Raw genomic sequence first — 1,153,433 nt, 5'->3', positions numbered from 1 at the left:
ATTTCTGGCCAGAGGGATTCTGCCACCTCATGACCACATTTTTAGTCAACAACTTTTAGAATAAAATCCTCATACCTATGTGTCATGAGAATACAGGATAAGCTAGTTGTCTGTTTTTTTTCTCAGAAGGTAATAAAGCTGTTCTGTAAACTCAATTGGTCAAAAATAACAGGGGTCAAGCCATTAATGTAGTTATCTGGTGACCTGCAGGGCTTGCCAGGTGAAAAATAAATGGTTCTTTGGCTTTGGCACAGATATCTTACCCACATGTCACAAAGACAGGTATGGAGATAGAGACGGTATGCTCAGGTGAATCAGTATTGTGTCTTTGCTAAATTATCTTTTCACATTATTGTTAGAAGGATTTATTTTTGTTAAATGTTGAATGGTCACAAGTACCTCCTTTCAGTACAATTCTGAACCTGAACCATTGGATAGACATAATCTAGAAGACTATGCTATAAAAAATGGAGACAGAAAATACTTTTGTTAAATATACTAAACTTGCTATCTTTCACCCCTCCCCCATATTCAAGATGTTGCCAAGGCTTGTCAATTTCACCTTTGCAACATATGAATAAGCCCTCTTCTCTCCTCTGCCCCACTGCCCCACTGCCCACCTTGATTGCAGGACCTCCTCCATCACCTTGTGCCTGAACTATTACATTAGCCCGCTGGTGGGTGTGTCTGCCTCAAGTCTATCCCTATTCCAAACCCTTCTCCATTCAGCTAAATGTTTTCCTAAAATACAAGTCAGATTATATCATTGCCCCTACCCCCCACACTCCCCCCCACCCCGCACATAGACTCAATAAACTCCAGTGGCTTTCTTTTGAAAACGCAAAATATTCTATTTGATATTCCAAGTCCTTCTAACCTAGCCCCCTCCTACCTTTCTAGTCTTCTTACACCTCACTCCTGGCCATGTACTCTTTTTTTTTTTTTTTTTTTAGTGAGGCAATTGGGGTTAAGTGACTTGCCCAGGGTCATACAGCTAGTAAGTGTTAAGTGTCTGAGGCCGGATTTGAACCCAGGTACTCCTGACTTCAGGGCTGGTGCTCTATCCACTGTGCCACCTAGCTGCCCCCATGGCCATGTACTCTTCAGTCCAGTCACACTGGCCTCCTGATTGTTCTATGAATAAGACACTCCATCTCTCTGTTCCAGTAATTCTCTCTAGCTGACTTTCATGCCTGGAATGCTCTCTCTTCTCCACTCTGACTACTGACCTCCCTGATTTCCTTTAAATCACAATTAAAATTCCACCTCCCAATAAGTTTTCCCTAACCCAACTTTATTCCAGTGCCTTCCCTCAGTTAATTCTTTCCTATTTGTCCTATATGTAGCTTTCTTTGAGTGTGTGCGTGTGTATTTGTTTGTTTTTTGCATGTTGACTTCCCCATTAGAATGTAAACTCCTTGAGGACAGGGAAATAGATAAGTGGCTGAAGAAGCAATTGTATTTCTCCTTCTTGGACCAATGGCATCATGGAAGAAGCAGAGCTGTGCAAAGTCATCAGCTTCACTCTCTAGAGTCACTGGAGTCCAGTGGCAAAAAAAAGGTCAATATAACTATTGATGGTCCCAGACTCGCATGTTATAACATATAACACATGCAAAAATTCAAAATGTATATGTGACTAAAATATAAAAGGTCACACACAAATAAAAGACACTAAGATCATGTATCTTTCACAGTTACAGTGAGGGGAGATTTCTTAGTCAAAAAATGGAGGATAGATATCATAAACTGTAAAATAAGCAATTTAATGACAAATTTAAAATGTTTGCTTGAATAAAATAAATGGAAACAGAAATACAAAAGAAATGGTAGAGTAGGAAAATCCTTGTGTCAAATATCACTGATAAAAGTTGTTAAAATATTTTTTTATAACCATGCTGGTTCTTTCTGGAGGCATTATAAATAATTACTGGAGTGTCATAACTTACAAGGTAGTAGAGGAATCTCATCACTTTAAACTATTATCAGTTCATCAACACCTCATTCGGAAACAGGTAAAAAACTGTACTCCCTGTAAAAAGAAGTTAAGAGGAAATGGGACATTAAATGAGTATTTTTTTCATAGGACAAAAAGAGAGAAATCAAAAACATGGACTGCTACTCAAAGGGAAGGCTGGGGTAGACCAACATGGACGTGAGGAGGTGATGGCTATAAGTAATCATGAGCTTGTGTGAAGGCGATAATTACCTTGAGTAATTGTCAAAATAAGAGGAAGTAGGAAGGCAAGAAGACACATTTTGTTTACTACATGATTTTCTCTAAGGCTGGCCCTACTCCTAACAAATCCATAATGATGAATTTAATCATTCTCTTTGCTGAAATGAAGAATATATATTATCTAGGCACAAGAAAGAAGGTAAAATTTTATCTTTTTCAAGACTTCCTCTTGCCACAGGGTGGGGTGGGTGGGTGTTATAATTTTTTATTGAAAGGTAGCATAGCATAGTAGAGTAAGGAAGTCCCATACAAGTCTTACCTCTAACACATACAAGGTATATCACTCTAACCTCTCTGCATAAAATAGCTCTCTAAGACTATAAATTGCAGGGAAGCAGTGTTAGATAAAATCACTGCCCCCCACCCCTGCCCCTGAAGAAATTATAGGTACAATAAAAATGAAATATAAAAATTCTACTATGAAAGTATTACTGCTTCAGATGAAGTCCCTAAGCAGTCATGGAAGAGCCAGCTGAAAGATAGATTTGTGTGAAAACAAAGGAGGGTAGAGTATTGAAGGCAAATGTCACCTCAAAAAATATATGGAGGACCAGCTTTGACTTAATCACTACACCTTTGGAGTGAGTCTTTGCACCAAAAAAGAATGTTTTAATCACTTCTCTCCTTCCCACAAACATGCTCAGGGCTTTCCATCCATTAAATTTTTTTTTCACTTGACCCCCTGTTTCTTCAAGCTATTGTATCATGAATATCCCCAAAAGTCACCAAATCTCTTACTTTTTTTTGCAGGGCAATGAGGGTTAAGTGACTTTCCCAGGCTCACACAGCTAGTGAGTGTCAGGTGTCTGTGGCTGGATTTGAACTCAGGTCCTCCTGAATCCAGGGCTGGTGCTTTATCCGCTGAGCCACGTAGCTGCCCCCTCAAATCTCTTACTTTTCAATCCTTGGCAACCTAGCTTCAGACCCTAAGACTCAGTGAAAATGTCTTTTCCCAAAGTTATTAATGCTCTTAAGGGCTAAATTTGATGGTCTTTTCTCATTCTTCTTCTTTTCTTCACTACAGTTTTTGATATTGTTGACATCTGCTCTCAGATATTCTCTCCTGACTATGGAGGCGAATCTTTGCTTTCTCTTGGCTCTCTTCCTACGTGTCTGACAGCTTCTATTTGAGATCTTTGGCTGATCATCTCCCGTTTCCTGCCCTCTCACTATGCATATCCCCCACAACTCTTTTCTCTTATTTTCATTCTCTCTCTAAGAGATTTCATCAGCTCCCAGAAGTTTGATGATCATTTCTATATATGCAGACTTTATCTTTCCTCGGAGAGAGATGACATGTTAGAGCGGAGAATTGTTCTGGATGCAAGAAAGACCTGCTTTTGAGTCCTGACAATGGCTGTATCACCCTGAGCAACTCTCTAAAACAAAAGTTGCAGAGAAGGTGTTGACACGCATTAGTAGAGGAGATTTGTCACCTAGGAACTCCCTCAACCAATAAAATCACTGGTCTAGTTCCATATCTGTCGCTATGTGGCTCAGTGGATAGAGTGCTGGACCTGGCCCAGGAAAGACTCATCTTCCTGAGTTCAAATCTGGTCTTAGATGCTTACAAGCTATGTGACCCTCGTCAAGTCACTTAACCCTATTTGCCTCAGTTGCCTCATCTGTAAAATGAGCTGGAGATGGAAAAAGAAAACCACTCCAGTATCTTTGCCAAGAAAACCCCCAATGGGGTCTCATGACTGAAGGGACTGAAGAACAAAAAGTCCCTTATCACCTATCTCTCCTCTGAGCTCCAGCCCACATCTTCAGTTGCTCTTTGGACTGGGTATCCTATACAAATTCAAAATTCAACATGTACAAAATAGAACTTATTATCTTCTTTCTTATGCCTACCCCTTAGCCAAATGTTTCTATTTTGTTGGGGGCACAGTTGATCTTTTCAATAGGTCATCATTGACCCTTTACTCTTCTCCATCTAGATAAAGTTTATTAAGTACTTACCATGTGTGAGACACTGTACTGAGTATTGGGGCTACAAAAACATTCAGAGGAGAAAACCACTGAGGTGAAAGCATTGCCAGTATGAAAAGTCAGATGCAGTGGAAGACAAGAATTAATCAGGGGATTGATGGGCTGAGCTGGATGTGGACTGTTCAGGTCTGTTTTGGAAAATACGGTTGCTATAGATGGATATATATATAGGTGGATCAGGGGCCATGAGTCGGTCTAGGGTTGCTGTCTCAGCTTTGCTATGAACCGGTAAGGTATATTTGGGCAAGTTCTTAGCCTCTCTGAGGGCATTCTGTTTTCTCACATGTCCAATGAGGTGGTTGGACTAAATGATTTCTAAGGTCCCTTCAAGTGCTAACATTCTGTGCCTAATATAGCCTAGGTCTTCTCTTGCTCTCACACTCTCTTGCTCTCTCTCCCTCCCCATCTCTTTCTCCTCCTTCTATTTCTGTGTATTATTATTATTATTATTAATTTTTTCAGGGCAATGAGGGTTAAGTGCCTTACCCAGAGTCACACAGCTAGTACGTGTCAAGTGTTTGAGGCTGGATTTGAACTCAGGTCCTCCTGAATTCAAGGCTGATGTTTTATCCACTGTGCCACCTAGCGGCCCTATTTCTGTGTATTTTAAGGTACATGAATTAATTAGCTTTTTTTTGGTGGGGTGGGGCAATGAGGGTTAAGTGACTTGCCAAAGGTCACACAGCTAATAAGTGTCAAGTATCTGAGGTCCTCCTGATTTCAGAGCCAGTGCTTTATCCACTATGCCACCTAGCTGCCCCCGAATTAATTAGCTTTTAACACTGCAAATTCTGTACTACAGAAAAATTTATGATATACTGTGGATTCATTAATATTTCAGATATAAGTTCTATTGATTCCCTCTCCTACCATGGAATCCAACCAACTCTTTCTTCTTAAATGCAATACAGAAAATCCCCAACCCTATGTTAATAAACTATGTGGGTTGAAAACTGAAACAATGTTAGAGTTACAGAAACACTAAAAGAAAAGCTCTTATGATGAAGATAATTTATCCAAATTTTTTTGTACAAGGCACAATACCGTAGATTACTAGTTAAGAATCAAAATGTCAAATTTATTATTCTGCTCAGCAAGAGTTAGTAACAATGCTGAAAGAACCAGAACCTATGTTCCTTGCCTGCTATCTTTTAGATTTAGTAAATTTCAAATTGAATGGCTGTCTTTTTTTTTAGTAAAATGAGTAACTTGTTCTAGATGAATTGTAAAAATTTTAATAACTGCTCTCTTCCTTGATCCATGAGGTAATTTGTCAAATAAATGGTAAATATCTTGAGCTCACTGTTGTTTATGTTATATAATAATAATAATTGTGTTGATTCACAGGTTGGGAGAGGAGAGGATGTGATCAGCCTATGAAGAGAAGTGCTTTGTGGGCTTATATCAAGGTGTGAAGGATTAGTAAAAGGAAAAAAAGTTAAGGGGTTGTTGAAAACACACGCAAACACACACACACACACACACAGAGACACAGACACAGAATGAGAGACAGAGAGAAAAAGGGACAAAGAGACAGAGATAGACAGTCATAGATAATAGAAAAGAAAAACAGAAACTGGGGAACTGGAAGAGTTATCCTGAATGATGACAAGAGTCATATCAATTTCTGGATGACCCCAGTTGTTCAACAGGAAAGTATAAACCTCATCCTGACTTCTTTCTCTCAAACTTCATGCCCTTAGCCTCTAATTTCCTGATGGCAATGGGTGTGTGGAGGTGTTCAGGGAATGCAAATAATTTTCATATGTTTCTAAACAAAACATAATTAGGAAAGTTAATCTGTTGCTACAAGAGCTTAAGTTAGAATATTACTTTATTCATATACCAAAATCAAGTATGTATTGTAATTTTGTCTCTTCTTTTGTATCATCTCATCTCTGCCAACACTTCTATCTACTTCTGAGATTATTTAATAATAATAGAAGGTCAACTGATGAAGTATGTCTGAATAAGGTGTGTTGTACAAGTGTGATAGAATATTATTGTGCTGTAAGAAATAAGGAAATCGATTATTTCATTTTTTCCTGTAACATGAGTTTTTATTGAAAGTGTAACCATGGGTACCAGCAGCACAGCACACACTCAATCCTGGGGACCAGTCCAGGGATGGGCCACAATCCCCCTCCAACATGGCATCTCAGCCCCATCATGCCCACCCCACTCTATCGCATGGGGGCTGGCTCCCCAAGGTGTTCAGCTCACACACCATAAAGAAACCAAAGTCTGTTACCTAATGGTTAGGACAGAATTCCACAAAGAGCCTTGTTTTTATTAATATCTACTGAAAAAATACAAATTCTGTTCCCGCCTCATCACCCCTGCCTCCTGTGTCTCTATTGTCAGGGGACAGTGTCCAGCCAGGTGGATGGAGGGCCTTGCCCTCTGAGGTATGCTCAAGGGCTCTGGCCACACACCTATCCCTAGGGTCTTGCCACTGCCCCTCCCTTCCTGCCACTGAGGGCAAGCAGAAGGGCAGCTGGCCATCTTCTCCAGTCTCAGCTCTCTACTTTAGGGGTAGGAACCTCAAAAAGAGCAGTGGCATCCACAAGGGCTTGGTGGATATGATTCCTAAAGCACTGGGCATTTGCTTCTGAACTTGAGAATTTGCTGGAAATGTGGAAGAAGATGATCTTTTTACCAACGATCATGTAAGAAACCCCGTACCCATCATCAGCTACTAGGCCAAAGCCCCTTCCGGCTGCTGGGTGGTTGGGAGACTTCTCTGGGTCAAACATGCAGATGTGGAATTGGGCTATCTGGTTGGTGGAGACTCTCCAGGGCTCTGAGAGGGGAGTGGAGGCCCAAATACTTGGAGACTACATACAGGCAGAAGAGGTACCGGTCAGTGCCAGCCCCTGTCATGGCCAGGGTGTACATGTTTTAGTGCTTTTCGGGCGGCTTTGCGGAAGAGATCCTGCAATCTGGCTTCATACAGCTGCTGTCCATCGTGGCCCAGACAAAGGCTGTGGCCTCCATGGTGCAGGGTCAGACGGTTTCCGTCCTGCCATCCTGAAACATTCGTGTCATCAAGACCTTGTAGGTCAGGCAGAATTTTGTCCAGGAAATGGGCCAGCTGCAGGACAATCTGCAAGAAGGTATCTGGGCTGGTGCGGCACTTCTTAATGAGGGCCTTGCCAAAGGGCGTGAACTGGAAGCTTGCCATCTCCAAGTCGGCCAGGGCCTTGGCCACCTGGTAGGAGCTCTTCATGATCTTGTGGAACTCCTCAGGGATTTCCCACTACAGCCTCTGAGGTGGGGCCAGGGCATGGTTAGGCTTGCCCTGACCATGGCCAGAATCAGTATAATCCAGGTGGAAGGCATCTGTGGCCAACACAAACTCCCAGAGGTGCCCAACAATAGGAGCATCTGCCCGGGAATGCTTGGTAGTGAGGCCCAGCTTGCCATTCTTGAAAGCAATGAGGGTAAAGGATTTATTGAACCACCTGTTATAGCAATTGCCATGCAGCAGAGCCTTCCCATTGAGGTTGAGGCTGGCCTCGTTCTCAGGGTCATAACCATGGGTCTCTTCATCCAAGGTCACAAAAAATGCAGCCTTCTTCATGGCCTCCAGTGAGGCCTTATTCTTCCCTGTGCTGAAGTAGGTCTGGCAAGCCTCAGCCCATTGCACCCTGCTCCCAGCTGTGAGGGCCACTATTTTCTCCTCTCCAGGCTGGGGGGGTGGGGACCAAGAGTCATCCAGGATCCTCTGGAACTGCATCTCCAGGTCCCGAGGCTTGAGCATCTGGGAACCCTGGTAGAGCCAGACCTTGTAGAAGCAGCCCTTGTGGTAGACAGCCATGGGCCTGCTGTCAGCCAGGTGCTGTAACCCATCTGAATCTTTGCCTGGGATTTGGGTGGTGTTGATTTCAAAAAGACATGGAAAGACTGAACTGATTCAAAATGAAGAATGCAGAGCCAGAGGAAGAATGTATACTTATAACAAGAATATCATAGAATTGAATAATTTTAGGGCCTTTATAAACTAATGAAGTATAAAATGACTATAACGGTAACAGGTCATACAATAGCAACAGCACTGTGTAGACAAATAACCTTGAAAGCTGTAAGAACTAAGATCAATACAATGAAAATTCATGATTCCAGAGGACTGATGATGAAACATGCTAACTATGACAGAAACACGATGGATTTAGGCTACAGAATGAAAGATAATATTTCCATACAGTCATTAACAGAACCTGTTTTGCTTGACTATGTAGAATAGTTATAAGAAATTTGTTGTTATTGTTGTTTTTGCTTCCAATGTTGGCGGGGAATGGAAAGGAGAAAAAATAAATTTCTGTTAATTAGAAAATAGATATGTATGGGAAAGGCTACAGATGCATGTGCTTTTGCATAATGTTTCTCCATTTTTAGTTTTACTTAAGTGATTTACTTTGTTATGAGACCTCTCAGGAAGTAGTGGGAGTAATCTACAAATATAATGCAAAAATAAAAATGTCAATAAAACTTTAAAAAATAATAAGAGAAGCTCATATTTCCATAATAGCTTTACAAAGTACTTTCCTCATGATAAACCTGTGAGGCAGGTTTTTGCAAATGTTATTTCTCACCCCCCCTGCCCCTTAGAGATTAAGAAACTGAGACCCAGCAAAGCTGAATCACTTGCTTACAGTCACACAACTGTCAAATGTTGGAGCTGGGATTCAAACCTCATTCAGTGGCTCCCAATGGAGCTAACTGATAATGGGTGGCAATGAAGATAATCATGCCTGCATAGCAAGCACACTCATACCCTCAGGGTCATGCACTTGGATTTTAGTCAGCTCTGGTCCTCCAGCTCACAAACCTGACAGAATTACTCATAAATCTTCAGATTCCCTCAGACAATATTTTACATACTCTGATTCACAAGGTTGAAAGGACAGTGGCAGGCCCAGTGAATAGATTAAGATGACATACATGCAAAATATAATATAGCCCCTATCTAAGGAAAAGTACAGAATGTTCCAAAAATCTTAGCACAATTTTAAGTTATTAAAGCTTAATTTTAAAATTTTATAGTTTTAAGCTATTAAAATTTAAAGCTGCACAAAGAGTTTTGGGATACCCTGTATAACTTTTTCAAACTAAGTTTGAGGTTAAGTGGATCAGCCTAAATCAGAAAAGTAGTTTATTATTATTCCAGTAATTAAAATAGTACAAAACTCTATTTTAAAGCCCAACATATCTTCAAGAATGCTCTTCAAAATCCTTCTATGACCACGAGCAGAGTCCATGGCAACTACAGATGGAACAAGCCCTAGAAGAATGCCTTCCTCTCCCTCATCTCCCTCATTAATCATAAGATAATATCCACTTTAAACAGATTTTGCTCTATGGTCTACTGTATACATTAAAATGATAGAAAATGAAAGTGACTCAGACAGCCCAATGACTAACTCATTATCAGTGAACATCTTGAAGTCTTCATTCCCATACTCTAAATTGTCCTTAAGATAAATGGTCCAAGGGCAGCTAGTTGGCGCAGTGGATTAAGCACTGGCCCTGGATTCAGGAGGACCTGAGTTCAAATCAGACCTCAGACAGTTGACACTTACTAGCTGTGTGACCCTGGGCAAGTCACTTAACCCCCATTGTCCCACAAAAACAAACAAAAAAACAAAATAAAGATAAATGGTCCAATATAAATTCTATGGATCTATCAATAAACCAAGAAGCATTTATTAGTCACCTATTACATGCCAGTCTCTGTGGTAGGCACTGGGTTTACAAACACAAAAACAAAACATTTCTTGCTCTGAAGGACTCTTTATTCTATCAGGTCAGTTATGCCTATAAATATAGAATACATACATGTAACACTTCCATCCAATCAGTGGATAATGCCTTAAAAGTGCTATGCTTCCCACTTTGTAAGGAGAGGTAACCTCTGACTGGCTGAGAGAATGCTGTTTCTTGATGCTGCATGAGTGTTAAAGGAACCTACTTTAGTCAAATGGAGACACACTTTGAGAGAGAACCTCTAGGGGCAGCTAGGTGGCACAGTGGATAAAGGACCAGTCCTGGATTCAGGAGGACCTGAGTTGAAATCCAGCCTCAGACACTTGACACTTAGTAGCTGTGTGACCTTGGGCAAGTCACTTAACCCTCATTGTCCCACAAAAGAGAGAGAGAGAGAGAGAACCTCTAGAAAGATGGTCAAGAAAGGTGAGGCGTGGACTTTGAATGGTAAACTGAAGGCTAAGAGTCACACATACATGTAAGGGCCCCCCATCAGATCCCTTGACTTTCTGTACCTATATACCCAGAGACTACAATTATTATCTTCCTTTGGTGAAATTGTTCTCTTTAGCAAGTTCAAGTAAAAATACCTCACTCCAAAATAAAGAGCTCATTTACTTTTGCATATTTTGAATATATTCTAATCTGCCTAAATTTCATTTGTAGCTTTCTTTGATAGATTAACTAGCTATTCATGATTTCCTTTTGTGTAACCAGAATTTGCTGGGAAGGGGCTAAGCTATCAAGTATAAATAAAGAGCTACTTTCCTCCTTGAGAGCAATTAGGGAAGTGATTCTCAGAGATTCATTGTAAACCCAGACTCATATCCCTAGACTGGACATATTTGAGGGGTGGCAGATAGATATAATTTTACCCCAGTACTAACCATAGAAGGGACCAGTCTTACATGTGATCAGAATAGGTAGTAAGAATTTGAGGAACTATTGGAAAAGCCAGTCTTAAAATATCTCCCATCTCCCACTTCCCTTCTCAAAAACCTCCAATGGGTTCTCATTGCCTACTGAATAATGTCCAAATGGCTTTTTTGTTTGAGCCTGGAAATTCTGGCATGGTCCTTGACTCCAAGTCTTATTCCCCACTACATTTCTACACAAGACGTTAACTCCCAATCAAAACTCTACCTAGAATGTTAGAATGACAATCTTTGACTTGAAAGGGACTTCAGAGATAATTTATTCCAACCCATATTCAGTAGAAGTACCCACCCCAAATTCTCAACAATTAGCCACTCAGGCTCCCTTCTTCCCTAGGCTTCCCATTCCTATTTGGAATACCTTTAATTGTTAGGAAGGTTTTCCTTATATCAAGCTGGAACTATCATTTCTGTAGCTTCCATTGAGTTCTAGTTCTTCTTTCTAAGATCAACCAAAATGTGTCTAATTCTCTTCCACACGATATCCACACGATAGGTCATCAAGTATTCAAAGACATATATCATCTCTAAGACTTCTTCTCCCATCTTTGTATGGTATGGAAGAACTCTGGTTTTTCCATGTGCTTCCTACAATGTGGCATCCAAAGCTGAATGTACCATTTTAGATATTGTCTGGCCAAGGCAGATGGCAGAATGCCTATAATCTTCATTCTAGATGCTATGATTGTTTTGATTCAGCATAAAATTGAAATAGTTCTTTTTAAGCTTTATCTCATGCTGTTTTCTCATAATAATCTTATATATCCCACTAATCTTATTCAGGGCAACTATTGATAGTATTTTACCAGTTATTTAATTAGCTTCCATTTCAATTCCCCATTAAACATTTACTTTATAAACTGTACAGTCTAAAGTAGTTGATTCATTCTGACTTCTCTGTTTTCCATTATCTTGAGTACTTTTGTGTTTTTCTATCTTGCATGATCATTTTTTCTATCCAGATTGAAAAGTGGTCATATCTCTTCTTTAATTTTCTTGTCCTCTGCATAGTTTAAGGTGTGCTTTTTTGTTAATCTTTCTTGGCATCTTTCATTGCCCCCCAACTTCCCTCTGGGCTTGGCTGTATTCTGGTCATAGAATTTCCTTATTGCCTCTGCTCTCCTAAGATTCTGGAGCTTCAAGCTATTTTTATTTAGACCATGGGCTTTCCTTTCTCTGAATTCAAACAGGCTATTGTGTGTGTGTGTGTGTGTGTGTGTGTGTATGTGTGTGTGTGTGGCAACAGGCTATTATTAAAAGTCTATTGTTGGAGCAGCTAGGTGGCGCAGTGGATAGAGCACCAGCCCTGGAGTCAGGAGGACCTGAGTTCAAATCCAGCCTCAGACACTTAACACTTAATGGCTGTGTGACCCTGGGCAAGTCACTTAACCCCAATTGCCTCACTTAAAAAAAAAAGCCTATTGTCTTATGAATTACTGTTCTGTTTGAATTTGTGAAACTTCCTTTCAGTCCCCAAAATGCAGTTAGCAAGATTCCCATGCTTTCAAGGTTCTCATTACAACTTTGGCATTCAGTTAGTTCTTATTATTGTGGCAAGTCCAAAATTGATTTCATTTCTTCCTCATCTTATAAGGAATGAAATGATCATTAAGCAAGTCAAAATTTTCTCAGTCATTTTCTTTGGATAAGTTTTATTGATATCTTATGTACATGCATCATCCCTATTTTATTTTAAAAGGAGAGAAGACCCTTTTTAGCAAAACTAACCTATATATTGGAAAGTCTGACATCACATGAAATGCTCAACACCCATAGTCTTGTACAATTACCAAAAAGAGAAGCAGATGCTTTCACCTATTTCTTCTTTGGAGCTAAACTTGGTCATTATAATTTCACAGCATATGGTTTTGATAGGTTTGTTGGTTGTTGTTCTCCCATTTACATTTAAACAGATTGAAATCCTCACTAAGGACACCGACTTATATTATCTTTTTCCTACAACAGGAACAGATAGAATGTTGCATGACATGCATTTGACTTGATGATGTTGTTAGCTCTGGAAGTTGGAAGAGCTTGGAAAGAGAGATGGAGTAACTGTGGCAGCCACAGCAAGTGGAGGAAGCTTTGCCTGAGAACTTAGCATAGCACTGACATGGTAGGAGTCTTAATTTCTTTCACTAGCTGCTCTGCTTGTGGGCAAATCTAGCAGGAGTAACTAAACAACAAGAAATTGCTGGCATATTGGTCAATTTGCTCCTCTCTGTCTTCTATCTGTTCTACTGACATCCAAAAATATTCGGAATGTTTGCTGCTAAGTGCTTTGCTGATCTTTTAAACTTCCCTCATGACTGTACTTTAACAATAGTTTTTCTCTAGCTAAGGATGTAAAATTTTAATTGTGCTCTGAGTGTGTCTTTGCTATAAAAGTGTGGAAAGAGGGAAGCCAGTAGTGACTCTTTCAGTATATAGAAATTGTTTTTAAATTGTTCATAAATTTAATTTTATAAATTAATTATTGTTTGATTGTTGTCTGAGTCTTCATGACCCCATTTGGAGTTTTCTTTTTTTACTTTTTTTTTAAATCATAAGATATTTTATTATTTTCCAGTTACATGTAATTATAGTTTTCAACACTTGTTTTCATAGGATTTTTAGTTCCAAATTTTTCTCCTTCCTTTTCCTCCCCCATCCCCAAGACAGAAAGCAATCTGCTATAGGTTATATATGTACAATCACATTAAACATATTTCTGCATTAGTCATGTTGTGAAAGAAGAATCAGAATACAAGGGAAAAACCCCAAAAAAGGAAAAAAAAAAAAGCAACCGAAAAGGAGAAACAATATGGTTCAATCTGCATTCAGAATCCACAGTTCTTTATTCTGGATGTGGAAAACATTTTCCATCATGAGTTCTTCAGAATTGTCTTGGATTAGTATATTGCTGAGAAGAGCTAAGTCTATCACAGTTGATCATCACACAATGTTGCCGTTACTGTGTACAATGTTCTCCTGATTCTGCTCACTTTACTCAGGATCAGTCCAGTTAAGTCTTTCCAGGTTTTTCTGAAATCTGCCTGCTCATCATTTCTTACAGCACAATAGTATTCCGTTACATTCATATACCACAACTTGTTCAGCCATTCCCCAACTGATGGGCATTCCCTCGATTTCCAATTCTTTGCCACTATTTGGTGTTTCCTTGACAAAGATGCTGCAGTGATTTCCCTTCTTCTTCTCCAGCTCATTTTACAGATAAGGAACTGAGGCAAAGAGGGTTAAATGACTTGCCCAGGGTCACACAGCCAATAAGTATCTGAGGCCACCTAGCTACTGCTAATTAAATTAATAGACAACCTTAACTTAATGAATCTATTTTTCTCCCTACTAGCATCATCTGAATTGAGAAAAAACAAGGTGAAACAAAACTCTTGTAATAAATATGCATAGTTAATCAAAATTGATGTCAACATGGACCATTTCCAAAAAATTGTGTCTCAATTTAGACCCTGAATCTCATTTCTTTGTTAGGAGGTAGGGAGTATTTTTCATTTCAATCCTCGAAATCATGGTTGGTCATTATTTGGATCAGTATTTTTAAGTCTTTCAAAGTTGCCTTTACAATATTGTGGTTGCTATATAAATTGTTCTCCTTGGTTCTGATTACTTCACTCTGAATCAATTCATACATGTCTTTCCAGATATCTCTGAAATCATCCCTCTCATCATTTATTATGGTAAAATACCATCGTGTTGCATTCATACACCATAATTTTTTCAGCCATAGCACTTTCCCTTAGTTTCCAGTTCGTTACCATCATACACAAAAAACTGCTATAAATATCTTTGTTCATATGGGCCCTTTTCCTCTTTGGTTTCTTTGGGGTAGAGGTCTAGTAGTATCAAAGAGTAAACACAGTTTATTAATTTTTATAGTACCAAATTGTTTCCCAGATGGTTGGATCAATTGACAACTATACTAACAGTACATTAAAGTATCTGTCTGGGGCAGCTAGGTGGCGCAGTGGTTAGAGCACCAGCCCTGGAGTCAGGAGGACCTGAGTTCAAATCCGGCCTCAGACACTTAACACTTACTAGCTGTGTGACCCTGGGCAAGTCACTTAACCCCAATTGCCTCACTAAAAAAAAAAAAGCATCTGTCTTCTCATAGCCTCTTCAAAATTTGTCATTTGGGGGTCAACTTTATCAATATGATGGGGACGAAGTAGGACCTTACAGTTACTTCAAATTTTTTTTTCTCTTTTAGTGATTTGGATAATTTTTTCATATGGTTATTGGTAAATTAGATTTCTTCCTTTGAAAATGTCCTGCTCATATCTTTTGACCATTAAAGAAAAGACAATTACTCTTATACATTTTAATCAATTCCTTATATAACTTGGAAATGAGTCCCTTACTAAAGAAACATGCTGCAAAAATTTTTTAAAACCTGCTTTTCTGATTTTAGCTGCATTTATTTTTTGTGCCAAATTGTTTTAATGTTATATAATAAAAAATCATATATTTATATATATATACATACATATATATATATATATATATAAAATGTTATCTAATCAAGATTGTCCATTTTATCATCTATAATCTTCTCTTTCCCCTGCTTGTTAGCTGCAATTTTAGGATTCATAGAAAACTAGACTACTCTGCTTGTGACTACATAGAATTTAACCAGTTATGAAGCCTCAATTTTCATAATGGCTTCTAGGGGTTACCTAAGAGCTAATAGCTATTTAGGATATTTTATTAATATGTCAGCCATTTGTATACACTTCTCAGAAGGCAGAGTTTAAAGAGGATCCTTGCTTAATTTTTGCCTCTGGACTAAGCAAGCCATGGTCTGTAGGAGACTGGGTTGCATATTATATATTGTGACTGCCTGAAGGACCGAAGGAAATAAATAAGTGCCTACTATGGAGTATTAGATACTGTGATTAATGCTTTACAAATATTATCTCATTTGTTCCTCAAAATAACCCTGGGAGGTATATCCTGTCATTATCCACATTTTACAGTTGAGAAAACTGAGGCAAATAGGCTAGGTGACTTGCCCAGGATCAATTCAACTCAATAAATTCAATAAACATTTCTTAAGCTCCTACTATGTGTCAGGCACTGTGCTAAGTGCCAGTGATACAAAAAGGCAAAAGATAGTCCCTACCATCATGGGGCTTACGATGTAATGGGGGAGACAAAATTCAAACAAATATATATGAAGCAAGCTAGGAAAATAGGAAATAATTAACAGAGAGAAGATACTAGAAATAAGAGAGATTGAGAAAGGCATCCTGTAGGTGGTGGGATTTTAGTTGTTACTTAAAGGAAGTCAGTAATCAAAGTGGAGGAGGGAGAGCATTCCAGGCATGAGAGATGGCCAAAGAGTGCCCAGAGCTGAGAGACAGAGTGTCTTATTCATGGCACATCCACAAGGCCAATGTCACTGCATCAAAGAGTACAAGTTCAAGAGGGAGGTATGAGAAGACTGGAAGGGTAGGAGGGGGCTAGGTTATGAAGGGGTTTGAATGCCGGAATATTTTGTATTTGCTCTTAGAAACAATGGGAAGTCTTTGGAGTTTATTGAGTGTGTGTGTGTGTGTGTGTGTGTGTGTGTGTGTGTGTGTGTGTGACATGATTGGACCTGCATTTTAGGAAAATCACTTTAGAGGTTGAATGAAGAGCAGATTGGAGTGGAGAGAGACTTGAAGAAGGTGGCCACACCAGCTGGCTGAAACAGTCATTGATGTGTGAGGTGATGAGTGCTTGCACTAGAGGGGCAGCAGTGTCACAAGGGAGAAGGGGCATTGGAAATATATTGCAAAGATAAAATTGGCAATCTTTGGGAAGGGAAAAGTCCTCTTGAGCCATACTTTGCCATCAGCAGTGATATCTTCTGACTACTTATTGTTGTATTCATTGTGTATATTTTTTCCTGGTTCTTTTTCATCTTGTATTTATGCACGTCTTCCCAGCCTTCTTTATATTTATCATATTCATTGTAAACTATAAAGTTATGGTACATAAAGGTGTATCAATTTTGTTTCCAGGGTTTTTTTCCCCCCACATCTATAAAATGTGCCATTATAATGATTTTGGTATAAATAGGGCCTTACTTTTAATTATTGATCTTCTTGGATTATACAGCCAAAAGGGGAATAAAGGACATGGGCATTTTAGTTACTTTTTTTTTAAGCATAAATCCAAATTGGATTCCAGAATGGTTGGACAAATTCACAGGACCATCAAGGGTGTGTTATCATACTCATCTATCCACAACCACTCCAAAATTTATTATACAAAGCTTTTGTCATCTGTTTCAGTTTGCCTGGTGTAAGGTGAAAGGTCAGACTTGTTTTGATTTGCATTTCTGCTATTATTATTGATTTGTAACATTGTTTCACAGTTATTAATAATTTAAAAGTCACAATTTTTCTTTTGAGAACTACTTCTTCATACCCTTATCTATTGGGAAATGGATTTTGGCCTTATGTATTTCTATTAGCTGGCTATATACTTGGATATCTGGCCCCTTATCAGATATCTTGATATTAAAATTTTTTCCATTTCTTTTTGATCCATTAATCTCATTCATAAATTTAAAAAATTATTTAATACAAATTACCTTTTGTCTTTTAAGAATCACTTTTATCCCTTTGGTTAAGATTTCATATCCTAGCCATAACTTTGAAAGGTACCTGAACTGATTCTCTTCAGTTAAAAAAATTCCATGTCCTTTATTGTTTAGGTTATAAATCCATTTTCAAGTTTATTTAACTATGTGGTGCAATGGATAAAGTACTGCCTTAGAGAGTCAGGAAGACTTGAATTCAAATCTTACCTCAGAAACTTACTATCTCTGCGACCTCGGCATGTTACATAACCTCTGTCAGGTTTGGTTTTCTCAGAGGCAATAAAAGCATTGACCTTACAGAGTTGTTATGAAGATCAAAGCAAATGAGATAATATCTTCAAGTCTTAAAGTATTATAGAAATGCTAGATAGTATATTTATTATTATCAGAATTATTAATAGTATGTGGTGCAGGGTTTTGGTCTAAATCTATTTTTTGTGGTATTGCTTTCTAGTATTGTCATCAATTCTTATAAAATACAAAGTCCTTCCCCACAGAATCTGTGTTTTCAAGTTTATAGTATGGGTTATTGAGTTCCTTGTAAAAGTGATAACTAATAGGTTGTTTTTTTAGAGTTTCTACTTTAAATATAACATTAGGTCCAGAAGAACTATTACCTCTTCCCTTTTTCTTCTTTTTATTGTTTCTCTTAGTATTTTTCTCTTTTTTCAAAGGAAACTCATTTTGTCTAACTCTGTAAACTATCCCTTTGATATTTTAATTGGAGTGTTTAAATTTAGTTAATATTTTCATTTTTATTCTATTGGCATTCTATTGGCCGGAAACACTGAATGTTTTTAAGTCATTTTTTTTTTCATTTCCTAAAGGTGCATTTTGTAACTGCACCTATACAGGTTTTAAATGTCCCTTAGTACATTGACTACCAGGGCACTTTATGCATTTTGCAGTTATTTTGAATGGGAGGGCTCTTTCTATGATTCCCTTTTGGATTTTCTTATAGCTATCTAGAAATGCTATTGATTATTGTGACTTTATTCAGCATTACTATTTTATTTTATTTTTTTTGGTGAGGCAATTGGGGTTAAGTGACTTGCCCAGGGTCACACAGCTAGTAAGTGTTAAGTGTCTGAGGCCGGATTTGAACTCAGGTCCTCTTGACTCCAGGGCTTTTGCTCAATCCACTGTGCCACCTAGCTGCCCCTCAGCATTACTATTTAACAGAGATAATTAATCATTTCAATTAGGTTTTTTTTTTTTTCCTGACCTACTACAATTTTCTAAGTATGCTCTCATTCCAACAGTAAATAGGGATGGTTAAATTGCCTATTTGTCTATTTGGCCCTTTAATTTCCTTCTCTTATACTATTATTATTGCTAGAAGTATTTTAATCAATTGCATTACTCTTGTCAAAGAACCATCTTTTAGTTTTGTTTATCAATTCTATGGATTTTTTTGTTTTCCAACTTATCTATTTCTCTTCTAATTTTTAAGAGTTCCTTTGTTGTTCTAAGGTTTTCAGATTTTTTTATTACATATTTAATTTAGTAATCCTTAATTTTTCTTTTTTGTAAATACATGATATTAAGGAAATATTTTTTCCCTTTTCTTTAACAATGCCCGAGGAATTGCAGTAGTTTTCATAATCATTATTATTGTCTTTCACATGGTTATTGATTGTTTATCTTACTTTTTTCTTTTATTTGCTTCTTGTTCAGGATGTCATTAAGTTTCCCTTGGTCTTATCTTTTGCTTGTGCTCTTGGTATTAAATGCTATGGTCTAAAAATAACGCATTTAGTTTTTCTGCTTTTCACATTTATTTATAGTTTCTCTAGGTTCTAGTACATAGTCTTTTTTGCAAAGATGATCCTGAGACATATGCATATTCTTTAATGTTACCATTTGTAAGATCCCATAAGTATTTCAGCTCTAAATTCTCTGACAGGTTATTTAGTTCTATTTTTCCCCTTTTATTTATCTTTCTGTTAGATTTGTCCAGCTCTGAGGAAAAAAAAATTTCTATTATTATGTTACTATCTATACTTTGACAAGAAAGGAAGGGTAGTGGTCTAAAGGTGAAGGAGAGAGGTATTAAAAAGAAATATTATGTCTGAGATTGGTGGTTGTCCTTTATGCTTGAAGAGGACCAAAATGACATCACTATGTCAAAGTAAATGTGTTGAACTGTGGCTGATCAGACCAATATAAACACAGAAGGCTCTACCACAGATCGAGTACAAATATTCCACATGAACATTTGGGGTTGAGATGTCTAAATTTGTGCATCTCATGTTTCTTTTGAGCTACTGTAATTCTGCTTTGCTCATAGAGCACAGATCCTTCTTTTATGTAAGCGCACTGTGCCAGGTGGTCCTGTGTCCATGTCTCCCATTTCTCATGACTGATTCCAAAATTCTGCAGAGAGCTTGAGAATGTCCTTGTATCACTTCTGACTTCCATGTGAGTGCTTGTCTTGTGTGAGTTCTCTGTAAAACAGGCAAATATACATTTAGTATTCGAGCAATGTGGTCAGTGCATAGGAGGTGCTGAAAGGTGGAAAGATGTCCTAGTGGGAGAAACAAGGTTCCACTAAAGAAAATTGTCATATGAGGGAAGAACTATGTACTCACAGTAGGTGATGAACCTATCTTTATGGTATTTTGCTGGGAGAATACAGCATAGTTTTTTACCACGCACTGCTGCTTCTATCCAATATTGCTTTCTCATGAATTTATGTTTCCAAGAGTGAGGTACAGCAGAAAGAACATTTTTAAAAAATAGGATCATGGAACAAGGTTTATAGAGGCACTAACAGAAATTAGTTAGAAGAGGAAACTCAAACATCATAACTCCAAAAGCTTTGACTTCATGAAAAACAATGAAAAATTAAAGAAAGAATAAAGATATGATAATTGAATCAAGGGGAGTTTGTTATATCACTAAGCAAAATCATGTAGAAGTTATTTCTTTAAGATCATCTTACTTCTTTATCCTTTTTTGTCTTTTTCACACCTTGATAATCTTTAAAAATTTTTTTTTTCTAAACCAATCTTTCAATATGGAGTAACATTAAATCATACTTTTTGGTGAGTAGTATTTATTTACATTTCTTGTGTTGCTGTTTTTGGAGACTTTGAAAACAAAAATGTATTCTTAAAGTTTTTGTAGGAATGTCTCAAATATCTTTCTTTTGCTGAACTTTTACCTTTTTATTGTTTTTTTGTGGTTGATGCTTGTCTTTTTTTGAGAAGTTTTATTATATAGTTTCTTTTATTTTCTTTAGCTCCTTTTTGTCATGCTATTCTGGGACACTTACAATTCATAATTTGTCTTGGTATATTATGTCTTCTAAGTCTATATAAGCTTCGATATATAGAAATCACATGTTCATTTAACACTATTGCCTTTTGCATTTCTCCTGCCAGTTTTTCTTCTATTTCAGTTTGTGCATGTATATACACGTTTATTAATCTCTCACTAATTAAGAATGATTTTCCATTATTGATTTTTTTTTCTAATCTACTAATTGAATTTTATATCTTTGTATTAACAGGTCTAAATTCTCACCTAGGTTATTCTCAAATTTTGCTTTTATGGTTGGAGAGTTGAAGAATCCTGGAAAAAGTGACTAATCATCATCTTCTCAGCCTTTCTACTCTTTTTAAAAGAGAACTCTAGCAGATGTCTAGAGAGTTGAAATCTCTCATGATTCAATTCCAGCTTTGTCATCTGTTTCTGGAATTCACTTTCTACTTGCTACTTCTGGCTGGGTGGTCCACATAATATTTCTATCATAATATTAATTCTGTTTATCTGTCAACCATGGACATACCTTGAACTTTCTTCTCTCCTAATCTTTTGTTACTTCTACCTAGAATTGCTTTCTGTTGCCTTCGCACCACCAAGCTCCATCTGTCCAAACCTTACTCATTTTTTAAGATACAGCTTAAAAGCCGCCTTGTCCTTAAAGCCTTCTCTGTTTATCCAGAGAGAAATAATCCTTTCTGCCTACCATTTATATGGTAGCTATACCTATTACCTTCCATTATAATTATTTTTGTACACTTCTTGTCTCTCTTACTACATTTTAACTTACTACAAGGGAGAAATATCTTTCTATCTCCTAGTACTTGGCACAGGACATTATACATAATAAAAACTCTATAAATATTTGTTGAATTCCTGATATTCCAACCTTAGGCACTGATTCTCTTGCATTAGTCATTATTTTCTTTCTGTAAGCCTGTGTTTGGGTATATATACAAACATATACATACATGCATATGTACCTATAAAATATACACACATATATTTAGATTATTATATACATATATGTTTATATAAATATATGTGTATGTGTTGTCATTCAATTTTGTTTGACTCTTCATGACCCCATGCATGACCCCATGGACCATACTACCTATGGAATTTTCTTGGCAAAAACACTGGAGTGGTTTGCTATTTCCTTCTCCAGTGGATTAATGCAAACAGAGGTTAAGTGACTTGTCCAAAATCATATAGCTAGTAAGTGTCTGAGGCCAGATTTGAACTATCCACTGTGTTTCTAGCTGCCTCAAAAGGCATATATACCCATATATAAATAGAAGTAAATATGCATGTGTATCTACATAGGGGTATAATCTATGCACAAATATACTCTTATTTATTTATACAAACACTACTGATAGGTGTTACAAAGGAAACACCAACACCTTAGTGTGAATTAATTGTTTAAAGGCATATTATCTCCAGTGACAGAAGACAAAGCAGTATTAAAATGCTAGATACTTGTTAATTGAAGAAAGGCAGTCAAAAGGTATTGTGGGGATCAATTTATAAAAACCTCAAATAACAATTAATTCTTTACAGTATAGCCAAGGACTAAAATTAGATCTCATATACTTTACATTTTTTCATATCTAGACACATTCCCTTGCTAAGTATAGTATTTTTTTTTAATGTATGAGGTATTTTATTTTTTCCATTACATGCAAAGATAGTTCTCAACTTTTGTTTATACATGCTTTACAATTTCAGATTTTTCTCCCTCCCTCCCCTCCCTCCCCCCTCCCCCAGACAGCAGGCAATCCGATATAGGTTATATCTATATATCTCTATACATATACATATAGATATATATATATACACACACACATATATATATACACATAATAACATTAATCCTATTTCTGCATTAATCCTGTTACAAGAGAAAGAATCAGAGCAGTGATGCAAAACCTCAAAATAGAAAAAAAAAAAAACAGCACCCAAAACAAAAGAAATAATATGGTTCAATCAGCATCTATACTACACAGTTCTTTCTTTCTTTTTTTTTCTCTTGTTGTTGGAGATCCTCTTCTATCATGAGTTCCCTGGAACTCTTCTGTACCATTGCATTGGTGAGAAGAATATAGTCCATCACAGTAGGTCAACACTCAATGTTGATGATACTGTGTACAATGTTCTTCTGGTTCTGCTCATCTCACTCATCATCAGCTCACGTAAGACCCTCCAGGTTTCTCTGAACTCTTCCTGCTCATCATTTCTTACAGCACAATAGTATTCCATTGTATTCATATACCACAACTTGTCCAGCCATTCCCCAATTGATGGGCACCCCCTCAACTTCCAATTCCTTGCTACCACGTAAAGAGCAACTATAAATATTTTTGTACATGTGGGTCCCTTTCCCCCTTCCATGATTTCTTTGGGCAACAGACCTAAAAGTGGGATTGCTGGGTCAAAGGGTATGCACAGCTTTATCGCCCTTTGGGCATAATTCCAAATGGCTCTCCAGAATGGTTGGATCAGCTCACAGCTCCACCAACAATGCATTAGTGTTCCAATTTTCCCACAGCCTCTCCAACATTTATTATCTTCCTTTTTTGTCATTTTAGCCAATCTGATAGGTGTCAGGTGGTACCTCAGAGTTGTTTTAATTTGCATCTCTCTAATCATTAGAGATTTAGAGCATTTTTTCATATGGGAATAGATAGCTTTGGTTTCTTCATCAGAAAACTGCCTGTTCATATCCTTTGACCATTTCTCAATTGGGGAATGACTTGGATTCTTATAAATTTGATTTAATTCCCTATATATTTTAGAGATGAGGCCTTTATCAGAAGCACTGGCCTCAAAAATTGTTTCCCAGCTTTCTGCCTCCCTTCCAATTTTGGATGCATTGCTTCTGTTTGTACAAAAATTTTTTAATTTAATATAATCAAAATCATCCATTTTTATAGTATTTTTTTTGTTAAAAATCTTAAATGTAAAAAAAAAAATCTTATATGGCGTCATTTTAAGCAACCAAGCATGCTCCTTTGAATTTAAACTTCTGTTTTTAACTTTGTAAAATGAATAACAATTTGAAATCATTTAAAAAAGAAACAAGTAGGGGAAAGAGGAAGCCAGGGAAAAATAATTTCTCACAATGGAGTTTAGCATTTTATGAATTTTACCTTCTCTGGATTTTAGCACAATGGGGAATAGAACACTGTAATATTCATTGGATTCAAATACCTGGAAGGCTAAATTTGTTTTCTTGCTCTGTGGTTTCAGCAAGGGGAACTTATGACATTTATTGATCTACTTGTTCTACTTTATCTGACTTTGAGGCAATAAAAAGAAAGAGGAAATGAATTGATTATCTCCCATAGAAAGGATTCAAATAAATGTAAGAGAAAGGAGGCTTTCCTAGCTATGTGCTCACTTTTCCTAGTCTTCTGTAGTTTTCATTTGCAAACTCCATGAATGGTTTAGCATTCAGGAATTACCTCCTAATGAATTTCAATGAACTCATCCCTTGTTCTTTAGTGATAATAATACATAATGTTTGGGCTATACATATATTAGATTAAAAATATACATTCTGTTGTGATAGAGAATAGATATAGTTCCAGAGGGGAAAGATAATCATGTTATTTCTGGCTTGTTGGTTCATTTGCTTGTTCTCCTTATTCAGTCAATAATAACAACAACAATAACAACAATAATAGTAATAATAATGGCTGCTATTCATATGGTGCTGTAAGCTTTGAAATGCACTTTATCTACATTATTTTACTTGGTTTTCAAAACAGCCATTTAAGGTATATTTAGCCTAGAGTAGAGATTACTCAAAGGGGACATGATGGTTTTCCTCTATTATAGAATATGGAATAAGGATTGGGCTTGTTGTCTTTGATTCAAGAGGTTACAACAAAGAGCAGTGATTGAAAGTTGGAGAAAAGCATCTTTAGGTCTGATATGAGAGAAAATTATGGATTTCTTTGGGAGTGGATAGGTTTTTCATTGGTGTTTTTTTAAAAGCAAGGCTGGATAAGCACTCAGACATATCAGTCATTCAGCAAATAAACATTTTTTAACTGCCTACTATGTTCCAGGCACTGTTGTGGAGGGAACATTTTTTTAGCTAGTGGTTGTGCTAAATGGCCATTGAAGTCCCTTCTAACTTTGAAATTCTATAGTTCCTTAAGAGAGTTTCTATTATTATTCCCACCCTAGTGATTAGCAAATAGAGTGTCAGAAGGTGAAATGACTTCCCCCAGGGTCACAGAGTATACTTCTGTGGCAGGATTTTAATCTGATCTCTTTTTTTTGTTTGTTTAATTATTGTTTTGTTTTGTTTTGTTTTGGTTTTTTTGGTGAGGCAGTGAGGGTAAGTGACTTGCCCAGGGTCACACAGCTAGTAAGTGTCAAGTGTCTGAGGTCATATTTGAACTCAGGTCTTCCTGAATCTAGATCCAGTGTTTTATCCACTGCACCACCAGCTGCCCCCGAATCTGATCTTCTTGACCTCAGGTCCAATGTTCTATCTGCTACTCCATGCTGTCTCTGTTTCTAACCATATCCCTGATTGAGTCCATTTTGAAATAGTCATTACCTCCCAGAATTTGAATTAAGAACATTCCAGGGGGCAGCTAGGTGGCGCAGTGGATAGAGCACTGGCTCTGGATTCAGGAGTACCTGAGTTCAAATCCGACCTCAGACACTTAACACTTACTAGCTGTGTGACCCTGGGCAAGTCACTTAACCCCAATTGCCTCACTTAAAAAAAAAAAAAAGAACATTCCACATTCATAACTGATGAGAAAGAGTTGACAGATAGGACTTTAATTAATTTGCATGTGTCAAGGGGTGCATAGCACCCCAGAAGTTCTCTGGGGCACATCAAGGAAACTTCTCCTTGAGAAACTAAACCAGAGGACAGATAATGCCTAGAGAGATAAACTGAACCAAATCAGACTGAGCTAGCTTCGGATTCCCACCCTTCATTCTGGTCTCCCTTACCCTGGGGAGATAAATTTGGGTGTGGCTGTGGCCTTTGTGTCCTGAAGAGGGATCCTGTAGCAACCCCTCATCGAATTCCTCTAGTCACTACCAGTGGGGGATGGTCCTCCACTCCTCACCCAATTCCCCCAGCTACCACCAGTGGGGGATGGTCCACCCCCATCAGTCCTCTATAAAAGTACCTTCCATTCTCCTGTTTGAGGAGATTTGGTACCTCTGAGCCATGTGCTTTATGCCTATCTCCCCATGAGAAGTCCAAGGATTTCTTTCATGGTTTCCCTCCCCCCACCCTTCCCTTCCCTTGCTCCTAAATAAACTACCATCTCATTCTAACTACTTTTGTGTGCAAGAGGGTGTAATTCTTTAAAGAGGAATTCCTAAGAACCCCAACCCCCAATCAAACCCATACCCCAATTCCCCCCATTACATATGGAAAGAAGAAAGTTGTTGAATTTCTCAAATCATTCTGTTTCAAATAGTTGGGCCCCAGGCTTTTTCACCCCTATATCTCTTTTCCTGATGTTTCAGTTTAGCAACAAGACTTGTAAAAAGCAAAACCATAGGAACAGACTACTTGGAAGTAGAATAAATGTCCATTTCATAATTTGATATCAAAGTTCCCTATTGTGAGAAAATGGGTAGTTGTCTGAGGATATAACAGTCAATCATACACCTCCTGACCTGTTTGTAGGACAAAGGTCTCAAATCCCCTCCTCCCCCTCTGGCTAACAAAATCACATGGTTCAAGGAGCCCTGTTCTCAATAAGGTCTGCTCTGGAGTTGTATCCATATAAGGAAGAATAAGGTCCACTCCTGAGTTATGCTTATATAAGGAAGAGGGATGGGAATACTGCATTCTGATTAGCTAGTTTTTGCATGTAAATTCTAACCCTTGAATAATCAGACCAATGATGAAAAAGGGGAGGGTCCATTTGCATTAGGGACCAGGGTATAAAACAGGGCCTGTGAGCCCTCTTTCTTTGCACCCACTTGCTGCATACTAGGGTGCCTCCTCATGAGAAGGAAATAAAAGAGCCTTTGTCACATGGCTGCTGAGTTCCCAAGAATTATTGAGAAGAGGATTGATTTTCCCTCATTGCTATTTAATACATAAATATCAGCGAAGGTAGGAGGGTGAAGTTTAGAAGGGAGAACCTGTTAAAGCATTACCCTTCATTAATACTTTAGCTTCATTTCAGTTATAAGACTCCAAATAAATAAGAAAGAGATATTGGTGAACTTGTGCAAAGGATAGAAAGTATGAGTATGGAGCTGGTTATTATACTGGGGAACTAGGCTTAGGTGGAGAGAGAGATAGAAAAAGAGAAAGAAATAGACAGATACAGACAGAAAATGATGCAGACTTGGAGATAGAAAAGGAAAGAAAGGAAAAGAAGAAATAAGAGGGGGTAAAAAGAGAGAATTTGATTCTGCATTATCATCCCTCTGAGGTAAGGTAGTAGTCTCTACAGGTATAGAGATGATGTAAAGTATAGAATTATAGGCATATTTCCTAAGGGAGGATTTATATTATAAACATTTAAAGTGTCTAGTATGTACAAGGCACTAATGATACTAAGATGAAAAACAATCTAGTGCCTGCCCTCAAGGAGCTTACCATCTTATGGGGGTGGGGATAAGGTTGTTGTTTGTCCTTCATTCTCACAGAGGACCATGACATCAAGGTGGTGTCACGTCTTACCATGAATTAGATTTAAGTGAGGGAGGGCTGTGCAAGGTCAGCAGCTTCACTCTCTCCACCAGAGCCATCTGGGTCCAGTGGCTAGATACGTATCAGGATACGTATCCAGAGATAGCCTGGATGTTTTAGGCAATTGGGATTAAATGACTTGCCCAGGGTCACACAGCTAATAAGCGTCTGAGGTGAGAGTTCAACTCAGGTCCTCCCAACTTCTGGGCTAGTGTTCTATCCTAGCTGCCCCCAAGGATAAGCTATGTATACAGATAACCATGTTAGATGATAGTAGAGACATTGTGAAAAAGATAGAAGAGAGACCTAGACCAGGGCTTCTTAAACTTTTTACACTCACGACCCCTTTTCACCTGAGAAATTTTTACATGACCCTGGGTATATAGATATGTAAAGTAGGAATACAAATCAAACATTTACTGCCAAATTTTTGGTGAGCCCCACATTCAGTTACTTGACCCCATTATGGGATCCTGACCCACAGTTTAAGAAACTTTGATCTAGACAACTTAAATTATCTAAAAAAATTGAGGAAGAAGAGATTACTTTCTGCCGAAGGAATCAGGGTAAGTTTCTGGAGAAACTGGCACCCGTGAAAAGAAAAATGAAGAAGAAGGCTTTCTACTGTCATGGGTGCAGAGTACCCCAGAAGTTCTCTGGGGCACATCAAGGAATCTTCTCCTTGAGAAACTAAACCAGAGGACAGATAAGCCTAGAGAGATAAGCGGAACCAAATCCGGACTGAGCTAGCTTGATCTCCACCCTTCATTCTGATCTCCCTTACCCCTGGGGAGATAACTTTGGGTGTGGCTGCGGCCTTTGTGTCCTGTAGAGAGAGATGGCTTGAGAGATCCATAGCTACCCCTCACCCAATTCCTCTAGCCACCACCAGTGGGGGATGGTCCTCCCTCACTAAAGGAACTTTCCACAGGCAGATGGTCCACCCCCATCAGCCCCCTATAAAAGTACCTGCCAGTCTCCTGCTAGAGGAGATTGGTACCTCAGAGCCACGTGCTTTGTGCCTATCTCCCCATGAGAAGTCCAAGGACTTCTTTCATGGTTTCCCTTCCCTCCCTTCCCTTCTCTTGCCCCTAAATAAACTACCATCTTATTTTAACTGCTTTTGTGTGCAAGAGGGTGTAATTCTTTAAAGAAGAATTCCTAAGAACCCCTACCCCTAACCCAAACCCATACCCCATTTCCCCCCTGTCACTACTTTTCAAGCACATCTTCCTAAGAAAGTTGCCCTGTGATCTAATAAGCCCTTCTCTTCTACTTGTTATGAAAGTAGGAGTTGCTGTTGGAAATAGTTCAGCCCTGAAGCACTATCCCTGTGGACAAGGTCTACATTCCTTTCATGCACAGAAGGATAAGATTTTGTTACCTTAATTAAAACAAACAAAAAGCAGCACATTTCTCCCTCCTCTCTTCTATCAATATATGTGGCCAGTGCAAATGTCCTTATTCTATCTTAACTTGTAATGACCATGAGAAGGTTGCTGTCAAAGAAGGTATGCAAAGAAGATATTCACACATAAGAAAGACAGAGAAGGGACAAGATGTTGGAACTATTGTGATTTTCTCAAGGATAACAATAAATGATTCCCATAGCATATAAATAGAAAAACAAAGGTTTCCTTTAGTATAAACTAGGAAGAAAACAACAAAATATGGAAAATGATGCATGGAGGAAAGTCCACTCTTTTCGATATGAAGGAATTAGTTTTAGATTACCTTCAGAGATTCTATTCATTTCCTATACCACCAGCAATGCAAAGGCAATGCAATATGTTCACACTTCCTCTATTTCAACTGGCACCTCTAGGGGAGGGTTGGCAGAAGGATTTGAAATATCTGCCTGCCCACCTTCTATCTTCACACAAGGACATATGGAAGGCAGAGGATGCACCACCCACTGCCCAGGATACTCTTCCCCCAGCAGAGCAGTAGAACCAGAGGAAAGGGGGTTGTACTTTGAACAAAAGCACTGTGAAGTTTGATGTTTTCAGCTGATAACAGTTACATTCTACCCTTCCTTCTCAGCCCCTGGCAGAAAACAGCTAATTATCTGTTAGCATGAGGATACTGAGTGAATCCTCCATCACAAACCCACCTTTGGCATTTATAAATGATGAGAGTTCTGCTCTGTAGAAAGATCTTATTTGGCACTGGAGGCAGATATTAGGTATTACAAATGTCTGAGCCTCACCTCCAGCATATAACATCATACCCTGTTTTCTTTTGTTAGGTTTTTTGTTTAGATGTAACTTGGAGAAGATGTGTTTTTTTTTTCCCAAACCATCAATGAGATGCATGTTCCAGGAAGCTCAGACTTTCTTGTCATAGTATTAAGAATGCAAGGTTCATCAAATATTTTTGGTTTTATTTTATTTATTTGGTTTTTGCCAAAAACATCTATGAGCAAGGGAAATGAGGCTGGGAATGGAACCAATCTGCACCCTTCCCAGAGTATGATGGATGTAAAATGTAAACCTACCCACTTTCTACAATCACGCAATGTGGAAAACTCACTCTTCCCTCAAGGATTCTCTTGTCTCATGTCCATCATCTGAGACATTTGATTCAAGTGTTGTATTGTCAACTAATTCAACAGGTCATAGGGCCTTGGGCTGCTGGGCCCTTCCATTAGAGTTTTATCATTCTTTGTTCCTCACACATGACTTTCCTGCATCTCATCTCATTAACTCGAGAACGGCTGTTTCCCATACCTAGAATACACTCCCTCCTTACTTCTGCCTCTTAGAATCTCTACTTTTTTTTTTAAGTTCAGCTACAACACCACCTTCTACATAAAGCCCTTTCTAATCTCTATCCCCAACAAGATGTCAGTTACTTCCCCTGCCAAATTACCTTGTATTTATTTTGTATGTGTTTTGATACATGTGTGTATACATGCATATATGTGTATATGTATCCAATATTCTGATATCTTCCTTGATATAACATAAACTCTGGGAGGGCAAGGACCATTTTTTGTTGTTGTTGTTTCTTTGTATCCCTAGCTCCTTCCACAGGACCTAGAATATAGTAAGGAACTTAGTAAAATTTTATATATTCATTGATTAATTGATTAATCCCTCTACCATATAATGAATATTTCACTATGAAGGTAAAGTTCTTGAAGAATTATCATGGTAAGGAAGGGGTAGGAGTGGTAAAGATTGGAACTTTAAAGATTCAGTTTCTGGGGCAGCTAGGTGGTGTAGTGGATAAAGCACTGGCCTTGGATTCAGGAGGATCTGAGTTCAAATCTGGCCTCAGACACTTGACACTTACTAGCTGTGTGACCCTGGGCAAATCACTTAACTCCCATTGCCCTGCAAAAAAGAAAAAAAAAAGAAAAAAAGATTCAGTTTCTGAGGTTTGAGGAGAAACTCATAGATTGTAAATTGTGTGAGGAGAGGGTTTTGTTTTGTTTTGTTTTTTGTCTGAATTCCCAAAACCTACTGCAGTGCTTGGATCAAGGTAGTGAGCCATTAAATCGTTGGGGGGCTAGCTGTTTCTAGCTAAATTATTGGGGGCCGGAGTGGCTTTTTCTAAAATATTGCTAGAGGTAAATCCTTACACACTGAGCAAAGCCAATTGGTCAGCATCATTCAGTTCCATTGGTTGAAGTGATCCATATTAAAATGAGCTGTATGGTGATGACTTCAGGGTCTAGTGGAAGACAGACCCCCTGAGGACAAAGGCAAACTCAAATAGGTGTGGTTTTATTCACTTCATTTCACTGACCTAGACAGAAAGAATCTTATCTCTATTGTACCTTTTGGCTGACTCTGAAAGAGATTAGTTAAAGTTCCTGAACTAAACTAGCAGGTGGGGAAAGGGGGGAGAAAAAGCCCAATATGACACAGGGACCAAAACTGGGTCGTCCCCCCTACCAAGAAATCCATTATTAATAATTATTTTCTCACAGTAGGTACTTAAGAAATGCTTGTTGAGTGACTGATTGAGTGATTTCCTCATAAGGCAAAGGTATCTGTTCCTCTGGTCTGTATCCCCCATAATGCGTTATACATAGTAAGTTTTTCATTATTGATTAACTGATCGCAGTTCTAAATCTTAGGTATGATCTTAAGCTTCTAGGTCTCAAACTTATTGGTCTCCCATTCTGGCTCTCTTATTTAAGCTAAAGCTTAAAGCTTTTCTCTACCATTTGGATTAAAATGAGCTTTACCTAACAGGAATGGATGCAGTGATCATGACACTTGGAAAAGATTGGCAATGTATTTGGGATCCTGTGGTGGTGATGTTTGTGTGTAGGTAGAACTTGAGTGGGTGGCACATATAAATAGTTTAGAGGAGGACGTTCTGTGATTTTATGCTGGTCAAGAAAGGTTTCATGACCAAAGTGGATCTTGAGCTATGTCTTGGAAAATGGGCAGGATTTGGACAGGTAGACACAGGGCCTGGGGGAGAGAGGGATTCCAGGGAGAAGGCACAAAAGTATAGAAGCAAAAAAGACTCAAGGCATATTCAAGGATACCAAGAAACAAAATTAACATTTTGATACAAGAATTAAATATACTACCCAGGCAGAAGGAGGAAATAGATAATGAATTCCAGAAACAGAAAATAAATCTGGCATGGGAACAAATACAGCTTGAGGAGGCACGGTTATTTTTAAGTAAAACACTTTGACTGATTCTCTGGACCTTGACCACACACCTGCACCTCTGGTAACCATCACAATAACACCTGAGCATTTGAATGTTTTACAAAGACTTATATGATTCAGGTTTCTATCCTACATTGTGATTGTTGCCAGTTCATGATTCATTCATTAAACAAATATTTATTGATTGCCTGTATATTCAGCACTCTGTCATTTACTGTGGGAGATACAGAAGTATAAGTCAAGTTAAGCCAACAAACATTTATTAAGGACTTACCATAGGCACTACATTAAGTATAGGTTATTGGTCATGGCCCCACTTAGCTTACAAATGAGTTGAGAGAGGAGGACAAATACATATATACTTGAAAAGTTATCAATAACAAAATAAGATCTAAATAACAATGACAGGGAACAATACAAGAGATGTTTGTCTTTTTTATCCTCACCATTAAGCACAGGTGTTTGGCATGTATTAGGTTAATAAATGTTTCCTGGATAGAATTGAGTTAAATGTTCCAAAGCAGCATTTGGTGATAAGCACCAAATTAGTAATGCAGAAATGAAATAGTGTAGTAGCTGAGAAGAGTAGAGTCCTAGAACTGGATGGAAAGCCCTGGACACGAGAAGACTTTATCAACCTATATTGGGCCAGTCTCTTTTTAGCAAAATCATTAGGTGGAGTAACAATGGAGAAAATAGGATTCAGCTCCTTTACATAGAAATCTCAACCCCTTATTGACTTGGTAAAGAGTTTTGAAGGGCAGCTAGGTGGCACAGTGGATAAAGCACCGGCCCTGGATTCAGGAGGACCTGAGTTCAAATCCGGTCTCACACACTTGACACTAGCTATGTGACCCTGGACAAGTCACTTAACCCTCTATACCCTCTATGCCCCCACCCCCAAAAGAATGCCAGGCCTGGAGGCAGAAGAATCTAAGTTCAAATCTGAGCTAAGATACTTATTATTCCTGTGATCTTGGGCAAGTAAGTCATTATCTGCAAAATGGAGGAAATAATAATACCTACCTCCCAGGGTTGTTTTGGGGATCAAATGAGATAATAATGTAAAGGACTTAGCAGAGTACCTGGCACAAAGTTAAGTACTATATAAATGTGAATTAGTTTTATTATTATACATATAGGTATGCATTATGTATATTTCACACACATATACATATAATATACACCCACATATAGATGATATCCCAAATCTTTGTGGAATTTGTGTACACATATGCAAATATAGAGATAAATGTAAAATTGCTCTCTGCAATTAGATTGAAAGTTAAGTTATTCCTTTTCAAGTCAAAAACCATTTATTAAGCATTAACTGTGTATCAGGCACTGTGCTAAACACTGAGATTAAACAAGAAAAAGGGGGGGGGACTTTGAGGGAAAAATCCATCCTCTTCTCAATAATTCTCAGGAACTCAGCAGCGAAGTGACAAAGGTTTTATTTTCTTCTCATGAGAAGGAGGCACCCTAGTGTGCAGCTAGTGGGTGCCCTGAAAGGGGGCTCGAAGGCCTGTTTTATACCCTAGTCCCTAACTCGAATGGGCCCTCCCCTTTTTCATCACTGGGGGGGTTACAATCTATGTGCAAAACCTAGCTAATCGGAAGGCAATATTCCCACCCCTCTTAACTCAGGAGTGGACCTTATACTTCCTTATATGGACACAACTCTGGAGCAGACCTTATTGAGACCAGGGTTCCTTGAACCATGTGACCTTGCTAACCTAAGGGGGAAGGAGGGGATCTGAGACCTTTGTCCTACAAACAGGTCAGGGGGAGTATGACTGACTGTTATATCCACATTGAGAGGAGACAACTACCCATTTCTCACAGGGACAGTCTTCCTAGACATGTGCTGGTAAATGTTTAATAATTAATTCACAAAAATATATTGTGGGGGGCAGCTAGGTGGCACAGTGGATTGAGCAAAAGCCCTGGAGTCAGGAGTACCTGAGTTCAAATCTGGCCTCAGATGCTTAACACTTACTAGCTGTGTGACCCTGGGCAAGTCACTTAACCTCAATTGCCTCACTAAAAAAAAAATATATATATATATATATATATATATATATATATATATAGTATACTTTTAAGTTTAATGTTCATTATTAACATTTTCTCTATAACAATCATAATTCTAGACAGTCAAGAAAATGTTGTGGGCCCGGAGTACCCCAGAAGTTCTCTCTGGGGTACATCAAGGAATCTTCTCCTTGAGAAACTAAACCAGAGGAGATAAGTGGAACCAGATCAGACTGAGCTAGCTTCCAGACCTCCACCCTTCATTCTGGTCTCCCTTACCCCTGGGGAGATAAGATTAGGTGTGGCTGCTTCTTTTGTGTTTTGAGGAGATGGCTTGAGAGATCCATAGCCACCCCTCACCAACTCCTCTAGCCACCACCAGTGGTGGATGGTCCTCCCTCACTAAAGGAACTTTCCACAGGCAGATGGTCACTCCCATCAGTCCCCTATAAAAGTACCTACCAGCCTCCTGCTGGAGGAGATTGGTACCTCAGAGCTTTATTCCATACCTATCTCCCCATGAGAAGTCCAAGGATTCCTTTCATGGTTTCCCTCCCCACCCCCCTTCCCTTCCCTTGCCCCTAAATAAACTACCATCTTATTCTAACTGCTTTTGTGTGCAAGAGGGTGTAATTCTTTAAAGAGGAATTCCTAAGAACCCCAACCCCTAACACCAACCCCATGCCCCATTTTCCCCCATAACAAAAAAAAATTGATCAAACTCTGATTTAAAGCATTTGCCATTTTCTAAGGTATAAATGTTCACCCAAAACTTAACAAACAGCTCTCTTGAGCTGCTAAAAAGTGGCTCCTGTACACCTCTGTCAAAGAGCTCACAGTCTAATGGTGGAAGCAAAATGCAAACAACTATGTGTCATGGGAAGATTATGGGGGCCCCGGTCACCCCAACAATTCTCTGGGGGGTTCAAGGAACTTTTTCCTTGAAACCTCAAGGGTTTTCCCTTGAAATCAAGTAGGCCTCTCCTTGAACACAATCAAGGACACACACACTCACCTAATGGAGATAAGCGGCACAGATCAAACTGAGCATGCTCCAGGACCATCACCCTACATTCCAGTCATCCTAAGCATCTGGATGAGGTAATCCAGGAGAAGACCACCTGGAACCTCCCATCAGCAGACTGCTTAGACCCATCAGGACAAAGTTGACACCCACCACCAGATCTCTCACGAGGGATTCTTCCTACCCCAGTGCAACTCGGGAAGACCACCAGCCCCTCACGCAATAAGAGACTCTTACCCACCCCCATCTAAACCCTATAAAATAGCACCCCACAAGTTAGCTGAGAAGGAAAGCATTTTGTTCTGGCAAAACCTTCCTCCCGGCCGGTTTCTCTTGTACCCCAATAAACCTGTTCTCTTATTCCTAATTAGGTCTTGTGCGAGAGTGTAATTCTTTGCAGAGGAATCCTAAGGACCCACGTGCATTCTCCTATTGGTTTCCCCCATATCATATGTGTAATATACAAGACAGATAGGAACTCTTCTAAGAGGGAAGGCACCAGCATTAAAAGGAAAGACTTTTTAGCTGAGACTTGAAGGAGGCCAGGAAACCCAAGAATCAGAAATGAGAAGGGAGAGAATTTCAGGAATGGGGGTTGGGGGGTATTGGTGAAGTGGAGGATCTTTCATGAAGAACAGCAAGATGGCCCGTGTCACTGGATTACATAGCATGGAGGAGAGGAATGTTTAACAAAACTAGAAAGGTAAGAAGGAGCCAATTTTACGGGTTTTAAAAGTCAAAATATAAGAGCCAAAATGCTCATATTTTTCTGTCTATCTATGGCTTTGGTTCTGTTAACCTGGAAATTAAGGAAACAATCAATATAGGAGAAATAAGGTCTTTAATTGGGGCAGAGGAACTGTAGCTTGTGGTATCACAAAGCTCAGAAGCTAGGAATACACAAGGACAGGGTTTTTATGGGGTAACAGAACAAAAAGGGAACCAAAAGATTGCTCCACAGTGACATATAGCTACTTAATGTAAATGAACTTTTGACAAAAGAAATAATAGAACTGCTCCTAAGTTAAGTATAGTGGTTACTGACTCAGAATAGAAATAACTTAATGTAGGTGGACCCTTTTACATAATAACAAAGTCCAGGGAGTAAGGTGGGGAACACTGGGAGGGGATAAGTTACTTGGGGGAAGGTCCATAAATCCATCAAGAGTCTGGAAATGACAAAGACAGTCAGTTCCAGGCAATTCATTTATCTAGGAAAGAGGGGACTGGGTGGGGAATCAGTTCTCAGTAAATTTTGTAGTTCTCAGTTCCTATTACCTGGTTCATCTGTTTTCCCTCATCTCCTCCTTTTAGACTGTGAACAGATATCTCAAATTAATAATGAAAAGTATAGTAGTAAAATCAAGGAAGGGAAAGGATAAGTATGATCACATTACAATTCCTTCTTTCATTCATTCCCTGTAGATTTCTTCTTCTTGCTACTGTTTTTTTTTCTTTCTTATCCTTGCTTATGACTCCAACACAAACATTCTGTTAAAAAAAAAAATATGGTATTCTGTGGGCCTGGCACGAACTTAAAATACTGATGGGATTTCTGTTGAGTCAGATTGCCACAAGCTATAATTAGCATGAAGCCCTTTGTGTAACTTATGGCTGTGGGTAGAAGAATAAATCAATACCCATAGCGTTGTTTTTAACATTCATCTCCTGGCCTAATATTGGTAAATCGAAATCAAGTGTAGTGTGGTTGCTATAGCAAAACAAAGAAAAATCTATCCAGGTAGATAAGTGGTGTCTTTATTAATCATGCTGGAACTTATATGAGATGATTTTATATTTATATATGGAATATTAGCAAAGGCTTCTCATTCTATTTCTTTTTTGGGGGGGGGGCAGGGCAATGAGGGTTAAGTGACTTGCCCAGGGTCACACAGCTAGTAAATGTCAAGTGTCTCAGGCTGGATTTTGAACTCAGGTCCTCCTGAATCCAGGGTCGGTGCTTTATCCACTGCATCATCTAGCTGCCCCTTCTCATTCTATTTCACTTCAGCCATGGGCTAATTCTCTTCCCTTTTAAGTGTGCCACATAAAAGATATAAAATATTCAGGAAAGATGATAAGGAAAGCTGGTAAATGAGAAGGAATACCAAAAAGTGACAAGAAAGATTGTCTTAGAATTGCATCAGGATCCTTAATGGCCAAGGATATAACAAAACAACAATTTCCAAAAGAAGAAATACTGTAAAAAAAAATGTTTTAAAAGATGTCTAAAATCAAGAATAAATAGGAAAAAGACAAATTAAAACAATCTTGAAATATCACCTCTTATCTATCAAATTAGCAAATATGATAAAAAATAAAATTCTACATTGAAGGATCTATGAAAAGATGGGGAATTTGACTTATCACTAGTGGAGTTATAAATTGGCTCATTTTGGAAAATAATTTATTATTATTTAAGAAACACAGGGCAGCTAGGTGGTGCAATGGATTGAGCACCGGCCCTGGATTCAGGAGTATCTGAGTTCAAATCCTGCCTCAGACACAACACTTACTAGCTGTGTGACCCTGGGCAAGTCACTTAACCCCAATTACCTCACCAACCCCCTCCCCAAAAAAAGAAACACTACTAAATTGTTCATACTCTTTGATTGATAAGTTCTACTACTGAGACTATACTCCAAGGAAGCTAATGATACTGAGAAATAACCTTTATATAATATGTAATGATATGTTTATATACACACCTAATATATTGTATGGGAAAACTGGGATATATGTATATGTATATATATGTATACATAGTATATATACACATACACATACACACTCACACACATACACATAATATATACATATTATCTAAGCACACATATATAAATATATTCATATATATAAACATATGTACATATATTCATACCAATATTATTTTGTGATTAAAATGCTGTAGATATGTTCCAAGAGATCTGAACATGGCTGAACGTGTTTATATAAATTTAGTAGAATGTTATTATACTTAAATAAGGAATATGAAGAATTTAGAGAAATATAGGAAGACATGAAAAATAATGCAAAGTAAAGAAACAATATACACAATGAATTGAATAATATAAATGAAAACTACACTAAGGGCCCATAAAACATGGATTAAATACACTGGATGATGCTGGTACCATACTATGAGAATTAAACTACATATTGGTCATTTCTATTAAGAAAAAATAAACTACAAATGTTTAAACTGACATGTACTTTCAATTGTAAACATGATATTAGGAAGTTTTTATGATTTTCAGAGAATATATTTTATAATGAGACATCATTTCAGTATTTTTTAGAAAGTGTCTCTTGTAGGGGCAGCTAGATGGCACAGTGGTTAAGCACTGGCTCTGGATTCAGGAGTACCTGAGTTCAAATCCGGCCTCAGACACTTGACACTTACTAGCTGTGTGACCCTGGGCAAGTCACTTAACCCCCGTTGCCTGCAAAAAAAAAAAAAAAGAAAGAAAGAAAAGAGAAAGTGTCTGTTGTATAAAAATGTATCAATAAATATTTTTGTTTACTTTTAGAAAGAATAGTATTAAGAAAGCTAAAGGCCAATAAGGGAAAAGGCTTTTAATAAATGTTTAAAAAAATCTTTTAAAAATCTTAAAACTACCTAAGGAGCAAGAGGAAGATAAAGGAGGTATAAAAAGCTTTTCCTGTCCCCACACACCTACTTGTAATAAATTAGAGCAAAACAAAAGCAGAAGCTGTTGTTGTTCAATCATTTTAGTTGTGTCCAACTCTTCATGACCCCATTTGAGTTTTTCTGGGCAAAGATACTGTCATGGTTTTGCATTTCCTTCTCCAACTCATTTTACAGATGAGGAACTGAGTTAAACAGTTAAATGACTTGCCCATGATCACATAGCTAGTAAGTATTCGAGGCTGGATTTGAATTCATGTCTTCCTGACTCCAGGTCCAGAGTTCTATGCATTCTAACACCTGCCTGCCTTCAAAGCTAAACTACTCTCCTCCAATTTTGCTTGCATCTCATCTACCAAGGATAATGCTGTTTAGGGAAGGATCACCCCCCCAAATGGATAAACAAGGACTAGAAACCCAAGATAAGTAATGGGAACATTCAGCGACTATGTTGTGCCTGCAATGAGTTCATATCATCTAGCCTAGACAATTTGCAACTTGTACTGAAAAAAAAATCAACAACAAAGTTGTAGATATGATCACTGAGATATTGTTAGTGATATCTGAAGAACTATGAAATCAGGATATATGGTAGCAAATGTCCTGATTTCCAAAGAGAGAGAGAGAGAGAGAGAGAGAGAGAGAGAGAGAGAGAGAGTGTGTGTGTGTGTGTGTGTGTGAGAATATTCAAAATTATTGATCAGTGGTTTTAATGTAACTTTATGGTATAATTGTTGAAAAATTAGGAAAGATATAGCTTTTAAACACAGAAAAGAAAGGATTGATCATGGAAAACTGACATGGATTCATTAACAACTCATGCTACAGTAACCAGGTGGTTTGTTGTTGCTGTTGCTGTTGTTGTTGCTGTTGCTGTTGTTGTTGTTGTTGTTGTTGTAGTTGTTGCTGAGAGATTAACTAGATGAGAAGACTGATTACCATAGTGTAACTGGATAGATGATAGTTTAGATAGGTTGGCTCAGAATTAGTTGACAAATTTGGACCTAAAGATTGTTGATTTAATGGGTGAACCATAATTTAAAGGAGGTCTCTGGTGGAATGTTATTAGCATCTGTTTTGACTATATGCTCTTTAACAATTGTCATTAACAATGAAATAAATGACATGCTCATGAAATTGGTGGCAAGAACCTGGAACAGCTACCTAATACACAGGATAACAAAACTGGGATTTGAAAAGATCTTGATAGTCTACATTGGTGGACTAAATCTAAGATTTTTTTTAATAATAAACATTTTAATTTAAAGTTTTGAGTTACAAATTCTACCCCTCTTTCCCTTTCTCCCCTCCCCCTCCCTTAGGTAGTAAGCAATCAGAAATAGGTTATACATGTGCAATTATGTAAACATTACCATATTAGTCATTTTGTACAAGAAAACTTAAATAAAAGAAAAAAAATGAAAGAAAGTGAAAAAATAGCGTGCTTCAGTCCAGATTCAATCAATATCAGTTCTTTCTCTGAGGTGGATAGTATACTTCATCATTAGTACTTTGGGATTGTCTTGGATTGCTGACAATAGTTGTCATTCACCATTCTTCATTAAACAATATTGTTGTCACTGTATACAACGTTCTCCTGGTTCTGCTCACTTTACTATACATCAGTTGATATAAGTCTTTCCAGGGCTTTCTGAAATCATCTTGTTTGTCATTTCTTATAGCACAATAATACTATATCACCATCATATACCACAGCTTGTTTAGCCATTTCCCAAATGATGGATATTCCTTTGATTTCCAATTATTAGCTACTACAAAAAGAGCTGTTATAAATATTTTTGTACAAATAGGTCTTTTTCTCTTTTGGAGGATGTCTTTATTTAGGACATAAACCTAGCAGTGGTATTTCCAGATCAGAGGGTATGCACAATTCTATAGCCCTTCGGGTATAGTTCCAAATTGCTCTCCAGAATACTTGGATCAGTTCACAACTCTAACAACAGTGGATTAGGCTCCCAGTTTTCCCATATCCCTTCCAACATTCAACATTTTCCTTTTTTGTTATATTTACCACTCTGATAGATGTGAGGTGGTACCTCAGAGTTGTTTTAATTTGCATTTTTCTGATCAATAATGATTTAGAGCATTTTTATCTGACTATAGATTGCTTTAATTTCTTTGTCTGAAAACTGCTTATTCATATCTTTGACCATTTATCAACTGAGAAATGACTTGTATTTTTATAAATTTGACTCAGTTCTCTATATATTTGAGGAATGAGGCCTTTATCATTAATACCTGTTGTGAAAATTCTTTCCCAGTTTTCTACTTTCCTTATAACTTAGGTTGCATTGGTTTTAACAAGATGAAATTTAATAGGAATAAATAGGAAGTTCTGACATTGGGTTCAAAATATCAATTACTCAGGTGAGATAGTTATTTGTTACTGATATTCTTTGACAAGTAGCTGGATAATTAATCATTTACTTTTCCAGGTTGATTAATGATTTGGGTATAGATTTACTTTAGAGTTCTATTCTAACTTTGTTTCTCAGATTCTTTGTGATTTAAAAAAAATGATCCCTAAATCAAAGATGTATTTTTAAATACCTATATTTCTACTAGTATAGTTGTACATAGATGATATTGTGCCATTTGCATTAAGCCCAGAACAATACAGAGCTTCATAAATGAGACTTAGGTCTATTCAAGGGTTCTGACTAATAATCCACACAGTACAAATGAAATGGATGAAGAATATAAATTAACTTATACTGCAGTCTCTGAAGAACTGAAAATTAATATCATTCAGAGAGCAATGGAGGAATTGATGGTAAGTGAAAGCAGGCTACACTGATTACAAATAAATCACCAAGGAGGATATGAATAAAAGTTGTCATCAAAGATGCATGAAATATAAGATGGACTAGTCATGTGGAAAGACCACCACATAACAAGTAGATAGCTCATTTATTCCATCTTCTTTTGACATCATGAGTAAAGATACACCCCCAGCCTGTCTGATGAATCTCCTTTGAGAAATTTATGGTTGCACCCAGATAAGAGTTCCACAGAATGAACAAAGATGGGCTGTTATTTTCACCTTTGGAGAGAATACTTACATCCATGAGAACACAGATTTACTCAAGAATTCGAATAACAGTTGCAGAAAGTCAAATGGACTAGAAAAAAACAACATTGAATATTGCTTCAACAGTAAAGGTGATATTCTCTAAATTAAAACTAAACCTCTCCAAAATGACTTTGGTTTCTCTTGACTCTCCACATAACAAACTTCTTTCCAGACACAAGTGACCTGTACACAAGGTCTTCTCTTATATAGGAGGATACTAAATCCATTTTTACAATGTGTTGCTTCTCATTGGTTAGAAGTTAGGAAAATGTTAGGGCTGTGAAATTCTTTATGAAACCAACTATTATATTCCAAACTATGGTTGGACAGCAGTTTTCTGATGCAGACCCTGCCTTTATTCTAATACAGCTTTCTCCACACATGCAACTCCTCCACCCCCACCCCAATACAACTTCTTTCAGTCCAATCATCCTTAGTGGCATCTGTAGTTAAACTTTCTGCCCTCATAAAACACGATTGATTGGCCTCAATTTCTCTGACAGTTTCCTGGCCTAGGCCTATAAAAAGCCAATTCATATAGGCATAGAGCTTCAAAGATTTAATGGGTTCCCCTTTCCATAAGATATACTATATACTCTGAGGACCAGAGACATTTTCAGATGAAGAATAGGGGGAGGTGCATAAGGAGAAACTAAGTGCTGCTTCATCTTTATTGCAAATCCTTGTTGCATATCTTTGCTGTGTGTGGGCAAATTAAACCGCCTCCTTTGTTAAATATTCAGTGTGTTGGGAGTGACTCATTTAGTCCCAACATGGAACCAGAACTAAAAGAGTTCTGGCTTTAGAGCCACGCCTACAACAAACACAAGCTCTTTTATGTAATCAGTGGAACATCTCTCAACTCCATTTTTACAAAAATTCATTGGTTTGGAAGGGCTTCTGTACATTTGTACTTGTTACTTTTTATGAATAAGAAAAGCAGTGTTCACTTGAGGTCTACCTGGGAACCCGATATCCTGACTTGTCAAGAATATGGATTCCTTTTCTGCCTAATGGGACACAGTATGGTGAAATAAAAAGAAACAGATTTGGGTTCAGGGAGTCTAGGGTCAAATGGCATCCTTGTTATTAGCTACCTCTGACAATGAGCAAGTCATCTAACCCCTCCAGACTACATCTGTAAAGTGAAGAGTGGGAGCATACCAACTCTGAGTTCTCTTCTAACTTGTAGTCTCTCTCCCATGCATGAAATGCACTTCCTCTTTACCTCCCATTTCCTGCAAAACTGCTCAAATATCTTTTACCTGAAGCTTCCTTAATTTTGCCCCAGGCTCCAACCCTACCTTACAAATTACCTTGCATTTATTTTGTATGTATTTATTTTTGTCTATGTTGTCTCTCCTGATATAAGCTCCTGGAAGGCAGGGATTGATCATTTTTTGTCTGTATCCCAAGAATTTCGAACAAGGCAGGAAGTAGGTACTTAATAAGTCCTTGTTGATTGCATATCCTATCATCCCATCATTCAGAGAATCATTACTTTAGCTTCCAATGTTACTAGTGTTGTCATTGGTTTTGTTCAGTCATGCTGTTTAGATTTTTGTTTAGTTTAGTTTAATTTTTTAAATTTATTTTGAACTTAAATACAAAAAGACAAAAAGAAAAAGAACATTTCCAAGTACAAAGTACAGCATAGAGGATTCAATATAAATCCATGAACTTCTGTTTCAGACGGTTTCCTTTTTTTTTTTTTTTAAATCTATGTAATAAATACTACACATTGTTTTCAAAGCTACTCTGCTTGTCTGTACTTCCTTCCACCTAAGTTTTCTTTTGTTTTCTCTGCTGTGCACTTTTTTTTCCTCCCTCCTTCCCCTCCCCACCTTGGAGAAGGCTACAACACATACATATCTTATATATGTATGTGTATGTGTATTTGTATGTATATATGTATATGTATATAAAACCACACTATACATGTTTCCATTCATCACTTCTTTCTCTGGAGGTGAATAGCATCTTCCTTCCTCAGTCCTTTGTACTTAGTTTGAGTATTTATGACACTCAAGATAAATTAGTCATTAAAGTTGTTCTTAGGACAGTATTTCTGTTACTATTGACATTTCACTTTTCATTATTTCAAGCAAGTCTTTCTGTGTTTTTCTAAAATTAACTAGTTTATCATTTCTTATAGCACAGTAGTATTCTTTCACAATTATGTGCATAACACTACTGCCTTTTCCCCAGCACAAAGCCAGAGAGTGTGGGTAATAGAGGTATTATTATCTCCATTTTATAGATAAAGAAGTAGACAAAAAAATTAAGTGACTTACCCAGTATCCCTAAAACTAGCCAGTAACAAACACATTGGGCAGCTAGGTAGTGTGGTGGATAGAGTGATGAGCCTGGAGTCAGGTTGACCTGGGTTCAAATATGGCTTCAGATACTAACTCTGTGATCCTGAGCAAGTCACTTAACCCTGTTTACCTCAGTTTCCTCATCTGTACAATAAACTGGAGAAGGAAATGGCAAACCACTCCAGTATCTTTTGCCAAGAAAACCCCCAAATCAGTTCCTGAAGAGTCTGACATGACTGAAAAACAACTAAACAACAAAAATAGACACATCCCATATCTTAAAAGTCCAGGTCTCCTGCCTCTTCACCCAGTGATCTTTCCACTAGACTTGTATTCATTCCTTGTATAAAGACATCAGTCCACATAATGTTGAAACAAGAATTGTTTGCTTACCCACATACAGGATCAAACTTAGAAGGACAGAGCTAGGGCTCTATTACATTATAACCTAAAATCCTTTCCAGTTAGACTGGGAAAACATTAGATCTTTGTTTCAGATTCCATGTGGGGAACCAGCTGAAAGGTTGACTTCAGAGTCAAAGTGCTTTCAGAAGACTACTGCAAGAGACTAATCCACTATCTTCAAGTAGAGTACAAAGTCTTAAGACTACTTACTATTCAAGGGCCTTTGCAATCTGGCCCTACGCTTCCTGTCCACCCTTATTTCCTAAATAAATCCTCTACTCAAACCAGGCTGCTTTAACTATCTTCCAAATGCACCATGCTATTTCTGTCATACTTTTACTCATGCTGTTTTCTTTGTCTGGAATGTCCTCATCCCTCCCTTCCTCCTACCTATTCACAACCCACCAGCCCTTAAGGGCTCAGATCCATATCCCATCTTCAACCTGGCCTGACAACTCCAGCCCACACTAATCTCTCCCTTTTCTAAAATACTATAGTTGGTACCTTTCATTTTTAGCCCATACTAATCTGCTGTTTTGTATCATAGAATAATGAAAACATAAAGAACATTTGAAATCATCTAGCTTGGTTCTCCCTCACCTCCCAACTTTATAGAAAAGAACATTGAGCCCCAATGGGTGAGTTCCCTCCCACATTGTATTGCCAGGTACCAGACCTCTATAACACTTGAAAATTTAACAGTTGGCTTATTCTGATCCTATTTGAGCTGATTCTAACACACCCTTGCCTTTGTTCTATCTATCTATCTATCTATCTATCTATCTATCTATCTATCTATCTATCTATCTATCTATCTATCTTAGAGAAGTCAAGTTTCCTGAGGCCACTCAGCTAGTAGAGAGAGAGAGCTAGAACAAGATCATATTGCTATTGTTATTCATCCTTCATTCTGAAAAAGGAACAATGACAACACAAGGATAATATCTTGACTTGTCTGTGAACTGGATCTGAATGAGGCACTTAGCTCTCTGAGTTTAACTAAACTAAAATTAGCTGAGGATTAGTTGAAAGAACTAAAGATTTTCAGCCTTGAAAAGTGTGTGATTTAGGGACTCTAAGTATTGGAAAGGTTGTCAAGTAGTAGAAGAGGGATTTGGCTTTTTCTGCTTTGACCCTGAGGCCAATGAATGTGAGTTGGGATGGCAGATTTCGGTGCACATAAGAAAAAGTCAAGGAGTCCAATAGTAGAAAGGGCCACTTCAGAAGGTAGTGGGCTTTCCCTTAATAGAAGTCTTTAATCAGAAGCTAACTGATCTCTCCTCTGCTATGTTGAAGAGGGCATTATTCTTCAGATGTAAATTAGAGTAGATGGCCCTTTTGAATGAGATTCTATGGACCAATAATCATGTGTCCAGTGGTAGGACAGATGTTTTAGGAAATGAATATAAAACATGTTCCCTGTCCTTGAAGAAATCATAATCTAACTGTAGAGACTATACTAAGGTGTCAAGCAATTAGTAAACAATGTGACAAAATTTAAGCAAATGTGGTGGGGTGGGGGTGGGGGTGGGAGCAGCTAGTTGGCACAGTGGATAAAGCAGCCGCCCTGGATTCAGGAAGACCTGAGTTCAAATCTGGCCTCAGACACTTGACACTTACTAGCTGTGTGACCCTGGGCAAGTCACTTAACCCCTGTTGCCCCACACAAAACAACACACACGCACACACACACACAAATTTAAGCAAATGTTAAGTAGGGATAATATGAGACAATGTATAAGTAAGTGTTACATTGTAAGGGGCTAAAATCCTAGCTATATTATCTAAAATATAAAGAGTGGTTGCTAATAAATTATAAGCTTTAGCAAGAGTATTTAAGTGTTTAAGTATTTATTAAAGAGCATTAGGATCAGAGAGAAAGGTAAAAATCTAACTATTTCTAAGAGACCCCATCATCTGACCCCCCATGGTGAGGTCAGGAACCAAAAGAGGAAGAAGCCCTCCACCAGCATCTGCTTCCTACTTCATGTCCTCCTCCCAGAAATGGGAGGCTCCTCAAGTTGATTGGCTGGTAGCTTTGATAGACAGTACCCACAAGCAAACGTCACTTCCTGACGCCAAGGACCTTGACCACGTGGCTTGCCCTCAGACGCCTTCTCCTCAAGATGGAGCTTTCTCACAGTAGTTCTCCAGCAGGTGGCATCATTTCAATCATTACAACATGATGTGGCGAATAAATTATATGGGATCACCTATTACTGTCCCAAGTTTAGGGAAACTTAGCTGGGGTTCTAATATATTTGTTACGTAGAAATTAGAGGTTACTACACCAGTTTGGGGCATTAAGCATTTATTAAAACATATTAAATATTAATAAAGAGAGCACATGGCTCAGAGAGTTAAGGAGAGATGAGGAACTATAGTGGGCTACATCTGCTTCCTCTAAGTTCCTGGCCCAAGGGAGAAATCAGGGAGCATAGGGAAGGACAAGAGGTGGCCCTTACACAATGCTTAAAGCTAATTGGCTAGCATCATTCAAATCTATTGGTTCACTGGATCTGAGGGTGGTTGGGCACAATGTGTGCTGATGTCAGAGCCCAGAGAACAGATCCTCTGGTGGGAACAAGGCTTTCAGGTGGTTGTGGGTTTAAGTGAGGTAACTTCTTGACTCTGGGATGGCCTTAAGAAGGGTCAGGCCAGGCTCTCTGGGTTAGGCCCTCCAGCGGGGGTCTCTGGGAGTCCTAAAACCCCATTATATTCTCACAATGAGAAGGTACCCATGATGAATTCCATAGGTGCACAACAAGAGAGGGTAGTGTATGTTGAAATCGGTGTAGACATAGGCATTAAGCTGGAGGAGAATAGAGACTTAAATGAGAACTTGGGGAAAATGTTCATTTATACTGACAGCTTCTCAGAAATCAGAGTTCTTCAATAAACAGGATCCCTTAAAAAATACTTATTTGGATGCTGTGCATGATATGACCACAGTCTCTTCCGTTTTATATCACAACTGGTCTCATTGAATGTTAAAAGCTGGCTTGAAAGAATTTTCTTTTCTACTAGAAGCATTTTGACCATTCTTAGCAGCTCTCACTAAGTTGGCCACGGAGCTAACTTTGACAGTGAAATGGAGCCACAAGGTGGGAGAATAGTCCAGTGGAAAAAAGGAAGGCAGGAAACTGCTGTAGACTGGACCCCCTCCTCCTCAGCCCCTGAATTTCTCAAACCTATACCCTTTTTTTTTTTAAGTGAGGCAATTGGGGTTAAGTGACTTGCTCAGGGTCACACAGCTAGTAAGTGTTAAGTGTCTGAGGCCGGATTTGAACTCAGGTACTCCTGACTCCAGGGCCGGTGCTCTATCCTCTGTGCCACCTAGCCGCCCCAAACCTATACCCTTGACCGAAAATTCTGTCAAGAACAAAAACCTTGATTTCTAGCCATCATTCACTGTAGCAAAATGTGTCTTAAAACCCTCTTGCCACTATTAATAACCTTTCAGATGTTATTTATTAAGAACACCTCCCTTTCCCCATGAAGAACAGAAAAATAAAAACATTTTTAAAATAGTATTGGGTTATCTAGTTGCTCCCCATTTGCCCCAACTAACTTCTTCTTAAGAGGCTCTTTTCCCATGCCAGTCTAAAGGAATAATAATAATAATAACTAACATTTATATTTGGCCATTCAATAAATAGTTGTTAAGCATTACCTGTGCAAGGCCCTATGTTAGGTGCTAATGATAGAAAATTAAAAATAAGGCAGTCCCTACCTTTAAGGTATCATCTTTCTGGAGAAGCATTATGACAGAGTGGATTGAGTGCTGAAATAGGAGCCAAGAAGACCTGAGTGCAGGCCCTTCCTCAGATACTTACTGGCTGTGTGACTTTGGGAAAAATCCTTTAATATCTGTAAAATAGGATTAATATTAGTTCCCATATCTCAAGGTTGTTGTGCCACTGAAATGAGGTAATCAATGTTGGTAAGCTCTTTGTAAAACTTTAAGTGTTATATAAATGCTGACTACTGCATATGATATTTTATGGAACTGAGGTGACCCTTAACAGAGGAGGGAACCTAGCTGGAGGGGGCTAAGCCAATGGCTTAATGGAATTATAGAAAAGATACCATATCCACATCTGTATTCTTTGACTTGGTAATACTGACCTCCTTGCTGTTTCTCACACAAGACACTCCATCTCCTAATGCTGTTATTGTTGTTGTTGTTTGTCTTTTGTTCTGGAAGAGGATTGAGACATCATGACATCGGAGTGGTGTTATGACTTGCACTGAATTGGATTTAAGTGAGGGAGGACTGGTCTCCTGATGTTATGCATTTTCATTGGCTATAAACCTCATGCCTATGATTGTTTTTCCCCACCTTATCTCCATTTCTTGATGTCCTTGGTTTCCATGAAGTCTCAACTAAAAGTCTCCCTTCTACAAGAAGTCTTTCCTGATCTTCTTAATACTAGTGCTTTCCCTCTCTAATTATCTCCAATTTAGACTGCATATAATTTGTTTTTATATAGATTGGGAGCATGTTCTCCTTTCCCTTAGAGAGTCTTCTCAAGAGCAGGTACTATTTTTCATTTGGCTGTGGTTTTTTGCCTACTTTTGTGTTCTGTTTTTTTATAATTAAACTACAACTGCATTTTATAAATTAATTGCTATTGCATCAGTTTGGGCAATAAGCATTTATTATTAATTAATATTATATAGACCAGTAAAGAGTTGACTTCATGGCAGGTAACACAAGCAGGAGAAAAGCCCCAGAAGACCCATGTTGTCTCTCAGAGAGACAGCACACGGTCTCAAGGAGAATTCTGTAGGGACCAATTTTTAACTGGGGAGTGTTAGCTATGCATCTCACCGCAATATTGAGACTGACAGCCTCCCTCAAAAACAGAACAGGATTTATTAACAAGAACGAACTTAAAAACACAAGCAAGATCAGTAGAATTAAGGGAAAGGAAATAAAATGGGGGAAGGGAAATTATACAACCTGATTAACACCACCGCCCAGGAATCAGCTGAGAGCACATGGCTGTGTCCTGTCACCTTCCAGTTTCAAGCTAGAATAGTGAATTTCCTCCCTCTTCTTCCCAGCAGACCCTAGGTTGACCACACACAGCCCCAAGCCAATTGGCTGGCAGCCCTGACTGACAGTCACATGACTACCCTCACTGGGCTTCCAGTCATTATAATTTTGCCAGGCACATGTAGGCATCAGTGAGTGGTGATGACATGAGGTGCCAGCACCATGGCAATGGCTACAACCAGTGGGTGGAGCACCTTGCCATTTGCAGAGGCATTGTGCCTGAGCTCCAGGCCAGTGTGCACACCTGGGTTTTTTTAATTCTAGCCAAAAGATAGGGTCATAAAAAGCTCAAATAACAGTTAATTCTTTACAGTTCAGAAGACCTACAAAACCTACACTGTCCTAAGAGGGAGGAGGAAACAAGAGCAGAGAGCAGTCCAGAGAGAGTCAAGCACCAGCCAAGAGAGAGAGTGAGCTCATGGCCTCTTCTGGTTTTTATCATCTTTTGATAGAGGTGGGTCATTGTACATTGATGAAAGCTAATTGATTAGCATCATTCAATTCCATTGGTTGATGTGACTTGTGGGTGGTCTAAATTAAAATGAACTCTACAGATGACATTGGGAGAAGACCCTCACTCAAGTTGCCTAAGGCAAAATCCATTATCTAGGTGTGGTCCTCCACTGAACTAGACAAAAGAGTTTATCTCCATCTCTTTTGTCTCCTTTGGTTTGTCCCTGGCAAGATCTAAACTTTGGGGGGAGGGGGGGGAGAGAAAGAACTGAGGAATTGATCCCTAAGTCCCCCCAAAAAATCCATTATTAATTATTTTCTCACAATTCCCAGCTCATAAACAGTGCCTAGCATATAGTAAGTGATTAATAAATGTATTCTGATTAACTATAATAACTATTTTGTAATGATTGGAGTGACACTACCTGCTGGAGAGTTACTGTAGGAAAGCTCTGCCATGAGGAGAAGGCACCTGAGTACAAGCCACGCGGCTTTTCCTTGGTGTCAGGAAGTGATGTTTGCTCGTGGGTACTGTCTATAAAAGCTACCAGCCAATTAGCTTGGAGCTGTGTGTGCTTGTGGATGGGATGTTCCCAGTTTCACAGGAGGCTTGTGGGACAAAGAAGAGGTGAGGCTTGCTCTCTCACTCTTTCTGGAGGACCTCAGGGGGGAGAGGAGCTGGAAACATTGGCTTCCTGAGAAGCCTGGAAACATTGGCTTCCTAGGCCTCTTTCTCTCTCATTACCAAATTCTTATTCTCCTTAGTAAATGCTTAAAAGTCTAACTCTTGCTAAAGCTTATAATTTATTGGCAATAGCTAGAATAGCTAGAATTTTAGCCCCTTAACTGGATTTTTCTGATAAGTAATGATGAATTTAGTAAAATATTTGCTAATATTTTATAATGAAATGTTACTGAGAAGCTAAGGGGAATTGTAGACTCAAATATGCCTATAGTGTTTTTTTAGGATTTGGGTAGTATACTATGAAATAGAATTTTTTTTAGGCAAAATGAACCTGAAAGCATCACAAATTACCACAGAGAATTCAAGAAATGCTTAGCACTAGATATGATGCTGCTTTGTCTTACTCTTTATTTATTTTTTTGTCTTAACCTTGTTTTACAACTTGATTGAAGTTCCCTTGAGGGCCAATTGTTTTATATTCCTTTTGTAGAAAGACTACATAATATAGTGAAAAAGGCATGGGATTTCTATATTTGGAGCTTGAAGGGAGGTAAGAGAACATCTAGTCTAAGCCCTTTATTGTACTGACAAGAAAGCTGAGGCCACACCTATGTTGACAAAGGTAGTAAGTGGCACAGGCACAAATATGATCCTGAAAAGCATCATACAATCCAAAGGTATGATTATAGGACAGTACCTTGAACATTGTAGGTACTTGGTAAATTCTAAGTGACTTTAAGCAACACTGTAAAAGGTATGTATTCATTCATTTGTTGCATAGAGTATAAACTCTTAGAAGGCAGACAGCAGGTTTTAATTTCCTTTGTAACCATGACAGTTAGTGCTTACTGTATACATAGCAAGGTTCTTAATAAATGGTTTAAATAGGGTTAATTGACTGGGGTGATTTTGTTCTCTCAAGGTAGTTTACTATAAATTTCATATAAATAGTCTATATTTATATAGTATACATTTATCTATATTTATATAATATATAATCAGTGTATTTGTGGTATATATTTACTATATATGATAGAGTATATAAACTATACTATACTAAAATGTACTACATATATAGCATATATTTACTACAAATCACATGTTTATGTATGAGGCTAAGTTAGCACTCCTAAATTTTCTCCAAATATACTCTAGTGAATTTCTTTTTTAAAAATACATTTTATTTATTTCATTAAATATTTCCCAATTACATGCAAAAAAATTGGCATTTGAAAACTTTTTGAGTCTTAAAATTCTCTCCCTGCCTCCTTCCCCTTAACCCTCATTGAGAAGGCAAGCACTCTGATATCAATTATACATGTGAAGTAATATAAAAGATATTTCTGTATTAGCGTGTTGCAAAAGAAACAGATAACAAAAGAAAAATAAAGTGAACAAAGCTTGCTTCAATCTGTATTCAGAGTTCATCAGTGCTCTCTCTGGAGGTAGATAGCATTTTTCATCATAGGTCCTTTGGATTTGTCTTGGATCATTGTGTTGATGAAAGCAACCGAGTCTTTCAAAATTGATCATCCTTACAATATTGTTCTTACTATGTACAATATTCTCCTGGTTCTGCTCATTTCATTTTCTATGAGTTCACTTAAGTTTTTGCAGTGTATTCTATAGCCATTCTTCTCATTTCTTATAGCACAATAGTATTCCATCACAAATATATAACACAACTGATAGGCATACCTTCAATTTCTAATCCTTTACCACCACAAAGAGCTGTTATTAATATCTGGTACAAAAAGGTCCTTTTCCTTTTTCTTTGATCTCTTTGGGATACAAACCTAGCAGTGGTATTGCTGGGTCAAAGGAATGGCACAGTTTTATAGTACTTTGGGCATAGTTCCAAATTGTTTTCAGAATGGTTGGGCTAGTTCACAACTCCCCCAACAGTGCATTAGTGTACCCATTTTTTTTCATATCCCCTCCAACATTTGTCATTTTCCTTTTGGGAATGAGGTAGCTCCTCAGGGTTGTTCTAACTTGCATTTCTCTAATTAATAGTGATTTAGAGCTTTTCTTTTTTAATAAAAATTAAATTTTTTTTCATCACTAGAATTTCTTCATTATCTTTCCCACTCTTAGTCATGCCATATGACTATATATTCTTTAAAGAAAGAGGAAAAAATTAGCAAAATCAATCAACACATAGAAAAAGTCTGAAAATATATGCAGTATACTGCAACTGTGGTATGGGGTAGCTTCATATAGCTCTTCTTTGTAGCTGAGCTTGTCCCTTTATAAATATGCGAATTCACTTCTGATTGTCTTGTGGCAGTTCTTTCCATTTACATTGTACTCATTGTTTCTGTTGTTTTCTTGGATCCACATACTTACTCTGTACCAGATTGTATCACTCCTAAGGCAAGTCTATATAATGCACTCCAACCTCTTAAGGAGTTTTGGTTCATAGCTATCACTCATGCCAGTCACTGGAATATTGCTATTCATCACTTCTTCTGTATTATTTAAACCCAGCCTCATCAGTTTTCAATTTTTGTTTAAAGTACAAAATGTGAGATTTAGAGGCATTTTTATCATGATGTTCACTACAATTCTTCTTTGCAGTCTGGCAGCTGTTTCCATTAGTGACTGTGTTTGTCATTGCCCAGACTTATATGTTATCTGAGTTGATGCTCATGCTAACATTATCACATCCGTTACTACTTCTTCTGGGAGTCTTCATGGACAGCCAGTTTCCTTCTTTTCCAGAGGACTACAGAACAAGGTCAGTGGGTTGAAATGGTTACCAGAGTATTGAATGTTGACTCAACTAGGTAAACATGGCACTCATAATGGAGACTTTGGGAGGTAGTTGTAGATGGCTTGAATATAATGTGTTAGAGATGCTGCCCATCCTAAGTAGGTGGGGAAAGAATATTGCTCCCACAATCAACAGAAGCCTTTCTTTCTGTTACTTACTAGAGAACAATTTTCCTTAGAGCATTTTTTTCATATGACTATAGATAGCTTTGACTTATTCTTCTGAAAACTGAATGTTCATTTCCTTTGATCATATATCAATTGGGTAATGATTTGTCTTTTTACAAATTTGACTCAGTTTGCTATATATTTGAAATATGAGGCTTTTATCAGAGAAACTTGCTATAAAAATGTTTCCCCATTTCCTTGCTTTTCTACTAATCTTGGCTGCATTGGTTTTGTTTGCACAAAACCTCTTGATTTAATGGAACCAGAATTATCTGTTTTATTTCCTGTGATCCTCTCTCTCTCTCTTATTTAGTTATGAATTCTTTCCATTTTATAGATCTGACAGGTAAAATTTTCCATGCTCCCCTAATTTTCATATGATATCAATGATTCTGTTTAAATCATGTACCCATTTTGACCTTAACTTGGTATACAATGTGAAGTGTCAGTCTATGCCTGGTTTCTACCAAACTGTTTTCTAGTTTTCCAAGAAATTTTTGTCAAGTAGTAAGTTCTTGTCCCAAAATCTCAGGCCTTGGAGTTTATCAAACACTAGATTACTCTTGTGACATACTGCTGTATGTTGTATACCTAATCTATTCCGCTGATCCAGAACTGTTTCTTATCCAGTGTCAGATTGTTTTCATGATTGTTTTTTTTAATCTAATTTGAAATCTAGTATTGCTAGACCACCTTCCTTCACATTTCCCCCCTGATTTCCTTGATATTCTTGACCTTTTGTACTTCCAGATGAATTTTGCTATTATTTTTTCTAACTCTACAAAACACTTTTTGGTAGTTTGTTGTGGCACCAAATAAGTAAATTAATTTAGGCATTATTGTCATTTTTATCATATTGGATCAGACTACCCATGAGCAATTGATCTTTTTCTAGTGTGACTTTGTTTAAAAAATATTCTTTACAAAGGGCCATGGGACTGTTCATACCCTTTGACCCAGTGCTACCACTGCTAGGTCTATATCCCAAAGAGATCATAGAAGAGGGAAAAGGACCCACATGTACAAAAATATTTATAGCAGCTCTCTTTGTGGTGGCAAAGAATTGGAAATCGAGGGAAAGGCCATCAATAAGGGAGTGGCTAAACAAGTTGTGGTATATTAATGTAATGGAATACTATTATGCTGTAAGAAACAATGAGCAGCAGGAGTTCAGAGAAACCTGGAAGGACTTATATGAACTCATGCTGACTGAGAGGAGCAGAGAACCAAGAGAACATTGTACACAGTAACAGCAACATTGTGTGATGAACAATGGGGATAGACTTGGCTCTTTTCAGTGGTGCAACAAATTCAAAACAGTTTCAAAGAACTTGTGATAGAAAATGTTCTCAATATCCAGAAAAAAGAACAGTGAATTATGAATGCAGATGAATCATACTGTTTCTACTTTTACTTTTGGACTGTTTTTTTTTCCTCCTTGTTTGAGGTTTTTGCTATGTGTTGATAAAACTGAAATTCTAGCTAGTCTGTCTAAAATATCTAATGAGAGGTCATCAATAAATTATAAGCTTTAGCAAGAGTTAGACTTTTAAGCATTTATTAAGGAGAATAAGAATTTGGTAAAGAGAGAAGAAAAGGCCTACATTCATCTATCTATTAAAGGGAGAGCACATTTCTAACTCCCTTCTCCACCAGTGTCTTCAGGAAAAAGCCCAAGTCAGAGCACCCAGCTCCCCCTTCTTCCTCCCACCAGAAAACGTCACTTCCTGACGCCAAAGAAAAAACCCATGGTCTTGGCCTCAGAGACGTTCGCCTCATGGCGCAGCTTTTCTATAGTAAGTCTCCAGCAGGTGGCGTCATTCCAATTATTATAGTGTTCTGATTCTTCTTTCACAAGATGACTAATGTAGAAAAATGTTTGATGTGATTGTACATATACAACCTATATCAGACTGCTTTCCATCTTGGGGAGGAGTGAGGGAAGAGGAGAGGAGAAAAGAAAAATTTGGAACTAAAAATCCAGTGAAAACAAATGTTGAAAACTATCCTTATATGTAATATGTAACTGGAAAATATTAAAATTAAATTAAAAAATAAAAATAAATAAATAAATATTCTTTAGTTGTGTTCATATAGTTCCTGGGTTTGTCTTGCTATATTATTATATTGCCTGCATTTTTTTTAAATGAAATTTCTTTTTCTATCTGTTGCTCCTGGACTTTGTAATAGATAGAAATGCTGATGTTTGGATTTATTTTTTATCCTGAAAATGTTATAATGTTCTTAATTATTTCAGTTTTTTCATTGATTCTCTAAGATTCTCTAAATATACCATCATATCACCTGAAAAGTGATAGTTTTGTGTAATCATTGCCTATTCTAATTCCTTCAATTTCTTTTTCTTTTCTTATTGCTATGGCTAGTATTTCTAGTACAATATGGAATAATAGTAGGGATAATGGATATCTTTGCTTCAACCCTGGTTTTATTAAGAAAGCTTCTATCTTCTCACCATTACCAATAATGCTTCCTTATGGTTTTAGATAGATACTATTTATTATGTTAAAGAAAATTCCACTTATTCCTATGTTTCTAAGTTCTTTATAGGACCAAGAGTAGTATTTCATCAAAAGCTTTTTTTTACATCTGTTGAGATAATTATGATTTTTGTTATTTTTTGTTATTGATCTGCTCAAATATGCTGACATAATAAATTTTCAGTTTCATGTGCAATCATTTTTTTTAATTATACTATGTTATGGAAATGCTTGTTTTATTCCATAACTTAAAAATTAAATAAATAAAAATTTTTAAAAAGAAGGAAGCATAGGGGAAGCTAGATGGCGCAGTGGATAGAGCACCGGCCCTGGAGTCAGGAGTACCTGAGTTCAAATCCGGCCTCAGACACTTAACACTTACTAGCTGTGTGACCCTGGGCAAGTCACTTAACCCCAATTGCCTCACTAAAAAACAAAAAACAAAAAAAAAGAAGGAAGCATAGAAAAACAGGGTAGCTTTGAAAATGATGTGCAGTATTTATCACATAGTTGTTTTATTTTTTTAAATAAACAGCCTGAAATAGGAAAAAAAAACACATGGAAATTACTAAATCTTATGTATTCCTAATTGTGGCTCCAGGGCATTTGAATTGTTTATTTCTAGCTGCTTACACTATTTTATTATTCACCTGAGAGCTCTGGAAGTTTTCATTTTCAGATCTCTTTCAGGAAGTAATTGGTGGATTCTTTCGATTTCTATTTTACCCTTTTGCTCCAACTTATTAGGGTAGTTTTATTTTATTTTATTTTTTGTGGGACAATGAGGGTCAAGTGACTCACCTAGGGACACATAGCTAGCAAGTGTCAAGTGTCTGAGGCAAATTTGAACTCAGATCCTCCTGAATCCAGGGCCGGTGCTTTATCCACTATGCCACCTAGGCAGTTTTCTTTAATAATTTCTTGAAATATGATGTCTAGGCTCTTTTTTGTTATTGTTATCATGGCTGTCAGGCAGGAAAATAATTCTTAACTTATCTCTCAATTTTCTAAGTCAGCTGCTTTTCCAATGAGATATTTCACATTTCCCTTTATTTTTTTCATTCTTTTGACTTTGTTTTGTTGTTTCTTGATGTTTCATGGAGTCATTAGCTTCCAGTTGACCAATTCTAATTTTTAAATAATCATTTTCTTTAGTGAGCTTAGGTATCTCTTTTTCTAGTTGGTCAATTCTGCTTTTAAAGAAGTTTGCTTATTCAGTATTTCTTATGCCTCTTTTACCAAATTGTTCACTATCTTTTCATAATTTTCTTGTATCATTCTCACTTCTTTTCCCATTTTTCCTCTATCTTTTTAATTTGATTTATAAAATCTTTTTTGATCACTTCCAAGAATTTTTGCTGGGCTTGTATCCACTTTATTTTTTTCTTTGAAGCTTTTCTTGTAGTTGTCTTAGCAATGATGTCTTCTTCTGAGTTTTTGCCTATCTTTCCTGTCACCACAGTAACTTTCTATGGTGAGATTCTTTTAGTTTTCTCATATTTGCCAATTTATGTACTGACTTTTTTTTTTTTTTTTGCAGGGCCATGTGGGTTAAGTGACTTGCCCAGGGTCACACAGCTAGTAAGTGTCAAGTGTCTGAGGCTGGATTTGAACTCAGGTACTCCTGAATCCAGGACCAGTGCTTTATCTACTGTGCCACCTAGCTGCCCCCTATGTACTGACTTTTAACTTCATTTTAAAGTTGGGCTCTACTGCCAAGGTGGAGAGGGTACTGCCCTAAGCCTTAGCTTTTATTTTGCTGTTTTCTGAACTAGTTCTGGGGGATCTCAAAGTTTTGGGTTCTTTCAATGTGCTATTGTCTATGTGGTTACAGCTTTTCTGGCCTGTGCATTCATCTTTACCTGGGAAAGGACTTGGCTCCCCTGGAGTTGCAAGTATTAGTATTCTTCTTGGTCCCAGAACTATGACTAGATTCCCCAATTGAGAAATGATCAAAGGATATGAACAAGCAGTTTTCTGATGAAGAAATAAAAGGTATTTATTGTCATATTAAAAAAATGCTCTATATCACTATTGATTAAAGAAATGCAAATTAAAACAACTCTGATGTACCACCTCACACCTATCAGATTAGCTAATATGACAAAAAAGGAAAATAATAAATGTTGGAGAAGCTGTGGAAAAATTGGAACAATAATGCATTGTTTGGGGTTTTTTTTTTGGTGAGGCAATTGGGGTTAAGTGACTTGCCCAGGGTCACAGAGCTAGTAAGTGTTAAGTGTCTGAGGCTAGATTTGAACTCAGGTCATCCTGACTCCAGGGCCGGTACTCTATCTACTGTGCCACCTAGCTGCCCCTACTAATGTATTGTTAATGGAGCTGTGAACTGATCTAACCATTCTGGAGAACAATTTGGAACTATGCTCAAAGGGCTATGGGACTGTTCATACCATTTGACCTAGTGGTACCACTGATAGGTCTGTATCCCAAGGAGATCATAGAAGAGGGAAAAGAACCCACATGTACAAAAATATTTTTAGCAGCTCTCTTTGTGGTGGCAAAGAATTGGAAATCGAGGGAATGCCCATCAATTGGGGAATTGCTAAACAAGTTGTGGTATATGAATGTAATGGAATACTATTGTGCTATAAGAAATAATGAGCTGGAGGAATTCAGAGAAACCTCGAACTGATGCTGACTAAGAGGAGCAGAACCAGGAGAACATTGTATACAGTAACAGCAACATTGTGTTATGAACAATGTTAATAGACTTAGCTCTTCTCAGCAGTGCAATGATCCAAAACATTTTCAAAGAATTCATGATAGAAAATGTTCACAACACCCAGAAAAAAGAACTGTGGATTATGCATGCAGATTGAACCATACTGCTTCTACTTTGGGGCTCTTTTATTTTTCCTTCTTCTTCTTCTTCTTCTTCTTCTTCTTCTTCTTCTTCTTCTTCTTCTTCTTCTTCTTCTTCTTCTTCTTCAGGGCAATGAGGGTTAAGTGACTTGCCCAAGGGTCTCACAGATTTTTCCTTCTTTTTTGAGGTTTTTTCCTTGTGCTCTGATTCTTTTTTCACAATATAACTAACGCAGAAATATGTTTAATGTGATTGTACATATATACCTTATATCAGATTACTTTCCATCTTGGGGAGGAGGGAGGGAAGGGAGGGTGGGAGAAAATTTTGGAACTAAAAATCCCATGAAAACAAACAAAAAACCAAAAGAACAACAACAAAAAAAACCCCAGCAAAACAAAACAAAATAAGTAAGAACTATGACCAGGTTTCCTGCTTTCTTGAAGCCATAAGTGCTAGTACTCCTTTTTGCCTTGGAACTGTGACCAAGTTCCCTGCTTCTTTGTGACAAACCACAAACACTCTTTTCTACTCTTTAACTGTGTGATCTGGAACTACATATAGACAATGAAACAAAGTCCTGTACCCAGTGCCAGCAAAGGGACCCCTGCAATCACTTTGTGATCAGTTGTCCAACCCGCTTACCATCTCCAGGCTGAGTTCCCAAAGCTGTTGCTAGAACAATCACATCTAAGGCCTGCTGCTAGTGGCTCTGCCACTGAAGATATTGATTTGAGTTATTATTTTAAAGTTGTTTAGGGGCGTTATGTTGGGAAAGTTCAGTTGAGTTGTTACCTGTACTCTTGGCTCTGTACCCTTGTGGAATTTCTGAGGAGAAATGACTTGGAATGCTTCTCATGACTTCTCATCAATTTACAACTTTTTTTTTTTCTGGTTGCAATGGAATGACCTCTGTGTACCACCTTTGAGAAATCAAATAAGTCAGGTGTACACTAATAAAATGTCACCATTCAAACTCCTGTGCCATTTAAACTTTGAAAAGAATAGTTTAAATTGTGATGGCAGTTAAGGAGGGATCTTTAAATATCATCCTGTATGACATTTTTCCTTCCCCAAACTCATTTTTATTTATAATTAAAAGTACACAGAAACACAACAAACCCAGAAAATAATATAAATTTTGCTGTTGACATAAGAAAAAAGGTCTGGGGCAGCTAGGTGGTGCAGTGGATAAGGCACCAGCCTTGGATTCAGGAGGACCTGAGTTCAAACCCAGCCTCAGACACTTACTAGCTGTGTGACCCTGGGAAAGTCACTAAACTGCCATTGCCCTGCAAAAAAAAAAAAGTTCTTCTATAGCACCACCAAGGATCACTTTGTTTTTATAACTCCCCAGGTAAAAACAGGTTATGCTCAGAGTGTGTGGTATAGGTACTTTGTTCATAAAAAGAAGATAATGACATAAGTGTTTATTAGCCTGAATTCTCCCAGAGTTGTAGCCAATAGGGAATGGAGACAGGATGACATGTTTTAATATGAGCATATCCTGACTTGTAAACATCAGTAGGCAAGGCAATTTCCTCTTCAGTTAACTGTGGCCAATTTTAAAATAGATTCCTTATTTTTCCACAGTTAAGAACAAGGTAATTTCAAAGCAGAATGAGAAGGTGAAAAATTAATTTTCTGCTTAGAACATCAGACTAAATTCATATGCTTTTACTATTGTGTGTTGCTATTTCCCTGGTGTAGCTTATTTATTCAGAGGAAATACTCTATAACAGAAGAAATTTATGAGAAAATGAGAATAATAAATGGAAAGGACTAAAGACTTGAAATATAACCTGTCACAGTGCTTCATATAAAGAAGGGGTTTCAGACAGATAAATAGATAGATATTTAGATGATAGTTGGTTGATTTACTATAAATAGAAAACCAAAAGAGAAGTGTCATGGGGCCCAAAGTACCCCAGAAGTTCTCTGGGGCACATCAAGGAATCTTCTCCTTGAGAAACTAAACCAGAGGACAGATATGCCTAGAGAGATAAACAGAACCAGATCAGATTGAGCTAGCTTCTGAATCTCCACCCTTCATTCTAGTCTCCCTTACCCCTGAGGAGATAACTTTGGGTGTGCCTGCTTCCTTTGTGTCTAGGGGAGATGGCTCGAGAGATCTATAGCCACTCCTCACCCAACTCCTGCAGCCACAGTCCTCCCTCACTAAAGGAACTTTCCACAGTCAAATGGTAACACCCCCCCCTCATCAGTCCTCTATAAAAGTACCTGCCAGGCTCCTGTTCAAGGAGATTGGTACCTCAGAGCCACGTGCTTTGTGCCATACCTCTCTCCCCATGAGAAGTCCAAGGATTTCTTTCATGGTTTCCCTTCCCTCCCCTCTCCCTTCCCTTGCCCCTAAATAAACTACCATCTTATTCTAACTGCTTTTGTGTGCAAGAGGGTGTAATTCTTTAAAGAGGAATTCCTAAGAACCCTGTACCCCATTTTCCCTCATAACAGAAGCATATGATAGAAAACTCTCTCCTGTCATGGATTCCTAGGTAAATGTAGCTGTATCTTACCTGTTTTAGAATCCTCAGAACAGAATGTTTTTAGGTTCCAAAGTTCCGCAAGACAAAATTTTAGAGGTATAAGTTGTCGAATATTAAATATAGTTTTTGTACCCATCCTCCTACAAGATAATAAACATGTCAGAGACATCAATAATATCTCCTACAATTTATTAACCTAGATCAGAGCCTCTCTTACCAGAAGTAGTTACCTCACATGTGAAAAATAGAACTCTAAAAACTTCTGGAACTCAGCGTTGGTGATATGTCAAAAGCTCATTTTATTGGGGCAGCTAGCTAGCGCAGTGGATAGAGCACCAGCCCTGGAGTCAGGAGTACCTGAGTTCAAATCCGGCCTCAGACACTTAACTCTTACTAGCTGTGTGACCCTGGGCAAGTCACTTAACCCCAATTGCCTCACTAAAAAAACAAACAAACAAAAAAACCAAAAACTGATTTTATTGTCATTTTCATGAGAATGGGCTGCCCCCTGGTAGAGTGAACCCCAAACTGGAGGCTCGAAGGCCTTTTATTTCTTCCCATCCTTAAAGGCAATTGGCTCCTCCCCCTAGGATTACAATCTGGTTTTTCTCTTGGGAACCTCCCCTGAGAAGTCCTTCTCTATTTGAATTAACCCCCATTTGTTAGCATTTGAGTACCTGCTTCTATTCTAATCAATTTTCCCAGCTGAACCTCAGTCCATTCCCCAGACAATAAATCTCTCTGTCTGAATACACAATCTCCTGTGGGTGTGTTCTCAGGCTGGCCATAGTCTGTGGAAAGTGAGAGAAGACAACCCCTCCCCCCAGTTTCTCACATCCCAGAAACCAGATCAGAGAATGGATAAGAAAAACATAATATCAATTTAATATTTTGTCCCTAGAAGAAAGACATAGCACATGATGTGTGTGGAGTCTTCCTTCTTAAGAGAGAGAAACTGGGGGGGACTCACCATGGCTCACAGGTTACAGAATAATTTCATTGGCAAGATACAGATCAACCCATTACAAATGTAAATCAGTTAAATAATACAAATCAGTTTAACAACTCAATTAAAGCAGATTCTAATGAATAGATAAATAGTGAATGGGAATTTCAAAGGGGCATTTGAGTTTGTTTATTGTCTTGGGGAAAGTAAATAGGGACTGTCTGGTTCACTTTGAAGTCTTTGAACAAAGGGCATTTTGCTCCTATTAATGGAGAGTCCCATAAAAAATACTTTCAGATAACAAGTTACCTCCATCAAGTCCAGATGATCCATATATTCATATTAACAAAGTTTACCTTTGCAAAGAAACCAGTCTTTCTCCTATAAAATGATCTGATATCTCAACACAGGGCAACACGGGACATTATTAAATGATAGGAGGAAATGTTGGAGAAAGAGTAGACTAAATAAATGTGGCATTATAGAGTAAAGAAATGAGAGCCTACAAAGTAGCCCATTGGACGGGAACCTTCCTTTCTAGGATTTTCTGAGTTAAAAAAAGAAAAAGACAATTTGTTGTGTTGATGAGATGACAAGAATTTTAGTCCAAAATGTAGTTTAGTCCATAATGTAGTCAGAATTATTCTGCATAGGATGTGGGGTAAAAAAAGTACTGAACTAAAGCTATACAAAAAATCCAATTGATTATTTAAATTGTCTTTCCAGATTTCAACAACATGCCTCCCCTGCTTCTCTGAAACATTTTTCAACCATATCAGCCCCATTCTCCCATTGATAGGTTTCTCCCTGGGTCTTGTGGTAAAATATGAAAGTTTTTAACAGTCGGTTAGGATAAGTGAAAGACGCCAGTTTTTCAAGGACCACCCTTTTGGGGAGGAGATGAACAGTCTGCCTGCTGCGCATGTCAGACTGCCTGCCGGGTACAGTCCGCCTGCTGCGCATGTCAGACTGCCTGCCAGGTACAGTGCGCCTGCTGCGCATGTCAGACTGCCTGCCGGGTTTTTTTTGACTTCCGGGGTGGAGAGAACGGTAGTAGCCTTTTTTTGCCGGCTTGGCGGGACTCCGGGCGGCGCGGCACAGACGGTCTAACTCACTCCAAAGGTGGCCTAAATCGGTTTGGTGAGTTTTTATAAGGAATATAGACAGCCTAGATTTAAGACGATTTGTACTGTATTTCTGTTTTCCTATCCTTCTAATCAACAACACCTTATATACAATAAAGGCTCTATCTAGAAAACCAGAAGCTTCTTCCATTTACTAGTCTGGGAGATGAATTAAGGGAAGGGTTAAGTAGGGGAGATTTATGATCTAATATCCAATTTTAAATCTCACAGTTTGGCGACCCCGAAGGGACCTTAAGGACCCTCCCACCCTCCCTAGTTTGGCCATAAGCCGGCTAATTCGGTGGATTTTCCAAATACCCCCCCCCCCCCCCCCCCCCCCCGCGGACTTTCCCTTTGTCTAATCTCCCTTAAAGACTTTAAGCCTCTAAAAGTCTTGCTTTAAACAGAAAAGCCAGCCCAGTTTAAAGGGCAAGATGCTCGAATATTCTACCATCCCTTTGATTTTTCTCATCGGAATGTATTGGGACAGCATAACATCCCGACTTAGAGGAATAGTTTATTCAATGGTCCTTCATAACATTATTGGTTTTTTCCTCATTCAGGCAGCAAAAAGTTTTTTGTATAATAGTATACGTGAGAATCTTTGGGAAAATACGTTTAATATAAGTAGAAATTTTATGCCTGCAATTGAAATACCTTTTAATACCACATCCATAGTTCATACGACTAAGGATTTTATTTTTTTTTGTTGTTTTTTTTTTGTTTTTGTTATTATCATTGTTTTTGTTATTATCATTGTTATGATGTGGGGGAAACTCTCACATATGGAGAGAGACCTCAAAATGGCTGTTTCTACTAGAGATGATCCAAGTTCAGAATCAGATCAGCAGAAACTACTCCCTCTGCAGGAAGCTATAGAACATAGTAAGAAGGGAGTGCCAATTCAAGTCAGAAAATATAGCCCCTTTAGACCAAGTGACTTGAGCGCATGGAAATCAATCATCCCTAGTTTTGAGAAAAATCCAAACACTGTAATTTCACAGTTAAGGACTATATTTAATGCATATCAACCCAGTTGGGCTGATGTTACTTGCCTTTTGGAAACTTTACTGTCCCCAACTGAGATTACAGATATTATCTCAGCAGGAAATGCCCTTGTTGCGAAAGGTAAGGCCGATGTGGAATGGCCTCTAAAGGATCCAGAGTGGAATTATAATGATGATAGGGATTTCCAAAGATTAAAAGATGCTAGAGAAACACTTCTGAAGGGAATGGAATCTTGCTCTAGAAAACCGGAAAACTGGCAGAAATTTTTAAGCCTACCTCAGGAGGCTAATGAAAGACCAAACAGATTTTATGATAGACTTTGTGAGGCCGCTAGACAGTACACCAGATTGGATCCAGTAGATTTAAGAGATTCCTGTATCATTCTCAACACATTTGTTTATAATTCACTGCCAGAAATACGCAGATACTTTCTGAAACAATGTCCAGACTGGAGAAATCTCTCAGTAGATAGAATTAAGGAACTTGCAAATTATGTCTTTGACTCACGTGAGGAAGATCCAGATCACCCTAAACAGAGCATTCTGGCACCAGCGATTCCTAGTCAGCCATGTGGACACCGGAACAAGGACACTAAGGTGTGTTGTTACTGTCGTAAGGAGGGGCATGAATTGAGAGAATGTAGGACTTGGAGAAGAAATTCTAATTCTAATTACAGGCGAAATCAAAATAGAAATAGATCTTTTTGGAGGAATACAGAAAGGCAGTACCAGAATAATGGTAACCAAGACCCCCCTCAGAAGAGGACACAGGAATGATGGTGTCTTGGGGAGGAATGGAACATAGATAATGAAAGCCATATATTCCCAGATCCAGATTTTTTGAATGCACTTGTGCCAGTCCATTCACCTCCCCAGAGTAATGAACCACATGTCACCTTAAAAGTGGGGGAGACTTATTATGATTGTCTGCTAGACACAGGAGCCTCTAAATCAGTATTAGTAAGCAAACCAGATGCTGGGTGTAGACCTGTAGGATTTTTGAATGTAGTGGGAGTCTCAGGAAAGAGCCAGAGAGTGGCAAAATTGAATCCTCGCATGGTATCTATGGGGCCCTTAACAGTGGAACATTCATTTTTACTCATGCCTGATGCCCCTGTAAATTTATTAGGTCGTGATCTCCTTTGCAAGCTTAGAGCAACCATATCTTGTGCTCCAGATGGGGCTGTCTCCTTACAATTGCCAGAGGATACTGTTCATTTATTACCAATTTTACTTACAGAAGCTCAAGGAACAGCAGGGGAGGTATCCAAAATCCCCTCTGACATTCCTGAGTCTTTATGGGCCTCATCCCCTAATGAGGTGGGGCTCCTTAAGTCTGCCATGCCTGTTACCTTTAAAGTTAAGGGGGGACCACCCCCCTCCATTCCACAGTATCCATTGTCTAGGGAAGCAATAGAAGGGATCACCCCTATAATTGAGGCTTTGAAAAGCCAGGGTATTATTATTCCATGTCATCACTCTCCATGCAATACTCCCATTTTGCCAGTTAAAAAACCCAAGCCTGGGCCAGATGGTAAACCTGTTTATCGCTTTGTGCAAGATCTTAGAGCGATTAATAATTATGTTATTCCTAGACATTCTATAGTCGCAAATCCGGCTATGATAATTTCCTCAATTCCCTATGAATCTACATGTTTCACAGTGGTAGACCTTTGCTCTGCCTTTTTCTCCATACCAGTACATGAGGACTTCCAATATTTATTTGCTTTTACCTGGAAAAATAGACAGTGGACCTGGACTAGACTCCCACAGGGATTTGTAGACAGTCCCACATTATTTTCCCAAATTTTACAGCAGGATCTGGCCTCTATTACCTTTAAGGGCTCCACACTAGTACAATATGTAGATGACTTACTTTTGGCCTCTCCTAATGCTGAAATTTGTCAGGAAGATAGCCGTCACTTACTGCTGGAGCTGCACAAGAGAGGACACAAGGTTTCCAAGACAAAGGTACAATGGTGTTTGCCCCAGGTAGAATATTTAGGATTTATTTTGGCTGCTGGAACTCGCTCTGTCTCTTCTAAGAGAGTCCAGGCCATTCAACAACTCTCTGCCCCCACTACTAAGAGGCAGTTGAGAGCCATTCTGGGAGCAGCTGGGTACTGTAGACAATGGATACCCTCTTTTGGTGAAATTACTAAACCCCTCATAGCTCTTACAAAAAGTTCTGTTCCAGACAGTTTACAGTTGGATCCCCAGCATCTCTCAGCCATAAAAGAATTAAAACGGGCCTTGTTATCAGCACCTGCCCTAGGACTGCCAGATTATAGTAAGCCTTTCACTCTCTTTGTGCATGAACAAAGGGGGGTGGCTTCTGGAGTCCTGACTCAGTCACTGGGGCCTAACCAACGTCCTATAGCCTACTATTCAATTCAGCTGGACCCTGTAGCGGCTGGAGCGCCACCTTGCCTTAGAGCAGTGGCGGCCACAGCGCTTTTGGTAGAAAAAGCCTCTGATTTGGTCCTAGGTAACCCTCTAACTGTGCAATGCCCTCACGAAGTGGAGGCTCTCTTACTACGTCACAGGACACAAGCCTTTTCAGATCAAAGGCTGGCTAAGTATGAAATAACCCTGTTAGGTAATGAGAATATCACTTTAAAACGCTGCACAGTTCTTAATCCAGCAACACTACTCCCTAACTTACCATTCTCGGGGGAACCGTTGCATGACTGTGCTTCTTTAGTTGATATGGCTGAAAAACCCCGTGATGATCTTTTTGATACACCTTTAGAAAATCCTGATCTTGTCCTCTATACAGATGGTTCCTCATTTATGAGAGAGGGAACCCGTTTTACTGGAGCTGCTGTAGTTTCTGATTATGACACCCTCTGGGCAGCTTCTCTGCCTTCCCATTTTAGTGCACAGGCTGCTGAACTTGTGGCTCTTACACAGGCCTGTAATATAGCTAAAGATAAGAGTGCCACCATTTTTACTGACTCGAAATATGGCTTTGGCATATGCCACTTTATTGGTATGATTTGGCGTCAACGAGGCTTTCTAACATCCTCGGGCAAGGCTATTGCCAATGGGGACCTTATCAAGGACCTCTTAGATGCCCTAAAACTGCCTTCTTCCCTAGCCGTTGTACATTGCCCTGCCCACACAGGGAATAGTGATCCTGTTTCAAAGGGAAATGCACGAGCCGATTCTGCAGCCAAGCTTGCTGCATTAGAAGCTCCTGAACATGTATTTAACCTTTCACCTTCTGAGGATATTCCTTCCAACCTAACCTATGACGATTCTGAAGTAGAAAAGTGGAAAAAGAAATTTAAGGCGAAACAGATCAATGGCATCTGGGTGTCTCCGGAAGGTAAGCCATTTCTTCCCCGGAAATTCTACCACCAGGTATGCCTCTCTGTTCACAGAAAAGGCCATTTTGGTACACAAGGCATTGTAGACTCTATTAAGAGAACCTGGATAGCACCAGGTGTGACTAATACAGCATCTCGAATCTGCTCGGGCTGCTCCACATGTCAGTCTTATAATCAGTATGCTTTTAAGGTCAAAGCTTATGGAGGGCGTCCTCTAGCATATACACCTTTTGAGCACTTACAAATTGATTATATTACTATGCCAAAAGCAGGACATTATAAATTTTGCCTTGTTATAGTTGATCAGCTCACTCGGTGGGTGGAGGCCTTTCCCAGCCCCCGAGCCACAGCTGCCTTTGTTGCCAAAATTCTTCTTAAAGAGATAGTACCTCGTTTTGGCCCACCAGCCCGCATCGATTCTGACAAAGGCACACATTTCACTGATTCGATTTTATCCCAAATCTACTCTTTCTTGGGAGTGACTCCAAAATTCCACACGCCCTACCATCCACAAAGTTCAGGCCAAGTCGAACGTATGAATAAAGAGCTTAAGAGTATGATTGGCAAATTATGTACTGAAACCCATTTGAAATGGCCTGATGTTCTACCATTGGCATTATTCTATCTACGAAGTAGACCAAGAGGAGAACTTCATATATCTCCTTATGAAATGCTTTTTGGTCACCCTCCTATCCAAGCTAAAACTTTTTCCCCAGTTTATACATCACTGGTGGGAGGTGATACTTCTGTTGCTTCCTATATACAGGAATTACAGACCAGGCTACGTGAACTCCATGAGGCAGGAGCTGTGGTCCAGGCAGGACCATTAGACTTTTCATTGCATAACTTCAACCCAGGAGATAAAATATATGTAAAGAATTTTCAGAGAACCAGTGGAACTCAACCTGCCTGGGAAGGACCTTTTCAGGTATTATTGACAACTCCTACCGCCATTAAAATTGGTGAAAAAGACTCATGGATTCATTGCTCTCATATAAAGCCTGCACCATTCATAGGTGAAGAGATTTCAGATAGACCTGAGGTAGACGCTAAAGAGGTAAAAACCCTAACGATAGCAACTGTTAAAGAGCAAAGAAAGTTCAGAGGAAACAGGAAGTTCCCATTTAAGAATCCCACTGATCAGTTAAATGCTTTGGGACTCAGTCTTCGTAAAGTATCAGGAGACGGAAATTGCCTTTTTAGGGCTTTAGCAGACCAGCTAGAAGGTCACTGTAGAAATCATCTCAGACACAGACAAGAAGCTGCTTCTTATATGATTAACCATAGACAAGAGTTTGAGTCTTTTATAGTAAATGACTCCCCTTTTGAAGAATATGTTGATGAATTAAAGAAATTTGGAAAGTGGGGAGGAAATGATACAATTGTAGCATTTGCTAAGCAGCATCAGCTGAATGTTGTGGTTCATCAATTAAATCAGCCTTTATTGAAAATCAGTGGCACAGACAAAACTGATGCTACAGAACTCCACATTTTCTACCATAAAGAACATTATGACAGCATTAGAAAGATCAATGACAATTCAGAAACCCCTGCCACTTTGGCATGCAGAGAATTGGGGAACCAGTTAAAACAATGTGGCATACCCCAAACTCTAGCAGCTTAAATACCTTATAATTTAACAAGCATTTCCTTCTACAGGCAAAAGCACTGAAGTACATGGCCTAGTTTTCTGGCCTACCTCAACTATTTTTTTTTTATTTTATTAATTTTTGGGTTTTTTTGTTTTTGTTTTGACTTTTGAAAGGCACTGAAAAGACCTGGAATTGACTGCACCTTTAAGTTCTTTAAGAGCACAAAAGGGTGCTTAGCGAATCTTTTGCTTTTTATTTTTTATTTTTGGTTTTGCTTTGGTTTTTTTTTTTACTTTTGTTTCTTTTGCTTTTCTTTAAAACTAAATTTTGTAAACTAAGTGATTATTCAAAGACATTTTAAGTATATGCTGTGGGTGAGGCTATCGGGCCTCAGAAGCTACCAGAATTCTTCTTTTTTTTTATTTACTCTTTCTTTTTGAGAGAACCATGAGTTCTAATGAGTTTTGTTTTATTTATTTATTTTTCTCCTTTCTCTTGTATGTTGTTCTGTTTAACTAAAAAGTACCAGAAATTGCTTGATACCTCACTGAAAACATTGAATATTGAATCTTGCTAATTGAAGTCTTATTTCTTTTTGATGAATTAATCACCACTTTAAGTATCTGCTACTGTTATACCAGAGAATTCATGTATAAGATGATGTGGTCTACTTGCTAAAAGAAGATTATGTAATAATGTCTAAAAGAAGATTATGTAACAATGTCTAATATAATCAGCTATTTACATTCGTTTATTATTTATATGTCATTATACTCTGGGTATGGTTTGGAATTATTGTATATATCACTAATATATTCTCAGTTATGCAGCATAGCACACATTTTTACCATCATATTGTCTTTGGTGAAATTAATGAGATTTCAGAAATATGGAAACTTATCATTTCAGAGACTAACTTGCTGTGAACTCTGACGCAGGCCCTGGAGAGAATATATGTGCAACAAAAGGAGAGACAGGTATACGTAAGTCCATGGTTTGCTTATGATGGTGACTATGTAGAGCACAATTACTAGGCACAGTCCAGTATTCATCCTCTCTCCCTCCTAATTTAACCTAATTTAACTGAACTTATTTATCTTTTTATCTCACTCAGTTGAATTCACCTGTGGCCTAGCACAATCACTGGCTGTCTCAGAACCATGAGATATGGTATGATAACCTTTCCATAACATTTTCAGGTGTCATGAACACATACTAAATTTGGCTTTGATCCAGACACATGGTGGTAAAAAGTGTTACACATTGCATAACTACCTCAACCCTCTATTACAAGTCTAACCATATAAAGGAGGGAATGTAATGGAATTTATTAATTTGATCATTGACAATGCTATGCTAAGGTTTTAAAAATACAGCAATTCAAACAGTTAAAGAAGATAATCCAGCTTTCCAGACCAGAGTCCAGAATCCAGTTTTCCAGACCAGAATCCAGTTTCCTCCTGATGACATCTTACCACTTCAAGAAGACAAGAGAACTCAGAGACTTTATATGAACTGTTTTGCTTTATTAGCTTTTACTATCTCCTTTCTGTTATATACTATCTGTAACATGTACTCTCTGCAGAGGCTCTCCCTTTGCAAGACTAATGTCAAAGCGTCGGTTCATGAGGAAAAAAAAAAAATCGCCCCTCTGGACAAAACTTTCCTCTCTTCCTTTTCTGTATTGTTGTTCGCATATTATTAGTCAGCAAAAGTTATTATATTCTTTTTACTGTTCCATCAAGGAAACATTCCGTTTCTTGAGGAAGCAAAGGGGGGAAATGTGGTAAAATATGAAAGTTTTTAACAGTCGGTTAGGATAAGTGAAAGACGCCAGTTTTTCAAGGACCACCCTTTTGGGGAGGAGATGAACAGTCTGCCTGCTGCGCATGTCAGACTGCCTGCCGGGTACAGTCCGCCTGCTGCGCATGTCAGACTGCCTGCCAGGTACAGTGCGCCTGCTGCGCATGTCAGACTGCCTGCCGGGTTTTTTTGACTTCCGGGGTGGAGAGAACGGTAGTAGCCTTTTTTTGCCGGCTTGGCGGGACTCCGGGCGGCGCGGCACAGACGGTCTAACTCACTCCAAAGGTGGCCTAAATCGGTTTGGTGAGTTTTTATAAGGAATATAGACAGCCTAGATTTAAGACGATTTGTACTGTATTTCTGTTTTCCTATCCTTCTAATCAACAACACCTTATATACAATAAAGGCTCTATCTAGAAAACCAGAAGCTTCTTCCATTTACTAGTCTGGGAGATGAATTAAGGGAAGGGTTAAGTAGGGGAGATTTATGATCTAATATCCAATTTTAAATCTCACAGTCTCCATTTTGGGGAGGGGCCCAGGCAACCAACCTTCATTCTTTCTCTGCTTTTACTTCAGACTTTCCATACTTCCACAGGATTTCCTTACTCTTGTTATGGGCCTAGAGCACCCCAGAAATTCTCTGGGGCACATCAAAGAATCTTCTCCTTGAGAAACTAAACCAGAGGACAGACATGTCTGGAGAGATAAGTGGAACCAGATCAGACTGAGCTAGTTCTGGGACCCCACCCTTCATTCTAGTCTCCTTCAACCCTGGGGAGATAAGATTAGGTATGGCTACTTTCGTATCCTGAGGAGAGAGATGGCTTGAGAGATCTGCAGCCACCCCTTACCCAACTCCTCCAGCCACCACCAGTGGGGGATGGTCCTCCCTCACTAAAGGAACTTTCCACAGTTAGATCGTCACCCCCATCAGTCCTCTATAAAAGTATCTGCCTGTCTCCTGCTCGAGGAGATTGGTATCTCAGAGCCACCTCTGTGTCATGCCTTTCTTCCCATGAGAAGTCCAAGGATTTCTTTCATGGTTTTCCTTCCTTTCCCTTCCTCAGCCCCAAAATAAACTACTATCTTATTCTAATTGCTTTTGTGTGCAAGAGGGTGTAATTCTTTAAAGAGGAATTCCTAAGGACCCCAAACCCCTATCCCAAACCCCCTACCCCATTTTCCCCATAACATGATACCTTCTTCCCCATATTCACACATCCCTTTCTGCTCCCTTTTGTGTGTTGTCTTCTACCACCGGAATGTAAGCTCTTTGAGGGCAGGGACTGGCTTTGTTTTTGCTTTTATTTGTATTCCCAGCACTTAGCTCTGTTCCTGGAACATAATAAGCATTTAATTATTTTTCTTTATTAAGCATCTAAAGTATCATATAAATATGAGTTATTATATCACCAGAATTTTCAAAGCAGTTTCCTTGCAACAGTTCTGTGAGGTAAGTGGTATATCTAGTATTATTCCTACTTTAAAGGCAGAAGAGCTAAGTCCCCCAAAGTTTACTTTATTCATGGTCACATAATTAGCAAATATCAGAGTTGAAACTTGACCTTAATCTCCTGTTCTAAGTTTATTCCTTTTCCACAATGCCAGTCAAAGATAAACTATTTTAAATAAGACAGGATCGGGGGCAGCTAGGTGGCACAGTGGATAGAGCACCGGCCCTGGAATCAGGAGTACCTGAGTTCAAATCCATCCTCAGACACTTAACACTTACTAGCTGTGTGACCCTGGGCAAGTCACTTAACCCCAATTGCCTCACTAAAAAATAAACAAATAAATAAATAAATAAAAAGACAGGATCTTTTGGAACTTACTGTATCCCCACCCCTGCCCCCGGGGACGGGGGACGGGGGGGGGGGAACAGTTAAGGACACACATTAGATTTTTAACCATCACAAAAGGGTATAATACCTAATACATAAATACTGTGGCATAAAGAAGAATGGGATAAAGGAGGATAAAAAAATTATAGATTTAGAGCTGGAAGGGACTTTAACCTCCATGTAGCACATCCCCCTCATCTTAACAATGTAAGGGCCAAATTTATTATGGGGTTAGTTAATTGGGCGGCTCGCCATAATATTGGGGTTCAGAAAATAATGAGAGACCTCTAGGTCCAAAATTTCCTCCCTTCCAAACTGCCTTTTTAAATTATTTCTCCCAGACTAATAAGAAAGGAGATTAACAGCCTCTTTTCCACAAACAAACCAGGTTTTATTAAAGGGAACAAAATTACAACACAGGTAAAGTTAATAAAGCCAGGGACAACGAGAAAGGGAATAGGGGAAGAGAAAACGAATGAACTCCCTGGCTCTAGCAAAGACTGACTCAAAACCCAAACTTGCTTCCAGCTCAGCTAGCTCAAAGAGCTGGCCTTGCTTCCATAAACTCACCACCACCTGGGGACCATAGTTTCATTGAGAGTCAGCTGTGCACTCTCTACCTGGTTAGGGCTGAAAACTCCACACACAGCTTCTCTCTCACCGCTTTTTGCCTCTCCCACAGAAGGGGAGGTTCTTAGCCCTGCTGAGTCCCAATTGGTTCAACATATCCCCTGGGCTGTCCCTATTATAATTTGGCCAGGCCCATGTGGGTGTAGGGGAACTACTAGAGGAGGCTTAGATACTTAGTTGTTCTTTTCTATAATTTCTTCAAGTACATACCCATCTTCTCTTAGGCTTTCTCAAGATCTTTTCAGTCTGATTATGATGAAGCAAAGATGTGGTCATGGAAATCCCAAATTACAATTAACTCCTCACAACAATAAAGAACTGAGGCCAGAGAACCTAAGTAACTTAACCAAGAGGCAGATCCAGAGCTTAGGAGAGAGATAGGGATGTGCTGCTTAGGCTAACTCTGAGTTGTGAGAGCTGAATGTTAAATTTTCAGTGACTGTTAAGAACCCCAAACCCCAATCCCTACCCCCAACCCCCACCCTATTTCCCCACAACAGTGACCATTTTTATCTCCTATATCATCAATTGCTACAAATTAAAGCTTGATTGTTTTGTTGATTATCTAGACTTAAGAAAATGTTAAAAATGCTAATCAAACTTAAAAGAGGATGTCTATATTTTCTTCCTATTTCCCTGTTGTTAAATTTTTAAGGGGGAGGAGGAGGGGGAGGAGAGGTGGAAGGAGAGGGGGAGAACAGCAACCACAACTGGTATTTACATAATGCTTTAAGGCTTGCAAAGGACTTTATATCAAAAGACTTTACATCCATTACCTCTTTTGATCCTCACCTAGAGACTTGTCAGAATTTAGCTCTTCTAGGAAAATCTTAGAGAACCTGAAGATTTCAATGCAAACAATATTTTAAACAATAATATAATAGAAAAAGCTCTAGATTAAGAAGTGAGAGATTTATATCTCTAAGCCTAACCATTTACTAGTTAGTTGAGGGATATGGAACAACTTAAAAAAAAATCTTTGTCCTTTTTCTCCCCATTTTTAAGAGATTGAAAATATTAGATCTATTGACCTCCTCAGTATTTTATTAGATTCGAATGAGAGGAGAGCTGTGAAATGTCTTGAACACTACAAACACTCATCTGTACAAATGGGTCTCATTTTTGTTTTACAGTAAAACACTTCTTCTTCTTTTTTTTTTTTTTACAAAAACCTAAGCAGAATCTTCTAATAGAATTCTAATCCTGATAGAACCCTAATAGAATATTTTAAATTGATATTTTTCAGTGTCCACTGTTAATGGGACAAAATAGCATAACTCAAAGCAACAAGCATTTATTAAACACTTACTATGTGCCAGGATTTGTGCTAAGTACTGTGGACGCAAATTCAAGCAAAAAGGACAGTGTCTACCCTCAAACAGTTTACCTTCTAATAACACACAGATGAAAACTGAAAATTATGAGTGTGGGGAGAAGGTATTCACAATGAGGCATGATGTCAAAGTCCAGAAAGGCAGAAGCAGAATTGGAAGGCCCCTTGGACCTTATCCCCAAAGTCAAGGAAGGGAGGGAATTAGCATACATGTAGCACCTACTATGTGCCAGGTACTGTGCTAGCTAAGTGCTTTATAAATATGATCTCATTTGATCCTTACAACAACCCTGAAAATAGTTGTTCATTTTACATTTGGGGAACTTGAGGCAAAAAGAGGTTGACTCACCCAGAGTCACACAGATAGTAAATGTCTGAGGTTGAATGCAAACCCAAGCCTTCCTGACTCAAGGCTCAGTATTCTATTTTTGTGCCACCAGCTTATCAGACCCTGGGAAGAATTCACCTAAGGGGAAAAGGAGTTGACATAGTGGGTAGATGGATGTCTCAGGGTGATTAGGTTGCAAAGAACAAGTTCTAGAGTGAGAAAACTACTTGCTGATGGAAATTTTAGGGTAAGACTGGCAGCTGAGACATGGTGGCATAGTTAAGAAAGTCAGAAGCAGACTCAAAAGCAAAAAGGAATTGGCATGATGTTAATTAAGAAAAACAACCAAAACTTCATCCTTCCAGAATTTTTTTTTTATTCTGATCTAAAAGGAATGTATATAATTTGCTTAGCGAGTGTGAGGAAATGGGGATTGGTCTCCTCTCGGTCTGGACCTGTTAGAGGAAAAAGGTCTGCTTCTCCTCCCCTACCCCCTTGGGCAAACAAAATCATGTGATTCAGGGAAACACTAGGCTGGTTGCAATTAGATCTGTTCCTGAGCTGTGTCCATATAAGGGAGGAATTGAAGAATTGCCCCTGTATCACCTCCCCCATTGGCTAAGAAATACTGTATTCTGATTAGCTAGTTTTTGCATGTAGATTGTAACCCTTGATTGATCAGAATAATGGTGAAAAAGGGGAAGGGCCATTCGCATTAGGGACTAGGAGATAAAAGGCCTGTGAGCCTCCATTTTGGTGGTCACTCCACCAAATGGATGAAGGGTGGCACATTCTCACAATAATGACAATAAATGAACCTTTGACACATCACCAACCCTGAATTCCAGAAGTTATTGAAGTGATTTTTATCACAGTGAAAAAGCTGTATTTGTCTTTATATCAATTTCAAATCTGCATTTCTACCCATTGTTCCCAATTCTATCCTCTGGGACCAAACAGAACAGGTCTAATCTCTCACTCACATGATGATCCTTCGAATATTTTCAGAAAGCTATCATTCGTCCTATCTAACTCTTCTCTACTCCTGATGGAGGAGGCTAAAAGGGTTAACAGATAACTTAAGACTTGAGTTGTCAGCAGTAGCTAAAAGGGTTAACAGAGAAACTAAGATCTAAGTTCTATCAGCCAGAGTCCTTATCAACAAACACAATCAAAAGAAACTTAAGGAAACAGTAACCTCGGGCCATTAACCATTAATGGCCATTAATAATCCTAGATGAAGGGGCAGCTAGGTGGCGAAGTGGATAGAGCACTGGCCCTGGAGTCAGGAGTACCTGAGTTCAAATTCGGCCTCAGTCACTTAACACTGACTAGCTGTGTGACCCTGGGCAAGTCACTTAACCCCAGTTCCCTCACTAAAAAAAAAAAAAAAATCCTAGATGAAAGGAAACTGAAATTGTACCTAGAAACTGGTTCTTAAAGAGATATCCTAAACAGAGAGATCCTTGGGGTCTGATAAATCTAAACATGTTTTAGAAACATGTGCAGAAAGACCAAATATGTCCTTAAGTTCACCTTATGATATTTAAATATCCAAAACCCACCCCTTGTGAGAAAGGTACCTGTCTTGGGGGCATTTTAGGGCCCCAGAAATTCCAAAATAGGATGTGAACCTCCCACAAGAAGGAGATTAGGATAATGTGGAAATAACCTACATTTCTCATTATAAATATAACCATTTTCCCTATTCAAAACATCTTTCTCCTTTTTGGTGTTCTCCTTGTGGTCATCACAGTCTTTTAATAAAATTGGAAACCGAGTCACTGAGTCTCATAATTTTTTGGGACACCTCACAATCAATTTAATCAATTAAATCCATCCCTTCATCACTCCCAGGCTATTATCTGATCCTTGTATAGAACTTTCTCCATTCATACCCTTGTGTGAATATATTTCATTTGGTCTATTTCTTTCCTAAAATATACAGTTCAGAACTGAACCCAGTCGGGTGATCTGACCAAGCAAGAGTATTGCAGGAACTATTGTCTCTATTCAGGACACTATGCTCCTTTGAATGTAGCCTAGAATAGCATTAGAATCTTTTGACTGATATGTTATACTATTGACTCGTTTCTATGTGCACTGCATTCCAACCCCAAACCTTGTCACCTTACCATATCTCTCTGAGCACTTCCTACATATTTCTGACTTTTGCAAGCCCCCAGTTCCCTTTTATGAACAATTCAAGAGCCACATCCTTAAGAGTCTTTTCCTGATCGTACATCCTCCAAAAAGTTGTTTTGCTTTACTTTTATCTATGACTTCCCTTTATTTGTTTTTATAATTTTGGGGGAGGGGGTAAGGCAATTGGGGTTAAGTGACTTGCCCAAGGTCACACAGCTAGTAAGTGTCAAGTGTCTGAGGCCAGATTTGAACTCACATTCTCCTGACTCCAGGGCTGGTGCTCTATCCACAGCGCCACCTAGCTGACTCCTTTATTTGCTTTTGAAGAAGTTATCTCCCTCTAGTAGAATGTAAACTCCTCAAGGGGTCGGAATAGCTTCACTTTCCTATTTGTATCCCCAGCACCCATGACAATACCTGGCAGATAGTAGACACTTAAGAAATATTTGTTGATTGCTTGCAAAGTTGATTTGTTTAACTCAGGCACAGAATTATCTCTCCATTTGTCCCTTTTAAATTTCATCTTATTTGATTTAGTATGTCAACCTAAAACAAAGAGGACTACCAGAGTAGCAACAACAAGCTTCTTTAATCAAGACAAGGGAATTGCAATTCAGGACACTGTAGCACTGACGTACTTAAGTGCCCAGGAGGGCAGAAAAGTCAGGGTTTAAATACACTTCAACAGGGAAAGCGTCTCATGGAAGGCACATCCTTGTAAAGCTATTACATAAATTGTTTTACACAACACCTGAAAGTCCATAGCAGAAGCTCTATCTAGTTAGAACAGTGGTTTCCAGGTACAACAATGAGGAATTTTCAGAGATATCATAAGACCTTCTCTAACTGGTTTGAACCTGCTCCATGGTCATTTTCTTTTCTTTTCTTTTTCTTTTTTTCTTTTTTTCTTCCTTTTCTTCCTTTCTTTTTCTTTTCTTTCTTTTTTTTTGTGAGGAAATGGGGGTTAAATGACTTGCCCAGGGTAACACAGCTAGTAAGTGTCAAGTGTCTGAGGGCAGATTTGAACTCAGGTACTCCTGAATCCAGGGCTGGTACTTTATCCACTGCCACCTAGCTGCCCCCAGGGTAATTTTCTAATGACTGAATTCTACAGGTTCATTGTTCTAAACCATTGTGATCTTTTTGAGAACCTAGGTATCATTGTTGACCCCTTACTCTCTCTTATCCTCCATGTATCCAATCTGTTGCCAAGTCCTAAGGATTTTACACTTATTAACATTTCTCATATACACCCCTTTCCTCTGACACTGCCATCACCCTGGTGCAACATCTCATTTCCCTGTGCAACACCCCATCTCCCTGTGCCTGGACTATTGCAATAGTCTGCTGGTTGGTGTGCATTCCCCAAGTCTTTCCCCACTCCAGTCCATCTTTGATTCACTAGTCAAATTGATCTTTCTAAAGTACAAGTTGACCATGTTACTTACCTATTCAATCAGCAACCCTGGCTCCCTATCACCTCCAGGATCAAACACATGAAATCCTCTGGATAGTATGGCTCCCTCCTTCCTTTCTAAGCTCCTCATATCATTTCCTCACTTTCCTTATCCCCATGTTCTTTGCGACCCTTGCACAAGACACTTCATTTCCAGAATCTGGATATTTTCATTGGGTGACCCCCATATCTGGAATTTTCTCCTTGCTCATCTCCATTTCCCAGCCTTCCTGGTTTCCTTCAAGCTCCAGCTAAAATCCCACCTTTTATAATAAGCCTTTCCCGATTCTCCTTAATGCTAGTCTCTTCCTTCTATTGATTATTTATCCTATATGTAGCATGTTTGTATATAGTTGTTTACATGTCATCTCCTCTATAATACTGTGAACTCCTTGAAAATAGGACCTGTCTTTGGCCTTTCTTTGCATTCCTAGGCCTTAGCACAATGCCTGGCACATAGTAGGTATGAAATAAGTACTTATTTATATTAATATTCACATTGATAATTGTCATCCAGTATATTTTTTGTCTCTCTCAACTTTACATCATCTGAAAATTTGGCAGTCATGTCATCCATGATTTTTTTCAGGTCACTGATTAAAGAATGTTGAAGAGCCCATGACAAAAAACTTATCTTGGAGACATTCAACTGTGGGGTCCAAAATTGTCCCAATCTGCAATAAAAGACACTGAGGAAGAGCTCTGAGGCAATAACCATTTACTAAAGGAATCTGGATTCTTTGAATGAATGGGACCTCAGATCTTCCTCACAATCTGAGATGTTCCCCCCTTCTCCAGGGCCTTAACTTTAGAGTACTTGATACTCAGATGATGCAGAAAAAGCAAGATAAATACAGAGTGTAATGGTTGAAAGACCTTGCCCGTGACCCTCCAGAAGACCTTACTGAGCCAATGAGGAGACCCATGGTCTGGGCTGATAATCAAATGCCAAAATATCAACATGGGTCAACAAGCTGGCAAACCACTTTACTGGCCAAGGGCTCATGGACATCTCCCCTTGTTGACCAATAGAGAGATGACAAAGGATAGAGGGGCAACAAAAAATAGCTGAGGGACTTTCCATATCATTGAGTCATCTCTGCTATGCTGGGTTTGGTTATGATGACATGGCAAAAACAAGGGTGGAGGTCCTCTGGTTAGCTTCCTGTGGTTAAACAAGTAAACTTCAAAAGAAGCCAGTGAACTTATAGCTTATAGTTTAAAGCTCTGGTCCAGTTATAAGAAAGAATCTATCTAACCTTATCTAATTATTCCTAGAACATAGGTAATTCCTATACAAATAATATTAGTTGAGTAACTAAACGTATATTGATAGACAAGCATAATACTAATAATTCCTAGCAATCATTACCCCTATAGAATGACATTAAAACAATACTGATTTGAGTAAAATAGGGGTCTAATTAATCATCTACCATACTACCTAGAGATTTTTATCAAAGTTGATACTGATCCATTGTTTTGTGGGTGATGAGAAACTAACATCCCAAACCTGGCTTAGTCTTTGCAAAAGTGGGAAAGGTATCTGTGCTTCCCGCATCCAAAGACTATACCATACTAGAGAAATAATATCACACAGATACTTTTTTAAATGTCTTTGAATTTACTTTTGTTTGTTTGGTTTTTTGTCTTTTTTTTTTGGCGGGGCAATGGGGGTTAAGTGACTTGCCCAGGGTCACACAGCTAGTAAGTGTCAAGTGTCTGAGGCCAGATTTGAACTCAGGTACGTCTGAATCCAGGGCCAGTGCTTTAACCACTGTGCCATCTAGCTGCCCTGAATTTACTTTTATATATAAATACTCACAATGATACCCATTTCACAGCTGACTTGTCTTGAGTGGGGAAGATGAGGTTGATTAATCCCTCAAGTTATGCTCATCTAGATTCCTTCAGTAGACACATCTTTAGGCTTGCACAGTCCTAGGTTGACAAAAGACACAAAGTATCCTCAGTCACAAGAACACATCCATTCCAATTTCTGTGCCTTCTCACTATAGGGGCCCCTACTTTTGAGATCTTTCATCTCTTCTTTCAAGATATATGCTTTAAAGATCACATGCATCACAACAGGTTGAGGGATGTGATAAGATCAGTATCTATCAGGATTTCCTCCCACAACCACCACATTGTCTAGTTCTTTACCTAAAAGGCAAGGATGCCATCCCCAAGGCTTGACTGGCTCAGGGACTAAGGCCCAAGGCATATCACCATTGATGTAGCTTCCTGGGATCCTGAAGGCATGTGATATTCCTTCCTTCATTTGAGGCCATAAAAAAGTCCACTCATTTAGAGAACCCTTCATTCTTTCTGGATCTCCCCAAACTGAGTAAGTCATCACAACTTAGCCTGCTGTTCAGAAGCATTTCTGTATTGAAATGAAAGAGGTCTTGTTTACATGACCTAAATACAGTATTCTTTCTTTGTCATGTCTTTACAAATTTCCTTTTGTTAACCATTTAATGACCTATGAATGTCTCATTTTGTTCTGATATCGACCCTATGCTTCCAACTAGCTTGGTCAATCCTTGCTTCTTATAAGGTAATCCGCAAGGGGCTAGCCTAGCCTATGGTTATCACATGGTCATTTATTCATTTGAAAACCATTTATTAAGGGTCTACTATTATACTAGGCTCTGAAGTTACAAAACAATCATACACAAAAGTTTCTGCTTTTGGGGGGCCTAGATCTACTGGGATAATATAATATGTACACATATAAGTAAGTAAATACTAAGCATATGTAAACATAGAAAACAATTTCAAGCACATCAATAATGTGGGGATCTTGAAAGCCTAATGTAGAAGATAGTATCTAAGTTATATTTTGAAATACTATGGCGGGGCAGCTAGGTGGTGCAGTAGATAAAGCACCAGCCTTGGATTCAGGAGGATCTGAGTTTAAATACTAGCTGTGTGACCCTGAGCAAGTCACTTAACCCCAATTGCCTCATCAAAAGAAAAAAAAATTGATAAAGCTTTTTAGCATCCCTTACTTTAGATTTCCTATAACTCTTTAAGGTAGAGTTTTATAAAATGAGGCCTTTTATACAATTCAGGAATATAATAAGCAAGTACAAGTATTATAACATACATATGTACATACATCTACAAATGGAGATGTATAAAGATACACATATATATATATAAATAAAGATATATAAGAGACATATACATATTTATGTTTATATAAAGATGAGCTATATAATATAAGTATCTCTTTGTGAGGTGAGTGGCCTGGTTAATTTTCATTCTTTTGGAATCACGATTTATCATTGCATTGAGTCCTGACATCTTTTGAAGTTTTTTTCCCCTCTATAATGTAATTATCATTGTATAAAGTGTTCTGCTTTTGCTCACTTCACTCTGTGTCAATGCATAAAGATCTTTCCAGTTTCTCCTAAAATTATCAATTTCATCACTTCTTATGGCACAATAACATTTAATCATTAGCCATTCCTCAGTAGGTCAGATGCTTAGTTTTTAATTTCTTTGCTACCATGAAAAGAACTGTTATAGATATAGATAGCTATCCAAATCATATAGATAGGTAATTATCTAGATAAATGATAGAGATGTAGATGTGGATATAAATGTGTCCTTTTTCTCTTTCATTTCTTCAAGGTTTATCTGTGTCAAAGCATAACATAGAAGTGTCATTTATTATTCAGCAAATTACTGTGTGGATTCAGTTAGTAATCCTGGTCCATAAAAAGCTAACTATAGGTCAAGGATTCTTAACTTTTATTGTGCTATGGATTCCTTTGGCAGGACGGTGAAACATCTCAGAATAATGTTATATGGATAAATAAAATGCATGGGATTATAAAGGAAACCAGTTTTATTACAAGTTATCAAATTTTTAAAAAAGTTTTTGGATCTGAAGTGATAAGCCCTGCTATGGGTTGACATTGAAAAGGAAGTAAGTCAGGACAGGAATAATGGCGTGAGAAGGTACTCAGTGTTAATAAATTTCCTTTGTAGCAACAATGATTTTGCTAAGAAATTTCCTTTTCTCCCCCATTAGAAGCATTTTTGCTTGTGTCATTAGAATTTGCTTATTAAAAGATTCTGATTCCTCTTAGGGCCTACTGACTTAAATTATTAAACTAGTGTTTTCTAGATATCTTTTCTCCAAACTTGAAATTTTCTCACTCCAAATCTAGGATACATGCAACACTGCACTGAATTCCCACCCTGCCCCCCCCCCCCCCCATCTCTATTATGTACTCTATGATGGAGTGGTCACCTGCTCCTAAATTTCCTATTGTTTCACTTTCAGCTATAGGTTCCATTTTGTGGACCAGAAGCAGGTTAAGGATAGCAATTCCTCTTACTACTTCTTCCAACAATCTTTCTACCACTTTTTTTGAAGAATAAAATTATAATTACAGAAAGTCACACATTTTTCAGATGCTTTGCTTTTGGCAGGGAGAGAATTCCAGCAGATGTCTGGATCGTCAGAGTCCTCCACCACTATAATATTCTTCCCTTGTGTCTGGCTAGTCATCTTTTCCCCAAAGTTACCTCATTATTTCAATGGATTAGTGATCCAAAAGGTTGTTTCCTTCAAAAGTGCTGATGACAACCTGTCATTCTTTTTGATTTGTCCAGGTCCTGTCACAAATGCCAGAAAGGGTCTAACAAATATTCTGAAGGCCTTCCTTTATTTCTTTTGACTCATATTAAAAGATAAGCTTTCATTACAGGAAGTAGCTTGGGCTCATTGAAAGCAAAATGTCCATTCTTAGATAAAATATAGCTTGCTCTCTTCTTCCTACTCAATTCTGGGTTCAGTACATGGTCCATCTGTAAAGTCTGTCCAAGATGGATGTACTGGTGAACCTAAGCAGTAGTATTACCCTCTAATTGTATTTAGACAGGTTGGGCAATAGTCATTCTTTATCTGCTTGGCTTTTTTTTTTGTTTGTTCTTACTGTGAAAAATTGTTAAGCTTAACCCTTGATTAGTTGCATTTTGTAGACTCATATTTTCTGGTGCCTGATAAGATGTCATCAATAAACAAGACCACCCAGAGGACTCCAGTAATGATAGGCAATCCTTATTTCATTTTGCTCTCTGTACCAAAAATTTTGCATAAGAGTGCTAAATACTTATGGTGAATATGCTCATTCCTATTTTATGTTTGGATACTGATGAGAGGACAAGCAACCTATCAGTCAAAGTGCATTGATAAAGTACTTAAAGTCAAACATAGTATTAAGTATTGGGCTATGAAAAAAAAAGGGACTCAAAGTTATCTCAGTCGCTATATCTACCAAGGAATCTTTTATCATCTTGCCATAAACATTGAAGGAAAAGCCATATGTTCAAAAAATTGCCACTCACCTGCCAGAGAGGTAATGAATTTAAAATCCATAGAGACATACATTTTCAGGTATGGCCAATATGGGTATATGCATGTTTATGATGAGGTTTTATTTTTCATTTTCCTTGCTCTGTTTGGTATGGGAGTGGGAGTAACATATTTTTAAATGCAAGTAAATATATATATATATTACCAATATATATATAGTGTGTGTGTGATCCTGGACAAGTCACATGTACATATGTGTATATTTATATATTTATATGTACATACACACACATTGGAGCCACTTGTTTGATAGAAAGTCTTTAAGGCTTTATTGTACTAAATCAACAACAATAAGAAAGATAACTAATATTTATATAGTGCCCACTATATGGCAGACAATGTGCTAGATGCTTTACAAAATTATCTTATTTGATTCTCACAACAAACCTGGTAGGTAGGTGTTATCATTATCCTCATTTTACAAATGAGGAAACTGAGGCAAACAGAAATTGAGTATCTTGTCCAGGATCATATAACTAGTAGATGTTTGAGGCCATATTTGAACTTAGGTTTTGCAAACAAATATTAAACACAGTGGTATTGTTTCTTTATACATTTCAGTCATTCGTATGATTCTTTTTTTAAAAAAGGGTTTCATTAGAATGTCATTTGGAAAAGGTCAACTGTCCTTTCCTAATATTTTCATGAAGTATATTTCTAATAAATATGCTGCTAATTATTACAAAGATTTTGTTGATATGAGAATATAAACATTTGAGGTGGGATTTATTGCTGTCTTCTCTTTCACTTTTCTCTTATAGTAATACTGCCTTTTAAAAAAGTTATTTTCTTTTTGACTTATGAAAACTGATCCCTCAATTTCCTTAAAATTGTGTTGCTTTTAGCATGATTTTTCTTTGTACATTTGCTCTGGTTTAGTGACATTTCTACCTCCCAATAAAGTATATTTTGAGGACTTAGATGTTAGAGTCCAGATGAAACAATTCTACTGTCATTAGTAAACACTTGTAAATATGCAGACAGATCTGTTTTTCTTTTGTATGTTTGTTGTCCTGATTCCAGTTTAATTTTTAAAATTATCTAGGGTTGATCTGGCATTCCAATTCCCCCATCTATGTTTTTTGACTGTTTTTGTGTCCTCAGCACAGTGCTTTAGCTCATCTGCTGAGATGGTTTTACCAAGATATGGTCACTTCATGTGCTACCGCTTCTTGGAGCCAAGGACTTGTGTTTTGCTACTGGATTTTAATGACCTTGGAAGAGAGTGAGGCTGACAATTTTACACAACTCTGCTTCACTTAAATCCAATTTCTTCTCAAGTCAAAAACATCATCCTGTGATACTATTGGTTCTCTTAGGGGAAAAAAAAGATGACAACAACAGTCTCTTATTTTTTCTCAGACCAAACTATAAAAATAATTTTATCTGTGACTACTTCTTTCTACTTTACATGATGCTACTGCTTATGATTTGTACCATCATCCTCTGTAAGACACTGCAAATGAGTTTATGTTCTAAAGAATAAATATATTTTATTCAGAGAAACATTAAAAAATCCACAAAACAAAGAGGCTAAAGAAAAAGAACACTGAATTTGGAGTCAGAAAACCTACATTTAATTCTTGGCTCTCATACTCACTCACCTGTCAACCTGAAAAATCACACCTCTTTAAGCCTCAGTTTTCTCACCTACAAAATGAATGGGTTAGATTAGTTCCTTTCTAGCTCTGTCTTATAATATTAACAGAAATAGATATTTGTTATTTTAGAGACATTCCAGAGAGAGGCTAACAATCATCTACATGTTATATATTATTCTCCTTATATTATTATATCATAGTAATTTTATATTTTGTCTTATTATATTATATTACATGTTGATGATATTATATTTATTATACCATACCATACCATATTTCCCACATGTGAGTAATTTAGGGGGATGACTACCCCAAGCATTTGAAGACTTCCTCTGGAAGAATGCACAGATGAAAACAATTTGTTCCAATGACCATGAAGGAAGCTGAAGCAGGTACTATGGAGTGCTTTGCGCTTGGTCAGATGTTGAAGATGCCAAGGTCATTCACTGCATCCCAGGTCATCACCAGTCATCTTGACTTTTGTCCTGCCACTGGACTTCAATGACTTTGGAAGAAAGAGCAAGACTTATGATTCTGTGCAATTCTGTCTCACTTAAAGCCAATTCACTCAGAAGTCAAGACATCACCCCATGATGTCATTGGTCCTCTTCCAAAAGGACAAACAACAATACCACATATTATTCAGTTAGTTATTTTGTGTATTCAGTGAATGATTCTTTATCACTAAAAATCTAAGTCATCATATCACCATGTCTCTCTCTGTACCAGCTAAATTGAAACAAATGACAAAGAAACTAGATTTCCACTGTACATTTGTACAACCTTTGCTCTTAACAGAGAGCCAGGTTTTTGCATATTGCTCAATACTCATTGACTTGGATATTCCTTCCAATGATACAGGCTACAACCCATCCATGCCTGCCTACCTCGAGCAACTCTTATTCATGTGCTCCTATGAGATCACCAAATCAACATGCTAAAAGTCATTCTCAATTTCTTCTAATGACGTTCTAATTTCTCCTCAATTTCTCCATGGTGAGAATATCAGTGGAACACTCTGTCCATCTACCTGTCACTGCTTATATTCACCATGTTACCAGATCATCTTCTTTTCCTATCATACATTTCCATTTTGACATATTTTACTCCTTTTCTTTTTCAAAGTTCTTCATTGTTATATGTTGTACCTTGTTCATGCTCATCATACACCTCTCCATTTTCCTCTGGAATATTCATTTTTCAATTCTTTGGAAACAACTATATCTGATGTCTTGTAGTCACACACCAATGTTAGTGGAATATTGATGATAAAAGATGGACTTTTATTTATAGGAGAAATATGGAATCATCAGAGGAAGTTGTCCATTGAGCAAAATGCCATAAAGGGTCAATAGACCTTCTTCATACTCTTTATCTGAGAGAAAAAATACTTTTGAGTAGTCATGGGATTTATTCCAGGAGGCATTGCAGTGTTTTAAGGCTTAATGAACTAACGCAATGTCACTTGCAAATCAAAACATCTTGGGGATTTAATCAAGTCTAAAGAATTATTCTTCAATTTACACACTTTTGAATATCCCCATCACAGTGGTGAACAAATTTGGCAAGCACATGTCTTCCTTTTTCATGCTTCACATGATATTTTTGATCAGAGGGTTATTGAACAAGGTTATTTCCATTATTAATAGCTTCAAGTAATCCTTAATGATTTGATTTTGACATATCATGGGAGATGCCTTTTGGAAACAGTGCCTGAAAGACACTGAAAGTATTTTGTTTCAATGAATCACATGTTTTTCCTAATTAACAAAGAATAAACATAGTGGGCTCATTTATTTTCCCCATCTCTCCATCAGTTGCATGATAGTAAAGATGTGATCCATTCTAGAATATTGATTTCAAAAGTCTGACTGTTCCCTATCAAGACCTTCAATAAGGATCCCCTTAATTTGTATAATTTCCATTAAAATTTTGTATAGGTGGGAAAGTCAACATATAGATCAATATAAATCAACTGGTCACTTTTTTCAATTTTAACAAGGACCTAAGATTTTTTTCAACATCTTTAGTGTATTTTTCTTCTTTACATTCCTTGTGAATTGATTCCTCCATGCCTTCATATTTATTTCACCTATAGCATTGATCTCCGCCATGTACCATTGCTACACTGAGGCTAATAGTCCTGTTTTTAATTCTATACCATTTATATCTCTTCTATGAGTTCATCTGGAACAGTGATCTTAGAATGAAAGTATGGTAGCTCTACTTTGCTTCATGATGAAAATGGAGATTTTTAAAAATAAAAAGTCTTTGCAGATCTTTTCCCTTTTTTTTTACTTTTATTGCATCCTTTTTTTCATCCTTAAATGCCCTTGGGATGACTTGGCTTAGATGGATTTATTGGCAAGCTATCTTTAAACTGCTGCCTCTCTCTGTTTTCTGGAGTGATATTGCTTGTCTGTCATTCTTCCTCATAAAATTTTTTAAATGAGTTTTACCTCCTCTCTCTCTGCTTCTCAAGTAAGTCAAGTGTTTGCTGATATAGGTTCTTTTTAAGCTCTTTAGCTGGGTTCCCTCTGTTTCACTGTTTGATCCCAAAGTGATCATTTTTCCTTATTCCTATCAGCTGCTTTTACATTTTTACATTTGAAGATGTGCCTTCTTGCTTTTAGAAGCCAGTTGTCTATGGGATTTTGCTTGACTTTGTTTTTGCAGGAGTATTTGTGGTTTAGGAAAGTTTGTTTCATTTTGTTAAGGGGAGGGGTATATACATGTTTTTAAATAGCACAATTCCCATGCCTATCTCCTTGAGCCTAATTCTCTGTGTAAACATTCTAATAAACAGCTTCTAACATAAAAATTTTTGAAAAATCAATCAATAAAAATTTTAAATTGCTCTGCTTTGGCAACTTATTTAAATCAGATAAGTGTTTATTTAAAAATATTTCAGTATTATTACCATTTCTACTGCCTATTACCCATTCTAAGTGATCTAGTACTTATTTAAATATTTCAGGACTAAGTTGTTTAAATTGTACACTGCATCTTTTATTCATTATCTTACTTTTAGCTTTTTGCCAATTATGATTATTACTCTAACAAATTAGTGATCTGCTGTCACATAGAACAGCTAACATGGAGTACATTTTTATTCTTCATATTATAGTTTGAGAAATGCTGAACTAGCAACATGCATTTATTAGTATTAGGATACTAATCTGGAGACTATAAATATTTTGCAATTTGGCCTAGATCTTAGTTATCAAGATAGCCAAAATAGCCCCCCAGATTGTTTTGCCATCAAGGTAACAAAGTAGTTTAATTTAGAGAGTCAAAGTGATGTGGTGGGAGAAGCACTGAGCCTAGACTCAGAAGACCTGGGTTTAAGTCTTTGCTTTGTCTCTAAATGTTCCTATGAATTTAGGCAAATAACTTCTCTTGTTTCCTAATCTATTAATCAACATATTAATCTGTAAATCAACACACTAATCTATAAATCAACATACTCATAACTGACTACCTTGCTCAAAATAGATAAAGAAGAGGAACAATGTAAGTTGTTAATTGTTATGAATTGATAAAGTTATTAATATTCTTATTATTTCTTGGATAAATACTTAGACAGTTTATTTTTCTCTGACAGTTTTGTAAAGATGGGTCTCTTTAAAGACTGCCTGGGATACATAGACATTTGTCATTTTTAAAACATGAAGGTATTTTTATCTCAGGTACAGTTCTTTACACCAAACTTAACTTCAGATACTCAGCACATTTAAATAATTGCCAAGAGGGAGATAGATTATATCTAGCCTAGGTGATCCCTTTATATTTTAGAATAAACATTGTCATCCTAGAAGATATCCTTCAATAAGCTAAATCTCCCCAGTTCTTTAAAATAATTCTTATAGGGCATGATCTTGAGGTCCTTCATATGCTGGTTGATAACCTCTCTATACCCTCCAGTATATCAATATCCTTAAAATGTCCATAAAGGGAAACTGAGGCGTATGTGTAAAGTAGGGGAAAGGATGGTCCCATTTCTTTGCTTTGGTGGTGGTGAAGGTCGAAATCTAGGGAGTTACTCTATTCAGTTCATTTAAATAAATATTTCCTGAGTGCCTACTCTGTAGTGGCTGCTGTTGATTTACAAAGAAGAATTAGATTTATACCTTCCCTTGCTTAGCTTACTGCTTAGAATGGGTTTATTATATGCTCACAAGCACCAGTTGACAATTTCCCCTTACTCCTTCTTACTAAATTGCCAGTGAACTGCCTTGAGGAAACAGGACCTACAACAGTCATTCCCAGTCAACATGCTCTAGGGCTGTTGAGTCTGATGAAGTCTACAGACAATTTTTCAGAATAATATTCTTTTTTTTTTCTTTTTTTTCCTTTTTTTTTTTGTGAGGCAGTTGGGGTTAAGTGACTTGCCCAGTGTCAAACAGTTACTAAGTGTCAAGTATCTGAGGCCAGATTTGAACTCGGGTCCTCCTGAATTCAGGGCTGTTGCTTTATCCACTGTGCCACCTAGCTGCCCCCTAGAATAATATTGTTAAATAATTTTTATTTTCATTTGAGAGAAGGTGAATAAGTGTTTACCTACTATGTGCTAGTCACTGTGCTAAGAACTTTACAAATATGTCATTTGATCCTCACAAGAATTCTCAAAGCAAGTGCTATTATTATCCCTATTTAATAGCTGAGGAAACTGAGGCAAACATTGATGACTTGCCCAGAATCATGCAGATAGGAAGTTTCTAAGATAAGATTTGAACTTAGGTTTTCTTCACTCCAGGCTCAGCACTATATCTACTGTGCCACCTGCCTCCCTCAAATGAAAGAGTTGAATTATACAACTTTTGGGATCTCTTAGCTCTGGGTCTATGATCTTATGATAATCATTATTGGCAAAGGAGGAACAGAAAGGGAAGAAGGATTTTTTAAGCACCAACTATATACCAGGCAAGATACTAAGTAAGTACTTTTATAAATACTAATTCATTTGATCCTCACAACAACCCTGTGAGTTGCTGCTATTATTATCCTTATTTTGCAGTTGAAGAAACTGAAGCAGGCAGACATTAAATTATTTGCTCAAGATACTATAGCCAATAAAAGTCAAAGAACAGATTTGAACTAAGGTTTTCCTGACTCCAGGCCCAGTGCTCTATCAGTTCTACCACTTAGATGACAAATGAATAACATAAAATGCATAGAATCACAAAGGATACAAATTATATTGAAATATTGTTGTGTCATTTTTTTCAGTCATGTCCAGTTTTCATGACCCCGTTTGGCGTTCTCTTGGCAAAGATACTAGAGAGAGTTTCATTTCCTTCTCCAGGAAATAAAGTTATTAAAATATGTTTTAAAAAACCAAGGTACACAGATTCCTGGTTAAGAACCACTGCCCTAGGGCCAGCTCTAAAAGAACATAACAGTGCCTTATACAAAAGCTCCCCAAACAGTCATGCATTATTAGGATCAGGTCTCTTTCTTCATAAAGTAGGATCATAAGATTTAAGATCTAGACCTGGGGGGCAGCTAGGTGGCACAGTGGATAAAGCACCGACCCTGGATTCAGGAGGACCTGAGTTCAAATCCAGCCTCAGACACTTGACACTTACTAGCTGTGTGACCCTGGGCAAGTCACTTAACCCTCATTGCCAGGCCAAAAAAACACAAACCAAACCAAAACAAAACATATCAATAGCAAGTAGCAGTGTCAGAATTCAAGCCCAGATTCATCATTCTTTCCATTGTACTACTCTCCCTTGTTGTTCAGATAGGAGGTACTGGTGATATAGGAGGCAAAAAAAGGGTTAACAGAAAAACCAAAGATCCAGGCTAATTCAGATATGATCTCTAAAAGGGATTACAATCCCAGTTAATAGATACTTTACAAGTCAGGATGCTAGGTTCTCTTACCCATGTAAATCAGTACCCATAATGGGAACATAGGGAGGTAGGCCATGAAGACCTTAGACTATAACAATGATACATTGACAGGCTATAGAAACTCAAACTAGGAATAAATGATATATGAAGATGTTTTGAAACTAGCCATGGGAATCAGAAAGAGATGTGCAGAAAAGCACAAATTTGTCCCCAGATCCACCTAATGATGTGTAAACCCCAAAAACACACCTCCACAGAAAAAGGTACCCACCTCAGGGGTTGGCTTAGGACCCCAGGAACTCCAAATTAGGATAAGCCCTCCCCTGTACCTCCCAAAGGTGAAGATTATTATAATGAGAAGGACAGGCCCTCTTCTATACCTCCTTAAGGTGGAGATTATTTTAATGAGACTGATAATCAATTTATCCATACTATAAATATAACTGTCTTTTCTTTTACCATATGAGAAATACCTTTCCTCTTTTCTTTTTCTTTCCCTATATTGCAATAAAACTTGGGAAACTGAGTCACTGAGTCTTGTAATTCTTTTGGGATGATTCACAATTAATTTAACCACCCCAAATTCCATCCCACATCACTGGGTCAATAATATTTTATAAACAACAAAACATTTTCATGTTATTCATGTGTACTTATATCCTGTACTTGAGATATAACCTTCTCAGATCAATAATACTTTACCTTGATATAACATCTTCTTTGAGAAGTACAAGCCACTTTAAAACATTATCTTATCAAACATCTTATTCTGGAGAGGTTTCCCTGGTTTTAAGTCTCTCCTCTCTCCTTGAGGATACTTTTAGCTCCCAATCCTGGAACTTGGAATGGGGAATTACATCAAGTGTATTTTGGTTGTAGAATATTTCTGACCCACACTTCTGAATTGAGGGATGAGTTAGGTACTACTCTGAAGGTCCAGATAAGGAAGTGGGTTTTTGTTCTGGGCCTGGGACATCTGAAGAATCCCAAAGGTTTTGTTCTGAACTCAGGAAGATACATCTTCTTGAGTTCAAATCTGACCGCAGATACTTACTAGCTGTTTGACTCTGGGCAAGTCACTTCACCCTGTTTACTTCAGTTCCTGATCAGTAAAAAATTTGCCAGAGAAGGAAATGGTAAACCACTCCAGTATCTTTGCCAAGAAAACCCCAAATGGGCTCACAAAGAATTGGACACAACTGAAATATCTGAAGAACAATAGAGGCAGCATGGCCTAATAAAAATAACACTGAATTTGGAATCAGAAGACCAGAGGTCTGACTGGTTCTCTCACTTAATAGCTGAATGAATTTGAGCAGGTTATTGAACTTCTTTCAAGTCCAGTTTTTCATCTATAAAATGGGTTTGCCATGAAGATCAATGGTGTAGCATGGCATAGGGCATGAACTACTATGCTCAAAAGTCAAGAGTACCTTAACTTATATGTTCCTCAGGAAACTGCTTAGGATTTACCTACCCAATCAAAGTCGGCTTGTGATCTGTGGTTTCAAAAGGATTTGAATAGGTAGTTTTAACATTGGTAGTTCCCTACTGCAAGGAAAGCATAAAAGCAGTTAGTTCTATCTTTGGGAGGATTAAAGGAGATAACTTATTTAAAAGTGCTAATGGCGTAGTTGGTCAATCCTGACAGTCATCCAGTGTGTCAGCTCTCCCTTTCAGATTTATATCATCAGCAATTTTGATAGGCATGCTATTTATGCCTTTATTATTAGCTATTATTCTTTGTCTCCAATATCATTGATGTTATTATGTTATTGTTCATTTTTGTTAGTCATTATTATTTGACAATATTTAGGTAACATCTACCCTAGAATAGATGCTATATATTGTATAGCATTCTCTTCATTTATTCATCTTTTAAATCTGTTCATAAAAGAAATGAAGGTAGTCTGGCATGTCCTTTTCTTACTATTACCATGCTGGCTCATTGTGAACACCATTTCATTTTCTTGACGTTCCCTAAAGATCCTTTTAATAGTAGATTCAAAAACATTTCTAAGAATCAAACTCAAGCTCACTGGTTTATAGTTTAGAGACTTCATTATCTTTCCTTTTTTTGAAAAATGAGGACACCAAGCCATGTGTGACTGAAAAAGCAGTATCCACTGGGGTGCCCTACATTTCTGTGTTGGGCCCTGTACTGTTTGATATTCTTATCAAAGACTTTGAGAAAGGGATAGATGACAAGTTTATAAAATCTGCGGGTAACTTCTGACACAAAGCTGGAAAGCCTATCTCATATGTTGGATGACAAAATCCAGATACAAGAAAATCTCAACAGGGTAGAACATTGAACCAGGTCAAGTTATGTTATGAAGACAAGGTAAAGCAATTCAAATCTTATTTATGTATTATGTGTCAAGGTGAAAGATCCTTGGAAAGGAAGAGACATAGCAAAAATAGCTAGCAAAGAGTTTATAACCCAAATAATCAGGGAAATACTAGGTGATAACCTATCTGTCCTTAGAGAAGCCAAGTCATCAGACCCAAATGAATTATATCTCAAGGTACTGAATATACAAACTGACAAACCAATGTAAGTCATCATTGAACAATCATGGAAAGAAAAAAAATGGGCTTCAATCCGTACTCTGAGTCTACTAGTTCTCTATCTGGAAGTGGATAACATATTTCATCATGCATCTTTTGGATTTCTGGTGGATCATTGTTTTGATCAGAATCAACAAGTCATTCACTGTTCATCATCATACAACATTGTTATTACTGAGTAAATTTTTCTCCTGGTTCTGAACTGATTCACTTTATGTAGCATCAGTTCATGTATGTCTTCCCAGGTCTTTCTGAAACATCTCCTTCACTATTTCTTATAGCAGAATAGTATTCCATAATATTCATATATCCTAAGTTGTTCAGCCATTTGCTAATTGATGGGTATCCCCTCTGTTGCAATTCTTTGCCACCAAAAAAATAGCTACTTTAATTATTCTGATATGTATTATAAAATTGTTCTCCTAGTTCTGCTCACTTTACCTTGCATCAGTTCATATGTCTTTTGCAAATCTTTCTGAAACCACCCTCTTCATCATTTCAAATAACACAATAGTATTCAATCACATTCATATCCAATGGGAGAGGTACTGTCAGGTTGGAAAAAGGGAAATGTTTCTTGAATTTTAAATAAAGGGAAGAGAATGAAGTCTATAACTTTAAACCTTTCTTCCTGGAACTATTTTATGATATTAACCAAGGAGTGGTTAGTGAATATACAGAAAACGGTGATCACAAGGAACCAGCATGGCTTTGTTAAGAAGGGGTCATGTAAGGGGCAGCTAGGTGGTGTAGTGGATAAAGCACTGGCCCTGGATTCAGGAGGACCTGAGTTCAAATCCAGCCTCAGACATTTGACACTTACTAGCTGTGTGACCCTGGGCAAGTCACTTAACCCTCATTGCCCTGCAAAAAAAAAGAAAGAAAGAAAGAAAGAAGGGGTCATGTCAGTCCACCCTTATTTTCTGTGTGTGTGTGTTTGTGTGTGTGTGTTTGTGTATGTGAGTGGAGGGGCAGCTTACCTGACCATACTATAGGGAAGTAATATATATATACTTAGATTTAAGCAAATAATTTGAAAACTATTTCATGGTATTACTATAAATAAAATAAAGAGATGTGGGCTACTTGACAGTACAGGTAAGAAGGATTTGGAACTAGTTGTATGGCTAGATCCAAAAAGTAGTTATCAGTAATTCAACAGTAACCTGGAAGGAAGGCTCTGGTGGAATGCTCCACGTTGTTTTATTTTATTTTTTTTAATTTTTTTAGTGAGGCAATGGGGGTTAAGTGACTTGCCCAGGGTCACACAGCTAGTAAGTGTTAAGTGTCTGAGGCCGGACTTGAACTCAGGTACTCCTGACTCCAGGGCCAGTGCTCTATCCACTGCACCATCTAGCTGCCCCTATGTTGTTTTATTTTTAAATCAATTATTTGGTTCAAACCCTAGTCATTGTGTTTATAAATTGATAAATGACACAAACTATGAGGAATGGCTCACATATTATATGACAGTGTGGGCAGCAAAGAAAGCTAAAGCATGGCATGGTAATAGTTCTTTATACTCACCCTCTGGATGAACACGGCTGCAGCTAAATCACAAAATTTGCTCAAACAAGTCCCAGGTGGATGCTGAGCTGGAGCAAGGACCTGCAGGAACCATGTTGGGGTCCTGAAGCCCTACTAAGAATAGAATTTTTACCAAGAGGCAAACTTGCCTCATTGTTACTGTTACACTTCACTGCCTGATTCTTTGTCTAGTTACAGCTATATGTCTCAAGGCTTAGCCTCACCACATTGGGTCAGCATGCAAGTCTAGATTCCCTCCTCCAATGGAATAATGCAGGCTTTTTGTCTATGACCTCTTTGCTTTTATCTTATTTTATTTTTCAGAGTTAACAGTTGGTGTACAACCTCTGTGAGTTCTTTGGTATTTTCAGAGTTAATAGTTGTTGCATAACCTTTGTGGTTCTTTCATTTATTTTCAGAGTTTAACAAAGGAAATGGGGATGTCCAGAGTAAAGAAAAAATGGTTTCTTTAGAAAGGGTGATATGATAATTCTGTTTATATATTAAAGGATTGTCAGATGGAAGGAAAATAAATCTTTTTAGAACATGTGTACATATATATCAGTTCATATAAGTCTTTTCATGCTTCTCTTTATCATATTTATCATTACTTACAGAAGAGTAATATTCAGTTACATGCATGTACCAGTTTATTTATCCATCCCCCAATTTATGGATACTTACTTCATTTCCAGTTCTTTGATAATACACACAAAAAAGTGTTTGATATTCTAGTATATATAGTGGCTTTCTTCATATGAATAATCTCCTTCCTTGATATCAATGGCCTAGAAGTAGACTCTCTGGGTCAAAGGGCATGTGCACTTCAATCACTTTATTTATATAATTACAAATTGCCTTTCAAAATGGCTATTCTGATTCACAGCTCTACCAGCAATGCATTAGTGTGACTATCTTTCTACATCCCTTCCAACATTAATTATTTTCATCTTTTGTATTTGCCAATTTTCTAGGGATGATGTATTACCTTATAATTATTTTAATTTCCATTTATCTTATTTTTAATGATGTGGAAGATTATTTTATTTATTTATTAATAATTTGCAACTCCTCTTTTGAAAGCTCTGTTCATATCCTTTGACCATTAGCTCTTCGAACATTAGAACAGCAAACAACATTTTTACCATTATAAATTTTACCAGAGCTGGAGCTTAGTGTTCTCTACTTTTAAGGGACAGGTCAGTTTTTAATAAAGGGGATCCCTCAATTCAATCACTTTTCCATCATGCCTGATTCCCCGTGACCTAGTTTGGTGTTTTCTTGGGAAAGATTTTGGAGTGGTTTGCCATTTCTTGTTCTAGCTCATTTTAGAGATGAGGAAACTGAGGCAAACAGGGTGAAGTGATTTGCCCAGGGTCTCACAGCTAGTAAGTGTCTGAGGCTAGATTTGAATTTAGGAAAATGAGTATTCCTGACTCTAAGCTTAGCACTCCATCCACTGTGCCACCTAGCTGCTGCCTAAGGGAATCCCACCTTGTCATTAAAGAAAAATTCACCTCTCCATTACAGTTATCATCAGATCATAGGTCTAGAGCTAAAAGGAACCTTTCACAGTATCTAGTCTGGCCCCCATATTTTACAAATGAGGAATTGAAGCCCAGAGACATTGTCTCTAGTCCAAGGTCTTAATGTAGGTAGTAATATTCAAGATTTGAGCTCAAATTTTGTGACTTCAAATTCAACATTATTTTTACTGCCTCAAGTCAAGTTGGCACAATGGGGTATCAAGTGGGAAAAGGACAAATAATTTTGCTCCCCATTCCAAACAAGTAGAAGACAACTAGGTGGCAAGTGATAACTTACTATATTTCCAAGGTTGACTGAGCAGCTACAGCCACTCTTGCTGATTCTGCAAAAAAAATTTTTTTTAGTTGGGAGTGGGGGGGGGGATTCTTATTACATACCCATTCCTTTATTCTCTAGTTTGAGAATAGTTGAGCAAAAGCTGAAAGAAAGCCCTCTGACCCTTGTTCCAGACCTCCTGACTCCCACCAGTATGCAAATCATTTTAGCAAATGAACATGAGGAAATAAAGGTACTATTCATTAACAGTCTGTTAAGGAAAACACTCTCACTCCTGTCACTGATAATAAGAATATTCGGATTCAACAGAAACTCTGCTTTATTTGAAAAATGGTAGCATTTTAAAATATTTTTTGTATCACTGCAGTGAATGATAGATAATTAGAATTAGTATTTTTTCTTTATACCTCTTCATATTCCAATTCCATAGTGAGTTGGGGAATCAAACCTGGTTGTGATTAAAGGTCCAAAGATATACTTTCCTTCTAAACTTCTATAGCACATACTGTACCTTACCTAAGAACAATTTTCTCTATGATCTATAAGTTCCACTCAATGACTGCACTGTTAAGAACAATAGGATGGGGCAGCTGGGTGGCACAGTAGATAAAGCACCAGCCCTGGATTCAGGAGGACCTGAGTTCAAATCCAGCTTCAGACACTTGACACTTCATAACTGTGTGACCCTGGGCAAGTCACTTAACCCTCATTGCCCCACAAAAACGAAAACAAATAAACAAAAACAATAGTATAGGATTCTAGTTATTTGAAGCTTATTATCTCATACCTCCACTAGGTTCTACCTTGATGCTTCCTAAAGATATAGAAGTGACTACAGGTTCAAGAAATCTGTACCAGTGGAGCAGAAGCTCTGGCTGATCCTAGCCCCCTGAAAATAGACTTAGTTCCTTCAACAGCACCAAATATCAAGTTCAGTTCTGTCTCCTGTGACTCCATGGGACTCAGTTCTCATTCCCAACTTTCACCTTTCAATAGCCACTTTAGTGTCTGCAATGCATGAAGCCTATTAAATGTTAAAAGTTAATTCTACCTTCCCTAAAAACCTATAAGCAGCCTAATAGCTCTCAAGTTTAACTCCTAGGAAAATATTAGAGACTGTGCCAATTAAAATTATGATAGATATAGCTTCTGGATATTTTAGTCATTTTATTAATAATGCCATCATGTGATTAATAAAGGATGGCCATTGGCCATCTCAGGACCAAACACAATCACAGCAGCAGGACTCATAGCTTATATACCCTTGAAACAGTAGGTGATCCATCAAATAGCAATTAAATCCAATTGGTTAATTTAATTTGGAGGTAGGCTATACTAAAATGAAGGGCTATAGTAGGCCAGACCCAGATTTGGATTATCAATTCAAAGAATGCATGCCCTTTTCACTGGGCAGGCTGAGTGAATCCTCCCTGGAGGGAGCGGCCTTTCTATCTAGACAGAAAGATCTGTCTACCCAAGCTTGAGTAGAACACAATGAGCTTCCCCATTCTGCATTAAATTCCTTGCAACGTTGGGTGAACCTAATCAAGATCTAGGAGAGTCAGTTCAATCACATGAAAAGGACTTGGAATTGGGGTTGGGGGTGGGGGGCTCAGGACTATGAAAGAAGGGGGGAGTACTGAATCTCCCCAAGATACTGGTTACAAATAATAATTTCTCACAAGACCATATTGATGTCTGGGAATTCAAGGAAATCAAGGTATCAGTAGAGGTCAGGGTAAAAAACAACTTCAGTAACTACCTCCATATGATTGATTTTATTTTACTTTTTGAAATAAAATTTTATTTTGGGGCAGCTAGGTGGCACAGTGGATAAGCACTCGCCCTGGATTCAGGATGACCTGAGTTCAAATTTGGCCTCAGATACTTGACACTTACTAGCTGTGTGACCCTGGGCAAGTCACTTAACCCTCATTGCCCCACCAAAACAAAATACAAAAAAGAAACCCAAATTATTTATATATTTTATTATATAAGCTAGATTCTCCCTTGTAAGAAAATAATTATTAATAATTGATTTCTTGGGGAACCCAGGCATCAGTCCTTTCTCTCCCTCCCTGCACCCCACTTCTGAAAGTCCAGTCTCCTTGAGAAACTTCATTGAATCTAATCTGGAACAAACCCAATGAAACAAAAGGAATGGAGACAGAGTCTTTTGTCTAGATGGGTGAAGGATTAAACCACACATAGAAAATGGACTTTGCCTTGAGCAACTTGAGTGAAGGGTCTTTTGCATTTTTTTCCCTGATGTCATATTGTCTACATTTTAATGTAGATCACCTTCAAGTCCTGTCAACCAATGGAATTGAATGATGCTAACCAATTTAGATTAAATTAATGTATAATGACCCATCTCCATCAAAAGGGATAAAAAACCTGGGCAGATAGCCATGTTAGCTTCTCTTGGCTCTTAGGGACCACATGGTCTCTGTCTCTCTTGGGTTTCCTTGAGACCATATGTTGTTTCTATGAAAGATAGCAGCAGTATTTTGGGGCTTTCCTCCTGCTTGTACTAACTGGCATGCTGAAGCTCTCTGCTTGCTTTCTCTACCACTCAGGCTGACACTATGAGAAGGTGGGGAGACATATAATGAATCTTTTACTTATATAATATTGATAAAATAATAATAATATGCTTACTCAAAACTGGTATCTGTAAATAGACCCTTATATCCCTTCTTTCCCTCTTTCTAAAATGCCATCTCTTATAACAAATATTTTTTAAAAATAAAAAGATTAAAAGATTAAAAATTAAAAGATTAAAAAAATATTTTGCAAAACTGATCAATAAATCAGAAACAAATTGACATTATATAAATCTTTCACATCTGTGGACATACACACACACAAACACGTGCACACACGTGCGCCGCGCGCACACACACACACACACACACCACACCTGCACCTCTGCAAAAGAGTACAGAGAAGTATCTTTTTCACATATCTTTTTTTGGAACAAGTTTATTTTTCATAATTTCACAGTATTCAGTTTTGACTGGGATTTTTTGGGTTTTGTTGTTCTTTTCATTTACTGCACTAAGTGCTTTACAAATATCTTATTGATCCTCATGACAGCCCTGTGGATGTAGGTAGGAATAATAATACCAGAACTGTTTACCTTGCAAGATTATTGTTCTTTTTTAAAAAGGGGGTTCTGTAAAACATGCTACATAAAAGAAGTTACTGGTATTATTTGAGATTTAATTATAATTGCTCCTTTAGTTTGTACTATCTATAGCCTAAGAAAGATAGCTCTGCAACCATAGTTATTTCCAATTTAACCTGAAGCTGCCAGGAGAAAAAAAATACTTTTGATTTTTCCAGTATCCATAACAATAAAAATGGTTCATCAATAAGCAGCACAGTTTAAAATAATCACACAGCATTCTCAAAAGACTACATTGCCAAGTAATTGACATAGGTGGAGAACTTAAGAACATTTCCATGTATTGTTAATGGAAAGAAAATGAAAAATTAAAGGTTCAATAAAATCAGAGGACTGAGCAGACAGTTCTATCAGGACGTCTTGACATCTCATTTCTTCTGAACTGAGTAAGGTGTTTTGGCACTGACGCCTAAAAGGAAAGGATACTTACTGAAGCTAACTGTGTTAGGAATATGTAATCTTGAAGCTGGCCAACCAGTTTCTGCCAATTTTTAGCTCTTAAAATCTTATACTATGCTCAATAATAACACAGCTACTAAAAGAAAGGTACCATTACAATTCACCCTTTAGGATTATTCAGTTTCATGAATTTCAATTTAATGTGCAGCATTCCAGATTCCCTAATTGAAGTGAATCTTTTAACAATTATTTCTGCTTCATTGAATCATTATGTTACATACATCACAGGTAGAAGTACTTTGCCCATATTTATCCAGATGTGTGTGGAGATAATGAATAGGCTTCCCATATTTGGACCTCATTTTGACCTAAGATAGTGTAAGGAGCTAAAATTCTAGCTAGGATGTCCTAAAATCTAATGAGTGGTTGCCTTAAATTAGAAGCTTTAACAAGAGTTTAGACTTTTAAGTATTTATTAAAATGCATTAGAAGTTAGTGAATAGAGAGAAAGAGGTAAAAGGCAAAATTCCTCTAAATATCTAATAGACCCCCCGCATCAGTCCCCCAAGCAGAGGTCAGGAACCCAAAAGCCCGCTCACTCCTGAGAACTGGAAACAGGCTGTCCACACAAACAGCTCCAAGCAATTGCTCGTAGCTCTGATTGACAGGTCCCACAGGTGGTTCATAGATGTAACTTCCGGATGCTAAAGTCACATGGTTTCTAAATCACATGCTTTCTCCTCATGGCAGAGCTTCCCTGCAATATCTTTCCCAGCAAGGGGTGTCATTACAATTCTCACAATAGTCTGAAATAGTCATATGGTACAATGTGATACAATGAACTCTTAAAATAATCTGTTTGGTTTCTGAAGTACCTTGAGGATGAACTATGGAATTTAAAATAGGCAACAATAAGCAATGCAATACAGAGTTTAAGTAGAAGTAGAATGCCTTGTGGACAAATTCCTTCATATCCTTTTGTTTGTATACAAGATTGTGCTAATTCTAACAAGTCCTGGGATGTTATAGAATCTTTAAATAAATTGGAAATACTCATCTTATCTAACAAATTACACAGTAAAAACTAAGTGGATGAAAATTTCTTTTGTTGAGACTGCAATATATATGAGGTGTATAACTTTTGGATTTTTCCACAATCACATATTGTCTACCATCACACACACACACACACACACACACCCTATGCATATATACATATATGTATGCATATGTATATATGATATATAATGGTGATATATGCATGTACACACATATACATATGCAAACATATATACTTATATATACATATACACACATATATCATGATGGACAAATTCCAAAAGTTTATATATCACTCTTAAGAAAAGAAAAAAATTAATCCACTTTGTTTTTACTACATAATTTGCCTTCTTTGATACATACATGTATCAATAAAAGCAAATAAAAGGGTCCAAGACTTCATAAGAGGAAAAGAACTGGCTGGATTGATTGCCTTTGGGAGATTGATCAGTGTGTTCAGTGATTCCAAGCTTTTTCCTTAAGGTTTATAGGAAAGAGAAATGTAAAGAAAAATGAATTGAGAAAAAAATATATATTTTTTGTAGGGCAATGAGGATTAAGTGACTTGCCCAGGGTCACACAGCTAGTAGGTGTCAAGCACCTGAGGCGAGATTTGAACTCAGGTCCTCCTGAATCCAGGGCCCGTGCTTTATCCATTGCACCACCTAGATGTCCCTAATATATTTTTTAAAATTAAAGAAACAGAATAAAAATTGAGATGTGGTAAAAATGCATGCTTTAAGTGAAACTAATTTTGGCTTTCTATGAGTTATACAATTATTTATGCATGAGAATTAAAATCTCATTAAGTTACACTAATTGTTAGTGAAATCCATTTTGATTATAGAAAAGTCAATTGCAATATTTCTTCCATACATTAAATTTATTTCATGCACACAGAGTAAAAAAGAGTCTTCAAAGTGCTGCAGAAAGTTAGACAAGTTTTGTTGGGAAAGTTTTATTTGTAATTAGCATATGGCATGTATGCAATAGGTATTGCTAAGGACTTGAACAATTTGTTCTTTTATGTAGATTAAATATTCTTCAAACTTATTTGCTAGGCGAATCTCTTCCTACAGCTATTAAAATGTTAAACTTCAGCCCAACCTAATGAATCATAATTCAGAAATAGCCTTCTATTGACTAATCCAGCAAATCATTACAAATATAGGTCTGACTTTTCTCTCTAAAACAAACTTTTACAAAATCTGAGGGTGACCCAAAATCAGTATTATTTTTTCAGGGCCTATTTTTTTTTCCCTTCAAAGAAATCTTGTTCTAATTGAATATCCCACATTTGGGTAAACCTGTCTTTAGATCGATCAATTTCATAGAACTCATGGGATTTAGGACTAGGAAGGGGGGTACCTTTAGAAATTATCTAATAATAGCTAGTATTTATGTAGCATTCTAAAGTTTGCTGTATATGTTATATCATTTGATCCTCACAACCCTGTGAAGTAGGTGCTATTATTATCCCCATTTTACAGATGAGGAAATTGAGTCTGAGAGAGGTTAAGTGACTTACCCAGGACCACACAGTTAAATTTTAATTCAGGTCAGAGGTTAAATTTTAATTAGGGTCTTCCAGTCTCCAAGTCCAGCAATATTATGCACCATTTCAATTAACTGTTTGCCCTCATCTTTGCCAAGAAAACCCCAAATCGAGGTAAAAAAAGAGTCAGAAACAACTAAAAAACAAGGCCATTTTATGGATAAAGACATTAAGACCCAGAAAAATCAGAAGCCTTGTTCAAGATCATTTAGGAAATAATTAACAGAATTTTAGGGTCCTTTGATTCTAATCCAAGTTTCCAGGCCCCCTAGTCCTCCTGCATCCCACACTAATCATTAAATAGAGGTTTCTGCTTCAATATGAACATAAACACCTGAAGAGATAGCTATATTTAGCTTTCTGGTATATAACTGGAGATTGGATTTCAAGAGTGTGTTTGAATTCACAAGTTATCATTTACCAATGGCTACATGGTAACAAAGTCTTTGTGTTGTAACAAGAACACAGCTGTGCCAAAAATCAGATAAAACAAACCAAAAAAAATATTAATTTTTCTTGCTGTACTCTGGACCATTAAGCCAGCACTCAGTTTTTAGTTATGATAATCACATAGAAAGGAAAACAGCAGTTGGCAAGGAGAAAGATGGTTCAGTCTTGCCTCTAAAACATACTTGCTGATGTTTGGGCAAGTCATTTAACTGTTTAGTCTCAAGTCATCTCTACTTTGTATGAACTATTTGTATTTATCTATATTTACATCATTTCTATTCTATTTGCATATGCATTTATTATCTTCCCATCAAAATGTGAGGTCTTTATCTGTAGGAATTCCTTCATTCTTTGGATGTGTATCCTTTGCACAGTTCTTAGCACATGATTTGATGCCTAATAAATGTTTGTTAATTGAATAATATTACATACAAGTTCCTATCTCCATGTGTTCATGCAAGAGGTCCACCATGCTTAGTATGCACTACTCCTTAGGCTATATCTCTTAGAACCCTCAGTTTTGTTCACAACTCAGCCCTAAAACTTCTTCCTGTATGATGTCTTTCATGATCCTCCCCAGTTGCACAATTTAGAGACAGCTCCACTCCAAATGTTCATATAGAATATTTGACCTGTAGGAGAACTTTCTGAACTTGTATTGGTCTGACCTTGACTCAACATAGTGTTGTCATATTGGTCCTATTTGAGAACAAAGGACAACAACCAACCAACCAACCAGTGACTTCATTACATTTATTATAAATATTATATATAACATATATATATATGTATATATATGTATATGTTCATGTCATCTCTCCCAATAGGATTCAAGCTCCCTTGAGGGTAAAGATGGTTTTCAGCTTTTTCTGTGTATTCCTAGTACCCAACACAGTGCCTCATAGTGGCACTTATTATGTTCTTATTGACTGATTGGTTAATACTTGACTTATACTGGCAGAGGGAATTTCTACCCCAGAAGTTCCCTACGCTGATGAAAGCTCTGGTCCATCCATCCCCCTCCTGTCACTGACAAAAATATATATACATTACAATGTGTCGAAAACCAAGATAATCTCTGAGTAAGAGGAAAACGATGGAGAAAAGAACCAGACATCTCTTATTAACATCATCTTTAAAACAGTAGGGATAAGGGAAACCAGAAAGGCAGAGTCCAATTAAGAGAGTATCTTTTTATATATCATTTTAGATACACAATTGAATGACTGCCCCATAAATTTTGGCCAGGGTATCAAAAATGCCATTTTAATCCGTCAGTCAAGAGGCTTAAGAGCCTCTTAAGGTAAGCACTTACTATGTGTCAGGGTACTGTGCTAAGGGCTGAGGACACAAAGAAAGGAAGAAACAAGCAAATAAAACACCAGTCCTTATTTTAAGAAAGATACAAAGTAATGGGGAGACAGCAACATGCTTTTGCACCTACATATTCTATATAATATATAATATAACTTTGCAAATTGTGTGCATGTGTTTATTGTCTCTCCCAATAGAATTGAAGCTCATTCAGGTAGGCACTCTAATTTTTGTCTTTATATCACTTCTACCTAGGACATTTACTCAAGTAACTAGGTAATTCAACACACATAGAATAGATAGAGGCAATTTGGAATGAGGAAGGCATTGACAGCTAGGAAAACTGGAAAGACCTCTGTAAAGATGAGCCTTGAAGCAAGTGAGGGAACTAAAGGTGAGGTGAGAGGTCTAGCATTCCAGGCAGGGAAGGGACGGGGCAGTCAGTGCGAAAAATCGTGCAGGATGGGAGATGGAGCTTAATGCTCAAGGAACCAGCAAGTAAGCAGTAGGGTCAGATTGCAGGTGGTAAAGGGACGTAAAGCTGAGAAGATTACATTGGTTTAAAGTTTTATAAAATGTTTTTTCTCGATTTTTTAATGTAACACTCCCCCCCCCCCCGTGCTTCCAGAAAGATCTTACTAAGGTGGCAATGTAGCATTGATCAGTATTGTGAGAAGAAAATGGACTTCAACTCAGGTATAATAGATGAGTCAGATAATCAGATGTAGAAGAAAAGTAGGTCATGAATTCCTTTTGTGCAATTACCTTTCTAATATTTGTACAAGCCTGGTTTATTTTTATATAAAATAAGGCTAGATGTCCTTTAACATCCCTTCCAGTTATAGACACCAGAGGTCTCAGCATTGCCTGGCTAACCCATTCATTGACTTCCCCATTTTTATGACTTTGTCATTGATGTCCCATTTACCTTCTTGCCCGAAGTTTACAGGAAACTACAGGAACTAACAAGGGATAAATCATAATGGGGGGAGGGAAGAAGACTTTTATGCAGAATCAGGGTTTAGGGGCCCTGGTCATTCAGGAAAGGAGGAAGTTACATGAGGGTCAGGAACATGGAAGGAAGAGAAAAGAGGGAATGGACAAAATGCATAGAAAGGATGCTAAAAGGGAATGGAGGATTAGGGAAAACTGAAGCTAGGGAGGCTGAAAGAATTGGGGGCAAAGAGGCCTCAGTTAAGTCCCCAAGGAAAACTAAAAAAAACTCTAAATACACTGTTCAGGTCCCCCTTTACATTCATTTCCTATTTACCCTAGGGATTGTGTGGGACAAGCTGTCATTTTGGTTCACATCTTCATGCTGGGAGGATAGAGACACAGGCTCTGTACCATAGAATCTGGGTCCCTGGGAATGGGTGTGTATATACTCAGATGCATGTGCATATAGTGACATGGTGTTTCATGTGCCAGCAGAACAAGGAATGCCAAGAGACCAAGAAAAACAGTAGCCAGGCCCAAAACAAAAAGGCCATAGATGATGTTGTGATACATATACAAGAAAACATGGTTGGAATAAGTTGTTATAGAGAGAAAGGGAACAAAAATACATGGAATTCAGAAGACAATGCTAAAATCTATATCTATGGAGTCAGGTATAACCAGAGCAAGCAGGCCAAAGATAGGATCCAAACAAACAAAAAAGCCATGTGAGTATCTAGAGAGCTAGACTATGGGAGAGTAGAAGGAGATTATGAACAAATAATGAAGGATCAAACCAGGTCTGAGGGAATAGCCCAAGAACAAAACCTATACAAGAGACCCAGACTAACACATCATGATCTGAAGAAGAGAACAAAACTATGGCATGAGTTCAAGCCAAAGTCTAAAACTCTCTGTCCTCCAATGCAATTTCAAGCAATCTTTTTGAATGGGTTGATGGGGACCAGTTAAATGTGTGTTGCCCTGCCTGCATGAGGCAGGACTCAACAGGTATCTGTGGATGGTGATTGTGACCCAGACAAAAGACTAGGTGACCTGGGCAAGCTCATAGTTCTAAACAAGTAGGGCTTCTCCATGTACCCCAATGTTGCCATGGAGATTCACTAAACAGCCCATCAGTCAGTAGCATGTTGGAATTAGAACTGCTGGCAAGAGTTCCCACAGAAATTTTTGGTATATTTCAGGAAGAGGAGAACAAAGAAATAAGTTCAGAGATATCATTCTCTGTATTAGCATCATCTGGATGATCCTGAAGTGTAAGTGTTTTGTTTCCCCAGCTATTCCTTTTAAAAAGGCTAAGATGAGATAAATTAGAGGCCCTTCCCAATAAGATCAGGGGTGAAACAGGATGTCCGTTATCACCCCTTTTATTTAATATTGTACTAGAAATGTTAGCTTTAGCAATCAGAGAAGAGAAAGGAATTAAAGGAATTAGAATAGGCAAGGAGGAAACAAAACTATCACTCTTTGCAGATGATATGATAGTATACTTAAAGAATCCTAGAGAATCAACTCAAAAATTACTTGAAACAATTAACAACTTTAGCAAAGTAGCAGGATATAAAATAAATCCACATAAATCATCAGCATTTCTATACATGACCAACAAAGTCCAGCGTCAAGAGATAGAAAGAGAAATTCCATTTAAAGTAACAGTAGATAATATAAAATACTTGGGAGTCTACTTGCCAAGACAAACCCAGGAACTCTATGAACACAACTACCAAACATTCTTCACACAAATCAAATCAGATCTAAATAATTGGAAAGATATCAATTGCTCATGGATAGGCAGAGCTAATATAGTAAAAATGACAATACTGCCTAAATTAATTTACTTATTCAGTGCCATACCAATCAGACTACCTAAAAATTATTTTATAGAGCTAGAAAAAATAACAAAATTCATCTGGAAAAACAAAAAATCAAGAATATCCAAGGAAATAATGAAAAAAAAATCACAGGAAGGTGGCTTAGCAGTACCAAACCTGGAGCTTTACTATAAAGCAGCAGTCATCAAAACTATCTGGTACTGGCTAAAAATAGAGTGGTAGATCAATGGAATAGGCTAGGCTCAGGAAATGCAGTAGTAAATGACACTAGTAATGTAGTGTTTGATAAACCCAAAGACTCCAGCTTCTGTGATAGGAACTCAGTATTTGACAAAAACTGCTGGGAAAACTGGAAGATGATATGGCAGAAATTAGGCATAGACCAACATCTGACACCTTATACTAAAATAAGGTCAAAATGGATACATGATTTAGACATAAGAGGTGATACCATAGGTAAATTAGGAGAGAAAGGAATAGTCTACCTATCAGATCTTTGGAAAGGAAAACAGTATATGACCAAACAAGAGATAGAGTATATTATAAAATGCAAAATGGATGATTTTGATTACATTAAATTAAAAAAAAAATTTTGTACAAACAGAAGCAATGCATCCAAAATTAGAAGGGAGGCAGAAAGCTGGGAAACAATTTTTGGGGCCAGTACTTCTGATAAAGGCCTCATCTCTAAAATATATAGGGAACTAAATCAAATTTACAAGAACCCAAGTCATTCCCCAATTGAGAAATGGTCAAAGGTATGAACAGGCAGTTTTCTGATGAAGAAACCAAAGCTATCTATTCCCATATGAAAAAATGCTCTAAATCTCTAATGATTAGAGAGATGCAAATTAAAAACAACTCTGAGGTACCACCTGACACCTATCAGATTGGCTAAAATGACAAAAAAGGAAAATACTAAATGTTGGAGAAGCTGTGGGAAAATTGGGAACACTAATTCATTGTTGGTGGAGCTGTGAACTGATCAACCATTCTGGATAGCAAATTGGAATTATGCCCAAAGGGCGATAAAGCTGTGCATACCCTATGACCCAGCAATACCACTCTTTGAGTCTTTTTCCCAAAGAAATCATGGAAAGGGAACGGGACCCACATGTATAAAAATATTTATAGCTGCTCTTTACGTAGTGGCAAGGAATTGGAAGTTGAGGGGGGTGCCCATCAATTGGGAAATGGCTGGACAAGTTGTGGTATAATGAATACAATGGAATACTCTTGTGCTGTAAGAAATGATGAGCAGGAGGAGTCAGAGAAACCTGGGGGGTCTTGCGGGGCTGATGATGAGTGAGATGAGCAGAACCAGGAAGAACATTGTACACAGTATCAATCAACATTGAGTGTTGATCTACTGTGATGGGCTATATTCTTCTCACCAATGCAATGGTACAGAAGAGTTTCCAGGGAACTCATGATAGAAGAGGATCTCCAAATCCAAGAAAAAAAAAAAAGAAACTGCGGAGTATAGAATGACTGAATGAACCATACTATTGCTTTTGGTTTTGGTGCTGTTTGTTTTTTTCTATTTTGAGGTTTTTCATCTTGCTCTGATTTTTTCTCTTAAACATGACTAATGCAGAAAACAGGATTAATGTTATTATGTGTATATATGTATATATATGTGTGTGTTTTATACATATACATACACACACACACACACCACACACACACACACAACACATATATATATATATATATATATAAACTATATCAGATACCTGCTGTCTAGGGGAGGGGGGAGGGAGGGAGAAAAATCTGAAATTGTAAGCTTGTATAAACAAAAGTTGAGAACTATCTTACATGTAATGGTAAAAAATAAAATACTTTATTATTTTTTTTAAAAAGACTACGATGAATTGCTGAATTTCAGCCATTGATTCTAATGAGGATGTTTGCTATGCTGATATTTCTATTCTTTACTAATATGAAGGGCACTATCAGAAAAGATCTAGAAAATTTAATGACTTCTACTTTACAGAAACATGGATTAAATATAGAAAACACAAAAATGACAATGGACCAAAATGGAAGGCAAGCATGAGGATATCTAGTGTCTATTTTTAAGCCTGATCAATTACTTTGTATTTTTTCCCTTAGGGCTCATAATTTTAGACTCATATTATTCAAATCTGTCAATGCAATTTCACAATGGAAAAAACCTAATTATCATTAATGGGTTATATTTAACATCTAATGAGTCTACTAAAAGGGAAAATATTTTATTACATCAAGCATTTCTGGTAAGCACTGGTTGCAAGCCTGCAAATTTCTTTTTAAAATTTCCCTATTTTACTATCATGATTTTGATAAGCATCAACAAAATGTGAACCAAAACATCTTCAAATGTCTGACGGATGTCATGTGAAAGAGGGATTGGATTTATTCTATTTGTCCTCAAAAGGAAGAGACAAGAACAATTATTTTTGTTTGTCCTTCATTCTTGAAGAGGATCTGACATTGGGGTGATGCCATGACTTTCAATGAATTGGATTTAAGTGATGCAGGGCTATGCAAAGTCACCAACCAGCCTCAATCTCTCCTCCAGAGCCATCTGGATCCCAGTGGCAAGATATATATCAGGACAACTGGAAATGGCCTGGTAGTTAGTGACTTGCTAGGGTCACACAGCTAGCAACTTATCTGAAGTAAGATTTAAACTCAGGTCCCTCCCAATTTCAAGGCCAGTACTCTATCTGCTGTACCACTTAGATGCCCCTGCCAAGAACAAAAGAGAGAAGTTGAAAAGAGGCAAATTTTGGCTTGATGTCAGGAGGAAACTCTTAATAATTAGAACTATTCAAAAGAACCAATTGTCAGTCTCAGGAGGTGATAGTGAGTTTCCCTTTTTTGAAGTTCTTCAGACAGAGGGTAGATGACTACTTATAAGATATAGGGGTTATTTTAGTGTACAGGTTGGATTAGAAAACTGTTATGGTCCCTTCCACCCTTAGCTTCAGGAATTTTTTAAATGTGTGTTTAATTCTGGTCTTGCAGCAGGCCATTAAACCAGTGTTCCCCCACTTCAGAAACCTTAACTATAAGTTGTAAGGGGGCAGAGCCAAGATGACTGAGGAAAGCAGCAACTCATCTGAGCTCTTCCCCAAATCCCTTCAAATCCCTTTAAATAATATCATAAGAAAATTCTGATGTAGCGAACCCCAAAAGGACAGGGTGAAATAATTTTTCAACCAAAGAAACTTAGAAGGTCAGAAGAAAAGGTCTGTCTCACTAGGGTGATAGTGGAGTGTAGGCCCCACCAGCACAAATCAGGTCCCAGCCACCCAAGAGTAGGCCCTTGGGAGCCACTTAAGCAGCTTGCTTCAGAGCTCTCAGTCCAAGACAATACAAGGGGTTGAAGAACTTGTCAGAAGTAGATTACAGAGGCCTCTTTGCTACGATGAGGCGGGATTCTTTCTTTGCCCTTACTCAGTTAATTCAGGTTATAATCCTGGGGGGTTGGGGGGGGGGTTGAGGGGCAGTCTCAGGGCAAGGAGGAGCACTAGCACACCAGTGCTTGCTGCCTCAGTGGAATAAGAACCCTCATCACAGTTCCAGGGAAAGAAAGAATGCTTCTGATCTTTCACAAATCAGGAGAGTAGTGAAACATCTATCCTTAGGTCATACATATCCTTAGGTCAGTTGGAAGAATGAACTTATCGGTCCCCTAGAAGGATTCTGAAAACATCTACACAAAACCTCTGAAACTTTGGACAGTGCTCCCTCCACCATGAAAACAGAACCCTATTTTAACAATGAATTAAAAGTTAAGAAATAGGCTGGGAAAATGAGCAAAACATCAGAAAAACATTCTGGACTATAGTAAGTTACAAAGGTGAAAGGAAGATCAAAAACACACACTCAGCAGAAGTTAACAAAGCCAAGGCTCTTACATCCAAAAACTCCAAGAAAAAATCATGAAATTGGTATCAGGTCATGGAAGAACTCAAAAGGATTTTGAAAATCATGTAAGAGAGGTTGACGAAAAAATTTCGAACAGAAATTAGAGGGATGCAAAAAAATCATGAAAAAAAGAATCAACAGCTTGGTAAAGTAGAAACAAAAATTCAGTGAGGAAAAAACTGCTTAAAAAGGTAGAATCAGACAAATGAAAAAGAGGTACAAAAGCTAACTGAAGAAAATAATTCCTTAAAAATTAGAATTGAGCAAATGGAAACTGGTGACTTTATGAAAAATAAAACAACAAAACAATAAAACAAAACCAAAAGAATGAAAAAAAAAAGACAGTGAAACATCTCATTAGAACAATAGCAGACCTGGAAAATAGATCCAGGAGAGATACTTTAAAAATTATTGGACTACCTGAAAGCCATAATTAAAAAAAAAAAAAAGAGCCAGACATTATCTTTCAAGAAATTATCAAAGAAAACTACACTGGTATTCTCAAAGCAGAGGGTAAAATAAAAATTGAAAGAATCCAACAATCACCTCCCAAAAGAGACCCCAAAATGAAAACTCCCAGGAATATTATAGCCAAATTCTAGAGTTCTCAGGTCAAGGAGAAAAGATTGCAAGCAGCCAGAAAGAAATAATTCAAATATCATGGAGGCACAGTCAGGATAACACAAAATTTAGCAGCTTCTACATTACAGAATGGGAGGGCTTGGAATATGATATTCCAGAGGGCAAAGGATTACAACAAGAATCAGCAAAAACTGAGTATAATCCTTCAGGAGGAAAATAGGTATTCAATGAAAGAGGACTTTCAGGCATTCTTGATGAAAAGACTAGAGCTGAAAACAAAATTTGACTTTCAAATACAAGACTCAAGAGAAGCATAAAAAAGTAAAAAAGGAAAGGGAGATCAAAAGGGACTTAATAAGGTTAAAGTGTTTCCATTCCTTCATGGGAGGATGTAATTCATAAGAACTTTCTCAGTATTAGGGCAGTTGGAAGGAGTATGTATAGACAGAGGGCACAAGTGTGAATTGAATGAATCCGAAGGAATGATATCTAAAAAAGTATAATTAAGGGGTGAAATGAATGAAATGGGAGAAAGGGAAAGGGAGAGGTAGAATAGAGTAAATTATCTCACATAAAAGAGGCAAGAAAAAGCTTTTACAGGGAGATGGGGGAGGTAAGGGGAAGTGAGTGAACCTTAGTCTCATGAGAATTAGCTCAAAGAGGGAATAATATACACACCCAGTGGGGTATAGAGATTTTCCTTACACTGCAAGAAAGTAGGAGGGGAAGAGAATAAGAGAAGGGTAGGTGATAGAAGGGAGGCAGATTGGGGGAGGGGGTAATCAGAAAGCAAACACTTTTGAAGAGGGAAAGGAGAGAGAAAATAGAATAAACTGGAAGTTGGGGGAATAAAGGAAAATACAGTTAGCAATAGTAACTATGAAAAAAAATTTGAAGCAAGTTTCTCTGAATACAAGTCATTCTCAATTGATAAGTGATCAAAAGATATGAACAGTTTTCAGATGAAATAATCAAAGTTATCTATAGCCATATGGGGGGAAATGCTCTAATTCACTATTTCTTGGAGAGATGCAAATCAAAGCAATTATGGGGGACTACCTCATACCTATTAGATCAGCCAATAGGACAGAAGAGGAAAATGACAAATATTGGAGGAGATGTGGGGGAAATGAGACTTTAATGAATTGTTGGTAGAGTTGTAAACTGATTCAACCATTATGTAGAGCAATTTGGATCTATGCCCAAAGGACAAAAGAACCATGCATACTCTTTGATCTAATAATACCACTAATAAGTCTGAATCCAAAAAGATATTTTTTTAAAAAAAGAGGAAAAAGACCTATACGTACAAGAAATATTTAGAAGAGCTCTTTTTCTGGTGGCAATGAATTGGAAATTGAGGGGATGCCTATCAATTGAGAAATGTCTGAACAAATTGTTGCATGTGATTATGATGGAATACTATTGTGCTATTAAAAATGGTGAGCAGGATGCTCTCAGAAAAACCAGAAGGGACTTACATGAGCTGATACAAAGTGAAATGTACTATGTACAAAGTAACAGCAATATTGTAAAATGATCAGCTGTGAATGACTTAGATATTCTCAGCAATACAATGATCCAAGAGAACTCTGAAGGACTTATGATGAAAAATGCTATCCATCCTCAGAGAAAGAACTGATGCTTTCTGAATACAGATTGAAGCATATTTTTGTTTTACTTAATTTTTCTTGAGTTTTCTGGTCTTTGTTCTTTTACAACATGGCTAATGTGGAAATGTTTTGCCTGAATTCACATGTATAACCTATATCAAATTGCTTGCCTTCTCGATGTGGGTAGAGGGAGAAAGGAAGATAATTTGGAACTGTGTTAAGATAATGGAATTTGGTAGATGCCCAGGGGTCTGACTTGATTGACTTAGTAGTGTTTGAATTGGGTGTGAATGAGGAACCACTGGGTGTCCACTTAGAGGTGATTGGATCTTGAATTTGAATTTGGCCAGCCCTGAGAAGGAGTGTTCTCAGAGGCTGTGGACTGCTGCATCAGCAGGAGACGGCTCTCAGCCCATCAACTTGAAGAGTCTCCCATTTCTGGGAGGAGGACATGAAGTAGGAAGCAGATGCTGGTGGAGGGCTTCTTCTTTTTGGTTTGAGACATTGACTTGGTGGCAAGACTTCATGTGAGTGGTTAAAGAGGCTAGGATTTCCATGCTATAAGGAATCTGTTGTCAATCTTTCTCTCTCTTTACTATCTTATATCTTTTAATAAACCCTTAAAAGCCTAAACTCTTTGTGAATTTATCAGTGATTTTAGCCAGTTTCCCCCCAAAAGGGGGGGGAGACAGATTAGAACCCACATTTAGATTTTTAAACAACACAAGAACTCAAAGATTTTTAAAATGAATGTTAAAATTTGTTTTTCCATGTAATTGGGGAAAAAATAAAATACTAAATAAAAATAAGAAAAAGAAAAAAAAAAGCTATGAAGTGGGTATGCAGGTCAAAAAACCATCTGGGATGAAATCATAGGTTTTGCATATCTGCTCATTTTCCAGTCAAGCATTGACTCTTGACTGATTTCCGATCCATTCCTTCTGACTAAGTGGTAAGAGCTCCTTTGCCTCTTCAGCTAAGAAGCACTAATAGGATAGAGAGAGAGAGAGAGAGAGAGAGAGAGAGAGAGAGAGAGAGAGAGAGAGAGAGAGAGAGAGAGAGAGAGCATGAAGTGATTATTACTTCTCATTCTCATTCATCACTCAGAGCCAGAGTAGAGTTTCTTTTCTTTTTTTTTTTCCTTTTTTAGTGAGGCAATTGGGGTTAAGTGACTGCCCAGGGTCACACAGCTAGTAAGTGTTAAGTGTCTGAGGCCGGATTTGAACTCAGGTACTCCTGACTCCAAGGCCAGTGCTCTATCCACTGCGCCATCTAGCTGCCCCTCTTTTATTTTTTATAGTGAGGCAATTGGGGTTAAGTGACTTGCTCAGGGTCACACAGCTAGTAAGTGTTAAGTGTCTTAGGCCAGATTTGAACTCAGGTACTGCTGACTCCAGGGTCGGTGCTCTATCCACTGTGCCACCAGCTACCCCCAGAGTAGAGTTTCTAAAAAACAAAGTCAAGTTAAGGTCATTTGGTACTAAGGTTTCCAATTTCATCAAGTTCATCTTTGACTAGTGACATGTGGCTAAATTAGGATATTAGGATAACTCAGAAGTTTCTCCTTTGAGAAGTAAAACCAAACGTGACCAAATAACAGGATGGGAACTATTGAGGTTTAGCTTGGCCAATTAGATATTAGGACAGACATATCTAAGAAGTAAGGGGAGATAAAATTCCATAGCAGGAAAGTCAGTTAGGCATAGTTACTACCTGAGCTAGAAGACAGAGATAACTCTAGAGGACAGGACCATCATTCCTAAACAATAACCCCCCTTGACTCTCAGGAATGACAAGCATCCAAGCTTTCCCCATCTCACCCCCAAAAGGAACTTTCCATTTTCAGTTAGTCACCCCATTTATCCTCTATAAAAACCTCTGCCTTTCTCCTGTTCTGGGAGGAGAATGTTTCTAAGCAATCTCCTCCCCTTGAGGCTAAGTCTTCAACTTCCCTCTCAGTCATTTTCCTCTAGTGCCCAATAATGGACCATTTTAATTCTAACTGGACTGTGTGTGAGAGTGTGATTCTTTACAGAGGAATACCTAAGGACCCTAATTTCCCCTGTAACAACTAATAACAGATATGTAATATTATCAGAAGTCTGACCAGTGAAAAGCATGAGCAATACAACTGAGAGTGTTATATTATTACCTTCTTATTCTATGCATTCCATTATATATAAACTCTCTGTCTCTGTCTCTCTCTCTGTCTCTCTGTCTCTCTCTTTCTCTCTCAGAAACAGTATCAGAAATACGATTATCAAATTTCACAGACTTCTCTCCAGAAGCACTAGTAAACAGTACAGTTAGGAAGAGTTTTGCTACTGGAGTTGTGCCATAAGATTCACTGGTAAGCACCTTACAAATCCCTATGATGCCCTAGTGTCAGTTTTTAAATACACAAATAAGTTTTCTTTCTTTCTTTCTTAGACTAAGCATAGTTGGGAGAACATCTGCTCCAGCATCCAAATCCACATGTATAAAAACAAAGTCAGCTCTCTATACTCTGTCAAATAACTCCCTTTCCTAATTTCCTTGTTTCTGTCAATGGCACCATCATTCCCTCAATCTACTCTAAGGCTAAGAAACCTCATTCATTTTTAAATTCCTTCTTCTTCTTATACCTATATCAAGTGTAGCAGGGAGCATCAAAAGTTGTCACCTTCCTCAACACAGTCCTTTACCATAGTCAGCTCTGTCCTTCCCTCCTACCTATTTTAGATTCATTTACATGCAGCTCTGGAATAATTTAAATAATCTTTTCCAGCTGCCATGGAATAATGACAGGGACCAGAACGAGAAGGGACGTCGGAAAAGAGTGGTGGTGACCCTCAAATCCATGACTTAAAGAGAGGTGCTGATATGTGAAGGAGACCTACTAGGACACTGGGAGAAGAAAGAGCAAGTAGGACTGATTAATCATAAATCAGCACAACTGAAAACATATTCTTTTGAGCAGTAGCAAAAAAAGGGAAAACATCTTATAGTTCCACTGAGAGATATTTTACGTGTACAGAAAGAGTTCCTAAAAAACAGATATAATGGTCCAAAGGTATATTTTGAAACCCTGGTCCAAAGGTATGTTTTGAACTGTTTGTAGTTCAAAAGTGTGTTTATACTTGGAAAATGTAGAAGGTCTAGAGTGATTTCTCCATCTAAACCAGCTGCTAGGGAAAGGGATAGCACAGTTGAAATCAGCAAATGATCTGAACTTTATAGGCAGAGCTACTATGTACAAGAATTGAAGCTGAAAAGGCATAACCATTGCCTGCTCCACACTGAAGTGAGAGTTAATAGGATATAGAATTTGACAGAAGGTAGCAATGTTGACACCTGGTAAGAGTTTCCAGAAAGGAACTAATGCAGTACAAATGGGACATCAAGGGAAGCACTAGTAATATAAGAGTAACAACAATTTCTTCTCATATACCTATAACAATATTGTAAGTTATAGACATAATACAAGTTTCTGGGGAAAGTTGTCTACTACAAAATAAGCTCTGTGTGTGTGTGTGTGTGTCTGTGTCTGTGTTTGTGTGCACACACATAGGGATGTCTTGACTTTAGGGGCTCTAATATGAGTCATTTCTGTTTACTAATTTGCAAGTAAAACTGTTTTATAGCATGAGCGTTGTGAGACTGAGTGCTTGAAAGAGGAATTGGTGTCTATCCTTGGGCAAGTTACCCATCCTAGGACATATGGGTGGGAACAGTGAAAAATTAGAAGAAAGACATCCAGAAAAAGGGCACCTGAGCCCTTGATGTGGAAAGGAAGCCTCTAGCAAAAGGGCAAAACAATTGGTCACTAAGTCCTGTTGAGTCTTTTCTTAATATCTCATATCAATGCAATTCAGCAAATATATTTATAAGGTTCTTTTTATGACCTTATCACTTCATACTTAGACTAGTGCAATTGTTTTCTAATTCAAGGATCTGAAATCCAGCCTATAGATCACATGGAAGTTATTTGTAGCTCCAAGGTCTATTATGCAGTCAATCAAACATAATGAATAAAAGGAAAAAAACCCCAACATGATTTAGATAGTATTATTAATGCATTTTCCTAAGTGCTGGGATATAAATACAAACAAGCAAGACTCTCCCTGCCCCCAAGGAGCTTACATTCTAATGGAGAAAATCAACACTAAAGAAAATACATAAATTGGAGCAGGCATCTGGAAGGAGATGGGCAGCCTCAGAGGCATGAGGAAATAGCAGGGAGGACTGATTCCACGAAAGATAAGGAGAAAGTTTACTTATCTGAACCTGACACATTCAAATGCTTCCTATCTTTCAGAAACCAGTCAGTTATCCCATGTAGCCCTCACCATAACCACTTAATAAATGTTTATTGAATTAAACTCACCAGTCACTATACCTTTCTAGTTTTCTCCCTCTTCTTAACACCCTCCAATGCTGAGGATCCCAATACCTCCTGTTATAACCATTGCCTCCTTGCATCTTCCATTTATGGTTCCTGGTTCTGTCCTAAATAGGAGTTTAATCCTTTTTCCACTGACAGCCTTTTAAGGTCACCTCTCAGTATTATTCTCTCCAAGCTAAAGATCCCATTTCCTTCAAGTAATCCTCATATGCCCTGGGCTTGAGGCAGACCCTTGACCATCCTTGTTACCTCTTCTAGGTACTCTCCAGCTCAGAGTTCCTCTTCCACTGAGATGCCCAGAACTGACCACAGTGCTCTAGATATGGTCTGACCACGTCAGAGTGATATGGGATTATCAACTCCCTATTTCTGGAACCTGTGACTCTCTTAGAGCAGCCTGAGATTTTGTCCCTTCATCACCTACTGCCTTATGTAGTTATTTAGCCATTTAAATTATATGTATTTTATATCCAGAATAAGATTGTGATTCCCTCAAAGTCTAGCATAATGCATTCATTTCATAGTGTCTACTTTATTAACTAGGCATATATTAGGTAATTAAATATTTGTAGAATTCATTTAGAATATATGATATTTTGGGCTCCCAAGAAGTTTTTGTTTAAATGACTGCCTTAGCTCTTGTCTTTTTTAATCTTTAACCTTTTAAATTGTGAACTTTATTACAATCAAACTTTTTCACATTTTAATTTAACTGAACAATTCTTTCACATTTTGTGACTTTGCATTTCTGACCATAAAACTATTATAATTATTTTATAAATCTTAAAAATTAGTGGTCCTAAATGAAAAAAGTGAGCTTTATTTTACAATTCAAGAAGTATTAACTAGATATGAATTGGCACAGTCAGAACAATTCATACTAGGTCCCCACTCTCTCAACAAATATTTTTAGGCAAGCAATGAAACCAGTTTCAAATAAAGAAAAAGTAGCAAAATATGCAGCCGGAGGCTGAGATAGAAAGTGGGGAGAAAGATACATGTGGAAAGTGGGTGTGTAATACTATTCAATGACTTATGGGAAATGTATGGGCTGTTGGTATGCATGAGTCAAGCCATTTTTAGTACCAACTTGCAGAGTTTCCTCCTCCCCAAAAGATTGCTCTGTCACCTTGTCACAGAAGAACAAGGACCCTGAAGCCCAGAGAGAACTCATGACCATTGCCCAGTAAGAAACCGTAGAAATAACTCTTCCCTTAACCCTTTGTCAAATGCAAACCATGCAAATTCTGATTATACATGAATAATGTCTATGCCTGTGGAGATAGAATGAGGAAAATTAGGGATCAGTCATGTAGCAAGAACATATCATAAGTAGTGGATAGCCTCCCATTGCCTCAATTTCCTATTTTGTAAAATGAAGGGGTTGGTTTAGATGAACTTTAAGGTAATGTGAAAAGCGAATAGTAGAAAGGTTAAGAAAAAAGAAAAAAACCTACCAATATGAATTCATTCTTATGACTTCATAGTACAAACATTGATGTAGGAATCAGTGAAATATTTAATCAAACTGGAATGGAGAACTCAGAGGAACACAGATGAAATATGTGTAGCCAATTTGACTACATTCCAGATTCATCTAATTGTTCTCCAGCTCAGGCTTTTAATATCCAACAGTCACTGACATCTCTTTTAAAATTTTTAATGAATTTTTAAATTATGAATTTAAACACAAAATACAATGAGAATTTGTATACACAAAGAGCACAAAAGAGGCTTATACATGAAATTATTAATTTATATTATGTACAACTTGATTTTCCTTTTAATCATATAAGAACCACAATCAGATTTTCAAAACTATCCTTCTTATCAATGTTTCCTTGTGACCTTCTTTCTGTTTCTTCTGTGCTGTGGTAGCTAAGTAGCACAGTGAATAGAATGCAAGACCTGGAGTCAGGAAGACCCAAGTTTAAATCTGTCCTTGGACACAACTAGTTATGTAACCCTTGGCACGTCATTTAGCCTTCCTTTGCCTCAGTTTTCTCAACTGCAAAAATAGGAATAATGATACGCACATCTTACTGTGTTATGAAGATCAAAATGAGATAATATTTGTACAGTACCTAACCCATAGTAGTCATGTGATAAATTTTATTCCTTTCCCCTTAAAATATGGTTCTGGTACCTTGGGTGACTTTTCTAGAAGCTGACTCAATACAGAGACAGAACTATAATTAACAACAACAAAAAATCCATTTCTGAACCTGACACATCATAAACAATAGGATTTAGACTATTGAAAACTCTCTCTCTCTCTCTCTCTCTCTCTCTCTCTCTCCATGTGTATATGTGTGTGTATTAAAGCATTTTTAAAAAATAATCATTATTTATATTTATTTTTAAACTTTAATTAAAAAATTGAGTTTTAAATTCTCACCCTCCCTCCAGCTTCTTCTTTATTCACTGAGAACACAGGTATTATTATACTCATTATACATGTGAAATCATCCAAAACCTATTTCCATATTAGCCATGTTATTTAAAAAGGCAAGAAAAATAAAGGTGAAAAAATTACACTTCAATTTGCACTCTGAGTTCATCAGTTTTCTCTGAAAGTGGATAGCAATTTTCATCAAGTCCTTAGAAATTGTTTTGGATGATTGTATTGATCAGAGAAGCTAAGTCTCTCATAGTTGATCATGGTTACAATATTGCTGTTACTGTGTACAATAATCTTCTTGTTTTACTCATTTCACTCTTCATCAGTTCAAATGAGTCTTCCTAGGTTTTTCTGAAAGCATACCCCCTGACATTTCTTATAGTACAATAGTGTTCCATCACAATCACGTGCCACAACTTGTTCAGTCTTTGCCCAATTAATGGGAATTCTCTCAATTTCCAATTCTTTGCTACCACAAAAAAAATCTGCTATCAATATTTCTTTTTTGTAATAGAGGTTCTTGTCCTTTTATTTTTATCAATTGGGGATTAGCTCTTATTTTTCTAAATTTGACTTAGTTTCCTACATATTTGAGAAATGAGGCCCATATCAGAGAAACTTATTTTTTCTGATATTACTTCATTGTTTATGCTACCTTTAGCAAAATATAGTACCCCTTATCTCTTATAATTAGATTTATTTTTGCTTTTGCTATCATTGAAGTCTTCAGGGTTGAACTATGTCTATCTATCTTCAGTCAACACATGGACGCATGAGAATAATGACTTATGCTACCTACCACAAAGAGTTTTCATGATGCGAATGATTTGTAGCCTATGAGATATCTCCAAAGTCATCATACATCTCCCATGTTCATGTACTTGCTCAAGTTGTAACTCATGTCAGAAATATTTCATCTCTGTCTTGTACCTCAAAGGTCAATTCTGGTACTACCTCCTTCATGAATCTTATCCTAGTCTCACCAATTGATAATGTTCTTTCCCTCCCCAAATTATTTGCACTTATTTATTTGTTTACATGCTCTCTCCCTCTCAATAGAATGTAAATTCAGGGACAAAAGGGGTTTGATTTTTGTTTGAGTATCTCCAATCTAGCAAGGTCCTTGTACATTTTTGTTGTTCAGTTGTGTCTGACTTGTCATGACCCCATGTGGAATTTTCTTGGTGGAGATACTGGAGTGCTTTGCCATTTCCTTCTCCAGCTCATTTTGTGGATAAGGAAATTGAGGCAAGCAGAGTTAAGTGAATTGTTCTGGGTCACACAGCTAGTAAGTGTCTGAGGCTGGATTTGAACTCAGGAAGCTGAGTATTCCTGATTCTAAGTCCAGTGCACTATCCACTGAACCTTCTAGATATCCCTTAAAGATATTGAAGTAGTTTGCCATTTCCTTTTCTAGCTCATTTTACAGATGAGGAAACTGAGTCAGACAGAAGTTAAGTAATTGGTCCAGGGTCACATAGCTAGTGTCATATTTGAACTTGTCTTCCTATCTTTAGGCCCAGTGCTCAATCCACTACACCACTTAGCTATCTTATTTAAGAGCTAGCAACCTAATTGAAAAACAAAACTTATACATGACAAAGTGATGTTATTGGGTCATTTCAATCATGCCTGACTGAATTTTAGATTTCAAAGATACTGGAGTGGTCTGCCATTTTCTTCTCCAGCTCATTTTATAGATGCGGGAACAGAGTTAAGTTAACAGAGTTAAGTTAACAGGGTTAAGTGACTTGCCCAGGGTCACAGTGTCTGAGGCCAGATTTGAACTCAGAAAGATGTCTTCCTTTCTCCAGGCCTGGCGCTCTATCCATGTAGCCACCTAGCTGCCCATCCTTGCACATAGTAGGTTCTAAATAAATATGATGAACTGAATAAACTGCAAAAGTTATATAAATGTTAAATATTACTAGAAAAATAAAACAAAGGCATGTGCCATACTGATGATGATCAATTAATAGTTTAATTTCCTTAAATGAAAGATAACGTATTTTCACTAAACATTTTTTGCTCCCTGGGGCAAAATAAATATGGTTGCTGTTGCTTTTCTTATTAGCAAATAAAAATGGTAGGATCTCAAACCAGGTTTGAGATGAAAATCTAATCATCTATCTTAGTAAAGTTAAGACAAAACATTGTGTTGGGTGCATTGCTTGACCTCTACCCTCATGATCATTATCTTATAAATGTAGTCAAGCAATTCAATTAATAATGCAAATTCTACTATGACATAAATCACTAATTTACAGGAAAAAAACTTTGGCCTTACTGAAACTAAATGAGAAAGCTAAAAATCCAGGCAAAAGCTTAATACAAAGTTGTCATCCCCCTCCCCTATACACCTCCAGCATCAAACACAAACTTACCTGTTGGATATTGAATACTCTTCATAACCTGTCCCTCTTCCTACATTTCCAGTCTTAAAATTTACTTTGGGATTTGGAGCTATATTTACTTGATTGAATTATTGATAAAGGCCCTAAGTAATGGACTTGAAACTTTAAAACACTGTTAAGGTAGCCTCATAAGAGTCATTCACAGAACATCCTTCTGTGTTATAAATCCCTATGAATCCCTGTACTCCACAATTCTGTGGCATTGGCCTACTTGATCTTCCAACATAATAGTTCCTCTTCAATCTCTGTACCTTTCCACCAGTTGTCCCCCATGCCTAAAATCCTCTGATTCTTTCTGATTCTTTGTTTTCCTGGCTCCTTCCAAGTTTCAGCTCAAATCCCACCTTTTGGAGAAGGCCTTCCATGTGCTGATGCAATCTTCTCTGGTATTACCTTCCAATTTACTTTGTATAGGTGGGAGGTTTTTTGATTGCTTGGTTTTTAAAAGAGATTTTATTTTAATTTATGAAACAAATCAAGGAATTCGATGTGTCTTACATGTACCTTGTTATTTACATGTTGTTTCCTTATTAGGATATAAAAAGAATAAGGATTGTGTTTGCCTTTCTTTGTCTCCCCAGGGCTTGTCAGAGGGCCTGGCACATAGTAGGAACTTAATAAATATCAGCTGACTGACTACCGTACAAAAAATTATATACAATAAAACAGTATATATATGTATGCATATATATGTACACACATACATACACACACACACACACACACATATATATAAATTAAAAACAATAAAACAAAATAAGCAATGTGAAATAGTGGTTATAGCACTGATATTAAAGCCAGGAAGATATGGGTTCAATTCCTATCTCTAATACATATTGGTTCTGTGACTTCAAACAAATATTGAGAGTAGAAGTTTATTAACAGTGGAAGTTTCCTTATCTAGGAGTTTCCTATAATGTAATGTAATATGACAAGTCTAGTCCCTATTCTCTCTAAAATGTATATAACAATAGAAATGTTAAAAGACTAGAACAGATGAAATATTTTACATAATATTTCATTTTCCCCCAAATTACATGTAAAAACATTTTTAAAAAATTTTTATTTTTTTATTTTGTGAGGCAGTGAGGGTTAAGTGACTTGCCCAGGGTCACACAGCTAGCCAGTGTCAAATGTCTGAGGCCGGATTTGAACTCAGGTCCTCCTGAATCCAGGGCCAGTGCTTTATCCACTGTGCCACCTAGCTGACCCTAAAAACATTTTTTTTTTAAAAATTCATTGTTTTGTTTGTTTGTTTGTTTTGAGTTCCAAATTCTATCCCCACCTCCCTGAGATGGTAAGCAATCTGATATACACTATACATGTGCTATCATGTAAAACATTTCCATATTAGTCATTTTATGTAAGCAACTAGGTGTATTACATATATATGCTTATGTGTGTGTATGTGGAGAGAAAGAGAGAGAGAGACAGAGAATGAGAGAAAGAGAGAGAGAGAGAGAGAGAAAGAGAGAGAGAAGGAGGGAAGAAGGAAGGAAAGAAAGAAGAAAGAAAGAAAAAAGAAAAAAGAAAGAAAAGGAAAGAAAGAAAGAAAGAAAGAAAGAAGAAAGAAAGAAAGAAAGAAAGAAAGAAAGAAAGAAAGAAAGAAAGAAAGAAAGAAAGAAAGAAAGAAAGAAAGAAAGAAAGAAAGAAAGAAAGAAAGAAAAAAAAGTAATAGTATTCTTCAGTCTGTATTCAGACACCAGTACTTTTTCTGGAGGCAGATAGCATTTTTCATTATGAGTCCTTTGAGATTGTGTTGGATTATTGTATTACTGAGAATAGCCAAGTCATGCATAGTTCTTCATTGTATAATATTGCTGTAACTGTGTACAATGTTCTCCTGGTTCTACTCACTTCATTTTGTATCAGTTCATGTATGTCTTTCCATGTATGTATCATCCTCCTTGTCATTTCTTATAGCACAATAATATTCCATTACAATCATATATCACATCTTGTTCAACCATTCCTGGATCAAAGGGCATCCTTTCAGTTTACAATTCTTAGCCACCACAAAAAAGCTGTTATAAATATTTTTGTATAAATGTGTTCTTTCCCCTTTTTAAAAAAGATGAAATATTTTAAAAATAACATGTTATTTCTTATTGATACAGAAAAGGGTTTGATCTCAGCAAAATGTGAATAATGACATTTTTAGTGACAGCAAGTGATTGAATATACTTCTTTAATTTTGAGAGTATTGATTTAATAATTTGTGTTTTGGCCATTTGAATTTTAGATTCTAAGTTTAATTTATCTTGGGGCAGCTAGATGGCGCAATGGATAGAGCACTGGCCCTGGAGTCAGGAGTACCTGAGTTCAAATCTGGCCTCAGACACTTAACACTTACTAGCTGTGTGACCCTGGGCAAGTCACTTAACCCCAATTGCCTTACTAAAAAAAAAAAGTTTAATTTATCTTGATATTTGGCCTTAATGATTGCCACAATGACATATACATATCTCACAAAAATATATAAATCCAAATGGAAGACATGCATCATTGTACTTCCTAAATTGTGACACTTATTTTTCAACTCCCTCCAACAATTATACAAAGGTATTTGTTGAAATTTAGCTAATAAATGACCATCTTCCTTGATGTTAATCATTTCTTCCCAACTAATGGGAAAATGTTGATTTGGAGCTGCAAGGAACCTTAGAAATCATGTAACCTAAGGAAGAGAAGAGTCGGTATGACATAATAAATAGAAAGCTGTCCTTGGAGTTTGGAAATCCTGATTTCAGGTCCCAAACCCAGCTATTATTACCCTGGGCAAGTTACTTAAACTCCCAGTGCCCCAAACAATTCTCTAATATAAGTTGCAGAAAAGGAACTAATCAATTTTGGTGATTAGAGGTTCAGTGACTTAAGTGACTTATTTGATTCCATTAAAGGGGACTTGATGACTGTTAAGTTCTCTTATTGCTCTGTCTATATGCCTATGATTTGATATGAACATTATGATGACAGGATTAAATATGTACAAAGGTACAGATTAAACACACTAAGCCAAGAATACAAGTAAAAGCAGAAGCCTGAATCAGTATTTATTGATAAAGGATGTTTTTTTTTATTCCAAAGAATTGGTAAGAATTGTGAAACATACTATGATTGCACAATTGGACAATATTACTTTGACATGTGTGAGAGTACATTTATCTTGGCCAGTATCCTTCAATGATTCAGGTAATATTTTCAGTGGATTCCTGGAATTGACATTGCTGTTCTTAACCCATATTTTTTTATTTAATAGTTCTTACTAGGACTCCTAGCCCTTGATCAAAGTGTGACAACCTTTGTAAAGAGAAAAAAACAGTAGATTTAGAGTCATGATACTGGGTTCAATTATGTTTTGTTTTTTGTTTTTGTGGGGCAATTGGGGTTAAGTGACTTGCCCAGGGTCACACAGCTAGTAAGTGTCAAGTGTCTGAGGCCAGATTGGAACTCAGGTCCTCCTGAATCTAGGGTTGGTGCTTTATCCACTGTGCCACCTAGCTGCCCCCAGACTGGGTTCAATTATGAACCAAGGTCCTCTGACACCTCATCCCCATCTACCTGGAATTAGTATGTAGTTTTAGGATTTGTAGACCATGCAATATGTTATTTTTTTAATTAATCAGTTTTTAAGAGTATATGTATATGTATATGTTTGTATCCTCTCTGATAAATTGTGTATGTCTTTATTTTGCTGTAATCTCTTCTTATTGTTCATGAATTATCACTGACCTTAATGTCACACACCAGAAATGTTCAACAGTGAGGGAAAAGATAAGCACAACCAGGGAAACGACAAGGAAATGTTAAAACGGAATAGTCTGCCCACAAGTGTTCTAAGCTCTGTCTCGCCCATCCCTCTTGTCAGAGTCTGTCAAACACAGGAGAAGGTAAAACAAATTCAAACAGAGCAATGTACTAGGAGTCAGAAGTTAAGTCCAAACTTGGACCCTGACTAGCCATTTCACTTTAGGAAAAAAAAAAAACAAAAAACTTTTTGAGCATCAGTTTCCTTATATATGGAGCAACTAAGTGGTGCAATAGATAGTGCTGAACATGGAGTCAGGAAGACCTCAGACAATTAGTAGCTGTGTGACTTTGGGTAAGTCACTTAACTTCAATTTCCTCCTTTGTAAAATGGAGGTAATAATACCATCTACCTCCCAGAGTTGTTGTGAGGATAAAATGATGTAATATTAATAAAGCACTTAGCACAGTGCCTGACATATAGTCGGTACTATAGGAATGTTATTATCTATAAATTTACTTTGACATTGTGAAGGATTTTGGATTTCATAGGTATAGGCAATTCTCCTGTTTTCACTTTCTTGTCCACGGCATTTTGTCCATGTTCTCACCTAAATCATTTCATTTTTCCAGTTGAGGGATATTATCACATGACCAATATGTATTTGGATGTACAAACAAAAAAGAAAACAAAATATAAAAATGATTGTAAATTATTACAAACAACTTTTTAAAATTAAATGTGTATATTAATTTTACTAAGATTGCAACCAAATTGCCTTGTTTGAATCAGACAGTTAGTAAGATACTGGAATAGTTGTTTTCAGCATAGTTATTTAAGCTAACAACCTCCAAAGGAGATAGGTATTAAATATGGAATAATTAAAGCTGAAACAACAGGATATGAAGGGAGAAAGCACACAAAGAAGGTAAATGTCATCTGAAATAACATCACAAAACTCTAATACTTGAAACTCACATGCACCCTCCTCATTCTCAGTTCCTTCCCGTGCCTCCCTAAGAATGGCCAATACCAACCTCCTCATAGGCTTATGTGTTAATAATAAGACTGAAGTGGTCCCTGTCCTGTCCCACAGAACAGTGACTCATTCCATCTCTTCCCCACCCTCCACTGCACTCTTTGTACACGTTTACATGAAAGAAAGGGATATAAGCTGAAATGGAGGGTAGTAAGAAAACTCAGCATTAACTTGAGAGGAAGGTTTTTCCAGGACTTTAAAAATGGGTCCTAAAAACCTAGCTGTGGTTAGTCATCTCCCTCATGAAATTTACTATAGGAGAGGATCCAACTGGGTCCCTGTACTTTCCAATATAAGCAGGCTAAATTTACCCAGCATCAATGGTCTGTGCTGGAGAAAAGGTGCATGCCACAGCACTGGAAGGTGGAAAGCCAAACAACATGGAGGGAAGCCAGAGACATGCTACTGGAAATTTTTAAAAAGGTCTGAAAAACAAAGAAACAAACAAAAAATATTCAAGAGAGAAAGCCTGTATATAGGCCTATCTATCAAAATGATAATCCAGCTGTGAGATTCATAGTCAAGAAAAAGAAAATGAGCAAAAATGTTTTAAAAGGACCATATAACACCCTGAGTATCATATTATAAAGAAAAATGAATTTTTTAGGATCTGATACAAAAAAATAATTTTCAGATTTCTCAGAGACCATGAAACAATAGCTGACCAGAAATTTCAGAATGGTTCAGAAAAGAAATAAAATTTGAAAAGCAGATATGAATAGTGTAATTAGGTTAGAATTAAGAGCTCTGAAGGAAAAAGTGAAGGTCAATAACAGAACAGATAATTTTGCCTTCCTAATATTGAAAAAAAAAATTCCAACTCAAAAACATCTCCTTAGTCCCTTGAAGTGCTTCCTTATCTGAATGCACATTGGATTCTGCTAGTTCAGAAGTTCTTAACTTTTTTTTTTTAATCTTAAAGTCCACATAGTAGTTGGGTGAAACCTATAAACTCCCTACTCAAAATAACGTGTGTGTGTGTGTGTGTGTGTGTGTATTTGTTTGTGTGTGTGTGTTTTGCAGGGCAGTGAGGGTTAAGTGACTTGCCCAGGGTCACACAGCTAGTAAGTGTCAAGTGTCTGAGGTTGGATTTGAACTCAGGACCTCCTGAATCCAGGGCCGGTGTTTTATCCACTGTGCCACATAGCTGCCCCCCAAAATAATGTTTTTTAAATGCATAAAAGATAGTAAGTATTACTTTATAAATACATAGAAAGGAGACCAACTATATTGAACTGTAACTGTCAAAATATATATTAAAACATAAAACAAACCAAACATAAAAATAAGATCATGGACTCCAGGTTAAGTACCCTAGCTAAATTAACATTTTTTCCTCTCTAGCTTCCCTCCTTTTCTGAAAAATTATTTAAAATTTAAATAGTTAAATTATTTAAAATTTGTACTTATTTTTATATATTTCACATTTACCTCTTATATGTATATGTATATACAAACCTGTCCTGTCATCTATCTATCTATCTATCTATCTATCTATCTATCTATCTATCTATCTATCTATCTATGCACATATATATTTATGTAGGGGAAACAAGTGACTGTGAACCAAAGAATGATCTGTTTCCACCCTTTTCATAAAAGATAGTCCTGTGAGAGCTTATGCCAACATAACCAAATAAGCAAAAATATGAATTAGTCTGACATCTACTCCATAAGGTTTACACTTCCTGAATTTTATATTTTTCAGTCCATCATTGTTAATGACTGTTCTAGTACCATTCTCTACCTCCTCTACTGACACCTTCAGTATATTTTTACAGTCACTGAAAAACCACCAGACCTGACTTTCTAAGCAGTCTCTTTAGAGGACCATGTCTTTAGGGACCAAGCACAGGCCAAGGAAAACAAGGTCTCACAATCTGATTCACATACAGAACTTCTACTTCTTCCCTGACCAAATGAATCATAACTTTGCTATGGCATGTTAGTTTTGTGTCACTACTTCCAGATGAAAGAACTTATTGCCTCTCTCCTGGTGACTCTCTCCACATGCCCCAGACGTGAGGAGGTTGCAGGCAGGGCTGGCCAAGCCCAGTCTCTGCACAGTCCAATCCTGAACCGTGCATCACTGCAGACCAATTTCTCATTCTGGGGTGTAGCACTGCAGAGGTAAAAGTGGGAATGGGAAGAAGAAAGATAAGGATTCTGAATATAGGACCCAAGGTAGGGGGCTGATGAGGGATGGATAAGGATAGTCTTCACTACTGTTTATTAAGGATCTGGGAAAGCAGAAGTGAATTAAGTGAACTATCCCAAGTGGCTGACTTCTCAGGTGCATAGAACTTTCAGGAAGTGCAGCAGGCTTCCTATTTACAGATCAAACCTGTCCTGTCTTCAAGTATGCTCAGTCCTTAAGGGAGTTATCATAGCATTAGCCTGTATTCTATTTTTCTGAGTTGACATAGCTACTGGGGTGGTAGGGAGAGCTAATGTGACATTCAACGGAGTGAGGGAACATAAAATAAATATATATATTTTTTACATATAAAGTATTTTATTTTTTCCGTTACATGTAAAGATATAAAATAAATATTAAGAGAAGTTATCGTATTTTCTTACCATTCCTCCCTCCCCCCGTGGAGTTATCTTGCATTCTCTCTACATAAGAGGTATCAAACTCAGAGTCCTTGGATCCATGAGGCCCACAACGCTACCAAATGCAGCCCAAAACAAGATTAAAATATTATTGGGAAATATTTAATAAAATAAATAAAAATACAACAAAATTGGTCTTCTAAGTTAATATGTGGCCTACAGGGATCCTTATGTATAGTTTATTGGTCCCCATTTCTATTTGATTTTTTTTTTAATTTAAAAATTTTTTTTTTTTAGTGGGGCAATTGGAATTAAGTGACTTGCTGAAGGTCACACAGCTAGTAAGTGTTAAGTGTCTGAGGCTGGATTTGAACTCAGGTACTCCTGACTCCAGGGCAGGTGCTCTATCCATTACACCACCTAGCTGCCCCTCCATTTCTATTTGATTGTGAACTGCCTAATCTAGAAAATTTGTGCATCAGTTTCTCTTCTGGAGGAACATTGATACAAATACAAATGTCAAATTGAGTCTGAAGTAAACAGGAAAAAAAGCAAAATGATGAATTTATCTGAAAGCACTTTCAAAAAAAAAAGACTTTAAGAACTTTACTTATTTTTAAAAATATTTTTGGGGCAGGATTCATTTAACCATTTACAAAGATGTCCATGAGCTACTCTTAGCCTTATTTTCCACTTCTATAAAATGAGGGGCTTGGGCTGGAATATGATTCTGAATATGGTCCTATGATAGGCATGTCTACCTTCAAATAAGCAGATATCTTTATGATTTATACAATTTTTATTTTTCTACTTATTCATAGATTTCTTTTAAAAAATTTTTTTTGTGGGGCAATGAGGGTTAAGTGACTTGCCTAGGGTCACACAGCTAGTAAGTGTCAAGTGTCTGAAGTCAGATTTGAACTCAGGTGAATCCTCCTGAATCCAAGGCTGGTGCTTTATCCACTGCACCATCTAGCTGCCCCCATAGATTTCTTTATAATTGATTTAAAACTCTTTATGGGAGCATATTTTGTCACCTACCCCAACCCATCTCAAGGATAGTTCAAGGTTCCTGTCTTCTCTTAGTAGAGTATTTGGTATAAAGTAGATTGTCAATAAATATATTATTTTTAGTAGTCTCCCCAGGCTTTGATGTCTGTATCACTGAATCTGGGATTTTGTGATCTCTACTCAGAAACTCACTTTCTTAATAAGTCTTTGAACCTGAATGATGCATCAGATAGCATGTTATGGAGCACACCTCAGGGACATGTTCAAGGACTAAGAACTTTTGGCCTTTTCACAAGGCCAGGAGAATGAAGTTCTTTTCAGAATGAATTGCACTTATTGAAACACCTTCTCCCTTTTCCATGAAGTTTATAGTTTATTAAAACTCTTTGGAGACAATTATTTTTTTAGCTATTCCTATAATAGCATTTTACTAACCACCTGTGAAACTACTTCATATGTATTTTGCATACTTTTTCCTTGACTTATTTTCGTACATTTTATTTATCTTCCCCTCAAAAAACAAACAAAACCAAAATAAATCATCCACATAGAATGTTACTTCTGTGAGGGCATATTTTCTTTTCTTCTTCAGGGCTTGGTACAATCCCTAGCAAATACAAGACACTAAATGACTTTTAAAATTTAATTGAATTGAACTTCTAACACTGCACATCGACACATATTCATAATTTGTTGAGCCAAACCTTTTTGCAAGTAATTTGCTGGTGACATGTTCTTATCTTTAGCTTGTTTATTTATTCATTCAAAAAATAAAAATAAAGCCCTACTTACAGCAGGACTCTGTACTAAACTGCCAGAGAGATAGATAGGGATTGGAGATGAGAACTGGGCATGTTATTTCATTGATACAGAAAACTCCTGGGTGAGCAGGTCTGCCAATGAAGGTCAGTATATTCTCAATGAAGTATAATTTTAAAGTATTGCTTAAAGAAGTGGCATCAATATATGAATATAAAATGGTAGGGAAGCCCAAATGAATCCCCCCCTTTAAAAAAATGAAAACCTTTTTTTTTCCTTTACCCTTTTCAGGGAAGATAAACATTTGTAGAATGAAGAATTTGTCCCATTTTCCAAGGAATAGTTTTTCAGCCTCTACTCTGTTTTGCCTCACCAGAGGGTCATGCCAATTTTGGGGAAATCAACATACAAAAAGTTTTACTTATTGGTGAATGTGAGCTAATTATTTAAAAAAAAAAGCTCATACAACTGCATAGGAATCAGCCAAATTAGAAGGAAAGGGCCTTTATTTAGGTCCCATTGCTAAACTGAGGCTTCAAGAAATCAAGAATTAATTTTTCCTTGTCCCTCTAGCTCCTCTAGTTGTGTCTCTCTACCCTCTTTAATGTTTTTTGACAGTTTGGCAGAGGGAGGTGCCAAAGAAATGAGTTAGTTGACTGTTTGGGGTGGGTTTCAGGGGAGGGGGAAAGAGGAGGGGAGGATATGGAAGAGTCTTGACATGCAGTAGACTCACCGACCTACTTTGCTATGCTTATAAGGATTTATTCTAACCATTCTTTAAAAACACATGGCTGAGAAATGAAAGATTTTAGTGGATTGATGTGGAATGATCATTTTTTCCCCTTCTGTTTTTTCCCCTTAGCTCCCCCTATATTCCAGAAGCTTCGTCAGTTTACTCCAGAGTAGTTGATAAAGTACCTTCCTGTGAGATATGGCATTAGGGACAGTTATGTTCAGTGTTATGTTTGATAATGTTACTTTTGCCTATCATTAAAAAGCAAATTCATCCCCCCCCAAAAAAAAAGAAGTGGTATCAAACTCAAATACAAATAGGAGCTATATAAGGATTCCTGCAGTACATATGTTGACTTAGAAAACAATGTATTAATACACCCATGTTTTATTGTATTATCTTTTATTTTGTTAAATATTTCCAAATTCTATTTTAATCTGGTTATAGACATAACTGGGTGGGTGGCACAATAGATAAAGTTCCAGGCCTGGATTCAGGAAGACATCTTCCTGAGTTCATATCTGGCTTCAGACATGTACTAACTGTGTGACCCAGGGCAACTCACCTCAGTCTGTTGGCCTTGGTTTTCTCATCTGTCAAATGAGCTGGAGAAGGAAATGGCAAACCACTCCAGTATCTCTGCCAGGAAAATCCCAAAATATGTTGATGGGGATGTGGGAAAACTGGGATGTTAATCCCCTGATGGTGTAGTTCTGAATGGATCCAACCATTCTGGAGAGCAATTTGAAACTAAGCCCAAATGGCCCAAATCGTGCATACCCTTTGATGTAGAAATACCACTGCTAGGTTTATATCCCAAAGAAATTGGCAAAAAGAGAAAAAGACCTATTTGCACAAAAATATTTATAGCAGCTCTTTTTGTAGTAGCTAAGAATTGGAAATAAAGGAAATGTCCATCATTTTGGGAATGGCTAAGCAAACTGTGGTATGATTGTGATAGAATGTTATTTTGCTCTAAGAAGCAACAAACAGGACGATTTCAGAACCTGGAAAGACTTGTTTGAACTAATGTATAGTGAAGTGAGCAGAACCAGGAGAACATTGTGCACAGAGACAGCAATATTGTTTGTTTAAGATCTGTGAATGACTTAACTATTCTCTGCAATACAATGATCCAAGACAATCCCAAAGAATTAACGATGAAGGATAGTATCCACCTCCATACAAAAAACTGATCCTGAGTGAACACAGACTAATGCATGCTATTTTCTACTTCATTCATTTTTTTCCTTTTATTCAAGTTTTCCTGTACAAAATGACTAATATGGTAATGTTTTACATAATTGCACATGTATAACCTATATCTGATTGCTTACTGCTTCAGGGAAGGGGCTGGGGGAGGGATAAAATTTGAAACTTTAAACTTTGAATAAAAATGTTTACTCTTTAAAAAAAAAAAAGAAAAGGAAAAAAAAGAAAGGGAAAAAACCCAAATAGGATCACAGAGAGTTGGACATGACTGAATAAGACATAATCAGGATTGTTCAGGGCCGTGTGCTTGACCCCTCACCTCTGGTCCAAAACATTGAGAAATTTAGTGATTTGCCCAGGGTCATGTAGTCAATATGTTTTAGAGCTCATGTCTTTCTGGCTTTGAGGACAGCTTGCTATTCACTACACCATGCCACCTTTCTGGGAGAGAAAAATAGATGAATAAAATATGGATCCTGTATTCATATAGTTTGTAATCTAACAGGAAGTATAAAACATGTACAAACACAATTACATTATAAAATAAGTTAATGGCAGGGCACCAGAGGGAGGTATAATGGATAAAGACTTGGCCTTGGAATCAGGTAGACCCAAGTTGAAGTCTCACCTCTGACACACATTGGTTTTTGCATAGCTGCCAAATTGCTATTCCTAAAGCACAGATCTGATTGGGTTATTTCCTTCCTCAAGAATCTTGAATAGTTCCCTGTTGCTTCTAAGATAAAATACTAATGACTATTTTTAGCATTTTAAACCCCTTCATAATTTGGTTTCATCCTATCATTCAAGGCTGTTGATATATTATTCCATCTCATGTAGTCTACATTCCAGCCCAATTAGAATGTTTGTCATTCCCACCTCCATGCTTTAGCCCACCCTATTGCCTAGAATGTATTCCTTCCACATCTCTACACACACACACACACACACACACACACACACACACACACACACACACACACACACGCAGCTCAATACCAGCCATTGAAACCATGTTGAATGTGGGAAAGACAGAAAGCTTCTGCATTCTATCAAATAATCCTCAATTGTCTTTTCTCATCTACCAGTCTAATGACCTTTTTATGCTTCTCTTGAGTCTTGTGTTTGAATGTCATATTTTCTATTTAGCTCTGGTCTTTTCATCAGGAATATGTGAAACTTCTCTATTTCATTAAATATTATTTTCCCCTGAAGGATTATATTCAGTTTTACTAGCATAGGTTATTCTTGGTTATAAGCCTAGCTCCTTTTTTTTTATGCAATATCATACTCCAAGCCCTCTGATGCTAAATCTTGTGTGATCCAGACTGTGGCTCCACAGTATTCGAATTTTTGCTTTCTGGCTACTTACAATATTTTCTCCTTCAGAGAATGGAGCCAAGATGGCAGAGAAAAGACAACTCAGATGAATTCTCCCCCAAACTCCTCCAAATACCTTTAAATAATGCCATAAGACAATTCCTAGAGGAACAGAATGCATAGATGTACAGGGTGAAATAATTTTCCAGCCAAAGACAACTTAGAATTCCTCAGCAAAGGTCTGTCATACCAGGGTGAGAGTTGAGTATAGTCCAGAGCTGGCCAAGCCAATACAGACCAGCCCCAGCAAACCAAGAGCAGGCCTTATGGACCAGTGAATCAACAGCAGCAACAGCAACTGCTTCTAAAGCTTAGCTCACAGCCCACACATGGTAAGGGGGCGAACAGCTGTTCAGAAGAACATTATAGGGGTTTCTTTGCTAGCAGTGAGACGGGACACTGTTGTGCTGCACATACTTGGAACCAGGTTGCAGTCCTGGGGGGAGTCCCTGGATAAGCAGGAGCACTAGCAGCCACAGTGGTATAGGGACTCTCATCACAGTTGCAGGGTAGATGGGGCAGCTAGGTGGCACAGTGGATAAAGCACTGGCCCTGGAGTCAAGAGGACTTGAGTTCAAATGTTACTTCAGATACTTACTAGCTGTGTGACCCTGGGAAAGTCACTTAACACTATTTGCCTTAAACATCTCAGGCCATCTCCAGTCATCCTGAGGTTTATCTTGCCAATGGATCCAGATGGCTCTGGAGGAGGGAGTGGGACTAGTGACCTTGCCCAGCTCTCCCTCACTTAAATCCAATTCAGTGCAAGTCATGACATCACCCCAATGTCATGGTCCTCTTTGAAAACAAAGGACAAACAACTATGAGATTTAAAATTGGATATACGAGCATTAACTCCCCCTTTAACTTTTCCCTTATATATCTCCCAGACCACTAAGAAAAAGAAGCCTCTGAGTTTTAATCAGTGAGGGATTAGTTTTTATTGTTTGGGAATTAATTAGACAACAAAAAGGTGATATCAATTAGGGAAATAGGAAAGTAGAAATACAAATGAATAATCTTAGATCTAAGCTTAGTCTATATTTCTTTATAAAACTCACTGAATCCCAAAACTGCCTGCCAGGCCAAGAACCAGCACACACGTGTGCCACCACGGCTAAGTCTAAAAAAACCAGAGAGAGCCCCACTTCTGGTACTTCTCAGTTTTTAAACTGCTGTCCTGGAAGTTGGTGCCCTTGGACATGGTGTGCTTGGGCAGCTCTCTGGGCAGCAGGCGCATGGCCATTTGTTGTGGTCTCCTCCCCAAAAGGGCGGTCCTTCAAAAGCCACTTCAGTAGCATGTGCTCAACTCTCAAATTATTCAGCTAAAACTTCCATTTTTTACCACACAACAAAACAAACAGGGCAGCAAAGAGTACTTGTGGTCTCTAACAGACCAGAGCACAGGACAGGAGAGTAGTAAACACATCTCTCCTTAGATCATACTACCTTGGAAGAACTGAAAACTTGAAAGTCCCTAGACGTATCTTTGAAAACAACTGCACAAAACCCTTGAAGTGTGGGACACTGCAACCCCCACCCTGGAAGCAAACCCCTACTTTAACAAAGAGTTAAAAGTAAATAAATAGGCTTGGAAAATGATAAAACAGAAAAAAATTCTGACCCTGGAAAGTTACTATGGTGGCAGGGAAGATGAAAACACACCCTCAGAAGATAACAAAATCAAAACTCCTATATCCAAAGCCTCTAAGAAAAATGTGAACTTGTCTCAGGTCCTGAAAAGGTTCAAAAAGGACTTGGAAAATCAGATAAGAGAGATAGAAGGGAAAAAATGGTAAGATAAATAAGAGTGATGCAAGAAAATCATAAAAAAAGAGCCAACAGGTTAGTAAAGGAGACAGAAAAAGTCTGAAGAAAATAAAACTTAAAAAAACAAAACCAAACCAAACAACTAGGAAAAATGGTAAAGAGGTCTAAAAAAAAACCCAAGAAGAATGCTTTGAAAAGCAGACTTGGCCAAATGGAAAAATAGACGCAAAAATTCACTGAAGAAAAAAAAAAACTCCTTAAAGAGTAGAATTGTCCTAATGATAAAGGAGGTACAAAAGCTCACTGAAGAAAATAATTCCTTAAAAATTAGAATTGAGCAAATAGAAACTAATAAATCAAGAAACAATACAATGAAACTAAAAGAATGAAAAAAAAAAAAGTATGTGAAATATCTCATTGGAAAAACAACTGACCTGGAAAATTGATCCAGAAGAGATAATTTTAAAATTATTGGACTTCCTGAAAGCCACGATCAATAAAAGAGCCTAAACATCATCTTTTCAAGAAATTATTAAGGAAAATTGCCCCAATATTTTAGAACCAGAGGGTGAAATAGAAATTGAAAAAAAAAAACCACCAATTACATCCTGAAAGAGATCCTAAAATGAAAATCCCCAGGAATATTATTGTGGCAAACCCAGAGGGCTCTCTGTCACCCCTCTGATTGAGTTCCCCCTCCCCAGGCTTGGGCCATGGTCACTGAGGCAGCAAGTCTCCTAGGAAACTTTGTGGTCAAGGCCTGAATTCCTGAGACAATGCTTGGCTGGCCTCCCAGGGGTCCAAAGACTCAGCTGTACAAACTTCACTCTGCCTAAGCCTGGAACAAGTTCTGCCAGGTCAAGGCTGAAAGGTTGAAAAATTACTCTTATTCTCTTAGAATTATTCTAGCAGAGACTATTTGATTTCTTTATGGCTTTCTGCTATAAATACTGAGCTATCCTGGATAATAAAGAGCACATAGTTTATCACACATAATGTGGTGCTGATGTGTCAATGATTAATCGTCTTCGATCCTCAACCTCCATCAAGGGAATTAAGCCCACAACCCCAACATATTATAGACAAATTCCAGAGTTGCCGGGTCAAGGAGAAATGATTACAAGCAGCCAGAAAGAAACAATTCAAATATTGTGGAGCCTCAGTCAGGATAACACAAGATTCTACATGAAAGGTTCAGAAGACTTAGAATATGATATTCTGGAGGGCAAAAGAACTGGGATTACAACCAAGAATCACCTACCCAGCAAAACTGAGTATAATCTTTCAGGGGGAATATGGGCAACCAATGAAAAAGAGAATTATCAGTTATTCTTGATGAAAAGACCAGAGCTGAATAGAAAATTTGGCTTTCAAATACAATACTCAAGAGAAGTATAAAAAGGTAACTAGGAAAAGGAAATCATAAGGGATTTTTTTGTTTTTTGTTTTTGTTTTTGTGGGGCAATGGGGGTTAAGTGACTTGCCCAGGGTCACACAGCTAGTAAATGTCAAGTGTCTGAGGCCAGATTTGAACTCAGGTACTCCTGAATCCAGGGCCGGTGCTTTATCCACTGTGCCACCTAGCTGCCCCAATCATAAGGGATTTTTAAAAGGTTAAAGTGTTTAATTTCCTATATAGGAAGATGATACTTGTAACTCATAAGAACTGTGAGAAAATAATTATTAATAATTAATTTCTTGGGGGACCTAGACATTACTTTCTCAGTCCTTTCTTACCCCCACTCCAGAAAGCCCAGTTCTCCTTGAGAAACTTCATAAACTCTAAGGGAACAAAAGGAATGGAGATAGATTCTTTTGTCTAGATAGGTGAAGGATTGATGAGATTAAACCACACCTAGATAATGGACTTTGCCTTGAGCAACTTCAGAGAAGAATTTTTACCTGATGTCATCCTTAGAGTATATATATATATATATATATATATATATATATATATATATATATATATATATACACATATATATACACACACACATACATATACATATATATATATATATATATATATATATATATATATATATATATATATATATATATATATATATATACTCTAATATAAACCACCTTCAAGTCATGTCAACCAATGGAATTGAATAATGCTAACTGATTAGATCTGTTTAATGTATAATGATCCTCCTTTATCAAAAGGAATTTTTTTAAAGCCTGGACGAGTAGCCTTGCTTACTTCTCTTGCTTCTCTGAAACCACATGGTGTCTCTCTCACTCTCTCTTGGGTTTCCTTGAGACTACATGGGTCTCTTGGGGGCTTTTCTCCTGCTGGTGCTGACATACTGAAGCATTCTTCCTCCTTTCTCTACCATGTGGCCTGAGACCTTAAGAAATTAGGGAGACACATGTTCAGTCCTTTACTGGTATAATACGGATAAATTAATATATGCTTACCTAAAACTGGTGTCTATAGTAAGTAATTTTTAAACAACACAGAACTTTCTTATTATTAGGGCAGTTGGAAGGAGTATATATTGATGAAGGGCAGAGGCATGAGTTGAATATGAAGGGATATGTCTAAAATATAAAATTAATGGGTGAGACACAAATGTACTATAAGAAAGGGAAAAGGAGAGGTATAATGGGGTAAATTATCTCATATAAAAGAAGCAAGAAAAAGCTTATTCAGTGGAAGGGAAAATGGGGAAAGAAAGGGGGACTGAGTGAACTTTACTATCATCAGAATTGGCTCAAAGAGTGAATGACATACATACTCAATTGGATATAGAAATCTATCTTACCCTGAAGGAAAGTAAGAGGGGAAGAGGACGGGGGTGTGATAGAAGGGAGGACAGATTGGGGGAGAGGGTAGTCAGAAGCAAAACACTTTTGAGCAGGGAGAGGGTAAAAGGAGTAGAGAATAGAGTAAATGCGGGGATAGGATGGAGGGAAATACAGTTAGCAATAGTAATTGTGGAAAAATTTTGAAGAAAGTTTCTCTGATAAAGGCTTCATTTCTGAAACACATATATAGAGAACTGAATCAAACTTATAAAAATAAAAGCCATTCCCCAAATTATAAATGATAAAAAGATATGAACAGTTTTCAGATAAAATAATCAAAGCTATCTATAGCTATGTGAAAAAAATGCTCTAACTCAGTAATAATTGGAGAGATGCAGATCAAAACAATTCTGGGGTACTAACTCATACTTATTGGATCAGCCAATAGGACGGAAGAAGAAAATGACAAATATTGTAGGGGATGTGGGGAAATGAGACATTAATGCATGGCTGGTGGAGTTGTGAACTGATTTAACCATTCTGTAGAGCAATTTGGAACTATGCCCAAAATGCTATAAAACCATGCATATTCTTTGACCTAGCCATACCACTATTAAGTCAGCTTGCAAAAAGATATTTTGATGTGTGCTGGAATTTAGGGTCAAATTGATAGTGAGTCGTCCCAAAAGAATTACAAGACTCAGTGACTCAGTTTCCCAAGTTTTATTGCAATACTGTGGGTGACCACAGGGAGAAAACCAGAATATTGGAAAGGTATCTCTCAAATAAGGAAAGGAAAGACAGTTATATTTATAGTATGGATAAATTGATTATCAGTCTCATTATCATAATCTCCACCTTGGGAAGGTACAAGGGAGGGCCTGTTCTACTCATTATACTATTCTCCACCTAGGGGGTGTTATAAGGGAGGGCTTATCCTAATTTGGAGTTCCTGGGGGTCCTAAGCCAACCCCCAAGGCAGGTACCTTTTTCAATAGCGGTGTGTTTTGGGGATTTACACGTCATAAGGTGAACCTGGGGACAAATTTGGCCTTTTCTGCACATGTCTCTTTCTGATTCCCATGGCTAGTTTCAAAATATAATCATTTTTATTAGAATTTCTATAGGTTGTCTTTTTCCTTTATTGTTATTTTGACCTGACCTGTTCTGGTCCGTTATGGATGTTGATCACTATGGGTATGAGAACCTAACATAAGTTATCCATTAACTGGAATCTGACTCCCTTTTAGAGCTAATATTTGTATTAGAGCTTGGTCTTAGGTTTTTGTATTAACCCTTTTTCCCTCCTACATCAATTTAAATAAAAAAAAAAACGAGAAGGGAAAGCACATATATGTACAAAAATATGTATAACAGCTCTTTTTTGGTGGGAAAGAATTGGAAATTGAGGGGATGCCCATCAACTGGAGAATAGCTAAACAAATTGTGTTATGTGCATATGGTAGAATACTATTGTGCTATAGGAAATGATCAGAACACTCTCAGAAAAATCTGAAAAGACTTACATGAGCTGATAAAAAGTGAAATGTCCTATGTACAAAGTAACAGCAATATTGTAAGATGAACAACTGTGAATGACTTAGCTATTCTTAGCAATACAAATGATCCAAGACAATTCTGAATGACTTATGATGAAAAATACTATCCATCTTTAGAGGAAGAACTGATGGTGCCTGAATACAGATTGAAGCATATATATATATATTTTTTTTTACTTTAGTTTTCTTTATATTTTTTGTCTGATTTCTTTCACAACATAACTAATATGGAAATATTTTGTAATACTATGCATGTGTAAGCTATATCAAATTGCTTGCCTTCTCAAAGGGGGGAGAAGGGAGGAAGGGAGAGAATTTGGAATTCAAAGTTTTAAAAGTGAATATTGGGGCAGCTAGGTGGTGTAGTGGATAAAGCACCGGCCCTGGATTCAGGAGGTCCAGAGTTCAAATTGAGCCTCAGACACTTGACGCTTACTAACTGTGTGACACTGGGCAAATCACTTAACCCTCATTGCCCCACCAAAAAAAAAAGTGAATGTTAAAATTTGTTTTTATGTGTAAACAGGAAAAACAAAACACTAAAAAACAAAACAACAAAAACCCCTCAAAACAAAACAAACAAACAAAAAAACCCACAACATTTTTTCCTCTGCCTTCAGAAGTTGATTGGGGGATTCTTTTGATTTCTATTTTACCCTCTGAATCTAATGTATTGAGGGATTTTCTTTGATAATCCCTTGAAATATGACGTCTAGGCTCTTTTTTTGATCATGGCTTTCAGGTAGTTCAGTAATTCCAGGTCATTTGTGTTTCTGATATTTCACATTTTCTTCCATTTTTTATTCTTTTGACTTGTTTTATTGCTTCTTGATATCTCATGGAGTCATTGGCTTCTACTTTCCCAATTCTAATTTTTAAGGAACTATTTCTTCAGTGAGATTTTTTTTTCATTTGGCCTATTCTGCTTTTTAAGGAGTTCTTCAATGAATTTTTGCTTCTCTTTTACCATTAGGCCAATTCTGTTTTTTAAGGTGTTATTTTGTTCAGTATTTTTTGTCTCTTTTACTAAACTATTAATTCTCTTTTTAATAATTTTCTTGCATTACTCTCATTTCATTCCCCAATTTTTCCTCTACCACTCTTACCGCTTTAACTCTTCCAGGAATTCATTTTGGACTTGTGTCCAGTTAGCATTTTTCTTTGAAGCTTTAGTTGCAGTTGTTTTCATATTGCTGTTTTCTTCTGAGTTTGTGTCCCAATTTTCCCTGCCTCTATAGCAGCTTTTTATGATCAAGATCTTCTTTATTGTTTGCTTATTTTCCAGCCTGTTTGACTTTGAACTTTATGTTCAAGTTGCATTCTGCTAACTTGGGAATTGGGAAGCATTGTTCCAAACTTCAGGCTTTTTTGTGCTGCTGTTTTAGAGCTAGTTTTGGGGAGGGGGGGTCTGCAAGTTTTTTGTGCTTCCAATGTAGTGTGATCTGGGGAGAGATGTAGTCACTGCTCTTCTCCTAGTCTATGGTCTGGTGTTTATCTAGGAAGGGCCCCTTCCACAAGCATTAATACTCCTCTTGGTCATGGAACTGTGACCAGGGCCCTTGATCCCTTGTAACTGACTACAAGCACTCCTATTCACCCTAAAACTGTGAAACAGAACTATATTTTGGCAACAAAGCTGCCAATCACTTCCAGATGTACCCAGTGCCAGTAAAAGGTCCCCTGAAATCTCTTTCTGGGCAGTTGTCTTACCTGCTTATTTCTACTGTTGCTGCTGTTGCAGATGTCTCCATGGCCCACCACTGTTTCTGCTATCATTTCTGGTCCAGTCAGTCTTCTACCCAAGTGTCACACACCTCTGCAACCAACCTCCTAAGTTGTCTTAGGCTAAAAAAGATCTCACCCTTACCTTTTCTTGGCTCTGCCACTCCAAAATTTGATTTGAGGCATTACATTAAAGTTGTCTGGCAGGGAATGTTGGAAGAATTTGGCTGGGCTGCCACTTGTAATCTGCCATCTTGGCTCTGCCCTTGGCTGTTTTTTTAATAAACCAAACAATGAACAAGTAATTATCTTCCCTCTTAAGATACTAAGTTAAGAGTCATGGGAGATATAGAGATGGTTAAAACTTGTTACTTGTGTGGAAATTTATTTTGATTTGGGGATCCTACCTTTAGGCTGAGATTAGAAAGCCTTAGGCCCTCAGGGTCTCTCCCCCTCCTCCTCAGCTTCAGCTGAGTGAAAAAGCCCCGTGGGCTATACAAGACACCAGGTCAGACAGGGGGGGGGGGAAGCCCTCAGCTCAGACCTGAGCGGAGCTATCTGAAGGATCCCGGAGAGCACCGCCCCCCCCCCCCCCCAGCTGCAGCTCTGGCTGGCGGATTAGCTTGGTCTGTGGGGGCGAAGGAAGCCCCGAGATTTGAGTGGAGAGAAGAAAAGGTATATATAGACCTGGGAGTTAGATAGAAAGAGGAGGAAGGAGATGGGGAAGGAGACGGACTAGGAGACGGACTAGGAGACGGACTAGGAGACGGACTAGGAGACGGACTAGGAGACGGGACTAGGAGACGGGACTAGGAGACGGGACTAGGAGACGGGACTAGGAGACGGGACTAGGAGACGGGACTAGGAGACAGGCTGACTAGAGGGAAGCCTGGACAAGGACAGAGGAGAGTTCGGTAAGGACAGAGGACAGTTCAGTTTGGAAAAGGAGAGATGGGGCTGACAAGGTTACAGGCCTTAATACAAACCAGGGAAAGTGTAGCTTGACCTGAGGCTGGAGGCTAAGGCCCTTATTGTATTCAAGAAGTTCAAAGCGCAGCAGGTGGGAAAGAGACGCAGTGGAAAGAGACTGCAGGAAAGCAGTCAGGTTGTACACTTTATTTCCCTGTATTCCTAATTTGAAATAGTATCTCATAAATAAACTCTGCTTGAATTATTTAGTTAAGAGGCTTCTTAATCTTTAGTCTATCAGTTTGGGAACAGTGTGGTGGAACTTTATAAACGGCCCACATTAAATTAATGAAGTCAGATAGCCTAATAGTCAAAAGTCCCCAGTTTAGTCCTCCATAGTTTAGCCCCCCAAATTAGGCCCAGTCAATTCAAAAATATTTCACACTTGCCTTCCAAGAGCTTGTAATCTAGTTTAGGAAATAATATATATACACATGAGAAAATAACTAACAATATAAAGCAGTAATAATAGATTCCAAAGGAAGTATGAGAAATATACAATGGAGTTCCAGAAGATGTATCCTTTCCATTTGGGGGTAATTAGAGGAAAAAAATTATTGTAGGATGTACACTGTGAGTTGGGCCTTAAAGGAGGGAAGATTTTCTGTAGGTGGAAGTGATTATATGCAAATTGGGGGCAGAATAAAATTGTCATTCCATCTGGGGAGAATAATATGAGCAACCAGTGATACCAAATGACATTTGATAGCTTAACATTGAAGTCTTGGGGGCAGCTAGGTGGTGCAGTAGATAAAGTACTGGCCCTGGATTCAGGAGGACCTGAGTTCAAATCTAGATCCAGACACTTGACACTTACTAGCTGTGTGAACTTGGGCAAGTCACTTAACCCTCACTGCCCCACCCCCCAAAAATTTGAAGTCAAGTCAACTGAAGCGGTTATAAATCTCAGTGCTCCTACATCAGTGGACTAGAAATCACTACCCTTGCACAATTAACCAGATTTACGGAGGGGCAAAAAAAGCACTGGCTTCCTGCTTAGAGCAGGAATTGTAGTCCCAACTGAATTCAGTCTACTGCAGCAGAGATCACAAGCATGACACTGCATCCTATTGTCTTTTCTGCTGATATGTGTAATATACATACCTAATAGTTTAAAAAATATTGTTGTGTTTTGTATACAAATAGTGGGTCACTAAAACGGTGGTTTTCTGTAAGGATGGGTAAAGCTGAGAAAGTCAGTGTACCAGTGCCTGCTCTTCCCTCAGATTTGAAGGGGCAGGGCTGATGCAGTTCAGGTCAGTGTCCCCCATTTATTTTTCTATTGTTGTACCTCCTCACTCTCTTCATCTCTTGGATTCCTACTCCCTCTTTGTAGCTTATCTCAAATTCTATGTCTTCCCCAAGGCCTTCCTTGATTTTCCAGGTCATTATTGGTCTTCCTCTTCAGAGGTCACATGGTACTTAGTTTTGTTCTTCTTTAATACACCTACAACACATTATTACTTATTGTAGTTCACCATATTTGTTTCTTACATCTCCTTAATTCTTTTCCCTCTCATTTCCCCATCACTTCCTCAATGCACTATACTATAAGATATGCAGCATGTAGTAGAGCACTAAACTTGGAGCCAAGAAGAAAGAGGTTCAAATCTTATCTCAAACACTAGCTGTATAACCCTATATAAGTCCCTTCACTTTTGTGTGCCTCAGTTTCTTCATTGATAAAATGAGATTGAACTTGATGGCCTCACTTAGTCAATAAACATTTAATAAGTGCCTACCATGTGTCAGGCACTGTCCTAAGTACAGGGGATACAAAGAAATGCACAGAAAAAAATAATAATTTTTGCTCTCAAGAAGCTGAGTCTAATGAATTTATGTGATATGTGTGGGTGTCTCTTATTTAGCAGTGCTCTGCATACAGTAGGCACTCATTGTAGGTGTGGATTCATTCAGGTTGATTTGGTAATTCACATTTGAGATTAGAATGAAATGAGACATTCATGGACCATTTAACAAAAGGTTTAGTCATAGTTTGGAAAGGACGCAGCTAGGATACAACACTGGTTGAGTTAGACCCAGCCCCTTTTATCTCCGTAATAGAAAAATATCTGGTTGGTAGGAGTTGGTGATTCACAAGGCTGTGAGACATCCACCAAATCTGAGAGGCTCATAATGGGTTGGCCTCTTTTATAACTTTAGATAGCTGGGAATTTGCCTCAAAAGCTTTATGCCTCTGGAGGGCATAAGTGTCAAGTGTCAAGATTTGCTCATTTGTATTTTAGGGGGAAAAAAGGAAAGAAACAAAAACAAAAAAATTAGCATAATCTACATGGTAGATATTATTCCTACTATATAACTTAATAAATGTTTGTTGAATAGAATTAAATGAATTGCTCGACTTCATGGTAATTATCCTGGCTTGTTTCCTAGAGATTCTCAGCAATTCTTTCCAACCCACTAACATGAACAACTTGTTATTCAAAAGGAATAAGAAGCAGCTGAAGTAAAGATGAGCCCCAGCTAACCAGTTCCTTCTGTTTCAACTTCTCATCACAACCCAGTTCTTATGTGTTACCCAGCAGTTATGTGCCTAAAGTAGAGCTACAAGGCAAACTTTTGGGAATCTAGAAATGAAGAGAGAGAAGAGCACAGTTTTCACTAAATTTAACTGCACACCCAAAGATCTCTCTGGGCATACCTTTTCTTTATCAAGCACAGTCCTGTATTGGTATTTTCCAGCACTGATCTTTGCCCAACTCTTGCTTCTCTGTGTTCCTATCTGATATCTCTTTCTCAACTTCTTTACTTATTTCCTGGTTTTCCCTTTCTGGTGACTCATGGCTACTGTGTGTTCATCCTGCCTGCTGGTAGGTGCCTCAGTCTTTCTACTTTACTATTCCCTCTGTGAGATTTAAAATTGGATATAAGAGCATTAAACTTCTCCTTTAACTTTTCCCTTATATATCTCCCAGACTACTAAGAAAAAGAAGCCCCTGAGCTTTAATCAGTGAGGGATTAGCTTTTATTGTTTGGGAATTAATTAGACAACAAAAAAGTGATACCGATTAGGGAAACACGAAAGTAGAAATACAAATGAATAATCTTAGATCTGAGCTTAGTCTATATTCCATTATAAAACTCATCGAATCCCAAAACTGCCTCCCAGGCCGAGAACCAGAGCCGACCACCAGATGCATGCGCTGCCACAGCTAAGCTGAGAAGCCAGAGTGAGCGAGAACTTCCGTTCCACTCTCAGTTTTAAGTTGGCATCCTGGAAGTACGGCATACTTGGCCAGCTCTCCGGGCAGCAGCAGGCACACTGCCGTTCGTAGTGGTCTCCTCCCCAAAAGGGCAGTCCTTCAAAAGCGGCTTTAGTAGCATGCGCTCAACTCTCAAATTATTAAACTAAAACTTCCGTTTTTTATCACACCTCCTATGTCTGACCTCATTAGCTATGTCTCATGCTCCAATATGATCTTTCAATCCCATCTTTCCTCCCTAACATTACATTTTTTCTTCCTTTACCCTTTTAGCTAGGTGTTAGGAAAACAAGTTTACTAAACTAATTTTTACCAAGATGAGAATGACTCCCAGCTACCCCTTAACCTTCCTAGTAACATTTACTTATTGACCCCACTTTTTTTTTAATTTAATTTAATTTTATTTTTCAGAGTTGACAGTTGATATAAAGCTTTTGCTATAACCTCTGTGGCTCTTTGGTTCAATTCATTTTTCAGAGTTAACAGTTGGTGTATAACCTCTGTGAGCTCTTTGGTAACTTATTTTCAAGGTTTGAGAGATCTAAGAAGGTTCTGAATACACTCCCTCATTTTATCAAGGAAATAACTAAGGTCTGGAGAGGTAAAGCCACCCACGTAGGAAGTAGCACAGGTTGGTCTCCATTTGAGTTCCTCTGAATCCAGAACCAGTGTTGTTCCCATGGGGCCATGTTTCAAGGACACAGAGAAGTAATTACAAAGTTATGTCAAGAGGTGGAGAAAGGAAACCAGTATGAATGTATGGTAGTATGGCAGAAGAGGACTGTGATAAAATAATGGAATTTGGCAGACACCCAGGGGTCCCACCTGATTGATTTAGTATTGTTTGAATTGGGTGAGAATGAGAAACTATGTACCTACTTAATGGTGATTGGATGTAGACCACACCTGGCTTGCCCTAAGTGACATTATTCTCAGAGGTGGAGTACTACTGATATCAGCAAGAGACCACTCTCAACCAATCTGCTTGAAGGACCTCCCCTTTCAGGGAGGGAGAGAGGAACTAAGAAGTAGAGTTTAGCGGGCTGCCTGAGCCTCTTTTTGGTGAAGAAGAGGCAAGTGGCAGGGGAGGGAGAACAGGAGTCCCCCTTGTTGTTCGGTACATCAGGTTGGTGGTGGGAGACTTCACATGGGCTGCTAGGAAAGGAAATTGTTTTTGTTTTTCTCTCTGGCTATACTGAATTATAAGATTTCCATGCTACAAGGAATCTGTTCTCAATCTCTCTCTCTCTCTCTCTCTCTCTCTCTCTCTCTCTCTCTCTCTCTCTTTCTTCACTAACTTATAATATATATTTTAATAAATCTTTAAAAGCCTAAACTCTTGCTGAATTTATCCGTGATTTTAGCCAGCTTCCCCCCCAGAACTGGGGGGGCATAGATTAGTACCCACATTTAGATTTTAAACAACACAGTTTGGTAACCACAAAAGGATAAGCTGAACCACGATCTTCTGATCTTCCAGTTGGGTAAGATTTCCCTCCCCTATCCCTTTAAATTCAAAAGTACTGCTAAGTATCAGCTGTTTTCCCTTTACATTTTCAAATGGATTTTTAAAACTTCGTAAGTACCCCTTTTCTAACTTTAGCTTTAGCAATCAGAGAAGAAAAAGGAATTAAAGGAATTAGAATAGGCAAAGAGGAAACAAAACTATCACTCTTTGCAGATGATATGATGGTATACTTAGAGAATCCTAGAGAATCAACTCGAAAATTACTTGAAACAATTAACAACTTTAGCAAAGTTGCGGGATATAAAATAAATCCACATAAATCATCAGCATTTCTATACATACCAACAAAGTCCAGCAGCAAGAGATAGAAAGAAATTTCATTGAAAATAATAGTAGACAATATAAAATTTTGGGGAGTCTACTTGCCAAGACAAACCCAGGAACTCTATGAACACAATTACAAAACACTTTTCACACAAATCAAATCAGATATAAATAATTGGAAAAATATAAAATGCTCATGGATAGGCCGAGCTAATATAATAAAAATGACAATTCTACCTAAATTAATTTACCTATTCAGTGCCATACCAATCAGACTACTGTGAGAATAAAATTGGATATTAGATCATAAATCTCCCCTACTTAACTTTTCCCTAATTTATCTCCCAGACTAGTAAATGGAAGAAGCTTCTGGTTTTCTAGATAGAGCCTTTATTGTATGGTAGTCACAAGGTGATGTTGGTTAGAAGGATAGGAAAATAGAAATACAATACAAATCATCTTAAGTCTAGGCTTAGTCTATATTCCTTATAAAAACTCACCAAACCGAAAAGGCCACCTTTGGAGAGAGAGAGAGACCGTCTGTGCCGTGCCGTCAGGAGTCCCGCCAAGCAGGCAACAAGGCCTACCCTCTTCTCTCCACCCCGGAAGTCAAAAACCCGGCAGGCAGTCTGACATGCGCAGCAGGCGGACTGTTCATCTCCTCCCCAAAAGGGTGGTCCTTGAAAAACTGGCGTCTTTCAGTTATCCTAACCGACTGTTAAAAACTTTCATATTTTACCACACTACCTAAAAATTATTTTATAGAGCTAGAAAAAATAATAACAAAATTCATCTGGAAAAACCAAAGGTCAAGAATATCAAGGGAACTAATGAAAAAAAAATGCACAGGAAGGTGGCTTAGCTGTACCAAAGCTAAAGCTCTACTATAAAGTGGCAGTCATCAAAACTATTTGGAGAACAGGTGTCCCCCTTGCTGTTTGGGACATTGGCTTGGTGGTGGGAGATTTCACATGGGTTGCTAGGAAAGGAAATTGGTTTCTTTCTCTCTGGCTATACCGAATTAGATCTAAGCTAGGATTTCCATGCTCTAAGGAATCTGTTTTCATTCTCTCTCTTTCTTCACTAACTTATTATATATATATATTTAATAAATCTTTAAAAGCCTAAACTCTTGATGAATTTATTGGTGATTTTGGCCAGCTTCCCCTGCAAAAAAAAAAAAAACGGGGAGAGAGGGCTGATAAGGACCCACATTTAGATTTTAAACAACACAGTCCTTGGGGAAGAGATGTGGTGTCTGAGCTGTCCTTGAAAAGAAGCCAGGGAAGTAAAAATAGGAAATAGAGATGGAAGGTGATCATATCTCACACCTGTGCAAAAACCTGAGGGAGGGCAAGAAGACAGGAAGTAATTGGGTATTTTTTTTTCAAATTGGTGAATCTTTGAGGAGGGGGAAACAAAATCTACTAGCCTTCATCTCCTAGCCCTGGAAAGGGGTTGAGGGACAAGAAAGAGGGATTTATGGATCTTAACTCCTTTCCCTGATGAAGGGAGATGATTGTCAACCTTTCTACTTTCCCCTTTCCTACCAGCTTTCTATTTGGAAGCTGTCCTGACATATCTTTTCAATTTTGTTTTGTTTTGAAATAATGAAGTGGCTCAACTTCAACAACAAGATAAAGCAGAACTCCCCTACCTTCAAGTGAAGGTACAAATATCTATGCTTCAGGGAGTAGACTTGTCACCTGAAAGGATACCTGGAGGTGGTATGTTATAACAGAAAGAAGGCTTGACTGGAATTGTGAAAACCTCTGACAATTACTAGCTATACAAGTGTGAGCAAGACATTTAACATCTCTGACTCAGTTTCTTTATCACATACTTTAGCTCATTTTATCCCCATCTCAGTGCTTTGGGAATAACTGACTTAAACCTTATATTTTGGCTCATGTCTAGGTTCTCTCTCCTAATAGCAAGGTACTCAATGTATAATATGACTCAGGTATGGGACAGGTATTTATTTCCTACATGCACAAAAAGAGTGCCAAATACAAAATACTTTCTAAGTATACAATGACAGAAAGAAAACAGGATTCAGTAACATAGTTATTGTTATACTTTTTGAGGATATCAATACTTAAACTTCATTAGAACATAATTGTGGCACTATTGAATAAGCATTTCACTTCAACTTGATACTGTCTACATTAAAGTGCTTGTCTTCTGGCCAGCTGGACCAGGGCCAGTGGTCCTAGGGAAAGCTTTATCATGCCCAAAATGCCCTTCAGCACTGACTCACCATGGCCAGGCAGATGCAGCTAAGGAATTTATCATTCCTAAAGTGCCTAAGACCTAAGCAAGCACACATAGCCAGATAGAATCAGAAGGGCAAGTTTTGTCCGTGGCCTGTTCAACTCCTAGTGTAAAGAGTAAGTTGGAGGAGGCAGCTAGGTGGCATGGTGGATAAAGCACCAGTCCTGGATTCAGGAGGACCTGGGTTCAAATCTGGTCTAGCTGTGTGACCCTAGGCAAGTCACTTAACCCTCATTGCCCTGCAAAACCAAAAATAGAGTAAGTTGGGAATTGGAAGTTAATTATTCTTTCTTCTTCTACATTTCTACATAAGGGGTCAATTCATATATATATATATTTTTTTTTCTCTCTCTCTAAAGCTTTCTACCTGTGTGTCTTCTCTAACCTAGTCACCTCTTCCCTCAATTGCTGATTATGTATCTTATCTTTTCTATTCTAAACTTTCCTGTTTTTCTTCTCTTCTTTTTATTAGTACTATAGGATTAATAGGGAAAAGGAGAACCAGATTCAGCCTTGCCAGAATATACTTTGAGGGATATCACCCTTTATATTCATTAATATAGGCCTTGGAGGGTCATGATTGGGTTGAGATATTGGAGGAAAGTAAACAAGAGAAGTGGGGTACAGGTTTCATCTTGGGAATAAAAGTCTATAGTTATGTTGATTTCCAGATCTCTGAAATTAGATGAACCTCTGGAGAACTGATAAAACTAAGAGAAGCAGAGACAGCTTGATTCTAGTCTACTGGTTCAGGCAAAATCTGGGAGCCAGTGGTAAATTCTGTCTCTGTGTTAAGAAGTCTTAGAAAGATCTACTTAGCCTTTGACAATTGGGAAATAGGCAGACCTCTAGCTTCATGGATGATATTTATATCTGTACAGAGAATCATCACTGGAAACATTTCAAGATTGGCTTCAATCTCTGTAGTGGAACATTGGAAGGAAAGGCAGCATTGGACAGAAATACATTCTTGTCTAGATTTTAAACACATAGCTACAGCTCTAGTAGTAAAAAGGACACAGTGTGGCAAGTGTTTGATTGTGAATGTAGACAAACTGGCTTTTCTATCTAACTGGCTTCTCTCCTAATTAAGGTCGCAGAACTTCCTCTTGCCTCATGCTTCTTTACTGGTATAATATGGATATTGTTACTGCTCTAGGTGCTGAGCAGAAGAAAGACTTGTCTCTCTCATAAGGATAATTGCATAAGCTGGAAGAAAAAGTAAAACAGAGAGACAATAGACAATTTAACCTGGGTAAAGATATGATAAGTATCGTGAAATTTCAATGCAGTCCAGATCTTTCAGTGTTTTTTTCTTTTCCTTTCTGATTTATGCTGAATCTTTTTTTTTAATTCTCTTATAAGCCATTCCTGTGCATAACAGCTGGCAATCTCCAGAATCTTGACAGAATAAGATGACAGATAATTGGAAACTATATTACACCCTTTTTATGAGAGGGCTCAGCATAAACAGAAAAAAAAATACCCTAACTTCCTCATCATCAGCAAGGTCTGCACATGCTCCCTAAAGTGCCAAAAAGTTATTTTATAAATTGTTGAGATAAATGAATGCTTACACGTTGCCTTCAAGTTTAAAACCTAAGTGCCCTTCAAACATTGCAATTTTTGTTCAGTGTTAATATTATGTGTTTTTGTCAGTCACTCAGGCAATAATCATGAATTTTAAAAATATAATTTAATTGATGTCTAGTTTTTACATGACCTAAATCCCTCTTCCCCCTCCCTAAGAGCCATCTCATACAACCAATATATTTAAAAGAGGAAGAAAGGGAAAGAAATCAATCAAAAAATTAAAAATCTGAAAATATATGTAATGTTGCACAACTGTGGGCTTCCCAGTTCTGCAAACAAGTTAGGGGTGGTGTCTTCTCATATCTCTTCTTTGAGGCCAGATTTTCAACATGTATCCAGCACTGCCTATGTGTACCGTGATGCCAGAAAGAAAGGGGGAAAAAAGTCCCTGCTTCCAAGGAGCTTATAATTTAATGTAAAAGGCTTTTAAATAAATCAGAAAGGTGAACTTTCAAAAACTTTCTTTTTAACACTCAATTTTTTCGTCTGTAAAAGTGTGGGGACTCCATGATCTCTATTGTCCCTTCTAGCTCTAACCTACTAGGTTAAAATGACACAGATACCTCTCCCACAAGCAGCAGAAACAATTTCTGCGTTTAGGCCAATCGATATTTTAATGGAAATTAATTTGGAAAGGAGTAGAGTACAGACAACAGGGCGATGTATCAAAGTTATTTTCCCCAACTTTAATAAACCCGCACTATTCTTCGTTGAGAAGTCCCCTGCGGTTGATCAGATACAGAGTTCTTTTATTATCCCACAGGCGGCGTGGAGAACCAGAAAAGATAGGCTAGCCATATACACCTTTGTGCCAGGTATGTAGGGTGTGGGCAACTAACAGGATAGAGGGAAGGAGAAGTGTCCGGGTTTGTCTCTTTCCCTTTCCTAGAAATAGCTACAGCTTCAGCTTTGGCGAAGTTCAATTCCAGACCTACAGACTCATTCGCCTTGCTGGTTACCTGAGCCGGGAACCACGTCAGCGCCACATCATCTGGGGCTTTTTATACTGAAAGGAAACAGGAAAAGGAGAGCAAGCGAGCGAGTGAAAGGGAAAAAAAAGAAACCCGAGCCAGCCAATCACAAGGAGAACCCAAGTGCACAAAGGGAGCCGGAGCCGGGAGTGGAAGGGGGAGGGCGAAGAAAGACGGGGTAAGAAGAGAGGGAACCTTTAAGCCTCTCAAACTTTGGGCGCTGCCTTTGCAAACGGGCGGTGGGGCCAGGGGGAGGCCGGCTGTGTGGGTGGCAGCTGGAGAGGGGCGGTCTGAGGGGAGACCACAAACGTCCGGGGCGGGCTCCTGGGCTGCCCCGGAGTTCATTGAGGGACTCGCCCCCTCCCACTGCAGATCTTCTCGGCTCTCGTGAATTTCTCTGGCTGTGCACGCGTGAGGGAGTGAGTGTATTTGTGTGTGGGAGTGAGTGCGCGCGGGCGGGTGTGTGTGTGAGTGTGTGAGTGCGTGTGTGTGTGTGTGTGTGTCGGGTTGTGCGCGGGGCTCCGGGCCGGCCGGCTCGCGCTCTCCTGGGGTCTGCCGCGGCGGCGGCAGCGGCGGCGGCGCGCTGGGGAAGATGCTGCAGTCCCTGGCCGGCAGCTCCTGCGTGCGGCTGGTAGAGAGACACCGCTCCGCCTGGTGCTTCGCCTTCCTGGTGCTTGGCTATCTGCTCTACCTGGTCTTCGGCGCCGTGGTCTTCTCCTCGGTGGAGTTGCCCTACGAGGACCTGCTGCGCCAGGAGCTGCGCAAGCTGAAGCAGCGCTTCCTGGAGGAGCACAAGTGTCTCTCGGAGCAGCAGCTGGAGCAGTTCCTGGTGCGGGTGCTGGAGGCCAGCAACTACGGCGTTTCGGTGCTCAGCAACGCCTCGGGGAATTGGAACTGGGACTTCACCTCCGCCCTCTTCTTCGCCAGCACAGTGCTCTCCACCACAGGTAGGGAGGCCTGGGCCACCTACCGCCTTCCCAGCGGGTGAGCCTCAAGCGCTGGTCCCTTTGCCAAGAGGCCCTGGGGCCTCTTCACACACCCCCACCCCCGTCCATCCTCTCTTCCATCTGTTCTGATCATCTCCCACTGTGTGGGCATCCCACCTTATCTCCTCTCTCCCTTCCTCTGGCCCTAGCCCTCCACTATTTCCCGCACTCATCCTTCCTCCCCCCTCCCTCCTTACCCCTCCTGCTCTTGGCAGGGCACCAATCTCAGCTTTGGTGAGTCTTGGGGATGAGAGAGGGGCCGCGAAAGACCTCGGGAAAGCTTGGCATCTGTCGATTCTGTCCAAGAGCCTTATTAGCAGGAGTTTGGTGTTGCTGCTTAACGACTGTGGGGAAAACTGTAGACAAATGTTTTGGCTGGGTGGTTGCTGAGCCTTCTTCCTGCTGCATTCTTTTAGGGTTGCATAGGCCAGACAGTTGGGTGAAAAAACTAGTTTCCTGAACCCAGGAAAGGCAGAGAATCAGAGTCATAGACTCACTGAATTTTAAAAGTGGGAGTTATCTCACCATCTTTTTTATCCCAACTCAGAAAGCCGAAAGGCCTACTACGGATTGCCGTCTTTAATGATCCTTAATGGTGCTATAAAACCGGTGTTTTGATTTTTCATAAAGTCTAGAATTTTTTTATTTTTATTTTTTGTGGGTTACAGCATTCTTGGCTGACACAGGCTTTTTTTCTCTGGAGACCTTCTTTACTGTTGACCTCTGTGAGGAGAGGAAAGATGGGGTTGCTTTTCAAAGTTTGGGGCAGGGGAGGGAGCATCTAATTGCTCGTGATCTGTCAAAATGAGGGCACATAACTGATTCAGCATTTTTGAATGTTGGATATTCTAGGTTATCCTTAAATTCTGAACCATCCCCTGCACTGCACAACTAGGCCAGTGGCTCATAAGTGGAGATGCTTCCTTAGGTGAAAGATGTGGACCAGACATGACCCTAGAGCTGTTGGATTGTGTTGTTGTTGAATGAATGAAAAAAAAAATGCTGCATTTTCCCCGGGGGCCAGAGTTTACTAAGGAAATAGCATCAGTGCTTATACAAGTGTAGAATGTCAGAGTGCCAGAGCTTCAAGGCATTTTAGAGGACATCTCCTCTAATCTCTTCCCTTTGAAGTTGAGGTTACCAAAGGACAAGGGGACTGTGACTTGCCCAAGGTCACAAAGCTAGTTAATGGCATAGTCAGCATCAGAACCTGGGCCTACTGAATCCCAGCCTAGTGTTGAATCTCTAAGTCCAGTACTTGACAACTTAACTAATATTTATCTCTCCCTTAACACCCAGTGCCCACCTTCCCAAAATCTCTTTCCTCAGAAGCTTTGAACTTAAAAGAGAATCAGAGTCTCTGAGCTAGAAGGAGGGTCAGAGGTCACAGTCCAACCCAAATCTGGACATTTTGGAGAGATTTGAGTATGTCTTCCTTAAGTGTAATCCATGAACCACACCTTGTATAATGTTTTATGTGCCAATGAAAGAAGTGATACAAGGACATTAGTGTCTTAGCAGACTAGTATATGGTGTCATCCTGAGGCAAGTAGAAACAAAATGTTTTCCCAAATGATACTCCTAAAAAAAACCCATTAAATCTAATCCAAAGCAAGACTGACTTCATATCTGAGAAAGTGAATAATTGCTTTTCCCAAGATCACTTTCTCCTCCCACCCCTTTCATTTAGGTAACTCAGTGTTGTCATTGTCCTTATCTGACCCTACTCCCTTGTCCTCTTGAGAAATACTGTCCTTTTCCATTTGGATACATTCATTCTGAGTTATCAATGAACAATTCCCTTTGGAAAATGTTTGTTTCTGTGGCCCTTGGGGAGCCTTACAAATGAATCAGAATGTTTCAGCACAGCTAGTTTATAAAGAAACAATAATGGTAATTATTGCTTTCTACACTTTCATGGTACCATTAGCATTTCAAACTTGGCTAATACAAAAGCCATTTTTCAGGTTCATAGTATGTGGAAGGAGATGGTTTTGTCTGTTTGCAAGTTTCCTTTCTTAGACATGGGATTTCATATGACTGCTATCCTACTTCCATGGATTTGGCACAATTTTCTACACCTAATCAGATAGCAAAAAAGTTATACTCTGAAGATTTTAATAGAGTTGTATTTTCCAGAACTTGGAGATACTTTTTCTAAAGTTGGAAATATTGAGTAAAAATAGCTAATTTTGTCTCCAATTCTGTGTTGGGTTTTTGGTTTTTTTTGGCGGGGCAATGGGGGTTAAGTGACTTGCCCAGGGTCACACAGCTAGTAAGTGTCAAGTGTCTAAGGCCAGATTTGAACTCAGGTACTCCTGAATCCAGGGCCACTGCGCCACCTAGCTGCTCCCTCTGTTTTTGTTTTTGTTTTTGTTTTTTAAGGAAATTCCCTTTTGTAAGAATACAGATTGGATTAAGTGAGTTTTCAATGCAAAAAAAGTTCATTGCTGAAAGTTATAAGGAGCACTTAAGGATAAATTAACTAGAAGAACAGTTTCTTGGCTTGCAACATCACCAGTGCAAGGTTAAACTGGGGGTAAACTTAAAAAAAAGTTGTTGTATAGTCATTTAGAGGGTTGGGTTTTTAAAAAAATGTCAAATTGCAACTGCACCATTTTTTTTTAAAGATCTGTCTCCCATGCATAGTTGTTCTGATATTTTTGATCATTGGAAGAACACTGTGCTGATGTGCAAACTTGAAAATGAAAATAAAAAAAACTTTCTAGTGAAAAGAAAGGAGGAAGAATCATAGAAATTAGCCCAAGGACTATGGCTGGCAGAAATTATTTGGTTAATAAAAAGGACTGCACAATTAAATAATGTTGACTCCCTTTTATCCAGAGAAGATAGTATCTTAGAACTGGAGCTCTTAACGTGTGTGTGTGTGTGTGTGTGTGTGTGTGTGTGTGTGAGATGAACTGCTTTGAAAATCTGGTGAAGCCTATAGGGCCTTCTCCGAGTAATGTTTTAAATGCATAAAATGAATAAAACACATAGGGTTACAAAGGAAACCAATTATATTGAACAGTTTTTAATCTCTATATACATATAAATAAAATGTATATATGTATGTGTATATACAGATATACAAACATACATACATACTTATGTATATTATGGATCACAGGTTAAGAACCCCTGTTGTAGAGTATCTTTTTTGTCCAAAGCCAAGCAGATGGTGTCAAAGTATATCATGAATAATGGAATGTTGAAGTATGCCTAGGAGATACAGATTACTGTCTCTCTCCTCGAATTGCATCTCACTTAAATGACCTTTTATTGCAATTAAAAGCAGCCATTCTGCCCTTGACATTGCCCTTAGATTTTAATTTGGGATAACATTTTTCATGGAGTTTCAAGAATGATTTAGGTAAATTAGTATGTGATAGATCAATAGCATGATTAAAGGAGATCTAGGGGTAGTTGGACTATATCCTTAACTTCTTTAGGCCAGCAGCACAGAGGGCAATGTCCATGTTTTGATCACAATTCTCCCATGGGGTCTCTACTGGGCCCAGAATACTGGCTACCAGAGCCTTTCCCACTACAGGCATCCTAATGTTCCGAAATTTCCAATCTAGAAAAATAGGACATTTTGTTTATGACTAAATGATTGGGAGTTATAATTCCATATTTATTACAAATTTCTTTGTCTTTTGTTCCCCTAAATTTTAGGAGTCAGAATGGCTGATCTTAATTGCAATATAAGACTTTGTCTAAGGGAGCATTTCTAGGTGGCACATAGTAACTCAAGCACTACTTGACTGTTTGTGTGTGTGTATGTGTGTGTATGTGTGTGTGTGTGTGTGTGTGTTTTTACAGGACAGTGAGGGTTAAGTGACTTGCCCAGGGTCACATAGCTAGTAAGTGTCAAGTGACAGAGGCCTCATTTGAACTCAGGTTCTCCTGAATCCAAGGCCAGTGCTTTATCCACGGCACCACATAGCTGCCCCACTGCTTGACTCTTAGCCACACTTTTACTTCATGTTTCATTAAGAGGGAAACTTTGTTGATGAAATTGTTGTCATTGTTTATTTGTAATCCTTAAATCAGGGGCTTTTAACCTTGTTTTCTTCTTTTTAGCAGTGTGGTGATGCCTATGCATCCCTTTTCAGAATAATATCTTAAAATAATTTTCCCATCCTGATTTAAGACCCCATCCCCACCCCCTGAAATCTGTCCAGGGAATCTGGGAGCAGGGAGGATCCATGGACCCAAGTTTAAGAACATCTACTTTTGATAGTTGTTGTAACTTTTGTTAAGTTTAAATTTAACATTGCCCTCACCAGTATAACAGCAATAAACAGTTTATTTCCACCAATCCTTTAGTAAATTAACTCTTCTATGAATGTAACTATATAGGATTATAAAATACTTATCTATAAAAAAGGACTTTAAGGGATCCAATTCATCAAACATTGTTAAGTACCAGTTGGGAAAAGAAGACTCTGCTGGTTTCTGGGGTGAGGCAGGGAAGAGTTTCTGTTCTTAATAGAGTTTCCTTATGGTCTAAGCAAGGGGACACCCCCCCCCCAACATACTTGCTGTCCTGAAGCTATATATTAGTCCCTCTTCTTAAAATGTAAGCTCCTTGAAAGGAGGGACTATTTTGTTTTTTCTATTGTATTTCTATTCCCAGCTCTAATAAATAATTTTTCATTCATTTATTCATTCATACACATACAGATAACTATGATACAAAGTAATAAAAAATGAATGAATTAGAATGTTTTTTTAAGTGAAAATGAAATCTGGGGTTGAGAGAAATTGTTCATGGAAAATTTAATATTTGAACTAGGTATAGATAAAGATGGCTTTAAGTAAAAATACTGAGTATAGATAAAAAATACTGGAGGTTTAGTGATTTGCCTAAGGATGTATAGCTACCAGATGAAGAGCATGGTGGCCTCCAGAATGCTAGTCCAACTTGCTTTACCCTATACCATGGTACCTACAAGAATACTATATTCTACTTATATTATAGTAACATCATTGATTATGCTTTCTAAACAAGGGTTTTGTGACAAAGGAATCAGTTCATTCTTAGAAGAAATTCTGTGTTGGTTGGCATTACATTCCTGAAGAATATGAGAAAAAAACCCAAAATTGATTTGGAATATTGTTTTAGAATTCCTTTTCAGGGTGATATAGGATGTTTCCAACCGCCTTTCATTACCTTTTTTCTTAAGAAGAATCAGCTCTCAAGATTTTTCAGAATTTATCACATTAGTACAGTCAATCTTGAATGATTTAGGTAGACTCATTGTTACAGTTAGTTCCTGGGTCATTTCAAATAGTGACTATATAGTGATTAGAAAAGACAGTATTGTTGGTATTTATCATTTTCAAGACGAAAACCAAAACCCTTTTGTTTCTACCATTAAAAAGAACAAGGCTGCATTTAGGAAGGAACTTGAAAGACTGTGTGGTTTACTTAGAACAGACACTTCATTGAAGGGTCAGGGAAGCAATTCTCATTTTTTTAGAAGCAGCTGTTCTAAAGGAAAAGAACATTGGATTTGGAATCAGAAGAGCTGGAATAATATTTGATGCACCTCCCCCCCCCCAAGTTCCTTAGTAGGAACTATGCAGGAGAATATGGTCTTGGCTTGAAAGAGATGTTATAAATGATAGGCGATTTTACAAATCATAGTATTTCTCATAGATTTCTCAAAAATTAAGGAGATCATGCTGAGGTAACATATGAGCAGAAAATTACTGCACCCTCCTTCTCTAATTTATACTTTAAGTGCATTGTACATCTTTAAGTAGTCTGTTTCTTTCTTAGCCCCAAACAGAGAATGAAATAATTGTATCATAAATTTGATGCTTTCATTTTCCTTCCAAAGCAAAGCCAATTTTCAGGAAATGAATGAATCATTACCATTAAATGTATGCCCAAAGTCCAAATACAGGCAATCCCTTTTGCTGTTGTTCCTTTCATTTCCTACTGCTCAATTATGTGGTATAGGGGAAAGAGCATTCCAATAAGTGGTGACAGGAACTGGATTCAAATCCCAACTCTTGTTACTTATTGTGTGTGACCAGAATTAGCTGTTTCATCCTCTCTTTGTCTCTGTAAAATAAGGAGACTAGGTTATCTCTAAAGTCCCTTCCAGCTCAAAATCTATGAGCCTACGCACTCCCAGCCAATTCAGTTCAACAAATATGAAGTACCTAGGAGACAATGCACTATAACAACTTCATTTTAACCCCCTTAACTATTCTTGTTTCCTACCAGAAGACAGTCATGGATGTAATCAAAATATTGTTTATCCATGTCTTAGCAATTCTGTGAGTTATTTTGAATCCCTTTTTATCAAATTCCAAGTTAATGACCTGCTAAATATTTTTCTGCTTTTCTGGTGAAAGGCACTGATAGCTGTCAACAAGATATTAAGTAAAATTACTCAACACCACTAGTTTCCTGATAGTCTATATTTGGCCTGATATTCAGTAAGTCTACCCCCAACTTTAAATTAGTCACCCATAAGTATTTATTAATTGCTTACTAAGTGCCATACACTGTGCTATACAGTAGAAATATTAAAAAAAAAAAACCCAAAACCCAAAATGTTCTCTGTCCTCAAGGAGTTCACATTCTAATTGGGGAGATGACATGGAAATAACTCTATGGGTAAAAGAAACATACAGTGTAAATGGAAGGTGATCTCAAAGAGGGGGGTAGTTTTATAGTATTAGTTTCAAGAATAGGTTATGTTTGGTTAAATTATATATTTGCATGCATATATAATATTCATATATGCACATATATTTATGTATGCAATTTATTTATATATGTAAATTATATATATATTCGTGTGTGTGCATAATATCAATATGTACTTCAATAAGGCAGAAACCTTTCTCCATAGCCACAGAGGCCTTTTACTCACAGAAGATCCTGCAGATCCTCATCAGAGACTAGGTGCTTTTATATAAAATGTAATTATCACAAGTCTTATTATCTGGTTTCCTAGTTCATCAATTTAAAAAATATCAAATAAACATGTGGTTGCTACAGATGGGTGCATTATCTTTATAATCTTGGGCAAATCACTACTCAGCTTCAGTTTCCTTATTTGAAGAATAAAGGGACTAGACTAGATCATCTCTAATGGTACTTCCTCCTTTTAATAGTCTGTGATCTTGTAATTTTATGTAACTCATCAAGCCCTAAGGGCACCATAGTATTAGTGTATAGTATATTAACTGATGTTCCTAATAATGACCTTGAATCATTATATTTTGGATATTCAGCTTAAAAGTCCAGAAAAATCTGCAATGCATTGGAAAAAAAAAGGTATCACATTAACAAATGTTTAAATGTTTAAAAAATGTTGCTTAAAGAGCAAATATTCTATGGTCTGGAAAAAAAATAATTACTAACCAAAATGTCTTATCCCCTAAAGGTTTTAGATAGTCATAATTTTATTGGGCATTTTTTCCTTATTTTATAGGACTTTGTGTATACTTTTACTATTTAAAATTTTAAGCACTTGTAGTTGTTTTATCCTTGCTTTTATAACTTAGTAATAGTTAACATTTCTATCAAGCTTTAAAATTTGCAAAGCACTTTGCAAATATTATCTCATTTTATGCTCAGAGCAATACTGGGAAATGTTTTACAGATGAGCAAATTGAGACAAAAAGAAGTCGAGTGACTTGCCCCAGCTCACACAGTTAGAAATTGTCCAAGATAAGATTTGGAATCTTCCTGACTCCAAGTCTAGCCCTCTATCCACTGCCTGATAAATGAACCTATTGGAGCTGATAAGATCACTTAAAAAAAAAAGTGTAGAGAAAGAAAAGAAAAAAAAATCCACAACAAAATCCTAACATTCACCTAGGTTATGAGCCTATCATGAATGCACACTTCAAAGTTGATATTGATCATATGAGAAAATGCAATCTGCTCTACTGTCAGAAGCAGTCTGTAGTAATGCAATGTAAGGCTGGTCCCAGATAACATGGATAGCAATCACATTACGTGATTTCCCTGTTTCTGGTGAGAGATGTACTGACATCAGGTATTTAGGAAACATAGTTTGACCCAAGAAGTCATTGAATCTCTGGGTACTGTATCAGGCAAAGATTTTCCCAATACTCTTTTCCCTTGTGTAAAGCCCATGCAAAATGATTATATAATTAACTCTTCCTTATACACCTTGAAAATTACTTTCATGAGGAATAGTGTCTATCCATTAAAAAGTTGATAAAGTGGGGCAGCTAGATGGTGCAGTGGATAGAGCATCGGCCCTGGATTCAGGAGTACCTGAGTTCAAATCCGGCCTCAGACACTTAACACTTACTAGCTGTGTGACCCTGGGCAAGTCACTTAACCCCAATTGCCTTACTAAAAAAAAAATGAATAAAAGTTGATAAAGTGACCCTTTGGGGGACTGCATGAGACATAGGCTGCTCACCCAATAAAAAGTTGATGGGGATAGTCCATTAGGTGGTTTTTTTTTTTCTGATTTCCTAATGCCTACTTCTTTCATTCCTGTCCTGAATTTACAGCTTTGCCTTTCCTTGTTCATGCATGGTAACTTATGTCATATGCCAGGGGTTCTTAAATGTCATAGATAGATAGATAGATAGATAGATAGATAGATAGATAGATAGATAGATAGATAGATAGATAGATAGATATGACTTCATTGACATTCCAGTGAAGTCCACAGACTCTTTTGCAGAATGATTTAAAATGCATAAAATAAAGTATATAAGGTTACAAAGGAAACAACAATAGTGCAATTCAGTTGTTGTTTTTAAGTCCATGGATACTCTATCAAAAGCCCTTGTCGTGGGATCTCAGGTGTAGATCTGGAAGGGACTTCATCCAGTCCAGCCCCTTTACTTTATAAGGAAACTTAGGTCCTGGAAGATTAAATAGTAAGGTCATACAGGTATTAAGAATAGAGGTACAATTTCGAACTTAGGTCTTCTGACTTTGAAGTTTTTTTGTGTGTGTTTTCTTCCCCCCACTATGAATATGCTCTTTATTCTCAGAGCTGTCACCACAGTTCACTCTATTTGATTATAAGCTCACAGCCTACAGGAAATATGTCAATAAGCAAATAAACAAGCATTTATTAAGCACCTTACTATGTGCCAGGGTAGTTAGATGGTGAAGTGGATAGAATGCCGGGACTGGAGTCAGGAAGACTAATCTTCCTGAGTTGAAATCTGGCCTCCAAACACTTACTTACTAGCTATGTAACCCTAGGTAAGTCACTTCATCCTATTTGTTTTCTCATCTGTAAAACAAACTGGAGCAGAAAAAGGCATACCACTCCAGTATCTTTGCCAAAAAAAACCCCAAAATGGGGTCACCAAGAGTTCAGCATGACTGAAACAACTGGAAAACAGCAACCACAAAAACAAAATCTCTATGTGCTAGGCATTACTTAATATAGTTTCTTGAATATGTGGTACCCTTTCCCCGCCTCTGACTGTTCCCCATATCTGCAATGGTCTCCCTCCTGGTTTCTGCTTGCTAACTTCAAGTCCCTATTAAAATCTCATCTTCTGTAGCACTGGTGTCCTACTCGAATAGAAATACTAAATTGTACATAAGGATCCATGCAGTCCACACATCAACAGTTTTAAAATGTAATATTATTTATGTTTTATCATATTTTGTTAATTATTTAATTGCATTTTAATCTGGTTCAGTTCATGCATGTGTTTGACACCTCTGTCAAGAGGAGTTCTTTTTTGATCGCTTTTAATTCTAATGAGGCAGCTAGGTGGCTCAGTGGTTATAGCACTGCACCCACACTCAGGAAGAATATTTCAAATCTGGCTTCACATACTTTCTAGTTGTGTGATCCTTTGCAAGTCACTTAATTTCTGTTTGCCTCAGTTTCCTCAACTGCAAAATGGGTATAATAATTACCTCCCAAGATTGTTTTGAGGATCAAATGAGACAATATTTGTAAAGCTCTTAGCACAGTACATGGTATATAATAGGTGCTATGTAAATGCTAGCTATTTAGAATTGTTCTTAATATTTTCTGTCTGTTGATTGTTTCCAATTCATCCTGTATATAGCTTTTTTGGTACATATTTACTTGCTTGTTATCTTCTCCATTAGAATGTTATCACCTCAATGGCAGGGACTGTCTTTTATTCCTTTTTGTATCCCCATCACTTAGCACAGTGCCTGTCACATTGTAGGTGTTTAATAGATATTTATTGACTGACTTGTTTGTTGAACTGGATTTTTGAATGTGGCAGAAGGCTACTTAGAGACATGGTATTTAACCTGACTGTTCACAGGAAGGAAGAGTAGAGCTGGGAAGACCAAGAGAGGGAACACACATAACAGAAGAAAAAATTGTTCTCATTCCTGAGTGAATGAATGGTGGGATGAATGAAGAAAGGAATGGAATGAATTGATGAAAAAGCATTTATTAAGCACTTACTATATACCACGTACTGTGTCACATTCCTATATGGATAACTGATCCATTAGTGATTGATGATTTTTATTATCTGTGTTTATGCTTTCCTTCCTTAATTTTTTAGAAAGTAAGTTGATTTTATAATAAAGAGATTAATTAGGATTATTGTCAGGCATAAGCTTTATTTTCAAATTTGCTAATGTCTGCTTGATCATAGAACAACTTCTAACTCCATTATGTGCTGACTACTCTGACTTGTATTGACTTCTTTGAAGAAAGTGTTTTAGTTTAATAAGAGTTACATTTTCCATTATAAAGGAACTAACTTTCTATCTTTCAATTTCTTTTTCATTCGCTTAAGATATTTTTATGGAGGTGATTTATAAGTGACAATATTTCCCTTTTTTCCAATTTTCTCATGGACAATTTCCACTTCCCACAAAACGAAACAAAACAAAAAACCCAACCTAGTTCCATTTCAAAGTTAGGAATGACTTACTTCTATCGGTAATCTTCAGTTTAAAAAAAGGAAAAGTATGATTTATGCAAGAAAAAAGGTTGAGGCAGTGTATAATTGTCCACCTTTGGAATGTTCTGTCATAGGGACAAAACTCATTGGGCTATAAACCACTATGGAAACATTAGACCCCCTTAAGAGGTTTCAATGTCATCTATCCAATTGCAGCTAATGGTCTGAATGACAAAGGTCTCATTTGTCAGTAACGGGAATAATTTTCACCATGTAGATTACACAAGTTGACCTATTTGTCTTCAAGTGAACTTTTATAGCAAAAAAGGAAGATCTAGAGGATGCAGAATTATATGATCATTACTGGGGGGAGGTAGAATCATAGGAGAAAAAGCAATGAAAAGCATAAAAAATAAGGAGGTTTTTGAACTGCAAATTTGAAAATAAGAGCATTTCACTTGGAATCAGATAACCTTGAGTTTATGCTATCCCTTCTATTTATTAGCAGTACAACCTTGGACAATCACTTAACCTTTCTGGACTTTAGTTCCCTCATCTGCAAAATGAGGAGGTAGGACTAGAAAGGTTACAGGGCTTCTTCCAGTCCTAAAATCTATGGTCATGAGGCAGCTAGGTGGTGCAGTGGATAAAGCACTGGCCCTGGATTCAGGAGGACCTGAGTTCAAATCCAGATTCAGACACTTGACACTTACTAGCTGTGTGACCCTGGGCAAGTCACTTAGCCCTCATTGCCCTGAAAAATAAAATAAAATAAAATCTATGGTCCTAAATAAAATTATTTTTGTTTTTCATTTTGCTAAACAGTTAGTTAAACAAAAATATTGCATGTTAGAAACAGGAGCTTGTAAGACCTGAGGGTTACAATTTTCATATAGATTCTTAGGTTTACTCAAAAACTTATTTAAGCCATTTAACCAAGATGGTGGCTGAATCCCTTTAGTCTTAAATAGGCTCCCTTGAGGTTGGCTGGCAAATAGAGGGATGTCTAGTATATTCCACTGTGTAGGAGGAACAGTGGTCCAGATCGAATCCTTGGAGATGATGGGGAAGGGATTTTAGGACTATATAAAGCAACAAAGGCCAAAAGAATCTTGCATAAGATGTAACTGATAAAACTAAGTGACAAAGTTTGGATTTGAAGTCACATCCTCTGACTCCAAATCCAGAGCTCTTTCCACTGTCACTGTATTGTTGAAAAAACCCTCCTGTACCAATAGTACCAAGGTAGTATGGTGGAGAGTGAACTGTATAGTTCACTCTTTCAACAATACTTAGGAGGAAATGAAACTATTAATACTCCACCCTTGTCAGTATGGAGAGGCTATCGCAGCAATTTCCTGGTTTCCCATAGCTTGTAGGATCTGGGATATTTGTGTAGTTATATCCAAATATGTTGCTACCACAACCACTAAGTGATCTGGACTATATAGAGTGATATGGGGACATAATTATGTTTCTTTTCCTTTTTTTCAGTCATTTAGTTTATATTAAGTGCCTACTATGTTACAAGCACCATGTTCAATGATGGGAGTGCAAAGAAAGGCAAAAGATTGTATGATCTCTCTGATTACCGTGCAGGGCACTGCCATTCCCACCCCTCCCCAATCCTGGTCGAATGGGTTCACTATTTAGGTGTCACCTTTGATTCCTCATTCTCTCAATCTACTCCTGTACAATCAGTGGTCATTTCCTTTCATTTCTATCTTGCACATTATTTCATGTGTGACCCTTTCTCTTCTCTGGCACAGCCAATACCCTGGTGCAGGGCGAATCACCTCAAACCTATACTATTATAAAAGACTACTTGTTGGTCTCTGTGCTTCACATCTCTCTCCACTCCAGTCCACCCTTTATTCATCCATCAAACTGATCTTCTGAAATTCAGCTTTGACTTTATCACCTCCTTCCCTATTCAATCAATCCCAGTAGCTTTCTATCACCCCCAGAACCCAATATAAAATCTTGTTTCATTTTCAAAGTCCTTCCTAACCTGGCTATTTCCTACCTTTCCAACTTTCTTATGGTTTACTCTCCTCCTTGCTGTTCCTTGAAAGGGATAGTTCCTCTCCCATCTCTGAGCATTTTCACTGGCTGTCTGCCATGTCTTAGAACACTCTCTTTCCACATTACAGTCTCCTGGCTTCCTTTGCTTCCTTGAAATCTCAGCTAAAGTCCCACATTCTACAGGAAGCCTTTCTCAATCCTTCATTTAATATCCTGCATGTATCTTGTTTGTAAATGATTATTTACATGTGGTCTCCCCTATTAGTCTATGAACTTCATGAGAGCAGGGACTGTTTTTTTTGTTTTTTGTTTTGCCTTTCTTGGCATCCCCAGAGCTTATCTCAGTACCTAGTCCATAGTAGGTATTTAATAAATGCTAGTTGACTGACTTCTTCCACTGGTGATTTGTTCTGAGAGTCTTCATTTGAGGGAAGGACCCAGACCAGCATTCTTCATTCTTCAGAATATAAGCTCCTTGAGGGTAGGGACCATATATATATTTGCTGGGCAGTGAGGGTTAAGTGACTTGCCCAGGGTCACACAGCTAGTAAGTGTCAAGTGTCTGAGGTCACATTTGAACTCAGGTCCTCCTGAATCTAGGGCCGGTGCTTTATCCACTATGCCACCTAGCTGCCCCAGGACCATATTTCCTTTTAGCTTACATTTGTATCCCCAATATTTAAAAATACACTAATTGGCATAGAGTCAGTGCTTAATAAATACTTCCTGACTTGACTTGAATTTAATGTGACTATTTTCCTTTCATCAAATAAGATCCATTTGAATAAAAAGATCAACAGAAATTTTTAAAATTAAAAATGGCAATACCTAAAAATATGCTAAAGATGCCATCATAATACTGAATATTTCCCATGTTACCAAGGAATAGATATAGAAGTTTTCCATATTTAGAGAGCAAAGTAAGACTGACACAGATTTCTTGCCCTGGAGGCCTGAACATTTGAGCAATATGCTATGTTTCCTTAAATTTTTAAATATTGATGTGACTTTCAGAGGGGGAAAAAAGCAATTTGAGTTAATCCAAATTTACTAAACTACTGATCTAATGCTTAAAGTAAAAAGAATCTATACTAGAAAGAATAAGAATGGTTTCTGGATAGATTTCCTTTCATCTTGTTAAATTCTGTTAAAGTCTAGTATAATAATAATGATGATGATTTCACTGTGGAAGAAGGAAAAATGGAAGGTCAAACATTTATTTTCTCAACTGATCTTCACAATAACCCTGGGAGGGAAATAAGTGCTTATTACCATCTTTAATTTACAGAGAAGGAAACTGAAGCAGACAGCTTAATTGATTTTCTCAGAGTTACAAGGCTGCTCAGCTGAAGCTGGATTTGAATTCAGGTTTTCTTAACTCCAGGACCACAGACCCAATATATTCATTATCTATTCAGCCACCTTATTACCTCAGCTAGCCCACCAGTACTATATCTTTTCTCATTCCATCTCCTGAAAAGGGATAGAACTTAACCCTTCACTAGCCTCCTTTCAAACCTTCCATGGTCCCCCCTCACCACAGCCTCTCTGCTGAGAGTCTCCCCTCTTCTTCACCTGTTATCAATCAGCTCCCTTCTGCCACTTTCTCCTCCTTCAACCCTGTTTCACATGATGAAGTGGCCTTACTCCTCTCCTTGTTCAAGTGATCCCATTCCATCCTATTTCTTCCAAAAAATTGCCCCATTTGTTTTCCCCATTCTCTCACTTATTTTCAATCTCTCGCCCTTTATGGGCTCATTTCCAAGTGCCTACAAGCATGCCCCTGTCCCACCTATATTGAAAAAAACCCTCACTTGACCTTTTCATCTCTGCTATCATCCTCTTCTACCCATTGCAGCTAAACTCCTTGAAAAGGCAATACAATAGGTACCTCCACTTTCTCTCCCCCTCTCTCCTTTTTTGTTTTTTTTTTGTTTTTTTTTTTGTTTTTTGTTTTTGCTCTTGTTTTTGTTTTTTCGGGGCAACAGGGGTTAAGTGACTTGCCCAGGGTCACACAGCTAGTAAGTGTCAAGTGTCTGAGGTCAGATTTGAACTCAGGTCTTCCTGAATCCAGGGCCAGTGCTTTATCCACTGTGCCACCTAGCTGCCCCCTCCCCTCTCTCTTCTTAACCCTTTACAATTTGACTTCTTACCTTCTCTCTCCACCAAAACTATTCTCTCCAAAGTTACTAATGATCTCTTAGCTGCCAATCCCAAAGGCCTTTTCTCAGTCCTCATTCTCCTTGATCTCTTTGCAGCCTTTGACACTGTTGTTCACTCTACTCCTTGATATTCTCTTCTCTCAAGGCATTCATTTTTCCATTTAGCCACTGAAGTAATTTTCCTAAAGCATGTGACCATGTCCCCTCCTCCCCTATCCCCCACCCCAACAATAAACTCCATTGGCTTTTATTGCTTCTAGGAGGAAATACAAAATGTTGTTTGACATTCAACGCCCTTCATAATCAGCCCCCTCCTACCTCTCCAGTCTTCTTACACCTTACTCCTCAACACATACTCATTGATCCAGCAACACAGGCATCCTGGCTATTCTGTGAACAAGACACCTTGACACTTTATGGGCAGGTGTTAGATGAAGATCCAGCAAAGGAAACTGAGGAGTGGACGGATGAGTAGGAAAAAATATAAAGGAGAAAAATGTGATCTGACAGTGCCTAAGGCTTGTTTGAAGTCAAGAAGGATGAAGATTGAGAAAAGATCATTAGATTTGGGGATTAAAAGATCCTTGGTAACTTTGGAGAGAGCAGTTATATTTGGATGATGGGCATAGAAGAGAAGTCATTTTTATAAACCTCTTATTTTACAGATAAGGAAACTGAGACCCAGAAAAGTTAGGTGACTTGTCCAAGGTCACGCAGGTAGTATGAGATGTGATTTAAGTCTGTGCTTTCTCATTATACCTCTATCTATAGATAAATATCTATATAAATAAATATCTATAGATATCTATCAGCTAAAAATAATAAAGGTTAAAACATTTTAACAACTAAAATTCTACTGTTTAGTTGTCAAGGCACTCAATTATTTAAGAACCATGTTTAAGTGGATTAAGTTAATTAAAGAACTTTGAGAAATTGTTCTACAGCTGCCTACATGTCAAACTGAGTCATTTTCATTTGGGGGGGATGATAACATTTCCATTGTTTTGTTAAAATGCTAGGCAAGAAAATGAAGCCCACATCATTTCCCACCCACCGCCCTATGTTCTGACAGTAGCCACTTCAGAAAAATAGCAACTCACCCACAGACAAAATTAAACAGATGCACCTCTCACTTCATGGAAAGATACTACTTCTATTACTTTCTCCCTGTCCTTTTAGTGTTGAAATTGTTGTATTTTTGGGTAGCCATGCATTATTATTCCTTGGTCCATCACCCACCTGGCCTCAACACCTGCTATTTAAAAACAAAACAGAACTGAACAGATGGACAGAGACAATAATCAAAGAACTGATGGGAGCCTCTTAAGGGGTTGTTATTATCCCCAGGGGTTGACATTATGGGATATTATCCTCAAGATATGTTACTTTTGTGCCTTTTTTTTCTTGCAGGAAGTCAATTTTTTTTTTTGCTAATATATATATATATATATATTTTTTTTTTTTCCTATTCTAGTTTTTAATCCATTTGTCACTGAAGCAACCAAGCTATACTTTGCTGTGGTTTCACTTCAGCGCTTCTTCTTCTCACCCTTCTTGAGGCCTCCTCTCACCTCATTTCAACATGTAATAATGGCACAGACATCTCCCTTTTACCTACCCGATATAAATATGCAACTATCCAAGCAGAACTACCTTTCCTGAAAATGCTTACGTTACAGTAATTTTCATAGCAATCATCTTAATACTCATAAATAGTCACCTTCCTAACCTCCCTGTCCCTTGGCTTCTTCACTGTAACATGAAGGGGTTGAACTCTTGTACCTTCCTGTGCATTTTTTTCATTAGTTCCCTTGATATTCTTGACCTTTTGTCCTTCCAGATGAATTTTGTTATTTTTCTAGTTCTATAAAATAATTTTTGGATAGTCTGATTGGTATGGCACTAAGGTCCTTTCTAGCTCAAAACCAATGATCCCAAAACAACTACAAAAAAAGTAGGAGTAATGAGAAGATTGCCAGAATTGGCATCAGGGACATGGATTCAAATTCTGGCTCTAATTTAATATCGGTATGACTTTGAATGAGTCATTTAACCTCTCTGAATCTCAGTTTTCTTATCTATAAAATTAAGGGATATATAATAGATGACCCCCCCCCTTTTTTTTTGTGAGGCAATTGGGTTTAAGTGACTTGCCTAGGGTCACACGGCTAGTAAGTGTTAAGTGTCTGAGGCTGGATTTGAACTCGGGTCCTCCTGACTCCAGGGCCAGTGCTCTATCCACTGCGCCACCTAGCTGCCCCTAATAGATGGCCTCTTAACTCTCTTCTCTATTTTTGTGTCTTCTATCTCTCTATTTCTATTTTCTGTCTCTCTATCTTCTATATATAGAGGCTAAAAAGCATTAAGTCTTTACTATGTGCCAGGTACTGTGCTGGGTATACAAATAAAGGAAGACAAGCCCTGCCCACAAGAGGCTTACATTCTAATGGGGGAAGATAATACATAAAAAAGAGCTGAAAAGGGGGAGAAGGTACCCCCATAATGGAGGGAGAAATGGAGAGGGGACATGACAGAGATAGTCCTGTGATGATGAGTTAAGTAGTACAGCCTGGAGAGGAATGAAGGCATCTTTGGCCTAAGTCTCCTTAGATTAAAAGTTCATGGATGAACCAGCCAACCAGATGATGCCTCAGGGGAAAAGGGTCCTTCCAATATAAGTAATCCAAGGGTAGAATGAGCTTCCAGGGTATAAAGGTTTCTGTGTTATTGGAGAGAAAGTCATATAGAGGAGTCAACAGTGCAACTTACCGGGAGGTGGATGCGGAGGGGTGAAGTGTTTGGACTAGAATATGGTACACTTGTTTGCATACTAAATCTGTGATCCTAAAAACAAAATAGCACCATATCTGTCTTTCCTTCCTCTTCAGGGTGTGTGTGTGTGTGTGTGTGTGTGTGTGTGTGTGTGTGTGTGTGTGTGTGTGTGTGTGTGTGTGAGAGAGAGAGAGAGAGAGAGAGAGAGAGAGAGAGAGAGAGAGAGAGAGAGATTCTTGTCTGTGTCATTGCTGAAATCCTCCATAGTGTGTTCAACTAACAGATGGCTTTTTTTTTAAAGATCTCTTGACAGCACACAAGTATGACTTCAGCACATGACCTATTTGTTATCCCTCACTTCCTATACATGATTTACCCTGCTCCTTTTCTGGTTGTATGCCATCTTTTATGCTGCTTCTCCTATACAATTTTTCATTGGTTATATATTACAGTCTATTTGTTCCCACCATATATTTCTTGAGTCACTGTTTTGTTTTTGTTTTTTTTTTGCGAGGCAATGAGGCTCAAGTGACTTGGCCAGGATCACACAGCTAGTAAGTGTCAAGTGTCTGAGGCCGGATTTGAACTCAGATCCTTGTGAATCCAGGGCCGGTGCTTTATCCACTGTGCCACCTAGCAGCCCCCACCATGTATTTCTATCCTCTTTTGGTTGACCTACAGCTTTAATTCTTTGGTGATTATTGTATTCCATGAATCAGCCAATTAGTGCATGTGTATTGGCAAGATTATACCATGAAGTAGACAGCCCATTGCTTTAATCTGTACATTTATCTTTTTTTAAAAATACTCAGATTTTCTAATTAAAAATGTGCCCTCTCTCCCTCCCACACTACCCCCATTGAGAATGAAAGAAAAACAAAAACCTTTTTCAATAAAATGTAGAGTTAAAAAAAATAAATATCTGAATTGGCCATGCCTGATTATGTATGTATGTATCTTATTCTGCACTGTCTTTTAGTCCTCTAACAGAAGGTGGAGAGCATCTTTCATCATTAATCCTCATGATCATGGTTGGTTATTGCACTAATCAGAATTCCTACATTTTCATAGTTGTTTATCTTTACAATATTGTTGTCATTGAATAAATTGTCCTCCTGGTTCTGTTCACCTTACTCTGTATCAGTTCATAGAGGTTTCCCCTTGCATCATTTCTTACAACACAATAACATTCCATCACATTTAGACAGAATAACTTGTTTGGCCATTTTCTGTTTGTTGCTCCCCCTACCTCAGATCTCCGTCTTTTTTACCTGAAAAAGAGCCATAAATAATTTTGCACGTTGCTAGTTGGAAGGGCTTTTTTGCTTAGAACTTATTCCTCCCTTAATCTCCCCCCACCTCTCCTCCTTCCCCCCTTTCTCTCCTATTTCCTTTTTGAGTGAAATGTGTTTCTGTACTCAACTTAGTATGTGAATGTTGTCCCCTTTTGAACACTTCAGAAGAGACCAAAGCTCAAGTCTCAGCTACTCCTCTCTTTTCTTTTTCCTGGTTTGAATAGATGTCTACTTGGGCACACTGGTGATATGAGATAATTTTCCCTACCCTTCCTTTACCTCCCCTCTCCCCTAGCATGTTCCTCTTCCCCTTCCATTCCATTCTTTTAAGATCTTAAGATATTTCAGATCCACTCCCAGGTGTTAGACTCTCCTTCCATGACCCCTAATGATGATAGGCTTCAGAGGGGACACATTTATCATTTCTCCAAAGAATATGAGTTTATAGTAGTTTATATATTATAAGGAGTTTATAGTTATTTAATCTCTTATAATTGTTTATTTTTTGTCTACCTTTTAATGTTTTACTTAATTCCTGTGTTTGAACTTCAGATAGTCTACATGACTTTGTTCACTTTATCAGGTACGTTTGGAAGTCCTCTCTCTTATTAAAGGTCCATTTTCTGCCTATAGAATTATATTCAGTTTTGCTGGATAGATTATTTTTGAAAGCCTACCTCTTTTGTCTTCTAGAATATTGTCTTCTACATTTTCTACTCCATTATAGTGGTGACTGCTAAATCATGTGTGATCATCACTGTGGCTCCTCAGTACTTTAATTCTTTCCTTCTGGCTGATTGCTGTATATTTTTTTCCTTTGACCTAGAAGCTCAGAATTTGGTTATAATGTTCCAGGGTGTTTTCATTCTCTCTCCACCCCCAAGAGATGACTGGTAAATTCTATTTCTACTAAATAGGTACATTGGAATGAAGGAGAGTTGAAGCACCAAGAATGATATTGAAGTGGAGAATCTGGTTGCCTAAATTATGGTGGTACCCACTTGAGAAAGTGAAGTTTAGAAGTAGTAGGTTCGGGGGCGGCTTGGTGGCGCAGTGGATAGAGCACCGGCCCTGAATTCAGGAGGAGCTGAGTTCAAATCCGGCCTCAGACACTTGACACTTACTAGCTGTGTGACCCTGGGCAAGTCACTTAACCCCCATTGCCCTGCAAAAAAAAAAAAAAAAAAGAAGTAGTAGGTTCTAAGACTCTCTGGTGCTTATCTGAATTGGAAGAGGGCATTCCTTATGTCTATAAGCGATCCAAAAAGAAAAAAAAACCTCCCATTTTGTAGGAGACATTTTTGATAAATGTGCATGTTTGTGCTTAGCTAGGATTTCTCCTGATAGTCCATATGGCTTCTCTCTTTCTTGACTGAAAGTATATGTTCATTTAGTGAGGTTCAACTAACCAGGAAATCTGTATATGAAATTGCAAGGGTACTGGTTCTTAACATTTTAGGGGAACAACAGGTTCTGTAATAGGCCATTTCAAGAGCTGTCCCTCTCAGGCTTTGCATGATTTTGCTACCATAAATCCCCCAAGTTGTGAGTAGGCATGTTTTTGCTAGTTTCCCCCCTCCCCTGCTGCCACTCCCAAAGAAGTAAACAACAACAACAACAACAACAACTTGCTCTGTGTTGTGTTTTCTGGTCAAATTTTGCCCAGGTCTTCTTGTACTTTGTCTTTCCTTTTCCCTTTATTTTCTTTCAGCCAGATGAGTTGGCAAATAGGGTTGAATAGTAGGTTATCTGAGGCAAAACTCAGGATCTGATTTTTCTGTCTTTTGCTAGAGGTGTTAGTATCACCTTTTTACAGATGGGGAAGCTTGGGAACAAAGAGGTTGAGCGTAGCGACTCTGTCAGGCTCACATTTCTCTGGGAGAGATAGTGCGAATTAATGGCCTGGAAACATGGCAAATGTGATTCTGCATTACTGTTTCAACCACACATTATCTAGGCTTAACTTATTAAAAGCCCAAGTTTCTTCTTTTGGAAAAAATTGGGTTATGAAAAAGCCTGGTACACCTGGTGGCTATTAATGAAGCTGACCTCAACCCTCCTGCTGTTGTTGATAGATGGGAATCCCTGGCCTTCAAACTTCCTTAAAGGAATTAACAGTGGAAAGCTGAAGGTTGAGTTTAGGGGAACTCCTGGGAATTAGGCCTGATCATGTTTTTTAGTATGTCAGAGCATCTGGCCTGCACTACTGAGGCCTATTTATAAATAGGTAGGACTGGGAAGAGGTTGTCATTTTGTCCAAATGAATCAGTTCATCAAAGAAATGACAGGTTTCTTTAAAGTTAAAATGATCTATTGTAACATTGACTGTGCTCTAGGCTTCTGCTGTCAGGCCCAGTTCCACAGAGAAAGAGAAGCTGGTAAATGAATATATGTAGAACACTGGTGCTGTTTATTCCTTCTGTCGGCAATTCCTTTAGACCGGGACTTCTTAAACGTTTTCCACTCGTGACCCCTTTTCACCTGAGAAATTTTTACGTGACCCCAGGTACATAGGTATATAAAATAGGTATACATAACCTTTTACCATTGCCAAATTTTTCATGACTCTCACATTTAGTTATGCGACCCCATATGCGGTCACAACTCACAGTTTCAGAAGCTAGGGTTTAGGGCATGGCTTCTTTATCTGAGGGGGGGAGTCTATGAATGTGTGTGTGCATGTATATGTGTGTGTCTGTGATATTACATATATAAGTATGTGTATGTTATATATAGTAATTCCTATAAATATATATATGTTCTAATACATATTCTACATATACACACATGTACATATACACATATAATTGCATTCTGTTGTAACTGGTTTTCTTTGTAATCTTGTGTATTTTATTTTAGGCTTTTAAAAACATTTCGAGATGAGGTCTAGGGACTATTTCTGGAGAAGACAATGGCCTTCACTAAATTGACAAAAGGGTCCATCACACGCAAAAAAATAAATTCCTGTTATAGAAGAAGTGACTCCAGGCCTGGTGCTTGTGTGCCAGGCCCATACTCAGGAAGACCTGAATTCAAATCTGTCCTCAGACATTTAGTTAAGGCATTGGCTGTGTGACCCTGGGCAAGTCACTGAACTCTGTTTGCCTCAGTTTCCTCATGTGCAAAAAGACCTGGAGAAGGAAATGGCAAACCACTCCAGTAACTCTGCCAAGAAAATCCCAAATGAAGTCACCAAAAGGCAAACATAACTCAAAAATGACTGAACAGAAGAAATATTTCTTTTGCTTCATCAACAAGCAGTCTTTTCATTGGCCACATCACCATTCTATCACTAGAGATTTTTAATCTGTGAGAGTAAAAGTGTTGTTTTCTTTAAGTTTTTTTCTTTTCTTCTGAATGTGTTGTTTCCCTAGCTAGATTAAGAGCTCTTTCACAGACAAAGCATTTAATAGGCACTTATGTTAGGCACCTTGCTCAGCCAGCAAAGCTGTCCCCATTCTAAAGGAGTTTATATTGTAATGGGAGAAGACAACATATATAGCAGATCTGGAAATGACAGGGGAAGGGCACAAAGTGTGTGGAGGCAGGTAGGGTGGAGGTAGTAAGATGGCTGGTGAGGAGGATCGGGGGAGGAAGCTTGAGTGAATTGAAGCCTGGCTTGGGGAAGAAGTTTCTACAGAGTGGGAATACATTGGGATTGGGACTGTTGTGTACTACAGATGTCTTCCCTCCCCACCCCCTTTTTTATCTCTCTTTTTTTTTTTTTTGCAAGTCAATGAGGGTTAAGTGACTTGCCCAAGGTCACACAGCTAGTTAAGTGTCAAGTGTCTGAGGCTGGATTTGAAATCAGGTCCCTCTGAATCCAAGGCCAGTGCTTTATCCACTGTGCCACCTCTCTCCCACCCCCTTAACACGGTACTAAAGCAATAAACACAATAAACTCTAAAGCTGTGAGACAGGATGTTGTTTGTGGCATATACAAAAGAAGCTCTCTCATGACTTTTTTGATGTGCCTTACATTTGAGGAAAAAATAAAAGATTGGGGCCTGGGAATAGTTAACCATCTTAGTCATTTATCTGTATAGATAGATATAGAAATAGAGATTTGTTATGTACCTATCTGACAAACCATAACTTGTATATAACAACAAGAAAAGTAGGTATTAGCTGGTCAGTTGATCAATTTTGTCAAACGGGTTTGTGGGTAAACAGAGCTCATGAGTCAAGTTGCTATAAAATGTGAATGTTGAGGGGAGCTCAGACTGTTGGTTTGATATGTAAAATGAGAGGAGTATGTTAAGATAGAAAGAATGCTTTTTAAAAATTCTCGAAAGTCATCTTATATGGGTTTACACATTTTCCTCCCCTCCACCAACTTCTTCCTCATTCCTTTCAAGCAAGTCTTTCTGGTTTCTTCAGATAGAATCTGAGAGAATCTGAGCAATTCACTTTTTCTTGGAGATAGCATTATTCACCTCTTTACAGAGATTTGATGCACCTCCCCTTGGATTATTTAAAGTTAAAAGACCAATGATTAGTGCCTGACACATAATAGGTGTTTAATAGATGTTGATTGATTGATCAATCAGTGATTAGATTGTTCTGAGTAGTATAATTTTTTTTGTTTGTTTTTGTTTTTGTAGGGAATGAGGGTTAAGTGACTTGCCCAGGGTCACACAGCTAGTAAGTGTCAAGTGTCTGAGGCCGGATTTGAACTCAGGTCCTCCTGAATCCAGGGTTGGTGCTTTATCCACTGCACCATCTAGCTGCCCCCTGAGTAGTATAATTTTAATTAAGGTTCAAATGGGGAGGAAACCATCGGGTCATATTTAGACCTGGTAGACAGACATCTTAGAGACTTATTAGATCAGCCCCCCTCATTTTACAGGTAAAGTGACATTCCAAAATCACACAGATAGTAAGTGACAAGGGTTGGCTTTGAACTTTGATTCTCTTCCTGCAAAGCCAAGCTATCTTCTACTGTACCATGGAGTTCCCATGGGAGAAGCTGCACCAGAAATCCCATTTACTTAATTTGAGTGGACTGTGCCACCATAGCAGTGTAAGGGGACTCATAGCAAATGGACCTTTTACATAGATAGAATGTCTGGAACCACTAGGATTTACTTTGGAATTGAAAGTCTTAATTTCTTTTTTTTTTTAATCAATCTATTTTATAGGAAAGATATAGGATTCTGAGGCCATAGAAACCAATTTTCAAAGGCTTTTAGGCATTCAGTTTGTTCATGTAAATGCCTTCAATGGTAAACAAAGCGAGCGTAGTGGAAAGACCAGTGGGTTCAGTTTCTCTCGACACTTGGATTCTGGTCCCAGCTATGGCTACTGACTAGCTATGTGATGTTGGGCAATTTAAGGAAAAAGTGTAGGATATAGTGGAAAGAGCTATGGATTTGGAGGCAAGGTACCTGATTTTGAATATTGCCACCGGTATGACATTCTCAGCCTCAGTTTCCTAATCGATAAAATGAATGCCAGAGGTATGCTGCTTAAAAACCACCTCCCTCAAACACACAATATATTTTTTAACATTTTAATATATTTTAATCTGCACTATTAACATTGCTTCATCACTTTTGTAATCCGGACAACCAACACAACAACAAATCAAGTCTAGATTTTTAATGTTTGTCAGTTTACTGAAAATTTAACAATCAGCTCAGGTCCAATTTAGCTCCACCATGTTCCTGTTTAAGGTTCCTTCCAGATTTAAATCTCTGATCATATTAAATCTCCCTGAGCCTCACTTTCTTCATCTGAATATGAGAGATAGAGGCTATGTGATCTTTAAAATCCCTCATGGCTCTGATGTTCTATGATTGATGTGCCTAGATCGAGACCCAGAAGGAAAAAGAAAGTTCCACACCTCCTCTCTCTTCTTGCTACCAGCACAGGTGGCCTCATTCTATGACCTCACTTATATGTCTTTGTGGCATCACACTGAATCGTGTTTGAGGTTTTTAGAGCAAGGAAGATGTCATTACTATCGGCATCTACTTTGCAGCCTGATAAGTTCTCCAGTTGCTTAGAAGTTAAAACAAAAGCAAAATAAAACAAACAAACAAAAGAAGAAGTTCTTAGCAAAATGGAGGAAAACATCCCCTTCTAAGCAGGAGTGAGATGAAGCACTGCAGTGAACACTGCCTCAGGCTCCTGCACTGCGGCTGCTTAGAGAGCAAGAATACATTGAGGAGATACAAACAGTATGGCTGCAGACCTCCAGCTCTCTCTTGCTGGCTGCCTGCTCTTGAGGAAGAGCACCTGACCTGCTCCTTTTCAGGCTGACTTACCATATTGCACAGGTGCAAGGCTTCGGGGTTGACAGCTGGTGACTTCAGTAGGGTGGGAGAAATGTGCTATAGCTCTTTCATGGGAGTAGATGACTAAATCGAGATGTACTCTGGAAAGGGTTCCAAAACAGAAAGTATTTTTAGAAGGGGAAGGTTCACATGATCCAGCTATACAGCTTGGTCTCTCTACAACTTTTGGCTCTCAGAATGGATAAATGTAGGCACCTGGGGAGTGATACCAGGAGTAAATGGATAATACTCAAGACCAGAAGAAACAGAATCAGGCTTTTGACCTTGAATTTCTACCAAAATCAATTGAAATATTATTTTTAAAGGAATAATTCATCATCTATTTTTTTTTTGCTTTTCCAATAAAAAGTGATAATAAAGTACTAACAAATTGATCAGGTTGTCCTTTCAAATATTTTCATGAAAATAATAGCAATTGTGGTATATGATGGTAGTGGAATATTATTGTAATAAAGAAATGACAAGCAAATGATTTCAGAAAGGCCTGGAAAGACTTGTATGAACTGATGTATAATGAAATGAGCAGAACCAGAGAACATTGTGCACAGGGATAGCAATATTGTTTGAAGAACTGTGAAGACTTAACTATTCTCAACAATACAGTGATCCAAGACAATCCCAAAGACTATTGATGAAACATACTATCCGCCTCCAAAGAAAGAACTGATATTGATGGAACACAGACTGAAGCATGCTATTTTTCACTTTCATTTTTTCTTTTATTCAAGTTTTCTTATACAACATGACTACTATGGTAGTGTTTTACATAATTGTATATGCATAACCTCTATCTGATTGCTTAGGGCCTCAGGGAAGGGAGAGGGGAAGTGGGGAATGAGGGATAAAAATTGGAACCCCAAACTATAAATAAAATGTTTATTACTTAAAAAGAAAGAAAATATAGTAATTTATTATATTTTGTCTTGAAGAGCAATATGGCATAATAGAAAGAGTGATGGTCAAAAATCAGAAGATATACATTCAAATCCTGTCAGACTTATAATCTATATAGTTTACTATCTACTGTAGTATAGTAGTGTCTGTATAATAAGTGTATATATTAGATATATATATATACATATATACACACACATGCATATTCTTTATATGTGTGTATATACATATAGCACTATACTATATATGCACACTACATAGATATTATATAGATCTCTAGACTATATAGATATAGATTTATGCACTATTTAGATACTATTTATGTGTGTTGTATATTTATACTATATAGATACCATATAGATCTACATATACTATATAAAGATACTACTATATAGGTGTATGTATTGTATAAATGTAGTTGTATATATAGTATATATCCATTTTGTATGTATGTTTATTCATGTATACATATTGTGTGCATGTACACATGTATATACTATACACATATATGATGAAGGTAAGTCAGTTTCTGAGTGAGCTTCATCAGTAAAAATAGGGATATTAATCTCTATAGTAACTACCTCACTGGGTTATTGTGAGACTCAAACAAGAAAATATATGTAAAGTGCTTCATAAACTTTGAAGTCCCATAAAGTATTATTATTATTTTCTTATATGTAAAAAGAGAAATAGGATTAGGTGCAAAAGCTTTTTGATTTCCTCTTTTCCGCTCCTGACTGCTACCACTTCTACTTCAGGTCCTTATAATCTCTCACCTGGGCTGCCACCCTAGCATCATTACCAAACTCCCTTTCCTTTTGTCATCTCTCCCTCTATGACTCCATCCTTTGCATTTGATTACTTGAGAATTCTTCCTGATCTATTTTTCTGCCAGTGTCACTTCCCTGCTGAAAAACAAGGCAAAAACCCATACTGACAAAAATTTTCAGATGCTTCCCATTTACTTACTGACCAAAGCATCCATTCTTGGGCCCTGGCATTCAAAATTGTTCAATGCCTGGTGCCTCTCTACTTCTTCAGCCTTTGCATGTATGACTCCACTTCACATACTCCACATTCCACACCTGCTCACTATTTCATTGCCATTCTTATGTTTCCCGTTCCATCTTTTCCATTACTTGACTGTTTTACTCTCCCCCATGACTAGTCAATGTTCTCTGAGTTCATCCTGTTCATTCTTGCCTCTAATTTTGTGAATACTGGTCCACTGTGGTTGAGATGGTTGCCCCTCACATTTACAACCTTTTGAAATCCTTTCCTTTCTCTTATCTCAGTTCAGGTGTTAACCTCTCTTATGAAGCTTTCTCTCTGGTTGTCTCTCAGGGATTTTTAACCTGGAGTCCATGAACTCAAATTTTTTATAAAAGAATGTTTAAATTTGTCTTTACATATAATTGGAAAAGTTAAAATGGTATTAAAATAAAAATATTCTAATAGCTGTTTCAATACATTTGATTCCCTTTGTAATCTTATTCATTTTATTTTGTTCATTTGAGCACATGAGCATAGGCCTCACCAGATTGACAAAGGAGTCTATGACGCACACACCACAAAAAACCAACAGTTAATATGAAGGTTTCCCTACTGTAAGTGATCTATTCCTCCTTTTTTTTTTGTGGTGGCAATGAGGGTTAAGTGACCTTGCCCAGGGTCACATAGCTAGTAAGTTTCAAGTGTCTGAGGCAGGACTTTGAACGCAGGTCCTCCTGAATTCCAGGGCCGGTGCTTTATCCACTATGCCATCTAGCTGCCCCGGATCTATTCCTTCTTGAAAGTAGGTTACTTTGAACTATCTTTATGCACTTAAATGAATAGCATGATAGTTATACTGTGTTTATTGTGCAGTTTCTTATGTACTGGGAACTCCTAGTGTGGAAAACTCCACTGATGCTGGGTGGCAGCTTCCTTGCAATTTTTCATCTTAATGAGTTACCTTGTAGCAAGGAAGGGGGCCAGAGTTAGTACATAGCATATAAATAATAGAATTCCCTTTTTTGCCCCTGAGGAAACAGAGATCAAAGATATCAGAGACTAACCTAATGTAAGAGAGGACTAAACAGGTTTGTAAAGTAAGTTTAAATGCTATCATTCTGACTCCCTGAAGCATGGTGACAAGATCTCTGCCCCTGAATGATTCTGACTAAAGAGGTATGGGGGGGGATTTACATCTGGGCTAGGAAGAGTAGAGAACTAGTGGTATAGAAGGAAAAAAAGGCAGATGCTATAATTTAGGAAGAAAAATATTCTTCAGTGATATTTGAGTCAAGTAGAAAAAATGACGCACTGAAAAAATTGACTTCCATTTCCCCCTGCCCTTGCCCTCTCTTCTGTCCCATTTGTAATCCTTAGAGTGCTTTAGTTAGTACTTTGGGGAAATAGCAGTGAGCCATATTTCAATAGTAAATGTTTAACCCCGATGAAGATTGATTCCATTTGTTGCCTAGCAGGCAGGTGAATGAATAAAGAAACATTTGAAGTTCTCATTGCTGGATTCTCAGAGCAACTCTTAAGAAGCTTGACCTTGCTTTTGACCTGGTGCTTAGCTTGAATTCAGCTGACTCACTCTGGCTCTTGATTTCCATTGAAAGATGAAGTTGAGGGTGGGAAAAAATAACTTCAGAAAAATATAGGAGGTGTCAGAAAGTGACATATTTTTGTCCAGGGAAATAATGGCAGATACCCTCTGGTGAAGAAATATGGTACAGGTATTTACACACTTTCCCTCTGAAGTTTTTACATGGGCACATCTGAGAGAAAAATGTTTGAGGTAAAAAAAAAACCTGTAAACATCAGAAAAGTGCTGTTTACTTAGTTGGCTGATGGTAATTTGCTAATCTAAACAGCTATTCTCATATATAGTGATTCCTCACTGAACCTGGAAGTCATAAGTTTGGCCAACTGTCTGGAATAACAGCTAGGGAACCAGAAAGCAATCAGAAATTAGACCAGTCCTCATAGTCAGAGGTTGGAGAATTGAGCTGAAAAATTCCTCAAAGCTAGTTATAATAGATAGCTCTTTATATAGCAGGTATTTAGTTCAAGTCACATTCATAGATGTACAGAATGTGGGTCAGGTATGGCTGTGCCGCTGGCCCATTCTCTATATAAACCTATGGTGTTCTATTGTCCTTTGATTTGGTTGAGTAAGAGTCATAGAATTCCAAAGCTGAGTGTTTTGTATTACAGATCACGTAGTTGCCATCCTTTTTATAGCAAATGAACAGAGGCCCTGAGAGATTCCTATGAACCACTCTTCCTTTATATGTTCATAATGATTCCTAATTAATGATATTTGAATTTAGATCTTATTTGGAAAACATGTAAATATTTGTAATGGAAAATTTTCTAATTGATTATACCCTGTCAGCTTATATCTGAGAGAGAGAGAGAGAGAGAGAGAGAAACAGAGAGAGAAAGAGACAGAGCGAACAATCATTTAAAAATATTTTTTATATTGCTGTCTCTTCCCAATAATATTTCCCTCTTTTGTAACAAAGACATGCAATTTAGCCAAGCAAATCAACAGACATTTGACAATACATGCCTCATGCTACACATCTTGAAGCAGAATAGCAGGAAGCAGGTTTCACCATCATTTGTGTGAAGTCAAGATTGATCATGACAATGATCAGGATTTAGAAATCTTTCAGTGTTTCTTTCCTTTGAAATATTGTGGTTTTATGCAAATTGTTTGTCAGGCTCCATTTACATCAATTAATCAACAAACATTTATTAAGTGCCTACTGTGTTCTAGGCACTATTCTCAGTGCTAGGAATACAAGGATAAAAAATGAAATAATCCTTGCACTCATTGCATCATTTCAATTTTTTTTTTTTTTGGCTAGGCAATTGGGATTAAGTGACTTGCCTAGGGTCACACAGCTAGAAGTGTTAAGCATCTGAAGTCATATTTGAACTCAGGTCCTCCTGACTCAGGACCCGTGCTCTATCCACTGCGCCACCTAGTTGCCCTCATTGCATCATTTCATATGAGTTTTCACAAGTTCTCATGACTTCTTCATATTCATGATTTCTTAGAGTACAATGATATTCCCATTACATTTATAGAACATAATTTGTCTAGCCATTCTTTGATCTGTGATCATCCATTTTCCTTCCATAGTTTTGTTATTGTCAAAATCAATAGTATAAATATTGTTATACTATTATAATATTTTTACACTATGTCTCTGACCAGAAAGCAATCATTTTTCCACAAGATAATTGTCTTTCTGTCTCTTTCCCTATATCTCTGTCTGTCTCAAAGTGAATATAGTGATAGTTGGATGTTGAGGTGGACATAGTTTTGGTTATTTATTTTTCTAGAATGGAAAGATTTGCCCATTAATTCAGTCACCACATTTTACCAAAGAAAGCTTAGACCATAAGTAGTAGTAGACATTCTTTTAATGTGAGACCTAGTGTTTTTTAAAGCCTGTTTGTTATCTATACCTGTCTATATCCTCTGGTCCAAGAAAGAGGAGGCACAAGAGATGACTAGAAATAAAAAGCAACCAGATGTCTTTACCTTTGGTTTCAAAAGTCTTTGTTCTTAATTTAACTGCTGACATACACAGTTTATATATTAATAACTGCACTTCGACAAACCTAAAGTATTCCTTAACACCACCTTCTAACTGAATATCAGTATTTCCTCAAAACTATCATTGGTATCTTGAAAAAATAAATATTTTCATTGGCAAAAACCAATAAATATTTGTGAGCTATGTTATTTTTGTTGTGATCATGTATTCACAAAATTTGGATCTAGAAGGAATCTTAGATCATCTGGAAAAGAGGCCCCCAAGAAGGTAATTGAACTACTTCATGTTCCTCAGCTGGCAAGTTGCAGAGCCAGGATTTGAACCCAAGTCTTCTGACCCCAATTCTTTACTCTCTTTATTACCTTATACAAAGCCAAGAACCTAAAACCAAAGAGCATTTTCTTTAATATTTACCTTCTTCCTTTTGCTAAAGAAATTTAATTTTACCAGAAAAGTCTCATGAATATTATGGATGATAATACAATTTTCTTCTATGTAGTTCTGTTTTTTTTGTTTGTTTTTGTGGGGCAATGAGAGTTAAGTGACTTGTCCAGGGTCACACAGCTAGTAAGTGTCAAGTGTCTGAGGCTGGATTTGAACTCGGGTCCTCCTGAATCCAGGGCTGGTGCTTCATCCATCCACTGTGCCACCCAGCTGCCCCTCTCTATGTAGTTTTTAACAACTTCTTACCAATGTTTTTAAAGGCAAAGCTTGATGTGAATCATACTGCCTTCCTACCTGTGATTTCATAATTTTATCCCTTCTAGGCTCACCTTTCTAAGCTTTAATGAGGTCCTGAGCTCCATAATAATCGTTACTATTGCCTTACAGTCCCTCAGGGTTGCCCTAGGGGAAACGACAATGAGCCACTTTAAACTTTCTGAGAATCTAGAGGGTAGGGCTAGCAGTAGGGCTATTCAGAACTATAGGTTCTGAAAGTGCAAAAGGTAATTCCTAATGAGGGGAAAACATCCTTGTCATTTTTTAAAAAATGATAATGTTGAAGTCTCTTCTCTGCTTGTGATTTCTGTATTTGCCTTTTAGAAACTCCATAATGTTTGGCTTTTTTTTTTTTTTAACCCCAGTATAGTGTTATTGAGGAAGGAGGCAAAACAAAACAAACAAATCCAGGAAATGAATTAGTATCATTCCTGTACAGCTGGAAAGGACCTCAGAAGTCAACTGGTGTGGTCCTTCTCATTTTATAGATGAAGAATTGAAGGATCAGAATGGTCAACTGATTTTTCACAAGTCACCCAGATAGTTAAGTTTCAGATATGTAATTTGAGCCCTGGTCCTCTGACTCCACAGCCGAGAGACTTACTACTGAACAACACTGCCTCATTAATGACTTTCTTTAACTGATTCTTAGCCAGTGAAAATTTCCCCCTTTGTCAATCAGCATTTAAATGCCCCCTATGTAACAGTTACTGGGGATAGAAAAGCTATCACTCTACTGAAGTTCCAGGCAAATAATGAACACTTAACATTTATTGTTGATGATTGGAGATTCTTGTTCTTTCTTGTTCAATTGTTTCAATCATATCTGACTTTTTGTGACATCTTTTGGGGTTTTGTTGGCAGAGATACTGGAGTGATTTGCCATTTCTTCTCCAGTTCATTTTACAGATGAGGAAATGGAGGCAAATAGGGTTAAGTGACTTGACTAGGATCATATAGCTTGTAAGAGTTTGAGGCAGAATTTGAACTCTTGTCTTCCTTACTCCAGGCTTGTTGCTCTACCCATTGGACCATAGGACCACCTAGGTGTGTCTATTTTACAATTAGACAATTACCTGGATAATATGGAGTGGCTAACTTTAGGCTGGACTTTTATTTATTTATTTATTTATTTTTGTTGTTGTTGTTGTTTTTTGTGGGGCCATGGGGGTTAAGTGACTTGCCCAGGGTCACACAGCTAGTAAGTGTTAAGTGTCTGAGGCTGGATTTGAACTCTAGGGTACTCCTAAATCCAGGGCCGGTGCTTAAATCCACTGCTACTCACCTAGCCCGCCCCCTGGACTTTTATTTTTTAAGACATTTTTTGGGGAAATTGTACGAGACATAAATCATATATCCTTGTCTGTTGTCCAATTTTGAGTTTGTTTATATAGTAAAGGAAAATGTAAGGGCTAGCTGGTTGTCTAGGCTCCCCTTGGAAGGCTTATGCCCCAATTCCACTGGGTTCCATGATCTAGTCTTTCCGTTGAGTTGATTCACAAATTTGACTTTATTGGTTTTCCCTTTCATTATTAGGCTATGGAAAAGTGATTCATGTTAACAAAATTTACAAAAGGCTGGTTTATACTCAAAATGTCAATTTATTAATTTTAAGTGATGTTAATAATACTTTCCCAAGACTACAATACTCATCTCTGCTATTCAGCATTTTATCTTCCCAGTATTGAAGTACCCAGGAAATAATAAATAGAAGGTTGCTTGACAAAAATAGATCAGAGTCACAGATCGTGGAGTGTTTCATCTCCCCTGTGTTGCAGAATAAAGAGCCACCTTACTCCACTATAAAGAAAGCCTTTCTTTTGGTCAGTCAGTCAGAGATATAGTATCTTCCTCCTTTGATATTTAGTGTCAGTTAAACTGGTGCATTCTTTGTCTGTAGCGTTACTTTTCCTGACGGCATGAAGACTAACATCCTTTTGTTTGCATATGATACAATGTCACCTTTGTCACATCAACCCTTTTTCCTACCAAGTCAGTTCCAAAACTACAGATGACTTTTCACTGATTACATTTTAGGTTAGCTTCTTCCAGGTGACATGTTGGAAAATTACCTTGATCTCACCACAAAATACCTTCTTTTAAATTATATTTCTTGTAAACCCTTCCATGCTATATGTATTCTATAATATCATGATTGCCACTTCCTAATTTGACTTATCCTTTCCAGGTCTTTACCTGAACAATCTCAGGATCTCAGGATCTTGAATCATTAACTAGAATGCTAAGGAGGCAGCTGGGTGATGCAGTGGATAGAGCACTGGCCACAAAGTTGGGAGGATCTGAGTTCAAATGTGATTTAAGTCACTTAACCCTAATTGCCTTAAAACATTCAGAGCCATCTCCAGATGTCATGCTATATAGAGATAGAGAGACAGAGAGAGATACGGATGGAGATAGAGAGAGAGAGAGAGAGAGAGAGAGAGAGAGAGAGAGAGAGAGAGAGAGAGAGAGAGAGATCTTGCCACTGGACCCAGATGGCTCTGGAGGAGAAAGTGAGGTTGATGACTTTGCACATCTCTCCCTACTTAAATTCAATTAATTGCAAGTCATGACATTACCTGATGTCATGGTCTTTGAGAATAAAGGACAAAAAACAACACCAGAATTCTAAATGCAATTTTAGAAATTATTTCCCTCCTAAAACACAGTTTTATTAAAACATGGCTTTTGTTGCTATGTCTTAAAAAAGCACTATTTATATATCATACTTTATTTAGCAAACATTTAATAAATAAGTGCTTATTAACTTTTCCAAAGTGTTTTATTTTGAGCTTCTCTTTAATCCAAAGAGGTTAATTAACTTGCCAAATGTCATACAATGTCTGAGGTAGGATTTGGACCTGTCTAGGGCTTCTTGAATTCTGTACTGGAACTACTTGTGATTGTCCTCTACTTTTCCCCAGTAGCATATTGGACACCTCCTAAACTGAGGAGTTCATCTTCCAATGTCATCTCTTTTATCATTTTTGTGCTGTGCAGGGGGCTTTATTGGTAAAGATAGTGGAGTTGTTTGCCATTTCCTTCTCCAGTGGATCACCTTTTTGTCAGAACTCTGCAGTATGACCTGTCCATCTTGGGTAACCCTGCATGGCATAGCTCATGGTTTCACTGAGCTACACAAGCCTCTCTGTCAGGACTAGGCAGAGAGAGATCCAAGGTGGGGACATGAGAATAGAATGAAGGAAATGAGGGTGTTTAGCCCAGAGAAGAAATGACTCAGAGGGAACTTGATAACTGTTTTCAGATACTTGAAAGACTGTCATGTGCAAGAGAGAGGACTCATTCTGTTTGATTCCAGGGGGACAGGGCCAGGAGCACTAGTTGGAAGTTACAGAGTCCAATTAAAGTTCGATGTCAGGAAAAACTTCCTAACAATTGGAACTGTACAACAGTGGCATGGGCTGCCTCAAGAGGTAGCAAGGTCCCCTTTTGTGGAAGTCCTCCAATAGAGGCTGGTTGACTCCTTTTTTGAGGATCCCTTTCATGTATGGTCTGGACAGCTAAGATCTTTTCCATCCCTCAAATCCCGTGATGCTGTGATTTAGCTCATGTTTCTTTAGTAGAATCTTGGTCAAGCAGACAAGTTCAAGCAGCCCCTGGGACATCAATAGGATTTTATATTATTGATTTATGATCCACCTGAAGGTGGACTGGGGGGATAGTTTAAATTAGAACCTTCAGATCTATTTACCTGGGGGTTCTAGGACTGTTCTGACCCCATTTGTCCAGGCTAAGGGGGAATTGGATTGACCTCTAGGAGGGAGATTTCTTGCAAAGTGAGTATCTGCTCCTTGTCATCATCCTTGCACACTAAAGCAGTCTTTTCCACTGGGCACTGTTCCAGGCTATCCCTGGGGAATGACAATTTAAGTACTCTGTTGTCTGCACAGCATTGAAGCCTGGGGTAAAATGCCGACAGCATGAATTTAAACCCCATTTAAAAAGGACATTAGGAAGCCTTTAAAATAAAACAACTTTAAACCCTCTGTGACAGTGTCTGCAAGATGATGATGTCAAACCTGAAGCAGTCCCTCAGGGAAGTCAAAGGTAGAGGCAGTGCTATGTAGACATTGTGACCTGAAGACAAGATATGCTGTTCTACTCCAGTGGTTCTTCCTGACACCCTGGCCTGGCTTCCCTCAGGTACATTGTACATTGAAATGTGTAAGACATGGGTTGGCACTAATGTCCAGAAGTCCAATGGATAATTCAGCTTCAGGTGGTGGTTACTTCTTTAAGATGCTGTGGGCTTGTTGTGCCCTGCTAGGGAGAACCTAGCTTTTTCTAGGTCAGCAGTTTTTTGAAAAGTGGTATGCTTGTTCCTTCTGGTGTGCTAGAAGATGGGAATGTGAACAGTATACTCACTTTAATAAAGAGGAAAAAGTCAGCAATGTGACTGTTGGTTCTTGTAGAATGGCCAGTGACAATTTTGCTTATGGTAAATGGCCTCTTCTGAATGAACATCTTTCTTGACCTCTACTGAATTTGACAGTCTCCTGTCAAAGGACTGGAGGTGGATAGTATGCTTTATCATTAGTCTTTTAAGAATATTTTGGATTACTGTATGGCTTAGAATAGCTAAGTCATTCACAGTTCTTCACTGAACAACACTGCTGTTCCTGTTTACATCAGTTCATGTAAATTTTTCCAGGCTTTCTGAAATTGCCCTGCTTGTAATTTCTTACAGCATAATAGTATTCCATTTCAGTCATATACCACAGCTTATTTAGTCATTCACCAATTAATGGGTATCCCTTTGATTTCCAATTCTTAACCACCACAAAAAGAGCTGCTAGAAATATTTTTGTGCAAATAGGTCCTTTCCCCTTTTTTGGATGTCTTTGAGATATAAACCCAGCAGTAGTTTTGCTGGATCAAAAAATATATGCAGTTTTATAACCCTTTGGGTATAGTTCCAAATTGCTCTCCAGAATAGTTGGATTAGTTCACAACTCCACTAACAGTGGATCAATGTTCTAGTTTTCCCACATCCTCTCCAACATTTTCCTTTTTTAAAAAAAAATCATATTAGCCATTCTTATAGGTGTGAGGTGGTACCTAAAACTTATTTTAATTTGCATTTCTCTGATCAATAGTGATTTAGAACATTTTTTTCACATGACTATAGATAGCTTTGATTTCTTTATCTAAAAACTGCCTATTCATGTCCTTTGACCATTTGTCAATTGGGGAATGATTTTTCACCTTTATTTTTAAATTATTTTTTAAATATAAGCATGTCAAATGAATATGATTTTCTCCAACTCCAGTTTTTGACTTTATGTAGTTTTTCAAGTTCTATTCTAGACACCCTCCCTTTAAAATCCTCATTTTGATTTCTATTCAGTTATTACATTCTCAGCCCTTCTTGTTCGCTATGGGAGAATTTAATCTATTTACTACATATCCCTTCCTCATTTTCAACCCTCAAAACCAAACCAAACCAAACAAACAAAAAAAACAAATAGCTGAACTTTTCAAGTACATTCCTTTTTCATTATATACAGCAATGCATTTTCTCCTGCTGCCCCAAAGGGAGGTCTTTTAAAGCTTCTAGGTAGTTTAATTAGTAAATGTAATGCATTTTTATTAGATTGGAAAAGTAAATATTTAACAGTGTGCTCTTCTCACTCCCTCTATGTACTAAGCATAATGGACCAAGCTGTTTTGTACTTTACTGGAGGTAAATTTGAATCCTTTCAACTTTTGGCTTTTTATAGACTATATGGAAATGTACTTTTTTTTTAAACCACAGTAAATCTGTGCAAGTTGGATGTTCATTTTAAGTTACCCTAGTTGAGTGTATTATTTAAAGATATCTTCTGTAACTTATTTTGTAATATGAATATTCCCCAAATTATATATTTTTATAATCAGCTTTCATGATTTTTATAAAGGAAAGAAATGTCTGCATTTTAAATATTTCTCTAAAGCAAAGTTGATATTTATGCCTGTTGACATGTTTGGGGTACCTTGCTAATCTTTGACCTTGTTGTGTCACCTCTTCCCCCTCTCCCCAATAATATCTGGCTTATTTCTGTCTCTCTTATTTCTCAGTAAACATTTATATTAGGGGCAGCTAGGTGGTGCAGTGGATAGAGCACCGGCCCTGGATTCAGGAGTACCTGAGTTCAAATCTGGCCTCAGACACTTAACACTTACTAGCTGTGTGACCCTGGGCAAGTTACTTAACCCCAACTGCCCTGCAAAAAAAAGCAAAAAAAAAATTTATATTATCTGTCAGGTCTAATGAGTCTTTTAATTCATAGCATTCTAGTGAGTTAAAACCCTTAGGGAAGCTTTCAAAGTTATAGTTTTGTAGCCAACAACAAAGAATGAAGTTTCAGATGACTGATTAGTAGCACTGTCCCAAGGTTCCTAAATTGATAATAAAGCAAGACAAGTAGCATTGGGAAATGTAACTTTTTTATTTCCTTCCTTTCTCTGTACTCTTTATTCTTTTTTTTTCTTAGCTGAAAAAAATCAAACACAATCTACTGCCTTTTTTCTGCCTTTAAATAACTTGGCACAGAACTCAGGCAAAACATTACATCTAAAAAACTGGAACTCTAGCTGAGAATATGATGGGTAGTAAGAGGCCATCATTTGTGTGCATTTAGATTGATGAGGCTGAAGAGGCAGGTTTGTAACCAGTTTCAGCTCTGATGAAAAGAAATTAAGTCAACATCTCTCACATAAGCTATTTGGATATTTCTCTCCTTACTGTATCCCAGGCAATAGCAACATATAAGGGGATTGTGACATTATAACCAGATTTCAAAAGGGATACTAATATTTTTCTAATTATATGAGAACTTAGAATTCCAAGAAAATAACAATAAAAATGCTTAGAATTTGTGTGTGTGTGTGTGTGTGTGTGTGTGTGTGTGTCTCTGTCTCTCTGTCTCTCTCTGTCTCTGTCTCTGTCTCTTTCTGTCTCTCTCTCCCCCCACCAAAGGTCTTGGGCTTCTAATCCCTTTTAACAACTTTCATTAGTAAAAGGGGTGATGTTCATTATATTTCACACCTGGATAAAACCTTTTTCTTTCTTTTTATTTTGTCCATGACAAAAGTTCTATCAACCTGATTTTCCTGGTAGAGAATGGATAGAAAATTTGACTTTGGAAAAGATGTCCACCACAAGCTGCCTCATGCTATGTTCAGATTTAATGAAGTTGTAGGCTAATGTTGTTTCCCTATAAATTGTCCCCTCATTTTTTTGTGGCCTAGAGCACTTGGCATCAACAGTTCTTGATGGCTGGCCAGCCTGGCCTTCAATGGACTGGGAAGAAGAGAGAAAATGAAAGAGGCAGGTAGCATCTGTCTTTTATGTGCCCCTGAGGCAGGCGGCAACAGAAGGTAAAGTACTTGGGAAATTAAATGTCAGACTTTCTTATGATATACTGTATTTAGGAAATGTGAGCTGTAGAAACCCTTGATGTGTGGGAAATATATAGGGTGGTAGAGAGGGTAAGCACTGGGTTTGATTTGAAGACTAGGAGTTAAGGTTCTAATCCCATTTCTATTACTTACTGTCTGTAGAATTTTGGGCAGGTCCATAAAGGTCTAATTGGCCTGTTTTCTCATCTGTAAAATGAAGGAATTGCAGTAAGTTATCTGCATGGTTTAAATATTATCCTATGAAAATATTCATAACCTAGAAGTCAACCAAGATACAAAATATTATATTCCATTTAAATAAACATGCACATTTATGCTTGTGCGCATGCATATGTATTATGCATGCTTGCATATGCACAAATGCAGAGACATATACTATGTATATTGATACACATCTGTATGTACTAGACAGCCATATGTGTATATATGTTCATAGATACATGGGTAGTAGATTATACATATGAACAGCACCGTGTATGTGTACATATGCATATATACATGTTTATATATGCATATGTGGATATGTATACAATATATATTTATTTACATACATATATACTGCTCATATATTTTCAACCCACTAATATCTGTATGTGTGTATGTAAATATATGTGTATAGAATAGTAAGGAAAGTGGCAGGAAAAGGACATGGCTCAGTGGAAAAAAAATTTTTTTGACATATGAGCTATATAATCTGGATTTTAGTCCTGGCTCTTCAGATTATTCTCAGCATTGTCTTTGACAAATAACTTCACTTTGGGTTTGAAATGCTTCAATTGTGAATTGGAAGGATTAGACTAGATGATATTATTCCAGGTTCAAGTTGCTTTCCTTGTCCTTTTTTGTTATTTTGATATGTGATCTCATCCATATGGATATGCCCTTCCATGGTAGATGCATCATATTCCGACTACCTTCCATCCTATATAATTTTTGTCCATGTTTTCCATTAAATACATCAAAGAACACCTAGCTAGTGCTAGGTTCTAGGTTCATTGTCTATCTAGGGTATCTGTACTGATGGTCTAGGTGAAGGGGCTTTTCTTCTAATCACATATCATACCGTAGGATCAGTAGCTAATATACTTCATCCAATCGATTTTTCTAATTTGATAGCTGACCAAAGTCTTGAGTGATTGTGGATCTTATTCTAGGACTTGAAATGATCAGTTTACATTGTTATCCATAAACAGGAGAATTTGGATTATGTTCAATCAGTTCTTCATCAGACATCTTCATTGGGGGTAACAAATACCTTTTAAGCATATGATGCCCTATCTTATAGTGTGTTGGATATCAATAAAGAGCATCATCAGTTATCTATCTTTAAATCTTGAAAGAATTCTTGAATAATTTTAATATATGCATGGGAAACTACTTTTAGGGGAGCCTTAAATTGATGGGGGGATTTTTTTTTTGCTTTGTTTTGTTTTGGTTTTTGTAGGGCAATGAGAGTTAAGTGACTTGTCCAGGGTCACACAGACAGAATTCAAACTCAGGTCTTCTTGACTCCAAGTCCAACAATATATCCACTGTATTATTATTCAGATCATTCATATTTTCTTCCCACTCTACTATGCTTCTTCCCCAATCAGAACTACAGGCAAGTAGGTTTTGCTTTGGTCCCAAATAAGCCCAACAGAGGAAATTGTAAGACTTAGTCTTTTAATAAAACAACAAAAGACCATTCAGATTTTATAAATAACGTTCTGTAAAATGGGGGAAAGGTGCATACTAAAAAAAAAAAATGGAGGAAACATGGAGAAATGCCAGTGATTAAGTAAAAATAAAAGTCAGCTGTAAAGTTTAATATCAATTACAAGTAAAATTCAGAACCTATTGGAGAGGTACTGTGTATGTAAAGACTTAGGGGAGGGCCCTTGCTGACCAGCCAAATTGATTGTTTCAACATTTATAGAAGTTGTTGTTTGGTTTAATCGTTTCTATAATAAGCAAAATTTTTATCCACTGCAGTCCCCTGATGTTGCACTATGACTGTGGAGATGACCCTGGGTTCTTGATGGAAATGCCAAGTAGAGTATTAGCCTCCACCCTAGTAATATGGAAAGAATTCTAGTATGGGCCTAGTGACAAATGGTTTACTACTGAGAATCAGCCCAGCAAAGTTCTTTATAAGTAATTACTAGGTTGGCTGCAGGAGTTTTTGTTTTTGTTTTTTCATTTGGCAACAACAATTCTCAAAGGCCATTTTCTAAATAATGGAGGGTTTATTGTCTACGTTGCTAGTGGGAGTAACCATGAAGATGGGCCCCATGTCTATGTGAGCTCTGTTGTGGTATATGCAGTTTGCTGAATGAAGTCATGGGGACTGAAGTGTTAAGAGGCCAACAATCTGGATTTGGTGGAGGTATTGGCCCATTCAGATTTTTATCAAGCATTGACTTTTGCATGTATCCACAAGCAGCTGCAGGGGAACCTGATAAAGTTTGCATAGACTTTGGAGTTTCATTTTCATTTTTTTTATAACAATGAAATCACTAACCCCATTACATTTTTTGGGAATGAAAGAGATCTTTATTGTTCATCTAATTCATTCTTCTATGGCACAGTGGATAGAGTACTGGACTTGTGTTCAAATCTGGATGCAGTCACTTAATGCTTTTTGCCTTTGTTTCCTCATCTGTAATATGAGCTGGAGAATGAAATGGCAAACTACCCCAGTATCTCTGCTAAGAAAACCCCAAATGGGTTCATGAAGAGTTGGACACAACTGAAAAAGTGGCTGAACAGCAAATGATCTTAACTACCTCCTGATTATCAGTGACTTAAGGAAATATAGTGTCAGTATTGATCTTTGTTTTTTTTAACTTATTTGACTACTTTGAAAACCCTGGGAAACCTTAATGTCAAAATGAGGCATTAGAGCAGAACTTTAGTGAAGGCTACCAATATGTATATGTGGAAAGGGAGAGGGAAAGAGACTGGCAAAATGACTAATATTCTCCTATTGGAGTCATTAGCACTTCAGATGTCCTACAAAATCCTATTCCTTGCTGAGCCCTATAACATTTTACTTATACCAATAATTTCCCTAGAAACCTCACTTCCCAAAATCATTTGCATATTCATTACAAAAACTATTTTTATCCTATTTACATTTTCTATTGAGATGGCGGTTTGCTGCTAGTAATTTTTCAATACCTTCTCTATTCTTATTTATCTTGTCACCTGGTCTTTGTACAATCCTTCTCACTGATGCAACAGTTGCTACAAAAATCCTATATGAAACAATAGCCCGTTCCACCTTAGTCCTAATTCCTTTCTTGGGTTCAGTAACATTTTTATGCAGATGACACATAGCCTTCTTTCCTGGGAAAACATTCATTCCCATTCAGTCCAGCCCTATGTCATCTAAAATGGAAATACCATTCTTAGCATACTTTAAGCATGACAAAGAGAACTGATCATTTCTCAATGACCCTCTTCTCCTGCCTACTCTTTCAAAATGAGCAGTACCAATGCGGTCTCCAGTATTTCCCAAATGGGAAACATTGGAGACCTGTGGCTTATTTTAATCCATCTCATTGTCCTTTGCATTGGTATTCAAGGAGGACTGGTATGAGAGCTTACTGAGTCCTTTTCAGGGCTCATCTACCTTTGGTGTCTACCTGTCATTCAAATCTCACTCTGTGGCTTCAAAAAACTGTAGCATGCACAGCAGCCACACCCCAGTAAAACTGGCTCAGAAGATGGGCTAACCCAGGCAGAGGGTAATTGACAGACATCAGACTCAGTTGAGTTAGGGGAGTTTCTACCCTAAGCATGTGAAGACTTCCCCTGGCAGAATGGGTAGATGACAACAATTTGTTTTAATGGCCATGGAGGTGCCTGAAGCAGGTGCTATGGAGTGCTTAGAGATTGGTCAGGCATTGAAGACACCAAGGTCATCCACAGTGTCCTGGGCCATGGCCAGTTGTCTTGACTTTTGTCTTGCCACTGGATTTTGATGACTCAAGAAGAAAATGAAGCCGAGGACTTACTTAAATCTAATTCACTTGAAAGTCAAAATATCCCTATGTCATTGGTCCTCTTCAAGGACGAGCAACATCATCCATTGCCACATCCTGCCACTTTTATCTTTACAGCATCTGCAGAAGCCATCCCGTATTCCTAACCCCTTACACCAGTTTTCTTAGCCCATGTCTGTCTTTTTTCCTTTTTGTGTTGTAATTTCTTTCTCCTCAGATGTCCTTGAGGATCATCCCTCTGTACAATTAATGCTCAGTGACAGTAAGTGTGACTCTTGTGTTCATGTTTCTGAAACCAACTGCCCATAAATTGGGGTTAATAATTTTTATCTTCTCCAAAGTGGCTTACCAGATCACTTTGTACTGGAAGCTTTTTCCTGTTTTAAGAAGCAGGATTCTTAGAGATTATGAGTCAATATAAGATAAAATACTGTCTGCCTTTTGGATATCAGCAAAAACCATTAAAGAAATGAGTAAAGGGGGTGAGAAATGGCTCTATGAGACATGATTAAATGAATAAGCCAGTGAAATGCAAGGAAAAACTTGATAACTCTAAGGAATTCATTTTTTGGCCCCCCCCCTTTATTTTTTTGGCCATACTTGCTCCTTTTTAGTAAACTTGCTCACTCCTGCCCTCCTCAAATCATTCTGTTCCTATCTTGAACCTTTCCCAGGCATAAACACATCTCCTTTGCCTGGCAGAAGCTGCTAAATATGCTTTTTCTCAGTGAAACAGGAATGTCAGGAGCGAGAAACTGACTTTAAAGCTATGTTATAGGTGCAGCAATTTATATACTCAAATAAACCTTAGGATTGTGGAGCCCCATTGTATGGGACAGAGAATATGTTTTAACTGTCAGTTTGTGCTTAAAATGGAGTCATTCACTGATTACTAGAAAGGATTCCTTTTGCCTGTAAGACAAAGTGATCTCAAGTATGAAGCTTATGCCAGTTTGACTTCATACAGACTCTTTGCTGTGCTATTAGCTAATCACTGTTACCCCTGATTTTGAGGTAAAGAGGGGGATTAGGAAATTTAATTAAACTTTGAATTACAATTTTCCAGTGTGGATTATAGATGAGGAAACTAAGAGAACAGTCATTTTTTCCAAGTTAATAAAACAGCTGGGATGAGATTCTGTATTTAATACAGAACAAGAAAAGAAAAAAAAAAGATTTATAAGAAACCCAGTGTTGTTCTACATATAATGAAACTCCCTTTCCCCAGTCATATGGGGAAATGGATAGCCATAATGATGTGAGAGCTCTTTACACCTTACAGAAAGTCTCCCTGACCCTCCTACAGAATTACCATAAAATTTAACAATCATGGCACTCTGCCAAGGGAGTTATGTAGAGTCCAACACAATTGAAAAAACTGAACAACAAAAGCACCTGCTAATTGCAAGTCACTGTGCTAGGTGCTAGAGATATAAAGGCAAAACCAAAATAAAATCTAACACTAGGAAACTTACACATACTTGCATAATCAAATATGAGATAATTTGAGGAGGCACTTTGTTGTTTGTATTCTGTACAGTCCTTCTGTGGGCCAAAATTTTATTTCACCCATAAAGTTCCTGTTGCCCAGCTCCTAGGCTGCCTATCTACTTCACAAGAGGAACGAGTCACATACCCCTTTCTTTTTTTTTTTTTTTTAAGCAGGCATAGTTCAGTTTATTCAATGTTTATAAAAAAAAAATCTTATGTGGTTGTCACAGCAGCTGCCTGGGTCCTCTGGACAGACACCTGAGTGTGAGTCTTCACAAGATGATTGGTGAATTCCTGATAGGTCTGGGGTTAGGTAGCTGTATGTTTTGGAGATGGCATCGAAGGTAGCTATAGCAAAGTTGCCCAGAATGGCAGTACAGCCCCTTGCAGAAGTATAGCAGTCATCAATTACAGCCATCATCAGGAGCTTCTTAGGCACAGGAGCTGAGACAATGCCAGTATCTCGAGGGGCAGGGATCAGGCGCACCAAAACAGATCCACAGCACCCAGTGACCTTGCAGGGCACTGAGTGAAGCTTGCCAATCTTATTCCCCCACTAGCCACGTCTCACAGGAACGATGGACAGCTTGGCCAGAATGATAGCACCACGAATAGCTGTGGCTACTTCCTTGGAGCACATGACACCCAAGCCAACATGGCCATTGTAGTCACCAATGGCCACAAAAGCCTTGAACTTGGCACGTTGTCCAGCTCTAGTTTGTTTCTGAACAGGCATGATCTTCAGAACCTCATCCTTCAATGAAGACCCCAGGAAGAAATCTATGATCTCAGATTCCTTAATAGGAAGGGAGAAAAGATAGATCTCCTCCAAAGACTTGATCTTCATGTCCTTGACGAGGTGGCCCAGCTTGGTGACAGGAACCCACTCCTTATCCTTGGCCTTTCCTCCTCGGGCCCCTCGGTCTCAGCCCCCACTGCCGAAGCTGCCATGGAAGCCCCCTTGGCCTCTGACTTTGGGGCCTCCAGAGCCTCCAGCTCCTCCTGCAGCACCGCCGTCTTCCGCCATTTGGTGTTTGTTAGAAGGTGGATAGTGTGTTTCATCAATAGTCCTTTGGGATTGTCTTGGATCATTGTATTGTTGAGAATACTTAAGTCATTCTGTCCAAAGTAGAATAATCACCAGTCTTGCTAGAAGAACAGCCTTCTCACATAGTGTATATAGATAGTCCTATGATGTGGGCTCCAGAAAGAATATAGAAAGGCTCTGATGTGATTGTGATTAGTTTAGTGGAATAGGAAGCCATATGTCTTTCAAGACCTTTCTAGAGACTGACTATGCTATTTCTTAGTTCTGATTAAATGAAATTTTATTGCATGAGATGAGTCCTCTCACTTCTGTCCAAGGAACCCCCACAGCTAGTGCCTTCCCCCTGGGATTACCTTCCATTTATATCATCTATATCTTGTAGGTGCATGTCATCCCCATTAGAATGCGAGTTCTTTGTGAGAGACCACGTTTTTCTCTTTCTCTTTAGCCTCAGAACTTAATACAGTGCCTGGTACAAAGTAAGTACTTAATGAAATTTTTGTTAGTTGATTGAACAGTACTCAACAGATTTTGTTAATTAGCCCTACTGAAAAACTTACCTGACAGTGAAAAGACGTCATTTATAAAAACTTGTGAAATTTGTGAAAAGAAGTCATTCTGTGTATACCTTTATGCTACTCTGTATTCTAGATGTAGAACATTAAAACAAGTCAGATCATGTCTGAAGTTTTGTTTCTAGTTTAGCCTTCCCACATATTGGAAGGGGAGGTGATAAGTTGGAGTGTGTCCCTTGGATGCTGAGAGGACTGATATATATATATGCACCACATCACATGGGAAATGATTGAAGGGATGTTTAACTTGGAGAAATAGTAGTGGGTTTTTGTGTTTGTTTGTTTTGTTTTATTAGGTTTAGTAGTAGGGGAAAAAGTAAGGGGAATAAAGGAGGAACTTAGAACATATCTGTCTTCAGAATAATTTCGAGAGTTAGACACCAATGGCTTCCTAGACCTGAAAGAAATTTTTCCTATCACATATTCAGCAAGTACTCACTCATCTGGTCTCTTTTTGAAGACCTTCAGTGAGGAGGAAACTGCTACGTCTTAGGGCAGCCTATTACATTCTTGAATAGCTCTAATTATTAGAACTTTTTCTTGAGATCAAACCTAAATTTGCTTCTTGGAAATTCCGATCTACTGTTCCTGATTCTGTCCTCTGGGCACAAATAGAGGAAGTCTTATCACCTTTACCTGGCTTGACGACTGCTTTCAAGTTCCACACAGCCCACTTCAGCCACTTTCCCTGAAGTCTTTTCTTCTCCTGGCTCCCTAGATGGGAGAGGATTAGATTTGTTTGGCTTGGGCCCCCAGCTGGGCAAAATTAGGATCAGGCAGTCAACAATCATTACTAAGTGGCTGTAAGTGCACTGGGATACAAGGAAGGGCCAAACAGTAGCCCCTATTCTTAAGAAGTCTATATTCTAATTTAGAAGACAATATGAAAATAGTTATGAACATATAAGTTATATAAAGTATAAATGGAAGGGACTGAGGGAGGAGAAAAGGACCAGGGACCTCCCACCAAAAACGAGCAAAAGGCCCAAGTTGTAGAGATGAAGATTCTGACTAGATGTAAAGAAAAAGTTCTCATCTCTAAAGGTTTTCACACAAAGGCTAAGTGACTAATTATTTCACGTTTTTACAGAGGGGATGAATTTCTGTTCATGTATGAGTTAGATTACGTTAAGAATTCTTAACCTGGTTTCCATAGATTTCAGGAAGTTTAAGGAGGTCTATGAACTTAGATGACATTTTAAAAATGCACCTTTACTGGGGCAGCTAGGTGGCGTAGTGGATAGAGCACCGGCCCTGGAGTCAGGAGTACCTGAGTTCAAATCCGGCCTCAGACACTGAACACTTACTAGCTGTGTGACCCTGGGCAAGTTACTTAACCCCCATTGCCTCACTAAAAAAAAAATGCACCTTTATTTTCTGATCTCTAAAATTTTAATTTTAGCATTTCTCTCAATTATGGATATCATAAACAAAACATTATTCTGAAAATGATCCATAGACTTCACTAGACTACCAAAGAGGGGTTGTGATACTTTTTTTTTTAAAAGAACTCCTAGATTAAAAGACCTTTGAGCCCCTTTCCACTGAGGATCTAGTGTAGTAATGGGCAGGGTTATATGGATATTTTAAAAAATCATTTTCCAGGACTTTTTTTTCAGGACCAACTTGTTAGACCAAAAATTATGTGAACACTGGGATCAAAAGTTAAAGGTCACCAAATAAAATTTTATTGTGTTATTTAAAAGTCTTCATGCTTGGTAATCACTTCCAACAAGATTATAAATTTTAAGGGAGAAAGAGAGAGAGAGAGAGAGAGAGAGAGAGAGAGAGAGAGAGAGAGAGAGAGAGAGAGAGAAGAACTCTGCAGCATGATTTATCTAGGGGTTCATTGATTGAACTTGGATAAATTATTCATTACTTCATTAAAATTCAAGCAAGCCTGAAGATTTCCATCTGATGCATTAAGTTGTCTAATATGAAGAAATTGCTGTAGATTCATCGCATAGGATGATTCTTCCAATATGCTTGCACTTTAAATTTGCAGCAAATTCAGATGAGATGTAAATTTTGCATTTTGTTTTCCATTAACTAAAATTGTTTATATAGACCCCAAGAGAAGGAAAAGGTTCTCACTAAGATCTGCAGACTGCTGCTTTTTAATCTGTTGCTGGAAAACACTCTTAGTATATATGATGAAGTTAGGTTTTTGTTGTTGTAATTGTTGCTTTGTCATTTTTCAGTCATGTCTTACTCTTTGTCTCCCCATTTGGGGTTTTCTTGGCAAAGATACTGGAGTAGTTTGTCATTTCCTTCTCTAGCTCATTTTACAGATGAGAAAACTGAGGTAAACTTGGTAAACTTATCCAGAATCACACTAGTAAGTATATGAGGCCAGATTTGAACTCAGGAAGATGAATCTTCCTGACTCTGGGCCCAACACTTGGTCTACTGTGCCACACCTACCTACATAGTAAAAGCTTAAATGATTTCATTCATCCATTTTTGTTTTTTGCTTTTTTGGGGGGGCGGGGCAATGAGGTTCAGGGTCACACAGCTAGTGGCTATCAAGTGTCTGAGACCAGATTTGAACTTAGGTCCTCCTGAATCCAGGGTTGGTGCTTTATCCACTGCACCCCCTAGCTGCCCCATGTCATTCATTTTTAAAAGTTAATTAAATGCATTATAGCTAAGAAAAAAAAACCCAAAAAACTATAGTTCCACAATCTTGTAAAAATAGATGTATGCTCTATAGACTTATTATTTCTTGAAATTTGATTTCATTTTATTTGAATATTAAATTTGAATGAAATAAGATTTAGTAAAAAATAATGATCCTAATTTGCTGGCATTTGAGAGCACAAAACAAGCCCAGAGAACAGAAGCAGCATGAAGTAGTAGAAAGTACACTGGGTTAGGAATCAGAAGGTCAGGGTTCAAATCCTAGCACAACCTTGGTCATGCCATTTAATTTCCCTGAGCCTCAGTTTACTTCAGTGCAAATGGGAAATGATTTTTCTTGTGCTGTCTACCTCATAGTAGAAGGCAAGAAAATAAATGGTCGGCATCAGTCAATAAGTAAGCATTTATTAAATACTTACTAGGTTCTAGGCAATGTGATAAGTGTCAGGAATATAAGGAGGGCAAAAAAAGTCTCTGCCCTCACTCGGTTTATATTCTGTTTGGGGAGACAGCATGTAAATAACTCAGTAACATCAGATGTGTACAAATAAGATGGTAGGTAATTTGAAAGGGCAGGAATATGAAACATGCCTGGGGCTGCCTAGATGAAGTGATCTATGGGACTTACTCTCCAATTAGAATGGCCTGGTCCATTCTAGGGTAGGAATTCTAGAACTGAGAGGCTTAAATTTCCCAGGAGAGTATAGTTGTAGAGGGTACAGGATCTCATCGGAGCCTCACAACAACCCTGGGAGGTTGGTGCTATTAATTATCTCCCTTTTAGAGATGAGAAAACTGAGCCAGACAGAGGTTAAGGGCTTTTCCCCAGGGTCACATAGCTAGTAACTGTCTGAGGCAGGATCTGAATTCAAAATGATCATACTTTCATTCCTCCACTAAAGTCCTTCCCCTGTGCCTCATAATGTTATGGATGTGTCTCTGGGTTCTTGAAGATATTAACAGTGGAATGTCAATCAAGTTTGGCCTAACAAGGTTAGTGTGATGGGTGGAATTGACGTGGAAGTTTAGAAGGCCTTATCAGTGGAAAGAATGTTGGTTTATCATATAATTTTTTTTTTGGCTGGAGGAGGGAGAAGGAGAGGGCACAGTAATCTGAATCAGTAGCGAATACCACCCTAAGTAATGAAGCCATGGACCTTTTGAAGTATGAGGGTTGTACTTATATTAACAACCTCAAAGAATTTTCATTGAGAAAAGTGTATGTAAAATTAAGTGTATGTAAAGGCGCTTTCAGTGTTTTGTGACTTTCAAACGGGTAAGTCAATAACTTGCTAAGTATTACCTACTTTCATTTGGTATTTAATTCAGTTGGAATATTGAATAAATGGTTTGACTTTGGGAAACTGTGGATATCACCTGAAATTAGGCAACATGACACAGTGGAAAAACTGTTAGCTTTGATATTAGGAGAAAACTAGGTTGGAAACTTGCCTCCAATATTTACTGGCTTTCTAACTTTTGGAGAATCATTTAATCACTTTGTGCCTTAGTTTCTTGGTGTACAAAATGAGAATAATATTTATACCAACCTCACAGGATTTTATAAGACTTAGACGAGGTAAGGAATACAAAGTGCCTGAGGCACTACATAAAAGCTATTTTAGAAGTGAGGTGGATATGCAAGTCAACCCTAGTGCAGAAAACTTCCTGTGCTGGTCTTACAGATTGCTATGACCATCCCTATTGGGAGCAAATCTCTCTCTACCAGAACACACAGCCCAGGTAGTTTGTCCCAGGGTTGATTTTCTTGTCCAGTTAGAAGACCTGACAGCAGTAAATGTTGATGAATGAACATATTTACTGGAACAGTTAACAGAACCTTTATCTCAAATTTCCTTTGGTTTCAAAACCAAATTATCTCTAAAGAGGTTTAAGTGATTAGTAGGTCTACATAGGGTGCAGTGAACTTACCAGGGCCTGGGACACCCTCTCCTGAATTTTATCTTTGCAGATTCACGTTCCCAGTAATATGATTTCTGCTCCCCCCCTTCAGAATGATCTCATCTATATCATCAATACATTTTATGTTCTTTCTTCTTCTGATCTTAGTTTCCTTTGTATTCCTCCAGGTTATGGGCACACAGTGCCTTTATCAGATGGAGGTAAGGCCTTCTGCATCATCTATTCGGTCATTGGCATCCCCTTCACCCTCCTGTTCCTGACAGCAGTGGTCCAGCGTATCACTGTTCACGTCACTCGGAGGCCTGTGCTCTACTTCCACATCCGCTGGGGATTCTCCAAACAGGTGGTCGCCATCATTCACGCTGTCCTTCTTGGGTTCGTGACTGTATCCTGCTTCTTCTTCATCCCGGCAGCAGTGTTTTCCATCTTGGAAGATGACTGGAACTTTTTGGAATCCTTTTATTTTTGCTTCATTTCCTTGAGCACCATTGGCCTGGGAGATTATGTTCCTGGAGAAGGCTACAATCAGAAATTCAGGGAGCTATATAAGATAGGTATCACATGTAAGTATCTTGGATATGGTTGACTGCTATTCAAAGGTTTGATCATTTTTAGAGTTGTCCAGGACCTACCTCTCTCTTCCTTCCCAGTGCTATTCCAGTTTCCCACCATCTCTGGTGAATTCATTAGGCCAAAACAAACTGTCATCCTTATTCAAAGTTAAGGATCCGTTTACAATTCTTACCATCCTAATAATGTTTATATTTTGTATTAATTATTCATTAGTGGAACACTGAGAGATCATTAAGTCCAAGGTCAGTATATGTCAGAGGCAGGATCTGAAAGTAGACAGTCCAAATGGGAAACTGAATCTCAGAGAAAACAGATAACTTGTTCAAGGTCACTCAGGCAGTAAGTCAGAATTTGAATCTACGTCTTCCTGAATTAAGGGCATACACCCATGCTGATGAATGTTTTCTGGGTGATAAAAATAGACATATTTATACCAGTACCAAATATGGTACCTTTCCATCATATCTAAACAGTAGAGCAAAAACCGAACTGCTTACTGAAATACCATCATTTTCTAAAGTAATCTTAACTTCATAAAACTTACACTGGAGTCTATAAATGCTAGTCATGTATTTTAATATACCCAGGACACCCTCACTCACATGTATATCTGATTTATCCAAATAGCAGCTCTTTCTGAAGAAGAGAATGGGTAAGTATCATTATGCTTGCTTTGCTGATATAGAAACTCCTAAAGACAAAAAGTCTCTGACAAAGTATTGCCTCTAGGGACCTGAAATTTCAATGATCAGAAATTTATAATTTAAAATACATTCAGTCACAGTCATAGGTATCAGATCTTTTTTTTTTTTAAGTTGGGAAGCTTTTCTCCTTTAACTCATTCCATCCAAATATCCTCATTTTTCTATTAAATATTGTAATGGAAAATGAGGCAGCTAGGTGGCACAGTAGATAGAGCTCCAGGCTTGGAGTAAGGAAAATCCAAGTTCAAATCTGGCTTCAGACACATTAGATGTGTGACTCTGGATGAGTCACTTAATCTGCTTTCCTCAACTGTAGAATTGAGGTCATTGAAGATCAAGTGAGATATTTGTAAAGTGGTTAGCATGGTATCTGGCACATAGTAGGTGCTCTATAAATGTTAGCTAGATATTATTATTATTGTGTTTAGATCTGAGGTTCCATTTCAACACTTGATGGAAATATTTTGCTTTGAGCTCATTGCCAAGAAGTTAAGTGTGTTCTGGGAGGTTTGAGAACAGGTTAGAGACTTGAACATATTATATTGTACTCAGGGCTGGTGTTTGTTTACATGTGAAGGGTGAATTAGGAAGGGAAAAACAAAGGGTAGATAGGCATGTGTTGGCACTCAACCGGACTGTGGCTGGGCGTAGATGTGTCTTAAGTAATATTGCCTTTGGACACAGCCTAGCATATGTTATTTGCTCTGTTATTGTATGCTCACATCACTGCTATTTCTGAAAGGAGCCCCCACGCAGCCCCTGCACATTGTGAACAGAATTTGGAGTGAAGATTTTGGTTGAGACAGCCAAACTGTGTCACCAGAAGAGGAAGCCATGAAATTCTCTGCTTCCATTGAAGTCTTTAGGGGAAATATTATTTGATAAAGGCAAATGCAACATTCCCATTCTATTCGTGTTCAATGCTTATTTATTCCCAGGTTACCACAAAGGCTAGCTCATCTACCTCAGGGCCTGTCTGAAAATAGTTTTCAAGTCTTAGAATTTTAAAAGGGAATAATCAGAGGAAAAAATTGGGGGGGGGGTTTGGGATTATTATTTCCTTCTGATTCTTCTAACTTTAGTGATGAATTTGACTATTGAAAATGAATTTTATTTTAGTCTTTGAAGATTATGCCCTTGCCTCATCCCTCCAACTCCACCCCTCCCTTTTTTTGAGGGGGGAGGTGTGGAGCATTGCTGTGCTCATTTAGATGTTTTCTTTCCCCTATAGTTTAAGTATAATGAGCTGGGTTAATTAATTGTTCAGTTGCCAAATTGAACAGTGATGTGCCAAAAGTATTATCATGAACTTATGGAAAAATGTAGGCCTGTTGGTAGATTATGTGGAAATATCAATAGTTACAGAGAGACCTATTTCATTTCTAGCATAAGTCTTGAAGAAATTTTCCATTGGTTTAAACCATATTTTTTAGTATGAAACCTCTGTTCCATAGGGAAAATATGGATCAAAGATTCAGTACCTTACAAGAGCATCCAATTGTCTAAAAACAGCTAGGTAAAGGATTTACAGGGCTTTCATGTGCTGCTTTAAATTTCCTTTAAAATGTTTCTGTTTTTAAATCAGGAATAAAGAGCCCTATCATGGTCTCATGTGAATAATTCTTATTATCAACAAGGCATTTATGAAGTAGTTACTATATACCAGGCATTTTACTAAGTTCTGGGGTTACAAAGAAAAAGGAAAAATAGCTCTTTCCCTCAAGGGCCTTACATTCTATTAGATGACATATAATCAAATAAATATTGGTAGATATGCTTCTTTGGAAAGACTAATTAGATAAGCTGAGAAGCTATGGCTGAACATTCAATAGGCTAAGCGGATTTTTTTTTAATCTCTTCAAAATAGTACTCCTTTGAACTTTGGATCTTGAAATTTTAAAGGAAATTTTAATTTTTATTGATCTTTTGTTTTCATATTCACTTCACTTCTGAAAATATCCACCTTCCTCTCCCCTACCCAGAGAATCATCCCTTATAATAGAAAATTTTTAAAAGAAAGTATTTCAGTAAAACTAACCACCACATCTGCTCATCCTGACCATGTATGCAGTGGCAGCCCTTTGAAGAGGACAGGGAAGCATATTCTTTCATCACTCCTTTAGGAACCAGTTTAGTCATGACTTCATAGCATTAGGTTTTGTAAACACTTTGTAATGAAGCTTCTTTTATAATAATGAAAATATTGCCAATATGTTCCCCTCCTCAAGCCATGGATTTTGGCCTTCAATATGGTTTGGGTTTTTTGAGCAAGGAGGCAGGGGTAAGGTTATTATTTTTTTGGGGGAGTGGGGCAATGAGGGTTAAATGACTTGCCCAGGGTCACACAGCTAGTGTCAAGTGTCTGAGGCCAGATTTGAACCCAGGTCCTCCTGAATCCAGGGCCAGTGCTTTATCCACTGCGCCACCTAGCTGCTGGTCCTGGATTCAGGAGGACCTGGGTTCAAATCTGGCCTCAGACACTTGACACGTACTAGCTGTGTGACCCTGGGCAAGTCACTTAACCCTCAATGCCCCACAAACAAAACAAAACAAAACAAAACAAAACCCACAGCAGCTACCCTTAGAGCCCCTCTGTTTCTCTCCCAGGTTACCTGTTGTTGGGCCTCATTGCCATGCTGGTCGTTCTGGAAACCTTCTGTGAACTCCACGAGCTCAAAAAGTTTAGAAAAATGTTCTACGTGAAGAAGGATAAGGATGAAGATCAAGTCCACATCATGGAACACGACCAGCTCTCATTCTCTTCCATCACAGACCAAGCCGCAGGCCTGAAGGAGGATCAGAAACAGAATGAGCCTTTTGTGACAGCTCAGGCATCCACTTACTCTGATGGCTCAGCAAACAATTAAAAGTAGGGTCCCTCACCCCATTTGTCCTAGCACACTACCATCCCTGCAAGTCAGAAATAGAAAAAACCTTTGTTCATTTTTATGAAAATGTAAAAGCCAAGATGACGATGCCACTTAAACAGATATCCATTATTTGAGGTATTAAAAACAAAACAAAAAAGCAACCATGGGCTCACTTGGGAAATATAATATCTGAGGAGAGGGAATCTCCACCTGTAATACATTCTGTAACAAACAAGACTGGGCTTTGTAGTTAGGTGAGAACAACAATGCTGGAAACAGTGACGCTGGGGAGAGGTTAACAATGCTTGGCCAGAAGCAGGTTTTATACTTTTAATTGGGAAATTTGAGGTTTGTTTTTGAATCATTTAGCAGCTTCATAGCAAAACTTTCTATTTAAGAGAGAGGCTTAGCAATGTGTTTTATAATTAAGTTCCTGTGTACTGTTTGCATGTGCCCATCCAAAGTGATTATTTTTGTAGAATCTAAGTTAAGACCTACTATTTATACTGAATGTTTAACTAATACATGTGTACATAGAAAGTATAAATATGTTTATATCCTGTGTATATAGAAATATATAATGTATATATAGGCTAGGTCCCTAGAATTCAGTGAACTTCTTAGAGCAGAATTATAGATAAATTTTGTTTTCTCTCTTTATATAAGAAGTAACTCAGAATTGCTGCATTTGATAAGTGAATGAAATAGAATTACATTTAGGACCGACTAGAGAAAATTTGGAGCTGCAAGAAACACTTTGCTCTTGCAGTGGTATTTTGTGAAATGTTTGAAACATTTATAAAAAATTTCCCTTTTTTGTGACCAAGAAATGAAGAATGTCATTTGTATAGAAGTGAAGATAGCTAAAGATAGTTTTGTAAGGTTTTTTTGTGATTTGCAGCCATTTAAATTTTTTTAAAAGCACAGAACTTTCAACCAAGAAAAATATAAAACAAAGGTCTGGTTAAACTAATTCAGTTAAGTGTTTAAAATTCATAAGATGGAATAAACAAAAAGGTATGGCCTGTGGCTACACTTTAATGTCTTTTATGTCAGGGAAAACTTTAACTGTATCTCTATGGGCTCTCTTCACTTCTGTGTAGAAACCATAAAACTAGCAGTTTTCAATGATGCCTAGAGGAAAATACTAAAAATTTCAAGTAGGAAAAATAAACAGCACTGTGTGGGCTAACTAATGCTCAGTGACAGGGTAAGTAGTTCTTATCTTTTTTTGTATGATATGTCATTGAGGGATGCTGATATTGGAATGATCACAGACTTGACTGTTAGAAAAAATTAGCACTTTAGGTGACTCACTTCAAGCCAATTTGTTACAATTTGGCCTCTTTATGAAAGGGCTAACTTATATTTAAAACACACACACACACACACACACACACACATACTGTTACATTATGTGCAACAATAAGCCAACCCACTTGTCATCTGATCACTTTCATGGCAGTCTCTGAAAATGGGGTCTTCTGGTTTCCATAGCACTTTTATTAGTCATAGGAATATTTGTCAAATAGAAATAGACTCCAAGGTGTTCTGTTGAATCTGTGGTAGAATTTCAGTGGCCAATTCCTATCCTGGTGAACTAGTTTCATCAGCATTTTTTGTTCAAGGCTTAAGCCCAAAGACTTTTGTCAGATTTCCTTGAAACCTAATCCCATTGCCCCCATAGGCTTATTATATTTCCTGGTGTTCCATTATCTATTCACCTTGCCCTTGCAGAGGAGATACGACCCCATGCAAGGGAAGTTATTGGCTAAGTGACAACTTGAGAGAGTGGAGAAACACATTTTGTATATGAAGGGGATGGAATATTTGACAGTCCATCGTTGATTGGCATAAAATGAAGGCTGGTGCTGATGGAGAGTATAAATCAAAGTAGTGATAAGTGACACTTGGGTGTGTACTGACATTTTATTAGATGCAGCAAATGGCTTTTGTTAGCCACAGCTGTCTGGCTTTAGTACAAGAGAGAAGGGAGTTTATAAATATGATGAAAGAAGAGGAGGAGTAGAAGGAGGAAAAGAGCTTGCAAAGGTGACTGTGTATCAAAATGGCATTAATAAAGTACTTTATGTTCCATATGTTCTCAACACATTCATTAATTCTCTCAAAATTATGGTGTGATTTCTTTCTTTACATATGTAGAAAGTGAGGGAAAAACAAAATTACTTTTTTTTTCAGGTGGAAATTTAAGGGGTTTCTTTTCCAATGAATCATTTACTTCATTGGTCATCATTAAAATTCTAACTGTCTTTATATAAATAGAGAAATGGGGTGGGGTGCTGGAAAATGGAGTCAGGAATGGAACTGGTTTATAGGCTTTAATAGGATTCTGAAGGATGAAACCATGGAATTGTGCCCACCGATTGCCATTTGTTGCCCTCTCATATGGGAAACAAAAGTGTAAAATTTTTCATGGCCTTGGGATGGTGTAGATTCTGAAGAAGGGCATAGTAAAGTCAGACCAAAAGATAGATATTTTGCTTAAAGATTTTTTTTTTAGTCACAGGGCATTTTTCCTTAGGAAAAGATGGGAGAATTGTGGAAAAAAATGGTTTTGGGAATTGACTGGTATGGTATAACTAATGGACCTCTGATGAGGAAAGAGGACAGAACCTTATGGGGAAATGGTCTGGGAATGAAAGAAAATGCCCTTTTGGGTGTACGTGGGGAAATCTCTGAATAAGAAGTATGCCTTAGAATGTTTTAAGACAAATTCTCTGAGGAGAGGATAATTGGAGAAAGGATTGAGTAGTTGTCCTGAGAATGATATGATTTAGTAGGCTCCTTAGAGGATTGTTTTGGATGGACAACTAAGGTAAGGAGTAGTACTCTGCTCTAAAACAGAGATGGTCATCTTTCCACATACCACCCTCATGTGCCTTTTGTGAAAATGAGTAAGACCACACCAAGTATATTTTGGACCTTCAGATCTTGACGTGAAGGGAAAACCAGCAAATGTAAATCACCCTTTTTTACCCCTTATGATCACCCAGATTACCAAAAACAATTACATTAATAGGAATTGATACCAAGGAGCCAGTAGTAATTCATTGTTCATAATTCACAATTCTGTGAACATTATTTCGTGATCGTGTAGTATATTCAATTTGTGTTGTGATTCACTTTTCTGTAGAATGTTCATGCTAAGAAGAGATTTGTAAATGTTGATGTCCACCTTTAAGTGAAATAATCACTTTGGACTTCACGTTAGAAAATGTGTTTATCTGCTAAACATATCCCTCCGTAAATTTATTAAATTTTTTTTGTTACATTTAAAAAAAAACTGAGATAATAAAAGCATTGTCATTAACCTTAGCTGCCTACTGTATATTTAGTGAAACTAAACTACTATGTAATACATTTTGGTTTCTCTTGCAGAGATTTGTTCATATTTCCCAAGGACTTTTTTTTGGGTCAAAATTGGACACACACACCCCTCTGTCATTTGAGGAGGAAAGCATGAGATTGTAAACTTGAGAGCAAAAATGTTGTTTTGGTGTTCATTACTTATTTCTTCAATGGTTTGTACAATACTATTTTTCTTCTTATCTGGCAACATCAGCTTTCAGAAACTCAGCCAAAAACTCAGAAGGAAGCAAACAAAACAAAACTCTAAATAACAAAAATAAATGTCACAAAGTCCATGTGTGAACTTTTATGTTCTTTACTCATATGAAAGTCCCTTGGTCACTCAGTGATAGACTATTTGCTCTTATCCTAGTCATTCTTCTAACAACTTCCACCTGGAGCAGATTAAAAGAAAGGAGAGAGTACAAAAGGTAGGAAGTGACTACTGAGAACAAGAGAAGACACAGAAAAACTATTTTTAAAATAACAGACGTAAGAATGTAGAAATCCATAGTATAGGTCTAGGGTCATTTAATGTGTGGCTAAACAGCTCTTCACCCTTCAACTGTTGAAGGCATCCATCACTCTTTTAGAGTGTAATACACATTAATGTTCATAGTGATGGCCCTTAGTTATCAAGGGATGTTTAAATTCTGTTTAATAAAGCAAATAAGTAATACATTTTTTTTTTTTTTGCGGGGCAATGGGGGTTAAGTGACTTGCCCGGGGTCACACAGCTAGTAAGTGTAAAGTGTCTGAGGCCGGATTTGAACTCAGGTACTCCTGAATCCAGGGCCGGTGCTTTATCCACTGCGCCACCTAGCCGCCCCAGTAATACATTTTAAAGAATGTTTTAATGCAAAATTCTTAAGATTGAGGGGGAGTTGGCTGCTTAAAAGGGACAAGTTATCTGGTGAATCCAATTATCTGGAACAGTTGGTTCCCAAATGATAGCAGATAAGTAAGTTGTTGCAGTCTTAACGTGCTGTCCTTCATCCTTGAAGATGATGCTATGCTTAATAACTTTTTAATAAGTAAACTGGAATGAATTATATGCAGTTGAATGAATTAGTTGATCTCTCAAGATCACTTCTATCTTACTGATTCTGTAAAACATACATGACAGTGTTTTCACCATGGTATCAATGTAATTAAAAAAAAACTGTTAAGCACTAAAAATATAGTAAATCCCATGGACACCAGAAATTTAGACTTTAACCATGAAGTCTCCATGGTCCAAGACATTAGCACATTTTGCCCAGAAGTTTTACACTGTTTCACCACTCACCTTTTTCTTAAATAGGTAATGTCAAAAAAAGTTTGGTTTAAGTACTTAAATTTGTTTGGGATACCCCTCATTGATGTGCCTACCTGCATTATATGATCTAAAATTCCCCTTTGCTCTTGTTACTAACCAGGTACATTGTGTGATGCATTACAATTTAGAACAGGTACATTGTGTAATGCATCACAATTTAGAACACTGTGACCTTAAAACTGGAACCATGCCTATTATCATTATAAATTCAGCAGTGACCATGGTCGACTTTAAAGGTCACTGCAGTTGCCTCTGAGTGCATTGCGTAAATCCTTGGTCCTCTTGGTCATTCTAAACCAGGATAAACTCTATTGGGAAGGAAAATAACAGCCCATAGTGGGCTTTTAGAATGGTATCTTTAATTAATTCTGCCATACAATATATTTATGCAGCTCTTCCCTCCAGAATTTGGGAAGCTGAGAAAATTTCTCAGGCTGTTTAAAATATCCATCTACCATGTTTCTGTGACTAAACAAAGAAAACTGAGGTAATTGCCAAGTCATAAGGACAAAAAATACCCAACATAGTGTGGTGTCCCCTTCAGGATGATATTGTAACAAGTAAAAGAGAGGTGTCCAGCTTAGTCTTGCTTTATTGATACATAGAGAATGCATTTATGAGGGCGTTATGCATATATACTTAAGATGATAAATTATTGAAGAATGATTCCCCCGCCCTACAAAATATCAAATAATCCAGGACAATAAGCATAAAATAAGGAAGAGTCAAGGAACTCTTGGTTTGAATGCCTGCCCCATCAATTCATCATCTGTAGAACTTACATCAAGCCTAAATCTCTTAATCTCATCACCTGCATCCAAGGAAGGCAATAGGTGTGAGAACTACTTTATAAGGACATTGTGTGAAACAATTATTGAACTGATTGTAAAGTGCTTTATTATATAAGGTGCAATATAATACAACTGTTCTTACATCCCTCATATTTGCCTTGGTGCTTGAGCATCACACTGTAGAGGTATGTGCCTCAAATCTCAATGACAGCAAGTCAATTCTATTGACAAAAGTTAAATGTGAAAATTACATTTGTGGAAATGATGTCCTACAATGTTGGAGTTGGGAGATACAAAAGAAGGGGATACGGGGTATAGATCAGTGAACTGGCTGGGTAAGTTATACACCTAATATATTTTTGTAGAACAGGTTTAAAAAATCCAATTTGAGCTATCCCATTTACCTGAAACCTTGAGCTTGCCTGGAAACAGAAATTTTCAGGAGATTTATAAGAAGCAATGACTCAAAATAAGTGTTCCGACATGACTATAAATAAATATAACTGTGAATCATTACCTTTCTGAGTAAATAGATGGCATTGTTGGGTGTGTAAAATCAGTTATCCACAGCAAGGATACTTCTACTTAAAGCTACAGTAACAAATTTTCCTTCTTACAGTTCACATCCATCCACATCCCTCCCAAATGATTCTGTACCACTTCAAACATAGCTATGTCCTGTTAAATATTGCCCCAACCAACATCAATTTGCAAAGTTATTATAACCAGACTCCATCAGAGCTTGCACTCCTGCCAACATAAAGTACTTTCCTTACACCAACCTTGTCTTGGCCCATTGTGCCATGCTGATTGAAGTGGGAGGCAGGATCACATTCTTTTTTCTCTCCAACTCATTCCACACAGCACTCCCCTGTTCTTGTACCATAGCAACCCAATGCATCAGTTTCTCAGGCAAAATGAGGCTTCGTCTCTAGAGTTCTCTTATTTTTCAATGCCAACTCCCCTATGTAAGCTGGAGGTAAAAACCTCTATCGCTCCTTGCCTCCTCCTTTGCTAACCTCTCCTTTCCAGTTCTTACTTTTTTCTTCTTTGGTCTCTGTCTTTTAGCAGCCCCATCCAACATCAACCTTCAGAAAGGAATAATTAATTTTTTCCCTTCCAGTCACACCAGTCCACCCAGAAGTGGGAAAAGAGAAAAAAAAAAACAACCCAGCACCCTCTATAAAAATAATTTATAGATGGTGAATATAATTATTGGCATTCACTCTCCAGATATAGATATACGTGCATTCACGCTGAAGGATTATATTGGATTGTCTCTCAGTAAAATCCCAGTGCCAGATGTCAGGTCTAGAAATTGAGTCATGAGAGTGTCAGAGGGAGAGAAGAGTGGAGATGGGTGTCACTGAACTCAGTGCCCAAGAGGATCATAGGCCTGAATACAGCCACCAAAAAATAGTAGCTTTTCTAAGTATCTCCAATTAAAACAAAAGATAGCCAGGTATCTAGGAGAAAGAGGAAGTGACTGCCTGAGGTTGCCCTGTATTCTTCTCATTGTGTCCTTATCTAATCAAGTTATATTATTAAAGAAAACAACAAAAGCACTGTTCCTAGTTCCTAGCTTCTTAAACTGTGGGGCACAACCCCATAGGGGGTTTACAACTGGATGTAGGGGTCACGAAAAAGTGGCAACAGTAAAGGTTAGGTTACTTATTTTATATACCTATATCCTGGGGTCACATAAAGATTTCTAGGGCAATAAAGGAGTCTAGAGTGGAAGAAAATTTAAGAAGTCCTGCCCTAGCTTGACTATTCTTTAGCCTTTGGTATACTCCACCCAGCTTTCCCATAGGTGAGAAGGAAACAAGGCAATGCATGCTGGAAAAAAAAAAATGCACCATGACATCACTGTGAAGTTTTACATGTAAGTGTTAATTATTTCTCTACCTTATTAAATCTAGATAATCAACAAAATGATAACTTGAACCTTGATTTATGCCATTTGCCAATTTCTAAGGTGTAATTGCTCACACTGAAAATTTAGCAAGCTCCTTCCTGGATTGGTATTGTCTCCAGCATATCCCTGGAATGAACGTAACAATTTATATATTGTAAGGTAAGCCAAGCCAAGCACCTTCATCTTGTGGGTGCTGACTGTAGCAATGATTTTATTTGAAAAGACAGTCCAGTTTTGGATGAAGAGGGTCCTACCCTCTTAAAACCACAGATACCCTCCCACTTTAGTGCAGTCACATGGTCCATCACTTTCCCTTTCTTAGATATCTATGTCTCTGATTCTGGTAACAACTGACTCTACTGTTTCAGTAATTAGCAGGGCTGCTGGGAGGTATGGTATGTTATATTGAAATCAAGGGCATGCTGCTGTACCCTTTAGTCCAAATTACCTTTGTTCCTCCCTTTCTACTCAGAGGAAGGAAGCATCTAGGACCACATGTAAGGAAACACTTTAAACACTCTAGGCACACCTATGTTTGAAAAAACAAACGGAAAAAAACCACAGGCTTCTATTTAATGCACTAAAGAAGAGCCAAAAGCCTGCAAGAATCCTTGTGTTTGGTCCCAGTTTCCATTTTAAGTTGATGCTACTCTTCTATTCAACCTCAGCAACATACAAATGACCTTCACCTTTGACTTTCCCATCACCAATAAGTGTTCCACTTTTATGTTCTAAGACTCTAAAATGCCTTCATCTTATCAATAGTCTCCTCTTTCCATTTCTTCCTGTGCCTTACTATTCCGAAACATTTTCTCACTCTTCTCTGTGACCTCCAATCCATCCACTCCACAGTACCTTCCAAGGCCATCACACCTGCTCTGGTGACACTCTCTTCCCTTCCTTCAATCTCAAATGAATCATGAAGCTCTTAGCAACAGACACACAGCAGTTGCTTAAAAATGCTTATCAAATAATTTGATCTGTCTAATCCAGTTCATTTTCTGCTTCCTATAAACATGTTGATGTTTTCCCCATCCATAAAAATCCCTCAACAGATCCTATCCTTAATAACTAGTGTCATCTCTCCTCTCCTCAGCCAAACTCAAAAGAGCTATCTCTGCTCCGTGCCTCTATTTCCTCTCTTCCCATTATCCTCTAAACCCCTTAAAATCTAGCTCCTGACCATAATTCAACCAAAACTACTGTCTCTAAGGTTACAAATGATCTCATAATTGCCAAATCTAAAGGCTTTTTTTCAATCCTGACCTCAATATTCAATCTTGACCTTTCTGCATCATTTGGCACTGTTGACCACCTTCTTTTCTTGATGCTTTTCATAACACTGGACTCTGGGGGCAGTTAGATGATCCTTGGGGTTTTGAGACTCTTGTTTGTTGTGTTTTTTGTTTATTACTTATTCATTCATCTATTTATCAGTTTATCCATTCATTTCATTCATTCAGTTATTCATTCATTCATTCACTTATTTAATTTGTCTATCTAGATCTATCTATTTATCTGACCATTCATTCATTCATCCATTTATTTGCTTATCTATTCATTCATTTGTTTCTTCCCTTCCTATATTTATTTCCTTCCTTCCTATATATATATTTTTGTGTGAGGCAATTGGGTTAAGTGACTTGCCCAGGGTCACACAGCTAGTAAGTGTTAAGTGTCTGAGGAAGGATTGTGAACTCAAGTCCTCCCGATTCCAGGGGCTGGTGCTCTATCCTCTGCGCACCTAGCTGCCCCCTTCCTTCCTATATTTTACACTTTTAAGTATTAATTTGTATTATAGCTATTCACATATGTCTCATAGAGTCAGAGTTAAGAGAGACTTCAGAGGATAGTCCAGTGGAACTATATCCAGTCCCCCAACAGATCATAAATTCTCTATGGACAAAAAGGGTCTTTGGAAAAGTTTATTTGTCTTTATGTAGAACTCCTATTTTTATAGCACTTTAAATTTATATAGTTAATTCTTTGAAACAACTCAGTGAAACTATTAATGCCAATAGTAAGGTCCCCACTTGATAGTTGGAGAAACTGAGGCTTAGAGACGTTAAATGATTTGCCTGGGACCACATAATGATGGAGCCACTTTTTAGACCCAAATCCTCCCCATATTCTGCTCCCTTTCACTATAGATTCTTTAGCCTTTTTGTAGCTCCCCATCGCTCAATTCTCTGTACATTTTTTAGGAAGATGGTGAAGGTTTGAGGCCTGAAATTTCATGGCAAGTAATTGTCAGTTGTAGAATTTCATCTTTAGTTCGGGTTCCTAACTCATCGGCAATATATAGCCTTAGAGATTCCTGGGGGCATTGGGAGATCAAGAGACTTGCTAATAGTTACTAAACTGGTATATCAGAGGTAGGACTTGAACCCAGGTCTTCTTGACTCCAAGTCCAGCACTTTATTCACTGCTCCATATTGCCTCTCTGTACATAGTAAGCACTTACTAGATGTTTCTTGAATGAGTGAATGAATGATCCATGTCCATGAGTATGTCCATAATATTTAATTCAACATATTTTTATTGATTTCTAAGTGGTCAGTAGAGGTATGGGGCAAAGAGCATGGAATGTTGGGAATTCTGGGTTCCAGTTGACCTCCTACTAGCTAGCTCTGGGAATGTGGGCAAGTCATTTAGCTTCCCTTGGATTCCATTTCCTAGATGATAAAAAGGGAAGGGGCTGGGCCAGATGATCTCTGAGGTCTCTTTCAGATCTACAATGCTGTGAATCTATGGATCTATATATGCAAGTCAGGCAGCATGCCAAGTTCTGGGGGCAACATCAAAAAAGATGAGTAAGGCACAATTCTTCTCCTTAAGGAGTTTCTGTTCTAAAAGAGGGATAAGACTAGAAGACAGATGATGACAGCATATTGAAAAACTTTGTGTCATGAGGAAGGTATAAACTAAGTGCTAAACATGGGCTTCAGGAAATATGGAAACAGAAAGAATTAAGTGCAGAACAGAAAATAAAAAGACAGTCTTGTATAATTATTCTAGTTTCTGAAAGGTTGCATTCTATTAGTGGGCTTCCACTGTCCCCACTTTGTGTTAGCTATTGAGTACATACTATTTTCTGGGAATTCATTCTTTTACAAGTGAATGGTACCCTTCTTCAAAGTCTTTTCATGTGACCTTTCTCTTTCTTGGGTTTAGAATTGAAAAAAATGCATTTTAATGCTATATCATTTAATTATTAATATTAATTTGTAATATTCCTTTCTCTGTCAAAAGGCCATCTCTTATACTAGCTAAAAGAGAAGCCCCTCCCTGACAGTTCAAGCTGAGGAATGTCATTGCATTAAGTGTCTTCTCTAGGCATCTGCTTTTTAACTAAGTTGAACTGTGCTCCACCCAATGGAGAACCTTAGTTCTGTTTATTCTATAAATAGGACCCATGCTTGAGTAAGATCTCTGGTATGTGGGGTTGGTGGGTAATGGTGGAGGGTTGAGCTTCTGTCCTTACTCCATTAGAGCTTGGGGAGGCCTCATCAAAGGAGAAATATAAACCAGAGAGAACCAGTTTAGGGTGCCCAGATTGCTAAGAGGCTCAAAACTCATGATGAACCTCTTTGTCAGCTGCCCTCCCCCACACCTTGATGAAGAAGTAATAGGGAGGGGTTGACTGCTCTTAGCTCACCTTCTTGTTAAATGTCCACCAATCATGGGTTACTTTCTTCCTGTTAGGGGACTTCTCAGGTTGCTGTCCCAGTTGCTGTGCCAGTTCCCATTTGTTCTAAGGAAGACAAATCTGGATTTATATTGGTGAAGGACTCTCCCTTTGGCCACCAAGAGAAGCCACCAACCATCAATTTATTGATTATTGGTTAGCCTAGTTAATACATTGATTATTAATACCTGGAAGCTTTTTCTCTTGGAATTTTATTCATGACAGGATGACTTTTGCCACATATTGAGAAGGCACAGTAACAACAATACCTTAATTTAGAATGGGAAATGAAACACATAGAGTAGTCTTCCCATGGACCAGAGTCCCAAGAGAAACTTAATTCTCTTCATGTCTTCGCAAGTACTGAGTGTTGCCTTGGACATTATTGTGAGCTTCAGGTTTCTCACTTCAAAAATGATTTGATTGGAACTAGATGACTGCTAAGGTTACTTGCAGCTATAACAATCTATGGTTCTTTGACAATATTCTGAGTTTCATTTCCTCCAATGTTAAAGTGCCTGCAGCCTGTCTTTTAACTGACTTCAAAAGTACATTTAGAATCATAGAATCTTAGAATCCTAAATTGAATGGGACCTGAGAGGCCATATAATCACACCCCTACCTTGAATGCAGGAAGCCTTGTCTATAATAGTCTAATGAACAGTCATCCAACTTGTCCTTGAAGACCAGTGATAAAGAAAGAAACCCATTCCACTTTTGGACACTCATATTAGAAGTTTTTCCTTATATTTGTTGCCCTAATCTCCTTCCCTCTAAGTTTCACCCATCCCTCAAAATTCTGCCTTCTGAGGCCAAGAGATACAAGTTTAAATCTCTTTCCACATAAGAATCAACTAAGTCTCCCTCTGGCAATCCTGGCACCTAGTGCTTCATTTCCCTGTGGCCACTTACCTATTTCCTGGGACTCTAGTCAGTCACCTTGCCACACTTATGTTCAGATAGTACTTTAAGATAATAGACAACATTAGACTCATGTGCTAATAGTATCTTAGTTCCATTTGTTCTTTTCCTCCATCGCTGCCCCTCCCCTCCCCAACACCCAACTGGTCTCCTGGCTTCAGATTAGAACTTTAGATTTATTCCCGCTGTGTGCCCATCTTTTAAACAACCATCCCCTAATTTTGTTCTAATCTGCCAGTTGAAATTTGACTAAACTTGTAAGTGTATCTGAACTTATATGCATCCTGATTTTCTCCATTTTAGTCTACCCTGGTCTATCCTTCTCATCAATTGCTCCCATTCTCATCATTTTTCTTGCTTACTTTCAAAACATCATGTCAGCATCATCATTGATAACATGTATGTAGTGCTTTATGACTTACAAAGTATATTAGTTACATATTGTATATAGAAGGAAAAGGAAGAACAGAAGTTGGTAGAAGAAGGGAAGAGAAGGAAGAAGATGATGAGGGAAAAGAGTAGGAAGAAGAAGAGAAGTGGAAGAAGAGGAGACAATTTAGGCTCAGAGTGGTCAAATTACTTACCTAAGGTCATGTAAGCAGCACGTAGCATAGTTAGGATTCATACCCAGCTCCTCCGATTTAAAATCCAGAGCTCTTTCCACTGTAGAGACCCTATACAATTCAGCCAGTGCAGAAAAAGAATGGACTCTGAAATGCAAATAAACAGTGCAATTAATTTTTTGGTCTGACACAGATGGTTGCCCTGATGTCTTTGGAGACTATTATTATATTTCTGTGAGGAGGTTGAAATTGGCTCACTTATTTCAAATCATCCACTGGGCTAGCTTTGAGTTTGGAAAGCAAATGAGCTTGTTCTGCTTAGGCTAGATTAGCTGGGAATGTAGGGTATTTTATAGGACTGTCTGGGGAGAATAGCAAACTAGCTCAAATCTAAGAAATAGCTTTGTTTTTTAAAATTGTCCCAACTAGCCTTTAGAGATCTTGGGATACCAGCTGAAATGACACAGATGTGATGAATGCTCCTGTAAAATCCTAATAAAATGGTCACTGTTTTGTTTGCAAGACCTGGTGATTTGAGAGCTCAGATTGCTAGTAAGCAGCAGATGAACCAGAAACCTTCTTGTCTGAACTTTCCCATGAAGCAGAAAGGACTCCTCAAGTAAAATCTGCAAAACATTCAAGTGTTTTGACTATGACTCCATTGTTCCCTTTTTGGAACCCTAAAATAATTCCCAATTGCTTCTGTCAAATGATGATAAGTGATCAAATGATATACACTACTTATAAAGCATGTGGCATAGTACTTGACACATAATAGGCACCATTTAAATGTGTTTTTTCTCCCCTGCCATCTCTTCCCATCTCCAATAAGATTAAAACTAACAAGCTACAGGATACCCCATCATTGTTCTCCTGCTTCCCTGGGATTATCTTCTCCTGTACTACCTCTAGAAGCCCTGAAACTGAGCTTCTCCTTATGAAAGAAACAATTACCTTCTCCTTTGTCCAACTCTGGCTTTCATCTCTTCAACCAAATCTCCTTCATAAAGTGTATTTATGATTATTTACTTGGCCACTCAATTTGATTCAATAAATATCTGTCTCCCATTATGTATTAAAACAAAACAAAAAAAATTAATATCTCATATTGTAGGGAATATAAGTTCCTTGAAGACATTTTGGTCTTTCCCTAGTGCCCAGAACAATGATTGACACACAGGAAATGCTTAGTGATTGATTACAGAGACATTTTGTTCCTAGTCATTTCTGATGCATGTATTTATGTGCATTTCTTATTTTGTTCAGTTTTATAGGGTGTTTTTTTTTTTTAGTGAGGCAATTGGGGTTAAGTGACTCGCCCAGGGTCACACAGCTAGTAAGTGTCAAGTGTCTGAGGCTGGATTTAAACTCAGGTCCTCCCGACTCGAGGGCTGGTGCTCTATCCACTGTACCACCTAGCTGCCTTTTGTTCAGTTTTTCTCTATATGTCCCAAGTTCCTCAAGGGGTGACTCATCTACCTTGTAAATGTCCACCCAGATTTCATCCAGTGGGCATTCAAAAAATGCTGATAGCTGCCTGACTTCTAGAGAAAAGCTTATATTCATAGAAAGAAATGTTATTATGTGTAGAAAGAAACAGAAACCTCAGCAATGGACATTGACTCTCTTGCTCTACATTTTCTACATCTTGAAATTGAGCCAGAATGGTGGGAATCAAGACCCTTAATTCATATTAAAGTTAGTACCATTTTAAAGATGCCTATAAACTTTAAGAGTCTTATATTCCATGACTTGCATAAACTCATTGATCGTAAAGGCAGTGGAGTATTGTGGACAGAATCCTGGACTCCCAAGTCAAGACACTTAACTAGCTGTGTAGCTATGGGAAAATCACTTAAGCCCCTTTGGACCTGATCTATATATTTACAGATTAGATTTGTTGATTTCTCAGATTCCTATAACTCTAAACTTCCATGATTAGGACCTACCTAGTATATAATTTCTGAAAATGGAGTTCCTCATCCAAAGCACTGACTGAAATAGTGCCTGGCATATCATAGGTATTTTAAAAGTGCTTATTAACTGACTGGCTCATACTATTACTAGGGGAGGGAGGTGTTATCACAGGATCACAGGTCAAAGACATGGAGCTGGCATAGACCTTAGAGAACATCCAATCCAAACTCTTTATTTTACAAATATGGAAACTGAGGCCTGGGGAGGTGAGATGATTTTTTTCAAGGTCACACAGGTAGTAAGTACTAGAGTTGAGAGCTGAACCAGACCTACTGCTCTTTCTCCTATTCCATATTACCTTTATTCTGAGGTGTTATAACCATAGGGTACTATAATATAGCATTTGGGGGTCACCTGAGATGTTTTTCAGACATTGGACATTCCCATCCCTCAGTTAAGCTGTCTGATTTCTAGAGAAAGACATATTATTAACAGAAAGCAGAAAGAAACAGAAACCTCAACAATGGAGACTGACAGAAGACCTATCTTTAAGAAATATAGTTCCCCATCTTTTGTCTCTAGTAGAATGTAAACTTCTCGTGGGAAGAGTCTGTTTCATTTTTCTCTCCAGGGCCCCAATACCTAGCTCAGCATCCTTTTTACAGAATAGATATCTAATAAATGTCCATTGAGTTGAATTTTCCCTACACAATAGCCCAAACATTTTATATCCTTTGCCCTTTGCCCTTTACTTTCTGTATGGCTTGGCTGAATGTTAGGACACTTTTCCCTCCATTATATGTCTAGTTTTGGACTTCATTTTCACCTATCAGATTTCCATTCCTACTACTGCTGAAGGTGCCAAGGTGATGCTAGTTGCTTCCTGTTTTGTTTCTCAGATTTGCTGCCTACATTGGCACTCAGTTCAGTGGTTTTTTGGCCTGTGTGTGATCAGCTGGCATTCTAATAGCCTGATCCAATTCTAGTGCCAGTTTTCATTTTAGTGTCTTCTCGGGTGCCAGTGAAAGCTCTGTCCCCACTGTTTCTAATTTTCTTTCTCTTCTCTCTCCCCACCTCCCTGCCATCTGCTGTGTCCTAGCACAACATTCATATCTGGATATTTCTCCCTTTGTTCCAATGCTGCTCCCTTGATGAATGCTTTTCAATCCACATATATTCTTGTACCCTCTCCCCCCACAGAATTTCACCACATCATAGACTCTTTCTTCTGACCCTGAATTTATTTTACTACTTTGCTATGCAAACTGATATTGTCAGTTCATTGAATAAGAACCTTCTCTACTAAGTCAGTTGACAAATATTTATGAAGTTTACTGTGTGCTAGGTAATATTGTAAGCCCTGGAAACACAGCGAAAGGTAAAAGGAACAAGTGAGTCCTTGTTCTCAAGGAAAATGCTTTCTAATGGGGGTGGGGGAGAGAGGAGAAATAAACATCTAGGCACATATAAAAGATATATAGAACATAAAATGGTAATTTGTGGGGAAAACCTTAGTAATTGGGGCAGCTAGGTGGCACAATGGATAAAGCACTGGCCTTGGATTCAAGAGGACCTGAGTTCAAATGCAGCCTCAGACACTTGACACTTACTAGCTGTGTGACCCTGGGCAAGTCACTTCATTCTCATTCCCCCCTATTCCCCCCCCAAAAGAAAAAGAAAACCTTAGTAATTTCTCCTATAGTAGGACTTGCCGTAAAAGGTGGAAATTCAGCTAAGTCTTGAAGAAAGATAGTGAAACCAAGAGTCAGAAGCTGAGGGTACAAAACATTCCAAGCATGGGAGACAGCCAATATAAAGACACAGAGATGAGAGATGGGATGTCAGGATCCAGGGCCTGCCAATAGGTTAGTGTAGCTGGATTGTAGATTGCTTGGACGGTAATAAGGCCCAAGAAGTCTATCTTTGTTCTCATATCTAGCAGAGAACCACAGAATTTCAGAGTTGGAAGGGACCTTAGTGACCATTTTGTCCATCCCAGGCCTTAAAACCTAAAAACTCAATAGAAATTCACACAGTGGAATAAATCCCGACTTTATGCAAGGGAGATATGGGAGCTTTTGTTGTTGTTCACGCATTTCAATTGTGGATGACTTCGTGATCCCCATTTGGAATTTTTTGGCAAAGATACTAGAGTGATTTGCCATTTCCTTCTCCATCTCATTTTACAGATGAGGAAATTGAGTCAAACAATGTTAAGTGACTTGCCCAGGGTCACACAGCTAGCAAGTGTCTGAGGTCAGATTTGAACTTGCAAAGATGAGAATTCCTAACTCCAGGCCCAAGCACATTATCTAATGTACTACCTAGCTGTCCCAAGATACAGAAGCTATTCATCATTTATTTAATTTCTGTACTTAGACTCCAATGGAGAAAATCATAAAACTGAGCTAGCTGTATCCACTAAAAATTCATGGTACAGAACCTCATCTGGGCCCTTGCTGCTGTTTGATAACTCCACCCTTATCTCATTCCATGTAATTTCTGCTCCAGTCCTTTTATTCTCCCTTTTCCTGTCTACTGACATTCCTATTGCCCTCAAACACATATAATAGATGACTCAGACTCCTACTTCACCAAAAGATTGAAGTCATTGCACATGGGCTCCATCAAGCCCTTTCCTTCAATCCTCCTCATCATTACTCATTCTCTCCAACTTCTTTCAGGTTGCAGAGGAAATGAATGTTCTTTTTCTTGTTTAGACTAATCCTTTCATCTGCACCCATGATTCCATCCCTTTCTGACTCTTCCAGGACAATTGTTATAGCGTTTGGGGGTGGCAATTGGGGTTAAGTGACTTGCCCAGTGTCACACAGCTAGTAAAGTATCTGAGGCTGCATTTGAACTCAGGTCCTCCTGAGTCTAGGGCTGGTGCCCTACTCACTGAACCATCTACCTGTCCCTTGAAGCATGATGAATTTTCCCTTAATGACCTTCCTGGGGATATGTAGAGAAATCCAAGAAATCCCAGAGAAGTGCATTTAGGTGAAAAATTGCTCTTTCTTTAATTTCACTGGTTCCTCATCTTTTCTGGTCCTATCCCAGGTTCTCTTTTCTCTCTATTCTCTTTCCCTTAGAGATAGCTAGATGGCACAATGGATAGCTTAGCACAGCGCTTGGCACATTCTGTTGTTGTTGTTGTTGTTGTTGTTGTTGTTGTTGAGTTGTGTCCAACTCTGTGATCCCATTTAGGGTTTTCTTGGCAGTTTGCCATTTCCTTCTCCAGCTCATTTTACAGATGAGGAAACTGAGGCAAACAGGGTTAAATGACTTGCTAAGGGTCACATGGCTAATAAATATTTGAGTCTGAATTTGAACTCATAGATTTGAGCCTTCCTGATTCCAAGTCCCATGCTCTATTCACAGTGACACCAAGCTGCCCTGTTGAGCACATAGTAGGCTCTTAATAAATATTTATTGATTTGTTCATTCATTCATTAGAGTCAGGAAATCTGAGTTCAAATTTGGCCTCAGACACTTACTATCTGTGTAACCTTGGGCAAGTCACAACCTCTGACTGCTTGAGTTTCTTCATCTATTAATTGGGAATAATAAGAGCACCCATTTCCCAAGGCTGTTGTGAAGCTTAAATGAGGTTATATTTGTAAATTGCTTAGCACAGTGCCTGAAACATAGTAGATAATTAATAAATGCTTGTTTCCTTCCTTCCTTGGCTATTTCAGTCATTCCCATGACTTTAACTGCAACCTCTACCATAGGATTCATAAATAAGTACCAAGTGTCTTGACTTCTCTTTGGAGTTCTAGAGCAGATCTACATATTTAACTGACTTCAAGACTCCTCTCTCTATTTCACACTGCTGTCTCCAAATTCAACACATACCAAAAACCACTGATTCTCTTACTCCCTAAGCTTGCTTCTCCTTTTCACTTTTCTACTTCTGTCAATAGCACCACCATTCACCCTGTTTCCCTTTCTAAAAAACATCTTGGGCATTAACTTTACTTTTTCCCTTGCTCTCACCTTTCATATCCAATTATTAGCAAGTCTTATTGATTCAATCCATATAATATTCCTCAATAGAGTCCCTCCTTTTTATACTCACTGCTACCACTCTACTTTTGTGTTTTATTTAATTTTTTATTAATTTTTAAATTTATTTTCATTTGTCCTCCCTCATCTTCTAACCAGAGGGATGTTCCTTTTACCATAGAATGTAATAGAAGGAGTTCAACAAAGCTAACACATTTACTAACTCTGACATTATCTGCAATATTTCACACCCATAGCCACCAACCTCTAGAAAGGAAGGATATAGGAGGCATTTCTTATGTCTTTTCAGAGCCATCTAGGTTATTGTCATTGCTCAAGAGGATTCAAGTTCTTTATTGTTATTGTTTTAATTCCATTGTTGTAGTCATGTATATTTATTTGCTGGTTTTGATTTCTTCACTCTATATTAGTTCATATATCGTCCCAATACTTCTCCAATCTTTTATGGTTATTATTTCTTTCTTTTATTTTTTTAGTGAGGCAATTGGGGTTAAGTGACTTGCCCAGGGTCACACAGCTAGTAAGTGTCAAGTGTCTGAGGCCGGATTTGAACTCAGGTCCTCCTGAATCCAGGGCCGGTGCTTTATCCACTGCACCACCTAGCTGCCCCGGTTATTATTTCTTACAAAGCAGTGATATTTCATTGCCATCACATATGACAATTTCCCAATAAATAGGCCTTTGTCCTTTGTTTCCATTTATCTGCTACTACAAAAAGTACTACTAGAAATAGTCCTTGATCTTTGTTTTGGTTGTTCTTAAATCTTGTCATTAATCTCTTGAGTTTGTATGCCTAGCAATGGATCAAAGGGCATTGGTATTTTAATCACTTTCTTTGTAGAATTCCAAATTGCCTCCCCAGATGGTTAGACCAGTTCATGGTGCCACCAACGGTATATTAATGTACCTGTCTTTCCACAGTTCCTGTGACATTGTTTTTTCCCATCTTTTCTCACATTTGCTAAGTTTCTGTCCCACCATAATATTACAATCTTATGTGCCTCCATTACCTACTCACCCTCCCTGTCCTTTGCAAAATGGACATAATAATAGTACTTATTTCCCAGGCTCATTGTGAGGATCATATTAAGATAACAATTGTAAAGTGCTTCATACAGTACCTGGCAGTTATCATTATCTTTGTTATCATCATCATAATCAATTACAACAACTAATAAATATAATAATAATCATAATAATCATCTTTTATTTAGGTCTGGCTACATTACTTTGCTCAAACATATTCAATGTAGTTTTGGTTTGTTTTTGTTTTTCCTCATGGGGAAAATGTAAGCTACTTTGCTCAGTATTCAGTTTCCCAATATGTAATACAATCCCACCTTTAATATTTTATTTCACATTACTATCCTCAATTTATTTTGTGCTTTGGCTAAGCTGCAATATTCTGTTTCCTGAACATGCTTTGACCTCCATTTCCTTCCATGTCTTTCTCCATACTACCAACTAAATCTGGAATTCCCTGATTCTCCCTCCTTATTTGGTGAATTCCTATGTATCTTTTAAAGCTTACCTCAAATATTATACCCTCTGTGAGTCTTTATTCAATAATGACTTTCTCCTGGACCTCATTTGCATTTTGGTCTGAAAATTTTCAATACACTTATATAATATTGTATATTGAGGCAGCTGTTTTTTTTTTGAAAAAAATAAAGTAAAAGAAAATCAAATTAACAACATCAAAAATAAAAATGGTGAATTCACCACCACTGCAGATGAAATTAAAGCAATTTAAGAACTATTTTGCCCAATTAAATACCAGCAAAGCTGTAGATCTATGTGAAATGGATGGATATTTATAAAGATATAAATTGTCCATGTTAACAGAAGAGGAATTAGAATACCTAAATTTTTTAGAAAAAGAAATTGAACAAACCATAAATTACCCCCTAAGAAAAAATCTCCAGGACCAGATGAAGTAACAAGTGATCTTTTTTTTTTTGGTGGGGCAATAAGGGTTAAGTGATTTGCCCAGTGTCACATAGCTAGTAAGTGTCAAATGTTTGAGGTCAGATTTGAACTAGGTCCTCATGAATCCAGGGATGGTGCTTTATCTACTGCGGCACCTAGCTGCCTCTGCAACAAATGAATTTTGACAAAAGTTTAGGAAACAATTAATTTTAATACTACATAAGTTATTGGAAAAATAGGTAAAGGAGTAACAACAAATTTATTTTATGACATAAGTATGTTTTTGATTCATAAACCAGAGAGAGTGGAGAGTAGGGAAAAAAAGAAAGGGAGGGGAGGGGAGAGGGAGGTGGGGCTCTAGGCCAATTTCCCTAATGGGCATTGTTGCAAAAAAATTTAAATACAATAATAGCAAGTAGATTATCCAATATACCACAAAGATCATATACTATGACCAGGTGGGATTTATACTAGGAATGTGTGCTGGTTCAAAATTAGAAAAACTATAAGCATATTTGACAATATCAATTACAAAAATCTTACGATCATATCAATAGATGCAGAAAAAGATTTCGACAAAATACTACACCCACTCCTATTAACAACACTAGAAAACAGGAATAAATGGAGCCTTTTTAAAAATGAAAACCAAAAACAAGCATTGTCTTCAGTGGAGATAAACTAGAAGCCTTCCCAATAAGATTAGGGGAGAAGCAAGGATGACTATTATATAATAACTATATGTTATTCAATATTTTGGTAGAAATGGTAGCTATAGCAAAAAAAGAAATAGAAGAAATTATATTAGGCAATGGGGAAATATAACTATCACTCTTTGCAGATGATATGGGGGTAATCCTAGAGACTTAATTAAAAATTAGTTGAAACAACTTTAGCAAAGTAGAAAAACCCACATATAGTATTAGCATTTCTATATATTACCAACAAAATCCAGTAAAAAGAGAAAGGGCAGCTAGGTGGTTCAGTGGATAGAGCACCGGCCCTGGATTCAAGAGGACCTGAGTTCAAACCCTGGACAAGTCACTTAACCTCAATTTCCTTGCCAAAAAAAAAAAGAGATAGAAAAGGAAATTAAATTAAAAATAATTATAGATAATATAAAATACTTGGGAGTCTACTTGCAAACACAGGAACTGTATGAAGACAATTAAAACATACTTTTCACACAAATAAAGACGTTTCAACAATTAGAGAAATATTAATTGTTCATTGGTAGTCCAAGTTAATGTAATAAAAATGAAAATTCTGCCTAAATTAATTTACCTATTCAGTATCATACTGTTAGACTACCAAAGAATTCTTTTATAAACCTAGAAAGGATAATAATTATCAAAGTAATCTGGTATTGGTTAAGAAATAAAGTGGTGGATCAATGGAATAGAGTAGCTATAAAATATACAGTGATAAGTGACTATAGTAACATATTATTTGATAAACCCAAAGATCCAAGCTTTTGAGACAAGAATTCACCATATGACAAAAATTGCTGGGAAAACTGGAAAGCAGTTTGGCAGAAACTAGGTAGATAAAAAAGAACAATTCCTCAATTGATAAATGGTCAAAGGATATGAACAGGCAGTTTTTAGAATAAATCAAAGCTATCAATAGTCACATGAAAAAATGCTCTAAATCACTATTGATCAGAGAAATGCAAATTAAAACAACTATAAGGTATCACCTCATACTTTCAGATGCACCAACATGATGGAAAAGGAAAACTATAAATATTGGAGGAGATGTGAAAAAATAGGAATACTAATGTATGAGCTGTGAACTAGTCCAACCATTCTGAAGAACACTTAGGAAGTATACCCCAAAAGTTATAAAACTGTGCATATCCATTGATCCAGTGATACTGTTATCAGGTCTGTGTCCCCAAAAGATAAAAGATTAATGCAAATAGGTCTATAAGTACAAAAGTATTTATAGCAGATGTTTTTGTGGTGCCTAGGAATTGGAAGTTGAGAGGATGCCCATCAATTGGGAAATGACTGAATAAGTTTTGGTTTATGATTATGATGGAATACTATTGTGCTATAAGAAATGACAAGCAGGATGATTTAAGAAAAACCTGTAGGGGCAGCTAGGTGGCTCAGTGGATAAAGCATCAGCTCTGGATTCAAGAGGGCCTGAGTTCAAAGGCGGCCTCAGACACTTGATACTTACTAGCTGTGTGACTCTAGGCAAGTCACTTAACCCTCATTGCCCCCCCCCCCCAAATAAATTTAAAATAAAAAAAGGAGAAGAAAAACCTGGGAAGACTTCCATGAAATTATGTAAAATAAAGGGAGCAAAACTAGTAGAATATTGTACATATTAACAACAATATTGTAATAATCACCAACTTTTAAAAACTGAGCTACTCTTATCAATACAATGATCCAAGATAATTCCAAAGGACCCATGATGAAAAATGCTAGCAACTTCCAGAGAGAGAACTGATGAACTGTGACTGCAGATTGAAGCATACTTTTTTTACTTCATTTTTTCTTGCTTTTAAAAAATCTGCAAAATGACTAATATAGAAATGTTTTGCATGACTTCACATGCATATTTGAGATATTATTGATGTTTTATAATTAATATATTATTCTCAATAGGGAGAGGAGAGGCAGAAGGGAGGGAGAAAATATGAAACTCAAAATGTTAAAAAATATATTTAAAATAATAAATGCATTTTTGGAAAGAGAGAATATTCTGGAAATTTAAAATATGTTCTATAGTAACTATAAATTAGGAAGTCCATTTTAATCAGGGATGTGCTGAATCCAGCTTGAACATGCTCCTGAGAGTAAATTGTTAAATTTTTGTTGTGATCACCTGAGAAATGAGTAAACACAAACCAGGGCTTGATTTATTGTTTGGTGATTTTCTCTACTTAAGAAAATTTGGGAGGCGGAGAAGTTAGTGATGCAGATCAAAATTAAAAGTGTGTTGTGGTGGGGGGTGGGGTGGGGTGGAGTGTATCCAAGATGGTGGAGAGAAGCCAGGAAATTGCCTGAGCTCTCCCAAGTTTCCCTCAAAACCAACATTAAATCAAGCCACTAAATGTATTCTGGAGCTACAGAACCTACAAAAAGATAGAGAGATACCATCTTCCAACTTGAGATAATTTAGAAGCCTTCAGGAAAGGTCAGTCTCATTTGGGCAAAAGGGGAGCTCAGCACAGTGCAGTGCAGAGGGGGTCTTGGCAAGTCAGTAGAAGGCTTCTGGTTACAACACAGATCAGCAGTTGAGGCCTGGCTCAGAAGGCTGGTGGCACAGCAGGCCAGTTGTGAGACCTGCCAGCCCCGGCTGAGAAGGCAAACTGCCAGCTACAGAACTACCCACAGGACAGGTGTGACTATGCCAAGTCATCCCAGCATAGGGATCAAACCTAAGTCAGTGAGCAATCTACAAGTCACAGAGGCCTCAGAGCAGAAAACTAGCCACCAGTCCCCTGTCCCCCACCACAAGAAAGATGCAAGAGTGGCCCCTATGTCCCAGGAGCAGACCTCAACTTTATAAGTCAAAAAATAGGCTACAACCTGAGAAACAGAAAAGGGCCCTTCTGTGGCAACAGGGAAGAACAAAACACAAACTCAGATGAGGACAATACTGGCAAAATGCCTATATGTGAAGCCTCAAGGGGGAAGACGAATTGGTCTAAAGACCAAAAAGCCTTCTTGGAAGAGCTCAAAGAGGACTTAAAAAATCAAATGAGGGGGCAGCTAGGTGGCACAGTGGATAAAGCACCAGCCTTGGATTCAGGAGGACCTGATTTCAAATCCGACCTCAGACACTTGACACTTAACTAGCTGTGTGACCTTGGGCAAGTCACTTAACCCTCATTGTCCCATCCAAAAAAAAAGTCAAATGAGAGAGGTAGAAGTAAAAAATGGGAAAAGAAATGAGAGAAATGAAAGTTACACGAGAAAATTATGAAAAAAAAAAGAATCAACAGCTTGGAAAAGGAAGCACAAATTGCCTGAAGAAAGCAATTCCTTAAAAAAATAAAATTGGCAAAATGGGGGTGGGGATTGGCCAAATGGAAAAGAAGGTAGAAAAGCTCACTGATGAAAATAATGCCTTAAAAATTAGAATTGGGCAGATGGAAGCTAATTACTCTGAGATACCAAGAATCAGTCAAACAGAATCAAAAGAATGAAAAATAAAATAGAAGAAAATGTGAAATACCTCATTGGAAAGACAACTGACCTGGGAAATAGGTCCAGGACAGATAATTTAAGAATGATTGGACTACCTGAAAGCCATGATCAAAAAAAAGAGTCTAGATAACCATATTCCAGGAAATTATCAAGGAGAACTTGATAATTTTTTTGCCCTGATGTTGTTGAATCAGAGGATAAAATAAATATTAAAATAATTCACTGATCACCTCCTGAAAGAGACCCCAAAAGGAAAACTCCAAGGAATATTGTAGCCAAATTCCAGAATTATTAGGTGAAGGAGAAAATACTGCAAGCAGCCAGAAAGAAACAATTTAAAAATCATGGAGTCACAGTAAGGATTGCACAGGACCTTGTAGCTTCAACATTAAGGGATAGGAAAGCTTGGAATAAGATATTCTGGAAGGCAAAGGAGCTTGGATTGCAACCAAGAATCAACTACCCACCAAAATTGAGCATTATCTTTTAGGGGAAAAGGTGGATATTCAATGAAGTAGGGGACTTTCAAGGTTTCCTGATGAAAAGAGCAGAACTGAATAGAAAATTTGATCTTAACATAGAAGACTCAAGAGAAGTTTAGAAAGGAAAACAGGGGGGAAAAGTTTTTCAATAAAATTAAACTGTTTACATCCCCACAGGAGAAGATAATACCTACAACTCTTGAGAACTGTATTACTATTTGGGCAGATAGAAGGAGTATACATAGAGGGTATAGGTATAAATTGACTTTGATGTGATGATATAAAGAAAATTAAGGAGTGAAAAAAAGGAGTATATGGGGAGAAGAGGAAAAAGGAGATGGAATAGGTTTAATTACATCACATGAAGAGGCACAAAAAACCTGTTACAATAGAGGGAAAGAAGGGAGGGGTGAGTATTGTTTCAAACTTACTCTCATCAGATTTGGTTCAAAGAGGGAATAACATATATGCTCATTTGGATAAAAGAATTTAGCTTACCCTTTAGGGAAGCAAAAGGATAGGGGGAAAAGGGAGGGCATTGATAGAAGGAAGGGCAGAAGCAGGGGAGAAAAGGGTAAAGAAAATAAAGGGAAGGGGGATGATAAAAGGGAGGGCAGATTGAGGGAGGCAGTGGTCAGAAGCAAAATGCTGGTAAGGAAGAATAGGGTGAAAAAAGAAAAAAAGTACAAACAAAGGGGGAAATAGGATGGAGAGAAGTAGACAGTTAGTAATCATAACTGTGAATATGAATGGGATAAACTCTCCAGTAAAATGGAAACAAATAAGGGTCAGCTAGGTGGCACAGTGGATAAAGGCACCGGCCCTGGATTCAGGAGTTCCTGAGTTCAAATCCAGCCTTAGACACTTAACACTTACTAACTGTGTGACCCTGGGCAAGTCACTTAACCCTCATTGCCCTGAAAAAAAAAAGACAAACAAGAAGAAGAAGAAGAAGAAGAAGAAGAAGAAGAAGAAGAAGAAGAAGAAGAAGAAGAAGAAGAAGAAGAAGAAGAAAAGGGAAGCAAATAGTAGAGTGGATTAAAATCCATAATCCTACAATATGGTGTTTATAAGAAACACATTTGAAGTGGAGAAATACAAACAGAGTAAAGGTAAAGGGTTGGAAAAGAATATGTTATTCTTCAGCTGAAGAAAAAAAAGCAGGGGCAGCAATCATTATCTCAGTCAAAGAAAAAACAAAAATAGAACTAATTAAAAGAGACAAAGAAGGAAATACATCTAACTAAAAGGTACCATAGAAAATGAAGTAATATCAATAATTAATAAACATATATGCACCAAGTGGTATAGTATCCAAATTCTTAGAGAAGAAATTAAATGAGTTACAAGAGGAAATAGACAGCAAAACTATAATAGTGGAGGATCTTAACCTTCCCCTTTCAGAACTAGGTAAATCTAACCACAAGATAAATAAGAAAGGAATTAAAGAAGTGAAAGGAATTTTAGAAAAGTTAAATATGATAGTCCTCTGAAGAAAATTGAATGGAAAGAAAAAGAAAAAGGAATATGCCTTTTTTTCTCAGTGGTACATGGCACATACACAAAACTTAACCATGTATTAGACACAAAACCTCACAGTTAAATGTAGAAAGGCAGAAATAGTAAATGCATCCTTTTCAGATCATGATGCAATAAAAATTATATGTAATAAAGAGCCATGGAAAGGTAGACTGAAAATCAATTGGAAACTAAATAATCTCATCCTAAAGAATGAGTGGGTCTGGGGCAGCTAGGTGGTGCAGTGGATAGAGCACCAGCCCTGGATTCAGGAGGACTTGAGTTCAAATCTGGCCTCAGACCCTTGACACTTACTAGCTGTGTGACCCTGGGCAAGTCACTTGACCCCAATTGCCTCACCAAAAAAAAAAAAAAAAGAATGAGCGGGTCAAACAACAAATCACAGAAACAATCAATAACTTCATCCAAGAGAATGACAAGAATGAGGCAACATACCAAAACTTATATGATGCAGCCAAAGCAGTTCTTAAGGGAAATTTTATATCTCTAAATGCTTACATGAATAAAATAGAGAAAGAGTGGGTCAATGAATTGGGCATGCAACTAAAAAAGCTAGAAAAAGAACAAATTAAAAATCCCCAATTAAATACCAAATTAGAAATTCTGAAAATCAAAGGAGAGATTAATAAAATTGAAAGTAAGAAAAATGTAGAATTAATAAATAAAACTAAGAGCAGTTTTTATGAAAAAAATCAATAAAATAGATAAATCTTTGGTTAATTTGATTTAAAAAAGAAAGAAAAAACCACCAGTATCAAAAATGAAAGGGGGGAATTCACCACCAATGAAGTGGAAATTAAAGCAATAATTAGGAGCTATTTTGCTCAACTGTATGCCAATAAATTTGACAATCTAAATTAAATGGAAGAATATTTACAAAAATATAAACTGCCAGATTAACAGAAGAGGAAATAAAATCCTTAAAGAAGCCCAATTTAGAAAAAGAAATTGAACAAGCCATCAATGAACTCCCTAAGAAAAAGTCTCCAGGGCCAGATGGGTTTACAAGTGAATTCTACCAAATTTCCCTAATTAATATTGATGCAAAAATCTTAAATAAAATATTAGCAAGGAGATTATAGCAATTCATAACCAGGGTAATACACTATGACCATGTGGGATTTATACCAGGAATGCAGGGCTGGTTCAGCATTAGGAAAACTATCAACATAATCAATCACACCAATAAGAAAACCATCCAAGATCATATGATTATCTCAATAGATGCAGAGAAAGCTTTTGACAAAATACAGCACTCATTCGTTCCTATTAAAAACACTAGAGAGCATAGGAATAAGTGGAGCTTTCCTTAAAATGATAAGCAGTATCTACTTAAAACCACCAACAAACGTGTAATAGGGATGTTAGAGGCATTCCCAATAAGATCAGGGGTGAAACAGGGATGTCCATTATCACCTTTATTATTTAATATTGTACTAGAAATGTTAGCTTTAGTAATCAGAGAAGATTCCTGAGGTGTTTTTTTGTTTGTTTTTTGTTTTTTGGCAGGGCAATGGGAGTTAAGTGACTTGCCCAGGGTCACACAGATAGTAAGTGTCCAGTGTCTGAGGCTGAATTTGAACTCTGGTCCTCCTGAATCCAGGGCCAGCACTTTATCCACTGCACCACCTAGCTGCCTCTAGCAATAAGAGAAGAAAAAGGAATTAAAAGAATTAGAATAGGCAAGGAGGAAACAAAAGTGTGTTATGTACACATCCCCCTGTCCCAATCCACTCCACCCCCTGAGAGCCAGTAAAACATTTACTAGCATATCTAAGGTTCTAGTCTGGTCTCTCTGCCATTGATCTTGAATAATAAGTCATCAAGTTATGACTGATGATTTTCTGATATGTACAAATGCAATAGTAATATCTTCCCTTTTCTACCTCTTGGGAATGTTGTGGCAACAAAATGTGATATAGGATAGTATTTTTTTTTAAATAAACATGCTCTATAAATGTGATTACATTTCTCCACCAAAAGCATTCATGGAACGTTTGAAGACTTTTGGGCTATGAAATGAATGTAGATCATGCCAAAACTTGGCTCTCTGGTTGAAGTGTCAATGCCATCTGCTTCCTATTGGGCAGAAAATATTGCTGAAGCATCTGCTGGCAGTTCATCAACTTCCTGAATCTGGCTCCAAGGTGTGCAAGGACATAGAAATGTTTTTCTTTTTAATAAGTGACAAGTCATTTTAGCTCCCTTTAATCAAATTTTCTTGGTTGTCTCTATTCTAAGTTCTCTCGGTTTCCTGCCAGAGTTTGAGCAAAGAGATGTTTAGAAGCTTAAGTTCAAAACCATCTTCCAAAATACTTTTTTTCTCTACTTCCTCTAATTAGATCAGTGGCTTTAACCTTGGGTTCATGGATCTTCCAAAAGCTTCATTTGTAGATTTCAAGGAGTCTGCAAACTTGAATCCAGAAAAAAATCTTTATTTGCATTAAAGTTTCGTCAATCAACAAACATTTAGTGAATGCTTACTATGTGCCAGGCACTTTGCTAAGTGCTGGAAATGCAAATAAAAGTAAAGGACAGTCTGTGCTCTCAAGGAACTTACAATCTAATGAATGGTGCAGACAATGTGCAAATAACTAGGTGCAGCAGGGCAGCTAGGTGGCACAGTGGATAAAGCACTGGCCTTGGATTCAGGAAGACCTGAGTTCAAATCCAGCCTCAGACACTTGACACTAGCTGTGTGACCTTGGGCAAGTCACTTAACCCTCATTGCCCCACAAAAAAACAAAACAAAACAAACAAACAATAACTACGTGCAGCAATATATATACAATATAAATTGAAAATAATCAACAGAAAAAAGACACTAAAATTAAGAAGGATCAGGAAAGGATCTCAGTAGAAGGTGAGATGTTAAAAGGGACCTGGAGGAAGCTAGGGAATCCAGGAGGCAGAGAGGAAGAAGAAGAACATTCCAAGAATGATGGATAGCCAGCAAAAATGCCTGTAGTCAATAGATGAGGGGTCTTGTTTGAGAAATAGCAAAGGAGCCAGTGTCATTGGAGCACAATGGTAGGGTGAGTGGTATAAGAAGCATGAAAAGGTGATGGGAGGTGGGTTGTAAATGGCTTTGGTTCCCTTTGCAATCCTAATTTTATTTGATGCATATTAAATATTCTTATGAGAAGGATCCATAGGCTTCACCAGATTGTCAAATTGGGTCCATGGCACAAAAAGCTTAAGAATCCCTGAGTCAGATAGTTAAAGATTTGTTTGACAGTCATTGTGGCCTGAAAGCATTAAGGAAATCTCCAATAACAAACCAGGGGCAGTTTACCTTGAAGTCTATTCCCACTGGCACAGTATTGGAAGAGAGCCATTTCCTCCCCTTTCCCAATGTTCTGGCAGAGGGACCTCTTTCCCTTCTCTTGTCCTCTAGGGTTCTGATACAAATAAGTGGGTCCCCATTAACTGCCAAACAGGAGTGTCAGGATTATAATGAACAAAAAAGTGAGCTCTAGAGAGTGTCAGATTTCCATGGGGATTTTCTCTGTACTTCTTCTGTGGAGGGGCAGAGGGAGTCACAGTTTTGACGTTGGAAGATCTAATTTATTAGAATCTCTCTTTGTGACTTTGGCGTGTGGTGATTTGCAAGTCCCTAGGATGGCTTATTTGAAGGAGGGGAGCACCAATTTTTTCAAAGTAGCTTTTGTTTTGAGGGGTGTTGATTGATGCAGGCAAAGCATTTAGAAGCATCTACGATAGGGAGTTGGGATTCAGCCTTTAGAGAGGTGCCTTGTGACATCTTTAGATGAGAAGACCTATAGGTCTGAGAGAGTTTTGTGCCTCTGGTCTTTTGGGAGGACTATTGTAGCAGTTATTTAATGAAGAGTTTCCTCAAGGGAAACAATGAGGAAGGGTAGAGTAGAGGAGTCTGTATAAATAGACAAATTCCCCAGGGGAATACTAGGACTAGAATTGGTTCTGGAGGAATTATAAAAGAAGGCAATACCAGAAGCAACACATAAGCTCAGATCCAGGGCAGAATGGGTCTCAGTATTAGTAATAAAATTCTTTATTAATCAACCAATTTGTTTCCTATGTGGCCAGATGAGCCAGGGATGAGAATGGGGTGATACCATGGGTATTCTTGCTATCAAGGATGTGTAGTCAAGTTTCTTCCCTTATCAAAAGTAAAATCAGTAAGGGGTTCTCCTTGAGTTTGGGCAACATTTAGGGCCCAGATTCCTATCATTCTTTTCCTTTGTTTCAAACCCTATGTTCCACCTACTACAGCTTGGTGGCACCCCAGATCTTTAAGAATTGGTCATCTCCTTCCAACTCAGATGCTGAATGCCTTGAGAAGTGGGTGGACTCATGTATTTCTCTTTCATCAGAAACATATTTTCCTCTGACTCAGCCTTGGATTCTGTGAAATGTGAACACATCCCTTGTTTAAAAGAAAAATGCGATGGGTACTCTTGGATGTGTGAGACAAGCAATCAACTCCCCACTCTAGACAGAGCAAGGGCTCAAGGAGAAGGCTGCACATCCTCTGCTCCTGATTCTGTTAAAGAGCCAGGTTGGCACTGAGAGTTTGGACCATTCATTCTTTGGAATGAATGACTTTAGGAGCTCTCTGCTTGAAGAAATTTTCCTAATAAAACCACATGCCAAAAAAGAATGCCAACATTGTTCTGTCTAGGTAGAGGAGAAAATAGACTCAAGTTTGTGAACTCTAAGAAAAGGGTGGGAATGATTTTTAGTGGGTGAGGTAATTATTTTACATCCTGAATATTCAGAATCGCACTTCTACCCTGTTTAGTGTGTCCCCTCTCGACTATGCCTTCTGTTCTCTGACATTTAGGCCTCCTGCCCAGCAAAAATTAGTCTCAGAGTAGAAATTATTGATGATTTTAGTATTAATTAACTTTTATATTGTCATTCTGTCTAAAAAAATTCAACATGGTTAGGGCCACTGTAGCTTACTGAATATAGGTGTGACATGGTCAGATTTGTGATTAAGGAAAATCATTCTGATGGCTGTGTAGAGGATGGACTGGAATAGGGAAAGACTTGAGGCAGGGATACACCTGAACTAAGGTGGTAGCTATGTGAATAGTGAGAAGGGGAAGATGTGAGAGCCATTGAAATATAGAAATGGTAAGATTTGGCAACTGGCATGATATGTGGTATATCATTTTTATGAATATCCACATATTTGGAGATGAAGAAGAGAGAGGAGTAAAGATATTGGCAAAGCTACAAACTTGAGAAACTGGAAGAATAGTGGTATCTTTGACAGAAATAGAGGAGTTTGAAAAAGGGATAAGTTAAATGGAAAAGGTATTGAGTTCTATTTTAGCCATGGTGAGTTTGAGATACCTACAAAGAATCCAGTTACCATTTTCCATAAATTCCAGAAACTTCTTGATTTGTTCTTCATAATCTTAACTATAGATCCATCCTTGTCGGATAAGTGTAAAATTAGGGCAGCATTCTTTTCAGAAAGATTTCTGGCTTTGTCTTTGAAATGTTTAATAGGTCATTAGCCATGAAGGACTGAAGCTCAGGGTGGAGACTACAGCTGGATATACAGATCTGTAAACATTTGTGTAGAGATTATAATTAAACCCATGGCGGGCAGCTAGGTGGCACAGTGGATAAAGCACCGATACTGGATTCAGGAGGACCTGAGCTCAAATGCAGCCTCAGACACTTGACACTTTACTGGCTTCACGACCCTGGGCAAGTCACTTAACTTTCATTGCCCCACAAACAAAGGAAAAAAAAAATAATAATCAAAGCCATGGGACCTGATGAGTTGACCAAGTGAGAAAATATTGGGGGGAAAATGAGGTCCTGAATATAGCCTTGGGGCACACAGACTGAGACTGAACAGTCATACAAGTAGAATAAACAGGAGGGGGCAGCTAGGTGGTGCAGTGGATAGAGCACTGGCCCTGGAGTCAGGAGTACCTGACTTCAAATCCGGCCTCAGACACTTAACACTTACTAGCTGTGTGACCCTGGGCAAGTCACTTAACCCCAATTGCCTCACTAAAACAAACAAACAAAAAAAAGAATAAACAGGAGGACGGTGTCATCAAAACCCATAAACCTCTCTGGCCCTTAGATTCTTCATCTATAAAATAAGGAGTTTGGACTTTATGATTTTTAAAGCTCCTTAGAGTCCTAAATCTATGAGCATATTAAAATAAAATACCAAATCCTTGTGGTTGTACTACAAAGATTTTCATCAAAACTTCTTTTGATCCCATCTGGTAACTAGTTCTATCTTTAGTGCTGGCCCTAATAATTTAATGGAAAATAATAATAAAAATGAATATACCATCTTTTAAAAATACTTTTAATTTATGGAAAAAACAAACATCTCCATAACAGTATAATAAAGAGATGATTTACATGAAACTGCAAATCTATCTGTACAACTTGTTATTCTTTTCAAATATACAACAAAATTATCATGTCAGTTTGCTTTTTTTCTTCTTTCCCCCCTTTGCCCTAGAGATGGCTACCCTTAGACACAAATAAGTATAAATACACACATATATGTATGTATATATGTAAAATTATTCTATACCTACTTCTATTTCTCAGTTTGCTCTCTGGATGCTGGTTGTGTCTTTCTTCATATGTCCTTTGTAGTTAATTTGGATATTTATAGTAGAGAAAATAGCATTCACTCAAAGTTCTTATAAAAGTATTGGTATTACTGTATACTGTGTTCTCAGTTCTGCTTATTTCACTCTTCATTATTTTCAAAGATGAGTAAGGGGAAAAAGAAAAGAACCTATATGTTCTAGAATATTTATAGCAGCTCTCTTTGTGGTGGCAAAGAATTGGAATGCCAAGACTGTTCATCAATTGGAGAATGGCTGAACAAATTATCTTATGTGGTTGTGTACTTCTGTGCTATAAGAAATAATGAGCTCAATGATTTTAGAAAAAATATGGAAAAATTGTACTATAATTTTTATGTATAAAATACAGCATTTAAAAATTCTGGTTGATTTTAAACTGGAGGCAGTGATGGTGGGGCTAGGGGAAGGACTGGAACTCCCTAGGAAGGTTGTTCAGGTATGAAAACTATGCAGGAGAAGGGGAGACCTATTAAATGATCCAGAGACAATGGATACAGCTCCACTTTAATCACTGCTGCTTCTGTTCAAGACACCTTATGTTCTCTCTAGCTTTCTATTATAATAAGAATCAAAAGTATAGGTAGTACACAAGGGTACAGACAGAGTCCAATCTTAGGAACCTCAAACCCATTCTTTCTTTTGTTCCTTATGCCCCCATCTAGAGTTCCCTTCTGAGAAATCTCAGGATACACTGAAGTTTGTGTCTAGAGGTAGGTTTCCAAATATCATGCAAAAAACACAAGGTGGAAATGCAGGAATCAGGTACATGACAGTCTTTATTTCACCCATACAGACATTTCATAATATGGCACTACTCTTTGAGGATTCACATGCTTAAGGGGAATACTTGATGCTACTAGAAAGGCAACTACTTTCCCTAAGAGTTTCACTATCTGAATAACTCATAGTCAAAATGGAGTGAAAAATCCAGGTCCCTTACTCCCTGTGTCATGACTTTAGTGTTTTATTGTTTTTCTGGCTTTGGGAATCAGTCTTTAAATCATTTTATCTCTCCAAGAGGCTAAGTCTGGTGGGAAATTCACATTTACTTGATAGAAGGATAGATTTCTAAACTCATAAGCTTGGGGTTGAGAGAGAAGCAACTCCTGAAAAGAAACTAAACACACCTTCAGAATCCTAGGATCATGGATTTAGAGAGGGGATCTCAAGAACTTTCATCTCTACCATTGTCACTGGGTTGAAGATTGGGTAGGGGAGAAAGGAAGGGAACAAGCACTTTTTAAAGTGCCTACTATGTGCCAAGCACTGTGCTAAGTGCTTTATAAACTATTATCTTATTTGATCCTTTCAACAACTCTGGGTAGTAGATACAATACTATGATCATGTCATACTCATTTTACATTTAAGGCAACTGAAGCAGATGGAGATTAAGTGACTTGCCCATGGTCATACAACCAGTGTCTGAGGATGGATCTGAATTTAGGAGTTTCTTACTCCAGGCCCAGCACTACATCTATATACTGTGCTACCTAGCTGCCTCAAAGTATGACTCCCTTTTGTCTTGCTCAAGGCAGCCATTAATCTCTGCTAGGGTTGGAGGAAAACTTTCCTACATCTGTCTTTTGATGCTAGCTCAACTAAAAGATAAAAGGGCAAAAGGATCTACCAATTACCTTGGATAGTCTAAAGCAAAGGATGTATAGGGTCCTCCCATGATATTTACTCCAAAGGAGTATAAGCCAACTAGTTGCCAAACACCAAGCTCTCTCCTTCAAGTGGTACCAAGGATATGTTTGCAACCTATATGGAAAGACATAAAATCAAAGTCTTAAATAAAGAGCCACTTCCTTATAAGCCTATTAAGTTATTCAGGAACTCAAACTTTCACGAAATCATAGGGTCTTAGAATCGGCAGGTATCTCAAAGGTTGTCTACATCTAAAATATCATTGTCAACTGGTTATCCAGCCTCATTCCAAAACATCCAATGGCAGGGAATGTACTAACTATTACAGCAAGCCAGTCCACTTTGAAACAACTATAATTATTAGGAAGTTCTTTATATTGTGGCAGAATTTGACATCCTATAACTTATACTCACTGATTCTAATTCTTCCCTTTGGGATAGAATAGAATAATCTGAATTTTCTTCCTAGGTTCATAGGATTTAAATCTGGAAAGAACATTAGAGATCAGTCCATGGCTTTACTGATGAGAAAGCTAAGGTTTTCAATTGCTAATTCTTCCTTCTTTTAGATTCTTTCATATGCTCCCTCTTTCTTTTATATAGATATGTGTGTATATGTATGTATGTGTGTGCATTTTTAATATTTTCTCCCTCATTAGAGTGTAAGTTTCTTGAGAATAGGAATTGCTTTTTTGCCCTTCTAGCTTAGCACAGTGCCTGACACATAGTAGGGACTTAGTAAATATTTGTTGGCCCATTGAGCATCCACAAATACTGAAGACGATGGGGGGTGGAGGCAGGTGGAAATTCTTTGTCTTCATGATTCTTTTTTTTTTTTTTTGTGGGCAATGAGGGTTAAATGACTTGCCCAGGGTCACACAGCTAGTAAGTATCAAGTGTATGAGTCTGGATTTGAACTCAGGTCCTGCTGAATCCAGGGCCAGTTCTTTATCCACTGCACCATCTAGCTGCCCTGTCTTCATAATTCTAATCACTGTCTATCCACTGACACTGGTCTCCTAGACATTTCACAAAAAGGATACAGTCCATGACTCAGCTCTGGGACTCCTCTCTTCCTGCATCCCAAGCTTAGAATGCTTTCCCTTTACTCCAACTACTGATATCCCTGGCTTCCTTTAAGTCCCAATTAAAATCATACCTTCTACAAGAAGCCTTCCCCAACCTCTCTAAATTCCTGTGCCTCCATTCTCCTAATTATTTCCTATTTATCCTGTATATAGCTTGCTTTGTATATATTTGTTTATATGTAGTCTCCCCCATTAGACTGTAAACTCCTTGAGGTTAGGAATTTTTTGCTTCTCAATTTCCAGTGTTTAGTACAGTACCTGGCACATAATAGGTGCTTAATAAATGTTTGTTGATTGATTAAACATCAGAAATAGATAAGGTTTCATCAGTGGAAATTACATTCAAGAAAACACATTACTATTTGTTTTGCCTATGCACTCTAATGACTTTGGGACCTTTCCATCTTACTTTCATCTGAAACCTCCTATATGCATCAGATACTGAGCTCCTTGGCAGTAGGGACTGTGTTGCTTTTCCATTTGTATCCTCAGTGATTACCCTGGTGCTTTGCACATGAGTGTTTAATAAATGCTTTTTAATATTAAAAGTTTGTTTTAAAGATGTAAAGATTTGTTACTGTGTCAAAAAATAATCATTTTAGGGGCAGCTAGGTGGCACAGTGGATAAAGCACTGGCCTTGGATTCAGGAGGACCTGGGTTCAAATCTGGCCTCAGACACTTGACACTTACTAGCTGTGTGACCCTGGGCAAATCACTTAACCCCAATTGCCCCACAAAAAAAGAAAAGAAAAATTAATCATTTTACTTTATCCCAAGTAATTCATGTATGACTGTGTAAACAGATAAGTAGCTAGCTAGCTAGATAAAACCTTTATTAAGTGCTTACTATATGTGAGGCATTATGCTAAGCTTCATGGATGCAGGTATAAACAAGAGAGACAGTACCTATTCTCAAGAAGCTTCTGTTTATAAAGCAGGATTTGAAGGAGGGAAGATGAAGGAGGAAGGGAGTGTAACCAGAAAGAAGTCAGGAGAAAGAGTCCAGGCATGAGTTAGTTGAAGCATGGCCAAGGTCCTTCTTAAAATGGTGGTTTAGGGGAAAGAGTTCAATGAGGGCCTCAAGAAAGGAGATTATCCTTGATGGCAACATGGCCAGCAAAGGGAAAGGGAAGAGTCTGGAGAGATAGTCAAGGCCCACTTCCACTTCCAGCTCACTCTTGTCTGCCACACCTTCCCACAGACCATCTTGTTGGCCAAAAGATAAGCCCACCCCGAGGCCAGCTCAATGATTGGTGAGTTACTGCCAGGGAATTCAGTATCTTGAAGAGATTCTACATATTCCACACTTCACTTTCAATTCATTCTCTAGTCAGCCCCATCTACTCACCCCAACTATCCAAAGACCTTGCCTTCTCAGACACATCTCTTTCCTTTTCCCTCTCCACCTTTCTAATCCCCCTTTGTATTTTGTCTTCCCCTATTAGAATGTACTGTATGCTCCTTCATAGTAGAAACTGTCTTTTCCCCTCATTTTTGTATCCCCAGAACTTAGTTTAGTGCCAGATATTCTTAATCGGCATTTAATAATGCTCTCTTTATTGAATTAAGATACTGATTAATATGAGTTAGACCCCAAATTAGATAGAGGGTGGAGAGTGAGCCTTTGGGAAATTGCAGAGCTCCTTATTTGACCTAATTTTTTTCCCCTAAAGCAATGGCCCATCTTTTTAGTACTATTATTCTACTGGTAGTGTTGTATGTCTATGAGTAAAAGAATCCTCCAGTGGATAAAGAATTAAAATCAATGTAATTCAGAAGGTAATGGAGAGGTGTATGGTAGGTATGCACAGGCTGCAACATATGACTTTTACAGAACCACAAAGAAGGACAGGAGTAAAGGATACAATAAAACCAACATATGATAGAAAAAGAAAATGGGTTGCTCAAGTAGTAAGAACTAAGGATAGTGTTGAAAGGCCCACGTGCTCCATTGAAATCCATGAGATGTCAAGAATAAGAGAAAATGAAGAAGGGTCCCAATACATTTGGTAGAGCACCCCCCTCCCCAGCCCAGCAGTGGTGAACTTATGGATATGAACAAGATAAATACATCACTAGAAGGAACATCTCCATATATGAGATTGCTGATCCATTCATGTTCATATGATCACAGGACACCAGAGCTCAAAGTGACCTTAGAGATCACTAATTTTATAGATGAAGAAAGTAAGGCCCACACAGACTAGAATTTCCCAAGGTCTGACAGGTAGTTAGTAGCAAAATGAGACTCCAAATCCATTAGTTTTCTATTACACCAAACTGCTTCTTATCTGTGTCCTACTAGGAAGCCTCCCTTGGCAATCGAATCAATCAATCAACTAATCAATCCATCAACAACCATTTACTAAACACATGCCATGTATATCAAAACTCTAAACTAAGTCTCCTTACTCAAGTATGCACTAGCAGTTTAGGTTTCCAGAGAAAGGTGAGTTTTTACTCCCTTCCTCAGGATTCTAGAAGCTGTCTTCAGGGGCTGTCTCCAATGCTATTAACTTGAGGTCTCATTCCAGGGTATTCTCTCCAATATCAATTACCAGTGGTTTTTGCCCTAATGTTATTAGTAATTATGAATTATTATCTACCCAATATCATTTAATCTATTGATAATATCCACTGGCTTTTATAAAAATATATTTAATTAAAAGACATAGTTAGAACTAAAGTATGACCATCTGCTCCTGGGGCCAGGACACAATCTCCCCTCTACTACCTTATTCCCTTAGGAGAATGGGATCAAAACAGTCGCTGCCAAAATCTTCACCACCTATTTTACTTCTACACATGGCACAATCAATGGATGAGTTGCTCCCTTGATTACAGGACACGCTGTCTCAGCTGCCAATTACATCAATTGCTAGGTTGGGTTAAGCAGGTCAATCCTCAGGGCTGGAGGGGTAACTCTTCTGATTTTTCATTGCCTAATCTGTTCTGATTGCAACATGATTGTGATGAATTTGTGCATATAAGCTCAGTAGAAGCTAACAAATCAATCAATACCTTCTGAATTAATTGCTGCTTTTTGAAGGATGCAGAAAGAGTCTAGTATATTGCAGTAACACACAGAGTGAGGCTTCTTCCCTTTCTCCTCTCCTAAATCTAGATGGGTTCAGTTGATATTAGACTGGGTTGAATATGGTAGCTGTAGGAAGTACAGGGGATGATAATATCTGTGGCATGACAGGAGTTCTCAGGGCATATGACAGTGGCAGTGCCACCATTGCCCCCACCTCCATAGCTTTGTTGCCATCACCTCTTATTCAACCTGCCAGCACCTCTTATTCAAGTTTCAAAGGAAGAAGTAACAAACATGTCCTTCCCAGACATGAAAGTTGGTATTTAAGAACCTAGGGTAGATTTTTACAGATAAATTTAGAGGAATGTACTATAGTGGACTATTCCCTTGATAATTCCCCTCCTAGGTATTAACAATTTAAGGCACCAAAAAAAGTAATTTAAGGCTAAGTTACTATTGTCTGCAAGATACTCCATATATGTGACATAGACTCCATCATAACTGGAAAACAGTAGAGGCATTCTCTAGGGGTATTTTTTTGTGAATTTTCCCTGGAGTTATCTTGGATGGAAAGGATAAGAAATTTAAAAGATTGTTGAGTGAGGAACTGAAGGACAGATTGACAGGATAGCCCTCTCTAGAGTCTTTTCTCTTGCTATAGAGTCATTACTCATGCTTTCATCTTGTAAATTCCATACACAGGAGTGAGTTTCTCCTGACTCATTATTAACACAAACATGAAGGGCACAAGGATGCATAAATGACAGCTGTGAACAGCTGTGTTCCCTGAAGCTTCTGCAAGCATCTGGTCCCCCTTTGCAGTCGTTCTCCAACATAATGCAGGCACAGCTAGCCCCATAGGGAGTGGCCTCTGATGAAGAAATCTATGTACTCAGACTCAGTGGAAGCTTTGTACCTGATTACTGCCTTTTGGGGTCACTACATTTCTTGGATGGATGGTAGTAGAGCCTTTAACTGGCATACTATAAATGTGTTCAGATTAAAGCAGAATGTTGTCGGGCTGTAACATCCTTCATTCTGGATGCCAACCTTCTATTGATGCTGCCTGAGATCATATTGACATTGTTGGTTACCATATCACTTTGTGGATCCATTCTGAACTTGTGGTCCTGTAGTTCACCTACAGTGTTTTTGTCATTTGCTCTGTCCCTGTCCAGATTTGTTTAATTTACTTTTTCCAATATAAGTACAAAACTTAAATATCCATATTATTCATCTTCTTCACTCAAGCCCATTTATTATAATTTATGGAGATCTTTTGGGATCCCAATTCCTTCATTTCACAGATTAGCCATCCCTCCCAGTTTTGTGTTATTCACCATTTGAGAAACTTGCAGTCACTGTCTTTATCTGGGTCACTGCCAAAAATATTGAATAGAAGATGGCCAAGCACAGAGCCTGACAGCATAACAGTTCACCACCTGGATTCTTTGGGTGTTGCCATTCCACCACATTCCCAGTGCAAAGCTGTCCTTTAAATTTTGTTTGTTTTTATATTACCTTTATTTAAAAATATATCCCCCTTTACCCAGTGAACTATTCCTTGTAGCAAAGAATATAACAGAATGGGGGTGGGAGAAGACACTTCAGCAAGCTAACCAATATAAACTGAATCTGACAGTACATGCAGGGTTCTCCTGTGATGGTCCACTACCTTTGCAAAGACTGGAAGGAAATGTGTTTTTTCATCTTACTCAGTGCTACTATTGGTCATGATAATTACAATATTTAGGGTGTTTTTGCTTCTTTTTCTATTTATTTTGCTGGTTCTTACTCCATTCTGCATCAGTTCATATGTCTTTCCATATGTCCCTGAATCCTTTATATTCATTGTTTCTTACAGACTAGTAATTTTTCATTGCAATCATGTACTACAATTTGCTTAGTCATTTCCCATTCAGTGGTCACATACTTTGTTTCCAGTTCTTTTCCTCCTCCTCAAACAGTACAACTCTAAATATTTTGGCAAATATCAAATCAACAAGTATTTTTAAGTGCCTACTCTGTGCTAGGTAGGCACTGTGCTAAGCACTGGCAAAACAAACAAGCCAAAAAAAAAACCCAGTCCTTATTATCTTTAACCTCCTTGGATTATTTCCCTAGCAGTGGGGTCCCTGGGCCAAAGAGTATGGAAATTTTCATCACTTCTTTACATGATTCTATTTTGGCTTCTAGAGTGGTTGGAGTACTAGCTATGTATTAATGTGTCTATCTTTCCAACACCAACTATTACCACCTTTTGTCATCACTGACAATTGTATGGATATGAGATGAAATATCAGAAGGTTTTTTATTTAAATTGTATTTCTATGTTTATTAGTCATTGAGTACAAACTTTCATATGATTGTTAATAGACTGACTTTTTGAGAACTCTTTGTTCATATCCTTTGATCACTTATCCATTAGAGAATGACTCAGTGTTATACATTTGTGCTAGTTCTAAATATATAAACATACACATATGCATGGAGTCAGAAGAACTGACTTAGTCTGTGGCCTACCACTGACTAGTAACTTAAGCATATGACTTAAACTCTGTAAAATTCCAATGTCCTTTATCTATAAAATGGATAATAATATAATAATAGTTGCACTTGCCTCTCAGGGTTTTGAGGATTAAATGAAATAATGCAACATAAAAATGTTGAGTGTCCCAAAATTCTAAGTTCTTTTATTAAGGTTTCATAGCTTATACTTACACATATTTTTATTTATATATGCTATACCATAGCCTCAATAAAAAATAAGTAAACAAAAAAATAAACGAATGAATAAATAGGTGGATAAATAAATAGGTAGATAGATATAAACTGATGTCTATAAAGCACCATATATACCCATATATATATATACAATATATACAAATGAAATAATTCATATAATGTATTTTGTAAATATAAGCTAACTATTATTATAATTAATGTGATATATGCAATGGAGAGGTCCAGGAAAAAAATGTGCTATTGACTCTCTGAAGGAGAGGTCAACTGACAGTGGGGAAGAGAGTATTGGGGAAGGTTTCAAGTAGGAGATAGTACCTGAATTTATTCTCAACTGACATTTAATTTAATTTTTTTTGGCGGGGCAATGAGGGTTAAGTGAATTGCCTAGGGTCACACAACTAGTAAGTGTCAAATGTCTGAGGTCTGTTTTGAATTCAGGTCCTCCTGAAACTAGCGCCAGTGCTTTATCCACTGCACCACCTAGTTGCCCCTCTGAATTGATCCTTAAAAGAAGAGAGTTGAGGAAGGGGTTTCTATCTATCTATCTATCTATCTATCTATCTATCTATCTATCTATCTATCTATCTATCTATCTATCTATCTATCTATCTATCTATCTAACTGTGATGTAAAAACAGAAAACATTAGGATACTTTTTTAAGTAAAGAAAAGAAATACCTAATATGGGAGAAACTTTAATGGATAGAGACAGGTGGAGTGCATAGGGAGCACATTGACTCTCCTTGGGGAACTTGGGAGGACCAAAGAAGAGTCCAGAAAAAAAAGTCATAGAACCAGCAATGACAACATCAAAAAGATTCCAATGTCCTTATCTCAACTGAAGTTACTCATAACTGAAACATTATACTCCCTAAAAGCTAAATACTGGCCTGTCTGAAAGCACAATTCTAATTGATCAGAGGCATCCCCTAGATAATAATTCCCTCTCTCTTGGTGTGGTGGTCAAATGAGGCAGAACACAAAGCTCCTGATATCCTGGAGATGCATCCAGACTTCTCTGTATAGATTGTTTTGTCCTAATCTAACTCCCACATCCTTATTTTGCAGTGGAAGCCTCCATCAACAGACAAACAAGATAGAATGAATGTACCACTCAAGACTCTAGCCTTTGCTCTGTTTACACAAAGGTAATGTGTCCCCTCCACATTGATGAGCATCATGAATAGAATACGTGGAAAGAAATTAAGGGTTCCTAGACCTCCTGGCATCTTTCTATCCATATAGATCTCACCTACCATATCAATCTATCTTCAATGGCTTCTCTTCAATGGCTTCTAACTATGTGTACCCTTCAAGATTATGTAACTGAAAGACAGGTCTTCTCCCCCCCCCCCCCCGCCCCACATTTCCTTTAATGGTTTCCACCTCAATATCCCTTTCTGAATTGGTTGCTATTATTCAGTGATTTCAGTTGTGTCTGACTCTTCATGAACCTATTTGGGATTATCTTGGAAAAGATACTGGAGTTTTTCTCTAGATGAGGATATATAATTTTAATTGTGTTCTGAGTATGTCTTTACTATAAAGGTATGGAAAGGGGAAAGCTGGTGATTCTTTGAATACATAGAAATTATATTTCAATTCTTTATAAATTAAGTTAATTTTAAGTTAAGTTTATAAATTAATTATTGTTCAGTTGTGTCTAACCCTTCATGACCCCATTTGGGGTTTTCCTGGAGAAGATAATGGAGTGAGTGGTTTGCTATTTTCTTCTCTGTCTCATTTTACAGATGAGGAAAGTGAGGCAAAGAGTGTTAAGTGACTTCCCCAGGGCTACACAGCTAGGAAGTGTCCGAGACCACATCTGAACTCAGGAAGATGAGTCTCCCTAACTCCAGGCCTGGCTCTCTACCCACTGAGCCTCCTAGCTGAATTTATAATACTATAGCAGGGAGGAAAACAATGACTGTCCTCATGTGCCACCATCCTTTATGTTCAGACAGACTCAGATCACTAAACCTCCTTAGGGAATCTCCCACTGTTCACAAAACTAACCTTAGAATATAGAGGCTTTTTTCAAAGAGCCTTAGATTCACCTGGACAAAGCTCTCCTGTGCTGCTTCTCATTCTTCCATCTAGTGTGTAGTGATGGTTCAGTGAGCACCATCATTTTCTTCACTGCCTTTATCCAGGCAGCTAATGTTTAAGATGTTAGAGATGACTGGGCTTCTGAGGCAGGAAGAAATTTCCCTTGTATCTGGCTCTCCATTTGCAGGGAGTAGAGACATAGAAGTATGATATTATGGAAAAGGCACTAGATTGGGAGACCTAGGCTCTAGTCTATTTTGAGAGAGAAAGACAGAGACAGAGAAAGATAGAGATAGACACAGACACAGACACAGGCAGAAATTGAGACAGAGACAGGGAGAAGAGAGATCAGCACACTTTTCTACTCATCCTTTTAAAAAAACCCAATAATGCATACTCAGTATTAAAGGAATACCCACAGAGAATATGGTTTGGAGAAATAAACATGTAGATACAATCTGGTACCTTTCTTATTAATAATTAATTGTTGTTAGACTGAGGTGTCTGCAGTCAGGTACTTTTTATCGGGAGCTGTGGGAGTGATTTCACCTTGTGCATTCAGATAGATACACAACTCATGGGATGAATTAGAAACATGGTTTATTCTTGCTCAAATTCGTTTTCTGGTATGTGTCATCCAATCTGCTCTAAGAGATAGCTCTTCAAATTTTCTCAGAGAGAGTGTGATGTAGTGTAGGTGTCAAATTCAAACAGAAACAGTGGCCATTAAACCATGCATAAGGATTCCTGTGGATTCCTTAGAAAACCACACGTGTTTATACACACATATACCGAAATTATAAATATACAAATATATACAATACATATTATAAGTTAGAAGTGTATGACTATACATATATACACATATTTTGTATTAACACAACACATTAAAATTAAATCAGAACTACATTTTAATCTGGTTAGGGCTTCACTTGAAAGTGTTATGGGTTGTATGTGGGCAGGACGCATAGCTGGTATTTCTGCTGTAATTGATTAAGTTCTAGACTTAATATAAGGAAGACCTGGGTTAGAATTCTACCTCTACCTTAAATATTTTCTACCTAGGTGACCACATAACCTCTCTAACCAAATGTCACTTACCGCATCTATAAGCTTCAGAGATGTAGAATGTATGTAAAACATTTTGCAAACCTTAAAGTGCTATGTAAATTGTTATGTTAGTAGAGCCCCTGGATTGTATTCCTCATTGAGCTATGGGATTGCATTGTTGTTGTTGTTGTTTGTTCTTCATTTCTGAAGAGGAGAATGACATTGGGATGATGTCATGACTTGTAGGGAATTGGATTTAAATGAGGCAGGACTGTGCAAAGTCACCAGCCTCACTCTCTCCTCCAGCATTATTGGGATCCAGTGGCAATATCTATATATCTATCTACCTAGATCTAGATCTAGATCTTGGTGAGTTTTGAACTCAGGTCATCCCAACTTCACGGCCAGCAGTCTATACACTGTAAGACTTAGTTTCCCCATATGGGATGGCATTACTGGGGGTGAGACGAAAACAGGTTAATTTAATTCAGCTGGTCCATGTTGGCTCCTTTGGGTAATCTGGTTTGCTCTAAGTGAAATTGATGTAGGTGAACTTGTGGTTTAGAAGCTTTCCTAATGTGGGTGTGCTTCTTTTGTGTTTTCTCCCTTACTATGCTGAGTATCAAGGAGGCATACAAATATCAAAGAAACGAGAAGATAAACCCCAGGACACCCCCAACTCCCATGGTCACTATGTTACAAGTCTTACAGTGTTACCAATCTTACTTAGCCCTTGTTCTCAAATTTTCTCACACTGCCTTTTGTGTACCAATTTGAAAGATACATGGGCATTGCTGCAGTGGGACCCATGCTTAAGGATTCTCTCAGTTTATAGCTTAGGTGTGGGCAAAAGACAGTGGGGTTCATCGCTAGTGCTCAGGTCCTGGATGAGTTGCTCGAACTTGTGCGCTCATTGCATTTCACTAACAATTGTTATCCACCATAGCTTTAACTTAATCTCAGCTTTATCCCCAAGCCTTCTTTCTAACTCACCCCAATCCTTATTTTGAAGTCAGACTCTTTCCAGAGCAATTCTGAGATGATTTTGGCCCAGTTTGGTGTCCAAAGTCAATGTCCTTTCTGGTAACTTGTTTTCAAACTATATACCTTACTTATCCATGGTTATCCCTCACCTATTATAATGAACCTCTCCTTGGTCTCCCTGCCTCATCTCTCCCTTCTGTCATACGTTCTCCACACAGCTTCCAAGTTAATATTCCTAAAGCACAGGGCTAACTGTATCACTCCCTCACCCGAGAAGATCCAGTGACTCCTGGTTGCCTCTAGAAGAGAAAAGAAACTCCTATTCGACATATGAAACTTTTTGCATTCTGTCTCCAGCCTCCATTTCCAACTTTGTTATACATTCTCCATTTCTACACTCTCCTTATTATGATCTGCATTCTAGCCATAAAGACCTATTCTCTAATACTTTTACAGGGTATTCCATATTCCCTTCCTCACTATCCCCTCTTACTATCCCTAGGTTCTTCAAGATTGAGCTCCAGTGCCTTGTCCTACAGGAGACCTATCTTCATCCCTCCTGTTGCTAGTGCCATTATCCACTTTGCATCTGCAACTTCGTTGAAATTCCACAGAACAATATGCCCCTCTTGGGCACCTTCTGGATGGTCGATCCTCTTTTCTCCCTTCTCTAACCACACCCCTGCTGCACACAAAGTTTTCAGCTTCCTTTTGTAGGTTGTCTTCCTCCATTGCACTCCTTGAGGGCAAATACCATCTTTCTTTTTTCTTATTTATATCTTTATATCCCCAGTGCTTAGCACGGTACCTGCCACATAGTAGGTGCATTAATAAAATGCTTGTTGAATTGAATTGACTATTGACCTATTCTCTTAGAAATTATTTTGTATTTACTTCTCTATGTTCTTATTGACTCCCCACCCTCAGATCCATATCTCCCAAAAGAATGTAACATGGCTGAGAGCCATGTCTATTTCTGGAGCATAGCTCAGTACTTGACACAAAGGAGGGTCTTCATATTTTTATCTTGAGTAAATGAGAAAATGAATGAACTACTAGGAAAGGTCTTAGTTATCCTGACATAGTCAGTCAGTGGATTATGTGAACCCTAAGAATGACTGTATCTTTTCTTCCAGATGGCCAAAAAAGAAAAGGATGTGGCAGACATGAAGGGTATTTCAGGTTGAAATGCAGCTCCCTGTGACAAGCTCTCTCTCAATCCAAAAGACTTACTCAATACTTGACAGTCTCTCTGTCTTAATCAGAGTTGTTTTGTTTTTTGAGAACTCACTTGTGCCTCCCCCATTTCTTCCTACCAGTACTTCTCCCCATATCCAAAGACTTCTCTTAGCAACAGTTCTCACTCATCTTAAAGACACATTGATTTTTGTTCCAGGAATTATATCCCTTTTCAAAAGCATAAATAAATAACGACAATTTAAAAATTGTTTAACAAGGTTGGGGTCAGATTAAATATATAGAGTGTTTTCACTGGAAAAAAATAATCATCTTTCTATTCCTGTATTTCTCCTTTTTAAAAAAAGCCAAGAAAAATATTTTTCTTGCAAAATCTTTCCTTCCTTCCTTTTTTTCTTCTGCCTTTCCTTTTTCTCTTCCTTTTTTCTTTTCCTCTTTCTCCATCCTTTCCTTCCTTGCTTTTTTCCTCCCTTTTTCCATTCCTCTTTCTTCCTTCCTTTCCCCATCCTCCCCACCTCCCCACTCCTTCCTCTCTTTCCTTTGTTCTTCTCTCCTTTTCTCTCTTTCTCTCTCTCTCTTTCTTTCTTCCTTCCTTCCTTCCTTCCTTTCTTTCTTCCTTCCTTCCTTTCTTTGTTTCTTTGTTTGTTTGTTTGCTTCTTCCTTCCTTTCTTTGTTTCTTTGTTTGTTTGTTTGCTTCTTTCTTTCTTTCTTTCTTTCTTTCTTTCTTTCTTTCTTTCTTTCTTTCTTTCTTTCTTTCTTTCTTTCTTTCTTTCTTTCTTTCTTTCTTTCTTTCTTTCTTTCTTTCTTTCTTTCTTTCTTTCTTTCTTTCTTTCTTCCTTACTTCCTTCCAAAAGGTTTTTAATCTAGACCTGTTACTTTATATGTAGAAAGATAAACATAAAGATATCCTATAAGTTTACTTATATAGTGAGAGGCAACATGCCCATAGCAGATAAAGTGCTGACCTTGGAGTCATGAAGAACTGAATTCAAGTCTTACCTCATATACATTGGTTGTATGATGCTGGCTGAGTAAGTCATTTAAGCTATGGGAGTTCATTCCTATTCTCCCTGCCTCCCCACCCTAACCCTCCTCCCCTAATAAACAAGTTATTCTGAGTTTAAAAAAAAACAACAACAGAATATGACTAATGTATGAGAGGATACTGGCTAGTTAGTTGATTGGTTTAACTGAAGTGCCTAGGAATTGTCCACAGATGATTTTCATCTTTGATCAATTCTGTAATTCAATCAAAGAGACATTCTCACCTATTAAAGGTATCACTTCAAGAATGACTTGCTAGTTAGATTAATTAGAGCTGAAGGTGTGGGATACCACTCTTAGTCTTACATTTAAGGATTCATAGGACATCTGGCTCCAATATACCTTTCTGGAATTATTTCATCTTCCTTCAGAAACCCTATGTTCCAACCAAATGAGGCTATAAACTACCCTCCAACTCAAAATCCTATTTCCCTTTCCCCAGTATCCATACAAGTTCACCATTACTCCTAGAATATATTCTCTTTACACTTTTACCTCTCATAACCTTCCATTTCAGTTAATCTACTACTATTCCTCCATCTTAGAATAAATAATTGAAAGTTAACAATATAGACCTATGTTTTCCCTGAGAATCATTATGCTTTTTTTAAACAAGTAATTCAGTGTATAAGAGTTGGTAGTATTTTGGGGTAGAAGAAGCACTGGATTTGAAGTAAAATTTACTGAGTTCAAGTTCAGATAACCTATGTGTTCTTGGGCAATATATTTATCCTCTCCAATCTATAGTTTGTTCATCTGAAAACCAAGATTAATAATATTTGTACTAAATATTTAACAGGATTTCAGTTTTTGTTTATTTATTGAGATCCTTTATTTCATCCCAGGTATTGGCATGGTCTCACAACCAGTATATGCTATGAACATTGCTTGACCTCAGGTCTTTCTGACTCTAAAATTCTCTATTTGTTGTACCCTTTCTACCTGTCTTTCCAAAGTGTTCTTATAAGGGAGAATTAAATGAGATTGAATGCTAAAGTGCTTCATTATTGTTAAGTGCTATAAAATATAAATTATTTTCAATAATATATGTTTTATGTTTCTACCTATCATTGACAGAGCACCCCTCATTTTCCTATCATAATATACAGTAGACTTTAGTCTCATGTTGAACTTAATTCTTATGTTTCATATGTGATCCAACAAGTGCTTATTAATTGTCTTCTATTTTTGAGGAATTATGCTAGGTTCTGGAAATACAATGATGAAAAATGATAAAGATTCTGCCCATGAGGAGAATATAGTCTAGTAGTGAGTGGCCAATGAAACCCATATACCAATGATTGTAATTTAAGAGTATAATCATGTTGAGGTCCCTTTTTTGACTTCTTTTATGCACTCAATCATTTTGTAACTTAAATTACAATCATTGGTATATGGGTTTCATTGGCCACTCACTACTAGACTATATTCTCCTCATGGGCAGAATCTTTAAATTACAAAATGATTGAGTGCATAAAAGAAGTCAAACAAAGGGACCTCAACATGATTATACTCAAGCTATGGGAATATTGGCAAAGACTTCCTGGAAGAAATGGTAAATGAGCTTGATATTGAAGAAAGGGAAGGATACTTACTGGTAGTCAGATTAATGGAAAGGGGAGTCCATCCCTGGCATGAAATATAATTAACACAAAGACACAGGAGGTAAGACAGAGCAGGATGAGATAGGAAAAGAAGAAATAGTCCAATTTGTCGTAAATATAGGATACATTAAAGTGAAAAAGGTGAATTAGAGCTACAAAGGAAGGTTGACATTATAATGTAGAAGACCTATAAGGGCAAGTTAAAAGGACTGTGATTTATTTGCTAGGCAATAGGGAGCCACTGAAGATTTGACACATAGATCTATTCTTAAATTGTGAATGGAAGAATTTTCTGAGAATCCTGTAAGCTGAATGGAGCAAGTACCATTATGAAATCTATTATCAGCCCAACACTTCAACACAGAGATATTTTAGGAAGGAATACATTAACAGTTCTTTGTCTGAGTAAGTAGTCATTGACTGGGCAACCGACACACAGAACTGCACTCAAACTAAGGAAATAAGATATTCAAGAATATTTTACTAAATTTCCCTTTCTGGTGGGAGTTTGATTTACATTCACTTATAAGAAGCATATTTGTATATACTAAGGAAGATATATCATCCAAAGGGAATTTTCTCAAAGAGAACACCTTATTTGCTTTTTATCACTCAAAATATTTTATTTCTTCCTTCCCAACTTCTTTCTTATATTTCAGCACCACTTTATTTACAATCACCATTAGAAAAAAATAATAGCATTTGGGTATGAGAGTAGAGAAAGGAATGGAAAAAGTCTATACAAAATGTGAGGGGAAATTTTTAAAAATATATTTTTATTAATATATTTCTCATATCACCCGCATTTAAACTAGTCAGTGAGCAAAGAATTATTAAGGGCTTATTTAGTGTCAAACACTGTATTAAGTGCTGGGATACAAATGAAGGCAAAAATATAGTCCCTGCTCTCAGGGAGCTCACCTTTTAATTAAACCATGTGTTTCTTTTTATTTTATTTTCCCCCAATTATATGTAAAAATAATTTTTCTCTCCCCTTTTTAGTAAATAGTATTTTTTCACTAACATGTAAAGATAGTTTTCAACATTCATTTTTATAAGATTTTGAGTTCCAAGTTTTTCTCCCTTCCATCTCTCCTCCTCAAGACAGTAAGCAATCTGATATAGGTTATGCATGTGCAATCATGTTAAACATATTTTCATATTATTCACATTGTGAAAAAAAAGCAAAAGGGAAAACCATTAAAAAAAGGGTAAAAATAGTATGCTTCAATCTACATTCAGAGTTCATAGATATTTCTCTGGATATGGATAGTATTTTCTTTATAAGTCTTTTGGAATTGTCTTGGATCATTGTATTTATGAGAAGCACTAAGTCAATCACATTTGAACATCACACAATGTTGCTGTTACTGTGTACAATGTAAGGAGCTCTTATATTGTAAGGTAGGTGAAAATATGCAAATGACTGTACATATAAGGGACATGAACAATAAATAGAAGGTAATTTCTGAAGAAGGGTACTAGTGATTAGGGAGGAGGGTGGAAGAGACTGGGATGGGAGAGCTCCCTTGGAGAAAGATGGCTTCCACCTGACTGTTGAAGGAGTACAGGGAAACCAGGTGACAGAGGTAAGGAGAGAGAACATTTCAAGCTCAAGGGCTGGTCAATAAAAAGGAAAAAATCCTAGAGATAATAGGGAGTCCTGAAAATAACTAAATTGGGGGAGAGGTATTATGATCAGACCTCTGCTTTAATAAAAATCACTTTGATAGCAGAGTGGAGGATGGATTGAAGTAAAGTGAGACTTGGGGCAGGGAGACCAACCAGCAGGCTATTACAATAGTCTAGGCAGAAGACAGTATTGTAAGCCTACACCAAGGTGGTTGCAGTGTCTTCCCCTTCCCTCTCAGAGATTAAAAAGGGAGAGAAAAACCTAATGTAACAAAACTAAGCCACACATCAAATATATTTAATAATCTATAAAGGGTTATATACCCTTGGTCCCTCATCTCTGGAAAGGGAAGGAGATGCCTTCTTGAATGTCTTCTTTGACCCTAGATGTGGTCACTATAATATCACAATATTTAGTTTCAATTGTTTTGTTTTTGTTGTTCTTACTACTTATATTATGGTAGTGATTGTGTATGTTCTTTCTGTTAATGACTCTGCAAGGGATCATGTCTTCCTATGCTTCTCTATATTCATTTTCTATATATCACTATATTTTATTATGTTGATGTAAATTGTTTAGCAATTCCCAATGAATGGGCATCCACTTTATTACAAAAATGGTTCCTATAAGTATTTGGGTGTATGTGGAGTCTTTCTTTTTATCAGTGACCTTGAGGTATATGCTTAGCAGTGGGTACACAGTGCCTGGCACATAATAGATGCTTAGTACATGCTTCATGATTGTTGATTGGTCTTTGGGCCAAAGGACATGGAGATTTTGTCTCTTTTCAATAATTCAAATTATTGTATTTTTGGTTGGATCAGTGTGGATGTTACTTTAATACTAATTTCCTTCAGCAAAATCAAGTTCTGTTATGATTTCCTTGCTTCTGATTGTACCATGGTACTTTCCATGATCACAGAAATGAGCACAATTTATTTCTATAGTGATTAATGACAACAGAATTACAGTGCGCACTGAAATAGCCCTCTTACTACAAAGGAAATCAAAATATTGTCAATTATTGACTCTCAGGAAATCTCAAGAGCAGGCAGTTTGAATAGAATCCCATCAGATCATCAAAAACAAATTTTTAATTTGCCCAATGCTTTACATTTGATTACTGAAAGAACCCACAAATTTCATTGTGGAACAAATATCAATGATCTTTGCAGAACATGGAAAAGTGAAGAGGACTACAGAAAGTCAAGTATTGGTTTTGTCTTTAAAAAAAGGAAGAAAATAGAGTCTATGAACTCAGTGTTTTAGTTTGATGCCAGGTATTCTGCTAAGCACTGAAGATACAAGTACCAAAAACTTAGAGGTCCTGTGACGAATGAGTTTGTATTCTAAAAGGGGAAGACAACAGGAATAGGGATGGTGGCTAGGAAATGATTATAGTCAAGAATGTCAAAGGGATTTGGGGGGCAGCTAAGTAGTGCAGTGGATAGAGCACTGGCCCTGAAGTTGGAAAGACCTGAGTTCAAATGTGACCTCAGACACTAACTGCACAACTCTGGGCAAGTCACTTAACCCCAAATGCCTTAAACATCCAGAGCCATCTCCAGTCATCCTGATATATATCTTGTCACAGGACCCCAACCATGTTGGAGAAGAAAGTGAGGCTGGTGACTTTGCACAGTCCTACCTCACTTAAATCCAATTCAGTGAAAGTCATTATATCATCCCGATGTTCTCATTCTCAAAGAGAATGAAGGATAAATAACAAAGAGATGGTGAGTGACCTCACAGGGCAATTAATTAACATGTATTTTCAGGATTGGTAGTATGGAGTTAAAGACAATTATTAGACACAGAAATGGAAATCAGGGCAGAGGAAAAGATACATGGGATAGTATAGCATAGCCTGGAATCAGGAGAGAATAGCAGTATTGTGGGTCTGGGCCAGCCTATAGATGGTGAAATCTTCCAACCAGAATCCCGGGGCTTACAAGTGTAAAATAGGAGTGGCCTAATTAGACAATAGTTCATTTATTGAAGACACAGGCATTTTAATGGTCTACAAGCTCAATATGAGTCAAAAGTCTATTGTAATAGTCAAACAAATGAGTGGAATTTTATGCTTCATTAAGAAATAGTGGGGCAGCTAGATGGCACAGTGGATAGAGCACTGGCCTTGGAGTCAGGAGTACCTGAGTTCAAATCCGGCCTCAGACACTTAACACTTGCTAGCTGTGTGACCCTGGGCAAGTCACTTAACCCCAATTGCCTCACTAAAAAAAACAAAAAACAAACAAACAAAAAAAAAGAAATAGTGTCCGGCTCTGGGGATGTAATAGTCTTACCGTACATTACTCTATCCTGATTATATCTGGAGTATTGTCTTTAGTTCTGGATTCCACATTTTATGAAGGACATTGATAAGTTCAAGAATGTTGTCAAGAAGGCCCTTCAGGTCTTACTATATGAGCATTGGTTTAAAAAAACAAAGAATGTTAGCCTGGAGAAAAAGAACATTTGGTGGCAAAAGACAGAATACTGATCTTCAAGAAGACTTGTCGGGGCAGCTAGATGGCGCAGTGGATAGAGCACCGGCCCTGGAGTCAGGAGTACCTGAGTTCAAATCCGGCCTCAGACACTTAACACTTACTAGCTGTGTGACCCTGGGCAAGTCACTTAACCCCAACTGCCTCACTAAAAAACAAAAACAAAAACAAAAAACAAGAAGACTTGTCACAGGAAATAATACTTGTGCTATTTAATCTCCACAGGGTAGAGCTAGGAGCGATGGAGTTAGTCCTCCACTCAATAAATTCCAGAGGCTCAGGATCATAGATAAAGGCCTCTGGTTAGCTTTTAAAGACATTCACAATCCAGTTTCTTTCTATCCTTCCAGTCATATTTTACCCTTCTTGATATACTCCATGATCCTGCTATATGGGCCCTCTTGGTATTCCTTGAACACAACACTCTGTCTCCTGATTTTGTGCCTTTTTCCCTTGCCGTCCACCATGCCTGCAGTGTTCTCCCTCCTTGTCCCCACTTCCTGACTTCCTGACTTCCTTCAGGCCTCCGCTCAACCCCTGTATCTTCTACAAAAGGCCTTTCCCAGACCTCTTCCATATATGCAAGTGCCTTCTATCTGAGACTATCTCCCATTTGCATTGCATATCTCTATGTACACAGATATTGTCATGCTATTTGCCACATTTCGAATGTGATTTTTTTCTAAGGGTAGGGGTCATGTATTTGCCTAGCGTAAGTTCTGACACATAGTAAGCTGTAAACTTATATCACTGAACTGATGTCAAAACAAGATGTTCAAAGGATAATTTTCCTTTTATTATCTAGTCTCTCAAAATAATTACTAATGAATACATATCTATATACAGAAACGTAGGAATGAAAGGCACCTTAAAAGTACATCTTAAGTAGTTATCCAGCTGCTTTCCAAAGATTAATTCCCAACTACTTTCATTCCAGGATACCTGGATCACTTCTAAATCTAGGTGTGCTAGTGAAGTAGAAGGCAGTTTTTTCAAAACAATATATTTCAACTCTTTCCCCTCTTTGCAGAGACTGGGGACTACGAGTGTGTTTTATTGTGTACATTGTCAGACTTGGTAGATGTGATTCTTTTGTACCTTTCTTGGTCAGGAGGATGATGAGAAGTGTAGTTTTTCTTAGCTTGAAGAAGGGAAAGAAGACTCTTTGTAAGGTAACCAATACTGGACAAGGGAAGCCTGTAAAGAAAGGGCCAGGGTAGTGGGGACAAAGATCAGTTTCAATGGCAAGCTAATTCCAAGGGAACAATGTGGAGCCTTGTTTGGCTTACTTGTCCATTTGAGAAGTCGGCCTGGAAAGATTTGGCTGCATAGAGTCTGAGTGTATCCCCACTCCCATTCTTCCTCTTTTTTTCACTGCTTTCTGAATAAATTATATTGCTTACTTTTCAATTTTGTTGATTTATCACTTAGGGTTTCTGTGAGGATGAAATAAGATAATATTTGTAAACAGCACTTTGCATATTGCTTGGCACATAATGTTATATAAATGCTTATTTCCTTTATTTCTTTCTCTTTCTTTATAATGGGTTTTATCTCCAGAAAAAAAGATAAATTGGTTTTTATTACATTTTTTGTTTGTTTGTTTGTTTTTTGCAGGGCAATGAGGGTTAAGTGACTTGTCCAGGGTCACACAGCTAGTAAGTGTCAAGTGTCCCAAGGCCAAATTTTAACTCAGGTCCTCCTGAATCCAGGGCAGGTGCTCTATCCACTGCACCAGCTAACTGGCCCCTTTATTACATCTTGAATGTTTGCTATAAGTAAATGGAGCACATTGTGCTGGGAAGGGACAAAAGGGAACTTCTGGACTAGTAGCCCTACACAACTTCAAGCTTACATTCAATTCAATTCAATAAACATTTATTAAGTACTTACAATGTACCAGGCACTCTGCTAAATGCTGGGGATACAAATAAGAAAAAGAAAGACATTCCCTGCCCTCAAGGAGCTTATAGTCTAGATGGGGAAGACAACACACAAATAGAAACTGGAAAGCAGGGATGGGGGTGGGGCACCAGGGGTGCAGAGAGGCATCTTATTCTGTAGAGTTTCAACCACGCAGAGCAAAAGATGCAAAGTAGAAGAGGCTGAAATTCCAAATTTGCCCTCCATAAAGAAAGGCATTGAGAAGAGATTGGTACTTTTCTGGCCCTCCAATCAGAGAGTAAAGTTTTCTGAGGAACTTGGTATCCAGGCTTGAGTTAGCAGCATGTTGTTGTTTAGTCATGTTTGATTCTTTGTGATACCTTTTGGCGTTTTCTTGGCAAAGATGCTGGAGTGGTTTTTCATTTCCTTTTACAGCTCATTTCATAGATGAGGAAACTGAGGCAAACAGGGTTAAGTGACTTGCCCAGGGTCATACAACTAGTAAGTGTTCAAGGCCAGATTTGAATTTAGTAAGATGAATTTTCCCAACTCCATGATCTGCACTCTAGCACTTAGCTGCCCCTTGAGTTAGCAGCATGGTTGTAAGGTATCAGTGATGAGCTTTTCCTAGGAGGAGCATCTTATTCCAAAGAATTGAAACTATAACAGAGTAGTGGGTGTGAAGTGGTGTGAAGCAATCTCTCTTTGGAGACAAAAAAGAGGGGCTTCAATTAGTTTTTCTGAGTTGCCTTTTTCTCTTTTTAATCTTGTGTATGAGGAATATTTCACTGAGTAGGGAAGGAAGGAGGTTGTATTTGCAAATGAGAATGATATAAAAACCAAACATTAATAAAATGAGATTAAAAAAAGAAAATGTTTGCAATGATGAAAAGAGATGAAGGAATAGAGGCTTCACCAGGTATGTTTACCTACAATGACAGAGTAAAGAGCTCATGGATAATATTGTCTCCATTCCACAGCAAAAGCAAACCCCAAATGCAATTTGTCTTATGGAGAGTCAAGGTAGGAGAATGTGGGAATTGGAAACAATACAGAATATGGGCAGGAAGGGACCTTTTGGCAGAAATCACAAATGAAGAGCAGGACTTGAGCAGTCGTACTCAATAAATTACTGAGAGATGTCTCTATTTAGAAAAGACTAAGCTAATCTACTCTCTAATCTTTCAGAAGGACTAAGCTTCAGAATATCAGAAAGCTATCTCTTTTACCATTTTTTTTCTTCCTGATAGGACATATCATTTCATCAGTGGGGGCAGCTAGGTGGCGCAGTGGATAAAGCACTGGCCCTGGATTCAGGAGGACCTGAGATCAAATCCGGCCTCAGACACTTGATACTTACTAGCTGTGTGACCCTGGGCAAGTCACTTAACCCCCATTGCCCCACAAAAAAAAAAAATCATTTCATCAGTGTAGGGGGAACTCCTGGTGATGAATTCCCTTTACCAGTGTGGATCAGCAACTTTTCTGTACTTTATAGCCTTAACAGAACTTCCTAGAGCATCAAAAGGTTCAGTGACTTGCCCAGTGCTATACGGTCAATATGTGCAAGAGCCAAGACTACAGTCTTCTGACATAGAAAGTACCTTTCTGTCCACTATGAATGCTACCTTCTAGAGATTGAAAAAAGAAGGCATGATAATAGGAGACAAAATCAAGTAGCTAATTAGCACTAGTAGCTTTAAATATTCTCCCTAAATTCAGGGGTTGAAGGAAAATGGGCACATTGGCTAATTTTCTTGTGGAACTATGATTACATAATAAATATTTTTTATTCTTTCCTTGCATCATTCATTTATTCATGACGAAAAGGTATTGTAATCTTGAAATATGACAATGATGAATCTAGGAGAATTGAATTTGGGGTCTTCCCCTATTTGTATCTTGTGAATTCTATCCGTTTGCAATTTGCCCCTTATTTTCAATATTTCAGTTTTCCCAGATGATTTCCTTAAATATAGAAGTTATTTTCTTTCTTCATAATTTTTTTTTTTTGGTGAGGCAATTGGGGTTAAGTGACTTGCCCAGGGTCACACAGCTAGTAAGTGTTAAGTGTCTGAGGCCAGATTTGAACTCAGGTCCTCCTGAATCCAGGGCTGGTGCTCTATTCACTGTGCCACCTAGCTGACCCTTTTCTTCATAATTTTTAAGGAAATATTACAATTAATAGATTTCTTTTTTTTGTCCAAAGTTTTTGTCCAAACTTTCAATTAACTGATTTTCAGTATTTGTTTTTCCTCTTCCACATATACTTCAGCCATTCAATCCTAGGAAAATAATTGTACTTTTAATTGATTCCATGCTGTGCTTATATTTTCCACAGGTTTCTTTTTTTCTTTTTTCCTTTTTTTTTGTTTCTTGCTCATGTTGTAGCCTATTTTTAAATTTATAAAGTTGAAGTTTGCTCCCAGGGCACAGGGTTCACTGTAGCACTCTTCTTACTGCTCTCACCTGCTCCATTCTCAGCTGTGTCGAGTTGCAGCAGTGTCAAGCTGCCCACTGAGCCGACTTGTGCTGAGTCGAGCTGCCCACTGAGTCAAACTTTGCTGAGCTGAGCTACCAGTTGAGTTAAGGAGTGCTGAGTCACCCTCCCCTTTCACCCAGGTAAACCAGACCTTTCCTGAAGTCTTCTAGATGATCACAAGTAGCAGGATTGCGTCTTTCTTTTTGTAGGTTCTGTAGTTCCAGAATATGTTTAGAGGCTTGATTTAATGTTTTTGAGGGAAATGCGGGAAAGATCAGGCAAATTCCTAGCTTCTCTCTGCCATCTTCCACAGGTTTCTAAACTGCTAAGTTTGATGACGATTTTGTTCTAAGACTCTTCAGTCACACTCAGTTGCTTTCTTCATTTCTTTGCATGACTCTTTTTGTTTGTTTCTAGTAATTTTTTTTCTAATTCTCTTCTGAGACTTTGAGTTTCAGAGAAGGTGATCATTTGTATTAGTATAGGAAAATCCTTTACTTGGGAATTTCCTATACCAAAGAAATGACAGATCTAGTTTCTATCCCCATACTCTTCTGTGCCAATTGTATTTCTTCATGTAACTCCTTCATTGTGTATATTGTCTATTTTGTTGTATCTTGAGAAATTTTTACTTTTGATTCTGTTACTGTTTATGTTTTGGTACATTTTCTTCTATTTACCTGCATTTAAAAAAATAAAAAAAAACATTTTTATTTATACTTTTGAGTTCCAAATTTTATCCCTCCTTTTCTCCCTCCCCTGCTCCCTCCCTGAGGCAGTAAGCAACCAGATATGGGTTATACATGTGCAATTATGTAAAACATTACCATATTAGTCATTTTGTACAAGAAAACTTGAATAAGAAAAAAAACTGAAAGTGAAAAATAGCATGCTTCAGTTTGTGTTCAATCAAAATCACTTTTTTTCTTTGGAGATGGATATTATATTTTCTTAATAGTCCATTGGGCTTGTCTTAAACCATTGTATTGTTGAGAATAGTTGTAATTCCCAGTTCTTCATCAAACAATATTGCTGTTTCTGTGCGCAGTGTTCTCTTGGTTCTGCTCACTTCATTATATATCAGTTCATAAAAATCTTTCCAGGCCTTTCTGAACTCATCTTGCTTGTCATTTCTTATAGCACAATAATATTCCATCACCATCATATACCACAGCTTGTTTAGCCATTCCCCAATTGATGGGCATCCTTTGATTTCCAATTCTTAACCAACACAAAAAGAGCTACTATAGATATTTTTTGTACAAAGAGGTCTTTTTTTATCTTTTGGGTGATGTCTTTGGGATATAAACCTGGCATTGGCATTAATGGATCAAAGAGTACGTACAGTTCTATAGGCATTTGGGCATAGTTTCTATTTGTTCTCCAGAATAGTTGGATCTTTTCCCAACTCCACCAACAGTGGATTATCATCCCAACTTTCCCATATCCCTTCCAACATCTAATATTTTACTTTTTTGTATATTTGTGATTCTGCTAGGTGTGAGGTGATACCTCAGAGTTGTTTTAATTTGCCAGATTTGAACTCAGGTATTCCTAAATCCTGGGCTGGTGCTTTATCCACTGTGCCACCTAGCTGTCCCTGTATTTTTTATTAATTCCCTTGATATACTTGAGCTTTTGTTTTTCCAGATGAGTTTTGTTATTATTTTTTCTAGACTTATAAAATAATTTTGATAGTTTGGTATAGCACTAAATAAATAAATTAACTGAGGTAGGATTGTCATTTTTATAATATTGGCTCGGCCTACCCATAAGCAATTAATATTTTTCCAATTGTTTAGATCTGGTTCTATTTGTATGAAAAGTGTTTTATAGTTCTGGTCATATAATTCCTGGGTTTGTCTTGGCAGGTAGACTCCCAAGTATTTTATATTGGCCACAGTTATTTTAAATTTCTCTTTCTTTCTGTTGTTGCTAGACTTTGTTAGTAATATATAGAAATGCTGATGATTTATGTAGGTTTATTTTGTATCTTGCAACTTTGCTAATGTTATTAATAATTTCAAGCAGTTTTTTAGTTGATTCTCTAGCATTTTCTAAGTATAACATCATATCATCTGCAAAGAGTGATAGTTTTGTTTCCTCATTACCTATTCTAATTCATTTAATTTCTTTTTCTTCTCTTGTTGCTACAGCTAACATTTCTAGTACAATATTAAATAATAAATGTGATAATTGGCATCCTTGTTTTACCCCTGATTGTACCGGGAAGCCTTCTAGCTTATTCCAATTGCTTCTTGATAGTTTTAGATAAATATTATTTATCATTTTAAGGTAAGCTCCTTTTATTCCTATTCTCTCTAATGTTTTTTTAATAGGAATGGGTGCTATATTTTGTCAAAGACCATTTCTGCATCTATTGAGATAATCATATGATTTCTGTTGGATTTGTTATTAATATGGTCAATTATGCTGATAGTTTTTCTAATATTGAACCAGCATTGCATTCTTTGTATAAATCCCACCTGGTCATAGTGTATGATCTTTGTGATGTATTGTTGTAATCTTTTTGTTAGTTTTTTATTTAAATTTTTGCATAAATATTCATTAGGGAGATTGGTTTGGGTATCAACACCACATTTGTCTCATAAAAGGAATTTGGTAGGACTCCATTTATTTTATCAAATAATTTATATAGTATTGGGATTAATTGTTCTTTAAATGTTTGATAGAATTCATTTGTGTATCCATCTGGTTCTAGGGATTTTTTCTTAGGAAGTTCATTGATAGCTTGTTCAATTTCTTTTTCTTGTACATACTTTTAAAATACATTTATTAATATTTTTTCCTTAGGTCTGAGGTTTTTTTTTTTGGTGTGGGGAAATGAGGGTTAAGTAACTTGCCCAGTGTCATACAGCTAGTAAATAACAAGTGTCTGAGGCTGAATTTGAAGTCAGGTCCTCCTGAATCCAGGGTCAGTGCTTTATCCACTGTGCCACGAACTGCCCCTAAACTTTTCTTTCATATACTAAGTGATTTAAAATTATTTTCTTTTGAGGATTTCTAATCATTTTTCTTCTTTTGGATGTTTCTTTTTTCTGTTTTTGATTGAGTTTTGGAGAATGTAGGCTCTCTTGTAACATATAGCTACACTAGTTCCCTAAAAGTTTCCCAATAAATATTTATTAAACATTGTTTAACCCCAACACCAAACTTTACTTGCTTCACTATTTTGCTCACATTTTTCCCTATTCTAGGCACAATCTTATGGTCTGTAACAAGGCACTTACATTTCCTGATTTAGCTCTTTTCTGGTATAAGAGGGTTAAAAATGTTTCTTAATGCAAACCGTTTTTAAAAGTACAAGGCATCTTATGCATGCTTTGTGTTCAGGCCTCCTGCCTTGACCCCTGACTGATTAGTATGTGGAGAATGGGATTGATCCTCTTGTATAACCTATATTTGTCTAAATCCTATTCTTCATTAGTTGGACTTTGAACACTATTGTAATTATCTAGGGTCAGGAAGACTTTAGTATTTTGTTTTCAGTTAATTTGACTCTAAAGTTTCCTTTGTAATGTCTGAAAGAAACTGGAACAGTGCCTAATGAACACTTTAAGTCTGGAAAAGCCAATAAAAGTTATGAAAGGTGCCAGATCACTTGTGACTTAGTTGATTACATGGGGGCCTTTAAAAAATTTTTTTAACAAAGTAGGCCTGGATCAATTGCAATTAGATACTTCTTCACTAAGTTGAGCTGCCTTCATAATTCTGAAACATAGTGTTACTTAATAAGTCACTCTTCAACAAGGCTGCTCTGGGGGACAGAGACAGAAGGCCCCTACTGATAAACATGAACCTGAATTCCCAGGGTCTTATTGACCAACTAGCAAGATTTAAAGGCTCATTTAGATTCAGCACAGCTATTTTTTGCTTCTTTCTTCAAAGTTCAATCCAATTTTACTTTAATTAGACATACTTATGGAAACCGAATCCTATCTCTCTTGATGGTGGCATAAAACTATCTCATCCCACAGGATATGACACAGAGGTCTTCTTAACTCCCACAAATAACAAGTCTGTTCTAGTCAAAAATGCATAAAACTACATTGATCTGCATCTGTATGTTCTTCAAAATAATAAGTGAGAACTGTGCTGCAGATTGCTTTGTTAATGCTGATTTGTGGCTTTTCTGCTTCATTTGCAATTCATCTTTGGATTCTTGCTTTACATAGAACCCAAGTCTTTGGCTTAAAATTAGTCAGTCAATAAGCATTCATGGAGCACTGCCCTACCTCTCCATGTAGGTGGACTTGATGGTCCCTTAAAAGTCAGTCCCTCTGAATCTTCCAACATTTAGGGAGATGTAAGATGTGACTCTTGATTAGGGAGACAGACAGACAGACAAACAGAGACAGAGAGACAGAGACTGAGACAGAGGAAGGAAGAAAGGAAAAAAAGAAGAAAGACTTCAGTGAATGACAATCAGAACCTACCTGAGCCATAGACATGTGGGTAGTAGTTGACATGCAACCCAGTACCTGAATCCCTAGAAACTGTATGAGTAAACTCCCTGGATGACAACATTCTCTTCCCAGTTGAGCTGAGATTTTATTTCGCTCCCAGATGACAGAATACCTAAGGCTTGAGTGTTCTATTACCTAAATTAATCCATATGGTTTTCCCAATTACTGTTTTAGTTACTTAGAACGATATGCCTGCTTGCTATCTATATCTGTCTTATTTCACAAATGTAAAGTTGGAGAATAAACAAAACCAGTTAAGATGAAACCAAAATTGATCCTCCAGGACTGGAATAGAACTCATTCTTTCCCTTCCCAGCCTACTGTCACAGCTATATCACCAGCCCAACTAAACTCCCAGTTTCACATTTGACAGAGGTTGGCATGAGGGAAAATTAGGTAAAACAACCAGGAAAGTTGGTCACTATTCTGAACTCCAAAAGAATAAAAATCTTTGAATTAAAATGTATGATGTTTAGTAGATAAATATAATCCTAGCTTAATATTTCTCTTGGAGATAGAAGAGTAAGAGAATTAATTAGAAAATGAAAACAAAATTCAAAAATCATCATCCTAGTCATTCTATCAATGTGTATTTATTAATCAACTAATATGTATTCAGGTATTGTCTTAATTTCTGTGGTTACGAAGAAAGAAAGAAAAAAAGAAGACCCTTTTCTCAGGGAGTTCAGTCTAATGGGGAAGGGAAGGTCACTTTGCTTTGGACACTCTCTGTCTCACGAATATCCTTCCTAAAATATGACATCTAAAACTAAACAGGTATTGTTACCGATATGTTCTGTTCAGTATATCTTTCAATGCATCATAGGATAGCATGGAGAAGCCCAATATATTTTCTGCATCACCTTCAAATGCAATGCCTCTTTATAGTTAGATAGGCTGATTTGAGCAAAGTTATTGGCATGTCAGTCATAGAAGCATACTATCTTCCATTTGAAAGGGACCTCAGAAATCATGTTTTATAGCTTCTAATAAGAATTCAAATCCTTTCTATATCTCTGAGAAGAAATCATCTAGTGTCCACTTGAAGTTTTATAGGGTTTCAGAATGCCCTGCAACCTCATTCCACTTTTTTGGACAGGTTTAATTGTTTGGAAGTTTTCCTTAAATTCAGGTAAAATCAGCCTCCCTGTAGTTTCTTCTATTGGCACTGGTTCTGCTTTTAAGGAGACAAAAACAAATCAGTGGTTTCTTGCACATGAATGCTATGCTAAAGTATGGCTAATTCTCCTATGAAATAAAGACTCCCCTCCTTGGGTCAGCATAGTGCTCCTATCGACTACTGAAAGATTTTTTATAAAAGACTGATCAAAGGATGAAATGTCATTGTGTATTATTATAGTCTCTTTTCAGAAAACCCACTCTGCCTGTTTAAGCAGCAGGGGGATTTTGGTTAGAGGTAGGAAGGAGGCAGAGAAGCCTGTGAAATTTTTCAAAGAAATACTGCTCATACCATTCAATGACATTTTTACATTCTGGGCCTCTAAGCAAAAATTTCAGAAAAGTCCCTTCCCTTTTCATTAAAACTCTTGCATCCCACCTCATCGTCACTTAGAGACACATAGTCTTAGATTTTGTTTAACTGGAAGGAATATAAGTGATTATATAATTTCTTGTTAATTTTTTAAAAAGTTAACACAAGATTTACAAGATAACAGGAGAAGGATATTCAATAAGGATAAACATTGAGAACCCCTTGAGTTGATTCAGTTAAGCAAAGTTCCCATCAGGATTCAGCAGCCAAGTATTTGAGAAGTCCTTCAGCTTCTCATAGCTACTTAGTACTCAGGAGTAGTGATATCAGCTGAGACCTCAGTCCCTTGAGCCAATTAGGTGCAGAGAAATGACAATATATACACACACACACACACACACACACACACACACACACATACATACATACATATATATACACATACATATATATACACATACATACATATATATATAAATATATATACATATATATGTGGGTCAATGAGGGTTAAGTGACTTGCTCAAGGTCACACAGCTAGTAAGCTTCAAGTGTCTGAGGATGGATTTGAACTCAGGCAGGTTCTCCTGAATCCAGGGCCAGTTCTTTATCCACTGTACCACCTAGCTTCCCCATGCAATATATTTTTTTAAAAGAAGCTTTTATTAATTTTATAACACCAGTTTTTTCCCCATATCCCTCCCTCCACCCTCATAGAGAGCCATCTCATATAATAGTATTTTTAAAGACAAAAAGAGGGAAAATGAGCATAACTGATCAATACTTTTTTAACAGTTTGAAAATATATGCAATTTGCAATTTGGACTAAAATCTCTGCACAAGGGCAGTAGTTTGGAAATGTCTTCTCTTGTTTTCTATTTCCAGCCATACTTGTTTATAATTTTGTAAAGTTTTGATTTCTTTTGCATATATAGTTTTCCTTTTCGTTTTTATTGTCAATCATTGTATATTTTGTTTTCTTGGCTCTGCTTAATTCATTTTGCCTCAGTTCATACAAATATTTCCATGATTCTCAGTATTCATCACATTTATTTTTTATTTTTTTTGGTGAGGCAATTGGGGTTAAGTGACTTGCCCAGGGTCACACAGCTAGTAAGTGTCAAGTGTCTGAGGGCGGATTTGAACCCAGGTCCTCTTGACTCCAGGGCCAGTGCTCTATCCACTGCGCCACCTAGCTTTCTCTATCTTTTATTTTTTATAGCATAGTAATAGCCCATTACATTTATGTACCACAATTTGCTTAGTGACTCTCTGATTGATGAGCATCTACTTCATCTCATTTTAATTTTATCCTTCCATTTAAATCCTCCATGATCCTAACCAGAATCAAATCCAGGCCGCTTCTCACCCAATAAAATCTAAGCTCTGTGATTGTTTTATTTTTGTATTCCTAATGTCTCCCACACTACTTTGCAGTAGGTACTTAATAATTACTTTTTTTAAATGAATGAGTTAATGAAAGGATTGAAAACTTGGAAACATGTATTGAGGCAAAATAAAGGGAAAGATAAGAAAAAATAAGGATGCACAAAATAGTTGCGAATCTTGTATCATCAGTCTCAGATTAGAATAATATTTCCCCAGATGGATTTTTCCCTTATCAAACTATCTTGCATATTAGCACCAGATTAATTTTGAAAAATAATTTTTTGATGGTTTCTTGTTTATTATCACAATGACTCCCTCAATGACTCTCCCTTTCAACAAAAGAGTATGAGTAAGCAAAAAATTCAACATATTTGCCATGTCTGAAAATACATTTCATTCCTAGTTTGTCAGTCCTCTGAAGTCATGATTGGAAAGACTTTTAAAATCTTTTCATGGGATTATCCTTTATATTCTAGCACCCTGAGGTGTGAGGACTTGCTGAGCCCTTTTCAAGGCTACTCATCCACTTTTGGTGTCACTCTTGATTATAGGTTACAGGTTTTTCCTTTCGAAATATCATATTTCAAATTTTCCTTTCTTCTGCATGTAAGCTATATAATGTTATGTTATCCTAGCCATGATTCTTTGGCATATTATCTCTTTCTTCCTGATTTATCATGGAAGTTCTCACATTTACCGATAACATTTTTGAATTTTATTTTGAGCTGTCATTTTCATGCTTAAGTTTTCTTTTGTGAACTACTGAAGCATGTCATCTAGGGTTTTTATTTGTTTGTTTGCTACATTGTAATTTTCAAAACAAGCCAATCATTCTTTATTTATCTCTCCTCATCTTCTTCTGTAGACCATTTATTTCTGATAATAAATGCTTCAAGTATTAATCTATTTGTTCATAGTTTTACATAGTTCCAGGAAAGTAGAGGCCCTAAAAGAGATAATAACAGATGTGAAACAAAAAATACCTAAGTGGAAGAAAATTTGAAAGAAGAGAAGCAACAAGCAACAAGATTAAAAGAACAAATGAATCTATACGAGAAAAAGTAATTGAAGATAGAATACACAGAGATATCTTAAGTACCATAGATTCCCCCCCAAAAAAAATGTGTGAGAAGAATAATGCATTCCCCCCCAAAAAAAAGTGCATGAGAATTTTTTATAATTGAACAACACACTGAAAGAAATAATGATGAGATTTTTGGGGGATACAAATAACAAAGTATCAATTAATCAACACAGATTATAAGCAGAGAAAAATTCCACCCTTAAGATTTCAAGGAATGTAGTGGTTAAATTTCATAATTTCATTTCACAATTTCATAGTGTAAAGTTGCCATCTGAATGGTTGGTTTCTGTAATGTGGCTAAAATTCTAGCTATACTGTCTAAAAATCTAATGAGTGGTCACCAATAAATTAGAAGCTTTAGCAAGAGTTTATACTTTTAAGCATTTATTAAAGAGCATTAGGATCTAATGATCAGAGAGAAAGGTAAAAATTGAACTATTTTTAAGAGACCCCATCATCCGACCTGCCACAGCCGGGCAATTTGAATCAGGCTTGATTTTGAACTCAGGTCTGGGATCCCCTTCTAGAGGCCAGGTCATTGCCAAACTGGAAGGTCAGAAGATCGAGGTTCAGCTTTCCTCTTAGTGGTCAGCCATGTGTAAAGTAACCATCTGAATAGTTGGTTTCTGTAATGTGGCTAAAATTCTAGCTATACTGTCTAAAAATCTTGCTTTATCAAGAGTTTAGAACTTTTAAGTATTTATTAAAGAGCATTAGGATCTAATGATCAGAGAGAAAGGTAAAAATCGAACTATTTCTAAGAGACCCCATCATCCGACCTGCCATAGCGAGGTCAGGAACAAAAAGGACCCAATGCTTTCTTCTTCCTCCAAGAAGCCTCCTGTCTGAACCAGAAACATCAAATATTACTACCTGATGCCAAGGAATTGAAGTTCCAAGCCACATCACTTGCCCTCAGAAGCTTTCCTACAGTATCTCTCAAGCAAGGGGCATCATTCCACTTGTCACAACAGTAACACACAAATTTTGCAAGTGGACATGAAAATATCCATTGGATTTAGGGAAACATCAATTCAAATAACCCAGTGTTGCTGTATAGGTGTAAGAAATGGACAAAGCAGATAACCTTAAGTTATAATAAAAAATAACATATCCTGAAATTCTGAGCAAAAGAATCAATGAAAAAAGTTGAACTTTCAACAAAAGAAAAGTATTTGGTTGACTCCTGAAAAAAGATGGATATGAGCAGAGTATTTGAGTTGTAAACACTCCATAAAACAAAAACATAAGAAAAAATATAAATGGGTACTGTACCTTGAACCAATCTATTTTTTTTCATAAAAATAGTTTATTATTTTCCAGTTACATGTAGAGACAGTTTTCAACATTTGTTTTTATAAGATTTCTAGTTTCACATTTTTCTCCCTCCCTCCCCCATCCACAAGACAGAGGGAAATCTGATATAGGTTTTATATGTACAATCACATTAAATATATTTCTGCATTAGTAATGCTGTGAAAGAAGAATCAGAGCAAAAAGGAAAAACCTCAAAAAGGAAAAACAATGGGGCAGCTAGGAGGTGCAGTAGATAAAGCACCAGCCCTGGATTCAGTAGTACCTGAGTTCAAATCCAGTCTCAGACACTTAACACTTATTAGCTGTGTGACCCTGGCCAAGTCACTTAACCCCAATTGCCTTACCACCCCCCCCCAAAAAAAAAGAAAAAAAAGAAAAACAGCAACAAAAACAATAGAAATAGTATGGTTCAATCTGTATCTAGATTCCATAGTTCTTTTTTTTTCTGGATTTGGAGAGCATTTTCCAACATGAGTCCTTTGTAACTATTTTGGACTATTGTATTGCTGAGAAGAGTCAAGTCTATCACTGTTGATCAACACATAATGTTGTTGATACTGTGCACAATATTCTCCTTGTTCTGCTCATCTCATTCAGCATCAGTTCATGTAAGTCCTTCCAGGTTTCTCTGAAATCTGCCTGTTCATCGATTATTACAGCACAATAGAATTCCATTACATTCATATACCACAACTTGTTCAGCCACTCCCCAATTGGTGGACATCCCCTCAATTTCCAATTCCTTGCCACCAAAAAAAGAGCAGCTATAAATATTTTTGTACATGTGGGTCCTTTTCCCTTGTTTATGATCTCTTTGGGGAGAAGACCTAATAGTGGTATTGCTGAGTCAAAGGGTATGCACAGCTTTATAGCCCATTTGGCATAGTTCCAAACTGCTCTCCAGAATAGTTGAATGAGTTGACAGCTCCACCAACAATACATTAGTGTTCCAACTTTTCCACAGCTTCTCCAGCATTGATTATTTTCTTTTTTTGTCCTATTATCCAATCTGATAGGTGTCAGGTGGTACCTCAGAGTTGTTTTAATTTGCATTTCTCTAATCAATAGTGATTTAGAGCTTTTTTCATATGGCAATAGATGGCTTTGATTTCTTCATCAGAAAACTGCCTGTTCATATCCTTTGACCATTTCTCAACTGGGGAATGACTTGGATTTTTATAAATTTGATTTAGTTCCCCATGTATTTTAGAAATGAGGCATTTATCAGAAATATTGACTATAAAAATTGTTTCCCAGCTTTCTGCCTCTTTTCTAATTTTGGATGCATTGCTTCTGTTTGTACAAAACCTTTTTAATTTAATGTAATCAAAATCATCCATTTTGCATTTCATAATATTCTCTATCTCTTGTTTGGTCATAAACTGTTCTCCTTTCCATAAATCTGAAAGGTAAACTATTCCTTCCTTTCCTAATTTACCTATGGTATCACCTTTTATGTCTAACTCATATACCCATTTTGACCTTATTTTAGTATAAGGTGTAAGGTGGTGGTCTATGCCTAGTTTCTGCCATACCATCTTCATTTTCCCAGCAGTTTTTGTCAAATACTGAGTTCCTATCCCAGAAGCTAGAGTCTTTGGGTTTATCAAGCAGTACATTATGAAAGTTATTTACTACTGTATCTCCTATGCCTAAACTATTCCATTGATCCTCCACTCTATTTCTTAGCCAGTACCAAATAGTTTTGATGACTGCCACTTTATAGTAAAGCTTCAGATTTGGTACAGCTAGCCCACCTTCCTGTGCATTTTTTTCATTAGTTCCATTGATGTTCTTGAACTTTTGTTTTTCCAGATGAATTTTGTTATTATTTTTTCTAGCTCTATAAAATAATTTTCAGGTAGTCTGATTGGTATGGCAATAAATAAGTAAATTAATTTAGGTAGAATCGTCATTTTTATTATATTACCTCAGCCTATCCATGAGCATTTTATATCTTTCCAATTATTTAGATCTGATTTGATTTATGTGAAAAGTGTTTTGTAATTGTGTTCATAGAGTTCCTGGATTTGTCTTGGCAAGTAGAATCCCAAGTATTTTATATTGTGTACTGTTACTTTAAATGGAATTTCTCTTTCCATCTCTTGCTGCTTGTTGGTCATGTATAGAAATGCTTATGATTTATGTGGATTTATTTTATATCCTGCAACTTTGCTAAAGTTGTTAATTGTTTCAAGTAATTTTTGAGTTGATTCTCTGGGATTCATCTGCAAAGAGTGATACTTTTGTTTCCTCCTCACCTATTCTAATTCCTTTAATTCCTTTTTCTTCTCTGATTGGTAAAGCTAACATTTCTAGTACAATAATAAATGATAGAAATGATAATGGACATCCCTGTTTCACCCTTGATCTTATTGGGAAGGCCTCTAAGTTATCTCCATTACATATACCGTCTGCTTATGGTTTTAGGTAGATACTGCTTATTATTTTAAGGAAAGTTCCACCTATTCCTATGCTCTGTAGGGTTTTTATTAGAAATGGGTGCTGTATTTTGTCAAAAGTTTTCTCTGCATCTATTGAGATAATCATATGATTTTATTTAGTTTTCTTATTGATGTGGTTGATTATGTTGATAGTTTTCCTAATGTTGAACCAGCCCTGCATTCCTGGTATAAATCCCACATGGTCGTAGTGTATTATCCTGGTGATCACTTGCTGTAATTTCCTTGGTAATATATTATTTAAAATTTTTGCATCAATATTCATTAGGGAAATTGGTCTATAATTTTCTTTCTCTGTTTTGGCTCTACCTGGTTTTATTATCAACACCATATTTGCATCAGAAAAGGAATTTGGCAGAACTCTTTCTTCACCTATTTTTCCAAATAATTTGTATAATTTTGGAATTAATTGTTCTCTAAATGTTTGGTAGAATTTACTTGTAAACTCATCTGGCCCTGGAGATTTTTTCTTAGGGAGTTCATTAATGGCTTGTTCAATTTTTTTTTCTAATATGGGCTTATTTAAGGATTTTGTTTCCTCTTCAGTTAACCCGGGCAATTTGTATTTTTGTAAATATTTATCCATTTAATTTAGATTGTCAAATTTATTGGCATACAGTTGGACAAAATAGTTCCTAATTATTGTTTTAATTTCCATTTCATTGGTGGTCAAATCATCCCTTTAATTTTGATACTGGTAATTTGTTTTTTTTTCTTTTTTTTTAAATCAAATTAACCAAAGGTTGATCTATTTTATTATTTTTTTCATAAAACAAGCTCTTAACTTTATTGATTAATTCTATAGTTTTCTTGCTTTCAATTTTATTAATTTCTCCTTTGATTTTCAGAATTTGTAATTTAGTATTTAATTGGGACTTTTATTTTTTTCTTTTTCTAGCTTTTTTAGTTGCATGCCCAATTCACTGATCTCCTCTTTCTCTTTTTTATTGATGTAAGCCTTTAGAGATATAAAATTTCCCATAAGCACTGCTTTGGCTGCATCCCATAGGTTTTGGTATATTGTCTTATTACTGTCATTCTCTTGGATGGAGTTATTGATTATTTCTATGATTTGTTGCTTGAACCACTCACTCTTTAGAATGAAATTATTTAGTTTCTTTATTACATATAATGTTTATTCCATCATGATCTGACAAGGATGCATTTACTATTTCTGCCTTTCTACATTTGACTATGAAGTTTTTTTTGCCCTAATACATAGTCAATTTTTAAATATGTGCCATGTACCACTGAGAAAAAGGTATATTCCTTTCTATCCCGATTCAATTTTCTCCAGACATCTATCATATCTAACATCTCTAATATTCTACTCATCTCTTTGAACCAATCTATTTTTTAGCAAAAAAAAAAAAACAAACTGCAAAGAAGGATTTCCTTCAATGATAGCAGAAAGAGATAGGTCAATTAATAACATTCTTACACATCTGTTATCTACACATCTATTAGTTTCTATTATCATATGCTAACATATCAGGGGACAATTTAGGCTGAGGTTTATTCCTAAGAATAGCATATGTAAATACATATTTCAAATAATCTTGACAACTTGGAGATGTTTCATCAGCTTGTTGTCAAATCTTATAAGACTATCATTGTTTTAAACCTTGTAATTTGTTTGAAGAAGGAATGGAAATATCAGCTAGGAATAGAAGTATTGATACTGTCATTTTCTTCTTTCCTCGTTCTTATGTTATTATAATTATCTTTAATCAAGCAGTCCTTTTAAGCCTCTTGACAATTTTGTAAGGTTTAGTTAGTTAAAACTAGATGAATATATCAATCCATTTGACTGGGAAAACAAATTATAATAAATCACAACACTGAAAATGAATGAATTAGTGAGAGTTGCACCCTTAATCCCTCCATGTTGTAAAACTACCAAAATTACTTCAAGTTGCCTCTTGTATAATACAAAAAATATGACTGCTTGACAGATCAAATGAAAATACCAATGAAGATTTGTATATTAAAAATTAGTAAATGTTATTCTTTTTAGATTAAAAATAAATTTAAGTAGAAGTCCTAGTTTCTTTTTCCCACACCCTATGATCATCTTGCATATAACCCACTTTGGGGTTATATACTATATAATATATACTATATAATACTGTAGCTATAAGTTAAGGAGTATGACCCTGGTTTTCTCCTCAACTTCTCAATCTGTTAAATGTAGAAGTAGTACTAGATGGTCTCTGAGGTCCCTTCACATTACATTTGCATTTGGTGAAGTATGGGGAATGGAAAAAAGAAAAAAATTATATATTCTTAACTATATTAACATATTCTTAAATATTATATCAAATATATGCTAAACATATAAAATTAATTAATAAGATTAAACAATGAAAAATAAGATATTAAATATTAGTATGCTCTTAAATATATAAATGTATTCTTATAACTATATATATTTATATATAAATTTATTCTTATAATTAATAAGTAACTGATTTCTACCTCTGTTCCCATCTAAGGAAGTGTATTTGTTATATATCTATATCTATATTTATATCTAATTTTTATTTTATTTTTTTGCAGGGCAATGAGGGTTAAATGACTTGCCCAGCATCACATAGCTAGTAAGTGTCAAGTGTTTGAGGTCAGATTTTAACTCAGGTCCTCCCGAATCCAGGGCTGGTGCTTTATCCACTGCATTAACTAGCTGCCCCTGCATTTGTTATATCTTGAGGAAAAAAAGATAAACTATGTACTTAAGTTAGCAAAAAGACAGATGCACTGAATAAGTAACTGATTTCTACCTCTATTCCCATCTTTACATACGTTGTTGAAAGGGTGATAATTATAACTGAGGACACATTTGCTATTCTGTTCTTTCACCAGGAATAAGAAATCTTTTCCCCTTAACAATGAGCTTTGATGTACTAACTCTGATTTTCAGGCTTCTAGTTTGCATTGTTGTAATATACTCCTTGGGTGATGTACTATCACCTAAATAAATGAATAGGTTTAAATCTATCCATTTCCAGAGACTCTTCACTCTTACTTTGCTATGGAACATAAAAAATCAAGTGTCATGGCAGTAAATATCACACTAGCAATGGACAGTGAAAGATCTGTGATTTAAGAGAAGAAACCCGTCTTCAGTCTGTGAACAGTCTGTTTCCAAATGACAAAGTAAAAAACAAAACAAAAGTCAAACTAAAAGTTAACTGACACTTCCCTGGCACTGACTTTCCTTCAAGAAAAATCTAAGTATTGATTAAATTCAGTGCTTCTGGCCAAAAAATGTCTTGAAAAATCAAGGTTAACAGTTGCTTACTCCAGGGACTTTGGCAGAGTGTGCCAGGCAAGTGAAAGAAATTGGGTTCAATTCAATTTGACAAGTATTTATTAAATACCTACTGTATGCCAGGTACTAGGCTGGGTGCTGAGGATAGCAAAGAGAGAAATGAAACAATCCTTGATTTCAAATAAATTACAAACTATTCAGTGATAAAAACAACATAATGCAAAATGCATACAAAGTACTATTTGGGAAGGGAAAGAATTAGGAACTGGAGGGCTTAGGATATGCTACCTATAGGAAATGGGCCTTAAGCTGATATTTGAAGGAAAGTATGAATTCTAAAAGGCATGGGTGTAGAGAAGATGCATACCAAGCATGGGGAAGAGCCTGTGCAAAAGTATGAAGATGGAAAACCTAATATTGTGTACAGGGATCAGCGAGCAGTATGTCTGGAATGTAGGTGTCATGAAAGGGATTTATGTGCAATAATTCTAAAAGGGTAGGTTGGAGCCATATAATGAAAAAGCTCTAAATGCTAGGGACTTCATATTTTGTCCTAGAGTCAAGAAGTAGTCATTGTGGCTTCTTGAACTGAAGGGTGCCATAGGTAGGTCTATAGTTTAGAAATATACATTTGGCAGCAATAGAAAGCATGGACTAGATAGGAGATAAATTATCTTTAATTTAATAGGAAGGGAGTCCACTTATAAGGCTATTGAATTAATCCAGGTGATGAGAGTCTGAATAACAGTGGTGGCTATATAAATAGAAAGAAGGAGAGAAAAGTAAGGGATGTGTGTTTAGATAGAATCAATAGGATCACCAACAGAGTGAATATGGAGGGGGAAATGAGGAAAAGTAAAGAGTCAAGGATAACTCCAAGGATGCAAAACTAGAAGGATGGCAGTGCCCTTGTCAGAAAGAGATCGGATTATGGGGAGAGAGATGGGTGTTTTGGGAAAGGTAATGGGTCCTGTTTTTGATATACTGAATTTGAGATAATTACAGGATATCCAGTTGGAAATGTCCATACCGTACCATACCAAGCCTGGAAATCAGAGTTAATATACCAAGGCTCAGTGTTAAGGGGAAAAGATTGCTTATTTCAGATGAAAAAACAGAATAGCAGAGGTATACTCAGATGCAGTCATCACCCTTTCACTAATGTATGTAAAGATGGGAACAGAGGAAGAAATGGTATGGGACTAGAGCTAAAGAGAAAGACTAAGGCTATAGAAATAGATCTGAGAGTCATCTGCATAAAGATAATTGAAAACATGGCAATTTATGAGACCATCACAAGAAAGGGGATAGAGAAAAAAAAGAGGATGGCATAATACTGACACCCAAGTTGGGGGTTGGACATAAATAATGAGCCAGTCAAGAAGACTTAGAAGGACCAGACAGGAAGGAAGGAAACAAGCATTATTATGTGTCAGGTATTATGCTAAGTGCTCTACAAATATTATCTTATTTGATATTCACAATAACACTGGATATTAGGTGCCATTGTTAGACCCCATATTTGAAACAGAATGAGGTTCACTGACTCAGTCAGGATCACTCAGAAGCATATTTGAATTAAGGTCTTCCTGACTCCTGGCTAAGGGATTTACATAAGAACCAGGGGACAGCTGACCCAGAGACCCAGAGAGGAGACAGTAGCCAGGAAAAAAGAATGGGCAATAGTGTCGAATGCTGCAAAAAACATCAATAAGGATAAGGATGGATAAAAGTCCATCAGATTTAGCAGTCATTGGTAACTTAGGAGGGAGCAGTTTCCATTGAATGATAATATCAGAAAACAATTGCAAAGATGTAAAGAAATAAATAAGAAGAGAAAAAACAGAGACAATGAGGGTACATAACATTTTTCTAGGAGTTTAGCACTGAAAGGTTGTGAAAAAAATATAGGACAATCATTTGAGGAAATGGCAGATTCAGGTAAAGGCCTTTGATTTGTTTTTGTAAAAACCTAGACATACGTGTAGGAAGAAGGGAATGTTTTCCTTTTTGTTTTTGCTATCGCCAGAGCCTAGAACATAGCATTAGCTCCAATTTGAAGAAGTAGGAATAAACAAATCCCTGTCCAAATGAGAACCACCTCAACTATCTTTCATACTCTTGTAAAATCATCAAAAGAAATTTCTTAAAGCCTTCATGTCTCATAATCTGCTTATAATGTGACATCTTATTTATGCAGTCTATAAGTTTTACAGAGCACTTTGCCTATATTATTTTGTTTGACCCTCACAATAATAATAATAACGATAATGATAATATATTATTAATGATGGCTAACATTTGTTTAGCAATGTAAACTTTGCAAAGCCCCATATATTATTTCATTGGGTTTTCACAACTACCTAGTGAGATAGTTGCTATTATTTTAGAGGTAAGAAAACTGAAGTTGAGAGAAGATATGTGACATGCCCTGGATTACACAGGTAATAAGTGAATGAGGAAAGATTCAAACTCAAATCCCCACGACTCCAAGGCCTATACTGGAAACTCTATGCCACCTACACCTAGCTGCCAAATAATAATCCAAATAAACATATCTAGTAAGTATAAAAGGTGGATTTTGAAATCAGGTCTCCTGACTCCAGGGAGCATGTTTCTTCTATTATTCCATACAAACTGCTAAAATACTCAACAGTCAGTCAAGTGTTTATTAAGCTCTTACTGGGTACCAGACATGGGCAACTAGGTGGTACAGTGGATACAGCTATGGGCCTGGAGTCAGGAAGACCTGAGCTGAAATCTGGCCTCAGACACTTACTAGCTGTGTGACCCTGGACAAGTCACTTAACCCTGTTTTCCTCAGTTTCTTCAACTGTAAAATGAGCTGGAGAGGGAAGTGGCAAACCATTCCAGTATCGCTGTCAAGAAAACCCCAAATGAAGTTATGAAGAGTCGGAAATAACTGAACAAAAAATGTGCTAGCCACTATGCAAAAGAGTGGAAATACAAAGAAAGGAAACAAATAGTCCCTGCTCTCAAGAAGCTCACACTCTAATGAGGGAGACATGCAAACTACTATATACAAACAACATATATACTAACCAAATTGAAGGTAGTATTACAAGGAGGAAACTATCATTAAGGAGGCCTCTTGCAGAGGGTGAGATTTTAGCTGATCCTTGAAGGAAACCAGAAGTCAGAAGCCATCTGGCATTTGCATTCCTGATGGTCCTTTATCAAAATTGATTTCAATTACCTCTGAGTAATTCTTGAACTTGGGTAGAGGCCATCTGGTGTTTAGAGATGGGTACTGCATTCTGCAAATTGGCAGGTATATAAATATCAGCCACGACACCCATGCCACTTCCTAATTTTGTGATGGTGATAAACTGGTCTGTCATTTTGTTTTTACTATTTGTTAACTCCCCCAGAACCTAGCATAATGTCTTGCATTTAGCAGACCTTCAAATTTTTTGTTGTTGTTGAATGGAATGAAATCGAATTGCTGGATTGAGATGTTCATATGTCATCTTACCTTTCTTTACATTTTTCAGTTTATACTCAGTATACCCCAAATGCATAAACACTATGTGCCTGAACACTCATTGCATGTTTTTTTAATATGAGAAGGAAAGAGCTTTGAGGCTATACACTTGCTTGGACTTTCTGCTCTCAGTAATTAGAGCCCATCTAAACAAAATCAGTTTTCTCTCTAAGTAGGTAAGGATAGGTTAGTAACCTCTTGGCAACACAAGTCCAGGTAAGATGCTCTGCTTCAGGTATTTCTTTTCTTTTCTTTTTCTTTTTGGGAGGGCAATGAGGGTTAAGTGACTTTCCCAGGGTCACACAGCTAGTAATTGTCAAGTGTCTGAGGCCAGATTTGAACTCAGGTCTTCCTGAATCCAGGGCCAGTGCTTTATCCACTGTGCCACCTAGCTGCCCTCAGGTATTTCAACATTTATGGCAAGTCTGTTTCCTAAGGTGACACAGGGTGTTCTAAAATGACTGAGGAAATGAAAATCAAATGTCTATTGGATTCATAGGATTATGATCCATGATTATGACCACAGCTTTAGAGTTGGAAGAGACCCTAGAAGCCATCTATTCCAACACCTTCATTTTCCAGACCTGTCCACAGTCACACAGCTAGTCAATCTCAGAGGCAGTATTTCAACTAACATCTTCCTGACTCCAAGACCAACACTCTTATTTTTTTTTTTGTAGGGCAATGGGGGTTAAGTGACTTGCCCAGGGTCACACAGCTAGTAAGTGTCTGAGGCCGGATTTGAACTCAGGTACTCCTGAATCCAGGGCCGGTGCTTATCCATTGTGCCACCTAGCTGCCCCAAGACCAAAACTCTTTTCACAATACCACATGGCCTCCCAACCAGAGTCAAATCTTGGCTTTTATATTGAATAACCTTATGATCTTTGATTGTCTATTCTATGCGCTCACTCCCCTCTATGTATTATGATTCACAGGGAAATAGTTTTAGCCTGCCTATGTGCCTCACAGCAAAGAAAGAAATGTGGATAAAATCTTGATGGCATAGAAATTACTTTGAAAAATAAAAATGTAGCATGGAAATGAAAGTTAGTGCTATTATTGCTTTGTTTTTATCATTATCATTCTTCATCATATGAATCTGTTGTTGATATATTAAAATCATGTGTCTTAGTACATTGTGATATTCTGCGGTCAGGATGCACATCTGTTGGCGATTCCAGCACTTACTTTCTTTTTTCGTTTTTATAGTTGATAGAGTAGAAGAGTGGATAGAAAGTGGACAGAGCCCTGGGCCTGGAATCAGGAAGACCTGAGTTCAGATTCAGCCTCAGTCATTTACTAGCTGTGTAAGCCAGTGCTTGGCACAGTGCTTGGCACGTGGTAGTTGATTAACAAATGCCAGTTGTTGTTCTTGTTGTTGTTGAATGAGACAATATTTGTAAAGTGTTCAGCACAGTGCATGGCACATAAGAGGGTCTATATAAATGCTAATGGTCGTCATCCTCCTCCTCCTCCTCCTCCTCCTCCTCCTCCTCCTCCTCCCTAGGTCTGTTAGATGTCCAACTGCTATATAGGAAGTTACCCCAAGGTACTAAAATAACCCATTTTATTTGATCTTTGCAGGGTAGTTGCTTTCGAGATGCAGGGGCCCTCAGAAGTCATCTAGTTCAATCCCTTCATGGTACAGATAAAGAAACTGAGGCGTAGCAGTGTAAGCAACTTGCCTAAGGTCACACATTTAATAAATATCAGAGACAGGATCGGAACTCTGGATTCCTGAACCTGCCTACTTACCATTGTACCACATCACCTTCATCATTTTAGACACTAGTTATTTAGCTACTCTTTCAGCATTATAGATGTATTTTTTTATGAACAATAATAATTTTAAAGCTTGATCTTGACCCATTATTTATATAATGGAGGGACTTCTAGTGTGGTGACTCCCTTCCCTGACACAGATCTTCAACACATCTGTTATCTGTTGTATTAGAGACCTGCCTAGGTCACCAAGAGGTTAAATGATTGGTCAAATGTCACATAAGTCAGAGGTAGGACTTGAGGCCAGCCTTCTTGACCCATAGTCCTGGCCTCTATCCACTATTATACCCTACTTCTCAATAGCAACAGTAGCACAACATTGGTGTTTTGTCCAGGATAATTCAGAATGTGGCTTTAATGAACTCTTTTTTTTTTTTTTTTGCGAGGTAATGGGGGTTAAGTGACTTGCCCAGGGTCACACAGCTAGTAAGTGTCAAGTCTGAGGCCGGATTTGAACTCAGGTACTCCTGAATTGAGGGCCAGTACTTTATCCACTGTGCCACCTAGCTGCCCCTTAATGAACTCTTATTAAGATTATCTTAGTGGAATTATGCATTTCAGTCAAACATCAAATACCTTTTACCTAAAAGTATTAGAATTGTGTTGAAGGCTGCTTCTTGAGAATTTGTGTATTTAACTCTAGTGTTCATTAAGGCCCTGCGGTCTCCAAGTTCCTTTGCAGCCTGCTTCCCTGAGGTTTCTCTCTCTCTCTCCTCTCTGTCATTTGCAATGGTCTTGAGTCAATAGAAATTCTATCTTCTTTCTACTTTAAATAAGTAATTCGTATTCTAAATGGGTACAATAAAACCTGAATATCCTAACATCATTACCATAGAGATTACCCTTGATTTATGGAGGATACAATTGAAGCTGATATAATTTGGTATAAATATTTTTTGGCCTATATATCAATGCCCTCTTAACTTTAATTGAGCAATTTGGGGAGAACATTATATTTTCTTGGTAAGTCTGAGCAGTGAGCTGGGGATATAGGAGTGACTATCTCCCTGATAGGTCCATGAAAGTCAAGTTTGAAATACTTAATTCAATTTGATAAACATTTCTTAAGTGCCTACTCTGTGCCAGGCATTGTGCTAAGCACTGGGAATACAAAAAGGGGGAAAAGACAGCCCCTGCCCTCAAAGAGCTTCCAATCTAATGTTGGAGACAAAATACAAGTAAATACAGGTAAAGCAAGCTGTTATGTAGGATAAATAGGAAATAAGTATTAGAGGGAAGACACTGGAATTAAAAGGGATTGGAAATGGCTTCCAGTAATGCAAATGATTTCAGATGGCCTTTTCCTCCCTAGCCTAATCCAGTACATATAGATATACAAGATTAGATGTAGTGGAGGGAAGGTCAGGGGGATGAGAGTTTCGAAAAGGAAAGGAAGGGAATGCTAGTAGGAAATGCAGGTATTGGGAAGAGATGTCATGCATAAGTACATACTTATGCTTGCTGTCTACCATAATAGCCTCTGGCTTCCAATTCACTGTTGGATTTGCCATAATGTAGATTTTGATAGATAGTACCCCTTTCCTACTCCCCAACCTCTTCTTCCCCATCTCCTAATTTAACAGTGGTTGGCAAGTGCCCCCTCATTACCCAGCTCAGAAACAAGCTCAACTCTTATGACTGAGAAGGAGGTGTGCTAATTTACATTTGGTCATAGCTTCAACCATCACTAGCTTCTTTGACATGTTCCCTGGGGGTAAGGTGGTAAGGGTGGATTCAGAAGTAGCCTAAGCTGTGCCCTGGACTTAACACAGACACCCATAAACTCCAGGCACCACAATGACAGCATGAGAAAAGAAGACAAGATCAATATAAAATCTCTCAACCTTTGATGAGCGCTACCATGTAAATACTTGGTTTGTCTTGTCATCATGACAACATATTCTTCCTAGATTAGGCAGGGGCCTTGTCTATTATCATATATTATCATATCTATCCTGGCACCTAGGACTGTACTCTACACATGAGAGGTTCTCCATAAATATTATGAACTAGGGGTTCTTAACCTACACTGGGGATGGATTTCTGGGGGTTCACAAACTTGGATGGAAGAAATTCGATAGTATTGATTTCCTTTGTAATTTACTTTATGTATTTAAAACATTAATCTGGGGCTTCATCGGACTGTCACAGGGGTCTATGCCCCCCCCCAAAGGTTAAGAATCCTTGCTATAGATTGATTAGGACATTGATATTATTCCTTTGTTTTTTAGACTTGGACAAAGTTCTGGGGGAAAGGGATGATTTATTTACTTATTTATTGTATATGATTCAGGTCTTCTTTGCATTCACCACTACCTTGCAGTCAGTCTCAACTGATCCTGGTCTTTAACTCTCCTGTAATTCTTTTTACAGGGCTATGCTTTAAAAAGTTGGTGCTTTTTTTAGCCATGTTGGTAGAAAGAAGAGGATCAACAAAGAAATTAAGACTAATTGCTCAGAATGAATGGAGAGAAGGCAGAACTACTCAAATCTTGTTTTCTTTCTGCTTTCTCTGTCAAGAAGAATGCCAAAACAAAAGTACAAATTAAAAACCCATATGCCTTTTACACTGACAATAATAAGATTAAAATGGTAAACAGGGATTTGATATTCAAAGAAAATAAGGAGATAGTAAGCCTGTCTTTCATTGCCCTGGATGAGGTCGTCACCTGACCCAGTTGAATTACCTCCCAGGGTATAGAAATAATTGGTGGATGAAATTAGGTCCAATTTTTCCTTTCTCTGAACTCTTTAAAACCAGTTACCCAAGAATCTAAGCAGCAAATTATACTGTACCCAAGTTTTTCTCTTCTATCATGAATTCACTGATAGAGTGATCACTTACTCCTAAGGATTCTGTCATTTCTATTTTATACTTCCTCTTTGTTGCTGGGAATTAGGTCCAGAAGAGTAATTTCCCTTGTTTACTTGTGCTACCTCTCAAGGAATGAAAATATTATATCAAGATGAAAATGTCTCCTTTGTTTTGCTTTTTGCAGACAGAGGGAAGAGAGTCAGACAGAAAGAGAGACAGAGAGAGAAACAGAGAGACAGACAGAAACAGAGAGACAAAGAGACAGAGAGAGACAGAGACAAAGACAGACACAGAGACAGAGACAAAGAGACAAAGATAGAGAGATCCTACAGACATCTAGATAACTGAAGTCCATCACCATAGCACCATGCCTCTGTGTCAGATTTGTGATCTGTTTCTTGAACTTCTCATCTAGCTATGCTAATAATTATAACCTTAGAAAGTTGCCTGCCAGCTCGAGATAAGATAAGAAAATTACTAGCATCTTAGATTGTATTAAGAGAGGCTTAGGGTTCAGGATGAGAAAGGTTATAGTATATGACCCTCTTCTATAGTCAATCAGACCACAGCTAGAGTGTCTAATTCTAGACCCCACATATTAGGAAATATACCAGGATACTAAGGGATGCTGAGGTTATTATATACAAGGATCAGTTGATGAAGCTAGGAACATTTAATCTGAAGAAGAAGAAAAGGCTTGTAGGTAATTACAAGTATTTAAAAATTTGTCCTGTGTAAGAAGGGTTAAACTTTCCCCCACTGAGCCCAGGAGGAATTTTAAAGGGATTAAGCTTTTTTGTACTTGGTTCCTGGGGAAGTTTTAAAGAGGTAAATTTAGCTTCGACAGACTATAAAACTTCCTGGCAATTTGAGCTTTCTGAAAGGAGAAAGGGATGCTTTGGAAGATAGAAAGATTCTACTCCTCAGAGGTCTTCGGGAGAAGTCTGGATGGCTGCTTGTTGGTTATGCTTTAGAGAACGTTCCATTGAAGTTATGGATTGGACTAAAGGACATCTGGCATCCCTTCTAACCATGAGACTCTGAGAGGTTTAGATTCAGTGGGATGAAGGAGGTTGGAAAAGGTCACAGGATCATAGCTTTAAAGCTGGAAAGGTCAGTAAAGGTCATCTAGTCCAACTCCTTCATTTTACAATGAGGACAAGGAAGGTTGAGTGACTTTTCTGAGGTCACAAGGTACTAAGTGATAGAGGCAGGATTTAAATCCAGGTCCTCTGACTCCAAAGTCACTACTCCCTTCAACTGTATCATACTGCCTCATAAACACATTATGGGGCCTGGTATTTACTATAAAAGGAGGACTTCCTAGAGTGTTCACAGGCACTTGACATCCAACTTATGCCTCCATAGGCATAAATCACTGAGCAAAATTTAACAAAATAAATGTTGTTTATTTTTGACAGGGAGAAGTTTAGGAACAATATTATATTTTGAGAGATTTTTAAAAGCCAAATACCAGGTCATATTTAAATTATTGGCTTGTTATTGTTTATTTTTAAAGGGCATAGAATGACAATTGCAGGCTTTGTTCTAGTTCAGTGCACATTCATTACCCTATGCCACATAGTTGGCCTTAGTAAAAAAAAAAGTGAAATAAGTAAATTTTATTTTTGACATCCCTAGTCTCTGCCCTTTCTCCCCCTCAGTGGGAATTTTCTGATTTCTGACATTCTTACTGTTTTTCATCAAAATAAAACCTATTTACAGGGGAAATAATTGACAACTTCTTTGAATAGTTACTCCTCCCCTTTCAGAAGCAATGAAGGAATAAAAGGATTTGAAGAAGGGATGAGGTGGGAGCACATACTAGTCTCTTTCAATGTATGAAGCCAGAAGATGAAATATCAAGTTCAGAGAAAAGTTAATAGACCAATGTGGCTTGAATATAGAATGGGTTATATAAAATAAGGTAGGAAAGGCAGGTTCTTGAATATAGAGTGGGTTATGTGAAATAAGATGCGAAAGGCTGGTTGGAGGCAGATTATGTATGGATTTTAATGACAAAACAAAGAGTTTGTATTTTGTCTTGTAGATATTGGAAAGTCATTGAAAATGTCTGAGAAGTAGAATGAAGTGGTTGTCCACCTGTAGAATGCCTGAAGAAGGACTAGAAGCAGGGAGATGAATTAGGAGATGATTATAAAAGTCTACATAAGAAGTGATGAGCACCTGAACTAGCATGCCCACAATGTGAATGCAAAGAAGAACTTGACTACAAGAATGTTGTAGAGATAGAACTGACAAAACGTGGAAGTTGATTGGTTATAGCAGCTGAGAAATAGGGAAGATTTGAGTGACTCTGAATTTATTAACCTGGATGACTGGGAGAATAATGCTGGTGACATATAGAAATGGAGAAATTTGGATGAGGGGTGAATTTAAAGAGAGGGAAATGATATATTCTATTTAGTACATATTGATTTTGAGATGTTAATGGGATGTCCAGGAAATGTCCAGTTTGGCAGGTGGTGATGCAGGACTAGAGTTCAAGAAAGAGGTTGCTGCTGGATATAATAGATTTGGAAGTCATCCACAGAGAGATGTCAACTGAAGCTATGAGTACTGATGAAGCCACCAATGTGGTAGAGGGAAAACATAGAATGAGAACAGGAGAAGATCCAAGAAAGGCCAATCTTACGAAGCAGAATAGAGATAGTTGATGATCCAATAACAATAATCATAAATAAGGAGCAGTCAGACAGATAAGAGAACTAAGAGAAAGGAAGATCATGGAAGCCAAGGGAGAATAGAGTATGAGGGAGAAAGGGAAGGTCAATAGTTTCAAGAACTTCAAAATTGCCAAAGATAATGGCTTTAAAAAGGCCACTTAAGGGGCAGCTAGGTGGTGCAGTGGATAAAGCACTGGCCCTGGATTCAGGAGGACCTGAGTTCAAATCCAGAATCAGATACTTGACACTTACTAGCTGTGTGACCTGGGCAAGTCACTTAACCCTAATTGCCTCATTAAAAAAAAGGCCACTTAATCCAGCATTTAAGAGATCATTGATAACCTTAGAGCAATTTCAGTAGAGTAGATATACTAGAAGCCACATTGCAAAATGTGGGGAGTTGGGGAGTAGGAAGTGAAGTGGAAGCAACAAGTGTACTGTAGGCCAGTGCTGTCAAATTCATATAGAAATGGGTCCCTGTGGGGCTTCATGTTGACTTAGAAAACCACAAATTAACATTATCTTTGTTGTATTACATTTTTATTTATTTTGTCAAACATTTCCCAATTACATCTTTTAAAAATTTTATTTATTTTCTTTTTAAATCATGAATTAAAATAATCATTTCCATAACATAGAATTTTTAAAAAGATGATTGCACATGAAATTGCAAATGTGTTATATACAATTTGCTATTCTTTTAAAATATATAATAAAGTTATCATGTAATTTAATTTTTTTCTTCCCTCCCCTTTCCCCACCCTAGAGATGGCTACCATTAGACATAAATATGTGTCTTTACAAACATAAGTACATATATGCACACATACATGCATATATGTATATATACACATACACATACAAATCATTCTATACATGCTTCTATTTATCATTTCTTCCTCTGGATGAAGATAGCATCTTCCTTCATATGTCCTTTGTAGTTAATTTGGGTATTTATAATATTCAAAGTTCTGGGACACAGTTTTTCTGGCTGCATAGCAATAACACCTCTGCTGTAGACTATTTTTTCTGTGAACTTGGCAATGAAAGTGAAGCCTTCCACAGGAAGGAAATTTAGTGGAAGTCCCTTTAAGGATGAGACCTGTGTGTGTCTGTAGGCATCCAGGCAGGAGCTAGGAAATAGGAATACATTTTACAGATGAGAAAAAGAAGGCCCAAATGGAGCACTCTCAGGGAAAGGTAGCTGAGAAATGTATTTAGGATGCACAGTAGCATGAGTTCAAATGATGAGCAATCAAATGATGTGTCTGACACATAGTAGAGCTTAATAAATGATGATTGATTGATGAAACATAGGTGTTGATGGAAAAGAGCAACAGATGATAGCTAACTTGGAACACAGAAGAAAGAGAAAATATGACTTTTTGAGTGGAGGTACTTAGAAAACCCTGAATTTAAGAAGGAGTCTAAATCTGTGTCAGGCACTGATGAGAACAGCTATAAATTTAAAATTCATGACTGTTGGGAATACAGTAAAATTTTTCAGACAGCTAGCTGTTGCAGTGGATAAAGCCCTGGACGTGAAGTCAGGAGGACCTCAATTCAAAGTTGACCTCTGACAACCTCAGTGTGACCCTGGGTAAGTCACCTAATCTCTGCCTCAATTTCCTCACCTGTAAAATGGGGATAATAATAGCACCTACCTCCCAGGGTTATAGTAAGGATCAAATAAGACAGTATTTGTTAAGCACTTGGGATAATGCCTGACACATAATAAGTGTTAAATAAATACTAGATGTCATTATCATCATTATTATTGCTACTCAAATGAAATTAGCTTAAATCTCTGTTAAAAAATCTTTCTTGGGGGCAGCTAGGTGGCATAGTGGATAAAGCACCAGCCCTGGATTCAGGAAGACCTGAGTTCAAATCCGGCCTCAGACACTTGACATTTACTAGCTGTGTGACCCTGAGCAAGTCACTTAACCCTCATTGCCCCGCACACAAAAAAATCTTTCTTGAAATCATGTTCCAAATGTGACATTCTGTGCAAAGGCTCTGAGGCTTTTGATCCAAGTGATTCATAATTAAAGTGACTGGAACGTCTCTCCTTCTTTACTTTATTTTTTTCTTGTAATAAATATTTTTATTTATAGTTTTGAGTTCCAATTTTTATCCCTCCTTCCCTTCTTCCTCTCCCCACTCCATGAGGTGGTAAGTAATCAGATATGGGTTATACATGTACAATTATGTAAAACATTACCATATTTATCATTTTGCACAAGAAAATTTGAATAAAAGAAAAAAATGAAAGAAAGTGAAAAACAGCATGCTTCAGGCTGTGTTCAGTCAATATCAGTTCTTTCTTTGGCAGTGGATAGAATGTTTCATTGAGAGTCCCTTGGGATTGTCTTGGATCATTGTTTAATAGATATGTGTTCTCATAAAGTAGCATTCTCTCCTATCTATCCATAACTTCTCATCCAGGGTGAGTCTTCTCCATTTCCTCCCAGAGATCTTCCACATAGCCTACCTCCTAGTTCTTTTTGTGTTCTATAGGTCCCAGTGCAGCACACTATTTGTTATGCCCCTTTCTTCCCATATGACTGACCACCTGTTCAGATAATACAGTTCTTTAATAATTTCTCTTATAACACTTATTTGAAGGTCCTTATTAGACATATGTCAGTCTCCTAGCACCACATATCTTGGTATTACACTTTAGGTCATCTACTAGCTCCATCTACCTTAGTAGCTAGGGAATGGAGTGGATAGAGCACTGGCCTGGAGTAAAAAAGCCCTGAGTTCAAATCCAGCCTCAGACACTTACTAGTTGTATGATTCTGGGCAAGTCATTGTAACCTTAAGTGAAAAATTGGGATGGTAATAGCACCTACTTCCCAGCATTGTTGTGAGCATCAAATGAGATAATATTTGTAAAGTGCTTGGCACAGAGTAGGCACTTAATAAAAGCTTCTTTCCTTCCTACAACCTTGAATTTTCAGATAATATGGTAGTATTCTAAGGTCTAACAGCTAATAAATGGCAGAGCTAAGATTAGGATATTTCAAGTCCAAATCTCATTGTATTTGGCTCACCTTGAGACATTCTGACACTGAAAAGGTCTTTTGATTGTAATGTAAGATTTACGATGAGTAAATTAGAGATAGCATTAAATTAAAAGAGCTGTTTGGCTGATAGCTGCCTACGATGGTGACCCTGAAGCTAGTCACTATATCGCCAAAGAAAATTCCATACTCCTTCAAATGTAACACGTTGTCTTGTATTTGGTTAATACTGAGTGAATGTGGGTTAATTGAATGACTAAACTGATCTTAGAATCACTGATGGGTAAATGAATGAATGAATGAATATCCTTAGTACACTGTGCTTCTTAGTGCTCAAGGAAGGATGCTTTCTGCCAAGAAAAATCATTAGGGTTCTTATTTAATGTACCTTTACTTCCACAAAGCAGTTGAACAGAAGACAAATTCTACCTCTTCAAACCTACTGGAGGTAAATAGATTGTATCAGACACATATTGTTTCAGTATCATGGGCTCTGAAGAATACATTGGAAAATAAAGATTAATCATGTCCCTCCTTCAACAGCCTGATGGTTACTAGACCACTTTAAAACGTACTGCACTATGATCATCCTAAGAGGCATGAGTAGGGAAGGGGTTAAAGAGCTCTGGAATTTGGCTCAGGAGTTTATAAATGTCCCTTTACCAAAATTGCCTTTACATTTGGTCCACAGCCAGACACCTGGCAGGCACCTATCCAGATCCTATCACAGTGACAATTTAGTCACTAATAATCTCGTAATTGGAATCAGAAAAGGGGGAAGTTGGAATTCTCCCAGTTTGTCTCTTGGATGGACTTTCAAGTGCCATAGGTAAAAAGAAATTGGATCGATGGCAGGTAATGAGTTAGTAAATGAGATAACAGGCTCTATACGATATAAGATGAACGTGTTTCACCAAGCAGACACTGCATTTGTATCTGGATGGGCTAGAGAGAGGAGAGGACCTCTCTGGATAGCTGAGAATGTCCCTGGTGTACTGGTCAGTGGCTGGAGTCTCTCCCTACCCACCCATGTGGGTGTGTGCCTGTGTGGGAACATGCCTATCTGCCAGTCTGTCTGTGTCTCTCTCTGTGTCTGTACCTATCTTTGTCATCATCTTTTTCTGTCTCTGACACATTCACACACAGATGCTTGCACATCCATCAGCAATGCTTCTTCACCACTGATCTATAGGAACTTTATGCTAAGCCATATTAATATGAGAGCTGTCAGTTTTAGAATGAAAGATCATGTTTCCATGAATTCTTTGGCACCACAGTGCCACATGCAGACAGGTATTTAATGAATGTTTTTTGAGGATAAGTAATTTTTGCTTCTCTTGATGAGGGGGGAAAATGATTGGATAATGGGCTCCTGTATGGCTGTGCTCAATAATTGGCTGTGGATCTCCTCTCTGAATGCAGCTGCCTGACCTTCTGAGACCTCGGAGAGAGCTTGCCACCTTGATTCTGACCCAGCAAACAATTTATGCTGACTGCTGTGTTCGAAATGGCCTGGCAGGATGGGCTTTAAACACTGCAGATTGCTAAAAGAGAACTCCAGTACCAGTTTCGAGTTTTTGCTTTTACTTTTAAAATAAAACTGCTGACTGAAGCTTGATGGTTGGGAGAGCTGCTCAAATGAGACAGAATTCTCCTTTTGGGACTTTCATTGGAACTGATCTAAAGACAGCCTTTGGGAGTAAGATTTCAGAATCCTCTGGGGCCCATTATAATTCAAGGTTCAGATTACATGCAAGTTTGTCCACCAGATCTTTATTCTTCTTCCTAGTCTCCAGCGAGCACCAATATCTGTCTCATAAATTTTGTCATGTTTTATTTGGATCTCCTTCACACATTTCTTATTTCTTAATTTATATGGCAGCTATTTTTGCCTGTGATAAACTCTAGTATTAATTTATTACATTGTTCAGGGATTAAAGTAACCCCATAACTGGACTTGCCTTATTTCATGTTTGGTTTCTAAAACACTTGGCACAAAGAACACATAGCAGGTACTTAATAAGCATATGTTGCTGAGCAGATGAATTTTGTTGTCCCATCTGTCTCTGTTCACCCAAACTCTGTTCTTCAGGGTCAGGGAGTTTGCTGTGATGATGTGGTTGAGTTGTTTTGGTCACGTCTGACTCTTTGTGACCCCATTTGGGATTTTCTTTGCAAAGATTCTGGAGTGGTTTGCCATTTTCTTCTCCAGGTCATTTTGTAGATGAGGAAACCTGGTGTAAAGGCAAACAGGTTCAAACGACTTGCCCAGGGTCACCCAGATAGTAAATGTCTGAGGCTAGATTTGAACTCAGGAAGAAGATGAGTCTTCCTCGCTTCAGAGCCAGCACGCTATCCACTGTATTACCTAGTTGTCCTTTTTGGTCGGATGAAGGAACAAGAAAGATAATGGGAAATTATGAGTCTTGTGGCTACAGGATAGAGGTATCATGCCCAAGTCAGGGAGTGATGGCAAGACAGCATGAAAGTTGCAGGCTTTTTCTTTTTGAGACTAGCCATTAAATGCAATATACTCCGTTCCATGAATGATTAGGTGAGAAGCAGTTAGAGGTCCTTACCTGTGACAGTGTAGCCAGCACAAGATAAGTCCTGACTGGGGAAGTGTCTGTTTTCTCTCAAGTCTATGTCTCTCTGCCAGAGGAAGAACATAAGTCCAGGTTCCAGAATTCCTATGTCTTTGTGACAATCCCTGCTGGAAATTAGAGTTGAACATTTAATTTTAAACCATGCTGTATTCTCTCCACTCTTTTGCCTAATCAAAGTGTATCTCCTAGAATTCCTTGATTCTGAAGCAGCTTCTGTACTGTCTGTGGACTTCTGTAGAATAGTGATAAGCATGTACAGATGCTTGATGTATGTTTTATTATTAAGCTGGTGGCACAGTAGATAAAGTACTGGGCATGCTGTCAGGAAGACCTAGGTTCAAATGCAACCTTAGACACATGCTAGCTGTGTGACCCTGGGCAAGTCACTTAATCCTGTTTGCCTTAGTTTTTTCAGTTATTATGAAGATAATAATAGTATCTACCTCATAGGATTATTGTGAAGACCAAATGAGATATTTGTAAAATGTAGTTAGCATAGCATCTACACACAGTAGGTACTATGTAAATGTTTATTCCCTTCCCCATTCATTTTTTGGGGGTGGGGCAATGAGGGTTAAGTGACTTGCCCAGGGTCACACAGCTAGTGTCAAGTGTCTGAGGCTGGATTTGAACTTAGGTCCTCCTGAATTCAGGACTTGTGCTTTATCCACTGCGCCACCTAGCTGCCCCCAATTAATTTTTTTTATAATGCATTACTCTTGCTTTTAGAGTAAGTGCTGTCTTCATAAAATTCTAGATCTGGCCACATCATCCCACATTCTTCATTCCTCCTCCAGTTCAATAAACTTTCACAGCTTCCTTATTACCTCCAGGATCAAATATAAAATCTTGTGTTTGGCTTTTAAAGTCTTTTGTGAGTCAGTCCCTTCCTACCTTCCCATGATTCTCCCACCTTGTCCCCCTCCAAATACCTTATGACTCAATGATACTGGGCCTCCTTTAGTGTTTCATGAGCATAGCACTCCATTTCTAGACTTCTGATGTTTTCACTGGCTATTCCTCATGCCTGAAACACTCTCCCTGTACATCTTTGCCTCCTGACTTCTTGGGCTTCCCTCAAGTCTCAACTAGAGTCCCACCTTCTGCAAGAAACCTTTCCCATGCCCACAAACTGTGGCATATGATTGGAATGGAATATTATCATACTATAAGAAAATAATAAGCAGGATGATATCAGAAAAACTTGGAAAGACTAGCATGAACTGATGTATTGTGAAGTGAGCACAACTAGGAGAATGCTGTGCACAGCAAAAGCAATATTCTTCCTTGAAGAACTGTGAATGACAGCTATTCTCAGCAATACAGTGGTCCAAGACAATCCTAAAGGACTAATGATGAATCCACCTCCAGAGGAAGAACTGATATTGATTGAATATTGACTGAAGCATGCTATTTTTCACTTTCATTTTTTCTTTTATTCAAATATTCTTATATAAAATGACTAATATGGAAATGTTTTGCATTATTGCACATGTATAACCTATATCTGATTGCTTACCACCTCGGAAAGAGGAAAGAGAAGGGAGGGAGAGATAGAATTTGGAATTCAAAACTTTCAAAAATGTTTTTTTTAATAAAATAAAAGTTCACATTAAAAAAAGAAACCTTTCTTGTGGAGGCGGGAGGAAAGGGAAGGAGGGAGAAAAATTTGGAACTCTAAATCTTATAAAAATGAAAGTTGAAAACTACCTTTACATGTAACTGGAAAAAAATTTAAAAAAGAAATTAAGAGGAAAAAACAAACAAACATAGAAACCTTTCCCACTCCTCCTTAACATTAGTGACTTTCCTCTGAGATTCTCTCCAATTTATTCTTTTGGGGGAAAGTCCCTAGGATTAGATCTGAACTGTGTGAGCTCAGTTTTAGATGAGTCATGGGGTTCTGATCACAGAATTATTCATTTGTTTCCATCTTACCCATCTGCTCAGACCTTTTTGACTGTTAAAGGAATCTCTGGAGGTCTTATGATTAAGCACGACCATCAACTCTACTGATAGGTTTCCCTAGTTTTCTTATTAATTGTTGCTTTTTAGAAAGCTGGGAAACATTTTTTACAGCCAATGTTTCTGATAAAGGCATCATTTCTCAAATATATAGAGAACTGAGTCAAATATATAAGAATACAAGTCATTCCCCAATTGCTAAATGGTGAAAGGATATGAACAGTTTTCAGATGAAGAAAACAGAGTTATCTATAGTCATATGAAAAAAACCACGTTCTAAATCACTATTAATTAGAGAAATGTTAATTGAAGTATCTCTGAGGTACCACCTCACACCTATCAGATTGTCTAATATGACAGAAAATGAAAATGATAAATGTTGGAGAAGATTTGGGAAAATTTAGAAATTAAATTATCATTGGTGGAGTTGCAAACTGATCTAACCATTTTGGAGAACAATTTGGAACTATGCCCAAAGGGCTATAAAACTGTGCATACCCTTTGATCCATCAATACCACTACTAGATCTGTGTCCCAAAGAGATCATTCAAAAGGGGGAAGGATCTATATGTACAAAAACCTTTATAGCTGCTCTTTTTGTGATGACAAAAAATTGGAAATTGAGGGGATGCCCATCAATTGGGGAATGACTGAACAAGTCATGGTGTGTAAATATAATGGAATACTAAAATAAATAAAATAAAACAAAATACTAAAATGATGAGCAGTCAGATTTCAGAAAAAAAACTGGAAAGATTTATATGAACTGATGCTGAGTGAAGTGAGCAGAACCAGAACATTGTACACAGTAACAGCAACATTGTGCTATGATCAGCTATGATAGACTTAGCTTTTCTCAGCAATACAATAATCAAATACAATTCCAAAAGACTCATGATATAAAATGTTATCCACATCCTGAGAAAGATCTATAGTCTGAATAAAGACCAAGGCATATTATTTTCACTTTGTTATTGTTGTTACTTCCTTTCTCTTGGTTTTTACTTTTTGTTCTTATTCTTCTTTCATAACATGACTAATTTGGAAATACATTTAATGTGATTATACATATATAAGCTGTATAGATTGCTTGCAGTCTTGGGGAAGGGGGAGGGGAGGGTGAGAGGAAGAAAAATTTGAAACTCAAAATCTTATAAAAATGAATGTTGAAGATGATATTTATATGTAATTGGGAAAAATAAAACATTAAAATTAATTGTGCCTTTAAATGGGAGCATAAGAAGGAATGAGGCTAATTTGGTAAAGAGTAGCTCATTCTGTTCACAGGAAATAGAAAACCAGGACAGGGATGACTAGGATGATGATACTGATAAACATGGTGATGGTATGCGAGAAGGGTGTGTGTGTGTGTGTGTGTGTGTGTGTGAGTGAGTGAGTGAGATGGGGATTTATCATCCCTCTTACACTTCTATTTTCAATGATCCACAGCTGACACTTCCTGGGAAAAGACTGCTGAGTGTTGACATTACAGTACCACAGTCACTAAAAAACAACACTCATCCAACTTTCTGTCAGGAGAGGAGTTGCTTAATAACTTTAAAGATGAAGAAACTGAGGTCCAGAGATCTAAAGTGACTTCCTCAATCATACAACTACTTAGTGGCAAAAATGGAGCTCTAAGAGACATGACCTCCTCTGTTTGGTGGCGGGTGGGAGATGGCAGGATCAGAATTGCAATCTCTAGATCACTAGTAGGGCAGCTAGGTGGCACAGTGGATAAAGCACCAGCCCTGGATTCAGGAGGACCTGAGTTCAAGTCCAGCCTCAGACACTTGACACTTACTAGACGTGTGACCCTGGGCAAGAAACTTAACCGTCATTGTCCCACCAAAAAAATAAAATAAAATAGATCACTAGTGAATATTACCAGGCAGCTCAGTGCCTCAAGGAAAAGATTTTGGATTTAAAATCAAGAAGATCCGAGTTCAAATCAAGCCTCTGACACTAATTGTATGAACCTGAGCAAGTTACTGAAATGCTATTTGCCTCAGTTTTCTCATTTGTAAACCTTCCAAGGTTGTGAAGATTGCTTGATATATATTTGTAAAGTCCACTGCAATCCTTTAAAACACTATATTAATGCTTTTTGTTATTGTTATTCCCCAATTAGAATGTAAGCTCCTTGAGGGCAGGGACTTTCTATTAGCTTATATTTGTATTTCTAACACTTAATCACTTAGCACAGTACCTAGAACATAGTAAAATTTAATAAATGCTTTCCTTTTCTCTTCCTTCCTTCCTTCCTTCCTTCCTTCCTTCCTTCCTTCCTTCCTTCCTTCCTTCCTTCCTTCCTTCCTTCCTTCCTTCCTTCCATAGTCATGAATCCTATTTTCTGACATTACGACAGAAAGGACCTCTCTCTGTGTGTCCCTAATTTCTTTCTGTTGCATTTGACCATGGGAAATTCTACTTTGATTCTCAGTTCATAAATTCTTTCTTTCTTTCTTTGGTGAGGCAATTGTGGTTAAGTGACTTGCCCAGGGTCACACAGCTCATAAGTGTCAATTGTCTGAATCCGGATTTGAACTCAGACCCTCCTGACTCCAGGGCCAGTGCTCTATCCACTGTGCCACCTAGCTACACCCAGTTCATAAATTCTTACTGGTGTTCTTACATGTGTGTTTAAATAATTAAGCTCCTGCTTCAGCTGTTCTTCGAGTATCATCATCCTTTGTTCTGTCACACTAATCCTCATTTTGTGTCATACTGTGTTTATCTTCTTTTCATGAAGTAAAACCATCTTCCTTTAAGGTCTGGATTATCTTGTATCTGCAGACATGGAATCTGACATTGAAGCAAGGAGAGGCTTTAGGGTTCTCAAATGGTTTCAGCTAGGCTAGAAATCAATCGTGTTATTACCAGGGGTCAAGTTCCCTCCAAATAATTCTCTCTCTCTCTCTCTCTCTCTCTCTCTCTCTCTCTCTCTCTCTCTCTCTCTCTCTCTCTCTCTCTCTCTCTCTCTCTCTCTCTCCCTCCCTCCCTCCCTCCCTCCCTCTCTCTCTCTCTCTCTCTCTCTCTCTCTCTCTCTCTCTCTCTCCCTCTCTGTCTGTCTGTCTCTCCCTCTCTCCCTCTCTCTCTCCCCTTCTGTCTCTGTCTCTCTCTTCCAACTGCTACCCCAGAGTTAACACAGAAGAAATCTCTAGAAGCATAAGAATAGTTCATTTTAAGATCTTCCCTAAAATGTAACAGGCTCCTCCCTAGAAAAGTACCCAATTGATAATATGGATATTAGGAATAGGACAGAATTGCCCCCCACCCCAAACAGAAAATGTAACTTGAAAGAACACAAATACAATTCTGTGAAACTGCTGATGAGATTTCACATTCACCTTGAACCTGAATTTTCTGAGCACCTCCAGAGGTCTGGATTAGGAATGCGACTTTCTTTAGTCTTACAGGATTCCACTGGAAGAGGTGCTCTTGTCCTGTGAGAAAACATACTGTTATAGAAATTATAGAACTTTAGATTGAGAGTGGGAAGGTACATTAGAGGCCATCTAGTTCTCATTTTACACATAAGGAAACTGAGAGCCAGAAAGGTTAGGCGACTTGTCAAAGAATACTAAAGGGTAACTAAAAGAACTGAGATTCAAACCCAGGTTTTTTGATCCAGAACACTTTTTACTGTACCTCCTTTTGGACATTTGAAATTGTTTTTTGAAAGTAAGTGTGTGTGGGTGGGTGGGTGGGGGTGGTATTGCAGCTAGGTGGTGCAGTGTATAAAGTACCGGCTCTGGATTTAGGAGGACCTGTGTTCAAATCCAGCCTCAGTCATTTGACACTTATTAGCTGTGTGACCCTGGGCAAGTCACTTAACCCTCATTGCCCTGGAGGGGGGAAAAGAAAGTAAGTGGGGGTTGGGGGCAGGGAGTAAGCTGCTGTTTCTGTCCCAGGCTCTTTTCCTAAGGGGAAAAGGTATTTTTCATCCTTCCTATACAACTTGTAGCCTTGCAGAGAAATCAATATAACTGAGATTACTATGTTATTACTAGTCTTGTCCATGACCTAATTTCCGTCTCTTGAACCAGCTCTTGTGCTCTATACAGTTCCTTCATTTTCTCATCCTTCTTTTCATTTACTCTCTCACTTTGCTATTACCACCTCTTCTCTCTGATTTCTCATGATCTTGGTAGACTAAGGGAGATACTAGAACCCCCAAAGCCACTAAGATCAGAAAGGCTACATAACATTAATGCAGATGCTTAAGCTTTGAATTCTCTGCATTTTAAAAATAATTAATGTCCTGAAACTTAATGTTATACACTGTCATTGCCATAAATCATATACAGATTACTTAATGGATTATTGTCTAAACAAGCTTTGTTTGCATCTTAAAGAAACAAGCTTACCCTTAGTTGAATTGTCTCAGAAAACAATAAAACACATAAAAGGGCTTCTTTACAATGATATAATGCAACATTATAAAAGGTCAGATATAGAGCTAGAAGAGATTTTAGGAAGCATAGACGCTAACCAGGTGAGATGTGCTTTTCCAAGTTCCCATGATTCTATTATTGCATTTCCATAAAATTAGCACAAATCCCTGAGTTAGGGTGAACCCCAGGTGCTACCCCATACCCACTGCTATTGATACTTCTCGTCACCCATGTCACCACCTTTGGACTTCCCTCACTATCATCATGGCTTGTGTACCCAACTGAAGGTGTACAATGCATCAGTGTAGTTTGTGTGTGTGTGTGTTTTTTCCGTACCAACACTGAATAATGACATCTCTTCTACTGTGGAATGAAACAGTAACTGGAAACCAAAAGTTATGAAAATCTACTGCTAACCCTAACCTTATATCTCCTCAACTTGACACCAATTTATCTTTCAATAAAATCACAGAATTTAGAATTGGATGGCCCTTTGACATTATTTAATCCAACCCACTCATTTAATTGAAGAAGAAAAGATGAGTGACTTTTCCAATATTATATAGGTAGCAAGTCGCAAAACCAGGATTAAAACCCAGGTCTTCTGACTCCAAATCCAGTGTTCTTTCTATGATGCCATGCTAATTTTTATTGCCTTATCACATATTGTTCCCCATGTACTATAACAACAACAATAATATCTTTAAGTAGCACTTTAAATTTTACAAATCATTTTACCTATATTATCTCACTTGATCTTCATGACAGCCATGTGAGGTAGGTTTTATTATTGCCATCATATATTTGAAGAAACTGAGACTCAGAGAAGTTGTAACTTGCCTATGGTCAGAAGATGGATATATGAATGAGAAAGCATCCAGTGCAAAGATCAAAGTATCTTGAGTTGCTGTTGGCTCCCTAGAGAAACTTTGCTTATAACCTCTTAAAATCCAGATCTGATAACATAGTGGGATCAGAGGAGGCAGCAGCTACAAAAAGTTCCTCAGAACCCCTCCATAGGTAACTTGTAACTTGTGCCAGAGCTAGCAGATTATTAGCATCCAAGGACTCTGACTGTCTTAAATGTCTACCATGTCTTTAAAATTTTTGGTTCTTTGAGTTAGAAAAATTCAATTGGTCTAAAGCTTTGCATGTGTAAATGGGAGATAATGCCATAATACTCTATGAGTATTTTGAGGAATAGTTTACTTCTCTTTCAAAAGTTTCTTTGAAGATGTCTTCTATAAAGCTCATATAGGAATCCAAATCACTCTGGCTCTCACTGATTAGTCAATAATATGCCCCAACCCAAGCCTCATTTGGTCATCGTTTGGGTTTTATTGAGTCAGAGTGAATGTAAATAGCAAGTGTTTCTGTTCTGGCCAGAAATCCTGAAGGTCTTTACCTCCCATATTAATTTTTGAGTAGGTAAAAGGCCATTTTTTGTTTCATTTCTTAACTACCCTTAATAATTGAATGGGTATACGAGAAGATTCTCTTCATTTCTTGCCCTTGTCAACAAAGTGGACAAATTCTGGAAGAAGTAATTGAATGGGTGTTGCCTCAGACAAACTGAGACTTGGGAAAAACCTTAGCCTATAAAAGCCAAGGTCTCCCCCTGTATCCAGGGCCCATCGTCAGTCTTCCTGATCTGTATCTTGACACTGGATCCAGGTGGCTCTGGATAGAGTGAGGCTGGTGACTTTGCACAGCCCTGCCTCACTTAAATCCAATTCCCTTTCAAGTCAAGACATCATCTTCCTACTGTCATTGGTCCTCTTTGAGAATGTAGGACAAACAACAATAGAAATCGCTATTGGTAACTTACCTCCAACATTGACTCTAAGTCAGCTTTGATTTTCGTCTCTAGTGATTGTGGTGCTTCATGATTTTCACCATCATATCATAATCAGGTGAAGACTGGTGTTTTATAGATGGGCCTTTGTAGTAGTTAACAGCTTGGGAGAATTAAAAGCAATAATACACACTTTTCCAAATGTGATTCGGCCCATTCTCTTTTGCATATTCAAATCTGATCTCAGATCCTTAATCTGGTCTTCTCTAGGACCTATCCAAGATATGCATTGGTTAACTTAATGGGTTATTCATACAATCATATTCCATAATATAGGGTATTTATAACATTTATAAAATTTGTTATCTTCTTTGCTTTTCCAATTCAGATGCCTAGGTTGATTTTGAGTGACCATGGATCTCATTGAGAAGACCTTTTAGTGAATGTTCCAGCTCTAAACAATCAGTCTAATGTCATTTGCCCACAGAAACAGCCAAAGTACATAATCACTGACAGAGTTCCTCTTCTATTTGGAATCCTCCCTAACAGTGGTGAGCAAATACCCACTTGTTTTTTTGCTTTGTTGATGCTTATACTCTATCTCTCTTTTAATATTCAACAAATTGTTGGACAAAAGTAGTGTCAATCCATTATTTCTCATGCTCCCTACATATCTAGCCCACCTCCTTTTCCAGTCATACATATATTTATTGATTTTCTGTGATTTTTTTGCATGCAAACCATTGGCACTATTCATACCTGGCATGCTCATTCCCATTTTCCTTGGAAGCCTTATAATTCTTTTAAGATGATGGATTAAGTTGTTTTTGTAAATTTTAATATAATATTTCTTTTTCCTCTAATTACATGTTAAAACAATTTTTAACATTTGTTTAAAGTTTTGAGTTCCAAATTCTACCCTTCCCTCCCTATCCTCCCTGAAAGAGTAAGAAATCCAATATAGTTTATACATGTGCAATCATGTAAAATATTCTGATATTAGTCATTTTATGCAAGGAGATTTGAATAAAAGAAAGAACAAAAGTAAGAAAGAGAAAGTGAAAAATAGGATGTTTCAGTCTATATTAAGACAGTATTAATTCTTTCTGTGGAGGTAGATAGTATGCTTCATCATTAGTACTATGGGATTCTCTTGGATCATTGTATTGCTGAGAATAGCTAAGTCATGCACACTTCTTCATTGTACAGTATTTTTCTTACTGTGCCCTGTGTTCTCCTGGTTCTGCTCATTTCACTTTGCATCATTTCACGTAAGTCTTTCCAGGTTTTTCTGAAATCATCCTGCTTGTCGTTTCTTAGAACACTATTATATTCCATTATAATCATATACCAAAGCTTGTTTAGCTATTCTTCAATTAATAGGCATTTTCTTGATTTCTAATTCTTAGCCATCACAAAAAGATCTGCTATAAATATTTTTTGTACAAATAAATTCCTTTCCTCACTATTTATGTCTTTGGGATATAGACCTAGTAGTGGTATTGCTGTTCAAAGGGTATGCATGGTTTTATAGCCCTTTAGGCAAAGGATCCCTTGTAACTTTGATTCTTCTGAAATCATGGTATTCTATGGTTTGTAGCCATTTATAGCACTGGGAGATCATTAGTGTTAAAAAGCTCTTTTTTTTGGAGGGAGGGGAGAGTATGAAGCTTGGTATCATTGAAATCACTACATAGTTTTCCAAATATGACTCAATTTGATTGCCTACTCCTACTCAATTCTGGAAATGATCTTGCCAGTGGCAAAGAACATTGTAAGAAAGATGAACATTGAACTGAGTCTGGCACCAAATACTCAAAGAAATAAAAAGGACTTTTTAATGTTGGGAGTAAGAGGACTATTAAGGAAGATATAAGACAAAAATTTCAAGGGATGGGAAGATGATAATGGATCCACGTATTTATGCTTCCCACTGCATGCAATGTTTTCTCCTGGTTTAGTTGTTCTTGAACTGCTGAAATTCACCCAGGGTTTCACTATTTAAAGCACTCAGAGGTATAGGTAAGTTGTTTGCTCAGGTAATCAATCTGTTCTCTTCTTGATTCAAACAGAAAGGACGTTACACCTCAAAAGGAAATCAAAGAATATGGTATTTCATCGATACATTAAAACTGCATATTCTGCGACTATATCAATTGATTTGGGGTTGGTATTTGACATGGAAATCACATCCTCCTCCCTTATACTTGGATGAAAGCACAGATATCATGATTGTCGTATTTGCAAATGACATAAAGGCAGGACGGATACTGAATACAAGTGATAATAGAATCAGAACCCCAAAAGGTGGCTATGGTTGTTAGTTAAAGCCAGCAAAATGAAATTCACTATGTACAAATATAAAATTCTGCATTGAAATTGAAATAATCTATATAAATACAGAATAGAGCATATATGGAAGAAAGTGATTAATGTGAAAAAGAAAAAAAGCCTAAAGGTTCTAGTGTATATGAACTAAAATTATGCCTGTCATATTGAAGCTTAAAAATATGCAATTTTAGAAATCCTCAGGAGAAATATAAATTCCAGAATTCTGGTGGTCAGGCCACCACTAGAGTATTATGTTCTGCTCTAGGCATTGCAGATCAGGAAAGTTATTTTAAAACAATGGCTCTTGGAGTCAGGAATACCTGGGTTCAGGGTCTACCTCTGGTATACATAAACGCAAACATATATGTATATGCATACATGCATGAATATATACATGAATATATATATACATATATCATATGCCTATATACACTGTGAATATTAATATCTGTATATGCCTATGTGTAAATACCTACACATAGGCTTGTACACACATACATATGTGAATATATGAACACATGTATATACATTGTATGAATATATGTATGTCTATGTGTATTGTATATATATGTACATATGCACATACACACGTATTCTTACTATGACACTAGGCAAGCTATTTAACTTCTTCTCTGAGAAGCTCTTAAAGGTTATATGTTGCAGACAAGTTACTGATCTACATTGCCAGTGTCAATAAACTTTTTTTTTTTTTTGTAGAGCAACGAGGGTTAAGTAACTTGCCCAGGGTCACACAGCTAGTAAGTGTCAAGTGCCTGAGGCCAGATTTGAAGTCAGGTCCTCCTGAATCCAGGGCTGGTGCTCTATCCACTGCACCACCTAGCCTCCCGCGTCAATAAACATTTCTTAAACATCTACTATGTACCAGGCATTCCTCTTATTAGTAAAACAACAGCTACAATTCCTGCCCCTATTAAAAACCTGAAGCATATCCGGAGTAGGATGTCCAGATTGGTGACATGATTCAATATTATGTAGGTAAAGTCTAACTCTAAAGAAACTGGGAGGCTGGTGTCTCATCCAGAGAACACGTAGGGTGTTGGGAAGGGGGCATGAAAGCTGTCTTCATATAGTTATCAAATGCCAGAAGGATTACACTTGTTCACTTAGCCCCAGAGGGCAGAACTAGGAAGAAGGGAGATAGAAGTTCCAGAGAGTTAAACTTTGGCCCAAGATGAAGGATAACCTTCCTAACAATTAGAGTGTCTCAAAAATGTAATGAATTACTTTAAGAGCTGGTGATCATAGAAGAGGTGTAAGTAGTTATAAGGTAGTGAGTTCCCTATTATTGGAAGTATTTAAGCAGAAATAAGATGACCACATAGGCCTGTCAAGGAGATTTCTGACTGGAGAGCCTCAAATGTCCCTTTCGACCTTCCTGTTCTATAAATCGAGTGTCATCTTGCTTTGTTTTATGTACCTGTTGAGCTTTATGTATTTAAGGATCAAAAAGAGCCCTCCATCTCCCTTAGGGGGTACTAATGGAGATATTATATCCAGAGCAAGGGGCTTTAAAATTCCTCTGGATTCTCTCCTGGTCAGAACACATCTGGATGATTGTTTCTATTTCTGAGCACCACGTTTTAGAAAGAACATTGACAAGCTGGGGCTCATCCAAAGGAGGAGTTCACACACTCAGCTTATTTGTAGACTAAAACCTTTCATCTGTTCCTATCAGCTCAAACATCTATGGTCATGCCAAAAGAGTGCTTGTTAATGATGCAGAAACATTTTTTTTTAACCAAAGTCTTTTTTTTTCTCCCCAAAGAAAGATGAAAGCTTACTTCTCAATGGCAGGCAAGCAATGCTGAGTTGAATTTGTATCTACAATGATTTGTTTGAATCCTTTAAGGAACTGCTTTAATAAAAAAAATCTGTTTGCATACAGGGCACCAGAGATCAAGGAGTGAGTAGTTTTTACTGTTGGTTTCATCTCTTGAACAGAAGTACAATTCTTTTCATTTTCTTTAGGGGATGAGTAGATTTTTTTTTCATTTTACCTGACATTGGCTGTTTTTTCCTCTATTTAGTCTTAACTAAAAGAAGCAATAAATCTGTGCATTAATAACACATAGCACCAGAACTAAAATAGTTACCAGTCAGATTAAAAGAAAAACTAATGGAAGGCACAAAATGTGCTAGTGCTACAGAACATAAGCAGTTAGAAATACATTTATGAACATCTAGTTTGTGTTTGGTTGGATTAAAAGTAAAGATTAGTGAAATCAATTTTCTGGCAAATTCTCTTTCAGCATATAATTTTCCAGACCATTATAGGGTATTCCTCATAGTGTGTTGTAATAGCTATTGAAGTTTAGAATTGTTTTGGGATACCCTGTATGTATTTCCCACTGCTTTCTATAAATTTCTACAAGGATGTCTCAATAACCCCTCAAACGCAGTATGTCCAAACTAAACTTATCATCTCCTTCCAACATGTTTATCCATCTGTCTTCCATATTCATGTCAATGGCATAACTGTCTTCCTGGTCTTTCTTCCCTATCTTTTCCCTTGCCCTCTTCCCCCAAAGACAATTAGTCACTAAGTCCTATTATTTTTCTATATAGTAACATTTTTCTCATCTCCACCATCATCACTCTATTTCAAAACCTCATTATCTCTTGACTAGACTGTTATAGTATCCACTTACTGGTCTCACTGTCTCTTTCCTCCAAACCATCCCCTGAATACACAATGTTTCTGAATGAAACTCCCTGAAGTATAGCTCTTATCATGGTTTTTCTCTTTTATAAAAATGCTCAGTAGTTACCCATTAGTCAATAACCTTCTAGCTCCCTTGCCTGGAATTCAAGGCCCTCTATGATTTGACTCTAATATTTTTCCCAGCTTTACCTCACATAATTTTATTTTATCACTTTAAGTTCTATGTAAGCTTAAGTACTTTTTGTTCCCTAAAAGTGCCTTTTAGTTTTCTATTTCTCAAACTTTGCTCATCCTTTTCTATCCATCCAGAATATCCTTACTCCCAGTTTCTCTTTCCTAATCCCTGACATTTCCTTTCAGGAAGTAGCATGGTATTATGGGAAGGGTACCATATCTGGAATCAGAGGATTCTGTTTTGAGGCTCTGTTCTCTTATTTATTAACTCCACATCTTTGGGCGAGACATAGACTCACTAGATATTTCCTTCTTTGTAAAATGGTGGAGGGGGGTAGAGGTTGGAATAGTTACCTCTAAGTTCTCTTTGTAGTCTGAAACTATGGTCTTGTGATAGAGAAATTGTATAAATGGTTCTGATTCTGTTCACTTTGCATCAGTTAATACTATACAGTTTTCTATGAAATAATTTCTTATGGCACAATAATATTTCAGTCACTTAGACACCTACTATGTACCAGGTACTGTGCTATGGAATACAAAGATCACAACAAGACAGAGCCTGCTCTCAAGTAAATCACAGTTTAATAGGGGAGACAACATGCAAGCAACTTTGTACAAACAAGCTACAAGCAGTATAAATTGAAAATGATCAACAGAGAGAAAGTACTAGAATTAAGAGGGTTGGAAGAGGTTTCCTGTTGAAGATTGGATTTTAGCTGAAACTTGAAGACATAAGGTCATATTATGACTAGATGACAACTTTGAAGCCAAGAGTACTTGGCTCTTTGCTCTTTCTCACCACTGACTGCTCCTACAGTTTTAAGTTCATACTTTCCCCAATTTCCCAAGAAGTGATTTGACCAGGCACACACAACAAGACAACAGAAGTTTTAAGATGACCAGACTTCCAAGTTCTATGATTTATATATAATTCTCTGGAAAGAAAATAAAACTAGATGACCTTCATGGGAAAGTTAAATAGTAGGGAAATAATTTAATTCAAAGTCATTGCTCTCCACACTCCTGACCCATACACTTTCTTTTAACATAGGGGTTCTGAACCTTAGGTGGGTGGCACTGACCCCTTTGGAAGTCTGGTAAAGTCTAGGAACCCCTTCTCAGAATAGTTTTTTTACATATAAGTATTTTATTATTTTCCAGTTACATTTAGAGATAGTTTTCAACATTTGTTTTTATAAGATTTCTAGTTTCAAATTTTTCTCCCTCCCTCCACTCCCTCCCCTTCCCCAAGACAACAAGTAATTTGATAAAGGTTATATATGTACAATCACATTAAACATATTTCTGCATTAGTCATGTTATGAGAGAAGAATCAGAGCAAAAAAGAAAAACCTCAAAAAAGAAAAACAACAACAACAAAAACCAATAGAAATAATATGGTTTGATCTGCATCTAGATTCCACAGTTCTTTTTTTTTCTGGATTTGGAGAACATTTTTCATCATGAATCTTTTGGAACTATCCTGGACCATTGTATTGATGAGAAGAATCAAGTCTATCACAGTTTATCAACACCTAATATTGTTGATACTGTGTACAATGTTCTTCTGGTTCTGCTCATCTCATTCATCATCAGTTCATGCAAAATAGTTTTTAAATGCATCAAACGAAATACACAGGATTACAAAAGAACCCAATTTTATTGTTATAGATATCAAAATATTTGTTTAGACCCCAGACTAGAAACCTCTACAATTTATAATTTCTATCTAACAGTATCAAAACCCTTTTGGCCCGTGCAATAATGCATTGTCTCTGTTTTATTCAAAATGATGACTTTTAAACACCTTTTCATGAAGCTTTCATCAAAACACAGAATCCACTTGGTCTTAGTCAGGAACAGGCCACTCAAGAGTAATGTTATTTCCTACTTAGGGATTGAAGCAAAGTAGATGAGATGCTGCAGAGGCAAGGGTTGGTGGGGGGTGGGGGTTGGCCAGAGATAAATAAAAAGACACTGAATTCCAGGGAGGCAGTGGAGAAGATGCACTGGGAAATGAAAAAGGTAAAGCCTGTTTCTCATCCCTTAGGCTGGTGCATTTCTCTGAACAGAATACCAAAACAATGGAGCTGAGAGGGTTGAGCAAGCAAAGAGGAAGGACACCATAATTGTGCTTAAGCAGGATTGCACTGCACATTAAAAATGGCAGTCATATGAGGGGAGATTTTATTTCTTTCAAGCCCATGAATGGATACAGTTTATCAGGACAATGTTTATGACATTCTGCTTTCATATATTACTGCAAGTAACCCTTACAACTAATATTGGGGCCACTTGCATCACTTACTATCTTTGTAGGAATTCTCCATTATGATTTCATATCATAAGAAATGGCATCCTTTGAATCATTCTCCTTGCTTTGCATTCTCTCTTATTTGGGAGTTCCAAATATCATAGACCTCAACCCTTTTTCTCCAAGACAGGAAGAATCTGGCTTAACAAAACCTCTAGATCTTGGCCAATACTGTGAATATCTATTTTATTTTACTTTGTTGTGAGAGTACCAGGAATGCTAAGGAAACAAGGGTCTTAAGTACTTGGAAAGCAGTAGGGGGTTTGATATGACCATACTTAACTGAATTATTTAAAAATGGAATCCAGTAGAAAGGTACCAGAGTGTGGTATGAGAGATGGCATTCACAGCTGTTCACAAAAGGAAAAAAATGGAAAATGCTAAACAGATAAATAGGATTTCCCTGAGCTCTGCATGCCATTTGCAGCACCCTTTTTATCATGGTTTCGTCTCATCCTTTACCCATTTACAAGAAATCTATCTCCACTGGGGTGGCAGGCCTAAGCCAAGATTTCTTGTGTATACCCTCACATCTGCATACTGGCAAGGTTCTCAGAGAAGAATGAAGGATCACTCTGGTCAGTTTTGCATGAAGTGAATTTTAAATTGCTTCCTTTTGGCAACTGTTTCAGTTGGCTCCTGGCTGAAAAAATAAAATGTAAATCATGCGCTTAAAGGTTCAGGAATTAGAAAGAAATAGAAGCAAGCTATCCAGATCCAGCTCTTTCTCCTTAGGCAGAACAAATCCTCATTGAGCAGAAAAAAATGTGATCTCTTTGACTCTGAAAAGGATATATCAACAATAACCTACACCAAATTTTAATACCAGGGTTCAAGCGTGCTTTTGTTGGTTCAAGGAATCAGTGTTGCCCATTAAAGGTTATTCAAATATAGTTTAAGATTTTTGAAAAGCCAAATTAATATGAAATTGAGCCATTATGTTAAATTGACATCTTCTCAAGATGAATGTATCACAGCTAACAGTCTATAGATTATCAGTCCTGGAGTCAGGAAAACTCATCTTCCTGAGTTCAAATGTGCTCAGACACTTAATAGGGGTGTAACCCTGGGCAAGTCACTTAAACCATTGGCCTCAGTTTCCACATATATAAACTGAAATGGAGAAGGAAATGGCAAACCACTCCAGTATTTCTGCCAAGAAAACCCCAAATAGGGTCACAAAGAGTCAGACACAACTAAAATGACAACAACATCAAGACTAACTAACATCTGTTTATTTAGAATCAGTAAATAAGAATTATATAAATATACTTCTATTCTCAGTCTAATGATTTCTATTGTTCTTGGGGCTGTTACAACTTCAATGTTTAATCCATTTCTCTCCTATGAAGTTTTCTGACAACTTCAACAAATGTTTATTAAGCTCTTTGCCAAACATCTTGCCTCAAATTATAATCATAATAGCTCATCTATATTTTGTAGTTTCCAAAGCACTTTACATACATTATCTCATTTGATTGTGACCACAGCATTTCAGTGAAGTTTGGAAGCACACAGAGTAGTGTATGGTATGAGTATCCCTAGTTTATAAATGGGGTAACAGACACAAAATGATGAAGGGGCTTGAGGAATGTCACAAGTCCTGGACTCCAAATCCAATTATCTTACCACTTCTACATTTCAGTCCCCTTCAGTGGAAGATATCTTTCAGACTACTAGTCAAAGATATTGGCGAGGAGTCCAAAAAAGTTACTTAAGTTGTTCAAAGTCCTATAGCTCATGCATGGCAGAAATAAGCATAGAACACCAGGTTCTTTACTTTGAATCCAGTTGGCTTTCCACCATCCTGTGCTAACTCTCTTGTTAACTGACTTTGCTCAAATAGTAAGCTAGGCAGAAGCAGGGGAAAGAAAAAACTGCATTCATGTCTTTGGGGCTCTGACATAAATAGACACTATCATTTGACCATGCCATTAAAGGTTGGACTAGATACCTTCTGAGGTTTCTTCTAAATCTGGATTTTTCTAATTCAATCATAGAATCCAATAGGTCAATATGTTTTTTTTTAATGCCTGTAGTTGGATAAGTTGCTATAATAGATGTTGTGTAGGTTCTCCCTCAAATATAAGACATTGTTCTGGCCCTACAGAAGCTTGAAAAATGGTTGTTTTGGGGTGGCAAGGCATCCATGCATAAAAACCTAAATAGTACTAAACAAACAATTCAAGAAATAAAACCACTCTTATTTGATTCAAATATCTATGTAAGGTTGGTAACTACCCAAAAATCTGTTGGTTTCCTACTCTCGGTTTCCTACTCTCTGATCCTTTTACTCCCAACTCCTTTTCTTCTTGGACAGCTAATTTAACAGCCTTAAGTAAGGATGAATGAACTGAACTGTTCTAATTTTTGTTAGTATTGTGACTGTCTATCCTATAACCTTCCAAGGGTAACATTTGGAAGGCAGCAGCTGAATACCAATGGTGTTTCTGATATCTTTTCAGCTTGAGAGTCTCAAAGCAAATATCACTGGTCAGATTCCTGCTGCTTCTACCAGCAAACCACAGCATGGCTACCACGAGGTCTGTCTGAGTTTCTGCCTGGGTTCTAAATGTGCTTTATGCCACTGGGCTGAAAGGGCTGAGGCTGGCAGGATTCCATTTCTGAGAATTCTGACAAACAGCATCAGTCCAGTCCACACACTATAATAACCAATTAAAACTGTTGCTGACTGGGCTGCTTCTGTTGGACAGTAAAAACGGGGAATAAATGGATTTGCTTCCCAATATCCTCATTTTTACATGTCTTGTAATGGTTTCTGCAGCATCAATAGTATTAAATTCTTGCTTATAGCCCTGGAGGTAGTCAACAATTAATCAACAAGCATTTATTATGTACTTACTATGTGCCAGGCATTGTGTCAAATTGTTGAGGATAAAAAGATAAAATGAATCAGTTCCTAGCCTCATAGATTTAGAGCTGGCCAGGAAAGACAACACACAAATGCACAAAGTATATATATATATATATATATATATATATATATATATATATATATATATATATATATATATATATATATATATATATATATATATATATATATATATATATGTGTGTGTGTGTGTGTGTGTGTGTGTGTGTGTGTATGTATATATATATATATAATATACGAGAGAGAGAGAGAGAGAGAGAGAGAGAGAGAGAGAGAGAGAGAGAGAGAGAGAGAGAGAGAAAGGTAATTTTTTGAGTGGAGAAAGGAATTAGCAGCTGGGAACACTAGAAAAGGTCTCACATAGCAGATTCCTGGATACAAAGGGAATAGAGCCAAATAAATCACAGACAAATAAAAGCAATGAATGCCTTAGAGACTAGAAAATGAATCATCCCTCCTTTACTGAAAAGAATCAGACTACTACTAGAATAGGCTACTGTATACAATATCAGATGTATTGAATCTTTTTCTTCAATTGTTTTTCTTTGTCAGAGAGAGGGGGAGGGGGAATGACTGTGAAGTAAAGATTAAAGACAAAAATAAAATATTTTTGCAAATTAAAAACAAAAAAATAAATCACAGACAATTAAGACACAAGGAAAGTAACATATAAAGGTCTTTGTGACTGAGAATGGCTGACTTTGCTTCTAGTAAAGTTAAAAAAAAAGGCTCTGAACTATCTGCATTTTCCAGCTGGTACATTTGTTAATGAAACAGTTGTCAGAAGAAGCAGATGCGGCTGATAGGTACTAAGGAAGGGGCAAGGAAACAATCAGAAAGCTTCAGGGCATGAGGAATCCTTCTGGGTCTGGGCAGGTTGGTAAGTTGGAAGGAAGCACAAATAGCTGAGTGTTAGTGAAAGATGATCTTAGATTCTAACAGTTTTTTGTGCTGTCTGAACAGACTCAGCCTCATGGGGACGAGAACCACTGCATCCAGCTGTCAGTGAAGTATAAAGCAAGAGATCCTAAACCTGACAAATCATGTATTTATTTGTGTCAACTGTGTGACAATGCTGAACTCTGATACTCTGATTGTAGCCATGCTACTTCACTCTGACATGGTCTAAAAGGTAGATAGAACAGTTCTGTGAGTTCAAGAGTGAAAGGATTCTTATCCTCATTCCACAGATGAGTAAAGTTAAGGGACTTACCCACAGTCACTCAGCCAGTAATCCTCAGGCTGGAAGACAGGCTCAGGACTTCTGTCTGGAAATCCATAAATTCTTTCCAGTCCACCATGATGACTTGTAATCTTTGTTCTGATCAACACCCCCCCCCAGGAGACTTAAAACTCATAAAGATGAAAAGAAAATAAGACTGTTGAACCAGGAACATTGTCTCTTCCACTTGCATCTTCATAAAACCATCATGCATTGGTTGTTCTTTTACAAATGTCATAGAGATGTTAGGATCCTAGGCACGGAGGAGTCTAATTTGATTCTGAAAAAGGTACTTTGATCCTTGAAAGGAATAAACCAACTGAATTAATAAATTAATTTTTTAAAGTATCTATATGATGCAGTGGATAGTGTTGGATTTAAAGTAAGGAACACCCAAGTTCAATTCTTGCTTTGGACATTTTCCTTGCATGATCCTAGACAAATCCCTTTGAATCTCTTAGCTTCACTTTTCTCATTTGTAAAATGGGAGGGGGCACTAATAATAACAACCTACTTCACATTATTGTTGTGAGGATCAGATGATCTAACATACAAAAAACACTCTACAAACTTTAATGTGTTATATAAATGCTAGCCATTATATTACTATGTGCCAAATACCAAATTAAAAAATTCTTCCTGGACTTTAATATCCCCACCCAAAACATAGAGCAATAACAAGGCCTTCTGGGAATAGAAAAGGGGAGAATCTTCATTCTGGTCCCTGAGCCAATATTCGTGACTCCATGCAAGTTTGAATTTCAATGAAGTCATTCTTCATAGCCTGTCAGTCTTTGCAGTTGTTGGCAATACTGATTTTCCAATTTTTTCCATGACTCACCAACAATGGAAAGCAGAGTGTAGGGAGAAAGGAAAGAAATCAGGAAGGAAGGCAAAAAGGGAGGGAAGAAGGAAGAACAATGGGAGGGAGGAGGGAAAAGAAGGAAGATGAGCAGGAGGGAAAGGAGGGGGGGAAAGAAGGGAAGGGAGGAAAGAAGGGAAGGATGGAAAGAAAGGAGGGAGGGAAGGAAGGAAGGAGGGAAAGAAAGGAGGGAGGGAAGGAAGGAAGGAAGAAAAGGGAAAGGTAGAAAGCATATGTTGCTAAGTGATTTTCCACCAACAATGGAAAGCAGAGTGTAGGGAGAAAGGAAAGAAATCAGGAAGGAAGGCAAAAAGGGAGGGAAGAAGGAAGAACAATGGGAGGAAGGAGGGAAAAGAAGGAAGATGAGCAGGAGGGAAAGGAGGGGAGGAAAGAAGGGAAGGATGGAAAGAAAGGAGGGAGGGAAGGAAGGAAGGAGGGAAAGAAAGGAGGGAGGGAAGGAAGGAAGAAAAGGGAAAGGTAGAAAGCATATGTTGCTAAGTGATTTTCCCATAATACTCCCCAGCTACTTCACCATCTCTCAACATATTTTTCTACATGTTTTCAATGACCAATTGGATCATCTTCTTGTATAGATCTGTGGTTTCATCAATGCAGGTACTTCTCTCACCCAAGTAGGTCACAATCTCCATCTCCAGGTCTCCCTGCCATCCCCCCCCCACACACACACACAAGCTTCCTCATCCTTTGGCATTTTTGTCCATTCCTTTCTCCATAGAGGATCTTACCAAACATGCTGGATGCTTCCTCTGGTTCTTTTCATATCTCAAGTGTTCTAGTGTAGCACTCGGGATGTCCATCTGTTGTCTGGCACTAATTTAAAATAATAGGCTAACTGTTGTGGAAAAGGAGGTCTAGTCATCACAATGGCTTTTCACTGAAAATCTCAAAGCAATTTCTCTGGTTTATATCAGGACACATGACAACCAGAGACAGGGACCAGATGGTATAAAAAAACCCAAAGGGACAGATGATGAAATATAGAAGACAAGCCAGACTTTTAGGAATGCTCTATGTAGAAAATCAGTTGAGTTGGTAGAGTTTAATTACTAAGAATTGACATAGTCTCTATTGTACGATTATTTAAGCCCTTTTAAGAAGTTTTAATTGAGGTTGAATCCAAGATATTAATTTTATTTTAAATTATTAATCACTTACTATGTCCCAGGCACCATGTTCAGTGCTGGGCAGATACAAAGACAACACGTTTGACTCAAGGTTATGTTGTACTGGGATAGTAGGGTAGGCAGGAAGAAATAAATACACAGATAAGTAAATATAAAATATACACTAAGTGAATGCAAAATAATTTAGGGAGGTGATACCAATAAAAGGGGAGATGAGGAAAGATCTCAAATAACAGAGTTAAGGTTCATTTGAACTGTAGCTTGAAGAGAGTAAGGGATTCCAAGAGGGAGAGCACTCTAGGCTTATGGACAACCTTTGCTAAGGCCCAAAGGAAGGAAATTCTATGTCATGTAGAGGAAAAAGCAAGAAGGTAACTTTGGTTGGAATGTAGACTATGTCATGAGTAATTATGTGAAATCAATCTAGAAAGATAAATTAAAAGCAGATGGTCAAAAGTTTAAAATGCCAAACAAGAGAGTTTAATAAAGATCCATGGAAGCTTCTTGAGCAGGGGTATGATTTGTTCAGATGTGTGATTTAATAATATTATTTGGGTAGGTGAGTTGATGGGCTTATGATGGATGAGAATGGAGACAACAAAGTCAGGGAGATCAGATATGGCACTATTACAGTAGTCTAAGTGAGAAGAAGGCAGCTAGGTGGCACAGTGGATAGAGTACTGAGCCTGGAGCTGGGAAGACTCCTCTTCCTGAGTACAAATCTGACCTCAGACATTTAGTAGCCATGTGACCCTGGGTAAGTAATTTACCCCTGTTTGCCTCAGTTTACTGATCTGTAAAATAAGCTGGAGAAGGAAATGGCAAACCACTCTAATATTTTGGCTAAGAAAACCCTAAATGAGGTCATGAAGAGTCAAACATGACTGAAAAATGAACAATAAACAACAAAATGAGAAGCAATGAAGGCTTGAATATGAAGATGGCTGGAAGGAGACAGGTGGGGAAGTTGTTGCAGATAGAGAATTGGCAAAACTTGGCACCTGAATTGGTATGACGTGAGGGGGTCAGGAAAAGAGAAGAGTTGAATTCGACTTATAGTTTGCTAGCTTGGATGGCTGAAAGAATGATAACATCCCTAATAGAACTAGGGAAGTTAGGAAGACCCATGGGATTTTGGAGGAAAGATAATGAGTTCTGTTTTGGACATCTTGAATTTCTGATATCTGTGGGACATTGTGATAAAGATGTCTAGTAGATGATAAGGTAGGATTATTGCTCAAGGTAAACATAAGTCAGCTGAGGTCAATTGACTTGCCTAGGGTCACACAGGTAAGAAGTAAGTGAAATTGGACTAGAATTCAATTCTTCCTGACTCAGGGATCAGTACTCTATCTACTATACCACATAGCTGCCTAGAAGAGATGGACCTTAGGGTTAACCTATATTTAGAGAGTAGGCCATAGAAGATAATTAAGCAAATGATATTGAGTAGGAATGGCTAAAAGAAAGGAAGAATTGAGAACTAGGGAGAAAGAATGTAATGAAAAGTTAGACAGGAGAGAGTGTCTAATCACATGCATAAGAAGCATAGCACCTCTGGGCCTATTTGGGGAAAGGATCCATGATCTGGTCGAACAGTGCCAGTCAAGAAAGTTCTAAATCCATATGAACAGAAAATAGAAAAGTCACAGCCAGAGATGGTGTCTGTCTAGGGTTTTGCACCTGTTTCTTCCTCTTCATTTTCCTAGACAACAAGATTTTCTTCTCTCTTAGTTCCTTCAGTATTCATTCCATACTAAGAAAACAAAACAGGTCTCTTCTCTGGTATTATATCTCAGTTATTCTTAGCTTAGTTCACTAGAGCTTGGTGTTTGACCATGGTTTCCCATCCCATGAGAACCGTTACTCTCAAAGTAAGCTTGCCCAGAGTGGCTAATAAGTAATGCTGTTCCACCACACTACAGGGGCAGATAGGTGGCACAGTGGATTGAGTGCCAGCCCTGAGTCAGAAGGATCTGGGTTCAAATTTGGCCTCAGACACTTATTAGCTTTGTGACTCTGGGAAAGTCACTTACCCCTATTTGCCCCAGTTTCTTCATCTGTACAGCAAGATAGAGAAGAAAATGGCAAACCACCACAGTACCTTTGCCAAGAAAACCCCAAATGGGGCCATGAAGAGTCAGATACAACTGAACAACAACCACACTACATCAGGCCCCAACTGTGCCAACTGTGTTTATCATGATGTATATGCATGAGATTTTGTTTTTGTAATATACAACCCTGAAGAGTGAACAGCATATAAACATAATAAAGTAACAGACTGGCTAAAAACACAAGAGACCATGTGGGGTAAAGTAGTGGTATCAAACTCAAATAGAAACACTTGTTGCTCAATTGTTTCTAACTCTTGTGGTCCCATTAGGGGTTTTCTTGGCAAAGATATTGGAGTGGTTTGCCATTTCCTTCTCCAATTCATTCTGCAGAGAAGAAACTGAGGCAAACAGGTTTAAGTGACTTGTCCAGGGTCACACAGCTAGTAAATGTCTGAGGTTAGATTTGAACTCAGGAAAATGAGTCCTGACTCCAGGCCTGGCATTCTATCCACTGTGCCATCTAGCTGTCCATTTAAGGGTTTACCTCATAGAATTGTGATAGGGAAAGGCACTTGTAAACCCTGATATTACTATACAACATAAATGTGAATTATCATGGTAAATTGATGAACTTCTCAAGTTTCTTGACAGATGGTAGAGCTGGGCCATTTTTTAAGTGTGCACTTATTTTTAAAAATTTCAAATACATAACAACACCAGATAATTTGTCATAGCAATAGGACAACCAGTTGAAATCCATAGACATTCTATTATTTTTTGGCAGGGCAATGAGGGTTAAGTGACTTGCCCAGGGTCACACAGCTAGTGTCAAGTGTCTGAACCTGGATTTGAACTCAGGTCCTTCTGAATCCAAGACTGGTGCTTTATCCACTGTGCCACCTAGCTGCCCTGTGATAGATATTCTAAGACTTTACTTTGGCAATTATGTTCTATCATGTCCTAACTAAATATTTAACCTTATTTAATAGCAAATAACAAAAAAGAAAATAGACTTGAGACTCACATTGTACTTATATAATGGTTGACCACCTCCTACCATCACCCCTCCCCAAGGGAACTGGACATATATATGATGACCTTTGAGGTCACTTGCACTTGTACATTTTGCACTTTTAAAGTAGTCTAGGAAGGGGGCAGGAGTACCCCCTGTCACCACTGAAATCTCTGCTTTGCATGTTTCTTCCCCTAGAAGTGGGGAGGAACCAGTGAGTGGGGAATGCTATCCTGATCTGGGTAGAAATGGTGGTATCTTTCCCTTGAGTCCAGTAGGACACTGATAGGGGAAGATGGACTGTGAGCAAGTACCTAGTTGACATCTGATGGAATGTAAGAGATAAAGTCAGATTTAGAGTAGGGTGACTTAGATAAGCTAGGGACAGTCTTAGTGATGACTCATAAGAGAGGTTATGGGGTAGAGAAGAGAGCACTGTGCCTGGAATGAGAGCATCTGTATTTAAGTCCCAGCTCTATCTCTTGCTATCTGTAGTAGTCACTTTGGGCTGATTATTTAGCCTTTGTAGCCCCAAGTTATTTCTTCTTTAAAACAAGAGGGAGGGGTTGGACTAGATGACTTTGAGGATCACTTCCTTCTTTAAATATATGACTCTATGGTTCTGCCCTAGGGAAAACAAGCCAAAAATCGGCAGGGGCAAAAACCTGAGATATGAGCAGTAGTTAAGTTTCAGGAATGAAGAAATCATAGGCCAAGGGGATTAGTGCAGTCACAGCTACCAGAGAAGCTGTTTTGGTGGGCTCTGTAATGCCTGGGACTCTCAAACATATTCCTAATGCAGGACACTCCATGTTGGAGTTACACATAAACTTACAAAAAACTTGTCCAGTGGTGTTTTTGTTTGTTTGTTTTTGCAGGGCAATGAGGGTTAAATGACTTGCCCAGGGTCACACAGCTAGTAAAGGTCAAGTGTCTGAGGTCGGATTTGAATTCAGGTCCTCCTGAATCCAGGGCTTGTGCTTTATCCACTGCTCCACCTGGCTGCCCCCGCCCCAGGATGTTTTTAACTAAATTATGTGGTAACTAGATTGTGTTTGCTAAATTATTGGGGGACTAGGGCTAGGTTTTCTAAATTATTGCTACTTATATATTAATTACTATTTATATAATAATGGTGATCACACCTGTTTTGGCAGTAATTATTTATTAATAAAGTAGATTAACTATTAGAAGAGTATTGATCACGTGGCATTTAAGACAAATAGGAAAGGTGAAAAGCACCAAATTGTCTCTAAGAGAGCACATGGCTGTAAGCAGAGTTCAGAAGCCCTACGTTACCTACTCTGGCCTAAGAGGAGAGTGACCAAGAGACAGCAGGTCTAGGTCAAAAGTGTGAGCCTAGGATGGCACGGGCCAGGAGCCTCAGCTTTTATCCTCTTTTGATAGAGGCAGGTCATTACACACTGATCAAAGCTAATTGACTAGCATCATTCAACTCCACTGGTTGATGTGACTCGAGGGTGGTCCATATTAAAATGAGCTCTACAGATGACATCAGGGGGCTGTTTCCAAAAAGGCTCTCCCCAAGGTGCTCAAGGCAAAGTCCATTATCAAGGTGTGGTATAATCTCATCAATTCACTGAACTAGACACAAAGAGTCTTTCTCTATTTCTATTGTATGCCCTGTACAGGATTAAAACTCCCTCTTAAAAATTGACTTCTGTGAAGTGGGGGGAGGGGAAGAAAAACCCAACTAAAATTGGGTCCCTGGATCCCCCCAAGAAATCCATTATTAATAATTTTTTTCTCATGGGGGCACAAGGAATCTTTGATAAGATCATTTCATATTAAATTGAGGGTATATGAATGTTGACTGAAAGCCAAGGAGCACAAGGAATTTAAAAGTTTGAGAACTCCTTCTCTAATGGGATAGACAAGTGTTTTAGAACAAGCAATAGATAAATAGACAGACAGACAGATAGATAGATAGATAAATAGATAATTCATTAAACACTTTGTGCCAGGCACTATACTAAGTGCTATAGATAGAAATATGACCAAGAAAGTACCTACCCTCAAGAAGCTTACATTCTAATAGGGGAAATTAACACAAAAAGGTGAGCTAGAAATGGTGGGAGAGAAAGACATCTAGAAAAAAGGAAGAAGTATAGACAGAGATGAATGGTAACAATATGGTATGGTTGGGTCCCTTGCAATAGGTGGTATGATGGTACAATGGATAGAATACTGACCTAGCATCAGGAAGGCATGAATTCAAATCTTTCCTCAGACACTTATTAACTATATGACCCTAAGCAAGTCACTTAACTTTTCTGTCTCCGATTTGGTAAAATGAGGATGATAATAATAGTGCCTACCTCCCAGGGCTGCTGGGAGGATAAAATGAGATGATATTTTGAGTACTTTGCAAACCTTAAAATGCTATTATAGGGGCAGCTAGATGGCAGAGTGGATTAAGCACCAGCCCTGGATTCAGGAAGACCTGAATTCAAATCCAGCCTCAGACACTTGACACTTACTAGCTGTGTGACCCTGGGCAAGTCACTTAACCTTCATTGCCCCACCAAAAAAATGCTATTATGGCTTTTTTATTACTATTACTACTTAGCAGTCTGAGCAGGTAGTCATACCAATCAAGAGAGCAAGGCTTTAAGGTTGAGATTTATCTAGCATGGCAAGACATTTGTTGAGGAGGAGAAAACTGTTTATTGAGAAGCAGCCTGGGTTAGCTCTAAATCACTAAGTTATCAGAGACTTGCCATTCAGGTGATTAGATTCCTCTGCTCTATGTTAGGAGGGAACTAGGAAGGAGAGGATCATAGGAAACATAGAGACCACACACAACCTACCTTGAGGAAGAAGACAAAGCACAGCATAGTTATTTTCAAACCACTACCATCAAATGCCTTTCTGTGTATGCCAGTAAAACATATAGAAAATGCCTAGATAGGGCAGATTCTTTAAGTTACTACTGTTATCCAAATTCACAAATGCTTGCTGGGGTCAGTTCATTGCTCCATTGATGAAAGAATTCTTCTTAGAGTCAGCAGGACGATGACCAACCTTACAGTTCGGGAGCAAATCCAAATGGGTCCCCTAGATGACTGTTCAGATCCTGCCCAGGTCTATGGTACCCACAGCTCCATTGGGAGTATGATTATAGATTCACTTGCAGCTCAGCTACAGCATCTAGTTGTCCTGGATGGGATGGTTTTTGGTCATCCCTTCCTTCCTTCCAGCTTAACAGACTACAGCTCTGTTCTGACAGAAATCATAAAGATGTGCCCTGTGGACAATATCCAATGCTGCTTTGAAACACACTATCCTTTGGCTAAAGTGGTAATTATTAATATTATGTAATGAAGATGGACCATTAAAAAGCCTAGAAGCAAATACCTAGAAAATTCACAGCCTGCCTGGACAACACACCCCTTAGGCACTTGAGAGCTGTCTATTTAATACTGACAGTAACTCAGAGCTTTGACAGCTGCTGCTGGCTTATCCCCAGCAGCCGAAGCACCTGAAGAGCTCTGGGATACAATCAAAGAACTTGTAACCAGTCATCCATGCCCCAAAGTTACTGCCATGCTAACAGAACACATCTCCTGTCCCCATCCAGAATTGGTGATGATGCCACAAGAATAAAAACCCGGCACAGTTGTCTTCTTTTAGTTTCATTATTGGATAGTTCAATAATGGATGCTTCATAGATTTCCTGGGAATTTGTAGGGCAGTGTTTCTAAGCCAGACACTGAACTCCTATCAGGACAGTTCTTATAAGGAACAATGGCCTCAAAACAATTGATACATTGCTTTAAATTTGCCTCATATGTTGTCTTTGTTTTCTACTGGATGAGCACCCAAGTTGAGGGGAGAAATAATGTCCCCTCTTGCTAGAGAGCTTCAACATCTGGTAGGTGCCTTATATCTGTATGAATGTGCATAGTTGCTGCAAGAATTCTGGAATGGATCTTGAATTGAAATGCAAGGATTTGCACATAGTAGGTGCTTAATAAATGAAAGAAATCAGGAAATACAAGTTTTTCCTGGTTTCTCTAAAATTGGAACTTTTATAATTTCCTACAGAACAATAATGCTTTGTCATATTCATATGTCATGATTTTTTTGTCATTTCCCAATTGATGGTCATCTCCTTAGCTTCCTTTCTTGTGTCTCTGTTTCTCTGTCTCTTAGCATGTAAGAACCATGAGGGCAGGGATCCACAGATGTGTCATTGCAGTAAAATGAGTCAATGTGGCTGCCATCACCAAAGGATGCTCCTTCCTTGTAGGAGATGAATTGTCACTTGCCAGTACCTCAGTCTCCTCACCACCCCATGATGTTTACCTCACTTTGATCCAGCTTTGAAACTTTTACTCCCATGTTTATTTCAAACCTTCCTCCTTAACTCTCTGTATTGGTTGCCTTTGTGGAAGCCTGGCTTTTAGCTCAGCACACTTGTTTGTTTATTGAGACCATGTGCTATAACCAACACCCCAAGCACATCATCTCAGTCCTGTTGATTTCTGCTTACTTCTTGTACATATGGACTTCATACTCCTTTTTTCTCCACCTTGCTCTACCTCCCATTAGACAGCCAGGACCCAACACCAAGTCTCCTATGACAGTGTATCTCCCATGTAAATGTAACTCCATAGCTTGCAACATAGTCAGTGCTCAATAAATATTTGAGGAATTAATCATTACTGCCTCCTATTTTGTATATTAATTAGAAAATTTGGAATCAATTTAAGTTGCAAACAAATCCTAACCTCCTTACTCACAAAGCAATTTAAAAGTTCATTTGGTAACAACAGAATGTTTTCATTAATCCCCATTGCATTTCTCTTTTCTTCACTTCCTACCACAGCTTTTCTCTCTTAAAAGGGGACTAGCAACCAGCTGGAAAAATTTAATTTTATGGTTTGATAACAACACAATCAAAAGTACAATATGTATCCAAATATTTCTCAAGATATAAGAGGCTCTATGTATCATGTAGACATGCAAAATATGAAGCACCACTATGAAGTAATGTGAAAACAGAAAAGAGGATATTGTTAGAGAATATAACTATGGTTGACATATATATGGATATGGATATGGGTGTGTAACTAAATATGGAAGTTGATATAGATATAGATTATAATAGTTACCATTTATGCTTTATATAATGGTTACCATTATAATGCTTTAAGATTTCCTAAGTTATGTGCATATGTTTTCTTATTTGACCATCACAACCATTCTACGAAATGGGTGCTATTATTCTCTCTCTCTCTTTTTTTTGGGGGGGGGCAATTCGGGTTAAGTGACTTGCCCAGGGTCACACAGTTAGTGTCATGTGTCTGAAGTCATATTTGAACTCAGGTCCTCCTGAATCCAGGGCCAGTGCTTTATTCACTGCACCACCTAGCTGCCTCTCAGGTGCTATTATTCTCATTTTACAAATGAGGAAACTGAGGCAGACAGTGGTTAAGTTATCACATAACTAATAAGTGATTAATGGCAAATGTGAACTCAGTTCTTCCTAACTCTGGACCCAGAACTCTATCCACTGTGCCACCTAGCTACTCCAAGTAACATCAACTAGTATTACAGAGAGATTTACTGAAAAGATATAACAATTGCCAAAATACAAAAACATCCCCAAATGAACCCACACAGTCCTCTCCATTTCAGTCCCTACAGAGAACTTAGAGGGTCTTGCAAAGAATTAAACCCACCAAATTTACTTCTGAATGCAACATACTAGACAGTCACTCACTTGCTTCCAGGACACAGGATGTCATTAATCAGTCTCATTTCTAAGCTGGGTCAGGCAAATTGTTCCCTAGGGTTTTGTTGGTGCACTTGCCTTGGCAGCTAGAAAGCTCTCCTATAGATTCCAGTTCCCTGACCTCTAGTGGGTTGATCTTTCAACCTTTTGTCAAAATTATTCAAATGTTGGGGATTTCAGATACCTTTGTTTTCCAGCTTTGAACACAGAGACCCCAGTAGTGCCCTTCAAATCACATAAAGGTTGCTACATATAAAACTGGTGTCTGTCAATAATTCATGCTCAATACCATGGAAGTTTTAGTCCTGCAATACTCTACCCAGATCAGACTATATCTGAAGAATGTGTTCATCTGTGAACACCAAATTTTAATTAGCAAAAACTTTGATAAGCAGAATGGCATTCAGAAGAGGATAATTAGAATGGTAAAGGGGTTTGGGGTCAGGCTAAATGTTGAAGGAACTAGGCATATTTCAGCTAGAGAAGAAAAGACTTAGGAAGGACACAATAGCTGCCTTCAAATATTTGAAAGGTTCTCAAAGGAAAATAGATTAGTTCATTTTGCTTCTCTCTAAAGGTCAGGACTAGGAAACAATATAATGTAAACAATTGTCCCTTATGATTTCTCTTTTAGTTTTGCCTTTTTAATGTTTCTTTTGAATCTTGTATTTGAAACTTAATTTTTTTATTCAGCTTTTCATCAGGAATGCTTGAAAGTCCTCTATTTCATTAAATGTTCATTTTCCCCCAAAGGATTATTTTTTACTCGCTTTTACTGAGTATGTTATTCTTGCTTGTAATCTGAGTTCCTTTGCCTTCTAGAATATCATATCCTTTGTTTTTTGTTTTTTTGTTTTTAATTTTTATTTTTTTATTGAATAGAATTTTACTTTCCAAAACATATGTAAAAACAAATTTTAGGATCAATTTTTTAAAAAAAATTGTGCTCCAACTTCTCTTCCTCTTCCATTCCCACCCCCCACCCACTAGAACTCAAGCATTTCAAAATAAGTTATACATGAGTAGTCATGGAAAACATTCCCACATTAGCTAGGTTGTGAGAGAAAACAGTCAAAAAACTCCCAAAACTTCAGACTGAGGAATTGTCAAAGAGAAAAATAAAATTTTTTTAATGTGTTTCCAGGGGCAGCTAGGTGGCACAGTGGACAGAGCACTGGCCCTGGAACCAGGAGCACCAGAGCCCAAATTTGGCCTCAGACACCCAACACCCACCAGCCTCGTGACCCTGGGCAAGCCACCCAACCCCAATTGCCTCACCAAAAAAAAAAAAGTGTTTCCATCTATTTTCAGATACTATCACTTCTTTCTCTGTAAATGGGTTGCCATTTTCATAAGTCCTTCAGGGTTATATTGGACCATTGCCTTGCTGAAAATAACTACATGCTTCCCAGCAGATCATTTTACACTATTGCTGTTATTTTGTATACAGTACATTTCACTCTGTTTCAGTTCATGTAGGTCTTTCCAGGTTTTTCTGATAGTATCCTGTTCATCATAACCTAAATAAAGTACCTTAAACTTGACAAAGAATTTTCTTCATATTAGCCCAGCAAAGTAGGTACCATATGTTTTGCCATTATATTCAATCATCATAATTATTTCCCTCCATCCTATTCCCTTCCCATGATATTTATTCTATTTGCTATCTTCTTTTAAACTATTCCTCCTCAAAAGTATTTTTACTTCTGACTGTCCCCTCCCCTACTCTGCACTACCCCTTTTTTTTTTCACCCTTCCTTCCTTATCCTCTTCCCCTCGTACTTTCCTATGGGGTTAAATAGATAACTCCTCCCAACTGGGTGTGAATGTTATTCCCTCCATGAACCAACTCTGATGAGCTTAAGGTCTTTGAGCTAATTCTATGTTCCAAATTTTCTTCCTCCGTCTCTCCTCAACCCTCCCTATGAAATCAAGCAATTCAATATGTCATACTTGTGCCATTATGCAGAATATATTTACCTTCCTCAAAAGTATTTTGCTTTTTACTGCTCTCTCCCCCAATCTGCCCTTCCCTCCTTCCCCTCTCCCCCTGCCCCTTATCTCCCTCCTCTCCCTCAGGGCAAAAATATATTACTATACCCACTTGAGTATGTATGTTAGTCCTTCTTTGAGTCAATTCTGATGATATTAAGGTTCACTCACTCCCCAATTCCTTGCCCCTCTTCCCCTCCCCTCCATAAGCTTTTTTCTTGTTTCCTTCATGTGAACAACCTCTCCCCAAACCATCTCTCCCCTTCCCCCTCCTCCATTCTATTTCTCCTACACCTCAACCTTATTTTAAAAATGTCATTATGGGTCAGTTAGGTGGCACAGTGGACAAAGCACCAGCCCTGGACTCAGGAGGCCCCAAGCCCAAATCCAGCCCCAGATATAAGACACCCCACAAAGAACAAAACATAAATACAGATATCATCCCTTCATATTCAGTTCAGACCTGTGTCCTCTGTTAAATCCTTACTGAGATATTTCTTATGAGTTTGAAGCATTATCTTCCCATGTAGGAATATAAATAGTTTGATCTTTTAATATCCCTCATGAAGTCTTTTTTCCTGTTTATCTTTTTATGCTTCTCCAGGGTCTTGTATTTGAAAGTCAAATCTTCTATTCAGTTCAGGTCTTTTGATAACAAATGCCTGAAAGTCTTCTTTCTCATTGAAATTCCATGTTTGCCTCTGAAAGATTATGCTTAGTTTTGCTGGGTACATGATTTTTGGCTGTAGTCCTAGTTCCTTTGCCCTCTGGAATATCATATTCCATGCCCTCCAGTCCTTTAATGTAGAAGCTGCTAGATCTTGCCTTATCCTTATTGGAGCTCCACAGTACTTAAATTCCTTTTTTCTAGCTGCTTGCAATATTTTCTCCTTGACCTGGGAGTTCTGGAATTTGGCTATAATATTCTTGGAGGTTTTCCTTTTGGGATCTCTTTCAGGAGGTGATCATTGGATTCTTTCAATTTCTATTTTAGCTTCTGCTTCTAGAATATCAGGGCAATTTTCCCTCACAATCTCTTGGAGGATGGTGTCTAAGCTCTTGTTTTGGTCATGGTTTTCAGGTAGTCCAATGATTTTCAAATTATGTCTCCTAGATTTATTTTCCAGGTCAGCTGTTTTTCCAAGGAGATATTTCACATTGCCCTCTATTTTTTCATTCAATTGGATTTGCTTTACTGTGTCTTGATTTCTCATAAGGTCACTAGCTTCCATTTGCTCAATCCTAATTCTTAGACAATTATTTTTAGCAGACAGTTTTTTAATCTCCTTTTCCATTTGGCTTTTCAAACTGTTGACTTTTTTCTCATTACTCTCCTGCATCGCTCTCATTTCTCTTTCCATTCCTTCCTCTCTTTCTCTAGATCTTCATTCTATCTCTCCTACTTTCTCTTCAAAGTCCCTTTTGAGAGCTTCCATGGCCTGAGACCAGTTCATATTTTTCTTGGAAGCTTTGGATGTTGGAGCTTTGACCCTATTATTATCTTCTTCTTCTGAGGATGTATTGTGGTCTACCTTTCCCTCAAAGAAGTTTTTGATGGTCTTCTGCTTTCTCTGCCTACTCATCCTGGCTTACTATTTCTTGGCTTTTTACTCCTTCTTAAAATGTAGTGCTGCTTCCAGGACACACTGTTCATGCTACAGCATGGCCCAGGGGTGATTGGGCTTCTTCTCAGCCTGCCTGGCTTGTGAGTAATCACAGCCGCTTTCTCTTTGACCCGGAAACAGAAGTCTAATTGTACTCTGATTCTCTATGGTCAGAAGCTTGGCATGCTTTTGCCCCTCCCCCACTGAGACACCACCACTCGATTCAGCCCACTGGTTCAGACCTAGGGCGCTTTGCCCCAACTCCAGTAGATACTGTCTCCACTTAAGCTGGCCTACCGCTGAACCCCCTCACCAGTCCATGATCGGAGCCTCAGAAGCTGCTGGTGCTGAAGACTCTGACATGCGCTGGAAGTAGTGTCCCTGGCTGGGTCCGGACTGCGAGCTGGGTTGTTCAGCCTGATCAGTAGGTGATCAGAATTGCCCTCTTTTGTGGAGAAATAGTCTCACTCTGTTCTTATGTGGATTAGGCTGTTCTGGGTTTTGATTTTTACCGCATTATTTGGGCGTGAATGGAAGGGTTTATCTGGAGCTTGTGGGAGTCACAACCTCTCCTCCCTTGGCTCCGCCCCCTACCTATCATATCCTTTGTTAAGGTGGAATGTATTAAATATTGTGTGATCCTTACTGTAGCTCCACAATATTTGAATTGTTTCTTTCTGGATGCTTGCAATATTTTCTCCTTGACCTGGGAGCTGTAGAATTTGGCTCTAACATTCCTGAGAGTTTTAATTTTGGCACCTCTCTCAGGAAATGATTGGTAGATTCTTACAATTTATATTTTATCCACCGGTTCTAGGATATTAAGGCAGTTTTCCTTGATAATCCTTGAAATATGATGTCTAGGCTCTTTTTTTTCCAGGGCAGTGAGGGTTAAGTGACTTGCCCAGGGTCACACAGCTAGTAAGTGTCAAGTGTCTGAGGCTGGATTTGAACTCAGGTACTCCTGAATCCAGGGCTGGTGCTTCATTCACTGTGCCACCTAGCTGCCCCTAGGCTCTTTTTTTTTTAAATCATAACTTTCAGGTAGTCAAATAATTCTGAAATGATCTCTCCTTGATCTATTTTCCAGGTTAGTTATTTATTCCAATGAAATATTTCACATTTTCTTCTATTTTTTCTTTTGACTTTGTTTTATTGTTCTTATTGTCTCATGTAGTCATTATTCTTCCACTTGCATGAATCTAATTTTTAAGGAATTATTTTCTTCAGTAAGCTTTTGTACCTCTTTTTCCATTTGGCTAATTCTGCTTTTTAAGGAATTTTTTAGTAAATTTTTATACCTCTTTTACCAAGCTGTTGACTCTCTTTTCTTTTCTTTTTTTTTTTTTTGCATCACTCTCATTTCTTTTCTTAAGGTTTCCTATGCCTTTCTTATTTAATTCTTAAAACCCTTTTGGCTCTCTTCCAAAAGTTTTTGTTGAACTTTTGTCCAATTCACATTTTTCTTTGAAGCTTTGCTTATAGCTATTTTGACATTGATGTCTTTTTCTGAATTTTTGTTTTGATCTTTGTCACCACAGTAGGGTTTTTTTTTTTTTGATGGTCAGGTTCATTTTTTCTTGTCTGCTCTTTTTTTCCCTATTTCTTTTTTTTCTTTTAACTTTACATTAAAGTTGTTCTCTGATCTCAGGGTGGAAGAAACACCATCCCAAGCTTCAGGTTTTTTGTGCTGCTTTAGTCAGAGCTAGTTCTGAGAATCTGTATATTTTTGGTGCTTCCAAGGTGCTATGATCCAAAGAAAGATGTGGTCACTGATCTCCTGAACTGTGCTCTGGTCTTTACCCAAGAAGGAACCTTGCACTCCTACAGTGCTAGGCCTCTTGGTCCTGGAACTATAACTAAATCTTCTCTTCTACTGCAGCTGAATGCACTAGTGCTCCTTTCTGCCCTGGAGGTGATATCTCAGAGTTGTATTAATTTACATTTCTCTAATCTAATTTAGAGTATTTGTTCATGTGATTTTTGAGTTTTGACTTCTTCTTCTGAAAACTGCCTGTTCATATCCTTTGATCATATATCAATTGGGGAATGTCTCATATATTTATAAATTTGACTTAGTTGTCCATTTGTTTGAAAATTTAAGGCCTTTATCAAAGAAACTTCTATAAAATTACACACACACACACAGATACACATAGTTTCCTGCTTTTATTTTGATCTTGGCTGCATTGGTTTTCTTTATTAAAAAAATATTACATTTCACAAAATAAAAACTATCCATTTTACTTCTCATGATCCTCTCTAACTTTTATTTGGTCATAAACTCTTCCTTTATCCATATATCCAACAGATAAAAGTTTCCATTCTGCCCTTATTTGCTTATAATATCACCATTTCCATAATTTTTGTTTGTTTGTTTGTTTTGGTGAAGCAATTGGGGTTAAGTGACTTGCCCAGGGTCACATAGCTAGTAAGTGTCAAGTGCCTGAGACCGGATTTGAACTTAGGTCCTCTTGACTCCAGGGCCAGTGCTTTATCCACTCTGCCACCTAGCTGCCCCTCCATAAATTTTTTTACTCTTTTTTTTGTGAGGCAATTGGGGTTAAGTGACTTGCCCAGGGTCACACAGCTAGTAAGTGTCAAGTATCTGAGGCCGGATTTGAACTCAGGTCCTCCTGACTCCAGGGCTGGTGCTTATCCACTGTGCCACATAGCTGCCCCACCCCCCATAAATTTTTAATGGTAGGTACTATAGCTCCCCTTTTTCTTGTATATCCCCTTTTAATGAATTGCTTAATTACTACTTGTTGATTTATTTGAAAAGTAATACTGAGCTGAGAGTCAGGAGACTTGGATTTGAATGTTGACCCATGACCTTAGGCAAGTCACTTTTCCAGCCCTTGGTTTCCTCATCTACCAAACCTGGATAGTAATACTTTTACTGTAACTTTCATAGGATTGTCATGAGGATAATACTTTGTCAACCTTAATATGTAATATAAATGTGAGTCATTGCTAGATAGGTAAACTTTATACACACACACACACACACACACACACACACACACACACAAAGTAAAAATGAGGGGGCTTGGTAAAATGAGGGGGAAGATCTACAAAGGACTCCTGTAGGAGACAACACTTGAATTGGGCTTTCAAGAGAGTTAGGAAAGAACTGTGGATTCTGAATGCTGTATCTGTTTCTACTTTTTTTTTAGTTTTTTTCCCTTTTGTTCTGATTATTCTTTCATGATATGACTAATGCAGAAATATGTTTAATGTGATTTTACATATATAACCTATATCAGATTACTTTCTGTCTTGGGGAGGGGGGAGGGAAGGGAGGGAGGGAGAACAATTTGTAACTAAAAATAATATGAAAACAAATGTTGAAAACTATTTTTACATATAACTGGAAAATAGTAAAATACTTTTATGATGAGACAGAGAGACAGAGACAGTGAGAGAGAGACAGTGAGAGAGAGAGAGAGAGAGAGAGAGAGAGAGAGAGAGAGAGAGAGAGAGAGAGAGAGAGAGAGAGTTAGGGATTCCAAGAAGTAGAGAACAATATTTTCCATTTGCATCTGATTCTCTGAAACATGATCTTTTCCCTATGCCCAACTGCCATCATCTTATAGAGAAGCCAGATTATCTACTTTAGCAATAGTTTGGGTTTTCCCCTTCTTTTCCAAGGTCATAACTTATGCTACAACATGGAAGGAGAAATGAACTATCATTCATGGGGAATCAGAAATAGACAATGACTGATAAAACAAATTCTTCTTAATTGACTTTTGGCCCAAAGTGAGTTTAACTTTCAGCATCTCAACACACAGGTGTATCATATTACAAATGGGACTGTGGTTCTACTCTTTGTGGATTGCATGCTGAAAATACCACGTAACGTAACTGAAGGGGAAGAAATAAGTTCACAAATTATTCACAAGTGCTCTTCAAGAGCTTTGCTTTAACCTCAGATTAACTAATTCCTCCATTAGCAACCCAAGCTCAAACCAATGTGCTTCTTTTTCAACAAGACTATAATTACATAGCCCACCAAGAATCTGATGTATTACGTGTTGGGAAATGCACAGTTAGCAAATTCTGAGCAATCTATTTCCTCCTCTTATTTCCACATTTCCCCTTAAGTCTTCATTATCTTTCCCAGAAATTGATGCAGGCTTTATTTCTTTGTATTGAATTTTTAATTGATTAAAATAAACTCAACTACATTTAAATTTAGTTGATTTTTTAAGTACCCACCACTCACAAGACACTGGGTTGGACATTCTAGAAGCAAAAAATGAATGAGAAGAGTCATGTTTCAGTGGAAAGAGGGAATTTGGAGTTAAAGAGTCACTTGGCATTGTAACTTACTACCTGAGTGTTCTCTCTGAACCTGTTTCTTCATTTGTGAACTGAGGGGATTACGTCAGATGACCCCAATGATCCTGTCTAATTCTTTTTTTAAATTTTTTAAAATTTTGTTTTTTCTTCTTGTTGTTTTTTTTTTTTCTGGTAGGGCAGTGAGGGTTAAGTGACTTGCCCAGGGTCACACAGCTAGTTAAGTGTCAAGTGTCTGAGGCTGGATTTGAACTCAGGTCCTCCTGAATCCAAGGCCAGTGCTTTATCCACTGCTCCACCTAGCTGCCCAATCCTGTCTAATTCTAAATCTATACTCCTATAAGATAGAGTCTCTGGCTATTTCTGAGAGCCAAGATGGAAGAGTAAGCAGTAAGTTGCTGTAACTCTCCCATATTCACCTCCACACAACCATAAAATAGCACCCCCAAATAAAGCCTGGAACAGCAGAACCAACAAAAAGATGAGATGAAACAATCTTTGAGACCAAGAAACTTGGAAAATCAGCAAGAAAGATCTGTCTCACTCTGGTAAAAGGGAAGTACAGTCTAGGACAGGAAGTATCCTAGCAAGCCAGTAGCAAGCCCTGCCTCAGCAAACCAGCAGTAGATCCTGAGCCCCAGTGCAGTGCAGCAGGCAAATACCAACATCAGGACCCCCCAAGTATGTCAGCTTAGGCAGGGGAATGAGCAAACTCCAGCTCTGAGAACTACCAAATGTTTCAGCATAGCCCCATGCAAACAGACAACCTACAGCAGTCAGACATCCACATGCTTCAGTGTAGCCCCAGCAAACAGGCAGCCACCAGTGCCAGGACCCCACATGCTTCAGCATGGACCTGGGAAAACAAGCAACTGCCAATGGCCAGATAGCCAAATGCTTCAGTGTATAGAGGAAATGCAGAAAGACCCCCACCAGCCTCAGTACACACCAAACACTACCACTAGCACCCCAGCTCAGCACCAGGTAAGCTGCCAGACCCCTACAGCCTCCAGAAGCACCAGTTAGCCCCAACCCCAACTCCTCAGTGCAATGCCAGACACAAGGGTCCTCTGTGGGCCTCAGTGCAACATCAGTGCAACACCAGTAGACAGACAGGGCCTGCAACCCCTGGAACAAGAAGCCTGAGAGGCCTTCTATCCCAGAAGCAGAGTTAAAATTTAAAAGAAAGGAAAAAGTCCAAAAAAAGATGAGCAAAAACTAATATTGGAATCTAACCATAAAAAAAGTTATTATGGTGACAAGGAAGATCAGGACACAAACTCAGAAGCAGATAAATAATGTCAAAACATCTTTGGGTAGGGGGCAGCTAGGTGGCATAGTGGATAAAGCACAGGCCCTGGATTCAGGAGTCCCTGAGTTCAAATCCGGCCCCAGACACTTGATATTTACTAGCTGTGTGATCCTGGGCAAGTCACTTAACCCCCATTGCCCTGCAACCCCCGCCCCCCCAAAAAAAAAACAAAAACAAAAAACATCTATGGGTAAAACCCCAAAGAAAAATTACAAAAAAAAAAGCACAAAAAAACCCTCAGGGAACAGCTCCATACAGAGCTTAAAATCATATAAGAGAAGTAAAAGAAAAATTAGGGAAAGGATTGAGAGTGTTGGAAGAGAATTATGAAAAAAAAGAGTCAAAAGCTTGGAAAAAATTGCTTAAAAAGCAGCAAGAATTAGACAAAAGGAAAAGGCAATGTAAGAATCCACTGAAGAAAACAAATCCTTAAAAAGTACAATTGTCCAAATAGAAAAAAAAAGGTACAAACGATAATTGAGGAAAATTACTCCTTAAAAGTTAGAATTGGGCACATGGAAGCTAACAGTTCTATGAGACATCAAGAATCAATCAAACTAATTCAAAAGAATGAAAAAAAAACAGAGGAAAATATAAAATACCTCATGGGAAAAATAATGTACCTGGAAAATAGATCCAGGTGAGACAATGTCAGAATCACTGGACTACCTGAAAGTCATGATCAAAAGAAGGACCTGGGCAGCACCTTTCAAGAAATTATCAATGAAAGTTGCCCTGATATCCTGGAACCAGAGGGCAAAATAGCAATTGAGAGAATCCACTGATCAGCTCAGGAAAAAGATCCTCAAAAACCTCCAAGGAACATCATAACCAAATTTTAGGACTTTCAGGTCAAGGAAAAAAATACCGTAAATGGCCAGAAAGAAACAATTCAAATATCAGAGAGCCACAATCAGAATTACACAAGACTTAGTAGCTAAAATGATTGGAAGTCATAGAATATGATATTCTGGCAGCCAAAGGAGTTAGGACTACAACCAAGAATCACTTACCCAGTGAAATTAAGCATAATACATGAAGGAGAAAAAATGTTTATTCAATGAAATAGAAGGATTTCAAGTTTTCATAAGAAGACCAGGATTAAACCACAAATGTAATCTCCAATATCAAGATGGAAGAGAAGCCTAAAAAGGGAAAAAGGGAAAAGAAATAAAAAGTATTCAATAGAACTAAACTGCTTACTTCCCTACATGGGAAGGTGATACTTGTAAATCTTGAAAATTGTATTATTAATAATACAGCTAGAAGGAATATACCTAGCCAGAGGGTATGGGTATACAGTGAATTTGAGGTAATGGAATAAAAATATTTGCGGGTGGGGGATGGAACAGAGCCAAAATGGCAAAGAGAAACCAGGAAGTTGCCTTAGCTCTCCCGAGTTTCCCTCAGAAACAACATTAAATCAAGCTTCTAAACAGATTCTGGAGCTATAGAACATACAAAAAGACAGAGAATCAATTTTCCAGCTTAAGATAATTTAGGACTTCAGGAAAGGTCTGTCTCACTTGGGTGAAAGGGATGTGCAGCACAGAGAGTGTCTGGCCAAATCAGTGGGAGACACTTGGGCACAACACAGATCAGCAGCTGAGGCCCCTCTGTCCTGGCTGAGCAGGCTGGTGGCACAGCCAGTGTGAGGTCCCCCCAGCCCCAGCAGAGAACCACCCACAGGACAGGTGCAACTAGGCCAAGCCACCCCAGCACAGAGAGCAAGTCCAGAGCAGTGAAGATTCTACAAGCCCCATAGGCCTCAGAGCATAAAGCTATTGATCAAGCGCCTATCCCCCAGCACAAGAAGCTTGGGACAGTGTCACCTGTGCCCTAGGAGCAGAGCTCAACTTTAAAAGTCACGAAATAAGCTAAAATATTACTAAGAAAGAGAAAAAACCCTTACCATAGAGAGCTACTATGGTGACAGGGAAGACCAAAACATAAACTTAGAAAACAACAACACAGTCACAATGTCTAAATGTGAAATCTCAAAGGGAAGATGAATTCATCCCAAAAAGACTCCTTGGAAGACCTAAAAAATGATTTAAAAAATCAAATTGGAGATGTAGAAGAAAAAGATGGAAAAAGAAATGAGAGAAATGAGAGTTACAAAAGAAAATTATGAAAAAAGAATCAACAGCTTGGAAAGGAAGCACAAAAATTGACTGAACAAAACAATTTCTTAAATAATACAATTGGCCAAAGGAGGAAAAGTCCACTGAAGAAAACGTCTTTTTAAAAAGTAGAGTTGGCCAAATGGAAAAGGAGGTGCAAAAGTTAACAGAAGAAAATAATGCCTTAAAATTATAATTAATATAAATTAATAATGCCTTAAAAATTAGAATCAGACAGGTGGAAGCTAATTACACTATGAGACACCAGGAGTCAATCAAACAAAAGCAATAACATAGACAATGAAATAATATCAATACTAAACATATATGCATCAAGTGGGAAAGTATCCAAATTCTTAGAGGAGAAGTTAAGTGAGTTACAAGAGCAAATAGATAACAAAACTATACTAGTGGGGGACCTCAATCTCCTCCTCTAAGAACTAGATAAATATAATCACTAAATAAGCAAGAAGAAGTGAAGACAGTAAATAGAATTTCAGAAAAGTTAGATATGATAGAGCTCTGGAGAAAACTGAATGGAGATAGAAAAGAATATACTTTTTCTCACTGGTACATGGTATCTACACAAAAATTGATCATGTATTAGGATACAAAACCTTCACAGTCAAATGCAGAAAGGCAAAAATAGTAAATGCATTTTTTCAGATCATGATGCCATAAAATTATATGTAATAAAGTGCAGTGGAAAGACAGAATAAAATTAATTGCAAACTAAGTAATCTCATCCTAAAGAATAAGTTATCATTTTGATTACACTAAATTAAAAAGGTTTTGTACAAACAAAATCGATGTAGCCAAGATTATCAAATAAAGCAGAAAGCTGAGAAACAATTGTTAGTGTTTCTGATGAAGACTTCATTTCTAAAATATCTAGAGAACTGAATCAAATTTATAAAAATACAAGACACTCCCCAACTGATAAATTGTCAAAAGATATGAACAGGGAGTTTTCTGTGAAGAAAATCAAAGCTATCTTTAGGCAAATGAAGAAGTGTTCTAAATCATTTTTTAATTAGAGAAATGCAAATTAAAACAACTCTGAGGTACCACCTCACACTGATCAGATTGGCTACTATGGCAAAAAAAGGAAAATTATAAATGTTGGAGAGGATGTGGGAAAATTGGTACACCAATGCACTGTTGGTGGAGCTGTGAACTGATCCAACTATTCTGCAAAGCAGTTTGGAACTTTTCCCAAAGGGCTATAAAACTGTGCATACCCTTTGATCTAGCAATACCACTACTAGATCTGTATCCCAAAAAGATCATGAAAAAGGGCAAAAGACCTACATATGCAAAAATATTTATAGCACCCCTTTTTGTGGTGGCAAAATATTGAGAATTGAGGGGATGGCAATCAATTACAGAATGTGGTATATAAATGTAATGGAATACTATTGTGCAATGAGAAATGATGAACAGACAGATTTAAGAAAAACCTGAACAGACTTGTATGGACTGTTGCAAAATTATATCAGCAGAACCAGGAAAGCATTGCACATAGTATCAGCAACATTGTGTGATGATCAATTCTGAAAGACTCAGATCTTCTCAATGACCTAAGACAAGTCCAAAGGACTCACAAAGGAAAAATGCTATCCACATTCAAGTAAAGAACTGATGGATTCTGAATGCAGATTGAAGCATATATTATTTTTACTTACTTTACTCTTTTTCATGTTTTTTTCCTTTTGATCTGTTTCTTCTTTTACAAATGTGACTAATAAAGAAATATGTTTTACATTATAGCACATCTATAATATATATCAAATTGCCTACTATTTTTGGAAGAAGGGAGGGGAGGAAAGGAGAGAGAAAAATTTTGCATTCAAAATCCTGTAGAAGTGAATGCCAAAATATGTAACTATGCCCAAAGGGCTATAAAATTGTGCATGCTCTTTGATTCAGCAATATCACTGCTAGGTTTATATCATAAAGACATCCCCCAAAAGAGAAAAAGACATTTTTGTACAAAAATATTTATGGTAGCTCTTTTTGTGATGGCTAAGAATTAGATATTAAAGGAATGCCCCTTAATTGGGAAATGGCTTAACAAACTGTGATATATGACTATGATGGAATATTATTTACTATAAAAATGACAAGCAGGACAATTTCAGAAAGGCCTGGAAAGACTTATATGAACTAATATATACTGAAGTGAGCAGAACCAGGACAACCAGTGACAGCAATATTGTTCAATGAAGAACTATAAATGACTTAACTATTCTCAGCAATACAATGATCCAAGACAATCCCAAAAGAGTAATGAAGCAGGCAGGGGTAGCTAGGTGGCACAGTGGAAGGGGCAGCTCTGGAATCAGGAGGATCTGAGTTCAAATCCAGCCTCAGATTGACATTTACTAGGTGTGTGACCCTGGGCAAGTCACTTAACCCCAATTGCCTCACAAAAAAAAAAAAAAAGAGTTATGAAGGATACTATCCATCTCCAAAGAAAGAACATGTTGACTGAACACAGGCTGAAGCATGCTATTTTTCACTTTTATTTTTCCCTTTTATTCTTTTTATTATACAAAATGACTGATATGGTAATGTTTTACATAATTGCACAGGTATAACCTATATCTGATCGTTTGCCACCTTAGGGAGAGGAGAGAGGAAGGAAGAAGGGATAGAATTTGGAACTCAACACTTTATATAAAATGTTTATTATAAAAAAATATGTGGGCAGTTTTCCATATAATTTCTTGAAAGATGATATGTAGCCTCTTTTTTGATCATGGCTTTCAGGTAGTCCAATAATCTTTAACTTACCTCTACTGGCTCTGTTTTTCAGATCAGTTGTTTTCACATTGTCTTCTCTTTTTTTTCATTCTTTTGGCTTTCTGTTATTGTTTCTTAATTTCTCATAAAGTTTTTAGATTCCATTTGCTCAATTCTAATATTTAAGGAATGATTTTCTTCAGTGAACTTTTGTACTTCTCTTTCCATTTAGCCAATTTGACTTTTTAAGGAGTTTTCTTTAGTGATTTTTTTTTTTGCCTTTTTTCCATTTGGCCAATTCTGCTTTTCTAGACATTCTTTTCCTCATTGGATTTTTGTACCTCTTTTACCATTTGGCCTATTCTGGTTTTTTAGGTGTTGTTTTCTTCAATATTTTTGCATGTGTCTCCTTTACTAAGTTGTTGACTCTTTTTTTCATGATTTTCTTGTATCACTCTCATTTCTCTTCCCAATTTTTTCTCTGCCTCTCTTACTTGATATTCAATATCCTTTTTGAGCTGTTCCATAGCCTAAAACCAATTTGTATGTTTCTTTTGATATCTTCTTCTGCATGTATGTTTTGATCTTCCTTGTCATTATAATAATTTTCTTTTCTTTCCTTTTTTTTTGGGGGGGGCAGGACAAAGAGGGTTAAGTGACTTGCCCAAGGTCACACAGCTAGTAAGTGTCAAGTGTCTGAAGCTGGATTTGAACTCAGGTCCTCCTGAATAATCCAGGGCCAGTGCTTTATCTACTCTGCCACCTTGATGCCCCCTAATAATTCTGTATGATTAGAATTTTTCTGATGTTGACTCATTTTCCCAGCCTATTAATTGACTTTTAACTCTTTGTTAAAGTAGGGCTCTGCTTCTAGGGTTGAGGATACACTGTCTCAAGCATCAGGGTTTTGTCCAGCTATTTTCAGAGATATTTCTAGAAACCTTTAAGTTTTCAGTTTTTCCAAGGTAGTATCATCTAAGGACAGGTGTGTTTGCTATACTCCTGGCTTGTGCTCTGGTATGTGAGCAACCATAAGCACTTTTTTCTGCCCTGGAACTGTGATGAGAGTCCCCTTCTCCACTGTGGCCAAAACACTAGTGTACTAGTGCTTCTCCTCACCCTGAGACTGCCACCTAGTACTGTAATCTGGATCTGAGTATGGGCAAAGAGTCCTGTCTCACCACTAGAAGAGATCCCCATAATCTTTTTTTTTTTTTTGGTGGGGTGGTGAGGGTTAAGTGAATTGCCCAGGGTCACACAGCTAGTAAGTGTCAAGTGTTTGAGACAGGATTTGAACTCAGGTCCTCCTGAATTCAGGACTAGTGCTTTATCCACTGCACCACCTAGCTGCCCCCTCCCTGTAATCTACTTCTGACCAGTTGTTCAACCCCCCTTATTGTCTGTGAGCTGAGATTTCCAGAAGCAGTCAGTGTTGCTGCTGATTCAGTGGCTCCCAAGACCTGCTCCTGGTTTTCTGGGGCCAGGTCTGTGCTGGTGTGGATTGTCCCAGATTGTGTTCTACTCTCACCAAGGTGTGACATACCTTTCCTGAAAATCATCTAAGTTGTCTTTGGCTGAAAAATCATTTCACCTGGACCTTTTGTGGGTTCTGCTGCTCCACAAATTATTCAAGGGGTTTTGGGGAGAGCTCTTCTATGTTGGCTCCACTTCCACAACTAGGAAGTATTAAAGAGGAAATGAACCTTTAAGTAAACCTGGGTCTTTCTGACTCTCAGGGCACAACTCTTGAAATTAGACCATAATGCCTCACTTAATCATGCTTGAGTTTAAGTTGCTAAAGCAATCATCTGATCAAGAAAGCATCAATCCTTTCATCAGATTTTGACAAGAGTACTATAATTTTTCAGAGGGTATTAGCAGCCCATCTTTTTAGCCAATTACCCTGGCATTGCCCCCAATACAGCAGTTGAATCAATGCTACTCAATTTTCTGTACTGGCTGTTTCAGTAACCTACCCATTGGTAATTGAAATAGTTCAAGTGTCATAGCAGCCATAACAGTGATAGGATTTCTACGAATTAGAATGCATAATTAAGTGCCACCTTCTTCTAGAACAGAGGTGTCAAACATGTGGCTTCTGAGACAAATGCTATCTGAAACATTCTCCAGTGCAGACCAAATCAGATTAAAATTTGTAGCTATGGGGATTGTGGAGCACCCCACAAAGAGTGGGGACACTGGGATAGGATTTGATCTCTCTGCTCCCTTAAATGTTGTTTGTAAAGGGGATATGATTGAGTTCCATCTAACTTTTGATTACTGTTGTCATTTTTGGGGAAAGGAGAACCTTACACTCTATATCTAAATTTGACCTCTTCCTAATACCAGTTCCACAATGAACGTGCATAGCAAATAAGAAATAAATCTATTAATCCAAATCATAGCACAACAGAAATTAGAGAAGATATACATAGGGAATATACACCAGACAATATAAAATGAAGGAGCTCTTTCATTGAGAGTGAGAAAAAACCTCATCCAAAAGACTGTCATCTAATGCAGAACTCCCCAAGTCTCTAGAATAGCAAAGTAGGGTGGAGATATGATAGAAACCACCAACTTATGTCTTCCCAGACTCTTTTCCTTGTCTTTTCCTTCAGCAAACTTAAGTGAGGTTGACCTCTTCCATCTTCTCTATGAAAGCTACAAAGAAAACTATTGATTGGGAACTCCAAAGGGGTACTCAGTCTTGAAGAGTCCTCAAAGAAGCACTGACTGAGAATTGAACCTCTTACCTACCTCCAACTCCTTCCTGTCCCTCCTGCAGGTCAGGATCTTCATCTCCATATATAAGGAGAGAGTCCCATTATAATGAACTCCTGGAGAGGGGTTACAAATATAATTGAGAAATATTTATCAAAGTGAACAAAAATACAATAAAACAGATAACATATTTATTTGAACATTGACTTTTAAAATTGGAGACGACTTTATCTTTTTGTTGTTGTTGTTAATTTTCCTCTAAAGATTTTTTTTGGTGGGGCAATGAGGTTTAAGTGACTTGCTCAGGGTCACACAGATAGTGTGAGAAAATAATAGGATTTGGCAGATACCCAAAGGCCCCACCTGAGATTAATTTAGAACTGATTGAATTAAGTGAGACTGATTGAGAGTGATTGACTTTTCTGATTAACCTACTTAAAGTTAATTCAATTAATGCCACACCTGGATGACTCCCAGGAGAGAGTGTTCTCAGAGGCTGTGGACTAAGACATCAATACAAGATCATCCTCAAGTCCAGTGAACCAATGGATTTGGATAACACTAACCAATCAGCTTGAAGCAGTGTGAAAGGACCACCTCTCCTCCTTTTTTCCTATAAAAAGCTTCTACACTCAGTTTGCTCAGGCAGTTTATGGTTGAAGCAGGATTGTGGTGGAGGACTTGAGGAAGAACCAGATTAGGCTGGAACTCTAGGCTAGATCGGCCTTTTCTTAACTTTCTGAACTTCATGTGTTTTCTTTTTACTAGTACCTGGTATGCTTTAATAAATGCTTAATGCCCAAAGACTGGTGCTAAAGCTTCTAATTTAAGGTGACCACACTTTTAGATTTTAAACATCACACTAGTAAGTCTCAAGTATCAGGTGTCTGAGGCCACATTTGAACTCAGATCCTCCTCAATCCAAGGCCAGTGCTTTATCCACTGTGTCACCTAGCTGCCCCGATAACTTTATATTTATAACTAAATTGTGTGGGAGAAGCTAGATGGCGCAGTGGATAGAGCACCAGCCCTGGAGTCAGGAGTACCTGAGTTCAAATCCAGCTTCAGACACTTAACACTTACTAGCTGTGTGACCCTGGGCAAGTCACTTAACCCCAACTGCCTCACTAAAAAACAAAAACAAAAACAAAAAACAAAATAACTAAATTGTGTGGTAAAAAGTTTTAACAGTCAGTTAGATAATGGAGAGACGCCACTTTTTCTTAGGACCACCTTTTTGGGGAGGAGACCAACAGCATGAGCTATGCACCCCAGTCCGCCTGCGACACGCCAGATTGCCTGTTGAGCACTCGACTTCCGGGGTGCGAGCTTAAGAGGCAAGGAGAGAACGGAAGTGGGGCCTGTTTTTCCTGCTCCGCTGGTCTCCTTGCTGTGCTGTACTCCAGACGCTGACTGGAGTTTGACTCGGCCTGACTCTCAGTTAACAGCACGTGCTTGACTCGGTCTCTCTCTCTCTCCCCAAAGGTGGCCTTGGGTTTTGGTGAGTTTTATACGGAATATAGACTAAGCCTAGACTTAAGACGATTTGTATTGTATTTCTACTTTCCTATCATTCTAATCAACATCACCTTGTGACTATCATACAATAAAAGCTCTAACTATAAAACCAGAAGCTTCTTCCATTTACTAGTCTGGGAGATAAATTAAGGGAAAGGTTAAGTAGGGGAGATTTATGATCTAATATCCAATTTTAAATCTCACAATTGCCCAGCGATCCCAATCCTACAGCCATCTTATTCCTGGGAAAAGCTTAGAAAAACCATGCTGCCCATAGCAAACAGACAGTACCATCACTAGGTGGGGAGTAACCAGTCCCTCAGTCCCAGAGGACATGATAGCAGTAGCTTATCACTCCCAATTCTATGCCAATGAGGTGCACAGAAATTACTGGAGGATATTTTCACCAGGCTGCCATGGGGTCTGAAATGTTACCCCTGTGCTTGGTGCATGGAGACCCCCTTTATGCTTTATATACTCTACACCAGTCACCAGTAAGGGAAGCACCATGCCAGGGGGCAAACGTAACCCTCAATGCCAGGATATTGTGTAACATAACTCTCCCAGAGATACAGGAAGATACCATATGGGGTGTCATGAAGCTGGTGATTGGTTTGAAAAGCTCCATCATTTTCCCAATCATTGCTAAAAAGTTGTGGGATAATGTTATCATAACATACGGAGGTAATGGGGAGTCCCTCTGTACTTCGAGAGGTGACTTATTTTGTATTTATTTAGCAATGTAACATTTCATTTCCCCAAGGATAATTCAAGTTGCTTGGGGGATAGGAAATGTTTTCCTTTTTTGAATCCCTCAGGATCTAGCACAGTTTCTTGAATGCTTAAAAAATATTGCTTTTGGAAAAAAAAGCAAACCTAAGTCAATATCCAGCCTGCAGGGATTCTTACATATGGTTAATGGCTCTCTTTCTATTTGAGTTTGATATCTCTGTTATAGAACAAAAATTACTACTGTTCTGAAACAAAAGTTTGTTTTCTTTGAAAAATTGGTTTCTAGCTGGAATGATTCTAACTTCTAATCCCAATTACTATCTGTTTATCTTATCTATTCCTCAAGTTCAGTCCAAAAGCTACCTCTTCCTGAAATCTTAGAGTCCCTAAGCTTGTAGTGATGTCTCCCTCATCTGAATTTATGGCACACTCTTGTTCTTTCATGCACTTATCATATTCTAATTAATGTTATCTTTATGTATGTATAATACATATACATATATGCATGTACAAGCATATATACATACATACATATATTTTATCTCCTTCTTGGGGTATAAGCTCCTTAGAGATAAAGGTCTCTCTAATATATCTTTGTATATTCCCCTGAGGGTAAAGCACTGTATATTTCATATAGTTGGGACTTAATTTTTATTGGATCAGTGGTGTACGATAAACTGAGAAGTGGAGGAAGCAAACATTTCACCAGAGTAGCAGGTATAATATAGGAAGAATAATAGCAAAAGATAAGACTGGTAATCAAAGCAATAGCCAAGAAGAAAATTAGCTATAAAACCCATAGACCATGTGCAAAATATGGATAATGAACAAGATGAACTAATGCAAGCTGGGGCATTCAATCTCAAAGATATCACTGAGATTTAGTGGGATGAGAGTCTTGACTGGGACATGACTAGGCAAAGTATATTTTATTAGAAAAGAATAAAAAGTAGTTAAAAGAGGTGTTGGAATCAATTATATATTAAAGAGAGAGTTTCATATGAGGAACCCCAGGAGTTAGAGATGGGAAGCATGGTGGTGAACATTTGAAAGGTGACTAATGGAGCCAGAATAGACTACAGATCACCTAGACATAAGAAAGAAACAGTTGAAGAATTTGGGCAACAGATTAGAAACTTGGCATGGAAACATGATAGGGTGGTAATGAAGGATTTCAATTATTTGTGTGTCTACTGGATTTCTCTCTCTCTCTCTCTCTCTCTCTCTCTCTCTCTCTCTCTCTCTCTCTCTCTCTCTCTCTCTCTCTCTCTCTCTCTCTTCCCCTGTGTATATGTGTCTCTGTTTCTCTCTCTTCCACAAGAAAAACAATGGATAAATTCTTCACTTGCCTTAATGGTAATTTCATTAATCAGAAAGTGGAAGAAGTGACAAAATAAATTTCTATTATTGACCTGATTCTAACCAACAAGGACAAATTGATTGCTGAAGTAGAAATGACAGGAACATTGGAGAAAAACAGACAATTCTAAGAATTCACAACTGAGGAAAAGAAAGTTGGTCATAGCCTGATGTAGATTCTAGAGGTTTAAAAAGTGGATTTCTAAAGATTCACAGAAAAAATGTCTTTGTTTCCAGGCTGCCTTTCTGACTCTTTGGACTTTCTTTACCACATCACAGAAAGCTTTTCACCCTGAAATTTTTCCTGTATCCATGAACTTCTCATATTGGGAGTGTCCCCTGCCTCTGTGACCTCTCTCTCTAATTGGCTGGTTCCTCTCAGAACTCCCAAATTAAGGAGGACACCCAGGTTAGCCATTTGTCTTTATTCCTCACTAGGCTTAACTCCTGCTTCTACTGGCTTTCCCTACTATGGCCCTACTTCAAGTACTTTCAGGTATACTCTCTTGCCCACCTTTCAGTTTTTTTATGTGTCCCCCTTTGGAATGTAAGTTTCCTGACAACAAGAACTTTGTACTGGTATTTATGTCCCCAGTGCATAGAACAGTGAAGTACTTGATAAATGCTTGTTTTTGACTTGATAAAAGGATAGGTAGATTCTCATGGCTTAAAACTTTATAAGATAAGTCAACCACAGACACAGTAAAGGCTCTCCAATGAAACTCTACCATAAACAGAAACAATTCCAACTGAGGAAGACAAACATGAGCCATCTAAAGATAATGATGTGGGTACACAGGGATAGAAGGTTGATGAATGTCAACCAAGTTAGACTTGCAAAAGATGTATATAGAAGATTGAAACAAAAGTAGATAATAGAGGATGGATACAAAAGATTGGCACCATCCTGAAATAATTATATACAAGGTTTTAATGCTCAGATTGAACTGGGACCTTCATTGAATGCTAAGAGTAACAAAAAGATTTTTGCTATATTGGTAGGCAAGAGGAAGATCAAAGAAGAGATAGGACAATTTATTAAAGCATATAGGGTAATGAACATGGATAATGGAGAAAATATTTCTATCTTCTCTTCCAAGAAGAATGATCTTAGGTCCAAAATGAATAGAACAAAAATTAACAAAGTTAAAAAATTTAAGATGAGTAAAGTGATAGTAGGAGAGCACCTAGATGTTCTCAATGAGTTCAAGTCCTTGGGTTTGAATGAATTATATTTCAGGTGTTAAGGGCTAAAATTCTAGCTAGTCTGTCTAAAATATCTAATGAGTGGTCGCCAATCAATTACAAGCTTTAGCAAGAGTTAGACTTTTAAGCATTTATTAAGGAGAATAAGAATTTGGTAAAGAGAGAAAGGCCTAGATTCCTATCTATTAAAGGGAGAGCACATTTCTAGCTCCCTTCTCCACCAGAGTCCAGAGGAAAGAGACCCAGAGTCAGCGCCAGTCTCTTCCTTCCTCCTCCCACTAGCCCGCGTCACTTCCTGATTCCTAAGAAAAGACTCCTGGTCTTGCCCTCAAAGACCTTCGCTTCATGGGCAGAACTCTTCTACAGTAAGTATCCAGCAGGTGGCGTCATTCCAATCGTTACAGTCCCCCCTGTTGTTCCTCAAGAAACAAAATGTTTCCTTGATGGAACAGTAAAAAGAATATAATAACTATTGCTAACTAATAATATGTGAACAACAATATAGAAAAGGAAGAGAGGAAAGTTTTGTCCAGAGGGGCGATTTTTTTTTTGTCCTCATGAACCGACGCTTTGACATTGGTCTTGCAAAGGGAGGGCCTCTGCAGAGAATACATGTTACAGATGGTGTATATTATAACCGAAAGAGAAAAAAAAACAAAAACAACAAATCAAAACTGTTCATTTAAAGTCTCTGAAAGTCTTTTCTCAGATGTCCTCTAGGTGTAGTCGTGGAATGGAAGTCTTTTCAGGGGTTGATGTGTGGATGCTGGTAATCAGCCAGGAAAATTTCCTACAAAATTGAGCTTAACACAACTTTAAAATAGCTTTGTCAATAATCAAATCCAACAATGAAAGTTCTCAAAAACATGTCTAAGGGAATTCAGAATCTTAGTTGTTACACATGAAACATATAATAAAACAAAAAATTGAAACATTCTTTAAAATTATAATATTACTATAGTCCCCCTTATGGAGGGTAATTGAGAAGACAATTGCTGCAATATTAATTATTAAAAATAATTTTTTTATCTTTGTTTCATCACTTTTTGCATCATCTGCCTAATTATCCTCATGCCATTATGAGAAATTAAAAAATCTAATATAATTGGTAACAGGTGTCAAGGCCAAATTCAACACTGTATTTATCGTGACACCTGAGATAATTATGGGGGTTACCATAAAAGAACAGAGAAATGATGGGATATGAGCATTCCCACACTTGAGCAATATGTACTGCCCATACAGTATGCCAGGCTTAAAATAGGTGGATGGAATATATGTCCATGCCACCGAACATATTGGAAGAAACTGAGTCAGACTTAATCAGATGCATGGGATTGAGATGTCCATGGCATCAGGCATATAGGAGGGAGCATAGAAGCCAGGTGTAGAAGTGAGATGGGTGGGATGAATACTTCCAGCCATCTGTACAATATTGTGGGGAAAAATAAAATAAAATATTAAACCAAGAGAATCCAACCTCAACAATAGTCAAAAGCCGTTCTCTCAGCCATACCTTGACTTCATGCATGTCTCCCCTCATGTGACAGTTCAGTGTCTGCTCTTGCATGTATTCCTCTTGTGATTGGATGGCACCTTGGCCAACTGGCATCTGATAACTCAGAATAAAGGCAATTAATGTCTTAAATGATAAGTTCCCATAATCCAAGTCTCATATGGATTTAAAAATTGAGGATAATAAATGATTGCAAAAAATGTGAATACATCTTGACTCAGAACACAATATATAATTATGCAACAATTTCAAATAATACCCCTTTTTTTTAACTTAGTATACAATTACTTTTTTGAAAAATCAGAACATATTTAAATACAAGTTAAAGCACAACACAATCTCAAAGACAACTTTTACAAATGTTCCCCTCTTTTTTTTTTTTTTTGGAATATGCTTATCAAAAATAATACTTCTAGAATCAATTTACACTTGCCTTGGCAACCAATTTGCCAAGGAAATGCTTTAAAGAGTTTGATCAAATAATCAGTTGAGAAAAAAATAGCAAAAACAAATAACTCAGAATATGGGAGCACAATACTCCTAGAATTAACATTGTATTATGAAATCAAAACCATGTTTCAAAATTAGATAGATGAATGAATAGAAGAAAATACACGTGGAATAATAAAAGACAATGAAATTCAAACTAGGGAAATCTAAATGAATATGAACTTAATATTAATAAGAGTACTATAAAATATAAACTTGATCATATGACTATAAAAAGCTTTACAAATATTCTCCTTGTTTTAGAAACTAAGTATAAGTCACAATCTCAAAAGCATGGAAATCTCTATGAAAATAAACCCATACCATTAATTTCAAAATGTATATATAATAGCATAGAAATCCTATGTAACCTCTGAACTGATACTATTACTCTGAGTGAATTCAGAACACTTTTGATTCTGATATCTAAAATCCCCAATACTCATATCAATACCTTGCTGCTTACTTCTACATTTCTGTAAAATATATATACTTCCATGGCAAAAGAAGCGGAGTCTTGAACTATGGTGATGATTGTCATTCTTATTCGGCTTAAGTTTTTCTTCTTTAACCCCTCTATATTGTCTGTCAGCCTTTTCACCATACAAATGCTTTATAAGATTACTAATTAAAGACAAAAGCAGGTTAGCAAAATTATGAACAAAACGAGCATATCTGGAATTTAAAGGGTTTTCTAAAGTTGTCTCAGAAGCACAGCCAGGCTGGGGAAGGGGTGAGCCTGAAGCTGCAAATGCAGTTAGAGAAAGTTGAGCATGCGCATTAGATCTTTGGACTTCCCGGGCCAGGGAAGCAATGTGCTTGGCCATGGGAGGAGTAGAGGGTGGGGTTTGGAGAGGAGGGGAGGGACCAGAGCAATTTGAATCAGACTTGATTTTGAACTCAGGCCTGGATTCCTCTTCCCCCACTTGGCCTCCAGGTGCTAGGGGATTAAAAGCTTCTAGAGGGTGGGTCATTGCTCCAGGCATGCAAAATTAAAGCAACAATTAGTGTTAGAACTGGGAAAAGCTGCAGGAATCTCTTCAGGTTTCTCTGAAAAAGCATGGTTGGGAGAGGGAGAGATATTTCCTTGTGTGAGTAAGTTGCTGGCTCTTTTAACAAAAATAAAAAGAAAAATAGAAAATCCACAAAAACAAAGCATTAACATGATCTTATCTCCCATTTGTCTGGTTAAACAGACTAAAATCAAAAATAGGGTAATTAGGGAGTTTAAAAGGTCCATTCGAAAAAATTTGAAGGAAAACACAGCCAGTACGCCAGTACTTGGCAGTTAAAGGGAGAGGGAGGGGAAATTTCTTACCCAACCAGAAGATCAGAAGACTGAGGTTTAGCTTTCCTCTTCGTGGTCAGCCATCTGTTAAGGGCTAAAATTCTAGCTAGTCTGTCTAAAATATCTAATGAGTGGTCGCCAATCAATTACAAGCTTTAGCAAGAGTTAGACTTTTAAGCATTTATTAAGGAGAATAAGAATTTGGTAAAGAGAGAAAGGCCTAGATTCCTATCTATTAAAGGGAGAGCACATTTCTAGCTCCCTTCTCCACCAGAGTCCAGAGGAAAGAGACCCAGAGTCAGCGCCAGTCTCTTCCTTCCTCCTCCCACTAGCCCGCGTCACTTCCTGATTCCTAAGAAAAGACTCCTGGTCTTGCCCTCAAAGACCTTTGCTTCATGGGCAGAACTCTTCTACAGTAAGTATCCAGCAGGTGGCGTCATTCCAATCGTTACACAGGTCACCAAAAGAATGGGTATATGGGATTGTTGAGTTGTTGAAAGTGGTCTTTGACAAATCATGGGAAAACATGGAAAGCATGGTAGAACTAGAGAAAAGTAAGTATTTCCCCAATTTTCAAAAAACAGAAGAGTATGGAATTTGCAAACTATTGACCAGTGATCTTGATTCTTGTTTCTGTCAGAACTCTATGACATTATTAAAGGGTTTGTTTGTAAGCATTTAGAAAGATAAAGAGAAATTAAGGTCCTTCATGGCTTCCTTAAGAACAGCTTATATTAGACTAACCTCATTTCCTTTTTTAACCTTTTTTATTAGGCTAATTAATCAAAAGACTCTTTAGGAAAAGTGTGTGTATGTTTCAGTAAATCATTTAATAAAGTTTCTTATGCTATTAAATGGTCTGTCTCAGGGTTGATATAAAAAATTCCTGAATATCTTCAAGAGAATACTTCTAAGGCTCCTGATGAAGTGATGTCTATTCATGTATAGGTTGGATTTGGTTGACTTTACTTTGCTATTTAGGGGTATGTAGAAGCCAGTTTATTCCAGCTCTTTAGAGCTCATTGTTTAATTTTCAGTATAAGCATTTGTACATCTTGGAAACTGACAAAAGCCACAAATCAGGACTTGACATTGCTTTTTGATTGCCTAAAGTTAAGAAAGTGATGGATGAAATATTAATGATGCAGATTAAACTTAGAAGTGGGTCATGTGTACTATTGCCCCAGAAACCCACTTTAACACTTACTAGCAACCTCCGATTAATCTTGGAGGGTCGGAGGGTATTTTCTCCCCTAGTACTTTAACTCTAGCTGATACATTTCCCACAATCATGATGAATTGATATCAATTAATTGACTAGTTTTAATTAGTGTTTTGAACCAGGCTAGTATGGAAAGAAGAGGTGGTATATAACATCCACCCATCCAGAGACACATTCTCCCACAAATTTATATGGAATCTGAGAGAAAGTTCACTCAACCTCAGAGCACATACTGCAAGAGGGCTAACAAAAGTCCTGGATGTCCTTTTGTTGACAGTACCATCAGCTGTTCTGGGAACTCTAATAGGACACTCCTGGAAAGCCTAAAAGTAGGATTTTTGAAATTCAAAAGGTAATCTTCTGGTGGTGGAAAGGGAAGAAACCAGAGACTCTTGTTCTTGATTCTCAAATGCCCCTCTCAGGAATTTGATCAGTTCACTCTCCTCTAGGCTAGCTAGACACCAAAATGCTTAGATTATTAACTGGTTTGTTATTTTAGATAAGACCTAAAGGGCATGACTGCATCTCTTTATCCAATCCTAATAAACTTTCTGGATAGCATCGTTTCATTTCATCCTAATTCCTAGGCTTTTCTCCTTCCAAAATGATCAAGGGCATTTTGTACTTATTTTAAAGTCCTTGGTTGGTTGAATTGATAGAGGTGTTCTTACCTGAAGATAGCAGGCTGCAGCATCTTGTGACATGCTTCAGTTGGGAGAAGGGAAGTTTGATTCAGTAGTTCTCCACTATTATACCTATAAAATGAATTTGAACTGGCTGACCTCTAAGGTCCCGTTCAACTATGAATCTATGATCCTGAGAAAGAATCATCTCATATTCTTAGCCATTGATAAAATTTTGCTATTGTTAAAGTCTGCAGAAATAATTCCAGGATGATGTCAATTTTTTGTATTCTTCTTCCACATCTACTTTTGTTTCAAGCTTTTATATAAATCTTTTGCATGTCTAAGTTGGTTGACATTCATCAACCTTCTATCCATGTATACCCACATCATTGTCTTTAGATGGCTTATGTTTGTCTTCCTCAGTTGGAATTGTTTCTGTTTATGGTAGAGTTTCATTGGAGAGCTTATACTGTGTCTGTGGTTGACTTATCTTATAAAGTTTTAAGCCAACAACAAGCATTTTCAAGTACTTACCTTTTCTATGCACTGGGGATACAAATACCAGTAGAAAGAAAATTCCTGCCCTCAGGGAACTTACATTCCAACAGGAGAACCAGATGCACAGAACCTTGACTGAAGGATTAAGGTTGCATTTTGGTTGATGCAGTGATATTACAATAATTGAAAAAAAAATCACTTATCCTTGATATAACTCTCCTTGGCAGGAATAACAAATTGAGATTCACCCTGAGAAGCAGGAGGACCCATATTCAACCCCAGTCCCTACCATATAATGTTTGTGTGTCCTGGGGCCAGTCATTTAACCTTTAAATGGTCCAGCCAACTTTCTATGTCAAAGATGTGTAAGAAGAAAGTTTCCTCTCCTAATTCCCTATACTAATGAAATCACAAGTTCAATTCATAGCCCTTTCTCTATCCCACTTTTTGTTTTTAGAAAGTTCAGAGCTTATTATAAATATGCACTTATTTATTTCCAGGTTGAAACAGTGCCTCTCAACTAAATTCCCAAAGCACTTTGCATATATAAATTCACCTCATGAGCCCTTATGGAAGTTAAATAAGGAGCTAGAGATAAAGAGGAGGTGGCATCGGTGAAAAGAGAAAATGACTCCAGGCAAGTTACTTAAAATCTCCCAGGGCCCCAGTTTCCTAATCTGCAAAATGATGGATTACATTCAAATACCACCTCAAGTACCCACTAGCTATATTATCCTTAGACCCCCCCCAACCCTCACACTCAGTTTCCTCATTGGTAAAATGTACATATTAATAGCATTCCATTTCATATGGTTGTCGAGAGGATCAAATGGGAAAATATATGTAAAACACTTTGCAAACCTTAAAGTGTTACCTCTTATTACTAAATGAAAGCTGTAGTCCCATACAATTTACAATCCTGTGATTCCCAGCTCTCTTCACTTTTGAGGTGTTTGCTATTCCTTTCCTTAAAATACAGGCCAGAAAAAAAAATACAGGCCAGAAATCCTGGGCAAAGTAAGAACAAAACATGAAATAGAAGGGTAACTATTATATTGAGTATAGGTAACTACAGGAGTTTGTTCATAAGTGTTACTGCCCTTTTTTATATATGCTAATTATTCACATAATCCTGACTAATTCCAGTCAGGTATTCAACATAATGCTGTTGTTTGTATTTATGAAACAGATACATTTCTGAAACCATTTAAGTATCTAAAATATATTCATCAGCATGATTAATACAGAAATATGTTTAATGTGATTGTACATATATAACCTATATCAGATTGTTTGCTGTCTTGGGAAGGGAAGAGAGGGAGGGAGAAAAATTTGGAACTAGAAATCTTATAAAAACAAATGTTGAAAACTATCTCTACATGTAACTAGAAAATAATTTTTAAATTAATCATAAATAATCATTCTACATGCCACATCCAATGGAGGGGAAAACCCCAAATGCTCAGGATACTATTCAGTCTGAATAGTTGATAATGTCCCAACAAGGAGGCTCCCTTTTCCCACCAGAGAAAAGATCCATTTGTGATTTCCTTCAAGGGAAAGGAGGAAAGACACATGGTAAAGTTTGTGCCCGGATGTCCTGGCACTCCTGGCCTCTGTTCCATGAGTGTGTGTGATCACGTGTTCCAAAATGAGAATATCACAGACACGGTCATTAGTAAAAAATTGGATCCCTTTATCCCCAGAAAGGTATCAAGCATAGTCATAACCTACAGAACACTTGAGGAAGGGCAACCCACCCATCATGATGCTTCCCTGCCTACCCTCCCATTGGACAGCCGATTCATTAAAGCCAAAAAAAAAAAAAAAAAAAAGACTGTACATCCATGCTGAAGGAAGTTTCCAAGAAGACCTTGGTCTGACCCTGAAACAACTAAATCACCAAATCTCCTCACACAGGCAATCAGAATGCAGTCAACCTAATTCTATAGCAGCAATTGGGAAAAAAAAATCTTCCTACTTCTTAAATGCTTAGCCTAATGCCTCCTCCCCCAGAAACTGGAACAACAGCACAATGGCTTGAGAAGTAGTTAACCCAGCCCCTGCATCTCTGCAGGGCTTCCCTAATTAGAGTACTAAGATAAAAATGAGTTAGCTAAAAAGATCCTGAAAGTAGAATTTACTTCAGGGGAAGAGGCAGAAGCAAGAGAGAGACAGAGAAAGCAAGGGAGCAAGCAGCTTGCAAAGGGACCAGAGTGTAGAGACTCCATAGAAAGGGTGAGGAGGGATAGGCAGGTGGTCCCTGTGTTTATCTTCTGGGCATGGAAAACTGTACACCTGCCCTGGCTTTGGATTCTTATGCTCTGTGAGGAAGTGAGGGAGCTCACAGAGGGAAACCCTTTCATGCTGACTGTGATGGAACGGAGTGATCTAATGAGAGGACTGCACTTGGAAGAGATTTGCATGATCCCTAGACTCCTGGACCTCATCACTGAGAGTAAAAATAGTAGATTCCCAAGAGTCAGTCCAAAGCTAAATATATAAAAAGAGGCAGCATCATACAGTGGAGAGACTACTGGGTTTTGGTAGCAAGAGGCTTGCTTCAGTTTCCTATATAGTACCTATCTCACAGGGTTGTTGTGAGGATTACGTGAGATATTTGTGAAAAATGCCTGACATAGGTTGTTGCTGTTAAGTTGTTTTTCAGTCATGTCTGACTCTGTGACACCATTTGAGGTTTTCTTGGCAAAGATACTGGAGTGGTTTGCCATTTCCTTCTCTAGCTCATTTTACAGAAGAGGAAACTGAGGCAAACAGGGTTCAGTGACTTGCCCTGGATCACACATCTAGGAAGTGTCTGAGGCCAGATTTGTACTCAGGTCCTCCTGACTCCAGGCCTGGCAGTCTATCCACTTTACCACCTAGCTGCCTCAAGATACTGTTATTGTCCTTGATTTGTTCAGGAACATATAGCTAGGAAGTGACTCAGGCAGGATTCACACCGAAGTCCCTGCAACTTTAACACTCTATCCATCATGGCACCTAGAGAATCTATACAGACTAAGTCAAGAGTTCTATACTTGAATTGTGGGACCAAAATTAAATGATAAGAATCTTTCTATCTTGTGTCAATGTTGCCATTTTCATGTATTACTGCATCCCTTCCCACCCAGAAGCACGCGCGTGCGCGTGCGCGTACACACACACACACACACACACACACACACACACAATCCCACTGTATGTCCTTCTTGGTAAATCCAGGAACAGGTGTCAAGGACATAGGGGGACAAACAGTACAAGAATACCCAGTGACCTTTTCCCCTGAAGAAGGCCTAGGGTATAAGTGATCTCAGGGAGTTACGAGGAGCGCTGGCAGCTAGAAAGGGAAAAAGCATCAATTAATTGAGACTTAGGTTTATTTAATGGCAAGAAAAAGCCCATGATAGCAGCTGGCTTAAACTCTGCATGAATTTTGCATGTTCTGAACAATCGAATATCACTCTCTGTTATTATTATTAGCTCAGCTGTATGTCCTTGGTGCTTACAATAGGGGCTATTCAGGCATGTACATTTCCACTCAGAAGAACATGATTAGTCATCCTGTTCCTCAGTCATCTTGTGGTATCAGAGCACTGCATCCCCTTCACCTAACTTTTTTTTTTAATCCAAGTATTTTAATATTTTATAAACGGAAAAAAATCTCTAATCTTTATTGAGATTTTTCTCCCCTTAAAGCAATGGCAACCCAGTCTCCCAGGATAAAGGAAGACATTTAAATTCATAGCTGTTGTTCCAAAACAACTCATTATATACAAGTATGATACTGGGCAGTTTTAATTTCATTTCATTTCTTATATTGCAGTAAATATTCAATTATATTCAAGCACCACAATCTATTTAGCTATTTCCCAATCAATAAGCATCTACTTCTTTTCCAGTTCTTTGCAATTGATGTAAATATTGTGGTCTATACCAATGGTTCTTGTTCACAACTTCCAGGTTAAGAACAATTGGTCTAGGGGCAGCTAGGTGGTGCAGTGGATAAAGCACCGGCCCTGGATTCAGGAGGACTTGAGTTCAAATCAGGCACGTGACACTTACTAGCTGTGTGACCCTGGGCAAGTCACTTAACCCTCATTGCCCCCCCCCCCTTCAAAAAAAAAAAAAGAACAACTGGTGTATATGGTACTTTTTCTATCTTTGACTTCCTCATGTTATATGGTGAGCTCTGGACTGTCTGAAGGGTAGAGGCATTTTGTGAATGATTATTTTTAACAATCATGATTATAGCTCCCAAGTATATAGAACTTTTTTTCACAACACTGTAAGGTAGTAATATGAATATTATTATCCCCATGTAACTTATGAGAAAATGAGACTTGTAGATTGACCAGAGACAGTCACACAGCTAGTAAATGTCAGAGCTAGGATCCAAACTGAGGTCCCCTGACTCCAATTCTACCTCTTTTCACCTATGTCACACCCTACACCTACATGAGTGTTAAACCCTCAAAAGTAATTTGAGGAGGTTATATATTTAAACCTGTCATCCTGCCATTGCTAAAAAAATTAATTGAATTGCCTTTGGCAACCAAATCTCATTCTTTGGGTATCATTAGCAATGGCAAATATCATTTGAGAGTGGATTTGAGGAAATTTGGAGCTAAGTGGATGAATAAGTGGAGGAACTCCATTTTTTGTAAATTATTATTATTACTCCTAATTTTAATGAGATGTGGCTATAAGACTGATTTTCTTGTTTGACTGATAAATTGACCCAGAAGGAAAGTTAGAAAAAACAGCTGAGAAGCTGGAATCATTGTCATGGGCTAAAACAACTTGAGTATAAATTCTGATAATAGCTTACTTACTCTGTAGACACACCTCATACATTAGATAAATAAATAATTGGCATTATGGAAAGCCAGTAGGACAGGTGAAAATTGTGGGATGGTAACTGAAGAAGAGCATTTGTGGGTAAGTATAGTACCAAAGGGGACCCTTTATATACGTACCCCAAATTATGTAATAGATATGTTCCTAGAGGCTGGACCACACTGAGCTACCTACAAAGAATTGTGGTACAGGAGATAAGCCACTGGCATTGAAGTCAGGAGAATTAGGTTTGGATCCAATCTCAGCTACTTGAGGGTGAATAATCACAGGTAGGTCATCTAATATAGAGTGCCAGCTTCCTCATCTGTGAAACTGAGATAAGCATATTTGTATAGGATTGTTGTGTTCAACTTAGATGACATGCAGAAATTATTTTATTGTGCTGGTATAAATGCAAGTTATTATTACTCTTTGGATGGAATACTACCATTTTCTATCGCATATATCTCTTTATTTCTCTCTCTCTTTTTCCATTTCCTTCTCATACCTAGTTCTCTTTCTCATACCTTTTACAACCATGACAAGGGGAGCAAATTCTTAACCAAAAGGGGATATGAGTGATTGTAAAAGAGAAAAACACTCCATTTTGTATATTTAAAACTAAAAAAAGGTTTGCAAGAACAAAACCCATACTGATAGAATAAGAGAAATAGTTGAGTGGTATTAATCTTTTTATCAATATTTCTGATAATTATTTAAGATATATAGGTAATTGAAGAATATATTACTTTCCCCTTCCTCATTTCTACCCTTTTTTGCCTTTATCTCCTATTTATTTCATAAGCCCGACATTGGCAGTCATGAGCATTATTTAATACCCTCTGGAGTTTTTTTGCCCCTACCTTAGACCACAGGTGACTTTTATTTTATTTCAAAAATAATGTGCAAATTTTGATATGGCTGGAGTTAACCAAAAGAGGAAAGGAAATAGACAGTTTAATCAAGGAAATGTTTCCCCTTCTCTGCAGGGACTCATCTTTTAGATAGTAAATTTGTTGAGTCCCTTTGTGAAAGACATTCATTTGTGAGTGATTTATTACCTAAGGTCTCTGAGCAAGTGTATGTGACTTTATTTTTTAATTGCTTCTTCAGAATAAAATGTTCTTTAGACTTTTCTCCATGTTGTTCCAGGGATTGGAATTCTTTTTTTTTTCATTTCATTCTTTTAATTGAGGACATAGAAATCCCTAGGCTGGGTGGGCCAACAGAGAGCCACTGTAAAAATAAAAGCTAAAAATGACAAGATATTCTGTGAGGCCAGCTGCTGGAGATGGTATCTTCAAGTGGCACAGCATTATAAGCTGTCATTGTGGGGAACTGAGCTAGTATGTTGGTAAACTCAAATAAAAAAGCAAAAAATAAAAATTTGAAAATCTTTAATTAACACTTGTTAATTGCTCAAGGATCTATAAGAATCTCAATTTAAAAGTCCATTCTTAATATGAAGTATGATTTAAAATAGTCTAACAGCAAAAGCAAGAGAAGGAAAAAAAAGATAATTTTAATGACTTACATGGGTGCATTATTGTCTTCATTGCTAATGCTGCCTGGATACAAAAACCTAGTAACTTTTAACTGCAGAGAATACAGATCAGGAGATTTCTTCTCTCCCTGGAGAAACAAGTAACTTTAGTTTATCAACTTTATGTGAAGGAAAATAAAATTATTGATGCACAAGATGACTACTAGTCAGATATGTTAACTTTAGGGAATCCTTTCACTTTTGGGTTAGACTGGATGGCTGCTCAGGGCCCTTCCAAATCTCAAATTCTGTGATTTTGGCAGAATCTTATTGCTAAAAAGGACCTTAAATTTTCTGTAAGAAGGAAGGAAACAAACATTTATTAAGCACCTTCTTTAGACTTAATAACAGTATATGAATACATATTGCCTGTGTGCCAGCTAACACTCTTGTGAGGGCCAAATTTAATATATTAAGAGTTAATTGTGGGGGGCAGCTAGGTGGCGCAGTGGATAGAGCACTGGCTCTGGAGTCAGGAGTACCTGAGTTCAAATCCAGCCTCAGACACTTAACACGTACTAGCTGTGTGACCCTGGCCAAGTCACTTAACCCCAATTGCCTCACTAAAAAAAAAATTAAAAAAAAAAAAGAGTTAATTGTGTGGCTCACCAAACTATTGGGGTCTCAGAACATTACTAAATTTGGCCCTCACACTCTTCATGGACTTAGTTTCATGTTTGTGGGGAGTATTTTCCAGTAAAGTGGCTCAGGCCTTCACCTCAGTGTAAAATCAGGGAACAGAAAAGTCAAATTGGATCTACATATTCAGTTATTAATGAGGTGAACGTCTCTGAGGGCAAGACCATGGGTCTTTTCTTTGGCGTCAGGAGGGGGGAGCCTGGCGCTCTGACTGGGGCTTTTTCCTGAGGACTCTGGTGGAGAAGGGAGCGAGAAATGTGCTCTCCCTTTAATAGATAGATGAATGTAGGCCTTTCTCTCTCTCTTTACCAAATTCTTATTCGCCTTAATAAATGCTTAAAAGTCTAACTCTTGCTAAAGCTTGTGATTTATTGGCAACCACACATTAGATATTTTAGACAGAATAGCTAGAATTTTAGCCCTTAACACTTCCAATATTGCATATTCTTATCCTTTGTTATCTCTATTGATCTTTGTTATCTTTATTGATTCTATTTACAACTAGTAGATCCTAGCAATTATAAATGCTTGGCTATTTATACCCTTCATAGATTGGCTGGCAAGCTTGCTTTCCTAGTCAACTCTTTGGTTCTGTTTTCAGTTGGTTCCATGACCCATTACAATCCCCTTGTGATCCCAGCATAGCTCCAATTACATTTTCTTCTTTTCCTATTTCCTTGTAGTAATGACATCCTTTTGACATTATAACAGTATTACATAGGGAAGGTTGATCTGCTATCAGAACTCAGCCTTTTGACTTGGAGTAGAGCCTCATTAAAAATATAATTCCTAAAAAGTAGATTGGTACTTGTTTATTTATTTATTTAGTTTTGTAGGGCAATGAGGGTTAAGTGACTTGCCCAGGGTCACACAGCTAGTAAGTGTCAAGTTTCTGAGTCAGGATTTGAACTCAGGTCCTCCTAAATCCAGGGCTGTTGCTTTTATCCACTGTGCCACTTAGCTGCCCCTTGTTTCTTTTATAAGAAATATATTCATATTGTTTGTTTTTATATCACTTTCATTTCCGTATATACTTTTTTTCCTTCCCCTTCACAATCAGACCTCATTAAAAAAAAAAGAATAAAAGACAGACAAAAAAATAGTTCAGCAAAATTCCCCTTTACTCCCACTCACTATACCAAACCAGATAACCAAGTAGGAAAGGTATCTTGACTCCCTACTCTTTTGGGATGAGATAGGGATCACTAACTACAACCCTTCTGGTAAGATGGAGGACCAGTAGGCCTCAACATTTACCCTGTAACTACATTCTAATGTCCTCCAGGCCTTACCATCTGTTTTGCTGCTACACCCTCCAGTCACCTGGGAATTCCCATCTGACTTGCTGTTCAGTTAGAACTCTCTCAAAGATCATTATTAGTAAATTTCATCAACCATATCTGCAAATGGAATCAAGAACATGGAAAGTAATTTACATAAGCTTTTTTCATGTATTCATTTATTCCTGGTGGGCTCTTATCTCCTCACCATCTTCGGTTTCAGTATTTGAAAATCTTTATAGTGCTCAAATACAATGATATATAATTACGTTCCATTTTAAGATTTTCAGATTCCAGGAAGGTTTAGTCTGAGATGTTCAGCTGAGGAGAAGGTTTTCATCTGTCTAGACTAGTTATTTTGCTTACTACCATGAGATCAATGAGCTCTCTACACAGCCTGGTCTCTGGCAAAGGATTAAAGGGGTATTTTTTGAAAGACGATGGCATTTTCATTTTGTGATATTGTCCTTATGAGTTTACCTTAACCCTTCTTTAATAACCCATTGTGTATATATTTCATTACTTTATATAAATCCTTCCTTAACTTTACATAAAATACTTACAGCTTTCTGACACAATGTGATCTACGTTTATTGCCTTTTAAAAACTAGTTCTGGGGCAGCTAGGTGGCACAGTGGATAAAGCACCAGCCCTGGATTTAGGAGGACCTGAGTTCAAATCTGGCCTCAGACACTTGACACTTACTAGCTGTGTGACCCTGGGCAAGTCACTTAACCTTCACTGCCCAGGAAAAACAAACAAACAAAAAACTAGTTCTCTTGGTTCTTCCATTGGAACAGTATCTCTATAGGGATTCCTAAACTATGATAATTCTGCAGCTTAAAGAGAAAGACAAAAATGTTTCTTTCTACAGGAAAAAAGGTGGGGTGACAAAAAGTGACCATGAGCATTTTACCTTCTCCTGGAGATCCTCTACCACAAATAAGGGAATTGCTGAGGTAAATAAACCAGATTCTATAGCTGCCTGAAAAGAAGAAGGCTTCCTTATTCTCCTACCTGAAAATCTCCTGCTGGTCAAAAGTTTTGGCCAACCACATAAGTTCCTTGATTTAATGAGAGATTTAATACAGAACCAGGTCTAACTGGACTAACCATCTGTTTTACCTTTGATCTCCTGGACAGGTTTTTGTTTTTGTCTTTATTTTTTTAATTCTACATCATGGAAAGAAAACTGGAATTATATTACCCTTTCTTCAGAGTTTCAGGTTTGTGTGTCTTTTGTCTCCAAAGTTTCCCAAAGAAGGTAAAGCACAAAATGGTTCCCTCTAAGTTATCTGCATACATAGAACTTCCAGTAACAAAGGCTACCTTGTAAATGAAACTGGATTCTTTTAGTTTCATTGATATAATTCTTTTTTTTTTTTTAATTCCCTCACATTCTTGTAGAACAGATGGCAAGATGGCTGCATGTCATATATTCCCAAATTTGATTAGGAGCATTATAAATGGTGGCAAGGCTTTTGGGACATCATTTGTTAGTTAACTTGTGCTCCCTCTAGTGGCTCTGCAAGTGCATATCCCCAAAGGTCTTTCTGGTTCAAAAACAATAGTTATTTTCTCTTCCCTTGTTCTAAATTGTTTGAAAAACACATTCAATTAAATGAAACATAAGGGTGCCATTGTGAAATTTCAACTTTAAAAACAATGTCAAGGCTCATCAAGTTTGAAATTTCACCTACTTAACAACCTTTAGGCAATATGACTGGTGGTTTGAAACCTATCTTCCAAGCCTGGAAGAGGTAGGGTTCATGTTCCACCTCTGACAAATATTGATTCTGTGATATTGGATAAGTCATTTAATTGCTCAGTGTCTGAGGTAATGCTCTAAGAACGTAAATTACTAAGCAGGTGTAGTTATGGATTGGTAGAGAGATGTCCCTAACCAGAAGGTGTCTACACTGATTAAATTATAGGTCCTATTAAAAGAAATCTTTTGAGTCCAATTTTAAATTATAACTGAATTACATTGTAGGATATAAATAATTATGAATGTTCATCATTTTATAATCCATTTTAAAGATTGTATTTTCCATATGTCCCAGGATCATTAATGTCCTGATGTTCCTTGGATGGGAGAAGGTAAATAGCTGAGGTGAATTTAAGGTCATCTTAAGACTATTTTATTTTAGAATTATTCAGTACTTGAAGAATCCATGATTATATTGGTGAATAACCATGGCCAAAAAATCATCACCATGTGGTCAATGTGGTGTTGCCTCTCACTGACCCTAGTTAGACTACTCTTCATATAATAGACATAGCAAATAGTCAGTCCATAATCAGGTCATGATAAGTCTTTCCACCTTGGTAGGACCTTGCACAGGATCACAAATCTAGTGTAGAAAGGCATCTCAAGGTCACACAGATAGTGCTATGATAGTGGTGGGATTTGAACCCAGGTCCTCTGCCTCCAGAGTTGGCAATTTTCCCATTCTATCACTTATCTTTGTTCATAATGTTTTTCCCCCAATAGAATGTAAGATCCCAATGGCAGCGACTGTTTGATATCATTATAGATCTAAATATGGAAAGGACATTATTGGCCATTTGTTCTAACTCTTTAGGAGGAAACAAAGACCTAATGAGGTTAAATGTCCTGCTCAGTGTCAGCAGGTGGTGTGTGTGTCAGAGATAAGATTTGAACCCAAGGCATCTGTCTCTGTATCCAGCACTTTTTCTATCATATCATCTCTCTGGATCCCCAACTCCCTCCTTCCCAGTAGAATATGAACTCTCTGAGTTCAGGGATTATTTCATGTTTATCTTTGTAGACCTAGTGCCTAGCACAAAGTAGGCACTTTAATATATTGTTTTTTTTAATGAATAAATGGAGTCAATGACCTCCCAGATCTTGAGCTCTGTTGGCCTAGTCTTTGAGAACCCATGCCACAGTGAGGCATAGAATAGAATTTTTATTCAGAATGTGAACAAAAAATATTGCCATCTATATAATTCAGGAACTGCGACATTCAGAGACAGTAAAGGGAACGTTTAGTATTGTGTACTTTAGAAATAAATAATGTCTATGAAAAATGAAAATTCTCATTAATATATATAGAGAGAGTATGTTTATTTGTTTTTAATTTATGAAATAAAATAAGCATTCCATAACATGGTAGATAATAAAATTGACAATTGCACATGCAACTGAAAATCTGTTATATACAACTTGCTATTCCTTTTAATATATGATAAAGATACCATGCACATTTCTTTTTTCTACTTTTTTTCTTCCCTCTTCTCCCCTGCCCTAGAGATGGCTATCATTAAACACAATAGGTATGTGTGCATGCATACACACATACATATGTATACAATGTACATGTGTGCATGTGAATATGTATGTGTGTATTTAAATATATGTGTGCATATACAATTATTCTATACATTGCTGCTATTTATCAGTTCATTGGATGCAGCCAGCATCTTTCTTCATAATATTTTTATAGTTAATTTGGGTATTTATAATAGACAAAATGACTTATCATCAAAGTTGTTCTTTAAAACAATATTGCTATTATTGTATACAGTGTTGTCTTGGTTCTGCTCATTCTCTTGCTCTTCATTATTTTTGTTCTAGTCTTTCAGTGTTTTTCAAAGATCTCATTACTTTTTTACTTCCTTCTCAGATATGCACCTGAGAGTTGATGAGATGATAGAGGTAGGAAAAAAAAAACAACCCACAAAGAAGACGGATTTTAGCAGTGCTCCATGTTGTACATTGATGGATTAAATGAGAGAAATCAGTCTGTATTTAGCAAATCTGGTACCAGTGCTACACATATGGCTTATTCATGTGTTCCATAGCTCCCACATGGTGAAATATAACTTGCATACAGGTAGACCAGTTATGCATCCCTGAGGTCTGCTTCTATGCTATGAGCAAGCCACACATTTCTCCATCTCTTCCTCTAGACCCATAACCTGAGGGACACCTATGTTTAGAGGGCATGATCTAGCATTGGATCCAGTAAAGAAGGGGTGCACAGATAGGTAGAAAGAAAACCAGGAAAGAATGGTGTCCTGAAAACCTAGAGAGAAAAGAGTCTTCAGGATGAGAAAGTGATCAACAGTGTCAATGGCTGCAGAAAGGTCAAGGAGAGTGAAGGTTGAGTAAAAGGCCATTGGATTTGGCAACCAAGAGACCATTAGTAACTTTGTTGAGAGAAGGAATTATAGGATTGGAAACCAAATTGTAAAGGATTAAGAAGAGAATGAAAGAAGAGAAAGTGGAGGCAGCTATTGCTGACAGCTTTCTTGAGGAGTTTAGCTACAAAGGGCAGAAGATATAAAGGATGGCAGTTAGCAGGGGTCAGCAGGATCAAGTGAGGATGTTTTTCAAGAAAGGAGAGACTAGGGCATGTTGTAGGCAATAGGAAATGAACCAGTAGAGAGGGAAAGATTTAAAGAGTCAAGGTGACAGAGGAGGAAATCTGTTGGAGGAGACAGGATGAATGGAAATACTCAAACAAGTAGGGGGGATTAGTCTTAGTTGGAATAATGCCACTTCATTGTGTGAAACAGGGTGAAGGAGGAGAAATTGGCAGAAGGCATCTGAGTCATAGGAGATGAAGATGAGTGGAGAAGAGTAAGTTTATGATGAAGGATTTTCCATTTTTCTGTAAGATATAGGCAAGGTTCAGTTGATAGAGAGTAGGGGTGGGAGGCAACATGAAAGAAGAGAGTGAAAAGGTTTGGAAAAGCTGCTGTGGAAAATAGGATAGTGAGTTGATAGTGAGTTGGGAGGCCATAAGTATTGGGAAGCATCAATGAGGGCTCAAATGAGGTTCTATAAAATAAATCTGTAGTAGACCTGGTCAGAATGATTGTGTGATTTTCTTACCTTTGTTTAGCAGCACTGTGTTAGGAGCCATGGTGACAAATGGTGGAGTGATACAAGGCTGAGGCTTGGCTGGGTGCAATTAGAGATATGATAAGTTCAAAGGGGTATAAAATTGAGTGTGGATGATTGAGTTTGTACTTCAGAAACCACTGGATATGAAAAGTATGACTAGATGTGAGTACTTTCATCAAGTTAGGACAGTGAGGATTGGGGCAAATACCAATAAAGAAGAGATCTAGCACACTGAAGAAATTTTTTTTGGGGGGTGCACAATCAATTTTAGAACTAGAAAGGACTTATAGGTCATATGATCTAGAGGCTGGGGGTTCAGTGTCTCGTCTTTTTATAGATGAAAAACTGAAGCCAAAGAGTTAATAAGCAAGATCACACCAGGGAATCAGCCAGAGCTGGAAATACTCACCCAAGTCCTCTGACTACAGAGTCCAATGTGATTTCCAGTGTATCAAGTTTCCCTAGTTCTGGTCTTTCCAATTTTAATAGATAAGAAAACTGAGACCCAGAGAAGTGAAATAATGTCCTCAACAAAAACAGGTAGAAAATATCAAAGCTGATAATGAAACCCAGGTTCATATAGACTGGATCCAATAGATTAACTTCGTTGCTTTCATTCATACATGAAGCCCCTAATAGAAGTAGGAGGACAAGAATTAGGTCTAAATAACAACCAAAGGGATTATTTTTTCTTCCCTCACTTGAAAAAAAAGTCTCCAGTACCTTCCTATTTTTACCCCCGAGTACCATTCCTACTAAAAAAAAAAAAAAAAAACATTGTCAAGTACCTTCCCATATTCCATGGCTGATGCCAGAGCCTCAGCCTTATAGTTCCTGGTCGTGGGATTTCTAGCTTCTATGGCATGGTAACATTAAAGACTGAGAGAGATAAACACCAGGATATAGGTGTCCCCCAGTACTGGAAGATGTGTTAAAGCTTAAATTATAGTCAAATGTTCATATAGTGCTTATAATGTGCAAACTGATTCAGGAAATATCTTTTATTAAAATTACCTTGGAAAAGATTTATGGAAATAAGCCCCCTGATAGTAGAGACTATTTTTAATTTTGCTTGTTCATTGTATCCTCAGAAGTTTAACACAGTGTCTCGCACATATTAAGGGATTAATAAATGGGTGTTGATTGACTGATTGACTGATTGGTATTGCAAGCTCAACTTAAAAAGAAAGGAAGTCTTGGGCACTAACTTGAGAGTCACCTGGTAGAGTAGCAGATAGAACACTGTGCCTGGAGTTGGGAAGAACTGAAATTCAAATCCAACCTCAGACACTTAAAAGTTGTGTGACCCACTAATGTATTGTTGGTGGAGCTGTGAACTGATCCAACCATTCTGGAGAGCAATTTGGAACTGTTCTCAAAGGACTATGGAATTGTCTATATCCTTTGACCTAGTGGTACCACTGCTAGGTCTGTATCCCAAAGAGACCATAGACTAGGGAAAAAGGACCCACATGTATAAAAAAAGTATTTATAGCAACTCTCTTTGTGGTGGCAAAGAATTGGAAATTGAGGAATGACCACCAATTGGGGAATGGCTAAAATAAGTTGTACTATATCAATGTAATGGAATACTATTGCGCTGTAAGAAACGATGAGCAGGAGGAGTTCAGAGAAACCTGGAAGGACTTACATGAACTGATGCTGACTGGGAGGAGCAGAACGAGTAGAAAATTGTACATAGTAAAATCAAAATTGTGTGATGAACAATGGTGATAGACTTGGCTCTTTCTTAGCTGTGCAAGGATCCAAAATAGTTTCAAAGAATCATGATAGAAAATGTTCTCAACATGCAGAAAAAAGAACTGTGTGATTATGAATGCAGATTGAACCATGACGGTTCTACTATTGTGCCGTTTTTGTCCTTTTTAAAAGTTTTTTTCCCTTGTTTTCTGATTCGTCTTTCACAAGATGACTAATACAGCAATATGTTTTAATGTGATTGTACATATATAGCCTATATAAGACTGCTTTCTGTCTTGGGAGAAGGGAGGGAAGGGAGGGTGGAGAAAAATTTGGAACTAAAAAACCTATGAAAACATGTTGAAAACTATCCTTACATGTAACTGGAAAATAATAAAATACTTTTATTTATTAAAAAATGTTGTGAGATCCTGGGAAAGTCATTTAACCTCTATTTGTCTCAATTTCCTGAAAAAAGGGACAATAATAACATCTACCTTCTAGAATTATTGTGAGGATCAGCTCATATAGCATTTGTAAAACAAACAAGCAAACAAACTAACAAAAAAACCCACTTAGCACAGTGCCTGCACATAGTAAGCACTACATAATTTTTTATCTCTTCTCCTCTACTAACAGCATCTAATCAATTGCATGTGTGCTAGCAACAGAACCAATATTTAATCTTTGATATCCTACAGTTACTTAACTGTATGATTAAGTAACTGATCTGAGTAATAATTTGCACTTCTATAGTGAGGGAATGATAGGAACTAAATGAACTGAGCTGACTCCATCTTGTGACTCAATTCTGAATCTAGGACAGTTCCCTTTCTATTCAATTATGGGTCTAGTCCAATTTATGCTTGGGGAAAAAAAATTTTATTTCAATTATGTGAATTGTGAGAAACCGTTATTGCATTGTTTAAATTTAGCCCTGAATGACTAGAAAGCTGGAACACATCCACCTGTTTTTAGAAGCCCTTAAATAAGGGACCTATACTAACCAAAACTCAGTCAAATATGAAGACGGTTGCATGGAGTTTCTTCAAAATTATATTCATCCCAAGCAATTCCTATGTCTTATCTGATAACTAGCCCTATGCTGATTAATCAGTTACTGTTTCCATGTTATTTTGATTGAATACAATCACTTGGGAGAAATGGGACACCATCTTTTTCTGATGTCAGGAAATTGCATCTGCTCGCTTTCCCCCCTCCAATTCTCAAACTCATTCAACCCCCTTCCAACTCAGAAAGTCCCTAATTGTTTCTCCAATTAGAAATCAGATTACTCAATCTTGTATCCTAGTTTATTCCTGTTAATTGTCTCCTTTAATGCATAAAAATCTCTCTCTCCTGTATTTGGGGTCCAGGTGCCAAGCTGAGGAGACCTGGTCCTGATTGCTTAATAAATTGATGTGTTCAGAAGCTTGAACTTTTGTTTGCTTAGTCATTTCAATCAATTCACCAACCATAATAATGCTTGAAAGTTCATGAAACATTTTTCATGCATAATTTTCCTTGAGATTCAAGACAGCCGTGTAAGGAAGGGTAAAATAGATTCAGCGAATTCAACATATAATCATAAAACTAGAAAATCAGGAAGGGTCAGGGGTAGGATTTGCTCTCAGGTCTTCCTGATGCCAGGTTCAGCACTCTATCCTATGTTCAAAGCAATAGAATTTTTGTTATAGTATAATAGTTAATGAAAATTCACTGATTTTCAAGATGTCCAAATTACTTTTTTGGTAAACTTTCTGACTGGATGGTGCTGGGAAAGTCATTTAACCTTTTAGGATTCCAGGCAACTCTCTACTACTATAAATTGTGTGGAAGGTGCCAATATGCATTGGTAGAAAAAGTTCTTCGCCAGGAGTTCTGTATGATAACACAGTCACATTTTGGGTCAAAGTAAATCTCCACCCCCTAAAAATCTCCAAATAATACACATCCCCAGAGAAAAATGTGGGATGTTATTTTCAGTATTATCTAGTATTTTGCTACTTATATTGCTTTAATTAGTAGGTGATCTATTATTTCTCTTCTTCAGTACTGTATAACCCATAATCTTTCTCTAGAGAGATTTATAATCATAATAATTTCTTAATAATAATAATTTCTATCTAGAATTATAGTATCCAAAAGCTTGAAGGAACCACAGAAAACATCTAGTACAATGTGTCCTGCTGAAATAAATCAAATGAAGAAGACACTGTCTCAGGCAGCCCATTTCACTTTAGGATAGCTTTAGTCAACAGTCAAGTCAACAAAAAGTATTTATTGAGAGCCTACTATGTGCCAGGAAGTAGGCTAAATATTGGGGATACAAAGAAAGGCAAATAACATTCTCCAAAAGCTTACAATCTGGTAGGGGAGAAAACATTTAAAACTATGTACAAAGAAGGATAAATTGAGGATAATATTAATGGGTAGAAAATAGCATTAAGGAAGATCAGAAAAAAAGCTTCTTGCAGAAGGTGGAACTTCAGCTGGAACTTGAAAGAAATCAGAGAAGCCAGATGAAAATGAGGAAGGAGAGAATTTCAGGGACAGCCAGCAAAAATGCCTGGAGTTGGGAACAAGAGTGTCTTGTTCAAGGAACTACAAGAAGGCCAGCATCAGTGGATCATAGAGCATGAGGAAGGGAGTTGTTGTTCATCCTTCGTTTTTGAAGAGGACCAATGACATCATGGGGTGATGTCTTGACTTGCTCATGAATTGAAGTGAGGCAGAGTTGCACAGAGTCATTAAAATCCAGCGGCAACAGTAAGGTATAAGATCAGAAAGGTAGGAAAGGAAATTTTACTTCATTTTTTTTATTGAGGCAATTGGGGTTAAGTGACTTACCCAGGGTCACACAGCTAGTAAGTGTCAAGTGTCTGAGGCTGGATTTGAACTCAGGTCCTCCTGAATCCAGGGGTGGTGCTCTATCAACTGCACCGCCAAGCTGCCCCAATTTCGCTTCATTTTAAGTCTAAATCTGCCTCTTAACCATTTCTACCCACAGCTTCTTTTCCTTCCCAGGGCCAATTAAAACACATCCAGTCTCTCTTCAAATACTTGACCCTCTAGCAACTCCCCACTAAGCTATCTCCTCTCAACGTTATATTTGTTTGTATTCACAGAAAGTTCTTGCTGTGGTATATTTAGGCAAGATACCTTATAATATGGTGTGCTTTTTTTAAACATGCAGAATATAATCATTTTTTTCTCAAAGGAAAAACTTTTATGCTTCTTGGGGTATATAAAAACAGATTATTGCCTGCCTCTGTAGAATACCTCCAGTCAATAGAAGGGTCTTCAGGAAGGGGAAAACTATAGTAATTGAGCTCCTAAACTAAGCCACTTCCTTCTCCCCCACATTGACCTTCAGCTGTCTGCATATTTCAGAGGTAAATAGATTCTATATACAGCTATTCCTAGCAGTTAGTTTTCCTGAGCTAGTTGTTATGGACAATATACTCATTGACCTAGCTCTGATGTCATTTTACTTGCTGAGAGTGCACATCCAAATTAAGCTCCAGTTTGTTTGTGAATGGTGTGTGTGTGTGTGCGCGCGCCTTCTAGTTTGGGCAGGGATTCGGTTGCCATGGAGATGAAAACATCTCTCAGATGTTTGGATGGCCACTCTGTCCCTTGAGCATCTCACATAGTACTTGAAAAGTCTCAGGAAAGCTGTACTTGAACTTATTTATATTCAAATCTGCAATCGCTCATCTTGATGCAAGCGCAGCTTGGCAAGACACCAGGACTAATAGTCTAATACTTGTCATTGCCATCTTTGTCCAAGTAGCCAGTGATCTGGCTATGCTTGAACCCAGTACTCAGTTTCTCATTATCTGTTCAGGAAAAAGTTGATTCTCTGAGGATGTTCTTTCTTTCCAACCTGTCTCCTGTTCATCAGCATCCCTGCTTATCCTCCTCATTAGTTCTTATCACCAGGGTGTTCAGGAAGGACAAACAACTGCTGTCTGCACTGACTTTCTGTTTCAAAGGCTATTTGTTCCTTTTGAAGTTTGAGAACTCATTCTAACACTTCTGTCAACAGGCAGTGGGTCTTTCTAGCAAGAAAAATCAGAGTGAAACAGCATAGAAGTAGATAGAGTTAAGAACACTCTGGCTCAGTCCCTTAGTTTGATAATGATTAGCATAGTGACCCTGGGCATGTCTTCTAACCTCATAGATAGTTTGCTAAGTCTATTACATTATTTTTTTCCAGGGCAATGAGGGCTAAGTGACTTGCCCAGGGTCACACAGCTAGTAAGTGTCAAGTATCTGAGGCTGGACTTGAACTCAGGTCACTTCCTTCTTCAGGTCCTCCCGAATCCAGTGCTTTATCCACTGCACCACCTAGCTGCCCCTCAAGACTATTACATTATTGAAGGATTGCTCATTTGCATTGATGGCACATAATTCTACACCATTGGGAAGACAAAATATGATCTGGGAGTTTCAACAATGGCCTATGAACCTTGGTTTAATTAAACTCTTTCCTAAACTACTGGATTACTGTTTTTCTGAATGACAAATGGAAATAATAATGCCTGCTCCCCAGCTTTCCCCCTCCTCAGTAGTATTGTATTAATGGGATCCTGTTTACAAAATTCTTGGAATGATTTGGGGGGGAAAAGGTACCTTGGGTCCTATTAAACCAGCATTTATGTTTATGGATGGATTTATTGCAGCTAGGAAAGTTGAAATTGGCCCATAGCCCCAGGATCTTAAAAAAAACATGAGAGGAGGCTTAAAGTGAATCATACTGAGGGCACAAATCCCAGTAAAACCAGAAAATATGCCTTGCCAGCTCTATGCTCAAGGTTTATTATTCATCTCCTATTTCCACTTCAATAATAAATACCCATCCCATCTTATATAGCAAATGAGTTGGGAACAGGGTTACCCTTCATTGGAGGCCTTCAAGAAGATGCTAGATGAGCATATTTCAGGAGGTTATAGTGGGGATTTCTTTTGGGTGTATATTATAAGATCACAGATTTAAAGTTGGACTATCTAATCCAAATAATTTATTTTACAAATGAGGAAACTGAGTCCCAGAGAGGTTAACTGAATTGTCCCTTGCCACACATGCTTTAAGTGACAGAGATATCAGGATAGAAATGAAATCAAACCACAAGGGCTTTGGTCTACACCTATTATTATTATTATTATTATTTTAGTGAGGCAATTGTGGTTAAGTGACTTGCCCAGGGTCACACAGCTAGTAAGTGTTAAGTGTCTGAGGCCGGATTTGAACTCAGGTACTCCTGACTCCAGGGCAGGTGCTCTATCCACTGCACCACCTAGCTGCCCCCTATATCTACTATTATTAAAGGGCCCAGCCTGACCTTCTACAAGTAATGATATGTTCCCAGCCATTACAACTATAGTATATAAGTATGTATATGTCTTTATATTACATGTTTGGGTTTCATATATATAATGCAATGTCATAGATTGGTATTGGGTCATAACACTGTCCTATGTAAAATGAATAAATTATTTTAGCTTCATATTTATTAAGCCATCCAGTTTGTGTTTCTAATAAAAAGTATAACATGCTCAGCTTTAAAGTGTATTTGAATCAGAAACAACTTATTTTTTTCAGTCAACTGGCTAGTAATCAACTAAGAAGTATTTCTTGAATGCTTATTTTCTGTGCCAGTCAAAAATGTTGCTTTGTGACTACACTGTCCAATAAGAAATTAAAATAGGGTACTCAAGTCACCTATACCAAGTAGTTTTATACTATGGTATCTGTAATATTATTTGACACTTTTACTTTGTTGTTTTTGTTTAGTCATTTTTCAGTCATCTCCAACTCTTTGTGACCCTATTTGGGGTCTATTTGGGGGTCTCTTGGCAAAGATGCTGGAGTGATTTGTCACTTCCTTCTCCAGCTCATTTTATAGATGTGCAACCTGAGGCAAACAGGCTTAAGTGATTTGCCCATAGTTGCATAGCTAGTAAGTGTCCGAAGCCAGACTTGAACTCAGGAATGTTAGTCTTCCTAACTCCAGGCCTGGCACTCTATCTACTCTGCCACATAGCTGTCCTTTTTACCCCTTGCTCCCTTCTTAACTACAAGTAATCTAAGTTCTGTCCCTGCTAGCTTACTGACAGAAACTACTTTCTTCAAGAGCACCAATGATATATATATATATATATATTTTTTTTTTTTTTGCGGGGCAATGAGGGTTAAGTGACTTGCCCAGGGTCATAAAGCTAGTAAGTGTCAAGTGTCTGAATCTGGATTTGAACTCAGGTCCTCCTGAATCCAGGGCCGGTGCTTTATCCACTGTGCCACCTAGCTGCCCCAATGATATTCTTATTGTCAAATCTACAGACCTTTTCTCAGTGTTTATCCCTCAATTTCTCTGCACTGTTATTTATTGTTGATCACTCCTTCCTTCTGAATGTATTCTCCTTCTTTTTTTAAAATTCTTTTTTCATTATTAGTAATCTGCCATAGGTCTGACATGGCCTCATCACATAGTGGTCAACAAGGATAAAGATTGAGAAATAGCCATTTAATTGGGGAATTAAGGATCATTAGTAACATTAGGAAGAGTGGTTTCAGTTGAATGATGAAATCAAAAGTTAGATTGTTGAAAGTTAAGGGAAAAAATAGGAGGAAAGGAAGTAGAGACATCAATTCTCAACAACCATTTCAAGGAATTTAGACAGAAAATGGATACGAGATATAGGAGAATAGTTATCAGGGATGGATGGATCAAATGAGGTTTTTTTTGAGGATGGGAGACATGAGTATGTTCATAGGCAGTAGTGAAGTAGCCAGCAGGCAGCGAGAGATTGAAAATACACAAGAGAGTGAAGATACTAGAGAGGGCAATCAGAGAAGATGGGATAAAATGGGATCACTTATGCATGAAAAGGAGTTTTCCTTGGCAGAGAAAAGTCATATCTTCATGTGAGACAGGAGTGAAGGAAAAGATAGTGGGGGAAAATATATGGATGATGCAAGATGAAGAGGGGAGAAGAGGAATCTCTTAGCAAATACTGTGCTTCCTTTCTTAACCTAGTCTAGAGCCTAAAAACCAGTTCTTATACATTCTTTCTTGCACTTTAAATCCCGATTGCATTTTTAATTCTGCCCTCTGAGGCTAAATTTTATTTGTATCTATCTAGGTTTTCCATGACATTACCTTCTCTCTAAACCCCTTCACTTTCTCCTTCTGTTTCTATTGAGTTTAATGAATTTCTATGCCAAGTTTTTTTTTTTTTGCGTGTGTGTGTGTGTGTGTGTGTGTGTGTGTGTGTGTGTTGTATTCAACCCTACTCTGGTTCAAATAAGAGTGAGATTCATGAAATGCTTGCTTCTCCTATCTCTACTTCAATATTTGCATAGTCCTCTTAAGCACCCCAATCATTGGGAATTTTAAGTTGTTCTCCATTGTTCTTGATTTCTTCCCTAGTACATACCCCTTTCCATTCCTTTTCTTTTCTCTCTTAAATCTTTGCAACAAAACAAAACCATTTCTGGACCCTATGTTTCTCTTTATTAACTCTGTGATTTTTGAAGACGGTGAGGTTCCAAAGGAATACTCACCTTTTCTCTTCCATTAGAATTTGTAGTTCATTATCATTTAGTCCTTTTCAACTGCTCAAACTTATTTATCTTTCTAGGTTTCTCATGACTCATTTGTTCACATTTCAATGTGTCTGCTTAATTCTGGTACTATGATAAGAAATGCTTCAAAGTCTTCTATTGTATTAAAGTTCCTTCCCGCCCCCCCATAAGATTATATTTATTCTTAGAGGGTAAGCTTTTCTTGATTGTAGCCTTGATTTTTAGCTATCCCTCTTGATTATTTCAAAATTTTCCTGTAAACAGCTTAATTATACATAGTTGTCTAAGATTACTCCCACCATTAGTCTGTGACCTCCTTGAAAGCATAAACTATTTATCTTTCTATCCTTAGCACAGTGCCTAGCACATAGTAGGCACTTTGTAAATGAATATTAACTGTCTGAAACAATATAGGTAAGGGTTTTTTTTAATGCTGGTATGGTGGTCTTCCCTCCTCTCTGCCCTACCTCCCATCCATACTTACATACATACATCCATACAGGTAGCAATAGGCCCATGTGCTTCCCTTCCCTCCCCTCCCCTCCCCTCTCTTCCCTTTTTCTTTTTTTGGCCATATTTTTTAATCCCTGACCATAGGTTACTAAACAGTGATCATGAGAGATTAATTTTCCAAGAGTTACCCCCTCAGCAGTCCACTTTATGGGTTCAAGCTTCATTTTGATAGAAGCCTCCTGCAGCTACTATAGGAGAATAAGTAAACACTTATTTCAATTTTATTAAGTGATCTAGAAAGGGTCTTAGACAAACTCTAACAATACATAGTTCTATGATTTCAAGTTACTTTGCCACTGTGTACTGTGTGATTTGATTTCTTCATATTCAAAATAACTTTTGAAGTAGCTTTGTTCTCTTTTGGGCATGCGAATTTGTCGGTGTGGGAAACTCACTCCACCAAGGAGGAATAACAACTCTGCAACTTACCTACTTGAGTTGCTTCAGTCCTTAAGAAGTAAAGACTTGCCCAGGATTACACAGTCAGCAGGTGTTAGAGCGTGGACTACAACCCACCTCTTCCCTGACTCCAAAATTTTAGCTACTCCTCCATACTACCTCTTAAAAAATAAGGGCTTGGGGGCAGCTAGGTGGCACAGTAGATAAAGCACTGGCCTTGGATTCAGGCAGACTTGAGTTCAAATCCAACCTCGGACACTTGACACTTGCTAGCTGTGTGACCCTGGACAAGTCACTTGACCCTCATTGCCCTGCAAAAACAAAACAAAACAAAACAAAACAAAAAAACAAAAGAAGGGCTTAGCTTTAAACCTGACACATTAACATCCTCCATAATGTATATGGAGGAAAGGACTGATAAAGTATAAATGATGACAGGTAAAGGGAACAATCTTTCCAAGAGTTGGGTCCTCTCAGGCTAAACAAGGCACGTATACCTGTCTGGATTCTGATGTTTTGTGTGGTCCCAAGGGAATATGGGAAAAGCAAATCTTAATCTTTATTCATGAATTTCTTTCTATCCAAGGGAAAATTCCTTTTAGATGAACTAAAATGACTCTTGGCTGGTGGGAAACTTCCAGTCCAGAGAGCTAGGAAGAGTTTCTATTGTATTATTCATTGGAGCAGATATAGCATGGTATAGTGGTAGGAGAGTTGGTCCCAGGTTTCCCCTTTCACACACACTGGTGATGTGACCCTGGGAGAGTCACTCTATCTCTGTGTCCTAAACAGATTTCTAAGAAAACCTTGCATTGCAGAACAGCTGTCAGTATACATTGGTAGAGTGGTTTCCTCACTAGGAGTTCTCCCACACCAGTAAAATCATAAGACTTGACATCAGCAATGGAAAAAAATGAAATGCTATTGTCTTGTATGTACTTTTTGGGTGTAAAGAGTGGGGTCGGGGGGAAAGTCCTAATTGTATGTTTAGGGTACAAGTCCTTTCTTTTAAAGAAGTTCAGAAATCAAGGCAATGGGAGAATAAATGATTCAGTGGTACTGAAGCCAAAGTGGACCTTGGCAGAGCTGATCTCATTTGTCACATCTTCATAAATGATTCCCATTGTGATCAAATCCAGAGTGCCAGAGTACACATTGATTGTGACATAGCTCAAACAATGGACCACACTCTGTTAATCTCTTCTTATTCTCAGCTTATGCCTTGACTTAGAGGGAAAATTCATGCCTCCTATATGCATCCCTCTCATTCCAGAGAAATTCTTGGTCAAAAATTGTATTTTGTTTTTTCTATCATCAGGGCATATCACTAAGGTGATCAGCAGATGCCTGCACTTTGCTGAGTACTGTGAATGTATTTGTTACTATTTGCCCTGGAGAGTGGGAGCTCATTCTCTATAAGCTTTCCTGTTCTACTCCTAAGGAATTTTCCTTTCACACAGATCAGCTCTCAAAAAAGATTTTTTTTTCTAAATTTCCCAGTAGAAAACCTCAGGGCATGTTGTCAATATCAATGATGGCAGCTGCTCTGGCCTGTTTGGGATTTTTCCCCAACAGAACTCAGTCCTATCTACTCACTCAGCTTATCTTGGCTGACAGTTTGAGATAAAGCCTGCTAATAGATGAAGAGCATCCCAGGGAATTCTGGGTGAAGTTGAGTCCATTGTCAGGTCACCCTCCAGCATGAGACATAAGCTCCAGACCCTCGTTAATTTTTGGTATCTTAGTTTTAGCCCCTCACGGCAAGTGCTCCAAAGTCTAAGGTGCATAGGGAGAAATGAACATGTTAATAGGAGTGACTGACATATCCAGGATTGAAGCCATCACCTCCCCCATGTATGCTGACATGTGCTTTGGTTTTCAAAGGTATAATGGAAGATGAGGTCTTGGCCCTTGTTCATTAATTTTCGTTCACATTGTGTATGATGGGTAGTAGGAAGGGAAGGGTCTCTTTAGGAGGAAGTAGAATGAGCAGTGCTCACTGGAAAAATTCTTTTGAGGTGAGGTAGGACCAATTGGGATCACACTGTCTATCCAAACCCCAAAGAACTAGTGTGTCTTGAAATGACACAGTTAGTTTCTGCAGGGTCAGATTGGATAATGGAAGCTGTAGTGGTTCTTTTAGATTAAATAAATAGCCTTCTCACCTCTTTCACTGGAGAGTAGAACAAAGAAAGGACGGGTAATGCATGGCACAGGTGACACTATTCTAAAGGGCTGTCTTCCTTATTAAGGAGTCAAAGCCTCACATAGCATGATTTTACTTTCATTTTTTTCCCTTTCCTTAGATTTCAAGCAAATTCCTCCTCATCGTATCAAGGTCCCCAAAGCCAGATGTTACTGATTTCAATGGCATTTTCAATAAAAATGAGTCAATCAAGTGAGCAGATGTATCTTCTTGCCCTCTGTCAAGCATGAACTAATCCCTGTCTGCCACCATGGATATATCTTTTTTAAATGAGTAGGAAGTCACTTGCACAGATGTCTGAGAAAGGCATTTATTTCTGGGATGATGCTTTTGGCCTTTCTAAGTTAAAAACACAGAAGTTAATATTTTTAGTGATTGGGGGAAGTATTGGGGGGGGATATCCTCACTCTAGGATCACATTATTGATCCTCCCAACTAGTAATGGCTTTACCCCACCCCCTGAAAATCAGCATGTGTGTGCATGTGTGTTTATGTATGTATGCATACTTATACAGGGGATGCTATAGATGTTTAACAATCAGCTCTCTGAAAACACAGCACACTTTTAAGTGTAATCTGCATAACTGGCATTTTCTCCATCATTTTCATAAGTCTAGACAACCAATAAATCAAGCCCTAATTGTAGCATTTACTGAATTCTGAAGTGTAAATTGAACATTTAACATTTGGCTCTGGAGCTGGCATAAACTGGTCCCAGCTCAACCCAATTTATATTATATCATATCTATATCTGTATCTATATAGATCTAATATTTATGTTATCTATCTCAATCTATGTATTACGTACATGTATATAGACATACATATCTTATATGTTGCATATATATGCATATTATATATGTGCACATATACATATAGTTGTACACACTATCTTCTCTGTTATAAAATAAGCTCCTTCAGGACTCAGACCATTTGAGTTTTGTGTATACATCATCAGGGCCCAGCCCAGTGGCTGGCACATTGTAGGCACCTAATAAATGCTTCTTCAATCAACCAATGAATAAGCACTTATTAAGTACCTATTATCTATTTAATATTGGGCTTGGGGATATAAAGGCAAAAGTGAAAAAGTCCCTGCTCTCAAGGAGCTTACACTCTAGCAAGAGAGACAAACTGTACAAATATGTAGAGAATATAAACACAATGAATTCAGGTTTTGGGAGAGGGTACTAGTAGTTGGATGAACAGGAAAGACTCTAGAATGTTTTGCTTGATCTAATTCTTGAAAGAAAACAGGCATCCTAACAGTGGATGTTGGTGAAGGTATCAAGGAGACTCCAGACATGAAGGAAGGCAAAAGATATGGAAAGAGTAGATGGATCGTTATGTATTCATTGATCATTGATTGATTGACTGATCTTGCCTAAGTCACCAAGAAATTAATTCATTTGTGCCTCTCTGATCTCCATAATGTTTTCACCTGCCTGAAATAGTCTGAGCACCATCTCCCCTTTCATATACACAATTTTCTTCTCTCCTCAGCTTTAAACCGATTCTTTAAAGGTCATTCCTGAAATGATTAGATCTTTCAGCATCACTTGATGAGCACTCAGAGTCTCTATAATATCTCTCTCAAGTGATGTACCAAGTGCTTCCCATCTGCCTCTGTTTCCTGCCAAGGACCACAGACTGTGAAGCCTGTCTGTCTCCATAGAGATGTAAATATGGAGAGGAGTTTGCGGTTTGAGAAAGGAGGGAATTCCATCAGTCATTCAATAACACTTAAGGAGTGCCCACTATTTGCAGAGCTTTGTACTAAATAATAAAAAGAAGATATAAAAGATATAGCAGATAGTCTCTTCCCTTAAGATGATCCTAATCTGAAAGAAATCAGAGGCAAATACAGGAGAATTCTATCAAGTATATGAAAGTTTAGGGCAGCTAGGTGGCACAGTGGATAGAGCATCAGGCCTGAAGTCAGGAAGACTTATCTTTGTGAGTTCAAATCTGGCTTCACCCTGGCTGAGTCACTTAACACTGTTTGCCTCAGTTTCCTCATTTGAAAAATGAGCTGGAGAAGGAAATTCAAACTACTTCAATATCTTTATTAAGAAAACCCAAAAATGGGGTCACAGAGAGTCAGGCACAACTGAAACAACTGAATGAAAACAATAACAAAAAATACAGGGGGCAGCTAGGTGGTTCAGTAGATAAAGCACCAGCTCTGGATTCAGGAGGAACTGAGTTCAAATCTGGACTCCAACACTTGACACTTACTAGCTTTGTGATCCTGGACAAGTCCCTTAACCCTCATTGCCCCACAAAACAACAACAAAAACAACAACAACAACAACCACAAAAGCTTGGTTACAGTGGAGAGAATGCTGGATTTTCACTCAGAAAACAAGAGTTGCAGTTTCAGCTCTTCTACTTAACTATATCAAGTCACTTGGTCTCTCTGAACTTTGGTTTCCTCATCTTTAAGATGTACTAAATTATCCCTTAAGGTCTCTTTCATTTATGAGGCAGTTTCCTGCCCCCTCCACCTTTTTGGGAGGCAATCAGGGTTAATTCACTTGATCAAAATCGCACAGCTAATAAGTGTCTGAGGCTAAATTTGAAATCAGGTCTTCCTTACTCCAGGACTAATGCTCTATCCACTGCACCAACTAGCTGCCTCTGTATGATACAAATTTCTAAAGACTACATAAAACAGACATGAGTGTATATCACTTTCAACCAGCACTTATTAATCACAGTACCAGGCACTGTTTTGGGTGCCAGAGATACAAAGACAAAAACAAAAGTCTTTGTTCTTAAGGAGTTCTTTTTATTTACTGAGGGGAAAAAATACATATATATATATGTGTGTGTGTGTGTGTGTGTGTGTACATATATACATATATATACCAATATGCAAATATAGCACAAGTTTTTGTATTTCTATATATGCATAAATATGCAAATATGTCCAATGCAATATATATACTACATGGTACATCTGCTACCTGAAATTGTCTGAACATCATTCCCCATATACGCATTTTTCTTCTCTCTTCAGCCTTAAACTGATTTTTTTAAACCAATATAGAGTATAATATATAAACATATGTATTTACTACTGTTGATAAAAATAATTGTTGCTGTTGTTCAGTCTTTCAATCATGTCCAACTCTATGTACTCCCACTGACAATGTCTTTGGGGTTTTCTTGGTAAAGATACTAGGATGATTTGCCATTTCCTTCTCCAGTGTATTCCCATATTACAGATAAGGAGGCAAATAGGGGTTAAGTGACTTGCCCAGGGTCACAAAGCCAGAAAACATCTGAGGCCAAATTTGAGCTTAGCCCTTCCTGACTCAAGGTCCAGTGCTTTATCCTTTGGATTACCTAGCTGATATTATTATTATTGTTTTTGTCATTAATAATAATAGCAGCTAACATTTATACAGTGCTTACTATATGTTATGCATTGTTCTAAGAGCTTTACAAATATCTCATTTGACCCTCACAATAATCCTGGGAGAAAGGAGCTATTATTATCTCCATTGTACATGTGAGGAAACTGAGAAAAACAAGTGTTAAGTGACTTGTCTGGAGTCACACAGTTAGTAAGTGTCTTAGGCTAGACTTGAATTCAAGTCTTCCTAACTTCAGACCCAACACTCTCTCTACTGCACTACCTATACAAATGAGTAAATAATATCTAACCATCTATCTATCTATCTATGATCTATATATCTACATATAGGTATGTAAATGTATATATGTATATGCTTATGTGTATACACACATATAGACAGCATGTCCCACAAGTCTTAGAGCATTTTAAATGCTTAAAAATGCAATAAGGCGAGGGGGCAGAGCCAAGATGGTGGAGGAGAGGCTGTGACTCCCACAAGCTCCAGATTAACCTGTCCATTCACACCCAAATAATACGGTAAAAAATCAAAACTCAGAACAGCCTAATACACATAAGAACAGAGTGAGACTATTTCGCTGCAAAAGAGGGCAATTCCAATCACCTACTGATCAGGCTGAACAACCCAGCTCGCAGTCCGGACCCAGCCAGGGACACAGCTTCCAGTGCATGTCAGAGTCTTCAGCACCAGCAGCTTCTGAGGCTCCGATCACGGACTGGTGAGGGGGTTCGGAGGTAGGCCGGGGTGAAGTGGAGGCAGTATCTACTGGAGTTGGGGCATAGCACCCTGGGTCTGAACCAGTCGGCTGAATCCAGTGGTGGTGTCCCAGTGGGGGAGGGGCAAAGGCATGCCAAGCTTCTGACCATAGAGAATCAGAGTTCAATCAGACTTCTGTTTCCGGGTCAAAGAGAAAGCAGCTGTGATTACTCACAAGCCAGGCAGGCTGAGAAGAAGCCTAATCACCACCCTGGGCCACGCTGTAGCATGAACAGTGTGTCCTGGAAGCAGTGCTACACTTTAAGAAGGAGTAAAAAGCCAAGAAATAGTAAGCCAGGATGAGTAGGCAGAGAAAGCAGAAGACCATCAAAAACTTCTTTGAGGGAAAGGTAGACCACAATACATCCTCAGAAGAAGAAGATAATAACAGAGTCAAAGCTCTAACATCCAAAGCTTCCAAGAAAAATATGAACTGGTCTCAGGCCATGGAAGCTCTCAAAAGGGACTTTGAAGAGAAAGTAGGAGAGATAGAATGAAGATGTAGAGAAAGAGAGGAAGGAATGAAAAGAGAAATGAGAGCAATGCAGGAGAGTCATGAGAAAAAAGTCAACACCTTGAAAAGCCAAATGGAAAAGGAGATAAAAAAAACTGTCTGCTAAAAATAATTGTCTAAGAATTAGGATTGAACAAATGGAAGCTAGTGACCTTATGAGAAATCAAGACACAGTAAAGCAAATCCAATTGAATGAAAAAATAGAGGGCAATGTGAAATATCTCCTTGGAAAAACAGCTGACCTGGAAAATAAATCTAGGAGACATAATTTGAAAATCATTGGACTACCTGAAAACCATGACCAAAACAAGAGCTTAGACACCATCCTCCAAGAGATTGTGAGGGAAAATTGCCCTGATATTCTAGAAGCAGAAGCTAAAATAGAAATTGAAAGAATCCAATGATCACCTCCTGAAAGAGATCCCAAAAGGAAAACCTCCAAGAATATTATAGCCAAATTCCAGAACTCCCAGGTCAAGGAGAAAATATTGCAAGAAGCTAGAAAAAAGGAATTTAAAGACTGTGGAGCTCCAATAAGGATAAAGCAAGATCTGGCAGCTTCTATATTAAAGGACCAGAGGGCATGGAATATGATATTCCAGAGGGCAAAGGAACTAGGACTATAGCCAAAAATCATGTACCCAGCAAAACTAAGCATAATCTTTCAGAGGCAAACATGGAATTTCAATGAGAAAGAAGACTTTCAGGCATTTGTTATCAAAAGACCTGAACTGAATAGAAGATTTGACTTTCAAATACAAGACCCTAGAGAAGCATAAAAAGATAAACAGGAAAAAGACTTCATGAGGGATATTAAAAGATCAAACTGTTTATATTCCTACATGGGAAGATAATACTTCAAACTCATAAGAACTATCTCAGTAAGGAATTAACAGAGGACACAGGTCTGAACTGAATATGAAGGGATGATATCTGTATTTATGTTTTGTTCTTTGTGGGGTGTCTTATGTCTGGGGCCGGATTTGGGCTTGGAGCCTCCTGGGTCCAGGGCTGGTGCTTTGTCCACTGTGCCACCTAACTGACCCATAATGACATCTTTAAAATAAGGTTGAGGTGTAGGAGAAATAGAATGGAGGAGGGGGAAGGGGAGAGATGGTCTGGGGAGAGGTTGTTCACATGAAGGAAACAAGAAAAAAGCTTATGGAGGGGAGGGGAAGAGGGGCAAGGAATTGGGGAGTGAGTGAACCTTAATATCATCAGAATTGACTCAAAGAAGGACTAACATACATACTCAAGTGGGTATAGTAATATATTTTTTCCCTGAGGGAGAGGAGGGAGATAAGGGGCAGGGGGAGAGGGGAAGGAGGGAAGGGCAGATTGGGGGAGAGAGCAGTAAAAAGCAAAATACTTTTGAGGAAGGTAAAGATGTTCTGCATAATGGCACAAGTATGACATATTGAATTGCTTGATTTCATAGGGAGGGTTGAGGAGAGACGGAGGAAGAAAATTTGCAACATAGAATTAGCTAAAAGACCTTAAACTCATCAGAGTTGGCTCAGGGAGGGAATAACGTTCACACTCAGTTGGGAGGAGTAATCTATTTAACCCTACAGGAAAGTATGAGGGGAAGAGGATAAGGAAGGAAGGGTGAAAAAAAAAGGGGGAGTGCAGAGTAGGGGAGGGGACAGTCAGAAGTAAAAACACTTTTGAGGAGGAATAGTTTAAAAGAAGATAGAAAATAGAGTAAATATCAAGGGAAGGGAATAGGAGGGAGGGAAATAGTTATGATGATTGAATATAATGGCAAAACATATGGTACCTACTTTGCTGGGCTAATGTGAAGAAAATTCTTTGTCAAGTTTAAGGTACTTTATTTAGGTTATGATGAACAGGATACTATCAGAAAAACCTGGAAAGACCTACATGAACTGAAACAGAGTGAAATGTACTGTATACAAAATAACAGCAATAGTGTAAAATGATCTGCTGGTAAACATGTAGTTATTTTCAGCAAGGCAATGGTCCAATATAACCCTGAAGGACTTATGAAAATGGCAACCCATCTACAGAGAAAGAAGTGATAATATCTGAAAATAGATGGAAACATTTTTTTTCTTTTTTGGTGAGGCAATTGGGATTGAGTGGCTTGCCCAGGGTCACGAGGCTGGTGGGTGTTGGGTGTCTGGGGCCAGATTTGCGCTCGGGTGCTCCTGGTTCCAGGGCCGGTGCTCTATGCACTGCACCACCTAGCTGACCCTGGAAACACATTTTTTTAAAAAAAAATTTTCCTCTTTGACAATTCCTCAATCTGAAGTTTTGGGTTTTGTTTTTTTTACTGTTTTCTCTCACTACCTAGCTAATGTGGGAATGTTTTCCATGACTACTCATGTATAACTTATTTTGAAATGCTTGAGCTCTAGTGGGTGGGGGGTGGGAATGGAGGAAGAAGAGAAGTTGGAACACAAATTTTTTTAAATTGATGTTAAAATTTGTTTTTACATATATTTTGGAAAATAAAATTCTATTCAATAAAAAATTTAAAAATGCAGTAAGGCTTTTGGGACACATATTTCAAAATAATTTCAGAAGAAATACAAATAACAGGAGGAAACAGAAAAGATCTCTTTTAACTTTTGGCTCTGGAGCTGAGGATCCTGGGGAGTTAGAGATTGTAGGAGCTAGGAGGGAGGAGGGAGAGCCTTCCAGGTATGGGGACCAGACTATTTAAAGATATAGAGGTGGCCAGATGGAATGTTAAGTACAGGGAACATCTAGTGGCCCAAATTGAGTAGAATGTAGAGTATATGATGGGAAATATATAATCAGTCTGGCAAGGAAGGCTAAAACCAGTTTGTGAAGGGCTTCACATGCTAAACAGCTTTCATTTTAATACTTGAAATAATAGGGAGACAATGAAACTTCTTAGGGAGAGCAATACCATGGTAAGAATCATTCATTTAGACTCTGGCTCACATTCATCTCTGGTTTACTCTTCTAGAATCTTCTTTCACTCACGCACATTTCCCAATCTGATACTTTATTTTATATTTTCTTCTTTTCTGATTATTCCCCAAGCCTTCTCTTGAAAGTTTCTCAAAGGCAGGCAAGACACATGTCATATTTCTTTTGCATTATCTAATACCCATTAACTCAGTGCCTGGCAGACAGGAGAAACTCAATAAATATGGATGGACACTAGCTGTTTAAATCTAGACATCAGCTCTGCTAATAGCAGAGAATAATGACAAAGATAGTCCTATAGCCTGTTATCTCATGTGCTTTGTTAATAAATCCAAGGTCACAAGTTCCATTACCTAGATAGGCCAGATCACTTTGCTATCTCAGGTGGATGCAAATCTCTGAATCCAGCATGGTCCCTGACCTCAACCATCAATCTTCTAAATGTACCTCAAGAGAGAGACCATGGTCTGTGTAAATACAGTCACAGCCAGGAAAAACATTCCACATTGCATGCCCTCTGAACACTGTGATAAGAAGGTCAGAACATTTTAAAAAATTTAAATATGGAAATAATGTATTAAAACACAATGAAAGTACAATTCATGAAGAACTGAAAAATGTAAACATTTTGTTTCTTTTTCAGTGTCTTCCTATTCTTACTGATTCCTCTGGAATTCATGGAAGTAATATAATATTTCAGTTACATTAAAGGAAAAAGGTAGATATGCCAAACCTTATTCCCTTCTACAGGGCTTTAAGCATACTTGGTAGATTGTTAGCAAGTAGTTACTTAAGAAGTATAATTCCTAACAAGCTTATAGGATTTAGTGCTACAAGGAACCTTAGGGATAATTTAGTTCAACAACCTCATTTTACAGATGAAGAAACTGAGACAGGAGCCTCAAATCAAGCTTGTCCTGATTTTAGACATACAGCAATATCTCCAGTCAGAGTGACTTATCCAAGGCCACTCAGATAACAAATAGTTTACTTAGGATTAGACTCAGGTTCTCTGACCAGTGGTGCTCTTTCCAATACAAAAGACTGCTGTAGCAAGAGATATGAAAACTCATTTTCCAATGTTTTTTTCTAAAGCGAAGACCAAGCAGCCTTCAGATTATTAAGAAATGTTGAATCCTTCTACATGACCCCAAAGCCACACATTCTCCAGACTCCCTATGTCTACTGAGAGCACTACTAACCTTTCAGTCACTGAGATTTGCAAATTCAGAGTAATTCTTCACTCTTCATTCTTTCTTGCCTACCATGTAGCCAATGAGTTGCCAAGTGCTGTTGATATGTCTTTATAACATCAATTTCTCTTCTCTCTGCTCACACAACTATCACTCTTGTTCTGGCCCATATTGCCTCTCATCTGAACTCTTTTGTTTTTGTTGTTGTTGTTGTTGTTGTTGTTGCTGTTGTTGTTGGTCATTTAGTCATTTTTCAGTTGTGTCTGATTCTTTATGACCCCATTTGGAGTTTTCTTGGCAAAGACACTGGAGTGATTTGCTATTTCCTTCAAAAGCTCATTTTATAGATGAGGAAACTGAAGCAAACAGGGTTAAGTGACTTGCTTAGGGTTACACAACTAGTAGGTGTCTGAGGACATATTCATACTCAGGAGGATGAGTCTTTTGACTTCAAGCCCAGCACTCTATTCACTACACCACCTAGCTGCCCAGGACTCTTCTATTGTCTCTTATTTTGTTAACCTCTCTCCACTCTGTCCCCTCTTCAAAGCAGGTTTTCTCGTTTAATCTATAAGAGTAAGGAGAATAGTTCCCTTGATAGAAATAGGGAAGTGTAGAGTGCCTGCATCTAGAATAAAAACAAGAGCTCAACTCTGTGCACATGTGCATACACACACACATATACACACACACAGAGTTGCCACCAAATAGAAAGATGTTTGTTAGGTTCTCCTTAAAGAAGAAAATAAAGGCTTTGGTGGAGTTGTAGATAAAGACATGAACTCTCATTTCATGGGATATTTGGTCAACATACTTTTTTGTTTATTTGTTTATTCAGATTTTTATTTTCCCCCAATTACATGTAAAAGCAATTTTAACATCCATTTTTAAAACTTTATGTTCCAAATTCTCTTCCTTCTTCCCTCCCAACACTCCCTTTAAAAAGGAAAGCAATTCAATATGTTATACATATGTAGCCATGTAAAACATTTCCATATTAAGTTGTGAAAGGAAACAGACCCCTCAAAAACTCAAGAAAAATAAAATAAAAAATTATGCTTCAATCTATATTCAGACACTATCAGTTCTTTCTCTGGGGATGAATAGCATTTTTCATCATAAATCCTTCAGATTTGTCTTGGATCATTGTATTGCTGAGAATAGCCAAGTAACGACTATTACAAGTAATTATTACAAGTAAGTATTACAAGCAATGACTGATCATCTTACAATATTGCTGTTACTTTGTACACAGTACATTTCACTTTGCATCAGCTCATGTAAGTCTGTCTAAATTTTTCTGAGAGCATCCTATTGATCATTTCTGATAGTATAATAATGCTCCATCATAATCATATAACACAATTTGTTCAGTCATTCCCCAGTTGATGGTCTTTCCCTCAATTTCAGGGTTTTTTTGCTACCAGAAAAGAGCTGCTATAAATATTGTTGTACATATAGGTCCTTTAACTTATTGGTTTTTTTTCATCTCTTTTTAAATACTGACCTAGTAGTGGTATTGCTAGGTCAAACAGTATGCATGATTATATAACCCTTTGGCCAAAGTTCCAAATTGCTCTACAGAATGGTTGAATCAGTTTACAACTCCACCAGCAGTGCATCAATGTCTCATTTTCCCCATATCCCCTACACCATTTTTCATTTTCCTCTGCTGTCCTATTATCCAATCCAATAGGTATGAGGTAGTACCCCAGACTTCTTTTGACTTGCATCTTTCTAATCAATAGTGAGTTTAGCATTTTATATAAATAGCATTTTATATGACTTTAGATAGCTTTGATTATTTAGTCTGAAAACTTCAAATATTTTGATCATTTATCAATTGGGGAATGGATCTCATTTTAATAAATTGGACTCAGTTCTCTATATGTTTGAGAAATAAGGACTTTATCAAATGCTTCAAAAAATTTTTCAGTTACCATTGCTAACAATATTTCCCTCCATCCTATTCCTTCCTCATGCCATTTACTCTCCTCTTTATCTCCTTTCACCCTGTCCCTCTTCAAAAGTGTTTTACTTCTGACTGCTCCCTCCCCCAATCTGCCCCTACTTCTATAATGCCCCACTTCCTTGTCCTACTTTCCTGCAGGGTAAAGTCATCACACTTTTTTATGAATAATGATGGTGAAAGAATATGAGACATATTGCTTCACAAAATAGCAAAGAGTTGGGAGAAAGAAAAAAAAAGATCTGTAGAAAGTCTAGTGTGTGACTCAACTAAGCCTAATCACCTTATAGCATTTAGAGCTAAAACTGGAAGAAAAACAAATAGATGGAAAATGGAGCAAATTTGCAAATGTTTCTTTAGTGATCTATGTTAATTGATGCATTGATGATGAGGAAACCACGATATTTGGACTTTAATGCTTAAATCCCCTATGATGTATTTGAAGGAAGTAGAAATAACACTTAAGGAAATAAAATGAGGAAGAACAGCTGAGCCAGGCCAAGTACATAGAAAAGAAATTGTGCTAAAGGTTAACACAATTTATAAAGCATTAAAGGAGATATTTTAAAAATATCATAAAGAGAAAAACATATCAAGTGATTGAGAAAAATCAAAGATGGTATTATTACCAAGAAGCAGTAATAAATAGGGCATAAGCATATACTAGCTGAGTGACACAAAGGATTGAGCTCTGGACCTGTAGGCAGGAAGACATGAGATCAAATCCAGCTTCAGTCATTTACTAGCTGTATGACCCTGGGAAAGTCAATGAACCTCTGTCTATTTCAGTTTCCTCAACTATAAAATGGGGATCAAAATAGGACTTTTCTCACAGGGTTGTTGTGAAGATCAAATTTGTAAAGCATTTAGCACAATGCCTGGGACTCAATAAGCCAACCAAATAACGGCTTATTCCCCCAAACAAATATGCCTCTATTCCCATCTTACTTCAAAACTTCAGGAAATCTGTGATATCACTGAGGAGAATATTCCCCTATTTGGTATAGATTTCTAACTAACTACACCTTACCATAGTGTTGGTTTCTTATCCATATTCTTTCATATGCCTTTCATTGAGAATCTACTAAATGTTCTGGAAATCTTTCTCTACATCTAATGGGTACCAATGCAACACCCAGCCTGTCCATCTGGTATTCTTCACTGTTTCCATGGGACTAGCCCACTTCCTTTTCTGATTATACTTTTCCTCTATGATATCCCTTATCCTTCCATTTCATATCTTTAGAGACCATGACTCAAAGTCATATGGCATCATCAGAAGGAAAATTACTTTTTTTGGTGAGGCAATGGGGGTTAAGTGACTTACCCAGGGTCACACAGCTAGTAGGTTGTCAAGTGTCTGAGGCCAGATTTGAACTCAGATCCTCCTGACTCCAGGGCTAGTCCAGGAAAATCATTTTAAAAACATTGGTCTAATAAATTTGTCTTAATTAAGACAAACATATAAAACAGAAATATATTCCCCAAAGATAAGTGGTCAAGGATTATGAACAATTTTCCAAATGAATTGCAAATATAATAAACATAAATGATTGCTCCAAATCAATAGCAATTAAATAAATTCAAATAAAAGCAACTTAGATATTTTATTCCGCACGTGGCAAATTGGCAAAGATGACAAAAGTTGGGGTTAAAGGAGAGACTGTTGGACTGCAGTCAGGAGGACCTCAGTTCAAATCCAGCCTCAGACACTTTCCAGTTGTGTGGGCCTGGGAAAAGTCATTTAACTTCTGTCTGTCTTAGTTTCTATACCTGCAAAATCAGGATAATAATAGCACCTATCTCCCAGAGTTGTTGTGAGGATAAAATGAAATATGTGTAAAGAGCTTTGCAAAATTTAAAGTGCTACATCAATTCTAGTTACTACTACAAATACATTCTTGGTGGAGATATGTGTTGATTCAATTGACTTTTTTCCATTCCGGAAAAAAAAATTGGAATTTTGCTTTTAAAAAAGTGATGAAAAGGCTCATACCCTTTGACCCTTTGATTTAGTGGGCCTACCCTTAGGATACTAATATATATATATATATATATACATATATATATCTTATGAATCAATCTCTCAATACTTAATTTTTATATTCAGATTATTATTTCAAATAACAAGCATTTTATTTCCTTTCACACTAAAATAAAAGATAACAAAATCTTTTAACAAATATGGATAGTCAAGAAAAACAAAATTTCCACATTGACCTATCAAAAAATGCATGTCCTCTTCTGGCATATTTTGCCTATCTTGTTTGTCAGGGGATGGTTTGCACCCGTCACCATTAGAGCTTTGGTATCATATTGGCAGCATATTGAACAGAATGCCTAAGTCTTTCAAGATTTTTTTAAATGTTGTTTTTCTATAAATTATTCACTTGGCTTTTCTCACTTTACACTGCAGCAGTCATACAAGATTTACCTGAAACCGACCCCTTTGTGGTTTCTTATGACATACCATTCATATTTCATTCATATTTCATAATCTGTTCAGCCATTCTATATTTGATATGGTACCCCGAGTTCCAGTTCTTTACCACCACAAAAAAGAGCTATTGTAAATATTTGTGTAAACCTCAATACTTTCAAACTATGTCATATACTACAGTTTTCTTCTATGCATACTTGAACTAGTCTAGACCCTCTTCCCACATTATCTTTCTAACTGCCATTTCTACTTTTCATACAAATACATTAGGGACGAATGTGTTAGAAACACATATGTAGTGGTTCCTTGTCATTAAAAACAGATCACTCTAAAACATATTTCTTCCATCTTATATCCTCCTGACAATTTCTCCTGGCAGACTCTTGGGATGTTGTATCGGATTTGGGGTTCACTCTCAGCTTTCTGTAGACTTATTTTTACTAACTGCTTTTTGTGCTGCTTTAAAAAGCAATACGCTTATAACCTTCTGACATCTTCCTCTGTTTTATAAGTGAATTGTATTCTAAACTGGTGTTGCATCAACTGCCTTCTCTTTTATTTGGATGTGTAGCCCAAGAACTTATTATATTAATGTAATATATTATTTTTCTTAAATTTCTCCACTTCCTTTTGAAAGGTTTATTGATACCTTTTCTTTTCTACAATACAGTATCCCCCTGCCCAAACCAATCTTGACCTACTACTACTGCCACTTCCACCACAAAAACAGTTAAACAGAACAGGTGGACAAAGTAATCACCTATGACATCTATTATATGCTGCATTCTGTATCCATAATTCCCCACCTTTTACAAAAGAATGGAAATGAGTTTCAATCATCAGTTCTTTAGGACTAAGATTGGTCAATAAACTTAATCTTGATTCAGCTGACTTTTAGCACTGTTTTTATGGATATTATTATAGCCATTGTGTATATTGTTCTCTGGGATATGTCTCTTCACATTCATACAAGTCTTCCAGTTTTTCTTGAATTCTTCATATTCTTCATTCTTATGGTATATTATAGAGTCCCATTATATTCAGATAACAGAATTTGTCCACCCATTCCTCCAGGTGATAATTACCCTCTTTGTTTCCAGTCATTTGCCAGGGAGAAATTGTCAGGAGGATATAAGATTGAAGAAATCTGTTTTAGAGTGATCTGTTTTTAGTGATGAAGGAACCACTGCATATGTGCTCTAATACCTTAGTCCCTAATGCATTTCTATGAAAAGTAGGAAATGGCAGTTAGAAAGATAATGTGGGAAGAGGATCTAGACTAGTTCAAGTATGCATAGAAGAAAACTGTAGTAGATGACAGTAGGTGTACCTACCACAAAGTATTGAAAAATTAATGTTCTAGTATATATGACCATTTCCTTTTTTCTATTACCTCTTTCTCTTGATTTTAATATATGTTCAGCAGTAGGATCACTTGACCAAAGGGCTATGAACAATTTAGTAACTTTTCTTGTATAATTCCAAATTGTTTTCCAAGGCAGTTGGACCAATTCATAGTTCTGCCAATAGTGTATTAATGTGCCTGACTCCTCCAAACCCTACTGTAATGATTGGAATGACACCACCTGCTGGAGACTTACTATAGAAATGAGGTGAACGTCTCTGAGGGCAAGACCATGCGTCTTTTCTTTGGCATCAGGAGTGGGGAGCCTGGTGCTCTGACTGAAACTCTTTTTTTTTTGGAATAGGAAGAAGGGGGGAGCCTTGCACTCTGGACTGGGGCTTTTTCCTAAGGACTCTGGTGGAGAAGGGAGCGAGAAATGTGCTCTCCCTTTAATAGGTAGATGAATGTAGGCCTTCCTCTCTCTCTTTACCAAATTCTTATTCGCCTAATAAATGCTTAAAAGTCTAACTCTTGCTAAAGCTTGTAATTTATTGGCAACCACTCATTAGATATTTTAGACAGAATAGCTAGAATTTTAGCCCTTAACACTTCCAATATTGCATATTCTTTGTTATCCGCTGCCAGTTGATGGATACAACGCAAAAGCCCAGTTTGTTTTAATTTGTATTTTTCTGATTATTAGTGAAGTATTTTTATATTGTTTATCATTTGCATTTCTTATTTTTAAATATTTATATCCATAATCATCAATTTACTGGGACAGTATATGCATCATTCATAGACCCTAGAGATAGGTAATGGATTGGGATCAAAATTAATTGGGAGGAATAAGCACCCTCAATTACATTTGGGAAAATAAGCAGTTCTTTTGATGACCCCAAGTGATTTTTGACACAAACCACATATTTTTAATATCAGTTTTCTTTGGGAATGCTATTTGACCGTAAACATGAAATACTGTAATTTTTTGAAGAAATATAATTGTAATTGACCCAAAGGTCAAAAAGAAATACACTGTGGGCACAAGTGGACTGTGATTTCTTACCAACAATGACTTGTATACAAGTAGTTGCATGAAATATATTATCCAGGAAATGTGTTATTGGAAAACGAGGTAGGTCAGTCATGTAATGAGATTCAGGAATAGATAAGAGATAACTTAAATGCTACTCTGGGCACACGAAATCTTAAAAGACCTAGAGAAAGGTCTCTAGGACCATGGATAGATCATCTGGAAGGTTTCTAAGAAGGACTGTACAAGTAAAAGCATGGATAGGATGTCGGCTGCCAAGTTGGGGGAAAAAAAAACTTCAGGGGTTTACTTGAGCCAACTTGTTCCAGTGAGAAAGCCAATTGTTAAATTTTTAGTGTGAGCATTTGGAAATTGGCAAATGCTACAAATGTAGGAGTGATTTGTGGTTTCATTGATTGTGTAGCCTTAGAAAGTGATTGTAAAAATATTTTAATAATGGAAATTAAACTTAAAAGTTGACATGGGTACAATTTTTTTTCCTGAAGGCCTGGTTTTTAATCATTACCAATGCAATGCTGGAGAGAATACATACATCAATAAGGTCACTGATTCCACTGAAGCATTGAAATACAAATGTAGTTTTAAAACATCACCACAGAACAGCATTTTTGTTCTATTTGTTATTGTGTTTTATATTATTATATAATATATTAATGTATTGTATTATTATATAATATATTAATATATTGTGTTATTATATTGTGTTTTTTCAGTCCTCATTATGATAGATATTTGAGCATTTTGGTTTATGGGTTTTATTATTAATAATATTATAAATAGCATTAATAATCTAGGCAGTTAGGTAGCACAGGGAATAGAGGCAGACTGGAGTCAGGAACACCTGAATTCAAATTCAGCCTCTGGCTGGCACTTACCAGCAATGTGGCCCTGTACACACTTAAGTTCTATCTGATTTAATTCCTCATCTGTTAAATTGGAGTTAGCTCCTACCTAGGGCTGTAGCGATGATCAAATGAGATAACAATTGTAAAATACTACATAAATGCTATTGTTTAATTCTTCTTTCATAGCATGACTAATACAGAAATATGTTTAATGTGATTGTACATATATAACGTACATCTGATTGCTTGCTATCTTGGGGAGGAGGGAGGGAGGGAAGGGAGGGAGAAAAATTTGAAACTAGAAATCTTAGGAAAATAAATGGTGAAAACTAAAATAAATAAATGCTATTGTTTATTATTATTATTATTATTATCATCATCATCGTGATTTTAATCTCCTTCTCCTCATCTTGTTCAAAGGGATTCAGATAACAACAGTCTTGGGACAAGTTGCTTTTCTTCTACTTTTCTTTTATATTTTAATATTCTATAGGCTATTGTAAGGTGGATAAAATGACTGCTTTTTGTAGATGAAAGGTTCACTAGGATAAAGTTGACCCTTGTAGGTAAATGAAACCATCATTGTACAATTCCTGGAGCAGACAGGGACAGCAGAGATGAGATATACTTGATCCCAAATGATCTTGAATCTTCTCTCTTCTGTTGTACCATTAAGATGACTATGACTAAAACTAGTGATAATGTGTTCTATCTATGTAAAGTTTTTAAGTTTATTAAAGTGCTTTAACATGAATTATTTTCACTTGCTTATGAATATGTGTGAGGTAAGTATTACATATAATATATAAATACCTACCCAATAAACAAGAGAATAAAGGTTTTCTAAATGTTAGTGTTCTACTGTACTTTTATGGAACTAAACAATGAGAAGATGGATGGGATAGAGACAAATGAAGTACAGGGTCTTACAGAAAGAAAAAAAATTGTATAACATTGAGGACCTTGAGGAATCATTTTTCCCCTTCAGGGTAGTATTTTTCCTTACACCAATAAAATGAGGGGGGTGATATTAGAAAAGAAGGAGGAAGAAATAAGTATTAATATATTGTCTACTATGTGCTAGGCACTATAGTAAAAAGGGTATCTAATTTTGATTCTCACAAAACCTTATGAAATAAGAACTGTTATTATCCCAGTTGAGGAAAGCAATGCTACAATGACTTGCTCAGGTTCACACAGCTAATACATTTCTGAGTCCAGATTTGAACACAGATCTTTGTGACTCCAGGTCCAGCACCCTATACACTGTGCCTAGTTTAAAAAGACTTCTTCCCTTAAATACTTCCCCCCTTAAAAATGTCTTTTCCTTTCCTTTAAATAATTTTATACAAAAAGGTATTGATGCCTTTGATTCTAAATCCATGGTCCCATAGGGTCAATGATACATTATCATTCCCTTTCTCTCCTCTGTTCTCAATGATTTTAGAATGACAGTCCATTCTAGGAAGCATGCCCGGAAGATAATTTTTTGTGTAGTTTAATATTTCCCTTCCTTTCCTTTCCTTCCCTAGGTCATGTGTTGGAATGTATTGATGAGGAAAGGACCTAATGATTTTTCTAATTAAATTCTAATAGATATGACATGATGGAATAATTTCCTAATTAGCTTAATAAATGACCGAGTTTAAATGAACAAATAATTTATTATTTTAACTGACTGTCTTTGGAATCCAAAGAAAAACAAATAAATACTTTGATTGGGCCATAATATTGAAGAGGACTCTTCCATCATTACTACCTCTTATTCATTCATCTTCTCTTTTGTATAAGGCTTATTCTCATGAAAATAAAATTAAAGCTTCATTTTCAGGTTCTTTGCATCTTTCATCAAAGATTGTCAGGCAGCATCATCTTCTTCATCTCTGTAAAATAAAGCCAGTATTTTAATCTTCCCCCACCACCATTTATAGGTGAAAAAGTAAAGCGCTGAACTAAGCATAGTAGCACATTCAGGTTATAGGATAAGAGAAATTTAACCATGAAGGAACTTTAGAGGACATATAGTACTAAATGATTCATCTTATAGATAAGGTAAAAGGGCCTAGATAGACTAAGTAACTGGGATAGTTTTCCAGTTGTGTGACCTTGAGTAAGTTACATATCCTCTATAGGACCTCAATCTCTTCATCTGAAAAAATGACAGGTTCAGATTAGATCCTCTGTGAGATCTATTCCAGATGTAGATCCATTATCTTAGGATTCTCAGTCACACAGTCAATAAATAGTAATAGAACTGTGATTCAAACCCATGTGTTTCTGATTCTAAATCCAGTACTCAAAAGCAGAAGTCTCTAATTTCTTTTTGCTGTTGTTGTTGTTTTTTAAGTGAGGTGATTGGGGTTAAGTGACTTGCCCAGGGTCACACAGCTAGTAAGTGTTAAGTGTCTGAGGCCGGATTTGAACTCAGGTACTCCTGACTTCAGGGTCGGTGCTCTATCCACTGCACCATCTAGCTGCCCCTCCAATTTCTTTTGATCTTACATCCCTATTAGTAAAAACTTTTTGAGCATAATACCCCCAATATGTGTAAAGATATATACATATATTTTTCTTATACCTCCCTGAAAAAATGAATTCAATATTAATTTTTTTGTTTGTTTGTTTGTTTGTTTTTTTAGTGAGGCAATTGGGGTTAAGTGACTTGCCCAGGGTCACACAGCTAGTAAGTGTCAAGTATCTGAGGCCAGATTTGCACCCAGGTACTCCTGACTCCAAGGCCGGTGCTCTATCCACTGTGCCACCTAGCTGCCCCTCAATATTAATTTTTAAAAGTCATCAAAGAAGAGGTTAGTATGACTCAATAAATTGATTTTCTAAAGGAAAGAAAAAATAAACTTATCTTTTCTCGTGTTGAAAAAGTGAGGTGAACATGACCTGATCATGAATGGGAGCAAATAGGAGAGCCTGATTGATCTACTGGACTTTAAGCCACTTGGTTGGCTTGATATGTCCTGGCTCAATGATTAAAGACTTGATTCTTTGGGAAAACAAAACATACCCTGAGTGGTCCATTGGTTTCTGTTGAGAGAGAAACAAGATGGACAGAACAGTATCAGTTTCAAAAGAATAACACCGTCATGCATTTTTTTAATCATTGTCCAGAATCTGTGGTAACTAACTCTATCTTTGTGGGACTTCCCATGAAGGGTGGTCCATTCCCAGTGGTTATGGCAGCTTCAAACATACTGTGCTGCTTAGATGAATCTGAGTGGAGATCTTGGATTCCTGGCTGCCTTGACTCTGTTGTATATCTTTCCCTGAATACAGGTGATAAAACAGTGGTCCTGAGATTTAGATTTTTCAGGAGTGGCTCATTTCAGAATTTGAAAATTCCTCACTTGCCCAGTCAATGATGGCTACAGTTCAAAAGGAGTGGTCTGCAGTACCTTCTATGTTTCTTGGTTGAAGACCTGTAGGAAGAGGAGCCCAGCTCCTGGCTTGGCTTGCCAGAAGACATCTATCTGAGGAAGCTTTTCAGAAGGTACAGAGCTGAGAGAAAAAATGAAATTTCATTCATAAATTCCCTACCATATTTTGTTTTGAATGTTTTAGGTATCAGATTCTCAGGAAAAATATCATAATAGTTACTTCCATGTAGTTACGTTTTTCATCAATGTACTAGTGAATCTTTTATGTTCTCAAGATTTCTTCATGTGGTAGAAATAATCATTGTTCCATAATAGGTCTGCAGGCTAAATTAAATAGCTTTTTACTGATTTGGGGGACAATTCAAGATATGAGCCAAACCTTAAAGTTTAAAAGTGATTCTTCTCAGGGCTATGGGGTGGGGGTATAAAAATTCAGAGACACCAAGAAAAATCCTGATGTCTTTTCCCAAGCTCCCCCAAGATTGAAACCCATATTCATATATGGAATTAGAGATGGGAGTCACTGAGTTGTTATAATGGTTTCCATACATTTTCTCATGCCCCAAACCATTTTATGTCAACCCCAGAATCACAGTACCTAGCCTGGAAGATCAAGCTTATATTTCCATCAGTCCTTTAAAAATCCTACTAATATACTTACCCACCCCTAATACAGGCATAGATATCCTATATTCTAACTACTTAATGAACTATGAAACAACAAACTGACCTGTCAGGTCCCAGGCTGTTTAACCACACTCAAGTCTAAATGATCACCTTTCTGGGATTTTAAAAAAGGTGCTAGGTGGACATAGTGATTTTTTGAGGTCCCTCTCAGCTCTGAAATTCTGTGATTCTGTGATTGATTATTTAAGGGTTGGATTACTCCAAAGTACAATTGGTCATTTGTCTTAAAACCATTATTTTACCTAAGCAAAAGAAGAAGGGATTATCATTGACCAATAAGTAGCTTGTTGAATGAATTATTGAAGGAAAAAAAAGAAAAAAACTGAATGAGTGAATGAATGAATAGAAATATCCACCACCTCTGAAAACTGTTATAGTGACTTGCAACATAAAATAATTTTTGGGGGGGTACAGGGGGTCTCTTTTAAGGTGTTTAACCCTCCTACCAATTTTCTGTTATCTTGAGCTCCTTTTGGGTTATAATAAGATTCTTTTCATGTGTGGATTGCCCCATATGGTTACTGAGGTCCCTTACAACTCTCAAATTATTTAAGTCAAGGATTTATCCTTTTGATTGGGGCTGACTGATTCTGATGCTCTGCTTAAGGAAACCTATACTTCCCCTCAACCCTGACATCCTGTGACCTTGTTCAGAAGAAAGGAGAGAGTCCTTCTCCCAAAGGACCAGATTTGCAGAGGTTTTCAGACTACTTTGACTAGCTGTATGCATTTTAGGGTAGATGCAGTTTTAAGACCTAATGCAGTTTACTATTGTGTAATTCTGTGACTTTCTCCATTTCTTCTCTCTTCCCAGTTCCTAGCCCAATGCAATGAGGCATTGACAACCATATTGGTGTAAATTTATGTGTACTTGCTTAGTGTTTACCCTCAAGTATAGAATCCTTTTTGCTTTTCTGTGTTATTGCTGGCTGTTTCACATATTAAAGTAGTTGGGGACAAGAATGGAATCCATTCAACTCCATTTGTATTGTACATGATGGCAGAGCACCAAGCACAAATATGAGCTTAATCAGTGTTCTTTGTTTATCCTATTAATTACTCCTTACCTTAGGGTATTTTGTTTTGTTTTGTTTTGTTTTAGATAAAATGGGGATCATCTCTGACACAAAGGCATTTTGAAACCAAATGGCACATTTTATCAGCATTTTATGTATATGTGTGTGAGTGTGTAAGTGTATGTGTTCTGTTAGCACTCTTAAACAATAAAATGTATAGGTCTGGGTGTTTTTGATAATTCAGAAGTTCCAGAAGGCATGAAAAACCTTGGCTTTCTATGAAAAGAAACTATTCCCCACTGAGCACTGAGAGTACAGACAGTGCATTAAATGTTTAATGACAACATGATAATATTGTCCTGGCTTCTCTGTAAACTGCCCAGAAAACAGTTATCTTGCTTGCATGCTGTCTTCAAGATATTTGGGAGGAAGGGGGAACAAGTAGACTCTAGAAACCAAAGAGCCAGCTTTATCAAGGGTTGATAAAAGAAAACCATGAAAAAAGAAAAGTCATACATCTGGGTAACATTGCTCTGTAGCATTTCTAGAACTGATTATTATGGCCAAGAAAACACAAATTGTGAATGTAAAAAATGGTTTTCACTTTGAATATGAATATAAAAAATTACCTGCCCTCAATCCCACATGTATTTACTAAAAGCCTGGCAGATAAATACCAAAACAGTAACAGCCCATGAAAAATGTTTACCATCCTGTTGTGCCTTGAGCAACACTGCCTATACAATGCAGAGACTGGGCAAAGTAAAGACTCTTCCTTGTTCTTGGCCTATCCTGTATCATACCTGACTATTTATTAGACTGTCAGACCTTGTATATCAAGTTATACCCATCCCAACTGAAAGATAAATGGTCCAATGCTGACGGAGAGACATGTCTTCTAACTCTGAGCTGAGATATTAAATAGGAAAGGAAAGTCATGCAATCAATGGGAGGCTTTGCATAAAAACTTACTCCTAGAATGTTTTGTTTGTATTAATTTCCAACAGACATCTATTCATTTAGAGACCAGTTCTACAAATTTACAATATGGCATCCATCAAGTGCTCTTTAGGCTTTATATAATAAATAGATATGGAAAAGAGATTATTATTCTGCCTGACTTAAAAAATTGAAGAGCTCCCTAGGCATTGGAAAAAGACAAGAATTATGGCAATTCATAGGTTTGCTCGAATTCTATTTCCTCCTTCTCTTGCTCTATATAGGATACTGAGCATGTAATATTCAGGTATGATTGTCTTTATAGCAGAATTTAGATTCATTACTTTGGTAATAAATGATTATTTATTATTGATAATAAAACAAGATAGAATATATTTCATCTATATAGAAACTTTCCATTATATGTTTTGAAATCACTTTAGCAGGATTACAGACAGTCAGCTCTACTGAAGGCTTGTGCAGTCAGAGTTCTAATGTTACTTTTATGAGTGAAAATTTAAAAGTGTAGGAAAGTTACTAACTTGTTTCTAATTCCCAAACAAAAAATTAGCAAAGATGGAAATAAAATATGAGCATCCTGAGAACCATCTTTACATGCTAGCAACTTGATCCAATTGAACTTAAGTAGAAAAACAATTTTATAAGATAGTAAGATCCTTATTGTAAGAGACTGAAGATGTACCTTTAGTCCTGACCTTAACATTGTGTCACACTGGGCACGAACCGGGCATTTGCTTTTCTGTTCTTCAGCTGTCTTATAAGACAAAACAAATATATAGTAGAAATAGGTGTGTGTACGTTATATGTATATATGTATATACATATTATATATGCACTTAGTGCCTGACACATAGTTAAACAATTAATAAATGCTTATTTACCAATTATCCCATATATGTATGTGTGATAAATACATACATGGTATATATTATACATATATAGGTGTGTGCTTCTTGTACTGGTATTTAATGATCTATATTTCTCATAGATGCTTTATGAGAATGACACATATTGCCCATAAAGCATTATTCATATCTAGACCTAATTCTCTTATTGAGTGATGTCTAGAATTCCACTATTGCTTTAAAGACTCTTGAAGCAAACAAGGTTGGGGCATCCAGAAATTTAACACAGGAACTGACATAAGAGGGGGCTTCTTTATAGTTGGATGCAGGGCTTAATATCTCCCTTTAGCAGTCCAACAGGCTACTCTTGCTTTATAATCCTGCTCTGGCTACAACTCTGAGGGAATGACAGAGAAGGAGGCCCCAGGAGAAGGTAGATGAATAAGGAGCAAAAGGTAGTACAAGATGAAAGAGAGGGGAAAAGTCCACTCCTACCGTAAATGTCACCAGGTTATAAATAGTGCATGGGGATAAGGTGCTACAGGAACATCATTCTGAGCCAGGTCCCAGTATCACTTTTGGTCTAGAAAACAAATTCCCATTCCCAAGAGAAGCCTATCACCCAAATTTCCCTGACATGGGAGTTTTCTCAGATCCTGTCTGCTCTCTCTGTCTCTCTGTGTTTCTTTCTCTGTAGCTATCTCTCTATCTCTTTCTTTCTCTGTCTCTGTCTCCCTCTCTGTCTCTGCCTCTGTCTGTCTCTCTGTCTGTCTGTGTCTGTCCATCTGTCTGTCTTTCTCTGCCTGTCTGTCAGTAAATCTGTCTGTCTGTTTCTGTTCTAGGTCTATGGAAACATTGTACCCTTCCCAGAGTAGCATGTTCTTTGTCTCCAGAGAGTCTTGAGCCTTCATCTCCCCTTTTCTCACTTTGTCCTTTGCTGAGAGAGAGAGAGACAGACAGACAGACAGACAGACAGACACACACACACACACACACACACACACACACACACACAGAGCGAGCGAGAGCTCATGCGCAAGCACCATAACCTTAGTTAAGCAGTTGACAGGGTTAGTTCCAGGACTGTGATTAAGAAGATGACAAGAGAAGAAAAGATTTCCAAACTAAAAGGATAGGATCAAACACTTGTGCCATGTTTTTAGGGGTGTCATCATTAACTAAGTTTATCAACTGTGCTGGTTTGACATACAAAGCAAAATCCTTCTTGACTAAGGTCTATACTCCTTGTTGCCAGCAAATAGAGAAAATCTAGGGATGCTCTAGGCCTGTGATCTCTTCTCCATCCTGAGTTTTGATAGCAGCATTCAGTGAAAATCTGGACTTCTGGAGAAGGTAAAAATAAAAAGAAAAGGGAAAGGGTGATGTGTGGGAAAATGAGGATAATAATAATAATAATAATAATAATAATAATAATAATAATAATAATAATAATAATAATAATAATAAATAAGCAGCATTTGCAAAATGTTTTATGGTTTGCAAATCACTTTTTGTATGTTATTTGATCCTCAAAACAATTCTATAAAGTAGGTGCTATAATTATCCCACCCCCCCTTTTATAGATGAGGGAACTGAAGCTTACAAAGGTTGAGTTTCTTTTTTTAGGGCTGTGCAGCTAATAAGCATCTGAAGTAGGATTTGTATTCAATTCTGTCTGCTTCCAAGTCCAGCACTCTATCTGCTGTGCCACCAAACTGTCAATATCCTATGCAAATACCCAAGAAAATAGATATTGAGATAAACATCTTTACATGTTGCTTTGTGAGTATTGCTACACTGCGAAGTCTGTAGAAAAGGCTTTGCAGGGCAGAGGATGAATTTGTGCAAATCTATCATCCCCTCTAGAAAAAAAACACTACAAAACCCATGCAATGCTGACAGCAGGTCATCACAGAGAACAAAGGCCAACCTGCTGAAACAAAATGTTTGTTGTTTTTCTTCCAAGTGCGGTCAAGAAAGAGTGGGACTCTTTTAGGTCTTTTGCCCAAAGAAATCATGGAAGGGGGAAAGGGACCCACATGTACAAGAATATTTATAGCTGCTCTTTACGTGGTAGCAAGGAATTGGAAGTTGAGGGGGTGCCCATCAATTGGGGAATGGCTGGACAAGTTGTGGTATATGAATACAATGGAATACTATTGTGCTGTAAGAAATGATGAGCAGGAAGAGTTCAGAGAAACCTGGAGGGTCTTACGTGAGCTGATGATGAGTGAGATGAGCAGAACCAGAAGAACATTGTACACAGTATCATCAACATTGAGTGTTGACCTACTGTGATGGACTATATTCTTCTCACCAATGCAATGGTACAGAAGAGTTCCAGGGAACTCATGATAGAAGAGGATCTCCAAATCCAAGAAAAAAAAAGAAAGAAAGAACTGTGGAGTATAGATGCTGATTGAACCATATTATTTCTTTTGTTTTGGGTGCTGTTGTTTTTTTTTTTCTATTTTGAGGTTTTGCATCACTGCTCTGATTCTTTCTCTTGTAACAGGATTAATGCAGAAATAGGATTAATGTTATTATGTGTATATATATGTGTGTGTATATATATATATCTATATGTATATGTATAGAGATATATAGATATAACCTATATCAGATTACCTGCTGTCTAGGGGAGGGGGGAGGGAGGGGAGGGAGGGAGAAAAATCTGAAATTGTAAAGCATGTATAAACAAAAGTTGAGAACTATCTTTACATGTAACGGAAAAAATAAAATATCTCATAAAACCAAAAAAAAAAAAAAAGAAAGAGTGGGACTAAGCAAAGTGTTTATGTGTGTGTGTGCATGTTTTATAGAACCCTTTAGGAGACCTAAAGAACTGGAAGTGTCCAACATTCAGGGAGAGGAAGATGTGACTCGTTGGAAAAGAACTGGAGAGTCTGAAAGGGGAAACATGAATTGGATTCAATGTATCATTCTTCAGTCTGACCTTGTATCTGGCAGGAGGGAGCTAAGATTTTCCACACAGAGCCTACCATATTCTCTGTCACAGACTATGGGACTGAGGATGAGAAAAGAAAAAGAAAATCAGGGCGAAAAGAGCACGTGCAACTGGAGAAGTACACCTTTTGGCTCTGAGGTCTCTCTGGCCTTGGAGACTGAATGCAGCAATCAATCTGATGGACCCTGGAAGGCAGCTCCTACATCGAATTTAAGCAGGCCAGTATTGATGCTTTGATTGACTATATGTTTAACAGTGTTTGTCCTTGCAGCTTAAGAACAAGCAAAAAATGGAGTATGGAATATAACCAGAAGGTTACATTGCTGGAAACAGCAATATAGTGGAGGAAGGCCCATCTCTGCAAAGTGAGGACATTTGGGACTGTGCATCCAAGGAAACATAGAGATCAATCAATCATTACTTACTGAATACTTACTATGTGAAAGGTCTGAGGTCAGAAGCTATGGGGGATTGAAGGAAACATAATACTTGCTCTTTACCTTTACAGATGATAGAGTCAAAGGTTATTTAACTATAAGGTTATTTAACATAGGCCAGTATATGATGTGCCAAGTGAGTGGGAAAGGTTTAAGTGCTATGCAATTGAAAAGAGGAACTGTGGGCTGTCTTTGTAGAACCACAGGATGTAGATCTGGATCAGAATTTAGAGATCATTTAGTCTGACTACCCACCTTTTACCAGTGAGTCAACTTAGGCTCATAGGGATCCAGTGACTTGCTCAAGATCATACATTTAATAAGTGGCAGTATCAGCCTGTGAAATCATCTTTTGATTAAAAATCCACGACATGGGAATGAGAATGTGTCACGAAGAAAGTAAGACTTGAACTGAGTCCTAAAGAATGGTTTACATAATAAAGAATGGTTTACATTGACAAAAGTGAGGGGACAAAAATTATTTGGGGTAAAAAGACAAGTGTAAGCAAAGCAACAGTTCATGGAATGCTTAGGAATTAATAGATTCTCTTGGTCCTGTTAGAGTTATAGTTCAAAAGTTGAACTGGAGCTAAATTTTGTATGGACCTAGAGGTCAGGCTAATGAGTTTAGATGTTAAACTACAGGCAGTGAAGAGACATTGAAAATGTCTCATAGAGTCAGCTAGGTGACACAGTGGATAGAGCACCAGCCTTGAAGTCAGGAGTACTTGAGTTCAAATCCGGCCTCAGACACTTAACACTTACTAGCTGTGTGACCCTGGGCAAGTCACTTAACCCCAATTGCCTCACTAAAAAAAAGCGTCTTATAGGGAATGACACAAAGTACATGGTATGTTAGCAAGATTGATTCAGCAACCTTGGAAAGGATGGCCTAGAGGAAGAAAAGACTAGAAGAAGAGAGAGAGGTCAGAAGACTCTCACAGCCATACACAGGTAAGTTGAGGATGGTGGCATAGGAATAAAGAAGGGATAAGAATATGACCAGTTGGATTAGAATAGGAATAAGAGAGAGGTAAGTAATGACTGAGATTTTGAGCATTGGCAACTCAGAAAATACCAGGAGTCCACCTTTGAGCCCCAAATAGCCATGATATTCTTTAATAACAGTGGTGACTACTCTTTGAAATCTAAATATTGGTCACATCCCTCTGAAGAGCTCAGCATCCTCACTCTTTAATCTTCACAGTCACCCCTACAAAGCAATAGAAGGGAAAAGTGCAGCGCAGATCTCGGGTTTCTAAAATCTTTGACACCATCACAGTCACTGTTGGCAGCTTGTCTCAGTACAGAAGCTAATGAACACATCAGGATGATACCCAGTCAGATTTTCATCTTCCCCCATCTAAGTGTCCCTCCCTCCTCCTGCGATGACCTCCATAATGAGGCACTGGAGTCTTCTACAAGCTAGCTCCCCCCTGTAGGGACAGCAGCTGGCACCGCTGCTCTTCACAGCAGTGATGACCCAAAGCTTTCTCCTGATGGAGAAGACCTGCTTGTTATCAGAGGCAAAGTCATACTGTTATCCATAGCATGATTCCACTGTTACTGTCCATCCAAGACTGTGTGGCGAATGTGATGTGGGAGAGAAGACCATTTCTTTGGGCCCATGGAGATTTCATACTTATATTCATTGACTCTTAAGATAAGACATATTTGGTGTGTGCAATCACCTAAACATTACTAATGCTTAATTAGAGCAAACAAAAGCAATTGCAGTAATTAAGTAAGCAGTCGAACAGTCTTGATGTCATCTCCAATGAGCATTTGCTATATTTACTGGAGGTGCCTCTGTGGAACTTGGATATTAGTTGGCAAGCTGGCTGATTTTACACAAGGGGACAGATAAGGACCTGGTGTATTGGATGGTAGAGGAAATAATCATGTTGATTAGTCCTCAGCAGCTCCAAAGATGATTTGGGCTTGCTTCCTGATGAATATATTCCTTGTCCTCTAATGGAAGTAAATAAACAATAGTGTATCTCTTTAGGCAGATGGAAATACTGAGTGGTTAAAGGATTTACTGACTCAAGGTTATTTCACTATCCAAAACTAGAACCAGGTCCAAGACTCAAGCTTCTCTGGATTTTAAAGCCAAGATCTCTGCCTTCGCTCTCACTATATAAGGTGTATAACATTGGGCCTGGAGTCAGGAAGACTCACCTTCCTGAGTTCAAATCTGGCCTCAGACACTTATTAGAAGTGTGACCCTGGGCAAATCACTTAGCTCTGCTTGCCTCAGTTCCCCATCTGTAAAATGAGCTGTAGAAGGAAATGGCAAACCAGTCCAGTATCTTTGCTGAGAAAGGCCTTAAATGGGGTCACAGAGTCAGACACGACTGAAAAATGACACAACAACAATAAAAAAGATTGACACAACACTTTACATATGGTATTTCATTTGGTCCTTGCAACAATCCTGTGAGGTAGGTGCTGTTCTTATCCACATTTTACATCTGAGTCAATTAAAGCAAGGGCTCAGCAGATAGAGCACTTGGGCCTGGAGTCAGGAAAACTTGAGTTCAAATCTGGCCTCAGATACTTATTAACTGTATGACCCTGGACAAGTCCTCTTAACTTCTGTTTGCCTTAATCCCCACTAAAGAAGGAAATGGCAAACCATTCTAGTATTTTTGCCAAGAAAACCAAATGGAGAATATGGTCCTCAGGGTCATGAAGAATCAGAGACAACTGAACAACTACAAAAATTAAACAGAGATTAAGTGATTTGCCCAAGTTCTTACAACTAATAAGTCTCTGAGGGTGGATTTAAACTTAGATCTTGACCCTGGGTCCAGTACTCTACCTGTTAAACCTCTCAGCTACTTCAACTAGGTTAGGGTGGTTAGGGTGCTCCTCCAGGGTTCTAATACCACCATTCTAAGATACACTTCCTTGCCCCCATGCATAGTGACCACACCCTAGGTGAGTTTCTCTCCATTTGGCTACAAATTCAGCAGCTGCCTGTGAGTCAGTTACTATACAATACATACTTTCAGAATAAATTGTAGGGCAGTTTCTCTCTACAGGAGAACTTCCTTTATAAATTAAAATAGCAACCTTATTGTGTCCGTATATCCCACTTTTCCTCCCCAGCAGAAAGCAGCCCTTCAATGGAAAAGAAACCCAAGTGTCCCAGTTGCTGAATCTAAGTATTCCTGCCCTGCTTCCCCTTTGCTATAGGTCCAAAACTTCTTCCATGTGGCTCTAGGTAATTAATAAATGTTTATTGACTTGAATTATCTACTCTAAGTAAAAGCTTTAAACTATATGCAGAATATATATGGCAGGGGACTTATATTTCCTTTTGCCTTTGTATCCCTGGTATCTAGTGTAGTACCATAACAGGCGCTTAATCAATGTTGGTTGGATTAGATTGGTTTGGATTTTATCTGACCTGGGTACAATACATTTCATTTCTTAAGATCAATTTTTGTCCTAAATTCTCAAGTACTTTAGTTGTAGAAGTGATTAGGCTGTCTTGGCTTGCCCCTGTTCTCATGCCTCTAGTTACAGGTTACATAGATGCATGAGATGGTGTGGAGTTGGTATTTATAGGCTCCAGAATGGGAGTGTTTTCTCTTGATAAAGCTCAGCCTTTATCTATGTAAGAATTGTCCCTAATAGCAACTCTGCTCAAAAATTCTTACTCAGGCTTCTCTGGCAATGTAATGCAGTCCGTGGATCTTATGAGGGCCATGGTATATTGTCACTACCTTGTTGTGAAAATAAAATGAGATAATATTCATAAAGTGTTTTGCAAATCTTTAAATGCTAAGCAAATGCTAGCTAATTACAACTCTGTAAGCAACTATTATGTGTAAATCCCTCTGCTAGGCATTGGGAATGTGAAAGATACGAAATGAGACAATCCTTTCCCCTGAGGTGTTTACAATGTGATGAAAGGGGTGCAAAGTACATATAGAACATTGCAAAGAAAATTCTCTCTCCCAAAGTCTTCAGCACAATCAAATGGTTTAATATCAGAAATGAATATGGTTTTGCCAGCAGAAATAACATTAAAGATCCATTTTGTCACCTATTTTGCCGCTACCCATTAAGGGCTGAAGGAGCTTTCCAAATGACTTATAGTGAAACTCTCCTGTGTATTGCCTCTCCTTATAGAAAGTAAACTACTGGAGATCAGGGACTGTTTTAATTGTCTGTATCCCCAGAGCTTAGAACAGTGCTTAGCAAATAGCAAGTGCCTAATATATGCTTTTATATGCCTTCGGATGTTTAAGATATAAAGTATAGTATGATTAGAGCAAAGGAGAGATTTAGACAGAATGCTTTATGGAAATATAAGGGAAAATAATAAACTGTGCCTGGCACAAAATAGGCTCTTAATAAATGTTTAGTGATTGATGGATTAGATTTGAATTGGACCTTGGAGATCATCCAACCCAAGTTTCTTATTTTGCATTCAAAGAGGCTGAGGCCTAAAAAGATGAACTTACTAGCCCACACACCTACTTAGGGACAGTAAGGAATAGAAACCAAATTCCGAGCAGTCTCTTGAAAGCTAAAGTATTGCAGCTTTTTACATCCTAGAAAGGCATCCATTTTATCTGGTTTTGGTGAGATAACTGGCTTTGAACTGGTTTGGATTTGTGTATGCTGGAGAAGTCTCATTTAATTTCTGTGCAGTAATGATATATTTCTGTTTACTGATATGAATATTTTTAGTGATAGTAATATAAGAAAAATTTCCTCCCACATCTCAGACCTATGCACATTAAAAGGTGATAACAGCAATGCTTTGCTTTCACATCTTGTTCTGTGGGAAATTGGTTGAATGGAGTTCCAGTGAGCGGAAGAGACACAGAGATACAGAGATAGAAAGAGAGGCAGAGAGATAGAGAGACACAGAGAGACAGAGACAGAGACAAAGTAAGACACAGAGAGAGGGGAGAGAGACAGAGAAAGAGAGATGCAAGGAGAGACAGAGACAGAGAGAGACAGAGAGACAGAGAAACAGAGAGACTGAGAGACAGAGACACAGAGGACACAGAGAGAGGAAATTTTCATGAAACCAACCATAGCCCTGCATGGTTGGGAAACATTCTTCCATCTTTGTCTTCACAGCATTAGTAGTTGCTGTGCTTTATCTGTTTCTCAGTCTTGTAGCATTTGAAATACTGGCTACAAACTCTCCATTTATTTTGTATGTGAATTTTTTTTAAATTAAAAATTTTGACTTCTTTCTTCCCCTTCATTTACTACACTAGGAATGAATGTAAACACAGCTGTTCCTGGCACATATTAAAAGGTTCTTCAGACTAGGATGTTTTACAGTCTTTCTGTTCATCTTTTCCCCATATTATAGCCAGTTATAAAGACCATCAAAGCCAACATTCTGATTTATCTTGCTCATTGAACATCTTGTTGCCAACTCTTGGACCTGTGCTGAGGCAAAATTATTTAGTTCATTTTTTTTCTACAAAGAAGGTTTTCTCAAAGCATTGCTAAAAGTACCTTGCAGAGAATAAATCCATGAGGGGAGGGAAATTGTAACCTGTATACAAAGGCTGAGAAAGAAGAGCTTTCAGACCTCAAGATTGCTTTTTCCAGTTTTCTGATGACTCTGGTAAAGATAGTCTTTTTCTCCAATTGGTTCTATTATTTGACCACTCAGTCCACGTTCACTCAAAATGCCAACACATCTGGATAGATTAGCAGAACGCAGCAGGAATGCATTACTAGTTCCCAAATTCCTAGCGTGTCTACAGATAGCAATAGGAAAACAATGAAATATTAATAAGTGGTGTATCTGGTGGAAAGAAATATTTGTCCTCTAAGGTCTCAAGATCTCCTCAAGTGTTTTTTTTTCAAGCTCTGTTGATAGTCAGTTACTGAAAATCTCAAAAATTGGGGTAGATACTTTTGAAGATTAATGGAATTTAAATACTGCAGAAAAGGGGCCAGCTAGGTGGCACAGTGGATAAAGCACCGGCCCTGGATTCAGGAGTACCGAGTTCAAATCCGGCCTCAGACACGTAACACTTACTAGCTGTGTGGGCAAGTCACTTAACCCCAATTGCCTCACTAAAAAATAAGTAAGTAAGTAATAAATATATACTGCAGAAAATAAAATTCCAAGGGCTATCTTTGGTCCACCCATTTGAATTAGTTAGATATTTTCTTTGCTGAGTGAACAGGCTTGGTTGATACCAGAGGCAACATAGACCAGGTTTGACTTTGTGTTAAGAATGTGACCCATTGAGGCAGCTAGGTGGCTCAGTAGATAAGCACAGCCCTGGATTCAGGAGGACCTTGAGTTCAGATCCGGCCTCAGACACTTGGCACTTACTAGCTGTGTGACCCTGGGCAAGTCACTTAACCCTCATTTGCCCTGCAACACCCCCCCACCCCAAAAAAGAATAAAGAAAAAAAAAGAATTTGATCCATTTCAAGAGGGAAATGCTAACTATAAGATGGGAATAAAGCAGCAAAATCAGGGTATCTAGGACTATGCAACACACCCCAGGTAACTTCTTGAACTGATCAGTAGAGTCAAGATTTCAGGAAATCCAACAATCCCAAAGAACTTAAAAGACCAATTAAATCCTTTTCCTAAATGAATATATTCTTGACTTTACTTGTATATGTTAACAAGTTTATAGCACTTCCTCAGGTTTTCTACATACCATGAGAATCAACAGATCTCTTTAAGAGAGATGTGGAGGGGGCAGCTAGGTGGAGCAGTGGATAGAGCACCAGCCTTGGATTCAGGAGTACCTGAATTCAAATCCGGCCTCAGACACTTAACAGTTACTAGCTGTGTGACCCTGGGCAAGTCACTTAACCCCAATTGCCTCACTTAAAAAAAAAAGAGAGATGTGGAGAATTTCAGGGTCACTAATAGGTCATTAACCCCTATATGGCCTCAACTGCTCTGATGAACATGGCATTCTACTCAAGGGGATCTGTTGAGTACCCATTTTTTCCTATATATCACCAACATTTTTTTGAGTGTCCACTATGTGTAAGATGCTGAACTTGGCACGAGAAATAGACGGTAAAGTTATTGGTTTGGTTTTTTTTTTTTACAAAGTAAAAATAAAGCAATGACAATTCACATTTACATATACTGCTAAGATTCACCAAGCACTTTCCTTACAACAGCCCTATGAGGGAGGTAGGTTGATTATTATCCCCATATTGCAGACAAAGAAACTGAGGTTCTGAGCAACTAAGTCATTTGCCTGTGATTCCACAACTAGTAAATAAATGTCTGAGCCAGGATTCCAGCCTAGGTCTTCTAGCTTTAAGTCATACTCTCAATACCACTTCTCAACTGTATGGAAGCTATATAAATTTAAGTAGTAGGGAAACCTAACTGGCTGGGCAGCTAGGTGGCACAGAGGATAGAATACTGGACCTAGAGTTAGGAAGACTTGTCTTCATGAGTTCAAATCTGGCCTCAGACACTTACTAACTCTGTAACCTTGGGCAAGTCACTTCACCCTGTTTGCCTCAGTTTTCTCATCTGTCAAATGAGCTGGAAAAGGAAATGGTAAACCGCTCCAGTATCTTTGCCAAGAAAACTCCAAATAGGTTCACAAAAATTTGGGCACAACTGAAAAAGGACTCAACAACAACAACAAAGTCATGTATGTCTTTATAGTTTCCTGAACCTCTCAGACATGGGAAGAATACTGTTAACAGTAAGACAATCATGACTGTATATCCTAGTATGTACTACCTTTAAAGGGAAGCGTATTGTTTGTTTGTTTTTTTTGGTTGTGTCTGACTCTTCCATGACCCTATTTGAGGTTTTCTGGGCAAAGATACTGGAGTAGTTTGCCATTTCCTTTTATAGCTCATTTGATAGATGAGGAAACTGAGGCCAACGGGGTTAAGTGACTTGCTCAGGGTCACACAGCTAGTTAGTATCTGAGGTTGAATTTGAACTCAGATCTTTCTAACTCCAAGCCCAGCACTCTATTCACTATGCCCTCTAGCTGCCCTCAGTGGGTGGCAATTTTAATTGATGTCAATATGGCTGGCTTTTCCTATCCCATTTTTGTTGGGATACAGTCAAATTCAATTCATGGCAAGTAGAGTTAAATTCTAATTTCACAACATGATTTAATGCTGCTAGAAACCATCAATCTGTTGTCCCTTCTCAGCCAGGCTTATTCTAGATAAGGAGTTTTCTGGGAAGTTTGTCTCCCCTCCATTCAGCCTATTGCCAAGCAACCTCAGGCTATAATAAGAAACTAGAGTTTAGTAAATTCTTGCTTATATTGTTCCCCTATGCCATTTCCTTTGGGATTTGTCTTAGAGTTTTCACTTATTTGGACTTAAAAAGCAAATTGATATAGTATCTGTTCTTCCTTCATCATTTCCTCTCAACCTTCTGTCTCCCCTTCTTTGCCTCTCAAGACAAACGTGGTCATTCTTAGGTATTCAGGAGGCTGATCAACTTGGGTGTAGATTATCCATCTGTCATGCTTCTCTTCCTTTTGGAGATCCTTTAGTCACCTCCTTGTTTTTAAGAAACACAATCAGGGAGTGGGTCAGATGTCCATTTTGTTTCTTGTCAGCATTTCTGGAGAGCAACTGGCTAAAAGAAGAAGTTGAAACTTACAAGTTAGTTTGGGAATGAGGTAACTTTCAAACATGCATGGGCCTCCTTGTTACCCTCAGATAAAATATCACCAAAAGTTGACTGGACCTAGTTCCTTTATAATTTCCCACCCATTGTTTTCCCATAGCATTTATGCATTTTATTTGTGTAAGACTTCCATTGGAATTTGATTTGTGAGGGGACTTTGGTCATTTTTGTTGGAGAGAATGCTTTTCTGGTACTGTGCAGTGGATAGGTAATGGGCAGGCTGTGGGGGTTAGATTGTCAAATTGGCATAGAAGAAATTCAGGTTGTTGGAAAGGAAACATCTTGGCAAATACATGCCCTTTATTTTTGAAGCCTGTTAGCCATTAGCACCTCCTTTAAAGCTCTTCTCTTATGCTTTAATGTGCCATAAATGTTTGTGGGTTTGCATACATGCATATATGTACATGTGTGTATGTGCGTAAATACACACATACCTATACATACACACATACACATACATGCATGCATGAATACATATGCTTTTGCATATAAACATGCATCCAAATATGTATATATACATACATAATTAGTATATTTATACATATATGTGTGTGGTGTGTGTGTGTGTGTGTGGTGTGTGGTGTGTGTCCTCGAGGACAGGGGCTATCTCATTTTTGCCTTTCTTTCATCTTTAGTGACTAAATCAGTACCTAACTCAGGTAGGGGGTTATAAATTCTTGTTGACTGGTTGATTGATAGAACCCTTTGGCAATTCATCTTTAATGACTCCTTCCTTTACCTCTATGGCACGATGGCAATCTGAGAGAACAGTTGCACAAACTACAGGGGTAAGGTAGTTTCTTGGCTTAAGTACAGCAGGAATGGGGTACAGGTGATGGGGAGTGCTCATGATGCATCTTTACTGACTGAAGAGCAGAGGGTAGGGATATAGCAAGCAGCTGAATGTAGGAGACTTGCCTGTCAATCAAGCAACAAATCCATCAGCGAGTATTTCTTATGCACCTAACGATGTGTCAGGCACTGCATTAGGCACTGGAGATGCAAATACAATAAATAAGACGAAGCCCTAATTACAAGGTGCTTATATTCTACTTGTTTTCCCTGCAAATGGAAAGGAAATCAAGCCTAGGGTTATGAAAAAGGCTTTCCCCTTCGTTATGCTTTTAGATCTATTTACCTGTGGGCAGCAAGAAAGAGCTTATAGATTCACGTGTTGAGTCAGTCTGGGCCTCAGGATGTCGCATCATCTGTAGTTTCATGATGAAGCAGGGTCACAAGATCCTTGATTTAGGGCAGAGGGTACCCTCAGAGGTTTTACAGTCCAACCCCCTCATTTTACATTTGAGGAAAATGAGGCACAGAGAGATGAAGTATCTTGCCCAGAGCCACAAAGGTGATAGTTGGCAGAACCAGAGTACGAAGCCCAGTTCTGTGACTCTAAATCCAATGCTATACTGATATTCTGGAGGAAGATCATTATAAAGTAAATCATTGTGGTAGAGGGGAGGTCTTTGGAAGGCGGTTGGGCAACCCCCAAAGGGCTTGGGCAATAATGATCATGAATCCATAAAGTCAGAGTCAGCTATGCCCTCAATACCCCATGAACACTTCTCTAGTCCCTCAGTGGTGCCCTGAGCTCAGGACAGGGAGAGGGAAGGGTTAAGAAAGGGGGACCATATGGTAGAAAAAAGTAGATAAATAGAGGTCTGACAATAGATTGCCATCTGAGGATCAGCTTTGCCAAGTTCAGAGACACTACCTGGAAGGCGATGTTTTGATCATTCTTTATAATTTGTGCAATTGTCTACAAAACTATCAAGGGGCTATGCATCTGTGGTGGTAATAGCCGTGCTAATGAAATCATGACTCTTTGTAAGGAAGAAACACTTTTCTTACCAATATCTAGCAGCAGATTACCAAGCAACAGCTTTGGGAAAATGGATACAGTAAGACAATTCTCCCAAAACTATTTGGAAGAGTCTGTATCTCTTACATAAAGTTAAGCATTTGGAACACAATTTTCACATATACATTTTTTTTAAATGCATCCAATTTTAAAAATCACACTAAGGCTAGTCATCATTTAATATACTCATTACTCATATGTGTATAGGGTTTTATAATTTTCAAAAAACTCTCATTTGAGCCTCATAATATCTCTGTAATATGGGCGGGCAGAGATTACTAACCCCATTTTATAGAGGAGAAAACTGAGGCTTGGAGAAAAAAGTGGTGGTATGCTGGTACATATTTGACAATTCCATTTCTGGAGAAAGGGAAAATTTACACAGGATACAGATATTTTTGAGGCAATCAGGGTTAAGTGACTTGCCCAGGGTCACACAACTAATAAATATCTGAGGCTGGATTTGAATGTGAGTCCTCCTGACTCCCAGTCTGGTACTCTATCCACTGTACCACCTAGCTGCCCCCACAGGACATACTTTCAAATTGAATCTAAATTATTAACATTTTCTCTATCACTTTCTTAACTCTTGACAAGGAACAAAGAAATAAATAAAGCCCTAATTTATAGCATTTGCTTATTTCTGATCCCGACTTACCCTGAAAATCTTAAAATCACATCTCTGAGCCACTTCAAGCTGGCTCTGGCACACTAGTGAGGAAGAAGATGTGTAAAAGATTATGAAATAAGCCACAATGGCTCTCCACAGAGTCAGACCACAAATAACAACAGAGAGTTAATTGCTCTCTATTCAGGGACTATATATGGCTTTATAGAGAGAAAATATTGGCAATAAACAGACCAATTTGAGTAACAAGAACAAAATTGCAGTCACAGGTCATTCAGGAATTCCACCCCTCTTCCAGTGATGAGAAGAGTAACTTCTCAATATGTGATCATGGATATAGAGCGGGGAAGGGAATTGGCTTTGTGCAAAGCCACGCAGGCTGTCCTATGACAAAGTAAGGATTCAAACTCAGGTTAGAGCCCACCTTCTTTCCATCGCCCCACAGGATTTTACCCACAGTTGAATCACCTTCACTTGATCCTTTGCAGGAACCCTGAGAAATAGAAGCAAATATTATCCCATTTTTTATGAAGAAATCAAAGCTCAGAGACCCTTAAGGATGTTATTCCTTCATACTCTGCAGGAAGTAGGTTTTAGTTTTTTTTAGTGACCTTCACACATTTAGTCTTTAAAATGTCAAATTAAAGGCTGTTTTACAAAATATTTTTCAGACTATAAATGGCTAATTATATTTTCCTGAGTGTCCCCAACTCTCCCTTTTCAATTAACAGCTGAATCTGACTGCCTGCTCCTCACCCTTTCCCCTGACAATTCAAGACAGAAAATTGCACATACATATTATAAGGATCCTAGCAAAGTGACAAATTCCCTTGATAGCTGCTCTTTTTTTTCCTCTCCCTTCTCTGTCAGCTGCTTTACCCAAAGATAACTGAGGGTAGGGGACAATAAATTTCAGTGTTTCCTAACAGAAACCCAGGAACATCCTTTTCTAAGATGTCTAACTCCAGGGCCAGAAGGTAGAGGCAGGAAAAGAGAGACTCAGCAGGAAGAATTTAACCATGTAGAAGAGAAAATAGAAGAATTTGCCTGATCATAACCCATAAAAGGGGAGTCACACTGAAAAGCTTTCATTATCTTCTCCTGTTTTGTAGTCAGCAAAAGAGGGCTCAGCTAATTGACATCTCTGGCTTGGATGAAGAGCCCTGGAGCTATTCCATAGGTGCCTTATAACATGAGCTCTGCTAAGGGAATGAGACTTGACTGGGGTACAAATGTCCCTAACCGCATTGAGGGAGTGAGGCATCACCTTCCACTGCTTGTTTTCAAGGCACATTCACATGGTGAGATAGCACTTAATTGGGCCATTGAATCTTGAACTTAATCTATTATTCCGCTTTAATTGTTCTAAAAGGGGTTCATCTACACCCCCTGTTTCTTTCTTTCTTTCTTTTTTTTGCTGGCCAATGAGGGTTTAAGTGATTTGCCCAAGGTCCACACAGCTAGTAAATGTCACGTGTCCGAATACCAAATTTGAACTCAGGTCCTCTTGAATTCAGGGCCAGTGCTTTATCCACTGAGCCACATAGCGGCCCTCAACAACCCATTTGTTAAGGGTTACAGTGGATGAACAGAAAAATATTCAGAACTCAGGAAAACTTTTCAGTATTTAAAAAACAAACAACAATGACAAAACTTCATTTTGAAACTGAATTTAAATTGGTGAGTCAAGGGAGCCATGTTTTTGTTGGATTATTGTATCTTATTTGATCAGATAACTTACATGAGGACAGTAGCCAAATGCATCATGTTGGACATAACAGCTATTTTTTTCATACATTTTCTGCAAGATTTGGTCATCATATGTTATAGGTATATCGAGGAAAGGAAGGAATAGTTTATCTCTCAGATCTTTGAAAGGAGAACAGTTATGACCAAACAGAGATAGAGAATATTATGGAAATTGCAAAATGGATGATTTTGATTACATTAAATTAAAAAGGTTTTGTACAAATAGAAGCAATGCAATCCAAAATTAGAAGGGAGACGAGAAAATGGAAACAATTTTTATACCCAGTACTTCTGATAAAGGCCTTATTTCTAAAATATATCAAGACTAAATCAAATTAATAAGAATCCAAGTCATTCCCCAACTGAGAAATGGTCAAAGGATATGAACAGGTAGTTTTTCTGATAAAGAAATCAAAGCTATCTATTGCCATATGAAGAAATGCTCTAAATCACTATTGAGTAGAGAATACAATTAAACAACTCTGAGGTACCGCCTGACACCTATCAGATTGGCTAATATGACAAAAAAGTAAAATAATAAATGTTGGAGAAGCTGTGGAAAAATTGGAACACTGTGAACTGATCCAACCATTCTGGAAAGCAGTTTGGAACTATGCCCAAAGGGCTATAAAGCTTTGCATACACTTTGACACAACAATACCACTATTAGGTCCTTTCCCCAAAGAGATCATAAAAAATGAAAAGGACACACAGTACAAAAATATTTATAGCTGCTGTTTTTTGTGGTGGCAAGGAATTGGAAATTGAGGGGATTCCCACTAATTGGGGAGTGGCTGAACAAGTTGTGGTATATGAATGTAATGGAATACTATTGTGCTGTAAGAAATGATAAGCAGGCAGATTTCAGAGAAACCTGGAAGGACTTGCATGAACTGATGATGAGTGACATGAGCAGAACCAGGAGAACATTGTACAACAGTATCAACAACCATTTGTGTGTTGATTAACAGTGATAGATTGATTCTTCTCAGCAATACAATGTGCCAATATAGTTCCAAAGGATGGAAAATGCTCTCCACATCCAGAAAAAAAAGAACTGTGGAATCTAGATGCAGATCAAATCATACTATTTCTATTCTTTTGTTGTTGTTTTTCTTTTTGAGGTTTTTCCTTTTTGCCCTGATTCTTTTCTCATAACATGATTAATGCAGAAATATGTTTAATGTGATTGTACATATATAACCCATATCAGATTAACTTGCTGTCTTGGGGAGGGGGACGGAGGGGAGGGATGGAGAAAAATTTGAATCTAGAAATCTTATAAAAACAAATGTTGAAAAGTATCTCTAAATGTAACTGGAAAATAAAATATGCATATGGGACATAAAAGAAAGATTTAGTCATCATAAACCTAGCTCTACTTGAGTTTTTGCCTTGGTTTATCTTCAGCCTAAAATAATATTTGAACTTGAAAAAAATCACCTTAATCTCCCTAAGCCTCTGTTTCCTCTTTTAAGAAAATGATGGGGACTGGACTAAATGCTATCTAAAGTTCTTTCCAATAGTGAAATATTATGAAGTTACAAGGAAAGTTTATGCATAGACTATGCCATGTGCTAGAAGAAATGAAAAAAAAATAGGAAGGACTTGGATTTTCTTTTATTTTGCTTTACTTATAAATAACACAAATTAACAATGTTTGTAGACATTGATTATTATTTTTAACCTGTTTTCTGTTAAAACAATTGAGATGCCAAGACTAACATCTTATTTTTTTTCTCTCTTGTAAATGAACAACTTTTAATTTCTGATCAAAATGAACCATTGATTTTTAGCTATCATACTACCAGCTACTATAATTGTTCTGAATAGACTATTCATGGTTGTATATTCATGTTAATTCTGCCTCTTAAAATCCCTAGCTTCTTTCAAAGTTTAAGTACCATTTCCTTTGGAAAGCATTTCCCAGTTCCCCAGATGTTGATGTTCTCTCCTTCCTCAATTTGTCATGTATCTGCTTATATGTTTATGTGCCATATCTCCTAGTGGAATGTAAGGTACTTGAGGGCAGGAGTTGTTTTTCATCTTGTCTTAGCATGCCCAATGCTGTGCACTTAGTAGGCACTTAAATACTTGTTTGGTTATATTAGATGATACTTATTTTTATTTGTCTCTTTCAAAGAAAGTTGAACATGGGGGAAGCCGGGTGGCACAGAGGATAAAGTACGGGCCCTAGATTCAGAAGAACCTGAGTTCAAACCTGGTCTCAGACACTTGATACTTATTAGCTGTGTGACTCTGGGTAAGTCACTTAACCCTCAAAGCCCCAGGGCAAAAAAGAAGGCAAAGGAAGTTGGACAAACTGACATATTTTTCAGGAAAATTATAATTGATGATGCAATAAGTTTCTGTTATTAATAGCAAATCAAGCATCACTCTGCAAGAAAATCTAACAGCATGGACTCTCAAAATCCTGTATGCAAAAATCACAATAAAAATTAAGTCTATTTCTCACAATTAAATCATAGTTTTACCCATTGTAATTCGTGGTCCAATTTTCAGTGTTATCTTTGATTCTTTTCTCTTCATTTCTCATATTTAATCAATTTTTGAGTCTCACCAATTATACCTCAGTAATGTCACTTCTATTTGTTACCCCCTTCCACTATAACTACCCTTAGACAGGCCCTCATTTCCACTTACTAGGACAACCACAGCATCCTATCAGCTAGTCTCTCCACATCTCCTACTCCCTTCAGTCTATCTTAGATATAGATCCCAAGCTAATTTCCTCTTTGCAGAACAGTGAAATCCCCACTCTACAAATTCTTATCTTCTTCAAATTTCCCTTCCCATTCTCCCTACTTGCCCTCTAGGAAAATTATGTGAAACATGTTGCTTAAACCTGTTTCTTGGTAGTTCTAATCTTTGCTACTGCCAATCCAGTTCCTTTCGAGGCATCTTAATCAAAGTGCTCTGGCTTTTTATGAATACTACAAATAGGTATTCTTTACAGTTACCAATAATTCTTCTAAATTTTACTATCACTAGGTAAGAAAACCCTTTCATAGAAATAAATATCTGCACTGGCTTTGCAGTATTAAGATATATCTTGAGTCAGAGCAAGAAACTATTCTGGAATGGGACTACTGAATTCTACAGACTAGTATTAAACAGCTAAATCTATTTCTGACCCTCTACTTCCCTACCTTTAAATGCTTATAATTATGCCTGCCCTCTAAAAGGAAGGTGATACTTCTTGAATCAGTCAGAAAGACCTGGGCTTAAGTTCCATCTCTAATGTATATTTGCTCTGGAAACCTGGTCAAGTCATTTAACCTCTGTGTCCTGGACAGCTTTCTAAAACTATTAATTGCAGACCAGGTACCAATCTGCATTGGTAAAGGGAGTTCCCTTTTCTAGAAGTTCCCTATACCAGTGAAATCAGGGCAATATGAATTCATATCTGACTCATATAGTAACTCTCAATCAATGTATATGGTCAAGAAATAAACTTAGCAGGGGCAGCTAGGTGGTGCAGTGGATAGAGCACCGGACCTGGAGTCAGGAGGACCTGGGTTCAAATTCGGCCTCAGACACTTGACACTTACTAGCTGTGTGTCCCTGGGCAAGTCACTTAACCCCAATTGCCTCATACAAAAAAAAGAAAGAAAGAAACTTGGCAGTAATGTGTTCTAACGAAATCCCTGCAGTCTCTATATTTCAATTTTCTTATCTGTATTAAAAGAATAATGGGCTAGCTTGTTTGTAGAAGGATCTTACTTATTCAGAAACAGATTATTCTCTTTGCACATTAGAAAGATCTATTTTTTTCTTTTTCTTGCCTACTGTTAGAACAGCAGGAAAGGCAGAGAATCTAGGCCGAAGAGATAAGAAAGGAACAGCTGCTGTCAATATCACTGTGAAGCACACTACCCTCCTGCTGTTTTATGAAGCTGCCTTCAATCACCTATCTAGCAGAGACGTGCATGATCTTTTGATATTTATAAACTTCTATATTCAAAAATCCAGGTAGTACCCACAGAAAAAGAAAATGTGTGACATCATTGCAGCAGGATGCAGAGCTTGGGTATTCCTGGGTGTCTTCCCTTTTACGTCACCTAGTGAGTTTCCTTTGTCCTGGGGGTATTCTTAGGGGATATCTTATCTGTTTGCATTTCTGAGTTGCTGCTGAGGGATAATCTATGATGATTTTATGCTTTTTTATGCCCAACTTCCCAGCTGTGTTTCTATAAAGACAATATTTTCCATAGAACTGCAAATTACATCAATAAGGTAGTAAATAACACTTAGAAAAAGAAATTAAAGCTCTGGCAAAGATTTAGTTTTTAAAGAAAGAATGGTTCTAATTTAGTTTTTATAGCAAATTTATACCATTGGTAAGATGAGTTTAAGAAACAGCATTCAACAAGAAAATAATTATCTCCCTATTATCCCTGCAGGTATTTAGGGGATGGGCATAAGTAACATATTTAGCCAGCTTTAACAGGATCTGTATTAGGAATTCCTCTGCTTCAGGAGATAGGACTAGATGGTCAAAATTTCTTTGGGCATTATTTGGTCTACAGGGACAGAGCTATAAAGCTAGGCATATTTGAAATGGAAGACTGGAAGGCAGGGTTTGCAATAGAAGTGAGCTAAAGCAGATTAGACAACAGGAAAAGATCTGAAATCCAGAGTCCTGAGGGAAATTGGCTGGCAGGGTTATAGTGGATAGGTCAGACTTAGAGGTAGTATGATGTAGTGCAGAAATGTCAAATTATGTACTCAAGCCTGACATTCTACCTACTGTACCACCTAGCTACCCTAAAAATGAAATTGAGAAATATTTAATAAAATAAAGAAAAATACAAGAGAACATAATGTCAATATAATGTCAAAATACAATAGAATATAGGTCAGTATGTGGCCCAAAGAGATCCTTATGTACAATAGAGTAGCCCTCCTTTCTATCTGAATTTGATAACACTGCTGTAGGAGGTAAAGGAATTTTGAGTTGGTAGGACCTGTATTCAAACACTTACCACTAACACTGACTAGCTATATAGCCATGAGGAGGTCACTTATCCTCTGAACCTCAGGGTAGTTCATTAAACCTCTAAATTATATATAGGCTACAATCAGCATCGGGGGCAGAGAGGAATGCCTATACTAGAAATTCAACAGAGATGAAAGCATGGTTTTTAAAAATATATTAATGTAATTTCCCTGATACATGTGGAATAGAGATTGAGAAGAGCTAAACAAATAGGGCAAGATGTGATGTTCTAGAATCTGGGAACCATAGTTCCAAACTGGCATTTTGATTTACTCAGACTTTTGAATTAAGAGAGACCTACTTATACAAGTACTCTCCCCCTGCCTGTGACCCCTATTAGCTTTTGGTATGTAGCAAACTAGCTGCCAATAACCCAAACACTGTCCAACTAAGATTCCAGCATCCTATTTCTCAAAGGAGATGAACATGAAAAAGCAGTTGATATTATAAACTCTAGTTGGCCAATATTTTCTCTCTCTTTTATTTATGTATTTATGTATTTATTTTTATTCATTCATTCATTCATTCATTCATTCATTTATTTATTTATTAGTTCATTCATTCTTTTATTTATTTGTTTGTTTGTTTGTTTAGTTAGTTAGTTAGTTAGTTTTGGTCAGGAAGAAGGAAGAATGAAGGAATCTCAAGGTATCCTGGAAAAGCAGAAAGCATAGAACTGAATTGCTTGGGCAAGTCACTAAATCCTCATTGCCCCATACAATGATTCTCTTTTCAAATATCACCCCTCCTAGTGCAGAAATATGAATACTAACAATAATAACTAGCATTTATATAGTTCTTAAAGATATAGTTTACATGTTATGTAATTCCATCCTAGAATTGTGTGGGGCTAAGAGGGTTTAGTGACTTGCCCAGGGTCACATAGCTAGGTGTCAAGTGTCTGAGGCTGGATTTGAATTCATGTAGGTCCTCCTAATCCAGGGTCAGTGCTTTATCCACTGGGCCACCTAGCTGCCCCTCAGAGAAGAATATCTAAGAGAACACTCTGGAGACCAGTGTGAGAAGAAAATGAGAAAGTACTTTAGTTTGGCCCCGTCTGTGGAGTATTCAGCCGCAACTTTGTCTAGCTACCAGCCAGAAGGCTATTGCCATTACTCTGATACAGGTCCTCATCAACTCACAAACTAGACCATTGCAATAGCCTGCTGCCTCAAGTCTCTCCACATCCCAATCTATCCTCCATTCACCACCAGTGGTTTTTCTAAAGTGCAGGTCTAACATGTTATCCCTCCTAACTCAAAAAGCTCCAGTGACCCCCTACAATCCAAGGATCAAATACAAAATCCTCTCTTTCATGTATAACCTGACGTCTACCTAATTTTACAGTCTTCTTACACCTTATTCCTCAATATGTTCTCTTAGATCCAGTGACACTGGCCTCCTGGCTGTTCCACAAACAAGATACTCCATCTCTTGGCTCTGGGCATTTTCTCTGGCTATCCCTCATACCTAAAATGTTCTCCCTCCTCACTTCTACTTTTGCCCTTCCTGGGTTCCCAACTAATTCCCACTTTCTACAGGAAGTCAATTCTAACTTCTTTTAATTCTAGAGCCTTAACTTTATTGTTTCCTATTTATCCTTATATGGCTTTTATTGGTACATTATTGGTACATATTTGTTTGCTTGTTGTCTCCCCCAGTAGATTGTGAGCTTCTTGAGCCCAGGAACTATTGTTTACTTTTTTGGGGGTCCCTGGTTCTTGGCAGAATGCCTGGCACATAGTAGTCCCTCAATAAATATTTATTGAATGACTGACTAGAAGGGACATTAAATAACCAGTGAAGGTGGCAAGTAGAGCCAAATGGTGAGGTAGTGAACAGGGGGAGCTAGGTGATGTAATAGACAGAGTGCTGGGCCTGGAGTCAGGAAGACTCATCTTCATGATTTCAAATCTGGCCTCAGACACTAGCTGTGTGACCCTGGGCAAGTCACTTACCTCTGCCTCATTTCTCTCACCTGTATAATGAGCTGGAGAAGGAAATGACAAGCCATTCCTGTATTCTTGCCAAGAAAACCCCGAATTGGGTCACAAAGAGTCAGACAACACCAAATAACAAATAACAGAATACAGTGAGCCAAGATAGACAACCTAATTACCTTTAAAATAAAATTAAAATGCTTGGGAAGGATATAGGCAAATATGCTAATGTGGTCTTTAGGCATGCTTCCAAAACACCAGATATGGAAGAATGAATGGGAAGGGTTGATACACTAGACCTCACTGCAGTGGGTGATCCATAACTTCAGAGCTTTAAAGCTGACATGGTTCATTTTGTTTCCGTTTTAGCAAAGAGTTCATTTAAAATATATATTAAGTGAATGATCTTTTTGAGACATTTGAAGGTAGGAGAGATCAGAATCAAAATGTAATGGGTGCCAGAGCCAAGCTTGTCATGAATTATGACAAGATTAAATCTAATGATTAAAAACTCAAGACAAAAACCCAGGAGAAAGCATTTGGTTGTGTTGAAGGGGTGGGGGGGGGGGATGAGCTGAGATCATAAACTAGCAGCTGCTCCCAAATATGTATTGGGAATTTTAAATTTTAGTTGTTTTTCAGGTGACAACCTTTTAGGGTTTTTCTCAGCAATGATACTGGAGTGGTTTGCCATTTCCTCCTCCAACTCCTTTTACAGATAAGGAAACTGAGGCAAACAGAGTTATGTGACTTGCCCAGGGTCATATATCTATTAAGTGTTTGAGGCTAGATTTGAACTCGAGAAGATGAGTCTTCCTGACTCTGGGCCTGGCACTCTATCCATTTTGCCCCCTAGCTGCCCCTGTAATTGGAATAAGCTAGATCCATTCAGATTTGTACATATTGAACTCCAAGTAGCTATTCCAGTCCTCCCCCGCAGCAGACACCCAGAGCACTAATTCTGATTAGGCTATAAAAAGATCATATGAAACTCTAGACCCAGAAGTTTCCTCAGAAGCCCACTAATCCAACCCCCTCATTTTACAGAGGAAAGAACTGATGATATCCAGGTAATTTAAGTGACTTACCTAAGGTCACACAAGCCATAAGCATCAAGCAAAGGACTTGAATAGAGATCTTCTTACCAAAGAGTCAAGGTTCTCTCTATTAAAAGTGAAACACGGGGGCAGTTAGGTGGCACAGTGGATAGAGCACGGGCCCTGGAGTCAGGAGTACCTGAGTTCAAATCCAGCCTCAGACACTTGACACTCACTAGATGTGTGACCCTGGGCAAGTCACTTAACCCTCATTGCCCAGCCAAAAAAAAAAAAAGTGAAACACAATGTTTCACTGTTTTCTTCTTTGTTTTCTGTGAAATCAGAGGAGTACAGTGGGGCAGATAATCTATTTTTTTTTAATTTTTGGTAATTTAAAAAATTCATATTAGAATTAAAACAAAATTAGAAAAGGAAAAAATGCCATGTATGCAGCAAAAGACAGAAGAAAATTCAATATAAAATAATACATTTCCATTTCAAAAAACCTATGTAAGTTTGGGGGTTTACCAATCCCCCTCCTGGACAAATTTTTCTTTCTGTTTGGGTCTTTAAGGAGGGCAACTACATCGTGTTTGAGATACTCTACTGGTCCACACTCCTGAAACTAGCTCACAAGCTCATCTTTAAAAATCAGTTAGCACTTCCAATTGATTCAAAGTAAAGGAATTTGCTGAGATGGTGTCATAAGAATAGTGCCTACAGGGGGGCGGCTAGGTGGCACAGTGGATAAAGCACCAGCCCTGGAGTCAGGAGGACCTGAGTTCAAATCCGGCCTCAGATACTTGACACTTACTAGCTGTGTGACCCTGGGCAAGTCACTTAACCCCCGTTGCCCCACAAACAAACAAACAAAAAACAAAAACAAAAAAGGAATAGTGGCTACAAACTCATTCTTTTCCATAAACCAGTGGCATATACTTCTACCACTACACAAAGTCAGGAAGAGTTGCTATGCGCATAGAAAATGCTACTAAATTGCATCCTTGTAAAGAATATGTGGCACTGGTGACTCGCATCACTACCATTTCTAAGTCCTGATGTCTTTTACCTTCTCATGTTGTTCTCATGCTGTTCCCCCTGGGTACAGTGTCTCTGCTGGGCAGATTGTGTTAGTTGGGCTTCCAGGGCCTACTTCTTTCTGTAATTCAATTCCTGATATCCAGTGCTATCACTCTTCACATGTCATGAAACTACTCCAGTCTCATGAATGACTAGGCCTGCTCCCTACTGGATACAATATCTCCTATTGGACAAGTATATCTGCTGCAGGACACCAAGATCCATCGAGATGAAGAGAGAGAGAGATAGAGAGATAGAGAGAGAGAGAGAGAGAGAGAGAGAGAGAGAGAGAGAGAGAGAGAGAGAGAGAGAGAGAAATATTCCCTTCCTTGTGAGACAAGAATACAATTCTCTCTTAAGGGTTGGGTTATTCTTTCCATAGTTTGCTTCATTGACCAGAGCTCCTCAGCGCCATGCTTGCCTAAAAAAAAAGTGTTTTCATTGGCAGAGGGTTTTTGGTTGGCTATTGTTTGTTTGAATCAATTTCGTACATATCTGACTCATCATGACTCCATTTGGGGTTTTCTTGGCAAAGATACTGTGGTTGTGCCATTTCCTTCTCCAGCTCATTTTACAAATGAGGAAACTGAGGCAAACAAGGTTAAAGGGACCTACCCAGGGTTACAAAAGCTATTAAATAGGCCTGAGGCCAGATTGTATGGTAACTTCAGATCCTCCTGATCCCAGTCCCTGGTGTTCTTATCCAGTTGGTGCCACCTAGCTTCCCTGCAAAGCCCTAGATGCTCTAATTCCATCAAGGTTTATGGAAGAACTTCATGTCTCCTAAAAAGTTATCAAAGTATAGCTACTTCTTTATACTTTCCATTAAGGTCCTTACAAGGGGCCCCTTGTAACTATTAGCTGCATGGGCCTTACTTTCTATAAGTTCAACAAGTAGGCTGAAGTAGGGTGAAATCAACTGATCAGGATTAATCTGTGCAATTCTCACCTCCCCATCCCTATAAATACAAATGCTTTGTGTTTAAGTTCTAATAGTAAAAACAAACATAAAACAAAATCATGTACAATACAGAGGCAGTGTTCAAAGATGGGAATGAGACAAGAGACTGGTTTATTCTTTCAGTGGGAAGAAAACAACACCCCAGCCTTTACCAGGAATGTTCAATTGAACTAAAGTTAAATAACAACCAAAAGGGAAAGTCCTACTTTATGGTTTACTGAATGATAGAGGCAAGGAGGGGAGCATTTATATGGAATTTTACTAAGTACTTTTTTCCAATTATCTCATTTGATCCTCACAACAACCTTGCAAGGGATATGCTATTAATAATCCCCCTTTACAGTTGGGGAAACTGAGGCAAACAGACATTGTCATTTATCCAGTGTCACAGGGCTAGTAAATGTCTGAAGCCAGATCAAACTTAGATCTTCCCAATGCTAGGCCCTGTGCTCTACCACCTGATGCCTCTGGAGAGGTCACTAAATCAATACCACCAAAAGAAGTCATTTTTTTAATTACAAAGAGCTACACATCTTTTACTTTTTCCTTCTAATTTTTTTTTCTCCCAGATATAGAAACTTTTTTCCCTCTAGGAATGGTGCAAAATGATTTGAAATTCTATATCCAGTCATTCTTCCAACAAGCAATTACTAACTGAATGAATAGTGAATAGTGGACTGAGATAGACAGGGAGATATTTCTTATTGCTGACATATACTGACTGTGTGATCCTGGCTAAGTCAGTTAACTTCTTTTTGCCCCAGGCAAAGCTCTAAGATTACATAAGTTGCAGAGCATGTGCTGATCTGCATCCTTAGAATTTCCTCATCAGGAATTGCCTTTACCAGTGAAATCACACAAGTATGCTGAGTTGGCCCACTACAAATTTATGTTACCAATCTCAAATGCTGCATGTTAATCCCTTTATCCTTCCCTAGTTGACTCTGTATCACACTTCCCACAGGGTCTGTTCCAAATATTTTCTTCTTATCTCAAGCCAACCACCTTTCCCAACCCTATTCTATATCTCTCAGCAGAGAATGTTGTATAGTACTTTATAAAAAAAAAAATGAGGCCATCCGTCCCAAGCTGCCTCTTCTTCCCAATTCTACACCTCAAAGAAAATTGTTCCCTCCAAAGCCACTGATGATCTCCTCATGGTTAAACCCAACTGCCTTTCTCAACACTTATACTTCTTGAACCCTGGCACATATAATATAGTTAATATAGTTGGATTCCCCCTCCTTCCTTGGGTATTCTCTCTCCTCTTTAGGTTTTCAGGAAGCTGCTCTCTTGGTTCTCATTCAACTTATGCTCCTGACCATCTCTTCTCAGTATCTTTTGTTGGTTAATCATCCATGACATTCCCACTCTACTTCTCTTTTCTCTCAAAACTCTCTCACCCAATGACATCAGCCTTCTTGGGTTCAGTTAATATTTCCATGCAAATGATTCTCAAATCTATGCATCTATATATCCCTAGTCCCTATCCTAAACTCTAGTCCCACATCACAAAATGCCTATTAGCATTTCAATCTGAATGTCTCATAGGCATCTCAAACTCAACATGTCCAAAACAGAAGTCATGATCTTATCTCCAAACACATCCCTTTCAAAATCTTCATTGGTGATAAGGGTATCACTTTCCTTCCAATAACTCAAGTTCATAACCTTGGTGTCATCTTATATGACACACTGTCACTCATCCCACATATTTAATCAGTAGCCAAATATTGTCGCTTCTATCTCCACAAAAATCTCTCACATCTGCCCCCTCCTCTTCACTCGCATGGTCACTGCACTCGCATGGTCACCTCTCAAGACTATTGTAATAGCCTCCTTTTTACTACTTTTCAACCTTTCCTTATGATCCCCCAATATCTAATCAATTACCAAAATGTTATCAATTCAACCTCTACAACATCTCATTCACCTCTCACTTTCTCCCCACTCACGTGGCCACCACCTCGGTTCAAGCTTTTACCCCTCTTTTGTGAACTACTTCAGTTGCCTCCTAATTAGTCTCCATGCTTCCAGTGTCACCCTTTTCTAATCCATCTTTCACATTATTTCCAAAAAGCTGTTCTTAAAGCCTAGCTCAGGCCATGTTACTCCATTTCTCAAGAAACTTTGGTGGTTCCCCAATGTCTATATGATAAAACACAACTTCCTTTGTTTAGTATTCAAATTCCTTCATAATCTAGCTCAAATCTGACTGATTTCATATTCATACTTCTCCCTTTTCACCTCTGCTTCTTGTCATTCTTAGCCCCTTTCAAGGTTTAGATTCAAGAATGACCTGATACCGCTGATTGTGTCTCAGCCCTGGCCCCATAAAATCACTTTGCATTTATTTTGGATATATTTTACATTTATCTACAGATGTAATTTTTGTCCACCAATATAACTTATTAAGAACAGAACTGTTCTTTTTTTTCCCCTTAATATTCCTTGGATTTAGCACAGTTACTGGCATATAGTAAGTGCTTAATAAGTGATTATTGAATTGAATTGCTAAAAGCTGGATAAACCATATATAAAGGGTTCCCTCTGATGTAACAATGATGCCAAAAAAAAATGAGTTAGTATGGTCTGACTTGTTCTTCATGAAATCATACTGAAGTTTTGTTATTACCCCTTCTTTTTCTAGATTCTTACACAAATATCCTACATAGTGTCAAATAATGTATCCTAGAATATGCCAGTAATCACAGTGACTTGACTATATCCTTTTAAGTTGTTAAAATGGATGTGACTGTCCTTCTCCAATCCTGTACCATTTCTTCTTTTCTTTAAGATTAGTCAGAGATTGCCAAGAGTGATTCAGCAATGATATCTTCCAGTTCTTTTAGTATTATAGGTTCATCTAGTCTTGGTGAATTGGAATCACTGTAAGTGCTAGGTTGTCTTTTACTGTGATGTGTACTTATATAATACTTAAAAGCAAAGGCTTTTATATACATTTTCACATTGAATTTTTTTCAGCTATACTCTGAGGCAGGTAATATGGGTATTATTATTGCAAATTTAAATGTTAAGTTGGAATTTTGACATTCACACCTTAATCACTAAGTAAACATATATGATTAGTGTTTTTTTAATGTAGAAACAAGATTTTTTTCATTTAAAAAATAAATTTTTCCAATTATGTATAAAAACAATTTTTAGTGTGAGGATTTTTTTTTTTTTTTACAATTTTCAGTTCTAAATTACCTCCCAGGGGCAGCTAGATGGCGCAGTGGATAGAGCACCGGCCCTGGAGTCAGGAGTACCTGAGTTCAAATCCGGCCTCAGACACTTAACACTTACTAGCTGTGTGACCCTGGGCAAGTCACTTAACCCCAATTGCCTCACTAAAAAAAAAAAAAAAATTAAATTATCTCCCACCCTCCCACCCTACCCCCCTCATTGAGAAGGCAAGCAATTTGATAAAGGTTATACATATGCAGTCATGCAAAACATACTTCCATATTAGTCATGTTGTGAAAGAAAACAGACCAAAAAAGAAGAAAAATAAAGTTTAAAAAACCACAGTATACTTCAATCTGCTTTCAGATTCCATCAGTTTTTTCTCTGGCAGTGGATAGCATTTTTCATCATAGATCCTTCAGAATTACCTTGAATCTTTATATTTCTGAGAATAGATGTTATTCACAGTTAATCATCATATAATATTTCTATTACTGTGTATAATATTCTTCTGGTTCTGTTCAAGTCACTTTGCTTCATTTCATATGTCTTCCCAGGTTTTTCTAAAACCACCCCCTCTCCCCATCATTTCTTCTAGCACAACAGTATTACATCACAATCAGATACCACAGCTTGTTCAGCCGTTCCTCAATTGATGGGCATTTCCTCAGTTTTCAATTCTTTGCCCCAGAAAAAGAGTTGCTATAAATATTTTTGTACAATGTAACAATTGGAATGATGCCACCTGCTGGAGACTTACTGTAGAAAAACTCTGCCATGAGGAGAAGGTGCCTGAGGGCAAGACATGTGGCTTTTCTTTGGTGTCAGGAAGTGACATTTACTTGTGGGAGGAAGAGGGGTGAGGCTGGAACTCTCACTCTCTTTCGTGAAGACTCTGGTGGAGAGTGGAGCTAAAAATGCGCTCTCCCTTTGATAGATAGATGAATCTAGGCCTTTCTCTCTTCACCAAATTCTTATTCTCCTTAATAAATGCTTAAAAATCTAAACTATTGGTAAAGCTTATAATTTATTGGCGACCACTCATTAGATATTTTAGACGGGCTATCTAGAATTTTAGCCCCTTACAACATATAGCTCCTTTTCCATTTAAAAAAATCTCTTTGGGATACAGACCTGGTAATGTTATTGCTGGATCAAAGGATATGCATGATTAACCATGGTACCTTGTACCCCAATATATCCTTTGCACCTTGACCCCAACATAGCCATGTCATTTTGGTCCTCTTTAAGAACAAAGGACAACAACCAATGAACCAAACATATTAGCCAATCTGATAGGTATAAAGGTGGTACCTCAGTGTTATTTTAATTTCCCTTCCTCTAATCAATAGTGATTTAGAACATTTTTATGTGACTATACATAGCTTTGGTTTCTTCATCTGAAAACTGCCTGCTCAAATCTTTTGATCGTTTATCAGTTGGAAAATGACTTGTATTCTTATAAATTTAACTCAGGTCTTTATGTATGTGAGAGATGAGACATTTATCAGACAAATTTGTAGAAAAAAATCTCCATTTTCATCTGTCCTCATCTTGGCTGTAGTAGTTTTGTTTGCACAAATCCTTTTAAATTTAATGTTATCAAAGTTATCTATACCTAGTTTCTGCCACACTGCTTTCCATTTTCCCCTGTAGTTTTGGTCTGTTAGTGAGTTCTTGTCCCAAAGGTTTGGATCTTTGTATTTGTCAAATAAAAGATTAGTATGGTTGTTTCATATTGTGTGTTGTGTACCTGATATATTCCATTGATCCACCACTTTATTTCTTAGCCATTAACAGATTGTTTTGATGATTGTTACTTTTTAATACAGCTTGGTATCTGATACTTCTAAGTTGCCTTCCTTCGTGTTTTGTTTTTTTTAATCGTTAATCCCATTGATATTCTTGACCTTTTCTTCTATATGAATTTTGTTATTATTTATTTCTAGCTCTATAAAATATTTTGGTGATTTGATTTTTTGGCACTAAATACAAATAGAATTGTCATTTTTGTTATACTGACTTGGGCTACCCATGAGCAACTAATATTTTTCCAATTGTTTAGATCTGACTTTGTGTGAAAAGTGTTTAATAGTGGTGATAATAGACATTGTTGCTTTTCTCCTGATCTTATTAGGAAGGTTTCTATCTTATCCTCATTATAGCTTATACTTGCTTTTGGTTTTAAATAAATACTACTACTATGCTTGCTAGAATTTTTTAAATGAGTATTGTATTTTATTAAGTGCTTTTTCTGCATCTATTGAGATAATCATATGACTTTTGCCAGATCATTATTGATATGGTCAATTATGCTGATTCTTTTCCCATTATTGAACCAGCTCTGCATTTCTGATATAAATCCTACTTGCTTTATGGTGTATGATGTTTGTGATATATTGCTGTAATCTCCTTGCGAGTATTTTATTTTAAATTTTTGCATTAATATTCATTAAGGAAATTGGTTGTTAGTTTTCTCTCTCTGTTTTGGCTCTTCCTGATTTAGGTATCAACACCATAATTGTGTCATAAAAAGAATTTGGTAGAACTCCTTTGACTATGATTCCAAATAGTTTATATAGCATTGGAACTGATTGTTCTTTAAATGTTTGGTAAATGTTTTGCAAATTTATCTGCCCCTGGGGATTATTTCTTAGGGAGCTCATTGATGGCTTATTCAGTTTCTTTTGTCTAAAATAGTTATTTAAATTCTCTACTTTCTTTTCTTTTAATCTGGGGAGTTTATATTTGTGTAAGTATTCATCCATTTTATTTGGCTTGTCAGATTTACTGGAATATAATTGGGCAAAATTGCTCCTAATAATTCCTTTAATTTGCTCTTCATTGGTGGTGGCTTCACCCTTTTCATTTTTGATATAGGTAATTTGATTTACTCCTTTCTCTTTTAAATCATATTATCTGATGGGTTATCTATTTTATTGGTGTTTCATAAAATCAGCTCCTAGTTTTATTTATTAGTTTAATGGTTTTCTTGCTTTCAATTTTATTAATCTTTCCTTTGATTTTCAGAATTTTTCATTTGTTTTTTTTCTAGTGTTTTTTTATTCTATGTTCAGTTCAGTGATCTGTTCATTCCCTATTTTATTGATGTAAGTATTTAGACATATAATTTTTTATATTAAATACAGCTTTGCCTCTGTCCCACAAATTTTGGTATGTTGTTGCATTATTGTCATTCTCTTTCTTTAAATTACTTATTGTTGCTGCAACTTATTCTTTGACCTGCTTGTTCATTAAGATTAGATTATTTATTTTCAAATTAATTTTTAATCTATGTTTCCATGACTGTTAAATGTTATTTTTATTGAGTCATGATTTGAAAAGAATGCATTTAATAAATGTTTTTCTGCATTAGGTTGTGAGACTTTCATAATATTTGATCAATTTTTATATGGGTGCCATCTATCACTGAGAAAAAGGTATATTCCTTTCTATTCCTATTCAATTTTCTCCAGAGGTCTATTCTATCAAACTTTTCTAAAATTCTATTCATCTCCTTAACTTTTTTCTTGTTAATTTTTTGGTTAGAGTTATCTAGTTCTGAGAGGGGAAAGTTGAAGGACCCACTTTTTTTTTTTTTTTTTTTTTTTTTTAGTGAGGCAGTTGGGATTAAGTGACTTGCCCAGGGCCACACAGCTAGTAAGTGTTAAGTGTCTGAGGCCGGATTTGAACTCAGGTACTCCTGACTCCAGAGCCGGTGCTCTATCCACTGTGCCACCTAGCTGCCCCAAGGACCCACTTTTTATGGCCTATTTTTCCTGTAATTCATTTAACTCTTATTTTAAGAAATTGGATGCTATACCATTTGATACATACATATTTAGAATTTATATTACTTCAGAAGTGGGGAGCAGAGCCAAGATGGTATAAAGACATTAAATGCACAGAGCTCCTGACACAATTACACCCAAAAGAGCAATAGAACAAGCCCTGGAGCAACAAAACCCACAAAAAGATGGGCTGAGATTATTTTCCAGATTAAAGGGAGAAGTATCGGGCTACGAACAAAGTCTAAACCCACAGACATGCTGCAAAAGAGGAATTTACCCCAGAGCCTCCAAATCAGCTGCAGCACCAACGTTTTCTGGAACTAAGCTTATGGTTAGGTGAGAGGGCTGAACAGCTGGTTGGGAGGGGAATAGAAATACAGGGGTGTCTGCAGGACCTAAGGAGGAATTTGGCTATCCCAACCCAGCAGGAAACCAGGAAGAAATCTTGAGCAGTGGGAGGCTCATGTTGGGGAGGGGAACAGGCTCATCGAAGGTAAGATCCACAGCACACATAGTTCTTCTGGCTTAGCAAGTTGGCTTGAGGTTATCTTCAGACCAGAAAACAGGCCAGGTGCGATAAAAATCTGCCTTCCATCAAACCAAAAAATACATGGGACCCTCTGAAGCTTGGGACAATGTAGCTTGGAAGTAGGGCCCCACTGTAAGAGGGAGTTAAAAGTCAAGTAAAAAATGGCAAGATGAGCAAGCAAAGACAGTTGAGAACAATATTAAGTTTCTTTAGGGAAGGAAGATCTAGGTACACCCTCAGAAGAGGATAGCACCCTTGGGGCCCCTACATCCAAAGCTTCTAAGAAAAATATAAGTTGGTCTCAGGCCATGGAAGCATTCAAACGGGACTTTGAAGAGAAAGTAGGAGAGATAGAAGGAAGATTTAGAGAGGTGGAGGAAAGAATTGTGATGTTTAAAATCTAAATTGTGGTCACCTTAAATCAGAAGCTTCAGCTCCAGTCTAGTCTAGAGTTCCAGCCTGGTTGGGTTCTTCCTGAAGTCCTCCTCCACGAGCCTGCTTTAATCAGGAACTCCCTAGCAAGCTTTTTGTGGAAGCTTTTTTATAGATCTGGAACAGAGGCGGTCCTTACACACTGTTTCAAGGTGATTGGTTGGCGTCATCCAAATCCATTGTCTTTGAAGGTGTTCTCAAGTTGAGTTCACAGTCTAATTTCTGAGAACAATACCTTCTTAAGGGATAGCCAGGTGTGATTACAATCCAACTAACTTGAAGTAGGCTTAATCAGCAGTCAATCACTCCCATTTGATTCAATCAGTATAGATTAATCTCCAGGTGGGTCTTTGAGTATCTGCTAAATCCCATTATTTCATCACATTCCCCCCTTTGTTTCTTCTAGGAACAGGTGTTCCTAGATGAAACAGTAAAAAATATAATTAAGTCTTTGTAAGTCTTCTCTCAGTTCTCTTGTCTTCTTGGAGTGGTAAGATGTCATCAGGAGGCAGCTGGATTCTGGTCTGGAAAGCTGGATTCTTCTTCTTTAACTGAATTGCTGGATTTTTTACTAAACCTTAGCATAGCATTGTCAATGATCAAATTTAGTACATTCCATTACATTCCCTCCTTTAGACAATAGAGGGTTGAGGTAGTTATGCAGTCTATAACACTTCTTACCACCATGTGTCTGGATCAAAGCCAAATTTAGTAATGTGTTCATGACACCTGAAAATGTTATGGAAAGGTTATCATACCACATCTCATGGTTTCAAGACATCCAGTAATTGTTCTAGGCCATAGGTGGATGGATTCTGACTATGCCATCAGACTTAGTGAAAGAAAAAGAAAACTTTTAGAAGGGAGAGAGGAAGAAACTGGACTGTGTCCAGCAATTATGGTCTATATAGTTGCCATCATAAGCAAACCATAGTCTTACATGTACCTGTCTCTCCTCCTGTTGTACATATATTCTCTACAGGGCCTATATCAAACTCATTGTAAGAGCAGTTAGTCTCTGAGATGATAAGTTTCCATAATTCATAAATCTCATATTAATTTCTCTTCCTTTTCTATATTGTTGTTCACATATTATTAGTTAGCAATAGTTATTATATTCTTTTTACTGTTCCATCAAGGAAACATTCCATTTCTTGAGGAAGCAAAGGGGGGAAATGTGGTAAAAAAATATGAAAGTTTTTTTAACAGTCGGTTAGGATAACTGAAAGATGCCAGTTTTTGAAGGACCACCCTTTTGGGGAGGAGACCAACGGCATGAGCTACACACGCCAGTCCGCCTGCTGCGCACATCAGACTGCCTGCTATGCACTCGACTTCCGGGGTGCGAGCTTAAAAGGCAAGGAGAGAACGGAAGTGGGAGTTTTTTCCTACTCTGCTGGTCTCCTGACTGTGCTGCACAGGCTGATGCTGATGAGAGTTCGACTGGGCCCGGCTTGCGGTTAGCAGCAGCACGCGCTTGACACGGTCTCTCTCTCCCCAAAGGTGGCCTTTGGTTTTTTGGTGAGTTTTATACGGAATATAGACTAAGCTTAGACTTAAGACGATTTGTATTGTGTTTCTACTTTCCTATCCTTCTAATCAACATCACCTTGTGACTACCATACAATAAAAGCTCTAACTAGAAAACCAGAAGCTTCTTCCATTTACTAGTCTGGGAGATAAATTAAGGGAAAGGTTAAAGAGGGGAGATTTATGATCTAATATCCAATTTTAAATCTCACAATAAAAAGGTAAACAGGAAAAAGAAATCATGAGGGATATTTAAAAAATTAAACTGTTTACATTCCTACATGGGAAGATAATACTTCAGACTCTTAAGAACTTTCTTAGTAAGGAATTCACAGAGGACACAGGTATGAAATGAATAAGAAGGGATGATATCTGCAAAGCATTTATGTTTTTTTTTATCCTTGTTCTTTGTGGGGCAAACAGGGTGGAGTCCTTATGTCTGGGGCTGGATCTGGGCTTAGGGCCTCCTGGGTCCAAGGCTGGTGATTTGTCCACTGTACCACTTAGATAACCCATGATGACATCTTTAAAATAGGGTTGAAGGTAAGAGAAATAGACTAGGGGAGGAGGAAGGGGAGAGGTGAACTGGGGAGAGGTAGTTCACATGACAGAAATAAGAAGAAAGCTTATGGAGGGGAGGGGAAGAGGAGGAAGGAGTGGGGGAGTGAGTGAACCTTATTATCATCAGAATTGGCTCAAAGAGAGAATAAAATACATACTCAAGTGGTTATAGTAATATATTTTTGTCCTGAGGGAAAATGAGAAGGGAATAGATAAGCAGGGTAGAGAAGAGGGGAAAGAAGGAAGGGCAGATTCGGGGAGAGAGTGGTAAAAAGCAAAACACTTTTGAGGAAGGTGAACATGTTCTGCATAACTGCACCAGTATGACATATTGAATTGCTTGATTTCATAGGGAGGGTTGAGGAGGGAGGGAGGAAGAAAAATTTAGAACACAGAATTAGCTCAAAGACCTTAATCTCATCAGAGTGGGCTCAAGGAGGGAATAACATTCATACCCAATTAGTAGGAGTAATCTATTTAACCCTACAGGAAAGTAGGAGAGGAAGAGGATAAGGAAGGAAGGGTGAAAAAAAGGGACAGAAGAGCGAGAGAGGGGAAAGTCAGAAGCAAAACACTTTTGAGAAGGAATAAGGTAAAAAAAGATAGAAAATAGAGTAAATATCATGGGAAGGGAATAGGAGGGAGGGAAACAGTTATGATGGTTGATTAGAATGGCAAAATGTATGGTACCTACTTTGCTGGGCTATTGTAAAGAAAATACTTTGTCAAGTTTAAGGTACTATATAAAAGTTATGATGAACTGGATGCTATCAGGAAAGCCTGGAAAGACCTACATGAACTGAAGCAGAGTGAAATGTATTGTATACAAAATAACAGCAATAGTGTAAAATGATCTGCTGGGAAGCACATGGTTGTTTTCAGCAAGGCAATGATCCAATATAACCCTGAAGGACTTATGAAAATTGTAGTCCATCTACAGAGAAAGAACTGATGGTATCTGAAAACAGATTGAAACACATTTTTTTCTTTGACAATTCCTTAATCTGAAGTTTTGTTTTTTAACTGTTTTCTCTCACAACCTAGTTAATGTGGGGGTGTTTTCCATGACTACTCATGTATAATTTATATTGAATTGTTTGAGTTCATGGGGGTGGGGGGTGGGAAGGGAGGGAGGAAGAGAAGTTGGGACACAAAGTTTTAAAAAATTGATTTCAAAATTTGTTTTTACATATATTTTGGAAAATAAAACTATAAACAGAAAAAATAAACTAAAAAAATAATTTATATTACTTCATTGCCTATGGTACCTTTTGGCAAGATGTCATTTCTTTGTTTATCTTTTTTAATTAAATCTAATTGTGCTCTTGCTTTCTCTGAGGTCATGATTGCTACCCCTGCTTTTATTACTTCAGCTAAAGCATGATAGAGTCTGTTTTAGCCCCTTATATTTATTCTGTGTGTGTCTCTTTGCTTCAAGTTTTTTGTTTTGTTTTGTTTTCATAAACAACATGTTATAGGATTCTGGTTTTTAATCCACTCAACTATCCACTTACATTTTATTTGTGAATTCATCCCATTCACATTCAGTTATGATTACTGTGTATATCCCTTTATCCTGTTTTCCCCTGTTCTATCTCATTCTTTACCCTTCCATGATCCTTACTCTTTCACTAATTTTGAATCTCTCTCTCTCTTTCAATCTCTCTCTCTCCCACAGACAGACACACACACACACGCACACACACACACTTTTTCCTTTCAAACTGTCCCTCCTCAAAAGTGTTTTGCTTCTAATCACTGCTTCCCCTAATCTGTCCTCCCTTGTATCAGCCTTTCCCTTTTTCTTATCCCCTTTCCTTCCTATGTCCCTGTAGGGTATATTAGATTTCTATACCCAATTGAATATAGATGTTATTACCTCTTTCAACCAATTCCAATAGAGTAAAGTTCAAGCATTGTCCACCACCACAACACATTCCCCTTCATTGTAAAAGCCTTTTCATGTCTTTATGTGTAATAATTCACCCTATCCAACCTCTCCCTTCTCCTTTCATCCAATGCATGCCTCTTTCTCACCCCGTGATATTTTTAAATCATCCCATCCTAATCAACTCACACCCATGCCCTCAGTCTATGCATACTCCTAACTACCCTAATAATGATAAAGTTCTTAGTAGTTACATGTATCATCTTCCCATATAGTAATGTAATCAGGTTAACTCCATTAAGTCCCTTATGTTTACTCTTTGTTGTTTAGCTTTTTATGCTTCTCTTGAGTCTTATATTTGAAAATCAAATTTTCTACTCTGATCTTTTCATCAGGAATCCTTAAATGTTCTCTGTTTCATTAAATTTCATTTTGGTCCCAAAGAACAAAACAGTTTTGCTGGGTAGGTGGTTCTTGGTTGTAATCCTATATTCTTTAGTCTCTGGAATATCATATTACAACCCCTCTGATCTTTTAATGTAGATGCTGTTAAATCCTGTGTTATTCTGACTGTGGTTTCATGATATTTGAATTTTTCTTTCTGACTACTTGTAGTACTTCCTTCTTGACCTGGAAGCTCTGAAATCTGGTTAAAATATCCCTGGGAGTTTTCATTTGGGGATTTATTTCAAAAGGTAATCAGTGGATTCTTTTGGTTTCTATTTTACCATCTGGTTCTAGGATATCAGGGCAGCTTTCCTTGTTTGTTTTTGTTTTGTTTTGTTTTTGGTAATATGATGTCTAGGCTCTTTTTTTAATCTTAGCTTTTAGGTAGTCCAATAATTCTTTTTTTTTTCTTTTACTTTTTCTTTTCTTTTTTTTTTTTTTTTTTGGTGAGGCAATTGGGCTTAAGTGACTTGCCCAGGATCACACAGCTAGTAAGTATCAAATGTCTGAGGCCAGATTCGAACTCAGGTACTCCTTACTTCAGGGCCCATGCTGTATGCACTGCGCCACCTAGCTGCCCCTTAGTTCAATAATTCTCTTTTTTTTTTTTTGGCGGGGCAATGAGGGTTAAGTGACTTGCCCAGGGTCATACAGCTAGTAAGTGTCAAGTGTCTGAGACTGGATTTGAACTCAGGTCCTCCTGAATCAAGGGCCAGTGCTTTATCCACTGCACCACCTAGCTGCCCCCCTTAGTCCAATAATTCTTAAATTATCTCTTCTTGATCCATTTTCCATGTTGTTTTTCCAGTGAGATAGTTCACATTTTCTTTTATTTTAAAAATTATTTTGATTTTGATTTTGGCTTTTTTGTTTGTTTGTTCATTTGTTTGTTTCTTGTTGCCTCATGGAGTCATTAGCTTCTATTTACTCAATTCCAATTCTTAAGGAATTATGTTCTTCAGTGAGTTTTTTTAAACTTCCTTTTCCATTTGGACAGTTCCACTTTTTAAGGAGTTGTTTTCTTCAGTGATTTTTTTTTACATCCTTCTTTTCCATTTTTTATGCTTCATTTACCAAGCTGTTGACTCTTTTTCATGATTTTCTTGCATCCCTCTAATTTCTTTTCCAATTTTTTCCTTTATATCATTTATTTGATTTTTAAAAATCTTTTTTTGAGCTTTTCCAGTAAATCTATTTAAGGGGGCCTGAGACCGTTTTTTCTTTGAGGCTTTTCATGTAGCCATTTTGACATTGTTGTCCTCTTCTGAGTTTGTCTTTTAATCTTCCCGGTCTCTATAATATTTTTATAATATCAGATTCTTTTTTGTTGCCTTTTTTGCTCATTTTCCAACCCTAATTCTTGAATTTCAACTTTATTTTAAAGTTGGGTTCTCTTCCAGGATGGAGGGGACACTGTCCCAAGTGTCAGGTTTTTTATTCTTTTTTTTTTTTTCCCAGTAAGTTCTGGAGGTCTATAAGTTTTTAGTTCTTCCAAGGTGGTATGGTCTAAGAGAGATGTGGTTACTGCTTTCCTGGCCTGTACTCTGATCTGTGAGTGACCACAAATACAATCCCCATACTCCCCACTCCCCTGTGATCAGGAGCTTCATTGCACTAGTGTTCCTTCTCTCCCTGTATCCCTGTATGGGCAATTCAATAGAGCCCTACACCCAGTGCCAATTAAAAGTCCCCTGTAAATTTCTTCTGACCAGTTGTACATCCCCTTTATAGTCTGTGGATTGAGAGCTCTGGAGATTATTTTGTTTGTTTGGTTGGTTTTTTTGGTTTAGTTTTGTTTTTGCAGGTAATGAGGGTTAAGTGACTTGCCCGGGGTCACACAGCTAGTAAGTGCCAAGTGTCTGAGTCTAGATTTGAACTCAGGTCCTCCTGAATCTAGGGCTAGTGCTTTATCCACTGTGCCACCTAGCTGCCCCCAGCTCTGGAAGTTATTGCTGTAGGTCCAGTTGCCCTCAAGGGCCTGCTTCTGGTTTGCACTCACATGGCTTACTGCTGGCTGAATTGCACAGGGGCTAGTAATCTTGCTGCTGGCTTGTGCCAGTTTGGGCCCTCCCTGCTGGGTCTCAGGGCCTTTCTACTGGCTTGTTCTGGGGCTCAGAGCCTCTCTACTGGCTTATGCTGGGTCATAGGGCTTTGCGGCTGGAAACAAGATCATCTACACCCTATGATCTCTTCATTGAGTGCAAACTCCTCTTTATAGGAAACAACACATCCAGACTAGAGTGAAGAGAAACACACTGAGCACAAATACACACAAACAAAAATGCAGAAAGAAAACTTCCTGGGAGAGGAAATAGCTTTAGGAAATATGACTCTCATGATGAAGACAAGTGTCAACTGTGAATTCTACAAAGCCCCCAGAGCCCAGCAGAGAGTTACTACTAAAGGAAACTTCAAGAAGACTACGCAACGTTATAAAAAGACTTCCAATAGCCAAGAATTCTGTATTTACCCTTTGGCCGCATTTACTCTCTTCACAGGTGCCATCATATTCTTTATTTAGCTCTTTATTTTAAGCTTACTCTTTCTGTACTCTGTGTATACTTAAAGAAGAGTATGCCCAAGGCTTTGGGGGGAAATATTTTTTTTTGTACCAACTGTTCTTACTATACTACTTTAATAAATAACTTGCCTAAAAGTTGACTCAATCATCCAATTGTTCATTGAAAACCCAGAAGTGAGAGTTCATGAGTAATAGCATTAAAAGTGTTATACCTAGAACCTGAAAGGGGTAGTACTTGAGTTCTGGTGCACTCAGTCTCTGTGTATGACTCGGGGAAGTCTTCCTGCAGGAGGTGCTACATGGAGAATAGGAAACTGAAACTCAGAGAATTTAAGTGACTTGCCTATGAATGCACAGTCAACAAAGGTCAGAGGTAGTTTTTCTTGATTCCAATTCCAATTAATAGGTTTTCTTGTTTGTTCTCTTTATCTGAAGCTGTTTTCTAGAAAACCTGGTAACTCTCCTCTACTGTTATCATTATTCTATCATTTATTCTCCTTCTGCTGAGTAACTTGTCAGAAGAAATGGCCTCAGATAATCACTGTGTGACCCTGGGCAAGTCACTTAACCCTGTTTACCTCAGTCTCCTCATCTTAATAATAGGAGCTGGAATAGGAAATGGGAAACCACTCTAGTATCTTTGCCAAGAAAACCTCAAATGGACTCACAAAGAGTCAGAAGTAACTGAACAACAAATTATTGTTTTTATGGTTGTCACTCCTGAACCCACTCTCCCATCAATATGCCCAAGGAGAATACATGCAAAGCATTTCCTGCTGACCCCCAGCACTGTAGGTGTGGCTAATACCAGTTTAGAGGAGGCTAGTCTCTTGTGGATCAGAATAATCCAATTCAACAGCCACCAAGAGAGTCTTTGGAATCCGGTTAAGCTTCTGTGAGTCTAGAAGTCAGTAGAAGGGGTGGAAAAGGAGAAAAATCTCCTGAAATATAGGTCCTAATCTGGCATTGCATCATGAGAGCTAGGATACAAGTAGGGCCCCCTAGGTCTCTTGCCAGACAGGGGAAAACCTAATGAAGCTCTGCAGTAAGTGAAGACTGTATCCAATAACAGAAAAAGATTCAGCCTGAGCAAAGAAGTGTTTCTGGTTATTTTTGCAATGCCTGAGGCGGACAGCAGTACTACCAGCTAGGTCTGAGGCAAAGTTGCAAGAAACACCATGACAGAGAGTGGATGCCTGACATGGCTTGTTGCTAGTATTTCTGCAGGAGGAGTCAAGATGTAGAATAACCCATGACAGAAGAGCTGCAGTGGGGCAATACCTGCTGGGAGCCCTGCCTAGGCATGCCTCCAAGTGACTGAGACTAGACCACTTCTTGAGAGAGTGCTGTTCAGTGAAAGATGTCTTATTTTTCAGGGTCTTATTCAGCAATTTCTGCTTTATTTGCTTCTTGTTTAAAACAAACAAAAACAGTATAAGCAGTTGATGGAAGAGTTGGTCTTGAAGCCAGGAATACTCAGATTCAAATCCTACTTCTAGGATAGACTGGATATGTTACTCTTGGTAAATTGCTTAACCTACTTCTTAGTGTTAGGCAACTAGAAGGTTCCAACCTGAATTGGTGTTTAAAAATCTAAATGTGGGTTCTAATCTGTCCCCCCGCCCCACACCAGTTTTGGGGGGAAAATGGCTAAAATCACTGATAAATTCACCAAGAGTTTAGGCTTTTAAGGGTTTATTAACAGATATAAGATAGTAAAGAGAGAGAAAGATTGAGAACAGATTTCTTATAGCATGGAAATCCTAGCCTTCCTAACCTCCCACGTGAAGTCCTTCCACCAAGCCAATGTCTCAGACCCAAAAGAGGAAGAAGCCCTCTGCCAGTGTCGGCTTCCTACTTTGTGTACTCCTCCCAGAAATGGGAGGCTCCTCAAGTTGATTGGCTGGTAGCTTTGATAGACAGTACCCACAAGCAAACATCACTTACTGACACCAAGGAACTGACCACATGGCTTGCCCTCAGACTCCTTCTCCTCATGGTGGAGCTTTCATACAGTAACTCTCCAGCAGGTAGCATCACTCCAATCGTTACACTACACTAGTGAAATCACACACAAACACACACACACACACACAAATAAATAAAAATAAAAGAAATTATAGTCCCTATCCTATCTGTCACACTGTGAACTATGTTAGTGACCAGTTTTCAGCATATGGAGAGGAAGAGAGAGGAGAGCCATGCATAGTTTCCCAACATTCCCAATTCTGGGTTTATGAGTCAAGAAAGTGAAAAAATCCCTCAAAATAAAACTGTCCCTTTTATTGTGTTTTTGAAGCAAGTCTTGTACTCATAAACTTTTTCTCTGCCGCCCCAGTCCCATTTTTTTCTAAATCAGTTGGGAAGAAAGAATGGCACACAGAAAGAATTGGCATGTGACATGCACTGCTGTTAATGATCTCTGACGAACTGAGGCAAATAGGAAAGATGCTGATGGACTGTAGGTAGGAAACCTTGCCATTTTTAGAAAGGGGAGGAGAATGGTGGATACTTCAAGTAATAGTCTATCTAACTGAATAATTTCTGGCAAAATTCTAGAAAGAATTACTAGAAGGTCAGTTTGTGAGCACATAGCTATGGAAGTAGTTCTCATGGTAAATAAACAGGTGTTCGTTAAAAACCATGCCACATTAACATCATTTCCTTTTCTGACAGGGCTGCCAGACAAGTGATGTAGAGAGAGAATCTTGTGGACCTAATTAGTATCTCTACAAGATCGGATTTATATGGTGAATGAGGTAGTTTCAGATCCCATTAACTGGCCATTCTCAAAAGTTGTTGACTAATTGATAAAGATCTGGCTGGAAGGAGTTCCTCTGTGAAGTGACCCAGAGCTCTGGTCCTTGGTCCTTTTCCATTCAACATTTATGCTAATGATTTGGATAAAAGTATAAATGGCAGACAGGTCAAATTTGCAGATGACTCAGAGCTAAGAGGGATAAGGAAGTTTTGATGTCTAAAAATCTTGACAGTCTTGGGCACTGGGCTAAATCTAATAAGATAAAACTAAATAGCAAGATTTTTTAAAAGTCTTACATTGGGGTTCACCAATTCCATTTCAGCAGTATAAGATGGAAGAAACATAGCCTTATAATAGTTTTTCAGAAGATCTTGAGGTTTTCATGGGCTTCAAGTACAATATCATTTAGCAGAGTGAACTGACATCTGAAAGGCGAATGTGAACTTGGGCTGTATTTAGAAATGCCTAGTGTCCAGGAGTAGGGAGACGATAATTTCCTTGAATTTTGCCTTGGCTAGACTTCCTGGGGGGAAATTGTGCTCAATTCAGGGCACCCCATTTAAGAAAGGACATCATTAAGCTGGTTGGCAATAGAGAAAAAAGGGCATGTCACTGAGGGATTGGAAGTCATACCATATGAAGATTGGTTGAAGTTTAGATTGGAGAAGAAAAGACTTGAGAGGTGAAAATAATTTTCATCTTCTCATATTTGAAGGATTATCAATTAGGAGACAGATCAAACTTAGTTTACTTAGCAGGGAGGAATCACTTTGTTTTCACACACACACACACACACACACACACACACATACACACACACATACATGGCATTCACAAAGGCATTCTAGGTTCCTTCCTAGAATTAGGTGAAAATTATGAAAAGTCAGATTTTAGTTAAACATTAAAAACAACAACTAAAAATTGACCAAAAAACATTCATTAGGTACCTACTATGTGCTAGGCACTGTGCTAAGCACTGGGGATAGAAAAAGAGGCAAAAGAAAACCAATACCTGCCTTCAAGGAGCTTACAATCTAATAAGGTGGACAGCATTCAAACAAATAAATACGAAACAAGCTACATACAGGATAAATAGGAAGTAATTAATGGAGGGAAGATACTGGAATTAAGGACTGAGGAAGGCTTCCTGAAGAAGGAGGGATTTTGTTGGGACTTAAACAAACAATGACACTTCCCAACAGATAGAATTGTTCAAAAGCTACCTCACTAAATAGTGAATGTTCTGTCCTTGGAGGTCTTCACAGAAGCCTGGATGACAACTTGTTGAGGATGTTGTAAAAGGCATTCATACTTTGGGTAGATCATGGCCTAGATGATGTCTGAAGTAGGTCTCTTGTATAATTTATTCTAGGAAGGAACCTAGAATGCATTTGTGAATATCATTTTTGTGTGTGAAAATAAAGTAATTGTGACAATGTGATTCTCTTGGTAAACTCAAAAACTCAAATAATTATACATATTTATTATTCATCTATTTATTTCTCATAATATTCACCAGCATAGTCTAGTGGATAAATAATTGACCTGGAATCCAGGAAGATCTAGGTTCAAAGTTCATCTCTAACACACTAAATGGGTGAAGCTGGGCAAGTCACTTAAATTCTCTGTGGAGTAGGAAACTCTCTAAGCCTATGAGTTTCAGAGAAGGTGTTGACACACATTGGCCAAGAGAGTTTCCTCTCTCAGGAGTTCTCTATAAACTAGAAGTCCATGTCCAGTCTCTATTCCTAATGTTCACCAAATGAGGTGAAATGGGAACTTTCTGCCTTTTGAAAGGCAGAAAGGCAAAATGATTTGCAATTCAATGCAATCAGCAAACATTAATTGCAAATAGTTGGAAAGACTGACATAGGTGTAGGATGAAGAAATCTCTATCACCTTGCTGTGAATATTGCCAACTCCCATTCATGAGTTCCTCCTGGAATCTCCATTTTGGTGAAAGGCTCAGACAAGCCACTCCTCATCCTCCAGATTTATCCATCTTGCACACATTCAGGTATCACTCTCCCTCTCTATTTTCAAATCCACTTTTGTGTGTTGTTTTCTTCTATTAGAATGTAAGCTCCTGGGGGCAGCTAGGTGGCACAGTGGATAGAGCACTGGCCCTGGAGTCAGGAGTACCTGAGTTCAAATCCGGCCTCAGACACTTAACACTTACTAGCTGTGTGACCCTGGGCAAGTTATTTAACCCCAATTGCCTCACTAAAAAAAAAAAAAAAAGAAGAATGTAAGCTCCTTGAGGTCAAGATCTATCTTTTCTTCTTGGTTGTATTGTGTAGCCCCAGTATTTAGCATAATTCCTGGGACATAGAAAGAGTTTAATAAATGCTTGCTTGTTGTTGACTGTTGACAATATGTAATGAATGTTTTATTAAGCACATTGATATTACTCCTTGAAGCCAACTGAAAAGTGAGAAAAGAGTAAGTATTTGTGGTTGGTATCTGGTTAGAATGTAAGCTTCCTGAGAACAAATGCTTGCTCTGCAATTACTACCAGGTTGGACATAGGTCAGCCAGGATATTTAGGTAAAGACATCTTCATTGATTCTCTATTTGCGTTGGCAGTATCCTTGCATATTAATCTGTGGGCATTCAGAGTTTGATTTTATGAATATAGAAATGGATTGTGGTGGTGGTAAGTCTTTTCTATGACAAATACAACCAAGTCAAATACTGTGTGATTTGGCTAGTTGCAAACTGAGGGACTGGAGATGGGCTTCCTGCAAAGGTTGGGATGATGGGCTGGGTAGGGCTGGGTTGAGCTGAGCTGGGCTGGGTTCATCAGAGAGGTAGAGGACGTAGATGGGAGGGGGAAGGCAGCAGCGCCCCCGCCTGGTTCCCTCTGCCGGCAGCGAAGGGTACAGTCACCGCCCGGCCTCAGGTGCCGCTGGAGTGCCAGCTTTCCTCCCTCTCTCCCTGCCTCTTGCACGGGGCTGAGGGGCTGGGAGGGAGACTGGGTGCCTGGGGCAGCAGCATCCCTAGCCGGACAGTCGCTGGCTGGCCGCAGCCTCCTCCAGTTCCCCGGAGGCGTGAGCGGGCTGGAGACAGCCTCCTGCTGCCTGGATCTCTCCGGACGCTGGGAAGTCCTCGGGTTTGGAGAGAGGAAAGGGGACCGGCTAGGAGGAGGGGGCCAAGGAGGCGGAGGGACCGGCAAAGCCTCTCTTCTGCGGCTCTTGGCTGACAGCCCTGCTCGCCAGAGAAGCACATCTCCGCTTTCCCCCTTGCCCCTGCGGCCGGTGAGAGCCCCCGCCGGCAGCACCCAGCTGCCTGAAGTCTGGGAGCGCCCAGCCCCTCGCAGCTCTTCCCTATGGGGATCCGAGAGTTTCCAAACGGCGCACCCAGGGGCAAAACCATCACGATGTAAGTAGCGCTAGCGGACCAGAGCCTGGGGAGTAGAGGACGGGCAATCGCCCCCGGGGTAGGGTTGGACAGAAGGCTACCCATAGTTTCTTTCTTTCTTTCTTTCTTTCTTGGCAACCCTTACGCCCAGGGTGACCCCCTTCCCACCTGCCAGTGGGCCAGGGACAAAGAGCTAAGGGAGAAGGTTGAATAAGGGAGCATCTAGAGAAGTTGTATTTTATTTTATGTTTTATTGGGTCTTTCCTCTGAAATCTCAGTGCCCAGAAACCTGGTGTTCGATACTCCCACCCAACTCATACTCCTCTTGCGAAGCAGCAGAAGGGATTTGAACCTAGTGCTAGCAGGAGAAGCAGGAGTGGAAATGGAAAGGTGACTGGGGTGAAGAGGGGAAGGGAGGGAGGAAGGACGAGTGGCCCTTCTGCCTCTACCTGCATGTTGGAGGTTTGGGGACCGCTCCCTCTCCTCCCTCCGTCTTCAGATAGGCGTATAGAATTAATTTATTGCCTTTCTTTTCTTTCTCTCTTCCCTCCTTCACCCTCAACTCCCTTGCTTGGGAATTCCCGTTGGCTTCAGTGGCATGAGGAGGTCACCCGACGTCAGCCCCCGGAGGCTGTCGGACATCAGCCCCCAGCTCAGGCAGCTCAAGTACTTGGTGGTAGATGAAGCGATCAAAGAGGATTTGAAATGGTCCCGATCCGTGGAAGACCTCACCAGCGCGTCGGTGGGGCTCACGTCTATTGAGGAGCGGATCCTGCGCATCACTGGCTACTACGGCTACCAGCCCTGGGCAGCCAGCTACAAAAGTAAGACCGCAGTCTCCCTTTTACACTACTTTCCCATCTTCATCTCTCCCAGCCACAGGCAGCAACTGAAGATTCAGCTTCCGCATCTAACTTTTCTGCAAACAGTTGCCCCAGGCTAGAAGCTTAGAAAGGGTTTTCTTACTTTAATATCCAAGTATCCTAAATTCCCCGACTTCTGTTTGTCTCTCTGCTTCCTCTGTCCCTAAACCCACACCCCATGCTACAGAGAGTGGGAAAAATGACTGGGGAGAAGTAAAAAATTAATTAATTAGGAATTCCGAGTATGCTGGACACTGTGAATCTCCAGTCTCTACCCAGGATGTGTACTGATTCACTTTGTGTCTGGCAGCTTTCTGTGTTTGCCAGATATGAGATCCTCTTGAAAGGTGCATTTAGGAGAAACAATTTACACCTAAGCCTTCCTTTGTCCCCAACCCTTATTATTCTGCTGAACTGATATTTTTACCGTGTTCTATCTAGTTGTTGACATGTGGTCTCTGCAAGATGGATGGCTAAGGCTATGTGGAAGTCAGTCAACTATGATTTGTTAAACACTTACTATGTGTCAGGCACTGTACTAAGCACCAGAACAGTTGGGACTTTCTTTGTAGGTACCCCACGTGTTTTCTTGCTAATATTTTAATTTACCAAATCAAAATTACCTACATCAAGTTTAATTAACTGGTCATTTCTGTTGTTCAGGATGGAAGACAATGACTAAAAACAATTGTAAGATACTAGTAAATCAGATCAAAACCTCTTGAAACAATTTGATACAGCAAAAAGGAGATTGACACTTGCCCCCCAGTATGAAAAAGTAGTGTGTAGTCATTGCTTTGGGGTAATGTCTAAGCATGAAGAATTCTAAAGGAATAATTCATTGCCATTGTTTGGACTGGTTGGTTATATTGATTCCTAGGAGATAAATTCCTAAAGGCTTTTGCCCTTATTCATCATCAGTCCTAAAACAAAAAAAAAAAGTATCTTTATATCATTTCTAATGCCCCTATATGCTGACAGTTGTCTAGGTTAGCAATAAGAGAGCTACAGGAAGGAGCAATGAATTTGAATGTTTTCTTTTTCTTTTCTTTTCTTTTCTTTTTTTTTTAAACAAGAACAGTTATGATTGTATCTGGGTCAAAATAATCCATGGATCCTCTCACATCTCTTGCCTACCTGTGCTAAAAACTTTCCTGGCTATGTGGGCTTTATATTGTAGCAAAAAGAGGTGAAGAAGCAAATTTTCCTTCCCATCTAAAAAGCCAGACACTGGGTGGAAAAAATTAAGATACATTATATGTAGGTTTTGGTTTGTTTGGTTGGGATTTTTCCCCCTCTATATGACATAGACTATGTTTCTCTATCTGCTTTCTTAACTCCATAAAATCGCAGGCCTCCAGGATTCATCTGCTCCTGCCCTGAAATCATAATATTGTTTTATCTTTCCAATTCTTCTTGTGACTGGCACAATTTGCTCATTGGGAAAGGATTACTGTATTACTAGGGTCTGTGACTTTAGATCTGAAAGATCTCCCTTCTTGAAGAGAAACTGCTGCTTTTGTGCAACATACTTAGTAATTAAGTCAGCAAGATGGCAGTGAAAATCTCCTGTCTTGTACCATTAAAGTTATTATTAAGTGGAATTCTATTCCGCCATGAGTTGGAGATATTTTTGACAGATAAAGGCAGCCTGGCATAGTAGAAAGAGAGAACTGGCCTGTAGGTCAGGAAGACTTGGATTCCAGTTCCACCTGTCTCTGACATGTAACAGCTGTGTGACCCTGGAAAGCTCATTTAACCTCTTAATGCCCCCAGAATCTAAAACTATAATTTGCAGAGAAGGAAGCATCTAAATTGTTAGAGAAGTGATGCACTGGAGGATCCTGTACCCAGGATGTTCCAAATTGACAGATCAATAATGGATTAGGCTGCAATGATTATTGCTTTTTAGATAAACCCAGTTCATTCTACTCTTTCTTTTATTGAGGGAATGATTATTTAGTTCAAGATATTTTCTTTTTTATAGAAACGCTTTGGGCAACAGGTGACATTTTTATTTGAGTTAATGATATTTTTAAATTTGAAATTTCAGGAAAGGGTATTTTATTAATATTCGCAGATAGGTATCAGGGTACCATTCTTGTTTGTTGCCATTTCTACTTAAGTAGGTAGAAAGGTTTATGTATTTCTTGTTTTCTGCTGTTTACTTCAAATATTGTTGCTGGTGTGTATGTGTGTTAAAGCACAGATATGGATTGTTAAAGAAATCGTCATCTTGCAGTGTCCTGATTAAATTATAGAATGCTTGAAGCCTGCTCCTTAAAATGAGCTTGTCACTCCAAGATACAGTAATAATTTAGACTTCCTGACATTCATCTTTCAGAATTTTTTATCTCTGTCCCAACTCAAGAAGTTGCCAAGTAACAGTTTCTAGGCTCTATTTGATAGGTGCAAATCAGCAGCTTTTTGTAGGGGAAAAATTACTCAAATACCACTTACATGAGAAATTATGTGTGCTTGTACTTTTAGTTTCTTTTATTAGGTGACTCATAGTTAAATAGGGCATTCACAAACAGGTCAAAAGCTAGGTTTCCCTTAGTATTCCTCAATCAATCCCTATAAATAAATTATAGCTTTGTAAGAATTACAGTAAGACATCCTAGAAAACCCTGGTTCTAAAGGATATGTATTGTCCAGGATACTGGACCAGTGATGAAACTGCAAAGGAGTAAGTTTTATAAACCCTGAAGGACTATGTAAATGTTAGCCATTATTCAAAAAGAACCCATGAAGATCCTGACCTGCCTTACTCTGAATTTACTTATTTTCTCTCATCTCTCCTGGTTCATGGCTCATTAATGGTGGACCATCAGACTTGCTGCTTAAAATTCCTTCTTTCTCCCCTCCTCTTATTACCCAAGCCAGACCCAAATTGCTGCTTTAAAAAAGGGGGGCTAACTCACCATTGTTGCCTTTCATTGCAGAGTGACATATTTTAGAATAAGGAAGTATTTGGGTTTGGATATTCCTTTTAAACCACTTCCTATCTTCCCACCTACCCTCCAACTTCCTGTCTTTTACCAGGGGCAGCTAAGTGGCTAAGTGGATAAAACTCTAGGCATGGAGACAGGATAGACCTGAGTTCAAATATGATCTCAGAAACTTAATAGTTGTGTGACCCTGGGCAAGCTTCTTAACCTCTGTTGGGTTCAATTTCCTCACTTCACAGAGTTGTTATGAAGATCAAATGAAACAATATTTACAAAGCACTTAGCACAGTGCCTGGCACATAATAGTCACTATATAAATATTATTTTATCAGAGCTACTAGGGCATAATAGTAATGACCAAGATTTCCTTCTTTCCTTTTTTCCTTCTTTGTCTTTGCCTTCTAGCGAGGATGCTAATGGGTAATGGAATGCCTATAGAAAGTAGTCTTAAGAGGGAAAATACATACTGAGGTATATATATATGTATTATGTATGTATGTTTAAAATGTGGATATACACAAATACACACATATATATGAATGACACAAAAATTGAAAGTTGAATGGGTATTAACTAGCTTGAAACTTTGGATTTTTTCTTATGGGACCCAGAATTTTTCTGATCCTTATATGAATGGTATTAACTATGTAAAAATAAAAGTCACTAATAAAAATACATTTTAATAAATAAAATAAAATGCTATTAATGTACATGAAAAAGCATGTTGTAGCAGAAGGAGCACTTGATTTTAAGTTAGAAGTCCTGGGCCTAGATTCCAGTTCTGTTATTTATTAGACTGTAAGCTCTTGAAGGTAGAGACTTTATTTGTTTTTACTTGTATTTGTATCCCCAGTATTCACATAAAATGTGTTTAATAAATGTTTTTTGACTTATTATCTATGTCACTTTGGGAAAGTTCCTTAACTTCTTTCAGTCTGTGTTCTCACCTAGAAAATGAAGGGATTGAACTAGGTGGTCTAGGACATTTCTAGCTTTAAATCTTATGATGAACCCTAGAGTATGAATATGTATTGATTAAAAACATAGATAAATTGGATTAATTAGGAGGTGAATATTTACTTTAAGGAAGGATTCTTTGATTTCCAAAAAGCTTTATATTGGTGGTGGGAGAAGAAGTACTTTAAATAAAGTACTTTAAATTGTATTCATGACACAGTTTTACAGGAACCGAGAGCATTTTAGCTTATATATCATTTGGATGTATTATAAATGTTTCCTAGGGTTGGTCTGTATAGAGATCACCAAGGCCTGGGTGTTAGGGCTAGCCAATCTGATTCAGGCCTGTTCTACCCAGGGCACCAGATTCTCCACTTTGAACTGATGAAAGAGATACTACCTCCAGACAAAGGATTTTTAATCTTCACTATCTTAAATTTCCTTGACCATTGAATTCTAATTCAAGTAACTGAAAACATTTCTCTGGGTCTCTGAGCCTATTTGATCTATTAGATTTAAAGATCTGACACATGTAAAACCCAATTATGGCTCCCTCTTATTTTCCCACAATTGTAGTATCTTGGTGTCTGTTTCTAGCATCTACTTCTCTCTTTCCTATATATCTCCCATGTCCACCCACTCAGACTACAAATTTAGAAATAATACTAAGGGATAAGATAATTAGAAGTTTATAGAAATGAAAACTACAGCAGCACCTTAGCTTTCTTATCTAATCTTTAAAATCCTACCTGCCTGTTTGGGTTTGGTCCCCATATTACAGTATCTACCATCTTTGTATCCTCAGGATAAAGTAGCATCCTTCCTTCCAGAACACCTCAAGATAATTCAATAAGTAAATTAATAGATTTGATTAAGCATGAGTTTGTGTCAGGTGCTGTGCCAAACACTAGAATACAAAAAAAGGCAAGGCATTCTCTGCCCTCAGGGAGCTTATAGTCTAATGGGAGAGAAAACATGTAAGCAAATATAGACAAAGCAAGCTATATACAGGATAAATAGGAAATAATTTAAAGGAGGAAAACACTAGAAGTAAAAAGAGTTGGGAAAAGTTTCTGGTAAAAGATGAGATTTTAATTGGAATGTAAAGCCAAAGAGGTCAATAGGCAGACTGGAGCATGGAGAGTTTTCCAGGCATAAGAGACAGCCAGAGTCTCTTTGGGAGTTTTGTTCACCCATGGACATTCTAGATAGGATCCATAGCTCTATTCTAAGACTCTCAGCTGTTAAGGGCTAAAATTCTAGCTAAACTGTCTAAAATATCTAATGAGTGGTCGCCAATAAATTATAAGCTTTAGCAAGAGTTAGACTTTTAAGCATTTATTAAGGAGAATAAGAATTTGGTAAAGAGAGAGAGAAAGGCCTAGATTCCTATCTATTAAAGGGAGAGCACATTTCTAGCTCCGCTCTCCACCAGAGTCCAAAGGAAAGAGCCCTCCGTCTCCTCCTTCCTCCTCCCACTAGTCCGCGTCACTTCCTGATACCAAAGACAAGACTCCTGGTCTTGCCCTCAAAGACCTTCGCTTCATGGGCAGAACTCTTCTACAGTTAGTATCCAGCAGGTGGCGTTATTCCAATCGTTACACAGCCAATCCCCGACCCTCCCTCTCAAGACAAAACCGAGATAAAAATAAGTAAATATATCAGGATGACAGTCACCTGAAAATTTAGAGTCCAACCCAACTCTGTAGTTATTCCCAAAATTTGCAACAGATGACACTTTTCCTTACAATGCACTGTTTAACTTTGGTACGCTGGTGAACTTCTAGAGAGAATGACTTAATGGTCCTAGAACTATGAATTTTTATATATATACATATCAATCTAGTCTCAAGTTAGAGTTTTTTGAAGTGGGAGCATGATTTGATATGACCAGATCTGTACTTTGGGAAGATCATTTTGGCAAGAGAGTGAAGGATAGACTGGAGTGGTGAAAGATGAGGCATGGACACCAACCAGTAGGCTATTGAAACAGTCTAGGCATAAAGTGATCAGAACCTGCACTAAGGTGGTGACTCTGAGTAGAGAGAAAGGGATGTATATGAAAAATGCTGTGGAAGTAGGGATGATGACATGTGGTAACAGGTTGGATTTGTAGGGTGAGTGTGAGTAAGAAATTGAGGATTATACCTCTGTTATGAACCTGAGTGACTAGGAAGATGTTAATGTCCTTGAATATAATAGGAAAGTCCGGAAAGAGGGGAGGCTTTGAGGGAAAAGATGATGAGTTCTGTTTTGAAAATGTTCAGTTTGAAAAATCTACAGGGCAACTAGGTCAAGATGTCTAGTAGGCATTTGGTGATGTGAGACCATAGCTCAGGAGAGCAACTAGGGCTAAACATATAAATTTAGATGGCACAGTTGTTAGAAAGCTGGACCTGGAGTCTGGGAGACCAGAGTCCAAATCCAGCTAAGATGCACCCTAGCTGTGTGACCTTGGACAAGTCATTTAACTTTTCTCTGCCTTAGCTTCTTCAGCTGTAAAATAGAAATAATAATAGCACCTACCTCCAAGAGCCTCACAAACCTTACAGTTCTATATAAATATTAGCTAGCTACATGACATGATCACTGACCCCAATGGGAGCTGATGGGGATCACCAAGTGAGTTAGTCTAAAGGAGAAAGAGGGTCCAAAACAGAACCTTGAGAGATACTCATGTTAGTGACTATGGCCTGGAGGAAGTTTCAGCTGTGGAGACTGAGGAATGGAAAGGTATAAAGAGAACCAGGAGAGAAATGCCACAAAAATCTCCAGAGAGAGTCTCCCGGAAAAGAGAGGGGAAGGGAACAAGCATTTACTAAGTTCCTCCTAATGGCCAAATGCTTTACAAATATTATCTCATTTGACAACAGCCTTATGAGGTAGACACTATTATTCCCCCCCATTTTATATATGAGGAAACTGAGCTGCAAACAGTTAAGTGACTTGCCCAGGGTCACACACCTAATGAGTGTCTGAGGCCACATTTGAACTCAGGTCTTCTTGATGGGCAAGCCCAGGGCTCTGTCCACTGAAGCAGTGAACCAAGACAAAGGCTGCAGAGGGATAAAGAATAATGAGGATTGAGAAAAGACCATTAGATTTGGCAATTAAGAGATCATTTTGTCTCCACTTTCTAGAATGAAAACTCCTTGAGTTAAATGGTATTTCGTTTTTGACTTTGTATTCCCAGCTCCTGATGCAATATTTAGCACTTCAAAGGTTGAGATATATGTCAATTATTTTATTTTATTTATTTGTTTGTTTTTGCAGGGCAATGAGGGTAAAGTGACTTGCCCAGGGTCACACAGCTAGTGGATGTCAAGTGTCTGAGGTCAGATTTGAATTTAGGTTCTCCTGAATCCTGGGCTGGTGCTTTATCCACTGCACCACCTAGCTGCCCCCAATTGTTTGTAATGAAATCACAAAGTATAGTCCCTATCCCTGTTATTACATTTCCCCCCATCTTGTTTGATGGATCTAAGAGAGAAACAAACCCAGGACAAGATTCTTTCCCCATCTTATTCATTTATGTTGAACATTTAGATGATTGCACAGCTGGATAAAGTGACTAGTTTTTTGTTTGTTCTTTGTAATTGAATGAGAGTGTTTTTGTTGGTATGATGATGCGGTGACTCAGGATTGACAAAGGCTACTCAGCAGAGTGTAACAGGTCCTAACAAGCTGAAAGGACTTCAAGTACAAGCCAGCAGGCTTGTCCTTCATAGACCAACCTGTAGAAGGTCTGAAAGGTGGATCAATGGATTGATTGCTTGATGATTGTTTTTGACCTTAGTGAGTTTGATCTGCATCAGTAGAGGTAGGGCCTATACTAATGAAATCATGGTTTCTTAAAGTAATAATATCAACAATAATACAAGGTGGGCCAAAAGTCATGAAGGGGTTCCAATATTTAATAACTCCTTCATTTTTTGTTTTTAATTTACAAAACCATAGCATCACATACAGTATATATAGGAAATGAATTTGTATTGTATATGAAAATTCATATCTTATAAATAGTAGAAAGGTTTTTTTTAAATTTCCAAAAAGTTATTAAAACATTGTGACTTTTCATCCACCCTGTAGATCCCATCTCATAGGAGCACTCAAACTGTCTGAGTGCTTTACACACACATGTTTATTAAGTGGAAAGAGACTTTAATGATAATATCATCCAGGGGTCAGTGAGCCAAATCTGCCCCTACTGCCTGGTTGTTGTTTTTTTCTTTTGGTATGACCCAACATCAAATAATTAAATATTATTTTAAATGTTAAAAATCATTCTTAGCTTGTGAACCATACAAAAACAGGCAGCAGGCTGGATTTGGCCCTTGGACTATAGTTTGCCATGTTTTGATTTGGTCCAGCCTTTCAATTGAGGAAATTAAAGCCTAGGGAGATTAATAACTTGCTCATCCCATAGGCAATAAGATAGTAAGCAGAACCAAAATGTGAACCCAGATCTTCAAACTCTACACTCCTTGCATTACAGGATATTCCTTACACTTCCATCCCTAACCCATTATATTTCACCATGAATTATGTAAGCATAAACTAGGGTATGCAAATATGAAAAGGAAAACTCACTAGACATTGAAGTTTATAGTCCAAAGGGAGAAATTGAATGAAATTTAATAGAACAAATGGCAATCAATTTTAATTTTACTTGTCCTGGTAATATTACAAAGATTTTGGGAAGGGGATGACTAGGGAGAGAAAACCTTTCTTACTATCTACCCTCTGTGTAATTCAAGACTAACCTATGAATGTAGGCCTTTGACGTGGATGCCAGTCCTGACTGGATCGGTAGCTAATGGTTTAATAAGATTCAAGGAGGGCAACTTCTTTTTGATTCTCCTGAAATAGTAGAGGTCAGGTCAGCAATTCAAAGACGACCTAGTTGCAAGAGATTTACCATTTGGTTGTAAAAATTTATTTTAGGATGAAACTTGTCGTGAAGGAATATTTAAAGTATTTCAAAAGGAGAGAAATTGAGGCTAAGGGGAGGGCGGGGAAAACAGAAAATGGGGGCAGCAACATTTCCTGGTATGTCACGATGTCAGAAACTGTAAAGTTTTATCCTTAAGTAAACTTCTTTCTTTTAGACCTTGAAGAGAGGCATTTTATTCTTTATAAAAAATTCTAAATGACTAGGTTGGTGGGACAGTGCTGTAAATAATAACCATGATGATGATGATGGCATTAATATAGTGTCTACTACCTGCCAAACAGTATAAGTGCTTTACAAATATAATCTCATTTGACCCTCACAACAATCCTGGAAGAGTGGTGCTATTATTATCCCTCTTTTATGGACATTGAGACAAATAGAGGGTAAGTGACTTGCCAAAGGTCACAAAGCTGGTAAGTGTCTCAGGCCAGATTTGAATTCAGGTTTTCCTGAATCCAGGCTCAGCATGCTATCTACTGCATCACTTAGCCACCTCTATATCTTATGTACCTAAATTTAAGTACAACGTTTGATAAATTTTCTTATGCTATTCTAGTGGAAAGGATGAAGAGGCATGGGCTAGAATAAGTGTATAATTACATAGTTGAATGGCTGGACCCAAGAAAGAGTCATAAATGATTCAGTTTCAACTTGGAAGAAATCCCCAAGTGAAATAGTGCATCAGAGATCCGTGCTAGACCTAGTGCTCCTTAATATTTTTAATAATGGAAGAAAAGAGAAAAAAATTAACAATGATTTAGATAAAGGCATCAGTGACACAGTATCAAGTTTGAAGATAACCACAGAGCTAGGAGGGATAGGTATCATGTTGGATGTTAGAATCAGATCCAAAATGGTCCTGACAAGCTAAAACATGAGGTCAAATATAAAATAGTATCATTTAATAGAGATAAATGTTTGTTTTTGGAGGACACAGCCAGAAAAAAATGCATTGACATTTAGAAAAAGAATTCATGGTTAATGTCAGAAAAAAGCTTTCTAACAATTAGTTATCCAAAAATTGGAATAGATTTCCCCTGGATGTAGAACTCTTTATTGGAGGTCTTCAAGTGAAGATGGAACAACTGGGGTTGTCATAGAAAAGCTTCTTTTGGGGCATCATTTTGCACTAGATGATCACTGGGATCCCTTCCAGCTCTGAAATTCTGTGACTTCAATATTTTCTTTAAAAGTGCCCCAACAAGCTAAATGATACATCATCAATATCCACTTGCCCTTATTTCCGCAACTGATAATGTTATCAAACACTTTTGATTTCCTATTTTCAGAACTATGGTATGGAATGTGCATGGTCCAATCTTCCATTTTCAGACAAGTGTTTCATGCCCTCTTATTCATTTGTTGTTTGGTCATATTCAACTCTATGTAACACCATAGGCATTGTCCATGGGGTTTTCTAGGCAAAGATACTGAAGTGATTTGTCATTTCCTCCTCCAATGTGTCCCATTTCACAGGCAAGAAACTGAAGCCAATAGGACTTAAGTGACTTGTTCAGGGTCACACAGTTAGTAAGTGTTTGGGACTGAATTTGAGCTCAGATCTTCTGGAATCCAGTCCTGAGTGCTCTAATGTACTGTCCTGCCTAATACTGCCCCATTCTTGTTCATAAAAATTTGTTCAGTGAAGGACATGTGTCATAGTACAGTGGAAAGACCATTGAATCCAATGTTAGAGGACATAAATTCAATTCCCTTTGATGCGAATCACCTTTGGCCCATTGGCCGAATCATTAACTCCCTGGACCTCAAGTTCCACATATGGAAAATTATGGCGGTTGGGTTAATAGCCATCTAGTTGTAGTGCTTTAATCATAGGTAATCGCTTTCTAATTCCTCCTATCTTTACAACAGTGTTTACACTAAGTCCTTTTTTTGTTACGGTTTAAAGTTAATTGATCCCGCCACCCTTGCACCCTTTGCTTTACCTAAGCAGAAAAGTGATATGAAAATTTAGATTTAATGAGAATAATTTAATCCATGAAGGGCCTTGATTTTTTTAATAGATTACCGAAAGAAGTTAAGGGAGCTTTATTTTGTCAAAGGGCTTCAAAGACAGAATAACTTCTCATCTTGGTCAGTTAACTGCAATCCTGCCCTGTTTTAGGATTAATCACAGTTTCTTTAGTAATTACTGAGAAATTCTCTTTCCAGAGCTGTTAATCATCTTTCAGTTATTTCCAACTCCGTTCCCATACTGGAGCATTAAAAAGTTAAGTTGAGTTTCCTAGTAAGTGTTCATATTAACATCTTATACAGAGTGGAACAATGACAACTTTTAGGTATATTTAAGTCATTTTTGTAGGAATCCAGAACAGTTTCTCTGTGGCTTTCCGTTGCCATTTGAGTGATATTTCAGAAGTTCATTAACATATAGTAAGTGAGGATGTGGGCATTTAAAGTCTATACAGGCCTTTATCACATTGACTAACATTGTTACCGTTTCGAGGATTCTGGCCCAGAGGGTTCATGAAAGTGAGTTGCAACATATTCCTTAACTCCCAAGGTATAAAATTCCCTCCAAAAATAACTTAGACATTCAGGAAAACAGATTCTCCCTTATATTTGGCATGGGGCGGGGGGGGGGGGGAGGTCATACCACAACTCCTGATGTCCAGATTGCCTTGTCTCTTTGTGGGGGCCCATCAAACATTCAGCTTTGGATGGATGATAGTCAATTAATATTTTAATGGCTTCATTGCATTTTGTAATCTCCTCAATTTGGACCCTCCTTTAATACTGAAAAATAAAGCCAATTTGAGCCTTTTGTTCATAGGGCCTCTCACAAATCCTTTGTAGAGGATCTCCCAAGTCACTGTAAACCTTTCTCTACATTTCTTACATTTTTAATACTAGCACGTCATTCAAGTTGTCCATCTTTTATTCTCACTTGCATTAGGGTAAACAAACTACCCCCTGTACCTCTTTCTGGATGATAGATATAAATTTTATGCCACAAAAATCATATTCATAATAAGCTCCAGCCAGGAATGTGGTTGTGGGGGTGCTTCTACCAGCTCAGCCAATGATTAAGAATTTCAATCTAAGCATTTACATCATAAAATTGGGCAAATGATACACATCAGAGCTTGATTTATTGTATTGTTGATTATTTAGTCTTAAGAAACTAATGGAGAAAACATTTTCATGTTTGGAGAGCTGGTTGTTAAACCTTTACCAACACACCTTGACAGAAGCCTAATTATGTCCACCTTGGTGCGTCTCCATTGCCTTTGGACAACCTCAAATGTTTATTCTTTGGAGATTGTAATGTTCCATGATCACCAGCCAGAAGGGCATCACCAGAATAAAGTATTGGTGTTTTTTTTAAAAGAGCATATTCATTCTTTTCTTTTTTGCATTAGAGGCTATTTAGTGTTGTAGCATTCGACTGTAGGGCATTAAGTGACTTTAAGAGCTTCAAAGAGTTCAAGAGCCTCCCTAAATAATAAAAATATCCCTCATGCCTGTAAAGCTCCATCTTCTCAAACCCACCTCTAAGAAAACCTAGTTTCCTTCAGGCTAGCTCAAAAGCTGCCTTCTACAGGGAACATTTCCAGGTTTCCTCAGCTTCTAATGCTTTTCTCTCTCAAGTTATCTCATAATCTCTACTCTCTCTAGATATTGCATGTATTTAGTCATTTTCATTTTGTTTCCCACTTTAAATTATGAGTTCCTTGAGGGCAGAATCTGATTTCCCCTTTCCTTTGTATTCCCAATGTTTAATGGATCCGTAATGAATTTTGATTGATTGACCAATACACTAGTTACAGAGTTATTTTATAACAACCATATATTTAGATAGCATTAGCCTTATTATTTACATTTTATAGATGAGCAGAGTGGTTAAATGACACCTTTGTTTATTGACAAGGCATCTAGGGTGAGCAGTAGATAGAGTACCCGGCTTGGAATCAGACAGACTCACCTTCCTGAGTTCAAATCTGGCCTCAGGCACTTACTAGCTGTGGACCTTTTGGGCAAGTCACTTCACCTTGTTTGTCTCAGTTTCCTCATCTGTAAAACTAAATTGGAGAGGGGGCAACTAGGTGGAGCAGTGGATAGAGGCACCGCCCTGGAGTCAGGAGTACCTGAGTTCAAATCCAGCCTCAGAGACTTAAACACTTTCTAGCTGTGTGACCCTGGGCAAGTCACTTAACCCCATTGCCCGCAAAACAAACAACAAACAAAAAAAAAAACAAAAAAAAACACCTCACAACAAAAAATGAATTGGAGGAAAGAAATGGTAAACCATTCCAGTATCGTTGCCTAAAAATCCCAAATGGAGTCACAAAGAGTCAGAAACAATTGAACAACAACAAAGTAAGTATCATAAGTGAGACACAAAGTATTTATTAATGTTTTTCTGATTGAGGATTGCTTATATTAGGAAGAATTTGGTACAGAATATTGTAATATTCTATCATATCTATACATACCATACTCGAGGCAACGCTTACCAGCTCCTATATGCACTGATAAGTCATATTTCCCAGAGCAAGACTTCCCTTCAGGGCTCTGGGTGGTTCAGAAGTTTTTTTCTTTTGCTTTAGCTCACAACCCTTTCCCCCCCCCCCCCACCATTGATGTGATTTCTGGCATGATTACTACTGAAATCAATCAGTCCAGCCAGACCTCAATTAGGTTAGAAAAGGAGTACTTTATAACAGTTGGAACAAAAGTTTCCACAAAAATTCTTTACACACCTTCCCACAATCATGCATAGAGTTTAGGGGAGAGTGGACTCAAGCTTAGAGAACACACTGACAAAATTGTTACTTCATAGCTGCTGATTGCTGGAAGTCCTCATCATGTTCCATATAGGTCTGGTATAGCTTTACTTTGGGGCTCCTTGCTGAGCTTTGAATCTGCACCTAATCTGTGCTTGGATTCCATGCAGATATTGTTGTCAGTGTGATCCAGGAGTGCTGCCAGCACCATGATGGGAAGATGGGCAGTCTTCTAAACTCCAAGGTTTATATCCTCCTCTGGTCAAGGGTAAAGGGGTATAGACGGAGGGGCTATGCCTCTCCTTTCTAAACTTATCCCTTTTTAGGGGCCTTCTAGAGCCATTTCCACTTGTTTGACTCTCAGGCTCCACAGGGGCTTCATATTTTATTGATGACCCTCATGGCATAGCCAAGTTTTTTCAGTCAATCCAAACTGGGTTCCAATGCAACATTACTCTAGCTGATCAAGGACTCTTTCCAGGCTTAGCTAAAATCCCTGATTGATTGAGAAAAAGCTCTCATATCATTAAAGAATTTCTTATTTTAAGTGGAATGGAGTATGATCAATTGACTCAATGACCCCTGTGCTTCCATGGGAAAGATCAGAGAACCAGAAAAAATTTTTCTTTTAATGGACTTTTAAAGTTGGAAGGCATTTTAGAGCTCACCTAGGCTAATAATGCTTACCTGAAGCATGAAAAATTAGATCAAAGCAAGATCAAACTCCACCTTCATATGCATTGTCTGTTACCCTGGGCCTTTGTATGTGTTTAAAAATTGGGGTATTTCATAAGCAGTGAAAAACATTTTGTACAACCAACTTCAGCTTTTATTAGCCCTTGTTATTTGATTTACAGAAAGAGGAAAATGACTATTGTCAATGGAATGATTTACCCCAGACTCTACTCACTTGCCTTTACTGCAGTGAGACAGTGTTAGGAACAGGAGGAAGGCTCCTCATTATAATATCTTGTTCTCGTGTCTCATTACATCTGACATCAATAACTCAGGGTCTTCTGTTTCCAGATCTGTGCTTCACCCTCTTATAGGATCATAGTGATAGATATACAGCTGGCACATGCTCACCTGGCAGCTAAAGCTGCCTTCTTTATATGAACAAAATCCTCTGTACATATATATATATATAATATATATATATGTATATATATATACACATATATATTATATGTATATGTATACACACACAGACACACATACATTACACACTTTCCTTTCTACTCCTGCCTATTTGAAATCCATGCATTTTAAACCTCCATCTAGACTGTCAGAAACTATTCTTTTTGCTTTCAGCTGCCTATATGCTTGTCTTCCCCCCTCCCCCCTCTCCCCACCCAGATTCTTGGGCAGCTCAACAGATGGAGCACCAGTCTGGAATCAGGAAGACTCATTTTCCTAAATTCAGATCTGGCTTTCAACACTTACTAGCTGTGAGACCCTGCACAAGTCACTTAACCCTGTTTGTCTCAGTTTCCTCATCTGTAAAATGAGCTGGAGAAGGAAATGGCAAACCACTCCAGTACGTTTGCAAAGAAAACCCTAAATGAGGTAATGAAGAGTCAGACATGACTGAAAAACTACTAAACACCTCTCCCCTATCCCCATCCCCAACACTTAGAGTACCCTAGTTAAAAACATGAGGTTTAGAATCAGAAGACCTGTGTTCAAGTTACTTAATTTCTCTCAGCCTCTGTTTTAACATCTATGAAATGGATATAATGATCATTGTATTGTGAACCTCCCAGGTTGTTGTGTGGAAATCCCAAAGTGCTACATACACGTAAGCAATCATGGCGTCCTCACTCCCTCCTTGTTAGTGCTCTGTGGGGGCTTCTCATTATTAGGCCAATCATGTCCAAGATTTTATCTTCTGTATTATTCACCCTTCTTTTATGTTTTTAGTCTTTGAAATCTTCTAGGCATTGGCTGGCTCCTTCCAGCTGTGTTAATGATGCCCTCTCTAAAGTAGCACCATCTTCCTAAAGCACCTTTTGCAGCCATCTGGTCAGCCAAGACATCTCTCTCCACCACTTCACCAAATATGTGTTAAAATGTGTAAAGTGCTATGATAAGGACTGGAGAAGAAGGGGAAAAGAACCAGATGAGACACAAGCTTTACATATTGCATGGTAGGGGGACAGGGCATTCATAAGTTGCTACGATATGTGAACAGTCCATAGGAGAGATGGACAGTGCTTCATAAAGTCCAAGGGGAAAGATTCACCACCAGGAGTATGAGAAAAGCTGCTTTGAAGAGCTAGCATTCTGGCTGGCTTTTCCAAGGTGGGTACAACTTTAATATTCTAGGGGTGGGAGGGTGTATGAGGAAGAACAAAAGCAAAGCTACTAGTGTGGGAAAGTGTGGGGTTGGTCCAAGGGATGAGGTCTTGTGCTATAGCTAAGGTGGGATGGATGGAGCTTTTCCTCAGAGAACCAAATTTAGAGGACATTGATATCAGTTGCTGTCCTACAGTGGCTAAACAGAGAATTTAGCACATTTAGTTAACAAGAATAGTTAACTTAGAAGCTACTGCATTAAAACAGTAGATTCCTTTTCCTTCTTTCTTCCAGAAGGTGAAAAAGCCTTCCATTAGTCACATGATGTGCTTCTCTACAGTCCTCCTCTCCCACCCACCTGGTTAACATTCCAAGCTTATGCTCACTTTCTTCTGCTAGTCCCAAGTGGTATTCATGGTACTTGTGCTGGACATAACAATTCCTAAGAATCTAAGGACTTCAATAGCAATTAGAATACTTTCGTGTAACCCTGCTATCAAGTTAGGGCAGCTAGGTAACATAGTAGATAGAGTACTGGGCCTGGCGTCAGGAAAACTAATCTTCCTGAGTTCAAATCTGGCCTCAGACACTTATTAGCTGGGTGACTTCTAGACAAGTCACTTGACCCTGTTGCCTCAGTTCCTCATCCATAAAATGAGCTGGAGAAGGAAATGAGAAACCACTGTAGTATCTTTGCCAAGAAATTGCCATAATGGGTCATGAAGAGTCAGACATGACTGAAAACAACTCAACAACAACAGTTCCCCAAGACTGGTCTAATAATTGGACTGGACAAAATAATACTGGATTTGCTATCAGGTGAGACCTTGGTTCAAATCCTGGCTGTGAGACTTTATATGACTCACTGAATCTCAGTTGTTTTGTCTGCAAAATGGGGACAATAATTCTTGTAATGCTTTCCTTCCTGGATTATTGTGAGGAGAGAGCTTTATTCAGTGTTACTCAAGGTAATGGGAGTAGGAGGGGTGGTGCTGAGGCAGCTATAGAAAGAGAAACAACTCTATTCATCTCCTAAGAGAAGAGAATTAGAATTGGAAGGGAGCTTAAAATTAGCTTGTTCACCTTCATTGTACAGTGGGAGAAATGGTAAAATGAAGTTACATTGATTAACCTTTGAGTAGCATGTACCAATCTGACTCATAGCAGTTATTGTGGTGGTGCAGTGGGGAAAAAAAGCAATACAACCATAGATTTATAGCTGGAAGGGATCTTAGAGGTCATCTGGTCCAACTCATTAGATTTAGCATCAAAAAGACCTACATATAAATCCTAACTCTGCTATCAGGAGACCTGGACACATTCATTCAATTTAGCAAACATTTATTAAATGCCTGCAAGGTGCAGGGCACTGTGTTATGGGCATGTGATGCAAAGACAAATATAAAACAGCCCATGCCCCAGAGGAGCTTACAGTGTACTGGGGGAACAAAACATGCACATAAATCATTAAATATGCATAAATACATGCAAAGTATTTTCAAGAGGGAGAGAGTTCTATTAACTGAGGGCTCAGGTAAGACTCAGTGGATAAAATGCCAGGCCTGGGGTTAGAAAGACTCATCTTCCTGAGTTCAAATCTGTCCTCAGATACTTGCTAGCTGTGTGACTCTGAGCAGGACACTTCACCCTGTTTGCCTCAATTTCCCCATCTGTAAAATGATCTGGAGAAGGAAATTTGCCATTTGGCAAACCACTCCAGTATCTTTGCCAAAAAAACCTCAAATGGGTTCAGGAAGAGTTAGTCACTGCTGGGAAATGACTGAACAACAACAGGAAAGTAACCATGTAGGAAGTGACATGGAAACAGTACTTTGAAGAAAGCTCAGGAGTCTGCAAATCAAAGGTGAGGAGGGAGAGCCTTCCATAGATGGGGGTCCAGCAAAGTTGTAGTGGCAGTAGATAGAAAAGTAATTCACAGAGAAGAGTTAACAAGTCTTTGTATCTAGAACAGCAAATGCTGTAAAAGAGTGATATAAAGTAAAACTGGAGGTTAGTTTCAATGCCAGGATGAGTTATTTGTATTTTATTATAGAGGTAATAGTGAGCCATTGAAGATTTTTGAGTAAGGGAATCACATGGTCAAATCTGTGTTTAAGAATATCAATTTGGAAAGTGTGGAGGATATATGGGAAAGGAAAGAAACTGGAGGTAAGGAGACCAATTAAGAGACTTTTGAGAGAGTCTAGGTAAAAGGTAATGAGGGCCTGGACTAGGTTAGAGACTGAGTGGAGAGAGTGGGATGCATGAAAAAGCAGTTTTGAAAATACTATTGACAATGTGAAAATAGGAGAGAAAAGCAAAAGTAAGAATGACTCCATTGTTGCAAGTCTGGGCAATTGAGGAGCTGCTGGGGTCATCAACAAAAATGGGGAAGGAGGCAAAGAGATGGATTTGGGCAGAAATATAAAGAGCTCTCTTTTAGACATGTCGAATTTGAATGTTGCATGGGTCATACAGGTAAAATATCCATCACGCAGCTGGCAATATGTCTGATGTTCAAGAGAAAGATTAGGGCTTGATAAATTTGAAAGTTATCTGACTAAAGATAATCATTAAACTCATGGGAATTAATCAGATGACCAAAGAAGAATAAAGAAAAGAGAAGGGAGACCATGACAGAGATTTGGGGGACACACACAGTTAAGAGACAGGAGACAGATGATGATCTAGCCAAGAAGACCGAAAAAGAACAGGCAGACAGGTAGAAGAAGCCAAAGAGTATAGTATCATGGAAACCTGGGGATGAATTAGTGTGTGGGAGAAGAGATCAAGTAGAATGAGGACTGAGGAAAGGTCATTGCATTTAGCAATTAAGAGATTGCTGGTAATCTGAGAGACAACAGCTTCATTTAAAAGGTGTGGTCAGAAGACAGATTGAAAGGGATTGAAATGCAAGTATAGGGGCAGCTAGGTGGTGCAGCGGATAGAGCACCGGCCTTGGATTCAGGAGGACCTGAGTTCAAATCCGTCCTCAGACACTTAACACTTACTAGCTGTGTGACCCTGGGCAAGTCACTTAACCCCAATAGCCTCACCCCCCCAAAAAAAGCAAGTATGAAGTGAGGAAATGGAGGTAATGAGTGTCCACAACCCCTTCTAGGAGTCTATCTGAATGAGAGGAGATAAAAAAATGATATGGTGAGGGAATAGTGGTTTCAAATTATTTCACCTCTCCAGGCCTCAATTATCTCCCCTGTAAAATGAAGGGAGTTGGACTAAGTCAGTGATTCCCAACATTTCAAATATAGATTATAGTTTTAATGTGAAAGTTTTTGACAGACTCTCACATGATAGTAATTATGTTATTAAGTGTCCAGTGATTGGAGGGAATGGGAGGAAGACATGGGAGAAGGGCAGAAAAACTACTTCAAAATAATTGACCAGTTCAAAAATATCCCTATCTTTATAAAGGGTAAACCATATTCACTAAGACATAACAAATTCAATGGTACTTCTAAAAGAACCTCTATTTTGCTAATCCCAATAGAATCCTCATATATTTGAAAAATAGTAACAAATGTATATAAAATACATTCGTCCATCTATAAGACATGATTGCTTATTTATGATGCTGAGTCATTGAGGTAATGGTTGTTGCTGCTTTGCAATTTGAATTGATGAAAGTTTCAACCTAATATCTGGTACTATATCTTAGAATGATCATATAAAACTGTCAATGCAAACTCCATTATTCACATTGCATATTTTCTTTGGAACTAAAAGTGGAAAATAAGGATAAAGATTGGACTTGTGATTTCATTGGCATAGGTAAGTACCTGATGAAGAAACTCCATGCACCAAAGCAAATCAGCACCTTCACTGAAATTTATAATCTTAGAAGATGCCTTAAAGAATTGAAATGTTGCCCAGGGCCACAGATGCAATATATATGTTAAAGGGGCTATTTGAATGCAGATTATTGGTTCCAAAGTCTTCTCTTTCTCTCTCTCTCTCTCTCTCTCTCTCTCTCTCTCTCTCTCTCTCTCTCTCTCTCTCTCTCTCTCTCTCTCTCTCCTCTGTCAGGCTGCCCTTCAAAAGAGAAAGATTTAAAGTGGCAATATTGGGGCAGCTAGGTGGCACAGCAGATAAAGCACTGACCCTGTATTCAGGAGGACCTGAGTTCAAATCCAGCCTCAGATACTTGACACTTACTAGCTGTGTGACCCTGGGCAAGTCACTTAACCCTCATTGCACTGCCCCCCCCCCAAAAAAAACCCAAAACAAAACAAATGAAATGGCAGTATTTGGTATGCATGTGGATTTATAGAGGTCTTGCAATGATTCCAGACGCCTAAGACTCCATGGGGCATAGGTGGGGAAGTATTGCACTAGCTTTCAGTTCTGGACCATGTCATATTTTAGCTTTTCTCAGTAATGGCCATAGTTCAGTCTGCCATAATTTTACCTCAGGAGATAAATTTTGTTGTTGTCCTTGTTTTGTTCTTATCCAACTCTGAGCTCACTACCAATTTCTGCTTTCTGGTCCTCTGGGTTGGTCTCTCACATCCTGCTAACATCATTCACTATGTTTTCTGTCCCAAGGCTGAGTCATTTTGATTTTTAAGTGGGAATATTTGTATTTATTGGAAAAAAATTACAGTTACAAATAGGGCAGATAGGTGGTGTAGTTGATAGAGTGCTGGGCCTGGAGTCGAGAAGACCTGAATTCAAATCTGACTTCAGTCACTGACTAGCTATGTAACCCAGACAAGTCAAGTGTCTCTGTTGTCTCAGTTTCCTCACCTGTAAAAAGAGCTGGAGAAGGAAATGGCAAACGAATCCAAAATCTTTGCCAAGAAAACCACAAATGGGGTAATGAAGAGTCAGACACCACTAAACAACAAACATTAACAAGCGATACAAGACACGACAAAAGGAATGCTATCAAACTGTTTTTTTTCAATGTAAAACTAGACAGCTATCATACTTCAGAGTATATTCCTATTCTACCATCATCCTGCCATGCCTTGTGATCCCTCACCTGTTCCTCTTCCTCCTCACTTTGACTTCTGTTCGTTGAACCCTTCAGTTCTTTCCCAGATGATCACTCCTGTACTTCCCATATTATATTCCCTTTTCCTGTTGGCGAACCAGTTCAACTCTAGACAATCCTATAATTTCTAATCCTAAAACCTCTCTTTTTCCACACCATAATTTGCCAAGACCAACCCTGGATTACCACCACCTACCTCCTTTGTGTCTTAATTAAATGGATCTGGGTAAAATAACTAAATCATACTGATTGGATCCATTAAGAATTTAAATTACTTGTTCTAAATGGATCCTTCCTACAGCAAGGCAATCATTCTGCTCCTCTCTAATCACTTTGTTATCCCACTCTCCACAGTGACTATTCCAAACCTCATCTCTCTTCAGGCCTCTCATGGCATCAGCTTCCCCAATCTTTTCAGCTAAAGAGCTTGCCTCACACCTTACTGAAGAAATTAAAGCAAGTCATCAAGAATTCCCTTATTTCCCTTCCTCTTCAAATTACATCACTCAAACATTTCCCCCTACTATCTCCTCTTTCACCCCTTCTCAGATGATGAAGTAGTCTTTCTCCTTGCCAAGGCCAACCACTCTACATGCATTCTTGCATGCATGAATCCTTTCCCATCTTCTCTGGCAGATTGATCCAATATTTTTCATCCAGAGAATGAGGTTTTGATAAACACACCACAGTTTTGACATGACCCCACAAGTAAAAATCTACTGAAGATAGATGGAGATGCATAGCCAAACAAGAAGTCCTGCTCTACTAATCCACCTGTGTGAGAAAGTGTCATCCAGAAACTTTCACACATGCAATGAATATTATAGTGGGTTAAAAGAGAGTGAGAGGAAAAGTAGATGCACCCAATGTTACACCTTTCTTAAAGAGGAAGGAAGAAAAAGAGATCAGGATCATAGCTATTAGGGTTATTGGATGAAATGAAGTTTTCTTTGTTTATTTATCTGTTTTGTGAGACATCGTATGATTTTAGGGCAGTAGACAAGGAGCCAGTAACTAGAGAGAGGTTGAAGATTATAGAGAGGATGGGGATGATAATAGGTTGGGTTTGGCTATAACTTTTTTTTTCTTTTTTCTTTTTTCAGGGCAATGAGGGTTAAATGACTTGCCCATGGTCACATAACTAGTAAGTGTCAAGTGTCTGAGGTGGGATTTAAACTCAGGTCCTCCTGATCTAGTGCTGCTACTCTATTCACTGCACTACCTAGCTGCCCCTGCCTGTACTTTCTATAAACAATAGCCATCTTGTCACGAAAGGCACTCTCCTATATGTCAAGACTTTTCAATTCTATTTGATGGTTTTATTTGAGCATCTGATAAAGCGAAGATAAGTATTTTGGAAATAGAACTTTTAAGTAGGCTCTTTAGTGGCTATTGGTGAAGAACTGGGTGTTAATTGGAGGAATGGTTCTGGGCCAAGGGAACACTCCAGCTTTCTTTTTATACTGGTTCTTAGGTCCAGTGACTTCTTTCCATGCATTATTTGGGACCCTGTCAGGAAGAGCCCTAAATTTGGGGGATGTAAATGAAACATTTCCATATCAGGGCAGGAGAATTAGTGCAAAATGTAACCTCTTTAAGCTTTTTTTTTAAACTTTCTGAGTCTTAGTAGAGGGTTTTGGGAAAAAAAAGCTTTAATCCAAATCAGTGAGATATAGCTTCCCCCAGCCCCCCAAAAAAGAGCATTGTATTTGAGGTAATGGCATGCAAACCAGCTCTGCTCTTTGCAATATTGGAAATGTTGCTTATTTTCTCTGGGTCTCACTAGGTTGAGCTAGATCATGGACTGTTAATCTTTTTCATATCATGGATCCTTTGGCAGTCTGACAAAGCCTATGGACCCCTTCTTAGAATAATGTTTTTAAATAATTTAAGACAATGATAAATTTCAGTTAGAAGTCAGCAAAAATAAAGATGCAATTTCATCCAATTTCACAGACCTTATGAAATCCATCTAGAGAGTCCAGGAAGCATGGATTAAGGATTTCTGTGGTTTCTTCTATCCTTATCTAAATTTTGCAACCCTTCAGAGTTCTGGCCGGCAAATTGTCATATTGTTGGATAATAGTCTTGGTTAGTTTCCATGCATCCCCTCCACCCTGACTGGCTGAGAATGTAACAGATTCTCGGTCAAGGGAAAGTTGAAGTAGATAGCTCTAAACATCCCCTTCAATTCTGAGATCCTATGATTTTCACCCACCATACTTCATATCTCTCTTCGTGTATTACTCTTGTTTCTTTTGATTGAAAAACTTTCCCATGCAATGAGTTCCCTGTTTGTGTCTCCCTCAGGACCAAACCTAGTAGGGAAGTCCACTTTTCTTCTTAATGGATCAATCTGAAAAGTATCCTGGGATCACTCAAATTGACATTTGGCGTCATGCCAGGATAGTTCTCTAATGTGAGTGCCTGGTGAAGGGAGGAGCTAACAGTATGGGTGGAAAAGTCATAGTGGCTTTCAGATTCTCTGTGCTCTTTACTTCAATCTATAAGCTATTTTTTTTTAAATCCCATATACCTTTACTCTGGAATTTATCTCATATCATCTCTGTGAAGGCATTATTATTATTATTTCCTTTTTTGCAAACAGAGAAACTGAGGCACAGAATGGAGTAAAAACTTCTTCAAGGCCACACAGTAATTCAATAGTGGTCCATGAATAATAATTTCTTTCATAAAGTATGAATGAAAACAAATTGGAGGCTATATAATATTGTAATGGAAATTGTCTCTTTATTATAAAGAAGAGCTGCTTCTTCTGAATTAAAAAGCAGAGACTATCCACATCCAAGGTGGAAGCAAAGGAAAAAAAAGGAAGCAGTATATGAAAGATAAAGGATTCAGCAAATGGAGAGGAGGAACAAGTGATTAGTTTCAGAATAAAGTAAGCATTGGTCAGAAAAAGGAGTGATAACTAAAAAGAACAAGTGGGATTTGAATCTTCAAACAGTTTATGTTTGCTGTGTTAAAACTGGGGGTGGGGTGTGGAGGATAGATGACACATTTTAGCATAAAGTAGACCTTTTTCATTGAACTAATTAAGGAAAATAGAAACATAGGGTTAAAGGGAAGTCACACTGTTTTCAACTGATTTTATTCAGAATAATTGAATTCCACATCTTTCACCCAAAGAAAGTACTTTGCAGTTATTAACACATTAATTCCTGGAGCTACTTTGTGAAGGGTTAGAAAGAACTTTTATGCCTATTTTATAAGGGAAGAAGCCTAAGTATTGAAATCATCTTGACCATGACAGTAGTATTGTATTTCTGGAGTAGAGCCCAGAATTGAATCCTAGATTCTATACTTGTATCATTGGTAACCTCTGCCCTCTCCCCCTTCTCAGTTCTATGGGTGTCCTTGGAGTATTAAGGTTATTTCATAAAATTCCCATGCTTAAGTGCAGGAGGCCAATGTACCTTCTCAGAAGAGGACTGGCTTAGATTTCCCTCTGTGGTGTGACTGTGACTTGGACTATGGCTATGTAAACCACAACTGAATAAAGAAATGTCTTTGAAAACAGAGAGAAAAGCAAAGTTTCTTAGCCTGGTATTAGTTTAAAATGTTTCCTTTTAAACTGAATGATCTATCAAATTAATTTTAATATAAAGTATCACAACTCTTGCTGTTCGTCCTTTGTTTCTCTCAATATGGAAATGTCAGACAAATGGACGCTCCAGCTCTGAGTCATGGTTCAGAACATACTCAACCCTATAGCAAGTGAATTATAGACAGACTTACTTAATAGTCAGTAATTCTGTGTGGAAGGCTTCTTTAGCACTAGTCTGAGAAGTTCAGTTGTGTTATTTTTAAAATTTCATTTATTTATTCATTTACTCATTTTTCTTATTCATTCATTTATTCATCTATTTGTTTATTTTCCAGTTACATGTGAAGATAGTTTTCGACATTCACTTTTGTAAGATTTTGAGTTACACATTTTTCTCCCTCTCTCCCTTCCCTCCCCGCTCCTGAAGCCAGCTACCAATCCAATATAGGTTATACATTACAATCATATTAAGCATATTTCCACATTAGTCATGTTGTGAGAGAATCAGAACAAAAGGGGAAAAACACAAGAAAGAAGAAAATAAAAACAAAAAAGTGAAAATAGTATGCTTTGATCGGCATTCAGACTCCATAGTTTCTGGATGTAGAGAGCATTTTCCATCATGAGTATTTTGGAATTATCTTAGATCATGTATTGCTGAGAAGAAGCTAAATCTATCACAGTTGATCATCGTACAATGTTGCTGTTACTGTGTACAATGTTCTCCTGGTTCTGCTCACTTCACTCAGCATCAGTCCCCTTAAATCTTTCCAGGTTTTTATGAAATCTGACTCCTCATCATTTCTTACAGCACACTAGTATTCATATTCCATATATTCATATGCCACAACTTGTTCAGCAGTTCCCCAATTGATGGGCATCTCCTCAATTTCCAATTCTTTGCCACCATGAAAAGAACTGCTATAAATATTTTTGTACATGTGGGTCCTTTTCCCTGGTCAGTCATGTTATTTTATCGCAACAGGTGAAGAAATGGAGCTCTGTTTAAACACATGAGATGACATAATAGCACTGGCTGATATCCCATCAACCCTGTGAGGTATCATTGCCCCCATTTTACAGATTAGGAAATTTAGGCTCAGAAAGGTTAACTGACTTGCCCATAGTCACACAGATGGTATAAAGAAATTAATTTGAACCATCTGGAGGGCCTCAACTTCAACAGGGAATCCCTCTTCTATTTAGACCCAACACTATCCTCAAAGATAATGGCAAACAGATTTATTAAGCATACAGTTCTGTTTGAGGGCTGATTTCATACTAAGACTAATAATCAGTGGAACCATAAAGATATTTCTGTTGTTACATCTTCCAAGAAATCTGGTATGATTTTGATATATACACAGTAGACATCATGCTGGAAAGAAGCCTTTAAAGATGTGTTTTGCTATTCCAAGTCAAATTATTTTTTAATCATCATGAAATAACAAATGTACCTTGTGTTCTCTGTATCTTTCAGTCAGTTGTGTGATTATAAAGGAGTGTAGAGTATCTGGTGAGTGAAAAAATATGTTGGTTGGATAATGAGTTATATAATCCACATTTTAAACCTGATCTTTCAGTTTAGATTAAAACCATACTATTTTAAAAAGAAAACATTTAGTAAGTGATTCTTTCTGACACCTTCAAGAGATCTCTACACAATTGAATTTTCACTTAACCTAAGAAAGCCACGACCCTAGGTTTCATCTTTCTCAGATGTTTTATCCGAGAAATTTTCATAAATGCCACAAGGCCACTGTCTTTCATTGTAATGACCAAGCTGTTTGGGGTGAATTCAAATATAGCCTTAGTGGTGAGGAAGGATGGAATCATATGAATTTTCCTTAAGGACAAATTAGATTCACTGGATAATTTATAGTGGATTTTTGGACTCATTCTCCACAGAGTTTTTCTTGCTGCTGATAATCTTCAAGAAGAAAATATCTGTGACCAAACTGCCCAGGGCAGATGGTAGCAAAAGGTCTTTGTTTTTGCTTCTGGTGATTTCTGCTATTGTCACCCAAGATAAGAGGAGAGATTTTTCTTAGAATTTTAGGATTGTAGGCTAGTTCCACATTACAGTAACCTGGGTTAACCTTCTCCACCTACACTTACCTTCCTGATGTGAGTCATAGGCATATTACATTATCTAGCCAGATTTTAGATAACAAAATCTTTACTGTAGTATAAAAGAGTATTGGGACACATTAGATACAAATAAATAAATTATAAGTACCCTGTTTAATGAGTTCAGTTTAGCATAAGAATGTGTTTTTGTTGTTGTTGTTTTAACCTGTTTTACATATGGTCCGGCCAATAGAGTTGGTCCTAGCTGAAATTATTTTCTTCTATCACTTAAACCCAGAACTGGTTTTTTGATCCCCTGGATTACACAACCAGACTGTTTCACTCCTAAATCTTTCCTGTCCATATCACTGTCCATGAGCAGTATTTGTCCTTATTCATTCTCTTTTAAGCATTTAAAAATTCTACCACTTTAAAACAAAAACTATCTGGTAACCTTCTTGATTTATGTTAATATTTTACAGATTTATTGATTTCATCAATGTGGTTCTTTCCTTATCTATATCCTATTTTCTAACTATGAGTATAACCCAATATTTTTTTATCTCATCAGTTCCCATGGGTTCAATTATTATGTCTGTAAAGATGACTCCCAAATTTATATAAATGTATATACTCAGCCCTAACTTTTTATCTTCCTTCCTTCCTTTATATCTTCTTTCTTCCTTTCTTCTTTCCTTTCCTTTTCTTTTCTTTCTTTTCTCACTGGATCTCCCTATCTCACCCAGACTGGAAGCAGAGAAGCTACTAATAAGCCTGTTCCTATTTTGATGAGCATAGATGCTTTGACCTCCTCTGTTTCCTACCTGAGGTAGTTCACTCCTTAGGCAATCTGGTGGCCCTCTAATCCCAGAAGCTAACCTTTAATGCCAAACCTAGTGTGGACTCACAATAGACAACCCCCTGCAGATTAGAAATCCTGAGCTCAAGAGATCCACCAGTCAAAGCTTTAGCAAGAATTATAGATATGTGCCACCAAGACCAGCAAGCTCCAGTCTTTCCTATGAACTACAGTCTCACATCACAATCTGCCTCTTAAATTGTATGCCCTATAGGCTTCTCAAACTCTACATGTCCCAAACCGAATTATTTTTCCTTCATAAATCTATCCCTCTTCTCCAATGCTCAATAAACTCTACTGATTTCCAGTTGTATCTAGTATTAATAGAAATATCTCTGTTACTTAAAATCCTTCATGACTTGAATCCAACCTACCTTCCCAGCCTTACATTTTACTCTATTTCACTCACTATTCTGTCCAACCAAACTGGATCTTGTGACTCCCTATATATAACACATTCTAACCCTTCTCAGTGTTCTTGAATAGACTGTCCCAAGTACCTGGAATTAACTTTCTGTTTACCCCACTTCTTAAAATCCCTGGCTTCTTTCAAATTTCAAAGGCCACCTTCTACTTGAGACTTCTAGATTCCCTTCCATCCCTTAACCCACATTTGGGGCAACCACACACATGCTATATATTTTATCTTTCCCTATTGAAAGCAGGTCATATTTGACTTTTTATCTTTGTTTCCCCAGTGCCTGACAAAATCGCTAGTACATAGTTGGAGTTTAATAAAATGCTTGTTGATCTCCTGGTGGCCAATGTTCTAGAGGTGAGCCTCTTTAATCTTAGAGGAGTTTGGGTAATGGTCTTATGGTACTTATGGTAAACCCATAGTTCTTGAATTAAAATATCATCTTCTTTTGAGCAAGTTCTTTTCCTTACTCTCCTGTTCCCTAGTAAGCATGGATATATTACCATTACCACAGCCACCACCACCATCATCACTACTACTACTTCTATAACAATGATGGTGATAATGACGACGACAACAATTATCCAGGTAATTAAATTCTATGTCCCAATACAATTCAGAAAGTCTTCTCTGCAGTGTATAGTAGAGTTTCCTGGGACACTATGAAGTTGTGATTTACCAAGGTTCAACTACCCGGCATATTTCAGAGGTAAGACTTGAACCTGAATCATACTGATCCCAGCCTATGACCACCATGCCATGCTATGCCACTGTTTTCTTTTTATTTGTGCTTTCTTTTTTTTTTTTTGGTGAGGCAATTGGGGCTAAGTGACTTGCCTAGGGTCACACAGCTAGTAATTATTAAGTGTCTGAAGCTGGATTTGAACTCAGGTCCTCCTGAATCCAGGGCCAGTGCTCTATCTACTGCACCACCTAGCTGCCCCTTATTTGTGCTTTCTTATTTTTCCATTGGTTATCAATCAGCTCTTCCTCTATCACACCATCACCAGAACCTTTGCTATAGTTGTTCAGTCATTTCAGCCATGTCCCAAACTTTGTGATGTAATTTGGGGCTTTCTTGGCAAAGCTACTGTAGTAGTTTGCCATTTACTTCTCCAGGTAATTTTTTTTAATAAAAGTATTTTATTATTTTCCAGCCACATGTAGAGATAGTCTTCAACATTTTTTTATACAAGATTTCCAATTTCAAATTTTTCTCCCTCCCTCCCCGCTTCGCCTAGACAGCAGGCAATCTGATATAGATTATACATATACAATAACATCAAACATATTTCTGCATTAGTCATGTTATAAAAGAAGAATCAGATCAATAAGGAAAAACCTCAGAAAAGAAAAACAACAGCACCAAAAACAAAAGAAATAGTATGGTTCAATCAGCATCCATATTCCACAGCTCCCTTTTTTTTCTAGATTTGGAGAGCTTTTTCCATCATGAGTCCTTTGGAACTTTCTTGTACCATTGGATTGATGAGAAGAATCTAGTCTATCACAGTTGATCAACATATAATGGTGATGATACTGTGTATAATGTTTTTCTGGTTCTGCTCATCTCACTCATCATAAGTTCATGCAAGTCCTTCCAGGTTTCTCTGAACTCCTCCTGCTCATTGTTTCTTACAGCACAATAGAATTCCATTACATTCATATACCACAACTTGTTCAGCCATGCCCCAATTTCCAATTCCTTGCTACCATAAAAAGAGCAGCTATAAATATTTTTGTTCATGTGGGTCCTTTTCCCTTTTTTATGATCTCTTTTGGAAAAAGACCCAAAAATGGTATTGCTGGGTCAAAGGTTTATAGCCCTTTGGGCATAATTCCAAATTGCTCTCCAGAATGGTTGGATCAGTTCACAGCTCCACCAACAATGCATTAGTGTTCCAACTTTTCCACAGCTTCTCCAACATTTATTATTTTCCCTTTTTTGTCATATTAGCCAATCTGATAGGTATCAGGTAGTACCTCAGAGTTGTTTTAATTTGCATCTCTCTAATCAATAGTGATTTAGAGCATTTTTTCATATGGGAATAGATAGCTTTGATTTCTTCATCAGAAAACTGCCTATTCATATCCTTTGACCATTTGTCAATTGGGGAATGACTTGGATTCTTATAAATTTGATTTAGTTCCCTATATATTTTAGAAATGAGGCCTTTATCAGAAGTACTGGCCACAAAAATTGTTTCCCAGATTTCTGCCTCCCTTCTAATTTTGAATGCATTGCTTCTGTTTGTACAAAAACTTTTTAATTTAATGTAATCAAAATCATCCATTTTGCATTTCATCGTATTTTCTATCTCTTGTTTGGTCATAAACTGTTCTCCTTTCCAAAGATCTAAAAGGTAGATTATTCTTTCCTCTCCTAATTTACCTATGGTATCACCTCTTATGTCTAAATCATGTACCCATTTTGATCTTATTTTAGTATAAGGTGTCAGATGTTGGTCTATGCCTAATTTCTGCCATACTATCTTCCAGTTTTCCCAGCAGTTTTTGTCAAATACTTAATTCCTATCCCAGAAGCTGGAGTCTTTGGGTTTATCAAACACTAACTTACTAATGTAATTTACTGCTGTGTCTCCTGTGCCTAGCTTATTCCATTGATCCTCCACTCTATTTCTTAGCCAGTACTAGATAGTTTTGATGACTGCCACTTTATAGTAGAGCTTCAGATTTGGTACAGCTAAACCACCATCCTGTGCATTTTTTCATTATTTCCCTTGATATTCTTGACTTTTTTTCCAGATGAATTTTGTTATTATTTTTTCTAGTTCTATAAAATAATTTTTAGGTAGTCTGATTGGTATGGCACTGAATAAGTAAATTAATTTAGGTAGAATTGTTATTTTTATTATATTAGCTCAGCCTATCCATGAGCAATTGATATCTTTCCAATTATTTAGATCTGATTTGATTTGTGTGAAAAGTGTTTTGTAATTGTATTCATAGACTTCTGGCTTTGTCTTGGCAAAGACTCACAAGTATTTTATATTATCTACCGTTACTTTAAATGGAATTTCTCTTTCTATCTCTTACTGCTGGACTTTGTTAGTCATGTATAGAAATGCTGATGATTTATGTGGATTTATTTTATATTCTGCTACTTTGCTAAAGTTGTTCATTGCTTCAAGTAATTTTTGAGTTGATTCTCTAGGATTCTCTAAGCATACCATCATATCATCTGCAAAGAGTGATAGTTTTGTTTCCTCCTTGCCTATTCTAATTCCTTTAATTCCTTTTTCTTCTCTGATTGCTAAAGCTAACATTTCTATTACAATATTAAATAATAGAGGTGACAATGGACATCCCTGTTTCACCCCTGATCTTATTGGGAAGGCCTCTAACTTATCTCCATTACATATAATACTTGCTGATGGTTTCAGGTAGATACTGCTTATTATTTTAAGGAAAGCCCCATCCAGGTAATTTTGTAGATGAGGAAACTGAGACAAACAGGGTTAAGTGATTTGCCCTGTGTCATACAGCTAGTAAGTATCTTTGTTTGAACTCAGATCTTCTTGACTCCAAGCTTGGCACTCTGTCCACTGTACCAGCTATCTGCCCTTTACCAAAACCTATTCCTAAGCTTTAAAGGTACGTTTCAGCTCTCCATCTAGGATCCTGTGATGCTAAATGCCTTTACCTTTCCATTCAGGAGGGATCAAGGGATTTAACCTGAGTTCCACACACTCACTCAGACTATATAAATGCCAGAACAGTATTCAATCTTCTTTGGTCCACAGAGGTTCCTCACTTGGGATTCCCTGCCTTAATGAAGTCCCAAATCTGAACAAAAACATACACACATGCACAAACACAAAGACTTCATATACATTTTGTATATGTTCTTACCAGTAGAAAGTAAGGTCATTGATGGTAGGATTTTGTCTTTATATTACTCTTCCAACTCAGGTGATTCTATGATTCATTTATTCTGTGTCCTGTATAAATGACTTATGTTACATTTATGTGTACATATATTCATTCATTCATTTATTTGTTTATTTAGTTATGTGTATGTATATATTGTAATTTATATGTGTGTATGTATAATCAGTGTATTAGTAGATAGTATAACCCCTAATAATGTAATTCCTTAAAATACATGGTCTACTATTGTATCAGTAGCCTCATTTTGGGATAGTAAAGATAGTATTTTTTTCCTCTTTCTGTGACATTATTTTTGCTGTTATAGTCTGTCAACAAATATTTATTAAATACATACTATGTCAGGCACTGGACTAAAAATTTATATTTTATTTAATTGGCAGAAATCTATTTTCTCTTCTTCCCAAACCCCACGCAGAAGAGAGGAGAGGAGAGAAGGGGAGGGGAAAAGAGGAGGGGGAGAGAAGAGGAAAGGAAAAAACCCTTGTAACAAATATGAATAGTCCAGGAAAACAAATTCCCTTATTGACCATATCAAAAACTATAAGTATTATTGTCCCTCTGAGTCCATTCCCACTCTGTTAGGAGTCAGATAGCATAGCATGCTTCCTCATTGGTTCTCTGGAATCACAGATGATCACAGTATTCCTCAGAGTTCTTAAAGCTTTCAAAAACTTTTTTTCATTTGTTTTACAGTGTTTTTATATGAATTGTTATCCTGGTTCTGCTTATTTCATTCATCATCAGTTTATAAAAATCTTCAAAATTGTTCATTTTTGTAATATTTGTGTTTATAGTATAAATTGTTCTTCTGATTCTATTCTCTTTACTGCATCAGTTACAAACATATGTGTACAGATGTGTGTGTGCACGTGTGTGTGTGTGTGTGTGTGTGTGTGTGTGTGGATATATGTATGCACTTAGAGAAACACATACAACCACAGTCTCTCTTATGAGTTTTTCCTATGTGGGGTCTGGAAGCAAACGTGATGACAAGAAAATTCTTGATATTATTAATCAAAGCAATGCACTTCATCTCTGACTGAGCGGGATAAATTGAGAGGACAGAGCCACAAAACACAATTGAGAAAAAATATATTTTAGGTGAGATTGGTCTCATGAGAAAAGTAGAGGAAAGTATAGCAAGAGGACTCTTTATGCCTGGTGGGAACAGAAACTCTAAATGATAACATGTGCTTTGAAAAGGCATTGATGGATCAATGCTTTATTACCTGTTTTCAGAAATTCTGGACATGTTGTATCTGGTAGGTTTTGTTTGCTTTTTCTGGGGGGAGTTGTAACCCTTAAATTATCTCTGCACATCCAATCTTTAAGATCAACTACTTTGGTCTGTGTAGGACTCATGTGGCATCTTTTGCTCCTTCTCAGCCAAATTTTCCCCTACATCAGTATTCATATGTATATACACACACACATATATGTGTGTGTATGTATATATGTATGTGTATATGTTTTATGTATATATGTGTGTATATGTAGATGTATATATACACATACATGCATGCGTACATACATACATATGTTTCTGAGTTTCTGCTTCTCTGGAGAGATTCTGCACTTTTCCTGTTCTGCTCCCATTTTTCCTGTTCTGCTATTTGTTTTTTTTTTTTTTTACAATTCTGTATCAAGAGCTCTACTTTCCCACTTCTATTCATTCCAAGGATCTTATTTTAAAGCTTCCTTTCTTTTTTGAACCATTTTCGAATTTCTTGCTGTCGTTCAGGATTGTCTGGGAAACCCACAGGATTCTATCCTTTATTGGACAATATTGGTTTATTTTCTTTCATATTATAACTATTTGTTCAAAATGCTCACTTTCTATTTGAAGTTTTACTTATACCACCATTTAAAAAATACTCTACTTTGTTGGTTTATCTGCTTCCAAACTGGACTTTTATTCTGCCTTTCTCTCTCATAGTTTTAGTCTTTCAACTTTTCTTTGGTTTTCCTTATCATTTAACTCTGGAGTCCTTCTTCAATCATTGACTCTTTCACCTTTGAGTTAACAGATTTGTGAAACTGGGTTCCAGTCAGACTTGCCCACCTCATCTTAGAGAATATCAGAATTAGCCAGACCCTGCTTCTTGCCTTGAGTAAATTCTAGGAGGTGAGGATTGACTTTGGTTCCTGGCTGCCCAATGTTATTTCTTTTTGTATAGTCTATAGCTATTGTGCCTGGCTCTCTGCCTAAGTTTTCTGCCCCACCTCCACCCCCATCTAGTCAGTGGTTGCTGTCCCTTTATTTTATATGGCTGGATAGACAGACTGAATGTATGCCTCTTAATGGATGAGGAGGTATTCTGTCTAAGGGATTGTTATAGCCAGATCTCAAAATCACACACTTTCAGATTTGCTTGTGCTTATTATAGTAAGTGCCAGAGTTGATCAAAGATGGAGGATACCCAAAGAGAAGTCAGTATAAAAATTCTCTGATGTTAATTCCTCGGTTTAAAATATAATAACTAGCATCCATAAAGCACCTTTAGGTTTGCTTTATATATGCTACCTCATTTGATCCTCATAATAATGCTGTGAGGTAGATATCATTATCATTGTCATTTTACAAATAGGGAAACTGAGGTTGAGATGTTAAGCGACTTGGCCAGCTCACATAACTGATAAGTGTTCAAGTGAGGGTTTGAACTCAGGTCTTCCTAACTCCAGGTCTAACTAACTCTACACTCACGATGCCACCTCTTTACCTTTCCCAAAATTCTATAATTACTCTCTATATGGTACATACTTCCCTTCTTCTGAGTTTATTTTAGTTTGTTGTGTGGTTAGAGCAAATAGCTACTCTGTCATTTTACTGTTACCTTATCCCACCTTGAATAACTTATTTATCTGTTTACATGTTGTATCCCATCCACAGAATTTAAATTTCTTGTGAGTAGGAATTATTGTCTGTGTTGTCTTACTATACCCAGTACCTAGCTGCCCCTAATCCCTATGCTAAAGGGCATACGTGCAGTGTTTTGGGTCACAAGCATACTAACTAATCTCTCCTCTTCCGGGCCATGATATTAGGTTTTCTTTCAAGTCAATGAAATCTAAAAATAGTAGCTGTTAGAGAATCAAGTTAAAAAATATTCATTTGTGACTAATTGCTTTAGACACTGGTATAATTAAATGTCGTTGTGAACCTTATAAATTAATTATATGGAGGGGGGAATAAGCTTTCATTCTGGCTTATATTAAAAATGTGTTCCTAACGTGGAGAAATTGAGTGTATGTCACACAAGTCTTGCAGGGGAGTCATATGCTGCCACTGAGAGATGTCACAGCACTTTAATCACAGTCACTGAGCAGTTTCTACTCCTTACGCATGAGCCATTTGCTAGACAACCACTTTCAAAAACCAACCTGAGTCCACTATGTAAAGACTTGTACTTACAGAGGGTCTCATGAGACTGAAAGGAATTTCTACTCTAGAATATTATCAGGTAAGGGAGAATGGAATAGAGAGGATAGATGTTCTAGAGACTCTCAAAAGCTGAAAATTCAAATAGTTGAGGGTGAAGTAGGAGGCAAGTTCCTAGATTTCTATTTCCTTTACCTTACTTCCCACCAACTTCTGACTAGGATCCCGAGTTGTTGTGGGCCCTAGAATGGCTAATAAGAATAGGAACAAGTAGCCTTTCTCTTGGCACGTACCTGACTTGGCTTCCTTTAAATTGCTAAGATTTAAGAAGATGCTGCCCCCCCACCCCCACCCCCCAGCTTCATGCCTATGATCTTTCAGTCCTTTCATGTTTCATTTAGCAATTTAATTGTTCCTTCTCTAATCCTAGCTTCCTATTCAGGAGATGGGATTCATCTGGTGGGTTCCCTTATACTGTGACTATGTTGCTTTATCATTCATAAAGGTTTGAAATGCCAATAACATATTTGCTGTCTGCTATGTGCATTTCCAGGGAATTGTGCTCTAAAAAAGTCAGATCTGAATTTACTAGAAATAGTATTATGGAGAGCATGAAAGCTCTAAAAATCTACCCTGTCTTGAACTAACAACCTCCAGCTAAGACGATGAAGACTAAAAGGAATTCTGAGTGACACGTTTCTCTCCTCCATTGGGGACAAGTATGAAACTGTGTGACAGAACAGTTATTCACAATCCTTTTTAATGACAGTGATATTCCGTATGGGATAATGCACTGTTCTATTCTCCCTCCAGGCAAATGTACAACTGTCTTGTGGTGCCTCTGCACAGCTTGAGGGAAAACACAAAGGACAAGGAAGGCATTTTATTGGCTTAAGAAATATAGTAAGAACACTTATTATGGTACCCTGGAGAGGTGAGGAAGAGCTTCAAGTGAAATGGAAATGACATGAGACACCTTTCATTCTCCATTTAGCAATACCTTTATTGCCAAGTGAGGTGTATCCACATGTCTCTGGGATGTCTAATACATAGAAACAAGAAGCAAGATCTCAATGTAACATGCCATATAGATCATAGTCAGTCAGTCAATCAATAAACATTTATTAAGTACCTATTATGTGCCAAGTCATAGGATCACAGACCTGAAAGGGACATTAGAGGCAATTTAGTCCAACTCCCTCATTTCCCAGATGAACAAATGAAATGGCATTTATTAAGTGTCAAGTATGTGTGAATGCTCTGACAGGAAACAGGGATACAGATAGAAAAGCAAGACATTCTCTACTCAGAAAAATTTCACATTCTAATGGAAGAAATAGCACATATAGGAGACTAGCTGCAAATAAGATGGAAAGACTTTGTGGTCCTTAAGGTATAGCAATAAAAGAAGGTAAAGAAATTGATACTGAAGAAAGATCAAATGATTTCACCATGGTGAGACAGATAGCAAATGTCAAAGATAAGATGTGAACTCAGGTCTTGTTAAATCTAAGTTCAGCACTTTATTTTTCTATTTAAAAAAATATTTTCTTTCTTTCTTTTTAATTTTTCTCAATTACATGTAAAGATATTTTTGAGTTCCAAATTTTTTTCCCACTGTCCCTTCCCACCTCTATCCTGAGGCCAGAAAGCAATTTGTTATAGGTTTTACATTACTATCATGTTGAATATATTTCCACATTAATCAGAAAAAAGGGAAAAAATACAATAAAGAATAACCAAGAACAAGAACAAAAAAGCAACAACAAAAATGAAAATAGTATGCTTCAGTCTACATTCTAACTCCATCGTTCTTTTTCTGAATGTGGGGAGCATTTTCCACCATAAATTTTTTGGCATTGTTTTGGATCATTGTATTGCTGAGAAGAGTTAAGTCTATCACAACTGATCATCACAAAATGTTGTTGATACTGTGTACGGTGTTCCCTTAGTTCTTCTCAATTCATTCAATTCACTTAAGTCTTTCAAGGGTTTTCTGAAATCCATTTGCTTATCATTTCTTACAACGCAATAGTATTCCATTACATCCATATACCACAACTTTGTTTAGTCATTCCCCAATTGATGGGCATCCCTTCAATTTCCAATTCTTTGCTACCACAAAAAGAGCAACTATAAATAGTTTTATACATGTGGGTCCTTTTCCCTTTTTCATGATCTCTTTGGGATATAGACCAAGTAGTGGTATTGCTGGGTCATCAAATACTTTAAACCAATATTCTGAGCTACTTAATATTAATGGTTTGTTAGGATAGACGTAAGAAGAGTAAAGAGAACAAGCATATTTGGGGGGCTAGGGGAATGGAATGATTGAAGAATAAATCAAGAATTTGAGTGGCTACTATGTACCAGTTATTGTACTAATCACTGGGGATATAAAGCCAAAAACAAACAAACAAACAAATGACACGTCATTCAAATCAACATCTTTTAAAAAGTCAATTGCTAGGGGCAGCCAGGTGACACAATGGATAAGGCACTGGCCCTGGATTCAGGAAGACCTGAGTTCAAATCCCACCTCAGACACTTGACACTTACTAGTTCTGTGACCCTGGGCAAGTCACTTAATCCTCATTGCTCCACCCCACCCCCAAAAATCAATTGCTAATCAGGAAAACAGTATTTTAGGGAAAAAAGGAGGAGTAAGTCTTGCCACATTATATTTGGCATTTTTAGATACTTTAAAGATCTATGATTTTATCAATATAATTACTACCTCTCCTGATCCAGGGAACAAACTCTCTTCACCTTCAAAGAATCTTTGTAAATTACTATACCAGTATTTGTGATAATAATCACTTGGTAATCAGCATTCTGGTGATAAGCCACTCTAAACTTGGCTAGTCCAGTCCTTGGACAACAGAAATAGAGTTAATTATAGGACCCCCTTTTGTGTTGTTTACACCTCAATTTTCATCAACAGAGGGAATTCCTGCCACCAAAATTTTCTTCTCCAACGCAGATCAGCAATTCTTCTGAAATGTAGAGTCTGAGGCAGTTGCCTGGGCACACCAAGGGAATAAGTGACTGTATGATCCTGAACAGAATAAGATTATGAGATATAATGGTACAGCAGAAAGAACATTGGGAGGACTCAGAGGACTTAAGTCCTAGTTCTTAAATTTTTTTTTTTAAATTTAAATTTTTTTTGGTGATAATCAGTTTTCACTTATATATGGAGAACTTGTTTACTGGGTCCCTTTGCTATATCACTGGGCCGAGAGTAAGCTTAGGCATGCTTTTGGCTTCTTGTTACATCTTCCAATTTATTAACTAATCAGTCAGAATTACTGAGATTCCTACTATTCACCAGGACCTATAAAAACAATAAAGGTACAGGCAAAAGTTGTCTTCAAGAGCCTTACATTCTAATAGGAGAGACAACATTTCTAGAAATATATTCAGAATATATACAAATATAAGGTAGGTGTTTTGGGGGTGGCTGAGGGACTAGCTAGCAGAGATGTTAAAATCTGGTGAGGGTTTTGCTTTGTTCTGTTTTGTTTTGTTTTAATGGGGAAGACTTGGCTGTGTCTATAGGCAGTGATAAAGGAACTAGTTGATTGAAAATTACAGCTAGAGCCCCATTGGTTTAAATAGTGAATCTCTTGAAGTGCCTGAATTATTCAAATTTTCATGACATATTCATATTTAGCTGGAATTTATTACCATATAGATATAGATCATATATAGACATAAATACATGGACACACACATATGCATATATATGTGTATACCTGCATGCGTTCATACATACATACATACATACGTGTGTGTGTATGTGTGTGTGTGTGTATATATATATATATATTTATTTATGCTTTAAGTAGTGTGAATTTAAATAATGGGACCACCACATCAGAGTCATTATTTGCACTAATCCCAGACCTAGCTGTAGAGGTGGGGAATGATGGTAGACCTAATCTACTGGAGACAAAAGGGCATAGAAAAGGGAAGAGGGAAGGAAATAGGTATTTTTATAGTGCCTATTATATGCCAAGTACTGTTCTAATCACTTTATAAAGTGTCTTATTTGATCTTCACAATAGCCCTGTGAGAAAGGTGCTGTTATTAATTCCATTTTACAGTTGAGGAAACTGAGACAAACAAATGTTCAATGACTTGCCCAGGTTCACCCAGTAAGTGTCTGACGTCAAATCTGAAGTCAAGCTTTCCAGACTCAGGTTTTCCTGCCTAGCTCTTTATCTAGTGCAATGCTTCTTAAACTGTGGGTGTAACTTAATGTGTGACTTGCAAAAAAATTTGGCAGCAGTAAAAGGTTATGTATACCTATATACCTGGGATCACGTAAAAATTTCTTAGACAAAAAGGGGTTGTGAGTGGAAAAAATTTCAGAAGCCCTGATCTAGTATACCACCTAGGGATGGGACTAAGGGTACATAAAGAAGGGTTGGCTTCAATGAAGAGAAGGGTCAACTCTTAACCAGAGACTGGATTAAAGGAGAAAATATTAAGAGATAATACCGAGGGGTTGTAAGATAAGGGCAAAGAGAGGAAAGAGAGCTCAAAGTCAGTGACCCCCATGTAAAGGATGAGATGAGGTCCTTGAGAGAGTTTGGCAAGGGGTACTTTGGGAGAGTGGTTGATCATTTTAAACCATTTCTCTGCTGCCATCATTCAGAAAACTGTCCTCCTTTGAGTTCCATTCTTTATATCAACCTATATCACCCTGCCCCACACCTTTCTCACAGTTATCTATAAGCTTCCAAGTCATCCAGTTTTCCTCTTAACACTGACCCCTGCCTTCATTCTTGGGTACTTCATTGTAGATTTTGATTTCTCCTTAAACACCTCAGGTCAACAATCTTCTCAGTGCTTGTGATCTGCATCTTCATAATCTCTCTCTCCCTCCCCCCCCCCCACCTCTCTCTCTGTCTTCTCTCCTTATTCAATGGTTTGTTCCTTGATACATATAAATACTCCTAGGTCTTTGAAATTCTTGAACAACCTTCATTTTTAAACTTTAACATATTTTATTTTCCCTTTATAGCTCTAAATGCTTACATGAATAAGAAAGAGAAAGAGGAGATTAATGAATTGGGCATGCAACTTAAAAAGCTAGAAAAAGAACAAATTAGAAATCCCCAATTAGACACTAAATTAGAGATCCTGAAAATTAAAGGAGAAATCAATAAGATTGAAAGCAAAAAAAACTATAGAATTAATCAATAAAACTAAGAGCTGGTTTTATGAAAAAACCAATAAAATAGATAAAATATTGGTTAATTTGATTAAAAAAAAGAAAGAAGAAAACCAAATTACCAGTATCAAAAATGAAAAGGAGGATGTTACCACCAATGAAGTGGAAATTAAAGCAATAATTAGGAAATATTTTGCCCAACTGTATGCCAATAAATTTGACAATCTAAATGAAATGGATGAATATTTACAAAAATACAAACTGCCCAGGTTAACTGAAGAGGAAATAAAATCCTTAAATAAACCCATATTAGAAAAAGAAATTGAACAAGCTATTAATGAACTCCCTAAGAAAAAATCCCCAGGGCCAGATGGGTTTACGGGTGAATTTTACCAAACATTTAAAGAACAATTAATTCCAATATTATACAAATTATTTGGAAAAATAGGTGAAGAAGGAGTTCTACCAAATTCGTTTTATGACACAAATATGGTGGTGATACCAAAACCAGGCAAAGCAAAAACAGAGAAAGAAAATTATAGACCAATTTCCCTAATGAATATTGATGCTAAAATCTTAAATAAGATATTAGCAAGGAGATTACAGCAAGTGATCACCAGGATAATACACTATGACCAGGTGGGATTTATACCAGGAATGCAGGGCTGGTTCAACATTAGGAAAACTATTAACATAATCAGCCACATCAATAAGAAAACCAACCAAAATCATATGATTATCTCAATAGATGCAGAGAAAGCTTTTGACAAAGTACAGCACCCATTCCTAATAAAAACACTAGAGAGTTTAGGAATAGGGGGAGCTTTCCTTAGAATAATAAACAGTATCTACCTAAAGCCATCAGCAAGTATTATATGCAATGGAGATAAATTAGAGGCCTTCCCAATAAGATCAGGGGTGAAACAGGGATGTCCATTATCACCCCTATTATTTAATATTGTTCTAGAAATGTTAGCTTTAGCAATCAGAGAAGAGAAAGGAATTAAAGGAATTAGAATAGGCAAGGAGGAAACAAAACTATCACTCTTTGCAGATGATATGATGGTATACTTAAGGAATCCTCGAGAATCAAGTCAAAAATTACTTGAAACAATTAACAACTTTAGCAAAGTAGCAGGATATAAAATAAATCCACATAAATCATCAGCATTTCTATACATGACCAACAAAGTCCAGCAGCAAGAGATAGAAAGAGAAATTCCATTTAAAGTAACGGTAGATAATATAAAATACTTGGGAGTCTACTTGCCAAGACAAACCCAGGAACTCTATGAACACAACTACCAAACACTCTTCACACAAATCAAATCAGATCTAAATAATTGGAAAGATATCAATTGCTCATGGATAGGCAGAGCTAATATAGTAAAAATGACAATACTGCCTAAATTAATTTACTTATTCAGTGCCATACCAATCAGGCTACCTAAAAATTATTTTATACAGCTAGAAAAAATAATAACAAAATTCATCTGGAAAAACAAAAAATCAAGAATATCCAGGGAAATAATGAAAAAAAATTCACAGGAAGGTGGGTTAGCGGTACCAAACCTGGAGCTTTACTATAAAGTGGCAGTCATCAAAACTATCTGGTACTGGCGAAAAAAATAGAGTGGTAGATCAATGGAATAGGCTAGGCTCAGGAAATGCAGTAGTAAATGACACTAGTAATGTAGTGTTTGATAAACCCAAAGACTCCAGCTTCTGGGATAGGAACTCAGTATTTGACAAAAACTGCTGGGAAAACTGGAAGATAGTGTGGCAGAAATTAGGCTTAGACCAACATCTTACACCTTATACTAAAATAAGGTCAAAATGGATACATGATTTAGACATAAGAGGTGATACCATAGGTAAATTAGGAGAGAAAGCAATAGTGTACCTATCAGATCTTTGGAAAGGAGAACAGTTTTTGACCAAACATGAGATAGAGTATATTATAAAATGCAAAGTGGATGATTTTGATTATATTAAATTAAAAAATTTTTGTACAAACAGAAGCAATGCATCCAAAATTGGAAGGGAGGCAGAAAGCTGGGAAACAATTTTTGAGGCCAGTGCTTCTGATAAAGGCCTCATCTCTAAAATATATAGGGAATTAAATCAAATTTATAAGAATCCAAGTCATTCCCCAATTGAGAAATGGTCAAAGGATATGAACAGGCAGTTTTCTGATGAAGAAACCAAAGCTATCTATTCCCATATGAAAAAATGCTCTAAATCTCTAATGATTAGAGAGATGCAAATTAAAACAACTCTGAGGTACCACCTGACACCTATCAGATTGGCTAAAATGACAAAAAAGGAAGATAATAAATGTTGGAGAGGCTGTGGGAAAATTGGAACACTAATGCATTGTTGGTGGAGCTGTGAGCTGATCCAACCATTCTGGAGAGCAATTTGGAATTATGCCCAAAGGGCGATAAAGCTGTGCATACCCTTTGACCCAGCAATCCCACTTTTAGGTCTTTTGCCCAAAGAAATCATGGAAGGGGGAAAGGGACCCACATGTACAAAAATATTTATAGCTGCTCTTTACGTGGTAGCAAGGAATTGGAAGTTGAGGGGGTGCCCATCAATTGGGGAATGGCTGGACAAGTTGTGGTATATGAATACAATGGAATACTATTGTGCTGTAAGAAATGATGAGCAGGAAGAGTTCAGAGAAACCTGGAGGGTCTTACGTGAGCTGATGATGAGTGAGATGAGCAGAACCAGAAGAACATTGTACACAGTATCATTAACATTGAGTGTTGACCTACTGTGATGGACTATATTCTTCTCACCAATGCAATGGTACAGAAGAGTTCCAGGGAACTCATGATAGAAGAGGATCTCCAAATCCAAGAAAAAAAAAGAAAGAAAGAACTGTGGAGTATAGATGCTGATTGAACCATATTATTTCTTTTGTTTTGGGTGCTGTTGTTTTTTTTTTTCTATTTTGAGGTTTTACATCACTGCTCTGATTCTTTCTCTTGTAACAGGATTAATGCAGAAATAGGATTAATGTTATTATGTGTATATATATATATATGTGTGTGTATATATATATATCTATATGTATATGTATAGAGATATATAGATATAACCTATATCAGATTACCTGCTGTCTAGGGGAGGGGGGAGGGAGGGGAGGGAGGGAGAAAAATCTGAAATTGTAAAGCATGTATAAACAAAAGTTGAGAACTATCTTTACATGTAACGGAAAAATAAAATATCTCATAAAAAACATATTTTATTTTCCCAATTACATGTAAAAAGAAGTTCTAATATTGATTTTTAAAAAAAAATTTCTATTCCAAATTCTCTCCCCGCCTTCCCCTCTCCCTCCTCCAGGAGATGGTTAGCAATTTGATATGTGTGATCATGCAAAATATATTTCCATATTAGTCATGTTATGGAAGAAGACACAAATCCTCATTTTCATTGACCCCATTTTCTTACCTTTAGTTCACTTCTCCATCCCCTATATTCTGGCTTGTGACTCCACCATTCAACTGAAACTTCTTTTTCAGAAAGAACTGCTAAATCCCTTTTTTTTGTTTTCTTCCTATGTGATCTCTCTGTAGCTTTAGACCACCTCTTTCTTCTAAATACTTTCACCCCCCTTATTTTCCATGACACTACCATATGCTAGTTCTACTCCTCATCTTTCCTCTCTTTAGGTTCTCTTGTTGAACCATCCATCATTTCCCACCAGCATGACGTTCACAAAGGCTTTGTCTTGCATGTACTTTTGCTAGACTCCTTCTTGGTTATCTCATCAGCTCTCATGGATTCAATTATTATCTCCATGCTCATGATTCCCAGATCTATAACTAGCCCTAATGTTTCTCCTGAATGCTAGTCTTTCATAGCCAACTTCCTTCTCTATGTGGCCTGGATGCTCTGTCTTATATTATATGCTGTGGAGAATTCAAAGAAATATATAATTTCTGCACTCGAGGAACTTAAAGGAGACAAAGGAGAAAAGACATACAAATATGCACATATGCATATTTGTATGTTTTATCTCCTTTTATTACATACTGTCACATATGCATATATGATAATATGTAATAAATGTAAATGAACAGTACAGACAACAATTCTTACAGATGTTCATAGATCATTTGGCTCGACAGGCTTGAGCGTGGAGGTAGGGGAATGGGAAAGGTATGTGGGGGGAAAATGAGTAGACTCGTCTATCTGGAACACAAAATCCTAGTTTATAGATTAACTTTTGTCCCTTTTATTAAAAACTGAGGTAATATATTGTTTTCCCCAGGCTTGGTGTACCTTTCTCATTTTCAGCAGTCTCTCATATAGCACAGACAGAACTGCAGGGCAGTAGATTAACCCTCAAAAAAAAAAAAGAATTAATTTCCTAACAGCTAGAGCTCTCTAGAACAAAAGAAATGGGCTGTTTCAGGAAGAAGTGAGCTCTCTGTCACCAAAGGTATTCCAGCATAAAATCTTTCATGAGTCAGGGATGTTATAAAAAATACTCTTTGATAAGATAAACTAATGACCTTTAAAGTTCCTTTGAACTCCAAAATCTAGAACTCTTACCTATTCGTTGTTAGTTCTATGGAAATGAGCACTCACTTGTATTGATGGATACAGTAAGAACAGATAACTATGTTTATTTACCTCCTCAGATAGGCTGAAAAGGAACATTTATTATTTTTGTCATCTCTTGACAGGCAAATGGATGAGGTGAACTATATGACACTCAAGGGCACCATTGAGGGAGGGAAAGATGAAGGAAGAGAAAAGGTCATCTCAATTCATTTAAGTACAGCAAGGTGAATTAGAGGTCAGATTCATGCCAGAGCTCTGCCTACTTATAAGTAGATCATGATTGACATTAAAAAATACAACCTTCTTCACATATCTGGTCAGCCCACTGACAAAGTAGAACTATAGAAAGATTTTGAAATTATTCAAAGTATATTCCAACTCAGTGTGGTAAAGTGGAAACAGAGATGGCCTCAGAGTCAGGAAACCTGGTCCCAGTCTTTTCACTAACTTTGAGACATTGAATACTCCAGGGATCATTTCCTTTATTTGTTACTGCAGGAAGGAGTTAATCATAGAATTTAGAATCAAAAAGAACTTTAGATTTGATCCAGTGAAAATTGTTCCTGTTATAGAAACAAACAAAAAAACAACAACAAAACAAAGCAAAACAAAACCCAAAGACCAGGGGAGTTATCCAACATCACATAGTTAGTGGATCAGTGGACTAGTATTTGTTAAGCATCTCCTATGTTCTGCATGTGGGACAGCTAGGTGGCTCAGGGGTTAGAGTGCCAGACCTGGAGTCAGGAAAACTCATCTTCCTGAGTTCAAATCTGGCCTCAAACACTTACTAGCTGTGTGACGCTGGGCACTTAACCCTGTTTGCCTTGACTTCCTGATCTGTAAAATGAACTGGAGAAGGAAGTGGCAAACTACTTGAGTATCTTTACCACTAAAACCCCAAATAGGGTCATAAAAAATTGGACACAACTAACACAACTGAACAACAACAAAAATGTTCTGGATAATAATATCTGGCATTTATATAGAGCTTTAAGATTTACAAAAGTGCTTTACAATTATATTGATCCTCATGACAAGCCTGGGAGGTAGGTACTCTCATTACCACCATTTTACAGATGAGGAAACTGAGACAGGCAAAAATTAAATGACTTACTCAGGATCATACAGGAAGAAAATGTCTGAGACTGGATTTGAATTCAGGTTTATCTTAAGTCTAAGTTTAGTTTTCCATCCAATGGGCCAACCAAGAAACACAGGCAGCAAGTAGCAGAGTTGGGTTTGAATCTAGATTTTCTGATTACAAATTCAAGGCTCTCTTGCACCACAACTGACTATTATAGATGAGTTTCAGTTTAATGGTAGAGGGTCTTAACTGCTAGGTCAATGCCACATGTTATATATAGTTTATAAAATAATTATAATAGCATAAGTGTATGTAGCAGCTTCATGTTTGCAAAGTATTTTTCTACTCACAATAACCCCATGGAATAAGTACTGCTGGTGTTAACATCCCCATTTTACCAATGAGGAAACAGGCTAAGGGATATTAAGGAAGTGCCTTGCTCAAGAACATATGTTTAGTCAATTTCAGAACTTGGACCTAGAATTGTTGAGTTTTAGAGCTTCAAGGGACCATAAGGAACCTCTAGTCCAAACTCCCCATTTTACACATTGGTAAACTGAAACCCAGAGAGGTCAATCAGCTTGCCCAAGGTCATATGAAAATCTAGTGGTAAAATAAGGACTTGCATTCAGTTTTCCTTGCTTCTCCATCCAGTGGATTTCCACTACTATGCGATTTGAACTTAGGTCTATGGGCTTCAAGTTCTTTCTGCTACTCTAAGCTGTCTTTATAATCCCCCTTTCACCCCTAAAAAGTCTTTCATTCTATGAAACTTGCAACATTTCACTGTATAGTTTTCTGTCTTTTTAGATCTTGACATTCCCTGTAGTTAAAGCAATAGAACTCCTTTAGTAAAGCAATGTATCTTATAAAAATCATAAGCTTTTTTAGTCTCTTTCTTCCCCATCTTCACCCCACCCCCTCTGCTCTACTACCCTCTCATAAAATAGTCTACTATGATGATGCAGGTTGTGAAAAGAACAGTCAAGACTTCCCCCCCCATTATGCCTTTTTATTATTTTCCCCATTTTCTCTAGCAACTGAAGTTAAGGGCATAAAGTCTTTAAGTATTTTGAAATATCTGGCTGTCAAACTATTCACTTCTGGGACTTCAGATAAGACTAAGCTGACTTCTTAAAAAATCCCTAAATCAATGATAAATAACTGTAATGCATGACTACTGTTCCTTACTTTATACTTGGGAATGAACTAAATGATTACAAAATAAAAAACAACCCTAGAGTCACTCACTCACTCTCTGCAAGAAATATCTATAGAGAGGCTCACCTGGGATTGTTGCATAATGGACTCTAGGGATGGTTAACAAATGAAAAGTTAACTACTTTCTTTCTGGAACAGAGAACTGTCAATGATGCCTGTTCCTCTTGGTCACAGCCACATTAAAATTCTAAAAGAAACCTGAGCTGTAAGGTGAAATAATTTTTTTCTTTCTTTCTTCCTTTCTTCCCTCCTTCCTTTCTTTATTCCATCCTTCCATTCTCTCTTTTATCCCTTCCATCCTTTCTTTGTTTCTTTTTCTTTCTTTCTATTTTGCTTTTTCTTTCTTCTTTATGTTTTTGCTTGCAAAAGGGATAAAGGCTTGAGGCTGTAGTTTATTTTCTTAGAATGCAGAAGTCAAATGAATACTTTGGTTGTATTGACAAAACTTGTTCATTTCCGTGTGTGTGTGTGTGTGTGTGTGTGTGTGTGTGTGTGTGTAATTTTGTGCTCTTCTAATTGAGGCTAAAATTAACAATCTTTCCAACTATAAATCCAGGAATCTTAGATTGAATTCACTTGCATCTTGTTTTGGAGCTCTTACAAGCATTTTTAAAAATTTATTTATTTATTTTGAGGGCAATGAGGGTTAAGTGATTTGCCCAAGGTCACATAGCTAGTAAGTGTCAAGTGTCCGAGGCTGGATTTGAACTCAGGTCCTCCTGAATCCAGGGCTGGTGCTTTATTGACTGTGCCACGTAGCTCCCATCTCTGAAGCATTTGTACAGGGATAGTATGTATTTTATGGCTATAGGTGTCTGTGTCATTTCCCCCATTAGACTATAAACTTCATGAGGACAGGAATAAATAGAAAAATCCATAGCATAAGATATCTATACACAAATCTCCAAAGTTTAAGCCACATGCAAGATGAACTAGAGGTCTTTCATGAATTGACATCAGTTTTATTGTGATTTGTTGGGATGAAAAATCTGACAGATATATGACTCTAAATGTGTATAACCTTATTCAAAATAAATAGGATATTTAAATGATATAATATTGTATATTCATGAGAAAAAATCCAGGGAACATAGAAGGTAAACATGGTAGTAAGAATTTGGAAGATCAAAAGAGGGAGAAATAAAAGTGATTTTTTTTATTAGAGTATTCTATAGACCAATTAGACAGAAAAAAAGATATAGATGAGGAGTTTGGGAAACAGATCAGAAACCAGGCAGAGAGGCATGATAAAATAGTGAGAAGGGACTAAAATTGTCTCAAAATATATTTGGAGCTTTCTCTTGCCCAAAGGGATAACTAGGTGGTACAGTGGATAAAGCACTAGGCCTGGAGTCATGAAGACCTGAATTTAAATCTAGCCTCAAACTAGTAGCCGTGTGACTCTGTGCAAGTAACTTAACCTCTTACTGCCTCACTTTCCTCAAATGTGAAATGAATGGGGATAATAATAGCATTTGCCTCTCAGGGTCATTGTAAGGATCAAAAGAGATAATATTTGTAAAGCCCTTATCACAGTTCCTGGCCTATAGGAGGTACTTAATAAATGCTTGTTTCCTCCCTTCCTTCTTTTCCAAAGGAGTATAGCTACCAACTTCTTGCCTTGTCTTTTTTTTTTTTTATAGTGAGGCAATTGGGGTTAAGTGACTTACCCAGAGTCACACAGCTAGTAAGTGTTAAGTGTCTGAGGCCAGATTTGAACCCAGGTACTCCTTACTTCAGGGCCCGTGTTCTATGCACTGTGCCACCTAGCTGCCCCTTGCCTTGTCTTAATGAAAATTTTTCTTGCCTTGTCTTAAAATAATTTTGCCTTTCAAAAAGGTGGAGGAACCAACAAGGAGAAATTGTATTGTCCTTCTGATTCTAATTAACAGGGAAATTACTGATTGCTCAAATGGAGATCATGGGAACCTTGGGAGTGTGATAAAATAATAGGATTTGGCAGATGTCCAGGGGCCCCACCTGAAGATTGATTTAGAATTGTTTGAATTGGGTGAGACTGGGAAACTGACTGTACCTACTTAAGAATGATTAAATTGAGACCATGCCTGGCTGGCCCTGAGTGGGGTGTTGTTCTCAGAGGCCATGGACTACTGAGGTCAACAGGAGATGATCTTCAACCAATCAGCTTGAAGAATCTCCCATTTTAGGGAGGGAGACAAGAACTAGGAAGTTGAGGCTGGCTTGCTGTATCTCTCGCTTTTTCATCCAGAACTGGCTTGGTGGTGGGAGACAGAGAACAGGAGGGGCCCGTTTTCCATCCAAGACTTTGGCGTGGTGAGGGACTTCATGTGGACTGCTAGGAAAAGCCAGGATTTCTCTCTGGCTATACCAACTCTCTCTTCACTAATTTCTAATACACTTTAATAAATCCTTAAAAGCCTAAACTCTTGCTAAATTTAGCCAGCTTCCCCCCAAAACTGGGGGGCAGGTTAGAACCCACATTTAGATTTTAAACATCACAGGGGAAAAATGACTACTCCCTCCTAGAGTTTGTAACCGAGGGAAAAGAAAGCTGGAAATAGTCTGATATTCACTCTAGATTTGGGGAGAGTGAATTTCAAAGGTTTCAGAAGGTCTCACTGATATAAATTCTACAGTTGAAATTAGCACATTGGATATGGACACTCAAGAATAACATTTTGAAAACAAAAAGGAAAAATTCTGATGAGGAAAATTGGAAGTTGACTAAAGAGAGCGTCAAGAATATACTGGGAACTCATTCACCAGCTTAGGTTTTAAAAATATATGTACATCTTTTAAAAATATCATGTTATTGAAATGCTTGTTTTATTCCATAAATTAAAAATGAAACAAAATCATATATAATGTAAACAAAATAATATTAAATATAATATAAAATAAAACAAAAATCATATATATATAATACACACATGGTGGGGTAAGGAGGGAGAGAGGAAAAGGGGGAGAGGGAGAATGGAAAGCAAGAGCATGTAACAGAAGATGCCTATAAACACATGGCACAGTACTTACTATAAGAAGAGTTACTAAAGCTGAAAACAAACTGATGCTATTAAGAAAAGCTAAGGACGACCACAAAGATCGTTTCTTTAAAACTATCCTGGGGAAAAGAAGAGGGTCCAAGAAGAGATAGGGAGAGTAAGATCTGAAATCAGGGTGGAGGCAGAACTACTCAGTTCCCATTCCATTTTCTGTGCCAAGGATATTGGGACAGGAAAAGATAGGACAAAAATGGTTAATATGTTACCTAAGAGTAGCACCTAACTTCTTTGGGTGAATTCAAGTCACTCATCCCAGATGAACTACATTGCCATGGTACAGAAACAATATTGGCAGCTGTGGTTGCAGAGGCATTGTCCCTGATATATCAAAGATTGTTGAGAATGGGAATATATTGCCCCAATTTAAAAAAAAATTGTCCAAAATTGCTTATCTCTTTAAGGGTGAGCATACCAGCTAGATCAATAAGCCAGGGAGAGGTATGGTCATAATGAGAATTGAAAGATTCAGAAGGCAGCCTTGCAAAACCTTAAATCCAATTTTTGTCTGAAGGCTGGGTGTTTGTTACAATATCCAGCCTCACAGAAACATTACTTGGTATTGGCAGTGGGCAAGAAGTAAAAGAAATGTGGTGAGACGATGGTTAGAGGAGCTATATTGACATCAGTTACAGTAAATTAAGAGCTTTTATAGAAATGGGGTACAGAAAAGGCTGGCCCTAAGCAAAATTGTGAAATAGATTAAGTTTATCATTAGAGCCTTCTACTTTCACCCCTTTTCGCATCCCCTTTCTTATTTCTAGACTCCTGCATCACATTATTCTGGGGACCCAGTGCCCTCAGGTTTTCCATAGACTGCCTGAGGCCCCCATTTTACTCTCCCTCCCAGGCTAACTGACCCCAGAGAATAGTGCAGTATCCAATTAAAATTTGCCCATCCAGTGTCTCAGTCCCTAAGTACCCTGCTTTTTTTTTTTCTAGGTCACAGCTAACCTTTGATAAACCAATTTGTACAAATAGATGATAATGTCTTAAAGTCTTAACTCTCCTGGATTACATATGTACATTTTAAAAATGACCTTCCACAGAAAATATACTAACCTGAACACAAAGAAGTAATTAAGGTAAGAATTTCTGGCACAGATGCAAGCCTGTTGGGCCATGGTTTGGGGTAAGTGGAACTTCATGGTACCTCTTCTTTATACTAGGTAAGGGAGAGGGCTGACAAAGGCACAGCAGAATCATCCTTGTAATACTCTAGGAAGACTCACTTTATTTAGAGCTGACCCTAAGTAAAATGATAAATTCGATTCTTTTGTTACTTAGGCAATCTCAAAATCCATGTTATAACTTTTTATTTTGTGCACCTTGTCTGTGTCTTACCTTGAATGGGTAAAGTTATTAAACATTTCAACAGTGATACAGCATTTGATAATTAGACAGAAGAAGTCAGTAATTAATCATTGCTCATGTAAGGCTGAACATCTTGCACACAAAGGTGGGTGGACAAATATTAGGTTTGCACAGTGTTCCCAAAGCTCTAGAGCAGTGTTTTCCAAACTAAACTCTCCTGTGTACTGTTAAGATAGCTAAATGCCATATAATGGATTGAAGATTGAGAACAGTTCCATGCCCTCTACATCCTCCTGGAACTGGGAGGTGGGAGAAGGAAAAAGCCAGGGCTGGTATTGATAGGACACAGAGAGAAAAAGGGAGAGTTTTTAAGTTTATAGGTTATTACATGCAAGGATAAAGTTTTCCAGCATTCTGAAGTCAGCAGGTAGAACTAGCGATTGGGGAATACTGCAAAGGTGTGAGTCTTGGCTACCCACAAAACTCCCTAGTGTGACCAGAATCAGATTAAAATATAATTGGAGGAGCAGCTAGGTAGCGCAGTGGATAGAGCACAGGCCCTGGATTCAGGAGGACCTGAGTTCAAATCCAGCCTCTGACACTTGACACTAACTGTGTGACCCTGGGCCAGTCACTTAAGCACAATTGCCTCACCAAAACAAAAACAAACAAACAAAAATATAATTGGGAAATGTTTAACAAACTGAATAAAAATACAATAGAGCAGAGATAATGTTAATTTTGTTTTTCTAAGTCACCTCATCTATAAAATGAGCTGGAGAAAGGAATGGCAAACCACTCTGGTATCTTTACCAAGAAAACCCCAAATGGGGTCACAGAGAGTTGGGCGTGTCTGAAATGTATGAACAACAACAATACGGCGGTGTCTATTTTAGTTTGACACCACTGCTCTAGAGCATATCTTGTTTTCTCCTATACCCAGTCTGGTTATTCATAAGATAGGCATGCTGCTTTTTTGGTAGAAGTGATGGAGGAGTTCCCCCTAAACTCACTTAATGGAACAGGCTATAACTTGAAAAGCAAAAATGCTTTGCATTTGGAAAAGCCAACAGTGGACCTTGTACTTGTACTTTAAATAGTGATGAGATTATACTTTAAATAGTGATGAGGATGTTGTCCTAGATCCTCTGCCAAGTGACCTCACTTGGACTTGGTGGTAGACATGCCCATATCAGAGTCAGGCCATTTCAGGTATCTTATGTTTTCACCTTCTCTCTTGGCCTTTTGACTTTGTGTTGCTATTATTAGGTTTTCTTCAATGTTTTGATTTCATGAAATTTTGAATGCATCAATGGGATTCTGTTTTAAATAATTCAACCCAATCTCCAAAGTCTACTTTATTCGTTGAAAACAAGAAAGGCACATTAGGAAGCTCATGGACTCTAGTCGGTTAATTCACAACTGGAAACATTTGCTCAGGAAATCATAGATTTTATCCACGTCCTTAGTATCAGGGCCACTGTGTTATTTGGTCTCAAACTTTGAGATTATAGTACAATTTATCTGTGTTGATGCTAAACTAAAAACATTAACAGGGGAATCTCTTCAGAAGCCCATTTTACTGGAGAAATTGAGGGGTTTGACTGATATCTCTCAACAAAGGTTTCCATTGATAAAGTATGAAATTAATATCAGTCTTAGTTTGAGCAAAGACATACCTCACATCTGGTCTTGGCCTAATGCTGTCTAGCTATAAGAAAACCACTCATTGTTGCTTTTACTAATGATGACTCTTTTGTGTTAGTTTAAGGTTAAAAACAGTGATTCTAGTTGCTTCAAGTAGAAATTCTCTAATCACCCAGGAGAGAAAGAGATCTGGGGAATGAAATATAGCATAAAAATAATCAGTACATATCAATAATGGTTCCTTCAAAGCACAGCTCAGGATGTTCTTTATCTCCCCAAATCCTACATACAAGTGATAATATATCTTCCTCTGGAAATTATAGTATATTACATGTAATGTACCTTGTGTTTACTTATCCATGTTAAATTTAGGCAGCGTGCTGTAGTGGAAAGGGAATTAAACTTGGAATCAGGAAGTTCTGGTTTCAAATTAGGCTTCAGACATATATAAGCTATATGACCTTGGGGAAGTTACTGAACTTTGAGAGAAAGGATTATATTATATGTTATATTAATCATCAATTATTGTACTGGGAGCAGGATTTTTTCCCTTCCTATTTCCTCATTTAGAAACCAGAAACCTGTAGGTTGTTCAGGCTCTGAAGGACATTGTTGATGGATGATATTGTTCAAATCCCCAGGATACATGCTTTTCAATCCTGAATGGGAGACCCTGCCCAACTAGAGAACCTTACAAAGAATTTAATATGAGGTGAATTCTAGCCTGGCCCATTGTGTTCTACTCAGGATTGGGTGGGTGGTAGATCCTTAGTCTAGATTTCCCAAGGCTGAAGGCAGTCTGGCTTGAGATAGTTTCTCTTTGTACATGAGTAACATAATCAAAGTCACATCCCCCAGGCCCTCATTAGAACAGGTCCAACTCTCATCATAATATTCATTCTTCTCAGTAATTGTTAACTATCCATTCTTCCAAGGGTGTATCAGTGAAAAGAGCCTCTGTCTTTGGCACTCAAGAGTACCACTGACCCCTTTTATTAATTATCCACTAGCAATAACTAATAAAATGATGAATTATCCAGAAAGTATGAATCTCTAATTTTTAATAATTTATAACTTGTTTCCTCATCTGTAATATAAGAGAGTTATATGGCCTATATATTCCCATCTAGCTCTACGTCTATGTTCCTGTGATGCCTCCTCCCCCAATCTAGAATTTAAGATGGGGGGGTAGGGAGTTTTTTTGCTTTGTCTTTATACCCTCTTGAGCCTCCATATAAACCACATTTTTCTCACTTTTCCTTTATTCCCTAAAGACTTGGGAAGTTTTAATCGAACCTATACCTAAAATCTTCTATATATGCTGTCTTCTGTTAGAATAGGAGAGCTCTTAGAGAACAAGGGCTATCTTGCTTTTTTCTGTTGTATCCACAGGTCTTGGCATAGTACTTAGCATACAGTAAGTGCTTAATAAGTGTTTTTTCATTCTTTCATTCATTTATTCAGCTAGCTATGGAAAGAAAGTTCTTGCTCTTTCTCAAGGTCATTAGAAACTATGGAAAATGCAGTGCAGTGTCAGGCAGAGCAAACCAACCTTGCAGGAGAGCTAACATAAATCAATCTGCCTGCCAAGATTTTTATCAGGCAGTAAAATTGGCGCCAGCTTCCCCTAGTCCCTTGCTGTTCCCCTTGTCACTGTAGTGGTGCCTTTTATGGGAGGGAACATCAGTACTTTTAGGAAGGCTAGATTCCAGGCTTTAACACATTAAATGTTCACTTTATAATGGTATTCTCAAAGCTAAATAATATAAAGAAAATCTATGTTGACTGAATGTTGTGTCTTGTAAATATGTACAATGAGTAACATATTCAAATAAATGCTCCAATATTTCAAGGATCAGTATTTTCACTAGCATGGTTACTCCCTCCACTGAGGCAGGTTTATACCCTCTCCCTGCTTTAGTACATGGTTTTTATGAGCTTCTGCAGCTAAAAATGTCCATCAATTTTGGTTATCCTCTCCAAACATGCTAATCTTTAGATGACTGACATACAGCATATTACTGGGTCTTGATTTGAAACTTTACCAATTCTGCTGGATATTTCTTTCCAAGCTAGCATTGAAACATTAATGACTATTCTTTGGGTCTACCCATTCAACCAGATTCAGATCTAATTGTATTTTCATCTATTGCACACCTCTCCATCTTTGCCACAGAAACAGCAATGAAAGGGACTTGGTCAAACAATTTGTTGAATTATATCCACAATATTTTCTTAATATACCAGTTTAAGAAAGAACCCTATTATTCTGTTCTTGTCAAAACCAGATTCACTCTTTGGGATTGCTTCCTTTTTGAAATGTTAATTAAGGCAGTTATGTGATATGGTGAATAGAGTGCTGGACTGACAGTAAAGAAAATGAGTTTAAATCCTGTCTCCAAAACTTCATAGTTGAATGACCTTGGGCAAATCATATAGTCTCTCTCAGACTCAGTTTGTTCATTTGCAAAATGGGAATAATAATAGCACCTGTCTCACAGGGTTGTGGGTAGGATAATAATAAATCAAATGCATTTGGAACTTGCCCTTGAGCCCTAGCCTAATGCTCTTTCTGCTATATCTCAGTCCCTCTCTAGATCACCAATAGTGAGTGACCTTTAAGTCCTGGATAATATACCAGGATAAACTTTGCTCTAAAGATTCACAAGGTGTCTTGAAAGTGTATCTAGATTGCTATTAACACTAGACCTGGTATCTTTCTTCTGAAAAACTTGTCTCACTTCCAAACTTCATCATAACACATCCTAGCTAAGTACCTTGATGACAAATAATAACTGCAGTAGATATACAAGAGGAACTCACCAACTTGTCCAAAGTTCCCTTGCAAGTCACAGCCTGAGGAAGGAACTAAAGTTTCCTGACTGAGCATTGGCTTAGTGCCATATTACATATTTATTATTTAAGTAGTTGTGGGTTTTCTGTAGCAGCTTTTCCTTGAAGAATTCAGGTAGCTACTCTGAGAACTTTTCAACCATAAACATTCCTCTTACGGATAAACAGGGGGAGTAGAGCAACAGGAGAAAGAACAGAAGGCACAAACAGAGCTGGTAAACCACAAAATACAGAGTAGATCTATTAAAGTAGTCTTTACTGAGGTCTGTGCTGCATTTGTGTGTGTGTATGTGTGTGTGTGTGTGTGTGTGTGTGTGTGAGAGAGAGAGAGAGAGAGAGAGAGAGAGAGAGAGAGAGAGAACAAACTTTCTGTTTAAATGGGTTAATGCTACCTATATACAGACTGATCTAGAATTTAGTAATAAGGAACTACAATAACAACACGGAGGTGAAAAAAATGATCCTCAAATACAGTTATGAACTCTACTGTTATGATGTCTCATTTGTGATAACTTAAACACTGTGTCTAGCAGTTGATTCTGAGTTAAGTTCACCATAAATTTACTTAGTAGCTGTGCAATCCTGAGCAAATAATTTAACTTTTCTCAGGCTGTTTCCTTATATGGTAAAAATGGAATAATAATAGTACCCAACTCCCAGGGTTGTTGTGAGGATGAGATAACATATAAAAAGTGCTTTGCAAACCTTAAAGTGCTACATAAATATTAGCTATTATTACTAATTATCCCTTCGATATTCTTGAATTTTGCTGGAATTAAAGTTAATCTCAGTGGTTTAGCATTTATAGGTGCCATTCTTTTCCCTTTCTTGGATATCTGAACATTCATCCTTTCTTGCTTCTGTGATATCTCTTCTGTTCTCCATGACATTTCCAAGATAACTTCTTTTGGTTCAGCAGTCACCTACCATTTCTTGCAGTACCCTATGACATGGTTCATTGGATTTGGAGAATTGAAATCCTCCATGTCAGCAGGATGTTTTCTTGCCATCTCCCTGTTTATCTTGGGTACCAACTCATTGGGGGCCATTTTTATTCTGCTTTTTTCAGTCCAAAGATCATTCTCTCTCTCTCTCTCTCTCTCTCTCTCTCTCTCTCTCTCCCGAAGTGAATTAATTCTTCACCCTAAATCTCTGAACTGGCAACTGATCTTCCTGATCATTTCGGTTTTTGTCTGGACACATTCTGACATCAATCTGACCCAGCTTCTTAATGTACTCTAACTTGCCTTCTCACTCAAACCTTGCTTCACCCAGCCCTAAGATTATATTTTTCTGCTCTTCGCCACCCTCTCTCTACCCCTACCTGGGTTTTCCAATCACTGACACAAAAAAGGCTCTGCCCTGGGCAGAGTATGGCACAACAGGAGAAAATAAAGAGAGAAACAGAAAAAAGACTGAGGGCAAAACCATGGATGACACACACCTTTAAAATATGGTGAACAAAAGAGTCAGAAAATGTGATAAAGATGGGGCAGAGAGAGAGAAGTGAGAGAGGAACAACAAAAATGTGGTGTCATTGAAGCCAAGAGAGAGAATGTTCAATGGTGTCTAGTGCTAGAAAGCTGTAAAAAGGAATGAAGACTGAATCAAAAACACAAAAAAAGACTATTGGGTTTGCCACTAAGGAGACTATTGGTGACCTTTGAGAGAGAAGTTTTAGTAGAGTGACTGGGATGGAAGCTAATTTTAAAAAAGTTGAGAAGTGGCTAATAATAATAACAAAAACAATAATATTAGCTATCATTTATATAACACTTATTGTGTGCTAAGTGCTTTATCATTATTATCTTTTTTGACTCTCACAACAATCCTGGGAGATTTATGCTCATTTTGCAGATGAGGAAACGAAGTTAGGTGACTTGTCCAGCGTCACACAGCATTTGATCCAGATTTGAACTCAAGTCCTCCGGAATCCAAGCCAAGTATTTTACCTACTCAATGACCTAGCTACTGAGTGATTTGAAAGAAAAGCTCTCAGTTATGTTCTGCTATACTCATCACTGGGAAGTTTGATATTACAGTGCTTAGAATACTGGGCCTGGAGTCAGGAAGACTCATTTTCCTGAGTTCATAATCTACCTCAGACACTAACTATCCATGTGACCCTGGGCAAGTCACTTAACCCTGCTTGCCTCCATTTCTTCATTTGTAAAAAATGAGTTGGAGAAGGAAATGGCAAACCACTCTAGTATCTTTACCAAGAAAATCCCAAATAGAGTCACAGAGTCAGATATAACTTAAAAACAACTGAACTCTTATCAATCTATTTCTGGAATACTGTGTTTGGTTCTGGACCCCTCGTTTTAGAAAAGAAAGAGATAAGTGAGCATATATCCAGAAGAGTCTAATCAGGATAGTGAAAGGATTAGTCTGTGGAAGTTTGGCCTGGAGGAAAGAAGACTTGGTGGCAACATGATGGTTGTCTTTAAGTGTTTGAAGGGCTATCATATGGGGGAGTTCAACTTGCCTCCAGAAAACAGAATAAGAAGACAGAAGACAACAGTGGTTTGCCCAGGGTTACACAGAAAGGCAGATTTAGGCACATTGTAAAGAAACACTTCCTAATAATTTGACCTGTTCAAAAGTAGAGTGAGTCACCTTATGAGGCATGGCTTCTCTCTCATTAGTGGCTTTGATGAAGGAGATGTATTCATATGTTGGGGAGGTTGGTAAAAGAGGTTGGTTATTGGTCAGGTACAATTTGGACTAGATAGCTTCTGAGGTCCCCCAACTGTTAAATTTTCTGTTTCTATGTAGACAACTTTTTCAAGAAATTGTGGTGAAAGAGAAGGGACAATAGTTAGACATAGTACAAACTCTTTTTCGTGTGTGTGGAACAATGAGGGTTAAGTGACTTGCCCAGGGTCACACAGCTAGTAAGTGTCAAGTGTCTGAGGCTGGATTTGAACTCAGGTCCTCCTGAATCCAGGGCCAGTGCTTTATACACTGTGCCACCTAGCTGCCCCCAATAGTTGGACATAGTAAAGAGTTTGATGCAAATTTAAAAAAAAAGAATTAAGGAGACCTTTCTATTTTTGTATTCATATAGGAAGGAACCAGAGGACATAATCCACCTTTAAAAGACATCAAAAGAAGAGAAATTGGAAAAGGAAAAAAGAGTAGGAAGAAAGTGAGAAATATGCCAAGATAATATGTGGTAGAAATGGATTATGGGAATTTTAACATTATATGACTAATTAGAAGAAGATCAAAAGGCTGAACTAGACCCCAGATCATGGGTTTTAACTTCCCGTAGATTTTAAACTCCTTGAAGATGGGACGTGGCTCACCAAGGAGGGATTCCAAGGACATCTGAAATTAATATAATTCTAATGCAAGAATAATCAACTCTCCCAAGAGGAAGCTAGTTCAAAGAACAATCTCAGGATTTCATCAGTCTTTTTTTTAAAGGAGCTCATTTTTATGATCCAATTCCCAGAGAATCAAATGGGGATTTCTGGAGTTAACGTCATGGGGGTAGAGAGGGTGGGAACCTGTTATTTATATTAGAAGAGCCAAAAGAAATTGATGATTGGACCTCATGTCTTATTTTTTCCATAAAAAGCATCAACACTGGATGTCATCATATTGCCCTTCCAAAAATAATGAACAGGTACTAACGAACTTTAAGCTATAGTTCAAAAATAACTAGCCTTGCCTTGGATTAGAGCAAAAGATTGCATCAGTAGAACTTTCCTTTGAGGCAAGTGACTCAGCTGTTTGTCCATGCCTTCTCAGGCATTTATAATTGAAATTTACAGCCTTCTTTAGAAATGTACCTCCCTTGGGCCAAGGACATTCTCTTTTGAACAGTATATGGTATTATTTCCTTTCCTCCTTCTCTGATTTCCTTCCTTCCTTCCTTGTTCCATACCTTCCCTCCCTTCTTTCTACCCACTTTTATCCATCTATTTACTGAAATGGTGTGTGTGTGTGTTTAGCTGAGAGTAAGAAGTAAATACTCTATTCTCTCTCTAAATACCTTGTACATAACTACTTGAATTGATTGGATATTTATTCTGTATGTGTTATAATATGAACATGTTGTATTCCCTTATAGGTAATAACCCGATAGGTTATAAGCTCCTTGTAATTGTTTCATTTTTGTGTTTGAATTCATAGGACCTAACATGATGTCTGACACATAGTAGGAACTTAATACATGCTTGCTGATTGATTGTGGGGTTTTTGTTTTGTTTTGTTTTGTTTTTTGTTTTGTTTTTGGCAGGGCAATGAGGGTTAAGTGACTTGCTCAGGGTCACACAGCTAGTAAGTGTCAAGTGTTTGAGGTCAAATTTGAACTCAGGTCCTCCTGAATCTAGGGCTGGTGCTTTATCCACTGCGCCACCTAGCTGCCCCCTGATTGATTGTGTCATATAAAGTTACCTGCTATCTATCATTTATCATGCTGAAGCAAGTAAGAAACCAGATATTTATAAGGACAAATTAATTTTTGTCAAAACAAGTGGGATCTGGTGAGTTATTCAAATAGTAGCTTATTTCATAATATCTGTTCTGTGATGCCTAGAAGCATAAGTAATAAAAGAAATGCAAAGTTGATTTTAAACTTTTTGTTATGGATGTGTGTATGCTATTGACTGTAAATAGAATGTGCAAACGTTTTTAACCATCAGTTTTATTTATTCATTTAAGAAGATAGCACAGGTACTTTGCCATTAGTATTCACTTAATGAATGTTGGTTGACCTAAATTATTTAACAGAAAGATATGAGAAATTGGAAAGGAAGAGGAGATGAGGAAGGACTGATGGAAGAGGTTATACCTGAGCTGGACTATGAAGGAAGGGATGAATTTTCTTAAAATTAAGTCATTTAATAAATGTTGGATTAGATGATGATGCAGCTGGGTGGCACAGTGGATAGGATGCCAGGTGTAGAGTCAGGAAGACTTGAGTTCAAATCTGGCCTCAGACACATACTAGCTGTGTGACTCGAGGCAAGTCACCTAACCCTATTTGCCTCAGTTTCCTCATCTATAAAATGAAAAAAGGAAATGACCCCTCCAATATCTTTGTCAAGAAAACTCCAAATGGGGTCATGAAGGGTAGGACATGACTGAAAAATAACTAAACAAACAAAAAAGCAGCTATTATGGAATTCAGGTAGACAGAATATTATCACAGAAACTATATATAGGGTAACTTTTCATTTAAAGAATTTATTTTCATGCTTTTCTTTTTTAGGGGGGGAGGTAGTGAAGATGTCTAGGCATCCAGACCTGTGATCTCACTGGTGTAGAGAAGTAGATAAAATTCAACCTGAAGGGGTGGGGGGTAGGAGAGGGACACTTTGTGCATTAATACATTTTTGTCTAGAGAACTGAAAAAAGCTTGTGTTACTTTGGGGTTTAAGAAAGTTTTTTTTTTCTCAGACTAAGTTTTCATAGACTGAGTCCTTTGGGATTTCCATTATAGATCTCTTCCCTCTCACTTAAAAACAACAACAACTCAGCAAACAAAATTCACTCTAAACCAAAACCTCAATGCATTGCTCAACACAACATTTCTTGGGAATTATCAGAAACAAGATACTATAACAGCAAAGTTTATAAAATTGTGCTATGGATCTATTTTTTGCTCCTCCCTTTTGGAGTTGCAGTTCCCAATTACTAAGTTCTAGATGAGTTCATTTATAAGTGACATTAAACCATCTGGACAGAAAGTTTCCCCCCCCCATCCCTTTTCCTCTTTCTCTCTCCCTGTCTCCCTTTCTCCTTCCCTCCTCTCTCCCTCTCCTCTTCTCTCTTTCTCTCTCTCTTTCTCTCTCTCTCTCTCTCTCTCTCTCTCTCTCTCTCTCTCTCTCTCACACACACACACACACAAATACAGTATAACACACACACACACACACGCAGAGACAGAAAGACAAAGGCAGCATACTGCATTTGTGTGTGTGTGTGTGTGTGAGAGAGAGAGAGACAGACAGACAGACAGAGAGACAGAGAGAGAGGAAGAGAGAAACATACATTATGGTCTTTAGTCAAGTCTGATTTACAGGATTCACTCTGTACTGTGTGGTTCTCTCTCCTGTTGCTCTACTCTCCCTGTTTATCCGTAGGAGGAATGTTTATGGTTGAAAAGTTCTCAGAGTAGCTCCCTGAGTTCTTCAAGGAAAAGCTGCTACAGAAAACCCACAACTTCTTAAATAATAAATGTGTAATATGGCACGGAGCCAATACTCAGAATCAGGAAACATTAGTTCTTTCTTCTGGCTGTGACTTGTAAGGAAGCTGAAGACATGTTGGTGAGTTTTAGTTTTCCTCTCTCTGAATGTTTAGTGCAGTAAATACTTGTCACTAAGGTACATAGTGAGGATGTGATATGATGAAGAGTGAAAAGATCTGGAGGTGAGATGAGTTTTTCAGGATATAACCACCATGTCTAATGTTGATATCAATCCATATATATTTTCAAGACTCCTTGTGAACCTTTAGAGCCAAGTTTAGCCTGGTTGTTAGACAAGATTTACAGTTCACCATTGATGATCTAGAGAGTAACTGAGGTATAGTGGAAAGGGCATTAGACTAGGGCACAAGGGAATTAAATTCAAATCCTGGCCACTTATTACTGGTATGATACAACAGAAAGAACACTACCTCTGGAGACAGAAGCCCTAGGTTCAAATCCCACCTTTAATTATAGATTAATTGTACATCCTTGGGTAAGTCTTCCTAGGCCTCATCTTTCTTCTTTTTAAAATAAGGGGGTTGGACAAAATGACCTCTAGGTCCTTCCAGTTCTGGAGATATTACCCTTTGAAGAAGTTGTATGACTTTGGGAATGCCCCTCAACCTCTTTGTACATTACTTTTATTACCTGAAAATGGAGTAGTTGTCTTAAATTATCTGCATGATACAGTAAAAAAAAAATCGCTGGATCTATTTTCAGAAAATAAGGTTCGTTTCCTGTTTCTGTCACTGCATATATGACATTGAACAAGTCATTTAACTTCTCTGTTCTGTAAAATAAGAGCATTAGATTGAATCCTTTAAGATCCTCTTGTTGTTATTCAGTAATTTCAGTTGTGTCTGACTCTTTCTGACCCCATTTGGAGTTTTCTGACAAAGATACTAGAGTGGTTTTTCATTTCCTTTTCCAGATCATTTTACTGATGAGGAAATTGAGGCAAGCAGGGTTAAGTAACTTGCCTAGTGTCACAAAGCTAGTAACTGTCTGAGAATGGATTTGAATTCAGGTATTCCTGACTGCAGACCTGGCACTATATCCACTGTGCTACCTAGCTGCCACTTAAGAACTTCACTCCATTTCTAAATCAACAATTTAATGATCTTATGGTCCCAAAATTACAGAATTTGAGAGAGTACTGTGATGAGTGAAAGATGAAATGAGTGAGGAAAACAAAGGTGCGATCTTCCAAGCATATTGATTTATTCAGCAATGCATGACAGTTGCATGCCAACAAATTAGGTCCAGGTCTCTTCTTCAACTTAGGGTTGGACCCTAAGTTACAGGGAGAAATAGACTTTTATACATTAAAAACAAGTAATCCAATAAGACCAATTAATTAAAAGGAAACAATATAGTATTAGGTGATTGGATAAAAGATTAGGGATTTTCCAAATTGGAAGGGGGAAAGTGAACAGGTGAAATTCCCTGAATTCAGAAAAAGGAGGAGTCCCACTCCCTAAGTATCTGTAAACAATAAAGGGAACATGGAAATACATAACCGATTGACAGTACAGAACAGTTTTCAGGTAGGACATATGGGTTGCTCAAGAAGTACAATTGTGAGAAAACTCCTTGCATCAATCTTTGGATCTGAGTTTCTTGTCAAAATAACCTAGGCCTTTAATTAAGGATCTCTAAGCAATAGATAGAGCTTCCCAATGACACAGGGGCAAGTTTAAACAATGCAATATGGTTTTCTCCTAATTCTCACAATTGAATAAAGTTTTCTCACAAGACAGAAATTGGACTAGACTAATAATTAAATAGAAGCTAAGCTAGCTCAAGAAGTGAGTCACAAGATAGAGTCAGTATGGTTCACTCATTTCCCTCAGTATGAAGGGATTTCAATGGCTACCTAGTCCAATGCATACATGAAAAAGAATCCCTACTATAACCTACTTGACAAGTGTTCCCAAACTCTGCTTGAAAACCTCTAAGAAATAGGAACCTGCTACCTCTAGAATTAACTCTTTCCATTTTATTGTTAGGAAATTTTTATTGGCCTCATTTTGCCTTTTTTTGTGTGTGTGTGTGGTTACTATCCATTGCTCCTATTTCTGCCTCATGCCCCAAAAGAACAAGTCCACTCATTTTTCTACATGAGAAATCAGTCAGTTTACTTGAAAACAACTATATCACCCCACTGATTCTTCTCTTCACCAGGTAAAACATCTCTAGTTCATTCTTCTGATCACAAGGACATGAGGCCCTTCAACATCCTGGTTAACTTCCTGTGACTTCTTCCCCCCTTCCCAGTATTCTTCTTAAACTGTGATGCCCCTAATCTGAAACAATAATCCGGAGAAAGTCTCCTGAGGACAGAGTACAGTGGAATTATCATCTCCTCTTTTCTCCCTTAAAGGATATTAGCTATTTCAATATCATACTGCTGATTCATGTCAAGCCCACAATCCACTAAAATTTACAGATATGTCTCAAGATGATTACTATCTAATAATCTCGTACATGTGAAGCTGACTTTTGTACCAAAGTGCTAAGCATTACCATTATCTCTAATGAATTTCCTCTTGTTAGATTTAGCCCAATGCTCTAGTCCATCAAGAGCCTTTTGGATCCTAACTCTTTCATCCCGTATGTAAGCTCTTCCTCTCACATTTGTGTTACCTTCACATTTGCTGAGTATACACCATGCAGGACTTTCCTCATCATCAATAAAAATATTAAACAACATCAGGCCAAGCACAGAGGTCATGGGTACTCCCCAGGATGCCTCCTACTACACTGGCATTGAACTGTGACCTCCATGATTCCAGCTATCCAACCACTTTGTAATCCATTTGGTTTATTTTTGACAATTCCACATCTCTCAATCTCCTCCACAAGAATAGTAAGAGGTACTTTCTCAAAAGCTTAGCTAAAATCTAGGTAAATTCTATCCACAGCATTCTCCTCATCTGCTAGCTTAGTAATCCTTTCTAAATACAGACATGAGGTTACTATGGCATGACCTCTTCTTAATGAGCCAGGCCAGCTCTTTGTAATCACTGCTTTCCTTTCTAGATTTTTGCCAACCATCTTTAAAATGTTCTCTTCTAGAATTATTCCAGGAATAACAAAATCCTGCTCACTGGTCTATGGTTTTACAGACTTTGTCCTCGTCCCTTATTTTTTTTTTTAATTGAGACATTTGTCTTTTTTCCAATTTTGTTCAACTTCTCCCATTTTGCTTTGATTTTTCAGATATTAATGACAATAGTTATAGCAACCATATCTGGCAGTTCTTTTAGTACTGGAGAATGTAGTTTATCTGGCTAAGGGACTTCAATTCCTCAAGGGTAGTTAGGTGCTCTCTTACTATCTCCTTCCTTTTTTGAGTTATCAGTTAACTCCTTGTTAGTTATTATTGGTGTTTTTTTTTTCATTTCTCCTTGGTAGAAAAAACAGAAACAAGAGTTAAGCAAATCCACCTTCTTTATGGTGTCAGTTATCACCATCTTATTCCTTCTCTGATCCCTTCTTTTCTTCCAAATAGCTAAACTAAACAAAATCATGGATCACCAAAGTGATGTGGGCAGTAGTTGCACCTAAGGCAAACTTTCTTGTTCTATAGTTGCTACTCCTCACAGAATGTGAGTTGAAGGGAACTTGAAGGCCATCTCATCCAATCAGTCCTTGCTCAAGTATGCCCTCCTCCTGATAATTAAGTGATCATTCAGCCTTTGCTAGAAGGAATTCAGTGACCCATAACCCACTACCTCCAGAGGCAGCCCATTCTACTTATTAATATCTCAGTCATTTTGAAATATTTCCCTACTTTGGGCCCAAATTTGCCTCTTTGCAACTATATATTATGCATAGGGAATGGACCTGGAATCAGGAAGATCTGAGTTCAAATCCAGGTTCAGATACTCACTTAGCTATGAGACTATGGGCAAATCACTTAATTTTTCTGTGTTTTGTTTGGGATAATAATAGCACCTACTTCACGGGGATTTTGTAAGGAACAAATGAGTTAATATATGTCAAGGGCTTTGCAAAACTTAAAACATTATGTAAATAATAGCTATTATTTGTTTTCTAGTGCTCTAGGTCTCTAAGAAATGATTGTTTTAATAAAGATAAGGAAACTACCTTGAGGATCTATGACAAATGTTTTCTACTTCCTCAATTTGTATATTTTGCAAGCAATTCCATATCAACCTAAACAGATCACCTAATACCTTATATGCATTTGGTTTTGCCTTTATCTGAAGTGGATCAGGGTCATTCTACAGTTGTAATCTCCTATATTTGCTTCTCATCCATGGCCTGGAGAAACTCCCTGCTGACTTCAATGTCCTCATCACCATCATTATTACCACCTCCAAACTCCATGGAATGAAAAGCTTTCAAAATATAAAGATCCAGGAGAGGAAATCAAACTCATGTGGGAACAGAATGAAACACATCTTAGTTCTGTCACCCTATTTGTTACTGGAGATGGCCCAAAGCTGTTTTCAATAGGTGATTTTTTTATCCAATAACAAAAAGCAACCATTTTGCTCACACATGTAGCAGTTGGGAAAACAACAAAAGAATAAGGGAAAGATTGTGATCTCTCTCCGAACCATTTATCTCTCTATCAATCTAAAATGAAAAGAATGAGATGATGATGATGATTCTGGTAATGATAACAATAATAATTTTCTGCCACTAGAGTTGTCTTAAAGTTGCTTTAAGTGAATTTGCAGATGAACCTCAATATTTCTATTAAATTATTTTTTAAAATAATTTTATTCATCCCCTCAAATAGTCCACAAAATATTAAACATAAAACGATTATAGGACCATTTCTAGCTGAACTTCATTAAACATCAGAGGAGGGAAAAAATGGGAATAATAATAATAATATTTATATGGTACTTTAAAGTTTGTAAAGCAATTTTCATAAATTATTTCAAAATCATTTATTACCATTTATATGTATTTCACATGCTGTTAGATGCTCTTCCTTTTAGGTCCAAAATTCTGTGAGTTTATTTGAGAAATGGGATCTACTTGCTTCTGCCTAGTAGTAGTTCGCACTGTTTTGGCCATACTGCCAGTACTCTCTATCACCACCTCATGGCAGCAAAGTAAAGACCCATCTTGACAATTTGATGGATATCTCAAAACCCAATCTTGGATACAGACAGGATGTCCCAGAACCTTCCTTTGGTGGGAAATCTGGATTTATCTCATTATTTTATATATCTCCTGCTAAAAGTAATGGGGAATGGGTTTGTTGCACATGCACAGGATACAATGACAGTTGAGGAAATTACATTCCCAATTCTTTCTCTCTCCATGACATTCAGAGGCACAAACTTCTCCCTCACCCTTCTCTATCTCTACTAAGTGGGTGGTTCCTGTTGTTTATCTGCTTCTTCATATCAGTGGCATAAATTTGGAAAGTCCTGAGTATATGATCATATATTTAGAACTGGAATGGAATTTAAAGCCATAGAGGTTGAGGTCAAGTGATTTACCCAGGGTCATATAAAATAGTGTTTGAAGCAGGATTATTTGAAGTCTTCCTGACTCCAAGTTCAGTGTTCTGTTCACTACTTCATGCTACCTCTCAACCAAGACTCCTACTGACAACTAATCACATTCTTGCCGAATTTACATATTAAGAGATTTAATGGGGCAGCTAGGTGGCACAGTGAATAGAGCACGGGCCCTGGAGTCAGGAGTACCTGAGTTCAAATCCGGCCTCAGACTCGTACTAGCTGTGTGACCCTGGGCAAGTCACTTAACCCCATTTGCCTCGCTAAAAAAAAAAAAAAAAGAAGAGAGAGATTTAGTTCATGATCTGTCAGTCTTCTCCTGGTTTTCTTTGATTTGATATTACTATAGCCTTCATATGGCTATCTCCTTTTCTTGGTAAAATCCAAATGTTGGTTCCAAGGAAAAAGAGGCCTATTCCCCTTTCCATCTTTTCTTTCTTTCTTTCTTTCTTTTTTTTTTTTTTTTGGTGAGGCATTTGGGGTCAAGTGATTTGCCCAGGGTCACACAACTAATACGGTTTAAGTGTCTGAGTCCGGATTTGAACTCAGGTCCTCCTGAATCCAGGGCCAGTGCTTTATCCACTGCGCCACCTAAGTGCCCCACTTTCCATCTTTATACCCCTTCCTATATCCTTGAGATAACAGATAAAATGTTTATAATAATAAATTCTTAAAATAAAACTAATATTTTGGGGGAGGGTGAGTCTTTCTCTTTTATATCCTAGAAGGCTGAAATATGCTCTGCTCTTGCCTTGCTCTCTCTAGTTCTTGACTAATTTGCTTTGTTGACTGCTGTATCACAACAAGGTTTCATCAGATGTCTGGGCTTTTTGGTTAAAAGGAGTAAAAAAATTTAGAAAAACAGAACTCCACCAAGTAGGTCCTTTTATCTGAAGATACCTTTGGCCCTGGAAAGATAGAACACTGGGGTGGTAGGGTACAGGAGCGATGAGCATGACTAGCTTTGATCTAGGCTCTACATTCAGGGGTGAGAGGTAAGAAAAGATCATGAACTTTTCTTCTGGGTTGAACAACCTAGCTCATGAGAACAAAAAAGGAGATAGAGATCCAGAACAAGATGATTTTATCTGGTTACAAAGATTATACAATTAGTGCTCTAGAACTTGAATGTGGTGGTCATGGTACAGGAAAATGAAGAATACCAACAAGACACACTTGTTTGGTAACTTCTGAAAGAGGAATCCAGACAGATCCATATATATGGAAGGAAAAATTTTGGATATAGCCAGAGGACCTGGTTTAAATACCGGCTCTTCTTACTAGTTCTGTTATTTTTGAGTTACTGAAACTCTCTAAGGTTCAGTTTCCTTATGTATAAAATAAGGGTGTTGACGATAACTAATGCAACTCTAGCTATAACTCCATGACCATGGAGGTGGGGTTTAATGGAAGGAACTGTCATTCTAGTGGTACTCATTATGGTAGATTGAATTGAATCAATTGTCCAAGTATTCTTATTGAGCACTGGCCATTTGATTGCCACCATTATGAGATTTTCATTGACATTGCAGTGGGTAGTAATTTTATAACTAGAACCTCATTCACCAATGCAGAGACTGCTATTTTCTTTCTTTTTTTTTCCTTTAGTGTCATTTAGGATGGTAAATTGAATTAGGAAGGGGGGAAGGGAGAATAAGCATTTATATGGCCCCTGTTTTGTGCCAAGGATTGTGCTAAACACTTTATAAATATTATCTCATTTGATCTTCCCAACAACCCTGTGAAGTAGGTGCTGTTATTATCCCAATTTTATAGTCGAAGCAAACAGAGGGTAAATGACTTTCCCAGAGTCACATAGCTAGTAAATGTCAGGCAAGTTTTGAACTCTGGGCTTTATGACTGGCACTCTATCCACTGTACCACCTAGCTGCCTCAATATTCTTAGTGCTCTAATATTCTTATCAACCACTGTTCATTTGATTCCCACCAATATGTCTTGCATCAACTTTGCGGTGAGTGGTAGTTTTATAAGTAGCACCTCATTTACCAATGTAGAGGCTACCATTTTCCTTCACTTCAAAGAAAGCTTGCTAAAAGATATTCAATTGGTCCTGTTTCACAGTAATTATATGGAATGTTTCACACAAATGAAAAGGAAATGCTATTTACATTAGAGAAGCTAGCAAAAGCTGGTCCTTCCTTATCTTTGTAAAGCAGTAAGACAAGTGAGGGATGTATAAATGGCTAAAGGGCTGTCCTTGAGAAAACCCAACAGTACTGTGAATCCAATTTATTTCACAGAGTGGATCCTTTGGGGTATCAAATGTACTTGAATATTTAGTTAGGAAGTATTTTTCCAATTTAAATATATTGTGTCTCTGTTTCTGGGGCAAGCAATAGACTAAGGATTTGGGGACTCCCAAGGACTCATCTCTCAGCTTTATCAATGATTCATTGTTTGACTTTGGGGACATTTTGTACTTCACCTCAGTTTTCTTCTGTGAGAATATGAAGGGTAGCCATCCATGTTAAATAATTAAGGAATAACTTCAAAATTTATTATAAAATCTCTGTAAATGGAAAAAATTTTAAAATAACATTAACAATAAACCTAAACTTAACTGTTCCTGAGCCCAAAGAAAGTCACAGATTTCTAGAATGAGTAATTCTGACTAATTAAATTTTTTTTCAAGGCAGATTTATTTTATGAATAAGAGTAGTATCATTATAACTTCATTTATTTTTGATACTTTGATATTAAATAATAGATGTATTTTATGTGTGTGCATATATATACATATGTCTTTCTATCTATCTATCTATCTATCTATCTATCTATCTATCTATCTATCTATCTATCTATGTGCATAGCTTTCCTTCCTGAGTCTTAACTGCTTTTATTCTTGCCTCTTTTCTCTTCAAAGCCTTTTACTTGGCTTTACAAAGGCACACTCTCCTTCTCTTCTCACTAACCTATTTAACACTGATGTCCAAACCCATGAGAGAGTTTGACTCTCAGCTCTAACTCCACCTAATGTACACTTAAGAAATCTTGTCACTAAAGTCTATAAAACTATTTTCATACCCTTTGGCCCAGCAATGCCAATGCTAGGTCTGTATCCCAAAGAGATTTTTTAAAGGAAATGTTTATAGAAGCACTTTTTATGGTGGCAAAAAATTAAACATCTAGAGGATGCTCATCAATTGGGGCATGACTGAACAAATTGTGGCATATGATTGTTATGGGATACTTTTGTTCTATAAGAAATGATGAGCAGGATGCTCTCAGAAAAACCTAAAAGAGTTTACATGAACTGGTACAAAAATGAAATGAGCTGAACCAAGGGAACATTGTACACATATTGTACAATACTTTACAATCATTGACTGTGAATGACAGCTATTCTCAGCAATACAATGATCCGAGACAGTTTGGAAGGATTTACAATGAAAAATGCTATCCATGTCTGGAGAAAGGACTGATAGAGTCTAAATGCAGATAGAAGCATACTTTTTTGCTTTCTTTATTTTTCTCTTTTTTTAATCTATGTTTTCTTTCACAACATGGCTATGTGGAAATATGTTTTGCATGATTTCACATGTATAACCGATATCAAATTGCTTTCCTTCTCAAGAAGGAGGGAAGGGAAGGAGGGAGGAGAGAAATTTGGAACTCAAAATTTAAAAACATTAATGTTAAAAATTGTCTTTATATGTAATTAAGAAAAAATAAAATATTATTATTTTTAAAATTCTGTTACTGACTTCCTAGAACTAATCACAAGGAGTGTAGTTTTCCTATGGAGAAAGCAAAATCTTACTTCTTTCCAATGTTTCTTTAACTTCTCCTATGGCTGTCTTCTCCAGCATTTGATTAACTCAAAACCTTGTCCCCTAATGACATGAGCCTAGGGAAAGAAACTCTGCTTCTGAGAGTGTCAAACACTAATTCGCCTCTCTCACTCCTTCTTCTAAAAGTGGTAGATCTAGATAGGTATCTAGGTGGCACAGCAGATAAGTGTTGAACTGGACGTTAGAAGACCTGAGTGAATCCTGCTTCAGACACTTACTAGCTGTGTGACATTGAGAAAGTTGCTTAACCTCTCTCACCTTTAGTTTCCCCATATGTAAAATGAGGATAATGATATCAGATACCTCACTGAGTTGTTGTGAAGATCAAATTGTTGTTTGTTCTTCATTTTTGAAGAGGACCAATGATATCATGGGTAATGTTTTGACTTGCACATGAATTGGATTTAAATGAGGCAGAGTTGCACAAAGTTGTCATCCTTACTCCCTCTTCCAGGGTCATCAAAGTCCAGGATGTGGTGGATTACTTTTGAGGCTTTCATGTCTGACTAAGCTCTAATTATCCCATAGCACCTGCTTCAGCCACCTTCAGGGCTATTGGAAAAACATTATTCTCACCTGCCCATTTTGTCAGGGAGAAGTCTCCACATGATAGACATTCCCCTAATTCACTGATGGTTGAGGTCCATCAGTTGCCCTCAATCTGGTTTAGCCTATCTTCCAAGATGGTTTTAAGAAGATTAATTAGGGGCAGCTAGGTGGCGCAGTGGATAGAGCACCGGCCCTGGAGTCAGGAGTACCTGAGTTCAAATCCGGCCTCAGACTCTTAACACACACTTACTAGCTGTGTGACCCTGGGCAAGTCACTTAACCCCAATTGCCTCACTTAAAAAAAAAAAAAAAAAAAAAAAAAAAAAAAAGATTAATTAAAAAGAGAATAAATATAAAGCACTTTACAAGCTTCAAAGTACTATATAAATTCTAGCTATTAGTACTGCTATAATCTTGACAATCAATGTCAAGCCAATAGGCATTTTCCCCCAGTGTAGTTATAGCTTGGTAAGGTTTTCTGATTTCCAAGTACCATCATGTTTTTAAATCACTCAGTGCTACAAGATTATTAACTGTTGTTCTCATACCAGTCAGAAAAGGCATAGAAAAGATTTTTAGCCAGAGAGGTTGGAAGAGAACCAAGGAATGTTCTAGACAATCACCCAGATGGACAGGATTCTTTTCTGGCACATATATAGGACTATAGGCCTAAAGATCATATAGGAATCAGAGTTGAATTATTTAATTCTTGCTTGTACTTCACCCTTAACTTGTTTTTTTGTTTGTTTTTGGTTTTTGGGTTTTGGTGAGGCAATTGGGGTTAAGTGACTTGCCCAGGGTCACACAGCTAGTAAGTGTTAAGTGTCCGAGGTCGGATTTGAACTCAGGTACTCCTGAATCCAGGGCCGGTGCTCTATCCACTGTGCCATCTAGCTGCCCCATCACCCTTAACTTGTGAATATAAAAATCTACTTGATATAATCTCCTCTATATGAATATAAGTTAGAATGTTTGCATTCTCCAGCTTCTGCTAACTCTGCCAACATCAACACAGTATCCCTGACAATCCATCTACACCAGCTTTACTTCTGTTTGTCCTCAGGAAATAAAGTCCTGCATCATGGCCTTGGAAAACTGAGGAGTATTTATAAAGCTTTTCAATGTATAGCATTTATTTATACTAACATGATAACTTTTCAAAATTATCATTCTAGGGTCAGCTAGGTGGTGCAGTGGACAGAGTACCGGCCCTGGAGTCAGGAGGACCTGAATTCAAATGCAACCTCAGACACTTAACACTTACTAGCTGTGTGACCCTGGGCAAGTCACTTAACTCCAATTGCCTCAACCCCCCCCCCAAAAATAATTGTCATTCTAAGGTTGACTTTAGAAAACAGAATCCTCCTTCAGAATTGCTATGATGAACACTGGTCCATTCTCTAGAGAGAAAATTTAACTCTTTGTAATGATGGAAACTTTATAAATATATATATATATGTGTGTGTGTGTGTGTGTGTGTGTATATGTATATATATATATATATATACATACATATATATATATATATATAAAGTTTCCATCATATTATATATAACAAAACTTGATTAAGCAATACTATTTTCACTGTGTTAAAATGTTTTCTGGGCTGCTATGGCCAAAGAATTCATCACCTAATCTGTATGTGATGGAGTTAGGCAGGTTGGCAGACATCAGGCATAGTCTATTACTGGGGACCATATTCAAAGCCTTTACAACTTGATAGGACATATTGGGGCTTAGAATTCACTGACATAATCCTTGAGAATTCAGAATCACCTTCATGCTATGGTTAGGTATTGAAATGGGACCTTTTTGGAGGTGTCAGCACATTGGGTAGATATATTTCAGCAGAATGATGGTTGGCTTCGGAGTCAGAGGCTCTGAGTACAGAAGTTGACCCCAATCCTTCTGACCTATGTAAGTCATATCACCATTGTGGGTCTCAGTTTCCTTATTGGTAAAATGACATGGTTGGTTTAGATAACCTCTAAGTCTCCTTCAAACTCTAAATCTATGATCACATGATCATTTATGAAAGATTTGTGGGGAAAGCTGGACAAAAATTTCAGAAGATGAGAAGGCATGGATGGGTTGCAATTTGATTCAACAACATTTAATAATCACCTACATGCAAGGCATTGTGCTAGGACCTTGTTACCCCTTACTCAAGCACCAGTGAATCCTTATTACTTCCAGGATTGAATATCGAATTCTGTTTGGCTTTTATTGTCCTTTACAATCTGGCCCCGCTCCTACCTTTCAAGTCTTCTCATACTTTATTCCCCTTCACATAATTTACAATCCAATGGTATTGATATTGCTGTTCCTCACACATGACACTTCATCTACCAACTCTTTTTACTTTTCAGAGAGAGAGAGAGAGAGAAACTATAGATCTGATAGATATATTTATTTGTTGTTGTCATTTTTCAGTTGCATCTTACTCTTCATGACACCATTTGGGGTTTTCTTGACAAAGGTAGTGGAGTGCTTTGCCATTTTCTTCTCCAGCTCATTTTACAGATGAGGAAACTGAGGCAAACAGGATTAAGTGACTTGCCCAGGGTCACACAGCTAGTAAATATCTAAATCCAGATTCAAACCCAGTTCTTGATTCTATAGCCAGTGTCTATCCCCTCTACCATACTAGGCTGATTGTCAACTTGAGATGCGATATAAATATCTATTATTATTCATTTTTCTGCCATCTAAAGCACCTAAAATAGCATGAGATACTATGATATAAAGCTGGAAGGGTCTTTAGAGATTATCTACTTGCAGAGAAACAGGTTTCAATTTGATAAAAGGACAAACTTCCTAACATTAAAGCTGTATTAGAGTGAAATAAGCTGTCTCCACTGGGTTTCTCCGCTTTGGATCAATTTGTCAATGGCAAAATTCTTGCTGTGGTGTGGGTTGGATTGGATGGTGTCTGAAGTCACTTCCATCTTTAACTGATTATATTGACTTCTGAAAGCACTTTCTATCAGAAAAGGTTGAACTAATACTTCATTTTAAGGACTACAAACGTTTCCTTTAGTCTGAAAAGGTGAGAATAATCCCTAAATTAGAAAAACGTTCATTTTAAATTAGTTTACAAATACCATGGCTGATCACTTCCAAACCTATTTTTTTTTTTAGTGAGGCAATTGGGGTTAAGTGACTTGCCCAGGGTCACACAGCTAGTAAGTGTTAAGTGTCTGAGGCCAGATTTGAACTCAGGTACTCCTGACTCCAGGGTCGGTGCTCTATCTACTGTGCCACCTAGCTGCCCCCCAAACCTATTTTTAAACTGTATATTTAGGGACAACTGTTTAGCTTAGCTTTCTTCCATTGTTGTTTTGTTGAGAACTCTCTCCCTGTTATTTCATGGGGACAGAAGTCCCAGTGAGAAAACTACCCCCTTCCCCACCTAAAGAGATGTGTAACATAAAGTCTTGGAAAGTTACCTGTGGCACTCAGAGATTTAGTGACTTGTCCATGGTCTTATAGCTAGTATAATGTCAGAGATAAGACTTGATGTCAGCTTTTTCCGATTTAAAGGCCAGCCTTTTATCCACTAGACTGCATTGCCGCTCAACATTTTCAGATCCACCATCTATGGATTTTTTTTTAGAGATCCTTCTTAAACATATCAGTATTTTTAGCTCATATACTCTGGAATTCCATATATTGACTACTCACTCTAAATGTAAAATCTCATATGAATGGTGGTTTTGGTGGGGATACTTCCCAGGTGAAGTTCATGCATTGACATCATCAATTTCAAGAGAAAATAAAATGATTTCACAGAACATCTTTCATTAAGAAGCCACTCACATTTACTGTAGTTACCTTTAGAATTTAGATAGACTATCCACTTTCCCCTTTAATTAATAAAAATTTACCTAGCTGTACATAATGGGATTCTAAAAAGCTTTTCATGTCATGTGAAAAAAGACAGACTAGAATACCAAGATTCCATGCAGTATCTATCCATTAACTATGTACGATTTCCTTTTAGCATCTCTTTGCACTGAAACAAGTTGAGTACAAAATCTAAGACAACACATGAATTATTTAGTCACCTAGGCTTTTATTTGAAGATTCTATAAAAGTTGAATTAGTATGTTTAAATATCTCAAATATGTACTTATTTTGAAAGTTTAGGAACATGAGATCATTTTAACTAATTCTTCAGCATTATAGATACTTTTTTATATGTACACAGAGACCCTTATTGGAAATAAATAGTGGGAAAAAGTAACAGGAGGAATAGAGAAATAACTATTAAAATGCTGAGAAGTTTACAGTACACAAAATTCAATAAAAGAGCTAGTAATAGAACCCACAAGCATAGATGTCAATACACAAATGCACGAAGTACAGTTAATGATTAAGTTAACCTTGTATATGACACAGGAGACACATTTTATTTCATAAGCATCACTGAAACTTGGATAGATGAAACTAAGAAGCAGGATCAGTAAAATAGGGTCATATATTTTCACATGTAATATCAGATTTACATACATGCATTGTATTTTAACAAGATATAATCATGTTAGTAATATGTACCATAGACTTCTTAGAGAGCATATTTCAAAGAGTTCAAATAAAGAATAGGTAGTATCTCATGGTCTAAAATTCTAAAGGGAAACAGCCCAGGAGGAATGGAATGATCTCATGATTCCCCTTCAGAGGAAACATATATCAATAGAAAGATCTTGGTGCGAATGCACAGTGATGCCCACAATTACTCAGATATTTAAAATACATGAACAAAAAATGGGAAAAAGTTGGAGGGTGGGAAATTTGAGGATGATATACAAAATATGGCACGTGGCTCTAAGGATAGTGATAGAATTGCTAAAGCCTATTTGGAAGAACCTAAAAGTGGAAAGGAAATCTTGAAAGGTTTTATCAGAGGTTGTATTTCTAGCATAACTCAGAGAATACTGGTCCACCTCTGCGTTAAAATAAGGCGTGAGAGGAAAACCTTTAGGAGGGGGAAATATATACATTATATATTGAATACATATGTACATGTGTTATAGTAAGTCATTTTTTTCCTGAGAAGTATGAGTGTCTCTTTCTCTAGGGGTCCTTGAATACATGGCCCTAGGAGTAGGCTATCACACTTAGTCTAAATAAAACTCATATGACTTTGGTTTCAAAGTCAAGTGTATCTAATAATTGCTTGGGAATTAATATGCATTTAATATTTGCTAACTCCAGGTATATATTGATAATCAAAATGACTTAGATAGCAGTGACACAAAGCATTTCAGTTAGTGGTTAAGGAAGATCTTGGGTAGGGAGTGGACTAATACTAATTGGGAGGCCTAACCAGGATGTATTGGAGAAATTATTTTGAGGCTATAAATTATAAGCCTGGGCAAGTAACTTAAACTCTATCTCAGTTTTCTCATCTGTAAAACTAAGGTAATAATAACGCTTCCCCTCAAGGTAGTTGTAAGGATCAAATGAGATAATATATGTAAAATATTTTGCAAACCTGAAACACTAACTATTATTAAAAGGGAGCACTTTCATTCTAATCAATTCAAACTAGCAAATATTTATTGTCTATTGCATGCAAAACATTGTGCTAAGACCTAGGAAATACATTTTAATGAGCTCACAGTTTAGTAGGTGAGTAGAACATATGTACAAATATCTATAATATAAAGAAAATGGACAATAAATTCTGTATGCTATCATTGAAAGAACAGTGGATTGTTAGTTAGATGACCTGAGTTTGAACTCTAGTTATGGTATTCACTACCTGTATGACCTTGGACAAGATATGGCATCTTTATAGCCTGTTTTCACATCTCCAGATTAAATGATGGTGGACAGGGAAGGAACCAGATAATATCTACAGTCTCTTCCAGTCTAAAAGCCCATAATCTTATAAACAAAGTGCTCTCTGTGAGGACTGAGCAGGGAAAGATTGAGTCTGACTAAGGGAATCCCAGAAGAAGTAGCACAGTATATGAATCAGGTCTTAAAGGGGTCAGTATATCAACAAGTGAAGATGGGGGAGGAGGGAATATAAGGATAAAGAGTAGCATTGGAGTACATTAGGAGAAAAGAGATAGCTGGAGAGGCTGACCCTGGGCATGGTGCATATTACAATTTGAGAGGAACAAAGAATGGAAGGGACTAAAGTCAGATGAGGTTGGAAAGGCGGGGTGGCTGCTTTCCACAGCTCTCCAGCTATAGCTCCTCCTGCCAAGCAAATATGTGAGTTAATCTGCACTGCTAGTACTGCATCTGTTGTCATTTCAGCCAGATGCCAGTTGAACAATTAGTAGTTCAAGCTACAAACCCAGTCTCTAATTGTGCCTCCCAAGATGATTCAGCTTTTCAGCCTGCCCTCCCCCTTAAATGATTCAGCCTGAAATACTTCAAGCATTTGCATCATTCAGACATTCTTCCAGTTGCCTAGTGACCACAGCGAGGAAGGTAAATACAATGGTACTTCTGGATGGATATTGTTGATACTAAATTGGCACAATGAAGCTTTGACAATGACCATCAAGTTGCTCCTTTGTTTAAGTCTCTAACATAATGTGAAATGCTGACTCCAATGAGTGAGATTCAAGGTGAGAGATTCAAGGAAAGAACTTTTATGGCACACTGATCTTTTCCTTTTTTTCTGAACTCCTCTTTATTTATCCTCTTATAGGCTCATTGTTTACTGTCACATTCAACCTTCTAATTACTTCTCATGTGCATTAGGAAGGAAAGGAAGGAAGGGGAGGATACAATCATCTATTAAGCACCAACTATGTGCCAAATACAGTGTTAAGCAATTTACAGATATTATCTAATTTGATCCTTACAATAACCCTGTGAGATGGGTGCTTTTATTATAACCATTTTTCAGTTGAGGAACTGAGACAAATAAATTTTAAGTAACTTGCCCAGAGTTACACAGCTAGTAAGTGCCTGAGGCCAGACTCAAGTCTTCCTGACTCTAGGCCTGCCACCCTACCCACTGTGTGTCCTAACTGTTTCTTACAGGTTCATAGACATAGAGTTGGAAGGAACCTCAGAGATAATTTCATATAGCCCCTGTTTTACAAATGAAAAAACTGAGGTACAGAGAGGTTCAATGACTTGCATAAGATCACCCAGATACTAAGTGAAAAAGGTGATATTCAAACGAGATTGTCTGACTCCAAATCCGGTACTCTTTCCACTATCAAATGGTGCTGTCATTCCATGTAGGTTGCAAACATCTTGAGGGCAAGGTCTGTTGTTGTTGTCCTTTGGAATTGAAGGTAAGCAAAATGACATCCCAATGTCGGGATCAGTGTACAGTGTGTCCTGTTCTAACCAATACAAGCTCAGAAGACTCTACCACAGGTCTTGTACAAATAGTCACTATAACTATTTACAAGGGAGATATCTCTAAATTTGCACATTTCATGTTTCTTTTGAGCTACTGTGATTCTGCTTTGCTCATACAGCATACACCTCTGATGTCAGCATGACATGCTGAGTGGTGCTGTACCAGTATCTCCAATGCAATACCTCACAATTGATACCAAAGTTCTTCAGAAAGACCTTGAGAGTGTCCTTGTATCACTTCTTCTGACTTCCATGTTAGCACTTGCCTTGTGTGAGTTCTTGTATAAGGGCAAGATGTAAGTGCAGTGGAAAAAGCACTAGTTCTATTGTCAAAGGATTTATGATAGTACCTGTAGAAAGATCAGCAAGTCACTAAACTTTTCTAAGCTTCAGTTTGCTCATCTGTAAAATTGGAGGTTACACTAGAAGACCTTCTCATTCTAAATCTATGATCTCATAATTCACACAGTTGGGCACTTTGGACACTTCAAAAATATTTAGCCATTGCTTGATTCATTTTAGATTGCAAGCTTTGAGTTGGCTTCTCTTTAGAAGGATGATACTTTGCAAAGACTGAGAATGATGGAGGGTCAAGCAGAGGGCTGTAGGGTGCATGGGTAGGAAGTATGGTTGAACAGAAGAGACTGTGCAGAGTTAGAGTAATCAAGAAGCCTGGCTTGCCTCCCCTAGCTAGGAAGATCTTAATAACTCATTGATTATAACTCATTTTCCTGATTCTAGCACTCTGAAGTTCACCACAATAACCTACTTCCCTGTGATGATAGCAGATAGAAGCAAAAAAAGAAGAGACAGGTGGTTAACAGCATCTAATAATGCAGAAAGGTCACTCTGTCCTCTTCCTCTAATGATGCCAAGTGTATATAGGATATCCCTTCATCTTTGAGAGGAATGAGAGAAGATTCTACCTCCTCATAATATAGCAATAAAAACAGAAAGTTTGCTAATCCTTCACCCCTAGTCCTTCTCTTTTGCTCATGGAGAAACTTTCTAAATATTCCTATTTAGTCCATCCATCTAAAACATGTCCTCTCCAAGCCTCTCAATAGAATTTATTGAGCATTAGATGACCTAGCTCATGACATCAAGATTTTGATAGTTTAACAATAAACAGAATACAGTTTTAAAAAGAAAAGGATGGATAAAGCACCAACCCTGGAGTCAGGAGGATCTGAGTTCAAATTCGGCCTCAGACACTTGACACTTACTAGCTGGTTGACCCTGGGCAAGTCACTTAACCCTCATTGCCCTGAAAAATTTCTTTTAAAAAAAAAGAAAAGGAGAGAAAGAATAATGCACTAAAAACAGTATTCTTTTTTACCAGATTTGTGATTTCATCATCCTCTCCCATTGCAGATATTCACCTGCTCTTGTCAAAAAGTTTCCTGGGACTAAGAAGTTAATTGACTTGACCAGGGTCAGCCAGCTAGTATGTGCCACAGATGGGATTTGAACCCAGTTTTTTTCCAGACTCAAAGGGCAGCTCTCTACCTAGTACAATATTCTACTTCTCAAAAAATACTATATTTAACCAATTATCATTCCACATAATTATTCCTTTAAGTGGCATCAGATAGGATTTATTTATGTATGCTTCATGGAAGGAGGGCTTGCTGGTACATGCAGAGGAAAGACATCAGCTTAGTAGAAAAAAGCTAGAAGGACAAGCTTAGCCACAGGGAATCAACAAAAATTGTGAGGCTGGAGTGAGCAAAAATTGTGATGAGATTGGTGAATTTTTGCTTAGGTGGAGCACTGTTCCTTTCTACATATTCATCTAAGGGCCATTTATTATCCAAGAAGTGTCAGGTATGCCTCCAGCCTCCATTTGAGTTTAAGACTGATTGCAGATCTTTGATCTGGGGAAGCTTCTTTGATCTATGGTATATGAAGTCAGCCAAATAGTCACCATTTCTGAGTCATTTTCAAAGCCCTTCTAATAGCTAGAAAATAGATGCTTTCCTTTTAAAAAGTTTGCCAGCATTGGAAGGAAAGAATGACTTAGAGAGTCCCTGCTTGTCTCTAGAATAGTAAAGACCTAACAGAGCTGATTTGCAGTCCATTCACTTCCCTTTTCAGTATTCTGACACAAGGCTTAGTTAGAATCAGAGTCTACCTTGAGAGCTGATCTAATCCATTCTCAGCATAAAGGTATACTTCTACAGTGTACCCAAGACACCAGCAGTGACTGTGTATCTATCCTTTCTTATATATTAAAATCAACTGTCTGCATCCTCTTGCAAGATATGCTTCTCTTTCTTACTTTCCAGGTTGTTGTTTGTTGTTGCTTGTTGTTGTTGCTGTTGCTGTTGTGGTTATTGACAACTATATGGTTTTAGACTGGAAATGGGTGTTTCCTACAGACTGTAACTTACCTGTACTGGCAGTATTTTGATTAGCAGGGTGGAATTACCACAGTGAAAGTATTGTTCTATCCATCTTTAAGATACCTTTAAAAAATCCACTTTTCTCAGCTACCATCTCCTCCCCAACCCCTTGCCAATGAAGAACTTAATGCTTTCACTCCTGGAAATTCCATCCTGAGCCCTGATTGATGAGGGCCTCCCACTCTATCTAGGTAAGTCTTAGTTATGTTTAACTTTACTCTCTGACCATCTCCTGACCAGCCATCTTGTCACAGCTAGCATTCTCTACTTTCCCCCTCCTCCTTTTACAGTTCTGAAACCATAATCAGTCCCCATTACTGCCACTGCTCCTCACTTTATGATTCTATTTACCATCCTGGTAGCTTTCCACACCTTACTATACCTATTTGCCTATATGTGTTGCCTCCTCCTATCAGAAAGCAAGTTCCTTGAGTGCAGGGACTATATCACATTTATGCATGTATGCCCAGTGTGTAGCACAGTGTTTTTAAGTGAGCATTTACTATATTTGTCTTGATTCATTCATTCATTTGTCAGGCCATTAGGAAACACATTAGTCTACTTAATTTCCCATGTTCTCAAACTTAGGGTTATCTTTGATGAGTGTTCCTCACCTCATCATGAGACTTAAATAAAATTTTGTTCGTAATGAGAAAAAAAGAGAGACATTAGAAGGCAAAGCAGTTTAAGACAGCACTAGACTCAGATTCTGAATATTCAGAACTGGATAAGACCCTTGAAACCACTTCATTTTATTTTATTTATTTGTTTGTTTGTTTATTCATTCATTTATTTGTTTGTTTGTTTGTTTATTTTGGGGTGAGGCAATTGGGGCTAAGTGACTTGCCCAGGGTCACACAGCTAGTGTCAAGTGTCTAAGGCCAGATTTGAACTCAGGTCCTCCTGAATCCAGGGCCAGTGTTTTATCCACTGCACCACCTAGCTTCCCCAGATCACTTCATTTCAAAGATAAATATCCTGAGGTCAAGAGACTGGATTCACTTGCTAAAGATCATACAACAAATTAATGAGACCAAAAGTACAGGCAGGAGGAAAACCTGAGCCCTGAAATTTTCAGGAGTTTTAGGACAAAAAAGCTTTTAGGTTAAAAAAAAAGCCTCCCCTCTGAAATTTGCAACTCAAAGTGCCTGACAGTCAGTGATTTGGCCCTCCAAAATCATTTTAGCTACTCCTGCAGTTTTTCCTCTTATCTGGAGATATTCAAGTCTCTAGCTTAAAGAGTGTCCTTCTGAGGTCTGGTTTGTTACTGATCAGCAGGTGATGGTGTTCAATCACTTTACTTCTCCACAGTTTCATTTTCTAACTCTTTAGGGAGGCTACAGTCACTCATTCAAGTCACCAGGCTACCTGTTAGTACCCCACTGCTGGGTTACTTCCTCATCACTAAATTTAAGTACTCAAAAGGATAACTTAGAATCTAGAAAATAAAGGTCTGCACTATTCAGAGCCCTTAATCTTTGGGGAGGAAGGGAACCCTGCATAAATAACCAAGGCTGTTATTTTCATGCCTGCCTAATTGAATCCCTTTCATCATCTCTCTTTGTCCCCCTCTTTACACTGACAGTTACTGTGAACTGTGATCTCATTAGGTCTTCCTTTCCTCTTTCCATCTGCTCTGGCGTTATCAGGCTCCCAGCAGGTCTGGTGAGTTTTACTGCTGCTCTGCAGACCAAAGCTCTGGGGTAACTCTGGAGTCTTTTTGGAATCTGCAGCCAGAGGTCCTTCAAGGTAGGGACACACGTTGGAGAAAATGTGTGTCTGACAGTAGCAGCTGTTTCTGGTTTCCTAGTTAAAAGCATTTCTCTCTGAGCTTTATGTGTGTGTATGTATTGGGGAGGAAATAGTAAAAGAGGGGAATAGTTAATGTTGGAGGAGTTGTGGAAAGATGAGACCACAATGCATTGTTGGTGGAGCTGTGAATTAATCCAACCATTTTGCAAAGCAATATGGAATTAAAGGAGGAGAGTGACTAAAATGAACATATCCAGATATTCCACTACTAACCATATACCCCAGGAAGGTCAATGACAAAAGGAAAGAACAATATGCACCAAAATATTTATATAGTACTTTTTGAAGTAGCAAAGAACTAGATACAAGTAGATCCCCTTTGATTAGGAAATGGCTAAACAATTTGTGGTTAAAAATATTATAATAAATAACTAACATTTATATAATGCCTACTATGTGCCAAGCACTTTACAATTGTTATCTCATTTGATCTTCATGACAACCCTTTGAGGTAGATGCTATTATTTGCCCCATATTATAGATGAGGAAACTGAGACAAACAGGTTAAATGACTTGGGTAAGGGGACACTGTTATAAGTGTCTAAGGCCTGATTTGAATTCAGGTTTTCTTGACTTCAGGCAAGCACTCTACCCACTGCACCACCTCACTGTCTAGTATAGAACATTGTAAATTAGGTGGGACAATTTTGATTTTTTTTCTTTCTTCCTCTATTTTATTCTTTGTTATCAAGGGTGGCTCTCTGAAATGATGAGAGAGGAGAGATACATTGGGAAATGTAGGTGTTGTAAAAACAGAGATAGCATCTAGAGACTGGGGACTTATTCTTCCAACTCACACTCCAACAGATGGATCGGTTAGTTCCCTTGGAAATGTAACCCTGAAGGGTTGAGGATTATTCATCTAATACTATTTCTCAAGAATCTCCAGCTAATATATTCCCCAAACATCATCATGAATTAATATCTTCCCAATATCACCTAACAAATGATTACTGTAGCAATAACAATTAACCCATTAACATCAATTAATTTTTACAAAGAAATATTTATTGAGAAGATATAGTAAGAATTGAAGTACAAACTTCTCATGCCTGCACGAGGACATATACTCTTTCTTACATCCATATTAGGTTCCCAAGAGAATGGGCCTGGACTAAAAGCAGTTGTTACAAAGCATTCCCCTCCACCAAGTTCACTTCTGGTTGGGCCATAGCCAACACATGAGTCACTCCTTTGCTTAAAGGATACAGTGTATATGTTGCCTAGTTGATTCATTGCTGGGCTGGGTCAAGTAGGTCACTCCTCAGGACTGGCTTCTTACCAAGCTCAGCTCCTGCAACCATCTGAAAACACTGCTCTGAACTCCAGCTGGTGAATGAACCTCTGATGGCTTCTTCTGACATTTCAAAGCTCAAAAGTTTGTAATCTGGGATGTTGGTTCCCTCCTAAAATCAGGAAAGAAAGAACACAAGGATGAAAGATATAGAAGTGGACACATGTTTACAGCAATGTGGGAGACCAAATGAGGAGACAAGTCACCTAGTAGTGGCACCTGCTATATTTCTCCTTACTGGAGTGCTTCTTGTCTCCCATGCCACCAGGGAAGAAAGAGAACATTTGTGACAGCAGGAAAAAGTTATAGGATACCCAAGAATGCTTCAAATTTAAGAAAGGTCCCTTCATCATATCATGCATTTCTAGAACAAAGCTCATCAGGACTTCATGTATGCTAATACTGGGCAGCACATATTGAGCATGTTCCAAAGAAGTACCTTTTGTTACATGATATACATACATAAGTGTGTATATATATATAAGTGTATATGTATATATGAATATATCTATACAAACATATCTATACATAAACATATATTTATATAACACTGACTATGTGTCAGGGACTAAGCAATTTGTAATGTTTAGTACATATACACAAATACATACTCATACACACATACATGTACATATACATATATATATATAATTTGTTTTTTAATTCCAATATACTATACTACCCCCCTAGTCACCTTAATTTAGCTGTTTTATATGTTTAAAGTTTGTTTGTTTGTTTGTTTAAAGCTTCCATTCTCCTTCATCCATATGAAAAAATAATCTTAAACATATTGGCAATTATATATTGGAAAAATCACTTAACCTCTTTGAACCTTAGCCCTATCATCCATGAAATGAGGTCAGACTAGATGATATCTAAGGTCCTTTCCAGCTCTAAATTTATAATCTCATGATAATGACCTTAACTTGTAGATAACAAGAATGCTGTGAATGAATATGAGTAGCAATGGTGATCTGCAACTATATCTTAATTCTGAGAAGAGGAACACAGAAAGGAAAAAAGATAATTTTTTTATGTTGTCTGTGAAAAGTATCCTCTGTGTCATAGTTTAGCACACTTACTTATATTAGGATTTCAGACAAACTTAGAAATAAATTAGGGAATCCAAGCAGATGTATATATAGCTCAGACTCAGACTGCTCTGGTTTTACTTCTGGTATTTATAACAACATAACCTACCTTTGGAAAGGCTTAACAACATAATCCTTGAAGCTTTTTTTTTGTTTCTAGTTGTGGGAAGGTGGTGGGAAGCATTTGGTTACTTAGGCCAAACCAATCAAAAATCAATCCTTTATTTATTGAGTACCCTGAGGCACATGGCCCTGCAATAGCTGCTGTCCAGAATTAATCAGAAAAACAGGGTAACACTTATCAAGTCAGACAGAAAGATTGTTTTTAAAAGCCATTGCTTTGAACAGGAAATGCCACTGATTTATTAGCCTGCAAAAACAATTGTTAAATAACCCCTCTGTGCTGGAAGACACTGATAGAACAGAAGTTCAGGGTGGTTTGAGTTCCCAGTTAATGGTAATAGGTCTTGGGTATGGGTGTGTGTTGAGTTAATTGCGATTTTTATGTAGGGAAAATAAATTAGCAGCTTACCAAATTTGTAGATTAACCCTAGTCCTTAAAGCTGTTTAGAAGCTATCTGGGCAGACCAGAATGAATGTGTTGTTTGTGGGAGATAATTCCTTTATTTAGGGTGAAATGTGTCACCTCAGGCTGTTGTTCTTATAATTGGCATCTATCATGGATATCTTGTTTCTGCTAGATGATAACTGTGAAATTATTCTCCCCAAGGTCTTATCCTTTAATATAGGAGAGAAAGAGGGGAGAAAATAGCCTTAACCTAGGAAATGAGGCAATAAAAAGATAACAGAATGATCTATATACCTCAGCTTGCTGAAAATGAAAGCTTGGACCAAGGATTTGGCCCAATAATCTATACTGTGATATTTCAGACTTCTCAATAAAATATTTTTCCCTCCAAAGGAACTCCTAGTTACTGACCTGCTGGACCAAGGATGAATGGCAAGGCTGAAACCAGCCTATACTATAAAACTCTAGCTAAATGGTTTTCTGTAACTTTCATTATATTATATGTCAAATAGCATGTTCTAGGTTTAAAGTAATGAATGGGGCACTTTTCTTTTCTTTTCTTTTCTTTTCTTTTTTTTTTTTTTTAGTGAGGCAATTGAGGTTAAGTGACTTGCCCAGGGTCACACAGCTAGTAAGTGTTAAGTGTCTGAGGCTGGATTTGAACTCAGGTACTACTGACTCCAGGGCTGGTGCTCTATCCACTGCGCTACCTAGCTGCCCCATGGGGCACTTTTCTTACTATAATGTATGCTTCAAAACTGTCCTCAATATCACTTTCTACAAGGGGATTCAACTGAATTCATTCATCTATAGTGGAGAAAGATTGAATAAATTAAAAGGCATTCATTAAGTACTAACTATATGTAAAGTACTGGGGATACAAAAAACCCCAACAAAGATAATCCCTGCCTTCAAGGTAATTATATATCAATAAGAGGAAAAACAGAAATAAGGAATGGTAGCCAAGGTGGGACACTTTGGTCTAAAATGTTAGAGAAATGGCGAATGGGACTGTAGGAAAGTAGAATACTGCACTCTATCCATGCTTATTTCATCATGGTTCATGGTTCCAGAGCTGGAGGGTGTGGGGAAAAAAAGTGTACACTCACTAGATGCTAAAATATTTGGAGCATTTAAATTGATATTGATTTGTTGACTATTGTTCCTTTCAATATAATGCAGTTTCCTACTTATCTCCTTATATTGTGAATAATTTGTTCTGTGGGATAGTATGATTGAAACTCCTGGTTTGTTTGTTTTTTAAATTTACCTGATACATAGGTTTTTTTTTTTTCCCTAGCTCTTTATTTTTTATTCTTTGTAAGTCTTTATTTTTAGGTATCTATCTTCTAAACAACATATGGTAGGGTTTTTTTTGGGGGGGGGGGGGTTATATCCAGTCTGTCACTCTTTTTCATTTTATTGGATTATGTGGTCCATTTACATTTAAAGTTATGAAACTTAATTTTATATTTTTCTCTATTTACCTCTAATAGTATTGCCCCTCCCCTGAAATTAAAATATCTTGCCCTCTTTTCATTGTCTCTTCATCTGTCTTAATCTACAGTGAGGAAACCTAATTCTCACTGGTTCCCTTTCCTTAACCCATACCCTCATCATAGATATTACCTGGTTCTCTAGTTTTTTTTTTAATTAGTACCTTTTCTTTCTTACTTTTATCCAGTTATTTAATTCTTCCTTTTCTTTTTAGTTAAACAATCAAGTGAAATTCCCATTTCCTTTCCTTCAACTTTTTTTTTTAATTTAAGTTTTCTCACCTTCGACCATACCCCAGGAAGCTCATTCCTAGAATAATCTCATCATCCTGGAGCATCTCATCAGCCTTCGTACTCTACCTCATCACTACTTTCTGATTGAAGGATGAGGCTATGGATTCCAAAGCTCCACTTAAGAAGAAAGTTCATCTCAGACATCTTATTTCTCACCTGGGTTCATTACTTTGAGACTTCTCTGACTTCTCCATCATATCCGTACATCAGATGCCTTTTCAGCTTTTTGTGTTTTGCCTGTATCCATTAGATTGTAAGCACCTTGACAATAGGAATTATCTTTCTTTTGTAGTTCTAAACACAGGGTGTGGAGCATAGTAGACACTTTAAAAATGCGTGTGAACTATTGACTGTTGACTTTATCTAAAAAATAATTCTTTTTCTCATTTTCTTTATTATTTATCTTTCCTTTCTGTCTAGTTTTGACTTTTATTCTTTGACTCATGACCTTTATACACAATCAGTCATTTAATCTATGTATTCCTCATGGAATCGATGTTTCTAAGGTAGTTATTTTGGGTTTATGCTTCTAAGTGATTTTTATCTTATTGCCTTGTAGAAATTGCCTTCTGACCCCTTTTTCTTTCAGGCCTCATTCTTAAAATTGCTAGTTCCTGCAGACAATAGAGAGGATGTTGTCCCACGATAGGAATGTTCCCATGTCTCTACTTGGTCAGTTAACCTTTGCCCACTTCCTTGGGCCCATCCCTTCCCATTCTGTATGTCAATTATCCTCAAAGATATCTAGTTCCTCTTCTTCCAGGGCAGGTTTGGGTTGTCTAAGTACCAAATACCTGTAGATTACCCATTGGAAAGTTGCCATTTATTTTTATAGACTATTTCTCTTCTCCCATGGAAGCATTGAAAAGTCTTACCCCCTTCCATAACTGAAACCAAAATTTTCCCCTTCTTTCCCCTCATTTCTATCCCTCCTTTTGCCTCCCTGCTCACTGTTCTATAGGTTCTCTACTTCCTGAGAGATTGCAGGAATTAATTTCCATTCATTGTTAACCTTTGACTTGATTAGGGTATATTACATATTCCTTTCTATCTTCTTCCTTCTCTCTTTCTCTTTGTTGTTTTAGTCTTTGAAACTACTAAATTTAACACCTATGTGTCTTAGAGTTTGCAGCATAGTATTTTGGGGTTTTTTTTGGTTTGGTTGTTTCTGGAGGCAATCAGTGGATTCTATTAATTGGCATTTTGTTTTCTATGTTCAGAAGTTCTGGGGAGTTTTGTTGTATTATTTCTTGTATTTCATTTTCATTTTTTTTTCTTGTCCAGGTGTTCTGGGAGACATGATCTTTACATTGTCTCTATACATCCTATCTTTCAGATCAATGAGTTTTGAATATATGGAAATCATGTCTTCTTTTACCTTTATAGCCCCTTTGGCTTTTATTCCAGATTATTCTTCTCTTTCCTTATTTGTAGTCCTTATCAGTTACTCTTTCTCATTTGTTTATTTGGTTAGCCTTGCAGCTGAAGATTCAAGTTTTTCTTTTTGCCAATTATTTCTGCTGTGCAGTTAATAAATTCTTCTTTCACAATTCCTATTTCTTTTTTAAACCATTTAGGAACATCTTGCTGTGGATTCATGTTCTCTTGGGGATCCATAGGGTCTTCTGCCTCATTAGGGCTTCTTATACTCAAGGTCATTGAGTTTTCTTCCTCCTGAGATCTTTGGTAATTTCAATTTTGCCCCCCTTATGTTCCCTTATTGCTTATTTTCTGATTCCTCCTTTCATGGTGGTATTCCTGGGGACTAGATCTTAAAGCTATCTCATTCTCCTCCCTCTCAGGAAATTCACATTTCCCAAGCTTTAGTCTCTGTCCCAAGTGACTGCTGGGGGTACAAAACAGCCCCCCGTAGATGCTTGATCTTTTGCTTCTATCAGGCAGGCTTGGTGGATCTGTCCACACTCTAGCCTCCTGCTTCAGTTTTCTCTGTTGCCATTTTCTAATTAGTAATACTTCTTCAAAGAGGGCTGCAGTCTCAGCAAGAGCAAGTCTCTGACTTTGGGTTTTCTGGGACACTGGGAAGTGGTGGGGAGAGTTGAGTTCTGTTGCAAGTCCATGGGTTGTATAGTCCTGCCAGAGCCTTGTAGGTGGTGGGGCACAGGATACTGAGTGAGAATATCAAGAATTGGGGATTTGCTTTCTTTACTTTTCATTCATTGTTTATTTATTTATTTGATTTGATCTCCTTAGGGTTTTTAGTTCCCTAGACAGGGGAGAGAGATAAAACTGCCATACATCTTTCACATAATCCTGATTTAAAGAAGTTTAAGAGATAATGAGAGTCAGAAAAAAAAATTACTAGTCTACCATCTTGTTAGTCACATGACAAAGAAATCCTCTGATTATTTTCTAACCCCTCCTCATTTTTTTCATTTGCTGGCTTCTTTTCTCCACTCTCTAATGTTCCTGTCCCCGAAATTCTGTCTTTATACTTCTTTTATATTCTCTCCCTTAGTTCACTCTCCCATTCATTCTCATGGTATTAACTACCATCTCTAACTAGATGACTCAATTAAATTAATTTCAGCAAATATTCACTAAATACCCATTATGTACAAGCCATTGTTTTAGGTCCTTATGATGACCAAAAGGAAAGTAGTTCCTGCTCTCAAGAACCTTACATTCTATAAGCAGGATATATGAATACTCACACAGATAAGTAAAGAGAGAAGCTAAATTTTTACTTTACTTGCCATGTTTATGTGTTTTGGTTTATGACATAAAGGGAAGCAACAGCAAAGAATAGGTTTAAATCTACTCAGTGTATTGCATAGAGAGATTATAGGAAAATGGGGAGAAAGTAGGTCATATTTAAGCTCTCCCTATATTCCTAGAGTTTGTTATCAGGGGAAATACATTTTCTGACTGATTTTGCCCAATCCCTAAGGGATGTCATTTGCATAATAAGGAAAGGTTATTTTGTTAAAAATATTTTTACTATGTGTTCTTGTTTTATACACGGTATGTGTATTTTTAAGTTTTGACTTTTCATGTATAGTAGGTCTAATATATTTTCAAAGTCCTTTAAAAAGAAAAACTATTAATCACATACATTACATAAAAATAACTTATTTAAGGGATGCTAAAGTAATAAATCTTTTAGGATCTTTCTTGGAAGGTAAGAGTATTCATGACCAGTGTTATTGGAAGGAAGGGAAAAATACCAAGAAAAAATGAAAAAAAAAAACCATGCTTAGTTGTTCATTATAGGCTTTGCAAAAATAAAATAAAGTAAAATTTCAGGGCATGTTTTTACTGTTCCTTGACCTTCAATTAATCTAGCCCTTTGGAATTATATTTCTTCCAGTAGCCTATAACAGAGTTTAATCAGAGTTCTTAAGGAAGAAATGAGTTGTTCATTATTTCAAACCTAAATGTTTCTTGTAGCTGTTGGCATGATTTTTCTCTAATTCTGATTAATAAGAGCATATCTGAAGGACCACTTGCTGAGTAACTATATGTCATATTCTTTTGTGGTATGGAATGTCATTAATAGTCAGGGACTACCCAACCTTCAAAGTGAATGTAGTTTACTACTGCAGAATTTGACCTATAAACCACTGCAGCAGAGAAGTATGAGATTGCCTTGTAGGTCCTCTATTGTTCAATGATGTATGTAACTTAGGATCTTAAAGGTAGAAATGACTACTGAGTTCATCTAGCCCTAATTCTCACCTAATTCAAGAATATTATCTATACTACTCCATACAAGTGGTCAATCAACTTCTTCCTGAATGTCAGTGATTTTTTTTTCCATTCTTGGAAAATGCCCTTCCTCCCTACTTAGATGAGTCTGTGATGTCACCTGTTGTAGCTACTCACCTGTTGTAGCTACTCCCTTAATTGGCAATATTTGTAAAGTGCTTAACGTAGTGCTTGGCACGTAGTGAATGCTTAATAAATGTGTATTCCCTTCCCTTTCCATAAACTTGAATGAAACTTGCATAAAATCTTCATGGCTTGCATGCAAGCCATCATTGGTAATATGCTATTGTATGCTCACACCCTCCATGTGTCTTTCCTTTGATCTACCCTTTCCCTATAACATCCTGCTTATTTATCTTCTCTAATTGAGTACAAGTAGAATCAAAATATAATTTATAATTACATAATTTGAAATTGTCCCTAGAGACTGGAGGGAATTTGGGCATACTTCCTAACCATGTTGTGCTTCTGCCTGAACATTTTCTAAGCTTTCAGAAGCCTGTGGCAGGCAGTCTCTCATCCTTGGTTTCAGAGATCTCATTTTCTATCTTGACAATCCTGAATTGGGGAGGAGGATGTTCTACTCCTATTCCTGGACTGGACTCCTTGAGGTATATGGGAATGCTATTGATCTTTTTGCTTCTATAGGGTCTTGAAGAGTGCCCCCTAGTGCCCAGGAAACTGTGGAGTTCTGGGATTTGTCTGGTCTCCTACCCAGGCTCAAGGACTAAAGACATAAATTATGATTCCACTAGCTTGTCTACTAAAATTTTCAGCTCACTGGAACAATGAAATAATGTAGCTCTAGCATTTGGGCAAAGTCCAACATCTCACCAGTTTTATTGCTACAAGTTAAGAATGAACACCTTATAAATGGTCAAAGCATATGAGCAGACAGTTTTCAGAAGAAGAAATCAAATCTATCAATAGTTATATGAAGAAATGCTCTAAATTACTAATTACTAGAGAAATGTAAGTTAAAACAACTCTGAGGTACCACATTGTATGCATCATATTGGCTAATTTGACCAAAAAAGGAAAATGAGAAATGCTGGTGGGGATATGGAAAAATAGGTACACTAATGCACTGGTGGTAGAGTTATAAACTGATCTGGCCATTCTGGAAAATAATTTGGAACTATTCCAAAAGGGTTATAAAACTTATGCAGTTTGATCCAGCAATATGGCTACTAGTTCTGTACCCTAATGAAATCAAAGAAAAAGGAGAGGACCTATACGTACAAAAATATTTATAGCAGGTTTTTTTTTTTGGTGGCAAAGAATTGGAGTTTAAGGGGATAGTCATCAATTGGGGAATGGCTGAACAAGTTGTGGCATATAATTGTGATGGAATACTATTGTGCTATAAGAAATGTCAAGGGTGGGGGGTGGTTTCAGAAAAACCTGGGAAGACTTATATGAACTGATCCAAAGTGAAGGAAGAAAAGCTAGAACATTATACACAGTAATGACAATGTGCTAATAATAATCAACTGTGATATACTTAGCTGCTCTGATCAATAATACAATGAATGATTCTCTATAATTCCAAAAGACTGATGATGCCATCTACCTCCATCCACTCCTGAGTATAGATTAAAGCATCATTTTTCCTTTCTTTTTTTTTCCATAATGTGACCAATCTGGAAATGTTTTACATGAGATAGATAGATGATAGATAGAGGGTACATAGGTAGATAGATAGATAGATAGATAGATAGATAGATAGATAGATAGATAGATAGATAGATAGATAGATAGATAGATGGATGGATGGATGGGTGGATGGTTCGATTGACAGATATATAGAATGTATATGATATTTCTTTCCTTCTCAATGGATGGAGAAGAGGTAGAGGGAGGAAGAGAATTCAGAACTGAAAAGAAAAATTTTAAAAGAAAAATAAAGAATGAACACCTTTCCAGACTCCATTTACAGCTACCACTACTGACTCTCTGTTTAAACACAGTTGAAATTTAGCTGTTTAGGTATTAGTTATCTAGTACCCCTTTTTCCTTAGCTACTCCATGTGATTTTCCCATCTCCCTTTTTAATAGTTGATTTGTATATAGAATTTTAAGCACTTTGCATATATTATTTAACATGTTCCTCACAATTTGTGAGCTAGAACACTACATGTTTTCATATCCCCACTTTATAGATTAGGAAATTAAGGCTCTGAAAGCCTCTGTGATTTGTCCCTTGGTCATACAGCTAATACACATGAGAGAAGTGATTTGAACCCTTGGCTCTCCAGATTCCGAATGCAGTGCACTCTTTCCAAAAGTTCCACCTTTCAATCTTTTAAAGATTTCTTGCTATCCCATTATTTCCATGAAGCCTGAATGTGATTTCACCCTTCCTCCACTCACTTTCCCTTCAAAATAACAGTTGTGTGATGTGATCCCAATAGATGAAACATTTCAGATGTTTATTTGTAAGCCTAGACTATACCTATGAATTATTCATTGTTTTGATAACCCTTGGTTTTTGTAAATGGGCATTACTTCTAATCTAATCTAACAAGCTTTTATTAAGTACCTACTAGATTCAAGGCATTATGCTGATGCTAGGGATATACAGACAAAATGAAAAATAGTCCCTGCCTTCAACTGGATAACATTCTTCTGGGTAATATAACAAGATAACAGATAAATATATATGTAATAGAGAACATTAACAACAAGGTTAGAAGTGGTTTCCTGTAGCAAGTCATACTTAACAAGTAAAAGTTTTAAGTTTCTACTTCCAAGGAAAGAGATAAATATGGAGGAAGAGTAGCTTTAGGAGGGAAGACAGTAGTTCTATGATATCATGTATTTGGTCACTTGTTTCAAGTCAATTGAGGCAAGCTTTCCCGGAAAAATGACAATTTATTAACAGTGCTGCATTACAACTTAATAAAATGGCTCTGGCTGTCTGCCCCCTCAGTGGGTCAGTAACCCACCCCAAAAGTATTGAAAATACCATATTTATTGCAACCCCAAAGTGTAAGATACTAGAAAAGCCTTACAATTAGCTGCAGCTGGGGAAAGTGAGCTGGCTTTCAGGTGTGGTTTATCACACTCTCTGACAATTAAGGAATGCTGACTACTTTATGAGACTCAGCACACTCTAGGAATCTTGGCTAGAAAATCAGAAACCACTATCAGCATCTCCCTTCCCAAGTCCCAAGCTCCTTAACCTTCTCCTTGGAGACCAAATCACCTGCTAATTTTGACAAGGAGAGAAGACTGAAGAGTTATTGGGGGGGGTGCCTCCCCAGGATCCCAGAATAAGCTGATTCTCTGTTTACAGGTAAATAGAATCACTTGGAACTGATTGTGGAATTAATGTTCTGGGAGCTAGGAGTGATCACCTTCCTTTAGTTCAGAGTGAGAGAGATCTCTTTTTGAGCTAGACTGTAAAATGGGGTTTAACCAAATGGGGAATAGAATTATAGAGTAATACTGATTATTAAGTGATGTAGCATAGTAATAATTTTTCTCCATTATTCCCTACCATGGTTCAGATTTCGATTCCCCTTCTCATGATATGTCATGGTCAATTTTACCCATCCCTCCATTAAATCCTTCATAGCAGATCTAAACAAGTCACTGAAGACATTCTTCTTCCAGGCCATTTAATGTTCTGTGGATAAGAGTGCAGCATTTGGGTAGTCCACTTCTTATCTCTTGCCCTAGATTTGGAGTCAGGGCTCCCCAAATCCCAACTCTGTTACTACTTGTGTGGCCTTGGAAAAATCACTTCACCTCTCTGGTCCCCAGTTCCCTAGTTACTAAGCGAGGAAGTCTTAATTCTATGATAAGCCCACTTCCTTTCCTTTCATACATTTGATGAAGAATATCTTTTACATGACTTCTTTTTTTTTTTTTTTTTTTTTAGTGAGGCAATTGGGGTTAAGTGACTTGCCCAGAGTCACACAGCTAGTAAGTGTTAAGTGTCTGAGGCCGGATTTGAACTCAGGTACTCCTGACTCTAGGGCCAGTGCTCTATCCACTGCACCACCTAGCTGCCCCTTTTACATGACTTCTAGCTCATGACATTACTGGTAAAGTGCTATAGACTCTCATGTGCCCCCCCCCTTAGGATACCTGAAATTTGGGCTCTTCAGAGATTGTGGTTTGCATCATTCACAGCCATATATCATCACTGGAGGAATATTGGTGTTAAAAAGATGGTTGTTGGTGATGTGCAGTGAAGGACCTACAGTATTATTTTTCTTTAGAATTTAGACTGGATCTTAATTCTTCTTGCTTATGAAGAAAGTCAGACCCAGAATTTGTTACACATGGAACTCGTCAACATTGTTTACCACAAGCAACATATGTTTATATTAAAAATTATAAAGAAAAAGCTTTGTTCTTTACCTTGTCTTTACTTACTACCACCAAACTGTGAATTCATTGCATGTATAATCAGAAAAAATAAGTTCAGACTACAGAGTATCCATACACAGTCTTTAGATTTCTCAATGACCACTAATTTCAAAACCAGAAACTCCTACTTGTGAACAGAGTAATGAATTGGTCTCACTGTTGATAGGCCTTTACTACCAAATGTAACATGTGACTATCAATCTCATTGCAGAATGGCTACCTGGTGTACCAAGCTGGTATCTGTATGCAGGAAAAAAGGGCTTGCTTGGGTCTGTGTAGACCAACATTGGCACATGTATGAGGCAAGTGACCAAGTCTCTAAATGCTTATTCATAGCTGTTTGTCCACAAATCTCGATGTGGTTTTCTTGGTTTTAAGATGACATTATATTCTATATGTTTCTTCTCCAGTGTCTCTTCAGTCATATATGTTTATGAGATAGTGGCTGAGCGATAGTAGCACAGTTCTTTCTTTCTTTCTTTCTTTCTTTCTTTCTTTCTTTCTTTCCTTCTTTCCTTCTTTCCTTCTTTCCTTCTTTCTTTTCTTTCTTTCTTTCTTTCTTTCTTTCTTTCTTTCTTTCTTTCTTTCTTTCTTTCTTTCTTTCTTTCTTTCTTTCTTTCTTTCTTTCTTTCTTTCTTTCTTTCTTTCTTTCTTTCTTTCTTTCTTTCTTTCTTTCTTTCTTTCTTTCTTTCTTTCTTTCTTTCTTTCTTTCTTTCTTTCTTGGCAATGAGGGTTAAGTGACTTGCCCAGGGTCACACAGCTAGTAAGTGTTAAGTGTCTGAGGCCAGGTTTGAACTCAGGTCCTCCTGAATCCTCCAGTGCTTTACCCACTGTGCCACCTAGCTGCTCCCTGCAGCACAGTTCTTAACAGAGGCAACGTAGCATTGTGGAGAGAGTTCTGGAATTAGGAAAACCTGGCTTCATTCAGATCCTGCCTCTGACTCTTACCTAGATGAGCCACAGTTTATTCCTCTGTAAAATGAGGACTGAATTCAATGGATTCTGAAGTCCCTTCTACATATAAATAATAATAGCTAGTATTTACATAATGCTTTAAGATTTGAAATATACTCTACAAATATTATCTAAGTTTATCCTCACAACAATGGTGGGAGTTAGGTACTATTATCATCCCCATCTTACAGATGAGGAAACTGAATCGACAAAGGTTGTGACTTGCCCAAGGTCACACAGTAAGCATCTAAGGCAGAATTTGAACTCTGGTCTCCCTGATTTCAGGTCCAGTGATCTATCCACTGTGCCACCTAGCTGTTAAATCTATGATTATGTGATTCTATGAAAGGGAATATCAAATTTATGTTTTAAAGAGAGACAGCAAAATATGACAAGATCGCTGCTTCTAGAGTCAGGAGAAACTCAAGTCTTAATTATGATTTTGCTATTTACTATTTTTGCAACCCTGAGCAACTAATTTACCTTCTCTGAATTCTCACTTTCCTCGTCTATAAAATAGGGCTAGTGTTACCTGTAGCACCTATTTCAGCCGATTGTTATGAGGCTGGACTGAGATAAAGCAGGTAAAGCCCTTTGCAAACCTGAAAGAGGCCCATAAATGTCAGCTATTACAAAGGACAGAGAGGATTCTGTGGTTGAAAATTAATATCAACTTCTTTACCCTGTATTTGACTCTGTCATGTAAACTACTCCAATGTTCTGTCAACACCTACCCCAAGTAGGAATTGCTTATGGGACTTATTTTTCTTATGTAATTGTTAGGTATTTATTCCATGTTCAAATTGATTCAAATGCCAAGCTTGGAAAAAAAAATGAAAAAAAAAATCAAATGTCAAGCTTGTGATTCTAGTAAGTTTGTGACTGCTACAAAATTATCTGGTAGGTTCATATTGAATGACTTCGGCCTCTTATAAACCAGAATTTTCTTTTATTTTGTTTATGCTGGTCTAAAATTGTGGCTTGCCTTTTTGACCAGTCCAAATATATCAGAACTCATTTCCTGTCCCGGCCTCAGGGGAGCATTTAATGTGTGTCCCAGTAATTTCGTACTCATGCCCAACTCTGTCAGGCTTCTTGTCAGTAATAAAAATAACCAAGATTGGAGGCTGAATGCTGCAATACTTGAGCATACAGAATAGTTTCCAGTGTTAAAATAGGCAAAATGTCCATGTCACTTAGTACCACCTAAATTAACCTGATATTTTGATGGGCCCAAGAATATTTACCACCTATTCCCCCCACCCCCAATATACAGGGGCTTCTCAAATTTGCTACCTATCTAAAATGATGGAGATGGTAAGCTATCCATGAAAATTGAAGTTAATTGTGGCTGGCTGATAGCTTCAGGAACACTTTTTAGTGCTTACAATTTTATGAGCATGACTCATTAGCCCTGTGGATTATCTATGTACTGGAAATATCCTGAAGCCATTTTCTTGTTCCTTGAAGAGGGCAGTAGAAGCAGAGCCATTCATTCTTTGACAAGGTTCACTGACTCAGTGCTCCCCAGCAAGCCTGGACCCTCAAATTCTGTGGGTGGCATAGTTCCTCAGTAACATTAATGCCTGCCCTAGGTAATTGACTCAGCTGCTCAGGTCTTGCTCACTGTGCAATGACCTTTTATTAGCATGGATGTCACTTTTCCAGCATATGTATTTCCCTCTGACCTTCCTAAATTGTGTGTGTGTGTGTGTGTGTGTGTGTGTGTGTGTGTGTGTGTCTTGGCATGGGAAAAACCAAAGAAAATTAGAACATTCTGTATCAGTATCATTCTGCTAATACTTCCCATTGTAGATCTAGACCTAGACCTGGACCTTAGAAACCACCTAGTCCAACCTCCTTATTTTACAAACTGAGGAAAATGAGGCCCCTGAAGGTTAAGTGACTCGCCCTGGCTCACACAAGTGCCAGAGCTGGCTTCATTGCTCCAAATTCAGTGAACTTTTCCATTACACCTTTCTTGCAAGAAGGGACAACAGACCTTTCCAACTCAATCAATCCAACAATCAATAAATGTTTATTAAGCATCTACTATAACTCACAGCTTAGGGGATATTTCTCCCAGCTCCTTCACCAAAAGTCATTATGACAGGTATTGCAGTTAAGGCTCCTGTCACTGAGATCTAGCATTTCTTTCCATAGGTCACTGACTGGACTCATGTTAGTGACTGAAAGAAAATTCATTACGCAGCTACACTTGTCAAAATAATGGTTTGTGATCTCGGTGGTATTAGCTTCTTTGTAGAATTTAGCTTTATATTGCAGTTTTTTTCCTTTCCTTATTTCCCTCAAATTTATGTTCTGTATAATTCCCCAATTTTCCCAATTAATCTTTTCCCATTTTTCTCTCTATATCACCTAATACTTTAAAAAAAAAAAAAAAAGATCCTGCCTTAATGTGCCTGTATGACCTCGGGCAAAATCACTTAGCCTCCTTAGGCTTTGATTCCTTAGTTTGTAAAATGAGGGTGTTGGACTAGAGTAAGTTTTTTAATCTTTATTTGTATCTTGGACCTTTGGCTGTCCAGGGAAGCCTGTGGACTCCTTTTCACAATAATAGTTTTAAATATATGAAATAAAATACATAGGGTTACAATAGATATCAATTATGCACCCCCCCCAAAAAAAAAAATAACAAGTTCATGGACACCAACTTTAGAACACCTGGACTAAATATTCTTTGAGGTCCCTTTCATCTCTAAATCTCTAATTCCTTAACCCATTATAGTAGAAACAAATGGAAACCAAATTGACCAATATTACACTGAAACTGATGAAGTATTATTCCAAGCCCATAATCTACCAGCTTTCTACCAAGAAGGTATAACCATTCTCCTTCCTTCTTTTTAATCCCCCAATTCTCAATTTTGCTCTCTTGTATCCAGTATAGTACAGTACATAGTAGAAGGTAGCATTCCAGGTATAGTTCTCACCACTCTCTTAAACTGAGCACTGGTCGATATCTACTTCTTTCCGTTATGTTCAGCTTCCTCTAGTCAGTTTACTCTATGGCTATGCAAAAAACCCTAATATGCTAAGGAGAGAAGAACGTTCAGCTCCATATGGCTGATTATTGTTTTTAGAGCATAGTGCTAATGAGGCCAAGTTCTTCTGGGCTTCAGTCTTGTAGGGACCCATTCAAAAAGACAGTCTATTTATTAAACACTTGCAGCCCAGACCTACACAAGGCAAGGGGAATAGATTGGAAATTGCATAGGCCTTCCTTTAGAACAAAGATCATCTTTTCAACAATACTATTCTTATGCTGATGTATATGGATGCCAGTCACAGAATTCCACAGTCTCTGAAGAATTCAAGTTGAGGATGACCATAAGGGCATTGGAGAGGTACATTCATGGTGGGTATGAGATTGTGACAATGCATTGTGAACAAGGAAATACACAGGAAAACACTGTAAATAATGTCATCAGAGAATATATGACCAATAAAAAAAAAAAAGATGGATCAGTCACCTAATGACAAGGGAAAACCAATTACCCGCCCGCATGCTCCATTGGGATCCATGCAATATCAAGGAAATAAGAAGGCATTAGGGGTATGTTGGACAGATTTAACATTGTGAATTTATGTGGTGAATTTATAGGATATATGTGTCACACAGGATAGACAGGTATAGATAGCTTGTAATTTCCTTCTCTGGAGAGAATAACCCCATCAGCGAGATTATAGATCTATTAGAACATTTGAGTATATGTACAAGGCACCATGCCAGATGAAAAATGACAGTCCCCTGCTCTCAAGAAGCTTAAACTTTATTGGAGGTATACAATAATTGTGGTATAGTAGGAAGAGCATTGAATTTGTATTCAGGAAATCTGGGTTTGAGTCTCAACTCTAATAAATACTAGATATATGATCTCAGACGAATTATATAATTTTGTGTACCTTTGTTTCCTCATCTGTAAAAATAGTTGGATGAGGTGACCTCTAAGGTCTCACCCAACTCTAAATCTATGATTCTATTATCCAAATCAGCATCGTGTGGTTAGAATAAGACAGAGAGCTAGGAGAAACAAAAATTTTAAGTGGACTAGGAAAATTTAAGGAGAAAGAGGTCACTTTCAGTTGAGGAAATCAGTAAAAGTTTTATGGAAAAGATTGTAGCCAATTTAAGCCTTGAATAAAGTGAAGAATTTCATCAGGTGGCAATGAGAAAATATGTTCCAAGTATAGGAAATAACTTATGTGAATGGATATAGTCAAATTAAGATGTGATTAGAAAATAATTAACATTCTAGTTTCTCCACAATGTAGAGGATTTGAAGGGGGTATAGGTGAAATAAGTTTGGAAAGGTTAGGGTCAGTGTCAAATTATATATCAGTTAGCTTTTCTTTCATTCACTAAAGGCTATAATCTGGCCAACTGTCTCACTAAGATGTGCTGTCAGTTGTAAGAGAAACTTCTTGGAAGAATGTGGTAAATCCACCACCAACACTGGAGAAACTCAAAACACAGATTCAGCCAACAGTTGTTCTATCTCCATATACAAAAGGAACCACATGGCTTTCTCTGCAGAAGCTTTTCATTGTGATTGGAATGTGCCAGGCAGGCACTGTATTAAGCACTGAAAATACAAAAAGAAGTAAAATGTTGTCCCTGCCCTCAAGGAGCTTACAATCTAATGGAAGAGACTACATGACAAATACATACAAAGCAAGATAAATAGGAAAAATAAGAGGAAAAGCAATGGAATTAAGAGGGATTAGGGAAGCCTTCCTGTAGAAGATGGCATCTTAGTTGGCATTTAAAGGAAGCCAAGGAGTGTCCCCATTCAATCCCCTTGGTTCCCTCTTAGGAAAAAATAAAAAGAGAAAGAAAATGACAATGCATTTTCTGATTATTTTTTTGAGGAGACCAGCCCCAAATTCTCTGTAATCAGTATAATAAAAGAAAGATAAGGTAAGAACAGGAAGTGAACAGTTTTCCTATATTTCTTCCTTTCTTAAGCTTCTTCACTTATTCACTCCCTCAGTCATGTAGTCATGATTGATGAACATTCATGAATATTCATGAATAGCTTATAGGCTGTTCCAATGCCTGGAATGGGTTCACTCTTCACTCTTGGAGGCTCAGTTCAGGTGTTAAGGTTGGCCTTCATGAGGCTATTTCTGATTCTTCTTCAAATTACCTTTGATTTCCTTCTCTCTGTATATATAGTATTTCTTAGTAGAATGTAATTGACTTGAGGGCAGGGACTATTTCATTTTGTTTGTGTATCCCCATCATCTATCAATGAATCAATCAACAATTATTTATTAAACATTATTAATTGATAATTATTATTTTATTATTATTATTTAATAATTTTTAGATATTTATTAAACATCAACTATGACTGGGCACTGTGCTGGACACTGATAATAAAAGTACAAAGAATGAAATAATCCCTACTCACAATGAGCTGACATTCTATGGGTAGTAGAGTACTTGCCTAGTACTTACTTACATGTAGTAGGCACTCGATAAATATTTATTTGGATTATATCACATAGAATTCAGAAAATATTAAGTATTGTGTTACAAGGCATAGTACAAGATACAAAGATATATGAGATGTACTTCCTCCCCTAAAAAGAGTTTGTGATCTATCAGGGGAAATAAACTTGTATGCCAATAAGAGTACCAGGCAATATGCCATTATTAATGATAATTTACATTTATATGACACTTTACCTACTTGTTCTCATTTAATTCTAACTATGCACTTACGTGCTGGGTACATAAGGTAATATCATTGTCATTTTATAGATGAGGAAACAACCTTTGTTTTGTTTTTTCCATAAAAGTATTTTATTATTTTCCAGTTACATGTAGAGATAGTTTTCAACATGTGTTTTTTATAAGATTTCTAGTTTCAAATTTTTCTCCCTCCCTCCCCCCTCCCCAAGACAGCAAGAAATCTGATATAGGTTATATATGTACAATCACATTAAACATATTTCTGCATTAGTCATGTAATGAGAGAAGAATCAGAGCAAAAAGGAAAAACCTCAAAAAAGAAAAACAACAACAAAAACAATAGAAATAGTATGGTTTGATCTGCATCCAAATTCAACAGGTTTTTTTTTTTTTCTGGTTTTGGAGAGCATTTTCCATCATGAGTCCTTTGGAACTATCTTGGACCATTGCATTGCTGAGAAGAGTCAAATCTATCACAGTTGATCAACATACAATGTTGTTGATACTATATACAATGATCTCCTGGTTCTGCTCATCTCACTCAGCATCAGTTCATGTAAGTCCTTCCAGGTTTCTCCGAAATCTGTCTGCTCATCATTCCTTTTTTCTTTTTGTTTGTTTTTGTGGGGAAATTGAACTTTCTGAATAACTCACCTAAATTCACTTATGTGACTTTCTTGGAAGAAGAAGTTTAAGAATCTACATTTAAAATCCATTTTCTTGTAAGTTTTCTACTTGTATAACTCACATTGGCATAGTTTATCTTGATAATATGGTTGTTATTGTTGTTAAGTCATGTCTAACTCTTCATGACCCCATGGACCACAGCTCACAGGTTCTTCTATCCTCCACTATCTCTCAAAGTCTGTCCAAGATCATGTTTGTCATTTCCATGATATTATTTATCCATTTCATCCTCTGCCTTCATTTTCCTTTTGCCTTCGATCTTTCCCAAAATATGGACTTGTGTGTCATTTGGGAGTGCTTGTCTCTGTCTTCTTCTTTATTTCCCCTTTAAATTAAGGTTTCTCTGAGCCCTCCTTTTTTCTCTTAAATAATTTCCTGCTGGTTGTCTGCACTGATCATATGATGTTTATCTGAGGATGAATAAATTACATCCATCATTTGTATCTATAATTCAAGAGATGGCAGCTAGATGTTTGACAATGGCTGGCTCCAAAAGGCTTAAATTTGACTATATCAAGTGATGAGCAGGTTTAAGAGTGGTTAGTGTTTGGCTAAACATGTCTGCCTTTCTCACAGGCCATACATGAGAGGTTAGCAGTGGCCTGATTATACTTCAAATTTTAAAATGGATTGTGGTCCTTAAAGCATGAAAAAGAGAGATTTGATTGTAAAAACAAATAGTAATTCAGGATTGAAAGATCAGTGTTTAGACTAGGCCACCACCCCCTTAGTTCTGATCTGCAGATTAATTATATTTTAGATATATGACTCATCTATCATTTCAGATGCCTTTTTATCTGTATAATTCAATCCTATAGTTCAATTATAATTATAAATAGATCTACAATAATCTTTGCCTCCCTTCTCCTACCTTACTTGTATTCTAAGCTCCCATATATATTTACCTGCTTCTTTCATCTACCTTTTTCTCTGTATCATTAATCACTATGGAGACAAGAGTACCATTGGATAAAATCTGGTGCTATTTATACAATTCAAGGAGTCTTGACTCTCAGGAGGAAGGATTGTAGTATCATATTTCTTACAACCAGGATATTGAGGGGTCTGAAAACCATGTCATATGAAGAATGACTGAAACAACTGGGTATGGTTAGTATGGGAAACAGTTGTCATTTGTCCTTCATTTTTGAAGCAGACCAATGACATCATGAGTGATGTCTTGACTTGCACATGAATTGGATTTAAGTGAGGCAGAGTTGTGCAAAGTCATCAACCTCACTCGCTTTTCCTTAGTCATCAAAGTCCAGTGGCAAGACAAAAGTCAAGAATTACCTGATGTCTTCGATGTCTCACCAAGCTCTAAGCACTCCACAATATCTGCTTTAACCACCTATTCCACCAGAAGTCTTCATATGCTTGGAATACACATCCACCTATATCACCAATAGTTTTGACCTTAAGGGGCATATTGTCTTCAAAAAGCTATAGGCCCGGGGGCTGCTGGGTGGTGCAGTGGATGGGGCACTGACCCTGGATTGGGGAGGACCTGAGTTCAGGTTCAGCCTCAGACACTTAACACTTGCTGGCTGTGTGACCCTGGGTGGGTCTCTTAACCCCCACTGACCTGAAGAAAAAAAAAAAACAAACTATAGACCTGTCACATAGGGACAATAATATAGACTTATTCTGTTCAGCTTTGAGTGATAAAACTGGGTGGAAGCTCTAGGAAAAGCAGATTCTGTTTAACTTAAGAAAAAAGTTTCCCAACAACTACAGTTGTTCAAAAATGAGATAAGTTATCTCATGAAGTAGTGAGCTTCCTGGAACTAGTCATTTTTAAGCAGAAATGTAGTAATTTGCCAGGGATATCTTCAAGGGGGTTCCTGTAATGAAAATATTAACAACAGCTTAAGGCTTAGGAAATACTTGATATATATTCACATTTAAACACCACAACAACCCTGTGAGTTGTGCTACAGAAATAATTTTCCCCATTTCACAAATTAGGTAACTGAGACTTTGAGAAATCAAGTCACTTATACATAACACAGCATCAGAGCCTGGGTTTGAACCAGGTCTTGTAGGATCTAAGTCTTTCTCTCTCCCTCTGCTCTGCCATACTGGCCCAAATTGCTTTCCTGCAGACATTAGATTAGATGACATCTTCTGCAAGCCTAGAGGCCCCATCTACCTCATGACATTGCTTCTTTTTTCATGCTTCACATGAAACACACAGCTTCATATATTGGGTTTCTTCATTGATACCCCTTTGCCTAGCTTTCCTAAATTCTCCATTATCCAGTACTAATGCAAAAGGAAAGACTTCAGGGTTTCCTCCATTCATAGAATTCTAGAGTAGGAAGAGACTTTTCTTTCTTCTTATCCCTTTCCCTAAAAACACCCCTGTTGTCTTGATGATTTAAATGAATAGTTATTTATTTATTTATTTATTTTTTATTTTTTTGCGGGGCAATGGGGGTTAAGTGACTTGCCCAGGGTCACACAGCTAGTAAGTGTCAAGTGTCTGAGACCGGACTTGAACTCAGGTACTCCTGAATCCAGGGCCGGTGCTTTATCCACTGCGCCACCTAGCCGCCCCATGAATAGTTATTTTTAAAAGTGCTTCCAGAGAAATTCACAACAAAAGAAGATTGGTGTACAATAACAGGTTAAAAAGGATAAGTTTTTTTTTTTTAATTTAAAGATTCTTATACTTTAATCATCCTCTTAAGCACCAATTAGTACTATGCCACCCGGCTGTTTCTTTATGATTCCTTCTACCTCCTTGGCACTATGAATTTAACTATGAATTTGGCCAGGGTACTATATCTCAGAATCTTTGTTCTCCAGTACTTAATTATAACTGGAGGATGACAGGACCATGCATCTAGGGTTGGAAGGAAACCTGGGGATCATCTAGTCATCAACTTTTCATTTTGTAGATGAGGAAACTGAAATGCACAGAAGTGTCATGTCTTGCTCAAGGTTACATAGGACATAAGTTCCAGAGTCAGGATTTACACCCAGCTCCTTTGACTCCAAATCCTAATTGCTCAGTTATTTTTCTGTTGTCCCTGACTCTTCTTCCATTTGAGGTTTTCTTGGCAAATATACTGGAGTAGTCTACCATTTCCTTCTCTACCTCACTTTACAGATGAGGAAACTGAGGCAAACAGGGTTAAGTGACTTGCCCAGGGTCATACAGTTAATAAGTGTGTGAGTCAAGATTTAAGCTCATGCACTCTAACTATTGTACCATCCAGCTGCCCAAATCCTAGGACCTAGATAATTTCCTTCCACAACTCCCTAGTTTGGTCATTTGGAGACACCTTACCCTGATCCAACATCTGGAATATGAAAGTTTCTTCTGCTCCCTACCTTGAATTAAAGGTACAGTCAGGTTTCCCTCTGCCGCAACATCACGTCTCCCCTTAACCTCTAAAGGGTATATTCCTGTTCTAAGATCCTCTGATTACATGATTGTGTTCTTAAAGATAGTCACTCTTGCTCCATTTGTAGGTGACTTTGGATTTCACCTCCTATATTAAATTAATTAATACTAATTGTAGTAAGAACAGCATCAGCTAGCATTTATGTCACATTAAGATTCATTAAAGGGCACCTAGGTGGCCCAGTGGATAAAGCACCAGCCCTGGATTGAGGAGGACCTGCATTCAAATCTGGCCTCAGACACTTGACACTAGCTGTGTGACCCTGGACAAGTCATTTAATACCCCCCCCCCGCCATTGCCCTGAAAAAAAATTAAGTACTTTACATATGTTATTTCAATAGATTTTATTCCAACTCCTTTCCTCAAAACTTCACAAAGCAGTCACCCTTTGTCTTCCTTATTCTCATCATAGTCTATAGTGTAGTATAGTAGAAAGAACACTGACTTTAGAGTCAAGAGTCCTGTGGTCATTTCAACTTCTGTGAATCTATTTCCTCATCTGTAAAATGGACATAATAATACCAATCCTGCCAACCTCACAAGATTGTTGGGAGAACTAATATTTGCTTATTTGTATATAAGAGATTAAGCTTCTAGCATGCCTTTCTATAATACATTCTCCCACTGGAGCCTAAAATGTGAGAATGAGTGTAGAATATTTAATAAAGCATCAGAGAAATGTGAGGTTTTGTTATTACTGGGTTTGGGGGAAGATCAGGCATCTAGTCACACTTAAATGCTTACTGCTCTTCCCGTATGTAGTGGCAAAAATCAAAGACTTAGGGGAATTATTGTCATATTTTTTTTTCCATGTAATGCCCAAACTACAGAAATTAGATGTGGTACAAGAGGCAGATTTTTTTTAAGTTTCAGAAAGTTATTCTCTTCCAAATTCTTTTATAATCAGATTGAGGAGAAGGAAAAAAAGAAAAAGAAAAAACAGAACTGAGAAAAAAATTCACAGAATACCCAGGTATGATTGTTTTCTAGTCAAAATGCTATCTCTGTCAAGAACAGGTCAGTGACAATAAATCTTGCTAATCCCATACTCCGGGAAGCTTTCAGAGAAGCTATAGAAATAGGAAGTGAAAGCAAAAATAATAACATCCAGCATTTATATAGCGTTTTAGGTTTACAAAGTACTTTACATAGGTTATCTAATTTGATCCTCCCAATAGTTTTCTGATTTAGGTGCTATTGTTCTCACCATTTTATTGATGAGGAAACTGAGGTAGAAAGACATTAAGTGATTTGCCCAGGATCATACAGTTGGTAATTGTCTGAGATAAGATTGAACTCCTCTTCCTGAATCCAGGTCTACCTTTCTATCTACTATGCCACCAAACTGTTTTTATACTCAAATTAAAAGTCTGGGCATAGGAATGTATTGTACTAGAGCATTCTTAAGTTGCTGAATAAATAATAACTAACATTTACACATAGTGTTTTAAGGTTTACAAAGCCCTTTATTTACATTATCTCATTTCATCCCCATGACAACTCATGGGGTAATTATTACCTTTCCCCTGTTAACAGGTAAGTTGTTTCACATATATTTGTGTCACCAGCATTTAGCACAGTGTCTAGTACATAGCAGCTGCTTAATAAATATGCCTATCGATTGATCCTCAGTTTACTTGTGAGAAAATGAAGGTTTGCTGAGGTTACGTGAATTGCCCTGTGGTATACTGCTAAAGTAATGATTTGAACACAAGACTCTCCTGATCATGAGTACAGTAGTTTAAGCTATTCACCTTCTTTCTTCTCCATGTAAGATGAAAATAGATTTTCAGTGCCCGGAGCTGAGAGCTGGAGTATCTTGCTTATGGCATAACCAGGAATCCAGTGATACTGGACTGAAGAGTATATGTCAGGGAGGAAGATGTAAGACTGGGAGCTGGTTTATGAAGGGCTTCAAATGCCAAACAGAACATTTTGTATTTGATATTGGAGGCAGGGAGCCACAGGAACTTGAGCTGGGGCAGTGGGCAGTTGACATGATCTGACCGGCATTGTAAGAAAATCATTTTGGTTCACAGTGCCTGCATGTGGGCAGTATAATATTGTATCACTTTGGTGGTTACTATCCAGCATATGAGGTTGTGCTTCCTATGGGTTGTTGGCTTTGAAGGGTTTAATGTACTCAAGGTTATTTATTTGCTGTTAGAAGAGTTATATTGTCTTAGTTTTCAGTAACAAAATGCTCTCTTTGGATTTAAGAATGCAAATAAAATCTCTCGGATAGCTAGGTTATTTTTCTAAAGTTGTTAATATTCTGAAAGTGAAACATCTCAGGAAGATTTAGCACAGTACATTTTAAAAACTGCTTTCCATGATGGTTGGAGCTGAGGGCACAGGGGTTAGATTGGGGAAGGCTTGTTTGAATAACATTCATTCTCTCTTTTCTCTCTCTCTCTCTCTCTCTCTCTCTCTCTCTCTCTCTCTCTCTCTCTCTCTCTCTCTCTCATGAGGCAATTGGGGTTAAGTGACTTGCCCAGGGTCACACAGCTAGTTAAATGTTGAGTATCTGGTGTCAGATTTGAACTCAGGTCTTCCTGAATCCAGGGCCAGTGCTCTATCCACTGTGCCACCTAGCTGCCCCAATATTCTCTTTTAGATGTTAATTATCTTTCTTTCACTGGACTCCTATATGCTTTAGCTTTAAGGAATTCTAATTAGTAGCAGTCCCTTCAGCTCCATAAAATCTGATCTTAAGGGGTAATATCCTTTCATTTGTATGGAACAAGTTTAGCCAGTGCCTAACTAAGCCAATGAGCTGAGCACAGATCTCTGCCACTCCAATCTACATTGTGCTGTAAAGAAAGGATTGCTTTGTAGTTCACTTTTGGAGGGTACCATTTAACAAGTAGTCTCTGGCCATCAAAGGACATCTTAGGATCTGGGAAACATGAATTCCCCATAAGAAAAGACCAGCTTGGGCCCAGAAAACACATTGTTGACTCTGAGTTTGTCATAGTATCATTCTGACTGGGGCTTGTGCTCTTTGGGGGGGACAGGAGTGGAGAGAGGTGGAGTAAGGGGAGGTTGTACTACTGAGACCAAGCAGTGAATCAAGAATATAGGTGCCAGAGGAAGGTTTTCAGCAGGTGCCCAAAAGGCCCTGAAGTTCACCTGTTTATTATTGTTGTTCAGTCATTTTCAGTCATGTCCAATTCTTTATGACCCCATTTGGGCTTTTGTTGGCAAAGATACTGGAGTGGTTTATCATTTCCTTCTCCAGTTCATTTTATAGATGAGGAAACTGAGGCAAACATGGTGAGTGACTTGCTCAGGGTCACACAACTAGTGTCTGAAGCCAGATTTAAGCTCAAGTTAATGTAGGAAGTGAAAAAAGGGTTAACAGAAAAACCTAAGACCCAAGCTTTAATTCAGATATTAGCTCTAAAAAGGAAGTCAGACTTCAGTTAATGTATAACTTATGCTAGGTTCTCATGCCCACATAAATCAGTACCCATAATGGGAACAGAGGGACCTAGGCCATGGAGACCTGACAGAAGAATTGACAGCCTATAGAAATTCAGACAAGAAATAAAAGAAAAATGATTATGTTTTCAAACTAGTCATGGGAAACAGAAAGAGACATGTGCAGAAAAGGCTAAATGTGTCCCCAGATTCACCTTATGATGTATAAACCCCCAAAACACACCTCCACTGAAAAAGGTACTGGCCTCGGGGGTTGGCTTAGGACTCCAGGAACTCCAAATTAGGATAAACTCTCCCCTGTAAGACCCCAAGGTGGAGAATATTATAATGAGTAGAACATACCCTCCCTTGTACCTCCCCAAGGTGGAGATTATTATAATGAGACCAATAAATCAATTTATCTATACTATAAATATAAATATCTTTTCTTTCACTATTCGAGAGATACCTTTCCACTTTTTTGGTTCTCTCCCTGTGATCACTCACAGCATTGCAATAAAACTTGGTAAACTGAGTCACTGAGTCTTGTAATTCTTTTGGGACGACTCACGATAAATTTGACCCCAAATTTCCTGCCCACATCAAGGTCTTCCTGACATTAGGCTCAGCTCTCCATCTACTATAACAAGTAGCTGTTCAAAGCTCACCTATAATCTTAGGCAAATCACTTTTCCTCTCCCGGCCTCAGTTTCCTCATTTGGAGAATGAGCTTTGTGACCTTGTTGTCTTTCCCTTTTAATAACCCATCTATTTGCTGATTCATCACCCTTTTTCCTGTTAGATTGTCCTTGACACCCATTTTAACCAGATGGTTTTAAATTTTTTTTTACATTTAACAAGCATTGATTTTTCCTCTCTCCCACCTCATCTCCTTACCCCACTGAAAAAGAAAAAAGAATAGAACCTTAGTAACAAATACAGTCAAGGAAATGAGAGAAATTATTATTAATAACCAATGATTTGTGGAGATCCACAGTTCCCCCTTTTTCTAAAGTCCTCATTTCAAAACTCAGCCTGTGAAGGACAAGACTAATGACAGCAGAGAGGATGAACATTTTCCTCAACCTTACAATCACCCAAATTAGAATTTAATCTAATTTGAAACTCCAGGTTCATTGTCTTCTGCTCAGACTTGGGTGGGATATAAATTCTTTGTCTTGATTTCCCTGAGGCTGGGGGTGATTTGGAAGTAAATGACTTAATCAAAGTTATATCTCTTAGCCCCTCATTAGAATAGGCCTATCTTTCATTGTAATATTCATTCTTTCTCATTACTTGTTAAACAATCAGAGTTGATTGCCACTCTTCCAAGGGTTTATGTACCACCATGATTGGTCTTTGGCATTCAAGAGTGTCACTGACCCTTTTATTGTTTGTTGTTTTTTTTGAAGGGCAATGGGGGTTAAGTGACTTGCCCAGGGTCACACAGCTAGTAAGTGTCAAGTGTCTGAGGCTGGATTTGAACTCAGGTCCTCCTGAATCCAGGGCTGGTGCTTTATCCACTGTGCCACCTAGCTGCCCCTCATTGACCCTTTTATTAATAAAATGCTAGTATTGTTAATAAAATTATGAATTACCCATAAACTATGCCTCTCAAACTTTTAAAATGTCACAGAAAACAGATTTCCATACCAGCCATATTATATATATATATACACACACACATACACACACACACATACATACACACACATACATAGAAATGGAGAGAGGGACACACAGACACAGACAGACACAGAGACACTTAGTGTTCCTGGTAGATTGAGGTAGATTACTGCTAGGATCCTTAATGGCTCACAGAATCACAGGTTTTTAGAAGGACATTAGGAGCCACCTATTCTCATTAATAGGAATTCCTCACTGTAACATACCTAATGAGTGCTAAGGTTTGAAGAATTTAGAGAAACTTCTATAAAGTTAATAATTACTCCCTGATTTATTTTTGGGGGGAGGTAAGGTGGATGTGATGCTAAATTTAGATGTCCATATGTTGTGCTTCATTATACCATAGTATACCTGTAATGCTAAAGTTTACAAATGACTTGGATCCTAACCTTACATTCTCCTTTATAAAAAATAGTGTGAAGGTGGGCTAGCTGTACCAAATTTGAAGCTTTACTATAAAGCAGTAGTCATCAAAACTATTTGGGACTGGATAAGAAATAGAGTGGTGGATCAATGGAATAGGTTAGACACAGGAGACACAGTAGTAAATTACTTTAGTAAGGTACTGCTTAATAAACCCAAAGACTCCAGCTTCTGGGATAGGAACTCAGTATTTGACAAAAACTTCTGAGAAAACTGGAAGATGGTATGGCAGAAACTAGGCATAGACCAACATCTTACACCGAATACTAAAATAAGATCAAAATAGGTACATGATAGAGATATAAAGGTGATACCATAGGTAAATTAGGAGAGGAAGGAATAGTTTACCTCTCAGATTTATGGGAAAGAGAACAGTTTATGACCAAACAAGAGATAGAGAATATTATGAAATGCAAAATAGATTATTTTGATTACATTAAATTAAAAAGGTTTTGTACAAACAGATGCAATATATCTAAAATTAGAAAGGAGGCAGAAAGCTGAGAAACAATTTTTATAGCCAGTATTTCTGATAAAAGCCTCATTTCCAAAATATATAGGGAACTAAATCAAGTTTATAAGAATCCAAGTCATTCTCCAATTGGTCAAACAATATAAACAGGCAGTTTTCTGATGAAGAAATCAAAGTTATCTATTGCCATATGAAAAAATGCTCTAAATCACTATTGATTAGAGAAATGTGAATTAAAACAACTCTGAAGTTCTACCTGACACCTATCAGATTGGCTAATATGACAAAAAAAGGAAAATAATAAATGTTGGAGAAGCTGTGGAAAAATTGGAACACTAATGCATTTTTGGTGGAGCTGTGAACTGATCCAACCACTCTGGAGAGCAATTTGGAACTATGCCCAAAGGGCTATAAAGCTGTGCATACCCTTTTACCCAGCAATACCACTATTAGGTCTTTTTCCCAAAGAGATCATAAAAAAGGGAAAAGGACCCACATGTGCAAAAATATTTATGTGATGGCAAGGAATTGAAAATTGAGTGGATGCCCATCAATTGGGGAATGGCTGAACAAGTTGTAGATGTAATGGAATACTATTGTGCTGTAAGAAACCATGAACAGGGGCAGCTAGGTGGCACAGTAGATAAAGCACCAGCCCTCAATTCAGGAAGACCTGAGTTCAAATCCAGTCTCAGACACTTGACACTTACTAGCTGTGTGATGCTGGGCAAGTCACTTAATCCCCATTCCCCCCACAAAAACAAACAAACAAAAAGAAAAAGAAATGATGAGCAGACAGATTTCAGAGAAACCTGGAAGGACTTACATGAACTGATGCTGAGTGAGATGAGCAGAACCAGGAGATCATTGTATATAGTATCAACAACATTGTATGTTGATCAACTGTGATAGATTTGACTCTTCTCAGCAATGCAATGGTCCAAGATAGTTCCAAAGGACTCATGATGGAAAATGCTCTACAAATACAGGAAAAAAAAAAGAACTATGGAATCTAGATGCATATTGAAACATACTATTTCTTTTTTTGTTTGTTTTTCTTTTATGAGGTTTTTCCTTTTTGCTCTGATTCTTCTCTCATTACATGACTAATGCAAAAATATGTTTAATGTGATTGTACATATATAACCTATATCAGATTGCTTGCTGTCTTGGAGATGGGGGAGGGAGGGAGAAAAATTTGAAACTAGAAATCTTATAAAAACACTTGTTGAAAGCTATCTCTACATGTAACTGGAAAATAATAAAATACTTTTATGGAAAAAAGAATAGTAGATCATTAATTTAGGATTTTTTGGTAACACTAAAAGCTCAGGAGATTTATTTTTCTCCTACTCAATAAAATTATGTCTATGGAAGACGTGTAACTTATGCCTCAAGCAATTTTGGTTTTGGCTACATTGCAAGGATAATATGGAAGCCTGGAATTTCATGTTCATTATCATTGTGAAAAAGAAACTTTACCACTTAAGTTGTTTCCAGTGAGAAGTTCTTTGGTGACAGCGGCCATAAAAAATGCCTAAAAAGGTCCCCTATTTTCTCCCATGATTTCTACCCTTTCCCTGTGTTATCCCCTTCTTTCCATGTTAAATTCCTATAGCACCCTCTTTCCTTTCTGCAATCTCTTCCATCTTCATTCTCTATAGAGAGGTTCAAATCTTTCCCCATGATGAATAATCAAAACTGATTTTGCTTGTTAGAAAAGCCTGAGGTAAATTAGAATGCCCACTATGCTGTAATAACCAACTTTCTTTGGAAATGTGTTCAACAATGACTGGACTGATTGCCATCAACACTATCTTTCACCCTAGGACCATGCTAGCAAAATTCATTTTCCATGGAAACTACTACTGCCCCTAATCACATCCATCCTCTGCTTTAAAGGAAACAGATCCTGGACATTAAATGGCTATAACTGGCCTGCTAAAACTTGCATTTCCCCTCTCACTCCCAATGTCATCTGCATAAATGTTCCTACCAAGCAATAGAAATTCCCTTGGGCTCCAAAATACAGAAACCCATTAGAAAATAAGTAAGCCCATCTGCATTTGGCTAAAGCCATTCCTACTATGCAATTATAGTCACTGGAGACAGCTGTCCCTGCAGTAAGATGGCAGAGGAAGGACCATGTTATCATAAGCGCCTGACACTGCTAGGGCATTTTGCCTCTGGCTCCATTTCCCATCATCACAGACTTCTCTGGCACATGGTCATTTCTTCAGCCATTTTTTATCAGCTTACAGGGAAAGAGGTTATTGCAAGTAGAGACTGATATTATGGCAAGGTTATTCATTGTCTCCATTTCCTCCCAACTTGCTGACTCATTTCTCAATACCTTGCAGTCTAGCTTCTGACCCCAGCATTCTACTGTTTTCTCAAAGATTACTAATCATCTCTTAATTGTTCAATCCTGGGACTGTCTCATTCTTCATTATATTTGAACTTTATGTAGCCTCCCTTCCTGAATTCCCTCTCTTTCTTTGACTTCTGCTCTCTTTCGATTGTCTTCCTACCTTTATGACCACTCTTCAATTTCTTTTACTGATTCATCCTTCTCCTCTTCCTTTCTAAGTCTTGCTCTTCTTCAAGGTTCTGTCCTGATCATTCTCCTTGCTATCTTCCTTGGCTATTTCATTAGCTTTCAACCCTACTCTCTCCTGAATTCCTTCCCACTATCTCCAGATGTTTGCTAAACATTTCTATCTGGATGCCCCATAGGCATCTCAAACCCAGCATGTTCAAAACAGAACTCAACATCTTCCCACTTAAACTTTACTCCAAATATCTTTGTTTTTGTGTCATTCTTGCCTTTCACTATCTCTCGCCCCCTCCCAACGAATTAGTTGTCAAGTCTTAATAATCCCATCTCCTTAACATCTCTGGCAATGATCCCATTCTCTTCACTCTCATAACCATTACACTAATTCAGGTCCTCATCATCTCTTACCCATGGAAAAATCGTCCTTATCTCTTTCCCTGCTTTCTGTGTTTCCCCTCTGTGATTCACCCTTCAGACATTTACTAAATCAATATTCCTAAATGTTCATGTCACTGCCCTACTCAATATTCATTAACTGTTTACAACCTCTATTCTAGGATAATATACAAACTCCTGTTTCTGGAATTTAAAGTCTAATTCTGATAATCTGTTTCCAGTTTTATTTCACATTACTTCTCCTCACATGCTCTTGGTTCTAGTCAAACTATACTACTTAAGTAATCAAGCCATCTCTTTCCTCTGCACATTTGCACAGGCTGTCTTCCTGCCTAGCATGTATTTGCTCCCTCCTCATTCTCACTCATCAGAATTCCTATACTCATTCAACACTCCATTCAGGTTCCACTACTTTCCTGATTTCCCTGGCTAAGAGCATTGTTCTCTCCCTCTTCAAATTTTACCAAGCTCTGTGTCTGGATCTCTTGCTTCCCCAAACCTCCTTACCTCTTAGTATTCTTACCACCTTCCCCTAAGTAACATTTAAAAAGTTATTAAGGGAACACATTGTTTTATTTTTTATCTTTTAATACACAAAATTTAGCACAATGCCTTGATATAGTAAGCACAACTATTTGTCCAGTTAGTGAATGAATTGGAAGCAGCTGTTTTAGTTGCATGGCATGACTTCAAGGAAGGAAATGTTCTTGAATCATAATGACAGAAAGATTTAGAAAGGTCGGAATACAGGTATAGAAATAGCAAATGGGCCTTTTAATTCCTAAGAAACATTTTGTATGCTGGAGTGTTGTTTTTTTAAAGAAGGTGTATAAGAAGTGAGATGAATGGGGTCTAACAGCCACTAACTACTCAATTATATTGCTTTTTTAAAAATTAAGGCCATCCTGTGCTTTAAATTGTGTCATGGCAGTCTTAAAATACATCCAAGCTCAATCAAAATCAAGGAGGAGGAGAAGAACATAAGCTTTATTGCTCAGACAATTGATGCCTTTGATGGAAGTGTTCTACCAACCCTCACATCCTGAAACTGTTCTTAGACAAATGGGGACAAGGGGGAAGAAAGAAAGAAAAGCCTTTGGTGGTAGAACATTCTGCCCCAAACTTGTGCCAGTAAGCCTAGGAGAGCCACAGAGAGATGATCTTTCTCACCAAGCATCTCTTGTGCTCTATAGTCCCTATCTTAGAACACCTCCCACTTTATGCTTCCAGATGGGATGTAGCATAGAACACTTCCTTTATTCCCATTCCATAAGTGATAGTCCTTTCAATGTCTCAGTACAGTGGAAAAAACTGATTCAGAGTCAGAAGCAGAATTCAAATCCCATCTCGAATCCAGCTTCCTCTTGGGGCCTCAGTTTTCTTATTTGTAAAATCATGGGGTTAGACTCAATGGCCTCTGTGGTATCTTTCAGCTCTCCATTTGTGATTATCTGGTTTTGAGAGAAGATTTTTAAATGTATATCATGGGTTCCAGTGAAACATTGGTATGAATCTTATAATTGTAGAAGAGTAACATGACTGAATGGGAGGTGAACATCTTTCATGATTTGCCTTCATCCCCAATATCAAACTTTTTCTGTCAGGCAAGTAAACATACTTAACATGCCTGGCTAAGGTGAGTCACCCGTCACCTCCAGGTAGTCCTGGCTAGCCTAGAATTGGCTCCTATCATCACAGGCAGTATTCTAATGGCTTCCTGTCTGAGGTAGAATTCATTTTTTTTTCAAGGTCTTCTTGGGGTGGGTGCTTCCTGTCAGTTATCTTGGATTCTCGTCTAGTTTCTTTTCTAGACATTTGGAAATTGTGTGCTCCAAAGCTGCTTTCCTATCCTCTGATCCCTACTCCATTCTGACCAACTTCCAGGTGCTCCTTAAGGCCAGCCTACTACTTTCCTGCCTGACCACTACCTTTTGTCCTCTACATTGCCTTGGTTCTTATAGTCCCAACTTCTTTTTCTTTTTAAATTTTTATTGTTTATTTATTTTAATGTTCTTTTAAAAAAAATGAGTTCTGAAATTATATCCCTCTCAGTTCCTCTCCTACCCACTGGGAAGGAAAATAACATGATATCAATTATACACATGAGATCATGCAAAACCTATTTCTATATTAGCCATGTTGCAAAAAAAAAAAAGCAGGAAAAATATAGAAAGTTTAAAATTTATGCTTCAGTCTGCAGTCAGATTCTACCAGTTCTTTCTATGGAGGTAGATAGTATTTTTCATCATAAGTCTTCTGGAATTGTCTTGGATCATTGTATTTATCAGAATAGTTAAATCATTCACAGTTGATCATTACTACAATATTGCTGTTACTGTTTACAGTGCTCTCCTGATTCTTCTCATTTCACTTTTGTTGTTGTTATTGTTCAGTTGTGTTTGGCTCTTTATGATCTCATTTGGGGTATTCTTGGATACTGGAGTGGTTTGCCATTTCCTTCTCCAGCTCATTTTACAGATGAAGAAAACTAAGGCAAACAGGGTTAAGTGACTTTTGCCCAGAGTCACACAGCTAGTAAGTGTCAAGTGTCTGAGGCCAGATTTGAACTCGGCTCCTCCTGAATCCAGGGCCTGTGCTTTATCCACTGAACCACCTAGCTGCCCCCATTCCCAGATGTTGTTTTGTTTTTTTTTAAACCACCCTGCTAATAATGTCTTTTTAAAAATATTTTGGTTTTTCCTAAATATATGTAAATACAATTTTAAACATTCATTTTAAAACAATTTTGAACTCCAAATTTTCTCCTTCTTTCCCTCACCTCCTCTTTCCCTGAGATGGTATGTGATTTTATATAGTATACATGTCTAATCATGCAAAACAAATTTCCATACTAGTCATGTTGTTAAGACACAGACCAAAAGAAAAAAAACACCATGAAAAAAATTAAGTATAAAATAGTATTCTTTGATCTGCATTCAGATGCCATTAATTCTTTCTCTGGAAGTAGATAGCATTTTTCATCATGAGTCCTTTGAAATTGTCTTGAAGGATTATATTACTGAGAAAAGTCAAGTCATTCACAATTGATTATTATACAATATTGGTGTTATTGTGTACTATGTTCTTCTGGTTCTGTTCATTTCCCTGCTTTTTTTTAATTAGTCTGCTAAGCATTTCTTATAGCACAGTAGTATTCCTTTACAATCATATACTCAAACTTGTTCAGCCATTCCCCAATTGATGGGTATCCCCTCAATTTCCAATTCTTTGATACCACAAAAAGCTGCTATAAATATTTTTGTACATATAGGTCCTTTTTCTTTTTCTTTCATCTCTTTGGGATACAGACCTGGTAGTGATATTGCTGGGTCAAAGTGTATACACAATTTGATAGCCCTTTGGGCATAGTTCCAAATTGTTCTCCAGAATGGTTGGATTAGTTCACAACTGCACCTGCAGAGCATTAGTATCTTAACTCATGGTCCCAATTTCCTAACCCTAACCCTAACCCTAATAATACTGAATCTTAGATGTTCCTTAGACAAGTATGACAAGTCTTAGTCTTAGGGATATTGAATATCTCAAGTTACTCCTAAAGAGTACAGACTAAATTGGAGCCACCTGATTATACTAGCTACTAGGAATAAGTTGATCACATTACTCAACTAGGGGGAAACAGGGGTATGTCTACCAAAAGGGTTCACCATTGGTCCTAGGATTATAGATATAGAGTTAGAAGGGATCTTAATGGCCATTGAGTCCAACTACCCATTTTAAAGATGAGGAAACTGAGGAACAGAGGGATAAAATGACTTGGTCAAGGTCACACAGCTAGTGTCTAAGGTGGGATTTAGGCACATCTTCTTCACCCAGTTCATCACTATGACATGCTGCCCCATAAATTGACATAGGAGAGTATGAGTTTAATCCATCATTCTCTGTTTTATGGCCTAGAGCCTTTGGCATATTCTGTATTCATTTTTAACTCCTTTGTCTTAGCATAATACTGACATTTGACAATATGATTTCATTTCATGTAATAGTATTGTTTTAGCCACACTGCACCACACTACTTTAGGTCTTTTAACCTTTCATAATGTACTTTGCAATATTTCATTAACAAGGGAATAGACAATAAAATGGCTATCCTATCTATTATCCAAGAATCATATTAAATAACAGTATAAAACACCTATAAGGAGAAAAATATACACTATGCTAAAATGGAGTCACAGACATTATAAAGTGTGTAAATATGTAATATATCAAAGAGGCGTGTGCACATGTGGATATTTTGCAATGTGACATTATGAATGAAATGCAGGACTTGGAATCAGAAGCCCTGGGTTCACATCCTAACTCTGAATGATGAGTCACTTAATTTCTCTGTGACTCAATTCTCTAAGGTAGTAAGGTATGTATGGGTTCCTGATCTTCATCAGTAGAGGAATTTCCCACACCAAAAAATTAATAAATTCTTAATATAGTAGCATATATAAATGTTTATAAATATACAGGGTATCCTAAAAGTGTTATTGTTATTTTAAGTCCAATAGCTTATATAATAGCTTAATAATACTGAATCATAATTAAATAATAGTTTAATAATAATGCAGTAGTTTAAATGATAGCTTAGTAACACTGAATAATGAATAGCTTAATAATAATTCAGTAGTTTAAATGATAGCTTAAAGTAGAACTAAAACCTTTAGGATAGCCTGTATTCTTTTTTAACATTTTTTTAAAAGCAAAATACTGATATTAAACTATGATTTCATTTGATAAAATAGCATTGGTTTAGCCACACTATTTAACTATCCATGTGTTATATTTTATTTTAAAATTTCCACAGATTGCTTTGCCCATTATTTTGAGATTCTCACACACTGCTATCAAGTCAGACTCTAGAGTGTTGCAAATTTAAATTGGAGATTTGCACAAAGCTAATTTGGTACAAGTCTGATACTTTCAGGTAATAAAAAGGTACAATCTCCTCAATCCATCTTGGGTATTAATTTCCTGACTCAAGGCTCTTGATTAAGATTTCAGCTCACTCTAATTTTTTTGTATGGGATGGGAGGCACAGGGGAAAACAGAAAGGACTATAGTTGGATTTTATTATTCATTTATACTTAAATAAAATTGCATAATAACACACCTTAAGTGGAAATTATTGTAAATTGAGGGCTCAGTTTCCATCTCAAGGGCACAACATTGATCACATAGCCATGAGATGCAGCCATTCACTGAATCTATATCAAATTAATAAGCCAAATAAAATTGAAATAAATTGTCTTGTGATGATAGCACCTACTCCCTGGTCAAGGCCAGACCTAAAAAGCTTACTTCCCTTCACATACTTTTCTTTGCATGTTTCATGGAAAATTCAATATGGTGGAAAAAAAATACTGGAGTGGGAATCAAGAGACCTGGGTCCTTGTGCTACTTCACCACTACTAACTTTGCAACCTTAGGCAAGTAATTTAACTTTGTTGGGCCCCAGCTGTAGAGGGGTATTTGTATGGGGGTGGGGGCTGGAGCAGATTAATTATTCCCTTCTCTGAAATAGTTGGAGACTCCATGTCTTTTTATTTATTTATTTATCTATCTTATTTCATTTCATTTTATTTTATTTTATTTCATTTATTTATTTTTTGCGGGGCATTTGGGGTTAAGTAACTTGCCCAGGGTCACACAGCTAGTAAGTGTCTAGTTGTCTGAGGCCAGATTTGAACTCAGGTCCTCCTGAATCCAGGGCCGGTGCTTTATCCACTGTGCTACCTAGCTGCCCCAGACTCCATGTCTTTTTGATAACTGGGAGAACTTGAGATGCCACAGTTACTGCTGAAGGGGTCTATAAAACTCTTCTCTTTCCAGATTATGCACCTAAAGATCTCAGCCTTTAAAATAGTAAAAGTCAAATTGGTTCATGGTTGACACTGGGATGTTGCTTTTATCTTTATCCAAGGTAATGCAGTGGCCCATCATTTGTTCCTAACTTTATTGGTAAACCTTTAGTAGCCAAAGCCTCTAGGATACATTCTTTCTCTAGGTTCTTTCCTACCTCCCCAGCTATTCTGGATGCATTCTGACATGGGAGGACTTCTTCCATTTGGTCCTTTTATTCTTTTTCACAAACAGGAATAGATCCCTTAGCAATGTTTTATACTTTAATGAGCTACAGTTGCCATCTTTATGCAGAAGAAACACAACTTTACTTTTCTCCCTCTAAGCATATCCTATTGGGTCTCGCTTGTGTGTCATTATATGAAAGTAGGCCAGAACATTTTCTCTTATTGTTAAAATGTGTAGGGACTTTCTCTATAAAGTAGGCTACTCTATGAGTAGACTATAGAGTCTTCCAAAAAATTCATAAGTACTAATGTGGACAGCAAGTAATCTATTAAGAGTTTAGATACAGATCAACTTCTTTTTATAAACATCAGTACAGGGGCAGCCAGGTGGCACAGTGGATAGAGCACTAGCCCTGGATTCAGTAGCACCTGAGTTCAAATCCGGCCTCAGACCCTTGACACGTACTAGCTGTGTGACTCTGGGCAAGTCACTTAACCTCAATTGCCTCACCAAAAAAACAAAAAACAAAAAACAAAAACACATCAGTACAGCTATTTTATATTGACATTGTATGGAGAAAAAGATGAAAAGAAACAGTGTGGCCTAAATAATGTATAACTTTGTATGACTCCAATTTTATGTTATTTTGAGAGGCTAATTTTACTCTAAAAGGAAGTTGCTATGATAACATGATAAGCATTGTCAATGATCATAGACTTTCAGGTAACAAATGGATCAGCAATCTAAGGTATAAGAGGAGCCAAAGGAAGAGACATAAGATAAATCTGATAAAAACGGATTTCTTTTCCAAAAAAAGGGGAAGTATATTTTTCCCATGTATTTTGGCTTTTTAAAATATAAGTTTCCCTGAGTTTGATGATTTTTAAAATCAATATTTCACAAAGCACGTGGAGAGAAATCTAAAAATGGTAGTTGAGGCATGTTGCATATCTTGGAGACTTGACACAGCTTATCCAAAGGTTTAGATCAAATTAAAGGTCAGCTGTTCCTTTAATACCAAGTTAGGAATCCACAGACTGACCTTCTGTTTAGAGGGGAGTCTGCAAATGATCTCAGCTTGGTCCTTTCCTCTCCTGTCTCACTCTTCTTTAGGCTGTCTAGCATTTGAATAGTGTATGTATACAGTCAAATCAAGTCAACAAGCAATGTGTCAGGCATCTTGTTTAGTGCTGCAAATACAAATATAGTACAAGCAGAAAGACAGTCTCTATTGTTAAAGACTGAAGGTCATGCAGGAAGACACAACACAAAATAAAACTTACAGGAGAATAAGGGAGGGATTGTAGAGAAAAGCCAGGGAGAGTCAGGAGAGTAGCCTGGAGAAGAATGAAGACATGGCTGTCTAGGAGTCCTTGTGCTGTAGGAAATGACATGCAGGATGATTTCAGAAAGACCTGGAAAGACTTGTATGAACTGATGCATAGTGAAGTGAGCAGAACTAAGAGAACATTGTGCAGAGACAGCAATATTGTTTGATAAAGAACTGTGAATTATTTAACTATTCTCAACAATGCAATGATCCAAGATAATCCCAAAAGATGAAACATACTATCCACCTCCAAAGAAAGAACTGATATTGATGGAACACAGACAAAAGCATGCTATTTTTTGCTTTCTTTCATTTTTTCCTTTTATATTCCAGTTTTCTTGTACAAAATGACTATTATGGTAATGTTTTATATAATCATACATGGATAACCCATATCTGATTGCTTGCCGTCTCAGGGAGGGGGGAAGGGAGGGAGGGAAAAAGGGATAAAAATTGGAATTCCAAACCCTATTTAAAAATGTTTATTACTTTTTTAAAAAATGGAAGCTCTGAGAGGAACCAGCCAATCAGGGAGAGGCCACAGGGGTTGTGGCAACTTCCACTGGGTAGAGTTCAGAGGTGGAATAAGCTTTCAATGTGTGCTGTCTAGGAGTGGAAAAGGCAAGTAGATTGTGGAGTAGACAAAGCACCAATCCTGGAGTTGAGAGGACCTGAGTTCAAATGTGACCTCAGGTACTTACAAGCTGTGTGACCCTCGACAAAATCATTTAACCCCAATTGCCTTAAAACATCTGAGGGCTTCTCCAGTTGTCCAGATGAATGGATGGATGGATGAGAGACAGACATCTTGCCAGTGGACCCAGATGCCTCTGGAGGAGATAGTGAGATTGGTAATCTTGTACAGCCCTCCCTCACTTAAATACAATTCCCTGCAAGTCATGATATCACCCTGATGTCATGGTCCTCTTTAGAGATAGAACATCAAACAACAACTAGGGATATGACTAGAAAATCAATAAAGTCCCTTCTAGCTTTTAACATTCTTATGTTTCCTCTCAAAGATGATAAGCTTATTAAAGGCAGAAACTAAGTCTTTACTTCTGTATCTCACACTCAGCACTTAGCACAGTGTGTGTGTGAGACACATAGTCCATGCTTAATAGACATTTGTTAAATGGATAAGTAGGCATTAGTCTTGTGGAGGTGAGTGGGTACCTAGCATTTCATCACCAAGATTTTTGGCAGCTATGTAATCCAGTCCCATATCCTGTGGTTCACAAGGACTTACAATTCAGCTTGGGCTATACTCAGTCATTTATATAATTTCTTTCCCTTTAATAAGCTACACTATGATTAATAGTCTTTATTCCCTTAGCAATTAATTATACTGGGCTTTAGTGCATACTAATAAATGAAGTTAAACATGATATTTGTTTAGTTTAGCTACCTCAGTAGCTCATGCTAGAGCAAATCCCAGTCACAGTTAGGCATGGGTTGGGGACTTTGACTCTTAGAGACATGCACTCTTTATCATTAAAGTTCCTGTCATTTCATCAGAGTCCCTTCTAGTCCCAGTGCTCCTAGCTCCATGGTCTTTGTACAGATTACCCTGAGAGATCTGAAGATTCAGAGGGCCTTTGGTGGGTCTGCCATTTCCTAACCCAATCTTGCTTTCCTCTAGAGCAGAAAGTGTTTTGCTTGGTTTTAAAAAATATTTTATGATTATATTGCAATATAATTGGTTTCCTTTGTATTTTATTTCACTTACTTAAAAACATTATTCTGAGAAAAGGTCCATAGACTTTACCACTGTTCCCTGACGCAAAATAACTATTAAAAGGTCCTGCTCTAGAATCTCTCCTTCTTTGAGTATAAATTAGCCTGGCAAACTTTTTGATTTAGATGGTAGCTAATTTTATTTTAAACCACCTGAGGTATGAGGTATTGAGGGAACTAAGTTAAGGTTTCCATCCAAGAGTCATTGTTGGGGAGGATAAAGTAAAATCAGAAACCACCAAAAAGGGTATCATGGAACTACTGCCATGCACACGCTCAGAATAGTTTTCAGTTCCTCAGCAGTTTTAGACTGCTAAGGACTAAGGGCTGAGGAAGAAAAAATGAGAATGTTTCCTCATTTGTCCTTCCTTTCTTATGTGTTCTTTTTGAGTGTGTCTACATTTTTCCTTGCTCATCCATCTACTCATCTGCCCCCAGTACTCTTGTGGAATGGAAAGGTGAGGCATGAAACCAAAGTAGGATCTAAGACTGGAAGGAAACTTTAAGGTCATCTAATGAAACCTCCTCATTTTACAATTGAAGAAGCTGAGACCAAATAGAGGTCAAGTCATTTGCTCAAAGTTAAACAAGGTAGTAAATAGCAGAGCCAAGATGTGAAACCAGGCACTCAGACTCCAAACTCAACAGTTGTTCTATGGCAGCACGTTGCTACCACATATTAGCACCCATTTTTTTTCTGGGGTGGGGGAAGGGCAGTGAGGGTTAAGTGACTTGCCCAGGGTCACACAGCTAGTAAGTGTAAAATGTCTGAGGTCAGATTTTAACTCAGGTCCTCCTGAATCCAGGGCCAGTGCTCTATCCACTGTGCCACCTAGCTGCCCCAGCACCCATCTTTTTACATAAGTGGAGCATACTAAAATGAAAATTGTATTCCTTTCCTGATCTATTTCTTAACTGCCAATGAAAATCATTTTTATTTTTTCTGTGTACTAATGCATCAAGTCATATAATTTCTACCTCTCAGAAATGTGAAAAATGGAAAATTGATTGTCCCTTTAAATTCTTTTTTGATGCATAATTAATGCTTAATTAATTGTTCTTTTGGCAGTTAATTTGTCATCCAATTAAACTGTTTGCTGCTACATATTAAAAATGTCTATGAAAGAGGTAGTGTTCTGGATAGAGAACAGAACATGGAATCAGAAAAACCAGAGCTTGAATCCTACTTCAGATACTCCCTGAGTAACCTTCAGCAAGTCACTTAACCTCTCTGTACCTGTTTCTTCATCTAAAAAATGGGGATAGTAATGGTACTTACCTTACAAGATTGTTGTGAAGATTAAATGAGTTAATGTGTAACTTTGCAAACCTTAAAGCCCTACATAAAAACCATTTATTATTTTCATTAATATCATTGTCATTATTTTTTATCCAGGGAGTCTACTCTTTTTTGAGGGTGGGGGCCAGGCAATGAGGGTTAAGTGACTTGCCCAGGGTCACACATCTAGTAAGTGTCAAGTATCTAAAGTCGAATTTGGACTCAGTTCCTCCTGAATCCAGAGCCAGTGCTTTATCCACTGCGCCACCTAGCTGCCCCTCAGGGAACCTACTCTTACCAATTTTTCTTTATATTTTAACTATGTACTTAAAATTATTGAGGATCCCATTTAAGTTATAATGCAACTGGGGCAGTGAGGTGCTGCAGTAGAAAGAGTACTGACCCTAAAGTCAGGAAGACATGAGTTCAAATCCAGTCTCAGACACTTACTAGCTGTGTGGCCATGGCAAGTCACTTACATCCAATTGCCCCCCCCAAAAACCCCCAAAAACCAAAAAAACAAACTTACAATGCAATTAGTGTATATGTCAGGGGAAGGCCACATGGTGTAGTAGATGTCAAGATGACCTGGGTCAAAGTCCTCCTTCTGGCTGTGTCACCCTAAAGAAATCATTCAACTTCTCAGTGCCAAAGGAAATTCTCTCAAGCAACAGGTTCCAGAGTAGCTGCTGATCTGCCTGGACCTTCTTTACCAGAGATGAAATCAGAGGTCTAGACAAAAAAAAAAAAATTCATAAGAGTACAGAAATTTGCTGTATGGCAAGAATTCTTAAACTTTCCCATGTGTCATGGACTTCTACAGACCCCTTTGCAGGCTTTAAAAAAAAAAATAATTGAAGAAAATGCTAAATTTCAGTTAGAAGTGAGTGAAAGAAAAAGACGCATTCTTTTCAGCCGGATTCAAGGACCCTCTGAATTCTAGATTAAGATCCCCTACCTTCCCATTACTTTATGTCTAAAAGAGGTAATAACCTTCCCAAAATGTCATATTTATACCTGAGAAGTAACTTCAAAACCTAGTCACTCTGACTGCTGTCACCTCATTCTACCATGTTGACAGATTCTGGGACTCTCCTTAAAAGAATTCCCCAGGGCTCTGAGTGGGAGCATATTGGAAACAAGAGGCACAAATCACTGTTAATATGACAGACTCAGAGAAAGGAGGAGAACTGTAACAAAAACCTCATCAGGTACCTCAGCAAGGCATGTAGGTAACCGTGGGTATGGAGAGGCTATGGCAGAGCCATGTAGGCTCTAGCTGCCTTTCCCGTGCTGCAAAACCCTGAATATAATCCCTGTGACCCAGTCCTCTAAGTGCTTTACTAGGCTAAGGACAAAGAAAGTTCAGTCAGCTCTAGTAGCCTGGCTACTTGGTTCTTTGAAAGAAAGAAAAAAGAAAAATCGGTCCTCCTTTCTTTGTGTTCTTCTTCCTTCCACAAAGTAGGGCCAGAGGGTGTTTGAATCACACAGTCTAGGTATATGAGACCCAATATCTGTCCACATTGTATCAAGTATATCCTTTAACTTAACTGTCAGTTATGGCAAAATGGAGTCCTTCCTTGTCTATTGACCACGGAGGCTGAATGGAATTGAATCAATCTTGACATTCTCAGAATAAATCCAATCAAAAGACAGAAGGACATTGCAGCAAAGTTGAGAGCCAAGTCACAGGGTTCTCCTTGGAGTGATACATTCAGGAATTCGGAGAATTAGTTTTATCATTTCGTCCAAAGGCAACAAGAAACATAATTTCCATGGGACATTAGTTCTTTTTTTTTCAATCCTCAAATTATGTATAAAAAAACAATATGAAAATAATCTCGGTTTATGCACAAATGTCTGTTGCAGATAAGAAAGATATTGGAAATTTTGTGAAGAACTCTGTAAGGCTTTCCAAATAAAGCAGAATATACTTTAATACTCAAGTGACCCAAATGCCCTGATAGTAATAGAGGAGGATGAAAAAAAAATGGAAAATGTGGTTCTTGAGGAAGGGGCCAGCAGCCTTCCTTATAACTACCTGTGAAACTATATGCTTGTGTATCATGGATACTGGAGACACAGTAGTTAAACTGTTGAACCTTGAATGAGAAAAAAGTGAATTCACATCTGAAAGCCTGGGCAAGTCATTTAATCTCAATGTGCCTCAGTTTCCTCATATGTAAAATAGGGAAAATAATAGTACCTAACTCCACCCTTGCCCCAGGCTTGTTGTGAGAATAACATGAGATAATATGGATATATGTTTGCTTTGCAAACCTGAAGTCCTATATAAATACTAACTATTGTTTTTATTATTTTGTTGTTATTCAGTCTTTTTTCAGTCTTGTTTGACTCTTTGTGTTCCCTTTAGGGGTTTTCTTGGAAGAGATACTGGAGTGATTTCCCATTTCCTTCTCCAGCTCATTTTACAGATGAGAAAACTGAGGCAAACAGGGTAAAGTGACTTGCCCTAGATTACACAGCTAGCTGCCTCTTATTTAGGAAGTGTCATTTGAGCCAAGCTTTAAATGAAATTGCCATTCTAAGAGGTATGGGTGAGGAGGAAGCACATACCCAGCATGGGATACAGATTTTGCTAAGGTGTAGAAATGGGAGATGAAAAGTCAAGTATAGGGAACAGCAAAGAGATCAGTTTGACTAGAACACAGTGTGTGAAATAGAGAAAAGCAGTAAGCGTGGAAATGTAAGTCAGAACCAGGTTGTGAAGGGCTTTAAATATCAAAGAAAGGAGTTGGTATTTTTTTCCTAGAGATAAGAGACATGCCCTGGAGCTTCTTGAATAGTGGAGGGACATAGTCAGACTTATATGTTAAGAATATAAATTTGAAAACTGCATCTCCAGGCAATAAATTGGAGAAGGTAGAGACTTGGGGCAAGAAGACCAATTAAGAGACTGTACATAATGATATGGAGAGGTTGTAAGATAGTAAGTAAAGGTCTTGTCTGATGTCATCCTGTTTGATGACTCTCTGACCACTAATAGAAAGAGGAGCTTAAAACAAAGAGATATATGCATGCCACTCCACAGTGGAGAGAATGATAGATTCCAAGTCTTATGCTCCCTCTATTCTGCACAGTATTCCTCTAACCCTTCCCTAACCAACTGACTCCTTATCACAATTCCCACAATATCAATTCCAGATCTTCTCTCTGCAAGCTACTCCCACTCTTTTAACTTTTGATGAGAAAATAGAAGTCTTCCATCAGATGCTCCTTCCCCCTTTCCTCCATATTCATACCTCAGAGTCTCTCAACAGCATCCCCTACTTCCTCCTAGGAAGACATTAGTTATTTCAATTTTAGCATCATTTTTTTTTTGTTTTGTTTTGATTTTTTTGTTTTTTTAGTGAGGCAATTGGGGTTAAGTGACTTGCCCAGGGTCACACAGCTAGTAAGTGTTAAGTGTCTGAGGCCGGATTTGAACTCAGGTCCTCCTGACTCCAGGGCTGGTGCTCTATCAACTGCACCATCTAGCTGCCCCTAGCATCATTTTTAATCAGGCTAAATGTCATGGTATGGTACCTTGGAATTTATACATTTTGAGCTTTTAAGATAGATAAGGCAAAAATTATAACTATCATGTTGAATTTGGAATACAGTAATAAAATGCAGGTTGGCATGCCTCACTTTATGACATTAAAATGTTCCTTAAAAACAGAAGGTAAATCATATTTTCACAAACTGAATCGATTTTCCATTGGCAGAAATTATAAACAAAAAGATGTTTTCTTTTTTTTTTTCCTTTCTGATTCAACTTTTTCTTACAGTGGCTCCCCAAAACTTAGCTGTCAGCTTCCCTATCTCTCCAAATCAATGATCTGTAAACAAATAATTGAATGCATCAGGGGAATGCTTACTTAAAAGAACTGTACCATATCTTGAATTCTTAAGTGAATATTGTATCTGTTTCATAAACCTGACATTTTTAAATGTTGGGTTTCTTAAAAACAAAGTGTATTATTTACATATTCACTTACTGACTTTCTATGCACTGTCAGTTTTTAAATGCTAATCACAAGGATCCTTGGCATGGACTATTTAGAATAATTAATAGTTTAATTGGTGTAAGAATATTTGACTTTAAAGTGCACTTTTTAAACATACATTTAAAAATTAGTTAGGAGGCAGCTCTGAGTTTATTGGAAAGAGGCTGATTTAGAAATTAAATCCAGTGCCCTTTGGCACTGGTGCCCTTTGGTATGTCACTTAATTTCTCTTGGCCTTAGCTTCTTTAAATGTAAAATGAGGGAGTTGGACTAGAAACCTTTACATTTCGATATGTGTCTAGGAACTCACAACAATAAGGGGAAAAGAGTGATTCAGGGAGTTTGGTTCTTCCATATTAAAGGTACTGAACACCTTGTTTGTACAGACCATGCATGTGCCTCTCCACACCTCTCTCAACTTTAGTTCTTCAGAGCAGTGCTGTGCCTTTCTGCATTTGACAACACAAGTAAAAGGTTCATGTTAGGAAGATAAACTTTTGCATGATGAGCAAACATGAATCTGTTCTGATCTTCATCCCTGCAGGCAATAACTACATGAAGGAGATGACCCATATCTTTGAATTTCTGGCAATTATTATTTATTGTCATTGTAAGCTGGTTGTTGTAACTGGGTTTTGAACCTAAGTGTCTTAGAAGCTGCTGCTTAGTCATGATTCCTAATTTGGTGGAAATAATGATAACTCCATCTAATGGTCTGGGGGAGGATAAGAGTTGGTAAGAGAACTCGGAAAAGAAGAAACTCCCTTTGATCTTCCTGGAGTTATAGCAAAGTGTGTTGAACTGTGTGTATCTCTCAAAGATGGAATGGATAAAGTCTCTTCTCCTCAAAGACAAGTAGCAAGACTTCATTCTCTCCACCAGTTCAGCACCATGGTTTTGAAACCTGGGTTACATTCTTAAGTGCTTTCATAGAAATTTTATCCTATTAGGGACAAAGTGCACCTCACCTTTCTTTTTCTCTATGTATTTGTATTCCCAATGTTTAGCATAGTAGCTGATATATAGTAAGCCTTTAATAAATTCTCAATGTGAATTAATTTTCATTTTCTAAGTGTTTATCATATACTGGGCATTACAAAAAGAAGCAAAAGACGGTCCCTGTCTTCAAGGAACTTGCAATCTAATGGTGGAGACAACAACAGCAACAAAAAAAATTACACAAACAAGGTATATAAAGGATAAATAGGAAATAACTTAAAGAGGGGAAGCCCTAAAATGGGTGGAATCTTAGCTGGGATGTAAAGGAAGCCAGGGAAATCAGTAGGCAGAGATGAGGAGGTAGAGTCATTCCAGCCATGGAAGACATCCAGAAAGAATATCCAGTTCATGGAATAGCCATGAGGCCAGTGTCCCTGAATCAAAAAGTACATGTTGCAGGGTAAGGCATAAGAAGACTGGAAAGGTCAGAGAGGGCTAAATTATAAAGGGTTTGGAAAGCCAGAACATTTTGTATTTGATCCTGGAGGTTGACTTGAAATTTTCAGTTTTTTCTGCTATTTTTTCCTACCTGCAGAGGTAATAGAGCATTCTTGGGACGAAATTAAGTAATCAGTTTACTAAAAGAACTGAAGCCAAGATTCCAATTATGATAATAAGTGATAAATATTCATCTTAGGAGTGTTTAATTGTCATTATGTGCTTGGCAGATCTCTGAGAGAGTTCCAACTATTTTTCATCAACCAGGCAGCTTTACTGGGGCAGGGGGCAGGCAGGCATGGGGGGAGTGGGGGGGGGGTAGGAAGGCAGGGATGGCTGATTTAAAATATTTAAACTTCTGAATAAAAGATATTGAATCTTGGGCCTGCATAACTTCTGGTTTTTCTCCCAAACTGTCTCTTCATGATTCCACGCCTCCCTGCCATATATTGCTCATTAAGATTTTAGGAATGGCCTTGGATATCCTTTTACCTTTTTAAAATTCCAGAACAACCATATAATTTATGGAAATTAAAAGACTCCTCTATCTTTAGTCAATAAAGTTTCATTATTTTCTGAAAGGCTAAATTTATGGCAATGCACTGAAAAAGAATTGGGAGGCTAATGAGAGTGCAGTTGCTTGAATTATGAATAGGAATGCTTATGACAATGTATCTGAGTAGAAATAATTGTTTTTAGGCTCAGATTTATGTGAAGGACTCCACTGAAATTAATTCAACTCTGTCAAAAGTTTTATGCTGCTGCTAATTTCCAGGAATCTTAACTAATATGACAACTTGAACTGTGTCACAGGGAGCCACAAGAGACATTGATTCTGTTTGCATGTGTTTATTTCAGTCAAAGTTTGTATAGAGAGAGGCCTATAGGATCAAGGATATAAAGAAGGGACTTCAGAGGTCATTTAATTTAATCCTTAATTTGGGAAACTGAAGTCCCAAGGGTTTAAGTGACTTACCCGAAGACACACATGCGATAATTATGGTTTTATCATTCAATCACATCAGTAATTTCTGACTCTTCGTGAGCCCATTTGGGGTTTTCTTGGCAAAGATACTGAAGTGGCTGGCCTTTTCCTCCCCCCAGTCACATTTTATACATTAGGAAATTGAGGCAAACAGGGTTAAGTGACTTGCTCAGGGTCACACAGCTAGTTAGTATCTGAGGCCAGCCAACACTTTATCCACTGTGCCACCCAGTTGTCCTGGTAATTGTGGTGCCAAGATTCTGAGTTATTTTAACTCTTTTCAAAGTACCCCTTTGTCCCTCCTCCTCTTCCCAACTGTAAATATCAGAAATATTTATATTTGCAGCTCCCTTAGCCTAACACAGGACTTTGTAAACAATAGGCATTTAATAAATGCTATTTAAATTGAATTGAGGTGCTGATGGATTCCTTAAAAGTTCTCAAAACTTAATTAACTTTATTTCTATTTGTAGTGTAAATATACGCTGCTATTTCACCTTTGAGTGCTATTGAAAGTTCAGGTAGAGATGAGGAAGAGTTGTTCTCTCATAGTCAACAAATGGTGATAAAATTTTGACAACTCTTTCAGAATTGGGAATTGTCAGACCAGAACTTTTGGCCTAACTCAATGCACTACATGATTCAAATAATGTTACTTGGGCATTGCCAACTGCCCCAGTTTCTTCATCAACAAAGATAGATGAACAAGAAACTTGCCTGTTTTCACAATTTTCACGAATCCCACCTGCTAGCTGAATTTGGGGGATTTGTTTCAGTGTGCTTTCCACTTTTCCTACTGCCAGCATAATTTCCTACTACAACTATATCTCATCATCTTCCTTCCCACTTACCTCCTTTCAATTCAGTTCAATTCATACCAGTTCAATTTAGCATATATTCAGTAAGTGCTTACTATGATGAAATCTGTGCTACACAGTGGGAGGAGGAGATATGTGATCCTTGTTAAATTTCCTCATTATGCCTCAGCTCCTCTCCATAAACCTTGATCTTTTCCTCACCAATAGTATTTTCTGCTAAGAAATTACCAATCAAAAGTTTCTGAATTTTTTTAACAAACATTTTATTTTATTTTATTTTTTTGGTGGGGCAATGAGGGTTAAGTGACTTGCCCAGGTAAGTGTCAAGTGTCAAGTGTCTGAGGCCGGATTTGAACTCAGGTACTCCTGAATCCAGGGCCGGTGCTCTATCCACTGTGCCACCTAGCTGCCCCCTTAACAAACATTTTAAATCGCCTACTATGTGCCAGGCATTGGGCTAAACACTTTACAAATACTGTCTCATTTTACATTCATAACAACCCAGGAAAGTAGGGACTCATCTCCATTTTTTTACACATGAGGAAACTGAGGCAGACAGAAGTTTACATAGCCAGTAAGAGTTTAAGGCCAGATTTGAACTTAGGGCTTCCTGACTACAAGTCCAGCGGTCTCTATCTGCTGTACCACCTAGCTACCTCCATAATGCTTTGTTACAAATTATTCCATAAATCCAGCCTAAATCTGCCTCCAAAACTTCTATCCTATGGCTCTTAATTCTGCCCTATTGGGCCAAAGGGTAAACAAATTCAGTCCACAGTCCTTGTAGCAGCCTTTCAAATTCTCTTGGATAATGTATCACTTACCCTACAGAACAATCCTTCTTTTCTGAGCTATGACCAGTTCCTTAATCCTTGGTATGGCACTGTCTCTAGTCCTTTCAGGGTATTATCAAAGGACTGCTTTGCATATGCTCCAGTTTTTCAATGTCCTTTAAAACATGTGGCACCCAGAAATGAATGTGTTACTCCAGATGTGATCTGATCATTGAATAAGTACAGCTTTCTTGTTCTGGGCACCAGGCCACTTTTAAGAATGGATTAGGGGGCAGCTGGATGGCGCAGTGGTTAGAGCACCGGCCTTGGATTCAGGAGTACCTGAGTTCAAATCTGGCCTCGGACACTTGACACTTACTAGCTGTGTGACCCTGGGCAAGTCACTTAACCCCCATTGCCCTGCAAAAAAAAAAAAAAAAAAAAGAATGGATTAGCTTTTCTTTGGCTGCCAAGCCACACCTTTTACTCCTATTGAACTTGCAGTCCACTAGAACAAGATCTCTTTTTTGGTGGGGTGGGGCAATGAGGGTTAAGTGACTTGCCCAGGCTCACACAGCTAGTAAGTGGCAAGTGTCTGAATCTGGATTTGAACTCAGGTCCTCCTGAATCGAGGGCTGGTGCTTTATCCACTGCACCACCTATCTGTCCCCACAAGATCTTTTTAAATACAAACTACTGCCTAGAGTTACCTCTTTCACTGTGTACCTGTGCAACTTTAACCTAAATTTGTTGTTGTTTAGTCATTTTTCAGTGGTATCTGACTCTTTGTAATCCCATTCGGGATTTTCTTGGCAAAGATACTGGAGTGGTTTGCCATTTCCTTCTCCAGCTCATTTCACAGATGAGGAAACTGAGGCAAACAGGATTAAGTAACTTGCCCAGGGTCACACACCTAGCAAGTGTCTGAGGTCAGATTTGAAATCGGGAAGAGGAGTCTTCTTGATTCCAGGACTAGCACTCTATCCACTGTGCCACCTGGATGCCCTCCTATCCTGAATTTTAGAACTTTTTTGTAGGGGGAGATGTGGACCTGTGATATAATTAGTAAAGAGCATTCCAGATGATGAAACTCCCCTTATAAATGCAGAAATGTAACTGTTCTACACTTTCTCTTTTAGACACTTGTCAGAAGCATCGAAAGGGTAAGTGACACGGTATGTATGAGAGGAAGATCTTGAACTTAGGTCTTCCTGACTCCAAGACCAGCTTCTGTCCATAACACCACACTATCTAAAGTGTAGGACTTTATAGATCCCCATTATTTTCCTACTGAATAAAGTTTATTCCCCTCCAACCATATTTTGATCATGAGTCCTATCCTTTTTCATAAGTCTCAGTGTTACCTATGAGGTGGAAGTGACTTCTTTCCAAAAGATCTCTAGTTCAGCTTCCTTATTACTTATATTTTGTATTTTTGTATATCAGTATCTGAAGTTTTATTGCTGGCTCTATTCTTGGATATTGTCACCTTTAAATTGTTTATAGCCATCTCTCTCTTCCCTTCCCCCCTACAGCTCTCTCTCTTTTCCCCTACAGTCATCTCTCACATCCAACAAAATCTCTTTAATACCACCCTACATAATCTCCTCTCTACCAACATCATTCCTTCCCCCATCATAATCATCTTTTTCCCACACAGAATCTCTCAAGCCCATATATAATCATCTTTCCTCTCTATACACAGCTCCTCTCCATATATAATTTCTCTCCCTTCTATACAATTCATCTTTCTTATTCCTGTGCATAATCAACTTTCTCTTAGACCCAATTTCATCTTCTATACATATAATCCACCCCTCCAAAAAGACATGTGTCTATATAAACATATATGTGTGCGTATATACAAAGATATGTGTATATACACATGCACAAGATCCCCTCTACAACATATCTGACTAGTGGCCAGTCAATCCTTACTTCAAAATCTCCAGTGATGGGAAATTCCATACCTCCTGAGGTAGTATAATCTCATTATATTTTAATTTTTTAATTTATTTTTCATTTATGGAATAAAGTAAGCATTTCCATAACATAATAAAAAGATGATTACATATTAAACTTCAAGTCAATTATATAAAACTTACTATTATTTCTTTTAAATTTATGATGAAGTTATCATGTAATTTTTTTTCCATTCCCTCCCCCACCCCTACCCTAGAGATGGCTACTATTAGACATAAATAGGTATAAATATAAAATATAGGGGTGTATATATATATATATAATTATTCTATACATACTTCTATTTATCAGTTCTTTTCCTTGACACTTATAAAGCTTTGCAATTTCTACCCATTGGCAGCAGGGAGGAGGGGAGGGAACAAGTATTTATTTAGTACCAACTGTGTCATTTGAAATATTAGGGGACTAGCCTGTTTCTATCTAAATTATTGGGAAACTAGGCTGGGGTTTCTAAGATATGTTACTTAAAATTTAATGGCTATTGCACCCATTTAGGTAGTAAACATTTCTTAAATCATATGAAATGTTAAGAGAACATTGACCACATTTAACAAAAGCCAAAAAAAACCCAGCACCATATTGTCTCTGAGAGAGGACGTGGCTCTAAGCAGACTTCAGAAACTCTACATTACCTAAAGAGGAGAGCGCTCATGAACCCGACAGCCTTCCTGGCCTAGTGTGTCACCCAGAATGGCATTCATCTCATGATCTCAGTCTCTTTTCCTCTTCTTATAGAGGTGGCTCTTACACACTGATCAAAGCTAAATGGCTAGCATCATTCAATTCCATTGGTTGACATGACCTGAGAGTAGTCCATATTAAAATGAACTGTACCATGGGTGATGACATCAGGGTCTAGTGCAAAGACAACCTCCTTTAGGGCAAAGGCATTTTCAAATAGCTGTGGTTTCTATCTCCATTCTTCACTGAGCTAGTCACAAAAAAACTTTATCTCTAATGAACCTTAAGGCTAGCTTTAAAAGATACCAGAGAGAGAGAGTTCTTGAGCTAAACCTTCAAGTAGGGGTGAAGAGAGAGCTAAGACTGGGTCCCAGTGTCCCCCTAAGAAATCCTTTATCAATAATTATTTTCTCACACTACTATGTGCCAGGTGCTGCACATTACATATATTATCTCTTAATTTTCACAACAACTCTGAGTTAGTTGCTATTATTATTTTACAGGGTTTTTTTTACAATTGAGGAAACTGAGGCAGACAGAGGCTAAGTGAATTACCATGGGTAACACAACTAGTAGGTGTCTAAGGCCATATTTGAGCTATGGTCTTTCTGACTCCAGGCCCAACACTTTGTCTACTGAACCACTCAGCTTCCTCATAGCATGTGACTCCTATGGTTTCTTGTCATTGGGATTGTTAAATTTAACTACTATCTGTATTGGAGTCTGAAGCTTAGACTTTTTTGTTTTTTGTTTTAGGGAAGATCTATGGATTCTTTTGATAGGTACTCAATTTTCTGTGTTCAGAAGTTCTGGCAGTTTTCATTTATTATTTCTTACATTATGGTGCTCAAGTTTTTTTTTGTTTTGTTTTGTTTTGTTTTGTTTTTGGCGGGGCAATGGGGGTTAAGTGACTTGCCCAGGGTCACACAGCTAGTAAGTGTCAAGTGTCTGAGGCTGGATTTGAACTCAGGTACTCCTAAATCCAGGGCCGGTGCTTTATCCACTGCGCCATCTAGCCGCCCCTGGTGCTCAAGTTTTATGAATTATTTTGTTCTTTTGGGAAACCTCTAATCCTTAAGTTGTCCCTGTGCACACCGTCTTTGAGATCAAATGTTTTGTTTCCATAAAGATAATGCATTTTTTGAATTCTATTACATTTTTATTCTTTTCTTCAGACTCTCCTTCACTTCATTATATTTGTATTCCCAATGAGTTGTTCTCTCTTTCACTTCTCTGGAGAGACTCACCTCTGGGGATCAAGGTTCCTTTTTCTATTCTGCCAATAATTGCTTCTATGTACACCTTGAATTCTGCTTTCATAATTTTTGTTTCCTAAGGCATCCAGGATCATGCCCCTTCAGTCCTGTGCTCTTTTGAGACTACACAGGGTCTTTTCTCTCATCAGGTGTTGACTCAATTTTCTTGGTCTTGCAATATTTGTTTAGAGATATTTGGGCTCATTGTGAGTATGCCCCACAAGCTCTGTCCTGGGTCCTCTTTTCTTCTCCCTCCTATACTATTCCAAGAGATAATCTCATCAGCTACCCCTGGATTCAATTATCATCTCTATGCTGATGGTTCCCAGATGCATTTTTCCAGCTCTCATCTTTCCTGACCTCCACTCTTACATCTCCAACTGCCTATTGAGTATCTTAGACTGGATGGCCCATAAATATTATAAACTTGACATGTCAAAAACTGAACTCATTATCCCCCCACCCAAGCCCTCTCCTCTTCCTAATTTTCCTATTACTGTTGAGGGGATCACCATCTTTCCGGTCACCCAAGTTTTCAACCTGAGTGTCATATTTAAATTCTCACTCTTTCTTATCCTGCCCAAATCCAATCGTTTGCACATTCTACCTATATTTGTCCAAAACATCTTTTATATGATCATCTCTCCTCTCCTCTGACACTGATTCAACCCTGGTGCAGGTCCTCATTACCTCACACCTGCACTATTGCTAGGACTTGCTGGTTGGTCTCCCTGCTTCAAGTCATTGCCCACTCTAGTCCAAATTCCACTCATCTGTCAAATGGATCTTGTTAAGGTACAGATCTTAGCATATCATCTACTATTCAGTAACGCTCTACTGCCTTCCTCTTGCCTCCAGAATCAAATAGAAAACCTTCTGCTTGACAATCCAAGCCCCTTATAACCTATTTCCTTTGTCTTCTTGTACCTCACTAATTTTATTGCTTTGTAAGCCAGTGACAGTGGCCTCCTTACTGTTCGTTGCATAAAATATTCCATCTCTGAGCTCAGGATATTTTCATGAGTGTTCCCCATGCCTCCTCATGTTTGCCTCCTGCCATCCTCGAATTTCTTCAAGTTTAAAATCTTACAATTCTGTCTTCAAGAAGGTTTTCCTGAGCACCCTTAATACTATTACCTTCTTGGGCCAGCTAGGTGGTATAATGGATAAAGCACCAGCTCTGGATTCAGGAGGACCTGAGTTCAAATCCTGCCTCAGACACTTGACACTTATTAGCTTTATGACCCTGGGCAAGTCACTTAACCCTCATTGCCCCGCAAAAAAAAAAAATACCAATACTTTCCTTCAGTTGATTTATCCCTCTTTTATCCTGTATATAGCTTGTTTGTACATAGTTATCTCCATTTTTTCTCCCTCATTAGACTGTAAGCCCCTTGAGAGCAGGAACTGGTTTGGGTTTTTTGGTTTTTGTTTGTGCTTTATGTAGTATCTGACACAAAGTAGGTGCTTAATAAATACTTGTTGACTGACATTTAGATGTTTTGGTGACTATATTTCCTATTGATTTATCTATTTTCAGGTTTTTTAATCTTTTTTTTCTTCCCAAGATCTTTGATAATTTTATATTTTTTCCCTTATGTTTTCTATTGCTCAATTTATTAAAATTTATTAATCAATTTATTTAAAATTATTGCTCACTACTGCTAAGGTAGTGGATTCCTGGAGGGATGACCTTAAAACTGTCATAGTCTCTTCTCATGTTAGGGAACTCACTTTTCATTGCACTGCCCCAAGTGACCTCTTTGGGGCCTACAGTGTCCCTGGGATACCAATCTCCTTTTCTTCAGGTCTGCTGCTGCACTACCCCCCCACACCCCCCAGTACTGATGCCCTGTCCCCTCTCTTCTTTTGTTCTTTTGCTGAATGCTGCTGTAACATGTTGTTGACCCCCCAAATTATACTTATTTCCTAGACCTCACCTTCTCCCTAAAGAGGTAAGCAAAGTTGAGATATGCTGCTGTTTGCCACAGAGTGGTGGCATGAAGACAGGAGCATGCTGGCAGAGACTAAAGGGATAGTTCAGAAATTGGAGAATGGAACCCAGAGCACATGTCCATGGGTCAGGCTGTGCCATCTTGCCAAAGTGTGAGGGCTGGTGGAGGTTGGAAAAGGGGTGATGGTGCTGAGTAAACCTGTTAAGGATTACTTCATCAGGTTATTATGTTGTTAGTCTCCTTACTGTCATAACCTATAAAGACAGCTGAAATTATTTTATTCTTCCACAAAACTTTCATTTTGGAGAGTGTTAAGAGATTATTAGGACCAGACAAAATGTTTATTATTTCATCTTGTTAACCATATGACAAAAATATCCTCACGTTTTTGTCTTTCTATAAACAAAGGGACAAAATTGGAAAGAATATGTACTTTATAGAGTCACCTGGCTCAATATCACCCCCAGGTGAGGGAGGCCCCAAAGGACAATGGCTTTTCCAAAGTCAAACACATAGCTGGTGGCAGACGTGAAAAATATAATGAAGTGCTTATAAAGCACTATCAGTACGTGACAATTAACTTTTGTTGTTGTTGAGTCATTTCAGTTATGTCTGATTCTCTGTAACCCCATTTGGAGTTTTCTTGGCAAAGATACTAATTTGCCATTCCCTTCTCCAACTTATTTTACAGATGAGGAAACTGGGGCAAACAGGGTTAAGTGACTTGCCCAGGATCACAGAGCTAGTAAGTATCTGAGGCCGAATTTGAACTGCGGTACTTCAGACTCCAGGGCCAGGGCTCTATGCACTATACCACTGAACTGCCCAATTAAAATAGTACCAATTAATCACTGGATAGCTGAGGGGAAGGCTGGAGCATTGTAATCAGGAGGGAGGTGTCTCAAAAAGACTCCTATATGAAATAAGAAGTATAACTGAAGTCCCTTGAACTGGTTTTTCCTTTAATGGACACATTTGGGGGCCTTTAAAATTGAGTGCAAAACTAAACACCCTTCTATGATAGTAAGGTGAAGAGAGACTGCTTTTAACAATGTGTGCCAGTGGGCAGAATCTGGTGTGTAGGAGGCAGAGTAGGAAGGTAATGATTCTAATAATTCCCTGTTGGATTTCTGTTTTGGAGGAAAAATGAAAAGCTAAGAACCACAGTGATACATGACATTTCTCTCCAAGTGGCACCCTGCTTATATTCCTGCACTTTTAATTTATTTTCAAGGTGATGGAATCATTAAGTTTGGCAGGAAGGTTGGAGGCTCAGAGAACTCTCACTTAGGGTAAGAAAATAATAATAGTTCAGGCGTCTTCTTCCACTAACAACATATGCTGCCTAAAGGGTTGGAGCTGCTAACAATGATGAATCCTGCAGTGGATATAAAATGAAGTGGTTGGAGGTAATATGGAATTCTTAAATGTGTTTCTAGGAATCACTATCTTTAATAAGGACAGAAGCAGAGGTTCAGTGCCGCAGTTGTTTATGCATGGGGTGACATTCCCCATAGGCAATAGATCTATTTTTTAAATTTATTTTATTCCTTTTGGTTCTTTTAAAAAATTTTTTCTGTCATAAAAGTATTTTATTATTTTCTAATTACATGTAGAGATAGTTTTTAACATTTGTTTTTATAAGATTTCTAGTTTCAAATTTTTCTCCCTCCCTCCCCAAGACAGCAAGCAATCTGATATAGGTTATATATGTACACTCACATTAAAAATATTTCTGCATTAGTCATGTTGTGAAAGAAGAATCAGAGCAAAAGGAAAAAACCTCAAAAAAGGAAAACAAAGTAGAAACAGTATGGTTCAATCTATATCTAGATTCCATAGTTCTTTTTTTCTGGATTTAGAGAGCACTTTACATCACGAGTCCTTTGGAACTATCTTGGACCATTGTATTGCTGAGAAGAGTCGTCTATCACAGTTGATCAACACACAATGTTGTTAATACTGTGTACAATGTTCTCCTGGTTCTGCTCATCTCATTCAGCATCAGTTCATGTAAGTCCTTCCAGGTTTTCCTTTTGGTACTTATAATGCAATCACTTCCTTGCTTATCTCCAGCCCACAAAGAACTCCACCTTCTAACAGAGAAAAATAGCCAATAAAATGACCAGTGACGATAGCTCATGCAAAATTTTGCTCCATTAGGCTCTGACCTTTACTAAGAGGAGGGAGGTGTGTTTGCTTATTTGTTATCCGTGTTCAGGGGTCATTTAGTGCTGATTTTGCTTCTTCTCATTGTGTTTGTTGGTCTCCTGGATGCACTTAATTCATTCTATATTGGCTTATCTAAATCTTCCCATGTTTCTTTGTGTGATCTAGCTCCTTCCCCCACCAAAGGCTGACACAGACTAGGTTCAGTCTTAATGGATTATAGACAAAAGATCCGTTTCTTTCTTGTTCTTTGAATAACATTTAGGTTTGTTCTAGGTTTTTTCAAGTGTAGGTGACCCGGTCTCTAAGCCCCACACAGGCACTCACTATATAATATGATAATTGGATGGCATTTATTTCACTTGCCACAGAAAATTCATAAGATGCAGATGACTCAAAGAATCCAAGAAACAAATTAAAGCATGCTAATAGGCCATTTGAATCTCCTTAAAAGGTATAGAGACTCCCCATTTGTCTCCCATCTACATCATCTGAACAACTTACAGAAATAAGGAATGTTGGCAAGGTCCATTTCTCCCAGGACTTTCATGATGTGGCTCCATTTTGGAAGCCATAGTAGTATTCTTTCTGCAACATACATGCTGTTTTGGAAGCTTCTCTGTCTAGAAGGCCAATGGCCAAACACTTAATTCAGGGACTCGTGATCTCTTGGGAACTTTCAAAAATTGCATGGAAAAAATTGGAAGGTTGAAGAATATGGCCCTCTCAGTCTATTTCCATTCTACAGTTTGTCATTTCCACTCCTCTCTTTTGTTGAATTTCAATGAGATGACTAAGAGAGTAAAAGCCCAAGAAAATTATTTTGTAAAAGGTGATTGAGCAAACACGCAGCATACTTTAATAGACCCGTTGGAAAAGGATAACTTTTCTTATGAGGGTCAGCTCAACCCCAAATTCTCTGTCACCAAAGATCTTGGAGGTATCCCCAATCACTGGAAAATAATCAGAGGAGTTCCTAATGTCCTTTCAGTTAGGTGCTAGAGCATGTCTTCCTCCTTGGAAGGTGTCCTTTAATAAAAGTCCAGGTCCTTTAATGTAATCAATTGGAAAGACTCATAAAATTGGTTAAGGTTTTAAGGTTTCTCCTGATCACACCCTCCCTAGTTTTCATCTGAATTTCTTATATTTATTGTTTATATTGCTGTAGTATTATTTTTATTTAACCATTTCTTAAGCAATTGGTATTCCCTTTTTTGCTACCACAAAAAGTGCTACTATAAATATTTTCATATATCTGGAACTTTTATTTCTTTCTTTGATCTCTTTAGGATATAAACCCAGTAGTAAGATCATGGGCAGCTAGGTGGCATGGTGGATAGAATAAGAGTCAGGAAAACTCATCTTCCTGAGTTCAAATATGACATCACACACTTATTGGCTGTGTGACCCTGGGTAAATCATTTAACCCTGTTTGCCTCAGTTTCCTCATCTGAAAATGAGCTGAAAAAGGAAATGGCAATCCACTCCAGTTTCTTTGCCAAGAAAACCCCAGATGGAATCATGAAAAGTCAGACACAACTCAAAAATGGCTGAAAAAAGTGAGGTTACAGTTTTGGGACTTTTCTCACATAATTTTACATTGTTTTTCAGAATGACTGACTAAGTTCCCTACTTTAACAGCAGACTATCAGTATACTTGTCTTCCCAAGTCCCTTCAACAGGGAAATTTCCACTTTTTCTAATCATTGCTAATTTGATGGAATAGAATAAAACCTCAAAGGAGATTATTTTGTATTCTTAGAAGTTATTATTAGTTATTTATTGTTGACAATTTTATTATTGAACATTTCAATGGAGGTTGATCAGTTATTTCTCTTATTTTGACATCTATCTATTAATATAATTTGACCACTATCATATTGGGAAATGCCTCTTAGTCTTCTATATTTGCATAAATTCCCTCTGCAAAGCATTTTCTTTAGCAAACACATTCTTCTGCAAAATTAGAGTGTTCTTCCATGAAGTATTTACCCTTGAATGATGCTAATATATTAATGTTCTCTTTCCCTAGTATAGTACCTGGTACAGAATAAATATTTAATCATTCCTTTTATTCAGTTGATTGATTGATTGATTGATTGCAATCCCCTGTGAAGTGTTGCATTATTCTACTGCTTTCCCAACTATACCTCCTCTCCAGAGAACCATTCTCTATAGGCTAAATGAAGATGACATACAAAGAGGAGGTAACACTATGCAGCATATAGGTTGCTTGATTTAGAGTCAAAAAGACTTAGGTTCAAAATTACTTCATACACTTACTAGCTTGTGACCATGGGCAAATCACTTGACTTTTAAGACTTTCGGCTTCACCATCTCTCAGATGGAGATAACAGTGTAGCATCTACCTCACAGAATTGTTGTGAAGCTGCAATGAGATAATGCATATGAGGTTACTTTATAAACCTTAAAGGACAAGGTAACATATATACTGCTATAACTTTACACTATTATAACTTTAGTATCCTGTCAGTACTGCCAAATCTTCCTGAGACAAATTTAAGATGAAGCATTTCTCTTTTCTTCAGGAGAAAAGACCCTGACATCTTGCCCACAGTACTTAATCTCTTTCTCAGCCAATTCCTTCCAAAGTGATGGAAACTCCAAGCTTCATGGGCATTTCTGGATTCTCCAAGGGAAGTATCCTTGAACTTAAGCCAATTCTTCTTGCTCCTGTCTCCTAATTTCCCACCTGTTTGCCTCATAACCCAAATAGCACTAGAATGAGATTCAGGAAACATGGCTTCTAATAGTGGATCTACCTTTGACTAGTGGTGTGATCTTGGCCAAGTGATTTCACTTCTCTGGACCTCAATTTCCTCAATTCTAAAATTAAATATTTGGACTATATGAGACCTATGGTCTCTTCCAAATCTGATATTCTATAAGTTCAGGTAACTTTTGAACGATTAGAAAGAAAAGAGGCAAAAGCATGCCCAATTAGGAAGTCTGTAGGGAAAGTAGAGTAATACCTATCAACCCCTCTGTCTTAGAACAAAGATGTAATTAGATACATTCTTTCATCATCATCATCATCATCAACATAAAACATATAAAGTTCTTTAAAGTTTGCAAAGCACTTTATTTTTTTAATTTTTATTGGGTTTTTTTGGGGGGGGCAATGAGGGTTAAGTGACTTGCCCAAGGTCACACAGCTATTAAGTGTTAAGTGTCTGAGGACAGATTTGAACTCAGGTCCTCCTGAATCCAGGGTCAGCGCTTTATCCACTGTGCCACCTTCCTTGCCCCTGCAAAGCACTTTAAATATAAACCCAATTCACACACAAGTCAAGACATCCCCCTTTGACATCATTGGTCCTTTTCACAAATGAAGGACAGACAACACTGCAATATAGTAACTCATTTGACACTCACAACAATCCTGGAAGGCAGGTGCTATTATAATTCACATTTTACAGATGAGGAAACTGAGAGATTCAACGACTAGCCCAGAGTGACACATCTATTACGTGTCTGAGGCAGGATTTGAACTCAGATTTTTCCTGACTTCAGATCCAGAACCATATCCACTAAGACGTTTAATTGCCACTTTTTTCATTACTGCCTTTGAGGCAGTAATTTCTCAGGGACATCTACAATACCAACATGGAAAGAGTATGGCAGAGTTGATATCAAGTATGATACAGAGTCTTGTCAACCTCATGTATAAGTGATGGCTGCAACAGGTTAGAGACCACAACCAGGAATATGCGGGGAAAGAATCATATAGGCAATGATGCCATCCTAGATTTTGAATACTGCCATGTTTAGGACCTGCTATCCCTGTGGGTGTATATATGTATTCATGTAATACATACACACATATATGTTATATGTATGTTGTGTATGTGTACTATATGTGTATGTATATGTTACTTTTCAGCATCTTCAAATCATTAAAATCACAGGTAGTTAGGAAAATTGTTTAAAAAGAACTTTGTAAACCATTGCTACTAATTATTCCCCAGTCCACATATTATTTTTATCAACGGTTTTACTCTCTGAGTTGTTGTTTCCTCCTTTTTCCTTTCCCAACTCACAATAAAAGTACTTATGCCATAAAATGAACAGTCTTAAATTCTCTACTCACTCTCAAGAAATTGTTACTTTCCTAGGGTAAAGATGCAAATCAGTATCTTTTTCCTTGGCTGTTCCAAGGGGTGTGTGTGTGTGTGTGTGTGTGTGTGTTCATATACATGGTTTGCATGGAATTTAAAAGGGACTTTTAAAGTTCAAAATGCTACTCATCTCTCATTTTCTTTTGCATGAAGTGATGTGGACAGGAGAGGAAGAATGGCATAGAGACCTGACTTCAGATTCAGGAAGGCATGAATTCCAATCCCAACTCTGACAAATACTGTCTTTGTGACCCTGGGCAAATCATGTAACCTTTCAATGTTCTAGGCAACTCAGAGGTTATAAGTTATGGACTGGTTTTAGTTCTGCAATGGTAGAAAGAATTCACAGATCACAGTTCCACATAAAAAGAAAAACAATCCGATATGGATAAAATTATTCAGATCCTTAAAGTAAATGGCAACTTGGATTTCTATCTAGCTAGGAAAGATTAAGCCCTTGAACTGAGAACTGGAAAGTTTTGTGTTTGTTTGGTTTTATTTTTATTCTTGGCCTGCATTATAAGCACCCAGGATGACTGAAATTTGATTTCGTTTCTGGCTGTGATTGTTATAGGTGGAATCCTGGAGGGCATACAGCAATGGTCAGCCTAAAGAGACATGTTTCAATGGGACTTTAAAAAAACTAACTCTAAAGTTAATGATCTTATTCTGAAATGGTACCACAAATTCCCCTTACTTCAAAAGCTATAAACCTTAAAAAATTTCATATCACTAATTCAAATTTATTTTAGAATCACTAAATGACAGATCTGGAAAACTCTTCTAAATGATTTTGTTTATCTAATTTTATGGATCAGGAAGCTGAGGCCTCAGAATATTAAGTGACTTGACTATGGTCACATATTTGGTTAGTGGTAGAGCTGGGAATAAAACTCAGCTTTACTAATTCACTTAGTCTAATATCTTTTTTTATTATTATTATACTGCCTATCACATACAGAATGAATTTCAGGGTGATTGAAAAAAACAAAAACTTCCCAACATGTTTGCCATCTCTGCTACTGAAGGCTTTGTGGGTAGCAAATCTCTTGAGCTTAGGAATTTCAGCTCTAGTGGAATTAATATGGTAAGCCCTAGGAGTGGGGTGCCACTAGGTTTAGTGAAGTGGCCCAGGTTAGGAAATGGAACAGGTCGTAAAGCTCTGATGAACATCAGAATATGAGTAAGTTTGCCCACATGAATAGCCCCTGTATTTCCAGTCAAGGGAAAGAGGGAGGGAGGGAGGGAAGAAGGAAGGAAGGAAGGGTCAAATCCTAATTTTATCTTCCACTCCTTCCCTTTGTGTGTGCGTATACACATGCACATACATATATTTACATATATATGTAAGCACACATATATCCTACACATATATACAATATGTATGTATATAGGTATGTGTATACACATATAGGTATATGTGTGCATGTGCATGTACACATGTATGTATGTGCACATGTGTGTGTATATATATATATATATATATACATATATATATATATATCCTATAGGTCTTGGAGAAAAAACTCTCAAAATGATACATATATCTAAGTATAACTAGTCAACTTATCAATATAGAAGTCACTGCCTCATAGCTATTATGTTCAGCAAATGTTCATAAGATCATTGATTTAAAGGTAGAAAATAAATTAAAGGTCATCTACCCCGAACCCTTCATTTTATAGATAAGGAAACTGAAATCAATAAGAGTTGAAATAACTTGCTCTAAGTCACCCAGTTAATAAGTGGTAAACCCAGGTACTATCACTCCAAATCTAAGACACTTTCCAATGCACCACTCTGCCTTCCATTCCTAGTTGACTTTAAATAGTTCCATAAAATATGGCTTCTTTGACCGAACTGTGCCACCATATTTCATAGATGCATACTTCTCAGTTCTTTAGTATTCCAATGGATCCTTGGTCTCATCCATGTTTGAATTCCTTACAGTGATGCAAATCACAACTCCATCATGCTTACTCTTCAGTTCGGTCATTTCAGTCATGCCCAACTCTTCCTGACCCCATTTGATATTTTCTTGGCAAAGATCCTAGAGTGGTTTGATATTTCCTTCTCCAGATCATTTTACAGATGAGGAAACTGAAGCAAATAGGGTTAAGTGACTTGACCAGTATCACACACCTAGTAAGTATCTGGGGCTGGATTTGAACTTAGAAAGATGAGTCTTGTTAACTTTAGTTCTGGCATCCAATCAACTGTGCCATCTAGCTGCCTTTCATGTTTGTTATCCCTGCATGATTTACATCCTTTTCTTTCCAGAAATTCACTCTGTGGGGGAGGGGGTCCAATCAACCATTTTTCTGGTGAACTTCCTTTCATTCTCTTTATACTGCATGGATGCCAATAGAACATGTGGCCTTCCCACTGATTATCCCTTATTCTTACTTTATGACCAGCACATTTTCTTTCCTGGTCATACATTTCTTCGATGGCATCGTTTACACTGCTTCTTTGGAATTCCTTATGTGCAAAGTGTCCAATGTGTTATCCCATGCTCAAGCCTACAAGTAATTTCTCTATTGCCCTCTAGGTGACTTTCAGCTTCAGTGTTTCCATGGCTCATTTTTTGCACAATATCATGAGAAGAGTACTGATGTTGACAACCCATTCTGCTTAACAGTCCCTTATAATGAGGCTTCAAAAGCATTTTCAAAATCCTCAACACTCTTTATAGCTTTAAATGTTCAAGTTTGTGGGAGAATAGGAATAATGTTGACCTTATTTCCAATCAAAAACATAGGCAAATAACACAAATAACAAACCCCATTCTCTCCTTAGGAGTTCTACTCCTGAAAAAAGATGTTGATAAGGCTTTTGAACACCAATGTTTAGATATTAAAAGAAGGTAGATTTCTATTTAATATGAGCTACAACTTTCTAAAAATTAGGGCCGCCTCCAGAGTTAAATGGGCTTTCTTAAAGAGTAGGGAGTTCTCCATCAACATGGTTCTTCAGGTAGAGGTCAGATGACCACTTGTTGGAAATGTACTTCAGGTAGAGTTTGAAATGGATGACCTCTAAAGTCTCTACCGTCTCTAAATATCAATTATAAAATTCATTATCAAATTTGACCCTAGTTCAGTCCCAGAAAAGTAGAATCAATCTAATCTCACAAGAAGTCAATCCTTTATAAGGAAAAATTAACTAACAATTAGAGTTATCCAAAAATAGAAAAAGCTGAAAAAAATATGGTGTATCTCTAGTTTTCTGGAAGTATTCATTTGGAAGCTAGATGACTACTTATTTGGGATGTTATAGAAGAAAGGGTAGTTGTCCATGTGAGGCTTGAACTAAATGATCTATGAGGTTATTTCAGTGATCTTCCAGTTTTGAAATTCTATGATAGTTTGATCCTATTAATATACTTACTCATTTTTTTCCCTGAACATGGCCCAAGTTTTTCCACCTTTATTCAGATCAGAGGTGTCAAACATGCAGCCTGTGCTAATGCAGTCTGAACCAGATTAAAATATAATTGGAAAATATATATATATATATATATATATATATATATATATATATATATATATTTGGGAGGGGCAGCTAGGTGGCACAGTGGATACAGTGCCTCACTGGATTCAGGAGTACCCAAGTTCAGGTCTGGTCTCAGACACTTGACACTTACTAGCTGTGTGGCCCTGGGCAAGTCACTTAACCCTCATTATCCCACAAAAAAACAAAAAACAAGACAAAAAAAAAACAAAAAAATTCCATTCTATTTTGAGAAAGGGGAAGAGAAGAAACATTTATTAAATGCTTACTATGTACTGGTACTGTCCTAAGCAGTTTACAAATATTACTTCATTTGATAGTTCTAATTATTAGAAAGCTTTTCCTTAACTTGATCTTACTTCAGCCTTGGCAATTTCTATGCATTGCTCTCACTTCTACCTTCCAGGACCAAGCAAAGTAAACAGTATTTCTTTTTCTCTGATAGTCCTACAAATATTTTAAGATAACTATGTTCTCACTAATCCTCTTCTTCTGGCTTAACATTCCAAGATCTTATGATTAATTACCATATATTATGATGACACAAGTTCGATTCATACAAACAGGCATTAAGTTCCTACCATGTGCAAAACTCTGGGCACTCTTAGATGCTTGGGTTACTGAGACAAAAGCAAAAGAATCCTTCAAGGAGCTTACATTTGCCTAAGTGGTAGGAGAATGGGAATATACCATACCCCATGTACCCATGTAAGTAAGATACAAGGTAAACTGGAAGAATCAAGAAAATTTCATGGAAAAGGTAGCCTAAATTGAAAGAGGACAAGAATTCTTGGAGGCATAGATGAAGAAGTACCTTCCAGACACTGGAAAAGGCCTATGAAAATCCAAACATAAGAGATAGAGTTTGGAATTTTCAGTAATAGCTAGATAGTCCAGTTTGCATGGACTTGAAGAGAGATATGATATGAAGTGCTAGTCTGGGAAGGCAGATAGGAATCAAACTGCAGAGGCTGAAAAATTGGTATTTTATCCTGGAGGCCATGGGGGAGCCACTGAAGTTGATTTCAAGGCCCTTTACCATTTAGGTCACCCTGCAGTGGATATGATCTACCATGTTAATACCCCTCCTAAAACTTGAGTAAATATAATACTCCAGATATGATACCACTGCGGGGTTAGCTAGGTGGCACAGTGGATTAAACATCGGCCTTGGATTCAGGAGTACCAGAGTTCAAATCTGGCCTCAGACACTTGACACTAACTAGCTGTGTGACCCTGGGCAAGTCACTTGACCCCCATTGCCCCACAAAAAACAAAAACAAAAAAAATCCCAAAACAGATATAATACCACTATACAGGCAAAATATCATCTCTCTTGTACTGGGCATTATACTCCTATTATGAAATATAAGTTGAAATCAACTTTTTTGAGTGCATTTTAACATTACTTACTCTTCTTGAGTTTAAAGTATATAAAAACTCCCATGTCTTTTTCACACTAATTTCTAGTCATATCTTTTTCCATCTTATCCTTATGAGGTTGACTTTTCTAAATCTCCAGTAGAAAATTTAATGTCTATTAAGTATAGTCTTATTGACTTCACTTGTATATTTCTTGTCAACTGTATTAGTGATTTTGTTTGTAGTTCTTCTTTGTTTTTATTGGATTGTAGATTTATATTCATGGAATTATAGATTCAATACCTTAGAAGCTGAGTCTAATACCCTTATTTTACATATGAGGAAACTGAGAAATCAGTCAATTACTAAACATTTATTAAGTAATTCAGTGACTTGCCCAGGATCACACAAGCAATAAGCACTGGGAGTAGTATTTGAATTCAATTCTTCCTAACTCCGAATCTCGTGATGTGTCAACTTTGTTTGTCTTGTTATGAATACCCCATTAGATTTTAAACTCTCCAAAAGTTGGTACACCTGACATTCACTACATACGATGTTCAGTGTTGTGCACAACAGGCACTCAATTGTTTCCTTCTTAGGGGTGATTGTGAGGCAAAACTACTAACTGGATTCAAATATGTGTATATAATCTGTTAAATAAACACTGGAATCCATTTCAGGAACCTTGTACTCATTTATCTTTTGTTCCAAAATCAGCTTTTGTGTTTTTGATCCATCATAGTTAGGTTAGCTAGCTAGATTACACTGACCTTGGTATAAATTCATGTAAGCTAAACTTAAAATTAAATTTTGAGTAGGAAGACAATGGACAATGAATGGAGATAGAACAAATAACTGAAATAGCTTTGTGGACAGGTACAGCTAACATTTCAGAAATAAATTATTAGTGTTATCAAAGGCCATTTAAAAAATATTGGTCATAATTGTTTCAGAGGAGAAACATAAAAGGGTGTGTGGGCAGAGGAGAGAACAAGTTGTTCACAATATAGTTTTTGTCTTTGAAGGTTTTTATGTACCTATATGCCTTGTCCTACTGCTTATCAGGCACTTGGGCCAAAATTGCCTATTAAACATCAGGCTCTGCAGCCCTAGGTGGATGGAACTATCCAAAATACAGCATGTACTGGGAGAAATGAAATAATTTACATTCCTGGAATTGACTAGCATTTGCTATCTAAGAAACGTGGCATGTAGTTCTTCCTTTTTATTTTCCTTTATTAAATAAATTTTTGAAAGTCATGGGTTATAAAAGACAACACCGTGGCACATCCTGGCATGTGCCCAAATGAGTTATTCTAAAGAAACAGAAATATGTTTAGTTCAGTATTTATTAAACACGTGTTATGTACAAGGGACTATGTTAGGGATACAAAGATCAAAAAATTAAAAATAAAAAAGTCCTTTCCCTTAAGCAGTTTATATTCTAATGTTGTATTTAACACATAAATGGATAAATAATATAAGAGCATTTGAGGAAAGGATCCCTAACAACCTAGAAAGATTTCATGGAAAGAGGTGCCACTTAAACTGAACCTAGAAGGAAAACAGGGATTCTGTTGGAGGTGTAGGTAAGAAAGTAGTCTATTCCAGGTGGGGGGTGGGGAATGAAGGGAGCAGATTACCAAAAATAAACAAATAAATAAATAGATAAATAAGTGTTCATGTTAGAGATAGCAGGCCCAGTTCAGGGTTCAAAGCCAATCTATCTGTAATAATTCTTGAAAGGTAGGTTAGAATCAAACTGTAGGAGGCTTTAAATATGTAATTGAGAAGCATGCATTTGATCAGATCAGTGCAGGATCAGATCTGTGCTTTTTTTTTTTTTTAATAGCTTTATGAAAGGCAAATTGGAGAGGAAACAGAAGAATATTGAAATAGTTCAGGAAAGATAATGAAAGCCTGAACTGAGGTAGTGGCCATGATGAGTAGAGAGAAAGGAATGGATTTTTAAAAAATGTAGAGATAAAATTTACCTGACTTTGCAACCATTTTGATATGGAGATAGAAGATGTTTAGAGGAGGGGTAGCTATTGTTGGGGATTTAAAAAGTGATTTTCGCACTTTGGACTTGAAATGCTTGTGGCACACGATGACAGAGATGTCCAGCAGGCAAGATAACTGGGGATGCCTCAAATCTGGGAAAAGGATTAAGACTAGCTACATGGGTGACCCTGGGCAAATCACAAGTCACTTAAGCCTCATTGCCCTGCGAAAAAAAAAAAAAAAGAAGAAGAAAGAAAGGAAGAAAAGACTAGCTACATAGAATTTAGAATCATCTATATAGAAATCATGGGATAATACAATTTTAGAGTTGGTAGGGACCCCACAGACCATCTAGTCCAAACTACATACAAACAGAATCCCACTGTAAGAGCCTCTGCTTAAAGAATTTCAATGAAGAGGAAACTATTACTTCCTGAAGCAGGTAACTCTAACTGGATAGTTTTAATCATTAGAAAATTGTTCCAAATATTTAACCTAAATTTGCTTCTGTGCAACTTCTACCCATTGCTTCTTGTTTTGCCCTCTTTCTCTTAATGACCCTTCAAATACTTGAAGACAACTCTCATGCCCCCTGTAAGTCTACTCTTCATACTAAATATACCTGCCTTCCTCGTTGGACACTTCCTCATTTGACATAGATTAAGGCCCTTTATCTTCTTGTTTTACTTCCTTTGAATGCTGTCCGGATTATCAGTGTCCTTTTTAAACTATGCTGCCCAGAAATATTCCCCATATGTTCTGACTAGGGCAGAGTGTGAAGTGACAATCACTTTCTCATTCCTAAAACTCAGGGTGTACTAGAGCCATTGCTAAATATTCAGCAGGAGAATTTAGACCTCAGAAATCAGCAAATACCACAAATCAGGACTTGATTTTATTGTTGTTGTTTTTTTTTTTTTTTTTTAAAAAAAACAATTATTTTTTCAATAAGTTTTTATTGATATTTTCTGTTTCCTATATCACCATATTATCACATGGATCATTTTATTTTTGTTTGTTTGTTTTGTTTTGGCAGGGCAATGAGGATTAAGTGACTTGCCCAGGGTCACACAGCTAGTAAGTGTCAAGTGTCTGAGGCCGGATTTGAACTCAGGTACTCCTGAATCCAAGACTGGTGCTTTATCCACTGTGCCACCTAGCTGTCCCCGATTTTATTGTTTTGTTAACTGTTTAGAATTTAGAATGTGTTGGAGAAAATGTTAATAATGCAGGTTAAACTTAAAAGTGTATCATGCACATATGCCCCCCACCAAACAAATTATTCTTAATGAAAGCCATTTGTGGTTTTTTTTTTTGCTAGCATACTATACTGTTGACTCATATTGAGTCTGTTGACTCATAAAGAACCCCCAGTTGTGTTTTAAACAAGCCATCATTTAATAATGCCTCCTCAAAACTGTACTTGTAAAGTTGATTTTTTGAACCTAAGCCCAAGGATAGGATTTTACAGAAGATGAGTAACTTCAGACCCCAAATTGATTTGACTTCCTCTCTCCTCGAGAGTGTTTTGGCATGTTAGGAAATGTGAAAACAGAGTGCATCTGCATTTTAAACACAGGTCAGACAGCTATTAGTTATGTGACATTGGACAAGTCATTTAACCTCTCTGGGCCTTAATTTCTTTATCTCTAACATGGGGTTATTAAATTATAGCTAATAGCTAGAATTTATCCTTTAAGTTTTCAAAGCACGTTACATTTTTTCTAATTTGATCCTTCCAACAGCCCAATCATGTAGCTATAATTATTATCCCCATTTACAGGTGAGCAAACAGAGGCATAGGGAGGTCCAGGGTCACAGAACTGGTAAGTATCCGAAGCAGAATTTGAACTCGGGTCTTCCTAACTCTAAGTCAGGTTAAAGTAGATGGGGATCTTAGAGGTCCCTTTCATATTGAACTCAATTCTCTGATGAGAATCCTCAGAGGTCAAATAAGAAATTGGCTACAGAACCAACTCACCAATTTAAGGGTGCCTGACTCAAATAGGGACTGGCCAATTAAAGCACATCTAGCCCTAGCTTAAATATGAAGACTAAGAAACTCCCAAGGCTATTTTACGCCTGATCAGTTTTTCTCAACCCACCAAGCCTAGAGCTTTTGTCTGTGGTTTACATGTAATGGCTTAAGTATGGCAACATTGGAAAATGTTGACTTCATGGTTTGTAATAGCCATACCATATTCCCCAGGACAATAGTGTCATTGAAACTAGTAAAAATTTTGCTCTCTCTAGTATTTCCTTATATGTAAAGCAGCAGTTAGTTTACACTGCCAAGAGATCCTGTTTTCATTTATGATAATTCATTATAACCTATTACATCCTATGCTAAATTTCTTCTGCACTGTTATTGTACTTTCAACAATTATTTGTTTGATAAGTTTCAGAAATTGATCCTGATCATAGCTGATTGGCACTTGACTAAGAATCCATTTAGTAATAGTGGGAGGTATAGGCCTCATTGTCAAGAAGAGAGAACATTGTCATTTACAGAACATATTTGCTACCATACAATACACTTCAGAACTTGTGTTTATATAGACTTTTGATGGAAGCCCTCCATCAGGGGGGAAGCTTACTACCTCTTTAGGTGGCTTATTCTACTTTTAGATAGATCTAGGTATTAAGAAGTTTTCCCTAAATCAAGCCTAAATTCGTTCTTGGCAACCTATACACCTTGCTCCTACTTTTTACGTGGAGCCAAACAGGGCAAGTTAATTTCCTCTTTCATGACAATCTTGCAAAAACTCAAAGGCCGCTATAATGTATGCCCCCTCTTCCATATCTCTTCTGTATGAACATCCCCAGTTCCTTCAACCAGTACTCATATGACATGAACTCCAGGCCTTTCATTATCCTTACAACACTTCCCTGTATGCTCTCCAGTTTATCAGCATCCTTCCTTAAAACATGATGCTCAAAACTGAACATCAGCTTTTGCTTTGAAAAATGATGTTAACCCTAGAAAGGCTTACATGAACTGATACTGAATGAAGTGAGCAGAACAAGGAGAACATTGAACACAATAACAGCAACATTGTACAAAGATCAACTCTATTGGACTTAGCTCTTCTCAACAATACAATGATCCAAGACAATTCCAAAAGACTCATAATGGAAAATGTTCTCCAAATCCAGAGAAAGAACAATGGAGTCTAAATGCAGATTGAAACATACTGTTTACAATTTTTTTCTTTTTTTGTTGTTGATGTTCTTTGTTTTTTCTTTTTTGTGGTTTCCCCCTTTTTTCTGATTCTTTTTTCACAAAATGACTAATGTGGAAATGTATTGAACATGATTGCACAGATATAACATATCAGATTGCTTACTTTCTTAGGGAGGGGGAGGGAAGGGAGGAAAATTTTAAATTCAAAATCTTAGAAAAATGAATGTTGAAAACTGTTTACATGTAATTGGAAAAAATAAAATAATATTAAGATGGAAGAAAAGAAAAATGATGTTATCTACACTGGTTACAGCAGCAAATACATATGCATCTCTGTCTCCAAGACTTACCTACATTTTCAGCAAGTGAGCTGAGTCTCATTATTAGCACTTGTGTTGTATAACTATGAACATCACTGTTGGCAGGCAGGATTACAATAGGGTAACCCTGTCTTGCCAATTAATATTAGGGATGACTCACAAGGCATTCTTACAATGCTTTACTAATGTACAGATTAGAAATAGTTTTGCTTAGGAAAGGAAGTCAGGAAGACAGAGGTTCAAATCCTGATTTAAATACATTAGCCATGTGATTCTGAACTTAACTCCACCGAGCCTCAGTTTCTTCATCTGTAAAAGTGAGATAATAATATCTGTAACACAACTCAGATTAAGTGTGAGGATCAAAAGAGATAATATATGTCAAGTACTTTGTAAACCTTAAAAAAGTTATAAATAAAAGTCAGTTCTTGGTATTGTTATTGTTATTATATATAGGTCTCACAGTCAAATAGAAAGCTGAACACTCTCTCCTGTGTAGACTCTAAGTTCATTTATTTATTTATCCATCTATTTATTTGTTCATTCATTCATTCATTCATTTCTGTATTTACTTATATATATGTTTGTTTGTTTATTTGTTTATTTATTTTTCAAGGCAATGAAGGTTAAGTGACTTGCCCAGGGTCACACAGCTAGTAAGTATCAAGTGTCTAAGGCTGGATTTGAACTCAGATCCTCCTGAATCCAGGGCCAGTGCTTTATCTGCTGTGCGACCTAGCTGCCCCCAGACTTTTAGTTTAAACTGTAGCATAATGATACTTTAGACCAGGAGCCTGGCTGCCAACCTCTCTGTTTTTGATTCTTGGGTCACTGATAAGACAAGTGGGTAGGAGCTATCTATAGTGCTGAACCTAATATGGTTGTACCGTGACATGCTTCAGCCACTGAAAGACAAATGTAGAGTCTATAAATGCAGTGTCTCTACACTGCAGCTCTGGCCATTTCAGCTGAGTTGGTTTTAGAAGAATAGCCCAATGTTACAAGCTCAGTAGTGACACTGGACTAGAACTTAGCTTTCCTATTTCAATACACCTGAAGAAGCAGTTGTTAAATATGTACCATGTACAATGCACTGTGGTAGTTATCCAGGGCTATTTCCACTGCACCAAATTGTTGTTCGACTGTTCTGTGAGGCTAGAGTGATAGGGAGACTGATCTTAGGCTGTTCTAAATTCCAATGATTGGAAACTATTGATGAGTATTTACCTCATGTTGGCTTTTATTGAGATTTTATTCTAATTCTCAGTTTTGAGGCCTCACCATTCTAGGGATGAAAGGAAGGGGGGAGCAGAAACAGAAAGACCATAAATAAGATATAGGATCAGTTGACAAATATATTATTAGTACTCTGTCAGAATGGATAGCCAAAAAAGGAAACTTCCTTTACCCCTATAGGAGGGTTAATTTGTGTATATATGATTACTTGAAATTATATACAGACTACAGTTTTCAGCTTGATTACATTTGGGTGGTAATTGCAGAGTGCCTGATTACTAGTTCTTCTTAGCCATGTTTGCATTTGTGGACAGCAGTGGACTCGTCCAGGTTACATATGCTCATCTGCAATAAAGAATAATTAGCTGGACTTCTAATCAACAGATATTCATTAGACATGTACTATGTATCAAGTGCTATGCTGGGGTGCTACTATGGAAAGGGAAGGGAATAAGCATTTCAGTGTTTTGGCATCCTTTCTCAAATTCCAGAATAAGGAAGGATATTTCACCAGTTTTAAAGATTTCCAGCTATCCCTCTGAGTCTAAAATTTGAGTATATTCTATTGTCATGTACAGTTAAGGACATTTTCTTGATGTACTGTTGGGTCCCATGACCTTCTCAGTTTCTATTAAATAACAAAGTTTTTGTTTTAGTCAGATGACATTTATTAAGTATCACCTACATGCCAGATATTGTGCTAAGTCTTGAGGATACAAAGAAAAACAAAACAAAACAAAAAACAATACCTGCTTTCATGAAGCTCACAATCTAACAGGTGAGACAATGTATAAGTAGCTATGCACAAACAAGATATACACAGGATAAAATCGGAGTCTTCTCCAAGGAAAGGCCCTAAGATTAAGGAGCACTGAGATGTTTTGCCCCCATGGCCTACTACAACATCTAGTATATGATAACTGCTTACTGAATTAATTTAATTTTGATAGGGGTTCTATAGAAGTGATTAAATGCTAGATAATTTAAATGGTTCTTTTCTTCAGTGATCTTAGGATATCATTTTAAGTTCCTTTGCAGTTCTGTGATTTTAGATTTTGTAGTTATCACTCATTGAAAACATAATTGTCAAAGCCTACTTACTTTTTCATTTCAACAAATATCTATTGTGCATACGATATGTACTTAGCACTGATCTGGGAGTGGTGGGAGATACTAAAGGAGCATGTCCCATCCTGGCCCCAGTTCTCAAAGAGCTAAAAGTGGGGAGACAAAATACCCACTTGAGAATTATATTAGTCATTCAGTTAACAATAAGCATTTATTAAGCACCTCCTATATGCCAAGCAACGTGCTAAGTGCTGAGGATACAAAAAGAGGCATCAGTTCAGTAACAATACAAGGACAGGGCATAATAAATGTCAAGTGAGTGGTAGGTAGATGATTTCTAGTTAACAAAAGGAAAAGAGATTTTTCTGATTCCAGGAATGTTGAACAAAGATAGTTAGAGATGGGAAGGGATGCCATGTCAGGCTGAAGACAGCTTAATCAAAGACATAGAAGCTGCAAGACAGGCCTATCAGCATAAATATACAAGATAATCTTAGGGCAAACTAAGTACAGCTTGTGAAGGGCCTTGAATGCCCAGCTAAGGAGAATCTTTAAAGGATTTTATGCAGGAAAGCATTGGTTCAACATCTGAGTAAGCTTAGACTGATGGGGATATTGTAAGATAAATTAGAAGGAAAAGAATCTGAAAACAAGAAAACCAATTCAGGCTTTGGCAATAGCTTGGTACTTTGAGGCCTTGGTACATTGAATTTGAGTAATGACTACTACATATGGAAGGGAAGGAATAGACAATAGGAACATTTTAAAAATGTTTTTTTGATAACTACATTTCATTATAATTAGCTTCCTCCATAGTCTTGAGTATTTTATTTTATGTGTTTAAAAAAAAACTTCTGAACAATGGACTAAAGACTTCATCAAAGTACTGGTTAAAAGGGTCCATGGGACCAAAAATATTACAGATGCCTGGAATAGATGATGTCAGAAGTCCATTCGTGTCATGATTTATGACCCTAAGGCATCTCAGATGCCTCCATTTTCATCTTGATTCCTGTGTAAATGTCAGACCAGCTTCTTTCATTTTACAGGGATGTGTTAGGTATCTTTCCTACATCTCCTGGATATCTGGAAGATTTGGAACCAGCAAGCAATGAGTCTAATTAGTGTTACCATATGGGACACCCATACCCTTTTTTAAAATTTTATTTTTATTTTCAATTCTAAATCCTCTCTTTTTCTTATCAGCTCCTCCCTCACCTATTGGGAAGGCAATAAATGTGGTGTCCACTATATATGAGATCATGAAAAACATTTTCCACATTAGTCATGTTGGGAGAAAAAAAAGGCAAAAATAAAGTGAAAAAATGCTTCAATCTGTACTCAAGTTCATCAGTTCTCTCTCTGAAGGTAAATAAAATTTTTCATCATAAGTTCTTTGGAATTGTAGTGGATCATTTTCTGGATAAGAGTAGCTACATCTTTCGCAGCTGATTGTCATTGAAATATTGCTCATACTGTGTACAATGGTCTCCTGGTTCTGTGCACTTCACTTTTTATCAGCCAAAAAAAGTTTCTCATGTTTTTCTGAAACCATTCACCTTGTCTTTTTTTTTTTAAAGCACAATAGTATTCCATCACAATCCCATACCATTTGCCCAATTGATGGGCATGCCCTCAATTTCCAATTCTTTGCCACCATAAAAAGAGCTGTTATAAATATTTTTGTATATTTAAGTCCTTTTACTTTTTTTCTTATCTCTTTTGAGTACCAATCTAGTAGTGGTATGGCTCGTCAAAAGGCAGACACAGTTTTACAGCCCTTTGTGCATAGCTCCAAATTTTTCTCCAAAATGCATTAGTGTATCTATTTTTTCACATCTCCTACAACATTAATTTTCTGCATTAATAATTTCCAGCAAAATTTCCAGCATTAATTTCATTTTCTGTCATGTTAGTCAATTTGATGGAGATGAGGTATGTTTTCATTTGAATTTCTCTATCAAAAGTAATTTAGAGGGGGGCAGCTAGGTGGTGCAGTGGATAGAGCACTGGCCCTGAAGTCAGGGGGACCTGAGTTCAAATTCTGCCTTAGACACTTGACATTTACTAGCTGTGTGACCTTGGGCAAGTCACTTAACTCCAATTGCCTCACCAAAAAAAAAAGTAATTTAGAGCATTATTCATATAATTATTGATAGCTTTGATTTCTTCTTCTGAAAGCTGCCTTTTCAGATGTTTTCACCATTTATGAATTTAGGAATGAATTTTATTTTTTTATAAATTTAGTCCAGTTCATTAAATGTTTGAAAAATGAGACCTTACTCAGAGAAACTTGATATAAAACTTTTCTCTTCCAGTTTCCTGCTTTCCTTCTAATTTTGGTTTCATTGGCTTTATTTGCGCAAAAACTTTTTAATATAATATGAAAATTATCTATTTTACCTCCTATGATCCTCTCTCTATGTTGTTTAGTCATGAACTATTCCCTTATCTATAAATATGACAATTTCCCATGCTCCCCTAATTTGTTTATGATATTACCCCTTGTTGTGTTTGTTGTTTATTCATTTAAATCATGCCCAACTCTTCATGAGACCCCATTTGGGTTTTTTACTTTATTTTATTTTGATAATAAACATTTTATTTAAAGTTTTGAGTTCCAAATCCAATCCCTCCCTCTCTCTCCCCTTCTTGAGGTGGTAGGCAATCAGATATAGGTTATATATGTGCAATTATGTAAAATGTTGCCATATTAGTCATTTTGTATAGGAAAACTCGAATAAAAGAAAAAAAGAAAGAAAATGAAAAATAGCATGCTTCAGTATATGTTCAATGAATATCAGTTCTTTCTTTGGAGACTGATAGTATGCTTTATCATTAGTCCTTTGGAATTGTCTTGGATCATTGAATTGTTGAGAATAGTTAAGTCATTTACAATTCTTCATTGAACAATATTGCTGTCACTGTGCACAACTTTCTCCCAGATCTACTCACTTCACTATACATCAGTTCATATATGTCTTTATAGGCCTTTCTGAAATCATCCTGCTTGTCAGTTCTTAGCCACCACAAAAAGAATTGCTATAAATATTTTTATGCAAATAGGGTTTTTTCTCCATTTTGGGAGGTCTTTGGGATATAAACCTGGCAGTGGTATTGCTGGATTAAAGGGTATGCACATAGCAAAGAATTGGAAATTGAGGGGATGCCCATCAATTGGGGATTGGCTAAACAAGTTGTGGTATATGAATGTAATGGAATACTATTGTACTATAAGAAATGATAAGCAGATGAGTTTCAGAAATACTTGGAAAGACTTACATGAATTGATGTTGAGTGAAATGAGCAAAACCAAGACAACATTGTACACAGTATCAACAACATTTTGTGATAATCAGCTGTGATAGACTTAATTCAATACAATGATCCAAGACAATGCCAAAAGATTTATGGTGGAAAATGCTCTCCACATTCAGAAAAAGAACTATGGAGTCTGACTGCAGACCGAAGCATACTATTTTCACTTTTGTTGTTGATTTTTTGTTATTGTTCTTGTTTACTTTTTCTTGTTTTTTTCCTTTTGTTCTGATTAATGTGGAAATATGTTTCACATGATAGTAATGTATAGCCTATATCAAATTGTTTGCTGGCTTCAGGAGGGGAGAAGGAAGGGAGGGTGGGAGAAAAACTTGGAATTCAAAAAATATCTTTTTATTGTTTGTTTTATTTTTTGTTTTTTGTTAGGCAATGAGGGTTAAGTGACTTGCCCAGGGTCACACAGCTAGTAAGTGTCAAGTGACTGAGGCAGGATTTGAACTCAGCTCTTCCTGACTCTAGGGCTGGTGCTCTATCCACTACACCATTTAGCTGCCCTGCCATTTACTCCTGCGGCTCATTTTACTGATGAGGATCTGAGGCAAACAGGGTTAAGTGACTTGCCCAGGGTAACACAGCTAATAAGGTCTGAAGCCAAATTTGAACTCAGGAAAATGAGTCTTCCTGACTCCAGCATTCTATCCATTATACAACTTAGCTGCCCAAAAAATAATTTGCCCATTTTGACCTTATCTTGGTAGACTTTGAGATATTGGTCTATGTTTAGTTTGTGCCAGCCTGCTTTCCTATTTTCACAGCACTTTTTGTCAATAAGTTCTTGCCCTGATATCTTGGTTTTGGGGTTTTATCAAACACTAAATTACTGTGGTCATTTACTTCTGTGTATTTTATGCCTAATCTATTGCATTGACCAGCCATTTTATTTCTTATCCAATAACAGATTATTTTGTTGATTACCAGTTTATAGTATAGTTTGAGATCTGGTACTGCTAACCTACCTTCCTTGACCTTTTTTCCTTCATTGGTTACCTTAACATTCTTGACTTTTTGTTTCTCTAAATGAATTTTATTATTATTTTTTCTGTCTCTATACCAAAAGGTAGTTTAGTATGATAGTGAATAGGTAAATTAATTTAAGTAGTATTGACATTTTTATAATTTTACCTCAGCTTATCCATGAGCAGTTACTATTTAGTCAGTTGTTTAGATCTGTCATTTTTGTATGAAAAATGTTTTATAATTTTGTTCATATAGTTCTTGGGTTTGTTTTGTTGGGTAGAGTCCCAAGTATTTATACTGTCTGCAGTCATTTTAAATGAAATTTCTCTTTCTATCTCTTCCTGTTGGTAATACATAGAAATGCTGATAATTCGTCTTGGTTTATTAAACAGGCGCAAGCTGAACATAGTAACTCATTTCAAGAGGATGAAGGAGAGGTATGAGTCAAAGGGGACTATGAGGTTTTGTGTGATTCAGAAACCTTACTGAAAGATAGCTTTCTTGCAAAGTCAATCTGCATAATTACACTCAGAATGGTGACCTTTGAAACCAAGGAACTATTAAATTAATCACCAATCTTGTTAGTATGGTGCTTTAAAATTTGGCCTTACTCTTTGAACCAGTGCAGTATTTTTGAGTAAGTTACCTCTTCCTTTTACTTAGTAATGGTTGAATGTGAAAATAGTGTGGCATTGAATGGAAAGCGGTATCTCTTTTCAATTAGAATGAATGACCACTAAAAACATGAGAACTTAGCACCCAAGCATCTATGACAGAATATGATTTCTTTGGGACATTATCTAACCATACAGAAGCAGGAGCGTTGTGAATGAAGGCTCAGTGCCTTCCCTGAATTTGGTAAGGAATGGCCCAGAGGGAAGCTCCTCACTGAGATTGAAGCCCAAAGAGTGTACTGTCAGAAAATGGAGTTTCTCTTCCATTCAGCAAAAAGCTAGTGGGCCAAAAGGAATATTGTGGGCTTATTGACTTCCCTTAGCTTTGCCTTGTCTCCAAGCATCAGTGAGGAAGTTTGGGTAAAAACTCATAAAATTGTTGGTAGAGGATCAGGAGATGGCATAGCCTGAGTGAGAAATAGAAATTAGGCTAGTATTAACGCTATTGAAGCATATGGGGAGGGAAGTAAAATGTAACATGAGGGGCAGCTAGGTGGCGCAATGGATAGAGCACTGGCCCTGGAGTCAGGAGTACCTGAGTTCAAATCTGGCCTCAGACACTTAACACTTACTAGCTGTGTGACCCTGGGCAAGTCACTTAACCCCAATTGCCTCACTAAAAAAAAAAAAAATGTAACATGATATAAAAAGTACAAAGGGGCCAGGTCCTGAAAGGCTTTAAATGCCAAATAGAGGCTATTTTTTTATCCTGGAGATATTGGTGTTTATTCAGTGGAGAAAGGGAGAGTAACATAGCAAACCCATATTTTGGAAAAATGACTTTAGTAGCTGAGTGGAGGATGGATTGTAATGGGGACAAACTTGAGACAAGGATGCACACACACACACACACACACACACACACATACACAATTGTTGGTACTGGACTTCATGGGAGTAAGGAAGGCAAAATAGCCAGCTGGGTATTAAGATGAGTTTGATTCTCTCATAATTTTTCCTGAATCCCACTACCCTTAACCCTACTCTCATTATTCTGAGAAGATCAGGTTATCCTAACAGTGTTAGGAGGTTCCTTGGGTATTCACTCATAGTGCCACCCAGTGTGGAGAGATTTTCTTCATATTATGCTCAGATATCTTATTGCCATATAATATTCCTTAATGCCTAACCTAAAAAGAAGGTCTGAAAGAGGCCACAAAAAGGTAGCAACTAATACTTTAAATTTTTTTCATCATATGTTTCCTTGCCACACTGTGTCACTTAAGTACCCTTACATGGTACAGTGGGAAAATGACTGACTCTGGAATCATAAATTATGAGGTTCGAATCCTACCTCTGATGCTTATTGCCTGTGTGACCTTAAGGCAAGTCATTTAATAATAGCTAGCATTTATAGCACCTACAATGTGTCAGGCACAATGCTAAAAGCTTTAAAAATATCAGGAGGTAATTCCATTTTCCATAACGTTCCACTTAGCTGCCTCCCTAATCTCCTCTTTGCATCAGTTTCCTTGCTTATAAAATGAGGAGACTAAACTAAAAGTACCCTAAGATCTGTTCCACATCTAAATCTTTTATTCTATGATACTGCCTTCAAAAATTTGCAGTGTGTATTGACATTTTCTGTCTCATATCAAAGTTCACTTTTTTCCATTGCTCACCTCCCAGTCTGATCATGCCTTTACCTTTCATTCCCCTTTCCATGTGCATAGGCTTTTTCCTATACTTGCCTTCACATAATTTTATGGTACTTTCTTCTTATTCTTCAGTGCTTCAGCTGTTTCCTTTGTATAGGTCTTGTTGACTCTTCCCCTACAATATCCCCTTCCATCACCCACTAGAAAATAAATTCTGAGAGCATGGATCATGTCATATATTCCTGTTGCATCCTTCTCAAAATGTCCCATGCCCTGATGAATGACCAATAGATGTTCAATAAATGGTTATTCATGGATGATCCCTCTATGGAGTTTTGTTGCAGGGATATAGGTTTTATGGGTTAGTTGTGAGCTTCCCAAGACTTAGAAACCAGGATCTAGGATGGCACTATTCTCTTATATACCCTAGAAACAATGTTCAGTCTGCCAAGCTAAAAAGGAAGAGCCAAATTGGCCGAGAATGTCATGAGCTCATAGGATAGCATGGAATTGTAGATTTAGAACTGGAAGGGACCTTGCAAGTCTTGGAAATGATTTCTCCCATAACAATATTCTAACTGAGGAGACCACTGCACAAGGTAAGATGATGATAAAAACAAATATTGGGACTAGCAAATAAAGCTTGAAAAGTGCTGAGGATAGAGTAAGAGGGGAGTAGAGCTATAGCTGATAAGATGTTCTTGCCAGATTCAAGATATTGACTAAAGACATTATTCTTTAGCCAGGACCAACTGGGAGACAGGTCACCCAGAAGGTGAAGGGCAAAGGAGCATTGTAATAACCAGGCACTTCAGGGAAAGCTAGGGGTAACTTAGAGGACAGAGTAAAATCAGTGTCTCTTATGTGATTTTCATAATACGAAACAGAAAATTGCTTTTGCCTCTGAGAGACTGTCATTATCCTCAATTTGGTTTTATCATTTCTGGTGATAATAATAGCTAGCATTTGTAGAGCACTTATTAAGGTTTATGAAGCACTTTATGATGCTATCTCATTTGATCCTTGTAATAATTTTTTTGGGGGGGGGGGTGTTGGTTTTTTTTTTTTTTGCAGGGCAATGAGGGTTAAGTGACTTGCCCAGGGTCACACAGCTAGTAAGTGTCAAGTGTCTGAGACCGGATTTGAACTCAGGTACTCCTGAATCCAGGGCCGGTGCTTTACCACTGCGCCATCTAGCTGCCCCCATCCTTGCAATAAATTTAAAAGATAGGCACTTTCTTATTCCAGTTTTACAGATAAGGAGATGGAGTCATAAAGAAGTTAAATGACTTGCCCAAGGTCAAAGAGCTAGCATGTATATGAGGCAGGATTTGAACTTAGGTCTCATTTCCTGTAAGTCCAGCACTTTTCACAGTGTCCCCCCCCGCCTGCCTAAGGATTTCATATAGTAAAGAGAGTCCTTAAATCAATTTTCTTGAAGACAGATGAAGGAATGCAGAATCATTTCTCTCTGTCCATTTCAGAGCCCAACTGGTTGATGAAGGTATGTAACTGAACTAAAATGTTAACCTTCAAACAGGAAATTGAATGTTTGCAATTGAGTATGAAATAACAAAACTATTATAAACCCAAGAAGGTTTCTGAGTTGGCCTCAGCCTGATTTTGGTTTGCTTTAGAAGAGTTGCTGTTTCCACATATATTTAGGCTAGTCTTAGAAAAGGTTTTGTCTATTGCTCTTTCTTGGAAAAGGAAGGCCACTTTATTGAAAATTTTTCTCAATTCTGGGAAAAATTGTTTATCATTAATTCATTTCTAAATGGAAACTCAAATAGCACCATTTCCATTTCCATCCTGAGTACTAGATATTTTTTCTTTTAAAATTAATTGTTTTACATGTATTTGTGTATCTGAATAGAGGAGAAACTTGTATCTGTCCAAAATTTTATTTGCGGTAGGCGTAACATATGGCTTATATTTAAGCAAGCAGACTTTTAGTACCTTCTTACATCTTGCTCACTAATATTCCACACATATTATATTTCCCACCTCCAACTCCACCTTCCATCCTTATGAGGCCATGACTTTAGTTCTTCTCTACTAACTTGTCTCTTATGGCATCAGAAAACATTAGCAAGGATGCTGGATGCCTATTCTCCTTTCCCTCCCCACCCCCAGCCAGGAAACAATTAGTTTATTTTTCCCCTTTTAACTATATTAAGAAAATTTTCTAATTCTGTAGTTGTTGATAAATGCAATTTTGATCATACCACAAAAGTCCCTAGAGGATTTTCTCTAATTTCAGTGCTTAATCCAATGTATTTGTCATTTAGACTTTGAACCTTTCAAATATGCAACTTAAAAGCATAGAGATCTATACTTGCCAGAGCTGACACAGAATGGTATTTGGGAAAACACTGTCTCTGGAGTCAGAGAACGTGGACTCAAATTCCAATCCCATTTATCATATTTGGTATTCTTGTTGCTATTGTTATTGTTGTTGTTAAATTATTCAGTTAGTTTCTGTCATATCTGACTCTTTATGACCCCACTTGGGGTTTTCTTGTCAAACATAACTGGAACAATTTGTCATTCCTCCTCCAGCTCATTTTACATATAAAAGAAACTGAGGCAAACACAATTAAATGACTTGCCCAGGGCCATACAGTACCTGAGACCAAATTTGAACTCAGGTCTTCCTGACTCTGGACCAGTGCTCTGTCTATTGTGTCACCTAGCTGCCTCTCTGATTCTTACAACCTGTGTAAACTATCTCTGGGCCTCCATTTTCTCATCTCTAAAAAATGAGGGTTGGACTACACCTCTGAAGTTCCTTCTAGCTTGAGCTTTATGATACTATGTAAGAGCACTTTCAGTATATGTATTCCCTCCCTGACATGCCTTATAAACACAATCATAGAATCATCAATCTAGAGCTGGAAGAGATCTTAGAGGTAATCTAGTTGAACACCTTCATCTTACAGGTGAGTAAACCGAGGTCCAGGGAAGCTGTAACTTGCCCATAGCTAACTACATAAGGTAGTAAACTTTGAAGGAGAGACTTGAACCCAGGCCCCCTAACACTAGATAAAGATTGTTTCCATTTTACCACAGGATGTTCCTTCTCGTCTTCCCTTTGAGCAAAGTGGGCTTCAACTCTTGAGCCCTATCAATAAATCAATAATTATTTGTACAAGATACAGTGCTAAGACTTTGGGATACTAAATGAATGAATAGATAAACAGCAGACAGATACATAGATAGATACATAGATGGAAAGAAAAGGAAGGAAGAAAGGAAACAGTTCCTTTCCTCAAAGATCTAACATTTTAATGGGGGGCATTTATATATATATATATATATATATATATATATATATATATAGTTATGTACAAGACATAAAAAGCAAATATAAGATAATCTTGGCAGAAAAGGCACTAGCAGCTAGGCAAAGTAGGGAAGGCCTCTTTTAGTATGTGATATTTGAGCTAAATCTTGAAAGAAACCAGGGATTCCAGGAAGAGGCAATTTGGAGAAAGAGCATTCCAAGCATGAGGACTACTCAAAGCAAAGGCATGGAGATGGGAGATTTAACATCATGAAGGAGGAACAGCAAATAGAACTAGATGACTGGACTGTAGAAAGAGTGAGAACAAGTAATATGTAAGTGGACCATAAAGGTAAGAAGAGGCCAGGTTTTTAAATGCTAAACAGAGACATTTATGTATGATCCAAGAGGTGATAGGGAACCTGAAGTTTACTGACTAGTTTGAGAGACATGATCAGACCCAGGTTCTAGTAAAATCATATTGGTGATTATGTGGAAGATAAAATGGAGTGGAGAAATCCTTGAGGCAGGGAGATCAAATGGCTTGAATGAAAGTGATAATTGTGTGAGTGAAAGGGACAGATTCAAGCAATGTTGTAGTGACAGAAATTACAATATTTGGCAACTATTTGGATATGTGGGGAGACTGAGGATGAGAATTGGAGGATTATACCAGGCTGGTAACCTGAGAAGGATGGCGTTACTCTCAATAGTAATAGGGAAGGTCAGAAGAGGGGTGCCTATGGAGAAGGTCAAAACCATGGAATTCAAACCCATGACTTTGACCTCATCAGTGCTATGCTTCCTCTAAACACCTGAGTTATTAAAGGCCAGGTCCAAACCCTAATCTCCTTCCCAGTGCTATACATTTGTTCTTGGTCACTTACTTTGTTAACCTTGCACATGTCAGAGTTTTCTACTAGGAAGAGTCCAATGCATGGATTAGCACATAATGCAATTATATCTATGTTCAGAGTTCATGGTATGCATACCATTGAGCTCAGTTATGAATTTTATGACCACAGCTACTCTTGAAAACCATTTACTAAGTGATTGAGGGTCATGATCTGCACAGATAGAGGGAGGGCTTACACTAGTGAAATCACAACTCCCTAATACAGAACTAGATTTCTATGTGGTGAGCTGCAGTAGCAAATATAGAGAGAAACATTTTATAAGTATACAGTATTCCCACAATGGAGCTGAAACAGATGCAGTAGCAATCATACTCAAAGGAGGGGAGTGGAGATACACCATGGTAGACAGCAATGGAGTGATTCTACTGGAGGAAAACTCCTCCAAGGAGTCTGAAAAGATGAAATGTAAATGGCATAAGATTCTTCAAACAAGAACTGTGGTTGCAAATCACAGAGAATTCTTGATGTATGCATAACACACAGTAGCTTTAGCTGTTGATCAAGTATTGGTCAGCCTTTTCAGCCATGTATGCATTCATAAATTATATCTTCTTCACATAGGATGGAGAAGAATGTAGAAATATAGGGCAAAATATAGAATGGAAGCATTCTAAGCCTTGAGGTTGGTATGGGCTTGTCTTTGTGAATGTGGAAACCACTTAGTGAGGGTAATGTTTGCTAAGTGCATAGCTCTATATAAAACATTTAAATTCAACATAGAGGCAAGTAAAGTGCTTGGGGGTCCATGTGGATAAAAATTACTCAATGTAATGCATGGTCATTATGCTAGTAAAAATGAAGCAGAGACCACTGCCTCTTAAAATACCCTTAATGATCAGGCAATTGAAAACCACAGTTCTTGATCAAGTAAATGTAAATCATAATAAGTGCTATTCATGGAAAGCTAAGTCAACTACTCCGAAAGAAAAGCAAGCCTTTCCCCCCTCAATTTTTTATGTTATCATTCTAAAATATCAAATGGTATTATTATTTTTTTTAAAGTCCAGTGTAAGAGAAGTAAGGATGACCAGAGAACCATTTTAGTCTAGTTGTGAGACAAAGAAGCACAATAACAACTCTTTCTTAGATTTTCTAGGTGACCTTAATTTGTGCTTTTTTTCTTCTTTTTTCCCATTTTGTTTTTTGTGAAACATAGATATCCCATGATCAAATAATCCACAAATCAATAAACATTTATTAAGCACCAACCATGTACCAGACCCTATTCTAGGAGCTGGAGATACTAGGGAGGGGAGAAGGATAAAACATGCATATATAAGTATGTATAAGAGGCATACAAAGATAACTTTGGCAAGAAAGGTACTTGCAGCAGTGGAAGGGAAAAGAGGACCAAGAAAAGCTTCCCTTAGAAGGTGGCATGTGTGATGTCTTCCTCCAAAGATTATCTCCAATTTATACTGTCTACTGGAAAGATGAATTAAAATCATCCCACATTTTTTTATTTAGGAATAAGTTATGAAGATGATGAAGAGATGGTTTCAGGATATTCTCTTTTAGGAAAATAACAAGAAACAGAGAACTTAAATAACATACTTCAAGAAGTTTCATAGAAAAAGTATTGAAGACAGCTAGTTTCAAATTACAAGAATGTACAAAACACCATCAGAAAGAAACTACTAGTTTTATTCACCAAGAATTATTTTAATCAAGTGTTGAGGCTAAAATATCAGAGAATAAATTTTATAGGCAACAACAAAAAAAAAACCTTAAAATTTCAAAAAGATCCAATCAGAATAGTACAGGATTACTCTGTGCTTATGCTAAATCAAATATTCCAAAGCACAAAGGACATTTTTTGGTAGCCCAAATGCCATATTCTAAAAAGTTTAAAGTAAATATCATGAAAAATCAATGGTTGTTCATTATAAAAGAATTCAAATAAACTATGTACAAATTAACCAAAGAGCAGAAAGTTACATACTTTCAAATAGTAACAAAAATGCCATTTCTTTTTTAAAAGAAATGTTTGTTTTCATCTGGCTAAGATCAAAAAAGAACGTGAAGGGGCAGCTAGGTGGTGCAGTGGATAGAGCACTGGCCCTGGATTCAGGAGGATCTTAGTTCAAATCAGGCCTCAGACACTTAACACTTACTAGCTGTGTGACCCTGGGCAAGTCACTTAACCCCAGTTGCCTCACCAAAAACAAAATAAACAAAACAAAACAAACAGACAAAAAGAATGTGAATATCAGGCAGAAGTGTTTTTATTCATTGCTTGTCTTTTGTAATTTACGTTTTGAATAATTCACATTGAGGAGGCACATAGAACATCAATGGGTTCAGGAATCTTAGGAGTAAAATTTTGAAAGTGTAAAATTAGGAGAAAAGATAATTAGATGAAAAGTTAATATTTTAGAATAAAAAAACTTCATTCCCCCTTTAACGAATCAGTATCATAAATGCATGGAATACTGTGAAAGAATACCTCTAAAATGGGGATACATGAGAGTAGAACAGAAAATTCAAGTAAAACTCAAGAGGAAAAATCAACAAGAAAGTTTCAATTTCTTCTGCTGATAAGAAAGCAAAATTATACATTGACTCAAACCAAAGAGGAAAGAGTGGAATAGGAGTTGAGTCCACTTGGCAGAAAGGGCACCATCATGTAGCAACCATACATTTACAGAAAGTGAGATATGGATTTGGGAGCAAATTCTGCTACAGCTTTGGATATTGTGGCTGCTTAGTATCTACAAGACAAGACAAGACTAACTTTTAATAAGGGTAAAGAAGTGTATGGAGTCCTAACATGGCAGGAATTAGAAAGAGTTGAACAAGGAATCATAAATTCAAAGAGAAGATTATAAGCCATTAAAGGGAATAAGTGATGAGTGAAAAGGAACATTATTGTTATTATTGTTATTCATCAGATGTTATCTATGTATTTGAGTTTTTTCACTTAATTGTTTTACTTTGTCACAAGGAAGGATTCAGCCTCATCCCATTCTCATTTGTGAGTTCAAGTTTCTTAGTTATCTCTTTACAGTCTCAACCAGACTCCATCGTACCCTTCACTCAGGCCCCCATATCCTAGATCATATGGTAATTCTATTCAATGTGTATCGATTTCCTGCTTTGTGAGAGACACTATGGTAGGTGTCAAGACAAATCGAGAAAGAGGACTTTGTCTATATCTTTGAGTGGGAAAAGAAAGAAGTCATGATATGTATACAATTAGATATGATACAAATTAGAATGCAATAAGTGCATAAGAGAGACACAAATGAATGTCATTAAATGTTATAGGATGATGGCGCCATTTCTAATTGATGGGATAAAAGAGAGCTTTGTGACGGTAATGACATTTGAAATGGACCTTAGGTAGAATTCTATCAATGACGGGGGAAGGCGTAGAACATGTATCCTAGAGATAAAAACACAGAATAAGCCAGGATGTAGAAGTCAGGAAATGTGGACCATGTTTAGCAACAGGTAAGTAGTCAGTCTATAATTAATGACCCCTGAATAGCCTGGATCTGACTTTCTGCTAAACACAAATAAATCTTATTTTACTATTCTCTGTACTCAGAGACCTGCCCTTATTATTATCTGTGTATTCCTTATCTTTTCCTTTAGGGTCTAAATGAAAAAAGAAAAGGTGACAGGGGAAGGAAACCTTTTTACCTACTCTCTGATTTCTATTTATTAGCAGTAATAATCCATAGAAAACCTGAAAAGTGCTGTATGCTTGCTTTGAGAACAAAAGGTGATGGGCTTCCTATTCTTCACTGTGCCAGACAGGAGGATGACCTTGCCTGAAAGCAAGAGGTGTTGACAGCAGAAAGATAATTAAGTCAGCTACTCACATGGAAATATTGTTATACATGGTAGTTAGGTTCAGTAGGATTGTTAATAGAATTGCCAGTAGATAGAATAGGCTTTTGGGGGTTCAGTGGCAGAGAATATACAGTACTGACCTTGGAATCAAGGAGACCTAAGTTCAGTTCCTTACTTGGGAACTTAGTGCTTTAACCCTGGGTAAGTTACTTGAATGCTCTTAGCCTCAGTTTCCTCATCTGTAAAATGGGGGTACTAATAACACCTACTTCACAGGGTTATTCTGAAGATAAAATGAGATAGCTGATGTAAAGTGCTTCGCATCAATTAAAATGAAATGTAAATATTAGCAATTATTCAATTATCTTTAAATGCCTTACCATGGTGTAAAATACTATGCTATGGGGTAAGGAGTAATTAAGCATGATTAAGGCCTGATAGCTCTCTCCTCATGGAGCTTATAATACAATGGTAGTTTGCCTTGGGACCTAACTTCCATATATTATATTCCTTATTTTAGAAAATGTGTTTATGGATTCAAACTGGTTTATAAATAAATATCTGGAACACAGCCCATTCAGAAGTTAGAGGCTGCTCACTTAGGAACCAGGGAACAGGGCAAACTGGTAAGAGGGAGCAAGAGTGGAGAAAGAGAGGCTATCTAAACCAGTGGTTCTAAAACCTTTTCATCTCAGGAACCCATTACACTCTGAAAAATTATTAAGCAATCCCAAAAATGTTTTTGTTTAATCAATTTATATAGAGATAGAGATAGAGATTAGATATAGATTAGATATAGATAGATACATAGATATTGACCACATTGGAAATTAAAATGTCAATGTTATTATGAGAATAGTTTTGACCTCATAGACCTCCCCCCAAAAGAGTCTAGGAGACCCGTATGGGTCCCCAGACCCCACTTTGAAAACTACTTATTTAAACTCAGACAGCTCAAATTCCCATAGGAATGTCACATACAGAGGATAAAATATGCATTTACCTAATTTGCATCGACTAGTAATTCAATAAGCATTTAATAAGCATCTCCAGTGTACACCGTACTACGTTAGGTTTTGGGGATACATATAAAAGGAATGAAAGGATCCCTACTGTCAAGAAACTTGCATGTTAATGAGGGAGAAAAGTACATTTAGAAGTACAAGTACATTGTAGATATAAAGAGAATAAATATAAATACTTACAAAGTAGTTTAGGAGAGAGGGCACTAGCTGTTAGGGGGATCGAGAGACTATATGGAGGAGGCGGTTCTTAAGTTGCATTGCATTAATCACTTATTTACATTGCTTCCCACCCACCTCCCTCAAAATGGTCCAGTGGTCAATGAGGGGAATAGAGCTTTACAGGAAGACTCTCAATTGATTTCCATATTCTATTTTCTTGTTACATTTTCTGCTGATTTCCACCATATATGCAGTAGGATTGGGGTGGGGGGAGGGTGTGGAGAGAGCTGTGGAGATTTCTAGGGAGTAAGAAGCTGTGGGAGCTATCTTCTTACCATATCATCAGTCCTAAAACTCTTGTGCCTCACATTGGGTCATGCTTACCTGAGGAGTAGAAGTAGAAGCCTCTTAGGGGCTCAGAGGACACATGTCACCAGCCTGCCAGATAAGAAAGGGGGACTTGAGGTCAGAAATATTTATCCACAGATACTTACTGGCACATAAAGGGGATCAGTTGTGCTAAGAATTAGAAATGTGCACCCCCCAAAAAATGTAATGTTAATTGGCAGTATCTATAGACGTAATGGATGGGGAAATAGTATAGCACTGACTTCAACCTAGGTTGTGGTTTTGGATAAAAGTATGCAAACGAAGCATTGATTGATAGTGCACACACATTTTATACCATCAGAATAAGAAATACATCAGAGAGATAGGTCAAGCCATGATAAAAAGAGAAACCAAAACCAATATTCTTCATTCTTAAGAATTGATTCATTATGTGCAGAGTATTAAGTCTGTTCCAGCACAGTACAGACAATGGAGAGTGAGGGTGAGAATGAGCACAAGAGCGAAAGCAAGCAAAGGGAGGGAAGGAAGAAGGGAGGGAGTCTTGTCTAGGGATAAAACAGAGTTCTGCCTCACACTTGAGAACACCTAAAATACAATTCTGGAAAGGGCAGTAAAGATGCATCTAGCTGCCATGTTCTGTTTCCCAGGATGTTTGGTTGGGAGGGAAAAATGTTAGATATTCTCTACATCCTCTTAGAAACTTTTCCCAGTGTCAGTGGTCATTTAGAGATTGTTGTGGCCCTTAGTCCATCTGCATACATGATGTGGATGAGGGTATACATCTTTCTCTCTTCCTATTCTGAAAGGAGAATTTATATTAAATAGGGAAAATTACAGTTTTCCCTTCCACATTGCAGGGGATAGGGTATAGAGCCCCCACAAACTGGAAAATATGGGTAAAAATTTTTGGCCCTCCCTTAGTGCCAAAGAAGTCTGATTTTTTTTCCTTTATGGGGTGTTTATAGTACCTTATTGCAAAATTTGGGTTAAGTATTTGACCATAGGCTCTGATACACCTTCTAGCCTTCATGTGTTGTCTGCCACTTCCACAAAACTCCCCCCAAATTTACATTCAATATCTTATATTGACCCATGAAATATTGAAACCATGATGGGGAGTCATGATGTGGAAGGAATAACTGTAAATTCATTTTTACTTTTTATTAATGAACATTTATTTTCTCTCCTTCCAACTCTCCCTAACTTAAGAAAAAAAAGGAAATTCATGTTTCATTCTACATATGAAATCCATCCCCTTTCTGGCAAGAGGTGGGTAACATTCTTTAGTACCTGCCACGTCTTGCACAAGATCAAGAAAGTCACTTAACTAGATTGGAAATCAGACCAAATCCTATCTGTAGCCTGTATTGAGACCTTGTTTTCAGTTCTGTGAAAAGAAAGAACTGAGAAATATGTCCTTACACAGTTTTAGGAGGAAATATAATGTTTTTATAAATTTAGAGCTGAAAGAGTTCTCAGAAGAGGTTCACAGATGCCAGATTCTGTACTTAGTATGAGTCTGATTTGGGGGCAAAACACTTAATCTATTGGAGCTCCACTTTCTTTATACGTAAAATAAAGAAATTGAACTAAGTAATCTACAAGGTCCCTTTCAGCATAACAACATTAATTAATAGTAATAACAGTAATATCTAGTATTAATAATAATATCTAGCACTTCAAAGTTTGCAAAATACTTTGCAAATATTATTTTATAGTCACAACAACCCTATAAGGTAGGTGCTTTATTATTTTCATTTTACAGAGGAAGAAACTGAGGTAGACAGAGGTTGAGTGATTTGCTAAAGGTCACTTAGCTAGTCAGTGTCTGAGGCCATATTTGAACTCAGGCCCTACTGACTCCTGGTCCAGAGCTCTATCCATGGTGCCATCTAGCTCCCTCAATCCTATGGTTCTATAGTCTGTGAGATATGAATAATATTCCTAGTAGTAGTGGATAGAAAGATATCTTAATGAGGACACTTTGATACAGTACCCAAAGGCTGATGATAAAACCAGAGGAACAGAGACTTGGCAATCTAGAAAGTCATCCTATCCCAACAGCATATTGCCATTAATTATGTTGCAGCTAATTTGTATTGTCTCTTCTTCTTTATATAGTTAAAGACCTATTAAACATAGACACGGGTCAAGCTGCTTAAGGGAATACTGGTTTCTATAAGAAAATTTCCAAAACAACAATGGCTAAATCTAGTTGTCTGAAAAAAAAGTATTTGGCAGGAAACATACACAGATGGCCGAACAACCTAATAGATCTGCTTATGGCTAAAATAAAAGCTACAAAGGGGTGAAATGGGGGCAGAGAGCAGTGTGGAGATGTAAAAGAAATACAAATAAATAGACTAGAGTTATAGAAAATTGTGAGGGATCATCAATGTTATCTGCCAATTAAATTTATACAATGTAAATAAAAAGGGAAACGTTACTATGAGAAGCCATCCAGGAGTCATGAAAAAAATCGCATGAAAACTAAATACAGTATAAGGTTAGACTTGGGTGTGATGAAACATTAAGCACAACCTTGGCATTGAATCAGAATTTTACCTGCCAATTTATTCAGGGTGTGCAGCTAGATTGCACAGGGAAGAGAATATTTGATATGGAGTCAGGAAGATGAGCTCAAATCTGGCCTCAGACATTTTTTGCTGTGTAACCTTAGGCAAGTCACTTAGACTGTTTGCCTCAGTTTCCTTATCTATAAAATGGGTATAGTAATGACACTTAACTCTCAGAGTTCCTGTGATGTTCAAATGAGATAATATTTGTAAAGTACTTTACAAACCTTAACGTGCTATTTAAATGCTAGCAATGAGGAGGAAGATGTTCATGACAGAGCTCAGTGACCTAATGGAAATCCCAGAAAAAGGGTTTTGAAATGTCACTTCACTCTGTCAGCTTTGATCATTTCCCACTCCAGCTCAGAAACAACGTTCCCTTAATGTTGTCTTGGCAATTCTATTAGTATTCACTGAATAACTGTAATATCTTTCTGAGGATTTGATTCCAATTGGTTTCATCCAGTCTGAAGGACTTTCCTTAGAGATTGAGAGGGTAGAATCCATGGATGAGGGTGAGGCACAGATAGGTCTTGGGAGTCATACAAGAGTGAAAGTTCTTAAATCTCATGATTCTGTTGAATGCAATTATATCTTGGCAATGAATCAAGGATGCTATGAGCCTGGGTGTGGACCCAAGGAATAAATATAATCCCAGATCATAGACTCCTAAAGCCAGCAGAGACTATAGAGAGGCCTTTTAGTCTAGTCCTTGATCTGAGCCAGAATCCTCTTCATGACTGTCTTGCAAGTAGCTGTTTAGCTTCCTGTAATGAGGAACTTATTAACTGGCAAGACAACCTGTCATGACTTTGGACAGTCCTAAACGTTGGAGTGTTTTGCCTTACTTATATCAAGTTCAAACTTGCCTGTTTGCAGCTTCTTCCAGCTGATTCTTATTCTGCCATTCAGGCTCAAGCAAAACAAGTCTCTTTCACATGACAACCCTTTAAATACTTGAGTAGAGCTATCATCACCCCCTGAGGTCTTTTCTTCCCCAAGCTAAACATCGACAATTCTTTCAGTTGTTCCTAGTATGATTTCATGATCCCTAAGCATTCTACGAATCCTGTTTTGGGTGAACTCCAACTTTCCATGTAACAACAAACAACAACAACAACAAAAAACAACCCCTTTATACAATACTTTGAAGCTTGCAAAGCACATCACAACTATTATTTCATTTTATTCTCACAACAACCTGCTACTCAAGTCTTCCTGACTCTAGGTCCAGTGCTCTATCCATTATACCAACTAGCTGCTTCTGTACTCGTTGCCAGTGTATCTCCTAAAATATGATAACCAGAATTTACCCCAGTATTCCAAATATAGCTTGACAGGAAAGAGCATAATCTAACTAGAACCTCCCTGGCTCTAGAAACTGTTCTTCTAATTGTTCCTGTCCACACCATACTGGAGAATCATTGTTGATAGAGAATTGGCTTTGGAGTATGAGAGACTTGCCTTTGACATATACTAACCATGTGACTGTAGACCTATGGGACCATAGGGATCAAATCATGTTACTCTGGGCAACTCCCCACAAATGTTAAGTTGCAGATGAGTTGTCCATCTTAATTAGTGGAAGCGTATATTCACACAAGTAGTTCCCTACATTAATGAAATCATAGGTGTGGACCCCCCCCAGGGAAATATTAGCTATATCTATTGAATAATGTTAAGATTGTAGGCTGCCAAAACCTCTAGCTCTCTTCCCCATGACCTATGATTTAGTAATGTATTTCCCTTCCTATATATCAACTCAGGTGTTGATTTTATATTTATCTCTATGAAATCCCATAATTCTAGTTTTGAAAGCTTTTTTTGGATCCCATTTCTGCCATTTAGTTGTAGATGAACTTATGTAAAACAAAAATTTTACGTCTGCCGCCTACATATTTATTCAAATCAATGATTTTTAAAAATATATATATTTATTAGGACTCTGGGATATACCACTGGAGTTCTTGTATCACCCTGTGTCAGTGTTCAACAATTTTAGGTTGGGGGAAAAGTCTCTTTGAGGCATGAAACATAAAATAAAAGCCTGGATTTGAGTCTTAGAAAATACAACCAGATTTGCTAAGTCATTTCCTTTCCTTTGCCTGAAAATCTGATTAATTACTTGGTTGCTTGCTTGACTGAATTATTTGTGATCAGTGGTTTCTGTGGCTCTCTCTTTCTTATTTTCCAGGCATAAATTATGTGTATGATAAACATAAACTCACTGAGGGGAAAAGGTTTAAATTGCCATTATTTACTGAAGCAAGTTACTGGAAATCATTTTTCTACTCTCCTTATTCTTTAATTAAAAAATCTGATCTCCCCTAATAAAATGCCACATGTTTATGTAGGAAAAAAAATCAATTTCTTTTTTTATCAAAGTAAGAGGAGAGTGGGGTCCCAAGCCACCCATAAGATTCTGGACATTGATTTTTCCAATTAAAAGTTCAGTTTCTAAGTCCAGTTATAAATCTCCCTGAAGCGATTGTTACTAGTGACTGCCAGACTTATGAAAACTTCAGTTATTCTAGTCCTTTCCTGACTTTTATTGTTGAGCAGCAGACAGCTTCACAACCCCCTGATTGTCTGTGTCAGGATTTGAAATGTCTGTCAGAAATCTCAGGAGGAAGAAGGAAATATTCACTTTATTGAAGGTAATTCTGCTCTGTCCACAATATGAAAACTATAATATCAACCAATGCACAGCTTCTGTATAGATGTAAAATTGCTGCTAGTTCTCTTTATGCACAAATTGCTTTTGTTGTGAATAAATCAAACCTCTCAGAGATACTAGGATAGAGCCTCCCTCTGCTTGGCAGTAGAGAGCTACTTGTTTAGAATCCTAGAATTTTGAGAATTGGAAAGGACCTTTGAAATCACTTAATCTAATCCCCTCATTTTACAGATGGGGAAACAGTAAAATGAACGGATTGACATGAGTGATCTCTAACACCCCTTTTGGCTTTAAAGAGACTCCAATTCTGTAAGAAACAGTTAAAAGAATAATTAAATTAAATTAAAAAAAAAAACTTGTTAAGCATCTCCTGTTTGCTGAGCACTGTTCTAGGGACTGAGACACAAAGTTGAGATAAGAAATGATCCTTTTCTCCACATAGCTTGCAGTCTAATCAGGAGAGATGATACACAAATAATTATAATGCAAATTAATACATATTAAGTACATAAAAGTTGCATAGTGGTGGTTTGAGGGTAAATGATTACTTCTGACTGAACATATAGGGAAAGACTTCATGAAGAAGCTGAGCTGTGAGCTGAATTTTAAAGGATGGGTAGTAATTCAACAGATTTTGAAAGGAAGGGAGGTTCAAGAACAGCTGTCCAAGAATGAAAAGTGCAAGATATCTATGTAGACTATCAGGTAGTCCAATTTGGCTGGAATATAGAGTAGGAGAATAGAATTGTAAGAGTTAAGGGTAGAAATGTAGGATATCTAGCCCCCCAAAAGTCTCTAATTTGTGCATCTTTACCCAGATATAGCTCTACTAGGTGTAGACCCTAAAGGGGTCAAAGAAAGAGTTAAAAAAAAGGAATACTGGGTATAAAAATATAGCATTTTTTTTATTGTAGCAAAGAACTGACAACAAAAGCATGCCCATCATTTGGCAAATGACTGAACAAATTGTGGTATATAAATGCAATTATTACCCTTCAGTAAGAAACAGTGAATTAGACAGACTCAGAAAATCCATGTGGGCTGATGTGTGAAGTGAGCAAAACCACACCATCATCATCATAATGTAAATGAAAAAACAACTTTTAAAGACTTTGGAACTTCAGCTATGCACTGACCACTCCGGACTTTGGAAGAGCTATGTGGCACAATCAATAGAGTGCTGGAATTGGAATCAGAAAGACCTGAATTCAAGTTCAGCCTCAGAAGCTTACTAGTTCTGTGACTCCGGGCAAGACACTTAACCTCTGCTTCAGTTTCCTTGCTGTATAATAGAGATAATAGCACCTACCTTATAGGGTTGTGAGATAATATATGTAAGTCCTTTGCAAACTTTAAAGTGTTATATGAATGTTATTATCATTACTGTTATTATTATTATTACTTAAGGCACCCGCCTCTTGGCAGAGAGGGGATAGTCCAGAATCAAGTATGAGCAATATATTTATTTTTTGCTTGACTTATTTATTTTAAAATTTCTGAATAGAGTGTCAGTCCTGAAGCCAGGAAGACTCTTCTTCTAAAGTTCAAATCTGGCCTCAGATACTAGCTATGTGACCCTAGGCAAGTCACTTAACCCTGTTTGCCTCAGTTTCCTCATCTGCAAAATGAGCTGGAAAAGGAAATGGCAAACTCTTCCAGTATCTTTGCCAAGAAACCCCCAAACGGTGTCACAAAGAATTGGACATGATTGAAGCAACTAAAAAACAACTGATGAGAGTGAGTAGGTAATTAGTGATAGAGATTTAAAAAAAATAAAAAGCACCATTGAAACATTAAAATGATACACAAAAAAGAGGAAAAGGAAATTGAGGAGGCACAGAATAACAGGGTAACTTAAGTATAATTGAATGTCATATACATTTCAAAAAACAAACCGTAGACAGTTGACCATTTTATATTCCATGGTCTTTTTGTTGTTGTTGTTCTTGGTGTATTGGAATTGGCATGTTTGTTAAGCTCATAATAGTTATTAAAGGGATAGGGTGGTACTATATTGTGAAAACCCTTGAATGCTAACATAAGGACTTTGAACTTTACCAGACAGTAAAGAATTGTTGGTTTTGAGCATTGTCCTTCCTATGCAGAGGACAATGTCTACTGGGGTCTGAAAGATGGCTCAGCAAAGGGAGCCATCTGTTAGGAGACTACTTCAGTGTTTCAGGCTGATGGTATAGCATGGGGAATAGAGATGGATGTAAAAGATTTTACAGAGATAGAATTGATAGATTTTAACAGCTGGGAGGTGAGGGAGAGGACAGGAGAGGCAAGGTTTTGGATATGGGAGATTGAGCGAACAGTAGATTCACCAGACAAAAGAGTGAAATTATGAAAAGGAATGTTTTCTGACCAAATACAGAATAGTCAGCTTTGTGGGAAATTTTACATCTTGGAACTTCCATTAAAATAATTCCCTTCCTGAATCATATGCTCCAAGCCCCAGTAACTGAACTTCACTAGCTTGGGCCCACCTTTCTACCAATGTATCAATAACAGATCACATCCAGGTATTTCACCTTGGGAAAGAAACAAAAGTGATGTGTTAGTACTGTCTAAAAAAGGGTCAGTGGAATTACTGGACCAGTTCCTGAGGGCAGGGACTATGGCATATAGCCTGTATACACAGCATATGCCTAAGTATTGTTCATCTTTCATTTTTCATCTGACCAATGACATCAGGAGGGTGATGTCTCAACTTGTAAGTGAATTGGATTGAAGTGAGGCAGAGCTTTGCAAAGTCATCAGCCTTACTCTCTCCTCCAGAGTCATCAGAGTCCAGTGGCAAGGCATTAGTCAGGACAACTGCCAAAGATCTCAGATGCAGTAGAAGACCTTTGCTTTTTTAAGCTAAGGTCTTTCCCAGGTCTCAGGTTGTCAGAAGCAACATCCAGTCAGTGATATAAGGCTAGGTAAGAATTGAGGTGGGGAAATGTCCTAGTTTGTCTGCTGAATGAGGAAGGGAAGGGGGTACAGTTCATTGAGTACTAGATTTAGAATCAAAAGACCTGAGTTCAAATTCTGACCTTGTTTTCTTCATTTAAAAAAATTAAGGTTTCCATAGACTCTCTAAGATCATTTTGAGCTCTGAATCTATGGTCCTATGAATAAATGGGGTCATCCTTAAGATCCATGCAACTGATTTTCACAATGGTTACAATTAGGAAGCCTACTCAAGTCAAGGAATCTTCTATGTAACTTCTAGCATGAATGCAGGTAACTAGTTTGCACTTGCTTAAAATATCCCCTCCATTGTAGTCCGCTACCAAGATTCCTCTATTTTCTTCTTGTGTTTTGTATGCATTTTGTGCCTATTTTCTTATATTTTATATTATACTTTAAGCCAAGACTGTTATTTTTTTTTACAAATCCGTGGAGTGTGTGTGTGTGTGTGTGTTTAATATACAAAACCTTAACAATGATTTCAGGAAAGCAAGTACTATTCCAACAATGATTTGTGCTCCCTCTGCTGACTTTGGACAGTACTGCAGGTTAGACACCTATCATTTCAATAGAAACCAAGTTTTTTATTTAGTTGGTTTGGGGTTCATTAGAAACATAGCAGGAAAACTTAGGAGAAGATTCTAGAAAAATCTAAGAAATTTGGAATACTAAGAATCATCCTAGGAAAAAAGTTTTGAGACATGGCATAATTCTATCAAAAATAGATGAAGCAGTACAATTCAGGTTAGTAATGTGGCAATTTTGGAGAAGGGAATGGCAACCCACTCCAGTATCTTTTCCTAGAAGACCCCAAATGAGGCCATGAAGAATTGAACATGACTTCAAAATGACTGAACAATAATTTTAGTGAAGTGGCTGGTTCTCTACCTATGGGCCCAATTGAATTCCTGAGAGGGTCACTGGAAAGCAAGTTTATAGAGCAGTAGGATTCATTTTCCAGGTGATAGGAGAGCCTTCTCAATTGTTTTGGCAACATAATAAATGATAAATGGCTAGCATTTGAAGTAGGGATAGAAGAATCATGATGTTTGTCATTTTAATTCCATTAGGAAAAGATCATGCACAAAATTTATAGAGATCAAGGATTAATTTCTGTTACTGTATCAACCATCCTAATTAAAACAACATATCAACCTTCCCATTCCCTTTTCTTACCTTTATCTCTTACCTAAAATATAGAAATGACTATATATAAAATCTGATGCCAAATTTCTTGTTTCCAAATTCAGGTCTTTTATTCATTTATTCATTCCATTGATTTATTTATTCATTCATTCATCTATGTGTAGATAGATAGCTATTCATTTATCCATTTGTCCATTTATTTATTTATTTATACATCCATTTATTTATTAATTCATTCATCCATTTGTTCATTCATTCATTCATTCATTCATTCATCCAGCCATCCAGCCATCCAGCCATCTATTTGATTGTTCCTTCTTTCATTTGTTGTGGGGCAATGAGGGTTAAGTGACTTACCTGGTGTCACACAGCTAGTAAATGTAAAGTGTCTGAGGCCAAATTTGAAGTCAGGTCGCCAGGGCCAGTGCTTTATCCACTGTGCCACCTAGCTTCCCCAAGGGCTTTTATTTTTTTTTAACTAATACTACACATCTACACTCTGAATATACTTTCTATATACTCTAAATCTATTTATTCTTCATTGATGATTATGGTCTCTTAGCCTATAAGAAAAGCTGGAATTTTGAAAAGACCAGAAAGGGAAGGAGGCAACATCGATAAATAAAAGCATACTCTTTTCTGAAAACAGTTTCAATAAAGTATCTTAATTCTCTCCAAGTGTAGTGATGCTTTGCCTTATTTTTCTTTCATCTATTCCTATTATTTTTATATTTTCTGCTCCATATTCCCTCCAACCCCTCCCCCACCCATTGAGAAGTCAAGGAATACAATACCTGTTATACATATGGCATCCTGTAAAACATGGTTCCATATTAGCCATGTTGTAGGGGGAAAAGCAAGAAAAATAAAGTGGAAAAAATGTTTCAGTCTGCACTTAGAGTTCATCCATTCTCTCTCTCTGAAGGTGGATAACATTTTTCATCATAAATCCTCTGAAATAATCGTGTGTTCCTCAGAGTAGCTAAATTACAGTTATTATTGTTACAATATTGCTATCATGGCCTACAATGTTCTCCTGCTTCTGTTCAATTCAGTTTGTATAAGTTCATACAAGTGTTTCCAGGTTTTTCTGAGAATATCCTGCTCATCATTTCTTATAGCACAGTAATATTACATCACAATCATATATACCACAACTTGTTCATCCATTCCCCAACTGATGGCCATCCCCTCAATTTCCAATTCTTTACTACCACAAAAAGCTGCTATAAATATTTTTGTACATATGGGCCCTTTTCATTTTTCTTTGACAACTTTGAGATATAGATCTAATAATAGTATTGCTGGATCAAAAGATATATGCGCAGTTTAATAGTCCTGGAGGCAAATGCTTTGCCTTAAATTGCATTCCCCTTGAATGTAGTAAGGATTGTTATAGCTTTCATTATCAACAGGGTAGCCTATGAAGCAGGTGTTATCTAGGTCTTGTAGTACTGGTGCTAGGTGTCTACAATTGTAACATTCTATAATGCCTACTTGTTGTTCAAAGAAATAAATTCAGCTTTTTCTTAAAACCCCAAAGGAATACAATATTGAAAAAATATATACTTGAACATTTATGAGGATTTAATAAACCCTAGATTTTTTTTAAAAAGATTCTTTAGCTTTTAAGTGTCAAAAAGGAAGGAATTTGGGATATATATCTTTAATAATATATAATATATATCTTTATATATAAATATATCTTTAATAAAAACAATGTTTTTTTAAGATGCTCATCTGGAAAGTAGGACTAATTAATGGCTTAAGGACAATTGTTAAGAAATGTCATTTGATAGAATATTTAAGCTTTGTGGCTGGTTGAATTTTTCCTATTACTTCAATTTGGGAAGGATTATACATTTCCTTGGTTATATTTGTTATTAAATAATTGTGTGCATATTTGCCTGTGATGGATATAGGACAGCTTTAATGTATTTGAAATTTTTCAAAGCTTTAAAACATTAGAGAAAAGACCACAGCAAAATGTCATTTACTTGGGGGAATAAGAGAGGGGAAATGTTAGAGATTAGAAGGGGGAAAGGAATTAATGTAGATTGTAGTGATGATGTTGTATAATTTTTAGGCACAAGGTGGTGCTAGAGGAGCACATTCTGAACATGGTCTCCTTTGTTTCATGACAATTTTTTTGGAAACAGGTAGAGATACAAGGTTTGAAGAGTGACCTAATTTGTATTTCATGCTTTAGGCAACAATACACACATATACATACTCAGAAATGTGTATATATGTACATATATGTGTGTATATATATATATACATATAGTTAAAAGGAAGAAAACTATTTTATATATGAACATTTGCATAAAAACCTATAAAATGAGTGGAAGGAAGTAAGATTATGAGTAAAACAATAAAAATATGTAATTAAGCCTTCCCCTCACTCTTATTTCCAACCAGATGTATTCATCTACCTGTCCTCACCTATAGACATGTCACAAATGGCCATGTCTATCCAAGAAAGCATATACAATAAAGAGGTACTGGTTGAGCCAGGCCTTGTCTCAATTATGAAGGCCTTTGTAGTACTGGCACCCTATATCCATTCCCTTGTTGCTTTTTTTTTCTTTTTTTTTCAGTCCGTTGTTTCTTTTTGTCCTGCTCCTGCTATTCCTGTGGAATTGGCCACCAATTATCTACCCACCAATTATCTACTCACCATCCACTTTGTCTTCGGTATCTGTGCCTTCTTGGTACCTAGTCTGGCTCCTAGTCTCCCACTGCTTATCATAAGCCACTGTATACATGTATTCTGGGCAGCTAGGGGGTACAATAGATAGAGCACTGGGCCTAGAGTCAGAAAGATTCATCTTTCTGGCGTCGAACCCAGCCTCAGGCACTTATTAGCTGTGTGACCCTAGACAAGTTACTTAATCCTGTTTGCCTCAGTTTTCTCATCTATAAAATGAGCTGGAGAAGGAAATTGCAAACCTCTCCAGTATCTCTGCCAAGAAAACTCCAAATGGGGTTACAACGAGTTGGAAACAACAACAACAACAAAATGTATTCCACAATTTTTATTTTATCTTCCCTGTTTTGAGTCATTTTGTTCTGACTTAGTTTGTGCCCTCTGAATCACTATATTTTGGATGCTCCAAATCTATGGTTGATAAATCTAGGGTCTGGGAAATTTAGGATCTAAAATTGATGAGCTCTTCCATTTTATCAAGAAAATATCACAGGGGGAGCTAGGTGGTGCAGTAGAGAAAGCACCAGCCCTGGATTCAGGAGGACCTAAGTTCAAATCCGGCTTCAGACACTTGATACTTGCTAGCTATGTGACCCTAGGCAAGTCACTTAACCCTCATTGCCACGAAGAAGGAGTAGAAAGAGGAGCAGGAGGTCACCTCTGGATTATGGGGAGAGTGGATAAAGTACACTCCTGGTTTTCCCATTCCTAGATTCAAGAGATGACTAGGTATAGCTCTTGTTTTTAATAATTTAGCACAGGTGATTATAATAAAATAGCCCTTCTCTCAGCTAGCATTCATGAAGTAACCTAAAATATAACAGATAAGATCTACACTTGTTTTATCATTGGAAATGCAATGTGGGTGTACAAATATTCCTCACTGGAAGCAAAGGCACAGGATCATAGGATTTAAAATTAGAAGAGAACTTAAATGATAACATTTTTTAGATGGAGAAAACTGAGGCAAAAAGAGTATAAGCTATTTCTCCAGGTCACCAGATAATAAGAACCAGAATCAGGATTTAAACCCAGGTCTTCTGACACCAAATACAATGTTCTTTGTTTAAACATATATACACACATATACATATATTTATATATACATATACATATGTATGTGTTTATTATGAACTTGTTAATCATCAACAAAAATAAACACTCCCATATACAAAAGACAGGAAATTATTATTGTATATGAAATTATGAATCTGTTATATATGATTTGGGGTTTTGCACATATTAAATTGGAAATAGTAGTATCAATGTTTCCTTTGTGTATGGTCCTTTCTTAAATTGTTTCTGATCTCTTCAGGTATTTTTTAAATGTTTCATTAAGGCTATTTTCTTTCTTCTTTTTCTTAAAGAGCACTCCAATTCCTCTCTGGTCATCCCCACAAATCCCGTTCTACCTCTCCTAGCTCTGTCCCCCTCCAGACACTCAAAGAAAAGGCCTTCTTTGTAACAAATACATATAATTGAGCAAAACAGAGATAGGATTCTTTTCATTTTACCATGCTGCTAGGAGGTATTTCGAACTTAATAGAACTGATAATTGAACACAGTGATTTTCTCTGTGAAATACAAAGCTTCAGACTCAAGAGCTCTTCATTCTGAAAAATATCATGTTCCAGCTCTCTGTGATCCTATAGGGAAATCAGGGCAAGTATTGATGAAATGGTGATGTAGCCAAGCTCTTTAAAATACCTCACCAGAGAACTAAATACTAGAAGCTGAAAATGTGGAATTATTGGGGGTGGAGGAGGTTGTCATGGAAGAAATCCCTCTTATCAAGGAATTAGGAGACTATGTGGCCATACAGGAGAAATTAGAATATCAAGAAAGATGTGTAAAGCTCTGAAAGTCATCATAGAATTCTTGGGCACAACATTCATTATGGCTTGTTTGGTCACCATATTAATATTTTTCACTCATTTTCAACTTGGACTTACTGGGAGATTTTTCTGTAGGAATTTAGCTCTAGTTTTATAATGGAAGTCAGTGAAATAGAATTTATTTCATAGAAATTTATAGTTAATTTGGATTGAATTTAAGAATTCTGTATTGCATGAAATGCTATATTGTACTGAGACTGCTGTCCAGTTTTTTGCCACTAGAGTATCATATTTTAAAGTCACTAAATACATCCTTTATGCTAAATAGCTGAAAATGGTCTTGGCCCAGTTTGTCTAGTGCTATGTCTAAATGTAACCAATGCATATTTTAGCTAATACATAATAAAGGTAGGGGATGTATGTGCATTCTGTCCAAAAGCCCCTCCCCAAGTAAAAAATGTTGTTTGTTTGTTGTCTTTGTATTCTCAGTGACTTAATACAATGCTTTGCAAATAGTAGATGATTGATGGATTTTTGAAAATTCAGTTGCATTGAATAACATCATAAAATACTTAATAATGTCAATTTTTCCCACTGTAGTAATGGTTGACTAGTAATAACAGGAGAACTCTCATGGTGTAATGAAAAGCATGCAAGGAATTGGAATCAGTGGAGCTGAGTTCAAATCTTGATCCAGCAATGACCACCTCTGAAACCAAGAGGAAATCACTGAAACTTTGTAATTCTCCATTTCCTCATCTGTAAAATGGGTGTAGTAATCATTATACTACCTAACAATATTATTGTGAGGAAAATATTTTATAAACATGAAAGTGCTAATATAAACATAAGAGTACAAATTAGATTGACAGAATATTTGATTCGGAAATTATCTTAGAGATCACTTAAAACTCCTTATTTTTACAAATAAGGAAATTAAGGCCCAACTCTCCTTAGGCCTTATTAATGGCTGAGGTGGTGTTCTTTTTTAATCATATTAGGTTTTTTCTCAATCAAGGCTGTTATAATATCATTTTATGATTGAAAAAAACAGCTTCATTACATCAGAATTCTTTGACCATGGTAATCCATGAAACTAAGACAACTTTTAAAATGGCATTTGATCTTTTTGAGCCCCACATGCTTCTCTGGCGATAGTAATAGGGTAACAGGAAAAGGGTGCTAGGAATCATAAAATTTTTAGATCATCTACAAATATTAACAACTGAAGATAAGCTAAATATTAAAAAGAGACCTTTGTTCAATGTTGATGAGCAAGTTGACATAATATTGGTACTAACCTGTATTAATATTGACATTCCTAATACAAATGAAACCAGGAGACAAAAGCAAGTTTAAGGTCAATGGAAGGATAACTCACAGGTTTTCCTTAGAGAGGCAAAGAAATTAGTTGAGTTTGATTCACCACAAACCCAATACAAAGCATAAATTCTTGGGATGCTTGGCCATATTACAGAGTTCATTGTGAACACAATGGGTGTAGCGAAGGAAAGTGGCCTAGCAGTACCAGATTTCAAGCTATATTACAAATGATAATTATCAAAACAATCTACTACGGTCTATGAAACAGATCAGTGGAATAGATGACGTACACAGTGCCCAGCAGTAAATGTCCATAATAACCTGGAATTTAATAAGTCTAAGATCTAAACTTTTGGGGCGAGAACTCACTAGCTGATAAAAATTGAGGATATAATGGGAAAGCAGTTAGACAGATACTAAGTATAGAGCAACATCTCACACCATATACCAAGATAAGGCCAAAATGGGGACATGATTTAGACATAAAGGGTGATACCATAAGCAAATTAGAGAAGCATGGAAAATTTTACTTGTCAGTTCTATGGATAAGGGAAGAAGTGATGAACAAACAAAAGATAGAAAAGATACTAAGAGGTAAAATGGATGATTTTAGTTACATTAAATCAAAAAAAGTTTTGCACAAACAAAAGCAATGCAACCAAAATTAAAAGAAAAGCAGGAAATTGGGGGGATCTACAGCAAGTTTCTGATAAAGGCCTCATTTCTTAAATATATAGGGAACTTAGTCAAATTACAAAAAATAAGAGCCATTCCCTCAGTTGATAGTCAAAGAATATGAACAGGCAGCTTTCAGAAGAACAAATCAAAGCTATATGAAAAAGAAGTGATATGAAAAAATTATCTGAATCACTAATAATTACAGAAATGCAAATTTAAACCAATCTAAGGGACAACCTCATACCCATCAGATTGGTTAACATGATAGAAAAGGAAAATAACAAATGCTGAAGGAGATGTCAAAAAATAGGGACATTAATCTGCTGTTGCTGAAGTTATAAACTAGACCAACCATACAGAACAATTTGGAACTGTGCTCAAAGGACTACGAAACTGTATTTATATCTTTGACTCAATGATACCACTACTAGGTCTGTATCCCAAAGATACAGACAAAGGAAAAGGACATATATTTACAAAAATGTGTGTGTGTGTGTGTGTATGTGTGTGTGTGTGTGTGTGTGTGTGTGTAATATAGCTCTTTTGTGGTGAGAAATAATTGGAAATTGAGGAGATAGCCATCAGTTGCTAAACAAATTGTAATCTGAGATTATTATGGAATACTATGGTGCTATAAGAAATGAGCAGAATAGTTTCAGAAAAACTTGGGAAGACACATGAAGTCATGCAAAATGAAGTGAACAGAAGCAGAATTTTGTGCACAGCAATATCATAATGATGTTAAACTGTAAAAAATATAGCTACTCTGATCAATACAATGATTCAAGACAATTCCAAAGGGCTCATGATGAATAATGCTATCCACCTCAAGAAAGAAAACTCATGAGCTCGAAGCATAGATTGAAGTATATTTTTTCACTTTTTAAATTTTTCTTAATTTTTTGGCAACATGGTTAACATGAAAATGTGTTCTGTATGATTTCACATATATAATGAGTGTCATATTGTTTGCCTGCTCAATGGGTGGGGGAGGCACTGGACAGAGGAAAATAATTCTAAACTTGATTTTTAAAAATGTATGTTGAAAATAAATGACAAATTTATCTAAAAAGAAAAGAAAGCATTGGTGTGAGCAAAAGTACTGATATAATTGTTGCTAATATGCCAACATCTATTACAGAGAATTTTTAGAAAAAACTTGGCATCCTCTGAACTAAGTCAACCAATACTTTGATGCTTGGTGGCATCATTGCAAAAATGGGCACAAGGAAAGATGGCAAAAATTATACTGGAAAATATGAAATAATTAAATGGCACAGGCTACTTAGAAGTGTCAAAATGATGATGATGATGATAAAAATAACAATAATAAAGACTTAAAAGCTACAACTAGATCCAGACTCATGTGAAGGGATTGCATTATTCTAATTTGCACTGTATATTTCCATTTGAAAAGAACAAATTACATCAATTTTTGCATCAACTTTTACATCAATCTATAAATAAATTTTAAAAATTAAGTGCCTATTACATGGCAGGCATTCTGCTAAGCACTGTAAAAACAAAAAGAGGTAAAAGATAGTCCCTACCCTTAAGGAACTCACAATCTAATGTGAGAGACCAACATGCAAACAAATATAAACAAAGTGTGTTATATACTGGATAAATAGGAAATAAAGAAAAAAGGGAAGGCACTGGAATTAAGAGGGGCTAGAGAAGGCTTCCTATAGATTTTAGTTGGGACTTAAAGCCAGGGAAGTCAGAAGAGTGCAAATTTTAATATGTGTGAACACTTCATGGGATTCATTCTTTGCTCTAATCTAGACCTACCTGTATTTAGAGGCATTAATCAGCAGCAGCAGTAGCAGCCCTTTCATTTGTATCTGATTCTTTGTGACCCCATTTGGGTTTTTCTTAGCAAAGATACTGAAACAGTGTGCCATTTTATTCTCCAGTTCATTTTACAGATTAGAAAACTGAGGTCTGCAGGGTTAAAGTGACTTGCCCAAGGTGACATAGCTGATGAGAGTCCGAAGACAGATTTGAACTCAGTTCTTTCTGACTCCAGTCCCAGTGCTCTATCCACTGTGCCACTTAGCTGCCCTTAATAATAATGATAGTAATAATAAATTACATGTATGTATGTATACCCACGTATATATAGCTTTGATGTTTGCAAAGTATTTTATACATAATATAAAAAACAACCCTAGAAAGTTTATAGATAAGGAAACTAGGGCAATGGTTGTGACTTAATCAGGTTTACACTACTAATGATTTGGGGGCAAGATCAGGTCTTCCTTACTCTCAAAGTCCAACACTGTGTCCACTATGCCATCCAACTTGTTCTTATGTTTCTATATCATGGCTACTATTTTCCAGAAAACAGTAAGGAAGCACTGGGCATATAAAACACCAAAAAGCATCACAATATAGGTGAAATTAACTACTTTTTAATGGACAGGAAATGATTCGTTACTGATGTGGAAATTCTATCATCATCAGTTGTCTGTGTGTAGTCTGACCAGCAACTAAACACAAGGTCAAATCAACCTCAAATTAGAAGAAAGTCTAAAAATAAAACATTGTAAACAATTGAAACAGCTCCAACTTGTCCTGTTCAAATAGGCTATTGATGCCCCAACACTGGGAAATACAAAAGCTTAGCTGATGTAAATAGTTCCCCAAATAAAGAGGCTAAAGGTGCCCAGAAATTACCTTAATAAGCAAATACTTGATCTTTCTGCAAAGCAGAAAGACATGGTATCTAAGGGCAACATGAGTTGAATACAAACTCCTTTCTAAAACATTTACAGGGAAGATTACAAGCAATATCAGGTCATTAAACAGTGAAGGGTAATGGAAATGTAAATAAGTTACACAATGTGCTATAAGAGCTACCTGAGCCACATCATCTCAAAAGCATTCATAGACAAAACTGGCAGGAGAATAATAGATACATTTAAACAGAACAATTTGTCAACATTCATCAAGGGGATCGACTCTTGTGTAGAAAAGGCCCAACCAATCTTGCTACCACCAACACCAGCTACCACCAGCAGGTTAGGCAAGCAAGGTCAAATGGAACACTGAGGCATCCCTAAGGACTTGCAGGGAAGTGTATGTGCCATGTGGGTTAAATCACCAAGACCATCTTCCCCCAGATCTACATAGAGATAGCTCTATCCCCAAAGCCCCAAGAATAGCAATTCTCCTCAGAAGACCAGTCTTGCTTTCTGTCTAACCCATTAAGCTATTTTCACAGAGGGTAATATTTCTGGAGAAGTGGTCCAACATCCCCAACAACAACAATGGCAACCAATGGCTAGCTGTCAATGATGGACAGGTAAACCCAAGAATCTACAGATAGCAGCACACACCCCCAGCCAACCACCCAATTTCTTGAACGAATTGGCAACCACCACAAAATGGGTGCTGTAGCCCTTGCCTCCTCAGCAGCCACAACTGTTGAAAACCAAAAAGAAGAAAGTTCTCAACATTAAATAATGTCAAGAAGCAGCTAGGTGACACAGTGTATAGAGCTCTGGCCCTGGATTCAGGAGGATCTGAGTTCAAATCCAGCCTCAGACACTTAACACATACTAGCTGTGTGACCCTGGGCAAGTCACTTAACCCCAATTGCCTCACCAAAAAAAAAAGAAAGAAAGAAAGAAAGAAAAAAAGTAAAAACATAAAAATAAATAAATAATAAAAACACTACATAAAGTCTTTGGTACTGTCAAGTGGCTCAATATTAGACATGTATATGGTTTTATTAGTGGAAATGATAAATATATCAGTGAAAATGATAAAGATGCATCACTGTGTGCTTAGCTCCTGTACTACCCTAGTGACCACTGGCACTTCCCATTGGCACTTAGGAATGAAACTGACTATATGTGTCGTCTTCCCCCTATTAAAATGTGAACTCCTTGTGAGTAAAGATTATCTTTTCTTTTTCTCCTTGTATGCCCAGTGCTTAGCAAAAGGATTTACACATAGTGAATCACTCAATAAATGTTCATTAGATTAATTTACTCCTATGGTATACTTTCTCTTGTAGCCATTACAGCCAAAGGAGCCACTACACTTAGACCTCAGGTATATATGCTAGAGTAAGTAACAAATGAAGTCAAAAAGCATTGATTAAGTTGTCACTATGTGCCAGGCATTGGGGATACAAAGAAAGGAAAAACAATCCTTGCCCTCCGGGAGCTTACATTCTAATAGGGGAAACAGTATTCAAACCAATATATATGAGGGCAGCTAAATGGTGCAGTGGATAGAGCACTGGCCCTGGATTCAGGAGGACCTGAGTTCAAATCTGACCTCATACCCTTGACATTTACTAGCTGTGTGACCCTGGGCAAGTCACTTAACCCCAATTGCCTCACCAAAAAAAACCCAAAAAACAAACCAATATATACATACAAGATATACAGATAACCCAAAAGTCTTAGGCAGCACAATAGATGGCGTGGTGGGCCTAGAGTTAGGAAGACTCCCAAATATGACCTCATACTCTTACTAGCTGTATGACCCTAGGCAAGTCACTTAACTTCTGTTTGCCTCAGGTTGTTGTTTTTTTTCAATCTGTGAAATGGGAATAACAATAGTACTTGCCTCCCAAGGTGGTTGTGAGGATCAAATGAAATCATATTTGTAAAGTGCTTAGCACAGTGCCTGGCACATATAGATGCTATATAAATGTTAATTTTATTATCATTATTCTTATTAATATAGTTTTCAGCTATTGACACTGAAACTACACTAATACTTTTGGGACACTGTATACAAGGTAAATTGGAGGTAATCTCAGAGGCAAGGGACTAGTTTTAATAGGAACTGGGAAAGACTTCTTGCAGAAAGTGGCATTTTAGCTGAAACATAAAGGAAGCCCAGGGAGACAAGAGGTAGGGGTGAGGAGAGAATTCATTCCAGGCATAGGGGTCAACTGGTGAAAAAGTACAGAGTAGGAGATGAAGTCTTATGTGCAAGAAATATCAAGGATGCCAGTATCACTTGACCATAGAGTATATGGAAAGGAGTAAGGTGTCAGAAGACTGGAAAGATAGGAAGGGTCCAAGCTATGAAAGTCTTTAAAGGCCAAAAGACGGATTTCACATTTGATCCCGGAAGTAATAGGGGGCGTGGATAGTATTGAGTAAACAAGTGACAAGGTCATACCTCTGCTTTAGGATAATCACTTTAACAGCTGATTGGAGGATACACTGGAGTGGGGAGAGGCTTGAGCCTGTCGAGATCATGTAAGAATCCTTTATAATTGCAACAACAGAAACTACTTTGCTCAATAACCCCCTGCTTATTAATAATCCTAGTCTATCAGGCTTATTAACCTTATCTTAATCACGATTGGGCAGCTAGGTGCTGCAGTGGATAGGGCACTGGACCTGACACTGAGCAAGTCACTTAACACCTATTTACCTCAGTTCCTTATCTGTAAAATGGGGTCATACTGGAGAAGGAAATGTCAAACCACTCTACTATGTCAAGAAAACCCCATAGACAATGTTCATGGTGTCACATAGAGTTGGACACGACTGAATGACTGAACAACAAATCAGGCTAGACCTAGAACTGTGATACACATACCCAGCAAAGGTGTTCATTCTTTTCATGGATATTTCCCTATACAACGTCCAGATGAAACAGGGATCCCCTATTATTTGTAAGCTCCTCCAGATGTTCTCATTAGTAGATGATATTGTACTGATGGAATTAAACAAAAATGATGAAAAATTCCCAAATTTTGATTATGACATGCCATTGGGTGTCAAGTTCATTGAGCCAATATGTCAGTGTATACCAATCACAGATAGACACTGGTTTCAGCTTAGATCAAATTAGAAGAGAAATGACTGGATTGTATTTGGAATGGGTAATATGTTTATGTATAATATCTTTAATGATGCCAACTTGTTTCCCAAAATAAAGACATACTTTAAAAAAATCCAGATGTTCTCATAATAATGTTACATAATTGCAAATGTTGAAATAACAAAATCTCTGAAGAATCAAATTACAGTTGATTTACAGGTAAATGGAGAGACTCATGTTGGACCCAAGCTGGTTGCAGCATGTTTCCAATAATGTAAGAAGTAGCTAAAGTATATCATTTAGAGAATATATAATTACACAATTAAGTGGGCCACTAATAAAGATGGATAAAATATTGTTAGAGTCAAGAAGACTTGGATTTGAATCCTGCCTAAGATACCTCTTAGCTATATTATCCTGGGTGCATTACTTGGTTTCCTCAAGTCTCAATCTCCTCAATTGTAAAAATGAGGACAATAATAGCTTTGCTATTTACTTCAGAATGCTGTTGTGCATGCTGCTCAAATATTAGCTCATTGTTGTATGGCATGAGCAACAGATGGATAGCCTGAGTGCCGTGTTGATATCCACAAAATTTAAAAATATCTAGAGAAATAGCACCAACCTATCTAACCATCCAACATTAGCTCCTTTGTGTAGGAACTATCAAAGACTGTCAAGAAGAATTGCATAGGGGCAGCTAGGTGGTGCAGTGGATAGAGCACCAGCCCTGGAGTCAGGAGTACCTGAGTTCAAATCCGGCCTCAGACACTTAACACTTACTAGCTGTGTGACCCTGGGCAAGTCACTTAACCCCAACTGCCTCACTAAAAAAAAAAAAAAATACACAGAAATTATGGATGCATTGTGTCTAGTTCTGATGGAAGGAATGCTTCCATTGATGAGATTATAGATACATTTACATACTGGGAAATAAAATGAGATTGGCTTTTAAAATCTCATGAAGTCAGTTGAGGTGATGAACAGCACAAAGAGGAATGAACTTCAAATCAGAACCCAGAAGACCTGTGTTCCAGTTTCGACTCTTACCCTTCTGAGCTCTGTGAATATGATCAAATCTTAGTTTCCTCATTGGTAAAATGAGGACAATATGTGCAAACCCTAATTCTCAGGTTGTGAGAACCAAATAAGATAACATGTGTACATATTACATAAATGTCTACCATTATTATGACTATGGAAAAACAAATTTGCACATAAAACAGGAAAGAACAATGAAAGTTTGCTTCTGGTGACATAAAAACTCATGACTGATGAAAATTGGATTGAAAATAGAACAATTTGGGTTTTAGGAAATTGGCTAGGGATGGTGAGTCATAGAGTTTCTTTTTATCTTGCAGTATCACAAAAACAAGTCTACATAAGACTGTTGAAACCCTTCTCCAAAATTTTAGAACTATATCTTCAACTGTCTAAAGAACATCTTACCTTGTAACTGGGAAGCCTTGCACAACTCAACTAATCCATCTAAACCTCATCTTTGCAAGAGGAATACCAATAATTACAAAACATACTTCATATAGTTTTTTATGAGAAAAAAATACTTTGTGAATCTAAAAGTGTTCTTTCAATGTGAGTTACATTTAAATGTAACTTATTCTATCCCCCCACAACTTCCTCCTGGCTTTATTCTATGTCTGTGGAACCACTATTCACCCATTTTCACAAGTTTAAAGCACTTGTGTATCAACTTAGAGTCTTCCATCTCTCACACCCCCATTGCATTTTGAGATTCTGAAAATCAGTTCTATCTTTTGCTTTTCTTTGTATCCTCAGTATTTAGTACTGTGACTAGCATATAGTAAGTGCTTAATAAATACTTGTTGAGCGATTGATTCATCTTTCATATATAATCAGTTAACAAATCCTATCAATTCTACCTCTACATATCTCACCTCCATCATCTCCCCTCTCTTCCAATTGCCACCATCCTAGTACAGGCTTTCATTACCCATAGCCTGAGCTTGTGCAGTAGCCTCCTAATAGGTTTCTCTGCCTCCATTCTCTCCCTCTCCACCAATTAATGCTTTGTGTAACTACTAAATCAATCTCCCGGATGCATTTCTTCTGCTCAAAACGGTGACTCCCAAATAGCTTCCAAGTAAAATAACTCCTTTGTTTGGCATTTGACACCTCTATTAAAACTAGTATTATGCTACTTCTCTAGCCTTCTCTTCTGCTGTTCCCCTCCTCATAAACTGTGCTCCAAAGAAATTCAACTATTTATTATTTTGAATAGTATCTATGTCAAATCACTCAAGGTTCAGGGACCAAGCCTTATCTAAAGTTTTGTATCTCCCCAGTATCTAGAACAATGTTCTTCAAATAGAGGGTGATTAATAAATATTTTTTATTTTAATTTAATTTATTGAGGCAGCAAATTTATTCCCTGTGTTAAACCACACAATCTTAGTCCTAGTAATCCTTAGCTGGAATTGCTAACCATTAAATGAATCCTTTACCTTTCACTACAGTAGAGACAATCCTTTTCCAGACTCTTCTTCTAGAAACACTCTCTTCCCTTTCATGTCTCAAAAACCTGTTCTATTTAATATGCTGTTTATAAATGAGAAGCAAAGGAGAGCAAGAATTAGTAGTATGATGTCAGATGAGCACTAAGCTAGATACCATAAAGAGTAGCAAATTTATTGGAAGAATAACAATGGAAACAAATAGAATTTCTCAGAATATAAAAATCCAAGAAAGGAATCATTAGTAAAATTCATGACTTCAAATGTCTGTGAATATATACACAAAGTATAATCCATTAGAGATCCTAATATAAGAAAGCAAACCTGAGCACATAGATGTCACTCAGATTTGTTATGATGAAATTCATTGTTGGAATGTGGCCTTGGAAGAGTATGCTTTGTTTAAATACCAGACTAGGTAAAAGGAAGAGGAGATGTTTAACAACACTGTGTATTAGGAAGACATTCAAATATGGGTTCCTCAGGGGTGTGTTTGTGTGTGTGGGGGGGGGTATTTTAGAAAATTATTTGGGTTGGGATCAACAGAAGCTGAAACAAAAGTAATATTGTCAGAAAAATATGCTAGAGACCAAATGAAAGTTTAGGAAACAGATCAAAAGATGAGCACAGAGGCATTATAAAGTTGTAACGAATAATTTGACTTTATCCATGTATCTGCTACAGTGTTCTCTCTGCTCAAAGCAGGGAAACTATTTTTTTTACTTGCTTAATAATAATTTCATTATTAGTGGAAGAATCATTGAGGGAGAAAGTCTATTCTCATTTTTTTCTCATCAACAGAGAAACTTCCTGCTTTACAGGATATGATAAGAACCTTGGGTGGATGGGGAAGGAAATGAGTGTCCCATCTTAGTGTTTGGGAATGCTAGATTTTGGGAGAGGAGATTTCAAAAGATTCAGAGTAAGGATTCCATAGCCTAAAATTCTAATCCAGGATAAAGTCAAAGTTCTCAAGAGTAAAATTCAAGAGAGATAGTTTCCTTAAGAAGAAAAAATGGAAGAGATTTATGTGGATATGTAAGGAACTCACCAATCAACTTAGATTTCAAACACAAACACAAACACACACACACACACACACACATTGTTAATATGAGTTGATTCCCAAGATAAATATGGACATAATAGGAGATCATCTAGCTGACCTCGGTGATTCAATTCACCTGACTCCGAAAAACTATTTCCTTGAGTAATTGGGGTACTGGAAAACATGAATGCTAAGTCACCATCAGTGACCTTTGAAAGTTCATTTAAAAAAAAAAGCAGAAAAGATAGGGGACAGCTAGGTGGCACAGTGTATAAAGCACTGGCCCTGGATTCAGGAGGACCTGAGCTCATATCTAGCCTCAAACACTTGACACTTAACTAGCTGTGTGATCCTGGGCAAGTCATTTAACCCTCATTGCCCTGCAAAACAAACAAACAAAAACCAGAAGAGATAGTACAGAAAAAGGGCAAATGTTATCCTGATTATCCAAAAAGAGAAGAGAATGGATTCTGAATATTATATAACCCAATGAGCTTGGCTTCATTTCCTGACAATATTCCACAATAAAATTTTAAAGAAATGGTTAATTAATGAAATCCTAGAAAAGAAAGTAGTGATCATAATGGAGCTAAAATGAGTCTATCAAGAACAGACCATGCCATATTAACCTTACTTCCTTTTTGGATGCACCACTAAACTGATAGATCTAATAGATATAGTTTATCTCAATTTTAACAATGTGGTTCATAAAGTGCTTCTGCTATTTTTATAAAAAATTGGGGGAAATATAGGTTAGATGATAGTACAATATAATGGGTGGGAGACAGTTGAAATACTCAAGTTCAAATAGACATTTATAATAGTTAACATTTACATAGAGCTTACTATGTGCCAGATGCTGCACTAAGCTCTTTGCTATTATTATTTCATTTGATCCTCACAACAACTCTGTGATATAGGTACTACTATTATCGGTTGTTGTTGTTGTTGTTTTTTTTACAAATGAGGAAGTGGAGACAAGCAAAGGTTAAGTGACTTGCCCAGGGTCATACATCTACTGTGTCTGAGATCAGATTTGAACTCAGGTCTTCCTGATTCCAAGTCTGGCACTCTAACCACTGTTCCTCTACTGGTTTATAATCACTGTGGAAGAAGTTACCCCAGTGACCTGTGTTTGAGCCTTTACTATTTCACATATTTATCAATGATTTGAATAAAAGCAGAGATGTTATCCTTATCAAATTTACAAATGACACAAAAGTCGAGGGGGGAAGTATACACTGGTTGATGGATTCAAGATCTAAAAATATTTTGACAGATTAGAATAAAGTTGTGAAGGATAACTATCACTCTGGATGACAGAGTAAAGATACAAGATGTTAAGGGCTAGAACAAGGAGCTACCTTTTTAAAAAATGATTCACTATTTACTTATTTTTTTTTTAATTTTGAGTTTTAAATTCTCTCCCTCCCTTCAGATCCTCCCCTGCCCATTGGGAAGACAAGTAATATGATGTCAATTATACATGTGAAACATACAAAACAAAAAAGCAAGTAGAGAAAGTGCTTCAATTTGCACTCAGAGTTAATCAATTCTCTCTCTGGGGGTAAATAGCATTTTTCATCATGAGTCCTTCAGTATTATCTTGGATCATTGTATTGATAATAGTAGCTAAGTATTTCACAGTAGATCATTGTTATGATATTGCTATTATTATGTACAATGTTATCCTGGTTCTGTTTATTCACTTTACATCAGTGTATGATCTTTATGACATATAATCTCCTTGCTAGTATTTTATTTACAATTTTTGCATTAATTTATTACAGAAATTGTTCTATAGATTTATTTCTCTTTTTGCTCTACCAAGTTTAAGTATGAAAACCATATTTGTGTCATGGAAGGAATTTGTTACAACTTCTTCCTTAACTATTTTTTCATAGTTAATATAGATTTGGAATTAATTGTTCTTTAATTGTTTGGTAGAATTCACTCATAAATCCATCTGGTCCTAGGGATTTTTTTTCTTAGGATGAACATTCATAGTTTCTTCAATTTCTTTTTTTTCTAAGATAAGTTTATTTAAGTATTGTATTTCATCTTCTGTTAATCTGGCAGTTTATATTTTTGTAATATTAATCAATTTCACTGAGATTGTCAGTTATATTGACATATAATTTGGCATAATATCTCCTAACAAATGCCTTAATTTCATCTTCATTTGTGATTTTGATACTAGTGATTTGATTATATTCCTTTGTTTTTTAACCAAAGTAATCAATGACCTCCATTTTATTGTTGGTGGTGGTGGTGGTGGTGGTTTTTCATAAAACAGCTTTTCACTGTATTTATTAGTGTGTAACATTGCTATCTGTAAGGGGCTGAAATTCTAGCTAAACTGTCTAAAAATCTAATGAGTAGGGGCAGCTAGATGGAGCAATGGTAAATCACCAGCACTGGATTCAGGAGTACCTGAGTTCAAATCCGGCCTCAGACACTTGATATTTACTAGCTGTGTGATCCTGGGCAAGTCACTTAACCCTCCTTGCCCTGAAAAAAAAAAAAAAAAAGTAAAATAAAATCAAATGAGTGGTTGCCATAAATTATAAGCTTTAGCAAGAGTTTAGACTTTTAAGTATTTATTAAGGAGCATAAGAATTTGGAGAAGAGAGAGAAAAAGGCCAAGATTCCTTCATCTGTCTGTCTCAAGGACCCAGCATCTCAGCTCCACTCAGAATGAGGTCCTGAGTGAAAGAGAGAGACCCTCGCCCCTTCTTCATCCCAGAAGCCTCCTGCAGAAAACAGGGCCATACACACACACACACACACACACACACAGCTCCAAGCTAATTGTCTGGTAGCTTTGATCAACAGTACCCACAAGCAAACATCACTTCCTGATGCCAGGCCTGATGACTTGTCCTCAGGCCAGAGTTTACAAAATGTTCCTCCCAGCAAGGGTCGTTATTCCAACTCCCACCCATCTCATTCTACACCTGGCTTCTCTTCCTCCTCCAATATGCCTGATGCCATGGATGTCTCAATCCCATGCTTCTGATTAAGCCTGACTCAGTTTCCTCTAATATGTTCGTTGTCAAAGACACCATGACATCAGGGTGATAATGACTTGCAGTGAATTGGATTTAAGCGAGGGAGGTCTGTGCAAAGTCACCAACCTCACTCTCTCCTCCAGAGCCATCTGGGTCCAGTGGCAAGATATAGAACAGGACGACTGGAGATGGTCCCCGATGTTTGAGGCAATTGGGGTTAAGTGACTTTCCCAGAGTCACACAGCTAGCAAGTATCAAGTGTCTGCAGCCGGATTTGAATTCAGGTTCTCCGGCATCCAGGGCCAGTGTTCTATCGACTGCACCACTTCACTTCCCCTTGAATTAGCAGTGTAGTGATACAATAGAAATAATAAGCTTATTCTTCAGAATATGTCTAAATATATTGTGCTATTACTGCCATCCCCCAAAGTGAGCAAAGCATTTTTCAGGGTAGTCACAAGATGAAGCTCAGCATTCAAATATTGCATTTTGTCACCTGAACTTTTTTTTTAAAGCAAAAAATCCTCTTCTTCCTTGTCCTTCCTGGCATGTTTACCACCATGCTTATCACGGATAGCCCCTGTAGTGATAAACACTATTTAAATTCATAGACTTCTTTAGTTACTATTATTTCCCTTTAATGCTTTAGTAATGGGACTGGGTAGTACTGATTCAGAAAGGTATTGGTCTAATTTTCTTTAATGCACATAGGCAATGTTGCTGCTTTTAAGATGTTAAGGCCCCAGAAATAGTAGACATCATTGATTTCTAGTCTAGTAACTCTTTAAATTGCAATCCATTTCTCCTTGGGTAGAAATAGGCGAAAGCAAACTGATAATAAGAAGAGAGTAAGTGAAGTTCTCATATTGTTCAGCCTTCAGCCTTCCAACTATCAGAATGAACAATTTGTGCAATGGGATAAGACTTGATGAAGCATAGCTTCTAGCTATGAGATTGAAGAGAGATTGTGCAGCTTCCAAATACTCATCAAACTCTCATTTTGTCTACTTGTCTAATTTGAACCCCATGACAGCTAAATGTTGAACCAGTAATACAAGGAATTTCTAGGACATTTGGGAAGGCTTTCTAGCTATGAGGCTTCTGAAGGTGGAATTTACAAGAGTATTGCTCCTAGCAATGAATGATGTCCAGAGGGACAGGTGATGTCCAGACAGTCAGGAGTGTCATTGAGGAGATATCTATGTCAAGACAACCCTACAGGCAGTCCTTAAGGGAAGAAATCCAAGCCTTCTGTAGCCAGAGAAAAATGCCCAAATCATTAATAATTGGAGAAAATATATAAATTAAAGGAACCTTGAGGTTTTACCTCATACCTTTCAGATCGTCAATTTAAGAGAAAAAAGGAAAATTATAAATGTTAGATGGACTATAAGACAGATCAATATATTGTTGTACTTGTGAATCGGTCCAGCAGTTCTGGAAAGCAAATTGAAATTATGCCCTCAAAGTTACTAAACTATGCATGCCCTTTGACCTAGTGATATCCCTATTAGGTCTATGCAATGAAGAGATCAAATAATTTTATATATAAAATATTCATGACAGCTCTTTTTTTGGTGGCAAAGAACTAAAAACTAAGAAAGTATTCTTTAATGTGAAATGGTTAAACAAAATATGGTATACAAATAAAATTGAGATATATAACAATATACTAAAATTATATACTATTATGCTTTAAGAAATGATGGAAATAGTTTTAGAGAAACCTAGGGAGACTGATATGAACTGATGCAGAGTAAAGTAAGTAAAACCAAAAGAACAATTTATATAATAACAACATTGTAAGGACAACTTTGAAAGGCTAAAAACTCTGATCAATGTAATGACCAACCATGATTCCACATGACCCATGCTGAAACATGCCAGTCACCTCTTGCCAGAATAGTGATGGACTCAAAATGAAGAATTAAAGGTATAGATCTAAGTATGGAGAAAGAGAGAGGAAGGAAGGAAGGAAGGAAGGAAGGAAGGAAGGAAGGAAGGAAGGAAGGAAGGAAGGAAGGAAGGAAGGAAGGAAGGAAGGAAGGAAGGAAGGAAGGAAGGAAATATATAGATACATAGATAATTCTGAAATGACCAATGTTTGTTTTGTTTGACCATGCTTATTTATTACAAGAGTTTTGTTCTCTTTTTTTTTCCATTAGAGGGGGGTAGACAGGAAAGGAAACATATTTTGTTAATTGAGATAAATCATATTAAATTATTTGTTTGTTTGAGGGCCAATGGGGGTTAAGTGACTTGCCCAGGGTCACACAGCTAGTAAATCATATTAAATTAAAAGAAAAAACAAAAATAGGTAAGAACAGAATTCCTTTCCTCCTGAAACTTATAATTAGTAGGATGTTAAGAAATACATGAATATACTTCAATATTTTAAGAATACATGATTTAATTGTGGCAATATCCCCTAAAATATCCATTGCCACATAGTGCATCCCCCTTAAACTTGGGAATTAGTCTTTGAGAGATTCTACAGATAAAACAATTCATCACCTGAGGATGGATCTCTCTGAAATGAACTAGCCCTCAGACCTCAGATGGATAATCCATTGCCAAGCCTGTACTCTCTATCTTGGTGGCGCCTTCCCAGGTTTGGTATTTCATTGACATAACTCAGAAGAGCCCAAGATCAATACCATGTCACAATGGATATAGTTCCTTTCCTCTGAGATTACATCCCATTTACATTCTGTGTGTATATTTTGTTTACATGGTTGTCTATATGTTATCTTCTCCATTAGAATGCAAGTTCCTTGAGAGAAGGAATACAATTTTTGCCTTTTGCCCCGGTTTAACACAGTGCTTGGCATATGGTAAATGCTTAATAAATACTTGTCGATATTATCGTTGATTCTTTTGGTCAATGATAAAGATGATGATGATTTCAATATGTTTAGAAATATAGACAGTGATATGTGACAAAGAACATTTGAAGTACTTTGTGCTTTAAATTCAAAGCACTTTATGAGGCTTAAGGAGAAAGAATTTCTTACTATCCTGGAGAAACCTGGGAAGGCAGCAAAGGTGGAATTGGCTTTTGATTTGGGGTTTATGAATATATGAGAATTCAAAAAGTAAAAATAAGGAGGGTGCCATTCAGGCCTAGCAAGCATGATAAATAAAAACATAGAGGTGGAAAAGCAGAGAAAGAGCACAGGGAATAAAATATTGTACAGTTTGGCTGGAATATCAAATACAAAGTAGGAAATGGTATGAGATAAGGCTGGGAAGGTAAGATGATGCCAAAAGGTGGAGGGCCCTGAGGACAAAACAAAAGAGTTTCAACTAGCCTAAGAAGGCAATTGAGAGACACCACTGATATTTAAGCACAGGCGTTGCACAATCCTATTGAGGAAACAAAAACTTAATTTGTGTATAAGTTCCAGATCAGAAAAGCAAAGAAACCCAGACCGATAGATACAGTCTGTAACCAGTATTAGTATCTTTACCTAATGCCTATATTTATTGAGTATTTCTTGCAGTGTTATGTAAAAGAGGGTACAGAGTTATGCAAGGCAAAAATACTGTCCATTGCTTTTATTTCTTCCAGCACATTTGAATACAAATAAAGTTATCATAAGCAAAATTGTGAAGAATGTCTTTGGGTCCCCGGGCTATTCTTTCTATTTCCTTTCATCCTCCATTCCTCGACAGACAAAAGTAAGGCACTACCTGGGTGATAGGATGTTTGGGCAAGAGACAACATGTATACATATAAATATACACAAAATAAATACAAGTAAGAAAAAACAGTGTTGGACAAAGTATAGCCAGAGTAAGCCATCAGAGTAAGTATAACTCTGATGGCAGACATAAATATTTTGTGTTTAGATTCAGACCCACTGAGACATGAATAGGAAATTTTAAAGGTAACCCATCAGAGAGGTGATGAGAGTCCTGAATGAGTGGAAGGAAGGACAAAGTAAACCCTGGTTATCAGAGAGCCAGCTGGATTCAGAACTCTCATCTTTTTACTGAATTTTTGTTGTAGTTTTCATGATTAGATTCTCAGCTGAATGTGGTACCAAGGACAATTGCTGTTTATGGATATCCCAGAACTAACAAAGAGCAGAAAAAAACCTCAAAGCTTAGTTTTGCTGATTAAAATTAACATGAATTATAGTTATTTATGAGAAATACTTAACCATTTGTAGTTGATGTAGAATAATGACTATGTATATCATCAACAGAGAGGCACACCAGCTTAATAGATAAAAGGCTGACCATGAAGTCAGAAAGTATGCTTTCAGGTCCCACTACATCCTAGCTATGTGACCCTTAAACTCAGTATCCCAGGCAACTCTCTAAGACTGGAAATTAGGTTTTCAGAGGAATGGCAGATCTAGAGGAAATTTCTACACTAGTGTGAGAAAATAATGGAATTTGGCAGATACTCAAAGGCTCACCTGGAGATTAATCTAAACTGATTGAATTAAATGAGAGTGATTGACTTTGCTGATTAGTCTACTTCAAGTTAATTAGATTGTAACCACACCTGGCTGGCCCTTAAAAGGGTATTGTTCTCAGAAGAAAAGGACTTTAAACTCAACTCCAGACCACCTTCAAGTCCAGTGAACTAATGGATTTGGATGACACATACCAATCAGCTTGAAGCAGTGTGTAAGGACCGCCTCTGGTCCAGACCTACCAGACCTATAAAAAGCTTCCACACTCAGTTTGAGAGGCAGTTTGTGGTTGAAGCAGGCTCGTGACAGATGAATTAAGGAAGAACCCAACCAGGCTGGAACGCTAGACTAGACAGGCCTTTTCTTAACTTTCATAACTCCACATGAATACCTGGTATGCTTTAATAAATGCTTAATGCCCAAAGACAGGTGCGAAAGCTTCTAATTTAAGGTGACCACACATTAGATTTTTTAGACATCAAAGTTAGATTTTAAACATAACACTAGGAATATCTCACATCGATGAAATCAGCTTGCAAACACAATTTGCATACAGATTAGTATACACATAAAGAGGGAGAGCCAGACTCCCAGAACAAAGACCTGGATTTTAAGTCCTACCTACCCTTAATGGATGATGTGACCCTGTGCAAGGCATTTAACCTCTGAGTGCTCTGGGTAACTCTCTAAAGAAGTAAGTTGCAGAGTATAAGGGGCTAAAATCCTAGCTATACTGTCTAAAATATCTGAGTGGTCACCAATAAATTATAAGCTTTAGCAAGAGCATTTAATTGTTTAAGTATATATTAAAGAACATTAGGATCAGAGAGAAAGGTAAAAATCTAACTATTTCTAAGAGACCCCATCATCTGACCTGCCATGGCAAGGTCAGGAACCAAAAAAGCAAGAACCCCTCCGCCAGCATCCGCTTCCTACTTCGTGTGCTCCCAGAAATGGGAGGCTCCTCAAGTTGATTGGCTGGTAGCTTTGGCAGACAGTACCCACAAGCAAACATCACTTCCTGATGCCAAGGAACTGACCACATGGCTTGCCCTCAGATGCTTTCTCCTCACGGTGGAGCTTTCCTACAGTAACTCTCCAGCAGGTGGCATCACTCCAATCATTACAAGAGAAAGGACAGAAGTGCTTTGGTTGAAGGAATTCCTTCACTGGAAATTCCCTATACTACAAAATCAAAGGCCTAATGCCTACTCTTATCTATATAAGTATGTGCTTTTACATATATGCATATGTATGAATGTACATATATATGGATATAATAAAAACACACAAGAGTAATAGTATAATATATTTATATATACATATGTATAATTATAATATGTAATATATAATAGTAATCTATAATTTATATAGTACTTTAAGATTTGCAAAACACTTTATATATGTGAAGTAGGTATTATTATTATTCCCATTTTAGAGATGAGGAAACTGAGGCTGAGAAAGGTTAAATGACTTGTCAATGGTTATACAGCTAGTGTCTAAGGGATGGGGGGTGGGGAGCAGCTAGGTTGCCACTAGGTGGCGTAGTATATAGAGCACTGGCCCTGAAGTCAGGAGAACCTAAGTACAAATCTGACCTCAGATACTAACTATGTGACTCTGGGCAAGTTCCTTAACCCTGTTTGCCTCAGTTTCCTCATCTATAAAATGATAAGGAAATGGAGAACCACTCCAGTATCTTTGCTGAGAAAATCCCAAATGGGGTCACAGGGAGACAGACATGATTGAAAAATGACTCAACAAGTATCTAAGGACGAATTTAAACTGAGGTCTTCTTGATTATAAGTTCCACACTCATGCCCTGTGCCTCCTAGTTGCATGTATATGTATGCGTATATGTATATGTGTGTATAAGGCAATGTATATACATATATAGTATGTATAAACATATATATATGCATTAATGTATTATTAATATATGAGTTTTATTTCTATGTTTTTCATTTGTTCACAGTCTTGAATTGATTATCAGTCATCTCAATTTTAAAAAATAAAAAGAATATTGCATATTATGCAGAGAGAATTGTCCTAAATAATATGAGACATTATATAAAGAGGTATAAAATACAGTGCCTACCCTTGTGGAGTTTTTATCTATTAAGAAAGATTTAAGGGGGGCAGCTAGATGGCACAGTGGTTAAAGCACCAGCCCTGGATTCAGGAGTACCTGAGTTCAAATCCGGCCTCAGACACTTGACACTTAATAGCTGTGTGACCCTGGGCAAGTCACTTAACCCCCATTGCCTAAAAAAAAGAAAAGAAAAGAAAGATTTAAGATACATGGGGAAATGTCTAATAATATAATTCAGTTCAGTTTAATTACTTCATTTATTATGTACATATTACTTAATACAAGGCATTATGCCAAATAAGGGGGACAAAGAAAACAATGAAAGAATTCTCTGCTTTCAATGAAGGTAAATTTCTACTGTAGATAAATGCATATGAAGATAATTTGAGGAAGGAAAAAACTGCTAGCAACTTAAAGGATCAATGAAGACTTAACAGAGAATGGACACCTGAATTGAACCTTGCAAAGAATTATAAGAGGCAGAAGTGAGAAAGGTCTACTCTCCAGAGATAGGGACTGCCTATGCAAATGCACAAAAGTGGGAGATGAAATCCCAAATCTGGCCAAAAGTAACCAAGTTACCTTTATGCATAGCAATATATACACATGGCAGTATGTAAATACCAAATGACTACAGAAGTTTAGAGAATGGAAAGAAAACTGGTCTGTGATAGTCACCAAAAGTTTCAGCAGAGGAGACGGTTGTTGGACTATGTCTTTAAATATGGAGAGAAGCAAGACAGATGGAAAAGAGATCATTCCATGTCAGAAAAAATGTCAGGACCAAGAGTGAAGGATGTCATAAGCACAGTGAATGGTCTAATCTGACTGGGGAGGAGGTTCCTTTAGGAGGGTATTGGGGAAAAATGCTGGAAATGTAGTTTGGCATCATATTGCGGGAAGCAAAATATGTCTGCCAAGAAATTTTGACTTTATCTTTTAGGTAACTCAGTAGGTTAGTATTTCATATTCAACATTAAAGATGAAATGGCAAATGGAAGTTATGCATATAATCATTCAGAGACAGGCAAGTGGCAGAGTGTATAGAGTACTGGTCTTGAGATCAGAAAGATCAGGCAGCTAAGGGACGCAGTGGGTAGAACACCTACCCTGGAGTCAGAAGGACCCGAGTTCAAATTTGGTGTCAGACACTAGCTTCATGACCCTGGGCAAGTGACTTAAAATTGATTGTCTAGAGAAAAAAAGGGAAGATTTGAATTCAAAGTCTGCCTCATATATTTAATATCCATATGATTCTGAACAAGTTCTTTGACCTCTATCAGCTTCAATTTCCCCATCTACATTGATATGAGGCTCAAATTATGTATATGCATGTGTACTGTACTCCTACTATATATATACACATGCATACATACAAACATACCGCATGCACACACGTACATATATGCATATACACACATACAAATACATGCATACACATATATGTGTGTATGTATGCGTGTGTGTGTATATATATAACACATGCATAGACACATTTGTTGTTCATACATGCCTGACTCTTTGTGACTCCATGGACCATACATAGTATGCCAATACTGTCTGAGGGGTTTTCTTAGCAAAGATACTGGAATGGTTTGCCATGTCCTTCCCCAGTAGATTAAGGCAAACAGAGGTTATCTGACTTGCCCAGGGTCACACAAGTAGTAAATGCCTGAGACCAAATTTGAACTCAGGTCTTCCTGATTCCAGGCACAGCACTCTATCCAAAGAGCCACCTGACTGATATACATACATACATACATACATACATACATACATACATACATACATACATGTGTTATGCATGTATGTGTGCATATGTAATTGTGTGAACGTGTGTATACCCGTCTATGCATGCATGTGTGTACACGTGGATGTGTGCATTTATATATACACAGAGCATCTATACTGTGCATAACTATGCACATGCTGTATACATGCAATATATATGCCACTTTGCAAACCTTAAAGTGCTATATAAATGTTAGTGATGATGATGGTGGTAATGGAGATTCTGATTGCCTTGGAATAGAAGAAAATAATCTTTTTTCACTTCAGGTATGTAATGCACTGTTGCATAAAGGAAATATGATATAATCGAGAAGCCATTGGGCTAGGAATTGGAGGGCCTGTGTTTTGGTTTGTTTAATTAGTTGTGATACCTTGCCAAAGTCACTTCACCTTACTTAAGAAATGAGAATCATAGCATCTGTCCAGCACCTGAAAATAATTATTATGAGTCAAATTAAATTAAAAATATAAATGTTAATTGAAAAGGATAAAGCACAATGAAAGTATAAATTCTTATGAAGACAGAATAAGTAAAAGAGGAAGGTGTTCATTTGGAAGCTAGAGGCATGTGAAGACTGAACTTTATTAGTTCAATATTTTAGTACCTGCTTTGCTCTAATCTGATAAATAATCTGCACTAAATCATTTTACTTTTCTCGTCTTCTGTATTGCAAAATCATACCCTAATCCTGAATAGTGTGCCTTTTATGTTAATTTCCAAAAACATATTGCTGAGACAATTAAGGCTACGTATGGGGTAGAAGTCTGCTGTGAAGCATTGTGAAATTTGTGATTCAATTTTGGCAGTTAATTGAGTTAAGAACAGTAATAGAACTAAACTTGAAGACTTCTAGTCCCTTTTTGACATTCATATGATGCTGCCTGCTCATCTACAATGCACTAATAATAATCTTGTTTTGTGTTGGGTAACAGGCCATTGAAAGTAGACTCTTCCATTGGTATAACTCATGATATACCTATGACTTTGTTCTTATTCAATGGGTTGTGGATTTTAAAAAAATCTTCTGTAATGTCTCATAAAGTGAGTGTGGATAATATAATAGTTTATGGACCAGGATCCATGAAATGTTAAAAAACAACAGGAAGCTCTTATAATTATGTATATGCTCTCTAAAGAAAGTATAGAAAGAAATGAGCAAGTATTCTGTGCAATGAGAAATATAGGTTAAACTCTGCACCAGTGGAGGGAACACTTGTACTGATGATATGGTGAATCCATTTAAATTCAGAAAAAAATATAGCATCTTATTTCTTAAAGTTTAGTTCACATGGGAAGATCACAGTGAAATCATGTTAAGCATATAATAGCATTCCACTGCTCAATTCTTTGCCATTGAATAAGTCTTTATCTTTATTAGGTACATATTGTATGTTAGACTTTGTACTGGGGAAGTGTGAGATTGGAGTGTCACCAACCTGCTAAGAAAGACATTGCAGGGAAGTTCTGCCCTGAAAAGAAAACATGTGACTTTGGCATCCGGAAGTGACCTTTCTGGGGTTTTGAAGGTCAGATTGGCATCTGGCAGTTAGGTCTAATACTTGTGGGTCTTGTCTATCAAAGTTACCAGCCAATTAGCTTGGAGATGTGTGTGTGTGGATGTTTCCTGTTTCACAGGGGGCTTCTGGGAGAAGCGAGGTCTTTCAGGTACAGACTTGGGGCTTGGTGTGAGGATAGAAGCTCATTCTTAGATAGCTAGATGAAGGTGGCTTCCCCCCACCCCCGCCCCCACTTCTCTCTTCACTAACTTCTAATACACTTTAATAGATACTTAAAAGCCTAAACTCTTGCTAAAGCTACTAATTTAAGGTGACCACTCATTAGATTTTTAGACATCACAGATAGAATTTTAGGCTTTACAGAACACAAAGACAAACTTTTTTTTTAAGTCCCTTCCGTAATCTACCCAAGAACCTTTTTAAGCCATATTAACATCAGAACTAAATTCAGTACTACAGATACAGTCTAACCTGAGAAGAGTGTAGTGAGACTACAACCCTCATTCTGGATACTGCAAATCTCTTAATACAATGAATTCCAAAACAGAAATTTCTTAGGAAAGAACCTTACATTTTAAAAGATTCTTGGAAAACCAGTGAGGAAAGAATCAGGATTAGACCAATATCTTAGGCAATATCCTACAATAAATTAAAAATAAATAATGACAATTCAAAATTAGAAGAGAAGCAAATCATCTACTTTTCACAGCTATGAGTCAGAGATGTTTGTTGTGGTTCAGTCATTTCAGTTGTGCCAAACTCTTTGTGACCCCATTTGGTGTTTTCTTGGCTAAGATACTGGAGTGGTTAGTCTTATCCTTCTCCAGCTCTCCAGCTCATTTTACAGTTGAGGAAACTGAGATAAACTGGGTTAAGTGACTTGTCCAGGGTCACACAGCTACTAAGTATCCAAGTCCAGATTTGAATTCAGGTCTTCCTTACTCCAAGCCCAGCACTTTATCCACTGCACCACCTAGTTGCACAAAAAGGAGAAGTATTATTAATCAAACAAGAGATATAGGCAATTACAAAAGATAAACTGATAATTTTGATTATATGTAATTGAAAGGGTTCTGCACAAACAAAATCAATGTATCCAGGATAAGAAAGGATGCAGTCAAATGGGGAAATAATTAGTATCAAATTCTTCAGGGGATAAAATTGACATCCAAGACATAGATGCCACATACACAGAGATACACATATACACCCTTATATATACATACATATGTGTGAAAAAAGCCATTCTCCAATAGATAAGTGACTAAAGTATATCAACAAAGGATTAAAAAAGAATCACAAACTATTAACAATATGAAAGGAAACTCCACATCACTAATACTGTAAGAAATAAAAAATCAAAGCAACCCTGAGGTTTCACTTCATACCCTGTAAGTTGGCAAAGATGACAAAAGATGGAATAGTCATCGTTGGTGATGATGTGTAAAGATAGGAACACTAGTTCATTGTTGGTAGACCTGAGAATCAGCATAATCGTTTTAGAAAAAGCAATTTGGAATTATACAAATGAACTGCCTAAAGTGTCTATGCCCTTGATGTAAAGAGTTAACTACTAGATAGTCCCATTTATATATAACAAAATATTTACATAAGCACTTTTGTGACAGCAAATAACTGGAAAAAAGTAGATGCCCATCGATAAGGAAAATGGTTGTATGTATGTATGTACATGTATATGTGTGTATGTAACCATTTTCATGGTATGTGTATATATACATACACACACACATATATATACATATATACATATATATAATGGCACCTGAATGTAATGGATTAAAGTGCTGTAAGAAACAATGAATATGATTAATACAGAGAAATATAGAAAAACTTCTATGAACTGATGCAGAACGAAGTAAGCAAAGCCAGGAAAACAAAGATACAATGTAAATTACAACAATCTAAATGGAAAGTACAATCACAAAGTAAGTGAAAGTGACTTTTGCAGATTTCCAATGAAACATGGTTCTAAAGAAGCAGTATTTCTGAAAAGACACCTCTCCCCTGCCTCCATCTCCTTTGCAAAGGTAGGAGACTCCTGGGTATGGAATATTACACATATTTGTTGGTCTATCCATTGTATTTTGTAACTATTGGTATATTCAGTGTATCTATTGGTTTTTCCCTTTTTCTTCTTTTGTTTTCCTTCCTTTAAAAATATTCTTTGTTGGGGCAGCTAGGTGGCACAGTGGATAGAGCACCGGCCCTGGAGTCAGGAGTACCTGAGTTCAAATCTGGCCTCAGACACTTAACACTTGCTAGCTGTGTGACCCTGGGTAAGTCACTTAACCCCAATTGCCTCACTAAATATATATATATATATATTCTTTGTTATATGGGATGACTCTGAGAGGAAAGAGAGTTAGGGGATCCTTGGATAATTTAGGTGACATAAAAATAAAAGATACCAATAAATGTATTTTTAAAATACAGTCTAAGACTACATAACTAGTTGTTTGTTTTTAACTCTTGGCCTTGTAGTATATTACTTCAAAACTTAAAGCTATAAACTATAGCACACTGAAAATTGTTTAGAGATAGATAATATTTTATTATGGAGCCAGATGAGTTGTATAATACCTGAGCACAAACTGACACTGACAGACTGACATTGTATGTATCCTTTGCACAATACATAAAAAATAAGGTCCTGTCCCTGAGTTGTTGTAGTTTTTCTAATTCAGAATCATTTCACTGATAGATATTTGTAAATAAAATCATTTCCTTGTGATGGTGCTAGCACACAGAATAATCCAGTTAATTTTGTGGGGCTGAGTTTTTCAGAAGAGAGATGAAAAGAACTTGTAGAAACCACAGGAATTAAGTGAATACAAGGAGATTGTTTAAATAGGCCAATTCAAGGGTACTTTGGTACAGAATTATTACCATAATAAAAATTTAACGTTGAAAATGTTGAGATTTTAGGATTTATTTAAGGTATCATTTTAATACAAAATAGAGCTATGAAGATGCACCTTTATTTTTTTATAAAGAAAAGTACATGTAGCAAATAGCAAGATTATGCTATCATCAAGAATACATTAGCTTGGGGCACCTAGGTGGCACAGTGGATAGAGCACCAGCCCTGGAGTCAGGAGGACCTGAGTTCAAATCCAGCCTCAGACACTTAACACTTACTAGCTGTGTGACCCTGGGCAAGTCACTTAACCCCAATTGCCTCACACACACACACACACACACACACACACACACACACACAAAAAGAGGGGGGGAAAAAGAATACATTAGCTTTTTTACAAAAAAGAATAATTTTAAAGTCATTTGTATGTATGATTGATGTCTGAAATCCAAATCATTGCCGATGTTAATATTAATTCACCAGCCTCATGTTTGACAAATACATAAGCAAACGTCAGATATATACTCAAGAAGTTGGTTATTTCCTACTTAACTCTTTGATATTAAATAAGTCCATTTATTAATATTAAAACTTATCAGTGTATAAAATAAACTGGTTCACTGTTTTGCACCTTAATAAATTGTTTATGTTGATGTCAATATAATCCAGCTAATTAGTGAATTCTAGTTTTATAATGTATCTAAAAAGGGAAGAACAAAGAACAATTACACGAATTAAAATTAGGTTTATATTTATCATAGTCTGTGAGTCCCTGCCAGGCACAACCTGATGGCAAGAAGCCCTAAGTCAGGGCTTAATAAGTATTCATCATCCATTCAATCTGACAGGATCTATTCACTGCAGACTTCTCCTGAATTATGCTACTTGTGCCAAGATTCTGAGTCAGTGTACTAAGCTGACCCCAGACAGACAAGATACCATGGGGGGGGGGGGGCTGTGAAAGACACTATCTGTTTTACTGAATCTTCCCACAATGGCTGGCACACCACTGGAGCACACTTACGAAGAAAGAAAAGGGAAGACCCCCTGGGACTGTAACCACCACTTCTTCACTATGATCAGAGGCCTATCTGCCTCTCTTCTATTCATAATCAATTGTCCTGTGCTCACAGAATGCCCTTATGGGCTAGGTTCATGCTACCAAACTGCCCCCACTACTTTTTCTATATAAACATTCTGACTGATAACAGCTTCAGGCATAAATAAAAATGACCCCATCAAACTCCTTTTTATCCACCATGCATTCTACCTCTTTTGCTCTTAGAATATATGGTAATTTATTATTTAAAAGAATTTTCATATTCATTATTTTATTTAATCCACATAGCCGAGAGGTAGGAAATGCATGTATTATCATCCCATTTTATAGATAAGGAAACTTAAAGCAGTTAAGTGATTTGTTCAAGGTGGCCTGATTAGTAAGACAAGACTCAAATGCAAGTCTTATGATTCTCATAGAATACTTAAAAGTTGGCAGAAACTAAGTTTTCAATGTAAGACTTTTTGAAGAAAAAGTATAATTTATTTTCATATTACCTAGACTCATGTGTTGAGTACTTTTATTGTTTAATACTATTTTATTTTTCCTCAAACTATATGAAAAACAATTTTTTGTGTGGGGGGCAATGGGGGTTAAGTGAATTGCCCAAGGTCACACAGCTAGTACAGGTCAAGTGTCTGAAGTCGGATTTAAATCCAGGTACTACTGAATCCAGGGCCGGTGCTTTATCCACTGTGCCACCTAACTGCCCCATGTAAAAACAATTTTTAACATTTTTTGAGTTCCAAATTTCCTCCCCCCCTCCCTTCCTTTTTCCATCTCTGAGATGGAAAGCAGTTTAATATAGGTTATACATATGTAATCATGTAAAACCTATTTCCATATTAGTTTTGTGAAAAAACAGACCCAAAATGTTTTAAAGGCACAAAAAAGTGAAAAATAGTATGTTTCTATCTCCATTCAGACTCCATCAGTTCTTTCTTTGGATGTGGATAGCAGTTTTCATCATGAGTTCTTTGATTTGTCCTAGATCATTGAATAGCTGAGAATTAAGTCATTCATGGTTGATCATTGTAGAATATTGCTGTTACTATGTACAGTGTTCTCCTGCTTCTGCTCACTTCACTCTGCATCAGTTCATGTAGGACTTTCCAGGGTTTTCTGAAATTACCTCACTCATCATTTCTTATAGCACAATAGTATTATAATTACAATCATATTATAATTACATTACGAGGTGCAGCTAGGTGGTACAGTGGATGGATCACTGGCCCTGGATTCAGGAGGACCTGAATGCAAATCTGGCCTCAGACACTTGACACTTACTAGCTGTGTGACCCTGGGCAAGTCACTTAACCCCAATTGCCTCACCAAAAAAAATTACATTACAATCATATACCACAACTTGTTCAGCCATTCCCCTGTTGATGGTGTTCAGTACTTTTCTTCTTTTCTTCACATTTCTCAGTCCTTTCTCTCCATTTATACAGTCAAATCCTGACTCAGCCCTCATCACTCCAAGCCTGAATTATTGTGATAGACTTTTAACTGGTCTCCCAGCTTCACTTCTTTCTTCACTCCACTTCAGCCTCTACTCTACTTCCAATTTTTCTAAAGTACAAGATTAATCATGTCACCCACTCCCCTGTTCAAGGAATCCTTCTCATCACATCCAGAAACAAATATAAATGCTTCTTTTTAGCATTTAAAGCTCTTCATAACTTGTCCCCTTCCTACCTTTCCAGCTTTCTCACAGATGACTTCCTTTCATGATAATCTAGCTGTAATGGGCCATTTAAAGTTCCTGCAACATGAAACTCCAGCTCCAGCTCTATGCCTTTGTATTAACTGTCACCTCACCACCTCTTAGCTTTCCTGGCTTCTTTGAAGACTCAGCTCAAGTCCTAAACTCTTTTTTTTTTTTTTGGAGAGGCAATTGGGGTTGAGTGACTTGCCCAGGGTCACACAGCTAGTAAGTGTTAAGTGTTTGAGGCCGGATTTGAACTCAGGTCCTCCTGAGTCCAAGGCCAGTGCTCTATCCACTGCACCACCTAGCTGCCCCTAGTCCTAAACTCTTTAGGAAATTTTTTCTGGTTCCCCCCAGTTGCTAATGCCTTCACCATTTCACCTTTCAGATTATCTCTCATATATACACACACACACACACACACACACACACACACACACACACACACACACGCGCACATGCACACACATACATATATATACACGAACGTGTACATGTATATACACATACATGCATACACATGTATGTATATATGTATGTATACACATATGCCAATGTGTATATATTACACATACATGCATGTATAATGTGTGTCTATACACATGTATACGTGCATGTCTATATATTACATGCACACACATGTGTATGTATAAGATGTATATGCCTAGATATTTATATATTGTTCCCTCCATTAGAATGTTCCTGGGAACAGGGACTAGACTTGGGGATTTTTTTTTGCCTTTCTTTGCATCCCCAGTTGTTAGGACAATGCCTGGCATTTAATAAACATTTGATAAAAGCTTATTGAGTAATTAACTGAATGTAGGGAAACTGATAGAACCAGGGATTGTTATTTCCCAAGGTCAAATAATCTAGAGCTTAGCTATTACCTAATTAGCTCTTCCGTTTTCAGATGACAAAAATGAAATAGAGAGTCAAAATGATTTTCCAAAAGACCTGGGTCATTAGCTGAGCCAACATTGAAATCCTGGTTATCTGGCTTCAAATCCAATGCTCTTGCCACTATATCATGTCTGTTAACTTGACAGCCCAAGATGGAACTAGAAAGAGAATTTACATCTCTTATCTCCCAGTTCATTGTTCTTAACATAAATATTAGTCTTGATAGAAATATAAATAGAAAACTAATTCACAAATAGGCTCATATATATATATATGTATATATATTTTGGTTATTCTCTAACATGGTCAGGAATCATTTTGTTGCCTGTGTTTATTATATCTTCATAGATGTAACCTAATTAGGTGTGGGTACTTGGTGATATTTGGTCTGAGATCACCATTGTATAGAGTACTTTTTCTCATCTCTTTCCAATTTGGATGTTGATTCATTAATCCTGCACATGATTCTAAAGTTACTAGCCAGAATTATGTAGTAAGTGCTTCTTCAAGTTGAACCAATTCAGTCTGTTGTGGAACAAATCATCAGAGTACTGGGTTGAGAGTCAGATAACTTGAAGCTCATCCATTACAATTTGAATGACTGGGAAGTTCCTTCCTATACATGAGTTTGAGTTTCTCCTTCTGTAAAATAAAGAGGTTAGACTAGATGACCTCTAAAGTCCCTTCCAGTTCTAAATCCTATGATACTAGGAATATCATGAATATGTCTATTAGTGTGTATTCTCTACATATAAGACTCTGTCATGGGGATAATTGGAAGACTCCAGGATCTTTCAAGATTACAGTGTACTTTTTTTTTTTTTTGGTGAGGCAATTGGGGTTAAGTGACTTGTCTAGGGTCACACAGCAAGTAATTGTTAAGTGTCTGAGACTGGATTTGAACTCAGGTCCTCCTAAATCCAGGGTTGGTATATAGTGCATTTTCAAGAGAGAGGGAGAGAGACACAGACACAGACACAGAGAGAAAGAGAGAAACAGAGATAGTAACAGAGACAGAGAAACAGGGACAGATAACAGAGACACAGGTGTACTAGAATGACTGTGATTTATGTACTGCTTTGACCACTTAGTAGCTATGTGACCATGGATAATTCATTTATCATCTCAGAGCCTCTGTTTCCTCATCTATGAAATGGGACTACTAACATTCATACTTCCAGCTTCACAGGGTAGTTATGATGAAAACACCTTAAAATATTACATTAATTGAGTGTTGTTATATTTATGGGAAGCATCTCTAAAGAGAAACACTAGAGCCAATGAATAGATGTATAGGGAGGTTGTTCTTTCTCCCCTGATCTGGGGAGTAGGATATTGTATATTGCGGGCTATTTGTTTCTTTTATTCTGAAATTAAAGTATTAAGAATAAAGATGAAATTTTACATAAAAAAATTTGTTGGAAAGAGAATTAAAGAATCACAGAATTTCAAAACTGGAAATAACATTAAGGACCATATTGTCTACCCTATACTGAACAAGAATCCCCTTAATGATATTTTCAGCAAGTGATAATCCAGCACTTTGTTGAAGACCTCCAGTGAAAGGGAACCGATCACCTCCTAACAAAGACCATTCATCATTTGGTTAGCTCTAATTATCAAGGAGTTTTTCCTTGTATTAAGCCTGAATTCACTTCTTTTTAATTTCTACCCATCATTACTAGTTTTGCCCTCTCTGGTCAATTCACTCAATCAACAAGTAATAATTAAGTGCCCAGAATGTGCCAGATATCATATAATACAAAATAATTTTGGAAGGGAAGACACTAATGAGTGGAAGCATTAAGAAAGGTTTTTTTTTATAGAATGTAACTGCTGAACTGTCTTAAAGGAATCTAAGAATTCCTGGAGGCAGGAGTGAGGAGAGAGTAAATTCCAGGTATGTAGCATGACCAGGGTAAAGATATAAAGGGAAGAGATGGAGTTCTTGTGTGCAAAACAGCAAATATATCAATATGGCAGTACTAGATAGAGGCTAGGAGTGGGCAGGAGGGAGGAGTAATATGTAAAAAGACTGGAAAGGTAAAGGGGCGTCAGACTGTGAAGAACTTTAAATGACAAATAGAGGAGTTTGCATTTTTTCCCTAGAGGCAAGAGAAAAGTTCTGGAGTTTTGTAGCATAGGGAAATTATGTGGGCAGACCTGTGTTTTAAAGAAAATCACATTGGCAGCTATGTTGAAGGTGGGTGGGAGTGAGGTGAGGCTCAAGGAAGCAAGACATAATAAGAGGCTATAGCAATAATCCAGCCAAGAGGTGATGAGGGCCTGAACTAAGGTAGGGGCTACATGAATGGAGAGAAGGACATATGTAAGAGATGTGGAAATAGGAATGAAAAGATTTGGCAACTGGTTATAGGAATATATACATACACCCACATATATGTATACACACACACACACATATATATATATATATATATATATATGTGTGTGTGTGTGTGTGCATATATATGGCAGCTAGGTGGGGAAAGAGAGAGACTGTTGAGGCTGTAGTCAAGAAAACTCACCTTTCTCATGTCAATTCTGGCCTCAGACACTGGCTAGTATGTGACCCTGGGCAAGTCACTTAACCTTGTTTGCCTCAGTTTCTTCATCTACAAAATGAGTTGGAAAAGGAAATGGCAAACACTTCAGTATCTCTGCCAAGAAAACCCCAAATGCAGTCACAAAGACTCAGACACAACCGAAACAACTGAACAACAACAAATATGCATATATACATATATATAACAACAAATATATGTGTGTGAATGACATGTGAGTGAATTTTTCTTGCTTGACTATGCATATTTATTGAAAGAAATGTTTTTTCAATGAAGTGAATGGGAGGGAAATAAAATTCATTTCTATCAATTTTTTAAAAGACTTTTTAATTTAAAAAACATGATTATGCCTAGAAAGATGATAGTGGCCTCTCTAATTCCTCTTCTAGGTGACAGCCCTTTGAAAACCTAAGGGCAGTTTTGATAGTTTATTTATTTAGAATTTTTCCCCACCTTACATGTAAAACCAAATTGTAACCTCAATTTTTAAAACTTTGTGTTCCAAGTTTTCTTCCTTCTTCCCTCTCCCCTCCCCTTAAGAACTCAAGCAATTCAATATAAGTTATGCATGTGCAGTCATGCAAAACATAGCAGACGAAAAAACTTTAGAAAAGGCAAAATATACTTCCATCTGCATTCAGATACCATCAGTTCTATCTCTGTAGATGGATTGCATTTTTCAAAAGTCCTTCAGAGTTGTCTTGGATCATTGCATTGCTGAAAATAACTAAGTCATTCTCAGCTGACCATCTTACAATATTGCTGTTATCTTGTATACAATACATTTCACTTAGTATCAGCTCATGTAAGTCTTTCCATGCTTTTCTGATAGCATCCTGCTCATTTCTTAATAGTAAACTACATTTATATAATACTTTAAAGGGAGATTTCCTTACAAAACACCCATGAGTTTGATTATTGCAATAATAGCCCAGCAAAGTACCATCATCATCATCTTCATAATTCTCATCCTCATCTTACATTGCTTTTGCCTCTGCTTCAAATTTTTTCCTCCTCAGGCCACCCTTCTCTCAGGAATTTCTTTTCTAGGTTAAATATCTGAAGTTCCTTTAATATGTCATGATTTCAAAGGCCTTTGTCATCCTAACAGTTATTTCCTGAAAACATCCTCCAGATGATCAATGCCCTTGCCAAAATGTGACTAATTTGGGGACAATAAAAGGGGGGGTATATATGACCAATGAGAGCTGTCCAAAAATTAAACATGTTGTTTTCTGAAATGATGAATGGTCCAGCATGGTATGTCTCCTAGCAGAGGCTAGGCAATGAACAACCTGGAGATGTTGCAAAGGCATCCCTTAAGTGTTGCAGATATTCAGAAAAAGGAGAGATCAGAGATTCCCTTGAACTGCACCTCTTCTCTGCTAGGCAGCCTTCTGGTACTCAATCCCTTCCCTCACCTCGATCTAAGCCCTTCCCTACTTCTTCCTTCCATTCCTTCCTCCTAGAGCAGGCAAGATAAAACTTGCTCATTATGAAGAGTTGTCTAACAAATGAACTCCTCATAATACCAATTTGGTTTGCCACTTGATTAATAGATTTATTCAGTTAATCAGTATTTATTAATAAGCTACTGTGTGTCAGGTACTCTGCTAGGATCCCAAGCTACAAAGACAAAAATAAAACAGTCCTTGCCTTCAAGGAGCTTCTACTCCAGCAGAGAGACAATATACATAGGACACAATACAGTATAATGGAAAGAGCTCTAGCTTTGGAGGCAGAAGACCTAAGTTTAAATGTCTCTGACATTTAATTTAATTTAATGTGAGTGTCTGACACTTAGCACCTGTGTGAACTTAGACAAGTTACTTGACCACTCTGGGTCTCAATTTTCTAGCTCTAATATGTTGGGGTTTGGCTATATGACTCCTAAGTTCACTTCAAGATTTAAATTTTTGATGCTAAGAAATTATTGAATACATTATATATGCATTAGGGCAGAGAGGTGGTGAAGTAAATTAGATCACCTGGCTTGGAATCAGGAAGACTCATCTTCCTGAGTTCAAATCTGGCCTCAGATGCTTACTAGCTATGTGCCCCTGAGCAAGTCACTTGACCCCATTTGCCTCGGTTTCCTCATCTGTATAATGAGCTGGAGAAGGAAATGGCAAACTACTCCAGCATCCCTGCCAAGAGAACCTTACATGGGGTCACAAAGAGTTGAATACAACTGAAAAATGACTAAACATGACATTGTATATTCTGAATATATTATATACACACACATATAACATACTTGTGAAAAATATCCAAGAAAATATGCCTGGATCTGAAGTCAGAAGATTTGGGCCCAAATCCCAGCTCTGCCAATTACTACCCCTGTGGCCTTGGGCAAGTCATTCACCTTCCCGGGACTCAATTTCCTCATTTATTAAATGGGAAGATTGGGCTAGAATACCTCTTAAATTCCCTCTCAGCTCTAAGTTATGATTCTATGGTCTTGTAAAATGCTATGACATCATCCTCCTAGTCTCCTCATTTTGGAGAGGAGTCTGGGGTGGAGAGGGTGGGGGAGATAATGGCTTTTAATAGATGCAAAGCTAGAAGGCATTTGGCAGATGCCTGTGGGTTCCTGGGAGCCAGGCACTTATTAGTCAGCCCAAATTAGAAAGAGGCCCTTGTTCCTTTTTATAAGTGTACTGTTGATGCTCAACAAATAATAAGTAATAATAATAAGGTTTTCTTGTGAAAACAGAATGTATGTTTATTCTAGACTATGGCATAAACTTGATTGGGGGAGTAGGGTGAGAGGGGAGGATATACAGTTCTCCCTCGAAACAGCTGAAAACCAGAAACGTACAAGTGTATTGTCTATCTATGCAATAGGTAGAATGGAAATAAGATTTTAGGTGGAAGGAATGGGAAGAGACGATACAGTTTGGGTTAAATATAGAAGAAAACATGCTTTTTTCTCATAAGAATTCTATATGTGCAAGTAACATTGAATCTCACATTACTCAGATCTAGTTCCCTTATGAGTGAGTACCTTGACTGGATTTGCAGGGACTGGGGTCTATTAATTTTCTTGTTCACATATTTAAAACCCACCAAATCATGTGAGGACTCATTTGGACACAAATGAATAAGACCCAAAAATTTTGTTAAAAGGAAGAAAAATTCCACCCCTGAACTTGAACAATATGTTTTCAGTAACCCACAAAGGGTTCAGGAACTAGATTTCACCTAGTTTTCAAAGGTTACTTTCCTTTCCCTTATTTTTAAGAATTCCAGTATCCCACTGTAGATTATGAACATTGAGAGTGTGCCTGTTTTAATAGATAGAGCATTATATTTGAAATCAGAAAGATCTAGGTTCAAATTCTACCTCAACCATTTATAATCTATGTGGTCCTGAGCAAGTTACTTAACCTCTCTGTGCCTCAGTTTCTCCATCTGTAAAATAAGGAAGGGGCAGCTAGATGGTGTAGTAGATAGAGTTCTGGCCCTGGAGTGAGGAAGACTCCTTTTCCTGAGTTCAAATCTAGATTCATACTTACTCGTTCTGTGACACAGGCCAAGTTACTTAACCCTGTTTGCCTCAGTTAACTCATCTGTAAAATGAGCTGTAGAAGTAAATGGCAAATCACTCCAGTATCTCTGCCAAGAAAACCCACAATGGGGTCAAAAAGAGTTGGACAAGACTAAACAACAAACAAAAATAAAGAAATCAAGTTCAATAGTCTCTAAGGTCTAGCCTTAAACCTGTGATCCCAGATATCATCTTTATGTGGTTGAAGTGACATTCTTCACCCCAAGAAAGGTATAGTACCATTTGGGGTATTCCTTACTGCTATAGGGAAATCTGTTGTGGGATCAGTGGTTTCAGGATGGATTACCTGATTGTTCAATTGGCAGCACCAGTGGTTTCTTCAGTGAGGGAAGAATTTTTTTTTAATTTCCCAGTGTCTAGCACATTACATTAAGTAGGTACTTAACAAATGTCATTGAATGTTTTGGATTGAAGAGTTTGCTATTATCAGGAGGATCAAAAGGTTAGTTTTAAAATAATTGAAGTTATTTTAACTTTGGGGAATTTTAGTAGGCAATATGGCATGATGCTTAGGGGGCTGGCCTGGCTTTTGGGAAGACCTGTCCCCAACACATAAGAGCTGTGTGATCATGGCCAAGTTACTTGACCTCTCATTGTTCCTGATAAGATGAGACAGATGAGTAGCTGACCTGCATCATTGAAGGCAATTATACACTGAGTTCACTGATTAGTTCCTTTCTTTTTCTTTCTTTCTTTTTTTTTTTTTGGTGGGGCATTGAGGGTTAAGTGGCTTGCCCAGGGTCACACAGCTAGTAAGTGTCAAGTGTCTGAGGCCAGATTTGAACTCAGGTACTCCTGAATCTAGGGCTAGTGCTTTATCCACTGCATCACCTAGCTGCCCCTTTTTTCTTTCTTTCTTTCTTTCTTTCTTTCTTTCTTTCTTTCTTTCTTTCTTTCTTTCTTTCTTTCTTTCTTTCTTTCTTTCTTTCTTTCTTTCTTTCTTTCTTTCTTTCTTTCTTTCTTTCTTTCTTTCTTTCTTTCTTTCTTTCTTTCTTTCTTTCTTTCTTTCTTTCTTTCTTTTTTGGTGGGGCAATGAGGGTTAAGTGGCTTGCCCAGGGTCACACAGCTAGTAAGTGTCAAGTGTCTGAGGCCAGATTTGAACTCAGGTACTCCTGAATCTAGGGCTAGTGCTTTATCCACTGCATCACCTAGCTGCCCCTTTTTTCTTTCTTTCTTTCTTTCTTTCTTTCTTTCTTTCTTTCTTTCTTTCTTTCTTTCTTTCTTTCTTTCTTTCTTTCTTTCTTTCTTTCTTTCTTTCTTTCTTTCTTTCTTTCTTTCTTTCTTTTTCTTCCTTTTTTTTGCTGATTAGTTCCTAAATCTAGCTCTCCTCCCTCAAAAATATGGGCAATCAAGAAAATATTAATGCCTATAAAACCAAAAGCCCATTTTCCTATCTCTATAAAATCTTTATGAAAATAACCTACTTACATGTAGTGGGCATCCATGATAGTGGTATAATATGGGAACTGGTGGGCTTTGGTCATGATATTATATAGAAAACTTCCACAAAAGTTTCATTCAAAGTCACCAAATGCCAAGGTACCAACATCCCCTGAGGTTATACCACAGCCCCACTATATGGTGAGCACTGTTGGAATATTTGATGAGTAGGGGGGTCCAGAACAGCAACTGATTCTCTTTTTGTTATTTGTAATAGATTAAATATATGACCTCCATGAGGTGTCAGTTTAATTACATTACTACCATTTGGCCTATTGAAAGGGTAATTTTTCATTCCTGTCAGAAAACCAAGAGTCAGCAGTTTCTTAGTTGGAATGTTGGCAGTCTTTTCTGAAACTTTTTTTTTTAATCGAGCAATGCATTATCAAGATCAGTGCTGTGAAATACTGAAAAACTAAAATTTAAACAAATGAAAAAGTGGTATGAGATGAGTCACGTCCCCTCTGAGATACTTTAGACTTACCTCTATAGGAGAGAGAAAGGGTGAGAAAAAGAAGTTTGAATTAGGGGACAGCCCTAGCTTATTGTCCAAGATCTGGCACTAAATAGTTGGGGGAATCTTGGACAAGCCAAAGGATTATAATATCATAGGATTGAGAGCTAAAAGGAACCCTAAAGATCATTTAGCCCAACTTCTCATTTTACAGATAAAGGAAAACTAGTGCCCAAAGTCACTTAGTAAATATTAAGATTTGAACCCAGACCTTTTGACTCTGAGTCCGGAGTTCTTTCCTCATTTCACCTCTCTGTATCTGTTTTTCTCATTTATAAAATGAGAATAATAACTGCATGATCTACCTGACAAGGGTATTGTGAGAATCAAGCCAAAACAACAAGCATTTATTAAATACCTACTATGTGTCAGGCACTGTACTAAGTATTGGGCTCACTACAATAGAGGCGTGATTTGAAAAATACAAAGCACTATAAATGCAAAATGGCATTTTTGTTTTTCTTAAATAAATGCAATTGCATATATTCTTCAAAAGTTGGCTATGGGGGGCAGCTAGGTGGTGCAGTGGATAGAGCACCGGCCCTGGAGTCAGGAGTACCTGAGTTCAAATCTGACCTCAGACACTTAACACTTACTAGCTGTGTGACCCTGGGCAAGTCACTTAACCCCAATTGCCTCACTAAAAAAAAAAAAAAAAAAAAAAAGTTGGCTATGGGGGGCAGCTAGGTGGCACAGTGGATAGAGCACCAGACCAGGATTCAGAAGGACCTGAGTTCAAATCTGGTCTCAGACACTTGACACTTACTAGCTGTATGACCCTAGGCAAGTCACTTAACCCCCACTGCCCCACCAAAAAAAAAAGTTGCCTACATGTCTCCCATTTTAAACAATTAAATCTGTTCTTCCAGAAAGAACTCCTGTAGTCTATACCGTGAATGTCTCTAGAAAGAATTCAAGTAGTGGCAGAGTGAAGGGGATTCAGAGTACAGTTTAGAATAGGGTTCCCTCATTTCCAGTGCATTGCCAGAAATAGGAAGAACAGAAATAATTGAGGAACTAACTTCTTGATGAAATAACCTGAGCAGAACTCTAAAAGGAGTAGGCAGAAAATTGTGCTGTTTGTGTACTAAGCCCACATGCAGAATTTTAACTTTAAGTCTGAAATGTCAAGTAATATAAATTGAGTGATTAGTTTTTTGTTTTTGTGGGGGGGGGGGTCAATGGGGGTTAAGTGACTTGCCCAAGGTCACACAGCTAGTAAGTGTCAAGTGTCTGAGGCCACATTTGAACTCAGGTACTCCTGAATCCAGGGCAGGTGCTTTATCCACTGCGCCACCTAGCTGCCCCCAAGTGATTAGTTTTTTAATGTAGAAATTCCTTGTTTTTATTTGACTTGAACCTGTTGAGAGTATATGTTTATCTAAGAGTCAAATACTTGGGCACCATTTATTCAATGACATAAGCTCTGAATACATATCTACCCTCTAGCCACAGTTTGCTTCTACAAGGATCAATCAGTAAGCATTTATTAAGCACCCATTATGTGCCAAACACTGGGCTAGATGCTGGGATGCAATTTTAAGGGGGTATTTTGTTTCTCACTCACCTAAATGAAAGTGGACAAACAGACAATGTTGAGGAAACAGATACCATTGAGGTTAGCTTTGTGTTTACAGTTACACATCGATAATGTGGGGGTTAGGGATGTGGGGCCCCTGAGATCTGGAAAATCTGCAAAAAAATTGTTTAGTCCTCCCTTCAGACCAGAGAAGGTCTAATTTTTTTCTTTTTCTTTTATGGGGTGTTTATAGTACCTTATTATAAAATTTAGGTTAAGTATATGATTGTAGACTCTGTATCATCTGCTGACCTTCTTTCTTTTTTGGGGGGGTAGGGTGGAGCAATGAGGGTTAAGTGACATGCCCAGGGTCACACAGCTAGTAAGTGTCAAGTGTCTGAGGCCGTATTTGAACTCAGATCCTCCTGAATCCAGGGCCAGTGCTTTATCCACTGTGTCATTTAGTTGCCTCCTATCTGCTGACCTTTGCATGTCATCTGTGACTTCCACAAAACTCTCCCCAAATTCCAATTTAATTTCTTATGCCAACATGCAATATTTTGAAACTGTGATGGGAAAAGTTGTGATGTGGAGGGGATGACTGTACATGTGATCTTCCTCTATCAAATATAAGCTCTTTGACATCAGAAACTATTGTATATTTTGTTTTTGTATCCCCAGTGCCTAGCACGGTGCAAAGCTCATAGTTGGTACTTGATTTCTATATACTGAGGAGAACCAAGCACTGCTACCAAATTTGGAAGCTAAATCCCTTCCTTTTGTCAACTGATGCCATTTTGTTCAGACTCAAAACAAATAGTTTGGGTTTGATCATTATGACATCCCATGACTAAGAGGTTTGACTTTTTCCCACTTTCCATCATATTTTAATAATTTATTCATATTGCATAGATCTGGTACATTTCTGAGGCTGCTCAGGAGCCAAGCCAACTCTCCTCATCTAGGAGACATCATCACATTATTGGATTTATCCTCAAGTTAAGCGGAGTGAGAAGATCACTGAAATGAGAGCCAGATTCCAGGAAATCTGTCATTTAACTATCCATGTGACCTTAGACAAGTGGCTTAACCTATCAGAGCCTCACTTTCTCATCTGTGAAATGAGGGGGTTGGTTTAGATCAGCGATTCTTAACCATTCATTGTTTAATGGACTCCTTTGGCAAACTAGTGAAGATCATGGACCCATTCTCAGAATAAAGTCTATAAATAAGTGAAGGAAAGGCTAAATTAAAGTTAGAAGTTGGTGGGGGGAAAAGATGCAATTTTCCCCACCCCCAATTCATAGATTCCCAGAAATCTATAAATCAGATTAAGAATTCTACACTTCATAATCTTTAAGGTCCCTTATGTCTATAAAATTTTATTAACCCCTGAAATACTCAATAATGTCTAGTTACTATCATATCTGAGAAGAACAATGAATGGGACTAAAATAATGATAGTAATAGCTAGAATTTATATGGTATTTTAAGGTTTACAAAATGCTTTACATATGTTAATACCATTTGATCCTCACTGCAACCCTGTGTTGTAGGTAATATTATTATCCCCATTTTACAGATGAGGACACTGAGGTTAAGAATTCACATCTCTTGCCAAAGGTCCCAGAAGTAGTAAGTATCTGAGGGCAGGATTTTGAATTCAAGTTTTCCTAAGTCTGGGTTCAGAATTCTACCTACTCTATCCCCTGTGTCACTTCAGGTGGTATGCTTCCCATTAAAGAAAGGTCCATGGTGGTCAGTAATCAGGGAAATGTATCTTCATGAGGAAGAGGTAATAGGCTAAGAAATAAAATATGTTATTCCTCATCTGCGCCAAAAAAAAGCAATTAAACTAACAAAGACATCATAGCCTCACAGCAATTTACTAGTTTTATTCTTGGGACTTTATCTAGGGATCTAGGGCATGAGCTTCCAGGGGGCATAAAATGCAAAGAAAAGAAAAACAAAGTCGAACAAAATAGAAATAGTTGGTCCAGGGAACCAAGGAGCAGTATCCAAACTTTGTAAGGGAATACAAATCTTGGGTTCAAAATTTGAAGCCTGAGAATGCACTTTAAGAAAAGAACTTATTCCCTCAAGGCCAAGAAGCCTGAGGCAATCTTAAGTGGGTAGGATGAGATGGATCAATAGTGTCTTGGAAGAAATGAATACGAGCTTGGACAGATTTAGGGAGATAGCAAAGGATAGAAGGGCATGTTATGGTCCATGGAAAAATGAAGAGTCAAACATAACAATGACTGAACAACAACATGAGATATAGTCCTTTCCTCTTCCTCCTCCTCCTCCTCCTCCTCCTCCTCCTCCTCCTCCTCCTCCTCCTCCTCCTCCTCCTTCTCCTCCTCCTTCTTCTTCTTCTTCTTCTTCTTCTTCTTCTTCTTCTTCTTCTTCTTCTTCTTCTTCTTCTTCTTCTTCTTCTTCTTCTTCTTCTTCTTCTTCTTCTTCTTCTTCTTCTTCTTCTTCTTCTTCTTCTTCTTCTTCTTCTTCTTCTTCTTCTTCTTCTTCTTCCAGGGTCACAAAGCTAGTAAGTGTCAAGTGTCTCAGGCTGGATTTGAACTCAGGTACTCCTGAATCCAAGGCCAGTGTTTTTATCCACTGTACCACCTAGCTGCCCTCAAACAAACTACTTTCTAACCATGCATCCTCCATATTGTAGTTATGAAGTTGATTTTTTTTGTACCCAAGTATAAGACTTTAAATTTTTCCTTACTGAATTTAATCTTATTCGATTTAGTCCAAAGTTTCAATCCTGTCCAGAACTTTGTAGATCCTGACTCACTCATCCATTGTCGTTATCTGCCCCTCCCATTTTGTGTCACTTACAAGTTTGATGATCATTCCATTTATGTATTTATCAAAGTAATTGAAAAAAAAGTTAAATAACACAGGTCTAAGCAAATATCCTTGAGATACTTCACTGGAGACTATCTCAAATCTTGACTTTTAACTCTTAACTGCTATTTTAATACAGGCATCCAACCAGTTTTGAGTCTATCTGATTGTATTATCATCAAATCCATTTCTCTTCAATTACCACCAAGAACAGTATGGAACACTTTTGAAGAGATTTGCTTTAAAAAAATCTAAGTAATCTCTACGCACAGCATTCCTCCTATGTGCTAGTTTAATATTTCAGTGAAAAACAGGTATTGAAATTAGACTGCCATGTCCTGCTCTGGATGAAGATGCACTGGCTTTTTTAAACAATCACCTCCCTTTCTAGAAGCTTGACAACTATTGCTTTAATGAACTCTTCCATGAATTTTAATGAACATGTTAGTCCAACATGCTCATTTTCAGATGGGAAAATTGAGGTACTTAGATGTGTAATTACTAGGCCAAGGTAATATGGGTAGCAAGTAGCAGCTGAAATTCTTACCTAGGGCCTCTTATTCAAAATTCAGCACTATTAAAACTACAAATTATGCCTCGGTATCTATTACTGAGGGTAAGGAGGTAAAGAAATTGTTTGTTATTAAATTATTATTTAAAACTCAATAAGACGTTCACAATTAAATCAAAATATAATCAAATACTCATTGATTTCAATGCAAATGTGGACAAAGGGATTACAGTGAAAATATCATAGAAGATGTGGTTCAGATCAAAAAAAATGAAATTACCAAATACTTGTAGACTACTGTGTCGAGTAAAACTAAATGTGTGGTCACCTTATTCCTGTCCCCAGTGTAGGGAAAACTAGATAAGGTTTACTTATAAATTAGAAGTTTTAGCACCAGTTTTGGGGCATTATGGATTTATTAAAGAGTAAAGAGAGAACATGTGGAGTTCAAAAAGTTAAGAAACCTATCTACCCTAGATGAGAGATAAGAGTTCAACCTGGCCTGGTTCTTCTCCCAAGTCTTCCTCCATAAGGCTGCTCAAGACATGAACTGCCAGTCCAAACTTCCTTTGCTTCCAGAGGAGAGGCCGTCCTTCTACCCTGCTTCAAGCTAATTGGCTAGCACTACCCAAATCCATTGGTTCACTGGACTTGAGGGTGGTCTCATGTTGATGTCATAGTCCATAGCTGCTGAGAACACAACCTCTTGGGAATCAGGCAGGTGTGGTTTTAATCAAGTCAACTTTAAGTGAGTTAATAAGCAGAGTCAGTCAGTCTCACTCGATCCAATCAATCCAAATCAATCACAGCTGGGGCCTTTGGGAGTTGGCAAAGCCCATAAGCCCATTATTTTCTTATACTACTCAGAAGGTTTACACCTATATATTAAGAAATCTTTCTTTAAAAAGTGTCACAAGGGGGGCAGATGGGTTGTGCAGTAGATAAAGCACCGGCTCTGGATTCAGGAGAACCTGAGTTCAAATCTGGATAATATGGGAACTTTTCCATGACTGCTCATGTATAGTTTATTTTGAATTGCTTGAGTTCTTGTGGGTGGGGGGGGGGGTAATGGAGGGGGGAAGAGAAGTTGGAACACAAAGTTTTTTAAAAATTAATGTTAAAATTTTGTTTTTACATATTTTGGGAAAATAAAATTCTATTCAAAGTAAAAAAAAAATCTGGCTTCAGACACTTGACACTTACTAGCTGTGTGACCCTAGGCAAGTGACTTAACCTTCATTGGCCAAAAAAAAAAAGTGTCACAAGGCACTGGACACAGGAAACACAAAATAATTTTTACTCCAAACAACTTAGAATTAACTATATCTCAATAAATAGAAAGTAAGTGTTTACCCATGTAGGAGTAAATTTCATATCAATTGTCTGTATGGAGCCAGGTCATTTATTAAAGAAAAAATAAAACTCAATACAACTTAGAAGAAAGAAGCGAGAAGATGAATGCAATTATTCAATTCTGTAACTCCTTATTTAAATGAGCTATTGATGCTGAGAGAAAATGGGAAATGGATAAAGGAGTATTCATTACCATGAACTATTACTATTGTCTGTGGAAGTCTAACATCACAATAATGATAATCCATATTTTCACATGTACAATGAGGAGGACAAGAGATCATAGAAAACACTTCAACTAATAAACATTTGCTCCCCTTGACAGAGATATAGTAGCCAAAGGCAACATTGGTTTAAAAAAGAGATGTATTTGAAAACTATCACTGAACAGAGTAACAAAAGATTATGAAAATAATTGCCTCATATGACAGCAAAAAGTGAAGGAGAGAAATGCATTTAAGAAAACTTGGCAAGAAAACCAATTAACAATTCACTTAAGCATAAAACCAGAGAGATGACAACAGGCAAAATATGGAAAGGATCTGTCAAGATTTCTACAATATACTGCTTAATCCAGAACTGTGATGGAGCCACCTCATTTGAATTCAGTATGTGATCTGCTGCATAAGGAAGTAGACTTGAGGCTTACAAAAACCAAGCTGGACCAAAACAGTGTTAGGGCCTAAAATTCTAGCTATGATGGCTAAAATCTAATGGGTGGTCACCTTAAATTAGAAGCTTTAGCAACAGTTTAGACTTTTAAGTATTTATTAAAGTGCATCAGAAGTTAGTGAGGAGAGACCAAGAGGTAAAAAGCAAACTTCATCTAACTAAGAGAGCCCAGAATCTGTGTTCTCACCAAGCTGTAGTCCCTAAAATGAAAAGCCCCTCCTCAGGGGCTTCTCCCAGAATCTCCCTCTGACACAGGAAGCAGGGCAGTCCTCACACATAGCTCCAAGCTGATTGGTTGGTAGCACTGATTGACAGGACTCAGATGGCAGACACAACTTCCGGATACTGAAGTCACATGGTTTCTTTTCATGGCAGAGCTTCCCTGCAGTATCTTTCTCAACAGATAGGTAGTGCTCTAAATATTACAAGTATATACTGAGGAGCCCTTTGAAGGAAATAATAGTTTTATAGAACATAAAGGGATATTCTCAATATATCTGAATGAGGAGAAGATAATAAAAAATTGGGGGGGGCGGGAAATCATAGATGATATTACTAGTGAAAAAAAGTGAGACCACATTAGAAACTGCCATGTACCTACTTTCTTATCTCTATAAAATCTTTGTAAAAATAATTTACATATATATTCCTTCTCAAAGGAGCAATCAGGCTTCCATAAAAAATAATCTCAATAGCCCACATCTTTATGTGCATATGATTTACTGAAATGTGAAAATAAAACAAGATTCCACTGTGCTTGTTATTTATTGACTATGAAAAAGGATTTGATTTGCTAAAGCAAAATATTACTATAACAGCTTCCCTTTTTGTATATATTAAGATCATACTCTAGTACTTGAAAGATTAAGCCACAGAAATAACTTTGTTCTACAGCCCTCTGATCATAAATAGAAATCAAATAATAAAACAAGAAGGTATATGCTCATTGAATGTATTTGCCATAGACATGGAGGATGTTTTGTGTAAAGTCCAAATGGAAGAGAGATTCTCTGTAGATAGTGGAGTCTTTCTGATGCTCCTATTTATAGATAATATTATATTTTTTTACATAAAGCATCACAACATTACAAAGCCTTTTAAATGAGATAATTACTCAAAAGAGTTCAGCCTACCTACAAGGCAGAGTGGAGCAGTGAAAAGAACACTGGTTTTGGAGTTGGATGACCTAGGCTTAAAATATGGTTAGATGACCTACTCTGTTACCTTGATCAAATCACTAAACCTCTCTTGGCTTTAATTTCCTCACTGATAAAATGAAGGTAGTGAAGGGATATGGCCTAAATGACTTTGGAGGTATCTATTAATCCATGATCTACACAGAAAAAGGCAACTCGATGGAGAATGCCTATTGTACAGATTATGATATGTGGTTGGACAACTCAGAACTTGTCAATCAATTGTACAAAGTGCTAGGCCAATCACTGAATAAGAGAAAGAGTAGATTCAATTTCACTTGGGAAACCATACAATAATTTCAAGATCCCCTCTGAAACAAACATCCATCTTTTAATACTAATATTTTTTCCAGCAATACCATATGGTTATTAATTCTGGATTCTAGTTTCCAAAGAATCATATTTCATAGTTCACCCAAATGATGATTAATATATATATAATATGTATTATATATAAATGATGATTAATATATATATATATATATATATATATAGGGGTAGCTAGGTGACTCAGTGGATAAAGCACTGGCCCTATATATATACTATATATATATATACTATATATATATATACTATATATATATATACTATATATATACTATATATATACTATATATATATACTATATATATATACTATATATATACTATATATATATATATATATATATATATATATATATATATATATATATATATATATATATAGGGGTAGCTAGGTGACTCAGTGGATAAAGCACTGGCCCTTCAGGAGGACCTGAGTTCAAATCCAGCCTCAGACACTTGACACTTACTAGCTGTGTGACCCTGGGCAAGTCACTTCACCCTCACTGCCCCACAATAAAAAAAGACACATATGGTGAGACTAAAAAAAAAAAAGATGGCAGCATATTATCAACAATGAATTACATGCATCAAGCAGGATTAAAGACATAATCAAGTGGAGCCAAGATTTTGGAGGAAAGACAGTAAGTGATCAGAGATCCTGACACAATTACTCCAAAAAACTCCAAACACAGATATAAATAAGACAATTGCTGGAGCAGCAGAACCCACAAAAGGACAGGCTGAGATCATTTTCCAGCCAAATACATCTTAGAAAGTCAGCAGGAGGGGGCTGCTGTGCCAGGGTGGGAGTGGAGCCCAACCCCACAGTTGCACCAACACAAATCCAGCTCCAGGCAAGCTGCACCAGAGCAATTTATCCCCAAGCCTCCAAATCAGCTGCAGCAATGGCATAATCTGGAACCAAGCTCATGGTCTGGTGAGAGAGCCAAGCAGTCAGCCAGGGCAGGGGCGGGGGGGGGGGGGGGGGAAGAGACTACAGGGCTTTCTGTGGTAGTTAAGGTGGAATTTGGTTGTTCTACTCCAGCAAAGAACCAGGAAGAAATCTTGAATGGCAGCAGTCCAGGTGGGGGAGGGGCACAGCCCCATCAGAGCTAACAACCACAGCAAACAAAATTTTGTTGCCTGGTTAATTAGCAAGTTGGCCTGGAGTTATTTACAGACCAGAGCATAGGCCAGATGAGTAAAAAACCTGCCCCTCCTTAAATCATACCACCTGGGACCCCCAGAAGCTTGGAACAGTGAATCCCTGAAGCAGGGCCCCACTTTAAGAAGGAGTTAAGTCAAGTAAAAGACGGGCAAGATGAGCAGATAAAGATTCAGACCATAGAAATTTTCTTCAGTGACAAGGAAGATAGAGGTGCACCCTCAGAAGAGGATAGCAACATCAAGGCTCCTACATCCAAAGCTTCTGAGAAAAATATGAATTGGTCTCAGGCCATAGATGCATTCAAAAAGGACTTTGAAGATAAAGTAAGAGAAGTAGAGGAAAAAATGGAAAGAGAGTGATGCAGGAAAGTCATGAGAAAAAATTCAACAGCTTGAAAAGCCAAATGGAAAAGCTCTCTGAAGAAAATAATTGTTTAAGAATTAGGATTGAACAAATGGAAGCTAATGACTTTATGAGAAATCAAGACACAATAAAGCAAATCCAAATGAATAAAAAAAAATAGGCAATGTGAAATATCTTCTTGGAAAAACTGCGAACCTGGGAAATTGATCCAGTAGAGATAATTTGAAAATTATTGGACTACATGAAAACCATGCAATTTGGAAAATAAAATTCTAAAACATTTTTTAAAAAGACATTATCAAATACTTGTTTGGTTGAAATAGGGATGGATTTGTCATGCAGAAGGCACAAGGGTTGGTAAATGGATGTCTGTGTGCTGTATTGGTATTCTCATAGTGTTATAAGATCAAGAGGAAGTATTTACACTTTAAAATCCCTATGCAAGATATATAGGAGGGTATGGATGAGTCAAATAGAATGAGAAAACATGAATGGAATAAGATCCACTTTAGCAAACTGTAGGACATCAGAGGGATTGCCTGTATCATTAGACTTATTCATTTATTGAAACATATTTACCTCATAGGATTTTTGTGAGGATCAAGGAATGCATATAAGGCACTTTTAAAACCTTAATGAAGTGGAGGTAGCTAGGTTTGCTCGCCGCTGGCATCATTGTCCCCAGCTTCAGCTCATGGTTCTCCATTGACTAGTTGCTGTGGGGCAGGAATGATTTTAGGGTCCATGGGTACTCTAGCCTATGGGATTCCCTCTGGGTGCCTACCTTCATTCATTTACTCAATAAGGATTTATTAAGCATCTATGCACTTTGCTAAGTGATACAAAACCCACAGAAGACTGAAGGAGTGAACATGGCTGGTCTGGGCATTTTCTTCTAAATTGAAGTTCTGGAAGAAACTTGCCAATCAAAGGAAAGGGCCACGGGGCAAAGTGATCTTCCAATCTGGGAAGGATGCTATATCATGATGGAGAGAGAATTCTGAAGAGTCAGGAGCAGAGCCCAGAGAGGGATGAAAGAGGGAACCTTGTCACACCTCTACTTAGCAAATTCCAGAGGTTACTATTTTCCTCTCTGGCATTAAAGCCCTTCATAACTGATCTTCCTTCTATCTTTCCAATCTTTCACTTTATTCCTCCCCAAATGCTCTGTGATTCACTTAACCTGGCCAGTTTGCTGTTCCTCAAACATGACACTTCATCTCACCTCTCTGTATCTTTTCTGCCCATGCCTGGTGTGTTCTCCCTCCTTGCTTCTCTGGCTGCCTTTAAGGCTCCACTGAAATCCGACCTCCAGCAAGAGGACTGTCCTGATCCCACCACTTGCTAATGTCTTCACTCAGAAATTACTTTTCATTCATACAGATGATATCTTGTATATTCCTAGTTATTTGCATCTTGCCTCTCCCATTACAATGCCAGCTTCTTAAGATCAAGGACCTTGCTTTTTTTCCCCCTTTTTTTTTAGTCCCCAGAGTTTAGAGTAGTAGCGTATAGTAAGCGGTCATCTATATCATACCCTCCCTCCCCGTTCTGTACCCTCCCAATCTGATTCAAATGAATTTGCCCAAGGCACCAAAATTCTAAGTTAAAGGGTTGTGTGTGTGTGTGTGTGTGTGTGTGTATGTGTGTTTTTCAGATCATGTTTGGGGGGCAGCTAGGTGGCGCAGTGGGTAAAGCAAGGGCCCTGGATTCAGGAGGATCTGAGTTCAAATCCGGGCTCAGACACTTGACACTTACTAGCTGTGTGACCCTGGGCACAATCCCTCATTGCCTTGAAAAAAAATATCATGTTTTGAAATGTCACATAGGTAATCATTTTCAACCTTGGAGTTCCTCCAGCAGTTGGTATACAGTTGTTGCAAATTTTCAGGAGGTATGAAGATGTTTTTCAGTGGTTTTTCAGTCCTGTCTGACTCTTCTTGATCTCATTTGGCAAAGATACTGGAGTGGTTTGCCATTGCCTTCTCCAGCTCATTTTACAGATGAGGAAACTGAGTCAGAGTTAAGTGACTTGGCCAGGGTCACACAGCCTAGTAAGTATCTCAGGCCACATTTGAACCCAGGAAAAGGAGTCTTCTTAGCCTTAGGTCCAACAATCTATTTATTGCACCACCTAGCTGCCCTGACATAAAACTAGGGGGATGTTTGTTGGGTGATAGAATTAAGATCCAAAAACAACTGGACAGGCTAGAACAAGGAGCTGAATCTAACTAGACAAAATTGAATTATCTGCCGAAGTATGTGTCAGATGGGAGAAGCATGGCTAGATAAGCTTTCCTGTGGAGGGGGAAAAGCAACCTACAGGTTTTTAGTGAATTGGGAGGTCAGCATGAATTGATGATGATAGGACAAAGGAGACAAAAATGCTAACAGGATCTTAGGCTGAATTAATAGGCAGGTGGGATCCAGAATGAGGAAGGTGATGGATAGTTCCATTGCTCTGGGCACAACTTTTTTTTTCCAGGGCAATGAGGGTAAAGTGACTTGCCCAGGGTCACACAGCTAATTAAGTATCAAGTGTCTTGAGGCCAGATTTGAACCCAGGTCCTCCTGAATCCAGGGCCCATGTTTTATCCACTGTGCCACCTAGTTGCCCCCTGGGCACAACTTTTAAAGGAGAGCTAAGAGAAGGAAGGCTAAGGATGATATTGAAAGAAAAACAATGACAAAGTATAGTACTTTAAGGAGTACCCCCCTCCTCCAAAAAATTCCAATTGTCTTGATAGATAGATAGATAGATAGATAGATAGATAGATAGATAGATAGATAGATAGATAGATAGATAGATAGATAGATAGAGCCACTGGACCCAGATGGCTCTGGAAGAGAGAGTGAGTTTGGTGATCTTGCAGAGCCCTCCCTTGTTAAATCCAATTCAGTGCAAGTCCTGACATCACCCAAATGTCATTTTCCTCTTCCAAGAATGAAAGACAAATGACAACAACAACAACAACAAGACTAGGCAAAGGGTGGAGATCACACTTTATGAGGAACAGTGAAACAACTGGGAATGTCTAGCCTGGAGAAGAAAAGATTTAGGGAGGACACAAACTGTACTTATTCTTAAGCATTTGAGCAGTTCCCTGTGAAACAGGGCAATTAGACTTGTTCTACTCAGTCCTTAAGGGCAGAACTAAATGCATGCAAGTTTCTGAGAGGCAGAAAAATTTTTTGCTGTTGTTGTTCAGAATATGTGATTTTGTCATTGTAAGGAACTCACCCGTCTAGAAACTCCCTATATCAATGTAGATTGAAAACTGATCTCTAACCATAAGTATAGTCTTAGAAAATGGCCTAGAACACAAAGCCAAGCAATTTATCCCTTAGTCACACAACTAGGATGTGTGAGAGTCAGAATTTGACTCCTAGGCCATCGATCTATTCACTATCTCTCTCCGTCTCTCACCTTATAATTAGAAATGTCTAAAAGTGGAATGGCTTGGCTCATGTTCTAATAGGAGGCAGTGAGGGATAATGGATAGAGTAGTGGCCTGGGAGTCAGGAAAACTGGTTTCAAACCCTGCCTCATCCACTTAATATCTATATGATGATGGACAGGTCACTTAACCTCTCTCAGCCTCAGTTTACTTTTCTGAGTATCATCGTGACGTCATCCTTCAGGTCCAGGGCTATGAGTGAGATAATTTTATAATATACTCTCTCTTACTTCTGGTAATCCAATTAATTCAATAAGTATCTGTGGCATTTGCTATTTGAAAGTCACTGTGCTAGGCACTAAGCCTACTGTCAACAATGAAAAACAACTCAAGAAGAAAATCAGTAGGTGTCAGAATGGACAGAGGCCTTGACTTGGAGTCAGGAAGAGGGGGTTTAAATCCAGGTACTTGCTAGCCATGTGGCCATGAGCAAGTCAACCTACCCTCTTCACCTCAGCTTCTTCCTCTATAATATGGGAATGATAGCAACACTTAGCTCAAAGATTGTTGTGAAGATCAAATGAGATAACATATAAAGTGCTTTGCAAGCCTTAAACTACAATGTAAATGCTAGCTATTTTTCTTATTATTAAGACATTCTTCTGGGGACATAGCATACAAATGAATGAATGACTGAATGATGCAATGAATGAATTAATGAATGAATTGATTATTGAATAAATAGAAGATAGATAAATGATTGAATGAATAAATAAATGAGTGAATAAACAAACACACACATACATACATAAATAGAGAAATAAATAAATGAATGGAAACTGATTTGAGGGGTAAGAGAGTATTAAAAATAGGGGAATCAGGGGGCAGCTAGGTGGCGCAGTGGATAAAGCACCTGCCCTGGATTCAGGAGGACCTGAGTTCATATCCGGCCTCAGACCCTTGACACTTACTAGCTGTGTGACCCTGGGCAAGTCACTTAACCCTCATTGCCCTGTAAAAAACAAACAAACAAACAAAACAAAACAAAAAAGAATAGGGGAATCAAGTAAGTGCTTTATTAGTTGAAACTCTGAGGAAGCTAAGGATTCTAACAGGGAAAGAGCCGAGGTCTGTTTTTTATCTTTGTATTCTGAATTCCTGGTATAGCACCTTGTAAATAGTAGGGATTTAATCAAAATCTGTTGAATTGAATTGACACTCCTCTGAGGTCCAACATGGACGCTGTGTCTTTACAACACTGACATTTTCATTCCTATGGGACATTAAAGATTATTAATAGCATCAGAGCATGGTAGACTACCTCACTACTATTTGGGGATATTTCAAGTGACTGTGGTGACATAACTGTGACATTTGGATTAACAGTTAAAAACACAGTAATTTGGTCCCCAAGAATATCCAAACATTTGCATGCCCATGTATCAGATCATCCTCAGATGACTTTTTTCTTTAGAATAAAAATGTTCTATTAATTATTCCAAGAATCCTGGGGTACTCTGGGTCACAGAATAGTATTCTTTCTTTCCTCTCCCTGGGTAATATTACTGTGGCCTATGTTACTGAGTAGTATAGGGCTGAGAGCTCAAAGGAAAATATTATCTCACTAATGGTCTGTTTTCCAATTGGCTAACAATTAAAAGCATCCTTCATCTGTGTGTGTTTTTGAAGGTTCATTTGTAGGGGAGCCAGACCAAACAGAGACCTACATAACTAAATAGGTAAATAAATCTTCATTTTCCCTCTTTAACATGTCTAGTACATGCCCAGAAGAGCTCAAGGATGAAGCAGGAATGTCACCACCCAAGCAGACAGAATGGTAAATGAAAGCCAAGCATGCTGAGCATTTCAAATATAAATGCATACCTCAAATGTAGCTTTATGTCTTATTTCAGAAAGAATTTCAGTGCTGATTCATCCAAGGAGAAAGAAAAAGGTTTTGCCACTAAAGAGACAGGGAACAGAATATTAATTAAATTATAGCCTGTCTTCAATCAGTTTCAGTTGTAATTAAGGTTGAAATGATTTGTAAATAAAACTGTCCCATTGGAGTTTCATACTCACCAAAAAAAAAAAAAATGTATACAATTTAAAAAGACAAAGTCTCAGGGAAATGAGATTTAAATAGCAAGCCTGGGAATTGTTCTTTAATGGATAAACTAATAAGTCTGTGTTAAATATCGTTCCACAGCCAGATGTAATTAGTCATAATTTTATAGTTCTCACTTTAAAAATGAAAGGGAACAGATAAGAGAGCTGGCCTTGGAGTCAGGAAAGAATAACTGGATTCAAGGCCTACTTCCAATACATCCCAGTTGTATGATTATAGACAAGTCCCTTAACCTCCCTAGGCTCCAGGACACACTCTGAGATTTTAAGCTAGAGAGGTCACCTCCCTGCATCAGTAGAGGAAATTCACACGTTGACATTTCTGCACACCAAGATTTCTCCATACCAATTAAATCAGAGGGCATTGTCTTTTTTTTTTTTTTTAGTGAGGCAATTGGGGTTAAGTGACTTGCCCAGCGTCACACAGCTAGTAAGTGTCAAGTGTCTGAGGCCGGATTTGAACTCAGGTACTCCTGACTCCAGGGCAGGTGCTCTATCCACTGCGCCACCTAGCTGCCCCAGAGGGCATTGTCAAAAAAGAAAATGCTGGCACACTTGCTTACATATTCTAGGCAGTGAGTAAACATCTGTTTAATTGAATTGAATTCTAATGCCACAGATCTTTGCTTGTGGATAGGTTCTCTCTTTTTCTCCATGAGGGTTGGCACTGTTTTATTTTTCTTTGTATATTCCTCAGCCCAAAGTTAAGTAGTTTCTATAAATCCAGTAATGTCCCATGTTTCTAGGCCTTGTCTTGATTTCAGATGTCCAGGACAAGTTTTTATAGGGGGAAGATGATGACTGACAACTGAGAGAAGGCAGAACTTCTCCATTCTTATTTTACTTTGCTTTCCTCTACAAAGCACAATGGCCTTTGGGATGGAAAAGACAGAACAGGAGTGAGTGAGTTGATTCCCCAAGATAAGAAAGGACATAATGAGAGGGAACCTAGCTACTTTTCATGAGTTCCAAGTTATCTTCCCTCCATGATAGTATAGTAAGACAGATTGGAAATTGGTTAAATGGCCCAGTTGAATAATTATTCAATGTCACCTTAGAATAAAGTCTACAGTGGCATGCCCCAGGCATTTGTGCTTCTCTCACTTTCATATTTTTATCAATGTCTTGAATAAAGACAAAGATGGCATGCATGAAATTTTCAGATAACACAAAGGTAGGAAAGATAGTTAAAATATTGGCTGACAGGATTCAAAAAGATCTTGACAATATAGAATGTCAAATCCTACAACATGAAATTAAATAGGGGTGAATGTAAAGTCTTCTACTTAGGTCCAATAAGTCAGCCTCACAGGTACAAGAGAACTTGGGTTTGAACCTCAGCTCTTTAACTTGCTAACTGTGTGACCTTGGCAAGTCACTTCCCCTCTGGGTTCCTCAATTTCCTCATCTGTAAAATAAGGGGTATTGGACTATGTGGCCTCTGGGTTCCCTTCTTGCTCTGTCTGAGTTTATAGTGATCCTTTATCTTTCCATAACAAGTCAAAAATTTCAAAGCACCTTTGATCCTGAGAATAACCCTCTCAGGTAGGCAGGCTGAACGTCCATTTTATTATTACACTTATTTGGCAGATAAGGAAATTGAAATTTACTGGATTTAACTTGCCTGTGAATTGATCAAAGACAGTAAGAGTTGAAACTGGAAGGCAAACTCCACTCTTCTGGGTCATATGGTCCTATGCTCTGTAGGTATTTGAATGGGGGGAGGGTCTTAGAATGATGTCTCAGGTCTTATCAGTAATGCCTGCCCCTTGTCCAAAGTATTCACCCCTCCACTTTTCTTCAGTATAGTATTGGATCTGGGTATGAGGAGGGAGGGGTTGGAAGCAATAGGAGGAAGATACAAGGATGGCTTTGTGGGGAGTGACACTGAGTGAAGCTCTTCAGAGTCCCTAGTGTTGGAAGTCTAGCCCCCTGCCTAGCAACATTTCCTTCTGCCCTTGTTTTTTTGTTTTGTTTTGTTTTGTTTTTATTGTTCAGTCACTTCAGTCACATCCATCTCTTTGTGACCCGATTTGGGTTTTTCTTGGCATAGATACTAGAGTGGTCTGTCATTTGCTTCTTGAGTTCATTTTTCAGATGAGTAAAGTGAGGCAAAAAGGAGTAAATGACTTCCCCAGGGTCTGAGGCCAGATTTGAATTCATGAAGATGAGTCTTCCTGCCCCCAGGCTTGGCACTCTATTCACTACACTGCCTTTCTGCCCTAGGAAGTGTCATTGGAATAGGTCTCCTATTCCTTCCTGATCAGACATGTGGAGAGTTGTCTTCATTTCTGGGTACCACATGTTAGGAAGGCCAGACTTTTTGCCTGGAAAAAAGATCATCATGATTGTGACACTATACTTCCAGTAAAGAAGATCTGGGTTGAAATCTTTCCTTAATCACTAGTTGTGTGACCATGTGCAATTCACCCTCAAAACGAGTCATTCTCAAAGGTCCCTAAGATTCCTTCTGTCTTTAAAGTTTTGATCATGTGATATAGGAAGTTTTAATGGGTTTTGTATTCAATATGAGTCAGCACAGTGATATAAAGGACCAAAGAAATAATGTAATCTTGTATTGAGGGCTTCCAGGAATAAGGTGGTGATAGTTCTGCTGTACTCTGCCCTATTCAGATCATATCTGAAGTATTTTTTTTTTGGTGGGATAACGAGGGTTAAGTGACTTGCCCAGAGTCACACAGCTAGTAAGTGTCTAGTGTCTGAGGTTGGATTTGAACTCAGGTCCTCTTGAATCCAGGGCTGGTGCTTTATCCACTGTGCCACCTAGCTGCCCATATCTGAAGTATTTTATTCAGTATATCTGGTAAAAGAGAAAAAAAAAAACAAAGGGGAACACGATAACTGCCTTTAGTATTCCATGGGCGATGAGGCTGAGGAGAGACAAAGATACTCAATCAGGCCACTTAATCAATTTCCAATCTGTCTAATTGTATTCACATCCATAGATGACTTGGAACCTGTAAAGGGTAGCTAGGTTCTCTCTAAGAGAGACCTGAAGTCACACAACCAGTTTGAGGCAGAATCCATAGGAACTCAGGTCTTTCTAACCCAGAGGCTCACCCTTTATCTCCTATACTACACTGCTTTTCATAAAGAGTTGGTAGTCATCTGCCTAAAGATAATAACTGAACACAAGAGAGCGGATAACACCAACAAGAAGGACAATTCAGAAAGAAGAGCAGGATTAGGATGGAGCCTTAGGGAATACTCATGCTTAGGAAATGTGAAATAGATGATGATTAATCAATCAGCAAACATGTATTAAGCATCTACTCCATGTCAGGAACTGTGCTGAGCTCTGTGTTGATGGTGCAACAAAAGAGACCAAAAAGGTACTGTCAATTAAGTAGGAGGTGATCTACATGATGTAATGTCAGAGAAGCCAAAGGAGGAGAGAGTATCCAAGAGAAGGGAGTGATCAACAGTGTCAAAAAATTCATACTTATCAGAAGAGAAGAAACCAATAGATAGGGGAGATACTGAATATGGATATGGAGGAGTAGAAAAGAAATAGTATGGGGCAGCTAGGTGGCGCAGTGGATAAAGCACCGGCCCTGGATTCAGGAGTACCTGAGTTCAAATCTGACCTCAGACCCTTGACACTTACTAGCTGTGTGACCCTGGGCAAGTCACTTAACCCCCATTGCCCCGCAAACAAAAACAAAAACAAAAACAAACAAACAAACAACAACAACAACAAAAAGAAATAGTAGGGGAGAGAGAGAGAGAAAGAGACAAACAGACAGGCAGACATCATGACCATGACGAAAGGGGCAACCTCTCAAAAGAGATGGAAAGGGAATGGGATTAAAGGCACAGGTAGATAAGTTGGCTTTACCAAAAAGTGCCACCTCTTCCTCAGAGAATGGAATAAAGGAAGAGAGATTAAGGGGCTATATTGGGGGATTTTGAAATGTGGAATAGGGACAAAGAATGAGATCACTGTGATCTGGCTTCAAATTCTCAATTAAATAGGAAGCAAAGGCATCTCCTGAAAGGAGATGTATACATGTCTCAGTTTTCTTATCTACAAAATGAACTTCTTGTGCGAAAAAGTTAGAACAAACAGATTATGCTATTATAAACTTATTTTAATAGCATTATTAAGAGCCTTACTAGCTGTATGACTCTGGGCAAGTCACTTAACCCTGTTTGTCTCAGTTTCCTCATCTATAAAATGAGCTGGAGAAGAAAATGGCAAACTATTCCAGCTTCTTTGCCAAAAAAACAACAACAAACAAAACACAAATGGGGTCATGAGTCAGGCACAACTGAAAAATGACTAAACAATTAATAACAGCAAAATGTTAAACATAATGTTCATCTACTCTACCCCCATCCATTTCTGTTTGCATTCAGCCAGTAGGTACAACTTCTTGGAAGGGGTATTTTAAGTGTTGGGGAGAAAAGTATGCTAAAAACAATGCTGATGATCTAGAAACACCTGTATTTTTTTCTCAAAAAACCTGATAACATTTTAGTTGCTTTAAATTGATCTAATTTTATTATCATAGTTATACATATAATTGTCCTCCTTCCTTAAGGAGGAAGCAAGCTAGATAACACAGTGGACAGAGCATTGGACCCGTAATAAGGAAGTCATAAATTCAATTCCAACTTCAGACAATTATTACCTCTGTGACCCCCCCCCCCAGCAAGCCACTTAACCTCTGCCTGCCTCTCTTTCCTCAAATCTAAAGTGGGAATAGTAACAGCACATACCTCATGGGGTTGTTGTGAGGATCAAATGAAATGATATTTGTAAAATGATTACCACGTGGTAGATATTTAATAAATACTTGTTCCCTTCCCTCTCTTTCCCTTTCCTGTGTATCTCTATGTTTTTAGTAGCTATTTTGTTCCTGAAATAGGGGGAGAGACAATTCAAAGACTGAAACTGCTAGAGAAAGACAACTAATTTCTTCCCTTTTAGTCCTTCTCAAGGCTTGGACAGAGCACTTAACCAAAATTAAAATGTCTTTAGATACTTTTCATGAAATTAGGATATTCTTAACTATCTCATATCTCTTTAACTATTTTGACATCATTTTATAAGGCATTCTGCTGTTGTTTACAACCAAAGTAACCCATCGGGGGGAAAACATACAAATAAAGAGAGCAGTCACTTTGGAAAAGAAAAATGATCATTTTATTTCAAAGATAGAGGGCAGTGTAACTCTGGGGTAGGGGTATTACCAGTTTTCCTTGGGAACAATTCCTTTTCACTCTACCATAAAAGAAAGCATTAATGTTTCTCTGTCCTTATATGTGAAATCTATTGTTTTCCTGATTATCAAAAGCTCGGGGAAGCTAGGTGGCCCAGTGGATAAAGCACTGGCCTTGGATTCAGGAGGACCTAAGTTCAAATCCAGCCTCAGACACTTGACACTTACTAGCTTTGTGACTCCGGGCAAGTCACTTAACCCTCATTGCCCCACCAAAAAAAAAAAGAAGAAAAAGTCAAAAGCTTGATTGACATTTCTCCTTTTCAAATTATAAGCAAATATTCATTCAAATAGCCACTAGTGAATGATTATAATTTGATTTTTTATGTATTTGAAAGGTGGGTGTATTATTCATAGCAGATTAATTGAAAGGTTGGAATTCTCTTCTTAGATTTAGCCAGTGTTCGGTATGGGGACAAGGGGTCGTATAGGACCTCCTCTACAATTAAAAATGAGTCTTGAAGTTCCTGTCTGAACATCATAGGATTGTAGATATAGAGTTGGAAGGGACTTTAAAGGCCATGTAGTCCAAATCCCTCATTTTGCAGATAAGGAAACTGAGACTGGAGAAGTAAGGTCACTTGTTCCAGGCCACACAGGTAGTAAGCACTAGAGGTAGGATTCATACCCACATCATCTGACTTGAGAGATGCTCAGAGGAACTCCATCAATTCCTTGATGTCTAATCAGCATTCCACTGCCCATGTTGTTCCATGCCCAGCGTCGAGGTCCCCTCTAAGCTACCAGCCTATCATTCTCATAGAACGGTCCTACTTCTTCCTTTCATAATTCCTGAACACTCTGCAGGATAACTTCCTCTGCATATTTTTCAACCAGGTTGTCTGATGATTCTCATCCAGCTTTATATTAATTTCTAAAGTACATGCCCCTGTCTTGGATGTCAGGAAAATGGAGTCCTCAACAACAGAGAAGGCATAGCATCTCTAACAGGACTGACTTCTCCTGCTTCCTACACCAGAGATTGGCCACTTACAGTTGCTGTGCCTGACAGCAAGGAACTTGCTTTCCATTGTATTATACCCATTAAAATTCTAATCAGTCACACAATGGACATATGCTTCTAATTAATAAAGGCTATGTATCACCCAAACATTCAATTCCCATAGAACAAAGGGGGAATGATAATGTGCCTCTCCAGATACAATGGCTTAATAATTCACCTTAGATGCCTTATTTATACTTAGTGGACTTGCTGCTAGTAAGGCCTTCTATGACTCCACTGAGTATATTCAGGGAAGAGTTTCATCTCTATATTTCTCTGCTTACTTTAGGAAATCAACAAATAGTTTTTTGACCAACTATTAAGGCTAGTATGTACAAGATTTAATTTTATCTCCTTCATAGCTGCATAGGCCTTCCATCCTCCTTTCTTGGCACAAATAACTGCATCTTTAAATTAGCCTCCATTTCAGTATACATCGGGCAGGTCATTTCCACACACTCTACATCATGTTTCTGTTTTTGCTTTTTCCCAGGTCCCATGCCACATTAGCCACAGAGCAAAGATGCTTTGTTCTTCCCACCTCCCAGGCCAAACATAGCAAGCCTCTTCCCCATATCCAAAGTGATCTGAATATACAGACTGGCTATCTTCCATTTGTTCTGTTTCCTTGCTATATAAGTAGAAGACTAATTGTATTCAGAGTTCACTTGATTGACAGAGGAAAACTGTCAGTCAGCTAATCTCTCCCTGCCATGACATAATGATGATGATGATGGTGTTTCTCTACCTTATCTCTACTCCAAATTTGTCTACTCAGATGCTTTTTCTTTTCTTTTTTATTTCATTAAAATATTTTATTATTTTCTAGTTACATGTAGAGATAGTTTTCAACATTTGTTTCCCTAAGATTTCTAGTTTCAATTTTTTCTCCCTCCCTTCCCTTCCTCTCCCCTCCCCAAGCCAGCAAGCAATCTAATATAGGTTATACATGTATGATCACATTAAACATATTTCTGCATCAGTCATGCTGTGAAAGAAGAATCAGAGAAAAAAGGAAAAACCTCAAAAAAGGAAAGCAAAAAAAAAGTAGAAATAGTATGGTTCAATCTGCATTTAGATTCCACAGTTCTTTTTTTCCTGGTTTTGGAGAGCATTTCCCATCATGAGTCCTTTGGAACAATCTTGGACCATTGTATTGCTGAGAATAGCCAAGTCTATCACAGTTGATCAACACACAATGTTGTTGATACTGTGTTCTGCTCCTGGTTCTGCTCATCTTACTCAGCATCAGTTCATGTAAGTCCTTCCAGGTTTCTCTGAAATCTGCCTGCTCATCATTTCTTACAGCACAATAGTATTCCATTACATTCATATACCACAACATGTTCAGCCATTCCCCAATTGATGGGCATTCCCTCAATTTCCAATTCCTTGCCACCACAAAAAGAGCAGCTATATTTTTGTACATATGGGTCCTTTCCTCTTTTATATGATCTCTTTGAGAAAAGACCTAATAGTGGTATTGCTGGGTCAAAGGGTATACACAGCTTTATCGCCCTTTGGGCATAATTCCAAATTGCTCTCCAGAATGGTTGGATCAGTTCACAGCTCTACCGACAATGCATTAGTGTTCCAATTTTCCTACAGCTTCTCCAACATGTATTATTTTCCCTTTTTGTCATATTAGCCAATCTGACAGGTGTCAAGTGGTACCTGAGAGTTGTTTTAATTTACATCTCTCTAATCAATAGTGATTTAGAGCATTTTGCCATATGGGAATAGATAGCTTTGATTTCTTCATCAGAAAACTGCCCGTTCATATTCTTTAACCATTTCTCAATTGGGGAATGACTTGTATTCTTATAAATTTGATTTAGTTCCCTATATATTTTAGAAATGAGGCCTTTATCAGAAGTACTGGACATAAAAATTGTTTCCCAGCTTTCTGCATCCCTTCTAATTTTGGATGCATTGCTTCTGTTTGTACAAAACCTTTTTAATTTAATGTAGTCAAAATCATCCATTTTGCATTTCATAATATTTTCTATCTCTTGTTTGGTCATAAACTGTTCTCCTTTCCATAAATCTGAGAGGTAAACTATTCCTTCCTCTCCAAATTACCTATGGGTATCATCTTTTATGTCTAAATCATGTACCTATTTTGACCTTATTTTAGTATAATGTATAAGATGTTGGTCTATGCCTAGTTTCTGCCATACTATCTTCCAGTTTTCCCATCAGTTTTTGTCAAATACTGAGTTCCTTCATATGCTTTCTCAATGATAGATCCTTCTCTGATTCCCCCTTGATGAAGGAGGAAGAGAGGGAAGGAGAATAAGCATTTATGTAGTATCTGCTATGTACCAGGGATTATGCTAAGCACTTTTTATAAATATTACCTCACTTAAGCATCACGGCATTCTTGCAAGGTTGTTCATTCATCTTTCAGTCACGTCCAGCTCCTCATGGATCTATTTGGTTTGCCAGTTTCTTGGCAAAAATACTGGAATGATTTGCCATTTCCTTCTCCAGCTCATTTTACAGATGAAGAAACTGAAGCAAATAGGGTTAAGTGACTTGCCCAAAGTCAGATTCAAATTCAGGAAGGTAAGTCTTCCTGACTCCAGGCTTAGCATTCTATCCACTGTGCCACCAGCTGCCTCTCTGATGGAAATATATTTTAGCCACTGTCTCCTCAAACCTTACACAAACTACCCTGTTTTTCCTTTCAAAGAAGTCAAGAGTTTAAAGGTCTAAGACTCCTCTGAATTAATTTTCTGGTGTTCATTTAGCCCTTGGCTTTAGCTCTTTCTAATGTTCCTAAATCCTTTAGAGAAACACAAGACTAGAAAGGGTCTTGAAAGTAACACACTAAAAATCCTCTCCCTCAGGAGTAGAATCCTTTGTAGTTGCCAATCTTAGTTTTAATTGCAAGCTGTAAAGGACACAAATGAAACTTAAATCTTGAATCTAATGGCAACTGAAGTCTGACCTAAATCCTCTTATAAGGGTGGATCTAATGGCTCCAGCTTAAGCCTGAAAGTTTTCTCCTGGGAATAGTTTATTAGAAACAGGATTGTTGCTATCTGCCTAGAATTGCCAAGGTTTTGGAGCTTCAAAGTCCAAAATGTCAGCTAAGGAAAAACTCTTTGGTGGGGTTAACTCTAGGTCAGACTTCCTGAATTCTAACAAACATTGTCATTTCCACATGTTCAAGTGTCTGGGATATTGCTTCAGCTTCTTGTTTATACACTCACATAATCTCAGGATTGAGAAAGACGTCAGTGACCATCTCATTCAGCTCATGTCTGGGCAAGAATGTCTTCTACAACATACTCAACAAATGGTCATCCATCCTTTACTCAAAGACCTCCAATTAGTGAGAACCCAGTATTTCCTGAGGTAGCCATTCCATTTGAAGATAGGCCTAATGTTAGATTTCTTTTTCCTTACAAGTCTAAATCTACAATTTCCAACTCAGTGCTCCTGGTATTCATGTCTGGAACCAAGTAAAGGAAGACTAGGTTAGTCCTCTTTCAAATTATAGCCCTTTAAATACCTGAAGGTAGCTATCATGACCTCTTCCAAGTTTTTCTTTTCCAGACTATACATTACCATTTTCTTCATGATCTTATCATGGTATTATCTCAAGTCCCTTCACCATCCTTGTTACTCTTTCCTGAACATTATCAAGCTGCTTAATATCCTTCAGAAAGCAGAAATTGTGCAAAACATTGCAGCTGTGGCCTGTCGAGGGCAGACTTCATCCACATCCAAGGCAGACCTCATCCTCATCCAGGGCAGTTCTCATTCTCAATCCTATACCTCCGTTAATATAGTTTAGGAATGCATTGGCTTTTATGGTTTATGTATTATGCTGTTGATTTATATTTGGCTTACAATGTTTAAAATGCTCATATCTTTTTTCCCTTCTGATTAACCAAGGAGCCAGATTATGAAAGGTTTTAGTTTCAAATTGTGGAGTTTGGATTTTTCTTAAAGACAATAGGGAGCCATGCAAGATTTTTTGAGCAGGGAACAACATGGTCAGACCTGTGTCTTGGGGAATCTTGATTTGATGTCTCTGTAAGAGATGAATTAGATAGAGGAGAGCTTACAAACAGGGAGATCAGACCAATTAAGAGGCTATTGAAATAGCCCGGGAGAGAGTTGATGAAGGGGGTTGCTATGTGAATGGAGAAAAGAGGATGCATGCAAGAGATATTGTGAAGGTAAAATTAACAAATTTGGCAACTGATTGGATGTGAGGGATGATAAAGAATAAAGAATACTGTATAACCCTGAGTTTGTGAACTTCCGTAACTAGAAAGATAGTTGTTTCCTGGGTCCAAAAAAGCAAGTTAGGAGGATCGAGGCTAGGGGGAATTTAAGAAAGAAACATAAAGATCTGTTTTTTGGAAAAGTTGGACTTAACCTTTTTATAGGACATGCAAGTAAAAATATATAGCAAGCAATTATTGATGAAATACTAGATTGAAGAAGTGAAATTAGTGATGGATGAATGGATGGATGCATGGATGGGTGGGTGGATGGGTGGATGGATGGATGGATGGATGGATGGATGGATGGATGGATGGATGGATGGATGGATGGAAAACTTTGAGAATCATTTACATAAAGATACTAATTGAACTCATGAGCTAGCAAAGAGAAAAGAGATATAGAAACAGGAAAACAAGCCCACAGGATGCTGTGGATATCAATTAGAGGGATTATGAAATATAGAATAGGGGAGAAGATGGCCTCTATTTTCCCAATATATCCACAAAGGAACTCATTACTTTTCCCCTCAAACCCTTCCCTATTTTTAATTTTTCTACTACTGTCAAAGGCCTCCAGACACCCATGCTCACAACCTATGTATCATCCTTGACTCTTCAGTTTCCCTCACCTTCTCATATCCAATTTATTGCCCAAACCCATTGATTTTTACCTCTGTAATATTGCTCACATATGTCCTCTTTTCTCCTCTGATATTCCCACCACCATGTTTCAGGCCTTCATCACCTCATACCTGGACAGTCTCCCATCTCAAGTCTCTCTCCATTATACTCTACCCTTCACTCAACTGTCAAACTGATCTTCCTAAAGCACAGGTTTGACCATGTCTGTGTCCTCTTCCTCATCCAATAAACTCCAATCACATCTAGGATCAAATTTAAAATCTTCTTTGGCTTTTAAAGAGGTTCATAACCTGAATTCTTCCTCCCTTTCTGTTTGTTTGTTTGTTTGTTGTTTTACATTTCACTCCCTTCCATATTCTCCAATCCAATAACACTGGCCTCCTTGCTGTTCTTCAAAAACAACACTGTCTCCCAATTCTGCATTTTCAATGAATATCCCCAATTCCTAGAATTCTCTACTTCCTTATTTCTACCTTCTTGCTTCCCTAATTTCCTTTAAGTTTCAACTAAAATCCTGCCTTTTCCAAGAAGCCTTTCCCATTTCTCCTTAATGCTAACACTTTTTCTCTATTGATTATTTCCAATTTATCCTGTACATATCATGTTTGTATACTGTTGTTTACTTGTGTAATGGCTCCACCATTACATTAGACTAGGAGCTCTTTGAGAGCAGGGACAGGTTTTTGTCCTTTTGTTTTGTATTCCCACACCTTAGCCTAGTGCCTGGCACTTAATAGGTGTTTATTAAATTCTTGTTGATCAGACTTGACAAAAGAAGGAGGTCAGATTCTCTTCTAAGAGAGAGGGATGCTTAGGTGATACAGGAAGTGTGATATAGTCAAACAGGAAGTGCAGGGTGGGTCAACAGTCACAAATATTTAATAACTCCTTTATTTTTGTTTTTAATTTACATTACCATAGCATCATATATGGTATATATAGGAAATAGTGTGTTAAAAGGAAATATAAAGTATAAAAAGGAAACACAAAAAGATTGTTATGCTTGAAAAGTGGCTTGTTCATTTAAGATCAGATAACAATAATTTGTAGTGGACCCACTTGGCATAACTGTGTAATTTTCCCCTAATCACATTCAGCAGCAATACAGCTATTAAAAAACAAGTTTTTGTTGTCTTTGGACATCTGCATTCTCTTCAGCTCATTATGAGCCATAGTACCTCTAACACTATTCTTACAAAGCCTTTTGTTTTCATCCTCAATTACCAATGCTTGTCCTTGCTTCTTGCTTCTCCAAATGTCTTTTAAAATCTAAGTTGGTAGATGAGTTGTTCCCTGTGGATCCACATTGGCCATCCAAGAGAATGACAATAGGGAGACATGCCAAAACTTATGGGATGCAGCCAAAGCAGTTCTTAGGGGAAATTTTATATATATAAATGCTTACATGAATAAAATAGAGAAAGAGGAACAGGAAGAAAAAAAAGAACAAATTAAAAATCTCCAAATAAATGCCAAATAAATCCTAAAAATTAGAGATTAATAAAATTGAAAGTAAGAAAACTATTGAATTAATAAATAATGCTAAGAGCTGGTTTTATGAAAAAAAAACAATAAAATAGATAAACCTTTGGTTAATTTGATTTAAAATAAAAAGAAAGAAAGCCAAATTACCAGTATCAAAAATGAAAAGGGTGAATTCACCACCAATGAAGAGGAAATTAAAGCAATAATTAGCAGCTATTTTGCCCAACTGTATGCCAATAAATTTGACAATCTAAAAGAAATGGATAAATATTTACAAAAGCATAAATTGCCCACATTAACAGAAGAGGAAATAAAATACTTAAGCCCATTTTAGAGAAAAGAAATTGAACAAGCCATCAATGAACTCCCTAAGAAAAAACCTCCAGGGCCAGATGGATTTATAAGTGAATTCTACCAAATACTTAAACAATTAATCTCAATATTACATAAACTATTTGGAAAAATAGGCAAAGGAATCCTACCAAATTCATTTTATGAGACAAATATGCTGCTGATACCTAAGCCAGGAAGAGCCAAAACAGAGAATGAAAATTATAGAACAATTTCCCTAATGAATATTGATACAAAAAATTTAAATAAAATATTAGCAAGGAGACAACAGTGATAAAAACACCATTGGGACTTCTAAATTTTTTAGTTTCTTCCAAAAGACATTAAGGCCTGTAGCAACATTTTCTAAATTCCTTCTTGTCCTATTATTTACAACTAAATGAATCACCAAAAATGGATTGTAGTGATCTAGTCTGATAGGTCTTGGGATGTTCTTTATCATTTCCTATATATGCCTTCCTTTTGTGGTTATCAAATTGATAAATAGCTGCCTCTATGTCACTTCCTCAGCAAGGAATCAGTAATTAATATTACAAGTCTTTTCCTCATCTGACTCTTGCTAGATCATTATTCATTGGTCCTCCCTTGAGGATCCAAATTATCATCGGTTGGAGATTAAGCAGCTACTTCTTACTTAGGGAGTGTAGTTTCCTCTTCTTTGGGAAGAGTTTAACATTTCTTTAGTGATCTCTCTCATTCTTCTGTGTCTTATTTTTCCACCACACCCCCACAATGGGTCAGGATTCTTTTGTGTCTCTTAAGAACCTTTTCCTTCTTTGTTTTCTCATTATATGTCTTATTTTTTATTTTAATAGTATTTTATTTTATTTTTTCCAATTAGGTGTAAAGATAGTTTTTAACATTCATTTTTGTAAGATGTTGAGTTCCAAGTTTTTCTCCCTTCCTCCCTTCCCTCCCCCATCCTCAAGACAACAAGCATTCTAATATAAGTTATACAGTACAATTATGTTGAACACATTCCACATTAGTCATGTTGTGACAGAAGATACAAAACAAAAGGAAACAACCACAAGAAAAAAGAAAAAGGGAAAAACCATAAGAAAAAAGAAACAAAAAAAGGGAAAATAGCATGCTTCAATCTGCATTCAAACTCCATAGTTTTTCTGGATGTGGAGAATATTTTCCATTATGAATCTTTTGGAATTGTTTTGGATCATCGTATTGTGGAGAAAAGTGTATCACAGTTGACCTTCACATAATGTTGCTGTTACTGTGTACAATGTTCTCCTGGTTCTACTCACTTCACTCAGTATCAGTTCATCAGTTCAGTCTTTCTAGGTTTTTCTGAAATCTGAATGCTCATCACTTCTTACAGCATGGTAATATTCCATTACATTCATATGCCATAACTTTTTGAGCCATTGTCCAATTGATGGGCATCTCCTCAATTTCCAGTTCTTTGCCACCACAAAAAGAGCAGTTATACATATTTTGTACATGTGGGTCCTTTTCCCTTTTTTATAATCTCTTTGGGATATAAACCTAGTAGTGCTATTTCTGGGTCAAAAGGTATGCATAGTTTTATAGCCCTTTGGGAATAGTTCCAAATTGCTTTCCAGAGTGGTTGACTCAAATCCGACTCCACCAGTAATGCACTAGTGTTCCAATTTTCCTATATCTTCTCCAATATTTTTATCATTTTCCTTTTTTGTCATATTAGCCAATCTGATAGGTGTGAGATGGCATTTCAGAGTAGTTTTAATTTGCATTTCTCTAATCAATAATGATTGAGAACATTTTTCATATGATTATAGATAACTTTAATTTCTTTATCTGAAAACTGCCTGTTCATATCTTTTGACCATTTCTCAGTTAGGGAATGACTTGTAATTTGATTCCATTCTCTATATATTTGAGAAATGAGGCCTTTATAAGAAACACTGGCTGTAAAAGTTGTTTCCCAGGTTCTTGCTTTCCTTCTAATCTTAGTTGCACTGGTTTTGTTTGTACATAATCTTTTTAATTTAATGTAATCAAAATGATCCATTTTGCCATAATTCACCTAAATCATGTACTCATTTTGATCTTATCTTGGTATACAATGTAAAATGTTGGTCTATGCCTAGTTTCTGCCGTACTATTTTCCAGTTTTCCCAGCTGTTTTTGTCAAATAGTGAGCTCTCCTTCCAGAACCTGGAATCTTTGGATTTATTAAATAGTAGATTGTTATAGTCATTTACTACTGTGTCTTGTGTGCCTAACTTTCCACTGATCTACCACTCTATTTCTTAGCCTATACCAAATAGTTTTGATGTTTATTGCTTTATAATACAGTTTTAGATCTGGCATGGCTAGGCCCCCTTCCTTTGCATCTTTTCATTAATTCCCTTGATATTCTTGACCTTTTGTTCTTCCAGATAGATTGTGTTATTATTTTTTCTAGCTCTATAAAATAATTTTGGCAGTTTGATTGGTATGACACTGAATAAGTAAATTATTTTAGTATAATTGTCATTTCTATTACATTAGCTCATCCATAAGCAATTGATATTTTTCCAGGTGTTTAGATCTGATTTTATTTGTGTGAAAAGTGTTTTGTAATTGTGTTCATGTAGTTCCTGGCTTTGTCTTGGCCGGCAGACTCCCAGATATCTTATATTGTCTACAGTTATTTTATTTATTTATTTGTTTGTTTGTTTGCTTGTGGGCCAATGAAGGTTAAGTGACTTGCCTAGGGTCACACAGCTAGTAAAGTGTCAAGTGTCTGAGGCTGGATTTGAACTGAGGTCCTCTTGAATGCAAGGCCAGTGCTTTATCCACTGTGCCACCTAGCTGCCTCCTATAGTTATTTTAAAGGGAATTTCACTTTCTATCTCTTGCTGTTGGGCTTTGTTGGTCATATATAGAAATGCTGATGATTTAGTGGGTTTATTTTATATCCTGCAACTTTGGTAAAGTTAAATCTTTCAAGTAGGTTTTTAGTTTATTCTTTAGGATTCTCTAAGGCTTATTTTGATTTTTAAAGAAATATTTAATTCCCTAATAACCTGAAGAGTGGGGAAGTATTTTCTGAGCCCCTCTACCTCCTCTTCCAGAAAGAAGATTAGGTTAAACTTTGGGCAAAGATAAGGCTAAAAGATAATGGAAGATAATCATTGAGCATTCTACCCAAGACTGGAGAATTCCTTCTCTCCAAGCTTTCTGGAGGCAAGATCCTCAATTCTTTGTTGTTCTTGCTACTACATTTTGTGACCCACTCCCCTAATTAGTACTTCCTTAGTACTTCTGAAACTTAAGAGCCACGCTCAATTTCCTTTCCTTCCTATTAGCCTATCCTGTTTTTCCTTCATTTTCAGTTCCATTTCCTCTGTTTTTCCCTCATTCTGATCCTCCTCCTAAAGCCTTTCTCTTCCTTCCTGAATCCCTCTGCTTTTTCTGTTTGAGGCCTTTTTTTTCCTTCAACTTCTTTAATCCTATCAAATTTTCCCTTTCCTAGTTCAATCTCTGGTCTTTCTAGTTCTAAAAACCTCCCAAATGCACAATTCCTTTTCCTTTAGGACAAATCCTTCTCCAGAGTTCACTTCTAGGAAATCCCCATATCAGGCCCTGCCCTTGTGATGGAGTAACCTATTTCAGAAGTGATCTACTGATTAGATTTCATCATAAGAAATAACACTGCTGTGGCAAAACGAAACAAAACTAAGAAAGCAACCCACCCCTAAACCAAAAAATAATTGCCTTTCAAAAGACACATTTTGTTGGTATTTTGGGGGTTTACTCCCCATTATTTTATGACTTGCAGCATACAACACAATGAAATGACTTTTTTTTTGGTTGTTGAGGCAATTGGGGTTAAGTGACTTCCCCAGGGTCATACAGCTAGTAAGTATCAAGTGTCTGAGGCTGGATTTGAACTCAGGACCTCCTGAATTCAGGGCTGGTGCTTTATCCACTGCACCACCTAGCTGCCCCTGAAAGGACTTTGTCAATCTTTCTTTCCCTGTTAAAACTTGCTAGATTTGAAGTCATTTATGGGGCAACATAACTTAAGTCATTTGGCACTGTTAGATGGATCTCATCTTCCATAAATCAGATATTGAACTCTTTGGTTTCGTTTCATTTCTAGAGTGACATGGGAAATAATAGCTACTAATTTCAACTATTTGTCGCAGTATAGAGTATTATATCTAAGCCAATATGAAATAATGCTGGGAGAAAAAATAACTTGATCTCCTTCATAAAATTTAATTTTTCCTTTAAATAGGCAGGTAAAGAAAGGTAAGGAAGATGGTTCTTTTATATTATTCACTTTTTTCTTTCATTCCACTGTTTGCCATTGATAAAATTTCTAAGAATAATAAAGGTGTTAACTTTTTTAAAATTTGGATAGAATTTTCCAAAATATATGTAAAAACAAAATTTTAATATCAATTTTTAAAAAACTTTGTGTTCCAACTTCTCTTCCCCCCTCCATTCCCACCCCCCCACCCACAAGAACTCAATCAATTCAAAATAAGTTTTACATGAGTAGTCATGGGAAAATTCCCATATTAGCTAGTTGTGAGAGAAAACAGTAAAAAAAAAACACAAAAAACTTCAGATTAAGGAATTGTCAAAGAGGAAATGAAAAAAAAAATTAATGTGTTTCCATCTGTTTGCAGATACTATCAATTCTTTCTCTGCAGATGGGCTGCAATCTTCATAAGTCCCTCAGGGTTACATTGGATCATTGCCTTGCTGAAAACAACCACATGCTTCCCAGCATATCATTCCTGACTATTGCTATTATTTTGTATACAGTAGATTTCACCCTGCTTCAGCTCATGTAGGTCTCTCCAGGTTTTCCCGATAGCATCCTGTTCATCACAACCTTAAGCTTGGCAGAGAATCTTCTTCACAAAAGCCCAGCAAAGTGGGTACCATACATTTTGCCATTATAATCAATCATCATAACTATTTCCCTCCATCCCACTCCCTTCCCATGACATTTATTCTATCTTCTTTTTACCTATTCTTCCTCAGAGGTGCCTTACTTCTGACTATCCTCTCCCTCACTCTGCACTCCCTTTTTTCACCCTTCCTTTCTTGTCCTCTTCCCCTCCTATTTTCCTGCAGGGTTAAATAGATTGCTCCTCCCAATTGGGTGTGAAAGCTATTCCCTCCATAAGCCCACTCCAATGAGATCAGGGTCCCTGAGCTAATTCTGAGTTCTAAATTTTTTTCTTCCTCCCTCCCTCCTCAACCCTCCCTATGAGATCAAGCAATTCAATGTCATACTGGTTCAGTAATGCAGAACATCTTCATCTTCCTTGAAAGTGTTTTGCTTTTTACTGCTCTCTCCCCCAATCTGCCATTTCCTCCTTCCCTTCTCCCCCCCACTTTTCTCCCTCCCCCCCAGGGCAAAAGTATATTACTATACCTACTTGAGTATGTATGTTAGTCCTTCTTTGAGCCAATTCTGATGATATTAAGGTTCACTCACTCCCCAACTCCTTCCCCCTCTTCTACTCTCCTCCATAAGCTTTCTTCTTGTTTCCTTCATGTGAAATACCTCTCCCCAGACCATCTCTCCCCTTCTCCCTCCCCCAGTTTATTCCTCCTACATCTCAACCCTATTTTAATGATGTCATCATGGATTAACTAGGTGGCACAGTGGACAAAGCACTAGCCCTGGACCCAGGAGGCCCCCCAAGCTCAAATCTAGCCCCAGACATAAGACACCCCTCCCATCTGCCCCACAAAGAACAAAACATAAATGTTTTACAGATATCATCCCTTCATATTCCGTTCAGCCCTGTCTTCTGCTAATTTCTTGTGAAGAATTTTTGTTTTGTTTTGTTTTGTTTTGTTTTGTTTTGTTTTGTTCAGGGGCAGATGGGTGGTGCAGTGGATGGAGCGCCGGCCCTGGACTCAGGAGAAACTGAGTTCAAGTGTGACCTCAGACACTTGACAATTAATAGCTGTGTGACCCTGGGCAAGTCACTTGGCCCCGGTTGCCTCACCAAAAAAACAAAATGAAGGTGTTAACTTAATCTTTTTCCTCTATTTGGTCCCAGATTTATAGTTTTTCTGGCATACAAAACTCTCAGTGAGGAAACTGCTTTTCACAATGTCGATCAGCAACTTAGTGTTAGAGAGTTGCATGGGGCAGCATGAGGTTAGATGACTTCCCAGGGTCATAAAGCCAAAGGGTATCAGAGACAAAACTTGAATGAAGGTCTTCCTATATCCAAGCTCAGCTCTCTATATACCACACAGTTTAGATAGATAGATGGATGGATGGATGGAGGGATGGAGGGAGAGAGAGAGGGGGGAGGGTTATTATTGATAATCTAGTACAAGTTAAACACTTTACAAATGGAAACTAAAAGACAGAAGGAAGTGACTTGAGCTCAAAGGTATATTACATTTTCTTCTTTTTTTAATTTAATTTTTTTGTTATATTTTCTTTTAAAGAAAAAGATGTGATGGAACTTTTATCATTTGAACTTCAACACTCTTTTTAGGAACAACTAAGTTTATTGCTTTTAAAATCTTTTAAATTTCAATTTAAAGTTTTTTTGCGGGACAATGAGGATTAAGTGACTTGCCCAGGATCACACAGCTAGCTAGTGTCAAGTGTCTGAGTCTGGATTTGAACTCGGGGCCTCCTGAATCCAGGGCCGGTGCTTTAATCCACTGAGCCACCTAGCTGCCTCCGAAATTTCAATTTTAATGACAGTGTTGCAAAGGGATACCTCAAGACTAGATCTCTAGCTAACATTAGAATGTTATATCACTTTAATTACATAAAAAGAATGTTTTATAGCTTCTATTCAACTCAACAAATAATTTCTGAGCACATGTTAATAGATGTCTCCTTAGTTTGTAAAAAATTGTTACTATATAGTAATAAGAGGTAAAGGCATCTAGGTGGCACAGTGGATAGAATCCGGGGCCTGGAATCAGGAAAACTCATCCTGAATTAAAATCTGACCTCAGACACTTATGAGCTGTGTGACCCTGGGTAAGTCATTTAAACTCAAGTTTGCCTCAGTCCCCTCAGGAGAAGGAAATGGCAAATCATTCGAATAACTTTGCCAAAAAAAAAAAAAATCCCAAATGGGGTTACAAAAAGTCACACATGACTGAAAATGACAATAATATGTTCATAGACAAGAGATTTAAGTATGCTTTGTATTTTGTAGCAGGACATACGTTATACTTAATATTTTTATGAGAGGACATTTGTCATGATAATTCAAGCTTTTATTTGAGCTAGTAAAGGATTATCCTTTATAATAGAATTATAAACCATTCCCTAATTAATGTCTATAAAGAGAATTTCAGATATCTTCCTCTCCCCATCCTTCCTTCATTCCTGACCAAAAAAAAAAATCTTAATTCCGATGAATGTCAGTGGTCAGGAGAATCAGCAAAGACACTATTTGGAACACAAGTGTGTATGTGCTAGAGCAATCAGTTAAAAACTGAAGGAAAGGTATAGCTGGTTAGCTTTACTGACAAGAAATCTGGCCCACTTCTGCCCTACAAACAGGGCTCTCCCTAAGCCACAGAGCACAATGTACTCTCCCTGGAGCAGAAGTCAATGGACAAATCTGGAGAAGGGCAGGGCAGGGCAGGGCAGACAGTGAAACTCAACTTGTTTACTACCTTTCACCCTGGGAGGTAGGGGAGTGCTCTGCATTACTTCTTCTCTTTTGTTCCCACTGAACCAGAATTTCAGTTGGTACATAACTTAGCCAAAGAGTTAAATTAAACAAAATTCATGAAGCCCACCCTTCCTCCATCTGCAATGCTTGAAGATATTATTATAGTTGTTTGCTTAGCAATAACAAGTCAAGTTCATTTTGTTGCCCTAATGCTCATCATGGTTCAGAATATGTTTAATGTACACATAAATTCACGTCATATGTCTGCATATATGGGCATAACCATACTATATATTTATATGTATATACAAGCACAATGATAGTTTACCATTTTATAGATTTGTGCTCACACTTCTTTTGAGGGAGGTGTGGTAAAAAAAAAATGCAAGTTTTTTAACAGTCAGGATAACTGAAAGACGCCAGTTTTTTGAAGGACCACCCTTTCGGGGAGGAGACCAATGGCATGAGCTACGCACGCCAGTGTGCCTGCTGCGCATGTCAGACTGCCTGCTATGCACTCGACTTCCGGGGTGTGAGCTTAAAGGACAAGGAGAGAACGGAAGTGGGGCTTTTTCCTGCTCTGCTGGTCTCCTGACTGCGCTGCACAGACGGTCTCTCTCTCTCTCTCTCTCTCTCCAAAAGTGGCCTTCGGTTTTGGTGAGTTTTTATAAGGAATATAGACTAAGCTTAGACTTAAGACGATTTGTATTGTGTTTCTACTTTCCTATCCTTCTAATCAACATCACCTTATGACTACTATAACAATAAAAGGTCTATCTAGAAAACCAAAAGCTTCTTCCATTTACTAGTCTGGGAGATAAATTAAGGGAAAGGTTAAGTAGGGGAGATTTATGATCTAATATCCAATTTTAAATCTCACAGAGGGGAGCAATGGGGGTTAAGTGACTTGCCCAGGGTCACACAGCTAGTAAGTGTCAAGTGTCTAAGGTCAGATTTGAACTCAGGTCTTCCTGAGTCCAGAGGTGGTGCTTTATCTACTGTGCCACCTAGCTGCCCCGCCCCATTTTATAGATTTGATGAATCACACAATTCTTTTGGAAAAGCTTTCTGATCAAAATATAATGTGCAAACTTGTGTTTATCCATTTTGGTCTCTAGGCATGAGATTTAATTATTATAGAGGAAATTCTTTCTCCCTGTGCAGATTGGTACCTCCTTTCCAACTAGTCTTAGAGTGGTATTTGGGAGCATTGAGATTTTCAGTCACTTGCCCAAGTTCACAAAGCCAAATGTTATTTTAGATAGTATTAGAACTCAGGCCCCCTGACTCTTTTTTTTTTCTTTTAGGCAATTGGGGTTAAGTGACTTGCCCACCGTCACACAGCTAGTGTTAAGTGTCTGAGGCCAGATTTGAACTCAGGTCCTCCTGACTCCAGGGCCAGTGTTCTATCCACTGCACCACCTAGCTGCCCCCCCTCCCCCCCGCCAAATCTTAAACAAGTCTCTAATCCATTAAACTATTCTGCCTCTCATAAACTCATGCACACATATATACATATATGTATGATGTGTATCAGCTGTAATCTTTGTCAGTGGTGTAAAAAGAATAGTGATTCATATAAACAATGTGTTTTATAAGACTAAAACATGACCATATAAAGCCATATGGGATCTATCATTAAGATCTGTGAATGAGAATCAGAGAATCTTAAAAATTCTATGAGATCTGAGAGGTCATCTAGGTCAACTCCTACCCAAAGCAGCATTCCCTTCTATAACAGTGCTGTTAGGTAGTCATCCAGGCTCTGCCTAAGCATTTTTAGTAATGGATGGAGCACTGGACTTGGAGTCAGGAAGACCTGAGTTCAAATCCCAACCGTGACAAAGCTTTGTGACTCTGGGCAAACTTCCTCAGCCTCAGTTTCCTTATCTGTGAAATGGAGATTATCCTATTATTATAGTACTTACCTCACAGAGTTGTCAAATCAAATTAGATCATATATGGGAAGCCCTTCATAAACCTTAAAGCAATATATGAATGTTAGCTGGCTGCTACTAAACATGTTGGAGCAGAAACTATGTAACCACCTTCGAGGGATGTTGTGAAAAGAATTCTTGTGTTGGGTGTGTGATTGGACTAAGACTCAGGCTCAATCATTGTGACTGATTCCATATCAAGATTATTTACAGAATTATGGAATCTGAGATTTGGAAGGAACCTCAGAAGTTATCTCATCCAACACATAACTAAACAGCAATTACTTCTACAACATCTGTAACAAGTGGCCATCTAATCTCTTCTTGAAGTGAAGCCTATTCCTCAGTCAGTCAATTCCACTTTTAGACAGTGCCAACTGCTTAATAGCTAAGTTCTTCCACAGCTCTTAGATTTGTCCCTCACTCTCCATTTTACAGCTATAAGAGACACTTAACTGGATTGTCTACAGCCCTTCTAAACTCTTTAACTGTTCAGTCATTTTAGTTGTGTCCAACTCTTAATGACCCTATCTGGCATTTTCTTGGCAAAGATACTGCAGTGGTTTGCCATTTCCTTCTCCAGCTAGTTTTACACATAAGGAGCTGAGGCAAACAAGGCTAAGTGGCTCATCCAGGGTCACACAGCTAGTGAGTATCTGAGGCTGGATTTTAATTCAGAAAGATGAGTCTGCCTTGACTTCAGGTCCAGTACTCTATCCACTGTGCCACTAAATGCTACCTTGTGTAACAGTACACACAAAAGGAAGAGTCATCTTAGTATACATTAGATCAGAGACATATGAGCATTCACCTAGACTGTTCTAATATCTTCCTAATTGGCCTCCCTGTTTCCATTCTCTTCCTTCTCCATTCCATCTTCCATAGAGCTGGAAAAATAAATCATCTCAGTTCACAGTGTACTCCCCTGTTGGAAAACCTTTGGTGGACCAAAGTTCTGGGGCCATGTCACAGAAATGGATCTGTTTCTATACCTTATAATTTCCAAGAAGGCCATAAAGAAAATCATTTCATCTCGTATTTCAATGAATACCTCCTCTGGGGGTGGAGCACAGGGCGTGGAGGGGGGGAAGATACCTAATCTTCCTCAACTTACTCTTGGCTACTTCTAGCCCAAAATTTTAGGGAAAAGAAGGTTGAGTGAGCTACTTTTAATGAAATGCAGGAATTATAGTCAGAGTGATAAAAAGGGTTGGGCGGGTATAAATAGGGAGGAAGCATTTACTAATGACATGTACCTTAGGACTATGGTAAGGGTCTAAGGACACTGTCAAGTAAGGAAGAAGAAGCTTTTAAAAAGCACACCCTAACCCTAAACATAATAAGGGACAGCTAGGTGATGCAAGAGAGAGAGAACTGGTCCTGAAGTTAGGAAGACTTGAGTTCAAATATAACCTCAGACACTAGCTTTGTGATCCTGGGCAAATCACTTAACCTCTGTTTGCCTCAGTTTCCTTATCTGCAAAATAAAATATTATATATGTATATACATACCCATATATAATATAACATATAATATAGCTGTATATGTGTGCATATAGATATAATCACTCTAGGATATAATAATAGCACTTGCCTCCCAGGGGTTTTGTGAGGATCAAATAAGATAATATTTGTAAAGTTCTTAGCAAAGTGCCTGACACATAATAGGTATTTAATAAGTGCTGATTTCCTTCCTTCCATTTGTAAGTTTTGGCAACATTCCCAAATTTACCAGAGTATTAAATTCTGTTCAAAGTCAAGGTCAGGATAAGCCAAAGAAAGGCAGTTATAAACACCAAAATGAAGATAATGAAGAGTTCCAAACTCTTCACTGTATATTTTGGCTTTGAATACCAAATAAGGAATGTGTTTCTTATTCCAAGTCCAGGAATTTTATCTTGAGTAAATAAGTGATGGGAGAGGTGATGAAATGTGTGGATCATTTTATGATGGATGTCCTCTGAAGGCTGTTTTCTTTTTCTTATTGGAAAGAAAAAAAGGTTCTTGGAGTGATGGTTAATTAACAAAAAAAAACAACCCTTTATTGTTGCCTTTTGTTGGTTTTGATGCCCATCGCTTCCCCTTGACATCACTCACCCCTGTTTATTGATCCCTTCCTTGTAATAAAGGAAAACACTTAGACAGAGCCAGTCATCAGAGCAATTGTGTATATGACATATGTCATGTCAATAATCCCTGACTCTCTACTGAGAGAAAAAAAAAATCTGTGTTACCTTATCAGTTCTCCATGACCAATATAATTTATCAAAATGCATCAGAGTTTTGCTACTGCTTAGCATTATTGTTTGCTTTTGTGGTTGTTAATGGTGTCCAGGACCTGTAATTTCTCTGGTGAAAAGAACTTATGGTAAGGAAGCTCCCTTTACCAATACAACTGTTCTGCAACTTAGTTTAGAGAATTGGGGGGGCACTGAGAAGGGGGATGACTTGCTCAGCATTACACAGACAGGATGTTTCAGAGACAGGACTTAAAACCAGGTCTTCTTGAACTCAGGACTCTAAGGTCTGCCCGTTACCATTCCATGCCACTTCTCCATTATAGTTTGTCACATAAATAGTAAGTTTTAATTAATATATCCTCTCATAGTTATTCACTTATAACTTTTTTACTAAGTATATCTGCCCATACTAAGATATATACTATATATATGGGTTCCATAAACAGTCTAGACATACTAATAAAACTGAACTTTTTAAAGTACTATCCTGTTAACCTGTCTTCATATCCAGTAGTGTATTACTCTATGTTTTTGAGAATAAATGTTTACTTATTTACTAAACAAATATCTGGGATGCCAAAGGAAGCTGTGAATTCCATGTGAAAACTTTATGTTCAGTAAAAGATGAAGAAACAGTCACTAAAAGGAATATATCCACATATGGATATATATATGCATATGCACATGCACACAGTTTTAGTAACTTAAAACCTTACCAAGATTTTTTTGAACACCTAAGGCACAGGGGAGTGGGGAAGGAAGAGAGGGAAGGAGGGGAAAGTTGTGTGGGGGGAGAGAGAGAGAGAGAGAGAGAGAGAGAGAGAGAGAGAGAGAGAGAGAGAGAGAGAGAGAGAGAGAGAGAGAGAGAGAGGAAGGAGAGGAGGGAAGGGAAGGGGAGGGGAGGGGAGGAGAGGGGAGGACAGGACAGGACAAGACAAGACAAAGCAAGACAAGACAAGGCAAGGAAAGGCAAGCAAGACAAGACAAGACAAGAAGGAAGGGCAGTAAGGGAGGGAGATAGAGATGGAGATAAACACTAAAAAATAGAACGCAAAATTATTTTGGATACCTCAAAAGGCATGGACTTTTACAGTTGTAGCTTCTCCCTCTCTTAACATAGGAGACATGTCAGAGGACCTGGATGTAAATCCTACTTTCAATACTTATTATTTGTTTGACTGTGAGCAAGTCATTTCACCTCCTGAGGTCATCTATACAAGGAGGAGGTTGGATAAGATGGCTTCTGTTGACCTGGGATTCAGTGACAGAGACTGAACACCACCCCCCCACCAATGCCTCTAAGCCTGTGCAAACTTCATCCATATCTTTATATAAATCCTCCCCCAGAAAATCTATTCCATGAGCTCAAAGACTTCCTTTCATTCTTTTAATATTTCAGGGATGCCAAGATAGCAGCAGTGGGGACTGTCCTGTTGGACTGCCTTTTTTTCCTGGTCCTTGATGTTATCTTTTATACCATATTTCATTTAGGCAGCTCTCTGGTTCAGTGGATAGAGTACCAGGACTGGAGTTAGCTCAGACCTAAGTTCAAATCCACCTTCAGACATTTATTAAATATGTAACCCTGGGCAAGACACTTAACTTCTGTTTGCCTCTGCTTCTTCACCTATAAAATGGGGTTAATAATAGCAGCTAAAAGGTGCAGTAGATAGAGCACCAACCAGGAGTCAGGAAGACCTTAGTTTAAATCCAGCCTCAGATATTTCTTAGCTGTGTGACCCTAGGCAAGTCATTTCACCATGTTTGCCTCGTTTTTCTCATCTGTCAAATGAGCTGAAAAAGGAAATGGCAAACCACTCCATTATGTTTGCCAACAAAACCCTAAACGGGGTGTAAGAGTTGGAAATGATTGAACAGCAAGAATAGCACCTACCTCCCAGCATTGTTTGAACAATCAAGAGATAATATTTTTAAAGCACTTGGCAACATAGTACTTGCTATATAAATGCCAGTTGTTATTTACAAGTCATAATTATGAAGATATTATAGACTACTTCCACTTACCATTCATCTTTCTAATTCCATTTGCTTTACTTTTAGTTTTAAGTCTTCTGAAGTTACATAGACACATGACATTATTTGGAGAATATTAGTATTGAAGGAAGAGGTGCTTGTGGCAGCCAACTCTTTGGATCTATAAGCAAGTATTATCAGCATTGTACTTCCTTAATCCAGCAGAATCTCCTTCAAGACAATTGTAGGCTCAGTTTATTTTCTATCTGCAGTGCCAGTCAACTAATTGATCAATCAACAAGTATTCATTAAGCACCTACTGTGTGCCAAGTGCACTACTAGGAACTGTGGATACAAATAAAAAGGAGGTAACAATCCCAATTTGCAAGTTTGCATTCTAATAAGAGAGACAAAAATACATATAAAATATTTGCAGTACAAATAAAATGTGAATAAATGTAAATGTATACAAGTAGTTAAATATAAGTTAGCTTGGGTGGGAGAACACTGGAACTTGGGGGAGGAGGATCAGGAAAGACTTCAGAAAGAATATGATGCTTGATCAATGTATTAAAAGAAGAGAAGAGGCTAGTTTGGCTGGATCATAGAATGTGGGTGTCAGAGTAATAAGCAATGAGCTAGGTTGAGGTCCAGTTGTATAGAGCTTCAAAAGCTAAACAGTAGAGTTTATTTTTTTAATCTTGGGAGCAACAGGAAGCCAGTGGTGTTGATTGAGTGCTGGAGTCACATGGTCAGATCTGCCCTTAAGGAAAATTACTTTGGTGACAGTGTGTAAGATGGACAAGACTGGCTGGGCATGATGGTGCATGCCTATAATACCTGCTGGTAGGGAAGCTGCAGCTGATGGATTACTCGAACTGGGGAGTTCTGAGCTACAGGAGGGCTCAAGCCCATCAGGCATGTGTGCAATATTGTAAGGCCCAAGGAGTGGGGAATGAGGGAATTACCAAGCTGCCTAAGGAAGCACAAAGCATCCCAGATCTGAAGTCAAGGCTTCCATGCCAAGGAGCAGTGGCAACGGAGGTAGCTCCACCAAAGATTGTTGTTTTTCAAATGGGGCAAAATAGGGAGACCTAGAGAGTTTTCAATTGTTTGTTTGTTTGCTTTTAGGATCCCCTAAAACAGGTAGAGACTTGGGCTAGGGAGGCTATTTGGGAAACTGTTGAAATAATCTAGGTAAGAGGTGAGGAGGGCCTAAACTAAAGTGATCATGGTAACTGTGTGAGTAGAGAGAAGGGTTTGAATACACACTTTGTATGTATGTTGTGAACAAAGAAACAGCAATATTTGGCTCAAATATTTGGATCAAATACGTGGGGTGGGGGCGAGTGAAGAATCCAAGAAGAAGCTGAAGTTAAAGACCAATGAGATAGGAAGGACAATGGTGTCTTTGGCAGAAATGGGAACATTTCAAGAAGAAGAAGAAGAAGAAGAAGAAGAAGAAGAAGAAGAAGAAGAAGAAGAAGAAGAAGAAGAAGAAGAAGAAGAAGAAGAAGAAATGGGAACATTTCAAAAGGGGGACAGTCTAGAAAAATACAAAATAAGTTCCATTTTGGACATGTTGCATTTTATATGCTTCCAGGACAGCCAGTTGGAAATTATCAATAGGGAGCTGGTGTCCAAGAGATATGCTTTGATGGAGTAACTCAATAGGCTGCCCATCCAGTTTCATGTCATAGTCTAGACAGTATGTGGTTTTCATCTTTTGTTTTTTTCCTTGCAGGTGGTTAGAGTTATATCTTGAATTGCTATGGATTTCACAAGGGAGGTTTTATGGTGCTCTGGGGCCTGATGCAGTTAATATGATGTCATAAACAAAATCACCATATTAAAAAAATCCTGATGTATCAAACAACTCTCCAAAGGCTCTTTATAGCTGATAGGATACGATACAAACTCTTTAGCCTAGTGTTTATGACCCTATGCAACTTGGCTGAGACCTGCTTTTTCCACATTGTTCTCCTTTATATATTCCATGTTCCTGCCAAGCACGGCCACTAACTTGTCCCTAATTTCATCCAGTACTCTCTCCTGCATGTCCTGCTTGCCTGGAATGGCCTCCCTTCACATCTCCAGCCACTGAAGTCATTGTCCTTTGTCAATTGCACTACCTAGCTTCCCCCTGCACCTTCTTTCAAAGGAAAATGACAAAGTACTGGCCCTGGATTCAGAAGGACCTGAGTTCAATCCAGCCTCAGACACTTGTCACTGACTAGCAGTGTGACACTGGGAAAGTCACTTAACCCTCATTGTCCCGCAAAAACAAACAAACAAACAAAAAACCTTAAAAAAAAAAAAGAAGGTGCAAAGAACATTCCATGAAGCTTTCCCTTCCACCCTCCCCAATAAAAGCAGCCTTTCCCTCCTCATATTTTCTTAGAGTTATTTATCTGAATTTCTACTTTACCTACTCATGGGAAATTTGCACTGATTCTTATGTAGGAGAAGCTAGATGAACCAGAGGGTGGAGCACTGAGCCCAGGATCAGGAAGAGCTGAGCTCAAATCTGATCTCACACACTTACTAGCTGTACGACTCTGGACAAGTAACTTGACTTCTCTCTCAGTTCCTCCAAATGTATAATGGTGATAATAATATGAATAAATAAGACTAACAATAAAATGGTGACCTCACATGGCCAGTGTGAGAATCAAATGAGCTAACATTTGTAAAGTGCTTATTAGCACATTAAGCACTTAATAAGTGCTTGTTACCTTCCTTCCTCCTTCTCCTTGTCTATTATCTAGAGCTAGAAAAAACCTGAGAGATCATCAGATCTAAACTGTTCACTTTACAGGTGAGCAAACTGAGACCCAGAGAGTTGATGTGATTTGTACAAAGTCATGTAGGCAGTAAGTTGTGGTCAGGATTTGAACCCACGATCTCTGGCTCCAGATCAATCAATGAATCAAGCAACAAACATATATTAGGTATCGATTATATGCCAGGCACTGTCCTAAGCTTTGGAGTTACAAAGACAAAAATAAAAAGTCTCAATATTCTAATAATAAAGACAACATATAGATACATAAGTAAATGCAGAATATCTGCAAAATAAATGCAAGTTTGGAGAGGAAGGGCACTAGAAACAAAGGGGACCAGCCTTTTCCACTCTGCCCTGCTGTCTTCTTTGATTGTATATCAGTGTTCCTCATAAGTAAACCTGATATTCATTCCCTCTATATAACTTTCTTTTTTTTTCTGCTGCAAATAAGCATTTAAGCCAGGAACAGTGCCAAGTTCTGGGAATAAAATATAAAGGGAAAGCAGTCCCTGCCCTCAAGGAACTTATAATCTAATGGGAAAGACAACACATATAAATCAGAACATACTAGATAAATACAGAATGGAAGAAAAGTATGTCAGACATAGGCTTTACAAAAATTATTTTGAGAGCTTTGCGGAGAATGGATTGGAGTGGGGAGAGACTTCAGGAAGGAACCAATTAGGTGGCTATTGAAGTGGTACAGGCAAGAGATGATGAAGGATTAAGCTAAAGTAGTAGTTGTATAGATGGAGAAAAGGGGATGTGTGTACAAGATATTGTATGGAAAGAAATTACAAGATTTGGCAACTGATCAGATGTGGGTATTAAGTGGGAGAGAGGAAGCATGAACCAAGGTTTCATACCTGGATGAGTAGAAGGATGGTGGTGCCCTAAATAGTAATAGAAAATGTAGAAAAGAGGAAGGATTGAGGGGAAAATGAGTTGGTTTGGACATGTTCAGTTTAAGCCTATATTCAGGGTAAAATATCCAACAATCTAGATCTTTATTCATGCTTTAAGTGTCTCTCCTCACCTCCCTCAATCATCCCTTCCTCATCCCCAAATGACAGCCTTAATTTTCCTCATGACTACTTAAGACATACTTCCTCCTTGAAGCTTTCCTTGATTAAATGCACCCAAGCTCTGGCCACTTAATTTATTTTAGCTTCCCTTCAATGCCTATATCTGTAGCTATAAAGTTATAATTGGTTTTGTCATTATAGATTGTTGTTGACAAATTACTCTTATATATGTGACCTCAGAGACCAGAGATTGTGTAAAAGAAGATACTCAATAATCATGGGGTTTAGCTTTAGTTATTTTTTCCTTAGGAAAATGTATTAATTCTGTAGACTGTGCATATGTATTTATATCTATATCTATAGTAATATATACAGATTGACAAATATTATAATGTAAGCAAGGATAGATAAGGCAAAGCAGCAATCATTTAATCAAGTACTTACTATGCCAAGCGCCAAGCTAACTAAGCATTGGGGATAGAAATACAAGGAAAAAGATAGTCTTGGCCCTCAAAGATCCTCCAGTTGAATGAAGAATAAGAACTGGTCCTTTGATTTCTTTGGATTAAGGAACTCCCAGATCAGGAAACTCTGCCTACTAATGCATGTTGGCTACTTCTCTGTACTTACAGCCTTAGTTGCCTAAAGCATTGAAAAGCTAAGTGACTTGTCCAAGGTCATAGTCAGTATGTGCCAGAGATGAAGTTGAATCCTGGCTTCCTTGAAGACCAGCTCTCTATGCACTATCCCATGCAGTCTCTCATAATATAAACACTTTTTTTTTTCTCTTGCTTAGCCTCTCACCAGTTTGTGGCACTATCATTTACTTTTCTATTAATTTCATGATTAATTTGCTGAAATTCTGTAATTTATAGAATGTGAAAATATCATTATGAAAATTCAATGCCAAAGCATCGTTGCCCCATAAGGAAAGAGACTGTGAGTTGGCGCTGCATACCATGAATCTGCAAAACTGCAAACAACAAACTGTGACTATTGAAAGTTTTCTGTATTCTGTTTCTGTCTCTCCACGGTGCCAAACCCAGTGCTCCGCACTAAGTGCCGAATCAGAAAGTGTTGACTGCTGAACAGCACTCCATTCCATAATGCACACATCTGAAGAATGTCCTTTGGTTTCCAACTGTAACCACTGTTTACTCTTTATAGATGTAAAACTCTACTTCCTAGGCTGCCCAGTATTTTTTAAAAGGAATACCCCTATTGCTGAATCATTTCCCAGCTCTTCTTTACACCAACAGAATTCTATCTTATCCTAACCACATTGCTCTATACTGAGGGAGGGAAGAAGAAAGGAAGGGAGGGAGGGAGGAAGGGAGGGAGGGAGGAAGGGAGGGAGAGAGAGAGAGAGGAAGGGAGGAAGGAAGGAAGGAATGAAAGGAAGAAAAGAGGGAGAGAGTGAGGGAGGGAAGGAGGATGGGAGGAAGGGAAGAAAAAAAAGGAAGGACCAAAAACTGAAAAGAACCCCCCCCAAAAGCCCACTTTGACCAGGATAGAGAGGATTAATGAGACATCAAGGGATGGTGATATATTGATCTAATTGAGAATACTAAAAGCTATACTTATACTAATACTTTTACTTGAAACCAAACTTATACTAAGTTTGAACACAAGGATGAGTGGTGGGGGTTGTAGAGGAAGGTGAGAGAGAATGATGAATCAGGAAATTGTGTTTGGACTGATTGCAATCTGGACTTGGAAGCAGGTCACCTTCATCACCTAGAGATTAAGTAATCTTGATTTGTTCCTAGGAATAAATCCTGCCTTACAATAGAGGAAAACATTACTCACCAAAACTTTTATTGCCCCTTCCACCTTCATATATGATAGATATATGACTTCATCAAAATGAGGGTTCCCTCCATTGATGAAAATCACCTCAGATATTTACTAGCTATGTAAGATTGGGCAGCTCATTTGACCTATTTGACTCTCCATTTCTTCATCTGCTGAATGGACATATGAAGAGAATTTTGTAAACCTTAAAACACAATATAAATGTTAACTATTTTATTATATAAATGTTAGTAAATAATATAATTATTACTTGCTCATCTTTTTAATGAATTTTAGATAGAAATGGACCTGGGAAAAGTTGCTATCCTGCTATTATTCTTTTATATTGAATGTTCTACAGACTATTATTGCATAGGATCAAACAACTGAGTTTTTTAGGTATTTGAAAAAGAGTTCTGGCATGTAAACTCTGTAGGCTTGCAGAAAGCATCTTCTGTACACTGAGGAGTAGACAGGACAAGATAGATGATATGTATCTCATTTCGTTCCTATATGATTTTTTTTTATCTCCTCTGCTAGTCCTCTATAGTTCGAAAGATTTTTTGGTGTATGGAAATTATAAATGTTTGACATGGTGACATCTATCAACAACTTTGTCCTTGCGTTTTTAATGGATCAATGTTGTCATTAATTGTAGGAAATAGATATTATTCTTGTTGCAAAACCTCATCCTATGGATTTCTTGTCCATGTTTTTTTTTCCATAAGCCCACAAAGAGTGTTCTACGAAATGGACTAAAAAGCTTCCTCTTATTCTTTTTATACTTTGGGGGGGGGGACAGAGAAAGGGGCAAGGTAACATTCCATTGCTTTGGTTTTCTTAGTCTTGATGTTGGACTAGATCATGACATGATACACTACTTTGGGCTATATGTGTCCCCCCATTTTTTTATTAAATCACATCTCATATGCGTCATACTTGGTAACATGAATACCCCTACTCATACCCTGGGCAGCTAGGTGGCACAGTGGATAGAGTTCCTGGAATCAGGAAGACTCATCTTCATGATTTCAAATCTGGCTTCAGACACTTATTGTGTGACTCTGGGCAAGGCACTCAACCCAATTTGCCTCAGTTTCCTCATCTGGAAAATGGGCTGGAGAAAGAAATACCAAACCACTCCAGTATCTTTGCCAAGAAAGCCACAAATGAGGTCACAAAGATTCCAATGCGACTGAACAAGAAGAACGATTCATTCCCACTGTGCCTTTTTTCATCTCACCTTGGGTCCCTTGTAATTTCGATTCTTCTGAGATTCACAGCCGTAAACATCATTGTAAGGATCCTGGTGTAAAAGGAATGCACTTTAGCAGTAGCAAACAGCTCGGGATCATTGAAAGTACTGCATAATTTTCCAAATGCAATCCAGCCCGATCTCTCTCTCCCTCCCACTCATTCCTGTAGCCCCTTCTCTAACAAGTGAGCTTATTTTTAACCTCATCATCAGAATTGGACAGGGTTCTCCCTGCCTCCCCCGAACAACCCCTCAAACTAAACTTTGATTTCCTGCCAGCTCGGCTCTACCTTCCCCCACGCCAGTGAATTTCCCCTTTGCAGCTCCACTCACCACCTTTCCCTGAGAATGATTAAGCCGGTTGCCACTCGCTCCCTCCGTCTGTGCCATTCTCGGGAGAAAAGGGCTCTTTTGGAAACTCTGCCAGCTTTCTTCTCCCAATCCCAAGAACAAGAGTAATATTTCCCCCCTTTAAAAAATGACGAGAGCTCCCCTTTCCTAATGCATAAGACTAATTAGAATGCAGCCTTGCACGCCAGAAGAATTTGCCCTGCAGTAGAGATTGTGGGAAAGGGATCCCAACCATAGAAATGTACTCCCGGTGTGCTACTTTGGTGAGCTGCAGCCAAGCAATATGCTGTTTTCCACCTTGTAGTCATCCCAGGCGTAGTAATTAGAATCAGAAGCTCCGCTGCTTCTGCAGGGCGCAATCCTTAAATATAGATGTCAAGGATTTCTGTTGTTGTTGGTTTTTTTTTTCCTTCTTGTTTGGCAGAGTACAGAAAGAGTACAGGGTTGCCTAACTATTGCTGACAAATCACAGTTAGCAGGGATGAAGAAAGAACTCTCCAATCTGAATGGAGCATCAGGTAGGGAGGTTTATCATTGCTCTCTGTAAAAATATTGTCTCAGGTTATTGTTTATACTTCTGTCACAGCCAAGGGCATTTGTAAATGTACACAGCAGGGGAAAGATTTTTCCCCTGACAAGCTGTGAAGAGATATTATGATTTAGATCTATATATTTTATCTTCCTTTTCCAGAAATTAACTGCAGAAGTAACAATGGCTGAACCAGGTTTCTGAAAAATAAATAAATAAATAACGATGATGATGAGAGTGATAAATCCTATTCAGTCATATTAATTGCAAAGACAGAGAAGGACAAAGCTATTGATCAAGTTTCTGTCATAAAGAACAGTGTCCGAAAATGTACTAGTTTGTTCTGCCTTTGATTGGGGGTTGCTCTAATTGGTTGCTCGGAGAGGCACTCGTTGGGCTTTGCAGTGCTAGTTATCCAGAGCTTGAGTTTAGACATAAAAAAATCCCAAGAATTATTTTTGAAAATCAAATCTCATGTGAAATATAGTCTCTTCTTCATGCCGATGGGACGCTGTTGTTATGTATGTTTCATGCTGTTTTTCTACCTAAAGTAGGGGCACTTAGCAATTGAGAGGTTTTCACCCCACTGCAAATACTAGCTATTCGTGCCAATAGCATGCCCTGTTGGACCAGGAATCTGACTGGCAAAGGGAAATCAAAAGAAATAGACCAAATCTCCCAAATTCTGGGAAGTCTGAGTCTCTTTGCAATTCATTAGAAAGATTGAGATTGTGAAAGAAGGGAGCAGAATTGACTTGTGGGTCATGCAAGAAAGTATTAGGGACAAGTAAACCAATTAAAGTCAGATTAAAACTCTAAGGAAGTGTTCTTCAATGACATTTCCCCTCCCCCATCCCTTCAAAGTTGACTTAACTTCATCTTCCAGTGGATTTTTCAGATGCAGATGCTCTTGCATTTCAATAGTAAATGGAAAAAGAAAATTACAAAACCTGCTATAGAAACTGATCTCTGCCTGGTCTCCCTTTTCCGTTTATGCAAAGCAGAAAGGACCCCAGATGTCTAGGGCTTTCAAAGTTATTACCTATCCCTTAAATCAATTCAAAGGACATAAGTAAAATACAGAGAAAGCAGAGTTTTTTCATCATGGTAGACATTATGGCATAATGGATGGAGATATGGCCCTTGGTTAGGAAGAACCGAGTGGGAGCCCCACCTTTGACAAATACTGCCTGTATGATCCTAGTCAAGTCACTTAACCACTCCTGTGTGCTAAGGAATTCTCTAAGACTATAAGTTGCAGAGAATGGGTGAAAATAGTCTCCTCATCAGAAGTTCCTTATTCCAATGAAATCAAAGGTCTATTTGTTTGCTTTTTTAAAGTATAAAACATCCTAAACTCAGAAGTAGGAAAGCCAAACCCATTAGGGAGATTGCATTTACAACAGATACCTCAAAGGTTCTTATTTTTACTGGGTTTGGGTGAGTGTGTGTGTGTGTGTGTGTCTGTGTGTGTGTGTGTGTGTGTGTGTTTGGATGCCTGGTCCATCATTTTAGTTAGAGACAATAAATCTGTTTCTCAGGCCTCTGAACTGATTTTCTATTATTCAAAAGATTTTTCTCAGTCAAAACTGTGGTGAAGTGAAATATAGGATAATCATTTTGTACTCTCAATTTCAGCACCTACAGAGATGGACCTGAACACTGAGACATGGATATTGTTACTATTTTTTTTTTAGCAAAGCAAATGGGAAAGCAATGTGATCTAGAAAAATAGAGCCTGTCCTCAAGCCAAGAGGAAAAGCTAGGTGAGGGTATTAGATGTACTTCTGCCATACGTGGTGTTCTTAGATAGATCAGCTCATTGCTTAGACTTCCTCAGCTTCTCCAGCTGGGAAAAGGGCCCTGTGATGTTGTTTCTGAGCCCACCTATAAGACAGCAAGAAGAGTGCCTCAAATGCATAGGTGTGAAGGCAGCTCCTGCATTTCATGGGGCCTCTCTCTGACAGAGATTTGCTCATTTGGGAAGGCTTTGAACAGAATTTATCTTCATGTTACTTAAGGTGGCCTTTTTGAAATTAGGAACAAAGGACCCTTTTCTAATTCTTTAGCTTGGAGCAAAAACAAAACCAAAAAAGACAAAAACTAAATGGAACTTAGGGCACTTTTGCCATACATGGGAACTTTTAAATAGTCATACACAAGAGTCACCCAGAATAAACAGGCCTGGATGTCTTCCAGCCTTCTTCATTATAGAAACTACTACCATAGTGGAGAGCACAGAGGAATCAGAGTAGCTGATTATTTGAGAAATCATTCTGAACCAGCTGAAGAAAAAAATGGCACAACTTCCTCAAGGCATGAAGCACATTATCTTTAGGGAATGGTACAGGCATGAAGTATATTGTCATTAGAGAATGATACAGCCAAACATCATTAAAATTGAGACCATATACATCCTTTAGAGACTTTCATAGATCAATAGACTTTCTGAACAGGAAGGGACCTCATTATTGTTCAGATGTTTGCATATTGTCTCCCCCATTAGCCTGGGAATTCCTTGGTTTTTACCTTTCTTTTAATCTTTAGCACTTAGCACAGTTCCAGGAACATAGTAGGTACTTTATAGTAGAGGTTTATTGACTGCCCGACTGATTAGAACACAGATCTTCTGGTTCCCAGCCCAGCATCTTTTCCATTGCATTTACTTAAGAAGAGTTGGGTATTAGGATTCAAAGGTGTCAATCCCCTAGATTCAGAGAGTTGTTTTATTTCCTCTATGGTCTTAGAAAATATGCCTAGGTAAGAGGAAACAGACAAATTTCTTTTTCTTCATATAAAATATAGGCTCCTTGAGTGCAGAGACTATTTCATTTTTGCCTTGTTTGTCCATAGTTCCTGACTTTGTGTCTTGTACTTTGGGGAACAGAGGGAGAGAAGTATTGAAAGGGGATGGTCCAGTCCTGTGATTTCATTGGGAAGGGGAACAAACATTTATTATAGCATCTGCTATGTGGCAGTTACTCTACTAGGCATTTTTACAAATGTTGCCTCATTTGATCCTCACAACAATCCTGGGAGGAAGGTACTATTAATTGTCCCTGTTCTACAGATAAGGAAACTGATACAAACAGGTTAAGTGACTTGTCCAAGGTTACACAGCTATTAGTGTCTGAGACAGGATTTGAACTCAGATCTTCCTGATATCAAGCCCAGTATTCTAAATACTGAGCCATCACCTGCCTCTGTAATTGGTATAGGAATCTTTCCTTGAGGAAATCCCTTATACCAATGCAGATCTGCAACTGTCTACAAATTACTATATTAGTGAGTTGCCTGAGGGCACTGAGGTTAGATAATTTGCCCAGTGTCCTGTAGCCAATATGAGTCAGTAGAGGGGCTGGAAGCCAGGTCTTCCTGATGGAAAGGCTGGTTCAGTGTTCACTCTACCACACTGCCCTTGTACACAAGTAAGTACTTAAATGTCTGTTGCTTTGAAATGAATTTGGTTCCATGGATGTTACTCCTGCAAGCAACCTATCACAGAATTTTACTTTTTATTGAACAAATGTTATGATCACATTTGATCCTAAATGTAGTGTTTCATCTAAAGCTAATAATCACTTTGTTGCAAAGCTCTCTCCTTTCTTCAGACTTCTATTACACTTACATGGTCACATAATGCAGTAACTGATTGATTTTCTAATTATTTCACAAGTCTCTCTCCTCAAACTGATGGTAAGCCTCTTAAGGGCAGGGAAATTGCCTTACTTCTTTTTTCTGTATCTTTTATAACCCCTATTGTAGTGGTAGGAAGAAAGGTGTTTTGTAATTGGCTTATGGATTAACAAGCAGCAGATTTATTCTCTATTTCCAGTAGAATCAATTACAAATTGTGCAGTTCCCTGGGCTTCTACTTCCCTACTCTAGCTAAGCATATCTGCTTGCCTCTGTTTGTGATCACAGGGCTTCTTACACTCTGAGATCAATTCTAATCTTTACGAGAAAGTATGAAAGCTAAAAGATCTTGTTTTATTCTTTATGCTGGTCCTTGTTAGAATCAGTGGCCTGGCTTCCTTTATCCTTATTCCATTATATTGTGAGCTCTTTGAGGACAAGGACTGTCTTTTGCCCCCTTTTTTGTATTCTCAGCACTTAGCACAGTGCATGATGCATAGTAGGAACTCAATAAATGTTTGACTAACTGGCTAATTGTGACTAAACCTTGTTGCTGGGCCCCCAGAGAATGCTTTTCCCAGTCTCTTTACCTAAGTGCTTGATCTCTGCTGTTTAACTCTGGCTGATACTTTCACCGTCCTCCTCAAAGCTTACCCCAGCATACCACTACCTACCATACTGGTCTGTTCCCTCTTGCTTACCTGATATTATCTGCCAAATCCCTTCAGTCTAGCCACACTGTAATTCCAGCCTCCATCAGCCTCCATTGTTACAACACTACCCTGATCTCAACATGATGTCTACTACCTGGACCTTTCCCTTCTTCCCTTCTTCCTTCAGGCTGAAGGGCATGTGTATGTTCAGATCTGCAAATTAGCAAAGCACTCTGGTAAACCAACAGTAAATAGCTGACAAGGGAGGGAAAACTCTACCTCCCACAGAAACTGACATGTCTTTATCTAATGGGTGGGCATCAGGAAAATAAGCTAAAAGGATTTTCCAATGCTCTGGGCTGCGAGAAGTAAGGGGAAATAAAGGATTTCTCTGTTCAAATGGTTGAGAAGGGGAAAATCCCATTCCAAGATGCTCTGTGTAGTTCAGTTTTCCTGCCAGGTAGAACTCACTGCAGCAGAAGGCAGAGGAGAGAGAGAGAGAGAGGAATTTTCCTGATATGCACCCCAGGGATACCATGATAGAACTATTAAGCAAGGGAAATAAGGAGAAAGAGGGTGGCAAATAGCATTGCTGACCCAGCATTCATGGAACATGGGTAATGAAAAGATCAGTGCAAGATCCCCCAAACCCTAAGTGTTAGAGACACAGTGATTTAGCCACTCATTTTGGTTATGTGGTATGTAGCTCAGAGAGGCAGTACTAGATAGAGAGCTAGCTACAGAGCCAGAAGAACTGTACTCATGCACCACCTCTGCATGTGTGACCCTGGGTAAATCTTTTATCTTTTCATGGCTCTTGACAATTAAAACTATGAATTGAAAACAAAGTGTACTTGTTGAGGAAAGATCCTCACCAAGAAGTTCCCTGCTCCACCAAAACCACAGGACCAATCTCTACCTAGCCTTACCTGTATAAAAGTCCAGGTGTTTATATCTATATATCTTACCAAAAGAAAGACCTCACACAACCAGCAGGCATTTCCAAAAAAGAAGGAATTCAGTTCCAGCTGTGGGAAAACAATTTGCCTTGGCTAATTTCCCCTCTGTTCTCTAGGACCTAGAGGACTATTGGCCATTGTCACCTTTGCTTGGAACTTAGACCCCAGCTCAGACTGCCTGTCACTAACTTTAATTTTCTACCCTTCTCTTCGTGGCTTAGATCTTGGGCTTCTTAAACTGGTGGTTGGATTCAATCCAAATCAAACATTTGTGAAACACCTGCTATGTGTAGGGTGCTGCCAAATGTATTGGGAATACAGAGATAAAATGATATAATCCTTGTCCTAAGGCTTATACTCTACAAATAGGCTAGAGTGCACTTAATAAATGCTTGTTGGTTGGTTGATTGAATAAAGAAAGAGACTTGGACACAAATTCATATAATGCAAGTTGAATTATGATATTCAATTATTGAGCAAACTCTTCAATCCCTCTTAATTCTAGTGCCTTTCTCTGTTAATTATCCCTTATTTATCTCATATATATCTTGCTCTGTGTGACTTTTGGTGTCTCCAGTCATTTAGCAGAGTGCCTGGCACATAGTAGGGACTTAGTAATTTTTATTGCTCGATTGTCATTGACATCCATTACATGAAAGTCACTATGCTGGGTTAAAGGGATATAAATGCAGTTATCATCCAGACCCTGATTCCAAAGAACTTATCACCTAAAGTGGAGAAAAACATGTAACCATGATCAAAACATAGCTCTTTGCCACCACAAAGAAAGCTGCTATAGACATTTTAGAACATATAGGTTCTTTTCCCTTTTTCCCAATCATCTCTGGATATAGACAAAGTAGTGATATTGCCAGGTCAAAGGACATATTTAGTTTAATAACCCTTAGGGCATGATTCCATAATTTAAAAATAAAATAAAATTTTTAAAAACCATGATTACAATACAAGGAAAAATGAGGATAAGGACAAAGGAGAGGTCTAGACAAAGTACTCTGAGTAATATGGCCACTGTGTGCATAGGAGAAATGGCAGAGGGATTTCACAAGGGAGGTATTATTTCTATTTAGAGGGCCCAGGGAAGGCTTTACAGAGATTTGCACATGAGCTGGGCCTTAAAGGAAGAGGAAGAGATGGCTTTAAACAGGCAGAGATGAAGACAGTCCTTTCTAGGTCTGGGGCATTGGGTGTTCAAATATATGGAGACAAAAAAAAGTAAAGAATGAGACTAGAGAAACCACAAGGCATTCAGTATGGTTATATTGTGGAGTGTATGAAGGATAATAGAGGGAAGTAAAGCAAGAAAATGTATTTTAGAGATTGTGTAAAGCCTTGAATGCAAGCTAAAGGTTTTGTGTTTTATTTGGTAGGTCATGAGGAGCCACCATTGAAAGTCTGTGATCAGAAAAGTGCTTGTACATCAGAAAAATTACTTTTCCATTAGTATGATGGAGGGTCTATAGAGGGAAAGATTATAGACCGGAAAACTAAATAAGATATTCAATAGTGTTTACTAGCCACCTCATGCCCCAGTATCTTCAAGTAGTTTAAACTCTTGCTTTGTCCCTATAGGTTATCTCTCTATACCATTTTTTGGCTTTTGGGGACAATATCATCATCACCATCGATCATCGGCATCATCAGTCATCATCATTATCATCATAGCTATCATTTATATAGCCCTCTATATGTTATCTCATTTGATCTTCACAACAACCCTGGGAGGTAGGTGCTGTTATTATCATCCCCCTTTTACTGATGAGGAACATGAGGCTAAGAAAAAGGAAGTGACCAGGATCACACAACTATTAAGCATCAGAGCTAGGATTCAAGCCCAGATATTTCAGACCCCCAAGTATAACAATCCACCCACTGCAGCACCTAACTGTCCCTATCAGAACTTCTTCCCACACCTCCAAAAATGGCCCCAGATAGACTCAATTAAGCCCAGCATTAAATGTCACCCACCTGGCCCTGGCTCTTGGCTGCCCTTCAATGGCCCCTAGCAACACTGCACCAAAAGTAGACCCTTTCCATTTTGGAAACAGTTATCCAGGACTGTTCCAGAGCAAAATATGATTCCTTCAAGTGTGTCTGTTTGAACTGAGCTGTATGGGGAGAATGTTCTAAAGCCATATATATACATGCCTATAGAGATAGAGATAGAGATAGAGATAGAGATAGAGATAGAGACAGAGACAGAGACAGAGACAGAGACAGAGATAGAGATAGAGATAGAGATAGAGACAGAGACAGAGACAGAGACAGAGATAGAGATAGAGATAGAGATAGAGATAGAGATAGAGATAGAGATAGAGATAGAGATAGAGATAGAGATAGAGACAGAGATAGAGACAGAGATAGAGACAGAAAGAGTATCCACTATACCCTGCTGAATCTCAATAATAACAATAGACAAAAAGTGAAATCTGAGATTACATGTGGACTATAAAGAAAGGAGGATGTGGACCATTTTGCTTTATAACATCTTTTTTGTCACTTTGGACTCTATAACTTTTGTTCCATAAATTAAAAAAATTAAATTTAAATTTAAAAAAGATGTAGACATAGATATAAACATAGACATAGACATATGTATGTATACATACATATATATACATATATACCTATATATGCATGCCTACATAGGCATGCCTTTCTCTATATATGTATATATATGTATATGTGTGTATACATATATGCATGTATGTGTGTATGTGTGTATGTATGTATGTGGCTCAACTCCACAATGGAACTAATACATCATCACCACCATCCCATCATCATCCTCATCATCACTGACTGGCTAACACTTGAGAGTTTTCAGAAGGCCTTATATTATTATCTCATTTGCCAGTCCACCTAGTAGGATTGGTGAGAGGATCTGAAAGTCTCTGAGATGAGATAGACACCTCTTGGGAAGCCCCCAAACAGAAAGCACCCCCAGAGGTATTTCTACTCCAAGTTGGCCCAGGTAATTTTCTACTGCCACATTTTGGAGCTCCTAAGCAAGCTGGAGGAAAGAATGTATTTCTTCTCCAAAGAAAGACTCCCAGAAATTCATACCCATTCTTTCCCTCTTTTTCTTCCCACTATTTTTATTGCACATGCAAGGTCCATTCAAGTACATGACTATTTTTGTTCTAGTGTGAGGATGCAAATGATATGTTTTGATACTTTGAAAGTATATATAAGATATGATATATACAAACTATATATAGATAAGGTAATTTATAGGGACATAATCTCTCATGTTACTCAACTTATTTAGAGTAGAGTGCTAACAGTCTCTCTTCTAAGAATTCCTTTTTTGAAGTCAGCAGATTCTCTCAAAGAAACTCTAATCCTGACCTTTCATGTCCCTGTCCTTTCCTGATTTTCCCTGCCCCCATTCCCAGAAATGAACTTTCTCTTTCTCTCAATTACTAAGGTTCACCAAGGTTCATTTATTCCATACTTAATATGTGCCCATCTGGGTGCACAGAGTGTTCAGGGAGGACTAGCACCTCTGGTGTGAGGGCTTCTCCTCCACCTTTGGTGTCCACCTGTCACCCAACTCTGACCTGTGGCTCCAAGATGCTGTACAATGTGTGCAGACCATACCTCAGTGAAACAGTCTTGGCCGAATAGATAAACCAGACTGAGGATAATTGACAGGTCCCAAATTCATCAGTCACTTAGGGAGATATCTACCCCAAGCATGAAAAAAGTTTTCCTGATAAAGTGGATGGATGAGAATGATTTATTCCAATGGCCATGAAGGGATCTAAAACAGGCTCTATGGAGTGCATAGAGGGACAGACATCAAAGGTCATCCATTTTGCATCCTAGTTTGTTCTGCCACTGGACTTCAGTGACTCTGGAAGAGAGAGTGAGACTTATGACTTTATACAACTCTGCCTCACTTAAATCCAATTTGTGTAAGTCAAAACATCACCCTGGAAGTCATTGGCCCTCTTCAAAGGAAAGAGAACAACAAATATGTGCCAAGCACTGTACCAAGTGCTCAGTTACAAATAAGAAATGTGAAATGATCTTTGCTCCTAAGGAGTTCATACTCTAATTAGGGGAAATAACTCATAAAGAAAAAGATGCCTTTAGGATTCATGGAAAGGCCCAGAAATCCTAAAGATATAGCAAGAGTATGGATGGTAAGGCCAAAGGATCCTTACATCTCAGATATATTCTATTTGCCTTCAAATTAAGTGTACCTGAACCCTGATGGATCTGGGATTCCCTGGACACAGCCCATTAAAATTCCCTGACCAGGGCAGCTAGGTGGCGCAGTGGATAGAGCACTGGCCCTGGAGTCAGGAGGACCTGAGTTCAAATTTGGCCTCAGACACTTAACACTTACTAGCTGTGTGACCCTGGGCAAGTCACTTAACCCCAATTGCCTCACTAAAAAAAAAATCCCTGACCACTTTTTTATTTTTTCTTAAGTGCTATGCACCTACCTCAATTCTAAAATTAATCATTTTTATTGATTAATTGTTATTAACACCCATTACAAACAAGTCACTCTGCTGGGTCCAAGGAATATAAATGCAGTTATCATCCAGACCCTGGTTCCAAAGAACTTATCACCTAAAGTGGAGAAAGATATGTAACCATGATTAAAATATAGTTCTTTTCCATCCCAAAACTGAACCTGCAATCTTGAGCCAGAATCACAACACTCTTCTTCCTGGGATCAGCACCTCCCACCCTCATATCTATGTAAATGTTTTTGATTTGTTTTGGTTTTGGGTCCAGACCAGTGATTTAATGCCTACATAGAGCTGCCACTAAGGAAATGTCTTTCACTGATACAAATTGCAAACTCTTATGGTATATCTGGGCTTAGACTGTTGCCTGGGAACAATGCAAGATTAGATGGCTTGTCTAGGGTCACAAAGATAGTGTGTGTAAAAGGCACAGAGGACTGGAGCCCAGACCTCCCTGTCTTCTTGACTCCTCAGGTGATTCTCTACCTACCACACTATTACTCCGGATGCTTTTATCCTCAAACAAAAAATTGCCCATCTGCTACTCATTTTCACTTCAGTCCTTCAGTCTCTATTCTATATATCCAGCTACTCCATATACCAAAACATCTAGATATAGACTGTGGGGAGGAGGTGGAGAAGTGGGAAGAGATTGGACTAGTCTCCAAGATCTTTATAAATCTGAATGCAGGTGGATATATTTTTGATTGTACTTATGTCTAAATTTTTGCTTAATGTTTTCTGAGACATCAGGGTGATATCATGACTTGTACTAAATTGGATTTAAGTGAAGAAGGGCTGTGCAAAGTCACTAGCCTCACTTTCTCCTCAGGAGCCATCTGGGTCCAGTGGCAACATATGTTATCAGGAGGACTCAAGATGGCACCATATGTTTAAGGCAATTGGGGTTGTGACTTGCCCGGGGTCACACAGCTAGTATGTGTCTGAGGTGAGATTTGAATTCAGGTCCTCTCAACTTCAGTGCCAGTGCTCTATCCACTGTGTCACCTAGCTGTCCCAATGATGGAGTGAACAAGACCGGTGAAGCAACTAGTAGGAAACCGGCTACTCCACAAACTTTTGATCTTTTTTTCTCTACTGCATATAGCCTAGAATGTGCGTGATTTCTAATACAAAAGTGAAAATGTTACTAATAAAATCACGAGAATGCTTGAAGTTGGGAAAGTTAAACTTATGAATCTTGAGGATTAACTGTATATCAATGAAGCAGCAGCTAGGTGGTACACTAGATAGAGCTCTGCGTCTCAAGTCAAGAAGATATGACTTTAAATCTAATCTCAGGTACTTACCAGCAGTGTGATCTTGGGCAAATCGCTTAACCTCTATTTGCCTCAATTTTTCATCTGTAAATTGAGAAAACATAATAATACCAACCTTCTAGGATTTTTTGTGAGAAAAAAAATGAGATAAAATATTTGTAAAGCACTAAGCACAGTGCCAGGAACACAGGATGTGCTAATCAATGCTGAGTGTGTCTGTGATCAGTGATTTTTCAGTCATATCTCTTTGTGATCCCATTTGAGAGTTATTGTTTTTTGGCAAAGATACTAGAGTGGTTTGTCATTTCCTTCCCCAGCTCATTTTACAGAAGAGGAAACTGAGGCAAACAGGGTAAAGTGACTTGTCCAGGGTCACACAGCTAGTAAGTGTCTGAGGCCAGATTTGAACTCAAGATGAGTCTTCCTAACTCCAGGCCTAGCACTCTATCAGTGCAATGTGCCACCTAGGCACCCCATATAAATACTAGTAATTATGAATATTATTAAGGAGATTACTTAGAATGAGAGAAATAAACAATAAGAACTCTGGTCAGCTGCAATCTGGGCTTCTTATCTACTTTGTAAATAGCTGAGGTAGTTCCCTGTCATTACAAAAAAGGCTGCGTGGGCATAGACATGTATTTGTCTTCATTGGCAACCAAGATAGAATATCCACTGTGGGATGACCATATAAGTGAAAAATACAAATTAAAATTAATTCAGTTAAAATTTGAAAAATGTATGGAACTAAAGCTATAGACATCCAAAGTGATGAAAAAAGATATTATAAAGCAAAATGGTCCACAGTTGCATCCTTCTTTCTTTATAGCCCACATGGAATCTCAGATTTCACTTTTTGTCTATTGTTATTATTGAGATTCAGAATGGTATAGTGGATACTAATAAAATTGATGTCAGGAAGACAAAAGTTTAAATCCCACTGCCAGCACTTAATAGCCATCTGATCCTAGGCAATTTATTTTGCTTCAGTCAACTTCAGTTTTATCATCTGGGAAATGGGAATAATACCTTTGATCAAGGACTTCATATTGATCAAATGTGATAATACACATGGAAAGAACAATGAAAACCTTAAAGTGCTATCTAAATAGTTATTATTGTAATTAATAATCATTCGGTGAGGATTTGTTAAATGCCTATTATGTTTTATGTTCTGGGAATACAAAGACAAAAGCAAAAGGAGTCCCTGCCCTCATAAAGCTTATGCTCTAATGGGTACACTACAGAAAGAGGGGATTGGGGAGAAGTTTAGAGGTTTGGGGAGAAATATAAGAAATTCTGTTTTGGATATGTTGAGTTTAAGATACCTGCATGACTACCAGTTTGAAATAATTAATAAGTACTAGAATACCCATTAATTAAAAAGTTAATTAATTATCAATTAAGGTACACTTGGAGCTCTGGAGAGAGACTAGACTGAATATATAGATTTAGGAATCATCTATATGATTAAGATAATAAATGGACACATGGGAGGTGATGAGGTCATGCAGTGAAAGAGTATGAAGAAAACAGAAGAAGGCTCAGTTCAGGGCCTCGGTGTTCACCCTAAGGTGGGTAATATAATATGGATAATGAGTCTAAGTAGGAGCAGTCAGACAGGTAGGAAGAGACTCAAAAGGTAATGGAAGAGGGGCAGCTAGGTGGCACAGTGGACAGAACACCAGCCCTGGAGTCAGGAGTACCTGAGTTCAAATCCGGCCTTAGACACTTTATACTTACTAGCTGTGTGACTCTGGGCAAGTCACTTAACCCCAATTGCCTCACTAAAAAAAAAAATGTAACGGAAGAGAGATAATCTATAAAGGAAGACTTGTCAAAACGCTACAAGAAGATTTAATGCATCTGAGACTGTTTTTGAACCCTGGTCTTCCTGACTCCAGGTCCAGCATCCTTTCCACTGTACCACCTAGATTCATTAAGAAGGATAAAAATTAAGAAAAAGCCATCAAATTTGGCACTGGTAACTTTGGAAAGAGCACTTTGGAGAGAGCACAGTTGAATGATAAGGTTGGAAGCACATGGCAAAAAGTTGGGAATTGAGAGGAAGGAAGTAAAGTCAGTGGTTGCAAACAGCTTTTTTTTTTCAAGGAGTTTGGTTAAGAAACTGGAGAAAGGTATAGAATGATAATTGGAAGGTATGGTAGAATCTATTTAGGGTTCTTCATAATGGGAAAGACTTGGAAATGATTACAATCTGCAGAAAGGAACCAGGTGAAAGGGAAATATTGAAGATCAAAATGAGGTGAGAATGATAGTGCGGGTAATCTGCTGGAGAATTCAAGTGGGGATAGGATCAGAGATTGGTTTTGGCAAAGAGAAACATCATCTACATTAAAGACTGGAGGAAAGGAAAAGAAAAGAAGGAATGTCAAGGGGTTTCGATTTGTAGAGAAAACAAGAAAAGGGAGCTCACAATTAATGGTCTCTATTTTCTTTTTTTATATTGAATAGAATTTTATTTTCTAAAATATATGTAAAAACAAATTTTAACATCAATTTTTTAAAACTTTGTGTTCCAACTTCTCTTCCTCCCTCCATTCCCACCCCCCACCCACAAGAACTCAAGTAATTCAAAATAAGTTATACATGAGTAGTCATGGAAAACATTCCCACATTAGCTAGGTTGTGAGAGAAAACAGTCAAAAAAAAACCCCAAAACTTCAGATTAAGGAATTGTCAAAGAGGAAAAAAAAATTTTTGATGTGTTTCTATCTGTTTTCAGATACTATCAGTTCTTTCTCTGTAGATGGGTTGCAATTTTCATAAGTCCTTCAGAGTTATATTGGATCATTGCCTTGCTGAATATAACCACATGCTTCCCAAGCAAATGGTCTCTATTTTCTAGGTAAAGAATGAAATCCTTTGCTGGGGGCAGGAAAGGAGGAGTGTTTTGGGGAAGAACGATAATCATAAGAGAGGCTTGAAAAGAAGAGAAGGTTTGAAACAAGCTCTTTGGATAATTCACTAGAAACTCAATTAGGAAGATGTAAAAGTAATGGTGAAGGCTCAGTTGAAATTAAATGCCATGAATTTCTAGTGATCCTAGTTGGCTTGTTTGCATCGTTTCTTCCAACTCTGTTCGATAGCATATGAGTAGGAGCAGAGGAGGTAAATTGTGGGAGTAATCCCAGGCAAGAGGGTTAGCAAGACATGAGCAACTCTAAGACAAGAGAACAATGGATCTGAGACCAGATGACAGTATAGAGTTGAATTGTTTATTTGGTCAAGATTAGGAAGGAAGAAAAGTAAGGTTATGTAGAGGATGGCTTGGGAGAATATTGAGGTATAAGGGTATTAGAAATACTCTTTAAGGGAGTGCAGCTAGATGACACAGTGGATAAATAACCAGGCCTGGATTCAGAAGGACCTGAGTTCAAATCCAGTTTCAGATACTTGACACTTACTAGCTGTGTGACCCTGGGCAAGTCACTTAACCCTCATTGCCCTGCAAAAAAAAAAAAATACCCTAGAGGAAAATAGGTTTGGGAAAGTCGAGGCATAGGGAGCAATGGAAGACTAAGATGTTATGATCTGATAAATATGTTTTAGAGTTTTGATCATCAAAATGGAACACTTGAGGGTAATAGTAAAATAAATCCAGGACCCTCCCTGTGTCTTGCTAAGGTGGGATGAAGGACAGAGATGTGAGGAGCTTAGAAATTAAGTGGACAGAGTGTTTGAAAGGACATCATCATGTATGTGGAAGTCCTGTAGTATAAGGTCAAGAGTTCGTATGGAGAGGAAGACCGTAAGGCAAATATAGAACTCCTTGAAAAAAAGAGGGGTAACTACAAGAAATATCCTATATTTATATAGTGCTTACCATGAGCCAAGCACTGTGATAAAATGGCTTAGGATCTTCCAGATAACTGCTACTAGGACCTTGTTTGGAAAGTGACAAATTTGAATGGAGTAAACCTCAAAGGTGAAGAATACATTAGATCTATTCCTTTTCAAGGTGTTTTCATATTTATTTTCTCATTTTTCAAAATTCACATAACGCCATGGAGACAAGTTTATTAGCCCCACTTGGTAGATGAAAAACCTATTGGCAGTTAGGCCAATTTGTCTATGGTCACAAAGCTAGTCCAAATCAAAGATATGAGTAGAAATCAATTCTTTTTCTGCCTATCAAACATTCTAAAATATTGCCCAAGGTCAGATTTTCATTTCCATACGTGAAAATTTCATGTACCATACTCCCACTATAGAGGAACCAACCATAGTACCCATAAACCACCTCTCAACAATAAAGAGCAATTGTCCCCATCTCTATACTAGTCCTATGGGCTCAATTCAGGATTTAGGACTTAGTTCACTTCTTCCTAGGCTCCTCCAAACCATGGCCATTTTGCTTATAGAGTTCTTGTTATTCTCCCACAGTTGTTTATCCAGTAGGTTGTGATGATAGATGTGCCCTTCAGTTCTATACTGACCAAGGCAGGTCATGGAATGCAGTAGTATCTGGGTACAATCCCCTCTCCATTAACCTCTGGAGCCCTTCATCCTGTCTCCCAGTGACTAATGTGAGGGTAGAATGGGCCCAAGCTCAAACCCTCCCATTAAGTATGCTACAGCTGTCGCAGCCCTAATGCAGCAGTGGCCCTTCTCTGAGGAGGTGTTCCGAGCTGGACAGGATGGCTTGCCAGAGAAGTCAGTGTTATTTACAGCAGACACTGTTAATGGCTGTTGGCATAGTGGACAGAAATACCATTGAACCGCCCGCTGACTGACTGCCAGGAATCGTGGTGGGGGGTGGAAAGGGTGAAAAGGAGCAAGCACGTACAGCATCCTTTTAACAGCCACAGTCTCAGGGCTGAGAGTTCAGCTGCCCAGCAGCCTGTCTATAGTTCTGAAGGCTCCAGGTCTTCCTGTTCCCAGGAAAATGAGCTACCTTGATAGGAGCAGCTCTGAAAGGATCTGGCACAGACTAGCTCCTTCTAAACTCAAGCAGGCACGCACAGATGTGGCATAAACACTTCTGCCCCTGTCATCTCTTCTTATCAACCCAAGTAGCCAGTGGAAAGAGGACTTGGATCTAGGCATGACTATCACTTACTAGCTGAGTGAATCTGATTAAATCACTTTACCTCTCTAGTTCTCTTTCTTCACCTGTACATGGATACAATAGGGACAATAGTCTAATAATAACATGGAGCACTTAGGGAGGTGGCATGGCATCATGGACAGAGGACTGACCTAGAAGCAAGGAGAGTTTAGGTCAAGCCCCACCCCTGACTGAGAGGGGAGCTACCAGTGCCGTCCCTTTCTATCCACTCTGTATAAATCTTGATTGTGCTTATTTCTCTACATCTTCTCCTCCCTTAGAATGTGAGCTCCTTGAGGGCAGACACTGTTTTTGCTTTGTCTTTGTATCCCCAGCACTTGGCACAGTGCTTGGCACACAGTAAGTGCTAATAAATGCTGAGACATTGGCTCCATGACCTGGAACAAGTCACAACCTCTCAGTGCCCCAAGCAACTCTCTAAGACTATATTTGCGGGGCAGCTAGGTGGCGCAGTGGATAGAGCACTGGCCCTGGATTCAGGAGTACCTGAGTTCAAATCCAGCCTCAGACACTTAACACTTACTAGCTGTGTGACCCTGGGCAAGTCACTTAACCCCAATTGCCTCACTAAAAAAAAAAAAAAAAAAAGACTATATTTGCAAAGTAAGTATAAGTCTGAATTGATAAAGAGATTTTTTTCACTGGAAGCTCCCTACATTGAGAAGAATCAGAAATTGAGTGGGAAAAATACAGAGTAATATTTTATACATGGGTGTGTATGTATGTGTGTATATATATGCATATGTGTATATGTACATGTATGTGTATATGTATATGTACATATATATGTACACACATTGTGCATGGGTGACACAATGGGATGTATGAGGTGTTCCAGGGGGATTAGCGACTCTGGTATGAGGGCTTGCTGAACCATTTTTAGGGCTCTTCATCCACTTTTGGAGTCTACCTGAGAGTCAACTCTCACTTTTGGCTCTAAAAAGGTGTAACACACTCAATGACCACAGACCCAGTAAACCATCTTGGCAGATGGGCTAAACCAGTTTGAGGGTAACTGAAGGGTCTCAAATTCATCGTTGAGTTGGGGGGACGGGTTACCCCAAGCATGTGAAGATATTCCTTGTTGGAATGGCTGGATGAGAACATTTTTTTTCAATGCCACGAAGGTGGCTGAAGCGCTTAGAGCTTGCTCAGACATTGAAGACACTACTGCATCCCGGGCCATTGCCAGTCATTCTGACCTTTGTCTTGCCACTGGATTTTGATGACTCTGGAAGAGAGCATGAGGCAGATGACTTTCTTTGTATAAACTCTGCCCGACTGAAAACCAATTCATACACAAGTCAAGACATCACCCCATGATGTCATTGGTCCTCTTTGAAAATGAAGAACAAGGTCACACAGTGGCTAGAGAACTAGACCTGGAGTCAGGAAGTTCAAATGTGGTCTCAGACACTTACTAACTGTGTGAAACGGGGTAAGTTAAATAACCTCTGTCTGCCTCCATTTCCTCAACTGTCAAATAGGAATAATAAGAACACCTATCACCAGGAGTGGTTGTGAGGATCAAATGAAATAATATTTGTAAAGCACTTACTTAGTACAGTGCTTTGTACACAGTGGGTGCTTAATAAATGCCTGTTTGCTTCCCTTCTATCACTCTAAGTTACATAAAGCATTTTCACAGCAGCCCCCTGAAATACATCATGAAAACATCATCATCATCATTATCCCCATTTTACTTGTGAGGAAACAAAGACTTGGATAGATTCGGTGACTGTCCCATGGTCACAAAGTTGGCCATTGCTCCCTAAAGCTTCTTTCTGTCCTAACATTATGTGGTGCTACAGTGAGCTGAAAGGGTACACTGCCCTTTTATCTAGCATTGTCCTGAGATGACTACATATCCCCTCTCTGCAGCCTTGCCCTAGGGCAGGTGATTGGACACCTGCTCTAATAGGAACCTTGTCTGAATCACTGTATTGACTTTCACACTGAAGAAATTAAGCAGATGAATACTCTAATGAGAACAGAGACTTAGATGCTAACATTTCTTGCAAGTCATTCCAATATCTTCCTTGAATAGAACCACAATCTAGTTTGAATATTAACTCACCCTTAGATATTTTCTTGTAGCGTCTTCCTCTCCTAATGTCTGATTAACTCCCTACTTCTTTCCCTTCTGGAAGATGTTTAGAAGATACCTTTGGGTCATGCCTCATTATGAGGTTTCTTGGCACTTAGCAACCAAGGCAACCTAACCAGGCACTAGCATGTCAGAATCTATTCCAGTCTTTAAGAAGGAGTCCCATCGTGGCATTTAGGATCATCTAGTTATCACCATATACCACAAAATAACTTTCAACTCACTTCCAGTTGGAGAAAATATGTCAATCAACACTTTTTGAACCCTTCAAGCATTCTGAAAATACCTGTCAGAGACCCCAATGTATCCTTGCTTTTCTTTTCAACATATCCTGCATCCAAGTCATCTCACAAGCCCTGATCATCCCCCTTGAAGATGTACAGAACATATAACAACATAGCCTCTCTGATTTCATATTAACTAAAGCAGAAATAGACTCTGTACATAGTAGACCAGGGCAGTAGATCACCTGAATGGGCACAGCTGTGTATTCAGAAAACATCCAGGGAAACATTCACCTCCTTCAACAAAGCCATTTGCAGCAAGTGTTTGTGCAGAGATTATACTAAGTAGCTATTTTCTATCACCTCTGTCATATCAAATTATTTTGATGTGGCTTACTCTAGAGGAAATTTCCACTCTTGGTGTCTGAGCAAATTAAAATGGTCCTTATTGACCAAGAGTACAATGAGGGACTTTAATGTAATTTATAAATTCATTCTTTGCCTGGCTTAACAGAGGCTTCTCCAAGTCATATAAGAATGTCCTAACCATCAGAGCTGGCCATAAAGAGAATGGGATGCCCCTATGAGAGAATGAATTTCACATCCTTTAGCTGTTCAAATGCTTCATAGTCATTAGCTGAAGATTCATAAAGGAAATTGATGTACCAGGTAGGAAGGAACTTGAGCTAGCTGACTGCTGAGATACCTTCCAACTCTGAGATTCCATAACTTTCCATTCTTATATTCCTGAGGAAATAAGAGAAGTCTTTCCCAAGCCCTCTTAATTGTAGTGCTTTCCCCCTGTTGATTATCTCCAAGTTATCTTGTATACATCTTGTGTGTATACAGTTGTTTACATGCAGTCTCCCCCATTAGACCATGAGCTCATTAAGAACAAGGATTGTCATTTGTCTTCGTTTGTATCTCCAACACTTAGCACAGTGCCTGGCACATGGCAGATACTTAATAAATGCTTATTGACTGACTGGCTTATTAGTGACTCTGTTGCCATAGGAACATCCAGAAGAAAGGTACACTTGGACTGTTAAATTTAAAATAGAACACATCAGTTCAGTGAAACCTCAGCTCCATGCAGAACAACACTAGATTCTCTCTTCCTTAACATAATTTTATGTCCTCTTAAGGCTGCTGAATTGTAGGAGGGTATCTACCAATCATCTTTGAGCTCCCCCAACAAAAGGCTCCATTTAAAGATGCTGTAAGTGCTCTTCCAGACAAGGGAGAGGGATAGACCTCATCCAATGTGACCTTCAGGAGGCAAGGCTGATGGGAAACTGTCCAAGTAACATCCAAACTCTTCAGGGAATTAATTTTGTGGCCTTCATAATCAAATGAAATTACATGAAAGACAAAAGTGCCTTGGTCTAGTAATACAAGGCATGGGTCAAAGAAGAGGTCTGTTTGATTCTCTTGCTCTGCAGGGGTATCTGTTGTTCAGACATCAAGCATGCCAGATGACTTCATAGGAGGTGATGTAAGAAAACGGTGCAGAATGTCAGGTTGGCTGATAGCCTGATTAGACAAGGCACTCTTCAAATAGCTTTGGATTCTGACTATGTATTTTCTTTTATCACAATTGCATATAATGTATATCTCATATTCCCCTCTCCCACCCACCCCACCACCAGTCTGCGGTATGAGAGCAGACCATGTTTTTAGTCAACTTTTTATTATCTTCCCCATCTCCAAAGACTTGGCTCTGCACACAGCACCCTGATACTCCACTATTCCACCCTATCTGTGATTGCATCACTGTGTATAGCCCCTCTTGGGATGCACAAAACCCACATATCTGGATATGATGTATTGACACAAGTGTTTCCATCCATTCAATAGTATAAGAAAGAAAAATAAGGCTGGAGGAGTATTTCAGGCTTGGTATGTCAGGGTAAACATTCCTTTGTGGAAGAACAGCACAGTCCAGGGTCTCCTCTGAAGCTTTGCAGATTCTGATACTCTGTATTATCATTTACCCAGGGACTGGTGAACTGGTTCACACTAAACAAACACATGAGACTGATTAATAAATCAGAAAGCCTCTGTATTAATTTTGCAGGGGGGAGTAATCACCTCTCCATTGATCAGGCATTCATTTCTGCTATTAATGGTACTGCCTTCCTGATATCAAGGCCCTCTGGAAAATAAAATATGAATTAGAAAACTGCACCATGAGCATGAAATCAAAGCCAGAGAAACCTACTAGTTTCTCATCATAGCATTTGGAGTTTGAAGGCATATTACCTGTTATATAGTACAATTCTTTCATGTGTTTATTGTTAATTATTTTTGTTTTTCAAGTAATAAGTATTTTTTTATCAATCTGTCCTTCCACACCATCCTCCCCATTGAGAAAAAAAATGTTAAAAGAAAATGAAAAACAAATTGCTCCATACGTATCTTCATAGTCTTGATTTGTGTGAATAGTGCGGTTTTATTTGTTTTGTTTTGGTTTTTGGTTTTGGTTTTTGCAGAGCAATGAGGGTTAAGTGACTTGCCCAGGGTCACACAGCTAGTAAGTGTCAAGTGCCTGAAGCTGGATTTGAACTCAGGTCCTCCTGAATCCAGGGCCGGTGCTTTATCAACTGTGCCAACTAGCTGTCCCCTGTATCTTCATAGTCTTGAAAAACCAATTCCCGGGGGGTGGCTAGGTGGTGCAGTGGATAAAGCACCGGCCCTGGATTCAGGAGTACCTGAGTTCAAATCCAGCCTCAGACACTTGACACTTACTAGCTGTGTGACCCTGGGCAAGTCACTTAACCCCCATTGCCCCGCAAAAAAAAAAAAATTAAAAAGAAAAAGAAAAAAAAAAGAAAAACAAATTCCCACATTAGCCATGTTCAAAAAAATATATGTCTCTTTTTGCATTTTAAGTTCACCAACTCTCTCAGAAGGTGAGTAGCATATTTTATCCTCATTCTTTTGTACTCACAGTTTATCATTGAATTGACCAAAATTTTAAAATCTTTCAAAGCTGTTTTTCTCGAGATATCTAGGCGGCACAGTGGACTCAGGAGGACCTGAATTCAAATTTGACCTCAGACACTTGACACTAGCTCTGTGACCCTGGGCAAGTCACTTAACCCTCATTGCCCTGGGGGGGGAAAAAGCTGTTTTTCTCTATAGTGTTATTATCATTGCTTAAATTGTTCTCCAAATTCTGCTTATTTTGTTCTGCATCAGTTCATAGAGGGCTCCCCAGTCTCCTCAGAAATTATCCATTTCATCCCTTTTTATAGAACAATAATATTTCGTTACATTCATATACCACAATTTACTTAAACGTTCCTAGTAGGAGAGGAGCCGCTTAGTTTCCAATTTCAGGCTACCACAAAAAAAAAGAGCTGCGAGAAAAATTTGTGTATAAATAGATCCTTTCCCTTTTGCTTTGATTTCTTTGGAGTATAGGTCTCATAGATGAAAAGCTAAGTCAAAGTTTATGCACAATTTGGTAACTTTCTGGGGCATGGTTTCAAATTGCTTTCCACAATAAAGGACAACTCCACCAACAAACAATGCATTATTATGCCTGTTTACCCACAGCTTCTCCAACATTTGTCAATTTTGCTTTTGTCATCTTTGCCAGACTTACAGGTATGAGATGGAATCTCAAAACTGCTTTAATTTGCATTTGTCTAACTATTAGTAATTTGGAGCCATTTGTTTGTTTTTGTGTTTGGTTTTTGGGGGGGGTTGTTTTTTGTGGGGCAATTGGGGTTAAGTGACTTGCCCAGGGTCACACAGCTAGTAAGTGTCAAGGGTCTGAGGTCAGATTTGAACTCAGGTCCTCCTGAAGCCAGGGCTGGTGCTTTATCCAATGCACCACCTAGCTGCCCAGTTTTTGTAGCATTTTTGATATGATTGTTGATAAATTGGATTTCTTCCTTTAAAAACTGCCTATTCATATCCTTCAACAATGTATCTCTCTAATGGCTCTTGGTCCTATACATTTAAATTAGTATACATATATATTAGAAATGAGATCTTTATCAATGAAATTTATTGCAAAAATATTTGCAGCTATTTCTGTTCTAATTTTTACTATGTTAGATTCATTTGTGCAAAGTCTTTTAAATTTTATATAATCAAAATTTTAAATTTTATCTTGTGTGACCCTATCACTTCTTTTTGTTTTTTTAACAATAAACATTTTTATTTATAGTTTTGGGTTCCAATTTTTATCCCTCTTTCCCTCCCTTCCCTCCCCCCTCCCTGAGGCAGCAAACAATCAGATATGGGTTATACAGGTATGATTATGTGAAACATTACCATATTTGTCATTTTGTAAAGAAAACTTGATTAAAAGAAAAAATGAAAGAAAGTACAAAATATCATGCTTCAGTCTGTTCCATCAATATCAGTTCGTTCTTTGGAGGTGGATAGTATGTTTCAATGGTCTTTGGGGATTGTCTTGGATCATTGTATTGTTAAGAATAGTCAAGTTATTCGCAGTTCTTCATCAAGCAATACTGCTGTCTCTGCACAATGTTCTCCTAGTTCTGCTCACTTCACTATACATCATTTCATAATTCTATCACTTCTTTAGTCATAAACTCTTCCCCTATACAAACATCAGATGATCTACATATTCTTCTCTTATGCTTACTCCTCTAATTTGTTTTTCATGTGACTTTATATTTGTCATGTATCCATTTGGTACTTATCTGTTATCTAATCTCCCTCTCTCTTTCCTTCCCTCCCCCTCTCTCTGTCTCTAAGTGTGTCTCTCTGTGTCTGTCTCTGTTTCTCTGTCTCTCTCTATCTCTCTCTGTCTCTATCTCTCTGTCTCTGTCTCTGTCTCTCTCCCTATCTTTCTCTCTCTGTCTCTCTCCAATTCCAAAGTACTGATAGACTTCCTTCTTTCCTCCATATGAATTTCATTGTTATTTGTTATCTCTATAAATATTCTTTTGCGAGTTTGATACAGTATTAAGTAGGCTAATTTAGATAATACTGTCATTTTTGTTCTATTGGCTCAACATACCCATAAGCAGTTAATGTTTTTCAATTCATTTGTGTAAAGAGTATTTTAAATAATTTTTTTAAGTGAAGCAATTGGGGTTAAGTGACTTGCCTAGGGTCACACAGCTAGTAAGTGTTAAGTGTCTGAGACCGAATTTGAACTCAGGTACTCCTGACTCCAGGGCCGGTGCTCTATCCACTGTGCCATCTATTTGCCCCTTAAATAAATTTTTTTAAAAGAGTATTTTAGAGATTCACATATCCTCTGAGTGAACTATGGTGTATAGACTTCCAAATATTTTATATCTTATGTGGTTATTTTGAAGGGAATATCTTTTTCAAGTTCTTCTTGCTGGGGTTTTTTAGATATATACATATACATACACACACCGACACACAAATACATATATATATATATATTTACATATATATATATGTGTGTGTGTGTGTGTGTGTGTGTGTGTGTTTGTGCGTGTGTGTATACATAAGCATGCTATGGATATATCTTATGTCCTCAAATTTTGCTGAAGTTATGAATTACTTCAACTAATTTTTATTTGACTCTCCAGAGTTCTCTAACTTAGAGTTCTTAGAATCTCCAACACAAGGCCTAGAGTCAGGAAAATCTCAGTTCAAATCCCACCTCAGACAATTCCTACTTATGTGACTTTGGGCAAGTCATTTAACCTCTGATTGACTAACAAAATGGATCCATTGGAGAAGGAAATAGCAAACCACTCCAGTATCTTTGCTAATAAAATCCCAAATGGGGTCACGAAGGGTCAGACATGACTGAAATGACTGAACAACAAAGGAGAGTTCTGCAAATGCAACATGTCATCTGCAAAAAAATTTGCAGGAGAGGCAACTAAGGCTCACAAAGGTTAAGTTAGAAACTACATTAAAAACTAGAAAATTATTGCTTCTCTCCTATAATATACTTTTCTTATGACCCAAATTCCCAAGTCTCCTAGTTACTGGTAAAATGAGGATAATAATACACCTGAGTATTCATACTAAAGTTACTATTAATAGTAGCTCTCTTACTGGATTGTTGTGAGCATCAAATAAGATGACACATGTAAAACACTTTACAAACTTCAAAGTGCTATGAAAATGTCAATTATTATTATTTATATGGCTGTATGTGTAACTGTCCTCCCAGCCAGAAGATGTATAACCTACCATGAATGGAAGAATATATGAATAAAAATTCCTAGCTAGCAAATGAAAAAATAATTAGAAAGACAGTTTTAAGGAGTGTTTATCTCAAATTTGACCAGTAATATACGTAATAAAATTAAGATGATGTGTTGTTCATATAAACTACATTTGATAACATTTTACCAAATGTTTAGTAAGACAAGAGAGGTAGAAGGAGAAAATCTGCTACTATTGGGCCGAAAAATGACTTAGTTCTTGTGGAAGATAGAAAAAAATATGTTTGGAATTGTGTCTTATTTTGAAACCTGATAATGACTCTTAAGCGGTAATAATAATAATAATAATATTTACCTAGCACTTTAAGGTTTACAATATGCACTATAAAATTTATCTCATTTTATCCTTATAACAACTGGGAGAATTAGGCTCTATTATTATTATCCTCATTTTACAGATGAGTAAACTGGGGCAAATAGGTTAAGTGACCAGCCCAGGGTTGAATAGCTACTAAGTGTCTGAGGCCACAGTTGAACTCAGGTCTCCCTGAATTCAAGCCCAATACTCTATTCACAACATCCCCTAGCTAGCAGTATGGCATCATGGATAATGAACAGACCTTAATCAGGAAAACCTGGATTAAAATTTACTTCTGATGTATACTGACTGTGTAACCCTGAGCACATCTTAGTACTCCTTCCCCAGCAAACTCAATAAGGTGTAAGTAGCAGCACAAGTGATTATTGGCACTGAGAAAAGTTCCTTCATCTACAATTCATACCAATGAAATCAGATCCATTTTTCCCAGTCTCCTGCAACCCTTAGCCACCTAAAATAAGTTAACAAGAAAGTTTTCATCCTAGTTTGCCCACTTTTGTTCAAAGGTTTCTATGGAAAGAAAATTTCTCAGCCACAGAAGTAGGTCTTATGTGGAAAGGTCACCATGGTTACAGTTGGTCACAAACTCTTCCACTGAATGCCCTTCCCCCATTCTATTTTTTTCAAATACCTGTTTAATCAAGGATACCCTGACAGTATGCCTTCAGGAAAATATGCTATTCATTTTTGTCAGATTAGATCATTTTCATTAACTGATTTTTCCCTCCTCCAGAATAAATGCAACAATTAAGTTTGATCACTTTTCAAAATTATTATCATAAATTATTGCTTGAATATCAGCAACATGCTTACTCTGAGCAAGAAAAAGAACTGTGCCCTTTGTGAGTGCACAGGCTAGAAGAATATTTCTTCCTCTACCCACATACCTTCCTTCAACATGAGGAATGAAAACTGGATCCATTAGAATTCACAGGAATACTTCCCAACCTTTTCTTGTTACATTGCATCTTGGGTGGCAAGACAAGGAGAGGCAGTTAGAGGTGTAGTTCACAGAAGAAACCAAACCTATTCCATGTAGGGATTATTTGAGGTAACTGAAGATGCTTAATATGGAGAAGAGGAGACAGGAGGAACATGATAACTGTCTGGAAACATTTGGAGAATGATCATGTAGAAGACTACATGATAAAGACTTGTTATGATTAGCCCCAGAGGACATACCTAGAGGCAAAGGATGTAGAGGTAGAATTAGGCTCAATATAAGTATCTGTTTCAAAAGCCCCTCCTCAAGAGACTATAGTTATTACTATCATAGATTTAGGAAACAAATGGAATGTTGTAGAAATGGCACTTTTCACTGTTAGTCTGGAGAGTCTGTTGATAATGATGACTTGAGAGAAGCTGAAAAACACTTTTCTTCTCATAGTTGTTAAGAAGCGAGAGAAAACAAAGAGAACTAAGATGGAGAGATCTTTCTTGACAGAACTGTGTACATCTTTATCTTGTGAGGAGAATAAAGAGAATTCTTGATAGGATATTTGGCTTGACATCTTAAGGGAACTAAGAGGTAGGGGACTGTTTTCAGAAGTAAGGAGAAGTCAGTCAGTCATCTGCAATTACAGTGATAGAGGAGCCTCTGGCTATGATAGTTCTTCTAGATAAAAAGTGACAAACTTGTTATAACTTTCTATTGTTACTGATAATAAATGGTATAGTTTATAATTTTAATAATGAGTTCATCCTGGAAGACTAGATGTTTTGATATAAAATATTAGTAACTTTTCATGGAGAAATAGGTTTCTCCTATTTATTAAATAATATCTATTAGGGTTAGAGCCTTGAAGCAATTAATTAATGAGGAAAAAGTTATAATTTTGTCAATATCTAATATATCCCCCTTGGGGAACTTAAAGGATGAGCATAAATACAGTAATAAATAAGTTTTAGGCTGAAGGGTAATTGACAAGTTAAATAGAGTAGACTGATAACTTTGCTGTTTAAGGAAGACATAGTTTGAGCTATTCAAAGTTTTTTTTGATCTTTACTGATTCTGTTTTCACTGGTCATTTCTCAGTTGAGACTAGATGATACAAAAGCAAGCAGTCTAATAGGATGATAGAAGCAAAAAAGACAGAGAGATCAGGAAACGAAGAAATGGAATGCAAGCAAAGGACCTGAGGATTTTATATAGGCATAGAGACAGACTGGGTAATAGGTATCAGAAGCCATATTCATACAGAATAAACTACTGGACTACAGTCAGTAATCTAGACCTTGATGGACTGGATGACATGAGTACAGTTTAAATAAAGAGAGAGGGACAAGTGGTGTTAAGAGTTAAAGCAGGGGCAGCTAGGTGGCTCAGTGGATAGAGCACCGGCCTGGGAGTCAGGAGTACCTGAGTTCAAATCTGACCTCAGATACTTAACACTTACTAGCTGTGTGACCCTGGGCAAGTCACTTAACCCCAATTGCCTCACTAAAAAAAAAAAAAAAAAAGAGTTAAAGCAGTAGCGATAAGGTAGGGATTTAAAGGCCAGAGGCTGTCTTTTTTTTGGGGGGGGGGGCAATGGGGGTTAAGTGACTTGCCCAGGGTCCCACAGCTAGTAAGTGTCAAGCGTCTGAGGCCAGATCTGAACTCAGGTACTCCTGAATCCAGGTCGGGTGCTTTATCCACTGTGCCACCTAGCCGCCCCCTAGAGGCTGTCTTTTATATGTCTTGCTTTTATGTTTCCTATTTAGCATGGTTAGACAAAGACTAGAAGTCAAAGGGAAGCAGAACCTCATGGGAATGGTGATTTTTCAGGGAAACAAAAATGTCAGATAGTGTCCATACCATAGGTGAACTACTTTTCCCTCTACACAAATATTTGTTGTTAACTTTTGGTGGCTCCAAAACTTTTTAATAATTAACAATATGCTGCATTTTGGCTATGAATAGCAGGAAAAAATTCTGCTTGTTTTGGATTGGCCATATGTTTTTTTCCTTGAAAACACTGATGCCAGCCTGGATAACAAGTGATTGCAAATTTTGTCACCATTTGCTTGTATACTTTCAAGGGACCAGGCTGATATATTTGTTTCAACTCTTTAGAAACCATTTTTCTTCAACAAGCATCCCACAACTATGTTTTTACATTCTATCAAGTATTTTGGAAAGAGCTCAAAAGCAAAGCCTTTTTTTCAAAGATATTAGTAACTTGGTGCCATATGTTGCAGTTCTGCATGACAAAATTGTGCTGACCACAATCAACACCCAAAGAACTAATGCACACATTTCTCTTGAAGTGACAACCTTGTCCTTACCAAGGGCAGAGAACCTGATACTAGTTGGTGAACTTAAGAGCATTCAAATGTTTTAAATTTGGTTGTCTTTGGAACAAAAAGACATAAAATAATCTTTATTACAAATATTCATTGATTACTTATCTACTTAGAGATAAATGGGTTCTACTCTCATTTTCATGTAAAAACTGAAGAAAGCCACCTTAAGTGGAGAAAGAATAGAACCTATATTCTGCTGTTTTTGAAAAGTCCTATTGAAAAATTAGTGTTTCTTTGTGTCTTGTTTTTGTTTTTTGACAAGAGGTTTATTTGAAGCAAATTTAGGGGTTTGAATCATAAATAATATTTTTATACTGCATTTAAGGATTATATTCCTCCATAATATAGCTAACAAATAGGAAGAGAAACCAGCCTCATATTTCCTAAATGATATGATTTCCAGGTCACATAAAAAGATCTCCTACCTTCAAATACCTTCCTCATCACCAGTCACAATGCCTAAAATTCCACCTTTAGAGATTCTTTGGGGTCTTGAAGATCCAAACATAGTGTAGTATAATAGAGGAAGCACTATGCTTGTAATCAGGAAATGAGGGTTTATATCCCACTTCAAATATTAAGCAGTTATTTGAGCTGGGCAAATCAATGACTATCTCAGAGCTTGAGTTTCCTTATCTAAAAAAAGTAGTGATGATAGTACTTGTATGACCTGTCTTAGAGGGTTCTTCTCAAAAAAATAAAAAGCATTTTGCAAACCTGAAAACTGTTTCTAATAACACAGAAATATATGGGGTTATTATTATTTAAAGGGGAGGTGTATTTTGATGGGATTTCTACTCTCTTCCAGTCTCCCCAGGGTCACTTTTTACAATACAAACACTTTTTGGAGCTGGACACCCTTCCATTTAACCAGCTGAGTACCTTACTGGGGAGTATGATGGGAGCAAAAATCTAGAGGAATGAAATACAGGCTAGACCCCCGAAAGTGGGAGAAGGAGAGAAGGTATCAGGGGAAGGAAGAAAGTGCTGAAAGTGGATTATGAGTAACTCAGAAAAACCATTACTTTGCCATTTTGTTTTGTTTTGTAGACCAGATATGTGATTTCAGTGGTATAAAGAACTTTCAACAAGGAAACATCCTGTTTCAATACAGATCAAAACCTTCTCCATAACTTAGAGCTTGACTACTAGGAGCACTGAGAGACTTAGTTGTTTGTTGTAGTTCATCCTTCATTCTCTAAGAGGACCTTGGCATTGGGGTGATGTCATGACTTGCAATGAATTGGATTTAAGTGGGAGAGGGTTGTGCAAAGTCATCAGCCTCACTCTCTCCTCCAGAGCCATCTGGGTTCTGTGACACAATATATATCAGGATGACTGGAGATAGCCTGAGTTGCTTAAGGCAATTGGGGTTAAGTGACTTGCCCAGGGTCACACATCTAGTAAGTGTCTGAGGCGAGATGTGAACTCAGGTTCTTCCAACTTCAGCCCTAATGCTCTAATCACTGTACCACCTAACTGCCCTTGAGAGATTTAGTGACTTTCCCATGGTTATAGCCAGCATGTGTCAGAGGTGGGATTAGAACCTAGATCTTCCTGATTCTGAAGCTGACTCTGTATTTGCTACATACATTATTTTATCCATTTTATCCATTACATTACATTATACATACATTATTTTATCCATTACTTCATAGTCGTGTTATTTTGCTCCAAAACCGTATTACCTAATTTTATCACCCATCATATTCAAATCGACATCAAACAATGAAAATTTCCCTCCACTGGTAATTGTCAAAATAATGTACTATGGATTCTAAAACTAATTCCCAAAGTTATGTTCCAAAAATATTCTGGTCAGTGACAGCATCATTGGAATATATATTCAGGCTTTCAAGGTGACAGCTTGGAAAGGCAGCACTCACATTACTCCTAGTGTTCATTGTACACAATTAATCACATTGTTTTGTGATTACACAGCATATACAAGGTATTCAGTATCCTTTATTCACTTATTGTAAAGCTGGAATTTTTTAACCTCATGAAAATTTGTGAGATCCTATTCATGGGTATTAGGAGTCACTACAAATCCATTTAATTTCCCTTAACACTTAGGTACTAAGATTGGTACTTGAATCCCTTAAAGTCAATTGCAATATCTTTTTTATATATCATGTTCACTTCATGGATCAATCCTGCCAATTTAAAGCCAACACCACAGTCAAACTCAATGACTTCAGTGAGTGAAGAAAAACACTGTTGGGGAATCTTCTAGCTGAGATAAGGGTTCTCATTCTTTGAACCTACAATAATGCCACTAATATTTGTTTTCCTGATGGTATGTCCAGCACTGAGAGCCAAGTTATTGGCTCCTTCATCAATATGGAATGGGGAAGCCTCAGTTATGGATGATGATGATGCAAATGTGGAACAAAAATATCTATACAATAGTCACATGAACTCAAGCAATCAGGCTGTTTGTGAGGATCAAATGTGATAATATTTGTAAAGTGCTTTGTAAATCTTAAAGCTTGCAAGCTATTATAAAGTGAATAAGTGACTGTCATGTAGATTATTTACATAAATGAAGGATTCTAAGATGGTCCAGATTCAAATTTAGGTCTTTTTGACATTGAGTTCCAGGCTTTATCCACACCACCTAGTTGCCAGATATAAGACCAAGTTATTGCTAACAGAAGTGACAAAAAAGAGTCTTGACTTGCTGATTAATGCAGATACTGCAGGAAAATGGTTCAAAATGTGCAACATATCACTGAAGATTGCAAAAATTTAACACCTACCAAATACCCAGAATGACACAATCAAGTGAATAGAATTACAAACCAAAAAATCATTAGCCTGTATAAAATCATGGATGACAAATCCCAATACTACACTCCCCAAAATATTCTAGAGAATTCATCCATTAAACCAGAGCATCATTACAAACCAAAGTGATCACTCAGATGTAGCACTGTATTTTAAATAAATAAAAATTTAACAGTCTTTAATAGGTGGCATAATATCAAATGTTCGTAATCTCAGATTTACATGATATAAAGAACTCTGGAAATGCAGAAATCAAAATGAGGAATCAAAGCCACATAGAAACAGAATGAGGCACATATGACCCCAACCTGTTCCTAGAACTCTCCTGGAGGGGTTTCAGTGACCCTTCATTTAGTCAGTTGGTCAACAAGACTTTATCAAGCATGTATTATGTTCCAGAAATTGTACTAAGCTCTGAGAATACTAACACACACAAAAATATAGTCTCTGCCCTCAAGGAACTTATATTTTAACAGGGGTAGACAACACATAAAAGGAAAACCAAAAGGGGGAGGGGAAGCAGAGGAATTATATCCCTATACTTTTCTTCAATTATAGAAAGCAAGCATTTTATCCACCAGCATAGCAGTCCACTAAATATTAAATTTATGACTTCTTTAATAAGAGAGTGACTTGTACCTGAACTATTTCTTTCAGAACTCTATTGAATATAAGATGAAAACAACAAAAATAATAGCTCATCTTATATAAATTTTAAGATTCCGCAAATGATTTATATATACTATCTCAAGTTTTCCATCTTGATTCATAAACTTCCTAGCTGTGTGACCATGTACACATTATTTCACCTCTCGGAAACTCATTTCCTTCATCTGTATGACAGAAATAATAATATTTGAACTATCTACTTCACCAAGTTATGAGGAATGTGTTTCATTAACTGTAGAACATTATAGAAAAGTGGGCCAGTCCCAGTGTGAGGGACATGTTTTTTACGTTCCCAAAGAAAACTACAATCTCTACCCTTCTTGCTGAAGTAAACCCTTCTACATGCACAAGCAATTCCATTCCATCCCGTCTTCTCCAGCAGATTGCATCCCCATTAGCCCCACTTTATCATTTATCTTCAGTCTCATTTTCCCTCTCTTAACTCTCTTCAGTCTGCATTCTGACATCATCCATCTGAAACCAGTTTTTCCAAAGTTACCAGTGTTTCTTTAGCCACCAAGTCTAAGACCTTTTCTTAATCCCCAGCCTTTTTGATTTTACTCTAGCCTTTGATACTGCCAATCACTCTTCTTGATAGTATCTTCATTTTGGGTTTCCTTAATGCTGCTCTATGCTGGTTCACTATCTGACTGCTCCTTCTCAGTCCCCTTTTCTGAATCATCCAGGTCATGACCACTAAAAACAGGAATCAATCAAGACTCTATCCTGGGCTCTGTTATTTTCCTCCCCTATACTTTACACTTGCTCTATAGCTGATAACTGATCTCATCGACTCCTTTGATTTCAAATATCTCTCTATGCTGATGATTCTCAAATCTACTTACATATCCCCAACTTCTCTGCCAACCTCCCATCTCCCATTTCTCTCTCTTGGACATCTTGAATTAGATGCCTCATAGGCATCTTAACTTTAATATGTCCAAAACTGAACTCATTATTTTTCTGACCAAACCCCCCATTCTTCCTAACTTTTCTATTACTCTCAAGGATGCCACCATTCTCCCAGTCATCCAGGCTCACAACCTAGGAATCATCCTCTACACCTTACTTTCCTTCCAACCCCCTATCCAGTCTGTTGCCTATTGATCTTACATCTTTCATATATTCTCCCCCTACTCTTCCCTGACACTACTGGTGAAAACCCTCCTCCCCTCAAGTCTAGGCTATTGCAGTAGCCTTCTAATTGCCCTCCATGCCTCAAATATCTCCCCACTCAAGTCAGTCTTCCACTCAGCTATTAAATTGGTCTTCCTAAAATGCATGTCTGACCACATCACCTCCCCTATTCAATAAACTACAGTGTTTCCCCATCACTTCCAGGACCAAATAAAAAATTCTGTGAGCTTTCAAAGTTCTTCATAACCCATTCCCTCTTCCATTTTTCTAGTCTTCTTACACCTAATTTGTACTTTATTCACTGGCCACTTTGCAGTTCCTCAAACTCTATACCCCATCTCCTGACTGCATCTTCACTGGCTAACCTCTGGGCCTAGAATTCAATCCCTCTTTATTTCTACCTCCTGGCTTCCCCAGCTTCTTTTGAGTCCTAGCTAAGATCTCACCTTCTATAAGAAACCTTTCTAAATCCCACTTAATTCTGATGCCTTCCCTTTGTTGATTATGGCCAATTTATTCTGTACATCTCTTGTTTGTATATCGTAGTTTTTGTGTTGTTTCCTCCATTAAAGTATAAATACATATATATGTATTCATATATATTCATATATGTGTATCTGTATTTACATATACATACATGTATATATACATATGTGAGTATATATGTGGAATATATATATGTGTGGGTGTGGGTGTGTATGGGGGTGTGTGTGGACTAGATATCCTCACATTTCTCTTACAATTCTAAATCTATCATATGCTATGAGTTTCCCAGTTGGTAAGATTCACATTACCAGGTTCAGGTTCAAGCATATCTCTCCCAAAAGCAAGTTTTGCTACCTGCCCAGCATTACATCTGTTCCTCAGATTTTTTAATACAGATTTCATTAAAGTTAGTTTCATTAAGAATGGCATTAATTCAATTCAATAAACATTTATTAAGCACCTACTAAGTGCCAAGAGCTGAGGATACAAAGTAAGCAAAATACAATCCCTACCTTCATGAGGCAGTCCCTTCTCCAAAGAAGGGAGACAAAATGTTAACAAATATATACAAAATAAGCTATATACAGGATAAATTGTAAATAATTATAGGGAAAGCCCAAGAATTAAGGGCAGTTGAGTAAGATTTCCTATAGGAGGCCTAGCTGTCATTAGGCAAAGTTAATTGGAACTTCACCCTTGATTTTAGACACAAAATTAATGACACTTCCTTAAAGTGAAATAATGAGAATATAACTAAGAAACCAGGATGTGTATGGTTTCTCACCTTTGCTTCTGCTCTGTTCACCATGAGCTCTGTGACGTTGGTCATCTCACTTAGCCCCAATACAGAAGTAAAGATTAATCAGTTCATCAGTGACCCCAATCTTGCTGTCTCCTAGAATCTTTAGAGAGTCAATGTTCTTTCTCTCTCTCTCCTCTCTCTCTCTCTCTCTCTCTCTCTCTTTTTGTGGGGTAATGAGGGTTAAGTGACTTGCCCAGGGCCACACAGCTAGTAAGTGTCAAGTGTCTGAGATCAAATTTGAACTCAGGTCCTCCTCAATCCAGGGCCGGTGCTTTATCCACTGCGCCACCTATCTGCCCCTGAGAGTCAATGTTCTTAAAAGATTTTGTGCTAGGTAATTTATTCTAATATTAATTATTAATTAACTGGTAATTAATTAATAATTCTAATATTAATATTCTAATATTAACTTGAGGTATGACCTAGAATAAGTGATGTGACTGTTGTCTGTTTCATCTCCCCTTCCTTAAAATGAGGCAGATGATTCTTGCCAGATGCTATCAAGGAGAAGGTCTATGGTTTTCTTCAGTAGAATGTGGAGGAGCTTCGAATGAGAGTGCAGTATTATGGAGGCAATGGCAGTGAGATGACCTGGTCAGTCCATTTTTCCTATAAAAAGATTGTAGTTAGTCTAGGACAGGGGATTCTAGGATCCAGGGAACATAGCAATATAATTTGAAGATTAAAAAGCCCTTAGAGACCACTTATTCTAATCTTTCAAATCCATAGAAGTTTTATGGTTTTCTAACAGAGGCTTAGGGAGTTTAAATGACTTGTCTAAGGACACAGATAATGACTGGCAAAGCCAAGACTTGAATCTGTTTTTTCCATTACACCATGATATGTTCTTGTTATTAGGGCAGTATCTGTGATATAGGCCAGGCTATTTTTTTTTGTTTGTTTTGGTGAGGCAATTGGGGTTTAGTGACTTGCCCAGGGCCACACAGCTAGTAAGTGTTAAGTGTCTGAGGCTGGATTTGAACTCAGGTACTCTTGAATCCAGGGTCAGTGCCTTATCCACTGTGCCATCTAGCTGCCCCTTTAGGCTAATTTTTCTTACAAGGAATTGAAACTGTTTTTGAGTTTTACTTGGCTTAGGGAACTAAATCTAGAATTATTAACTTAGCTCTCTGAAAAACACTACAAAAGACCATGAAAAGGCAGAAACGGTTCTCACTTAGGATTGGACAGCATACCAACATGGTCAACATAGATGCAGGGAAGTTATGCTCAACTGAATCAATGCTGTATCCTTTCCATCCTCTTTTAGTTAATTGTTAGATGGTGAATGATTGTAGCTTTTTGTTCTAATTCTAAACCTGATGCACCAGACCAGGCTGAGTCAAGCCTAGCCTGTAATACTCCTTTTTGCAAAATGAATCATTTGTGATTTGTTTATTTTAATTTAATTAACATTGTATCTAATTTTTGTTAATCCAAGCTTACTTGTGGTTTTTTGGGTACATGTTCATAAAACAATAATTGTCATCACCAATACCTTGTATTTAGATAGTATTTGGCAGTTTTGTTTTTCTTTTTGTGGAGAAGGGAGAAAAGGAGAGAGATGGATCTTTGATTGGAGCTCTACATGAGTAAACTCAGATGGCTCAGATACAATTTATAGACTTAGAGAGTTGCCTAGGGCAGAGGTGTCAAACTCAAAATTTCCCTGTAAGCAACCAGCAACACAACGCTAGAGAACAGTCCAAACTAGATTAAAATATAATTGGGATATATTTAACAAAATAAAATACAACAAAACATAATAATGTTAATGGTTTTCCAAGCCAATATGTACCCTGCAGGGATCAGTTTCATATACATTTTCTACTCTTATTTTCATAACTCACTTGTCTTCCTTACTGTTAGAGCTGGAATTGAGAGTTAAGGAAAACACCCTCACCCACCAGTACTTATCGCCCTACTGTGGCTGGAGTAAGGAGGGGATAAACCTCCCAGAGCATAAAATTGAAAAGAGGTCTCATATATGGGTTACTGGTCCCCAGGTGGTATAATGTGAATGTTGGAATTAAACTCTTTGTGCCCTAATTAATCTAAGGGATACTTGCTGATAGTGTCATGGAAATAATGAACAGCAACTTGGACAGATTAGGAGAGATCATGGAGGGTAGAAGAGCCTGACATGCTATGATCTGTAGAGTCACAAAGACTTGGATGCTACTGAATGACAACAACACAGAAAAGAGACACTGTGAGGGTGGATCTGACTTACATAAAGTCTACTGAGCTTTTCTGAGAAAAATGCTCTAGAATAGAAACTATTAATATCATGGCACATTTAATAAAATAAAGCCAATTGAAGTAGTAGAATATTATTCTTCACAACAATAAAAAGTTCATGGTTTTTAGAGATTAATGACTTTTAATAAACAAAAACAACAACAACAAAACCCACCAGCAGAAAGATTCCTCTCATTTTATTGCCAGCACTGAAATCTAAAATGCTGAGGACTTGTGGTTGCATTGATCTTCTATGGGTTTACATGAATAAATAAAAAGCAAACAAGACTAATTTTTATAAAAATTCCAGCTTGCCTGTATCTCTGACTACACAAAATGTCATTGGAGAGCTTTATTTTCTATTCCTTAAGCAATACCTTTGCCCCTCTCCACTCTATTATTAATTATGGTCACAGTGACCAACGTAAACATTTTAGATTCATATTCCTCCCTTGGTAGTTGGAGCTGGGGGTTGGGGTTGGGGGGAGGAGGTGAGGGCAGGGTTGTAATAAACAACTCTACTACCATCGAATTTCAGCCAAAGTATCCTGGCTGGGCTTCTCATACTTTGCCTATAGAATTCCTCACCATTGATAGAAAGTCCCAAATATATTTTAACTGGGTAAACCCAAAAGCTTTATTATTTCCACCACATCTCTGACTAAACCTAGTACCAGCTATTCATATTCTCTTAAGTATTTTGTGAAATTACCTTCTTCTTCCCACATTACAATTATTATATGATCCTCACAACAACCCTGGGAGGTAAATACTACTATTAACCCCATTTTACACATGAGGAAATTGAGGCAAACAAAGGTTAAAATGGTTTGCCTAGGGTCACAAATCTAGTGCATCTCAAATCCTGAGATTGGATTTGAATTTAGGTCTTCTTGACTGCAGGCCCAGTGCTTGATCTACCATGCCACCTGTTATTGTTGAGGCATTTCAATCCTGACTGAATCTTCATGAACTCATTTGGGGGGGGAGGGGCGGGGTTGACAAAGATATTGGAATCATTTGATATTTCCTTCTCCAGTTCATTTTACAAATGAGAAGCTGAGGCAAACAGGGTTAAATAATTTGCCCAATATCACACATCTAGTAAGTGTATGAAGGGGTACTTGAACTCATGGAAATAGGTCTCCCTGGTTCCAAGCCCAGTGTTCTATCCACTGCATTACTTAGCTGCCCATATCAGGGCACCTAGCTGCCTATATACCAAGATTTAGGCATTTGGGGTTTTTTAACTGACTTGTTAAATGATTTTTTCTCTGTCATCAGATATTCTGTGATATTTAATTTGTAGCTACAATATTAAAGATGGGGAAAATGCTGTGAAAATATGAAGAGTAGCTTTAAAAAGGTTTAGTCTTTGATGACTTGCCTCTGCCAAATTAAACAAAGCCACAAGAAGTTTATCACCAGAATTTGAGCAACAGAGTACTAAACCCATCCTAACTGAAAACAGCCATTCATTATTCTTGCTATTTGATTTGTTTGGGCTTCCTACTTTTCATTGTGATTTATTTGTTTCCCACATCCTAAAAATATTTGAGCCTATTTACAGAGATAAAATAGAAAAAGTAAATATTAAAACAGAATAAAAACATCAACCAAAGGAAAAAGTTAGAAGGCTTAGATGAATAAGACAGGTACCTGACTTTTTGATACCTTCATGCAACTATGATCATGTCAGCATGAGCACCCCATCCAGTATTGTGGATTATAATAGATCCATGCCTTTTCAGCTGGTATATCTCTTGTCCATGTTCTCAAATAAATCTTTCATGAGGGGTCCACCCAACATATTGGGGGCTCCCCTTTTGGGTCTTGTAACATGGCTTGGATAGCACAAATTTTCTTAAATTCTCTCTCTTTGACCTGTTTTCCAGGTCAGATTTTTTATATCAAATATTTTACATTTTATCCTATTTTTCCTGGCTTTTTAAAAATAATTTTGCTTTCTCATGAAGTTTTTGATTTCTCTTTGTCTCTTCTAGTTTGTTGCTTAGCTAAGATGTATTACTTTCTTTTCTAAACAATGTAATTTACTTCCAATTATTTCCTCAAAAGCTTTTATTTCATTTTCAAAAGTCTCTTGCTTCACTTCTTCTAGGTATATGTGTATAGTAATTGTGAACAATTCATTTTTATTTAGTCACTACTTGTGCTTGTTATGGAATTACTCATTCCTTCTTTGGGGGGAATCTTTAAATTTGAAATGATTTTGTTATGCTGATCATTGCTTCGGTTTACTTTTCTCTCCAGCATTAGTTCCTGAATTAGGGCTTTTTGTCAGGGTCAGACTCTAGTCCCTGCTTCTCTTTTGGGTGGGGTGTTCAACTCTGCTTGGTTTCACCATGCATCACCTGGGTTCCTATGCTGACTTCCTCCTCCTGGAGTCTGCCCACTCCTCCCCCAACCTCTGCCTCAATCTTTGAGGTTCAGAGCACTCCCTCTTCAATGCATCTCAGGAGAGGATGCTAGGAACTTCAGAGAGCTCTGGGATGTCCCACTCTGAGCCACAACTTCACTGGGTGTTGCTGCTTCCTCAGGATTTCCAAGGCCTTGCTGTTGTTTTACCTCCATACTGAAGCCTTCTCTGATCAATCTTGAAGACTATGGGTTGGTTTGCCCCTCCTGTCCCTGGCTTTTCTGGTGCCCTTCTATTCTATTGCCTGTGGGAGGCGGATTAATTTTTTTTGTGTAGTTCTGCCATGGAAGAAGTGACTCAAGGTTTTCATTCATCATTATTTGGACTGTTGTGAATTTCAGATTTTACCGGGAGTACATGTGGGGGGACTGGGCTGTATGCCTTCATTCAAGAGGCTACCTTGGCCTTTTGTAAACTCATTTGGAAATACCCAGCCTTTCCACTAATTATCTCTTAGTCATGATAAATAACTAGTCTACCACCTTTTCCAGTCATATCTCTCTCTGATGATCTTCTTTATGCCATATAATCTTTGTACACTTGTCAGTAGTGTGTTCCAGCTCTTTTACTCAGCATGTGTTCTCCATTGCCCATTGGATGACCTTGGGCTTTAATTCTTTGAATACTGAATAATTTCATCATTCACAACCATACTCCATCACTGGAAGAGTATCAATGTTTAAAATGGTTGACCTTTTTTCTGGGAGAAAATTGTTGGGTTTTTTCCTTCATTCTTTTTTTTTATTGTTGTTGTTTTTTTGTTTTATTAGTGAAGCAATTGGGGTTAAGTGACTCACCCAGGGTCACACAGCTAGTAAGTGTTAAGTGTCTGAGGCCGGATTTGAACTCAGGTACTCCCGACTCCAGGGCTGGTGCTCTATCCACTGCGCCACCTAGCCGCCCCCTTTTCCTTCATTCTTGAAGAGGTTCATGACTTTCAAAAAGCATTGTATAGTTCATCTTTCAAGGAATCTTGTATGATTTTGACATATGCATCAGAAAAACTATGTTGGGGAAGAGTATTTATGGTGGCCTTTTGTTCTATCAAATCATATGGTTTCTAGTCAACAAACAATAAGCTCAGTACATGCTGTACACCTTTTAGACAATTGTGTGTCTGTAGATATGTAGTCTTCTACATACCTTTGCCAAACTATGTCTGTTTTCTCCTTATGCCTTCAACAAAGAAGCCTGAGATATTAGTATAGAATATTCTCATAATTTTTATTATATTGGGAATATAGTTACTGTTATTTCCTTAGATTGCCTTGAATAAAAATAAAGTCTGTGACTTTTACCAAGAATTTTTTATTCTCTTTCAAACATCTAGAGGATCAATCCCTCAATGACCTCAAAATTGCATCATATCCAGCATGAGTGACCTTTAACCTAATTTAGCTGTTCTTCCCATTTTTGTTTTTGTTATTGCCATTTAGCATCCTCATTCATCATGTTGGGTACTATGGTGTTAGAGTCCAAATATAGTGGTTCTACTCTCATTAATGGAGAAAAATAGAAATCTTTTTTAAAATTTGCTATTTATTTATTTATTTTTAGACTTTTATTAGTTTGAATTCTAAATTCTCTCCTCCCTTCTACAGTCCCTCTACCACCCATTAAAAAGGCAAGCAATATAATATAAATAATACATGTGAAATCATGCAAAAAATTTCCATCTTAGCCATATTGCAAGAAAAATAAAGTGGAAAAAATTGTATTGTAATTTGCACTGAGTTGATTAGTTCTCTCTCTAGAAGTGGATAACATTTTTCATCAAAAGACCCTTGGAATTGTCTTAGATGATCATATTGATTAAAGTATCTCTAAGTCTTTCATCATTACAACATTACTGTTCCTGTATACAATATTCTCCTGGTTCTGCTCACTTCATTTTGCATCAGCTCATTTGTCTTCCAAGGATGAGAAAAATAGAAATTAACACGGGGCTTAGGATAAATCAGAAGTTTCTCCTGTGACAAGCAAAACTAAAGATGACCAGATAACAGGACAGACATATTGAGGAATCAAGGGACTATTAAAGTTCAGATTAATCAATTAAATATCAGGACAGACACACCTAAGGAGTAAGGGGAGATAAAATTCTATAGCAGGAAAGTCAGTTAGGCATGGCTACTACCTCAATTAGAAGACAGATAACCCCAAAAGTCAGGACCATCATTTCCAGAAAAATCCCCCTCAACTATCAGTAATATGACAAGCATCCAGACTTTCCCTACCCCACCCCACCCCAAAAAGGAACTCTCCATTTTCAGGTGGACACCCTATCTATGCTCTATAAAAGCTTTTGCCTTCCTTCTGTTCTGGGAAGGAGATGTTTCTAAGCCACCTCCTCCCTGGGAGTGAAGTCTTTGACTTCCCACTCAGTTTCTCTAGTGCCAAATAAAAGACCATTTTCATTCTAATTGGGCTGTTAGTGAGAGTGTAATTCTTTACTGAGTATCTAAAGACCCCCACTTTTTCCCCCATGACAGAAATCTTGAAAGATCATTTCCTCTTTTAATCTAGCCATTGACCTCCAGTAGTTTCTTCCTTAAATGCCCTTGTTACAATTTTGTTTATTGGATCACTTGATCCAAATCTTTCTGTATATTTGTTTTTCCTTCCACTGATCATCGTCCACTATCAACAATCTCCTTAAAATCTTGTAAACAAGTTTATCTTTTTTTTTTAACTGGTGCCATTTCTCTCTGGTAAATGTCTGCTGACCGGAACATTTTCCAGGCTCCTGTGGTCTCCTCACCCTGGCAGTTAATTTACTTTGGTTTAACTACCTTAGGAAATGATAATAATCTGTGTGGATATATGTTTTACTCCACTTCCCATTTCCTATCTTTTAAAAGTAGGTCCAGTTGGAGTTGCTTCGATTACGCAGCATGTCTTTGAATATTTATTTAAATTGTTATTGCTTTTTATCTTTGCACTAACAAGTTGGTAGTCTGATTGAACACAGCTGATTCAGGAATGACTCCCATGTTGGTAACTAGTCATTTCTTGGAAGAATATAATCAGTTTCATTTTTCATGATGTCATTTGGTCCTCACTGTGGACAGAACTTCATGATTCTCTTCTTGAAGAAAGTGTTCATAATGTTATCACTAAATTGAGTCTGAAAATATTCCTCTTTCAAAGAATTACTCACCCACACAATCTAATCAGAATTTAAGTAAAAGTTTTATTATTCAGCACATAGAGGTATGGCCAGGAGAAGAAGTCTAAACTTCAACTCCCTGAACAAAGGAGCAGGCAATAGTTTTATAGAGGAAAGAAGGGTGTGGGGAGAGAGACTTAAGACTGAAAAGTTACAGAAGTTTGGAAAATGATGATGTTAGCTATTTGGATACATGAATAATAAAAATTCCACACTTTTAACTTGAGATTATTGTCACTATCTGGTCCTAATCCCATAGCAAACATGATTGGCTCCAAACTAAGCTCATGCTGTAAATTTTAAGGTGCCCAGCTTTCTGGGTTTCTGTGACATGTCTGATTTATTATCTCTTTGACTAACCACTATCTGGTTAATTAACTACCTTGCTTTTCCAAGGAAAGAGTAATCTGTAACTGACCCCAGCCAGCTGATCAACCATATTTCTTTTCTTTTTTTCTTTCTTTCTTTGGTGAGGCAACTGGGGCTAAGTAACTTGCCCAGGGTCACACAGCTAGTAAGTGTCAAGTGTCTGAGGCTGGATTTGAACTCAGGTCCTCCTGACTCCAGGGCCAGTTCTCTATCCACTGTGCCACCTAGCTGTCCCATCAACCATATTCCTTTATGGTGAGAGTGTCCCCCTCAGGGCCAGAGCATCCCTAACTAGGCCCAGGCCTACCAGGCTGCTACTACAATAATATGTAAATGTAAGGCTTATTGATAATTTGCAAGCTTTTGGCTTCTCATTTTCTTACACATGAACTATGGTTTTAATATTTTTCACCATCTTCCCCTATGCACACCTTTGCATTGAGCTTGTTAAAGTATATGTTGATTGAATTTGGAGAATCCTATTGAGTTCTTTGCAGAATTTCTCTACCTCCTCAACCTCTACAACGAATGTTGGTACGTAAGTTGCAATTATCTTCATGGTGATCTTTTTTTGCAAGTGCTTATCATGAACACCATAGCACTGGATAACAAAGCCTCCTGTGAAATGTTTCTTGATGTTTCTGGACACATGATAACAAACCAACTCTGCCAAATCTTTTGTGTGCCTCTCCAAGGAGCACCTGTGAGTCATATGTACATTTAGCTACAGCTTCCTTTTATCTTCCAATTTCATTTACAGCAAGAATGTCAAATTTTATATGATTCAGTTTCACCAGTAGCATGCCTACTCATTGGATACTGGACAATGATTTCACATTTAGGGATCCAACTGCTAAATTAATGTTTATGATATACCTAAAAACAGTTTGATTCTTAGACTCCTCCACCTTCTTTTTTGCCACTTTCCCACTGAGGAATTGGAAAGGAACCTCAAAGGACTGGAGACCATTTTGTATTTCTTATTATTCCTTGGTTGACATGGCTAAAAAATTTATCACCTGATGTTCAACCCACTGATGACTCATTCCTCTTCAGGCTGCACTCCTGACTTTTTCTATCTTGCTCCATAATCCTCTTTTTCTGTAAGCTCATTCCAGCCTTATAATTCATAATGGAAGTACTGTCCATCCTTGTAGACTCTCCCTCTTATTAGATGGCTTTTCCCAGAACCTCTGTTTAAGAAAGGGACAGCTAGGTGGCACAATGGATAGAATCCTGGCCCTGAAGTTGGGAGAACATGAGTTCAAAACTCACCTAAGACACTTACTAGCTATGACACTCTGGGCAAGTCACTTGACCCCAATTGCCTTAAACATCCAGGGCCATCCCCAGTCATCCTGATATATATCTTGCCACTGGACCCAGATGGCTCTGGAGGAGAAAGTGAGATTGGTAATCTTGTACAGCCCTCCCTTGCTTAAATCCAATTCATTGCAAATCATGACATTACCCAATGTCATGGTTCTTAATGAAGGACAAGCAACAACATTTAAGGAGGGCACCCAAGCCAGTCATGTCTCATTCCTCCCTGAGTTCTATTCCTGACATTCTCCAGATTTTTTATACAATACTTACCCCCCCTTTTTCAGCTTCTTTTTATGTGTTGTCTTCCTCTCTTAAAATATAAGCCCCTTGAGGGCGGTGACTGTCTTTCTATTTTTATTTGTATTCCCAGTGCTTAACACAATGCCTGGCATAAAATGTTAACAACTTATAATAACTTACTTAATAAATGCTTGCTGTTGTCTTGTTCAGGAGTATCAAACTCAAATAAAAACAGGTCCACTTTACCACACATGAGACTCTTGGTGGACTCATATTGATCTAGAAAAATACATATTAACATTATCTATGTTCTATTGTATTTTTATTCATAATGTTAAATATTTCCCAATTATATTTTAATAGGATTTAGGCCACTCTGGAGTGTTATGACCCTAGGTGTTTGACACCTCTGGTGTTGTTTACTGCATGCTGAAATTTTCTATGCTTAGCTAAGGCTGGCCATTAAAAAACAGATACAGCTATTACTCAGGCTATATTGGGTATCTAGGATAAAAATAACCCCTTATACTTGTATATTACTAGGCAGTGTACAAAGTACTTTGGTTATTCCCAACCTTCCCCCCCCCACCCCATGACAGCATAGATCATAGCATAAGTTATGACAAATCTGAATTTATCTAAATACTTAAAAAAAGAATGGGGAATGTACTTATTAGAAATAGTCTAAGCCCCCCCCAGATCCCCCAACAAAGGGAATAGAAAAGAGAAAGGGAATACACATTTGGCACCTAATATATGCCATGAACTATGCAAAGCACTTTCAAATATTATCTCATCTGATCCTCATAATGACTATTTTTTTCACCATTTTACAGCTGAGGAAACTGAGACAAACAGAAATTAAATGATTTTCCCCCATCACACAACTAGTAAATGTCTGACTGAATTTGAACTTGAGTTCTTTTCACTCTAGGTCCAGCGCTCTTTGTTTTGGGCCACCTAAGCTGCCTTACCAATCTCTTACATGTTAAACCTCCTCCCATTATTCTTCTATGGCCATGAGATTCTCATTCCACATTCTTCTCCAAATGTCATTCAGTTATCTCTCACAACTGTCCTACATATGTTGTTGTTTACAGCCATTTGTACACCCCTCATCCAAGTTTAACTAAGTTCTGCTGTCTTGTTACCTTTCCTGCAGTGCCTGTATGTCATTGATTCAGTTCATTCTTAATTCATCCTTGATTCATCATATTTTGGATTCCAATGATGCTACATATGACTATTTATCTTTTTCTTTTTTGCTGGGCAATGAGGGTTAAGTGACTTGCCCAGGGTCACACAGCTAGTAAGTGTCAAATGTCTAAGGTCAGATTTGAACTCAGATCCTCCTGAATCCAGGGCCAGTGCTTTATCCACTGTGCCACCTAGCTGCCACCCCCAACTATTTGTCTTTTAACATCTACCTTAAAGATATTTGTTGGAACTCATTTTTCTTCTCGTCTCAATTCCCCTTTAAAATACACAAGGATGGCATTTAAAAATTACATATCCTGAACATGTAAGTAGCTAACTAACCATACATTCAAGTGAAGAGCACTTGCTCTTCCCTTCCACCCTGTCATTTGACTAGTCCTTTTCTTGTCGCTAAACCTTGATCAGTTTTTATTATTCCTTAGCCACCATAACAATTTTCACATCAATATCTCATACAAAAAAGCATTTAGGTAAGCATTATCATGCCCATTTGACAGATGAAAGAACTGAGTCTCAGAGACAGTAAATAAAAGTCACACAGGAATCTACAAAAATAGGGTTTGAACCTTTGTCTTTTGGCCTTGAACCCAGTGTTTTGTTTTGTTTTTTTCAAATGCTAAATTGACTAAAAATAAATAAGTTGCTGCAACTGGGGTGTGAGCTTTCTGGCAGCATAGGCAAAGGAGGACACCAGGTTATATAGTTCCTTTATCTGAAATAAGAAAGTATATTTGTTCATTTGGAGTGAGAAACTGTTTTTTTTTCTCCCATTGTTTTATTTTCCCAAATTATGTGTAAATACAAATTTTGACATCAAATTTTTTTTAAAACTTTGTGTTCCAAATTCTCTTCCTCCCTCCTTCCCCACCACCAAGAACTCAAGCAATTCTTTATAATCTATACATGAGCAGTTATGCAAAACATTTTCACATTAGCCAGGTTGTGAAAGAAAATGGACAAAAAAAAATTAGATAAAGGAACTAACAAAAAAATATGCTTCAATCTGCATTCAGACACCATCAGTTCTCTCTCTGTAGATGGACTTCATTTTTCATAGGACCATCAGAGTTGTCTTGGATCATTGCACTGCTTAAAATAAGGAAGTAATTCACAACAGATCATGTTACAGTATTGCTGTATACAGTTTTGCCTCATCTCATGTAGGTCTTTCCAGGTTTTTCTGATAGCATCCTGGTCATCATTTTTTTTATAGTAAACTACATTTATACAGTACTTTAAAGGGAGATTTCCTTACAATAAACTCATGAGGTTGATTCTTGCAATAACAGTAATAGATAACATTTATATAGTACCTTATACCTGACAAAGAATTTTCTTCACAATAGCCCAGCAAAGTAAGTAGCATATATTTTATCATCATCATCAATCAGTTCTCATCATCACCATCAATCCAGCCTCATTGTCATCAATCAATCCCCATCTTCATCCAATCATTAATCAATCATCATCATCATCTTAATAACTCTTGCTTCTATTTCAAAATTTGTTTCAGTTACAATTGTTAACTGTTTCCCTCCATCCTATTCCCTTCCCCATGATGTTTACTCTATTTTCTATCTTCTTTCACCTTATCCCTCCTCAAAAGTGATTTACTTCTGACAGTCCCCTCCCCCAATCTGCCCTCCCTTCTTTCACCCCTCCTTATTGCCTTCCCCTCCTACTTTCCTGCAGGATTAGATAGATTACTTCATCCAATTGAGTGTGTATGTTATTCTCTTCTTAAGATAACTCTAATGAGATTAAGGTCTTTGAGCCAATTCTGATGAGTGTAAGGCTCATTCACTTCCCCACTGCTCCCCAATCTCTCCCCCACTCCATAAACCTTTTCCTGTTTCTTTCATGTGGGATTTCACCCCATTCTACCTCTCTACTTCCCTCTCACTCAGTTCACCCTAAAGGTGTCAGAATGGGGCAGCTAGGTGACACAGTGGACTAAGAACCCACCCTGGACCCAGGAGGACCCAAGTCCAAATCCAGCCTCAAACATGAGACACTCACCCACTGCATGACCCCAGCCATGTCACCCAACTCCAACCACCCCACAAAAAAAGATAAACAAAAAATAAATACTTTAAAGATACCATTCCTTCATAATAAACTCCCACCTGTGCCCTTGGTCTTAATTTATGTCTATCATGTGCCCTAATACTGAGAAAGTTCTTATGAGTTAGACATATCCCCTTCCCATGTAAGAATGTAAACAGTTTAACCTTTCAACATCCCTCTTAATTTCTTTTTCCTATTTACCTTTTTATGCTTCTCTAGGGTGTTGTAATTGAAAGTCAAATTTTCCATTCAGTTCAGGTCTTTTCATCACAAACACCAGAAAGTCCTCTTTTTTATTGAAGTCCCATGTTTTCCTCTGAAAGATTATACAGAGTTTTGCTGGATAGATGATTCTTGGTTGTAATCCCAATTCCTTTGCCTTCTGGAATTTCATGTTCCAAGGCCTCCAATCCTTTAATGTAGAAGCTGCTAGATCTTGTGCTATCCTGACTGGGGCTCCACAGTACTTGAAATGTTTCTTTTTGGCAGCTTGCAATACTTTCTCCTTGACTTGGGAGCTCTGGAATTTGGCTATAATATTCCTGGGAGTTCTCCTTTTGGGATCTCTTTCAGGAGGTGATTGGTGGATTCTTTCCATTTCTACTTTACCTTCTGCCTCCAGAATATCAGGGCAATTTTCCCTAACAATTTCTTGGAAAATGATGTATAAGCTCTTTCCTTGATCATGCATTTCAGGTAGACCAATAATTTTCAAATTATCTCTCCTGCATCTATTTTCCAGGTCAGCTGTTTTTCCAAGAAGATACTTCACATTGCCCTCTATTTTTTATTCATTTTGGTTTTGCTTTATTGCATCTTGGTTTCTCATAAAGTCATTAGCTTCCATTTGTTCAATTCTTAGGCTATTATTTTCTTCTGAGAGATTTTTTGTATCTCCTTTGCCATTTGGCTTTTCAAGCTGTTGACTTTTTTCTCATTTCTTTCCTGCATCACCCTCATTTTTCTTTCCATTTTTTCCTCTACCTCTCTAACTTTATCTTCAAAGTCCTTTTGGAGGTCTTCCATGGTCTGAGAACAATTTGTACTTTTCTTGGAAGCTTTAGATATAGGGGCCCTGATGTTGCCATCCTCCTCTGAGGGTGCACCTCGATCTTCCTTATCACTAAACAAACTATCCATGTTCCTCACCTTTCTCTCTCTGCTCATCTTGCCTTTTACTTGATTTTTAGCTCCTTAAAGTGGGGCACTGTTTTCAGGCTGCATTGTCCCAAGCTTCAAGGAGTCCCAGGTGGTATGATTTAAGGAGAAGCAGGTTCTTCACTTACCTGGCCGGTTCCCTGGTCCATAGATAACCCCAAGCCAACTTACTAATCAATCATACAGCAAAACTGTATGTGCTATGGTTGTCAGTTTCAATGAGCCTATGCTTTTCCCCAACTTGGGTCACTGCTACTCAGGCCTACCTCCTGCTTCCCAGCAGGGGTAAAAAAAACAAGTTCTGACTCAGCACCAGCAGAGACCCCTGTTATCTCCCCTCTACCAAGGGCTCAGCCCTCTCACCATACTGTAAGCTTAGTTCCAGACAACACTGGTGCTTCAGGTGATTCAGAAGCTCTGAGGGTCTTTTTCTCTGGTGAGGCTTTCCTGGGACTTCATCCGTATCAGCCTGACTGTGGGGTTGGCCTCCACTCCTGTCTTGGCACAGCAGCTCCCTCCTTCAGACCTTTCAAACCATCCTTGGTTGGAAAATCTAAAATTTCTATTTTAATTCCAAGTATAAGCTGGCCTTCCTCTTGGAAGGCCATCTTTCACAGGAACACTTTCCCAATCTCTCTTAATTATAGTGCCTTTCCTCTTTTAATTACATTCTACTTATCCTATATATAGCTTATCCATACTTACTAGGGTTTTTTTTTTTTAGAATAAAATATTATTTTATTTAGGCATTAGGGAAAGGAATCCAAGAAAGAAGTCCTTGGACTTCTTCTCTTGGGGAGAAGGCATGGCACAGAGGTGTGGCTCTCTGAGATACCTTTCTCCTACTTTTAATTTTTAGTAGCTCTTTTTGATATGGTAATTAGAAATTGAAAAGTTGCCCACCAATTAGAGAATAGCTGAACAAGTTCTGATACATGGTTGTCATAGAATACTATTGTGCTGTAAGAAATGACAAACAGGATGCCTTCAGGAAAACCTGGGAAATTTTACATGAACTGATAAAAAGTGAAGAGTGCACACCAGGTGAACATTTTACATAATAACAGCAATATTACATGATGCACAACTGTGAATGACTTAGCTATTCTCAGCAATACAATGATCTAAGACAAATCCAAAGGAATCATGATGAAAAATTCTACCTCAAAAGAACTGATGGAGTCTGAATGCAGATCAACATGCATGTGTCTTTCTTTACTTGATTTTTCTTGGTTTTTAATCACCTCCCGAAAAATATCTGGTAGTGTTATTGCTAGGTCAAAGGGTATGGACAGTTTTATAGCCCTTTGTATACAATTCCAAATTGCTCTCCAGAATGATTGGATTAGCTTACCACTCCCCCAAGAGTACATAACGGTCCCTATATTCCCACATTCTATGCAACATTTGTCATTGTCCTTTTCTATCATATTAGCTAATCTGATATAGATGAGGTACTACCTCAGAGTTGTTTTAATTTGCATTTCTCTAGTCAATAGGAATTTAGAGTATTTTTTATTTGACTATAGAGAGATTTAATTTATTCAATTGAAAACTGCTTGTTCATTTCTTTTAACCATTTATCAATTGGGGAACGACATATATTCTTATTCATTTGGCTAAGTTCTCTATATATTTGAGAAATGAGGCTCTACTCAGAGACTCTTGCTTTTGAAAATAAAAATCCCAGTTTTTGGTTCTTTCTTCTAAGCTTGACTGCATCAGTTTTGTTTCTCTAAAATCATTTTAATTTAATGTAATCAAAATTATTCATTTTATATTCCATGAGGCTCTCTATCTTATGTTTAGCCCCAAATTCCTCCCTTATCCATAGATCCAACAAGCAAACTCGTCGATGATCCCTTAATTTGGTTATGGTATCACCCTTTATGCCTAAATCATATACCTTATCTTGGCCTTATCTTGGTATGTGGTGTGAGATGTTGGTCTATTCCTAGTTTCTGCCAAAGTACTTTCTAGTTTTCCCAGAAATTGTTATCAAATAGTGAGTTCTTGCCCCAAAAGTGTTGGTCTTTGAGTCTATCAAACACTAGATTGCTATGGTCATTTACCCCTATGTTTTGTGTAACTAATTCATTGCATTGATTTGCCACTCTATTTCTTAGCCAGTACCACATTGTGTTGATGATTACCACTTTGGAGTATGGTCTGAGATTAGGTACAGCTAAGCCAACTTCCTCCACAATTTTTTCCCATTAGTTCCCTTGATATTCTTAACCTTTTCTTCTTCCAGAGAAATTTTATAATTATTTTTTTAAGCTCTATAAAATAGGTTATTGTAGCGGGATTTTGGTGGTTTTTTGGGGTTTTTTTTTTTTGTAATTTGACAGGCATGGAACTTAAGCGAATTAATTTAGGTATAATTGTCATTTTTATTATATTGACTCAGTCTATCCATGAGTAATTAAGTATTTTTCAAATTGTTTATATCTTTCTTTATATGTATGAACAATATTTTGTAATTGCATTTATATAGTTCCTGGTTTGTCTTGGCAGTTAGACACCCAAGTAATTTTTATGTTGTCTGCAGTTATTTTAAATGGAATTTCTCTTTCTATCTCTTGCTGCTTGACTTTGTTGGTAACATATAGAAATATTAATGACTTATATGGGGTTTTTATATTCTGCAAATTTGCTACAGTTGTTTTTTAGTTAGCTTTTTAGTTAATTCTCCCAAATTTTCCAAGTATACCATCATACCATCTGCAAAGAGTAATAGATTTGTTTCCTCATTGCCTATTCTAATTCCTTCAGTTTCTTCTCTTATAGTTAGAATTTCTAGTACAACGCTGAATAGTGGTGATAATCTGTATCTTTGTTTTACTCCTTTGTTTTTTTTTTCATAAAACAAAATTCTTTATTTATTAGTTAAATGGTTTTCTTACTTTCAGCTTTATTAATTGCTCCTTTGAATTTCCATTTTGGTGCTAATTGAGGATTTCTAATTTTGTTGTTGTTGCATATTCAATTCCTTGATATTCTCTTTATTTTATTGATGTCAGTGTTTAAAGATATAAAATTTCCCTTAAGGTCTGCTTTGGCTCCATAGCATTGGGAAGGCTTCTAGTTTATCCTCATTACAGATAATGCTTACTGATGGTTTTAGATAGTTACTACTTATTATTTTAAGGAAAGCTCCATTTATTCCTATGCTTTCTAGTATTTTGAATAGGAAAGGGTGTTGTATTTTGTCAAAAGCCTTTTCTGTATCTGTTGAAATGATCATGATTTTCATTGTTTTTGTTATTCATATGATCAATTATGCTGATAATTTTCCTAATTATTGAATCATACCTACATTTCTGGTAAAAATTCCACCTGGGGGCAGCTAGGTGGCGCAGTGGATAAAGCACCGGCCCTGGATTCAGGAGTACCTGAGTTCAAATCCAGCCTCAGACACTTAACACTTACTAGCTATGTGACCCTGGGCAAGTCACTTAACCCCCATTGCCCCGCAAAAAAAAAAAAAAAAAAAAAAAAATTCCACCTGGTCATAATGTATAAACTTTGTGGTATATTGCTATAATTTCCTTGCTAGTATTTTATTCAATTTTTTGGCATCAATATTCATTAGGGAATTTGGTCCATAGTTTTCTTTCTCTGTTTTTGGTCTTCCTGGGTTAAATAGCAGCATCATATTTATGTCACAAAAGAAATTTGGTAGGATTTCTACTTTGTCTATTTTTCCAAATAGCTTGCAAAATATTTGAATTAACTGTTCTTTAAATGTTTGGTAGAATTCACGTGTGAATACATTTGTTGCAGGCATTTTTTTCTTAATGACCTCATTGATGGCTTTTTCAATTTGTTTCTCTAAGATAGGGTTATTTAATTATTCTATTTCCTCTTTGCTTGATCTAGGTTAATGCAGCAGTTTATATTTTTGTAAATAATCATTGATTTCACTTAGATTGTCAGATTTATTTATGGCAAGTAAAAGGGCAAAATAGCTCCTAATAATTGCTTTTTAATTTTATCTTTATGGGTGGTGAATTCAACCTTTTCATTTTTTGATACTGGTAATTTGATTTTCTTCTTTCTTTTCTTTTCAAATCAAATTCACCAATGGTTTATTATTAGTTTTTAATAGAACGAACTTCTTTATTAGTTCAATGGTTTTCTTACTTTCAGTTTTATTAATTGCTTCTTTGATTTTCCATTTTCATGGTAATTGAGGATTTCTAATTTTGTTGTTGTTGTTACAGACTCAAATCATTGATATGCTCTTTATTTTATTGATGTCAGTGTTTAAAGATATAAAATTTCCCTTAAGGTCTGCTTTGGCTCCATAACAAATTTTGGTTCATTGTCTCATTATTGTCCTCTTTAATGAAATTACTGTTTTTGTGATTTATTCTTTGGCCCACTCATTCTGTAGTATTAGATTAGTTTTAAAAAAAAATTAGATTAGTTTCCAGTTAGTTTTTTTTGTCTCTTTTAGGATGCCAATCCAGTAGTGCTATTGCTAGGGTGAAGAGTATGCATGGTTTTATAGCCCTTTGGCTATAGTTCCAAATTGTTCTACAGAGTGTTTGAATCTGTTTACAACTTTACCAAGTGTATTAATGTCTCATTTTCTCCATATCAGCTACATTTGTCATTTTCCTCTGATGCCCTATTATCCAATCCAATAGATATGAGGTATTACCCAGAATTGTTTTGATCTGAATCTCTCCAATCAATAGTGAGGTAGAGCATTGTTGTTGTTGTTGTTGTTGTTGTTGTGGCAATTAGGGTTTAGTGACTTGCCCAGGGCCACACAGCTAGTAAGTGTTAAGTGTCTGAGGCTGGATTTGAACTCAGGTCCTCCTGAATCCAGGGCCGGTGCTCTATCCACTGCACCACCTATCTGCCCCAAGCATTTTTTTTCATATGGCTATTAGTGGCTTTGATTATTTCATCTGAAAACTTCATGTCTTTTGATCATCTATCACCTGGGGAACGGCTCTTATTTTAACAAATTTGACTCAGTTCTCTATGTGTTTGAGAACTGAGGCCTATCAGACAAAGTTGCTTCAATTTATTTTCACAGATGCTATTGCTATCTGTATTTCCCTCCATCCTATTCCCTCCCCTTGATATTTACTCTATTTTCTATCTTCTTTCACCTTATCCCTCCTCAAAAGTGTTTTGCTTCTGACTGCCCACTCCCCCAATCTGTCCTGCCTTCTTTCACCTCTCCTCCCTTATCCCCTAGCCCTCCTACTTTTCTCCAGGGTAAGGTGTAGTACTATACCCAATTGAGTATGTATATTATTCCCTTTTTGAGCCAATTCGGATGAGAGTAAGGCTAACTTACTCTCCCACACCTCCCCCATCTTCCCCTCCAGTCATTAAGTTTTTTCTTGCTTCTTTTATGTGAGATATTTTACCCCATTCCACTCTCCCTTTCCCTTTCTCCCAGTGAATTCCTCTCACCCCTTTTTTCTGATAAAAGTATTTTTTTCCAGTTACATGTAAAGATAGTTCTCAACATTTGTTTATACAAGCTTTCCAATTTCAGATTTTTCTCACTCCCTCCCCCCTCCCCTAGACAGCAGGTAATCTGATATAGGTTATATATGTGTGTGTGTGTGTGTGTGTGTATGTATATATATATGTATGTATATATGTATGTGTGTGTATATATATATATAACATTAAACATACACATATACAACATTAAACATGTTTCTGCATTAGTCATGTTATAAGAGAAGAATCAGAGCAATGAGGAAAAAACTCAAAATAGAAAAACAACAGCACCAAAACCAAAAGAAATAATATGGTTCAATCAGCAACTATACTCCACAATTCTTTTTTTTCTGGATTTGGAGATCCCCTTCCATCATGAGTCCCCTGGAACTCTCCTGTACCATTGCATTGGTGAGAAGAATCTAGTCCATCACAATTGATCAACACACAATGTTGATGATACTGTGTACAATGTTCTTCTGGTTCTGCTCATCTTGCTCATTATCAGTTCATGCAAGTCCTTCCAGGTTTCTCTGAACTCCTCCTGCTCATTGTTTCTTAAAATACAATAGAATTCCATTACATTCATATACCACAACTTGTTCAGCCATTCCCCAATTGATGGGCAAGCCCTCAATTTCCAATTCCTTGCCACCACAAAATGAGCAGCTGTAAATATTTTTGTGCATGTGGGTCCTTTTCCCTTTTTTATGATCTCTTTAGGGAAAAGACCCAAAAGTGGTATTGCTGTGTCAAAGGGTATGCAAAGCTTTATAGCCCTTTAACATAATTCCAAATTGCTCTCCAGAATGATCAGTTAACAGCTCCACCAACAATGCATTAGTGTTCCAATTTTCCCACAGCTTCTCCAACATTTATTATTTTCCTTTTTTGTCATCTTAGCCAATCTGATAGGTGTCAGGTGGTACCTCAGAGTTGTTTGAATTTGCATCTCTCTAATCAATAGTGATTTAGAGCATTTTTTCATATTGGAATAGATAGTTTTGATTTCTTCATCAGAAAACTGCCTGTTCATATCCTTTGACCATTTCTCAATTGGGGAATGACTTGGATTCATATAAATTTGATATCAGAAGTACTGGCCATAAAAATTATTTCCCAGCTTCCTGCATCCCTTCTAATTTTGGATGCATTACTTCTGTTTGTACAAAACCTTTTTAATTTGATGTAATCAAAATCATCCATTTTGCATTCCATAATATTCTCTATCTCTTGTTTGGTCATAAACTGTTCTCCTTTCCAAAGATCTGAAGGGTAGACTATTCCTTCCTCTCCTAATTTACCTATAGTATCACCTCTTATGTCTAAATCATGTACCCATTTTGACCTTATTTTAGTATAAGGTGTAAGATGTTGGTCTATGCCTAATTTCTGCCATACTATCTTCCAGTTTTCCCAGCAGTTTTTGTCAAATACTGAGTTCCTATCCCAGAAGTTGGAGTTTTGGGGTTTATCAAACAGTACATTGCTAATGTCATTTACTACTGTTTCTTCTGTGCCTAGCCTATTCCATTGATCCTCAGTACCAGATAGTTTTGATGACTGCTGCTTTATAGTAAAGTTCCAGATTTGGTATAGCTAACCCACCTTTCTGTGCATTTTTTTCAATATTTCCCTTGATATTCTTGACTTTTTGTTTTTTCAGATGAATTTTGTTGTTTTTCTAGCTCTATAAAATAATTTTGAGGTAGTCTGATTGTCATGGCACTGAATAAGTACTTAGGTAGAATTGTCATTTTTACTATATTAGCTCTGCCTATCCATGAGCAATTAATATCTTTCCAGTTATTTAGATCTGATTTGATTTGTGTCAAAAGTGTTTGGTAATTGTGTTCATAGAGTTCCTGGGTTTGTCTTGGCAAGTAGACTCCCAAGTATTTTGTATTATCTACTGTTACTATAAATGGAATTTCTCTTTCTATCTCTTGCTGCTGGACTTTGTTGGTCATGTAAAGAAATGTTGATGATTTAGGTGGATTTATTTTATATCCTGCTACTTTGCTAAAGTTATTAATTGTTTCAAGTAATTTTTGAGTTGATTCTCTAAGTATACCATCATATCATCTGCAAAGAGTGATAGTTTTGTTTCCTCCTTGCCTATTCTAATTCCTTTAATTCCTTTTTCTTCTCTGATTGCTAATGCTAACATTTCTAGTACAATATTAAATAATAGAGGTGATAATGGACATCCTCATTTCACCCCTGATCTTATTGGGGAGTCCTCTAACTTATCTCCATTACATATAATGCTTGCTGATGATTTTAAGTAGATACTGCTTATTATTTTAAGGAAAGCTCCACCTATTCCTAAGCTCTCTAGTGTTTTTATTAGGAATGGGTGCTGTATTTTGTCAAAAGCTTTCTCTGCATCTATTGAGATAATCATATGATTTTGGTTAGTTTTCTTATTGATGTGGTTGATTATGTTGATAGTTTTCCTAATGTTGAACCAGCCCTGATATAAATCTCACCTGGTCATAGTGTATTATCCTGGTGATCACTTGCTGTAATCTCCTTGCTAATATCTTATTTAAGATTTTAGCATCAATATTCATTAAGGAAATTGGTCTATAATTTTCTTTCTCTGTTTTGGCTCTACCTGATTTTGGTATCACCACCATATTTGTGTAATACAATGAATTTGGTAGAACTCCTTCACCTATTTTTCCAAATAATTTGTATAATATTGGAATTAATTGTTCTTTAAATGTTTGGTAAAATTCACCTGTAAACCCATCTGGCCCTGGAGATTTTTTCTTAGGAAGTTCATTAATGGCTTGTTCAAATTTCTTTTTCGAATATGGGCTTATTTAAGGATTTTATTTCCTCTTCAGTTAACCTGGGCAGTTTGTATTTTTGTAAATATTTATCCATTTCATTTAGATTGTCAAATTTATTGGCATACAGTTGGGCAAAAGAATTCCTAATTATTTGTTTAATTTCCACTTCATTGGTGGTAACATCACCCCTTTCATTTTTGATACTGGTAATTTGGTTTTCTTTCTTTTTTTTAATCAAATTAACCAATATTTTATCTATTTTATTGTTTTTTTCATGAAACCAGCTCTTAGTTTTATTGATCGATTCTATAGTTTTCTTGTATTCAATTTTATTAATTTCTCCATTAATTTTCTGGATTTCTAATTTAGTATCTAATTGGGGATTTCTAATTTGTTCTTTTTCTAGCTTTTTAAATTGCATGCCCAATTCATTGATCTCCTCTTTCTCTTTTTTATTCATGTAAGCTGTTAGAGCTATAAATTTTCCCTAAGCACTGCTATGTGTGAGGGCCAAAATTTTATATACAGAGCATTATTAGGGTGACTTGCCTTAATATTGGGGTCCCAGAAATATGAGGGACTCTTTTATGTTTAATCTCCCCTTTAAACTTTCCTTTTTATATATTCCTTCCAGGCCAATAAGAAAAGGAGCCTCTGAGCTTTAGTTCATAAAGGTTCAGGTTTTATTATTTGGGAATTAATTAAACCACAGAAGTGAAACAAATTAAGGAAATAAGGAAGTAGAAAATACAAATAGATATTCTTAACTATAAGCTTAGCCTATGCAATCCCAGAGAGTTCCCAATTAATCTAGTTAAAATGAATTGAGGGTTAAACTCACCAACCCCAGTCAGTTTATAGTTTCTCATTAGAAAAATGCAGTTGCCCAAAACGGAGCAAAACACGTGTGTCTGCCAGGTCTAGGACCCCTCCAGAATCACCTGCCAGGCCGAAAGAGCACAAACTTTTGAACACACCCCTCCTCCTGGAGTTTCCCTCCCTTCTGGTCAAGTTCAGTTTTTCCTCCCCCAAAAGGCGAGGTCTGGTGTTTTCCTCCCCCAAAAGGGGAGGCCCTTCAAAAGCTGCTCAGTAGCATGTGCAATCTCAGGGTGGGCCAGGTGTGACCCCTCCCAAATGATTTAGCTAAAACTCTCAATATTAATCTTTACCACAAATAATTTTTACCACATTTGGCTGCATCCCATAGATTTTGGTATGTTGTCTCATTATTGTCATTCTCTTGTATATATAAAGTTATTGATTGTTTCTATGATTTGTTGTTTGACCCATTCATTCTTTAGAAGGAAATTATTGGGGCAGCTAGATGGAGCAGTGGTTAAAGCGTTGGCCCTGGATTCAGGAGTACCTGAGTTCAAATCCGGCCTCAGAAACTTAACACTTACTAGCTGTGTGACCCTGGGCAAGTCACTTAACCCCCATCGCCTCACTAAAAAAAAAAAAAAAAAAAAAAAAAAAAAAAACCAAAAAAAAAAAAAAAAAAATAAAAAATAAAAAAAAAGAAGGAAATTATTTAGTTTCCAATTGATTTTCAGTCTACTTTTCATGGCTCTTTCTTACATGTAATTTTTATTGCATCATGATCTGAGAAGGATGCATTTACTATTTCTGCCTTTCTACATTTGACTATGATGTTTTTGTGCCCTAATACATGGTCAATTTTTGAAAATGTGCCATGTAATGCTGAGAAAAAGGTATATTCCTTTCTATCCCTATTCAATTTTCTCCAGATATCTATCATGTCTAACTTTTCTAGTATTCTTTTCACCTCTTTCACTTCTTTCTTATTTATTTTTCAGCTATATTTATCTAGTTCTGAGAAGGGAAGATTCAGATCCCCCACTAGTATAGTATTACTGTCTAATTCCTCTTGTAACTCATTTAACTTCTCCTCTAAGAATTTGGATGCTATACCACTTGGCGCATAGATATTTAATACTGATATTGCTTCATTAACAAGATGTAGTTTCCTTCCTTATCTCTTTTAATGAGATCTATTTTTGCGTGTGATTTGTCTCAGATAATGATTGCTACCCCTGCTTTTTTTTTACTTTAGCTGAAGCATAGTATATTCTTCTCCAGCCTTTTACCTTTACTCTGTGTGTATCTCTCTGCTTCAAATGTATTTCTTGTAAACAGCATATTGTAGGATTCTGGTTTTTTAATCCACTCTGCAATTCCCTTCTATTTTATAGCAGATTTCATCCTATCCACATTCACAGTTATTATTACTGTCTATTCCCTTCAATTCTATTTACCTCCTTTGTACTTTCCCCTGCTTCTTTCACCCTATTCCTCCTCACCAATGTTTTGCTTCTTACCCCTGCCTCCCCCAATCTGCCCTCCCTTTTTATCACCCCCCTCCCTTTTCTTTACCCTTTTCTCCCTTGCTTTTGTCCTCCCTTCTACCAGTACCCCCCTTCCCCTTCCCCTTTTACTTCCCTAAAGAATAAGCTAAGTTTCTTTATCCAAATGAATGTTTATTTTATTCCCTCTTTGAATCAAATCTAATGAGAGTAGGGTTGAAACAATGTTCACCCCTCCCTTCTTTCTCCCTATTGTAATAGGTTTTTTTTTCACCTCTTCATATGATGTAATTCACCCAATTCCACCTCCATTTTCCTCTTTTCCCTATAAACTCCCTTTTAACCCCTTAATTTCCTTTATGTCATCACATCAAAGACAATTTATATTTATGCCCTCTGTGTATAATCCTTCCATCTGCCCAAATACATATACAGTTCTCAAGAGTTACAAGTACTATCTTACCATGTAGGGATGTAAACAGTTTAACCTAATTGAGTAACTTTTTCCCCCCTGTTTACCTTTTTAAACTTCTCTTGAGTCTTGTATGTTAAGATCGAATTTTCTATTCAGTTCTGTTCTTTTCATCAGGAAACCCTGAAAGTCCCCATTGTCCTTGAATGTCTATCTTTTCCCCTGAAAGAGAACACTCAGTTTTGCTGGGTAATAGATTCTTGGCTGCAATCCAAGCTCCTTTGCCTTCCAGAATATCATATGCCAGGCCTTGTGATCCTTTAATGTTGATTCTGCTAGGTCCTGAGCAATCCTGGCTGTGGCTCCATGATATTTAAATTCCTTCTTTCTGGCTTCTTGGAGTATTTTCTCCTTCACCTGAAAATTCTGGAATTTGGCTACAATATTCCTTGGAGTTTTCCTTTTGAGGTCTCTTTCAGGAGGTGATTGGTGGATTCTTTCAATGACAATTTTATCCTCTGATTCTAAAATATCAGGGCAGTTCTCCTTAATAATTTCCTGGAATATGGTGTCTAGACTCTTTTTCTGATCATGGCTGTCAGGCAGTCCAATGACTCTCAAATTGTCTCTCCTGGATCTGTTTTCCAGATCAGTTGTCTTTCCAATGAGGTATTTCACATTTTCTTCTTCTTTTCATTCTTTTGATTCTACTTGACTGATTCCTGGTGTCTCATGGATTCATTATCTTCCCACTGTCCAATTTTAATTTTTAAGGCATTGTTTTCTTCAGTGAGATTATGCACTTTTTTTTTCCATTTGACCAAATGAATTTTTTAAGGAATTGTTTTCTTCAGTCAATCTTTGTGCTTCCTTTTTCAAGCTGCTGATTCTTTTTTCATAATTTTCTTTTGTTGCTTTCATTTCTCTTAATTGATTTTTAAGATCCTTTTTGTGCTCTTCCAAGAAGGCTTTTTGTTCTTGAGACTAATTCATATTCCCTCTTGAGGCTTCACATGTAGGCAATTTGGGAGTATTTTCCTCATCTGAGTTTGTGTTTGCCTCTTCCCTGTTGATACAGAAGCTCTCAATGGTGAGAGCTCTTTTTTGTTTCTTACTCATACTGCAGTTTATTTTTTTTCTTATTTTTTTAAAGTTGAGGTCTCCTCTGGGGGCACCAGGGTCCCTGTTTCAAACTTCTTGTGCTGGGATATAGGGGCTGTGTCACTGGCTCTCTACACTGAGGCCTCTATGGCTTGTATATTTTTCATCACCCTGGACTTCCTGTCAGAGCATGCTGATATCAGTAGGTCTGGCCCTGGACTTCCTGTCCGAGTGTGCTGGGATCAGTAGGCCTGGTCATGCCTGTCCTGTGGGTGGCCCTCCAGCTGGCAACCTGCCCTCTCAGCTGGTGCAGGTGGGTTTCGCCACTGTTCTGCTGTGCCACCAGCTTGTTGTGCCAGGATCTAAGGGCCTCAGTTGCTCGGCTGTGGCCCACAGCTTCCTGATGACTTGCCCTGACCCTCTCCCACATGCTACACTGAGGTGAGCTGAGCCTCCCTTTTGCCTGAGTGAGACCAACCTTCCCTGAAGTCTTCTAAATTATCTCTGGTTGGAAGACTGTCTCTCTGTCTCTTTGCAGATTCTGTAGTTTCAGAATCCATCTAGAGGCTTGATTTAATGTTCTTTTTGAGGGAACAGAAGGAGAGCTCATGAGATTTGCTGGCTACTCTCAGACATCTTGGCTCTGCCCCCACCCCTTATTTTTTTAAAGATGTCATCCTTGGGGCAGCTAGGTGGCACAGTGCATAGAACACCGGCCCTGGAGTCAGGAGTACCTGAGTTCAAATCCACCTCAGACACTTAACACTTACTAGCTGTGTGACCCTAGGCAAGTCACTTAACCCCAATTGCCTCACTAAAAAAAAAAAAAAGTCATCCTTTCATATTCAATTCACATCTCTGCCCTCTGTTTAAATATACTCCATTCAGCTGCCCTAATAATGAGAAAGTTATTATGAGTTACAAGTATCATCTTCTCATGTAGGAATGTAAACAGTTTAACCTTTTAATATCCTTTATGATTTCTTTTCCCTGTTTACCTTTTCATGCTTCTCTAGGGTCTTGTATTTGAAAGCCAGATTTTCTATTCAGTTCAGGTCTTTTCATCAAACAAATGCCTGAAAGTCCTCTTTTTCATTGAAGTCCCATTTTTCCTCTAAAAGATTATACCACGTTTTGCTGGGTAGATGATTTCTTGGCTGTAGCCCCAGTTCCTTTGCCCTCTGGAATACCATATTCCATGCCCTCTGGTCCTTTAATGTAGATGCTGCTAGGTCTTGTTTTATCCTTACTGTAGCTCCACAGTATTTGAATTCCTTTTTACTGTCTGCTTGCAATATTTTCTCCTTGACCTGGGAGCTCTGGAATTTTGCTATTATATTCCTGGAAGTTTTCCTTTTGGGATCTCTTTCAGGAGGTGATTGGTGGATTCTTTCCATTTATATTTTAGCTTCTGCTTCTAGAATATCTGGGCAATTTTCCCTGATGATTTCTTGGAAGATGCTGTCTAACCTCTTATTTTGGTCATGGTTTTCAGGGAGTCCAGTGATTTTCAAATTAGCTCTCCCGGATCTATTTCCCAGATCAGCTGTTTTTCCAAGGTGATATTTCATATTGCCCTCTATTTTTTTATTCATTTGGATTTGCTTTACTGTGTCTTGGTTTCTCCCATTTGTTCAATCCTAATTCTTAGTCAATTTTTTTCTTCTGAGACCTTTTGTATCTCCTTCAAACTGCTGACATTTTTCTCATGATTCTCCTGCATTGTTCTCATTTCTCTTTCCATTCTTTCCTCCACCTCTCTAAATCTTCCTTCTATCTCTCCTACTTTCTTTTCAAAGTCCTTTCAGAGGGCTTCCATGGCCTGAGACCAATTTATATTTTTCTTGGAAGCTTTGGATGTAGGAGACCTGAGGTAGTTATCCTCTTCTGAGGGTGCACCTTGATCTTCCTTGTCACTAAAGAAAGTTTCTATAGTTCTCAGCTTTCTTTGCTTCCTCATCTTGCTGTCTTTGACTTGACTTGTAACTCGCTCTTACAGTGGGGACCTACTTCCAAGCTAAACTGTCCCAGGCTTCAAAGGGTCCCAGGTGTTTCAGTTTGAGGGATTGCAGGTTTTTCTCTTTCCTGGCTTGTTCTCTGTTCTCAAACAATTTGGCCTCAAGCCAAATTGCTAATTAACCAACCAACAGAACTTTGTGTGCTATGGTTCTTAGCACTGACAAGCTTGTACCCCTCCCCCACCTGGACCTCCCACTGCTCAAGATTTCTTCCTGGTTTCCTACTGGGTTTTTTGGAGCCAAATTTGGAATTTGGAATTTGGAGCCAAATTCCTCCTTAGATCCCACAGACAACCCTGTATTCCCTCTCACCCCACCCCATGGCCATCCATTCAGTCTTCTTACCTGACCTTTAGCTTAGTTCCAGAAGGTGCTGGTGCTGCAGTTGATGCAGAGGCTTGGGAGTAATTTCCTCTGGTGCAGTGTGAATGGGATCTGTGTTGACATGAATGCAGAATTTGACTCTTCTCACAGCCCAGCATGGCTCCCTTTAATCTGTCTTTGCCTAGAAAATAATCTAAGCCCATCTTTTTGTGGGGCTTGCTGCTACAGGGGTTGTTTTATTGCTGTTTTGGGGATAATTGTGTCAGGAGCTCTGTGTGTTTAATGTCTTTCCTCTACCATCTTTAATGTCTTTCTTCTGCCATCTCTTGGCTACTTTAAAAAGAGCAAGAACTACAACCACTGAAGTTGAAGATTCCTTTATTCTCACTAATTATTATGGATGCCATAGTTTTGGCTTTGTAGCTCACTTCAACTCAATTTTACAAGCATTTACAATCATTTTACACTTAATAGGCATGTAGCAGTGTAGCCTTGTAGGCCATGTACTGTGTAACCATGTACTGTGTAGCTATGTAGCCATTTTCTGTATCTGTTGAGATGATCATGATTTTTGTTGTTTTTGTTATTCATATGATCAATTATGCTGATAATTTTCCTAATTATTGAATCATACCTACTTTTCTGGTAAAGAGAGGAAGTTCTCACAAAGTATCTTCCATCATCAGAGTGTGCCCTCTTGTTCTCTCTCTCTCTCTCTCTCTCTCTCTCTCTCTCACTCTCTCTCTCTCTTTCTCTCTCTCTCTCTCTCTTTCTCTCATTTTCTCTCTCTCTCTCTCTTTCTCTCCACATACACACACATAAGCATATGTATGTAATACACCTAGTTGCTTACATAAAATGAGCTAATACATGAACAGCATTTAGCGAACCTTAAAACACTATATTAATGCTAGCGATGATGATGATGATCTTGCTGTCACCCCCATTAGAATGTAAGCTCCTTAAAGGTAGGGATCATGTTTTCCCCTTTCTTTATGTCCTCAACATTTAGCACAATGCCTAGAAAACATTTAACAAATGCTTGCTGACTTGCCATCACATCAGTCTCTTTAACAGTGTCCTCTCTCTATGGACATCCTGAACCTCTCCAATCACAATTTGTTGGCTGCCCTCTGCTCCAGAAGCCCTTCATTCCTAAGGAGTAAATTCCCAGGAATTTTGTCATCTTCTGAAAAATTACTGAATATTGAAAAAAATTCAGACCAAATACAAACCATAACACCAGCTCCTTCCTTGTCTCAAACCTCCAATTCTTGTCAGTCTCTGGAAAGGAACATGATTATTTTTTAGCACCACCCCTGAACCCTTCAAAGGTTCCACTCTCTGGCACCAGGATTGTACCTACACAGCCCAAGGCACAAAGGTCTAGGGAGTAGAATAGAGATCTGAATTCAAATCCCAGATTCACTCCCTATAAGCTTGAGCAAGGCACTTTTCTCTGTGGGCCTCAGCTGTTTCCTCAAATGTGGAATGAGGAGAAGTTGGACCAGATAATCTCTAAGGTCCCTTCCAACTTCAAATCCTAGGGCCAGGGCCAGCATTCCTTTTAGTCTGACCACCCTCCAACAGGGGTAGAAAGGTGATGTGAGTTGACTGCATACAGGGGCAGGAAAAGAGCAGCAGCTGCTGCTTTATACTGACAATTGCTATATTTTCTGCCCTGCTTATTTCTTCAGTGTTACTGTAAAAACAGACATAAGTCCCATTTCTAAACACAGCCTAGGGTCCTTATGACATCCAAACGCTGCGGTGTATATAGCTCACCTCCAGCAGGAAGCAACTTGGAGCAGACAGCCTCCCACACCTGGAAGCATTTGGGAAAATCTTCCCAACACATGGGTATCACACTCCCTGTCCATAAAATATAGAACAAGACACACTACATTCTCTGCTGGCCCAGATAAATAACTCTGATTAAAGTTCATACTTAATCATTCATAGGATCATAGATCTAGACCTTCGAAACCATTTATCTCGTCCAAGTTCTTCATTTTAATAATCAAATCAATAAATATTTATTAAGTGCTTACTACATGCCAAGCACCATTAAGTACCTAGGATACAAAAAGACACAAAAGAGAATCCCTGGCCTCAAGGAGCTTAAAATCTAACAGAGGAGACAGGATAAATAGGACATAATTAGGGGCAGCTAGGTGGCGCAGTGGATAGAGCACCAGCCCTGGAGTCAGGAGTACCTGAGTTCAAATCCGGCCTCAGACACTTAACACTTACTAGCTGTGTGACCCTGGGCAAGTCACTTAACCCCAATTGCCTCACTAAAAAAAAAAAAATAGGACATAATTAACAAAGGGAAGGCCCTGGGAATAAGCAGAATTGGGAAAGGCTTCCTGTAAAAGATAAGATTTCAGTTGGGACTCAAAGGAATCCAGGACAATGATGATGATGATGATGATGATGATGATGATGATGATGATGATGATGATGATGATGATGATGATAATAACAATGATGGTGGTGGTTGGTGCTGGTGGTGGTCGTAGTGGTGGTGGTGATGATGATGATAACAAATCTTTATATAGTACCTACTATCCTCCTACCAAGTCCCATACTACTATACTACTAGTGCTAGGCACTGTGCTAATGCTTTACAAAAATTATCTCATTTAACCCTCAAAGGAGGTAGGTTCTATTATTATCCCCATTTTCCAGTTGAGGAAACTGAGGCAAACAGAAGTTAAGTACTTGTACAAGATCACATATCTAGTAAATGTCTTGAGTCTGAATTTGAACTCAGGTCTTCCTTACTCCAGGCCCAAGACTCTACATCTTGAAGAGAACTAAAGCAGAGGGGTAGTAAGCCATTTGTCAAAGAAAATGAGGTCTAAGTGTATGAGACTAAATTTGAACCCACAGTTCTTTGCTCCAAAAGCAGTATTTCTTCAATTATACCACAGAGCCTCCCTCAGAAGCCTGGTTAAGTTATCCACCCCTAATCCACAATAGAACTTCCTACTCATTTAAGGGTAAGAGTACCTTGAGATTTAAGATGTTTGTATCTTCTCCAGATAAACTCCAAGTCTTTGATAGGATTTGTCCCTTTTCTACCAGCCACTCCTCATTTCCTGGCAAGACCTTCAGGGCTTGCCCAAAGTACCTGTATGAAACTCATCAGGTTGTTTTTGAATACCTGAGAGGATAAAGTCAGTTGAATTGCTTTAAAATTTGTAAAGTACTATAGAATATGTGATGCTATATTGCATTCCTTCCAAACTTGGTGGCTTCATAAATTTCAGTATTCATTCCTTCTACTGACACAGATACCTCATCCCACCAAGGCTTGGTAAACATGAGAAGTTTAATCAGTGCTAAAAATAGCCTAAAAATTCATCACCCTATGGCTAGCCCCCTAGGGAACCAGCAGGCATTAGCTAGGCTGCTCCTTGAAAAACAGACTTGAAATCTATCACTAGGCCCATTCCCAAAACCTTGCCATTTCAGAAGAATCTGCCATTGTTTGTGCTGCTGGGTATAGTCTTTGAGAACATAGTATGGTCATCTTCTCATTGCAAGGAGGTATCAGAATAGTTTAACACACTTCCTAATCCAAAGGTAAGGATCTTGTCACAGGGGTTGGGTGGAGTAAGTCTATTCTATTGAACCTTTCAGGGTGACCCCAAGAGGAAGACTCTGCCTCCTTGGGAGTAGGAAATTGGTTTAAGATGTAAGTGGAAAAGGAAACAGGATTGGGAGGAGTGAGCAGATGAGTTCCGAATTGTTCGCTGTTTTCCTCTAATTTCTGAAAACTTTTTCCAAAATTTCCCTCCTAGGTAGAGCATCAGAATAACTGTGCTTTTCTTTGTTTTAATTCTTTACTTTGGAAATAAATGGTTTTACACCCAGGGAGGAAAAGGGGGGAAGGGGAATAGGAAACTATTAGAAGGGACACAGAAGCAAATGAGTTATTGTTATTACTTTGGTAAAGTTTATGTCAATGTTAAAAATCACTTTAGAAGAGTGAGAGAAAAAAAATTATTCTAGAGCCTGTCAGTCCCGTGAGATTTGGGTCTTTTACTGTTATTATTTAATTGACAAACATTTATTAAGTGCTTGCTGTGGTGCTAGCCACTGTGAGAAGTGTAAGGTCCTTCCCTGCAAGGAGCTCACTTGCTAATGAGGGAGATAGAATGCAAATAACTCTATGTATATACAAAATATGTCCAGGGCAAATGGAAGACAAAGGCTGAGGTAAAGGCATTTGGAGACCAGTGAGGGGGAAGGGGGAGGAAAAAAGTTTCCCACCTTGGGCAAGTCACCACCACTCCTCAGAGGTCAGGTTTTGTCAGCTGACAGGAAGGATAGTAGAAACCTTGACAAACCAGGGAAGTTTGGAAGATGGATGGACTTGAGGGGAAAAATGAGATCTAAGGTACAGATCACAGCTTACCCAAGCCTGCTCATCCTGAAACAAAGAGAGGGAGGAGGGTTCTCACTAATCATTTTTGCAACCCCATCTTTCCACTCTCTAATTAGCTGATCACATCCATTTTGGGGTCAGGCCATAGACCTCATGGAGCTTAGCCATGGCCCCAGAAGAGCCCAGGCCCCACTTTGGAGATCATAGCTTTTATATTGTTCCTGAGAAGTGACCCAAGATTTAAGATTTTTCTCAAGCAGTTGTAAATCTTTTGAACTATAGAAAGGTCCTCATTTGTAGGTCAGGCAACTTGGTAAAGGGAAGATGCTGAATTTAAAGCTTGAAGAGTCAGATTTGAAATACTGATTGACATGTACTAGCCAAGTGGCCTTGAACAAATCATTTAATCCCTCTGTGCCTCAATTTATTCACCTGTAAAATGAAGATAATTTCGATTGCCAACTTTGTGGGAGAAAGAGTATATTGTAAGCCATAAAGTATTTTATCAACTTATCGTGGCTTATTTTGCTTTTATCAAGACCTGTGATTTCATTACTATTTAGAACTCTACACTGAACAAAGATTCAGCAACTCATCTATGACTCAGTCAGAGTTCTAAACAGTTTCGTGGGTGTTGAGAGATTAAATGATTTGCCCAGGATCACACACAACCAATCATTCTCAGAAGCAGGATTCAAATCCAGTTCTTAAGGTTCTCTATTCACTAGGGCACACAGAGTTCTTGTTATTTCTGTTTGGGTTGTTTTCACCACCAGTCCTGGGAAGGGACAGAAGCTTTCTCCTATCCTTAGATTCATCGAAAGAGAGCTAGATGAATATTCCAAGTTAGTAAACTACTTGAAAGAAAGTGTTTATGTGTATGCATATGTATACCTGTATCTGTGGGGAGCATGCCCATGTGCAAGTGCACTCAGGACACTCAGTGAAAACAGTAGGCTGACTATATTTAGGAGAATTATGTTTCTGATTGTAAGGGATGGGACCAACCTTACAAGCTGGTAAAGTAGACAGGATTACATAAAGGTGGCTAGAAGACCCTAACTGTGAATGAAGGAATCTAAGAGTAGATTTGAGTAAGGAGAGGCAAAAATATTGTGGCACCAAGAGAAAAGTAGGAATAGGAAAGTGGGGCACCCACAAATGCCAAAGTCTAACCACTTCACAATTTTTCCAGGCCTGGCCTGATAAACTAGTATTTCTTGATTGTGTGTCTTCTACTAAAATCTACAGAGATTTTTTTTTGTGCAAGTTGATGGCAAAGAAGTTATTATAGCAGGACAGGCATTTTCTGTCCACCTCCATTTGAGTAATATGTCTCCTGGATCCATACAACCCCACTGGTGCTGTGAACACCCTGATTAATTGACTTGAGGAGAAATGTCAAATGAAACATTTATCATTAGGAAACAAATAAGCCTCTTGCTTCCAGTAAGGATGTTGTTCTATTCTTGTTATCTATCTCACTCTTAGACATTGAGGAAAAAAAACCTTTTTTGCGCAAGCCCTCTCCCTAACATTGGGAGATAACTACTCAGAGGATGCTATATGATATTTGTAAGTGTTCTAGATGGTTGTATAGAAAGATTGTGTCAGGGGCAGCTAGGTGGCACAGTGGATAAAACACCAGCCCTGGATTCAGGAGGACCTGAGTTCAAATCTGGCCTCAGACACTTGACACTTACTAGCTGTGTGACCTTGGGCAAGTCACTTAACCCTCACTGCCCTGCCAAAAGAAAAAAAAAGAAAAGAAAGAAAGAAAGAGAAAGAAAGAAAGAAAGAAAGAAAGAAAGAAAGAAAGAAAGAAAGAAAGAAAGAAAGAAAGAAAGAAAGAAAGAAAGAAAGAAAGAAAGGTTGTGTCTTAGTAGAAAGAGAGTGGATATGGAGTCAGAAGTCTCCTGATGGGTTTTAGTCTCCAGAATTCTTGGGCCTTTGGACCCCAGGCAAATAATTTAAATAATTTAATTTGGTAATGTGGTACCAAAAGTTTTACAAAGAGTTCACAAAGCCCTACAATAACCTGTGAGGTTGATTGTATAATTATTAGTTTCATTTGATAAAGGATAAAAATGAGTCTCAAGAAACTTAGGTGACTTGCCCAAGGTCATCCAACAGATAAGCATCAGACTTAAATATCAGTTTCTTGCCACTCCAACACACTAACAGCCTGTTTTCCCATCTCTAAAAAAAGGGACAATAATACTTCCACTAATTCTCACAGGGTTATAAAGAAAGTCCCTTATAAACGTTGAAGTGCTATAGACATGGGCAATCAATTCGCCAGAAACCTTCCTCGAGGTTTTCAAAATGTTATGGTTATAGAGCTGCACTTTGATTGTCCATCTAATGACCCTTCTTACTATACCACTAACCCACTTCTCTCATTCCATATCCACCTCTTGGATGAAGCCCAGTCTCCTTTTTAATTTTAGACCCAACTCTTGCTCCATCTCCAAGATATAAGTATGGACAGTTCAACCCATCCATTCAACTGAATAGCATAGTCTGAACATACACATTCTTTATCTATGTGTTCTTTTCAGCATTGATAGTTATAATAGGCTATGCTCTTTCAAGAGATTACATATATCATTTAGGAGGCAAGAGGCATGATAGAGTATTGGAGTGCTGAATTGTATTCAAATCTACCTCTGCCATTGTGTAACCCCAGGCAAGTTATTTAACCTCTCGGACTCAGTTTCTTTATATGTGAAATGGAGATAATGACTACATTACCATAACTGAATTTATTGTGAGGATCAAATGATATAATTAGATAAATCACTTTGCAAACTTTAAAGTGCTATATAAAAGTATTTTTACTGACTACTATTACCGATCACTGTGTGTCCAGTTAGTGTTTCCTATGTGGATTATTAGACTAGACTCTTTTGAGTGGCTGTAGATTTCATTAAGAGTCCAGCCTGACAATCTACATAGGAAAGACTAACTGGATAAATAGTAATGAGTGAGGAGCAGTCAGCAAAAATCTCTTGATTTGTTCAGTTATGTCTGACTCTTTATGACCTCATGTGGAGTTTTCTTGGCAAAGATACTGAAGTGGTTTGCCTTTTCCTTCTCCAGCTCATTTTACAGCTAGCTGCCCTATCAGTTAAAAAAAAGTACATCTCATTGAAGGGAAGCTGGGTGTTGCCCATAGATAGCGCACTGGGCTTGGAATAAGGAAGACATATCTTCATGAGTTCAAATCTTGCCTCAGACAGAAGCTGTATGACCCTAGGCAAGTCACTTAACCCTGTTTGCCTCAGTTTCTTCCTTTGTAAAATGAATTAATTTTATAGTATTCCAGTCCAAAATATAATCAACACAATCACTGGTCTCAAACTCTATGGATTCCCTTCTGTTCACATATTGACTGAGAAACAACTAATTAACATTATCTGTGTTATATTTTTATTTCTTTTTATTAAACATTTCCCAATTACATTTTAATCTGGTTCTGCCCCCCACTCAGGAGAATTTGACCCCTCTAATCTAAAGACAGGGGCATCTGGAAAATCTCACCATCTTTAGGGAAATCTCACCCCCAAAGTTTAACAACCACATTTTCTTATTTCTCCTGACTGAGGCACAGTAATCATGCCCTCAGAGATCATCTCTCTACTTTGGAACAGCAATGGCATGAGCAGCACAGGAAAGCCAACAAGCACTGTGATGGAGGGGAGGAGGGAAAAGAGGCCAAGACTGTTATTAATTGTAAGTATTTGATAGCTTGGCCAGTGTGTGTTGAAAAGATTTGGTAAATGTGTGTGGAGGAGGGGAAAGAAGTAAGCAACGAAAGCCAGATGGCTGAAAATGAAGGAAATTCCAAGCAGTTTCTCCAGCTTTGTTTTTACATACTTTCAAAACTAAACTTTTATTCCAGCGCAACAAAGAACAGCTGAATGGTACAGAACAGATAAACAGTGAAGAATGAGGTCCATAGTTCTAGGATAGTATTTGGTTCTCTCTCCCTTCTCACTTTTCTCAAACCTAGGGTTGTTCTTAGAAAAGATAAGAATCAGAAAATAAGCTTGAGTATCCCTGCCCAAGAAGGCAGAGTTAAAAACCAGAGAACTGCAAGCTTAGAATTCATCTAATTTGGAAGACTTTTGGGGGGGTCCTAAAGAATACCAGTCTTTGCTCGATACAGTGTAAGATTTTTAGGCATTATTGGAGGCAATTATTTCCAATTTCCATTATTCTATTTACAAGATTATAGTATCAGAGACTTGAAGCTGGAAAGAACTTACAGGAGGTTGCATAGAGAGCAACATCCTCATTTTACACAGGAGGAAAGTGAGACCCAGAAAAGATACGAGACTTGCCCAGAGTGACACCTCTACTGTCGGAGGCAAGTATAGAACCCAGATCTTCCCAACTCCAAGTCTTGTGCTCTGTTCACTGCATCACACTGCCTCCCCAAAAGCTTAAAATATAAAAGATGTTCATCTCACTTAATCTTAATTAATCTGACTTGAAAGTTTAAGGATTTAGAACAAGAAAGAAATTCAATTCAATGTTTACTTTTCTCAGTCATCAAGCATTTCCCCACCACCACTATCACCAAAAAAAACAAAACAAAACAAAACAAAACCCTACCTGTAAGAAATACTCCCATAATTTAACAAAACAAATTCCTAATAGCCATCTCTAAAAATGCATATCTCATCCTGTGTATTAGTCCTTCACCTCTCAGTCAGGAGATGGGTAACATTCTGCATCATTGGTCTTCAGGAATCATTTAATCTAACTCAATTCTTTCACATAGACTATTTGTGCCCAACCTGTGCTTGAGCATTCTGAGCTGGTATTGGTCTGATTAGCCCCAGTAAGAAGACACATTGCAACTTGACTCTAACATAGTGATGTCATTTTATTCTTCTTCAAGAAGGGAGGACAACAACCAATTCGTACACAGAGTAGGTTGAACATCACCTCAGACACTAGCAGCAAGTAGGCCTGGGAAAGACCTCCTACAGTAAGTAGGCAAGGTTTGAGCTGATCTTGAAGTAAGCCTTGGAAACTAAGAGATAGAGGTGAGAAGAGAGAGAGCATTCAAGGCATGGAGGTCAACCAGTGGTACATGGTACATGGTACATGGTAGAGCATTCTGAGCTGGTATTGGTCTGATTAGCCCCAGTAAGACACATTGCAACTTGACTCTAACATAGTGATGTCATTTTATTCTTCTTCAAGAAGGGAGGACAACAACCAATTCGTATATAGAGTAGGTTGAACGTCACCTCAGACACTAGCAGCAAGTAGGCCTGGGAAAGACCTCCTACAGAAGGTAAGATTTGAGCTTACCTAGTAAGCCAGGGAGATAGGAAATGAAGAGAACGGATCTATGGACTCAAAGGCCACTTTAGCCTTGGAAATGAATGATTCATGAACATAGGAAAAGCATCAGGTACCTATATCGTGTAATGTGTACCATATACTGTGTACCATGTACTGTGTGTCGTGTATTGTGTGCCATGTAGCATGTACCATGTACATTTACCATGTACTGTGTAATGTGTACCATGTACTGTGTAGCATGTATCATGCAATTTTCATAATGTACCATGCACCATGTAAATTGTATCATGTACTATGTATCATGTAATGTGCAGCATGTACCATGTACCGTGTACTGTGTAATGTGTACCATGTACCGTGTAGTATGTACCATGTAATGTGTATCATGTACCATGTACCATGTGTCATGTACCACGTACCATATATCATGTACCATGTACCATTTACTGTGTACTGTGTACCATGTACCATGTACCGTGTACCATGTACCATGTAGTGTGTTGCATATACTATGTATCATGTACCTCTTACCATGTAATGTGTACTGTGTATCGTGTACCATGTACCATGTGCTGTGTAATGTGTACCATGTACCACATCATAATGTATAAACTTTGTGGTATATTGCTATAATTACCTTGCTAGTATTTTATTTAATTTTTTTGCATCAATATTCATTAGGAAATTTGGTCTATAGTTTTCTTTTTCTGTTTTTGGTCTTCCTAATTTAAATTGCAGCACCATATTTGTGTCACAAAAGAAATTTGGTAGGATTTCTCCTTTGTCTTTTTTTCCAAATAGCTTTCATATATCATGTAGCCTGTAGACATGTAGTATGTAATGTGTATCGTGTACCATGTACTGTGTAATGTGTACTGTGTAGCATATACCATGTATCATGTAATTTGTGTTGTGTACCATGTACCATGTGCCATGTACCAGGTACCTTGTACAATGTATCATGTATCGTGTACCATGTATCATGTAATGTACATTGTGTACCATGTGCCATGTACCATGTATCTTGTAATTTTTACCATGTACCCTGTAATGTGTAATGTGTATCGTGTACTGTGTACCATTTACTGTTTAATGTGTACCGGGTACCATGTATCATGTACTGTTTACCGTGTGCCATGCAATGTGTACCATGTACCATGTGCCATGTACCACATCATAACATATAAGCTTTGTGGTATATTGCTATAATTTCCTTGCTAGTATTTTTATTTAATTTGTTTGGATCAATATTCATTAGGGAATTTGTTCTATAGTTTTCTTTCTCTGTTTTTGGTCTTCCTGGTTTAAATAGCAGCACCATATTTATGTCACAAAAGACATTTGATAGGATTTCTCCTTTGTCTATTTTTCCAAATAGCTTACATGTATCATGTAGTATGTAGCATGTACTGTGTAGCTGTGTATTATGTAGCCATGTACCATTTAACATGTAGCTGTGTACCATGTATCCATGTATTGTTTTGATGTATATGGTGTTGCCATGTACCATGTAGCCATCTAGCCATGTAGATGTATAACCATGTAGACATGACATGTAGCCATGTAGGCTACATGTACAAAAATGCCTACATACTGTAACATCAGGGGTGTTGGATACTTTAAAATGAGCAAGAGCTACAGCCATTGAAGTTGAAAGTTCCTTTATTATCACTAATTATTATGGATGCCATATTTTGGGCTTTGTAGCTCAGTGCAACTCAATTTTATAACAGCATTTTACACTCATAGGCATGTAGTCATGAACATGAGTAGCTGTGAAGGCTTGTAGCCATGAAGGCAAGTAGCCATGTATACAAGCAGGCATGCACCCACTCTCCTATATACATACTGTAGGATCAGGGAGGATCAAAAGGATTTGCTTCTCACTCTTTGCTCCCCCAATCTGCCCTCCCTTATTCTGTCCTTCCCTCTTTATCCCCTTTCCCTCCTATTTTCCTGCAGGATTAGATAGATTAGTCCACCCAATCGTATGTTATTCTCTCCTTGATTCTGATGAGATTAAGGTCTTTGAGCCATTTCTGATGAGTGTTAGGCTTATTTGCTGCCCATCTTAAATAGATTACTCCACCCAATTGTGTGTTTGTGTGTGTGTGTGTGTGTCTGTGTGTGTGTGTGTGTGTGTGTGTGTGTGTCTGTGTTAATCCCTCCTTGAGCCAACTCTGAGGAGATTAAGGACTTTGAGCCTATTCTGATGAGTGTAAAATTCATTTACTGTCCTGATCCTCCACCATTTCTTCCCCCACTCCCTAAACCCTTTCCCGTTTCTTTCATGTGGCATTTCACCCCATTCTACCTCTCCCCATCCCCCACCCCCAGTGCATTCCTCTCACCCCTCAATTTTACCCAAAAGATGTCATCATGGGGCAGGTAGGTGACACAGTGGACAAAGCATTCACCCTGGACCCAGGAGGACCCCAGCCCCAATCCTGCCTCAGACACAAGACACTCACCCACTGCACAACCCCAAGCATGTCACCTAACTTGAACTTTTTATGGTTCTCTAGGGTCTTGTATTTGAATGTCAAATTTTCCATTCAGTTCAGGTCTTCTCATCACAAACACCATAAAGTCCTCTTTTTTCACTGAAGTCCCACTGAAAGATTATACAGAGTTTTGCTGGATAGGTGATTCTTGGTTGTAATCACAATTCCTTTGCCTTCTGGAATTTCATGTTCCAAGGCCTCCAATCCTTTAATGTAGAAGCTGCTAGATCTTGTGCTATCCTGACTGGGATTCCACAGTACTTGAATTGTTTCTTTTTGGCAGCTTGCAATACTTTCTCCTTGACTTGGGAGCTTTGGAATTTGGCTATAATATTCCTGGGAGTTTTCCTTTTGGGATCTCTTTCCAGAGGTGATTGGTGGATTGTTTCCATTTCTTTTTTACCTTCTGCCTCCAGAATATCAGGGCAATTATCCCTGACAATTTCTTGGAAGATGATGTATAAACTCTTTCCTTGATCATGGTTTTCAGGTAGACCAATAATTTTCAAATTATCTCTCCTGCATCTATTTTCCAGGTCAGCTGTTTTTCCAAGAAGATACTTCGCATTGCCCTCTATTTTTTTTATTCATTTTGGTTTTGCTTTATTGTGTCTTGATTTTTGCTCAATCCTAATTTTCAAGCAATGATTTTCTTCAGAGAGCTTTTGTACCTCCTTTTCCATTTAGCCAATTTGGCTTTTCAAGATGTTGACTTTTTTCTCATGTCTTTCCTGCATCACTCTCATTTCTCTTTCCATTTTTTCCTCTACCTCACTTACTTGATCTTCAAAGTCCTTTTTGAGCACCTCTATGAACCAAGACTAATTCATATTTTTCTCTGAAGCTTTGGATGTAGGAGCCCTGATGTTGCTATCCTCTTCTGAGGGTCTACCTTGATCTTCCTTGTCACTGAAGAAACTGTCTATGGTCCACATCTTTCTCTGTCTGCTCATCTTGCCTGTCTTTTATTTGACTTTTAACTCCTTCTTAAGGTGGGGTATGTTTCCAGGCTGCACTGTTCCAAACTTCAGGGGGTCTCAGGTCATATGATTTAATGAGAGGCAGGTTCTTCACTCACCTGGCCTGTCCTCTGGTCCATAGATAACCCCAGCACATTCTTTTGTGGCTTCTGCTGTTCCAGGAATTGTCTTATGGCATTATTTGGAGGATTTTTAGAGTGATCATGTTGTGAGTTCTGAGAACTTGCTGCCTTTCCTCCACCATCTTGGATCTGCCCCAGAAATCCTGCTGGAGTGAGAAACTTTTTGCCACAAAATTCTAAGAGACATAAACTATGGAGTTATGGAAGGGATATTTGGGTAATGTGAAGGGCAGCGTCTTCAACTATAATTTTATAAAAAGTGTGAAAATATTCTTCAAATTAAGGTTTTGTTACCCACACCCTCAATAAAATCCTGAAGGTTGTCTGGCTATCTTACATTGCCTTCCTTACCTTACTCTTTTTTTTATTTCTCCAAGACTCTCCAGATGAAAGTGCTAGTGTTGTGACCTTTCTGATGTACTCTGATGCCATTGCAACCTGAGCAGAGGGCATGGACTGTGGAAGTCTCATGGCACATCAGGCCAAAAATTGTGGTGTCCTTTTTTGAGAACCACTGTGCTAGAAGGGGCAGTTAATATGATGGTGTAAAAAAAGTGTAAGACTAGTTTGTACTCACACATAGACAGAAGCCCATCTTATTTTCACATAAAGGCAAACAGCAAGGGTGACTGCAGGTAGGGCCAACATTTTTTTCTCAAAAAGAGGCTTTGACTTTAGTCAAACACTTGGACAGGTCCTTTTGTAAGACCTTCCTTGAGAGCTGGAACTTAAAGGTATTTGGTAAATGCTTTTTAAGTTGAATGTGGAAGCTAGGTGGCACAGTGGATAGAGCACTGGCCTGGAGTCAAAAGGAGCTGAGTTCAAATCTCACCTCAGACACTTACTAGCAGTGTGACCCTGAGCAAGTCACTTAACCCCAGTTTCCTTAAACATCCAGAACCATCTCCCATTGTCTTGATCTGTATCTTGTCACTGGACCCAGATGGCTCTGAAGGAAAGATTGAGGTTGGTGAACTTGCACAGCCCTCCCTCACTTAAATCCAATTCAATGCAACAAGAGATCACCCTGATGTCATGGTCCTCGTTGATAACAAATGACAAACAACAACAATGGCCTTACATTTAAGTTGAATGTTTACTGAATAAACCATGTTCAATACTTCTTTGGTCTGGAAACTCTTAAGGGAAAGTGTTTAATGGGTCCCTCTGATTTTATTTTAAAGCAGAATATCTGATTCCCATGAGAAAGACAGAGTATGCACAGATTTCGGCACCACATTTGTCAAACACAGGCCCTACTACACCAAAGGGAACCTGATATTTCAGGAAGTTAAAAGGCTATTTGGGTTATTATTGTTGCTTTGCAGGCACGGAGTCAACACCACAGCTTCTAGCCCACTTGTATTGGAGCACTGTGGGATCACAATCAAGTTCAAAAGAGGGCAACCAGGTGGGAAATGAAGATGCCTTTTCCTTGGTCATCTTCCTTAAATGGAGTATCTGGGAGGAGTTTTCCACCGTCTACCTTCCACCTTGTCCAATAAGAGGGAACAAGGGAGAGGTCTCAGGGGTTTCAAGGGGAGGAGGTGTGGGCTTCAGAGTTGATGTGATCTTATAGAATAATGAGATTCTCATGAACTCTAGGGGTGGGAAAAGATATCAAGTAGTTTTGGGAGTTCCAATTCTGTTATAGTGGTTTTGATATCCCTCCCAATTCTGTCATACTTAATAATTTTATAAGCATACCATGCATATACATATGTGTGTGTGTATAATATGCTTATAAAATACATACATATATCTACATCTACATCTATATTTATCTATCTATACCTATACCTATATCTATACCTATACCTATACCTATACCTATATCTATACTTATACCTATATCTATACCTATACCTATACTTAAACCTATACCTATATTTATATCTATCCACATCAATGTTTTAAAAGGTTGAATGATAATAATAGGCTTTGTAGCCACATATAGTATATATATACTCATATATTATGCATTTATATAGCTTTTTGAGATTTTGAAAAGCACCTTCAATTTATTTCATTTGATCCACACAATAGCCTAAGAGCTAGGTGCTATTATTATCCTTTCCATTTTACAGATGAGAAAACTAAGGCAAACAGAGGTTAAGTGACTTTCCAAAGGTCATATAGGTAGTAACAGCCTGTGGTAGGATTTAAACTCAGTTCTTCCTAACTCCAAATCCAGCACTGTGCCACCTACCTGACTCTAGAATAAAAATGGACCAAATATATATTCCTAGGACACTCTACTAGAAACCTTTCTCCAAGTTAATATCAATCCATTAATTATTTTATGTTGTTTTATTCAACCAATTCCAAATCTACCTAGTAGTATTCTTTTTTTTTTTTAATTTTAGCAGGGCAATGAGGGTTAAGTGACTTGCCCAGGGTCACACAGCTGGTAAGTGTCTGAGGCCGGATTTGAACTCAGGTACTCCTGAATCCAGGGCCGGTGCTTTATCCACTGCGCCACCTAGCTGCCCCCAGTATTCTTATCGGTATATATCCATCTTACCCATAAGTATATTATAAGAGGCTTTGTTAACTGCCTTACTAAAATGTTCTCTTTTCCTAGGGATATTTGAAAGGCAATTATGTGCAAGAGTACACAGAATTAATGTGTGCTACTTCAGAATTAGAGCAAATTATGGGGCAGCTAGGTGGCACAGTGGATAGAGCACTGGCCTTGGATTCAGGAGGACCAAAGTTCAAATCCAGCCTCAGACTCTTGAAACTTACTAGCTGTGTAACCCTGGGCAAGTCACTTAACCCCAATTGCCTCACCAAAAAAAATTAATAATAATTAGAGCAAATTAGCAGATACTACAAAAGATCAATTTCCATTGAATTGAAATAAATTTTCCTCTCTAAAAATAGAAAATGCTACCTCTCGAAGGAGTAGACACTATCACTAGTGGTGTGAAAGCAGAGATTAAGTAACCATTTCTTAGGAATTTTGGAAAAGGGATTCCTACATTGAGTAAGAAGTTATACTAGTTGGCCCCATCTATATTACTCTATGATTCACTGTTTCTATGACCTTCCTTAACCTTGTTCCTAGCTTTACTTGGTACATGACCCAAAGCCAGTAGTATTTAAACCAGCATAATCATCTCCTTTGTGTCCTTTGGAAGGTCATAGTTTTACTAAGATCTGTTTTTTGCTGGAGTTTTAACCTCTCTTAGGGCCTTTGAAAAAGAAAAAATAATGTGCCTTGTAAATTTGTGCTGGTAGGAACTTGGGTGGAGACATCTTAATATATAATATATGTATATACGTTATATGTGGCTACAAATGCTATTATTATTGTTCACCCTTTCAAAACATTGACTTGGATAAAGATAAATAGATCATAGATACATAGATAGCTGATAGATTAATGATAGATGAGTGATACATTAGATAGATAGATGATAGATGAATGATAGATGTTCAATAGATAGATGAAGAATGATAGATGGAGATATGTGGTATGATTATAAAATTTGTATCTGGGGCAGCTAGGTGGTGCAATGGATAGAGCACCAGCCCTGGATTCAGGAGGACCTGAGTTCAAATCCAACCCCAGACACTTAACACTTACTAGCTGTGTGACCCTGGGCAAGTAACTTAACCCCAATTGCCTCACCAAAAATAATAATAATAATAAAATTAAATTTGTATCCAGTTTATTGACAGCAACATTCTAAACACTTTTATTGCTTAGTTGACTATTGGTCACCACTGTATTTGAGTGAGTATTGAATTTCAGAAGTACTGAAATACTGCATGGGTGGTTTTGTTTCAATGTATTTGCCATATTACTGATATATTGAGGTCAGATTTCTCTGTTTAGAACCCAATGTTGATCTTTTCAACCTCATTTTGGCAGTTTGTGGAAACATAGAGTCCATGCTGATTCTGATTTCCACAACCAGGGAGGAGCAGCCTTTTAACAAAATGTTCTATTTTTCAAAAGGGCTAGGTGCTGTGTGGACAGTTCCACAGAGGGCACCACTTGACAGGAGGTTATCACAAACAGAGGAAGAGATTAAAAAAGGCACAGTAGGGGTGTCCATAGCAAGCTGTTCAACAGGGGCCATTGACCACTGCTAATGCTCTCCTCTACAGCTGCTCAATGCATGCTTCACAGAGCTGGCAACCATGCCAGCTAATTAATTGTTTGTGGTTGGGGTTCCTTTGCTGTGACTTGCTTTAGAACATTTTTCAAGTCAGTAATATATTCTGTAAAAGAGTTATCCCAAATGATATTGGGCCAACTCTTTTCTACACCAGTCCTAGAATTAGTTGACAGAGTCCACTGATTTTGGAAAGCATGCCAGCATTTTGGTTGTGTGTTTTAGTCAATCCTTTTTGATTTGTTTGTTTTATTGATGTCTTTGTTTTTATATCAAAGTCACTTTCCCTTATACTATCCCTACTTGTCCCCATTCCTAGATTTAACTCTCCCAAACAAAGAAAAAGACTTGAACAAAGCTGACTGCTACAGTGCCTGTGTTGCATATAGCATATAACATGTTCTATGTTTGACATCTCCCCACCTCTCTACTAAGAGAACGAAAGTGTGTTACATCATTAACACTCTGGAACTGACATTGATCACAATTTGAAAGAGTTTTACTTCCTTTTAGGGTTATTTTATTTACATTATTGAAATCATTGCATATATTGTTTTCTGAGTTCTACTCTTGGTCCAGAAAGTAAAAAAGCATGAGGATTTTGTGATGGAGCCAACCCTTCTTGGTATGGCAAAATAGTTTTAATTTCCTCCTCTACCCTTAGAATGATGCAAGCAGAATGTAGCTTTTATCCTATTCTCCATGCCATTATGAGCTGGGCATGACTCAATAACACACCCTGGTAGTTTAGGTCTTATACTGGAACAAAGCTATGCACTTGTAAGTCATTCAATAATTAACAAAAGGAGGTTTACTTAGCCATAATAGAATATTCGACAAGGTTATTCAGTGGAAACACCATGTTGATTCAGCTGAATAGATCCTTCCAATTTTAGTCATTCCTTGGCCTCAGAGATCTGAATATCTTAGTGGACTTTTCTACTAAGCTGAATAGAAAGTCATATCAAACACTTGACCAATTCCCTTAGCCAGTCAAGTTTCAAATATAATTTCGATATCACTTTAGGAAAAGAACTAATCTCACCTTCATGGGGTAGAGCCTTAGGAAAAGTTAGAGCATCCTACATATCACGGCCTCAGGAAATATTGTTCTTATCACATAGCCTTCTGGATCTTCAAGAAAAAACAGGATTATACCCAGATTGAGCAAAGAATTATTCCCTGGGGAAGCTAGGTGGCTAGGATAGAGCACCAGCCCTGGATTCAGGAGGACCTGAGTTCAAATCTGGCCTTAGACACTTAACACTTACTGGCTGTGTGACCCTGGGCAAGTCACTTAACCCCAATTGCCTCACCAAAAAAAAAAAAAAAAAGAATTATTCCCTTAAACCAGTATGGGGGGATTGAAGGTAACACAATGGCAGCAGCAACTTTTCAGGGTGATCTCTGGGTACATCCACCACTATCTACTTCCCAATCCCATCCCACTTCTATCCTGTAACCCAGCCAAGTGCTTGGCCAGATAGGCTGCAGCTATAGAAATATGTGTTAATGTTTATTACTGAAAACAAGCCTAGAAAGGAAGGTTATAATGCCACTATGACCATAAATTGCCAAAGGAAATCTTTCAGCAGCCTTAGTTCAGCCTGACCTGCTCCCCTTCAAGGTGTAAAACCAAGTCCCAATTCCTAATAAATATATAAAATTGGACCATTAGCATAGTCTGAGTGAGAAATTGTACTTCAGTCATCTCCATGATACCTTTGTAAGTATGAGACTAAAATCAAACAGTTAAGATATCCCACAAATAAACCAATCCAACAATCATCTTCCTATTTAGCATGGAAAATACAACTTCTCTGTCTGCTTTAAGAGTCAGATCTGCCCTCCAGTGACACCTGTAAATTCTTTTCTCCTAGACTAATTGTAGCACAAATCTCCTCTATCAACTTTGATTAAACTCCTAGAGATCTTTCCAGTTTCTCTTGATACTATGACACAGACATTCTTGTTAGTCATTCAATCAGTCAGTAAAACAAGCATTTATTAAGCACTTGCTATGTTCTAGGCATCATGCTAAGTACCAGAGAAAGAAAGAAAGGCAAAAACAGTTTTTGCCTTCCAGAAGCTCACAGTCTAATGAGAAAGGCATTCTTGACAAGTTGTTCAGTTGTTTCAGTCACATCGACTCTTCATGACCCCATTTGGGGTTTTCTTGGCAAAGATACTGGAGTGGTTTGCCATTTCCTTCTCCAGTTCATTTACAGATGAGGAAACAGATACAAACAGGATGGAGTGACTTGCCCAGGGTCACATGACTAGTAAGTATCTGAGACCAGATTTGTACTCAGAAAGATGAGTCTTCCTCACTCCAGGTTAACCACTCTATCCACTGTGCCACCTAACTGTCCTCCTTGACAAGCCAACTATGTAATCCAAGAGGAAATAGAGAAAGTCAATTAAATTTAAGAAACATTTATTAAATACCAACAATGTGTCAGGCACTCCACTAGGGCCAGGGTATACAAAGACAAAAATGTCCTCAGGGAGATAACATTGTACTGGAAGATAGAAACTATTTTAATGAAAACTAAACCTCCAATTTTTTCCATTTCTATTATAAAATAATCTGAGAGCAAAGGAATGTGTGCACTGCTTTTTTTTCTTTTCAAATAAAGTTTTCCTTGTGGCTTCTTAATGGAATGCAGAAGGTCAGAAGTAAGATTTGATGACTGTTAGATACCCAGCCAGTTCTTAAGCCCTAAATTAAAAGTTCTAATGCCCTGATAATGAACAAAGTATTGGCAGGACTCCAACTGGCCCCATCAATTAGGCAGTGTGGTATCATGGAAAGAGTGACTGGCTCAGGTATCAAAGGACCTGGGTTCAAATCCTATATCTAATCATTACTATTTGTGTGACTTTGAGCAAATCACTTCCTCTCACTTGTCTCCAGGTTCCTTATAAATAGAATGGGAATTTTAGATGAGATGGCCTCAGAGGTCCCTTCCAAATTTCCATCAATTATCTCATGATGAATCAATCAACAAGCATTCAATTAATCACCTACTTTGTGCCTGGCACTATTCCGGGCACTGGAGATTTAAAAGATCAGGAAAAAAATAAAAGATACTATTTCAAATCTCTGGTCTAAAGCTCTCCAGCATCCAGGCAAGCATTGAAGCTCATAATCTGGCCCCACCATGGTGTAAGGGTTGTCAAGAAAGAACTTGACTGGGGAGCAGTGATGAAGAGATACAGTAGAGCAAAGGAGGAACAGTTTCTTGATACAAGTGCCCACATGTCTCCCTTAGGGGACCCAACCCCTCAATCCAGGAAGAGACTTAGGAGCCAAAGAAAAGTATCTGACCACTTCTCCAGTACCTGAAGTTCTCTCTTTGCTTTAGGGTAGGTGATTCATCTTTTTGCCTCAGCATATCCTGGCCTCCACATGTTCAAACTTTCCTAGCTTCCATCATGATGAGTTTTCACTTATTGCCCCATTTCCGTACCAATATTTCAGCCCCCATTCCAAGAATGGAACAGCTGGAAGAAGAGACTACAGTCTGACTGCATAAACTTCAAATTTGCCCTTTCCTTCAAGCTGCCTTCTCCTTAAATTGTGGCTATAGGGATCCAGGCAGGGATGAGTTGTCTGTGTTCTCTCCCATTGGGACCTCCAGACTGTGTTTAATATTCTAGTGGACAAATATTTATAATGCACCTACTATGTGCAAGGCACTTTACTACTTACAGGGAACACAGTATGGGAAAATAGCACCATTCCTTCCCTAACTTATAGTCTATCTAGGACTCTATGATTTCTTTGGGGAGGGTTTTATTTTATTTTTAATTTATCGAATAAAACAAGCATTTTCATCACTTTACAATAAAAAACTGATTGCACATGAAATTGCATATCTACAATGTACAACTTGCTATTCCTTTCAAGTATAAAACAAAATTATCATGTAAATGTCTTTTTTCTTCCCTCCCCCCCACCCTAGAGATGACCACCATTAGACACAAAAAGGTATATGTATATATATGTATAAATAACATATAAATTATATATATACATATATATATATATAAATTCTTTACATACTTCTATTTATCGGTTCTTTCTCTGTTATGATTTCTATCGGTATGGCCACTACCTCCACAGACCCAGATCATGACCCTTCTACATTGTACTAAATGGTCTTATACAGTTACTGTGGCAGGGAATATCATCAATCATTGACCAACAAATGAGCCTGGTAATGAGCTTCTCTGAATTTAGTTCATGGGGCAGCAAGATGGCACAGTTGATAGAGCACTGGGCTTGGAATCCTGAAGACTCTTGTTCATGAATTTAAATCTAGCCTCAGACACTTACCAGTTGTATGAACCTGGGCTACTCATTTAACCCTGTTTGGCTCAGTTCTTCCTATGTAAAATAAGCTGGAGGGCAGCTAGGTGGCACAGTGGATAAAGCACTGGCCCTGGGTTCAGGAGGACCTGAGTTCAAATTTGGCCTCAGACACTTGACACTTACTAGCTGTGTGACCCTGGGAAAGTCACTTAAACCTCATTGCCCCCCAAAAAATCAAATAAAGAAAATAAGCTGGAGAAGGAAATGGCAAACTACTCCAGTGTCTTTGCCAAGGAAACCCCAAACGAGATCATGAAGAGACAAACATGACTGAATGACAACAGTTTAGTTTAGTTGGTCCTAAGACCACAGGTAAAGACCTATCCGAGTTTGAGGTCCAGTGACCAGTGGCAGAATCCAGGGTCACCTCCATGCCATGAGGAAGCATCAGAATAAAATTTTAGTAGAAGAGAATGGGAGGAGACAAACATTCATTAAGCCCCTACTCTGTGTGATATTATTCTAAGCATGTTACAAATGTTATCTCATTTAAACCTCACATTAACCATGTGAGGGATGTTCTACTGTTATCACCAGTTTACAGTTGAGGAAACTGAGGCAAGGAGTGGTTAAGTGACTTACCCAGGGTCACACAGTTAGTAAATGTCTAAGGCCATATTGAACTCAGGTCTTCCTGACTCCAAGATGAGTAGAAAGTGCTTGAAAGAAAGAAAAAAAAAACTTCACTTATAAATAATTTGTATGACATGACCCCTCACCTCACTTCTTAGCAGAGGTAGGAGACTATGGGTGTGAAATACTTCAGGTTGTCATTCTTTTTTAATATGTTGGTTAGTTTTCCTGAAATTTTGTTGAAATGTTTCTTTTTTTTCCTGTCTTATTCATTGTTGTAAAGCATTGGTTTCTAGTAAGAAAAAAAGAGAGGGATAGATTGGAAAATAATGTGATATAAAAATAAAAGATATTGAAAAAAATCACCTAAAGTTTAAAAATAACCTGTGAAAAGGAAGAATTTCTCTAGTGCTTTAAAGTTTTCAAAATCCTTTACATGTATTTTTTCACTAGAACTTCAAATACACTTGGGAGATAGATGATACAGGTATTATTCCCAATTTACAGATGAGGAAACTAATACCCAGAGAGGTCTCATCCTCATCCACAGTATCAAAGGATATAAACATCAGAACTAGAACTCAAAACGCAGGTTTTCTGACTCCAAGTGATTCTAAGTCACATCTGGCTTTGCCATATAATAACATTACACACATTTTGATAGCTTCCTCCAAGTTTTTATAATGCTACAAAATATATATTGTGGCTATATCATCTACAGTAGACACATGGACACTATTCTGGGCAAGTGTAATAATTGGAATGATGCCACCTGCTGGAGATTTACTGTAGCAAAGCTCCACCATGAGGAAAAGGTGTCTGAGGACAAGACATCTGGCTCTTTGGCATCAGGAAGTGACGTTTGCTTGTGGGAGGAAGAGGGGGCAAGGCTGGTGCTCTCACTCTCTTCCTCAGGACTCGAGTGGAGAAGGGAGCTAAAAATGTGCTCTCCCTTTAATAGATAGATGAATCTAGGCCCTTTTTTCTCTCTTTACCAAATTCTTATTGTCCTTAATAAATGCTTAAAAGTCTAACACTTGCTAAAGCTTATAATTTATTGGTGACCACTCATTAGATATTTTAAACAGACTAGCTAGAATTTTAACCCCTTACACAAGGGGCATACCCAATCATTATGCTGAAGCTTTGAAAAAGAGAAAAGATCAATTAAGAGAAGTTAAACAAATGAAATGTAATGACCTGAGTATGAATTTGGCCCAAACATGATTATCTTCTCTTACCTCTTGTCTGTTCTTCCTTTGTGACGCCTCCTAAACACCCTAAATAAAGCTTCAAAAATCTTATAACATAAGGCTTCATCACTCCATCTACAGAACATCCCATTGACTCCTAGGTAGTAAGGTGATACAGTGGATAGAATTTTGAGCCTGGAGTCAAGGGAGACCCAAGCTCCAATTCAGTCTGAAACATTTACTAGCTCTGTGATCCTGAGAAAATCACTTGCCTCACTTTCTTCAACTGTAAAGTAAGGATAATATCAGTACCTATCTCACATGGTTGTTCTGAGGATCCAATGAGATATTTGTAAAGTACTTAGTGCAGTGCCCTAGTTATATAAATTTTTATTCCTTTGCCTTCTTCCCTCCTTCCCTTCCTCTCTAGGACCCTCAGCTACAGAATGATTTCCACCCCATCTCATTGACTTCTATACTCACCATGTAATTATGCTAGATCTTCATTACTGCTGGTTCCAAATATTCTTTATTCATCCTGATGCTTTCCCATTTGCTCCATAGGGCACAACACTGGAGTAGAAACTAAGAAAGAGAAATCTATCCTCCAGCCCCTTCTACGTAGGGGAAGAGGAGAAGACAAGAGGGCAATAATTACCCATAAGTGAAAACAAAGAGTTTCTTTCCACTGGCTTACAAAACCTTCTTCAAGGGGCAGCTAGGTGGCGCAGTGGATAGAGTACTGGCCCTGGAGTCAGGAGTACCTGGGTTCAAATCTGGCCTCAGACACTTAACACTTACTAGCTGTGTGACCCTGGGCAAGTCACTTAACCCCAATTGCCTCACAAAAAAAAAACAAAAACAAAAAACCTTCTTCAAGTTATTCAAGTAGTAGAAAGACTGCTGGATGTGGAGTCCTATACCATGGGTTCAGATCCCAGCTCTTTCACTTAGCACCTTTGTGGCCTTGGTAAAAATCACTTGACCTTGCTGGGTCTCCATTTCCTCATCTGTAAAAGGATGGAGTTGAACAAAATCGTTACTAAGATATCTTTCAGCTCTAAATCTATTGTTCCATGATCTTTAGAATGATGAATTAGGCTGATTCCAATATACCCACCCACTTAGAACTTCGTGTGATACCATGCACACAAGAGGGCAGAACAAATGCTTCTCCCCCAACATACACACATTGATTCAGACTCATAGCATTGATTTCTTCAGTGAAAACCAAAGGATCTTTATTGACCTTGAGTCAATATCATTTGCTCAAGGAAAAATAAATTTGAAAAGAAAATGTTTCAGGTTGTAAGGTGAGGATGTTTACAGCAATAATCCATCTGCCCTGTTGAAAGATGGAATAGGAAAACAGGAGCAGCTGTATTATGGTGTGGTTTTTTTTTTCCAATTCTTGGTTCTTGACAGAGATCATATGGATTTACTCATTTGATAAGATATACAAAATACAGATGTAATCATCTTCTAACTGTTAGAACCTCTTCCTGCCTTTAACTCCTCCTCACCTGTGTCTACTGTAAATATACACACAGGAAAGATATATTTGCAGATGAAAAGCTAAGTGACATCCCCAGGGGCACAATGTGTGATTTTTGCCAGATGGTTAAACTGATGAATCCCAATTCGAATTGCCTGAGTGCTTTCTGAGAAAGAAGAAGACAATTTTCTCATGTCTGCCACAAGCTGTGTGTCTGTGTGTTTCTTGACATTAGTCATTTACATATCCACACTAGTTCCTCCAGTGCTTTTGCTCAAAAAGGAAAAATCAAACACATGAAGAACATTTGAAAAGTTTTTACATTAATTATTATTAATATTCACATATTCTCTTTGAAGAAGGTCCCTATTCCCAGAAAACTCTAATTATATGTAGAGTGTAGTGAGGACAGATATCATGGCAGACAAGGACTGCTCACTACTTTACTATTATAGAGTCTGTCTTTCTAATAGAATTTAAGCTCCTTGAGGGCAATGGCTATGTTAAATTGGGATTTTATATCCTTATAGGGCTCATAATAGGCACTAAGTAAATGATGACCAAATTAAATCAAATTTCTAGAAATAGATTTTAAACCCATAGAGTTGGGAAAAACCATGTAAGAAGCATTTGAATCTATATAGTCTCCATCACTCTACCAAATTAGTTTCACTAAGAGTTTCTCTGTCTCTCTGTCTCTGTCTCTCTGTCCCTTTCTGTCTCTCTCCCTTTTTCTCCTTCTTTTTCTCCTCTATCTTCCCCTTCACTGTAAAAGTTCTCTCATGCTTCTTTTATGTCAAATAATTTATCCCATTCTGTCTCTCTTTCCCCTTCCCCCAGTGCATTTTTTTCTTACCCCTTAATTTTATTTTAAAAATAGTTATCCCATCATATTAAACTCAAACTCATGTCCTCTGTCTATGTATACTCCTTCTAACTGCCCTAATAATGAGAACAATTTTAGGAATTACAAGTATCGTTTTCCCATGCAGGAATATAAACAGTTTAACCTTATTGAATCCCTTATGGGTTCTCATTCCTATTCACTTTTTTATGCTTCTCTTGAGTCGTGTATTTGTAAGTCAAATATTCCATTCAACTCTGAGCTTTTCAACAGGAATGCTTGAAAGTTCTCTATTTCATTGAATATTCATTTTTCTTCTGAAAAATTATGCTCAGTTTTGCTGTATAGGTGATTCTGAGTTGTAACCCCATGGAATATCATATTGCTATCTGTCCACTCCTTTAACATGAAAGCTGCTACATCTCATCTTATCCTGACTGTGGAAGTATTATACTAATTAAAATGCTTATAACAATGGATATATCAACAAAATTTCTTGAGCACCTACCAAGTATAAAGCAATCTATTAGTTGCATTTTTTTTCTTTCTCTTATTTATTTTTGGGACAGGGCAATAAGGGTTAAGTGACATGCCCAGGGTCACACAGCTAGTAAGTGTCAAGTGTCTGAGGTCAAATTTGAACTCAGGTTCTCCTGAATTCAGGGCTGGTGCTTTATTCAATGCACCACCCAGCTTCCCCTGTATTTCTTTTTGACTCTTTGCAATATTTTTGTTGACCTGGGAGTCAAGGATATATTTTGCTATAATACTCCTGGAAGTTTTATTTTGAGATCTCTTACAGGAGGTGATTGGTGGATTCTTTGAATTTCTATTTTATCCTCTGGTTCTAAGATATCAGGGCAGTTTTCCTTGATAATTTCTTAAAAGAGAATATCTAGGGGGGGGGCAGCTAGATGGTGCAGTGGATAGAGCACTGGCCCTGGATTCAGGAGGACCTGAGTTCAAATCCGGCCTCAGACACAACACTGTGTGACCCTGGGCAAGTCACTTAACCCCAATTGCCTCACCAAAAAGAGAGAGAGAGAGAGAGAGAGACAGAAAGAGAGAGAGAGAGAGAGAGAGAGAGAGAGAGAGAGAGAGAGAGAGAGAGAGAATATCTAGGCTTGATCATGGCTTTCAGGTAGTCTAATAATTTTTAAATTATCTCTCCTAGATCTATTTTCCATGCCAGTTGTTTCTCCAATGATATCTTTCATATTTTCTTCCATTTTTTTTCATTCTTTTTATTTTGTCTTTACTGCTTCTTGATGTTTTAGGGAGTCATTACCTTCCACTTGCCCAATTCTAACTTTAAAGGAATTATTTTCTTCACTGAATTTCTGTACCTCTTTTTCCATTTGACCAATTTAGCTTTTTAAGGTGTTATTTTCTTCAGTATTTTTGTACCTCCTTTACCAAGCTGTTGACTCTTTTTCATGTTTTTCTTGCATCACTTTCATTTCTCTTCCCAATTCTTCCTCTAACTCTCTTACTTTATTTTTTTTAAGTTTGATCTCTTCCATGGCCTGAGACTAATTCATATTTTTCTTTGAGGCTTTGGATGTAGCAATTTTGACTAATATTCTATAATCAGGACCTTCTTCTGCTGTTTGCTCAATTTTCCAGAGTATTTCTTGACTTTAATTTTATGCTAACATGGGGTTTACTCTGGAAGAGAGGGAGGGGGCACAATCCTAAGCCTCAGGTTTTTTGTGCAGTCATTTTCAGAGGTAATTCTCAGGACCTGTAAGTTTTCAGTTCTTCTTAAGTTATATGATATACAAAGAAATGTGTTTATTAATTTCTTGGCCTGTGCTCTGGTCTGTGAGTAACCACAAGCACCCTTTTCTACCCTGGCACTGTGACCACAGCTCCAATGTGGCTGCAAGCTCTGGTGTGCTATTGCTTCTCCTAGCTCTAGGACTGACATCCACAACTGTGATCCAAATATGGGCAATGCAACAAAGTCCTGCCCCCGGTGCCAGCAAAAGGACCCCTCTAATCTCCTTCTGACCAATTGTCTGACCCTTTTACCATCTGGGGGCTGAGAGGTCTGGAAACCACCACTGCGACCACTGACTCAGTTGTTCCCAAGACCAACTCCTCGTTTTCTGTGGTGCAGTCTACACTGGACTGTACTCCATTCTCATCCTGGTACAACATCTTTCCTGCTGTTTAATTTGTTGGGCTGGAAAATTGCTTCACCCCATCCTTTTGTGGGTTCTGCCACTACAGAATTTGTTTTGAAGAATTATTTAAAGTTGTTTGGAGGGATTTGGGGGAGAACTCAGGTAAGTCCCTGTCTCTTCTCAGCCATCTTGGCTCCACCCCATGGTGATCCTTTTTCAACTATCTCTAAGCAATTACAAGGGCTATTCACTTTCCTCCTCTATGGTTTACTTTTCCCTTACTTATTAATGATCCAAATAATGCTTCTGAGTCTGTTGATGAGGTAAAATGTTTTGTAAATATTGAATATGAGATAAATTTACAGTTTTTTTTAAAGGCACAGGCATCTTCATGTCACAAGAGCCAAACAAAATCAGAATCTTGCAACTGATGAATATTCTATGTCAGCCTATATTAAGGTCCCATTGGCAACTGGGATTTTAATTGGTTGGTTTGACATCCAAGTGTTTGGAATGAGTTAGGGTGCTGCAAATGGCAGATGCTAAACTTGGCCCCTGTTCTCAAGTGAGACAACCCAGGCCCAATTCACTCCAAGCCATAGAAATTGGATCTATCCTTTCATCCAAGACAAGCATTCATGAAAATATACTTGCTTTACACAAAAATTAGAAGCAGGCAGTAATCCCACCCAATCATATTCAGACCCAAACCTACCAAATTAAAGCATGAATTATATATGAGACAATATATGACTTCTGGTTTTGGTGGTACTATCTTTTCATTGGATGTAATGAAAGTATAGTGGGAAGTGTTCAAGTGTTGACATTTTTGTTTATAGGAACAGACGTACTAGAAGCACATAGTAAACACTTAATAAATACTCGAATTTAATTCTTCATAGTCTATGATATGATGGATGAAAGGAAAAACTGAAATTTGTAACACTTTGTTCCGTTTTTATGTTTTCAAAGACAAAAGTTAAATAACTACTTCCGTCAGTGAGTTTATATTCTATCCAACCAAGGAGATAACATGTGCATATGTAGATATAAGCAAAATAAAAACACACAGTAATTTTGTGGAGAATTAACTAGCAAGCAGCTGAGGACAGGGAAGGTTCAAGAAAAGCTTCATGTCGAAGATGGCTCTTGCAGATGAGTCCTCCTAACTACAGGCCTAGCACTCTTTCAACTGCACCACCTAGCTGCCCAGATTGAAATTTACTTAAAAGTTTGAAAAATAAAGTTCATGGTCCCCAGGTTAAGAACTCCTGTTCTAAAGATAGAAAATGCTTCTCAAAGAGCATGAATTATATATATATATATATATATATATATATATTATATATATATATATATATATATATATATATATATATATATATATACATATACATATACATATAATCATGTTTGGGGATGTGTGTGTGTTTTTGCAATGGTATAAAATATTCTTGACTTTGGATGCATTTAATCCAAATGAATTTAAAAATTAAGATGAGGATTAAAAGATAAGGAATCTTAACTAGATGGTCTCTAATGTTCATTCCAGCTTGAAAGTCTTTTTTTTTTTAAAGAACAAGGTCAAACTTCTCAATCACACCCAACTCAGTTCAGATTTTGATGACATATTTGGGGAATTCACCAACTCTTTCAGTCCTTTGTAGCACTGCACTCAGTGGTACACTCTGATAACTCCATACTCGAGGTACATTGGTTTCTTTTTGTTAGAAAATTGTGGTAAGATTATTGGAATTTGGCCGACTCATTGGAGTGAAGTGACGTATGCTGCTGATGTCAGAAAGAGAAACCACTCTCCACAGGCAGTTTTGAAGGACCTCCCCTTTTGGGGGAGGAAGATTAAATGCTCACTGAGGGGAGCTTGCTCTCTTCTGGAGTCACGTTCCTGCTGGTGGCATGAGCAGCAGCAGCAGCAGCAGCAGACAAGTTCTTCAGGCCTGACTGTAAGCTGTTTTTTCCATTGAAGCTATGAGCCCCAGGTGATGAGTTAACAGACAAACATTGCTCTTTTGAATAAGCTGAACTGGAAGCGAGTTTGGGGATTGTATAGACTTAGGTTAGAGTTAGGAGGATAATCCATATTTCTTTTTCCCTGTTCCCTTGTCTTTGACTTTATTATTTTCACCTTTGCTGTTTATTTTATTCCCATTAATAAAACTTGATTCATTTGTAGAAAAGAGGCTGTTAGGCTCCTTTCTTATTGGCCTGGGAGAAATATCTAAAAAGGCAGTTCAGAGAGAAGGGAGCTTTGAACCTAGAGATCCCTCATTATTTCCAGGACCCCAATATTATAGCAAGCCACTCAATTAACTCTCCATATATTAAATTTTCCCCCCACAGAATAACTTCAGTCTTCACCAGTCAGAAACTCTGCTACACTAGGCTATATGATGATGCAGTGGAGGATAAAAAGTCCATATGCCTAAACCTCTGAGTATAGATGCCAACAAATCTGTGCTTACACATTTGCCTATACTCCCACATCATTGAATAAATGCCCAAGTAACTTAGGGTTTGCACCATACTCTGAAAACCATATGCCAGAACCTTCTAGCAATGCCAGCCCACATTCTCCACACAGTAATCAATCAGGATTTACCTATAAGTCTCTGGTTTATTTCTGTCTATGGTAAACATTTGTTGGCACAGAGCTGCCCATACCCAGCAGGTGTATAGATCAGAAAGGACAGCAAACAGTATTCGCCCTAGGGTGAGAACCAAGTTCTAGTGTTACTTTCTCACTAGCATAATTCTAATATTCTCTCTGACTTCACACATTCTTGACCTTACCTCTCTAGGTTGGATTCATAAAGTCCCTATCTTTCTTCACAGACAAATCATTGATTAATTCATAGCATAATTGATATCTGGATCTAGAGGAAACCATGGAGATAATCTAATCTTACCCTCATTTCATGGATGAAGAGATAGGTACAGAGAAGGATTTGGCTAAGATCATACATCAGAACAGGAACCAGAAGCTAAATAGAATCTCCTGAATCCCAGTCCAATATTATTTCCATTACATCATGCTGATGACATTCTTTCAACAAATATCTGTTGAACCCAACTTATGTGCAAAGCACTGTACTGGGGTGAAGTTAGGAGTAGGTATAAAAATGATCCCTGTCTGGGGCAGCTAGGTGGTACAGTGGTTAGAGCACCAGCCCTGAAGTCAGGAGGACTTGAGTTCAAATCTGGCCTCAGACACTTCACAACTTACTAGCTGTGTGACCCTGGGCAAGTCACTTAACCCCAATTGCCTCACAAAAAAAAAATTATCCCTGTCCTCAGAGATCTTACAGTGTAGTAGCATGTGTGAGAGGGGGAAAGGGGATGTTGAATGGGGAGAATAAAAGAAGTATCCAAATAAAAATCAATAGTAGACAGGATAGAATCAGTTTGCACGGTATGAAGTGCCACAAATATTCAAGGAAGAAGAAACAAACTCCAGGTGAAAAGATCAGAAATTTCCTTGCTCTAGACCTCTTGTATTCCTGGTCTTCTGCTTCTCAACTCCTTCCTTGACTTAGTGCAAGCCCTTCCCTACCAGTCCAATTTTATTCCATCTATGCTTCCATGAATTTTGGGAAGCATGCTCCAGACGTACAAATTTCTGTTTAAATAAAACTTCACACTACCTTTTCCAACCATGAGGATCATCCTCCACTCATTGACTAAGTATGATCTCACTCTACTTTGCATCTGCTGCCCTGCCTGGTTTCAACCCCACAAGATGCCCCCACAATGGAATCTTCCTGGTGTCCTGTCTCCCAACATACATTTCCCTTCCTCATTTTGTGTTGTCTCCTTCTTTAGATTGTAAACTTCTTAAAAGCAGAAACTTCCTTTCTTTTTATTTAAAGCACCAAGTATATCCTCAGAACTTAGCACAGTGCCTGGAAAATATTAAGCTCTTAATGAATGTCTATTGAATTAATTGTATCCGATCTATTAGAGAAGATAGAATAGAACTCACCTAATATGAGGAGATGTCTAACTATTGAACTCCAAGTAGTTTCAAAATATAAATTTGGTTTGAAACTTGATTTGTCCTTGGAAACAAATAGCTTTGCTCAAACAATCAATAAATAAACATTTATTAAGCACTTCCTATGCACTAGGTACTCAGCTTGGCAATTGTGATACAAAGGCAAAAGTAAAATAGCCCCTGTCCTCAAGAAGCTTATATTCTAACATAGGAAAATGTGTATGAGGCAGCATGGTTTAGTGGAAAGAGCACTCACTTTGATTTCAGAGTATCTGAGTTCAAATCCTGTTCCTGTTACTACCTGTGTGACTTCATTTCTCTTGGCCTCAATTTCCTCACCTCTAAAATTAGGAGATTGAGCTGTGTGGTCTCTAAATTTCCTTCTAGCCTAACCCATACTCTATAATCCTAGATATGACTATATACGAAATGAAAAGTACATTTGCAAGGCAAGTTATCAGCAGCTGAGGTAAACAGAAATGACTTTGATTAGGTGAAGCTTAAGGTAAGTTTTGAAGGGAGCTAGGGATCCCAGGAGGTGGGGATGAAGTGCATCCTAGGCATGAAGGACAGACAGTGAAGATGCACAGAGGTGAGAGATGTAGTCTCATGTGTGAATGACAGCTCAAATACCAATTTAGTTAGACCACAGATGGTGTGAAGGAGAATGGTGTATGATAGGGCTGGAAAGGTAGATTCTTGCTAGGTTGCAAAGAACTTAAAGAAACTAAGACATTTGCCTTTTGTCTTACAAGAAATAGGAAGCCATTGAAGTTTATTGAACAGGGTGTGCTGGTAATGTATAAAAACTGGCTCTCAAATAGCAGTAATAATGTATCCATGATATCCTTGTAATTTAAATGTGAATTGTTAACATTTTCTCCATCACTTTCTTAAATCTGTATAATAAAAAAAATCCAACAAATCAGTAGCATTTGCTGGTTTATGAGCTATAAATTCTCACACTAAAAATGTAACAATCATTGTCAGTACAAGTCAGCTCTAGCTGGATAGACCTGTATTTTAGGAATATCACTTGGCATCAGAGTGTGATGGGTGAATTAGAGTAGGTAGATACTTGAAGCAGGAAGGCTAACTGGGAGTAGTCCAGTGAAAAACTGATAAGAGCCTGAAGTTGAGTGGTGGCAAAACTAGCTTGGTACCAGAACATTCTAATTATTGTTGTTTTTTTTCATAAGTACCAATCGTGTATGTCAATATTATTGTTTACCCATTAAACCAAAAAGGAAGAGGAGAAAATGTTTATATTAGGCTAACTATGGTAAATAAATCGTGCAGAGGGGGATAGAGCCAAGATGTCGGAGTAGCAGCAGCAACCCAGCTGAACTTTCCCAACATTTTCCTCCAAACAACTTTAAAATAACAGCCTGGGGGCAGCTAGGTGGCACAGTGGATAAAGCACTGGTCCTGGAGTCAGGAGGACCTGAGTTCAAATCCGGCTTCAGACACTTAACACTTACTAGCTGTGTGACCTTGGGCAAGCCACTTAACCCCAATTGCCTCACCAAAAAAATAAATAAATAAATAAAAATAACAGCCTGAATTGAATTCAGGAGCACCAAAGCCACACATTTTTCTAGTCTAAGACAACTTAAGAGGCCAGAAGGAAAGGTCCATAATCCCAGGGCAGGTGATGATGGCAGTACCAGCAGCAGGCCCTGGAGGTGGGAACAATAGTGCAACTTCATGAGCTCTCAGTTTACATGGTAAGGTCAGATACCTGGTCAGAAAGAGAACCTATGCTGATACTGGATGCAGGACTGGGAACTATTTGGCAATTCTCTTGTAGTTCTGGGTCACAATTCTAGGGCACAGAGGTACACTTGTGGTGGGTCACAAAAGAGCAGGGACCCTCAATTCCAAGGAAGAGAGGAGGACTAACACTTGTGTCTACAAGGGTCCTGGTCACAGTTCCAGGGCCAAGAGGAGTGCTAGCACTTATAGTTACAGGGAAGCAAGAGTGCTTCCTGGGTAAAGACCACAGTGCAGACCAGGAAAGCAGTAAATTCCTAGAAGAATTAAACAAAGAGATGAGAGTGGCAGAGGAAAAAATAGGAAAAGAAATGAAAGTGATGCAAGAAAATTATCAAAAGAGAAGTAACAGCTTGGTAAATGAAATACAAAAAAAAATGCTGAATAAAATGACACCTTAAAACACTTGATTAGCCAAATGATGAAAGAGGCATGAGAATTTGCTGAAGAAAAGAACTCCTTAAAAAGCAGAATTGGGCACATGTAAAAGAAAAAAAAGGCACAAAACCTCACTGATTAAAATGATGCCTTAAAAATTTGAATGGGAGGCGGGGAGAGTTAGTTGGTACAGTGGACAGAACATGAGCCCTGGAGTCAGAAGGACCTAAGTTCAAATCTGTCATCAGACACTTACTAGCTGTGTGACCCTGGGCAAGTCATTTGCCCCTGGTTGCCTAAAAATAATTTTTTTTTAATTGGGCAAGTGGAAGTTAATGACTTCCTAATATATGAAGAAGCAATAAAATGAAGGAAAAAGAAAAGAAAATGTAAAATAACTCATTGGAAAAACAACTGACCTAGGAAATAGATCTGAGAGGTAATTTAAGAATTACTGGAGAACCTGAAAGCCAGGATCAAAAAAAGAGCCTAGACATCATCTTTCAAGAAATTATCAAGGAAAACTTCTCTGACATCCTAAAACCAGAGAGTAAAATAGAAATTTAAAGAATCCACTGATCACCACCTTAAAGGGATCCCAAAATGAAAACTCCCCAGAATATTATACTCAAATTACAAAGCCAAGGAGAAAATATTGCAAGCATCCAGAAAAAAAACAAACAGTTAAAATATCATAGAGCCACAGTCGGGATCATACAAGATTTAGCAGGTTTCATGTTAAAGGAGTGGAGGGCTTGAAATATGATATTCCAACAGTCAAAGGAGCTCCAATTACAACTAAGAAAAATCTACCCTTGGGGCAGCTAGGTGACACAGTGGATAAAGCACTGGCCCTGGATTCAGGAGGACCTGAGTTCAAATCCAGCCTCAGATACTCGACACTTACTAGTTGTGTGACCCTGGGCAAGTCACTTAACCCTCATTGTCCTGCAAAAAAAAAAAAGAATAACCTATCCAGCAAAACTGAATATATTCCTTTGGGGGAGGTGGGGAAATATAAACATTTAATGAAATTGAGGACTTTCAAACATTCCTGATGAAAAGATGAGAACTGGATAGAAAATTCAGCATTCAAATACAAGACTCAAGAGAAACATGAAAAGGTATACATTTAAAAAATTATATGGTTTTCAATAAGGTTAAATTATTTTCATCCTTATATGGGAAGATGATACATGTATCTCCTAAGAACTTTATCATTTTAGAGCAGTTAAAAGGAATTTACAAAGACAGAGGACAAGGCATGAGTTGTTTGTTTGCAAGGTGTTTTTTTTTAATTAAGAAAACAGGGAAGCGAGAGGAAGGATGGAGAAAATTATCTCACATAAAATAGGCATGTAAGAGCTTTTTTTAGTGGCAGGGAAAATGGAATGAGTGATGAGCAATACTTGAACTTCACTCTCATAAGAACTGGTTCAAAGAGGCAAGACTATATACTACAAACTCATTTGGGTATAGAAATCTATCTTACCTTACAGTGAGCTAGGTGGCGCAGTGGATAGAGCACCAGCCCTGGAGTCAGGAGTACCTGAGTTCAAATCCGGCCTCAGACACTTAACACTTACTAGCTGTGTGACCCTGGGCAAGTCACTTAACCCCAATTGGGACACTAAGGCACTGTTGGTGGAGTTGTAAACTGGTGCAACCATTGTGGAGAACAATTTGGAACTGTGCCCATAAAGCAATAAAACTGTGCGTACTCTTTTACTGAGCAATACTGCTACTAGGTTTGTGTACCAAAGAGATCAAGGAAAAAGGAAAAAGATCGATATGTACAAAAATATTTACATCAGTTCTTTTTGTTATTGCAAAGAATTGGAGATTATGGGGATGCCCATTGATTGGGTAATGGCTGAACAAGTTGTGGTATTATGAATATGATGGAATACTATTTTGCTGTAAGAAATGAGATGAGGGGATGATTTCAGAAAAAGCTGAAAAGACCTATATGAACTGATAAAGAGTGAAGTGAATAAAGCCAAAAGATCACTGTACACAGTAACAGTAATATTGTAATGATGATCAATTGTGAAGGACTTGGTTACTCTGATCAATACAATGATCCAAGACAATTCTGACATTTCATAATGAAAAATGCTATTCTCCATCAGAAAGAGAACTGATGAACTCTGAGTGTAAATTGAAGTATAGTTTTTTCCATATAAATATTTCATTATTTTCCAGTTACATTTAGAGATAGTTTTCAACATTTTTTATAAGATTTCTAGTTTCAATTTTTTCTCCCTCTCTCCCCTCCCTCACCCCTCCCCAAGACAGCAAGTAATCTGATATGTTATATATGTACAATCACATTAAACATATTTCTGCATTAGTCATGTTATGAGAGAAGAATCACAGCAAAAGCGAAAAACCTCAAAAAAGAAAAACAACAACAACAACAAACAAACAATAGAAATAGTATGGTTTGATCTGCATCTAGATTCCACAATTCTTTTTTTTCTGGATTTAGAGAACATTTTCCATCATGAGTCCTTTGGAACTATCTTGGGCTACTGTATTGCTGAGAAGAATCAAGTCTATCACAACCCCTCAATTTCTAATTCCTTGCCACCACAAAAAGAGCAGCTATAAATATTTTTGTACATGTGAGTCCTTTTCCCTTTTTTATGATCTCCCTGGGAAAAAGACCTAATAGTGGTATCACTGGGTCAAAGGATATGAGCATCTTTATAGCACTTTGGGCATAGTTCCAAACTGCTCTCCAGAATGGTTGGATCAGTTCACAGCTCCACCAACAATGCATTAGTGTTCCAATTTTTCCACAACTTCTCCAACATTTATTATTTTCCTTTTTTTGTCATATCAGCCAATCTGATAGGTGTCAGGTGGTACCTCAGAGTTGTTTTAATCTCTAATCAGTAGTGATTTAGAGCATTTTTTCATATGGCAAAAGATAGCTTTGATTTCTTCCTCAGAAAACTGCCTGTTCATATCCTTTGACCATTTCTCAATTGGGGAATAACTTGGATTCTTATAGATTTGATTTAGTTCCTGATAAATTTTAGAAATGAGGCCTTTATCAGAAGTACTGACTATAAAAATTGTTTCCCAGCTTTCTGTCTCCCTTCTAATTTTGGGTGCATTGCTTGTGTTTATGCAAAAACTTTTTAATTTAATGTAGTCAAAATCATCCATTTTGCATTTCACAATATTCTCTATCTCTTATTTGGTCATAAACTGTTCTCCTTTCCAAAAATCTGAGAGGTAAACTATTCCTTCCTCTCCTAATTTCCCTGTGGTATCACCTCTTATGTCTAAATCATGTACCCACTTTGACTTTATTTTAGTATAAGGTGTAAGATGTTGGTCTATGCCTAGTTTCTGCTGTACTATCTTCCAGTTTTCCCAGGAGTTTTTGGCAAATACTGAGTTCCTATCCCAGAATCTGGAGTCTTTGGGTTTATCAAACACTACATTACAAATGTCATTTACTACTGTGTCTCCTGTTGAAGTATTATTTTTTCAATTTCTTTTTCTTGCCTTTTTTTTTTTTGCAAAATGGCTAATGTGGAAACAGGTTTTATGTGATTTAATATGTATAATTGATAACATGTTGCTTGCCTTTTCAGTGGGTGGGAGAGGGACTGAAAGGAGAGAGAAGACTTGGAACTTAAAAGGAATGTTAAAAATAAATAAATAACAATTTTTTGAAAGCATAAAAAAATCATGCAGAACACTAATAGGTAACCATTTCTAAACCAAATAGCAATGTTCTCTCATTTTGCCTCTTGAGTCCTGTTCTCCATTACAATCTTTGAACAAGGCTGGGGGGAAAAAAGAGGCAGAGGGAGAGAGAAAAAGGAAGTTGTCAATGGACAGTTAATTTGCTACTCTAGTCCCCATGGAAGATAGAATACTGGGCTTGGAGTTTGAGAGACCTGGCTTCAAATCCTATCCCTGATACTCACTAGCTTTGTGACCCTGGACAAGTTATATATAACCTCTACCTGCCTCAAGCAAACTCCCCAGGGATTATCTACCAACTGCTAGATAGATTGTAGTCTACTTTGGTGGGAAGAGTTCATGTACCAGAATCTCTCTTTACAACAACAAAATCATAGATCCTTCATATATGCTCACTACCATACTTAACACAAATGATAATCTGGGCTTAAAGGGGATCATTCTGTAAGATGATTCCAGAAATGGTCAGAATGAGTGACTAAGTAAAAATCCATCTGGGGAATAGGTAATTTGTGCCCAGAAGTAGCAAGTGGAATTGGAACCCCAGCAAAGATAAATCAAAGGACATATAAGTATCAAAATTGCTTCGTAAGGATAAAATCAAAATGGTGGAGAGAATGAGGGAAACAATTAGCAAGAGCAAAGTTTCAGGTTGGATGACTGGCTCAAGAGTTAAGAAATGAGGAATATTGAAGGAGCTGAGCATATGACTCACTTAACCGGTCCCCACCTAATTTTTCTCTTTTATAGTAGCTTATTTGTATTCCCCACAATCACCTTACAATGTTCCAGTGGTCCTGAGTCAACTATACCAGTGCCCCTCCATAACTCTGCCATGCTAATCAAGCCCTGAGTTTAGATATTATTTTTAACTTTAGACAGTCAATAGTAATGAATAGTAATAGTATACCAGATCTTGATCTGACCATTTGTTAGATAATGCACTTGAGACTAGAATGGTTTTGAGGACTGTTCATATATCAAATTATAAACATTTTATGTCCATAGTTCTAAAGTCTTTGTTGTTCAGTTGTTTCTGTCATGTCTGACTCTTCATGACCCCATTTGGGTTTGTTTAGGTTTTTTTGGCAAAAATAACTGGAGTTATTTGCCATTTCCTCCTCCAGCTCATTTTGTAGATGAGAAAACTGAGGCAAATAGTGTTAAATCACTTACCCCGAGTCACACAGCTAGTAATTCTCTGAGGCCAGATTTGAACTCAGGAAGATGAGTCTTCCTGACTCCAGGGCTAACACTCTAAGAATACATCATATTCTAGAGTTATATTCTAGTGGATAGAAACAGAATGTCCCAAACAAGTGAGGATATGAACACATTGTACTCTTCCCTCATCAAACCCGATCTAGAATATTTTATATAGTTCTTGACAAGCCACATTTTTGGAAAGACTTTGACAAGCTGAAGGACAGCCAGGACGGTGAGAAGACTTGAAGCTATAGTATATTAGGAAGATTAAAGGAATGAGGGATTTTGTAGTCTGGGGGAGAGAATTTTGAAGAGAAACATGATACCAGTATCCAAATATTTGAAAAGCTGTCCTATGGAAGAGGAATTAGGTGGGGTTTTTTTGTTTGTTTGTTTGTTTTTTGCAGGGCAATGGGGGTTAAGAGACTTGCCCAGGGTCACACAGCTAGTAAGTGTCAAGTGTCTGAGGCCGGATTTGAACTCAGGTACTCCTGAATCCAGGGCCGGTGCTTTACCACTGTGCCATCTAGCTGCCCCTTAGGTGTTTTTTTAATTGGCTCTAGAGAGCATAACTAAAAGTATGGGTTGGTAGTTGCAAATAGAAAGGTTTCAATTCAATAAAAAGAAAAAAAAACTTTCTAGTAATTTGAGCCATCCCAAAATGAAATAGGGTGCTTCGAGAAGTACTGAATTCCCCATGTGGATGTGTTAAAGAAGATACTGAATGACTAGTTATCAGAGAGAAGGGCAGCTAGGTGGCACCATAGATAGAGTGCTCAGAATGGAGTTAGAAAGACTCATCTTCCTGAGTTCAAATCTGGCCTCCGATACTTACTAGCTGTGTGGCCCTGCACAAGTCACTTAACCCTGTTTGCCTCAGTTTTCTCATCTGTAAAATGAGCTGGAGAAGGAAATGGCAAACTACTCCAGTATCTTTGCCAAGAAAAGTCCAAATGAGGTCACAAAGAGTTGGATGTGACTGAAAAATGACTGAACAAGTTATCCAAGATATTATAAAAGAAATTCCTGATCAGATAAGCTTTGGACTAGATTATCTCAGGTTTCCCTTTAAACTTTTGAGTTACTATGGATCTGTGACCACATTACGTTTTAGACCTGGTACATTTCATATGGATTTTTCCTTATGTAAATGTTGTCTTTTCTGTCTCTAAGGGGGGATGTTCTGGAACCATTCCCCTAAAGTATCCATGTTTGACATTACATTGTAACCCCTTTATATTGTTAAAGACCTTTAGAGTTATGTTTGTTAGTTACATGTCCTTGTGATGCAATAAGATGATGAGTCATAGTTCCAAAGAGACAGATTTGAGCTCAACACTTTTAAAAATCTCTAATAATGAGAACCATCAAAAGGTGAAATGGTACTGCCTCAGGAAATGTTGAGTCTTTTAAAATCCCTTTTTACTTATGATTTAAAAAAAAAAAACCTCTATTCCTCTATCTGAAGTTATAGGGCAAACTCATAACAAAGTTAGTATTCATAGGCTTGGCTAGCCAATTAGTCTACCTCTTAACTTGAAAGAAACCATAAGGTCCCTAATGACAAAGATGAAAGGAACTTTAGGAAGTTGCTTAGTTATTCTGGATGCAGGTGGGATAGAACCAAGGCTGTGCTGGATAGAGCCAGCTTTAAAAGGCTTGGTTTCTTCAATTTTCAGTGTGAGCATTAACACCTCAGAAATGGGCAATCACAACACATAAAGGCTTGATTATTGTTGTTGGCTGTCTAAACTTAAGTGTTAATGCAAATTAAACTTAAAAGTGTGCATCCATATTGTTTTTTCTTTCATGTAGAGTCATGGTTGTTAAGCGTTTCCCAACAGATCCCTGTATTGCTCTGTAAACATCACTTGAGCTCAGCAGAAATGTAGTCGAATCTCAGGGAATAAAGTCATTACTGAATTGGAGATCTGATGACTGTAGTCTAATAATAACAACAAAAACAATAATAATGATATTCTTTAAGGTTTGTAAATTGCTTTATATCCATTATCTCATTGGAGCTTCCAAAAACTCCTTGTGTGGATCCCTGTTGGCTGCAAATTGACTTAGAAAACCACAAATGAGCATTATCTATGTTGTATTGAATTTTTATTTATTTTGCTAAACATTTCCCAATTACATGTTAATCTAATTGGAGGCCACAAGCTTGACACCTCTGATTTAGAGCACCCTGGCTGTAGGTCTGAGTTTGGTAATCATTAGGCAAAGACAGTCTCTCCCCTTTTTCAGCCAGTCACTCCAATATCAAGTCAAGCCTGACACCCTGATCTCACAGAACTACCTGGGTGAAACTGAAACTTACCTTGGTAGCTGTATCCACAACTCACCCCCATTTGTTGGTTGCTAGGCACAAGAATGGACCAGCTGGCTCAGAATGCAAGAAGTTAGCAGCCTGGACATGTTTGGCATCCCCTGCTACACAAACAGGAATGTAGAAGGCAGCATCTCCACCCTCAGCTTCTGTGTTCTTGGCAACACTTTACTCTGAACAGATGTGATTCTGTGCTCTAATAGGATGCAGTTTCTAGCAGCTGTCCAGGTTCTGTGCCTTGAGGTCTGTGACAGTCCCACAAGGAGGAAAACACATCTCCTGGAGTCTAATTAACTGATGTCCAAGTGGCTATCTGCTTCTAGGCATTCTGAACCCACTTTGGCAGTCTCCTGATCTAATTACTCATTTATTGCAGATATAGTCCCCTCCTAAAGAAAGTAGAAAGGAAGGGGAGGAGGCAGAGAGACAGAGACAGAGAGAAACAGAGAGACAGGCAGAGACAGAGAAAAAGAGGGAGAGAGAGAGAGAAAGAGAGAGAGAGAGAGAGAGAGAGAGAGCATCTTTTAGACAAAACAAGTTTCACTTAGTAGCACAATGATGAAAGAAAAAGCTAATCACACAACACTTGGGAAAGACTGAAAAAGTTATTTTATTATCTTGTGCAGTTATTTGTACTTGGAAGTATATGAGGAGTCTATGAATTATTCCTTCCAGATGTAGAAGGCAAGCTTTCCAGTGCCTGAGAACCAATTTCTTTGTGATTATGATGTTCAATTTGGAACAGTCTCTCCTATTGAAAATACAGATGCTGTGCTATGGTGAAAGCTGCTGGATGATAGAGACCTGTTTATTGGGTAAAAAGCCATTTATTGGTTCCTGGAACTGATTGAAGTGATTTCTGGTCTTTTCACACATTGCTCACCACCAAAACAATGTGTTGGGTTTGGTTTTTTGTTTGTTTTGTTTAGGGGGGTTTGTTGTTGTTATTATTGTTTTACTATTTATTCCCATAAAGAATTGTGGGACTATGTTGATCTTGCAGAACAGTGGGTAAATTGGAGTTGTCCATGCTTTGAATATTGAAAACCTTGAGCTCATTTTAGGGGTTTTGTCTTTTAGTTAAATGTGTTTTTTCTCTGATTGTGCTTAAATGAAAGTAGGATCTTGCCAGGAATTTGAACAGAAGATGTTCGTGAAAGGTTAGGTTCTTACAGAATCTCCTGTGAGTCAGTGGCAATACTCTTACATGGTTTTTAAATTGCATAGAATAAAACATTAAAGTTGAACTGAGCCTTAGAAATCATTTACTCTGACCCTCTCCTTTAACTTAGCTCAGCTTCTGATTCACCAGACTGCTTTGCCACCTCCACCCAGTTGGAGATACCTCCACTCCTGAGGCTTTGTCTTCTGATTGGTTAGTTCCTCTTTGGAACCTCCATTTGAGGAAGCATTCATGCCATCCATGCTCACTTCTAACTACTCAGCTCCTGATTCTCTGATTGAGTTCCTTTTTTATTATTATCTTCCCTATTAAAATGTAAGCTCTTCAAGGACAGGGACTATCTCTAGATAGATAGATAGATAGATAGATAGATAGATAGATAGATAGATAGATAGATAGATAGATAGATGATAGAAGATAGATATAAATGATATAGATATATAAATATAGATGTAGATGTAGAAGATGTAGATGTGTATATATATATGTATATATATATACATATATATATATAAAATCCCAGATTTTAGATAGGTGCTTAGTACATAGTAAACATTAAGTGCTTTATCTTATCCAATATAATTCTCATTTTACAGATGGAGGAAGAGGAGTCTAGAGAGGAGAAATAGTTTGCTGAGAAGCTCAAAGTTTGCAAAAAGATTCATTTAATTTGTAGTCCATGGGAGCTACTATTTTGTCACCCTAAGACTTCTATTAAGGCTTGTCCATGACAAAAAGATGCCATCACTATTCATGTATTGGCCTCTTGGAATCATCTTCTTCTCTAGATCTTTGTCTGGATGTCTTGTCATAACTGGGGTTCAGGTAGCAACCAGGATAGGGAAGATCAGAAACTTGATTCTAGTCAGCCCCAAAGTGTAGAGCCAAGGCTCCAGTTCTAAATGCAGGAGAAAAGCCCGAGGACTTTGCATATTCTAGAATGCCAGGAGGTCAGTTCAAAGGCAAAGACAAGGTGAGAGGTGGGTCACATAAACCAAGTGAGTACGAAACACAATCCAAGAACCACTCTAAGGGTGTTGATGCAGGGAGGGACAAGGAAGTTGATGGGGAAAGGTACAAATGATAGATAGATAGATAGATAGATAGATAGATAGATAGATAGATAGATAGATAGATAGATAGATAGATAGATAGATAGATAGATAGTGGAGGAACAAAGAGGTAAGCAGCTAGACATCTGTAAGTTTTAGCAGCGAGCATTAGAAATCCAGATTCTGGGATTAATGGCTAGGAAATCCAGACACTGGAGGTTGGGGTGTGGGACAAGAGGACTAGGATTTGTTTACAAGGAATGAACCATCACTTGGTACAATGCCAGGCACATAAATAAGGGTTTAATGAATGTTCTGTGTGTCTATATCTGTCTGTCTGTCTGTCTGTCTATCTATCTATCAATTCATCCATCCATCCACTGAGACTGGTTTGCATAGTTAGAGCAGAAACCCTGACTCTGAACTCTAAAGCTACTAGAGCCAGATTCTTTTATATTCTCTTCTTCCTCAAATTATCATAGAGTACTTCATCTAGATCTCTCCTTTGCCTTTATCACATACTATCTTCTAAATAAATTGTAAGCTTCTCAAGGGCAAGAATTGTATAAATTAGGTGGGTTTTTTCCATCTTTCTATTCCCGAGCTTAATATGGTACCTCGGGAGTAGAAGGCCCATATAAAATATTTAATATTTACTGAATTGAATTGCCTAAGGCCAGAATTGTTCCACAAGTTTGGCAACCTCTGAAGGGAGCTTATGGGTGGAGGGTAATTCAGAACATTAAACAGTGTTGAACACAGGAACAAGGATTCTGACATTCTTACAAATCTTTATAGCCCTCTTCTTGATGGGTGTATACGGATTTGAGTTTTGTTTCTAACTCTCTGTGTTTCTGTCTCTGCCTCTCTGTGTGTTCCTATCTGTCTCTGTCACACTTTCTCCATCCATCCATCCATCCATCCATCCATCCATCCATCCATCCATCCATCCATCCATCCATCGTTCTCTCTCTCTCTCTCTCTCTCTCTCTCTCTCTCTCTCTCTCTCTCTCCTTCTCTCCCTCTCTTTCTCTCTCTCTCTCTCTCTTTCTCCCTCTCCCTCTCCCTCTCATACTCTCTCTTGCCATTCCTCTCATCTTCATTACCCAGTCATCTGTAACTATGTTCTATCTTAGTAGTCATTAACTAAATATCCATTAAGGACAACAATATCCATGTTTCTTCTCCTTCCTCATCGATGGTTCTGCTTTCATTCTCCTTCCATTTAAGGACATGTATATGTGTGTGTGTATATATATAAAACTAAGCACATGGACTGCATTATAACAAGGCATCAAAGTTGAATAAATTTTTGAAGAATTTATCTATGTGTTCTTAACCTGAAGTCTGTGAATTGTTACAAAATATTTTGATAATTGTGTTAGTTTTCTTTGAAATCCTCTGTATTTGAGAAGGGTTCTATATTCTTCAGCAGAATGCCCAAGTCATCTATACAACATACACAATGGTTAAGAATCCCTGCTCTAGTCTAAGGACAGCTAGGTGGCTCAGTGGATAAAAAATTAGTTCCTACAGCCACTCCTCACATGCTATGTTCTTACTCCCTCCAACTTTCAATTCTTATCCATATCCTTCCTAAAATGTGGCATTCAGAACTGAACCCAATATCCTTGATATGGCCTGACCAAGGTAGGGTACAGAAAGACTATCATCATTCCAGTCCTTGGTACTTTACCTCTTTTAACACAGAATAAGATACCATTATCACTTTGAGCTGCCACCATTGACTTGCAATCCTTAAAGACCCCCAGATCTTCTTCATTTAACTTTTAGTTCTTCACAAAGTGCATCAAGAACTTTCCACTATTGATTTTCTTCACTTTATTTTCGCTGAATACAATGCTAAAAAATTCAAAGCCTGCCCTTTCATCATAATCTAGTTTATATTACAAGGAGTAGTAATTAAACATCCCTGTCCATTCCCCAACCACAATTAATCCACAAAGGCAGAAATTAAGAGGAATTAGTGATGAGGAATAATGTTCAGAATTGATGCCAACATAAAATTTCTAAGCTTTTTGGCTTTAGGTCACCTTATAAAAGTTGCACGGTAATTTATAGGAAAACATGAAAAATTGATTTGGTGACTATGAACCTGGTCACCTCAATCCCCTTCTCACATGAATTATTTTAATGGTTTCTTTGAAGGCTATGAACCTAATGGCTATAGATGAGATGGCACCAAATGATCCTTAGCCTATTCCATTATGAAGAGGAACATTAAGAGAAAATCCCTCAAAGTGACCCATCCTTTTAGGAATATATTAACATTGTAGAAATATATTTAACATGATTGTACATATATAACCTCTATGAGATTGCTTTCTGTCTTGGGGAGGTGGGAAGAGAAGGGAGGGAGGGAGAGAGAAAAATTTGGAACTCAAAATCTTACAAAAATGAATGTTGGAAACTATCTTTGCATATAATTGGAAACAAATAAAATACTATTAAATGGGGAGAAGAAAATATTAACATTAACACTTTCAGGTAAAGTCTGCCCTTATGAATGAATGAAAAAAAATATTTTAAGCACTCTCTACAGGACAGGCACAGTGCTAAGTGCTAGAGACAGCCCCTGCCCTCAAGGACCTTATATTCCTATAGGGTAAGAAAACACATATAGGGGTATAGTGGCCAAGGAAGAGAGCCTTGCTCCTGGGAGTCACAGAGATGGTAAGCTGGTGCATAGGGTAGTCATTTGACACAGCTTTTCCAGAAATAATGTTTTTTCTGATTTGATCACTATGCCCGTACAAACAGTAACAACTGTTCAAGGGATGGTCAAAATCTCATATTAAGGTTGCTAATCTAGATGGGGAGAAATAGGAAAATAGTAGCAGAGAAATAAAACATCCAAAAATTATGACTGAATTGCTAGATAGGATGAAGAAGTGAAGCATAGTCTGGTTCTAGGGCCAAGTAGATAGGTGTCTTAATCAGTCTAGTTTATATTCAATCACCAATCAGCTAGACAGTGGTCCAAGAACAGGAGCACTGATGATCAGTGAATTAACTTCCTCAGAGACTGAGGGACATGAATTCTGGAGGTACATGGTGAAAAGGTTCAGACCTGGTACAGAGAGTACAGCAGGAAGATTGATAACATAGCTGGTTGAGATGGGAAGATGAGAATTTATTCTGAAACACGTCTTTGGATTCATTGTAAATGGGACCTGGGAAGACAGTGTTGTACAGTGGAAATAACATTGCATTTGCTGAGAGAAGAGCTGAGTTTGAGTCCTGTTCCACTCACTACTTGTGTGAAAATTAGATAAATCTGTCCATGTGCTTGGGTTTCATTTTTTCTAACAGTAAAACGAGGGGGTTTGAGCTAGACAATCTCTAAGACCCTTTCCTTCTTTTATTTTGGAAAAGTAGTTATTTACAGAGAAGGGGAACAGATTTCTGAATGTTGCCAGGTTAGTTCTTTATTTATTTTGAAATCCCAGAATATCTAATATGCCATGGTAAAAAAAGAATGAAAAGAAAGAAAAGGGAAAGGGAAAGGGAAAGGGAAAGGGAAAGGGAAAGGGAAAGGGAAAGGGAAAGGGAAAGGGAAAGGGAAAGGGAAAGGGAAGGGAAGGGAAGTAAAAGGGAAGGAAAAGGGAAGGAAAAGGGAAGGAAAAGGGAAGGAAAAGGGAAGGAAAAGGGAAGGAAAAGGGAAGGGAAGGGAAGGGAAGGGAAGGGAAGGGAAGGGAAGGGAAGGGAAGGGAAGGGAAGGGAAGGGAAGGGAAGGGAAGGGAAGGGAAGGGAAGGGAAGGGAAGGGAAGGGAAGGGAAGGGAAGGGAAGGGAAGGGAAGGGAAGGGAAGGGAAGGGAAGGGAAAGGGAAGGGAAAGGGAAGGAAAAGGGGAAAGTTGCACAGTGGATAGAACACTGCACTTGGAATCAGGGAGACTCATCTTCCTGAGTTCCAATCTAGCCTCAGACACTTACTAGCTGTGTGACCCTGGGCAAGTCACTTAACCCAGTTTGTTTCAGTTTCCTCATCTGTTAAATGAGCTGGAGAAGGAGATGGCAAATCACTCCAGTATCTTTGCCAAGGGAACCCCAAAAGGAGTCACTAAGAATCAAACATGACTGAAAAACAACTGAACAAGAACAAAAACTTTTCTCATTGTTTTGCCTATTTAATTTTTTCTGATTTTGTTTCTTTTTAAGGGAGGCAACCACTTTTAAGAAATTTAGTGGAAAGAAGCAATATAAGAATAGCCAGGGCCTAGGTTAGAGAATAAAGCTAAAACTCCTGGTTTGTACATCTAAAAGACAATTTTTATTTCCATTTGCGGTATCTTCTGCTTGATCGATAGTTAGCAGGCAGAAGGTGTCAGGCCAGAGCTCTAATTAGTAGGTCTTTGTTGAGAGAAATTCAAAGCAGCCTATTCTTGACTCGAAAGTTAGAAGGCAGCACCAGCCCTGGATTCAGGAGGATCTGAGTTCAAATTTGACCTCCGACACTTGACACTTACTAACTGTGTGACCCTGAGCAAGTCACTTAACCCTCACTGCCCCCCCCCAAAAAAAATTACAAGGCTTCTCCGAGATCAGAATACAATGTTGAGATGGCAGCTATCACCTTTATTTTTTCTTTAAATAGTCAGGAAGAAGCTTAGAGAAATGATAATCAGCCAGTAACTAAGGCTAGTTACTGAGACAGCCTCACAGATGAGTCAAAGATTTAGTTAAGTTTTGATAGCAGCACTTTTTAGTGACATAGGTTCTGGGGTGATCTGTTATTTTTACCTTTGCTCTATCATGTGTATACTATTATTAATAAGTAGAAATGAGGGCTTCAAATAAAAACATCGAATCAACAAAAATTTACTTCATTCTTAGATTTAGAAAGGCAAAAGACATGTTCAAAGGAAAGTGATTAGGCCAGTTTGGCTAGATTAGTCTCTTGGAATAAGGAGAAATAGAATGGGAGATGATATGGTGCAGTTAAAAAAGAAAAACAAACAGTTAAAAAAAAAAAACAAACACTGTACTTAGAGTCCAGAGACCTGGGTTCAAATTCTGACTATGATATTTGTTTGGTATGTATTACCTGAGACAAGTCACATAATCTATTTAATAAACTTTAGTTTCCTTGGTTGTACTAGGTCCTAGACAAACAAAATGTTCATAAAGAAAGTGCTCTATAAATCTTAAAGTATTTAAAATAGTGGCAGCTAGGTGGTGCAGTTGACAGAATACTAAGCCTCAAGTCAGAAGACCTGAGTTCCAGTGTGGTCTGATTTACTAGCTCTGTGCTGGGCAAATCATAAAACCTCTGCCTGTCTCAGTTTCCTGAGCTGCAAAATGGGATAATTATAGAATCTCCATCCCAAGGTTATTATGAGATTGAAATGAGATAATATTTGTATAGTTACTAGCACAATGACTGCCCTGGCACATAGTGGGTTCTCCTATATAAATATAAGATAATTATAAGTGGGAGATGGGGCTGGAAAGGTAGGTTAGGGACAGATCATGAGGAGCTTGGGTTTGGATTTTATTTTGTAGACAGTAGGGAGCAATTGAAGGTTTTTGACAAAGTGCTGACAACTCAAATAATATTTTGAGAAGGTTTAGCTGGCAAAAATTTGGAGGATAAATTGGAATGAGAAAAAACACAGAAAAAGAGATCGGTTATTAGTAAGGTCCTTGACACCATAGTGACCAAAAAGAAAGGAGGAATATGAACAATTTCACAAAGGAAGACTTGACAATATGTAGTGACCAATTGAATATGGGAATTGAGGAAGAATTTTAAATCAAAGATTATCAAAGTTTCAAGACTAGTAAACTTGAAAAATCTTGATACTATGAACAATGAAAAACAGGACCATCAAAAAAGTTAACGTGTGAGAGAAAGATTAACGGTTCATTTTTAAATATTTCAAGCTAGAAGTAATGGTAGTATAGCAAAAAAAAAAAAATCAGAGCTAAAAAAGTGGAATTTAAAGTAATTCACACAGAGGTAATTGTCAAAGCCATGAGAGTAGGGGCAGCTAGGTGGCGCAGTGGATAGAGCACCAGCCCTGGAGTCAGGAAGACCTGAGTTCAAATCCATCCTCAGACCCTTGACACATACTAGCTGTGTGACCCTGGGCAAGTCACTTAACCCCAATTGCCTTGCCCAGGGGGGAAAAAATACAAACCATGAGAGTAGACAGTTTCTCCAGGGGGAAAAAAAAAAAGATTGAATCTTAGGGAACTCCTACATTTAAGTTGGAGAGAATATTAGCTCTCAAAAGAGATAGAGTAGAAGTCAAAAATTAGGATAGCATGCCATGCTAGAAGGTAAGACAAGAGAGAATCTCAAGAAAGAGGGGAAAATCAGAGGTTTCAAATGATTCAGAGAAGTAAAAATAAATAAATGAATGAATAAATAGATAAATAAATGCATGAATAAATAGATATAGATAGATAAATGAATAGATAAATAAATTAATGAATAGATATAGATAGATAGATGACAAGATAGATACTGAGAAAAAAAACATTGACTGACAATTAGTCTCTGATGACATTTAGTTGCATAGTTTCAATTGAACAGAGGGAATAGAATTGGAATTTAAAGAGGAAATAAGTGGTCATTGATGAAGGACATAGAGGGGGAAGAGGCTCCTTGGGAGAAGGAAATGGCATGCAGTGTCTTCAGGGGAAGTTTCTATTAGGGCAAGATGATAATAGATGTAGAGTTGAAAGAGACCACAGATTCAGAACTAGAAGGGACCATAGAAGTCATCTAATCCAACTCCCACATTTTACAGATGAGAACATTGAGATCTAGGGAGAAGTCTCATTACCCAGTGCCACACACATAATAAGCATCTGAGGCAGTATTTCAACCAAGGTCTCTAACTTTGGAGCCAATACCTTTCCCACTGTACCATGCTGCATCCCTTAGGAAAGAGAGTATGACGTATTGTATGCAAAACACCTGGGAAATCTTAAAGCACTATATAAATGTCATTCATTTTGATTGAGGGTAATGATGATTGCTTTAATCATTTTATTTTTATAGAAATTTCATTAATGAGTAGATCATAATTCACATGCCCACTTTCCGAGTTATCGAGGCCTGAGGCATTCCTGTTGCTTAAATCCCAATTCTACCCCCTTCTTCTCAATTGAAACTGAAATCTTTAAAAACTAGAAGGGACCGTAGAAATAACTTAGTTTACATACACTTTCACTTTATAGATGAGGAAATTCAATCTCAGAGAGATCAGACAGCTTGCAGAGCAAGAATCAGGACTTAGATCTCTTTCTCTCTTCAGGTCAGAAATCCCGATCTCTCTTAAAGGTAGTTCAGACTTCAGAGACATCTATTTATGCTGTGTGTGAGCCATATCTAAACATTTAGATGACCCATGTCATTTAGATGTCACATACCTTACGGTGAACTGAATTGAATTGAAAGAGAAATATGGCTTTTGGTTTCACGATTTGTGCAAATTAATGCAGTGACCAATTCAACTCTAGTCACCATTGCGAAATAAGGTTCTACATTCACCATCCTGCACTACTTAGCAATATTTTGGCTTTGTGTCTGAATGAATAACTCTAACTATAAGATGCTAAAATATAAAATGGTTAGGAGTTTAGGGCTATGAGTATATTGGGATAAAATAACAAGGCATAGATCTACTAGTTGAGAAAATGGGAAATCTATAAAAATTGATATTTCCTACAAATATGAGGAATTGACTAACATTCAGAATTCAACTCTAAAAAAGACATGAGAAAAATAGGGGATAAAACAGTTTTAATGCTGTATTGTTACCACATTCAACCTCTCACCCTACAACATAGATTTACATACTTCCTCTCCCTCTTCCTCTCCCTTTCTTTTAAATTTTAAAAAATTATCATTGCTACCTCTGGATTTGGGAGATGGGGTACAAGGGAATTTGGAGGGAGAGACTGTTTATGTGTTGCCATTGCAAAAAATAAAATGTTGTTAGTTAACCTTTCTAGCATCAGTTTTCTCATCCATAAAATGAAGGACTTAGATCTGATGGCATCTAAGGTAGCATACATCTCTAATCCCATGAGCCTATGGAATATTTTTCTATTTATATTTTAATCTAACTGATGTTCTGTGAAACTTGCTTAAATGTTTTGCATGTCAAAAACAGTTCTATCTAGGTTCTACCCTCTAGAACAGTAGTCTTCATATGGTATAATCTGTGCAAATGAAAGAGAATCATAAAATACAGAATTCACTGTATTCAGAGAAAAGCTAATTAATTATGCGTGCTAAAGAGCAAGAAGGCTGGTTTGGCTGGTCCATAGACTGCATGAAGAGATGTAATATATAATAAGGCTGACTGGATATTGGGGGAGAGGGGTATGGGAGGAGGAGGAAAAAAGAGAACCAAGAAAAAGGAATGATTGTTTAACAAATTTTTACAAATGCTGAGTTCGATATACCTGTAGGAAAGATCCACTCAGGAGAAATATTAAAGCTGAATGTATAGATTTTGGAGTTTCTGTATAGAGAAAATAATTGAATCATTGGGAGTTTAATGTGAGAGAAAGCTGTAAAGACAAAGGAAAGGAAATGACCCAGGACAGAGCCTTAGGAAATATCCATGATTATCCATGATCTAGCAAAGACTAAGGAACAGTCAGATGTGTGGTAAGAGAACCAGGAAATAGCCTAGGGGGTAAACAGCATCCAAGAATTAGGTGTGGTCAATTTTTCTTTATGATCATTGCCATTTATACAGTGAGATTTGCAAAATCACTGAATATCAGACCTGAAGGAGAACTTGGAAATCTTCTCATCTAACCTCTTCATTTTATAGCTCAGTCAATTATTCAATCAGCAAGCATTTATTTGTATCTTCATCACTTAGCACAGTGCTTGACATATTGTAAGTGTTTAATATATTCTTTTCAATCTATTCAGAAGAGGAAACAAGCTGAGGGAGTCTGAGTGATTTCCTCAAGGTCACCGTGCTAATGAGTAGCAGAGCCAAGATTAGAACCTAGACCTTTTTCAGTGGCAGTATGGAAGTTTTTCTACTGTACTCCAGTGGCACTTCCTATTTTCTTTAACTTGAAGAATTCCATGAATCAGACTGCCTGAGGTGAAGATCTTATCCCTTCTTTGTTTGTGTACAAAAGGAAATCATGACAGCATATTCAAATTAATGGCTCAATGTTTTACAGCAATTTAATGGGAAGAGAAGTCTATGATAGATGTGACCTAAAAGTTGGAAGGGAATAGGGAGCTGGAAATGTGAGTCCTTTTTCTCTATTCTGCAACTGTTCTTGCTTAACTTACTACTTAACTTCCTATGTCTCAGCTTCTGAATTGTTATCAACAAAATAGTAATGACGTCCTCCTTTCCCCTTTCCCCATCCTCTAAAAGTGTTGAAATAACATATTTTCATGTTTGTTTCACTCCAAGAGGGATGAAGTACAGTCTTTTTATTCGATGACACAGTACACTGTTCCTCTTAGTTCATGTGTTCATTGTTTGAAAGAAATTTGTTTTAATAATTATATTGTTGTTATTTGTGAAACTAAGGATTCTCAGGAATGCTTTCTCTTGGTAACTCTATGTAGACAGTAGATTGTTGTTAGCTTGTAAGCATGAAATTAAACCGAGTGGTTACCATTTAGGTGTGTAATTATAGTTGAAAAGATCACAGTATGATCATCAATCTTACTTGCTATTGTGTCCCTATGAAACTGCCTTTTGTTTCCTGTTTGTGTTGCCTATTTGCAAAGTGTGCTACTGTCCGTGATATTTAAGAAACTGTATCGAGCAGGCAGAATTGTTAAGTAGTATTTTGTGTTGAGTCCCTGAGAAACTAGCTTGAAAACATCTACCCTACCTGGCACTACTGTGAGCAAGCCTGGTCTCTCTGCCTGGCACAGTTTCCGCTATCTACCCTTGTGTGACAGCAGTTGAAACTGTTGCAGGGTGCTTGACGGCATTCCTTCAATCCACCTTCCCTGTAGCTGCTATATTTTAATGTGCCATCTCTTTGGGTATCCTGCTGTCTTCTCTTCTCTATTCATATTCAGTCCAACAGTGTTCCTAGAGGAGCATGCATTGCTACAATGCTGCTAACCTGGCAGTTTTCCAGGACTTTGCAGCTGATTGGTTCAGTTGCTTGGTGAGCTATTCTATTGTGGTCAAGATTATGAATTCAAACCCTAAATGGGTAAGTTAGTTTCCTCTAGGGTAAAAAATTTAAAAATGTTCCATGGCCTCTGGCTTCACTCCTTACCCTGGCTAATTATCTAGTAAGTGTAGATGCTTGTTGAGCTGTCACAATCATCCCCAGAGGTGAGGGTGTGGATGGCTGGATATAATCCATATATACAATTGTGGAAAATATTCAAATTTGGGGAGATAGCATTAGATCAATAGTAGTTTCTCTGTCGACATAATGGATCATAAGATTTAAGGGGGAAAAACCAAGCATTTATTAATCATCTACTATGTTCCAGGCACTGTGCTAAGTGCCTTATAAATATTATCTCATTTGATCCTCCCATCATCTCTGGGAGGTGGGTGCTATTATTATCCCCATTTTCCAGTTGAAGTGACTTATCTGCAGTCACACAGCTAGTTAGTTTTTGAGGCTGGCTTTGAATTCTGGACTTGATCACTCCATGTCTAATGCTCCAGCCATTTTGCCAACTAGCTGCCTCATTTCAAGCTAGAAGAAACCTTAGAGACTATCTCATCCAGTTTCCATATCAGATGTGAGAAAGCCAAACCTCAAAGAGGTCATATGGAAATCAAGGGACCCCATAAAGTACAGGTAGCAGAGTCAGAATTTGAACCCTAGTCTTTGGATTCCAAATCCAGTTAGCTCTCTTTTCATAGCACCAAAAGCAAAGGGAGGGCACATAAACATCATAAAATGAAGATACATAAATTTTATGTTTATTATAAATAATCACATATAATCAAGGATATGTATGAACAGAAAAGAATTGATTATGTGACAGAATTGGGGAATAAGAGATGGACAGCCCTTGTGCTATACTTGGACCCACCTTAAATGAAAAGGATCAACACATTTGATAGATACTCTATAGAGAATTTACAGAAAGAACTGGATAAGAATCACATACAATGGAAAGGCATGGGGAAGTTGCTACCTGCTCAATGCAAATATCAATACTGTTGAGATCTGGTATCCATCAAAGTACAAAGGTAGATTGGCAACTGTTTTTTTAATGCAAAATCCTGCACACCATATGTGCTCAATTTATATTTGTTGGTAATGATGAAAAGTACCATTAAAAATGTCACACTCCAAAGAGAAGGAGGGAAGGAGGTATATAAGGGGAGATTTAGTCAGTAGAACAAAAGAAGATAATCAATAAAAATATATTTTTAAAAAAGAAATAATTTATTAAATATTTTGGAAATCAAATGTTTCAATGGGAGAAAAACGGTTTCTATATGTTTGATACAAATTAATTTTTATTGAATTTTGATTTGGATTTAATTTTTTAAAAGAGAATAAAATACCTTGACAACAATAATTGAATGAAAATGAAAAGCTGTTTTTATATCCTTGGAATTTAAAAAAAGACTCCCAAGGCTAACCTGAAAATATCATTTGTTTTTTAGAAAAATGATTTATTATTTCATTGTGTTTACACAGACACACACACACACACTAATGACTGGGGTTAAAATTGAGTTGAAATGCACTTCAGGGTGACAACTAAGTTAAAAATCATGAATGATGTAAATGGAAATGTTGGCACATGTTAAGTAGTGTAGCTATGGAAATTGTAAGGCAAAACAAAACCTCAGGTGAATTATGTATAATGTCTATACTGGATTTCAGAAAGGAATAGTTATGGGGCTTTGGGTGGAAGAAGGACCTGAAAAGCATCCTCTTTTGGTAAAAGATTGCTTTCTTTAGGTCCTGCTAATAAAAGACTCAGAAACAGTGAAGCTTCTGGGAACTTGATGTGCAGGCATCATTCCTATCTCTTCCTCTGCCACAGATACAATAATAAAATGACTGCCATCTAATAATAGTTAGCATTTATATAGCCCTTTAAGGGTTTGCAATGTCTTGCACATGTTAACTCATTTGATCCTCACGACAACTCTGCGAGGTGCGCTCATCCCCATTTTATAGATAAGGAAACTGAGACACAGAGAAGTTAAGTGACTTGCCAAGGGTCACACAGCAAGTGTGTGAGGCAAGACTTCTTGATTTGAAGTCCCATGCTCTATCCACTACAGCAGCTAGCAGTTTATAAATCTTCATTGACTTGCAGCTTGAAGACCTCGGAATGGATGCAGTTGGTCACAGTGTCCTCTATAACACAAAAGCCCCAAATCTCTCTTACCCACAGGCCCATTGGCAAGTGATTGTAACAGGAAATTCATACATGAGTAGTCTCCACAAGGAGAGTGTCACTCCTTAGGAAGGACTTTAAATAGCAGAGGTGGGTTTCAGCTCAGACCCTCTCTCTACTTCTCTGTTCTGCCAGCTTCTGGCATTTCTTATTGCCCTAGCCTTTCAGAATAAGAAATGACAATGTACCAACCTTGGTACTAAAGAAGGTCCTGTGAGACCACAGTTTCATTTCCTTTGTTTCTCCTGTGAAATGTGATTTCAGGAATTTGCTTGAAGTATTACTCACTCTACCAATCCCAAGTTGAAACTCTGTTTATCTATCTATCTATCTATCTATCTATCTATCTATCTATCTATCTGTCTGTCTGTCTGTCTGTCTGTCTGTCTGTCTGTCTGTCTGTCTGTCTATCTATCTGTCTATCTATCTATCTGTAGCAAAGTCACCTGGCTTAAATATTTTAATAGTGGGTGTCCACCACCACCCCATTGGTGGACTGATCCCCTTTGAAAATTGGTCTGGGAGTTCTTGAGAAGCTGCCACTCTCTTGTACAGAGATAGAGGCAGGGGTGGGTGGGGAATGCTTCCTCCCCTGTAAGGGTGCTTCCTCCTCCATCTACTGAACCCAGAGCCTCAGGGTCACAGGGCTGGATGGATGTATCTTTGCTCCTAAATGCCTAGAGTGGAGTAGGTGAGGCTGTGGGGTTGGAGTGAAGAGTGAATTTGTCTGTGACGTTGTGGATTATAGCAACCTTAAAGTAGGAAATTGTGTGTGCTTGTGTGTATGTGTGTGTGTGTGTGTGTGTGTGAGAGAGAGAGAGAGAGAGAGAGAGAGAGAGAGAGAGAGAGAGAGAGAGAGAGAGAGAGAGTGTACGTGTGTGAGAGCCCAAGGAGGAGCTGCTGTGCTGTTGCTGCAGCGAGAACAGTCAGGGTATCCAAAACAGGCAGCAGAGGGACGAAAGAGAGAGGGAAGAGAAGAGAGGAGGAGGAGGAGAAGAGAGAGAGACAGAGACAGAGACAGAGAGACAGAGAGAGAAGAAAGAGGAGAGAGAAAGAAGAGAGAGAGACAGAGAGAGAGAGACAGAGAGAGAGACAGAGAGAGAGACAGAGAGAGAGAGAGAGAGACAGAGAGAGAGAGAGAGAGAGAGAGAGAGAGAGAGAGAGAGAGAGAGAGAGAGAGAGAGAGAGAGAGAGAGAGAGAGGAGAGAAGGAAGAAAAAGGGAGAGAGAAGAGAGGAGAGAGAAACACGAAACACGCAAGAAGCCCCCACACTCACACTTCTATAGGAAGGAGTGGTTGTGTTGAAAATAGGGAAAGGAGAGGGACTCCTGCTGCAGCCAGCTCCAGGATGTAGGCAATCAGCTGAAGAGCTCCTACAGGCAGACGGGCTCATCATGAAGAAACATTCAGCCAGGGTAGCCCCTCTCAGCGCTTGCAACAGTCCGGTACTTACTCTAACCAAAGTGGAAGGTAATGCATGAATCCCACTGCCCTGTGGGGCGGGGGGGAGGGGAGGAGGGAAGAGTTCAGGGAGATGGAAACCCTCGAGCCGTCCGCAGACATTTACGGGAGTCTCCAGTTCAGAAGATGCTATATCTCATTCAGCCAGACCTGGCCCACTGTGGCCTGAGCCATGCCTTCCTTAGGTCCCTTGGGAGCAGGTGGGTGGCTAGATCTGGGAATGCAAAATCTGCTCCATTGACGGAGACCTGAGTCTGCAGTGCAATGCGTGGGACCGTGTGGGGTGGATCAGTTGGCACTAGCTGCTGCTGTTGCTGCTGCCTCCCCAAGGCTCCCCCGCACTCAGACTTCAGGAGCTGCCGAATTTGCTGCAGTGATTTTGGAGGAGTGTTGGCCTCTGGGGTGCAGGCTAAGCTGCAGTTATTTGACTTTCTACTGGGATTAAGGAAAGGGAACCTTTGGTTCAGAACTAGCCCTTCTGGCTCCATCTCGTTGCCAATGTTCTTGCTCCCCTCTGGTAGGCTGACCTGCCCCCGCCTGTCTTGGGCCATCTGCCTGCCAGCTAGCAGGTAATCCTTGAGAGAACTTTCCCCCTTAAGTTGCCATTAAGTTTGCAACATCCACACTGTGGAAGACCAGGAAAGTACTGGGGGTTGGGGTGACAGATACTGCAGTGAAATCAGATGGTTGGGAATTTTTGTCTACACTGGTGTCATTCCCAACAGATGCTAAACTCTGCAGGAATGGGCAAGGCAATGAGTGTAATTGGCTTCTCTCCAAGTTGGATTTTATTTGGCATCTCTGTGGCTGCTCTGCCTCTGTGGCCCCTTTCTCTGAAGCCACAGTAATGAGCTCTTCTTCTGAACCCCCCCCCAGACTTTCTCAGCATCCTCTATGTACATCGGGCTGATGGGAGACCCCCACTGTCATTGGTATTGGCCTTCATGTTTAGAATGAAGCAGTTATTCACAGCACTGGGCATGTATACATGAGGGAGGAGAGGGAGGAAGAGCAAGGAGAGCATCCTCTGAATCTCTGAAGAGTTTTGCCTCATTCAGATTCCTCTCTAATCTTGCTAAAGAGAGGGGAGAGGGGCAGCTAGGTGGCACAGTGGATAGAGCACTGGCCCTGGAGTCAGGAGTACCTGAGTTCAAATCCGGCCTCAGACACTTAACACTTACTAGCTGTGTGACCCTGGGCAAGTCACTTAACCCCAATTGCCTCACCAAAAAAAAGAAAGAAAGAAAGAAAAAAGAGAGGGGAGAAATTGGCTTCACGTGGAACAGAAGGGCAGAACTAAATGTGGTCAAATGCCAATTTGGTTTCTTTAACTCCTTCCACTCTATGGTCTTACAAGGAAATGGGCTGTCTCCTAAAAGGCACAACTGTACTTAGTTCTTCATGAATCAGAACACATTCACATGGGAAGGTTGGCAGCTATCCTATTCCTTCTCTGTCCCATAAGCAACAATGCCGTTTTTATCCCTGTACTAATAGATGCCAATCACCAGTACCATTTCCACAGAGATTTCCCCTACCCTTTGCCATCTACTCCAGGAAGGCTTGCATCATGTAGGCAGGCCTAGAAAGGAAAACTCCATTTAGAAACTTTGGTACTCATGCTATCTGCAAACCATTAGCCAAGAAACTAGGGAATTATTCCCCCAACCCCAATTCCCTCCAAGAATACTTGAAAACAAATCAGGGGGGAAAATGCTTTCCGAATCAGATTCAGGTTTAGTAGATGTAGAAAAAGTTGCTATAGGCCCCCAACAAAAACTTGGGACAACAACATTTAGAAAGGATCACACTCTTCGAAATGAGAGGGATATGAGAGGCATTCAATGTGTACCTGAACAAAAATTCGGCTCTACAATATCCCTGACAAGTCATCATCCAACGTATGCTTTACATAATTCCAGTGAAGGGGAATCTGTTACTTTCCAAGGCATATTCATCTGCTTTTTGACAGCTCCAATTTTTAGGAAATTTTTCCTTATGTTAAGCCTAAGTTTGTTTCTCTGCAGGTTCTATCCATTTACTGCTAATTCTGTCCTCTGGGGCCAAAGAGAACCAGGCTGATTCTTTTCCACATGATTCTTTTCCAAAAAGCTACCATGACCCTTCTGAGTTCTTGTCTTTGGTCTAAACATCTCTAGTTCCTTCAAATGATCCTCGTATCAGTACATGGTTATTGAACTGAGTTGAATGTAACATGAGTGGTCTATAGTCCCCTCACTGTCCTGGTGGCCTTCTTCTGGATAGGTTCCAGCTTGTCAATGTCCTCCTTTATTCTGTTGTCACCCAAAATCTGAAATAATTCATTAAGCTTGTGTAGGATGACCACAAATTCTAATTAACTCAACGCCCAGTCTGCCCCACCCCCTTCTTCCTGTCTTTATGGATCATGGCCACTGATGAGTACAAACAATTTTATTTCCAAAGTATATCTGTTTTATGTCAGGAAAATAGGGAGTCCCCTCTCTGGGGGATGTTGGGCAATGAAGTTATATAACCCACAATGGATACACCACTCTCTAATCACTCAGCCAAGAAGGGCGCCTACATGCTTCCAATCTCCATTACCATATGCTTCAGCAGTCTCTCTTCTCTCTGCCTAGCTTAGCCACCTGGCTTTCCAAACCAGTCATAGGACTGCCACTCCCAAGAACTCCTGATTTTATACATACATGCGCACACACACACACACACACACGCACGCACATACATATACAAACACATATATACACACACATGTACATACACATATGTATATGTGTATGTGTGTGGGTGGGCATATATATATATATTCACTGAATTTATGACAACCGAGATTTACAGACAACCCAGTCATCTAGCTATCATCCAAACTCAGTGAAAAATAAATGCTCCCCATTAGCTTGCCTGTGGCACCAAGCACTCATAATGTTGCTCATGTGCAATGGAAGCCCCCTTCCTGTTCCTGGTAATTTTCTGTCCTTGAGAAATTAATTTCTCCTGCCTGCAAAAAGAGCAAGTGACTAACTTCTATTCACACAAGAATAAAGAAAGTAGTGAACTATGTCTGAAACAAAGATCCATGTGCCCATGCAATTTAGGTATTATCTATGAAGGGTTAGCTGTTATTGTGACTTGTGGGGAACAACACATTTGAATCTAAGTCCACTCTACTAGGCTGTAAGCTTCATGATGGCAGAGATTCCATTAATGTACAAGCCTTTATTAAGGACTATGTTTCAAACACTATGCAGAGTACTTAGGACACAGATACAAAACACAGTCCATGCCCCCCAAGGATCTTATGTTCTTGTACTGATGGAAGGCTAAAACTAAATGGCTAGAGAAAGGACTTTGGGTCTGGGGAGAAGAGTTGGTGAAACGTGCAATAGATCAGTTAATTATCAAGCCCATTCCAGAAACAATGGTCTCATTGATCTGATGCCCATTCCCAGGTAGAAAAGCAGAAAGTATGTAGGTGGTGACAAGACACACAATAAGATGTCTAAGACAGGGGGCAGCTAGGTGGCGCAGTGGATAGAGCACTGGTCCTGGATTCAGGAGGACCTGAGTTCAAATCCAGCCTCAGACACACTTACTAGCTGTGTGATCCTAGGCAATTCACTTAACCCCAATTGCCTCACCGGAAAAAAAATAAAAATAAAAAAAGATGTCTAAGACAGAAGCCACTCTGCACACAGTAGTGATTGATAAATGTTTGTTGAATTGAGTTAAAATTCTATGTGGCAGTGACCCTGGCCTAAGGAGAAGAGCTTAGAACCACCTGACGGTGGTGTCCTACCTTTTCTTCACCCCATGTAAAGAATACATATCGCATCTCCTCTGCAAGGCCAGCACTAGGTAAAGCTATGAAGTAAGTGAAGCTTGCCTTTTATGATCCTCTTCCTACTCTCCCTCTCACTCCCACCATTTTCAGGTTCCCTAAGCTTGTTTTATCTATAAACATCTGCCCCTACAAAATCTGTCCTCAGAAGGAATCTTATCAGTTACTTAGACCTGAGTGTAAATTAATCAGTTCATTACCTCTCACAGATCAATTTGTTAAAGTAATTGAAAGTATCAGTGAATAAATAAGGAATGTACTGGGGGAGAGGGCTTCCCAAACTCCTAATATTATACCCTATAGGGAACACTCTACTTTGCCCTATATGTGATACTAGCCCTACTGGTCTTTTAATTGCAGCTTGAAAAGGCAACATGGCTTAAGGCAGCAGTCCATAAACTGAAATCTATGAGCTTATGCCATATAAATGTACATGTGTATAAATAACACAAGTATATATCATATACACAAATAATATAAAAAATATATATATAATATAGTATATATGAAGAAATCTGTTGAATAAATATACATACACATGTGTGTAAATATAACATGTACATATGCATAAATATAACATAAATATAAATATAGTTTTATATATGCATATGTGTATATATAACTATTTCAATAGGGTTGGTTTGCTTTATAATCCCATATATTTGATTTTTGTATTTGAAAGCATGATTCAGAGAAAGGGCTTTACCAGATTTTTGCCATCAAAGGGGTCCATGACCTAAACAAGGTTAAAAACCCCTAACCTTGCAGGCAAAGTGCTGGCCTGGGAATCAGAAAGACCCGGCCTTGAATCTCACATCTGACATTTCTTAGTTGTTTGACTATCAGTAAGTGACTTAACCTCTTCTGATCCTCAGTTTCTTAATTTGTAAAATGGGGCTAATAATATCCGGAGGTTCTACCTCACAAAGTTGTGGTGATGTTCAGATGAGATAGTGTATGTATCATGTTTTCCAGATCTTAGAATACTCTATAAATGTCAATTACTGATATTATTCCCTTTTTCTAATGTTTAGATCCCTATAAGGCCTGAGGTTATGAAATGTGGCCTCCTCTCCCCCATTTTGTGAACAGGTGCTTCAAATCCTGAGACAAGCTGGGAATGAGGCTGGATGGAGTTGTTAAACAGGCCTGAGCTGAGCAGTGTGGCCGTAGATGTGCTCTGTGACAAGCCCTTGAGTGGTGAGTGAGGTACCAACAGTGGAGTTACTCCCATTGGGGAACATTCTGAAGCTCTTCTTTTACTAGAAGGTATTTAAGAATACCTTGAAGGATCAAGCTATGTCAATTGACACAGTGATTTTTTTTTATCCTTAAGACAAAGAAAAGAGGTTGATAATGATTATTTTCAAAGTAAAGTTATAATGAAATTTGTGTGTCAATTGATGTGCGGGGTCTTTCAAGTGTTAATGAACTAAAATGTTTGTGTAACACAACTGCTGATGACTCACTCAGAAGTCTGGGGACCCTCTTCCATTAAAATACTCCATCTCTGAGCTCACAGGTAAACCAGGTTCAGTCTTAGAAGAAGCTAATCTCATAAAGAGAGGGGTCAGATTCTTTCTTCTTGTTTCTGGCTCATCATACCCCAAACCCAGAGCAGAACTATGAAGACAATTACTTAAAAAAAGCTTAGGTTTGGCTCATGACTATGGTCTCTCCAAAAGGGAATAGAAGGGTATTTATTATATAAAGTAAATTGGTATGGGACAGCTATTTATTCCCTCTACAAAAACAGAAATGTTTACAACACAAAAGATTTAAAATCATGTATTGACAAAGACTTAAAACATGAAACAATAATTCTTAAGTCCCATACTCTTCAGGTAAATCAACACAAAAAAATTGTGCAACATTTTACAGTACAACTGAAGTGCCATTTCCCTTTCCCCTCAATCCTGTACTTTCTGAAAATTCCCTTACGGTTCAAGTCAAGTCATTTCATGGTTTGAATCTATCATTTTACCTATCATCAGGAAAAGAAATACAAGACATAGGGATGTCATATTCAGTCTTATGCCCACCTACCCTGTACATGTGTTTAATGCCACATGCAAGCAATTGCCATTGCCACTGGAGATTGAGGAGAGGCACTATTTCCTCAACAACAGGAAATTCCAGAGAGAATTTAAAGCCACACATTCAGAAGATAGAAAGAGGAAAACAAAAGTAGAAGTCATTTCTCACTTTTAATTCTATGAGTAGGTGGCTCTTCTTGGCTTAATGGTGATTCCTCTTTGACAGCACCCCTTTCCCCCATATCCAATAATGGGGACTAAGGGATTCCTTTATCATCCCCAAATCCATTAGTTCTAATAACATGCATCCCTGAATGTGAAGGAGGGGGGTGTCAATTGAAAATCACTCATGCTCTATGGGTTTCCTTTAGCCCCAATATATTTCATTCTAAGTAATCTTCATATGGCAATGTCTAGGTTACTTTTATATTTCTCATTGTCGCTGATAAACCTATAGCCCAGCAACAATCCCACATGGGAACTGATTTCTTGAATCATATTTCAATGCAGTGGTGTTTTGTTTTTGTTTTTGTTTTTTACCAAATTCTCCTTGATGTTCTAAGGTATCGATTTGGGCTAAATGTGCTTCTGCACACATACATAGTACTGCCTAGAGGCAGCTGATGAGTGTAGTGGATAGAACACTGAGCCTGGAATCAGGAAAACAAGAATTCAAATCCAGCCTTAGATACTTACTGTGTGTCACTGAGCAAGTCACTTAACATTCCTCAGTTTCAGTTTCCTCAACTTTAAAATGGTGATAATAGCAACATCTACCTCCCAGGGTTGTTGTGAAGATCAAGTGAAATAATAATTGTAAAGCACTTAGCACATGGTAGGTAGTTAATAAATGTGTAAATATTTCCTTCCTTCCTTCCTTCCTTCCTTCCTTCCTTCCTTCCTTCCTTCCTTCCTTCCTTCCTTTCTTCCTTCATTCCTTCCCTCTAATGTGAAAGAGGTCCAATCCCTTTTCCTCATAGCAGACCAGGACCTATTTCTCAATGTCTCAAGCCTATTAGAAGGAAAAGGGGAAAAGTCCTATATATTCCTCCCTATGATAAACTCAGTGCCCACATACATTCTTTATCTCTGACTCTTTTTGGCATTTCATGTTGAGCTTGGCCTTAGTTCTATTTTTTGAAATAATTTACATTTTGCGCACTTGTTTTGGAAGCAGTGAATCATTTTGTTTTGCCTTGGATGTTTGATGTTAGGTAGTCCCCATATTGTGGTGTTTCTGTTTGGATGAGAGACAAGGCTACAGTGAGGGAATTCAACTCACAAAGACTATTTATTAGACTGTGCAATGAGTCTCCTAGTGCACGTCATGAAGGCACCATCAGTTGTACCATAGGAAACCAAATTTAGAAATGAAATCCTCATTTACTTTAAACAGTAGGTCATCAGAGCAAAGCCCTGAATGACTTAAAGGAGAAATGGATGTGGCAATTGTTCTTATATCTCACCCCTGGCTTCCAAGTCTGGTTTGTTCTGTGATCCTGAGACTATCAAGGAGGAAGGTTTTTACAAAACCAATAGGTACCTAGATCATCAACATTTAAAATCTCTCATTCATATTAAGCCAAACAAAATACAAATAATGAGGGCATGTGATGTGGTGAATAGAGAAGGGACTGCCTAATCAGGAAATCCTATCACTCACACACATTGGCTATTTAACTCTGGGTAAGTCCTCATTAGAAAGACAACTCTCTAAGGCTGTAAGTTATAGGAACCAATCTGCATCAGGAGTTCCCTACAGGGTGAGGTAATAAGCATTTATATAGTTTACTATGTGCCAGGCACTTTGCCAAACACTTTTTTTTGATGAGGCAATTGGGGTTAAGTGACTTGCCCAGAGTCACACACCTAGTAAGTGTTAAGTGTCTGAGGCTGGATTTGAACTCAGGTCCTCCTGAATCCAGGGCCGGTGCTCTATCCACTGCGCCATCTGGCTGCCCTGCCAAACACTTTGTACAAATATCTTGTTTGAGTCTCACAACAACTCTGCAAGGTCAGTGCTGTTATTATCCTCATTTTATAGTTGAGAAAACTGAGGTTAAGTGGCTTGCCAAGTGCCACACAACTAGTAAGTGTCTGAGGTTGGATTTGAACCCTGGTCTTCCTGACTCCAGGGGAATCACTCTACACACAGTGTAGAGTGTACCTTCCTACCAATGAGATCCTAAATCTGATACTTCTCTCTCAACCCACACTAAAGTTCATTCCTCCATTAAGAAGTAATAACTGTAGAATATAAAAGTAACACCAAACATTCTCCTGGAAGGGTTGGCCTTTAGTTCAGGGCTGTGAACAATTTTGCAGTGTCTATTACTATTTACAACTGCTTTTCAAACTCTTCCTGAAGTTTTGGCTCCAGCAGAATTCCTCCATGTCAGCTCCAAGTGAAGGAATCTGTCTGCTATTCTTGATACCATTGATGTATTCTACCTTGGTGGTGCTGGCCACTTTTCCTTGCTGTGTTATCAGCAAAGTCAACCCATTTGTTGTGCCATCTGAGTTGGCAATCTCCCATATGGTATGATTTTAAATAAACATAAGACCTGAACCCATAAATTTCATTGGCATTGGCATAAAGAACACCTGAGTGTGAAAACTTCCTCTACCAATACAAATTGGTACCTTCATTGCAACTTAATCTTAGAAAGTTGCCTAGATCATGACTTATCCAAGGTCACATAGCCAGTACATGTCAGAGGCAGGACTCAAACCCAGGTTTTTCAAGTCCTGAGCATCCCTATTCAGTATGCTCTATCCACTACTCCATGCTGCCTCTCCTGACAATTTTAGAACTACTACTTATATTTCCCAAATATCTCCCCCTCTAACTTGCTGGCAAATTTGCTGTCAAACCATTAGATTCATTCCTTAGATACCTGGGGTGGAATGTAATAATACCCAACTAATGGAAGAAAAAAACACCAGAAAAAGAGGCAGAGAACAGAAAAAGCTCCATATGTATTGGGCTTACCAAGTTAAGGATTTCATACATTTTAAATCTGAAATCCTTTTTGTGTGAGCATAGGAAAAGACTCTTGAGGAGAAGAGCCTATCCTGGGTTAGGAAGAAAAAGGTAATGATTTTTTTTTCCTTGCCATCCTTGTCAAGATTAGTTTGCCTAATTAGAACGTCATACAACAGGGTGATGAGGTAATGGGATACAGGACAGAAAAGCTTTTATAATAATAATAGCTACCATTTATATACTGCCTACTATGTGCCAGGTACTGTGCTCTTTACAATTATTATTTCATTTGATCTTGACAACAATCCTGCAGGGTAGGTGCTATTTTTTCCCCTTTTTATGGTTCAGAAAACAGAGAAAGAAGAGGTTAAATGACTTGCTTAAGATCACACAACTAGTAAGTATCTGAGGCTGGATTTTAATTAATATTGAAGGCTCAGGTCTTCCTGACTGCAGATCCTGTGCTCTCTCCTCTGTGCTACCCAACTGCCTACAGCTAAGAAGGAATTGGACAAGACCAAATATATGGGACACTACTCAAATCCATGTCTAATGCTATGTCAGGCACATGCCAGGAGTCACTTGATCAGTGATAGGAGAAAATATGAGTATCGAATGCTTGAAATATTTGGTATTTAAGTCCTTTCCCAACCAGACACCAACCTCCCTTTCCAGTTTTATTATATGACATTTCCCTTCCTGTATTCTGCAGTCTAACCAAACTGACATTTCTACCATCCCTTGTGTTTTTCACACGAGGATGCCCCCCATCCCTGTTATATATTCCCCCCTTACCTCCTCTTCCTCTTAGAATCCCTAATTTCCTTACAAGCTCAACTGACGTACAAGCTTCTACATGAGGACTTGACTGATCACCATCTGTTGCTTCTACCACCTTCTGTCAAAAATCTTATATTTATGTATTTATTTTGTGTATCCTTAGTTATGTGTGTGTGTGTGTGTGTGTGTTGTTTCTCCCAAGAGAATGTAAGTTCCCTGAAGACAAGGAATGTTTGGGTTTTTTTTTTTTTGGTCTTTGTATTCCTAGCACCTAGCTCAGTGCCATGGGAGGAGTTTCCTAAATGCTTCTTGATGGATTGAAATGAACACACAGAAAGAAGATTGAAGGCAGGAAAGATACTAGCAACAACGTTTTCCTACTAGAAAGTTTTGTTTGTTACTTGCCTTGGTTATTAAAGGTTTATAGTGAAAATAATCTCACCACTAACTGTAAAAAAATACTCATTCTGAAATTCAAGTTAGCTATCTATGAAATGATGTTTGTTATGAGATATAAAAGCCAAAACCCTTTTAAGAAAATAAAAAAGCTCAACACATCCTTATTGATGCTCAATTCCAGAATCAACTTGAGGCAAGGGATTTGGGGGAGGAAGAATGTTTTTGAAGCCAACATTTTTCTAATTCCCAACAACCCTGAGAGAAAGGTGCTCATTTTACAAATTAGGATAATAAGGCAGGTGAATGTTAAATTACTTGACCAGTACTTGTTCATCTTTCATTGTCAAAGAGAATCGATGACATCATGAGGATGATGTCTCAACTTGCCCACCTATTGGATTTAAGAGAGGCAGAGCTGCACCAAGTCATCAGCCTCACTCTCTCCTTTGAAGTGTCATTGGCAAGACAAAAGTCAAGATGACTGGCGATGACCCAGGATGTAGTAGAGCCCTTGGCCTTTCTAAATTAAAGTCTTTCCCAGGACCTAGTTTGTCTGAGGCAATATCCATTTAATGACTTTGATGAGAATTGAGACAAAAGATGACTTAATTTACCATCACAAAAATATCGTTCTGGGAAGTGAAGACCCTCAAAGTTTCTGCCCAGAACCACAAAAACAATTGCTATTCATGAAACTAATAAATATCTGGGACAAAATTTTAACTCAAGTCTTTCTGACTCAAGATCCAACACTCTATCCACTATGACACCTCCATAGATTTTGAGTTCAGTGGTAACGAGTCCAACCCCATTATTTTACGGATCCACAGATCAGATCTTCAGGTCATTTCTGGCTTTGAAACTTAACCTGGAGAATGGGGACTGTGTGTGTGCATGCATGTGCATGTGCATGTGTGTGTGCATGCATATGTGTATGTGTGCTGTATGTTTTAGTCCCTAGTAACATTAAAACGTCAATAAACATTTACTAAATACCTACTGTGTGCAAAGCAAGCAGGTTTAAGACAAATCCCTTTAATTTAAAGTTAAAATTGATTATTCAGTCCAGGATTAATATATAATAATCAACTTTTTGCCTCAAGAAATGGTCCCCTGGCTCTTTCAGCATTATTTAAAGTTTAATTCATATTCATTCAGTTTTTCATGGGCCAATAATCTATCTTTTTCAGCATGTGCTACACAAAAGATGTCTTAATCTTAGTTAATGAAAGCATGCTATTTGAACATTTGGAAGTCATTCAGGTATCCCCTAGGAGATTAAAAAAGAAGAAAGAAAGAGCAATACAAAAAATGGCTTTTTTGCTGATGTGGTGTATCCCAACAGATTTGACCCAGGCTTCTAGGGCCAGAACTTTTAATTCTAATTTCCATCTCTAAACTTGGTTACACTGGGGAACCTCAAGCAAACCTTGGTGGCCTCCATGCAAAAGGATGTCAAGTATCTTTGTCAGCCTTTGGAGGTCTGTTCTGCTAAGACCTCACCAGAAACTGAGAGAAAGTCATAAATAGGAAATGCTTTTATCATGTAATATACTAATAAACAGCTTCCCTTTTTCTCCCTAACTGTACTTGATACCTTAGGGACTCACTTTACAACAAAAAGCATCTCTAATTTATGCATCTTTACCCAAATCTGTACAAAAGAAAACATCAGACACATAAATTTGGAGCTCGTCTAACCCCATCTCTTCCCTTTAAAGATGAGGAAACTGGGGCTCCAAAGAGAGAGGTGAGAAAAATCTGTGATACACCCAATATAGTGAAATGCAATTCTTCCTTCTCTTTAACAATCAGAGTTTCAGACTAAAATGTTTGTTTGGGGCCACAGCCCAGACACATGGAAGTCCCCCAACAGAAACCAGCCTCCAGAGATGAAAGAATCAGGGTATTACCTCGTCTCCTTAAGCCAGCTTTTTTAAAAGGTGCCCTTCCCACCCAATGCCAACATTCAAAAGATAGAAGCAGGAGGGGTTATGGGGATTTCCTGAGTCTAGTGTACACGTGCCTGTTTTCTTCTCTGTTTCCTTGCCTATATCACCAAGTTCCATGCCTATAATGAAATAATGCCTCACCTCTACCTCTTAATAAACTACTAATTAGTAAATTCCCTCATACAAATGCGCTGTTTGGCATTCAAAGAATTTCATAACCTATCCCCCTGCTACCTTTCCAGGATTTTTACACCTTACTCCCACACATATACTCTTAAATCCATTAACACTGATCTCTTGGCTATTCCATTAACAAGGCACCCATCTCTCAACTCTGGGGCATTCTCTTTGACTTTCTCTCATGCCTAGGACACTCTCCCTCCTCTATTGTGAATACCAACTTCCCCAAGTTCGAGTTCCAACCAAAGTTCCACCTTCCAGAGGAAGCCTTCCCTAAGCCCTCTTTCCCTCTGTTAATTATTTCCTATTATATAGAGAGCTTGCATTACATTAGACTGTAAGCTCCTTTGAGGACAGGGACTATCTTTTGCCCCTTTTTTTCTCCAACACTAAGTACAGTGTGTGACACATAGTAGGTGCTTAATAAATGTTTATCGATTGATTGAAAATCCTTAGCTTCCTTCAAGGCTCAGCTGAAGTGCCACCTCTAAAAAACCTTCTCTTTTCCTCCTTAAATTATTTTGGTTTTGCTTATGTTTTCATCTGTTTAATGCCCCTGCCCCCTTCCCAGTGGAATGTAAGCTGCTTGAATATAAGGATGTTGTGTTCATTTTTATATCTTCACAATGAGAAGCAGCACAGTATAGTAAGTAAAGGGTCATACTTAGACCAGGGAAGATCAGAGTGAAGTCCTGCTGCTGACACAAATTGTGACTGAGGGCGAGTCATTTAACCTGTTGATGCCCCCAGGACACTAAGACTACAAGTAACAGGTGAGTTGCTGATCTGCGTTGATAGAGGAGAGTTTTCATATTGGAAGGTTCCTATGCTGTTGCAATCAGAGTTCTTCTCCCCCCACCCCCAAATAAACAAATATATTTAAAACTTCAGTGCCTATCACAAAGTAAACATTTAAATAAAGTTTTGTCTAATTCATTTTCATTCCATAGGCATGAAATGCCTCCTATATGCCAGGTACTGTCCTAGGTACTGGGGAGGAGAACACAAAATCAAGCAGTCCTGACCCTCATAAAGTTTACATTCTAATGGGGAAAACAACACATATACATATAAATAAGTATAATATATACGAAGTAATTTCTAGGATACATTTCTAACATGAAGGACAATTTGTTAAAAACAGAACATGAGGTCTGGTGGGCACAATATCAGAGGAGGAAATATGGGAATAGGAACATTATTCAGATGGGGTTGATATGGTATGAGGTATCACAGAGTAGTGGTCCAGAAAGGAAACTGTGGATCTAGTCAGAGTATAGTTCAAAAGTACAGGAATAGGGGCAGCTAGGTGGTGCAGTGGATAGAGCACTGGCCCTGGAGTCAGGAGTACCTGAGTTCAAATCCGGCCTCGGACACTTAACACTTACTGGCTGTGTGACCCTGGGCAAGTCACTTAACCCCAATTGCCTCACTTAAAAAAAAAAAGTTAAAAAAAAAAAGTACAGGAATACTAAGGGGTCAGGACATATTGTCAAGCCCCACATAGTAACAAAAACAACATTGATTTGTCAGTCTCTGACAAAAGAATGAAAATGGGGAAGGGGAGGAAGAGTGCAAAGAAGCAGACATCCCATTTCTAAACCTGTCTAATGGTTAAGGTGGGTTTTTAAGGAGTCCTGGGTCGACACTAATTATAGAGGTGGTGGAGTGTATTTGAGATAATGGGCCCCTGCATTAGGACTCATTCCAATTTTTTAAATTTAATTTTTCCCTAATGATATGCAAAGATGATTTTAATATTGATTTTTAAAAAGAATTTGAGTTCTAAATTTTCTCCTTCCCTCTCTCACCTCTCCCCTCCCTGAGAAAGGAAGCAATTTGATATAGGTTATATATATGTAATTATGAAAAATATATTTCCATATTAGTTATGTAATCAAAGAAGACAGAAACCCAAGAGGGATGAAAAAATAAAGTAAAAATATTATGTTTCAATATGCATTCAGATTCCATACATTATTCTTCTGAATGTGAATACTATTTTTATCATGAGTCTTTTGGAATTGTCTTGGATCATTGTATTGCTGAGAAGAGCTAAGTCATTCATATTCGATCATCATACAATATTGCTGTATACTGTGTACTGTGTACAATGTTCTCTTGGTTCTGCTCACTTCACTCTGTATCAGTTCATATCAGTCTTTACAGGTTTTTCTGAAATCTGCCTGCAAATCATTTCTTAAATATTCCATCAGAATCATATATCACAACTTGTTCAGCCATTCCCTAATTGATGGGAATCCCCTCAATTTCCAATTCTTTGCCACCACAAAAAAAAAAAAAACTGCTATGAATATTTTTTACAAATAGGTCTTTCTCCCTTTTTTGGATGTTTTTGACCTAGCAGTGATATTGCTGACTCACAGAGTACACACATACAACTTTGAGCATAGTTTCATGTGAACTGAGTGGATCAGTTCACAACTCTACCAACAGTGCCTTAGTATCCCAATTTTCCCACATCCCCTCCAACATTTGTCATTTTTCCTTTTCTGTCATGTTAGTCAGTCTGATAAGTGTAAGGGGGTGCATCAGAGTTGTTTTCATTTGTATTTTCCTACTCAATAGTAATTTGGAGCATTTTTTCATATGATTATACATGCTTTTTTATTTCTTCATCTAAAAACTGCCTGTTCATATTCTCTGACCATTTATCAATTGGGGAATAATTTGTATTCTTATAAATTTGACCAATTTCACTATAAATTTCAGAAATCAAGCCTTTATCAGAGACATGTTTGTAAAAACAAATTTTCCCCGTTTTCCTTCTTTCTCATTTTGATTACATTGGTTTTCTTTGCCCAAACCCTTTGTAATTTAATGTAGTCAAAATTATCCATTTTACAACTAGTAGTGCTCTCTATCTCTTGTTTAGTCATAATTTCTTCCCTTCTCCATAGGTATGACAAGGAAACTATTCCTTGCTCTCCTAACTTGCTTATGGTATCAATCTTTATGTCTAACTCATGTACCCATTTTGACCTTATCTTGGTTTTTGGTATGAGATGTTGGTCAATACCTAGTTTCTGCCATACTGTTTTTAAGTTTTCCTAGCAGTTTTTGTTAAATAGTAAATTCTTGTCCCAAAAGCTGGGGTCCTTGGATTTATCAAACAATGGATTGCTGTTTTCTACTGTCTTGTATATCTAATCTATTCCACTGACCCACCCCTCTATTTCTTAGCCAGGACCAAATAGTTTTGATGATGACCACTTTATAATATAGTTTGAGATCTGATATGGCTAGGCTACCTTCCTTCACATTTGTTTTCATTAATTCCCTTGATATTCTTGTTCTTTTGTTCTTCTAGATGAACTTCATTATTTTTTTAGATCTATGAAATATTTTTTGGTAGTTTGATTGGTATGGCACTGAATAAGTAAATTAATTTAGGTAGAATTGTCATTTTGTGGTATTGGCTAAACCTACCCATGAGTAATTAATGTTTTTTCAATTGCTTAGGTCTGACTTTATTTGTATGAATAGTGCTTTGTAATTGTGTTCATATAGACCCTGGGTTTGTCTTGGCAGGTATATTCCTGAGTGTTTTCTATAATCTACAGTTATTTTAAATTGAATTTCTCTTTCTATCGCTTGCTGCCAGACTTTGTTGGTTATATACACATATATACATACATGTACATATGTATACACATACACACATACACACACATACACACACACACACACATATATATATATATATCCTAATGATTTACATGGGTTTATTTTGTAACCTGCAACTTTGCTAAGGTTGATTCCTTAGGATTCTCTAAGTATACCATCATATCATCGACAAAGAGCAAAAGTTTTGTTTCTTTACTTCCTATATTAATTCATGCAACTTCTTTTTCTTCTATTGTTGTAGCTAACATTTCTAGTTTAATATTGAATAATAGTGTTGATAATGAGCATCCTTGCTTCACCCCTAATTTTATTGGGAAGGCTTCTAGCTTATTCCCATTATAGATAATGTTTGCACCAGCCCTGGATTCAGGAGAACCTGAGTTCAAATCTGGCCTCAGACGCTTGACACTTACTAGCTGTGTGACCCTGGGCAAGTCATTTAGCCCTCATTGCCCTGCCCCCCCCAAAAAAAGGTTATGTATACATATCTTATATAACTATATATCCAGGGTCATGTAAAAATTTCTCCAGCAAAAAGGGGTTGGGACAGCTAGGTGGTACAGTGTATAGAGCATCGGCCCTGGATTCAGGAGGACCTGAGTTCAGATCTGGCCTCAGATACTTGACACTTACAAGGTGTGTGACCTTGGGCAAGTCACCTAACCCTCATTGACCCACAAAAAAAGAGGGGTCATAAGTGGAAAAAATTTAAGAAGCACTGGGCTAGATCATGTGGCTCATGAAGCGTAGCTAGGCTGCTTGGTTACTGATTAGATGCAGATATTGTTTGGTTGGTTGCTAGTTGCTGTCCTATAGATGTAGGAATAGAAGGGGAGTGAAAAGTGAAAGATCATATACCTAGAGCTCAAAGGGACCAGAGAAGTCTTCTGATCCAATATTTTCATTTGACATATGAAAAAACAATTTTCTAAAGTCACACAGGCAGTAAGAGACAGAAATGGCATTTGAACTCAGGTCCTATGACTCCCAAACTAAATGCTTTTCCCACTGTACCAGGCTGCTTCCATGACTTTAGGTTTCTAGCCAAGGCAACTGAGAGAGTTGTGGTGCCATTAACAGAAATATGGAAGGTAAATTAAAGGGTTGATTGGAGTGGGAGTGGGGAGGGTGAGGCTTTATTATAACCAAGGAAGGGTGACTGTGGCTTTGCTCTAAGAAACTGAAATTTAGAGTATGCAAACAGAACTTACATTCCTTCTCTAGTATGGCTAACCACATCCCCAAGGAGTTTCTCCACAGCTCTGCCCACCCAGTCCTGCTTCTTACATTCATTGACCTCCCTACATCATCCCAGAAGAAGTCTTAGGTTGCCTACCATATGAGGCTGGCATCCAAGAGTGCCCATATCTCTCTCTCTCTCTCTCTCTCTCTCTCTCTCTCTCTCTCTCTCTCTCTCTCTCTCTCTCCCCTCCCCTTGAAACCAAATTGGTCCAGAAGATGCTAATTACAGCTCTCTTGAGGAGGATAGGATATGAGGTAAAGATTTTTTTCAGGGAAATATTGAGTTTGGGATGTTGGCAAGATAGGATTATGGTGTTATCTCAAGAGCAGAAATAGGATGGCTCAAGGAAAAGTAACAGTGAAAATGGCTGAAAAACAGGGTAAGAATTTTAAAGTTAGAGAATGTATACTGTGGGAAGTTTTTCCTACATTTCTAACAACAGAAACTAAATACCTTTGCTAACTCTGTTTAATATATTGGTCCAATCTTTCATTCTCCAATCAGCAAATGGTTTATTGTTTTGGGCAATGGGGGCTGGATTGTAGTGGGATTCTAGACCAAAGAACTTTTCCTTGCTGAGCAAGACAGGTTCCAAAAAGGAGATCTTCTATCTCATGATGTCCATCATCTGCTACCAACAGTGCTGATATCACATTTTGCCTGCTAAACTGGCCTAAAACTCCCACTTCTTCCATAGTTGCAAGGACCATGCAGTGGATTTAGGAGTCCTTTAGACTTTTTATTATTCCCTGCAGTTAATATTCACATGAGCCTTTGCTCATTTTGTTCTCCACCAGCAAGGAATCTTCTCCTTTCCTCCATTTATCTCAATTCCACAGAACCTTCAAGAATCAGTTAAAGTCCCAGTTTCTCTAAAGCCTTTTCCTACTGGGCAGGCATTCTATTTCCTCTCCATTTTCCAAACCCATTTGTTGGGGTGGGGTTTTTTTTTCATTTTTTTTGTACTTCTTTTGTATGCCCTACAGCTTCACAAGTAGATATTATCTCTACATGTATGTATATATGTGTGTAAATGTAATTATATATACATATTATATGCATTTTATTGTATTATTCATGATAGAATAGGATAAGATTCACAACTGATTAATAATTGTCTGTCATATTATATAATACAGTTATATTATATATCTATTATATTTAACATATACATTATTGTGTAATATAGTATATAACAAAATATAAACTAATAATTTGTGTTATTAGTTTATATCATACCCATATCATATATAATGAAGTTAACCCTTTATTTACAATCTAGTGGGGAGAGAAGACATAGTTTTGTAAAATTTCAGAGTCTATAAAATCTTGTAAAATCTTCAGAAGACCTTCAAAAGCCATCTAGGGCAGAGGTTTCAAACAAACAGCCATCAGTGGATAGAGCTCCGGCCCTGAATTCAGGAGGACCTGAGTTCAAATCTGGCCTCAGACACTTAACATTTACTAGCTGTGTGACCCTAGGCAAGTCACTTAACCCCAATTGCCTCACCAAAAAAACAAAAAAACCAAGCAGCCAAGTGGGGCTCCAACCAAATTACAATGTAATTGGGAAATACTTAACAAAATAAATACAAATAAAATAGAATGTAAATATGTTAATTTGTGATTTTCTAAGACAATATGAGCCTGCAGAAATCTTCACGTGCAATTTAGTGGCCCCCATTTCTGTTTGAGTTTGACATCTCTGATCTATACCAATCTGTACCTGAAACAGCAATCCCCTCTACAACATTCATGAAAAAAGGTCTTCCACCTTCTCCATCCTACTCTGAGACAAATCTAATCGTCAGGATTTTTTGCCCCTGCCACCAAGCCCAAATCTGCTTTCCTATAACCTCCACTTCTTATTCCTAGCTAGGTCTTCTGGGGCCAAAAACCAATTCCAGTTCCTCTTCAAAAACTTGAAAATGACTGGCTTGTTCATCTGTCATTTCCCACCTCCTCTCTCCCCATCACCACCAACATTATGTTTCCTTCTCTAAGCTAAACACCTACTTCCTTTACCCAGCCTTCATAGATTTCCAGTCTGCAGATTTTCTATTTGGCCTAGCAATCCTTGTTGCTCTCCCCAGGATATATCCAGTTTGCCATGGTCCTTCATCAAATGCGGTCTCCAGTACTGAACGTGGTACACAAAATGCCACAGGATGTTATCCCTCCCTCTTCCTGTACCTTCTACTTCAGGCAACCTAAGATCACATTGGGTTTTCTGGCTGCAATATCATACCTAGACCCGAAACTTGCATTCCATTAAATGGTCCTTTTCACGTGAATTATTATCTAACCATGCATGCCCTTGGTGTTGGTCAGTTTGGCATTTCAAAGGAAAAAAACCTCATCCCATTTTAAGATAACTATTAAGTTTGCTGAATTGTATATACTATTCATCACCCATTAAGAAGGAACAAGACAAGTATCATCCCCTTCACATCCCCCACTTTAGCTGTATCCAGGCAAGCACCTCAGCTCAGGCAACTCACCAGCTCTGGATGACCCAGAGATGTTAGAGAACTATAGAATTTTTACTCACATGGACTAAAGGAGCTAGATGCTCCCTGCCAGCTAATGTCAGTGACCCTTAGGTGCCTTTGTATGATCCACTCCCAAGTAGACCAGATAAAGCTAAATGTGGGAGCTGATAAAATCCCTTTGCAGTCAGCGACTCTACTGGTGCATATTCCGGAACCACTCTAGCTATCTCTATCTGCATGCCGCCCTTCTTCCTCCTCTATATGAAGGACGTTGATCAAGCACCCATACTCCCTTCCCCATTCTCTACTTGTGTAGTAGACTATTTGAACCTCATCATAGGACTGTTAAATCTTACATCCTTAGTTTGGCCATCATTACAACCTGTGGAAATTTTTTTTTTTTTTGGTTCATAAAACCTTTGTATCCCAGAGGAAGAAACCAGAGGATATCTAATCCAACCTATAATTAAACAAAGATCTTTCTGTGAGACACCCAACCCAGTAATCATCTAGCCTTTACCTGTCTAATGGAAGCCATGTCTAGAGTGGGGAAGGGGTGTAATAAAAGGGAAAGGGTGGGGTAGAAAAATTTACATTATAATATTATATATTTAAAAGGAATAGCAAGTTATATGTAATAGATTTGTAGTTTCATATGCGATGATCTTTTTTCTTTTTATTCAACTATATTATGGAAATGTATGTGTTATTTGATAAATTAAAATTTAAAAATTTTTAAAAGCCTGTAGTGAGAAAGATTCCACAACTTCCCAAAGCAGTCCTTTGTACTTTAAGATTGGCCTAATTATTAGGATTTATAATTTATAATATAGTTTATATATCGCATAATATGTTATACATGTACATTATGTAATTAATAGCATTGTTTTCTCTTATACAGAGCCCAAATTTCTTTAACATCCTCTTTAACTTCTTTTTAACATTCACCAATTAACATCTGGTTCTGCCCTCTGGGTCTAACCACTCTTCCATATAACAGTCCACCAACTGCTTGAAGATAGCTATAATCTCTCCACCTGGCCCTGAAGTCATGTTCTCCAGCATAAGCATACCCTTTTCCTTTTTTTTTTCTTTGCTCCTCATATAAAATTATCTCCACACCCTTTACCATCCTGGTCACCCTCCTCTGGACACTCTCCAGCTTGTTATTTTCCTTCCAAAGATGTGGTACCCACAACTAAACACAATTCCTATTTTCTCATCCAGAATTTTGGTCACTGTTTCCAGCTTCCCGTCATCTGCAAATCTGATAATAAGTACCTAGGACTGGAGCTAGGTTCCATCGCTGGAGAATAGTTTCTGGGGAATGGTTTAGGGTGGGTTGTACTTGCTTGTTTTCCTTTGACTCTTTCCCTGTGTATCTGTTCTACCCACTAATTATTATTTTAAAAGGATGGAATGTTCATTTTAGCTATGAATGCCTTTACATTTCACATTTGTGTATTTTTAATATTTCGTTTGGCAAAATGGTCCGGGAAAATGCACACTAGAGAATATCTTCTTTAATCCAAACATTTTAGTAACAGTAAATTAAATTATTTAATGCCCATTGCCTTCATTTAAATGCCTCCACAGAATCAATCATTTCTGTTTTCATAAATTTATTAGACCATAATAGAAATTGTCCATACATTTTGCTTCTGAAAATGTAAGGCAGCTAAACCAAGAAACACACTTACTCTAGCCACAGATTTATTCAAGCTCAGCAAAAATGCATACTTATACATGCTTGCACTGTAAAATAGTCTTTCACTTATACATTGATTTTTGCTCCCTCAAGTTATGGCTCGGATATGGATTTTTAACAATAAAGCTGGAAGTGTAAAAATACTTACTTTTCCCTAGGCACAACAATAACAAAAGGTGTTTTTATCCAACTAAATCACAACAGTTTTATTTATATACATTGAAGGAAGTAGAGACTGGATCATCTGAAAAGTTACATAATCCATGTATAAATTGTACTATATTTTGAATTTACAACTGAAACTAACTGTGCTTTAGAATCTGGTCATTTGTTTCAAGGTGATAGATAAATTCCATAAAGTGAAGGCATTAACTCAGGAGGACTTGAAAGCAGTTTGCTGTTTCCTTAGCCTATCATCCACTCCATGGTGGAAGAGACAGTTCATTTCTCAGATTGGAATGAAACTCCAACCTGAGTTGTTAACAATACCACTCTTTCTCAGCCCTTCCCCAGGGCTGGTGAAACAGGTAGATTTGGAAGGGTATTTAGCCTACAAGCAAAGAAATCAATCAACCCTCAATAAAGAAAACCCTTGGGTGATGCAAGTAAGCCTGAAAATAATTTGTGAAACTGAATTTGGATGCTATGTTTTTCACTTGATGCTTTACTAGAAGTAGAATTTGTATGCATGTAACTAGTGCCCCCCCACCAAGTGGATCCAATTCCATATAATGAAAATTGATACATATTGGACCTTTTTTGTTTTGTTGTTTTTCAGTTATGTCTGACTCTTCGTGATCCCATTTGGGGTCTTCTTAACATAGATACCGGGGTGATTTGCCATTTCCTTCTCCAGCTCATTTTACAGATGAAGAACTGAAGCAAGCAGGGTTAAGTGATTCACCCAGGGTCACACAGCTAGTGTCTGAGGCCAGAAGATGAGTCTGCCTGACTCCAATTTGGACACTCTATCTACTGTGCCACATGGCTGAAAATATGAGACATTAGAACTCACTAAATCAAACCTCCTCACTTTACAGATGAGCAAATTGAGATCCAGAAAAGTTAAATAACTTGCTTACAGTCTCACAGACTTTAAGTGGATGAATCAAAATTTGAACACAATGTTCTTTCAGCTACTCCACCAAGCTTTGAAAATGAATATAATAATAGCTGCCATTTGCTTTAAGGTTAGCAAAGTGATTTACAAACATTAACTTGTCTCATCCTCACAACAAACCTGGGATATTAGGTACAATTTTTATCCCCATTTTACAGATGAGGAAACTGAGGTAGGATGAGGCTAAATGACTCGCCCAAGGTGTCTGGACACCTCTTACAATCACTACTTACTTTGCAAGACTTAGCTCATGAGATATTTTATTTTCTTTTTTTTTCAAGAAGTATTTTCTGATTCTCCCAGTTGTTAATGTTCCCAATTCCCCAAATTTATTTTGTGCTTATTTTGCCTATATTTTGTATTGACTTATTTTTGTTTATTTTGTTTTCTCTGAGAAGAATATAAGTTTCTTGAAGAGAGGGCCATTTTGTTAATTTTTTAATTATCCTCAGCACCTACTACAGTGACTAGCATATTATACACATTTAATAAATGCTTGTTGTATTAAATTCATCCTAACAATCAATAACTATTGATAAAGTGCCTACCATGTGCTAGCCGCAATGCCAGGCTACAAGTACAAAGATACAAATACAAAGAATGAAATAATCCTTACTTACAAGGCATATATATATATTCAAGAGGGGGAAGACAACAAGTACATATAAAAATATATGCAGCATAAACACAAAGTGAATAAATTCAAATATGTACAAAGTGTCTGAATACATGATAGTTTTGGAGGAAGGGCAGTAACAGATGGGAGGATCAGGAAATACTTTATGACGAAGATGGTGCTTGAATTGCATCTTAAAGGAAGAGGACTCTGAGACAAAAGGGGACACATTCTAAGCATATGGGATGGCTAGTGCAAAGGCAAAGAGCAGTCAGTCAGTAAGCATTTATTAAGTGCCTACTATGTGACAGATACTTTGCTAAGTACTAAAATGGAGTAAGGGATAGGGAGAGCTCTATTACAGGATGTAGGTGGTATCCAGTGTGGCTGGAAATATAATTTGGGTCCAAGCTATAAAACTAAACAGGGATGAGGGTGTTTTTTATATTTTATTCTAGAGGCAACAGAAAACCACTGGAGTTATTATTGAGTAGGGGAATTAATATGGTTGACTCTATACTTGAGGAAAATCACTTTGGAAGCAGTGTGTAGGATGAACCCAAATGAGGGGAGACTTGAGGCAGAAGGACCAATTAGTCAACTGTTGCAATAATCAAGTCAAGAAATGATGATGGGCAGGGGCAGCCAGGTGTTGCAGTGGATAAAGCACTGGCCCTGGATTCAGGAGGACCTGAGTTCAAATCCGGCCTCAGACACTTGACACTTACTAGCTGTGTGACCCTGGGCAAGTCACTTAACCCCCATTGCCCCACCCAAAAAAAAAAAGATAAGAAAGAAATTATGATAGGCTAAAGTAAAGTGTTGACTATGTGAGTAGAAAAAAGAGGTCAGAGGGGGAAAATGTTGGGAAGGTAAAAGTGTCAGGCTTTGTCAACTGATCAGGTAAGGGAGAGCAAGGCATCCAGAACAATACTTGGGTTATGAACTTGGTACACAAGAAGGGATGATAAACAAATGAAGAATTTCAAAATGCATAAAGCAATAGTTCTATTTAAATTCCCAGATTTCAGATCACATGTATAAACATGAATGGAAAGTATTAATAGAGAAATTGTTGGAGTTTTCCCTTCCTGTGACCTGAATGGGCAGCACATGAATCAATGCCAAATTTTGGGGAGTGAGCCTAGCCCCATGGATTAGCAGTTATTTACATTCCCAGAGGCAAAAATCCCTTTATACAGGGATTCTTAACCCCAGGGTTTCATGAATAGATTTCAGAGGGTCTATGAATTTGGATGGGGAAAAATTACATCTTTATTTCTGTATAATAGGTTTTATTTGTAATCCTATATATTTTATTTGGAGCAGCTAGGTGGCACAGGGGATAGAGTGCTAGGCCTGGAGTCAGGAAGATTCATCTCTCTGAGTTTAAATCTGGCTTCAGACACTTACTAGCTATGTGACCCTGGGCAAGTCATTTAACCCTGTTTGCCTCAGTTTCTTCATCTGTAAAATGAGCTCTAACACCACTCTAGCATCCTTGACCAAAAAACCCACAAAAACACAAAAACACCCAAATGGTGTCATGAAGTCAGACAACTGAAAACAACTAAATGACAGAATATTGTATTCTATCCATTCAAAAACATTCTTAAAAAGGGGTCCATAAGGTTCACCACACTGCCAAAGAGATCCATGACACACACAAAAGTTAAGAACTTCTGTTCTAAAAAGAAAAACCAATTAGGTTGTACAAAACTATGCTTTTTAGAAGAAATGCAATGCAGGGAATTTCTGGGGGCCTGCTTGTATAGAAGGCTTGTTAATTAGTTCAACTGGAAAGGGGTCTTGTTTTTTCATTATTTAAGCATAAAGCAAAATGTGGATCTTTATTGCAGCTCCCTTAAATAACATACACAAGAAGGTACATGAGTCAACACAACGATAGCTAATGTGTGTGTTCTGAAGATAGAGAAACATGTATTCTACTCCTTCCTAAGTATTGCAGAATGCCACTGGCCAAGTACTTCTCTTCTCACAGGAGCCCTAAACAGCACCCTTTTACCTGCTTTTGCAAATGAATTCTGACTTCAGACAGTGGCTCAGCACCCCAGCCCACTCCATTCTCAACTCTATGGAGACAGAAAATCATGAGAGAGCTCCTCAGGTGCAGGCCATGAATCCCTGTTAACCTTCTCCTACCAATTTTTTTCTTTCCAGGGGATGAGCGCCCTCGGGACTCTCCAGCTCCAACAGAGACCCAAATGCCAGCTGGAGTGGAGGCTGGAGGGAGAGCCGGACATTGCTGTTGGAAATGCTCCAGAGAGCAGCTCAAGAAGTTTTTCTGGGGTGTGGCAGTGGTTTTGTGCATCTGTTCTTCATGGGCGGGCTCTACACAACTCGCCAAGCTGACCTTCAAGAAATTTGATGCCCCTTTTACCCTGACGTGGTTTGCCACCAACTGGAACTTTTTATTCTTTCCTTTGTACTATGTGGGACATGTTTGCAAGTCCACAGAGAAACAGTCTTTAAAGCAAAGATACAGGTAAGGAGGACTTGGTGATCCAACACCTTTCTGTGATCTTGTGCTTTACAGGGGAGTGGGTAAGCTCAAGTGGTGCTCATGTTTAAGAATTGATGATGGATGAACCATTTTCTCCTTGATGTTACAACATCTGAGTTTGTTATCTAGGTTGCATAAGCTTTGGGTTTGTTGATGGTAGATAATAGTAATGATGATAATTATTATAATAATTAGTATTTATATAGCACTTTAATGTTTGCAAAGTGCTTTACTAGCATCTCACTTGATCTTCACAGGGATTGCAAAAAAGAGAAAACTCTAGGTTTGTTAATGGTCAAAAGTAATAAAAGTAACATTTATGTAGCCCATTGAGGCTTACAAAGTGATTTCTATAAAAATATATTTAGATATAGATGTATAGATATATCAAATCTCATCTGATCCTCACAAAGACCTATGGGTTGTTGCTATCATTATCCTTACCTTGCAAAAGTTAAGAGAGGTTAGGGGGCAGCTGGGTGGCGCAGTGGATAAAGCACTGGCCCTGGATTCAGGAGGACCTGAGTTCAAATCCAGCCTCAAACACTTGACACTTACTAGCTGTGTGACCCTGGGCAAGTCACTTAACCCCAATTGCCTCACGCACACACACACACACACACACACACACACACACAAAGTTAAGAGAGGTTACATGATTTGCTCAAGGTCACACAGTTTATTAGTGTCTCAGTCAAGATTCAACCTTAGGACTTTATTATTCCAAGTCCGGTGTTTTATCCAGAATACCTGCTCTGGAGACAGAGGACCTGAGTTCAAATCTGACCCTATAAGCTCTGTGCCCCTGGACAAGTTATATTAACTCCCCGAGTCTAAGTTTCCTCATTTGTAAAAGGGGAAGGAGGAGTAAACTGGGTGGTCTATGAAGCCCCTTGTAGATCTACAGCTATAATCCTATTACTTCACAGGATCATACCTCAAATTTCCCTTGTAAAATGAATTCACCATAACTTTTCCTTCATCTTGGTTCTCTTTTGTAATAGTAAAGATCAGAAAAAGGAATGAAAAAGGCTTGAAACTGCTTTGAAAAGGTGGAATGAAAGAACCCAGGCTGTGCAAAATCATAATTCTCTTCTCCCTACAAGGTGTTCTTGCCCTTCTTTGTTTCAGGCTTTGTAATCAGCCTCAGGGGCTACTCTTCCAGAGCTCACCTTGGCTGAATCCCATGAAGAACCAAGAAAAGGCAAAAAAAAAAAAAAAACCCAAAGCAAAACAAAACAAATTTTTAAAAAACATCATGACTGAATCATTGTTGGCCTTTGTTGTTTGGTGGTATTTACATACTTTGGCAGGAATATATTTTCTTTCCATAAAGTTTTCATGAGATTCTCATGGCAGGGACTTTAGTTTTGATAGCACCAGAACAATTACATATATTTTTTATTTGGAAGGAAAAAATACTTAACACCTTCTAAACATCTTTGATGTTTTCTTATTTTGAGTTAATTACAACAATTGATCAAGAGTATATCATCTAGGGGCAGCTAGGTGGCACAGTGGATAGAGCACCGGCCCTGGAGTCAGGAGTACCTGAGTTCAAATCCAGCCTCAGACACTTAACACTTATTAGCTGTGTGACCCTGAGCAAGTCACTTAACCCCAATTGCCTCACTAAAAAAAAAAAAAAATTTTAATTTATTTTTAAATTAATAGCATTTTTTCTCTCAACCCACCCCCACTAAGAAAGAAAAAAGAAAGTCTTTGTAACAAATATGCAAGATAAATTATCATATAGTTGGTGTCCAAAAAGATATAGCTCATTCTATACCCTCAGTCTATTATTTCTTTTTCAAGCAATGGGTAGCATTCTTCTTCTGGAATTAGTCTTTAAGGCTTTCATTTTTTTTTTTTTAGTCTTTAAGGCTTTCAAAGCTGTTTTTACAATGTCACTGTTACTGTGTAGATTGTTCTTATGGTTCTGCTCACTTTGCTCTGCCTCAATTCATACAAGTCTTCCTATGTTTCTCTGAAACCATTCTTTCATTATTTCTCATGGGACTGAAGTATTCCATTGTATTCATAAGTTTGTTTGCTTTTAAGGAAGAAGTGCTGTTTTCTTAATAAAGAATTTTTAGGAAAGCAGACCTGATATGATATTCCTTGTTCTTCTAAATTATATACCTACAAAAAGCCCACTCTTTGGAGTTTAATCTACCCTAAAAAAGCATTATCATTTGCCTGGAGGCAGTTATCTGATATATGGGTATAAGGCCTAAATGCTTCATTTCTATAGTACTTATATTTCACCCTTTAACCTATTTTAGTGATAGAAACTGAGTTCACTTGTGGGAATGAAGGAAATGAGGTGGGGATTAAGGGGGAAGGGAAGAAGAGAGAGAGGGAGGGAGAGAGAGAGAGAGAGAGAGAGAGAGAGAGAGAGAGAGAGAGAGAGATTCTAGTCAGTGCTCTTTCCACTGAAACAAAGGCAACATTTTTTTTTAATGACCAATCTGATGGAGAACATCTAAATAGTAGGTTTGAAGCTCTAAGAAATAAAAGGAAATTAATACCAAGTCTTTCTTCATGTCTTTTTTTTTTTTCATTTAAAGAAAAAGATTCAGAGTCAGCTAAGGAGATGCATCCTTTGTGCTGAAAGGGAGAAAGTTTTAAGCAAGAGCTAGGAAGAAAGATAGGACGCTTTTTAGCCACAAGGGAAAGTTAGTGAGGCAAATTAATACCTTCTCTTTTTATTAGCTCCAAAAGCTATCAAACCGGCAGGTCTCTCCCTAACTAAAGAAATAAGCTGCAGCTGAGAGATAATGACAAATTGCCTGAAGTGGTTTTGAACACCAATAAATTATAAAGGTTAGAGTAAGGCTAGCCAGTTTTCCAAAGATGGGAGCCAGCATTCTCTAGTACCATAACAAAGAGGCCACAATATTTTTTCCTTTTTTTGTTATTCATTTTGAACTTAAGTACAAAAAGACAAAAAAAATCCTTCCACAGCACAACATAAAAAAGAATCAATATAAAAGCATGCGTTTCCATTTTACAGTTTCCTTTTTTTTTTGAAAACTATATAATAAATACTATACTGTTTTCAAAGCTACCTTGCTTTTCTGTGCTTCCTTCTAAGTTTTCTTTTGTTTTCTGTTGTAAACTTTTTTCCCTCCTTCCCTAAAGGTTTCCCACTTTTTCCCCTCCCACTCTAAAGAAGGTTACCATTAGATACAAATATTTGTATATATTTAAAACTATGCTGCCCATATATTTATTGTTTCTTTCTCTGGATGTGGATAGCATCTTCCTTCATAGGTCCTTTGTAGTTGATTTCAGTATATATAATACTTAAAATGACCTAGTCATTCAAAGTTGTTCTTAGAACAATATTGCTGTTACTGTGTACAACGTTCCCTTGGTTTTGCTCATTTCACTCTTCATTATTTCATACAAGTCTTTCCATATTTTTCTAAAATCAACCAGCTCATCATTGCAATTTATTGGCATATAATTGGGCAAAATAACTTCTTACAATTGCTATCTTCATTAGTTAGACATTCACCTTTTTACTTTTAGTACTAGTGATTTGGTTTTCTTCTCTCTTTTTTTAATCATAGTAACCAATGGTTTATCTATTTTATTGAGTTCTTTTAAATAAAATCAACTAGTTTTATTTATTACTTCAATGGTTTTCTTACACAATTTTATTAATCTCATCTTTAATTGTTTTAAGATTTCCTATTTAGTGCTTAATTGGGGATTTTTAATGTAGACAATATTTTTTAACATTTTAATACCTAATTCAATCAGTAAATCAAAGGAGACTGACAAATCTTTCCATCATTCATCAATTTCTTCCTTCATCACAATGTTATTTTCAAGAGTTAGCATCATTACTTTTACACACACATAGCATGCCAACAAATTTTTCTTCAGAATAACAGTGCCAACAGTTCAGAGCCTACAGTGAAATTCTAAAGAGCTACATAGATGAGGAATTTTGAGCCCTGAGTTAGAAAAATCCATTTCCCCTTTAAAAAACTTTAGGTGGTGAAAAAATGAATGATATCTTTGTTCATGGTCTGATGCTTGTTTTCTTTGAGGATTCCATTGTTACCAGATAGGTCAGTATTCACTGTTTTTAATATACTGATTATCTTTTTATACCAAGATATGCCATAGGAAAAAAAGCACATTGAATCTTATCACATATGTGTGTGTCTTATCATATATACACACACATGTATACATATATGTGTGTATGTGTCTTATCATATGTATATATGTATATACCTTGCAGTTCAGACCATATGCAACCCATAATTCTCCACTGTCCCTCAATAAGAACATTACCTAAATTCTATGGATGGTATTTAAAGAGGTGAATTAACCCTCTTTAATTGTGGGAATATAATAATTGTTCCCACCTTGTGAGTCGTGCCACATTGTGAGTATGAAGGGAGAAAGTATTTGTAAAGTGCTTTGCAAATCTTGAGTGATATATAAATGCTAGTTTTTATTACTATGAACCCCTTAAAGACCCAAACTGAAACTCTTTATCATAGATTTATATGCCAGCTTTGTGACATGTATGATACCACAGGGCACAGTGACACTTTTAGGATTCCCACAACTTGGTATTTACATTCGCTAGACATTATTGTGATGAGTGGTATTTAAAACAATCATGATAATATTGCTGAGAGGGAGGTTTTAAGAGGGAAAATAATTGAGGTTGTGTGTGAAATGCTTCTGGGATATAGATTCTAAGACTTATTCCCTAAATTTTCTCATAAAGAGAAATTCCTTATTTTTACAAAGTTTTAAGTTTCCTGAATGGAGCAGGTAAAGAAGTCCTACTGTTAGTCATACTTCTCTTTGGAAATCCCTACAAACCATGTGTAGCCCCATTTTTCAGTTGAGGAAACAGTCAAAGAGAGGCTGAGTAACTTGCCCTGTGGCTGGGGCTAGATTTGAACTCAGTTCTTCCTGATTCTAAGCCCGGTGCTCTATCCACTGAACTGTCTAGCTATCTGAGCTAGCACTGCTCCTGAAAAAAAGAAGTGGTGAAAGTAGGTATGTGTTTCTAATAATGAGACCTTTGTTAACACTGGGATCACTGCTATTTTTTTAAAGTAACTTTTATTTTTAACTTAAATCAGTATTTCTTGAGCTTTTTTTTCAGAACCCAGCTCAGATGTCACCTCCTACACTAGTCCCTTACTAATACCCCCATTGTCAGAGCTCAGTCTCTCTTAAAATTGTTTTGTATCACTGTATATATATTTTACATTTGAGGCAGGTAGATGGCACAATAGATAGAGGGATGGATTTGTAGTCAAGATCTGAATTCAAATCCAGCCTCAAACACTAACTGTATGACCCTGGGTAAGTAATTTAATTTTTCTCTGTCTCAGTTTCCTCATCTGTAAAATGGGGTTAATAATGGAACCTATTTCACAGTATTGTTGTGAGGAATCAAATGAAATAATATTTGTCAAAGCAGTTTGCAAACCTCAAAGTACTACATAAGTGCTAATTATAATTATTACCATTATCATTATTATTGCTAACTTTTGCATATGTTTTGTCTCCCAAATATTTTGTAAATTACTTTTGATCAGAGACTTTTGTTTTGCCTTTGTATTTTCAGTTCCTTGTGCCTAGCAGACATTTAACAAATTTCTATTTAATTGAATTGAGCAATAATAGAAACAAAAATATTATAGATTGCTTTATAGGTTGGGATTCAGGAGCTCTTATGCAATTTAATGGCCCTGAAAATAATAAGAAGAATATTTATTGTTTATTTTATGTCTATCACATAATTCAATTGATCAACCATTTATTCAGTACCTTCTACTTGCAAAACAATGTGAGAGATATTTTGATACTTGGATGGAGCTGTGATCCCAGCAGGGAAGCTACCTTCTCAATAGATACAGATTGTGACTGCTCCCAATCCATGGGAAGGGTACATGGATACAGTCTGTATCTTTTTGTTAATCCCAAATAGAAAACCTATTGTTATAAGACCACTCCTCATTCTTTTAATATCTCATCGGTCCACGTGTGCCACGTACATTGTCCATCTGCTACCTTTTATTCTTGCTCAATGACCAACCAATTTGTTTTCTGGTCTTATACCTCTTGGCTGAGATAGCACTTCTTTCATGCAAGTTACCACTGGCATCATGGTGTAATCTATGTTTACTCTGCATCTTTCTATTGCCTTTGGGGTTGCTTGTAATTTTTACTCTCCAAGACCACGATATTCCATGATTTATATCTATATGTCCTCTTTAGGGAAGTATTGGTGTAAAAAAAAAATGACCTTATGTGATAGCAAAAGTTTGGTATCATTGAGAACATAATACTTCTCAATTGTAATCGAGACCAGTCTCCTACCACTATTAAGTTCTGGACCCAGCTCACTGTCTATTTCCTAATGACAATGCAGTGAGGACAACACTGGACTTAGACTCAGAAAGCCCTGCCTCAGATCCTTACTAGCTTTGTGACCCTGGACAAATCACTTTACTTCCATGAATCTCGGTTTTCTCATAAGTAAAATGTGGATAATTATATTACCTATCTTACAATGTTGTTGAGATAATAAAATGAAATATCATCTAAAGTGCTTTGTAAACTTTAAAGGTCTATATTTTGTTGTTGTTGTTCAATCATGTCAGTTCTATGTGACTTTTTTGGGACTCGGTTTGGAATTTTCTTGGCAAATATACTGAAGTGGTTTGCCATTTCCTTCTTCAACTCATTTTACACGTGGGGAAACTGAGGTAAACAAGGTTAAGTAAGTTGCCCAGGGTCACATCACTAGTAAGTGAGGCCAGATTTGAACTCAAGAAAATGAATCTTCCTGACTTCAAGGCCAGTGCTCTAATCCACTGTGCCACCTAGATGCCCTAAAGTGCTATACAAATGTAAGCTATTATTATCTATAGCACCTTTTCAGTGTGTGTGTGTGTCTGTGTTTACATATCTGTGTGCACACTCAGACACACATAATGCAGTGTGTTTAATGATGCCAAACTTCTTGCTTTCATGAAAAAGTTCATTCTTTTAACACCAATATTTTAGTGATGCCATATGAATTATGAACACCCTATTCTTTGAAAACCAGGAGCTTCCTTAGGATCCTACAGCATAACAAGAGGGGCAATCCAGTCTGACATTGGTCCATTGTCAAAGATCTTTCAGAAATTACTGCCATCAGGGCTTTTTTTTCATAAGTGAGAGTTGAGACTTTCTGATATTTTGTAGCTGCCAGACAGTAAAGGATGCAGCAGTGACAGTTGTTTTCCTCTGCTCCTTGTAAATACCCTCCTTTTTAAGCTAATGCATTAATTTGAGTTGAGGACCCACAGAAGAACTTCAAGATGGAAAAGGAGAGAAAATTACTTATCTCACTTTCTTCTCATGGTCAATAAGGTTTGGGCCTATGGACCAGTACATAATTAAGCATATATTGGATTTGTCCACAATGCCAAAACAAAATTTTAGCATCACAACCCTTGGAAATACAAGTCTGAATAAAAAAATTTTAATGCAGAATTAAACCATGAAATCTAGGGTTACAATAGTGGTGGTGGTGGTGGTGGTGGTGGTGATGGTGGTGGTGGTGATAGGCATAGCAGATAGAGGACCAGCCTTAGAATCATGAAGATGTGGGTTCATGTCTTACTTCTGACACATACTTGTTTTGTGATCATAAGCAAGTCATTTAACTTCAGTGTCCCCTCAGACAATTTTCTAAGATTTTAAATAATGGATAAGTTATTTATCTATATCTTTGTGAGATAGGATTCCACATTGTCAGATTCCTACACTGATGAGATCACAGGTCCATACCAAAAAGTGGTAGTAGTAGTAGCAGTAGTAGTAGTAGTAGCAGTAGCAGTAGTAACAGTAACATTTGCAGTAGTAGTGGCAGCAGCAACAGCAGCAGAAGCAGCAGCAGTAGTAGTAGTAGTAGTAGTAGTAGTAGTAGTAGAAGAAGAAGAAGAAGAAGAAGTACTGGTAACTCTTGCTAGTTTAGGAAACTCTTGATAATTTCTTAGTTCACCAACAACAGAAAGTAAGTTTGGGGGGAAAAAATATGAAGTATTACTAATGTCAAGTTTCTTGCTTTAAGCTGTCAACATATTGTATTACCAGCCTGGAGCAAACCCTTGTGTCAATGAAACATTTCCATTTCCTTTACCTCTCTCCCCAGAATATGAGAAAATCTGCTGGGTAATTTTGGTGCATTTTAATCCAGGCACTATGACAAATGGCAAATCACAACTTAATCAGACCAAACAGGTGGTGATATGACATATTTCTTCCCTTTGCCTCCCCTAAGGCATACCAGGCTTCCTGTCATAAAAACAGAGCGGTTTGGAACCAGAAGCAATAAATACATTTCAAACCCTTATTTCTGAACCCTAGGGTATGTAATTTCACCAGGTAGTTTCCTAGAAAACTATTCCAGAATATTATAAAAAAAGGTCTACTTCTATTCTAGAACTATTCCAGAAATTAAGAGGTTACCTTGGCAAAATGAGTTGTTCCATTTTCAGCATGTCAAGTTTGAGTTCAAGAGATTCTTCCAGACTGTGAAAGTACCTGGCTCCCTAGGCAGAGCTATCATACTTCTCAGGTATTCCTCAGAATTAAACATAGAAACTTAAGTACAAACTGTAAATTATCTAATCCAATCCTATTGTTTTTACCATTGAGGAAACTGATCCAGTGATTTCAAAGATAGTCACTAGCAAAGGTAGAATTAAAACCCTGTCTTCTTACTGAAAATCCATTGACCCTTCTACTAGCTCATGGTGCTTCTCCAAACCACTGAGATGGCCCAAGGGGACCTTGAATCTGGGGATGGGGATAGAAGATCAATGCTCAGGTTCCCGAACTCACTTCATAGAACCATTGTAATTGACTATGGCTTACTCTGCAGTAAAACTGCTGAGCTTGGACATTTCTGGAGAATTTCCAGTGCTCAGTTCATCTTTTGTTCTCAAATTTATCTTTTGGCTTGTGATGGACAAGTCTTAGATATGGGGTCCGGGCTGACTTAATTTTAAGCATATTCCAAGCCAACTAGATACTAGAGACAAAACTAGATACTAGTTAGCATGTCTCCATCTCTTATCTGGTCATTAGGTCATGTTGATGCTCATGGTTCTCTTTAGTGGATGGTTTAGGAAAAGAGGGTCACATTCTATACCGAGGAGATAAAGCTTTAAAGGATCTCTTAAATGTTGTGCCAGGTTTCCTACATGATGATAAATGATGATGATAACACAGAAATCTTCATAAGCTTAGAAGTATATGATCAAGCACAGGGCTTAGAAAAGGATAGACATCTATGCCCTGACCCCATTAATCAAGCAATCAACAACTTTCTAAGGACTTACTACTATATAGGAGACACCATGCTAGTTCTGATTTCACTGGTATAAGAAACTCTCTATACCAATACAGGTTGGCACCTCCTCCACAATGTATAAGTCTTAGAGAAGACTAAATCAAGTGACTTACACAAGGTCACACAGCCAGTATATGTCAGAAATTAGAACTTGAACCCAGGTCTTCCTGACTCTGAGGTCTGTTCTCTTATTCATTATGTTACACTGAGGAGTTAATGGGGGGAAATTTTTAAAATAAGCAATCATGGCTTTCAAGGAATTTGCATTCTATTGCCAGAGAAAAAATATCTATATATAACCAGCAAATAAATGGTACAAATACAGTACAATGTCCAGTCAATGCACTAAATCTGAAATGTAGAAAATTATAATGGTGCTCAGAATCTCTAACAAAAGACATAGAGAGGAAATTAGATGTGTGTGGTGTGTGGGAGAGTGGAGGGTTGTTTTGATAGTTCCTTTGGAAATTCCAGTCCCTCTTAAGATTCAGTTTGAAATACAGGCTGATATCTGAGTTTTTTAAAAAAGCACAGAACATTATTGGTTTACTCCAAGATGCTATATCATCAACATACATTTATCAAATGACCCCAAGGTCCTGCTAGCTTGGCACTGTCTTCAATACTACTGGTTTATATTGGTATTAATAGTAAATATCACTTGTAAGTGTTTTTTCCTCAAAATTCAGTAGATAGCTGCTGACTTGATACAGTGAAAAAGGATAAAGGCCACACACACCCACAGATACCCCCAGAATACTCCCCAAGTAACTATGTTTAGACTTTCTCTGAAACAAGGCAGAATTATTCATCATTGCATAGTCTCAACGTCAGTGATTGTTTACTTGAGCCATCTTTATAGGCTAGCAAGTTATTTGGGGTCTTTATAAGCTCCATCCCCAGATAATTCTAACTCTGACATTCCAACCCATAGGAAAAGAGAATTACCATTTTTAATCGTATAATTTCAGTTTATGTAAAACTTCTTCTGTAGCTCTATTATATTGTTTTGTGCTATTTCTTTGAATTTTATTACATTAATAATATTGACAATGATGGTGATGGCTATTCAATTTATTATAATTAGTATCAAATACAGTTTGCCTTGCTGCTTAGTGCCCTGGCTTTGAACTTCAGCCAAGAGAGCTAGTCACCTGTGCAGCAGGAAGCTCCAGAACTTCTATGAATATTTTCAAGACCCAAAACAAGATAGCAGGTCAGTTGGTCATCAAATGTGTGCAAGAGGAGTTTAGAGGAAGAAATGGTGATTGTGGACCAGGCCTTCACGGAGACCTAAGTTTAGCCTTGAAAGATACATCAGGAAAAAAAAAAGAAAAAGAGAAAGAAAGATTCATCAGTTTTAGATAGGACAGAAGACAGAATGAGGCATTCTACCTAGAAATAATGATATGATCAAAGAAAATGAATTGTGGGGATGTAGAAAAAGGGAATATATTTATCAAGGGAGAGAGATAAAGAGGGGTGGGGCAAAATAATGAGAAGGGAAATAAATAATACTCCCCACCCCTCCATCCCTAGCTCTCAGAGCTCTCTGCTTGAGGTTTTACACAACTCCCAGACAGTTAAAAATAACTCAGTCATATCATCCAGTTTATACTGAAACTTTACAAGCCACCTTTTTATAGGATCGTATATTTGGAGCTGGGAGTGAGCTTAGAGGCCGTGTACTCTAGAAACTGGATCTCCTTATCTTGCCCAGGCTAAATGTGCAACAGATACTAATTATCACAGAAGCTTTGACCTGCTCCATTTCCAACCTAAGGCAGTGTGTCCCTTCTTAGCTTGGTTTTATTTCTGCCCCGCCCCCCAACACACACACAACCATACTTCTGCTCCTGGAGGCTCACCACATAGGTGCTAGATGTACTGTGGACAACTAAACAGCCTCACTTACGGCAGCTTAAAACTCCCAAGCTCTGGGGGCAGCTCGGTGGCACAGTGGATAGAGCACCGGCCCTGGAGTCAGGAGGACCCGAGTTTGGGTCCGGCCTCAGACACTTCCAGCTGTGTGACCCTGGGCAAGTCACTTGGCCCCAATTGCCTCACTAAAAAAAACCAAACAAACAAACAAACAAAAAACTCCCAAGCTCAAGAAATCCAACAATTTCAGTCTTTCTTGGTAGCAGGGATAGTAGAGAATAGTTGGCACTAAAAATCACCTGTTGAATAGCATTAAAAGTCACCTCTTCTCTCGTGGTTTGTATATTCTAACTGCTCCTTGACTATTCTATAAGGTGGTATTACCCTCTTTTAGTCAAAAGCATTGTCACCACACTCAGTCCTTCCTTTACAGATGAGGAAACTGAGAGGTTGAATGATTTATCTAAATTCAGAGGTAACAAGCACATTGAGATTAGAACCAACATCCTCTAGTTCCAAGTCCAGTATTCTTTCCACTGTACAAAGATATGAGTGCCTCATTCAAGTACCACCTTTAAAACAATCCTAGAATCCTAGAATATTCAGACCAGAAGGAGTCTTTGAAGATGCTGACTACAAATGCCTTATTTTATTTACATGCACCATGGGCATGGACAGGCCATGGACAAGCTCACTTTTCTCTCTCTCAGCTAACTATATTTTTTTCTGGGGCAATGAGGGTTAAGTGACTTGCCCAGGGTCACACAGCTATTAAGTGTCAAGTGTCTGAGGCTGGATTTGAACTCAGGTCCTCCTGAATCCAGGACTGGTGCTTTATCCACGGCACCACCTAACTGCCCCTCAGCTATTTTTTCTTTGCAGGGCAATGAGGGCTAAGTGACTTGTGCAGGGTCACACAGCTTGTAAGTGTTGAGTGTCCGAGGCCAGATTTTAACTCGGGTCCTCCTGAATCCAGGGCTCAGCTAACTATTTTTTTTTTTGCGGGGCAATGGGGGTTAAGTGACTTGCCCAGAGTCACACAGCTAGTAAGTGTCAAGTGTCTGAGGTCGGATTTGAACTCAGGTACTCCTGAATCCAGGGCCAGTGCTTTATCCACTGTGCCACCTAGCCGCCCCTCAGCTAACTATTCTTAAGGATAGAATCAATGATTTGTCAGGTCCTTGTCTGCTCTAATGCTGGCAAGTTAGGAGTTTTCCCAGAAAGGGGTAGCCACTCCCTACCAGCACTCACTTTTAGGGTCCTAGTTTTGAATGTGGTATGGGAAAGCTATATACCCACTACTTACAAGTACAGCTCCTGAGCCCTTGTTGGTATGATTCTCACTTGAATGAATCAGCCATGTTGACACCATTTAGACTTAACTGTAAAATACTTACTAAATATAATGTAAAGAATAATCATAACATTATAGTCCACCTATAAATTTGGGTCATCCTCTTCCACCAGTGCAGCACTCACAAACTTATAGAAATATAAAAGGGAGGCATATGAATAAGGAAACTTATGTGTATAGGGATAACTCTGGCCTACAGACCATGTCCTTGGTCTTCTTAGAGAACAGTTGGCATTAAAAAAGTCATCTGCTGAATGGCATTAAAAGTCCTCTCTTCTCTGCTGGTTTGTATATATGCTGTGAGGCAGAATTAAGCTCTTTGAGTTAAAAGCAGTTGCCCTAAACCTGAGATTAACAAAGCTGTTTAGGCTTGTTCTTAAATTATAGGCTGCAATAAAAGATAAGACAGACAAACACCTGAGGGTTTTCTCCTCTTTCAATCTCTAGATTTCAGCAAAGAATAATTCAGATTATGACAGTGATACTTGGAATCACCCATGATATCATTGGTCCTCTTCCAAAATGAAGGAAGGACAACTTAGAACCCCACTGCCTCTGAAGAACTAAGCATGAGCATCACACAGAGGGCAGTGGCAAAGTATTTGGATGGTACCAAAAGGCTACAACATATAGCCAATGAGAAATTCTGAAGAAATACAAGAGTAAAGGTTGTCATCAAGAAATTATAGGACAGGGGGCAGCTAGATGGAGCAGTGGTTAAAGCACTGGCCCTGGATTTAGGAGTACCTGAGTTCAAATTCAGCCTCAGACACTTGACACTTACTAGCTGTGTGACCCTGGGCAAGTCACTTAACCCCCATTGCCCCACCAAAAAAAAAAAGAAAGAAAGAAAATATAGGACAGAAAGAGATGGGCTCATGTTTCTTGAGTGAGGAATGACAGAGCATTCCACTAGGATTTACTATGGCAAACTTTTGGAAGGGCATGAAGAGAGTTGATACAGGCTGGTTAGGCATGGATGGGTTGCATCTCTAAAGGGAATCTGCAAATCAGTCAAATCAGAGATCCATTTGAGTGTACCATGACATTGTCAATACAAACAAATAAACAAAAATACCTACATATTAAAAGAAAAGAAAAGAAAAAGAACAAGGCAGAAAAACCTCTCTTTTCCCCAGCTAGCACTGTTCAGCAGCTGAGAATTCTTCATTTCTCCAATCAGCAGCAATGTTTTTCTTCTAATCAGCTGAATAGGAAGGCAATGTGGATTCTAAGCTCTTTTCTCAGCTCTCAGTTTAGCTGTTTTTCTATGAGCCAGCTATAAAGATGGACTCAGCTGGATTTGGATCCTTTCAATCAAAAAGGAGCAGACTTGGGGGGCAGCTAAATGGCGCAATGGATAAAGCACCAGCCCTAGATTCAGGAGGACCTGAGTTCAAATCTGGTCTCAGACATTTGACACTTTCTAGCTGTGTGACCCTGGGCAAGTCACTTAACCCTCATTGCCCTGCTCCCCCCCCCCCAAAAAAGGAGCAGGCTTAATTTCTTCTGCTTTTTCAGTCTTCCCTCTTCAGTTTCTGACTTGCTCTGCTTTTTCAGTCTTCTCTCTTCAGTTTCTGACTGACTCTTGCCTCAAAGCAGAGTGTTTGTGTATGAAGTGGCTCACCTCTGTCTTTGGATAAGAAACCAAAATTCACATTTCTGTCAGAAACAGCCCAGAGGGGCAAAATACAAGTGTCCCATATTTGCCAAAACATTCTAGTGATTAGCATTTCCAAGCTATCAAACTCAAAGTCCCTCAAAATTGTCTTATGTAAATTATCTGGGGGAAAACAAAACACTTCAGCCATCTCAACCTTCAGGAAATATTTTTTTCCTTTGAGAATTGGTTTTCTGGGGGCAGCTAGTTGGCCCAGTGGATAGAGCACCTGCCCTAGAGTCAGGAGAACCTGAGTTCAAATCCAATCTCAGACACTTAACACTTACTAGCTGTGTGACCCTGGGCAAGTCATTTAACCCCAATTGCCTCACTAAAAAAAAAAAAAAAGAATTGGTTTTCTTAGTGTTTCTCATACAACTATCATTGGTTTTGCCTATTTCAGTAAATAAACTATCCAACTAAAAAAAAAAAAAAGCACCAGCTTACACTCAGATGAGAAAACTAAAATGCAAAGAGTGACCAAGATCCCAGATCCCAGAAATTCAAAGTTGAAAGGGACCTCAGCATCTAGTCCAATTAATATATGAAAAAATAGCTGCCTGGGTTATATTAAGAGAAAAATAGCTTCTAGGAATAAAGTGGTTATAATGTCTCTGTCTTCTACCCTAACAAGTAGCCCTACAGTGGCTGCAGACTTTCTGGCATGAAGTTTATCTAATACCTTTATTTTCTCATTAAGTTATGGTTTTGTTTTGTTTTGGCTTTTTTTTGGGGGGGGGTGAGGCAACTGGGGTTAAGTGACTTGCCCAGGGTCACACAGCTAGTAAGTTGGCAAGTGTCTGAGGCAGGATTTGAACTCAGGTCCTCCTGACTCCAGGGCCGGTGCTCTATCCACTGCGCCACCTAGCTGCCCCTTTTCTCATTAAGTTATATCACTGAGTTTGCACACTTGGGCTTAGAGTCCAAAGGTCTTGCACTATGCATTATTACAATACAAAACTTGAGTTTTAAAGGCAAACAGTGAACATTTGCAATGAATGCATGAAGAGAGCTTTACAATGGTAGGGTAAACAAGACCAGTAAAGCACCTACTAGGATATCAGCTGCTCTACAAACCTCCACACATGACGCCTCTCAGTTTTCTCTCTACTGTGCATGGCCGCATATATGCCTGGTTGAAAACATGAAAGTAAAAATTAGGTTACTAATGAAATCATGTGCATGCTTGAAGTCAAGAAAGTTAAATTGATGTTGAGGATTGACTGTAAGACTTTGAAAACTGTATCTAAAGACTTAGATACTTGAAGACAACTATCATGTCCCAGAGTCCTCTCTTATCCAGAGTAGACATCCTCAGTTGCTTCAGCCAGTCCTCATACATCAGAGACTCAAGATCACTCACTGTACTGGTTGCCTTCCTCTGTGGGGTTCTCCATTTTACCAATATCCTTCTTAAACTATGGTGCCATAAAATGAACATTGCTTGCCTTTCAAGTGTATTTTCAGCAATCTCTAATAAAAGAGTACAGTTTTGGTGATCATTGGATCCTAACCTCCTATTTCCCATAGAATCAATGTACCATCATTATTGTTTTTTTTTTACTTTTGCACCATTTTCTAAGAAACATTACCCCCACAAAAGTTGAGGATTGACTGTATATAAAAGAGCTATTAAGTTGGCCCCAAAGAGCTGAACCAGGAGCAATGGATCATACACAGAAATTATTTCTAATAGCTAAGAGATAAACAAAGGTAGAATGAGTTACCTTAAAATGCAATGGATTCCCTCTATTTAGAAATTTTCAAGTAGAGGCTAGAGAGGTATTTGAGAGTTACAGAGTAGTAGGAATTGCCTTTGGATTTGGGTTAGACAAGGTAATCAATTAGCTTCCTTCAAATCTCAAGGTCTATGATTCTCTCCCCCAAAATGGTTACTGAATCTTTGCTAAGGATGTGAGCTAGCCTAAACCTGTGTAAGGATACCAAGAATAAAGACTGTGGAATAAAGGAATGGTAGAAAGAGGTTTTTTTTCTTTTTTCTTTTTTTTTTTAGTTAGCAATTGGGGTTAAGTGACTTGCCCAGGGTCACAGAGCCAGTAAGTGTGTGTTAAGTGTCTGAGGCCGGATTTGAACTCAGGTACTCCTGACTCCAGGGCTGGTGCTCTATCCACTGCGCCACCTAGCTGCCCCTAGAAAGAGGTTTTTGAACTTGCTTAGTGGGCCCAGAATATAAGTACTTGTAGAATGAGAGGATCTCTATGAAGAGCACACAAAACTCACCATGCCTGCCTTCTAAGGGGAATAAGATTTGTTGTTTTTCTTTCTTTTGTTATTACTAAAAGTAAATAAGTCAAACACCAAGCAACTTTCTCCTTCAACTTTAAGTTTCCCTGGATATGGAATTGGGGTGGTGCTGGTGCCGGATTAAGAAGGCATTCTTTATTGTTGTAGTTATTTTTTCAATTATCAAGCATTTATCTTTTCTTTATCACACCCCATTTTTTTGCTCCCCTCAATAAAAAAGAAACAAAACCCTTGTAATGAATATAAAGCATTCTTTCCATAACCACGAATCAAGGTAGATTTCTTGGAAGAGATGAGAATGAAGGCAAGTTTTGACAGAGGGGAGGAGGGCAGGGAGGTGGTGTGGTACATACCACTGTCATCTTATTCTAGAAGTTGAGCTGAAAGCTAGACAGGAACATGAGATGACTCATTTATCTTGAGAGCAGTGTGCTATGAAGCCCTCTGAATGTCTATTTTTGAAAATTAAAACAACATTTTTTGAAAAGTTGATCTTTCCAAGAAGGTCAGAGCATGGTGCCCAAGCAACATTGTTTTATTCTTTGCCTTTGTTTCATAAAACTCTAACATGGATCTCGGCTCCTATTTTTTTTCTAATAGGCATTGTAATGACTTTTCTTCTACTAGAAAACCTCTGAAGCAGGGTAATGTAGTGAGAAGTATTAGAAGTCTAAATGGGTTCTCAGTCTAGCTCTAACTCATTAACTGTCAATGTCCCTCTCTTTGAACTTCAGTTTCTTTCTCATGAGGGGGGTTGCCTTAGATAGAATATTAAGTTTTAATATTCTATGACTTTAGAGCAGGGGCATCTCGGTTGCACAGTGGACAGAGCACTAGACCTGGAGTCAGGAGGACCCGAGTTCAAATTTGGCCTCAAATACTATCTGTGTGACCCTGGGCAAATCTCTTAACCCAGTTTGCCTCAGTTTCCTTATCTACCAATTAAGCTGAAGAAGGAAGTGCAAACCACTGAAGTATCTTTGCCAAGAAAACCCTAAATGGGGTCACGAAGAGTGGAACACAACTAAACAACAATGGTTAAATCAGCATGACCCATTTCCTCAAAATCAGGAGTATCCAACTTAAAACAGCTGGGAAGCATGTAGTACCATGGAAACAACACAATCTACCAGGGCTTCAGTTTTATTCATCTATAAAATGAAGCTGTTGGACTATATGACTTCTGAGGCCTTTCCCAGCTCTGAATCTGTGATTCTAAGATGCTATGATATTAACCAGGTAGATGTTGGTCCAGATCTAAAAAGACCAGACTTAATAGGGATAACTATGAAGTCCTTTACAATACTATAGTTAAGAAAATCAACTTTACAGCAATTGGTCTGAAAAAGAACTAAGAATATTAGTGAGCCACAAGCTCAATGTGTAGGGTAGATTTCTAGCCAGCTGTGTGTTCAACTAGTGCCTTTTCAGTAATTTCTAGCTTTGTGATTCTGTGAGGTTCAAGAATTACTGGAAATTTTATACCTTACTTATTTTTTTCTTAACTTTATTTTATTTTTCAGTTGGTGAGAATTTATTTTCTTTCCCTCCTACCTCCTCTATTGAAAAGAAAAATAAAACCCTTATAACAAGAATGCATTGTCAAATAAATACTCACATTAAGCATTTCCAAAAATGTATGTCTCATCTTGCTTCTTGAATTCCATCAGCTCTCCAACAGGAAGTGGGTAGCATAGTTTATCATCAGTCCTCTGGAATCATGGGTGGCACTGTGCCTTATTTTAAAAATAAAACTGAGACAAATGGCCCCCTTTGGTCCAGTGTTTGTCATACCCATGGTCACTTGAGGCAAAGCTTTTAAAGCCTTTTACAACCTTGCTCCAACCTCCATTTCTAGGCTGGTTTGACTTTATGTTCTTTTATTGACTAGAGTCCAACCAAACTGAACTTGCTGTTTTTCACGCATGGCACCCCTTCTCTAACCTCTGTGTGTTTGTACAGTGGGTCCTCCCTGCCTGGATGCTTTCCCTCCTCACTTGGACACTTTAGAATCCGTAGCTTATGTCAGATTTCCATTCTAATTTCTCCCCCAACCCCAACCAAGATTACCTCATGTTTTCTTGAGTATACTTTGCATATATACTTATATGTGTAGACCTGTCATTTCCTCCATTGAAATGTAAGTTCCCTGAAGGGAGAGACTGTTTATTTTTTTTATTTTTATCTCCAATGCAGTGCCTGACACATATTCAGTTCTTAATAAATGTTTGTTCATTGACTCATCTGTTTTCAAAGATCATCCATAGGAATGTTATCAGAAAAACAATAATGAACACATTTCTATAATTCTTTGCATTTTATAATATACTTTCCTCATCAAAGTTTAATTGTTTGAAGCTCTTCTTCCCACCAACCCAATACCTTCCAGGATATTACCTCTGATACCAGCAAGGGTGTGATGCTTACCCTGACAAGCTTTAGTGACTCTCCAGATCAGGGTCTCTGGGGAACTCCAGAGTGTTCCCTTTAACCTAGGTGATTATTCTCTGAAAGTGAATCAGGCTTTGTTGCTAGGTTTCTGAGACTCAGAACCTACATAACTGCCCTGCAAGCAACTCAGTTATATATAAAAATTATCGATTCTAAGGCCAAACCCTGTGTTTTCCAGTAGAACCACACAAAAGGTTCTGATTGGTCAGAATAAACTGTCAGGTCTGATTTGTTTGTGGAATGTTCTATTCTTGGGCTTCCTGGAGGAGAGTGGCCTTTGTTGAAATAGAATTATAGTAATTAAGTTTACCTCCTCAGCTATTTTCTGCTATAAGCAGAGAGGTAACAAATATGATTTATGAGCCTAATGTAATATTTAGGAATAATACATCAGGATCACGTCGCACTTTTCTCTTCTAAGTAGCTTACTACTCGACACTTAAATTTAATGAGTTACTCTCAATCATGCACATATTATTCATTTAGAACCTAAAATAAATTAAAAGCACTGGAAATTAAAGCTCCCTCGTTGCAGGAAAAGCACAATTAGAGCTGTATTATTTTGTTGCAAGTTTCTCCAGGGAGAGGATGGAATTGAATTGATGAAAGAATTAGTTTAAACATGCCAGATGCAGAATGGGTGGAGAAGATGCTATTAATATTTTATTACTAATTAGTAATACTGATTGGTTATTTTTTGTCACTGATTTTTAAAGCCTGATGAAAGTTTTCAAGGGAAATAATTAACTCTAAGCACCTGATTTAGGAACCTGGACTGGTCTTTCTTCTGTGTAATATGGGCAAAGGTTGAACCTTATAACATTCTGACTGTGTTAGAAAACATGAGTGAGCATAAAAGACAGAAAAAAATGTTCCCGGAATATGGCAAAGGGGGCAGCCTTGCTTTCTTCTCTTCCCTGGATCTTTGTAATCTGAAATTTTGATTTTCTGTCTGCATTAAAGATAGTCATAACACTCTCTTTCATAACAGTGCTATGAACTATGCTGTAAAATATTAAGCTGCCATCCATTAGAAATAAGACTCAGTAGTAAGTGGTATCATGAATAAGGTACTGAATCTGGAGTCAGGAATAGCAACATTCAAATAAAATTACTCCTAAATTATTCCAGATAATTCAAAGTCTGATTTTTTTAATGGTCAGCATGGCAGATTGGCAACTCATCTATCATTTCTGGTCTGAGAGTTGTCTAGGGTGCTGAGAGGAAGAATGACTTGAACAAAATAAGCAAGGCAAAAATTTTAAGGACTCTTAAAATGGCTTTTTCCCCCTGGAAAATGGATTTACTTCTGGATATTATTTTATAGTTCTATTGTCTTTGTCTTTTTGGTGCTTAAGTGGACAGTTTTATCCAACATTAGGAAGTCTCCGTATCAAGGAGGAAGCTGACTGAAAGGAGATGCCAAGGAAAAACCTCAAGAAATGTCCATTCAGATTTTAAATTGGTTAGTCATCAGATTCTAGAACCACATCACATATCTGGCATGGGAAAGGAAGAGTCTGTTTTGGTTTACTTTGTGAACTTGAAATTATTAAAGCCTTGCTTGTATTCTAGTCTGCCATGGAATCTTGAATACTCATAGAAAGTTATTCTTTGCTTTTTTACTCCATCCCAAAGAGAGAAATAATACAAGTTGGCTACATTCCTTGCAGCTGCATATACTAGAGAACTTTGTCATGAATTGACTTCTATGGGGATGAGATTTTTCTTATTTAAATGGTGTCTGGGACGGGAGGCTTGTCAGAGGGAGGTATAGGTATGCTAGAGCCAGCTAAATTTTCAGTGGGGTACATTGTATTGTTCCTAAATCTGCAACTAACTCTGGATGTGGTCTAGGGAATGTCAAGCTTTCTCTCTGTTATATGTTCCATATCTAAAAAAAAAAAGAAAAAACTTCTTACCTGGCTTAGGATAAATTTATAATAAAGCTGATGATAAATCATTCAGAGCTGAAGAAAAAAATAATTCTTGTTAATGCCTACTATTAAGAAAAAGCAGCCAAGCTATCTACTTGATATCTTAGTATCTTTCCTCCTGCTATTTCTTTTCTTGAAATGCTAATTACTATCATTCAAATGGCCCCTAACTACAGTAATATTTGAGGCTACTAGCCCCCGGTGATTCATAACCATGTACTTTCATGCACTGAATAGCCTTTGAATCCATCATTCATAAAAGGTCAACATAAGTGATAATTTGTTACAAATGGTAAACTACTTCCAGTAATGGCATAATGGATAATAGATGAAAAGGTTGATCAGTAAGATACTATTTATTAAATTAGATCAGAGAATCAGAGAATTATAGATACCTCTGAGAGATTCCACTAAGAAATTCTTTTGGCAGGTTCTTTTGGATGCTTAGTTATTACATAATAGATAATAATAGCTATCACTAATGTAGTACCAACCATGTGCTAGGCAAGTGCTTTACAAATATTATCTCATTTGATCCTCATGAAAACCCCTTGAGGTAGTTGCTTTTGTTATACCCATTTTATAGTTGAGAAAATCGAGACAGTCAGGGGTTAAGGGACTTTCCCAAGGTCACACAGGGAGTAAGTGTCTGAATCCAGATTTGAACTCAGGTCTTGCTGACCTCAGGCCTAGCACTTTATCCATTGTACCACTTAATCACCTTAAATGAATGATTTACTAGGTGAATGATGACATCATTAATAATTACTAATATCCCACATTAGGTTAGCAGGGACCAGAATTTTCACAAGATCATAGATTTAGAGCTGGAAATAAGTTTATTGATATGAAAATGAGATTCAGAGAGCTGAGATTTGAACTCAGATCCCAGATCTCTAAGTCCAACACTCCTACTATACTGCACCACACTGCCACCAAATAGGTATTTCCCAGGAACATGTATAGTCCTAGAGACAGTGGGAACAGGCATATAAATAGGATAATTCTACGGCACTTAATTGAGGATGAGGGAGGGAACCAGAAAGAACTATAGTTCAATTCATTTTAATAAACATCTACTAAAGGCTCATCTTCAAACCCATGAAGTTTGTAGAATAAGGGATAGATTTCCATGACTTGCAGGGTGTGTGTCCAATTTGTCTCCTGGATTGAAACCCAATTGTTTCTGTTATTGTCATTTCAGTTGTGTCGAACTCTCCATGACCCTATTTGGGGTTTTCTTGGCAAAGATACAGGAGTGGTTAAAAACTTCCTTCTCCAGCTCATTTTAAAGATAAGGAAACTGAGGCAAATAGGGTTATATGACTTACCCAGGATCACACAACTAGTAAGTGTCTGAAGCCAGATTTGAACTCAGGTCCTCCTGACTCCAAGGCCAGCACCCCAACCACTGCACCACCTAGCTGTCCTCTAAGACCAGTTAGATATGGTACAAATGTGAGCTATCCTTCATGCTCGAGGAGAAAATAAAAAAGCTTGAGGTATGCCTCTGTAAGAATGCTCATTTTAAAGCAGACATGGACACTCCAGAGCAGAGGTGACAAACACAACTTCATTGCTGCTGCCCAGTGCTGCCTGAACCAGATTAAAATATAATTGGAATATATTTAACAAAGTAAAAAAAAAACAGTAGTAATAGGCCTCCACCAGTCTCGGATGACCACGGATCAGTGCCTTGAAGAGCCACAGGCCAGTGTGGCTGTGCAGTCCGATAGGGGAGCCGCAGCTCCTGAGTGACTTATAACCGGTAACTGCTGCATCCTGTGTTGTATCTACCCCATGAGGAGTAGCTGGAGTATCCTCTCCAGGGCGTTGGCCTGGGCAGATCAATATGGAAAACAAGCTGTTGCCCATGCAGCAGGTTTTCTCTCTCTGTGACATTGGTGGATCCAAAGGAGAGGTGGAGCCAATGCAGTTTGACACCAGTGCCCCCACAGGAGTTGCCAGAGGGATGTGATGTCCAACATCCAACTGCCTAAGGGACTCCAACTCCTGATTTTTCCTCGGGGTTAACTCCCGAAGCCTTTCCCGTATACAGGTATAGCCGCAAGGCAGCGGAGGTTTAAAATCAGGGTTCCTTCCCCTTGGCAGGTTGCCTGCCAAGGCTAATGAGCCCCACCTGTCCGAAAAAAAAAATACAGTAGAACATAGATAATGCTAATACATGGTTTTCTAAGTCATTATATGTGCCACAGGGATTCTTACATATGGTTTGGTGGTCCCTGGTTCTATTTGAGTTTGACATCACTGCCTTGGTGTACATTGAGAGGAACACTTCAATACAATGGGAAGAACACTGGTCCTGATTTCAAATTCTGCCTCTGACCCTTGCTGCCTGTGAAATCTTTGGCAAGTTACTTGACCTCTCTGGACCTCACGTTCCTCATCTATAAAATGAGGAAGTTAAACTAGGTGGACACTGAGGTCTCTTCCAGGTCTAAAACTATAGTTCTACAGCTCAGGTGAGAGGATATGAAGTCATGCTGTGTGAAGACTGATTATCAGAATCACAGTATCTCAGATGTCATCCAGTCCAACTTGGCCCTGAAAAAGAATTCTTTATATGACATCCGTGACCATCCAGGCTCCACTTGAGTCTCTGGTGACAGGAAACCCTTTACCCTCCTGGTTCTATTACATTTTGGGACACCTCTAATTGTTAGAAAGTTATTCCTCACATCAAGTTGAAATAGGCCCCTGGTTAATTACAAACATCTTCCTGCTGCTCCTAGTTCTGCCCTTTGGAGCCAAACAGAACAAAAAATAATAGAAAAAAATCCCTCTTCCATGTGACTATTCTTCAGATGCCTGAACACCATAATCCTGCCCATCTAAGACTTTTCTTCTCAATGTGAAACACCCCTGGTTTCTTTAATCATTCCTCAAATAGTATGGACTCTGGTGCCCCCTCACAAGCTTGGTTGCCTGTCTGGATATACCTTACTTTGTCAATATGTTTCCTAAAATATGCCACAAAAGAACTGAACTCAATTACTTCTTAGATGGTCTGAATAGTGGGACCATTACATTTCTTCCATATACTTTACCTTGCCGAATGTAACCTGAGTTAGCATTGGGGGTTGGGGCTTTTTCTAAATTGTCAGTTTACAAAAACTCCTAGATCAAAGTCCTTAATTGTGTGTGTGTGTGTGTGTGTGTGTGTGTGTGTGTGTGTGTGTGTGTGATAGCCCCCTTGGCCATCTGGTAAACGCTATGGTCCCCTTCTCAGAATAATGTTTTAAATGCATAAGATAAAATGCATAGAAGAAATCAATTATATTAAAATGCATTTATCAAAGTATTTTTAAGTCCATAGAGCCCAAGTTAAGATTCCCTTCCCAGTAAATTTTTTTGGGGGTGGGGCAATGAGGGTTAAGTGACTTGCCAAGGGCCACACAGCTGGTAAGTGTCAAGTGTCTGAGGCCAGATTTGAACTCAGTTCCTCCTGAATCCAGGGCCAGTGCTTTATCCACTTCGCCACCTATCTGCCCCACCTAATAACTTTTGTCAGTTGAACTGCTTCCTAGCCATGCTTTCTCCATCTTCACTTGTTAAATTGTCAACATGTCAAACTGATTTTTTGAACACAAGTATATAATTTTACATTTATCCCAATTTAATTTAATCAATGGATTTGACCTATCATTGTATCCTCTTGAGATCTTTTTGGATTCTATCTCTTTGCTTTGTATCTACCATCTACGCCTTAATCTAAGTCTTTGATATAGGGCAGCTAGTTGACACAGTAAATGGAATACTGGTGCCTTGAGTCGGGAAAGACCTGAGTTCTAATCCATTCTCAGATACTTACTAGCTGTGTGACCCTAGGCAAGTCACTTAACCCTCTTTTTAACAACCCTTAAGCCTCAGTTTTCTCATATGTAAAATGACCTGGAGAAGGAAATGGCAAACCACTCCCCATATCTTAACCAAGAAAATCACAAATGGGAATCACAAAGACTTGAACACAACTGAAATGACTGAACAACAACAAAGTTATTGAAAAAATATATTAAATAGCACAAAGTTAAAGATCAATCTCTAGTTAAAGATCAAACTCTACTAGGAGTTAACATTGATCCTAAGTTGACATTGATTCATCAGTGATTCGTTTTTGCTTCCAGTCATTTAACCAATCCAAACTGATTTGCCAGCACAATACTGCTATCAAGCCTCTATTTCTCCATCTTGTTCTTAAGAATAGCATCACTGGTTTTGTCTGATGCTTGTTGAAATACCAGATGTTCCTCTGAAGAGGCAATGTAATGTAATGAATAAAAAGCTCTGACAGATTTTCCTCCACTTCAGTTATTTTGTGTCCCAAATTCATTCATCTCTTTTTACTTTTTTAGAGAGATTTTCCCCATCATCAGCTCAATTTTTCCTAGTGTGATAATTGAGTTTTAGAATTTTTGTATTGAGTCCTCTAAATTATGACCTATGTTGATTCCTAATTCCTTCTTTTTTGGATTTTGTTTTTCTCAAACTCTTCTCGAGTTTTTTTATTATTTTTCCATGCTGTCTTCAAAGTCAACAGGATTCTGGCTTTCATCAGGTATTGGTCCATTTGCATTTCTATTGTAATATTTGTCAAGAGAGTTTTGTATTCTCTTTAAGGATTTACTCCATCTGACACTAATCCCTTTTTGTAGGGTTGAAGTGGTTGGGGGAGGGGAGTAATTAATCTGCCATCTTGTTTATTGTATGATTTACTCATCCTTCCTTCTGGTTCTTTTATATTGATTTTATTAGCATGTGTGCTTGGTTTATATGCAAATTTTTTTCTCTTGAAATAATCTTTGGCGTTTCAGTATTCCTTTGTCATTCGTTTTCCAGCCCTTTACTTTTTTCTGGTGCATAGACCAGTGGGACTGGGCTGCAAAGTCTCTTCAGCTTCTTCAATTTGGGGGCTATTGCGTTCATGAGCCAGGTCCCTTTTCTGATTATTTTCTGTGTTTGCAGAATTTTCCCTAGTTTATATTTAAGCCTCATTTCCTTCAGGGCCACTACAGCCACCAACATTGATACTCCACCCTGAATGTTCCCTCTCTTCTCCTTTTCTTCCCATGTCTGAATAAAATTGATATTTGTAGAGTGGAAGAAGGTGGAGGAGGAATTCAAGGCAGAGTCTCAGCTGTCTTAGAAAGGCCCTAACCTAGCATTTTCAAGACCTTCTTCATCCTCCATTTTAGCTTCATATGACTGGAAACATGAGTGTCTTCAGCCTTTTGCAGAGGAGGGGAGGAATTTCTCTGAGTATCTGCAGTATCAGGGGATCCTAAGATGGCTCCCTGAACAAACCTAGGAATGAACTTGTTGTCCTGCTATAAGTGGTGCAGAGAAGTTGCTGAGTGAGTGTTTTAACAACTGGAATTCTTTAGTGTTAATTCATAAAGATTTTACCTTGTCAGGGTTCTGGCTTCCTTCTCCTGTGGATTTAGCTATAATTACTCTACATCTGGCACATAATTCCTTTTTATGTAAGGTTGAAATGGTTTAGAGAAATTGATTAATCCACCATTTTGTTAGTCATATGATCTTGAAGTTTGCCCACCTCTCATCTCTATAGCCTTTTAAAAACCACCAATATTAGCCCAGTGTTCACATCAGTCAGTTCTTTGAGTATGCAATGCACTTAATCTGGACCTCCTGTTTTAAACTCCTTGAAGTGACTAAGTGTACTTATACCACTTTCTGACTTGTCTTGACTTTCATTTTCCTGTTAAGCTTACAAGTCAAAAGATCATCCTCTTTCATAGAAGAAACAGAAGTAAATTAAGAATTGAATAGTTTTCCCTTAACACTATAGACCATTATTTGGTCCTATCCAGACTGAGTAGTGGTCCCATTCTTTCCTTGCTCTTTTTATTCCAAACATTGCTAAACAGGAGTTTTGTGTCATTCTTTTCTATAATATTGTTCCTCATCCTTATTTCCATTTTCTAAGAAAATCTTTAAAATCAATGTGGTTCATGATTTCCAGTGCACAGATGCATTACTCACTATAGGAAATTTTCCATTTCCCTCTTCATCATTTGCATTTATGTCTACAGAATTTTATTCTTGAGAGCTTTCTATCCCTTTTTGGATGACTTCAACTGTAGAAGTCTCTGAACCTTTTACATATTGCCCTCCACAAATCCAGAGCATATATCAGACAATGCCCAGTTTTACTGTCCTTTTTATGATGATTACTAAGATGGAGCAGTCACTTGCCCCCAAATTTTCTATCATTTCTATTTTGGCAGCAAGTTCCTCATTGTTGGTTCAGAATCTGGTCCAGAACAACAGATTTTCTTGTCACTTCATCTACCTTTTCAAGCATGGAGTTATTAAGGCAAGTCAATAATTTATCAGCTGCTTGGTTGTTGGCAGAGAGTATTTCAATTAATGCTGTGTAATTGAAGGCATTTAGAGATGCCAGTCTAGAGCTCAGAAGGGAAGTAAGGACTGGAAATATAAATCTGAAAGTTATCTAGAGAGGTCAGAATTGAAGCAATGATCGTGAATGAGATCATCAAGAAAGATGGTGTAAAGAGAAGAGATAAGAAGGCAGAGGATAGATTCTCTAGGAACACCCACATTAAGGGGTCAGGAATAGGATAAGAAGCCATTGAAGGAGATATGGGAAGAACACATGGAGAGGTAGAGTCAAGAATCAAGAGAATGTGGTATCTCTGATAAAAAGGAAGAATATCCAGTAAAAGAGAAGTGTTCGGCAGTATGGAAAGATATAGAGAGGTTGATATCTTTGCCTCCAATTTATCTTGTATACATCTTGAATAGGCACAGTTTGCAATCATGAAGACCTAAGTTCAAATTTGACCTCAGATGCTTTCTAGCTGCATAACCCCAGGCAAATCACTTAACTTCTGTTTGCCTCAGTTTCCTCATCTGTAAAATGGGGGTAATAACAGCACCTTCCTCCCAGGGTTGTTATGAGGATCAAGTAAGATAATAATTGTAAAGCATTTAGCACAGTGCCTGGCATATAGTAAACACTATATAAATTCTATTATTATTATTATTATTATTATTATTATTATTATTATTATTATAGTTGCTTGCATATTGTCTCTCCTCCCTAATTGCAGCATTTGCTCCTTGAAGGCAGGGTCTATGTTTGATGCTCTTTTTTTGTATCTCCAGTACTTAGCATAGTACCTCACATGAAGTAAGTGCTCAATAAATTGTTATTGACTGACTGATAACTCAGAAGCATGGCTCAGCACACAAGGTCCAAGAGATAGCACTAACAACACAACACATGGGAAACATGCAAGCACAGAGGGAAAAGTACCCAGGAACATCTCACCCTTCCCATCTACCCCCACCATGACAATCCTGCTCTCCTGGAAAAAGGCACACTATATCTCTCCTTCTCCTTCTCTATTTAATGTTCTAATCGCAGAAAATCATGACTGAAGAGAAATGCAAGTGCACTGTTGGCTAAAGTTACTGTCTTCTTGCCCTGGTGTATCAGTTGTATTACCTTCTTTATTGTGCTACAACAATGGTCTCAGATATGCAGATACCAGCATATGGACTCTGTCTCTGTGTGTGTATCTTTCTGACTCTGTCTTTGTGTGTCTTTCTGTGTTTCTTGGTCTCTTTCCTTCCCTCCCTCCTCCATAACCTCTACGATCCTCTGTCTTTCTCTGCCTCTTTATGTTTCTCTGTCTCTGTCTCTTTCTTTTCCTCTCTCCCTCTCTCTTTTTCCCCAACAATGCTGATCACCACTTATCTAAGTTTGCCCATCCTGTGTAACTCTTGGCCATGTTCTCTCAGAAGTTCACCAGCAGGAGTCCTACCCATCATCATGCTAATGACCATCTTCACTTTCTCATGACATTGCCAGGATACCAGTGGAGCCTTCCAGTTGTCCACATGTCATCCCTTGACCTCACCACATGACTAACCCATCTTCTCTTCCTATCATACATCTACTGGATGGCACCTTTAACTCCTGCTCTTTTTTGTTTGTTTTTGTTTTTTAGTGAGACAATTGGGGTCAAATGACTTGCCCAAGGTCACACAGCTAGTAAGTGTCAAGTGTCTGAGTCCAGATTTGAACTCAGGTCCTCCTGACTCCAGGGCTAGTGCTCTATCCACTGCACCACCTATCTGGCCCTCCTCCTGCTTTTCTTCAAGGCTCCTCATTGATTATACATTTCAAGTTGCTTACACACCAGCTCCAAATACTTCTCCATTATCATCTTTGTAATTTTATTCTTAATTCTTTAGGGATAATTATATTCCACCTGTCACTGCCATTTAGTAAAGATAATACATAATAAATAAAATGAACTTAGCATTTTAACATAAAAGAGTATATCTAATTCCAAAGGGATCACTAAGAATGGGTGGAATGAAATTCATACCTAGGGACTTTGAAAAAGAGTTTGTCATCAGAGGGATAGAGAGCTCTAAAAAGTAAAAGTCTAACCAGCCAGTTAATCTATGTATGATAGTTTTTTCCATGTTCTTCTTTCCCTAATGCCTGACCCTTAGGAGGCATTTCATAAATGCTTGTAAAATCGCATTAAAACCAACTAGGAAGCTCAATGGAAAGAGCACCAGGTCTGGAGTCAGGAAGACTCATCTTCCTGAGTTTAAATCTGGCCTCGGACACTTACTAGCTGTGTGACCCTGAACAAGTCACTTCACCCTATGTGCCTCAGTTTCTTCATCTGTAACATGAGCTAGAAAAGGAAATGGCAAACCACTCCAGTATCTTTGCCAAAGAAACCCCAAATGGAGTCATGAGGAGTCATACACAACTGAAATGACTGAACAACAACAAAAAACAATGCATTGCATTGAAAGGAAGAGATGACTAAAGAAACCAATGTAATTTCTCAAGGAACTCTGTAACAAGCTCAGCTTCTTTCAAATCCTGATATCGGTAAGCTCTCAAACTCACAACACGATCGCTCTAAAATCCAGGTATCTAGAGTCTACATATTCTAATAGTACTCTACATTTGTCAGACCACATATAAAAAACTGGGTCCAGGGGCAGGTGGGTGGCACCGTGGATAGAGCACCAACCCTGGATTCAGGAGTACCTGACTTCAAATCTGGCCTCAGATAATTGACACTTACTAGCTGTGTGACCATGGCCAAGTCACTTAACCCCAATTGCCTCACAAAAAAAAAAAATCGGGTCCAGTTCTGGTTCCCACATTTTAAGAGGAACGTTGACAAAATAGAAAGCATCCAGAAGTAGGTAACGAGTCCGGTGAGGGTCCTTGAAACCACGGCCTACATGGCCATATTTGCAGAAACTAAGGAGATTTATTTTGCTGGAAAGAAGAAGAAAAACTTGAAGAGTTGACAGATGTTACAAATATTTGAAGGGCTTTTATGTAAAAGAGAGAAAATACAGGTCAAAAGATTTGGGCTCAGTATGTGGAAAAACTATCCAGCAATTAGAGCTGACAATATGACAAGCTTCCTACTCAAGTAACCAGCTCCCTGTCACTGAAAGTATAAGAGCAGAAAGAGGATAAATATCTGTCAGGAATAAATTTCTTGGAGATGTTGTTGTTCAGGCATTTTTACGTTGTGTCTGACTCTTCGTGACCCCATTTGGGGTTTTCTTGGCAAAGATATGGGAGTGGTTTGTCATTTCCTTCTCCAGCTCATTTGACAGATAAAGAAAGTGATACAAACAAGGTTAAGTGACTTGTTCAGGATCACACAGCTATTAAGTGTCTGAGGCCAGATTTAAGCTCAGGTATTCCTGACTCCAGATTTAGGACTTTATCCACTATGCCACCTAACTGCCCTATATTCTTGAAGATAGGGACTATTTTATTTTTGCCTGTGTATCCCCCAGAGTCTAGCATTGGCACATAGGAGTATAAAGCTAGCAGTGGTATTGCTGGATCAAAGGGTATGCATAGTTCTATAGCCCTTTGGTCATAGTAGTTCTGTCACTGGAAGATGGTGTGGCGGGGGTGGGGGGAGGTCCTTAGGTATTCCTCAGTAAAGAATGACATAGTCCAATTAGAATTAAAATGGTCCTTTATTGGGCGCTAGAGAAAGTGTGGAAGACTTATTCTCAAGGGAAAGAGATGACAGAATTGAAAGAAAGCAAAAGCTTTTATAGAGGATAGGTGGGGTGAACACCTGAAAATGGAAAGTTCTTTTTGGAGATGGGGTGGGGAAAGATTCCTAAGAGTCGGGGATTTTCTTTTCTTTTTCTTTTTTAAAATTTTATTAATTTGTTTGTTCGTTTATTTGGAATGGTAGTCCTGACCTCTGGAGTTATCTCTGTCTCCTAGCTCTAGTAGTAGGCTCGCTTAGCTGACTTTTCCTGCTATAGAATTTAACTCCCCTTACTTCTTAGGTGTGTCCATCCTGATATCTATGTTATGGGGATAGGGGTTTTGGGATAGGGGTAGGGAGTTGGGGTCCTTAGGAATTCCTGTTTAAAGAATTACACGCTCTTGCACACAAATCCAATAGAATAAGATAATAGTTTATTTAGGGACTGGGGAAGGGAAACCAAGAGAGAAATCCTTGGACTTCTCATGGGGAGAAGGCATGGCACAGAGCGTGGCTCTCAGATACCAGTCTCCTCGATCAGGAAACAGGCAGATACTTTTAGAGAGGACTGATGGGGGTGACCATCTGACTATGGAAAGTTCCCTTATTAAGGGAGGACCATCCCACACTGGTAGTGGCTGGGGGAATTGGGTGAGGGGTGGCTGTGGATCTCTCAAGCCATCTCTCTCCTCCTCCTGCCACAAAGGCCATAGCCACACCTAATCTTATCTCCCCAGGGGTGAGGGGGACTGGAATGAAGGGTGGTAGTCCTGGAGCTAGTTCAGTCCAGATCAGATATCACTTATCTCTTTAGGTGTGTCTGTCCTTTGGTTTAGTTTCTCAAGGAGAAGGTTCTTTGATGTACCCCAAAAAACTTTTGGGGTGGCCTGGGCCCATAACATTTCCCCATTTCTCTATATCTGAGGAAAAGGGGCAAAGATTCTTCTTCTGTGACTGCTTCATGCTGAGCGGGGTTGAAGAAATAGAGGGTAGTAGGGAAAAATGGGGTAGGCCTGGTCCAGAGTGTGAGGAGATGTGAGGTCCAGAGGGTAGGAGGAGACACATAGGCACAGTGGGTAGCTGCCATGAGGTTGAATCCTTGAGCCTAGATGGAACAGACTTAAACAAAAATTTAAAAGAGTCCCAGGCAAAAAAATCAAAAAGGACTTAAGGTGACAAGAGTGCATGTCAAATAAGGTGTTCTTAAGGAATTTCTTATTCAGTTTTTTAAATGTAATACCTTAAAACAATATTAGGATTTTTTAAAAATTGAAACAAAACCAATCAATTATCTTGGGGGGGGGGAATGGAGGTTAAGTGACTTGCCCAGGGTCACACAGTTAGTAAGTGTCAAGTCTCTGAGGCCAGATTTGAACTCAGATACTCCTGAATCCAGGGCCAGTGCTTTATCCACTGAGCCACCTAGCTGCCCCCAAACCAATCAATTATCAATCAGGTGTTCCAAATTCAGTCAAATGTGCCACACTCCACGCAAAACTTTCCACCTATACCTCAGAAACTTATCAGATAAGGAGTAAAGTGTGGCTGCTTTTTTTCCAGTGGAAGCCAGCAAGGCTGAATGCAAGACAGGGCGTAGCCTGCCTTACATCTAGTTGGCCAAGCTAAACTTTGTTGTTTTTTGGTTTTGGGGGTGGGTTTTTTGTTTGTTTGTTTGTTTGTTTTTGGTGAGGCAATTGGGGTTAAGGGACTTGCCCAGGGTCACACAGCTAGGAAGTATTAACTGTCTGAGGTCAAATTTGAACTCAGATCCTCCTGAATCCAGGGCTGGTGCTCTATCCACTGTGCCACCTAGCTGCCCTTGTTTTGTTTTTGTTTTTGTTTTTCAAGCTAAACTTTAATAGTCTCTTGACTCCTTGATATGTCCTAAGCCCCATGTCAGTTCCAAATAGTTCCATTCTTTAAAGAGAGATACTGCATGCAACATTCACTTGGTTCTGCTCATTTTGCTCTTCATTATTTCATGCAATTCTATCCATGTTTTTCTAAGCTCATTAAATTCATAATTTCTTTGCAGTTTCTTGTACAAATCATCTTGTTCCCTATTCTACTATGTTATGGAAATGTTTGTTTTATTAAGTTCAGAATAAAATAAATAACACATAAAAAGTAAACAAATAAAAAAAAGAGATAAAATTACCTTTTCCTCCAATGTGGTGTATTAAACTTTAAACAACAGCATTTCTCTGCACGATTTTGTAATGAGCTAATCACTTCCCAACTTCCATCAGCTAATTGAATTCAACTTTAATGAGAGAACAGAAGTAAGTATTTATTCAGTCCATTCTGCCAAACATATAACTTAGCTAAGTACAATATCAAAATGTCATCAGATGTAGTCATTTTCTATAGATGCTGTTCTGCAAGCTGCTCTTCTCCATGCTTTTCAGGGTATCTGTCTCAGTAAGCTATTTACAGTCATGGAGATTGCCTCAGTTAGACTGGCGATGGTGTAGATTAAACCTTATTTTGTTTCTTTTGTCATTACCTAGAAAAACAAAAGGATAGTTTCAATACAGAAGGACCTTGTTAATTCATATTCTATTAATTGAAATTTGTGACCCCTTTGGGTCACAACTCAGATGGGTTGAAATTTACCTCTGCATAATCTATGAAGAGAGAGCTTGCTAAGTGAATGATCAGTATAAGCCAGAAGAGTTGGAGGTTTTAAACCACTTAAACATAAAATAAAAAGCAGCATTGGAGTTCGGTGTATCTAGATTCAAGTTCTATCTGTTAAAACCTCCTAATTGTGTAACAGTAGTACCCCAAGAAACTGGCTAGTCAGTCATTTAGTCAATCAACAAATATTTATAAAGCACTTACTATGTGCTAGAGGCAGATGCTAGACCAATAGACAGAGAGCTAGACCTGGACTCAAGAAGAGTTGAGTTAAAATCCAGCCTCAGACCTTAGTAACTGTATGATCTTGGGCAAATCACTTAACCTCTTTTTGCCTCATTTTTCTCAGCTATAAAATGGGGGGTTTAGGGGCAGCTAGGTGACACAGTGGGTAAAGCACCAACCCTGGAGTCAGGAGGACCTGAGTTCAAATCCAGCCTCAGACACTTGACACTTACTATCTGTGTGACCCTGGGCAAGTCACTTAACCCCAATTGCCTCACCAAAAAAAAGAAAATGGGGGTTACAATAGTACTTGCTTTGCAGAGTTCTTGAGAGGATCTAATGAGATGATATTTGTAAAACATACTTAGCACAGTGCCTGGCACATGTTGTTGAGTCGGTTCAGTTGTGTCCAGTTCTTTGTGATAACATTTGGGGTTTTCTTGGCAAAAATATTAAAGTGGTTTGCCATTTCCTTCTCCAGCTCATTTTACAGATGAGAAAACTAAGGCAAACAGAGTCAAGTGACTTGTTCGGTTCACATAGGTAGTAATTGCTTGACGCCAGATTTGAACTCAGGAAGATGAGTCTTTCTGACTTTAGGCTCAGTGCTCTGTCTACTCTGACACCTTGTTGTTGTTTGCTCTTCATTCTCAAAGAGGACCACATGTTTTTTAAAAGTATCATTAATATTTGGGGGTAGACTGGGTTTTCTAAAATATTGCTATTTGTATAATAATGGCTATTGCATTCATTTTATATATATTATATATATATAATATATATAATAACATTAATCCTATTTCTGCATTAGTCATGTTATAAGAGAAAAAATCAGAGCAATGATGAAAAACCTCAAAATAGAAAAAACAACAGCACCAAAAACAAAATAGTATGGTTCATTCAGCATCTATACTCCACAGTTCTTTTTTTTTCTTGAATTTGGAGATCCTCTTCTATCATGAGTTCCCTGAACTCTTCTGTACCATTGCATTGGTGAGAAGAATATAGTCCATCACAATAGATCAACACTCAATGTTGATGATACTGTGTACAATGTTCTTCTGGTTCTGCTCATCTTACTCATCATCAGCCCACGGAAGACCCTCCAGGTTTCTCTGAACTCCTCCTGCTCATCGTTTCTTACAGCACAATAGTATTCCATTGTATTCATATACCACAACTTGTCAAGCCATTCCCCAATTGATGGGCACCCCCTCAACTTCCAATTCCTTGCCACCACGTAAAGAGCAGCTATAAATATTTTTGTACATATGGGTCCCTTTCCCCTTTCCATGATTTCTTTGGGAAAAAGACACAAAAGTGGTATTGTTGGGTCAATGGGTATGCACAGCTTTATCACCCTTTGGGCATAATTCCAAATTGCTCTCCAGAATGGTTGGATCAGTTCACAGCTCCACCAACAATGCATTAGTGCGAGGGCAGCTAGGTGGCACAGTGGATAAAGTACTGGCCCTGGATTCAGGAGGACCTGAGTTCAAATCCAGCCTCAGACATTTGACACTTACCAGCTGTGTGACCCTGGGCAAGTCACTTGGCCCTCATTGCCCCACCAAAAACAAACAAACAAACAAAAACCCAATGTATTAGTGTTCCCATTTTCCTCCAGCTTCTCCAAGATTGATTATTTTCCTTTTTTGTCAGCTTCAATCATTTAAATAACACATTTCTAACACTCTTTTACTGATAACCTTGAAAAGTGAGGAATAGAATATTATTATCCCCATTTTACAAATGAGAAAACTGAGGCTTAAGAGGTTAAATGGCTTGCCCATGTTGTGCAAATATTTGATGTCAGAGCTGGGATTTGAACCCTGCTGTTCTGACTCCAAGTATAGCATGCAGCACTCTCTACCATACCACCACTGCCACATGATGTGTTCATCATCATTAATGTGTTTCCCCACCATTCTTAAAGATTGAGACTTTTCCACACCCTGGAAGGTTTCATCAATTTCTGGGTCCCTTCCCCCTTTAAAAAAATAAAATCACCTGGAGTCAAACTGCTGCTTATGAATCTATCAATCTTAGCTAGTCTTATCACAAGGACTTCACCAAAGGCTTTGACAAAGCTTAGGTTCCACTGGAAGAGTCTTGGAGACTCCAAAGTCACCTCTGCCCCACAATGAGGGATCATAGTCAGACGCTGGCAACAAGGGATACTTGATTACCTCAAAAATCTGTAAAGCTTTCTACCATCAATGAATGTGGGTGATCCCTGGACTGACTCTAATTGCAAACTATCTGCAACTTGCAAAATGGTATTTAAGGGTTGTTTGGGCCAGAAAGTTAATAACCCCTTGACCAACTTGGTGATGAACCTGGTCTGGTCCTTGGACAATAGCTCTCCTGTCCATCATTCAAGCCAATGTTCTAAGCCTCTCCAGCTTTATAGAATTTACCAGAATTTATGCTTCAAGGTCAACTTCACACCATTCGGAGACATGAAAGCAAGATTTAGGTAGAAGAAATAATTGATATGTTAATTAAAATAATCTCATATATTCATTAAAGTCATTTCTCCATGGGTCAGTACTAGAAAATACTGCTTTTGGTAATAAAATTACATTCATTTCAAAAATTTTTTGTGGTTCACACTTTTTTATGAAACCAAGAGGACCCCCACCACACCATGAAATCAGCATAATTTAGTGAAGCTTTTCTACAAACTTGAAAGAAAAATTCACAATTGTGAATGAAAATAATCTTCAATGAAGGTCAAACACTCCTATCTCAATAATTTAAGGACATGACATTTGACTGATATGATTTCATCAGCATAAGCTCTCCTATAATACTTTTATAAATAGTACTTTTAATAAAAATTAGTACATTTTTAAAAGTTTTTATTAGTGTCCTATGAAGCTCACAGGATACATATGGACAGGGTCAAGTTTTTTACATCAGGCAATAGACAATGCAGTTTGGTGAGTAGGACACTAAGGTGAAGAGGCAAAGGTCAAGTTTCAAATTTTGCCTTCATCGATAATTTACTGGTTGTCTGGACTCCATATCTCTGTACTTTTACATGTATTTGTCAACTGCAATAGATTGACTGCAAGGATTATATTCTTTGTATTTGGATCCCTAGTGCCTTAGTGCTAGCAGACCTTATGTAGAGCCTTAAAAAATGTTCATTAGGGGGCAGCTAGGTGGCGCAGTGGATAAAGCACTGGCCCTGGATTCAGGAGTACCTGAGTTCAAATCCGGCCTCAGACACTTGACACTTACTAGCCGTGTGACCCTGGGCAAGTCACTTAACCCCCATTGCCCTTAAAACAAAAAAAATATGCTCATTAATTAATTAATTGATGTAATCGGGGCAGATCATTTTGATTTTCCTTCTTAGATTGTGACCTCTGATGATAACATTTGTCAATTTCCTCTAGATGGAAGTTGTTATAAATCCTAACATTTTCCTTTAAAGACACTTATTGAGAGACCCCAAAGAATAGCAAATAGAAAGCCAACCTCAATATCTGGAAGACTTGGCTTAACTCAGAGTCAGGAAAGATGTGGGTTCCTTGGAGTCTTGCCTCCAACATTTAGTCATTGTGATCCTGTGATCCTGGGCAAGTGACTTAACCTCTGAGTGCCCCAGGAAGGTCACTCTAACTATAAACTGCAGAGCAGGTGCTGCTCTTCGTTGATAGACAATGATGAGTGTCCCCATACCAAAAAAATTCACAGGTGCAGTTTATTATTAGTAGTAATAATGATGATGATAATGATACACCCACCAGACTTCTTTGAAAGGGAAGAACCAGAAAGGTTCTGATATGAAAAGGGGGGGGGGGGTGGACAATAGAAGTTGAAATAAGTGAAATAATAAATGAAATATTAAAAACACTAACAAGAAAATTATCTCAAGGAGGGAAATGTTGTAGCTATTTAGAAGGAAAGAGAATTTCTAGAAGACCACACAATGTGGTTTTGTTCCAGACAGTATGGAAGCTAAGAGACACATATCTCCTGAATGTCTGGGAATATTGAGACAACTTTGATGAATACTAGCCCATCTAGACCAAGAGATCATGAAAACAGCAGCAGCAGCCACAGCTGCCTCCTATGGATCTCAACTCAACTTTTGGAACTAGAGAAACTAAAAAGAGATAAAACTACACAAGTGTAAAGATTGATTGTTGGCTATAAGGTCTTACTGCTTCTCCACTGCCCACTGGGTAATGTTCATTTTTATTTCATTTCTCAACTAACTGTATTATTTGATAACTTGAAACTAAAAGACACCAGTAGAATATTAATATTAAAAGAATGGGCCTTTGTTTCATGGAGAATTTGGGGATAACTAAAGTAACTGCAGTTTGCTCTTGAGCCATGAGAGTGTAGGGAGGTACACAAGACTGTGCTTGGGAAAAGCAACTGCTGAAATTTCAGAGTGAACATTTAGACCTCAGAAATGAGTAATTGACCTATCAGGCTTTGCTTTATTGTTTTGTTGATTGTCTAGATTTGAAAAAGTGCTAATAATGCAGCTTAAACTTAAAAGTGTGTCTATATAATTTTGTAAATCTTTTTTTTTAATATTTTTTACATATTGAGTTCCAAATTCTTTCCCTTTCTCTAGCTCCTTCCTCACCCCTTGAGAAAGCAATCAATATGATATCAATCATACATGTAAAGTCAGGCAAATATATTTCCATCTTAGCCATGTTGCAAAAGAAAGCACACACAAAACAAAACCAAGAAAAAAAAAAGTAAAAAAAGTTTGCTTCAATCTGCATTCAGAGCTCATCACTTCTCTCTCTAGAGGTGGCTAGCATTTTTCATCATGGTTCCTTTGGAATTGCCTTGGATCATTGTACTGATCAGAGGAGATAAGTCTTTCACAGTTGATCATCATTACAATATTGCCATTACTGTGCACAATGTTCTCCTGGTTCTGTTCACTTTACTTTGAGTCAGTTCATGTAAATCTTCTCTGGTTTTTCTGAAACCATTCTGCTCATCATTTCTTATAGCACAATAGTATTCCATTACAGTAACATACTACAACTTGCTCAGCCATTCCCCAGTTGATGAGCATACGCTTAATTTCAATGTTTTGCCACCATACATACACACACACACACACACACACACACACACACAGCTACTACAAATATTTTTATACAAAAAAGTTCTTTTCCCTTTTCTTTGATCTCTTTGGGATATAGATCTATTAGTGGAATCCATGAATCAAGAGGAATGCACAGTTTTTATGCTATTTGGACATAGTTCCAGATTGTTCTTAAGAATAGTTGGACCATATCACAACTCTAACAGTGAATTTGTGTATCTCTTTTTCCACATCCCCTCTAGCATTTGTCATATTCCTTTTCTGTCATGTTAGCCAACCTGTTAAGTATGAGGTAGGACCTCAGAGCCATTCTGATTTACCTTTCTCTAATCAATAGTGATTTAGAGCATTATTATGTCACTATTGATAGCTTTGATTTCTCCTTTTGAAAACTGCCTGTTCATATTCTTTGACCATTTGTCAATTGGGGAATGATTCTTATTTTTATAAATTTGGCTATTTCCCCTATATGAGGTCTTTATCAGAGAAATTTTCTGTGATTTACCAGTTTCCTGTTTTCCTTCTAATTTTCATTGCATCAGTTTTCTTTGTGCAAAACCTCTTTAATGTCATAGAATCATTTACTCCCCATGATCCTCTTTATCTCTCCTTTGTTCATAAATGCTTCCTTTATCCATAGATCTAAGAGATACATTTTTCCATGCTCCTCAAATTTACTTATGCTATCACCCTTTATTTCTTTTTCTTTTCTTTTCTTTTTCTTTTTCTTTTTTTTTGGTGAGGCAATTGAGGTTAAGTGACTTGCCTAGGGTCACACAGCTAGTAAGTGTCAAGTGTCTGAGGCTGGATTTGAACTCAGGTCCTCCTGACTCCAGGGCCGGTGTTCTATCCACTGAGCCACCTAGCTGCCCCTATCACCCTTTATTTCTAAGTCATTTTTCATTTTGACCTTATCTTAGCACACAGTGTGAGATGTTGGTTTCTGTCCTTTTGTTCAGTCATTTTTCAGTTATATTCCACTCTTTGAGATCCCCTTTGGAGTTTTCTTTGCAAAAATACTACAGTGGTTTGTCATTTACTTCTCCAACTCATTTTATACATGAGGAAATTGAGACAAAAAAAGGTTAAGTGACTTACCCAGTCATACAGCTAATAAATATCTGAGGCTAGATTTGAACTCAGATCTCCCTGACTCCAGATCCATTGATCTATCCACTGTGCACTCCAGCTGCCCTGGTCTCTGTTAATTTTCTGCCAAACTGCTTTCCAATTTTCCCAGAATTTTTTGTCAAATAGTGAGTTCTTGTCCCCAAAAACATGGATCTTTGGGTTTATCAAACACTAGATTACTATGGTCATTTACTACTGTGTATTGTGTACCTAATCTATTCCACTGGCCCACCGCTCTGTTTCTAAGTCAGTACCAGATTGTTTTCATGATTTGTTGTTGTTTAGTCATTCAGTCATGTCTGAATCTTTGTGACCCTTTTGATCATAGCACATCAGGCCCTTCTATCCTCCACTACCTCCTAAAGTCTGTCCAAGATCATGTTCATCATTTCCATGGCACTACCCATCTCTGCTGATCCCTTTTCCTTTTGTCTTCAGTCTGTCCCAAAATCAGGAGCTTTCTACTTTGTAATATAGTCTGAAATCTGGTACTGCTAGGTCACCTTCCACCACATTTTTTTTATTGAATCTCTTGATATTCTTGACCTTTTGTTCTTCCAGATGAATTTTGTTATTATTTTTTCCAGCTCTGTAAAAAAAATTCTTTGGTAGTTTGATTGATATGTCACTGAATAAATATATTAATTTAGGTAGAATTGTCATTTTTATTATGTCATTTTATAATGTTGGTTTGGCATGGGAAATTCATATTTCTCCAATTATTTAGACCTATTTTTATTTGTGTGAAAAGTATTTTATAACTGTGGTTGTATAGTCCCTGGGTTTGTCTTGGCAAGTAGACTCCCAAGAATTTCATATTGTCTGCAGTTATTTTATTTTATTTCATTTTATTTTATTATTGGTGAAGCAATTGGGGTTAATTGACTTGCCCAGGGTCACACAGCTAGTAAGTGTCAAGTGTCTGAGTCCAGATTTGAACTCAGGTCCTCCTGACTCCAGGGCCAGTGCTCTATCCACTGCACCACCTAGCCGCCCCTCTGCAGTTATTTTAAATGGAATTTCTCTATCTCTTCCTATTAAGTTTTATTGGTAATAAATAGAAAGGCTGATGATTTATATGTGTTTATTTTATATCCTGCAACTCTAATGTAATTGTTCATTGTTTCAAGTAGTTTTTTAGATGATTCTCAAAGTATGCCATCATATCATCTGCAAAGAGCAATAGTTTAGTTTCTTCATTGCCTATTTTTATTCCTTCATTTTCTTTTTCATGTCTTATTCCAATAACTAGCATTTTTAATAAAATATTGAATAATAATAGTGATAATAGATATCCTTTCTTCACCCCTGATCTTATTGAGAAGGCTTCTAGAAAATGCTTGCTCTTGGTTTGAGGTAGATACTGCTATTTTTTTTTTGAGAACCCTGTTGTTAAACCAGCACAGTCCTGTATCATTCTATCAACATTCTTTGAGCTCATCAGGAATGCAACAGGAGACTCAAGAAATGAAATGATCACCAGACTGGAGGCCTGATGACTACAAGCAAAGGAGGAGAAGGGGAAGGAGGAGAAGAAGAGGAGAAGCAGCAGTAGCATTTATATAGTGCTTTAAGGTTTACAAAGTACTTTACATCCATTTTCTCATTTGAGGCTCACAACACCCCTGGGTATATGAGAATACTATTAAATGCATTACTACTGATTTGTATTCACTAGCCGGGAGTTCTTGCCGCTACTAGTAATTTGTCCACTTCATAAATGCTGAATTTATTACTAGTTAGACACAAGAATCAAGAAAAATCAGGCTCTGTAAACCTCTGTATATAGGTGGTATGTATCATACTAGGCCAGTAGTTTGAGGGTAACTGACAGGCCTCAAACTGCTTGATGTGTTTTAGGCAGGGCGGGAGGAGGGGTTGTCTAGCTCAAACATAGAAAGACTTCCCCTGGTGGAAGGGCAGGTGAGAACAGTTTGTTCCACTGGCCATGAAAGATGCTGACACAGGTGCTATGAAGAGCTTAGAGTTTGGTCAGATGTTGAAGATACCAAGATCATCCACTGCCTCCCAGACCATCACCAGTCCTGACTTTTGTTTTGTCATGGAACTTCAATGACTCTGGAAAAGAGAATGTGGCTGATGTCTTCATACAACTGTGCCTCACTGAAAACCAATACACACGGAAGTCAATACATCCCTCACAATGTCATTGGTCCTCTTTGAAAACGAAGGACAAACAACAACAGTCATACTAGGTCTGCTCTTATTATACTTTACGTATACTAACTGAGCATAGTGCTTAACTCAGTAAAGAGTAGATCTACAGAGAGGTTCAATGCCCTTCAGTGTCAGTGTGCAAAAATGAAGGTGTTTTCAGGTAAGAATCTTTGCACTCTGCCAAAGGAGTGTATCACCCCATGTCTCCAGTCTGGAATAATATCTGACACACATTTCATTGTAATGACAAGACCATTATATAGCATATAGGCCAGTAGATTAGATCATGTGCTAAGCAAAAGGATACACAAAGACGTTCTATTATGAAATAGAAAAAATCTGTCCTTTGCGCCTCTGTAGTCCCATCACCTTTTGTCATTGTCTTCCCTAATTAGATAGCTTCCACTATGGGTACCAAATGGCTTCTTGATGTTCTTTGGCTACCCAACATCCACCATTTTACAGTTTCCTTACTGGGGCCTTGATTTTGACCTTTCCCTCTCCCTCCCCAATCAAAACTTATGCTGTGCCCTATGTTGTCCTCATATTACACTGGAAGTAACAAAAACAGAAACCAGCACATCACTAACAATGGGCCCTAATAGATTAAGGAGATAAACTAACCTGTAGAGTACTGAGATGAGGAGAGGAATAAGATAGATAGATAGATAGATAGATAGATAGATAGATAGATAGATAGATAGATAGATAGATAGATAGATAGATAGATAGATAGATAGATAGATAGATAGATAGACAGAGATAGATGACAGATAGAGAGACAGACAGACAGACAGACAGACAGACAGATAGATAGATAGATAGACAGATAGAAATAGATAGATGACAGATAGATAGATAGATAGATAGATAGATAGATAGATAGATAGATAGATAGATAGATAGATAGATAGATAGACAGAGATAGATAGATGACAGAGAGAGAGAGACAGAGACAGAGAGAGACAGATAGATAGATAGATAGATAGATAGATAGATAGATAGATAGATAGATAGATAGATAGATAGATAGATAGATAGATAGATTTTATTTACTACCAGCAGCGTCAATAGTTAGCTGCCAAGACCTATAATCGCTCTGGACCTCAACTTCATCACCTGTAACATAAAGGGGATGGACTAAATGGTCTCTAAATTCCCTTCCATCCCTAGGAGTTTGTGATTCTGTGTCTCTTAATCCTTAAACCGGTCTCTGCTAATGCTGTGAATTTCAGACAGTTTAACTTGGGGCCAGAGTATTGGTGGTTCCAAATGGTTTGGGTGTCCTTCACATCACATCCTCACTCCTAGAAAAAGAATTTGAACTGCATATTCTTTATAGAGATTGCCCTGGGCAAGCTTGCCTTCCAGGCACTTGATTAATTACCTTATCAAGTGGTTTACTTTGTGCATAATGACTTTGGGAACAACGTGACCCACTAATAAAAATGAATACGTATTAGCTTACTCAAATGTTTGGAAGCAAAACACTTTCAGGCTCTAAATGCCTCCTGTATGAATGACATTCATTTTACCTTTATCCTTCAGAGCTCATGGAGAAACTAGTAATATAGCCCACAAAGCTCATTGAACATTCTGGACAAGCATGCAGTGACCAAGCATTTTAATCGTGATTGATGGACATTTCAAACCAAGGCAAAAAGAAAAGAATATCTGGGAAAAAGAGTAAAGAGATAATTTCTGGTTTTCTCTCAGAAGCTTGTGCAACAAAATAAAAAATGAGGGCAAAAACTGGATGGGTGGCTGATCTACTCTGGGCTTGTATTTGTAAGCAGGGCTCAGGCTAGATGGATAGCATACAAATGAAGCCAGGCATTGGTTGATTTACAGTGTCCCAGGTTCCATGATCACTGCTTATCTGCCTGGCAATTCCAAGCAGGTTCTGGAAACTGACAATTTGATCTTTTCCTCTCAGGAAAGGATTTTCTTTTCTGCAGCAGTTCAGATATCCAAGGCAACAAGATTCATCATGAACAATGGCATATACTTTTACTCTTCCTGGGTCTTTTATATTTTACTTGAAGAATTTTATTAAAGGCTTCAAAGTGGCACAGTGCGTAGAGCACTGGACTTGGAGTCTGAAAGACCAGAGTTCAAATCCTGTTTCAGCCATTTACTAGCTGTGACCCTAGGCAAGTCACTTAACCTCTCTGTGCCTCAGTTTCCTCATCTGTAAAGTGGTGATAAGAATAGCATCTCCCAGGGTTTTTGTGAGAGTCAAATGAGATAATGTGTAAAACACTTGGCAAACCTTAAAGCACCATACAAATGCTAGTTATTACTATTCTTATTATTGTTTTGGAAAAATGGACAAAATATAGTAATCTCAGCCTCCCTAAAAAATAAAGAGGAAACTGAGTTTTAAGAATAGGGAAGAGGAAGAGTATGGAGAAGAGAAATTAGAGTTACAATCCACTGATTGGCCCTACTATGTACAATCTAAAGCATTCCTAATATCATTATTCCTTATGATAACCTTATTTTTACTATGGTGATGTGTGGTTTTGGTTGGAGTAAAAAGGTAACTGAAGGATCCAGCAGGGGCAGCTAGGTAGTGCCATGGATAAAGCACTGGCCCTGGATTCGGGAGGACCTGAGTTCAAATCCAGCCTCAGCCACTTGACACTTACTAGCTGTGCGACCCTGGGCAAGTCACTTAACCCTCATTGCCCTGGAAAAAAAAAATCTAACAGAGACCCTGAGACATAAGGGTGTTTTTTTTTTCCTTTTTTCGAAGATAATGGACAAATACATTTTAGCCTTACAACATGAAATATCAATTGCTGAAATAATGTGATTACTGAAGGAAAAATTTAAAGCCTCTAAAATACTTTTTCAGGATTGATTTTTATAGCACCACAAAAGCTTTAGATAACACTTAAATATTGAGTTGTTAATACTTATAATGAATACCTCAGCCAGGAGTGGGTGTATTAGTTGTTGAAAGTTTGGCATCAAGTTGGTTGCCAACCAGGTGAAAAGTAGATCATAAAATGATTCTATTAGTCATTTTGATGTGGTTGATGATGTCAGCCCCCTCTTTAGGTGAGTAACAGAGAGCAAGATCAGCTCAGATTTCTGACAGGCACAGTTAATAAATGAAATCCTAGTTTTTATTCCCCCAGGTTATTCTGTTTGCTGACCCAGTGGCATTAGAAAATAGAATCATAGATTTGAAGTTGGAAGGAACTATAAAAGTCATCTCTTCCAACCACTTCATCTTATAGATGAGACAAGTAAAAAGGTGAATTGACTTGCTCAAAGTCACACTTTCTCTGCATTATTCCCCCAAACTTGTGTTCCAGAGGAGTGAAGTGCTACATCAGGTTCTACTGATAACCCTGTTGGTCACTACTACTGCTGCTCTAGCTTGTGAGCCCCGACCAGGATGCATGCCATTAACAAACCACCAGTAGATTAATTGGTTTAGCTTTCATCAAATGGTATAGCAAAAATAACATTTACCAAATATTCTCCCCAATAAATCTGGGGTATACTACTCTATAATTGCACACAATGTCCATGAATAGAGTGAGCACAGACTTGAGATACATTGGTTGTGAAACAGATATGTAGACTATACATGTGACAAGGGATAATTCCCATTTTCTGTTCTGCAATTCCTTTCCTCTATCCAGAAGTTTAGCACTTCAAGGTCCTTTCCCTTCTGTTTCCCCATGAAATTCACTACTGGGCATGACACACATGATGTGGGTAGATTGCTTAGTTGCTAGACTATACTGCTCCTCACCTGAATTGTTCTGCTGTTTCTCACAGGTTATGGTGTCTCCACTGAATGGGCCAATCCACTGAACACCCTGGTATTCCTCCACAATGGAAAGCTATATCCCCCACTTCCTAAAACTTTAGACTCAGCTATAATCCTGTTGTAGGATATAGTGGTACTCTTTCAGAAGGAATAGAGATGTTTATCATACATGACAAAAGCTGCTCAAGTTCTATAATGCTTCAGTTTTTCTCCCTCAGGGACTCTGATATTTGATACCTCCTAGGAACAAGAGAGATAAAACCCCTTCTTTTCAACAACTCTTCCTCCTTCAGGACTCTGTTACCTGAGTGAGAAACCTCACATTAACTTTTGGTGGCTTTCTATGATATTTCCCTATTCTTCATCTCAGTAAGCTAATCTAATGACCATTTGCCTAATAATCAACAAATAGCTCTGGAGTTCATGGGTTCTCAACTTGTTTTTTTTTTAATTCTAATGTTCTCCTATTGGTGTATGCAAAAGACTGGCTGGAGTTAGTAGGGGACACCAGGATGGGGGAGAAGGTGAGGATTACTCTATGCCCTAGGAATAGCCTTGGCAGGCCTTTCGATTGACTTTTCCTATGCAAATGAGTGTTTCAAAGCCTCACATCTTTAATGAAATGCACAATGATTCAATCCTATCTGAAAGGAACTCATCCTTATATCTCCTTTTGTCTGTTTTTGCTCCTAACTAGCCTTCAATTTAGTGTAACCCATCAGGTTTCTCAAGTCTTTGGATTTCAAATCCAGTCTTCTTTGCTCTGCACCATGCTGCATTTTCTTTTTACTATTCCCTGTATCTCATCCCACAATTGTTATTATCTTGTTCCAATGGAGACCCAAGAAATCAAGCCTATAGAACTAGAAATTTGAGTTTGTGCAGATTTCATAAAGTCAGTATAGATTCCATAAGCATTTATTAAGTACCTTTATACAATATCCTTTTCCTGAAGAGCTTAAGACTAGAAATCCAGAGGTATGGGTCTGTTGATTATTTAGATCTGACCCACAGTTACCTAGCTCGCTGAAGGACTTCAAAAAGTCAACCTTTTCTTATCCTCCATATTCCCTTATGATAAAGGGAAAGAATGGTCCTTGTCTATACATCTATTATAACAACTGACTTCAATAACACTTTTTAACAATAACCCTATAAAGTAAATAGTACAAATAATATTACCTCCATTGGGGGCAGCTAGGTGGTACAGTGGATAGAGCACCAGCCCTGGATTCAGGAGTACCTGAGTTCAAATCCAGCCTCAGACACTTAACACTTACTAGCTGTGTGACCCTGGGCAAGTCACTTAACCCCAACTGCCCTGCAAAAAAAAAAATATATATATATATATATATATATGTATATATATTACCTCCATTGTATAGATGAGGAGACTAAGGCTCATAAAGTTGAAATAACTCATCCATAGTCATGCTGTTAGCTTTAGAGTTAGGACTCACAACCAGATCATCTGACTCCAAGTTTAATGCCTTTTTTCAACCAACAAGCAGTTTTTGATGTGGTAAAGTAAAATAATGGAATTTGGCAGACTGATTGAGATGGGCCACACCTGGCCTGTCCTGAGTGACGTATGCTGCTGATGTCAGCAGGAGAAACCACTCTCCACAGGAAGTTTGAAGGACCTCCCTTTTGGGGAAGGGAGAATAAATGCTTGCTGAGGGGAGCTCACTCTCTTTTCTGGTAGCAGTCTCTTTCTGGTTGGGTGAGCTGGTGGGAGCGGACAAGAGAGAGGTTTTTCCTGGCAGTTTCTCCTGTGGGCCCTGGCTGCATAGCTGTTTCCCATTGAAGCTACAGACCCCAGGTGGTGAGTTAATAAGGGGGGGGGGTTAAATTAGCTGAGCTGGAAGTGAGTTTGGGGATTGTATAGGCTTTTTGTTATAGTTAGGGGAATTATCCATTTGTCTTTGACTTTATTAATTTCACCTTTGCTGTGTATTTTATTCTTATTAATAAAACCTGATTCATTTGTGGAAAAGAGGCTGTTAAGCTCCTTTCTTATTGACCTGGGAGAAATTTATCCAAAAATGCAGTTTGGAGGGGAGGGAGTTTTGGACCTAGAGATCCCTCATTATTTTCTGAACCCCAATATTAAGGTGAGCTACCCAATTAACTCTCTACATATTAAATTTGGCCCCTACATTGAACACCTGCTATGTTCAAGACGCTGGGGATACAAATACAGAAAATTAAATAATCTCTACTCATAAGGAGCCTATATCCTTTTGGGGGAGACAACAAATAAATATATTGGTATATTTGGAATAAATATAAAGAGAATAAATATCACATATGTAAGCAAGATAATTTAAAATGAAAGACATTAGTAATTAGAGGGGATCAGGAAAGTCTCTATGGATAAGGTGGTGCTTAAACTATGTCTTAAAATTAAAAGAAGCAGAGATAATGATGGACTGCATTCCAATAATGGGAGATGGCCAGTGCAAAAGCGTAGAGATGGGAGATAGAGAGTCTTGTACAAGAAATTGAAAGGCCAGTTTAGATAGCTCTTGGAGTAGAGGAAGGAAAATAATGTATGATGAGGACAGAAAGATATGTTGGGACCAGGTTATAAAAGGCTTTAAAAGCTAAACAGGAGAGTTTTTATTTGATTTTAGAGTCAATAAAAGGCTACTAGAGTATTTCTTCAGCAAATAGGCAATAATTAACTGGATAAAGTACTGGAAGTAGACTCAGGAAGACCTGAGTTCAAACCCAGCCTCAGGCAATTACTAGCTGTGTGACCCTGGGCAAATCACTTAACTTCAGTTTGCCTCAGTTTTGTCATCTATGAAATGGGAATACTAATAGCACCTGCCTCCCAGGATTGTTGAGAGGACCAAATGAGATAATATTTATAAAGCTCTTTATAAACCTTAAGACACTATATAAATGCTAGTTATTATTATTAAATAGACACTATATAAGACTTTTTATTATGTGAAAAGTACTTTAAGATACTGGAGTGAGAAGTGTCTCATTTAAAACATGGTACAAGGTAGAAACATAATTAGAGATTTGAGGCTTATAAGCCAATAACTCATTAAGGATGTTTGGGGGGGAAAAAGACTGAAAATAATTAACCTTGAATCTATTCTGGATCATGATATGAATAAGTAATAAGTATTTCTCTACTTTCAGTTAATTCACTTGTTGAAACACTGTGGCCAGATTGTAGAAACTGTATGCACTAAATGATGAATATAATTTTCCCTTAAAACTCTCTAGAGGTTGGCTGTTCCATTATAGGCCTCTTAGAGATACCCGTGGTCACTCCAGAATATGAGAAATAAGCCAATGAATGGTTGATAAAAGATGATGTAAATCAGACTTCTCCAAACAAGTGAGATACAGAAAACACCAGAAGCAAAGAAATCTTTTAGTCAATCAGTCAGTCATCAAGCATGTTTGAAGTACTTGTTATTTGCAAAGCACACTAACAGGTACTAAGTAATTAAAGACAAATATAAAAGAATCCCCTCAAGCAGCCTAATATCTAAGGGATCTACTTACAACATAGAAGCCATGGAATGCAGGCAGCTTAAGAAAAGGTGTAGGATCATAGATTTAAAAGTGAATTAGAAGTGAATTTAAAGCTCAACCACATCCTTTTACAAATGAGGTGTACAAAAGAGAGTGAAATAACTTGCTCAACATTTCACAAGGAATGAATAGCATAACTCAGCTGGAATCCAGATCCTCCAAGTTTAAATTCAGCCTTCTTTCTACCACACCACACAGAACAGCCACTGTGTGGGCACTGTTATCCACTGGAACCAAAGTTGCTGCCATTTTGTTTCCTATTAGTTTCCCAAATTAAGCTTTGCTTTTAGTCAAGTGTAAAAATATGTCATCCCAAGAGAAGACAACTGCAGGACAGCATTGAATCTTTGCTATGAAGGAAGGGCTGCTAGGTGGCAAAGCAAATAGAGTGCCATGCTATAAAGTCAGGAAGACTTATCTTCCTAAATTCAAATATGGCTTAAGATAGTAGCTGTGTCACTCTGGGCAAGTCACATCACCTTGTTTGCCTCAGTTCCTCATCTGTAAAATGAACCGGAGAAGAAAATGGCAAATCATTCCAGGATCTCTCACAGTCAAACACAAGTGAAAAACAACTGAACAACAAAGTCTTGTGTTTGTTTCTCCGTTACTGATGGGATTTTTGTTGTTTAGTCATGCCAGACTCTTTGTGACCCCATTGATGGTTTTCTTGGCAAAGATACTGAGGTTATTTGCCATTTCCTTTTTTTAGCTCATTTTACAGATGAGGAGACTGAGGCAAACAGGGTTAAGTGACTTGTCCAGGGTCACGCAGTAAGTGTCTGAGGCCAAATTTGAAGTCAGGAAGATGAGTCTTCCTAGCTTCAGGCCCAGTGCTCTATATACTGTACTACCTAGCTCTCTGATGCAACTAAAAGATTACCATTCTGATTTGTTTTCCCAATGAAAAATTTACCAGACTTGATTTACATGGTGATCCTAGCTGCTCTTCCCACATTTCCTGCTACTGTTCTCAATAGCCTACATTTCCCTCCCTTCCATTCTTGCCTCATTTTAGGCAGCAGGGACTCTTGGGGGCCTTTCTGAGAGCTGAGTCACTACCAGAGATCAGCATGGATTCATGACTGTCATCCAATTTCTTCAACTATTAAATGAGGGGTTAGACTAAATCTCTAAAGTTCCCCTCGGGAGAGACAGCATGACACAGAGTACTGAAAGCCGGGCTTGACCTCAGGAGGGCCTAATATCAAGTCTTACCTCTAACATTTACTAGCTACTTGACAGGAGGCAAGGCATTGTTAGCTTTCAAAGCCTGTTTCCTCCTCTGTAGTATGGGGAAATATTTATGTTGCAGTGCCACAAAAGTGTGATGAAGCTCAAGAGATATATATATTCTGTGGGTCACTTGTGACTGAGTTATATGAAGCAAGCCCAAATGTTGGGACTCCAATATCATACCACTAAAAGACTAGGTCCTGAAAATCGCAAACAGAAGTTTATAGGGAAGCAGCCCCGAAGCTAGCATTGATCAGGAACTTCCCTTCTTTCCCTGGGATCGTCTCCTTCTAGGAGACTGATAGTGGAGCCCAGAAACTTTCTTTCTCTAACACTGAAGTTCAAGAACTCTTGCTATTGACTGATTTCCCTCTTCTGAAACTATCTGGTTGAAAACCTGTGTGCCTCTGAACTGCCTCTCCAGGACTGGGTCCTAGCCGCCAGAGTCTAAGAATTCTTCTGCTGGGGATATGGCAGCATGTGCAGCTCCCATTGGCTTATGCCCTTAGGCAGTCAGCAGCAGCAGCATCTAAGAGGGAAGGGATCCTCAAGGGCCCAGCTCTGCTTTTTCACTCTCCTCCTCTCTGGCCTGTTCTCAAAACAAGCAAAAGGAACAAAAAGGGCAAAGGCCCAGCACAGGATGAAGATTCTCATTTATAGTCCAGCACAGAAAGGTAGCTTCCCTTGAAAGAGCCTGAGCTAATCAATTCATCCCTTATCAACAAGAGACAATTTATGGAAGTAAATGGGGCACTAGACTTGGAGTCAGGCAGACCTGAGTTCAAATCCTGCCTTAGTCCCCTTACTATACTTTGTCTCAGTTTCTTCATCTGTATAAGGAAGGGGTTTAGAGTCCCTAGCCTCTAAGGTCCTTTTTTGCTCTAAATCTATGGTGCTGTGATCAATGATCCTATAACAATAACAATAATAATAGCTATCATTTATATAGCACTTATTATGTGCCAGATACTGTGCTAAGAACTTTATAATTATTATTTCATTTGATCCTCCCAACAGCCCTAGGAAGTAGATGCTATTATTATCTCCATTTTACAGGTAAGGAAACTGAGGCAGAGATTAAACTGATTTACCCAGGTTCACACAGCTAGTAAGTATCTCTTGCCAGATTTTAACTCAGTTTTTTTCCTGACTCTGGGCCTTATACTCTACCCATTATATGAGCTAGAAGTATCCAATACCAGTCATGGGGACCACCCTTTGATTGGGACTTTGAAATCAAAGTCCTAATTAAAAGCCCACCATAATGATTTTCTCAGGGATTTCCCATGATCAACACTCTACATAAGTGAAGCACTTTGCAAACATTAAGGGACTCTATAAATTGCAGTTATTACATTATAATTCTAACCAATTATATGACCTGGAGTGAGAAACTCCTTGTGCATCACTTACTTCATCTGTAAAAAACTTGCAGTCAGGAAGACCTGAGTTTGAATCCTGTTTTAGATACTTAATAGCAATGTGACCCCCAAAAAGCAACAACTTCTCTGCCTCAGCTTCCTCACCCATAAACAGAGGAAAATAGTAGCACCTATTTTTGCAGGATTGTTTTGAGCATCAAATATAATATATTTAAATTGCTTTGCAAATTTTCTTTTTTTTCCTTTCATTTAATTTTTTTTAATTTTTTGTTATATTTTAAGTTCCAAATAGTCTTTCTCCCTCTTTTCCCACCCTGAACTAGAGAAGGCCACCATTTGACACAAATATGTAAATATGTATGTATGTATGTATGCATTATGTAATATATGTAACACCATATTGTGCATAGTTCTATTTATCAGTTCTTTCTCTGGAGGTGGATAGAATCTTCTTTCATGGGTCCTTTGTAGTTACATATTTGTAATACTCAGAAAAACTTATCATTCAAAGTTATTCTTCAAACAATGTTGGTTCTGTTCATTTCACTCTTCATTATTTCATGCAAGTCTTTCCATGTTTTTGTAAAATTAACCAGTTCATCATTTCTTATAACACAGTAGCATTCCATCCCAGTCATATACTGCAACTTGTTTAGCCATTCCCCAATTGATGGACATCCCTTCAATTTTCAGATCTATGTTACCACAAAGAGAGCTGCTATAACTATTTCAGAACATAGAGGTTCTTTTCCTTTTTCCCTGATCACCTTGGGAAACAGACTTAAATGTGGTATAGATGGGTAAAAGGGTATACACAGTTTTATAACTCTTTGGGCATCATTCCAAACTGCTCTCCAAAATGTTTGAATCACTTCATAGTTCCGCTGACAGTGTATTAGTGTCCCAATTTTCCCACATTGCCTCCAACATTTGTCCTTTTCCTCTTCTATCATTTTAGCCAATCTGATACACTTGAGCTAATATCTCAAAGTTGTTTTAATTTACATTTCTCTAATCAACAATGATTTAGAGTATTTTTTCATATTACTATATATAGCTTTGATTTCTTCATTGAAAAACTGCCTGTTCATATCCTTTGACCATTTATCAATTGGGGAATGGTATATACTCTTATAAATTTGACAAAGTTCTCTATACATTTGAGATATGAGACCTTTATCCAAGAAATTTATTATAAAGTTTTTTTCCAGATTTTCTGCTTTCCTTCTAACTTTCGCTACATTGTTTTTATTTATAAAAAAACCTACTTATTAATTTAATGTAATCAAAATTAATCATTTATATCTCACAATGCTCTTTATCTCTTATTTATTCATAAATTATTCTACCAATGTCTGATAGGTAATGGCTTCCATTTTCTTCTAATTTACTTATGATATGTCCCTTTATACCTAGATCATGTATCCATTTTGACCTTATAAATGTAAATGTAAATGGTTTAAGATATTGATTTATACTGTTTCTGCCAGACTGCTTTCTAGTTTTCCCAACAATTTTTACCAAATAGTGAATTCTTATCCCCAAAGCTTAAATCTTTACATTTGTCGAATATAAAGTTACTATAATCATTTACTACTATGTATTGTATATCTACTCTGTTCTACTGATCTATCTTTCATTTCTTAGCCAGTTAGTACCAGATAGTTTTGATAATTACTGCCTTGGTGTAAGATCTGATACTGCTAAACTTCCTTCTTTTACATTTTTTCATTATTTCCTCCGATATTCTTAACCTTTTGTTCTTCCAAATGAATTTTATTATATTTTTCTAGCATAATAAAATAATTGTTGTGATTTAATTGAAATAGCATTGAATAAGTAGATTAGTTCAGGTAGAATTGTTATCTCTATTATATTGGCTCTGCCCACCCATGAAAAAATAATATTTTTCCAGTTACTTAAATCTGACTTTATTCATATGAAAAGTGTTTTATAATTGAGTTCATGTAGTTCCTGGGTTTGTTTTAGCAGGTATATTCCAAAGTATTTTATGCTCTCTATGGTTATTTTTAATGGGATTATCTCTTTGTGCAGTATTTTTTGTGATATGCAGAAATGCTGATGATTTATATGGATTTATTTAATATCCTGCTACTTTGCTAAACATTATTATTTGTTTCAACTAGGTTTTTAGTTAAATCTCTAGGATTTTCCAAGCATATCATTGTATTATCTCCAAAAATAGCTAGTTTTATTACCTCATTTCCCATTCTGATTCCTTCAATTTCTTTTTCTTCTCCTTACCATTGCTAGGATATCCAATACAATGTTGAATAATTTTAGTAATGATGGGCATCCTTGTTTCACTCCTCATCTTATTGGGAAAGCTTTTAGCTTATCTCCATTACAAATAATGTTTGCTGATAAGTTTAGGTAGGTGCTTCTTATTTTAAGGAAAAATCCATTTATATCTATGTTGTCAAGTGTTTTAATAGGAATGCATATTGTATTGATGTAATCATGTGATTTTCCTTACTTTTGCTATTGATAAAATCAATTATGTTAATAGTTTTCCTTATGTTAAACCATCCCTGCATTCCTGGAATAAATCCCACTTATTCACAGTCTATAATCATTGTGGTATATTATTGTAGTCTCCTAGCTAGTATTTCATTTGGGATTTTTGTACCCACATTCATTAGTGAAATTGGTCTATAATTTCTTTCTCTTTTGCTCATCCCGGTTTAGATACCAGCACTATATTTGTTTCATAAAAGGAGTTTGGTAGGAGTCCTTATTCGCCTACTATTCCAAAAAATTTATTTAATATTAGAATTAGCTTACCTTTAAATGTGTGGTAGAATTCACTTGTAAATCCATCTGGTCCTGAGGCACTATTCTTAGGTAACTCATATATTGCTTATTTAATTTCTTTTTCTAAAATAGATTAATTTAGATGTTCTATTTCTATTTCTGTTACTCTAGGAAGTGTATATTTTTGTAAGTATTCTTCCATTTCACTTAGATTGTTAAAATTGTTGTAATTGGGCAAAATAACTTTTAATAATTAATTCAGTTTCATTTCCATTAGTACTATATTTACCCTTTTCATTTTTGATGCTAGTGATTTAGTTTTCTTCACTTTAAAAAAATCATATTAACCAATAGTTTATCTATTTTATTGGTTTTTTTTTTAACAAAAGCAATTCCTAGTTTTAGTTATTAATTCAATTCAGTTCAATTTTATTAATCTCACCTTTAATATTTAGGATTCCAAATTTAGTGTTTAATTGAGGGTTTTTAATTTGTTCTTTTTGTTTTTTTTTAATTGCATAACCAGTTCATTGGTCTGCTCTTCCACTATTTTATTAATGTAAGCATTTAGAGATATAAATTTTCCTGATTACTGCTTTTGCCAAATCCCATGGGTTTTGGTATGTTGTCTCATTATTATTATTCTCTTTAATAAAAATTATGTATTTCTAGGACTTGTACTTTAACCCACTCATTCTTTTTTCTTTTTCTTTTCTTTTTTTTTAAGCAGGGCAATCAGGGTGACTTGCCCAGGGTCACACTGCTAGTAAGTGTCAAGTGTCTCAAGTTGGATTTGAACTTAGATCCTCCTGAATCCAGGTTTGGTGCTTTATCCACTGTACCACCTAACTGCCCTCCCCCCCCCCATTCTTTAAGATTAAATTATTTGGTCTCAAATTAATTTTTAATCTGTACTCCCATGGTCCCTTATTAAGATAATTTTTATTGCATTATGATCTGAAAAGGGTACATTTAATATTTCTGGTTTTAACTGTAATGTTTTTATGCCCTAATACAGTCAATTTTTGTAAAGGTAACATTCCCACTGAGAAGAAGGTATTCTCTTTCCTATTCCCATTTAATTTTCTCCAGATATCTATCATATCGGGCTTATCTAAGATTCTATTCATCTCCACGCTATCTATTTCCACCTATAATTCATTTAACTTTTCCTTTAAAACTATGGATTCTGGGGTAGCTAGGTGGCACCGTGGATAAAGCACTGGCCCTAGATTCAGGAGGACCCGAGTTCAAATCCAACCTCAGACACTTGACACTTACTAGCTGTGTGACCCTGGGCAAGTCACTTAACCCTCATTGCCCTGCAAAAAAACAACAAAACAAAAACAAAAAACTATGGATGCTATAGAATTTGGTGCATATAAGTTTAGCATTGAAATTACATCACCTCGGGGCAGCTAGGTGGTGCAGCGGATAGAGCACTGACCCTGGAGTCAGGAGTACCTGAGTTCAAATCCGGCCTCAGACACTTAACACGTGCTGGCTGTGTGACCTTGGGCAAGTCACTTAACCCCAATTGCCTCACTAAAATAAAAAAAAAATTAAAAAAAAAAAAGAAATTGTATCACCTATGGTACCTTTTTTTTCAAAATGTAGTTTGCCCATTTATCTCTTTTAATTACATGTTTTAGTTTTAACTTTGTCTGAGATCATGATTGCTACTCCTGCTTTTTTTTATCAGATAAAGCACAATAAATTCTATTATAGCCCTTTATTTTAGCTCCATATGTATCTCTCATTTTTAAATGAGTTTCTTGTAAACAACATATTGTCAGGTTCTGTTTTCTTAATCCATTAGGCAATTTCTGGTTTATGGATGAGTTCTTCCCATTCACATTCAAAGTTATAATTATTAGTTGTGTATTTCCCTCCATCCTATTTTTCCTCACTGTTATCTTTCCCTCCCTCTCTCTTTGCCCTATACTTCCTCAGACATCTAATTTACTTCTGCCTAATCTGTGCCCCTTCTAAGAATCCCTCCCTTATTTTATCTAGTTACCCTCCTATTTTTTTATCTGCACACACTTCTAAGAGTCCCTCCCTTATTTTATCCTCTAACACTCCTATTTCTTTGTAAGTTAAGAAGACATTTATGACTTTCTAGATAAATGTTATTCTCTTTAACCCAGTTCTAATGAAAATAACATTCTAGTGCTACCAACCCTCTACCCCTCCAGCCCTCCACTGTAACAGTTCTATTAATATTTCATTTGTATGAGATAATTGTTTCATATTGCTTCCCCCTACCCAATTTTATTTTTAGGATCATCCCATTATATTCAACTCAACCTCAAGCCCTCTATATATGTATGATTCTTTAAACTACCCTAGTAATTATAACATTCATAAGAGTTACAAATGGTTCTCCCATACAAGAAGCAAACAGTTTAACCTAATTATATCGCTTATAACTGGTTGTTCATGTTTACCTTTTTATGTTTCTCCTGATTCTTATAGATCAAATTTTCTGTTGAGTTCTGGTATTTTCCTCAAGAATATCTGAGAGTCCTCTAATTCATTAAATATCCATTTTTTGTTTGCAGGATTACACTCAGCTTTTCTGGGTAAATTATTTTTGGTTGTAAACTCAGCTCCTTTGCTCTTCAGAATATCATGTTTTAAGCCCTCTAATACTTTAATGTAGAATCTGCTAAATCTTGTGTTATCCTGACTGTAATTCCACAGTATTTAAATTGTTTCTTTCTAGCTGCTTATAATATTTTCTCCTTGACCTAGGCACTTTGAAACTTAAACTATAATGTTCCTGTGAGTTTTCATCTTGGGATCTCTTTCAGGTGATAATTGATGGCATTTTTTTTCAATTTCTATTTTTTCCTCTAGTTCTAAAACTTCAGGACAATTTTCCTTAAAATTTTCTTGAAGTATAGTGCCTGGACTCTTTTTATCATAATTTTCAGGTAGTCCAACAATTCCTATGTTGTCTTTTCTCAATCTGTTTTCTGGGTCAGTTGTTTTTCAAATGAGATGTTTCACAATCTCTTCTATTTTTTTTTTCATTTAAAAATTTTTTTTTATTGTTTCTTGTGAAATCATTACCTTCCCCCTGCTCACTTAGACTTTTAAGGAATTATTTTCTCCCATAAGTTGTTTTTAATCTCCTTTTCTAATTGGTTAACTTTCTTTTCATAATTTTCTTGATTTTCTTGCATTACTCATTTTTTACCTAATTTTTCTTCAACTTCTCTTATTTGATTTTTAAAATCCTTTTTAAACTCTGCAAGAACTCTTTGGATTTGTGACCATTTTAAATCTTTCTTTGAATTAGAAGTAGCTGTTTTAACTTCACTATCTTCTGAGTTTGAACCCATTTGTTCTCTATCACCATAATAACTAAATATGGTCAGGTTCTTTCTCTTTTGGTTACTTATATTTTTGTTAGTGGCTTATTTCTAGGCAGTTAACTTTGTTTTAGAGTTGGACTCTAGTACCATCTCAGGCTTCAAAATTTTCTGTTGTTTTCTGAGCTCTATCTTGGGGCCTGAACTCAGGTGCTCTTCTTTGACCCCGAGCCACACAACCAGGGCCCCCTATCAATGCTGTTACAGCAAATGCTCCCATTCCTTGAGGTCCATCCCATGGCTGCAAGCTTCAGCTCACTCCTCTGCCCTGGAACCAAAACCAGGGACTTCACTCTCCAGTGAGTGGCCCTCACAATCACCTCTATGTGCTCATTCATCTTCACCCAAAGCTACACTCTAGGAATATGTCCAGGCAGTGCACCTGGACTACATCTAATGCCAGCAAAGGGCCCTGCAGTCTTTCTCTGATGAGCCATCTGACCCCCATACTATAAATGAGGTGAAAGTTCCTGAAACTGAGGCTGTTGCTGCCCCAGTTGCCCCAGTGCTTGTTGTTTGTTGATTCTGGGTAGTATCTGCCCCAAGGTTCACTTCAATCAGGCCAAACCACCAGACCATGGGGGTGAGTTGAGGTCTTTCCTAACATCCTCCCAAGTTGTCTTGGACTGGACAACTGCTTTACCATAACTTTTTTTTTCTTTCTTTCTTTCTTTTTTTTGTGAGGCAATTGGGGTTAATTGACTTGCCCAGGGTCACACAGCTAGTAAGTGTCAAATGCCTGAGGCCGGATTTGAACTCAGGCACTCCTGACTCCAGAGACAGTGCTCTATCCACTGTGCCACCTAGCTGCCCCATTTACCATAACTTTTAATTATTTCTGCTTCACTAAAGTTCACTTTGAACATTATTTTAAATTATTTGTTGGAGAATTTGGGAGAACCCGGTAATTTCCTGCCTTATTCCACCATCATCCCAGAATCCTCTGACCTGCTTTTCAAATTTTAAAAGTTCTATACACAACTGTAAGCTGCTTCTTCTTCTTCTTCTTCTTCTTCTTCTTCTTCTTCTTCTCCTTCTTCTTCTTCTACTACTACTACTACTACTACTACTACTACTACTACTACTACTACTACTACTACTACTACTGTTATTATATGAGGGGGTTAAACAACATGATTTCTAAGGTACCTTCCAGCTCTTAAGTTTTGTGAGTCTAAAATATAATTTACAAGTCTTCATGCTGAGGGGATAATATTGGCACAGACCATATTCTTCCAGTACAATGTAAGTTATTAGAGGAAATCAATAGTTAATGAATGCTTCAAAGGAAATTTATTATTGGGATTCAGAAGGTTCTGTACTCACTCATTTAAGAAGTTCATACCCTGGTTGTTATCACAACTTCTTTATGGAATTAAAATTTTTTATTACTGAGAGAGACCATAGAAATCATGTGGTCCAATCTGCTCATCTCACTACTGAGCACACTGAGGCACAGCCCATTATCATATGGCCATTGGCAAGACTGAATTAGGACCCAGACCTTCTGACTCCTACAGTCCAATGCTTCATTCACTGTTTCTTTGCCATTTCACTCAATTTTCCTACTCTGTCACATTGGTCAGCATTATCAATGACTTCTATACAGAGCATAAACATATGGTCATCTTGTTATTCCTGGTCTGTTTTCCTTTAAGTGAACCTCACCCATTTCTCTTGTGTAGCTTTTCATTTGGATTAGAGCATGCTATGTTCTTCTTAAATGAGTACAGCACCTTCTGAATCCCAATAATCAATTTCCTTTGAAGCATTCATTACTGTTGACTTCCTCGAATAGCTTACATTGAACTGGAAGAATATGGCAGCTGTTGTTAGTACTGAAATGTTGCTCTACATCCTGCAGGCTGAGCAGCATCCATCCTATCCATCACATGGGCCTTGGCTGATTTCCAAACAGTTTGACTTGTCTAGAAGAGGCAAGAGACTTGATATGTTCAGCATTTTTTTCAGGAAGCATTGGTGTACTACCACATATTTTGCTTATGTCTTCTAAAACAATATCCTCTATTCTACAATTCTAAGGTTCTTTGATCAGATGGGTCATTAAGCAAATGAGGAGAGGCAAAGAAAAGAATTCTTGTTTTTAACATATATGTGGTTTTCCCATCATACAATCAAATTGCTTCAGAGTTTGAAAGAAACACAAAGATCATCTTGTCCAATCCATATTTGAATCAAGAATCCCTTCTGAAACATCCCATTAAAATTGTCATCCTCTTGAAGACTTCTAGTGCTATAAAACTCATGAACTCAAGGTAGCCTAATCTCCTTTTACCCAGATCTATTTTCTTTAATATTCTTCCTTATTTTAAGCAGAATATTCCTCACAGTGAATCCTATTCATCCATTCCACAGAATTCCATAGATTCACAGAATTTAGACTTGGAAGGGATCCTAGTGGCCAAGTGGACTTTTCCACTTTCTAGTTGTACGATCTAGGGCCAATTGAAATAAGTCTTATGTCTTAGTATGACAACTTTTCAAATAGATGGCTATCATTTTGAGGGGATCTGGGTCTGTAATACCATTGGTATAGAGAGCCCCCTGAAAGGAAACTTCTTTTACCAATGCTTATTGGTATCTGTTCTTCAAGTTATACTTTTAGAGAATTGCCTAGAATATTCTTAAATGAGCCAAGGTAACAGAGTTAGTTTGTTTTAGAACTTCAAACCCAGGTCATCCAAACTCTGACTAGTTCTCTAATCACTATTACCAGCCTGCCTCTCTGGCAATCATGTCCATCCCAAAATCTTCTTTTCTAACTTAACCCCAATTGCCTCACACACAAAAAAAGTACTAAAGAAATAGTGAATGTTATTGTTACTACTTTGTGTATTTCTATATTTTCTTATATTTTTCATAGTATTCGTTTATTATGGAAACTAGTATTTTATCATATTGTTATTACAAAACATATTCAGCCATTTTTAATCTTTGTACATATAAGTTTTTTTCTAGTTATTTTGCTATTACAAATAAAATAGTCTTGGATGGCTTTATAGAGATCTTTTCCCCCCTTAATCTTTAGGATAGTTGCAAATAATCCTGGTGGTAATATCACTGAATCAAAAATTATGAGGGGGCAGCTAGATGGCACAGTAGATAAAGCACTGGCCCTGGATTCAGGAGTACCTGAGTTCAAATCTGGCCTCAGACACTTGACATTTACTAGCTGTGTGACCCTGGGCAAGTTACTTAATCCCCCCATTGCCCTGCAAAAAAAAAAATTATGATGAATTTTTTAACTCTTATTTTATAGTGTTCTCTATGAACAATGCAAAATCCTGCAGTACCACTATAGCAACATGAATAATGTAATACTGTCTGCTTCTTTACAACATACCCAACATAGAAGTTTAATCATTTTAATTGTTTTCTATTTGATAGGTATTATATAGCACCTTCAAACTGTTTTAATTTGCATTTCTCCTTGAAAAATCAAATTACTTGTAACTATCCATTGGGAAATGAATAATATTCTTACAAACTTCCATCAGTTCCTTATGGATTTTATGTCATGTTTTTGTCAGATAAATTTACCACATGGTTTTCCCAATAGATTTATATTTTTATATTATTTTGAATGCATTGGTTGTTGATATTTTTAAAAATCTTTTTATTTTTATATAATCAAATCTATTTGTCAACAATAATTTCCTACTTTCATTTAATAGATAATTTTTTCTTTCATTCCACAATTAAAATATATCATTCCTTATTTTTCAAATATTTCAATGGTTTATTTAATATTTAATCATTAGTCTAATTGAGGCTTATTGTACTATGGGGTATGAAGCATGGATCTAAATTCATTTGATCCATGTTGTTTTCTGGTTTTCCTGACAATGACAAATCATATTGGATAATGATTTCTTCATTCAATATTTCATAAAATTAGATTTATCAAATGCTAGTGTCTCATACATTTTGGTTCTGTTTTGGTATTCTCTGTTCTCTTCCTTTGTCCTTTCTCTTATTTAAAAAAAAAAACCCCATACTGGAATTTTACCAAATGTCATATGTTGAATAAAACATATTTAGAAAATTACAAAGGAAAGTTCCATTTTGTAATTTTTTTCAGTTTCTTGTTTATTTGATTTTACATGTACATTTTATAATTGTTTTTCTCTTTGTAAATTGTAGCTCACTGCTTTTACAATTTATATCGCATTAAAATGATAGATTTCTTTGTGAAATATTGACATTTTAAAACTATATTTACTAAATTCTTGCTCAGGTACAGCTAGGTGGTGCAGTGGATAAAGCACTGGCCCTGGTTTCAGTAGGACCTGAGTTCAAATTTGACCTCAGACACTTGACACTTACTACCTATGTGACCCTGGGAAAGTCACTTAAGCCTCATTGCCCCACAAAAAAACCCAAAAAAAATAAATTCTTGCTCAGCCAGTCTTCTCATTAATAGCAATGTGGTATAGTAGAAAGTGCTGGATATGGCATCAGTGAGAATAAATTTGAATCCTAGCTCTACCACTTAGTACCTGAGTAATTTTGGACAAATTATTTAACCTCTCTGGGTCTCAGTTTCTCCAACTGTAAAAGGAAGGTCAGTATGGATGACTTCTAAGTTTTGTTTTAGCTCTAACTCTATGACCCTATCATAGGTGTATTTTTTTTCCTTTGTCATTGTAGTTTTGAAGGCTAATGATGATGTGCTTCAGTGAGTTTAATTTTTAGTTTCTCCTTGTGCGCTTCTATAAACTGTTTCTATTTTAAGAATATTGCTTAGACTGATTTAGATCTGGGGAATTTCCTTGTACAATTTCCTGAAATATGGTGATCAGGTTATTTTATTCTCCAGCACTTTCCAGGAACCCAGTGATTCTAAACTATCTTCCCTTTGATCTGCCCAGAAGATTCTTCACTTTCATCTCCATTGCTTCTCAGTAATTTCATTGAGTTGTCTAGCTCAATTTTTTATTTCACATGCTGTCTGCTTCTCATCTTCTAAATCATGCTTTTACATTGTCCATTAATATTTTCAAATTCTCTACAATTTTCTTTTTATTGGGTTTTATCATCATTTCTTCCTGGGAAATTTTTAAACTGCATTTAGTTCTTTTAACTCCTTTCAGGAGTTTTAAGCAACATTCAGTTCTTTTCCTTCCTCTTCACTTTTTTTAGATGTCAGTTTGTCTCTTAATTCTGTCTTTATATATATATTAATTATTTGATTGCATTTCTTGAACTTTCTCACCTTCTTACCTTGATTCTGGTGCTTCTAGTTTGATAATGCTTCATTGTGCCTTTCTTTTGACTTTTTTCTCTTGATTTTCTTCAACCTTTAACTTGAGTTGATGAATCTTATTCCATACAGTTTTTATTTATTTGTTTGTTTATTCACTCATTCATTCATTGGTTCATTTATTTATTTACTTATTTATTTTTTTATTTATTCATTTATTTATCTATCTATATATTTACTTATTTACTTACTCATTTGTTTGTTTGTTTGTTTGTTTGTTTAGAGGGATGATGAGGGTTAAGTGACTTGCCCAAAGTGACACAGCTAGTAAGTGTCAAGTGTCTGAGGCTGGATTAGAACTCAAGTCCTCCTGAATAGAGGGCCAGTGCTTTATCCACTGCACCACCTAGCTGCCCATTAATAATTTGGGGGATTTTGTTTTGTTTCTGCAGGGCAATGAGGTTTAAGTGATTTGCCCAGGGTCACACTCCATATATTTTTAAAATCATATCAACATTCTTATTTGATTTGCTCATTGTCTTCTAATGAGAATTTCGTCTCAACATTTCTATTGTTGTTTTTTTGAGAGAAATTATAAGGAGTCAAATTCCCTTATAACTTCTCATTCTACCATTTTACTTGTATGACTTGAACAATCACTTAATCTTTGAGACTTGGTTATCCAATCTGAATAATGGAGGGAATTGGACTAAATAATATCCAAGGTTCCTGCTAACTCTGAATCCATCAGTCTTTTATGAAGTCTGCTAAGCTTAGAAATTCAATAAGCAATTGATTAGGTACCTGCTATGGACAGAATCTTGTGCTAGGCACTGGGGTTTAAAAAGAGAAATTAGGCACAGTTCATGTCGCTAAGGAGCTTACAATCTAAATGGAAGCATTATTTAACTATTCTATGCCTTGGTTTCATACTTTGTGATGAAAAAGTTTTCTCTATGTATGCCTCCCTGGCAAGGGTATGGTAGAACATGCTTCTGCCTGAATTGATTGTCAGATCTTCCGTGTGAGCATTTTAGATCAGGGAAATACAAAATACAAATAAGAGCTTGATTTATTATTTGTTGATTGTCTAGACGTAAGTAAGTGATGGAGAAATTTTTAATAATATAGATTAAACTTAAAGGTATGTATAAAATGGGTGTATTTTTTTGAGAGTTAGATATTAAACATTTAGCAGCATATCAGTCCTCCCAGGGATACTATAAGAATGTCTGGTATAATGACTTCTAAGTATTTTGTGCAGAGAACAGTAAAGCAAGATAACAAGTTTCCATCAGCATTTTCTTCTGTGATCTTATATGCAACATTTAACAATAAGAAGAGCATCAGAGTACATATTCTTTTTTGTTTTGAATTAGTAATTATGTGACCTAGAGCAAGCAATTTTCTGAGCTACTGTAATTTTATTTTTTTAAGTGGGAAGGAAGATACCATGTTAGTATTAAGAGAACTAAGTACTAGAATATTGTGAGGAATAATGACAAGGACTTTTATTTAAATTGAAAGAAAAATGGGGAAAAATATCTTAAGTGCCAGAGAAATCTAGCTACTGAATTGTTATACATATATGGTGCCTAGAGGAACTAATATCTGCAGCAGGTAGTTGGGTCAGTGGATAGAGTACTGAGCATGGAGTCAGGAATACCTGAATTGAAACTTGGCCTCAGAAACTTACTTCCTCTATGACCCTGGGAAAGTCAGGTGTTATTATTATCCCCATTTTACAATTATGGAAGCTGGGGCAAATAGGTGAAGTGACTTACCCAAGGTCACACAGCTAGAAAATATCTGGAGTCAAATTTTAACTCATGTCTTCATGACTTCAGGACCAGCAAACTAGCCTCTGCTCCACCTAGCTGCCACAGCACAGTAATCTATAAATGTAGATGCAGCAAGGCTTTGGGGCATTCAACTTATTCCTCACCCTACCTCTCAGCCCAAGCTGAACATTTGTTATTGAATGAAGCAATTTCTAACTTATTGAATAAGAAGGGGAACAAATGTCTTCTTTTGTTTTGGACTTCATTGTAACAAAAAGAGTTTCCCACTCATCTTTGGGGACAAGATATGCCATCTCTGACAGATTAGAAGAAAAAGATCTGGGTCATTCTATTTAGCTCTCCAGGAAACCCTCGAAAAGACATGCAAATAAATACCAGAAAAAGGAATGTAACAGCTGGAACTGGTGTATGGCTAGGATGTGAGAAATTAAAGAGGACATTACTGTAGCACCTCGAATACTGTGATGTTAGCAGCAGACACTCAGAAAATGTCTGAACAGGAGAAGGAAAAGGAGGAAATTGTTTAGGGATAAATTTGAGTCAAGCAAGTTAGGTGATAACCTCACCAAGAAGATAGGATTTCTGTTAAGTGACACTAACTAGGTCTTTGGTACTTCAAACTAGGGATGGAGAGATAATTGGCTCTGAAATTTATGAAACTGAAATTCAGAAACAGCCTCTCTAAGATAATTTTTAAGTGTTATATTTGTTATTTCATTACTTGGACAAAAGCATAAATATAAATAGACATGGATAGAAACATAGATGATATAGATACAGATGTAAATGCAGAATATGTATGATAAAGAAATATAAATAAATATACAGATGTTTGTTTGAGAGTAAGGGATGGGAAGAATTCAGATGAATGCTAGAGTCTCTTCTCTTTATCTCCTAACTCTATCACAATCTTGAATAAATCACTTAACAGTTTCACCTACTCTTTTTTACTCTATAAAATGGCAAAATACTTATCTCCTTCCTGCTAAAGAGAACAGCATACTGGAGTGTTACAGATACTGGAGTGGTTTGCCATTTCCTTCTACAGCTCATTTTACCAAAGAGGAAACTGAAACAAACAGGGTTAAATGACTTGCCCAGGGTCCCACTGCTAGTAAGTGTCTAAGGCTGGCTTTAAACTCAGGAAGAAGTTTTCCTAATTCTACATACCTGACTCATCACTTACAAATATGCCTTGTGTCTTTCATAGAATGTTAGTGCTTGAAAGAAATCTATAGAGAACTTCTATTCCAATCATTTCATTTTGCAGATCAGTTCATTAATAAGCATTTATTAAGTGCTTACTGTGTACCGGGCACTGTGCTAAGTCTATACAAAGAATAAGTAAAAGGCATCCTACCAGCAAGGTGACTTGCCCAAGATCTTATCGCTAGTTAGTGACAGAGAGCAGCCTAGCATCAAACATTGAAGAGGCAATCAGAAGATCTGAGGTTAAGTCCCAGTTCCACCACTTACCTTCCATGTGACCTAGGGCAATTCTTATAATCTCTCTCTGCTTCATCTTCCTCCTTTGCAAAATGGTGATAATAATTGCTCTCCACTGAAGCCCTCAGATGATACTCACTGTGACATAAAAGTGACCTCTGGGTTCATGATAGTTAAGTTTGCTCTGGCAGGTCCTATCAAACTAGAAAGCCTTCAATTATGAGTGACATACTCTTGTTTAAGGAGCAGCCAACTGAAGTTCAGAGAGGTCCATTATCAGATTGACCCTAAGGTGATAAATTTTTGGATCACAGTAATGCCCAAAGATGATCCAATTCATAGACAGGTTGAAATCTGCATTGGTCCAAAAAAGTTTCGGGAGCACTAAAACATGTGTCACAGAGTTACTGTGAGAATCCATTGAGATGATGTCTACAAAACTGTATAAAGTACTCCACAAAAGGAAGGTCTGATTACAATCCTTCAGGGCAAGGATCATGTCTTACCTTTATATCTTGTGTTATCTCATAACACAATTCCTCAGTTCACACACAGTGGTTGGATTGTTTCCTGATTCCCATTCCAATGCTGTTTCCATCCCTCCATATTTCTTCCCCCGCAACCAGGAAAGAGCTCCTTTTCTTTTGTTGTTCATTTGTTTCAGTCACATATGATTCCTTATGATCCAATTTATGGTTTTCTTGGCAAAGATACTGGAGTGGTATGCTATTTTCTTCTCCACCTCATTTTAGAAATGAAGAAACTGAGGCAAACAGGGTTAAGTGATTTGTCCAGGGTCACCAGATTGGAACTAATGAGAATAAGTCTTCCTGATTTCAAGCCTAGTGCTTTATGTCCTGTGCCACCTAGCTGGCCCTTTACTTTGAACTACAGTTATCCCTTCCCCATGGAGGTTAGAGGCAAGGCGCCAAGCCACCTCACCCATTCACACACACGCCACCACCTGCCACTATCCCTGAGTGATCTGGAAAATCCAAATTAAAAATTTTGGCCCTTCCTTCATGCCAGAGAAGAACTCTGGATCTTTTCTTTTTCTAGTATAAGGTGTTTACAGTACCTTCTTGTAAGATTCTGGCTAAATATTTGGTCATAGGCTCTGTGACATATGCTAGCCTTCATGTATCATTTGGGGCTTCCGCAAAACTCCCCAAAATTCCATTTAATTTCTTGTGCCAATCCCCAATACTGTGAAACCATGATGAGGAATGTCCCAATGTGGAAGGGATAGCTGTATGTGTTTTGTTTTATTTTGTTTTGTTTTGTTTTTGTTGTTGTTTTCTATGCCTTCCAGGACCCTCTACTTCCTTTCTGTATTGATCCCTCAGAGGAAGGGAAGAAACAATCTGGGTTCCATAGCCCATTAACTACATCTTCCCTGTTATTAATTTCCTCCTTCTTCCTCAGGTGGCTGATTCTTGCAGCTCTGTGACAGTCCCTGAGTGGGCCTTTCCTCCAGGGTGTAAACAGAAATTTTAGTTTTTCGTGTAGATGAGGCTAATCTCCATAATAACAAGAGGAAGCTCACATTTATATAGTTAAGGTTTACAAAGCACTTCCCATACATTATTTGTTTTGATCTTCACAAAGACTTTGGCCATTAGGTAAGTGGGTATTATTTCCCCCATTTTACATATAGGATAACTGAGGCCCAGAAAGATTAAATGAATTAACCTTTCTGAGTCACACACAATTAGAAAGTAACTATAGCTGGATTTGAACCCAGGTCTTCCAGATTTGAGTCCAGTATTCTCTATGCTACCCAATTTAATACAAATGGTCATGAGACAATAAGCAATGTCTTGTCACATCCATTGCAACCCTCCCACAGTACAACAGCCTTGTTTTTTCTCACCCTTAAAGAGACATCTCCTGGACTTAACCCCTTATTAACAGAGTCCTAGGTTGATTCTGCATTTGAAGTTACTTCGCTTGAAAAGTTAGGACTTTGTTTTTCCCGAAACAAAAGACCATCACGGGTATACTTCATTTAGTATAGCACATGTTTCTTTTTTTTTAATTAAGTGAAAATTAATTTTCAGGAATTAAATAATTTGCTATCTACAGGATTTAAATTGAACTTGGAATCAGAAGACTTGGATTTAAGTTTGCTGCTTATTCTCTCTGTGATCTTGGGCAAATCACTTTTCTAGGACTCACTTTCTTCTTCTGTAAAAAATAGAATTGAACTAGAACTTTCAAGCCCCTTCTAGCCCTATGAATCCACACAAAAAAGTAAATAAGTAATTGTATTTTTTTCTTAGTCCCTATTTCTATACCAGGTTTACTTAAAGCAGTTACACTAAAATCCATCACTGACCATTTTAGAGTTCTTGATCTCTGATTTTACAAATACTCTTAGGTACTGTATTGCCTTAGTTTGGGACTTGGTACCTAGTCACTTAATTGGACTAATGTGAGTAATTTACAATTCTACATATGAAAATTGTGAAAATTGAGATTTGATTCTCTGCAGCATAGAAAAATGCCATTAAATTATGTACCAGAAATTCGGTTTCAGACTAAAAAGCTCTGTGTATTTCTAGAATAATTAGGCATTTCTTTTCTATCAAATGGCCAATAATTTGATGCTGAAGCTGATCATTTCATTTTATCTAAAATAATGAAGTAAAAATAACTTTTCTTTATTAAATAAGCTTATGTGCTTAAGCAAGTAGTCTTCCCAGGGCACATCACCAAACCTCACCCTGTGCCAGCTTTAAATTAAGGACAGTAATAATTGAACTATGTACCTCAGAGAGTCATAAAGAAAGTGCATTGTAATCTCTGATGTACAAAATAAATGAGTTGTTATTATTGTTGTTCTTGTTCTTGTTGTTTAGCTTGCTTCATATTTGACAGTATCTCAAACAATAGTAGTTTCAACCAGCCAATACCAGGGAGACTTAAAGGGTTAGTCCTTTGGAAGAGCACAATTTGGGGGAGCTCCCCATAGATCCTTGTATATAATATTGTATATAATTCAGTAAGTTTGTCTTTGAAAGAAAGAAAGAATGAATGAATGAATGAATGAATGAATGAATGAATGAATGTGGTACTAGGCTCCTCTTTTCCCAAGTAGAAGCCAGTATATTAGGGTGGAGTAGGTGGCAGAATGGTATTATGGATATGGTATTGGGCTTAAATCAAGATAGCCTAGGTTAAAATCTTACCACAGGCAATTAGCTGTGTGACCCTGAGCAAGCCCCTTAATCTCTCCTCCTTTTCAAAATGGGACAGTTGGACTCAATAGCCTCTAACATAATGTTTAGCTCTAAATTCATGTTCCTACAATCTCAGAAATCCAGACAACATTTGTATTGACTGAAATATTTTAAGTCAGGGATTCTTAACCTTGGGTACATGAACCCTCTAGAGGTCTGTCTGTGGAGAGGTGTGTGAGGATCCATATGCTTGGATGGGGAAAAAAGTCACATCTTTATTTCCATTAAACTTTGGTTTCTTTTATGATCCTATATATTTTGTGCATGTAAAACCATTATTTTGAGAAAGGATTCATAGACATTACTGGAATGCTCAAGAGGGAGATCCAAATAACAAAAAAGGCTTAAGAACACCTGTTCCAATTTATATCCCTTGTTAGATTGGAACCACATATACTATGTTCTCTTCTCAAACTGGTTTCCTTAGAAAGTGTTTATTTTCCTAACCCGTGTTTCCACATGAAAACCTTGTTTTCAGTGTTTGAATGTACTTGTGTCATTGTGTTGTCAAAAATAATTCTTTGTCCCATAGCCCAAGGAGGTGAAATATAGAAAGGTCCATATGTAAAAATATATTCCTAGAATCACTTTTTCTAATAACAAAATAGTGGAAACAGAACAGATATCTATCATTTGGGGGTTTCCTAAACAAATTGAGTAATATGCGTTTAAAGGGATAATGCATGAAAAATTCAGAGAAACATTGGAAGATTTATAAATTGATGCAGAGTAAGACAAGCAGAGCCAGGGGACCAATAGAGCTAGTGAGGAAAACAACACTAATAGGCAGTCAAGTTCCAAATAATTGTAATGACCAATCACAGTTCTGGGAAACAGATGATGAAATATACTCATATCCTCTTGTTAGAAAGATGGAAGAGGGGGCAGCTAAGTGGTGCAGTGGATAAAGCACCGGCCCTGGATTCAGGAAGACCTGAGTTCAAATCCAACCTCAGACACTTAACACTTACTAGCTGTGTGACCCTGGGCAAGTCACTTAACCTTCATTGCCCCATGCAAAAAAATGAAAGAAAGAAAGAAAGAGAAAAAAGAAAGAGAAAGGAAGGAAGAAAGAAAGATGGGGGACTATGGGAATACAGTGTTGCTTATGTTATCAAATCTAGTCTCTTGCTTGTTTGGATTTATGTTTTATTTTTGTTACAAGGTGGGGTATATGGGGAAATAACTATAATATAAAAAACAGGGGCAGCTAGATGGCACAGTGGATAGAGCACTGGCCCTGGAGTCAGGAGTACCTGAGTTCAAATCCGGACTCAGACACTTAACACTTACTAGCTGTGTGACCCTGGGCAAGTCACTTAACCCCAATTGTCTCACTAAAAAAACAAACAAACAAACAAAACCAAAGGGCATCAATAAAAGATATAAGCAGATAAATTATATAGGAATTATGGCTTACCTTTCTAGCCTTCTCTTACATGATAATTACTCACATCTCCATTGAACATTAAGCTTTTTAAAGTATTTTACTAAGAACAATATGTGAAATAGTTCTTATCTCCATTTTGCATGTAAGGAAACAGAAGTATAGAGAAGTTAATTGATTTGCCCAGGATCTCAAAGCTTTATCAGGGACAGATTTTGAGCACAGGTCTTTCTTACTCCCATTGAGTCCAAAACATGTGTCTACTGTGCCACACTTCCCCTCATTTATCACTTGGTGTCCAACATTCTGGCAATAAGCCAGCCTCTAAATTAATTAGACTGGTTCTCAAATGACAGGTCTCAAAATTAATCTGTTGTTGAGCCAAACAAAGTTGAAATCTGTCTAACATGATAGGACCTGACAGAGGTTGACACTTCCTGAATAAGTAGGGTCACCTTCAGACTCAAATGAAGCTTTCAGCAGCAAGCACTTCAGTGGAGGAGAAAGATCTAATTTAGCTCAAGTTTATTGAGAGAAGAAAGAACCGAATTACACTTCTACCTTCTAGTTGTTGCTGCTGTTTGGTTCTTATCAGTTGTTTTCTGAGGCCATTTTCAGGGGGGACTGAGGTAACTCCAAACTAGTCCTCCATGGAGAGGGAGAGAGGGCAGGGAGGCAAAATAGGACCTAGAACTTGGTCACCCAGAAGTGTTTGTTGCAGTAGGACCAAAGATCATCAAACAGCAGAGACAAACAAGAAACGAATTCGTAAATTTGGCCTCTGTTTATATTTCCAGCTGAATTTTTTGTTTTTTCAGATGCTTTGTCTCCAAGGAGGAAGGAAGGAAGGGAATAAGTATTATGTAGTGCCTACTATGTGCCAGGCACTGTGCTAAGTGCATTTTATAAATATTATCTTATTTGATCCTCACAACAACCCTGAAAGGTAGGTGCTATCATTATCCTCACTTTATGGGAAACTGAGGTAAAGAGTGATTAAGTGACTTGCATAGGGTCACACATCTAGTACATTTCTGAAATGGGATTTTAATTCAGATCTTCCTGACTCCAGGCCGAAAGCTCTATCCCTTTCACCACCAGCTTCCTCTCTTCAGAAAATTCATTGAAAAATGGTAAAGTGTGCTTAAGTTTCAAAGCTACTTTTGAATTTCCTTGACTTTAAACGACTGAACTAAACATTTTTACAGTATTTGATAGCCTATGGTCTTGCTTTAATGAATGAATAATTAATCTTTACTATAGAAGTCACTATGACCCCAATTCAGTACTTCTCTAATTTTTATCAAGCTTCTTATTGCCTGCTTTTCAGTCCTTCCTCTTAACACACCAGACAAAGAGAGAGAGAGAGAGAGAGAGAGAGAGAGAGAATATCACTTTCCTCACTTGCTCACCTATAGCTACTATCTATAGTTTCATTTCCTAAATAGAATTCATTGGGATTTCAATGGCAAAAGTTCCTCTCCATTGAATCAATTTCATTTTCAATTATAGGGATGCTCACTGCCACATTAGCTAACAAATGGACTTTTTTTTGCAGACAGCCACGACTTCATCTCCACATAGTCCTTTCTCTCTTCAGTTTCAGATGCCTAAGCACATTAGCAATGTAGATAAGGGACTATAATTAAAGTAACAAATTGCTCCCTTTTAGCCTTTCTATGGAATCATTAAATGAATGTACTCCATGTGCCAGTATGCTCATCAGGAAGCCAGTGGAAGGAAGAATAGCAAATAATGCTCTAAAAATCTGAAAATCATAACTCTGAACTAAAGGAACACACCACTTCTGAAAAAGGGGAAAAGGGTGGAACCTGGATAATGTTTAGGGCATAACTAGATTAAAGAACATATTTGATAGTCTGAAAATTACAGTGGAAAGGTACAGCTGACTCTCAGGATGCTGAAATCATTACTTTCAGGACTGTTCAATAAATATAGTCACCTGGCATTATAACTTGTTACAGCTTCCATGGATAGATTGGCTTTTAGAGCATTTAGAATTAAATTCAAATATTACCTACTTATGTACACTGTTGAAGAAGGCCTTTTAATAAAAATTCCAATTTTTCCTTTCAAATGATGTAGGTATAGCAGGAATGATCAGAAGAACACCCAATCAATTTGGGGGGTGCCTTAATCCACTTGATGAGATTACAGAGTGTGGACTTTTGGCAGGCACCTCCCATTGAGCTAGACAAGCTGGTGACTTGCTGAGGGACATGAACCTCACTTCAAAGACTCAGTTAACTTCTCTTATTGTTCCCCAATAACTAGAGTTACCTCCTGATGACTGATGGAGACCAGTGGGATGGACTCATTCATAAAAGTCACACCAGCTATTGTCTTTGTCTATAAAACTGTAGAAAGGTACTTCTACCCACCCACCCCCTTTAAGACCCTTCTCCTTACCTCATGCTTACTGTTCCCTGAACTTACAGCAAGGTTGCAGAGGGGATTTCTGATCCCTTACTTACAGAAATAACCATACCTTATAGCAGAAGTACATGGCAGTGAGAGACATATCCATGCTTAACCATAGATTCTTGAAATACCTTAAGGTGACGAACAAGTTTGAGCCTAGTGATGTCGACTTATCAAGGGTAGCTTGTATCCTTTTACCAATTCAATTTCTTTGTTTTCAGTTTCTTGTTGCCCATTTTTGTTCTCTTGTTCCCAGTCCAAAAATCATTATCCTTGATAGAGAAAACAAAGGTAAAATATAAATGAAGATTGCATAGCTCTGCTTCTCCACCATTCTTTGTCTTTAATTCATCCTTCCCCCAACCAGTAATCCTATTCCTTCTTTGATCTTACACTTATTCCAACATTGCTTTTTTCAAAGATTTTTATTTTTCTGTCCTAAGGATTCCTTACCCAACAATTTAGGCAAAAAGAGGGGGGAAAAAAAGATGCTGTGTAATTATAATACCAATCTTCGTGCCAGAGAAGAGTTGAGAAAATATTTCCTCCTTTCATTGCTGAAATGGAAGAACTATGCTATACACTGTCAGACATATCCAATGTGTTAGCTTTGTTGAAATAATTTTCATCTCTCTTTTTTAAATCATTCTTACAAAGTCTTAATTGGTTGGTGCTGTGGGTAGAGTGTTGGGCCTGGAATCAGGAAGAACAGAGTTCAGATATGGCCACAGAAACTTACTAGCTCTGTGACCCTAGGCAAGCCACTTAACCCCTTTTTGCCTCGGTTTCCTCAACTATAAAATGGGAATAATAATAGCACCTAGATTACAAGATTGTTGTGAGGATCAAAGGGGATATCTCTAAAGCACATAGCATAGTACCTGGAACATAATAGGAGCTATATAAAAATGCTCATTCCCTTCTCCCTCCCCCTATTATAAAAACAAAACACATCGATAAATTAAGATAAAATTTGAGAAGGAAAAGCATTACCATATTCATTTCTTTCTGAGTTTAGAATTATTGGCGGTTTTATAAGACGATACCACACCTTCATGTTTATCCTAAGTTTCTTTCCAATGTTTCTATCTTCTCTACATATCTTTTAAAAATCCAGGATGGTTGATGAATGTCTTGTGTATCCATATTTGTCTTTTTAGACAGTTCTACTTTTTCATCCTCTTCATAAATATTTGTATTTGTTTCATCAGAATTTCATACTTGAGATCAAACCATCCCTTTTGGGATGATTTCCATCAATCAAATTTTTGGCCATCAGACCCCGCTTTTCCGGTCTTTTCTCTGACCTGTTCTTTGAACCATTCTTTGACAGCCACTATCCAAAATTATACTTATCTAGCATGGTGGAAATCTCCTTTGGGGGAGCTGTAGGAGAATTATAAGGGCCACCTATTTGTCTAGAATAGTTTAACAGGCCAGTAGAAGATGGAATAAAGAATCTTTTAAGGTCCATTCAAAGCCATATCCAGCTGCTTCTTCAAAAGAATAAAAGGTGAAGAAAGGGCTTTCTGCCATCCAGAAATACTATTTGGCCTTTTTTTTTTTTTTTGCAGGCTTTTAGGCTGCATCCTAATTCATTGATTTTTCATCTTGCTACCTCCATCTTCAGGCCCGAAGACATATTGAGTAGCAGTACTTCAATATTTAATTGATATTCCTAAATGCACAGTTCACAAAAGAGTGAGATCACTATGTCAACCAGCCATCTAAATCTCCTTGAGAGGAATATAATTATTGTATAGTGTCGAATAAAAGTCTCTACAAACATAGACAAAACCTAAATTTGGTGATGCCTGATTTGAACAAACCATGCTCCTCAAATTACATTCCCCCTAATATAGCCATGAAAAGTCATTTAAAAGCACAAAGGGCTGGTGTTTTTATGTCCATCTAATGGAATTTTTCCATGAATAATTAAAAACAAATAGTAACGCATCCCATCACTAACTTGCTAATTAGTATATTTAAGGTGTATATGTCACTGTCTAGAGGACACAGAGGACTGTAATGTAGCATTTAGAGTTTAAAAGTCAGCTTAATTGATCCTTTTGCTCTAAATAATGTTAACCACAGTGAGCTTACATAGGTTGCGTGACTCGAAGCAACAAAAAATAACAGCAGAACCTTTGAAAGGCAAGTCTTCAAGGTAACTAGAATCTGACCTACAGGAGTAGGCCCTAGATCTTTAGTAATCAACCCATATTCAGAACAGATAACTACCTCCTTAAGGACATACAAATGTCACTCATTCATCATTCACTAATTATATATTAAGTGCCTATCCTGATGCACATCTCTGCCTTCTAGTAGTTTATAAACCTTTAGGCAAGGAAATTAAGCACACTCATCTATGATATTATTGATAAAAATGGCAGAATCTTGCCCTTGAAAGGAACTTAGGAAGCCATCAAGTACAACCTGTCCCTGACTATGGGGCAGCTAGGTGGTGCAGTGGATAGAGTACAGAACTGGAGTCAGGATGACTCCTCTTCATGAGTTCAAATCTGGCCTCAGGCACTTAATTATCTGTGTGACCCTAAGCAAGTCACTCAACCCAGTTTTCCTCAGTTTCCTCATCTGTCAAATGAACTGGAGAAGAAAATGGCGAATCACTCCAGCATCTTTGTCCAAAAATACCCCAAATGGGGTCACAAAGAGCTGGACATGACTGAACAACAACAAAATCTGCCTCATGGAAAGTCCCATCTATTGCTCCTACTTCTGCTGAGGCCAAACAGAAGTCTAATCCCTCTTCTACATAACAGCTCTGAAAAGATTCTCTTTTCCAGGCTAAATATCCATAATACCTTCAGCTGATCCTCACCATACGTCATGAACTTGAGGCCCTTCATCATCTTGGTCACCCTGCTGTAGATGCTCTTTAGCTTATCAATGTCTTCCTATATGGAACTCATAATTCAACAGAATTCCAAATGTGAATATACTAAAGGCATAGAAAAGATCAAAAGAGTACTATCAAACTCACCATCATCTCCCCAAATAGTCCTTGATCATATTCTCTTAGGAGCCCCCAAATTAGTCAAGGCTATGGAGGTGATGAGAGCCAAAAACATAGATCTCACCTGGGCAGCTAAAGGGGAGAGAATTGTATCAAATTAATGCATAATCCCAAAGGAGCTGCCTAGACCTGTTAAAGTATTTTTTTTTCAGTAGGACTACCAACTGGCCATAGCCTTACACAATCAGAGCCTGTTTTTCCTTTGAAAGTTCTAAAGGGATCTAGATTTGGAGTCAGAGAACTTGGGATCAAATAAGAACCCTACCACTTACCACTTCTGTGACCTTAGGCAATTCAATTTACCTTTCTTTTTTTTAAGGCAATGAGGGTTAAGTGACTTGCCCAGGGTCATGCAGCTAATGTCAAGTGCCTAAGCTGGATTTGAACTCAGGTCCTCCTGAATCCAAGGCCAGTGCTTTATCCACTGCACCACCTAGCTGCCCCCAACCTTACCTTTCTTAACCTCAGTGTCTTTATCTCTAAAATGATGGACTAGGACAAGATGATCTCTGAGGTTCTTAGTTCTATATCCTACAATTCTAGGAAGTTTCCTAGCTGCCTTATCATCTAATTAACACTTTGACTTTATGTTTCTCTGTCTTCTCTGACTAATAATGCAAATAAACCAAGTTCATTAGGCAGGTAAGGAAAACTAATGAGGATGTAGGAAAACTAATTAGGCAGCCATTGCAACAAAAGAGGTTTTAAGGACCTGAACTTGACTGTATGAGTAAAGAGAAAAGATTGGATCCAAGAGATATGGAAATTGGATGAACAAGACTTAGCAACCGAATGGATAGGAGGGGGCTGGGTGGGGAGGAAGAGTAAAAGTAAAAGATTAATCTAAAATTAAGAATCTTGTTTACTAAAAGAAAGATGGTGCCCTCAACTGATTATACATATCCTAATATGTATAGCAGGTCTTTTGTGCTACATAAATGGGTAGCAGTGTGATTTAGGAGATTTAGGAACACTGGCTCTAGTGGAGAAGAATCAAATTTGACGCCCCACCCCCCCCCCCCCCCCCCCCCGCTAGACCAGATAATCTCTGAGGTCTATTCCAGTTCCAAATCTATTATCTTGAATACCCAATTGCCAATGACAATGTAGACTGCCTCTCCCTCTACCCCCATTTATAATGTTGCCTTGAATAAAATTTAGGATAAAGTAAAAACATACAATTCCAAAGTGGTTTAATCTCCTTTAGAAAATTACAGTTATTTAAAAATTGAGATTGCTGTATACAGTCTAGAATTTTGTAGAGGTTTAATTAAGTGTTCCAGACATAAATCATTATGTATTTAGTACTTCTCAAAAACCCCTTATGACTCTTGTGGTTTAGAGACTATTAATAAAAGTTGCTTAACTGCCATTGGTCTATGAGCTATGCTCAGAGTGCTTCAGTGTAAAAATTTTAAATGAATTTTAACTTTGTATCCACTGACAATACAGAAAAACTCTATTCTGATCTTAAATTCTTCTCTTTTGATTGAAGTCTTCATTCCTCATTGAAAGTGGGAGGGGGTGGAGGGAGCAGTGGTCCATATTAAGTTGCTTTTTGTTTTGTTGTTGTTGTTTCTTTTTCAGGGCAATGAGGGTTAAGTGACTTGCCCAAGGTCACACAGCTAGTAAGTGTCAAGTGTCTGAGGTCAGGTTTGAACTCAGGTCCTCCTGAATCCAGGGCCAGTGCTTTATCTGCTGCGCCACCTAGCTGCACCCCCATATTAAGTTTTAAAACATGATATTGGACTGTGCATTTTTTGAATAGGGCTCTTTCCACTACAGCATGTATAGAACCCTTTGGGTCTTCTGAGTGGTCAGAGAAAGGCTAATTTAAGAATCATACATGATAAATGCTAAATCTCAATCTTTCATTGGTCCAGAGAAAAGTTATTAGAAGAATTAATATATCTCTTCACTATGTCCTTTTGTGATCTCATCAGTTCCAATGGATTCAATAACCAACTCTATGAATATGCCTCCCACATCTATACATTTAGTATTCTAATCTCCCTCATGACCTCCAGTACTAATTTCTTGTTGGACTTTTCTCCTTGAATGCTGTACAAGTATCTCAAATTCAACTTGGCCTAAATAGAACTCACATTTTCCATAAAATCTATCCCTCCTCCAAATTTTTTCATTTAATTTTTTATTGTTAGTACTAACATCTTTCTAGTCACCAAGGCTTTCAACATTTAAATGATCCTCGATTCTTCCCTCTCCCTCAACCCCTGATAATCAATTATCAAGTCTTATACCTTCTACCTCCACAACACCTTTAGCATCTGTCCCTCTTCTCTGTGCAGACACCTCTTACCCTAGGTCACCACTTTATCAATTCTTGCCTGGATCATTGCTAGAGACTCCTAATGGCTCATCCTGCCTCCAGTCTGTCCAATGTACCCTATACACAGCTGCCAAATATTCCTAAAAGTCCTGACCATATCACCTCCTCCCCATTCAAAAATCACTAATGATTCCCAGCTTCCACTAGAATAAAATACAAAATACTCAACCAGATGGTAAAAGCCCATCACACTCTGGCTTCCACCTATCTTTCCAGTCTTTTACAATACTAGTGACTCCTTTTACAGACCCTCCTTTCCAGTCAAACTGCTCTGCAAGTCATTCCCTCTACACAACATTCCATCTCCCACTTCCATGCTTTTGCATGAGTGATCTCTCATGGCTGAAAAATGCTCCTTTCTCACTTCTACTTCATAGACTCACTTTTTTCAAAGTACAGATCAGGAGCCACTACCTACACAATGATTTCCCCAATTCTTACAGTTATTAGCATTCTCTCATTAGTGAAATAACTTTTCACTATAGTCTATTCAATATATGTTATTATGTATGTGCATATTTTATCCTTACTTAAATTATGTGAACTCCATGAAGGCAAGGATAGATTTGTTTGTGAATATGTGTGTGTATTGTGTTAACTTTTTTTTTTAATCTGACTTTTGATTTCATCAATGTAGGGAACATTCCGTTTTGAAATTCCGTCTACCAATGCATGTTGGCACCTCTTCTGAAATGAATGAGCTTAGAAAGTGATCTGGAGAAGTGAGCATTTAAGGAACTTGCCCAGGTCTCATAGCCAGGAAGAATCAGAGGCATGATATGAACCTAGTTCTTTCTGAGTCTAAGGCTATCTACCTACAGTATATGGCCTCTCTTACACATAGTAGGCTCTCTAACAACTACACTATCCTTCCTCTTTTACATATAATAGGCAATCAACAAATGTTTGTTGAGTTGAGTTACAAGTGATTTAGTACAATTCTTTCACAAATGAGGAAACTGAGGCCCAGAGTTAGAGAAGCAGAGATTAAAACCCAGATTCTCTGTCTCCATATGTTCTTTCTACTGTGCTTTCCACTGCCTCCATCATCTTTTTTTTTAATTATACTATGTTATGGAAATGCTTGTTTTATTCCAGAAATTAAAAATAAAATTAAAAAGAACTTGGTTCCTCCAAAGTCGAGATGAGGTCACCTCAGAACCCCAAAAAGTACTATATAGTAGATCTCTGCTGACCAATGTGAAAGCCCCTGCTGTAGCTTGCAATAGGAGATACATATGACAAGAGAGAGGAAGCTTTCATTCTCAGGAAACCTTCCTCATAGGAAATACAACAAATAATTGTGATGCTTAGAGAATTATAAGTCAAGGAGAGAAGGTATATGTGAATGAGAATAATGATACCCAGAATAGAATGTTTTTCTCATATAAAAGAAATTCTGATGGACTGAAGGGATGGTGAAGAGGTCCTGTCTCCTACATCCAGAGTGAGAGGTCTACAAACAATAAGAAAGTGCTGACAGCTTCTACTATGTGATAGAGTAGGACACCAGATATCTATTAAGTGCTTCCCGTGTCCAATGCTCTCAGCATACTTAGATGAAGTGTTCCCTTCTGTTTAGGGTGGTCATTACATTTCTAAAGTATAACATTTGATCTCATTGGCAGAAAGTACAAACAAAGACTGCAAAACAAACCATATCTGTCTTTTCCTCCAGTTCTCTCCATCAATCAAAGAAAGGCCAAATGTAGATAATGTATCTCCAACCCAGGTAAGGGTGCTTTGAGGAAATGTTTTCCTTGTGCCGGGTACCAGGAGTGTTAGTAATTTGGCAAGCCGATTATACACATTGGCTATAAAAACATTTCAGGTCCTAGATTATTCAGAAATATGGGGGTCCCTCAGAGGGTATGTAAGCCATACCCACTGCCCAGGCACCTCACGCAAATGAAGATATATTTTTGCCTTGATAAAGTTACATAGAACTACATAACTTATGCCATTGTCTCAAACTGGAGTTGTCTATATCCACATATAGACAGTACTCTGCATGTAAAGTATCAGAAATACTAAGCAGAGGAAGGAGAGTCTCAAAAAGAGGTCATGACATGAACCACAAGCATTGAAAACTGGGAGAATTTAGAAAGATAATGAAGCCAAAAAATGGGAGAAAATTACAGCAGTGGCTAGAAGTAGTTATTCAAGGTGAAAGCAGAGCTGCTTTAGCCAGAATGGAGGCTCCCAGCCTTTTATCTCAAAACCAAATATCTAATGGACATCAGAATGTAAACTGCATGCTAAAACTTGATCCAGATGTTCTGGAAGGCAATTTGGAACTATGACTAATGATACTACTTCTAGAACTATACTTCATAAAAAGGAAAAGGACTTATATGTACAAAACTGTGTATAATAACTTTTTGTAGTGACAAACTAGAAAGTAAGGGAATGTCTATCATATGAGAAATGGCAAACAAATTATGGCATAGAAGTATGATGGAATATTATCATATAATAAGAAATGACAAAAAAGGATAGTTTTAGAGAAACTTTGGAAGACTTTTATGAATTGATACAGATACAAGGGAAAATGTATACAATAACCACATTGTAAAGATAAGGAACTTTTTCATTTTATTTTTATTTTTTATTTTTTTCCAACTAAATGTAAAGATTTTTTTTTTGAGTTCCAAATTTTTCTTCCATCCTCCCTTCCCTCCCCACCCCAAGGCTAGCAAGCAATTTGATATAGGTTATACATTACAATCATATTAAACACATTTTCACATTAGTCATGTTGTAGGAGAAGAATCAGAACAAAAGGGAAAAAATGCAAGAAAGAATAAACAAGAACAAGAACAAAAAAGCAACAACAAAAGTGAAAATAGTATGCTTCAGTCTGCTTCTTTTCCTAAATGTGGAGAGCATTTTCCACCATAAGTCTTTTGGTATTGTCTTGCATCATTGTACTGCTGAGAAGAGTTAAGTCTATCACAGTTGATCATCACACAATGTTGTTCATACTGTGTACAATATTCTATTGGTTCTGCTCATTACATTCAGCATCAATTCATATAAGTCTTTTCAGATTTTTCTGAAATCCATCTGCTTATCGTTTCTTAACAATAGTAATTCCATTACATTCATATACCACAACTTGTTTAGTCATTCCCCAATTGATGGGCATCCCCTCGATTTCCAATTCTTTGCTACCACAAAAAAAAAAGCAGCTAAAAATAGTTTTGTACATGTGTTCTTAGACCTCAGGCAGCTAGGTGTTTCAACCAATTCAGCATTGAATTTGGAGTGAAGTTCTATATTCAAATCCAGCCTCAGAACCCTTACTATCTATGTGACCCTGGGCGAGTAACTTAATCTCTTTGTGCCTCAGTTTCCTCATCAATAAAATGGAACTTATAATAGCACCTACCTCCCTGGGTTGTTAGGAGAATAAAATGAGATAGAGTGTTTTGTAAATATTAAAGTTAAGTACTGGCTACTAGTGTATAGTGTACTAGCATTAGTAGTATTATTACTAGTAAGTCAAAGAAATATCTGAATGCAATTATTGTCTTTCTAAGTTACTGTCTTGCTGAATTCATAACAGTAGTTTCTTGTACTCATGAAAAGTATTATGAACCCATTTGTATGTATCAGGGACAGGATGAGGATTAGATGTGTTGTTTCATTACTCTATTTTCTGATAAGGAAACTCCCTCCACTAATACATGTCAGCACTTTCTCTGTATTTTATAGTCTCAAAGAGTTATCTTGAACATTTAGAGGTTAAGTGACTTTACAGGATCACCCAACCAGTTTGTGTCAGAGGTTGTACCTCAGCTCAGGTCTTGATAGCTTTGAAGCTGGCTCTGTCCACTACACCACACTGCTTCTAATGAGAGTTTCAAGGAATCTCCCCTAAATTCAAATTGGCCTTTCCCTACAAGCATGTCTGGGAGCACTATCTACATACTCAGTTTCCCATGTAGGAGGACCTTTGATGAATCAGTGGTCCTAAAGCAAACTGATTGCTTCTTCATTTTCCAGCTTTATTTTGGTCAGCAAGATTGATGCTTGCTTATTCTCTGCAAGGTGAAATTTTTCCTCTTCACCAGACTGAGTGATAATATTATGCATTTTTATTCCAGTCAGATGCAATGTCTAATCGTACTTACTATTGATAGGTGGGAAATCACTTAAAAGGTGAAGCCCAGTGCATAAATTGTGGGATCTGCCAAATTCCAGAGGAAAACTTGATTAATGAAGTCAGTTTATAAAATCTCTTTTATTGAACTACAGGGGTTTAAAAAAGAAAAAAAAATTTAACCCCAGACACTTTCAATGCAAATAACAGAAACCAAATAACCATTGAGTTTCATGCTGGTTAGTTTTCTTCTTAATTAACCCATAAATTGAGCCTTTCTTTGTCTGTGGGTAGGTCCTGCCTGACAATTTGCAATTGGGCTTTCTGTCTACAGGCCTTAATATGTGCAAAATGAACACATTAACATAAAATAAACTTAGATAATAGGATTCTCCTTCAAGAAAAAGAAAACCACCAAGGAGCCCAGTATAGCAAAATAGAACTTGGAATCAGGAAGACCTGGTTTCAAATCCTACCTCAGACACTTCCTGGCTGTTTATTGCTGATCAAGTTGTTTAATCCTCTCTGGGGCTCAGCTCCTCATCTGTAGAATGAAATGGCTATCCCCCAAACACGGGGAACTTCCTTCCTTTCTTCACATTCCCTTTCTCCTTGTCTCCATCTTCTTCTCTGACTCCCTTCAGGTCCCAGTTAAAATGGTACCTTCTTCAAGAAGCCTTTGCTGATTCCTCTTCATTCTAGTGGCATCCCTCTATTCATTACTCCCAATTTATGCTGTAGAGTTAGCTTGTTTGTATATAGCTGTTTGCATGTTGTCTCCCCACTAGACTGGGAACTCCTTGAGAGTAGGGCCTTTCTTTGTATGCCCAGTGTTTAGCATAGTAGCTGGTACATGCTGTTGTTCTGTTATTCGGTATCGTCCAACTTTTTGTAACCCCGTGGACTGTACTGCCCATGGTGTTTTTTTGGCAAAGATACCGTCAAAGATTTCCTTCTCCAGTGGATGAAGGCAAACAGAGGTTAAGTGATTTAGCCCACAGTCATACAGTTAGTAAATATCTGAGGCCAGATTTGAACTCTGGTCTTCCTAACTCCAAGCCCAGTGCTCTATCCACAGGGCCATCTAGCTGCCTCTGTATTGACTAACTGAATAATCTAGAAAACCTCTAAGGTATCTTTCAAGTCTAAATTTATAATAATATGATTCTATGATGGTATGACTTCAATTTAGAAAGGGGAACTGCAGAAAAAAGAGAGTATTCGTATCTGGGTCAATTGGGATCTGTAATGGGGAGGTCCAGATTTCCTGAATGTGCCTTTGCTTCAGTGAGTTTATTGTGGGACAGAAGCAGGTACTACCATTCCTGTTGCTGATGCAGGGTCATTTTAAGTCATGTGTATGCCCCATAGAACATTTCCACTGCCTTACTGAGCTTTTCTTGGGTATATGTGGGAGAAATCTCTGGGAATACTATGCTGACTGTATAACTCAATATTGACTCATTTTCAATACAAAGTTTTATTTTTTTGTTTTTGTTTTTTTTTTGTGGGGCAATGAGGGTTAAGTGACTTGCCCAGGGTCACACAGATAGTAGGTGTCAAGTGTCTGAGATCAGATTTGAACTGAGGTCCTCCTGGATCCAGGGCTGGTGCTTTATCTACTGCACCACCTAGCTGCTCCCAAATATGAAGTTTATATTTCTAGAATGTCAATGGAGCTTCTGGAATGTGTCTCAGGGCCACTTTAATTTACTCTGATAGTCACATTTGGTGAGTTTTTATATTTTATATTTTACATTTTACATTTTTATTTTAAAAATACACTTGATAAGTGAAATTAGGCAGTTGTGGTATAGTGAAAGAATTCTGGACTTGGAATTTGGAGATCTGGGTTTGAGTCTTGCTTCTGATACTTAATTGCTATGAGTTCCTGGGGGAGTTAGTTAACCTTGAGTCTCATTTTTCTCCATCTGTAAAATGGGGATAGTAATAGCACCTACTCCAGATTCCAGACCTTTCTCCTGGCTATCCCATGTCTAGAAGAATCTGCTCCCTCAATCACACCTCTTAGGTTCCTTCAAGATTCAACTAAAATGCTACCTTTTGTAGCAGGCCTTTTCTGGTCTCCCAGATGCTAATGCCTTCCCCTTTTCAGATTTCTTTCATCTAATCTATATGAATCTTATATTTATTTAGTTGCTTACATGTTGTCCTCCCATTAGAATGTGAAGGCAGTATCCATTTTTTGCCTTTCTTTGTACCCGTGACACTTAACATGGTGCCTGGCCCATTGTAAAGACTTAATCAATATCTTATTAACTCAAGTAAGGTTGTTGAGAGAACCAAATGAGATTTATACAAAGTACTTTGTAAACTTTAAAGTCTATGTAAATGTTAGCTGTTATTATTTTCAAAATATTTCCATAATCATGTCAGTGGAAGGTCAAAGGGTTAGGAGAACCAACTCTTATTATACAGGTATGGAATAAAAGGTAAAATAACTTTCCAAAGGTTGCTAAGGAAAAATATCATAGAGCTGGGCTCAGATCCTAGCCATACCTGGCAGATTTCCCTTCCATACATAAAAGATCACCAAATCTTCAGTTTGTAAGAGACCTTAGCAATAATCTAGTCCAATCATCCATCTAATAAACATATCCCAAACTAAGGAAATGAGCTATCTTGTGAGCCCAGTTTCTCCTAATCAGTATGCCACCTCAATATTTTCTCATCTGACCTTCTAGCAAAGGCTGGGTGGCCTTTTTTCAGGTATATTGCAGATATGGACTGAACTAGATAGCTGCTAAGGTCCTTTCTAACTTGAAAATTCACTAATTTGGTGATTTTATGAAAATATGCTTAAATCTCTAAACAAAACCTTTATATCTAAGCTATTTATTTTTTTTGTTTTGTTTTGTTTTGTTTTTGGTGAGGCAATTGGGGTTAAGTGACTTGCCTAGGGTCACACAGCTAGTAAGTGTTAAGTGTCTGAGGCCGGATTTGAACTCAGGTACTTCTGACTCCAGGGCCGGTGCTCTATCCGCTATTTATTTTTACATTAGAATAAATAATAAAATGCAAACTTTAACAGAATAATAACAGTAAGAATGTACTTGCTTTGCTCCCCTTTCTGAACTGGTCTATGTGTTTATAAAATTTTATTATGAAGCCATGTAACATTGTGAATAAACTCTGGACTTGGAGCTGGAAAACCTAGGTTTGAAAGCTACCTTCAACATGTCCTATCTGTGTGATCATAAAAACACAAAAACAACTAAAAACCTACTGGGGAAAATAGTCAACCTCTAGGAAACTACATAGAAACACATTTGTTAGAACTATGAGATTTAGATTCTAGGTTTCCATAGGCATCTACCAAAACCAAAACCTAGCCATCTTCTCCCATAACTGACAAACTTCCACAACACTCTCTCTCTCTCTTTCTATACATATATATGTATATATATATATGTGTGTGTGTGTGTGTGTGTGTATGTGTATGTATACACACATACATACACATATATAATATATGTACATATATACTGACACACACATGTGTGTATATTTTATATATATATATATATATTTGGGGTATTGATAATAAGTAAAGACCAAGACTTGTTTGTTAAGCCCCTTCTGTGTTTCATGCTGAAACATAGCTCTAGGCATAAGGTTCACATAAGTCCATTCTTGTTGCATTTCTTAATAACTTAATAAGACTCAAATGTAATAAGCCCAGAAGTGGAAGCAAATATGACACAGTAGAAGTAACACTGATTTGGAATAAGAAAAACCTGGATTAGAATCTTGGCTCTGCCCCCTCTTTACCTGTGTGATTTTGCACAAGTCACTTCACCTCATCTGCACTCGTTTTTATTACCAATTAAGTTAGAAGGTCAGATTAAATGACTTGTGAGGTAACTTACAGTTCTAAACCCTTAATGATCCTGTGATCTTGATGAATAGCCTTGAATACAGCTCACGATAGAGCCCTGAAGAACTAAATGGAAGGACTAATGCACCATTGATAGAGCTCTGAATTGGTCCAGCCATTCTGTAAAGCAATTTAGAACTATGCCTAAAAAGTCATTAAACTTTTCATATCCTCTGAGCCAACAATACCATTACTAGGTCTATATTACCCCCAAAGAATTCCAAAAAAGAGGAAAAGGAACTATATTACTAAAATATTTATAGCAGCTCTTTTTATGGTAGCAAAAACCTAGAAACTAAGGAGGTATCGGCTCATCGATTAAGAAATGGTTAAACAAATTATGGCCCATGAATGTAATGGAATACTATTATTTTTTTAAGAAATAATGAAAAGGATGTTTTCAAAAAAACCTGGGAAGAGTTAAGTAAGCAGAACAAGGGCAATGGATTATATAATAACAACTTTGTAAAGATAAACAATTTTGAAGGGCTTAAGAACTTTGATCAACCCAATGACCCAGCACAATCCCAGAAGACCCATAATAAAACATTAAGCCTACCTTCTGACTGAAGTGATAGACTAGACTTCAAATTGAGAAGTATTTTTTTAGATATAACCAATTATGCGGCAGCTAGGTGACACAGTGGATAAAGCACAGGCCCTGGATTCAGGAGAACCTGAGTTCAAATTCAGCCTCAGACACTTGACACTTACTATCTGTGTGACCCTAGGCAAGTCACTTAACCCTCATTGCCCCGCAAAAAAAAAAAAAAAAAAAAAGTAGATATGACCAATAGGGAATTTGTTTTGCTTGAATATGCATATTTGTTATAAGGCTTTGCTTTTGTTTTGTTTTTGCATTTTTGTTTATTTTAATGAGGAGAAGAAAGGAGAAAAAATATTTTTGTTAATTAAAAATATTGTTTTTAAATGATACTAAAAGTCTTTCCCTCTATAATTACTTTATATGTGTCTTTTATGTAGCTAACTTTTTACACAGCATCTCCCGCTAGAATATAAACTATTTGAGGGCAAGGATTATTTTTGTCTTTTTTTGTATTCCTCTGCATTTAGCACACTGCCTGGCACTAAATGCTTAATATTAAGTGCTTGATAAGTACTTGTTGATTGATGGTTTGATTGATGGTGGTATTGATGGGGCTGATGAATTGCCCTTATAAATAATATCTACTTCCATCCTTGACTCTCAGGATTGTGTATTCTTCCAAACCCCCCTAGAAAGTCTACTTTTATTAGGATGTTCAATTTGTCTTTTAAATGAAATTCTGCCTCCTCATTGGATCTGAAAGAATACCAGAGTAGACTACTTAATGTCACTACTGGCAGATGTCCTCTTCCCTACTCTGACTTCCTTTACCTCCAGACAATAGTTCTTGCTGTTTTGGTTATTAAGACCCTAATTTCCATTTCTTTCTTATCACAGCTTCTACTTAATTTATTTGTCTCTAAACAGTCATTTTATGACTTTTTCCATTTCCTCATTCCTCTTAATGGCTTTTGAGCCAGAACCTACAAATTCCATTTCATTCTTTTGTATATCAAAATATAGATATCTGCCATATTTTATAGTAAATAGCTCTGGTCCTTAAAAAAATCAAAAGAAGGCATAAGTATAATTTATTACTTTAATTTCATATCTTACACTGATAAAAATAATACTTTCACTACCTACCTCAAGAGCTGTTAAGAGAAAAAAAAAACTTTCTAGTTCTAAAGCACTATATTCATGTGAATTATTGTTGTGATTATACTCGTTTCTAGATCATATTTTTTTATAAATGCAATTTCAGTTTGTACCCAAGGGGAAGGGAATAATCTAAAATTATTCTTCTAAATTCTTCTAAATTCATCTTACTATTTTCCTTATGCATCACTCAACTAGTATCCATTTATAAGAATGTAAACCACAGAATTTCATTCAGGAGTTGGCACAGACCTCAGAGACCATTTAGTTCAGTCCATATCTGATAAAGAATTTTGTAGTGTCTGTTGCCATCTATGCACGTTAATATAGATGTAAGCATATTAGATTATATACTCCCTGTGGGGAGAGACTAAAGCACCTAAGATGTGCTTTGTATATTATTAATCACTGTTCAAGAAATATCCATTGATTGATTCAATAATCTACTGATTTGTGGACCTTGAACTGTGTTTAGACATAACTATATCTTAACAGAGATATTTAAGTCATAGGCACCAAAGAAAGGCCTGGAGTCTGGGCACAAAATTCAGAGCTCTGGAAAATAAAGGAAAAACCTGCATTTTCCTTTCCAAAACAGACAAACTTGGTTGTCCCTAGTTAAGGCTTGAAAATTATGTCCTATTCGACTTCTGGATGTAAAGGACTACTGCTGAAATGCTGACTCTCATATTTTCTATCTGTGTGACTTTGAGAAGGCACGTAAAATCCACCAGCCTCAATTTCCTCAAATAATAAATGAGAGAACTAAACTAAGGTGCCTTTCAATTCTAGATCTATGATCCTATGTGTTATTATCCACAGGAGGGTAAGTGATCTTCATTGTAAGACAAAATAGATACCTATGTACCACAGAAAGCAGAATTTTCTGTCACTTGAAATATGTGCATTTATAAAAGTTAACTTGAAAAATATCCCTTTTGATACCCATTCCCAGCATATTGCAACATGGATATCTGTATTTTGTTTTTAATATGAATTACTTTTATTATTTTCCTAATGTTGAACCATCCTTGTAACCCTGGTATAAATCTAGTTTGGTCATAATTAATAATTTCTTGAATGAATTACTGTAGTCTGTCATGATTTGATTTCAAATTTTTGAACTGTTATTGATTAATTATATTGGTCTATAAGTCTGCTTTTGTACTTTATCCTTCCCTGGTTTAGGTATTAGGATTTTATTTGTCTCATAAAAGGTCTTGGGTGGCTCCATGCCTTACCCTTAGATATAAATCTGCTTCTATCCCTGTATTATAATTATATATTATAATTATGTTTTCCCCAAATCTATAAAAGCAGAATTTCTATTCCTATTCTTCTCTGAAGATAGTCACATCTTCCTGTCAAATTCTCTTCCTCCTACTCCTCCCCCATCCATTGAGAAGACAAGCAATATATCAATTTTACATATGACATCATGCAAAACATACATATTAGCCATGTTGAGGGGGGAAGTAAGAAATATAAAGTGAGAAAATTATATTTTAATTTGTACTCAGAGTTCATTAGTTCTCTGGAGGTACATAGTATTTTTCAACATGAGTCTTGGATCATTGTATTAATCAAAGTAGCTGTTTCTCATAATTGATCATCATTACAATCTTTCTGTTATTGTGCATAATAATCTCCTGGTTCTGCTCACTTTGTTTTGCATCTGTTCATAGAGGTCTTCCCAGGTTTTTCTGAACCTCATCATTCTGAACCTCATCATCCCCCTCATCATTCCTTATAGAACAATAGTCTAACATCATAATTATATACCATAAATTAATCAGCTGTTCCCCAATCGATGGGAATCCTCTGAATTTGCAATTCTTTGTCACCACAAAAAAAGAGATGCTATAAATATTTTTGTACATACAGGTCCTTTTTCTTTTTCTTTGATATCTTTGGAGTATAGCCCTAGTAATGGTAGTGCTGGGTCAAAGGGTATGCAAAGTTTTATAGCCCTTTGGACATAGTTCGAAATTGTTCACCAGAGTGGTTGGACTAGTTCACAACTCCACCAACAGTTCATTAGTGTACCTATTTTCCCAAAACCCCTCTAGTATCTGTCATTTCTAATAGATGTGAGGTGGTACTTCAGAGTGGTTTTAATTTGCATTTCTCTAATTATTAGTGATTTAGAGCATTTTATGTGACTATAGATAGCTTTTATTTCTTTTTCAGAAAACTGCCTCATTCTTTGACCACTTATCAATTAGGAAATGGATCTTATATTTATATATTAGACTCAGTTCTCTATATATTTGAGAAATGGAGCCTTTTTCAGAAAAACTTGCTGTAAAAAATTTTTTATTACTTTATTATCTATAATACCTTTTAGCAAAATGTATTTTCCCCATTTCTTTTAATGAGGTCAATTTTTATTTTTATTTTGTCTAGATTGTGATTGCTACCCTTGACTTTTTTACTTCAGCTGAAACATAACAGATTCTACACCAGCCCTGAATTCTAAATCTGTGTATGTGTCTTTCTGATTCGTATGTCTTGTATAAATAATATATTGTTGGGACAGCTAGGTGGCACAGTGGATAGAACACCGGTCCTGGATTCAGGAGGACCTGAGTTCAAATACAGCCTCAGACACTTAACACTTACTAGCTGTGTGACCCTGGGCAAGTCACTTAATCCCAATTGCCTCACCAAAACAAAACAAAACAAAAACCAATATATTGTTAGATTCTGATTTATAATCCATTCTGTTATCCACTTCTGTTTTAGGGGTGAACTCATCCCATTCATATTCCCAGCCTTGATTGCTATTTGTGCATTTTCTTCTTCTCTCTCTTTTTAACCTGTATGTTCTCAAAAGATTGTTTTGCTTCAGAACACTGGGGAGACGTATGGTTATTGCTCTTCTGGTCTATGTTCTGCTCATTACTCAGGAGGGCCCCTACTGCCTTTAGTCACAAATGCTAGCATTCCTTTTGGCCCTGGACCTGTGACACAGAACTGCATGTGGGCAGAGTTGCCAAACAGTTCTGAGTCCTGTACTCAGTGCCAGCAAAGGGTTCCCTGTAGCCTCTTTCTTTCTTTCTTTCTTTCTTTTCTTTCTTTCTTTCTTTCTTTCTTTCTTTCTTTCTTTCTTTCTTTCTTTCTTTCTTTCTTTCTTTCTTTCTTTCTTTCTTTCTTTCTTTCTTCTTCTCCTCCTCCTCCTCCTCCTCCTCCTCCTCCTCCTCCTCCTCCTCCTCCTCCTCCTCCTCCTCCTCCTCCTCCTCCTCCTCCTCCTCCTCCTCCTCCTCCTCCTCCTCCTCCTCCTCCTCCTCCTCCTCCTCCTCCTCCTCCTCCTCCTCCTCCTCCTCCTCCTTCTTCTTCTTCTTCTTCTTCTTCTTCTTCTTCTTCTTCTTCTTCTTCTTCTTCTTCTTCTTCTTCTTCTTCTTCTTCTTCTTCTTTTTTGCGGGGCAATGAGGGTTAAGGGTTAAGTGACTTTCCCAGGGTCACACAGCTAGTAAGTGTTGTGTCTGAGGCCGGATTTGAACTCAGGTCCTCCTGAATCCAGGGCCAGTGCTTTATCCACTGAGCCACCTAGCTGCCCCCTGTAGCCTCTTTCTTACCAGTTGTCTAACCCCCTTACCATCTCTGGGCTGAAAGCTCTGGATACCACTGCCACTGTTACATCTATCTCCACCAGTGGTACTGCTATGGTGTACACTCCACACTAGCCCCCACCCCAGTGTCTCAGACCTCTCCTGCTGAACTCCTAAGTTGTTTTGGGCTGGAAAAATGTCTCCCCTTGACTTTTTGTTTGCTCTGCCAATCCAGAATTAAATTTGAGGTACTATTTTTAATGTTGTTTAGAGGGGAATGTTGGAGAGTTTGGCTGGGTTGCTATCTCTACTCCATTATCTTGACTCCAAAGATATTATCTTTTTCTAGTCCATTGATTATATTAAAACCTACCATTCTAGTATAACATCACTCCATACCATAATGAGTAGATTTAAGCCATGCTTTCACTGAATTTGTCCTCCTCAAAATTAGATTAGCAGAAGGTTCAATGTTGGGCATGAATGGGCATCTTAGGAGTTGTGCCACTGAGATTATGTGAAGAATTAAATACACATATAAGATGTCTGCTGACCACATAAGATATGTGCATCCAATGGGGTATTTAACATATAGACAGGTACTTCAAGGGGAAGCATAGATAGACATAGATATCTATCATTTCTTTGTTCCAGCTCATTAGAAAATCCAATCAACTTTCCAATAGACAAAAGGTGATTATGATGAATAGTCTCTATAGACCCCCTCCATTCTCCAGAGCTAATTAGTAGAGTAGCAAATTTTCCAGTTTTCTCAGAAACTTTGTGTGGGTTAGATTTTCATCAGTCATATCACTTGTGAGTTCCTTGCAAGCCAAGGTTTCTCAAAAATACCATAGGACCTATGGTGATAGAAGAAGTTGATCCAAACCAAATGGTAAAGCAGTGGTCATGGTGAGGTTTGCATCCTGTTCTCATCCCTGGCCCTAACATGAAGTAGGAAATATATGTTTGTGAAATGAGCTAGATGAACAGGGCTTTCATAGTTCTGACTGCTTTTAGCAACATCTAAAGCACTACAGTCTGGTCTGGGTCAAATGCAGGCTTTCTTCTCTCCTTGAGGCCACGTTGGTATGTTGACTTTGGCCATATCAGTGTCATACCTCTTTTATGTCATACTATTTGATCTGAAGTTTGTCGTCCTTGGTCACCACAATGAAAAGCTAGGTGATACTGTCTTTCGTCATTTTCTTTGTTGACTCAGCAGCTGGGAGGAACACAATGATGACATAGGAAGGATGATGAGGATGCATATAGTCTGTCAGCAGAGTACTAGTCACAAAAAGAAGAGGCAAATCCCATGGGAAAGCAACTCCCTCCTGAGAGGTAGCAAAACAACCATATGTCATTCAGATCTGAACACTCAAGAAACAAGCTATCTTCCCAAGCTCTACATCCAGGATATGACAGCCTCCAAGACTGACAGCCAGTATTTACTTCTGGTGACTAACGTCTAGGAACAAATGCTACTTCTAGAAGGAGCATAGAAAGTCTCTCTAGGGATTACAAAGTCATGGGTACAAAATGGAAGACCTTATATAAGTAAGGAATATTTCCTTTCCTGACAAAGATTTATGTAAGAGGATTTTCAGAATGGAAAGGAAGATTCAGAATGACTAGGAATAATAATAAAGGGCAGTTAGCTGATGTAGTGGATCACTTGGCTTAGAATCAGGATGACTCCTCTCCATGAATTCAAATATGGCCTTAGACACTTACAAATTGCATGACCCTGAGCAAGTCACTTAACCCTGTTTGCCTGAATTTGTCATCTGTAAAATGAGCTGGAGAAGGAAATGGCAAACCACTCCAGTATCTTTGCCAAAAACACCCCAAATGGGGTCACAAAGAGTCGGACATGACTGAAACGACTGAGCAACAGCAATGAATAATAATAGCTGATATTTACATAGTAGTTGAAATTAACAAATTTCTTTCCAACTATTCCATAAGGAGAACCAAATGTAAGTAGAACCAAAAGATGATATAAATTTAGATCTGGAAAAGACTGCAAAGGTCATCTAGTCCAACCTCATCGTTTGACAGATGAGGAAACTAGACAAGTCACTTATTCTGTGTTGACCTTAAAAAGTCCTGCAGGAAGTATATAGTAGAGGTAGGATGTGAACTCAGATCCTTTGACTCCAAATCCAGCCCTTTTCAGTGTACCATAAAGAAGAGGAAACTGAGGGCTTGAAAAATTAACTGACTTCCCCAGGGTCACACAACTAAGCAGGGTCTCCCTAGGACTCAAACTCAGGTCTTTTGTCTCTGAACCTTAGGACCATTCCCACTATGCCATTCTAGAAGCAAACTCATGGTCCTCTTGATTTAAAAAATAAATTTATATCTTTTGTTTTTAAATCACCTTCATTTCCCAACATATCCTTCATAAACACACACACACATATATATAGTTCATCAACCCATTGGGGGTTTTCTTGGCAAAGACACTGAAGTGGTTTGCCATTTCCCTCTCCATTTCATTTTACAAATGAGGAAACTGAGGCAAACAATGTTAAGTGACTTGCCTAAGGTCACGCAGCTAGAGTGTCTAAGGCTAGATTTGAACTTAGGTCCTTCCTAACTCCAGGCCCAGCACTCTAATGCACCATGTCACCTAGAAATTAGTAGGGAAACACTACTTGAAGGAAAAAAAAAAAAGATGGTATCAAAACCAGGCTTGTAGATACAGAAATGAAAAGCTCTTGGTCACACATAAATGAATTAAACCAATCTGTAAGTTCCTAGTCATATCAGATATGCCCACCAAGCCAGATATCCCAGCTTGTAGTAGTTATAACACAGGAAGAAGCAAGGAGCCCAATAATTCCTAGTATATGAGATCTGAGAAGGAAGGCAATGTAAATGCTTAAGGCCTCTGATGACCATACACAAATGAACAGTCTTGATATAAATCCAAAGAGACTATATGGTTCTTAATGCAAGGAAGTTCATTAGACCTCACAGGTATCTTTGAGATAGGATGAGACATAGGATTGGTGCACTTCATGCAGAAGATGGTTCTTGAGTGTAAGGGAGGGATGCATTCCAGGCATGTGGCATGAAGCAAGGAATGGAACAACATGAGGAGAAACAGAAAGAAGCCCAGTTTGGCTAGATGGCAGAACAAAGCAAGGAGAGGAATGTACATTGAGGCTGGAAAATGAAGATGGGGCCAAGTTGTGAAAAGTTGTAAAAGCTAAACAGTTTACTTTTTATCCTCGAAACAACAGGATGCCACTAGAATTTATTGAGTTCGGAAATACCATGGTCACTGTCAAGACCTTCCCTTAAGGAGAATCGCTTTGGCAGCAGTGTGGAAGATTGATTACATTAGACTGTATTGTGATGGAATCCTGCTGTGTGATGAGAAATGATGAGCTGGTTAGTTTAGAAAAACATGGAAAGCCTTGCATGAAATAATGAAGAGTGAAATGAGCAGAACCAAGAGAACATCATCTGCTGTGACAGCAATATTGTTCTGAGAACATCTTTGAATAGCTAAGTAATTTTGAGTTTTATGAATAGTCAAATAAACTACAAAGGAAGGAAGATGCTGTCCACATGAAGAGAAAGAAGTGATAAATAGAAGTATATATGGTATGGGTTTACATATATATGTGTAGATATATATATATCTATACATATACATACACATACACATATACACACATATTAGTGTCTAATGGTAAGTTGGAGAGAGAGGCAGACAAAATAAAAAGCACACAGCAAAGAACAAAAGAAAACTTAGAAGGAAGCACAGAAAATCAGTGTAGCTTTTTTCTTTCTTTTTTTTTTTTTGGTAGTCTTTTATTTTCCACTTACATGTAAAGATTGTTTTCAACATACATTTCTGAGATTTTGAGTTCCAAATTTTTCTTCCTCCCTCTCCTCCCTCCCCTTCCCTATGATGGCACACGATCAGATACACACACATATACAACCACATACATATATGTATGTATGTATATATATGTGTGTGTGAAGTCAGTGTAGCTTTTAAAACAACAAATAATATTTATTTTTTTAAAAAGTAAACAGTGTGAAATGGAAATTTATGGTTTTATATTGAATCCTTTTTGCATTATGCTGTGTACACAGAATTTTTTTATCTTTTTGTATTTTAAGTTAAAAATGAATATTGTTTGTTTTTTTTTTAAGACTGTGAGCTTCATGGGGACAGCCAGGTACCTCAGCGGATAAAGCACCCTCCCTGGATTCAGGAGGACCTGAGTTCAAATCTGGCCTCAGACACTTGACACTTGCTAGCTGTGTGACCCTGGACAAGTCACTTAACCCTCATTGCCCCACCAAAAACAAACAAACAAACAAAAAGACTGTGAGCTTCTTGAGGGGAAGGACTGTCTTTTGCCTCTTTTTGTATTGCATAGTACAATGCCTAGGATGTTGTTTTGTTCTTTAGTCATTTCAGTCATGTCTAACTCTCCATGACCCCAGTTCGGGTTTCTTGGCAAAGATCCTAGAGTGGTTTTGCCATTTCTTTCTCCAGCTCATTTACAGATGAAGAAACTGAAGCTAACAGAGTTAAGTGACTTGCCCAAGGTCACACAGCTAGTGTCTGAGGTCAGATTTGAATTTAGGAAAAGTCTCCTAACTTCAGACCTGTCAGTCTATCTACTGTGCCACGTAGCTGTCCTGCTTGACACATAGTAAATACTAAATAAATGCTTATTGATTGATTTGAAGATGAACTGAAATGGGAGGGAAGGAAGGAAAAAAACAAAAGAAACAAGCATTTATTAAGCAGTACACTATGTGCTAGACATTATGCAAAAATTATCTCATTTAACCTTCATGACACCTCTGGGAGGTAGGTGCTATCTTATCCCCACTTTACAGTTGAGGAAAATGAAGAAGACAGGCTAAATGACTTGGCCGTAGTCACATAGTAAATATCTGAGGTCAGATTTGAACCCAGATTTTCCTGACTCCAGGCCTAGAGCTCTGTCCTATCTTCTACAAGTGGAGAAAGACTTCTTGCAAGCAGACCAATTAAGTGGCCATTGCAAATAATTCAAGCATAGCATGGTGAAAATACCCCCTAAACCCCATGAGATTAAGTCCTGACTGGCACTCACTAGCTTCCACAAGTCATTTAGCCTCTCAAAGTCATTTTTTCCATCTGTATAATGGGATAAAACCTATTGTGTTGTATCCAACAAGGGTCCTTGTGAGCATCAAATAAGTTAATAGTGGTAAAAGTGCTTTTTATCTAACAAAGGACTGTGAACACATAAGCAATCAGACGGAAGCTAAGAATCTGGAATATTGATTAAAGAGTATCACACGAAGCACAGCTTAGCAAAACCCTCTAAGCTTTCTCACTTCACTTTAATGCATTTTTGTATTTCTATCGTCAGTCACCCATAGCTGAGTAATGAAGGGAGGCAGATGGCATTTTAGATTGACAGCATCTACAAACAAAGATTTGTTTGACACCAACTGAGTTCCCCAAGGCTCTGGTTTTGACTCATGTTTCCATTTTCCCCTTTACTGCATTCTTACATAATATCACGAGCCACACACAACCCCTGAGTATTGTTTTTTGGGGGGTTTTGCAGGGCAATGAGGGTTAAGTGACTTGCCCAGGGTCACACAGCTAGTGTCAAGTATCTGAGGCCAGATTTGAACTCTGATCCTCCTGAATTCAAGGCCAGTGCTTGATCCACTGTGCCACCTAGCTGCCCGCCTCCCCAGTGTTTTTGATCTGTTCTAGGAATGGTTCCTCCTGTCCCTTCCTCCTTTATCTGTTCCTCCACGATGTAACAATTCAATTCAGTTATAGCCACCAGCTCTTTCTGTTCCTTGGTCAGGTCAATCAGTATGATATGGCTGAACTTGAGGCCCTCCAAGTCAACATATGTGAGTCTGTACCATCCTGGCAAGTGTAATATTCTAACATGTTCTTGTGTTTCCCTCCTTTCCCTCAAAAACAACAACAACAAAAAAAAAAAAAAAACAGCCCTAGTTTTCCTACAAGCAATCAGATCAGCAGGCAACTTTCTCCAGGCCAAGTCTTTCCCTGCTGAGTTTTCATTATGACTAATATCACCATGCCCCCTTGCAAAAGTCCTTGTCTTGGCCATGGAAGCTTGCTTTCTGACATCAGTGTTTTTCACTTTTCTAAACTTCAATAATTCTTCTTTATAAAATGGAACTTCAGCACCCACTTGTAGCACCCTTTCCTTACATCTTGCTCCAAGAGCATTTATATCTATGCCCCCTGCTCATTCTTCACAAACTCTTTTGTTATGATGGTGATGGAGATATGGAAAAGCATCTTCTGAAATGTCTGCCCCTTATTGATGGCCCCTAGACATGTGAACAGCTGAATCCCCAATAAAATTCACATGTAAATTTCACCAGGTGTAATAGAATTCCATAATATATACTCTCACCTAGTTATAAAGGCAAGCCTCAGTGAGACTGACACTCCAGAGAGATGTGATTTCAAATGGGAATCAGATGCAAAATATTCCTTGTGAGAAGGCAAACATTTTGCTGCTGCTGTTTGTCCTTCGTTCTCAAAGAGGATCATGACATCAGGAGTTGATGTCATGACTTGCAGTGAATTGGATTTTAGTGAGGCAGGACTGTGCAAAGTCAACAGCCTCTCTCCTCCAGAGCCATCCGGGTCCAGTGGCAAGATAGATATCAGGGCAACTGGAAATGGCCCTGGGTATTTGAGGCAATTAGGGTTCAATAAATTGCCCAGGGTCACACACATTGTAAGTGTCAAGTGTCTGAAGTCAGATTCAGGGACTTTGCTAACTACTCAAACACTAGCATTTCTGACTACAATGACTTCTCTCATTAGAAACCAGGAAATAATAGCTAGCATACTGAACTTAGAGTCAGGAACATCTGACATCACTGTCAGCCTCATGTAATTACTAGCTGCGTGACTTTGGGCATATGATTTGACCTCTATGTGCTTCAGTTTCCTCTTCTCTGAATTGGGAATAATAATAGCATCTACATCATATGGTTATTAGATTCAAGTAAGAAATTGATAATAATTAAGAGCTAGCATTTAAAGAGCTCTTTAGAGTTTGCCAAGTACTTTATATGTGTTATCTCATCTGACCCTCACAACAACCCTGGGAGATAGGTATTACTATCATCTCTATTTTATAGATGCAGTAACTGAAGCAGATAGGGGTTAAGTGACTAACCCAGGTGGCACACTAGTAAGTGTCTGAAGTCAGATTTAAACTCAGGTCTTCCTAACTCCAGGTCCAGTGCTCTATCCACTACAGCAACTAGCTGACTGTCCAAAAAAAAATAATAATACATATGTAAACCACTTTGTAAACTTTAAGGCACAATGTAAGTATTCTTAATTGTCATTATTGTTGTTGCTGTTGTTATCACAGTTTGGGAAAACAGTTCAGATAATCCCAGTATTCAGGGTAATATATTAGAAGGTACACCAGACACAGCCAGAAAATCTGACTCTTGTTACCAGCTCTGCCACTGACTAGCTATGGGACCTTGAGCAAGTTACAGTCATGGGTGGATGAGAAGGCGTTGAGCTAAATGATCTCTAAAGTCCCCTTGCAGCCACAACATTATATGATTCACTTCTATTTAAATCTACCTATTCAAGGCTTTCTGTGAACAGAAAAAAAAAAATAAACAGTGGCTCAAGCGTGTTCATGTGACACAGGAATTTACCAACTACTGACCCAGTAGGTCAACCAGCTTCAAGAGGAAGGCATCCAAGAAAGGTGGCCTACAGAGAGAAAAGAAGAAGGTGGGGGTGGGGAGAGAAGAAGGAGGGCTGGTCTTCAATCCAGGCCTGTAATAATTCTCTGCCTCTCTTCTATTGTCTTAGGGAATGCTGTCGATTTTTTGGAGACAATGGCTTGACGGTAAAGGTGTTTTTCACCAAGGCAGCCCCCTTTGGCGTTCTTTGGACACTCACAAACTACCTATACTTACATGCAATAAAGAAAATAAACACTACGGATGTCTCCGTGTTGTTCTGCTGCAACAAAGCCTTTGTGTTCTTGCTCTCGTGGATCGTTCTCAGGGACAGGTTCATGGGAGTCAGGGTAAGTTTATTATTCTCTATCTCCCTCCCTCATTTGGCAAGATCAGCCAAAACCTGTCCACTGCCTTGCTTAGCTCCCATGGCTAGACCACAAGCATGGGCTACTAACTACTTTTTCTCCATTAAGAAGGAAAGGCAAAGAATAGAATACTTGCAAACTTCTTTGCTTGCAAACCAGATAGACAAGCATTTCATTTCAACCATATCAACCACTGAATGCTGACTGTGCCCAGCACTGCACCAATGTTGGACAAAGGAACAGCCATCCACCATCATTGCTTACTCAGCTACTACACGGGCAGCTGACTGGCCTAGCATGTAACGAGATCAATAACTTGCATCTCTGTGCCTTGCAAGGCTATTGATCAACCTTTGCCCACTCATTTTTGATTAGGAATCACTGGACTGTGGCTCCCTGAAAAGCAACCATTTTTGCAATTATATTGAGGCCTTTTTAGCTCATGTTCCATGTAACCCTTGGGCTGTATTTGCAGGTGGGGGTGGGGGCGATCAGACATTCCTACAAAGGTGGTTACCTTAATTGAAGTCTGATTCTGATGTTCCACCTCCCCACTCTCCCCACCAAACCCAGTGAAGAAATAAAGTCCCTAAAATACTTGTATATTTTCACAGCCAGGGCTCCAAAAAGTATATATAAAACCAGTCTTTGGCAAAATAAATTTCTGATAACTATTTATGTAAAATATAATGTACAATTAAGTATCAACATAAATGAAGAGATCTCTTTTATATGAAAAAAATAGATTTTAGTGGAATACAAGTTTAAAAAAACAATGTGATATGGCAGCAAAAAAAAAAAACAACTAATGCAGGCTTAGGGTACATTAATGGATATATTGTGCCCCAACTGCTCTATACTAGTCAGATGACATAGGGAATATTTTGTTCATTTAGGAGCAACACTAGCAAGCTGGAGCACATCCAGAGTTGATTATGATAGTGAAGAGACTTGGGAAAAAATATCATATATCAGCATTGGCTGAAGTAACTAGGGATGTAGAATCTGGAAAAGAAAAAAACTGAGGGAAAATATGAGAGCTTTCTTCATACATGTGAAGTACTATGTTGTAGAATGGGGATTAGATATTGTCCTTAACCCCAAGAGTTAGAATGAGGATAGAATTCTTAACCTTTTTTGTATATTGGACATTTTGTGTCAGTGTGGTGAAGCCTATGGATTCTTCATAATAATAGTAATAGTAATAATAAGCATTTATGTAGCTCTTCAAGATTTGCAAGGCCCTGTACATAATCTCATTCGATCCTCACAACAATGTTGTGATGGAGATGCTTTATAATCCCCATTTTATAGTTGAAGAAACTGAGCCTGAGCCTGAGAGAGGGTATACAGGGTCACACAAGGTCATGCTGCTACTAGTAAATATCTAAGGCATGATTTGAACTGAATTCTTCTTGATTGAATCCAGTGCCCTTACCCATTTTACCCAAAAGGACACCTAGCTCCTAATTTTTTAATATATAAAATATATAGGATTACAAAGGAAACCAAAGAAATATAATTATCAAAATATTTTTTAAAGTTCAGGCAGGTGGTGCAGTGGATAGACCACCGGCCCTGGATTCAGGAAGACCTGAGTTCAAATCTGACCTCAGACAGTTAACACTAGCTGTGTGACCCTGATTATTGCAGAACTCCTACTGGCCTACTTGGCATTCTGAGTAGTTAAGAGATTACTAGTGGACACTGAGTGACCTTGAAGTAACTTCCAAGCAAATAACACTGGGCAGGGCCAACTGCAAGCCCAGTGCTACCCTTCTCTCCCGGTACTCTGAGCAAATTACATCATCCTAATCAGTGATTCACACCCACCTGGTTATGCTAACCACAGTGGGGACATGAGTCAACCACTGCGAGATATTTTTAAACTTCAGTGGTGGGGGGGGAATTTGTTTTTAATCCACAGTATGTGGAGAGACTTGCTGTTAATTTTGGAATTTAACTTACCCCCAGTGCTTCTAAACAGAAAAGCTTTTTAAAAACTTGTTAATATACAAGTGATACCAGCAAGAGATGAGTACACTTAAAATATGCAATCTGTCCAGCTGCCTAACTTGATCTTGAAGTCTTATAAGCTGTGGTTGTTGTCAGGGGTACCCATTTTTTCAAGACTTGTCTTAGGATATTTATTAAAAGAGCCCATTGACCATTCCACAATCATTCAGGTGCTAAGCTCAGAGGCCTAAGGAAATTCAGAATGCTTCAGAATCTGAGTGAGTGTCTCCTTTGGGAGTCAGCAAGAGAAATATGGAGTTAGCACCACCTCATTTATAGAGGAGGAGACTGAGGTCAGAGAGATCCTAGGATTATAGATTTAGAGCCAGAAGGAACCATAGAGGCCATGGATTCTTACCCCATCAATTTTAGAGGTTAGGAAACTGAGCCATAGAAAATTAAGTGGTCCCATAGCTAGTGTCTGAGGCAGGATTTGAAGAGAGGTCTTCCTAATACCAAGTCCATCACTCGATCCACACTACTCCATACTGCCTGCCTCAAATAAAGGTCCCATTGAGATTCCAACTCATCTGGACTCTAAATCCAAGGTGTTAACTATGTCAACAATGAAATAATTTGCCTGACATTATATTGGTAAGAGGCTGAGCCAGAATTCCCAGTCTCCAGACTCTAAGTCCAGTGGTCTTCCCATGATACTACACCGACTATTTTCTTATTATAAAGAAAACAAAAGCTGCTTCTGTATATAAACACAAGGGGATCATCTTCCAGAATTGTTGTGGAAAGATGGATAGAAGGGGAGGGAAGGAGAAAATACACACACGCACATACACACATTGATGCACGCGTGTGGATTTCTCTAGTCCAGCTTAGTATTTTCTCTTATTTTTCTTTTGGCTATTGCTCTAAATGGGCCAAGGACTTTTCCCCAGCCAATTCTATGCTGTGGTACAGAGTTTCTGTAATAGCCACTCCCCCCCACAGATGTGGCTATGATTTCTCCACGGGACTATGAAACTGAACTGGTCAAGGATGATCTTCAGCTCATCCCTTGGTCCCGAGGGCCTTCATCGCCACACACTGTGAGCCACAGGGCAAACTATCTCTATTAGATAGTTTCCACTGCTTCTGGTAGATCCTTTATGCCTAAGCCAAAAGAAGGAAGGAAAGGAAAGGAATAAGTATTTATCTACAGCCAAGTGTGTGCCCGGCATTGTATCTCATTTGATCATAGTCAGAGGAAAAGCAGAATCAAAAAGCAGAAAGCACCAATGACCGTGATTAATGTGCTACAAAGTTGTTGGTGGTTCTTTTTCCTCCAGAGGATAGTTGATCTGAAAGTTAAACACAGCACAATGTCTTATGCTTCTGACAGACTTAACAAGCAAGTGGGAACCTCTCAGTGTTGGCAGCAGTTATCTAAGTCAACTAATGATTTGCATTTCACTCATCATGATATTTCAGAAAATTGAGGTAAACTACTCGAACTTCCCACTTACTTCTCGCCCCCTAAGAATACTGAGAGCACAAGGCTAGAACATTTTGGAAGAGGTGGGTAGGGAATATGCTAGAAACCTAAATCTTTTGTTTCAGTCAGTCAATCAATAAACATTTATTAAGTGCCTACTATGTGCCACACACTGTGTTAAGCTCTGGGGATACAAAAGCAGTCGCCATCCTCAAAGAACTCACAATGAATGAGAGATGTGTTTGGAGATAGATCATTAATAGCATGCTTGTTCCTGTGTTATTAAGACAATTGCCCATATTAAACATCAGGGTATCTCAGAATTTTATTCCAAAAAGGAGAAAAATTGCATAGAGAGCTTCACAGGATCATTGAGATTATTTTACCCATTACTTTCATTTTGTATAAGAGACACAGAGAGGCTGAGTTTTCCAAGGTCACTCAAATATTAAATAACAGAGCTAGAATTTTTAACGCAGGTCTTCTAACTCCGAATCCATTGTGTTCTCTTTAATGCTTCCTCTCAAGCCATGCAGAGCAGCAAATTTATCTTAAAATGTTTGAGGAGTCCCAGTTACTTATGGCATCAGAGTGAGACAAGTTGCCAGGGTATCTTTCTAAAACAATCCAGGCAAAAAAGCCTGAATCTCTCTCTTCCTCTTAGCAATTAAATCCATCACTGTTGTTGTTATTTTGGTTTTCAGGTCTATGTATGTGTTATTCTGACCTTTTAGGCTTATTGAGGGTTCCTTTTGCTTGGAAAAAATTGATGAGTCAGATAGTTGCTAATGTTGGAAATGTAAAGCTAAATATGGACAATATTGTGATATATTGGTAAGACAGGAATCAGGAAGATCTGGGTTCTTCTGTTCCCAACCTTGGCACTCAGATTACTTCAAATAAATTATCTAACTTGTCTGGATCTCATTTTCTTCACCTGTGAAATGAGGAATTAAATTAAATCATAATAGTAACTGACATATAAATATATAGGCCCTCAGTCTATAAAGTTTAGATACATAGATATATAGATAGATGATAGCTAGATGCATATATATTAATTCCTCATTTTTTCCTCAATTCAATTCAATAAAACTCTATTGAAAATCTACTGTGTTGGAGGCCCTTTGCTAGGCATTAGAACTATAATAACAAAAATGAAATAGCCCCTGCTTAGATTCACAAGGATCTTTCAAGATGGGCAGCTAGGTGATGCAGTGGATAGAGCCCTGGGCTTGAAATAAGAAAGCTCATATCTTCGGGGGCAGCTAGGTGGCACAGTGGATAGAGTGCCGACCCTGAATTCAGGAGGACCTGAGTTCAAATACAGCCTCAGACACTTGACACTTACTAGCTGTGTGACCCTGAGCAAATCACTTAACCTCCATGGCCCCACCAAAAGAAAGAAAGAAAGAAAGAAAGAAAGAAAGAAAGAAAGAAAGAAAGAAAGAAAGAAAGAAAGAAAGAAAGAAAGAAAGAAAGAAAGCAAGCTCATATCTTCATGAGTTCAAATCTGGCCTTAGATACTAGTTGTGTGCCCCTGAGTAAGTTACTTAACCCTGCCTGCCTCAGTTTCCTCATCTGTTAAATGAGCTGGAGAAGGAAATGCAAACTATTTCAGTATCTCTGCCAAGAAAAACCAGAAATCGGGTCAGGAAGAGTTGGACATGTTTGGAATGACTTAAAGCACAGGTATTATTATTCTTATTTTATAGAGGAAGAAAATAGGGATCCAAGAAATTAAGTGGTTGGCTCAGCATCACAAAGATAGTCAATGACAGAATAAGGACTGGAACCCAGGACTTCTTACTTTATATGCCATTCTCTTTCCACTACAACACAATATCTGGCTCTAAAATTCTTAATCCAATGACTTCAGATATTTTTAGGGAAAGAAACTAAAGTTCAGAGACAGGGTAGGATTTTAAAGGCAAATTGACCTCAATATTCTCATTCTAAATAAGTTAATGCAAAGGTTTTTTAAAACGGTAAATCCCACACAAAGCTTGAAAGAGGAGTCTAAATATTTAGTAAAGGACAGATCAGTCACAAACCTCCCTATGGGTTTAGCATCAAAGGACCTACTTTCAAATGCTACCTCTCACTTACAATATGTGTGCATTTGCAGTTGTACAAGTAACCTGAGCAGTCTGGGCCTCAGATTGGCCATCCATACGGTAAAGAGATTCTACCTGATGACCATCTCTAAGTTTCCCTTCAGCTCTAACATCTTTGATCCTATGATCTATGAATGGTGAAGAACCTCAGAATTCTGACCAAAAGACCATTTAAATAATAGTTTAGTTGTTGAAGACTACAAAGTAATGTTGACACATGATCTTTCATTGACACAACAGTCTTATCAGGAAGATAGTGAAGGTATTTGTTGTTGTTTGGTCATTTTTTAGTCACATCCAACTAATGTTGATAATTTAAAGCTAAATATGGATAGTATTATGATAAAGTGCATTTGGGGTTTTCTTGGCAAAGATACTGGAGAAGGTTGTCATTTCCTTCTCCGGCTCATTTGAGAGATGAGGAAACTGAGACAAACAGGATGAAGTGACTTGCCCAGGGTCACACAGCTAATAAGTGTCCAAGACCAGATTTGAGCTCAGGAAGAGTCTTCCTGACTCCAGCCCTGGTACACTATCTACTGCACCACCCAGCTGCCCCTTGTATTTATCCCCATTTTACAGATGAGGAAACTGAGCCTCAACAGTAGATTGATGAATCAATCTACCACAATCACTAAATCACAGAGGAAGGAGTTCATTTTAAGTTTTCAGATTCCAAACTCAAAACTCTTTTAGCAAGACTAAGCTGCTTTGGACAATTAGATTTTGTGACAGGTTTCTTGCTCCATAAGCCTCAAACACCTTTGAGAGTTTTCTTACATTAGCACATGATTAGAATCGTAGAGGGCTAGTGCTGGGAGCTTTAAGGTTTTGCCAGTCAAACAGCAGGTCACCGCTATTAGGTGAGATAATAGGAAAGGATTAAGGGCTTCCCCCTAACTGCTGACTGGCCTCTCACTCTTTGGTCTTTCCTCCTCCTGTTGCAAGCTAATTCTTTCATAGGCAGAGTGCAGATGACAGCTCTCATCTCTCTTGATCTAGGTGCCCTTGTTACATGGAAGCGTGGAGCTGGCAAGCTAAGTCACCACATCTCCCGAAAACCTTGCTTTGGAATAGTTCAGTGATGTACAATGAGGGTAATGGAGTTGGGGTGGTGGGGAGAGGAGGGGAGGGGAGGCAAGCTTAAAAGTTAGAAGGCGGTACTTACAGATATCCTGCCCACATTGGTGGGAAATGCTAAAATGGGGGTGAGGGAGGAGGCTTAAGAAAAAAAAAGGCACATAAAAAAAAAGGAAAAAGAGACAGAAAGACAAGAGAGGGTTCCTTTGAGCAAGGCTACATTATCTCCCAAAGTTTCCATTTCAGTTGATGAGTTGAATTATTAAACTTATGTGTAAACACTACATTGCTGCCTGGAGAGCCTCTATGTTCCAAACAGGCTAACTTGAAGTACGAACAGGAGGAGATGAAATATTCAGCAAATGGCCTATGTCCCAATCAATTACCCATTTGGCCTATGGTCGATGGCCTTTGCAACTTTGGGAAAACCTGAAATGTCCAATGAGTGAATTATCATCTCCCTTCTGAGGGAATGTCTTGCCAGCGTGTACCCAAGAGGCCTGAGTTAAGAGGGTATTGTAAAGTTGTTTTATAGAGCTGCTTTTCCTTGGCCCACAAAAAGGACAACAGCCTCCGGAGCAATCCATCCAACACCTTTCACTAGCACTCATCTTACAACCTAGCACAGGCATAAACTTTTAAAACTTTAATATTTAATTGACAAAAAGGAGTAGAGGCAGCTGCTAGAAATCTGCCTGACAAGTCTATTCTTAAAGGATCTCCTATTTCACCCATTGGTATACCCCGTCCACTTATACAGATTGCAGCCCCTCTCTCTGGGCTTCAGGAGATACCCTCTCTGAGTTACCATAGCTAAAAAAAATAATCACCCTGTTGTAGCCAACCTGGTGATGAAGCTTCTGAACTTACATAGGCCAGTCCTGAGAGGCCGGACATAGTAAATCATTGAGCCCAAACTTGCAGTCTTTCTAGTTTGGGAAGAACTGAAGGACTTCATGTTCCCTGTGGCAACCATCGAGAACCTAGGTCCGCTTTTGTTCCATGATGAAGTCTTGGAGAAGGACATAGGTTCTAGCAAAGCATAGGCCCAATAGCCACCATAGCCCTCAGTAGTCTCAATAGCCTTTAAATGAAACACTCACACAATGGAATTGTCTCATTTATTCTAACTTCTGACACAAGTTTGGAAAGAGCTAGAAAAATATTTGACATAAACCAAACTACCTGAAACTTGGGGCATTTAATTTTTTCTTTTATCATTATTGTTTTCAATAAGGCCTTTCCAATGTTTTTGCCACTGATTCCTAACTTGATCTAAAGAAACTTGAGCAGTATCTTGTATTCTCTAGGGAAGGAGCCACCAGACCATCAAGACATCCTCTGCTCTGCTCTGTTCACTAACCATTTGCAAAACTCAGCACCTATATGCATATACACTGTTTCCCTGTCTTGCTGCCATATTGTATCTGTTTCTCTCTGTGTGGATGGATGGATAGATAGACAGACAGACATAGGTATATAGAAATAGATGGATAGACAGACAGAAGATATTTAACCTTTGAATCTGCAATATATGTGAAGCATTATCCCTAACTAAAGAAAGAATTGCTAAACCAGGAATTACAATTGTAATGGTCTATGATTAGAATAGTCATTAATTAGGAACCATTCGTAGACTTAAGGCCCTGTACCTTCATGGAAACTATGATTATGTGAAAAATATGGAGTGGCTTTAACCTCCTTCAGGACTAGAATGTGTAATTCACAAATTCTGACAAAGATTAATGATATCTCAACTTCAAGAACATTCTAAAGTAGATCAGTTTAAATAAATGATTGTGGTTGACAATAAAGTGTAACTAATGACTAATTCTATTTTTACCCAACTGTACTACAAAAGGGAAAACTATCAGAAAATCCAAATGCCAAAAAAAAAAATTTCACACCTATTCAATACATGCTGAATACCATACTGACTAGATCAGATTTGTATAGTTTGGCATAAACATACCAACAGATATTCTCTATAATTGTTTGCTTTATCATTATAAGTTTGGGGCACCTTTTGCCAGGTTGGGAAATGTTCTTATCAACTGGTTGACCTTCTTCTTGGGTTTTAACAAGATGACTTTCTTTTCCATGGAATATCACTTTCATTCTGGGAAGCCTATAAACATATAATAATGGAAGGAAAAAATAGAAAACACTAGACCCAGAGCCATAGGCCTGGATGCACCACTCATTAATTGGAACTACAAAGCAACCCTATGCTCTGTGCCTTGGGGTCCTACTGTAAAGCAGAAATCATACATATCCCACATTCTTCTTTATCTCATTTCTAACATATGAAGAAGATAGATGAGGTTCCCTAAGGTATGTTGAGCTTTTTAGAAGAGAGGTGTGAGACAATTACAAAATGTTATAGTTACCAGGCAGATTTAACATAACAGAATGACTTGTAAGTTATCTGACAGTAATACATATCTCTTGCTCCATTCTCAAAAGCCACACTATGAAAGAAAGATCTTTGGTTTCTCTTGGATATTAAGCATTCACTGAAGCCTGGTTTTTGGTTTAACAACCAAAGAAGTGGATTTTCTGGGTATTTCCTTCACAAAGTAAGTCTAGAAATTGAAGTACAAATTTCACCTTTATTATTAAGAATAATAACCATAAAAAGAGCAATAATAATACCTTTCATTTGTGCATTGCTTTAGTTTTCCAAGTTCTTTAACATCTATCATTTCACTTGATCCTTGCAGTAACCCTGTGAAGTAAACAATATAATTATCCCCAAGTTACAGATGAAGTAATTGAGGCTCAGAGATGTCAAATGATGTGTCCAAGGTTACATGGTTTGTAAATGGCAGAATGAGGACTAGAACTCACAGCTCCTAACTCCCTATTTTGATGCCCTTTCCAATACAACATGCACATTCATTGCTACCATTGTCAATCCTGAATTGACCCATGTGATTCCATGGTGCCTCACTGACCACTAGTTTACTTCCTCCCCTCCAGATTGTGGCTGCCATCCTTGCAATCGCTGGGATCGTGATGATGACTTATGCAGATGGATTCCACAACCACTCGGTGATAGGCATAGCATTGGTGGTGGGGTCAGCTTCAATGTCTGCTCTTTATAAGGTAAATGCATGCAAAGCATAGTCTCTGGAATTTATCCCAGCAGTCCTTGAAGGTCTTTGGCCTAGATGATAAAGAAAATCCCTTAATTTCACCTCAATTTTTATCCTTCATGAATCATAGTGGTGGAAGAGACCTTAGAGGGCATTCATTCCTTTTGAAAACAGACCACAAAGGAATATGGCCTTGTTTTTGATGATCCTGGATGATAAGCACTGGAGTTTCTCAAGCATTCCATCCAAAGATATGCTCTCACCATGGACTACAAGGGTACTATTTTCTTTTGCTCTCAATTTTTTTTTTCAAATGAAGCCTTTTGTGTGAAGCAAAGGACAAAATGGTTGGGACCCAGAAGTAGCTGAGTCAAATTAGCTTACCCAGTGCTTTATCAAGGAGCTGGAAGAAGACAAAGACTGAAGGGACTCTGATCACAATGAGCTTGGTGTATGATTACAATGGATTTTTCCATTTTAACCCTAGTGAAAATAAATGGTACATTATCATTCAAACTCTTCCCTATGTGACATTTGTTACCACTGGTACTCAGCACATATTAGAAATTTTATTCCCAGCTCTAGCTCTTCCTTTTGGCAAAATTTTATTGCTCACAGGGTCCAGTGAGGAACGGGGAAGAGATTGGCTTTAGAATTTAGATTTATTGACACTTGGTGGATTAAAACAGTTAATCTTTCATAGTTAGAACAAAAAGCTTAATTTAAATACCAGGTCTGCAATTAATTTGCCTTATCAATCATAATTTAATTTGTTTAAGTTCAATAATTATTTATCAACTACATGTTTTATGTGCAAGAGAATAGGCTAGGTACCAAAGAAAAAAGATGAAAAAATTGTAACTGCTTTAAAGGAAGGATAATAGTCAATTAATGGTCTCTTGGAGTTTGGAAAAATCAACATACACACACACACACACACACACACAAATAATGCAAGGTAGGATATTATAAGAGTGAAGGAGATGCGAAGTATTCTGTGTAAGAGAGATTCCTTTTATTTGGGATAGGAAGGGGATAGGAATTAGAGAAGGACTCTCACTTTCTCCCCTGGCTTCTCTACCTTTCTTCAAGACAACTCAAAATCCTACCCTCTGGAGGAGGTTTCCCCAGTGCCCCTCATCTCTCCCTAGTAACTTTCCTCTGAGATTACTTTGCATCTACTCTTTTTATATCTTCAATTTAAATAGCTGTGTTTGCATGTCGTCTTCCTCATTAGAATGTGAGCTTCCTCAAGATAGGGACTAAGTATTTGCCCTTCCCTGTATCTCTAGGGCTTAGCACAATACTATGCAAGTAAATATTTGTTGATTGACTAAACTAGACCTTGCAAAAAATAGAGGATTTCAATTCAAAGACATTCAATTCAATGACCATTATCCATGTACCTGCCACATATGAGGCACTGTGCTGAGTGCTAGGAATACAATGGCAAAAAGCAAAACAGTCATAAAGAGTCAGACATAACTGAAAAAACTGAACAACAACAATGAGAAGTGAGTGGGTTTTGAGGAAGCCAAATGAGTGAACATAGATTATCCTTCTAGGAGTCTGGCAATGAAAGGGAGAACAGATATAAAATGATAGTTTGGGAGAATAGCAGAGTCAAGTAAAGGTTTTTTAAGGAAATGATATAACTGATCATGTTTTTAGGCAGCATGAAGGAACATATAAACAATAAGGAAAGTTTGAATATGGGAAATAAAAAAAGGATGATAAATGGGATGAGCTCCCAAAGGAGACAGGAATTGATCGGATCATGGGCACAAGGAGAGAAGTCTGCCTGGCAAAGAGCCATTTTTTTTCTCTGACACTAAGGCGGAGATGAGAAGAGAGTGTGTTCTAGGGCAGATGCACAGAAGTGGGAACATAACAGGCAAAATTAGAGAATAATAGTCCAATTTAACTGGAGTGTAAAGCTTGTGAGGAGAAATAATATGAAATGGGCCCAGAAAGATAGGTTAGAGCAAAATTGGGGAGAGTTAAGGAATTTATATTTTATTCTCTGAGGAACAGGGAGACATTAACATTATTTGAGCAGAGAAGTGACATGATCAAATCTAAGTTTAAGAAATTTATTTGGGCAGTAGTATTAAGGATAGACTAGAAAGGAGGCAGACCCTTGTCAGGTAGACTATTAAAAAGTTATTATACCAATTTCAGCAAGAAGTAATGACAACCTAAACTAGAGTTGCAATGCTATAAGTGAAGAGAGGAGGAGATGAATATGAGAGAAACCGTGAAGAGAGAATCAATGAAATTAGCAAATGATTGAATGAGGGGCAGAGAGGGGAAAAGAACCAAATATGACTCTTAGGTTTCAAGACTAAGTGACTATGAGGGTGATGAGGAACCATTAACAGAAGTAGAGAAGTTGGCAGGAGGGGCATGTCAGGATGGGATTGATTGGTATAGTATGTGATTAATAAATGATTTTAAATTCATCCATTCATTATGAGTTCAGTATTATACATGCTGAGTTTAAGGTGCTAGTGAGACATCCAGATGGAGATGTCTAGCAAGTAATTGGGGAAATGGAACTGGATCTCATTCCTTCCTCTCTCTCACCTCCATCTTCAATCCCTCACACCTCAGAATTCTCCAGAATTTATACAGATGATTCAGAATCACTGCCATAATAAAGAAAAGTCTGAAAGGCTCTGTTGATAAGCTAAACTCAGTTGTCTCTATGTGTTAGTAAAAATCATAAGTACAGAGTACTGAGAAAAGGAATCCCATAGTGAGGCTACAAATTTGCCTTTGACCTTCAGTGTCTTCCCCATCTCCAACCATTTCTTTGACCAAAATGGCCAAGAGGAGGCAAAATTCAAATGTGTGAAGGTCACTTTCACTCCTGTCTCCTCCTTGCACACAAGAGACATAAAGGAGCAGTGGAATGGCCTAAAAGGAGAGGGCAACAGGATAAGGAGAAAAAATCAAAAGCCCTCCTCACCCCAAATCAACACTGAAATTGTTCCAGAATGACCAAGGCTAGACAGTACCAAAGAGCTGAGCTGCCAGTAACCTGAATGATGGGGGGTTGGGGGTAGGGGGAATGAACAATTATGAGACTGAATCACCATGCCTTCCTTCAAAATGCTACAGAGATGTTCAAGGGGAGCCAGGGGATATGAGTTCTCAAAGCCAATGTCTAATAATGAATGACACCACTCTGTGCTTTCTAGTCAAAAGACTTTACAGCCATAGCACTTGTTTTCAAGCTTTGTTCTATCTATAGGGGGTGGCTTGAAATAAAGGATATATGATTCATATACTTGTTTCATCTGTATCAGTTCTAACACCTCTTGGCATCCTTGAGGTTGGCTCACTAAACTATGAAAAAAACTCAGAAGGACCTTCTCCTAGTTTCAGACATTGAAAGTCATTTATTTTTGGGAGCCATGATACATAAACACATACTGAGAGTCCATGAAGAAGCATTGATGAAGTACTTACTATATGCCAAGCACTATTATAAGAGCTGGGGATATAAAGAAAGGCGAAAACATGATCTTTACCCTCAATGAGGTCAAATTTTAATGGGGGAAACAATACAAGAACAATTATGTGCTTGCAAATTAAATACAGATTAGATGGATAGTAATCTCAACAGGAAGGCACTAGCAAGTAAGGAGACTAGGAAAAAAAAACTCCTTAAAAATGGGATTTGAACTGAGTCCCAAAGGAACCCAAGGAAACCAGTAGACAGAGATGATATTGGCAGTAGAATTCTCTTATGATGTGGCTCTTCAGAGACCTAAATGAGGTCAAATATAACAGGGCATATCATGTCTTCCAAAACATGCTGTCATAATAAAAGCCTAGTGAAATGGTAAGCCTTTACCATGGGAGTTAATCCTGTCATTTTACACCAGCTTCACAAAGGAACTCTGTTCATCATAAACAAATGCTAATTTGGGAAAAACACCCATCTTTTACTCACCACATTTTTGTCTTGCAGGTTTTGTTCAAACTTCTCCTAGGCAGTGCTAAATTTGGAGAAGCAGCCCTATTTTTGTCCATATTGGGTGTATTCAATATCCTTTTCATCACCTGTATTCCTATCATTCTTTACTTCACCAAAGTGGAATACTGGAACTCTTTCGATGACATTCCATGGGGAAACCTTTGTGGATTCTCAGTTCTCTTATTGAGTAAGTGACTATAGTCATACTTGAAGGCCTTGGAAACATTGACAAACAATATCGATGCCATAAGTAGAAGTATTTTTAAATACTGTAGCCTCATTAAGAAAAAAAAATACTCTTTTTATATACCCTCACATTTGCCACAGTGTTTCGGGAAAAACTGTGTTGATCAAAATAAAACACTTATTTCGATAATTTTGAACTCTGATCTTTTCCCCTAGCGAAGCAGCTGTGACCAGGCAGGGAATTCTAAAGAAAACTGCAGCCTCTACAGTAATGCTCCTATTTGCTGCTCTTTCTGAATGTCATACTAATGCCCAACAATTAGGTAACTAAGAGCCATTTCTAGCATATGAAAAATCAAGATAATTATCCTAAATCCCCAGCTTAGGGGACTACCACTCCTTAGGAGACCCCACAATACTGGTGACTTGGTAATGACTCAGGCAGACCCTGAAGGAGAAGGATGTAGATTCATCAGCTGGTGTGAAAATATAAAGACTTGAGTCACCCTAATCCACATTGATAAAAAGTAAACAAGGGGCAGCTAGGTGGCACAGTGGATAGAGCACCAGCCCTGGAGTCAGGAGTACCTGAGTTCAAATCCGGCCTCAGACCCTTGACACTTACTAGCTGTGTGACCCTGGGCAAGTCACTTAACCCCAATTGCCTCACTAAAAAAAAAAAAAAGTAAACGAAATCACCCCCCTCAGACTGTTCTTGTGTGATTTATTTTCTCCTTCAGGGTCACCCTTTCCTTTTCTTTATCTTTGTGTGTGTGTGTGTGTGTGTGTGTGTGTGTGTGTGTGTGTGTGTGTGTGTGTGTGTGTGAGGCAATTAGGGTTAAGTGACTTGCCCAAGATCACACAGCTAGTAAGTGTCAAGGATCTGAGGCCGGATTTGAACTCAGGTCCTCCTGAATCTAGGGCCAGTGCTCTATCCACTGCGCCACCTAGCTGCCCCCAGGGTTACCCTTAATGGTGATTACAGGTTGTAACCTAATTAACCTGATTTACCTGTGCAAAAACAAATTGAAGTTTGGAGGGAGGGGATTGAGGAGAGAAGAAGGGTTATAAGGAATAGAGGGTGAGCATATAATTTGATTTGCCCCAAATTTTGCATATCCCAGCAGTAGATGGCATAGATCCCTGCTAGGGAAGGCCCTAATCTTATTATTTGACATTCATAAGTAAATCCAGTCACTTATTCAGGAGTAAAATAGCAATGGCAGTAACAGCTGGGCAGCACAACTGTAGATATAGAAATCCAAATACCTGATTTTCTCTGTCTACATCATATAGATGAGAAGAAAAAGAGTAGGCTCAGCTTTCCCCCAACTCCTATACTGCTATTACCGGTAAGGTTGATAGAAGCATCAAAGAAATATAGTCTTGTTGTCATTGTTATTGCCCAAATGCTATCATCCTGTGGAGCTAAATGGCTTTCTGTTCTTTATTTCAGCATTCAATATTGTATTAAATTTTGGAATTGCTGTTACATATCCAACTTTGATGTCACTTGGAGTTGTACTAAGTGTGCCTGTGAATGCAGGTAAGATTGCATAGTTTTCCATACATCTCTTTATTTTAAAAAAATCCTGATATGTCTGATAATAAATTGCATCTTTTGCCCACTGAAAAGTAAATATGTTTTGAAGTTTGGGTTAAAACTATGTTTGTTATGGGGGCAGCTAGGTGGCGCAGTGGATAGAGCACCGGCCCTGGAGTCAGGAGTACCTGAGTTCAAATCCGGCCTCAGACACTTAACACACACTTACTAGCTGTGTGACCCTGGGCAAGGCACTTAACCCCAATTGCCTCACTAAAAAAAAAAAAAAAAAAAAAAAACTATGTTTGTTACACATTTAATGATTTAATCAGAATTGAACAGTTTTCACTTCTGCCATTTATTTCACCTGATTTTCCAAGTAGGAATGAAGCTTGAGGTACCTGGTAAAGAGTTTTCTAATAATTGTGATTTATGCTATGCAAACCAATAGTTAAAGCCATAGATCTTTCTAAAATACAAGTCTTTTACATCAACTATGGAGTTTTTGCTATTCCTTAAGCTAAAATAAATGAAAACTTATGTTTAAGTTCAATTGAATAAAAATGCATTAAGCACCTAGTATGTGCTAAGTCCAAAGAGCAAATGTGACACAACCTCTGCCCTGAAGAAGCTTATATTCCACTGGTGAAGTTAATTGGAACAATGTCCAGAGTTCTGGACCTGGGGTCAGAAAGACATGTTTAAATCTGGACTTAGACACTTACAAGTTGTGTGACCCTGGGCAAGTAATATAACCTTTTTCTGCCTCAGTTTCCCATGGTAAAATGGGAATAACAATAGTACCTACCTTCCAAGGTTGTTGTGAGGATCAAATAAGATAATACTTGTAAAGCACTGAGCACAGTAACCTGGCACATAGAAGGCGCTTTGTTTTTGTTTAGTTGCTTCGGTCATGTCTGACTCTTCATGACCCCATTTGGGGTTTTCTTGACAAAGATACTGAACTGGTTTGCCATTTCCTTCTCCAGCTCATTTTACAGATGAGGAAACTGAGGCAAACAGGGTTAAGTGACTTGCCCAAAGTCATGAGCTAGTAAGTGGCCAACCAGATTAGAACTCAGGAATTTAGCTGCCAGAAGGTGCTTAATAAATGCTTATTTCTTTCCCTTTTCCCCTTCCCCCAGATTCTTGAGGCAGAAAGGAAAAATAGTCTTCTTATGTTAAAAAGGAGAAGCTAAGACTCCAAAGGGGCTCATGATTTGTCTAGGACTACACAGCTAATGATAAATGGAATCTAATCTCACACCTTTCACTGCAAGCTAGTGAGATGCCATTATCATTTTTATAAATTCTCTAGGTACTGATTGATGCTTTGGGGGTGGGAGATTAGAAAGAGCAAGGGGACTGTTCCAATATGGTATATGCATATGGTAGAAACATAACAAACTGAAGTACTTTTTTTCTAAATCCTCTTCTGTTTCTAAATGTACTTCAAATAAAAACAATTTTAAATTTATTAAGGACAATTTATTCTCTAGGCACTATGTGAGATAGGGGAGATATAAAGCTGAAATAAGACCCAGTCCCTGCCCTCAAGAAGCTTACAATTTTCAATTAATTTCACTTTACAATTTAATATAACAAACATTTAGTTACTGCCTACTATGTGCTAGGCATTGCGGCTCTAAAGAACAGAAGGAAATAGTTTCAGCACCAAAGGAACTTATATTCTACTGGGTGGAGGGGAGAAGGGAGAGATGTAACACATATACAGAGAAATAAATATAAACATATACAATGTAAATCCAGGAAGGAGTTAGCCCTAACAAAAATATTTTTCTCTGTCTCTTTACATCTCTCAAAGAGATGCATGTGTACATCTACATACCTATTTGCTACAGTTCCATATAAACTCATATTTCCTATCACTTCAACATGATCCTTCCTGCCAGCACATGTGCTACGAGATAATAACTCACATTTTCTGAGGTTGTTATAGTTTATGATGTGTTTTCTTACAATTCTGTGAGGTAGGTAATGCAAATGTCTGCAAAAATCTCCATTTTGAGGTAACTGAGGTTCAAAAACGACTTTCGGGTGGTCACACAACTGGCAAATACCACAACTGAGAAATAAATCTAGGTCTCTCTTGAATTCATGTCCACTATCTCACAATAACTTTTTTTTTAATTGAACCTGTAATTTCTTTGGTGTAGGAGACTCCACCAAAGAGGAACTACCTCTGGCACCATCTCTGCAATTTATAGTCTTAGATGGTTGCCTGGGCCACTTAGAGGTGAAGTAACTTTTTCCAAAGGCACATAGACATTATATATTATGTGTCAGAGGCAGGGGCTGAACCCAGGTCTTCCTAATGCTGAAGTGAGCCTCTATCCACTATGCAACCCTGCCTTTTCCCGTACTGAACCCTGATTCAAACATAAACAACTATTTGCATTCTCCTTTGAGATGGATTTTTTCATCCCTTAGCTGCTTTTTTTGTACCTTATTTGAAGGTTTTTTGCCCCTTCTTCACATCTGATTTCACTGTATCACATGCTATTCTGCCTCTTCCCAGCTTTAAGGATCTACAGAGAAGAGCCTACAGGGTGAGGCAGATCACGTCAGCACTTGCATCAGAATGACTCAGGGATGGGTTTGTCCCCAGTTTTCCTTGGTGCATTTATCTTATCCTCCCTGCCTCCCAGCAATAGAAGGTCCTTCTTCTGCCCAGGCAAGGGACCTGGAATTTCTCCAGCTCCCAGATATCATTAGAGCATTAATCTCCCTAGGGTTATTAAGTTCTCATCCTGTCAAGTGCCTAATAAAACATGCCTGGGATTCATTCAAAGCAACTTTTTGGAATCCGTACTTTGCCATGTTTTTGTCTTATATTACAGAGTTCAACCTCTCACATTAGTCTTTTTCATATATGCCTCTCACAATGCTCTGGGGGTCTTGACTGCTTCAGAGTGCCAGAATGTTGACTAATAGCTCACATTTATATAACAGTTTAAGTTTTATAAGATTTCCCTCCCAACAACCTTGTACAATGGGTCATACAAGTATTATTATCCCAGTTTTACAAATGGATAACATAAGGCTCAGAAAAGTTAAATGACCAGCCTGAACTATAGCATTGTCTGTAGAAGGAAAGAGATGACTACAAAAGATAATATGGAGGAAGAATTGACAAGATTTAGCAAATAGCTGGATATAGGGAGTGAAGGAGAGAGAATAGTCAAAGATAACTGAGGCTGAGAACCTGACTGGTGGGATGAAGGGTGTCATCCTCAACAAAGAAAAAAAAGGAAAGAAATATAGTGAGCTCAGTTTTGGAGAATATCTGGGTTTAATCAGCTGATTGGAAAGGGAAGTCCCAAAGGTAGGAGGAGTACAATGTCATTATAGTCAAGGAAGGATAAGGGGCAGCTAGGTGGTGCAGTGGATAAAGCACTGACCCTGAATTCAGGAGGACCTGAGTTCAAATCCAGGATCAGACACTTGACACTTACTAGCTGTGTGACCTTGGGCAAGTCACTTAACCCCTATTGCCCTGCAAAAAAAAAAAAAAGAAGAAGAAGAAGAAGAAGAAGAAGAAGAAGAAGAAGAAGAAGGAAGGAAGGAAGGAAGGATAAGATATCCAGGAGGAAGTGATAGTCAATGGTTTAAAAACTATAGAGAAGTCAAGTAGACTGAGGACTGAGTAAAGGCCATGGATAGGTTCTACTCTCTCAGGCAGGTAGGAGACAAGGTCTCCTGCTGGGATGATTTTTAAAATTCCTTTCTAGGGGGCAGCTGGGTGGCACAGTAGATAGGCCACCAGCCCTGGATTCAGGAGGACCTGAGTTCAAATCTGGCCTCAGACACTTAACACTTACTAGCTGTGTGACCCTGGGAAAGTCACTTAACCCCCATTGCCCCACAAAAATAAATCCTTTCTACATCTATATTCTTTGAACTTTCATGTATGCATCATACCCATGAGAATATAGGGATAGAAAGGAATGTTGAAATCATAAAATTCATAACTCAATGATGAGGAAAATGTAGCTCAAAGAAATAGTCCCTGCCCTCAAGAAGCTTACATTCTAATGAGGGAAGACAATACATAAAAAGAAGCTGAAAAGACAAGTAGGGAGAAAGATGAAGATACCCATCATGGGGTTATGGTCGAGAAATTTTAGGGAGTGGGAAATGTAGCCTGGAGAAGAATGAAGACATTGCTGTCCTGGAAGTCCTCCTTGAAAAAGTTTCTGGGGGCAGCTAGGTGGTGCAGTGGATAGAACACCGGCCCTGGAGTCAGGAGTACCTGAGTTCAAATACGGCCTCAGACAACACTTAACTAGCTGTGGGACCCTGGGCAAGTCACTTAACCCCTATTGCCTCACTAAAAAAAAAATTAATTAATTTTAAAAAGTTTCTGGAAGAAACCAACCAATTAGAGAGGAAAGTCACTGGGGCAGAGGGCACTTTTAATATGAGATACCCAGGAGTGGCAGCTAGGTGGTGCAGTGGATAAAGCACCGGCCCTGGAGTCAGGAGGACCTGAGTTCAAATTCGACCTCAGACACTTGACACTTACTAGCTGTGTGACCCTGGGCAAGTCACTTAACCCCCCATTGCCCCGCCAAAAAAAAAAAGAGAGAAATCCACGAGTGAATTGAAGCATCCATGGTACAGAGGCTTCTGGGGCATGGTAAAGAAAGTTCAGAGACTCAGGAATACAGTCTGAAAAGGAATGAGACAGAAAGGGAGTAAAGATATAGGAAGAAATTTAGGAGAATCCAGTCTCAGGGACAAGAAGGGAAAGAATATTGAGAAGGCAGTATATGGTCAACAGTATCAGATAATACAGAGGGCTATGGGAGGGTGAAGACTAACAAAAGGCCATTGTATTTGGCAGTAGAATATCTTTAGTGTACTGGGATGGGGAGGGGAGCATGGTTTTGATATAATTATGAAAAATTATGCTAGAAAAAAGGGATTTATGTGTAAGTAGGTGGTAAGAAAGTGCAAGAAGCAAGTGTATTCTAACATTTATACAAATTGGAAGAAAGAAAATGGTATTTCTATGAGATAATAAGTTCAAGGGAAGGTTGATTTTGGAAGGTGCATACCTTCATGTCTATGTGACTGTTTTTAGAATAGGGAAGATATGATTATTTTTGTTGACAGAAGGGAAGAAGAGACTGAAGACTAAACAAAAAAAAAAAATAGAAGAGATGCTAGACTGAGGCCAGCCCATTCAATCCAACAAGCCCTAAATAAATATCTCCTGTGTGCCAGGCACTAGGCTAGGCACTAAAGATACAAAGACCAAAATGAAGCCCCTGCCTTCAATGAACATCTATTATAATGGGAGAAAAATAACAAATACATAGATAAGTTTAAAAAACATATAAAAATGTAAAGTAATTGTGAGAGAAAGCCCTAAACATTTAGGGAAGAAACTGAGACTATTATAGGAAATAGCATGAGTGAAAGAAGCTAGGAATTTAAAAAAAAAAAAAGGTGATGAGGAAGAAACTTGCAGGCCTGGGGAACAGTTAATGTTGTGGATAGGAAACATCAAGTAAGCCAAGTGTCTGAAATAGAGAATACATGATGGCAAAGTCCTAGAGGAGACAGGAAGTATGGAGTCATCCTCTGAAATAGTACAAAAGGAGAGAAGAGAAATAGCAAGAGGTAAAGGAGTATATAGGAGAGGAATTGAGGAAGCTTACCTACTGTGCCCTCAAAAGTCATAGTAAGGGGCAGCTGGGTGGTGCAGTGGATAGAGCACCGGCCCTGGAGTCAGGAGTACCTGAGTTCAAATCTGGCCTGAGACACTTGACACTTACTAGCTGTGTGACCCTGGGCAAGTCACTTAACCCCGATTGCCTCACCAAAAAAAAAATAAACAAATTTTTTTAAAAAGGCATAGTAAAATGGGTGAGAGTTGCAGGAGGTAGGCAAAGGTTAAAGGTTTATGCAAAGTGGAAGATGTTCACAATAGTTATGAGGAAATATTTGGTAGGGTGTTAATGAGAACTGATCAAGTGAAAAGAATGTGAAGTAATAATAAATAACATAGTATTTTCTATAGGGGCAACAAGGTAGCAAAGTAGATAGAGTGCTGAGCCTGGAGTCAGGAAGACTTGTCTTAGCAGGTTCAAATATGTCCTCAGACACTTACTGGCTCGATGACCCTGGGCAAGTCACTTGACCTTGTTTGCCTTGTCTCCTTTATGTGTAAAATGAGCTGGAGTAGGAGATAGCAAAACACTACAGTATTACTGCCAAGAAAACTCCAAATGGTGTCACAAAGAGTCAGACACAACTGAAAAATGACTGAAGCACGGCGCTAAACTTTATAATTTTATTATTTTTTTTGGTGAGGCAGTTGGGGTTAAGTGACTTCCCCAAGGTCACACTGCTAGTAAGTGTCAAGTGTCTGAGGCTGGATTTGAACTCAAGTCCTCCTGAATCCAGGGCTGGTGCTTTATCCACTGAGCCACCTAGCTGCCCCATTAAACTTTATAATTATTATTTCATTTGATCCTCATTACAATTCTGAGAGGTATGTGCTATGAAGAAACTGAGGCAAACAGAAGTGACTTGCACCCAGTTATACAGGAAGTGTGTGAGGCTAGATTTGAACTCAGGTCTTCCTGACTTCCAGCCCAATGCTCTGCTTTTTATCCAATTCAATAAACATTTATTAAGTACCTACTACATGTGAAAGCCTAGAAATACAAAAATAAAGTAGTACATAGTCTCTGCCCTCGAGGAGCTTATATTTTATTGTAGAGGATGGGAAGTTTACAGAGTATAATAATAATTATTATAATATGGCTAGCATTTATATAGTAGCTACTATATGCCAAGCACTGTGCTAAAAGCTTTAAAAATATCATTTCATTTGATACTCACAACTCTGAGAGGTAGGTACTATTATTATCCCCATTTTATGGATGAAGAAACTGAGTCAAACAGAGGTTAAGTGACTAAGCCAGGATCACATAGCTAGTACATTTTGAACACTAGGTGGTATAATAAATACTCTCAAAGTTTAAGGTATTACAGCAGGGAAAAGGGGAAACTGTGTACCATAGAGATTTAATCATTGTCTTGTTAAGAAAAGGTGGATGTTGGATTTTATAGGCTGTTAAAACCTGTTTCTCACTTTGGACTACTTATCTTCAATGTGAGCTTCAATGGCCCTTGCTCCCTGTGGCTTTCAATAAAATTAATTGATGATAATGACATTTAGAGCATTGGAGTTAGCCAATGCCCTAAGGCCAAAAATGAACCTAGGTGATTTATTTTTGAAGAGGAAATTTTAAAATTTCTTCCAGTTCTTAACCAAAAAAAAGTTTTAATATAGCTGAATTGACTAATCCAAAGTTCCTGGGTCTTGCTTCTTCTCTTCTACATAAATAACTATTTAGGTTTAGATTCAGGTATAATTCTTCTGAGTAAAATTCCAAACATACATTTTAAGAAGAGTTTAGCAGAGGTTGTCTTAATCCACTCTAAGAAAGTACTTGCTGAAAAAAAAAAAATCCTCTACAGCAGTGGTTCTCTAAGAGTGGCATTCTAGAGGTCTCCAAGACCCTTTTGAGGGTTCATGAGATCAAACTATTTTCATAAGAAAACTAAGGGATTATTTGCCTTTTCCAACATATCTTTATGAGGCTGGATTTTCTTCACATACTTCAACAAAAACCAATATATTGCAACAGATTGAGCACAGAAGCAAATATGAGAGTTTTCAGTCATCTTCTAGTAAGCCAAATTTAAGAGATTTATATTAAAAAAAAAAGTAAAGCCAAGCAACCAATTCTCACTATTTTTTTTTGGCTTGGAAAAATATGGGTGGTGGTATTGTTTTGGGGTTTTTTGTTTTGTTTTGTTTTGAAGTGAGGCACTTGGGGTTAAGTGACTTGCCCAGGGTCACACAGCTAGTAAGTGTTAAGTGTCTGAGGCCAGATTTGAACTCAGGTACTCCTGATTCTAGGGCCGGTGCTCTATCCACTGTGCCACCTAGCTGTCCCTTGTTTTGTTTTTACCAAAAAAATTGTTTTTTATATTAGCATGTATTAAGTTTGTTATTGTTTTAAATTTATTAATACTTTAAATATATCAGTTTTAATTTCAAATATGGTGAAAATCAATAGATATAACCCTTATAAACAAAAGCTCTTTGGGGTCTTCAATAAATTTTATGAGTATAAATATATCCTGAGACTTAAGAGTTTGAAAACCTCTGCTTAGAGCAGGGCTTCTTAAAAATTTTCCACTCATGACTCCTTTTTACCTAAGAAATTTTTATGCAACGCCAAGTATATAAAATAGGCATACAAACCAAACATTTACTGCCAAATTGTTCACGATCCCTCCACATTCAGTTACATGACCCCATATGAGCTCTCAGCCCACAGTTTAAGAAGCTTTGCTCTAATAGAGTATGATAGTGAATTTCTAGTCAATATTAATTAGACAAAAGGAGGATATAGGCTCAAGAGTATCAAAAATATAAGACTCCTCTACCACCATCACCACCTCTGTCCTATTAAATGGGAAAGGATGTCTAATGCTACTTCATGTGCTGCCTTTGTTGCTCATATCACTTAGTAACTAACCATAGTTCACTGTTTCATGCAGTGGTAGATCACTACACAAGCCAAATTGTCTTCAATGGAGTTCGGGTCATCGCCATTATTATCATCGGCCTGGGCTTTCTCCTACTGCTATTACCAGAAGAGTGGGATGTCTGGTTGATCAAACTGCTCATGCGCCTCAAAGTGAGGAAGAAGGAGGAGACAGCTGAAGGCAATGGAGATATAGGCTCTGGACTACAGACCAAAAGCAGAAGGACCCGCCCATCCTTTGCGCGTTAATGTCACTCACTCATGAGGTAGTGGTAACAAACATGTGATTCAAGGTTCAAAGGTCTTATCTCGCAAAAGGGCACATATGTCCAATGTGGTGTACATAAGTGTACAGTTTTGGTATCTTACAGTAAGTCACCCGGTATTTATGGGCATGTCCAATTTGCTTGCACTTTTTTCACATCAGACCTTTCACTTAAGAATACCACTTGCGTATGGAGGAAAAACAGAAAAAACAAAAAAGAACCTCTCAGCTCTTTTTAAATGAATGTAACATTAAGATTATCTTTGCATCAATTGTTTGGGAGACTTGGGAGACAGGTTTTCATGACAAGCTGAGGCAACTGGTTTTCACAACAAGCCGGGACAGCCATTTTGAATCTTAGCAACTGAATATATTACATTACACACTGTGACTTTTTTTTAAAGCTAGAGTAAGTCATACTTTGTTTTCTACCAGAGCTCTACTCTTAATTTTATGGAGTTTCAATGAACCAAAAGATAATCGAAGGTGTGTTTTGGTTGGAATGTAGGATGTAGGGAAGAGAAAATAGAAAGGCTAATATGTATTGGGCTATCTGCTGTGACTGGTCAGGAAAAAGAAGTCAGTTAAAGAGAGAAAGGCTCTGCATGAAGGAAATTATGAAAGAAAAATATCAGAGCCTCAGCTGGTCTTTTTCTGCATGTGTCCATTTAAGATCATGCAAGAGAAATTACAGTGCCTTCTAAAGAATTTTCATCTTTACCTTTGTGCAGCAAGGTGACATTGTAAGTCACCAGCGCCATCTTATAATGTAGATGTAGGGATCTTTAAAAACAAATTCTATTATAAATACATATATAAATATATAAAACCACAAAGCTGATGACCAGATATGTATGTACATATATATATGAATATAGGAATACAGTTTGTGATGTACAATATTGATTAAAAGGTAGACTAAGAGAAGGTGAATCGCTAGTTGCTTTGACTTCATGGTCAGATATTTTAAAATGATTTACTGAAAATGTAAACCTTTTTATGAAACTTTTAAGCAACAGGCTATTTACTTATATAATTTAGGTCTACCAGAAAATTCTATCTGTGATAGATCTGTAAAGAGGAAAAGGGGTGGGGTTATAGTTTACTATTTTTGAAGTTTACATTGTTACATATGAAATGGAAACATTATTTTGAAATGTTGTCATAACCCAATGGTGCATTCTGTAACCATGGAGTTCTTTGTTTCATGGGAAAAGGGGCATTCATGAATTGAAATTTTTAGCAAATTAATATTCGCCAAGTCCATTACCTGTTTGGTTAAACAGATGAATAAAAAAAAAATTGGACAAAGTTAGTGACCTACTCTTTTTATTCGCCATTCCATTTGTACAGTTTCTTTTTTATGGCCGTAGGTTAAATATTTTCTATAGCTCTCTCCCTCTTATAATTTCATGTACATAAACACACACTCCTACATATCCCCAACAAGTATCCCCCTCTTTCACTGCATTGGGGATACCAAAGCCTACCACATACCAGTTGGCCATCTCTGATTTTTAAAAAAATGACAGAATCCAGTTCTCTAAATCAGGTCATTCAAGACTTCTAGACCAAACCTTTGAACCTTTATCTTTAATCTTTATCTTTAAGCCAAGAGATTATGAAAGATGAAGAGGCTGAGAATTTTGAATGGATAAAACTCTCTAAACTCTTCTTTCATAATATAATGAATCTGTGTTTGTCATAAGAATTTTGCTAGAAATCTCTGTAAAGAGGACATAGACAAGTTAAATGTGTCTTTATCCTTCAAGTTATAACTCATTCAATCTCCAAGACCCATTATGATCTAAAGTAAGACAATGCCAATGGGAACAGTCAGCCCTTGATCATCTCTTGACCAATCCATGGAGTGAATGTTTGTTGAAAAATAGTGAATTTCAGTCCCTTTATATCTGAAGAAATGCTTATACCCTTCATATGCCTGGGAAGGTAGCTGACAAAAAAAAATGAAGATGTTTTGAGATGATCCACTTGCCTTTTAAGAGCAAAACAACTTCTTGGCATATGAGCACTAAATGAGTCCCATGGCCCCTGGACAATGCTGAAGACAAGAGCAAAAGAGGACACGTATGAAGATGCAGAGATGTTTTGAAATATAGAGGAAGGAAATTGAGGATGCTCACCTCCTCTAGTCTCCTAATTCTCTGTGAAGAAGGACATAAAGCCTTCTATTGATTATGAAGGGAGGAGAATAGGTGAGAATTTGGGACTTAGCATTTCTCAAAAGCCATTTTCTTCAGATGAGAAGAGATTAAAATTCTCTATGTTAAGAATCAGAAAGATTTGAAATAATCCTCATGGGAAATTCAATACGGAGTAAAAGGACTATTGAGCAGTGGTAAAAATCCAATTGATGTTATTCTCACGCATATTAATCTCCTAGAATAAAATAGGTTTACCACTATACCACTATGTAGACTGCAACTTCCATTTCACTTGGAAGCCCCCTTTCTGTTTCTTTCCTCCACAATGTGACCAGATCAGTTGGATCTGGAGGGGATAGATGTGAGTGACCCATTTATTGAGAGTAAAAAGGTTTTTTTTGCCATCACTGCTCCTTACTTAGACTACTGCAGTAGCCTCCTAACAAGCCCCTGCCTCCAATATCTCCCCTCTCTGACCTGTTTTCCACACAGCTGCCGATATGAAATGTCTAAAGCTCAGTTTTGACTCTGGGACTCCCCTGCTCAATATACTCCAGTGGCTCCTTCTTATCCCTATGATCAAAGACAAACTCTTCTTTTTGGAATTTAAAGTCCATCACAACCTAGCTTCAACTTGATATTCCTGCCTTATTTACTCCCTTTAATTATACATTACTCCTTCACTATAGAATTGAGCCATTCTGGCCTTCTCACTATTCCTCACATATCACATTTTATCTCTAGTCATCAAACCTTTGCAATGACTGCCCCCATACCTGGAATACCCTTTCTTCTCAGGACTGCCGTTGAGAATCCCTTGGTTTTCTTCAAAACTCCATTCAATCACTACTTTCTACTAATTTTTTTTTTGGTGGGGCAATGAGGGTTAAGTAACTTGCCCAGGGTCACACAGCTAGTAAGTGTCAAGTGTCTGAGGCCAGATTTGAACTCAGGTCCTCCTGAATCCAGGGTCAGTGCTTTATCCACTGCACCACCTAGCTACCCCTCAATCACTACTTTCTACAAGAGCCTTGTCCAATGCCCTCTGCTGCTAGCACCTCCCTACCAGAATTACTCTCTATTTATTTTGTACAGACCTATCTGTGTACATGTTGTCTCCTCAATAGACTGTAAGCCCCTAGAGGGCAAGGACAATTTCATTTTGGTTTTGTATCCCCCATGCCTAGCATAGTTAGTAATGTCCTAATAAATGTTACTGTTAATGATGATAAAGATGATGGTGATTGATGATTGCTTCCACTATACTGTCTCGCTGCTATCTTTAGGGACCTTCCTTGACAGCTGGACCTTAAGCTTGTGCTCTACTTGAGTCTTTTTTAGGAGGATGTGGAAAGCCAGGAAACAAAATAGAGAACAAATCTGAGATTCACCAGAAGCACTAACTTGACAAGTTACTAAATCTAGCCCTTGGGATCTTGATCCATTGGAATTCTTAGTGTTCAACTGAGAAATGAGATGTCTGCTTCCCTTAATGGAACTGCACTGAAGGAGGGCCCATATAAATTAGAAAAAGTCCAGACTATACAATACTTTTAGAAAGAAATAATGTTTTATGACTCTTGCATAATAAAATTCAAGTAATGTGGCATTGGCAGAGTTCCTTGGGAAAGAGGTTTATAATTAGAAAAAATTAATTATTTCTAAAGAAAAGGGTTTTTAAGCACTTTAAGGTGATAAAAAAGCAGATTCTCAAGTAATTTTAAAGACTAACATTATTCCTATAATTGTCATTCTTCTAGCAAACATTTATTGTTCATATTATGCCTCAAAGACTTTCTTCATAATTTGTACTGCTCATGAGTCCCTTGTCCAAGTTACGAAAAAATCTAAATTCATAAGGTTTTTTTAAAAATATATAGTTATTTATATTCTGGCCTTTAGTTCAAACTGCAGTGATTTTTAGAATATTAATGGTGTTAAGGGTAACCTTCAGGATTTGTGTGGAATTTTTTTCTTTAATCCAAAGTCAACATTCTTATACCTCTCTTATATCCTTCACCAAATAAAGTAAATTTCATTGTTTTCCAGAAACATGGGTCAGAATTCATGCTCATTGCAAAGACACCTTTTACCAAGGACTGAATGCTTAATTTTCAGTGAAATCAGGAACTCGGGGATAAATTCAAATGTAGGACATGAGCATATGTTTGCTAACATAAATGTAGACTGCACATTGTAAAGGCAAAATTTGGGTATCTTAAAACTGTGGTATAGTAAGGGAGAAATTATTAGCCAGTTTGCATAAATTCCCTGGGCTAGCTTTGAGGGGTTAATAACATAGCCCTCTGGGACATATAGTTCACGATGCCTGCTCTGTACAAGATTGGAGAGCTTTTGACTTGAATTCTTTCTGAATGGAGGGGAGGTAAGTAAAGGCCTTATGTTTCACAGTGACACCTAGTGATTGGGCTAACTGTTGTGTAGAGAGAAAAGTATTGAACCAAGGTTTGATAAGAAAGAAGTTGTGAGCTCGGTCACATTAAATACCATTTATGGGACTCCTTCATCTCCTACTACTTCCTTTCAGATACTTACAGCCTAATATACCCATGGTCATAGAGTAGGGTTCTTAACCTGAGGTCCATGAATTTTTAGGACTATATATTCTTTCTAAGGCACTTTCCCCTTCCAGGTAGGTAGTATAAGAACCATACCACACAGAAACCTAAGACTCAGGAAAACTAAATGGTTCTCCCCACTGTCCTGCAGCTGGCAAACAAAAGAGCCAAGTTCCAAACCCAAGTCTTTTCATCAAAGCCCAGTGTTCTTTGAACTTCCTTTCCATGTAGCAAAGTCGGCAGATAATTATTCTTTCCACTTAGGAGGAGCCTATAAAGGTCCTGGAGTTTTAACTCAGACTGTTACTCTCAGAATGTGTTGATGGTCCTCTCCATCACTTGCAAAGTGAGTGCCAGATTCAGAAAAAGTAGCATTTAGCTACTTTTCTGTGGCTGGTTCTTTGTTCTCATATATTCCTCCAGAACCTGCTCAGAAGAAACTCCTTACCTTAAGAGCCAAGTAAGACATGCTTTAGGGGCAGCTAGGTGGTACATTGGATACAGTTCTGTTCCTGGAGTCAAGAAAACCTGAATTCAAATATGGCCTCAGATATTTACTAGCCGTTTGGTCCTGGGTAAGTCAATTAGCCCCATTTGCTTAAGTTTCCTCATCTGGTAAAATGAGCTAGAGAAGGAAATGAAAAACCACTCCAGTATCTTTGCTGAGAAAACCCCAAAAAGGATCATGATCTCGACTGTGGCTCCATATTATTTGAATTGTTTCTTTCTAGATGTTTGTAATATTTTCTCCTTGACTTGTGAGTTCTGGAATTTAGCTATAATATTCCTGGGAGTTTTCATTTTGGGATCTCTTTCAAGGAGGTGATCAATGGATTCTTTCCATTTCTATTTTATCTTCTGGTTCTAGGATGTCAGGGCAGTTTTCCTTGAAAATGTCTTGAAATATGATGTCTAGCCTCTTTCTTTGATCATGGCATTCAGGTAGGCCAAAAATTCTTAAATTATCTCTCCTTGATCTATTTTCTAGGTCATTTGTTTTTCCAATGATATTTCACTTCTTATTCTATTTTTTTACATCCCTTTCATTTTGTTTTGAAAATTTTTGATGTCTCATGGAGTTATTAACTTCCACTCACTTAATTCTAATTTTTAATGGAATTATTCTTCAATGAGTTTTTGTGCCTCTTTTTTCCATTTGGCCAATTCTTTTTTAAGGAGTTCATTTCCTTTAGTGATTTTTTGGACTTCTTTTTCCATTTGGCCAATTCTGTTTTTTAAGATGTTATTTTCAGGGCAGCTATATAGCACAGTTGATAAAGCACCAGCCCTGGTTTCAGGAGGACCTGAGTTCAAATCTGACCTCAGACACTTGATACTTACTAGCTATGTGATCCTGGGCAAGTCACTTAACCCTCATTGCCCCACCCTAAAAAAAATCGATGAGAAAAAGAATGTTATTTTCTTCGGTAGTTTTGTGCTTCTTTTATCAAGCTTTTGACACTCTTTTCATAATTTTCTTGTATTCATTTCATAATTTTCTTGTATTCACTCTCATTTCTTTTCCCAATTTTTCCTCTACTTTTCTTATTTGATTTTAAAAATGCTTTATAAGCTCTTCTAGGAATTCTTGTTGAACTTATGTCCAGTTTACTTTTTTTTTCCTTTGAAACTTACCATTTTGATATTTTCTTCTGAGTTTGTGTTTTGATCTTCCCTGTCACCATAGTAAATCTGTATAGTTAGTTTCCTTTTTGTTGTTGTTGTTGTTGTTGTTTGATCATTTTTCCAGTTTATTTCTTGACTTTTAACTTTATGTTAAAGTTGGGCTCTTCTTTGGCGGGTTGGGGTGGAGGGGAGTCACTGTCCTAAGCTTAAGGTGCTGTTTTTAGAAATAATTCTTTGGGTCTATAAGCTTTTGCTTATAGAGGTCTGATAACTGTTCTCCTGGCCTGTGCTCTGTTCCTACCCAGGACCATCAAAGCCCAACCATGACCAGTGACTGGCCTGGTGCTCTGGTAGTTTTCTTTGTAAAAGGCCCTACAAGTTCCCCCTCATGGCCCAGTGACTTGCTTAACATGTCCAAATTAAAACTCTTAACTTTCTCTTAAACCTATCTCTTCTCCTAAATTTTTCTTTCTTTCTTCCTTCCTTCCTTCCTTCCTTCCTTCCTTCCTTCCTTCCTTTCTTTCTTTCTTTCTTTCTTTCTTTCTTTCTTTCTTCCTTCCTTCCTTCCTTCCTTCCTTCCTTCCTTCCTTCCTTGCTTTTTTGACTGAAGATCTCAAAATTCTTTCATTTGGCCAGGTTTGCAACCCCACAATTATACTCGACTTTTGCCTCGCTCTCATTCAAACCTCATATATAATCAGTTGCCAAGTCACCATGTCTCTGCCTCCATATCTCTGACATCTATTTCCTTTTTTTCTACTCAAGCAACCAATCTTCATCACATCGTACCTTAAATATTGCCATAGCCTCCTAATTAGACTATAATAGTCCCTCTCCAATCCACTTTCCACATAATATCCAAAATAATCACCCTAAATTACAGATCTGACCATGTTATTCTATTGAAGAAGCAACCATGGCCCCTCCATTGTCTTTACAATAAAATACAAACTCTTTTGCCTAGCATCGAAAGCTCTTCACATTTTGTCTCAGGCTTACCTTTTCAGATATATTTCATGTTCCCTTAGATTCTAGACAAACTGGCTTACCTGACACTCCTGTATAAATCTCAACTCCATGCCTTTTTTCAGGCTGCTCCTCTATAGCTGGAATGCCTTCTCTTCTCCCCTCTTCCTCTTAGATCACTTAGCATATTTTAAGATTAAGCTCAGATGCCACTTCCTAAACAGAGATTTCTTATCCTCTTTCCCACTCCTAAATCTCTTTATATTTACTTTGTTCGTATTTTATACTAACTTATATGTGTACTGTGAGAGAAATTATTATTTCTCTCTTATATTAATAACCAATTATTAATTGAGATTAAGATTTTCCCTCTTCTATTTTCTTATTCATAAATAACCCCCTGTAGGTTATTCAGTCAATGCTTGCAAAGGACATTGCTAATAGATGAGATTGCCCAAATCCTCTGGGTACCATTGTTCATTGTTCACTGACTAGGTTGAGGATAGATCCTTTTGTAGAGATTCAGATGAGTCTCTCTTTGTCCATGAGTAACATGATTGGAGTCACATCCCTCAGCCCCTCATTAGAATATGCACACCTCTCATTATAATATTAATTCCCTCATTAATTGTTAACTAATCAGAGTTGATTTCCTCTGTTGAGAACACCCACTCTTCCAAGGGCATATAAGCATTGAAAGGCCTCCATGATTCATCTTTAGTTTATGAGAGAAAGCCAAACAACCATCCTTTTATTAATTATTTGCTAGTCATAATTAATAAAATGATTAATTATTCAGAAATTGTGTCTCAGACTTTTCATATGTCATAGTTGTATCCTGCTCTCCTATCAGGAGTAGGATGTAAGCTCTTTGAGGGCAGGAACTTTTTTTCTCTTTGTATAACCAGAGCCTACCCCAGAGTCTTGCACATCTTCACTCTAGAGAACTCTCAATGAGAAAATTCCTCCTACCAATTCAAATTGGTCTCAGATCTGCAACTCAGAGTCTTAGAGAAGTGTCTGAGGCACTGAGAGGTTAAGAGACTTGCCCAGAGGCAGCTAGGTAGCGCAGTGGATAAAGCAACAGCCCTGGATTCAGGAGAACCTGAGTTCAAAATCGGCCTGAGACACTTGACATTTACTAGCTGTGTGACCCTGGGCAAGTCACTTAACCCTCATTGCCCTGCCCAAAAAACAAACAAACAAATAAACAAGAGACTTCCCCAGTGTTAGTCATCATTTTGTAGGAGTCTGAGATGGACATTAAATCCACATTTTCCTAATTCTTTGACTTCTCACTGTAGTTTGTACATAGTAGGTTCTTAACAAATGCTTTTTAAAAATTGAATTCTTGAATGAAATTGCTCATATGACCCATTTCCAGGATGTCTTGGTAATATTTGTCAATGAGGTTATCCCAAAATTAATGCTAGACAGGGAATATTGTTTGATGTTCTGTTATTGATAAGAAGTATATATAACAAAGGAAACAGTGTCTTTCCCTTGCAAAGGGGTATCTGTAACATATTCTTTTGATACTTCAGGTTCTGGAAATAGTCTATGGGGTAGGCCCTACTTCCACAGATATCCCTGTGCTTGTGGAGACATTAGTTTTCTATAACTTCCATCAGCAAATTCTGAAAATCTCAGACTCTAACTGCTGAGCTCCTTGATCCCATAAGTTTCTGAAAATTCTATATTTGCTATCATTTACAATTGCCAGAAATCTCCATACATTAGAGGTCTTTAGAGTTCATTAGGGATGAAATTTCATGAGCTGGCAAGAGAAACTATTTCTGCAGATTGAAATATTGGCTCAGTTCACCTGCTTTGCTGTTTCACCTACTCACTTCGCTAGATACTTTTGGCAAAGTGCATGGAAGTGGGAACATCCAAAATCAAAATGGCAGTACCTTTTTTCTCATTCAGATCATAGATATGGGCTAAGATATATATCACCTTCTTTGGCACAGAGTTCTATTTGCTAACTGGAAATGCCTAGACCAGGGAAACTCTGCAGTCTGGGATACTGAGCTAAGGACAATTATTGTAGGGATCATAGCTGGAAGGAACCTTAAGAGATCATGTAGTCCAAAATCTTCATTTTAGAGATAAGGAAACTGATGCCTAGAAATATTAAGTGACTTGCCCATTAGTCTCACAGCTAATAAGTAGCAGAGTTAGGGTCTGGACTCGGGTCTTTCATCTTCAAATCCAACATATTTTCCATTGTGCCATGCTTTCTCCTGAAAACAAAATAAAATTTTAAAAAACTATGAAAAAAAAAGGAGCCATTTGTGGATAAATATCTTGAAATACATTAAGACTAATGCTATTTTTAAGGGGCAACTAGATGGCACAGTGGATAAAGCACCAGCCCTGGATTCAGGATGACCTGAGTTCAAATCTGGCTTCAGACACTTGACACTTACTAGCTGTGTGACCCTGAGCAAGTCACTTAACCCTCATTGCCCTGAAAAAAAAAACTAATGCTGTTTTCACATGTAACAAATAAAATAATGAACTACAAGAAACATACAAATTGCTTTTATTAATTTCACGAGATTGTCCCTGGGAACCCACAGAATGAAGACTACTCTTTCCATCAAAAATTTTCACAGGATCCCATAAAATAGCATTGGGCTTGGGGGCAGCTAGGTGGCACAATGGACAAAGCACTGGCCCTGGATTCAGGAGGACCTGAGTTCAAATCCAGCCTGGGACACTTGACACTTACTAGCTGTGTGACTCTGGGGAAGTCACTTAACCCTCATTGCCTCACTAAAAATAATAATAATAATAAAAAACCATTGATTTAGGAAAATAGACAAAAGGGTACTATGAATTCACTTTTAAGCAATTTTGTAATTTTTTGTTGTTGGTATATAGCATCTACTTTACTTGAAAAGTTGTAATATACATATAATGAGCCAGACATTACTTGTTTAGTCTACAGAAGATGTATTTGCTTACTAATTACTCTGAGTTAAGATGCATATCCTATTAAAAATTAACATATCAATACTTGTTGCACATATGGGTTCCCACCTACTTTCAATTACTCCCCAAATGACCTTTCACTTTTAGGGGTCCTCCACCCACAGGTTAGTCAGTCAATAAAGCATTTAAGTGTTTACCATATCTTAGGATCTGTGCTAAGTGCTAGGAATACAAAAAAAGGCAAAAACAAGCTACCTAGGGGCAGGTAGGTAGCACAGTAGATAGAGCACCAGACATGGATTCAGAAGGACCTGAGTTGAAATCCGGCCTCAGACACTTGACACTTACTAGCTGTGTGAACCTAGGCAAGTCACTTAACCCCCACTGCCATGCAAAAACAAAACAAAACAAAACAAAAACAAACAAAAAAAGCTACCTGCCTTTAAGGAGCTTATATCCTATTTGAGGAGATAATATTCAAATAATTATCTACATACTATATAGATAGATATAGATACACATTACATTTCTGCCATATATATATATGTATCTACATATATACAGACACATACATTATATATATATGTGCATATGTGTGTGTGTATACATATATATACACATACACATACACACACACAATCAATCTCAAAGGGACTGGGGAAGCGTCACTGAGAAAGGCCTCTTGCAGAACATGGAGCTTGAGCTAAGTCTTGAAAGAAGCCAAAAAAGCTAGAGTAAGAAACAAGGTGGGAGAACATTTCAAACATGGGAATAGCTAGTGTAAATTAGAGACACTAAGGACATGGATAGAGTAGGAATACTCTGACCCCACTCAGAGTCAATCTGACTACATGTCCCCTCAGGATATTAGGGCACCTTGAAAGGTTGTAGTATTTTTCTCTAATGCTATCAGCTCAAACCCCCAACCAAATGTGTTTTCCCCATCTTTAGGGGTCAGTGACAAGCCCTCCAAGTCTATTTAACCACTTAACATCAGGAAATTTTACAAAGGGATATTTACTTCAAGGATACATAACAAGAACAAATATATAAACATTTCCTGCAGTACCTCTAAGGCATAATCTTCCCTATACCACTACCAGTACCTCTAAGGAAATAGACCCAGTTCCTTATAACATGGGTCCCACCAATACAATTCAATTGATTAAGTATTTATTAAATACCTGCTATGTGCTAGGCACTGTGCTAAGTGCTAGGGATTCAAATAAGAAAAAAGAAAGACAGTTCCTGCCCTGGAGGAGTTTACAATCTAGTGGGGGAAGGAAACACACAAAGGGAAGCTGAAAAGCAGTGGGGAGGGATGATATTAACTATGCTGTTGTTGTTGTTGGTGGTGGTGGTGGTGGTGGTGATGGTGGTGGTGTTGAATCCTTTTCCAATGGTGTCCAAGCTTTCATGACTCCACTTGGGGTTTTCTTGGCAGAGATCCTGGAGTGACTTGGCATTTTCTTCTCCAGCTCATTTTTACACATGAGGAAACTGAGGCAAATTGGATTAAGTGACTTGCCCATGGTCATACAGCTAGTAACTAAGGATGGATTTGAACTCAAGCAGATGTCTTCTTGCCTCTAGGCTTGTACTCTAGCCACTGAGCAACCTAGCTACCCAGTTAGCATGTACATGGTACCTACTACATGGCAGGCCCTGTGCTAAGTGCTTTATAAATGTTATCTCATTTGATCCTTACAATAATCTTGGGAGGTAGATGCTACCCATTTCACAATTGAGGAAACATAGGTTAAGTGACTTCTCCAAGTATCTGAGGCTAAATTTGAACTCAGGTCTTCCTTTTTCTATACCCAACAGTCTATTCACTAGGCCACTGAGCCTAGTTTATATCCAAAGTTGGCATCTCTGCTGATGAGTCCTTCTTCTCAGCAGGGGTCCCAGAAAACATCTCCCCAATCCTCAGGACACTGATGCTGAATCCATTTTAGAACCCAGACTCTGAAATTCTGGTATGTTGGGGCACCCTCCTGACAACCTTTCAAACTGTGCCAGGTTATGAGGGGCCCTACTCCTAGAACAAAAAATAAACCAAAAAGCTAAGGACCAAAGTGTGTTTCTCTGGGCCTCATGACTGGCTGTTCTATCAGAGGCTGTTAGCAAAATTACTGAATAAAGTCAAGTGACCTATGAGGTAATGAGAATTTAGCTGAAGCTGATGAATGTTTTTATATCTTTTTTATTTTTTTTTCAGGGCAATGGGGGTTAAGTGACTTGCCCAGGGTCACACAGCTAGTTAAGTGTCAAGTGTCTGAGGCCAGATTTGAACTCAGGTCCTTCTGAATCCAGGGCTGGTGCTCTATCCACTGCGCCAACTAGCTGCCCCTGTTTAGTACTCTTTACAAGCTCTTCTTTTATGTTTTGAAAGGATTCTGAGAAGCAAGCTCCCCAACACCCTCCACCTAAAGAGGTTGCATTAGCCAAGCTAGCTAATGGGGTCTACATAAGGGTTAGGCTGAATTATATGAATAAGGAATATCAAATAGGTAATTGTAGCTAGATCATAGAGTGTATGGTGGGAAAAGTATGAAGGGACTAGGTTTTGTAGGATTTTAGGAGGATCATGGGGGGTGGGGAGTTCATCTGGAGGCTGGACTCAATGCCTGCTGAGATTCTGTAATCAATTTAAGATTCTGTGATCAATCAATCAAATATCCATTGCCTCCTCTAAAATATTCAATGGTTCCTCACTGCTTACAGTTTAACCTAGCTTTCAAGGTTGTCCACAATCTATACCTAACCTACTTTTCCAACCTTATCTTCCTCACTACCCCAGCAGCATGGCAGCATGGATAGGACACACTGGGCTTGGAGTCAGGAAGACCTGGGTTCAAATCCTACTTCAGATACTTAATAGCTGGTGACACTGGGCAAGTCAGTCTCCCTAGGCCTTATTTTCTAAATCTGTAAAATGAAGGAATTGACCTTGATGACCTCTGCAACTGTACCCTTATCTAAATCTATGATCTTGGGGCAGCTAGGTGGCGCAGTGGATAGAGCACTGGCCCTGGAGTCAGGAGTACCTGAGTTCAAATCCGACCTCAGACACATAATACTTACTAGCTGTGTGATCCTGGGCAAGTCACTTAACCCCAATTGCCTCACAAAAAAACAAACAAAAAAAAAAGTCTGTAAATCTATGATCTTATAAGAGAAAAGGTTAAAATAGAGGAAAGAAATAAGCATTTATATATGATACCTACTTTATACAACTTTGGTTAAGCACTTTTTATAAATATCTCATTTAATCCTCACAACAAGCCTGTGAGGTAGGTGCTGTTATTAGTCTTATTTTTCAGATGAGGAAACTTACACAAACTTGGGAATTCTGCCTAGTGAATGAAATAAAGACGGCTCCATGCCCAGGACCAATGTTGTACGTTCAATGCCTTTGTGGGAAAATAAGTTTTATTTCATATATTTTCTTGAAGAACTCCTTGCAATAAGCCAAAAAGAGAAACCAACTCTTTGGGATGAGGTCCGGGTGTGATCCCAGAGTCCCTGAGCCAAGGTCAGAGGGGATATAAAGTAATAGATCTAGGCACCAGCCCTTTACTATACAATGATCCTTTGAATGTAAATTATTATTGCTAAGTGCTTGGAAATGGTTTGTTCTTTCCCCAAAGCAAATAATCCCCTTTCCCATTCTTATTTACACATTGTGTTTGCTTTGTGAACCTATTTTCAAAAAGACCGCAAAGACAAATTAGCCCAACCCTTATTCAGGAGGAGGGTAGTTTTGAATTAGTGAAGACCCAGTTTAATGGGGGTTTTACTATATTTGCTTTGGGTGACTTTCTTTCAGTGCTCCCTACAAGGAAATATTATATAATGAAGCCAATATTTCCTACCTCTACCATCTCTGTTGAGAAGTAGGCAAAACTCAAACTTTAACCATTGTCTTAATTAAAGGTTTAAGATGTAAATCTTTGTAACATTTCTCATTATACAATTAGAATTTGAGTTTTAACCCTCAGGATGATTTTGCCAAAATAAAATACCTCTAGATGAGACACTATACCCTATGGCATCTACATGGCACAGTGGATTGAGTGCTGGACTTTGAGTCAAGAAGACCTGAGTTCTGGGGCAGCTAGGTGGCGCAGTGGCTAGAGCACTGACCCTGGATTCAGGAGTACCTGAGTTCAAATCCAACCTCAGACACTTGACACTTACTAGCTGTGTGACCCTGGGCAAGTCACTTAACCCCCATTGCCCCGCAAAAAAAAAAAAAAGACCTGAGTTCAAATACAGCCTCAGACACAAGCTGTGTGACCCTGTGCAAGTCACTTAAGCCTGCTTCCTTCATTTTCTTCATCTGTTAAAAAGAAATGACATGGGGGTGGCTAGTTGGCGCAGTGGATAAAGCCCTGGATTCAGGAGTACCTGAGTTCAAATCCAGCCTCAGACACTTGACACTTACTAGCTGTGTGACCCTGGGCAAGTCACTTAACCCCCATTGCCCCGCAAAAAGAAAACAAAAAAAGAAAAAAAAGAAATGACAAACTGCAAACCACTCCAGTATCTGCCAAGAAAACCCCAAGTGGGGTAACATAGAGTCAGAAACAATAGCAAAATATACAAATGTAGCAGATTATTACATAGAAAAAACAGCATGTCTAGTTGCTACTTAGCTCTTAAGAAATTTTAGCATACTATGCCTCTATCTACCCCTCCTCACAAAATTATATTTCCCATTTCGAAGCCTCATACCTTGGATCCCTCTCTGTACAACACCCACCATTCCCAAGGAATTTCTTTGCAAAAAGAACTAAAATAAATGTAAAAAAAAAGCAAAAATAGTGACCTGAAACCAAATCTGATAAACTCTATCACCCTGCTTTGTCCTGCTTGGCATTATCACTGCCTGCAGGAAGGGCATTTAAACTGCCTACAAACTAGCCAGTTTCAAATCAAAGAGCAATGAACAGTTGCAACAGTTCCCCACTCTCCCTAGCCTTCAACATCTCATTCTCTTTTATACACATTCTCTGAATGTTTGCTTACTGCTTCACTCTTTGCTAAACTGCTACTCAAACCTTTTCTCCAGACTACATACACCCTAATTCCTTCCTCCATATAACCACTAAGTCGCACCTTTTCTTGGGTACTCACTCACAAACTCTCAACACAAATTATCACTAGCTCTTCATCTACACACCCTTCCTTCCTTCACATCCAAGCCAGCATTCAGGCTCCAAAATGACCAGTATGGGCCATTTTGCTACCACCTGATGTCACTAAATTTGACCATGGCAACTGTGGGCAGCTTTGTGCTCTCAAAGGCACAGCTGTCCCCTCCCCCCTTTGGGATTATCACCATCATCATATCACAGATTTAGAGCTGTGAGGGTCCTTATAGCATTCTCAACCTCTGATCCATTTTCCCACAGCCTTGAATGACTCTTCCTGTTCCACCCCCAGAGCATCCTACTTAACACCTCTGGAATTCCGATAGACGCTACTGCCCCTCTACATACCAACTTTTCTTCCTCCTATAAAATCTGGCATTGCACTCACTGCCACCCCTCCTGGGGTTTTTTCCACTGCAATTTCTCTTTTAGTTCTGAGTTCCCTTGCTCTAGTTGCTCCTTAAATTCCATGCTGTTCTTCTTCACTTTTCATTGCTTTTACTTTTACTTAGTTATTTTTATTACTAATCACCAGAGGGAAATACACAGATATAAAGTATCAAGATAAAAGTTACAGTATTAAATACTGACAAGCTAAAGCCTGGATCTGCCTTAGTACTGACCCCACCATCTTTCTCCCCTATCTGTTCTTCCTGGCCCCATTCTTCATTCATTTCAGTTCAATTCAACAAGCAGCTACTGTGCGTCAGGAATTGACTGGGTGCTAAAGATAAAAATAGAAACATTTCCTGACTTTAAGGAGAATATAGACATTAGTGAAAGATACAACATATATACATTTAAATAAATGTGTATACAAAGTATGTATAAGTATACAAAGTAATCTGAAGAAAGCCAATCATAGATAGGATCCTGAAAGCAGAGTAGGGCCAACCCAGAACTGACGGGGAGAGCCAATTGTTAAATTTTCAATGTGAGCATTTCAACCTTAGAAATCAGCAAACTGCAAATCAGGGCTTGATTTGTTGTTTTGTTTATTGTCTCAATTTAAGAAAGTGTTAGTAATACTGATTAAATTTTAAAATGTATTGAGCACATTTTTTTAATTTAGAATTTTGTTTTTCCCCAATTAAATGTAAAAACAATTTTAACATCAATTTTTAAAACTTTGCCTACCAAATTCTCTTTCTTCCTCCCTCCCCACCCTACCTTGAAGAAGGCAAGCAATTCAATATAAGTTATGCATGTGTAGTCATGCAAAGCATTTCCATATTAATTTAGGCTGTGAAAGAAAACAGACAAAAACACTCAAGAAAAATAGAGTAAAAGAATTATGCTTAAATTTGTATTCAGACACCATCAGTTCTTTCTCTGGGGATGGATAGCATTTTTCATCATAAGTCCTTCAGAGTTGTCTTGGATAATTGTATTGTTGAGAATAGCTAAGTCATTCACAGCTAATCATCTTACAATATTGCTGCTACTTTGTATACAGTACATTTCACTTTGCATCAGCTCATATAAGTCCAGGTTTTTTTCTGAGAGAATTCTGCTCATCATTTCTTATAGCACAGTAGTGTTCTGTTGTAATCACATATCACAATTTATTCAGCCATTCCCTAAATGAGGAGATCCCCTCAATTTCAAATTCTTTGCCACCAGAAAAGAGTTGCCATAAATATTTTTTGTACATATAGGTCCTTTAACCTTTTGGGTTTTATCTCTTTTTGTATACCTAGTAGTGGTATTGCTAATTCCAAATTTTTCTACAGAATGTTTGAATCAGTTCACAACTCCACCAAATGGAACCCATTTTTTTTTTTCCCAGAGAGACAATTGTTAAACATTTACCAGCCCAGCCCTAACTTAAGAAAATCTGGGTGGAAATCCTTCCTTAAACACTTACTGTGTGATACTAAGCAAGTGACTTTCCCTCTCTGAATTTCAGTTTCTTCATCTATAAAATGAGTTAATTGGATTTGGCCTCTAAGTTCCCTTCCAGCTCTCAATCCGTGATTCAGTGAAGGAGACAAAGGTTGGGAGATGGGATGACGTTAAGGATTTTTCATTTTCCAAATGAGGAAACCAAGCCTGAGAAGCTTGCTGGGATCGCAAAGATTCTTAGGGTGAGAGGAAATATTCAAACCTGAGGCTTCTCAGATCCAGTGCTCTAGCTACTAAACCATACCACAGGCAGCTAGGTGGCGCAGTGGATAGAGCATTGGACCTGAAGTTTGGAGGACATGAGTTCAAATCTCACCTCAGATACTTACTAGCTGTGTGACCCTGGGCAAGTCATTTAACCCCAATTGCTTTAAACATCTGGGGCCAACTCCAATCATCCTGATATGTATCTTGCCACTGGACCCAGATCACTCCGTTAGGGGTTTGGGGGGGGGGGTGTTTTTTCTGGTTTGGTTTTTTGTTTTGTTTTGTTTTTGCGGGGCAATGAGGGTTAAATGACTTGCCCAGGCTCACACAGCTAGTAAGTGTCAAGTATCTGAGGCTGGATTTGAACTCAGGTCCTCCTGAATCCAAGGCCAGTGCTTTATCCACTGCACCACCTAGCTGCCCCCTGACCCAGATCACTCTGGAGGAGAGAGTAAGGTTGGTGACCTTGCACAGATCTCCCTCACTTAAATACAATTCAGTGCAAGCCATGACATCACCCCAGTGTCATGGTCCTCTTCAGGAATGAAGGGCAAAACCCAACAACAAACCATACCATTTGACATTGCTGGTTCTCTGACTTTGTGATGACATCTTCCTTCTCCACTTAAAAGATTGGGTGGCTTCTGTGCCTCATTTTGTGGTTGTGGCCATATACCCAGTAAACAGGGGGGCCATTTCATCATCATGTTGTTGAGACTGGGTTCATTCATCCGTTTGCTTGATAACCATTTGTTGAGAATTTTCTATGTGTAAAGCACTGTGCCAGGAAAAAAAAAAAAAACAAAGATAATTAATCTTGTAAATCCTCCTGCTGCTCACAATCTAGTAAGAAGGGGATAATAATAATAATGGGCAGTGTCTTACAGTTTAACACTTTACATAAACAATATCATTTGAGCATCATAACAACCCTCTATGGTAAATTCTATTGATATCATTATTTAGGGTCACCTTGGTGGCACAAAGAATGGACCACTGGACCTGAGTTCAAATCCAGACTCAGACACTTACTAGCTGTGTGACCTTGGGCAAGTTACATAACCTCTATTTGCCTCAGTTTCTCAGCTGTAGAATAAAGATAAATAATAGCACCTATATCCCAGGGTTATTGTGAGGATCAAATGAAATAATAGTTGTAAAATACTTAGGACAGTGCCCAGCACATTGTACCATTATATAAATGTGAGCTCTTGTTATTATCTCCATTTTATGGATGAAGAAAGAGACAGAATTCATCATCCTTCCTCCTTCTTGAAATTCTTCCCTATTTAAAAATTGTTCCATTCTAGAATCTTTTTTCACAATAGAAAAAAAAAACAACATACCCAAAGTAATATTAACAGACCACTCCCATTGCCATTAAGAGAAGGGTCATTTTCCTTCAATCCAGTAAACATTAAATGCCTACTATGTTCCAGGCACCATGCTAAGCACTGGGGATACAATTTCTGAAAAGCAAGACAGTCCCTGCCCCCAAAGAACTTCAGTCTAAATGGGGAAACAAAAGGAGGCAGGAAAGCAGGGGTGAGGGGGGAGAGATGGGACACCAGGAGGTACCCAGTGCATGGGGTCTCTTGTTCTGAGGAGCTGAAACCAGGCAGAGTAACAGATGCAAAGTAGAGTGAGAGTCTGGTTTTTGCCCTCTATAAAGGAAGGCATTGGGAGGAATTTGGTCTTCTGCCCTCCAGTCAGAGGAGAGAGGAAGTTAAAGTAGGTGTGGCAATCTGGGTTTGAGTTTAGAAGTGATGAATTTATCTGGGGAGGGGCATCATGTTCTGAAAAGTTGAAACTTGGCAAGGCATCAGATGCAAAGTGGAGTGTGCTGAGTCCAATTTCTGCCCTCTATAAAGGAAGGCATTGGTAGATTCCATCCCAGAGCCCTCCAATAAGAGGGGAAAGGAGATGGTGCCAATCAGGACTTGAGTTAGCTTCATGGTGGTGAGTTAAGAAGGGATGAGCTAGCTTAGAAGGGGCATAGTGTTCAAGGAGCTGAAACCAGGCAAGGGAGCAGAAGTAAAGTGGAGTGCTTTCCCACAACACTGCCTTGCACATAGCAGGTATTTAATAAACATTTGTTAAATTAAATTTATTTGAACTCCACATTTGATTTCTCTTTTGATTTCTATTCTGCTTATTCCTTTCTATTTATCTACCCCATATACTGTTTCCTCATTAACTGTCTGGGTCTATGCTGTTTTAGTTTGTAAGTCCCACCTAGAATAAGGGCCTGTTCTTTATGAAATTTGCTTTGTATATCACCCAGCCAAGTTCTTTGAGCAGGTGAGCCATGAGCTTATTGTATCATGGAGCTGGAAGCTGAGGTGAGGGAGGAAAGTAATTTGTATTATACTGAATCTTAAAGGGTTTTTTGGTCTGAAGTGTTCTTCCTCCCAGTTGTGACAGCTCTGATTTCTTAGTATAATTTTAATCACTGGCTGCAGTATCATATTTCTTTAGTTAGTTAATTTTAACTTGCTAGAGAAAGAAAGGAAGGGTCTAGGGAAAAGACCTGCTTCTTAAAATAATCTGTCAACAGTTTTAGGGCCTTGGAATATTATTTATTGAAAATAAAAGTCACCTCTTCAAAAAAACAGCACATGGGGCAGCTACGTGGCACAGTGGATAGAGCACCAGCCCTGGATTCAGGAGGACCTCAGTTCAAATCCAGCCTCAGACACTTAACACTTACTGGCTATGAGACCCTGGGCAAGTCACTTAACCCCAATTGACTCACCAAAAAAAAAAAAAGAAAGAAAGAAAAAAGAAAAACCAGCACATACTTAAGAATCTTGAATTTTTAGGTGATTCCTAAAACTTCAAATCAAAGAGCACAGGTAGATCAACTAGTCACACACACACACACACACACACACACACACACACATCCAGCAATGTTAGTATTATTTTGAAAGTTGAAAATCAATTCAGCACTATTCAATTAGCTTCAACAAAAATTTATGTGCTGTAATTCTAGAGAATCAATGGTGAAACATACTGCCCATCTTTAGACAGAGGTGATGGACTCAAGATGCAAAATGAGACATATTTCTAGGCATGGTCAATGCAAGAACATTTTTACCTAAATAAATATTTGTTACAAGATTTTTGAAAATAAAGTTTTGTTCACTGAAAATTATAATTAAATTTCATTTTTTAAAAAAACCTATGGAGTATTTACTGTAAGAGTTTTAAATAAAGAGTAAGGGAACCCTGTCCTCAAGGAGTTACCAGCACATTGAGGGAACAAGAAAAATGTACTTGAAATAAATAACAGTGTAATATAACATGAAATCCATTCGATTCCATATTTTATAAATGACAGTGATCTTGACATGCACAAAAAAGGTCTTGTATTGCTCATGCTTAAGTGGCTGTTCTTATCATCTGGCCTTCTCTGATGATCAAGACAAAACACAAAATTAAACAAAACCAACCCACAAACCTTTTAAAAATAGCTCAAGTTCAAAAAGTGATGAAGGTCAAATATCAGTCAGCAACATTAAGCCCTTGTTATAAACTATTCTATTATCTATAAACCTTTTAAAATACACATGCAAATACTAAAAACTTGGGTGATGATTGAGCACTGAAGTCAGTGAGACCTGGGCTCAAACCCTACCCCTTCCCCTACTTAACTTCTAATACTAGGTATTTAGTCATAGGAAAGTCAGTTTCAGATTACCCATCTGCAAGGTTAGAATAATAATACATCTTTATCTCCCTCTCAGTGGTTATGAGACTCAAATGGGATAACATTTGAAAAATGTTTTACAAGTCTTAAAGTTTTACATAAATGACTATCATCACCATTATGTTCTCCTTGTGTTTTTGATGGTCTGTTCTTTATTCTTTTATATTCTGTAGAATATTGCACAGGTGAATATTTTTTTTCTATAATTGAATTGTAATATTGGAATGTAAGCTTATCTTTTGTAGAATGACTGAAAAATCTTCAGGACAACCAACTCCCACAGCAAACAGGATGGTAATAATGGTATATGCTTCATCATGTTCTCAGGAGGTTTTGATTTTTGCATTCGATTTCTATATTTTAAAAGCATTTATTTCCTTTTAGTTTGGAGATCTGAGTATTCCATATGGTAACATATATTAAAACATCATTCTTAATTTTTTGTGGATCAATGTTATGACTAGAAATTGTGGACAATGGCTTTGAGTATAAGAATACTCAAGGTTAAGTTTTGTTGTTGTTGTTGTTGAATTCTAAAGTAAAGTTTGGGATTTGTAGTTTCGGTATGTGAGAGTTGTTAGTTTATGAAGCCTAGTTAGCTTCTGGTATATAAATTCTGGCTATCATATCATGTCTTTCTACATAATTCTAGATGCCAAACTTCTACATGTGGTAGTGATATGCTCCACAAATTCTACCATTTTCCTGCTAATATTCATTGATCATTTCAGGTTCCTGAAAGATAACCATTTTATAATTTCTATTGGAAATTACTTGATCCTAAATCATTATCATAAACATCTCTGTACAAATAAATAGGAATGACTCATCCATTTATCAGATTCTTTTTTGACATGTTATTGGTTGAGTTCTTGTGGGTGTCACCCATGGAGGGTCTTTTGGAACACCTCTTATCTGTGCCATTTATTTGATACCTAATTAAATATAGCTTTGTAATAGCTTTTAGTTCGTTAATTACCATTTACTTCATGTTAATTTTTTAAAAGTTTGAACATTTTTATATGTTATATCCTCAACTGGATCCTTGAGAGTAAGGCCCATGACCATCTTTTTTTTTCATCACCCACAGCATGAAGCATAATATCTTGCATGTGCTAAAAATAACAACACTTCTATATCACTTTGAAGTGTGCTCACATCTCCTATGTTGTATGTAACCTCAATATTATTATTGCCATTTTGAGTGTGAAAGAGAACTCCCTACTAAATCTGACATCCCTGGCCTGAATGGAAAGGACCAGTGAGCCCACTGGATGCTCAAGGACTGAGAAACAAGTTAATATAAGCTACACTTGACAGATCAGACATCAATATTGAGCTGTTTCTTCACATTTTCCACCCCCTTCATGAATCTATAGGCTGAAAACACATCTCTTCCAAGTATCTTTTCAGAGAGAGCACTCCTCCTCTTTTTAGCTGATTGTCATATGATAACACTTTAACCCCCTAGATCATTTTAGTTGCCCATTTTTGTACCTTCTCCAGCTCTATTATGTCCTCATCTTGGAATGGTAACAAGAATAGCACATGTACACACATGAGCATGCACACAAACACACACACACACACACACAAGCCATAGTTTACTACAAAGGAAGGTAATGTTGTTTTCCAATCTTCTTTCCAAGGCAAAGGATGATGAGAGATAATGTAGTTGGGATTACAAACAGCAGGTGCCACAATACTCTAGCAGAATGGTATAATGGGAAAAGCAAGGAAATAAAGAATCAATCAGCCAGTCATTTAAAGTACAAGAAACTATTATAGTTTCAAGAGTTTCAGGGTCCAAGTTATAGATATAAATAAAATACAGGTAAAAAGCATAGCTACAGATATCAGCCCTGTCCAATTTAAATGTCTTAAGAGATTTCATTGCCCAGTTGCTCCCAAACTTAAGTTGTTCTGGTCTTTCCCTGCCCCCACCTAGGATTGGGTTTTTTGCTTTGTTTGGGGGTTTTGGAGGCAATCAGAATTAAGTGATTTGTCCAGGGTCACACAGCTAATGTGTGTCAAGTCTCTGAGGCTGGATTTAAACTCAGATCTTCCTGACTCCAGGGCCAGTGCTCTATCCACTGCACCATCTAGCTGCCCCCGTGGCATCATTTAAATGGAAAGATGACTGCACTTGGAATTAAAGAGTCTGGGTTAAAAGTCTAGCTCTCATTTTAAATCAATTCCTCAAACATTTATAAAAATCTAATATTTTCAAGGCATAAAGACAAAAACTAAACTATTTCCTGTCCTGAAAGCCTGTCTTTTACTGGGAAGACATAATATACACTCAAATAAGTAAATAAAAGGTAATTTTGGGAGAGAGAAAGCACTAGCAAAAAGAAGTCAAGGAAGGCAACAAAAGTATTGGTTCCTCAGTTGAACCTTAAAGGAAGAAGTCTCCTGAGCATTACTTATGTAAATGCATAATAGCAAGGAATGGAATGTTATGTTACGGGTGTGGCTAGTGGTCCAGCTTGGCTAAAACAGAAGTATATGAAGGGGAGTAATGTGATATAAGCCTGAAAAATTAGGTGGGACCCAGATTATGGAGAGCTTTAAATTCCAAACCAAGTAGTTTGTATTTTAACCTAAATGCAATAGGGAGTCCCCATAGCTTCACAGCAGGGGAGTGACATGGTCAGATGTATGCCTTAGGAAGATTACTTTGCCATCTGTTTGCTCAACAAAGTAGAGAGTATAAGATAGTGGAAGCAGGGAAACCAGTAAGGAGCTTGGACTAAGGTGGCAAAAATGCTAGTAAAGAGAAAGTGGTATATCCCTAGATGTAGTAGAGGTAGAAATTACATGACTTGATAATTGATTGAATTTATGAGGTAAGAAAGAGTGAAGGGCTAAGGATGACTATAAGGTGACAAACTGGTGACTGAATAAGTCTGTTGTCCTCAACAGAAAAAGGGAAATTTGGAAAAGTAGTGGGGCATTTTGAAGGAAAATAATTGCTTCTATTTAGAGTTTTTGGAATGAAATCACTAAGGAGAGAGTATTGAGAAAGAATAGAAGATGATCTTAAAGAAAACCCATGCTTAGAGTCTAGAAATGTGAAGGAGACTGAGAAGCAGTCAGACACATAACAGGAGAATTACTAACTACATGAACTTGGGCAAATCAGCTGACATGACTGGGTCTCAGTTTCTTCATCTGAGAGAACATTCAGGGCACAGGACAAGATATTGTGTCATGGAAGATAGGAGCCAGAAGACTGGTGGGTCACTCCTAAGAAAGTGTCAATTTGAAGGCAGGTGAAGGAACAGTGAAGTGTGGAAGAGAAACACACTACAGATCACCATCTGAGAACTTCCCATTTGATCTAATTATTCTTGCTAATGAAGCACTATGTTTTATTGTTTCTAATCTGCTAAAGGAATACAAATGCTATCCTTTAAATTCTGCACACTAGGGAAAGGCCCATTTGCCCTGCCTTAGTTACCCTTCTGCTATGTCCCCTAAAGGGATATTAGAAAGAAAATATTTTATGAACAATAGAGAATTATAGAAATGTGAACTAAAGTAAATGTAGCTTGTTAGTATTTCTTTGCCTAGCCAAAGCCAGAGCTTTGCCAAGCTCTTACCAGTGAAGAAGCAGACAGCTAATTGTGCTTAGTCAACTACCTCAGGTAGAATGGTCTTCTAGTCTGATTTCTTCTGAGTCTCTGAACCCCATTTCAGGCTTTGATCCCCCTCTCAATACTGGCATTCTTCTCTTCTCTCCCATTCATCCTGATTATTTTGTCTTGTTATTAACTATTCTCCCATTTTCTTAGATGCCCAAGTTCAGCTCTATTACTCTAGAGTAGTATCTGTTACTAATGAGCTATCTTAGACAATCACCACTTTTCTTAGGCTTGGGTTGTTTTTTTTTCAACTGTAAAATGAGACAGTTAATACTGGTAATCTCTTAAGTTGCTTTCCAGCTCTAACAGCTTAGAAGTCTTTAAAATTATCTTTTCACTTGTTTAGCATCTTCTTAAACAGTAACATCTTACTTATATTTACAATGTCATCTTTCTCATATACACATGCATATACACATGTATATGAAAGATATGCGTGCACATGTGTCACATGTGCATATATCCACACATATACATACATATATACATGTATATATACAAAGTATATGCACAGAAATCTTTAACAATGAGTCCACATAATAGCAACAATAGGGGAGGAATATGCTCATTTTTATTGGACTCCATACAACAGGAATCAGAGAGCCCTTAACCCATCCCACGTCAATAGAACACAAACAGTACTGGACTAAAGAAGGTGACACATCAGTGGAGGAAGAGGAAGAACAAAGGCCTAAAGCTTTGGCAGTTTGGTGCAATGGATTGAGTGCTAAACCCAAAGTTAAGAAGACATGGCTCAAATACCACTTCTGACCCTCATGAGCCAAGTGACTAAGTATAAGTCCTTTCTGAACCTTAGTTTCTTCATCTGTAAAATGCTAAAAATGAAGGGGTTAAACTATATAACCTCTAAGGTGTTTTCTAACATTTAATCTATGATCCTTTACCAACCAAGGAGCCATTTTTAGTAGTAGTCCCTCAAGAACTGTGCATGGACTCCATCACAGATGCACAATTAGCTAATGGAATTGGAACCAAGCTGCTTTAAATTTGGTGACGTTATTGGATCGATCAGGCAAATAACAGGCAGAGCAAACACAGAAAGATCAATTAAGAGGTCACTTCTGTTCATAGTTCAGCACCTAGTAGCAAGAGTACAGCGTGGATTTTTGATGAAAAGTCAGGGGCAGGATGAAGGCAGAGAAATCAAAACTAAAAAATAAGACCTTTTGGACCCTTTGAAGAAAGTAGCAGCATTATTTGTTGTATTGATGACTTCATGAACATGGGAATAAATAATAGATGTTGGCAGGAAATACTGGATATTCCAAAATCATGCTCCAGAGGGTGTTAGCGTGTTCTTCTTTACTCAGTGACAGCAAGAAATTGATTCTGAAAATCCCAGTGCATATTAAGGAAGACTTGGCAGAGAGGGGAGAGATTAAGATAAAAGACTTTATCCTTGCAAGTTCCCTTGGCATTTTTCCAAACAGACTTCAGCAAACATGATCATTTCCTTATCTTGTTAGATGTGATCAATTCTGGCTATCTTTAATTAAATGAAAAATAATTTAAATAAATGAAATCATGCAATGAGGACTGGAATTCTAAAGGTAGCAAGAAAATTAAAATGATGGATAATATTCATACTTGCTGTTTCTTTCACCTCTGTGCTAGACTACAGGTTCAGCCTTGGAGAGTGCATAGCCAATAAGAGGGATATGGGCCAAAGTTTCTCTGACCCTCAATACAGTCCATCTTCAGACTGTGAAGGTACCTGAAATTCCTGACACTGGAGACACACTTATGAATTTTAACAGAGTACCCCTAGAGTAATAGATTCAGAGATGGTTTGTGGTTGTCCTTAGTTATTGAAGAGGACCAAAATGACATCACTATGTTACATTCAAGTTACAATGTCTCCAACTGTGGCTGATTAGACCAATAAGAACTCTATGACAGGTTGGGCACAAATAGGCCAAGTGAATATTTGGGGTGGATTCTTTAAATATGAGTCTCTCACATTTCTTTTGAGCTACTTCAATTCTGTTTTTCTCATAGAGCACAACACCAAATTCAGAGCTAGAAGGACTTCAAAGAAAATCTAGTCCAGGAACTTTTAACCTGGGGTCTGAATATACCTGAGAAGTCTATGGATAGATTTCAGGGTATCTGTAAATTTGGACAGGAAAAATGTTACATCTTTCCTTTCACTAACCTCTTGCTGAAATTTAGCATTTTCTTCAATTATTTAATAATGTTATTCCAAAAAAAAGGTAATAGGTTTCACCAGACTGTCCAAGGTGTCCATGACAGGAAAAAAAAAGGTTAAAAACCCCTAATTAGTCCAAGCCTCTTCTTTTGTACAAGAAAGAGGGTAAAATTATTTGTCCAAGACCATACACGGGCACAATCTGGGTTTCCTCGCTAGTGGTCTAGAACATTTTTCCACTAGATTTTAAAATACCAAGCTTAAAAAAAAAAACACTAAATATTCAACCACTAGCACTGCACCTTAACCTGAAATAGTTACCAATTTGGCCATGCAGTCATGCAAACAAGACCTCAAGAGACTAAGGCAGCATGAGAAGTTCGAGGAAATAAAATCATGGAGACATAATGGAACGTTCTTCAAAGAGACCATGCCCAAGTGGGTCACCAACCTGAAAGAACAATGGATGCTTGGGAAGATGTCTGCTTGACAATTTTGCCTAGGATTAGTTTAAAATTATTTGCATAAAAATGAACTTGCCAGATAGTAGGAAGTCAACTTACAGAACTATAATGCAGCAAAGTAAAGGAAAGCCTGTTTGGGATAACAGGGATAGGATTTGAGAAAAGATTTACACACTAAAGAAGCAGTGTGATATCAGCACTCTCCCTCTGAAGCTCAGGATTCTGGGTTTGTTACTAGTCTGTGTATGCCCCCTGATGGACAATGTGTTCATCATAACTGAAGCCCAGATCATAGCCACCCAGGACAGGCATTTAACTTAAGCTAAACTGAATGTTATTTCTTTATCATGTGACCTGCCAATGACAGGAGTAAATACTGACATATGGCTTAAAATCTTAGGTAAATCTGTGTGCCTTTAGTTAAGCTGATCATTTCATACCTGAGGGTAGAATCATAGGATTTAGAATTGGAATATCGAGATTACCTTCTACCCCTCATTTTACAGAAAAGAAGAGTAAGTCCCACAGCCAAAGGTCACAGAAGTAAAAAGGAACAGAATTAAGATGAAAACCCAGGGTCTCTCGCTCTGAATCCAGCTTGCTTTCCTGAACTATAAAAATGAAGCTAACACTTGCATTCTCTACCTCACAGAGATTTTGTGTGGGAAGTACTTTGTAAACCATGGCATAAAAGTCAGCTCATATATGTATTATCATGTGTTTGTGTGTATATATATATGTGTGTATACATATATATGAGTATATGTTTATGCACACATACACATAGATACTTCACTCTTTAATCTCATCAATACAGGTCCTTCCTCCATCAATGTATATCACAATCTTTCCATGCCATTTTCTAACTATTGTCCATGTCTTCCCCAAAATCCTCCATGGGTTTACCTATTATTATGGGGTCTTTCTATAGATCTGTTGAATAGAGCATGAAATTGTTCATTGAGTATGCCTCATACTCTAAACCTGATACTTTATATTGCTTCTCCTGAATAATTTTTCATTGGTAACATGCTGAAGCATACTCACAGACACCATTGCCCTTTGGGCATCTCACATTAATTCTTCCAATACTCTAGTATTCCATAAATTGCCATCATATAGTATCCCTGAAAGAATATTGATTTTTTTTAAGATAGACCTTTGTTTCAGTGAGAAGCTTGAAGTCATTAAAGACCCTACACAATTTCCCAAATGCCATCCCTCCCACTCTCCTCTTCCTGTTTAGTTCTGGACATAGTTCATTATCCATTTGCAATGTTGTACGGGTTTTCTATCCAGCTGTTTATCATAGCTTGAACAATAAGCAGTCTTCATCCACTCTATTTTGCCTGTGTAGATAGTTAGAACAAAATCTTTTGAGTGATTATAGATCTCAATTAGGTCAGATGTACTAGAATACAGAGTGTGTCAAAGGGGATTAGTGTAAAATTAAGAAAGCTTCTTGAGCAGGGGATATGTGGTCATAACAATGCTTTAGGAATATCAGTCTGGCAACTGTGTAGAGGATGGATTGGAGAGGAAGAAAGAATGGAGTCAAGGAGACTGATTAGGAGGCCAATTGTCATAGGTCAGGGAAGAGGTAAGGAGGACTTGAACTATATATACATGTATACATGTATATGTGTCTGTAGGTGTCTCAGAATTATCTGCATGGAAGTGATAACTGAACCCATGGGAATTAATCACTGAAAGAGAAAAACATAAAGAAAAAAGATGACCCAGGACAAAGCCCTGAGAGTTATGCCCACAGTTAAAATATGAAGGAAAAAAACCTACTATGCACCAGACACTGTAATAAATGCTCTTACAAATATTATTTCATTTCATCCTCATAACAACCTGGGAGGTAGATGCTACTAGTATCTCTATTCTACAGTTGAGGAAACTGAGGCAGACAAAGGTTAAGTGACTTGCCCAGGGTAACACAGGTAGTGAATTCAGGTCTCCATGACTCCAGGCCCAATACTCTCTCTACTATACCTTCTAGCTGTCTCTGTTAGTGGTCAGAATATGGATGATGAACCAAAAAAAGAAGATAGAGAAGAATCGAGACATATAAGAAGAGGATGAGGAAAGGGTAGTGTTGTGAAACCCCAAGAAAGCTGTAGAGAAATCAAAAAAGATGAAGTGGAATTTAAAAATTTAAGAAAGATAAGAACTTGGAAAAAGTTTTTAAAAATATGGCAGTTCAAATACCATTGATAATCTTAATTACACTATTTTCAGTTTAATGATGGGATCATAGCCCTGAGAAATAAATGAAAGGACAGGAAATAGAAGCAATAAGTGTACAGAACTTTTTCTATGAGTTTGACTATTTAAGGGAAAGATAAAGGATTGTAGATGGAAGGGTGGTATGGTCAAAAGGAGAGGTTTGGGAGGGTGTTTTACTTTAGACCAGATGAAATTTGGTCATTGTAGACAGCAGGGAGGTATCCAGAGAAAAGGCAAATACTGAAATTTTTAAAAGGGGGGGTGACTTGTGGCAGAGATGGAAAGAGATAAGATCAAGGAATGAAGAAGACAGGTTACCCTTGTCAGAGGAGAGTCACTTCTTCATTAAAGCCTAAAGCAAGGGAGGAGAGTATAGAGATGGTGGGGGTAGGGTATGATGCTAGGGAGTCCTAAAATGTAGAAATAATGTGGAAATAAGGAGTTAAGGAACCATGATGTCTACTCTCTCAGTGAAGTATGAAGGAGAGTAGAGAGGGAGAGATTTAGAATAGCCTCTTGTTAAGAATACAGTAGAGTCAATGAGGGGAGAGTAAAAAGAGAGAAAATGTCCTTCAGTAAGGGTTAATATTAGATGGTATACATTTGTAGAATTGTTCAGCATGGCTGGGTGACTTCTTCCCAAACAGTTAAGCAACATGAGGAGAGAAGGAAGCAAATGGTGGGGATAATCTGTGATTGGGGTTTGGCAAGATGTCTGTGGAAGATAAAGGCAAGGGAACAGAGGGCAGAGGATAGTATGACATTGACTTGATTAACTATGGGGTCAAGACTGGAAAAGGAGGAAAGTGAAAACAGGCTAGGAGCAAAGTTTTTGAGGGTTCGTGATCTGTGTTGGTAGGGAAAGAGCCCACATCAGAGACTACAGATCCATTAAATTCATAGGATCAAAGTTATCATAAATTTAGAGCTGGAGACCACAGAAGTCATTGAGTCCAACCCTTTTGTTTTACAAAAGAGAAAACTGTGCCCAAAGAGGCCAAGTGACTTGACTTCTTAATGTTAAGAGGAAGAGCCAGGATTTGAATTCTAGTCTTCTGAATCATATTGAAGTATAATTATTAATATGACATGTGGCTACCCAGTCATTTTTGAGTCATATCTGCCTCTTTGTGACCTCATTTGAGGTTTTCTTGGTAAAGATACTGGAATGGTTTGCCATTTTCTTCTCCAGCTCATTTTACAGATGGGGAAACTGAGGTAAATAGGATTTAGTGACTTGCCCAGGGTCACACAGCTAGTAAGTGTCTGAGACCAGATTTGAACTCAGGAAGATGAATCTTTTTCACTTCAGGCCTGGCACTCTATCCAGTGTGCCACCTAGCTGCCCCAATATTATAAAATAAGAGACTGATATGAGAAAATAGAGAGATAGCTCTGGAAGCAGGAAGATGTAGGTTCAAGTGCTTCTAACACATATAAACTATGTGACTTTGGGCAAGTAATTTGACTTCTCAGTAGTCTAAGGAGGTAAGTTTCAGAGAACATGCCAACCAGCTGTAACATATAAAAAGTTTGAGAGGCTTAATTTTTTGGTAACTTATCATTTTATTAATTATTTCTAGCAGATAAATAGAAGCATGGTCATTTGGCCATCTCTCACAAACCAAAGACCCCTCATGGAACCCACTCAACCATTTTATGCCCTTCGAGGGGTGGGTGTTCTGAGGGTAGAAATTAACTCTGAGTGGTTAACAAGTAATAAGAGAATGAATATTATAATGAGAGGTGGGCTTTTTCTAATGAGGGACTGAGGTACATGACTCTGATCACTCAATCTTGGTCAAAGAGACTTATTTATACCCATATCACCCCATTTAAGGTAATCTAGACAAAAGTAGAAATCCACTTACACCCAGATCTGTCTGATGAAAAAAAAAACACCAGGGCATCTATTATCTATAATTATCAATACTCAGCATGTTTAGTAATTATATAAGTATAGGCCCACAATCTGACCCATGATCCACCTACCCTATTTTAGCTCTGATATCTCTTAAACTCAATATATCCAAAACAGAACTTATTATCTTTTCCCCTAATCCCTCCCCAACTCCTATCTTCCTTATTACTGCAGAGGGCAACACCATCCTCCCAGTTCCTCGGGCTCCCAACTTGGGAATCACCCTGAAATCCTCCCTATCTTTCACCCCTCCCCCCACAATATCTACGCTGTTGCCAAGGCCTGATGATTTCATCTTTTCAACGTCTCCTTATTATGACAAAATCTTACCCTAAGGAAAAGATGATAAAATTCACACACACACACACACACACACACACACACACACACACACCCTAGAATGGGACTAGTGATGTGGAATGCTACATACATTATCTGATTCTGCTTCTACACTGTCAATATGCCAAAAGCTTCCTTGTTGCCTCTAGCATAAAATACAGATTCTTCACCTACCCAACAAGAATAACCTTCTGCTAGCTGACTTTACCAGTCTTATTTCACATTACTCAGGCTCACACACTCAGCCATTCCAAGCAAAGTAAATTATTTGACATTCCATTTCATATCTCCATGCAATTATTTTTCAGAGTTTTATTCAAATGTTTTGTTTTTACATTGCAAATATTTATAGATTGTCCCCAGTCCATGATATGTCTCTTGTAATAAAATAACACAAATAAAACTAACAATATAACAATAATAACAACCTCATTGGAAAGTGCATACAGTATTCCACATCAGACACTCCTCAATTCTTTATTTTAGTTGTTTTTTTCTAATCAACACAATTCCATTTTCTCTCCTTCCCACTTACCACCCCATTGGAGAAAAAAGAGAAAAGAAAACAAATCTCTTGTAATAAATATTCAGTCAAATAAAAAAGTTCCTTCATCGACTGTATGTGAACATACATGTCTCAGTCTGCATGCATGTCTGTACCCTAGAAGGTCTCTGTGAAGAAGCGGACAGTATGTTTCATCCTTGGTTCTGTGCAATCATGGATGGTCACTGAACTGATCACAGTTCTTATATGTTTCAAAGTTTTTTGTCTTTATAATGCAAAAATTATTGTATAAATAATTGATCTGGATCTGCTCATTTCACCCTGTCAGTTTATGAGTGCCCCTCAAATCTTTTATAATATTGAAGTTATAGTATAAGTTGTTTTCTGCTTTGTTTGTGAGGTTTTTACCATATCAATTTTTGTAAAACAAACTTGGTAATTTTTGTAAAATGTCTTATCATCAATTTTCACCATGTATACCTTTGAAATACATACATTTTTCTATTCAATAATTGCCAATAATCTATCATATCCAATTTTTCTAAAATTCTTTTCTTAACTTTTTTTTCAAGATTTATCTAGGTTTGATAAGACTTTAAGTAGAAGTCCTCTATTGTTATAGTTTTATTGTCTATTTATCCTTATAAATTCATTTAGTTTTTCCTTTATGGAGTTAGAATGTATGTTATTCAGGGCATATATTTTAAGTGTTGAAATCAATTCATAGTCTGTTGCCTTTCAGCAAAATATGGTTTCCTTTTCATATCTTTTAATTATATTTATTTTTGCTGTTGTCTTATATGACATCACTACCACCCCTCCTTTTTTTGTTTTGTTTTGTTTTCAGCTATGATGTTTAAAATCTAAATTGTGGTCGCCTTAAATTAGAAGCTTTAGCACCAGTCTTTGGGCATTAAGCATTTATTATAGCATACCAGGTATTTAGATGGAGTTTAGAAAGTTAAGAAAAGACCTATCTAGCCTAGAGTTTCAGCCTGGTTGGGTTCTTCCTCAAGTCCTCTGCCACGAGTCTGCTTCAACCACGAACTCCCCAGCAAACTGAATGTGGAAGTTTTTTATAGGTCCAGAGCATGGGCGGTCCTTACACACTGCTTCAAGCTGGATTGGTTAATGTCATCCTAATCCATTGGTTCATTGGACTTTAAGGTGGTCTCGAGTTGAGTTCAAGGTCCTTAGCTTCTGAGAACAATACCGTCTTAAGGACTAGCCAGGTGTGGTTACAATCTAATTAACTTGAAGTAGGCTAATCAGCAAAGTCAATCACTCTCACTTAATTTAATCAGTTTAATCTCCAGGTGAGCCTTTGAGTATCTGCCAAATCCCATTATTTTCTCACACAGCAAAGGTACAATAGATATTGCTCCACCTCCTTATTTTAACCCTGTACAAATTGTATGTTTCAAATATGTGTCTCATGAACAACGTATTATTAGATTTTTGCTTCCTAACACTCTTACTAACCTGTTTTGTTTTATGGGTGACTCCATCCCATTGACATTCACAGTTTTAATAACTATTTTTTCTTTTCTTTCATCCTGTTCTCTTATACTTTTTTCCCCTCCATATTCCTTTCTTACTGCTTATTTCAAGTTGTTGCCTTTTCCATCTTTTCCTTTTAACCTTTCCTTCACTATTCCCTGTGTAAGCTTAGGGTTTGCTTTGTTTATGAGATAACATGTAAAGTACTTTGAAAAACCTGAAGGCACTATATAAATAGTAGCTACTTTAGTTGTTATTAATTATTTAGCTGATTAATTATTCCCTGAATCTACTCACTCTCTTATGCTCTTCTTCCCCTTTTTCCTGTTCATATATATAGTTGAATCTGATACTAAACTCTGCATGTGCATGTATGTGTGTGTTTCTGCCCCCTTCTGATAAATTAGATGAAAGTGAAGGTAAACAAGTTTGCTTCCTCCAACTCCTATGTTTGATCCTGACTGTGATTCATCAATATTTAAATTCTTAAATAATCTCACCTTGATCTTTTTTTCCAGGTTAGTTATTTTATGTGAGATATCTTACATTTTCCTCTATTTTCTCATTTTTCAAGAATTGTTATCTCCTAGAATCATTTCTATTTGCTTCATTCTAATTTTTAGGACATTTGTTATTAAGATAAGGTTTTAGACTTCCATTAAGCTGGTGATCCCTTTCGAAGTCTTTCCTCCATAATTCTCATATCTTTTATCTTTTTTTTTTTTTTAGTGAGGCAATTGGGGTTAAGTGACTTGCCCAGGGCCACACAGCTAATAAGTGTTAAGTGTTTGAGGCTGGATTTGAACTCAGGTACTCCTGACTCCAGGGCCGGTGCTCTATCCACTGTGCCACCTAGCTGCCCCTATCTTTTTTAACTCTAATAATTTCTTCAAAGAATTCTAATTACTTTTGTGGATAAGCTGGGGGGTTTTCCTCTGGAAGCTATAATTATAGGTGGTTTTGAGTTATTTTCTTTTCTGGAAGAATGCACTATGTGTAAAGAAACTTTTTGAGTACTTTACAAATGGAAGAAAATAACTTGTTACAACCAGGAAATGTTAGTTTATCTTTGAATATATGTGCTTTCCAAGATTAAGTCTACTTTCACCTGTACAATTTATGTAAATATATAATTGTGGGAGAATGCTTCACAGACTTCTGCAAGAATGTTTTATACAGGGGCAGCTAGGTGGCACAGTGGATAGCGCACTGGCCCTGGAGTCAGGAGGACCTGAGTTCAAATCCAGCCTCAGACACTTGACACTTAACTAGCTGTGTGACCCTGGGCAAGTCACTTAACCCCAATTGTCTCACCAAAAAAAAAAAAAGAATGTTTTATACAAACAATTCTTACTGTACCACTTTAATAAATGTCCCTTTCTAAAAACTACTTAAGGCTGAATGACTACATTATTGTTAAATTACAATCTTGGGGAAGTGTACAAGGATACCCAACTTCCATAGGCATTAGAGAATCACCTCCTTACTCCTCAGGGGTACTCCCAGAAATCTGAGGGGGAAATGAAGCCAAGTTCTAGAGATGCAAGTTATCTGTAAGAATGAAAGTTGGTAAGGGGATGCCCCAAAGCACATACACAGGCCACAACTGTTTTTCATGATGAGCAATAATATTGGGAAGCAGTAAAAACAGGCTTTCAAAATTAAAGTTCTTTCTTGCTGTGAAACTATTAATACCACCCTAAATTACTGAAGCATACAAACTACAGGACTGAAACAGACCAAAAAAGGCCAAACATTGAACACAGCAATGAGCCTCCCACAGGCAGAAAATTAATTATAGGTTGTTTTAATGTCTTTTAAGATAATCAAAATATCATCATCAGTGAAATAGCTTCCAAGTTATGCTTTGCATGCAAAATTTCCCCAAAAAGCCTTTTACTGTTTGGTTCTTGTAAATCATTCAGTGGAAATATCACTGGATTTGGAACCTGGTGACTTAGTTTTGATTTTTGGCTGCACCTGTAATGAGCTGTGTGACCTCGAGTAAGTCAGTTCACTTTGGACTTCAGTTTCCCTGTCTGAAAAATGACGGGATTGGATCTGATAACCTCTAAGTTTCCTTCTAGCTCTAAGTGATCCTATGAAAATTCCTAGCTCACTATGATCCAGTAAGCCTATGCCATTTAACAGTTCTCTAGACACCTAGAGTACAGAAGCTATTGGGATCTCTGGTGAGAGAAAAAAAGGTAAGAACTGTTTATTTTTTTCTTTATGTAGGGCACACACAGTCTCAACTAATTCTAAACAAGTCGGCATGTACATGGCATGCAGCAAATTGATGCTTTTGCCATACTTAATAGGATTTAACTGAGTTGGATAGATAGATGGATGGATAAATGGATGGATAGATGGATGGATAGATAGAGGGATAGATGGATAAGTGGATAGATGAACAGACAGATGGATGGTTGGGCAGACAGACAGATGATAGATAGGTAGATAGATAGATAGATAGATAGATAGATAGATAGATAGATAGATAGATAGATAGATAGATAGATACTATGAGAGGGGGGTGGTGGTTTGTTGGCCCATTTTACAACTGCATCCCACAGCACTGTTCACAGCTTCCCATAACCACAGGCTGCAACAACCTTCAAGAGTCCCAGCACATAGAAGCTATTTATCTGGGAAGGGAGTAGGGGCAGAAGTAATAATGATGATGTACCTAATACTCCAACTTCAACCATTTCCTTTCCATTTGCTTAGTCAATGCCTGTGTAATCTGTGTTGTTCTCCTCCCGGGGTTCTCAACATGACATTCCAGTGTCAGAGTTTCTGTGATCTCTTAGTAAAAAAGTCTTCATTTGCCCTCAGTGCTTTCTCATCCTACATCTATCTCCACAGCAACTCTCACTGACTGGCAGACAGGGAGCTCTATCTGGAAATGTTTCAAATGATTGGATTACTGTTAGAGTGGAATTATTTAGTGAAAACACTACAAATGTCTCTACAACAAAAGTATAAAATTAAAATTCTGTCACTGAAAGTAACAATTAGAAAATAATTTTGAAACTATTTGACAGTTTTAAAATGTTATTAGGGGGGGCAGCTAGATGGCGCAGTGGTTAAAGCACCGGCCCTGGATTCAGGAGTATCTGAGTTCAAATCCAGTCTCAGACACTTGACACTTACTAGCTGTGTGACCCTGGGCAAGTCACTTAACCCCCATTGCCTGCAAAAAAAAAAAAAAAAAAAAAAAAAAAAATGTTATTAGGGCCTTTGTGTCACAAACATTTGCTGCCAAAGCAAAACCATCTAAAAGAAGTCAATTAGCTAAGAATAATAATCCTTAATTGTCTCACTAATGAGGGAACAAGACTATAGCATTTATTTTTACTTTATAACTTTAGATTTATAGTGTTATCCCTTACAAAACCTGAACAATTTGAATATGCTGCCACCAGATGGTGGTGCCTTTATTATGTCGGTCCAATCTATATGGAGCTCTTTGCTAAGGCTATCACAGATTTGGAAGTATGATTTTCTCTTCTACATTTATCAAGACTAGAGCTCTTTATTAAAATACGTCAAGCATAAGGAACAATGAACAATCACTACATTTTCACTATGCTATCTTTACAATTTGTATTGTAAATATTAATAACTGCCAATAAAAACAAACAATCAGATAAACATAAAAATAAGAAGTAAAATTTTACATGAAACCCCTAGCATTTAACAAGGTAGAAACAAATAAATTAATAATCAAAAAACATGCAAAGGACATACTTTCGTTCTGCATCCCCTTCCAGGCCAGCCCCAAATTTTGCTATCTTTGATCTATAGCTCTCCTTTTTTTCTGTTCTTTCTCTTTAAAAACCAATATTGGTTTTTAACCACTTAACAAAAGTGTATACTATATTCCAGGCATTGGGCTAAGTGCTGAAAATACAAAGATGAAATTGCAATAATCCCTGCCATCTAGGAGTTTTTCTTCTATCCTGAGATTTATCACTGTAATCATCATACATACAGTTCTGGTTCTGCTGACTTAATTATCTACTACCTCATATAGGTCTTTCCATATTTCCTTTTTATGTACCACAATTATAACTTTTACCTGCATCATCATGCTCTATTATATCAACATACTATAATTTATTTAGCCATTCTCCAGTTGTTGGTCATAGAGATTATTTCTAATTTTTTTGCTATTACAAATAGAGTAGCTATGAATATGTTTGAAATGCTAGGGACTTTTTTCTTTTTAATCTTATTTTGGGGATAAAGTTCTAGGTATTACTAGGTCAAAGGATGTAATAATTTTTGACCCATTGCATATTGATATTTTCTCTACAGAATGTTTGCAGTAGAACACGGTCCCAGCAAGCAACAATGTATTAGAATGCTTATTCCTTCATTCTATGTTGATCCTGACAATGTTGGGTTTTTTGCTTCTTTTGCCATTCTAGAAGGTATAAAATGGTGTGTTAAGGTTTCCTTGATTTCTGTTTATTGGGGAATTCACAGTTATATCTCATGCAGTTATTGACATCTGTAAATTGTCTCTTCATGTTTTTCAACCATTACTTCATTATAGAATGTGCAATATGAATCTTTTTTTTTCTTTCTTTTTTTTTTTTTTTTAGTGAGGCAATTGGGGTTAAGTGACTTGCCCAGGGTCACACAGCTAGTAAGTGTTAAGTGTCTGAGGCCGGATTTGAACTCAGGTACTCCTGACTCCAGGGCCGGTGCTCTATCCACTGCACCACCTAGCTGCCCCTATTTTTTTAATTTTAAAGATATTGCTTTATGTTAAGAAAAATCCTTTTATCTTTGTGTGACTAAATCCATTTATTATTTCAGTACTCTAACCAATCTTTCCCCTCCTCTGTGGTACTAGTTGTTCCAGTAATGCAGAATTAAGCCAGCACATTTTGTGCAACTTTTTTCTGTCCTTCTATAAATCCTCTAAAAGAAGGGACATCCCATGTGCAAAGGAGACTTCCTCTATCTCTCTTGACATTGCCCGAATACCAATAAAACATAAAGATTGTCCACTGATAATCCTGCTTTTTGCAATGTGACCAGCTGCTCTCATTTTCTGGCCATATTGCTCTCTGATCATACATCCCTTACACTGTATATTCTGTGTAATGCCTCACTTGTCATGCACCATAGCCTGCTTATGCTCAACATGCACATTTCTATTGCTCTTCGGGAGATACTCAACTTTAATTCTTTTAGAGACTGGGATTCCAAGTCATACCACATTATCAAGAGAATATTGATATTAAATTATATCAATATCAATAAATTATATCAAAATCAATAGATATCCATAAAATTGATATTAATATTTAAAAGATGGGCTTTTGTTTTGTGGGTAAGCAGAGAAGCTATCAAAGAACAGCATAATCCTATTCAACTGTGGGCCAGACTCATAGGTCATTTGCAGCATCTGACGTGCATACTGTTGGACCAGCTCTTTGGATTGTCCACCCAACTATATATCATAGTCTGAACCATAGTCATATTTTACTTGGTTTTCCATGGCACAGTGGAAAGAACACTAGCTCTGGAGTCAAAGGTGGATTCAAAAGCTATCTTAAATGGGTCTTGCTACCCACATGACTTTGGGTGTCACTTAGCCTCCCTGGGCTTCAGTGTCCTCATCTATAAAATGTGGAGTTTAGCCTAAATGGCCCCTAGGATAATTTCCAACTTTGGATCTGTGATCCTATAATCCCTTGTGAATAGTTAGTTCAAACTCTTTAGTTAAATTATGCTCATTTCGGGGCAGGTAGGTGGTGCAGTGAATAGAACACTGGGATTGGAATCAGGAAGATTCAGCTTTATGAATTCAAAAATGGTCCCAGACACTTATTAGCTTTGTAACCCTGAGCAAGTCAACTAATCCTGTTTGCCTTGGTTTCTTCATCTATAAAATGAGCTGGAGAAGGAAATAGCAAACCACTTTGCCCAGAAAACCCCAAATGGAATCTCAAAGAATTAGACCTGACTGGAAAACAACTGAACAACAAATGGGGCTCATTTAGGAAGTTCATTGTTCTAAACTTGATGCAAAGGAAATAATATCATGTGTAATCTGGAGGGCCTCACCATTAAAAAGTAATCTATCTGGGGGAGCAGCTAGGTGGTTCAGTGGATAAAGCACCAGCCCTGGATTCAGGAGGACCTGAGTTCAGACATGTGATACTTACTGGCTGTGTGACCCTGGGCAAGTCACTTAACCCTCATTGCCCCACCCCACCCCCCCAAAAAAGTAATCTGTCTTTGTTATATGTTTTTTTGGTTTGGGGTTTTTGTTTTTTTTGTTGCTGTTGGGGTTTGGGGGGGTTTTGTTGTTATTGTTGTTGTTGTTGTTGTTGTGATTTTTTGGTTGTTTTGGGTGGGGCAATGAGGGTTAAGTAACTTGCCCAAGGTCACACAGCTAGTAAGTGTCAAATGTCTGAGGCTGGATTTGAACTCAGGTCCTCCTGAATCCAGGGCCAGTAGTTTATACACTGTGCCACCTAGCTACCCCCCAGTAATATGTCTTTGAACTAGACTTTGTGTTTCACATCTTCCATGACATCAGACAACACCTCTGGCAAAACATAGATAGAGATAGAGATAGAGATAGAGATAGAGATAGAGATAGAGATAGAGATAGATATGCTATTTGATATTAACAGAGGATCATCAAAAAAGGTTATTTTTTTTCATTACAAACTTCAAAGAATCTTACATGATTTTGATGTGTGTAGCAAAGATACTTTGTTGGAGGAAAGCCTTAAGACAGAGTTTTGCTCAATTAAGTAAAAAAAAATTAATATGGTGTATGGGGCTAAAATTATAGCTAGTCTGTCTAAAATATCTAATGAGTGGTTGCCAATAAATTATAAGCTTTAGCAAGAGTTAGACTTTTAAGCATTTATTAAGGAGAATAAGAATTTGGTGAAGAGAAAGAGAAAGGCCTAGATTCATCTATCAATTAAAGGGAGAGCACATTTCTAGCTCCCTTCTCCACCCGAGTCCTGAGGAAAGAGCAGCCTCGCCCCCTCTTCCTCCCACAAGCAAACGTCACTTCCTGAAGCCAAAGAAAAGCTGCATGGCCTTGCCCTCAGAGGCCTTCTCCTCATAGTGGAGCTTTCCTACAGTAAGTCTCCAGCAGGAGGCGTTATTCTAATCATTAAAATGGTCAACAAATAGTAAACACAATGGAATCTTGCATTTTCTGCTTTCTTGCATTTTCTATTTTCTCAGACAATTGTGTAAACTGTAGAGATAGTATCTGTTATGCAACATCATTTGCCAAAACCTGCTTTTTCCCTTTTCAAATCTTTACCAAGAATGTCCTCAATACCATGTACATTATTCTCACAAAAATTTTGTAGAGAAAAGAAAAGAGGAAAGAAGGGGGTGGGAGGGAAGCATATGGACCAGGAATTGTTAATATTCTCTGAGACATCTTTTTGTGATAAAAAGATCCATTTTTTCCAAGAATTTTCATATCCTCCCCAAAATGTATCCCTTAAATAGTTTGAGAACTGATCTTTCAATACCTTAAAAATTGTATTACCTTCAGCACAGATCTCCCTGCTATAGACACCAATTGCTCCTTCCATCTTGGTTTTCTTCAGTGGCATTTCTATTTCCTCATACAAGACACAAGGTAGAGTTCGAATGTGGTAGCTCTGCTATCCTTGATGATGAAAAGAGTTTGTTATAAAAATATTAGCAAATTGTTTCCTGTTCTCATCTCTTGCTTGCCCTCTTTCTAGTTTTATCCTTAAGTGTTCTCGGTATCACTGTGCTTCATTCTTTTGCCAGGCTTTCTTCAAACTTGTTTCTCTCTCCAGGTTTTTCCATCCTGTTTTATGAGGTGATGTTGATCTTCCACTATCTGTAATATTTTACACATGAAATTATATTTTTAACTGATGTTTCCTTTGCCAAGGAGACAGTTATCTTCAGCTAATTTTGTTTTCAATAAACTTATTTTTAAAAGCCCCCTTATTTATAAATGAAAAAAATGCATTATTTGTGTCTTACAGTTTTTATGATTTTTTTAATGTTACACCACTGTTCCCATTATAAATTTATTATGATATGTGCTGTGAGGTATGGATACAAACAAATTTTAGCAATACAATTTCCCAGTTTTGTCAGCAGTTTTTATAGAACAGTAATTTATAACCCAGTGTAGGTTTATAAAATACTAACCATTTATATACATTGAGTTTTATTTATATGATCTCCATTTCTTGCATTGATCAATTTCTCTTTTTATTTTCCAGAACCGGACAGTTTTAATACCTATTGACTTAAAGTATAAAGATATAGGAGTACTATATCCTTTGCCAGTTTTGTTTTCATAATTTTTATATTCTTGTTTTTGTTTTTCTATATTAATTTTGGCATAATTTTTTGTAATTATATAAAGTAACCTATTGGTGTTTTGATTGATATCATATTGAATTTATAAGTTAGCTTGTAAAATATTGTCACTTTTATAATACTTTCTTCAATCTTACCAGGAGCAGGGGAATATCCTTCCATTTATTCATTTGTTTCATGTTTCTATTGAAATTATTTTGAAGTTATTATTGTATAAGTTTTGTGTATTTTGATGAGTAAATGCCCAAATGAGATAATGTATGTAAATTGCTCTCAATCTTTTTTTCTCAATTACTCTTAAACTACAGACACCCTTCCCCACAAAGGGTCCATAGATAGATTTCAGTGGGGGTCCATGAAATTGTATGGAAAAAAATTTATATATATATATATATATCTTTAGTTTCACTAACTAGTGAAATATAATAATAGAATATAAGCATTTTGAGTCAGGGATCCTCCCCCCCCCCCGCCGCCTTTTTTTGTCTTTGTTTATCCTAATACCTAGCACAGTATCTGCTACATTTAAGTACTTAATAAATGCTTATCAAATGGAAGTGAATTGTACTGAACCAAACTGAGAGAGTTGTCAACACAAGGTACAATTCATAAATGACTTAGTCAACAAATATTTCTTAAATATCCAGAGGGAGCCCAACACTATACTAAGCTTTCATATAGGTAAGCATTCATGAGGAATGCTTGCCAAAACAAACAAACAAACCCACAAAATATGTGCTGAAAGTAGGACCCAGGTTCCTCATTATATTGTCCATCACAAGTGCTGAGAAGCATAACATTAATCATCTCCAAACTAGGATGTAATCCTGACACATTTGATAAGAAGTTGGAAAAGTACCAGATATAATTATATTTATTAAAGAATGAAGAATTACACAATTCTTTTTTATATCAGCTTTCCTTTTTGTGCAGTAGGGAATAGGTCAGTCACTATGAAAGCCATTGGAATTCTACACAGCAAAAGGAACAGAAGACAGGCTGATGATTTAATGCAACATTTAGTGTTCTGGCCTTTTTTTGCATGGATGAAAGAAGAGGTAAAGAGACATACAAATATGACTAGAAAAGGCCAAATATCACACCAGGGAAATGTTCATTTTATATCAAGTTTCAAAATCTCTTAGATGGCTCTCTTTATACCATTAAAATCTGAGGTTCTTCAGTGCTGCATCCCTATAGGTTTCTATGGAAACCGGCTCTATTACCTAGGCAACTGAGGGCTCATGCTGGCACCATTAGATTACAAAATATGAGATTTTTTTTCAAGTTGAAGTCTATTCAGCAAAAATTCATGATACTTGACTAGGTATAAAAACTCTGTTCCTTTATTCCCTTGTACCAATTTAAAATCCTTATTTAATTTTTTAAAAAACCCGATCATGTTGAAAACTATCTTTACATGTAATTGGAAAAAATAAAATACTATTTAAAAATTTTAAAACCCTACCAAAATATAAAATAGAAACCCAATCAACAGAATTTCTCTTTTCTCAACAGAACATTCTCATGGTCACTGTTATGATGAAAGATTAAAGTAGCCATACTTGCCTGAAGCATCTATGGTCAAATAGTTTGCTAAAATAGTTTTCCCAGAATTTTGAAAATCATTCCTCTGAATACAGTCAGGGTAAAGAGGGATACTCAATCATCAAGGTGTAGAAAGTTAAAAGAAAAGTTCAACGGACTAATCTTCATGAAGAATAATTAACTCCTTGTGTTTTATGTAATATATTAGATGAAACAACTTAGACTGAACATCTTCCTGGTATGATATTGACATTTTAGGCATAACTGTGTTAAGTGATCGAATCAAAATATTAAAAAAAATAAAATTTTATAGATATGGGACAAAACAAATAATGCAAAACCTAACAAAAATAAACATTAAGTTCCACATTTAGGTTATAAACATAATTATCATTATGATATCTTATAGTGCTTTAAAGTTCACAAAGCATTAATGTGAAGTCAAAAGCTAGGGTTTTTTTTCATATCAACATTTTATTTTAAAAGATAACTTTCAGGGGGCAGCTACGTGGCACAGTGGATAGAGCACTGGCCCTGGAGTCAGGAGGACCTGAGTTCAAATCCAGGCTCAGACACTTGACACTTACTAGCTGTGTGACCATGGGCAAGCCACTTAACCCTTATTGCCTCACAAAAACAAAACAAAACAAAACAAAAAGATAACTTCCAAGTTATAGCCTAGGGTGAATATAGAGTTTGTTTTTTCTGGTTTTTCACATCTATAGTATTTTACTATCATAATTAGTCTCCTGAATTACCTGGAATTAGTATAAGATCCTAATCAACCAAGAAACTTTCAGGTATGAGGCAGCCAGGTAGCACAGTGGATAGAGCACCCTGGAGTCAGGAGGACCTGAGTTCAAATCCAGCCCTAGACACTTACTAGCTGAGTGACCCTGGGCAAGTCACTTAACCCCAATTGCCTCCCCCAAAAAAGAGAAAGAAAGGTTCAGCTATGTTCACTACACTATACTTAAACAAGAAAGTACTTAGAAAGGTTTTCAGATACAAGCTTTTTATTTATAAGCTTTTATGAACTGCCCATTATGTTCCAGGCACCATTAGACAGTAGGGAAACAAAACCAATGGTGAAATAGACCTTGCATCAAGGAGCCTACATTCTAAGAAGGGGTGACAACATATACATATATAAGTACATGCAAAAGAACTACTTAATAACCCCAGCAGTGGAGTCAGGGAAAGGGAGAGAAGCACTAATAACTGGTGCAACAAGGAAAAGCCTCATCCAGAATATGGCAGTTGTTCAAATCTTGAGGGAAACCAGGGATTCCGAGACATAGATGGGAGAAGGGAGTATAAATGGCAGGCATGAGAGACTGCCGGTACAAATGTACAGAGATGGGAGGAACAGCAAGAAGACTAGTTCTGCTGAATTAGAGTTCATGGAATAGAATAACGTAAAATAAGGCTATAAAGGTAGGATTAAAGTAGGTTGTGAAGGCTTAGATGCCAAACAGAGGAATTTGTATTTGATCTTCTACTGTTTCTCAAGTAGGGAAGTGATATGTTCAGATCTGTGCTTTAGGCAAATCATTTTGGTGGCTGTGTGGAGGATGGGTTAAGGAAGACAACTAAAGAGCAGGTCACAAGATTTTAGGCTAGGAGTTAGCTAAAAGCTGAATATATGCAAATACTTTAAAGGGCCCCCCCCAAAAAAAAAAGTTATAGAAATCTTAGCCTGTATTAAGAAGAGTGTCCAAATCAGGGAAATAATTTTGTTGTTCAGTTGTGCCCAACTCTTACAACTTTAACCTAAATTTGTTGTCATTGTTCAGTCATATCTGATTCTTTGTGATCCCATCTGAGATTTTCTTGGCAGAGATACTGGAGTGGTTTGCCATTTCCTTCTCCAGCTCATTTTGCAGATGAGGAAACTGATGCAAACAGGGTTAAGTGACTTCTCCAGTGTCTCATAGCTAGTAAGTATCTGGTTGATTTGAACTCATCTTCTTGACTCCAGACCCAGAGCTCTATCCACTGAAAATAATAGTCCCACATAATTCTGCACTGTACACATAAAATCCAGAGTATCATTTTATTCATATCATATTAACTCTAACATATTTTCCATATTCTATTTTTCTGTAGATTCTATATTCTTGGGAGAATTATGTTTTTATGATTGGCCCAGAGGGTAAAACTGAAAGTAACAGGTGTCAAATACAAAGTGGCAGGTGTAATGAAATATTTGATATAAGGAAAAGGTTTCTGACAAGTACAATGGAGGATAACTTCTCAGAAATATTGTAGAGGGGATACCCATTCACCTATTGGTCACACTAGATGACCTCTGAAGTGTTTTCCAACTTTATCATTCTGTAATCTAGAAATGTAGACAGAAAAGGAGTACTCAGGGGTGTAAGGGGAAAGCCAGGAAAGTGCAATGTAATGCAAGTCAAAGGATTCTTTTTCCTATTTGAGTCCCTATGTAGGTGTCTATGACAACTGCCTTGTAATATTGCACATATTATAAATAGCACAGTCTGTGGGCAGCAACAGAAAAACAACAACACATCAGTTTTAATTGCTAATGGGTGTCTGGCCCAACCCACCACCACAGTTCTTAGAGCTGCATAGTTCAGTCCAGAGAACACCCCCACAGCATACCTCCTTTGGGTAGCAACAGCCAGTACAGAATGTTTTCTATTCTTCACACTGACTTCTCCTCACCTCCTCTCTTCTCCAAACATAGTCTGGGAAGGAGATTACATCTCCTTTGTATAAAAACACAGTATGTTTTAATTACCCTAGAAGACCTACATTCCTTTATTTGCCTTCTTCTGCAAGATCTCATAAGGTGAACATGGGCACGCAGTTACATCTTTTTATTATGCATTGATTCAACAAACATTATACAACACTGTGATAGTTTGTCTTTGCAGTTCACTCATCTTCCATTTTAATGCTTCTTTCTTTCTCTATTCCAGCTCTTTCCTAGGTATCTTCTTGTTCTCAGATGGCTGTGCACTTTTTTTTTGTTTTGTTTTGTTTTGGTGAGGCAATGGGAGTTAAGTGACTTGCCCAGGGTCACACAGCTAGTTAAGTGTCAAGTGTCTGAGGCCTGATTTGAACTCAGGTCCTCCTGAATCCAGGGCTGATGCTTTATCCACTGTGCTACCTAGCTGGCCCCAGGGCCTTCTCTTATTGAAATAACCAGGGTCACCTTCCCTTCGTGGCTAGCCCTTGATTTGACCCAGGCACAGCAAACATTTTTCTCTATCTAGCTGCTTTTCTCCCTTTCTTTCATGCCCCCTCACATGTTCTAATGTATAGGTATTTTATTTTATTTTTGTGGAGCAGTGAGGGTTAAGTGACTTGCCCAGGGTCACACAGCTAGTAAGTGTCAAGTGTCTGAGGCTGGATTTGAACTCAGGTACTCTTGAATCCAGGGCCAGCGCTTTATCTACTGCACCACCTAGCTGCCCCCTGGCTGTGCACTTTTAATCCTTCTCCCTAACATGTTAACTGATTAATCAAGATGTGAACCCTTTCATAAGCATTGCTAGGAGGTTCCACTCACTTCTCTCCTTTTATCTACCTTCAGTTTTTGTGGCTACCATTTATTTGGTGGCTCTATGAAGCATTTCACTAACAAGTATGCTGACATGATGGGTCATGCCCTCCAAAACAGCTTCTGGAGAAGGGAAATGAGCTTTCCAGTAATAGCTATGCCCAAGCTTGAGGAAAAAAATAAAGAGAAACGTGGTGCATCACCTCTGAAAGTTTGCTAAGTGTTGGCCCAGGCATGTTGTTAGAAGCTGTAATACTACCAAACATGTAGGCAACAAAAAATTGTTTTGCTTAAGATACACTGATTCTCATTCTTGTTCTTTGAAAACTCAAGCTTTCTGAGGATAGAGATCATGTCTTCATTGTAGTAAAGTATGTGACTTTTGGAACTTGGGGGATATTAAATAAAGAATGGCAAAAGAAACATGGTTAGGGAAATAGATCACCCCAGTCTGTTAGAGTTGTTTTGTTTTTTGGAATTGTTTTGACAAAAATTTCAGACCAACCAGTAAGACTAATATAAGACAGAGCCAAAAAACTGGGGGGTTGGGGGGGCACAAAGCCAAGATAGCAGATTAGAGGCAGAAACACAGCTGAACTCTCTCAAGATTCTTGTTCAAAAAACTTTAAAATAAAGATTCAAATAAATTTTGGAGCAGCATAGGCAACAAAAGGTCAGGGGGAGACATTTTCGCAGCCCAAAAAAACTTAGGCAGTCAGAGGGAGAGGTCTGTGAAACCAGGATGGAGGACTGTCCAGAGTGCAATGGCAGGAACAGTGGGGGCAGCAGCAACAGATATGGGAGCTCTCAGCCTATAGATAGTAAGGGGATATGATAACTGTGTTTCTGTTGCTGCCCACAGACTGTGCTATTTATAATTAGATTACAGGTGACCCATTGCTAGAACTGAGTGCAGCTGGTGCCTATTGGAAACTCTATTACCTATATGCAGTTATGCATCTCAGTTGCAGAGGAACTCTTCTGGTCAGTAAGGGAGCAGGGGCCCTGGTAACAGTTCCAAGGACAAAAGAAGTGCTAATGCTTGTGGCAACAGGGGAATAGTCACCCTTCCTGGGTAAAGACTGAAGTGCAGACCAGAAGAGCAGTGACCACACCTTTCCCTGCATCACATTACAAAGAACTAAAAACTGGTAGATCCCCCAGAACTATCTCTGAAAATATCACCACAAAAAAGCTTGAAGCTTGGGACAGTGCCATCTCCCCTAAGGTAAGCAGAGCCCAACTTTAAGATAAAGTTCAAAATTAAGAAATAGAAGGGGGCAGCTAGGTGGCACAGTGGATAAATCACTGGCTCTGGATTCAGGAGGACCTGAGTTCAAATCCAGCCTCAGACACTTGACACTTACCAGCTGTGTGACCTTGGGCAAGTCACTTAACCCTCAATGCCCCCCCCAAAAAAAGAAATAGAAGGGGGTGGGAGGAATGAGCAAACAACAACAAAAAAAGAACCTGACCATGAAAAACTACTACAAAGGCAAGGAAGACACAAAGTCAGAACATTACCATTAAAACATTGACAAGCAAAGCCTCAAAGAAAAAATGCTAACTGAACCAAGCCTAACAAAGAATTCCTAGAAGAGTTGAAGAAAGAGATGAGTAACTGTGGAAAAATAGGGAAGAAATGAGAGTGATACAAGGAAATTATGAAAAGAGAATCATTTCCTTGATAAGAGGCACAAAAAATACTGAGAAAAATAACACTTCAAAAAACAGAATTGGCCTAATGGCAAAAAGAGGCACAAAAATTCACTGAAGAAAAGAACTCTTTAAAAATTAGAATCAGGTAAGTAGAAGCTAATGACTCTATGAGGCAGCAAGAAACAATAAAAGTGAAAAGAATGTGTTTATGTACAGGGCTCAAGCCTGAGTTATTTGTAGAAGAGATCTCATTGGTGAAGATGATACTGATTCAGGACAACATGTGTGCTTGAGGGGCAGAGTTGGTACTACAGGTTGGGAGAAGAGAGATATTTTTCCTTCCTGTTTTGAGATCAAATACTTTGGGGAGTAGCAGATATGTAGAGGAGTTGGCACTTCTATTTGTCCCCTATTTCCAGTATGCTTCCCTAAAGGAAGCACTTAAGGGAAATTATCCTTCAGTTTGATTGAAAATATCTCTCCCTCTGTCTCTGTCTGTCTGTCTGCCTGTGTCTCTCTCCCTCTCTGCAAGAAAGGAGGAGGAAAAAGAATGTCTCTCCTCTCCCAAGATCTTATGCCACCTCTACCCCTCACCATAGGCACATAGCTTGAGTCAGCATTGTCTCCACAAATAGTTTTATGGAAATGGCTCATGCTTGAGCCCTAAGTTACACTAGAAATAAGTGTAATTACAAGTATGTTTTAACTCCTACAAAAGAACATAAGGCCTAACTAGAGACTTCTAATCACATCAAGAAAAAGGGGCAAGGGAAGAGAATTTCAGAGCACAGGATATACCGGCTCTCTGTCCCCTCTGGGGACAGGATACAGCCTCAATAAAGCAAGAGCATTCGGACCACAACAGGAGGAGGAAAGATACTGATAAAGTTATGAGAGGCCACCCTCAAGACCTAGCACACCTAATTATTCTAAACTCTTGTCAATCCTCCTAATTTGACATGGGAACACATAGACTCTGTGCTCAGTCATCTATTTGAGGGACATTGGATTTACAGAGAGGGGATAGGGTCTCTAGTAGAAGCATCTGCTCAACCTCTGATGCCACACATAGGAAAATGCCAGAGATTGGCTAATGAATGTGAGTTAAATAAATCATGGATAGGGGCAGCTAGGTGGCACAAGGGATAAAGCACCAGCCCTGGATTCAGGAGGACCTGAGTTCAAATCCAGCCTCAGACACTTGACACTTACTAGCTGTGTGACCCTGGGCAAGTCACTTAACCCTCATTGCCCCCCCCCCAAAAGAGGTAATAATAAATCATGGAGCTGAGTTTTCAGCATAGAAGCTTCCCAAAAAAGGTATGGGGTAAGAGTGTACTGTAAGAGTGGTATGTTTGTCTAAAAGAGATCAGTTTATAACACATGGATCCCCCCCAAAGGTTTTTTTTTTAAGTACCATATAAATAGAGATGAAAACTCCTAAAACAGTCCACTTAGAGAAATTAGATAGGAAACCACAAATTACTTTTCCTATCGGATTAGAGATTAAATGAGATAATGTATACAAAATACTTTACAAACCTAGTAGAACTGTGAATTGATTTAACCATTCTGGAAAATAATTCAGAATTGTGCAAAGAAAAAAGATGTGATTAAAATGTCCATATCCTTTGACCTGGGGACTCAACTGCTAGGTATATACTGCAAAGAGGTCAAAGACAGAAAGGTCCCATTTTGTCATGATATAGTGGTAATTTTTGTAGTAGCAAATATTTGGAAATAAAATGTGTAGATTGGATATTGGCTAAACAAATTGTGGTACATGAATATAATGTGAATATTATTGTACCATAAGAAACAATGAACATGAGGAATTCAGAGAAACATGAGAAGACTTTTATGAACTGAAGCCATATGAAGCAAGACAATTCAGGAAACGATATTTATGATGATTACAATAATATAGATGAAAAGATCAATGAAGTGAAACTATAAAGCTTTCTGCTTTCTATGATAGATGGTCCCTTCAAAATAACACTCTTCATTTGTAAAAACAAACAAAAAAACACTACTTCCTTCAGTGCAAGACATGGTGCAGTAGAAAGCATTAAAGATTTGTATTAATAAAAGCTATCTAACTAAAATATAAAGGAAAAAATGCTAAGTTGGGGAAACAACTTTCACAAAATATCTGATAAAAGTCTGCTATCCAAGATGTAAAAGAAATTAATACAAATATAAGAGGGATTAAGTTCAATATACTGCTGAACCATCTATAAATTTTAACTCAGCTCTTGATACTATAAATGTAAGATACTTGTCCAATGACCAGGTAGACATACCACTGGAAAAGCTGAATCTTATCAGTCTTGACATTCTCATTATAAATGAAACTAAAGAAAATTGTAGTGAAATGGAAAGATAACACACAGCTTCATAATGGAATTGGTTTTATTTTCTATACAAAGCCAATAAGAACCATCATTTCATGAAATATTTGGTTATCTTGTATTATAGTTCTCATAAGTACAGGGTATCCCAAAAGTTTTAGTGAAGTTTAAACTTAAAATTGCGCTAAGACATTTGGGACATACTGTATTGGGGGCGGGCAGAATACCTCCAAAAACCACTGCAGAGTATGAAGAAATAAAAATGTTCTACAGAAAACTGACACAATAAACCAACTACGTAATGTAGTGGATAGAACACTGGAACTGTAGACAAAAAGATCTGAGTTCAAATCTGGTTTCAGACTTTTCCTATCTGTATGATCCTAGACAAGTCATTTAACCTGTCTGCCTCAGTTTCTGCATCTGTAAAGCAGAGATAATAGTAGTGATGTAGGAGACAAAAAAGGGGTTAACAGAAAAACCTAAGACCCAAGTTGTAATTTAGATCTGAGCTCTAAGAGGGATTCAGACCCCAGGTAATGGATAACTTAAGACTTGAATCTTCATTAATACAAGTCAGGGCCTAGGTTCTCATTACCCACATTAATCAGCACTCATAAGAAGAACATAAAGAGGCAGGTCATAGAGACTTTAACTATAACAATGATACACAGACAGGGTATAGAAATTCTAATTGATAAATGAAAATATTTTGAAACTAGGCATGGGAATGAAAAGGTGACATGTGCAGAAAAGGCCAAACTTGTCCCCAGATTCATCTTATGACATGTAAACCCCCAAAACACACCTCCATGGAAAAAGGTACCTGCCTCGGGGGTTGGCTCAAGCCCCCAGGAACTCCAAATTAGGATAAGCTCACCCCTATATCCCCCTAAGGAGGATATTATTATAATGAGACTGATAATCAATTTATGCATACTATAAATATAACTGTCTTTTCTTTCCTTATTCTAGAGATACCTTTCTATATTTCTTCTGTTTCTCTCCCTTGGTCAACAGTCTTTCAATAAAACTGAGGAAACTGCGTCACTGAGTCTTTAATTCTTTTTGGGATGCCTCACAAGCAATCTGATCAATTAATTCCATCCCACATCATTTGGCGACCAAGTGTGAGGGAATTTTAGTCCCAAACTCGAACTCTTTTTCTTTTTGGAGATCTTGCTAAGGTAAGTTTGGAATCTGCCTTCGACTCATGTGCTAAGTTTTTGTTCCTTTGGGAAATTGGCCTGCTCTCCAAATGGAGTGGGGGTATTTTCTCCTTGGTCTGGGATCAAGAGATTTGCCCCAAGGGATTTCCCTTTAATCAAGTAATTGGTTAAGGGCTCTCCTAGCAAAACTCAGAAATCTGGGGGGACACCCTGGATAGAGTTTTGCTGATTGATTGACACCCATGTGGACCCAGTGGTAGTGTTGGTAACCTTTCTGTGGATACAGATGAGTCAGGAGGCAAGCATCCTTAAAGTCCCCCCCACACCCCGCCTCGTTGGGGTGTATTTTGAAGAATTGGGATAGGTTTGATTTTGCACATCTGAAAACAAAGTGATTGGTATTTTATTGCAACACTACCTGGCCACAGTATCAGCTAGGTGACCAAGAAATCTGGCCCCTGAATGGCACACTAAATTATAATACTATTCTTTGATTGGATTTGTTTTGCAGGAGGGAGGGGAAATGATCAGAAGTTCCCTATGTATTGGCTTTTATATCTCTAACACAGGATTAAGATCTTAGAGAGCAGTGCCAAATGTGTTTGTTTGCTTCGCAGCTTGTTTCACCAAAGCAAGGTTCTGCTGACAGGTCCGGAGATTCTGACTTGTAAATGATCCCTTACTGAACTCTGATGCACTCCCTCCCCTCTTTCCCTTCTCCTTCTGGCTCTTCACCACTGTCTCCCTCTTCCCCACCTTATCCTGACACTTCTCCCTCTTCTGAGTCTGAACCTGCTAAATCTGGGTTTGTGAGGCCCCCTTCTCTTACCCCTGTTTCCACGGGATCAAATCCTTTTCTTAATCCCCCTATACCCCCCTTATACCCTCCTGTGCCAGAGGGTAGTCCCCTGCATGCTCGGAGTGCTCAGTCATACTCAGGACCCCCTACTTCCAAACCTATACTTCCCTTGAGAGAAGTAGCCTCATGGGATGGGACAGTAAGAGTTCATTTTCCTTTTTCTATGTCTGATTTGGCCCAGACTAAGGAAAAACTTGGGAGGTACTCTGAGGACCCAACCAAATTTGTTGCGGGTTTTGGAGCTATCTCCCTTCAATTTGATCTTTCATGGGCAGATATACATATCATCATATCCATGTGCTGTACCCTAGATGAGAAGAAAAGAATTTGGGATTTGGCTAGACAAGCAGATGAGGAGGCATGGATTGGTTCCTCTTAGGCAGGGGTCCCTGGGGCTGCAGCATTACCTTCAGTGGACCCAAATTGGAATTATCAGGAGGAGCACAGGGACAGAGAAAGAAAAGACAGTTCTATTTATGGTATGGATAAATTGATGATCAGTCTCATTATAATAATATCATCTTTAGGGAGGTACAGGGGTGGTTTTATCCTAATTTGGAGTTCCTGGGGGCTTGAGCCAACCCCCGAGGCAGGTACCTTTTTTCATGGAGGTGTGTTTTGGGAGTTTACATGTCATAAGATGAATCTGGGGACAAGTTTGGCCTTTTCTGCACATGTCACCTTTTCATTCTCATGCCTAGTTTAAAAATATTTTCATTTATCAATTAGAATTTCTATACTCTGTCTGTGTATCATTGTTATAGTTAAAGTCTCTATGACCTGCCTCTTTATGTTCTTCTTATGAGTGCTGATTAATGTGGGTAATGAGAACCTAGGCCCTGACTTGTATTAATGAAGATTCAAGTCTTAAGTTATCCATTACCTGGGGTCTGAATCCCTCTTAGAGCTCAGATCTAAATTACAACTTGGGTCTTAAGTTTTTCTGTTAACCCCTTTTTTGCCTCCTACATCATTCCCCCCTTTTTATAGATTTTCATAACATAGCCCTTTTCTGTTGTTTCAGTCTTCTTATATACTTTCTTATACTCCTACACCGTGATCCAATGGCACTGTCCTTTCTGCTCCTGGCACAGGATACTATCTCCCCTCTGCATTTTCACTTGTCCCCCATGGCTAGAATGTTTTTCTTCTCATCTCTCCCTCCTGACTTCCTTAGCTTCCTATAGAACTCAGCTAAAACCTCACTTCGACAAGGAACCATTCCCAGTCCCCCATAATTGTAATGTTAATTGTCTCCAATTTATCCTTTCTGTATCTTGTTTGTGCATAGTTGTTTTCCTGTTGTTTTCATCATTAGAATGTGAACTCCTTGAGCATAGAGACTGGGTTCTCTCTCTCTCTCTCTCTCTCTCTCTCTCTCTCTCTCTCTCTCTCTCTCTCTCTCTCTCTCTCTCTCTCTCTCTCTCTCTCTCTCTCTCTCCAACACTTAGCCCAGTGCCTGGAACATAGTAAGCATTTATTTAATGTTTGTTGACTGAGTTTTGGAAATTTGACATCAACAAAGCATCAAAAAAGGTTACTCTCGGGGACAGCTAGGTGGGTACAGTGGATAAATCACTGGCCCTGGATTCAGGAGGACCTGAGTGCAAATCCAGGCTCAGACACTTGACACTTACTAGGTGTGTGACCCTGGGCAAGTCACTTAACCCTCATTGCCCCACCAAAACAAAAAAAGAAAAGAAACAAAAAGAAAAAGGTTACTCTCTAATTTATAATGATCTTTTTATGTAAAGAAGCAACAGTTTGCAAGTTCAGAACAACTGAAATGTATTTGCACCATGGGGAAAGTACATGATGACAATGTTGGCTATGTGTTCACATAAACTGAAAAGACAATTTTTTTCTTCTTTCATTATTTCTTTTTTGAAGTTTAGAGAGCAAGCCTCCCCAATGCCATTTCCACCCTATGAAAAGGTTCCTATTTTGGAAAATATGTCATTATTGCTTTCTTCTCTCTTTTTGGAGATATATTTCACTGCAAGCCTTCCCTCTTGTTCCTGATATTCTATTTCTGTATGTGTATCTTTTCTCTCATTAACCTTAGCCCTCTTTATTTCTCCTTTTGCGTGTGTAATCTCTTCCTGATTTACTTTTATAGGTTGTTTTAAAAAATCCTTTGTTATAGGGGATGATCCTCTTAGAGAAGAGGGATATAGAGGAAATTGAGGTGGAGGGTCAGGGAAATTTGGGTGATGTAAAAACAAAAGACATCAATAAAAATTTATTTATAAAAGAAGCTGTTAAAACAAAGTTCCTACCTTTCATAGCTATGGGTAGAGGAAGAATTCTTAAGCTAAAAAGGAACAAGAGGAGATCACAGAAGATAAAATATATGATTTCAATTACATTAAAAAAACCATTTTGTACAAACAAAATCTATGCAGTTAAAATAAGGAAAGCTATCAACTGGGAAAAAATCTTGGTATCAAATATCTCTGATAAGGGCCTGTTATTCAAAATAAATAATCAATACAAAGTTATAAGATAAAGATTCATTCTCTAATAAATAAAGGTCAAAGAATATGAACAATCAATTCTCAAAAAAAACATAAGCAAATGCATAAAAGATTGTCCAAATTGCTAATAAGAAAAAATGTAAATCAAAACAACTATGAGGTTTCACCTTATGTTGGGCAAATTGTCAAAAATGACAAAAAACAGAAACTCTGAAGGAGTTATGGAAAGAGACACTAATATACTACTGGTTGAGCTATGAATTGGTCCATCTATTCTGGAAAGCAATTCAGAATGATGCTCAAACAAACAAGAAAGCTACTAAAATGTACATACTCTTTGACTCAGAGATTTCAGCATTATGCTTATGGCACAAGAAGTCTTCATATATAACAAAATATTAATATCAGTACTTTTTATGATAACAAAGAATTGGAATCAAAGCAGATGCACACCAATTGAGAAAATGCTAAACAAATTGTGGCACATGAATGCAATGGAATTTACTGTGCTGTAAGAAAAGATGAATATGATGAATATAAAGAAGAAATATTTACACAAACTGATAAAAAATGAAGTAAACAGAGCCAAGAAAATTATATACACAATGACTACAGCAATGTAATTGAAAAGAACAATCACAGGGGTAGCTAGTGGATAAAGCACTGGCCCTGGATTCAGAAGGACCTGAGTTCAAACCTGGCCTCAGACATTTGACACTTACTAGCTGTGTGACCCCAGGAAAGTCACTTAACCCTCATTGCCCTGCCAAAAAAAGAAAGAAAAGTAAAGAACAACCATAAAACAATCACAGGGCATGTTGCAAAATAGCAAAGAACTAGCATGTCTACAAAGAAGAGATATGAGAAAATAGCCCCATTCTACTCTTCTGTAGAGATGAAGAGTCCATCGGTATGATAGATTGCACATATTTTTAGACTTTTTTGATGTTTTGCTTAATTCTGCTGATTTTTTCTCTTTAGATAATACTATTATATAGGATGACTCTCTGAGAACGGGAAGGACACTGAAAGAATTTCTATATAAAAGTTTAATAAAAAACTTTTGATATAAAATTGCATTTTGAATTTGTATTCAATATAATTATAAGAATTTTTATTTTTGAAAGAAATTTTTAAATAATCTTAAAGCAAAATGTCCACAACCTTTGTTGCAGAGATCCCACTACTAGGCATATACTCCCAAATAAATCAGATTAATAAAAAGGTCCAATAAGCACCAAAATATTCATTGTAGCTTTTTTGTGTATGTGGTAGCCAAGAATTATAAACAAAGTGTAAACCTATTTACTGGAGAGTGGTTAAACAAATTGTTGTATATGGATATAATGAAATGTTATTGTGTCCAAAGAATTATGAATATGAAGAATTCAGAGAGTGTAGTATTTGTTTTATTACAAAAGGGTAAACTGAGGCAGGCTTTCTCTGAGCAAAGTTATGTTTTACTAATGGGAGTGTTACCCAACAATAAAATAGATTTCTTGGCCCCTTCAGTGACGAAAAAAGGCCCGGATTTGAATATGCAGCATATTTTTAAAGCAGAGAACAAAGAACAGAACAAAAAAGTCATATCATTGGTTATAAGATTGGCAACATCACGTATTTAGGAAATTATGATTGGTTACATTAAGGAAGAGGCATATAACACATGTGGGCATCAGACCCATTCTTGTCTGTCTTTAAAAAATGATTTTGTGAATTTATGGGTCCAGCTACATCTTGAGATTATAGATAGCAGACAGGAGCACCAGACCTAAAGTCACCTGGGCATAAGATAAAGCCACCTGAAATTTACAAGGATAGGGATTTAAGATGGGCCGCGGTCAACTTGGTCCAGTTCTCATGGATAGCACAAAGATATTATTCAGCTTCTCAGAATGTGAAGTTATGGGAAGTAACAAACTTCTCTTGGCGAGCCTGATTCACAGGTGTTGCTGAGATAAGTTCCCATGCTGAGTTTCTTCTTAATTAGCAATGTTCATGGGAAAGCTATAGTTTTTACATCTATCTATAGAGAAGCAGACTAAACTTTTGAACTTATGCACTGCTTAACTTAGAAACAAAGAAAAAGATTGGGCCTTTTCATGGAATATAGAGTATTATTACAGAATAGAATCACTTACAGAAGAAATAAAATATGAAATACAGAATAGAATAACAGAATTAAATATAAAATACCAAATCAATATCTACTCCTACCAAGTCATTATAGGCCAGCTGAATCACTAAACAAAGTTCAGAGACAGAGGGCCATGACCTAAGCAGTTACAAAACAAAATCAATTAATTGTAAATAGGATCGATATGAAAATGATACAGGATTGATCTTTTTTTTTTTTTAAGTGAGGCAATTGGGGTTAAGTGACTTGCCCAGGGTCACACAGCTAGTAAGTGTTAAGTGTCTGAGGTCGGATTTGAACTCAGGTACTCCTGAATCCAGGGCCAGTGCTTTATCCACTGCGCCACCTAGCCGCCCCCTCACATAGTACATTCTTAGTGTTTGTTGTAGAATTCATTCCATAAGAACATACAACACAGTCAAACTAGAGTGTACCTTTTTAGCAACCGTAATAAGAGAAACATTCAAAATACCAGTTACATTTACAACACACTGATGCTTAACAAACTGCCACCTTTGGACATAGTATAAAAAGGAAAATTAGCAAGTGGTTCTAATAACACCACACAGTCAAGAGTCCATCTGTGTTATTAAACTGAATTGATGACATTTCCCATACTGAAGAACATAATGGTGGTGGTGGTTAGCATCACATAAACACCCTGAAAATCTGCCAATGTTGAATATAAAGATTCAGAAATCAGCCCTAAAGAACTAAATTGAATAATGTTTATGTGATTCAGAAACCTTAAGAACATATTAAGGGGCTAGAACTCTCAACAGATGGAATCTGTTTCAGGAGCAGATTGTGGAGGATTGACCTTTATTCATAAATTTTAATAGCAAAAACTGAACTGAACCAGTCAAATCAGAGTTTATTCTTGTAATATTATCAGCATCCTTTCAAAAGATTTGGAGAAGTGTTTTTCAGAAGACTCGTAGAGATGAAAAGAAGAAAGTTGTAAAGAAACCAAAAAAAGATAAATACAATAAAGCAATTTTATTTACTGAACAAATATTGTGTCTACTTTACTCAGAGTACTGTACTAGGTCCTGGAGCAAACTCAAGAACAAAATATGGAAGTTTAAACAGGAGAATATAAGGTATATACAAAGATAAATGTGATGCATAGTATTTCTTTCCCAATACCTCAGCCCCAATCCCAGACAAACTATATGGCAAATATGTACCTAACCTACTTAATCGCTATAACTCTGGTGAAATTAAGATCCAGGGAGTAGTCTCTAGCTAAACACATTTTAGAACTTTAAAAGTCATATTTCAGGGGCAGCTAGGTGGCACAGTGGATAGAGCACCGGCCCTGGAGTCAGGAGTACCTGAGTTCAAATCTGACCTCAGACACTTAACACTTACTAGCTGTGTGACCCTGGGCAAGTCACTTAACCCCAGTTGACTCACACACAAAAAAAAGTCATATTTCTATAAACTATTAACTTTGTTGTTCAAGAAATTTCACAGTATAATTATACAGACCATCTAATAACTTGCCTGTTTTCTCAGATAGAGGAAGGTTTGGGGAAAAAACCTATATCCCAGATAAATGTAACTACTATTGCTGTCCAGTCATGTCCTACTCTTCATGACCCCATGAACAAGTCCATGGCATTTTCTTGGCAAAGATACTGGAGTGGTTTGCCATTTTCTTCTCCAGTGTGTCCCTATTTTACAATTGAGGAACTGAGGGGCAGCTAGGTGGCGCAGTGGATAAAGCTCCGGCCTTAGATTCAGGAGTACCTGAGTTCAAATCCGACCTCAGACACTTGACACTTACTAGCTGTGTGACCCTGGGCAAGTCACTTAACCCCCATTGCCCTGCAAAAAAGAAAAACAATTGAGGAACTGAGGTAAACAGGAGTCAAGTAACTAGCCCAGGGTCACATAGCTAAGAAGTGTCTGAGACCAGATTTGGACTCGGGAAGTTTTCCTGATTTCAAGACTAGTGTTCTATCCACTGCTCCACCTAGCTACCCCTTAGTTTTTCTTTTTTTCTTTTCTTTTTAGTTTTTAGTTTTTAGTTTTTTTCTTTTTAATTTTTCTCAATTACATGTAAAGATTTTTTTGAGTTCCAAATTCTTCTCCAACCTTCCCTTCCCTCCCCCCTCCTGAGGCCAGCAGCAATCTGATATAGGATATACATTATTATCATGTTAAACATTTCCACATTTATCAGAACAAAAGGGAAAAAAACAAGAAATAATTTTAAAAAGCAACAATAAAAGTGAAAATAGTATGCTTCAATATGCATTCAGACTCCATAGTTCTTTTTCTGAGTGTGGAGAGCATTTTCCACCATAAGTCTTTTGGCATCATCTTGGATCATTTTATTATTGAGAAGAGTTAAGTCTATCACAGTTGATCATCACACGATGTTGTTGATACTATGTACAATGTTCTCTTGGTTCTGCTCATTTCACTCAGCATCAATTCATGTAAGTTTTTACAGGTTATTCTGAAATCCATCTGTTTATCATATATACCACAACTTGTTTGGCCATTCCCTCAGTTTTCAATTCTTTGCTACCAGAAAAAGAGCAACTATGAATATTTTTGTATATGTAGATCCCTTTCCTTTTTTATTATCTCTTTGGGATATAGACCTATTAGTGGTATTGCTGGGTCAAAGGGTATGCACAGTTTTAAAGCTTTTGGGGCATGGTTCCAAATTGCTCTCCAGAATGGTTGGATCAGTTCACAGCTCCACCAACAGTACATTAATGTTCCAATTTTCCCACTTCTCCAACATTTATCATTTTCCTTTTTTGTCATATTAGCCAATTGGATAGTTGTGAGGAGGTACCTCAGAGTAGTTTTGTTTTTGTTTTTGTTTTTAGTGAGGCAATTGGGGTTAAGTGACTTACCCAGGGTCACACAGCTAGTAAGTGTTAAGTGTCTGAGGCCGGATTTGAACTCAGGTCCTCCTGACTCCAGGGCCGGTGCTCTATCCGCTGAGCCATCTAGCTGCCCCCTCTCAGAGTAGTTTCAATTTGCATTTCTCTATAGTGATTGAGAACATTTTTTCATATGGCTGTAGTTTTAATTTCATCATCTGAAAACTGCCTGTTCATATCCTTTGACTATTTCTCAATTGGGGAATGACTTGTATTCTTTTATATTTCATTCAGTTATCTATATATGTTAGATATGAGGCATTTATCACAAACACTGTAAAAATTATTTCCCAACTTTCTGCTTTCCTTCAAATCTTGGTTGCATTGGTTTTGTTTGCACAAAAACTTTTTAATTTAATGTAGTCAAAATGATCCACTCTGAACTTCGTAATGTTCTTTATCTCATCTTTGGTCATAAATTCTTCCCCTCTCCACAGTTCTGACAAATAAATTATTCTTTCCTTTTCTAAATTGCCTATGGTATCACCCCTTTTATCTAGACCTTGTACCCATTTTGACTTTACTTTGGTGTATGGTATAAGATGTAATGTTCTATGCCTAGTTTCTGCCATACTTCTTTCCAGTTTTCCCAGTGGTTTTTGTCAGATAGTGAGTTCTTATCCTGGAGGCTAGTGTCTTTGAGTTTATCAAACAAGAGATTGCTATATTCATTTACTGCTGTGTTTTGTGTGCCTAACCTATTCCAGTGATCCTCCTCTCTATTTCTTAGCCAGTACCAAATAGTCCTTATTTTTTTTTTAAAAATAGTGTAATTGACATCAATGTGTATGGAAATCTTCTGAGGAGTTCTGGGATGGATTGGCTGCACTATTTAACAAATTTTATCAATGACTGAATAAAAGTATAGATGGTATGCTTATCAAATTCGCAAATGACACTTCCCTTCTCAGATTATCTGCCATCTACTCTATATAGCTTATATGTACTAGTTATTTATGTCTCCCCCATTAGAATGTGGGTTTTTGGGGCAGCTAGATGGTGCAATGGATAGAGCACTGACCCTGGAGTCACGAGCACCTGAGTTCAAATCTGGCCTCAGACACTTAACACTTACTAGCTGTGTGACCCTGAGCAAGTCACTTAACCCCAATGGCCTCACTGAAAAAAAAACAAAAAACTATTAAAAAAAAAAAAAAAGAATGTGTGTTTTTTCAGGACAAGGACTGTTTTGGCCTTTCTTTGTATCCCTAGTACCTGTCACATAGTAAGTGGTTAATAAATGCTTGCTAATTCTTCTATGCTCTCACTTGGAGATTTCATTAAGCCTCAATTATCATCTCCATGACTATGATTCCTAGATGTACATATCTAGTCCTCATCTCTCCTTAAGCTTCAGGACCATATCAGTAACTGCCTGCTGAACATCTTGAAATGGATATCTGGCAGTCATTTCAAATTCACTATGTCTAAATTCAGTATCATTATCTTTCCTTCCAACTTTACCCCTATGAATTTCCCTATTACTGTGAGGGGCACCACCTCCTAGTCTAACAGGCTTGCTACCTCAGTCATCTTAGTCTCCTCTTATTTACCTCATATATATATTATATATATATAATCATATATATATTATATATATATATCTATTATATAGATATATATATATAAAATCAATTTCCAAATGTTGTAATTACTTTCTCCACAGCATCTCTTTGCATATTTCCCCTATTCATATACAGGTTGTTTCCATTAAAATGTAAGTTCCTGGAAAGCAGGGACTATTTTTGCTCTTTGTATTCCTGCCTGGCACACAGTAAGTGTTTAATAAATGCTTGTTGATTAATTGTAGAGAGCAGTTAGTATGAAAAAGATGAGGACCATAATCTGATCACTACCATGGAAACACAAAAACAGAAAGAGTCATTTAACCTAGCTGGGCCTGTTTCCTCAACTATAAAACGATGGGGTTGGACTAGGTGACTTCAAGAGTCCCTTGCTTCCATTTCTAAATCTATTTACTGGGTATGTTTTAGGATAGAGAAAACAATGACATGACAACTGTTATCAAATTATTTTTAAAAGTACCAGAGGGCAGAACTAAGATGACTGAGTTAAAGTTGTAAAGAGGCAAATTTATCACAATGTAAGGAAAAGATTTTACTAACAAGGATTTTGGAAAAGCAGTTATGACTTTAAGCCTTTGGCGGTGCATTCTTTGACTTAAGGTCACTAAGCAAAAGTTGGATGACCAGCCATTTATCTGATATGCTACGGAGGTTTGTAGGGTTGTTCCCTCTTCTCCCCACGCCTGAAAAACAGATTGGACTAGCTAGGCCCTGAGATTCCTTCCAAATCTGAAAGTCTTATGAAATAGGGAGTTCTGGAAATATGTGCAGTAACAACTAATAACTCAAATTTATATGCTGCTTTACGATTTACCATAGCTCCTTCACCACAGTGGGTAAACCACAGCTCAGGAAGTAAACTTAGTATCACAGTTAATAAGTGATAAAGCAAGGGATAGAGGGCTGCTACGGTGAAGTGGAGAGAGCCCTGGGTCTGGAGTCAGGAAGACCTGACTTCAAATCTGGCCTCAGATACTAGCTTTGTGACCCTGAGCAAGTCACTTAACCCTGTTTGCCTCAGTTTCCTCATCTATAAACGAGCTGGAGAAGAAAACGACAAACCACTCCAGTATTTTTGCTAAGAACACCCCAAATGGGGTCATGGATCTGAGCAAAAAACACACACAAGGAACAGAACCCAGGCACTCTATCTGAAATCCAGTGCCCTTTCTTCCACCTGATGTTCTTAACCTTTTTTCTGTCGGACCCTGTTAGCAGTCAGGTGAAACTGATGTGGGGATGGATTTAATTGACCAAATGGATAGTGAGGCATCCCAAAGAATTGCAAGACTCAGTGACTCAGTTTCCTAAGTTTTATTAAAATACTGTGAGACCACAGGGAGACATCAAGGAGATAAGTGTCTCGAATAGGGAGAGGAAGAATGGTTATATTTATAGTGAGAAAAAGTAGGTTTATCTCCTCATTATCTTAATCTGCTCCTTAAGGAGGTAGTGGGAGGTCTTATCCTAATTTGGACTTCCGAGGGTACCTTTTCCTTGGAAGTATGTTTTGGGGGTTACATGTCTCAAAGTAAACCTAAGTACACATTTGGCCTTCTCTGAGCATGTTCCTGAAGACTTGCTTAAACCTGTTAGACCCAGAGGGTCTCTGTGTTTATGATCTCTTTAATTGAGATCTGGTTTGTAGGTGTCCTGTCATCTAGGAATATTAATGGCTATTACTGGTTAATGGTCCCTGGTTACTGTCTCTGTTGATGGTGTTGGTTAATAGGGACTTGAACCCTCTTGGTTACAGTACTGTAGATAAGAACACAAACCTTAGTTTCTCTATTAACCCTTTTAGGTACTATTGATAAGAACCCAAGTATTTTAGGTAATCTGTTACCTCTTAGCTACAGTCCATAGGTTATCTATTAGCCCCTTTTAGAGCTGGGTTAGAGAGTTAGAGCTCAGATCTTAGGTTGTCTGTTAACCCTTTTTAGCCTCCTCCATCAAAACCTATGGACCCTTCACAAAATGTTTTAAAATCATTATTGGAAAATGCTAAATTTGTTAGAGATTAGTGAAAAGATTGTTTTTCCCCTAAGATCGGTGGATACCCTGCATACATTGTCTATGTAGCACATGTTAAGAACCCCCGTCCTTCACCAACAAACTTATTCAGCATCTACCATAGGCAGTAAACTGTACTAAATGGGTGAGCTACAACAATTCAGAACAGACCCTGCACCCTAGGGGCTTACAGTCTAGTAGCAATAACAATAATTAGGGGGCAGCTAGGTGGTGCAATGGATAAAGCATTAGCCCTGGATTCAGGAGGACCTGAGTTCAAATCCAGCCTCAGATACTTGGCATGGTCTTGCTGTGTGACCCTGGGGCAAGTCACTTAACCCTCATTGCCCTCCCCCCCCCCAAAAAAGAGTTCATCAGGAATAACAATAATTGGAATTAGTAGAACATAATATCTATTATTTGCATTTGAAGGTGACATATCAGAGTTCTAAGGCGGATCATATCAATCCTGGTATTCAGGGAAAGCTTCTTCTAAGAGGCAGCTTTTAAGGGTCATCAGAGGAAGGAAGGTGCAGAGGGCTAAAAAGAAGACCTCAAAGCCAAGAGACCTTGGTTTAACTTCCGCCTCTGAGATATGCTGGCTGTATGACCTTGGCAAATCATTTAACCTCTCAGCTCTCTAGATGATGAAGACTAAGAATTCAGAATAAGTGCCAACCTGCAATGGCAGAGGGAGTTCGTTATACAAAAGAAATCAGAGGTCCGGCCCTCATGCCTGTCTTTTTTAAGGGTGAGTGACTTGGCTACGGAAGGGGGTGTTCGAAGTAATGAAGTTGAACCCCCTCATTTTACTGAGGAATAAAGGGCAGCTCACATACATGGTGATTTTTGTCAAGGTCACCCTGCTTGGAAGTGACAGCGCTAGAATGAGGAAAGGCTTTCCACGGGTGCAGAAGGTCGCCTCCTAAAAGCACAGTCCTTTTACAGGTAGTATTCTATGATCTGGGGTTCCTAAAATACGTCCACCTTACACAAAACCTCTTCCGGCGGCCGGCCTTCACCACCACCTCCACCACCTCCCTGCCCCCGGGCTCCGGCCCAAGCCCCGGCTCCCGAGCCGGAAGGGATCCTAAGTAGTGCCTGGTAGACAGGTGACATATCTTGCCCAGGTCGGAAGAAAAGGGGGGGAGGAAATCACGGAGGGGTTGGGGGGGGGGGGTCCCCACTGTAAAACGCCGAAAACGTCGCTATCTCTAAAACAACGCCTATTTTGTCTCCGTAACATCCGGACCTCTGGTCATCAAACTCGCCCTCCAGACCAGCAGCTTCCGGCTCCAGCCGGATATCACTCACAAAGAGGGGAGGGGAGTGCACACAGGAAATCCCGCCCCCTCCGCCTAGAGGAGACGGTGGCTCCAAGGAGTCACACTGGAACGGTCGCCTCCAAGCCGGTAAGTTGCTGTTCTTGCAAGGATTTCCTGATTCCGGAGGTGGCCCCCGAGCCTGTACAGACCCTGTCATTAGAGAAAAGGCCTCCCTCCCCAGGGAAACGACGGAGCTGCCACTGCCTCCCGCCCGGCCGGCCGAGCCGGACCCATTCTCACAGCCGTGTTTCTGGGATGGGGGACCCGCTTCCCAGGGACCTGCTCCTCCCTGCCTGCAGGGGGCGGGGCCGGCGGGCGAAAGCAGACGGCTGGGTTCTTCCTGTCGCCCAAGGTTGTCCTGTAGTGTCAGGGGAAATGTCAAAAGTTTGACAAACTTTAAGCCGCTATGGATATGTTAGCTAGTAGAGGATTCTACTTGAATCTGGCAGAGCCAAGTTCAAATCCTGACGCAGACACACTCTGTGACCTCCGTGTCACTTCCTCATCTACAGAATGAGAATAGCAATAGTCCCTACCTCACAGGGTTGTGAGGATCAAATGAGGTAATATAGAAAGTGCTATGGAAGTGCTCGTTATTATTATTGGTGTGAACAGAGTGCAGACCCCGGAGTCAGAAGATCTGAGTTCAAATTCGGCCTCAGACACTTAACTGGCTCTGTAGCTTGGGCAAGTCACTTAACTTCCGTTTGCCTCAGTTTACATTGGGGGTAACAATAGACCCTACCTCACAAATGATATTTGTAAAAGACCTTTGTTAAGTCGTTTTCAGTCGTGTCCGACTCTTCCTGACCCCCATTTGGGGTTTTCTTGGCAGAGGTTTTCTTCTCCAGCTCATTTTAGAGATGGGGAAACTGAGGCAGGAGGGGTTGGAGGGACTGCCCAGGGTCACACATCTAGTAAATGGCTGAGGCCGGACTTGAATTTAGGAAGACGAGTCTTCCTGACTCCAGGTCCGGCGGCACTATCCACTGCACCATCCAGCTGCAACAACTATAAAATGTCTGACGTGGTAAATGGTATATGAATGTTAGGAGACTGTTGTAGTAAGAATCGTCGTCGTCGTTCTTGGCCACTCGTCTGGGTGTGATAAGGACTCGAGGAAAAAGCTCAGCACCTGCTATCATTCAATCTGTAGATACCTTCCTTAGGAGTACTTCTTTGTGCCTCCCTGGTTGAGTTTGGCAAGAGTTCATGATGAAGGGGATTAAAATTTTCCCCAGCTGATAGTTTATCCTTATTTTAGCTCCCTCTGCCTCACCTCCCCACCTATACTTTGCCTTCATTATTATCTCTAATCCTTCCACCCTCATAATTTTACTTATTTCCCTCCTATTCTTGATCACCTCATTATCAAATTCAATTTCACACTGTCCTCAATACAAATTTATATGACAAAGTCATTCCCTAATGGATAAAGGGCCAAAGGATATGAACAAGAAATTCTCAAAAACAAACAAAAAAACAACCTGCAAATTATTAGCAAATGCATGAAAGATTGATCCAAATTATGATAAGAGAAATGCAAACCAAAACAACTCTGAGATTTCACCTCAGCATATTTTCAAAGATGACGAAGAAACAGTCAATTTGAAGGAGTCAGGGAAAAACACACTAATACATAATTGGGGAAGCTATGAATTGGACTTAAAGCAAGCTCAGTGCCCCTCTGGCTCCTTGGTACCATTTGTAGACAGTAAAATTCTAGTAGGATTCTGCCTTCTCTTATATAGTACAGGATCCTTAATAAATGAGGGGAGTCCCTTCAAGCAATGGTCCTTTTTTTCTATGCTAGAAGTAAAAATGACAGCGCCTTCCATGAAAGAAAGGCAAGCTTGCTGGGGAGCTCGGAGATGACTACTGGAAGTGCTTGGATGAAAATACTGATGATGCCTCTAAGTGCAAAAAGTTAAGAAGCATTTTTGAATCCAAGCTGCCCCCAGCAGTGGGTAAGTAATGCTGGCATTTACTCAACTTTTTATATAGATGAGACAAACTTTCATTTTTAATAAGCTTTATTAACATTTAATAAATGTAATTTAGTATAGTGCCTGCCACACACTAAGCACTTCCTAAATGCTTGTTAACTTTATGAAAAATATCTGAATATATTGTCACTCCCACTGGGTAGAAGGAACTGAAGAAATGTTTGTTGGCTTGATCTTTGCCGATATTATTTACTCTTGGTGTTATTATGCTGAATAGGATAAGCACATTTAAGTATACTGAGCAGGATGGTTAAAGATCAGGTAGTTCAATAGGTTCATTTAGGAGATGAAGAAACTGAGGCCTACAAGATAAAAGGATATTCGAGGAGGAAAGTATAAAAGTGGCAGCAACTGAAGTCAACATCTTTGCCTAATTTGTGAAACTACTTAAATCAAATTATCATTTGGTTTGGAAAGTTATCCCTTCTTGAAAATTGAGTCAATTAACAGTTTGTTTCCACATTAGACCTTATATCTCTCCACTGGACTATTGCAGTAGCTTTCTAATTGGTCTCCCTGCTTCACGCTGCCAGTGATTTTCCTTAATGAAGATGGACATGTAACTACCCTTCTAATCAATATCACTGGCTCTCTATTGCTTCTAGGATAAAACAGAAACTCCCCTACTTGGCCTCTGAAGACCATCAGGACCAGGCTCCAAACTACTGTTTAGCTCCAGTGTTGTTTTCCTTTTCACAGTCCAGTCTCACCAAACCAGCCTTACTGCTGTCCTTCCCATTGGACAATGCCTGTCCCCATGACTGGCATGCACTACCTTCGCACATTTACCTCTTAGAATCCCTTAGATCAGCTCATTCTCTGCACAAAGCTTCTCTTGGTTTCCCTCCCCAAAAAAACCCTTAGTGTCCTCCCTCCCTAAATGTATCTTGTATTTATTGTTTATTCACCTGCATATACTTTCATCAGCATTTATTAAATGCCAGCTAAATATAAGTATGATCCTGCCCCCAGTTTTGGTAAATAATATTAGCATAGTAGATGTTATAAAGGATTCACGATTGGTGCAAACTAGAGGACATCGAGTTTCACTTGACTTTTGATGTGAAGTTAATCAACAAGTTATTGTTAAATGCCTACTCTGCTGAATACTGCACTGGTGGAGACACAATCTCAGGGAGCTTACATTTTAGTGGGAGAGAGAATGCATAGGTGAGTAAGTATATGTAGATAAATACTAAACAACTACAGGGTAGGGAAGAAGAGCAGTAGCAGTTGGGGATCAGGAAAGGCATCTGGGAGAAATGAGGGATTTTAAGAGATGGAAATGAAGAGATGGTACCTTCTATAGGCCATGGGAAATAGCAAGTGCTAATACATAGAGCTGGGAGATTGAGAATATTATGTGAGCAACAAAGATATGCTCAGTTTGAGTAAACCGCTTTGTGGAAGAGGAAGTAAAAATTTGAGACTCAGGAGGTTGGCTGAAGCCAGGTTATGAAGGACTATTAGAAAGCCAAACAGAGGGGTTTCTAATTTGCTCCTAGAAACAATAGATAGCTAGTGGAAGTATAAATGAGGGAGTGATATAGTGAGACCTTTAACTCTAAAGGGGATGGAGAGTAGTGGGAAAGACTTGAGAAAACAATTAAAGCCATCTGCAAGAACCCAAGGGAAAGTTGATAAGGGCTTCAACTAAGATTGGTGATTGGTATGTAATAAGCAGAAGGGTACAGATTCAAGAGTTATGGTAGAAAAAATCAAGCTTTGGCAATGCTTGACAGGTAGAAAAGAAACAGGTAGAATGATGCCATGCAAGCCGCAAAGAGGCTGTGTATAGAACAAATGTTCTTAACCTTGAGGATATGGGCACCTCCTGAGGGGGGTCCCATCTCCTAACTGAATAGAAATTAAGTACAGCTTCATTTTCACAAACCTCTAACTGAAATTTAGCTCCTCCCCTCCCATTGGCACAAGAAGCTTCTAGTGAAGAACTCTACGAATGCAAGATCTTTTCTGCATCTTTCACTCTAGGGGGTGCTTAAGTAGAATAAGTAGACAAAATAGAGGACATGAAGAGCCCACCTCATTATTAGAAATTTGTGGGAAGATAGAAGGGAATTACATTAAGGGGTTTTGAGATGAAGAGGTAGGCCCTGGTCAGTTTTCTTAGTAAAGAGGTCAGGTCTTCATCTGAGGGTGGAGCTAGGGAGGTGTGGGATGTTTGAAGAAAGAGGTTTGAAACAGCCTCCATGAGGAGCTGTAAAGGGAATCGATTAGGGAGAAGTAAAGAGATGCCTTGTTTCAGAGAAGACCCAGTTGACCTGAGGTGATACCAATTTATAGTATACCTAGTCAGCTTGGTTGTTAGGCTTCTTCCAACTTTGTTCAGCAGCATGTAAGTAGGAGGGAAAAAGACATATTATAGTAGTTATTGAGCGTTGAAGTTTGACAACAGTTGAGAATGGGGGCGGGGCGGTATTTGAGGTAAGGGATTCAAGAGCTGAGTTGAATATGAAATTGAACTTGCCTAACAATGTGATCCACATTGGAAAGGAAGGTAACTAAAAATGGAGTGGAAGGATTAGAGATAATATCGAAGGCAAAGTATAGGTGGGGAGATAAAGCATAAGGAGAGATGAAACTACAGGTTATGATCAGAGGATTGTCATACTTACATATGTACAATTTCTTAAAGATTTCCTTTTGACCAAACACTATATTGTTAGTGGTTCACATTGGTTCTGCCTGTGGTTTTGTCAGGATAGATAAAAATCAGTTATTTTTTAAAATCTTATTTAAAATAGAAATTGATATTTTTTTGGTTATTAAAATGCTTCTTAATGAAAGGGGAAAAACTCCCTCACTCCAGGATCCTATATATAAACAGATGTCATATTAGTGAAAACAGCATAGCATAGTTTACAGAGCCAGTCTTAAGAACCAGGAGATTCTTGATTCAAGGCCCACCTTTGACCTAAACCAGATGTGTTGACCCTGAGAAGTCACAGTACTATAAGGCAGTTTTTAAGCCTAGAGAAAGTACCAACTTGCATTGGTTGGTAAGAGTTTCTTCATCTGGGAGTTCTCAGTACCAGTTAAATAGTAGCTTCAGTCCCAATGCCTATTAAAACTATTAAGAAAAACTGGTATTTTACTTTTGAAAGAGACCTTAGCAAGAAGTCATCAGCGCCACCCTTTTATTTTGAGCCTGGGCTAAAGAGCTTGCCCAAAGCCAATCACTAATTTCATGGTAATCCCAGATACTTCTGGTTCCTAATTTGCTAATCTTTCCACTATATCCTGCTGACTTCTTTTACAGCTTTTAATAATACATCTCTTAAAAGTTTTGATACTTTTTGTTTTTATAGGTAGGCAGATAGCCCGGTGGCTTAGAACAGTGACTGGGTCCAGAGTCAGGAAAAACTGAGTGCAAATCTGATCTCCTATTTACTAGCTGTGTGGCCCTAGGCAATTCATTTAACCTGTCTGCCTTGTTTCCTCATCTGTAATATGGGGATAATCAGAACACTTACCCCCCTGGCCTGTTGTGAGAATAAAACATTTGTCAAGTGTTTTGAAAACTTTAAAGCACTATATAAATGCTATCATTATTATTATAATGCCAGCCATTTCATAACGTATCCTCTCGTGTAACCAAGGAAAGCAGTTAAACAAAACCAACTGTGCAGCATTCTGTACTAGTGGTCTCTTATTTCTCTAAGATAGAATTGTGCTTCATCATCTTATTTAGGACCAAGACTGGGCATTACAATTAATCAGTTTGGCTGCCTTTTGGTTTTGTTTGCCTTCAGTGCATTGTGTTTGTTGTTCTACTTGTTACAGTTCTCTGAATTCCTATTTCTCATTTCTTACTGGCATAGTAGGATTGTTATATTCCTGATCATATGTAATGCTTTATAGCCCTTTTTTTTTGGGGGGGGGGGGAGTGTGGCAGTGAGGGTTAAGTGACTTGCCCAGGGTCACACAGCTAGTGTCAAGTGTCTGAGGCTGGATTTGAACTCAGTTCCTCCTGCATCCAGGGCCAGTGCTTTATCCACTGCGCCACCTAGCTGCCCCCTTTATAGCCTTTTGAAGAAAGTTTTATAAAGAGGCAAACTTTAAAACATTTTGCAAACAAGGAATTGTGTTTTGTGATGTGTCCATGAGAGTTCCATGAGAAGCACTGGTGTAGGAGAAAAAACACTGGAACGAGAATTGAAGGACCTGGGTTCAAAAGCCAGTTCTACCAACTTTGTGACTTTTGGCACGTAACCTCTTTGGGCTTCAATTTCTCCATCCCTAATATAGGGAGTGGGGCATATGGCAGTCATGATAATGAGATGCCTCCTTCTCAAGTCCCTTCCCCATGCTCACATTTGAAACCTTTACACAATGGGAGACTCTACCACAGCCTTTTCTTCACTGGTAGCTTTTTCTAGCTTGGGAAGCACTGCTGAATTTTCACTATTAGTATAACCTTCAAGAGTCCAAGGTAACCTCTGCATCATGATGAAACTTATACAAAATGAAGTAAATTTTGTATAAAAAATTTATTTAATGTACTTATGCTAATGATTTGACAGTCACTTTGGTATAAAAAAAAGCAAGTCAGAAAATGACAAGTTTTAAAAATAATTTTAATAGCAATAGCAAGCATTAAATTATATGGATGACATCTGTGCATCTCCATTTTGTGAGAAGGTAATGTATAGAAAATGGACACATCAATAACTTAGAATTGACTATTACAATTTTATATCCATTGAGGTGTTATTTATTTATATCTAAATGGGTAGAAACATCTACTTTCTTGGTGTCCATGCACTTTCTAGAAAGCATCTTGGCTATCAACCTTATATTTACCTAACTTTTAAGTTATATTTATTTATAATTCTACCATATTCATCCTTTCTAATGAAATCTTAATATTTTTATTTTAGAAAAATTTTCCCATCAACTCATAATGATTTAGCATAATTATTAAGCTTGCTTCCAGCTGTGAATCTTATGATTCTATATATACATATACTGTAGAAAGGTATTCAGGTTATTGGCTGCTTGTAAATCTTTGCTTTTGTTTTGTCATGCTGGGTGGTGTCCCTTTCTACTCCATCTCCCTTAATTGTGTTCTCTTTTTAATAGATTAAACATTTTGATAAAAGAAGAGATTTCTTAAAGTTCAAAGAGAAGTTTGAAGCGGGACAATTTCAGCCTTCAGAAAGTACAACATCCTAGTTCTTTGTAAAAAGAAAAAAATTTTTTTTTTACAATTACCAAGACTATTTGTGGACATCAGTAAATATTCCTTTGAATACCAGATTGCCTGAATTATGAAGTATGATAGATTGACCTCATTGTCAGCACCGCTATCCTGCTCTCAACAGTACTGGAAATGATCAAAGAATTCATCAGGGTTAGAATGTTTCATTCATCCAGGAAATAACTTGAATAAAGTAGTATAGAAGACTTAAATTCTATTGTGGAAATGGGTTTTATTCATTTTTCATAACACAAAATAAATATAAAAAGCAATTTTTTCTTTTCCACATGAACTACATTTTAATTTGATAAAATTAATCTGATAAAAACTGTTTTAGAATGATACTTTTAAGTGTTTATATTTATGGCATCAATGTTTTAGAATGAAATGAAAAGTGAAATAAACACTAAGATATGATACAATGTAAAATCCTGAGGGGACAGAGTTTATATTAGAGTTAAATTTAAGTATTTTGCTACATGTGATAGTAAACAATTTGCAAATAATGTAGTCTCAAAAAATAGAAATCAAGAGGCCATAACCTGGCCACACTGTTTTATTTATGGTTCTATGACTGCCACATTTGTGCATTTATAAAACGGAAATGTTTGATGATTGTCATAATAAAGTCAAGGGAAAACAAAAAACTAACTTTATTGATTTATATTCCTCTATTCTTACTCTTACCTGTTTTCAGAAGCAGTTAAAGGGACAGCTGGGCACAGAGACTGTACCTTTTTAATGAAAAACTTTTTTTTTTTTTTTTTGGTGAGGCAATTGGGGTTAAGTGACTTGCCCAGGGTCACACAGCTAGTAAGTGTAAAGTGTCTGAGGCTGGATTTGAACTCAGGTCCTCCTGAATCTAAGGCTGGTGCTTTATCCACTGCACCACCTAGCTGCCCCCATGAAATACTTTTTAAAATAATATTTTAATTTTTTTCCAAGTTTAAAAAAAAAATTGAGTTCCAAGTTAGAATACAATACCTTTTAAAGCATAATAGAAAATGCTAGGCATCAGGAGGCTAAGATTTTAGTTCTACTTCTACTCACTGGTCAGGTGACCTTGCATTTTCTTCTCTGAATCTGGGTTACATTATTTAGAAAACTGGGAGATCTTCTACCCTGCTTATTTCCCAGGGCTGTTATAAAAATCAAATGATTTAAAGAACTGAAGGCTAAAAGAGAATTTAAAGTGATCTAGTCCGGGGCAGCTAGGTGGCACAGTGGATAGAGCACCAGCCCTGGATTCAGGAGGACACACCCTGAGTTCAAATCCAGCCTCAGACACTTAACACTTACTAACTGTGTGACCCTGGGCAAGTCACAACCCCAATTGCCTCACCAAAAAAATAAATAAAAATAAAGTGATCTAGTCCAAACCCTTCATCTTACAAATGAGGGAAAGGAGGCCCAAAGGTAAAATTTGAACCCCAGTTTCCCTGACTTAATTTAGCCTACCACATACAGCCAATGTATATAAAACAAGCTATAAAGATTCCACAAAACTTCCCATCAGTTATACTTTTGTTCAGCTCTACTGTCCATGTGTTCAAAACCTTGGTATCCTTTCCTGGTTGAATTCTGTCTGAACACCAACCCTGGTAATAACTGACCCCTACCCCACCCCCAAGACTTTATATAGCACTTTCCAAGTATCTCATATGCATATCATGCTTTGTATTATAGCTATCTGTATAACTGACATCTATGTGATAGGTGATAAGCTCTGTGAGGGCAAGAATTGTGTCCTTTCTAAACTTTGTATCATCTACTTGCCTGATACATGACTGAACAAATCTGGAAAAGCTTAATATTTCTTGAAATGAAATATGATTATAGAGCCATGATTCTTAGTTGTAACACACAACTAACATTTTTATTAAAGAATAAACACTCAATAACAAAAGTTGCTTGTTATTACAAAGTTATAATTTAATATTTTAAAGCATTAAAAAAAATATAGCATACCACAAAAAACAATACAAAATTATCCTCAATAAAAGTTTTGCCTATTCCATAAGTGTATATAGAGTTTAAAAATATCTCAACAGCACCAATAAGTTTAGATAAGGCATGAAACTTTGTCTTTTTGTAATTACTTTATATCTCTTTGCTTGATCATCCGTTGCCTTGTATACTCCCAAATTAGTAGAGCTCCACTCACATGAACATTAAGGGAGCGTATGATGCCATGTTGAGGAATTTCCACACACACATCCAAATGCTGAATCAGGTTTGCTGGGATTCCCTCACGTTCATTTCTGATGAGAAAAGGAAACAAAAGTGGCTTTTCATAAAGTTACAAAAAAACTAGAATACTAGATTTTAACATGGGCATGCAAGAAAAGTAGTAAGAAGACACAAATAAAAACACTTAAATAATTTACTACTGATTCCAAGTTCATGTTACATGCAAAGTCAAAAATTAGGAAGATAGTGGGGAAAAAACCCTTCTAGGAGCATATAACCATTTGCCAATGAGGGAGACTGCCCATCTTGGACAGATCTAAATGAATGCCACTTGACAACACAGAAAAGCTAACTCAGACATCACTGTCCTTTAGGCAAATAGTAATATATTCAACTTTGAGGAAGTACTAGACAAAAAGGTATTACCCTAGTAAAAGCAGAGATTTCTCAGGAAAACAATATTCTGTTAAGTCTGAACTTTTGGCAGTTTGTTCCACACCAATGATAGTATAGCCTTCTGTTTTTTTCTTCTGTAAGTAATCAACAAGCTGAAGTGGTTTTACCTAAAAATTAAGAAAATGAGTGAAGGATTCAAACATTAGAAAATTTCACATAGAGCCCTACTTAAAGAAAAATCAATACCAGAAAACTTTCAAGACACAAGTTTTAGTATATAAAATCCTCAAGATAAAAAGGCTCACACACATTCTAGAAGAATATTAATCTAAAACGATCAGTGAGCATTATTTGTAATCAAGATAATCTAGAAGCCCTCCCAGTACAATCAGGGATGAAACAAGGATGCCCATTATCACCTCTATTATTTAATACTATAATAGAAATGTTAGTTATAGCAATAAGAGAAGAAAAATTAAAAATTCAAATAGGTAATGAAGAAACAAAATTATCACTTTGCAGATTTTATAGAGAATCAACTAAAAAGCTACTTGAAATTATTAACAACTTGAGCAGAGTTACAGGATACAAAATAAATCCACAATAAATCATCAGCATTTCTATATATTACCAACAAAGTCCAGCAACAACAGAAAGAAAGAGAAATTTCATTTAAAATAACTGTAGACAATATAAAATACTTGGGAGTCTACCTGCCAAGACAAACCCAGGAACTATAGACCAGAACTATAGAACACTTCACACAAAGTCAGATATAAAAAACTGGAAAAGTATTAATTGCTCATAGGTAGACCAAGCCAATATAATAAAAATGACAATCCGGGGCAGCTAGGTGGTACAGTGGATAGAGCACCGGCCCTGAAGTGAGGAGTACCTGAGTTCAAAGCCGACTTCAGACACAACACTTACTAGCTGTGTGACCCTGGGCAAGTCACTTAACCCCAATTGCCTCACTAAATAAAAATAAAAATGACAATCCTACCTAAGTTTATTTATTTAGTGCTATACCAATCAAACTCAAAAAATATTTTATAGATACAGAAAAATAATAAAATTCATCTGGAAAAACATGATCAAGGATATCAAGGGAATCAAGGAAAAAAATGCAGATGGTATTCTAGCAGTACCACATCTCAAACTGACTTATAAAGCAGTAATATCAAACAATATGTACTGGCTAGGAAATAAAAGAGGTGGATCGTGGAATAAAATCGGTAGAAATTACATGGACAAGTAAATGACTGTAATCTAGTAAAATGATAAACCCCAAAATGTAAGCTTTTGGAACAAAAACTCATTGTTTGACAAAAACTGCTGGGAAACACTAGAAAACAGTATGGCAGAAACTAGGTATATAGACCAACATCTCACACCATGTACCTAAAATAAGGTCAAAATGGGTATATGATTTATGCATAAAGGATGATACTATAAGCAAATTAAGAGAGCATGCAGTCATTTATCTGTCAAATTTATGGGCAGAGGAAGAATTTAGGACCAAAGAAAATAGAACAAAACAAAATGTAAAATAGATCATTTTTATATTTAAAAGTTAAAAGTTTTTGCACAAACAAAACTAAAAAGGGAAGCAGAAAATTTAGAAAGAATTTTTGAAACAAGTTATCTCTAATAAAGGGCCTCATTTCTCTAATATATAGAGAACTGAATCAAATTATGAAAATACAAGTCATTCCCCAATTGATAAATGATCAAAGGATATAAACAGGCAATTTCAGACAGAGAAATCAAAGCTATCTACAATCATGAAAAATTCTCTAGATCACTTGAAAGTATCACCTCACACCTATCAGAGTGGCAAATATAACAAAAAAAGGAAAATAGTGGATATTGGAGGGGATGTGGGAAAACTGGGACATTAATCAACTATTAGTGGAGTTGTGAAAAGGTCCAACCATTCTGGAGAGCAATTTGAAACTATGCCCAAAGGGCTATAGAACTGTGCATTACTCTTTGATCCAGCAATAACACTGCTGGGTTTATATCCCAAAGACATCCCCCAAAAAGAGAAAAAGACCTATTTGTACAAAAATATTTATAGCGACTCTTTTTGTGGTGGCTAAGAATTGAAAATCAAAGTAATGCCCATCAATTGGAGAATGGCTAAACCAGCTGTGGCATGACTGATGGAATATTATTGTGTTATGAGAAATGGCAAGCAGGATGATTTCAGAAAGGCCTGGAAAGACTTGTATGAACTGATACATAGTGAAGTCAACAGAACCAAGAGAACATTATGCACCGAGACAGCAATATTGTTTGATAAAGAACTATGAATTTAATTAACTATTTTCAGCAATACAATGATCCAAGACAATCCCAAAAGACTAATGATGAAGCATTCTATCCACCTCCAAAGAAAGAACTGATATTGACTGAACACATACTGAAGCATGCTATTTTTCACTCTCATTTTTTTTCTATCATTCAAGTTTTCTTGTACAAAATTACTAATATGGTAGTGTTTTACATAATTGCACATGGATTGCTTACCGCCTCAGGGAGGGAGGGAAGGAGGGGTAAAATTTGGAACTCAAAACTATAAATAAAAATGTTTATTATTAAAAAAAGAGTATTGATGTAAGCCATATTTTGTTTATTAAATTAATGTGAAAAAATCATTAGCTATATACACTGAGTTTGACTTGTAATGAGATAATTGGTTCATTTTAGTAAAACTACACTGGGCTAATAAAAAATATAACAATAAATGAGGGAGGAGAAACTAAGTGGTGACTACCTACTGTATAGTATTTTAAGGTTCACTTACTATTTTAAAAAAAGGGAACTACAAAACATTTCCAAATAAGACAATTACATAGTAAATTACTTTACTCACCTCCACCAGAGGAAGCCACTGTTCTGCAGAAACACTGAGATGCTGAAACTGTTTATCATTGATACAATGAAGACTACCTACTACTAAAGCTGAGGCCCCAAATATTTCACAGGTCCGGCACAAACCTATAAAACCAAATTAAAAACAATGTCAAAATTACATTAATCTTACACCAAATGGCTTACTTTAATCCTTTGTGAATTTGTAATTTGCCTGTATGGGTATTCCCTCTTAACAATGCAGATGACTATTCCACCATGGCTTGGCCTTTGAGATCTGCTGTGTCCCAAAAAATGTATCACCCAGCAAGCCAAACTGGTGATGTAGCCTCTTTAATGTTAGCAGATATGGTTCACATTAACATGCCTAAAAACTCAACACTTAGCTTTCTCTCTTCTCCCTCTTCCAAACTTTCCTATTTCTATCAAAGGCATCAATCACCATCATGCTTGTTTCTCAGATTCTGGATCTCTGCATCAATCAGGACTCCTCCCTTTCCATCACCCTTCATGACCAATGAGTTGCCAGGTCTTGTTTCTATCTTTAAAACTTTGCTTGCATCTAAACTCCTCTCTCCATTCACTCAGCTACCCTGAGGTCAGGGCCTCATCATCTCTCACCTAAAAACCTCCATAATTGGATCCATGCCTTAAGTCTTTCATCTTTCCAGTTCATCCTATACACTGCTGCCAGAGTGATTCTCCTTAAGCACAGATCTGACCATGTGACATTCTTACTTAATCAACTCCAGTGGCTTCTTACTGCCTCTAAAATGAAATATAAACTCCTCTGCTTAGCTTAGTTATCTTTCCAGTCTTACTGGTCATTACTCCCCCTTCTTATACTGTGCAATCCAGTCAAACCAGCCTTCTCTCCGTTCCTCACCCAATTTACTACATATCTCCCAACTTGCCTTGGCATTGGCTGCCCCCCATGACTAGAATGCACTCCTTTTTTACCTAGACCTCACTGAGTACTCTCTTCCTTTAAGATACAGCACAGGGGCGGCTAGGTGGCATAGTGGATAAAGCACCAGCCTTGGATTCAGGAGTACCTGAGTTCAAATCCAACCTCAGACACTTACTAGCCGTGTGACCCTGGGCAAGTCACTTAACCCCCATTGCCCGCCAAAAAAAAAAAAAATCCAAACCAAAAAAAAGATATAGCACAGGCACAATCTAATCTAATGCATGAAGCTTTTCCTGATCACAGTAGCTAGGGTCCTCCCTCCCAAACTACCCATATATTTAACTATTTTTATTAACTTTATACTTTTGCTGTATATATTTTAATATGACTGATCTCCACATTAGAATATAAGCTCATTGAAAACAGGGAGTTTCATTCTTTTCATTTGTATTTCTAGCACCTACCACAGATCTTAGCAGATAGATTAATGGGTCACTAGGTGTTTATCTGAAGCTTTTCAAGCTTGGTGGGACCTTCATTCTACTACCAGAGTACTTGAGAACTTCGGATTACTTTCACACCATGATGAGAATTTTAGTGGAGAACTTGGGATGACAAATATTTTAAAATCTGTGACTTAAGAAAAACAAGGAGTAAATGGGGAAGAAAAAGTTTCTAATTAAACCATGTCGTCAGTGAGAAGGGAGGAAAACTACAGTGAAATTAAAAAAAAATTTCTAGGGAGGCTGAAAAATACTATTACAAGTAGCAGGGAAGGAACTGAGGCCTACTACCTGTTATATTGTGGTGGTCCCAAAAAGCACCATAACCCTACCAGTTTTTCAGTCATCATGCAATTAAGTGTCTACTATGTACCGGGTATATACTAAATGCTGGGATAAAAATAGAAAAGCAACATAGCCCCTACCTTTAGGGAATTAACATTCAAGGAGGGGGGTGGGGGGCAGGAGAGGGTACAAGGAGTGAGTACAGACTATATATATAATAAACACCTTGTGATGGAGGGGAGGGAGGAGACTAAGAACAGGTAGAATCATAAAAAGATTGACAGAGACGAATGTGAAATAAGCCTTTTAAAAAAATCTATGGATCCCAAGAAGCAAAGCTGGGAGGGAGTGCATTGTAGACATGGATCTAGCCCATGCAAAGGCACCTCAGAGAAAGGACATGAAATCTCATGTATAGGGAACAATCAACAGGACAATGTGATTCAACTGTGAAGTATGTAAGGGAGAGTAATGTGTAATCAGCTTGGGGAAAAAAGTGGATCACGATGGGTTTTGTGTGCCAGAGATTCTATTTTAAACATGAAGGGAACAGCCACAGAAGTTTACTGAACAGAGGAATGACTTGGTGAAATATGTTCTCTAAAATATATCAATGTGGCAAATAAGTGGGGCATTGTAAAGGGGATGAACTTAAGGTAGGGAGATCAATGAGGAAACCATTGCACTATTCCAGGTGAGAGTTGGTGAGGGCCTAGAGTAGGGTAGTTTTGGTATATCAGATCCTAGAGATGCTGCAGTGGTGGAAGAGAGAAGACTTGACTACTGACTGCATATAAAATTGAGTGAGTAAGCTAAGAAGATAAGAGGGTGGATTTAGGGAGAAATGTAATGAATTCCCCCTTGGATATGTTTAGTTTAGTATGCTTAGTCTTCCTTAGACCTAGTCTTTCTAGTAACAAGCTTTCTGTTTTAGCTAAAACTCTCTTTTCTGAAATGTGCATGTGGAAACTTCCTTCTCCCATGCAACCAGTAAGTGGCACCTACCTCTCTGTCTGTCACATCAGAGGCGGGGAAAACAAATAGGGTACAACGTAGCAAGACCTTGTCCCTACCCATAAAATTATTCAACTTCCCTGTTTCATTATTATCTCAGTAGTTAATCTGCATTAAGGGGGGCAAGCTAGGTGGTGCTGTGGATAAAGCACCAGCCCTGGATTCAGGAGGACCTGAATTCAAATTCAGCCCCAGATACTTGACACTAGCTGTGTGACCTTGGGCAAGTCACTTAACCCCAACTGTCTCAAAAAAAAAAAAAAGGTAAATAATCTGCATTAAGCCAGCCAAGTGTGGGCTGTCCTAGTATGCATGTGATGTGTGAGCATATGACTTCTGTTCTGAAGATGCTAGCTTCCAGCTCCAGCACTAATCTTGGAGGTATTGGCTGTTGCAGAAGCAGCAGCAAGAGCAGTTATTTTGGGGGGATGATTGCAGGAAAGAGAAAGAGCAGGAAGTGCTAGTTACTGTCATGATTAAGGAACTGAGATGCCAATAGCCACTTCCTACATTGATAAGCAGTTGCCTATAGCTGAAATTCTGAGCATCAAGACTGAGGAACAACTTCTCCACAGGAGTATCCTTGAATTTTCTTCCTCCTCCATGCCATGACCTGAACACATCCAGCAACACTGTATCTTTCCCTTGTGGCTCTATAATAACTTCTGTGTTTCTACCTTATGCCATAAACTTTTCCTTGTTTAGGGCCCACCATGCCAAGTAAAGGTTCTTGCTTTTATAATCACTTATTTGTTTGACTCTTTTGAAAATGCTTTTTAAAAATGGGATAAATATTATAATATAAACAATATAAAAGCATACTGCAAATACTGAATTAAGGGTGTATCTCTAGATCTTTTTCCTTTCTCTCAAGGGTCAGAAACCCATATATTATAAAGACATCAAATGTATCATCTTATAACATCAGTAAATTTAACAAGAGCCAGTAAAAATTTTATAAGTTAATAAAAATTCCCAGGGTTGAGAGAGTCAAGGAACCAATCTATAAAACTATATTACCTCCTAAATTGGTTGGCTTATCAATGAGTGAAGCTACTACAATCAATCTACTAATGGATTTTCCAAGTTTAGCAGCACGATCCTGAAATACCAGATCGAGTTCTAAATCAGGAACATTATTTTTCCAAGGAATCATCTTCTTTTGAACATCAATCCATTCTGACTGGTTGTCTCCCTCAATTGAACTGGAACCTAGGGAGAAAAAAAATCAAGATGATCCAAAATAATTGTTTGAGTTAATATCATTAATGAATGTTAATTGAAATTTTAAAAACAAAATCCTGGCCAAAAAAATTGCAGCAATTTATTTCTTAAAAATTATTCACTAGATCTCATCAAAATGGATTTATACTGGGGATGCAAGTATGGTTCGAAATTAGGGAAACAATGCTATTATCTTTTAATAAATGCAAAAATCACATGATTAGATCAACACAATGCAAAATAAAGATCTTTGATGAGGTACAATACATTTAAGCTAATTGAACCTACCATACCATACTAATGGAAGGACATTTTTTAATATGATAAAAAGATCTACAAGTGAAAGCTAACTTTCTATGCACTGGAGAGATAACACACAATATCCCAATAAAGAAAGAAATAAAGTAAGAATGTTCCCTTTCCTTACGTTATCTGATTTGGTTCTAGAAAACATGAGCAACAGCAAAAAGACAACAGAAATAAAAGGCCTAAAGATTTCTGATTATATGATGATTTACTTAGACAATCCCAGGCAGCTAGGTAGTACAGTGGATAAAGTACCAGCCCTGGATTCAGGAAGACCTAAGTTCAAATCCAGCCTCAAACATTTGACACTTACTAGCTGTGTGACCCTAGGCAAGTCACTTAACCCTCATTGCCCCACTAAAAAAAAAAAAGAATCCCGAAGAATCAGCAAAAAAAATAACATATTATTGTGCTATAAGAAATGACAAGCAGGACGATTTCAGAAAAACCTAGAAAGACTAATATAAACTGATGTATAGTGAAGTGAACAGAACCAGGAGAACACTGTGCACAGTGATAGCATTATTGTTCTATGAGCAATTGTGAATGACTTAACTACTCTCAGCAGTACAATAATCCAAGACAATCCCAAAGGACGAATGATGAAGCTTACTATGCACCTCCAGAGAAAGAACAGATATTGACCGAACAGACTGAAGCATGCTATTTTGCATTTTCTTTTTTTTTTACTTGAGTCTTTTTATATAAAATGATTAATATGGTAACGTTTTGGATAATTGCACATGTATAACCTATATCTTATTGCTTACTACCTCAAGAAGGGGGTAGGGAAGGGAGGGAGGGAATGAGAGGTTAGAATTTGGGACTCAAAACTTTAAATAAATAATTTTTATTTTTTAATGGGGCAATGAGAGTTAAGTGACTTGCCCAGAGTAAGCTAGTAAGTGTTAAGTGTCTGAGGCCAGATTTGAATCCTGGTACTCCTGAATCCAGGGCTGGTGGCTAATATGGAAATGTGTTTTGTGTGATTTTATATGTATAAGTAATATCAAATTGTTTTCCTTCTCAAGAATGGGGCAAAGGAGGGAGGAAGAGAATTTAGAACTCAAAATTTTTAAAAAATGAATGTTGAAAAAAATGTACATATAATTTGGAAATATTTAATGAAATACATAAAAATATTTGTCATGTGTTTTGTTAGTTCATTTATTTTTTAAGCCAACATTTCCCCTCTTTTTTATTTTTAGTTGTAAGGGATAGCTCTCTGGGAAGAGGAAAAGGGAAGGGGAAAAGAGAGGGAGGTACACTGGGAAATGAAAGTGATGTTAAACCAAAAGGTAACAATAGATTCGATCAGAGTTGTATTTTAAACATTAATTCAATACTGATTCTAATTACAGGTGTGCTTTAATTAATAGTCCTGGAAAAGGTTCTCACAAATCTTCATTTTATATGTACTTAGGTAGTAACCTGATACTTAAAGGCACAATAGATACCTTTGCTCAGTAAAGAAACCTTTGAAAAATCCATTGTATAGTTATGTTCAAATTTTTTTATATAGATTTTTATTAAAGCAGGACATAGATATTGTCTTTAATCTGTCCTGTTATAATATTCTAGCCTCTGCAAGTTTTGAATAAAGAGGCAAAGCTGGAGAAGTTGTCAGGAAGTAGTTCATTTAGATTGTCCTTTCTTTTGGACAGAAGTCCACAGAAATGAACTTTCTTGAATATAACTTACCTTCATATAGCATTTTTAGGATTACAGAGTTTATACACATGAACGTGTGTATGTACACATGTGTACATATGCATGTGCATATATGTATATATGCATATATGCATGTGTCTTTTAATGTGTTTCAGTGTCTCCTTCCTTGAGCACATTCCTGTTAACTTTCTGTTCTGACTTACTACATTACTACTCTATGTAATTTAGATTGTGTGGTAGGAATTATCCCTTAACCTACCTTCAATACTTTATCATGTCATAGGCCCTCAATGAATGTCAAATTTTAACAATTCGGGGGGGCAGCTAGGTGGCACAGTGGATAAAGCAAAAGCCCTGGATTCAGGAGTACCTGAGTTCAAATCCGGCCACAGATACTTGACACTTATTAGCTGTGTAATCTTGGGCAAATCACTTAATCCCCATTGCCCCACAAAAAAATAAACAAAAAAAAATTAATAATTCTTCAAATAAAAGTCAATGGGTTTAACTGAACATTGAAAGGTTTTACTTATAGGTTGTGACATTATGGATTCCCTGCTGACTAAAATTCATAGATATATCTTAAATATCTTTTCTCTAAGTAGAAGACTGAAATTCACTGGGGTAGGGAGGTGAAAAAACATCCAGGTATATTTATTAACAAATCAGCAAAATGGATCCAAAACAACAGTAAAAGGAAGACAAAAATAACCATATTTTACCTATATCTTGCTGAGACCAGTCACTTGGTTTTAGTTCACAAAGTTCAGTTTGAGAAAGGTACCACTGAAATGCTGGATCTATCGGAATGTCAGTGAATTTTATGAATTTACCAATGGCGATCCACTCATCTTCAACAAGTTCTGAAAGGCGTGGAAAGGTATAAAATATGGTCTGAAAAAACAATTGTTCACAAATTTTAATTTCTTTCCTTAAGCAAACAAATGGAAGGCATAATAACAGCTCTATGAATTTCTATATAGTCAGTTTAATTATGTATATAGTATGCCAGATTATAAGCATACTCTAAACATACACATACATACAATATATACAGCCTTAGCCTAATCCATTGTCTAGTTGTTTTCCGTATGTATATCTTGTACTCTGTAAGTACATTATAAATTACTTGAGGATAGGGACCATGTCTTCAACTTTTTTCATTTTTAAAAGTGCCTAATCCAGTAAATATAAAAGTTTCATTTAAACTATTAGTTTCAAGCTCTTTCTTCACCAAATCTTTTACCACAATGAATAATATTTTTTAAAAATGTGTTTCCTCTCCTCTTCCCCTTCTGAAAAAGAGTGTCTAAGTAAAGCCATAAATTTACAAAATGAGAAGTATAAGAAAGGTCTTGGTAATACAAAAATTAAACAATAAATTCCTGAATCATTGAAAACTAATGGTAGTTCTCTTAGTGTATTATCTACCACAGGGGAAAAAAATAGTAAAAAACAGAATTTTATTAATAACAATTTGTTTTATTATTTTATTAAAGACTAAAAAAGGAATATTCTTACTTAGCAAAGCTTTAAGAGTACACAGCTAAAATGCAAACTATTTAAACCTTCATATGCTTTAAAATATTGTTCACAGGCACCAAACATGAGGAAGATCTAGTTGGCATAATTACGTTATTTGCCATTTATTAAGCACCCAAAATACTAAGCACTAACTCAGGTAAAAATCCCTGTCCTCAAAGGGCTTAGAATTTAAAATGTCATAACACACATAGAAAACATTTAATGGAAAATCATATTTCCTTTTCTCATCCATTATATCTTTCTCTTTTGAGGGGGAAGAAGGGGTAGAGAGGAAGAGAATTATTTTGTAACTTGACACCTAATCATATTTATATATTCAACTCACAGAATTTATGTGAGGAATGGAAAGGAAAGGAAAGGAGGAAAAAAACATAACAGGAGATTGTAGGAGAAAAGGATTAAAGAGAGATAAACAAGGGAGGCAGTCCAGAAGACTGTTGACAAAAGACAATATAATCCTTCAGAAAAATGTCAAAACATTGTGGACTTGAAAGAAAGAACACAGAGCAGAGAATGTTGTTGGTTTGTTTACTTTTTAAATAAATGCTTCCTATTTTTAATAAAAGAACTAAAATTGGGCCAATATTTCCAGTAATTAAGATCCAAAGTACATGCCATAGCACCCATTGGTGAATTTAAAAATATGGGCGGGGTAGCTAGGTGGATAAAGCACCGGCCCTGGATTCAGGAGGACCTGAGTTCAAATCCAGCTTCAGACACTTGACACTAGCTGTGTGACCCTGGGCAAGTCACTTAACCCCCATTGCCCCACCAAAACAAAACAAAACAAAAATGAACAAAAATAAAATAAAAATAAAAACACAAAAGTCAAAAGTTTAAAATTCAAAACTAGAATATTACTATGTTATAGTATTAAAATGAGAAAAGGCATGTCATTTATGTCATTTTCTGGTGTTTAATACTGTGTTGTCATTTTTAGTTGGTTTTCAAGAAAAATGTTGGAGGTTTTCTTTCCTGTATTTAAAATTTTATCAACTAAATTCCAGTACTACCAAATAATTTACTAAAAATTTTTGCTCTAGAATTTCCTATAGAATTTCAGTCAACCAGAAACCGAAAAATACAGTTTAAAAAAGGACTGAACTCTATGTTCTTTCATCATAATGGGCTTCATTACAACAAAATCTCACCTGCACAAATGTTTTCCCTCATTTCCTTTTAATGTCAGAACAGATTTCTGTTTAGAGTTAAATATTCCCTTCCAGTGTTTACAAGCCAGACACTGCCTAAGAAACAAAAAGTGAAAATGACTAGCCAATTTTCACTACTAAATAGTGGAGTGCAAGCATGTCATCTACAAAATGACAAGAAATAAAATTAAAAGAACTTTAAAATCTAAGGCGATGCTTGCAAACAGGGGAAAAGCATTTTAACCTAATTCTCTCCTTTCAATGATCATGACAACAAAAGAAGAAAATGTTAATGATAAGGGAATAGCAAATAAAATTTTAGAATGATATTCTATGCTTACCTCTAGGCTATAATCCTTAAGTGGATGAAATGTTGCAAAAAAGAAATGTTCTTGAATTCTTTGCCAATTCTTTTTGGCATTCCTGAGAATTTTAAAAAATATATACAATACTGTGAGAAAAGGTTGAGTTTTACAACTCTAGTTGGAGTAAAAATAAATTAGAGAACTTAAAGAGCTACCACATATTTCATCATTCTAACTTTAGAGTTACATAGCACATTTCTCTAAAATAATTAAAAATCCTTTTTACTCAATCTTATAACACCCCTGAAAAGGAAATAAGACCAAGAAGATGAAATTCCATTTTCAAGGTCATAGATGAGTCAGCAGTTATGCTAATAAAAGAATCTAGTATGGCAATCAACCCTTTCTAACCAACCTCACACCTATCTCCAACTAAAAAGAAGAATCAAAAGAGAGTGAAAAAACTCTACTACTACAAGAAACAATTTCACAATAGGTAAGAGATCATTTTAAAAGAATAGTTAGGCCAGATTCTGGTTGATATATCTGGAAGGGAAAAACTAAAAATTTTTCCAATGTAAATTTTAAAATGTCCCATATTTGAAGAGAACAAATGAACACTTATTCCAGATAATTGTCAGATGAGTGGATACCTTGTTTCTTAAAATCAAGAATGTGACTAAAAATGGGAGTTTTGAGAAGTCAATATGGAAAGCCCCAGCTACCTCAAATGCTTCTACTTAGCTTTAACGCCTACCATGACCACCAAAGAGAAAGAAAAAACTATGGAAACTTTAGAACAAATATAATTTTTAAAAGTCAACTTTTACTTTAGTCTACTTGTTCTCAGACCTAATTGGCCTTATCATATAAAGTTTATCCAAATCTATTTGTGGAAATAAGCTCACCAAAAGTTATCACAAAATATATTCTAAATGGGAATAGGAGAAAGGAAATGGATCACAGATTTTCAAGCTGGAAAGTATTTAGGGGTCACCATGAGGCCAAATCTTCATTTTTACAAATGACAAAAATGAAATGGTGAAGTGACTTCCCAAACCCATGCAGGTAGTAGTATTTTAAGGGGCAGAACCAGGTTTTATACCTGGATCCTCTGATTCTGAATTCATTGCTCTTCTTTAGGCAATACCAGAGAGTTTGAAAAGTAAATAATTAACTAATAGAATTACATATTTTTTAAAAAAGACTCAAGAAAAAACAAAAATAATACTTTATTAAGTCTTGACTTAGTTGATCACACTTAGAAAACCAAGACTCTCAGATATCTATACTGTCTTTTATACATGAAGATGGCTAATTTTCCACCATGTTTCTTATTAAGAAAAACTGAAATTATATGGAGCAAATGTTAATTTGTTCCTTTTGAGTTCTAAATAGGGACTGAAATATAATGAAGCCTTATTTTCAAGAGACTATCCATGATCTAATTCTTCAATTTCCTTGTTGGGGGATCTCAATCAAATCACTTATTTAGGATTTACAGGCTCACTTCCAAAAAAAAAAACCAAATAAAGCTTAACAACATTTAAAACAAGTCAATTAAAAGAAAAATTAAACAGATGCAAAAGAAAAGGATCACAGAAATAGATCTTAGCTGCTAACACAAATGATAAATTACTGCAATTAAGTGCTAAACTTATCTATTTCCTAGTAGTGAAGGGAAATAATTTAATTTATAAAGTGCTGTGTGATACAGCAAAGAAAGAAGTTTGTCTTAAAGGACAAATTTTTCATGGTACTAAATTAAATGAGTTATTTATAATGTGATAGAAGAGACACTGGGTGCCAATAATGGTCACTGTCTTCAAGCATGGTTTTGTGAAAGACAGAAATGTTGCCATTTCTTAGATGAAATTAGTCCTCATTCAGTGAAAGCATTTTTGTGAAATGCTAAGAAAATATGGTCCAAATACAATGAGTTCAGTGCCAAGCACTGATTGCTTGAATCACTCTCATTATTGGCTGTATTTGCTCCTGCACATGTGCCGCTGAGTAAAACTGGAGAAAGATTAAACCATGCTGAAGGGGTCCACTATTGATTGATGTAACTTCAATTAGGCCCTCACTTTAGCAAGGAAATCCTTTTATACTTCCTCAATTAACTTGCTATTCTACCCATCACAAGAGCTCTTTCAAACCTTTTCATCCCTATTCTTTTTTTTTTTTTGGGGGGGGGGGGGTTTACAGAAAAGGACCCATGGGGGCTTAATTGATATAGAAAACACAGGATAGGACGAGACAAGCTGGATTGTCACCACAGCTGTTAAGCACACAAGCCCATCCCTATTCTTCTATGACTTACTGCAATGCTTCTTCTCAGTCTCCTTTGCTGGGTCCTCATCCAAGTCACACCCACTAATCTCAGATGCTGGGTGTCCCACAGGACTCTGTCCTGGGCTTTTATCTCTTCTCTTCTCCCTCTACACTATTTCAATTAGTGATCTCACCAGATCTCCTATGAATTCAATTATCTTCTTAATGAAGATGATTCCTATATTTAACCTCTCTGTAGACCTCCAGCTTCACATCTCCAACTGCCTATTAGACATCTCAAAATGGATGTCTTGCAGAAATCTTAAATTCAGCATGTCCAAAAATGAACTCATTCTCACTACCCTCACAAACTCTCTCTTATTTCTGACTTTTACCTTTCTAACTTCTCTCAGTCATTCAGGCTTACAACCTAGGTGTCATCCTAACTTGATTTTAACTTCTTAACATGTCCTATACACACTGCCTTCTCTACTCTGACACTGTTACCACCCCTCATGCAAAGCCCAACTACGTCACAGTTAGAATACAGCAACAGCATCATGGTTGATCTGCCTGCTACAGGCCTTTCTCCACGCTAGTCCATCCTCCATTCAGCTATTAAAAGCTATAAATTTCAGTGGCTCCCTACTACCTCTAGGATCAATTATAAATCCTATTTTGATGTTCAAAGCACTTCAAAACCTGTACTTCTTCCCCAATCTTTCCAGTCTTCTTACAGACAGGAACCCTGCCCCTCATGTATTCTTCAATATAATAACACCAAACTTGATGTTCTTGCAAAGAAAGACACTCCATTTCTCAGCTCTAAGTTTTTTCTATTGATGTTCCTCATACCTAGATTCATCTCCCTCCTGACCTTCCTATTGCCTTCTCAGGCTTCTTTTAAGTCCCAACTAAAATCCCATTTTCTATAGGAAGCCTTTCCAAATCCCTCCTAATTTTAGTGCATTCTAACTCTTAATTATTTCGTATTTATCCTGCAAATAGCTTATTTGTACATATGTGTTTCCTTGTTGTCTCCCCTGTTATATTGTAAGGTCCTTAGAAAAGGCACTGTCTTTTGCCTGTCTTTGTATCCCTTACACTTAGCATAGTGCCTGACACATAGTAGATGCTTAATAAATGTTTATGGACTGACTCCTTAAGTATCTCCCTTTCTTATGATTAAAACCATAATACTAGTACATCACTAGTTCACGAAATTCTGTTTCAAATTTCCTACCTGCTACCTACACTTCCAGTACTAATAAAATTTATTCCTTCAAATTCTCATGCAAAAGGACTACATAAATGTAAATTATTGTTGTTGTTGATGAGATATATACATATGCTATACACACACACACACACAATTTTTTTCCTGGACCTTTTATTTCATTGGTGATGGGAAATATAGATGAGGAAATTCCTTCACAAATGCAGATCAGCACCTTTTCTTTAATTTAGTCTTAGCTGCTTATAGGACTTAAGTGACTTGCTCAGTCACACGCTAGATATGTGATCTTGGCTCCAAGACAAGCTCTCAATTTACTATGCCAAGCCATTTCTTTTAATGCTTTAACTGTAAATAATCAGCACTTTTAATATAATAACCTACATTCATTTTCCAGGCCTCTGGAAATTAATAAACCTTTCAGCATTCTCAAGTTAATTATAAAAGGAGACTTAGGAAGTCTAATTAATCACTTCAATGATGTATAGAGAGAAGCATAGTAAAGGCAACACTGAAATTGGAGTCAGAAGATTTAGGCTTTAATTCTCAACCTGCTACCTATTACTAAAATGACTTCACACAAAGTTCTTCACTTATTTGAGTCTCAGTTTCCTCAGCAGCAAAATAAGCCAGTTAGATTCAATGATTTCCAAGATCCTATTTATCTCTAAATCCTATGATCTGATAAGTATTTGCTAGAATTCTTATTATTTCTATAACCAGTCAACAAGTATTTAGCAGCACCAGAAATAGGAAAGGAAAGTCTAACACATAAGACCAAAATAAACCTAACTCATACAAATCCCTATGTTCCAGACCTGCATAATGGTATTTTATGCAAAAAAAAAAAACCCCAAAACACAACAACCTGAAATTGGTTATTACCTTCATATAAATCTCACAGTAATTATTTCTGAAAATTCATCTTAAAATGATACAAAACCTAAACAATTTAGAAATATAAAATTAACAAAAGTTAATTTAAAAAATAAAGATCAGGCTCAATTTAAATAAAATTATCATTAACCTAGAAAGATTAGAATTTACTAAATGGCTTTAATATCTCCATAGTCCAATACAACATTAAAATAAAGGAAAACCAAACAGCTACAATCTGACAAAAGCATTAGAGGATGAATATCATCTTATAGCTTAATCGTAAGAGATATAAACTGAAAGCACTAATTACAAAATTTTACATACCCTGCTCCATGCATATTTTCCACTTGATGAAGGCTGGATTCTATAACAGAAGTCAAAGCATCAAACTCCTCTACATGCAAAGTTTTGCACATAGCCCAGATTTTCTTAAGAGCTAATAAAGCATAAAGTCGAACACTAAAATTATGGTTGAAACACCACTGGAGTACGACAGTAAGAGCTTGTTTTAAAACTGGTTTCTGGAAGAAAGGACAAAGAGAATCTTCAAATTTAGACACAAATCATTATCTGTTACCACCTGAGCAAAATGGTTAAAAAATGATGGAAGGGGCAGCTAGGTGGCGCAGTGGATAAAGCACTGGCTCTGGATTCAGGAGAATCTGAGTTCAAATCCACCCTCAGACACTTGACACTAGCTGTGTGACCCTGGGCAAGCCACTTAACCCTCATTGCCCCACCAAAAAAAAAAAATTATCTACATGTAAAATGTATCGTTTTCTACCTTAAACATTTTAAACTTACCATCTCAGATATATTCTGAATAATAATATCCAAATGTGACAAAACTGACAAAAATGTACAAATAGTCATTTTGAGTTTTTCTTCACCCTAGAGAAAAAGAATCAATCAATTAGCATTGAGCAAGTCCAATGCATTGTGAAGGATACAAATAATTAAATATATGACACGATCCCTAACCTTGAGAAGTCCATATACTAGCCAGGGAGACATGGTTATAAAATCATGAAATGTTAAAAATAATAATACAAGAGTTACAATATAAGTAGTATATGAATGAATGCTGTCAAATGACTGGTCAAGAAGAGAATGCTAAATCACTGTGGACTAGAATGGTTTGATAAAGTTTCAGAGGAAAAATAACTTAAACCTGACAATGAAACAAAGGTAGGGTTTGGTTTGAAGGCAAAGGAGCAGAGCTGACTATTCTGAAAGATGGGAATGGATCAAAGACCAACTGTGGAAAAGCATGGGCTGTATCCACAAAAAGCAGAAGGATTCCAGCAGGGGAGCAAGAAAGGCAAAGATTAAAGTTCTATTTGATTGAGACTATAGAGGGACTTGGTTCTGCTATGCTATATGAGCTTCATGGGGCACAGTGGAGGGGTTTGTTATTAAAGGTCTGGGGACAGTGAAGACATATAAAGATGTATTTTTAAAAGATGAAGGCAATGGTGATGGTATATAGGATGGATTAAAGGGGGATGACTATACACAGGTGGACAAATTAGAAAGTTACTGCATTTTGGAATGGTCATAGATTGGAGGACATAAGAGAATCCATACAAAAAAATTCACAGCAAGCACAAGACAGATATAGGAATATAGGAATATTTTCCACTATTTTTTCTAAGAGTTCTTCAATCATAAAGTCACTAATCTTTGTATTTGGGGGAGTCTAGCTCTGTAAATTCATGAGTATAAGGCACTCCCAATGTGGAAACTAACTCCAACAGTGCAAATTAGCAAGTCTAGAACTTAGAGACATAGAATATAGCTATAGGGCCACTCAGAAGTTTGTCACAATCTGTCCATGGTCCTATCACTGGCACATGTCAGAGGCAAGAATTGGAACCAAGTTTCATGACTCTAAGGATGGCTGGCACACTGCCTCTCTAATCTTTACATAAATACTTTAAATGGTTTGAATATGTCACAATAACAAATTAGAGGGCTTGTCTATGTGTGTGTGTGTATATCATGTGTGTGTCTGTGTATATAGTTCTAGATGTAGATATAGATATCTAGACATAGAGTACCCAATCCATTCTGATTACTAGTTAATATTTACCAAAGCCATTTCATATTTCTGTTTGTTTTAGTAAAATCTCTCCCGAACAATACTAAATGGCAACAGAATAAGTTAACTCTATTCCTATTCTCTTTTTCACATCTTCCATTCACTTATTCATAAAGTAGTACACCAAATTCAAAGTTGAATTCATCAAACATTTTACTATGGAATATGAAACATGGGTCCACTGAGTAAAACTCTAAACAAAACATGAAAATTTCATTTACTTACATAACAAAAGCAATTCCAGAACTTTGGAAGAAACTGAGGAAATTTATGAAGAATCAAAATAATAATCCATTCTATTAAATATTTTATGGATGCCTGGTTATTGACAAATCCTGCTTCAAAAATCCTGCCAATAATCTGATCCAAGAAGTTCTAAGTAAAAAAAAATTCACAAAATCAGTTATTCCCCTAAAGAAAAATCATTTCTTGCACATTAAAAATTTAAGCAAAAAATAAAAAATAAACAAAAAACCCTATAATTGTATTAGTTTATCATGAATTTTCTAAAATGTTTTAGCAAACAAAGGAAAACAATGGATAAGGAAATTCAGAAATCCTAAAAGTTATCATCAATCCTAAGTACAATAATAACAATGTTTTTATTTTGGCTCAAGTTTTTATATAGTTGCCATAGTACCTTAACCCCCATGTCAATAATTTTAGAAGTTACTAAATTATTTAAATCAACTACACACTGGGAGCTGCCTTTTACAAATTAATCAAGTTCACATGGTGATTTATAATACTCTCAATTAAAAAGTAACTTGATATGAAAGAGTGTGCCTGATATTTGTTCATCAATCTTTGTTCTAAGGTTATTGGTTTTTTTGTTTCTGTTACCAAATGATCCTTCACCTCTTTGTATTTGTATTCCATCAGTTCTACTAATTCTTTAGTAAGGTTTTCTGCTGTGTATTTGAGTTTCTCTATTCTGTCAATTATTTCTGTTGTGCGGGACCTAAATTCTGCTTTCAAAATTCTTATTTCTCTTTTATGTCATTTGGGAACATGTCGCTATAGTTCCATATTCTCTTGGTAATCCATAGGGTTCTCTGCCTCATCCGGAATTGATTCATTTTCCTTTGACTTGCAATATTTATTCAAAGAAGTTTAGACTCAGTTAACTGATCTGAAGGCCATATTCCTTTCTGTCATTTTCATCTTTTTGTTTCATCTGCTTATGTTCAGTGTCTATGTTTTTTTTTTATTTCTCATTTTCTGACTCTTCCTTTTTGATGACTGTTACCCCAAAAGATAGACCTTAAATCTGTCTCAGAATCTTCCCCCACTGAACACTTCATGGTTCACTGGCCTCAGTCTCTGCCCCAAGTGACTTCTGGGGGATAGAGCTGGCCCCAGCTGAATGCTGGGGTCTTTTCCTCAGTATAAGTGAAATACCACATACATTGGTATGCTGCCCCACTTCCCTTTATTCTTCAGTTCTCTAGCTGAACTTTGTTGTAGTACATAACACTGCCATGCTGTGAACCCTACTAGGGAAAGCTTCTGCCTTTTGATTTTCTGTGGCAAGGAGTCGTGTGGGCGAAGTTTGTAGAGTTTAGTTCTATTACAAGACCATGGATCAGCTTGTGCAGCCCTGACAGACCATAGTACCTGGTGGGGGAAAGAGTTAATGAGTGAGAATGTTAAGGCTTAAGAAAGAACTTGCAGAAATATATATTTAACCTACCTGTGTCCAAAATGCACAAGTTAAGTTGAACTTCATGATACTGGCAACTTTGGCTCTTCAGAAATTGTAATATCTTAAAATTCACAATCCTATAGAATACTTGCTAAAACATTTGTGGGTTTTTTTTTAAAGTGGGTTTTTTGTGCCAGGGGGCAGTTTTGAATTATTGAATGTATTATATTATTTCCCAAATTAAATACATCCTGCTCCTGCTCTCAACTTTTTCTTGAGTTCTGGGCCCAATTAACCATTCAATTGTAGTGCCTGTCATAGATACCAATATATGTGGGACTCAATGAACTGGCCATCCAATTTGCAGTCTGGACAAAAGACATTTTTTATCCATATCCATTACGTTTTGCTTGATGGATTATTAGACTAATTTCTTGAGTAAACATGTATCTCCCTAAGAAGACCCTATAATGTTCTAGGGGTTTGATTTGATTGACATGTCATCCAAAAAGTACATCTGAGCCACCCATGTCTAGGTATCCCTTTTCCATTTGGATCTTGCCTAGGACATACTCCATTTAAGAAGTGAACATCTTGGGGGCAGCTAGGTGACACAGTGGATAAAGCACCAGCCCTGGATTCAGGAGGACCTGAGTTCAAATCCAGCCTCAGACACTTGACACTAGCTGTGTGCCCCTGGGGAAGTCACTAACCCTCATTGTCCCACCAAAAAAAAGAAAAAAAGAAAGAAAGAAAAGAAAAGAAAAAAAAAGAAGTGAACATCTTGAGAGAACATGTCCACCTGTTATATTCTTCACTTGGTGCTAAAAAAAAATCCTTTAACAGAGTAATTTCTCTACTTCTTTTTAATAAGAAATCTTGCATGATCTTACCATATGTATGAGAAGCTCTTTGTTGGAGGAGAGATGTCTAAAAGTAGCATTTTGAACTAACAAGCCAAATGCTTTTTTTTTTGGGGGGGGGGGATAATTAACAAATACAGGAGAATCACTCATTCTCTGTACTTTTTAGTGGTTTTTGTTACTGAAAACTATGGTTTGCTACAGAAAATTTATTTTGAAAGCCTGATTGTTTCCTTCTTATACTTTCATGATATCCTCAATATATCTTTAGATCATTCACATAAAAGTTTTATAAAAAGAAAAGATATGGGTTAGCAGTTAAAAATTCCTAAAATTGAAGACTGAAGACAATATGCTGTCTGTGATTTTTCCGCCCATCATTTTGTGATTATTCCCTAAGTTATCTTGTAAAATATTCCCTCAACACCTTCAAGATTACATTGCCTCCAGCACAGATTGCCTCAGTGTGTTTGAACCAACTGCTCTTCCAAATTTCTTTTTCAGCACCATTTTAAAATCCATCTATAGCACACTGCACTGAGGTCTCAAAAGTGTTAGATGAACTATCCTATTTGGATCCTTATTACTGATGTTTACAATTATAGAAGTACAAAAAATATTACACTTTCTATTTGTGTCCTCCAGACAGAATATTTCTGAGTGTGGCTAAGCTAGGTCTCATGCCAAACTTTCTAAATCTATTATTTTTGTTTTGACAGCTTTCTAGTTTTATAAGGCAAAAATACTATTCAAAATATTCTACCAGCCTCTCCTCTTTATTCTTTCATCTAATTTGAAACTGTTTTACCTTTGCTCTAACTACAATAGTTAATAGACAAAGACAACTCATTTTGAAATGACTCCCATCATCACTAACTGGATGGCAGGGTGGGGTGTAGGGTAATTTAATTTAGTACTTGCCAGGTCCACATGTCCCATGCCTTCTGATACTCTTAACAAAGAAAGCATCCAAGCTGTCTGGATATGCCTTTTTCCTTTCTGAGTGTTTCAAACCTAATCCATATTTTCAAACATAATTGGGGGGGGGGGGGGGCAATGAAGGTTAAGTGACTTACCCAGGGTCACACAGCTAGTAAGTGTCAAGTGTCTGAGGCTGGGTTTGAACTCAGGTTCTCCTGAATCCAGGGCCAGTGCTCTATCCACTGAGCCACCTAGCTGCCCCCCCCCCCCCGAACATAAATTTTTGTTAATTTCTTCAGTGCTTGCATTTGTATTTTTATGAGTTAAGTTATTACCAGATAATAAAATATAAAAGAGGTACTGGTTATGCTATTTAGTCCATCTATCAATCTATTTCTATGAAACCTATCATCCTAGTGAAGAAGTTATTAGGCCAGTACCTTTCTTCATAAAATGCATCTTCTAATCAATTTTAATTATAAAGCTTGATATAAACATGTATTCCTTACTTTCCTTTAAAAGTATCAAGCATTTTTTTAACAGAATAATCTCTTAATGAAAAAGGTAAATTACTTTTAATTATATGTATGTGATGAAAGTTATACCTGGTCAAATTTGGGGAAGAGTACAAGTAGAGTCTGCCACACTCTATTTTTAACTCTGTGTTGCAAAGAATTCACATAATAGCGTGTTCTAGATCTGGATACCAGCTCATCCTGAAAAGAAATTCAATTTTCATGTAATAACACTGTTGTTTTTTTCAATTTTAATAGTTCTAAATATTTCTCTCTCCCTCCCTTATTTCCCCCCTCCCCAAGACAGCAACCAATCTGATATACGTTATATATATACAATCATGTTAAACATATTTCTATATTTGACATATTGTAAAACAAGAATCAGAATAGAAAAACCTCAAGAAAGAAAAAAACAACAAAAAAGTAAAAATAGTATGCTTCAATCTGTATTCAGATTCTACACATCTTTCTCTGGATGAGGAGAGCATTTTCCATCAGTAATCTTTTGGAATTGTCTTGAATCGTATTGCTGAGAAGAGCTAAGTCTATTACAGTACAATGCTAAATGTAAAAATGCACTTACGTGGTTTGTGATCAAAGCTACAAATGCAATTTGCTAGAGCATAAACTGGTAACAATATAACTCTAAACACATCGAGCCTACCACCACCATTTGGAAAAAAAATTCATGTGTAACTACCCCAGAAAGGAAAAGGGGGGAGGAGGGAGAGGGAAATCAAATGAGGGACAAAAAAAAGAAAAAGAAAAAGGCAACTAAGTATAGGACTTTTTTTTTCATTTTTTTTTAAACAGGTAAATACAGAAGTTCAACTTATCTGCTTCTAAAATTCAAAAAAGGAATAAAACTTTATTTCTTAAATGAAATAAATTACTTTAAAATATGCCTTAACTCCATATTATTGATAATTAAAGGGAAAGGAATGAGAACACAGTGAAGAGACTTTAGGGACCACTCAATCAAACTTCATTTTACAAATGAAAATCAAGCCCAGAAAAGTTAAAAACAAACAAAAACCCAACTTTTTCAAGATCAAAAAGCTAGTCTGTGGCAAATTCCCAACCACTCTTTCTGTCTAGTGATTTTTTTTAACTACCACCGTAGCTCAAGGCATGAATGATCTAAGGTGTGCAGAGGAAGAAGAGGTGGTAGAGGACAAAAAGAAAACACAAGGCAGATGGGGAAAAATAAAAGAAAAACAAAAGGAAAAATATGGAAAGTGGTATAAAAACCAAAAAAATAATAATAAAACTTTTTTAATGAGGTACAAAGGAAGGATATGCATGGAAGAGACAAGGAAAGGGGAGAGGATACACATAGAGAAGGGAAGAGACTCAGTCTGAACTCAACTCCTCATATATTTCACTTGGGTCTTTCACTCAAGAATGTAAATTATTCTTCTTGTCACAAGTTTACAATGCCCTTTCAAATCTTGTTAAATGTTAATCTTTCTTTAAGAATCAGCTGAGGGCAGGGACTATGTTTTTGCCATTTGTATTGTACACTGTAACTTCCCTATATTTGTTGAGATCTTTGCAGTAACCCAGGTTAGCATCCAGTACCCAGGTTGAAATCATCCTCAATTCTTCACTCTCCCTCACTTCCATTTTCAATCAGATGCCAAGTACTGTTCATTCTACCTCTATATCATCTTTTCCTCTCCATCCACATGGTCACCATGTTCAGGCCTAACACCTCTCACCTAAACTACTGAAAAGGTGTCTAATTGACCTCCTTTCTTTCCGTATTTCCCTTCTCCAATTCATTCTGTATATAACCTGCCAAATTGATAATCCTAAAATAGGTCTGACTGTGTTACTCCCTTGATCAAGAAATTTTAATAGTTTCTTAATGCTTCTAGGATCAAATACAAATTCTTTTGGCATTTAAAGTTCTCCACAGTCTCATTCTAACCTATCTTTCTAAACAAATTTCACAGCACTCAATCAATAAACTAGTATTTGTTAAGTGCCTACTATATTCCAGACCCTGGCACTGGAAATACAAAAGCAAAAATAAAATTCTCTATTTTTAACAAAAAAGACTATACAAGGTGGTTTATGGAGAAGGGGCACTAGCAGTTGAGGGATCAGGAAAAGCTTCATGTGGAAGGTGGTAATTAGCCAGAGTCTTGAAGGAAATAAAGGATTCTCTGGGATGGAGGTGAAGGAATATATCCTAAGTATCAGGGGTGAGCAATGCAAAGAGCAAAAACACAAAAGATAAAGAGTGCTAACTGCAAAGAAGAGCAAGACAGCCAAGTTAGCTTTACGATAAGGTGTAGGACAGAGAGTAATATATAATGGAATTTACCTCTCTGAGCAATGACTTCAAAACCACAGGACCCAAATGTTGCTATGAATGCATCTCTGTCCAATAAACCATTTAAAGGGTGAAATGGAAGCCAGCTTTGTGCGTCTTCACTACCTTTTCTTTCACAAGATCTTATACTTATTCGCAAAGCACCCAGAGCTGAGAAGTTTCAAGAAATTTGCCCACTTTAGCTACACTGATTATTTTAATGGAAATTGTCATCATGTAATATACCGAGAATTCATGCAGAAGTAAATTCTGATGCAGTTTTCTAAAAATCAACAACCCAGGGATTAAGACAATACCTCTACATTTATGCTGTCTGTTTTTTTGATATAAAAACTAGGTTCAAAAGAACAATTTTGCCTAACTCAATAACTACACTAATGGTGAACCTAAATATTTAAAAATAAATACTAAAGCTAACTTCTTTTGATTTTAGAAGTTTTTTTTTTCCCAAAATACTGAAATTTTCTTTCTGTTCATGCAAAAAGAATAATGCACCTCCTGATTGAACATGCTGGGCTAATATAACATTATATTGTTAGTATTTTAATAAAAACAAAGATTATTTTTAAGTAATCTAAAAGGTAAAATAAAGTAAAATCTTTACTTTATCTAGTAGCTTGATTGCAAGATCTTCTATAAACATCTTGTGGGAAATATTTGATCCATCCAATAAACAAAGGAATTTGATAGCGCAAACTCTCACATAATGGTCATCTCTGTTAGTACTGGAAAACATATGTATTGAATTCAATATATCCTGAATGTGCAGTAAACAAATGAAACTATTTTATCAAAACAGTATTTTAAAAGCTTCATGAAATAAATGATATTAAGTTAAATGTCCCAAATTTAATAAAAAAGAATTTTTCATTACTGCTTAACATTGAAGATAAAAAGAATCAAATTTCTATCATTTGGGGGAACTCTCCAGAGAGTATGAATGGATCAACATAAATCCACCTTACACCTATTCTTATTCAACATTCATACTTAACTGATATTGGACAAGTAGTATCACCTTCACATAGCGAGGAGAGCACATCTGATTATCATAGTCAAGTAATAAAACCTTTATTAAAAAAAGCAGACTGTACTCAAGATTACAAATACCTCTTTTCTCAAGTAACAATTGGAATAAATGTCAAATATCACACAATGGCAAGTATTTTTTCTATATTAAAAAATATAAGGTATATCTGGCAAAGGGGGGGCCTATATCTTTTACTACTTTACAGTATATTTGAAAAAACTAAGAGAAGCAGAGCTATTATAAACCACCTTAACAAAAATGACTGGCAGTTAATTGAATGAATTTCCACATCTCTGACTGTTCTAATATAAAGGAGGATATCACTTGAAGTTAGCTAGAAAATGTTACATATGCTATGTTGTACTACAAGAGTTCTTAACCTTTTTTGAGTCATAGATCTCTTTGACAGTCAGGTGAAATCTACAGACACCATCTCAGAGGGAAAAAAAAGTTGTGTTGTTTTGGTTTTTAATTCATAATTGAAGGAAATTCTAAATTTCAGTTAGGTTATTATAATAAAGGTGGAATGCTTTTCCCCATGCAAGGTTACTGACTCCCTGAAATCTATCCATGAATCCTTGAGAGTTGGGGGCCTCAGATTAAGAACCCCTGTTCTAGAAGCTCTCTCTTGTTTAAAACAAACTCTTCCCCAAAAGTGGATAAATTTAGTTCCATGAATAATGGCAGATACTCTACCATGTACCTGGTAATATCTTTCAAAATAATATATTTTAATGACTATAACTTTTGGTTTTATAAAGAAAAGTGAAGAATGGTGAAATTCATTATAAGTTTTCACAAACAGAAATAAAAATGAATAGTACAATTCTGTTCTCTTTTAGGGGATACAATAAATTTCAAAAAACATGTAAAGAAGATGAGTGTCAGAAATTTAAGAGAATAATTAGTCATAAAATATGAAAATACTATCCCGAACCTTTTACAAGGCTGAGTCCACAGGATGGATAAGAGAAATTAGATCTAATCAAAGATAAAGTCATTTAAATTGTTTCAGAGTAACTAGATTTTGTTTGATATGTATTAATCAGTTAGCTATGCCTTCTGTAATTTTTTTATTTGGGGGGGGGCAGGGCAACGGGGGTTAAGTGACTTGCCCAGGGTCACACAGTTGGTAGGTGTCAAGGTGGTAGGTGTCAGCCTCAGACAGACGAATTTGAACTCAGGTCCTCCTAAATCCAGGGCCAGTGCTCTATCCACTGTGCCACCTAGCTGCCCCTGTAAATTTTTATAACAAAGAAAATCTAAAGAATATATAATTTCAGTATATTCTAAAGGGGCTAAAAATCTTCTGAAGCCAATCTTTTTTTTTTCATTCTGGGCATTGAGAAGTGCAATGGTTATGGTCCTGAAATTATACATGATCGGCAATAGCACCAAGAAAAACAGTTTTCAAAGAATAGAACATTTAAATGAGTTTTTGAAAGCTGGTTTAAACAAGTGCTTACTAATGTTAATTGAATTAAATCTTATTTCTCTCTAACTAGTAAATATTTCCCCACTGAACAAAGATGTCATTTTATAATAATAAAGAAACAATTTCCCATTTGTGTTAAGATGTGAAAAAACCTATTAAACATACTTACTTTTCTGTGACAGTATTTGCTGCACATTCATGTCCAAGATTTTCTATGAAGGCTTGTATATCCTGTATAAGTCTTGACAAAAAGATGACAAAAGAATATTTTTAAAAGATTAAGGTACATAATAATTCTGAATCTAATAGTTTTTATTTCTCTTAATTAATCGCTTCAAAACAAAGAACAATATAAATAGTTGGCACATATAATTCCATCAAATTAAGTATTTATGTAAAGACTGTATGAAATCAAGCACCTTTGATCTCGCCTAAACACAGTTCCAAAGATGCAGCCTTCAACAAGAAGTTCAATATAATCTCTAGCACTTGAGAATGGATCTTGGAATGGAGTCAAATCATCTGAAGTAGGCATTATCCAAGATCGACAGCAATAACTTATCAATATATTGAAGACCCCAGTCTTTGTCGTGGACATTTCAATTATCTTATATATAATCTGGAATGACAATAAAATAGAAATCAATCTGCTTACTTGCATTTTTCCTTTCAAAGAAATCAGTGATTCTATAAACTATTAAGTGAACAATCTCTAATTAAAGCCCTTTAATAGAAGTTGCAACATAACCAACATCAAGTCTGTAAACCAATCAATCTATTCAATGCCTAGAGACAGTACCAAAAAAGCATCAACAAGATCACTTTGGTTTCCTAATTTTCAATCAGTTTTAAGTAGTGATAATCATCTAAAAATCTCCAAAAGAACATATTTCCTTCCCAAAAAAGGGGGAAAAATGAATAAGTAATCCCACCACTTTCCCCTAAATGGAAAACTTCATGCATACTCAGGTTTAGATTTCCTTTTTAATCATTTAAAGTCTATTACACTATTCTTGTAAGTTATCTCATGTTCACAACTTTGAAGAAAGGATAATGTAATAAATTTAGTTGTAGCTTAAAATTTCTTACCCACAAATCACAGAGGCTATGCTTTTAAAAAAAATTTACCTCCTTTATTTTTGAATATGACCGGCCCTTGATTCTGGCAGCAAGAGTAAGAATTTTTATATCAAAGACAAACTGGACAAAAGCTTTTAAATTAGGCCAGAATATCAGTTGTGTGTTGCTCAAAGAAAATATAATTTTCCAAGCCATATCAAAAGACTCAATGCAGAGTGATTCAGAGGAACAAAGAAGCTAAAGAGAGAGAGAGAGTGTGTTATCATTTAATTTCAAAAAATTCTATAAATTATTTGTTTAGCTATATTTAAATTCACAAATCTTTAACTTACCTTAGGAACCAGTATTTTCATGCAATGAAACACTGGTAAAACTTGATCAGAAGGGAGGATAGTAAGAGCTTCTAATGCAGACTGCAAAGTGCTTAATGGTTTTGGAACAACATGCAGAAAGGGTTCCAGCATCTCACCCTCTGTGGTTAGTATAAGGGTATGGTATTTGTTTAATAGGAATGAGAGGCAGAGCCACTGATCATGAACATACTGTGCAACTACTCTTCCCCATCCCTGTGAAGAGGATGATTCTTCAAATAAACTGTAACAAAAAAAATGCCATTACTATCTATATTTATTTATGGCAAAGTTTTATTTTCTTTGAATATGTAGTACAATGGTTTTATAGAAACAGATTTAATCATTACTACCATCAAGTTCCCTTGCCTATAAGAAAATCACCTAAACTGAAGAAGCCCATTCACCATCAGCTAACAGAAAGAAAATCTGCTAATTCCACTGCAGTCTAAGACAAATGCAACTACACTTGGTCAAACCAAATTGACATAAGCAAGGCTGGATAAGATAAGTATCTAATTCAATTATGGAAACACAAGGATAGGATTTTGAATTTTTTTAAATTCTAACAGCAATAAAAGAAACCATTCAGGAAAATCTTAAGCTACAAAGGATGTACAAACCTGTTTTGTTCCTCAGCATGTGGCTTTCCTACTATCTGGTTGAGGTGAAAAGAAGAAATAAATTTTTCCAAAATTCCAATATCTGGGGAATCAAGATGCAGATCTGGCTTCTGGGTGAAGATCCCACAGACCACTGCCAAGCATGCCATACTAACTACTTTCTGAATCTGTTTACCAAGTCTTGGTTCCTGATAAGGAAAAGAAACAAGATATGTTGTTTAACATAAAGCCAATTCTTAATTCTTCTTAAAGCTCATTAAGTCTTTAAATCAATAACAAATCCACCTCTCTAAAATTTCCACCCACTTCTACATCTGCTCTATAAAGAAAAACAAAAGAAAAGTAATCCTTGACTACAGAAAACAACTCTTTGACAAATGTGCCCCTGTACTGTATAAACCAATGCATAATGCCTTAATAATATAGCCTAGGGGCAGTTAGGTGGCGATGTGGATAAAGCACTGGCCCTGGATTCAGGAGGACATGAGTTCAAATCCAGCCTCAGACACTTGACACTTACTAGCTGTGTGACCCTGGGCAAGTCACTTAACCCCAACTACCTCCAAAAAATAAACCAAAACCAATATAGCCTGAAGTCACTTATCAAGTGCTACAATTAGGAACAAAAGTAATCTAGGTCAATACTACTTAAAAATATTAGCTAACATCTATACAGTGCCTTAAGACTGGCAAAACACTTTTAAAATATCATCTCATTTGACCCACACATCAACCTTCTCATGTGCTCTTATAATCCTCATTTTAGAGATGAGGAAACTGAGGCTGAGAGATTAAGTGACCTGCTCAGGGCTATTAAGTGTCTGAAGCAAGATTTGAAATAAGGTCTTCCCAGTCCAGTGCTCTGCCTATTCTGCTACCTAGCTGCCCATCTTACATCATTACACTATATCCAAGTGTACGCCTTCCCTCTAAAATTACCTTCCAACTGTGTGTGTTATGTTTGTGTGTCTATTCTATGTACATTGGGTTTTTTGTGTGCATAATTACTTAAATGTTTTCTCTTCCATTACAGTGTGAGCTCCTTTGTCTTTCTTAGTATTCTTCGTGCTTTGCACAATGCCTGGTGTTTAGCAGGTGCTTGGATAAGCATTTAATAAATGCCTGGTGAATTTAATAAATGCTTGTTGACTGACTTGTATACAGACATTATAAATCAGAATCTAGAATCTAGAAACCCAGGTGGCCACACACTCATTTCAGGAAGTATTAGTTGTGGTAGTACATGACAGCCTTGAAAAAAAAGGCAGAAAGAAGCATTGCTAAGAAGACTCCAAGGATCATATGTGTTTCACAAGTTGCCAGCTGGTCATGTGTGTTATCATGCCACTTGAAGGAAATGTTTAAATTTCCTTTACCCCAAAGGGGAGATAAAATAACCAATGTCTATACAGACTATTTTGATATTACAACACTTTTAGAGTAAGGAATTTAATTTCTTTATATGTACTGTGACCCTTCATAATCCTGAAGAAGTCCAAATCACTTCAAAAAGTGAAATAAAAAACCCTTAAAATTTAAATATTTTTATGGTGTCTGTGGTGTACTTCTTAGAAGGAACATTCAATCTGGCATAAACAGAATCTAGGTTCAAATTCCAGCTTTGATGCTCACTTCCTGGGTAATCCTAGACTACTTCTCTGGGCCCCAAAATGAAGGAATGTAAGATTTAATTAGCTCATATTCTTAATAACAGATTAGAAAATTATTCATGAAGGTTACACAAAGATCTTTCATCACTGTAGATGGAAGCTTTATTTATACTAGCCACCTTGTCCAGTGAGAACAAAAATGTAACTGATATATGTGTGTATGTGTGTGTGTGTGTGTGTGTGTGTGTGTATATAAAGAAATCACATTAAATTTTGCAGAGTATGCCTACCTTTACAAAATTATAATAATTTTCAAGTAGTAGTCATTATTTTATTACATAACTATGGGAAACTTTGTTTTATATTTATACCCATTAGATATAAACAAAATATATTTTTTTTTAATTAATTTTTCCCCTCACCATCAAAATGCAATGTAAAACCCTGGAAAGAATGCTGCATTTGTTCAACACAAGACCCAGATTTGAGTCCTGATTTTGCAACTTAGTACCTGTGTGACCTTAAGTCACTTAAGAAGACTTCTCTGAGACTCAGTTTCATCATTTATAAAGTGATAGGGTTTGGACAAGGTGACAACGAAGGTCTCTTCTCAGTCTCTTTCTATGTTTCTTTGATCTTAATGGTCTAGAGAGGTCCACAGATGATGAATCCAAACAAACTACTGAGAATACATAAAGGATGCTTGAAGCACAATACATACAAGGTCTTGCCACAGTTTCTGAGTAAGAATACTGGACAAGGGAGCCAACTTGAAATAAGAACAATGTCTTCTATTATGTCTTTAATTAAGAACAATGTATTGTTCACAGGACTTTCCTATCTGCTGTCATTTCATCTTTACTACAGCCCTGGGAAGTCAGGCTAAAAGCACTGTCCTCCCATGACATGTAAGAAATGGCACAATGAAGTATTGTTCCTAATAATGATAATAGCAGCAAGTACCATTTACAATAGAAACTTAAGTTTTGTAAAACACTTTACAATTATTATCTCATTTGATCCTTGTAACAACTCTGGGAAGTAGTTGTTGTTACCCCATTTTACAGATGAGGAAATTGAGGCACATAGAGATTAAGTGACTTTCACAGGGTCACATAGATGGTCTGGGGCAGGATTTGAACTCAAGACTTCCTGACTCAAAGGCCTAGGTTCTATCTATTGTGCCACTTAGCTCATCCTACCTAGATCTGAACCTGGAGGTTGTGACACATCTTCATTCTCCTTCTAACTCAGTCATGCTCCTTTTCACAATACTATACATTCTTGTTATTATAAAGTAGGGTCACAGGATCATAGATTTAGAGATGGAAGATTCTTGCAAAGTTCTATAATCCAATCCTCCTATTTTACAGTTGGGGAAACTGATGCCTAACATAATGAAATTTATCAGTCAGGGTGATTTGCAATTTTATTCTTACCATTTTGCAGTCACACCTCAATTACCAAAGTGATTTTCCTAAAGGACATATCAGACCATGTCACTACCCTACTTAATAAACTGGCTCCCTATTTCCTCTAGGATCAAAAATAAGTTCTTCCATTTAACTTTTAAAGTCCTTCACAACATGGCTCCAACTAACCTTTCCAAACTGATACATTTATACATTACAGTTTATCCAAACTGATCTTTTTGTTCTTCTCCTCACATGACACTATCTATACCTTGCTTTTCTGTGTCTCTGAATCAAACTGATTCCATGCCTGGAATGTACTGACTGCCACTTGCTAAAATTCCTTGTTTTGTTCAAAATTGAACCCAAGTAGCACTTTCTACATGCAGCCTTTCCTCATCCTCCCAAGTGCTAATGACCTTCTCCACAAAAGAAAATTTACTTTGTATTTACTTTGTATATTTTTTGCTCATTTATGTACATGTCTCCCTCAAATGAATGAACACTTCTTGAGGGCAGAGACTGACTGTTTCATTTTTATCTTCATATCCTCAGCACTTAGCACGGTGCCTCAAATATAGGTATTGCTTCATAAATACTTGTTGATTAAATGACTGATTAATGCAGTTAGATCTAATAATATTTCTTGTAAGCTATAACAGGTTCACCAAAAATTGACATAACTAGAAAAATTACCTTTTCACCACTCATGTCTTGCAGGTGCAGAATGGATGCATTTTTTAAAAGGGAAAGGAATCTCCAAATGGAGTTACTGTTTTTCCAACCAATCTTCCCATGTAAATTTACAAGTTCAGATAACATTGTCAAGTATAGGTGACAGCGTTCTAGATCTGAGACCTGAGACAAATAGAAGATATGTATCATTGTAAGTAAAAAATCATGATTCAATGATCCACAAATGGATTACATATCAAAAGTTAAGAATGATATCAAAGATGAAATCTCATTTTTCTAAACATACACATACACACACACACACATACACACACACACACACACACACACACACGGGTTATTGGGGAAGCATGAGAGAGAGCAATAATCATTTGACAAAAAAATTGGATGGTAGGCATTATACAAGTTCTTACATGTAAAAAGACTTGTTTTTATCCAAGATTTATCCAAGGGGGAAAATGTTACATGATATTCCAATTTAACAACACAACTGTCAGGTTACTTCATTAAATACTTACAGTACTCAATTCACTGACAGTTAGTTTTCTAACAATAAACTCAGAAATACTTTCTGTAGTGGACATGACAGAATTCTGAAGAAGAGTTAATACTCCATCTGTACCAAAAGAAAAAGTACATTATTCCAGAAACACCAGAAATGTAACTAAAAAATATTACTCAAGACAAAAAGCATTTAGTAAGCACCTACTGTGGACCAGGCACTGTTCTAAGCACTGGGGATACAAAAAAAAGCAGCCACCCCCCCCAAAAAAATAGTTACTGCTCTCAAGGAGTTCAGTCTAATGGGAAGAGACAATATGCAAACAACTATGTACAAACAAGATACAGGAAATATTGGAAATAGCATTAGAGGGAGGACACTAAGTAAAAGGAGTGAGCAAGGCTTCCTGCAGAAGCTGTGATCACAAAATTTACACAAACTAATGTTGGATACATCATTGTGCATTACAAGAGTTGTTCACATTGGACCCCCAGCATAAAGAAGCCACAAGCTAATGGCAGAGAGAGGAAAGCAATTTCTTTAATAAAAGAATGTTAATGTCCCTCCTCATCACCCAAATCACGACAGGAAAGGAAATATGACATGAAATTCTTCATCTTTTTCTTGTCTAGATGACACTCAATTATTTAAATATTCCATATATACTAATTATCATATATCCAAATACTCTTACTCGGGCACTTCTAATCCCCAGGGTTGGCCTAAATTATTATGTTATGGGGCATAAGGCCAGGTAGTAAGATGCAAGACCGAGAACAAAGTAGTTTTTCTCTTTCTTTCTACCATTACTACCACTGTCCCTACACAAGCTCTCTATTACTATAACACTGCAACAGAAAGCTACTTACTGACATGTTCCCTATGCTATGTAATGTTTGAAGTGGTGACCTTCCCATAGTGAACATTTAATAAATGTGAGTTAACTATTAGCAAGCAACATTGCCTTGCAGTTAGAAAAACTGAAAGATTAAGAATACAAACATACAAATCTGGCACAACTCTCCTAATCCCTTTGTAGAAAACCTACTATCTGAGTAACAAAATATAATTTTCTTTCATTTACATATAAACACTACAACTAAGTTTTCTTTTTCTTCCTTTTTTTTTTCTTTTTTGCAGGACAATGAGGGTTAAGGGACTTGCCCAGGGTCATACACCTAGTAAGTGTCAAGTGTCTGAGACCGGATTTGAACTCAGGTTCTCCTGAATCCAGGGCCTGTACTTTATCCACTGCACCACCTAGCTGCCCCCCCAAATCACTATTGATTAAAGAAATGCAAATTAAAACAACTCTGAGGTACCACCTCACACCTATCAGATTGGCTAATATAACAAAAAAGGAAAATAATAAATGTTGGAGATGTGGAAAAATTAGAACACTAATGAATTGTTGGTAGAATTGTAAACTGATTTAACTATTCTGGAGAGCAACTTGGAACTACGCCAAAAGGGCTATGGGGCTGTACATACCCTTTGACCCAGTAACACCACTACTATGATCTCCCAAAGAGATCATAAAAAAGAGAAAAGGACCCACATGTACAAAAATATTTATCGCAGTTCTCTTTGTGGTGGCAAAGAATTGGAAATCAAGGAAATGCCCATCAAGTGGGGAGTAGCTGAACAAGTTGTGGTATATTAATGTAATGGAATACTATTGTGCTATAAGAAATGATGAGCGGGGCAGCTAGGTAGCGCAGTGGATAGAGCACAGGCCCTGGAGTCAGGAGGACCTGAGTTCAAATCCAGCCTCAGACACTTAACACTTACTAGCTGCGTGACCCTGGGCAAGTCACTTAACCCCAATTGCCTCACCAAAAAAAAAGTATAAAAAAATGATGAGCAAGTAGATTTCAGAAAAACCTGGACTTAAGTGGACTGATGCTGAGTGAAATGAGCAGAACCAGGAGAATATTGTACACAGTAACAGAAACATTGTGTGATGATCAACTGTGACAGACTTAGCTCTTCTCAGCAATACAATGATCCAAGACAACACCAAAGGACTCATGATAGAAAATGCTCTCCCCATCCAAAATAAAATTTTTTAATGGAATCTGAGTGCAGACTAAACCATATTATTTCTACTTTTTTGTTGTTTTTTTTCTTTTCTGAGGTTTTTCTCTTTTGTTCTGATTCTTCTTCCACAACACAACTAATGCAGAAATATGTTTAATGTGAATGTACATATATAACCTATATCAGATTGTTTTCTGTCCTGGGGGAGGGAAGAAAGGGAGCAAGAAAAATTTGGAACTCAAAAATCTTATAAAAACAAATGTTAAAAACTATCTTTACATATAACTGGAAAATAAATAAAAAAATAAGATTGGAAAAAAATTTTGGTTTTTTTCTAACAAAAGAAATCCCTTCTGACAAAGTGGGGTTTTTTTTGTTGGTTTGCCTCACTGATGCCTTGTTCTTATATCACTAGACTTCCCAATGAAGCCTTCCCCACAGCAACATAACCATGTCTTGTAATGAAGTTTAATTAAGCAAAATAAATCAACAAATGGCCACGTGTAACAACGTATGACCTATTCTATAGCTCTATTATTCTACAACCTCTCTGATGAGGCAGAAGGGATGCTTCAGTATGCCGATATCACTAGTCACTGCACTAAGCACCATTCTGAACCTTTCTAATATTGTTTTTCTTTATATGACTGTGTCTATCATGTAAATTGCTGTATTTTTTCTACTTACTTCACTATGTTTCAATTCACAAAGGCTTCCCAAAGTTCTCCAAATTATTCACATTAATCATTTCTTGTGGTGCAATAACATTCTATTATAATCATATATCATGATTTGTTCTGCCATTCCCTAATCAATGAGCACCCACTTTCCTTAGTTCTTTGCTGCTACAAGTGCTGCCATAAATAGTTAACAAGGTTTCTTATTAAACAGAATTTGATATACAAATCAGGTCTAGTCAGGTCCAAAAATACATGTTACATATGGTAAAAATAATGGATATAGGTCTTTTTCCCAATAGTACTAGAATTATAAAGGGGTATATTGTACATGTCCCAAATCCGAGACAAGTCCCCAATAAAACTGGCCTCAGATAGCTATATAGAAATGCATAAGCATAAGAAATAAATAAAATAAACTAGAGATCCTAACACAAGGAAAAAGATTTGACCTCAGGTATTACTATGGCTTGGTGACAGAAATATGGCTCTACTAAGTATAAAGCTTATTCAAAAGGAATGAGACAGGTAAAAGTGGCAGAGGTGGAAAGTGCACAGAATGGTAAATTAAGAAAGATACACAAATCCAGGGAGCAGGAGGGAGGAAAATGGCAAAAAGAATTTGGGTAATTATCAACAAATACCAAAACAGAAGTGTCATAAAATCATAATAATAAACACCAAAACAGAAGTGACAATGTCATAAGATTATACTACAGCTCATCAGAACAAAAAGAAATGTCTGAGTTCAGACAACAAATCACAACCGTAACAAGGAAACATGACAGAAGAGGGATGGAAGAACTTCAATTATCTAGGCATCTGCTGGAGCTTTCTCTGCCAAAAACAGAGCAACTAATAATTTCCTAGCTTGCTTCAATGACAATTTCATCCTTCAAAAGTCAGAGAAAGGAATGAATGAAACTTATTCCAAATCTGATTCTCATCAACCAAGAGAACCACTTGTTGGAGTAGAAATTATGTCAATCAGTCAGTCAATAAACATTTATTAAGTCCATACTATGTGCTAAGCACTGAGAACACAAAAAATAGCAAAATCCCTGGGAATATAAAGACAAAAAATTGTCTTTCAAGGAGCTCACAGTCTAACAGGGGAGATAACATGCAAACATCTATGTACAAACAAGCTATAGACCAGATAAATTGAAACCAACATAGGAAAGGCACTGGAATTATATTGGATCAGGAAAGACTTCATGTAGAAGGTGTCATTTTACATGGAACTTGAAGGAAACCAGGCAATGGTTAATGAAGAAAGAATTCCAGGCATGGGGAATAGCCAGTGAAAATGCTTAGATGTGAATGAAGAGATGTTAATGGGGAAGTGACCACTTCAATTCAGAGAATTCATGCTAAAGGAGAGGAAAGCAAGGCAATCATGACATGTACCTTAGATTTTGGGAGAAGAGATATTTAAAAAAAAAAAAACAGGTGTAATCTCATGAACCAAGTCAACTCAATGTAACAGACACTTAATTAAGTAAAGTATTTACTAGGTCCTGAGCAAACAAAAAAAAATTAATAACTACTTACCTTCAAGGAGCTTATATTCCACTGGGAGGATACAACATGAAAACAGTTACGCATATATACATTATAATTTAGGATATTCTGATCACTAACTACTAACCCCTAGAGGAATTCTCTGAAAATGAAATTCTGAAAGCATAAGAAAGAAGCAATTCTAATGATGAGGAGAAAGAAAAGTTGTCTAAAGAAAATGGTTTCTTAAATACCTTTAGAAAATGGACACCAGGGGCAGCTAGATGGTGCAATGGATAGAGCACCAGCCCTGGAGTCAGGAGTACCTGAGTTCAAATCCGACCTCAGACACTTAACACTTACTAGCTGTGTGACCCTGGGCAAGTCACTTAACCCAAATTGCCTCACTAAAAAAAAAAAGAAAAGAAAACGGACACCAGAGCAGATGAGAAAGGATGATCCTATAACAACTGTCAAGGGAGTTAAATGTCAGAATTAATTGATGGAAATGCCAAGAGCAAAAAGTTTTTTTGTTTGGGATTTTTTTATATGCTAGCTAGACTAATGAGGAGGATCAAAAAGAAAGGACTGGTATAGCCCTTTGCATTGGGATATGAGATACTAATTGACAACAGCTAAGTCAACTCTCATTTGGCTTGTTTTCTTTGCCAAGCAGAATAATCTCTGGCTTATATGGAATGAAAACCCAAGATAAATTGGGAGAGAATAAGAGAGCACAGCATAGAGTCATGGAAGAGTTGGATCTGGAGTCAAACTGCCTCAGTCCAATGCAGTTCTGTCACTTAGCACCTGTATGACTTCAGGCAGGTCATTTAACTTCTCTAGGCCTAAGTTTCTTCACTTGTAAAATGAGGGAGCTGGACTAGATGACTTTTAATGTGCCATCTAGCTCTATGATTTATAACATATGTCCTGGGTAAATCTAGGTCCAGCTAAATTCCATTCTAGAATACCTGAAGACTTGGCAGATATGACTGCTGACTATTAGTGATCTCTGAAAGATTATGAAAAATGGGAGCAGAGATATAACATTAGAAAAAAGTGTTATTCTTTTTTAAAAAAAAGTGAAAAGGCATAATCTTTAAATTATAGGCCAGTGGGCTTGCCAAAATTCTAGTTCCTATTACTAAAAGAATCATTGAAAGCATTTAGAACTGGAATCAGTTATTTCTAAAAGCCCATACTGTACTGAGTTTCCATTTTTGACAAGGACAAGAAGGATTATGGGAGTAACATAAATACAATATACCTAGATCAGCAAAACATTTGGCAGTCTCTAATGCTATTCCTACAGACAAGACAAAGAGCCATATTCTAAATATACCTCACTGCAGTAAAGTGTTTTCAGAACTGATTGAATGATCAATTCCAAAGAGTAGTCATTAATAGGCTGATGCCCATTTGAGAGGTCTGTAAAGACCTGTCCTTAACCCTGTTCTATTCAGCACTTTTATCAGTCATTTGAACAAAGCAATAGGTAGCCTTGTCAAAGGAGCAGATGACAAAAAGCTCAGAGAGTTCACTACAACACTATATGACAATTAGGACCTAAAGAGCTCAAACTCTGGGCCAAATCAACTGAAATAAAATTAAAGACCAATAATGTAAAATTCGGGCAGCTAGATAGCACAGTGGATACAGTGCAGGGCCTAGAATCAGGAAGACCTCAGTTCAAATCTAGTCTCAGATACTAGCAGTGTGACCCTGGGCAAGTCACTTAAAGCTGTATGCCTCAGTTTCTGTAAAATGAGGCAAAGAAGGAAATGGCAAATCGCTCCAGAATCTTTGCCAAGAAAACTCCAAATGGAATCACAAAGTCAGACACGACTGAAACAACTGAACAACAAATGTAAAACTACACTTGTTTCAAAAAAAATCAGCTTCACAAATACAAGATGTGCCACAGCTAGACAACCACTTCTGTTAAAAAAACATCTCAATGTTTTAGAAAGCTGAGAACTCAATATGAATCAACAATGTTCTGTGGCAGTTAAAAAAACAAACAAAAAACCCCACCCTATCACAGGCTGCATTTAAAGGTAGTGTCCAGAATAACTGAGGTGATAGTCCTCCTGAATTTTGCCCTAGTCAAATTACATCTGGATCATTGTATTCAATTCTAGGAATAATGCTGTAAAAATAATACTGAAAAGCTAGTAGTCATTTAGAAAAAACAGAATGAGACCAACAGAACAATAGGGACTTAGCGGAACATAATAGTCATATTCCAATATTTGAGGGGCTTTCATATGAATGTGAGATTAGCCTTCAACATGAGCCAGGGAGAGAGAACTCTGAGTAGTAAAGATGGAATCTGAAGACAGGCAGATTCAGGCCAGATTTTAAATGGTGAGCTAAGGATCTCTAATTTGATCCCAGAGGCAGTAAGGAGCCACTAAAGTTCCTCAAATAGGAGAATGACAAGGTCAGACTGCTGTAGGAAGATTGATTTTGGCAAAGGTAAGGAACTACTTACAGTGTTTACCATCCCCCAATACATGCTGTGGAATCCCAAAGACAAGATGGTATACAGGCAGGAACATTGGGATGCCTCTACATTGTGTGGCTGTGAACAAATCGCTCAACCTTGCTCTGGGCCTCAGTACCCTTTGTATAAAATGAGAGAATGGAACTAGAATTCTGCTAAGTGTCATTCTATCTCTAGGAATCATGTTCTTTAAATTATTCTATGCTCTCTGGGTCCCATACTTTCCTACCTCTGTTCCTTTGCTTATGCTGTTCCCTTGACACTACCCCTTGCCCTTTATCTGCCGACTTCCAACCATCCTTCAAGGTCCAATCAGATGTTATCTTCACAAAATCTTTCCCAATATCATCTCATTTGAGCTCCTATAACCCTCTGACCTTCTTATTTACCTCCACATTTTATTTTGTGTTATGTAAACACTTAATCCCTATTTGCCTCAGTTCCTCACCTATTAACAAAATCAAACAAACAAAAAAAATGGGCACACACTAGAGAAGGAAATGGCAAATCACTCTAGTATCTCTGCCAAGAAAAGCCCATGGGGTCACAAAGAGTTGGACATGACTAAGCCGCAGCAGCAGCACCACCACCACCACATATCTTACATGCACCCTACTAGATCAAAGGAGCCATAAGGGTAGTATTTTGTTTATGCCAGTTTGTTTTTTATAATCAGCCAACAATGAGCAGAGGAAGACATTCTCCAAGCCCTTGAATCACCTAGATGACTGCAATGATGTGGTTTGCTATAGAACACAGTTTGCCTGTTTCTATTGCATCCTTTCATTGTATGTCTTTAATAACAAGCTATTTTTGTTATTAAATAATAATTTCCCTCACTCATCATACTGTCTGGGAAAGTCACTCTCATGACCAACTCTCTTCATTACTCCAAGAAAAACAATTTCCCCATTGTTTATGAACAGTATAACTACCTTAATTTGTGCATGTATTTAATGTTTAAATCATGTCTATAGAACTTTGTATGTGATTTATCACTATAATCTATTAAATTATATAATTGCTGGAAAAATAACTTATAATCACCACTGCCATCTCTGTGGATCATGTCTGTTTAAATTTATAACAGTCACAAAAACAAAATATAACACTACCTAGTTTTAATTTAATAAAAAAGTTGATACTGCTTAAGAATTTTGTAACTGATAATGATATTTCTATTATCTGGAAAAAGAATCACAGATCAACAAAATTTTTGCTGGCTAAAACAAGAGGAAATGCAGCGTGGCAGGAAACCTAGATTCAAATCATACCTCAGACAGCTGGTAGCTGTGTGACTCTGGATGAGGCATAGCATCTATGTCACTCACATTTTTTTTTCCCCAAACATGCCAGTTGTACTCTGGGCCTCTTCTTGTTCACATCTCAACTCAGTTCTGCCATGGGGACTGAGGGCTCTGATAAGAGAACTCTCCGCTTATCTTGCCTGGAACAAGGCCACTCCACTATTCCTAGCCATTCCCAACTGGGCATGTACTGGGCATACAAAGTATAATGAATTTAGCCTTTGTTACACAAAATCAGTTGTTTTGGTACACAGCTTTTCTTCTTCCATAAATTGACTAATTTGCTTTTCATTTCCTCCACATCTGCAGCAAGCAAGATCATCACAGCAAGACTTAATGTGTTGTCTTTCCCACAAATGTAAACTCTAGGAGGGCAGAAGTATCCTACTTGTTTTTGAATCCCCCGTGCTTATCACAGTGCACAACACAGCAAATGCTTCACAAATGCGTCTTTCCTTTTTTTTGTTTTATCTCCCCATTTAGGCATCTAGCACTTACCTATTTAGCTATAGATGTGTTTCCCCACCCTGACAGATTATTTACTCTCACAAAATCAAACACCAAAAAACTATTTTTAGATAGCCATTTTTATTTCCCCTCATCCCTTCAACCCAAACCCAAACGATAAACAGCTCAAGCATAAAACTACTAACATTTTTTTTTTGCAGGGCAATGAGGGTTAAGTGACTTGTCTAGGATTACACAGTTAGTAAGTGTCAAGTGTCTGAGGCTGGATTTGAACTCAGGTCCTCCTGAATCCAGGGCCAGTGCTTTATCCACTGTGCCACGTAGCTGCCCCTCAAGCATAAAACTAACAAAATAAATCTCTTACCATCTTGTGTTAGGGAACCTTTTGATGAACAACTTTGTATTAACTTCAGTAACAACTGTAAGCATTTGTCAGTTTTCAACAAAGGTATGTACGCATTTTTGCCAAGCTTCATGAGGACATCCATAAGAGGATTCAAGAAAGCCTTTAATTCATTCTGTGTTTTCTTTTCACTACATTAAAAACAAAATCACAAAATAAATGTTTCAAGCTAAGACAAACCCCATTCAACCTACAACTTGAGAGAACTGCCTCCCTGAAACTGCTAAATATTCATTTATGTTATATATTAGCTTCAGTATTTAATTTACAAATATGTACTTCATACCTGGGAAGCTCTTTAACTCTGGTCTTCCTAAATGCCCATTTTAATTGTACTTTTCCCCCGAGTTTAATAATATTCACTATAGAAGGAAAGCAGTTAAGTATATCCTACACTCAGTTCCAAATTTCCAAGTAAGTATAAATACAAAAGAAACCCTAGAGCTAATTTTATTTGAAAAATTAAAATGTTTCAGTTTTATATTACTTTTTTTCATATAAAGAAAACTTTTGGTAACTTAGAATGTTGATAAAATAAATTAGGTATATTAAACAAAATCTGAGAACAAAACAGCTCAAAACATTTACTTCATTATTTCTCAAAAGTACCTACACACAATAATATAACAATCATAAAAATCTGAATTTATATTACACTTCAAAGTTTACAAAGCACATTAGCCAAAATAACACCATGGAACAAGGGTCACAAATATATTAAATGTTTTCTAACTTCTAACTTCTAGCCAAAAAAGCTTAACTAATGTAGAATTAATTCCATTTTATGCCACCTGCTTCTGCATAGCCCATAAATTAAGAATGATTTTTACATTTTAAAATACAACCTTATTTTTACGTTTTTAAATAAAACTTTACTTTAAAATGTAAAAACCATTTTTAACTCACAGTCTGGTTTGGCCCATCAGCCAGTTTGCCAGCCCCTACCTTAGAAAGTCACCAAGAACAAAGAAACTTTGCAATTTCATAGCAATATAGTTTAGTGTGTTCATATTCTCCACAACACATGTAACTTTTAAGATACTCCTTTCTACTTGTGTTAGGGCCAAAATTTTTTTAAAACTAAAAAGTTTTTAGGAGGGGAAAATCTCAGGAAACTTCAACTTTATTAGTTAACTTTGGGGATTTGCAGACTGTAATTCTGTACTGGGCATACAAAGTATAATGAATTTAGCCTTTGTTACACAAAATCAGTTGTTTTGGTACACAGCTTTTCTTCTTCCATAAATTGACTAATTTGCTATTCTTCAAAATCACTTTGATTACTTTTGAACATTTTCTTAATAGGCAGACTGAGATAGTAGTCATCCCACCCACGATGCCATCAGCAAACCTTAATGAGTAAACCCCTGCATCCAATCATCTGAATGGGACCACAGATCTGATTAGCTTTCTTTTTAAAGCAACATACTTACCTATATTTATTTTTCATTTCCTCCACATCTGCAGCAAGCAAGATCATCACAGCAACAAGTTTAGCTTCATACCAATCAGGCATAAAGCAATTTCCTCCTGCTTAAACAATAATATTTAAAGCTTGTAAGGTCTCAGAATCAAGTTCATATGTGAATCAATTATTATTCAGGTCTTTGACTAACTTAATGACAATATGACAATTTTTCATAAACAGTAATTACCAAAGTACTAGGAAATACTAATGTGAAACTAGAAAAGAATTAAAGATAACTGAAATTAAATATAGCATAATTTCCATTATAACAGTTCATGCTTAGAAAAATCTGAATAAAGTATGGGTCCAAGTAAATCTCCTATATATACCAAATACATACAAGACTATAAATGGTTAGCATATAATTCAATTAAAAAATAATGTTTCATACCTGTTATGCTAGGCACTTAGCACAAGTACAAGACAGCCCTTGCCCTCAAGGAGTTCACTGAAAAACTCTACAATTAGCACAACAATTCTGAGAAACATAATTTTTGCTTGTTGTCTGTTCCATTAGACAATGAGCTCCTTGAGGGCAGGAAGTGGTTTTTTTTGTTGTTGGGGTTTTGGGGATTTTTTTTTTGAGGGGAATGCAGGAGAAGGGAAAGGCCTTTCTATGTATTCCCAGAACTTAGAACAATGCCTGGCATATGGTAGATGCATAATAAATTTTTACTGTAAGAAATGATGAACATAATGTATAAAGGGAAGCAAGGAAAGATTTACATGAATTATCACAAAGTGAAATAAGCAGAGGTAAAAATATATATATATACACACACACAACTACAACAATGTAAATTAAAAGAATCACAAAACAATGAAAAATTAATATTGTGAAAACAAATAGCAATCATGGCCCCAAAAGAGAGATGAGATGACACCCCTCCACTACTTTGCAAAGCTGTGAGTCGCTTTTCAACTCTAAAAAAAAAATCATGTTATAAGGAATGGCTCTCTGGGAATGGAAGGGAAAAGATACATGGAGAAATCTAGGTGATATAAAAATTAGTATCAATAAAAACTGATTTTAAAAATCAAGTATCATTCATTCAAAAAATATTTGCTAGGCATCTACTGTTTGCAAGGCACTGAGCTAGCCAAAGTCAAAAAGTGTTAAGACAATACTGACCTTCAAGAAACTTATAATCTAGCTTACAGTAAAAAATGTATATCAATAACCAAATATAATGCACTGCACATAGTAGGCACTTAATAAATGACTGCTGAATGAATGTTAAAAGAAATGCAATGTCATTTCACAGATCCCTTCTGAATAGGGCAGGCATCAAGGAAGGTTTCATGGAGAAGGTGGCATTTGAGTTAATAACTGATGGGTAAATAAGACAGGTGAAGCCAGGTAAAAAAGGTACAACTTAAGTATAGAGAGAAGAAATATAAAACATGTTCATCCAAAAATGGAGGAATCTGGAACAGGAGTACAGGAAAGAGGCAGCATGGTTTGGGTGTCAGAAGACTTGGGTTTGCTAGCTCCAGGACTTCACTATCCAGGTGAGCCAGACAAATAAACTATCCTCTCTGAGTCTCCAATTCTTCAACTATTAAAATGATTATAACCTTTCTATTACTTACCTCACAGTTACATTCAATGAGATAATGTATGTGAATTATGGTACAAGAGGGACTATGATAAAAATGATGAAAGGGGTACAAAGTATAAAATCACACTTAGTTGAAGTATAGAGGTCCTTAGCATCATCAAATGGTTCAACATCAGAAGCAGATACAGTTTCCTCAATGGAAATTACATTAAAGAAAAGGCATTACCATCTGCCCTTCCAGGACCACTGGGCCTTTCCATCCATCCATCCTGCAGATGTACCCTCCTATATGTAGTGCCTTTCCCTATTAGAACAAGCTCTTTGAGGGTAAGGGTCATCTCACTTTTCTATATGTATCTTTAGCATTTGGAACACTATAAGTATTTAAGAAAAAACATTTTCATTTTTTTAATCATTCACATAAGGAAAATAGCATTGGATTTAAGGTTCAAATTTGGTTCTGATCCTAGTATTGCCTAGGTTAACTTTATGTAAACACTTAACATCTCAGGCTATTTCCTCATCTGTAAAACAAAGGAGTCAAGACAAGATCTCAGAGTTCCCCTGAATCCTGTTCCTGTTTCTCCAGTTTAGTCTGAATAAGGGAAAATTCATGAAGTTGTTAGTTCCATCCCTGAAAAACACTAGGGTTCCAATTATTTTAGAGACTAAAAAACAAGTCTAAAATCAATATTTTGGCTGGCAGGTTTTTTAAATAGACTGCAGAAATACTAAATTCTTACTCTTGACAGTTTCCCAAAGAAAAAGAAAAATAAAGAATTGGCCCTGTTAGACCAATAATTCAAACTCTAAAATGGGGGGGGGGGGGGAGGATGGGGTGCGGAGAGAATGGGGAAAGTTCCAAAACATTCTAAAATAGGGTTTTTAACTCCGAGAGACAGCCTTCAAAAATGTACTGTATCTAATTACAGAAGCCTAACAACTGAGTTTATAGTTGCCATAAGTTTACTTGTACAGCCCAAGAAGAGGATCTTCAAAAATAGCATCTATTTTGATCTATGTAGCAGGAACCACAACTAAGTTTTCTAGGGTTATTGTGACTAACTGCTCTCAAGAACAATTTTGAAAAAAGCTATGTTCCTCATGTTGAATTTGTCATAAACTTTTTCAAAGCAAGCTGTCTATAATAGGGTCACAGTTTCACATATAATTTTCTTTTTTCTACTTTGTATATGAAAATGTCTTTTTTGGTGCTCATTAAATTCAGAATAGAAAAATGAGAGATATTAAGCGTCTGGTGTAAAAAAAAAAAGGTCTGTTACTTACTGCCCGACACAGACACGTTCTTAACTTACAGTTTCTTTTCTGCACTGGCCGCTTTGAGAAATCAGAACAAAAGTTATTTTAGATGCAGCAATTAGCATGGTGATGCTTCAGCCTGATGATTCTATCAAGCCAAAATCAACTTTAGAATAGTACATCTTTTCATTCTCAAAAGCTCAATTTAACTCTACTCTAAGCTGTATAAGCTACTTTGAAAACTACTACATTCAATTTTTGTACTCCCAAGTTTTTAGTCAAAACCATTCAAGTTCTGACCCATGTATAGTTTCCAACATAGGAGACAGAGACTGGCATTGTGATTTCATTTGTACAGAGAATTAACAAATGAGGAAAATCCCTCTACAAATGCAGGTCAACAGTTTTCCAGCAACTTACAGTGTTAATTAGAACCTTAGACCACTTAGATGAGGTCAAATGTTGTACCTAAGGTCACACAATCAGGATTCTGTCACGTGGGACTTGAACCCCAGGTCTCCTTTGCGCTAAACCCACCTCTCTTTGTTCACCACTCCACACTGTCTCTCAGTTATCATACTGATGACATTTGTTTCCTTTCCCTTTCAAGTCAGCAAGAGTTTAAATTATTAAAGTTAATTTCTATTATTCACTAGTCACACATCAAGATCGCAACTCCTGAAACTTTAAAGGAACAAATTTTGTTCCTAACGGTTATCCCATATAGTAACTTTACATAATTAATTAAATTTAAGCATGTATGGTACACATGACAACATAATGAAATAGTATCCTCATAAATTTAAGTTGTTTAAGCTATGTTAAGTAAAACACATACTAAAATTCACTAAGAGCAAAGAAAACAATCTCACAAGTTAATGAATACAAAGAACTTATGTAACACATGGAATACTACTATACGATAGACAAATACTCCAGCGGTAAAGAAAGCTTGGTACTATTCATAAAAGGTCAGCATAAACCATGTCTTTGATTGTCAATATCAACATATGAAACTGTAACTTGGTCTGTGACAGTGCTAGCAAATACAAGAGGTGAGAAATCAAAATGTAAATTTCATGCAAATTATCATATATTCATGATACTAATAGCGGTAATCCTCTTAATGAAAGAATGCCTTACTTATAATAAATAAATAGCCTTGATAATAGAAAAGCAAACAGGATCCACAGTCTTGAAAGATGGAAGGAATCTTAGAGACTACCTAGTCCATCTCCTCCCTACCTTACTGCATGAATCCCCTTTATAACAAGGGCTCTTAACCTGAGATCTAGAGATCTGTGGATAGATTTCAGGGAGTCTGTAACTTCAGTGGGGGTAAAAAATTACATCTTTCTTTTCACTAACATTTGGTTTCCTTTGTAATCCTGTGTATTTTATTCTATGCATTTAAAAAACATGATTCTGAGAAGTAAAAATGTACAGACTTTACCAGACTAATTATGTGAAGTTAGTAATCTCCCTTCTCTTCTTTAAGATAAATATCCCTATTTAATCCTAATTAATGAATTTGCTAATTGTTCTTTTCTCAGCTCAAGAGGAATTAAAAGAGAAATGATGCTGACTAAAATTATCAATAAAACTGCTAACAATTTAATATACAAGGGATAATCTGTACAAAAATATAAGCTGATATTAATCCAAAAATAGTTTATTTTCAAATGCATTTTTGTAATCAAATATATTAGTCATTTTAAATCCTTCAGCATACACAATGGAAAGCAAAGGAGAGCTCCTTTTAACAGACTTTTCTTTCAGACATTTAAGGAACATATTTTTTAAAATGGCCAGAGTGGTAAACAGACACATATAATATAGCACTCTCTAGTTCTTAAAAAACTCCCTTTTGGAAATACAGACACTAGCAGTGATAGGAGCCATGATGCAATCATTCAAAGATCAGTCTAGTACTGACATTTGGCCTCCATACATAAATAAGTTACTGCTACCAATGAGCTAGCAACTGTGTTAACTCCCGATTTCACTTACAGAGATAGTTTAATACCTTCTGAAAATATTTTCATTATATTCATCAACAAAAAAACAGTTCCAACTTACTTTCCAAGGTAGGTGACTTAACATAGTCTTGCACCAGAGTTTGTACATATACATTTAAGGAAGACCTGTCAGAAAAGCCATTGCAGCTGGGGATTTCTCCAAAGCAGTTCTCATTAACCCGTAACCAGTCACAGAGCTAAGACATGGAAAAAAAACTAATTACTTCATACAGTCACACATACATAAACCAGACAGATAAAATATGCCCTATGGTCTCTCTCAAGGAAATCATAATGGTTTTAATACTTCTAATAATCTGGGGTTTCACTTATATGGGACCATTGATGCAAATCACAACTCCTAAACACTTTAGAAAGCATTCTTACTGAGTTTCTGTGGCCAAAAACATTTCTCAGATATTATTGGTAGCCTCTCAGTGATGAGATTTCACGCTCAGATGACAAATAGTTCATCATCACTAGTCCATAGCCAAAGCCTCCTGCAAGCTTGACAGGGCCTGCCAGAGCTTGTACTCCACTTGTAATCTCTACACTCAGATGAAAAATGAGAGAATTCAGGAAAAAAAAAAAAGAAGAAGAAGAAGAATTCAGTCTGAGGGGGAAAAAAAAACACCTCTTTTTTTCATTTTAACTTTTTTAGTCTATACTTGTGATTTCATTAGTATAGGAAACTCCGAATGAGGAAACTCTCTCTGACAATGCAGATCAGCTCCTTCTCTATAGTTTATAATCATAGAGAGGTATTCAGAAGATATTGACTCATCCAGGGCCACACAGCCAGGATGGATCTCAGAGGAGGCTTGAACTCAGGTCTCTCTGACTCTGAGGCTGCCTCTCTATCCACAACATGCTGCCTCTCATAGTTTTCATTAATAAGGAAAATTCTAAATCACATTTTTAAAATTATATATCAATCACCTGACACAAATGCACACTGACTTAATAAGCATAATTTTAAAAAATATTTACTGAGAATAGAGCCTAACAGCTGTCATACTACAATCATCTCAAAAATGGATACATGGCCTGAATATTAAATGTCATTTGATAAAATAATTCGAAGAGAACTAGTATCTTTCACAGATAAGACTAGAGGGGAAAGTCTTAACACAACAATGAAGGAACTCCAGAGACTTCATTCCAGACTCTCCTCCAAGACTTTCACTACAATGCTTCCAACTACTTAATACAACACTACAGGGTGGGCCAAAAAGTCATGAAGGGGTCTAATGTTTTAGTAGCTTTTTGAAAATTATTTTTTTCTGTATTTCCTACATATACTGTATATAACGCTATGATATTGCAAATTAAAACAAAAAATAAAGGAGTTATTAAATATCAAAACCCTTTTGTGACTTCGTGACTTCTGGCCTACCCTGTACATTTCTTCCCCCTCCCAACCTTTCCAGCTTCCTTTTAAATGGTGGCTTATCCCATTAGAATATAAGCATCTTGAGGACAGGAACTGTCTTTCTCAGCTCTAAGCATGGTGTTCAATAAATACTAGTTGCCTACACTAAATCACAAAATGGATAATTATATAAAATTGAAAAGGTTTTGCACCAATAAAATCAAGACAACTAGAATAAGAGAAGTTGTTGATTAGGGGAAAAAATCTTTGAATCAAATATCTCTGATATGAGCCTTTTAACAACCAAACTGTTAACAACCATCAAGCAATCAATAAGTATTTATTAAATCCTAGATTCTTTGGGACACAACCCCACATGGGGTTGAGTAATTGAATGTGGGGGGAGTTGCAAAAAAATTGGCAACAGTAAAAGGTTATACCTATTTTATATACCTATATACCTGGGGTCACATAAAAATTTCTTGAGTGAAAAGGGGTGGTGAGTGGAAAAAGTTTCAGAAGCCCTGTAGTAAATGGTGGCTATGTGCCAAACAAGCACTGGAGATTCATGTACAGAGAATCAAATGATTTCCTACTTGAAATGAGATCACATCCTAATTTGGGAAGGCAAGTATATATAACAACATACACAGCAGAAATATAAAGTTATAAATACTACATGTGTACAAAGTAGTTAAATGTTATAAAATAATTCTACACCTTCTATATCTATCCCAGATACATATAGTGAAAAACAAGATCTATGGCTGTCCGTGGGTATCCAATCCAATCTAGACAACAGACATTCTTCAGTTACTTGGTTTTTCTGTGAGGATGGTCAGATTAAAGTCTTTTAAGTAGTTAGAGATATCTTCCAGGAGGCTCTTCCCTAGTCCACGGTTTAATGCAACCAGTATGTTACCTACCAACTTGGACTCTACACTAGATCTCCTCCATCACAGTGGGTAACCAACCCTGGCAACCATACATCTTCAACTCATTTTTATGATCAGAGTACTGAACCAGGTTATAATTGTTGCCATGTCTTTCAAGTAATTGTGAATGATTTTGTTACAAAAGGGCTTTTAAGGCAGTATTTTGCTCTACTGAATTTCATAAATTAAAAAAAAATGCATTAGCACAATAAGATCATAAGGGGCTGATATAATCATCTCTTCTCCCACACAATTCTCTTCTAAAAACACCTTGTCCAATATGGCCGTTTTCCCCATCTTCATTCTCTTTAATGCCTTTTCTGACTCCCCATATGCAAATCTAAGACTGTAATCCCTAGGTTCTAAATATGATACAGCCATTGTCCTTGATGGTTAAAAGTTTTATTATAGTAATCTTTACAGATCTTTTTTATTTTTTTTTCTGTTTGTTATCCTCTTACCATTTTCATCCTGCTTAGTTGGGTCTCTCACTAAGATTTCTTTTAAATGGTTCCATTGTCAATTATCTCTTTTCCTTCTGAGATTTATCGGCCTTCATAAGACTTTACAAACAAGTTTATACTGTAAATTGGTGTTGCATTTGGCCACCATCTCTCTCTCTGTTTGTCAAACATATTCCAATACATTTATATTTTTGTTTTTTGGTTTTTTTGCGGGGCAATGGGGGTTAAGTGACTTGCCCAGGGTCACACAGCTTGTGTCAAGAGTCTGAGGCCGGATTTGAACTCAGGTACTCCTGAATCCAGGGCCGGTGCTTTATCCACTGCACCACCTAGCTGCCCCTACATTTATATTTTTTAAATTTAGAACTTACTTCTTTATCATGTTAGAAAATTTATGGAAATGAATACTAATCTAAGACCAATTTTATTATTTTCTTTTAACAATATATCTGTGTTACCAATAACATGATACCCCCACTCATTTTCCCAACAAGAAGTCCTGGCTGGTAGCCTCAATTGTTTTCTCATTGCTACCACTGCTCTCCTCTTTTCCTAGGCTCCCAATATCTAGTTCTCCTAAGGGAAAAGAATGTAATTTCCTTTTTTTTCCTGCCTTCCTTCTATTCCCATGCTGTATTATAAAACCTCCAATGTGTTTTAAAAGAGCTTTGCTACAAAAACCCTGTAGGAATATATAGAGAGAAAAAATAATACAAAAAAAAGAGAAACTTCACAAGATCTCAAGAGTCTCCTCAGTCACTTTTGTTGGTATTCTCTGACCTTCTACATTTTTTTCCCTTTAGAATCAGTACCTTTTTTTTTCCTGGCTTTTTTTTCTTTCCCTAAATTCTTCCAGAATTCACTCTTCCTTTTTTCCCTCCCTTCTTCAAGAACCCTTGAGACCCCAGGGTGGGACAAAAGACAATTAATGAGTCTCTGCAATTTCAACCAGAATTCATCTACAATTCAGAAGATCTGTCAGACTAGCAGACTCTAGAGACCACCTCTTCAAAGTTTCAGATAACATTTTAAAACTATTTTTAACAACCATTATTTCATTTGTTTTGTTTTGTTTTGTTTTGGAGGGCAATAAGGGTTAAGTGACTTGCCTAGGGTCACACAGCTAGTAAGTGCCAAGTGTCTGAGGCCAAATTTGAACTCAGGTCCTCCTGAATCCAGGGCTGGTGCTTTATCCAGTGAGCCATCTAGCTACCCCAACAACCACTATTTCAAAGCAAAGATACTTTACATATAAAAGATGTAAGTACAAAGTTGTTGTTGTTTTGTCCTTCATTTATCCAAAGGTTACTTATTCCATAGCCTTAGCTCTCTGGGATATAACTAAAAACTTTTTTTAAGTTATATTAAAAAATGTAATTAAAAGAAATAAAACAAAAAGCTAAAACAGATACCTCAAAATTTAGGCATTTCATCTCTAAGAGAAACTCTTTGGCACTCATTCAAAGATTTTATTTTTATATGCAGTTTTAATAAGTTTGGTATCTGTTTCATATGCAGCAGATCACTAACAAAAGATCAGAAAGACTAGAATAGAGTGAATAAATGAAGGAAGGATGCTATTATAAGCTTATAAGTGGGCATGCCAACATTAGGAATCAATAACTGACAGTCTCATATTGAAGAAATAAACAGAAAAATAATTTACAAGTCCCAAGAAATTTAAAAACAAGCAAACAATCTAGGCCATTTAACCTAAGTTAAATATTTCTCAACTCCTGAGGCCATAAAGAACTGTTTGATAACATTATAATACATTAAAGAACAGTATAATAACTAAGTTCCTAATGATAACCATGAATCAGTAATCTACTCTTACAGCAAAGAAGCATATTAGAAGCATTTTAGAAATATTTCCATCTACTGTGGAAAGTTTTAGCCCTCTAACAGCTAAATTTTAACTATTTGAAAAATTCACTTCTGTGGATTCTTGGGAATTTTATGTGCCTGAAAAATTACATTTGAAAGCCCAACAGTAACAATAGCATACTTTTCCTTCCCACCAGTAGGAAGCCAGAGCACCATTGCAACTGTGTACTTTCATCACTAGATGGCAATCCAGAACTGGTACCACAAAATGCTACAACCGCTGATTCAGATGCTGCTACTGATGAATGAGTAAATGAGTCCATAGAAAGTAAAATGCTTTTGAGGCGCTGCAGAATGAACTGATCAGCAAAATCTGCAGCACTGGAAACCAGGATGTCTTGATTATATATTGAGGAGCTTCTGAGGAAAAGCATATAAATCTACAGCGATGCATTTGGCCAGCAGATGACATGATGGAATCAACCAGAAGGTGAGTCTTTCAACAGTAACACTGCTCTCCAAATTAGTAAACCTAATCAATTAATAATTTCATACCTCTCATATTATTGTTTATGCTTCTCTTTATCCCTTTTCCATAGGCAGGCTCTGATATACCCATTCATATCAACTCATGCTTTGATGGCATGTCATTATTGAATGTCCCTGGGAACTGGCTGTTTTCTCTAAATCTGTCTCTACTTTTCCAATCCACCCTGTATACCAATATGTCAAACTCAGACAGAAACGCAGGCCACTACACTACACATAAGTACTCCTGCAAGCTGCATATTGACTTGGAAAACCACATATTAATATTACCTGTGTTTTATTATATTTTTATTTATTTTGCTAAATATTTCCCAATTAAGTTTCCGTTTGGTTCAGGCCACACTTGGGAGTATTATGGGTAACATGTGACCCAGAGGCCATGTGTCCAACCCCTCTGCTATATACCACCACACACTAATCAGTGCCTGCCCCACCTTATCAAGTCTAAACGGAGTTTACACCATAAATACTGTCATTACTAGTACTTTTCCTGTTACCTCATTTGATCCTCACAGCAACCCCATTTTACAGAAACTGAAGCTGAGTTACTTGCTCAATATCAAGAGCCTAGTAAGTGCCTGAGGCAGGATCTGAAATGCCCTAAAGGCAGTCCTCAAAGAGAAACCAGTTCACTAAACTGCCCCTTTTAGATCCTGCTCATTCCTTCCTGCCCTTGTGTCTTTGCTCATGCTACTGTGGTATACTAAGAATATCCTCCCCCTTCCTTTCTACATATCCAAATTCTACTCTTCCTTCAAGGACAATCCCCATCAGGTCCCACTTTTCTCCAGAATGTTTACTAACCTAAAATCAATGGCCCTTCTCTTACTTCCCACTACATTTATACTATTTATCACCTGATTACTGTCCTATCATGCTCCATAACTGTTTCATGTCTTAGGTCATTCCCCCAATTCAATTATAGCATCCTCAACATTTTTTTGTATCCTCCATATTAAAAAGCACAACACAGACTAAGAGCTCAACAAAGAGTTTGTATCTGGAAAGAAATCTGGAATTTATACTATATCCTAGGAACAAATAACTAGAAGGATTTCATACTGCTTATTCTCCTGGGACAGTCAGTCTTCAAATGAGTTCCACTGTTCTTTGAATTTGAGAGTGAGGGAGATGCTAAACTTTCTTTTAATCTCCTCAAAAGCGGACTTTTATAAGAATTTTTTGTTCAATTATTTGTTTACTCTTCAATTCTATGAATCTCTCATTTTCTCCCAAATGACTACTTGGCATGTTAAATTCAAACGAGTTCAAAATATGTCACAAAATTTCTTTAAGGCAAGTAACCAGAATATAAGCTCCTAATTAAACTGTAAGCAAGCTCTTTGAGAGAGTAGCATCTATGTTTTGTTTCACCTTTGTATCCTTGGTACATAATAAGAGCTTAAAAATCTGTTTAACTGAATTAAAAAAGCAAAGAGAAAACTCAAACTAAAAGAGCTACTAAACAGCCCAAGATAAGTAACTTAATTCCATTCTAAGTCTAGAGACGACACTTGTAGGTTGCTCCTTTTCTAAAGTCCTCAACTATAGTAACAATCATGGATGACTTTCCTTTGATTTAAATAAATATATATTCCCTCTGAGTCTTTCTATCTGGAGTTTTCTATCTTCAATTTCCATCTACTCTTGAGTCTAACATTTTCCATCATCTCTAAGCTATACCTAACCAAGTAACCAGACACCAACCAGAGATCTACTAACCACCACTGCCTCTTCTTGTAAACATACCTACCTCTCTGCTAAATATTCTCCTCTATTCCTCCATAATAACCGGAAGCTTTACCTAGTACAGACTATGAATAATGGAACAGAGTTCTGTTCTACTTATACATAGCAAAATAACCATTACATTTTGTACAAGTGGCTACTAAGAAATTTACTAGATAGCAATTTTTATTTTTATTTTTTTATTACTTTTTAATTTTTTTGCAGGGCAATGAGGGTTAAATGACTTGCCCAGGGTGACACAGCCAGCAAGTGTCAAGTGTCTGAGGCCACATTTGAACTCAGGTCCTCCTGAATCCAGGGCTGGTGGGTTATCCACTGCACCACCTAGATGCCCCTAGATAACAATTTTTAAACAATTACAAAGACCTGATCAATTATTTTCAAGTCTCACCTCTGTCCACAGTGCAGTACCTCTGCCTAAGGATTCTTCTTGTCTCAAGGACATGAGGAAATTTGAGACATCTGATAATGACACCTTTTCCTGGAAAAATATGAAAGAAAATATTTAGTCAAAAAGATCAGAACAGTTTTAATAAAACAAAATTACTTTATTTAAAAAATCAAATATATCAGAATTTAAAATATGGTATTACTCCAAGTTAAGTCTAAAAGTAGGAAACCCATTTCTTTAAAATTATATAATTTCACATTTCAATCTAAACAATAAATAGTTCTCACATATTATTAGGAAAAATGTCAACATATTTGTGAATATAGTAGGGTTTATTCTATAAACCTATTTCCCTTAAAAATGTAGTTACCAGTTGTGAATTAAAGTCTTAACTAAGGGTGCCGTTCCTACAAACACCACTTGTTCTTTTCTATTAACTTTGTTCATTCTAAGGTTAAATGACTAAAGAAAGTTTTCTCCTAGATCTTCCTATTCCTCTAGGGTAAGACAATATTCCTTTAAATGATGGAGAAAGGTGATAAAAATACCAATGTTATTAAAGTAGTTTTGCCTCCATATTGAAATTAACTAAAAACAAGGGAACCAGTAACCATATCCAATCTTTAGGGATGTAAAAGAAATTAACTCAGACAAGAGCTCCAAAAACAAGGTCTCTGTCAGTTTATTTTTTAAAATCCATTCATCCATGAAGTAATGACTGTGTTCTAAAAGACTTTTTAACTGAAATATTGGAGAAGTAAAGAACTTACCACATCTATCAAATTCATAGCTGTTTGAAGAAGGTAGCACTGAGCTGCTCCCCTCAAAAGAATCTGATGTGTAATCATAGTACACTGAAGAACATCCCTACAATCAAACATTCTTTTAATGTACATTTCCACATTTATGTAACTATATATAATAGCCCTTAAATTATGACTCATAAATAATGCATATGCACTAACAAAAGTTAAAAATTTTATTTTGTCTATCATTCCTTATGCTGACAAAGTCATCAATTAGATTTTTTTATTCCTGTGATTTTTAATTAAGCCTTCTACCATCAAAGCTTACTCTCAACCTAAAAAACATATTCCTTATTACCTAGAAACTGGTTGTTTACATAAGCAAAATTATCAAGTAACTTCACAGATCATAGATTTTATCAGGTTATAGTTAGAGACCATCTAATCCAACCCCTTCATTTTACAGATGCGCAGAAGAAATGGAGATTATGATGAAACTAAAGAATAGGAATAGGGATTATTTTTTTTAAAGGGGGGAGGGGTAAAAGGAATTTCAGAGGCTTTTTTTAATAAGGAAACAGAACATCTGTGCATGATACCAAGATCAAGAACATGACTCTTTCTGTGTGTAACTTACATGGAACAGAGGAACAAGTCATGGGAACCGAGTAGCTTGAAAAACTACTAAGTTTGGGTACTTGAGATATGGGTGATAGCAGGATGTTATGAAGGACAGAAACATTTTCTTAGAAAGACTTAACTCACTGAGAAAGGAAGGAGAATACTGTTATTACAATAAAAAGCCACTAGGATCCAGATAGGACAATTCACATAGGGTGAGTAAAACTCAAAAGGAGAGACTCCTTAGTAAAAGCGGCAGAGGGAGAAGTCTGGAAGAGGCAATAGGTAACCAGGAGTATTCCGAATCCTCTCCTCACCTTACTACCAGTCAGCTGGGCAATATGAAAGAAAGTATAACCAGTTCTGGAAAGTGTGGCAAGAGAATGGTATCATTTGGAGGTGTCCAGGTTACAGTCAATGTCAGAATATAGGGTCAGAATATTGAAGGAATGAGAAAAGAAGCTTTAATAGCTTAACATCTCTTTAATTTCATATTCCTCATTTATAAATTGTGATAATAATACCTGTAGTATGTACAAGGAGATGTTCTGAGGGTAGAACAAGACAATGAAGTAAGGCATTTTTCAAACCTTTTACTATGCTATACTATATAAATGTACTATATAAATCCAGCTATTATTCTATCTGTATTTGATTAAATACTAACACACAAAAGTTACTAGTATTATTTAAAGTGCTTCAGAAACCTAAAGATCTTTACTACATTATTTATATTAGTAAAACATAAAAGAAACTATGCCCAGAATACTCAGCTTTACATTACAGAGCTGTTTTGTTTTGGTTTTTTCCCCAGGGTTAAGTAAAGTACAGATATGAAAACAAATGGTAGTGTTACCACAGGATCCAACTTCCAACAGAAAATTAAAACATTTAATTTGTGAAGAAAGTTCAATACAGTAAAGGAAAGCTATATGTCATATATATGTGTATATATGTATACACACACAGACATGCACATATATATATGACCCTAAATACTTACTGAATATAACTGATTACCTGAGAGCAAGGAGGCCTTCTACCCCAAGTACTTTACATCGTGGGATGTGTGCCAGAGCCCTGGACAGAAATAAAATGGGAACAGCACACCAGTGCCTACTTGTCATCTTCTTAATAAATTTCAATAGGAAACTATCTAAAAGGAAAAAAAATTAGGAAGTAAGGTTTCTAATTTGCTTTTCCCCTTTATTAGTGAAAGTATTCTTCTTTGTTAAAGTTAATGCCATAATAAAAACAAATTAGGTATTTATGTCAAATTTACAGAATTCTGAAAGTAATCCAAATTATATTCCTCACATCATTACTTTACAAAAATACATCCCATAACCATACTGAAGTACTCTGTATATGTAGTTACTTCTTTCACATATTAACCATTATAACTTGTTACAAAGTTCAATACCAAAAGATAGAAAAGCTTAATGGGGGGGGGGGGCCGGATTCAGGAGGACCTGAATCCAAATCCAGCCTCAGATACTTGACACTTAACTAGCTGTGACCCTGGGCAAGTCACTTAACTCTCATTGTTACCCCCCCCCCCAAAAAAAAAATAAGGAAAGAAAGAAAAGCTTAATAAAAAAAATGGAACTTACACTCTTCCTCAAAGATTCATGCAGAGAAAAATAAAAAAATCAACTGGGGAAAAACACTATTTTCTTTGACCAAGTAAACAGAACTTTTTTTCCATATTACATTACATTTCCATTTCTTTAACTTCTGGACTGAAATCTGCTAAATATATACATACATACATGCACATAATACATATATATGGTACTATATAATTACTAAATAATGACATCATTTGACATTCATAAAGTTTTACATTTCAATTATTCATTAATCTTGTGGGGATAAGGATAACATATTTCTTCCAAGTCTGTTGAATTCCTAACCATTCATTAAAGTCCACCCTAAACTTGTACCTGTTCCCCCAAGTGGTAGTGATGTTTTTACCCTTTGATCTCACACAGTAAATACCTTACACTTCTCTTAGGTAGTTGTGTATTATTTTGTATTAGTTATTTTTGTCTGTGCTATCCTAGTATATTCCCAGTGCTTATCATAGAACTCTGATACATAAAGCACTTATTAAATATTTGCTTAATTATTACTTAATTCATGATTTCACGAAGACCACTGAAAATGGCACAGAAATAAATATTATTTGAAAGTCTCCTACTATGGTTCTCATCGATCTAAAGAGAGATATCGAATACATTTTTACCCAGCTACACTCTTAAATACTTGTTTTCAATAAATTCAGCTTACCCATTAATTTTGCCTTTGGCTACTTTTTCTCTCAGAACTACTCTATCATGATTCTCTTAGAAAACCAGGATCAAATGCTATCTTTTGATCAAAAGTCCATGCCACAAAGTGCTACTCAACATTACAACATCAAACACCACACCTCAATACCAGATATCTCAATTTCTTCCCACTGCTCTTTCTGCTCCATTTTCCTGGCAAGATCTTTATATAAAGGGAAAGGAAATAGAGAAGGAGAAAAAAAGAAGCTTGAATGGCAGCCTAATTATTTTGTGAATAAAAGAATCTTTTATTATAAAGCACTTGTCTCTTAAATATCTTCTAAGTTCCATACATATATTATCAGTGATCATCTTAACATCCCATATATAAATTTAATGATAAGAAAATAGGAATGTTATGTTATATGACCAGGGCCATTCAACTATTATTAGTAATATTAATATAGTAATCACTAGCATTTATGCAAATGCTTTAAAGTTTGCAAAGAGCTTTACAAATAGTATCTCATTTAATCCTCACAATAACTCATGCTAATTATAAAGGATGAAGTGAAAATAAAGCCAAAGAGTCCTAATGTCAAGCCTTGTCTGCTATTAAAAGGATGATATCACCTCTGCTTTGCTTGCCAACTCAGTAAACCTCATCTTCCTAACCTCTTGGACTAAAAATCTCCTTGGACATTTCCAGTTCATTAGCTCTTACATAAAGTCTAATATCTCTGTCTAAATCTGGTTCTATAAAGGGTCTATTGTACCAATGATTAATTTTACTAAATTTACTAAAAATGAGACTTAAGAAATACCTCATATGTCAATAGGAATGATACAATACAAAGGGTTCTTGTGGTTAGCCAATTTAAGCGTTTTAGTTTCAAAAATTTTCTAAGCCAAGTTTTCTGTCTTTATCCTCTTTAATTCTAAAAATTAAATGGCAGATGGCCTGAAAAGCAAGCCAGCTTTAGAAGTCCTTCATTAATACACTAATGTATTATGTACAACGGCAGTCATCCTTAGTGAATCACAATCTAAGATACCTCTGTAATTTTGACAGAAAAAGGACACCCAGAAAGAGCAAGAGCGCGATTTTTCACTTCTGAAACAATATTATCTTCCCACTAAAATTACCCATCCTCCAAAATTTGAGGGACTCAACTTCTTTTCAGTTGCCTAGATTGCCAGTCTCATGGACATTCCTTACTCTTTCCTCTCCCTCACACCCTATATTGAATTAGATGCCTATCTTGTCAATCATCCTTCTATATCACACACATCCTTCTCTTGACTCACACGGTCACTATCCTACCATACATACACTTATCATCTCTCACCTGGACTCATGATATAGCCTCCTAACTGGTCTGCCTACTTCCAGCTTTGCCCCTCCCCAATCCATCCTTCATATAGTTACCAAATTAATATTCCTAAAACAAGAATCTGACCATGTTACTCCTTTGGCAAAAATCTTTGGTGGCTCCATGACCCAAAAATAAAACATAAACTCCTCAGCCTAGTATCTAAAAAACTTCCACAATCTGGCTCCAGCCTGCCTTCCTAGCCTTATTCCATATTACTTCCTTTCGCATAAGCCAAGTTCCAGTCAAACTGAACTTCTAGCTAAGTCTCAAAACTCAGCGTTCTATTTCCCATCTCCATATTGTCATGCAATTTGTCCAACATACCTAAAATGCATCCTCTACTCATCTATAACACTTAGCATCCTTAACTTTTTTCAAGGTTGAGCTTGTTATGGCACAATTGACACAGAAAATACCCAGCCAAGTACTCAAGGTGGAGAGAGAGAGAGAGTTTATTAAGTGCAGTCCCAAGGGGGTGCTCAAACCTCCAACAATGGGCCCCGAGTATCGTAGCCCACCTGGTTATATACAAAAAAGAGTAGGCATGGTATAGTGGTACAGTCAGCAAGATACATAAAAGTGTATCACATAAGGATGAGGTCAGTAATTATCACACAAAGAAGGCCTGTAGCTGCAGCTGGGACACAGCAAGGCCAGGGTCTGTTTGAGACAGACAAGGTCAGAGGCTACGTGTGATTTTCCACATCAAATTCAGTTACTACTTTATCTATAAAGGCTTTGGTGATCCTGCTAGCTGATTGGTCTCCAAAGTAATTTGTATTTACATACGTGTGTCTATGTTCTCACACTGCCCCCTTCCCCTTCCACTTCCCCAGCAACTAGCATATATGCAATAGCATAACACCCAACAGCTAGCATATTGCCTTGTATATGGTAGATGCTAATCAATGTTTAGTGAAATATTATTTAATTACATTAGGAATGAGAATGCCTCACATGCCAAAAAAAAAAAGTAAGAAAGATAACATGTTCATAGAATACTCCATCAAAACCTACTCTTTATGTCTTCTGGAAGGAGGGAAACATAAGTGACTAAAAATGTCTGTAATTTCATTCCCAAAGGGGAACAGCTTCCTATCTTTTGGCCTGGAGACCTATAACAGAGGAGAAAAAAAGGAATGTTAAATAGGCCTCTTCATGAAACATGACACTGCAGCTCATCTAAGTACATCATGGTCCACTAGTCTTTAATGATTAAACAAAGTTGAAAGTTTGTTTTCTTAAATAGATATCCTATGTTATAGTATATTTGGAGGGTAGATCAAGATTTTCTGACTACAAAGACTCAGGATTATATGTTTTACCTTTTGAGACCAGATATGGCCTAAGAAAATACTACATAATCATGGCTTGTGCTACACTATCTTGATTACTTTTTAAGAATATGTATAAATTTTGTATACATAGAAGATATCCTCCAGGTGTAAGATTGTAAAAGGAGGCAGATTGGCAATGTAGCAGAAGTGATGGACGGTCTATAGACAAGTCAGGTATAATACTCTACCCACAGAATGGTAAAAGACCCAAGATGGGGGCAGCTAGGTGGCACAGTGGATAGAGCATCGACCCTGGAGTCAAGAGGACCTGAGTTCAAATCTAGCCTCAGACACTTAACACTTACTAGCTGTGCAACCCTGGGCAAGTCACTTAACCCCAATTGCCTCACTTAAAAATAAAATTAAAAAAATAAATGCTTAAAAGCCTAAATTGTTGGGGCAGCTAGGTGGCACAGTGGATAGAGCACCAGCCCTGGAGTCAGGAGGACCTGAGTTCAAATCCAGCCTCAGACACTTAACACTTACTAGCTGTGTGACCCTGGGCAAGTCACTTAACTCCAATTGCCTCACTAAAAAAAAAAAAAAAAAGACCCAAGAAGGAAAGTCCATAGTACAGTAGGTGGATCCCCTATGGAAGATCTATCAGAGGATATAGAAAAAAAGTCACAGTATGAGATGGTACAGATGAATTACTATTTGCACATTTAGAAAGATACCCACATCAATGAGATCAATCCAATCCAATATGCATTTATTATGTGCCAGGCCCTGTGCTAAACTCTGGATCACATCACAATGCAGTCAAGTACTGAAGTATATATATAAACTCTGTCACCAAATAACATTACCAAAAATAAATTTTTGTCTCCCTAGATAAAAAAAATAGTATTCATGGCCAAGACAGATATATTGGCAATAAGTTATTTCTGCTATGACGCTTAGTTGTCAACATTTATCAGTCATTTTTTCCTCCTATATGATTCTGCCATGAACATTATCTGTTAATTGAACACATTAGACTAGAATCTAAAAGCATGCCATAATAAATGTTTTCCAAACCTTATAGAAAACATTAAGTGTCTTCATTGGTTTTACTGCTCTCCAGCTGTCTAATTGCTACAGAAAACTATTCAAGAGTAATGAGTTATTTGAAAACTACAAAATAATTGGCACGTCAAGTATCACTATACTCTTTATATAGTGATTAAATTAGACTAAATATTAACATAACTTAGCACATAAAATCTTGAAATAATTAATTCATTTAATCTAATTATTGAAATAACTATAGACAAATGTGAGCTTTCTACAAGTCTTAAACATAGGTATGCTGAACACAGGAATGTTAACTTCTACTTCACATTATCAATATTTACAAAGAAAATTACTTTTTAAAACTGTGGAAAATTCTTGAAAACAGAGTTCAGGAATACAAAGAATATAGAAACTACTCACAATCTCCTCTTATTCCAGTCAGTGGTATTTCTCACTGATAGTGGGAGGCTGACCATAGCCTCCAACTTCAACCAGGCCCAAGTGAAAGTCAAAAACCACTGACATGTGAGGGGCTGATGATGATGTACTTTCTAAAAACCAAAAAGGAGGGAAAGGGGGCTGGGACCAGGGGAGGGAACAATGCATACTAAAGAAGGGAGAAAAATGGGGGGGAAAAAGAGAAATAACACAAATATCTGTTTGGGTTTTTTTGTTTGTTTTTAATTAAAGAGGGAAAAGAAAAAATTGATAAAAGAATGGCCCTATTAAAACAAGCCATCAATGTAAAATCAGGCCCCCCACAAAATATTTGGCAATGTACTAACCTATGACATATTCTTTTTCTTATTGTTATGTATCATAATTAAGTATTAGAGGATTTACCTGCTATATAAAGAACTTTCTGAAAGGGCTTCCATTAGTGGTCCAATAATAAACTGAAAAAGAAAGGCACATAGTTTATATTAACTTGTATTTGTAATTTTGAAGTCCAGTAAATAACTACGCTGGCTTTGATTTGTATTCTTCCTAAACAGGGAGAAGGAAGGGGTGCTATAAACAAAACAGACCTCTCTCACTAATGTTTAACTCCAAGGTTAACAGAAGCCAGAACACAATGATGTGCTTTTTAAGCAGATAAATTCTGCCAGAATGATAAAGCCAGTAGAGCTATTTGCCCACCTGATATAAAAGTTTGGGATACTGAGAAGAGGGTTCATGTGCTGGTTCAAGGAGCAGGAAAGGAACCTGAAGTAGTAACATGCTGGAATAAAGGCAGTGACAGAAAGAGAGAATAAGGTGCTCAAGAGGAGATTCAAGCCCCTTACCTGGAAGTTAAAGGAAAAAAAAATGTTAAATTATATCTCTGGAATTTTGCTGGACATTGGTTAAGGTGGTAAATTCACAAACAGGATCATGAGACTTAATGAGATTAGTTATATGGCATTTCTGAAAATAATCATGTTAGCTATTCAGATAATAAGTGAAAGGACAGAGCAAACCTTTGTTAAAGCAGAAAATCAGAATTTTCTATAAGCAGCAAATTATTCTAAAATGACAAAGTTTCCAAATGTAGCTTTAACACTTATAGACTTGGTTTTGTGTTAAAGTCCCTATAAGCATAATTTATTATATATAATTACTAAAAAAAAATAATTATAAATTAGGATGATCATGGCCCAAACAGGTAAAATGGCTGCATTTAATGAAAAAGTATAGCCATGATATAGTTGTTTTGAATCATAGGCATAACATCACTAATAGGCCTATTCTAAGTCATAATTTGCAATAACACTAATATATTTATGTGGTCTGTATTACTAGTACAATGAAACCTTTTTATAATGGAAGACAAGACTAACATATACTTTATTAAGCTAATCTTACTATCAATTGGCTTCTCCTATCTGTAGTAGCTATATTTAGAGGGATAGAATTTGTTTTCCCTAAAAGTCATGAAATAAGCCATGCAATAATGGTGTTCTATTAATTCCTTAAGGATAAAAAAGTACAACAGATGTCTTTCAGAGTTGTGGCAATGGGGGCAGGGAACATTACCATTACCTCAGAAAATCCTGGTGCACCTGGAAGACCCTTTGTTTCACAAAGCTCCAAAAAGTGCATAATGCCTTCTTTGGTCAGGGTTTTGTTTTCACTTTCAAACATTCTTGTATAAATACACATATGCCAGGATGGATGAAGGAGCCAACATGCTGTCAAAACAAAAACCCAATTTTGCCTTTGGTCTGAGTTATGAGATATTCATCTAAAACATTACATACAGCCTTATACTGATCACTAAAAGGTAAAATTCAGTAGAGAAGTGGGTGAGTATTGAATGCCATCTGAGAAAGTTTAACTATCAAATACCCCCAAAATTTCATTATTAATTGGATTCAGGCAGTCTCACATTGTAGAGGGAACTATGTAATATTTCGGGTATGCCAAACACAGAAATTCCCTGCTTTGAAGGGGTATGTATAAATTTGGAATTAGCAACAAAAATCTTCAATATTCAGTAACTCATCTTTATAGATTGTTTCATGTTTTATAAAGTACATTCCATACAACCACCATGTGAAACAATTATATTAAAATTATTACCCCCATTTTACAGATGAGAAAATTGGAATGGGGACTTGGCTACTTTCTATTTACTGTACATATTTCTGGCTTTTCAGAAATGAACATTTTTATCCTTTAATTCTTTTCCAAAACTGATTTTTCAACATCAATTCACAACATATTATCAGTAAATTAGTTCATTATCTATAATCTACATCAAGAAGCTTTTAAAATCATTTGGCAGCCGTAATTTTTAAAAATCATTCATTGCCATTTGATTTCATATTCTAAGAGCTGTGGGCAAAACATAATAATAAGCATATCATTTTAATACTAGATAGCTAAGTGAAGTCACACCAGGATTCAATTAAATTCTAGCCCCAGGTGGGACCATAGATTCTTATGGTCTGTGAAAATCCCAGTGCATCAAAAGATAACTGCAATAAGCTGAATAAGACTCAATTCCTAAAGGGTCGACCTATTAAAATTGTAATTTTCTGAGACGGGTACTAAAACCCATCTAATCCAAGTTAATTCTCATATGTAAACATTATAATATAGTACTTAATCATTCACATGAATACAAAATACTGTTAACCTATGTTTGCTTATTACATTGATGTGAACTTCAATTTCATATAACTGTCTTGTAAGACATCCATAAGAATTACCTAAATAGTTTCTATACATCCTCCACTAAAAAGAATCCATAATACTGTAGTGGATAAGGCCCAAGACATCTATTTTAGCTTTACCTTGGAATTCTCTATTCCTGACTAAGAGATCCCAGCTATGTGGCAATTAGGAGTCATCATCTATCTTTTGTTACTGTCAATTCAATAGATGGAGGAACCCTGATCCATTCTTATCTGCAGTCCCCACCAACCGTAGTATATTAATACATCTTTTACATATTTTGTGCAAGTAAAATGTCTCTAAAGTTCCTCAAAAGTAACTCAGAATCACTGAGGTAAAACCTGTTATTTTAAGGGAATTATGAAGGGCTGCAGCAAAAGTAATGCTACCACACAAAGACATGTCTTTAAAAGCTTAGAAATAAATCATCTTGAAAGGGGAACCATTACCTTTTTCCTCTGACACTACATAATCAAACAGACTGTTTAGCTTTGGTAAGACAGGTTTTATAACATGTATCTGAAATATAAAGACAAGAGTTTTTTGTAACAGATGAAATAACACTTCCAAAACACAGGGTAATGAGGGTTAAGTGACTTGTCCAGGGTCACACAGCTAGTAAGTGTCAAGTGTCTGAGGCTGGCTTTGAATTCAGGTCTTCCTGAATCCAGGGCCAGTGCTTTATCCACTGCACCACCTAGCTGCCCCAAAACCCAATTTAGATCTAGTCTCATTATACCGGTATTACATCTTGGAATCATGTTGGAAAATAGTTGAGAATTTGATTGTTATAAACATTCATCTTCTTTTAAATAGCACAAAGGCTCAATCAGGGAACTAGAATTATAAAGAACAAAGGTAATGTGTGCCTTAGAATAGATGAAAAATGCAGATTTTATATGCCATTTTATAATTTTTCAGTGACCTTTTACATATACTACCTTTATTTCTAATATGATCTTTGATCCCCAATAGCACTGTAAGGGACATAGGCATTACGAACAGAGATTTAGAACTAGAAGGGCCCTCAGAGTTAGTCATCTAGTCTAAGCCCCTCATTTCATTCATGAACAAACAGGCCCAGCAAGATCAAGTGATCTATTCAAGCTCACGTGAGTTTTCCCACAACCAGCAAAATCAGAACTAATATTCAAATCTCCTGACTTTAAGTACAGTCCACTTTCTATGCAATTGTCAGTGTCTTCACAACACCTCTGCCTCATAATATGGGAGAATTAAGCTCCCTGAATCACTATTTCACTCTGTTGGGAATTCCTAAAATCATATGCTATAGAACTAGAAGAGTCAGAAGTTCATTTAACATTTGAGGAAAGAAACTGAGGTCCAGAAGTTAAGCCACATACCAAGAACACATGGGTACTAAATTGGAAAATTAGGACTGGAACCCAGATTTAGGTCCAGTGTTCTTTCCACTACAGCACTTCCTAATCTTGTTTAAATATGTGTACATACACACACACACACACACACACACACACACACACACACAGACTTATACTTTTTAATACATTTCAAAACAAACTATAAAGTACTTTAACTTCCACTGTTTTAAATAGTCTATGAACAGATTCTTTCACCAGCACTCATAAATTACCTAAATGCATGGACAATAATATGTGACTACACATACTGTGCTTCTAAGAAACCTCAGTATTTAAAAAATCCAAATTAACAAAACAGATAAATTGCTCACTTAAGAATTCAAGTCAAGGTTGATTTCTTTGAAATAAGTACTCCCCTGTTACATTCAATTATTTGTTTACAGATCATTCATTTGGTGAGGACAGGAATTTAACAACTAAATTTTTAGGAATTACTGGAAACTGATGTTCAATTGCAAAAAGAAGAAGAAAAGAAAAGCTGTACATTTCTATAATTATATTAAGTCAAAGGAAGAAAATGTCATCTATAAAAATATGATTTGTATTCAACTTTTAGGGACATGTTTGTATCAAAAAGTGAGATATGCCCCATACTTTGTCATGCTTAACCAAAGCCAAAATAATTATTTTTACATCTGAAAATCTGAAGAGTTCATTTTGTTGTATTATGTAATTTATCCTGCAAAGGCAATGGTGATAAAAATCGTTAAATCACTTACCTGATTTCCTTCTAGAGTTTCCATTATTAAAATATAGTTTTCCCAAAACTTCAAGAGTTCTTCTTTTTTCTTATCTGACCACCAAAACAGACTTGGTTCTAATGTAATAAAAATACAGTCATTTCCATCTATTAACGTCAAAATATTCACTAATGATGGTACTTCATATAACAATATCATTAGCATTATGAAAAAATGCTTTCTAGTATATAAAAATCTAAAGCAAGCCCATGTGCAAAGTTCAGTAACAGTGGATGCCTGGTCTAAAAAGAAATTAAGATGCAATTAAGAATAATAAATTAAGTAAAGACCTACAACACTACAACAGTTTTCTCAACAGCTGATGATCACTTTCATAAGTTCATTAATCTTTGTCATTGTTAAGTATGTGAACAGTTAGTAAAAATATTATGGGCTGGTATAAAATGTTTTGTAATGAGGCTTTTTAATCCTACCAGCAAATGATAACTGATTTAATACTTACAACTGCAGCAAAGGTTCCCTCCAAAATAACCAACCAGTATTTATTTTTCAAAAACCCTGGTTGCCATTTATGGTATGTCTATGACCTGTCAATTTTTTTCCTGACTACCTAACTGTAATAAAATCTGGGAAGTTATTATCCTTTGGAAAAATGTTTCTCCTACTGCATTCACTCCTTTCAAAAGGGGAGAACATATTGTTCACAATAACTTTCCAAATGCCACCTATTGGTAGAAATTCTGGTTCAAGAGGAATTGAACAAATATAACCCACTGTAAACTTTAATTGACCTCTGAAAAAGGGCTGAGTCAAGTATTCTTGACATACTTGGAAAACTGAAGTCTAACATAATGGGAATAAAAATTAGAGGCCTTCATATCATATTAAATCTGCTCTTTTGACAGCAATTTCATTAAAAGACAGACACCTAGAGGGTAGCTAGGTGGCAGTGGATAAAGCACCAGCCCTGGATTCAGGAGGACCTGAGTTCAAATTCGTCCTCAGACACTTGACACTAGCTCTATGACCCCAGGGAAGTCACTTAACCCTCAATGCTCTGAAGAAAAAAAAAAGGCACCTAAAGAAAAAAGAATCATTCTCAACTGATTCTCATTCTGATGCTTTTATTAAACTGTTTCCTTTGATATGTCTAAGAAGGGATAATATTATCTAGCAGCATCTTAGAGCCTCTAAATCTAAGGGCAATAATACTCCCAATAGAATCACCACAGATAGTTCCAGAGTATGTAGAAACTGGAACTAAAATGGTATGACATTAAGGATGTTTGTTACCTCTACATCAAAGGTAAACAAAGCAGAAGTCCTTTAGTGTAATGGAGGTCCCAAAAAGACTAAAAGAAAATGATAATTACCCAAATAGGCCGACTTGATTTACTATCTTAAATTTAGCTGCATCACTGCAATAAAGGTCCTACTGTGTTATATTCTGCAGATTTTTATTATACACACCCTTCTGTGCCCTTCATTTTGCACAGAACAGAATCCTAAGAACTGTTTTCGGCAAATTTTAAACGCATTGGTGTTCCCAAATGAAAAGTTATTGACCTGTAAGGTTATATTCAGAAGGGAAAAATAGGCCTTTTGAAAGGGAAGGGAAAGGCTGATGAAAACTCGAATAGTGGGCAGCTTAACCTAGAGGACCTATTATGGCACAAACTTGTCACTTCAACTGGAAATATACCATGAAATTGATGTGCGACTTTAATGCATCTTTTAAAAGTCTATAAAGAGGTTGTGTGGTCTCCCGTCTCTGACATATAAACTATGTGACGTGGGCAAGTCACTTCTCAGTGCCCTTTCCCAACATGTTGCTGATCTGCACTGGGAGAAGAAAATGGGGGAGGTATCCAAGAAGAAAGCGCGTAGCCGGAGTGGCTGAGTCCGGCGAGTCCCCTTCTCCCGCCCCCCAGTTTGAGGTCTGGGTCCCCGGGATAAGGCCTGTACCGTTTGCATGGTGGGCCCCGCAGCTGCACTCGGCCCCGAGCCCCGCGGAAGCCTCCACGGCCCTCTGCAGCAGATAGCGAGCTCTCTTGCGGGTCAGCCCGTCGGCGTGCCCTAGGCCAGCCTGCACCGCCCTCCAGAAGCGAGGGCACCGCCTCGCATCGGGCACCTCCCCCTCGGGGGCGACCCAAGCTCCGCCCACGCCCGGGGTGGGCAGTAGCCTGTCAGCCAGGGCACTCAGCACCAGCAGCAGCCTGGCGACGCGGGGCGCGTTGGGCGCCGGCTCCGGCTCCTCCTCCTCCTCTCGGGGCAGGAGCCCGTCCCACAGCGCTCGGAGCTCGAGGGCGCTGCTCCGACCCAGCGCCGGCAGCAGCCGCCCGGCCACCAGTGCCGCCGCCCGCTCCTCGGCCTCCTCGTCCCCCAGCGCCACAGCCAGGGCCTCCCGGGCCACGCGCTCCAGCAGCGCTCGATCCTCGCGGGGCCGCAGGCAAGGGCCCACGGCCACCAGCACCTCCACGGCCTCCTCGGCGCCCAGCTCACAGCGCTCCCCCGGAGCTGCCTGAGCCGCCGCCTCCTCCTCCGAGCCTGCCACGGGCTTCAGGGTGAGCAGGTCGCGGAGCGCATCGTGCACCAACCCGGCCGCCAGCTGGGGGCCCCCGGCCAGGCTGGCGCACGAGCGCAGGGCCCCGCACGCGGCCCTCAGCACGCGGCGCCGGCGGTCGCGAAGCACCGAGGACTCCCCGTCCGGCGCCCCCGCCCGGCTGGTCCGCAGGCTCCGAAGCAGCGGCATGAGGTGCCCCTCCGCGACCTCGCGCACAGCCTCCTGCAGCAACTGCGCCGCGGGACGCGCGCTCGCGCCGCCGCCACCCTCCTGCTCCTCCTCGAGACGTTGCAGAAGGAACCTTAACGTCTCCACGCGCTCCGCGGGGGTCGGGGACTCCCAGACACAGAGCGCTCCGAACAGGGCGCGGGGGTCCTGGCTCTGAGAAAGCAGCGCTTCAGCTAAAACCAGCTCCATTGGTCGCGCGCGTCCCCGCCTCGCAGCCGCCGCTTCTCTTCCCCAGGGCGCCTCAGCGCCGCGTGCGTGCGTGCGCGTGCGTTCCCTGGGGTCCCGGGTCAGGGCACGCGCCCGGGACCCAACGAGGGAGGGGCCTTGCTCCGGACCTTGTGTGCGCAGTTTCATCAGCTGTTTTTCCCCAACACCCCTCCCGTACAATTTGTGCCTTTTTTCCAACCAAAAATCTGAACCTGAATTCAGATTTCCTACCTAAAATCAAACTTTGAAATAGAATCTGAAAATATTATATTGGTAAGAAACCACATTTGACAACTGGCTATGAGCTCTGATGGCATAATTATTCAGATTTCCTACCTAAAATCAAACTTTGAAATAGAATCTGAAAATATTATATTGGTAAGAAACCACATTTGACAACTGGCTATGAGCTCTGATGGCATAATTAGAAAGTTCAAATATCAGTCCAAATAAGTGTGATAAATCCAAAGTCTTTTAATCACTTTTAAAGGCAGTTTCCTTTTCTATAACAAGAGACTGACTACTTAACTCTGTAATCTTTAAGATACATGGAAGTCGGAGTTACTTTTTACAGATGAGGAAACAGAGGGAGAGAGGAAGGGAATAAGCATTTATTATATGCCTACTGTGTGCTAAGTGCTTAACAAAAACCTATAATCCTGGGAAGTAGATGCTATTGTTATCTCTTTTTTAAAGGTGGGGAAACTGAGGTAGATAGATGCTTGCCCAGGGAGGCTGGATTCGAACTTAGGTCTTCCTGATGGCAGGCCCAGTGCTCTATCCACTACACCACATTGCTGCCAACAATAGTAATGATAATAGCTAGCATTTATATAGTACTAGGACTTTACAGATACCTTACTTGATCCTCACAACAATCCTGCCTACAATAATGTTCAGTCATGTCTGACTCCTCATGACCCCATTTGGGGGTTTTCTTGGCAAAGATAC

General features: G+C 37.6%; 4 protein-coding genes and 2 pseudogenes across 13 annotated transcripts; 3 read left to right on the top strand and 3 right to left on the bottom strand.

Annotated features, from left to right (window-relative positions):
- Positions 1–6,750: 6,750 nt before the first annotated feature.
- LOC122754712 lies at positions 6,751–144,295 on the bottom strand (annotated as a pseudogene).
- A 10,996-nt stretch (positions 144,296–155,291) lies between these two features.
- On the top strand, positions 155,292–214,259 carry KCNK1 (potassium two pore domain channel subfamily K member 1). 2 transcript variants are annotated; one of them, XM_044000083.1, is made up of 4 exons: positions 155,292–156,036; positions 206,944–207,339; positions 207,977–208,001; positions 210,661–210,858. In XM_044000083.1, exons 1-4 carry the CDS (start codon positions 155,682–155,684, stop codon positions 210,713–210,715), a joined length of 831 nt encoding a protein of 276 aa, XP_043856018.1. In that variant the 5' UTR covers positions 155,292–155,681; the 3' UTR covers positions 210,716–210,858. The 2 variants fall into 2 exon arrangements, with proteins under 2 accessions (XP_043856018.1, XP_043856017.1); XM_044000082.1 differs by lacking the exon at positions 207,977–208,001 and having other exon boundaries at positions 155,299–156,036; positions 210,661–214,259.
- On the bottom strand, positions 200,804–201,617 carry LOC122753020 (annotated as a pseudogene).
- Positions 214,260–454,741: 240,482 nt separating the features above from the next.
- Positions 454,742–1,008,636, top strand: SLC35F3 (solute carrier family 35 member F3). Of its 6 annotated transcripts, none has more exons than XM_043963772.1 (8): positions 454,742–455,203; positions 455,777–456,006; positions 879,902–880,226; positions 980,727–980,946; positions 990,589–990,714; positions 994,684–994,876; positions 996,332–996,421; positions 1,005,029–1,008,636. In XM_043963772.1, exons 1-8 carry the CDS (start codon positions 455,151–455,153, stop codon positions 1,005,262–1,005,264), a joined length of 1,473 nt encoding a protein of 490 aa, XP_043819707.1. In that variant the 5' UTR covers positions 454,742–455,150; the 3' UTR covers positions 1,005,265–1,008,636. The 6 variants fall into 6 exon arrangements, with proteins under 6 accessions (XP_043819707.1, XP_043819708.1, XP_043819711.1 ...); XM_043963773.1 differs by lacking the exon at positions 454,742–455,203 and adding an exon at positions 455,501–455,572; XM_043963775.1 differs by lacking the exons at positions 454,742–455,203; positions 455,777–456,006 and adding exons at positions 854,380–854,728; positions 859,653–859,760.
- Positions 1,008,637–1,073,069: 64,433 nt separating this feature from the next.
- On the top strand, positions 1,073,070–1,079,126 carry LOC122753195 (cytochrome c oxidase assembly factor 6 homolog). The gene is given in 4 exon segments (XM_044000393.1): positions 1,073,070–1,073,121; positions 1,073,123–1,073,200; positions 1,073,202–1,073,219; positions 1,078,362–1,079,126. Coding segments are annotated over 4 exon segments (237 nt in total). The 5' UTR covers positions 1,073,070–1,073,073; the 3' UTR covers positions 1,078,455–1,079,126.
- Positions 1,079,127–1,080,219: 1,093 nt separating this feature from the next.
- On the bottom strand, positions 1,080,220–1,152,501 carry TARBP1 (TAR (HIV-1) RNA binding protein 1). 4 transcript variants are annotated; one of them, XM_044000389.1, is made up of 31 exons: positions 1,151,450–1,152,501; positions 1,149,503–1,149,600; positions 1,147,830–1,147,899; positions 1,146,244–1,146,392; positions 1,145,362–1,145,427; positions 1,145,065–1,145,117; positions 1,142,906–1,143,003; positions 1,139,260–1,139,395; positions 1,137,643–1,137,739; positions 1,136,873–1,136,962; positions 1,129,647–1,129,782; positions 1,124,711–1,124,810; positions 1,123,239–1,123,408; positions 1,114,387–1,114,484; positions 1,113,869–1,114,030; positions 1,110,151–1,110,338; positions 1,109,510–1,109,771; positions 1,109,226–1,109,414; positions 1,108,517–1,108,716; positions 1,108,267–1,108,338; positions 1,106,237–1,106,357; positions 1,103,379–1,103,489; positions 1,099,570–1,099,719; positions 1,098,048–1,098,134; positions 1,097,568–1,097,764; positions 1,092,893–1,092,974; positions 1,090,578–1,090,749; positions 1,087,675–1,087,866; positions 1,083,944–1,084,068; positions 1,081,096–1,081,232; positions 1,080,220–1,080,740 (listed from the first exon to the last, which is right to left on the bottom strand). In XM_044000389.1, the coding sequence occupies exons 1-31, from the start codon at positions 1,152,462–1,152,464 to the stop codon at positions 1,080,575–1,080,577; spliced, it is 4,989 nt and encodes a 1,662-aa protein (XP_043856324.1). In that variant the 5' UTR covers positions 1,152,465–1,152,501; the 3' UTR covers positions 1,080,220–1,080,574. The 4 variants fall into 4 exon arrangements, with proteins under 4 accessions (XP_043856324.1, XP_043856325.1, XP_043856326.1 ...); XM_044000390.1 differs by having other exon boundaries at positions 1,124,711–1,124,807; XM_044000391.1 differs by lacking the exon at positions 1,145,362–1,145,427.
- Positions 1,152,502–1,153,433: the final 932 nt, after the last annotated feature.

This window comes from Dromiciops gliroides, chromosome 4 (assembly GCF_019393635.1).
Source record: "Dromiciops gliroides isolate mDroGli1 chromosome 4, mDroGli1.pri, whole genome shotgun sequence".
Classification (NCBI taxonomy): domain Eukaryota; kingdom Metazoa; phylum Chordata; class Mammalia; order Microbiotheria; family Microbiotheriidae; genus Dromiciops; species Dromiciops gliroides.
The sequence above is the reverse complement of the archived record's forward strand: the minus strand, read 5'-3'. Positions and strand labels throughout refer to the sequence as shown.

Coding starts and splice junctions, on each gene's coding strand:
- TARBP1 (XM_044000389.1), bottom strand. CDS start 1,152,464: ATGGAGCTGGTTTTAGCTGAAGCGCTGCTTTCTCAGAGCCAGGACCCC. Junction 1,124,811..1,129,646: donor TAAGTCACCTACCTTGGAAA/GTAAGTTGGAAC, acceptor TTATTGTTTAAG/CAGGAGGAAATTGCTTTATG. Junction 1,081,233..1,083,943: donor AGTGGCTTCCTCTGGTGGAG/GTGAGTAAAGTA, acceptor CTTAATTTTTAG/GTAAAACCACTTCAGCTTGT.
- KCNK1 (XM_044000082.1), top strand. CDS start 155,682: ATGCTGCAGTCCCTGGCCGGCAGCTCCTGCGTGCGGCTGGTAGAGAGA. Junction 156,037..206,943: donor CACAGTGCTCTCCACCACAG/GTAGGGAGGCCT, acceptor GTATTCCTCCAG/GTTATGGGCACACAGTGCCT. Junction 207,340..210,660: donor ATATAAGATAGGTATCACAT/GTAAGTATCTTG, acceptor TTTCTCTCCCAG/GTTACCTGTTGTTGGGCCTC.
- SLC35F3 (XM_043963772.1), top strand. CDS start 455,151: ATGGGGATCCGAGAGTTTCCAAACGGCGCACCCAGGGGCAAAACCATC. Junction 880,227..980,726: donor TCTTTAAAGCAAAGATACAG/GTAAGGAGGACT, acceptor CTATTGTCTTAG/GGAATGCTGTCGATTTTTTG. Junction 996,422..1,005,028: donor AAGTGTGCCTGTGAATGCAG/GTAAGATTGCAT, acceptor TGTTTCATGCAG/TGGTAGATCACTACACAAGC.